Here is a 1,153,433-nt window from a genome sequence, read left to right as displayed (position 1 = left end):
CATTGCTTAAGGCAAGAGAAACAAAGGTAAAAATTAATAAGTGGGACTATGTTAAACTACAAACCTCTGCACTGAAAAACAAACCAGCATCAAAATGAACCCACTCTTTGGGAGAACATGTTTGCCCATAATACATTGGATAAGAGGTAAATATCCAAAATATACAAAGTACTCATACAGCTCAACAAAAGGAAGATAAATAATTCCATTAAAAAGAAATGGAGAGAGGACCTATATAGACACTTCTCCAAACAGGACATATAAATGGCCAAGATACATGAAGAAATCCTCAACATCTCTAATCATCAAAGAGATGCAAATTAAAATGAAAATTAGGTATCACCTCATACCTGCCAGAATGGCTGCTATCAACAAATCATCAAACAACAAGTGCTGGCAAGGATGTGGAAAAAGGGGACTCTAGTACACTGCTGGTGGGAATGCAGACTGGTACATCCACTGCAGAAAACAATGTGGTGTTTCCTCAAAATATTAAAAATGGTACTGCCTTTTGACCCAGTGATCCACTTCACAGAATATATCTTAAGAAGCCTGAAACACCAATCTGAATGAATATATGTTCATAGCAGCACTACTTACAACAGCCCAAGTTCCCATCAGTGGATAAAAAAGGTGTTGGACCCTTACACAATGGAATACTATGCAGCTGTAAAAAAAGAAAGATCTTTGAGATGACATGGAGGGACCTGGAGAGTATTATGATAAGTGAAATAATCCAATCAGAAAAGACAAGTGCCACGTGATCTTTCTTATTTATGGAATATAATGAACAAGGTAAGCTGGCGATCAAAATAGATCCAGATAAAAAATTGTGGTACATATACACAATGGAATACTATGCACCTATAAGAAAGAAAAATTTCTTATCCTTTGAGATGACATGGAGGGACCTGGAAAGTATTATCCTCAGCAAAACAAGCAGAGAAAGACAAATATCACATGATCTCACCTATTTGTGGAATATAATGAACATAATAGTCTGAGGAACAGGGTAGACCCAGAGACATGGAAGTAGGGTACAGACTGACAACCCTCAAAAGAGGGGGTCGTGGGGGGAGGGAAGAGACAAACCACAGAACTTATATGCATGTACACATAACCGATGGACACGGACAACAAAGTCAGGTAGGGGGTGAGGGGGTGGGAAGGAGGGTGTCAATGGGGGAAAAAAAGAGAAACATCTGTAACAAAAATAAATTCATTAAAAATTAAAAAAAAAAAAATAGATCCAGAGACATGGAAGTAGGCAACAGGCTGACAAACTTTGGAGGGAAAGGGGGTCGGGGAGTAGGAGATAAGCCAGAGAACTTATGTGCATATATGCACAACCAATAGACACAGACAATAGTGTGGGGAAGGCGAGAGGAAGTTAGAATGGGGAGAAGGAGGTAAATGGAGGAAAAATGGGAGACATCTGTAATACTTTCAACAACAGAAATAATAAATAAATAAATAAATAAATAAATAAATAAATAGCCGACTTATTATTTATAAGGTAAAAAAATTGTTGCTGCCACTTTGTTCTCAATAATCGTGTTATGAAATAACTCTTTAAGAACCACTTTGTATCTCTTAACGGGAAGCAAAGATTAACTGTAGCACTGCAAAGTTCACAGATGTCTTCACCTCTTAGCTTCTACTGGAAGCAAAAAGTGACACGAGTTAGCTGCAAGAGAATTGTCTGAATAGATAATGTTTGTAACGAAGCCAATGCTAGATTCATATGTACACCTCAATGCTCTTTTTCTGTGGTGCTGCATAGATTGGGAAAAAAACACAGAACTAGAAATGGTTTGAAGATGAAAAAAACTGCTGGAAAAATAAGTAAGATCTGATGAAAGATCAGCAAAATCTGTTTCCTTGTGATCATTGCACTAGGGAGGCCTAAAAAGGCTGAACTGAGAAGTTATCTGAGACCTGAAATTGTTCAAGCCAAGTCTGGCAGTGTTACACATACCTGAACGTTCCTTGATTCTAGCAAAAGTTGTGAAGAAAGGGTTCTTTTCTTTTTTGTTATAAAATAACAAGTATCACTTTTGAAATTAAATGTGAGAACATATTAAAACAAGCATAGCTGCTTTTTTTTACAGTAGTTGCTCAATAAGAATGCATTATAAGAGGATATTAATGAAAGTTGAGACATAGGTACAAAAATTCAAAAGAATATGAAAGTTCAAATAGAGGCTTAAGCCAATGCTAGGAAGAAATATTATATACCAAAGACTGGAGAATAATGCAACTTGGATAATAACATTATAATTAACAATGTTAATCATCTAAAATTATCTCCAAATTTCAAAGTAATTGGACAAGAACTATTTCAAAGGCTGCAAAATCTAAAAGGATGATATTAAGTTGTAGAGAGTAAACACTGAAGGTCTCTTTTCGGAGAGCATATCCTTGAGAAAGAGAGATTTCGTGTGTAACCCTCTGCTCTGGCCTACCAGAGGAAATGAGGAGGGGCTCTATTTTTTTCACTTTAAATCTAGAAAGAAGAGCTTCAGTTAGATCACTGCAAGATTAGCCCTGCGGTTTAGGGATGTAGTGACTAGAGCCTGACTCAAATATGACAGATGAAAGATATCAGTGCCGGACATTTTCCCGAACATCAGGGTAAGAGAGAGAGAGTTGAATTGGGGTCTCCCTGCATTCCAAAAGCTGGCAGGGCCAAGCATCCATAGGTACAAATGGTTGAGTGAGAAACAGACCCAGGGACAGCAATGTCCAAGTCTGTACAGGCGACTTCTGCAGGGTGATGGGCTCCAGCTGCAGGAACTGTGTCACAGAGGAATCCCGTGCATAAGAAGGGCTGTAGGAGGAACCCAGCAAGAGCCTTCAGGAATAAAAGAAGAGCCATTCTTGTATCCAAAACAGAAATAATAACTTTAATCTTCTGAAGGCTGGAAGTTTAGGAAGCATCATATAACAAGACTAGTCAGGAAAGAATATTCTGACCCCTTTATCCAAGTTCAATTATTCATTTGGAAGGGAGGTGTGTGAGGATAAATAAGTGATAACTGATGTCTGGATTCATGTGTTCCCGCTCCCAGGTCCAACACGGAGCAACGGAGTCCAGGGAGACAGCGCCTGAACCTTAAGGTTACAATAGGGATTTTATTAATTAAAAGTAAGCAGAAAAGTAATTTATGCCATTGCCTAGAGCAGGTCAAAAATTAATTTATAATTGCATTTCTCAAGTTGTGCTAATTGGAATAGCAGGTACCGTATACTTTAATGATGAGCTAACTGAGTGATTGTTGTAACAGTATTCAATAATTTAATATGACATGTTTTGTATTAAATAGAAAATTATAATTAACATCAATGGATGATCTTATAATACAAATCCAGATGAACATAGACACTTAAAATTTATTTTTCTTTATTGATTTTTAAAGAGAGAGGAAGATAGAGGGAGAGAGAGATAGAAACATCAATGAGAGAGAACATCGACTGGCTGCCTCCTGCACACCCCCTCTGGGAATGTGGCTCACAACCTGGGCATGTGCCCTGACTGCAAATCAAACCAGTGACCTCTTGGTTCAGGGTTGACACTCAACCACTGAGCCACGCCAGCTGGGCTAACATAGGCACTTTAAAAAACAAGAGTGTGTGTACCACAGGTGTCCTTCCATCCTGATTTTGTCAGCTCTGAGCTCAGGAGTTAGAGTGAGCATGTTGTCAGGGTTTGCTGAGTTACCTTTTTGAGGGAGCAAACTGCTGCATTCTGGTTCATCTGGACTCCACAAACAAGAGAGAGACAGATCTGCTTTTTCCTAAGAAATTTTAATTTATATATAGTTTATGTACAGTGAAATTTGGAGACCCTAGGTGAACAGTTCAAGCAGAAGCCATTGTAATAAGTCCAAATATAGAAGAAATTAGTGTGATTTTATGCAGCCTGGGCTCCTTCATCCCACAGCACTCAGCTTTGTAACATCTGCTTTCCTCATTCACTTCTTCCAGGAAGTTGGTTGTATTCATTTCTGCAACTGCTCAGTGTAGCCTGATTGGCAAAGAAGTTTTATCCTAATGCATCATGACTATTTACTTGTCAACATGGGTGTCAGTATTGAATAGGGCCAGCTTATCGATTTCTTTGTTTCTATTTCTGTCTAGAATGTTACTGCTCTGTGTCATGTTGAACTCTAACTCCTTGATTACAGAAAATGTTTCTTGATTAGAATCAGGACTACAAACAATATTTTCCTCCATTAGGCAAAACATCAAGCTACACAAATTCTGTGGGGTGGAAACTGCAAGTAGAAGCCTGGTGTGTTCTTTATTTTATTTTATATTTTTGCTGAATATATTTTTCATGTTATATACTATAAGTTTAAGCTGTATGGATGTTACTTTGGCACATTTATGTATTGTAATATGATTGCTGTTGCAGCAATATTAATCACTTTGCATAATGATAGTGCAATGTCATTGTCTGTATTTATTAGACTGTGCCTTAATGTCTATGGCTTATTTACTACCCATTACAAGTCTGTACCATTACACACCATCCATCTTTTCCCACCCTTATCCCCTGGTAAACACCACTTAGCTCTCTGTTTTTTACAGTTTTGACTTTTTTCAGATTCCATATACAAGTGATATCATACAGTACTTGTGTTCTGCACAGCAAAAGAACCAATGAACAAAACAAAAAGACAACCTACAGAACAGTAGGAAATATTTACAAACCATATATTGGGCAAAGGGTTAACCCAAAATATATAAAGGACTCATACAACTTAATAATAAGAACAACAACAACAATTATTTTAAAATGGACAGAAGAGCCCAGCCAGTGTGGCTCAGTGGATTGACCATGGCCCGGTGGACTGAGAGGTCCCAGTTTGATTCCCAGTCAGGGCACATGCGTGAATTGGGGCTCGATCCCCAGAAGGGGGCGTGCAGGAGGTGGCCGATCAATGTTTCTCTCTCACATTGATGTTTCTATCTCTCTCTCCTTCCCTCTCTCTCTCTCTAGAAAAAAAATCAATAAAAACATATTTTTTAAAAAGTGGGCAGAACTAAATAGATATTTTTCAACAGACACATGAAAAGATGCTCAAAACCACTAATTCTCTGAGAAGTACAAATAGAAGCACAGTGAGACATTACCCCACACCCTTTAGAATGGCCACCATCAAGAACACAACAGACAACCACAGCTGGTGAGGCTGTGATGGATAGGAATCCATATACATTGCTGGTAGGAATGTCTACCAGTTCAACCAATATAGAAAGCAATGTGGAGGTTCCTCAAAATATTAAAGATCGATCTACCACATCATCTAGTAATTTTACTTTGGGTATATATCCAAGAGAAGTAAAGCTGAATTTCACGTAGATATGTGCACATGGATGGATGAAACAGATGTGGTACATACAGGGTGTGGCAAAAGTAGGTCTATAGTTGTCAGTATGAAAACAGTCTATTTTAGTTTTATTATTTATTAATTACTGTATTGTTTTCCATATGAACAGTCATAAACCTACTGTTGCCCCTTCCTGTATATACAATGGAATATCATTCAGCCAATGATAAAGGAGGATGTCCTGCCATTTGAGATAACATGGATGGATTTTTCGCACATTATGCTAAGCACGTCAAACACAGAAAGAAAAGTACCAATTAGTACTGATTAGTTTTAATTTAGCTCTAACTTCACTTTTCACTCTTTAGTAACAAGCATTTGATTATCGACAGACTACTAGTAATTCTTCAAAAAGACCTAATGTAGACATTATATGTTTTATATAGACAAAAAACAAAAACAAAACAAAAAAAATGTACATATGCTAGTTATTTAATTTGAGAATGTTTGTCTTTTACATTTTATTTATCTACCTGTCTTCCAGGGACACATTTAGGAACAAGGAGGAAATAGATGTGTTACTGAGTGGAACCTAACTATACTTTGGTCACAGGTGTATGAAGCAAGAATCCCCACAGGAAACAATGGAACTGAAAGTAATGGAATATAGTTAAGCAATAGAGAAAACTCTAAATCAATAAACATCCCAAGTGTATAACAATAGTTGTTGTTTATGAGGTTTCATCAGCTAAACTTTTGGGTATAAAAAAAGCAGGTATATCGAGTATGTATAAACATTAACATACAATTCTACTTTTGCTTTCATCACTCTAATATTTCTGCACATTTTCTGCCCAAACATTGGGCATATTATATACCTTAAAAAAAAAAAAAAGGAGTCAGTGAGCATTTCATAAGGCACATTTTCCTGATGGGGGTAGATTGAAATATTATAAGAGATGATATAGGTTGCTGAAAAATTTAACATAGGATTCCAATACATGTTCTTCCTCTGTAATAAAGGAAACTAGAGATTTGAGAATACGCTCAGTTAAGTTCCTTGAAAGGAACTAAAGTTGTTGTAAGTCAGAGGTGCTTCTGACATCGACCAGAAGCACAAACTCTTCTCTGGAGAATTAGCAGAAAGTAATAATACTATATTATTCCACTAATAAAAAATTAAGAACATGCGTATACAATTGTTTGAATATAATCGATTTACTCATACAGGATGGATGTTTATTGACAAGGAATGAATACGAGAAAACCTGTGATGCTAGGATGCTTCCTATCTTAGAATGTCACAGCTGTGCAGCTTAGTAATGATTACACAACTGTGTCCATACATAAAATATTCTTCAAGCAGTGCTTAGTACACATTGCTATAAGTATGTTAGGCTACAATAAACATTTTTAAAAGGGTACAGAAGTAATAAATGCTATACATTCCACATGAAAACAAGGGAAATCTATTACCTCACATTCTATACCATACCAGAGATATAAAAATGAAAGTCAAAGATTTAAACATTGGAAATATATATATATATATATATATATAAAGTCTCTTTATAATGTCAGAGAAAGAAAGCTACATTATGCTTCAAAATTAGCAGAAGTTATTCATAATACATATTATAAACAATTAATTAATATCCAGAATATATGAAGTCCTAAAAAGTATAAATAAAATAACCACTATAAAGATGAGTAAAATACATTAGTTGACATTTTTTAGCAAAATAAATAATAACATTATATAAATATATAAAGGTAAGCACCAACCTTAATTGTATTCAAGGAAATGAACTCATGAACAGAGTAAGATATTTTATGACCAATATATTGGCAAAAGTAGAAAGTATGGTAGGAATGTAAATATAAAAAGTCTAAAAACTAATTGGGCCCACTTTGTAGAGCATGTACAGATATGTTCTTAACAGTATTGTTCACAAACATCAGCTCAAATATCAATTGCTAGTCCAATGTATGATATTAATTTATGATACTGTTGCAAAATAGAATGTTTCAGAGAAATAAACTTTCCAAAGAAAAATGTCAATAAATTACAAGTATAATATAAGCATGTAGATAAATCTTAAACATCATGTTCAAACAAAAATGAAAGATTCAAAAAGCTACATAAAATATGACACTATATAATGCTAAAAATTATCTAAACTGAACAACAAAATCTTTAGAATATATACATACATGATTGAAATAGTTTTTAACAAGGCAAGAGAATGATAAACACAAAATCAGGATGAAGGAACTCTGAGGAAATGATTGAGACATAAAGTATAGTAAGCATAGGTAGATGGAAAAAAATAGATTTATTTAATTGGTAATATGTACATAAATACAGGCTCCTTTCATTGGATGATCATAATGATATGATGATAGATGATAGATATTACACATTGTATGTAGATGTTTGCATCTGAAATGAAGAAAAACATAATGTATATACTTTGTTTCTGTGTATCAATTTAGTAAAATGGCTTCATAGAAAAGATTCTTTAAGTAGATTGCCTTTTACAAAGAGCAGGAGAAGGAGACGAGGTATCTGGAAGCACTGTAACAATAGCAGGTAACTAGAGCTTTAAAATAAACGATCATTCGAGTTGGAAGGAAGAGACTTCTGTGTCCTCAGGATGAACCAGGGTCAGCTTCTCACACGGTCTTCATCTTACTGTCTGAGAAGGGAAACCTGAGAAACAGACCCTGGCAGGCACGGCTCCTCTGGCCCGTTAGCTTTCCCTGCGCATGTGGGGCTTGGATGGGTGTCCCCGCTGAGGTCAGTAACTGAAAGGTATGGGAATGTGGGCCCTAGTGGGGCAAAGGGGGAAGTTTGGGGATTTGTAGCAGAGCGGAAGTGAACCCAGAGAGAACAGTGGTTCCAAACTCTGGGACACAAGGCAGCGTGAGGACAGGCGCCGAGAGCTGCGGGCGCGGTGGCTCCCGGGCCAGGGGGCCCCAGAAGGACACAGGCGGCACTTGTAACCAAGCGGAAGGTAAACTGCAGCTTTAATTTAAAAACAGGATCAATATACAGGTGCACCTGCTCATGTTGATATCTTTCTTAACGTTGCCATTTCTGATCAAATAGGATTTTTTTTTCTGAAGTTTTAAAGAAATTTCAGTTCTGTAACTGTATTGTGAAGAAATAGTCAACCGTAAAACTCATTTAAGACTGACTATATATTCTGTGATTGGTTATAGAGGTTCTAACACAATATACTAGAATGACTAGTACTATATACAGACAGATGCCATTTTGCGGCAGAAATCAAATACTGCCTCACTGGATGGAAACGCTCAGATTCTGGGGGTAGTACCAGGGGATTAACTGGCTTAAAGCGAGTATGACCTTTACTGCCCTCTTACCACTGACCACCCACTTAGATTGACTTTTTTTTCTGTCTTCAAACTAATGCACGGCGGACCCAGGCAGCACAGTTGCAAGGAATGTGACAAACCCAGATTCATCAGAGAAATAACACAGCATTTGCTCCTTTGTTTGCTCATTCATTCACTCATTCATTCAATGTGACCTTTACATGTTCACGGACTGAACAGCATATCCTAGGCAAGCAAGCGCAACCAGAGGTAAATAAATGAGATGCACTGCATATTCATGTGTCACATTTTCACTTGACAGGGATTCATACTATCATGCATCCCTAGGAAGGACATGTACTATATAACTGAGCTGCCTGTTCATTACAGTGTTAAAAATGGCTATGATGAAACACTACCTACTTTGTGAACATGTGATCAAGATAAACATGCCATACTTTAAAATGGCACCGGTCTTAGGAAACTGCAGTAATGAGTGAGTTTCTAAGGTGTGCAGTAATTTGGGACGATATTATGGAGGGAACAGGTTTAATGAAAACTTTAAAACAAAAGTGTCATTTTTTTCAATCACTTAAAAGCAAATATATGGAGATAATACAATGGTTTAAATTAAATAAGACTCGAATATTCGGAAAGGGTTTAGAGACAATAGTGGAGATGCAATGCATGTGCAAATGCAATAAATTCATTGACAAGAATTTGCAATAGTGTTTATCTAGTTTAAAAAAACAAGCCAAAACAAAACAACCCTGTTCCACACTGACAGGGGCTGCTTCCCAATTCCAGGCCAGACAGCCTGGCAGCCTTACCAAGGCCGGCAGAATCGACACACTAACGCGGCCTTGACGGGGAGAGCTGACTCCTGTAAAAGCACTGATTCTTTCATCTGCCGAGGCGCAAGCTGCGGGCATCTCAAGGGTTCACGTGAGTCTGACCGAATGGAGTGACACCGATAGAAAATTGTCATCTCTCTGTCAAACAAATACTCATTTCCACCATTTCAGAGGAATGAGAATAGCAAGCAATCAGTTCTGTTCAAATAGACATATAACAATTTTAGTGATCCTTCACTTTAGAAAATCTCAATGAGAGTAAGTAAACAATATGAATGGATACAGAGAATCTTCATTTATACCACTTGGCATGTGTGCAAGGAAAATATGTGCAAACGGCCCACCTACGATTCTCGGGCTGACATGCAGGCCTAAGGGTCTCCGCGGTCCGTGTACCAGCCCAGGGGGCGGTGCCTCCCGGTCGGCATCACCGTTTTTACCGCCTCCCACAGCAGGTGAATGATACGTTATAGCACTAGAAACACTTTAGAATGAGGGGATTTAACAAAATCAAGAGAAGAAAAAATATCTGTTTCTAATCATGTCAGACGAGTGCTGGACAAGCAGGTGTGAAGTGTTAGAAAGCGGGGTGACCCAAGGGGTGCATGTGCTGCGAAGACCGGAGCCGGGTTTGGACGTCTCAGCGAGGCAGCTGCTGCTGGACTCTTTCCCAGCAAACATCGGCAGGTCATGTTAGATGAACTGAACTCCCTGTCATCGTTTGTAATTCTCATGTAAGTGACCTATTTTATTATTGTTTTTAATTTTATTTTTTTAATACAGTGTGCATTCAACCCTTTTTTAATATTAGTTTCTGGTGTACAGCACAGCAGACGTGCATATAGGTTACAGAGTGTTTCCTCTGATGACTCAGGTGCCCAGCTGGCACCTTGCACAGTTATTACAACAGTGTTCACTGTATGCCCTGTGCTGTGCTTACATACTCATGACTATTTTGTAACTACCAGTTAGTACTTCTCATTGCCATTTCCGCTTTTTACCCTGTCCCCCAACACCCCATCCCTCTAGCTTCTACCAGTTCTGTTTGTCTGTCTGTTTCTATTTTGCTTGTTTGTTTATTTTGTCATTTCGATTTTACATATAAGAGATATTGCATGGTATTTGTCTTTCTCTGTCTATCTTATTTCACTTAACATAATACCCTCTAGGTCTATCCATGCTGTCACAAATGGTACAATTTTATTCTTTTTAATGGCCAAGTAATATATCATTGCATGTATTGTAAATTAATGGTCATCATATGTTCAACACTGCAAGGGCTTTGTTGCAGAACTCCTGGGAAAGATGAAGGGAGTGTGAAGGAGTAGGCAAGGGACCTTGGAAACCCCAGTGCATGTGTAACACCTGAGAAAGACAGCGAGAGGGAAGGAACGTGGGAGAGGGAGAGATGTTTCTGACTGCAATGCCGTGTGAAACAGTCCCCAGGCCAATAAGGAGTAGCCCTCGGAGGAAGCTCTGAAGTCCCCATTCTGGGCAGAACGGCCTGGCTTTACCATCATGCCTGCTTTGTCACTGCTTGGGAGCAGCCAGAGCAGTGGCCTGAGTCTGAGTTAGCAAAGTGGGGGAAGGTGCAGCTCAGGGGTGCCAGTGGGGGGCACCCCCTCCGCAGCAGTTCTCCTGAGTGGGACAAGTGCCCAGCACACTCCCTAGGTACATTTACAGATGGGCATGTGGCCTTACAGAGAGCTTAGGGTATCCCAGTGCTCATCCACAGAAAATAGGGAAGACCTCACCACCATAAAATGGGATGGACAGCTTCAAGAGAAATGACATGGAGCGTGAACTGCTGAGTAAAGAATAAGACATAGAATGTGATCTATTGGTGTTGGTCTGGTTACAGGTGACAAAACACACGCACACACACACACACACACACAATGTTTGTTAATGTGTATTAATTAGTTAAAGGCCTTGGCCAGTTTGGCTCAGTGGTTAGAGTGGCAGCCCATGGACCAATGAGTCATGCATTCAATTCTGGTCAAGGGCACATACCTTGGTTGCGGTTCGTCCCCGGCCCTGGTTGGGTCATGCAGGAGGCAACCAGTCGATGTGTCCCTCTCACATCGATGTTTCTCTCTGTCTCTCTCTCCCTCCCACTCTATCTGATGATAAATAGAAAAAAAAAAAAGAGTAAAAAAAATGTATTAGTTTAAGAAAAAGGGAGACCAGTTGGATCATGTCTAGTCTGGGTCAAATGGTGGAATTACATGAACATAGAGGGGATTTCTCCATGTTGACGTTGTCTCAGGTGGGATCTGTCCAGTGCCTGTCCCATGCCTCCCAGACCTCAAAGCAAAGGCCATGTATCCGATTGAATCCCAGGCTCGTTCCTGTGAGAACTGGACCACTCTGATGAGCACATCTTCAATCATGGGGAAATGTGCCTTTCCATTCAATAGAGCTCTGAAATGATGACTGAAGCATAAGGTGCTTCCCTCAAGAGGTTTCATGGCAGGAACAAAAATATTACATATTGAGGGAGAAATGCAGAAAGAGCAATCATGATAAATAGTGAATAAAAATGAAGGACGACTTGGAATACATTTGGTGTGGGTGTGTGTACAGAAATCACTAGATATCTGCTGGCCAAAGTAAAGGAGATGTCTGACAAATGACACGGGCATTGCAGAGTCTAGATTCTTTTCTAAAGGTAGCTCAAGGCCGAAATAAATCTTGGACATTGGCTGATTCTGAATCACCAGTGCTGAGAATAGTTCAGTTCAAAACATGGACTCATTAACTATTCCATAGGTACTTTCCCTGAGTTAATAAACTCCGCAAACATTGCCAGCAAGTGCATCTTAAAATCAAATCAATAATCTATATGTATATAATCTTATCACAATACGCAAAAGAAAATACCACAGCAGGTCTCCACCCTCCAAAAAAGACAGAAAAAAATTATTTGAAAATAAATTCAAACAAATAATGAGATTGTCAAAAAGAAATAGCAAATCAAAATCTAAACAGGAGACAGCAGTAATGCATATGGTTGTAGTCTTTAATAACGTTAAGTACACATACACAGGAAAAACTAGAAATTTATTTTTCTGTTTATGTTAGCATTTTTATGCACTTGACATTATGTAAAATTGTTACCCCATATTAAGTTATTATGAAGAAAGTGGAAGGTCTTAATTGAATGACTAAACAAAGTAGATTCTTATACAGAGACTAGATGAATTAGAATTGCTTAATTTAAATTTAAGTAGGGAAATTTTGTCCTCAATTTAAGAGCAATGTAATTTGAAAATAATTGATTATGATAAAATTATTTTTCCAACTTTCAAAAGAGCAAACCTATATAACAAAAAGAAGGGTAATCTCAGCCTCATTGTTGTAGGTAGCAGCATTGGATTAGACCAGGCTATGTTGTAAAACTGAATAAAGTCAGCATCACAATGTTTAATATGGCAAAGGTTTATTTCTGATTCGAATCACAGTCCAATGTGGGTCAGACAGCTGTCCCCTACTTGTGACGACTGTGTCCTACAAACCACGAATCCCCGTATCTGTGTCTAGCTGTGCAGATCTAGAACGGAAGGCATGTGACCTCACGCTCAGTGCCGATGCTCTCATTCTGAAAGCAGCACCGTCCCTACTGCTCATGTCTGACTAGCCCGCCTGAGCCAAACTAAAACAATCTGGGAAATGTAAGAAAACACCAGGAAATACTGAAGCATTTTCCTTGCTGAAGTATCCCAGCTAGAAAACATTAAACATCATTTTTTTATTTGGCTGAATACACAATTAGCAATAAGATATTTTCATGGCATAATTTTGCTGATTTTTTTTTGTAGGTATATTTTTATTGATTTTTTTTTTTTTTTTTTTTTTTTTTTTAGAGAGAGAGGAAGGGAGAGAAAGATAGACACATCAATATGTTGCTTGCTTCCTGCATGCCCCCTACTGGGCATCAAGCCTGCTCAATCTGCTGAGTCACACCACTGAGGCAATATTTTCTTAAAAATTTTTTTTTTTTTTTTGCCCGGCCAGTATGGCTTAGTGATTGAGCATCAACCCATGCAGCAAGAGGTTGCTGGTTCAATTCTTGGTCAGGGCACATGCCCAGGTTGTGGGCCGGGTCCCCAGTGGGGGGCATGCAGGAGGTGGCCAATCAGTGTTCTCTCTCATTGATGTTTCTCTCTCGCGCTCCCTCTCCCTTCCTCTCTTTTAAGAAAAATAAATAAATAAACTAAAATGAAATAAAAAAATAAAGATTTTATTTTTTAACTGTTTTTGTACAAGGTAACTTCAGAAAGAGTAATCTATTTTGTAGTTATATGTCTCTGTATGTGTTTATTATATATGCTATGTATTACACACAAACATGCTCCAAATAAATGTATGGAATGTATACAAAGGTAAACATAAGATAAAATGTTGAAAAAAAAAAGCTGTAATTTGTGTTTGTCTTTATGTAATTGATTCCAAACCAGAAGACATTTATAGACTTAAATAGTTTTAAAAGCACAACTCTAGAATGTATTGAGGAGTTGGTCCTAGGGCAAAAGGAACACTATGAATAGGTCACGTTTGGGGCTTTGTGTGCTTTTTGTTTTTGTTTTAATATTATATGCACAATTTAACCAAATTATAATGTATTTTTCTAAAATTGTTATAATTTGACATTTTACATTTAGATGCCACAGGGAAATATACTGCTCAGAATTTATATTTTGATGAAGTATTTGTTTAAATGAATATTTACTAATTTATAAATTTTAAACCAATCCAAATTTAGTGACAATAAGCAATGCAATTGAAATTATTTTTCACCCTCTATATACAACTTATGAATCTTTATAATGTTAATTAAAATATACAAAGTAGTATGTTAAATTTCTTCATAGCCATAATAGTTCAAATTTTTAAATATTTTTTAATTAATTAATTAATTTTTGTTAGAGATGTTTCTCCTTTTTCCCCCACTGATTCCCCCCTTCTCCCCCCCCTCCCTGCCCAGTCCCCAATTTGTTGTCCATGTCCATTGTTCATTCATACATGCATATAAGTTCTGTGGTTTATCTCTCCCACACCACCCCCTCTTCTAGGAATTGTCAGTCTGTACCCCACTTCCACGTCTCTGGGAATACTCCATTCCTCAGACTGTTATGTTCATTATATTCCATAAGTAAGTGAGATCATATGATACTTGTCTTTCTCTGTTTGGCTTGTTTTGCTTAAGATAATACTTTTCAGGTCCCTCTGTGTCGTCTCAAAGGATAAGAGATCTTTCCTTCTTATAGTTGCATAGTACTCCATTCTGTATATATACCACAGTGTTTTTATTCATTTGTCTACTGATGGACATGGGCTGTTTCCAGATCTTAGCTATTGTAAATAGTGCTGCTACGAACATGGGGGTACATATAGTCTTTGTGATTGGTGTTTCAGGCTTCTTAGGGTATATTCCTAGAAGTGGGATAACTGGGTCAAATGGCAGTTCTATTTTTTTTATTTATTTTTTTATCCTCACCTACTTGCTCTGGGGTTTTCTTTTTGTTTGCTTTCTAGTTTGTTAAGTTGTGAGGTTAGATAGTCTATTAGAAAATTTTCTGTAGTGCTATGAACTTCCCTCTCAGAACTGCTTTCACTGCATCCCATAGATTTTGTGTTATTGTGTATTCATTTTCATTGGTTTCCAGGAAGTTTTTAATTTCTTTCTTGATCTCCTTGGTGACCCATTCCTTGTTCAATAACATGCTATGTAGCCTCCATGTTTTCAAATGTCTTTGCATGAATTCTAGTTTCATGCCATTGTGATCTGAAAGGATGCATGATATGATTTCAATCTTGAACTTGTAGAGACTTAGTTTGTGCCCAACATGTGGTCTATCTTTGACAGTGTCCCATGTGTACTTGAGAAGAATGTGAATTCTGCCATTTTGGGGTGTAATTCTGTGTAGATTTCTATTAAATCCATTTGATCTAGTGATTCATTTAGAGTCTGTGTTTCCTTGTTAATTTTTTTTTCTATCCAGTGATGTCAGCAGGATGCTGAAGTCCCCTGACATGCAGTTGATTTCTCCTTTGAAGTCCTCCAGAAGATTATTAATATATGTTGGTGCTCTTTTATTGGGTGCATATATGTTTACCAAGGTTACATCTTCCTATTGGATAGATCCTTTCAATGTTATGTAGTGGCCTTCTTTGTCTCTAGTCATGGTCTTCATTTTGAAATCTACTTTATCAAATATGAGTATTGCCACCAGAGCTGTTTTGTCCTTTCCGTTTGCTTGAAAGATTTTTTTTCCATTCCTTTATTGTCAACCTATGTGAGTCTTTTTTTGTGAGGTGGGTCTCTTGTAAACAACATATATGTGAGTCGTGCTTTCTTATCCAGTCAGTTAATATGTGTCTTTTTATGGGAGCATTCAAACCATTCACATTTAAGGTAATAATTGATATGTGCCTATTTATTGCCATTTTTGTTTAATGTGGTTCTTTTTTTCTTCCTATTTTGTCTACTAATTATAGCAGTCCTTTTAGCATATCTTGCAGTGCTGGTTTGGTGTTAATGTATTCCCTTAGCATTTTTTTGGCTGGGAAGCTCTTTATTTGACCTTCAATTTTGAATGACAGCCTTGCTGGGTAGAGTAGTCTTGAATTCAAATCCTTGTTTTTCATGACCTTGATTACCTCATGCCATTCACTTCTGGCCTGTAGTATTTCTGTTGAGAAGTCAGCTGAGAGCCTTATGGGGTTTCCTTTGTAGGTAACCTGTTGCTTATCTCTTGTTGCTTTTAGGATTCTCTCTTTGTCTTTAAATTTTGGCATTTTGATTACTATGTGTCTTGGTGTGGGTATGTTTGGGTTCTTATTACTTGGGCTCTCTGTGCTTCTTGTACTTGAATTCATTCTTCCTTCACCAAGTTAGGGAAATTTTCTGTCACTATTTCTTAAAATATATACTCTAACCCTTACTCATTTTCTTTTTCTTCGGGGACTCCTATGATGCGAATATTATTACATTTCCAGTTGTCGCACAGTTCTCTTAAGCTGTCTTCCTGTTTTTTAATTGTTTTTTTCCTTTTGGTTTTCTGATAGGTTGGTTTTTTCTACCCTGTTTTCTAATTTACTGATTTGGTCCTCAGCTTCCTCTACTCTGCTGTTTAGACCTTCCAATGTGTTCTTTATTTCTGATATGTCATTCTTGATTTCTTCTTGATGGTTTTTAATTTCCAATTGGTTGATTTTCAACATTTCTATGTCCTTACTCATGCTGTGAGTTTCCTCAAGATCATGACTCTGAATTCTAGCTCTGTTAACTTGACTAACTGCTCCACATTTATCTCATCTTCAGTAGAGGTATCTTGTTCTTTCATTTGGCTTTTGGTTCTGTGTTTCATTTGGCTATCACAGTGGGCCTTGGAGCCTGCCAAATTTTCCCTGTGGTTGTTGATGTTCTGTTGTTTGTGGCTCCCTGTCCTGGGATTGGATGAGCCAGGGAGGACCCATGTTAAACACCACTGTCAAGTCTTACTTTCCTGGTTAGAGTTGCTAGCCCAGGGATGGTACAGTTATCCTCTAGTTTATTGCCTGGAGACTAGCAGTAGAGGTTACATGAAGAGCCTTGGCTACTCAGTCAAATGAAAAACTCCCTTAGATGCTCAGAGTAAGGGGATTTTCAGAGAGTGGGGCAGATACTGGTTGTTAATGGGCCTCAATTTGCATTTCAATGGCCCACCTTGGTGGGGTTGAATTTCCGAGGGAGGGGGCCACTGCCACTGCTTCTCCCCAGGGCCTTGGGAAGGAGTAAGATGACCACCATCCTGAGTGGCCGCAATTCACAAAAGCTCTTAGCACCTTCCAAATCCCGAGTGTCCCCACACAGTTCCAGTCCAGTCTGCCCTCTCCCTGCCGTAGCCCAAGGTGAGTAGCTGTGGCTATTTTAGTCTCTGTCCCGGCTCTGGGATGTGGAGCTTCTTGGGAGTTTAACCCGAGGGTGCTGCTCACAGCTAAGGCTGCTGCTGACTGCAGGCTCCCAGCCCCCCTCTTGTGCTTTTGCAATCCTACCAGGACTGAGTCAGTGTTCCTGGTTATGTGGTCCTCCAAACTGCTTTCCTGTTGCTTTTTCCTGATGATTTGTCTTTATTTTTGTTGTAATTCCAGTTTGGCCCCGGAAGATGGTCTGTGTAGCTTCAATTCACTCTGTCGCCATTTTTGAATTCAAATTTTAAAATATGTTAAAAATATATTTGCCCTGGCCAGTTTGGCTCAGTGGGTGGAGCATCGACCTGCGGACCAGAGTGTTCCAGGTTCAGTTCCTGTTAGGGACATGTACCAAAAAAAGAACAGAAAGAAAGAAAATAAAATAAAATATATTTCAAAATGTGTGGATATTTTAATGTTTTCAGCCTGCATATTAGTCATGCATTCAGGATTTTGAAAAGGTCTAGTTTCTAATTTTATAATTTGTTCCTATGAAATACAGAATTATTTTTGGTGTCACATTTTCTTCTTTATATGTTCTTTTGATCAAAATATTTTAGTTCCATGAATGTAAGAACTCATACTTTTAATTCATAAATCTCTATTGAGTCTACCATATGAGCCTTTTTGCTGTAAAACAAACATTTATTACCTCTTCTGAGTATACATTCCTTCCAGTAGCTTGAATTCAGGAAGAACAGAAACAATGACGTGAGACCCTTCCAGATGTTCCCTGTTTCCTCTGACTATCAGTTGCAGAAAGGAACACACTGAGTATTTGGTAATGTCAGACCCTACTTAGATGTTCTGGATTTATTAAGCTAATTACATAGCAGCAAGAGACAACATACTACATTTAATCAACATTAAATATGTCTTTTCATGTTATTAACATGAGTACTACTTTTTATTTTAAAAGGAACAATCCTATACTTCCAGAAGACCAAACATGTTCTGTTTATCCATTTGAATTTGTCTCTTTCTTACCCACCAGGGAGTCTTTGTAAACAGTTACCATGCCAAGGGGGAGTGCTCAGAGTTTAAAATTTCCAAAGGGAGACAGAGCGTGTGCCCTGGTAGGGTCTGTCTGTGCAGTGCCTGATTTCTGCCAAGCATATGTATGTTAGAATATGAGACGCCGAATACCTGGAAACATCAGTGAGTATAAATCTTTTCAGTGTGCCAGGAAACAGAAAGCTGTATGAAAGAGAAAATCATAAGTAGGTGTATAAACATAATTCATAAAAAAAAGAATGAAAGAAAGAGACACATTTAGAAAATTGTATAGAGCTCCCTAACTCACTGCCTGTCCTTTCAAAAGGATCTTAAGCACGGATGTGTGGGAGCAGCCCCTGGAGAGCTAGTAAGAAACAGCAACAGGCTTGTGGAGTACAATGTGGCCTGGCACTTACGATTTCCAAGCTCCTGAGGCTATTCTGAGCACCACAGCTTGGTAGCCACTGCCTGTATGTGGTGCCCCGGGTGACAAAAAGTGGGACCCATGCACCTATATATAAAAGATTCATTCAGGAATATGAGAGAAGCCTGCAGAATGGTAACAGGGAACAGCACTTTGATACAAACCCCATTATTTTATTTATTATAATTCACTTATTAGTTAACACTGTCATTCCCTGTTTATTTATTTTATTTGTTTCTAACATACCTAAACTATAAAAGAAGAGAAAATAGCCTAGGTCGTCACTTCTCTGACAATATCTATACAATTATTTTTATCACTTGCTCTCTACCTACTCATCCTGTGGGATAGTTTGCAATCTTTTATGCCAAAAAATAATGTTCCATCCAATCAATACATACATGTTACAGACTTGGAGTTAGATATAGTGCTCAACGTCCTCTCGATGGAGGATGTGCTACTCGGCTGGGACAGTGCTTTCAGAAGATAGCCGTCAGCTTCCAGCCAGTCCAAGGTCTACCTCAGCTACAGAGAGATGTTCCCCATCCACGGACGGAGCAAGGCAGGGCACAAACACCCGCGACTTCAACACCGTCAGGTTATGCAGATGGTCAGACGACTCCGGGATGGCCTGCCAGGCTGGCAGAGGCTGCCACTGGTACTGCACTGCAGATGGGCGGTTCTTGCGGTTCTCTCTGCTCTCCCTGATTTGCTCAGACTTTGGTACCCAGTAGACATCATGCACCCTCAACCCCAACTTGAGGTCTGCTTCTGGAGAAACCAACCTACAATATATATGGTCAAGTAATCATTAAAATGCCGAGTGATAATAACTATTTTAAAGATTTAAAATAATATTTTGAATATTCAATTGAACTAAGAGGCAACGATGTAAAAGAAAACATGAAAAGAATAATAGAGACACATTTATGCAGAATACAGTTGATCAAAGTGGTATATACATATAAAGAACTTTAAATAGATAACTGTCTAGTTAGAATCAACATTTAAGCACTATTAACAGCCCAGATAAATGTACAATGTAGGGAACTGTCCTAAAATAGCAAAATTATCATTGGTGTGTTAGAAGTATCCATGGGATGCTATGGCTGCAAACAGGACCAACACTTAAAATGGATGAATTAAGTCAGACAAGGTTTCTTCAAAGAGTTTGTGCTTCAGTTAAAGTCTGAATCGTGAGTATGTTGACTTGTGCTGGATTGTGGGAGTTTGGGAAACGAACCCTCTCCTAATGATCAATTATGAAGGAAAAGAAAGCTTGAGAGTAGACGAGTAGAGAACGGGGTGAATTTTGAGGGAACAGACATTTTAATAAAAAGAAAATACAACTTTTGGAAATGTAGTTATTTGTGGTAAGAAAAAAAAAAGGATATTGTCATTTAAGATTTTAAAATGTATGTAGTCAACCATGTGTGTTTTAGGTAGCCAGTACTGGAATTAAATTTAGACACTTAGGTTTATTCTATATCTAATGAATCAAATCACAAAGAAGACCATCATTACTCTTGAGACTGCCCCTGAAGACAAGGCATGAGAAAAAAATATATGGCATTGTAGGTATCATAATTTTAATATATTGTTAATCCTTGCATAAGGATATGTTTTGATTGATTTTAGAGTGAGAGGAAGAGAGGGAGGGAGGGAGGAGAAGAGAGAGAGAGAGAGAGAGAAACATCGATCAGCTACCTCCTGCATGCACCCTGACCAAGGATGGAACCCACCACCTAGTACTCTAGTCTCACAATAAAGTAAGCTAGATGAAAGAAATTGTTCTTAACAACTTCACAGGAAAGATAAAATACATGTACAGTACTGTACTGTATTTATCAATACATACATTTACACCATCTGTTTACAAGATGAATCATCTCTGTCAGTATCTACATCAAAATTATCTTAGAATACAAAACATTGTATATGTTACACATGTATAACTAACACTAAACATTAAAAATGAAAAGTTAATGTGAATAATATAAATTCTTATTTATTTATAGGTATAACACTTCATGCTTTGAAAGAAGCATCAGTGAGATTGCTTTATGGTAGCCTAGTGAAATCCATACAACTGTTTTACAGTAGTAAGGAAATCTCAAAAAAGTGTCCAATATACTTATTGAAAAATTATATAAGAGGGACTACGTGGTTCAAATCCATGTTGTTCAAGGGTCAACTGTATAAAAATTTTATATGTGAATTCAACTGATGGCATTGCTTCAGAAATTAAGAAATGAAAACTTACAGAAATAATGGAAAAATTACACAAATCCACAGTTTTAACCCAGCATACTCAAAACAGAAGTGCACACACCACACACACACACACACACATTCACAATTTCAAGTTAATAAGTACCTAGCTGAAAATGCAGATCACCACACCCAGCAAAACACAATACACTTTATTTCTAGAAATGATAATTACTACCCATGTGCTCTATCACAAAGCAAGATTAATAAAAAGTTCAAAGCAAAAAGTCATAAATTATTCATTAATATAAAAATTAATTTTGAAATCAGTTTTAAATGTTACTAATAAATACCTAACTGTTCAGAAATTTAAAATCTCTAATTCTAAACTATACATATGTCAAAGAAGAAATTGTAAAGATTTTTGAAAATTGTGAACTATATGACAATGATATTATACATGACAAAATTTACATGTGAGCTATACTTAAAAGTGAATTAGAGATAAATATCCATTCATACAAAAAGCAGAAAATGATAAAAATCAATTACCTTATATTCTATTAAAACCAAATTAGGAATATATGAGAGAAGTTCTGGAGTGTAGATCGTTACTTGCTTTCCCCAGAAGAATAACCTTAAACTATTAAAAAATAATTTATAGATAGATAGGTGATAGAGAAATACATATATGATAGTGATAGATATAACTATAGATATAGGTATAAACTAAGCATGTAAAGTCTCGAGAAATTGTCCTGAGAGGATGCAGCAAATAAACATTTATTCAAGAAAATGTACTTTTTCCTAAAAACTATGAGTTGGTGCCACTTGAACCAGAGTTTGCTCCATCCTCCTCCACTGCTAGCCCAACATGATAAAAACTCCACTTCAGATGTGTGAAGTCATGAGCATAGGACTCCCAAGCCCATTAGTTTCCCGTGAAGGGCTATAGTAACTGGAGGAGGAGCAGGCTGCTAAATGTCTCACCCCCAGCTTATGTAGGAGGACTGTATTCCAATCAAGAGAAGCTGAGATAGTGGGGTTGTCTTCTTCCACCAAACCTCTACTCGTATGGACAAGGTCAATCCCAAGCACAACAGACCAAAAATAATACAGTCACTTTTGTCTTTGTTCCAGCTCACTTGTAAGGCAGAGATCACATTTCAGGAGAAGCAAAATAGAGGAGACATTCTCCCAAGCACAATGACCTCCTCAGACAGCAGGGTTTTACTCTAAGCAAAGTAGACTTATAAAGCAACAATGTCACTGAGAAGAGTAGCCACTGCCTCTGCCCAGCTCTGGAGCAGTTATGCAGAGTCTTGCACAAAGGGCTCCACAACCCACAGCTCTTTTTAAGTACACAGACTTTATTTCAACACAATGAGGAATGCTGAAATATAAATGCACTATTGCAAAAATGGACATTGTGGTGTTAAAGAATCAAGAATTAAGAGTCCAGAAACTACATAAGATCAATCTATATCATAAACCACATAGAATACTAGCAGAAGAAAAAAAAAACTAGAAAAATGGATAACAACAAGGATCACTCTTAGAGAACAAACTTCCAACAAGCCTTCAAAGATTACTCATGCAAAAAGGCCCAAATTTCACTGTACCAGATTGTAAAATAATTTACTGCATGTTCCCGAAAATTATTGAGAACAATAAAGCAATCAGATGAAAATTAGTAAGAAGTACAGCTGGTGTGATACAAACAGGCAGGCAGCTTAGAGCAATTATGGGAAAAGACAAGTTTTTGCAAATGCACTCTCACCCCAAGAGGGCTCTCCACACACCAGGCGGCCTCACTGAGGTTCATACTCAGAGCTGCTCACTGTGGACCTGGAGGAGGGGATCGGTAACCAGATGCGGATCAGTAATTTACATAACAAATGTATTTAAAATATCCAGTCATCAACAAGGAGAAGAAAAAAATTAGAAAACACGCAAAAAAACCAGGAGAGTGTGTTATAGAAAATATAAAACAAAACAAACAAAAAAACAGGTGACTAAAACTATCTGAGAAAGGGCCCAAATGTCAGGCTTTCCAAACTCTTTTTTTGATTTGTTTATTGATTTGAGAGAGAGAAGAAGGGAGAGGGAGAGAAAGATAGAAACATCAATGAGAGAAAACATTGATTGGCCGCCTCCTGCATGCCCCCAACTAGGGATCGGGCCCACAACCTGGGCATGTGCTCTGATCGAGAATCAAACCAGCGACCTCTTGATGCAGGGTCGATGTTCAACCACTGAGCCACACTGGCTGGCAGGCTTTCCAAAGTCTTCAGCACTGCCGTTATAAATGTAAATAAAGGAAATATGAAAATAAAGGAATGTATGCTGGCCATGGTTCATCAGAGAATATCAATAACAATATAGAAATCATTAAAAACACAAATAACAAATTCTGTAGTTCAATAGTGTATCTGAAATTTTTAAAAATTATAGGATTCAAAAATAGAAAGACAACTCAGCTAATGTAAAAGTAGAATGATACACATTATGCAATGTAAATAATAGAGAACAATGATAATTAATTAAAATGAATAGAATAAGACAATAAATCATAAGGCATACAAAGAAAAAGGACCTGTGCAGAAGGAAATAATAAGCTAACATAATCCATTCATGAGAATAAACAGCAGATCTAATAAATAAAGACTGTAATACAACTGTCTTAAAGATGTTCAAGAAACTAAATGAAAATGTGGGAAAAGTTAAGATAATTATCTGTGAACAAAATGAAAATATAAATAAAAAGATAATAAACTTTAAAAATGAACCCAATCTCAAGCTGAAAATAAAATAACTGAAAGAAAACATTCAATATGGAAATTCAATGACAGATTTTAGCAGCAAACTTAAAGAGACAACAATGTAAATTATCAAGTATGAGGAATAAAATAAGAAGATCAGAGAAAAGTAAAATGAACCTAAGAGACCTTTGGGACAGACACCATCAGGTACATCAACATACACATTGTGGAAGTCTGAGCAGGAGAAGAAAGAAAGAAGCAGAGAGATTATGTGAAGAAATATGGCTGAAAACTTCACAAATGCATCTAAAAACATGAAAATAAGCATTCAAGGAGCTCTACAGGGAATTCCAAGATGTCGACAGAACAGGCAGAAGCGACACCCACCTGCTGCCGCCCCAAACTGGACTTACAGCTATCAACCTGAATAACCAACTGAAGCCTAGCTGAACTGAAATACAAACCAGCGATGTACAGAAGAAGCCACATAGACACTGGTAAGAAGAGGGGCGCTGTGAAAAGGGATTGCCCCTGCACTCAGGTGGGGTGGCAGCTAAGAAGCCAAAGGGACACTTGGCTGCAAAACCTCCCCACCTAAGTGTGGGTCTCAGCTCCACGCAAGGCTCCCCAACCCAGAGCAACAGAGGCAGGAAGAGGAGCGTGGTTGAGACTCCCACTGCTGGCCTCGCTGCCCTATGAGTCCTGGGGAGACTTCTGCTGGCTACATCCAGCAGTAACTTTACGGGGCCCTCTTTTTCTGGGGAAGTTTTTGGTGGAGACTCAGACAGTGATTAAACTGTGTGGCTTGAAAAAGGGGGCATTTCTCCCCTACCTTGAACAAACAGCCTGCGTCCCTCCCCCTACCTGTTGAATCACTTAGCCTGCCCAGTCCTGCTGAGTCCCCAGGTTCAGGGGAGCTGCACTGAGCTGGGACTCATGGCCCCATCTTGCTGAGTTTCGCCACACAAAGAGATCAGCGTGTCCCACAGACCTGGCACCTTCAGATCTGTCCTGCTTAGTTCAGCAAAGGGGGACAGAGAGCCACACAGAGCTGAGATTTTCAGACTGTGTTCCCTGGGGAAGTGTCTGTCTGGAACCAGACTGGCAAGTGCTAGGCTTGTGGCTACATTTCAGGGTAGCAAAACCAATCTACATTGTGAGTTTAGCCCTTGCAGCCGGGGGAGGGGAAGACGTGCTCGCCCTTTTCCTGCAGGCTTTCCAGCACCACCTCCACAGAAGACTGTTCAGATCAGCCCTGCCAAGTCCCAGACACCCCTCCCTGTTGGGTTTGCTTTATGGGGAGAAGGGAGAGCAGCTCAGAGCTGGGACATTCAGTGTGAGACCCTCAGAGGCTATTTTCTAGGACCAGGACAAAGTGCTTAGCCCCTACTGCAGGCTGGGCCAGCATCATCCCCACTGTGAGACTCTTGATCTATAGACCTGAACCTGGGGTGCTAAGCTCGCTCCTGCAGGGCGGATGGCTGGCTGCACCCAGCCTGCACATATAGGAGGCCGCTAAAGGAGGAACTAGGTTTGGAGACTCTGGTAGAAACTGAGTGTTTTGGCTTCCAAGCAGGGGCCCACTTTTCCTTCATCGAGTGCCTGACTGCATGATCCCAAAGTCGGGGACTCATTAGCCCTGTCCTCCTGATTCCACTTGCCCATCATACTGAGGTCACAACCTGTGGAAGGGGCTGTGGATCATGGCCAGCCTGGGCTCATTCTACAGTCTTTCTTCAAAAGGTGCTGGAGGAAGACCAGGCACCTCAGGCGGAGGCTGGGTTGCTGATAGGTGGAAGCAGACTTCAGGGAGCCTCAGTCCTTTTACAGATCTGCCCCAGTGGTAAGTGGAAGGAAGCCAATCCTTTAAAACAGATTGGCCAATCATATGCACATTGAGGTCCATTATTATGGTAGCTCTAGACAGGTAGCCCAAGACCAGTAAAACACTGTATCTGACAGTGACTTTACCTGAACCCCACCCAAGTGGACCCAGAACCAACACCACCAGTGGTGGGCTTCAGACCACAGCAGACCACAACCGAACTAGCCACACAAGTGTCACACCCAATGGAGATCTCGGCTGGCACAAGACCATGCTGGAAACAAGCCCAACTTGGGGGGCAACTTCTGCCTAGTGTCTCACATATAGATAAAGGGTTACCCCTATAGACACCCAGCTTAAAGCTTTAAAAATTGTGCCACTGAGCCCACCAAGCCACTGAGACTGCATCTGCACAGCAATTTGCACAAGAGGGTTGGGGTAGATTAATACAAGCATTATCTTGAGTTAGAGTGGTCAAAGCAGACATCCCTGCTCTTTTCTTGATCTTAAAGAAAATGCTGGTGGTTTTTGCCTCCTGAGTATGATATTGGCAGAGTATTTATCATACATGGCCTTTATAACATTGAGGTATGTTCTCTCTATTCATTTTACTGTGAGTTTTTATTTTAAGTGAGTGCTGGATTTTATCACATGCTTTTTCCGTATCTATTGATATGATCATTTGGTTTTTATCCTTCATTTTGTTTATGTGGTGTATCATATTTATTGATTTGTGGATATTGCACCAACCATGCATCTCTGGAATAAATCCCACTTTATCATTCTGTATGAGCTTTCTAATGTATTGCTGGATTTGGTTTGCTAATATTTTGTTGAGGATTTTAGCATCCATGTTCATCATTCTTTTTTGTTTTAACTCACCTTTATTGTTGAATGTATTACAGATGTCCCCCCTTTTTTCCCCCACTGACCCTCTCCTCACCTATCCTGCCCCTACTTGTGCCTTCCCCACACTACTGTCAGTGTCCATTGGTTATGCGTATATGCATAGAAGTTCTTTGTTGATCTCATCCTGCCCTCCCTCCCCCTTTCCCTTTGAGGATCATCAGTCTAACAACCAATTTGTACTTCTTAATTCCTTCACCTTTTTCACCCACCCTCCCAAACTCCCTCCCATCAGGCAAGCAACAAAAAGTTCTCTGCATCTAGGAGTCTGTTTCTGTTCTGCTTGCTCATTTTGTTTGTAGATTCAGTTGTTGATAGATATGTATTAATTGCCATTTCATTGTTCATATTTTTGTTCTTCTCCTTCAAAAAGACCCTTCAACATTTCATATAATACTGGTTTGGTGGTGATGAATCCTTTAGCTTTTTCTTGTCTGGGAAACTCTTAATATGGCCATCGATTCTAAATGATAGCTTTGCAGAATAGAGTAATCTTGGTTGTAGGTTGTTGCTTTTCATCACCTTGAATATCTCTTGCCACTCCCTTCTGGCCTGCAAAGTTTCTTTTGCGAAATCAACTGATAGACTTATGGGAGCTCCTTTGTAGGTTACAAACTGCTTTTCTCTCGCTGCTTTTAAGATTCTCTCTTTGTATTTAGCCATTGGCATTTTGATGATGATGTGTCTTGGTGTGGGTGTCTTTGGTTTCATATTGTTTAGGACTCTCTGTGCTTCCTGGATTTGTAGATCTGTTTCCTTCACCAAGTTAGGGAAGTTTTCTGTCATTATTGTTTCAAATAGGTTTTTAATTTCTTGTTCTCTCTCTTCTCCTACTGGCACACTTAAAGTTGTCCCAAAGGCTTCTTACACTATCCTGGTCCTTTTTTATATTGTTGATGCTCTCACAAAGTTCCTTGAAGGTCTCCTTAAGTTCCTTGAAGGTCTCACTAAGTTCCATGAAGGTCTCACCAAGTTCCTTGAGCAACCTCATAACCTGTGTTTTGAACTCTGCATATGATTGATTGCTTATCTCCATTTTGTTTAGTTCTTTTCCTGGAGTTTTGTTATTTTCTTACATTTTGGACATGTTTCTTTGTCTCCTCATTGTGGCTGCTTCCCTGTTATTGTTTTTATGTATTAGGTAGGGTTGCTATGTCTCCTAGGCTTAATAGAGTGGCCTATTGTTGTAGGTGTTCTGTAGGGTTCAGTGGCACAGCCTCCCTGATCACCCCAGCTGGGACTTTGAAGTGCACCCCTAATGTGGACTGTATACCCTTCTGTAGTAATTGAGTCTTGACTGCTGTTGGCATATCAATGGAGGAATTTACTCAGGCTGATCGGCTGCAAGGACTGGCTGTGCCCACTGACCACTGGACTCTGACTACCTTGCAGGATAAGTTGTGTAGGGGCCCACCACACAGAGCAACACTTACTTCATCAGGGATCTGGTACCTACTGAGTTCACTCATTGAGTATGTTACTTGTGAAATGGTTGGGTGGTGATGTTTCGATGTGGTCTGAAGCTGTCCACTGGGTGTGCTGGCTCTGGGGCAAAGTCATCCACTGCCTGTGTTATATCCAGGGCCACCTGTCATAAGCTACAAAGTGATCTGCAGATGGCTGCTTTTTGTGCTGGGCTTGTAGGTGCCCAGGAAAAGGCAAATAGTGAACCAAGGCTGGCCGCTTCTAGTGCCAGGCCTGGGGCCACTTAACAAGAGGTATGGGGCTTGCTGAGACCACGTGCTGCTTCTTTGAGAGATTTTAGGAAACTCTGAAGCAGGATCCAAGACAGGCCAATCCTTCGGTAAAGCCTTTGGAGACAGCTTGGGTGGGGTGGGACCTTAGGGAATCACCAGGGTGGGGCAAACAGTGTGAGCCAGGTTGCTGAGTCCCAGATATGGTGGCTGTCTGCTGCCCCAGTAAAGGGCTCACCAAAGGAACATCAGCCTCCACCAGCACACCTGTCCAGAAGAAAGCCGGCTCTCTAGCCTTCACCCCAAGGCCAAACAGCTCAGTTCTTCTCTGTATGTCTCTGGAACCCCTCAATTTGCTTCCCTCTGAGCTTAGAGGGAGCAAGTCCGAGTAAGTCTGTGCGAGGGCCCTTTAAGAGGAACTGCCTGGGGCTTCAGCAGCCTTAGCCTCCCTCAGCATCAGTTCCCCCTGTTTTTTTCCAGCCAGAAGTGATGGGGACTCTCTTCCTGGCACCGGAACCCTGAGCTGGGCACCTGGTGTGTGACAAGGACCCCCTCACTTCTCAGGGAGGATTTTCCCAAAGGGGCTTTTCCCTCCTGATTTTTATCCGCCCCTCCTATCAGTCTCAATATTGCTTCTTCTTTAATTTCATAGTTGAAGGACTTCCATTCAGGTCAATTTTTAGGGGATTCTGAATGACAGTAGTGTTGTAGTTTAGTTGTAATTTTGATGTAGTTGTGGGAGGAGGTGATACTATGTTTACCTACACCACCTTCTTGACTAGAAATCTTTTTCATAATTTCTTTCTTTGTCATGTCTATATTCGGTTTTGGAATTAGGATAATGCTGCCTTATAAAATGAGTTTGGGAGTCTTTCTTCTTCTTGAATTTTTAAAATTAGTTTGAGAAGGTAGTGTTAGTTCTTCTCTGAGTGTTTGATAAAATCACCTGTAAAGTCATCAGGTGCAGGGCTTTTGTTTGTTGGAAGGTTTTTTTATTTTTTTTTACTGCTTTAATTTCACTAGTTGTAATCTGTCTATTTAGATTCTCTGATTCAGATTCCTGATTTAGTTTTGGAAAACTATGTTTTTTTAGAAATTTCATCCAGGTTTTCTAATTTGTTAACATATAGTTGTTCATAATATTATCTTTCAGTCCTTTGTATTTCTTTTGTGTCAGTTGTTACTTTTCCTTTTTCATTTCTGATTTAATTTAGGCCTTCTCTCATCATTTCTTGATGGGTCTGGTTAAAAGTTTGTCAATTTTATTTATCTTTCCAGAGAAAAGATTAATAGTTTTTCATTGTGTTTTTAGACTCTGTTTTGTTTATTTCTGCCCTAAAGTTTATCATTTTCTTCCATCCACTCACTTGAGCTTTGTTTGTTGTTCTTTTTCAAGTGCCTTTTAGTGTAAAGCAATATTTTGTATTTGATATATTTCTTGTTTCTTGAAGTAGGCCTATAATGCTTTGAATTTTCTTCTTAGAACTGCTTTCACAGTGTCCCATAGATTTTGGGTTGTTGTGTTCTCATTTTTATGTTTCAATGTATTTTTTATTTCTTTCTTGTTCTTGGTATTAACCCATTTATTGTTTAGTAATAATTTATTTAGACTCCATGTCCTCCACATCTTTGTGTCTTTTTCAGTTTTTCTTGTGATTGATTTTTAGGTTCATACCATTATGATTAGAGATGTTTGATATAATTTTAATTTTTAAAATTTTATTGACTTGTTTTGTGTTCTAACAAGTGGCTTATTCTATAAAGTATTTTATTGGTACTTGAAAAATATGTATATTTTAGTGTTTTGGGGTAAAATGCTCTAAAAATATCAATGAAATGCACCTAATATAGTGTGTCATTTAAAGCTGCTGTTTCCTTATGGATTTTCTGTCTTGAGAATTTATTCATTGGTGTCAATGGGGTGTTAAAATTCTCTACTATGACTGTATTACTGTCAGTCTCTCCCTTTATCTTCATCAAAATTTGCTTTATACATTTAGGTGCTTCTATGTTGGATTCATAAATGATTATAAGGCTTATATCCTGTTGTTGGATTTCTCCTTTTATTATTATGCAGTGTCCTTCTTTGTCTTTTACTCTAGCATTTATTTTAAAGTCAATTTTGTCAGATATAAATGTTGCTACCCTGGCTTATTTTTGTTTCCATTTGCATTATATAGCCTTTCTATCCTTTATTTTCAATCTGTGTGTACTTACATTCTGAGGCAGATGTCTTGTAGATAGCATATATAGGGTGTCCCAAAAAAAATGTTTGCACACTTCAAGAGCTGATAACTCAATTTTTACTCCTTTTCAGGTTTAACTGATTTGAAATATTGGGTGATGCCAGACTAAGCTTTGACCAAAGAACATTTATTCAGTAAACTTTTCTATGGGGATACATAAAAGATAAAGTTTGCAGCACAAAAATGGCAACAGTGGACAAATTGAGGACAGTTATTAAAAAAGAATGCACACAAATACCAAACAAAATGATTCTTGATGTTTGCAATTCCATTGCTTCATGTTATCAGCACTGCCTGGACCCAAAGCAATAGAATAGCAAACAAGAATAATTTTGTCCAGTATCTGTGCACATTCTCTTTCAATAGCTGCCCTCAATTCATCCATTGTTGCTAGTTTTGTACCACAAGCTTGATCTTTTATGTATCCCCATAAAAATATCTAGTAGATAAATTTTCTTTGCTCAAAGCTTAATCTGGCTTTGTTCATTATCTCAAAACAGTTAAGTGTGAAAAGGAGTAAAACTTAAGTGAGTTATTAGCTATTAAAGTGTGTATACATTTTGGGAAGACATCCTGTATAAATGGGTTTGATTTTTTTATCCACTGATCTACCTTATGTCTCTTTTATTCCTTTTACTGTTTTTATTGATTTTTTAGAAAGAGATGAAGAGAGAGAAAGATAGAAACATCAATGTGAAAGAGAAACATCGATTGGCTGCTTTCTGCACACCCCGCTCCCCTCGGTGATCGAGTCTGCAACCCGGGCATATGCCCTGACTGGGAATTGAACTGGGACCTCTCAGTCCATGTGACAATGCTCAATCCACTGAGCCTCACTGGCCAGGTTACTTTATGTCTTTTGATTGGAGTATTCAAATCATTTACATTTTTTTTCTCCTCACCGAAGGAATTTTTGTATCCATCTTCAGATAGACATTTTTGCATCCATCTTCAAATAGAGTGAGAGGGAGAGAGGGAGGAAGAAAGAGAGAGAGAAACATGGATGTGAGAGACACACATCGAGTGGTTGCCACCCACACGACCCCAACTAGGGCCGGGGACAAACCACAACCAAGGTACGTGCCCTTAGTGGGATCTGAATCCAGGACTTTCTGGTCTGCAGACTGACATTCCAATGCTGAGCCAAACCAGCCAGGGCTCAAGCCATTTACATTTAAGGCAATTACTGATAGGTACATATTTATTGCCATTTTATTATTTCAACTATATTATTGTTTTCTTCTTCTTCTTCTTCTTCTTCTTCTTCTTCTTCTTCTTCTTCTTCTGCTTCTGCTTCTGCTTCTGCTTCTGCTTCTGCTTCTGCTTCTGCTTCTGCTTCTGCTTCTGCTTCTGCTTCTCCTCCTCCTTCTCCTCAACCTCCTCCTCCTTTTTCTTCTTCTTAAAGTAGGACCTATAACATTCCTTGTAATGCTGGTTTGGTGGTAACAAACTTCTTTAGCTTTTTCTTGTCTAGAAATCTCTTTCAATTTTCAATGATAGCCTTGCTGAGTAAAGTAATCTTGGTGTAGGTCATTGCTTTTATCACTTTGAGTATATCATGCCAACCCCTCTGGCCTGAAATGTTGTTGTTGATAAATTTTCTGACTCTTTCTGTAACTCCCTTATAGGTAACAAACTGTCTTTCTTCTGTGGCTTTTAAGATTCTCTCTTTGTCTTTAAATTTTGCCATTTTAATCATGATGTGTCTTGGTGTGGGTCTCTTGTTTGGTACTTTCTGCAACTTCCTGGACTTGTGTATCATTTTCCTTTACCAGGTTAGGGTAGTTTTTGGTGATTGTTTTTCAAGTAGGTTCTCGAGCCCTTGCTCTCTCTCTTCTCCTTCTGGTACACCTATGATGTGGATGTTGTTACACTTTATATTGTCCCCAAAATCACATAAACTGTTCTCATATTGTAAATTTTTCTTTCCTGATTGATTATTTTTTAAATTGTCTTTCAAATCACTGATTTGATCTTCTACTTAATCCAACCTCCTATTGTCTCCTTCCAGTATTTTCTTCATTTCAGATATTATATTCTTTATTTTGGGCTGGTCTTATTGTTTGTTTGTTTCTATGCCTTTCTTCATGCTGTTGACCATCCTTTCAACTATTGCTTTGAATTCTATATTTGATAAATTGCTGGTCTCCATTTCATTCAGCTTTTTTCTGTAGATTTCTCCTGTTCTTTCATCTGGGGCCTGTTTTATTATCTCCCCATTTTGCCTATCTTTTTGTGTTTATTTTCTATGTGCTGGATAGATCTGGTATGATTTCCAATCTTCATCTGTTGGCTTGATGTTGTATGAGTTTTGTGGGATCCAATAATGCAGTCTCTTTTTTCACCTGAGCTGGGTGCTCCAGGAATGTCCCTTGTGTTGGTTATATGGTTCTTCTATTATAGAGTCTTGATTGCTATTGGCCCATTTATGCATGGGATCAACCATCAGTGTGGCTGACTGTGAGGTTTAACCTCAACCATGGTGTGTGACCTTCTTTGTAATTGCTGACCGCATGAAGTGGAATTCACCTTAGCAGGGTTTGGTGCCTGCTGAAATTTCCCTTTAGATATCCTGCACGTGAAGCTTATTGGATATCTAAATATCTAAAGCTAGACACTGGGTATGTTGGTTCTGGGCTTATTGAGATAGACTCTGGTGTAGGCCAATATAAGATGCTGCTTGTGACTGGCCCTCAACAACCTTTTTGAAGCTACAAGTTTTCCACAGTTTGTTGCTGCCTCTGCTGGGCCTGGGTGTGAAAGGGAAGTATCAAGGTACTATGCTCTCTATATAGTATCATGCCATCTGCAAAGAATGACAGTTTTACTTCTTCCTTTTCAATTTGGGTGACTTTTATCTCTCTTTCTTCAATACTTTGTTAAATAAAAGCAAATGGTGAAAGTAGGCATGTCCTGTTCATGATCTTAAAGAAAGAGCTATCAATGTTTCACCAGAGTATCATGCTAGCTTGGGTTTATCATATGTAGCCTTTACTATATTGAGGTGTGCTCCCTCTATCGCAACTTATTTGAGAGGCTTTTTACTATTATTATAGATAGATGTTAAGTGTTGTCAAATACTCTTTCTACATATATTAATATAATTATAATGTTTTATCTTTTATATTGCTTATATGGTATATCACTTTATGAGATTTGCAGATATTTTTAATTTAATTAATTTATTTTTGTTTCTGATGTTTCTACTTTTTCCCCAATGATTCCCCCATCCCCCACCCTCCCTGCCCTCTCCCCAGCTTTGTTGTCCATGTCCGTTGTTCATGCATATATGCATATAAGTTCTGTGGTTTATCTCTCCCCGCCACCACCTCTTCTGGGGATAGTCGGTCTGTATCCCACTTCCATGTCTCTGAGACTACCCCACTCCTCAGACTGTTATGTTTATTATATTCCACAAATAAATGAGATTATATGATACTTGTCTTTCTCTGTTTGGCTTGTTTCGCTGAGGATGACACTTTCCAGGTCCCTCCATGTCGTATCAAAGGATAAGAGATATTTCTTTCTTACAGCTGCAAAGTACTCCATTGTGTATATGTACCAAAGTTTTTTATCCATTCGTCTACTGATGGACACTGGGGCTGTTTCCAAATCTTAGCTATTGTACATAGTGCTGCTACAAACAAGTGGGTACATATAGTCTTTCTGATTGGTGTTTCAGACTTCTTAGGGTATATTCATAGAAGTGGGATCACTGGGTCAAATTAAAGTTCAATTTTGAGTTTTTTGAGGTAACACCATAGTGTTTTCCATAGTGGCTGCACAAGTCTGCATTCCCGCCAGCAGTGTACTAGAGTCCCCTTTTCTCCACACCCTCACCAACACTTGTTGTTTGATGATTTGTTGATGGCGGCCATTCTGACAGGTGTGAGGTGATACCTCATTGTTGTTTTAATTTGCATCTCTCTGATGATTAGTGATGCTGAGCATTTCTTCATATGTTTCTTAGCCATTTGTATGTCCTATTGGGAGAGGTGTCAATTTAGTTCCGCTGCCCATTTTTTAATTAGGTTCTTTGTCTTCCTTTTGTTGAGTTGTATGAGCACTATATATATATATTGGAAATTAACCCCTTATCTGATATATCATTGGTAATTATGCTCTCCCATACAGTGCGTAGCCTTTCCATTTTAATGATTGTGGTTTTTGCTGTGCAGAAGCTTTTTAGTTTGATGTAGTCCCATGTGTTCATTTTCTCCTTTGTTTCTGTAGTCTTAGGTGATGTGTCAGTGAAAATTCTGCTGCATATAATGTCTGAAATTTTGTAGCCTACAGTTCCTTCTAGGATTTTTATGGATTCATGAGTCACATTTAAGTCTTTTATCTATTTTGAGTTTATTCTTGTGTATTGTGTAAGGTGATTGTGTAGTTTCATTTTTTTTTTTTTTTTTTTGCATTTAGCTGTCCAATTTTCCAAACACCATTTATTAAAGAGGCTGTCTTTACTCCACTGTATGCTCTTGCCACCTTTGTCAAATATTAATTGAGCATATTGCCTTGGGTCCATTTTTGGGTTCTCTGTTCTGTTCCACTGGTCTATCTTCCTGTTCTTGTGCCAGTACCAGGCTGTTTTGATTACAGTGGCTTTGTAGTATAACCTGAAATCTGGTAATGTGATCCGTCCTACTTTGTTCTTTTTTTCAAGATTGCTGTGGCTATTTGAAGTCTTTTTTGGTTCCATATGAACTTTTGAAGTATTTGTTCTAGTTCTGTGAAGTATGTCATTGGTATTTTGATGGGGATTGCATTGAATCTATAGATTGCTTTGGGTAGTATGGCCATTTTAATGATGTTAATTCTTCCAGTCCATGAAGAAGTTATGTGCTTCCACTTTTTTATATCTTCCCCTATTTCTTTTTTCAATGACTTGTAGTTTTCTGAGAAGAGGTCCTTTATGTCCTTGGTTAAGTTTATTCCTTGGTATCTTAATTTTTTGCTGCAATGGTAAATGGGATTGTTTTTTAGTTTCTCTTTCTGGGAGTTCATCAATGGTGTATAAGAATGCCATCAATTTCTTGACATTAATTTTGTATCCTCTTACTTTGCCAAATTCATTTATTAAGTCTAGTAGATTTTTTATGGAGTCTTTGGGGTTTTCTACGTATAGTATCATGTCATCTGCAAATAGTGACAGTTTCACTTCCTCCTTTCCAATTTGGATCCCTATTATTTCTTCTTCATGTCTGATAGCTCTGGCTAAGACTTCCAGTACTATGTTAAATAACAGTGGCGAAAGTGGGCATCCCTGTCTTGTTCCTGTTCTTAAGAGAAATGCTTTTAGTTTTTGCCCATGGAGTATGATGTTGCTATAGGTCTTTCATATATGACCTTTATTATGTCTAGATATGATCCCTCTATTCCCACACTGCTGAGCATTTTTATCAGAAACGGATGCTGGGTTTTGTCAAGGACTTTTTCAGCATCTATTGATATGATCATGTGGTTTTTATTCTTCATTTAGTTTATGTGGTGTATTACATTTATTGATTTGCGAATATTGTACCAGCCTTGCATCTCTGGGATGAATCCCACTTGGTCATCGTGAGTAATTTTTTTGATGTGTTGCTGGATCTGATTTGCTAGTATTTTGTTCAGGATTTTGGCATCTATGTTTATCAGGGATATTGGCCTGTAGTTTTCTTTTTTTGTAATGTCTTTTTCTGGTTTTGGAATTACAATTATGCTGGCCTCATATAACGAGTTTGGAAGTCTTTCTTCTTTGGAAGTTCTTGAAACAGTTTGAGGAGAATGGGTGTTAGTTCTTCTTTGAATGTTCAGTAAAACTCCCCTGTGAAGCCATCCAGGCCTGGGCCTTTGTTTTCTGGAAAAGTCTTGATTACATATTCAATTTCTTGTGTTGTTATTGGTCTGTTCAACTTTTCTCTCTTCCTCGTCCAGTCAAATATATTCTCTAAACCTTGCTCATTTTCTTCTTCTTTGGGGACTTCTTTGGGGGATTATGTGTTTCTAGAAATATGTCCATTTCGCTTAGATTTTTTAATTTGTTGCCATATAATTGTTTATAGTAGTTGTTAACGACCTTCTGTATTTCTGTGGTATCAGTTGTTACTTCTCCTCTTTCATTTCTGATTTTCTGTATTTGGGTTCTTTCTCTTTGTCCTTGGTGAGTCTAGCTAAGGGTCCATCAATCTTGTTTATCTTTTGAAAAACCAGCTCTTTGTGTCATTGATCCTTTGAATTTTTTTTTTTTTTTTTTTGGTCTCTATGTCATTTATTTCTGCTTGGATCTTACTATTTCCTTTCTTCTATTTGCTTTGGGGATTTCTTTTTGTTTGCTTTCTAGTTCTTGAAGGTGTGAGGTCAGATAGTCTATTAGAAATTTTTCTTGCTTCTTGAGGTAGGCCTGTAGTGCTATGAACTTTCCTCTCAGAACTATTTTCACTGTATCCCATAGGTTTTGTGTTCTTGTGTGTTCATTTTCATTGGATTCCAGGAATTTTTTAATTTCTTCCTTGATCTCCTCATTGACCCATTTGTTGTTTAATAACATGCTATTTAGATTCCATGTATTCAAATGTATTTGCATGTTCTTGTTGCAATTGATTTCTAGTTTCATTCCATTGTGATATGAGAAGATGCTTGATATGATTTCAGTCTTCTTGAACTTGTAGAGACTTAGATTGTGTCCTAACATGTGGTGTATCTTTGAGAATATTCCATGTGCACTTGAGAAGAATGTGAATTCTGCAGTTTTGGGGTGTACTTCTCTGTAGATATTTATTAAATCCATTTGGTCTAGTGCTTCATTTAGAGTCTCTGTTTCCTTGCTAATTTTTTTTGTCTAAAGGATCTATCCAGTAATGTCAGCAGGGTGTTGAAGTTCCCTACTATGATTGCATTGCTATCGATTTCTTCTTTGAAGTCCTCCAGAAGATTTTTAATATATTTTGGTGCTCCTATATTGGGTACATATATGTTTATCAAGGTCATAGCATCCTGTTGGATAGATCCTTTCAATATTATGTAGTGGTCTTCTTTGTCTCTAGTTATGGTCTTCATTTTGAAATCTATTTGATCAGATATGAGTATTGCTACCCCGGTTTTTTTTTCCTTTCCGTTTGCTTGGAAGATTTTTTTCTGTCCCTTCACTTTCAACCTATGTGAGTTTTTTGTTTGAGGTGTGTCTCTTGTAAACAACATATAGTTGAGTCATGCTTTCTTATCCAATCAGCTACTCTGTGACTTTTTATGGGAGCATTCAATCTATTTACATTTGAGGTGATTATTGATATGTATTTATATATTGCCATTTTTCTTTAGTTTGGTTACATTTTTCTTCCTATTTCTCCTGCTAATTACAGCAGTCCTTTTAACATTTCTTGCAGTGCTGGTTTGGTGCTAATATATTCCCTTAGTCTTTTTTTGTCTGGGAAGCTCTTTATTTGACGTTCTGTTTTAAATAATAGCCTTGCTGGGTAGAGTAGTCTTGGATTCAGATCCTTGTTTTTCATGACCTTGATTACTGCATGCCATTCCCTTCTGGCCTGTAGTGTTTCTTTTGAGAAGTCAGCTGAGAGCCTTATGGGGTTTCCTTTGTAGGTAACCTGTTGCTTACCTCTTGCTGCTCTTAGCATTCTCTCTTTGTCTTTAATTTTTGGCAGTTCGATTACTATGTGTCTTGGTGTGGGCCTGTTTGGGTTCTTCTTACTTGGGGCTCTCTGTGCTTCTTGAACTTGAATGCGTTCTTCCCTCACCAAATTAGGAAATTATTCTGTCACTATTTCTTCAAATATATTCTCTAACCCTTGCTCATTTTCTTCTTCTTTGAGGACTCCTATGATGCGAATATTATTCCGTTTCCAGTTGTCCCACAGTTGTCTTAAGCTGTCTTCCTGTTTTTTAATTGCTTTTTCCTTTTGGTTTTCTGATTGGTTGATATTTTCTACCCTATCTTCTAAATCACTGATCTGGTCCTCAGCTTCCTCTACTCTGCTATTTAGACTCTCTAATGTGTTCTTTATTTCTGATATGTCATTCTTCATTTCTTCTCGGTGGTTTTTAATTTCCAGTTGGTTGATTTTCAACATTGCTATGTCTTTACTCATGGTGCTCATGTCCTTACACATGCTGTTGAGCTTCCTCAAGATCATGGCTCTGAATTCTAGTTCTCTTAACTGCTTAACTGCTCCTCATTTATCTCCTCTTAGGTAGAGGTCTCTTGTTCTTTCATTTGGCTCTTGTTTCTGTGTTTCACTATTTTGGCTATCACAGTGGGCTTTGGAGCCTTCCAAATTTTCCCTGTGGGTGTTGGTGTTCTGCTGTTTGTTGCTCCCTCTCCTGGGTTTGGATGAGCCAGGGTGGACCCACATTAAACACCACTGTCAAGTCTTACTTTCCTGGTTAGAGTTGATAGCCCAGGGAATGGTACAGTTATCCTCTAGCTTTTCCCTGGAGGCTATTAGTAGCGGTTACCTGAAGAAACTTGGCTTCTCAGTTGAATGAAAAACTCCCTCAGGTGCTCAGTGTAAGAGGATTTCCAGAGGGTGGGGCAGATGCTGGTTGTTAATAGGCCTCAATTTGCATTTCAATGGCCCACCTGGGTCAGGCCGAATTTCTGAGGGAGGGGCTGCCACTTCTCCCCAGAGCCCTGGGAAGCAGTAAGATGACCACATTCCTGAGTGGCTGCAACTCAGCAAAAACTCTGAGGACCCTCCAAATCCTGAGTGTCTCCACACAATTCCAGTCCAGTCTGCCTTCCCTCTGCCGGAGCCCAAGGTGAGTGGCTGTGGCTATTTTAGCGTCTATCCTGGCTCTGCGCTGTGGAGCTGCTTGGGAGTTTAACCCGAGGGCACAGCTCACAGCTACGGCTGCTGATCTCAGCTAAGGCCCCTGCTGACCGTGCTCTCCCAGGCCCCCTCTCTGGTCCTCGCAAGCCTACCAGGATTGAGTCAGTGTCCGTGGTTGTGTGGTCCTCCAAGTTGCTTTTCTGTTGCCTTTTCCTGACGATTTGTCATTATTTTTGTGGTAATTCCAGTTTGGTCCTGAGAGATGGTCTGTGTAGCTTCCATTCACTCTTGCCACTATTTTTCTTGAGATTTTCAAATATTGAACCAGTCTTGCATCCCAAGAATTCATTTCACTTGATTATTGTATATTATATTTTGACTGTGTTACTAACTTTGGTTTGTTACATTTTGAGGACTTTTGCATGTATGTTCAACAGGGATATTGTCCAATAATTTTTTATTACTTCGAATATTTCATGCCAATTCCTCTGAACTGTAAAGTTAGCCACTGCCTGTGGCCAGTCTTGAGCCACCTGGAAGGAACCATAAAGTGATCTGCAGTTGATCACCACAGGTGCTGGGCTTAGAGGCACCTGGAAGAAGTTATACCATAAAAAAAGACCAGCTGCCACTAGTGCTGGGCTTGGGGATGCTTAGCAAAACATATGGGGCATGCCAAAGCCAGCTGCCACTTTTGGTGAGTTTGTGGACCTTTGAGATATTTTAGGAAATCCTGTAGCATGAGCCAATGAAGACTACTGATGTGGAAAACCACTGGGGTTCTTTCAGGCCTGGTAAAAGGCTGGGTGGAGTGGAGTTTCAGGGAATCACCATGGCAGGATGAATGAAGAGCCAAGATAATGAAGAGCTCAGATGTGGTGCAGAGCAGATCTACCCCTGCTGACTGGGCAACAGGAGGCCCACAGAGAAGCAGTGGTGTCTTCCAGCACGATTGTTCCAAGAGAAAGCTGTTTTCTGCTCCAGCCCTCACCTTGAAGCTAGTCAATTCAGCTTTTCCTGTATGCCCCTGCTGTTTTCAAACTGCTATCCCAGTGCTGGAGCTCAGAGTGAGTGAATTTGTAAGTTAGTGAGTCTCTGCTTGGGCCTTTTAAGACATACAAGGCCTGCGTTTCCAGCAGCCCTCTGCCTCGCTCAGCCATGGTTCCCATGGACTTTCACAGCTAGATGTATGGGGACTTTTCCTCGTGGCGCTGCAGCCACAGGCTCAGAAACCAGGTCTAGGACTGGAATGCCGCAGTCTTCCAGGGGAAACTCTACAGCCGAGAATAGCTCCTGTTTCTTAACCACACAACGTGGTTGTGGGACCTGCCCATTCTGCATGTCTGCCTCTCTTACCAGGCTTGATGTAGCTTCTTCTTTATTTCTTTAGTTAAATGAATTCTGTTCAGTTAGTCTTCAGGTGGTCCTTAATGATGGTTATTCTATAACTTAGTTTTAATCTGTATATGGTAACGAGAGGAGAAGAGCAAAACATTTACTAGTTCTCCTTTTTTTTAGTAGAAGTCTGTGTATCTCAATACCATTTATTGAAGAGACAATCTTTCCCTTATTAAGTATTCTTGGCCCCCACTACCAAATATTATTTGACTATCTATGCGTGGATTTATTTCTGGGCTATTAATTCTATTCCATTGGTCTATGTGTTTACTTTGTAACACTACTATATAGCTCTCTATTTCTGTGTTGTATAATGTGGTATCATGTGGTGGACATGTGATGACTCCACCTTTATTCTTCTTGATTAACATTGATTTGGCTAATGTAGTCTTTTGTGATTTCATACAAATTTTAAGATAACTTTTTCTATTTCTGTGAAAAATGTCATTAAGGTTTTGATAAGGATTGTATTGAATCTGGAATCAATAGGTGGATTTGAATAGTTTAAATATATTAATGTTAATTATTCCAATCTATGAATATAAGCTATCTTTCCATCTGTTTGTGTCTTTATCCATTTCTTTTACCAATGCAATTTAGATTGGGAGATACATTTCTTTTACTTTGTTGATTAAATTTATTTCTATTTTATTATTCTTGATGCTATTGTAAATGTGATTTTGTTTAAATGTAGTACATTGTTAATATATAGAAAAATAACAATTTTTGTATGCTGATTTTGTTTCCTGAGGCGTCACTGAGTTTGTTTATAGATTTTAATGGTGTTTGGTATATTCTAGGATTTTCCATATACAAGATCATGTCAACACCAAACAGAGATAATTTTATTTCTTCCTTTTTGATGTGGATCCCTTTTTTGTCTAATTGCTCTGGCTACAACTTTCAGTACTATATTTCATAAGAGCGTGGAAATGGACACTCTTGCCTTTTTTCTGGTCTTGGCAAAAAAACTTTCAACCTTTTACCATTGAGCATATTATCTGTGGATTTGTCATATATGACGATTTTATTGTTATAATGCGTTCTTGTTATACCTAATTTGTTGAGACTTTTTTATTATGAAACAATGTTGAATGTTATCAAATGTTTTTTTCTGCATCTATTAAGATAATGATATAATATTTATCATTACTTATATAAATGTGTTACTACAAATTTATTAACTTGAATATCTTAAACCTACTTGTATCCCAAGACTAACACATTTAAGAATATATTTAAAGTATATTAGCCTAAGGCTGTAACTTTACATTATTACTCTACATTTGTTTTCTACATAATTTTAAAAGGGATGCATTAAAAAGTGTTAGTTTATCCTTTGTACACACTGTGTCTGAAGATGCAGTATTCTGACATCAGTGGTTGAGATGTAGCTGTAAAGAAGCAGAGATTTTGTATGTTTTTGAGGTTAAATTAGGATAAATAAAAATCAGAGTGTTATAACTTTAAGATGTTAGATGTAATCCCCATGGTAATCACAAAGAAATAGTTATAGAATTTACCCAAAAAAATAGGTAAATGAGAAGGGGATAAAATATTTTGCTAGGAAAAAATCAATCAACACACAAAAAAAGTAGTAATAATAAATGAGGGACAAAAATGCTAGAAGGAATTTAGAAAACAAATAACAAAATGATAGAAGTTTCTCTTCATCAATAATTATTTTAAATGTAAATAGATTAAACTTTAAATCAAAAGACAGAGGTTAGCAGAATGGGTTAATAAAAAATAATCCAACTATACTTATATCTACAAATGAATCACTTTAAATTCAAAGACACAGATAGATTTGAAGTGAAAGGATGGATAAATACATGCATTGGCAAATCACTACCAAAAGAAAGCAGGATAGCTATAAAAGACAAAATAGAGTTTACATAAAAAAGACTACAAGGGACAAAGAAGAAATTGTCTCTTTATAAAGGTTTAATACAGGAAAAATATATAACAATTATTAATAATTACATACATAATAACAGACCATCAAAATATATGAAGTCAAAATTGATAGAATTGAAGGGACAGACATTCCCATGATAATAGTTGGAAACTTTAATATCCAGTTCTCAATGATGGAGATATAATAAAATAAAACAACTAGATCTGACAGACACATACAGGACTGTAGTCAACAACAATGTCATACACATTCCTCCCCAATTCACATGAGATACTCTAGATATTAAGATGTTATATGAGGCGAAAAGTTAATCCTCAATAGATTTAAAAATATATGTATCATAAAAAGTATCTTCTTGGATTTCAAGATGAAGTTAGAAATCAGTAACAGAAAGGAAACTAGAAAATCACAAATTTGTGAAAATTAAACCACATACTCTTAATCAATCAATGGATCAAAGAATAAATCACCAGGGAAATTTAAAAAAAACACTTAGAGATGAATGAAAATAAAAACTCAACATCCCAAAATTTATGTAAAACAGCAAAAGCAGTTCTAAGGGGGGGATTTATAGCTACAAACATTTCAGCACTATTTACAATAGCCCAAATGTGAAAGCAACACAGTATCTAACAACAGAGATATAAATAAGCAAAATGTGTATATGCATACAAGGGAGTATTATTCAACCTTTAAAAGGAAGTAAACCTGACATATGTTGCAACATTGATGAACCTTGAAGATATTATGTTAAGTGAGATAATCCAGTCACAAGAGACAAATCGCTATGATTCCACTTATGTGAGGTACCTAGGAGTCATAGAAACAGAGGGTAGAATGGTAGTTTCAAGAGGCTGGAGGGAGGGGGGTAGGGAACAATTGTTTGATGGATACAGAGTTTTAGTTTCACAAGTTGAAGAGTTCTGGAGATGTTTGATGGTGATGGTTACACAACAGTATGAATGTACATAATGCCATTGACTGTACACTTTAAAAATTTTAAGATAATACATGATATATGGTTTTTACAATAAAATTGCTTTATTAAGAAAGAAAAAAGAAGAAAGAAAGAAAGAAACAAACAAACAAACAGAGGTGATTGTTTCAAACTAAAAGTCCTCAAGCAAGTAATGCCTGAGATCAAAGATAGAAAAACAAGAGAAGCACCTCCTGATCTCTTCAGGTGGGTCAGGTGGGTCTCAATGTCCATCTTTTTCCTGGCAGTCTTCCTTAGAGTTTGTGTTTCCATTAGGCTTTAAGTAACACAGTACCCTGGACCAACAAGATTTTTTAAGAGTATGGGGTGGGAGGGGGGCACTCAAAGGCTCCAAAATACAAGTAGAAAACCACAAAAATTAACAAATCTTTAATTAAATGTCTATATCATATTTTATTTATGCCAACTAGTTACTGCAATTCAACTCTTAAATAATGGTATATGAATTCTAGTTTAATGTAGGATGGAATGAATTTAAATAATTTAATATCATAGGAATGAGATTTCGAAGAGTAAGAGTCTCAAAGACCTAGAAAGTTCTTCTGGTCCTGTCCTAACAGAGACAACTTTCCCATGCTTGGTCCTGCTGCTTGGGCTCTGACAAATGTAGCATTTTTATAAGTAATAATAAGGAAAACATGAAATGAAGAAGAAAAATAAGAGAAAATAATCCTTAATCTCATTTTATATAAATTAATTCAAGGCATTTGTGTAACTTCCAACTATGTAAGATATCTTAAAATTGAAGTTTTTCTTTTTAACATTATTAACTTTAAAACTTTTAATATATACTTTGTGCAAAACATCCCACATGTAAATTAGAAAGACAAGTGGATTTGTCCAATTTCCTGACTGAATGTTCAGATGAAAACAAAGAAAGGAAGCACTGAAGAAATGACCAAAATCGTTTGTGCAGTAGCAAATACAAATTAAGAAGGTAGCTGATGAATGTGGTGGTGATTGTTTGGTAAGACAAGTAATTGTGTTTATTTGAAGCTCGTACAGAATGTGTTTGCCTTTGAAATGTCTGTAAATTGTCAGCAGCTGAAGCTTTTAAACCCCAAAATGTGAATATGATACTATTTAGTGATGGGAGCCAAGAGAAAACAGGCGTCTTTGAGGTAACGGTTAGCCAGCTGCCGGGAAGGAGGGCATTCCTCCATAACCAGCTGAGCCTGCTGCCTCTTGAACAACCTGAAGACTTCCCAGCAAGTCATGTAACGATCCTGCCCGCATCTCCTGAGACAGTTCCCTGTGTCAAAGACGAGCAGCCGTGTTTCTCTGCAGTGAAGTGGGGAAGCCACATGGCAGTGCCAGCGTCTGACACTGTGGAAGGGCTTTGTGGCGAAACCTTAGGGTTTCTGCCAAATCATATTAATTAAAGGCATAGCACTTAATATCACTATTATCCTTTATTGGGAAATGGATGGACTTTTTTGGTGTTAGTTATACAAAATACAACTATATGTTATGTCTAATAACTCTGTATTAGTGTATACAATAAAATTAACGAAGTGACATTAAGTACCAGTGAAATTATGTGATACAGTTAAAATGCTTCAGAAACTATAAGTTATTCTTTAAAATTGTATAAATACATATCTTACAAATAAAAGTATTTTTATTTTAATAGGATCAAAAACTATAAGTGGCACAAGACTGGGTATTTCGTTGCAGTTTTATTATTTTATATCACATCTGCATTCATTATACAGTCACTATCTATTAAAAGGTATAGGCAAAACAAACCATAATAGAAAACCATAATAATAAAATATAAAATAACACTTCTATGAGAAGGATAAATAAATATTCCTAAAATAGAAGAGTAGGATTTATTAAATATTACATTGAATTGCAGCTCAAATAATTAAAATTCTCTAATTTGTTGACAGTTTTCAACAAAATAAAGATTTTACCATGCACCCCAGAAATTATATTCTCAGGTATTAACTCGGGAGCATTGAAAACCACAGGTGATACCTGGCGGGTGTGGCTCAGTGGGTGGAGAGGTCCTGGTTTGATTTCCGGTCAGGGCACATGCCTGGATTGTGGGCTTAGTCTCCAGTAGGGGGCGTTCAGGAGGCAGCCGATTGATGTTTCTCTCTCACATCCATGTTTCTCTCTCTCTCTCCCTTCCTTGCTCTCTAAAAAAATCAATAAAACATATTTAAACACACACACACACACAGGTGATTGTGTACATGTTTGCAAATACACACATACATGCACACGCAAAACTTGTATTTGTACACATTATAACCCAGAACTATAAATAACAGAAATGTTCATCAATATATGAACAAATAAAGAATGCGGTACAGTATAGTCATGAAGGGTAAACCATCAGTAAGAAATAAGAATGAACTACTTTTACACATACACATGAATGAAACTCAAAGCATAATGCTTATTTGAAGAAGTCAGACCCAAAGGACCATAAACAATAATTTCATGTCTATGAAGTTTTAGAATGGGCAAAACTAATTCACAGTGACAAGAGCAGATAAGTATATTCTTGAGGACAAGGACAAAGGATTGATGTCAAAGAGGAATGGGAATGTTTTCTGTGATGCAAATGTTTTATGTCTTGATCATGGTGATGCCCGCTACATGGGTGCGTAGTAGTATATCGGTGTGCATTACCCTAAGAGTAAAGTTTCAGTAGATATAAACAAGTTGTCTTTGTAAGTTTCCAAAGCTCACCGGGAACTTTGGAAGCTTTTGGTAGCTAACTTGAATTTCCAATCTACCGAGCATCTTTGGCACACAGTATCTCCACACCACCCTGTGGGATGTCCCCATAATGTCACCAGAATGTGGTCAGGAAATACAGACTTCTGTTCTCCAAAACCTTCAGGGGATTATAAGCAATGTGAGCCTAAAGGAGGTTCTCATTTCATCCTGTAGAACAGCTTAAGACATAGATAATATTCAGCTCTGGCTAAGAGTGGTTAGGTTCTCCTGGTAGCTGGCAGAAGTTAATTTTCTGCATGGGTATTTTTTCCTATGATTGTCATGAAGGATATATCCCTACTCTGTGTCACCCAGTAGGAAACTGCGTATCTCATTACATGCTGATGTGCACCTCATTTTTAAACCATCTTTCTTTTTAAATCTCATTTTCTGTCTAGAGCTGCACTGCCCAATACAGTAGATACTAGCCACATGTGGCTATTAAATTTAAATTTAAGCTAACTAAACTTTTTTAATTAAAATTCAGTTAATGAATTGTATAGGCTGCACTTCAAGAATTTCTAAGAACTGCATGTAAGGCAGTGCACAGACTCATTCCAACATCACAGAAAGTTCTACTAGGAAGTACAGGTCTGTCACATAGGTGTAAACTTTTCCAGTTGTCTTGCCTTTTAAAATTATCATCAATGCCCTGGACAGTTTGGCCCAGTGCTCAGAGCATCAGCCTGCATACCAATGAGTCTTGGGTTCAATTCTCAGTCAAGGGCACATACCTCGGTTGTGGTTTGTCCCCCACCCTGGTAGGGGTTGTGCAGGAGGCAACCAGTCAATGTGTCTCTCTCACATCAATGTTTCTCTTTCTCTCCCTCCCTTCTGCTCTATCTGAAGATAAACAGAAAAATATCCTTGGCTGAGGATTAAAAATAACAAAATAAATAGATTGCTAATTTCATCACTTTACAGATCTGAGTGTTGATTCAAGGTATACCTTTATAGAAAGTTAATCACCAATTTAAATATTTTAAGTTCTTAGTCTTTCATTATTTGAACTTAGTGTATCATATTTTCTCCATAATGGTACATTTATCAGTGTTGTATTGGATGTGGTTCCATCATGTTTGTGAGGCAATGAAATTTGATCTTTAATACTAGCTGGAAAATAAGGACTTGTATACAATGGTGAGTCCACCATAGTTTAACTTCAAGTTCATAGTAACCTCACAGAGCCTTTGGGATTTTTAAGAGCTAGGCAGTGTATGCCAATTACATCAACCACAATGAGTGAAATAGAGTAAGAAATAAGTCATCTTTATAGGAAGGAAGGAAGGAAGGAAGGAAGGAAGGAAGGAAGGAAGGAAGGAAGGAAGGAAGGAAGGAAGGGAGGGAGGGAGGGAGGGAGGGAGGGAGGGAGGGAGGGAGGGAGGGAAGAAGTTCTGTTGTGTTGATGAAACTGTCTGATATAATGGTGAAGATTTCCAAACACGTCTTTGACAGAAATCTTTGATAGAATCCTGTGGTAAAGAGGAGGACCATCTTCAAGCTTGCCAGTGTCCGCACCCTCGCACACTGAAAGCTGTGTGGAACTTCCACCACTGAAGCTTGTGCTACAGATGCATGAAAGTAAACCCCTGCAAGTGGGGAGGAAAAGATTATACTGCTTTTCTGATTTTCACAGGAAAACACCTGTCCTTGAACAGAAACAGACTCCACGATCAATATTTAAAATGGATAGCATTAAAACTTAAGTGAACATGATTTCTGACTTTTATAATTGTACAAAAATAATTAATAAAATCTAACCTTTAAACATATATTGATTGTAACATGAGCATTTTAATTTAAATGACATGTACCCAAATTGATCATTCATCTTATTGCATACAACGCATATTGCTTGTCAGTAATGGAGTATATATTTTATTAATGCATAAATTAATCTTGTTGTGCTCCAAATTAAGAAACTTGATCATACTTCAAAAGGAAGTATGATCAAAATAAAACAGTGTACACCCTGCAGGTCATGGGCACTGTGGCATTGCTGTTTCGTTCAATAGCATATGCTAGTTGGTATTTGTAACTCATTAAAGACAAGGTTGTTGAAGTTTTAAACTGTTAACCCTGCATGTTAGATTTTCAGGTTAGACTCACAGTTTTGAAAAAATGTTAGCTAAAACTCAATTATACAGATCAAAGCAAATCAACTCTATATACACTTGTAATATTTATCACATCAGAAATTATATGGCTGGATTGATAAACCCATGGTTTATATAATTTATTTTTAAAATATTGTAATATTTGGAAATATAAATTAGATAAATTATTTTTAATAAAACCATACTTTTCATCTTTAAAATTTTACAAAATATAATTAATATATTTAATAACTCAGTTCACCAAGTTTTTAGTGATCAACGATTTACTACATAGTGTTGTCCTAGGCCTTGAGAAAGAGGTCAAGAAATGAAAGATACAAACCCTTTCTGGAGCCTCCTGTGCTCAGTAGCAGCAGTTGGGAGACAGTTTTGCAACCAGATGATTAAGGATAGCTTATTGCGTGTTTTTGTTTTTAACTAATATATCATATATTTGATAGCTATAATACAGGGTGGGGCAAAAGTACATTTACAGCTATGAGTATGTGAAACAGTTTACTCTTCTATTATTATTTATTAATTATTGTATTATTTTCAATACAAACAACTATGAACCTACTTTTGCCCCATCCTGTATATGTCCAGATTTTTCACTGAATAATCACAGAGAAAATGAAAGACATTGTTATTTATTTTTTTATTTAAAGGAGCAAATCTCTAAACAGTTCTCTAGGAAATCTAAATCTTATCATTAGAATTGTGTTTATGGAATTTAACCAATTTGGGAGTGACCCTAGTCCTGTACTGAAAAGACCAGAAAAGAGAAGAGTACATCCATGCATGTCTTCCCTCTCTGCAAAGTGTCAAACTTCACATGATTTTATAACCTCAGACTGACTCTTTGTTTCTGCCCAGTAGCATGGGCTTGCCCTGCAACCATGACAACATGGACAGTTGGATAAAATAAAGTGTCATTCAGTAAATAGTGAGCTCCTGACTATTTTAAGGGTTAATTCTTTCTGACAAGATAAGAACAAAACAATCACAGAATAAAGAATTTCAGAGCTTTATCTTAGGTACTGTGCAAACTTCATATTGAATCTATAATCACTGCTACTTCAATAAGCCCACATTCTTACCTCTGCGTCCAGGTGCACAGTCCCCTCCATCCAGATTTGTTCTTCTTCTGAGACTGATGAACATGAACTGTGAGCATAGAACAACATTCACTATTATCCAAAATGGGATCTCAAAAGATAGATCAGCCTTTGGAAACATCACTGGCTTAGTAAACTTTTAAGACACTTTCATCTTACAGGTTTGTTCACAATGTATAAGGGCCAAAATATTGAACTCTGTCACCAGCATACCTGAAGCTGACATGCTCGAGCTGTTGGCAGTGAGATTGCTTGTCTAAATAATAAGATTTCAAAACCGATCATTGAGAGTACAGCTTTATTTTTATAAGTGTTTTTCCAAGTTTCCTGTTTTCAAATGTATTCATTGCCTTGTCGTTAAATGCAATGATACATGAAAGCCCTTTGAGAATATTCTTCTAGTACAATGCAAACATTTCAAATTCTCATCTAGAATGTATGTATGAAATAAAAATAAAACAGTGTACACCCTGCAGGTCATGGGCACTGTGGCATTGCTGTTTCGTTCAATAGCATATGCTAGTTGGTATTTGTAACTCATTAAAGACAAGGTTGTTGAAGTTTTAAACTGTTAACCCTGCATGTTAGAGCAGAGCTTCTCAAACCTGTCTCTCATCCAGCAGTAGCCCATTATCTGGGACGTGAAAGGCAAATTGCTGTGTCCCAGTGTGGACATGGACATACTGATTGAGAAAATGGCTGGCACAGAAATGTGTATAAGTACATATCATTGAGATAGGCCAACCGACAGTCCAGGCAATTCTGACACATTATGTTTCGGATTAACTTGATTACAGCAGCAGAAGAGTTTAGGACAAGGGGACCCATCCAAAGTTGAAGTATGTTTAGGATAATTTATATTTCTTTGCTATTGGGAACTATCTCCAAGAATGTGGAACCCAGTGAATCAAAAAAATTTATTGAATCTTTGGAGAGTTAGTAGAAACATAAAAAAGCTTCTTTTTCTTATGAACCAAAAATATTTAAAACTCAAATGACCACCTAGTTATTACAGTTCCACCGTAAGTACTGAATTTTAAACAATATATTCTTAATTCCAGTTGAAAATGATTACCAAACCACCATGTTATGCTAATTATATTTCTTCTGTTTTAAAATAATTCAATTATTTTTTTAGAACATGTCAGAAATTCACTTCATTTCTTTGAAAATGATTCTTGGTCCTCACATTAACCCTTGTGTGACCTTAGACAGTAACACTTGTGCCTCTTTGGGAAGACAGACGCAACTTTCAAGGTCACTGGGAGGTGAATGGAGTCCCCTGGGAGCAGGTGGTTTCATTCCTAGCAAGAGCTCTGTGCTGTTTCCCAGTCTCTTCACCCTTCCCTGGCTTCACGCCATTAATTTCCCGCAACATTTCTCATGAGCTCCATGAAAACTTTTACTTTTCCATCTTCTTGCTGGTGATCTATGGTTCAAAATCTCTCCTTAAGATTTTTAGGAAGTCTACACTCATTTATTATTTCATTATTTTTGAATATTATTTGTTTTTTGTTTGCAAAGTGGGTCATGTATGCTTATTTCCATAATATGCATATGTCCTTTAAAAATTAAAGAGAAATTTTGACACATGCTACAACATGGATATGCCTTGAAATTAGTACGCTAAGTAAAACAAGGCAGTCACAACAAGGACAAGTGTTGTATAATTCCACTTATGTGAGAGACCTAGGATAGTCAGATTCATAGACAGAAAGTCAAATGATGGTTGTGAGAGTCTGAAGGGTGTGAGGAGTTGGTGTCCAGTGAGTACAGAGCTTCAGCTGCAGAGAGAGATAAAGTTCTGGAGATGGTGTTGATGATGGTGACACAACAATGCGAATTGATTGAACTTCTATGTACGGAACATTTAAAAATTGTAAATTGCACACCTGAAACTGATATACTGTTAACCAATGTTACCAAAATAAATTAAATTACATTAGAAGAATAGAATTTTAAGGTGAATTTCTTATGTGTATTTTATCACAATTTATAAAAATGTTAAAATAGTAAAGATAATATATTTATTTCAAGTAAATGTCTGAAATATACTCATTGTAGGGAATACCACTTGTAGGAAAAATCAGCTTTTGAAGAAGAAAATGGTATTGGATATTTTTAAAATTCACCCTCAAAACAACTGAGATGAATGAAAAACAGGTAATTATTGCTTTTTATAACACTTGTACACGTAGATTTTTTTCATGTACCTGTAAAATTCACGTTTATTAACTCTACAAAAAGACAATATTTTCAATATTTTATTCTAATTCACAGATTTTTCTTCCAGTAAATAAAATAGCAGAATAAGGCAAATGTCAGGCTTAGAGCATGTGTTCATTAGCTTAGAGCATGTGTTCATTAGCTTAGAGCATGTGTTCACTAGCTTAGAACATGTGTTCACTAATTTAGAGCATGTGTTCACTACTTTTTTTTCCACTGACACATCTTCCTTCAGGTAGAGAAAATCTGTCCCACAAACAAGGGTGATGAACTGGCCCTGCTAACCACACAGATCAACTGAGCTCCTCCCAAACACCCACACACTGTCATTAACATTAATCATCGTTTTGATATATTTCAATCAGCTTTCTTTTTCTTTATGAAAAATATTTTTAATTAAAATGATAAAAATTTTAAATATTTATCACAATCAAAAGCTTTAGAACAAATAATGGGATAATGTTGATGTGGAGGGAGAATTACCTGGAGGAGGGGAGATTAAACTTTGGTCGCTTTTTGTAAACCTGGAGTAGGTGGGATCCTGAGTAAGCAGGCAGAGGACCCAGAATGGGCAAGTCTGGGACACTGAGTGAGCACATGAGGGACCTGAGTAGTGAGCAGATGAAGGACACTGATTCAGCACGTGAGGACACTGAGTGAGGAGGTGAGGACCTTCACTGAGCAGGTGGGGATAGAATGTGAGTAGGAGAGGACACTGAGCAGATGAGAACCTGAGTGAGCAGGCAGACACTGAGCAGGTGGGGACCCTCACTGAGCAGGTGAGGACATTGAGTGCGCAGGGGGCTGGCAACCTGGCAAGCTACTGCACCTCCTTCTGCATGAGTTTATATTCTTCAACAGGAATTTTGTAGACAATGAACATGAATTTTACATATAAGAATAGAAAGAGCTAAAAATGTAAGAACACTTCTATAAGCACAGTAAATGGAAGTAATTTAAATATTCAACTTTTGGATAAAATATTGTGTAATTCTTAAAAGAATAACTAGGAATGCATTGTTTAATTTATATATTCACATAAACTTATAAAATTATTAATTAAAAAATAGAGATAAACTATGTAAATCAGTTTATTTCTACATTTCTGTAAATAGATCTCATGTGTTTAGATAAAAATTGAAAAATAAATCAAGATTCATTAAAAAGTATTTAATGGTGTTGCAGTTGAACTTCTTTTGGAAAAAAAAAATTTAAAACACAATCTCTTAATACTGTTATTTTCTTAGAACTTTAGATGTCAATGCATTCAATCAGCAATTTAAGGTCTTCGCTGGCTAATGCTGTCCCTGGTTTGAGACCACCTGTGGGTTCTGAAGTCACCTGTGCTCTGTGTTCCTGGAGCATCTCTTCAGTCAAAGCTTGGTGACTGTGATGATGAATGAATGTGCTCGAATGTACAGAGCAAGGTGGATGTGGAAAGGTGTGCAGTGGAAAGAGGCTAGGATCCCAACGACCGCACCTGCTGTGCCAAGGATCACAGGATGGCTTCCCAAGGCCCAACAAAGTCCCAAGGCAGGCTGTCCACTGCAGAAAGGAAGCCCACTTTGCAATTTCACATCACGATTTTCATTCACACAAGGGACTTTCGAGTGCTTCTGTGTTACTACACCACACACACTTTACCACAGCTGATTAACACATGATTACATGTGTTAAGTGCCCTCTTTAGCAGTCATTTACAAGGAGTTTAATTTCTGTGAGTGCAGCACTACCTTGAGAAGGTGGCTGTTCACAATTTCTGTAATAATCTATTCTGTTCCTTGTGTTGGTCTTTAAACTGTTGGTAAGCTTACTGAGTATAAGAGCCATGTCGCGTTGGTGGGTCGTTCAGCTGGTTAGAGCACCATCCTGATACGCCAAGGTTGCAGGTTCGATCCCCTGTCAGGGCACACTCAAGGATCAAACAATGAGTGCATGAATTAGTGGAAAAACAAAGTGATCTCTTTCTAAAATCAATTAGAAAAAAAAAAAAGAGCCATGTCTCCCTAGATCAATGCCCTCTTTTCAATTCTATGACTTTAGTTTCTCTTTTGGGTGACTCTCGTCTGCATTTTTACACTTGCCTGGCAGACTGCCATCCAAGCATGTATGCCCATCCACAGCTCCAAAGTAATTTGTTAAAAAGGATACCTTCTCTATTTTGTATACAGTCTCCTGCCTAGCCAAGCCCTCCAGCACTTTTTATCTTTATAAGTGACCTGACTTTCTAAACAGCTGCCAAAAGCAAAACCCCGAGTCATCTTCGATTCCTTGCCATCAAAGCTGACATTTAGTAATGAATGAAGTGCAATAATTGTATCTCTTCAATTGATGAAATGTGTTGTATTATTTCCATTTTTACAACAATTTCTTAGTTCAGACCTTAATTATTTCTTTCCTAGATTGTCGAATACCCACAAAATATAAAAAGTATGGTCTTTTTATAAGTGCCAGTGAAGAAATAGGTTTTCCATATAGGAGAACATAGAACATAGTCCATACTTGACACTATAAACAGTTATAATTAATTAATTCAAGATGGTCAATAGGCCTAAATGTGAAAGATAAAACAATAATGTTTAACAAAGAAGCATAAGAAACTATTACCATGACTTTTCTGGTCTTAAATAAGATCCCCCCCACCAAAAAAAAAGAAGGAGATTTATTACAATAGATTCCATTAAAATAAAGAAATTCTGTTCTTAAAAAGATGCCAATAATAGAGTAAAAAATGACAATCCATAGCCTGAGAAAATACATTTGTAATATCTACCCAAGCAATTGTGCTAACAATAAAAGATAATAACCCAATTAAAAATTACAGAAATATTTTAATAGGCCTTTAGAGAAGGGGATAATTGCCTTGGTCAGTTTGGCTCAGCGGTTAGAGCATTGGCCTGCAGTCTGGAGAGACCCAGGTTCGGTTCCCGCTAAGGGCATGTACCTTGGTTGCAGTTTGTCCCTGGCCCTGGTTGGGTCGTGTGGGTGGCAACCACTCGATGTGTCCCATTCACGTCGATGTTTCTCTCTCTCTCTCCCTCCCACTCTATCTGAACAAACTATCAAAAAATGTCCTCAGGTGAGGATAAAAAAAAAAAAAGAGAAGGGGATAATTAAGTGACCAATAAGCATAAGTAAAGGTATTCGACATAGTTACTCAACAGGGAAATATAAACTAAAATCCTTATGAGAGATGAGATATCAATACACATTGACTAGAATGAAGTTCATAAGACTGTGAATATTAAGAGTTGACAGGTATGTAGAACTTTTATAGACAGCTGGTAGGTGATGTATATAATTTGATTGAATTATTTTAGAAAACGCTTTTACTATATTTATCAAAGCTAAATAGTTGCCTACTATATAACCTAGCAATTTTATCCCAAATTTTGAGCAGAAAGGGAAAAGACATATATGTCCATCAAAGGATATGTACAAAAGGTTTGTCACAATTTTATTGACAATGGCCCCAAACTGGAAATAACCAAAATGTCCATCAACAGAATAATGGGTTAAAAGATTATGGCATATAATAAAATAAAGCAGGAAAAAACAACTGCTCCATGCAACAGCACAGATGAATTTTCCAGATGTAATAATAAAGCAAAGGAAGCCAGACATAAAGTAATATATACGGGATTGTTATATTTACATGACAGTCAAGGTCAGGTATGAAGAACCAAAGTCAGAGGAAGAGTCTTGACTAGAAAGTCGTAATACACATGCTGGGTTCTGGGGATGTTCTCCGCTCAGTGAGATCGGTGGAAACGCTGGTGCACGCGTGTACCAAGTCAGCACAGTGTACATTAAGACTGATGCACTCAAGTGTAGATACATGATATCTCAGTAAAAGTTACACATATATAACTTTTTATATAGTTATATATATATATATATATATATAATACTTTTAAAAATTATTTTGCCTAACTGCCCATTTCCTTTTCTGACAGAAATTTTTCTAAAAATCAAATTTTGCAGTGTTTATCCTTCTTCATTGCCTTCTGATAAAACTCTTTCATGGGCTGACCTCTGCCCGTGTCTTCACACTGGCCTCTCACTCACCCCTTTTGGAACCTAGAATCCTGAGCTAATAAAGCAACTCAGGTGCTTTCATTCTTCCCGAATCCTTCTGTCTCAACAGCACTTAAAGACTCATATCTTTGTGATCACAGCATTGCAAACAGCTCTGTGTCTGATTTTTATACTAGATTGTAGGCTGCTTAAAGACAAGTCTCTGAACAGTTTATCTAATATCATGTCACGTTATCTACTGGGTCTCGTACAGTCAGGCACACAAACTCCGGCACATGAAGCAAAAAGAAGGGAACATAAAGCATCGTACCTAACAGGAATCTTGCAACATTATCAAGTGATGTATTTAGCGGTTGCAGAATAACCGTTTTTCAAAGGAGAGAATCAAAGATGAGAGTCAAAGAAGGAAAGAATCAAAAATGAATCTTCATGGGTGAGCTTCTTTTCAAAGAAGTGATCTATGAATGTCTCAGGCTTTCAGAGAACAGCACTTCTATCCACTACCTGTAAAATAAGCCAATAAGTTCACTGGGGGGATGCTAATGTGTGCATTACATTAAATTCTCCTTTAAGTCTTCACAGCGTTTAACAACACTGATGGTTTTCCTGACGCCTCTGGCAGGTAGATGTTGGCATTGTGTGTTGCTTCAGGTAGTGAACCCAGGTGAGCTGAAATTAACCTAAGTTTACAAAGCACTTATGCAAGGAGACCGCAGCGGGTGAGGGACATAAGGATCCTGGAAGCAAGAAGAGAAAGTGACTTGTTAATATTTTTAGCTTGTGGCCCTGCTGTTCCTACTATGAACTTAGAAATCATGTTGGTAAATGTCACTGGCTGCAATTAGAACAAGAGAATAAGCTGACTGTTAAATTGGATTATTAATAAAGATGCTTATAGCCTATTTGTACCTCTTATTTTACCTTTTGTTTTAAGTCCTTTCCACTAATATTTATTCAGACTGTTTTATATCATAAAAATAGGGAAGCTTAATTGGTACAGACAAAAATGATAATAGAATTTAAACATCCTTTAAATAGATCAAAAGCTATCCTTTCTCATTATAATTGAAAATAAGTCTTGCTAATAACAAAATGTGGGGTTTTTGTTTATTTGTTTTTGTTTTTACCCAATAAGCCTACATTTATATGATCTCACAGGAAGGTGTATGAACCTGTAAGAAGCTGCTCATTTTCTGTGCACACAAACGTCTTGACCCTTTTCCCCAGCGCTCACAACAGACTTAACTCACATTTACCTCTAGCTGTGATGACACATGAGGGCTAGACGGGGTGCCCCCACTGCTGCCGCCCGCTCCCCCTGCCAGACGTCAGCCCTGAGCCCTGCCCGGTCCTTGCAGGGTCCTTGCAGGGCCCTGTGTGGTCTGCCGCAGGGCCTGCTCCTGGGCTGCACACGGGGACCGGTCCCACCCGCCTTCTCCCATCGCCTGTCTGGTCTCACACTCAGTCGCGGCCCATAAGTTTAAATCAGACTCTAACCCAGTCAGCTGACAAATCAAAGTATTGATTCCACTCACCTTGTATCCTGAGCAACAGAAAGCACAGCTGCACAGGGTGCGGGGCTGCAGTCAGGACTCAGCCCAAGGAGCATGAAGCAACTGCATAACAGAATGTCGCTGGAATTCAGTAGACATGAAGCACGTAGTAAGATTGCTTTATATTTTTAAAAAGAGAGTGTGATGCCTAGAACCACCGTGGTCTGTCAAATAAACTGCCATTGAAGGCATGAAAAGCCATTATTTATTTCACCTGCAGCCTTCCCTCGGTATCAGGAAATAAATTGTAAAGTAAAATACATTCAAGTCACGTTCGACAATGTACCTGATTATTAAAACCCAATTAGCAATGTAGCAAACTTTTGATATTTAGTTCAATCCATCCAAACTAATAATTTAAGTAATAAACATATGTGATAACTGTTTATTCCCAAGCACCATAGTCGCTTTCCTAAGGCTTCTGCCTCAGACACAAGGCTTCTGCCAAAGTCTATTGTATCTAAATAGACTTTGAGAGTTGTTGGAAGGAGTTCCAGAAATCTGAAAATCTCATTTGGGAAATATTGCTTGGACTACAACTTTGTGTTGACTCTTAAAGTGTTGATAAAATTTTAAGATTCACACAAATGGTGGGAATGCAGACTGGTGCAGCCACTATGGGAAATAGTGTGGAGTTTCCTCAAAAAATTACAAATGGAACTGCCATTTGACCCAGTGATCCCACTTCTAGGAATATATCCTAAGAAGCCTGAAACACTGACCAGGAAGACTATATGCACCCCTATGTTCATTGCAGTGTTATTTACAATTGCTAAGGTCTAGAAACAGCCCAAATGTCCATCAGTGGATAAGTGGATAGAAGAGCAATGGTACATTTACACAATGGAGTACTATGCAGCTGAAGAAGAGAAGGATCTCTTACCCTTTAAGACAGCATGGAGGGACCTGGAGAGTATTATGCTAAGCAAAATAAGCCAGTCAGAGAAAGATAAGTATCACATGATCTCACTTATATGTGGAATCTAATGAGCAAAATAAACATGGATAAAATAGAACCAGAGTCATAGAAACACAGAACAGGCTGACAGAAAGGGGGGAGGATTAACTAAAGAACATATATGCATATCTGCATACCCCACGGACACAGACAATAGAGTGGTAAAAGCCGGGGGTGGGGTGGTGACTGCATGCAGGGGGACAATAGGGAAAAACGGGGGGATATCTGTAATACTCTCAACAAGAAGGTAAAAAAAGAAATAAATTCCTTTATGTGACATAAAAAAATAATAAATAAAATGAACTCAGAAATAGAGAACAGCTTGGTGATTACTGGAAGTGGGGATGGGAGTGGGTAAAATGGGTGAAGGTGGTCAAAAGGTACAAACTTGAGTGACAAAACACATGCCTCTGGGATGAGCCATACAGCCTGTTGACTGCAGTTAACAGTACTGTGCTGAATGAATATGAAACTGTACTGTATTTGAAAGTTGCTAAGGGATTAGATCATAAAAGTTCCTATCACAAAATATGTATATACACACATCTATGAAGTCATGTTGTTGTATACCTGAAACTAATACAATGTTATATGTCAGCTTAAAAAATTCAGTGATTGCCCTGGCCGGTTTGGTTCAGCGGTTAGAGCGTCAGCCTGCGGCCCAGAGAGACCCGGGTTCAGTTCCCGCTAAGGGCACGTACATTGGTTGCAGTTTGTCCCGGGCCCTGGTTGGGGTCATGCGGGTGGCAACCACTCGATGTGTCCCTTTCACATCAATGTTTCTGTCTCTCTCTCTCTCTCCCACTCCATCTGAACAAAAAAATGGAAAAAATGTCCCCAGGTAAAAATGTTCTCGGGTGAGGATCAAAAAAAATAAATAAAATCATTGATTAACAACAACAGCAAAAGAGTCAGGATTCAATTTTAAAAAAAAAAAGGAATCACACCAAGAAAGCAGCACAGAGGTGAGCTAGGACCTCCACCAGGACCTGGGCTGATGTCCCACACCATCGTCTCAACTGCGAAGGAGTTGTGTCAGCTGCCTGGGCGCTCAGGGGCCCAATCTTGAACATGAAGGTATTTTGACTGCAAAGCAAGAGTACTATCAAAAATAGCAATAATTATATTAACACTTGCTCAGCGATGCTAAATTATTTATTAAAAATAATTTTGAAACTTTTAGAACTTCAGATATGTTGAATCAGTTCAGTCTTTCAAGCAAATGGACATAACTTCATTTAGACACCCCTACGTTATCATGCCGTCTGATGCTCTAGCATAAATTAGGTTAAATGATTTAGTTTATTAAAATAGTGTGTTTTGTTCTGTCGTGGGAAATAAAAGATTTTTACTAATAAAAAAATGCCTTCTTACCAATATAAAAGAGACACAATTTATTATTCATTATTAACCTATCTATATGCATACAAGGCAGCAGGAAAGTGAGTGAAAATTTAGGATAGAATGTTACACATTTCAAATGGAAAAGCAGACAAAAAGAACCACTTTCGTTGTCTTACAAATCTCTTGAGAGACTTCCAAACTAATTTCTGAATTACATTTTAACATATTGAGAAGTTATTTGGCCTGTGACATTGGAGATATTTTTAAATTGTAAAACCTGAATCTCTATTTCAAAAGTTAGAGTAAAAACTCAGTTTCACTATTTCTCTAAGGAAACATTCAAGTAAAGGGCGAAGGAGAAAATAATATTTTTGCCTTTATAACTGGAGAAAATACTTTTCATTTACCCCTAATCTTCCATAGTAGTATCCTTTATTTTCTCCAAAATGTTGAAGAGTGTTACTGTCCTAAACTGATACTTTTTTTCTCTAAAGGTTTTTTATGTTTGCAAAATAGAATTTAGGTTATATACATCTCATTCCATTTTTACTTCTAACATGACTAATATTAAATGCTGTTTTTTCAAACATATAAAAATGACTTTGCTTCTTAATTTAAAAAAAACCAATACTCTATTGTAACTGAGGATTAACTCATACAAGAGTATGTCTTTTTTCATGTTATTTCATAAATGGATGTTCAGTTTTAAGAAAATCACAACATTAAATCCCATCATTTGCTCCCAGTCATTGTGTTTTAGATTTAAGGACAGCTTTGGTGATCATCAAAGTGTTTGACTTGAAACTTAAATTAATCTTTAAACCTTAGAGAGAAAAAATTATTTATAGGGTATCAGGATGATTTTAATTTACTCTTGTGTTCAGGTGTCTCGTTTTAGGCACAGTTTTTTTTATCCTAACCGAAGGATATGCCTTGTTTATAATTAATGAGAGAGAGAGAGAGAAATGTGCGAAAAAAAAACATTGATTGATTGCCTCCTGCATGAACCCTGACCTGGGATCAAACTCGCAAATTCAGTATGTGCCCTGACCCGGAATGGAACTCCCAAACTTTTTGAAGTAGGGTACAGCACTCCAAACCTACTGAGTCACCGGCCGGGGTTAGTTTCAGGCACTTTTTAGAGCAGGTCTTATTTATCTTGTTCTTTTATATTGGAATTGGGAAACAACTAGTAAAAACAAGAAATGTTTCTCTCTTTTCTTACTGTCTTACACAACTTACAAATATTGCAAATGGTAATTTAATAAATTATTCTAGTAAGATAGAGGGTTATTTATATAGCCAAATCTTTTCCCACGATTTTCCCTTTGATTCATTTAGTATTCCCAATAGAGTTTTAGGAAGAACAAATAATCTCACACACACAGATGCACATGTGCACAAACACCTCCCCTCTGACAGCTGTCAGTCTGTTCCATGTATCCATGCCTCTGGTCTTATTTTGTTCATCAGTACATTTTATTCATTATATTTCACATATAAGTGAGATCATATGATATTTGTCTTTCTCTGACTGGCTTATTCATTTAGCATAATGACCTTCAGGTATATACATGCTGTTGCAAAAGGTAAGATTCCCCCCCCCCCTTTTTTTTTTACGACCGAGTAGTATTTTATTGTGTAAATGTACCACAGATTTTTTATCCATTCCTCTACTGATGGGCACTTGGGCTGTTTCCAGGTTTTGGCTATTGTAAATAGTATTGCAGGTAACATAGGGGTGCATATAATTCTTTTGAATTAGTGTTTTGGGTTTCTTCAGATACATTTTCAAGGGAGGGATCTCTGGGTCAAAAGGTAGTTCCATTTTTTAAATTTTGAGGAAACTCCATACTATTTTCCACAGTGGCTGCATCAATCTGCATTCCCACCAATAGTGCACCTACAGTCCCCTTTTCTCCACATTCTCACCAGCACTTGCTATTTGTTGATTTATTGATGGCAGCCATTCTGATAGGCATGAGATGATATCTAATTGTGGTTTTAATTCGCATCTCTCTGATGATAAGTGACAATGATCATTGTTGCATACGTGTATTGGACATCTGCATGTCCTCTTTGGAAAAGTTCCTGTTCAGGTCCTTTATCCAATTTTTAAATCAGTTTTTGTCTTCTCGGTGTTGAGTTGTTGAATTCTTCATATATTTTAGAAATCAACTCTTTATCAGATGCATCATTGGCAAATATGTTCCCCGATTCAATGGGTACCCTTTTCATTTTATTGATTTTTTTGCTGTTGTTGTGCAAAAGCGTTTTTAGTTTGATATAGTCCTATTTTTTTTTATCCCAAGGAGATATATCTGCAAAAATATTGTTATAAGAAATGTCTGAAATTTTATAGCCCATGTTTTCTTCTAAGATTTTTATGGTTTCAGCCTAGCCGGTGTGGCTCAGTGGTTGAACATCTACCCCCGTACCAAGAGGTTGCCGGTTTGATTCCTGGTCAGGGCACATGCCCACTTTGTGGGCCTGATCCCCAGTAGGGGCATGCAGGAGGCAACCAATCAATGTTCTCTTTCATCAATGCTTCTATCTCTCTTTCCCTCTTTCTTTTTCTCTCTCTAAAATCAATAAAGAAAAAAAGAAAATAAATCATTAAATAAACCGTCTTTATTTCATTGTATGTTCTTGCCTCCTTTTTCTAATATTAATTGACCAAAAAGGCATAGGTTTATTTCTGTGCTCTCCATTCTGTTCCATTGATCTATATGCCTGTTCTTGTTCTGATACCATGTTACTATAACCTTGTAGTATAGTTTGCTGTCAAGTAATGTGAAAACGCCTACTTCTTTTTTTCCCAAGATTTCTGAACTATTCCAGGTCTTTTGTGGTTCCATCTAAATATTTGGAATATTTGTTGTAGATCTGTGAAGTACGCTATTGGTATTTTAACAAGAATTGCATTGAATCTGTAGATTGCTTTGGATAGTATGTCTATTTTAATTATGTTAATTGTTTATATCTATAAACACAATATATGCTTCCACTATCTTATAATTTTCTGATTATAGGTCTTTTACATCCTTGTTTAAATTTATTCCTAGGTGTCTTATTTTGTTGTTATTGTTATTGCTATAGTAAATGGGATTGTTTTCTCAGTTTCTCTTTCTGATAGTTTTTTATTGGTATATAAAAATGTCACCCATTTCTGAATATTAATTTGGTATCCTGCTGCTGTGCTGAATTCATTTATTAGATCTAGAAGTTTGTAGTGGAGTCTTTAAGGCTTTCTATATACAGTATCATGACACCTGTAAATAATGACAGTTTTAGTTCCTCCTTTACAATTTGATATCTTTTGCTTTTTTCTTCCTATCTAATTGCTGTGGCTAAAAATTCCAGAACTATATTGAATAAAAGTGGTGAAAGTGGACGTCCCTGTTTTGTTCCCTATCTTAAGGGAAATACTTTCAGTCTCTGCCCATTGAGTAAGATGTTGGCTATACGTTAGTCGTATATGGCTTTTACTACTTTGAGGTATGAGCTCTCTACTCACTTTGCTGAGAATTTTTTTATCATAAATGGGTGATAGATTTTATCAAATGCTTTTTCTGTGTCTAATGATATGATCCTGTGATTTTTATCTTTCATTTTGTTTAAATAATGTATCGCATTTATTGATTTGCACATATTGTACCAACTCTGCTTTCCCAGAATAAGGTCACTTGATCATGGTGTATAATCTTTTTAAAGTATTGCTGGATCTGATTTGCTAATATGTTGTTGAGGATTTTAGCATTAATGTTCATCAGGGATACTGGCCTAGAATTTTCTTTCTTTCTAGCATTTTCATGTTTTTGTAATTAGGATAATACTGGCCTTGAAAAAAGAGCTTGGAAGTCTTCATTCTCTGGAATTTCTGGGATAGTTTGAGAAGGATAAGTGTTAGTTCTTCCTTTAATGTTTGGTGAAATTTAAGGTTAAGCTGTTAAGTTCTGTGTTAGTCTGATTAAAGGTTTGTCAATCTTGTTTATTATTCCAAAGAACTAGCCCTTGGTTTCATTGATCTTTTCTATGTTTTTTTTTTACCCTCTATGTCATTAATTTCTGCTCTAATCTTTATTATTTTCTTCATTATACTTATAGTGGGCTTTGTTTGTTGTTCTTTTTCTGGTTATTTTAGTGTAAATTTAAATTGTTTATTTGAGATTTTTTTATTTTGTTTTTTTGAGAGAGCCCTGTAATGCTATGAACTTCCCTCTCAGGACTGATTTTTTTTTTTTTTTTTTTTGCATCTCATAGATTTTGGTTTCTTGTGTATTTATTTCCTTTGTTTCCAGGTACCTTTCGATATCTTCCCTGATTTTATTATAAACCCATTCATTTTCTAATATTGTGCTATTTAGCCTCCATATGTTCGAATGTTTTTCAGGGATTTTTATTTTTATTAGTTTTGTAATTGATTTTTAGTTTCATACAATTGTAGTCAGAGATGATGCTTGATGTAATTTCAATCTTCTTGTATTTATTAAGACATATTTTATTCAAGTAAGTGTTCCATGTGCACTTGAGAAAATGTGTATTCTGTTTCTTTGGGATTAAATGTTTTATAAATATTGATTAAATTCATTCGATCCAGTTTGTCATTTAATGTCGCTGTTGGTTTGCTAGATAGAGTAGTCTTGGTTGTAGGTCATTTCTTTTTATTACTTTTAATATTTAATGTCAATACTTTCTGACCTGAATTTTTTCTGTTGAGAAATCAGGTGACAGCCTACTGGAAATTCCCTTGTAGGCATTTAACTGTCTCTCTCTTGCTGGTTTTATTTTATTTTATTTTTTTATTATTATTATTTTTTTATCCTGACTCAAGGACATTTTTCTATTTTTTTGTTCAGATAGAGTGGGAGGGAGAGAGAGGAAGAGAGAGAGAAACATCGACGTGAAAGGGACACATCAAGTGGCTGCCACCCGCATGACCAACCAGGGCCGGGGACAAACTGCAACCGAGGTATGTGCCCTTAGCGGGAACCGAACCCGGGTCTAATTGGACCGCAGGCCGACGCTCTAACCACTGAGCCAAACCGGCCAGGGCAAAAAGCCCTTTCTCTTTATTTATTTATTTTTTTATTGATTTTTTTTTAGAGAGAGAGGAAGGGAGAGGTAGAGAAAGACAGAAACATGGATGAGAGAAAATATCGACTGGCAGCCTCCTGCATGCCCCTCACTGGGAATTTGGCCCACAAGCTGGACATGTGCCCTGACCGGGAATCTAACCGGTGACCTCTTGGTGCATGGGTTGACACTCAACCACTGAGCCAAAATGGTTGGGCTCTCACTTGTTGGTTTTAATATTTTCTCTTTGTGTTTAACCTTATTGTTTTAATTATGATGTTTCTTGGTGTGAGCCCTTTTGGATTAATCTTAATTGGAACTCTCTGTGCTTCCTAAACTTGTGTGACTTTTTCATTCACAAGGTTAGGGAAGTCGTCAGCCATTATTATTTCTTTAGCCCATGTTATCCTGAGAAGCGGAATTAAAAAGAGATCTGTCTTCAAAGTTAAAATTACATCGATTACCTCGTTCTTGTTCTCTGTGCCTGCCCTCACCTAAGGTTTCCTGGCCCACCATCTGCTACTAAGTGTCTTCACACTAGGCTGACAATCTTTCCACCTGTCCCCGCCCCTGTGTTTCCAAGTCTTTTCTTCTCTAACAATTCATTACAAAATTCCTGAGATTATTCCTATGTGGAAAATTATCTGTCTGCTTCTGAATAATATTCCATTGCAATAATCACTTGCATTCCATTTAATAAATCCTTCGAAATACATTAAAAACACATTAAAATTATAATTTGAATTTATATTTTTCTATTTATGAAAGTAAATATATTCATTACAGAAAAATTGCAAAAATAAATATAAGGACAAAAATATTGCCCAGCCAGTATGGCTCAGTGGTTGAGCATCGACCCATGGACCAAGAGGTTGCTGGTTCAATTCCTGGTCAGGGCACCGCCTGGGTTGCCAGCTCGATCCCCAATAGGGAGCCTGCAGGAGGCAGCCAATCGATATTTCTCTCTCTCTAAAAAAAAAAAAAATACACACACACACACACGTTTACCATGATCTCACCACATAGAAGTAGCAATTTCTAAAATTTGATTTACCATTATTTTGTGAACAGTTCAGTGGTGTTAAGTACATTCACTTTGTTTATAATGATTACCACTATTCATCTCCAGAATTATTTTTATCTTGAAAACTGAAACTCTGTACTCATTAAAAAATAAATTTTTCATTCCACCTCCCCCTCCCAGCCCCTGGACATCATCATTCTGGAAAGTAGCAAATTTTAACATGTTGCTTTTTGCCATGTCTTTCCATGATATGTATTATTGTACTACTTCTGGTGGATTGTGAGAATACCTGTAAAATAACTTGATTTTTTCTATTATTTCTCTTTTCATAACCCTCTTTGGATTTAGTACATGAGAATACTAAAACGAAGTTGAAAGGAAGCTTCATAAAAACCCTTAGATTCCTAATCTTTAACATTTTGAAACTGAATTACATTACAGTCTCCAAACTATTCTGACCACATAATCCTTAAATTTAAAGGTCTCCTAAAATATGTATATTTAATCATATAATATACATGTATCTATATGACTATACTAAAATGCTATGTATGTTATAGAATGCTAAAACATACATTATATACATCTTGAAGAAAGTAATGTGTTCTATTATTTTATTTTCTATGCTTTATCTTTTTTTGTTATTGTTTGTTTGTTTTGTTAATTCTCACTTAAGGATGCATTTTTCCATTGATTTTTAGATAGAGTGGAAGTGAGGGAGGAGGAGAAAGAGATACATAGATATGTTGCCTCCCACATGACCCCAACCGGGACCAGGGATCGAACCTGCAACTCAGGTATGTGCCCTTGACCAGGAATTTAACCTGTGACCCCTCTGTCTACAGGAAGACACTCTAACCACTGAGCAACACTTGGGCGGGTCTATCTGTTAAAATTCTACTCTGACCCTGGCCGGTTTGGCTCAGTGGTTGGAGTGTTGGCCTGTGGACCAGAGAGTCCCGGGTTCGGTTCCCACTAGGGACACGTACCAAAAAATAAATAAATAAAATAAAATATAATAAAATTCTACTCTACACTTTGCAAAAGTCTTTCTTTCTTTTTTTTTAAGTTATTTTATGTATTTAAGATGTAATAGTTGTCACAGTAGCACAGCCCTTTGAAAATCTGGTAATAAACTTAATATATTTTAGTTCTTAATATTGAGGGTTCTGAGAGTTGAAAAAAGACACGCTTCATTATGAAAGTAGGGGGGGAATTATGGAAGGATCCAAATTAATGGAATCCATTGTTGCTGGGATTACTACAACATCTCCATGTTGATGGTCAGCTTGTAAATTTTCATGTCTGATGTCAATTAGTTGTCTTTTGAAAACTAACAGAAGAAGGTTACATATTTATATGTTTGACAAATATGTTCAAATTATCTGAAATTCCTCATTTAGACAGTCTTTACATAGGTTACACATTTCCATCCACAAATGCTGTAATTTTGAAGAAATGAACTTTTTGTGTCTGAGACATTATTCACAGCAACAAAAATCATGTAAGTATGAAAACATTTCTAAAACTCTATAAAATTTGCATTATGACATTTTCTCAAAAGTATTATTTTTCTTAGTAGTAAAATAGTACCCTTACCTTAAGAGACTGGTTTTATTTTATTATTTTTTAGCGATTGCTATGTGGCACACTTTTAAGTTCTGTTTATCACAGAAAGAATCAGCAAATTTAGACCACTTGTTTTTCTTTGTTTAAAATAATTTTTTTTTTTTTTTAGTTTTAGCAACATGTTTAAGAAAAAGTTAGTAAAAATTTGTGTAGTCTAAGTGATTACCATAGTGAATCTTACAATAATTCAACACTCATTCCATACTCTTGGTTTAACTGGTCACAAATGAACTTCGATAGGTCATAACTCTGTGAAAGGCTGAGCTTATGTTTGTGGACCCCTTTTCCATCCACTAACTCTTATAAATTCTGAGGTATAAGTGTTCTTGACATGTACACTATTATTTATAAAAGCTGTTTTTAATATAAAAAAATGGATCTAGAGGTTCTAACACTTTCTTCTTTAACCTGAAATGACTGTCTTTAGTACAAAGAAACCTCCAGCCATCTAATGATCAAATCAAAGGTCCTATCATTTCTATCTCCTTTTTAACATAACTAAACGTTATATTTTATTCTTTTTAAAATCATGGCACTTCTGTTGTCTTTATTTTTTCTTAAAATGATCTTGAATCTGATTAATCTAAGATATTATTAACGTGAGGATCTGAACTTTTTGTAGTTTTACCCTCTGTTTTCTGGTTCCTTCCAGGCTAGTATGTGACTCAATAAACCTTTTCTTCCAGAAAACTTTTCGTCTCAAAAGTTTGTGTTGAACAATACAAATAAATATCTGTGTCTTCTGGGCTTAAAAGTGAGGAAGTAAACTTTGGAAGAACAGAAACTACAAGAATTCCCATAAAAAATTAAAACAGGAAGCACTGTATTGAAGCAGCAGAGTGGACTCGGAAGCCGCAGGAGGCGCAGGAGCCAAGCGCTCGGGAAGACTGAGCGTGTCTGCCGGGGTTAAGGCAGGCGGGCGCCAGGAGCGCGGCCTACTCTGTGTGTTACTCTGCAAAACATCTTATCAACACTGGAATCTTTCTCCCTTAAGATAAAAACAATAATCATGCAAAATAGTGCACAGATAAAAAGAAGGTTGACAATATGTATAAAAAAGAAAATAATTTAATTTTAGGAAATATATATACCGAAAAAAAAACAAAATCCCAGTCTTTGAGTACAAACATCTGAAGAACAAATTAGTAAAATGAAATATCTAAATACAGATTATTTTCTCCTATTTAAAAGAAATAAAAACATGAAAATTTTATGAAACTTTTAAAGAATATAATTATAGATATCCAAAATTCACAAGATTTCCAGGGCAGAAGAACAAAGAAAATGTAATATTAAAAATAAAAATACCAAATAAAATTTATCAGACTTAAGTAACAATAAAAAAAAGGAACATGCATTTACAAAATAAAATAAAAAACTAAAAAGTAATCTAAAAAAATTGCCCCCAAAAGGTAACCTCGTACCTATTAGCAGTAACCCATTCTTGCCAGTTTCTTCAACTCTAGAAAAGCACCAGCCTACTTTCTGTCGGAGTTAATTTACCTATTCAGAAGATTTCATATAAATTGAATCATTTCTCCACATTGTGATTGCTTGATTTTGTTCAGCTTTAATAGGTATCTATTTAACAATAAATAACAATCTAAAAAGGAATAAAGATAATAACATTGGATATCAAGGTGTTTAGAATAGATGAAAATACATATGTACATTCTTATCAAGTTTGGCAGGGGAGGTTCTAAATAATAGGTTGAGATATTATTTGAATAATAATAACATAATATTTGTGTGACTATTAAAAGGTAGTCGCTAGAAATGTAGAAACATAATGTATAACTTTCAGATCAGTATGCTAGTTAACATAAACATCAGACCAATTCAACAAAAGACAGAAAATATGAAGAGATTAATTTTTGTAAAAGAAGTTAAATAAGTTGGGAACATAAAATTTTAGATATAAATACTTTAAATTCAAACATCTCAACAATCACAATAACTGTTAAATTTTAAATATATTCTGAGATATTTACCTAAGATAAAATAAGTACCCACCTAGGAAACAAAGATTTGGAGTCTTATTAGAATAATTCCCTTTGTTGACTTTATAATGTTTTTGATTATTAAAAGAACAGAATCAGCTTGCTATTAAAAGAACTACTTTTTTTTACTTGTTATATTTACTTTTAATGTATTTTATTGTCACTTTAGTGGAAGAAATAACTTTCGTTTTAAAATGACTTATGATTTTATTTAATTAAATGTTCATACTTTTCCACAAGTAAATCTTAAATAAAATAATGACTGTAAATTGGCTATGAAATTTACTAGAAGGACCCTGGAAAATTTCAATAGATTTTCTTTCACCTTATAAAAAGAGAATGTTAAAAATAATTAAGCTGCCCAGCTGGTGTGGCTCAAAGAATTGAGCATTGTCCCATAGATGGAGAGGTCCCAGTTCAATTCCCGGTCAGGGCACATGCCCAGGTTGCAGGTTTGATTCCCACAGGGAGGTATGCAAGATGCAGCCTGTCTATGATTCTCTCTCACATTGATGTTTCTATCTTTCTCTCCCTTTCCCTCTCTCTAAAAAAAATGAATAAAAACATATTTTTTAAAAATGTATAAAAATAATAAGAAAAAAATAATTAGGCCCTGGCCAGTTTGGCTCAGTGGTTAGAGCATCAGCCTGAGGTCCAGAGAGACACAGGTTCAGTTCCCACTAAGGGCACGTGCCTCAGTTGAAGTTTGTCCCCCGTCCTGGTTAGTCATGTGGGTCCCTTTCACGTCGATGTTTCTCTCTCTCTATCTCTCTCTCTTCTTCTCTCTCCCTCCCACTCTACCTGAACAAAAAATGGAAAAATGTCCTTGGGTGAGGATAAAAAAAAAATAAAATAAAGAAAAAAATAATTAGGCTTATTTGACATGTTGAATTGCATAGAGAACATAGTCAAATAGTGAGATGCTTAAGATCTCTAGGGGTACATTTTTTATGGGTAAATATTGTTAATATGAATATTTCAGGAAGTATATAAAATTCCTCGAAATGTGTAAATGTCCTCTGTGTTCATATATCCTGATACTTCCTTGCTTAGTATGAGCCAACAAAATAATGTTATCAGTCATTATTGCAGTTATTATACAAAATGTTGTAATATATAAAAACAACCAAATTTCCTTGTCAAATTGCATTATTTTTATAACAAACTTTTAATTGATTTCTAGTTTCAGTTGAGCTGAGAAGATGCTTGATATGATTTCAATCTTCTTGAACTTTAGAGACTTAGTTTGTGTTCTAACATGTGATCTATCTTCGAGAATGTCCGATGTGCACTTGAGAAGAATGGGAATTCTGCAGTTTTAGGGTGTAATTTTCTGTAGATATCTATTAAATCCATTTGTTCTAGTGCTTTATTTAGAGTCTCTGTTTCTTTGTTAATTTTTTGTCTAGTGGATCTATCCAGTGATGTCAGTAAGGTGTTGAAGTCCCCTGCTATGATTGTATTGCTGTTGATTTCTTCTTTGAAATCCTCCAGAAGTTTTTAAATATATTTTGGTGCTCTTATATTGGGTGCATATATGTTTACCAAGGTTATATCCTCCTGTTGGATAGATCCTTTTGATATTATGTAGTGGCCTTCTTTGTTTCTAGTTACAGACTTCATTTTGAAGTCTATTTTATCACATATGAGTATTGCTACCCCATCTCTTTTTTCCATTTTGTTTGCTTGGAAAATTTTTTTCCATTCCTTCACTTTCAACCTGAGTCTTTTGTTGTGAGGTGGGTCTCTTGTAAACAACATATATATATCATGCTTTCTTATCCATTCAGCTACTCTGTGTCTTTTGATTTGAGTTGCTAGTCCATTTATATTTAAGGTTATCATTGATATGTACTTATTTATTGCCACTTTTGTTCATTATGGTTGTTTCTCTTCTTATTTCTTCTGCTTATTACAACAGTCTTTTGAACATTTCTTAGAGTGATGGTTTTGTGCTAATATATTCCCTTAGCCTTTTTGTGTCTGGAAAGCTCTTTATTTCACCTTCTATTTTGAATGATAGCCTTGCTGGATAGAGTAGTCTTGAGTTCAGATCTTTGTTTTACATTGCCTTGATTACTTCATGCCATTCCCTTCTGTCCTGTAATGTTTCTGTTGGAGAAGTCATCTAATTATGGTGGTTCCTTTGTAGGTAACCTGTTGATTATCTCTTGCTGCCTGTAGGATTTCCTCTTTGTCTTTAATTTTTGGCATTTTAATTATTATGAGTCTTGGTGTGGGCCTCTGGGTTCTTCTTACTTGGGGTCCTCTGTGTTTCTTGAACTTGTATGCCTCTTTCCTTCACCAAGCTAGGAAAGTTTTCCGTCACTGTGTCTTCAAATATACTCTAACCCTTGCTCATTTTCTTCTTCTGCTGGCACTCTCATGATGTGGATGTTTTTATGTTTCATATTGTCCCACAGTTCTTTTAAGCTGTCTTCCTGTTTGTTTGTTTGTTTGTTTTCATTTTGGTTTTCTGATTGGGTGATTTTCTCTACCCTGTCTTCTAATTCACTGATCCAGTCCTCAGCTACCTCTATTCTGCTGGTTATTTCTTCCAATGTGTTCTTTATTTCTGCTATGTCATTCTCAGTTCCAATTGGTTGGTTTTCAGTGTTTCTACATTCTTACTCATGCTGTTGAGCTTCCTCATGGTTATTACTCTGAATTCTCCTTCTGATAGCTTGCTTAATTCTATGTCACTTATTTCTTCTTCTGAAGAATTCTCTTGTTCTTTCATTTCAAATTTATTTCTTTTTTTCACCATTTTGGCTATCTCAATGGATTGTGGAGCCTGCCAAATTTTTCTTGTGGGTACTGATGTTCTGCTGGTTGTGGTTCCCTCTACTGGGTTTCGATGAGCGAGAGAAGACCCACATTAAACACCACTGTCAAGTCTTACTTTCCCAGGTAGATTTGCAAGCCAAGGAAAGATTCAGTTATCCTCCAGCTTTTTGCCTGGAGGCTATTAGTCTCAGTTACTTGATGAGCCTCGATTTGTAGCCCACAGCTGAATGAAAAATTCCTCAGGTGTAAACAGATTTCCAGTGGGTGGGGCACTTGCTTGCCCTACTCAATGTTAATGAGCCTCAATTTTCATTTTCCTGGCCTGGTCTGGTGGTGTTGAATTCCTGTGGAAGGGGCCATTGCTTCTCCATCGCGCTCTGGGAAGGGGCTATTTAAGTAAGTGGTTCAGCAAAAAAACTCTCGGTGTCTTCCTGTCCAGCTCTCTCCTGTGCCAGGAACCCTGGACTCTCTCTACACGGTTACAGTCCAATCTGCCCTCCCTCTGCTAGAGCCCAAGGTGAGTCACTATAGTTAATTTGGTGCTTTTAAAAACCCCTGCTTTCTCATCAGGAAGCACACTCAGCTAATACAGCTCTCCACTGCTGTCTGTGGGCTCCCAGCCTACCCTGACTTGCCTCCACAATTCCTACCAGGATTGATTTGGCATTCTCTTTCTGTCCCTAGTTGTATGGTTCTCTGCAGCTGCTTTTTAGTTGGTTTTTCTTGATGATTTGTCTTTATTTTAGTAGTAATTCCAGTTTGGTCCTGGGAGACAGTCCATTTACTCCATCACCATTTTCCACTCCTGTATTTATCCATCCTTAATTAAGTATGAAGCACACAGAAAATTTCCTTTTTTGTATGTGCCCCTAGCAGGAACTGAACCCAGGAATCTCTGTTCCGCAGGCCGATGCTCCAACTGCTGAGCCAAATTGGCCAGGGCCAGAAATTTTCAAAAAGAAAAAGAAAGTTATAAAGACTGTAGAACATATTTTATTTTAATACTCCTTATCATTTCAAGGCAAAGAACTGGCTGGGCCAGCTGTGCACTACTCTTTCAGTTATTGTGTACCTAGCCCTTATGTTCATCATGAAGAGACCATAATTAGATGGCAAAAGGCCAAGTGGTGTCTTTGATTCACTTTACAGTGTTATCCAGATGTTCTCTTCTCACAGTCCCACCTCATTTGTCCATATTCTCTCTTTCCTTTTTATTTCCTCTCTATACTTTATTCCTTTCTATTAAACTTTGGACTGAAAAGCAAATCAACAGCAACAATGACAAGAACAGGTTTAAAAGAAAAGAAAGGATATTTAGTTCGGTGACTCAATTCATGCTCATATTTTTACAAGAATTAATTTTTTTAAATTTTGCTAAGCCTCTTAAATATTATAATCCTAAAATGATAGCTAGTGCAAAAAAAGTTCTAAGGACTAAGACATTGGCATCATGTTATTATCATATCTACTTTTTGTTTTCCCTTTTGACAACTAAAAATTGGCATCAATCCACAAACAAAAAAACACCTATGGGAGTTGTGGAATCCAGTATCATGTGCCAAAAACCTAGGAGTTTTTCCCACCTGTAAATTGGGTAATAGACAGAAAAACTTTGGTATGGACTGTGGAATCAACAGAAGCCAGCAAACCAGCCCCAACTCCCCTCAGCCACAATAGTCAAACAGCTAGAGAATATTGATTTGGGAAAGCAACCAGAGATGAGAGGCTTTACTGGAGTCTAGCCTTCCCAAGGAGAAATTCTAAAACTCCATCAGGAAAAATGTGAGTTTTGATGTATTTGAGAAGGTCATAGGAACTTTGCCAGCAGTGCCACTCTCCTCGGGGCACAGTGTGGGGCTAAGTAACTGGTGGCACTCTCTGCCATGAGGGAAAGGGGGATGTAAATTGGTGCTTGGCTCCCCCCAAGTATGTAAAATATTGCTGGAGAATCATGTTTCTATCTAGCAGCACCTAGAGTATTGAAGGGGGGGGGGTGCATGAAAATGAGGGAGGGTTGGGATTGAGAAAGAGGCAAGTAAAAATGTCCAAAGGCATTATAGGAGCATGGTTCCTGCTGATTGTGTTGAAAAACCAGCAGGAAGCCTCTCCATGGGCCACTGGGAGAATCTCACCCAAGGAATCCTCCACCTCCCTCATGGAAAATCCTAAAACCCCAAGTGCTAAACCCACGATTCCCTCAACTCTGCAGCAGGCCCTCTGTGCGTTCTTTTGAGTATCGCATTCAAAAGCAAACTCCAGTAAACAGCACATGTGCTCAGAAAATAAGGCTTGGGTTTGTGGACAAGGGAGAAACCACAAATGAGCTGTAATGCCACCTACTGAAAAAAAAAAATTCAGCAGCTGTCTTGGTCAGTTGTAAACAAACAAACAAACAAACAAACAAAAAACAGAGAAAACATACAAGTTTAAGAATTTTGCCAAAAGAGGAAGCAAGAAGTGTAGAGCAAGTATATACATACAGGATCAGGGAAAATCTTAACTATAACAAGGGCCACCTACAAAACTAATCCTACCCAAATACAACTAATAAAGATCTAAGACAGTGTCTAGTACTTCACAAGCAAAAACATCGGTGGAAAACTCCAAGTAACATAAAGAACCAAGAAAGCATATAATCAACAAAAAATAATAGTAATTCTCCAGGGGACAAACTCAAAGACATAGAACTTGGCGATTTTGTTGATTAAGAATTCAAAAGACCTGCTCAACCAGTGAGGCTCACTGGTTGAGCATCGACCCACATACCAGGAGGTCGCCGGTTCAGTTCCTGGTCAGGGCACATGCCCAGATGGTGGGCCAAATCCCCACTGGGGGGTATGCAGGAGGTGGCCAATCGATGTTCTCTTTCATTGCTGTTTCTATCTCTCTCTCTCTCTCTCTCTCTTTTTGCCTTCCTCTCTAAAATCAATAAAGAAAAAATATTTTTAAAGTAAATAAATAAATAAAAAAGAATTAAAAAGACCTATTATGAGGAAACATAATGAGCTACAAGAAAACATGGAAAGACAATTCGATGAAATCAGGATAACTTTATATAAATAAAAGAAAAAAAATTAACAAAGAGGTAGAAACCATAAAAATTTACCAAACAACTTCTGAAGCTGAAAAATTTAATAAATGAAAATTTGAAATGTAATTTAAAAACATCTGCAGCAGAATAGAACCAGTGGAAGATCAAATAAGTAAGCTAGAGGATAGACTTTGAAATAACTTAGTCAAAGAAGGACACAGCAAAAATAATGCAAAAACACACACAAGAAAAGTATACATTATCTATGAAATGGTATACTATGAAATGTACAAATATTAAAATAATTGAATTCCAGAAGGAGAGAAGAAGGAGATAAAAAATTTCTTAAAAGGAATAATACGTGAGAACTTCCAAGAGACTCGGACATCCAAGTTCAGGAAGCTAATGAATCATTTCATTATCTCAATTTATTTTTTTTATCCTCACCTGAGGACATCTTTTCATTTATCTTCAGATAGAGTGGGAGGGAGAGAGGAAGGAAGAGAAAGAAACATCGACGTGAGAGAGACACATCAACTGGTTGCCACCCACTCAATTCCAACCGGAGCCAGGAACAAACCGCAACCAAGGTAAGTACCCTTAATGGGAACCAAACCCGGGACTCTGTGATCTGCGGGCCGATGCTCTAACCACTGGGGATAACTGTCCAGAGCTCATTATCTCAATTTAAATAAAAATAATTGAATTTCTTTTTTTTTTTTTTTTTTTTTTTTTTTTTTTTTTAATCCTCACCCGAGGACATTTTTCCATTTTTTGTTTAGATAGAGTGGGGGGGAGAGAGAGAGAGAAACATCGATGTGAAGGGACACATCGAGTGGCTGCCACCCGCACGACCAACCAGGGCCGGGGACAAACTGCAACCGAGGTATGTGCCCTTAGCGGGAACCGAACCCGGGTCTCTCTGTACCGCAGGCCGACGCTCCAACCGCTGAGCCAAACCGGCCAGGGCTAATTGAATTTCTTGTAGCCTTTGTTATGAAGCCCCTCCAGTGAAACCTCAGGAAATCTTTCCTCTTCTTCCAGTGAGATGCTTCACTGACACTGTCTCATCATGTTGGCCTTGAATTCATCTTTTTCCATTATGATGTGATCTCCCTCCTGATGTCTCTTGTAGTTCAAATTGTTACCAAAAGTTCTATGTAGTCATCTCATAAACATGACGCTTCCTTAATCAGAGTCCTCTCTTCTGAGCCAAACTGCAACTTAGCCACCTGCGTTGGTTCCTGTGTTATCTTGACAATTGCCATAATTGTGGAGGGTTGCCTTTTCTAAGGGTAATAGATGTATTCTTTCCAAACCTTTAAAAAATGCTTCATAAATGTACATTTTTTAATAAAAAAATTTTTTTTCACTATTGTAGAGGTTGGGAAGACCCAAATCGTGTGGATATACATATACCCAGATTGAAAACAACATCTCTCTCTTTTATTTTCATTTTTTTACTGAAAAGTCTCAGTTTTTTACCATACTTTATACTGCTCTGACAACAACATCTCTTGATTACATGTTCTAATCATTGATACAATACTTATGTAGGGTATAAATTACAATTGGCAGTGAAGATAGCCACTTTTATATGGAGAATTGTCTTGGTATCTGTCTCTATGGTAACTATGTCTGGTTACTGTCTCTATCTTTATTCCAAACTAAATCAATAATATCTGTTATGGACTGAATAGTTTACCCTAAAAATTTATTTGTTGAAGCCTTAACCCTCAGTACCTCAGAATGTGATGTATTTGTAGGTGGGATCTTTAGAGAGGAAAATGAAATTAAATGGAGATGGTTAGGGTGGGCCCTAATTTGATATGAGTGGTTTTCTTCTGTAAGGAGAAAATTAGGACACAGAGATGTCCAGAGGAAGAACCTGTGAAGACACAGAGAGAAGGTGGCTACTACAAGCCAAGAAAGAGGCCTTCAATGAAACGAACCCTGTGGACAGCTTGATCTTGAACTTCTGACCTTCAGAACTGTGAGAAAATACATTTTTGTTGTTTAAGCCATCCAGTGTCTGATAGTTTGTTATGGTAGCCCTGGCGAACGAAAACTTCTTGTTGGCTAAATCATGTCAAGCCTTGCATGTCAGACTTACAGAGGATTCATGGTGTGGCTCACCTTTATTCTCTCCTTAGGCACCCTGGGGCCATCTTATTGTATATGGGATATGCTGTCTATTGGTGGCTCCTCTTGAGCTGTGCTGATAAACAGCCACCAAATGTCACTGCAATAACAACACAAATGTTACACAGAATCTTACATGGGTATGAACTTTTTATTTTTATAATCGAATTTTTGTCTTTAAAATTTGTTTTCCTGACCAAACAATTCAATCAATATTGTTAAATATTCACATTGTATATTTTTAAAGGCATTTGATGGACACAATCTTCCCCTCATCAGCATAAAATAGCAAACAAATCATTTTGCCAATACTTTCATTTCTATATTAAACTTTACTCATTCTAAAATCACATTAGCGTTTTGTTTTTTGTTTTTTTGTTTTTTTACAACAAAACATTGTTTCTATAGCCTTATTTGTTCTTGAAAAATGCTCTGCTTTTTGCTGAGCTGGCCTATGGTTTATATTGATTCCCTTCAGGGCTTCCTGGGAATGTATTCTTTTTCTTTTGCACTCCTATTGCCACTCTTCCCCCATTGTCATGAAAACTGTTCCTGTCTACCTCTGATCTTTCTTCCGGGACTTGAGCTCTGGGAAAACTAGTACGGTAATGCTCTGGCATCTCTCAGACTGCTGGGATTGGTGCACTGCAATGAACTACAAGCACATACTGCTTGGTGTGAGGGGGAGCTTTGCAAGGTAGCAAATGCTCCAGATCTCTGGACGCAGTCCCATTTATTTGCAGATGGGTACCCCCGGGTCACAAGTGGATTTAAGTAAATTATTTCCTTGAGGTGGCATTACTGCAAACATACACCCTAGCTTTGTCTCTTGCTTTTTATGGGAAGAGACCTTGAAGTCAAAAGATAACAAACCCTTATTCACATGCAAATGAAGCACCCAATACACTAGGTGGGCCAAGCCTCCCCCCACCCACCCACCAGCTAGGATTCCAAGAATGCATTAACACAAAGTTGAGAATTTAAAAAATGTCCATCTTCCAACCCCCCAACCCCACAATGCTCTCCATTTATTTCCCAGAATCTCTCCATTGCCTTCCATCTTTCTTCTGTAGAATTCAGACCCAAATATTTTACATTTTCTTCAAACAAAATATCAAACCATTTATTTAGCATCATCACCATGATGCAAACACTGAGATCAATGTTTTGATAGATATGCTTATTCTCCATTTTCCCAATGAGGGAACCAAGAGTTAGAAATTTAATAATCTTTCAAAGTTTCTATAGGTAATAAGTTTGGAAATAATATGTAATAATATGTAGGTCTGTCTGATTTTACAACTAATCTCAAATGACTTATATGGATTTTTATAAACTATCTTGGATTCTATTATATTCTAACAGTATTATATATAGCTCCTTTTTAAAAAAATTATTTTACCAATTCATGTACAAAAGATGTGTAAAAAAACAAAATAAAATAAAATTTAGGCTCACAACTCAAACATATTCAATTGAATAATTACATAACCCAGTAGGTATGCTTCTATGTATACCTTCTCTTTCTATTTAAGAAGGAGCTGAGCTTATGGTGGACATGTAATATAGACATGGTTATACTTCATATAAAAATGATTTGCAATTTAACATAGCTATTTCCAATTTTTATACAATTATTCTGAAAATATTTGTAAGGTATCCATACTATTCAACTAAGTGTATAAACACAAAGTTAATTTTACAATGTCCATATCGTATGCTGAATATGATTCCTTTCTGTATGTTAGAAGATTCTTGTTTTTATCTCTATAAATAACTATTCAGTATCTTTAAATTATATAATAGTTTCTGACTTACATAAAGTTGAGAAGATACTACAGAGTTTTTGTATATCCCACATCCAGTTTTTCTTATTATTCAAGTCTTGTATTTAAAAGGTACATTTGTCATAATTGATGAATCAATATTGATACATTATTATTTAGTGAAACCCATACTTTATTCAGATTTCTTTAGTTTTTACCCCATGTACTTTCTTGCTCCAGGATCCCATCCAGAATCCGACATTACACTCAGTCATCATCCCTCCTTGTGCTCCTTTTGCTGGAGCGACTTCCTCACACTTGATGCTGACGGGTATTTCACACAATGTTTCTCAAGTGGCATTTATTTGTTTTTTCTCATTATAAGGCTGGTGTTAATCAATTTTGGTTGTAAGACCACAAATGTAAAGTGCCACTTTTATCACGTTGGTTTTGGAGTCCATGCGATCAGAAGGACTCACCACGGTTGATGTTGACCCTGATCATCTGGCTGAGGTCGTCTGCACAGCGATTCTTTCTCCCCTTTCCAAACTGGACTGGTTTGAAGGAAATGACTATTTATCACCCACACTTAAGGACTAAGAGTTGTATGCTACCTACTTGAGGGCAGAGTATCTACATAATTTATTTTGAATTATTCTGTACTGAAACTTCTTTTCTTATTCCCTTATTTATTTTTTCAATCATGAATTTTATCAATGGCCCATGGATATTTATTTTATACTTATATAGGTTTAATCTAAGCTATTTCGTTTATGCTGTTTGCTCATTTTTTTGTGGTTTGTCCATTGGGAGCGCTTTTAATTGATTCCTACGTCCCTTGTACACACTCTCAGTGTGTGTGTGTGTGTGTGTGTGTGTGTGTGTGTGTTGTGTGGTAAATGCACATCTCATAAACCCTATATGTGAACATCATGGTTGAATCAAATTATGAGATCTTTAAAGATGTCTCTTATCACAGTATTGTGACAACCAGTCAGGCCACTTAGTACAAGCTATCACCTGTGATGCCCAGAGTTGAGGCTGCTAATTATCTGGCCTGTTTTACCAACTACACATTGATTATTTATCAGTCATTACAACTGAATGAAACACACTCAGTACCAGAAAAGTTGTTTGTGCCTTTATTGACAAGAAAGATTATCTATGCTAAGCTTGAAAATTTTAATTATGCATGATTCAGTGAAGCTCCCATTTTTGTGATTTGTATGTTTATACCCTTTCAGAATTTAAAAAAACTGTGTATGTGTATATATAACACATAGAATTACTAATACAGTAGGAAACTCAATGGAATACATATGAATTATACATTTAATAACAAACATTAGACTCCTGTTTACAAAAATTAATACACAATGTATTTATACCTTATATAAATGAAACATAATATAAATAAATGCAAGAAAATATAAATAAATAAAAATGACACCTCTGGTTCACAATATGTCTACTTCAGTGACTATGTATTTTAAATATTACAGTGGAAATAACAGCTTAAATCTATCATCTACTTTTTAGTTTAGAATGTGGTTAAAGTAGATGGTTTCTTTTTTTATGATGACCTTTGATGATAGTGTATTCAATTTTCTCAGTTACAGAATGTTTCTTCTAAAATCAACCTCTTTAATGATTCTAGAATTCTGAAATGTAGTCAGAATCAAAATTTGAAATTACATATTAAGTGATAATATGGTATATAAAATGTCATGGAAGATAACCAAATGCTAAGAAAAATAAAATAAAATGTTGACTTTCCTGTAAACTAGGATTTTAAATCACACAAATTTGCTTGTGTCTCATGCAGTTTATGGTACATCTCTGTTTAGAAAGATGTAGAAGGCAGAACACCAAAGAGAAATGAATATTAGCCTCATATTGAACAGAAAGCAATATAAATATGTATTCTGTTTGATTTCTGCTTTAAAAACATGTGTTTTGTAGCATTTCTAGTAACTCACCAAGGACTCAGCAATATGCAAATTACCCTCTGGCTCTGACTTCCCTGATTTTAGTGACTTTGTAAGTTTCAACTGTGCCTCATTTTATCCACTATCTGTGGGGAGTGTGTAATGTCCAGTATCTACTCAGCCTCCAAGGATACGGTGAGGATCAAAGTGGTTCACAACTCCTTTTATTCATGTGTTTCTTGTTCTCAGAGATTTTAAAATTGAATCAACATGGAGAAGGTTCGCATTCCTGCGTAAAAGATGAAGTGTCCTGCCTGGCTGGTGTGGCTCAGTGGTTGAGCATTGACCCATGTACCAAGAGATCACCAGTTCGATTTCTGGTCAGGGCACATGCGCAGGTTGTGGGCCGAATCACCAGTGGGGGGCATGCAGGAGGTGGCCATTCGATGTTCTCTCTCATCCATGTTTCCATCTCTCTCTCCCTCTCCCTTCCTCTCTCTCAAAAATCAATAAAGAAAAAAAAAATTTAAAGATGAGTGTCCTTACAAAAGTCCCTGCCATCAATTTTTTTTAATTGGGTTTGTCACGACTGGCTGTGGACGCCAACGTTAGCAGTTAGGAAGTGAGGAAAGGTGGGCCCTTAGGCACACCTTGCCAGAGGAGAACAGGGCAAAGCTTAAGACCTTTGTCATGTCAGAAGCTGCAGTGGCGTTTGAACCCAGGCTTCTTTCCATTGCAGTTTCTTGGAATTATGGAACCCAGAGAAGATTATCCAAAGAATGAGGTAGTGGCGATGGGCTGCCTTGCTAACTTGTGCCCTCTGGGAGGCTGGCAGTCTCTGAAGGCTCTGAACCAGCAGCTACTTCCAGGAAGTGCATACGTGGGACACTGGGGCTCACAGAACAGGGAAGGTGAGGATTCCAGCTTGACCTGGGACAGTGGAACCCCTAACTTCTCAAAGGCTGTGTGGCCTTGGCCAAAAGTTCTATCAGCAGTGACCATGAAGAAGTCCAGCCTAATCCTTGTGTTTTTTGTAACTGCAACCTTCTCCAGCTCCCCACTCACATAATCGTGCAACCTTGAGAAAAGACATGTAGTTCAGAAATGGCTGTAATTAGTCCAGCTGGTGTGGTTCAGTGGTTGAGCCTGACCCCTGCACCAAGAGGTTGCTTGTTCAATTTCCGGTCAGAGCACATGCCCAAGTTGTGGGCCCATTGATGTTCTCTCTCATCGATGTTTCTATCTCTCTCTCCCTCTCCCTTCCTCTCTCTCCGAAATCAATAAAGAAAAAAATACTTAAAAAAAAAAAATGGCTGTAATGAAATTTACTGCCATTATAGCAAAATGCTGGGAAAGAATCAGATTTGTTTTGTTTTCATCTAAAAAATAATGAATAGGTATTTCCCCTACATTCAAATTTGTGAAAAATTGATCACAATTAATTAAATCATTATAATACTTATTTTATTATATGATTTATGATGTATCATATAATTAACATATTTAACTTATAACATTCATGTTTTAATTATTATAATTTTGTGAAGTATATATAATGCATATAATTTCAAGAATGATAAAGCTTAAATTTTTTATAGTTTTTGTAAACTATATTTTGATTAGGAAGGTAATGTGAGAGAGACTATTTTATAGCAGAAGGAGATATATTATAAAAATAATCATAAAGACCATTACACTTTATTTTATGAATTTTAAATTTAATATTTCATTAAAAATATAATGTGTGTACTATAGAACATGCAAGATATTGTTTGAAGCAGCAAAACAATAGCTATGGACAAAAGGTCCAGGTACTAGTTCTAAGTTCATATCTTAACATAACGGACACAGAAACATTATCACAATAAACGTAGCTAATAGTAAGTGTGGGGATTGGAGAGGATGGGAAACACATAACAGAGACTGGTGAGTAGTTGCTGGGCTGTTTTTGTTGGAAGGGGAGGAAGGCTGTCTGAGGAATTGGCATTTATTCCAAGACATAAATATTGCAAAAGGTCTGAGGAGGAGGAAGACCTGCAGGCTGAGAGACCAGGGAATACAGACGGTACTGGGAGTAGTCAACCATGCCAAATTGCACAGTGGGTTCTAAATATTCTGGACAGAAACAAAGAGAGGGAAAGATGGCTGTGGTGAGAGCTGGTTTGGCTCTTCTACATGACAATGAAAGTTTAAATACAGTGGTTTATGTTCAGCAAAGATGGCTTTAGATGCTGCTTTGAGATTGGATGCAGAGTGAATGGGAGGTGTCCAAGATGGCAGAGGGTTGGGCCATGATAGGGACAAATAGAGAGGGGGAGAGTGGAAATTTAGAAATACATTTCGTAGATAACTCTCCCAGGGCTTGCTGGAGAAATTAATTTAGATACAGATAGAGTAATTGTGTAATTTACTATCCAAACCAGAACACTTTTGAAAATAAATTAAGACAGGACAAGAGATGAAAACTAGGACTGCCCTAAATACTTCAGGACAAATTTTTACTGTTGATTTAAGGGAAAAAATAAACAAAGACTAAGGCTGAGATTTTGGCTTCACTGACTGTGCAGATGGTGGTGTGTTTATTGGAAGGCCCAGAAAAGCCCGTGGCAGGACAAATTAGGGAGAAGAAATCAGTTGTTCCCTTTTAGATGCTAAGTCTCAAAAACTGAATTTTGTTTTTCATTGTTGGAAACCAAGTGAGGACTTAAGAGTTTAAATGACCCTTAAAATACCATGTGCCATGTGAAACTCTGCTATAATTTTATTAATTTTCTGAAATAGGAAGCAGTAAATAATATTTTATTCTAAATTTACTGAAAAAAAATCAGTGAAACAATATATGTCATAACAGGTTTTTGATAAGAAACTTACATTAGCATCAAATGTTATTACATATGTCAAAATATGGGGGTTTTTTTATGCTATTATATTCCTTTATAATTTGTTTAAATGGGCCTGGGCTCATCGTCTCAAATTAGAACAATGAGAGCAAAGATTAATGGCTCTAAAAATTTTTTCCCCTGAAACTTCTATGATATTTGCACACCCTTTCAACAATGACACTTAGCTTTGACAATTAGGCATACCTACTCTTGAAGAGTACTTAGATACCCTGATATTTATGTCATTCTTGGATATTGAAATTTCAACTTCTGAACTAAAAGGAAGAAAACTTAATCTCATTTTTAATTTTTTTTTTTGTCATTTGACCCAGTGATCCCACTTCTAGAAATATATCCTAAGTACCTGAAACACCAATCAGAAAGAATATATGTACCCCTATGTTCATAGCAGCACTATGTAGTATAGCTAAGATCTGGAAACAGCCCAAGTGTCCATCAGTAACCGAATGGATAAAAAAGCAGTGGTACATATACACAAAGGAGTACTATGCAGCTGTAAGAAAAAAGATTTCTTATCCTTTGAGACAACATGGAGGGACCTGGAGAGCATTATGCTAAGAGAAATAAGCCAATCAGAGAAAGAAAAATACCACATTATCTCACTTATTTGTGGAATATAATAAACAAAATAAGCTGATGAATAAAATAGACCTAGAGACATAGAAAGGAGTATGGTTCAGACTGACAAAACTCAGAGAAGGGGGGCCGGGCGGATGGATGAGTTAAACCAAAGAACTTATGTGCATGTAAGCATAACCAATGGACATAGGCAACCATACGGGGTGGGGGGGGCGATGAGGGGGCAGGATAGGGAGGAGGGTGTCTATGGGGAAAAAAGGAGAAACATTTGTAACAAAAATAAATTAATAAAAATTAAATTTTTAAAGATATCACAACATAAGACTGAACATTTTAATCTTTCTTTGCAAGCAGGTATACATTAATTAGAAGTCAACTTCATGTAGAGAATTTTTTTACAATGCACCCCTATGTTCATAGCAGCTCTATTTACAATTGCTAACATCTGGAAATACCCCAAGTATTCACAAGTAGATGAGTGGATTAAAAAGCTGTAGTACATTTACTCAGTGGAATACTATACAGCTGTAAAAAATAAATATCTCTTACCCTTTGAGATGACATAGAGGGAACTGGAGAGTATTATGCTAAGTGAAATAATCCAGTCAGAGAAAAACAACTATCACATGATCTTACCTAAACGTGAAATCTAATAAACAAAATAAACTGATGAGCAAAATAGATCCAGAGACGTAAAAGTAGGGAACAGACTGATGAACCTCAGAGGGAAAGGGGGAATAAACTAGAGAGATAAACCAAAGAACATATGTGCATATATTCATAACCAGTCAACACAGACAATAGTGTGGTGAAAGTGGATGGGGAGGGGTGAGGATGAGGCAGTCAATGGGGGAAAAGGAGAAGATATCTATAATACTTTCAACAATAAAGATTTTTTTTTAAAAAAAAGGGAAATTTTATTCAGTGGGTTTCCAGTTTACTGTTGGAGAAATGTCAGGAACTATATATTTGCATACGTCCTGGGATTCCCCCTAAATTAAAAGATTTTAGAAAGTAATTAGAAGTGTAATATATGGAACCTTATCTTGTCTTACAACACCAAAACTAATATATTAAGTAGATAAGTAAATCTCTTGAACCAAAAATTTTAAGATTAGATCTTAATTTTTTTATGTGTGAAAGAAGAAAATTGGAATTAATATCTTGTCGAATGAAAACCTGAATGAATAAATGATGACTATTAGAACCTTATCTTGTCTTACAACACCAAAACTAATATATTAAGTAGATAAGTAAATCTCTTGAACCAAAAATTTTAACATAGTAGAATAAGCCATTACAAAAACAGTAGTGTTTACCAAAAAGGTATTTACAAGACATGGTTGCAACTATATTTCCATAACATAATTTATAAAATCATAAGAAGTACATACTTCATAGCATGTTCATGAAAATAATTAGGGAGGTACTACTCTATTTTATGAAAGATAAAGTAAGTTTGATGAACTTTAATTTTTATTTCAAATGTCATAATTCTTTGATTTATTTTAAATGCCACATTTCTATCTCTCTGATTTGTTAAAAATTCCATCTTCCTGTCTCCAGTAAATCTGCACATCTATGGTACTGCCAAGTACCATTGTTTAAAAAATGTTTTTTAAGAACCCCTTTCCATTGAAAAATCTCTTTTGACCTTGACTGTATAATAGTTATAACATATAACTAACATTTGATAAATCAGTATGTTTTCTTATGGCATCTATAAAACAAAAACATCCAGGTACAACATAAAATGTTTTCAATAATTAAAATGTTTTTTTTTATTAACCCTGTTCTTTGAACTATATCATCATCATCACCAACATCATCATCTGTTGGGCAAATATTATAGTTGTTTGTTTATGTATTTGAAATCTTTTTTTATGTTGGTGGATATTTCCTCTTCACCTAGATTTTTTTAAAGTTTTTTTTCCTTTATTGATTTTAGAAAGAGAGGAAGGGAGAGGGAGAGAGAGATGGAAACATCGATGAGAGAGAACATTGATAGGCCGTCTCCTACATGCCCCCCACTGGGGATTTGGCCCACGATCTGTGTATGTGCCCTGACCTGGAATCGAGCAGGTGACCTCTTGGTGCCTGGGTCCATGATCAACCACTGAGCCACCCTGGCAGGGCTCATCTTGATTTTTTTATTAATTTTATCTTGCTGGGTCATTCAGAACTTTTGCAGCTGAGAAAGTTTCCTAGAACACGGGCAAGAAGAACACTGAACACTCTACAATAATTTTACTAGAATGAAATATACAGAATAATTGGCTTCAGTGTATGACTTGGTTAATTGATAGTTAGTAGAAGAGGAAATGTTGAGAGAGCTTAAAATAAGTTCTAGATTAGAAGTAGTTTTCGTGTTGTGATCTGGTAAGAAATGATTTTGTAGAGGAAATAGATGAGGAATTGATAAGCACACTGTGCAGAGAGGGTGCCAAACTCACAGGTTCTGATCAGAGCTGCTAATGTATGCTCTGTCAGTCATTTTTACAGGGCGTGAAGGCTGTCCAAATTCTTCCCCAACAAATGCGATTAGTACTGGTAACAGAGCAGATATCTGAAGCTGGGAAGAAGCAGGAAAAGTAGGTGCATCTTAAATCAAAGCACAGATCTTAGTTTCTGGATGTTTCTCATTAAGTTCCTTTTCAGTTTTAATTTGTTAAAAGTCTATTCCTGATCCAGTCAAGATGGCAGCATAGGTAAATGCGGTACTCATATGCACCCAAACCACATCAAAATTATAGCTAAACTACAGAACAACCATCATTCAGAATGACCTGAAGTCTAGCTGAATGGAAGTCCTATGACTAAGAATATATAGAAGAAGCCACTTCAATACTGGTAGGAGGGACGGAGACACAAAACTGACTGGTCCCACACCTATGTATGGCAGAGAAAAATCAGGAGAGATATCTTGGCTACAGAGGTCCCCCCAAGGAGCTAGGTACCCCAAGCCCCACTGCCCAGTGTTCCAGTGCCAGGAAGAAAAATCCTCGCAATTCTGGCTGTAAAAACCAGTGGGGATTTAGAGTAAGTGTGACGGAGGTCTGCTGGAATACCAGGCATTCCTCTTAAAGTGCTCAAGCATGGTCCTGGTCTGTTTGGCTCAGAGATTAGGGCATTGGCCCACAGACTAGAGAGTCCCTGGTTCAATTCCTGCTAAGGGCACGTACCTCAGTTGCAGTTTGTCCCTGGCCCCAGTAGGGTCATGTGGGTGGCAACCACTCGATGTGTCTCTCTGACATTGATGTTTCTCTCTCTCTTCCTTCCTCTCTCCTTCCTGCTCTATCTGAAGATAAATGCAAAAGTGTCCTCTAGTGAGGATAAAAAAATAAAATGAAAAGTGCCCAAGCATGGATTTCCTCACCCATTCTGAGCTCCAGTACTGAGGCAGCAGCTCAAAGTGTACAAGGACATACAGGAAAGAACTGAATTGACTAGCATCAGGGAGAGGAATGAAGGGGTAGCTTTATTCCAGACAGAAGTGCTGACAGAGGATGTTGTTCCTTTTCTGAGCACTGTCTCCACAGAGCCCATGGGTAGGTACCATGTCTGAGCCTCCACCAACCTGGCTATCACTATTCACCCCACCCTGGTGATTCCCTGAGACCCCACCTCACCCAACTTGCCAGCCCACCTAAGCTGTTTCCAGTGGCTTTTCCATACAAATTGCCTGTCTTGGCTCATGCTTCAGACTTACTTAAAATCTCTAAAAGAAGCATCATCCAGCCTTGGCATGCTCCATACCTCTTGCCAAGTGGCCCCAGGCCTGGCACTAGTGGCAGCTGGCCTTAGTTCATGGCTTGGTCTCTCCTGTGCATCTGAAGCCCAGCACAAGCAAAAGCTACCTGAAGATGGCTTTGTAGCTCATGTCAGGTGGGCCTGGGCAAAACATGGGCTGGGGTTGACCTTTTCCTGCACCTCCCAGGAGGTCCTAGAGCCACTGCACCTGGACAATTTCAGACCAAATTGAAGCACCCCAAAACTACCTCCACAAGTGACACACTCAAGAGGTAAACTCAGTGTCATCAGATCCCTGCTGAAGTAAATTCTGCTCCATAGGGTGTATCCTGCACAGCTGATCCTCTGTGGTGTTAGCAGCCAATAACTGTGGCTATCAGCCTGGGTGTAAATCCCTCACACTGAAGTGCCAACAGTAATAAAGGCTCAACTACCACAGGAGAGAGTACACAGCCCACATGGCGGGGCAGGGTGCACCTGGGGTAACTAACCCTGGTTAACAGAGAGGTTGCACCACTGAACTCTACAGAAAACCTACTACTACATTAGGCCACTCTACCAGGTACAAGAGACATAGCAGCTCTACCTAACATATACAAACAAACACACAGAGGCTCCTAAAACAAAGAGACAAAAAACATGTCCCAGATAAAGAAACAAACAAACAAAAAAAAACTCCAGAAAAAGATCTGAACAAAAAGGAGACAAGTGCCCTGGCCAGTTTGGCTCAGTGGTCAGAGTGCTGACCCATGGACCCAGGTTCACAGATTTGATTCTCAGTCAAGGGCATGTACCTGGGTTACAAGTTCAATCCCTGGTCCTGGTTGAGGTCATGCAAGAGGCAACCAATCAATGTGTCTCTTTGGATCAATGTTTCTCTCTCCCTCTCCCTCTCCCTCTCCCTCTCCCTCTCCCTCTCCCTCTCCCTCTCCCCTTGCCCCCTTTGCCTCCCTTTTTCCCTTGATCTAAAGAATCATTGAAAAAATATCTTCAGGTGAAGATTAACAAAAAAGGATGGGGAGACAAGCAATCAACTATGTGCAGAGTTTAAAACACTGGTTACAAGAATGCTTCATGAAGTTAGTGAGAACTTCAACAGCATAAAAAAGGACATGGAAACTAGAAAAAAAAAACAGTAAGATATGAAGGATACACTAACTGAAATTAAGAATATACAATGAATAAACAGTATAAAAGGTAAAGCTGAGAGTCAAGTCAGCAATTTGGAATATAAGGGAGCAAAAAAACACCTAATCAGAATAGCAAAAAGAAAAACAAAATGAGAATAATGTAAGTAGCCTCTGGAACAATTTCAAGTGTACCAACATTTGCAATATGGCAGTACCAGAAGAAAAAGAGAGAGAGCATAAAATGGAAAACCTATTTGAAAAAATAATGACAGAAAAATTCCCTATTCTGGTGAAGGAAGTAAACATACAAGTCCAGTAAGCACAGAGAAACCCAAACCAGAGGGACACAAAGAAGCCCACACCAAGACACATCATAATCAAATGCCAACAGTTAAGGACAAGAAGAAAATCTTAAAAACATGAAAAGAAAATGGTTATTTATTTACAAGGGAGCTCCCCAAAGACGATCAGCTGATTTCTCAACAGAGGCTTTGCAGGCCAGAAGGTATTTGCAAGAAATATACAAAGTGATGAAAAGCAAGGACATACAACCAAGACTACTCTACTCAGCAAAGCTATCATTTAAAATTGAAGGACATATAAAGATCTTCCAGTAAAAAAAACCTAAAAGAGTTCATCACCACCAAACCAATATTACATAAAATTATAATAAGTCTTCTAGAAGAAGAAGAAGAAGGAGAAGGAGAACAACAACAACAACAACAACAAATATAAACAATAAAATGCCATAACAATTGAATCTAGAAAAACAAAATTACAAACAAACAAAACAGAAACAGACTCATAGATACAGAGAACATTTTGATGGCTGCCAGATTGGGGGTTGGGATGTGGGGGATGGGTGAAAAAGGTGAAGGGATGGGGAGTACAAATGCGTAGTTACAGAATAGTCGTGGGGATATAAAATACAGTATAGGAAATAGAGTCAGTAATATTCTAACAACTATGTATGTTGTTATATGGGCATGAGATCTATTTTGCGTTGATTACTTTGTAAGTTATATAATGTCTAAGCACTGTAATATACAACTGAAACTAAATTAATATTGTATGTCAACTGTAATTGCTAAATAAAATAAATGATTTTTAAAAATGAATTCCTGTTTGCAAAAATGTATTCCTGTTTGTGGCTGATGAGAGGCCCCCGGAGACAGGTGTAAAGAGGCTGAAAACTTTCCTAAAGGTATCTGGAACCATGATTACTGTGTGTGTGTGTGTGTGTGTGTGTGTGTGTACTGCAGAACAGTAGACCCGTAGGATGAGCTAATGTAGGCCTCATAAACCCATTACACTATTATCATTGTCAGAACGGTGGCTATGTGAAAAGGAAGTTCACACACTTCGTGTGGAAGGAGCACAGGCAGAGGTGTGACCCTGCTGGAATGCAGGTCATAGCTAGTCAGCACATGGGCAGCATGATGCTCCGCCCCTCTTGGGAACACTACTCTGGGTCTTCTTCTAGGGCCAAGCCAACCTCACCCACTGTGATGTAATAAAACATAAATATTTGGGCCTGGTTCTGGACACAGCTGCTACAACCCTTGGAATCTACAGAATGGAAAGAGTGTCCTTTATCTCTTCCTGTGATAACTGGTGTTTGGGGGACATACATAGCTTAAGAATGGGGCTGGCCACCAGAAAGACTAAGGCATGATTAGAAGGTTAGAGCTTTCAGCCCCACTACCTGACCTTCAGTCAGGAGACAGGGTCTGAAGACTGAATTAATCATTAATGGGTAATGTTTTAATCGGTAATGTCTATATAATGAAAACTCCATAAAACCCCTTACTAATGTAATTCAAAGAATTCTGAGTTGGTTAACATATCCATGACCCTGGAAAGTGGTACACCCAAAAACTATGAGGACAGAAGTTCTTGAACTTAAAATGTTTAAGAATTTTGCCTCATGTACCTCTTTATCTGGCTGTTCATTTGTATTCTTTGTAATAAACCAGTAAGAGAAATACAGTGTCTGCCTGGGTTCTGTGAGTCATCCTAGAGAATCATTAAATCTGAGGAGGGGTTTGTAGAAACCACTAATTGGTAGCTGATGGTAAGACATGCAGATGATAACTTGGACTTGCAACTGGTACCTGAAGTGGGGCAGTCTTATGAGGCTGAGCTCTTAACTTCTGGAATCAGGGCTAATTCCAGCAATTTGTGTCAGAATCTAATTAAATTGTAGAACACTCAGGTCATGTCCAGAGAGTTGGAGAATTAATTAGTGTGATAAAAAATCTCCAAACATTTGCTGTCAAAACGTTGTGAGTAAAAATAGTTCATAGATATCTTGAATGTGTTATTGACAAATCCACGAGAAACAGTATATCCATTCACTTTGCATTTATGCTCTATATGCTAGGCGTTGTGGTCAGAGGGCGCCACTAATACAAGGGGGTACATTTACCCCAGTCGTCACCACCACTGTGTACACCACACTCCCTGAAGGAGAACAGGGGGAGCCAGACCCAGAGAGCTTGGACTCCGGTGGTTCCATGCGGCACAAGGAATGAGAAGAGATTCAGAAAGGAAATCATACATTTAGCACAAGTGTCCTTCCTCCATGAATAGAATGGGGCTGTTCCATGAAGAGATCAACATCAAATATACTCCCAAATGTTCCACCCCTGTGGGAATTTGGCAGCATGATTACTATTCGTAGAATCAGATTAAAGGGCTTTTCTTAAGAACGTTAATTGCTGATTCTGGATACTAATCAGAATTCTTATGTACCCTTATAATGCAATTTATGTATGGGAAATTAGGATACATGTTGATCCTCACACAGAGTATAATTATGTTAAGGGTTACAATTATCATGATTCAAATTCCAGCTTCCCTGAATTTTATTTCAGTGATAGATTTAAATAAAGAATATTCTCAGATGCATGTTGCTGAGAAAGATAAGGGGACTGCAGAGGATTCTCTCTGCAGATGGAAAGACTGGCACATAGCAACTCAAGTAATCACTACTTTTCAGTAAATAGTAATGACATGATAATAATATTATTATTAAAATAATAATAAAAGCAAATACTTTAGACAGTTTACTCTTTGAAAAGTTCTAGGGGTTTTTTTGTTATAATTTTTCTTTATTGATTTTAGAGAGAGAGGAAGGGAGAGGGAGAGAGAGATAGAAATATCAATGAGAGAGAACATTGATTGTCCGCCTCCTGCATGCCCCCGACTGGGGATTGGGCCCACAACCTGGACATGTGCACTGACCAGGAATCAAACTGGTGACCTCTTGGTGCATGGGTCGATGCTCAACCACTGAGCCACACCAGCCAGACTAAGCTCTAGGTTTAAAATGTAGCAAAGTTATGGTATTTTCATAAAAATCGTATGAGGCAGGTATAGTATGTGTCCCCCATTTGACAGAAGAGGGAACTGTGGCCCAAGATCACAAGCTAGGAAATTATGAAGCCAGGATTTTAATGCATGCTATCTCTCCTCAAAGCCTGGGATCTTTTCAAGACACTGTGAGAAAAGTCAGTCTTGAGAATATAGTAAAGAATATGTTGTATAAAAGTGCTATATCAAAATACCAATGACATTTATCACAGAACTACAACAAATAATCTAAACATTTAGATGGAACCACAAAAGACCACGAATAGCCACAGCAATCTAGAGAAAAAAGAACTAAGTTGGAGTAATCATGCTATACTGAAAGTCACTAGCAATCAAACAGATGGGAACAGGCATAAAATTAGGTGCACAGATCAAGGGATTCAAATAGAGAAACCCCAAAAATACCCACACCTTAATGGTCAATCAATATATGACAAAGGAGGCAAGAGCATAGTGGGGAAGAAATTATGCATCTGATGAATGATGTTTGGAAAATTAGAAAGATACATATCAAAAATATATAACTAGACTACTATCTTACACCATATACAAGGATAAACTCAATATGAATTAAAGACTTAACTGTAAGAGGCAAATCTGTAAAACTACAGGAAGAAAACATAGGCAGTAAAATGAGACATTTCTTTTAGCACTCTTTTCTTAAATATATCTCCTCAAAGTAAACAAAACAAATAGACAAACGGTACTATATCATGCGAAAATGTTTTATGCACAGCAAAGAGAACTATCAACAAAACACAAAAACAATCCACTGAAAGGTAAAATATATTTACCAATGATACAGGCAATGAAAAACCTCCATTCTGTTTTCCACAGTGGCTACACCGATTTACAATCTCACCAACAGTGCTTGAGGATTTCCTTCCTCCACATCCTCACCAACAATTATTTATTGATTTTTTTATGATAGCCATTCTGACAGGTGTGAGAAAATTTGATGGTGGTTTTAGTTAACATTTCCCTAATAATCAGTGATGTCCAAAGCTTTTTCATATTTCTATTAACCATTTATATGTCTTCTTTGAAAAATGCTTATTCATGTCCTCTGTCCATTTTTAAACCAAATTGTTTTTTGTTATTAATTGTATAAGTTCCTTATATATTTTGGATATTAACCCCTATCAGACATGTGTTTTGTGAACATGTTTTTGCCTCCCACAGGCTGTCTCTCTCTCTCGCATGGATGGCTTCCTTTGCTGTGCAAAACTGTATAGTATGTTGTAACCCCATTTGTCTATTGTTTTCCTCTGCTTCCCTTGCCCGAGGAGACACATAAAGAATATATTACTGAAATCGACAGGAAAAAGCAACAGAAAAGAAGCTTGCAAGGATCATATAACCAGGGACACTGACTCGATCTTGGTAGGATTGCAGAGGCACGAGAAGGGGGCTGGGAGTTCACAGATAGCAGCAGCCTTAGCTGTGAGAAGCACCCTCAGGTTACACTCCCAAACGGGTCCACAGAGCAGAGCCAAGACAGACACTAAAATAGCCACAGCCACTCACCTTGGGCTCAGGCAGAGGGAGGGCAGACTGGACTGGAACTGTGTGGGGAAACTCAGGATTTGGAGAAGGCTCAGAGGTTTTGCTGAGTTGCAGCCATGTAGGATGGTCGCCAACTTGCTCCTTCCCAGAGCTCTGGAGAGAGGCAGCAACTCCTCCCTCAGAAAGTTAACCCCACCCAGGTGGGCCATTGAAATGCAAATTGAGGATCACTAACAACCAGCTTCTGCCCCACCCTAGGAAAATCCCCTCAGAGCGGAGCACCTGAGTTTTTCATTCACCTGACAACCAAAACTCTTCAAGTAACTGCTACTGATAGCCTCCAGGCAATAAACTAGAGGATAACTGTATCATTCCTGGGCTAGCAACTCTAACCAGGAAAGTAAGACTTGACAGTGGTGTTTAACATTGGTCCTCCTTCACTCATCCAAACCTATGAGAGGGAGCCACAAACAGCAAAAAACCAACACCCACAGGGAAAATTTGGCAGGCTCCAAAGCCCACTGTGAAAGCCAAAATGGTGAAACACAGAAACAAAAGCCAAATGAAAGAACAAGAGACCTCAACCGAAGATGAGATCAATGTGGAGAAGTTAGTCAAGTTAACAGAGCTAGAATTCAGAGCCATGAACTTGAGGAAGCTCAACAGCATGAGTAAGGACATAGAGATGTTGAAAATCAACCAACTGCAAATTAAAAACCACCAAGAAGAAATGAAGAATGACATATCAGAAATAAACAACACATTGGAAGGTCTAAACAGCAGAGTAGAGGAAGCTGAGAACTGGATCAGTAAATTACAACACAGGGTAAAAAAAATCAACCAATCAGAAAACCAAAAGGAAAAAAAACGATTAAAAAACAGGAAGACAGCTTAAGAGAACTGTGGGACAACTTGAACGTAACAATATTCGCATCATAGGAGTCCCCGAAGAAGAAGAAAATGAGCAAGGGATAGAGAATATATTCAAAAAAATAGTGACAGAAAACTTCCATAATTTGGTGAAGGAAGAAGGCATTCAAATATGAGAAGCACAGAGAGCCCAAGTAACAAGAACACAAACAGACCCACACCAAGACACATAGTGATTAAAATGACAAAATTTAAAGACAAAGAGAGAATCCTAAAAGCAACAAGAGATAAACAACAGGTTACCTACAAAGGAACCCCCATATAGCTATCAGATGACTTCTCCATAGAAACACTACAGGCCAGAAGGGAATGGCATGAAATAATCAAGGTCATGAAAAACAAGGATCTGAATCCAAGACTACTCTACCCAGCAAGACTGTCATTCAAAACAGAACATCAAATGAAGAGCTTCCCAGACAAAAAAAAAAAAAAGTCTAAGGGAATACATGAGCACCAAAACAGCACTGCAAGAAATGTTAAAGGGATTGCTGTAATTAGAAGAAGAAATAGTAAGAGAAATATAACCAAACTAAACAAAAATGGCAATAAATAAGTACATATCAATAATCAATAACCTTAAATGGAAATGGACTGAATGATCTGATAAAAAGACACAGAGTAGCTGATTAGATAAGAAAGCATGACTCATCTATATGTTGTTTACAAGAGACCCACCTCACAACAAAAGACTCACATACATTGAAAGGGAAGGGATGGAAAAAAATCTTCCAAGCAAACGGAAAGGAAAAAAAAGCCGGGGTAGCAATACTCATATCTGATAAAGTAGATTTCAAAATGAAGGCCATTTCTAGAGACAAAGAAGGCCACTACATATTATTTAAAGGATCTATCCAACAGGAAGATATAACCTTGGTAAAGATGTATGCACCCAATACAAGAGCACCAACATATATTAAAAATCTTCTGGAGGAATTCAAAGGAGAAATCGACAACAATACAGTCATAGCAGGGGACTTCAACACCCTGCTGACATCACTGGATAGATCATCTAGACAAGAAAACAGAGACGCTAAATGATGCACTAGACAAAATGGATTTAATAGATACAGAGAATTATACCCCAAAACTACAGAATTCACATTCTTCTCAAGTGCGCATGGGACATTCTTGAAGAGAGACCACATGATAGGATACAAACTAAATCTCTACAAGTTCAAGAAGATTGAAATCATATCAAGCAACTTCTCAGATCACAAAGGCATGAAACTAGAAATCAATTGTAACAAAAATATGCAAAGACACTTGAATACGTGGAGGCTAAATAGCATGTTATTAACCAATGAATGGGTCACCGAGGAGATCAAGGAAGAAATCAAAAACTTCCTGGAAACCAATGAAAATGAACACACAACAACGCAAAATCTATGGGATGCAGCAAAAGCAGTTCTGAGAGGGAAGTTCATAGCACTACAGGCCTACATCAAGAAACAAGAAAAGTTTCTAATTGACTGTCTAACATCACAACATAAAGAATTAGAAAGCAAACAGAAAGAAAACCCCAGAACAAGTAGAAGGAAGAAAATAGTAAAGATCAGAGCAGAAATAAATGACATGGAGACCCCCACAAAAAAAAAAAATTCAAAATATCAATGAAACAAAAAGCTGGTTTTTCAAAAAGATAAACAAGATTGATGGACCCTTAGCTAGACTCACGAAGAAACAGAGAGAGAGAAGCCAAATACGCAAAATCAGAAATGAAAGAGGAGAAGTAACAACTGACACCACAGAAATACAAAAGATCGTTAACAACTACTATAAACAATTATATGGCAACAAATTAGACAATCTAAGCAAAATGGACAAATTTCTAGAAACACAGTCTCCCAAAACTGTACTGGGAAGAGATAGAAAACTTGAACAGACCAAAAACAACTAAGGAAAGTGAGGATGTAATCAACACTCTCCCAGCAAACAAAAGCCCAGGCCCGGATGGCTTCACGCGGGAGTTTTACCAAACATTCATAAAGAACTAACACCCATTCTCCTCAAACTATTTCAAAAAATTCAAGAAGAATGAAGACTTCCAAACTCCTTTTACGAGGCCAGCATAAGTCTAATTCCAAAACCAGAAAAAGATACTAAAAAGAAAGAAACCTCATAAGCCAATATCCCTGATGAACATAGATGCCAAAATCCTGAACAAAATACTAGCAAATCAGATCCAGCAACACATCAAAAAATTTTTCACCATGACCAAGTGGGATTCATCCCAGGGATGCAAGGCTGGTACAATATTTGCAAATCAATAAATGTGATACACCATATAAACAACATGAAGAATAAAAACCACATGATCATATCAATAGATGCCTAAAAAGCCTTCAACAAAATCCAGCATCCATTTCTGATAAAGATGCTCAGCAATGTGGGAATAGAGGGATCATATCTAGACATAATAAAGGCCATATATGAAAGACCTACAGCCAACATCATACTCAATGGGCAAAAACTAAAAGCATTTCCCTTAAGAACAGGAACAAGGCATGGATGCCCACTTTCGCCACTCTTATTTAACATAGTACTGGAAGTCTTAGCCACAGCAATTAGACAGAAAGAAATAATAAAAGGGATCCAAATTGGAAAGGAGGAAGTGAAACTGGTATTATTTGCTGATGACATGATATTATGCATAGAAAACCCTAAAGACTCTATCAAAAATCTACTAAACTTAAATGAATTTGGCAAAGTAGCTGAATACAAAATTAACATCAAGAAATTGACAGCATTCTTATACAAAATGATGAACTCACAAAAAGAGAAACTGAAAAAACAATCCCATTTACCATTGTGGCAAAAAAATTAAGATAACTAGAAATAAATTTAATCAAAAAAGTAAAGGACCTATTGGCAGAAAACTATAGGATATTGAAAAAAGGAATAGAGAAAGATATAAAAAAGTGGAAGCACATACCTTGCTCATGGATTGGAAGAATTAACATCATTCAAATGTCCATATTACCCAAAGCAATCTATAGATTCAATGCAATTCCCATCAAAATACCAATGACATATTTCACAGAATTAGAAAAAATACTTCAAAAGTTCACATGGAACCAAAAAAGACCCCGAATAGCCACAGCAATCGAAGGACAAAGTAGGCGGGATCACAATACCAGATATCAGGTTATACTACAAAGCCACTGTAATCAAAATAGCATGGTACTGGCACAAGAACAGACATAGACCAGAACAGAGTAGAGAACCCAGAAATGGACCCAAGGCAATATGCTTAATTAATATTTGACAAAGGTGGCAAGAGCATACAGTGGAGTAAAGACAGCCTCTTTAATAAATGGTGTTGGGAAAATTGACAGCTACATGCAAAAACATGAAACTAGACCATCAACTTACACCATACACAAAAATAAACTCAAAATGAATAAAAAACTTAAATGTGCCCTGGCCGGTTTGGCTCAGCGATTAGAGTGTTGGCCTGCGGTCCAGAGAGACCCAGGTTCAGATCCCGCTAAGGGCATGTACCTCGGTTGCAGTTTGTCCCCAGCCCTGGTCGGTAGTGCGGGTGGCAGCCACTCGATGTGTTCCTTTCACATCGATGTTTCTCTCTCTCTCTGTTCCTCTCTCTTCCTCCCACTCTACCTGAACAGAAAATGGAAAAATGTCCTCGGGTGAGGATAAAAAAAAAAACTTAAATGTGACCCATGAATCCATTAAAATCCTATAAGAAAATGTAGGCAACAAAATTTCAGACATCATACGCAGCAGAATTTTCACTGATACATCACCTAAGGTAACAGAAACAAAGGAATAAATGAACACATGGGACTACATCAAACTAAAAAGCTTATGCACAGCGAAAGAAACTACCACCAAAATGGAAAGGCAACCCACTATATGGGAAAACATCACCGACAATGTAGCATCAGATAAGGGGTTAATTTCTAAAATATATAGAGTTCTCATACAACTCAACAAAAGGAAGACAACAAACCCAATTAAAACATGGGCAGAGGAGCTGAATAGACACCTCTCCAAATAGGACATACAAATGGCCAAAAGACATATGAAGAAATGCTCAACATCACTAATCATCAGAGAGATGCAAATTAAAACAACAATTAGGTATCACCTCACACCTGTCAGAATGGCCGCCATCAACAAATCATCAAACAACAAGTGTTGGCGAAGATATGGAGATAAAGGGAGTCTAGTACACTGCTGGTGGGAATGCAAACTGGTGCAGTCACTATGGTAAACAAAATGGTGTTACCCAAAAAATTAAAAATTGAACTTCCATTTGACCCAGTGATCCCACTTCTAGGAATCCCACTTCTAAGAAGCCTGAAACACCAATCAGAAAGAATATATGTACCCCCAGGTTCATAACAGCACTATTTACAATAGCTAAGATCTGGAAACAGCCCAAGTGTCCATCAATAGACGAATGTATAAAAAAGCAGTGGTACATATACACAATGGAGTACTATACAGCTGTAAGAAAGAAATATCTCTTATCCTTTGAGACGACATGGAGGGACCTGGAAAGTATTATCCTAAGTGAAACAAGCCAAGCAGAAAAAGACAAATACCACATGATCTCCCTTATTTATGAAATATAGTGAACATAACAGTATGAGGAATAGGGTAGACCCAGAAACATGGAAATAGGGTACAGACTGACAACCCTCAGAAAAGGGGGTGGTGGGGGGAGGGAAGAGATAAACCACATAACTTATATGCATGCATGCATAACCCATGGACATGGACAACAAAGCTGAGGATGGGGTGGGGGCGATGGGGAGGAGGGTGTCAATGGGGTAAAAAAGGAGAAACATCTGTAACAAAAATAAAATGAAAAATAAAATGAAAATTAAAAAATATATATATATTACTAAGAGTAATGTCAAATAGTATACAGCCCATTTCCATTTTCCAGGGGTTTTATGCTTTTCGGCTTTACATTTAACTCTTTAATCCATTTTTAGTTTAATTTTGCATGTGGTAGGGGTGTGGCGGGGAAGATGAGAGAAGGTGCATCTCCAGCCCCCTGGGAGAGGGGGACTCACCCCATGTAGAGATTGCCAAAGCAGAGCAACAGAGGAGGGAAGGGGAGCCCACCTGGTGAGGGTGTAGGGCAGGAAAGCTGCACCCCAGCCGCAGGGGCTGATGTTGGGAACTGGCACATCTGGCCAGGTGGAAGCCTGGGAAGTAGCCCACCCAGTGGTGCAAGCTGGACTTACTGAAAGATTCAAGTGCCAAGCAGGGCATTTCCTTATTTTTCTTCCTTTTCAGTATTTTCTTTTCTATTCTCACCTGCTTGGGGTGACACCCAGGGGCACCAGCAACCCTGGCAGAACTGAGACATTGGAAGGAGAGGAAGAGACTGCCTGCCCCTCCTGGAAGCTACAGGCACCACCTCCAACACCAATCTGAGTGAACCACACTGACTGGACCTACTACCCCAAAGAGCCCAGTGTCCTGGGGGAAGGGAAATCATCCCAGAGCAAATACATACAAGTGGCCAGCCCTGGAGGCCACCTAGCCTCTGGCTAGGGAGGCTCCACCCATAGGGCTACCTGGACCATGCCCTGCAGGGTTCCAGCCAGGAGGCCAAGGACCAGGCAGGGACAGGGATTCACATGGGCCTACACCAGAGAAGTGCCCAAGAGGACAGGGACCCACACCAAGGAGCAAGATCCAACTATAGCAGAACAATCCGGTGGGCTCCACAAACAGCAGATAAAAGGTTTTGTGTTTTTTTTCTTTCTGTTATTGTTGTGGTGGTGGTTTTGGTGTGTGGTGTTGTTTGTTTTTTTAATTCAATGTTTTTTTCCCTTTTTTTTCATTTCCTATTTTATTCAAATTAGCATTATTATCTTCTAAAATTGCTATTATTATTTCAGTTATTATTGTCCACCTTTTATTTATTTATTTTTTAACCTTCACCAGAAGACATTTTTGCATTTATCTCCAGATAGAATGGGAGGGAGAGAGAGAGAGAGAAACATCAATGTGAGAGAGACACAACTGGCTGCCACCCACAGGATCCCAACTGGGGCCAGGGACAAACTGCAACCAAGGTATGTGCCCTTCGCAGGAACCGAACCCTAGTCCCCCAGGTCTGCGGGCCGACACTCTATCCGCTAAGCCAAACTGGCCAGGGCCTACCTTTTATTTTTCACACTTATCCTATTTTTGGTCTCTTCCTTCTTTGTTTTTATATTCTTATTTTTGTTTTTTTTCCCCCTCTCCTAATCTTTTTGGTATCGTGCTGTCTAGTATTCTTTTTGTGTACCTGTGTGTATGTGTTTTCTGGTTGTTTTCTTTTAAGCTTTTCATTGAAGTGGGTGCTTCTACCACTGTAGATGCTGATATCTGTTCAAGGTGTCCTTCGGTTTGGTCTGCTATTGCCTTGCTTCTTTACTTTCAGATACAATTGTTTTCACCACCCCTTTTAATTCCTTCAGTCTCATGCCTTCTAGTATTATTCATTGTGTGTGTGGATGTAAGCATGAGTGTTTTCATTTACTTTGTTTGTCTTTCCATTTATTTCTAAGCCTGGGCTTTTTTAAAATTATTTTTTTCTTTATTGATTTTAGAGAGTGAGGAAAGGAGAAAGAGAGAGAGATAGAAACATCGATGAGCGAGAACATCGATTGGCCGCCTTCTTCATGCCCCCCACTGAGGAATGGGCCCACAACCTGGGCATGTGCCCTGACTGGGAATGGAACTGGTGACCTCTTGGTGCACGGGTCAATGCTCAACTACTGAGCCACACTGGCCCGGCAAGCCTGGGGCTTTCATCATTGCTCAAGCTGATGTGTTTTTCGTGATTTTTTTTTCAGGTTTTTTTCTTTTTTTCTACTGTGGTTGTGCATTGCCTTCTTTAGTTTTACTTTATTTTCTTTCTTTTTTTTTTTCTTTCTCCCTCTTCTAATTCTTTTGCTCTTGCTCCTCTTAGTTTTCTTTGTGTGGGTGTATTTTTTTTTTTTTATTGTCTGTGTCTTTTAATCTTTTTGTTGAGGCAGTTGCTTCTATTATTCTTGAAGTGGATATCTGGAGTGGGGGTGTTCTTTATGGTTCAGTCAGGTTGCATTATTTTGTTCTTTCAACACCTATATAATGGTTTGTATGACAGGGTCAACAGTGCCAGAGTTGAGACTCATACAATTCTGAAGACTGAGCCCACCCACAAATGGACAATTGCAATCAACACCCAAATTCAACAGGAGAGCCCACATAACACAAACAAGGGTCTATCCTAGAGCACCCAGCTCTAAGCTAAAGGAGAGTACTCCACTGGGTCCCACAAGAATGCCCCTACACCAAGACTGGCAGGCATAGTAGTCTTATCTGATACACACTAACCTGCCCACATATCCCAACATGCCTCACTTGACCCCAAAATACCAGACTAATAAAATGTTGAGACATAGAAATAATCCCCAAATGAAAGCAAAAAGAGAAATCACCAAAAAAGGAACTAGATGAAATGGAGACAAGCAATTTTTCAGATAAAGAATTCAAAGCAATGGTTTTAAGGATGCTCAAACAACTTAGTGAGAACTATAAACAACTTAATGAAAACTACACAAGCTTTAAAAAAAAAAGGTAGAAGCTAAGAATAAAAATTAAGTGGAAATGAAGAATGACTTAGCTGATATGAAAAATTACCTTGGAAGGATTCAATACTAGATTAAAAGAAGCTGAAGACTGAATCAGTGAGTTAGAAGACAAGGGAGAAAAAAACATCCAAATGGAGCAGCAAATAAAAAAATAAAATAAAAAGCAGGAGGAGAGTTTAAGGGAGCTTTGGAATAATTCAAAACATAACAACATTCACATCATAGGGATACCAGAAGGAGAAAAATCAGAGAAAGAAATAAATAACCTGTTTGAAGAAATAACATTATTTTCAAAGATGGTGATGGGCAGGGCCGAAGCGAGGGTGAGTTTGTGAGAGTGTGAGCAAGTGTGAGAGAGAGTGTGAGTGAACATGAGTAAGGATGACCAACCTTGAGCAGTGCAGAAACACAGGGCAGAATGTTCCTGTGCTGTGGACAGCGAACAGCAGACTACCACAGTAAGAGTCTCATCAGGGAGTTTCTCCCTGTGGCTTGGAGGCCCCACCATGTTGGAAGATTCCTGGCCTTCACTGGGAGGGGAAGCAGAGAGCGGCTAGGGCCCAGCGACATGAGACCAACAGTGCACCTGGCACCATTGGACCAGTGGACCCTGCTGTGTGAACATGGACCAGTGTACAGTAGCAGGGCTATCGAGGTGCTACAGTAGGTGCAACTTGCTGGGAGCTGAGCACCACCCCCAGAGCAACCCACCACCAGGGCAGCAGCCTGATTGAGCCAGCACCTTCCCCCACAGCAGCAGTGACTGGGTAGGAGTGGAGCCCCAACCCCAACAGCAGCTGAGGATCGGGAGCCCAGACACACTCCCAATAGCAGAGGCTCCAGAGTGGACATCCATTCCCAGGCGGCAGCAGCACAAGATCGGCAGCTGAGACCTGTCCCCACTGGCATCAGCAGAGGCTGAGCAGGAGCAGTGCCCCAGCCCAAGCAGCAGCAAGACTCCAGCAGCCAAGATACACCCCTGACCACTGCAGCAGAGGATTTGGAGTGGAGCCCCTCCCCTGGCAGCAGCAAAGTCCCCAGAGCTGAGCATCCTCAGCCCCCAACAGCAGCAGAGGATTGGGAGCTGAGAGCACCCCATGGCAATAGCAGAAGCAGTAGCAGTGCAAACTGGGAGCTGATATTTGCCCCCAGCACCAACTGATAAAGAACTGAACCCCACCAGGCAGCAGTGCACCCCAGAAGTGCACCAGCTGGACCTACACACCCCAGCAGTGCACCAGCTTGACCCACGCACCCCAGAAGCACAACCAGTCAACACAGACATCAGATTAAGGAAGGCATGATGGGGATGGGAGCAGAAGGAGGGGGTCAATGGTGAAAAAAGGGGGACATCTGTAATACTTTCAACAATGAAAAAACAAAAAGGAAAGAGGAATAAGAATGAAGCCATTGGGGGATTTTGAGTAAAACAGCAACATATTATGACATACATTAAACAGTTCAAATGGGTAATTTATTGACCATTTTTTTAAAAGAGGACTAAATGTAGGTAAGGGTGAAGGGAAGGAGACTCACTGAGAAACTATAGCAATAATTCAGGTAACACACGGTAGTGTCCTTACAAGTTGTTAAAAATGACCAAATTTGCCCTGGTTGGTTTGGCTCAGTGGTTGGAACATCAACTCATGGACCAGAGTCTCAGCTTCCCTTCCAGCCAAGGGCACGTACCTCCGTTGCAGTTCGGTCCGGCCCCAATCCAGGTTGTGCAGGAGGCAACCAATCCATGTGTCTCTCTCACATCAATGTTTGTCTCTTTCTCTCTCCCTCCCACTCTATCCGAAGATGAATGAAAAACTATCCTCGGGTGAGGATTTGAAAAAAAAAAAAAAAATGGCCAAATTCTAAATCTTCTTGGTAAATACAACAAAGGAGACCTCCTAACAGACAGGACAGGGAGTGTGCTTGATTTCCATGTCTGTATGTTAGTTTATATCTTTTAATTTTGATATCTATATCTGGCAATCAATCTAAAATGTGTGATTAATAAAGAAATTCAAATTGTCTTTAAATATTCATAAAATGCAGGTAAAGCAAAATAAATCATGTATTATATGAAACTGAAATTCTTAATAAAGTAAAAAATATATATAACAACCTACCATGGCCATCATCATAGTTAAAATTTAAAAGTAGCAAACCAATTGCTAAAAATTATTTATCCATTATTAATTTTTATTTCTAAAAACCAATGACCTCAATAATTTGAAGATTAAAGGTAAAATAAAAACAAATATTTAATTATTTAGAAATGAGTGCAATGAAAGACCTTACACAACAAAAACTTTGGGATACAGATAAAGAAGTAACCAGAGGACAATTTATTAACAAATTAGCTTATTTCAAAATAAGAAAGACTAACACTAAATTTTCACACAAGAAAGATAAAAAAGGAAGAGACAAATAAAAACAAGGTAAAAGACAAACGTGATGAAATATTTAAAAATAAAGTAAATATTTTAGGCCTTGGCTGGCTTTGCTCAATGGTTTGAGTGTCAACCTGTGGACCAAAGAGTCACGGGTTCAATTCCAAGCAGGGGCACGTACCTCGGTTGCAGTTCAACCCCGGCCCTGGTTGTGGTCGTGTGGGAGGCAGCCGGTTGATGTGTCTCTTTTGCATTGATGTCTCTCTCTCTCCCCCTCCCTCCAATTCTGTATGAAGATAAATAGAAAAATATGCTTATATGAGGATTAAAAAAATAATAATAATAAATATACATGGGACAGCAAAACAACACATTTTATACTTGTTTAGAAGCCTAGCAAAAGCTGGATAGCATCTTAGGTATTTTAAAAAGACATTTCATGGAGAATTGTGACATTAAAACCTGCCAAATTGACAGAATAAAAGAAAAAGGGGGGGGCAAGGGGAGCAGAAGAAGAAGGAAAGAGAGAAGGGAAAAGAGCAAGGAAGAAGAAAGAATAAATATTAGACACGGTCATAATAAACATAGTTGAAACATGAACCCATCAGACATTCTTTTACAACGAAAGAGAAAAGATGTTTTGACATTCACAGCTGTATTAATGAAATTCATGACATAAAAACATTAAAACATAAGACATTTTGTGTTGACATAAACTATTAGTAACTTCTATACACATTCCTGAGATTGGACAAAAAGAGTTAGACCCACAAGAAATAACCATTAATTGTAATAGTAACATAGTAAAAAATTTCCAATAAAATCTGGAACTAGGGGAAGGCAACTATTGTCATTGCAAGTATAAACTATTTTACCTAAGATTCTAGTGCATGAAATAAAAGAAGATAAGTTATTAGGATTTATAAACTTGGGGAAAAGGCAGAAAACTGTTATTATTTGAAAAACATATGATCATTTACCTAGAAAATTCTATAGAAGAAAATTTCGTCTTAAAGTTAACACAGAGTTTGGTTATTAAACAAATCTACTTGTAAATAAATTAAATATGTAAATTTCACCTTAAAGTTAACACAGAGTTTGGTTATAAAACAAATCTACTTGTAAATAAATTAAATATGTATATATATGTGTATATATAAATATGTATATATATATATACACATACACACACACACACACACACACACATATATATTCCATATAATATAATTGAGAAACAAACCAAGAAGATGAAATAGAAATACTGTAGATATAAGATATATGACCAATAATCATATAAAACTTTTTTTATTTTCTAGTATTTAGAGAATTTAATTACAATGAAATGATTTCTGCACATCAAATTGGCAAACATTAAAAATGTATAGACTCACTCATGTGTAGAAGTGTGGTATAATGCATATTGATCTTTGATGATACTTTATATCCTAAAACTCTATTTATAAGATAATATATAAATTTCAGTATATCCACATAATAATGTGAATATTCTAAATTATGATTTAGAAATTTATAAAATGTAAGCAGATTTATGAGTTGACACAGAGACATGTTTAAGTAAATAAAAACAAGTTTTAAAATACTGTGTGTATACATATAAATTTTTACAAATAACTGCTTTTATATAAAAATATATAGAAAACTATAATTGACTATAAATACATAGGAAACTGCGTTGAAGAATACTCAAAAGCGTAACTAGTACTCATCAATGAAGAAAGGAATTGAAGGTCGGAACTGAGTAAAGGGGATTTTGATTTTTTTTTTCATATAACTCCCTACTGTTTGCATTTTCTGCACAGAAATAGGGTTCATATATTTTTGGTGTAATAAGAAATTAATTTTTAAATATAGTTAACGTTGTACTGGGGTTGATGATCCAACAAAGAAAGACAGAGCATTACCAGTGTGCAACAGAAATAATTTAATACAGGCATTGGTTCCACAGCGGATGGAAGAGCTGGGAGCCAGCAGGAGTGAGGCAGCTCGGAGACGTGTGACTGGAGAAGGTCACCACATACTTAGAGTGCCCAGAAGGAAGGAAAGAGGGGTATTACTGGAAGACGGTGGATCACGCTGCAGAAGCTGGAATTGCTCAGGAGGCGTCTCTGCTGTGGAGAGGAGCCCACGCTCCCAGCCATATATGCGCCTGCGCTGCCTGGGGCGTGCAGATTCCAGGGTAAGGCCCCAGCCTGCTTCCCCCTGGTCTCTCTCTGGAGATGCATGCCACTGGCTGAAACAAAGGTGGCAGCAGTGAAGAAGGAACCCGAGAAAGGGCTCCCAAAGGTCATTCTGCTGGAACACCTAGCAAAACGTGGGAAGGACAAGGAACAGGGAGGGTTGAGGGTTAACAAGCCCTGGACTGACTCAAATACTTATGAGGCCCCTAATTATTTTTGATGAAAAAAAAATGCCTTTTATAGTCTTGCAAACCTGTATTTATATTCAACACCTAGTAGTAGATGCGCAGATTTTTCAGTTGGAAAATCAATCTAGTACTTAGGATGTCGGAGAACAGAGCCTTCACCGAGAGCCCTGCTACACAGTAAACACAGACTACAGATGTCACACGCATGCCCACAGGTGTAATTTTTTCTCTTCTGCTTTTCTAATGTAGAGTAAGACTTGGAAATTTACACCATATAAAAACAGCTTTTAAATATGTAATACCTACTCAAAAATTGAGAATTCTAATGGCCTAACTGGTAAGTAGACATTTTATACATTCTCTCTTTATTCACACCATTGAAATTTCTGATTTGAAGGTTAGAGTATTATATACCATCTACTGTGAGGAAACCTCACAAAACAGCCATCAAATGTCTCAGGAGAAACAACCGGCTCTTCGAAACCCATGGAGAGATGATTGGAATCTGGACAATGCGCCCTTGATGAGGCTCTTTGATTGGATTCTAAAAAAGTTGTAAGAACTATAGCTGAATTTATTCAAAGGGAATGACAGAGGAGAAAAGAAAAAAGTCATTTTGAAAATAAAAATATAATAACTAGCTCATTAATTCTCCAGAAACTATAATCAAGACTATCCTTTGAATACTGAACATATTAGGCTAACAATGGACTGTTTGCATCATCAGTTTGGTGTGATAAGTAAAGGCTTTACAAGAGATGGTACACTCAAGTGATGCTACGGGTATTTTCTTAGGACTCTCACCAGGTGTTGTTAATGTCTGCACAAATCTCTGCTTCCAATGCACCAAGCAAAATTCAACCAGTAAGGGATTGTTAAACTAATTTTTTAAAACATAATTTTCATAATAATGTTTCATTATGAAAGGATCATCATGAAAATTCTCAGCCTTATTATAATTGATTATTTATATATAGCCATAATTAATTAATTATTAACTTTATATTTTAATTATACAATAAATAAAATAACAATTAATTATTTATATTATAGGGGGCTTGTTACAAACTTCTGCAACTGGCGTTTCTTGTTGGCCTGGGGGGAGAGCAAGCGAGTGCAGAAGCCGAGGCAGTTGGCGATGTGCGGGAGGGAGCGGTGGTGGGAGGGAGCTGAGGCGGAAGGGAGCTGGGGGAACTGGGTCAGCACATATCTATCCTGCTATTCATTCTATTTTCTAAGTTCTAAAAAAATAATAAATTTGCTTAGAGGACAAGTACATTTAGAGGAGTACAGGCCAGCTGGTACTTCCTCAATTTGCCTCTGAAGGCTCCATAGTTGGCCTTTTGTATTGTTTAATCAGGGCAAGGTAAGATGAACAGGCCAGTACATTATCCAGACTGATATCATTGTAATTAGCTAGTTATTAATAATAGGAAAGGGGCACAGGGAAGACCAGACATTATAAGCATGTTTCCTGCAAAACACTGGAGGAAGGATCCAACAAAGAGAAGATAGACGCATGCCCAGTAAAGCTAGGGTATTATAGGGAAGGTACCAGCTCTTAGTCACACCTTGGAACAGAGTTCGTTGGCCAGAATGGGCCTGGTGTGAGGCCAATGCAAGGGTGTGAACATTGGAAATATATAATCCCCTAAACAAAGAAGTTCATTCTCTTGGCACATTGTGCTTAACTGTTGGCTTGGTGGGACCTTTTGCTTGTGCACAGAAAGGGGCATGCCTGGCCCTGCTCTGACCCCCTAGGTTTGCCATGGATGCAGGTAGGCCTAGAGGGACGGTCTCCCGGCTGCAATCAGCACTCTCCTCCTGCCCCAGGGCCTGCAGAAATGCAATCACATCCTGTTTCAGAGCCAAGTTAGGGACTGTTTTCTAGACCTACTGGCTTCTCCTCCCTGAGCCCAACTGATCAGCGCTGGTTGCTAGGTACCTGGTTACCTTAGAGACACAGCAATCCACAGGGTTCTGAAGGGTTATTTGTGCCCACTGGAAACTGATAGTCAGTGGCAAAGCTGTGAGCCCAACCAGCCATGGAGGGCCTGCTGCCTGCCACCTCATCCACCTTCCAGCAGCCCCTGGAGCACCTGTGTGGTGTGCTGCTGGTGATCTCTGAGAGCTTCACATTCCTCTTGGGGGTCCTGGTGGGTGCTCTGGTGGTGGTGTCTGTGGCAGTAAAGAAAGGACACATTTCAAGAAGTGTGAAGGCTCCAAGTAAAAGGTGTTCTGCCCGCAATGGAAGTCTATGCAAGAGAATATTGGACCAATGACAGCGCCCATGGCACACTCAAGTCACCTGGTGTGGAGGTCAATCCTCTCGTTACAGACCTTGTGCTTGTCAGCATTGAATAAACACCTGAGTGGGACACTTTAGGACATGGCTGACTTACAGAAAAAGGGCACACAAGAGCCAACATCCTAAATTTTCCCAAGTAACTGATGAAAAGCCCATCTCAAAAGCTCCGAGAATTGATGGAGAACAACTTCAGAAGAACATAATGGACAATTTTAACAAAAATGCTTATTATCCAGAAAGTCCAGAACTGATCAAAGAAAAAAAAACTGGAGTTGGAAGCAGAAGATCCAAGAGCAGGAGGAAAAGAAACAAAGGCTGGAGCAGTCAATCCCAGGAACGGAGCAGGTCCTGCAGCATCGAGTCAGGCGATCACTGTCAGTGGCTAGAAACCTGTCGTAGACCATCCCCCAGCCCGCCAACTTTGGTGATGGCGTGGATGGTGGGAACTTGAAATTCCCACAAAAGAGGGAAACAGAAAATGGGCATCAATGACCCGTGACTTGAAAGCTGATCGCAAAGGTGTCCCTCACGATGCTGGTGTCAATTTGTCCCAGGAAAATCAGAAAATAGCCAGGCAATTGTGGGATCAGAAGCAAATGCATGAAGAACTTGCTGCAGAAAGAATGCATCAACAAACTGAGAAAGCATCTTTGCAGCATGAAAATTCAAATCTAAAAGATGAGATTCAACAGCTGAAGCCAAAGCTTTGAATTCTGCCTGAAATCCATGACCATCATCTAACACGACGACAGACACAGCTGTGTGAGGAGGAAAAACGCTGCTCAGAAATGGAGAAGAAATTTTCCAACATCTGGAGGAACATGAACTCCAGCAGTCAGTCTCTGAACTCATATAAGAAGATGGCCCAAGACATGAACCGGGAACTACGAAGAAGCACTTCCTACTATTAAAATGAGATTCGATGCCATCAGAAAAGAGCTGAAGAATACTGGTTGGCAGCAGAGTTCACTGAGACCAGGACCTATGGAGAGAAAATGATCACATCAGGAAATACTGACCAAGGTCAAGTCTCAATTCCAGCCTTTCCCAGGTGGCTCTTTTGCTCTTCCTGCTCCACCAGAAGCCCGGACAGCCCACAGAGGCCCTGAAGTGCAGAGTCATTTTGCTCCTGTTGCTCCACCCACAGGCCACTGAGGCCCTGAAGGGCCAGGTCATCCCCTGGGTCATGGAGTCCCTAGGAGGAGGGTCATGCAGTAAGAGCTCAAGAATCCAGGGTTTCCTGCAGGTTTGACTCGGCTTCCACAGCAGCTGAACACCCACAGCCAGGACACAGCATCTGCCTGTGCTTCTGTTCCATTAGTTCTGTTTGCTCTCTTTAGTTTAGCTACTCTTACTACATTGATGTCACCATTACCCTGAGTGCTACACAGCATTACAACCTTACAGTCGTATGATTTAAATATGCATTTGTTACTATAATTCTCATGAATACAAAAGTCCCCATCAGACCCTTTAGAATTATATACTAGAAGCATTTTATTTTGATTTAAATGACCATTATAACTAAACTGCCACCTAAGTTTGACATGGATGTTTAAACAAAGACCATGATTATATCATATGTCTATTATTACAAATCTATAAAAGTAACTTAATATGCACCTGAAAAAAAAAATGTTGATTCGTTTTAAAAACAATGCAAAACAAATGTGAACAGGACAACAACTCATTCTAACTACATAATATTTTCATTACTTTAGCCCTTAATTCATAGTTTAGTCCTAAAATCATAGGATAGTTTAGTTCTAAACTCATAGATTGGAAATATTCAGATTTCTTTCCTGCTTCATAATTACTTCTTTTTTTTTTTTGTCTAAGATAACTGTTTATTGTTTAGAATTTCTCAATTTTATGTAATCAAAATAAACAAGATTTCTCTTGTTGACGCACACACATACACTCACTCTTCTCACACACACACACACACACCCACACACACACAAAATGAAGATACAATGTCCTCTTTGTTCTTTGGAATCTGAAGAAAATGTAAAAATATTGTTGCAAATTTTAATTTTATATTTTAAATAAATAGATCAATAGAGCAGAGGAATAAAAAAGAAAAGTCTCCCAGTGTGAACGGTGGCTGATGAGAGAGAGGAAGGGGCTTGAATTCCTACATAATGTTTTCTTTATAATCACACCCAGGCTTCTGAGGATTCATAACTGTGTACATGAGTATGTCTTACATTTAAATTTTTAAAAAGAAGCAATATTTTTCTTTTCATTGGTGCTTGGTTGATTGAGTTAAAACAAGTCAAATATTTCATACTTAATAGTTCAAAACAATCAATGCTATTTCTAGACTAAACTCACATCTCTATAATAGAATAATCCTATATATACATTTAGTTCACTCCAATAAGTGGATGTATTGATTGTCACCCAGTTGGATGGGTCTGGAAGATGAATAAGGCACATTGCTTACCTCCAAAGGGGTTCTTACGCCACCAAACCCTGCTGCAATGACCAGCAGCCTGTGGAATCTAGTGCGATGGGCTTTAGACAAAGAAAGTAAGAAGGAGATACAAGCATTTTGCACCAGCAGTTAACAGTCATTTAATTCCCACTGCTTTTACCAGTTAATTCGATATACTTTTCCCATATAAGGGAAATGCTAGGTTGTTGAAGTACATCAAATTTTCCAAAATAATCTTCCAGCACACACACAGTGAGAGAGAGAGAGAGAGAGAGAGAGAGAGAGAGAGAGAGAGAAACTACAACACATACACATACAATCATTTATCCTGTTATTTTCCTTGGAGACATAGAGAAACAATTGGTGCTTTGTGTAAAACTATGAATACTCTTTTATTACGGCCACTGGGAGTATTTAGTGTCTAGAATGGATTGTCAGTAAATCCTGATTGTGATTGCAGCAATAAGCAGATATTGAGCACAGCAATTTTTCATTAAAGTCTTTTGCTAATTTTCAACATGCTGTTTTCCAGAAAGGGTATATCACTTTTATTTTTAGTTGCAATTGAATATTCTCAGAATGACACACAAATTGAGCTGCAATTCTTCAATAAGGAGCTAATAATTTCCCTGGTGGCCCCTGGCATGGGGTACTGTCACTTGTGGCTTACAAAGACATGTAAGAGAAAATAAGCGAAAATGTTTGTAAACCAAAAAGAAGAAAAAATTTCAAAGGAGGAAGCTGAGGAGTGCTTTTCTAATTGAAATATTTGTTCAAGTATTTGTTTTCCATGGGTTGCCTCAACTATAAAAATATACCAGATGAATTCACCTCTTTTAAAGAAGGTAAAAAAATCATATTAGTCTCTAAGTTTTTGTCCTTGATTTCATGTTTGTATTTTATTTTCTCTTTTGGTAAAAATAAAAAAAGTGTAAAACAACAACAACTGTGGTTCATGTCTTTAGTGATAATTCATAAGAGTGGAAGTGTATCACCACATATCAGCTCCAGTATTACAAGGCACAGGCGGATCCATTTCATTGAGCAAAGTGTTTTCATGTTGGGTGAAATCAACTTCAATCAATGTTATCTGGACCAAATAATCTCCCATTACTGAAGACAATACTTGAAAGCAGGTTATGACACTGCAATGAGTTAATTAGATATGATGGTTCCTATTAATATAATCACTGCTCCCAAGAAATAGGTCTTCTCCCTTGTTTGTTTACACTGTCAGAATGCCTTTAGTGGAATTTGGGGGTGGGAGTAGAGGACTCTCCAATTAAGTAATAGCATCTAGAGAGAGAGCTGCATTGGATGTATTGCCCTGTACTTGCTGGCCGGTCCTTCCCCATCTACTAAATAACAGCTTCCTTGATGCTCATCCCATTTCCAATTATTATATGGAATCTCTGTATTTTTTAATATTTATCTGCCAACCTGTTGAGGCTAGAAATTGAGGCGACACTTAATTGCCAAGGTATCTCAATCAATCTTATGTCTTTGATGTTTATGAGTATATTAAGGATCAAAAGTGGCAAGAATCACAATAAGGTGGTAATCGGGCCACCCAAGACAAAGATAATATTTGTAACATACAGCCAGCAACAGCTCTTAAGATTTCACCTGAAAAAAATGACCACTTATTGAATGTTTCCCCCAATCGTTCATAATGGATGCATAAATGGATAGAATTGATCCTAGGAGATATACATAGAAGTTTCACTTGTTTCATTCACCTGATTGATCCAGAAAACTACAAAACTTAAGTCCTGTAAGGAACGTTAACACCCGTTCCCAATCCAGAAGTGAGGGAAGTGAGGTTCCACATCCATGTAGGCTGGGGGGGGGGGGGGGGAAGGAGAGTCTAGAAGTTACGTAGATAAGAGAGCGCTACTCCCACCTGCACGGGACACCATTGCCAGACTCCCCGTCGACCACAGGAGCTGAAGTGTCAGTTGTAAAAAGCATATTTTGTGGATAATTCTTTTGAGGCCCATACACTAAAGACCAACTCACTTGCAGTTAAAAAAAAAAAAAAAAAAAAGTAGGTTTGCTTAATTGGCTGCATTCAGGGAAAGAAAATAAAAACTAAGGGACATGCAAGGACATCTTGGTAAATGAGATTGAAAAGAGAAACCTTTTAATTTGCACATGATTGGGTGATTTTGAGGAGAAATGAAGGAAGTGACCACCTATTCTAGATTTGATGTCTTCAAGGAGTTGGAACAGTCTAGTAAATTTTAACTAGTAGATGAGAGTTTTAAGCAATAATACATTGGTTGTTGGAAAGTAAGGACAAATCTTTTAAAAGGCGTTATTGAGAAGAAAGGGGATTGAGTCGTTTTTGTAGTCTTAATGTGGCTGCCTTGTCTTCCTTGGGACACTGCAGTTAATTGTCAGCTGGGTGATTTTTACATGTTCAGTCCATGTGGAAATCATCAAAGTGTTGCTATGCTTCACCTTTTTAAAACGCAGAAAGTAAAAGTGATCTTTGTCACTGTAACAATAATTTCCATATAGGTAGATGAGCATATTTATAGAAATAAGTGTTAATCACCATTAATCATCAACAATGATTATTTTATTGTAATAACAATATTTTGCTGTGGCCTTGAATTATATTAATTATGTAATGATTGTAAATTTAATGACAATCCCTCTAGAACTAGATATACTAAATAAAAATGTGAACATTATCTTCACATTCCCAGGGGAAAAAAAATTAATTAAAGTTTTCCATGTTTTGGGGTCACATGAGCCATAAAAACTTTTAGTCATGGACATAGCATCAAGCATTCTATTAAAATATTTTCTCTACCAATTGCATTTCAAATTCTTAATTACATAGGAATACCTTCCAAGTGATTCAGAGAAAAAATGCAAATTACCGACTATCAGGTACCCTTAAATTTAGTTCCCAGCCTTGTGGAGGAAAATAGACAAATTAGTTTAGCAAATATTTATTAACACAATCAAAGGATGGATGGAGAGGAGGAGAAAAGAGAAAACATAATTCAGACCAAGAGACTAGAAGGCCCCAATGATAAAAGGACACGTGAGCCGTGTGTTGCGTGTGAATGATGAGGACACATGAGGGAAGAGTAAGCGGGGAGCATTTGCCCAGCAAAAGGAACGCCAGGCAAAAGCCAGAAACAATAATCAGACAGGCCCTGAAAAAGCATTCGTCCACTGGCTTGGCACAGAACCTGGTGGAATGTGAGCATTTATTTAAAAATTCATGAATTATTTACCTACATGTGGCAATTAGTTAAATCCACGCTAGAGATCGATGCTTTGAGAAACCTAGCTGGCTCCTGAGGTCTGTGGGGTGGTGCAGGTTGGGAAGACAGCCTTGACTCTGAAGGCAGCGGGTCCCGGGGCTGTGGGCATGCAGCTGTCTTAGCAGCTAACCTTCCCCAGTCCCAGGGGTGACTACATGTCATAACACATATACATTCAGCAGAAATAATCAACCCTGCACTGACATTTTAGGGAACTAAATGTTTTTTTGTTTTTTATTATTATTAATTTAAGAGAGAGAGAGAGGAAAGGAGAGGGAGAGAGACACAGAAACATCAATGTGAGAAAGAACATCGATTGGCTGCCTCCTGAACACCCCCCACTGGGGATCGGGCCCACAACTTGGGCATGTGCCCTGACCGGGAATCGAACCGAGGACCTCTAGGTTCATGGGTCGATGCTCAACCACTGAGCCACACCAGCTGGGCAAACTAAATATATTAAAAACCAATCTATGCTTCCAACGCTGAAACTTTTTAAAAACTTTTTTCTCCATCACAAAGGTAGAATGAAAGTTATGTTCCTCGTGCTAAATCAGTCAATAAGGATGCATCCAGGACTGGGCTACTTGCTATGAGGGATTCCAGGGGGGAATCTATCCTCTCTGACTCTTACTTGGGAATTTATGGAGACACATGTTACAGACCAACCCAAGACAGGATGAAAGTGTATGATACACAGTGAGACCTGTCAGAATGAACAAAATAGACATCATTGTAAGTTTAAAATAAGAAGTTTATAAAAGACATAGTGTCTTAGTCCCTTCTAGTTGCTAGAACACAACTACCATAGACTGGCCCTTCCTTCTTGCAGTTCTGGAGAACGCGAAGTCCAAGACTAAGGTGCTGGTCACCCGAGGACATTTTTCCATTTATCATCAGATAGAGTGGGAGGGCCGAGGATGAACCGCAACCAAGGTACGTGCACTTGACCGGAATCAAACCCATGATTCACTAGTAGGTGGGCAGATGCTCTACTCTCTATCCTCGCTGCCAGGGCAAAACTGCAGTCTTTTTGCGGTAACCTCACATGGTAGAGGCACAAAGCAGCTTTCTTCATAAAGCACTAACTCCATTCCTAACGGCTCCATCCTCATAACCTAATTTCTGCCCAAAGGCTCTACTCCAAGCCACCCTCACACAGGGGATTCCTTTCCAACATATGAGCTGTTAGGGAAGACACGGACATTCAGACCACAGCAGGTGGGATTTCCTATGAGACCTATGTTCTATGGGGCAAAGTGTTTATGGCCTGTCTAGAACAGAGAAAAATCTAATTTAAAGATATAAAAGTGTTCAGGAAATGTTTAGAAAACTCACATTACGTTGATGGCATGTCACTAGCATCAATTAAACTCATTGTGCTTCGAATGCTAAGTAGAAATATTGGAATAATTGTGGAATGGGAAGGGGAGGAGATAACTGTTTTTCATTTTTCTTGGGAATAATTATTTGTCTTCAATAATTACATTGGCTTTCCTAAAGGAGCTTATACTACAAACACAGTTCGCTTGCTTCCAACAATTTACAAATACTGTACTTAAGCAATAATGGTAGAGGCTCCATGGAGAAAGATTAAATAACATGTACCATTGATTCCTTAAATGTCTCTAATCCCAGCTGCATTTCATCCCTCTGTTGAGTGGCAGCCATCCAGCTCTCTTTCAAGTTTATGAAGAAAAATGTGCATCAAGTTAAGAGAACCCTAAGGAGAAAATTACTCAGGCTCCCAACCTGAACTGATTTCTGTGCTCCAAAGAGAGGCAGTGTCGGGAAGAGTGACCGGTAGGAATTCAGACGGAGATCTGTGTCAGTCTCTTGTTAGTCAAGCAAGTATTTACAAAGCATCTGCACCAGGTCACAAACTGTCCCAGGTGCTGCGGCAGTGTGAGCACGGGGCCCTGCCGTCACGGAACTGCTCTGCAGTAGGGGAAACAACCTACCCAATGCCTGAGACATAAACAATGAATTAAGATTTAAAACAGGAGGTAGCAGGGTCTACATGTTAATGAATTACAACAAAATTCAACCACTTCTTTCTTCTTTTCCTTTTGAATGGCCCTGTTTTCTGGTCTATGGGACTTGGGAGAAACTTTTTCCTTGTGTGTTTTTACATTCTTTTGTTTACTTTTATTGAGTTTATAGGGGTATAGTCTGTGCATTAAAATCACTTATTTTATTTATATACTTTCACAAATTTGGACAAATATTTATATCCATGTAACCACCTCTGCACAATCAAGGTGGTCCGCAGTCTACACCCCCTGAGAGCTTCCTCGTAACCCTTTGGTCAATCCATCCCACCTGACCCCCAGCACCCCTGCACTACCAGCCTCCAGGCAGCAAGCTTTTTTAAAAATAGTTTGGTTGAAAATGATACTTGGTGGATCATAAATAATACCTTAAATTATTCTAGATTTAATTGTGTTCTTCTGACGATTTTTCTGTAAGCAGAAATGTACATTTAGCAGTAATTTAACTTGCCTGCACTCAGACAGCTGGGGACCCAGCTCAGTTCTCAGCTCCAGCTGAAGCCTGTGATGTTGCTTTTGCAGATCTCCTCTGAATCTGCATGGCTAGCCGAGGGTTTGAGCCTTAGACGTTCGCCCTTGGGAACTCAGCTCTGTGGTTCCCTTGTTTCCAAGTACCCTGCCTCAACCTCTCCAAACGTCCTTGCACTGCCAGCTTCAAGCTCTACTCTTTGACACCTAAAGCCAGTGACATCTGCCTTCCGTACTGCCTGAGTTACGTGTGTGTTAAGGAATCACATGGTGAAAAGTGAGCAAACACAAATCTCACCCCAGTGCCATACTTTATTTTAAGGGTAATTTCTTTGCTGATTTCTGCCTGTTTTTATCACTAGGCTCCCAGGAGTCCCCGATTCGTGTATAGTTTAGGAGTCCTCCGGAGACTGAGGCAGACATGCTCGGGTTCGGGACCTAGCCCCTCCTGCGGCTCCCTCACTTCCCATTGGTGACAGGAAAATGTCCAGCTGCTCTGCAGTCCTGACCTCTCTGCTCCGAAACGTCCGGTAGGCTGCGGTTATTTTCAGCTGGATCCTGGCCCTCAAGAAGATCAGTAACAAACTTATAATTGTTATGTCAGAATTGCAGTCTTTCAAAGGTAAGCTTTCCCTGGTTTCTATCAGATTTGGGTCTCTATCAATACCTTTCAAAAATTGCATAACCATAACCTGCAAGAAGTTTTGTTCGTGAAGGCAGGTAGATATTAACAAAGGAAGGCAGCAAAGGGAACCAGACGTTATTAAGCGTAGTAGACGAGGAAGCTGAATCGGATAATAAGTGTGCTTCACAAGGAAGTTACAGCTTCACACACTCCACGGAGCAGCCTCTGCCCTCGGACCTAACCTCCCAGCGGACAGGAAGGGGCAGGAAAGATCCTTAGGCCCTTACAGTCTCCACCAGGGAGGAGTAAGTCAGCAGAAACGCCGGCTGGGCCGCGTGCTGCAGGAGCGAGATGGCACCAGAGAGGCCTGTCCGGCAGCCGGGGGGAGGCCCGGATTGGGAGAGGGACACAGAACCCTGGAGGATCTGGGAAATGGATGGGCTAAGGGGAGGACCCAACTGCCATCCAGCGGAAAACTGGGAAATTGATTGATTCGTCCGAAAGAGCAGCCCGGCGTGTGTGGCTCAGCAACTGTCCCATGACCAGGAGGTCACCAGGCTGACTGCCCGCCAGGACACACGCCTGGGCTGAGGGCTTCGTCTCCAGTAGGGGGCGTGCAGGAGGCAGCCGATGGATGTTTCACTCTCACGTTGATGTTTCTACCGTCTCTCTCTCCTTCTCCCTTCCCTTCTCTGAAATCAGTAAACATATTAAAATTAAAAAGTCACCTGGTCCTTCCCAAGCCTGAGATAATGTAGCCAAAGCTTAGCAAAGCCCTCTCCCTTGCTCCCCCTCCCTCTCTCACCGGTAGCGTGCTTGCCCGGGTTCTGCATTCTCTCCAAAGCAGCCCTGCAGCCCTGCAGCCGCCTGAGCCCCGGCAGCCCAGGGACTCCGAGCGAGACCTGGGCCCAGCACTGCAGCACCAGCCAGAGCGCAGCGGGAACAGAACCGAAACTGAGTTCAGGACAAAGGCTGAACTGAACTAAGCTTTGATACGGGCTCAGCCAATGGCACAGAATTTCTGGACCTTAGCTTTTGTCCGGGGCTGGATGAAGACAAGGTTAGAGTTCCTTCACCTTTCACCGCAGACAGGTGGAGATGGGGCACTGAGAGCCTGGGGCCCTGTTCTCATTCTACCCCAACAACTCTTACCACCAGCCCTCATCCCCCCGTGTGTCCTCGGGTATGCTTTTCTCATGACACCGCAGGGACCCCGTTTCCCACAGCAACACTTTTACCCAAGAAACGTGTTGTGCCATTACCAGACTCTGGAACAAGGAAAAAATCCTTAATCCACCATTAATTTTAAAAATCGTAAAACATCAGATTATAAGTTTTTTGATATGAGATTTTCTAACTAATTTATGTCTATACCTAAAAAATATTTTATTATAATACCTGGAGAATACACATGATATAAATAATATGAACCCTTTTGCTAGTATTAGAAAGCTACAAGGTCTTACCACTGGGGTCTTTTATTAGTCCAAGAGGGAGAATGGGTATCAGCACCCATTCTCCAAGCCAGCAGCACCCACAGGAAGGGACAGAGAAGTTGCCAGAAAGTTGACTGGGCTTGTGAGAATTAATGAAGAAATGAATGCATGCTTACAACACTGCCAAGTGACTTTACTATGACCAGATTCACTAACATTTATTCAATGTTTACAATTATTATTTAGTGGTAATTCAAATATCCTTTACCTGTGTACTTCATTAAATACATACTTTTACAATGACTTACTTTTCCTATTCTATTTTACTCTCCTCTGGTCTAATTCATTCTATTTCATTTTATTTAAAAATGCTGGCTGTGACCCACTAAGATAATTGCAAAATCTACTACTAATTGTAACTTTCAGGTAGAAAATTCCTTCCATGTACTTACCAGCCCATTTGGTAAACAGTAAAATGTTAATGTAAAATGTATCTGCTCCCCATTGACTCAGACTCTTGTCTCTAATTGCTTAAGAAAGACTTCATAGCAGCAATGTGCCATTTCCATACATTAAGAGTCTGCATATTTCCTCCGTATAATGTATTTATTCTTGCAATACAATTAGTGAAAATAAAAGGCATTATATAAAAATTTTACCTGTAGACATCATGGTTGAAACTCATCTGGTTAATGAGTAAACATATTTCTTTAAAAAATATTAGTGAATTAATTGAGGTGGCATTGGTCAATAAAATTATATAGGTTTTAAGTGTACAATTTCATAGCACATCATCTGTATGTTGTATTATGTGTTCACACCCCCAAGTCAAGTCTCCTTCCATCTCCAATTATCTCCCCTTTACCCTCCTCTACCTCACCCTACCTCCTTTTCAGTCTGGCAATCACCATACTATTGTGTATCTATGAGTTGTTGGGTTTGGCGTTTTTTTTTGCTTAATTCCTTCACCTTTTTCATCCAGCATCCCCAACCCCACTTTCCTCTGACAGCTGTCTGTCTGTTCTTTGTATCTATGAGTCTGTTTCTATTTTGTTTGTTACTTTATTTTGTTCATTATTGCACATGTAAGAGACATAATATTGTATTTGTTTTCTCTGGCTGGCTTATTTCACTTAGCATAATATTCTCCAGGTCTATCCATGCTTTCACAAAAGGTAAGAGTCCCTTCTTTTTTATGGCTGAGTAGTATTCCATTGTGTAAATGTACCACAGATGTTTTATCCATTCATCTACTGATGGGCACTTGGGCTGCTTCTAAATTTTGGCTATTGTAAATATTGCCTCAATGAACATAGGGAAGTGTACAGTCTTTCAAATTAGTGTTTGGGGTTTTTCCAGATATATTCCCAGAAGTAGAATCACTGGGTCATAAGGCAGTTCCATTTTTAATTTTTGACGTAACTCCATACTGTTTTCCACAGTGGCTGCACCAGTCTGCATTCCCACGAACAGTGCATGAGGGTTCTCTTTTCTCCACATCCTCACAGACACTCGCTGTTTGTTGATTTATTGATGATAGCCATTCTGACAGGTGTGAGGTGATATCTCATTGTTATAATTTGCATTTCTCTGATGATTAGTGACACTCAGCATCTTTTCATCTGTTACATGCTGTAACATTTAAACTTCTACAATAAGTTAGAAATCACTGTAACAAAAGAGTCTGAGATAAAGTCTTAATTATTTCCAAAGGGATACAATGGCATTTTTATGATAATCATTTGCATCTAAGAAAAATAACTGAATTTTCTATCAACTATCTTCTGAAAATTATCAATAGCCCTAGTAATCTTCCTTTCCCCTGAGATCTCTCCAAAAACACTAAAAAATAAAATAATTTTCTTTAGATATGTGTCTCCAATGCCACTAAAGCTTAGAAAAAAATAGATTTGTGAATTTTTAATATTTTGTACCTATATTATCTATTTGGCATTATTTTAATATAAAGGAAACATGTAAGATAATACAATTCTCTCTTCAACATCTATGACAATAATATATCTAAACACATGTACTTGTAACTACAGTTGGGGTGAGTAAGACGTTTTTTCAACAATCTCATCACTGTCCTCACTGGAAACTTCTGCTTGCTGAGGTAACTGAACTAGGGCACTGATCAATGCAAATGACTGCAATAAAAATGAGGAGGAGTTAGATTAAGTATTTCTGTCTCCATCTCTGAAGACATATTTTTAATCATCTTCTTCTAATACTTTAATTCCAATTTGGGGATATCTTAATTAATGTCTTTTAGATTTAAATACTGTTTTGACTAATTAATTGAATGATGACAAAAATTTTATGAATTTACCTTACGTTAATTCTTTTTTGCTTATGTGTTTGATCTGCATGTAGCAATGTTTTGTTACTACAAAATGTAAAATTAATATTAGATTCCATTTACAAATTTGATTTTCTTCATTAATAGTAAATTGCTAAATGTATGTACAAATATGATGGAAAACACAAAATCTTCATTAAAATGGCATTGTGTTACAACTATAAAACCTGGCTTCATACAGCAGTTCTCAACCTGTGGGTTGCGACCCCTCTGGGGGTCAAATGACCTTTTCATAGTGGTCACCTAAGACATAAGAGTAGCAAAATTACAGTTATGAAGTAGCAACGAAAATACTTTTATGGTTGGGGGTCACCACAACATGAGGAACTGTATTAAAGGGTCGCAGCATTAGGAAGGTTGAGAACCACTGATTCTAGGAAGTGCTTACACAGGAGCAGGACACCACAGAAGTCATGGAGATCTACTGTTGAGTGTCCCCTTGTACCTTTTCTGTGTTTGGCTTAACAGTTCTCAATTTTTGTGTTTTAAAGTTAATTGAGCTTATTTGATATATTCAAGTTGTAGTTTATAACATTTTTAATTGGCTTGAATGATTTTTAAATCTATAGATTACATGGTAATAGATGTTTATATTCAGTCAATGGCCTTAGAGAAACTCAATTTTTATAGCATATTTGTCCATTATTTATACGGGGATTCTAGTAATATCGACGGAAAGACTGAATTTTGACCCATGAGGAAAGAAAGAGTTCAGGTTAAATTTAAAATGCTTGAATTAGTATGCTCTCGTTGTTCATATGGAATTCAAAGATCCCAGATATCAGCTTGATTCTCTGAGGGAAAGTAAAGATTTGACTGATAGTGGGTCAAGGTAATGCTAATTGAAATAATTATTTGGATTCATATGTTATAGCCTGTGGTATAATGATTAATATTAAATTGGTAAGAGAATGATGTATATATAAAATGAAGATGAATCTTTAGCCTATAAATAAGAATAACATACATAATAAACCTCTAATATTAAGATAAAATTTATTAGCGCTAAACTGAATTGATGATGAAAATACTTGGATTTTAATATTACAAAAAATTAAATAATAGGAGTAGATTTGGTTAATTCATTCAGATATACACACACACTTGGAGAAAGATAAACATGTAATTATATATTTATATATTTTCATTTTAATTATATATTTTATTAGCAATGAATGTTTACAATTACATAGTCAAGTATTTAAATAAATATATACATAGTTGATACTAAAGTAGAAAAATCAATACAACTTTACAAGAATAAAAGTAAAAAAATATGTTTATAACATTTTCCCCTGAATGGCCCAGAAACACTGCCTTTCCACAATGCCCTCGGTGCTCAGATTCTAATATCTATTTGTCTATAATTTTTCCACAAAAATATCCAGAATTCTCTAGAAAAATGTCTTTTGTTTAAATTCTGTACCTGAGGCAGGAAGACAGGACAGCCGATACACTCGGTCCTGCTGTACGCTGAGCAGCTGTCGGAGACGCCCGGTCACGCGAAGGGATCCACAGCGGGGCCGCAGGAAGCCTCTGCTGGCCGGAGCTGATACCATTTGAATATGAATACAGTAATGGCTATGCTGAATTAATATACATGAAATCTGGAAATCTATGCATTCATAATTATTCACATATATCTTTTAAAAGCTATATGATCTTTAAATTATAAAGTAATGACAAATGCCATGAGGTATAAAGGTCTTTGTTATATTTCTTAGGTTTCATCAAATGTATTGTTCTCTAGATTAAAAGAAGAAAAAAACATTATGCACCTTAAGAATTACTCAACTCAGGGGAGTTGGAGACTTCTCAGTGGCAAACTGCAGAATCTGTAAAAGGACCACAGGTTTGTCCAGGAGAGTGAAACAATGGAGATTTCTTTGTTAATGGAAATGTGTGACTTTGATAATACATGACAGGCAGAGTGTGTGTGTGTGTGTGTGTGTGTGTGTGTGTGTGCACGCAGGCACACATAACAAACTGATTTCCTCATTGTATTCTTCATTCTGTGGATCTGAAACATTACAAATACATTCTATGTATTCATAAACTACAAGTGTACCTTTTCTACAGTTTTCACTTTCATCATCATAGACACTTGTGGTAATGGATTTCTTGAGAGCAGGGGAAGGCAGAGTTTCTGCTAGATACCAACACACTGAAATAACACAGTAAAAACTGTCCCAAGTCCTGACGTCAGCTACCCGGATGGTTTTCCACACGGCAGTGGAGGGCTCCCTCACCTCCCGGCGTGGCCTCACCGGCACTTCTGTGGGCTGTGGCTCACACTGCTAGGGGGCACATCCACGTGACCCTGCTAGATTAAAAAGTTGAAGTACAGAGTGTTTGCTTTCTGTGGTATAGACAAACTGGAAGAAAAAAGATTCGTGAGAAGGGAAATAGGTTTTGAAGTTACTAGATTATAAAAACCACCTGAAGCAGAGTGGGGTTTGTGAAATTTGATGCACGAAAAAGACTGGAGGACACTAGAGACTGTAAGACTAGGAAGAGTAAAAGCGCGGCATCCCCAGCGTGCACACCTGCGGGGGCAGCCTCGCCGAAGCAGAGTGTGCTGTGTGGGAATAAACAAAACCTACCACAATGGGAACAAACGGAAGCGATTATCCAGAGCTGTGGTGGGCAGTCACATGTGACCAGGGAAGGGGGACTGTGCAGTGAGGACAGGGAAAGCCTTCAGTGATGTCCTGGCTGGAGATAGTGGGGAAGTTGGCGGTGAGCTAGTGAGAGGTGGATGATCATATATGACTGACTTAGCGAGCACACTCTGCTTTCTTCGGCTGGTCCTGACCTGGCCTCCAAGGGTGAAACAGGGAGGTTGGGAGTCACTGACCAAGCCTGGATCATTCCATAGACTTTGTGGTTTGGTTCTGGGGCTTCGTGGGATTCTGAGTCTGGATGGTACACACGAGCAGGCCTCTGTCCATGTGTCTATCCAGTCTCTATAGTGAATGATTAAAAATGAGTTTGGATAAAAATGAAGGCCCTCGAGAATCAAAGAAGTTTAGATATAATTTCTTACCTCATATAAATGTGAATTGTTAATTCTTATTTTTATTACCAACGGATCACAATGTTACTATATAAGCAAGGGAACTTTACTTTTTAGATGACACTTTGGACTGTGAGAACAGGATGAGCAGAGACTAATATAACTTTATAATTTAAGTAATTCAAGAAAAGTTCTCTAATGACTTTTGTTTAACCTAAAAGATAAAGGGGTTTTTTACCTAATTTTTACTGTTCTAACTATACTGTCTAATATAAAATTAAAAATGAATATTCACTCTCTGTTTAAATTTCTTTATCCTAGCCCAGCCGATGTGGCTCAGTGGTTGAATGTCAGCCCATGTACCAAGAGGTCGCCAGTTCGATTCTCAGTCAGGGCCTGATCCCAGTGGGGGGCATGCAGGGGGTGGCCAGTCAATGTGCTCTCTCGTCGATGTTTCTCTCTCTCTCTCTCTCTTCCTTCTTCTGTCTCTAAAATCAATAAAGAAAAAAAGTAAAAAATAAATAAATACATGTCTTTATTCTATTGATCATCAATTTTACTGTCCTGTGTACACTATCAGATTATCTATTTTTCCAATGTTCTCTTCTAAAAGGTGTCAGTCCATGCTGAATGAAGTAGAGTTGACCAGAGTTACATCAGGACTTATTTTATCTTTGGTTTAAATCCATTTTCTTGCTCCTTCAGTGTTTTTGTGGTTATCAGGCTTTTGAAATCTTATTTCTGTGTCTCCACAAAAGGTAAAAGAAAAACCCAAAAGCTTAAATGAAGTGTTTGATAGGGATTAATATTTAAAGTACTAAAGAAAATTTAAACTTTAAATTATCTGAAAATTTTATGTTTCTTGTTAATACGGATAATCATTTCTTTCCTCAACTCAGAAGTAAGCTTTCAAAAGGCAAATATAAGGTAATACCTAATATCAACTTAAATATTTTCTTCTGGTAAGTTAGAAATGATCATATTAATAATTTTTAAATCTTTCAATATTCTGATTTATTCCTTGAAAAATATAAAAACCTAAAAGTAAATGCCTTTAGAAAACTCACAGACTATAGTTTCCAAATCAAGATTTTACTCACTTATTTCTCTTCCTAGCTTTATGTATGGTTTAAAAAAAAAAAAAAAAAGACTGTTTTTGTTATATTTCTGTCTTAATTAGAAATAACTGCATTCCACTCAGTACTGAGGAGGATTAGACATGAGGTTGGCTAGAAGCAGGGTTTGGGGAAACTGAACTTCAGAAAGTCAAAGCTCAGAGAGGAAAACCAGGGTGTGCAAGGGTCCTGGCCAAAGGAAGGCCCTCTGTGCTGGGGATCAGTTCAGCAGCAGTTGCTGGTGGAGGAAGAGAAAACACTGACCTTGTAGACAAAACACATGGTGTTCCAGAACTGAGCATGTTCTAATTTACACAAGAAAACCATCAAAGTTGCAATTAGTCTGGTCAACCAAAGCAAGACTCTAGCTAGTGTTGAGAATATGTAAATGTAGAAGTCAGAAACAGAAAGGTCAATATAACCTACAGGTTTTAGGGTTTCAGTGCTGGTTTTAGTTTTGATTTTTTTTCATTTTGTTAAATACTTACTGGAAATCAAATTGGAATGCAACATGGTGCATACTCCTTAGTGCACCCAGCCCTAGCCTCACAAGCTGAGGTTAGTGGTAAACTTCAAACACAGTGGCAATCTTAAGTACTCAATACAGAACATACATTTAAAACCTGTCAGATGGAGATGTCATTGTTAGAAATGACAAATTTGGTTTAGACTGTGTCCAGTATCTTACCAAAAGCAGGCTCAAGGAGATGTCTATTCTGAGTATAGACAATAATAAATTTTACTGTCTGTAGAAAATATTTTTAAAAAATAACTAAAAATCAGTCTAATTTCATTTTCACCATGCACTGGCAATATCAGTGATCCAACACCTCTATGGGGCTGACAACTCTTACTGCCCCACCCACCACCTTTGTATGCTCCTTGGTCCATGGATGCCTAGCATTCGTCTCTGATCGACACTAGATCCTAGACCTATAAAAAGAAGGATTTACTTTAAAACCCTTAAAATGGAAGGACTGAAGCTCTTTACATATTTCCTATTTACATGATTTGCTTCGAATACAGGATGAATATACAGTTTTCAATGCCTCAAAGTATGAAAGGTCAAAGAAAATTACCATGACATGCTTTTAAAGGTTACAAGGAAACCAGAAAAAAAATCTGCCTTGTAATTATTTTTAAGTAAGTGAGCAGTAAACATTTGCTATGTAAAGCAGCTGAGATTTGGGGATTGTTTGATACAGCAGTTGATGATTTCAACTGTAACTAATACATTCTTGAGTATTGTGTATGGAAGCCCTTTTGCCAAAAATGGATAAGCTTTTCTATTCAATGTGTATGGGGGTGTGTGTGTGTGTGTGTGCGTGTGTGTGTGTATGAGTAATACATGTGGCCTGATTTTCTGAATCAAATAGGAAAGCTTGACACATTATAAAATTCAAATCAACCACTCAAAAGCCAGAAAGTCCTTCCCCACTTGCTTTTTAATTGTTGTGGAAGTGGACGCTGGCAAAAGATTGACTCAATTTTCAAGATACAGCACAAAATAATCATTGAGAGTACAGATTCTGAAAACAGCCTGTGTACATTCGGCTGCTGGCTGAGCAGCCCATGGTTGTGTACACGCAAAGTCCATCCAGCCTCCTTCCTCATTGCTTCTTCTTTCAAATATACAATTCTGGTCAGTAGAATTGCAGGAATGCTTCAATGTAAAGTAAATACTATACATTTTTCAGCAGTGGGATAGTGAGATAAACCAATTATAAATAGCGAAGTCTTCTGAAAGAACTAAACTTTTTTAAGTTGTTCAGGTTCAATGAGTACTGCAAATGAAATCAAGTGAAGTATAATACGTAGCTGGAGAACTGCTATAAACACTTTAGGCTTCACACTTCATCTCAAAGCTGTTACAAATGCATGGCTAAATGAATCAGTTGTTGATTCTCACTGTGATGTTCAATAGTATATTTGTAATTATACAAAAGCAAACTCCCTGAAAAAATTATTTTTTCCTAAAGCAAGTACAGATTATTCATGCAGTTTCTTAATAATTACATAAGCATGTGCATGTATATATGTATTCCTCGATATCTCCGTTGAAAATTGCAAACTCTATTTTAGATTATTAAAAATTATAATTTTATATTAATGAAAAAAGGATGGATCAAAAATCATTTATACTGTTCAGTTGTAAATTATCTGACATGAAACATTTGAGGTCTGGAAAGATCAATACATTTAATATTATTCTGATATACTTTATATGTTTGATATATTTTATATTTTTTTGTGTTATCCAGTGGTTGTCAATGTCAACAAATAAACTGAGAAAAAACAAATAAGCCTTTAAATTTTACAGTTTAGGCCAAAATATGCAATACAACTAACTTCTATAATTCCTTCTAATCACAACTTCAATCACACATGATTGATCTTATCATCATAACACCAAATCCATCAGTAGAACGTCGATGTTTGTATGATAGCTTTGGTCATACAGAATAGATCACAATGAGGGCCATCAGGCTGTAACATGTCACCCGTTGATCACCAGGGTTGATTCGGCTGAGCAGGCTGGCCAGGCGGTGCCCGCTCCTCCATCACTCATCCATATGTGGCCCTCCTGAAGCTGCACTCTGGTAGAAGAGGAGGACCTTGCCCTCGGAGGAGAGGACTGGTCTTAGGTTAATGGTATACAAGTAGCTGTGCTCCCTGCTAGAACCTCCAAATAAGCTCTCAAGAAGAGATCAGACTATTTTGAAGCTGTAAGTCCTTCACCCCTTCAGAAAAACATGAATAATATAACACCAAACAAAATAGAATGGTATGCTGAGCCAGGATTATGTTTATCTTTACACCAATATGAATATAAAATATAACTTTAAAAAATGTTTATGGAGGACAGATGGAAGATGGCAGCGGGCAGGACCAGAGGGAGGGTGAGTGTGTGAGAGAGTGAAAGAATGTGTGAGAGAGTGTGAGTGGATGTGAAGCCAAAACCAAGCAGTGCAGAGCCGCGGAGCAGAAGGTTACTGTGCTGTGGAGAGGAGCACCTGGCTACTGCCATAAGCAGCCCTTCAGGGCTCTTATCCCTGTGCCACAGGGAGGTCCCACCACTTTGGAAGATCCCGGGTCTTTCCTGGAAGGAAGCAGTGGAAGCAGCCAGGGCAGCAACCTGAGCCCGCCAGCACACCTGGCACTATTGGATCAGTGGATACTCTGTGTCAACGCAGACCAGCGCACAGTAGTGGAGCTCCCAAGGTGCTGGTCAGTGAGGTCAGCACCATTGCCCATAGTAGCAGCCTGAATACAGTCAAGATATACCTGCAGCAACAGAGGCAGGGGAGAAGACATTCATTCCCAGGCAACAAAAGCACAGACCAGCAGCTGAGGCCCATCCTCAAAAACTACAGCAAAAACTGAGCAGGAGTTGAGCCCCACAGGGCAGCAGCACTCCCTAGCCACCAGTGGCGGAACCTGGGGCTCCACACAGGCCTGTGAGGTCCAGCAGTTCACAAGAGCAGTGGAAAGCCGAGACCAAGAAGGACAGGTGTGATCCACCTGCCTGCCTTTGGGACCTCCAGGGTGCAGAGGAACCAGAAAGGCCTGTACGACCCAGTAGGGACTGTGCTATCCAGTTACCCATGGGAACTGTGGGGTGCTGAAGCACCAGAGAGGCCTGTGCCACCCAGAAGCCCATAAAATAGGCATAGAGCCAAGTCCCCAAAGCGACAGTGTGATCCAGTTACCTGTGGGACCTGCAGGGTGCGGGGGCACCAGAGAGGCCTGTGTGATCCAGCTGCACATAAGATAGACATACAGGATGTGAAAATGAAGGTGGGGTAATAGAAGCTACACAGACGACCTCCCAGGACCAAACTGGAACTACAACTTAAATAAAGATAAATCTGTAGAAAAAAAGCACCAGAAAAGCAGCAAGACAGAACTGTATAACCAGGGACACTGGTAGGATCTGCAGAGGCGTGAGAGGGTGGCAGACTGGGAGCCCATTTACAGCAGCAGTGTTAGGTGTGAGTAGCACCCTTGGGGAATAAAGACCAAGCCCATTCCACAGTGCAGCGAGCCCGGACAGAGCACTAAAATTGCCACAGCCACTCACCTGGAGACTACTGCAAAGGGAGGGTAGACTGGGCTGGAACTCTATGGGGACAACCGGGATTTGGAGGGCACTGAGAGTTTTTGCTGAGTTGGGGCCACAAAGGATGGTGGCCAGTGTGCTCCTTCCCAGAGATGTGGGGAAAAGCAGCAGCCTCCCTCCTCCAGGAGACTCAGGCTTTTCCAGGTAAGGCAAAAATAAAAATAAAAATAAAAATCGAGGCTCATTAATAGCCAGCATCTATCCCACCCTCTGAAAATCCTCTTATGCAGAACAGCAGGGCTACTTTCAAGGCACTAAGTAACTGAGATTACTAGCCTCCAGGAAAAAGCTAGAGGATAACTGAACCTTTTCTGGGCTTGCAAATCTCCCCAGAAAAGTAAGACTTGACAGTGGTGTTTCATATGGGCCCACCCAGGCACATCTAAACCTAGAGGAGGGAGCCACTAAAGCAGAACAGCAAGACCCACAGGGAAAATTTGGCAGGCACAAAAACCCACTGAGATAGGCAAAATGCAAAATTAACAAACAAATCCCAAATGGAAGAACAAGAAACTCTCTCAAAGATGAGATCAATGAAATACAGCTAAGCAAATTATCAGAAGTAGAATTCAGAGGCATGATCTTGAGGAGCTCAACAGCATGAGTAAAATATCACCACCATGAGAAAAGATAAAAACATTGAAAACCAACCAAGTGCAAATGAAGAATGACATAGCAGAAATTAAGAACACATTGGAAGGACGAACCAGCAGAGTAGGGGAAACTGAGGACTGGATCATTGAATTGGAAGACAGGGTAGAAAAAATTAACCAATCACAAAACCAAAAGGAAAAAACAATTAAAAAACAGGAAGATAGCTTAAGAGAACTATGGGACAACTAGAAACGTAATAACATTCGCATCATAGGAGTCCCAGAAGATTAAAAAAATGGGCAACGGTTAGAGAATATATTTGAAGAAATAATGACAGAAAGCTTTCCTAACTTGGTGAAGAAAGAAGGCACTCAAGTTCAAGAAGCACAGAGAGCTCCAAGTAAGAAGAACCCAAACAGGCCCACACCAAGACACATAGTAATTAAAATGCCAAAATTTAAAGACTAAGAGAGAATCCTAGAAGCAACAAAAAATAAACAACTGGTTTCTTAAAAAGAAAACCCCATAAGGCTCTCAGCTGACTTCTCAATAGAAACACTACAGGCCAGAAGGGAGTGGCATGAAGTAATCAAGGTCATGAAAACAAGAATCTGAATCCAAGACTACACTATCCAACAAGGCTATCATTCAAAATAGAAAGTCAAATAAAGAGCTTCCCAGACAAAAAAAGCTAAAGGAATATATTAACACCAAACCAGCACTTCAAGATATGCTAAAAGGACTGCTGTAATCAGTAGAAGAAATATGAAGAAAAATATAACCACACTGAACAAAAATGACAATAAATAAGTACATATCAATTATCACCTTAAATATGAATGGTTTGAATGCTCTGATAAAACGACACAGAGTAGTTGACTGGATAAGAAAGCATGACTCACAAATAAGTTGTTTACAAGAGACCCACCTCACAACAAAAGACTCACATAGGTTGAAAGTGAAAGGATGGAAAAAATTTTTCCAAGCAAATGGAAAGCAAAAAAAAGCTGGGGTAGCAATACTCATACCTGATAAAATAGATTTCAAAATGAAGGCCATAACTAGAGACAAAGAAGGCCACTACATAATATTGAAAGGATCTATCCAACAGGAAGATACAACCTTGGTAAACATATATGCACCCAATACAGGAGCACCAAAATATATTGAAAATCTTCTGGAGAACTTCAAAGGAGAAATCAACAGCAATACAATCATAGCAGAGGACTTCAACACCTTGCTGACACCACTGGATAGATCATCTAGACAAAAAATTAACAAGGAAACACAGACTCTAAATGAAGAGCTAAATCAAATGGATTTAATATATGTCTACAGAGAATTACACCCCAAAACTGTAGAATTCACATTCTTCTCAAATGCACACGGGACATTCTCAAAGACAGACCACATGTTAGGGCACAAACTAAGTCTCTACAAGTTCAAGAAGATTGAAATTCTATCAAGCGTCTTCTCAGATCACAATGGCATGAAACTAGAAATCAATTGCAAGAAGAACATGCAAAGACATTTGAATATATGGGGGCTAAATAGCATGTTATTGAACAATGAATGGGTTACCATGGAGATCAAGGAAGAAATTAAAAACTTCCTGGAAACCAATGAAAATGAACACACGACAACAAAAAATCTATGGGATGCAGCGAAAACAGTTCTGAGAGGGAAGTTCATAGCACTACAGGCCTACCTCAAGAAGCAAGAAAAATTTCTAATAGACTATCTAACCTCACAACTTAAAGAACTAGAGAGCAAACAAAAAGAAAACTCCAGAGCAAGTAGAAGGAAAGAAAGAGTAAGGTCAGAGCAGAAATAAATGACATGGAGACCAAAAAAACAATTCAAAGGATTGATGAAACAATGATCTGGTTCTATGAAAAGATAAACAAGATTGATGGACCCTTAGCTAGACTCACCAAGAAACAAAGAGAGAGAACCCAAATACACAAAATCAGAAATGAAAGAGGAGAAATAATAACTGACACTACAGAAATACAAAAGATTGTTAACAAATATTATGAACAGTTATACGGAAACAAATTTGACAATCTAAGTGAAACTGACAAATTTCTAGAAAAACATAGTCTCCCAAAACTGAACCAGGAAGAGATATAAAACTTGAACAGACCAATAGCAACAAAAAAATTGAAGATGTAATCAAGACTCTCCCAGCAAACAAAAGCCCAGGCCCAGATGGCTTCATGGGAGAATTTTACTGAACATTCAAAAAAGAACTAATACCCATTCTCCTCAAACTATTTCGAAAAATTCAAGAAGAAGGAAGACTTCCAAACTTGTTTTATGAGGCCAGCATAATTCAAATTCCAAAACCAGAAAAAGACACTACAAAGAAAGAAAACTACAGACCAATATCCCTGATGAACATAGATGCCAAAATTCTGAATAAAACACTAGCAAATTGAACCAAGCAATACATCAAAAAAATTATTCAACATAACCAAGTGGGATTCATCCCAGGGAAGCAAGGCTAGTACAATATTCGCAAATGAATAAATGTGATATACCACATCAACAAAATGAATTTTAAAAATCCTATGATCATATCAATAGATGCTGAAAAAGCATGCAACAAAATCCAGCATTCATTTTTTGATAAAAATGCTCAGCAATCTGGAAATAGAGGAATCATATCGCAACATAATAAAGGCCATTTATGAAAGACTTACAGCCAATATTATATTCAATGGGCAAAAACTAAAAACGTTTCTCTTAAGAACAGGAACAAGACAAGGATGCCCACTTTTGACACTCTTATTTAACATAGTACTGGAACTCTTACCACAGCAATCTGAGAGGAAGAAAAAATAACGGGGATCCAAATTGGAAAGGAGGAAATGAAACTGTCATTATTCACAGATGACATGATACTATATGTAGAAAACTCCAAAGACTCCATCAAAAATTTACTAGACTTAATAAATGAATTTGGCAAAGTAGCAGGATGCAGAATTAACATCAAGAAATCGATGGCATTCTTATACACCAATGATGAATTCACAGAAAGAGAAACTAAAAAAAAATCCCATTTACTATCGCAGCAAAAAAAATTAAGATACCTGGGAATAAACTTTACCAAAGAAATAAAGGACCTATTCACAGAAAACTACAGGTCATTGAAAAAAGAAAAAGAGGAAGATATAAAAAAGTGGAAGCACATAACTTGTTCATGGATTGGAAGAATTAACATCATTAAAATATCCATATTACCCAAAGCAATCTATAGATTTAATGCAATCGCCATCAAAATACCAATGGCATACTTCACAGAACTATAACAAATACTTCAAAAGTTCACACAGTACCAAAAAGACCCTGAATAGCCACAGTAATCTTGAAAAAGAAGAACAAGCCCTGGCCTATTTTGCTAAGTGGTTAGAGCTTCAGCCTGTGGTCCAGAGAGACCTGGGTTCAATTATTGCTAAGAGCACGTACCTCGTTTGCAGTTTGTCCCCGGCCCTGGTTGGGTCAAGTGGGTGGCAGCCACTCGATGTGTCCCTTTCACGTCGATGTTTCTCTCTCTCTCTCCCACTCTATCTGAACAAAAAATGGAAAAATGTCCTTGGGTGAGGGTAAAAAAAAACAGTGACAGATCGCCTTGGCCAGTTTGGCTCAGCGGTTAGAGCATCGGCCTGCAGTCCAGAGAGACCCGAGTTCGGTTCCCGCTAAGGGCACATAACCTCGGTTGCAGTTTGTCCCCAGCCTTGATTGGGTCGTGCGTGTGGCAGCTAGTCAATATGTCCCTTTCACATCAATGTTTTCCTGTCTCTCTCCCTCCCACTCTATCTGAACAAAAAATGGAAATCTGTCCTCTGATAAGAAAAAAAAAAAAAAGAGTGACAGACTTATTATTCAGAAAAGTAATAGAATATATTTTACATAAGAAAGAACAATATCAAACAGAATAAATAGCAAAAGGCAGATTTCAAAATGGAGTTAAAGACATAACAGAATAGATCTTTTCTTCTCCTTTCTGTGAAATACCAGTCTTTTCACATTAAGTGTTAAAGATTGTGTAAACAATGAAACAGAAAGCAAAAGCTAGATATTATCACTTAGGTGCCTCTCAACAAACATCATTGAACTGGGTTACTTTAACATTAAAATATTTTTCAGTAAAAACACATCTCATTACAAGTCATTATGGAGTTTTCATGCTTTGTGATATTTGTAGTGATAAAAAAAGGCAAGTCAACCATTTAGAATGAAAAAAAGATAATCTAGATAAACCAGATGAGAACGATGAACTGTCTGGGTCAAATATGGCATCTACTTGACACATCTCTTTAGTTAGTGATTTTCTCAAAGATAAGCAAGAAACCTTTCCTCAGACTGACTTTTATAGGGTTAGTGTATTCAGCTGTCAGCAGAGGGTTCAGGAGTGGACTGACTCAATATACCCTGTCCCCTTCTCTACCTGAGTGTAGAGAGTACTACAGGCCTTTCTGACACAGTCAGATAATTTGCAGAAAGATAAAGAATCAAACGTTAGATATGACCTGCTGGGTCACAAAGATCATCTATCTTTGGCTGAAAAAGATTTTCATTTGTGAACATAAATTTACAGTAAAGCTTATCAAAACAAATATTCTAAGACACACTATTATTTGGAGGATAAATATAAGCTTCTTTATTATCTATATCAGACAAGAGTTGTTTTGGTTATAAGAAGGAGCCTAATTTCACCTGACCATTCTAGTAAATCACAAATTATATATATATATTTGCGCACACACACACACACACACACACACATATTAATCTTCACCTGAGCACATGTTTATTGACTTTGAGAGAGAGAGAAACATCAGTGTCACCTCCTTCATGCACCCCAACTGGGAACTGAACCTGAAACCTAGGAATGTGCCCTGACCCAGAACCAAACCTACAACCTTCCAGTGTATGGGACGATGCTCCAACCAATTGAGCCACACTGGCTAAGGCAAAAAAATATTTTTTTCTACAGTACAGAGGTTTAGGGTAAAAGCTTAAGATGATTAATGTTCTAAACATCTACATTAATATGTTTTTCAAGTATCTGCAGTTATTAGGACTAAGTGCACTTACGTTTTGACATCTTTTCATTCAAATATTAATGTGGAGACAAATAAATGAAAAGATGTACTAGTGACCCCTTTACTGCATTCACCCAAGGGTCCAAGTGTTACTGTTTAAGAAACAGCAATTCGAACGTGTGGCATTCCCAAGGAAAGTGAAAGAAATAGGGAGCAGTTGATTGCCTAAGGTAGAGTTAAGGATAGTTAAGTTTAGATGATCATTAATGCCTGGTGTTTTGTGCTTGTTATGTTTCTAAATATTGAAATGAGAGATAATGCAGTGCTAAGAGTTGTTTTTACTGCAAAATTGATAGTTATAACAGCAATTGCCAAATTCATATGAAGGTTTGCCCGTGTTAACGTACTTCAGTAGGTTTATTATCTATCCTTCTCATGTACTCATAAATGTACACAAAACATAAAAAATCAACAACCACCTAAAGTCCTGCCTCGCTGTTTATGGGATATAAAAATAAAAAGTACTCAGCACTTTTACTGAGCATTTCATAACTGTGATTACATTGAGTCTTTGACAGCTCTCAGTTGTACAAGCGAGTTACTCTTTCAGCTTAATTTCCTCAACCAAATAATGGGGTAAATTCCAAAGATAATATAGAAATGCTGCACAGTTTAACTAGGTCTACATATAGAAAGGCTTTAGCATAAACATAGGACTCAATAAATGTCATCTCAGTTCCTTCGGTTCCCGAATCACTTGGCACTTCGTTGGGTAGCTGCGAGCAATGACTGACACGGTAACAGATGTGCTCATGTCCTCAGAGTTCTCAACACATACGAAAATGAGCCCAAGGAAAACTGTCTCTTCAAAGGTTCTAAAAAAAATGAAAGCATTTTATAGCCAGGAAAGTTGACAGGTTAAATTAGGTAAATAGATAAATAATATAGATCAATGATATAAATAATATCTATCTATAAGTATATGCATATATAAACATGTAGGTGTATCGAATCTTCCATTTGGTATATTCACAATGAATAGTAGCATATTAAAAAAGGGGAGATCCTATAATACTGAAAAAGTCTACTCAATTTTTAGAGTTGTTTTGCTTTAACCTCATGAAACACCTATTAACATCCTTTAAGGAATTTTTCAAGAAAAGGTCATCAAAAAATACAGGCTTAGCCTTTGTTGAAGTTATTTGATTGTATATGTTATATTAATAAAAAGTATCTTAAATTTTTACAAGATATAAAACCTGTGTCTGTACCTTATCACAGTTAATTAAAACTAACACATGAAATAAGTATTTAGGATTGAATTGTAATAGCAACAGAAAGTCTGAAGTACAGGGGAAGGCTCATGAAGGAGACCCACTGGACCTGGGTCTTGTTTTTTTTTTTTTTTCCTTTATTGATTTTTAGAGAGAAAGGAAGGGAGAGGGAAAGAGAGATGGAAACATCAGTGAGAGAGAACATCCACTGGCGCCTCCTGCATGCCCCCCACTGGGGATCTGGCCCACAGCCGGGGCATGTGCCCTGACCTGTGGGTGCATGGGTCGATGCTCAATCACCGAGCCACACTGGCCAGGCTAGATCTGGGTCTTGAAGTCCACACAGCATTTTGAAAGTTATCAAGAATCATTTCTAGAGACAATAGGTGCAAATCATGATGATTTGGCCAAATATCTAAAAGAGTTGTGTCAGAAGCAGAATCTGTTAGATCTCATTTATTTCTGGCTTCTAATAGTAAGGTCACAACGAATTCTCTAGAGCATCTCAGGTATGCTCTGATCCTAGTCCTACTGGGCAAAATCAAACTGACTTGTGAGATATAGATATATACTGTGTCTTTGCCTATCTCAACTCTATTCAGGAGAAATGGATGATTTGGGGGTGGGATTTTTACACACATTTTACTGAGAACACTACCATTTATCGATAATGCTACCCACAAAATAGGGCTGCGAATTTAGTAATACTTATCCTTTAAATCTCATGTGACACTCCAGGGCACTTTGACATGACAGACTTCCCCAGTGACTCTTCGCTTTTTTTTTTTTTTTTTGGAAGTGCCCCTAGTGGGAACTGAACCCAGGATTCTCCGGTCCACAGGCTGATGCTCCAACCGCTGAGCCAAACCGGCCAGGGACGTTTTTATATTTCCCAGCCTTCCTTTGAACCTCTTCCCCCACATATACACATTAGCCTTTGGGTGGTTTCTCTAAGCCACTGGGAATAGGTGAATAGATTACTTTAGGGCCCAATTCTATATGTACATATTCTAAAAAAGATATAGAGAGAAATTTATCACTATTCACAAGGTGTCTTATCAGATGTACAGGATGGGTTCATAACCTTGACAAAAGAAAGAAAAGAAATGACTGAAAAGTCATTATGAAAATTTCTTGAAAAATTGTATATACACTATTTGGAAGACTATGAAATAAGGAATGACCAAGCAACAGACATCTGCCTCGCACAGGCTGAGATTCAGTTCACCATTAAGATATCAACTTCCAGCTTTGGAATGGATAACCAGGATTAGATGTGAAAAGTGGTAGACCACTTATTTCTTTTATTAAACTTATTGAAAGATGTCTTAGTATTGGCCCACTGTGGTTCCAGCACACTTTCACTCACTCACTTAAACCAGTGAATTCAAACTTTTTCATCTCACGGTGCATATTAACTAATTATTGCAATTCTGCAGCAGAACAAAAAATATATTTTGACAAATCTGACAAAAAAACAATAGGTATGATTTTGATTTAATCACAGTGGAAAGTTTTTGTTGGCTGTTGTCATTTTTTTTTTTAATTTAACAATCTGAGGGAAAAGAGGTCAGTGCCCTGCATGTTTTCTTTTTAAATTTTTTTTCTTTATTGATTTTTTATTTTCTTTATTATTTTTTAGCGAGAGGGGGAAGGGAGAGGGAGAGAGAGAGAGAAACATCGATGAGAGAGAACATCGATTGGCTGCCTCCTGCATGCCCCCCACTGGGGATCGGGCCCACAACCTGGGCATGTGCCCTGACTGGGAATCAAACCTGTGATCTCTCAGTTTATGGGTCGATGCTCAGCCACTGAGCCACACCCGCTGGCAGCCCTGCATGTTTTAAAAATCCTTGCTGCACACCAGTGTCCCTGCCTCGGCACACCAGTTGGAAATTGCTGACTGAAAGAAATCTGATTGAATTGAGCAGCTAGTCATACCAGGCACTATTCTGGGTGCCATAGATAGGTGTCTTCAGTAGCTTACAGTTTAAGCAAGTTAGGGGAACGAAAGGCACATGGAAGGAAGGATGCTTTCCTGATTACTGGGTTAACTAGATGTCCGAGAAATCCTCAATATGATCAGGCAAGTTCACCTTTGCTACCTCAGTAGAGTGTGGGCAAAACAAATAAGATGTCTATACTTTAGATGGATATGTCACCTTTTAAAGAAACTTTTAAAGCCAATTACTAATATCTAGGACCAGAAATAACAAAAGAGGAAAATGAGTTGGTTTAACTGTAATAAAAATATTAAGTGGATTGACCATAATACCCCCCCCCTTTTTTTTTCCCCCTAACTGCACAAACCAAATCTTGGGACTGACTATTGAAAAAAAAATTGTCCAACCTGTTTAATAAATCTTGGTATTCTGGTATCTCTGGAAATTTAAATAGCATCCTTGATCCATAGATTAGAAACCAATTAACTCCAGTTCAACTCCAGTGATTCTAGCCACAGTAGATGGACAACATTTCATAGTAAACCCATCTTCTTGGCCCCTTATAATAATTACTGTCATCTTGTGGGCATCCTCAGTTATACTGTACATATATGTATTTTCAAGATTCCATGATCTAGTAGAACCACCCTGTAAACTAGATTTCTCTCCTTCCAAAGACCATGCTTTTATAAAACGCACAGCCAGACAATAACCATGACTCTTAACATTCCACTTGCAGAAAAGTGAGCTTCATGCACAATATCTTACCATGTGTGGTCCTCTATGCCATCACCCAGTAGAACTGTTCATTCAAATAATCCAGGATATAGCCTACTTACATAAACACACCTTTTGTAATGCCCAGTTTTGGAACAAAGCTCTATGAGGTTGATTCTAGGACTTCCAGGGTGTAAATGACTCTGGGATGAAACTTACAAGAACTCTTGACATTGTACAACTCATCCAAACCCCTTCACTAACAGACTTGACATAACTTTAAGATCGCTTCTCACAGCCAATGGCCATGTCCCTGAGATGACCAACTCCCCTTCAAGTTCCTGTTGGGAAAAGCTCAGGGCTGTCAAAAGAACTTGCCTATTGTTCTAGCAGATAACTGATGACGGGCCTCTCACCACCCTTTCTCAGAGCATTCACTGAAAAGGGACCACAATTGTGCATCCTGCTCGTGTCCCCTTGAGATGTACATGCATCTCCAGCATCTCAGGAGTGCTTCTCTCAAGGACTGGGAGCCACTTCTCTAAAATGTAATCATCAGGAAAGATGTACCTTCAATTTCTTAGTCTCTGTGGGCTGATAGAATCCTACCTTCGATCATTGCCAACCAGGGACCCAGCTGGCCGAAGGTCATTTTTACCCTGACCGGCTGGCCATAATTTTTCACTTTCCTGACTCTACTTGTTCTGCCCCTCCCTACTCTCTCATTTTCTCTCTCTTTTTTTAAAATCTTCACCACAGGATATGTTTTATGATTTGAGAAAGAGAGAAACATCAACGTGAAGAGAAACATCAATAGGTTGTCTCCCATATGCAGCCCAACTATGCAGATCCGGGATCCACCTGGGATGGAACCCACAACCGGGGTATGCACACTGATGGTAAATACACCACAACCCCTAGGTGTATGGGAAGACACTCTCACCCCTGAGCCACCGGCCGGCAGGCTCTCATTCTCCTTTTAAAATGCCTCATGCCCTCTGTGCAAGCAGAACAGAGCTCAGCTCTTTCCCCAGCTGCCAGCAGGTTTTGAGTAGAATCTGTTTGCACTGCTTCAATTAGTGCCCAGCATGGTTTGTCTTTGACAGGTCTACACTGTGTGGGAGGTTTACGTGCACATGTAAAGTCCGTTCTCGTGCCAAAAACTGTCCATGAAAATCAGAAAGCCTAAAGAAAACTCTGACAATCCTAATATTTAATCCTAAGCAATTGTCTTAATTTTCAAAATGGACTTCTCCAGGCCTAAGATCATATATTGTCTTAGTGGCAGCAAACACCACCTTCAAAGCCAGAATTTTCATTTAGCAAGAGGAACCTCACCATAGTACTTATTGGACTTACCAATATGCTCTAAGCTGTCTACTAGGTCTCAAAGTAACACTTGTATATTCTCACAAATAATCAATTTCTCTTCTGTGTACCAAACTCAGTCCACTAGAGAGAATGAACCATCAATTTCTCGAGCACAATGTGTGACTCCGTGGAAAAATGGGAATACCTGTCCACCTGACATTTAATTTAACATAAACAACTCCATCAGCACATTTTCCCAAAGCACGCCTTTCCCTGCGACATGTCCATCTCAAGCATTAGTCTTATAATGTATTATCACTTTCCAAGTGTTATACCAGGATGAACTCAGGTCACTCACCAACTGGACAAGCTCAAGGTAGCTGTAATTGATGATACTCAGTAGTACTCCAACTGTTTTAGATTTTTTTTTTTACTTTCCCTGCCATTTTAAGAAAGCACATAGCATTAGCATTGAATCTATTCACTATTATTTATAAAGGTGACATTATAATTAGAGGGAAATGGTCATTTATAAAATGGACCCAGAAAAAGAAATATTGGCTGCCTAACAACTCTGTAGTTCATGATCTTTTTTCTAGTATGTAACTTGAAATTATTATTTCATGTAACAGAAGAGTAGGAAAAATAGAAGTATAATTAATTAAAAAGAAGTTTCCTCCACAAAAGAACTATAAATTTCACTTACCTAATGCCAAAGGAATTAATCAAAGGAGGCCTTTAATGGGTAAGTTGCATCTCCATAAATTAGATTCTAGTGCCAATTTCCTCCAAATTCTTATAATACCCTTACTATTTGACTCCTTGATTGCTACACTCAGTTAACTTTTTTTTTTTCATACTGCTATTCACAAGTAAGGCAACCCAAGTATGTTCTGATCACCAGATTTTATATTTGGCCCTATACTGATATGTCCTTGTCAGACTTTCCATGTCCTTTTCAGACTTCAGTTGCTACAAAGTTTATTTTTGTTGTTTTTTATCATTGTTTGTTTTGAAAATTTAGACTCTAGTTTTGTCTCTATTGTTATTTTTTGTTTGTGTGTTTTGATAAAAAGCATTTCTGGTTGGAAAACCATATGGCTCAGTGAGAAGTTAGGAATTGAGGGCACCTCCAACTGTGTGAAACATCACAGTCAGGTCATGTGTTTGGGGCCAAGTACGCCTTTAGTAGATACATGCATTGAAACAGTTACTTCAAAATAGAAAAATGTTTGCCCAGCCGGTGTGGTTCAGTGCTTGAGTCCACCCATGTATCAAGAAGTCACCAGTTTGATTCCTGGTCAGGGCACATGCCCAGGTTGTGGGCACAATCCCCAGTGGGGGGCATGCAGGAGTGACCAATTGATGTTCTCTCTCATCAATGTTTCTCTCTCTCTCTCTCTCTCTCTCCCTCTCTCTCTAAAATCAATAAAGAAAAAATTTTTAAATAGAATAATATTTGACTTATTTTCATTCATATAGCATATAGACTTGGACTCATAATGTGTGGAACAGAAGACAACATTTTGAAAATATCCAGATAGGGTTTTTTGAGCATAACTGGGCCAGTTATTAAACTATTGATGCTTAAGATTTTAACTATCTGAAAATAGAGTGATATTTTTTATCATCTTTAATTTATAATTATCAAAACTTCTTATTTTGTATTTCCACTACCTCTAATAGAAATGAAATGCTTATACTTACGGAAACTGCAAAAAAAAAAAAAAAAAAGAGAGAGAGAGAGAGAAAGCTATTGTTTCTTGGCTTTGATCTGCCTTTCTGCAGTCTGCTTTGCGATGCTAGGCTGACACTCAGCAATCACTTTATCCTTTGCCATCTCATTTCCTGTCAGAGTCTGCAAAGAGTATGAGAGGATGACTGGAAGGTCTTTCCCATTTTCTTCCTCTTCCTTGTTTGTGCCTTCTTGTCCTTGTCAAGTGTCACCCAAGCACCCAAGCACAGGTGGTCCCAGCAAGCAGTCTTTCCAGCACCAACAGACCCAGGATCATTGTGCCCACTCAGAGACATCAGCACGGCCTGCCAGTGTCCCTCCTCAGAAACTGGCTGCTAGCCCTATGGGGCCCATCCTTCAAGCTCAGTAATACAAGCTCCAGCTGAGCAGTGGGTCCTTCCTGTTTTTGCGTTTTCACCTCCTGATTTCTAGTAAACAATTTGTTTATTAAATTCTGCATTTTAAGAAACTGGCAAGTTTTCTGGTTCCTGACTGGGCACAAACACTCAAACAGATACAATGATCCATAGAAAGAAATATAAGCTATTCAGTATAACCACACACACACACACACACACACACACACACACACATTTCCGAAACTATTTTCACCCTTAGTGTCTTTATATACTCTGTTTTCTATTATTTTATTCTATATTGTGTTTTTGAAAACTACTAGTAACAATGTGCTAAATTGATTTTACAATTCACTATTAATTCTTAACCTAAAAATATTGATGTATATGAAACACAAATATTTAGTCTGGCACTAATATCTTTGCCTGTATATGCCTTAAATCAAATATTTGATTTGTATGATAAAATTTCATGAAAATTTTCTACATTTAAATATGTTCATGAACTTGGAAATGAAGTTTTAAAAGAAAAGTAGATTAAAAGATGATGAGTCTGTGGTTGAGTGTTGACCCATGCACCAAGAGGTTGTCAATTTGATTCCCGGTCAGGGCACATGCCCAGGTTGTGGGCCTGATCCCCAGTGGGGGCATGCAGGAAGCGGCCAACCAATGTTTTCTCTCAATGTTTCTATCTCTCTCTCCCTCTCACTTCCTCTCTCTTTAAAATCAATAAAGAAAAACATTTTTTTAAATAGTGAAAACTGAAATTTCAAATTAAAATTAAAACTCAAATTATGCAAAAAAACTCTACTGGGGTGATCAGCATTAACAGTATAAATGCTGCAGTGGATATCCTAGGAAATACTGGGCGCCAAAGGAAGATTCGCGCACACACACACATGATGGAGGAAGGACACATTTTCTTTCTCTGCTTGAGCTGAGATACCATCCTGCCCTCACACAGCAGTACTCTTGGCTCTCTGGCTTTCAATTCAGATCCCCTTGATTCTCCAGCCATCAGACTCAAACTGAAATATACCTCCTCCTTTCCTGGTTCTCCAGCTTGGAGATGGCAGATCATGCTACTTCTGGGTCTTCATAATTGTGTGAGTCAATTCCTATAATAAATCTCCCATAAATGTCTCTAGGTTGGTTCTGTTTCTCTGGGGAACCCTAATACACGTACTAATATATTTGTCCTTTATATTCAGTTCAGGTACCATCTCTTCTAGAAAACATTTGTAAAGCTCCTAGTTGAGTGAACTAAAAGACTCACATGGCACATATAAAACTATGGATACCCACTGTAAATTATCTGAGAATTCTCTGGGTTGCTTGGCTTCCCCACTATGCTGAGTTCTTCAAGGACAGGGAGGTTACTGCACTCATCCTCATATTGCCATTACCTGGCCCCTGGCCTTGTTCATAATGTGCATTTAACAGCTTTGCTGTTGAAATGAGCTTTGAAGACAAATAACCAAAAAATTGTTTTCACCAATGTTGGTAGTACCATGAGCTAAAAGACAACTCAAACTGGGATAAATTAAACTTAATCTGTTCATCACTCCAAATTTATTTTCTCTATGTTTTTTCTTAAAACACCCCTAACATTTGGCTCTTAGAAAAATTGACTCGATACCCTTGTTCTTCTGGCCCTTGCCTTCTGGCCCAGTTTTCCCGTCTCACACATTCAGTGTTCTCTCTTACTAAGGGTGTGTTGTGAACAGCCGGCGTACAATGTCATACCATTGACTGCCTCCAACACGCCTCCTGGCAGCTCTCTTCATGAATAAAATTTAAATTGAAAGTATTCCAAAAAGCATTCATGACCTCAAGAAGATTTATCAGTTCTCCTGGTATATGTAGTAAATGAAAAGTTATTATTCTCGCTCCACACAAATTCTGTCTGACAGATGGTGTTTTGTTATTTTAGGAAAAGTAACAGTCCACTGAGTTTTTAAAGGGTTTCTTTAATAGTCTCATTGTAACATTTCCATAAATCTTTTCCTACTCTCTAAGAGAACACATATAATAAATTCTTCTATAATATAACTAAAGAGAAACTGGCATCTCTCAGGGTTGGGAAGATGAGATTAAGAAAACTGATGTAAAAGACTTCTGTAGGTAATCAATACTTTAATTATATGTATGCAATCAAGGAAACTTAAGTTTTCCAAATAAGTTTCCTGAGGGGCAATTCTTTATGGTATTACTATATCTGCATGGAACTAGCTATTTTAAATTGTTCTTGTCAATTAAGTAACTCTGTTTTCCCATGGTGATGTGCTTCTTGCTTCTTGCCTTTTTGACATGCTAGCGGGGAAAACTGGGTTTTATTGTTATCACTGCACTTTTTTATTTTTAAATATGTTTTTATTGATTTTTAAATAGAGAAGGAGAGGGAGAGAAGGAAACATCTGTGAGACAGAAACATTGATTGACTGCCTTCTGCATGCCCCCTACTGGGGATCAAGCCCACAACCAGGGTATGTGCCCCAACCAGGAATTGAACCAGTGACTGCTTGTTGTATAGGATGACGCTCAATCCACTGAGCCACACTGGTTGGGCTGGTTATCACATAAACAAACTGAGATAGTCAGAGCTAATGTCACCAAGGGAAACAAAGGTCCATCAAAAAATTTAAACCATGAAGATGATACTGTTTTATTAATGAATCCCAGGAAACAGCAATCATGTGCCAATATTGATACATCTCACAAGGACCAGACTATATGATCTGAAATTAGAGATGATTACCAACAGGGATTACTTTTAAGGTTATTATATAATAATAGTGTTCAGGAAGAAGGAATGAGAGTTTTGCAAAACCAGAGAATGTGCAGACAATGGAAATTTACACTTTTGAATATTTTTTTGATTTGGTGAACATAAGATACCCAATGTCATTTTAAATAGCTTACAAGAAAATTACTACACTCAAATAAAATACATATTGGAATTAGTAGTTTTGCATTGAACAGGGTGGGGCAAAAGTAGATTTATAGTTATTCATATGGAAAATAATATAATACTTAATAAAAACTAATACTAGAATAAATTCTGCTTTATGTACTCACAACTATAAATCTACTTTTGCCCACCTTGTATATAAAGCAGAATTTATTCTAGTATTAGTTTTTATTAAGTATTATATTATTTTCCATATGAATAACTATAAATCTACTTTTGCCCCACCTTGTATATAAATGTGTTAAATGATAAGTAAAATTCATGTAAATAAGATAGACTGGCTTGATATTTTATATGTATTTAGATGGAAATTAACATTAATAATCTTTTAAAATTATAAATTGGCTCAGCACTCTTGTTGGGCGAATTATTAATATCTAACACTAAGTTTTTTAAAAGTGTGGACAAATATTTTGACCCCACAATTCCACAACTAGAAGTTGGCTTCAACCTGGAACTGCCATGTCATACTTAACACAGGATTATTGAAGTATGGCATTATAGTGACAAAGATAATTAAAACATAGCAGCAATCTTGAGAAAGAAGAACAAAATTGGAGGGGTCACAATACAAAGTGATAATACAAAGACATTGTAATAAAAACAGCAATACAATCATAGTGGGGGACGTTAAAACCCCTCTAACAACACTGGATAGATCTTCTAGATAAAAAATTAATAAGGAAACAGAAATCCTAAACAATGCACTAGATCAGCTGGATTTAACTGATACTTACAGAGCATTTCATTCCAAAGCTGCAGAATGTACATTCTTCCTAACGGCACGTGAGTCATTCTCAAAGACAGACCACATGTTAAGGCACAAACTAAGCCTCTACAAGTTCAAGAGGACTGAAATCATAACAAGTATCTACTCGGATTGCAATGGCATGAAACTAGAAATCAGTTACAATAATAAAAACACTCAAAGCATTCGAACACATGGAGCCTAAATAACATGGTATTAAACAATGAATGGGTCACCAATGAGATCAAGAAAGAAATTTAAAAATTTTTGAAAACTAATGAACATGAACACACAACAATACAAAATCTATGGGACACAACAAGTAGTCCTGAGAGGGAAGTTTATAGCAATACCAGCCTACCTCAAGTAACAACAAAGAAATCTAATAAACTATATAACCCTACAATTTAAAGATTTAGAAAGAGAACAACAACAACAACAACAAAAAATCAGAGTTAGTTGAAGGAAGGCGATAATAAAGATGAAAGCAGAAATAAATGACAGAGACTAAAAAAACAATATGAAAGATCAATAAAACCAAGAGCTGATAATTTGAAAAGATAAACAAGATTAACCAGCCTTTAGACAGACTCATCAAGCAACAAAGAGAGGACACAAATTAATAAAATCATAAATGAAAGATGTGAAATAACAAACAACACTGAAGATATACAAAAAAATTATGAGAAAATACAATGAACAATTATAAGCCAACAAATTCAACAGCCAAGGTAAAATGGACAAAGTCCTAGAATCATGTGGTCTTTCAAAATTCAACTGGGAAAAGTCAGAAAACCTGAATAAACCAATAACAATTGAGGAAATAAAAGCAGTAATCAATAAATTCCCAGCAATTTAAAGCCCTGATCCAGACAGCTTCACAGGAGAGTTTTACAAAACATTCAAAGAAGAATTAACACCTACTGTCCTCAATCTATTTCAAAAAATGAAAGAAGAAGGAAGACTTCCAAGTTCCTTTTATTGGGCCAGCATAATCCTAATCCCAAAACCAGATAAAGATACTTTAAAAAAGAAAATTATAAGTCAATATCCCTGATGAACACACATGCCAAAATCCTCAACAAAATTTTAGCAAATCAAATCCAGCAATATATTTTAAAAATTATACACCACAACCAAGTGGGATTTGTCCCAGGAATGCAAGGCTGGTACAATATTTGCAAATCAATGAATTGTGATACACTATATAAACAAAATAAAAGATCAAAATTATATGATCATATCAATAGATGCCAAAAAAGCATTTGACAAAACCCAGCACCCATTTTTGATAAAAAAAAAAAAAAAAAAAAAAAACTCTTAGCAAAGTGGAAATAGAAGGATAATACCTCAACATGATAAAAGCCATATATATAGGTAACAAACCTACAGCCAACATCATACTAAATGGACAAAAACTAAAAGCATTTCCCTTAAGAACAGGAACAAGACAGAGATGTGCACTTTTGCCACTCTGATTCAACATAGTACTGAAAGTCTTATTATCCACAGCAATCAGACAAGAAGAAAAAATATAAGGCATCCAAACTGGAAAGAAGAAAGTGAAACTGTCATGATTTTCAGATGACATAATATTGTAACTAGAAAATACTGAAGGCCCCATCAAAAAGCTACTAGATTTAATAAATAAATTGGCAAAGTAGCAGAATACAAAATTAACATCCAAAAATCATTGGTGTTTTTATACACCAATAAGAAACACATACAAAGAGAAACAAAACTAAACAAAAAACATAATCCCATTTACTATTGCCACAAAAAAATAAGATACATAGGAATAAACTTAACAAAAGAAGTAAAGGACCTGTTTGCAGAAAACTACAGGACATTGAAAAATAAATAGAGGAAGATATAAAAAAAATTGGAAGCATATAACTTGTTCATGAATTGGAAGAATCAACATCATTAAAAGTTCAATAATCCTAAGGCAATCTACAGATTCAGTGCAATCCCTATTAAAGTACAAATGCCATATTTCACATAACTAGAACAAATACTCCAAAAATTTGTATGGAACCAAAAAAAGAACCTGAATAGCCACAGCAATCTTGAAAAAGAACAAAGTAGGATCACAATACCTCAGATATCAGATTATACTACCAAGTCACTGTAATAAAAACAGCCTGGTACTGGTGCAAGAACAGGCACATAGATCAATGGTACAGAAAATAGAACCCAAAAATCAACCTAAGCCATTATGTTCAATTAATATTTGACAAAACTGGCAAGGGCATACAATAGAGTAAAGACGGTCTCTTTAATAAATGATGTTGGGAAAATGGGATAGCTACATAAAAAAATAAATAAAACTAGACTATCAACTTATACCGTACACAAGAATAAACTCAAAATGGATCATTTAAATGTTATTCATGAAACCATAAAAATTCTGTTAGAAAATGCAGGCAACAAAATCTCAGACATCACACATAGCAGAATTTTCACTGATACAATGACTAAGGCAAGAGAAACAAAGAAAAATAAATAAATAAATGGAATTGCATCAAACTGAAAAGCTTATGCACAGCAAAAGAAACAAACATCAAAATGGAAAGAGAATCTACTGTATGGGAGAACATAACTGCCAATGGTACATCAGATAAGAAGTTAATTTCCAAAATATATAGAGTACTCATACAATTCAACAAAAGAAAGGCAATTCAATTGAGAAATGGGCAGAGAACCTAAACTGATACCTCTCCAAATAGGTCATATAAATGGCTAAAAGATACAAGAAGAAATTCTCAATGTCACTAATCATCAGAGAAATGCAAATTAAAACAACTATGTAGTATCACCTCACACCTGCCAGAATGGCCGCCATCAACAAATCATCAAACAACAAGTGCTAGTGAGGATGTGGAGAAAAGGGTACTCTAGCATACTGCTAGTCAGAATGCAGACTGGTGCAGTCACTATGAAAAACAATATGGAATTTCCTCAAAAAATTAAAATTGTTCTGCAATTTGACCAGTAATCCCGCTTCTAAGAATATTTCCCAAGAAGCCTGAAACACCAATCAGAAAGAATATATGCACCCCTATGTTCATAGCTATGCTATTTATAATAGCTAAGATCTGGAAACAGCTCAACTGTCTATCGTAGACAAATGGATAAAAAGACTGTGGTACATATACACAATGGATCACTATGCAGCTGTAAGAAAAAAGATCTCCTACCCTTTGAGAAAACATGGAGGGACTGTAGAGCATTATGCTAAGCAAAATAAGCCCATTGAAGAAAGAGAAATATTACATGCTCTCACTTATTTGTGGAATATAATAAACAAAGAAAGCTGATGAACAAAATAGACCCAGAGACATGGAAATAGGGATCAGACTGAAAAACCTGAGAGGAAGGTGGCAGGAAGAGGTGGGAAAAGATAAACCAAAGAACGTATGTACATATATGCTAACCAATGGACATAGACAACAATACTGTGAAAGTGGGCGGGACATGAGTGAGGAGGAGGGTGTCAATGAGGGAAATAGTAGAAACATCTGTAACAAAAATATATTAATTAAAAAAAAAATGTGGTATACATTTTTTTTTTTTTTGCATATCAATCACCCTGTTCATTTCTTGAGAAGACTGTCTTTACCCATTGCATATTATTTGACCTTATACGTGTTGGATTACTTCTGGGCAAAAATTATGTTGATAGATATGTTGACAGTCTTAAGGGAGCTACCTTGTACTTGATTAACTGCTTTTCTCTTGTGACTTTGAGATCTTTTCTGTGTATTTAATATTTAGCATTATAATTATGATGTGTGTTGGTGTGGGCCTCTTTGTGTTAATATTATTTGGAACTCTCTGAACTTCTTGTATGTGTATTTTCATCAGCTGATTTAGGAAGTTTTCAATCACTATTTCTTCAAATAAGTTTTCAAACCCTTATTTTCTCTCTTATCCTTCTAGTACCACTACAATGAGAATTTGGGTGTGCTTGATGTTCTCCCAGAGGTCCCTTTAACTATCCTTATATTTTTCTTTCCTCTTCTTTTTGCTCTTTCAATGTGTGTTTCCTGCTATCTTGTCTTCCAGATCACTGAACTGACCCTCTGTTTCATCTAATATGCTGTTGATTCCCTCTAATGTAGTTTTTATTTCAGTATTCTTAAATTTTTAAAGATTTTTCTATATTTTCTATCTCCTTTCTTATGTTTTCTATCTCTTTGTTGAAGTCCTAACTTTCATCCATTCTTTTCCTGAATCCACTGAACATCCTTTTTACCAGTGTTTTGAACTCTGTACTGTGTAGGTTGCTTTTCTTTGTTTCATTTAGTTCTTTTTCTGTAATTTTGTCCTGTTTTTTTATTTGGGGCATTTCTTTGTCTCTTCAATTTGACTGACTCTGTGTTTGTTTCTATTAATTGGTATATATTATACATGCCCTGGTCCTGGTCTTGACAGAGTGGCCCTACATAGGATGTGTACTGTTTGGTCCAGTTACACAGTCTCCTTTTTTGCCTTGGCTAGGTGCTCCAGGGATGCCTCTTGTGTGGGTTGTGTGTGCCCTTCTGCTGTATTTGGCCCTTGATTGTGACTATGGTTCATTGTCTGTGAGGGCTGGACATGACCACATTAAATGAGCTGTTGTGCAGGACCTCTGCTCATAAAGTGGGAGTCCCTTTAGTGGGTTTCTGGTACCATCCAAATCTTTCCTTTGGGTGTGTCATTTGTGGAGGAGGCTTTGTGGTGCTCTAATGTAGTCTGAACCTGGCCCCTGGGTATGTTGGTTCTGGAGCTTTTTGAGAGGTGCTTCAGTGCTGGCCAAGTTCTTTTGGTAGGAGCTACAAAGTGATTTGTGGTTGGTTGTTACTAGTTCTAGGCTTGGAGATTTCTGGGATAGGCTACATGGCAAACTAAGCCTAGCTGCCACTTTCATCAGGCTTGGGCCCCTTTGCTGAGGATCATGGTGTGAGCTGAGGACAGCCACCACTTGCACCAGGGTTTTGGCCATTTAATTGAAGCTACTTTCCAGGACCAGACTGACTCCCACTTTTTCCAGGCTTGAGGCCACCTGAGGAGAATTATAGTGCAAATTGAGACTCGTTGCCACTTGTGATGACTTGGGGCCACTTTGCTATAGCTACAAGGCACATAGAGTTGGCCACTGTTTGTCTGCACTTTGTGAACTTTTTGGAAAGTTAGCAACAGGCCATTGTGTGGAAGAGCCACAAGAAGAAGCTCCAGCTAGGAGTTGAGTTGGATGGGGTGGGTTCTAAGGGAATCACCCAGGGTAGGGTGAAAATGTTAGCCAGGTTTGTGGAGATCACAAATGTGGTGCCTGCCTGCACAGGGCTGGCTGACAGGTAGTGGATCTCCACAAAGGAAAGATGGTGCATGCCAGCACTGCCATCCCTGGAGAGAGCTGCCCAGAAGCTTGCCCCTTCAGCCTGCTCCCTGAATGCAGTCAATTTATTTCTTCCTCATATAGCCTTGGCACTTTTTGAGCTGCTGTCTCTATGCTGTAGCTTAGAGTGAGTTAGTTTGTGATGGAGTGATTCTGTGGTGGTCCTTTAAGAGACTTTCCTCAGTGTCCAGCAGCCCCCTGTATTTCTCAGATGCAATTCTTGCTGGTCTTCGCAACCAGATGTTAGGAGAATCCTCTTCTTGGCACTGATTCCCTGGGTCGGGAAACCACATGTAGAGCTAGGACATCTCACTTCTCAGAAGGGATCTCTGTGTCGAAGATATCCCTTCCTCTTGAGTTTCATTTGCCCCACTGTGGACCCTGGACCTCCTTATTCCACAGCTTTGCCCCTCCTACCAGTCTCACATGGCTTCTTTATGTCCTTAGTTACAGGACTTCAATTCAACTAGCCTTCCTGTGGTTCTCAATGTTGGTGTAATGTTGATATAGTTGGAATAGATGAGCACAGAGTTTATATCCTCTGTCATCTTTACGTAAAGTCTGTGTTCGGTTCCTTTTAAGATGAAGAGAGCAGGTGGTCTGGTTGCCAGGCTGAAGAAGAAGTAAACTTCAGGATATGGTCTTAAGGCTGGTTCAAAAGTTCATAGGTGAGAGGACCATAAGGAAAAATTTTTGTTACTTCCTTGGTCCATTTATCTTTCTTTACATAAATAAGGAGTTTGATGGGAAGGTAGAAGATATATATATATATATATATATATATATATATATATATATAATCTCCAGCCAGTGTCGTGCAGTGGATTGAGCATTGTCCATGGTCTTAGAGGTCCTCATTCAATTCCCAATCAGGGCACATGCCTGGGTTACAAGCCCGATCCCCAGTGGGAGGCATGCAGGAGGCAGTTGACTGATGTTTCTCTCTCATGTCAACGTTTCTATCTTTCTCTCCCTTCCTCTGTCTCTAAAAAATGAATAAAAACACATTCAAATAAACAAATAAATAAATTTATTATGGCAATTTCCATTTACATCAGAAAGAACTTTCAAAAAACCTAAGGATTTTTTAAGGTGGTAGGCAACTTGATGGAGCAGTGTTGAAACCATCCCTTGACCAACGTTAGATTTGTGGGGGACACAGATTCTAAACAGGATAGTAAACACATTGAGAAAATAGTTTTGCCCTTCATGACTGTAACACTCTTAAACCTTTAGAGAGATCAGAGTTGAAGAGGAATGGGAGGCCATCTGTGGAGGTCAGTGTGTGAGCCTACTCAGATTGCCTCGGGGCTCGCTACCCACCCCTCGCGCGTGGCCTTGGGATGGCCCAGGCACTGAAAGAGATTAGAGCTCACCAATAGCTATCCTTACTTGGAGTGAGGTGTGGCCAGGCAAGGTGTGGCCATTGTTACGACTTGGGGATTGGTGATCAAGGTTCCTACACACACATGTTGCTAAGCCTGCCAGCCCCTCATTGGACATGCCGGTGCCAGTTTGGAACTGTGGGCATCACTTAACCAGACAAGAATGGGGAGGAGAAACCCTTGACATGTGTGACTAGTTTTTCTGACCACGAGGTTTTTCTTTTTATTACATGTATAATATAGAAACATCAGAGCTAAAGGCAGCTAGCAAGAGTATAATTTAGTGGATATTTTAAGAACATTTTCAAATCGGGGCTGAACCCCTTCCCTCACTACTGCAGGAAAGATGGTAGCCGCACTGACACCTAACATTTCTGCCTCCACGTGCATCAAGGCAGAGCGCTCAGTCACGGTGGCGTCGCCCGTGGTCAACTGGCATCAAATCTAGAAGAAAGCGTGGAAATTCAGGAATAAAAACAGGTTGGTGTCCTAATGTTCATTCTGTGGACCCAATTTCAGTAGAGCTTTGCCAAGAGGATAGGCCTACGTAGGGTTTGTGCAACCTCGGCCCCCCGCCTCCCTTGGAGGGGAAGAACAACATGTGCAGGTCCGTGGGCAGACTGGACAGCAGAGAGTGGAGGCAGGACCCCAGGAAAATACATCTCTGTCTACACCAGAACCTGTTCACAAATATACAAGAGCCCTGGCCGGTTTGTCTCAGTGGTCAGAGTGTCAGCCCAAGGACCAAAGAGTCATGGGTTTGATTCCAGTAGAGGACATGTACCTTGGTGGCGGTTTGGTCCCTGGCCCTGGTTGGGGTCGTGCAGAAGGAAACTGGTCGATGTGTCTCTCTCACATGGATGTTTCTGTCTTTCTCTCTCTCTCCCTCCTGCTCTATCTGAAGATAAATGGAGAAATATCCTCAGGCGAGGATTTAAATGTATATGTGAGGAGTAACTGTTACTGGAGGTGAACTGGTCTAGAAATAGGTTCTCGCAGTGTTGCCCAGAAAAGCATTTCAAGATATTCACAAAGGAGGATTTGAGCGAGAGTGGCAAGATTCATTAGGGTGCAGAAGTATCCCCGAGAAAAGAAATGGTGCAGCGGGCACAGACGCCCTTGAGAAGGCTGCTGTGCATGGCCAAGTGCTTCCCTGGCAGAGCCCGCAGCAGAAGCTGGTCAACACTGTCGCTGTGCCCCCGGACACGCCACGCCCGCTGCCATTCACAGCCTGTCTCACTGGGAAGAAGTCCAGCTTCCAGCCCACAGCTGCACCCACACCGACCAGGCTGAGAGGCAGCACCATCACCCCTGACACCGAGGCTCCAATAGCCCAGCGCAGTCTCTGCTCCCAGCTGGCATCAAAATTCTTAACTGTGTGACCAGTGGCAAGTTACTTAACTTCTCTGTGTCTCATTTTTTTATCTCTGAAGGTCTGACACTCTGAAGGTGAGCCTCCAAGGGCCACAACTGGCTACCCATCACACCCAAAGACAGGCCTTTATTTATATTTTTTCTTGGGTTTGGGAAGGGGCAGGTTTTCTTTCAAACTATCCAGTCTTTTCCTGGCTTTTCCCAGGGCTGTACTAGTGCTCTCCCTAGCCAGTCCCTTTCCTGAATCTTCCAGGGGTTCCATGCCCTTATCCAGCCTTTTCCCCAGATTCTCCCAGGGTAGTCTCCTCCCACTGTGGTCACCATTTTGGTATCTGTAGCTCATGCCTCACAGTTCTGCTTCATCATTTGGCTTTTACTGTGCTTAGTGAAGGGACTTGCCCCTTGCATTCCCTAAGCCCCCCTGATAACCCGGGGGTGATGCCGGTTGTTCCCTGGGATGATTGGAAAGTCTATCTTTCCTGCCCACTCAGATGTTAATCCACGTGTCAGAGCTATGCTGGCTAGTCCCTGGAGTGACCAAAACTGCCCCTTCCTAGTTAATCTGGCTTCATCAGATGTCTGCTCCCTTCCTTTTCACTCATAGCTGACAGCCTAGTATAACATAACCCCACAGGTGAGTTACAAAAACAGTTAACTTTGTCACAGAAAGATTGCATATGGAAGAAAGCACACACTAGCGCTAATAAGGATTACAATCCTTCCCGCTCTATAGCTTCAATCTTACCCTTAAATGTTACTTCTTAATTATTTACATATTGTATCACTAACTATACCATTTTTAAGTATCCATAATATTCATTCATGTACATTTCATTGTCAAGATTATGACCGACAAATCAGATATCAAAATAAAATATGAGTCTGTTACCCCTTAACATTGGTGTGCAATAAACCTTGACTCCTCCGTGACTCAGGTAAATGGAGTGAAACAAACACTTTGTAGGAATCGATTTTCCATTTGATAGTGATATTAACAGTCTTTTTTTTTACCACTTTATCTAGAATGTATGGCTATAGAAATGATTACTTAGGACATAAATTTTATAATACCCCCAATATTATTCATTTTTTGAGATGCAGTGTTATATGAATGAAACTTATTCCAGTGAACATGACCTATGGGAGAACCACCATATTTTAGCATTTTAATATTCTTTGCAGTTAGTTTTTTTTTTTTTCCCCTCATGAAAGTTGTGAAACATATCACTCTTTATCTCTCCTTCTTTGCACTGACAGCTACAAAGTTCAAAGTGAAAATATTGGTCAACTGTAGTATTTTCAGAAATACATGGCCTAGCCCACCTGGTGTGGCTCAGTGGACTGAGCGTCTGCCCACGCACTGAGAGGTCCCGGTCCGATTCCCAGTCAGGGCACATGGTAAGGTTGCAGGCTCCATCCCCAGTAGGGGGCGTGCAAGAGGCAGCCGATCCATGTTCTCTCTCACATCGATGTTTCTCACCCTTCCTTCCTTTCTCTCTTAAAAAGAACTAATAAAAATAAATTTAAGAAAGAAAGAAATATATGTCCTATTTTGTACATTATTTTTATCCCTGGGCCCTGGTATTATTTTTTCTCTTCAAGGTCATTTGTTGAAAAAATGTTTAAATCTTGTTATATAGCATGAACTTAAAATCTTTATCCAAATATTGTTTTTTAAATAAATTCAGGGAATATGTTGAACCTAAGCTAAAACAAAGTAAAGAATCAAACAAATGAGTTTAAAAAGTAAATAAATATTTTATTGCAAAGCATTTTCTCTGTTGGGCTTCTAAATTGCTATCGTTTGCCAATTGCTTATTAAAAATACCCCAAAGTCACGATTATCTCTGGACTCCTGAATTCAGCTACGACTAAACTTTATGAAATGAAATCCAAACTTTCGTTATTTCCAGGCGTACACTGACTTGCTCCAATGTCTTCCTTTTTGCACTTGGGGAAATGACCCTGCCGTTTTCAGCTTACTTAGTCCTCAGTTAGACCAGAGCAGTTTGCAAACTCATCGCAGGGGTCTGCATGCTCTTCCCGGCGTCTCTTCCATGCTAACGTGGTGGGACGCACACAGCTCCACACACAGGTAGGACACACGGGGAAACGTCTCTGTTTAGAAAGATGTGTCCTCCTCTGAGCACTCACTCACACTTCATATATCACAATAAAATTACATTTTAAAAATAAATGTGTATTTATTTGAAGCTCTCATAGTTTAGTTGTATGCGATTATTAAAAGGATTTAAACAAGTGATACAATTAATTTCAGCAATTTTAGATATATTTGTATTATGTTTTGTTGGATGTCAACATACCTATTTTGATATTATTACAAGCTTATTATGGGGACTGTCCATAAAGCAGGAGAATGTTCATTTCTTATTCTCTATAGAAGTAGTCAGTTTTACTTTGTAGCTGTGTAGACAAGCTCTTTCTGTAAACTATATAACCTTGAAGAAGTGTATCAATAAATAATTATTGCTGCATAAAGAAGGGAGCATTTCTTAAGAAGTTGAGGAGACTAGAAAACTGTATAACTTAGAAGAAGCGTATCAATAAATAATTATTGCTGTGTAAACAAGGAAGCATTTCTTAAGAAGTTGAGGAGCCCAGAAAACACTTCCAAGGACTTTTGTGGAGGGAGACAGATGGAACATGAGGGTGAACACAGCTTTGAAACCTGGGCCCCAGGTCTCCATAGTAGCCACTGCCCATACTTCAACTTTTTTTTTTCTTTTTAAAATGTATAGGTGGTTATATTTGGGAGGTAATGTGATATTAGAAACAGGAAGCAAAAACACATGATTTTCTATGCAAACTATTTACTGTCTAGGCCAGACTCCTTTAAGACACTGCTGGCTGGAATAACTGAACAAAAGTTCATCATGCAGGCAAATTCGTCAAAGCACGTTCTGCTTTCCGAGTAGCCACCTGGAGAGCTAAGGAACCCGGGCACTGCCAGCAAAGGCCTCACAGTGCGGGAATGAAAAGACATGAGATTTCCCCAAAGTTGTAAGACTTCTCTGTTCCTCTGTCTGAACCTCAAAGGCTGGGCAGACCATCAGAGCGCAGGTCGAGGTCTCTGTGCTGTAGCACCCCTTCCGCCACTGTAGACGAGGGAGTCTGGGGACCACCAGACCTGAAACGCACTGGATGTTTGTTGAGCTGGTATGGAGGGAAATAGACTCAGCAGGATGTAAGGTGACTTCGGGGCCTCAGTGACCTGTGGTGACCATTCGAAAAAAGATTTTCATTTAGTGCTGTGTATAGTGAACAACATTTTAAGACTGGATTAGGAAGTTGGGGGGGGGGCATACTGCTAGGAGTGACTGCTATTTAATCCTTGAGGAGTATTCTACAACAGCACCCTCGTAGGTGGAGAAGGAGCTGCCCACAGAAGGGCGAGAAAGTTGTTTGGCAACAGAAATCAGGTCGTGGGTGCTGGTGGCAGACGGCCTGGTGTTGCTGGTGAGGACGGGAGGGGAGTGGAGGCCGACCGGACGTGCCTGGGAGACCATGAGAAGGCTCTTCCTTGTGAAATACCCGAGCTGGCAGCTACATCAAAGACAAAAGCCCAGTCAAAATAAGGCAGAATTAGAGTGTTCAGATCACTTGCATTCTCAATCTGAGGTTTGACCTCAGAACAGGAACGTGAAAGGAGTTACCTGGAGATGGTCAGCTGTTCTGGGCAACTCATCGTGGGAGATGTGCTGGCCAGTGTGTGTCACCAGCGCCACTCAGCTCCCCAGAGGGGTGCACATCAGTAGCACACTTCCATGGGAAGTGGTGAGAGGACGGGCGTGACCCCTCGTGCCTTCCCGCATACACGCTGCCTAGAGAGGACTTCAGCTATGTCGCCTTACACCCCTCGACAAGGAAGAAACTGCAGGAGAATCTTCAGGAGAATCCTGAAGTAAAAACAAAAAATCATTATGGTCCAATAGTTGCAGAACCCTGGAGCTGTCCCTTCCTAAGACAAAGGCACAAATACCAGTCTGCCTAATTGTTCGAAGCATGGAAAGATTTTCTGGTGTTTTCTGCCTTTTAAATACTGCAATTGTGTAGCTAGCAAATCTGTATTGGAAGATAATGTAAGTTCTCCAGGCAGTTTTCTGGTGGCGAAGAAAAGGCCTAGAAGAGAGATATTGAAGAGTTTCAATCCAACGACTCTATATTCTCATGTTTCAACAACAAGAAAACAAGCTCAAAGTCAACTCCATTTAGCGGAGTTAAATTGAAGTGTCAAATACTAAATGAAAAGGAGGCTACAAGAAACCAGGCCAGACTTGGATACAGCAGGGAGGAAACTGAGGAAGCAGAATGTCCTCCACTAAAAAAGTACCCAGGCCACAGCAATGCTGATGGCAGCAGAGATGTCCAGGGAAACTACCCAGACCCTGAACTGAGGACACAACTGTTATGAATTTGTCAAATTGACATTTGTTAAATGGGGCACAGGGTACAGGGTGGTGAGTCAATATTCAACAACAAACCAGAGAAAAAAACTGAAATTTGGAAGTTTGTTACTTATAGGTCCTAGTGGATGTACCTAAAACGCCTTCAGGGGCCAAATGGAAGGTCAAGAAAAAGTATAGGCAGAGACAGTACCTGGGGCACAGGATTTGAATAGGGCTTATGGATGGGATGCTTTGGGGTTCCCAGGTTAAGGCCAGATTGGTCAGTTCAAACTAAAAGTACGGAGTTTTAGAAAGCCCCATGGAGAGTCTTATCTAAGGGGCCCAAGAGGAAAATACTGGGGGGCAGAGGAGACTGTTGATCACAAGAGCTTTGAAAGAAGTTATACCAAGAATTTATACTTACTGTGACTCTGTGGGCCACTATTGAGGTCATGTGCTTGCATGAGGAAGTTAATACTAGTTTAGGGTCCACCCAGGCCACCTGGCCAATCAAAATGGATGCAGAGGCAGCAACACCATGGCGTAGCTTCGCTGAACTCCCAACACCACCACTGCAGGAGACTAACACTGGGAGCCAGGATAGATGCCCCCACACAGCCCTGACTGCAGGGGCTGAGCCAAGTACAGTGACTGGATCACACATCCCCACAATGAGAGGTCACACTCAGGTGCTTCAGGAGAGGTGCTCTTGCAGAAGAATGTCTGACTCCAGTATTTACCATTTTGTGACCTTCAGCAGGTTACTTAAACTTTCAGTGCCTCGCTTTTCTTACCTATAAAGTGAGAATGTTCTCAGTGCTTACGTCAGGGAGTTAAACCTAAGGATGTTAAAAGAATGCCTGATTCATTACAAGTATTCAGTAAATGATTATTGTTATTATCACTATGGGACAGGAAACCCAAACAATCATTATAAGAATTGATTCGTAACTAGCAAGATTAAAATATGTAGCTAAGTAAGTGAAAAAAAAAAGACAAATATTCCACTCATTCAGCATGAGTTTAAAATCACCAATTCCCAAAAACAGAAAAGTAAAAATAACTGTTGCTATAAAAGGCAACTAACAGAATCAGTACTATGTATGTAAAAACATTCCAGATAAAACTATTTAATGGAGTAGTCTGAGATCTTAAGTACATTTAAAACTTTAAAAAGATTGTTTGAGAAATTTTATCTATCAAAAAAACCCAGGAATTATGACCCTAAAAATGGGTAGAAATTAAACAACCAAAAAAGGTCTTTATAAGAAACAACAAACTGTATTTTGCTGTACAGAAGCCTTTTAGTTTGATATAGTCTCATTCATTTATTTTTGCCTTTGTTTCCCTTGACTTTGGGGGTCAAGTTCATAAAATATTCTCTATGACCAAGGTCCATAAGTTTGGGACCTATGTTTATTGTTTCCAGTCTTATATTTAGGTCTTTCACCCATTTTGAATTAATTTTTATAAATGGAAACAAACTGTAATCCAGTTTCATTCTTTTGCATGTGGCTTTCCAATTTTCCCAGCACCATTTATTGAAGAGCTAGCTTTACTCCATTGCATTTTGGGCTCCCTTGTAGAAAATTATCTGCCTATATACATGTGGTTTTATATCTGGGCTCTCAATTCTGTTCCACTGATCTGTGAGTCAGTTTTTCTGCCAATACCATGCTGTTTTGATTATCATATCTCTGTAGTATAATTTGAAGTCTGGTAGCTTGATACCTCCAGCTTTGTTCTTCTTTTCTCAGGATTGCTCTATTTGGGGTCTTTCATGAGTCCATACAAACTTGATGAATTTTTGTTCTATTTCTTTAAAAAATGACATTAGGATTTTAATGGATATTGTATTAAATTTGTATATTGTTTTTGGGTAATATGGCCATTTTAACTATGTTGATTCTTGCAATACATGAACATGGGATATTTTTTTGTGTGTCTTTTTCAGTCTCTCTTAATAATGCTTTGTAGTCTTCAGTATATAGGTTTTTCACATTCTTTTTCTTTTTTATCCTCACCCGAGGATACTTTGCATCTATCTTCAAATAGAGCGGGGGGGGGGCATCAATGTGAGAGACACATCAACTGGTTGCCACCCACACGACCCCAACCAGGGCTGGGGACAAACTGCAACTGAGGTACATGCCCTTAGCAGGAACCAAACCCAGGACGTTCCGGTCTAGAGGCCGACACTCTAACCGCTCAGCCAAACCGGCCAGGGATCACATTCTTTATTAAGTTTATTGTTTATTCCTAGGTATTTTATTATTTTGGCTGCAATTGCAAAATACATGTTTTTCATTTCTTTTTCTGAAGTTTTGTTGTTAATATACAAGAAGGCAGTGGATTTTTGTATGCTGATTTTGTATCCTACAACTTTACTGTATTTGTTTATTGTTTCTAATAGTTTTTTGGTAGAGTCTTTAGGGTTTTCTATATACAGACAAGAAAACAAAGAGGAAGCCAACAAAATGGGAGATGATATTTGCAAACAATAGCTCCAACAAAGGTTTATTATCCAAATATATAAATAACTTATAAAACTCAACACCAAACAACCCAATAAAAAAAATGGGCAGAGGACCTGAACAGACACCTATCCCAAGAAGACATATAAACAGCAGATAGATATATGAAAAGATGTTCAACCTCACTAGCAGTTAGAGAAATGCTAACCAAAACTACAATTAGATATCACCTCATACCTGTTAGAATGGCTATCATCAACAAAACAAGTAATAACAAGTGTTGGAGACGTTGTGGAGAAAGGGGAACCCTTATTTACTTCTGGTGGGATTATAGACTGGTACAGCCACTATGAAAACCAGTTTGATATTTCCTCAAAAAATTAAGAATAGAGTTACCATAATACCAAGAAATCCCTCTCCTGGGCATATACCCAAAAAAGTCAAAAACATGAATTTGTAAAGATATATGCACCCCTATGTTGATTTCAGCATTAATCACAATGGCCAAGACATAGAAACAACCAAAATGTCCTGTGATAGAGGAAAGGAAAAAGAAGATGTGGTACAGATACACGATGAAATACTACTCAGCCATAAGAAAGGATGAAATACTGCCATTTGCAACAACATGGATGGACCTTGAGAATATTTTGTTAATAAGTCAGAAAAAGCTAAGAACCATAGATTTCACTGATATGTGGGATATACAACTGAAACTCATGAACACAAACAGCAGTGTGGTGGTTGCCAGAGGGAAGGGGATAGGGGTGCGGGGGGTGAAGGGGGCCTAACATACAGTGACAGAAGATGATTTGACTTTGAGTGGTGGGCACACAGTGCAATATACAGATCTTGTAACATAGAAAACCACAACTGAAACCTGTATGATCATATTAACCAATGGCACACTAATAAATATAATAAATGAATAAAGAAGAAACAACTAGAAAACTTTGAAAAGGAAAATATAGTCATAAAAATTTTAAAAATAGACCAAATATTACTAGAAAAAAAAATGGAAAGATGAGAGATACACAATATACAAAAGGATAATAGCAGAGATTTTCCTAGAAATGGAAATATCTTTCAATCAGAAACAACCTTCAAAAAAAAACACCTTTCTGATTTCCAATCAAGATTATCATTTCAAACCATGTCATTTTGAGGACAAAATGGATGCTGAGGCAGTAATACCATAAAGTAGCTTAGTGATATGGGTCCGAGGTGTCTAATAATATAGTTCTTAGTGATTTATCATGGTATTTGATATATGAAGTTTATGCTACATTTTATAGTATTATACATAGAGAGTTTTAAGAACCATGCTTATCCAGCTTCAGATATTCTCCACACACAGAGCAAATATCCTAAATGTAGTTGAAAAAATCATCTTAATTTAACAGCCTTTGAAAACTGATCATGTATTTCTTATACCATGTTTGCATAATAGAGACAATTTTGGCAAATGAGTCTGTATATGTTATATGGAGAATATGCGGTAGGTTAAGTTTTGGCCTGGTTCTGTACCACACCAAGTGTATACCACCCCTTTCTAGCTTTGCAGGTCTTCTCACTAGGGGAGAAATATTTCTCTCACTCCCTAGGACTTGCTTTGGTCAAAGAGATTTTGGCAGAAGTAACACAATGGAAGGTTGAAACGTACCTGAAATTCTGCCATTGCCATGAGAATAACATGGTCCACTAGCCTATTGGCCCTACAGGTCCTCGGAGGACAAAGACATGGAGTACCCAAGCTAACCTTGCAGCGAAGCCCAGAGAAGCTTCTCTATGGACCCATGGACCAGAATAAATCATCACCATTTTAAACCATAAAGTTATGGGCTGGTTTATTAGCCAGTTTTTTATGTCAATAGTTAAATTATACAATAAAATAAGCCTAATGGTTTTGTTTTTGATAGTTAATTGTATTTATATACATTTTGTATTGATTTTTCAACAAGTTGACCTTTTATGAGATCTTTTTATTATTCAATTACTATTGACTTGGACATTGAAACTAACAAACACTGAAATTAGACAAGCTAAATATTATATTAAAAGCCACTGTAAGTCTTAAAATAGCTGAGTGGAAATTTATTTTACTAATAATAAGCCAAGTAATTTAGACCAATTCCTCACTAAGGACTATAGAAAAAATAACATAAAATTCACAGACAAAAACTTGTTAAACGCTTCTTAAATTTTCTCAAAAACTAACAAGTTAGTGAGAAATTATAATGCCTAAATTAATGGGAAAGTTTCCTGAGATTTAAGACCAACATTCAAAGCTGCTTTTGCCTTGAGGGCATTTCTAATCAATCCAAAAGAAATGGCTGAAACTTTTTAATAACTAAGTAGTTATATAGATTAAAAAACTAAAAAGAAAGAATACCCATGCCTCATATCATATGCATAAAATCACTTGCATATAGATCAAAGACCAAATGCATCATTTAAAAAGTTAAAATTAATATTGGAGGCCTGACTGGTGTGGCTCAGTGGTTGAGTGTCAACTATGCACCAAGAGGTCACCAGTTTGATTCCCGGTGAGGGCACATGCCCAGGGTGTGGGCCTGACCCCTAGTGGGGGCATGCAGGAGGCAGTCAATCGATGTTCTCTCTCATCGATGTTTCTATCTCTCTCTCCTTCTCCCTTCCTCTCTGTCTAAAATCAATACAGAAAAAAAAAAAAAAATTCTTAATTAATATTGGAAAAGATGTTTGTAACACAATAGATAAATGATCAAGAGTTTTGAAAAATTACTTAATAATAGACGGCAACCAGATGGTGAATATAGACATGAAAATGTGCACCATCTCATTAGTAACCAGGAAAATGTACATACAGCCACACTAAGGTGCTGTTTCACACCACTCGACTGTGTAAAGTTAAAAAGCCTGACAAAACTTCCTAGGAGTGACGGCATGGAGTAAAGGTGCTTTCATAAAATCACTATACCACATTGGAAAACAATTTTTCATTATCTAATAAGCTGAATATACAGAAAACCTATGGTCTAACTATTTCAATATTGGTTATATGTCAGAAAAAAATTAATGCTAGATTAATTGTATATTGCTGCATAAAATTTATCCCTAAAAGTAGAAGCCCTAAACATTTACCTTAAAGCTAGAAAAATGAGAGCAAATTAGGCTCAAAGCAAAGTGAAAAAAAAGAGAAAAAAAAGGTAGATAAAAAATAAAGAAAAATATAAAAACCAATTGAGAATATTATTTAAAGCAAAATATTTTTTGGAGGATTTAAAGTAATCTCTAAGTAGACTAATAAAATGGGGAAAGACTAGAATGACTATAATCATGAATGAAAGTAGGACATTATTATTAACCTTGCAGAAATAAAAAAGTTATTATAGATTATTAAAGTCTGCAGTTCCATCCTTGGTGCTCACCATCTTACCTGCACACTCTGGCTCCCTCTGGCTCTTTCTTCTCTGTCTGTCTGTTATCTCCTTCAGATTTCATGCTCTTGGGGAACAGACCTCTGGCCCATAGTCACTGAAGAACTAAGGTTTGAATGGTCTTGGAAACAGATCCTCCATTCAAGACTGGAGATGACTTCATCCCTGTTCTGAAAGCTAGAGTATAACCTCATGGGATGTCCTTAGCCAGAACAATGCATCACTATGTTGCTCTAAATTACAACCTACTTGTATCTTTGACTGTAAAGTGTATCTCTTTTAAGCCACTTGTAGTTAAATGATGACTTTTATCTCTTTATCTTCCAATTTAGGGTATTTAAGCCATACATTTTGCATTAGTAATGTCACAATTTTTTTTTTTTTTAATCCTCACCCCAGGATATTTTTCCATTTTTTGTACAGATAGAGTGGGAGGGAGAGAGAGGAAGGGAGAGAGAGAGAGAAACTTCGATGTGAAGGGACACATCGAGTGGCTGCCACCCGCACGACCAACCAGGGCTGGGGACAAACTGCAACCAAAGTAGTAATGTCACAATTTTTATGTTTTTCCTTTACTGTTTGTTTTCATCTAATGCCATTTTCTGTTATGTTTCTCCATATCAGCATCTTTTTAAGTTATATAAATATTTTCTGGATTGATATCAACAAAATGGTCAGAAACCTGGAAAAAAGTCAAATGTTTACAGCAACCAAGCAAACTGGAGAGGTGGGGATGGGAGTGAAGATTTGTGGTATTTTTATCTAACTCTTCCCAGCTCAGAGGGATGACAGCATGATGTTGATTACAGCAACCTGCCTCCTTAGTTTGAGACTGGTCTGGGATTCCTGAGAAAGCAGAGAGAAACATGTTTACAGACTGTTGTATATGTCTATTTTAACCTGTAGGTTGGACCAGCCGAACTGGTATAAGTTGCTCATTCATATTTTTCTGAAGTTAGAATTCACCTACACCAAAAAATTATTGGGTATTCTTTGAAAATATTGTAATATGGATCAACAAACCTCAAAAGCCTGGGGAAATGATTATATTTTTAAAATAAAATAGAGTTCTTAAGGTCTGGGAGAAAAACATGAGCATTTAGAGTATGGATAGTCACATATATTTGAGGGAGGGTTGCTTAGAAACTCATGTACATGCCCAAGATAAGATACATAATCTGAAAAAACCTGTTATTTCAACTTGGGGTGATGCCTTAAACTCTAAGCCAGTACAGACTTAATCTCAAGGGGATAGGAGAGGTGTTTTTATTTTTATTTTTGGGTGCTTTGTCTTTTTTAGCTTCTGACTATTAAGGAAATATCTATCAAATTCTACTTGAAATATTACCTAAGGAACAGAGACATTAGTGACCACAAACAATAATTAGCACTCTGTGCAATAATAGCAAGAAAAAGTCACTGTACAAAGGGACTACTATGGCCCTGGCCTGTTTGGCTCAGCGGTTAGAGCATCCGCCTGCGGTCCAGAGAGACCCGGGTTCGGTTCCCGCTAAGGGCATGTACCTCGGTTGCAGTTTGTCCCCGGCCCTGGTCGGTTGTGCGGGTGGCAGCCACTCGATGTGTTCCTTTCACATTGATGTTTCTCTCTCTCTCTCTGTTCCTCTCTCTCCCTCCCACTCTACCTGAACAAAAAATGGAAAAATGTCCTCGGGTGAGGATAAAGAAAAACAAACAACAAAGGGACTACTATGACCGTTCAAGAGCAACAACAAAAAATCAATTTCTGAGTAAAGGGAGCTTCTTATTTTTAGAGTTCACATATTGCAATATTCAAATTTCCCATTTTCACTTCTGGTCAAGATGACTGTGTAGGTAAACTTGGTCTGCTCCTCCCACAACCACATAAAAATTACAACTAACGCTGGCTGGTTTGGCTCAGTGGTTGGAGCATTGGCCTGCGGACCAGGGAGTCCTGGGTTCGGTTCCTGCTTAGGGCACGTACCTCGGTTGCATTTTTGTCCCTGGCCTGTTTGGGGTCATGTAGGTGGCAGCCACTCAATTTGTCTCTCTCACATCAATGTTTCTCTATCTCTCTTTTACCCTCTCTCCCTAAAAAAAACAAACAAAGAAACAAACAAAAAATTACAACTAAACTACAGAACAATCATCATTCAGAAACATCTGACATTGAGCTGAATGGAAGTCCTACAACTACGACACTAAAGCAACAGCCACAGGAAGACTGGTAGGAGGGCAGAGGTGGACGGGCTGGTCCCACACCCACGTGTGGTGGATAAAAGTCAGGAGGACACCTTGGCTGGGAAGGTCCTCCCTAAAGAGTGAGGGGTCCCCATCCCACACCAGGGGCCCAGCTCAAATTTCCAGTGCGAGGAAGAGAATCCCCATCACTTCTGGCTGTAAAACTATACAACAATGGTAATAAATAAGTACATATCAATTATCACCTTAAATGTGAATGGTTTAAATGCTCCCATAAAAAGACACAGAGTAGCTGACTGGATAAGAAAGCATGACTCACATATATGTTGTTTATAAGAGACCCACCTCACAACAAAAGACTCACATAGGTTGAAAGTGAAGGGACGGAAAAAAATCTTTCAAGCAAACAGAAAGCAAAAAAAAGCTGGGGTAGCAATACTCATATCTGATAAAGTAGATTTAAAAATGAAGGCCATAACTAGAGAAAAAGAAGGCAACTACATAATATTGAAAGGATCTATCCAACAGGAAGATATAACCTTGGTAAACATATATGCACCCAATATAGGAGCACCAAAATATATTGAAAATCTTCTGGAGAACTTCAAAGGAGAAATCAGCAGCAATAAAATCATAGCAGAGGACTTCAACACACCGCTGACATCACTGGATAGATCTTCTAGACAAAAAATTAATAAGAAAACACAGACTCCAAATGAAGCATTAGATCAAACAGATTTCATAGATATCTACACAGAATTACACCCCAAAACTGCAGAATTCACATTCTTCTCAAGTGCACATGAGACATTCTCGAAGATAGACCACACATTAGGACACAAACTAAGTCTCTACAAGTTCTTCTTTACAAGAAGATTAAAATCATATCAAGCATCATCTCAGATCACAATGGCATGAAACTAGAAATCAATTGCAACAAGAGCATGCAAAGACAATTGAAAACATGGAGGCTAAATAGCATATTATTGAACAATGAATGGGTTACCATGGAGATCAAGAAAGAAATTAAAAACTTCCTGGAAAACAATGAAAATGAACACACAACAACACAAAATCTATGGGATGCGGCAAAAGCAGTTCTGAGAGGGACGTTTATAGCACTATAGGCCTCCCTCAAGAAACAAGAATAATTTATAACAGATTATCTAACCTCACAACTTAAAGAACTAGAAAGTAAACAAAAAGAAAACCCCAAAGCAAGTAGAAGGAAGGAAATAGTAAAGATAAGAGCAGAAATAAATGACATGGAAACCAAAAAAAAAAAAACAATTCAAAGGATCAATGAAACAAAGAACTGGATCTTTGAAAAGGTAAACAAGATTGATGGACCCGTAGCTAGACTCACCAAGAAACAAAGAGAGAGAACCCAAATACACAAAATCAGATATGAAAGAGGAGAAATAACTGACACCACAGAAATACAAAGGATCATTAATAAATATTATGAACAATTATACGGCAACAAATTTGACAATCTAAGCGAAATGGACAAATTTCTAGAAACATATAGAACTGGGAAGAGGCAGAAAACTTGAACAGACCAATAACAACCAATGAAATTGAAGATGTAATCAAGACGCTCCCAGTAAACAAAAGCCCAGGCTCGGAGGGCTTCACGGGGCAATTTTACAAAACATTCAAAGAAGAACTAATACCCATTCTCCACAAACTATTTCAAAAATTCAATAAGAAGGAAAATTTCCAAAATCATTTTATGAGGCCAGCATAATTCTAATTCCAAAACCAGAAAAAGACACTACAAAAAAAGAAAATGACAGGCCAATATGAACAGGCCCTGATGAACATGGATGCCAAAATCCTGAACAACCAGCAATACATCAAAAAAATTATTTACCAGGACCAAGTGGGTTTCATCCCAGGGATGCAAGGCTGGTACAATATTTACAAATCAATAAATGTGAATCACCACATCAACAAAATGAAAGATAAAAATTATATAATCATATCAATAGACACTGAAAAAGCACTCAACAAAATCCAGCATCCCTTTCTGATAAAAATGCTTAGCAATGTGGGAATAGAGGGATCATATCTCAACATAATTAAGGCCATATATGAAAGACCTACAGCCAACATCATACTCAATGGGCAAAAACTAAAAACATTTCCCTTAAGAACAGGAACAAGACAAGGATGCACACTCTTGCCACTCTTATTTAACATAGTACTGGAAGTCCTAGCCTCAGCAATCAGACAGGAAGAAAAAATAAAAGACATCCAAATTGGAAAGAAGTAAGTGAAACTGTCATTATTTGCAGATGACATGATACTATACGTCAAAAACCTCAAAGACTCCATCAAAAATTTACTAGACTTAATAAATGAATTTGGAAAAGTAGCAGGATACAAAATTAACGTCAAGAGATTGATGGCATTCTTATACACCAATAATGAAGTCACAGAAAGAGAAACTAAAAGAACAATCCCATTTACCATAACAGCAAAAAAATTAAGATACCTAGGAATAAACTTTACCAAAGAAATAAAGAACCTATTCACAGAAAACTACAGGTCATTGAAAAAAGAAATAGAAGAAGATATAAAAAAGTGGATTGTTCATGGATTGGAAGAATTAACATCATAAAAATGTCTACATTACCCAAAGCAATCTATAGATTCAATGCAATCCCCATCAAAATACCAACAACATACTTCACAGAACTATAACAAATACTTCAAAAGTTCATATGGAACCAAAAAAACCGTGGATAGCCACACCAATCTTGAAAAAGAAGAACAAAGTTGGAGGGATCACATTACTAGGTTTCAGGTCATACACAAAGCCACTGTAATCAAAACTGCCTGGTACTGGCACAAGAACAGGCAGATAGATCAACGGAACAGAATAGAGAACCCAGAAATGGACCCAAGACAATATGCTCAATTAATATTTGACAAAGGTGGCAAGAGCATACAGTGGAGTAAAGACAGCCTCTTTAATGATTGGTTTTGGAAAAATTGGACAGCTACACAACTTACACCATACATAAGAATAAACTCAAAATGGATAAAAGACTTAAATGTGACTCATGAATCCATAAAAATCCTAGAAGAAACTGTAGGCAACAAAATTTCAGACATCATATGCAGCAGAATTTTCAACAATACATCACCTAAGACAACAGAAACAGAGGAGAAAATGAACACATGGGACTATATCAAACTCAAAAGCTTATGCACAACAAAAAAAACAACCACCAAAATGGAAAGGCAACCCACTGTATGGGAGAGCATAATTGCCAATCATATATCACATAAGGGGTTAATTTCCAATATATAGAGAGTGCTCATACAGCTCAATAAAAGGAAGACAAAGAACCCAATTAAAAAATGGGCAGAGGAACTAAATAGACACCTCTCCAAACAAGACATACAAATGGCTAAGATTCATATGAAGAAATGCTCAACATCACTAATCATCAGAGAGATGCAAATTAAAACAACAATGAGGTATCACCTCACACCTGTCAGAATGGCCACCATCAACAAATCATCAAACAAGTGTTGGCGAGGGTGTGGAGAAAAGGGGACTCTAGTACACTGCTGGTGGGAATGCAGACTGGTGAAGCCATTTTGGAAAACACTATGGTGTTACCTCAAAGAATTAAAAATTGAACTACCATTTGACACAGTGATCCCACTTCTAGGAATATACCCTAAGAAGCCTGAAACACCAATCAGAAAGAATATATGTACCCCATGTTCATAGCAGCACTATTTACAATAGCTAAGATCTGGAAACAGCCCAAGTGTCCATCAGTAGACGAATGGATAAAAAAGCAGTGGTACATATACACAATGGAGTACTATGCAGCTCTAAGAAAGAAAGATCTCTTATCCTTTGAGACTACATGGAGGGACCTGGAAAGTATTATCCTAAGTGAAACAAACCAAACAGAGAAAGACAATTATCACATGATCTCACTTATTTGTGAATATAATGAACATAACAGTCTGAAGAACGGGGTAGTCCCAGAAACGTGGAAGTGGGGTACAGACTGACAATTCCCTGAAGAGGGGGTGGGGGGAGAGATAAACCACAGGATTTATATACATGTATGTATGAACAATTGACATGGACAACAAAGCTGGGGACAGGGTGGGGAGGGAGGGCAAGGGGGAATCAGTGGGGTATAAAGGAGAAACATCTGTAACGAAAATTAATTAATTAAATTAAAAAATAAATAAAGTCATGAAAAATAAATAAATAAAAATTTAAAAAACAATAACAATATTTCAGGAAATGTAGAGAAACAGAAGCGTGTAACTCATTCAAAGGAACAAAAATGTTGACAGAATCATTCCTGATAAAACAATATTGGGCTTACTAGAAAAAAGTTTAAAACAACTATCTTAAATATGCTCTAAAACCTAAAGAAAAATTTGAATGAGGACAAAAGTGAACTAGAAAAACAATATATAAACAAAGTGGCACAATAAAGAGATATAAAGAAACCAAAAAGAAATTCTGGAGCTGAAAGTACAATAACTGAAATGAAACATTAACCAAAATGTTCAACATAAGATCTGAGCAAGCAGACAACAGAATCCTCAAAAATGGAAATATAACAATTGAAATAATCCTGTTGGAATAAGAGAAGAAGAGAAAAAGAAAAATGAACAGAGCCTGAGAAATCTGTGGGACACAATCAAACGGACCAAAACACTCATGAAAATCTCACATGAGAAAAAGAAAGTGCACACAGAGTATTTAAAGAACAAAAATGACTGAAACTTGTTTTTAAATGATGAAAACTTTAATATATATTCCCAAAAAATTATATGAATTCCAAATAGGGTGAACTCAAAGCAATCCACACTGAAACCCATAATCATAGCTGAAAGCTAAAAACCAACCCAAAGAAAACCTTGGGAGCATCAGGAGAGAAGCATTCATCACATGCAAGTAATCCCCTATGAGAATGAAAACTAATGGATATTAGTTTTCACACACAATGGCTATTAGGATGTAGTGGGATGACATATATAATGTGTTGGATGAAAATTAAAACTGTCCCTGGCCAGTGTGGCTTAGTGGTTGAGGGTTGTCCCACGGTAGCAAGAGGTTACCAGTTGGATTTCCAGCCAGGGCACATGCCCGGTTTGGGGGCCCAATCCCCAGTGAGGAGCTTGCAGGATGTGGCCAATCGATGTTCTCTCTCATTGATGTTTTCTCTCTCTCCCCCTCTTCCTTCCGCTTTCTCTAAAATCAATAAAGAAAAAATATTTAAAATGTCAAACAAGACTTCCCTATTTGACAAAATTGTCCCTCAACATAAAGAAAAAGAATGTCCTCCCCCATCCTGCTCCCTTTATTGTTTTTCTTCAATGTAAGGAGCTTGAAAATCATCAATTCTATTTCTAGAAGAAAAAAAGCTGAATAAACAAAATCATCAACTTTTCTTATAAAAATGAGAGAATGACAGAGCAAACTGATGTCTCCAAAACTGGAGGTACAAAAAAGGAGATACAAAAATAAACAACCTCCTGGGGGTACCTACCCTGCAGGACCCTTACTTGGGTAGGAAAACTGAACTGTAATTGACAAATGGCTGGAGGATCAGCTGCTTCAGAGGGGTCCAGTCTAAGGATGACTCTTAAAAGTTTGTTAGTCTTATCAATCATTATTGCCCAATTCTCACAATAAGGACGCTAACATTTTTTCATGCTTTTAATGAGAGCAGAAAATAGTTATATGAAAGTCATATACTCAAAGTAATACGTTCCTTTTTATAAAATATATTTTTACTGATTTTTTTTTTTTTTTAGAGAAAGGAAGGGAGAGAGAAAAACATCAGTGCCACGGAGAAACATTGATCAGCTGCTTCCTGCATGCCCCCTACTGGGGATCAAGCCCGAAACCCGGGCATGTGCCCTGACCAGGAATCAAACCAGGACTTCTCAGTCAGTGGGATGACGCTCACTCCACTGAGCCACACCAGCCAGGCAAGTAATCTGTTCTTAACAAGGTCTATCATGAGGAAAACTATTTCAACAGAGTGTTTCTAACTTTGGCTTTAAGACAGGCAACAGACTTGAGCAAAGGGAAATGCCAGATTCCAGCCCCTCCAGCCTCTCTGTCCATCTAAGGCAAGGGTAAAACTGAGAAGCACTTGCAAAGGTCACGAGCCGGGGATGCAGGTTAACAAAGACCAGGACCTAATCATAAGACCACAGAATGCCACTCCTTGCCTTCCTGACACATCAGTGGACTTCCTGTATAACAAAAGAAAATGAAAACTGAGAAAAGTTCACATCTCAGACCTTATTTAAGAGGTATCTAGGGAACCCTCACAACAACATGGAAGACAAAACAAAGGATAGCAAACAATGGAAACCAGAGAAAATTTTATTTTACAGCTACATCAAAAAGTAAGAAAAAAAAAGCCCAAGTCATATCCAGATCAACAAAACCTCACACTAAGTTTGTCTATATCGTTCTTTGATTTAGTAGTTTATATTTGGCTTTCGAAAAATTTGAAAAGCATAATAAAAGATTCAAAAGACAAATAAACAAACAAACAAAAAAAACAGTTTGATTAGATGAAGCAAGAATCAGAAACAAACTCAGAAATTAGTGGTTGCTAAGGCCTAGTGGGTGGGAAGAAATGGGATGTGACATCTAATGGATATGGGGTTTCTCTGGGAAATAATGAAAATGAACTGAAACTAGAGAGTGGTATTGTTCACACAACATTGTAAGCAAAATAAAAACACTATTGTACACTTTAAAGTGGTGACTATTATGGTATGTGAATAACATCTTTTTTTTTTTTTAAGGTGCAGGGAAGAAAGCCATAGAGTAAAACAAAAGGGAAAAAGATTTTCTACTGTACCATGTGAATACTGTTTTCTTCTTCTTTTTTGCTACATATTTTTGTTATTGTTAGTTTTGCCCTAGATGTTGTACATATTGCTTGAGTTTTTATTCATGTTCTAAAGTAGAGGGGGTGTTCCTAACACATTAATTTTTCAGAGAGAGAGGAAGGGAGAAAGAGATAGAAACATTGATGTGAGAGAAACATCAATCGGCTGCTTTCTGCACACCCCCACTAGGGATCGAACCCGAAACCCGGGCATGTGCCCTGACTGGGAATCCAACTGGGACCTCTCAGTCCATGGGGCAATGCTCAGTCCACTGCCCGACACCAGCCGAGCCCATAAACTATTTCAAAAGGTTTAATTTAAACCCACTTTGAGGCACCATGCTAATTCAGAGCAAGCAGTGGGAAGTGCCTGGTCCCTTTCCAAGTGCGTTTCCTCGCGTATTTCACTGAGGTCCGCTTTCCTGTGCGGTTTATCTCCTGGGTCATCCCCTACGCAGGGCTCCAAAGTGCACGCCATCTCCATGGACTCTGCAGCGTCTTTCCTGTCTCTTGGGAGATTTCTGAAGTGAACATGGGCCCACTGTTACTCTGAGTGCTTTAAGGAAGTCCAGACCACGGGATTATTTCTTTCAGTAGAAGTTTTGCTACCTCAGTTTCCTTCTCAGTTCTAGCAGGGTATGCCTCTGCCCATCCAGCAAAGGTGTCTACAAAAACTAATAAAAATGTAAAGTTTCCTGTGGGTTTAGGCACCTGGGAAAAGTCAACTTGCCAGCCGTCAAACGATCCTATCCCTTTATGCAGTACTGTCTTTCTGTTGGGGTACATTCTGTCTTAGGATTGTCTTCTGGTGCATCCCTGACAGGCTTGGATGACCTTATAAATGGTCCTTTGTACACAAAGGCCCTTCAAATGTGGTCTAAGGTGGTCCATTATGCTTCACTTTTATAATGGGTCCTTTCTTACAGGTGTTTGATGATGGAATACACTAGAGCTTCAGGGAGTAAGATGATTCCGTGAGTGTTGAACTTCCATAGAGAATTAGGGTCAATGTTAGAGAACCCCCATTCATGGGCCCATTCCTCATCTTGTTCCATGTAGTGGAGTTTAAGTTCTGACAAATCCAGGAGGGGACTTACAGCCCCAAGTAGTGGCAGCCTTCAGGTGGCCTACGTTGCTGCTCGGTCTGCATCTGGCTTCCGGGCCTCGTTTGGGAACCGTCCCCCTGGTGCCCTGGGGAGCGCGTGATGGCGATGTGCTTCGGTACCTTCACTGCCTTAGCAGTTTTAAAATCTCTTTTGGGTATCTGATATCTACATATTGTAGAATTCCCAGTTTCTATGGAAGATACCATAAATTTTTTGCTGCTGTTTCCCCAAATATAGTCATGGAATTCTTAAATTCTTGGGGCAACACAGTCTAAGGGTATGGGAACATGGTTTTAGTTCCCGGGTCCATTCGCAGGCAAATAGTATTTGAGCCTGTTCTTCTACTGGGATGCAGAAAAGGGCCACCTCCAGGTCCAGGGCTGAAACCATCTGCTATCCTCAGACATTGTGGTCAACAAAGTGTAAGTGTTGGGCTCCATATGATGAATGTCCTGGACAACATTATCTATGGCCCTAAATTTCTGTCTAAATCAATATTCATCAAAGGAAGGCTTTTTGACTGGCAAAATAGGAATGTTATAGGGTGACTGGCATGGCCAAATTAATTTTGAGTTTAGTAATTACTGCAATACTGGTTGGATTCCCTCTAAAACTTCCTTTCTAAGGGGATATTGTTTCTTTTGTGAGATGTGTGCCCCATCTTTTAGGTTAATTTTTACACATTGCATGTTAACTACCCCACCTGGGGTTCTGCGGGCCCAAATGACTCAATGGACCTGCTCAAAAATCTGGTTGGGTGGGAAGAGTTCACCTCCAGGTCCTTCTGGGAAAGTCGGAGCACCTGGGGCTGGAGAGCATTTTCCTGCAGGACTCCTAAGCATAATTTCTCAGGGGGGGAAGCTATTCGTGCACGCAATTTACAAAGTAAATGTCGGCCCAAATGGGGCAGTTTGACATGCAGAGAAAACTACGAGTGAGTTTTTGTCCCCTAAGTTTGGCATCCTAGAGGTTGAAGGAATGTTGTTTTGTTGTTGTCCCGTCACTCCAGTAACCGACACCTCAGCTGACCTTTTCTTGGTTAGTTTTGTATTTAGCAATGAGTGTGCACTTTCTGTGTCTAAGAGAAAGTCAATTACCTTGTTCCCAACTTTCAGTTGTACCTGAGGCCTCTGTGGAGAAATAGTAATAGGTCGGTAACGAGTTGTCTAGGGGAGCCCGTGGGCCTCCTCATTCACCCTCAGACTTGGCATTCCTTTCTAATATTTTTTTTTCTTTATTGATTTTAGAGCGAGAGGAAGTGAAAGGGAGAGAAAGATGGAAACATCGAAGAGAGAGAACATTGATTGGCCACCTCCTGCATGCCCCCCCCTGGGGATCGGGCCCACAGCCTGGGCATGTGCCCTGACCAGGAATCCAACTGGCGACCTCTTGATGCAGGGTCGCTGTTCAACCACAGAGCCCACTGGCTGGGCCCTTTCTAATATTTCTAGAAGAGGGTTTCTTTCTTTTCTTTTCTTTTTTTAAAAAATTTAATTCTTTAGTTCAGGGCAGTCCGTTCTCTAAAGGCCTTTTCCCGTGCAATAGGCACATTGGTGTCTAGTGGGTTGTTCCCTTTTTCTTTTGGGTCCCGCCTCTTCTTCTGGTTTCCTCACTGTTTCTGAGAAAACGGTGGCCTGCTTTATTTTCCCTGTTGCTTGGCCAAAGTAAATTTCAAAGGCTATGCCCACCAGCTGGGAGGAATTCATTCCCAATGTCCCATCAAAATGTTGCAGCTTCCTTCTGATATCCAGGGCACTTCGCCCTCTAAAAGTCATGTTTATGATCCAGACATTTTTTGGTGCCTGTGGGTCAGCATCAATGAGCTTTTGATAGGGCTGAGATCCTTTCTAAAAATTCAGAGGGATCTTTGGTTTCTGTTCAATATCCTGTATCATATTCAGGCTCTTTAATGTGGGCACCCCTTTCCTAAGATTTCTCCTTTTGTAAGTTCTGGCGAAGTTAGGTCCCCGCCATGCAGCTCCAGCTGGGCTGTATCAGAGACATCGATCGCCCTGGCTAGGCTGGGAGTCCTGCTTGGGTTACTTAGATGCAGCTATGAGCCCCTTCATTAGCCTTCCCTATAACTAGCCCCTTTCCATCAGCCAGGATGTTAAGGCGATGGTGAATGGAAAAAATGGAGATAATCAGATCTGCCATTTCCTGAGGACCCCCCTATGTGAGGGTTGGAACTTTCCAGTTTAGTAAATCTGAAATAGAAGCTGCAGTATGGGCCCGGCAGTGACCAAGGGGATGGTCAGCTTGATTCTCCCTGTCGAGCACTGCGGCCAGGGAACCGTCCTGCTTAGGATAGGGGTGCCCCTGGCCAAACTGGGGCCTGCTGGGCCTCAACAGATCATTCCTTCATCACACAGGGTGGGCTGTGGCCCCTCTGAGCCCTAATTTAAGGGCATCTAGCAGTGGGGGAGGTGGTGGGGGACTCTTTCTGCTACTAATTCTGGTCCCACGGGTTCAAGTCATTGAAGAGATTCATCTCTTTTTTTTTCGTACTGATATTTTTTTTTTTAGAGAGAGAGAGAGGAAGTGAGAGGGAGATGGAAACATTGATATGAGAGAGATACATTGATTAGCTGCCTCCTGAACACCCCCTACTGGGGACTGAGCCCACAATCCGGGCATGTGCCTTGACAAGGAATTAAACCAGGACCTCAGTCCCTGGGACATCGCTCCATCCATTGAATCACACCGGCCAGGTCCTCTTTTTTATTCCTTCGTATGTCTTACTATCAGGGAAGGGTTTTGAAGTGAATTCCCTTCGCTGTATCATTAGGTTGTTCCCTTTCTTTGCCAAATCCTTATTATGTAAAGACAAAATCCCTGAAATATTTTTCTTTTTCCTGACCATTGACAAAACAATTTCAACTGTGTGATGGTATAGTAATGTAGGAGCCCTTTAGGGGCCGTTTTCGCTCTAGTATAAAGAATACATCGGCCGAGCAGTGTAACAACAGAAAGCCAATTCCTTCGTACTTGTTGGATCATAACTGTACCTGGACCAATCTGTTAATATGTGGCCCAGACCTCGCCGGTTTGGCTCAGCGGTTAGAGCATCGACCTGCAGTCCAGAGAGACCCGGGTTCGGTTCCCACTAAGGGCACGTACCTCAGTTGCAGTTTGTCCCCGGCCCTGGTTGGGTCATGTGGCTGGCAGCCACTCGATGTGTCCCTTTCACGTTGATGTTTCTCTTTCTTTCTCTCTATTCCTCTCTCTCCCTCCCACTCTATCTGAACAAAAAATGGAAAAATGTCCTCAGGTGAAGATTAAAAAAAAAAAGATGTGGCCCAGTGGTCTCCCTTCAGGAGTTGAACAGGACTACCCCTGATGGCACAAAAGTAAAAATCCAAAAACCCAACCATGTATACCCCAGACAATTTGGGAGCATACAAACAAAACTTGAATGCACAATTTTATGCTCACAAGCAATGCTCGAGTCCTGTCTCCTGCCCGCTAACCTTGCACGCAGCCCCGACTGGACACTAACTGCAGAGAGCTCAAGTGCACAAGTCCGGCGCCTGCCAGCTTACCTTGGCCAGTGTTGGAGTTCATCTGCTCCCCAGAACTCCATTTTCTTTCACCAGCCCAGAATTTCATGTGACTGATGTCTTGAAAAGAAGTTCATGAAAATTGCTTGAGAAAATCTTTCAGCAGCTGCTGGGAAGTCCCCACAGTCCTGCTCCTGGGGTCGGCCTGACACAGGCAGCTGGGACGGACCCCAGCCCAGGCCCTCCAGGCCTTATCAAAGTCCGCAATGTCCTACCAGAGTCACCAAACACTGTAACAGAAAAATGCAGGTTTGACTGCGTGCCTCAATGACAGCAAACTCATGAGACAGGGGCTGGTGCAAAAGGAAATAACTTTATTCAGGTGTCTCAAAGGGGAGTAATAGTGCACTCCCATCTCCTCTTCTCACTCAAGCCCACAGAAATAGGGAAGGGAGGGTTTTCTTCTATCCAATTGTCTTGCTAGCTTTTGATGCACTCGGGTGCTGTCCATTCATCTGTCTAGCTATTGGCACAATCAGTGTAAGAACCTCCCTCTGCGCCATCGTGACCAATGGAGGAGACCCTAGCATCCGTGACTGTCCATGCTAACATAACTTTAAGGTAATTCATAATCAGCCTCGGACCATTTGTTTTGCTTGATGTTGAATTAACGGTAGCCACTGTCTGATTAAGTAGTATAAGCATATTCGGAGCTTACATAGAGCCTCACCAAATATCTTAGTAAAGAGATTCCGAATAGGCCATTTTGGCATCATGATTATTTTGAACTGAAGGCTATTTCTCAACAGCAACACAGAAGAAACTCTCTGCTCTCCCTTTCTGTCTAAAAACAAGGCATACATTTCCATTTGAAAAGGGGCCTCCAGGAAGAGAAAAACATGTCTTTATCAAAATAGAGGCTCTTGTCACTGGACGCTTCACTGCCTTGTCTATAAACAAGCCTTACTAAATGACGGTTGTCTCCTATTATTTTTCCTATATATTTACCGTTCCCTAATTTCTCTCTCACCTCTCCCTTCCTTTGTCTAGTCACTTATCCACAATTTATCACCCTTTGTTAAAATATTATATTAGCTCCCCCCAAAAAAGCCTAATTACTTTTTGGGATTTTCTGTGAAGCCCCATAGGCACACAAAATATTTTATTTCTTTTGCTAATCTGTCTTTTATTGCTTTAATTAGTAAGCCCAGCAACTGAACCAAAATATATGGAGTAATATATTTTTCCTCCTCTACAATACCTAGAGATGGTCCCCTTACAAATGTCAATTATAATTCTATATCTCTTTCTTCTGTCTATAATCTTTATTTTCTAATTTTTTCTTCATGTGTTTTTCTTCTTAAAAGATTACAGTTATAAAAGTTGATATTCTGGTAAAGGTTGCTGTTATAAGATAAGAATAAAAATAAAGTTAAAACATTTTTAAGCCCTGGCCGGTTTGGCTCAGTGGTTACAGTGTTGGCCCGCTGACCAGAGAGTCCCTGGTTCGGTTCCCGCTAAAGGCATGTACCTCAGTTGCAGTTTGTCCCTGGCCCCAGTTGGGGTCGTGTGGGTGGCAACCACTCATTGTGTCTCTCTCGTATCAATGTTTCTCTCTCTCTCTTTTCCTTCCTCTCTCCCACTCACTCTATATGAAGATAAATGCAAAACGTGTCCTCAGGTGAGGATTAAAAAAAAAAAAAAAAAACCATTTTCAATAAATGCAGGGATACAGCATACGTTTTGTCCAAAAGAAACTTAGTCTGGGACTCATGAAAATAAAAATTGGAAGTGATTCAAAGTAGTTGTTCTTTCTCTCCCAGGTTAAAGCATAAGGGAATAATTATATAGTGTTGGGGCAGTTAGAAAATGTGAAAGTTTACAAAAATTATGCAGTATTTAACAAAACAAACAAAAAAACCACATTTTTTTTCTTTTTCTTTTTAAAATTTAAATAAAGTTTTTTTGTTTTCTTTTGCTTTACTTATATTATTATGGCAAAATATTTTTTTTAATTGACTGTTTTAACTACTTTAAGTGTATAACCCAGTGGCATTGTTACTGACCAAAGTTGGCGGGTTCTTTGTCCATTGTGCACAGAGAAGCCAGATGCTGAAGCAACAGATTTTTCGTGGAGAAGAGTGATTTTTATTTCTGAGAAGCCTGAAGAGGACAGAGAGAGAAAGCTCGTTTGTCTTGCTGAATAAAAAAGAAAAATTTTTAAATAAGGAAGAAGGAATTATGCATATTTATTCATTCTAATTCAGGGGTCTGAATGGATAGCCTTGGCACTAAGTCGTGTACGTAAGGAACGGGAAAGAGCAGGACAGCAACTCCCGTCTGTCAGAGTTTGATCGGCCCATCTTTGTGTGCCCTATGTGGTCAGGCACCAGGCCCTGTTCTTGAGGAACCTCTTGCTTTTTAAAGGATTCCAGATGGAAAACAGTGACAACTCCGTTCGGAAACACTGTGAACCTTGGTGTGGCTGTGATCTCCAGTCAGCTTAGTGTCACTCTGCTGTGCCCGCTCTGGGCCAGTCTGATCTGGCTGCGTCTGCTGGTCTCTGCGGCACTGTATGGAGACCTGGGGTTAGCTGCTAAAGAAAAAAATTACTAAAAAAACTGTAGCTGTTAGGGTCTGGTTTCAGTGTGCTGTCCCTGAGGAGCCAGACGCTTCTGGTGTCAGGGCCCGATTCCAGCATTAAATCTGTGCACATGGTTGTGTGACCATCGCCGCCACCATCTCGGGAGTATTCCCATCATCCCCACTGTAACTCTGCTCATTACACACCACTCCCGTTCCCTGTGAGCCAACACACCCTATTTTTTCTTTCTCTAGAAATGTGGCTATTTCAGGTACCTAATACAATAAATAAGGTTTCAGTATATCAGGTTATGAAGACATTTTTCTAGATAAGATTACTTTAGGGTTGATAATGAAGGGATCAAGAAGTTTTGCCACCCTAGAACAATCTTTGACCCTTCCCCTTTCTTTACCCAAGAGATTCAAATGGTAAATTATGCTCCAGAAAAATTAAGATGTTAACATGTTTACCTTAGTGTAATTTAAAACAAGCATGACAGATAGAAAGGTGGCAAGCAGGAGCATACCCTTGCCTGTCATGCATGTTGTGATCATAGAAGGTAGGAAAGAAAGTTGTCTTGTTCTTGTTTTTGTTTTTGTTTTGTTTTGTGCTGTTTGCCCCAACAAAAACAGCATTCTGTGTTGCCTGGGAACCATGTTCCACAGAACAGAGATTGTGAAAGGGACGTGAAAAATACAGGCTGTGCCTTTCTAATGGCCATTTAAAAATAAAATAAATCAAGCTAAATAATTACATCAACATTGATTTTACGGTGTTGCAGAGAAAGTTGGATTCCCCATTTTCTGGTAAAAAAAGAGGATTTTCAGTTCTGCTCAGAATTCTTCCTTCAAGTCTCATAGCTTCCCAGTTAAGACTTTGTGAAGATGCTTTAATAGAATTTTTTAATCTGCTTTTTGTACTCTTATATAAAAGAGATGAAATGGAAATTGTAGAGAAGTACAAAGAAAGACACAGCCTCACAGGAGGGTGCTTCCCAGCAGCAACAGGCATAGCGCCTCCAGGACAATATCTGAGAGAAATGAGAGGAGTCTGGAAGAAACCGTAAACAAGTTGAAAATTTGCCAGAATTTATGAATCTACTGCTCTGCAGAGGAATGGAAACGAATGAATCCAGACTAGCCATAAAATGGGAACACGGTAAACAGATTATGATGATAATGCCTTTATCTTGGTTTTCCTTATTCGAGTAATATGCCGTAATGCCAATTTAAGGCATCATCACAGATTACTGGACACTAATATTTAAGAGGATGACATGTTCCCTAGCATACATTTAGGGTCATGTTAAATCACACTGTTGCCTTTGTTACACTGAGGCATAAATTACCACTTTTGGGGCTTATCTGTATTAAATAATAAATACTGCACACGTCATTTTCCAAGGTAAAAATGAGTTCTTGTTGGAGGCTGGAGTTACTGGCGGGGACTTTGGTTCTTCTCATTGGCACAGAAAATATTTTAAGGCCAACGGAAATGAAAGTAAAGCGAACAAGAATTTATTGGCCACAGAGACACACACACGCAGGACAGTAAACAAGGAAGGGCGTAGAAGAAGCTGCAGGACAGCCTAGGCCAGGATGCTTTGCTCACTCAACAGTCAGAGAAAAGGGGACCTTCGATCCAGGTTCAGGGGGTGGGCCCAGGATGAGATGCTGCTCCCAAGGCTCCCCTGGTTGCAAGTCTCCCGGGGTGCCTTCCAGGGAAGAAGGGGAAATAAAACGGTGCCGGCATGCCCCCCTGGAGGAGAGCACACCCTGGGCCCTTCTTCCTGAGCGTGTTTCTCTCTCTCTCTCGCAGGTGGGAATCTTAGGGGAGGGTCTCATTAGCTTTCCAGGTGTGTTCTTTCAGGGTCCTGGTCTCCACTGTTTGGTTAGTGCCAGGGCAGGGTCATTAGTCAATGCAGACTGTTCTGAGGCAGCCACAGTGTCACTTGTCTGGTTTTGCTGCTTTTCTGGGCCTGGAGTTGAAGTACAACTGAGGCCTAGATGTTGTATTTAGGGAGGAAAATGTCAGTGGGTCTAAACCTGTGTGCTGGGAAGGAGGTGGAGAAGAGATGCTGATGGGAAACTCCACTGTAATTACTCTTCTCTGACAAACAGGTTTTATTAGCTGTGATGGCCCCACCTTCTCCCTGCTCATTGCTAATGGGCAGTAACCACAACACAACTATCCCACCATTTTGGCTAAGGGTGGACACTGTCACTGAAGCAGCTTTGGCTTAAGGGCAGAAGTCCTGCCCCTGTGGCCATCTTGCCTGGGGCAAAGGTTGTAGCCAGGCCATGGAATTAAACTGTTCTGCTGCAGATCAGTTTGTTAACAATGCTATTATGCTTGTTAATAATGGTATTAGTCTTTTCAAATGCAATCACGTTTTAAATTTATAGAAATGTTACTGCTTGTGAAATAATGTTTCTTCCACAAATATGGTTAATAGAAAAGGCTTCATATATACAGATGCTCAGAGAAATAAAAGGTTTTTGTTAATTAATCTTAAAAACTGAATAAAAATAGAATTTAAAATCTAGGAACCGGGATTTTAAATTCTGTCCAGTCAAATTAACAAGGAATGATAATTCCTTTCAGTCTCATGCTATCAAATCTCTTACAGGACTAAGGGTATTAGAAAAATATAAGACAATGACATATTACTGGCTCAGCTATTGAAAGCCAGTCAAAAGAGCCAGAATTTTTCTACCTCAGACAGTGGAACAAAAGACATACCTTGTATAGACAGACACGGGAATGATAGCCCCCCTTAAAATCAGAGACCATCAAAATCACCCATGTGGAGTTAAATAAGTCCAGCCAAAGGGTGCTTGATCAACACTGACGTTGATAACCCTCCACACCAGGACAAAAACTGTATTGCCATCTCAGGAAGGTTTCTGCCCCAGCATAGGAAAGGAGGGGCAAGACATAGTTTCTGGATGCAAAGACTGGCAATGGGGATCCTGCGCTGCTCCTATGCCCTGGAACTGACCGAGAAAAGGAGAAAACTGAGGAGGCTCAAACCTTTCCTCAGCATTCCAAGCTCACTCCACCGCTGGAGAAGATTTTTCTCTCCCCAAAATGAACAATACAATTTTCATTCCCCAAGAGTGTCCACTCTGGAATAAAATTTTATTCTGCATTTGTCAAAAGAAACTGTCTCACTTTATGGCGCTGATCTTTATAAACCCAGCTTCCAATACACTTATCTGAGTCATCTATTGGAATGCAAATTCTATAGAATAGATCTTATCTAAGCCTAAGCTATCTAAGCTAATCAGTTTGATTCAGTTCCACTATGATTTACTAAATCAGTACATGTTAATGTTTGTTAATAAGAAAGCTTATATATCTAAAAGTTTTCAAATGTGTTTACTAATCCAGGGAATGCTAATTGCTCATTTTAGCTTTTTTTCTCCCTTTTTGAACCCTCCAGACTTTGGCAATTATTAATAACTGAATTATGACAATGTATTTCTTTGGATAAATTTACTAAGACCAAGTCCAAATTATGTGGTCTTATTGACTAATACTTTACTGGAATTACATGTCTGAGAGAGATATCCTTGTATTCTGGTTATCAGCAAACAGCCTTAAGAAATTAAGATTGACTATCAAAGGGAATCAAAGCCAATCAAAAGCCACTTACAGAGCCAGCTAATACCGTGCTTGGGCACATGGTTCATGGCAATCTTTCCAGGGAAGGAACGAAGGTTGCTTTATTAAAAGATGGCAGAAAGCAAACTTCAGAATGCTTTGGGGACCTCAAGTATTTGAGGACACAACCAAAATTTGTAAGTATGCCATGCACAGCCTGATGACAATTGTGTCCTTGGCTTCTCCACCCTGAGGGACCAATTATTCAATAGAGCTCAATCTAAAAATTTCTCAAAATGAGTGAAATTTCAGCAAAGCAAATTTGAGAAAGCCTGTGTACATAGACAGCAAAGCTGGGGAAGAGGCGGGGGGGGGGGGAGGAGAGTGTCAAAGGGGGAAAATAGAGAAACATCTGTAACAAAAACAAATTAATAAAAATAATTTTTTTTAAAAAAAAAGCTTGTTTAATCAATTTGATCAATTGCTACTCTTGCTGTATTTATGCAAATAATCAAGCCAAAGTAAAACTGGACTTAATACAGTCTCTTTAAACATGAGGGTAATCTTAGGAAGAAAAAATATATACACTTCAGTGGAAACCACAATGCCCAATTGTGGGTGGTGAATTGTTTTCAAAGTTTGTTTTATAAGGCTGTGTCTGTATATGCCACACAGGCCTCAGCACCTAATGATATCGCAAAAAAAATATTCTAAATACAATCTATCAAATTGTTACTGCTTGCTTAAATTCCAGCAAATGTCTTGCATCTGGAAGTCTTCACAAGGGTTTATAATTTGTTACATGCCTTACACTTTGTATTTTATTTGCTTCTATTTCTATAAAATATATGCTTTGCCTGGTTGGCGTGACTCAGTGGACTGAGCATGTTCCATGGACTCCGAGGTCCTGATGCTCCTCCCGGTCAGGGCACATGCCCAGGTTGCAGGCTCCATCCCCAGTAGCAGGCATGCAGGCGGCAGCCAATCAGTGTTTCTCTCTCACATTGATGTTTCTATCTCTCTCTCCCTTCCTCTCTCCCTAAAAGATCAATGAAAAATATTTAAGAAATAAAATAAGATATATGCCTATGCCCTTGTGTACCTAATTACTTGCACACACAATATAGGCTTCACTTTAGAAACTATCAGCCTGACTCAACCCTAAAATGAGACTCAACAGTTTAGATTTATGGTTGAGAGTAAAATGTGGACAATCTATCGACTTCACTAAAAACTACTTTTCCGCCCTGGCCGGTTTGGCTCAGCGGTTAGAGCGTCGGCCTGCGGTCCGGAGAGACCCGGGTTCGGTTCCCGCTAAGGGCAGGTACTTCGGTTGCAGTTTGTCCCCGGCCCTGGTTGGTCATGCGGGTGGCAGCCACTCGATGTGTCCCTTCACGTCGATGTTTCTCTCTCTCTCTCCCTCCCACTCTATCTGTACAAAAAATGGAAAAATATCCTCTGGTGAGGATAAAAAAAATAAATAAATAAATAAAATAAAATAAAAAAAAAACAAAAAACTACTTTTCCTTTTCATCCTGAATATGTCAGACAGAAAAGGCCCACAGTTTCTCATGAAAAAAATCTTATAATATTTCCCTCAATTTAATTTAAATAAAATCTGGTGAACAAAAGGGCTTCAGACAGATACCACACACCTGCCTCCAGGGAAGCCACTCCTCCAACATCATTGGGAACGCTGTAAGTCATCTCTACCATTTGTCACATGGGTTTTCACCTCTCACTAGACCTTTAGTCATATAAATCTCACTTTTTAAAAAAAAGTTTTTTCTTTATCAATTTTATTTTTTTATTTTTATTAAATTTTGTTACAGATGTTTCTCATTTTTCCCCCACTGATTCCCTCCTCCCCCTCCCTCCCTGCCCTGTCCCCAGCTTTGTTGTCCATGTCCACTGTTCATGCATACATGCATATAAGTTCTGTGGTTTATCTCTCCCCCACCACCCCTCTTCTGGGGATTGTCAGTCTGTACCCCACTTCCACGTCTCTGGGACTACCCCGTTCCTCAGACTGTTATGTTCATTATATTCCACAAATAAGTGAGATCATATGATACTTGTCTTTCTCTGTTTGGCTTGTTGCACTTAGGATGATACTTTCCAGGTCCCTCCATGTAGTCTCAAAGGATAAGAGATCTTTCTTTCTTACAGCTGCATAGTACCCCATTGTGTATATGTACCACTGCTTTTTTATCCATTCGTCTACTGATGGACACTTGGGCTGTTTCCAGATCTTAGCTATTGTACATAGTGCTGCTATGAACATGGGGGTACATATATTCTTTCTGATTGGTGTTTCAGGCTTCTTACGGTATATTCCTAGAAGTGGGATCACTGGGTCAAATGGAAGTTCAATTTTTAATTATTTGAGGTAACACCATATTGTTTTCCATAGTGGCTGCACCAGTCTGCATTCCACCAACAGTGTATTAGAGTCCCCTTTTCTCCACACCGTCGCCAACACTTGTTGTTTGATGATTTGTTGATGGCGGCCATTCTGACAGGTGTGAGGTGATACCTCATTGTTGTTTTAATTTGCATCTCTCTGATGATTAGTGATGTTGAGCATTTCTTCATATGTCTTTTGGCCATTTGTATGTCCTGTTTGGAGAGGTGTCTATTTAGTTCCTCTGCCCATTTTTTAATTGGATTCTTTTTCTTCCTTTTGTGGAGTTGTATAAGAACTCTCTATATATTGGAAATCAACCCTTTATCTGATATATCATTGGCAATGATGCTCTCCCATACAGTGGGTAGCCTTCTTTATCAATTTTAGAACAAGAGGAAGGGAGAGGGACAAAGAGATAGAAACATTGATGAAAGAGAACATGGATCGGCTACCTCCTGCACACCCCCCACTGGGGATCAGGCCCACAACCTGGGCATGTACCCTGACTGGGATCAAACCAGCGACTTCTTGGTGCATGGGTTGACATTCAACCAGTGAGCCATACTGGCTGGGCAAAATTTCTCATTTAAGTTGTGCCCTTTAACCTTCTTCTCAAGTTTGTCATTTCTAAATATACAATAAAAATACCAACTTGTCCAATGCATCATCTCCCTGGACATTGCCGATGTTACCTCCCAGGGACACCAGACTGTCCTGGACATTGAAGAATCCCTGCTCTGTACATAAAGACCTTTCCCTGTTTGCTTCCCCTTCCTCCTTCAAACAGGGAGAACCTGTAGCATGGGATAGGGAGACCTATGCTTTTGACAGCAGGAAGCAGTTACAGAAGACAGAGACCACCCATTTGTCTTTTATAAGATTATAAAGAAGTTTCATTTTTCTCAGGGGGGCCTTTGAAACCATTAATAGCCTGGTTATTATTAACAGGAAAGGATAAAGGGAAAACTAGTAATACAGGCATGCCATTTATACAGCTTTGCCGGGGAGCTGCGAGTTCACACTCTCCACGTCTATTCTCTGTAGGTTGATGTGGGAAGGGACTAGACAAAGGCAGTTTTGATGCATGCCCAGTAAGGTACGGTAGATGTGGGAAGATACTTACCTGTTAGTCATATCTGGGAACAAGTCAGTGGTCACAATAGGCATGGTCAATGCAAGGGCATGAAATCTGAATACTTAAACCTCTGAACAAAAGAAATTTTGGCTCTTGGCCCACTTACTCTCTTGGGACTCTGGTTGCAAGAGCAGTATTCCCTGGTTTCCACCCGTGTGGCCTCCACACAGTGGACCAATGGGGCGAATCTAGCCTGATGCCTGATGCTCTGCTGGACTCAGCTCCACCACGGTATAAAAACTGGACACTGGCCTGCTTCTAGCCCTGCTAAATCCACAGCTTCCTCTTTTTTCAGGACTGGCTTAAGGAAACAGGGACTGAGGGCTATAACTCCAAAAAATAAGGCCTTTACCACCTCTCATTCTCCCATGGGGCCTCTGAAAATATTTAGTCCAGAAGTACCCCAAGAACCTCACTCCCACTAGTGTCGGAGAAGCTTGGTTCACTCATTTCTCCTGTGACACCGTTACTTATTCATCACAAAAAAAATCAGAAATAAAGTACATGCATGTGCTTATATTAGTCTGCAAAACTGAGGTACTGTTTTATTTATATTTTTCTTTATTGATGTTAGACAGGAAGGGAGAAGGAGAGAGATAGAAACATTGATGAGAGAGAATACTGATTGGCTGCCTCCTGCACTCCCCCACTGGAGATTGGCCCACAACCTGGCCATGCGCCCCGACCAGAAATCAGACCATTGACCTCTTGGTGCATGGGTCGACGTTCAACCACTGAGCCACACCAGCTGGGCCTGAGGTCATGTTTTGGATGTAAGACAATAATTAATCTTGTGGTTATTAATTTGGTGTTCTGTATTCTCTATGCATGAATTCTGAGGTACCCCACTTAATTCTTCAAATATATTTGTTAAAATTTTTAAAATACTGGTAACATTTTTATTTGAAAATGTTTCTCTAAGCAGAAAAATGCAGGTAAACAGTAAATATTTAAAACATTAAAACAAAATTTCCTCTAACCTGCATAAACTATTAATGGATAGCAAATAATTCTCAGCACTGATACCACATTCTTTTAAAATGTTTTTTGGTTTTATTTTTTGTTATGTTGATATTAGTTGATCCATATTGTGGTCATTAAAAATATTTTAATTTAAAAAATATATGCCCTGGCCTGTTTGGCTCAGCGGGTTAGAGTGTCAGCCCATAGACTGAAGAGTCACGGGTTTGATTTCAGTCAAGGGCATGTACCTCGGTTGCAGTTTAATCCCCAGCCCTAGTCAGGGTCGTGTGGGAGGCAATCAGTTGATGTTTCTCTCTCTCTCTCTCTCTCTCTCTCTCTCTCTCTCTCTCTCTCTCTCCCCTCTCCCCTTCCCACTATATCTGAAGCTAAATGGAAAAATATCCTCAGGTGAGGATTTAAAAAAAAATTTTTAAGTTAAAATACAATAATATATTAGTTTCAGGTGTACAACAAAATGATTGGACATTTATATAACTTCTGAAGTGATCATCTTGATAAGTTCAGTATTCTTCTGATACCATATATTGTTATTACAATATTATTGATTATATTCTTTATGTCCATTATTTCCTGGTGAAAACCCTCCAGATCTATTCCATTTGTCTATTGGATTGGACCTAAGTAATGCAGCACCAGAAATCCTTTTGAGAAGAGCTGGGTGGATAACAGCAACCATTCCCTGAACCTAACAAGATATGTTTGGCAGCTGCCCCTTCCCCTCCTCAGTTATATTCACCCAAACAGCTGCCTGTTGAATGTGGCCCCAAATCTGTCTTGTTCTAAACTTTATGCTATTAATTGCTTCTGCATTTTTCCAGTGCAGACAATTTTCATTGAATGCAAAATAGTAACCGGAGGTGGGTCATGGCTCTCTTCTGTCAAGTGAGTCCCTGTAACCAGGCATTGAATGTGGCCACTTTGTGCCCCATACCCTTCTAAGAACAAGCTCCATGCAGGAGGGTCCTGCTGATGTGGGGGAAGAGAACAGCACCCTGGAAGCATCATGGGCTGTGTTCCACCCCAGGCCACTTGGTTCCTTTCCACACACCCCTTAGTAGATCAGGTAGGGGTGTTAGGGGACTGGGACAAACATATCCCTATTCAGGTAGCTGCCTTATGCGTTGTTTTCCCTTCCCCAGTGCTTAGCCCGGTTGGACCACTCATACGTGGAATTCAATGTACAAACTGGGCTAACAAGCAAAATAGCAGCAGACTCAGAGACAGCAGGCAGGCCGACAGCCCTGGTGGCGGGCTCCTGGGATAGGGGCGTGGAGGACTTGAGCAAAAAACAGAAAAAGAACTCATGGACACATACAACAGTGTGGTGATTGGGGGCCAGGGTTGAAGGTGGAAGAGGGAATAGGAGCGATAAATGATGATGGAAAAATAATACATTGTCGGGGCTAGATAAGTTTATGCATATACACATCAGTTCTGGTGCCACCCCACAAGGGCAGGGCTCCAATTCATTTATTAGCATCTCCATAGTGCCTGCTCAGGATCCTTAGGGCACAATTAGGCTTTCCTGTACAGGCCAACACATTGCAATAATACTTTATTAAAGGGCAGATTAATAAGCAGCTTTGAGGGAAAATTTTTACAAATATCTAAAAGAATCAATCAAGCATCCTATATACTTTCTAACACTTGAGGGGGGTATACAAAGCAGGACAAAGTGCTCTTTATGCAGGAATCAGACTTTCGAGTATCTGAGAAAATCCTAATTATTCTACATACACTGGCCAGTTGGGGTGCTTAGAGGGGCTGTCTCAGCTGGAGGGTGTGGGGCTCTAGCTGATGTCCCTTACCACAGGCCTTCTAGATCTGGGGGTGGGTCCACCTGGGTCCTGGACCTCAGCAACATCTGAGATGTCCCTCCTCACACAATTGCCATCCTCTTCCTCTTCCTCCATGTCTGCCTAGAAGCCGTCCAGGTCCTCAGCTCTGACCTGTCATGCCTGTGCTTCTTCATGAACTGGGGATGCTCATGCTCCCAACTGACTTCCTCTGCAGTGACATGGGTGTCCCCTGGCTGGGCCCTGCACAGGAATGCTGCCACTGTCCTCCCTGGCAGCGGAGGGCACCATAGTGACACAACTCCACTGGCACGGCAGGGCAGATGCTCCTGATCAAAGCGCTTCAGTGCCTGTGGGTGCATTAGATATTGAGGCTGGAGTTTCTACTATGAAAGACATCCTGGAGTCTGGGGTCCTAGACACTTCCTGGGGAAGTACTGGGCCATCGAACTGTCTATAAATCCTGCCGACACTATACTTGGAGTAGGTGCGATAATCATGACTGTTCCTTATAACAAGATATTTACACATCTGAATCCTTTCCTCCTTTTCACCCATCACTTTCAGCTGCCCCCCGACCCCACTAATCTGGCCACCTTCAAATTGTTCTCTGTATCTATTACTGTGTTTCTGTTTTATTTGTTCATTTATTTTTTGTTTTATATTCCACATTTAAGTAAAATCATATTATATTTGTCTTTGTCTGACTTATTTCACTTAGCATAGTACCCTCTAGGTCAGCAATTTTTAACCAGTTTACCCTGCAGCAGGCATGCTGGTGAATTTTTAAAACATGAAATACCTGACTGTTTAGTCAGGGGCATGGACCTCTTTTCCCTTAGATTGTCAAATAACAAAAAAATGACAACAGCCATGGCAAAAATAATTCTCTAATGTGAATAAATCAAAATTACACCAAATCTTTTGTAAGACTGGCAAAAAATATATAGTTTTTGGTATGCAGCAAAATTTCAGTAATTAGTTTATATGTGCCACCAGATTAAAAAGTTTAAAAATAGCTGCTCTAGGTCCATGCTTGTTGTCCCCAGTGAAATGACTTTATTCTTTATGGCTGAGTAATATTCCAATCTATATATGCACTACCTCTTCTCTAACCACTCATTTATCAATGGACACTTAAGTTGCTTTCATATTTTGATTATTGTAAATAATGCTGCAGTGAACATGAAAATGCATGATCAAATTAGTCTTTTCAAATTAGTGTTTGAGGTTTTTTTCAGACAAATAGCCAGAAGTTAAATTCATGGGTCCATTTTTGTCTGCTGTTATAACCTCTGCTTTAAAATATATTTTAGCCCTGGCTATTGCGGTTCACTGGTTAGAGCATCAGCGCATACACTAAAGAGTTATGGGTTTGATTCCCAGTCAAGGGCTTATACCTGGGTTGGAGGTTCAACCCCCAGCTTTGACTGGGGCACTTGCAGAAGGCAACCAATGTGTCTCTCTCATCTTGATGTTTTTCTCTCTCTCTCTCTACCTCTCTTCCACTCTCTAAGAATCAATGGAAGAAAATATCCTTGGGTGAGGGTAATGAAATAAATAAAATAAAATCTATTTTGTCTGATACAAGTATTATAACTTTAGTTTTTTTTTTAAAATAATCATTTGCATGAAATATCTTTTTGCATCCCTTTACTATTAGTATGCGTGTGTCTTTCCATCTGAAGCAGGTCTCATGTAGGCAGCGTATGTATGGGTCTTATTTTCTTATCCATTCAGTCATCTTTGTCTTTTGATTTGAGCATTTAATCTATTAATATTTAAAGTAAAAATTGTGAGTTACATAGTTATTGCCACTTTATTATTCATATTTATGTTCCCTTGTTTTTCCATCTTCTTCTTAAAGACGTTCCTTTAACATTTCTTGTAATACTGCTTTAGTAGTGATAAACTCACTTAGCTTTTTCTTGTCTGGGAAGTTCTTTAGCTCTGCTTTGATGCTCAGTGAGAGTCTTGCTGGGTAGAGTAATCTCGGTTGTAAGTGTTTATTTTTCACCATTTAGAATATTTTGTGCCAGTCCTTTCTTGTGGGCAAATTTTCTGTTGAGAAATCAGCTGATAGTCTTATGAAAACTTCTTTGTAGATTAATTGCTTAAGTCTTTAAACTTTGGCATTTTAATTATGATATATATTGGTGAGTGTCTCTATGGGTTCATCTTGTTAGAGACTCACTGTTCTTCCTGGCATAATATGTCTATTTTCTTTGCCAGGTTATGGAAGTTTTCAATCACTATTTTATCAAATAATTTTTCAATCTGTTGCTCTCTCTCTTCTCCTTTTGATGTCACTATAATGTAAATGTCGGTACACTTGATGTTATCCCTGAGGCTCCTTAAACTATCCACATTTTTTTAAATTGTCACCCAAGAATATGTTTTTATTGGTTTTAAGAGAGAAATGAAGGGAAAGAAAGACAGAGAGAGGGAGAGCAAAACATCGATCAGTTGCCTTCTGTACACCAAATGGTGGATCAAACTCACAACCCAGGTATGTGCTCTTAACAGGAATCAAATCCACAACCTTTTGGTGTATAGGACAATGCTCCAAAAAACTGAGCCACCCAGCCAAGATTATTCTCATTTTTTTAAAAAATCTTTTTTCCTTTATTGATTTTACAAAGAGAGGAAGTGAGAGAGAGATAGAAACATCAATGAGACAGAACATCAATTGGCTCCCTCCAGCATGCCCCCCACTAGGGATCAGGCCCACAATTTGGGCATGTGTCCTGCCCAGGAATTGAACCAGCAACCTCTTGGTGTGTAGGTTGATGCTCAACCACTGAGCCACACCGGCTGGACTATCCTCATTTTTTGTTTGTTTGTTTCTTTTTGCTGTTCTTACTGGGTTTTGGGTTTTGGGGGGGGGGGGGTTGCTACCCTGTCTTCCAAATTGCTAATTCAATTCTCTGCCTTATTTAATCTACTGTCAATTTCCTCTAATGTATTATTTATTTTATTTATTGTATTCTTTATTTCTGACTTTTTAAAAAATGTGTTCTTTAATCATTTTTATGTTTCCTATCTGTTTTTAAAGATCTCACTAAATTCATCTTCCTAAGTCCTAAGTTTATTAATCATTCCTACAACCAGTGTTTTTTGTCTTTTGTTTTTGTTTTCTTAATTTATTTTTAATACAGATGTTTCTCCCCTTTATTCCATTGGCACCTCCTTCCCAATCCCACCCTCCGCCCTCCAGCAGGACATGTTGTCCATGTCCATGGTCACACACACATGCATACAAGTTCTGTGGTATAACTAGTGTTTTAAATGCTTCATCTGGTAGATTGTTTGTCTCCTTTTTTTCCCCTCGAGTTTTGTTCTATGCTTTTCATGGGGATATGTTTGTTTTCTCATTTTGGCTGACTCCCTTTGTTTGCTTTTATGTTTTAGGTAGATCTGGTACATCTTCTAGTCCTGGTAGAATGGTATGTTGGAAATGTCCTATAGGGCCCATTGGCATAGTGTCCTTGGTAATCTGAGCAGGGTGCCCAAGGTGTGTTCTTTGGGTGGCTTGTATATGCACTCCTATTGTAGTCAAGCCTTGATTGCTGTTGACATGTCAATGGGAAGGACTGACCCTCAGGCTAATTGGCTGTAAGTAATTGTAGTGACTACAGAGGAGCTGTAGTCATGCTCCATGGGCCTGACTCCATGGAGCATGATTCAATTTAGTTGGGGTCTGGTGTCTGCCAAGTTCACCTTTTTGGTATGTCATTTTTTTAGGTGATTGGATGGTACTCTGGTGTGGTCTGAAGCTGATCACTGGATGCATTGGTTCTATGGCCTCTTAGAAGAGTTTCTGATGCAGGCCAAGGTCAGTCACTGCCTGTTCCCAGCCCAGGGCTTTCTGGAAGGAGCTACAGAGTGATCTGCAGATGGTTTTCAGTTGTGCTGGACGTGAAGTTATGTGAGAGGATCAAAGCTGCAAACAGAGGTGTAATGCCAATGCCACTAGGGCCAGGCTTGTGGCCACTTAGCAAGAGGTACTGGGAATGCTTCTTTGGAGTTTGTTAATCTTTAAGAGATTTTAGGAAAGTCTGCAGTGCTAGCCATGACAATTTGTTTGTATGGAAAAGCCACTAGAAGCCACCTGGGTGGGCCCCAAAATGGAAAGGAATAGGGTCGAGTCTCAGGGGTCATCAATGCAGGGTGAATGGTGTTAGCTAGATTGATGGGGACACACACTTGGTGCTGGTGTGTATCTGCAGGCTGGTCAAGGTTGAGCTCAGCAAAGGAGCAATGGCTTCTGCCAGTACTTCTGTTTGGCAGAAAGTGGCCTTTCAGATCTTTTCCTAAAGCCAGATAATTCAGTTCCTCTTCATATGTTACTGGCACTTTCAAGTTGCTGCCCCAACATCAGAGCTCAGAGTAAATGAGTCCATTAGTAAGTCCATGTGTGGGCTTTTTAAGAGAAGTCCTTGGGACTCTAGTAGTCCTTTATTTCATTCAGCCACAATCCCCACATGTTTCATAACCAGAAGTTATGGGAACTTCTCTTCCTTGCACTGGGACACTGGTCTTAGGAGCCCAGTATAGAGATGGGACCCCTCTCACTCCTCAGGGCACGTGGGCTGTTTTCAGATCTTGGCTATTATAAATAATGCTGATATGAACTTAGTGTTGCATATATTTGTTCTGATTGGTGTTTCATATTCTTAAAATATATTCCCAGAATTGGCATCACTGGGTCAAAAGGCAGTCCCATTTTTAATTTTTTGAGGAAACTCCACACTGCTTTCCACAGTGGCTGCACCAGTCTGCATTCCCACCAGCAGTGCACTAGGGTTCCCTTTTCTCCACCTCCTTGCCAGCATTTGTTGCTCATTGCTTTATTCATGGTGGTCATCCTGGCAGCTGTGACGTGATATCTCATTGGAGTTTTAATTTGCATCTCTTATAATTGGTGACATTGTGCATTTTTTCTTTTATCTATTGGTGGTCTGTATGTCTTATGTAGAGAAGTGTCTACTCAAGTCCTTTGATCACTTTTCTTTTTGAATTTCTGTTTTTTGGTTTTTTGTTGTTGTTTGTTTTGAGTTGTATAAGTTCTTTATATATAGGGTGGAGAACCAGTTGTCTATGTGGAAAATAATACAGTAATGAATGCCTTATCAGATGTATTATTGGTGAATATATTTTCCCATGTTGTGGATTCCCTTTTCAATTTTGTGGATGTTTTATTTTGATGTGAAAAATCTTATTAGTTTGATGTAATCCTATTTATTTTTCTTTTGTTTACATTGCCCTAAGGAATATATCTACTAAAATGTTGCTATGCAAGATGTCTGAGATTTTACTTCCTATGTTTTCTTTTAGGATTTTTATGGTTTTTCAAATTACATTGAAATTTAATTCATTTTCTGTTTATTCTTGTCTACGTTAAAGTTGGTGGCCTAGTTTTATTTTTATTTTTGTATGTACCTGTCCAGTTTTCCCAACACCAAAGACTGTTTTTGCTTCATTGAATGCTCTTGCCTCCATTGTCAAATATTAATTGACCATAAAGGGGTTAGTTTATTTCTGGGCTCTCTGTTCTGTTCCAGTGATCTATATGCCTGTTCTTGTGCCAGTACCACATTGTTTTGATTACCATGGCTTTGTAATATTGTTTGATATCCAATATTGTGATCTCTCTAACTTTGTTCTTCATTCTCAAGATTGCTGAAACTATTTGAGGTCTTCTTGGTTCCATGAAAATTTTTGGATTATTTTTTCTAGATCTATGAAATATGCTATTGTTATTTTAATAAAAATTATGTTGACTCTATAGATTGGTAGTATGGCATTTTAATGATATTAATTCTTCCAATCCATTAACCCAATATATTTTTTCATTTGTTTGTATCTTCCTAGATTTATTTTTTCTAAGTCCTATAGTTTTCCAATTACAGGTCTTTTACATCCTTGGTTAAATGCATTCCTAGGTACCTTATTTTTGTTATTATTGCTATAGTAAATGGGATTGTTATTTTTTGTTTCTCTTTCTGACTGTTTATTATTGGTGTATAAAAATGCCACCAATTTCTGAATATTAATATTATATTCTGCTACTATGCCAAATTCATTTATTACATAATGTAGTTTTTTGAAGAAGACTTTAGGGTTTTCTATGCATAATATCATTTCATTTGCACATAATGACAATTTTATTTCCTCCTTTCCAATTTAGATGCCTTTTATGTTTTCTTTTTGTCTGACCACTGTGGCTAAGACTTCTAGTACTATGTTGAATAAGAGTGGTGAAAGCAAACATCCCTGTCTTGTTCTTGTTCTTAAGAAAACTGCTTTTAGTATTTGCCCATTGAATATGATATTGACTGTAGGATTGTCATACCTGGCCTTTGTTATGTTGAGATATAATTCCTCTATTCCCACTTTGCTGAGAGTTTTTATTATAAATGGGTGCTAGATTTTATATATACAATCATGTGACCTTTCTTTTTTTTACATGATGTATCACATTTATTGATTTTCAAATATTGTATCAACCTTGCATCTCTGGAATAAATTCCACTCGATCATGGTGCATGACATTTTTAATGTATTTTGGATCCAATTTGCTAATACATTGTTGAGAATTTGGCATCGATATTTATCAGGTATATTGGCCTATATTTTCTTTCTTTACAGTGTCTTTATCTGATTTTGGAATTAGAATAACGGTGGCCTTATAAAAAGAGCTTGGAAGTCCTCATTCTTTTAAAGTATCTGAATATTTTGAAGAGAATAGCTGTTTTTCCTTCTTTGAATATTTGATAAAATTCACTTGTGAGGCCATCAGGTGCTGGACTTTTGTTTGCTTTCAGTTTTTATTTATTACTGTTTTAATTTCATTAGTTGTTACTGCTATATTCAGGTTTTCTTATTCTTCCTAATTGAGTTTTGGATGATTATATATTTCTAGGAATTTGTTCATTTTACCCAGATTGTCTAATTTTTTGGCATATAGTTTTTCATAGCATTTTCTTTGAATCCTATGTATTTTTGTGATGTCAGTTGTTACTTCACCTCTTTTATTTCTGATTTTATTTATTTGGGTCTTTTCTGTTTTTTCATGAGTCTGGCTAAGGTTCACCAATCTTATTTATATTTCAAAGCACCAGCTTTTTGTTTTATTGATCTTTTGTATTGTTTTTAGTCTCTATATTATTTATTTCCTCTCTGATCTTTATTTCCTTTTTTTCTACTTACTCTGTACTTATTTTTTTGTTCTTTTTCTAGTACTCAGATGTTGGGTTAGACTGTTTCTTTGAGACTTTGGTTGCTTTTTGATGTAAGCCTGTAATGCTATCAACTTCCCTCTTCGGACTGCTTTTGCTATGTCTTCTAGATTTGGAGTTGTGTTTTTATTTTCATTTGTTTCCCAGTAATTTTTTTGTTTCTTCCTTTATCTCATTAGTAACCTATTCATTGTTTAATAACATGCTATTTATCCTCCATGTGTTTGAATATTGTTTAGTTTTTTTATTGTTGTCGGTTTCTAATTTCATGCCATTTTGAGTTCAATATTCTTGAATTTGTTAATAATTATTTTGTGCCCTAACATGTGGTCTATCTTTGAGAATGCTCCATGAGCACTTGAAAAGAATATATATTCTACTGCTTTGGGATTAAATGTTCTGTAAATATACCAGCTGGTGTGGCTCAGTGGTTGAGGATTGACCCATGCACCAAGAGGTCACCAGTTTGATTCCTGGTCAGTGCACAGGTTGTAGGCCCAATCCCCAGTGGGGGGCATGCAGGAGGTGGCCAATCAATGTTCTCTCTCATCAATGTTTCTCTCTCTCTCTCTCCCTCTCCTTTCCTCTCTCTCTAAAATCAATTTTAAAAATGTTCTGTAAATATCAGTTAAATCCATCTAATCTAATGTGTCATTTAAGGGCACTGATCTATCCAGTGATCACAGTGGGATGTTAAAGTCCCCTACTATGACTTTATTGCTGTTTATCTCTTATAATGTCCACCATGTTTTTTGTTATTATTATTATTTTTTATTTAATATATTTAGGTGCTTCTAAATTGGGTATATATATGTTTATCAGGGTTATATCCTCTTCATGGACTGATCCTTTTAGTATTTATTAGTGGCCTTCTTTGTCTCTTATTATGGCCTTTGTTTTGAAGTCTTTTTTGTCAGATGTAATTATTGCTCCCCTGGATTTAATTTTGTTTCCATTTGCATGGAATATTTTTTCTATCACTGTTCTTCCAACCTGTGTGAATCTTTTGTTCTGAGGTGGGTCACTTATAAACAGCATATACATAATTTATTTACTTTTTAAATGTAATATGAAGGCCAAACTCTTATTATTAGAAATAGTTTTTAGTTATAATTTCTTTGCCTGAATTGCACTTGTTATGCTGTAATCTGCCTCACCCATTTTGTCATTTTTAGGATGCTGGATGCAATTCTCTCATTATGGACAGATTCCCAGACTATGCAGAGCTTTATGAGCTTCACTTTTCCATTCATCACAAACGGTTCCAGAGTACTGAGTTAGCCTTATGTGCCAAGCCTGTGAGTCTTTTCATAGTGTCACAGTGGCCTCAGCTCTCCTCCATCAACCACCAGGACTACCATCTGCTCAGAGTGTGAAGTGCTGACTCATTCTGGTTTAGGTTCACACCTCTGGCTAAAGTGAGAAAAGCTTTGCAGCTTAGTGTAGAGACATGCTGATCCTGGAGATGGTGATCTTGACCTTTCAAAGTTTCAGCTTCTATGTTGAGATCAAGATTTCAAGGACCTGTGCTGGAAAAGAGAATAACCCAACTCTGTGCCATATATATAGCACTTCTCCTACACAGTGTCTTGATTCTTGAAATGGAGTACATGCATAATCTAAGTCTGTGTTCTTCCTGCAGGTTTCATGAAGGTGCTTTGTAGTCTTCTTGCTTGTCCATCTAGGAATCTGAGTGGATTTCCTGCAAATGAGAGCACCCGTGGCCTGCAGTTAATTCTCAGAGTCCCTCAGGTGGAATCTGAAACCAGGCTCATTCTGTTTCATTACTACATTGAACTGATTTTCTAAGTTATTTGCATTCTTCATATTCTTTATTGGAAGAAAATCTCTTAAACATGAAATATAACGTTACTGAAGTCTTAAGTATAATTTTTTCTTCAACAAAATAATTCTTATTTATCCATTTATTCAGTAATTCATTGCCACCCTCACCATTCTGGATATGTTTCACCAGTCAATTGAAACTAACATGGACTCAATGTAATGTGATATTATATGTCCACTGAAGCTGTATCAGCTGCTCTGTGAGAACAATCAATGCACCCTGTCATCAGTGGATTGTAAACTCATTAGGCTTGGGTCACATGTCTTTTCTTCAGTCTCTTCTAGAAAACTGCATATCAAGGAGTCTGTATTAATTAGTAACCAAAAAATATTTACTAAATGAGTGTTGAATAGAGAGATTAAGAAACACAATAAGTATTACAAGGAATTGTTGTAGACAATTAGAATTTTATACAACATAGTGGTTATTTAAATACAATGGGAATACTTCACTTAGAGACAAAGCCTGGATATTAAGATAATTAAAACTTTCAGATCTGAAACTATGCTATTACCACAACTTTGGAGAACAACAGAAGATACAGATGGATTTTATTCTGCATATATATGTGTGAGTGTGTATGTGTGTGTATACATATATACACACATATATATAATCTTCATTAGTCACGTTGAATAAATAAATAAATATATATATATATATATATATGATAAATTAGGAAAGGAGAAGAACGAGCGAAAAGAAGAAAAGGTGAGGATAAAGAAAACAATAACTGACTGTTGTAAGAGGAATGGTGGTGTGAGAGGTTCCACTGGTCTTTCCCTTTAAGTTACAACAATTTGAACAGTTATAATTCATCAAATGATTCCCTGCTCAACACATAAACATATGCTGAGAGATCCATGCATTAAAATATCTAAAGTGGGCAAATTGAAACAAGTGAGGGAGAAGGGAGGAGAAATTAACAGACACGAGGGCCAAGGATGCATCCTGGAGCTCACTGCGGTTCTCATAAGAGAAGAGAAATCAGGTTGTTGCCTACACTCCCTGCAGCTAGAAGGATCAGAGAGATTCAGCGAGGCAATTGTTCCTGCTAGAGTGGTTGGTACACACTAGGGCAGGGAAGAAAGGAAGTGTAGAGAGATTTGGTCTTGTTGCCTAATAGTCATCATTGCCAGGCAGAGAAACAAAGCATGGCGCCTGGTCTCCTCCCCTCCCCCTCCCGGAGCTCAGCTCCTCTCCTTCAATTTGCTGAGCAAGCAGCAGGACCCAGAGAACCTATAGCAGTTAGTGTCTGATTACAGACCATACCATCTGAAGCCTTGAGAACTGGAGATGCAGAAGCACTTTCGGCTCCCACAGCAGCAAGCTAATCCAGAGACAGGGATGGGGATGCCGAGGTGAGGAGCGGAGGTCTGGAGTCAACATTCCTTGGTGAACAAAGTCCAAACCCACCAGGCCAGCTCTCCCAGATCACTGCTCTTCCACCCATTCTGGCCGTTCTCCTGGCAGCTCTTGATGCAGGGCCATCCCCAGACCGTCACAGACTCATGAGCCCATTGCCTTGGCATTCCCCCAGGCTGCCAGTGCCCTAAGACTGAGGCAACCTGCTCACGGGGATGACAGGGAATTTTTCATTACATTGCAGAGATCTGAGAAGCCAGGGAAATGCAAGAGAGACTAAAAAACTGGTGATTCGACACCACCTATTGTAAAATTTTTTAAAAAAGACTTCTTTTTATTAACCTACCAAATAGAGAAGTGCCACTCTAGAAAATAAAAAGAGGAAACAAAGATCTCATTTTCATAGGTGCCTGCACAGATAAGGAATCCACCAAATACCATGAATAACCAAGGTAACAAGGCAGCTCAGCTGAAAAAGAAATGAAATACCTCTGTAAAATAAACTCAGACATGGAAATATGTGATTTGAATGACAGAATTCAAGATTACAGTTTTAGAATAACTCAATGAGATACAAAACAATCACAGATAGTCAGTTTAATGAACCCAGAAATAAAATCAAGGTACAAAATGATTACTTTACCAAAGAGATTGAATCTTTAAAAAAGAGCCAAATAAAAATTCTGGAGATAAAAAAAAAGTCAATAAAAAAGAAGAAAAGAGAACTAGCCAAGTTAGGAAATGCAGCTGACTAGATGGAGAAAAATATTTAGTAATATTGAATATAGAAATCAAGAAATAATGCAGAGGGAAGGAGAGAGACTTGAGCCAGAGGTGGACTGGGGGGGAATCCCTTTACTCTGGCTTCATCAATAAAAGCAATATAAGCATAATGGAAAAAACAACCTCACAATCAAAATAGACCCAGAGACATGGAAGTAGGCAACAGATTGACAAACCTCAAGAGGAAGTGGGATGAGGGTGTGGGAAGCGAGAAACTGTAAAGGACAAACACATGAGCTTGCCCCCTGGATTTTAAGGGAATGGCAAGAACTATCTGCTAATAGATAACCACTTCATTGTACAGATAACCACTGCTTTGTGTACCCAGAAACTGATTGTTCCCTCAGGCATAATAGCTAACTGCAAATATCTGCTTCTGTACTGCTTGCTCGATCACATACCCTTAACCCAAATTCCTTAACAGGGGCTAAGACAACTATATAAGCAACCCTCCCCCTGAGCTCAGGGCTGCTCTCTCCTCTGAATAGGACGGGACAGTCACTGCGCCGCTAATAAAGCTCTCTTTATTTGAACCCAGTTCGGAGTCTGAGTCTGGTCTGTCTTGTTGGTCTACAACAAAACCAAAGAACTTACAAGTATATATGCACAACCAGTGGACACAGACAATAGTGTGGAGAAGGCAGGAGGGATAAGAGTGGCGGGGGGGTCAATGGGGTAAAAAGGTAGGACATCTGTAATACATTCAACAATAAAGCTAAATAATAAATAAGTAAAATTAATAAATTTTCCATTTTATCCTTAACAACAACAAAAGACTAATGGGCATACAAGAAAGAAAAGAACAGAGAGCCTATTCAAACAATTAGTTGACAAAAACTTCCCACACCTGTAGAAATGTCTAGATTATTAAATCCAAGAAACAAATGGAACACCTAGTTATTTCAACGCAGAAAGTCCTTCTCCAAGGCACATTATATTAAAACTGATAAAAAAGTAATGACAAATTAAGAATTCTCAAGGTAGCTGGAGAAAAGAGGATGGTATCTTATAAAGCAAAGCTCATTCGATTATCATCGGATTTCTGAGCAGAAACCCTAAAAGCTAGGAGAGAGTAGGATCATATATTTAAAGTATTGAAAAAGAGAGGAAGTTACAAAATAGTCACGGGAATGTAAAGTACTGCATAGGGAATAAAGTCCATAATATGATAACTATTTACGATGCCAGTTGGGCACTGGAAATATTGGGAAGAACATGTTGTCAAGTACATGGTTGTGTAACCACTATGCTATATATTTGAAAACAATACAAAATAATATTTAAAGTAAATTATAATTGAAAAATTAAAATAAAAAACAAAGAGAGATATTACCAGCCAAGAATAATATATCCAGCAAAGTAATTATATTAATAATATTATCCAGCAAAGTAGATATAAAGAAGACGTAAATACTTTTCTAGACATTAAGAAGCCGAGGGGATTTACCTCCACAAGACCTCTGTAACATAAAATACTGAAGGGGGTTATTCCACCTGAAATAAAAGACAAAAGAATACACAACTCTGAGTAAGAGTACTAAGATTACTACCAGACAGAAGCAGAATATTGCAATCCTTTCTCAGAATATGTTATTATATACTTAAATACAACATAAAGGTTGAAGGAGATAAAGACACTAAACATAGAGAGAATACGAAAGCTACTAGAAATAAACACAGCATGAATAGGGATACTTTGTGATCAAAACAAAAGGGGAAGTGGTAAAGTTCTAAACTGGCAAAAGGGAATTGAGATAAGATTCATTCAGAAGAAAAAGGACTACTATATATATATAACTTTTTTTGCATAAATCTAATGAAAATCACCCACAAAAAAATAAAAAGAACTGTGACACATAACTTAAAAAGAGAGAAAACAGAAGAAAAAATATAAGAATGCCACCAAACTAAAATAATAGTCAGAAACACAAGGGAAAAGAAACAGTGAAGACACAGAGCTACCAGAAAATAAATGATAAATGACTAAAAGAAATCCTCATACATCAATAATCACACTAAATGTAAATGGACTGGACTCACCAATAAAAAGGTAGAGAGTAGCAGGATGAATCAAAATACAAACCCCAACCATACGCTGCCTTCAGGAGACACACCTCAGCTGCAAGAAAAAAGTGATATTCCAAGCAAATGGCATCCAGAGAAAAGTGGGTGCAGTCATGCTTCTACTGACAAAATAGATTTCAAGATGGAAAAGGTAACAAGAGACAGAAGTGGTCATTTTATAATGATAAAGGGTCAATACATCAAGAAGACATAACACTTCTCAATATATATGCACCCAGTTAGGGAGCACCAAAATATATAAAGCAACTACTCTCAGAACAGAACAAAAGGGAGAAACTAATAAAAACACAATCATAGCAAAGGACTTAAACACTTCATTGATAGCTATTAATAGATTACCCAAACAGAAAATCAATAAAGAAATATCGGCCCTGGAGGACAGGAAAAATGGCGGCGGAGTGAACGGAAGCTACACAGACCGTCTCCCAGAACCAAACTGGAATTACAACTATAACACAGACAAATTGATGGGAAAAAGCAACAGAAAAGCAGCTTGCAAGGACCATGTAACTAGGGACACTGACTCCATCCCAGTAGGCTTGTGAAGGCACCAGATGGGGGCTGGGAGCCCACGGTCAGCAGTTCGGCAGCTGCCTTACCTGGGAGCAGCACCCTCTGGTTACACTCCCAGGCGGCCCCACAGCGCAGAGCCGGGACAGAAGCTAAAACAGCCACAGCCACTCACCTTGGGCTCCAGCAGAGGGAGGGCAGACTGGACTGCAGCTGTGTCAGGGACACTCGGGATTTGGAGGGCGCTCAGAGCTTTTGCTGAGTGCAGCCACTGAGGACGATGGCCATATTGCTCCTTCCCAGGGCTCTGGGGAGAGGCAGCAGTCCCCGCCCTCGGAGATCCAACCCCACCCTGTGGGCCATTGAAGTGCTAATTGAAGCTCATTAACAACCAGTACCTGCCCCACCCTCAGGAAATCCCCTTGTGCTGAGCACCTCAGGGAGCTTTTCAATCAACTGACAACCCAAAACTCATCAAGTAACCCCGACTGCTAGCCTCCAGGCAAAAAGCTAGAGGATAACAGTACCTTTCATGGGCTGGCAACTTTAACCAGGAAAGTAAGATTTGACAGTGGTGTTTAACGTGGGTCCTCCCTCGCTCATCTAAACACAGGAGAGGCAGCCACAAACAGCAGAACACCAACACCCACAGGGAAAACTTGACAGGCTCCAAAGCCCACAGTGATAGCCAAAATGGTGAAACACAGAAACAGAAGCCAAATGAAAGAGCGAGAGACCTCCACTGAAGATGAGATCAATGTGGAGCAATTAGGCATGTTAACAGAGCTAGAATTCAGAGCCATGATCTTGAGGAAGCTGAACAGCATGAGTAAGGACATAGAGACAATGAAAATAAGCCAATTGGATATTAAAAACCATCAAGAAGAGATAAAAAATGACATATCAGAAATGAAAAACACATTGGAAGGTTTAAAAAGCAGAGTAAAGGAAGCTGAGGACCAGATCAGTGAATTAGAAGACAGGGTAGAAAAAATCAACCAATCAGAAAAGAAAAAACTATTAAAAAACAGGAAGACAGCTTAAGAGAACTATGGGACAACTGGAAATGTAATAATATTCGCATCATAGGAGTCCCCGAAGAAGAAGAAAATGAGCAAGGGATAGAGAATATATTAAAAAAAAAAAAATAGTGAAAGAAAACTTCCCTAATTTGGTGAAGGAAGAAGGCATTCAAGTCCAATAAGCACAGAGAGTCCCAAGTAAGAAGAACCCAAACAGGCCCACACCAAGTCACATAGTAATTAAAATGCCACAAATTAAAGACAAAGAGAGAATCCTAAAAGCAGCAAGAGATAAGCAACAGGTTACCTACAAAGAAACCCCATAAGACTCTCGGCTGACTTCTCACAAGAAACACTACAGGCCAGAAGGGAATGGCATGAAGTAATCAAAGTCATGAAAAACAAGAATATGAATCCAAGACTACTCTACCCAGATCAAATAAAGAGCTTCCAAGATAAAAAAAGGCTAAGGGAATACATTAGCACCAAACCAGCACTGCAAGAAATGTTAAAAGGACTGCTGTAATTAGCAGTAGAAATGGGAAGAAAAATAGAACCACACTAAACAAAAATGGCAATAAATAAGTACATATCAATAATCACCTTAAACGTAAATGGATTGAATGCTCCCATAAAAAGACACAGAGTAACTAATTGGATAAGAAAGCATGACTCATCTATATGTTGTTTACAAGAGACCCACCTCTCAACAAAAGACTCACATAGGTTGAAAGTGGAGGGATGGAAAAAAATTTTCCAAGCAAATGGAAAGCAAAAAAAAGCTGGGGTAGCAATTCTCATATCTGATAAAATAGATTTCAAAATGAAGACCATAACTAGAGACAAAGAAGGCCACTATATAATATTGAAAGAATCTATCCAACAGGAAGATATAACCTTGATAAACATATATGCACCCAATATAGGAGCACCAAAATATATTAAAAATCTTCTGGAGGACTTCCAAGGAGAAATCGACAACAATACAATCATAGCAGGGGACTTCAACACCCCGTTGACAGCACTGGATAGATCCTCTAGGCAAAAAATTAGCAAGGAAACAGAGACTCTAAATGAAGCACTAGACCAAATGGATTTCATAGATATCTACAGAGAATTACACCCCAAAACTACAGAATACACATTCTTCTCAAGTGCACATGGGATATTCTCAAAGATAGACCACATGATAGGACACAAACTAAATCTCTACAAGTTCAAGAAGATTGAAATCATATCAAGCAACTTCTCAGATCACAACGGCATGAAACTAGAAATCAATTGCAACAAGAACATGCAAAGACATTTCAACACATGGAGGCTAAATAGCATGTTATTAAACAATGAATGGGTCACCGAGGAGATCAAGGAAGAAATTAAAAACTTCCTGGAAACCAATGAAAATGAACACACAACAACACAAAATCTATGGGATGCAGCGAAAGCAGTTCTGAGAGGGAAGTTCATAGCACTACAGGCCTACCTCAAAAAACAAGAAAAATTTCTAATTGACTGTCTAACCTCACAACTTAAAGAATTAGAAAGCAAACAAAAAGAAAACCCCAGAGCAAGTAGAAGGAAGGAAATAGTAAATATCAGAGCAGAAATAAATGACATAGAGACCAAAAAACAATTCAAAGGATCAATGAAACAAAGGGCTGGTTTTTTGAAAAGATAAACAAGATTGATGGACCCTTAGCTAGACTCACCAAGAAACAAAGAGTGAGAACCCAAATACACAAAATCAGAAATGAAAGAAGAGAAGTAACAACCAACACCACGGAAATACAAAAGATCATTAACAACTACTATGAACAACTATATGGCAACAAATTCGACAATCTAAGCGAAATGGACAAATTTCTAGAAACACACAGTCTCCCAAAATTATTCCCGGAAGAGATAGAAAACTTGAACAGACCAATAACAACTAAGAAAATTGAAGAGGTAATTAAGACTCTCCCAGCAAACAAAAGCCAGGCCCAGATGGCTTCACGGGGGAGTTTTACCGAACATTCAAAAAAGAACTAACACCCATCCTCCTCAAACTGTTTCAAAAAATTCAAGAAGAAGGAAGACTTCCAAACACGTTCTATGAGGCCAGCATAATTCTAATTCCAAAACCAGAAAAAGACACTATGAAGAAAGAAAACTACAGGCCAATATCCCTGATGAACATAGACGCCATAATCCTGAACAAAATATTAGCAAATCGGATCCAGAAATACATCAAAAAAATTATTCACCATGACCAAGTGGGATTCATTCCAGGGATGCAAGGCTGGTACAATATTCGCAAATCAATAAACGTGATACACCACATAAACAAAATGAAGAATAAAAACCACATGATCATATCAATAGATGCTGAAAAAGCATTCGACAAAATCCAGCATCCATTTCTGATAAAAACGCTCAGCAATGTAGGAATAGAGGGATCATATCTCGACATTATAAAGGCCATATATGAAAGACCTACAGCCTACATCATACTCAATGGACAGAAACTAAAAACATTTCCATTAAGAACAGGAACAAGACAGGGATGTCCACTTTCGCCACTCTTATTTAACATTGTACTGGAAGTCTTAGCCACAGCAATCAGACATGAAGAAAAAATAAAAGGGATCCAAATTGGAAAGGAGGAAGTGAAACTGTCATTATTTGCAGAAGACATGATATTGTACATAGAAAACCCTAAAGACTCCATCAAAAATCTATTAGACTTAATAAGTGAATTTGGCAAAGTAGCAGGATACATAATTAACGTCAAGAAATTGACGGCATTCTTGTACATCAATGATGAACTCACAGAAAGAGAAACTGAAAAAACAATCCCATTTACCATCGCGCCAAAAAAATTACGATACCTAGGAGTAAACTTAACCAAAGAAGTAAAGGACCTATTTGCAGAAAACTGCAGGTCATTGAAAAAAGAAATAGAGGAAGATATAAAAAAGTGGAAGCACATACCCTGTACATGGATTGGAAGAATTAACATAATTAAAATGTCCATATTATCCAAAGCAATCTATAGATTCAATGCAATCCCCATCAAAATACCAACGACATATTTCATAGAACTAGAACAAATACTTCAAAAGTTCATATGGAACCAAAAAAGACCACGAATAGCCACAGCAATCTTGAAAAAGTAGAACAAAGTAGGTGGGATCACAATACCAGATATCAGGTTATACTACAAAGCGACTGTAACCAAAACAGCCTGGTACTGGCACAAGAACAGGCATATAGACCAGTGGAACAGAACTGAAAACCCAGAAATAGACCCAAGGCAATACGCTCAATTAATATTTGACAAAGGTGGCAAGAGCATACAGTGGAATAAAGACAGCCTCTTTAATAAATGGTGTTGGGAAAATTGGACAGCAACATGCAAAAAAATGAAACTAGACCATCAACTTACACCATACACAAAAATAAACTCAAAATGGATAAAAGACTTAAATGTGACCCGTGAATCCATAAAAATTCTAGAAGAAAATGTAGGCAACAAAATTTCGGACATCATACGGAGCAGAATTTTCACTGATACATCACCTAAGGCAACAGAAATAAAGGAGAAAATGAACACATGGGACTACATCAAACTAAAAAGCTTCTGCACAGCAAAAGAAACAATCATCAAAATGGAATGGCAACCCACTGTATGGGAGAACATCATTGCCAATGATGTATCAGATAAGGGGTTAATTTCCAATATATATAGAGTGCTCATACAACTCCACAAAAGGAAGACAAAGAACCCAATTAAAAAATGGGCAGAGGAACTAAATAGACACCTCTCCAAACAGGACATACAAATGGCCAAAAGACATATGACGAAATGCTCAACATCACTAATCATCAGAGAGATGCAAAACAACAATGAGGTATCACCTCACACCTGTCAGAATGGCCGCCATCAACAAATCATCAAACAACAAGTGTTGGCGAGGGTGTGGAGAAAAGGGGACTCTAGTACACTGCTGGTGGGAATGCAGACTGGTGCAGCCGCTGTGGTGTTACCTCAATATGGTGTTACCTCAAAAAATTAAAAATTGAACTTACATTTGACCCAGTGATCCCAGTGCTGGGAATATACCCTAAGAAGCCTGAAACACCAATCAGGAAGAATATATGTACCCCCATGTTCATAGCAGCACTATTTACAATAGCTAAGATCTAGAAACAGCCCAAGTGTCCATCAGTAGACGAATGTATAAAAAAGCTGTGGTACATATACACAATGGAGTACTACGCAGCGGTAAGAAAGAAAGATCTCTTATCCTTTGAGATGACATGGAGGGACCTGGAAAGTATTATCCTAAGTGAAAGAAGCCAAGCAGAAAAAAACAAATACCACATGATCTCACTTATATACGGAATATAATGAATATAACAGTCTGAGGAATACAGTAGACCCAGAAACATGGAAGTAGGGCACAGACTGACATCCTTCAGAAGACGGGGTAGGGGGGTTGGGAAGAGATAAACCACATAACTTATATGCATGTATGCATGACCAATGGACATGGACAACTAAGCCGGGGATGGGGCGGGGGTGGGGTGGGGAGGGGGGTGCCAATGGTGTAAAAAAGGTAAAATATCTGTAACAAAAAAATAAATAAATAATTGATAAATAAAAAAAAAAGAAATATCGGCCCTGGCCAGTTTGGCTCAGCGGTTAGAGCGTCAGCCAGCAGACCAAAGAGTCCCAGGTTCAGTTCCCGCTAATAACACATAGCTCAGTTGCAGTTTGTCCCCAGCCTGTTTGGGGTCATGTGGGTGGCGACCACTCGATGTGTCTCATAGATGTTTCTCTCTCTCCCTCCCACTCTATCTGAACATAAATACAAAAGAAAAAAGAAATATTGGCCTTAAATGACAGATAAGATCAAATGGACATAAGCAACATTTAAAGACATGCAATTGGTAAAAAAATAAACACACAGACCAATGGAACAGAACTGAAAATCAAGAAATAAGTCCACATGTATATGGGCAAATAATTTGTGACAAAGTGTCAGCATTCCTAGCTAGTTATTGACATGAGGAAGCTAGCTAGTTATTAATATAAGGAAGAAAGTAAAAGGAAACCAAATAATCTTTTGTTTTCCTTTTTTATAATTAATTAATTTTTGTTACAGATGTTTCTCCTTTTTCTCCCATAGACACCCTCCTCCCGATCCCGCCCCCCACCCCAGCATTGTGGTCTATGTCCATTGGTTAGGCATCTTCGCCTAAGTAATCTTAATAAACTTGGAAGCTGAAACAGGTAACAGAGCAGAATTCCATCTAGTTGACTAGTAAGCACACTCATTCACACACTCCAGGGAACTGCTGCTGAGGAGACTTAATCCTTGGAACAGGAAAGGAGATCTCCCCAGGGTACAAAAAGTGCCTGGTACCTGAGAGAGAGCAGGAACTCCCTCTGCTGGGCGCATGCACAATAGAAACTAGATGATGCAATGGGACTTTGGGACTTGCAAAGTGGGAGTCAGGGTGACAAAACAAAGGAGCAATGCCTAGCCTGGGAACAATTAGAAAGGTAATCCTATTGGATAGAGGACATGGAACTCCAACAGAATCTACTGGGAGAAGGGCCCAATCCAGGCCCAGGAAAAGCTAGGAATTTGGGTTGGATAGTTTGAATGGGTCTTTGTTCTTTACCTGAACCAAGGTGTGTGGAGGATTAACAGTGTTTTAGAGCCTTCCCACCCTCTACACCCCCCAAGGTGTATCAATTTCCCTTAACTCACAATGAAATCTTGCCAACATGTTTAGACTTCTCCACACCTGTGTCTTTGAAATCTTTTCTCCCATCACCGAAAGAAACCTATCCCTTTCACCAGTAACAAAAAGAGCCAAAAACATACAACAATGAAAAGAAAGCCTCTTCAGTAACGATGCTGGGAAAACTGGGAAGTCACACACAAAGAATGGAACTAGACTGCTATTTGTCATCATACACAATAACTCAAAATGGATCAAATACTTAACCATAAAACCTGAAACTATAAAATACATAGAAGAAAACATTGGTACTAAGCTTACAGACCTTGGTCTTAGAAAGGATTTTGTTCATTTGACCTCAGGGGAAAGGGAAGTAAAAGCAAAAATGAATAAATAGGACTATATCAAACTGATAAAAAAAAGCTTCTGCACAGCAAAAGAAACCATCAACAAAACAAAAATGCAACCAACAAAATAGAAGACATTTACAAACAATGAAGGGTTAATATCAAAAATATATAAAAAACTCATTAACCAAAAAGAAATAATCCAATTAGAAAAGTCAGAAAACCTGAACAGACATTTCTCCCAAGAAGATACACAAATGGCCAACAGATATATAAAAAGATGCTCAAATTCACTAGCTATTAGAAAAATGCAAATTAACACTGTAGTGAGATACCACCTTACAACTGTTAGAATGGCTATCATCAACAAGACAAGTAATAACAAGGGTTGGAGAGGTTGTGAAGAAAAGGGAAACTCTCATTTACTGCTGGTGGGAATGTATGCTGGTACAGTCACTATGAAAAACAGTTTGGAGTTTCCTTAAAAATTTAAGAGTAGACAAAAGAAACTTTGCAGGCCAGAAGGGAGTGGCAAGAAATATTCAGAGTGATGAAAAGCAAGAACCTACAACCAAGATTACCCTATCCTGAAAAGCTGTCATTTAGAATCGATGGACATATAAAGACTTTCCCAGAAAGAAAAAGTTAAAGGAATTCATCATCACCAAACCATTATTATATGAAATGATGAAGGGTCTTTTTGAAGAAAAAGATAAAATATATGAACAAACAAAATGGCAATGAATACATGTCTATCAACAATGGAATCTACAAACAAAATGAACAGGAAGAACAGAAATATTCTCATAGATATAGAGAACATTTTGTTGGTTGCCAGATGGGAGGGGGGTTGGGGGAATGGGTGAAAAAGGTGAAGGGACTAAGAAGTACAAATTCATAGTTAGACTGACAAACCTCAAAGGGAAAGGGGTTGGGGGGTGGGAAGAAATAAACCAAAGAACTTATATGCATAACCAATGGACACAGACAATAGTGTGGGAAAAGGCGGGAGGGGGGCGGGAGTGGGGAGGAGGGGGTCAATGGGCAAAAAATGAGGAACATCTGTAATACATTCTATATTCAACAATAAAGATTTAAAAACAAAACAAAACAAAAAAATTGAGAGTAGAGTTACCATATGACTCTGCAACTGCTCTTCTATGTATCTACCTGAAAAAAGTATAAAACATTTACACTTAAAGATATACATACCTCTATGTCATTGCAGTATTATTCATAATAGTCAAGACATGGAAGCAATCAGTGTTCTTCAATAGATGACTGGATCAAGAAGATGTGGTACATATCACCATAAATACTACTCAGCCAGAACAAAAAGTTACATACCTCCATATGCAACAACATGAATGGATTTTGAGAATATCATACTAAGCATAATAAGTCAGACAGAAAAAGTCAAGAATCATATGATTTCATTAATATGTGGGATATAAAACTGAGAGCAACAAATGAACAAAAATAACACACTAACAAAAATTCACGGACACAGACAACAGTATGGTGGCTGCTAGAGGGAAGGAAGGATGGATGATAGGAAGGGGAAAGAGGGTCAAACACATGGTGACAAAATGAGATTTGAATTTAGATGGTAAACACACATTGCAATATACAGAGGATGTATTATTATAGAATTGTACACTTGAAACTTATAAAATTGTACTAACCAATGTCACCTCAATAAATTTAATTTAAAATTTTTTAAAAGAAAGAAAACAATAAGAGTAAGACTAAAGAATAATCTTTTGAATATCATAAATAGAAAATAAATATTGTCAGCCCGGCTGGTGTGGCTCAGTGGTTGAGCGTCGACCCATGTACCAAGAGGGTGCTGGTTCAATTCCCAGTCAGGGCACATGCCCAGGTTGTGGGCTAAATCTCTGGTGGAGGCCATGCAGGAGGAGGCCAAATGATATTCTTTCTCATCGATGTTTCTATTTCTCTCTCCCACTTCCTACCTCTCTCTCTAAAAAAAACAATAAAGAAAAAAAAGAAGAAGAAGAAAATAAACAATGTCAGATGTTTCAGCCAGCATTCTTAGTACAGCTTTGAAAATTCAGGACACCTTTTGAACATGACAATCTGTATTCAGAGAAAAAGAAATATAAAATTTCTAACTAAAGTATGAGTGTTAATAAAATTAAAAATATATATATTTTAAAACTAGTTGTTGTGCATAAAAATATTTCTCTATGACCCAATATATTATATGTGTATGTGTATAGTTTATATATTGAAACCATAACATCTACGTTACACATATACATTCTAAAATGAATTTGATTCCAAGATTAAATTTGGCCTTTATTTATGCTTGCTGAGCCAACTGCTCGATTTCCTTCTAGGGTGAGGGGTTTGTTGGGAGTTCGGGGTGTATGTAATGGATTCACATGTCTGGATGTGGAGACAAGGTGAGCGAATCCCGAGATCAGCTTGGAACATCATGAAGCGTCTGCGTCAGAAAGTCAGTCACGTTTGTGACCTAGCGGTAGTGGAAAGTTGCCAGACATGGGGATTTTCCAGGGGTGTTGACAACACACAGGCATGTGCCTTCATTTCCAACTTTCGTTGGTCCACTAGAATATATCAATCCATATGTTCACTGCTTGAGAGTCTAGCCATGTCCTCCCTTAGTTCATTTCCTAGTGAGATAATATGTAAGTAATACATGTTTTCCCCAATGGGCGTGCTAGATAATAGAAATCTGGAGCTAAGTCCAACTTTTCCATTAAATGTTTGGAACACTTGTCAAACAAATATAAGGAGTAGGGCAGAGGAGTGTCAGTGCCCACACTACAGACTTTAGTTCTAGAATCCAAATTGGCCTGATCCCTACTTCTCCTCCGAGTTTCCTCTGTGTGAGAGTCCACACAATGCCCCATTAAAACAAACAAACAATAATAAAAGTCCAAAACAACAATAAAAAAAATATGATTCAATGTGAAAACTACTATAGAATAATATACTAGACTTTTAAATTTTCTTTTTTTCTTAATTTTTATTTATTTATTTTTTATTTATTTTTAAAATCTGTATTGTTGAATGTAGAATGTATTATAGATGTTCCACATTTTTCCCCCATTGACCCCCTCCTCCCCACTCACACCACCCTCCTGCCTTTTCCCACACAATTGTCTCTGTCCATTGGTTATGCATATAAGTTCTTTGGTTTATTTCTTCCCACCCCCCCCCCCAACCACTTTCCCTTTGAGGTTTGTCAGTGTAGAAATGAATTTGTACTTCTTAATCCCCTCACCCTTTCACCCATTCCCCCAAATCCCCTTCCATCTGGCAACCAACAAAATGTCCTCTGTATCTGTGAGAATGTTTCTGTTCTATCTGTTCATTTTGTTTGTAGATTCCATTGTTGATAGACATGTATTCATTGCCATTTTGTTTGTTCAAATATTTTATCTTTCTCTTTAAAAAGACCCTTCATCATTTCATATAATAACAGTTTTGTGGTGATGAACTTCTTTAACTTTTTCTTGTCTAGGAAACTCTTTATATGTCCATCAATTCTAAATGACAGCTTTGCAGGTTAGAGTAATCTTGGTTGTAGGTTCTTGGTTTTCATCACTCTGAATATTTCTTGCCACTCCCTTCTGGCCTGCAAAGTTTCTTTTGAGAAATCAGCTGACAGCCTAATGGGAACTCCCTTGTAGGTAACTAGATGCCTTTCTCTTGCTGCTTTTAAGATTCTCTCTTTGTCTTGAACCTTTTGCATTTTGATGATGATGTGTCTTGGTGTGGGCCTCTTGGGGTTCATCTTGTTTGGGACTCTCTGTGCTTCCTGGACTTGTATGTCCGTTTCCTTCACCAAGTTAGGAACGTTTTCTGCCATTATTGTTTCAAACAGGTTTTCGATTTCTTCTTCTCGCTCTTCTCCTTCTGGCACCCCCAAGATGCGAATGTTGGCACGCTTGAAATTGTCCCAGAGGCTCCTTACACTATCCCCATTTTTTTGGATTCTTTGTTCTTTTTGCTGTTCTGATTGGGCGTTTTTTGCTTCCTTATATTCCAAATCGATGGTTTGCTCCTTAGATTTACGTACTCTACTATTGAATCTGTGTAAATCATTCTTTATTTCAGTTAATGCCTCCTTCAGTTCTGACTGTGCATCCATCATTTCTGACTGGTCCTTTTTTAAGCTCTTGAGGCCCTCACTAAGTTCACTGAGGTTCTCACTGAGTTCATTGAGCATCCTTATAAGCAGTATTTTGAACTCAGCATCTGTTAGGTTGCGTATCTCCATTTCGCTTAGTTCTTTTCTTGGAGTTTTGTTCTGTTCTTTCATTTGGGACCTGTTTCTTTGTCTCCTCATTTTGGCTCCCCGTGTTTGTTTCAGTATATTACTTAACGAGCAGTATGGGGCTAGCTGAGACCAGATGCTGCTTGTTTGAAAGAATTTAGGAAAAACCTGAAGCAGGATCCAAGTCAGGCCAATCCTATGGTTAAGCAAGTGGCAACAGCTTGGGTGGGCCTGAAAGTTGTGTGGGGCAGGACCTCAGGGAGTCACGAGGGCAGGGCAACCAGTGTGAGCCAGGTTGCTGGAGTCCCAGATATAGCGGCTGTCTTCCACCCCAGGGAAGGGCTCACCAAAGGAACAAAGGCCTCTGACAGCACGTTTGTCCTGGAGAAAGCCCCCTCTCCAGCCCTCGCTCTAGTGCCAAAAGGCTCAGTTCTTCCCTGTATGTTTCTGGTGCCCCTCAAGCTGCCTCCCCTCCAAGCTTAGAGGGAGAGAGTCCGATAAGTTCATGCGCGGGCCCTTTAAGGAGCTGCCTGGGGCTCCAGCCGCCTCAGCCTCCCTGAACCTCAGTTCCCGCTGGTTTTTCCAGCCAGAAGTGATGGGGACTTCTCTTCCTGGCACTGGAACCCTGAACGGGACACCTGGTGTGGGACCGGGACCCCTCAGTCCTCAGGAAGGGCCTTCCCAGCCGAGGTATCCTCCTGATTTTTATCCGCCGCACGTGGTTGTGGGACCAGCTGGTCTCACCACCGGCCCTCGCGCCTCTGCCCTCCTACCAGTCTGGATGTGGCTGCTGATTTAATTTCGTAGTTGTAGGACTTCCATTCAGTTTTATTTCAGGTGGTTTTGAATGATGGTTGTTCTGCAGTTTAGTTGTAACTTTGATGTGGTTGTGGGAGGACACAATACCGCGTTTATCTACGCCGCCATCTTCTTTTGCAATTTATTTCAGTGCAAAAAAATATATAATACAATAAGAAGTAATCAAATGTCACAGAAGCAGAGAGGAGGATGTGATTAACTCGAATGGCTTGCTAGGGAAATGATTTGGAGAAAATGACACTTGGACTCTTAAATAAAATATTTTGTATCAGTTAAGTACTGACATGATACTGACTACCCCCAAAATTCGTGTCATGAATCTACATCATCTAATCTCAGGTCGGCTTGCAGATATGACTGTAGCAAGCTGGCAGATGTCTGGGAATGACTGGGCTAGGATAGTCATCTGAAATGGACTCAGTTCTGCTCCATATCACTTCTCATCCTCTAACTGGCTTGTCCTTCTTACTATGTGAGGGATGTTAGGGTTGGCCAGTGACATGGGCTTGTGAAAGAATTCACAACAGGGAGAAAAGGAGAGAGTTTATTACTTTCTCCATAGTTCAGGGAATGGGCTAAGTACCAGGCAGCCTTGGGTAATCAAAAATAGGCTAGTTGCTTGTTATTGGGGGTTTTAGAGAAGGGATTGTGTTGAAGTTGAACAGATTTGGGGGTTTTGCCTTGAGAAGATGCAATTTGTTTTCTAAGAGACAGTCCAGCCGATGTGCCAGGGAGGTGTTCTTATCATATCTCCTTTAGCCTGCAAAATAGGCTTTGGAGCAAAGAGTGTATAAAGGGGAGTTTCATCTGAAGGGGTTACAAAGAGTTTGGAAAAGGGAGATTTGTTTGAAGAGGGTGGGGGAGGGAAGTTTCTATTTATTAGAAGCTCTTTGGTATGAATCATTTTGGAGTTGCTAAAACAGCTTGGAGGGGGAGGGGGGAAGGCCAGACCTTATCTATTTTACTGTTGGAGTAGAAAAGTGTCTTGAAGTAATAGATGCCAGCAATCTCCATGTTTAATTACCAGGTGCTTCTCATAAACTGTGGGGAAAATCATCACAAAAAGAAAATCCTGTTTTTTGTCCTTATAGGGGAAAGGTCCAAAAGACAACCGTAGTTCAAGGGTGCTTGATGCCCTGACTGGGGACTACCCCACCACCACTCTGTTGCCTTCTATCAGAGAAATCAAATCTGAAGACCACCCTGATTCAAAGGGTGGAAAAGTAGGTTTTAATTCTTCATAAACAGTGCACAGTCTCTGTTAGCACTTACAGGACAATATAATTCCTAACAGCCATTGTGCGGCCTTCCTGCTGCACCAGAAGAAGACCAAACTTCCCACCACAGGAGAACCGGCTGGACAAGAAATGCCGCCAGGCACCCGGAAACAAAGAAGCACCCAATCACACGTCCACATTCCTATAGACCCAACCCCTGCCCAAACCCACCAATCAAGACCGACTGAGAAAAGCTTCCTGCCAATGGATACATATAAGGACGAAACTCCAGCTCCTAGGCACTGCCATTATTGACCCAATAATACCCGGTGGCTCAGTGAAGTGTAGCCCTTCCCTTTGGCACTCCCCATCCCCTATCTCCTTTTCTTTAAATAAACCTAATTTTTCTTTATTCACTGTCTGAGATGGTTATTTAGTATGCTGTTAGGGCCTGAGGACCTGGCTTGTTGATAGAGGCCACGGTTCAGGACATGACCCGGGAACTGGCTGCACAGGTGCAGACCACGTTACCATCGTATAAGCATGACACAGCAAAAGCTTAGGACGCAAGCGCCACACAGTCTGGTGCACCGCCCCTGCGGAGTATCCCTCCACATGAGTCTATAAAAGCCGCTAGTGTATTGAATGAGGCTGCTGCCGTTTGTTGACCCCTCCTGATGTCGGCTCCGTGTGCTTTCTTTACCTTGGGTATCTCACTGCCTAAAACCCCCCTGCAACCCTTGATCTCTGACATATGCCCACACAGCTCAAACCACCGAATTTAAATTTTCATTCTGATGGCCAGTACAGGGATAACCAGAAGAAAAGTTGTCCCTGTTTCGCCTCTGCCTCCTTCCCTGTCCCTTCCCGCTGAACCTTAGAGACGTTTGCTCTCAGGGTACAACATGACCAAGTTCTTCTGCGCTCCTGAGTGGCAGCAGGAGCGCCAGAAATCCAGACCTGCACCCTGCTAGTGCGCCAGTCACTTCATTCTTGGGAACAGGGCACTAGGGGCGGAAGCTCTCAGTGCCCCATGGGGCCACCACTTGTAGGCACGGTCATGGGTCAGCCACTTAAAAACCACTAGGGCAGCTGCTGTTAGAAGACTTCTGTGACAGGATAAACTGGGCTCGGAACAAGATTGCCTTGGACAGCCTGCCAGTCTCAAGCACACATCCGAGCAACTGAGGTACACTATGAAAAAGCACACAATTGCCCAAACCCTGGCCCAAAACACCTCGTAGGGTTTTAGTTCAGGGACTGTGAGCCTTGGCATTGCCAATTCTGGTGTTTCAGGAAGAGAGAGCTCACTGGCAGACAAGTCGCAACACATAAGTGTTTCACAAGCAAATCCCACTTCTGGGTCCGACAACTCCCACTTGTATTAGGGATTAAATATGGAAGATGTTGCCCACCTGGTTGCTCAGTGACTGAGCATTGACCAATGCATCAGGAGGTCACTGGTTAGATTCCTGGTAGGGGGCATGCAGGAGGCAGCCAATCATGTTCTCTCTCATTGATGTTTCTAGCGCTCTCTCTCTCTCTCACTTCCTCTCTCGCTAAAAACAACAAAGAACAAAAAAAAAATGTTTTAAATATGAAGGATGTTACAACTTTTACCTAGCCACTGGGGACCAGTTCAGTTCAATCTGAACCTTTTATAGTGATGGATCACCTCCTAGAACCAGTTTTAGCACAAGGAAAGAGACAGAACAAAGGTCGCCATGCCAGCTCTCGGTTTGTCCCTCTCACAAGGCACTCACTACTCTTCCCATTGTAATCTCCTTTTTCAGAATACCACCATGGGCGACTCAATGTCTACCACTCCCAGGAATTCACTTCAGGCTTGCCTTTTAAAGTAATACAGGATGGCCATTAATAAATCAGACAATCAGGATACTGGCACCAAAATGGCACTCTCAACTATAACGCCCTTCTCCAATTGGATTCATACTGCTGCCACCTAGCTAAATGGTCCAAGATTCCCTACATTCAGGCCTTCTCTGAACTCTGTTGCTCCTGCAGCATCCTCTCTACCTCCACCCGTCAGCCTCCAAAACCAAGAGAAAACAACCTCTAACCCTTCTTTACCCTCAGCCCCTTTACCTCCATATACTACCCTTCCACCTCTGCATTGAATCTCAGGCAATCTTAGGTGACTGCTAAATCTCTGTGGATGGGGGAAGGGAAAGCTGAGACATGTGGGAAGTTTAAGATGACTTGAGGCTCAACACACAGGCAGTGTGCCTCAATCCAGTACATAATATATCTGAAGGTTTTTTTCAGACTCTATAGATCTCAAAATAAAACTAAAATCAACATGGGAAATTCTGCCCCCAAGGCCAAAAACTCCCAGCCTCCATTAACACTCCTAACTTACAGAGATGGGAATATTTAATTAGAAGTGATATCAACTTAAGATGGCTAAAATGTAACTTTTTTTTTATGCCTACAACAATTTTTTGTGTGTGTTTTTTTTTTTTTTTTGCATACAAATTAGAAAAAGCAGCTTTAGAATTAAAGCTAAATGAGCAGGAAGCTTATCTTGATTACAAATTAGAAAGTCCTGGAAGAAGCACAGGTCAATTACATAATAAAAAAACAAACCAGAAAGGCTGGTTTTAGTCATGAGGGGGACAGTGATTCTATGTTTTTTTCTCTGAGTCCCCTATGGGTTTGCAAATGATTTTATTTACTGTTAAAGAGTACAGTGCTGGAAATTCTGGCCTATTCCAATTAAAATACCTACTTGGTTTCTTCTTTTTTTTTAATCTTCACTCGAGGACATTTTTTGATATTTTGTTCAGATAGAGTGGGAGGAAGGGAGAGAGAGAGAGAGAGAGAGAGAGAGAGAGAGAGAGAGAGAGAGACATTATGTGAAAGGGACACACTGACTGCAACCGAGGTAGGTGCCCTTAGCGGGGGCTGAACCCAGGTCTCTCCAGACCGCAGGCCGATGCTCTAACCGCTGAGCCAAACCGGTCAGGGCTTACCTACTGGTTTCTAGGAGCAAGGCAATAGGATTGCTAAATGAAGTCTGCTGTGAAACTATAGAGGAGTGTGTTTCTATTGCAGAAAGCCAGGTCACCTTAAAAAGGATTATAGAAAACCAAAACTGGACTTAGAAAAGAAACCAAAAGCAAGCAAAGGTTTCCTCCGAGGGTACTTTCCTCCTCCTCACTAATAGTCTGGGAGAAGTTGAAATTATTATAAAAAGGGAAGGCACTAAGGCCCTGACAGATACCTGGGGCTACTTTATTTGTTCTTAACCACACCCAACTAAATTGTCTCCTCCCTGGGAGTAAAACTTCTGTACAAATGTCAGAAGTGACTAATCAATGTCTGTTTTTAAATCAGAGTCTTCCAAATAAGAAATATTGTGGGACAATATATATATTTGCTAATCAAGTCTTCCCCAATCCACCTGATAGGGAACACTTTTTGAAATCAGTGATGCTCACAAATAGTTTTTCCAGAAGGGTAATATTGAATTTATTGCTAAATGAACTAGATACTGAACTACAGGGGAAAGTGATGATTTTAAAGAAAACTTCCAAGAGGAAACTAATCTTGAAACTGATTGAATGTATCTTTTCTTCATTATTATTTTCCATGAGAGCCTCAGGGAATGGCTCCAAACAGCCCAGAGACTTGAAGAAATGCTTCTAATGCTTGCTAATTACCTGTCTCTCCATAGATGGTGAACCAGTCTACAGTGCTTTAAGAGCCCACTTTTTTTTTGAGATACATGTTCACCAACTGGGAGAAATTTGACCACGAGTCCCTCAAGAAAAAGGCTAATCTTTTGTAACACAGCCTGGCCCCAGTGTAAAGTGGGCAACAGAGAGGTTGGCCAGTTAATGGCATGATTAATTTTAATACTATCTTGCAATTAAACCTGTTTTACCATTCCCATAGATCCAAATCTTTATGATTCTCAGGAAACCCTAAGCTATATGCTGTCTATAAATGAACAAAATGTACCCAAATGGAAAGACATATTTCAAAAATGGATACATAGATTTGTCAGTCCATTGCCAATAGTTGGGTGGCAACCTAGCCTCTGAGGTATTGAAAATGACTGTCCTGCCCCGCCAGTATGGCTTAGCGGTTGAGCATCAACCCATGAACCAAGAGGTCACCGGTTTGATTCCCCATTAGGGCACATGCCCAGGTTGTGGGCCAAATTCCCAGGCAGAAGGCATGCTGAAGGCAGCCAATCAATGTTTTCTCTCATTAATGTTTCTCTCTCTCTCTCCCTCTCCATTCCTCTCTTTCTAAAGATCAATAAAAAGAAAAAGAAAAAACATTAAAAGAAAATGACTGTCCTTGTTTTACAAATGAAGTTTTCACAAGGCCAGAGGTGTGGATCCAGAAACAATTCAAAGCCCATCAAAATGCTTTACCTTTCTAAAACCTTCCCTATGCATCTCAAGAGGCCTATAGATAATTGGCTTTATGAAACCAAAGTCCCAGATCCTTTGAAATGCAAATTCCTGTTCTTCACTAAGAGCTCTGGTCTGGACCATTTTTTTAAAATGCAAATTTCTGAAAGGTGATACTTATCAAAAGGGAAAAAACTCTAACCATTGGAGCAGATCAACTTATTTCAGCCATTTTTTTTCTAAATTAGTAAATTTTGATAAAAGTTATTGAATATAAAGATGTTTTGAAGTAGCATGAAATACTGAAACATTGTTTGCTAGCCAGGTCTTAAGTTTGCCTGCTTTTGATTTTTTATTGCAGAAAGTCTATAAATTTGAACTATCAATATGATGACTTGTGCTTTGTTGAAGGTGTGTTTCTTAAAAGTAAAAATATGTTTTAAAAATATTCATAGCCCTGGCCAGTTTGGCCTGCGGACCAGTGAGTCTCCGGTTCGATTCTGGTCAAGGGCATATACCTTGGCTGCAAATTCTCTCCAGCCCTGGTTGAGGTCGTGCGGGAGGCAGCCACTCGATGTGTCCCTTTCACATGGATGTTTCTCTCTCTTCCTCTCTCTCCCTCCCACTGTATCTGAACAAAAATGGAAAAATGTCCTTGGGTGAGGATAAAAAAAATTCATAAACATCAATTTAAGGAATGCTGGTTGTTTATTCTTTTGGTTATCATTGGAAATTGAGGTTTCTAAAGTTCATATTAAGCTGGAAAGAAATTATATAATTTTGATAATAGAATGAATAAGGCATAGAAATATGTTTTTTAAAGGACAAGAATTGAAACTGAGTTATTCTAATGGTAGTTATTCCTGAATGGGTAAAACATTGACAAATTATATAAGGTTGCAGAGGTTGTAAAAGTTTTTAGTTTGTAGAAAAAATCATCAGGCTCCTGTCATCCTTCCCCAACCTGACTTTTCTCTGGTGACAGTAGGTGACTCTGGGACCTGGAGTTGTTGTCATTACATTCCCCTCATTGTTGGTATTCAGGAAACCTACCTGTCAACTGCAGAGTAAATCCCTCATCAAAGCTGAGATGGAAGGTAAACCTGCCTTGTGGACATGGAGTCACCCACCCACATGACCGTCCCCAGGCAACATCTGGGTGAAGGGTCCAGTGAGTCAGGACCTACCTGACTGGCTTGACAGATGTGGAGTTCCGGTCCCTGCCTGAGTGTGGTAAATCCATCCCCAGGGCACCTGGCTAATGTCTTGGTCATTGTTAACGCCATCCTCTGGGCATGGGGTAAACACGTCCATGGGTCAAACTGGCATTCTTATTCTCTCAAACGGGCTTTCTGATTAAGTCCTCTGTCTGAGCGGGGTAAATCTATCCCCAGGATTGGTAAGGCCACCTTCAGGACACCAGGTACATTCGTCCACAGGCTACTCATATCTGGAGTATTTATTACATCAATTTTGACAACCCTACTCTTGTCATGTCACAACTTATATCAGCAGAGTTTCTGACTTTTCAGTGAGTCGAAGCAGCCCCACCCAATCTCACTTCTTTTCTATATCATTTCTAGGGAGCTGATGCGCCCTGCCCAGGAGTTCTTCTGTAGCTTAATTTCTTCATTTCCACTGCTCATTCACAGCCCTTGACACTTTCATTGAGAGTCTTTTTTTTTTTTTTACAGAGAGAGAGGAAGGGAGACAGAGACAGAAATATTAATGTGAAAGAGATACATCAGTCGGCTGCCTCCTACACACCCCCATCTGGGGATCGAGCCCATAACCGGAGCATGTGCCCTGACTGGGAATGGACCCAAGACCTCTCAGTCCATAGGATGATGTTCAATCCACTGAGCCACTCCAGCTAGGCACATTTAGTAATTTTAAACATGAATATCCATCTAGTTAATTATAATAAGATATTATAATTATAGAAGCATACAAGATGGGATTTCCTAAAAATAAATTCTTATTACAACGTGGAAACTACTCCATAGGTAGTTTCAAAATAGATAAGCATAATTTGAAAATCATACTATTAAAGCTCTGTTTCTATAAATAACAACTATTTCCCAGGTTTGAAGGGCAAAGATGATATTTTGTTTAATTTCGCATTCTCAGAAATTATCACAAGACTCACTAATCATTCAATTACCACCATTTACTGAACAGCCCGTGTGTGCTCGGACTGGGAAGAGTATTCACGAGAAACACAAGGTTACTGCTTTCCTGCAGCATGGGTCATAGGAAAGAGGAGAATCCATAAGGAAAGCCATGGGTTAGTAATTTCTCATAGTGATTGTAAGGACAGAAAATAGGTTTTTCTTTTTTTATGATTTTTTGCACAATGTATGAGAAGCACCTGGTAATGAAACACGGAGATGGCTGGTGTCTGCAACTTCAAACCACTTTTATACCCAGTGGAAAGAGGCAGAAGAATATTAGAATTAACAGAAAATATTAGAAGAGTAAGAAAACTAATCATAGTGGGGCACTAGACATAGTTAGAAAAATGTTAATCAGTCTGGCTAGTGTGGCCCAGGAGTTGAGCGTCGACTCATGCGCCCAGAGGTCGCATGTTCGATTCCCGGTCAGGGCACATGCCAGGTTGTGGGCCAGCTTCCCAGTGGGGGGCATGCAGGAGGTGGCCAGTCAGTGATCTCTCTCATTGATGTTTCCATCTCTCTAAAAATCAACAACGAAAAAAAAAGAAAGAAAAGAAAAATGTTAATCATCCTTTACAGTGTTCATCATGATCACTTTGTTCTGACTAAAGGAAAGCCCACTCTGACCTGGCTGGGAGGTGTGGCCTCGGGGGTTTACCTCAGGAATGCTGTCCAGGCTCCTGATCTGAGGACGAGGGGGACTATCATGGAAAGACTAACAACCTGATTATCGGAACACTGGACCCAGGACTGCGGCTCACTGGCGACCTGCAGCCCCGCCCACACCCCCTTGATGCTGACGAAGACAGGGTTAGAACCCCCCTGGCACATCTTCAGGTCAGCCTCCTGAACAACCAACAGCCCGCAGCTCTCAAGGCAAACCCAGCGTCTGTTTGACTTCACGCAGGGTCTCTCCCAGCCGCACTGGCCCTTCCTCCCAAGAGCCCCCAATGAAAGAGCAAACGACTCCTACTTCCCTGTTCTTGTACTGCCAGTCAGTGCATGATCTTTCCCTGTTTATGGGGAGAGGTAATAAAGTTCCTTCCCTTTTCTCTCATCGCTCAGTGGTGAATTTTTTCACCATGTTACTGGTGCAAACAAAATACTAACAGTGACAGTTGTTATAGACATTATAACAAATACCATGAGGGCGGTTTATTTGGCCTGTTAGGGAGGCCTCTTTGATAATGTGACATTTAAGTTGAGACCTGACAAAAAAGAAGAGCCAGACAAATGAAGATCTGGGATGAGGGTGGGGAGAAGTAGTATTTCAGGCTTTGGGAACGGCACTCCGAATTTCCTAAGGCTGGACTGAGTTTGTTCCATATGAGGACCTGGAATGTAGGTGATCGGGGAGGGGAGGGTGATGAGAAAAATATTAGACTGGCAGAGCCAGATGTTATCCCAAGTGCATTAGGAAACCCTGGGAGAATTTAGCAAAGTCATGCTATGGAATGATTCATGTTGTCAAAAATGTATCCCTACTGCTGTGCAGAGGAAGGACTCCAAGAAAAAAGCAGGCTACAATGAGTTAAATTACTAGACTACTAAATTGGTACAGATAAAAAATTATAGCAGCTTGCACTAGAGTAAGACATGTATCCTGTAGGAAGTGGGTGGATTAGGGATATATTTTAGAAACAGAAGCAACAGCCCTTGCTGATTCCTTGGACATGGTGGGTCAGGAAAGATAAACTTGGAGATGACTCCTTGATTGAGAGTTTCAGCCAAATGGGCAGTGGTGCATTTACTTGAAGACAATGTACAACGTCCACTGGGGTAGAGATCTAGAGTGCTGCTCTAGATACATTAAGTTTGAGATGTTTGGTCAGCATTCAAGTAGACATGTCAGATATACAAAGTGCGTGTTGTAGGACAATGAAAAGGCAGAAAAATTCTGGGACATGTGAAATAGGGAAACTGAGGCAGGAAAGTTAAACAAAGCCAAAAAGCTTTGCAGGCCACTTATAGCAGGGCCTTGTCTTGAGAACAAAGGGATAAAACCTCTCCTCACAGAAGAATGCAAGAGAGGACGGGAAGGAAAGGGGAGAGGAGGAGGAATCAGAGACCACTTAGTGCAAATTATCCTGAAACTGATAAAACAGCAGGGAGGAGGAGAAAAGGAGAGTATAATAAACAAAAAAGCCAGGTATTTTCCATACATTGTGCGAAAACCATAACAAAGAGAAGGAGAGACTTTCAGAGTTAATCTGTATCAGGACATCTAGCAGAGGAATTGAAGAAAACAACAACAACAACAAAAACCCCTCATAGACAGGAGGGTACATAAGGCAGAAACCACCCATCCCAGTCACTCCTCAGGTTAGATGAGAGCGGTTTGCTCGCTTTGCTTCATTAATAAATGTGCATGCTTTACTTTGTAAATAAATTACTTGCTTTGATGTTTTAATAAATACACTTCACAACACAATCAAGGTCTCTCCTACAAATTCATTTATATGAGAAGACAAGGGTTGAGGTTGGGGACAGCCCACTCCCTCTGACTCAGGGTGTCTGTGAGAGTTGCCTGTCACAGGGCATCTCTATATATTTTGAGCTCAATGGACATGTTGGGAGTCCTTTCCACATTAAAATGTCAGTGTTACATAAATGATATTCAAAGCAATGGGACTTGGGTTTAGATAAGATCACTTCAGCAGGTAATGCAGACCAAGTAGAAGGCCAGAAACTAAAACCTGTGGAATTCCAACCTTAAGGGGTTTGAGCTGATACATAATCAGCAGGGAAGACAGAGGTAAGAAAAAGCCATTTGTGTGAATAACATCACAACAACCAAGGCAAGAGTGTTTCAAGAAGCCAGCAGTCACCAAAAAGATCAAAGGCTGTTCTCAAGTCAGAAAAAAAACAGTAAAGTGTAGTGAGGATAGAATAATGACCAATGGATTTGGGAACAGAGAATTTATTGGTGACTTTGAGAGAGAAGTCTAATTAGATGGGTCTAAAAAAGTAAATGGTGTGGTAAGAGGTGAGAAAAATAAATAAGTGGGACCACTTAAGATAATATTTCTAAGAAATTTTTCTGTAAATAATTGATCACCAACTTTAGGTATTAGTGTAATATTTTTTTTTTTTGTATTTTCATATATATATATATATATATATATATATATATACACACAGGCACATACACATGCATGTGCACACAAAGACACATTTAAAATATGATAGCTACTGAAGCATATATGTATGCTTATTAGAAAGGGTGTATATTAACACCTCTCCAAACAGGACATACAAATGGCCAAGAGATATATGAAGAAATGCTCAACATCACTAATCATCACAGAGATACAAATTAAAACAACAATGAGGTATCACCTCACACCTGTCAGAATGGCTGCCATCAACAAATCATCAAACAACAAGCGTTGGCGAGGGTGTGGAGAAAAGGGGACTCTAGTACACTGCTGGTGGCAATGCAGACTGGTGCAGCCACTGTGGAAAACAATATGGTGTTACCTCAAAAAATTAAAAATTGAATTGCCATTTGACCCAGTGATCCCACTTCTAGGAATATACCGTAAGAAACCTAAAACACCAATCAGAAAGAATATATGTACCCCCATGTTCATAGCAGCACTATTTACAATAGCTAAGATCTGGAAACAGCCCAAGTGTCCATCAGTAGACGAATGGATAAAGCTGTGATGCATATGTTGTAACGTGTCAGCGAGATAACCAGAGCTGCGCAACCGAATTGTAAAGAAGCAACTTCATTACATTGGTGGACTGGGGGGGGGGGGGGGTACAGCGTCCCCAGATCCTCAGCATCTGATTCTTCTTGCTCATCCAATTTTAAAGACAGAAGCCCCATCCCCCTTTTGCCTCCCTCCACCCAGGGGACTGGTACAATAGTGTGTGTGAAGTGATTACAGAAGTCAAAATTAGCATTATTCACGGAGCTCACAAGTACCTGCATATACTGATACTCAGAAACTGCACGTGGGGAAACTATAACCTTAGGCAAAATTTCTTTACTTCTTGGGGTAATTAACCTATTATTAGAAAAATATTGAGGAAGGTCCTTTGATAATAAAAATGGAGTCATTTAGTTGCCTTAGCCAAGAGGCCTACATACAAATAGAATCTAGTCTCCTTAGCCTCAGGGCCCAGGTCTCTTATACACAGTGGAGTACTATGCAGCTGTAAGAAAGAAAGATCTCTCATCCTTTGAGACGACATGGAGGGACCTGGAAAAGTATTATCCTAAGCGAAACAAGCCAAGCAGAGAAAGACAAGTACCACATGATCTCACTTATTTGTGGAATATAATGAACATAACATTCTGAGAAATGGGGTAGTCCCAGAGACGTGGAAGTGGGGTACAGACTGACAACCCGCAGAAAAGGGGGTGGGGGGAGAGATAAACCACAGAACTTATATGCATGTGTGCATGACCAATGGACATGGACAACACAGCTGGGGACAGGGAGGGGAGGGGTGGGGAGGAGGGTGTCAATGGGAGGAAAGGAGAAACATCTTGTAAGAACGAGGTGGTGCTGAGTAACCAGAGGAGTGCAGGTTTATCGAGGGAAAGACCTGCCGGGCTACCTCTAAGGAGAAAATAGCAACCGGCTCGTCCAGACTCAGGATTTTTAAACTTAGGGCTGGGGTGGGTGGTCGTTTAGCTGAGGAGTCCTGGTCATCCTTGGTTGGTTGGGGCTGGGGCCTCCCGAGTTCTTGATTGGTTGGGGCTGGGGTCTGCTGAAACCTGTTTTTCTTGTCGAGCGACCATTTGCAGTTTTGGGTGGGTTAGGCTAGTTCCATCATCCCGGTCCACTGGAGTGATGGGTTTTGTTTTCCTGGAATGAGAGGCTTAGGGCAAGGTTAAATGATAAAAGGCTTAGGGCATCAATATGAAAGTAAAAGATTTAAGAGGCTTGGGGCAGTAATATGGAAGTTAGAGCTAACATATCTGTAACAAAAATAAATAAATAAATAAACAAACAAACAAATAAATGGGTGTATATTACTAGACAGTTTAAAATATTTAATGTAGTAAATAAACTAAATTGGCCGTGTATACTTTAAGGGTAATTTTATTTTTGTCAGTGGTTAGCAACTTGTTACCATGGAAAACTTGGTGACCTGTTAAGGGATTTTCAGAGTCCTGAAATCCTGTAGTGGAATTTCTATATACTTGTACACACACAAATTCTATTCACATCAATGTGTTTGGAATAAAGCAACATTTCCTGTTCGATGTTAATGAACAAGAAAAATATTTCAAGGCACTGTTGCATCCAGAGAGGCATGGAGAGATGTCCTAGAAAGAGGGAGGCCTGTCATAGGTTGAGTATTTTATGGACAAGTCCCTGAGCCAGGTGCTGTACGTTCCCCCCACTAAGCAGACTGCATTATTTCCATGTTAATATGAAGATCTGCACTCAAAGAGTTAAGTAACTTAACCAAGAAAGTAGCACTGTTTTCCAAGCAAGTAATAATCAACTTAGAGTCCTTAAAAAAATAATAATAATACAATAAAATAAAAAGTGCTCAGGGACCTATTGTCTAAAATGACAATTGTGATGATTCTTTCATCACATAGGCAATTGTGATGAACAGTGCCTAATTTTCTAAGTTTCTAAGTTTCACTTGTTACCTCCCCAAAAGAAAAATCAAACAAATCTAACTAGATTTTTGCACTTCAGTTATTTTGAGGAAAGTGGAGTTCCGAAATCTCATCTACCTTTTTCTGGTAACTGAAGTTAGTTGAGCTCATTAATGCAAAAGCAAACACAAGTGAAGTCCTCTGGACTTGATGATGACTCAGGTAATTAGAACATCTTGGCCAAGTAAAGGTCTGTTTTGAATGAGGGTTCCTTCGTAACATCAACAAAACAATGTATAACCCAACAATAGTTCATTAGAAAACCAACAAAAAGACATTTAAAAATAGGTCTTTTTTCCAATTAAGAAATAATGGTAATAGATGATACCTAGTTGTACTTAAACACAATAAAAATCAGCTCAAATAATGCTAGAAATTTATTGAAAAGGTTCAGATATAGATATTGGATTCATGTAGTCTTATCTCTAACAGGAAACATGCCCAGAAATAATTAGAAAAGTGTGTTAATAAAAAAAAAAAGCCCCAAATTACCTATCCAGTTTTGAAATCGAGGTGTAGAAATAATGACCAAGGAATAATCTATAGATTATATTACATATATTTACAGAATCATACAAATTTTTATGCACACTTTTTGTGTGTATGACAATTCAATGAGGTTAGAAGAAATTATTTTATTACCACTTTCTATATGGTGTCAAGATAGCTCAAAATAGTTAAGTCTTCTGTAGGTTAAACGGCCAGCCGCAGTTTTATACACAACACCATGACTCTAGATTATATTGCTTGAGGTTTTTTTTTTTTCTCTTTTTTAAATCTTTATTGTTGAATATATTACAGATGTTTCTCATTTTTACCCTATGACCCCCTCCTCCCCACTCCCACCTCCCACCCCCCCTCCCACCTTTTCCCTCACTATTGTCTGTGTCCATTGGTTATGCATATAAGTTCCTTGGTTTATTTCTTTCCACTCCCCAACCCCCTTCCCTTTGAGGTTCGTCAGTCTAGCAACCAATTTGTACTTCTTAATCCCTTCACCTTTTTCACCCATTCCCCCCAACCATCTCGCAACCAACAAAATGTTCTCTGTATTTATGAGAATGTTTCTGTTCTGCCTGTTCATTTTGTTTGTAGATTCAATTGTCGCTAGATATGTATTCATTGCCATATTGTTTGTCCATATATTTTATCTTTTCCTTCAAAAAGACCCTTCATCATTTCATATAATAATGGTTTGGTGGTGATGAACTTCTTTAACTTTTTCTTGTCTGAGAAACTCTTTATATGGTCATCAATTCTAAATCACAGCTTTGCAGGATAGAGTAATCTTGGTTGTAGGTTCTTGCTTTTCATCACTCTGAATATTTCTTGCCACTCCCTTCTGGCTTGCAAAGTTTCTTTTGAGAAATCAGCTGACAGCCTTATGGGAACTCCCTTGTAGGTAACTAACTGCTTTTCTATTGCTGCTTTTAAGATTCTCTCTTTGTCTTGAACCTTTTGCATTTTGATGATGATTTGTCTTGGTGTGGGCCTCTTGGGGTTCATCTTGTTTTGTAAAGGACAAACACATGATCTTACACCCTGGAATTTAAGGGAATGGCAAGAACTAGCTGCTAATAGATAACCACTGCATTGTATAGATAACCATTGCTTTGTGTACTCCGAATCTGCTTGCTCCCTCAGGCGTAATAGCTAACTGCAAATATCTGCTTCTGTACGTGCTTGCTTGCTCGCATACCCTTAACCCAAATTCCTTAACAGGGGCTAAGACAACTATATAAGCAACCCACCTCCTGAGCTTGGGGCTGCTCTCTCCTCTGCATAGGATTGGACAGTGACCGCGCGGCTAATAAAGCTCTCTTAATTTGAACCCAGTTCAGAATTGGAGTGATCTGTCTCGTAGGTCTACAACAGTTTGGGACTCTCTGTCTTCTTGGACTTGTATATCTGTTTCCTTCACCAAGTTAAGAAAATTTTCTGCCATTATTGTTTCAAATATGTTTTTTATTTCTTGTTCTCTCTCTTCTCCTTCTGTCACCCCCAAGATGTGAATGTTGGCATGCTTGAAGTTGTCCCAGAGGCTCCTTACACTATCTTCATTTTATTAGATTCTTTTTTCTTTTTGCTCTTCTGATTGGGTAGTTTGCTTCTTGGCTTTATCTACTCTACTATTGAATCTGTGTAAATTATTCTTTAATTCAGTTAGTGCCGCCTTCATTTCTGACTGGTCCTTTTTTATGCTCTTGAGCCCTCACTAAGTTTACTGAGGTTCTCACTAAGTTCACTGAGCATCCTTACAAGCAGTATTTTGAACTCAGCATCTGTTAGGTTGCTTATTCCCATTTTGCTTAGTTCTTTTCCTGGGGTTTTGTTTTGTTTTCTTTCATTTGGGATGTGTTTCTTTGTCTCCTCATTTTGGCTGCCTCCCTGTGTTTGTTCCTATGTATTACTTAATGAGAGGTATGGGGCTAGCTGAGACCAGATGCTGCTTGTTTGAAAGAATTTAGGAAAACCTGAAGCAGGATCCAAGACAGGCCAATCCTATGGTTAAGCAACTGGCAACAGCTTGGGTGGGCCTGAAAGTTCAGTGGGGCGGGGCCTCAGGGCATCACCAGGGTGAGGCTACCAGTGTGAACCAGGTTGCTGGAGTCCCAGATATGGCGACTGTCTGCCGCCCCAGGGAAGGGCTCACCAAAGGAACAAAGGCCTCTGACAGCACGTTTGTCCGGAGGAAGCCCCCTCTCCAGCCGTTGCTCCAGTGCCAAACAGCTCAGTTCTTCCCTGTATGACTCTGGTGCCCCTCGAGCTGCCTACCCTCCAAGCTTAGAGGGAGAGAGTCTGATAAGTCCATGCATGGGTCCTTTAAGGAGCTGCCTGGGGCTCCAGCTGCCTCAGCCTCCCTGAGCCTCAGTTCCCACTGGTTTTTCCAGCCAGAACATATGAGGACTTCTCTTCCTGTCACTGGAACCCTGAGTGGAGCATCTTGTGTGGGACGGGGACACCTCAGTCCTCAGGGAGGACCTTCCCAGCCAAGGTGTCCTCCTGATTTTTATCCACCACCTGTGGGTGTGGGACCAGTCTCCATGTGGCTGCTGCTTTAACTCCGTAGTTATAGGACTTCCATTCAGCTTGATTTCAGGCAGTTTTGAATGATGGTTGTTCTGTAGTTTAGTTGTAACTTTGATGTAGTTGTGGGAGGATGTGATACCGCAATTACCTACCTGCCATCTTGACCGGAAGTCGTTGCAGGAGGTTTTACTTTGCATTTCAAATTCTCTCCTCCAAAGGATTTAAAATGTGTTCAAAATGTTTCACCAACTATTGTTTTCTAAAATTCCTGCACTGTGGCCTAGCTGGTGTGGCTCAGTGGTTGAGAGTCGACCCTGCCCCACGAGGTGGTCTGTTCCATTGTCCCTCAGGGCACATGCCCAGGTGGTGGGCCTGATCTCTGGTGGGGGCGTGCAGGAGGCGGCCAGTCAATGTTCTCTCAGGTCGATGTTTCTGTCTGTCTCTGTCTAAAAAGCAATAAAGAAAAAAGATTAAAATTTCTATACTGTGAAAAGTGGACTAGGAGGGGATGGTGTCCTAGTTTTGTAAACAGAGAGATTGAATGACCTGTGTTAGGATTCAGTAGCCATTCCAGGATGCTAAATTTTCTTGTGAATGTAATGCTTCATGTGTTGAATTTTGATGTTCTGCATTCACATTTTACTATGTTTACATTGTTAAAACAGTGGCAAATTAAAATAATAAAAATTTACATTTAAAATGAACTTTAAAAACTCTGCTCCAAGGGTGATATTTCTTTAATTCATCTCTGTTTATCTGTTCCCTAGTTTTGAGGTACTTCATTTATACTCTTTTGTAGCTTCAGTTGTTAAGCTGCATTTAATTTTCATAACTGGTTACACAACTTAACGAGGAAAATGAGTGGATTTTGCTTCTTCTTCTTTAAAAAAAAAAAAGACATCAAACTAGCCTAATTTTACTAGGACTGACAGCTCCAATTAATCAGCTGTTTTTCCTATTACTAGAGAAAGACCATTAATGTCAATCAGCTCTGAGGAAGAGAAGGTGAGTTCCTCCAGGTCTGAATGATCAAGAGCATGTGCGTTTAATTAGCAACATCCTGGTCCTCTATGCCTCATTTAAATGCGCTTCTTTTATTTGGTGTGTTACATTTCTGCGACGAGCCTTGCTTCTACATGCTGGGAGAAAATAATTTAAACAATAAATTCAGTCAACTGGAGTAAGCATAGAATTAAATCTGAGGAGAAAGCCTCTTTACTGCTGGGAGGGTGCCACATGGTGGCCCTGAAACCAGGAGGCTTGCTTTGTCCTCCAACAGAAATCCTGCACTTTCTGAAACTTACTGGTATTGATGACAAGTACTTGTTTATGCAGCTACAAGGAGCACGTGTCTGTCCCCAGTTGTCTAAGAGAAAGGGGGAACTTCATTTGCCTCACTCCTGAGCAACCCTCTTGTCACGGGGGCCTTAAAGCAACACACAGCCCTTCTAAATTAGCCCCAGATGACAAATACTGGGTTTGCATACCCCAATGAGGTCAGATGGCTTCATCAGACAGGGCTTGAGAGACTTGCTACACCTCCTGAGGGTGCCTGTTCTAGAGGCCTGCCAGAGAAAGTTGACAGGGGCGTCCTCCCAAGGCGAGCCCCGCGTGTGCAGCTCCGCACGGCGTCCGCACGGCGCCCGCTGCTCCAGCGAGTCCAGGATGGTGCCCGGCGGCCTCCAGCCAGGCCAGGAAGCGGGCAGTGTGGCCGCGGGCCGCGGGGCCACGTGAAGGCGCCGGTGCGACAGCGAAATGGCTCAGTCTAACGAAAAGACGGACTTTTCGTGTGAGTCAATACCTGCCTGTTTGATTTTCATTCCCAAGTGATCCGGGTTCAGTGCCCGTCGCCTGGCAGTGCGGTGGCCGCCCCCGCCCCCGCCCCGCGCGCCCAGCCCAGCTCGCCTCGCCCCCGCCCCGCGCGCCCAGCTAGGGGAGCGCCGTCCTTCCCGGCCGCGGGGTGGGGCGCAGCTCGCCCCCAGGGCTGGGTCCGCGCGCGCGGGCGCGAGCTCGGGAGAAACACCCTCCCTCTGCCGCCGGCCCCTGCGGTCAGATCCGGGCAAGAGAAATCTGAGCAATTCGCCGGGAAGGGAGGCCAGGCTGCCGCCCGCCGCTCTCCTGCCGCCCTGAACGAATTGGTGTTTCTCTCTGCCCCTGGCCCTTTCCGAACCCCCTCGCGAGTGTACCAGCATCTCCCGCGCCGAAGTGCACATGGACAGCTTCAGTGGGTGAGGGGGCGACTGTGTCACTTCCCCCTCGCCCCCCGCCACTACATTTCCCCTGTTCACTACACGTCGTCCTCGTGGACGTGGTTTTGATCAGTTTTCCATCAGTTTCAGCGCGGTGCATCCATCTCTATTCTGTAATCTCACCCTGCTGGCGCCTGCACCCGTTACGAGTGTGGGTGCCGGAGCCCTCCGTGACTGCCTCGGGACCACCACACAACCCTTCCTTAGGCTCCTTGCTTAAAAGCAGCGCAACGAGAGGGCAGAAGTGGGGCTCCGCACAGAGCGGAGCGGCAAGCTAACACGACCTGGGGAGAGCGCAGACTCGGGACCAGGGAGTCCAGGGGGCGGCGTGGGAGAGGAAACCGGAAAATGGGCTGAACCCCAGGCAAAAAGCCCACTGCTTTGGGAGTTATTCTGGCTTTAAAAGGGCGGGGATGACTTGATGCATTCCTTATTTGATCCTTTGTGCAAGAAGAGCCCCCCCCCCCCCTTTCCTGCAGGAGCCTGGGCTGTGGGCGGCTCGGAGCGCTCCCTGGGAATGCAGCCTCCCGAGGCTCCCTGCTCGCCCAGCTGTTTCTCCAGGCTCCCCGACCACGGACACGCATACGAACGGCGTCCAGCTGGATCCTCTTAGCTGCTCTGCAAGATTCGGAACCAATTCCGCAGCGTTTTAAAAGGTAGCAAAGCCGAGATGCCTTTTCTTTCGTTCGTTTTCTTTTTCTTCTTATTTTACAATAACCTGTCGTTTCTGCTTGGAGGGTCAAAGAAGAATCCACGACCTCTTTACTGTGTCTAATCTAGGAATTTCAAATGGGGTTTCACGGAATTCATATGTGGTCACCTAAATGGTAGTCAAGGTTGCAGAATCTTCCAAAATAGCCCCTTTCCATTTTCTGTAATGAGAGACCCAAAGCAGCTCTGGCTTTTCTACGGTACATAATCTGTATTCATTCTCTCTCTCTCTCTCTCTTCCCCTCCCTCTGTCCCCCTCTCCCTCCCCCCCTCCTTCCTTCTCCCCTCCCTCTGTCTCCCTCCCTCTCCCTCTCTCGCCCTCTCCCCGTCTCTCCTGCGCGTGTGCGTGCGTTTCCTTTCATTTGTATTATTGGGAAACTCGTCCAGTGCCACTGAAAAGTCAGGAGAGGCTTAAATCGGATTTTCCACGGATTCCTACTTGCAGCATAAAATAATATTCGGAAACGTTGCCACCAGATAAGTATGAGAAGCAATCGACCCCTACCAAAATACAAGGCGCCAGAGGAGAGGTGAGACTGGAAGACAAGGAAGCCCTTTGCACTCGCTAGTGGAGGAGGGAGCGTGGGGACCGGCTGGAGGTGGAGTTCCAGTCCCCACACTTCAGTACCAGAGGGGATGGACAGCGTCTCCAGACTGGGCTGCAGCCACAGGGACAGAACTGCGCTGCCGCTGCCCCTGCTGCTGTCCTTGCCTCCGCCGGCAGCTGGGATTCCTGCTCCCTGCATCTAGAAGGCGGTGCCTCCTAATGCCCCCTCGACCCCACTCCCCTGCTTTAACAGAGGAAAAATAACTCTTCGTATCCACCTGCTACAACTACTATACTGGGCTCTGAGGAGTACTCTTGTTCTACAGATTAAACTTAGCAGCAACTTCAAAAATAATTTTCTATAGGGGGCTGGGAGAAATGCAAACAGAAGAGTGAAGTCAAAGTTCTTAGAGGCTCTGAGAAATCATGGGCTCTGCAGTAGGGGTCGAGATGCTCCAAGGCCCATACTTTTTGAAATAAACAATGTTCGTGAGAGAATTGCAACTGTATTTGGATATGGCTTTGTGAGAGGAGGTTCCAGAACTACTGAAAATCCTACGTTAGAGAAACTAAAAGACTCTAATTATTTTACTTGACAGGTAAGTGATAATACTATTTTCCTGCTTATGTACAACTCTAAAGACTTTTTCAAGAATTTCACAGAAAGATTATATACAGTATTATTTTTCTTGTGGATTAAAAAGATAAAAAAATTTATTTTTAAATGATTGTTCCTGCATCATGATCTTAGGAAATCTCTTTCTAATAACATAATTGAATATTTTATTGTTGAATGGTTTATTTCTCTGAAGTCCTTTGTATGACAAGAATATTAAAAATTATTATATATATTGGGTTATATAATTACAGTAAACTCTTAACTGGGTAGTTTTTATATTACTGATCTAACATGTTTTTGAATTTATGCATGTCTTGTTTTTCCCAAATCTGGCATTTTGTTAAGAGGCTTTATTTATTTATTTGTCTTAAACATTCAGTTTAAAGTGATCTTGTCTGTGTTTCATAGTATGCAAAATTCAAAAAGTTACAAGTAGAGATGTATTAACCACACCTTCTATTATATATTTTTAACCACATCTTCTATTATAATTTGCCAAGCAATGCACAGAAACAAACACATGTATGCATGCACACTTGATCCCTCTCTCCATCTGAACACCAAGTACACCTACACCTGTAGAGCCTTAACTAAAGAAATACAACACATTTTTACTTAGCATGGTGTTTCCTGCCTTTTAAAGCCTAAGACTGCTTGCTCAAACCATATCTGCCAGAAGGCAGAAAAGGAGAAGCTTCCGTGTGCCTTTTTGGAGAGCTGGGATTTGAAGTATTCTGACTTCTTAGTTCTACAAAATAAATTGTCACTGAAATCCAAAAAGTCGTAGGGGAAAATAGGTTCTTGACAAACCACAAACTTTAAAGTGTTCCCTCAATCTGTTTTCTGTTGGTTCTTATTTCTGGAGTCTTCCCCTGGAGCTTTAAAACTACCATCTTTCACAGTGACCTTGGTAAGCATTCTGCTTTAACGAAAAAAGGTTTCCCTGGGTAAAGACAGTTACACCAATTTATAGCCATTGCCTGCACTTCACTAAGGACTCGATCAGTTCTAAAGCACACATTCAGTCCTGTGGAGACTATTGACTTGCAAGGATGGACTTTTACAGTCATGTAAACATGTACAACGCTATATGAATAACCAACACTGGAAAGTTTGCCCCTTTGAAAAATTACAGTTCCTTTGTTTTTTCTATTTATTGTGTAGGACATATCTAAATTATAATGAAATATTCTTAATAGATACCCTCTTTCTTAATTTCAGCACAGAAATCCTCCGAGACAGTTAAGGTAGTTGTTGGTGGGCTGATGGGCCCTTGTTTAGCATTGGCTGAGAGTAGCAATTACACTCTGAAGAAAAATCATTCTTCACGGTCGTTTACCACTTACCATGGACCTGCTTGTTTAGCATAAGGGAGCAGAGGCATCTATGTCATTGAGCTGCTTGGCGGCTGTATTGCTCTATATAGGTCAGAAATGATCATCTGAGGAGGAGGACATGTACTATTGATTTGGATTCCTTCCTAGGAGACCCACAATGTGCTCCTAACACAGCCTGATGTTCTTTTCCTAAACTGAGAGATGTGAAGGTGAAACTGTCTCATGGAATAATTAATGATGCTCTAAGAGACCTATGGCATATTGTTAGACTGATAATTTGGTTGTCAATTCATTAACTTAGATTCTTGTGCCTGGCACCTCGTGAAAGGAAAGCCGAGACTGTGTTCTAGGAGACATGCCTGTGCACATGTGGCCACAGTTATCTTCTTAGCGTAGAGAGGGCAGGCTTCCCCCACGCGCGTCTGAAACTGCAGAGTAGAAGTTACCTCTGCCTAATCCCTTTGGAGACTTCGTCACAGAAATAAATAACTCAAATTCACCCTTCCAAGCTCAGGCGAAGTGTGTGGAAGCTCTTAACAATCCTTATCTTTGGGGAAATGTCATTACCTTGAGATGGAGTATTCTGTCAATTAATGCCTACCTAAATGCTAATCTCCAACAGCCTCCTCCAGCAAAAGGAGTGGGTGGGTTAATGTTACCAAACATTGTTTACAACCTGTGTTTAAAGAGAAATTAATGCTTTACTCCAGGACATTCATTTCCTGGTAAAGGAAATTGTTTGTTTGACAGTCATTTGGGCCCATTAGGGAAACCTGCATAAGGTTTGCTGAGTACTAGATCTTGATTCAACATCCCCTTCCCCATGAGGGTGGTGGTGGTGCTGAAACCGTTTTGTTGGTAAAGGGCTGTTGACTGTTGCTTACATTTGAGACTCAAAGGAGAAAAGTGAAATAGGATTGCATAAACAGGAAAATGTAAAGTGTATATAAGACCAGAGGATAATTAAAAATGAGCCCTGGAATCTGTTCAGTGGATTTTCTTTTTAACAAGAAATGGTGTGTGGAGAGTGGGACAGGGAATTCTGACCTGCATCTTTAAATTATAAAATGCTATAAAACACCTCTTGTTTAACTTTTTGTGTAGACCATCTGAATATTAACCTGATATTCTCGTGTTATTATTGATACCTACACATCATATTGGATTTGAATATCCATAGTTTGCCTTAGAAAAAACATTTTTGGGGATGGGAGGCATTGAATCAAAGTATGTGTATATCAAAAAATGTAAAAGTATGAGATGACTGTATTGGAATTTAAGAAGGCCCTCAGTAACTGACGTTTATTTTTGTGTTATTTTAAAGATGCAAATTCCAGGTAAGCAACCTGCTTATTCACCCATTTCTAACAAGCAAGGTAGAAGCTGTTAGTGAGAAAAGCATATTGTAAGCTGGAAATTATTTTTATAGTCATCTCAGCTCTCCAGAAAGCTGAACAGTGAGTCATAGAATAACACTCAAATGGAGAAAGACCTCTTCGTTAAGATCTTCCTCCTGAGTTTCTGCGAATGAGTTATAATGGCATGTGTTCACCGAGAGGACCCGCTGCAGTATAAAATATGTTATGTATCATGATGTAGCAGAACAAGAACTGTTTGACCATCAAAAGATTAGGATCCTTGAATGCGTGTCATTAGATTTTGGACTAGTCACTCAACCCAGTGAAACTTAACTGTTCTTCTGTAAAATGTGGTATTTTGCATAGCAATTAAGGCATGATTCTAATATGGTTGACACCTAAACATTTATGGGATGAAGGATGAATGCCAACTGTGTGGAATATTAGAAAGTCCTAATATAATACTTTTGAGAGTGTTTTGGGAACTAAAGTGCTATATCTTTGAATTACAGTAATGTTCAATAGCATTAATTTCTTCCTTCATTGAAAACTTCCCTACTGATTACAATATGGTGGGAATGTCTCTTATATTTAAGAACTCTCAGTAGACATAATATTTTTTTTTTGCTAATTCAACATAGATTTTCTTATATCTCCTAATGGAATAAATATTTTAATGCAGGTAGAAGCTGGTTTTAAAATATTTATTATTCAAAATTCACACCAAAGTGATCAACAGGACCCATGTTTGTTTTAAGTTCTTTCATGTTTACCTTAAATGAAGCAGTCACTCCTTTGTGTTATAATGTTCTGGTCTGTGAAGGGGGATAATGTTTAATGACATGGAAACTCATAGGATTAAATGGACTTCAAGACTCAAAACATGATTTGATTTCTTACTAGTGTGGATAACATGGTCCTGATCTATGGAGATGCCCTAGAAATGATGTACAGATAAAGTATTGATTTAGCACAAAGTTTAGATTCTATTCATAATTCTCTTTGAAAAATTTCAATCGATGTTCTCTCTCATCAATGTTTCTATCTCTCTCTCCCTCTCACTTTCTCTCTCTCTAAAATCAAGAAAGGAAAAAAAAATTTAAGAGAAATTTCAAGTTAAGCAACCTCTTATTGCTTATTTTTTTTCACCAGTTTGAGTTTTAAAAGTGACTTATTTTTTTAAATGTAATTTAAAATATTTAGTCTGTATAGTTTTCTATAGTATCACTAAAAATATACAGATAGTATGTTTAGGAAATCTAAGTGATTGTTAGATGTTACAATAATTTGCAATATAGTTTTGTGGTTAAACTGTTTGACTACCAGAGATATAAAATTATATAATTATCTAGTTAGTGATATAATTTTGAGTTTTTTTCTTTTGATTTTATCATCACTTATCAAAACAATAAAAAAGGGCCCTGGCCGGTTTGGCTCAGCGGTTAGAGCGTGGCCTGCGGTCCTGAGAGACCCGGGTTCGGTTCCCGCTAAGGGCACGTACCTCGGTTGCAGTTTGTCCCCGGCCCTGGTCGGTTGTGCGGTTGGCAGCCACTCGATGTGTTCCTTTCACGTCGATGTTTCTCTCTCTCTCTCTCTGTTCCTCTCTCTCCCTCCCACTCTACCTGAACAAAAAATGGAAAAAATGTCCTCGGGTGAGGATAAAAAATAAATAAATAAATAAAAATAAAAAAGGAAATAACAGTGAAAGGAAAATAGAAAAAAAACCAGGAAGTGAAAATCAGCAAAACAATGTCATATGATTAAAACAGATATTTATCTTTAAATTATCATTGTGAAGCTTGTCCAACAGCTTTTACACACTGAGTGTCAGAAGATGGTTTCAGATATTTATTAATTTTGTTTTTATTGCATTAGGATGAGGCTAATTCTTTATCATTTTATTACACTAAAAGTACATGCTTGCATAAATTTTTTAAATTAAAATTTGGGAAGTAGTTACAACTACATTTACATTTAGCACATGTAATATCATTTATTCAATTTCAAATAGCTGAAAATTTAATTTTTAAAGAAATAAATTCTTAATAACTTCACTAAATAAACGGAAAGCAGGAATCTTTTAGAAGTGGTATCAGATTTGAATAATATGTTACTCATATAAAATTATTGAAAAGAATAATGCATTTTCTGTGAGCCTTCTCAAAGAGGCCCATAGTGAGAAATAACTAAGTATCTGATCAAGAAATTTACAAGTCTCTGAGTAAACAGTATTGCATGGTTAAAAGTGCATGAAGTACATACAAATTCTCTTAGACTCCAATATGGTTTCTCATCAACTAAATATGTAATCTTGGGTACATCACTTTTTCTTAATTTAATAGCTTATCTGTTTTCTTGATTATCTTGTGAAGTCATCATGACCATTAGAAAACAAAAACCTACACATTTAGTGGAGCTCAAATCCTTTCTTCTGCTTCCCTCAGACTATTTCTCTCATAAATGTTCTCATGCACTGATGGTGGGAAGTACATGAGATTCAGGATCAGGCAGATCTGAATTTGAATCCTAGTTTAGAGACCTATTAAATATACAAACCTGGGCGAGAGATGTAAACTCTCTGAGTCTCTTTATTTTCATATGTAAAGCAATGAAAAATATATATCTCTCAATGCGCTCTTGGAAACAGTTAATATAAAAGGGTATAATGGCTACATTGGTCAAGTTGCAGTTTGTTACTATGTAGCTTCTTAGGCCAGTCTGCATACTGTGGCTTTGTCTCCTAGTTCTCCTATTATTTCTCCAGATAAAATTCCTTTGTTTATATATCTTCCAAAACATACTATGCTCACCCCTAATAGTTCTTTTTTCATGCTTTGTCCTAGATCATTTCCTTTTTCTGTTTACTTATCCAAACGCCCCTCTCTTTGCATAGACAGTAAATTCAAATGCCTGCAGGGCTCCCTCAGGCAGGTGGCTCCCGCCAGTGGGGCTGCAGCTTCTTGACCCTCAACTGTACTCAGCGCAAAACCTGGGAACTCAAAACAAAACATTGTGAAATCTAATTTTCAACTTTTTCAAATTTTATTTCTTTCTTTTGTTTTCCAATCCAGTTAAAATGTGTTCTAAATAATATAGTTTACAATGATCATTCTTATATGACCAAATATTTTCCTCATAATTACAATAACTACGGTGCTCATCATGGATCAGATATTGTACTAAGCACTTTATATTTAACTCATTTAAAATTCACCACTGCCTTATAAGAAAAAAACTATAATCAGAACCACAATGTTTAAAACTTACAAAAAAACTATTTAAAGCGTAGTAGGTATGTTTCCCTAGATACATGGTAAGCTCCTAATGAATGGTCTGTGTTAATTATAATAATTTTTTAATTTCTAACTAACATAATATTGAGCATTTAAAATATATAAAATCAGCCCCGCTGGTGTGGCTCAGTGGTTGTGCATCGACCCATGCACCAAGAGGTTGCTGGTTCGGTTCCCAGCCACAGCACATGCCCAGGTCGTGGGCTTGATCCCCAGTGGGGAGCATGCAGGAGGTGGCCAATTGATGTTTCTATCTCTCTCTTTCTCTCCCTTCCTCTCTCTCTAAAATCAATAAGGAAAAAAATGTTAAAAATATATATATATTAAAATCAGCCCGGCCAGTGTGGCTCAGTGGATTGAGCATCATCCCATGGACTAAGAAGTCCTGGTTCGATTCCCAGTCAGGGCACATGCCAGTTGTGGGCTTATCCCCAGTGGGGGCATGCAGGAGGTGGCTGAATGATGTTTCTTACATCGATGTTTCTATCTTTCTCTCTCTAAAATATCAATAAAAACATTAAAAAAATAAAATATCCTGAAATCACATTTTCAACAGTAGGGAGGTTCCTCCAAAATTTAAACAGAACTACCATATGACCCAGTAATTTAATTCAAACATTTTTTCACGGAACAAAACCAACTACAGACTGGACTCTGCACAGGATGCCTTCTGGGTCCTGTAGCCTGCAGAGCATTGCTCTTCTCATCTCAGTGGCATTTGCTAAAAACCCAAACCGACATACTTAGTCCGAGCGTTTCTCCAGTCCTCTGGGTTTTTAGCTAAAAATGGGAGAATAAACAATGACTTAGCAAAAACAAAACAAAAAGACACACCATGATCTTAATATCTCTTAGAAATTTCCAAGAAATAAATGTAAAGAAATAATCAGTGGCTGAGATGAAATAGTCTGCTTCTCTGTATGGTCAGATGCTGTGGGAAAGAGTAGGTCGAAGAGTAAGTAGGGGTGAAGACAGAGTGACAGTATTCCACAGTGTGTCATCTCAGCATCTCTTCCCACCAGTTACATTGTTTCGAGGCCTACTCTAGAAAATATTGACTAATGCTGAAGAGTTTAAATAAAATTGTGAGAAATAAGAAACTCTAATACATACAATTAAATTTTTGGTGTGTGAAATTAAAATTTTTTAAGTTGAATTCAAACTTTTAATTTTCTGAAGTTGGGTTTTGGATATGCATAAAAGAAGTATAATCATGGAATAAACAATTGAATGAAGTCTGGAAATCATTTACATTATTTACACCAGCGCTGAAAGCCCCCAATAGGCTATTTTCTCCTGAACAGAATGAACAAAACTCAAATGAATGCAGCTTCTTTCAATGTCTAGTTTCAGGATATTTTCATAAGAGCCTTACTTCAGTGTGCTCAGCTGAGCCAAATCACTGTGCTTTTACAGGTTTATCAAGGGTTATTAAGAGAATGAACTGTAGGAGCGAGATGGCACTCAGATTGATAAAAGTTCTGAGTATCAATTTAAGATTATATTATAACTATTCTTAATGAACATAAAGGTTGAACACTTGTAACAAGGCTGATATGTGGCCAAAAAAAACCCCACAAAAAACAAACTTTGGCATCTGATGAATTACTTAGCATTTCTTTTTGTAAAGAATAAAAGCTTTCTGGCTTTGAACAAAGAGTTTGTGAGTGTATGGCAGTGTTTTGAACAAGGACATCATTTATAAATGCAGTCTTTATATTTAGGAAATGATTACGGGATGCAGCTGCAGGTTTTAATGACTTTTAATAAAGCATGTTATAAAGTGAATTAGCAGTGGATGTTTAACAGATGATACTAACTCAACACATTTTAGAGCACTGTGACATCTATGTGTTAGATTGTTAAAGTAATATATGTGTTCCTATAATACCAGGGGATTTAAAAATTTCTAGGGTATTTTAAAAGCAGGTTAAATTTTAATGAATGGGATTCGTGAATCTACTAGTTCTGGTAAACAAATAAAAATTTTATTAATTTAAGTAATGAAGTAGAGAAGCTCCAAGCTTCTTAAATTTATACAGTATATAGAATTATAAAACAAGATTCATGTATTAATATATGAAGATGTATTCCAACCATTTAAAATTCTTAAGTATCATACATGAAAGTGAATTTTACTTTGTAGGGAAAGACTAGTTTGCTAGAAATAATCTGTCTAACACTTGCTTTGGTGGCATTGCCAGAATTCTACATTTCAGTGTCACGTGGTCAGAAGCATGGATGAATAGAAGCAAACAATTCATAGCTCACCAAGGTCTGTTTGTATAAGTATGTGCAGGCTACCTCAGCATGCAGAATGACACAGTATAGATTAATGTTTTTCAGTATAGATGACTTTTATTTATTTATATATTTTTAAATATTTTTCTTTATTGATTTGAGAGACAGAGAGGAAGGGAGTGGGAGAGATAGAAACATTGATGAGACAGAACATTGATTGGCTGCCTCCTGCATGCCCTCCACTGAGGATCTGGCCCACAACCTGGGCATGTGCCCTGACTGGGAATCAAACCAGAGGCTTCACGGTGCATCGGTTGACACTCAACCACTGAGCCACACCGGCTGGGCTAGACTATAAATCTTATGAAGAGTTCTTCAGTTTTTATATGAAGTCATATGTCTGTATGTAATTTTATGTACTTTATGCCATGTATAGATTTACATAACCACCATCACAATTAAGATAGAGAACAGCTTTATCACCACAACAGAACTTTCTTGTTCTGACCCTTAACAGTGTAATCTACTTTCCATTTTCCTGGAAAACACAGATCTATTCTCCTTCTCTCTAGTTTCGTTATTTTGAGAGTATTATATAAGTAGTATCATATAGTATATAATCTTTTGCAGTTGGCTTTTGTTTTTTCACTCAGCATAAGGCCTTTGAGATACACCAACATTGTTGCATGTGTCAGTTTATTTCTTTTAATTGCTATATAGTATTCCATATGAATGTACTGCTTGGTTGGCCTATCTACCAGTTGAAGGACATTTGGATTATTTCCAATTTGAGGCTACTATGACTAATGGTGTTTTGAACATTCACATACAAATAGTTTGTTATGCAGCAATAGATAACCAGGATATCTTCCTATAAGTACACCTGAACATGTAACAGTATATGGCAGGAATACATACTGAGAAGGCAGGCAATATACTAGAGAAAACAAAGGATTTTGGACAAGTAATATAACTCTGGCTTCCCAATCTTGAATGATAGTTTTATACCAGTTACTTTTGCTCTAGGAGCACTAGGTATAAAACAAAACTTTTCTAAGAATTAATGCAAAAGTTTAAACAATTCAATAATGCTCCCTTACAATTACAGATTTTTATAAGAAGACATTTAGTTAATGCCATATTTACTTGGTTTTATAATTTTCCACACATTTCATAGCAAAAGATAATATGGGTATATAAATTGAAAATCTACACACAATATATACAAATATAGAACATTTATAATTTATAATACTTAGAAGTTCACAAATACATTTACAAAAACAAACAAAAAAAATGACAAATTTGAAATGTTTAAAATTCTAAGAGCATGGTCTTTGTTTGATCAGTACCATTTAAGTAAAACATTAATTAATTTAAAAAAATGAGTCTTTTCAAAAAATGGTGCTGGAACAACTGTATATCCATCCACATGGGAAAACAATCTAGACACAAACCTTACACCCTCCTTAAGCATGAACTCAAAATAGGTCATAGATCTAAATGTACAACACAAAACTATAAAACTTCTACAAGAGAACATAGGAGATAATCTAGATGGTTTTAGATATGGTGATGATTTTTTATGTAAAAAATAAAAGGCACAATCTTTTAGAGAAATAATTGTTAAGTTAGACTTCCTTAAAACTAAAAAAAAAAAAAAAAATTTGCTGTGTACAAGATAATATGAAGAGAATAACAAGACAAGGCACAGAGTGAGAAATATATTTACGAAAGACTTACCTAATAAAGAACTGTTATTCAAAATATATGAAAGAACTTTTAAAACTCAACAATAAAAAATATGAACAACCCAATTTAAAAATGGCCAAGATACCCTGACTGGTTGCGCTCAGCGGTTAGAGAGTTGGCCCATGGACTGAAGGGTCACGGGTTCAACTCCTGGTCAAGAGCACATACCTGGGTTGCAGGTTTGATTCCTGGCACTGGTCGGGGTCATGTGGGAGGCAAGCAATTGATGTCTCTCGCTCTCTCTCCCTTTCCCTCTCCCTCTCTCTTTTCCTCCCTCCCTTCCAGTCTATCTAAAAATCAATGGAAAAATATTCTCAGGTGAGGACTGACAACAACAACAAAATGGTGAAGAGACCTAAACAGATATCTCACTAGAGAAAATAAACAGATGACAAATAAGCATATTAAAAGACAATCTTCATCATACATGATTAGGTAATTGTCCATAAAACAATTATGGACGTTTTAGTGTTTCCACTTTTTTGACTATTATTAAAAGTCATTAATAGAAGGCAGGAGGGGGGCAGGATTGGGGAGGGGAAGGGGGTCAATGGGGAAAAAAGGGAGAAACATCTGTAATACATTCAACAATAAATATGAGTTAAAAATAAAAGTCATTAATAGTAACAACCATGTGCAATTTTTTATCTGAACATATGTTTTCAGTTCTCTGGGGTGCATATCCAGGAGTGGAATTGCTGGGTCATATGGATTAATGTTTTTATTAATATTTTGAGTAACTGCAAACTATTTTTCAAAACAGCTGTGTTATTTTATATTACAATTAACCATACATGAAGCTTCCAATTTTTCCATATCCTTGCCAACAATAGTCATTGTCTTTTTTATTATAACTCTACTGTTATCTGTGAAGTGGTATTTCCTGCGTTTGACTTGCATTTACTTACCAAGTTAATTGGTGATGTTAAGCATGTTTTGATGATTATTGGCTTCTTCAGGTAAATGTCTATAAAATGTTGGGATTCATTTTTAAGTGGCATGTTTGTCTTTTTGTTAATGAGTTATAAGAGTTCTCAATAAAGTCTGTGTACTAGGACCTTATCAGATACATAATTTGAAAATATATCTTTCCATTATATGTTTTTTAATTTTGTTGATAATGTCCTCTGAAGCACAAAATATTTTAATTTTAATAAAGTCCAATTTACCTATTTTATGTTTTTTATTTTCTGTTGTTTCCTATGATTTTGGTTCCATAAAGAGAAAACACAGCCTATCCCAGATGACAAGGTTCCCACGTGTGTTTTAGTTCACAAGTTTTACAGTTTTAGTTCTCATGTTTAGTATCTGATCTGCTTTGAGAAAATGTCTGTATATGCTCTGCTGTAGGTGCCAATGTCACTCTCTTGTGTAAAGACCCAGTTTTCTCAGGACTGTTCCTTAAAGAGACTATCATTTTGTTGTTAATCATCTTGTCACCCTTGTGTATTTTTAATTAAAAAATTTTTTTTTTCTTTATTGATTTTCGAGAGAGAGAAAGGGAGAGGGAGAGAGAGGTAGAACCATTGATGAGAAAGAACATTGATTGGCCGCCTCCTGCATGACCCCCACTGGAGATTTGGCCCATGACCTCGGAATCAAACCAGGGACCTCTAGGTGCCTGGGTCGATGCTCAACCACTGAGCCACACTGGCTGGGCTCGGCACCCTTGTTTAAATCAGTGGCTATGGATGTGAGGATTTATTTTGGTGCTGTCAATTTTATGCACTGATCTAGATGTCTTCCTCAGGCCAGTACTACACAGTTTTCTCACTCCATTGTGAAATGGGCACGTGTGAGCCCATTCACTTACCTTGATTTCATTTCGCTTGGCAGCTCCGTTCATGTGATGCCTACGTATTGGTTACATCACGAACTCAGAATCAGAAGGTCTGAAAGCAACACTGGTATATATCATTTGTCACTGCATAACTTAGAATTTATTTGTGAAAGAGAAAAGCTGTAAATATAAAACAATAAATATATTAATTTTTATTCAAAATATTCACTTTCCCTGTGGTTCAACTAGTCTGCTAAGACAGAAGTGGACGGCACAATCTATAAGATCAGTGTGTGTGAGAAAATCTCTGTTCTAGTGAGTGAGCCAAGGCTACTACCTAAAACCTTAGCTTAAATTTGCTTCTTTCTTTCTCTCTTTCTCTCTCTCTCTCTCTCTCCTTCCTTCCTTCCTTCCTTCCTTCCTTCCTTCCTTCCTTCCTTCCTTCCTTCCTTCCTTCCTTCCTTCCTTCCTTCCTCTCTTTCATTTTCTATTTTTTAATTGAATTTATTGGAGTGACATTGGTTAATAGAATTGTGTGGGTTTCAGGTGGACAATCTATAACACATCATGTGTATTGTGTTGTGTGTTCACCACCCCAAGTCACATCTCCTCCCACCACCATTCATTCCCCATCTATCAGATGTGCCTTACTTCAACATGAATATCTTTCCTGACTCTTACACCTTCCCTTCTCATAGTCAGCATTCCTGGTTGTGTATAACTTTCCTCATATATATTTTACTACTATATATTATATTATGTATACAGGATGGGGCAAAAGTAGGTTTACCATTGTTCATATGGGAAATAATACAATAATTAATAAATAATAGTATAAGAACACACTCAGTAAACCTACAGTAAACCTACTTTTTTTTTCACATACAGTAAACCTACTTTTCCCCCACCCTGTATATTTAAAATGTATAGCATATTCTTTCTCATGTTGTCATATAGACCTGTTATGGGGGAAAACATGATAGAATAGTATTTACAAAGCAATTCATGAATATTTGAATCACATTCCACTTGACTATTTAATCTGTAATCCAAATAGGAAATGCTATGATTGAGAAGAGAAAGATTAATGTGAGGGTAGGAGAGACCTCAGGGAGAAGGTGTGACTGAACTGTTCATTGGAAAGCATATCCCTGAACGGTATGTGTCTAATGATAGTGTTTGTTCCAGAAACACTAGCAAGTGAAAGAAATGCAAAGTAAGCACAAAATAATTGTGATTGCCACAATGCTATATGCTATAGTTCATATGAAATTTAATAAAAAATACAGATAAAAAAATAACAGCAATATATTTGTGTATGTATGTGGAAATACCCTATTTGAACAGGTAAATAAGTTGATTCGGGAGTTAATTTCATGGAGTTCAGCATGAAACTCCTAATCAGCCAAGAAGTGCAGATTTAGCATGTATATTACAAATGGGTCTCTAACAGTTTAAATAAGAAGCCCAGAGTCAAATGCAGAAATAAAGGAATTGCTTCTCTTTGAACATTAGAGAAAAATCTCAAAACATGTTTTAAAAAGATAATATTATTTATCACTGTGAGAAGTCATGAGAAATCAATGCCAATACTCATTTAGCAGTGGTAATTTTAAACCAACTAGTACCATAAAGACTGAGAGAGTAAAGTAAATTGTCTAATTTGCATTCCTCTGATGATTAGTGATGTTGACCATTCTTCTGTAAGTCTGTTGGCCATCTGTATGTCCTCTTTGGAAAATTGTTCAGATGCTTTGCTGATCCTAAGTGCCCATCAGTAGATGAGTGGATAAAAAAGTTGTGGTACATGTACACAATGGAATATTACATAGCTGTTAAAAAGAAGGAAATGGCCCTGGCCGGTTTGGCTCAGCGGTTGGAGCGTCGGCCTGCGGTACAGAGAGACCCGGGATCGGTTCCCGCTAAGGGCACGTACCTCGGTTGCAGTTTGTCCCCGGCCCTGGTTGGTCGTGCAGGTGGCAGCCACTCGATGTGTCCCTTCACATCGATGTTTCTCTCTCTCTCTCTCTCTCTCTTCCTCTCTCTCCCTCCCGCTCTGTCTGAACAAAAAATGGAAAAATGTCCTCGGGTGAGGATAAAAAAAAAAAAAGAAGGAAATGTTACCTTTTGCAACAGCATGTATGGAGGACCTGGAGATTATTATGATAAGTGAAATAAGCCAGTCAGGAAAAGACAAATATAAGATCTCACTTATATGTGATATCTAATGAGCAAAATAAATGAATGAATAAACTACAAACAGAAGCATGGGTGCATGAAACAGACTGACAGCTGCCAGAGGGTAGGGAGCATGAGGATTTGAATGAAAGAAGTTAAAGGAATTATCCAACAAACATTTTACACACACACACACACACACACACACACACACACACACACAGAACTAAGTTGTCTAGATTCTAGATTACAGGTTAATAAAACTGACTAAGTAGTTCTGGGAAACTTTTACAACAATAGATTCTAGGCCTACTTTCAGATTGCCAAATGCTAACCTTATCTCCAGAATGAGAGAACACTAAAGCAGAAGTGTGTGTGTTTGTGTTTGCATTTTACAGCTATCCTGAATGTTCTGATATTATCTTCTGAGAAGATATGTGTGTAGAGCACTATAATGAAATGAGAAATTTGAAGTATATCGCCAGAGACCCCCATACGATTTCCTTTATTAAGGGCCCTCAAACCTATTCTTCTTCTTCTTTTTTTTTGTTAAGCTCTGTCAGAGATGCTTAGGAAGATTTTACATGTGGGAAATGCTGGGTCACTGAAAAGGGGTCCCCTGTGAAGAAGCAGAGCTGAATAGATGGCTCTATCTGAACATAGGGTGTCCCAAAAATATATACCCAGAAAGTGTAGTTATAAAGCCAGTGTTTATTAAAATACACTTCATTTTCAAAATGTAATCAAATCTACAGACATAGTCTACAGTTTTCTGGGACACACTGTGTGTGGTTTCCCTCTGTCGCAGTCCTGGTTAAGACAGACACCAAGGCACTGACCCCAGGCTTGAAATGCCCCGAGTGGAATGCCTGTCAGCGGGGCCTGTCTCCCGCACCTGGCACAGCTCTTCGTTTTCATCCTTCAGTGTTGGCTCAGTGGGTTCAAGCTGGAGTCCCAGCACCTTGGCCCCTGCAAAGCTGAGCCCCACAGTTCACCAGGGAGCCTGGCGCACTTGCTTGTTTGTGGTCTTCAACATTTCTACTCTCATCTCAGTTCTCCACTTGTTCTTTCTGCTGGACCATGATGGACAATTGAGCCTTTTCTGTTTTTTTCAATGCCTGCTACCATATCTGTCATCTTTCAATGGATATGAGTGGCCGTGAACCGGGGCATTTGCAGTTAAAAGGAACTAATTGAGAATGTGAACACAAAGCCAATGGAAACCCATTAAAGTTAAAACTGAAAAATGCTTATGAACACTAAATAGAATCCTCACTGGAATGGATCCTATGGACGTCTCAGAAATGGTCGAGTTTCCAAAGTGCAAGAACCTAGGGGTCATTGCAAAGTAATGGATATCATTTAAAGGCTTACAACATAAGTAAGGGCCATTAACAGAGCTGGCCCAAATTATGTCAACTAAATTAATACCTTTTTAACATAAATTGAAAAATTGATTTAGTTAAAAGGAACATTGTCTTTTATTTTTTTTTAATAAAAAAAATGGTGCCTCCATATAATTTGTCTTGAAAATTTAGTGCTGAAATGATCAATATCACTTTTGCCACAATGTACCTGTGTTTGGTATGAGTTGACTTTATAGTGAACTTGATACTCTTTTAAAAATTATGATGCAACTTGCAGTTTTAGGTAATTTAGAAGTATCATTCGTGTGTTTTGTAATTAAAATATAAAAGGCAAAATTGGTTCAAGGGTTCAGTACCTGGATTGTGGCAGTGGTTTTAAATCATGCACTTTAAATATGTGTGGTTTGTTATGTATCAATTAGCTTCACTAAACCTGTCATAAAAAGTAATTTCATTGTTTCTTTGTATTTTTTAAGATGGGGCTATTAGAATATTTATATAACCTATGTGGCTCGTATTACATTTCTGTTTGAAAATGCTAATCCAGGTCAAACTACCATTTCGCAGTGAACACGGAGGACAGAAAAGTTTTCATCATCTGTATCCAGAATGTGGAACATTTAGGAAAATGATGAAGCTTTTTCAATACATATAAGTCAAGAAAAACTGTAATTAAAAAGGGACTGAAGAAAAATAGCAACCAAATGAACATGTGACTTTTGATTTTACATTTCTCTTTAAAGAGTTGTTCAGCTTCGTTGAAGACATTGTGTTCTCTTATCTCTCTCCACTACCTCTCTTTTATTATCTCCCTCTCTTATTTCAGTTTCCTCCAATCAGACCCACAAGCTTATAATTTGATACAGTCATTGACTTTGTCTCTGCCTTCTATTTTATGCCCTGTCAGTAATCAGTCTTAAATGCTGCCTTGTGTTTATCTCTGCATTTGCCTTGTTCCCTCCATGGCTATGCTAGCAGCTTCCTAATTGGTTGCCTGACTTCTTTTAAATCCATAAAATTTTTAGGTTTACTTTCTGAAACCCAAATCCTAATCTTAATATGCCTTCGACTACTAACCTTCATTGGCTGCCCATAACAGACAGAGGGATTTCCTTGGCATAATTTGCAAAGCTGTTCACAAGCTGAGCCCATCTGTCTCTGTAATCTTATGTCTAATAATTCTCCATAATATGTTCCAGAAACAATATCAGCTCAGCATGTGCTAAGCACTTTGCATGCCATATCTAATTTAATCTGTGCAAGAATCCTAGAAGGTAGATAACAATTATAAAATCTATTTTAGAGATGGAGAAACATGATGTATATTGATTAAATTGGATACTCAAGGTGAAAGTATTGGCTCCATCGTCAGAATTCGCGTGGACTGCTGTCCTGTCCTGCCAGTGCTTAACAGTTAGAGGAATTCCTCCCTCCTTTCTTCCTCCTGCCCCCTCCCCTTCTTTCGTCTACCTCTCTTCTCCCTTCCTTCTGTTATTTTCTTGGACTTGATGGCATGAATTTAATTCATTATACTACTTACTGTCAGCCAGTGTCCCAACAGGAAACAAGAAGATAATTAGAAGGAAGTTTAAGAAAAACATGATTTACAAAGTGTGGGTGAGATGTGAAAACACAAGAACATGCGCCATCCCACTGGGAGGTGCTGAAAGACAAAGGGTCGTAGCTGGGATCCCTTCCCAGCTGCCAGAGCAGGGGGTCCATGTTCCGAGCTGCCTGCCAGGACTTGTGTTTCCCTGGAGAGGAATTTAGCCACCCCAAGGACCTCACAGATAGGATACCTGAGAACACCCCAGAATCCCTTCCTCATCCCTCCTGTGTCCTCCAGGTGCCTCCCATTGGCTTCATCCCAGCAGAAGCCTGCGACAAGAAAGCCACCTGATACAGTGTACTCAGGTCGGCCTCCATGGCGTGAGGTTCGTGGAGAATGTGAGCGAAGGACTTTTAAAATATGAGAATATTGCCATAAAATAGATAACATTTTCTGTGTATTATAAATTTACACAAATGGTTTTGTGCTACCTATCTTGTTCTGTTTATCACTTTTTCCCTTCAGGAGTTGTTTGTGAATATATCACCATGTGGCTTCTGTTTCTAAGAGTTCGAATATTCGGAAGTGATGTATGGTTTTCAGTGCTAGTGACCTGCCCTGTTTACCCACCTGCCTCCTAGAGGTGGACCCACAGGTTGCTTTCCATTACTAGACGTAATTCACAGTAGTGAATAAACTCTTTGCATATATCGCCTATTTACTTATGGGTATGCTGCATCTGAAGGTTTTTACATTTCTAATAGTATCAAGTGCTGTCAGACTCTCTTCCAGATAGATGGCTATTTAATTTATTCTCTTCCCACTGGTGCATAGGAATTTGTATTTTCTCACATGACTGATAACCCTTAGCGTGGTGCACTCTCATTTTGCCATTCTCTGGAGTGAAAATCAACATGTTGGCATTTGATTTTCTATCATTACTAGTAAATTTTAGAATCTCTTAAAAATTTTTCAACCATTAGGATCTCATCTGTAATTGGCTGTTATAATCAGATGTCAATAAATAGTTAAGTGCATGGTAGAGTACTTTGTGGTCTTATCACAGCTTTTTAAAAATTTTTATTTTTTATCATTTTAATATATATTTGCTTTGATTTTAGAGAGAGAATATTTTAGGGGGAGAGAGATTTTTTATTTTAGAGAGAGATTTTAGGGGGAGAGAGAGAGAGACAACATTGGTATAAGAGAGAAACATTCATTGATTGCCTCCCGGGGATCAAACCTGCAACCTGGGCATGTGCCCTGACGGGAATAGAGCTGGTGACCTTTCTGTGCATGGAACAACACTCAGCCAACAGAGCCACACTGGCCGGGGCTTATCGCAGCTTTTTAGAAGCCCCTTGCCCTTGACTACTTAGTAGATGCACCATAAATACTCATTTAATTTAATAAAAAGCACTGTATTTTTCATCCGTCAAATTTCTGCCATGTGTCTTTGGTGTTAGCTTTGCCTCGATTTCAAGCAATCAATCAATAGGCTTGTAAAGTAACCAACTGAACAAATTGTTCTTTTTTCCTTAGTGTGGTCTGTGCTTAGCTATTCTTTTTTAAATGTGTGCCTTCTTGGGAAGATAGCAGATCCAGAGAAGTACTGGTGTCCTGTAGGTTCAGAGCATCTCCTCTCTGCCCTTTATTTAAAAAAAAGAAAGAGAGGATCAACAAAATATAAGGTAAAATAAGCTAAAGTGGGAATTTACTAAAAAAAACTTTGCATATGTATTGCATTTGAATTTTATTTCTATTTTTATTTTAGTTCAATAAATAATTTTAAACAACCACTTAAATATAATGCTTAATTTGTTTTATCACATTAATTTGGTTAATGCATTTGCATTTTTGAAAAGTTTCTATTTCTTTTTTTTTTTTTTTTTAATCCTCATCCGAGGACATTTTTCCATATTTTATTCAGATAGAGTGGGAGGGAGAGAGAGAAACTTCGATGTGAAAGGGACACATCGAGTGGTTGCCACCCACACGACCCAACCAGGGCCGGAGACAAACTGCAACCGAGGTACATGCCCTTAGCAGGAACTGAACCAGGGTCTCTCTGGACCGCAGGCCGACGCTCCAACCGCTGAACCAAATCGACCAGGGCTTGAAAAGTTTTTAAAGGAAAATTTAATTTCCACATGGTTCTAAAACATATAAAGTGGTCACAATATAAATATAGGATTAACAGACATTGTCAGCTGATATTTTATGTATTTATTTTTAGTATTGACTGTATAATAGTTAATTTTCTTCTTACTGTCTCTTTCCAAATTATTACAACAGTTACTCTGTCTTTATTTTATAGAGGGTCTCAGTTCCAACACATATTTCACAGAAAATAGTTTTTAAGATGCTTAAACATTTGACTTTGTACAGCTCTCTGTAGACTGTGAGTCTACAGTTCTATTTTAAGAATTAATGAAATTTATTACTATACTTTTTATTATATAATTAAGTGTTAGGAAGAAGTATTTGGAGAAAAGAGATTTTCATCAATTTCAAAGCATATATTCTTAATTCTTTAATCTGAATATTAAGTACTATTTATTAATGTATTTATCATAAAGTCCCTCATCAAATTATAAATTACCATGTAATTCACTTTCATGGTGTGATGAATATTCTGAATATGTATCTAATAATTATGTATTTAGTACCCTACTTAGATACCACCCATCGATTCTATCTTTAGTGTTTGGATTTATCATGTACAAAGTAGGGTTAGAAGGTTGCTGCATTAAATTTGGTACTAAAATACACGTACACTCATAGGTTGACAGAATCTGGTTAAGGGACCCCCTCCTCCGGATGTAGAAGTCCCTGTGGTATCCCTGGCTATCAGAATCCCCAGCAATAGAAACATTTTATATTTCCAGGTAGCCCATTTCATTATTGGGCAGCTCCGCATGGTCTGAGAACGCACCCTTTAACCTTTTCCTATTGGTTTTATGTAAATTACCTATCACCCAATGATGCTGCTTTATAGTGACTTAATAATCTGACCACGACAAGCCTTTATTTTCACATGCGCGCATCTGTAGACGAACCGTTCCGCTGATCGTGCTGGGCTCAGTCATGCCTCGGACTCGGGCTGGGTTAGGTCTGTTTTACATGCTGCATTCCAGGACCCAGGCTGAAGGGACAGCAGTTATCAGCCTGTGTTACAGTGATGACTGCAGCATGACAAGCAAGCGCAAGAGCCCAGGCATATTTAAGGCCTCTGCTTGCATCAGTTCACTAACCGTCCATTGAGAGAGCATGCCATGGGGCAAAGCCGAGCACGAGTGGAATAGGATGGTAGCTATAAAGTGCAGCAGTAATTCAAAACATCATTCATCTTAAGCATTCCCATTTGTTGCAAATAAAGTGACTGAGAATCAAAAAGATTAGTTACCTTGCCTTGGGAACCGCTAAGTAGAAAGATTAGGAAGCTAATTGATATTTGATTCCAAAGTTGCTGTTCTTTGAACTTTATTTTTCATTGTTCCCACTGTCTCTCTTTAGCATAAATATATAAAACTTTATACTTCTCTAAAGATTTCTCTTTTCCATGTTTACTCTTCTTCCCAGTTACCTTCAGCAACCTTTAATTATCCAGATCAATTCAGACTCCTAGCTGTTACAGCAACAATTGTATTGTACTCACAAGCACATTAAAGTCTATTAATACAACTAGACAGACTATTTTGTTTTTAATTTTTTTTCTTTATTGATTTTAGACAGAGAGGAAATGAGAGGAAGAAAGAGATAGAAACATTGATGAGAGAGAACATCAATTGGCCGCCTCGTGCATGCTCCCCACTGGGGATTGGGCCCAAACCTAGGCATGTGCCCTGACCAGAAATCAGTGACCTCTTGGTGCAGGGTCAACGCTCAACCACTGAGCCACACTGGCTGGACTAGATAAAATATTTTAAATAACTTAATAGATATAACAATTCAGTATACATTCTGACCAGTGTAGGCTTCAGTGAGATTATATGAAAAACATCTTGGAAAGTCTGGGAAATGTTTGTGATGATGAAATATACACACTTATGAAGAACTTCAGTCCTTTCTAAATTTTACCTAGGTTTTCAAACATTTTAAGTATTTAAAAAGCATAAATTTTAAAGTGATGATGCTAACTTTTACATTGTAGAATTAAAAAGAAAGTGATATTCATGAAATAAAAAAGGGAATATTTCTTATTTGGAAGAGGAGAAAAAGGGGATTAATACTGAATTAAATCTTACAATGTTTTTCTGTAGTCAAATTGGATCTTCTGATATAATCTGTATTTGGCCAATTTTATGAAAATCAGCAATTAATGACATAATTCCTCCTTTTGTCTAGACAAGACCTAACCATGGAAATGTTAACCTTATATCTCTGTTAAGTAATACTGAGGAGATGTAACCTTTAGTTGGATTCAAATTTTATGCCTATTGCATAACATTTTCTTGTCTCTTAAAATATGACCATAAATATTCATGTTTTCAATTTTATTATTAACATATTAACATATATGTTTCACATATCTACTTAAAGCTAAGTATTTAAGTGCTGCAGATTAAAGATTTTACTCTGTCCTCAAAATAGTTACAAATTATTCTAGGTGATAATATAAATATGAGCTGGAGATACAGAGAAAATTACCATTGTAACAAGATGTAAGACGAAGAACATGGGCTTAGTATCTTAAAATGATTGCTGAGAAAAAGAAGCTTATTTATTTATTTCATTCAAGAAAGACTAAATAGAAGTATATGTAAGCAGTGAAATCAAGAAATAAAAAAATAACAATTTTTTAAAAGCTTGAGGCCAACAGTTAGATCTTATTGCTAAATCAGGATGTACAATTTATTAGCCATATCTATTTTATAAGTTATTTGATCCTTTTGATATTTGATTTCTTGTTTTCACTTTAAGTATATTTTTAAATTATAGTTGACATACAATATTATGTTAGTTTCAGGTGTGCAACCCAGTGATTAGACATTATATAACTTATTAAGTCATTACCCCAATTAATCTAGTACCACTCTGACATCATATATAGTTATTACAATATTATTGACTATATTCCCTGTGCTGTACTACATATCCTTGTGTAACGATCTGCTTGTACTTCTCAATTCTTTCACTTTTTTCACCCATCCCCTGTGACCACAGTGTAGAGGCGCACCCCAAGGAACAGGACTTACTTATTTCAGAGGGGATCTGGCCCCTTCTGAACCTACCCCTTGAATGTACTGCTTATGGAGGCGGGTCTGCTCTGGGGCCTCCTGGGAGGTGCAGGCCCAAGTGGCTGCACCTGTGCCCTGCCCCAGCCCCTGGGCATGCACTATCAAGCAGTGTAAACCTGACTGCTGCTTGTGCTGGGCCCGGAGGTGCCTAGGAGAGGTCAGGCTGTGAACCAAGGCAGGGTGCCACTAGTGCTGGCCCTGAGCTGCTGAGCAAGGGGTATGGGCATGCTGAGGCCCGATGCTGTTTGAGAGATTTTAGGAAAGTCTGAAGCATGAGCCAAGACAGGCCATTGTAGGGAAAAGCCACCGGAAATGGCTTGGGTGGGCCGGTGTGATGGGTGGGGCAGAGTCTCAGGGAATCACCAGGGCCAGTGAATAGTGTTAGCCAGGTTAATGGCGACTCAGAAATGGGTCCCCCTGCTGGCTGTATGTGTGTGTGTGGCGGGGGGGGGGGCTCAGAAAAGGAACAAAGGCCTCTTCCAGCACTTGGAGGAAAATGTCCCTCCACCTCTCATCCCGAACCCAGACAGTTCGGTTCCTCTCCATATGTCTCTGGTGCCTTTCTGGCCGCTGCCCCAGTGCTGGAGCTCAGAGCAAACAAATGCCAGTAATTCTGTGCAGGCTCTTTAAGTGAACACCTGGGGCTCTGAGAGCCCTCTGTCTCACTCAGCCACAGTCCCCACTGGTTTTCACAGCCAGGAGTTATGAGGACTTCTCTTCCTGTCACTGGATCCCTAGGCTTGGCCTGGTGTGGGGCTGAGACGTTGTTCCGAAGCTGAGATTGCCTCCTGATCTTTTTTTTTTTTTATCCTCACCCAAGGACATTTTTGCATGTATCTTCAGATAGAGCGGGAGGGAGAGAGAGAGAGAAACATTGATGTGAAAGAGACACAGTGACTGGTTGCCACCCACACGACCCCAACCGGGGCCAGGGACAAACTGCAACCGAGGTACATGGCCTTAGCGGGAACCGAACTTGGGACTCTCTGGACCACAGGCCAACGCTCTAACCTCTGAGCCAAACTGGCCAGGGCTGTCCTCCTGATCTTTATCCACCACTTGTGGATGTGCTTCCAGCCCGTTGCGTGTCTCTGCCCCTCCCAGGAGTCTCAGTGTGGCTTTTTCTTTATATCCTTAGTTGTAGGACTTCTGTTCAGCTAGATTTCTGGTTGCTCTGCATGATGGTTCTTCTGTAGTTTAGTTAGAATTTTGATGTGTTTATGGGAGATTCTGAGTACTGTATTTACCTATGCTGCCATCTTGACCAAAACCTGCTCAGTTTTGTTTTTATTTTTGAGCTCAGTTCATTGATTTTAGAGAGGGAGGAAGGGATAGGGGACAGAGCGAGCACACACCATTGATCTGCTGCCTTCTGCTTGTTCCCTTACTGGGGATGGAGTTTGAACACCAGGCATGTGCCCTGACCAGTAATCTAATTGGCGACCTTTTGGTGCACTGCATGATACCAAACCAACTGAGACACACTGGCCAGGGTGATAGTCAGTTTCTTAATCTGTAAATTAGGAACAGATTGTGATGCTAACCATTGGAGGCCTTTGTAAATTTTAGAGGAGGTAAGTCATGTAAAATCACTTACCCAACTATAGAGAGCTATGTTGGTGAAAGCATTATTTTCACTGTCATTATCTTTTTTTATATCATTTTTTTCAGGGTCATATAGCAAATGTATTTGTCTCTTTACTGTATTTATTTATTTTTATATTTTTTCCCTCCACCCCACTCCCCAACTACAATTACCACACTGTTGTTCATGTTCATGAGTTCTCTCTCTTTTTTTTCTTTTTTTTTAACCCTTCCACCTCCCCCATAACCCTCACTCCACCCCCCATGTGTAAATGTACTACAGTTTTTTTATCCACTCATATGATAGACACTTGGGCTGATTCTAGATCTTGGCTATTGTACATAACACTGCAATGAACATAGCGGTGCATATATTTTTTTAAATTAGTGTTTTGGCTTCTTTCGAATAATTCCCAGAAGTGGAATAGCTGGATCATAAGGCAGTTCCATTTTTAACTTTTGAGGTAACCGCATACTGCTTTCCACAATGGTTGCACCAGTCTGCATTCCCTTTTCTCCACATCCTTGCCAACATTTGTTGTTTGTTCATCGATTGATGGCAGCCATTCTGACAGGTGTGAAGTGATATCTCATTATGGTTCTAATTTGCATCTCTCTGATGATTGGTGACCTTGAGCATCTTTTCAAATGTCTATTGGCCATCTGTATGTTCTCTTTGGAGAAGTGTCTATTCAGGTCTTTTGCCCACTTTTTAATTGGATTGTCTGGTTTTTTTGGTGTTGAGTTTTATAAGTTATTTATAAATTTTGGATAGTAACCCCTTATTAGATATATCATTGGCAAATTTGTTCTCCCATTCGGTGGGGTGTCTGTTCATTGTGTGGACAGTTTCCTTTGCTGTGCAAAATTTATTTAGTTTGATATAACCCCATTTGTTTATTCTTTCTTTTGTTTCCCTTGCCTGAGGAGACATATCAGAAAACATATTGCTACAAGAACTGTCCACGATTTTATTGCCTGTGTAGTCTCTGTCATCATCTATATCAAGACAGTAATTAAGCAAGTCAGGAGGTTTGGCCACATGTTCACTTAAGAACATACACATTATAAATGGAATCTTTCAGGAAGGATGTTTTTTCTTAAAACTTAATGGTATATTTTTAATACCCCATAGATGTTTTATCAATTAATATTTTTGCGTTTTCTAACTAACAAGCTGTGAAAATTGGTGATAAGATGTATATTGCCAGAGGATGTATATTTCTGATACCCACTGAAGTATCGCATGAGTGAGTTTACTTAGTCATAATGACCATTTTCTAGTTTTTTAGGAGACCAGGTCACCATTGTTTAGGATTTTAAAGGAAAATGCTCAAGCTAAACATTTTCCAAATAAATGTATTTTTTTCTGTATTGAAACTTTTACATTAAAATCTGCCACCTTAAAAATAATACTCAGAAGAGGTTTTGATGTATGCAATTATAGCAAAAACATCTCTGACTCTCTTAATGATTCTCTCCCTTTTAGTCTCATAATATTTCTGTCAATTACAATCGACAACACTTCATTTTTAAAATCTTACATTAAGTTGTAACAAAGACCTAAATGTCTTTCCAATCTTTAACTTTTCTCTCATGATTCTTATGTGCAATTTTTACTGTGTAATTTGAGATATTTCTTAAACCTTAACTCTCAACTACTCAACGATTACTGCCTTAGTCTTCAATCATCTACTGAATACTTTAGTTTGAAATTCATTCCCTAGACTTTTGAGTGTTGTACTCGAATCTCCTTAAGTATTCATTATATTTTTGGTTCAGACATCCTCCATCTCCTCTAACAGCTGTAATCTGTAAAAACTCATTTTGTTTATTTTTCCTCTCTCTAGACTTTTATTTTACTCTGTTATTCATGATGGACACTTGAAGCTCAGTTCTGCCTGTTATGTAAAACCAATAAGAATGGTGGTCCTGCTCCAGGCTGTGTGGCAGTCTTGCTGAGGTATTAAAGACACCATTCTCCCCACGGTTGCCTTACCTACAAATTCTGAAGTAAGCCCAGGCTCAGGGTATACAGGAGACCAAGCCATCCTTGCCTCTTGGCCATTAGCTCATCCAAGATCTGTATCCTTTCTTTAAAAGTTCTGGAGCCTCTGAGACCCATACTCTCCACATCATAAAATGGACTGATTTTCACTCACTGGTTTTCACTCCCTGGTCCCAAAGCTTTCCCAGGCCAAATAGAAAAAAACCCTGCACTTGTCCTTAGCCCAGACACCATTAATGTTTGAAGCTGCAGACTCCTGGCCTGATGATTTTGGAAGCTGCTCTTCCTCGGACAGGGCTGGTGGGTGGTCTGTGGTTGGTGAGGGAGCTGGTTGGCATGCTGTTCTCCAGAGTTGCAAATGAGTCCTTGGCAATGCTGGTACACATTTATATGGGGAAACAAGATACCATAAAACCATTACCACGCACAAGGTTGATTTACAGTTAATTGCAAATTAATAATGAAGACTCCATCCTTGTGTGTTGGATTAAATGCAACTCAGCCCTTATGCTTGATCTATAATTCACTGGTCCTGTTAAAAGATGACCACTGCCTTTTCCTTTTTTTAATCTTTACCCGAGGATAGTTTTGCATTTATCTTGAGATAGAGCAGGAGGGAAAAAGGAAGGAAGAGAGAGAGAGAAACATTGATGTGAGAGAGACACATCGACTGACTGCTACCCACATGACCCCAACTAGGCCGGGGACAAACTGCAACCGAGGTACGTGCCCTTAGCGGGAACTGAACCCAGGACTCTCTGGTCCTCGGGCCGATGCTCTAACCGCTGAGCCAAACTAGCCAGGGCATTTTTCCTTTTCTTTTGGGCAGGAAGCTCACCTCATGATATTTTATGTATTATTTTTGAATTGTGTGAATTCATGTTATATTAGTTGGGACAAACATGTAGTTCTTTAAAAAAAAAAAAAAAAAAAAGAGCGTTACATGTAACAGATGGACTCAATGGATGTGATTTTTGTGTTTTTCAGTTGTCATGAGAAGATATCTAAATTCCATGTACTCATAGGCAAGTTGTATGGAGTAAGGATGCCATGGTTTCAAAAGCATGAGGAGTACTTGCTAATGTACCCCTTTGGGTTAATTGAGCTTTCCTATCCTACTAATGTTTTTATGGATGGAATGATTACCAATGCAATTATTCATTCTCAAGCATGTTTCAGTTGCTATTGGAACATTTGACCTTAAAGGAAAGTTCAGAGGACTACTGGTTTCACTGAATATTTATGACTGTTCCTCTCCGAGTCAACCTTGAGCATTAGCTGCTTAACTGCTACTAAGGCTGAAGTTAAATATGTTACTGATCATCTCAAATGTCCCATGATAGATGACTGATAAAATAAGCGATTTATTTCCAGTTTCAATAATAACTGTCAAGGTTTTGAACAAGCGCTATTTGCATTGTGTGTGCTTTTCCTCTTTCCATTCCTACCGGTACTAATACTTAGGCAATTCATTTTCTTTTCTTTTCGAATGAAATCAGGAATTCAGGGACAATGCTGTTTTTTGCCAATCAAGTAAAAGGCAACTTATTGATAACTTGGTATTTGTTTCATGAAAAGGATATATCTTTATTTCTCAAAATGATAAGTTGAATCACGAAGGAAATATCTAGGCAGTTGGTTTTGACTTGGCATGTAGAAATCTGTCAAATCTCACCTTCGCCATATGCCAAATGTGGGTTATACTAAATGCTCCCCAGGTTGTCTTCATTTCTCAAACCTCTGAGATGTAAATTTCTCCCAGAATTGCAAAAAATTAATGTACTTTTTGAAACTGAATTTCTTCACTTGCAAGGTGCTCACATTGTACTTTTATTTTTTGCAATTTAAAGTGATATTAATCTGCTGTCTAAGACCATTTCAAAGCTATTTTTCTTTAGTTATTCATAAAACTCATAATCGTAGAGTTTTCAGGTAATATTGACTTTATTCCAATACTTTCATTTATGGGGACAGTGAAATTTAGACTAAGAAAGATGTGTTGTTATTCCAACGTTACACAGTAATTAGTGGTCAAGTAAGAATAGAAATTAGGTTTGCTGACATCTAATTCATCCTACTATTATGCTACAGCAAATACTTCAAAGATGAAAGCAGTAATATTTTACCCATGAAAGGAAAAATCATCAGTGAGCTCAGAAATAAAATAAAAAGCCTGGCCGGTGTGGCTCCGTGGTTGAGCATCGACCCATGCACCAAAAGGTCACCAGTTCAATTCCCAGTCAGGGCACATGCCCAGGTTGTGGGCCCAATCCCCAGTGGGGGCCATGTGGGAGGCAGCCAATCAATGTTCTCTCTCATTGATGTTTCTCTCTCTCTCTTTCTCTCACTTCCTCTCTCTCTAAAATCAATAAAGGAAACAAAAATTTTAAAAAAATATATATATATATTTCTATCTCCCTTTCCCCCTCCCTTCCTCTCGCTCTAAAATCAATAAAAAAAGGAAATAAAATAAAAAGTGTTATTAACTATATCCAGTTTTTAAGTAAAATACCTAAGTGAGTCTTCTGAACCTTATAGAGGCAGATATAATTAGCCCATTTTACTTTGATACCACTGAAGCACAGAGCGTAACCAGGGCCATGGCCACATGAGCAGGAAGTGGCAACACTGTTATTAGAAAGTGCAAATCTTTATTAGCATCCATTTAATTCTTTGAGTTAAGTTGTGAACATACAGAGTGGCAAGAGTAGTCACCAGTACATGTATATCCTTGAAAAATAGAACAATATACACAACAGACATAGCCCCTCTTCTCACAGAGCATCTGAGGAAAGACAGTGATCAGATCATGAGAAATTCTATAAAGTAAACATTTGGTTCTTTTCTATTCAATAATAATTCAATAATGTCTGCTGAGAATGTGAGGAAAACTCCTGTGGGTGAGAATGGGAGAGAAGGAAGCAGTGCAGCGTGGGCATCCCCACAGGGGAAGGAGCTCACACATAGTTGTGGAAATGGAAGATCTTGGCCTGTTCAACACATCAGAGTCAGCTGGAGCTTAAGAATTAGGGACCATAGTTTAGAATAAGGTGGAGACTTAGGCAGGTGTGTGGCGTGATGTACCTTTTGTTGTTATTGTTGCAATTTTTATTAGTGACTATCAAGAGATGCCAGTGTAGTGGTCTAGGCCACACACTATGTAGCTTGGACTAGGATCAGGAAACACAAGTTTAGACAGATTTTGAATGTGTTACTGAGTTGAATATATAGGACTTGTTGATAGATTTGATTTGATGGGTGATAATACAGAATGGATCAAAAAGAAGTTCCTAGGTTTTTTACTTGGCCAACTAGCTGGGTGGCTCCAATGTACTGAAATGGTGATAATTTGGTTAGAAACAAGTCTTGGATGGTGGGATAGGTGGAAATCAAGTGTTCAATATCAGGCATATTCAAGGTGATGAAATTGTTACCTTCGAGATAGAGATGTTAATAAATAAGTGGATATATAAGTCTGGAGCTCAGAGCAGTCTGAATTGGATGTGTACATTTAGGAGCCATTAGGTTGTAGATGAGAATTATAGTCATGGAAATGGATGAGCCCAAAGGAGCCAATGAGAAGAAAGGCTAGGAATGAGCTTGAAGAACTCCCAACATTTAGAAGGAAGATGGCGTCGGAGAAACCAGCAAAGGAGACTGTATCAGTCAGGGTCCCAACAGGAAACAATGGCATGTCAAATTAGGAGGATTTACACTTAAAAGGACTAATAGCCCGTATGTCAACACTCCTCATTCATAGGGACCACACATAGGCTAGCAGGGATTGCAGCCTATTCTCCAGGGTCTGAGGAGACCCCTGGGAGTCAACCAGAGGATCTGCCCTGTCCTCATTCTTCTGCCTCCCTTCCTCCTGTCGTCCATTGATACTGTCTACACTCCAAGTCCACTGGGAAGCTAGAAAGAATGAGAGTTGGTGGTGGAATTGCGTAGGCCTGTGTGACTAATGGGTAGAGATGCGGAGAGGTCCAAAGCAGTGAACAGAAGATGCCTGGCACAGAGAGCAAATTATTTTAAATCAAGAATTGGGAGCTTTTACACTCTTTTCTTACTTATTTATAATGGTATATAAATACAAAGGAAATAGAGAAGATAGCTATTTTGTTATCTCCCCAGCGTGTGAGGAGAATTAAATTACTTTAGAAATTGAAAATCACCTTGAAAAATGTAAAGCCTTACATAGTCATTAGTATTGTTATTGCTGAAGCCAGGTCTCCCCTAGAGTGAAGAACAAAAGTGGCTTAGGTCAGAAAAACAAATAGTTTTGTGGCGGCTCAGTTCATTCCTAGAAAATCAGATTCCTATAAAAAAATATTACAGCACTGTATAAGAAAAGTATGAAATTATTGTATGTAGCAACTCTAATTTGCTGCTTTTTTCTCCTCATTTCTTATTTTATAGTTACTTCTACTATATTTGTAATAAAAATGATCTGTGATTAGACCAGCCAGTGTGGCTCAGTGTATTGAGCATTGTCCCATGGACTGAGAGGTCCTGGTTCAATTCCCAGTCAGGGCACAGGCCCAGGTTGCAGGCTTGATCCCCAGTAGGGGGCATACAAGGGGCAGCTGATGGATGTTTCTCTCTCACATTGATGTTTCTATCCCTTCCTCTCTCTCTAAAAAAAAAAAAAATGAACAAAAACATTAAAAAAATTATCTGTGATTAAAAATTAATAGATTAGAATTGCAAGTATCGGAACTTATTTTACTATATTTCTTTAGTGAAGAAGGTTAAGAATGAAAAGTATGTTATTTTTCTGTTACAATCAACATGCAGGTATAGAAGACATGGTTATAAATGTTATGAGAATGGTTTGCATAGAAATAATTGTGATAATTTAATATATATTTTCATTTTATGTTTGTCTTTCTAATAATTGGTAACCAGCTAGGCAATTTTTAAAGGAAACCCAAACAGAGAGAGAATCCCACATGACCAGAAAGTAAAATGTAAATGAACGCGATTGTTTTTAAATGTAGCACTTAAATTAGCAGACCACATTCAGAGAGAAGTAAAATAGCTAGATGGTTCATACATTTTATTAGTAACTATGTAGCAAACATAAGAGTCACTAACAGCTCTCTTTAACAGAAATTATTTTAGGCTATAATGTCTAATAAGTGTCATAAGTTAAAGCCAATTTGTAAATGGTGCTATTTAGAGGGAGAAAGGTGATCCAGTTTATATTTCCTTAATTCTTTGTTAAATTTTCACAGAGAAAAATAAAGCCAAAAGCAAAACTTGAAATAATTAGAATGTCTATTTTCTTTTTCCTTTCCTTTTGTCTTTAATTTATGGTTTTATTAAATCCACCATTTTCTTGAAATTTTACATGATAGACCCTTTTGTTTAATCTATAAACCTTCCCCTCATGACATATCCAGCCAGAGAACAAATGACAAAGCTTATTTTTATTATCATACATTCAGAGTATTTCTCAGAAATAAGACCAATATCTTACCATGAATAATTTTTTCCTGTTTCCTTAAAAAAGGACAAAAGTCTATTGACTTATTAGCATGCAATATTACTTTAAATAATATATTTTTTATTCACTGTTTACTTCAGAGAAATCAGAAAACTATAATATTTTTAGTTATTCAAGATCCACATATTGTATCTTATTTATCCAGCATATTATTTAGCAGAAGTATTTATATATTTGGCTATGTTATTAATAACTCCCAAAATGTGAACAAACTTCAAGTATTTCCATGAATGTCAAAAGAATAATGATGATTGGCATCATTTTAATATCAGGCATCTTTTGTATTCCTGTTTCTTAAAGATTCAAAATCTACATATGACACTAGTGGAAATACCCTCAACCAGAATACAGTGATACCTCGGTTCTCGAACGCCTCGGATTTCGACCAAATCGGTATTCGACCAGGAGATTCGAGAAACTTTTGTCTCGGAATCCGAACAAATATTTGGAACTCGAACTTCCGAGATGAGCCGAGTTGAGCCGAATGGCGTTCATTCGGCCCAGCGCGCCTTGCTCGCGCCATCAGTGTGAGTGCAGAGAGAGAGTCACGCTTTGTGGAGAGAGTCACGCTTTACACTGAATTTAACCCTTAGACATACTGTACACTTTTATTTCTTGTTGAGACTTATGTTTTTCTACATATTATATACAAATTAGGCCAGTAAATAGGCATTTTCTGGGGCTTGGAACGAATTAATCCAGTTTCCATTATTTCCTATTGGGTTTCATTGCTTCGGTTCTCGAACAATTTGGTTCTCGACCGTCCTCCTGGAACGAATTATGTTCGAGAACCGAGGTATCACTGTAGTTGGCCTAGTTCATTCCCTTTCAAGACCCAAGACTTTGTATAATGTATTTCAATGTGTATTGCTATTTCAGAAATCTCTTGTATGTGCAGATTGGACAAAAAGAATTTTTTTTAAGCTAGTAAAACTAATTTTTAAACTTACATTGATTTTATTTGCATATATTTGTACAGTCAAGTGATATTCTCTCTTAGCAGCATCCACAGTCTCCACTGGACGGCAGTTCGACGGCATGTTTAATGTGGAGCTTAGCGTGTCTGCTGCGTGACGGATGCAGTGAGCTGGAGCGGCCTGCTTACCGTGGCTGCCAGGGCTCTCACAGTCTTGCAGTGACAGATCACTTACTTATCTTTAATGGGAAATGGATCGATGTGGTCTACTTGTACCCTCAGTAGTATTTGATTGTGATGGACTTTCTGCTTCGGAATCTTGTGAATTCCCATGGTCACCACTCTCATCTGTAAAAGAGCAAGACAAAAAAATTTGTAAGATTTAGGATTGGAGATAAGTATTTTTTAAGTTAAATTTATTGAGGTGACATTGGTTAATAAAATTATATAGGTTTCAAGTGTACATGTCTATGATACATCATCTGTATATTGCATTGGGTGTCAAAATCTTGAAGTAGTGCAGGGTCACTGGTCACCCACACTGCTGAGCAGATTTCCCACACATGTTGGAGGCTCCAAAATGTATTACTATTTTGTTACTGAGATATATGTCATTTATGAGCTTTTCTCAGGCTTGCAAACTATAAGGCAAGTAATTTCTGAGAGGCCCTGGGCCTTGATTTCAAAGTCTTTGGCAAAATAATTCAAGAACCCATATATGTCATCTCATTTTCAATGTCATTTTTCTTCTGCTTTCTTTTGATTTACATATGTTTCTTTTCTATAGCAACTTTTTTTTTTTAATCTAGCTGGGGAGATTTTCTCATTGAAGGAATCTTCTGCAGTGTTGCATGTATCAATTGCTATTTATTTAACAAGAGTCATTGGTACAATAACATACAGAGTTAAATTTTTATCTGTCTTATTTTATATTTTGCAATCAGAAATGTTACTTATTCTTATATGCACAGTAATAAAAGCTTAAGGTAGGAGTTTGAGAAAAATAGATTGTGCAACTCATGACTTGAGGAAACTCACTCAGCCAATTTGAGGCAAAAACCTAAAATAACTTAAACCGTATCTTTTGATTGAATTATCTGGATTGCAACAGTCCCATCTTTCCAAACAATCATATTATCTCCCCACTTGGTTACTTTGTAAATAAGGTCCTAGCATAGCGCATACACCCTATGAGAACCAAGGTGGTGCTGGTTTACTGGAGGGTCGTCCTGAGACACCGCGGCTGCAGATTCGATCCCGGTCAGGTCACGTGCAAGAATCTTGATCTTTTAGTTAATGTGGAAAATATTATTCTACTTGCAATATGAGAATCTAATTAACCTAATAAGTACTTTTAAATGTTGTGTTTCATTATTTTTTTAACTGCTGAAAATGGGGACACATTTTTATGAGTAATTGTAAAATAACATTGCAGATATATTCTGGATTTATGGAAATGATGCTTACAAGAAAAGGGTCTATAATCCATGTGTGCCAAAGCCTGCTCCCTCCTGCTACCCCTGGGATGAATTGTGGAGGTGAAGGGTACGGAGAGAAGTTGGAAAAAAGTCCTTTCTATTATTTATTACTCAACATAATTGAGAAGTAGGATGTTATTGACCTGAAGCCCCTAATTCTCACTGTCAAAAGGTTAAGATTTTAATGAACATGTTGTTCCATATGCTTCTGGCATCCCAGGAGCCAGACATGGGACTTGGTTTTTTTTGTTTTGTTTTGTTTTTTGTTCAGATAGAGTGGGAAGGGAGAGAGAAAGAGAGAAACATCGATGTGAAAGGGACACATCGAGTGCTTGCCACCCGCACGACCCAACCAGGGCCGGGGACAAACTGCAACCGAGGTACGTGCCCTTAGCAGGAACTGAACCCGGGTCTCTCTGGACCACAGGCCGACGCTCTACCGCTGAGCCAAACTGGCCAGGGCAGGGACTTGGTTTTCCATAGAGATATTCTTCGCACACTATGTTTCTATAGCAGCTTTCTTGAGATATAATTCACATACCATAATATTTCCCTATTTGAAGCGTTCATTTCATTGCTTTTTAGTACATGTACAGACTTTGGCAACCATCATCATAATGTAATTGTGTGACATTTCATTGCCCCCCAAAGAAAGCTCGTATTCACTCTCAGTCACTGCCGGTCCCCTCGCTTGCAGCTGTAAGCAATCACTAATGTATTTTCTGTCTCTATAGATTTGTTTGCTCTTGGCATTTTATATAATTTTATTTATTTTTAGAGAGAGAGAGATCAGTTTGTTGTTCCACTTATTCCTGCATTCACTGCTGAATGTGCGTGTGCCCTGACCGGGCTGGAGCCTGCAACCTTGGGGGATCAGGGCAGTGCTCCTGGCCAGGGCTAAAAGCACATTTTCAACCACGAGATAATTTAAAGTTTGGTAGAAACAACATTTTCACTTTTATGAAGGCCATAATCTTTACTTTGTAGATCCAAGTGGGGAAATATTTCTCGAATAATAAACATCATCTCTCTACTCCATGATCAGTAATAATTCATTTGTGATTATATGCTTCATAGGAGCTGACCTGGGAGACTAATTTTTTTCTTTTTTTTTCTTGAGAGGATATATTTGTTTTACAAACAGCCCCTATATATAATTGAACTTGTGTTAAGTACCATGTTCAATGTTTTAAATAACTGTGTATGTATGCAGTAAACTATGCATCGACAGTGCCTATTCCTATGCACATAACGTTTTAGTGATGACAGTCTTCACAAGTCTTGTCTAATAAGAAATTCAAATTATGTTTTTCCTAAATTTATTATAAGACAACATTTATAAAGAGTGTCATATATGACAATTATATCTTAATAAAGCTAGAAAAATTGTCTTGACTTTCAATTGATATGGATTTAATCCAGCAACACTTATCTATTGAGCATAAATAATGGATTTGATATCGGATGTTTTGAAATGCAACAGAAATCACAATCATATTGTCAATATAACAAAACTAATAAACAAGGAATTGTATAATGGAGGATTAAATGATATGTTTTAAGGCTAATTACAGTACATATATAGATTTAACTGTTAATATATAGGTTTCTATCACTTTTTATACTAATTAGAAATATGATTTTGAAAAGAAAAACTTCCTTTGAGACTGTGTTACATTATCTTTGAGTGGATTGGATATGTTGCTGTCTAGAGCATTCCACAGCTCTGCAATGCTCTGCTGCTAACGGCACTGTGAGTTCTTTTGAGGAACACACACACACACACACACCCCACACACACACACACATACACACACACCCATACACAGGTATAAGTGGTAGATGTTCATTTATATTACATGTAAGTGAATGAAAGGGACACAGTCACAGTGTAGATAGAGCTCTAGAAGGAGCTGCCCTTGTCCCAGCCCTGTTCTGCTACTGAAGGCTGGTAGGACTTTCTGGGTTTCTATTTCCCTGGGTTAAAGACAATAGATGTGCAAAGCTCCCCTCCCTCGCCATTTGCGGGGTACAGTAAGATAATGGCTCTTCTCTGCTGGGCAGAAAGACGCAAGCCTTCCGACTGGAAATGTGCAGGATCTGTAGCCTGACTTTGGACAGACCTTTGACGGGAACAGTGCTGTGTAAAAGGGGAAGGGCTGCATGGACAGGAAAGTATCCTTTTATTAAAAGACCATCTTGGAAACTGTTTTTCTGTTATCAGGACTGTCATTTTCCATAATGTTAGCTGATGACTTTCTCAACAATAAACCAACTACAGAAGTAGGAAGCTGACCTACTGTTTTAGCTAAATCTGAGTTGTACAGGGTTGTATGGGCCCTCTTTTCTGCAATCTGCTTTAAAACACAGCTGGCCCTTTTCTCTCCCACCTTCAGAGCTGCTTCCTTTTCAAAAGAAACTTCTGTTTGCAAGGCAAGAATAGTTTTCGGCAACATGGACATTAAATGTTGTACTTAAGATTTACCAGCATTCTCTGCAATAGGAAGGAAGGTCTTTCATCTGTGAAGAAGTCCACACCTCACTGCCTTCTGTAGGTTCAGGCTCCACCCGGGTAGAAACCTTCTGGCTGTGGACCAGCGTGGCTGTTGCTTTCTAAGGGGTAGAAACACGGATCCCTCTTGGTGCCACTCGTCATTGCTGCATCTTGACCTGCTTTCTGTCTGAGGCAGAATTTTCCATGTTGTCCTTTTCTTTGGCTGAAGGTCTGTGTTTGTAACTGTTATCCTGGTAAAGGAAAACCTTCAGACAGAGAATTCCTATGTAACTTCTAATGACATTCGTCTACGGGCTTCCTTGATGAGAGCCTTTGTGTCACCAGTTACTGCAGTGCAGGTGCCCAGTCTGTAAAGGAAAGCCGTCATAGTAGCTCACATCAATCAGCTCTCGCGTCGCCTCCGTGGCAGTGCTGTGGCCGTGGCTGTGGATCACTTGGCTGGCTCACAGTTTCTCCTGAGCCTGGAGCTTCCGCCACCTTCTGATGGAAGAGGACACCGAGGCTGGGAGAACCCGTGGCTTGTGGGAACATACGTTTAATTAGTACCGAGGTCTGCTCTTGATTTTCTGTCAACCTGTAGGAAAAATGACATTGTGTCTACTCAGTTGTACAGAATAATTTGTAATCGGCTCTGAGGGAATCTGAAGATTACAGACAAAGGCACAGTGGTGGCAGCTGGGCACACACCAGCCTCCCCTCTGCTTCCCGGGCCCTCTCTGAGGCTCTGCTTAGCCAGTTCTTGTAAAGGGAATACATGTAGGAACAGATGGGAACCTTTTTGGTGGTGGTGTTGAGGTCAGAGGAGCAAAGGAAGGAGGAAATGCGGGATGGGGACAGCCCTGGAGGCCGAGTGTAACTTCAGGATGTGCACGGCCAGCCTTGGTGACCAGACATGAAACAGTAACTTGGTAGATGGAGACTGTAGAGGGGGCATGAGTTCAACAGGGGTTAGATGCAGGTGAGGCTAGCCCTGGGCTCTCAGGTGGCTGAGGGTGGTTCTAAGGACAGGATTCTCGGGCTGGGTGTTGTGATGAGGCAGGCAGTGTCCTGGCGGGAAGAGGGCTGGTCTGACAGGAGCAGGGGTACATTGGGAGTTCCAAGAACACTGGGTCGGAAGTGCTTGGGCCAGAAGACAGCATCACATACAAGGAGCTACTGATTTTTTGTGATTTTATTATAGCATTTACCATAGTTATAGTAGATAAAAACCTAACAGACTCATTAAAAGACTATATGAGAGGATGAGTGAATCAAGTGTAAATGGATGAATGAATTATCCAACTCCAAATTAGCAAGTCTTAACCATTTGTGCCTCCTTCCTTTTCCCACCTCAGGATGCAAAGAGGCCCAAGTCATGTGCCTGCAGAACTTGCTGTTTGAGCATTTCTCTGCAAACCCTGTCCAGGAATCAGAGCCTAAGAGATTAGAGACGAGTGTTTGAAAGTGCCTTTGGGCACACTGCCCAGTTCTTATTTTGACAGGTCTGATTTTATTTGGTTCATGTCTTGGGCTTTCAGTATTTATTTGCATATTAGTTTTACAATTTTATTATCTTTTTTTTTTTCAAGTATGTTTTTCTTGTTTTTTTAGAGAGCAAGGATGGGGGAGAGAGAGAGAGAGACATTGATGTGAGAGAGAAACATTGATCAGCTGTCTCCTGCACGCCCCCCACTGGGGATCCAGTCCACAACCCAGGCATGTGCCGTAATCAATCTGGGACCTCTCAGTCCATGGGACATCGCTCAATGCACTAAACCACACCAGCCCAGTGAATTTCATTATCTTTTTTGAGTGATAGTTTGTGAGGACTTGATTTACATTGCTATTCCAATACAATAGTTTCTTTTCAAATATTTGCTATGTTTTTCAAAAAATGAAAGGGTCATTTATCTTGCTTCTTTACCTTGAGGGGAACATTCCTAACCAAGTAGTTGTCACCTCTATTCTTTGCCTCTAATTCTGTAAGCCACGTGGAATTCAGGTCTAGTGCTTATACGTGGGGTTTCATATACTGTAAACTACTGGTCTTTGTATGCACCTTTGGATGACTATTTGAGCTGGAATCCATGAAGCAATACTATAAATAGGTACCAATTTATTTCAGCGAGTTCTGAAACCTGTTAAAATAGGACCTTGTGGAGACTTCATTTTCTTCTCTGTTTTCCACAGCTGATGTGACAAAACATGTCGTCATATACCTTTCCAATTAAAAAGAACTTTAGCCCTGGCCAGTTTGGCTCAGCAGTTGAGCGTCAGCCTGCGGACCAGAAAGTCCCGGGTTTGGTTCCTGCTAGGGGCCTGTACCACAAAAAAATAAAAAAGTAAAAATAATTTTACTTTGTCTCTCTACTGTCTGGTATTTAAAACATTTCTAAAGCTCGAAATGAGAAAAATGGTTTGAATCAAATCTGTTAAATTCCCACAATGTATTTTCAACTTAATAAAGCTTAATTGAATATATATTTACACACTTCACAGTGCTTTTTTCATAGTAGGTCCTCAGTGTGATTGTTCATTTTATGTGTCAAGATAAAAGAGCCTAGATAATTGGAGAAATAGTATTCTTGATATTTCTGTAAAGGTATTTTTGATGAGATTAACATTTACATCAGTAGACTTTGAGTAAAGCAGATTGCCCCGCATAATAATAATAAGGGTGCACCCATCCAATTGTTTGAAAGCCTTAAGAGAAAAAGATGAACCTCACTTGAGCAAGAGGGAAATCTGCCAACTGACTTTCGACTCAACTATAGCATCACCTCTTCCCTGGGTCTCTGGCTTGTCGGCCTACCCTGCAGATTTTAGACCTGCCAGGCTCCACAAATCTTTCTCTCCCTCTCCCTGTATGTAAACACACACACACACACACACACACTTCTGTTTCTATGGAGAACCTTGACTAATACACTTAGTTATAATGGGTTTAGTCCTTTTGTCTTTTTCATGAAGTAACAAAACTCTGGCACAGGTGTGTCCTATTCATACTTGCAGTGTTCAATCCTAGCTCAACCCTGGCATAAGGAAGATGCACAATTATGTTTGTCAAAACAAATTAGGCTCTTTTTAAAATTAGCATATTTTTATTTTTTTCCCCTTTGACCAACATTTCTTTCTTTATTCAGTTCGGTGGCAATAGCTATTCATTACTGATATCTTTGAGGTAATCATGTTTTTAAAATTATCTTAGGAATCTTCAAGATAAATAGAATTATGCCCAGTATGATTTGGAAGTTTTAGACATTTATTTTATACATAGTACAGTCATCAATGGTACATAAAGTATTACGCAGACACATTAGTGTCAACATTCAGTATAAATTCGGGTATATATGCACAATATTCATTGATACAACGTGAAATTCACTGCGTGTGGAGCAGGATGGGACGTGGCATTTCTGACCTTTATTTTCAGTTGAAACAGGAGACAGTAAATCGAGCCTCTTCTTGTGAAATCTCCAGGGCCACACACTGTTTTTGGTTGAATATCCGTGTTTGTAACTGTACACTGGTAAATCAAAAACCTGAGGTGAAGGATACCCCCAACACTGCTGCTGGCACTCTGTCTAAGGCTTTGACTGTTCTCACGTAGGAAATGGCCTGGGTTTTCCGTTCGCAGTGTTTGCCTTGAATGTGTTTTCACGCCTGTGCGAGAGATGGATGTGCATTAAGAACATGGTGACAGGCTGCACACACTCAGCTGTAACAATGTAGCTTTTTCCTACTGCAGATTGTAAGAGATCTGATTACAGGCAGCCAGGTACTGAACAGCTGACCACGTGATGGCGGCGACACGGTGGTGCTGGAGGACTCGGAAGGCCCTTCGTATTCCTTATTTCCTAAACAGATGAATAAGTGCATAGTAATTGCGACCTGAATATATTTGCCAATACTGCAACTTGCTTTTAAATCTATATTTTAATTTTTTAAATTTTTATTGATTTTAGAGAGAGAGGAAGTGAGAGGGAGACAGAGACAGAAACATCGATGAGAGAGAACATGGATTGATCGCCTCCTGCAGCTCCCCCTGGGGATCAGGCCCACAACCTGGGCATGTGCCCTCACCGGGAATCCAACTGGTGACCTCTTGGTGCAGGGTCCATGCTCAACCAGTGAGCCACTCCAGCTGGGCTTACTTTTAATCAGTTTTTTCTTTTGCCAAGAATATCTTGCTCTGAATTTCATGCTTATTCACCTGAACAGAGAATGAATTCAGAAAATGAATAATTTTGTTTATTTGTGGGCATTCAGGATAGTTCTTGCTCTAGAATCTAGGACAATGACCTCTATAGAAGTTTAAAATCTAGGTAATTAGACATTTGACATGATTTTTTTTTTTTTTTTATCCTCACCCGAGGACATTTTTCCATTTTTGCTCAGGTAGAGTGGGAGGGAGAGAGAGGAACAGAGAGAGAGAGAGAAACATCGATGTGAAAGGGACACATCGAGTGGCTGCCACCCGCACAACCAACCAGGGCCGGGGACAAACTGCAACCGAGGTACGTGCCCTTAGCGGGAACCGAACCCGGGTCTCTCAGGACCGCAGGCCGACGCTCTAACCGCTGAGCCAAACTGGCCAGGGCTTGACATGATTTCTTTACGGTGAGTTTTTATCACAGATCTTGATTGGTCAAAGTTCCTCACCTTTAACAGAATTTTATTTTAGATAACAGAATTTTATAATGAAAATAGTACCAATGGGTACAACTCTCGCTTTTGTAATCTCAAAAATATTTAAAACCAAACATTATATTACAAATTTTAGTTTTTTTCTACTCCCTTTATCTTTCCTACATTTTATTTTTATTGATTCACTTGGTTATTTTTCTAACTTTGCCCTGAGGTTTTCATATCTTTTAATTTACCTCTCATTTTGTTTACATAAATGTTAAATTTTGTCAATTTATTTTTTGTTGTTTCAACATTTTTTTTTAATCCTCAGCCTGAGGATATTTTTGTTTCTATTTTCAGATAGAGTGGGAGGGAGAGAGAGAGACGAAGAGAGAGTGAAACATCAACATGAGAGGGACACATCGACTGCCACACATGACCCCGACCAGGGATGGGAACGAACTGCAATCGATGTAGGTGCCCTTGACCAGAATCAAACCCACAACTCTGTGGTCCGAGGGCTGACGTTCTAACCACTGAGCAAACCAGCCAGGGCTGTTTCAACTTTTTATATCAGGCTTCTTCTTCCCTCTCCTTCATCTATTCATTTAAATTTTTGTTCATTTTCTGAACTATTTTTTCCCAGTATTTGCAAAATGTAATATTCATATCTAAAATATATTTTCTGTTGCTCTGGCTGGTTTGGCTCAGCGGTTAGAGCGTTGGCCTGCGGACCAGAGAGACCCGGTTCGGTTCCCACTAAGGGCACGTACCTCAGTTGCAGTTTGTCCCCGGCCCTGGTTGGGGTCGTGTGAGTGGCAGCCAGTCAATGTGTCTCTCTCACATCAGTGTTTCTCTCTCTGTCTTCCTCCCTCTCTCCCTCCTGCTCTATCTAAAGATAAATGCAAAAATGTCCTCGGGTGAGGATAAAAAGCAAACAAAAAACTCTATAATTCTTTAAAAAGTAAATAAAAAATATTTTTTATTTCTGATTGATTTTTCACTTAGTGAGAAATAAAATAGATTTTGGAATCTGACCACATGGTTTTTGAATTTTTGGACAATGCTTCCCTAATGCCTCAGTTTTATATCTGTAACAGTGATAGACATATAGTTCTTAGTTTATAAAGTTGTTGTGAATTATAGATATGCACTTGAAATATGGTCAGGACTTTAGATGTATTATTGTTCTTATTGAAAACAAGTCTATTGTTTATTTCAGCTTTTTTTACTACAATGTTGATTTTGCCTCTGAAAATAATTTATTTTTATTCCAGTGGTAGTTAATATGTGACAAACAAAAGTATGATGACCTGTTAAAATATTTTTTCTTGCCCGGCCGGTGTGGCTCAGTGGTTGAGCGTCTACCTATCCACTAAGAGGTTGCCAACTGGATTCCCAGTCAGGGCACATGCCCAGGTTGTGGGCCAAATTCCCAGTGGGGCCATGCAGGAGGCGGCCAATCGATGTTCTCTCTCATGGATGTTTCCATCTCTTCCTCCCTCTGCCTTCCTCTCTCTCTAAAATCAATAAAGAAAAAAAAATTAAAAGAACATTTTTTTTTCTCTATAGTCATATATTTATGTACCATATTTGTGAATAACACACAATAAATTCTTGGTGAATATTTGTTTTATGATCACACTGAAGTGCTAACAGCTATATTACAGTTTATGTAAATTTAGTGTCACGATTTTACCAACAATATATATGTTTTATCATTCTTTAAACAATATTAACAAGTATTTTGGTGTTCTATTTATTACTTGGAGATCATGGTGCTACACAATACTATGAATAATAATAAAAGCTTACACTTTCTTAACACTTAGTATTGGCTGGAGTCGTTCCAAGTGCTGAAGCGTATTACAGTTCCCTTAATCACCTTACAAAGCTGAACCTGTTCTAATTTTTATTTCACAGATTAATACACCGACTCCTAGAAAGGTTAAATGAGTTGTCAGAAGTCACATGGTTAATAAAGTGACATAGCAGGGCTTTTAATAACGCCTGTTCAGTTTTGGATTCTGTCTCTTTAATAATTATTCTATACTTTTACCAAAAGTCCAAGCCCCTGTCCTCAAGGACCATATAAAATATCACACTATGGTGTTTGTATACAACATAGCCATTTGTTGTATTTCAATTAATCTATTATAAAATCTACTTTTGTAGATATGAGCCTATAAAGTTTTCTGTTTTGGTTTTCTTTCTACTTTGGTATAGAGATTTGCTCAGTACATGTACAGTAATATCAAACCTTTACTACTCATCATTTTTTTGTTTTCAAGTTTATTTATTTATTTTGATATGTACACAGCATTTAAGTTCTAATGGGTTAATTTGGGTAAAAACAAAAAGTTCAGTAAATGTAATCTTTAGCTTTTTCTCGATCTACATTTATCATGACAGTGCTAGGTCTTCTGAGTTCCTCCTTTCTCTGAAATACCTTTGATTGGCAGTGAGAAGTGGTAGGTGTTAATTATCAGTGAAAGTGAGATTAAAGCAACAAAAAATCCATTAAGGAGAATTAATGATTAGGCTGGCATTTAACCAAAAGTTTTTAAGCAAATGATCCGATGCCATGAACATGTATGTCTTACTGTTGACATTTATTGTTTAAGATAATGATTATCAAAATAATCTGTTTGTCCGGCATCGCCCCCACTGTCCCCAAGAGGTGAGTGTGCCTGTTTATGTAGATGCAAGAGTGAGGGTGTCCTGTCCCTCACTGATGGTCCCAGCCTTATCCTCCAGGGCACCAAGAATTGCTTGACACATTTTGCAAGACCAAGAATATTTGTCTGGTGGACATTCTCTGTTTTTCCTGGAAAGAAATACAATGGTAACTGTTCAATATATATTTTATGTTTATATATACTCTTTCATTAGGGAGCAAAGATTTTTGCAGAGAAGAATGGATATGTTTTCTGTTCTTTCAATCTCTCTGTGTCCAAAGCCACTGCCTACACACTTCATTGAATTTGATGATTATAAATGTGCCTCAAATACCATATGTTAGAGTCTACATAAGAAACATCTAAACCTGTAGAGAATTTTTATGAGCTTATTTGAGCCAAACTGATGACAGTTGCCAGGAAGCAAAATCTCAATGGATTGAGAAAATGCTCCAGAGAATGGTAGTTTTGCAGCTTATTTTATACATTATAGTCAAAGAAGGAGACATAAGGGTTGGGGGGATGGTGACATGAACCCTATTAGTGATAGATTAGGGAGCCAGGAGGAAGCAAAGCAGGAAAATCTCTGAGACTGGATACAGGGTTAAATGGAGAGAGAGATCTTCTTTTACAATTGTAGATTCACGATAACATTTACAGAATATCTGGGGACCAAGATAACAATGAGGGGTTCTGTGGTGTCCTGCTCTGGTGCTGTGGGTGTATCCTGAGTGGTCTAGAAAAAGGGAATTGCTTTGACATTCTTAAATGCAAAAAGACAATAGGCTTACTTGTCCATTGGTTATGCATCTTTGCGTATAAGTTCTTTGGTTTATCTCTTCCCTCTCCCCTTCCCTTTGAGGTTCATCAGTCTAACAACCAGTATGTACTTTTTAATCCCTTCACTATTTTGCCCTTCCCCCAAGCTCCTCCAATTTGGCAACCAACCAAAAGTTCTCTGTATGGTTTCTGTTCTCCTTGTTCATTTTGTTTGTAGATGCAATTGTTGATAGACATGTATTTATTAACATTTTATTGTTTATTGTTCATATTTTTGATCTTTTTTGATCTTCTTCTTCAAGAAGACCCTTCAACATTTCATATAATACTGGTTTGGTAGTGATGACCTCCTCTAGTTTTTTCTTGTCTGTGAAGCTCTTTATCTGTCCTTCAATTCTAAATGATAGCTTTAATTAGATTCTAAATGATATGCAGGGTAGAGTAATCTTAGTTGTAGGTCCCTGCTTTCCATCACTTTGAATATTTTTTCCCACTCCTTTCTGGCCTGCAAAGTTTCTTTTGAGAAATCACCTGACAGTCTTATGGGAGCTCCATTGTAGATAACTAACTACTTTTCTCTTGCTGCTTTTAAGATTCTCTGTTTGTCTTTAACCTTTTGCACTTTGATTATGATGTGTCTTGGTGTAAACCTCTTGGGGTTCATCTTGTTTGGGACTCTCAGTGCTTCTTAGACTTGTATGTCTATTTCCTTCACCAAGTTAGGGAAGTTTTCTGTAATTATTGTTTCGAATGGTTTTTCAATCTCTTGCTCTCTCTCTTCTCTATCCTACACCCCTGTGATATGAATGTTGGTGTGCTTGAAGGCTCCTTACACTATCCTCATTTTTTTTTTTTTTTGGATTAAAAAAAATGTATTTTTATTGATTTTTAAAGAGAGAGGAAGGGAGAAGGAGAAAGATAGAAACATGGATGTGAGAGAGAACCATTGATCAGCTGCCTCCTGCATGCCCCCTACTGGGGATCAAGTCCAAAACCCTGGCCTGTGCCCTGACTGGGAATTGAAGAGGTGACCTCTTGGTACATGGGTCGACGCTCAACAATTGAGCCAATCTGGCTAGGCAGATTCTGGTTTTTCTTTTCTTTCTTTCTTTCTTTCTTTTTTTTTTTTGGCTGTTCTGAATGGATGTTTTTTTGCTTCCTTATATTCCAAATCAATGGTTTGCTTCTTGGCTTCAACTACTCTACTATTGATTCCCTGTAAGTTATTCTTTATTTCAGTTAGTGCATCCTTCATTTCTTACTGGTCCTTTTTTATACTCTTGAGGTCCTCACTAAGTTCCTTGAGCATCCTTATAACCAGTGTTTTGAACACTTTATCTGTTAGATTGCTTATCTCCATTTTATTTAGTTCTTTTCCTAGAGTTTTGTTTTGTTCTTTTATTTGAAACATGTTTCTTTGTTTCCTCATTTTGGCTGCCTCCCTGTGTTTGTTTCTATGTATTAGATAGAGTTGCTATGTCTCCTAGCCTTCCTAGCATGTCCATTGTTGTAGGTATCCTGTAGGATCCAGTGGCACAGCCTCCCTGATCACTGCAGCTGGGCCCTCGAGGTGCACCCCTCATGGGGACTGTATACCCTTCTACTGTATTTGAGTCTTGATTGCTGTTGGCATGTCAATAAGAGGGATTTAATCAGGCGGATCAGTTGTAAGGACTGGCTATGCCCACTGACCACTGACCTCTGACTACCTTGGAGGATTAATTGTCTACCACACAGAGCAAGACTTACTTTAGCAGGGCTCTGGTACCCACTGAGTCCACTCACTGAGTGTGTCACTTGTGGAGGTGGTTGGGTGGTGGTTTTTTGACCTGGTCTGAGGCTGTCCACTAGGTGTGCTGGCTCTGGGACCAGGTCAGCCACTGCCTGTGTTCTACCCAGGGCCACCAGGCATAAGCTACAAAGTGATCTGCAGATGGCTGCTGCTTGTGCTGGGCTTGGAGGTGCCCAGGCAAAACCAAGCTGTGAACCAAGGCTGGCCGCTTCTAGTGCCAGGCCTGGGGCCACTTAATGAGATGTATGGGGCTCGCTGAGACCAGATGCTACTTGTGTGAGAGATTTTAGGAAAATCTGAAGCAGGAGCCAATCCTCTGGTAAAGCCACTGGGAACAGCTCCGGTGGGCCTGAAATTTGGGTGGGGTAGGGCCTCAGGGAGTCACCAGAGCAGGGCAAATAGTGTGATCCAGGTTGCTGGAGTCCCAGATATGGCTGTTGTCTGCTGGCCTCAAGGGGAAAGGGCTCACCAAAGGAACAAAGGCCTCTGACAGCACGTCTGTCGAGGAGAAAGCTGCCCCTCCAACCCTTGTACTGAGGCCAAACAGCTCAGTTCTTCCCGTATGTCTCTGGTGCCCCTGAAGCTGCCTCCCCAATCCTGGAGCCTGGAGGGAGCAAGTCCCAGTAAGTCCGTGCACAGGCCCTTTAAGAGGAGCTGCCTGGGGCTCCAGAAGCTTCAGCCTCTCTGAGCCTCAGTTCCTGCTGGTTTTGCAGCCAGAAGTGATGGGGATTCTCTTCCTGGCACTGGAACCCTGAGCTGGGCGCCTAGTGTGGGATGGGGATCCCTCATTCCTCAGGGAGGACCTTCCCAGCTGAGGTGTCCCTTCTCATTTTTATCGGCCACATGTGGGTGTGGGACCAACCCGTCCGCCTCTGGCCTCCTACCGGTCTCCATGTGGCTGCTGCTTTAATCTCGTAGTTGTAGGACTTCCATCCAGCTCGATGTCAGGCGGTTCTGAATGATTGTGGTTTTGTAGCTGTGATTTTGCTGTGGTTGAGGGTAGAGGTGAGACTGAGTTTACCTACACCGCCAGCTTGACTGAAAGTCTGTTTTTTCTAACATCTCAGGCTGTAACTCCATTTGCAAGCCATAAAAACTACAGAGTGATAATACTGATTACCAAAAATCACCTTATTTGTCCAAATGGGGGTTAATAAAATAAAGCAACTACCTAAACGATGATGATTAATGAGCACTAATGCTTGCTTTGCCCACCATATTGTATACAGTGTTTTTATATATTTTATCAGCCTATTTGGACTTCTCAACAATTCTATGAGTTTGCTGAATAAATCATTAAAATACCTGTTTTTCTGGAAGGAGAATCTATATGTGCAAGGACATGTAAAGAAGAAGTTGTAAAATGGACTTTAGGCCTTTGGTTTCAGATTTCTTGCTCTTTTAACCAATTCACAGGATGATGTGAAAGGAATTTTTTTTTCTTTCTTCCTTTTGGTATTAATAAGTGAGAACTCTGTCCTGGGAATTCAGAAAACACAACCCTTACCCGCAGGATCAGCAATTGACCAGATACATCACCTTGTTCTTTTTGTCATCTGCAAAATGAGGGCTTCGAATTAGATAATTTCAAACACTTTCAGTTTTATAATTTGGTGATGCTATTTAAAATGATTTAAGATGTTTCAGAAAAAATAACATCTGCAATAGTGTATTTTATTTGCTGAGGGTTTCCGAGAATGTTTTCTGAAAAGGTTAAGTTCGTGCATGTAAATATATATTATGCTATAAGAGAATTTTATGAAGAAGTTGGCTTTGGGTAATGCACCGTAAAACAAAATGAAACAGATCTGTTCAATGCACAGTGTCTCCCTCAGTACCAGACCGCGTTGAGTGCGGATGAAACTAGGAGGAAAAGCCTGTAGAATGAACATGTGTAGGATGCATTTCAGGCAGATGTCTGGGAAGTGGAGGCCCAGGGACTGCCCCCTGGGAAGACTTGTCTCAGCCAAACAGGGAGAGATGGTCTACGTCAGCAAGTCATCACGGTGTCTGTCTGCACCCTGCCTCTTTCCAGCTGCTTCTGCGGTGTCTGAGGGCTGTGTGTTTAAAGATGTATCTGGTGAAATAAAATTTAAAGAAAATCCTTACCAAATATAACTACCAACATAAACTTTAGAATGTCTTGATGTCACATCTCCTGCTGGGATCACTTTAGTTCTTCCTTATGACAGTTTAGGATTCTTCGTATTAAGAATCCTTGACTCAGTTTACCTCAGTAGGCTTTTGAGGTTGATTTTTTGATATAAAGCCATTCAGTTAAGTCTTTCAAGGTTGAAATTTTAATCGCCACAAAAATACATCACAGCTGTTGCCTTCAAGATCATTGTAATTATTCTAGGTTGTAGATTTGGTACCCAATCTCCACAACTCCTGAGAATGTATTCTCTTATTACTGAGTTCAGGATAAGAACACTACCAAGCTTATCTGAATGCTTTGTCAGTCACAGGCCTTACGAGACAGCTCTCCAGTAAACCCAACAGGCAGGTTCTCATGCACAGAAAACATAGGTAGACCACAAGAAGGGGACTGTTCAGTTCAGGTTGGGAAAAGATGTATCCTGTTTTTAAACAGAATCATCATGTACCTGCAATACATATAAAAGCATATTTATACATATAAAGGCTCTGTTGATATGTATGTAATTCAGACTTTTTTTTCTTTGTTTCTGACAAATTAATGGGGTTGGGAATTTGTTCTATTGTCGTGTTTCAACTTTTTTTTCCTTTTGATTTTGTTTGTTTGTTCATGTTGGTGGTGAGGTGCATAGAATTGAGTTTCATTTATTTTCAATTTACAGGTTCTATTACAAATGATATTTGCTCCTGTCCTGGAGTTATTTATTCTTCTTATTGTATTTCAAAAATTGCGATGGAGGGAGAATTGAACAGAAGATCTGCTTCTATTTTTTTCCCGTTGTTAATTTTTAAGATTCATATCCCAATTTGCTATATGATAGTAATTCATACAGATGCACCTTGCAATCAGTGGCAAATTTAATTAGACTTTATGTCTTTACTTTGTGTAAAGCAAGGCCTTGAAGACACAGTGGGGATATTTATGTGGCAGACAAGGGAATGGGAAGAGAAGCTTCCCTTGTTTTTATGGTGAGGTGTATATGACATTATTTTAGTTAGGTGCCTTTGATACAGACAGCAAGAGTCTCAAGGTAAGCCATTCACTTATTTTCTGTTTTTTTGTATTTAAAAAGTATTTTCTGATTTTTTTCCAGACTGTGAGGCTGAATAAGACATACACTTCCCAGTTTTCATGAAACCATGTGTGTGTTTGACAAGGACAGGGGAGCTAGGAGTGAATGAACAATGCCGATGAATGTTATGCAGATACTTTTTTTAATGTCATGAAAAAAGGAAAGTGACTTTAACTTGTCCAGGGCAGCCTTTTCTTCAGAGGTAAAAATGAAACTGAAATGTCATTGACGTAAGCAAGTCCAGTGTGTGAAGATGAGGGGAGAGTTCAAGAATCAGTGCCAGGGGAGGTGCCTGTTGGGGAACTGAAGGAGAGGGGCAGGGCACCCCAGGTCCTGAGCACGGGGAGAATTTTAAAGCCAGGAGAGGAGTTACAGGTTGATTCTAAGTAAGGAGAAAGCCTCTGGCAGGTTTTAAGCAAGATTGAAAGATATAATCCACTCGTTTAAAGAGATTACTCTGGATATTATATTTAAGAGGGAATTGTAGGGACAAGAGGGCAGCCCCGAGCCCAGGAGGTGGGCTCTGTTCCAGCGACCCCCGGGGCAGGTGCAATGCTTTGCACTGACGGAAGTACTGATGAGGAAGAATGGACGTATTTTGGACTTTGAGCCCATGATTTAATTTTTTTTCTTTATTGATATTAGTGAGAGAGGGAGAGGAAGAGAGAGAAATATCAATGAAAGAGAACGTCAATTGGCCGCCTCCTGCATGCCCCCCACTGCGGATCAGGCCGGGAACCGAACTGGCGACCTCTTGGTGCCTGTGTTGATGCTCAACCACTGAGCCACACTGGCTGGGCCCACGATTTAATTTTCAGTTGTGGAAAAGCACAGTCATTTCAACCCACCCACTCTGAAGGGGAGGGAGACCGGACTAAGAGGGAAGATCAGTGGGAGTGGAGACTCTCGGAAGGCTATTCCAGAGCAGGGATTTTCAACCTTTTTCATCTCATGGCACAAATAAACTGGTAAAAGTCTGTAGCACAACAAAAAATATAATATTATTTTTCTGACAAAATAAATAGGTACAATTTAGATGCATTCACACCAGATGGCTATTGTTGTGTTGGCTGGTGTCATTTTTTCATTTGACAACCTAAGGGAAAAGAGGTCAGTGCGCCTGACCAAGTAGTCAAGTGTTGTGTGTTTTACCTGAAACTAATATCATATTGTATGTTAACTGTAATTGAAAAATAAAAAAAATTATTTTAAAAAATGTAAAAAAATTTTTTTTTGCGGCACACCAGTTGAAAATCGCTGAACTAGAGGATGAAGTAAGAATGAATTTCAAACCCTATCAGACTCATTACATTAAAACAGGCATACAGCCCGGCTGTGTTGCTCAGTGGATTGAATGTCCTTCCAGGGAGTCCAGGCTTGATGCCCAGTCAAGGCACATGCCCGGATTGTGGGCTCGATCCCCAGTAGGAGGAAGCCGATCGATTTTCTCTCTCACATTAATGCTTTTCTCTCTCTCTCTCTTTTCCTCTCTATCTCTAAAAAAAAAAAAAAAAAAATCAATAAAACAATAAAAACATAGTTAAAAAAAACAGGCATGCATACAGTCAACTGTAAAACATTTTTAGCTCCTTGTACTAAACTCATAATTATTTTAAATGATTTTTTCCAGAAATAAAATAATATCAGTCAAATAAAACCAACAATTAAAAAATGCATAGACTGTACTTTTTTTTCATTCTCACTTTGAATACAGAATCCTACATTTAGAGCCAGAAAGGATCTTGGAAGCTGTTTCAATATAACCCTTAATTTCAGCGAATGAGAATGCTCAGACCCGGAAGGTAACCCAGATCCAAGGCCACTTAGCCAACAGTGGATGGGCTGGGCCAATGGCCTAATCCTCCTGATGCCCAGTCCACTACTAATATTTCAGTTTTTATACTTAATAATTTTTATAGTTTGAAATAAGATTTTTTTCCGAGGGAGTATCGGGTAGGAAAACAGAGCAGAAGAATAGCGGGTGCAGACAGGTCGAGGGGCTGGGCGCTGGGTCTGGCAGGGCTCACGGGAGGGAGAGATGCTCACGGAGACTGCTGGGGACCACTTACCTTTTCTTAGAGGAAGACAAACTAGATACAGCTTCTCCTCTGTCGTCACTTCGCTTGGTCTCTCCCACCACCATGCTTCTCACTATTACCCTTTCCTTCCATGTGTAGCCCAGGCGACGGGCTGATGGTGAGCCTGACACCAAAGACTTCTCTTCCACCCATAGATGCTGAGGTCAGACCTCCCCGGAAATGCAACCGGGCGCGCTAGGCTGTGCAGTGCGGGATTCGTGTGCACTTGTTTCTCCAGCTTTGCCTTTCCTGCGAGATGGTAAATTGTTTGAAGGCAGCACTAGTTTGCAGTAAACTCAGAAGAGTGTCCTGGGTAAGGACACTTTGGTTGAGGCGGTGGCAGAGAGACCATGCCTAGTGTCTGACGCCTCCTCTCCCTGTCCCACTGTTCATGTCATAGGTAGAAAATGGAAAGGGTGGAATTTACATCCAAGATTATTAAAAGGTAAGTTTAGAAGACAAGAAAACACACGCAGCCTCTGAGGTAGAGACATAGTGGAAAGAACACTGCTTTAAAGTGTAGAAGGTCCTGCCCTGGCCAGTTTTGCTCAGTGGTTAGAGCATCGGCCTGCGGACCAGAGTCCCAGGTTCGGTTCCCACTAAACATTTGCAGTTTGTCCCCGGCCCCAGTTGGGGTCGTGTGGGTGGCAACCACTCGATGTGTCTCTCTCACATCCATGTTTCCTTCTCTCTTCTCCCTCTCTCCCTCCCACTCTATCTGAAGATAAAAGCAAAAATCTCTTCAGGTGAGGATTAAAAAAAAGTGTAGAAGGTCCTAAATTTGCTTCCTAGGAAGATAGCATACTAACTTTGTGACCATTGGCAGGTGGACTTCTTTGCACCTTAATGTTAATATCTTCATGACAGGTGATAATAATACATCACGCTACCAAGACACTGGGATGATCATTTGTGTTAATGAACGCGTGCTGCCCCCACATACCGGCTCAGTAACTATTCATTCCTCTCATGTGTAAGCCGCTCATTACCAAGGTTCTGTGGTTTGATGGCAGTGTTTCTCTCGCTCCAGGTCACTTTCATATGCTGTGTCCTCTGCCTAACCTATACTGTTCCTTCTGCCCCTATCCCTCTCCTCGTGTGTCTGTCTCCTTGGGACTCATGCTTTGCTTCTTGGCTTTGGCCGGGGACCCAACCCTTAGCTAGTCTTGGTGACAGTTCGTAGCTGTAACATCATGGACTGTCTCTCCAGATTATAGGCTCCGTGTGGGCAGAGGCCATGCTTGTCCTGTTTATTTTTGCCCTGCGAGCAGAGGCTGCTCAGGACACATTGGCTGAACGTACAATAAGAGAACCAGGCGGTGTCCACACTCCCATTGGCTGAACATTCAATAAGAGAACCAGGCGGTGTCCACACTCCCATTGGCTGAACATTCAATAAGAGAACCAGGCGGTGTCCACACTCCCATTGGCTGAACGTTCAATAAGAGAACCAGGCGGTGTCCACACTCCCATTGGCTGAACGTTCAATAAGAGAACCAGGCGGTGTCCACACTCCCACCTCATGAGTGTGCAAACAGCAGCATGCATGAGTTATTATTAGCTTGTGTGTGTCTGGAGAGAGCCAGGCAGATGCATATGGTGATTATATCTGGAGACGATATCTTTGGGGACGTTTCTGTCCTGTTATAAGGGCTTGCTGTTATAAAACAATCACCAAACCCATATACATGGCACAGCACTTGCTAAGTGTTGCCTGACAGACATACTTCACACTGGACAAGTAGGAGGAGGCCATGAGCCTCCGGAAAAGCAGGGATGAGCAAGTGTAGGGAGAAAGCAAATCAGGAACTTTCTGTTCTTTGGACTAGTTGTTTGGACACAGGCATTTTGCTTTATATTTTCTGGATTATCACCTTAAATTGCCATTTGTCTTTGCTGTTGAACTGTAAACATCATATCAGAGTGTAAATCACCCTCCTCTTTAGAAAATTTTAACCCTTTGTATATATGATAAAACACAAATACAATTTACCATCTTAGCTATTTTTAAGTACAGTTCAGAGTGTTAAGTATATTCATATTGTTGTGCACCGAATCTTCAGAACTCTTTCATCTTTCAAAACTAACACTCTATACCAATTAACTCCCCATGTATCCCTCTCCTTCAGCCCCTAGTAACCAGTATCCTACATTCTGTTTGCATTTGATTTCTTTAGATACTTTTTCCTATATTAATTATGGCCTGCTTACATGTAAAAAATTAAATGTTCGGAGTAGTGACCATTCTCCTATGTACACGCCAGGTCCAGTCACCCAGAGATCCTCATTATTGCCTAAGCCCTGGGCAGACCGAGCCCTTTGTCCTTCCAGTTTATTCGTGGCTGGCACACAGACCCCCGCCCGTCTCTGGTCTCGGACAGTTCTCCCTCAGGCCCCTCACGCTCTCGCAGAGGACGGCTCTGCTCCCTGAGCTTCTGGTCCGCAGCTCGGTCAGCCCTCTGCGGTGTTGTTTCAGGCTCAGCTTGTACTCCCTGATTTTTCCTCCATTAAAAACACGTTATACATTATATTTGGGAGTAGTTAAAACTATTTAATTTCAGGTGTTTATTTGTAAAGTGATTCTGTGGTTTGGACTGGGAAATAACGTTTTAACATGAGCCCGGCCAGTGTGGCTCAGTGGTTGCATCGACCCAATGCACCAAGAGGTCGCTGGTTCGATTCCTGGTCAAGACATGTGCCCAGGTTGTGGGCCTGATTCCCAGTAGGGGGCATGCAGGAGGTGGCCAATCCATGTTTCTATGTCTCTCTCCCTCTTCCTTCCTGTCTCTCTAAAATCAATAAAGAAAATTACTGATTTTACGAGACCAGTGCTCTAACCCCTGAGCTATGGAGCCGAAAATTATTGATTTTAGAAAAAAAATTAAAACATTCTATAGAGAAATGTCTTGCTAAGCCTTTGGAAATATTAAACTTAAATGTTAGTGACTGTTTAATCACAAACTAACACTCTTACAGTTTCTATTGGGTATTTTTTGCTCTTGTTTGAAAAAAACAAGTTAGTGAAGAATTATATTTTCAGTAAAAATGGAGTGAATTCCTGATACATCAGCCTGATTTCTATAACTGCCCATCTGAGCTGGTTATATACATGATAGTGAAAAGCATTTCTGTTGTGTTTAGGGACCTGAAGACGAGACATGTCTCGTCTTTGGTGTCTGACATGTATCTGGGCTGGGTTCCTGATAAATATTGAATTGGGGCTCCTGGTCAGCCAGGGAATTAATCTGGGGAGAAGGAAAAGCCATGTGAGTTAGAAGAGGAAATATCACAGAATAAAAGCAAACAGTGCTGTTTAAAGAAACCTTATGAGTCCTGGCCGGTTTGACTCAGTGTTTGGAACATTGGCCCACTGACCAAAGAGTCTCGGGTTCGATTCTGTTCAAGGGCATGAATCTCGATTGCAGTTCAATTCCCAGCCTTGGTCAGGGTCATGTGGGAGGCAACCAATCAATGTGTCTCTCTCACATCAATGTTTCTCTGTGTCTCTCTCCTTCCCTCCTATTCTATCTGAAAATCAATGGAAAAATTCCTCAGGTGAATATAAAAAAAATAATAATAAAAATAAAGAAACCTTAGAAATAATACTAGAAAAGGCAAGGAAGAAATGGGGAGAGGAACAAATAAACTGGCAGCAGAGATCCCTATGCAAGACTCACAATTAGAAGTGCCAAGTAATACAAACATAAAGAGGAAACACTTGACTCTCATTTGGGTTCAGGTTCAGAAACTTTGTCCACTGACTTACGAGACCAGAAAATTCATTGTTTTGTTTATCCTGAAGGCAGGTGAGACTGGAATGATAAAAAGTCAGACTCTAGGATTTTTAGGTTTGCAGTATTATAATATTTTTTAGGGCATCATTGATTAGAATAGGATGAAAAGATGGACACATATCATTTGTTTTAGTTGGTCTTGTATTGTGGTTAGTTATTTACTTGTCTGCCACTATGTAAATGCAACTTGAGGAAAGAGAGTATGCCACCTTAACTCTATATCTTATTATGGTAAATGGATTCAATTGAATAGCTTTATCTTTTTTGAGGTAATCAATAAAATGCTACTTTTTATAATATATGTGTCTTAAGTTTATCTTTATTGTTTGGGGTGTGGATGTTATTAATCATAGATTTTTGTTAAATAAAATAACTAAAGATACTATAATCTATGGAGAAAATAATAGCTGTAAAAATAAAATTCTTTGGAAAAAAATGAGTTTTGTTTTTAAAATGAACTGGTCCAAAATTTCCTGTCTCCTTTAAGTCAAAGAACACTATCCTTCTGTCACCAATTTCGGTTACCGGCTGGGACCTCGGTTCTTGTCAGCACAGAAAATAATTGAAGGCACATGAAAACAAAAGTAAAGCAAAGTGGAATTTATTGAAAATCCACTTCAAGCGAGGAGTGAGCCAGTCAAGAGAGACGATGGCCCTGAACTCCCTGGGCTGCATGGTTGAATGAGGGACTTTCTGGGTGGAGACTGTCACTTGCACACAGGGATGCCTGACAGAAAAGGGTTATATAACTATATTTCTTCTGTGCATGTCCTTACCCACAAAGCATACAGAAAAACCAAGGGGGAGGGTGAAAACCACAATGCAAATTTTATTATAAGTAGTCTGGGGCCCTAGTAAGGTCACGCTGAGGTCATGCCGTTTTTTTCCTCTGTGCTTGTGCCTGGGAGAACAGACTCAGTCTGAAACTGCGGTTTGGGGGCTGCTTCAGGGCCCCGCAGAGAGATGATCTGAAGGCAGTGTTAGTCTGGCCCCTGTCAGGACCCCAGGGCAAACCCCCACCCCCCAGCCGCTCTTGTCTAATTTCCTATCTAACATTTCCCCCGTCAAGTTATGGGAACCCAATTCTTTGGGGTCTTTTGGCTAAGATTGCTCTGGCTGCTTCAGGTTGACCAGAGTCGACCTGCAGCTTTGGGCTCCCAGACCTGCTGGCTGTCGGCAGAGGGACGTGGCCGCTGCTGTCTGTCCGGGGCCCCAAATAAGGAGTCTGTTCCGAAGGAGAGAGGGCTTGGTATCCTTGAGACAGTACACTTGCAGCTGTGTGGCTGTTTTTGACTAAACTGAGTAACGTGTGTCCAAATATAGTAGGACCATGAAGGTAATTAAGGGCACAGCACAGGGAGATGCGAGGCGGGAGCCAGGGTTCGGCGTTGCAGACGGAGTCCCCAGCGTCTGTGTGCTGCTCGCCCTCTCCAGGACACCGCGTATGTACTGCTGTACCTGCCCCTCTGTTGATGTGCGTGCAACTCTCCTTTCCGGTGTAAACGGGTACCGCCTCTGCTGCTGTGAGGAGGTCAAGCGCCTTCCTGTTCTGAAGGGCAGCGCCAGCTAATAATCAAGTTGCTCTTGTAATATTTTAAGGTTTCTCCTGTCTTAGAGTGACCGATGTTTCTTGGGATAAATGCTGCTGGAGCCCCATTGAAGATCCCCCAGCCGCAGCGCCAGCCACAGCAAGGCCCCCGGGAGGATGGCCAGGGACTGAGAGGTCCTGCTTGGCTATTTAATTGTCCTCTGCAATGGGGAGGGAAAGGGAGATAACTCATCCCAGGCTGTGGAGATGTCAGAGAGGACATGGCCTAGTGAGCAAATACCTCCCCATCCAGGGCGCAAAGCTGGGTAGGCAGGGGATCTGTAAATTCCCGTGGATGGGGGACGTTCTCCAGTTAATTGGGTATCAGTTAGTTGTGCAGGAGTACTTCCCCCTAGGCTGTCTTTCCCTTCTCCTGGAGAATTTGGTTCCCCAGAGTTGGACTCCCTGTGTTGAGAATGTGCCTGCAGTTAGAGGGCCAGTTAGAGGACTTGTAGAGATTGTTTGATTTTTTTCAAGAACTAGGGAGACCCTTTGGGGTCAAAATGAAGGGCATTTTGCCCAGATGGTGTGGTTCAGTGATTGAGCATCGACCCATGCATCAAGAAGTCGCTGGTTCAATTCCCAGTTGGGGCACATGCCCAGGTTGTGGGCCAAATCTCCAGTGGGGGGCATGCAGGAGGTGGCCAATCAATGTTCTCTCTCATCGATGTTTCTATCTTTCTCTCCCTCTCCCTCTAAAAATCAATAAAAGAAAAAAAATGTAAAAAAAATGTAGGGCATTTTGAGAATCATGGACAAGAGTGATACAATTGCTCTTTGACAGGCTTAATAAAAGGTGAATATCCTTCTGAGGCCTCCCTTGGCAATACTGGGGTATTGGGAGGCTCTTGTTTAGGGGTGGGTCTTGTTGATCAGGTCTGAGGGTGTGGGTAACAATGAAGTTCTTTGGGGTAATAGTTCTGTGAATTAGGGATGCTGCAAAGGAGATCCCACCTGCCGTATTGGTTATTAGGGGTGTGAGGATTAAAAAGGTTCGATCGCAGTGAGTTGGCTAAAGTTTTCCTACAAAGGTGCCTCCAGAGTCATTGCTAATGATGCGAAAAGGAAAGTTAGCCTTCAAATGATTAGCCAGGTGAGAGAAGAGGGAGCTTGTGGGCAACTGGCTCGGGTTTTGGATGACAGGGTGAGTGAGAAGACCCAGCAGGGTGGCCTGATGTCTCCTTAGGTTGAAAGAAGAGAGCTAGCCCCATGAATTAGAAAAGCGTGTGTATTGAGGTAGTTCCTCAGGAAGTGTCCCCTGATTACAGGGAGATATAAGTTTTATTTATCCCCAACTGGGAGATGAGAAACAGAGCCAGCAGGTGGCATTGAATTGGAAAGTAGTGGCAGTGACTTTGGCCAATTGATAGGTGCTATCGGAGCAAGTCAGGGTGAAGTAACAAGGGGTGATACTAGTGAGAGACTGCTCAGACTTACCAGCAATATTAGAGGCATTCTGTTCTCTGCAAAAATGGTGTCTGAGGTCCTCTAGCGGCTCACAGGTGTCGGCTGGGTCTGGAGGAATGATGTTGGGTCCTCAGGCTGTATCCAGGGTTTGACCCTTGTATAGTGGGTCCACCTGGAGATCCCTGGAACTTTAATAGCAGCAGGTGAGGATAAGAGAACAGGGTAAGGTCTTTCCATACAGGTTAGAGTTGGGACATAGGGGATTCTGCCTCCAAGCCTTAACCAGGATTTGTGTCCCTGGTGGATATAGAGGTGACCCAGTCTGGAGTGAGGCTTGATGGCTAATCCAAATTTCTCGGGGGCCTGCTAGAACTGGTTAAGGGAGGAAGCATATGCCTGAAGGGCTTGAGGTCCAGATCCATTAGGGTTCTGGTAGAATGGCCTCCCATAAAGAGCTCTGAAGGGACTGAGGTCCCTGGTGACCTTAGGGGTTACTCTGTACAGAGGAGGGCAATAGGTAGAGCCTCTTTCCAGCTCAGGGATGTCTCTTGGGTGATTTTCTTGATGGCCACCTAAGGAATTGGTTGGCTCTTTCTAATCTACCAGAAGACAGAGGCCTCCAGGAGCAGTGGAAGAGGTATTTAATGCCCAAGGCCTTAGAGATACACTGAGTTATAGAGGCGTTGATGGCAAGCCCATTGTTGTGCTGACGTGAAAAGGGAAGGCCAACTCTAGGGATGGTTTATTGTAAGAGCTTTCTTGCTACTTCTGTGGCCCTTGCAATACAGGATGGAAAAGCTTCTATCCAACTGTTAATATCCAACTGTTAACAAAGACTAATGGCTATCTTAATCTATGGAAAGGAGGCATTGGGTAAAATTGACTTGCCAGTCTTCTAGACTAGTTCCTCGACACTATACCAGTTGGACTAAAGGGAGATTTTTTGCACCTGGGTATTGTTAACTGAGCATGTGAAACATGGAGCGGTTATTTGGTGAATAACTTTGGAAAGTCCTTTTCCCTCAAAGGACCTCAAAATTAGGGAGGAGAAAGCCTCGTGGCCCAAATGGGTGCTCTTATGAAGGGTCTTCAGGACCTTCCATTGTAGGTTTTAGGGGAGTAGAAGTCTTTCCTTCCTTTGTAGCCATCCCCAGGATGCAGGCAGGATTCTCTTTGGGAAGTCCAGGCTTTATCCTCCTTAGTGTAATGGGGAATGGCACAGAGAGCGAGTGGATATCAGAGCTCCTTGGAAGGGAGGTTCCAAAGGGGCTGCCTGTCTAGCAGCTGCATTGGCAGCACTGATTCCTTTCATTACCTCGGAGTCCCCTTTCTGTGTCCTCTGCAGTGGACCACCGTTACCTGTGGGGCAGGTGAGTGTCTCCAGGAGCTTTGGGATTTGAGTACCATGCTTTGTGGGGTGTCATTGGAAGTTAGAGACCTACGTTCCTTCCAGATGGCTGCATGGGCATGTAGGACCAAAAAACCATATTTAGAATTGGTATAGATTGTGGCTGTTTGGTTCTTTGCCAATTCTAAGGGCTTCATGAGGGCAATACGTCTGCTAGATGGGTAGAGGTGTTAGTTGGCAAAGGATGGGACTCAGTAGCTCCATGTCAGTAACTACAGAGTATCCTGCCTTTTGCTGTCCATCATACACAAAACTACCCTCATCAGTGAACCAGATAAGGTCAGGGTTTTCCAGCAGCTGGTCTGTAAGGTCTACTCTGAGACTAAGGGAAATTGAGAGAATTTTTTTTTTAATCCTCACCCGAGGATACTTTTTTCATTTTATCTTCAGATAGAGTGGGAGAGAGAGAGAATGAAACATTGATGTGAGAGAGACACATTGATTGGTTGCCTCCCACATGACCCCGACCAGGGCTGGGGACCACTCTGCAACCGAGGTATGCGTCCTTGACCACAACTGAACCTGACACTCTTTGGTCCACAGTCCAACGCTCTAACTGCTGAGCCAAACCAACCAGGGCTGGGAGAGTCTCTTGACAGGAATGGAAGAGTAGAGTTTTACCAGGTGAGGGTAAAAGATAGCTGGCTTTAAGGTCCCACAGGCAGAGATGGATATATCAGTGTTTTCTATGAATAAGGCCTGATATTTTAAGAGTCTAGCCTCACAAAATCAATGGTGTCTTTTCTCTTGTAAAAGGGGTGTGACCTGATGATTAGGAAACCTGGATGGAGGCTCCAGTGTGAGTTTGGATACCTTCGTGATGAGGAGGGTGAGGGCACCTGATATTCTTAAGCAGGATGGCCAAGCACTTGCAGTGGGATCTAATCATTTAGAAAGGTATCTCATTTGCTGGTGAACAGGTACCCCACACTATTGTCTGTGTCCATTGGTTATGCTATATGCATAGAAGTTCTTTGGTTTATCTCATCCTGCCCTCCCTCCCCCCTTCCCTTTGAGGTTCATCAGTCTAACAACCAATTTGTACTTCTTAATCCCTTAATCTTTTTCACCCACCCCCCTGGCCCCAACCCATCTGGCAAGCAACAAAAAGTTCTCTGTATCTATGAGTCTGTTTCTTTTCTGCTTGCTCATTTTGTTTGTAGATGTAATTGTTGATAGATATGTATTAATTGCCATTTCATTGTTCATATTTTTGTTCTCCTTGAAGAAGACCCTTCAACATTTCATATAATACTGGTTTGGTGGTGATGAACTCTTTCAGCTTTTTCTTGTCTGGGAAACTCTTGATATGTCCATCGATTCTAAATGATAGCTTTGCAGGATAGAGTAATCATGGTTGTAGGTCATTGCTTTTCATTATATTGAATATCTCTTGCCTCTCCTTTCTGGTCTGCAAAGTTTCTTTGGAAAAATCAGCTCACAGTCTTATGGGAGCTCCTTTGTGGGTAACTAACTGCTTTTCTCTTGCTGCCTTTAAGATTCTCTCTTTGTATTTAACCTTTGGCATTTTGATGATGATGTGTCTTGGTGTGGACCTCTTTGGGTTCATCTTCTTTGGGACTCTCTGTACTTCCTAGACTTGTATGTCTGTTTACTTCATCAAACAGGGAAAATTTCTGTCATTATTTTTTTCAAATAGGTTTTAAATTTCTTGTTCTCTCTCTTCTCCTTCTGGCACCCCCATGACGTGAATGTTGGTATGTTTGAAGTTGTCCCAGAAGCTCCTTACACTATCCTTATTTTGGGGGATTTCTTGATCTGGTTGAGTGTTTTTTGCTCCTTTATATTCCAAATCGATGGTTTGCTTTTTTGGCTTTATTTACTCTACTACTGAATCTGTGTAAATTTTCTTTATTTCAGTTAGTGCACCCTTCATTTCTGACTGGTCCTTTTTTATGTTGTTGATGTTCTCTCTAAGTTCCTTGGAGGTCTCTTTAAGTTCCTTGGAGGTCTCACTAAGTTCCTTGAGCAACCTTATAACCAGTGTTTTGAACTCTGCATCTGATTGATTGCTTATCTCCATTTTGATTAATTCTTTTCCTGGAGTTTTGTTCTTTTCTTTTATTTGGGACATGTTTCTTTGTCTCCTCATTTTGGCTGCTTCCCTGTGATTGTTTCTATGTATTAGGTAGAGTTATTATGTCTCCTAGACTTTGTAGGATGGCCTATTATTGTAGGTATCCTGTAGAATCCAGTGACACAACCTTCCTGATCACCACAGCTGGGCCTTTGAGGTGCACCCCTAGTGTGGACTTTACACATTTCTGTTGTAATTGAGTCTTGATTGCTGTTGGCATGTCAATGGGAGGGATTTACTCAGGCTGGTCAGCTGCAAGAACTGGCTGTGCCCACTGACCACTGGCCTCTGACTACCTTGGAGGATCAGAGCAAGATTTACTTCATCAGGGTTCTAGTTAGTTCATTAGGGCTCTGGTAGCATCCTAATTTTTAAGTTGATAATTTTTTATGGCCCATGAATAATGTTATAAATACCCAATTGGCCCTTGGCAGAAAAATGGTTCCCCACCTTAGTTGGGAATCCAGTCTGCAATATCCAGTAATCCTGAGAAATGCTCTCAACTGTTTTTTTTTGTTTTTTTTTTTTGGGTTTTTTTTGGTGGGATTAGGCAGCTGTAGGATTCCTTGTATCTTCTGGGGATAGACTATGGTTCCCTGGAATAAGGATGACTGCTAGGTAGGTGACCTTTTGTTGGACAAGTTGGGCTTTGGACCTAGAAACTTTAAAACTCTGTGAAGCTAAGAAATTGAGGGTCTGAGTGGCATGCTGGACAGCCTTTTCTCAAGTGGGGAGCAGATGTCATCTACATATTGTAAGATGGTTCACCCCTCAAGTTGTAAATCTTGCTGGTTCTTATTTAATTCTTGGCCAGAAAGATGAGGACTATCTTGTGATGCCTGAGGAAGTACTGTGAATGTAAGTTGTTAATAGAGTCCATTAGGGTAGTTCCGTTCAAAAGCAAAAAGAAATTGAGATGTAGGGTCTAGACTCTAGAGGGATGAAAAAGAAAGTGCCTTTTACATCCAGGGTAAAAAATCAATGGGTCTCAGGGGGAATCAATTGTTCCAAGTAGGACGCATGGGTTGGGTACTGTTGGATGTAGAGGAATTGCAGCCTCATTTATAATTCTTAGATTCTGGACCGGGCAACATGATCCATCCTTTTTCTTGATTGGTAGGATGGGAGTATTACAGAGAAAAATGGTAGAAAATAATAGCCATTGGTGTAGAAATTTTGAAATGATAAATTGTAGTCCTAACTTTGCCTCTAGTTTTACTGGGTATTGTTTTTTTTTTTTTTTGGAAAATGAGTGGGGTTTTTGAGATTAATTGGAACCAGAATAGCAAACTTAGCTCATCCCATGATGACCTGGTCCCAGAATTCAGAATCAACAAGGTCTTCCCAAGGTTTGGTAATGATGGGCTTTCCAGGTCTTCTGACTACAGAAGGAGTTGCAGAGGATGGAGAGCCATAGGCATTCCTCCTAAAATAAGTTTAGTCCCTAATGTGTGTAAAATATCTTGGCCTAATAGGGGGCTGGGACTTTCAAACCTAAGTAGGAAACTCTGGGTAAAGGAATGTCCATTCCACAGGCAGCACAATAGGAGAGTAAAGGATTAGAAACAGAGAGTAAAGGCTTACCCGAGACTCCTAGGATGGTACAGGATCTAGAGGAGAAGGGTCCAGAGAAGGAAGTCAGGACAGAGTAGGTGGCCCCAGTATCCAAGGTGGCCCACAATGGTCCTACCTGTCACATCCATTTGTACCCTTAGCTCCAGTCCAATGATGGATATTTCTTGTTTCGGGGCCAACTGGAGAAAGCTTCTTCAGACCAGGATGACCTACTGCAGGTGGGAGGCCAGTCCCAACCCAAGAGGACCTTTGCCTTGACAGACAGAGGGTAGCCCAGGGAGCTGTTCGCTTGCGTTTGTAACAGGACATCTCAGGCGGCTTTGGGTTAGGACATTCATTTCTCAGCGTAGTGGCCGCTCAGCGGCAGATGATGCACTTAGTGGTATCCTTTGTCGTTGGGAGGGATACGTTAGATAGGGTTTGGCTATAAGGGGCCACTGACATTTGTGCATGCCTAGCTTCTTTCCTTCTCCTGAACCTTGGCTTCTGTCTCCTGGTCACAGTTGTAAAAGTGCAAGGTGGCTGTAGTGAGCATTTTGTCCATAGTTGCCCCAGGCTCCTGAATGACATTTTGGAGCTTGTGCCCAGTGTCCAGGGCACACTGGGTAAGGAACCTGTCCTTTAAGATGACCTGACCCTCATAAGAACTTAAATCTAGATTTGTATGTTTGTTGTTGTTGTTGTTGTTGTTTTTTTAATCCTCACCCGAGGACGTTTTTCCACCTTTTGTTCAGATAGAGTGGGAGAGAGAGAGAGAGAAACATCAATGTAAAAGGGACACATCGAGTGGTTGCCACCCGCACTACCCAACCAGGGACAGGAACAAACTGCAACCAAGGTATGTACCTTTATCAGGAACTGAACCTGAGTCTCTCTGGACTACAGGCCGATGCTCCAACTGCTGAGCCAAACCGGCTGGGGTTAGATTTGTATGCTTATTGAGGGATTCTCATAGCCTTTCCAAGAAGGTTGTAGGATTTTCCTTTTGTCTCTAATTAATTACAGAGACCTTATAATAACTAATGACTTTCTGTCATCAGTTTTTAAGACCAGCCTTAATACAAAACAGAAAGTGATTCGTTTTCCATATGTGATTGGTGTCCTCGTGATCCCATCCGGGGTCTGCAGAGGGTATAGCAGTTTCCCCTGTAGGGAACACGGGATCAGTCAGATGATCGCTATTGGCAAATTTTCTGGCCTCCCTGATGACCCTGTCTTGTTCAGTATCTGACAAAGTTTGGCCCAGGATTATTACTACTTCTCTCCACATTAATTCACAGGCTAAAGATTTACCTTGGAAGGTTTCAATATAGGCATCGGGGTTATCAGAGTAACTCTCATGATCTGCCTTATTTTGTTTTAATTCCACAAGTGAGAGGGGTTATGGCCAAGCAGTGTCCCGCATTCTCCTGGTGCCTCCACCAGGGCCAGGGGAAGGTAGGGGCGGTGTTAGCCTCTCCACCTCCACTGATGGGGTGTTTTCTCCAGGTGTAGGCAACAGAATGGAGGGTGCAGCTGGGGGAATTCTGTGGGTCATTAGCGCAGGGTTGTGAGACAGGGTCTTCGTTTGGTTGTCATGCAGCCGGGGTCATCAATTCCTATTTCTGCAGGAGATCCTCCTGTTTTCGTAACAGGGAAACATGGCTGGACAAAAGGAATTTCTGACCATTTACCCTGTCACTTGCAGGAAAGGTCTAATCGAAGGGTGTCGTTGTGATTAATGCTCCCATTCTGAGGCCATGACTTGCCATTGGGGAGTGTACATTGTGGCCAGACCAAATTACAATAGAAAATTAGTCTTTTCTTTTTTAAAGTCTGGGAGTTGAATTGTGCCCAGTTCGCCAAGATACAGGCCAGGGGACTCCCATTTGGTATAGATCGGTGATTCCCCATCTGAAAGGAAGAAAAGGTTAGGGATTAGAGAGCCCAGCATCCTGGGGACTATTCCGGGGGCTGGTGTCCTGGGGCTCCAGGGCTAGCATCTGACATCTCAGGTGTCCAGCAGGGATGATGAGAGATGAAGGGCACCACATACTCTCACATAGTCTCCGCGGAGGGGGGTAAAACCGTACCAGGTGACGGGTGTCTCTGCAGGCCTGGTTGGAGTGGGATGTGCCTAGGAGTCTGGTAAACAGGCAAGTCTGTTCGACCAGGGCAAAGAGACAGGAAAGGAAAATAGTCAGAGCCAGTGTATCCAGAGGAAATGACAGAGTAAAGGGGTTTTATAGACAGAGGAGAGATTTGCTGAGAGGTTCTTAATGTCAATAAGTCAGTAGTTAGTAAATGGAAGGACTAATGGTTTGAGGTAATTTTAGGTACACTTTACCTCCTAGCTGTTTTGTACTGTGGACTCCTGCATTATATCTTTTTTCTTTTAGTTTTTTTCTCCTTTATTGACTTTAGAGAGAGAAGAAGAGGGAGGAAGAGAGAGAGAAACATTGATGAAAGAGAACATTGATTGGCCGCCTCCTGCATGCCCCCCAATGAGGATCGGACCCACAACCTGAGCATGTGCCCTGACTGGGAATCGAACTGGCAACCTCCTGGTGCAGGGTCAATGCTCAACCACTGAGCCACACCGGCTGGACTCCTGTGTACTATCTTATGATCTGTGTGTCTCCTATTCCTTTGATGATGTTGCTGTCATTTCTGCTGAACCCCTCTAGGATCCACTCTGACAGTGTGGACGCCTACTCTGAGACGTGGTCCCGACTGTGGGAACGCTGTGCCTGCCATAACCCTGGTGCTGGAGAAGTTCTACCACTGTCCCTCCTGCCAAGTGCTGTGAGACGTGACCCGGTGATGGGCAACAGATTTCCCAATAGGCCTGGCGGGAGAAGGACAGATAGGTTTCCCGTTTGAGAGTTGGCCCATGAATGTTGTCTGCCCAGACCCTTCAGGGTTTCCTACAACATAAATGCCTCAGCAGATGGGGGAGGCCTCCAGGCTAAGTAGAAAAGCAGGTAATAAGGACCCTGAGTTATTCCAAACTCTGCCTCATAGTAACAAATTAGACGTCTCCTGTTCCTTCCATCAGTTTGTTCCAGACATCAGGAAAAGGGTTCTGAGGTCATGACGTCAGGATCGGGTAGTCTAGTGAGGGGGCAGTGACCGGCTGCTGTCTCCCAGGTGGCCTGTATCTGCCCGGTGGAGGGAGTGTGCTTTCCTGGGCTCCTCTGAGAGGCTGGAAGCAGCTGGATGGAGAGCTCTCAGATTAGATCCTCTGTTCTTCCCTGCAGAGGATGGGGCATAAACCATCTCCAGAGACAGACTATCGGGTGCCAGTGCTGTTCCCTACAATGTCGTAGGGACAGGTAAGGAGAGGAGGTTCTGTGTTCTGTCCTAGAAAGTGATTTCTGTCCAGTTTTGAACCCAACAACAAATGCAAGGATGTTCCTGGATACAATAGTAGCAAAGAGGCAAGCCAGAGTGTAGGTCAAGCCATAGTGTAGGTCAAGCCAGAGTGCAGGCCAAGCCAGAGTGTAGGTCAAGCCAGAGTGCAGGCCAAGCCAGAGTGTAGGTCAAGCCATAGTGTAGGTCAAGCCAGAGTGTAGGCCAAGCCAGAGTGTAGGTCAAGCCAGAGTGCAGAGTGCAGGCCAAGCCAGAGTGCAGGCCAAGCCGCCTGGGTGGGCGGTGAGGCCTGTTAAACTGTAACAGCACATGGATGCTAGGCTTCTGTGCGGAGAATGTGGGCACCAGAGAGTCATGACTGAGCGAATTCTTGGGGATCAGTGTGGTGGGTCAGAGTGTGCTGTTGGGGGAGGAGGTTCCCAGAGGCCATGAAACCTGCTGATTATCCTCACCTCCCTCACATGTCTCAGTTTTGCTCACTGGTTGTCTAAAACAGCCATGAGAACCAGGAGTGTTGGATGACCAAACCTTATATGTATGCCCCAGACCAGTAAGTTTAATTACAGTTGTATTCTGGAGTGCCTATGAGGCCCCAGGGAGACCCTGCGACACGTCCACCAGGCCCGTCACCTGAGAGTCTGCCTGTGCAGGCCAGAGGGAAGACAGGCGTCGTGTCCCTGCTGCCCATCGTTGCCAGGCGCTCACAGTTCTTTAGTTTCCCGCTCACGGGGCAGTCATACCCCTTAAACTAGGGTCACTGCCTCGCCCCCGTCCTGGACCAGAAGGAAAGGTCAGGCAGCCCTTTCTCCAGCCTCGTGGCCAGAGGACTCCGAGTGTGTGCAGTTCGAGAGGGGCACATACCTTACCATCTGGTATTATCAACTGGGTTTACCAGCTGGGACCTCAGTTCTCCTGTTGCACAGAAAAGAATTTAAGGCCAATGAAAACAGAAGTAAAGCAAAGTGGGATTTATTGAAAATATACTCCAAGCGAGGAGCAGGCCAGGGGAGAGAGACAATGGCCCTGAACTCCCTGGGTTATATGGTATAAAGGAGGGATTTTCTGGGTGGAGATTTTTATTTGCATCCAGGGATGATTGACAGGAAAGAGTTATATAACTAAATTTGTTCTGCACATGTCCTTACCCATAATGCATACAAAAAAACCCAAGGGGGGGTGGGGTTGAGTCAAAATCACAATGCAAATTTTATTATAATTATTCTGGGGTCCTAATAAGGTTGAATTGAGGTCATGTCGTTTTCCTTTGCATCTGCAAAAAGAACCAGCTCTCTCTGAATCCGCCTGCTGATGGTCGGCTGGAGGACAGCTGACTGCAGGGCCGCCCACAGAGAGGTGGTCTGAAGGCCGTGTTGGTCCCACCGGGTCAGGACCCCAGGGCAGGCCCCGCCCCAGCCACTCATGTCTCATTTCCTAACACTTCTAGTTCTACATAAAATCACTGACAAAAGCAAAAGTATATCCATGCGCTGGAGAGTTCTGGATGAATATGTGAGGTGTTTAATCATAGCGTGAACGGGCACCCCAGTGGTATTCAACTGCTCAAATGGTCAGCATTTTAGTCCTTCATTTTGAGATTGAAAATATGTTGTAGGATCAATTTATTTTTATTCATTCAGTAAATTTTTTGGCACAACTGGTATTAGTAGGCACTGTTCTAAGTTCTGGGAATAGGGAAATAGGCAAGAAATTCTGATAGCTGAAAGTTTTTTAATTTAAAAAAATATATTCACATATAATAGATATAGTAGCACACACACATAAATGTGTGTTTATAAATACAAAATATATAACTGAAAAAAGACAAAGGATTGTACTTTATCTTTTATTTACCTGAAATAAATAGATAGCTTAATCCAGTTTAATTTAGATCCTATTTTGTTTTATTGTAGAAATATAATAAAATGCATACTTATCTAGTAATATTTATGTTCACATATTTTCTAGAATTAATATTAGCTCTACATGTTTAACACTTCAGTCACTATTAAACCATAAGTGATGAATAATATGGTTCAATCAATGTAATTCCATTCAATTAATTTCAGTCACTAATTTTTAATAAGCATTAAGTAATAGTATTTTGTGTACTTTCAATGCATTTATTTCAAAGGCTAAAAAGCTTAGTAAAGTAAGACCACCGAACCTTCCTAAAAATAGGTTCCTCTCATGCTTAACCAAAGAGAGAACACAGGAATAGGAGGGTTTATATAAGGCTTATTTCCTGGCCCATAAAACTTCAAACATAGCTACAGTTATGCAATCACTTTGATGCTTGGCAAATTGTCTTTGATAGATAATTATATTTCATGGAACTTAACTGTGACAAGGGAAAAATAATTAACATAGGAACTTTCTGAATTATCTTTGTTAAGACATAATTGTTAATACATCAAGTGTAAAAGCCATTTGATTTGGAATTCTGTGTTCAAATAAGCTTTTTATAAAATTACACATTTAATGTGACTCCTTACATATGAGATAGTTTATTCCGACTTCAATAAAGAAGACCAAGTTCAGCCATTTAATATGAAGAATATGAACTTTTTTTTTTTTTTTTTAGAATACGAACTTTTTATGCTTATATATTTTTCTCCTTGGGATCTCTAAATACACTGTAATCTTGTTTGCCTTTTGCCTGACTGGTGTGGCTCAGTGGTTGAGCATCGACCCATGAACCAAGAGGTCACCGATTCGATTCCTGATCAGGGCACATGCCAGGTTGTGGGTTCGATCCCCAGTGGCTGGCATGCAGGAAGTTGCCAATTAATGTTCTCTCTCATTGATGTTTCTATCTCTCTCCCCCTCTCACTTCCTCTCTCTCTAAAATCAATAAAAAAAAATATTTTTAAAAAATCCTATTTGCCTTTTATAACTGAGAAATTTATATTATATGAACATAAATAACAAAACGAGATAACATATTTAAGAAGACTAGTGTTGTCTGGATGGCCAATAACTTCCTGTCCTTGCTCTCCTACCCCTAACTTACCTGCTGAAGACCCACACAAACCCTTTCATGCAGGAGGAACACCTATAGGAAGTCATAGGAGCCACCAATGGATTATGCTCTCTCTTTGTCCTAGTGCCTTTCAATGGATCACTGGAGAATGAAGTAGGAAAGAGCCACTTATTAGTCTATCTCATTTCTTTGCCACCCCTCGATTGTATGCAAAGAATACTGCCCTACTGAAGATTTGATTGTTTAATATTACTTATGAGAACATTTGCTCACAGTGACACGAATTGAAGGACCACTGCCCTGAAGCCCTGCTGAGCTCCAACTTCTGTGCATGTACAAGTTAAATCTATTTCTAGGAAGCTCAATTCTGCCTATTCTTTCTGGTTCTCTTCTGCACCCATCATTTTTCTGATTCTTTGTAGCAATAGTTTCTTTTGGAGGCATTTTAGATTCCAAGCCATAGATTTAAAAACAAATTGGTTTAGAATAAAGCACAGACATTCTAAAATATAACTCATGCTGTGATCACCTTTTGTTTCTGTTATTTCTAAACCATATATTTCTCTTGGATTGGAAGGAAATAAAATGTAGATTGTTTCTAGAATCATTAAGTGAATGATGTGAGGGGTAAAGTTTTCTCTAATGTCTTAGACATAGACAACTTCTCTTGCAAAATTTTCATGGTTGGTTCTTTTTTTCCACAACCATCATTACCTTGCAGGGAAGTAAATTGAGAAATTGACACTTTGAAATAGGAAGAGATTAACATGCCAAGTATTGTACAGTTTAAGAGTTTCTGCCTAGCTGATTTCATTAATGAAATGGCAAAGTCCCTGCACGGTACCATTAAACACTTTTGCCGGAGGAATGTCATGAAAGGTAGGTTCCTCTGTAACGTGAGGTTCTTGAGCATCTGTAGTGCAAAGCGATCTGTTCTCCTTTCAGAGTATATTTCTAACCTCTGTCCTGTCAATTTTCAAAAGAAAAATTATTTAAAAGGAATTCTTGATTAAATTCTAATGAATTAGCTCTCTTGTGGTGACTCAGATTAAATATCCAAGGAATTAAAACTTCATAATTAGGAACCAAGAATGAAGGTTAAAGAGGAACAAACTGATGGTTGAAATATATTGTAAATGTTATAAAAGTGGAAACAAATATAATACTTTTATTCTACTGAAGTAAATATTGAAATGACAATTCTTTTTAACTTCCTAGAGAACATCAATTTCATTAAATCCTCATAGAATTTTCAATGGGGAGTTTAGGTTTTTAGAGGTAAAAATAAAAATACTTTTTAGACTTACAAACTGAAGGATTTAATGACTCAAAATATTTTATAGAAATTATATAATATACAATATAATTAAATGAAGACTCAATTTATTAAAATTACAAGTTTTGACAATCAAATTAGTTATTTCAAATAACAACAATTTAGTTCTTTGTGGTATTAATTTTTTCTCACCATACATGGTAACAACTCACTTCATCGTTTTTTTTCAACTTTTTACTTTATCTTTTTGATCCTCACCCAAGGATATGCTTAAAGAGAGGAAGGGGGAGCCTTACCCAAGGACATTCTGAGAGAGAGAGAGAGAGAGAGAGAGAGAGAGAGAGAGAGAGAGAGAAGGAAAGAGAGAAGGAGAGAGAAACAGCGATTGATTGCCTTCTGTACGTGCCCAACCGGGGATCAAACCAGCAATCCAGGTACGTGCCCTGACTGAGAATCAAACAATCAACCTTTCAGGGCACGGGGCCATGTTCAGCCAACTAAGCCATTCTGGCAGGGTGACTTTTTACTTTTATAAACAGTTTTTTGTTTGTCACTCTTTCCCAGATGAAAAGGATAATAATATATTTTGTGTTAGTACGCTTGATCTTTCCATTTTATAAGTAAAGTTTTGTGAGAGGTCTCATAAAATTCTATTTATTAAAAACTCAAATAACTTCTAATAACAAAGATCTATGTAAGACAAACTCTGTAGAAAGTGTTCTAATAGGTTCAACTGGTGTTCTAATTAGCCCTAATGGTTCAACTGTTCTTCAGACAATGCTGCACTCTGAGTGTGGTGAAGGTTCAGCTGTTCTTCAGACAATGCTGCACTCTGAGGGTGGTGAGGGTTCAGCTGTTCTTCAGACAATGCTGCACTCTGAGGGTGGTGAGGGTTCAGCTGTTCTTCAGACAATGCTGTACTCTGAGTGTCGGTGTCGTGCTCCTCTAAGACCCTGTCACTCCACTCAGGCTTCTGTAACAAAATCCTTCTTTTCTTTTTAAGTTTCAGAAACACTTTATTTAGAGATGGTATTGTAAATGCTTTCATAAAATAGCATAAGTACTTAATGTAATAAAATAAATAAGGTGAATAATACAAAATAAAAATAATATAGCAAAAGGTCAATATTTATAATTGAACTATATGAATAATTTAAAGATAATATAAGTGGAATAGAAGCTAAAATTTTTCTAAACAACTCCTTACCTTCTACTTCAGTACCCAAACATTAAATAAAAGAGAGAACAATGATAATTGTTTTAACTATTTTTTAAAATGGATTGACCCTGTTTTAATGTTTTATTGATTTCTTCATATCAAATATATCTTTCCATTCATATTCTTTAAAATGTTGTTGAAGTCTGTCTTTATTAGGTAGAATTGAAAAGTTGGCTTTACAAGGAAATAGCTTATTTACTTTGTTTTCATTTAATAAAAATGAGATCCATTGTACATAGACTTTAACTGTTACATCTCCACAGAAAGTATTGTTTGCATCTTTATAACTGGCCTAACAGTACAAGATATTTTAAACCCTGTAAAGTTTTGAAGTGTACTATAAGGTTATATTTTAAACAAATATAGCACAAGATTATTGGAAAAGTTGCAGTTTCAACTGTTCTTGACTGATTGGGTCAATGATCATAGACTGGGTGGCTCACACACAAACGGAAACTTATTTCTCACAGTTCTGAAGGCCATAAGTCCAAGACCAGGGCCCAGCAAAAGCAGGTTCTACTGAAGGCCTTCTTCTGCCTTACATACTGCAGACTTCTCAGTGTCCTCACAGGGAAGGGGCAAAAGATCTCTCTAGGGTCTCTTATAAGAGCAACAGTTAAATTCTTGAGGGCTCCCCTTCCATGACCTAATCCTCTTCTCAAAGCCCTATCCTCTAATATCATTAAATTGGGTATTGAGATTTTAACATGAATTTTAGGGGACAAAATTATTCAAACATAGAATTCTGCCTGTCCACCAAATTTTTATGTCTTTCTTACATGCAAAATGCTTTCATTCTAACCTGGCTGGTGTAGCTTAGTGGTTGAGCATTGATCCATGCACCTAGAGGTTGCCAGTTCGATTTCTGGTCAGGCACATGCCCGGGTTATGGGCCAAATCCTCAGTGAGGGGCATGCCGGACGTGGCCAATTGATGTCGTCTCTCATTGATGTTTCTCTCTGTCTCTCCCTCTCCCTTCCTCTCTTTCTAAAATCAATAAAGAAAACATTTTTAAAAAATGCTTTCATTCCATTCCAGTGACCCCAAAAGTCTTAACTACTAGTTCTAGCATCGAGTCTAAAATCAAAGTCTTATCTAAATATCATCTAAATAAATAAATCGCTACAGTCAAGGTATGATTCATCCTGAAGAAAATTTGTCTCTTAGCTGTGAACTAGTAAAATCAAACAAATAATGTACTTCCAAAATATAATGGTGGAACAGTTCCATTATAAAAGGGAGGAATAGGAAAAAAGGGGGTGACATCTTAAACATGTGCAAAACCCAACAGGGCACAACATATTAAATCTTAAGTCTCTAGAATAATCTATTTAACTGGATCCCTGCTTGCTGGGCCCACTAGGACTGGAGACCTGCCTTCTGGATGAACTGGGACAGCCTGCCCCATTGCTTTGGTGGGTGCAGCCCACACAGCAGCTCTCATGGGTTGGAGTTGTGTGCCTTTACTATTCTGGGATCAAAGGGCAATCTGCTGGTCACTGCCCTAGTGGGGACTCTCTGGAGTGGCTTCGTCCTCACTGTGGCCCTTTACCTGGGTCACATGCCTGAAGCTCTGGGTAGCTCTATCCTTTGAAATCTAGATGGAGGTAGCTACTCTCCCATGTCTCTCCTGGACAGGTATCTGTCCTTCATAGTTTTAGGCAGGAATCATTTGGCCTATTGAAGTCGAGATGATGGCCCCCAGTTTGAAACCAGGAGGCATATCCCTGATGATCTCTGAGTCACTTTTGGTGTCCTTCTTTCCTTGACTTGAATGGAGAAAAATGCACTTTCACAGCCAAGTAACTCTATGGTCTTATGCTGCAATCTCTAAGAAGTCGTACAACCTTACTCCATTCCTTCCTGTCCCCTTCCTTTTTGGTTCAGATTGTCTGTTTTCCTTCTGAGGTAGCCAAGTCTATGGTTTACACACACAATAATCTTCTTTTCAAAGAATTGCTTGGACATATCCTTAGTGTCCTTTTCTAAACATGCTTTCTCTCTCTCTCTCTCTCTCTCTCTCTCTCTCTCTCTCTCTCTCTGTGATATGTATAGGCTAAGAATTTTCCAAATGTTAGTTTTATTTTATTTTTTATTGATACTTTCATCTTTAAGTTATTTCTCTTTTCTTGCATTTACAGTAAGCATTCAAAAAGAACCAATACATACCTTTAAACTTTACTTAGGAATTGCCTTAGCTAAATTTTCAATTTCATCACTTAGAAGTTTTATCTTCCAAAAACCACTAGGACACGGATACAATTCAGCCAAGCTCTGCCACTTTATAAAGGGTATGGCCTGGTCTCTGTTGTCCAGTAACATGTTACTCATTTCTATCTGAGATCTCATTAGAATGGCCTTTACCATCCACACTTCTACCAACATTTAGTTCACAATAACTTAAATATTCTCTAAGATCAAGACTCTCTCTTTTCTTTTTGGGCCCTCACCTATAATTGATTTTAATGGTTTGTTCACAAAAATATAGGCTTTTTCTAGCATGCACTTCAAAACTCTTCCAGCTACTACCCATTATTCACACTCTACACCAAGTACCAATTTTTTGTCTTTTCTATTTCTGTTCAGATTGTTTGAGCTGCTATAAAAAAAAATACCACAGACTGAATAACATAAAAATAGAGATTTTTTTTCTTATAGTTTTGGAGGCTGAAAGTCTGAGATCTGGATGCCACCACAGGTGATTCACGTGAAGGCCCTCTTCTGGTTGGCAGACTGCCATCTTCTCACTATGGCCTCACATGGCAGAAGAGGCAAAATTTTTCTCTGGGGCCTCTTTTATAAAACAAAGCTCTAATCTCATTCATGAGGGCTTCTCCCTTATGACCTAATCACCACCCAAAGTCCCATTCTCCTAATACCAATACATTAGCATTGCGATTTTAATATGTAAATTTGGAGGGATCACAAACATTCAGAATACAGCAGATCCCCTTAATGTATCACTGAGATTCTTATCTTTAATTAAATCAGTTGTGTTTAAGCTAGACACATGATTGGAGCAAATCAATGGCATTGTCTATACTTAATTACTATATGAAATTTTATGTATAACACCTTTTATCAGAACAGTTTTGGTAAGGTACATACTCCAAATTAAATTTAAAAAACACCTGGACAATGGGTATGGGGAAGAAAAGTCTTCAGTAATGGACACTGGAGATTAAAATTCAAGGGTAGCCCCAAATTTCTATTTGAAATAAGGAATTCTACTTGGCCTTAGTTAATATTGGGAAATAAGAAATGGGTTATGTTTGGGAAAATATGATAAATTCCATTTGTGGGATATTAAGTTTTAATAGCATGTTGATGTCCATGAGAAGATAGTTATAATGAAGTTTAAGTGCCTTATTAGACCTCAGGAGAGAACCCGGAAGTCACCTTTATGCAGATGCTGAATATATAAAAAAAGAAAGTATATGAGGATCAATGTAAAATCATGGAAGAGGAGGGAAATGGCGGCAGAGCGAATGGAAGCTACACAGACCGTCTCCCAGGACCAAACTGGAATTACAACTAAAATAAAGATAAGTCATATGAAAAAGCAACTGAAGAACAGCTGAAGTGAACCCTTATAACCAGGAACGTAAAGAGGGCCCCAAACTAAGACTGGTAGGAGGTGGGGAAATGCAAGAGGGCTGTCTGGGTCCCCACAGGCAGCAGCTAAGGGCTGTCTTAGCTGTAAGAATCTTCCTCTGAGAAATTCAGAGTTTAAATCCCCAAGCTGCCTCCCTAGCATAGAGCAGAAATTTAGGGAAAGGCACCCACATAACACTTAGCTGAGAAAATCAACAGAGCAGAGGTTCTGTCCAGCAGGGAGAGACACTGAGAACACCAGCACTTCCCTGAAGGGCCAGTGCACTAAATTACAGCTACAACCACTCACCTTGGGCTCCAGCAGAGGGAGGACAGACTGGACTGGGGCTGTGGGAGGAGAGTTAGGGATTCCTGGCACTCGGGAGAGAGCTTGGAAGGTGGGCCTCAGAAACTCTATGCTGAGTCATGCTCCTCAAGAAGCCCCTCCTACCAGAGTTGATTTAGCCCAGGAAGAAGCAACTGCCCCTCCGTTGGGAATTTAATACCACCCCACCTAGAGAAGTGCAACTTGAGGCTCATTAATAGCCAGAGACTACCAGAAAACCAGTAGGCAGAGACAAGATTCTGAAGGCTTTGAGCCTTGGACCTGGCTCTCAGTGTTGGGTTCTTGCCTCTTTGGACTGAGCTGTGAAGGCTGAGGCCTGGGTCCTTGCACTGAGCCATTTACCCACATGAAGAAATTATTTTCTTCTTAAAGCAACTTTAGCCCAGGGGAAAGCAATTGCCCACCCACTGGAAATCCTCTTAGCCTGACCACCTGTGGGATTTTTTATTTGGCTGAGGACTACAACCTGAGGCTCATTAAGTAACTGAGACTAATGGTCAGCCTGCAGGCAAAAGCTCTCAGCCTATGACTCTATCCAGGAACGTGAGACTAGATATTGATGATCAGCATGGTCCCTTCCATAGTCATCCAAACCTAGCAGAGGGTGCCACAATCAGCAGAAAATCAACACTCACAGGAAAAATTTGGCAGGCTCTAAAACTTGCTGAGACAGCCAAAATGATGAAACAAACACATCCCAAATGAAAGAACAAGATAATTCTACAGAAGAAGGGATAAATGAAATGAAGTTCAGCAAGTATCAGAGGTAGAATTCAGAGTAATGAGTAACAGCATGAGTAAAGATAAAGAAACAATGACAACCGAATGGAAATGAAAAACCACTGAGTGGAAATGAATTAAAGACAAGGAGAGAATCTCAAAGGCAGCAAGAGAAAAACAACAGTTACCTACAAAGGAGCCCCCATAAGGCTATCAGCTGACTTCTCAACAGAAGCACTATAGGCCAGAAGAGAATGTCATGATGTATTCAAGGTAATGAAAAATAAGGATCTGAATCCAAGACTACTCTATCCAGCAAGGCTATCATTCCCAGACCAAAAAAAAAGGAAGAAAAAAAAAAGCCTAAGGGAATATATTACCACCAAACCAGCACTGCAAGAAGTGTTAAAAGGACTGCTGCAATAAGCAGAAGAAATATAGAGAGAAACATAGCCATAATAAATAAAAATGGCAATAAATAACTAAGCAAAACAAGCCAAGAAGAGAAAGACAAATATCATGTGATCTCACTTATTTGTGGAATATAATGAACTAAACAAACTGCTGAACAAAATTAATTCAGAGACATAGAGTGGGGTACAAACTGATAGCCTCAGAGGAGGGGAGGTGTGTGGGGGAAGAGATAAACCATAGAACTTACATGCATGTATGCATGACCAATGAACATAGACAACAAAGCTAGGGATGGGGTGGGGGGAAGGGGAGGAGGGTGTCAATGGGGGAAAAATGAGAAACATCTGTAACAAAAACAAATTAATAAATAATAAAAAAAATTGAAATGGCAATAAATAAATAAGTACCATATCAATAATAACCTTAAATGTAAATGGAGCAAATGCTCCAATGAAAAGACACAAAGTAGCTGAGTGGATAAGAAATCATGATTCATTTATATGTTGTTTGCAAAAGACTCACTTCACAACAAAAGACTTGCACAGGTTGAAAGTGAAGGGATGAAAAATAATTTCCCAAGCAAATGGAAAGGAAAAAAAAATCTGGGTAGTAATACTCCTATCTGATAAAATATAATTCAAAATGAATGTCATAACAGGAGACAAAGGAGGCCACTACATAATATTGAAAGGTTCTATCTAACAGGAAGATATAACCTTGGTAAACATATATGCACCCAATATAGAAGCACCAAAATATATTAAAAATCTTCTGGAGGACTTCAAAGGAGAAATCAACAGTAATACAATCATAGCAGGGGACTTCAACACCCCGCTGACATCACTGGATATATCCTCTAGACAAAAAATTAACAAGGACACAGACTCTAAATGATGCACTAGATAAAATGGATGTAATAGATATTTACAGAAAATTACACCTCAAAACTGCAGAACACACAGTCTTCTCAAGTACACACGGGGTATTTTCAAAGATAGACCACATGTTAGGACACAAACTAAGTCTCTACACGTTCAAGAAGACTGAAATCATATCAAGCATCTTCTCAGATCACAGTGACATAAAACTAGAAATTAATTACAATAAAAACACTCAAAAACATTCAAACACATGGAGGCTAAATAGCATGTTTAAAATAGCATATGTGGGCATCACTGATTTAAAAGTTTGCCCTATCAGGTGAATTGGGGCAGATTTGATTAACAATACTATATATTGTCCCATAGCATTCCCTAGTTGGAAGTTGACAGGTTCTGATTTAAAAACACATATACTGCCCAGCCTGTGTGGCTCAGTGGTTGAACATTGACCCATGCACCAAGAGATCACTGGTTCGATTCCTGGTCGGGGCACATTGTGGTCCAAATCCCTAGTGGGGGCATGCAGGTGGTGGCCAATTGATGTTTTCTCTTATCGATGTTTCTGTCTCTCTCTCTCCCTTCTTCTCTCTCTAAAATCAACAAAGAAAAAAAAAAACAAAAAACAGACATTGATTAGTGATCCCTGACATTTATACAGGAGGTTTATTTAAAGGGAGGAGACAATTAGTTGGGTAGTTAAGAACAAATAAAGTAGCCCCAGGTATTTGTAGGGGCCTTGGTGGCTTCCCTTTTTATGGTAATTTCAACTTCTTCCAGACTGTTAGTGAGGAGGAGGAAAAATGACCTTGGAGCAACCCTAAGCTTGCTTTTGGTTTCTTTTCTAAATCCACTTTTGGTTTCTTATAACCCTTTTTAAGGTAACCTGGCTCTCTGTAATAGAAACACTGTATAGTTTCACAGCAGAACTCATTCAGCAATCCTGTTGCCTTGCTCCCATAAACCAGTAGGTATATTAATTGGAATAGGCCAGAATTACCACCACTATATTCTTTAACAGTAAGTAAAATTCATTTGCAAACCCCTGAGAGTCCCAGAGAAAGAAACTTATTCAATTGCTGTTCCCCTCTTGCCTGAAACCAGCCTTTTAGGTTTTGGTTGCTGTTGTTGTTTGTAATTGATCTGTGCTCCTTCCAGGAGCTTCTAATTTGCAATTAAGATAAGCTTTTCATTTCTATAAGTCTGGAGTGTTCATGCAGGCTGGGAGTTTCTGGTCTTGGAGACACAATCTCCCATGTTGATTTTAATTTTATTTTGAGATCTGTAGAGTCCGAATAAATCTCCAGATCTGTTGTTTACTACATTAAATCACACTGCCTGTGTGCTGAGCTCCAAGTCCACCCAAACCTCCCATGTGTTTCAGCCTTCCCTTTCCTCTACTGCCTAACCTGCCGCTATCTACTCACAGGCATCTGTGATTCTGACCAATTGGCTATAAACTGGAGGTTCCTACAACATCCTCCACAGGTTTACTTGACTTGTTAGAATGGCTCACAGAACTCAGAAAACAAGTTTACTTTTTTAACAGTTTATTATAAAAGGCTTTATAACTCAGGAAGAGCCAGATGGGAGGTGCATAGGACGAGGACATAGAAAGTGGTGCAGAACTTCCATGATTTCTGGGCAAGCCGCTCTCACAGAATCTTCATATGTTCATCAACTTGGAAGTTCTCTGAATCCAGTCCTGGGGGTTTTTATGAAAACATTTTTACATAGGCATGGTTGATTAAATCAATGGCCACCAGTGATTGATTCAAACTCCAGCCCCTCCCCTCCCAGAAGGTCAGGTGATGGAACTGAAAGTTTCAATGTTCCAATGCATGGCTGATTCCTCTGGTAACAAGCCCTGACCTATCCTTAGGTGCTTTCCAATAGTCATCTCATTAAGGTAAACTCAGATGTGGCAGGTTGAAAGGGATTAGTTTTGAGTATCAATATACCTTAATTGCTCTTGTCATAGGAAATTCCAAGGGTTTTAGGAACTTGATGTCAGAAACAAGAACAAAGACCAGTTAATATATTTCTTATTATAAATCACAATATCAGTGTAATTTGGGGGAAGTATTTTTAAATTTATAATATGGTTTGAAAACTATTATTTTATTACATAGACTCTTCTACATAGATTTCCATAATAGTGATTTAAAGCATGTTGACTTTTTTTTGGTACATGCCCCTAGCAGGAACCGAACCTGGGACTCTCTGGTCCGCAGGCCAACGCTTCAACCGCTGAGCCAAACCAGCCAGGGCTAAACATGTTGACTTTTGCATTTGTAATTAATGGAAAGAAGAATTTTGATGGGCAAAAGTCATTAAGTGCACACAGAGAGCTTCAGAAACCTAGTTATCTGGAATCTCCTACAGATCTTCATTGACAAATGGGTAGTGTTGGGAGAAACTTTAAATTGGCTCTCATGATAGGGTTAACATCAGCAATACCATGGAATTTCACATACTTTACTATCCCTATAGGGTAAAAGTGGATTTCCTCTAGTATTAGACCGCTTGACAACAATTGGATTTTTAAAATTTCCTTAACCATTAATTTACAGACATAATTCAAGGTGTAATGCTAAAAATTTATTCTTAGTAAATAAAATGCCCACGAAAATACCAAAATCAGCTTTTTATTAATGCAACTAGTAGTATTTATATTGTGGTTTTGTGTTCACTTGCTTTCTTAGTGACAGCTTAAATATATAAGACAATGGAAACTTGAAATCAGAGTATTATTTTTGCAAGAATATATCATTCATATCTAAGTTTTACATGTCCTAAAGTTGACCTATGTGAGGAAAAATAAAAGTCATTATAGGTATGCTATATGTATATATGTGCATTTAACATTATGTCTTTAAAAAAAATCAAGGAGAATGATATGTGGTCTTTTCATCCTAAGATGAGCATACAACTTTTCCATGGGCTCTGTGTTAAAGAGAATATGGTGTTGATTATGTCAAGTAGACTATCAGATGAACCATCCTATTCCTGTTGAAAGCATCTTTGAATTCTTATACATGTGAATATGTGAGGACATTTTTTCTTCTATAGTCTTTTCTAGGATACTAGTTCTCTAAGATATCCATTATGTAGTTTATAGTTTATTGAATTTTAATATATAACAAATTGTTATAAATGTGTGTGTGTATATATATGTATATATATAAGTATGTATATATACAAGTATATAACGTTATTTTATCATTGTATAAATTTGCTTTGTCTTAGATGGTATGAACAAGGCATGTGAAAAAGTAAATTATTTCTCACTCTCTACCTGGTTAATATTAGGTATGATTCTCAAGATGATGATGACGATGATGATGATTATTTAACAAAGGGACGTGACAGAGAGCTGTGTATTGAATTGGGGTAGCCCAATGAAATAATATTATTCCATAGCTAAAAGAACTGTTAAATCTTATTTAATGTTAGCCACTGAGTTTTGAATAACAATACTCATTTTTTTTCCCTGCGCCTGGAGAATGCTCTGATACAATGAGATGAAAAATGACAGTGTTTCTGGTGGGAATGTCTGGAGTACAAGACACTGAACGGTTTAGAGGAGACATCAAAGATCGGTCATTCATGCAGCAATGCCACCTTCTTGATTTGATTTAGAATCATCCTAGATCTTAAGAAGCTGCAAAGGACACTTGATTACCTCACAGCTCCTAGGTCTATACATTAATAAAATGTAAATGCTCGAAAAGATACAGTAATTGCCTAGCCATGTTACCTCATAATTTAGATAAGAATTTTCAGTTCCCATAGTAAAGTGATTTGAACTTGGTTTCTGTTTTAAGATAGAGGAATCCAGAGATTAAGAAACAGCAACTGACTTGGAGACACTAATAAAACAAGTGGAAAAAAAAATCATGATGGATGAGCTTTCAAAAATCTCAGCATGGAGAAAATCCCAGTCGATGAGAGTTTGACTTTACATTGAACAAGACCACTCAATATAGTGTGAACTGGGAAATGGGGAGCGGGAGGAAGATAGAAGCAGCTATAGGTATAATTCAGTTTGGGGGTGAAATTGGAGGATGTTATATTTAAATAATTTTTTAAAGGAAAATTGAGAATAAGATTATATTTAGAGAATACATTGTGTGGCTACAGCATTCTGAGTTTGAGAATGAAGAAATTTGAAAATACACCTACTAAGGAAGACTGGAGAAAATATCATTATAGAAAGACTAGTGGGCAGAGCTGAGAACCAAGTTGAATCCAGTTGAAACCATAAAAGAAGGGCAGTACTGATGTGTGCGGTTGTGTGATTTTTTTTCAGTAGCATTCAGCAGTTCAGGAATTTTAGAGAGCTGCTGAGAAGCACATTTATCCTGGTGAGGTCCTACCACCCCACCCCTGTACCCTCACATACATGTTACCTGTTCAGTGTGAAAACATACTGTAGTAAAAGTGTTCAGGATACTGATAAAATAGATAGTGGCACCTATGTTCAATACAGAGTGAAAACCCATCTCCAGACTGGAACGTGCTTTGCAGTGTCCTCATAGCGCACCAGCGGGACCTGTACACTCAGACTTCTTTGTCCATCAATCACTGTTTTCGCCTATTACTTGGATACTATTTATTTGGCTTCGCATTAATTGGTGATCAAGATGCATGTCTTCCCGAAACTTGAATTTGTTCTAGACCTAAACCTAATGTCCATTTCTTTCTTCTTCCTTTTTTAAAAATATATTTTATAGTTTTGTTTGTTTGTTTGTTTGTTTGTTTAGAGAAAAAGGAAGAGAGAGAAAGATAGAAACATTCATGTGAGAGAGAAACATCGATGGGCTGCCTCCTGCATGCCCCCTACTGGGGATCGAGCCTGCAACCCGGGCATGTGCCCTGACTGGGAATCAAACCAGGGCCTCTCCGTCCATGGGATGACACTCAACCACTGAGCCACACCAGCTGGGCAAATTCAATTTTTAAAAAAAATTTTTTTCCTTATTAATTTTAGAGAGAGAGGGAGTGAGAGGGACATAGAAACATCAATGAGAGAGAACATCGATTGTCCACCTTCTGCATGCCCCCCACTGGGGATTGGGCCCACAACCTGAGCATGTGCCCTGAATGAAAATCGAACCGGTGACTTCTTGGTGCCTGGGTCGATGCTCAACCACTGAGCCACACTGGCAGGACAAGTTTAATGTTTTAATTAGCATGTTTGGTTTGTTTTATTTTTTTGCCATTTTAGAAAACAAGCCCATTACTACTTTTCATTTCTTTCATCTTCTTATATTCTTAAATTATAAAAATAAAGGAAATAGAAGAATTTGGTTAATATTTTACAAGTGCTTTAGGGTGATAGATTATTTAAGGAAATAAGCATGTGCCAAATTACCTGCAGGGTTACAAATCTGGGAAATAGGGTTTGTATTGCTCATTATTCTTGGATAAATGTATCTAGGTAAAAAGTATGCAGGAGCAGTATCTTTTTTTTTTTTTTTTCCTCCACAGTGTTTGATAAAACAGTCTTTAAATAACAAGCACTTCATATGCCACGACTTTGTCCTTCTCCTTTTCCTTCTGCTTTGATCTTATCTAAGAGACTCACTGCATGTTGGAGAACTGTTTTGTCACAGTTAGGTTTGCAGATGATGGCAAACAAATAAACACAGGATATACCTTCTAAAAGAATAAAACCTGTAAATGAGCTGCAGTACTTTAAAAAATATTAACATTAAAAATACAATTGTACTAATTTTTTATTTTTTTAATCCTCACCCAAGGATATGCTTATTGATTGATTTTAGAGAGAGTGGAAGGGGAGAGAGAAATATCAGTGTGAGAGAGAACATCAAGTAGCTGCCTTTCCTTCGTGTCCCATCCTGGACTGAACCTGCAACCTAGGTATGTGCCCTGACTGGGAATCAAACCTGCAACCTTCTGGTATATGGGACAACACTCCAACCAACTGAGCCACACCAGCCAGGAAAAAATACAATTTTATCTGAAGAAATAATGTAATGATAATCAAAATTTTTATTTAAATTTGGCCCCTGGAAGTGATCAAGATCTACTGTCATGCTTTTTAGTACTCAATACTGTCAGAAAGGTATAGTTCAATAACTAAAAATTTTCAAAACTCTTGAATTTTTAATATCCAGGACCTTTATACGAGCAGGAATCTAAGCTGTCCTCTGTGTAAACTAACACTGGAATGAGAACTCTATATGTTTTATGTATATTTAAACTTAAATTATTCATATGAATATATGTTTACATATATATATAAAAAAACATGTACTCATGAACATATATATCTCCATGGATCTATCTAAAGCCAACTAACCATGAATTTCACTGTTCATGGGCATCAGTCCAGAATTCTCTCTCCTCTTTCTAGGGCCCTCTGAATCCTCGTGCTTAATGAATTATTGCCATAACCATATAGACATATTATTTTTTTCCATCAGAAAAACATTTCAATGGGAGAAAAAAGGAGAATATTTGTAACAAAAATAGATTAATTTAAAAAAGTTACAAGATAACCTTCTTGATTTTCGTGAGCTACCGCTTCTCTGCTTGCTCTCTATTACTCCTCAACGGAACTTGCTTCCTGTCTCCAATTTCTGTCTACCTATTTCATTATGAATTGACTCATCATATTTTTCTCTCTCCTTATTGTTGAAACTTTTCAAGATCACCACTGAGATTTATATTGTCGAAAAATAACCTGTTTTTAGTAGTCATCTTAGGAAGTGTCAGTAAATTACTATTAGCACATATGTCACAGTTGACTGTACCTTTACTCTGGAAGTATGTTATCCCTTGACTTTGAGGAAATACAGAAAAAAACAAACAATATCCTGTTTTCCTCCAATGTCACTAGTTACTTACTCATTCTTAGTTTTTTTCAGAGCAGGGACATCCTTCTTAGCTTCTTGATTTTGAGATCTTGGAGTGCCCCATGGTTTAATCCTTGGATATTTGTTATTTTATCCAGTTTCAGGATTTTAAAAACTATGCTAATTCTGAAATTTCTATCTTTAATAAAGACTTCTCTCCTGAAGTCCAGTCTTAGATACATGCAACCCAGTATAGCTGTGTGGATGTCCAAACTCTGTATTAAAATTAAGAAGTAAAAACCTAATTCTTGATTATTTTTTTCTCAAACCTTCTTTTTTGCAGTTTTAGAAAATTGTGTCCACTTTTCCAGTTGTTGAAACTAAAATCTTTCCTCTTATTTCCTACTGTACAGTTACTGCACTAAGACTGTTTCTCTTCTCTCAAAATATATCAGGACCCAACCATGTCACACTACCTCTGCTATTTCTATTTTATCCAAGTCAACACTCTTCTGCATGGATTATAATTTAGCCTCCCGACTGGGTGTTAGTCCGATGTCAGTGTGCACCCCTCTGTAGTCTATTCTCAACGCATTAGCCAAACTGATCATATTTTCTCTGTGACTTTCTACCTCACCTTGCAAAAAACAAAACTGCCCCAATGGCCCAGTGATGAGTCTAACCACTCACTCTCCGTTGTCTTTTAACACAGCTGCTGCCCCCCCTTCGCTCCCTCCATGTAGCAACACAGACCTCTCTACAGAGGGCTTTACACTTGCTGTTCCAACAGGCCTGGACATCCTTTCCCTAGGTTTTGGCATAGCTCTCTCCTCCACTTCCTCTAAGACTGGCTCAAGCTGTCACAGCCATGTCTTCTCTGCCACTCCTTGTGAGATGAACACCTGATCCTACCTCTTTGCCACTACTTATATTTGCTGCTTTCTTTTCTGCATGGCACTTGTCATCAGCCGACGTACTAAATACACCAAATTATGTGCTTATATTTATTTCCCTCCCCCCACTAGTCTACAAGCTGCAAAATAACTAGGATGGTTCTTTTTCTGTTTTTGTTTCCTGCTGTATTCTCAGAGCTCAGATCATTTTCTGGTGTCACCGATACTGTTGAATTGGTCATCAGTCACTTAATTGTAGCTGGTGTTAATGTCTAATCATTTCACACTACAAGAAAAGTAAAGCTTTATTCTGATATGGGCAGGAGAAAATGTGTTCATTCACTTACCATTTTTATTTCCATTTAGTTCTGACCGTATACTAACACTGCAAAGCCAGTCAAGATGTCATTGTTTCTTATTTCAAGCTCCGTGATCTGCTTCTGTTTCTGTCCCTTGCCATTTGCGTTGCTATGATTGATGACTTGTACCCCAGCTTTTAATATCTACAGTGGAGACTTGTCAGTCCTTTTCTTACTGCCATTATTCCTAGGTCAGATTTTAAGTCCAGTCTCATCAACTATATCCCTAAGAATCTATCAACTACAATTCCTCCCGCGTTTTAAATCACAGAAACACTGAAGGAGCTCTGTGCCCTCTGGAAATGCCTGCTCGTCGCTGCTGCCCTGGGATGTGTTTGTCTCATTTTCTCGTGTTGTGTTTTAGCTCTGCATGTCTTTATCCCGCTCTATGTCTCTGTCGGCTGAGCCGTGACAGCATGAACAGCCTTACATTTTTGTCAAAAGAAAGAAAATTCACTATCAAGCCTGACCTGAGAAAAGCTAGCCCATAATGCAAATGTCCCAGATTCGTGCTGCTTTTCATAAGCAATGTCAGATATGAGGGACTAGAGTCTGTGATTTGTAAATACAGTCAGAAACCACTAGCTCCTGTGAGATTGTGATGTAATTCATTCCAGTATTGCTAATCCGCTATAGATTCGGACAAGAGGTGATCCTCCTGTCAGCAGCAGACCAATTTGTTGATCTTAGCTGACTGGGGGGAAGTATTTCACCTTGCCTGAACTTTGGCCTTTGGAAAGCATCAGAGAATAGTTGCCAAGCAATATAGCTGTCAAAGCAATTTTTATTCTTTGGGGGCTTTTTGTTTGTTTTTGCCTTTCATTTTCTTTCCAGATAGCTTATCATCTAATTTAGTCGATAACTCTGGCTTGTTGATAACTGTGGGTACGTTGAGGCACCCACAGCTCTCAGGGTTTGTGGGTGGTCAGCTCCTTTGTGCACATAAGACAGGCCCCCTATTGCATGCTCGAACAGTCTCGGCGAGAGAGCTAGCTGCACAGCCAGTGTGGAGCCTTATTCTAGACTAATTTCTGTGAATTGCTTAGTGTTTTTGAAAGGCACTGAAAACTTCTCTCTCAAGGTCAGAAAGAATTACCGTGTGCAAGTCATGTGGTTTCTTCAAGGTTAAATGGCTGGGTTGCAGCAAAACATGGTTTATAAAATGTATCAATCCGTTTATTTGACTTATAATACCTCCATGTGAAGAAGGCAGTGAACAGAACTCTATTTCGTAGATAAGAACACTAAGCCTAGAGAAATGAAGTGCTGTCAAAAGTGGCACAAGCAATAAAGCCACAGTCAGGCCAAGCCGAGGTTTTAGGGGTGCCAAGACCAAGTGCTCTTTTCAACTGACACATCATTTCTTACCATGTATATCATGTGTTTGATAGCTCCAACACTAGGATTTTTAAAAAATAAATTTTATTTTTAATTACAGTTGACATACAATATTATATTAGTTTCAGGTGTATACCCTAGTGATTAGACATTTTATAACTTACTAAATGATTATACTAATAAAACTTGTACCCATCTGACACCATACATAATTATTAGAACATTATTGATTATATTCTCTATGCTGTATTTTACATTCCCGTAACTATTCTGTGACAATTTGTTCTTCCCCATCCTTTCATCTTTTTCACCCAAACCTCAACTTCTCTCCCATCAGGCAAGCAGCAAAATGTTCTCTGTATCTGAGTCCATTTCTTCTTTGCTTGTTAGTTTATTTTGTTTTGTTTTTTAGATTTAATTGTTGATAGATATATATATTGCCATTTTATTGTTCATATTTTATCTCCTCCTCCTCTCCTTCCTCCTCCTCCTCCTCCTCTTCCTCCTTCTTCCTCTTTCTCTTTCTCTTCCTTTCAACACCCTTTAACCTTTCATATAATCCTGGTTTAGTGGTAATGAATTCCTTTAGCTTTTTCTTGTCTGGGAAGCTCTTTATATGTCCTTTTATTCAAATAACAACTTTGCTGGTTGGAGTCATTTTGGTTATAGGTGCTTAATTTTCATCATTTTGAATATTTCTTGACAATCCCTTCTGGCCAGTAAAGTATTTTTTTCAGAAATCAGCTGACAGTCTTATGGGAGCTCCCTTGTAGGTAACTGCTTTTCTCTTGATGCTTTAAGATTCTCTCTTTGTCTTTAACCTTTGGCATTTTTATTATGATATGACTTGGTGTGGGTCTCTTTAGGTTCACCTTGTTTGAGACTCTCTGTGCTTCAAGACTTCTTTGTCTATTTCCCTCATCATGTCAGGGAAGTTTTCCATCATTAATTTTGAAATATGTTTTCAATTATTTGCTCTCTCTCTTCTCCTACTGGCAACCTATGATGTGAATGTTGGTAAGCTTGAACTTTTCTCTGAAGTTTATTACACTATCTTAATTTTTAAAAAATCCTCACCTGAAGATTTATTTTTATTTAATTTATTTTAGAGACAGAGGAAGGGAGAGAGAAAAAAACAGCAGAGTGACGTGAGAGAGAAACATTGGTTACTTTCTGTATGCACCTTCACTGGGGACTGAACCCACAAGCTGGGTATGTGTCCCGACCAAGAATCAAACTTGGGACACTTTGGTACACAGGACGATGCTCCAGTCAACTGAGCTATACCTGCCAGGGCACTGTCTTAATTAAAAAAAAAAAATTTTTTGGGGGGGGGGGAAGAGGAAAGGTTTCTGCCACTTAAAGTGCAGGGTTGAAATCCCTCCCTTTATCTGTGGAGCCTCCTGGACTGCGTGTTCTGCGCGGTTATCAGCATGAAAGAGCAGGGCAGATCAGGGACTTTTGGACCCCAATGTAGAGTGTTGAAAGCACAAGCAGAGCTGAAACTCTTGGCCCCAGCTTTGCTGAGACCAGACATGCGAAGAGATTAGGAAATTGCATGGGGCTGATTGGATCTGTGGTATGAGGGTGCCAGTTCCCCACAAAGCTGAGATACTTGGACTGTATTCCCCAGGAAGGCATCTATTCGGGAGACAGCTGAGTGAGTCCTGGGCTTTGTGATTGCATTGTGTGTGGGGAAGCCTATCTGAGCTTCCTGTGAGTTCTGCCAGCCAGTCCCAGGAAGTACAGTAGAGCCTGTCTTACCCTCCTGAAAGCTGGGAACACCACCCCCAACAAGAGACAGTCTGGTTCAGCTCTATGACATCTCAGATGTCCCCACTGGGTGCAGCTGTGTGGAGGACGGGAGAGCAGCTCAGAGCAGGCCATTCCGCATGTGAGGCCTCCAGAGGCTGTTTTCTGGGACCAGGAGAAGTGCTTAGCCCTCTCCTATGGGATGGGACAGCAACATTCTCAACTGGAGAACATTTGATCAATTCCACTGAGACCAGGGCAGCTGAAACTGCTCCTTCAGAGAAAGCTGCAGGCTATACCCAACCTGAACCTACAGCAGACAACCTCAGGGGAAACTGAAGTTGAAGTCTTTGGTAGAGACTGAGAAGTCAGTCTTTGAAGCAGAGATTAATTTTCCCTCATTGAGTGCCTGGCTATTTAATCTGTAAGCAGGGGGCCCACTAGCCTGGTCTAGGCTAGCCTGGGTTCACCTTAAAGAATTGCTATGGTGGCATTGGAGGAAGACTAGGCAACCTCAATGGGGAGGCAGAGTAGCTGACAGGCAGAGGCAGACATCAGAGAGCCTCAGACTGACCACAGATCTGCCCCCAATTCTATGCTAAAATAAGCTATTCCATTTACACAGATTGGTCCCTCCCATGAACACACAGGTCTAGCAGACATAGACACAAACAGTGATTAGAACGGTAACTTCATACAGGCATCCTGAGGTCAGTTACACACAAAGTCTGAGAGTGACCTGCATCTAGAACCCAATCAAAAGAACTCAGAACCATCACAATGAATGGTAGGCCTTAGATCATACCAGTGTTCAACCCAAATGGCACACCCAAAAGTAGATCCTGGTAGGCCCTGGATTCTGCTGAGAACAATCCTGCCTTGGCATGGAGTCCCTGCACAGCATCTCACACATTATAGACACCAAGCCTGAAGTGTTAATGATTGTGCCATTGAGCCCATCAAGTCACCTCAAGACTGCACCTGCACAGCAGATTGCACAACATGGTAGAGGTAGAGCTCCATAGTCAATCATCCTGAGGGTTGACCTTAACTATGAATGAGCCAGTAGCAATCAAGAACCAATTACTACAGGAGGGTCCAAACAAATCATACAAGAGACATTCCTAATGCACCCAGCTCAGGAGACAAAGGAGACTGTGCCTCTGGGAGCCAGAGGACATTTAACAACAGAAGGCCACACTACCAAGACTGGGAGCCATAGAAGTCCTATCTAAAATATAGAAACAAGTAGAAAGAGAAAACCAAAAGTGGAGAGGCAAAGAAAAAGGCCCCAGATGGAAGAACAGGAGAAAACTCTGGAAAAAGAGATCAACGAAATGGAGGCAAGTGATTTATTACATAGAGAATTCAAAGCTATGGTTATAAGGATGACTAATAACTTAGTGAGAGCAACAACATTATGAAGAAGGATATAGAAACCAGGAAAAGTAATCAGACAGAAATGAAGAATGACATATGGGAAATACAGAGTACACTGGAAGGAATAGCCAGCCGACTGGACAAGGCAGAGAATGGAATCAATAAATTAGAAGACAAAATAGGAAAAGAAAATTCACTCAATCAGAACACATACAAAAAAGGACAAAATAATTAAAAAGCATGAGGATATTTTAAGGAAAATTTGGGCCAACAAGAGACATAGCAACATTTGCATCATAGGGATATCAGAAGAAGAAGAAAGCAAGGAAGGGACAGAGAACCTATTTGAAGAAATAATGACAGAAAACTTCCCTAGCCTGTTGAAGAAAAATGTCACACAAGTTCAGGAAGCATAGAGAGTTCCAAGCAAGATAAACATGAATAGACCCACATCAAGATACATCATAATTAAAGTAGCCAAGATTAAACACAAAGAGAGAATCTTAAAAGCAGCAAGAGAAAAACAATTACATACTAGGGAGTTCCCATTAGGCTGTCAGCTGATCTCTCAAGAGAAACACTTCAGACCAGAAGGGACTGGTATGAATTATTTAAAGTAATTAAAAACAAGAACCTGAAACCAAGACTGCTTTATATAGCAAGACTATAAAATCATTTAAAATCAAAGGTAAAATAAAGAGCTTCCCAGACAAAAGAAGACTAAAGTAGTTAATCATCATCAAACCAGCATTTTAAGAAAGGCTAAAGGCACTGCTTTAAGCAGCAGGAAAAAAAAAAAAAAAGATATAGAGAGTGGAATTTAGCATTTAAAATGGCAATAAATAAGTATCTATCAATAATAACATTAAATATAAGTGGATTAAATTCTCCATGAAAAATACATAGAGTAGCTGAATGGATAATAAAACACAACCTATAGATATGCTACCTACAAGAGACCCACATCAGAACAAAATACACACAGTCTGAAAGTGAAGGGATAGAAATAAAAAGTTCCATGTAAATGAGAATGAAAAAAAGCTGAGGTAGCAATACTTATATCTGACAACAAAGACTTCAAAACAAAGGCCATAACAAGACACAGAGAACAATAAAGGGATCCATCTGACAAGAGTGCATACTCTTATAAACATATATGCACCCAATATAGAGCACCTAAATATATAAAAATATATATATTTTATAGACTTCAGTGGAGATCTCCACAGCAATACAGTCACAGTAGGGGATTTGAACACTCCGCTGTCATTAATGGATAAATCTTCCAGACAAAATATCAACAATATAAACTATATACTACATACTACATCATATTGATTGAATACTTAAACTATATACTACATCATATTGATTGAATTGATATTTACAGAACATTTTATCCCAAAATAGAATATACATTCTTCTCAAATGCACATGGAACATTCTCAAAGATAGATCACATGTTAGGACACAAAAAAAGTCTCAAATTTATGAAGATTGAAATTATATCAAACATCTTGTCTAAGAAAAATGGCATGAAACCAGAAATCAACCATGATAAAAAAGCTGATTTCTTGACGTTAATTTTGTATCCAACATTCCCTAAAAAAAAAAAAGCTGAAAAATGCCCTGGCCAGTTTGGCTCAGCAGTCAGAGCATTGGCCTGCGGTCCAGAGAGACCCAGGTTCGGTTCCTGCTAAGGGCATGTACCTCGGTTGCAGTTTGTTCCCGGCTCTGATTGGTTGTGCGGGAGGCAGCCACTCGATGTGTCCCTTTCACATCGATGTTTCTCTCTCTCTCTCTCTTTCTCCCACTCTATCTGAACAAAAAATGCAAAAATGTCCTTGGGTGAGGATTAAAAAAAGAAAAGAAAAAAGAAAAAGCTGAAAAATGTTTAAACTCATGAAGGCTGAATTGCATGTTAGTGAACAATGAATGGATTACTAATGAGATAAAGGAAGAAATAAAAAATTACCTGGAAACAAATGAAAATGAACACAGAACCACCAAACATCTTTGAGACACAGTGAAAGCAGTCCTGAGAGGGAAGTTCATAGCATTACAGGCCTACCTCAAGAATCAAGAAAAATTTCTAGTAAACAATCTAACCCAACACCTACAAGAATCAGAAAAGAAAACAGAAAAAGCTCAAAGTAGAAGGAAGATAATAATAAAGATCAGAGAAGAAATAAATAACATGGAAACTAAAAAAAAAAAAATACAAAAGATCAATAAAACCAAAAGTTGGTTATCTAAAAGAAGAAATAAACTTGATGAACTTTTAACCAGACTCATCAAAAATCAAAGGGAGCAGACCAAACTATACATATCCAGAAACAAAAGAGGAGAGGTACAACAGATATCACAGACATACAAAAGATTGTAAGAAAATATTACAACTTTATGCCAACAAAATAGGCAATCTGGGTGAAATGGATGCATTCTTAGAAACATACAATTTTCTAAAACGAAGTCAAGTAGAAGCCAAACACCTAAATCAACCAATAACAACCAATGAAGTCAAAGCAGTAATAATAATAAAAAAAATCTTCCAGTAAACAAAAGTCCTGGACCAGATAGCATCACAGGCTAATTTTCCGAAATGTTCAAAGACGAACTCACACCTATTTTCTTTAAACTATTCCCAAAATACAAGAGGTGGAAAGACCTCCCATCTCTTTTTGAGGCCAATGTTATCCTAATACCAAAACCAGGTAAAAATAAAATAAAAAAAGGAAAACTATAGGCTGATATCCTTGATGAACATAGATGCAGAAATCCTGAACAAAATATTAGCAAATTAAACCCAGCAATACATTTAAAAAGTCATACACTGTGATCAAGTGTGATTTATCAGAGGATGCAAGATTGGTACATTATCTGCAAATCAATAAATGTGATACATCATGTAAACAAACTGAAAAATAAAACACACACACACACACACACACCCCCCCACACACACACACACACACACAGATGCAGAAAAAGCATTAGATTAAATCCAGCACCCATTTATGATAAAAACTCTCTGCAAAGTGGTAATAGAGAGAACATACCTCAACATAATAAAGACCATATATAATGAACCGACAGCCAACATCATACTCAATGGACAAAAACTAAAAGCATTTCCCTTAGGATCAGGAACAAGACAGGGATGTCTACTTTCTTCACTCTTACTCAGCATTGTACTGGAAGTTCTAGTTATAGTGATCAGAAAAGAAGAAGGAATCAATAAATGTCATCCAAATTGCAAAGGTGGAAGTAAACTGTCATTATTTGCAGATGGCATGATATTGTACATAGAAAACCCTGAAAACTCCACCAAAAAATTGCAATATCTAATAAATGAATTTGGGAAAGTTGCAGGAAACAAAATCGACATCAGAAATTGATGGCATTTTTATATACAGATAATGAATTCTCAGAAACAGAAACTTGGAAAACAACCCCATTTACTATTGCAACAATAAAAACAACAAAAATAAAATACTTTAGAATAAATTTAACGAAGGAAATAAAAGACCTGTACTCAGAAACTATATGTTATCTAAGAAAGAAATTAAGGAAGATACAAATAAGTGGAAGCATATACCATATTCATAGACTGGAAGAATTAATATAATTAAAATGTCCATACTACCTAAAGCAATTAATAAATTCAATGCAATTGAATACTAAGATACCAATTGCATATTCCACAAAACTAGCAAAAATAATCCAAAAACTTATATGGAACCAAAAAAGACCCCAATTTTTAGAAAGAAGAACAAAGTTGGAGGTATCATAATATTGATTTCAAACTATACTACAAAGCCATTGTAATGAAATCAGCCTGGTACTGGCCTAATAGACATATAGACTAATTGGACAAAATAGAGAGTCAAGAAATCAACCCACACTTCTGTGGTCAATTAATATATGACAAAGGAGGCAAGAGCATACAATGGATTTAAAAGTCTCTTCAATAAATGGTGTTAAGAAAATTGGACAGTCACATGCACAGAAATGAAGCTCATTTATCAACTTACACCTTACTCAATAATAAACTCAAAATAGATAAAAGGCTTAAAAGTAATTCACAAAACCAGAAAAATTCTAGAAGAAAACGTAGGCAGTAAAACTCAGACATCTCTTGTAGCAATATTTTTGCTGATATGTATTCAATGGCAAGGGAAATTCAGGAAAAGATAAACAAATGGGAATAAGTCAAGCTAAAAAGCTTCTGCACACAAAACAAAAACAAAATAAAAAGAGAACCTACTGTAAGGGAGAACATATTTGCCAATGATGTATCTGATAAGGGGTTAATTTCCAAATATATAAAACACGTACACAACTCAACATCAGGAAGACAAACAATTCAATTTAAAAATGGGAAAAAGACCTGAATAGACACTTCTCTAAATGGACATACAGATGGCCAGTAGACACATGAAAAAATGCTCAAGGTCACTAATCATCAGAAAGATGTATATAAAACTACAATCAGAGATCACCTCATACCTGTCATAATGGCTACCATCAATAAATCAACAAACAAGTGCTTGTGAGGTTGTGAAGATAAGGGAACCCCTGTGTACTGTTGGTGGAAATGCAGATTCAATCAGCCACTGTGAAAAACAATGTGAAATTTCCTCAAAAATATTAAAAATCAAACTGCCGTTTGACCCAGTGATCCTACTTCTTGGAATATATCTCAAGAATCCCACAACACTAATCAAAAAGAATATATTCATACCTTTGTTTATAGCAGCGCAGCTTGCAATAGCTAAGATCTGGAAACAGCCCAAGTGCCCACCAGTGGATGAGTGGATCAAAGAGCCATGGAACATTTACACAGTGGAGTACTATGCAGCTATAAGAAAGAAGGAGCTTTTACCATTTGCAACAGTATGGATGGACCTGGAGAGTATTATGCTAAATGAAATAAGCCAGTCAGAGAAAGATAAGTAATGTATAATCTCACTAATATGTGGAATCTAATGAACAAAATAAAACAGAGCCAGAAGCATGGATACATGGAACAGACTGGCTAGTGCCTGAGGGTGGAGGACATGTGTTGCCGGATATAGAAGGTGCAGGGATTAGCTAAAGAACATGTATGCATACCCCATGTAAATGGACAATAGTTTGTTGAAGGCCAAGGGAGTGGGTGGAGATGGGCAAAGTGGAGGGAAAAAGGGACACCTGCAATTGTGTCAGCATTAAATACTAAAAATAAAAAAATTTCATGTAATAATTTGTTTTTTAAGTGTGAAAAATTAAAAAAAAGGATCTTTCTAAGGCTTAAAAAAACAAAAACAAAAAAAACACCTAACTTCACTGTTTTCTCCTCTAAACACAAGAACACAAGGCCTTTACTGTTTATTTCTCAGGATAGTCTGCAGCATTTTCCCTTTTATCTGTCTGTCTCCCCAACCGTACTGTGATTTTTTTTTTTTTATCTTCACCTGAGGATATTTTTCCATTTTTTGTTCAGATAGAGTGGGAGGAAGAGAGAGAGAGAGAGAGAGACATTGACGTGAAAGGTACACATATAGTGTCTTCCACCAGCACAACCCAGCCAGGGCTGGGGACAAACTGCAACCAAGGTATGTGCCCTTAGCAGGAACCAAACCCGGGTCTCTCTGGACCACAGGCCGACACCAACCGCCGAGACAAACTGGCCGGACTGTACTGTGATTTTTGTAGAAGATATGGTTGGTACCTCTTTCTTGTATGCATTACTAATAGTTTATACTTGGTGTATAGTGTGACTAAAGGACATATTATTGTGATGAAATATACTTTTATATTTAAGATTCTCTATAAATGCCTGATAATTTGGAATATGATTCAATGAGAAGATTCATTTTGGGGGGAGATGAGGTGGAGTTAAAATAGTCATAAATTTTAGTAAATATGAAAGAGTACACTGAACTAAAACTTCTTTGAATTGTTAAAGAAAAAGGAAAAAATAAAATGACTTGAAAGTTTATTACTGATCATTTCTGAGGTGATTGGAATATTTTCAACAAAAATGTGGTATTTTTATTATGAATCGTCATTTAAGTTCAACAATAAAAATGTGAACATGCCCAGTTTATGTGCCTTAGTGAGCTGAGTGTCATTCCATGGAATGAGAGGACACCTGTTCGATTCCCACTCAGGGCACATGCCCGAGTTATGGGTTCGATCCCCAGTGGTGGGAGTGCTGGAGGCAGCCTATCGATGTTTCTCTCTCACATCAATGTTTATATATATCTCTCTCTCCCTTCCTCTCTCTCCAAAAAATCAATAAAAACATATAAAAATTTTAAGTATCATAAACATAATTTTAATGTCAGTATATTTTTCCCCTTTGTTTGGAAGGCTACTGGAAGGACTACTCAATTATTCTGTTTATTCACTGTGAGCCTTGTTCAGCTTTCAAATACTTTCAACAATAAAGATACAATTTATTTTATTTTTTTAATTATTTTTTTTCTGATTCGCTTATAGTTTATTTTATTTTTCTTTTTAATTTTATTTTTGTTACAGATGTTTCTCCTTTTTTACCCCATTGACACCTTTCTCCCCATCCTTCCGCCCCTGTCCCTGCCTTGTTGTCCCTGTCCATTGGTTATGCACACATGCATATAAGTTCTGTGGTTTATCTCTTCCCACCCCCTCTTCTGAGGGTTGTCAGTTTGTACCCTACTTCCATATTTCTGGGTCTACCCCATTCCTCAGACTGTTATGTTCATTATATTCCATAAATAAGTGAAATCATGTGATACTTGTCTTATTCTGCTTGGCTTGTTTCACCTAGGATATTACTTTCCAGGTCCCTCCATGTCGTATCAAAGGATAAGAGATCTTTCTTTCTTACAGCTGCATAGTACTCCATTGTGTATATGTACCACTGCTTTTTTATCCATTCATCTACTGATGGACACTTGGGCTATTTTCAGATCTTAGCTATTGTAAATAGTGCTGCTATGAACATGGGGGTACATGTATTCTTTCTGATTGGTGCTTCAGGCTTCTTAGGGTATATTCCTAGAAGTGGGATCACTGGGTCAAATGGAAGTTCAATTTTTAGTTTTTTGAGGTAACACCATATTGTTTTCCATAGTGGCTGCACCAGTCTCTACATTCTCACCAGCAGTGTACCAGAGTCCCCTTTTCTCCACACCCTCGCCAACAGTTGTTGTTTGATGATTTGTTGATGGCGGCCATTCTGACAGGTGTGAGGTGATACCTCACAGTTGTTTTAATGTGCATCTCCCTAATGATTAGTGATGTTGAGCATTTCTTCATATGTCTCTTAGCTATTTGTATGTCCTGTTTGGAGATGTGTCTATTCAGCTCCTCTGCCCATTTTTTAATTGGGTTCTTGGTCTTACTTTTGTTGAGTTGTATGAGTACTCTATATATTTTGGAAATTAACCCCTTATCTGATGTATAATTGGCAATGATGTTCTCCCATACAGTGGGTTGCCTTTCCATTTTGATTGTTGTTTCTTTTGCTATGTAGAAGCTTTGGAGTTTGATGTAGTCCCATGTGTATATTTTCTCCTTTGTTTCTGTTGCCTTATGTGATGTATCAGTAACAATTCTGCTGCGTATGATGTCCGAAATTTTGTTGCCTACATTTTTTTCTAGGATTTTTATGGATTCACGGGTCACATTTAAGTTTTTTCTCCATTTTGAGTTCATTTTTGTGTATGGTCTAAGTTGATGGTGTAGTTTCATTTTTTTTTTTTTTTGCATGTAGCTGTCCAATTTTCCCAACACCATTTATTAAAGAGGCTGTCTTTACTCCACTGTATGCTCTTGCCTTCTTTGTCAAATATTAATTGAGCATAGTGTCTTGGGTCCATTTTATGGTTCTCTGTTCTTTTCCACTGCTCTATATGCCTGTTCTTGTGCCAGTACCAGGCTGTTTTGATTACAGTTGCTTTGTAGTATAACCTGGTATCTGGTATTGTGATCCTACCTACTTTGTCCTTCTTTTTCAAGATTTCTGTGGCTATTCAGGGTCTTTTTGATTTTATATAAACTTTTGAAGTATTTGTTCTAGTTCTGTGAAGTATGTCGTTGGTATTTTGATGGGGATTGCATTGAATTTATACATTGCTTTGGGTATTATGGACATTTTAATGATGTTAATTCTTCCAATTCATGAACAAGGAATGTGCTTCCACTTTTTTATATTTTCCTCTATTTCTTTTTTCAATGTCCTGTAGTTCTCTGCAAATAGGTCCTTTACTTCTTTAAGTTTATTCCTAGGTATCTTAATTTTTTTACCATGATAGTAAATACGATTGTTTTCTCAGTTTCTCTTTCTGTGAGTTCATCATTGGTGTATAAGAATGCCATCGATTTCTTGACATTAATTTAGTATCCTGCTACTTGGTCAAATTCATTTACTACGTCTAGTAGATTTTTGATGGGGTCTTTAGGGTTTTCTATGTATAATATCATGTCATCTGCAAATAATGACAGTTTCACTTCCTCCTTTTCAATTTGGATCCCTTTTATTTTTTCATCATGTCTGATTGCTGTGGCTGAGACTTTCAGTACTATGTTAAATAAGAGTGGCAAAGTGGGCATCCATGTCTTGTTCCTGTTCTTAAGAGAAATGCTTTTAGATTCTGTCCATTGACTATGATGTTGGCTGTAGGTCTTTCATATATTTCCTTTATTATGTCGAGGTATGATCCCTCTATTCCCACATTGCTGAGCAATTTTGTCAGAAATAGATGCTGGATTTTGTCAAATGCTTTTTTAGCATCTATTGATATGATCATGTGGTTTTTATTCTTCATTTTGTTTATGTGGTGTATCACATTTATTGATTTGCAAATATTGTACCAGCCTTGTATCCCTGGGATGAATCCCACTTGGTCATGGTGAATAATTTTTTTGATGTGTTGCTGGATGTGATTTACTAGTATTTTGTTCAGAATTTTGGCATCTATGTTCATCAGGGATATTGGTCTGTAGTTTTCTTTCTTTGTGGTCTCTTTTTCTGGTTTTGGAATTAGAATTATGCTGGCCTCATAAAACAAGTTTGGAAGTCTTCCTTCTTGAATTTTTTGAAATAGTTTGAGGAGAATGGTGTTATTACTTTTTTGAATGTTTGGTCAAACTTCCCCGTGAAGCCATCTGGGCATGAGCTTTTGTTTTCTGGGAGAGTCTTGATTACCTCTTCAGTTTCCTTAGTTGTTATTGGTCTGTTCAAGTTTTCTATCTCTTCCCGGTCCAGTTTGAGAGATTGTGTGTTTCCAGAAATGTGTTCATTTCACTTAGACTGTCGAATTTGTTGTCATATAATTGCTCATAGTAGTTGTTAATGATCTTTTATATTTCTGTGGTGTCAGTTGTTACTTCTCCTCTTTCATTTCTGATTTTGTGTATTTGGGTTCTCTCTCTTTGTTTCTTGGTGAGTCTAGGCAAGGGTCCATCAATCTTGTTTATCTTTTTGAAAAACCAGCTCTTTGTTTTATTGATACTTTGAATTGTTGTTTTGGTGTCTATGTTATTTATTTCTGCTCTGATCTTTACTATTTCCTTTCTTGTACTTGCTCTGGGATTTTCTTTTTGTTTGCTTTCTAATTCTTTAAGTTGTGAGGTTAGATAGTCTATTAGAAATTTTTCTTGTTTCTTGAGGTAGGTCTGTAGTGCTATGAACTTGCCTCCCAGAAGTGCTTTCGCTGTACCGCATAGATTTTGTGTTTTGTGTTCATTTTCACTGGTTTCCCGGAAGTTTTTAATTTCTTCCTTGATCTCCTTGGTAACCAATTCAGTTTAACAACATGTTATTTAGCCTCCATGTGTTCAAATGTCTTTGCATGTTTTGTTACAATTGATTTCTAGTTTCATGCCATTATAATATGAGAAGATACTTGATATGATTTCAATGTTCTTGAACTTGTCGAGATTTAGTTTGTGTCCTATCATGTGGTCTATCTTTGAGAATGTCCCATGTGCACTTGAGAAGAATGTGAATTCTGTAGTTTTGGGTTATAATTCTCTGAAGATATCTATTAAATCCATTTGGTCTAGTACTTCATTTAAAGTATCTGTTTCCTTGCTAATTTTTTGCCTAGAGGATCTATCCAGTAGTGTCAGCAGGGTGTTGAAGTCCCCTGCTATGATTGTATTGCTGTCGATTTCTCTTGAAGTCCTCCAGAAGATTTTAAATATATGTTGGTGCTCTTACATTGGGTGGATATATGATTATCAAGGTTATATCTTCCTGTTGGATAGATCCTTTCAATATTATATAGTGGCCTTCTTTGTCTCTAGTTATGGTCTTCATTTTGAAATCTATTTGATCACATATGAGTATAGCTACCCCAGCTTTTTTTTTCCTTTCCGTTTGCTTGGAAGATTTTTTTCCATCCCTTCACTTTCAATATATGTGAGTGTTTTGTTATGAGGTGGGTCCCTTGTAAAGAAAATATAGATGAGTCATGCTTTCTTATCCAATCAGCTACTCTGTGTCTTTTTTTTTTTTTTTTGAGCATTCAGTCCATTTACATTTAAGGTGATTATTAATATGTACTTATTTATTGCCACTTTTGTTTAGTTTGGTTCTATTTTTCTTCCTATTTCTTCTACTAATTACAGCATTCCTTTTAACATTTCTTGCAGTGCTGGTTTGGTGCTAATGTATTCCCTTGGAGTTTTTTTGTCTGGGAAGCTTTTTATTTGACCTTCTATTTTGAATGATAGCCTTGCTGGGTAGAGTAGTCTTGGATTCAGATCCTTGTTTTTCATGATCTTGATTATGTCATACCATTCCCTTCTGGTTTGTAGTGCTTCTTTTGAGAAGTCAGCAGATTTCCTTTTAGGGGTTCCTTTGTTGGTAACCTGTTGCCTTTCTCTTGCTGCTTTTAGGATTCTCTCTTTGTCTTTAATTTTTGGCATTATAATTACCATGTGTCTTGGTGTGGGCCTATTTAGATTCATTTTAATTGGGGCTCTCTGTGCTTCTTGAACTTGAATGCCTTATTTCTTCACCAAATTAGAGAAGTTTTCTGTCACCATTTCTTTGAATATATTCTCTAACCCTTGCTCATTTTCTTCTTCTTCAGAGACTCCTATTATGTGAATATTATTACGTTTCCAGTTGTTCCACAGTTCTCTTAAGCTGCTTTTCTGTTTTTTAATAGTTTTTTTCCTTTTGGTTTTCTGATTTGTTGATTATTTTTTACCCTGTCTTCTAATTCACTGATCCAGTCCTCCACTTTCTCTACTCTGCTGTTTAGACCTTCTAATGTGTTCTTTATTTCTGCTATATCATTCTTTATTTCTTCTTGGTGGTTTTTAATTTCCAATTCATTGATTTTCAACATTTCTATGTCTTTCTTTACTCATGGTGTTGATGTCCTTACTCATGCTGTTGAGTTTCCTGAAGCTCATGGCTGTGAATTCTAGCTCTGTTAATTTGCTTAACTGCCCCAGATTTATCTCATCTTTGGTTGAGGTCTCTTGTTCTTTCATTTGGCTTTTGTTTCTGTGTTTTCTCATTTTGGCTATCACAGTGGGCTTTGGAGCCTGCTAAATTTTTCCTGTGGGTGTTGGTGTTCTGCTGTTTGTGGCTCCCTCTCCTGGGTTTGGATTAGTGAGGGAGGACCCATGTTAAACACCGTTGTCAAGTCTTACTTTCTTGGTTAGAGTTGCTAGCACAGGAATGGTACAGTTATCCTCTAGCTTTTTGCCTGGAGGCTATCAGTATCAGTTACTTGAAGAACCTTGGGTTCTCAGTGATTGCAAAACTCCCTCAGGTGCTCAACATAAGGGGATTTCCTGAGGGTGGGGGCAGATGCTATGCTGGTTTTTAGTGAGCCTCAATTTGCATTTTAATGAATCTCCGAGGGAGGGGCCGCTGCCTCTCCCAAGATCCCTGGGAAGGAGTAAGATGGCTACCATCCTGTGTCACTGCTACTCAGCAAAATGTCTGAGCCCCCTCCAAATCCAGAGTGTCCCCATGCAGTTCCACTCCAGTTCGCCCTCCCTCTTCTGGAGCCCAAGGTGAGTGTCTGTGGCTATTTTAATGTCTGTCCCAGCTCTGCTCTGTGGAACCACTTGGGAGTTTAACCCAAAGGCACTGCTCACAGCAAAGGCTGCTGCTGTCTGTGGGTTCCCAGCCCCCCTCTTGTGCCTCTGCAATCCTACCACGATCAAGTCAGTGTCCCTGGTTATATGATCCTCGCAAGCTGCTTTTCTGTTGCTTTTTCCTGAAGATTTGTCTTTATTTTCATTGTAATTCCAATTTGGTCCTGGGAGACGATCTGTGTAGCTTCCATTCACTCTGCCGCCATTTTTATATATCGAGATAAATTTTTAAAAAATTATTTAAGAGATTACATCAACACCGTATCTAAATTTCTTGCATTTGAGGTATTTTTGTATAAAAACAGAGTAAAAGTTACCATATGAACCAGCAATTCCACTAATAAGTATATAATCAAGAGAAATGAAAATATATATTCACACAAAACTTGTACAAAATGTTTATAGCACCATCATTAATCATGGACAAACCATATCTCCATCAACAATCTGACGGCAAACAAACTGTGGTATATCCACATAAAACATTATACAGCCATAAAAAGTAATAAATTATTGATATATGCTACACCATGGATAAACCTAGATGTTATGCCACATTAACAAAAGTATTACAAAAGATCACATATTATATGATTCCACTTATATGAAATGCCCAATATAGGCAAATCAGTAAAGTCAGATTATAGAGTAGTGGTTGTCAGGGACTGGTGGGATGGGGAAATGGGGAATGACTGATGAATTGGTATGAGGGTATTTTGCAGGTGATAATTATGTTCTAAATTAGATTGTGGTGATGATTGCACAAATCTGTGACTATACTAAAAAAACACTGAATTAATATACTCTAAAAATGTGAATTTAATTATATATGAATTATATCTTAATGAAGCTATTATGTAAAAAAGATAATGGAATTTTATATTTGTTTAAAATCTATGGCAACAAAGTATTATTTGTATTACTTAAATTATAAATGTTAATTAATATTAATTACCATCACCACACCCCAAATTTATTGCAGTGGTCTTAAAGGAAGAACGTATTCTTTAGGAAAATCTTCATAGAATCTAGCAGATAATTACCATGTTTTCATTAAGTACCTAAACTAAAAATATTTTTTTTTGTACTTAATTTGAAAGAAAAAGTATAGATTCAAGTATAAAACAATACATTTAAAAATATTATTATGAAAATATTTATTTTTCTTTAATTAAAAAGCAAGATTGCTTTGTGAAACCCATTTTTTCATCTTGAAAGAAAATTCTGTATAAAAGATAGCTGTTTTATTGCTGGAATTACTTGATATTTTACTTTATTTCCCCCCACAAGAGAAGCTATCCTTGTACATATTACAAAATTATGCTAATGCCTCCAGGAAGAATAAAAATTATTTGGTGCCCTGGCAAGTTTGGCTCAGCGGTTTGAGTGTCGGCCTGTGGTCCAGGGAGACCCGGGTTTGGTTCCCGCTAAGGGCGCGTGCTTTGGTTGCAGTTTGTCCCTGGCCCTGGTCGGTCGTGCGGGTGTCAACCACTTGATGTGTCCCTTTCACATCGATGTTTCCCTCTTTCTCTTTCCCTCCCACTCTATCTGAACAAAAAATAGAAAAATGTCCTCGAGTGAGAATAAAAAAAATGATTTGGTCATTTTGTTTCTATAAAACATCCAAATTAAATTGCTGGCTCACTTGGCATCATCACTGAGAATTAAGTCATTGCTTCCAGGTGTCTCCATTTTCTTTTCCAGGGTCTGGTCCTCCTCCAGGTAATTTGGTGAAGTGAATTTCATTATGGGTGACCTAGGGTTATTGCTCCACTTAAAAACTTTGCAATGGAGCTAAATTTACGTTAGGATTTTTATTCCTGTTTGATTTTCAAAATTTGCAAAAGGATACATACACATTATTGTAGTGATTAGCAGCATATATATTGAGATCATGTAATTGTCGGGACATTATTTAATGTCTTTTTATCTCATTTTACAGTAATATACATCTACTGTAAATGAGTTTTGTAAAGATTAAATGTACCATTGTATATAAAGCTTTAGCATAGTAACTTAAGTAGTTTCTTTTCTTTTTTTTTTTTTCTCTTTATTGATTTTAGAGAGAGATAGAAACATCAATAAGAGAGAGCATCCATTGGCCTCCTCCCACCGGAGATCAGGCTCACAACCTGAGCATGTGCCCTGACTGGGAATTGAACTGGTGACCTCTTGGTGCATGGGTCAATGCTCAACCACTGAGCCACACCAGCGATGCTAAGTAGTTTCAATAGAGCTAATACAACTGCTTAAATTCTAGCCTTTCTTCTGCCCCATGGATTATATCTATAGGCCAAGTCACTTCAACTAAGTTCCAAAAGATGTTTATTCTGGAATTCCTAGTAAATTTTGGAAATGCAATCACTTTAAATATTTGTAACAAAAGCTAGTAGGTTACCAAATCTCAGCAGGTGAAGGAGGATGGCAAGTCATGGTTTATGAGAATTAAGATTTTTGTCAGAATCCAGATGATCTGCACTTAGTATAATTCTGTGGTGGATATTGTGATTGCCTGGGCAACACCTCCCCCACCCTCTTCCCTTTCCTTATTAAGGCTTCCACACTTCCCACTGCACAACCAATGTACTTTTAAATTAAAAGTAAATATGTTATTTATATTTATATATATATTTTTCCCAATACCATTTATCCCCTCTATGTCTTTTTCTAACTCCACCCCTCTACTACCCCTCCATCGCCACAATGTTGTCCATGTCCATGGGTTCTCTCTCTCTTTTTTTCTGTTCTGCTCAATCCCTCCACCCCCACTAACACCTGCCCTGCAACCCACAGAGCTGTCTGCCTGCTCTCTATCTATGAGTCTATGTCTATTTTGCTCGGTAGTTCAGTTTGTTCATTAAATTCCACATATGAGTGAAGTCATATGGTACTTGACTTTCTCTGACTGGCTTATTTCACTTAGCATCATGTTCTCCAGCTCCATCCATGCTGTTGCAAAGGGTAAATTTTTCCTCCTTTTCATGGCAGAATAGTATTCCATTGTGTAAATGTACTACAGCTTAAAAATTTTTTTTTTTCTTTATTGATTTTAGAGAGAGAGGACGGGACAGAGAAAGAGAGAGAGAAACATCAATGAGAGAGAACATCGATTGGCCGCCTCCTGCACACCCCCCACTGGGGATTTGGCCCACAACCTGGGCATGTGCCCTGACTGGGAATTGAACTGGTGACTTCTTGGTGCACGGGTTGATGCTCAACCACTGAGCCACACTGGCCAGGCTATTACAGTTTTTTTATCCACTCATATACTGATGAACACTTGGGCTGCTTCCAAATCTTGGCTATTGTAAATACCACTGTAATGAACATAGGGGTACATATATTCTTTTGAATTAGTGTTTTGGTTTCTTTTGGATAATTGCCAGAAGTGGAATTGCTGGGTCATAAGGCAGTTCCATTTTTAATTTTTTGAGGTAACTGCATACTGCTTTCCACAGTGGCTGCGCCAGTCTGTATTCCCACCAACAGCACACAACAGCTCCACATCCTCGCCAACACTTGTTGTTGATTTATTGAGGATAACCATTCTGACAGGTGTGAGGTTATAACTCATTGTGGTGTTAATTTGCATTTCTCTGATGATCAGTGACACTGAGCATCTCTTCATATGTCTATTGGCCATCTGCATGTCTTCTTTTGAGAAGAGTCTATTCAGGTCCTTTGCTCATTTTTAATTGGATTGTTTCTTTTTTGGGGTGTTGAGTTTTATAAATTTTAAAATAAATTTTGGATATTAACTCCTTATCAGATTATCTTTGGCGAACATGGTCTCCCATTCAGTTGGTTGTCTTTTTATTCTGTTGATGGTAGCCTTTGCTGTGCAAGAATTCTTAGTCCGATGTAGCCCATTTGTGTGTTTTTTCTTTTGTTTCTGCAGCCCAAAGAGATATATCAGAAAAAAATATTGCTATGAAAAACATCTGAGATTTGTCTGTCTATATTTTCTTGTAGAAGTTTTGTGGTTTTGAGTCTAACATTTAAATCTTGAATCCATTTTGAGTATATTCTTGTGTGTGGTGTAAGAAGGTGGTCTGATTTCATTTTTGTGCATGTATCCATTCAATTTTCTCAACACCATTTACTGAATAGACTATCTTTAGTCCATGGTATATTTTTGCCTCCATTGTCAAATAGTAAATGACTATGAAGGTGTGGATTTATTTCTGGGGCTCTCCATTCTGTTCAATTGATCTATATGTCTGTTTTTGTGCCAGGACCATGTTGTTTTGATTTCTGTGGTCTTGTGTATAGTGGGATGTCAGCTAACTTGATTCCTCTAACATTGTTTTCTTTTCAAGATTGCTGTTGCTATTCGGGGTCTTTTGTGGTTCCATTAGCTTATCTTAGCTATAGAAAAAGACAAATTACTCAGGACTAAGATATATAAAAAACAAATAGTAAAATGACAGATATATACTATCTTATCAGTCCATATATTAAATTTGAATGATTAAACACTCCATTGGTAAGCAGAGATAGGCAGAATAAATAAAAAATAAATATGCTTTTTACAGGAGAAACAATTTACCTTTAAAAAAATAATTTGAAAATAATTAATATTAAAAATACACAATGTGAAGTTTAATATAGAGATATAATGACAGTACTAATATCAGACAAAATATATATTAAAACTAAATTGTTACTATACAAAAGGAAGTGCATTTTATAATTATAAGAATGTTAATTAATCAGGAATATACATAATTATGAACACAGACACACATAAAATTAGATCTTCAAAAATGTGAGCAAAAAAACTGAAAGAATTAAAGAGATAGATAAGTTATCAAGTCAGTTGGATAGTCAATACCTATATTCAATAATGGATAAAACAACTAGCCAGAAAATCAATGAAAAAGTAGATGACTTGAACAACACTATAAAACAACTAGGCTTGACAGGCATCTGTATAGCACAACACCTATGACCTGCAGGTTATATATTTTTCTGAAGTTTACATGGCCCAGTAAAAATACAAAACTTTGTGAAACAAATTGAAGTATTCCTAAACACTTGAAAGAAATGGAAGTATTTCTAAATACATGGACAGACAACTCATTTTCATCAGTCATAACACTTAACATTATTAAGATGGCAATATTTCCTACATTAATCCACAGTTCTCTCTAATCCTCACAAAAATGCTATTAAGTTTGTTATAGAAACTGGAAAGCTGCTTATAAAATTTATATGAAAATGAATTTCGTCCAAATTCTGCAGTGACTCAGAAGAATCAAAATAATTTTAAGAAAGAATATTGTTTAAGGATTCATCTATTCCAATTTCAGAAACTACTGCAGAGCTACGGTAATAAAGACATTGAGGTATTTGCTTAAAGATAGACATATAAATCACTGGAATATAATTGAGAGTCCATAACTCACCTTCACAGTTATGCTCAATTGATTTATGTCAAAAGTGCCAAAATTGCTCAGTGGTAAAAGAAAGCTCAGATGGGGCTGCACAAGTGGATATCCACATGCCAAGTGAGTTTGGACCCCTACGTCTTACAATAGTGAAACTGAAACTCCGGTGGATTATAGACTTCCATGTAGGAGCTAAAGCAGCGAAACTCCTAGAAGGCAGAGGAGTAGACTGGGTGTTAGGCAGTGCTCTTTCACGTGTGACAGTAGACACGAAAACAACAAAGAAAAAACAAGCAAAACAACATCAATTAAAAACTCAAATGTCAAAGGATATCATTAGGAAAGTAAAAAATAATGCACGAATGAAAGAATATATTTTCAAATAATATATCCAGTAAATTTCTAGTACCCAGAATATAAAGAACTCTTATAACTTAACAAATCAACAGTCTCACTTTAAAAATGGGCTAAGGATTTTACTATTTATATGTCAAGAGAAGATATACAAATGACCAATAAGCATGTGAATAGGTGCTCAACATTATTTGTTAAATAAATGTAAATCAAAGCCACAATGAGATACCATGTCACATCCACTAGGATGAGTGTAGTCAAAAAGACAAAAAATAGTAAGTGATGGTCCACATGTGGAGAAATGAGAACCCTTGTATGTTGTTGAGAATGTAACCTGGTTCAAGCCACTGTGGCAATAGTGGATGTTCCTCCCAGTGAAACATGGAATTACTATATATATATATATATATATATATATATATATATGAATATGAATTCATATATATGTATATATATGAATTGAAAACACCTGTTTATACAAAAAGTTGTACCCAAAGATTCCTAGGAGCATTATTCAACATATCCACCAAAGTGAAAACATCGTAAATCTTTCCCAGTGGATGAATAGATTTTTAAAAACATCTTTGGGTGGTACCAGGCAATGGAATAACATTCAGCAATATACAAGACTGAAGTACTGACATGTGCCACAAAATTGATGAAACTTGAAAACATTTTGCTAACTGAAAGAAGCAGTCACATAAGAGTAACTAGTGTACCATTTTATTTATTTTAAGTACCGAGAAGTGCACATATGTTGAGATGGAAAGTAGACTATGCTGATAAAGCTGGGCCTGGGGAGAGAGAGAAAGCAGGAGAGGAATGTCTGCTAATATACATGGCACTGTCTCTGAGGTGCTGACAAGTTCTACAATTATTTTATGGTTGCACAGCCTTTTGAGTAAATAAAAAGGTGAAGTGAATGCTTTAAATGTCTTTCTGATAGATTCAAGAAGACTATGTAAGTTCTCTTATTTGATTAGATACCCAGTTTTCAGAAACGGGTTATAGCGAGAAGCCTATAAACCCAGTAAATACAGACGTGTGTAGAGCTGTGTAAAATGTGTTATATACTTTAAGATGGGGTAAGAACAGTAGTTGTATGCAATCCAGCGAACTTTTTATACTTTTTAATTACTCTCAGCAAAATCTCTTAGAGAACCTTGCTTTCTATATCAGTAAAAAGATTGCCTCCCCATTCATTGATCCCTTCATTATCCATTTACACATCTCTTCATTCATCCTTCCTTCCATGGATCCTTTCAATACACTTTATGAATCTCTTACCTCAAAAAAAGAGAGTCATAATAAAAGTGTACCTCATACATTCAGTAACAATGACAACGAAACCTCCAAAATATACAAGGAAAGGTTAAGAATGAAGAGCAATATGAGGAAAGGGCCGTAAGGCAGGGGGATTTGGAATACACTGATATTTCATTGACAGGTATCCACGTTGTGGCCCCATTGTATGTAAATTTGTATATACAGGGGTTCTATGTATTTCGAGAGAGAGAGGCATTTTCTACACATGGGTGTTATTTTGTCACAAGATAGATGCTATTAAAATAATGTGGTTTATATACGCATGTATGCGTAACCAATGGACATAGACAACAATGCTGGGGATGGGGCGGCGGGGGTGGGGGGATCAGGAAGAGGGTGCCAATGGGGGAAAAAGGAGAAACATCTGTAACAAAAATAAATTTAGAATTTATATCAGAGTTAAAAAAATAAAATAAAATAATGTGGTTGAGATAGTAAAGTAGATGGGAATTTGACAGTAGCATCATGGTCGTGTACATTGCTCATCTGTAAAAAGTACCAGAAGAAATCAGCTGGGTGCTACTGCCCAGCGTCACTGCACGTGAGATTTCCTTCCACATTCGTATTACACAGCAGCTGGGGTGGCCATCTCTCACTGCTCTTTGACCATCTAAAGTCCACAAGAAAAATATTTTGCTTTGCTTTTGTTTTGTTTGTCAGTTTATATTCTTCATTAGATTCCACATATAAGTGAGATCATGTGATTCTTGTCTTTCTCTGACTGACTTATTCTGCTTAGATCCAGAGGGCAGACTGCAGAACCTCGAAGGAAAGGTGGCTGAGGGGCAGGAAGAGGTAAAGCAAAGGGGCTTCTATGCATATATGCATAACCAGTGTACACAGACAGTATGAGGTGAAGGCCAGGGTGGGGAGAGGGGAGGAGCGGGTCAGTGGGGAATAAAAAGGGACATCTGTAATACTTTTCAACAATAAAGATGCATTTTTTAAAAAAAGTATTTTGCCTTGAAGAAAATATATTTTCTTTTGTCTTCTCTTTATTTTTCATTGAATCAGATAAGGTACATTTCTTATAACACAGAGTATATAAAATATTCCACATTCTTCGGGTACTTTTCCATGTATCCTCACTAGGTCCTCGTAAGCAGGAGGCAGAGACAAGGCTTCCCACACAGCTGCCAGCTGCTCTCATTTCACTGTTAAGTCACTGGGTTTAATGCCAGCAAGGCTGATTCCAGTTTATTAATCACCTGAATAACTCTACTATGCACCATGCAGTCATTTGGAGGTAATAAACGTTCAATTATAATTCCTATGAAATATATTTTATCTGTAAATATTTTCTTCTTATAATAATTATCTAATTTACCTAGGCACACCGTTAACCTGCGGGGAGTTTGTTTGTTTGGGTTTTTCAAATCTACATCTTTTCTTAAGAGGATATTTTACGGAATGCAGATGGTAAGATGATATAAAAGGCTATTTTGTGTGGATGGGGGATTTTTATTCTGATAAACTGTGATGGGGAGCAAACTACTAATGCTTCTCTTTCTCAGGGTCTACAGGAAATATTTAGTGCACCTGGGATTTTGACTTTCTGCTTTATGTAGGACAAAAAGGGATTTTCTTTTGTAGACTCTAAGAAATCTGATGGGCATAAAAACTATACATTGGAGGAATAAACTACTTGGATAAAATAAACTTTATTATAAATACATTCTTTATCCTTATCTAAAATTTCAGATACAGGCAAAATCCAGAATTTCTCCAGCTGTGGCTACAGGCCTGTTATCTCAGAGTCACCCAGAATACCTTTGGCAAAGGATATGATTAAGGGCCATCGCTAATCTCTGCAACAGAATCTCCCTTTTGAGGGCAGAAGAGGCTGCATTTTAAACACAGTCCCTGGTATTCCTGTGTCCACAAAAGCTTGAGAAATACAGAAGACCTTGAATAGGCTTTTATCAGAGCTTAACATACTTGGAAATCTGGCTGTGCTAAATCTCTCTAATTCCAGAATTTATTTTCAGGGGAAAGTGTTGTAAATTCTATCTAAAATCTTTCAATAAGATAATGCCCTTTCTACTGACTTTATTAATGCGATCTACATTGTTATCTTCTTTCACCACCTGTATTTGAGTCCTATCATTCTCGTCCCTTCCTTTTTCTTAATGTCCTCTCCAAATTCTCAATGTCTCTCACTGAAGTCACGTACACAGTCAATGACACATTGCTTCAAGTCCTTGTTAGATGAGAACATTCAATTTGATATTTATTTCTCTCATGAAGTTAACTAAACTAATGAAGTTTTCTATAGGTTCAATTAAAGTGGGAATTCTGGGAACTGCAATGGACCTGGAAAGTCGATCCTCTAATCAGTTGGGTGCTGGTGAGTTTTATGGTATTATGTTCATCAGTGATCCCAATCAAGCACCTTCAGATATGCAGGGTTACAAGAAGGAATATAGCATAAAGAAAGTTAATTCTAGGTAGCACAACAATAATAGAAAAAGTCACAGTTTACCTAAAGAAGCATTGTATGTAAGGAACGCACTGATGTCATCACACACTCCATCACTTCCTTGTGTCACAATTAGCAAGACAGAATTTCTACTGGCCTTACTGATGAGGATACTGGATCCCTATTATAGATGTATTTATAGCCTCTTGAGACAACTCTGCAGATAAGTGAGATGATGATGCTAGCAAGTGCTATAATAGAAATTTGTGCAAAATACTTGTGGTTCCAGTGAGTAAATCACCCAATTATGTCTCAAGATGAGTGGAGAATGGTCCAGGACAAGCTTTACCTAGGGAGTTGGTCAAAGCCAATATTACCATAGGAAGCATGTAAATAGCCAATAGTGTAAGACAAAAGGAATGATCAAACTTTGGCAAGTCACAGAAACAAAAACAAGACAGATAATTAAACAAATTCATGTGAGCTGCTTATCCCTTCTAGCACTGATGGGTCTCCTCTACGGAGGTCTGCAACTTGGTCAATACCTTAAACATATATTAAATTAAATGGGCTGAAACTGGATTCAATTAAGTGGAATACATTACCTCTAGCATATGGGAGTTTTTTTTTTTTTTTTAAACTTATCATTGAATGTATTACAGATGTTCCTCCTTTTCCCCTGTTGACGCCCTCCTCCCTACTTCTGACCCCTCCTGTCTTTCCCCACACTATTGTCTGTGTCCATTGGTTGTGCATATATGCATAAAAGTTCTTTAGTTCATTGCTTCCCATCTCCCCTCCTCACTTCTGTTTGAGGTTTGTCAGTTTACCAACCAATTTGTACTTCTTAATCCCTTCACCTTTTTCACCCATTCCCTCAACCCCCCTCTCATTTGGCAACCAACAAAAAGTTCTCTGCATCTGTGAATCAGTTTTGGTTCTGCTTATTCATTTTGTTTGTAGATTCAGTTGTTGATAGATATGTATTTATTACTATTTTATTGTTCATATTAATTATCTTTATCTTCAAGAAGACCCTTCAACATTTCATATAATATTGGTTTGGTGGTGATGAACTCCTTTAGTTTTTTTTTTTTTTTTGTCTAGGAAACTAATTATGGTCATTGAGTCTAAATGATAACTTTGCAGGATAGAGTAATCTTGGTTGTAGGTCCTTGAATATTTCTTGGCATTTCTTTCTGGCCTCCAAAGTTTCTTTTGAAAAATCTCCTGACAGTCTTATGGGAGCTCCCTTGTAGGTAATGAACTGCTTTTCTCTTGCTGCTTTTAAAATTCTTTCTTTGTCTGTAACCTTTTGCATTTTAATTATGATGTGTCTTCATATGGGACTCTTTGGGTTCATCTTGTTTAGGACTCTGTGTTTCTTGGACTTGTATGTCTATTTCCTTCACCAAGTTAGAAAGTTTTCTGTCATTTTCCAAATGGGTTTTCAATTTCTTGCTCTGTCTTTTCTCCTTCTGGCACCCCCATGATGCTAATGTTGGTAGACTTGAAGTTGTCCCAGAGGCTCCTTATGCTATCCTCTTTTTTTCTGCTTTCTTTTTTTCTTTTTGCTGTTCTGATTGGAAGTTTTGATCTTTCTTATATTCCTAATCAATGGTTTGCTTTTTGTCTTTACTAGTCTACTATACTATTGATTTCTTGTAAATTATTCTTTATTTCAATAAGTGAATCCTTCATTTCTGAGTGGTCCTTTTTTATGCTTCTGAAGCCCTCATAAAGTTCATCAAGCATCCTTATAACCAGTGTTTTGAAATCTGTTAGATTGTTTATCTCCATTTTGTTTAGTTCTTTTCCTAGAGTTCTGTTCTTTCATTTGGGACATGTTTCTTTGTCTCCCCATTTTGCTGCCTCCTGTGTTTGTTTCTATGTATTAGGTAGAGTTGCTAAGTCTCCTGGTTTTCCTGGGGTGGCCTATTACAGTAGGTGTCCTGGAAGGTCCAGTGGCATAGCCTCTCTGATCGCCCCAGTTGTGCCCTCAAGGTGCACCCATCAAGTGGACTGTACACCTTCTGTTGTAATTTAGTCTTGATTGCTTTTGCCATGTCAATGGAAGGGATTTACTAAGGTTGATCATCTGCAAGAACTGGCTATTCCCACTGACTGCTGACTACCTTAGAGGATCAGCTATGCAGAAGCCCACCACACAGAGCAAGAATTACTTGAGCAGGGCTCTGGTACCCACTGAGTCCACTCCTAGAGTGTGTTGCTTGTGGAGGTGGTTGGGTAGTGGTGCTTCAATGTGGTCTGAAGCTGTCCACTGGGTGTGCTGGCTCTAGGGCAAGGTCTGCCACTACCCATATTCTCCCTGGGACCACCAGGCATAAGCTACAAAATGATCTGCAGATGGCTGCCCCTTGTACTGAGCTTGGAGGTGTCCAGGAAGAGCCAAATTGTGAACCAAGGTAGGTTGATCCTAGTGCAAGGCCTGGGGCCACTTAGTGAGAGGTATGGGGCTCACTGAGGCCAGATGCTGGTTTGAGAGGATTTAGGAAAATCTGAAGCAGGATCCAAGATGGGCCCATCCTATGGTAAAGCCACAGGAAACACCTTGGGTGGACCCAAAATTTGGTTAGGGAAGAGCCTCAGGGAATCACCAGGGTGGGGCAAACAGTGTGAGCCAGGTTGCTGGAGTCCCAGATATGGTTCCCATCTGACTGCCCTGTGGGGGAAGGGCTCATCCAAAGAACAGTGACCTCTGCCAGCACGTCTGTCTGGGAGAAAGCTGCACTACTGCTCTCACCACAATGCCAAACAACTCAGTTGTTCCCCATATGTCTCTCGTGCCTTTCAAGCTGCTTCCCCAATCCTGGAGCTCAGAGGGAGTGAGTCTGAGTAAGTCCATGTGTGGGCCCTTTAAGAGGAGCTGCCTGGGGCTCCAGAAGGCTCAGCCTCCCTCACTCTTGGTTCCCACTGGTTTTACAGCCAGAAGTGATGGGGATTCTCTTTCTGACACTGGAACCCTGAGCTGGGCACCTGGTGTGGGACAAGGACCCCCTTACTCCTCAGGGAGAACTTTCACAGCTGAGGTATCCCCCTGATTTTTATCTGCTACACGTGGGTGTGGGACCAGCCCTTCTGTACCACCTCCCCTCCTATCTGCCTTGATGTGGCTTCTTTAACTTTGTAGTTGTAGTTCTTCCATTCAGCTCAATGTCAGGAGGTTCTGAAGGATGGTGGTTCTGTAGTTTAGTTGTGATTTTGATATGGTTGTGGGAGGAGGAGATACCAAGGTTACCCACCCACCATCTTGACCGGAAGTCAAATCTCTCAGCGTTTTTCTATTTTTTTCATTAAAAATATTATTTTTGACCCGTTCAGGACGATTAACTGTTTCCAGTCTGTTTTCAGGAAGAGTCATGGTGCCAGAGCATATGTAGAGCTTGGAAATGGACTGGTGTCGCCCATGTTTCCACTGCAGACAATCTCAGACATGCAGTTCCCGTGAGGTGGAGGGATGGGGCAGATCTGACCTTTAGTCCTTCTCACACAGGACACATACTAGTACAGGAAGGAACTAAGGTCTCCAGGGGAAGGGACGAGTTAGCATTTTTCTAATGGGAGGTAAGTATATAATCAATGTGATTTGATTGGCAACAATGAAAAAAGATCTTCAGTTAGTTAATGTTTCCTGTAAATATATGGTAAGAAAACTATCTTAGCAGCAGTCTAAAAATTTGGCTATCAATGGAAAACCAACATGATTAAAAGCAGAAGTATAGTAAAGTAGTTTTATTTAAGCTTGGAAAGAATTTAATTTGTTTGATATCCATCAGGGAGGAGATTGTGTAAAGGGATGGACTGAAGATTTGAGAGGCAGGCAGTGAATCTTCTGAGCAAATGTGGTGATGTTATTAATTAGAATTGGACTAGACAGTATCCCATTACTTAATCATTTTTCTGCAAAATACTGCAGTTAGATGATCTAAGTTTTGGAAGACTCATGGCTATGGGATTAGAGCAGGCAAAGTGGGAGAGGGCATTTTTATATTCTCATCAAGAATGACAGTTTATAATCCTTTTTTTCAAAGTCAAGTACCCACATAAAATGGCACTATTTTGTAGATGATAGCTTTCCAAATGCAATAGAACTGCTTCGGTCACCAGTATGAGGTTCAGAGAACAAAGATTAAAGTACATTTGATGTTTGTCATATACAAAGTTATTTTCAGAAAACTGGATTTCATCCATGGCATTTCACAGCTTTCTAGAGATGTTTCAGCAGTTTAACCATAAACTTAGCTGGCCATCTCTTTCTTGTCTGTCCTGTTCAACCTCTTCATGTCTTCCTCTAAAGACCCTTATGCCCCAGAACAGAGAAAATGCAGTTTTTCTAATGTCCACTATATTCAGTGAGACAATTTTCCTAAAACAAAAAGAATAAATGGCAATAATAACAGCAATGAAGTATGTTTAATCATAAATTTATATGAAAGGCAAATAATTACAATGATGAACAACAGACTGTGTGAGTATCCTGGCCTGCTCCTCCATGGCCAACAGTATGAGCCTTGGTCGGGTTCAGGCTGCAGAACTCAGATCAGCTAGAACGTCAGTTATATTAAGCTGTGGGCATGTGTTTATGGGGATGGGAGGGAATGCACATCAGTTGTAACTGGTTCTATGTTGAGATGATGTCTTTTTCTAGTCCAGATACACAGTTCATACAATGACAAAAAGGAAGGTATTTTCATTTTTACCTCGTGTGTTCGTGTTCCTCATATGGGATCCCTGGACCAGCTTCATCAGCGTCACCCAGTAACTTGCTCGAAATTCAGATTTGGGTTCCCCTCTAGAGCTACTGAATCAGAAACTCTGACAGTATAGCCCAGCAATCTATATTTTAGTGACCTGTCCAGGTGATTTTATTGCACAGTAAGGTCTAAGAACTACTTCTAGGCAAGAAGTATCCAGATCTAGAAAAAGGATGAGTATATAATATCAGAGCAAGGTGGCATAAGACATAAAGGGAACGCAAAAGTCTGAGCACCAGATTTCTCTTAAGAAAGCCTGCTTTTAAATATACAAAAATAACGTCACTCTCTTTAGTCACACTCAGTGGCCCTCTGCTTTGTTTTCTATCCAAAAATCAGTACAGCACTGTGCTTCTTCAGTAATCCCAGTTGTCATTATGGAAATGTAATGTTTTACACATTTCCTTGTCAATGTTTCTTTATAGCAACCAATCTGGGAGCCATGGAAAACTGGGAAAAGACATGTTTCAGGAGCATTTTTAAATATAAAAATATATTCACTGGGGCTTCCCTGGCACAAAGTAGAATACTATTTTACATTAAAAATGTATATTCAGCCCTGGCTGGTTTGGCTCAGTGGTTAGAGCATTGGCCTGCGGTCCATACAGACCTGGGTTTGGTTCCTGCTAAGGCCACGTACCTGGGTTGCAGTTTGTCCCCAGCCCTGGTTGGGTTGTGTGGGTGGCAGCCACTTGGTGTATCCCTTTCATGTTGATGTTTCTCTCTCCCCCCCCCCCCACTTTATCTGAACAAAAAATGGAAAAATGTCCTCGGGTGAGGATTAAAAAAAAAAGTGTATTCATTAATTTTTGCATCTATTATAAGTTATTTTATCATTTAATCCTAATTTATCAAAAATTCTAATTACTAGGTATTTTTATATACTAATTTTATCATGAATTCAACTGTCTAACTGTTAACTAGTTTAGAGTGATACATTTGTCTGCCCTAAAATTCATGGAAGGTGAGAAGTCCAGTTTTACAAGATAATGTAATATCCAACATGTGAGAAATGTACTGTTAAAATGATAGTCACAGACATAATAAATCAAAGAGAAGAACTATTAAATGAGAACATTTAATGAAGGTATGTGGGAAAAGAAATGACTATGGTAACTCCCACAGTAAGAAAAAGCAATGTTACTATTTTTTTAAGCCTTTCGGTACCAACCCATGATTTCAGATATTGAGGAAAACCTCATATTTTAATAAAACTTTCCTTATTTGGAATAATATGTGGAAATGTCAGCATCCTATAAAACAGAAGAACCAATCTAAAATTCTTCTTTTACTTTCCCTTAAAAAATACCTTCCTAATTGCTACATTGCAATTTTTTTCTTTCATTGTTGCAAGTTGCTACACAGAGTGCATCCCACAGAAGACAGTGAAGCAAATGATGCTGCTTCCCACATTCCTGAACACTAGACTAGTGGTTACATACATGAGCTTGTATCTGGCCAGCAATCCTCCCTGGAGCTCCCTATTCAGGTCGCTGGCCCAGATTTTCTCCACCATTTAGGCTGATGTATATTTAGAGTAGAATACAAATGCATTTCTGGAGAGCATAAATTATCTAAAATTGTTCTCTACTGCAAAAATGTCCAAATGTTTATTTGTAGAACTTTTCTGTGATCGCTTGTCTACTGTTTTTGATAAACATACATTCTGCTTCTGATACACTATAAAAGTGGTATTATATTGTCAACACATCAAGGTTTCAGATTATTTATTCAGTCTCTCTCTATATGAGATATATATGTCTTTTCAATAATTATTTTGCTCTATTTCTAGGATTAAGAATGTCTTTGAACATGTATAGAATTTTAGGCCTCTTGTTCTGGAAAAGCTTTGCTATCTGAATTCTACATTGTCTTGGACTACTTGGTATGTGCATGTACATAATAGCTTAATGACTTTTTCTTGCTTTAATTGTAAAGCAAGAATTTGAGCATAACAGTGGTTGAGCAAGAATACAAAAACACAAGTAGAAAACTGGCAAAAATTAAGAAATCCCAGTTGATTACATCTTCATTCAAAAATTACATTATGTATCTCTATATACCTATATATATCTGTATATGTAAGAAACTGGGTAGTTAAAAAAATAGAACATTATTTTTTCCTAGTTATTAAGGCTAAGGTCACAGCAGTCCAAAGAAGATATTATACTGTCCAACACAATTCATTGTATATAATGGGTGCTCAGAGTGTAGAATAACTTTTATTTTTGTCTTTAGACCTTACTCTCTGAATTCAACCTTTCTCTTAATTGGTTACTAATTTTAATACTTTTTATTTTGAAATAAATATAAATTTACTGAGGGTTGTAAAGATGGTACAGAGACTTCCAATTAACCCTTCACCCAGCTCTCCCCAATGGTTATATTGTACATAATTAAGGTACAATATTGAAAGTAGAAAACTGGTTTATACCTCTAGATCATTTTATTACATACATAGATGTCTATTAACAACACCACAATCAAGAAGCAATGTTATTCCAACACTACCAAGATTCTATAAATATATAAATCACCAACGATATGCAATTTTCTTTTATTCTAAAATATGTATATATAATTATACCCTCCATGTAGCTCTAAAAACAGCATATTCTCTTTCCATATAATCTTGTCATTTAAAGAATATTATTTGTATACAATTATACCATGTGTGACATTAGAGGTTAGTTTCTACATTCAGCATAATGACCTTGAGATCCATAAAAGATATTGTGCTTATATCAATAGTTAATTCATTTTTATTGTTGAGTAAGAGTCTATGGTATGGATGTACCACAGCTTGCTGAACCATTCACTTCTGAGACACTGGGTTGTTTCCAGTTTTAGGTGATTACAAATAAAACTATTATAAACAATTGCGTACATATGTTTGTATGAACATAAAGTTTCATTTTCGTGGCATAAATCCCACACGTACAGTTGCATGTTTATTTATTTATATATTTTTAAGAAATTGGCAAAATAGTTTCATAGTGACTGTACCACTTTGATTTTTCACCAGCAATATATGAGAAATTCAGTTTCTTTCAGTTTATGTCAGAATTTTATATATATATATATATATATTTTAAATTATTATTTAAAAAAAAATTTAGCTATTCTAATAGTTAAATGTGTCATGATATATCCTTGTGTTCTTAATTTCCATTTATTTCCCTAGTGGCTATAGATTTTGAATATGTTTTCATGAACTTCATTTTTATGTAGAGATTCTCTTTAGGGAAATGTCTACTCTTATTGTTTGCCCATTTTCTAATTGGATAAAAAATTTAAGATCTTTATAGGTTGCAAGTATGTGTTTTCTCAGATATGTGACCTGCAAATATTTTCTCTATGTCTATAGCTTATATTTTGATCCTTTTAACATTATCTTTTGTGATGCAAATTTTTAAAAGTTTTGATAAATTCCAATTTCTCACATTTTTTCTTTAATGTGTGTGCTTTTGGTTTTATGTCTAAGAACCCTTTACCTAGCCATAGTTCCCTCAGAGCCCTAGGTTTTCTCTTAAGTTTTAGTCTCAAGCATATAGTTACAATTTTACATTTCATTTAATTTTTATTGATTTTTTAGAGAGAGAGGAAGAAGAGAGAGAGAAACATCAACGTGAGAAAGAAACATCAAGTGGCTGCCTCCTGCACGCTCCTTACTAATGACCAAACCTACAGCCTGGGCATGTGCCCTGACTAGGAATCAAACTGGGACCTCTCAATCCATGTGATGCCACTCAATCCACTGAGCCACCCCGGCCGGGTAAATTTTACGTTTTCATCCATGATTCAGTTTGAATTATTTTTTGTATATGGTGTAAGGTTCAGTGACTGGTCTATATTTTTGCCAATGGATATCCAATTGTTCCAATGCTTTATTAAATAGACGATACCTTCTCCATTGAATTGCTTCTTTTTCTCTTGTCAAATATCAGTCGTCAATACTTGCATTGGTCTGTTTCTGGATTCTCTGTTTAGCTCCATTGATCTGTGTGGAGATAAATTCCTCCACCAGTACCATACAGTCATTAGTGTATAATAATTCCCGAAATTGGGTGGAGTGGTTTCTCCCATTTTGTTCTTTTTGAATAGTTTTAACCATTTCTGTTCCCTTGTTTTTCCACATATATTTTAGAATAGTTTTGCTTTGATCTCCTTTAAAAGTGGTAGGATCTTGGTAAGAAATGTGTTGCACCTGTATATAAATTACCAGAGAACTGATAACTTTACTAGATTGACTGTCCTAGTCCAGAGACATGCATTTATATATTTAGATCTTTGTTCTCCCCACCCACCCCCCGCAGTCTTTTGTAGTTTTAACACATAACTCCTCTACAAGTTTTGTTAGATTTGCTCTTACAAATCTTATTTTAGCAACTGTAAAATGGTACTGTTTTACATTTGTTCATCACTAACATATAGAAATGCAATTAATTTTTCTGTCGGTCATTTATCTTGTGACCTTGCTTAACTTACTTATGATTTTGGGGTCTTTTTGAGTAGATTGCTGAGATTTTCTACATATCCTGTTATGTCACTGGCAAATAAGGACTATTCCATTGCTCCCTTTAGTGCTCTGGCTGTAATTTTCAGTACTATATTGAATTAGTAGTAGTGAAAATAAATTTTCTTTTCTTGGTACCAATGTTACAAGAAAACAGTATTTTAATGTATTAGCTGTAATTATCATTATTATCATATTATTATTTAGTGTCCTTTATCAATTTGAGAAAGTTATTCCCCTATTTCTACTTTACTGAGAGTTTTTTTTTTTTTTTTTTAATAAATAAATATTGACCCCGGCCAGTGTGACACAGTGCTTGAGCATTGACCCATGCATCAAGAGGTTGCCGGCTCAATTCCCAGTCAGGGCACATGCCCAGGTTGTGGGCCAAATCCCCAGTGACAGGCATGCAGAAGGCAGCCAATTGATGTTCTCTCTCATCAATGTTTCTATCTCTCTCTCTCATCCTCTCTCTCTCAAATCAATAAAGAAAAAAATTAGAGTCAATTCATCGTTATCTTTAAAAAAATATTGAATTTTAGCAAATGCCTTTTCTGTATCAATGGATATAATCATTAATTTTTTTTTTTAGTCTTGAGATGTTGAAGTATATTGATTGATTTTTAATGCTAAATCATATTTTTGCATTTCTAGAATAAACTATACTTGATCTGGTCATGGTGTGTAATTCTCTTTATATATTGATTAATTTTTTTTTTTTTAATCCTCACCCAAGGACATTTTTGCATTTATCTTCAGATAGAGTGGGAGGGAGAGAGGGGAGGAGAGAGAGAGAGAGAGATACATTGATATAGGAGAGACACATTGACTGGTCCCACACGACCCCAACAGGGGCCAGGGACAAACTGCAACTGAGGTATGTGCCCTGAGCGGGAACCAAACCCAGGACTCTCTGGTTCGCAGGCCGACACTCTCTAACTACTGAGCCAAAGCAGCCAGGGCTTATGGATGAATTTTATTCACTGATATTTTTATTAAGAATTAAAAAAAAATTTTTTTTTTCCTTTACTGATTTTAGCGAGAAGGAAGGGAGAGGGAGAGAGATAGAAACATCCATGAGAGAGAACATCAATTGGCCACGTCCTGCATGCCCCCACTGGAAATTTGGCCCACCACCTGGGCATGTGCCCTGACTGGGAATCAAACCAGCAACCTCCTGATGCATGGGTCTACTACACTCAACCACTGAGCTACACCAGCCTGGATTCTTTGTCTACTTATGAATGAGAATAATACTGGCGTCATAGAATGAGTTGAGAAGTGTGACTTTATTTATTGTTAGGAGGAAATTTTATGTTAATCTTTGACTATTTGCTATAATTCCTTATGGAAATTTTTTAGAAGTTTTTTAATCACAACTTTAACTTCCTTGATCATTATAGTTTATTGAAATTATCCATTTCAACTTACTTGAATTTTGATAATGTAACTTTCCAAGAATTTGTCCATTTGTCTCATTTGTCAAATTAATGTGTTTAGAGTTATTTCTAGTAATACAGTTTTATTCTTTTAATGTCTACATAATAGCAATGCCCCTATATCATTCCTACTGTTCCCAACTTGTAACTTATTATTTTATTTTTTATTTGTCAGTCTTGATAGAAGCATGTGAATTATATTATTTTTTCACAGGACAAATATTTGTTTCAGATATTTTCTTTTCTTAAATTTTAGTGTTAATGTTCTGTGCTCTCTTTATTCCTTTTTGCCTGCTTGGAGTTTATTTTTGTCTTCTTCTTCTAATTGCTCACAGTGGGAGCTTAGATGACCAATTTGAGTACTGCCTTTTTCCTAAGTAAATGTTTAGTACTATAAATTTTCCTCAGCACCTCTTTATCTGTGCCTCAAAAATTTCTTGTTTGTTTTTATTTTTATTCAGTTTGCCTTATGAATTATTTTGATGTCTGTTTAGGTTCCAAGTGCTGGAGATAGTCCTATTGTTTTTCTGTTATTGATTTATGCCTTCATTCTATTCTAGTCAAATAACATTCTCCATATGATTTCATTTTTTAAAAAGGTCCCGGATGGTTCCTGTCTGGTATATGTTCTACAGGGTTCTCAGAGAGCGTCGCTGGCTGGGATGTCTTACAGATGTGCATCAGGTGCTTACAGTTGATGTGGATGAGTTCTTCTGCCTTTTGTTCTGTTAATAAGTGAAGAGGTGTGTTTTAGTCTCCATACATAATTTTGGATGTGTCATTTTTACCAGTTTTCTTCACATATTTTAGATCTCTTTTATTCGGTATTTACCCACTTAGGAATGCCATGTTGTCTTGACTCTTATTTAATGTCCTCTGTCGTTGGTAATTTTATTTGCTCTAAAGTCTGCTTTATCTGATAGTAACATAGCCATTGTGGCTTATTTGGACTACTGTTTAAATGATATATATTTTTTCATTGTTTAACTTTATTTGAACTGAGTTTCTTGTAGTCAGAGTATAATTTTGTAACTTTATTATTATTTTTAATTTATACTGTCAATTTATCTTCTAATTAATGTGTTTAGAAATTACATTTATATCAGTATTGATACTTTGAAGCTTGTCAGCCATTTAAGTTGAGCTTCTCGCTTTTATCATTTTTCTGCTTATTTTTTCCACCTTCCTGTTGGCTATTTGAGCGATATTAATATTTCTTATGTTACTTTGAGCTTTTTCTTTTTTATTTCCCTACACCCACAGGCATTCCAGGTGACTGGCTAACCAGGGTCTAGCCATTGTCAGGTTCCTGGCAGGGCTGCCTTCCTCTACAGTTTACAGTGTTTATGTCTTCTTCTTTAAAAACTCATCTTTATTGTTTACTGTATTACAGATGTTCCCCTGTTTTTTTCCCCATTGACCCCTCCTCCCAATCCCACCCTCCTCCTGTCTTCCCCACATTATTGTCTGTGCCCACTGGTTGTGCATATATGCATAGAAGTTCTTCAGTTTATCTCATCCCACCCTCCCTCCCCCCTTCCCTTTGAGGTTCATCAGTCTAACAACCAATGTGTACTTCTTAATTCCTTTATCTTTTTCACCCATTTCCCCAGCCACAACCCATCTGGCAAACAACGAAAAGTTCTCTGTATCTATGAGTCTGTTTCTGTTCTACTTGCTCATTTTGTTTGTAGATTCAATTGTTGATAGATATGTATTAACTGCCATTTTATTGTTCATGTTTTTGTTCTTCAAGAAGACCCTTCAATATATCATATAATACTGGTTTGGTGGTGATGAACTCCTTTAGCTTTTTCTTGTCTGAGAAATTCTTGATATATCCATCGATTCTAAATGATAGTTTTGCAGAATAGAGTAATTTTGGTTGTAGGTCATTGCTTTTCATTACCTTTAATATCTCTTGCCACTTCTTTCTGGCCTGTAAAGTTTCTTTGGAGAAATTAGCTGACAGTCTTATGGGAGCTCCTTTGTAGGTAACAAACTGCTTTTCTATTGCTGCTTTTAAGATTCTCTCTCTGTCTTTAACCTTTGGCATTTTGATGATGATGTGTCTTGGTATGGACCTCTTTGGGTTCATCTTGTTTGAGACTCTCTGTGCTTCCTGGACTTGTATGTCTGTTTACTTCATCAAGTTAGGGAAATTTTCTGTCATTATTATTTCAAATAGGTTTTCAATTTCTTGTTCGCTCTCTTCTCCTTCTGGCACCCCTATGATGCAAATGTTGGCATGCTTACAGTTGTCCCAGACACTCCTTACACTATCCTTATTTTTTGGATTCTTTTTTCTTTTTGCTGTTGTGATAGGTGTTCTTTGCTACCTTATATTCCAATTCAATGGTTTGCATTTTGACTTTACCTACTCTACTATTGATTTTCTGTAAGTTATTCTTTATTTCAGTTAGTGTATCCTTAATTTCTGACTGGTCCTTTTTTCATGTTGTCTAACTGGTCCTTTTTTCATGTTGTTGATGTCCTCACTAAATTCCTTGGAGGTCTCCTTAAGTTCCCTGAAGGTCTCACTAAGTTCCTTGAATGTCTCACCAAGTTCCCTGAGCAACCTTATTGCCAGTGTTTTGAACTCTGCATCTGGTTGATTGCTTATCTCCATTTTGTTTAGTTCTTTTCCTGGAGTTTTGTTCTTTTCTTTCATTTGGGACATGTTTCTTTCTCTCCTCATTTTGGCTGCTTTCTTGTGGTTGTTTCTATGTTTTGGGCAGAGTTGCTATGTCTCCTAGGCTTCGTAGGTTGGCCTATTGTTGTAGGTGTCCTGTAGGATCCAGTGGCACAGTCTCTCTAATCACCCCAGCTGGGTCCTTGAGGTGCACCCCTAGTGTGGACTTTACACCATTCTGTTGTAATTGAGTCTTGCTTGCTGTTGGCATGTCAATGAGAGGGATTTACTCAGGCTAATCAGCTCCAAGGGCTGGCTGTGCCCACTGACCACTGGCCTCTGACTACCTTGGAGGATCAGCTGCATAGGGACCCACCACACAGAGCAACACTTACTTCATCAGGGCTCTGGTACCCACTGAGTCCGCTTACTGAGAGTGTCACTTGTGCAGGTGGTTGGGTGGTGGTGTTTCCATGTGGTCTGAAACTGTATACTGAGTATACTGGCTCTTGGGCAATGTCAGTCATTGCCTGCCTGTGTTCTATCCAGGGCCACCCAGCATAAGCTACAAAGTGATCTGCAGATGGCTGCTTCTTGTGCTGGGCTTGGAGGTGTCCAGGAAAAGCCAAGTTGTGAACCAAGGCTGGCTGCTTCTAGAGACAGGCCGGGGGTCACTTAACAAGAGGTATGGGGCTTGCTGAGACCACATGTTGCTTGTTTGAGAGATTTTAGGAAACTCTGAAGCAGGATCCAAGACAGGCCATTCCTATCGTAAAGCAACTAGGAACAGTTGAGGCGACCCGAAAGTTGGGTGGGGGTGTGGGGCAGGACATCAGGGAATCACCAGGGTGGGGCCAACAATGTGGAACAGGTTGCTGTGATTCCAGATATGTTGGCCGTCTGACTGCCCTGTGGGGAAGGGCTCACCAGAGGAACATCAGCCTCTGCCAGCATGTCTGTCCAGGAGAAAGCTGCCCCTCCACCCCTCGTTCCGAGGCCAAACAGCTCAGTTCTTCCCTGTATGTCTCTGGTGCCCCTTGAGGTGCCTCCCCTTTGAACTCAGAAGTAGCGAGTTTGAGTAAGTCTGTGTGCGGGCCCTTTAAGAGGAGCTGCCTAGCACTCTAGAAGCCTCAGCCTCCCTCAGCCTCAGTTCCCACTGGTTTTATAGCCAGAAGTGATGGGGATTGTCTTCCTGGAACTGGGGCCCTGAGTTGGGCTCCTGGTGTGGGACAGGGACCTCTCACTCCTCAGGGAGGACCTTCCCAGATGAGGTGTCCCTCCTGATTTTTATCTGCCACACATGGGTGTGGAACCAGCCCGTCCACCTCCACTCTCCTACCAGTCTCAGTGTGGTGGCTGCTTTAATCTGGTAGTTGTAGGACTTCCATTCAGCTTGATGTCAGGCAGTTCTGAATGACAGTTGTTCTGTAGTTTAGTTGTAACTTTGCTGTGGTTGTGGGAGGAGGCAAGACCGTGGTTACCTACCTGCCATCCTGACCCCAAGTCTACTCTTCCTTTCTTAAATGGAATGTCTAGAGTTCATAGAATTAGAAAAGGTACACGTACTTTATTTTCTAGGAGGAAAAGTTGATTATTTGATTAATCTTTTGTTTGTTTGTTGTGTTAATCCTCACCCAAGAATATTTTTCCATTAATTTTTAGATAGAGAGAAAGGGAGGAAGGGAGAGAGAGGGAGAGAAACATCAATGTGAGAGAGACACATAGATTGGTTCCCCCTTGCCCAACCCCAACCAGGACGATATGGCTTCAACCCAGGTACATGCCCTTGACTGGAATTGAACCCATGAGCCTTCCATCTGCAGGTAGTGCTCTAACTGCTGAGCCAAAACGGCCAGGGCTGGTTAACCTTTAATAATGCATCTTTCATATTACTTATCTGCTTGAAATCCCAGGTACCAACTACTAATTAACGAACACAATAAAAATTTGTCAGCCTGGAATTTAAGGTCACTAGTAATCTGGTCTTATCCTATAAAATCATATTTCAATAATGTTTATTCTTTTTTAGATAATTGAAACAACATTCCTTACAAACATTTTACTGGTTCACAGATTAGTTTTTCATCTGCTCATTTTAGATAATTAAATGTGATGTTGCAGATGAAACATTTTTTAAAACAGTCTTGCATAGTGCTAGGTAAAAGTAATTTGTTTGTCTTAATAATCATAGTGGAAATGTACCTAATAACCCTCATATCATTTGGAATGTAGAAGATGCTGAGTAATCTCTTGAATTATTAAAAGTCATGGATGGGAAAGGTAAGCAGTAAAAAAGAGAAAATGAACTTTCAGCAACAACTCTTTTGACTATGTTAAATGTATTCAATTATTCGTATTGCTTAGTGGTGGAAGTCATATTTCAATACAGAAGAGGGGGAAAAGGATAAAAAATGTTCTTCTGTTAAGAAAGTTAGCATAGAAATCCGGAGCAGTTGGACACACATTTCCCTAAGGATGTGGACTTTGGAAGAAAGTAGACTGTTTTCCTTCTCAATTTAAATAAATGCAGCATGGGGTCATCAAAGTCATTGACAGAATCTTTACAATGAATTGAAAGTAAGCTTCAAAACAGGCCTGAGGAGTCATAACAAAATCACACTCGTATATTCATTTCATTGGAAGGAAAAAGTGATGCCCTGTGGATGAAACTGTTTTAGACTTGGTATCTACTCTATAAAACAAACAAGTTTGTTCAAGCTGCTAGAAGTGCTGACTGTTTTTCTGCTTAAAAGGTTTCAAATACAAAGCTAATGTCAGCATTTTTAAAGCAAAGAGAATTATTTTATTTGAAATTACTAGAGCGGTAAGAGCATAGGTTACTGAACGGGGTGAAGTTGGAGCAGGGGGAACTCAGTAGTCACTTGGAGTGGGGTCTGCGCATAGCCTGGGATATCATGCCATCCTGGACAGCCTGGTGACTTAGGCATTAGTGTTATATTCTGAAAGCGACATTCGTGAGTGTTAGATTATCATTATGTAGTTTGGGGGGGTCATCCATCAGCATGCCGATTTCTAGTGACTGAGGGGACTTCCTTGTGTACAGCCACCTGCACTCCTGGCTGTGTGATGCTCCCGTGGCTTTCTGCTAGAAGTGATTTGCTTTCCTTTCCTACTTTGCTGATTTAGGATTTTCTCTGTACATGTTCCTTTCTTTGCACTCAATACACCAAAAGTCTAATTTGAGCCTTGTCGACCCCTCTAAGCAGCACTGGGCTTTCTGCCACATTTCCTGCTCTCAGAGTTTGTGTTATTTGTTAAGTAAATCAGGCCATTTGTCCCTTCTCAATTCTCTTGCTAACCTTAGGAACAATTTTTCACTAACACGTTCCATCTCTGTGGCTTCTCTCTATTCTTTTTCTAAAACGTCTCATGTTATCCCCTCTCTGAGAGGAAACTGCTTACCTTTTCACTTTCTTGGTCTGTGACATTCTTCTTCTATTTTTATGATATATAGTTTAGATCTGCATAGTCGTTTTCCCCTGAGTCCATTTTTCCCAGGAGTGGCACATGAATAAATGTGTGAAACTCTTAGAAAAGTACAAGTCACAGATTTTGGGAGTTGTTAGAATTCTTCCCTTAGTAATATAAAAGATAGGCACTGTATTTCAAGAAAATCCTGGAATGTCCTCTTATTTTTAATGCGATTGAACTTTAAGTCACTTGTTAGTTGGGATTCCAAAATTCAGGCGAAGCAAATCACTGTGGTCTGTTCACCATGTCACATGTCTTCATGGAAAGCTGCCCAGTACTTACAGTCTCCACAGGTTCTGAACAGGCACGTCTAAGGCACAGTGAGATTACACTGGGCATCTCTGGCTAGACAAGAAACTGCAGACTGACATCGGAGAGGGCCGGACGAAGTTCCTCTGAAAAATGCCTGGTTTAATTATTGGGATAGATGTCTAAGCATGGCCCGTGTTTGTCATACTCAAACCAAAGAACAGTTGGTGAAGGCCAGTTTTGGATTTATATCAGAGATATAGTGTGAAAAAAAAGCAAGGGAGAGAGAGAGAGCCATAAACTATCAACTTTGAACAGTTAAAAATTGTGGTCTCTCTAGACCTCGCTTTCTCATCAGAAAGTATCTAATCAAGATGATACAAGATGGTTGAAAGTGGTGTAAAATGCATAGAGATATGAACGAAAATTAGACGTTTCGTACGAATAGGCAATGATATGATTTACATATGTCATATGTCATAGGCATGTTTTTACAAAATCTGTCTTGCACACTTAGAAAAGTACATAAATACTATTGTATTGATGGAAAAAAGAAAGTTGTGGTTATTTCTCTGCAGCCTTTGCAATGTGTTCCATTCTGTAAGGTATTCCTCCGCTCAGGGCTTGCTTCCTTCACTGAAAAATATCTGTTTTCCTTCCTGGCTCTCATTGGGTTCATGCTTACTCATTCATTAAGCTTTATGCTAGATTTAATTTTCTCCAGGATGCCTCCATAGTCTGGATGAGTTATTTTCATAAATATTTTCCCTACACACACTTATACTCCATCAACATGGCCTGTTTCCGTTCCATCTCACCAGATGGGAATTCCCTTCGGACAGGGGTGCCTCATTTGTTAAGAGATCCTCAGCTTGTAGAACTGTGCCTAGTCCGCCACAGACAGATAATAATGCTTGTAGAATGAATAAATGAGATAGCTAATTATTTATTAAGTGTATTTAATATGCTAAAACCCAGCTTCTTTTCCTCAGCCATTCTGTGCAAGTTTGGAAGAACATGGTTTCATTTCCTCAAAAATATCATTTCATCCTTTATTTTGCCTAAAATTGTGTTCTAACAATAAGTATTGTTCGCTAGCAACAGACTCTTCTGGGACTACACACTTGTGAAATATACAAGAAGTAATTTAGGAACAAAAAGCTAAGATTATATAACCTGCAATCTTGAGAAGTGACTACCTGTGTAAATTTCAACTATGCAAGTAGTCTGTGTACTGGATACTTATAACTTCTTCATTGAAACGTTAGATGTATAATCATTTGGTAACTACCTTGTCAGCATTCTGTGGTCCTGACTTTTCTCCTAACTGAGTTCACGTGACGCCAGGGTGAGGGGAAGCACATTTATTTTCGAAGGTTAGGGAATCGTCAGTGTTGTTTCCATTTTCACACTTTAACTTGTCAGTTTTAACTTGTTACTATTTTAACAAAGGTTATGTCTGTGTTTTTTTATGAGTGTATAATCAGTGCTTCTCTAATTTTATTCCACATGAACTCTCCTGGGATTTTGTTAAACGGAGATTCACTTTCAGCAGGTCTGGGATAAGGCCTGAGGTTCTGCATTTTTAACGAGTTTTCTGTGCTGACCTGTGTACCAGCCCATGGACCAAGCCTCAAAGTAGGAGTTCTTATCTGTTTCATTCAAGCTTCACAGTGTTCAAATGGAATTAATAGTAAGTTTAATAAAAACAGTACAACAGATGAATAGTTAGAATATCGATGCTTTGTATTTATTTATTTATTTTTATCCTCACCCGAGGATATTTTTCCATTTTTTGTACAGATAGAGTGGGAGGGAGAGAGAGGAACGGAGAGAGAGAGAAACACTGACGTGAAAGGGACACATCAAGTGTCTGCCACTCGCACGACCAACCACGGCTGGGGACAAACTGCAACCGAAGTACGTGCCCTTAGCGGGAACCGAACCCGGGTCTCTCCAGACCGCAGGCCGACGCTCTAACCGCTGAGCCAAACTGGCCAGGGCGATGCTTTGTATTTTTAATTAATATAAATTACTTTTATTCTGTTTCTCCTAATACCCATTTATTTCTAAAAGATCCTAAGTAGCATGAATTTTAAAGCAAAATTTCCAGGATATGACTTCAAGGTCATCGCTTCAATTGTAGTTGTCCTTGGAAAAATGCGTTAATTATCTCATCAACTTACTAACTAATGTTGGGCTAGGTACCAAACATAACACACCTTATCTGGGGATTTTGAGAAAAATGGCAATTTTCCTCAAAATTCACATAAAATGGCAATAAGCGTGGAATATAGTCATTATAATAGTAAACTCCCTTTAGAACCTGATGAAAGAATGATCAAATTTTAGAGATGCGAGAGACATTATGGTCATCTAACTCAAACAAACCTTCATTTGACATTTGAACCCCTCTGATACATGACACCCCTCCTCCACCAAGAGGCTGAGAACCCATTGCTTTTGTTCTTAATTTAATCACAGAAACGTCGACACCAGAGTTTCAATCTACTTTCCTTGAACTTCCACTTCTGGGACACATTCTTTCCTATAGATTTATACAGAAATGACTCATCCTTTCTCCATGTGCTGGCAACAGCTCAGAGCAAGCACCCGCATGGACAAGGGTTCCTCGTGGAGCTCCTGTGTGAGCACTGATGTCTCAGTCTGGCCTGAGACAGAAGGTACCCCCACCGTTTGATTCAGATAGAAATAAAGGTCTTTTGCACCCAAAATGAAAAGTAATCACATTTACTTCTACATCTTAAGTTTTGTTAGAATTGTATTTTTCAAATATTGTTAGAAATGAGCGAGTCATGAAAGTTTTTTTTTTTTTTACTATGAAACTTCCAGCATTTTTTTTTCTTTTCTGTTATTAGGCATCCATTGTCTTATTAGCATGTATAATCGGTATAATTTCATTACAGTATAGGTCTTAATTTGTTACTGGTCACTTGGAATGCATTTAACTTATAACACTTAAAATCTATTCAAGAAGAGGAATTCATGATTAAGCTATTTAGGAATTATTGAGTATTTATAAGGATGTAATCAGGCAAATTCGGATTGCGGATACTCTACAGGACAGGAAATGCTATTTCTCCAACTATTAAATGGCCTGGGAGAAAAAGAGGAGAGCATTACAAATGAAAAAGATTTGAGACAAGAAGATAAATGCAACATGTAAACCTTGTTTAGAACTTGCTTAAACAAAGCCATGTTGAAAAAGAAATCTATGAGACTTTTAGGAAAAAAATTAAAAATGAATTAGATATTACTTAGTATTAAACAGTTATTACTAATTTTACTAGGTGTTTTCATGGCATTTTTTGTTCTTCAAAAATCTTATCTGTGAGACATGCAGAAAGAGATACTGACAGTTGAAATATGGTGCTACAGAGTTGATTTAAAATTGAGAAAAAATAAAAGAAGGATATTAATAGTAAAAGTGGGCAATGTTGATAGTTGCTGGAAGTGGATAGTGGGTAAATGCATGGTCATTACACCACTCTCTCTAGTTTTAGAAAGTTTTGAAAATTTTCATAATAAAATGTATATGATAAATTAACAGGAAGACTATTACTAAAGGCTTTAGACATTTTATATTCTAAAATTAATGACCTTTAAAACTCAGGGTTTCTGGTGATGATAAATAGATCAACAAGTCTCCGTGACATGGTGAAATCGGCCAGGTTAAGAGACGAGAATGAGAATTGTGATTACTACTGCATTTTAAGGTAGTTATACTTCAGTAATATGTGCCTTCTTTGTTCAGGCCCCAGGGGGTTAGTAAGGGACTGTGGGACCATATTTGTTTTCCAGCTAAAAGCAACAGCTTCCACTCTTGATTCACACTTGTCTGTTATGAGATTAGTTCCTGGATTTAGTATTTGATTATTTTTCTTATGTAGACATTGGGAGTCGATTTTTTCCTCCAGATGAGTTTGGCCAAGTTTCTAGTAAAAACTCCTCATTCTTTCCTGAAGGAGGAGCCTTTGCTCCTAACCCAGGTGCCCTTGAACTTCACACCTGCACTTGTATCCTGCCTCATCTCTGGCCCACGTTTGAGTATCTATAACTTGTCCTCTGTTTCCAATCTTTTCCTCTAGCTCTTTGTTATATGCATTTATACATGAGTAAGTTTTTCTAATCTTAGATTTTCTTTGCCTTCAATGTACAACAATTATATATAATTTTACCACCCAATTCTCTCTGGGATCTATTGCCCTCTCTAGCTATTCCTCTCACCCCACTATCTTTTCTGTGGGTAAATATGAACATGTCACAAATCTTAGAGCTTCCAAACATATATTTTTTAAAATATTAAGTGCTATTTTTCCAGTTTTATTGGGAAATAATTGACATACATCACAGAATAAGATTAAGGCATACAGCATAATGCTTTGATATACATTATTGTGAAATGATTATCAAAGTAGGTTCAGCTAACATGTGTCATCACATACAGACAAGAAAGATAAAAAGAGACAAGAAAAATGGGAAAAAAATATGATGAGAGCTCTTAGGATTTACCCTCTTAACTTTCCTATATATCATAGAGCAGTGTTAACTACAGTGATCGTGTAATACATTATACATTATACTTACTTATCTCATACCTTTGAAGTTTGTACATTTTGACCAACTTCCTCCAGTCTCCTCCTTTCCCCACACTTCACCTCTGGTAACCACATCTCTGTGATTAATTTTGTTTGTTTGTTTTTAGATTCAACATATAAGTAATATGCATCACACTGTATTTGCCTGACTTTCTCTGCCTGATTTTTTTTCACTTAGTATAATTCCTTAAAGGTCCATCCATGCTGAAACAAATGGTAGAGTTTCTTCATTTTGTATGACTAAATAATATTATATATATTTATGTATGTATCCATCAATGAACACGTAGGTTCTTTCCATGTCTTGGCTATTGTAAGTAATGCTTCTGTGACCTTGAGGGTGCAGATATATTTTTGAGTTAGTGTTTTGTTTTCATTTTTTTGCATATAGTCTAAGAAGTAGAATCGCTGGATCATAAGTAGCTCTATTTTTAAGTTTTTGAGAATCCTCCAAATGGTTTTTTATAGTGGCCATACCGATTTACAATCCCACCAACAGTGGACAACTGTTCCATAGTCTTCACATCTATGCTGGCTTTGGTTATCTCTTGAACTTTTGATGATGACCTTTCTAACAGGCGCAAAGTGTTATTTTATTGTGGTTTTAATTTGCACTTCCCTAATGATTAGTAGTGATGAACATCTTTTTATGGACCAGTTGGCATTTTAAATATTTTTCATGGAAAAATGTATATTCCAGTCATTTGCCCATTTGTTTTTTATTGGGTTACATATGTTTTTTGCTCTTGAGTTGTGTTAGTTCTTTATATATTTTGAATTTTAACCTCTTATGAGATATATTTTTCCCTCACTTTATTGTAGGTTTCTTTTGATATACAGGAGCTTTTTAATCTGATGTAGCCCAACTTGTTTATTTTTAATTTTATTCCTGTGCTTTAGATGTCATATCCAAAAAACTCATTACTAAAAACCATGGTAATATAATATATTCCTATGTTTTCTTCTAGAAGTTTAATGGTTTCACATCTTGCATTTGAGTCTCTAATCCATTTGAAGTTAATTTTTCTGAAATGGGTAAAATTGGGATGCAGTTTTATTCTTTCATATGTGAATGTCCAGTTGTCCCAGCACTGTAGATTAAAGAGACTATCTTTTCTCCATTGAGTATTCTTGGCTTTCTTGACATAATTTTTAAAAAATATGTTTTTATTGATTTTTGGGGGGAGAGTGAGAGAAAGAGAAACATCGATGCAAGAGAGAAACATCTATCAGCTACCTCCTGCATGCCCCCTACTGGGGATCTAGCCCGCAACTTGGGCATGTGCCCTGACCAGGAATTGAGCCAAGACCTCTCAGTCCATGGGAGGGCACTCAGTCCGCCAAGCCACACCAGCTGGGCTCCCTTGCCAAATATTAATTATGCTTGGTTTTATTTCTTGACTCTTGATGCTGTTTATTTGGTCTATCAGTCTGTATTTATGCCAATACTGTAATATTGTATTTACTGTATCTATGTAGCATAGCTTCAAATTGGGAAATACTATAATGAGTCCTGCTTTGTTCTCCTTTTTCAGGATTTGTTTGGCTTTTCAGCATCTTTTGAGGTTTTATATAAATGTTAGTAGTTTTTTTCTACTTCTGATAATAATTGCATTGTATCTATAGGTGACTTTTGGTAATGTTGATATTTTAACAATATTAATAATTTCAATCAGTGAACACAGGATACCTTTTCATTTATTTGAGTCTTTTTCCATTTCTTTTATCAATGTCTTGTGTTTTTCAGAGTAGAGATGTTTTACCTCATTGACTACATTTATTCATAAAGATATTTTGTTTTATTTTTGATGCTATTGTAAATGGGATACATTTCTTTTTTTAGAAAACTTATTGTTAATATATAAAAACACTATTAATTTTTAAATTTATATTTTTAATTTTATATCCAGCAATCTGACTAAATTCATTGGTTGGATCTAAGTTTTACAGTTGAGTCTTTAGGATTGCCTACATATAAAATCATATCATCTGCCAATAACAACAATTTTACTTATTCCTTTACAATTCTGATGTTATTTATCGATTTAGCCTGATTGCTCTAACTAGAATTTTCAGTGCTATGTTGAATAGGAGTGGTAAAAGTAGGTATCCTTGTCTTGTTCCTGATCTTGGAGGAAAGTGTCTAAACTTTCACCATTGAGTAGGGTATTAGCTGTGTATTTGTCACACATGGCCTTTATTATGTTGATCTGTTTCTTCTATGTCTAATCCATTGAGTTCTTATCATGAATGGATGTTGAATTTTTATAAATACAAATACTTTTTCTGCTTTTATTGAGATGACTGAATTTTATGTATTATATTGACTTATTTCTGTATGTTGAACCCAGGTATTAATCTCATTTCATCGTGGTTAATAATATTTTTAATGTTATGCTATATTCAGTTTCCCATTGATTTATTGAGAATTTTTATGTATATTCTTAAGAAATATTGACTTATAGTTTTTTTTTGTTTGTTTGTTTGTTTTTTTTTATCCTCACCTGAGGATATTTTTCCATTTTTTGTACAGATAGAGTGGGAGGGAGAGAGAGGAAGGGAGAGAGAGAGAGAAACATCGATGTGAAGGGACACATCGAGTGGCTGCCACCCGCACGACCAACCAGAGCCGGGGACAAACTGCAACCGAAGTACGTGCCCTTAGCGGGAACCGAACCCGGGCCTCTCCAGACCGCAGGCCGACGCTCTAATCGCTGAGCCAAACTGGCCAGGGCGACTTATAGTTTTTTTATCCAGTGATGTCCTTTTCTGGTTTTGGTATGAGGATAATGTTGGCTACATAAAATTAGTTTTGGAGTGTTCTCTCCTTTTCAAGTTTTTGGTAACTTTGAAAAAGATTAATAGTAATTTTTAAATGTATGGCAGCAATCACCCATGAAGCAATCTGGTCCTGGGCTTTTCATATTTGGCGAATTTTCATTACTGATTCAGATCTCTTTACCAGTAATCGGTCTATTCAGAATTATTATTTCTTTCTTATTCAGTGTTGGTAAGTTGTACGTTTCTAAGAATTATTGCTTTTTTTTTTTTTTTAGCTATCCAGTTTTTTTGTCCTATAGTTGTTCATAGTAACCTCTTCTGAATCTTTGCATTTCCTGTGGTATCAGTTGTAATATCTTTATTTTTCATTTATAATTTTGTTTATTTGAGTCCTCTCACTTTTTTTTGTGGTTAGTCTAAAGATTTGTCAATTTTGTTTATCTTTCTTTTTTTTCCCCCAAACCACCCAATTATTTATTGATTGATTTACTTTTATTTTTATTTTTTTATTGAATTTATTGGGGTAACATTAGTTAATAAAATTAAATAGGTTTAAGTCATTATATTTTCAAACTTTCTAAGTATGAAATATATAATTAACAAAATGTAATATTTGTGCCTCCTTATCTTAAAATATAAATAGAAAACTGAACATAGAGCCCTGGCTGGCTTGGCTCAGTGTTTGGAGCTTCGGCCTGCAGACCAGAGAGTCCCGGGTTTGGTTCCTGTTAGGGACACATACCAAAAAAGAAAAGAAAAAGAAAACTGAACATAGAAAAAAATTATATAGGTTTCAGGTATACAATTCTATAATACATCATCTGTATATTGTATTGTGTGTTCACCACCCCAAGTCAAGACGTTAAGACTCCTTCCATCACCATTTATTCCCCCTTTTGCTCTCTCTACCTTGCCACACCCTTTTTCTTCATTTTTATTTTTTTGTTAATCCTCACCAAAGGACATCTTCCTTCCTTCCTTCCTTCCTTCCTTCCTTCCTTCCTTCCTTCCTTCCTTCCTTCCTTCCTTCCTTCCTTCCTCCCTCCTTCCTTCCCTCCCTCCCTCCCTTCCTTCCTTCCTTCCTTCCTTCCTTCCTTCCTCTCTTTCTTGATTTTTGTTACAGATGTTTCTCCTTTTCCTCCCATTGACACCCTCCTCCAGTTCCCGCCCTCCACCCCCCAGCATTGTTGTCTATGTCCATTGGTTATGCTTTTATGTGTAAGTTCTTTGGTTTATCTCTTTTGTCCTACCCGACCCCTTCCTCTGAAGTTTGTCACCCTACTTCTATGTCTCTGGGTCTATTTTGTTTATCACCTTATTTTGTTCATTATATTCTAGCAGTAAGTGAGATCATGTGGTACTTGTCTTTCTCTGATAGGCTTATTTCGCTTAGCATAATACTATCCCAGTCCCTCCATGTTGTCTCAAAAGATAAGAGATCTTTCTTTCTTACAGCTGCATAGTACTCCATTGTGTATATGTACCACAGCTTTTTTTATCCACTCATCTATTGATGAATACCTGGGCTGTTTCCAGACTTTAGCTGTTGTAAATAGTGCTTCTACAAACATGGGGATACATATATTCTTTCTGATTGGTGTTTTAGGCTTCTTAGGATATAGTCCTAGAAGTGGAATCACTGGGTCAAATGGCAGTTCAATTTTTAATTTTTTGAGGAAATGCCATATTGGTTTCCATAGTGGCTGCATCAGTCAGCATTTCCACCAGCAGTGTACTAGACTCCCCTTTTCTCCACAACCTTGCCAGCGCTTGTTTGATGATTTGTTGATGTCAGGCATTCTGGCAGGTGTGAGGTGATGCCTCATAGTCATTTTAATTTGCATCAGAGGATATTTTTCCATTGATTTTTAAATAGAATGGAAGGGAGGGACAGAGGGACAGAGGAAGGGAGGGGGAGAGAAGGAGACCGATGTGAGTCACATTGATTGATTGCCTCCTGCACAACGGCAACTCAGGCCAGGGATGGAACCTGCGAACCAGTTATGTGCCCTTGAACAGGAATCTTACCGAAAACCCTTCAGTTCTTGGGTTGATACTCTAACTGCTGAGCTAAACTGGACAGGTTCCCCCGTCCCTCTTTGAATCATCATACTGTTGTTTGTGTCTATAGGTCTTTTTTTTTTTCCTCTTTGCTTAATCCCTTCACCTTGTCCATCCAGCTTACAACCCCTTTCCCTTCTGACAGCTATCATTCTGTTCTCTGTGTCTATGAGTCTGTATCTGGTTTGTTTGTTTATTTTCTTCATAGATACCACATATAAGTGAAATCATATGCTATTTGTCTTTCTCTGATTGGCTTATTTCACTAAGCATAACAGTCTCCAGATCCATTTATGTTGTCACAAAAGATAAGATTTCCTTTTTTTTAATGGCTGAGTAGTACTCCATTGTGTAAATGTATCACAGTTTTTTTATCCACTCATCTATTGTTGGGCACCTGGGCTGTTTCCATATCTTTGCTATTTTAAAGAATGCTTCAGTGAACATAGGCATGCATTTATTCTCTCAACGTAGTGTTTTGGGTTTCTTTGGATATATTCCCAAAAGTGGAGTTCCTGGGTCAAAAGGCAGTTCCATTTTTAATGTTTTGAGGTAATTCCAGACTGCTTTCCACAGTGGCTGCACCAGTCTGCATTCCCACCAATAGCATACACGCGTTTCCTTTTCTTCACATCCCCGTCAGTACTCGTTTTTTGTTGTTGATTTATTGATGATAGACATTCTGACAGGTGTGAGATGATATCTCATTGTGGTTTTAATTTGCATTTCTTTGATGGTTAGTAACACTGAGCATCTTTTCATATGTCTAATGGCCATCTATATGTCTTTGGAGAAGTATCTGTTCAGGTTCTTTTTCCATTTCTTAATTTGATTTTTTTGTTTGTTTTTTTTGATGTTGAGTTTTAAATGTTCCTAATAAATTTTGGATATTAAGTACTTATCAGATGTATTGGTAAATATGTTCATCCATTCAATAGGTTGTTTTTTCATTTTATTGATGATTTATTTTGTGTGCAAAATCTTTTTAGTTTGATATAGTTGTTTGTTTGTTTCCCTCCCCCAAGGTGATATATCAGAAAAAAATATTGCTATGGGAAATATCTGAGATTTTACTGCCTATGTTTTCTTCTAGGATTTTTATGGTTTTGAATCTAACATTTAAGTCTTTCATTCGTTTTGACTTTATTCTTGTGTCTGGTGTAAGAAGGTGGTCTAGTTTCAATTTTTGGTACATATCTGTCCAGTTTTCCCAGCATCATTTTTGAACACACTATCTTTGCCCCACTGTATGTTTTTACCTCTTTTATCAAGTATTAATTGATTGTAAAGGTATGGATTTATTTCTGGGCTCTCTACTTTGCTCCATTGATCTATATGTTTGTTTTTATGCCAGTACCATGCAGCTTTGTTTACTATGACCTTGCAGGATAGTTTATATCATTTAGGATGTTTCTTCCCACTTTGTTATTTTCAAGAACTATTTGGTTAATTTTTTTTTATGGTTTTTTCTTTTCCCCTTTTTACTTATTCATGCTTTAATCTTTAATATTTTCTTTCTTCTGCTGTCTTTGGGCTCAAATTTTCTTTCTTTCTCTAGTTTGGTAAGGCAGAGAGATTCTTTATTTTGGAGATTTTTTGCTTCTTCTTCTTCTTTTTTTATCCTCACCCGAGGACATTTTTCCATTTTTTGTTTGGATAGAGTGGGAGGAAGGGAGGGAGGGAGGGAGAGAGAGAGAGAGAGACATCGATGTGAAAGGGACACATCGAGTGGCTGCCACCCACACAACCCAACCAGGGCTGGGGACAAACTGCAACCGAAGTAGATGCCCTTAGCGGGGACCAAACCCGGATCTCTCTGGACCACAGGCCGACACTCTAACTGCTGAGCCAAACTGGCCAGGGCAATTTTTTGCTTCTTAATGTGGTGTTTATTGCTATGAAGTTCCCTTTTAGGACTAATTTTGCTGCATCGCATTAGTTCTGCTGTATTGTGTTTTCATTTTAGTTTTTCTCAAATTTTTTGATTTCCCTTTTATTTCTCTTGATTTATTGGATGTTGAGGAGAGTGTTGTTTAATGTCCTTGAATTCATAAAATTTTCAGTTTTTCTCTTGTTGTTGGTTTCTAGTTTCATGCCACTGTGGTCAGAGAAGATACCTGGTGTGATTTCAGTATTCCTGAATTTGCCAACACTTGGTTTTTGGCCTAACATGTGGTCTATCCTAGAAAATGGTCCATGTGCACTTTCAAAGAATGTATATTGTGCTGTTGTTGGAGAGAATGTTCTAATGTTAGTGTTAGGTCCATTAAGTGTATAGTGTTCAAATCTACTGTTTTCTTATAGATTATCTGTCTAGATGAACTATCTATTGTTGAGTGTTGGGTATTAAAGCCCTAACTATTATTCTACTACTGTTTATTTCTCCTTTTAGCTTTGTTGCTTTTTTTTGTTTTATATTTTTATGTACTCCAATATTGGATGCATAAGTATTAACAATGTGTTATATCTTTCTGATGGGTTGAACCTTTTATCATTACGCAATGACCTTCTGTGTCTCTTTTCACCCGTTTTCAGTTCAAGTCCATTTGTTCTAAATATAGGTACCCATGCTTTCTTTTGTTGTTTTTAAAATTTGCTTAAAATGACTTTTTCTACCCCATTTACTCTCAGTCTATGTGTGTCTTTAAGGCAAAAGTGAATCTCTTATTTATAGCATATTATTGGATATTTTGACTGGAGAATTTAATCTGATATGTTAAAGCAGTTATTGATTGATAGGTAAGTACTTACTATTGCCATTTGTTCATTGTTTTCAGAATGTTTTGTAGATCCATTGTTCCTTGTTTCTTAATCTCCATTTTGCTTTATGTCTTTTGGTATCAGTGTGTTTAGTCTTCCTTATTATGTTCTGTTTATTCACTACAGTTTTTCTCCCTCATGGTTACCAAGTGGCATGAAACATTTTAACATTAAAAAACCCTATTTTAAGCTGATAACTTACTTCAATAGAGTTTAATACTTTACATTTTTACTTGTCTTTCCTCTCACATTTTAGGTTATTGCTGTTACAATTTGCGTGTTTTTTTGTGTAACAAATAGCAGATTATTATAGCATGGTTATTTTTACCACACTCACTTTTTTAACTTTTCAACCTGAATTGTAAGTGAATTATACACCACCATTACCAAATTACAGAATCTTACCATCATACCAGTGTGTCTTATACATATTTTTTATGTTTTTATAATGTTAGCATCTTTTTCTTTTTACCCAAATAAGTCCTTTTAGCATTGCTTATACGGCAGGTCGCTGGCAATGAATTCCCTCAGCTGTCGTTTGGGAAAACCTCTATCCCCACTTCATTTCTGGGCAGCTCTGCTGAATCCAGTGTTCTTGACAGATTGTTTTTGTGTTTTTTGTATTTTTTTTTCTTTTGATAATTAGAATATGTCATCCCAGTCTCTCCTGGCCTAAAATTTTTCTCTTTATAAATCTGCCCACAATCTTCTTTGGACAACTTAATTTCAGTGTATCTCCATATAGCCCCTTTTGGATTCAGCTTATTTTGGGTCCTTTTAGCCTCATGAATATGAATGTTCATTTCTCTCCACAGGTTCAGAAAGTTTTTAGCTATTATTGTTTTAAATATACCTTCTGTCCCTGCCTCTTTCTCTTCTCCTCCTAGAATTTCCATAATATATCTTATTTACTTTCACTGTTTCCCATAAGTCTCATAAGCTTTCTTTAATTATTTTAATTTCCTTTTCTTTTTGCTCTTCTTACAAGATAATTTCAAATGTCCTATCCTCCAAGTCACAGATTCTTTCTTTTGCATGGTTGAGTATGCTTTTGAAAATCTATTGAATTTTTCAGTTCAGTTATTATATATATTTTTAATATTTTTAAATTATTCTTATTGATTTTTTTTTTCACAGAGAGAGGAAGGGGGAAAGAGATGGAAAGATCATAGTGAGAGAAACATTGATCACGTGAGAGAAACATTGATTGGCTGCCTCCTGCACACCCCCTACTGTGTATCGAGCCTGAAACCCAGGCATATGCCCTGGCCCAGAACTGAACCGGGGCCTCTCAGTCCATGGGACGGTGCTCAATCCACTGAGGTACACTGGCCGAGCTAGCTATTATATTTTTTAACTAGGGTTTCTGCTTATCTTTTTTATTGATTGTTTCTGCAAAATTCTCATATTGTCTTTGTATTACTTTTCTACTTGTCTGTGTGTCCCTGTAGTTCACTAAACTAATTTAAAAGGGTTATTTTGTATTCTCTAAGAGTTCATTGTTCTCCATTTCTTTCTTTTTTAAAAAAATATTTACACAATGGAGTACTACGCAGCGGTAAGAAAGAAAGATCTCTTATCCTTTGAGACTACATGGAGGGACCTTGAAAGTATCATCCTAAGTGAAACAAGCCAAACAGAGAAAGACAAGTTTCATATGATCACACTTATTTGTGGAATATAATGAACATAACAGTTTGAGGAACGGGGTAGTCCCAGAGACACGGAAGCGGGGTACAGACTGACAATCCCCTAAGGAGTGGGGAGGTGGGGGAGGGATGAACCACAGAACTTACACGCATGTATGCATGAACAGTGGACATGGACAACAATCTGGGGAAGGGGCAGGGAGGGAGGGGGAGGGGGGAATCAGTGGGGGGAAAAGGAGAAACATCTGTAACAAAAACTAATCAATAAAAAATAAATAAAAATAAAAAATAAAAATATTTTTTCTCTATTGGTTTTAGAGAGAGAGAGGAAAGAAGAAAGAAAGAAAGATAGAAACATAAATGAGAGAGAACATCAATCTGCCATCTCCTGCATGGCCCCTACTGGGGATTGGGCCCCAAACCTTGGCATGTGCCAGACCAGGAATCGAACCAGTGACCTCTTGGTGCATGGGTAGATGCTCAACCACTGAGCCACACCTGCCTGGAGATCTCCACTTTGTTACAATCAGTCATCAGAGCTTTATTAGTTTTCTCTGGTGGGGTCATATTTACCTGGCTGTTCAGTCCTTGATAATTTACATTGGTATCTGCTTATGTGACTAATTGGGTTTCTTTTCCAGATTTACAGGTTTGTTTGGCAGAGATACATCTTCACTAGCCAGCTTAGTTTGGATTTCTTAGCCTGCTGGTAATGTCCTTGGGCAGGTGGGGCTGGCTAGTATTTTGTGCAAGGCAGCTATGTGAGGTCTGAATTTGAGGACGGAGGTTGGACCACTGGCTAAGAAGAGTTGGGTAGGGCTGTTGGCTTGGTTCCTTACTCAAGTGAAACTATAGAATGAGCTCTTTGTTTGCCTTGATTCTATGGTCAGATTTACTAGTGGTTGGGACTAGGTATTATATTCAGTAGTATATATACTTATGAGTTACTTTCCCTGCCCTGGCAGGACATTAGGATGAGACTCAGGGCCTTTACAGCTGTTTAATTTGGCAAAAGTGTGCACTGAATTCCCAGGTCAGGTATGGCCATCACTTTTACCCTGAAGACAGAAAGCCATGGGCTGATCTCTTTGTTCACGTGTTACTATAAGCAGGACTGCTGAATGAGCTACCCAGCTTTCTGTGAGCTCTGGTGAGTTTCCCTGGTTAGTCAGAGTGGAGGCTGCATACAGCAATGAGCAGGACTGTCAATTCATGTCCCTGCCCCAAATGCAATGGGAGAAGCAATGCTAAGACCATACAGCTCTTTTTTTGTTGTCTTACCTCGAGCCAACTTGCACCTCAAGTTCCCTGGTCAAAAATATCCATTTTCTACACTCTTCAAACTATTGCTTGCCCTTCTCTTGGCTGAAGGACTGCCGGGCAACACAACTTCCAGGTGAGCTATCCAGCCCTTCTGGTCAGGTGGGGCAATTTCTCAGCTCCTTATTAGGGAGGAAAGGGAATGCATCCCTCCATCCCTCCAGGCAACTCTAATTTCCCAAACAGGCTATCTGGTTGTGAGGAGCCAGGGGCTAGCCTTAGCCCTGGCTATGAATCAATGCCCCTGGCTAAGTACAGCAGTGGATCCTTGCCCAGCACTGGCTTTGTTCTGGGGACAGTCAGCTCTGCTGGCCCACCTCAGTGTAAGCACTGCCACACAGCTTCCAGGCATACTCACTAATTCTTTTGGTCACATGGGGCTGGGAGTCACAGTGCTGAGGCTTTGCTCAGCTTCATGCCCAGACTTGGTCAAACCAGGCTCTAGGGCCAGCAAAACTCCCTGTTTGAGGATATGAACCAGGTAGACCTGCAACATCCTGAGTTACTTGGTCCAGATGGGCCACCAACTTGGTTCTGTAGATGAGCAAAACCGTTGGTTAGGATTATTAAACTCTGCAGGTGTGAACTCAGTCTGCAAAGACTTGTGTGCTAGTTGTTGCAAGCCCCTTGCTCCATCTGGATTTCCAGTGGTTGAGTCCCACAGAGTCTCCATTAGTACCCATGGGGAAATATAATGATTAAGGAATCCCACAGTGCTTGGGCGGGTACCCCTGAGTTTCCTTTCTCCCTCTGCATGGTGCTGCACTGACCTGGGGGCATGGCGATGCATTCGACATGAAACCACCTCTCCTCGCCTTCTCATGCAGTCTGTCTCGGTGCCTGTGTGCTTCAGGCTCGCTGCTGCATTCTAGGGTTATCATGGTGGTGTCTTGTTTTTGAATAGTTGTAATTTGCTCTGATTGCGAGGGGAGTGAAGTCACCACCTTGATGTCATTCCTTCCGATGTATTCTTCACATTGCATGTAGAAAGAACTTACAAAAACAAATTACATCCATAACTCCATTGACTTATAACACTTCAGTGTTGTCCTTTTTCCAATTGTTAAAGTTTGATCTTTCATAGTGGTGCTATCAGCTGAATTATGTCTTCTCAAAATTGATATGTTTGAGTTCGAACCTCTAGGACCTCAGATGTGACTGTATTTGGAGGTAGGGTCTTTATAGAGTTAATTAAGTTAACATTACATTCTCAAACGTCTCCTATCTCGAACAATTTGGTTCTTGACCAAGTTTTTCATGAAAAAAGTATCTCATTGTGAAACAAAACTTTGGTTTTCTACCTGACAACCCTTTCATGCTGATACCTCAGCAGAACAAAAAGCGTCTCTCAGACAACAAACAAAGGGTAGGATGCTTTTGTTGCAGTCGGACATCAATGATTAGCACAATTTTAAAACAAAAACGTGCAGCAAGAGTGTTACTGTGCTAAGGGTATGAAAGTGATCACAAACAACAATCACAGGCAACTGAAGGGGTAGAAAAACTGTTGTTGATTTGGGTAAATTAAAAGCAGTTGGCCAGTGACAGCATTTTGGAGGCAGTGATATGTGGAAAAGCAAAGATGCTGCACCCTGACCTCCTGACAGATACCTTGAAACGAGCGCTGACAGAGATTTGTTTAAGGCTAGGAGGGGGTTCGATAAATATAAGTGTTTGTTAATAGACTAAACAGTACATTACACATGTACTGCATATAAGAAAGGTTAAAACAGGGAATCAGTTGTAGGTCTGGAACTGATGAATTCAATTTACATTATTTCTAATGGAAAAAAAAGATTCAGTTTTTGACCAAATTACTACTTGAACAGCCTTCCGGAATGAATTAAGTTCGAGAACTGAGGTCCACTGTAGTCACTGGGGGTGGACCCTGTTCTAATATGACTGGTATCTTTATAAAAAGTAGAATTAGCCCTGGCCGGTTTGGCTCAGTGGTTAGAGCGTTGGACCTCGGACCAAAGGGTCGCAGGTTCGATTCTGGTCAAGGGCACATACCTCAGTTGTGGTTCGGTCCCTGACCCTGTCATGTGGGAGGAGGCTGGTGTGGCTCAGTGGATTGAGCATTGGCCCATGGACTGAGAGGTCACTGGTTTGATTCCTGGTCAGGTCACATGCCCTGGTTTGGGCTTGATCCCCAGTGGGGGCATGCAGGAGGAAGCCCATCATGTTTCTCAGATGGACATTTCTACCTTTCTCTCCCTTTCTCTCTAAAAAATCAATAAAAACATTACAAAACAAAAACAAGAGGAATTAAGCGATAGACAGAGATAGATACCCAACATCTGCACAGAAGGACATAGGAAGGGGGGAGCCATCTTCAAGCCAGAACGAGGCTTCCGAAGAAACCAATCTGCACACACCTTGATCTCAGATTTCTAGCCGCCAGAACTATGAGAAAATGAATTTTTGTTAAGTAACCTGGTCTGTGATACTTTGATGTGGCAGCCCTAGCAAAGGAGTGCATATGGTTTTTCATGTTTTGACCAATTACCATTCAACTTCTTTTCTTGTTACAGTCCTTCTTACCTATTATGCTTCAGTTTTAATTCTGACAATATTTTCAAGCTGCCTCGTTGTTATTCTTAGTCTCTGCACCTTTTTACATGCCCTTCTAAAACATTCTTCTTCCCCTAATTACTTTGTTTATCTCTCAGGCCTTTGTTTAAGTCATAATTTATTGGGAAATTTGTTCTCATTTGTAATTTTTTTACTGTAGCATGATCAATCCTCTGTATCGTCATGTGAGCCGTGTGTTTCAGAGTGATGATTTAAATAATGGCTGTTCCTTTGGAAAGTTCGATGAGATCAACGCCTACATATTTTAGAATTACTGTTGGAGATCTATATGTAAGAGACTTATATCTACCAAAATTACACAAAACTATTAGAAGTTTATGGGGGAAGAAAACCCAGAACTTACTAAATGCTTGAAGTAATTATATTTATTTTTAAGAAAACAATAAAAATTCAAGAAGTTGGTGATAGTACTTATCTGAAGAGAACCTTTCTTGTGTCAGTTCTTTGCACCTTGTGAGAAAATATTATTTCTCAGATATGTGGCATTTTATCACGTAACTGAAGACCCATGTAATTTCAACTAATAACTAACTTGATAAGAATATGTCAGAATTAAGAAATTGGAAAAGTAAATAAAGAATGTGTCTATTTTTACTTTATAATCCCTACAATGATTTATGGATAAACTAATACAAACAATACTACGATAGTTTTTATGTGCTTACTTTGGTTTGTGACCACACATGTATCACCTATTGGTTCATAAAACAAAACACACAGTGCACTCTCTCTGTCACAGAGATGGCCCTCGCCTGGCAGAACAGCATCTCGGACACGTCAAAAAAAGATCTTTGTTCCTAAAATAATGAAAGAAAAGTCTTGAGAGATATTCTAAACAAGTTCAAGATTTTTCCAAATATTGCAAAAAGTCTGGAAACCTTATGATAGTAAAATGCCAGAAAGAAAATTCTGCATTGGAAGGATGTCTAATGGGTTTCTACAATTATCCTGCCATTTTTGAGAGTGTGAAATGGAACACCTGAAGGGAAGGGAGGAATTCAGAAACACTGGAATTGCTACTAAGAAAAGGCTATAGAAGCTCCCAACAGGCATGTGGGCAAATATTCAAATGATCCTCAGTAACTACTCATGGAAACCACAATTACTTAAAATAATGTACTCAAGAAGCTTTGTTTCCTTTATCCTAAATTATGGAAATATTCATTTTATCTGAAAAAATTTGTAATTAAAAAATAATAACAGATTACTCAATATTTTGATTTTTAGAAATCATTATACCTTAAAGATTACTGGCTTTATCTTTTGTTTCTTTGCCCTTTTATTATTTTTTTATACTCTTGAATAAAGATAGCACAACTTTTTGTACTTTCTCAGATATTAATATGCCAGTAGTCATTTAGAAATAATTTATTAATATATAAATTTTCATTTTCAACAAAGATTCTATACTAGCAAATCTGAAGTGAAGCATAGAATCTGAATTTTTATAAACACAGAGAATGATTTGAATAGTGGCCACTTAAAGAGACTCTAGTAACTTCTGAAATAACTTCCCTATGCGCAGGATGTTAAATTAGAACTTTTTGAATAAAGCACAAATATATAATATGTAAGGCATACTGACATGGCTAAGATGAAAATTTTAAGAAGAAGGAAATAAAAATTATCCCTGGCATCTTCTTCCATGAAACTTAAAGCAGCAGTCTGACCAATGAAGTGATCTGTAAGCGTGTGTCTGGAGAGAGCTGCTGGAGTGACCTGTGCGCCCCTCGCCTACAGCTGTGCGGTGGTTCTTAGAGCCACTCTCAGTCCGCTGTGTGAAGGCACCTGAAAGGCAGCAGTGGACAGCTGTCTGACTTGTCTGCTGACGGTCCAGAAGCTGAGTCACTGGGTGGCTCCTACTTTAATGGCAGAATTAAGACTGCATGTGAGCTAACTGTGTTCCCAGTATGTCATGGACTGCTTCTAAGTGACCGATGAGACTGCAACATAGGGCCCTGGACGGGCTTGTTCAGTGGTTAGAACGTTGGCCTGTGGACCAGAGAGTCCTGGGTTTGGTTCCTGCTAAGGGCACGTACCTTGGTTGCAGTTTGCCCTGGCCCTGGTTGGGGTTGCGTGTGTGGCAACCAGTTGATGTGTCTTTCTCACATCGATGTTTCTCTCTTTCTCTCTTCCTCCCTCTCTCCCTCCTGCTCTATCTGAAGATAAATGCAAAAAATGTCTTTGGGTGAGGGTAAAAAAAAAAAAAAAGAAAAGACTGCAACATAGGGATACACACACACCAAAAATGCCAACATATGCTAAGGAGACAAGCCCACATCCTGAGTAAAATGCATTACTCTCATCTGAGTAACTCTAGAGGAAGATATTATCATCTTATGATAACATCAGTCACATAACAACTTTACTATCTTTTTGACATTTTCCTGCACGTTGCTACCTCATAGAACACTGAAAAGATGTTTAAAGTCACAATTTGCAACCTTGAGGCAGATAAAAGAACAGAGGGACCATATTTTCCTCTGTCCCTTATAAAAGTCTCAATTAGGGGGTAGGGAAAGAAGATACAAATTTAAATGAAGTTCATTGCTGTGTCAGGTGTATTTGATCATAAAACTGAGAATGTATTTCTAAGTTAAAGTAACTATGGGATTTTTAACCAAGAATTATCAGATAAGTCATAAGCTGGTCAACATTTTTATCCAAGAGCAGAGGAAGAATCATAAATGCTGTTTGTTAAATATACCAGTTACAACTCCTAAGTGTTTTAAATTATTCCCTGTTTGCTACAATTTAACCTGGTTTGAAAAATCATATAAAAGTAAAATTGAACTCAATTATGACATTAATGTCCTCTAATAGTGGAATGAGCTCAGAAACAGATCATTCTCTATTGGGCATATGAATGTTATCATTGCTTTGAACATTTCATATCCTGATATCTCCCAGAGGCTGCGATTCAGAGATTCTGTGGTATGCAGCCAAGAACTTGTACTCTGTAATTTGCAGATAATAGTTCTGCAAATTATCTGAAACGCACTGTAGTTTAAGAACTATAAGTTTATATAGAGATCTCTGGTTTGTGTGGCCTTGATTTTCCTTTTGCTTTCCTAATGCAAATCATTTCTATAAACATATATCTAAAATTTTTAAGTTAACTAACAAGTTGTTTTATTCAATTGAATCCAGGCAGCAGTGTTCAGGTCCACGTTCATTGTCCTGCATAATTGAAGAATGCATTCATGGACAAAGGGGTAAGCAAAAGGAAAGTTTATTTGAAAGATAGACTTTCCATAGTAGGGAGAGGACCCAACTGGGTTGCCAGTGAAAATCCTTTGTCTAGAGGTAAATATATGCCTTGCTAACCTCTGATTGGTCCTTTCAAGGAATTCTGCCTTAGCAACATCCATACATTTTAAAGCTTGTGTTTTCTGCCTGACTAGGTTCAGCCCTAGGTCATCTATAGGAGCCTTAGTGGCTTCCCTTTTTTGATAATTTCAACTTCTTCCAGACTATTAGTGAGGAGGAGGGGAGACACCCTTGGAGGAACCCTATTCTTGCTTTTGGTTTCTCCCCTAAATCCAACCTTGGTTTTCTATAATCCTTTCTAAGGTGACCTGGATTTCTGCAATAGAAACACACTCTATACTTTTGCAGCAGAACTCATCCAGCAATCCTGTTGCCTTGCCTGAAACCAGCCTTCTTGTTTTTGTTGTAGTTGTTGTTATATAGTTGACTTGTGCTCCTTCCAGGAGCTTCTAATTTTCATTTCTATAAATAGGGGCTAGGAGTTTCTGGCCTTGGAGGCACAAATTTCCATGTTGATTTTAGTTTTATTTTGAAATCTGTAGTGTCTGAATAAACCTCCAGATATACTGTGTACTGGGTTGCTTGCCTGTGTGCTGAGCTCCAAGTCCTTGCAAAGTTCCTTACATGTCTCAGCCTTTCCTTCCCATGGTCCCATCCCTCACTGCCTAACCTGCCTCTATCTCCTCACAATTAGCCATTGAACAATCTTGTTCTGGACAGGAAGCAAGATCACATTACTGATTCTCACAAAATTCTAGATACAAGGACTTAAGAGCTGGTTATGTGATTACAAAGATCTTTTCCAAATTTTCCAGGGGTAAAATATTTGCAAATCACTTAATATAATGTCTCAAATATAAGAGGCACTATGTTGGTTTACAAGAAAAGATAATAGATATATAGAAAGAAGATAGATAGATGATAGAAGATAGATAGATAGACAGATAGATAGATGATAGATACATAGATAGATGATAGATATAGATAGATAGATAGATAGATAGATAGATAGATAGATAGATAGATAGATAATAGATAGACAGAGGGAACAAATTTATATGTTTAATGGTCAAATTAGATACATAATTTACTTCACAATATGACTGACACATAGTAGGATAAATATTGGGTAACTTTCAACCTCTAAACTCCCTTTAGATACTAAATCCTATGCGTATATGATTTCATTTGGGCAGAAGAGTTTCAGGGAGGTAGTGGTACATATGGAAAGACCCAGTGACAGTCAGGATACCCGGGCTCTCTCTGACTTTCTGCTATGAACCATTCACAGGATCTTAAACAAGTAATCAAAGCCCTAAAAATCTCCTCCTTGTGTGAAGCACAGTTCAATTAGATAAGGGGTTAGCAGACTTTTCTGTAAAGAACCACAGAGTCAAGAGTTTAGGCTTTGAGCCCTGGCCTGTTTGGCTCAGCGGTTAGAGCGTCGGCCTGCAGTCCAGAGAGACCCGGGTCGGTTCCCACTAAGGGCACGTACTTTGGTTGCAGTTTGTCCCCGGCCCTGGTTGGTCGTGCGGTGGCAGCCACTCGATGTGTCCCTTTCACATCGATGTTTCTCTCTCTCTATCTCTTCCTTTCTCTCCCTCCCACTCTATCTGTAAAAAAAATAAAATAAAAAATGAAAAAATGTCCTCGGGTGAGGATAAAAAAAAAAAAAAAAAAAGAGTTTAGGCTTTCAGGGGCTCTATGTAATCTATTGAAACTACTCAACTCTGCCATTTTATCAAGCAAGCAGTCATAGACAACACTTACACAAACAATCCTGTGCCTGTGATCCAAGAAAACTGTTCATAGATACTGAAATTTGAATGTCATTTTCACTATAAAGTATTTTTTTACTATTGTCGGTGTTCAAAATGTAAAAATTATTCTTAACTTGTGGACCATAAAAAAGAGGAGACAGACTGGATTAGGGCTAGCATCAAAATTTTCTGACCCTAAGTTAGATAATTTTCAAGCCTTTAATACTCTCAAGTTCTTGAGTCTGTAATTATAATGACTGTGTCTTTTTAATCTGTTTAGTCATTCCCCTACTCACATCCTATTACTGCCTATCTACCAGCTGTTTCTTTCAATAATTCCCTTATAAGCTGCAGGCTCATAATATTTCAACAGCAGTTACAAATAAAGACATTGCATTTTTTTCTCTATTTAACTTATCTTTATTCACCAAATGATAAGTATTTTACTCTCTTTCAGAAATATTCCTCTGAAATTTATAATGATAGCCAACTTAAGTGAATATAGACATTACAAAGAATTGGGCCAAGAGTAATCATTCATTAAAATGAAAGCAATTAAATAAATTTAAAAGAAACCTATTTTATTCCCATCTAGGAATCAAAGATAAATAATCACTTCATTTTATTGATATCTGTATATTAATGTTTATTTAAATAAAAGAAGTGATATTTTGCTGCCACAAATGTTGATGGTTCTATATTTGTATCATTTAAAAATTTTTTTTTCTTTATTGATTTTAGAGAAAGAGGGAGAGAGAGATAGAAACATCGATGAGAGAGAATATCAATTGCCTGCCTCCTGCATGCCCCCCACTGGGGATTTGGTCTACAACTTGGGCATGTGCTCTGACTGGGAATTGAACCAGCGACCTTTTGGTGCAGGGGTTGACACTCAATCATTGAGCCATATCAGCCGGGCTATTTTTGTATCATTTTAAATATTCCTATGTTTCTAGTTCTTTTGATGTGTTATAGTATATTGTCCTTCTACTTTTACCTACCTAGTGTAGTTGCTGCTTCACAATTAAATATTGAATTATTTTAATAACTTTAGGATTATTTACACATATTAATTTTATTCTGGTCTTACTTTAGTATTTTAAAAATTGGGTCATTTTTTTATGAGAATAACTGAGTTTACTTGAGTGTCCTAAGTACAAGGTTTTTTATTCACATTCTAATTTTTAGAAGTATTACCTTTTGGTAGAATATATGATAAAAGGCTAAAAGACACATATTTTAGTTCATATAGAATTATAAACATAATTTATCTATATGCAGATCAACTTTAAAATGATGAGTTATTAATCTTTTTAAGTTAAAGAATTCACTTTATATTCAATCTAAAATATAAAGTTTAGACCTTAGGAAAGATGCAAAATTGAGAGATATAGGTCATTATAAAAAGCTATTCAGTCAAATGATGAGAACTTTTGGGGTGTACAACTTGTGGCAAAATGATGGGATAAATAATTGCCATTTTAGGAAATCTTCTCATCTAAAGATTTTAACCAAATAATCTAACCAATTTTTTAATATATCTTAATAGGCTAACCATAAAGTTTCCTCCCTCCCCTCCCCCCCACCTCAGAGAAGTGATGATATCAAAGCTTATCTAATGTTTTTTCACACTTGTCTGTCACAGTAACCTTGGTAACATGTTAAATTAACTATATAATCATTTTCCTGACCTTGAAGATTCTAGAAGATAGGCCAAGGAATATATATTTCAGCAAGTAGCTGAGATTTTTTTTATTATTATTATTAAATCAGTTTGGAAAAATCTCTTGATTAGTGGTTAAGATTTAAGGATTCAAGACTTAATTTCTTCTGCTTTAAATTGGATGGTTATACCATTTTCAAAGTATTGATATATTCAGAGTCTGGAACAGAAAAAATAACCAATAAATGGTTCTAACCAATATAATAAATTGCTTTCATTTTGGCATTCACAAGTAAGTGTATTGCAGATGTATTATTGTACATGTAACATGGGATAATTTAGGATAATTTTCCTTTTTAAAAAAATTTTTGTTACAGATGTTTCTCCTTTTTTTACCATTGACACCCTCCTCCCCATCCCCCCCACCCCATCCCCAGCTTTATTGCCTATGTCCATTGGTTATACGTACAGACATATAAGTTCTGTAGTTTATCTCTTCCCTCCCCCCACCACCCCTTTTCTGAGGGTTGTCAGACTGTACCCTACTTCCAGGTCTTTGGGTCTACCCTATAACTCAGACTGTTATGTTCATTATATTCCACAAATAAGTGAGCTTATGTGGTATTTGTCCTTTTCTGCTTCGCTTATTTTGCTTAGAATAATACTTTCTAGGTCCCTCCATGTCGTCCCAAAGGATAAGAGATCTTTCTTATGGCTGCATAGTACTCCATTGTGTACATGTACCACAGCTTTTTTACTTGTTCGTCTACTGATGGACACTTGGGCGGTTTCCAGATCTTAGCTATTGTAAATAGTGCTACTCTGAACATGGGGGTACATATATTCTTCCTGATTGGTGCTTCAGGTTTCTTAGGGTATATTCCTAGAAGTGGGATCACTGGGTCAAATGGCAGTTCAGTTTTAAATTTTTTGAGGTAACACCATAGTGTCTTCCATAGTGGCTGTGCCAGTGTGCATTCCCACCAGCAGTGTACTAGAGTCCCCTTTTCTCCACACCCTCGCCAACACTTGTTGTTTGATGATTTGTTGATGGCAGCCATTCTGACAGGTGTGAGGTGATACCTCATTGTTATTTTAATTTGCATCTCTCTGATGATTAGTGATGTTGAGCATTTCTTCATATGTCTCTTAGCCATTTGTATGTCCTGTTTGGAGAGGTGTCTATTTAGTTCCTCTGTGCATTTTTTAATTGGGTTCTTTTTCTTTTGTTGAGTTGTGTGAGCACTCTCTATCTATTGGAAATTAACCCCTTATCTGATATATCATTGGCAATGATGTTCTCCCATACAGTAGGTTGCCTTTCCATTTTGATGATTGTTTCTTTTGCTGTGCAGAAGCTTTGGAGTTTGATGTAGTCCCATGTGTTCATTTGTTTCTTTTGTTCATTTGTTCTTTGTTTCTGTTGCCTTAGGTGATGTATCAGTGAAAATTTTGCTGCATATGATGTCTGAAATTTTGTTGCCTACATTTTCTTCTAGGATTTTTATGGATTCATGGGTCATATTGAAGTTTTCTTTTCATTTTGAGTTTATTTTTGTGTATAGTGTAAGTTGATGGTCTAGTTATATTTTTTTGCAGGTAGCTGTCTAATTTTCCCAACACCATTTATTAAATAGGCTGTCTTTACTCCACTGTATGTGCTTGCCACCTTTGTCAAATATTAATTGAGCATATGTCTTGGGTCCATTTCTGTGTTCTCTGTTCTGTTCCACTGGTCTATATGCCTTTTCTTGTGCGAGTACCAGGCTGTTTTGATTAGAGTAACTTTGTAGTATAACCTGATATCCAGTATTGTAATCCCACCTACCTTGTCCTTCTTTTTCAAGATTGCTTTGGCTATTCAGGGTCTTTTTGGTTCCATATGAACTTTTGAAGTATTTGTTCTAGTTCTGTGAAATATGTCGTTGGCAATTTCATGGGGATTGCATTGAATATATACATAGCTTTGGGTAATAGAGATATTTTATTGATGTTAATTCTTCCAGTCCATGAACAAGGTATGTGCTTCCACTTTTTTATATCTTCCTCTATTTTTTTTTTTTTCAATGACCTGTAATTTTCTGCAAATAGATCCTTTACTTCTTTGGTTAATTTTATTCCTAGGTATCTTAATTTTTTTTTGCCACGATGGTAAATACAATTGTTTTCTCGGTTTCTCTTTCTGTGACTTCATTATTGGTGTATAAGAATGCCATCGATATCTTGACGTTAATTTTGTATCCTGCTACTTTGGCAAATTCATTTATTAAGTCTAGTAGATTTCTAATGGAGTCTATAAGGTTTTCTATGTATAATATCATGTCATCTGCAAATAATGACAGTTTCACTTTCTCCTTTCCAATTTGAATCCCTTTTATTTTTACTTCAAGTCTGATTGCTATGGCTAAGACTTCCAGTACTATGTTAAATAAGAGTGGAGAAAGTGGGCATCCCTGTCTTGTTGCTGTTCTTAAGGGAAATGCTTTTAGTTTCTGTCCATTGAGTATGATGTAGGCTGTAGGCCTTTATATATGTCCTTTATAATGTCGAGATATGATCCCCCTATTCCCAGATTGCTGAGCGTTTTTATCAGAAATGGATGCTGGATTTTGTCGAATGCTTTTTCAGCATCTATTGATATGATCATGTGGTTTTTATTCTTCATTTTATTTATTTGGTGTATCATAACGTTTATTGATTTGTGAATATTGTACCAGCCTTGCATCCCTGGGATGAATCCAACTTGGTTATGGTGAATAATTTTTTTGATGTATTGCTAGATCTGATTTGCTAGTATTTTATTCAGGATTTTGGCATCTATGTTAATCAGGGATATTGGCCTGTAGTTTTCTTTCTTTGTAGTGTCTTTTTCTTGTTTTGGAATTAGGATTATGCTGGCCTCATAAAATGTGTTTGGAAGTATTTCTTCTTGAATTTTTTGAAATAGGAGAATGGGTGTTAGTTCTACTTTGAATGTTTAATAAAATTCCCTCATGAAGCCTTCCTGGTCTGGACTTTTGTTTGCTGTGAGAGTCTTGATTATATCTTCAATTTCCTTAGTTGTTATTGGTCTGTTCAAGTTTTCTATCTCCTCCCGGTTCAGTTTTGGGAGACTATGTGTTTCTAGAAATTGGTCCATTTCGCTTAGATTGTCTAATTTGTTGTTGAATAATTGTTCATAATAGTTGTTAATGATCTTTTGTATTTCTGTGGTGTCAGTTGTTACTTCTCCTCTTTCATTTCTGATTTTGTATATTTGGGTTCTCTCTCTTTGTTTCTTGGTGAGTCTAGCTAAGGGTCCATCAATCTTGTTTATCTTTTCAAAGAACCAGCTCTTTGTTTCATTGATCCTTTGAATTGTTTTTTTTGGTCTCCATGTCATTTATTTCTGCTCTGATCTTTACTATTTTCTTCCTACTACTTGCTCTGGGGTTTTCTTTTTGTTTGTTCTATTTCTTTAAGTTGTGAGGTTAGATAGTCTATTAGAAAATTTTCTTGCTTCTTGAGTTAGGCCTGTAGTGCTATGAATTTCCTTTTTAGAACTGCTTTTGCTTCACCCCATAGATTTTGTGTTGTTGTGTGTTCATTTTCATTGGTTTCCAGGAAGTTTTTAATTTCTTCCTTGATCTCCTCGGTAACCCATTCATTGTTTCATAACATGCAATTGAGCCTCCATGTGTTCAAATGTCTGCATGTTTTTGTTGCAATTGCTTTCTAGTTTCATGCCATTGTGATCTGAGAAGATGCTTGATATGATTTCAATCTTCTTGAACTTGTAGAGACTTAGTTTGTGCCCTAACATGTGGTCTATCTTTGAGAATATCCCACAGGAAATTTCTAGGTTTGGGGTGTAATTCTCTGTAGAAATCTTTTAAATCCATTTGGTCTAGTGCTTCATTTAGAGTCTCTGTTTCCTTGCTAATTTTTTGTCTAGAGGATCTATCCAGTGGTGTCAGCAGAGTGTTGAAATCCCCTGCTATGATTGTATTGCTGTCGATTTCTCCTTTCAAGTCCTCCAGAAGATTTTTAATGTATTTTGGTGTTTCTATATTGGGTGCATATATGTTTATCAAGGTTATCTCTTCCTGTTGGATAGATCCTTTCAATATTATGTAGTGGCCTTCTTTGTCTGTAGTTATGGCCTTCATTTTGAAATCTATTTCATCAGGTATGAGTATTCCTACCCCGGTTTTTTGTTGTTGTTGTTGTTTTTGCTTTCTGTTTGCTTGGAGGATTTTTTTCCATCTCTTCACTTTCAACCTGTGTGAGTCTTTTGTTGTGAGGTGGGTCTCTTGTAAACAACACATAGATGAGTCCTGCTTTCTTATCCAATCAGCTACTCTATGTCTTTTTAGTGGAGCATTTAATCCATTTATATTTAAGGTGATTATTGATATATACTTATCTATTGCCATTTTTGTTTAGTGTGGTTCCATTTTTCTTCCTATTTCTCCTGCTAATTACAGCAGTCCTTTTAAAATTTCTTGCAGTGCTGGTTTGGTGCTAATGTATTCCCTTAGCTTTTTTTTTTGATCTGGGAAGCTCTTTATTTGACCTTCTATTTTGAATGATAGCCTTGCTGGGTAGAGTAGTCTTAGATTCAGATCCTTGTTTTTCATGACCTTGATTACTTCATGCCATTCCCTTCTTGCCTGTAGTGTTTCTGGTGAGAAATCAGCAGATAGCCTTATTGGGGTTCCTTTGTAAGTAACCTGTTGCTTTTCTCTTGCTGTCTTTAGGATTCTTTTTTTGTCTTTAATTTTTGGCATTTTAATTACTATGTTTCTTGGTGTGCACCTGTATGGGTTCTTTTTAGTTGGGGCTCTCTGTGCTTCTTGAACTTGAATACCTTCTTCCTTCACCAAATTAGGGAAGTTTTCCGTCACTATTTCTTCAAATATGTTCTCTAAGACTTGCTCATTCTCTTCTTCTTCGGGGACTCCTAAGATGCAAATATTATTACGTTCCAGTTTTCCCCCAGTTCTCTTAAGCTGTCTTCTTGATTTTTAATTGTTTTTACTTTTTGGTTTTCTGATTGGTTGATTTTTTTCTACCCTGTCTTCTAATTCACTCATCCAGTCCTCAGCTTCCTCCACTCTGCTGTTTAGGCCTTCCAATATGTTCTTTATTTCTGCTATGTCATTCTTCATTTCTTCTTGGTGGTTTTTAATTTCCAGTTCATTGATTTTCAACATTTCTATGTCCTTACTCATGCTGTTGAGTTTCCTAAAGATCATGGCTCTGAATTCTAGCTCTGTTAACTTGCTTAACTGCTCCTCATTTATCTAATCTTCAGTAGAGGTCTCTTGTTATTTCATTTAGCATTTGTTTTCTTGTTTCACCATTTTGGATATCTCAGTGGGCTTTGGTGTCTGCCATATTTTCCCTGTGGGTGTTGGTGTTCTGCTGTTTGTGGCTCCCTCTACTTGGTTTGGGTGAGTGTGGGAGGACCCAAATTAAACACTACTGTCAAGTCTTACTCTCTTGGGTAGATTTTCAAGCCCAGGAATGGTTCAGTTATTCTCTAGCTTATTTGGCCTGGAGGTTATTAGTTGTGGTTACTTGAAGAGCCTTGGGTTCTCAGTTGAATGAAAAACTTCCTCAGGTGTTCAGTGTAAGGGAATTTCCCAAGGATGGGGCAGATGCTGGTTGTTAATGTTCCTCAGTTTGCATTTCAGTGGCCCCTGGGTGGGGTTGAATCTCTGAGTGGGGGTGCCACCTCTCCCCAGAGCCCTGGGAAGGAGTAAGATGGCCACCATCCTACGTGGCCGCAACTTTGCTAAAGCTCTGAGCACCCTCCAAATTCCAAGTGATCCAACACAATTCCAGTTTGGTCCAGTCTCACTCTGCTGGAGCCCAAGGTGAGTGGCTGTGACTATTTTAGCATCTGTCTCGGGTCTGCGCTGTGGAGCTGGTTGGGAGTTTAACCCCCAGGGCACTGTCACAGATAAGACCTCTGCAGTCCGTGTGCTCCCAACCCCCCTCTCATGCCTCCACCATCCTACCAGGATGGGTTCAGTGTCCGTGGTTATATGGGCCTTGCAAGCTGCTTTTCTGTTGCTTTTTTTCCGACTATTTGTCTTCATTTTGGTTGTAATTCGTTTGGTTCTGGGAGATGATCTATGTAGCTTCCATTCACTCTGCCATCATTTTGGAATTCCTCGGGATAATTTTTCTTAAACAATCAGCTAAGATGCTTCAGGTAATGTTTTTAACTTGTCTGAATTTTAGCTTATTTTCTTCAAAACCAAAGGATTGAAATATATTCTAAACTATTGGCATTGAGGAAAATTTGAAGCCTTGAAGATAATTACACTGAAACAAGCAAAATGAAGAGTTATATAATTGCACACATGAAATAAGAACCCTGACTTTCCATTTTTCAGATCACTGCTATTCTCCATGTAAAGAGCAGTACAACATTAGAAAACCCACTCTACTTGAGTGCAGTGTTGCTTTACTGTGCCTCACCTCTACTTTCCTTTAAAAAATTAATCTGTTAAGCCCTGGTGGTGTGGATTGACCATCATCCCATAGAATGACAGGTCCTGGTTCAATTCACCATCAGGGCACTTGCCTGGGTTGTAGGCTTTATCCCCAATAGGGGGCATGCAGGACCCAGCCAATTGATGTTTCTCTTTCACATTGATGTTTCTATTTCTCTCTCCCTTTCTCTCTAAACACACACACACACACACACACACACACACACACACACACGTATATACATATACTGTTAATATCTTTTCTCCTTTTAATCAATTGAAAATTTAAGATATTTTAAAGTTTAGCTCACTTGTTTTTCAACCCTATATTTGTCATAAAGTACAAAGAGTATTCACTCCTAATTTTTAAAAGGCAAATATTAAATGATAATAAATTCTATATTTTTTGAGTTATAGTTCTGTATTTGTAGCTATTGGCTCATCTATTTAACATTATGTAGATTAAAAAAAAAGACAACAACAATATGATAAATCTCTGGCGTTTTTTGTATGTTTGACCTTGATATTTCATTTCTGACTTAAAATCAGTTTAGCATTGTTATAGATGTTGACAACTGTCAACTAAAATTTGCTCTAATAGCACTCTTTTACATTTATATTTAATTATTCTTTACATTGTAATATTTATTCTCTGTTTTTTTACAGTTTGCCATTTAATCTTCTTGAAGTGTAGAGCTATATCACATGAATCAACAGTGCTTTAACATTTGTTAAATAAATTAATGCATGAATGTTGCTCCTATATATCTGTGTATGTGTGTGTATGTGTGTGTGTGTGTAGTAGTTTGTTTGTGGATTTCATGTTTGTGAAATTTTACTGTTTTACTTTGCATTGGTCACTGCTACTTTCTAACCGAAATTACCATTATTTATGATGTGCCTTATTGCCCGTACAAGAACATATCATTGTTTTGAGTTTGACAGCTGTTTTCTTATTTTCCTTCTATCACCCAGGTATTCCCATCTCAAGAAGTCCTGTGATTTTTTTAAAAATGTAGACTTCTTAGCTAATAATAAATTTAGAGAATATACAAAACTATACTCTTCTTCAGAAGATACTTCAGGGGTAGTCATTATTTTACAAAGAATAATCAATGTGCATTGACCATTCATAGAATATTTATTTAATTATATGTTATGCTATAAAAATACAAGATAAGGCAAATCTCTATTGTAAAGGAATTTATAGTTTTGGGGTAGACTAACCCACACAGAAACAGAAGTAACACAAAATGATTAAGGTCCTGCAAGATAAGTATTTATATAACATAGTGGGGCACAGAAGATGAAATAATAATTTTTTTCTGTGGATTTCAAACAAGTTTTCTCTAAGGAGGTTACACAGACCTGGCAATTTTCTCATACACACACACACACACACACACACACACACACACACACACACACATATATATACGTATATAAATTGTATATAAATTCTCACCTGAGGATATGTTTCTATTGATTTTAGAGAGAGAGAGAAATATCTGTGTCAGAGGAAAACATCAATCCCTTGCCTCTTGCAACCTAGGAATATCTACGTATATTCCCTAACTGGGAATTGAATCCACAGCCTTTTGTAGTACACAACAATGTTCCAACCAGCTGAGGCATGAAGATACAGCTGCCTAAGTTTAACTTGTATAAGTATATAATATACATATTAGAGAGTTATACATATCTATATATAAATTATATATGTAATGTGGAGAGAATATATGTAATTGATTTGATTTGCAATATAAATTATTAAATATTATTTGATGTATATATTAAATATCAAATCATTAAATCTATTGTTAGTATGTTAAATTTAACATCAAATATAATATAAATATATAATATATAAAGAAATTATATAAAAGGAATATATAAAAAATATATATAACAAAGTATAATATAAAAGTACTTCTAAAATGGCAAAACAAGAATCTGTGAAACATCCATTCCCTCATAAAAGATACAGAGAATAGAGAGAACTGGCCAAAATTGTCAAAATCAACTTTTTTTAAGTCTAAAAATTAAACAGTGGCTTACAACAATCCAAAGAGCATATATTCATGTAAAATGACTAATTCTTAGTAAGAGCAGTAAGCTTTCTGGCACATTATCTTGCTCTATTTTCATTCCCTATTCCAACTTTCACACTAATCTTGGAAACCAGTAGCATCAAACACATGATAAATATGAAAATTAGCAGCATAGATTATCATTGAATGGAAGAAAACATATTTGTGAAAGCCCAATCTACAGATAATTGTCACTATATGATTTACCTGATTGCTCTCCAGAAAAAAAAAAAAAAATCCTTTCACATGACCTATACCTGACTCAAAACTCATGCGGTGGAAAGGCTCTGTACCCAGGTTGTTTGTTGAAAACAATTAGTGACAGCTGTTTAACACTAAAACTGCACATACCTTAAATACCAGTGGGACAAACAAGAGACTACTAAAAAATAAATATAAATAAATAAATTAGAAAATCTTATAGAGAATATCTGGGAAATGGGAAGTCCATAAATATCTGTGCAAAATATTCATATATGGAGGGCAGTGCATTTACCAGGAAAGTCCTAGAAGATAGACCTATCTCTCATCTCTGACTGACCATGGCTCTGCACAAGCCAAAAGGGAAAGCTATACATAATTTGAAACTGCCATAGCATTGGAAGCACACTACACTACAAATGTACATGCACGCGCACACACACATGCACAGTGAGCAGAGACATCAGTGGCCTTACTTAACAAAGAATACAGATGTTGATTTAGTAAAGGTTATGGATTATGAGAAAGCTACACTGACCTGCTCTCTGGAACATACTGAAATTAAAACTAAAATATAGAAAAATCATCCTTAATAACCAGCTGAAGAAGCCTTATAACCAAGGACATAAAGGGGAAGTCATATCAAGACTGATAGGAAGTACAGAGGATCAAGAGGGCTGGCTGGGCTTCCAGAGTCAACAACTGAAGTTCTGGAGGGATATCTCAAGTGAGGTGGGTTCTCTCTGAAAATTCTGGGGTCCAAACACTAAGTTGGGCTCCCCAGACCACAGTAATAGAATCAGAAAAGATGTCCACATAACATCTGGCTGTGAAAAGCATAGCAGGGAGAGGTGGTTAGAAAAACAGGCATGCTCTTAAAAGGCCAACCCACTAATTTTAGTTTGGAGCAACTCACCTTGGGCTCTGGTAGAGGGAAGGTGGAGAGGACTACAGCTCTGTGGGGAGAGTCTGGCATTAGTTGCTATGTATAGAGAGCTGAGAGGACAGCCATCAGAATCCCTGTGCTGAGTCATTCCTCCAAGCTGCAGAAGCCATCTTTCTCAGGCAGAGTTTTATCATCAATTCAGCTTTTGGTTGCAGGAAGCAATAGCCCCACTGATAGAAAAACCTCTCACCCCACTATATGGAGTTTATGCCCTCCTGAACTATAACCTGAGGCCTATTAAGTGACTAAAACTTACCTGCGGGTAGAGGTGGATTTCTGAGTGCTTTGAGTCTTTACTTGACCTGCTCCTGGGACCAGAACTAGCAAAAACTGACCTTGGTGTGCAGCTTGGTCCATTCCACATGCGCCCCGCCCCAACGGAGGGAGCCACACGATGTGGATCGCTGGTTGCTCCAAACAGGGTACTCAGGGCATGTCACAAACACTGTCTAACATTGTTCTGTACCTCAGAACCTCTGAGGAGGCCCATAATCAATTAACCCAGTGACCAGCTTCAGACAACAAAAGAGCAGGTTTCATAAGCTTCAAAAGCAGTATATCCATAGGAAGATATTGGCAGGCTCCAAACCTTGCTGTCATAAATTCTGATTCATGTGATAAGCACCTGTCAAGCAGCCTGCATGCTAAGTTGGGGGTTGAACCTCACTGTCAGCCAGCCAGAGGGTTGAGCCCATGCATGAATGGGCCAATAACAATAAAGACTCAATAACAATAGGAGGACCAACACAGTTCACAAGGAACATTATTAAAGCACGCAGGTCTGGTGATCAGGGAGACTGCACCACTGAGTCCCACAAGTCATCTACTATAGAAAGCTACCCTACCAAGACTGGGAGTCATAGAATTTACACCTAATACATAGTAATAATTCCAAATAAGCAGCCAAAATAGGGAGACAAAGAAACAAGCACCAAAATGAAGAACACGCAGATTCCCCAGAAGAAGAGCTAACTGAAATGAAGATAAGCAATTTATAAGATATAGAGTTCAGAGTAATGCTTATCAGGCTGCTCCACAACCTGGAAAAAGATATGGAAACTATGAAAAACAACCATTTGGAAATCATGAGTGACATAGCAGATATAAAGAATATGCTGTAAGGAATAAACAACAAGCTGAGATTCAGATCAATGAATTAGAAGACAGGGTAGAAAAAAAATCACACAATCAGAGAAGAGAAAATAAAAAATATCATATATAGGAAGACAGTTTAAGGGAGCTGTGGGACAAATGAAATATGACAATATCTGAATCATGGGAAGACTAGAAGCAGAAGGACATGAGCGAGGAACAGAGAAACTATTTGAAGAAACAGTGGCAGAAAACTTCCCTAAGATGGTTAAGGAAAAAGTCCCAGAAGTTCAGGAAGCACAGAGATACCAAGCAAGAGAAAATGAAAGAGGCCCATGCCAAAAACATTATAATTAAAATGGCAAAACTAAAGACAAAGAGAGAATCTTGAAGGCAGTAAGAGAAAAGCAATTTGTTAACTACAAAAATGCTCCCATAAGGCTGTCAGATAATTTCTCAACAGAAACACTACAGGCCAGAAGGGCCTGAAGTATTCATGGTCATGAGAAGAAGGAATCTGAAACAAAGACTACTCTATATAGCAAGGCTATCATTCAAACTTGAAGTTGAAATAAAAAGCTTCCCAGACAAAAGAAAAAAGTTAAAGAAGATTATTACCACCCAACCAGCATTCCAGTAATGTTAAAGGGACTGCTGTAATAATAATAAGAAATATATATACAGAGAGAGAAATATAGGCATAAAAAATAAAATGGAAATAAGTTCCTATCAATAATAACCTTAAGTCTAAATGGATTAAATGCTCCAACCAAAAGACATAGGTCAGCTGAAAGAATAAGAAACATGACCCATATATATGCTGTATACAAGAGACCCACCTCAGAGCAAATGACTCACACAGAATGAAAGTAAAGGGATGGAAAAAAAGTTTAATGCAAATGAAAACAAATAAAGAAGCAAACAAAACAGAGGTAGCAATACTTATATCTGACAAAATAGCCTTAAAGCCAAAGCCATATCAAGGAACAAAAGAAGGTTTCTACATAATACTAAAAGTATCTATTTAATAAGAGGATATAACCTTGATAAACATGTATGCACCCAATAAAGGAGTGCCTAAATATATTAAAACAAATGCAAAAACAACTGTTTGAGGACTTTAAGGGAGAGATCTACAGCAATACAGTCACAGTAGGGGACTTTAACACCCCACTGACTTCACTGTTACCAGAATGTCCATTCTCATTAGAGTGTTGCTCAGTATCTTCCATATTCCAGGGAAATGTTTATGTTTCTTAACATGGTTTAAAAATAACCTGCCCCCTACCAGCCTTCCCAGACTCAGTTGTTTTAATTTCTCTCATGCCTTATTGCTGAATCACACTGACCTTTCTTAAATTCTTCAAATGGCCTGTAATCCTCCAGTCATTCCAAACCTGTCTGTAATTCAGACTCACTCTTTCCGCATACGGACCTCAGCTGCTTCCATGAACCCAACTAATATCTACTGAATAGAATAGTCAAAATTTGACAGGGCTGCTACTGCTTCTATGAGTCTTTTCCTGGTCTCCCCCAACTTTGTGTCTTTCCTGTAATACCCTCTAATATTTATTGTAATTATTTGTTCAATTATTTCTGCACCCTATACAGTCATATCTGGGAAACCAGGAATCACTTCTATTTCATTATTGTTCACTTTGGAAAATAACCTCGTGCTCAATAGATATTTTTAAATAAATTAGTGGAATACTATTTGAAAGATATCTTCCAGGCCTTCAATAAACTTTTTAAAAAAGAAACACATGTCAATGCTTTTGTTTCTGTTTCTTCCTGTCCGACAGTCATGTCAGGAGGCTTCATAGGGCTAAAAAGTGAGTGGCAGAGAGAAAACCATGCTTTTTCTTGTGTGTACAAGTTTACTGACATCTCTAAATCTCACTCCCTCATCTGTAAAAGGCATGATCATATCTCAGAGTACTGATTTGGGGTAAAAATAAATGTGTCGAAAGCATGTCAACTTAGTAGGTAATTCTTTTCTTTCCCATTTCTGCTCCCCAGTCTTGAGAAAAGATCACTGAAGTGTGTCACAACTCACAACACTTTCCAAGCAAGTGACAGAAAACAAATCAATGTATTTTGTAACTTTACAAAATTATTTTTATGCAGATTTGATAGAGCCTGTTATTCTTAGAAAATACATTTTGCCATATTTTTCTTGAAAACAATAGAAAATGTGCCATGGCACACAATTCCGCTTGCACCATTTTTCTAACCTTTCTGGTTTTACAGGCTTGAAAGGAGTTCCAAAGAGAAGGGAAGACGTGAATCATTGCCTTTCTGTACATGCATTTTGGATTGTCAAATTTATATGAAAATAGCCTTGCATTGGCTCACTTCAAAATAGACAAAGCATTGGTTTCATCAGCTGCATAACCTTTTTGGTTCCCTGTGTACTTCTACTTTTTAATTTCCGGATTCTCTGTCCTTAATCTTGAATAAATTAGGACCTAGTTAGAGAAAGATCATATGTCCAACTGTGCTCTACATATAAGACATTGAGTTCAACCACTAAGGATAAAGTGAAGTAAGCACGGAGATTTTGGACCAAAGGCAAGTGTTAGGTGCTTTTGTCTGAAAGTGAAGAGTAGTCCCTTATCTGAGGCTCATCAGCTTTCTCCTCCTCCTGCTATGGAAATCTCTCTCAGTCTCTCTCTCTCTCTCTCTCTCTCTCTCTCTCTCTCTCTCTCTCCTCTGTTCAAACATTTGGACAATTATGTGACGGCACAGAAAAACATTCGAGAATACCGAAGTAAGAAATTGGGATCCGTCTTTCAAAATATGTGGCCTAGGGGCTAAATTTGTAGACTCTGCTGTCTAAATACTTGGGTTCAAATATGTTTACAAACATATATGGCAGAATTCTGAACTTCTCATTGCAAATGTTCCCATCAGTGGTTGAGCCTCAACCCATGCACCAAGAGGTCGCCAGTTCAATTCCTGGTCAAGGCCCAGGCCCAGGTTGTGGGCCCGATCCCCCGTGGGGAACATGAAGGAGGCAACTGATCAATGTTCTCTCTCATTGATGTTTCTATCTCTGTCTCACTCTCCCTTCCTCTCTCTCTAAAATCAATAAAACATAAAAACTAAAAAAATAATAGTATTTTCTAACTAGGTTGTTGTATGGATTATCATAAGTAACATTTTCTGGCTAAGATCACAATCAATGTTAGCTATTAATTTTTCTTTTTTCTTTATTGATTTTAGAGAGAGGAAGGGAGAAGGAGACATAGAAATATCAATGAGAGAAAACATCGATTGGCCACCTCCTGCATACCCCTCACTGGGGATCGGGCCCACAACTTGGGCATGTATAATATTAGCTGTTGTTATTAAGTATTACCTTCCAACAATGTCAAATATGACAAATGATTGAATAAGCCCAATATGTTGGTGGCAGAATTAGACCTCAGTCCTTGAGTTCATCTAAAAAAGAATTTAGAGCCAAGAACTCTAGTGAAAGAGACACTTCTTTAGAAAATCACAGAGATAGGAGAAATGAACCAGCTGGGCTGAATGGACTCAGGGAGGAAATAAGTTACAGAAGCAAACAAAGGGCCCTTGGAGCATCAGAGAAAAAAACAAAACAAAACCAAGCCTAAGGAAAGAAGAGGTGAGAGGTGCTGGTTTGAAAGAGATGGGGGAAGGGGAGAGGGAGAAGGTGAGGGAGAGAGAGCACTGGGTTCTTGTCTTAAAGATTTTTAGCTCTTTTCTAAAGGCAGGAATTTTAGAGGCAGTTTTAGGTGAGGATCTTAAAAGACTACTCATCAGCTTTTCAGGTGTTCCCTTTCAGGGTCATGGTCTCTGCTGAATGGTCAGCACTAGGATAGGAGGTCATTGGACATTGCATCAGGTCCTGAGGTCAGCCATGACAATGCTTCATCTGGTTTTGCTGTTTTTCTGGGCCTGGAGCTGAAACACAACTGAGGCCTAGGTGTGATCTCTAGTTTGACCACAGTCCTGTCTCTGTGGTCAACAGACAGTTTGTAAGAATTTTTTGATGTTGACTAGAACCCCACTGTCCGGAGGGCTCGGCCTGGGCATTTTAGTGGCTTTAGTTTAAAAGTCCCTCTCTTTTTACCTTTATAAAGGGAGCAGTGGCTTCTCCTTGCAGCTTTTGTAGTCTGTGTAAGTGCACTGCTTTATTTTCTGTCCTGTGAACCCTTAAGGAGACTGGAAGGAGGTGGGGGAAGGTATCAGGCCTGGGCTGATTCCCAGGACTTCGGTGGTCCCCAGGCCTCCAGTAGCTTCGATGTAATCGTACCACATTCTTTCTTCTACAGGGGGAGTGGCCCCCTCCTTGTGGCTTCTGCAGCCTGTGCAAGGACGCTGCTGCAGCTCTGGCCTCTAGGAGGAGAATCTGGAGCATTTCACTGAATCACTTTTATTTATTTTCTATTACTAGCTTTGTTTACCCTGAAATTTAGACTAGGTGAGGTATCCCTCCCTAATAGGATGAGGCATCTAGGATTTATAAGAAAGACATGACTGAAAGTGAGATTCCTAAGGCTGCCACCAAGGGGTTGAGTGACATAGTAGCATTGAGGACGCCCATTCAACCAGGTTTGGGAAGAAAGAGGCCTTGCTGAGTCAGAGCAGAGCAAGCGATCCCCATGTCTAACAACAATGTGATGGGCTTCCTGCCACATCAAGGGTCATTCTTTGATCTGTCTTTTCAATGATACTATTCTTAGTGGAAGGGCCAACTAGAGGTTGGGCCCCATTAGTTCAAGGCCATTGTGTGGGTAGGTTGTGGTGCGGGGACTCTCCAGCCCCTGAGACAGAACCAAACTTGTGACAGAGGGTGCCCAGCCCTTGAGGAAGCCCCTTCCCAGGGCACTCCCTTTCCCAGTGTCCCTCTTGTCCACAGGAATAACATCGGCCTTTGATGTCCCTGGTATCCTAGGAGTCGGATGCCCTTGAGGGGATGTATGGCTTAAAACTGAACCATTTCTTTTTATGGGCTGGCTTTCTTGCTCTTTCTCAGTAATAAACACTGAAAGGAATTTCTACCAGTTGCTCAGTGGGGGTCTGAGGTCCTAAGGCCAGTTTTTGGTAACTTTTCCTAATGTCTGGAGCTGTCTGTTGGATAAGATACATGCTCTGACCTTAACTGAAGCAATAAAGGGCCAGGCCAGACATAGAAAAGGGAACGTACACCCGAACAACTTCTTTAACAGGCTTTCTATTTATTATTTTCCTAGGATCTGGGTGATAATGAGCTTTGCTCCTGGCAGTGGCCAGGCTTTTAACAGGCGTCTGCAGTTGGTAGCAAAGGACAGGCCAAGCAGAGGCAGCTGCGCTTTGGGCGGGAGAGTGAGCCCAGAAGCAGGCTGTCTGCTTTGGGAGAGGCAGGCCTTCTGCGGGACGAGGAGGAAGATGTTCTTTAATTCATTTGATACTGTGGCATTATTGGCTCTGCCTCTGCAAGGCAGCGGTGAGCTGGGCCTGCCATTTCATTTGCGTATTTCCTTTTCCAAAGCCCCCTCTTCCTCCTCTTTATTCCTGTTGTAAAATACTGAGGATGCTACTTTACCATCTCTTCCAGGGGGGTAACTGGTTGCACTCCTAACTTCTGCTTTATTTACACTCCTGTGTGTAAGTTTTTTTAAAAAAATTCTCTACCAGATTTCTTGGTACAGATGAACCCTGAAGGTCTCCCTTTTTCTTTGTTATGGCTTTTCCATAGTTTATGGGAAGCACTAGGCAATTAAATTCCAACTGCTGGCTTTCTGTTTAAATAGTGGGGTGAGATGAGGCTGCCCCCCTTTCTCCTGCATTCTCCAGTGAGAGGAGGTTCTCACTTTTTGTTCTCAAGATAAGGTCATGCCTCAAGTGGCCTGAAAAACTTTTGCTTTGTTTAATTTTCCTGCCTCAGTTTTCCTATTCCACTTCTCCCAGAATTTTCCAGCTTTTCATTGTCCTGTAACAAAATGACTTCACAAACAGGATCATGTCCTCTCTACAACTCTCTCAAATTTTTAATGAAAACTTTTATTTTGAGATGATTGTAGGCTGACATGAAGTTATGACAAATAATATAAATTATTCTGTATATTCTTTATCCAGTTCCCTGCAAACATTTCAAGTTACAGTATAATACAAAGGCAGGATATTGACATTGAAGATATTTTGAACATATTTTCATATGATTATTGCACATTTAAGTATGTTCTTTAAACAAATATCTATTCATATCATTTGCTCACTGTAAAAAAAAATGGGTTATTTGTCTAAACTATTGAATAGAAATTGCTCTTTATGTATTTTAGATACATATGCTTTATCAGATATATGATTTGCAAACATTTCTCTCTCGTTCTTTAGGTTATAACTTCATTTTTTTTGTGTTCTTTGAAGTAAAAAGTTTTAAAATTTTTATAATGGTCAGTTTATTTGGTCTTTTGGGGTTTGTGCTTTTTGTGGCACATCTAAGAAACCATTGCTTATCAAAGTCACAGTTTTATACCTGTTTTCTTCCACGAGCTTGACGAGGGGAAAATCCCCGCTGTAAACTAAGTGAGAGCGGCCAGAGAGGGAAGGAGCAAAACTGTTCATGGCGCCGGGCTAGCCCGCGAAAGCTGCTCACATTTCTGTGCCTGTTTGTGGGAATTTTGGATTCTTTTCCAGGTGACGATTTTGTAGATTATTTAAGCCATCAAACTCTAGGAACCTCTGCTTCTTGTCTACGTGTGGGTTTCCTGGACGGCTGTCCACCACCATCCACAGGAGTGGACATTTCCTTTTTGTGGACCTTATACATCTACCAGACTTGGCTCTGCTTCAGTTTACTCCACTCGTGTAAGTTCTTTCAGTACCTTGCATCCTTTTCTCCCCTTTACCTCCTGCTGTGTGAGAACACCTGTACACTGCTGGACGGCACGCTGTCTTCTCCTCCTGGCCGTGCAGCTGGAGGTCAAGACTCCGTGCCCGCCTAGGCTTCCTTTTAACCGCCTTGCGGCTCCGTGAAACCTTACTTACAAAAAGTCTTTCCACCACGGGAACGAATCCTTTCTGTTTTTATTTTACACGTTTCATTATTTCAGCTCTAACATGTAAGTCTTGGACCCATTTTTAGTTAAGATTTTGATGCTATGAGATAGGTGTCTTTCTTTTTCTCTCCTCTTTTTTTTTCTTCTTTTTTGCAGAGGCTTGAATTTAGGACTTCACTGACTGTTGAATTAAAGGGCTGAGAAGAGACACCCTCACCTGTTCTTCATTTTAGGGAGAGGGACTAGGTCTTTCACCTTTAGGTATATTGCTATGTGTGAGATTTTATAAATTTTCTTCTCTACTTGAAGTGTTTCCCTCTGTTTCTAGATTGCTAGGAGTTTCCCCCTCTCCCTTAAATGGATGTATGTTGAGTTTCAAATACTTTTTTTTATGTCAGTTGATATAATCACATAGTTTTTAAAATTCTGTCTATATGGTTGATTACATTGACTGAATGTTGTATGTTGGATTAGCTTTCTGTACTTAAAGTAAATCCTACATGATCATAGTGTATAATTTTTATATATTGTTGCATTCAATTGACTAATGTTTGGTTGATGCCTATGTCTGTAAGTTCAGGAGTAGTATTTAAAAATAGAATTTATTTTTGGTCCGTCTTTGTCTCATTTGCTGTCTGTGTAATACCGGCTTTAAAAAATTAGGTGGGAAGTGTTTCCTCTTATTTCATGAAGGATAGTGCATGAAATAGTTAATTCTCTAAGAGTTTCTGGTAGATCCCAAAGTAAAAACAATTGTGCCTAGAGATTTTATAAGGGGGGCATTTAAATTATGTTTTAAATTTATTTAATGGTTACAAAACTATTTAAGTTAGCTACTCGTTTTGGTTGCATTTTTACAGTTTGTAGTTTACAAAGCATTGGCACATTTCTTCTAAATGTGGGCATCAAGTTGCTGACAGTGTTCTATTATTACCCTTTTGATGTTCTCAGGATTTGTGGAGATAAACCCTGTTTCAATCCTGCTATGGTCATTTGTGTCTTCTCTATGTTTATCTTTCTTAGTTTTGCTAGTGGTTCATTATTGCTTTTTAAAATTACTTTTGGAAACCAGCTATTTGTTTCATAAATTTTACTATATTGGTTTTCTGTTTTCAATTTCATTTTCTCCTGTTTTGATCTTTCTTCTTTAACATATTATGCTTGATTTATCCCCCCCCCCCACTTTTCAAGGTATGCATTTCTATTACCAATTTAAAATATATTTTAAAATATATTTTTATTGTTGACAGTATTATAAATGTTTCCCATTTTCTGCCCTTTAAACCTCTCTGCCCAGCCCCAGCCCCCCAGCCCACTATTGCTGTGTCCAGGGGCTCTGCATATAAGTATATACGGTCTTTGGTTTATCTCTTTTAATCTGCCCCCTGCCCCCAACCCCCTGCTCTGTCAGATATGTCAGTCTGTTCTGTGCTTCCATACCTTGGGACTTTGTTGGTCAATTAATTTTGTTCATTTAAAATATTTTTATTTCTCTCTCTCTCTTTTATTTATTTATTTTTTGTTAATCTTTACCCAAAGGTATTTTATGCATTGATTTTTAGGGTGAATGAAAGGGAGGGAGTGCCAGGGAGAGAGAGAGACCCTCAATGTGAGAGAGACACACCAATTGGTTGCCTCCCACATGTACCCCAACTGGGGCCAGGGTTTGAACCTGCAGCTCAGGTATGTGCCCTTGCATGGGAATCAAACCTGTGACCCTTCCATGTGTGGGCTGATGCTCTAAACACTGATCCACACTAGCCAGGGCAAAAATATTTTTATTTTTCTAATGCAAGCATCTGGTGGTATACAATTTTCTCTCATCGTTGATTTGACTCAGCATCATTCACCCGTGTGCTGTAAGAGAGGTTGGTGTGCTGCAAGGATTTCTGAGGCATGCAGAGCTGACTGCTCGTCAGGGCACTGACCTCTTCTCCTTAGTCTGTCAAATGAAGAAACAACAATGGGCAACAACAATAGCCGTTGGGTGTGAGTAGATCAAAATTGTTCTTTTTTTTGTCAGATTGGCAAAGAATATATTTTGTGTGTGCCGCAGAATTTTATTAATCAATTTATGTGTGCCATAAGATAAATAGGTTGAAAAATCACTGCTTATATATTTTAATATGTTTTAACTTTTCATTAATCCAGTTGTATTTAATTTTTATTTTCTTTTAAGATTTTCTTTATCACCATAATATGATGTTTCATTTTCAAGTTTTTGTTTTTTCTTTGTATTATTGATTTCTAGTTTGATTTTACGACTGTCAGAGAATTTCAATTCTGTTAAATTCTTTGAGGTTTGTTTCATGGCCCTGGATATAGTCCCTTTAGTGAATGTTTTATTCCCATTTGAAAAATAAATGTGGGTTCTGGCCAGCATGGCTCAGTGTGTAGAGTGTCAGTCAGGTCTCAGGTTTCATCCCCAGATCAAGGCACATGCGGGAGGTAACCAATCGATGAGTCTTACCTTGATGGTTCTCTCTCTCTCCCTCTCCCCTCTCTTTTCCCCCTCCCTTCCACTCTCTTCAAAAAAAACAATGGAAAAAAATCCTCTGGTGAGGATTAAGCAATAAATAAATAAACAAATAGATAATATGTATTCTATTATTTAGTAGAATAAGTCATATAAATTAATGAAATCTTTTTGATTGATTGTGTTGTTGACATTTATATCAGCTGATTTACTGCTGTTTTTTTCTTTTTATACTCAACTTTATTGCTGAATGTATTACAGTTGTGTCCTCTACTTTCCCCCCACTAAGCCCCTCTTCCCCACTCTTGACCCTCCACCTTCCCCACATTATTGTCTGTCCATTGGTCATGCATATATGCATAACAGTTCTTTGGTTTGTCTTTCTCCTCCCTCCCACCCCCTTCCCTTTGAGCTTCATCAGTCTAACAACCAATTTGTCCTTCTTAATTCCTTCATCTTTTTCACCCATCCTCCCAGCCCCCTCCCATCTGGCAACCAACAAAAAATTCTCTCTATGAGTCTGTTTCTGTTCTGCTTACTCATTTTGTTTGTGTATTTAATTGTTGATAGATATGTATTTATTGCTGTTTTATTTTTCATATTTTTTGTTCTTCTTCTTCAAGAAGATCTGTCAAGCCCTGGCCGGTTTGGTTCAGCGGTTAGAGCATCGGCCTGCGGTCCTGAGAGACCCAGGTTCAGTTCCTGCTAAGGGCGCGTACCTCGGTTGCAGTTTGTCCTTGGCCCTGGTCGGTTGTGCGGGTGGCAGCCACTCGATGTGTTCCTTTCACATCGATGTTTTTCTCTCTCTCTCTGTTCTTCTCTTTCCCTCCCACTCTACCTGAACAAAAAATGGAAAAATGTCCTCGGGTGAGGATAAAAAAAAAAAAGATCTGTCAACATTTCATATAATATTGGTTTGGTGGTGATGAACTCCCTTCGCTTTTTCATGTCTGGGAAACTCTTGATATGTCCATCGATTCTAAATGATAGCTTTGCAAGATAGAGTAACCTTGGTTGTAGGTTGTTGCTTTTCATCACCTTGAATATCTCTTTCCACTCCTTTCTGGCCTGCAAAGTTTCTTTGGAGAAATCAGCTGACAGTCTTATGGGAGCTCCTTTGTAGGTAACTAACTACTTTTGTCTTGCTGCTTTTAAGATTCTCTCTTTGTCTTTAATCTTTTGCATTTTGATGGTGATGTGCCTTGGTGTGGGCCTCTTTGAGTTCATCTTGTTTGGGACTCTGTGCTTCCTGGACTTGTATGCATGTTTACTTCACTAAGCTAGGGAAGTTTTCTGTCATTATTTTTCAAATAGGTTTTCAATTTCTTGTTCTCTCTTCTCCTTCTGGCACCTCCATGATGTGAATGTTGGTATGCTTAAAGTTGTCCCAGAGGCTCCTTACACTATCCTCATTCTATCCTCATTTTCTTTTTTTTTTAATTCCTTGATCTGATTGGGTGTGTTTTGCTTCCTCATAGTCCAAATTGATGGTTTGCTTCTTAGCTTCACTTACTCTACTATTGATCCCCTGTAAATTATTCTTTATTTCAGTTAGTGCATCCTTCATTTCTGACTTGTCCTTTTTTATGCTCTTGAGGTTCTCACTAAGTTCCTTGACATTCTCACTAAGGTTCTTGAAATTCTCACAAACTTTATTGAGCGTCCTTAGGAACCAGTGTTTTGAACTCTGCATCTGTTAGTTGTATCCATTTCATTTAATTCTTTTCCTGGAGCTTTGCTCTGTTCTTTCATTTGGGACATGTTTCCTTATCTCCTCATTTTGGCTGCCACCCAGTGTTTGTTTCTATGTATTAGGTAGAGTTGCTATGTCTTCTAGGCTTCATGGGGTTGCCTATTGTATTAGGTGTCCTGTGGGTCCAGTGGCACAACCTCCCTGGTCACCCCAGCTGGGCCCTTGAGGTGCACCCCTCATGTGGATTGTACACCCTTCTGTTGTAATTGAGTCTTGATTGCTGTTGGTACATCAAAGGGAGAGATTGACTGAGGGTGATCAGCTGTAAGCACTGGCTGTGCCCACTGACGCCTGACCTCTGACTACATTGGAGGATCAGCTGTGCAGGGCCCACCACACAGCAAGACTTACTTCAGCAGGGCTCCGGTACCCACTGAGTCCCCTCCTTGAGTGTGTCACTTGTGGAGGTGGTTGGGTGGTGGTGCTTTTTCATGGTCTGAAGCTGTCCACTGTGTGTGCTGCTCTGGGGCAAGGCCAGCCTCTGCCTGTGTTCTACCTGGGACCACCCGGCATAAGCTACAAAGTGATCTACATATGGCTGCTCCTTGTGTTGGGCTTGGTTGTGCCCAGGCAAAGCCAAGTAGTACCAAGGGTAGCTTCTTCCAGTGCTGGGCCTGGGGCCAGTTAGCTAGGGGTATGGGGCTCGCTTATACCAAGTGATGTTTGTTTCAGAGAATTTAGGAAAATCTAAAGCAAGAGCCAAGAGAAGACAATCCCATTGTAAACAGCTTGTGTTGGCCTGAAAGTTGAGTGGGGCAGGGCCTCAGGGAATCACCAGGGTGGGGCTAACAGTGTGAACCAGTTTGCTGGAGTCTCAGATATGGTGCTCATCTGCCTAACCTGTGGGGAAAGTGCTCACAAAGGGAACAACTGCCTCCGCCAGCACATCTGTCAGTGAAAACTGCCCTATAGCTCTCACCCCAATGCCAAACAAATCAGTTCTTCCCCATATGTCTCTGGTGCCCCTCAAGCTGCCTCCCCACACTGGAATCTGGAGGATCCAGTCTGAGTAAGTACATGTGTGGGCCCTTTAAGAGAGCGACCTGGGACTCTAGAAAACTCAGCCTCCCTCAGCCTTAGTTCCTATTGATTTTACAGCCAGAAGTGATGGAGACACTCTTCCTGGCATTGGAACCCTGAGCTGGGTGCCTGGTGTGGGACGGGGACCCCTCACACCTCAGGGAGGATCTTCCCAGCCGATGTGTCCTCCTGATTTTTATCTGCCAAACATGGGTGTGGGACCAGCCGGTCCACCTTCACCCTCCTACCTTTAATCTCTTAGTTGTAGGACTTCCATTCAGCTCGATATCAGGCAGTTCTGAATGATGGTTGTTCTGTAGTTTAGTTGTAATTTTGATGTGGTTGTGGGAGGACACGATACTATGTTTACGTACCGCCATTTTTGCTCATTTACTGTTTAATAACTGGTTATATTAGTTGCTGAGAAGAGAGTTGCCATCTCTGACTCTATGGATTTGTTAGTGTTTTCTTTCCATTCTATCAGTTTTTGCTTTATGCATTTTGTGGCTTTGTTGCTTGATGCATACACAGTTAAGATTGTTATGTTTTACTGCTTAATTCATCATTTTATCATTATATAATGCCCTCCCCTTTTTTACCACTAGCAAGCTTCTTTGTTCAGAAATTTATTTTTTCTGATACTGATATTGCCATTCCTTTATTTTATTAATGTTTTCATATTATATATTTTTCCATTATTTTGCTTTCAACTTACTTGTGTCTTTGAATTTGAAATGAATTTCTTGTATTTATAAAAATATGATTTATCTCAACTAGGATTGGATTTTTTTTCTTCAACAATAAATTATGAGAATTTTGGAAAATTATTGGCTCACAAACATTGGTTTAATGCATAAATCTATCATAAATGTGATTGAAATTTGCACATATTTTATATATTCAACATATTATATTGTTTGCATATGTTGTATATTTATGTTTAACCAAGATTTTATCTAATTGCTTGGTGAATTTAGTCAAGTGTAAGGAAACCATATATTAAATATAAACAAAGCATTACTTAACTACAGATATATTAATGATCTGATGATGTCAGGCTTTGACTTAATGCTCTCATCAAGATAGGCAAATTTGCAAGGTGCTTTAGATATATGCATTCATATTAAGTGCCATGGTGACATTAGAGAAACTTATTTTATTTTCTAGGGAAAAGATTATCAGTTTTCTAAGAGGCATTAGGGTGAAGTAATATTAGTGTTGTGAATATAGACATGTGACCCATATTGATGTTTTGGTCAGTGATGAACCACATAAGGTTATATTGGAGCTGAAGAATCCCTATTGCCTGTGATGTCATAGCTGTTATAATGTTGTAGTGTAATGCATTACTCAAGTGTTTGTGGTGATTCTCGTGCAAACAAATCTACCACACTGCTAGTCTTAGAAAAGTTTATCACATACATATTATGTACAGTACATAATACCTGATAATGATAATACATGAATATGATACTGTTTTATGTATTTTACTATATTATACTTTTTAATATTTTAATGTTTTTTTTCTACTTATTAAAATAAAAGTTAGCCATAAAACAGTATGTTCTTTTACCCCAGCAGCAGCCTCATACATTTAATTTGTACCAGTACTGTGGATTGCTTTACTTTCTCCTGTGCTTCATTTAATTTCATATTGTTTTGTACAGTAACATGCTGCATACACTTATAGCCTAGGTGCAATAGGCCTTACCATCTAGTTTGAAGTTAGTACACTCTGTGGTATTTGCATGACAATAAATTGCCTAATAACACTTTTTTTTTTTTCTCAGAAAATGTTCTAGTTGTTAAGTAGCTCATGATTGAATGTTATAATCTGGAGTTGGTCCCTCAGATTTATAATCTCAGATATGCATTTTTATCAGCAAAATGAGAATGGTACACTTTATAAAGGTCAGCCCACAGTAACAAAACTTAAATGAATGTTCATTAAATTTCATCAGCAATGAAAATTCTGAGGACTTCCAAAGCATCAAGAATACTCGTGTGTACGTGACCATACATTTGCGTATTTATGATGACAATTCAGTGTAATCTGTCATATCAGCAAAAAATAAAAATAATGATTCATGAAGAAAAGAGGGAAGTAAATTAGATAATTTAGATGTTAAATTACATCAGTCTACAAAATAACAGCATTGTTACTATGATCAGGATGTTTGAATGCTTTGCCAGTGACCTTTGTATTTTATGTTTTTTATTTTATTTTATTGAATTTATTGGAGTGACATTGGTTAATAAAATTATATAGGTTTCAGGGATACAGTTCTATAACACATCATCTGTATATTGGATTGTGTGTTCACCATCCTGAGTCAAGTCTCCTTCTATCACCACTTTTCCTACTACATTTCTCTGATTTTTAGTGACATTGAGCATCTTTTCATATGTCTATTGGCCATCTGTATGCCCTTTTTAGAAAAGTTTCTATTTAGGTCCTCTGCCCATTTTTTAACTGAATTTTTTTTTTTTTCTGGGGTTGAGTTTTTTTATAAATTTTGGATAAGAACCCCTTATCAGATATATCATTGGTGAATATGTTCTCCCATTCACTGAATTGTCTTTTCATTTAGTTGATGGTTTTCTTTGCTGTTCAAAACATTTTCCAGGCATTTTTCTGGTATGATTTATCACAGTTACTAGGTTCCATTTGCAACCATTAAGAAAAATATGTGAGCAACCATGTTTTTTGTGTGTGGTTTTAATTGGAACTTATAGGGTCTTATAAAATCCCTTTTAAAAGGTTGTCTTGGGAAGTATTGTAGACATATTCAGAATAATAACAGGACATTGATTATTGGATTAATTGGTCTTTGTGCATTTTGTTATATGTAATGTCATAGTTTGGTTGATTAACATGAGCTGAAATGCTTAAACCTGCTGTTTTATCGATCTGTGGTATTTGAACATTATAGTTTCACTATGTATCTTGTAAGATAACCCCATATTATATCTTGAGGTCATACTGTTAGACCTGTCATATTACCTAGTCACAATGCATATATATATATATATATATATATATATATATATATATGATAAATCTATTGCCTTTTAAAAATGTTCAAGGTACATATGTCTCCCAGGATGCTTTGATCAGAAGTATTAGGTCTATGGAATCCAGTTTGTCATTATTCTTTCTTAGCTTATAATGACCTCCACATGAAACTGGCTGTTTATTTTATTATTTTATTTTAAAAATTTTTTTTATCCTTACTGAGGACATTTTTCGATGTTTTGTTCAGATAGAGTGGGAGGGAGAGAGAGAGAGAGAAACATCGACGTGAAAGGGATACATTTTGTGGTTGCCACCCACACGACCCAACCAAGGCCAGGGACAAACTGCAACTGAGGTACGTGCCCTTAGCGGGAACCAAACCCAGGTCTCTCCAGACTGTAGGCCTATGCTCTAACTGCTGAGCCAAACCAGCCAGGGCCTGGCTGTCCATTTTATGGGATTTTTAAAAAATTCTGTGGAAACGTTTTGAGAAAAAAGGCTTGTAATAATAGTTATAATTACAATGCAATGACAACTTAAAAATAATTGACTAAACTCCTTTCTTTTTCTTTCTTCTTATAAAAGTTGTTTGTTTCTATTCATGCTATAACAATGAGAATGTTTCCAGGCATAAATTAGTTCAGACCTGGAAGTGAGTACATAATTCTTTTTCCTATGTTCTCAATCTGTTCTGAAAGGTAAACAGAAACTGCTTTAGTGATAGTGCTTAAAATAAGAAAGGATATAAGGGAAGTATTCTAATTGCATCTTGTATCTTGAAAGGTAACTGCCACTATATGTCAACATTACACTGTTACACCTGCCACACTTCCTGCCGCCCATGGTTTGTATCACCTGCTAACCTAGTCACTGAAACGTCCTTGAATGGAAAACAAAACATCGTAAAGAAAATGTGCTTTTGTCCAACAAATACATTTCCCTCTAATCTTCTAGGTTCTTTCAGCTGGACTAAAATTCAAATTGATATGCGGCAGATTAGTAAGAGAAGATAACCCAACTTAATCACACATGTATGTAACGGATCCCCACATACATGCAAGGGTCCAAGACAGAAAGGCAAAATGAGGTATATGTGACCTCTGGACCACAGGTCGACGCTCTAACCACTGAGAAAACTGTCCAGGGTGGTATACGTGACCTTCTGAGGTTAAGTACTTGAGGCTTCAGAAGGGAGCTGTGACCTTGGCAGATGGATAAGAAGAGCAGATGTTCAGTAATTAGAAGTTTGTCCTGTCCTATAGATAAGCCATAAAAAGTTATCTCTGTTGATATATCTTTAATGGGCAAGTTCCCCAATTAGATTCATTTAGGTAGTTAAGAGAGGGACAGCTGTGTCTGTTGAAACTTCAGGGTCTCACTTGCTCTCAGCTCAAAATAATCCATATGACAAAGCAGCATATCTTGGGAGGCCAGTACTGATCATATTTATATCCCAATGTAGAAAACACTGGAAGAAATAGGACTACAAATTTTATTTTAGCAGTAAATGCATATAATATTTTTAATTATTATTTCATCAATTCTTTTTAAAAAAAACACATAGAGATATTCTGCTGTCAACCACATTTATCTTATTTTTTTTTTAGAAAAATTTTTTTCCCTTTATTGGTTTTCTAGAGAGGAGGGGAGAAAGAGATAGAAACATGGATGAGAGAGAACATCAATTGGCTGCCCCCTACATGCCCCCCACTAGGGATCAGGCCCACAACCTGGGCATGTACCCTGACCAGGAATTAAACCAGCAACCTCTTGGTACATGGGTCAACATTCAACCATTGAGCCACCTCAGTCAGACACATTTATCTTACTTTTGCTTTGTCTTAAATGTGCCTCCTCCTAAAAGGCTTTTGGTGCTACATCATGTTGTGTTTAGTATTGCTGGTTTCTTCCTTTCATGAGTTTGCTTGTTGCATTTTGGTGCAAGCAACTTTAACAAAGTTTTCCAAAGTTAAAAGCATTTTTATTTTGTACAAATGTGGTTTTCATCAGTTTATTTCAAAATCCAAACTAATGCTATTACTCTAAACATTGAACTACTAATTAACACACCATTTAACTTCCAATTGCATTCTGAACCTAATTTAACTTTAAATTCACCTTTAAGTCATTAAGAAAATAAGATTAGTTGAAAAACAATCACAGGCCATATGGTTGTTTCAGGTCTTTCCATTTCTGATGTGGAATTTCATGTCAAATGGGCTTGTTTACTTAGCTCAGTTTAAAACTAATCTTGTTGATCAACCCTTGAGTTTTTAAAATTTGTTAAATATCGCAGGTCTTCTCTTTAAAAATGTGTAATTTCTTTTAATTTCCAAAATATATTTTCTTATTGTTAACTCTTGTATTATCTTAATGAGATAAAAATCTGAAGTTGTACAACTTTTCCTTTTTGTCCAAGTTTGAGGATGCACAGTGGTTTTGATGTCCTTGGCCTGCTGTTTGTAGGACGCACCTTTGGAGATGCTGTTCCCCTAATGCTTTGCCTGCTCAGTCTTATCTCAGGAGACTTTGGACGATGCTGGATATGTGCCCATTTGTCCTCTGTTTTCAATATCTGGGCATACGGGGATGTCAACACTGGTCACAGGGCAGGATCTCAGTCAATAATTGCTACATGAATGATTGTAAGAATCTATAAGACATACTTAGATGGTCTCAAAAGATCCGGCTAAGAGTGTCTAATTACTTACTATATATCATTTCCATGCACACCAAAGCATTCAAAAAATAGTCAAATACCTAGAAAAACATAAAATAAGTACGAGTCCTAGTCCCAACTCCCTTAGTTATATATTATTTTCAGTAGCACAAAGCACTTTTTAACATATTATATTCCACTGATTGATCTTATTTATTATCTATCTCCCTCACTAGACTGAATGCTCACTTATAGTAAGAATTTGTTTTCTGTTTGTTCACTACTGCATTAGTAGTGCCTAAAACAATCTCTAATAAATAGCACATACTCAATAAATATTTGTTCAATGGGTGTGCTGTTTTTGAATAATTAGTAGATTGTTTTGTTCTTGCCCAGATAAAGTTAACTCTCCATTGTAATTATCTCCCCACATGTCTTCCTAAATCTACTCACACTTACTCTTAAGTAAACGTTTAGTTATATCAAGTGCACAAAGTGGTTTATTAAATGATTAAGTCTAATCTCTTCATTGCCGTTTTTAAAAAATTAGAAAAACAAGCAAAAATTGTGGCTTGCCCATGATTTACATTGATCTGTTTTCCCCAGGTCATTGTTCATTGTCGATACCCCTTACAGAGTTTAAACCAGTATTTTTTCCTTTCGGAACCAAAGGCCAGAGTGGCATATTTTGTTTGTAAAGAGAAATACATAGGAATTAAGTAAGTGTCCAACAAGAGAAAAGAAAAGATAACGTTTAGTCTAGCTATGCAGTTGAAAATAAACTCAGTGAAATGTCAGAGATGATTTACACAGCTTATAAAAGCCATTCTGTGTGTTTTTTTCCAAAGCTACATTTATTGACATCATATTGGAAGCTTGAAATTGGCCAGAGTGAGAATATTTACAAAACAAAAATGTTCCAGTGGTGTGTTTTTTTTTTCTCTCTCTAGAATGCTGTTAGACATTTACTTCAACACTTACCAGCACACCAGTAAAAGTAATCAAGTAACAAACCAAAAGAGAGACTATCTGAATAGGTCTATATCTATTAGAGATTTAATCTGTAATTAATAACCTTATAAAACAGAAGGAACTAGGTACAGATGGATTCACTGGTAATTCTACCAAACATTTAATGAAGTACTTATGCCAATTCTCTACAATATCTTTTTAGAAAATAGAGAAAGAGGAAATACTTTCTAACTCATTCTATGAGGCCTAACCACCAAAACCAGGAAAAGGAATTACAATAAAAGTATAAACCAATAACTTTCATAAATATAGATGCCAAACCACAACAAAATATGGGTAAGTCAAATTAAATTATGTTTAAAAAGAATTATACACCAAAGCCAAGTGAGTTTTTTTCTCAGGTTTGTAAGCCTGGTTTGATATTCTAAAATCAATGTATGTAATATATAATAAAAATAGGCTAGAAAAGAAAAATCATATGATTATATCAATGAATGCACAAAAGCATTGACAAAACCCAATACCTGGTCATGATAAAAATTCTCAGTAAATGGAGACTGGAAAAAACTTCATTTTGATACAGAATATCCACCAAAGAACTAATAGATAACATATTTCATCATGAGAAACTCAAACCTTTCTCGCTATGATCAGGTACAAGGTAAGGATGTCCCCATTCACCACTCTTTTCAACATTATATTGAAAATTCTAGCTAATGCAATAAAACAAGAAAATGTATATAAATTGGAAAAGAAGAAATAAAACTGTATTCACAGATAACATAATCATCTATGTAGAAAATCTACAAAAATTCACCAAAAAGTCCTGGAACTAATAAGTGATTATAGCAAGGGCACAGGATACAAAGTTAACATACAAAGTCAATTGATTCCCCATATTTAAGCAGTGGACAAGTAAAAATTAAAAAATAAAACCAAAGTATTGCTTATGCTAGCATACAAAAATAAAAAAAAATAGGTTGAACTCTAACAAAATACATACAAGGAAAAATATATAAGGAAAAACTATGTATGTATTTATAAAACTATAGTACTCTTATGATATTGAAGTTAGAGAAACAAATAAATTTTGTAATTTCCTGTTCATGGACAGGTAGACTCAATATTGTTAAAAATCTCATTTTTGCTTAAGTTGATCTATAGATTTAATGAAATCCCATTAAAAATCCCAGCAAGTTCAAGTTATATTGAGCAGGCAGACACACTGATTTTAAAGTTTATATGGAGAGGCAAGAGGGCAAGAATAGCCAATACATTATTGAAGGAAAAGAAGTTGGAGGACTGATCCTTCCTGATTTTAAGACTTACAAAGTAACAGTAATCAAGATAGCGATATATTGGTGACAGAATATTGAAAGAGGTCAGTGGGACAGACTTTGGGTGGTAAACAGTAAATATACTGATGATATGTGTTCAGCACTGTAAATCTGAAACCTGTATAATGTTATTAATCAGTGGTACCCCAGTAAATTCAATAAAAATAATTTTTTTTTAAATGAGCCTTCAAGTCATAAAAATGCATATGGGAATTTTAAATGCATAATACCAGTGACAGAGGCCAATCTGAAAAGTGTACATACTGTAAAATTCCAACTATGTGACATTCTGGACAAGACAAAACTATGAACATGATAAAAAGATTAGTGACTGCCAGCAGTTGGTGGGAGGTGGGGGAACGAACAGGCACAGCAAAGAGCCCCTGTAAGTCAGTGAAAATACCATGTGGTTACTATGACAATGGACACATGTCATTGTACATTCCTCCAAACTCAGAGACTGTACCAAGAATGCACTATCACGCAGACAATGAGCTTTGAGTGATTATACTACATCAGTGTAGGTTCACCAGTGGTAACAAGGGTACCACTTGATTGGGGGATGTTGACACTGAGGGAAGCTATACATGCATAAAGGTAAGAGGTACATGTGAAATCTCTGTATCTTCCCTTCAATTTTCATGTAAACTTTAATCTAAAAAACATCTTAATTAGAAATAATAATTCAGTAATTATAAAGTTATTTTCCCTAGACTATATCCCGACATGAGAAAATACAATTAAAAATGCTATACAAAATTATTCAGTACTAAAAATTAGATATTGAAACGATACTGAAAATAAATACTTTAATATAGTATTTGTTTGTTTAACAATTTTTTTTTCTTTATTGATTTTACAGAGAGGAAGGGAGAGGGAGAGAGAGATAGAAACATCAATGAGAGAGGACATCGACTGGCCACCTCCTGCATGCCCCCCACTGGGGATCAGACCCACAGCCTGGGCATGTGCCCTGACCGGGAATCAAACCAGCGACCTCTGGTATGTGGGTCAACACTCAACCACTGAGCCACACCAGCCCGACTAATATAGTATTTGTAATTATCTCTGGGTGGTGGGATTGAGAGTATATATTTTTCTCCAGTTTAGAATATACAGTCTCAATGTCAGAAAGTCTTTACTTTCCAAGTCCCCAGTGTGTCCCTCCTCCACCTGCCTCGTTTCCATGGTACTCACAGCGCATGTCTGATGTGATTTCTCTTTTTTCCTTCTTTCCTGCCACTTGCCCTTTCTCCGTTTGGTGCACAATTTCTGTCCCCCCAAAAAAGCACAGAATCCCAGAGTTGGACAGTAGTTAAAATGATAAAAGCAGATTCTAATCGGAAATATTGCAGTAGGAGAAAAGAAATCTTGGTATAGAGCTGGGCTCAGTTCCAAATACAATAAGGACAAGTGGAGATTTATAGCCAATGACCAGAGTGAGGGGTTTGTAGATGAAAAATGACTAAAAGGAAGCATCAAGGGAACAGGGGATTCTGGCTGAATTGATTTGACGAAATAGCAGTGACCAGCTGACAGATACCCTGACTGGCACTTTGAATACTTCTGGTGACGGCATATATATCAGTGTTACAGTCATGGTTATTACTTGAAGTAGAGCATGAAAATGTCCAGCTCCAACTCAGGGGTTTTGTTAGATAATCCAAATAAAACTCTGAGGCGTCAGGTTTCAGTTCTCAGTGACACTAAGTGAGGGGAAAGTAAAATGGAAACATTAGTTTCAGAGAGCTGCAGCCACACCGTGGAGGAACCTGGAAAAATGGAAAACCCGCAGAATTTGCTATAGTTCTCCATTCAAATATAAAATTTCTTTCCACAGTCACCACCCCCCTTCCCTTGGATTTTGTTCACAAAATCAATCTGGTCTCATTCCATTTGGCCTGGTTGTTTACATAAGTGCAGGAAGAGAGGTAACTAAGCACACTGGCCGTTTTCAGTCCGCTTTGCTGACATTTCCAACATCAGGTGGTTGGTTTTGGAGGATCCTGAGTTCCTTGAGAGATTTTGATGAGGGGTAGTGTAGACAGAGGGGAGAGGGGGGCTGTGAAGGATTCAAGAGTACCCGAGGGAAGACTGAAGGCGGACACAGGAAGTAGGAGAAATAGAGGGTTAGGGAGCAGATCTTCGAGGAGCCACCTTGGGAATATCTGAAGATTTCCTAAGAGATCACTGATTTTCCCTGTTATTGTTAGTCAAGTTAAACAAACAAGAAAGAAAACAGACCGAGCTGGCAGAGCACATGGTAAACAGGCTTGAGAATACTATAAGAATCATTCTTGACTAATGATTTTTTTGCTTATGAACAGAGAAACTTGGGATTCCGAGCTAGTTACTTTCTCTTACGGAGAATAGCCTCTTCCAGATAGAGAAGCTTAGGACTCTAATCCAGCTCTTTGTCTAAGATTCTAAGGCAGCTTGAGCATATAGTAAGAATTTTATGATTAAAATCAGTTTTACTGTGTATTAATGAACTGCCCACTTGGAATCCTGGGTGGTATGATGACCCTGATTCTACCAGAGTCATGGGCACCACAACTTGACAAAGAAAAATAGAGGTGGGGGGTAAGTGATAGAATACAGATTTTACTCAGGAACTATTTTAATAGAAGAAAAGAAACCTTAGTATAGAACTGGGGCCCTATTCAAATACAACATGGAGAAGTGGGAATTTATAGTTAAGGAACAAGGTGGAGCACGGTGGATAAGAACTCACCATGAGGAAACATTCCAGAAAAAAAGATTTTTGCCGAAATTAGTTTGACAGGATTTTTGCTAAAGGCAGGCTAGAGTAAGTCAGATCCATCTGGGGATGTTGGGGTATGATGAGTTTGATCAGATACACAGAGTGATCAGATTTTTAAAATGAAGGTTCTCATCCAGCCAATGTGGCTCAGTGGTTGAGCATCGACCCTGCACCAAGAGGTCACCAGTTTGATTACCAGTCAGGACACATGCCCAGGTTGTGGGCCAATCCCTAGTGGGGGACATGCAGGAGGCAGCCAATCAATGTTCTCTCTCATCGATGTTTCTAAATCTCTATTTCTCTTCTTCATTCTCTAAAATAAAAAAATAAAAAAATAATAAGAATGAATAGGCATAATGATAGTAAAAGTATAATCATTACAATAGTTAATAAGGTGTCTTATGAAATTCATTCTTTATATAAAATCTAAAACAAAACATAACAATTGTTTCCTGGGGAATATCAAAACTATATCTTTGCTTTATAAAGGTTATCCAAATATGGGAAACATTTTCGGCACCGTTTTTGGAAAACTTTGTGTTTTTCTATTTTTTTTTAATCAAAATAAGAATAAACTAATCATTTTTTTTACTGTTGCTTCGACTGTTTGAAAATGAAAAATACCTTTTATTTTGTTTTTATAACTTTTTAGTAATTTTAAAAATTGTAGTAAAAATTTACCGTGCACCATTATATATATATATATATTTCCTGTTAGGAATAAAACCATTATATCAGACAACATACATGGTTACACTCCTGAAATTTACTGGTCAGACCAAACACGTCTCGTCGGCCACCGTATGTGAAAGCTCCATGTGAGAGGTTCAGATGGAAGCCAGAAGATGGAAATGGCTTCAGTGCCATTCTGCAAGACACATTGGAGCATCTTGCTCATGTTATCTCTTGCTTTATAACAAATTACCCTTCAATTCTACTGCTTTAAAACAGCCATTCAGAACTTCAGGTGGAGCTCGGCTGGGTAACTCTTCTGGCCTACCTGCTATCAGTTATGATCACAGAGTGTTCAGCTGGTGGTGGGGTGATCTAGAGAGTCAAAAACTACTACTCACACGCTTGATGCCGTTCTAGACCTGGCTGAAGGCTAGAACCCCTTTCTCCCTCTTTTCATGGATACTAAAATATATAGTCCTCTAGCTGAGTAGTTGTTGTTCTTACATAAAACCTTAGGACTCCAAGGGAGACTAGAACTCGGTACTATGAGTGCTTTAGGGTCTGAATGCAGAAATGAGCCAAATGTACTTTCTCTGTTGCCCCAAGTAGTCATAGAAGTTGCCCAGATTCAAATGGAGCGACATGGAACCCCATTCCTACAGGAAGAATGTGGCAATCTTTAATCCACCACTTAAGCAACACATTTATTTTAAGAAGTAATGACTTTTATGTATAGTTAAGAGAACATACTGGTCTTAATAAAACTTTGAGGAATTACTCATCCATATAGGTAAAATATCACTTGATAAATTTTGTGCCATCCAATTAGACCAGCAATTTTCAACTGGAGTGCTGGAATTTTTTAAAACATGCAATGCCTGACTATTTAGTCAGGAGCACAGACCTCTTTTTTATTATACTGTCAAATAAAATAATGACAGCAGCCAACACAATAATAACCATTTGGTGTGAATGAATAAAAATTATACCATTTTTTTGTCATATTGGAAAAAAAATATTTTGGTGTGCCACCGAATTTTAGTAATTGGCTTATGTGTGCCATGAGATGAAAAAGGTTGAAAATTGCTGAATTAGTTAAAAGTCAATGATAAAATATAAAAATGACAAAAGCTAATTTATGTTTTATTCCATTAAATGATGATATTATTTTATTAATACTTACATGATTCCTGGAAACTTAAATTATAAAGTATAGCAAAATGGGCCCCTAAATCTTATTTGTATGAATTTGTTACTGAAAGTGAATGTACTTTTGTAAATTAAATATCAGAAAATTAAACAACAGATTACAATTTAGCATCATGTTTAAAAGCTGGAACTGTGGATTCCAACAGACATGGGCTGATTTCCTTAGGTGAAGTCAGTTATCTTTTGCAATCTTCCATTACAGTAGTGAGAGAAAACAGTAACTGCTGTAGAGAATGACTGCTTATTAAGTGAGTATGTATATGAATTTCGTAGTATAGTGCTGAGATATACAGGTACTAAGATAACATTATTTTTACAAGATATAGAGGGAAGTTTTTTTCTAAAAGTTATAGGACTAAGAGACTAAAGAAAGTTATAAAATTTTAATAATTTCTTCAAGTTCAGTTTTTTTTTTTGAAATGAAAAATAATAATTTAGGCATCTTTCCTTTTTGTGAGTTAACTGCCATATTACTTACATAGGGTCACAGCAACAAAGTACAACACATTTGGTGCATTGAAACAAGAGAACTTTATTCTCCCACAGTCCTGGAAGACCGAAGTCCAGACTCATGGTGTCACCAGGGCCTTGCTCCTTCTGAGACTCGTGGTAGAATCCTTCCTCGCTTCTGGTCTCGGCCTTCAATCCTGTATATTCTCTGCTCTGCAGCTGGCTCACTCCAATATCTGCTTCTGTCATTATGTGTTGTTTTTCCTCTGTGCCTCTGTCATCACATGGCATTTTTCTCATCTTACAAAGATACCAGTCATATTAAATTAGGCATACCTAATGACATTATCTTAATTTGATTACATTTGCAAGGCTCTATTTCCAAAAGTCACATTCACAGGTAGTGGGGTTATCGCTTTAATATAATTTTTGCGGGAGATAAATAAAACCATAACTGTCTATATTCTCACTCCCCAAATTTATGTCTTTCACCTATCCAGACATCCCCAAAACTCTTAACCAAATCCAGCCTCAACTCTAAGTCCTAAAATGTCACCTATATATAATAAACTCAGAAAGTCTCAAATCTTACTTTCTAAAGCATCTTAATTGTTTCCTAGTGAGGCCTGGTATATGACTTACCCTGGGCAATATAACTTTCTATTAGTGAACCTGTGAAACCAGGTAAGTTATCTGCTTCCAAAATGGAATGGTGGGAAAGACATAGGGTATTGGTATTCATTCCCATTCCATCCACCAATTTACACTCAGTGACCTATTTTAACATATTTTTTAGAATGCATATGTGAGAAAATATGCATATATAATCTTTGCCCACTTTTTACTCAAAGGTTAGCATATTTAATTATATATACTGTTTTGTACCTTGATTTTCTTACTTTATTTGTGGGAATATTTTTATATCAGAAGATCAATAGTTTGCTTATTTTTTTACTTTTTATTTTACAGCTTAATGTTATTCCATCATTTGAACGTACCACAATTTTTTCAACTAGCCACCTCCTAGTAGACATTTGGGCTATTTCCACTCTTTTAATATTATAGGGCACGGTTCATAAACTTTTATATGCATTATTCCTCACCTATATCAGCATTTCTATTTTTAAAATATTTTTTAAATATATAGGATAAATATTCTAAAAAACTGCAGGGTCACAGAGTATATGCATTAGAATTTTGTATGATTTTCTCTCTTTGGCAGTTTTATCAATTTACACCTACACTCAGTATATGACAGTTTGATTTCCATCTCAAAAAAAAACAGTGAGTCATTCAGATTTTTAATTTTTACATAATAGTTCTGGTTTTTGTTTTTTAGTTCTTGTCTTAATTCTTTCTGTTCTTATTTTTAATATTATTTTTCAATTAAAGTTTACATTCAGTATTATATTGAAATGGTTTCAATGTACACCAGCGTATTAGACAATCATATACTTTGCAAAGTATTCCTCCCACTATTTCCAGTGCCCACCTGGCACCATACATAGTTATGACAATATTGCTGACAGTATCATGTACTTAGGATCCCTATAACTTTTCCATAACTACCAATTTGTACTTCTCATTCCCTTCATCATTTTTACCCTATTTCCCGCCCCTCATCATCTCTGGCAACAATCAGTGTGTACTCTGTGTCTACTACTCTGTTTGAAATTAGTCTGCTTATTTTGTACTTTATAGTCCACATACAAATAAAAGCATATGGTATTTTTCTGTTTATTTTTTCTTGTTTAAAAAAATAAATTTTAAAATTTATTTATTATTAAATTTAATAAAAGTTTTATTAATTTATTTTTGTTACAGATGTTTCTTCTTTTTCCCCCATTGACACCTTCCTCCCAATGCCCCATACCCACAGCATTGTTGTCTATGTACGTTGGTTATGCATACAAGCATACAAGTTCTTTGGTTTATCTCTTCCCTATCCCCATCCCCCACTTCTGAGGTTTGTCAGTCTGTCCCTACTAGTATGTCTCTGGGTCTATTTTGTTCATCAGTTTGTTTTGTTCATTATATTCCACAAATTAGTGAGATCATGTGATATTTGTCTTTCTCTGATTGGTTTATTTCACTTAGCATAATACTCTCCAGGTCCTTTCATGTTGTCTCAAAAGAAGAGATCTTTCATACTAACAGCTGCATAGTATACCATTGTGTATATGTGCCACAGCTTTTTTATCCACTCATCTTTTGATGGACACTTGAGCTATTTCAGGATCTTAGCAATTGTAAATAGTGCTGCTATGAACATAGGGGTACATATATTCTTTCTGATTGGTGTTTCAGACTTTTTAGAGTATATTCCTAGAAGTGGAATTACTGGGTCAAATGGCAGTTCAATTTTTAATTTTTTGAGAAAACACCATATTGTTTTCCATAGTGGCTGCACCAGTCTGCATTCCTACCAGCAGTGTACTAGAGTCCCCTTTTCTCCACACCCTCACCAGTACTTGTTTGATGATTTGCTGATGGCAGCCATTCTGACAGGTGTGAAGTGATACCTTATAGTCGTTTTAATTTGCATCTCTCTGATGATTAGTGATGTTGAGCATTTCTTCATATGTCTCTTGGCCGTTTGTTTGTCCTGTTTTAAGAGGTGTCTTATTTAGGTCCCCTGCCCATTTTTTAATTGGGTTCTTTGTCTTTCTTTTGTTGAGATGTATGAGTACTCTATATGTTTTGAAAATTAACCATTTATCTGATGTATCATTGGCAATGATTCTCTCCCATATATTGGATTCCCTTTCCATTTTGATACTTGTTTCCTTTGCTGTGCAGAAACTTTTTAGTTTGATGTATTTCCAATGCATTTATTTTTTCCTTTGTTTCTCTTGCCTTCCAGTGGTTCTCAATCTTCCTAATGCCACCACTCTTTAATACAGTTCCTCATGTTGTGATGAGCCCCAACCATAAAATTATTTTTGTTGCTACTTCATAACTGTAATTTTGCTACTGTTATGTCTTAGGCAACCCCTGTGAAAGAGTTGTTCGACCCCCCAAACGGGTCACAACCCACAGTTTGAGAACCGCTGCCTTAGGAATTAAGTCAGTGAAAATTCTAATGTGTGTGATGTCTGAAATTTTGTTGCCTACATTTTCTTCTAAGGTTTTTTGGATTCACGAGTCACACTTAAGTCTTTTATTCATTTTGAGTTTATTCTTGTTTATGTTTTAAGCTGGTGGTCTAGTTTCATTTTTATGTATGTAGCTGACCAATTTTCCCAGCACAATTTATTCAGGCTGTCTTTACTTTATTGTATGCTCTTGCCACATTTGTCAAATATTAATTGAGCGTAATGTCTTGGGTCTATTTCCAGGTTCTCTGTTCTGTTCCATTGATCTATACGCCTATTTGTGCCAGTACCAGGGTGTTTTGATCACAGTGGCTTTGTAGTATAACCTGATATCCAGTATCGTAATTCCCTCCTACTTTGTTCATCTTTTTCAAGAGTGGCGAAAGCAGGCATCCTTGTCTTGTACCTGTTCTTAAGGGAAATGCTTTTAGTTTTTGCCCATTGAGTATGATATTGCCTGTAAATTTTTCATAAATGGCCATTATTGTGTTGAGATATGATCCTGCCATTCAACACATTGCTGAGCATTTTTATCAGAAATGGATGCTGGATTTTGTCAAACGCTTTTTCTGCGTCCATTGATATCATATGGTTCTCATCTTTCATTTTGTGTATTTGGTGTATCACAATTATAGATTTGCAGATATTGTACCAGCCTTGCATTCCTGGGATGAATCCGACTTGGTCATGGTGAATAATTTTTTTGATGTATTGCTGGATATGATTTAGTAATATTTTGTTCAGAATTTTGGCATCCGTGTTATCAAGGATTTAGCATATACTTTTCTTTCTTTGTAGTGTCTTTATCTGTTTTTGGAATTAGAATTATGCTGGCCTCCTAACATGAGTTTGTTTCTTCTTGTATTTTTTGGAATAGTTTTAGGAGAATGGGTATTAGATCCTCTTTGAATATTCAGTAAAATTTCCTCAAGAAGCGATTTGGTCCTAGACTTTTGTTTGCTGGGAGTTTTTTATTATGTCTTCAATTTCCTCATTTGTTATTGGTCTGTTCAAGCGAGTGTATTTAGAAATTTTTTCATTTCACCTAAATTGTCCAATTTGTTCATGTATAATTAATTATTCATGTATTTTTTAATGATTGTATTTCTGTGGTGTCAGTTATTACTTCTCCTCTATCATTTCTGATTTTGTTTATTTGGGTTCTCTTTTTGTTTCTTGGTGAGGCTAGTTGAGTTTCCATCAATATTGTTTATCTTTTCAAAGAACCAACTCTTTGTGTCATTGATCTTTTGAATTGTTTTTTTTTTTTAGTTTCTATACCATTTATTTCTGCTCTGACCTTCACTATTTTTTTCCTTATACTTGCTCTGGGTTTTTCTTTTTGTTTACTTTCTAGATCTTTAAGATGTAGGGTTAGAAAGTCGATTAGAAATTATTCTTCGTTCTTTTATTTTTAACATCTTTATTGTTGAATATATTACTATTGTCCCTTTTTTTTTTTTTTTTTTGCTCCATTGACTCCCTCCTCTCCAACCTGCCCCCCTTCTGCCTTCCCCACATTATTGGTTGTGTCCATTGTTTATCTATATATTCATAAAGTTCTTTGGTTGATCTACTCCTGTCCTCTCTGTCCTTTTCCCTTTTAGGTTCATCAGTGTAACAACCAATTTGTACTTCTTAATTCCTTCATTTTTTTCACCCATCCCCCCAGATCCCTTCTATCTGGCAAGCAACAAAAAGTTCTCTATTAGTGAGTCTGTTTCTGTTCTGCTTTCTCATTGTTTGTGGATTCAGTTGTTTATAGATATGTATTTATTGCCATTTTATTGTTCATATTTTTGTTCTTCTTTTCCTCCAAGAAGACCCTTCAACAGTTCATATAATACTGATTTGGTGGCGATGAAATATTTTAGCTTTTTATTGTCTGGGACATTATTTATATGTCCATTGATTCTAAATGATAGCTTTACAGGATAGTGTAATCTTGGTTGTAGGTCCTTGCTTTTCATCACTTTGAATATCTCTTGCCATTTCTGGCCTGCAAAGTTTCTTTTGAGAAATCAGCTGACAGTCTTATGGGAGTTCTTTTGTAGGTAACAAACGGCTTTCTCTTGATGCTTTAAAGATTCTCCCTTTGTCTTTAACCTTTGGCATTTTGATGATAATATGTTGGTGTGGTCCTCTTTGGGTTCATCATGTTTGTGACTCTCTATGCTTCCAGGACTTGTAACCAAGTTAGTGAAATTTTCTGTCATTATTTTTTTCAAATACGTTTTCAATTTCTCGGTCTCTCTCTTCTTCTTCTTCCACACCCATGATACAAATATTGATATGCTTGAAGTTGTCTCAGAGGCTCCTTACACTGTCCTCATTTTTTTGGATTCTTTTTCTTTTTACTGTTCTGATTGCGTGTTTTTTGCTTTCTTATATTCTAATTCAATGGTTTGCCTCTTCACTTCACCTACTCTATTATTGATTCCCTGTAAATTATTCTTTATTTCAGTTAGTGCATCCTTCATTTCTGACTGTTCCTTTTTTATGTTGTTGATGTTCTCACTAAGTTCCTTGAAGTTCTCCTTAAGTTCCTTGAAGGTCTTACTAAGTTCCTTGAGCATCTTTCTAACCAGTGTTTTGAACTCTGCATCTGTTAGATTGTTTGTCTCCATGTTGATTAGTTCTTTTCCTAGAATTTTATTCTATTCTTTCACTTGGGACATGTTTTTTTGTCTCCTAATTTTAGCTGCTTCCCTGTGATTGTTTCTATGTATTAGATAGAATTGCTGTCTCTCCTATGCATTTTAGGGTATCTCATTGTTGTACATGTTCTATAGGGTCCAGTGGCAAAGCCTCCCTGATCACCCCAGCTGGACACATGAGGTGTATCACTCATGTGGACTGTCTACCCTTCTGTTGTAATTGAGACTTGATTGCTGTTGGCACCTCAATGGGAGCCATTTACTCAGACTGATCAGCTGCAAGGACTGGCTGTTCCCACTGACCACTGGCCTCTGACTCCCTTGGAGGATCAGCAGTGTAGGGGCCAAACACAGAGCAAGGTTTACCTCAGCAGATCTCTAGTACCCACTGAGTCTACTCATTGAGTGTGCCACTTGAAGAGGTGGTTGGGTGGTGGTATTTTGATGTGGCCTGAAGCTGTCCACTCAGTGAGCTGGCTCTGGCACAAGGTCAGCCTCTGCCTGTGTTCTATCTGGAGCCAACCAGGCATAAGCTACAAAAGGATCTGCAGATGGTGATTTTTGTGTTGGGCTTAGAGGTGCCCGGGAAAAGTCAAGTTGTGAACCAAAGTTGGCTGTTTCTAGTGCTTGGCCTGGGGCCACTTAATGAGGGGTATGTGGCTCGCTGAGACCAGATGCTTGTTTGAGAAATTTTAGGAAAATCTGAAGTAGGATCCAAGACAGGCCAATCCTATGGTAAAGCCACAGGAAACAGCTTGTGTGGGCCCAAATATTGGTTGGGGCAGGGTCTCAGGGAATTACCAGGGCAGAGCAAATAGTGTGAGCCAGGTTGCTGGAGTCCCAGATATCACTGCCATCTGTTGTTCCAGGGAAGGGTTCACCAAAGGAACAACGGCCTCCCACAGCAAGTTAGTCCAGGAGAAAGCTGCCCCTCCAGCTCTCGCCCTAATGCTGAACAATTCAGTTCTCCCCTGTATGTCCCTCTATCTTTCAAGTTGCCTCCCCACGCTGGAGCCCAGAAGGAGTGAGTGTGAATATGTCCGTGTGTGGGCCCTTTAAGAGGAGCTCCTTGGGGTTCCAGCTGCCTCAGCCTCCTTCAGCCTCAGTTCCTGCTGGTTTTTACAGCCAGAACTGATGGGGACTTCTCTTCCTGGCACTGGAACCCTAAGCTGGGGGTCTGGTGTGGGACAGGGACCCCTCACTCCTCAGGGAGGACCTTCACAGCAAAGGTATCTCTCCTGATTTTTATCTCCCACATGTTGGTGTGGGACCAGCCTGTCCACACCTTTGCCCCTCATACCAGTCTCGATGTGGCTTCTTCTATAATTTCATAGTTGGAGGATTTCCGTTTAGCTCAATGTCAGGCAGTTCTGAATGATTGTTATTCTGTGACTTAGTTGTAATTTTGATATGGTTGTGGGAAGAGGTGAGTACTCGTTCACCTACACCACCATCTTGACCGGAAGTCATCTTGTTTCTTTAGGTAGGCCTATAGTGCTATAAACTTCCCTCTCAGGACTGCTTTTGCTGCATCCCATAGATTTTGTGTTGTGTGTTTATTTTCATTCATTTCCAGAAAGTTTTTAATTTCTTCCTTGATCCCCTTAGTAATCCATTTATTGTTTAATAACATGCTATTTAGCCTCCATGTGTTTGAATATTTTTGCATGTTTTTATTGTAACTGATTTTTAGTTTCATGCCATTGTGATCTGAGAAGATGCTTGATATGATTTCTATCTTCTTGAACTTGTAAAGACTTAGTTTATGTCCTAACATATGGTCTGTCTTTGAGAATGTCCTATGTGCACTTGAGAAGAATGTGAAATCTTCAGTTTTGGGGTGTAATTCTCTGATCTAGTGAATCATTTAGAATCTCTGTTTCCTTGTTAACTTTTTGTCTAGAGGATCTATCCAGTGATGTCAGCGGGGTGTAGAAGTCCCCTGCTATGATTGTATTGCTGTTGATTTGTCCTTTGAAATCCTCCAGAAGTTTTGAAATTTATTTTGCTGCTCCTATATTGGGTGCATATATGTTTACCAATGTTATGACTTCCTGTTGGATAGATCCTTTCAATATTATGTAGGGGTCTTCTTTGTCTCTAGTACGCCTTTATTTTGAAGTCTATTTATCGGATATGAGTATTGATACCCCAGCTCTTTTATTCCTACCTGTTTGCTTGGAACATTTTTTTCCATTCCTTCATATTCAACCTATGTGAGTCTTTTTTGTGAGCTGGGTTTCTTGTAAACAAAATATATATGAGTAATGCTTTCTTATTTATTCAGCTACTCTGTGTCTTTTGATCAGGTCATTTAATCCATTCATGTTTAAGGTTATTATTGATATGTATGTATTTATTGCCATTTTTGTTCATTATGGTTATGCTTCTCTTACTATTTCTTCTGGTTATTAAAGCAGTCCTTTTAATATTTCTTGGAGTGCTGGTCTCATGCTAATATACTCTCTCTTTTTTTTTTTTTAAATCTGGGAAGCTCTTTAGTTTACCAGTAGTCTTGGATTCAGATCCTTGTTTTTCATGACCTTGGTTACTTCATGCCATTCCCTTCTAGCTTATAGTGTTTCTGTTGAGAAGTCAGCTGATAGTCTTATGGGGTTTCCTTTGTAGGTAACCTGTTGCTTATCTCTTGGTGCCTTTAGGATTCTCTCTTTGCCTTTGATTTTTGGCAATTTAATTATTATGTGTCTTTGTGTGGGCCTGTTTAGATACTTCTTACTTGGGTCTCTCAGTGCTTCTTGAACTTGTATGCCTTTTTTTCTTTATCAAGGTAGGGAAGTTTTCTGTCAATATTTCTTCAAATCTCTTCTCTAACTCTTGCTCATTTTTTTCTTCTTCTGGCACTCCTATTATGTGGATGCTGTTACATTTCATATTTGCCACAATTCTCTTAGGCTGTCTTCCTGTTCTTCTTTCTTTCTTTCTTTCTTTCTTTCTTTCTTTCTTTCTTTCTTTCTTTCTCTTCCTTCCTTCCTCCTTCCTTCCTTCCTTCCTTCCTTCTCTTCCTTCCTTCCTTCCTTCCTTCCTTTCTTCTTTCTTTCTTCTTTCTTTCTTTCTTTCTTTCTTTCTTCTTTCTTTCTTTCTTTTCTGGTATTTGCCCCCAGCAGGAAATGAACCCAGAACTGTCTGATCCACTGGCCGATGCTCCAACTACTGATCCAAACCAGCCAGGGCATGTCTTCCTGTTTTTTAATTGTTTTTTTTTCTTTTTGTTTTCTGATTGGATCATTTTTTTCTACCCCTCTTCTAATTCACTGATCTTGTCCTTGACTTCTTCTACTCTGCTGGTTATTCCTTCCAATGTGTTTTTTTATTTCTGCTGTGTCATTCTTCATTTCCAATTGGTTGGTTTTCAGTGTTTCTATATCTTTAGTCATGCTGTTGAGATTCCTCATAATTATTGCTCTGAACTCTCCCTCTAATATCTTGGTTAATTCTTTGTCATTTATTTCTTCTCCTGAAAAATTATCTTGTTCTTTCATTTGGAATTTGTTCTTTGTTTCACCATTTTGGCTCTCTCAGTGGGTTTTGGAGCCTGCCAAATTTTTCCTGTGGGTGTTAGTGTTTTGCTGATTGTGGCTTCCTGTAGTACAGTGGTTCTCAACCTGTGGGTCATGGCCCCTTTGGGGATCGAACAACCCTTTCACAGGGGTCGCCTAAGACCATTGGAGAACACATATTTCCTACGGTCTTAGGAACTGAGACACCGCTCCTCTATTCGTCTCCAGGCGGGTCTGCTAACATGCAGATATGTCCACATATGACACAAGGACCTGTATTAAAAGGTTGCAGCATTAGGAAGCTTGAGAACCACTGCTCTAGTGGGTTTAAATGAGTGTGGGAGGACCCACATTGAACACCACTGTCAAGTTTTATTTTCCTGTGTAGATTTGCAGGCCAATCAAGGTTTAGTTGAATTATTGATGGTAAACATTATGACAGATGTGAGGTAATATCACATTGCAGTTTTAATTTGCATTTCTCTGATGATTAGTTATGCTGAGCATTTTTTATATACCTAATTGTCATCTGTATGCCCTCTTTAAAATATTGTTTATTCATGTCCTCTGCCTATTTTTTAATTTAATTTCTTGTATCTTTGGTGATTATAAATGGGATTATTTTTTTTTAGTTTTCTTCTTGGGTAGTTCAGTATTGGTGTATATACATGCAACTTATTCCTTAATATTTACTTTGTATCCCTCATTTTACTGAATTCACTTATCAGTTTTAGCATTTTTTTGGAGGAATCTTAAGGGTTCTCTATGTACAGTATCATGTCATCTTCAAATAATGATAATTTTACTACCTTCTTTCAAATTTGGATGTTTCTCTCTCTCTCTTTTCCTCTCTCTCCCTCCCACTCTATCTGAACAAAAAATGGAAAAATGTCCTTGGGTGAGAATAAAAAAATTAATCAATAAAATTAAAAAAACCTATTACATATTATATTAAATAGTAAAGACTTACGGTGTAGGTTTTAAAAGAAGTAATGGTAAAATTTTAGGTAATTGTAGTAGTGGAATGAAAGTGTTCTAAAATTGAAATAAGCAGTGTTTTAGGATACCTTTCTTTTGGTTTTGTTTTTTTAATCCTCATCTGAGGATATTTTCCCATTTATCTTCAATAGAATGGGAGGGAGGGAGAGGGAGAGAGACATATCAATATGAGAGAGACACATCTACTGATTGCCTCCATCATGACCTGACCAGGGTCAGGGATGAACCGCAACTGAGGTAGGTGCCCTAGACCGGAATCAAACTCAAGACTCATTGGTCCGTGGACCTATGCTCTAACCGCTGAACAAAATCGGCCAGGGCCAGGATAACTTTTTTAAGGTATGTTCTGTCATTTGTAATATTCTAAGGAAGGACAATCATTCTTTCAGTTGTTGATATAATATTTTTCTCAGTTATTATGATCTGGGAATTCTGGCTTCCTCTTAAAGGGTCAAATTTGTCTTTGTTTATAACACGATTGTTGCTCAGTTTCTCAGAATTTAACATCTCAAAAAAAAAGAGTTTGCACAGTTCTAGACAGCCTGCAATTCTTTTTTTGTTTAATCCTCACCTGAGGCTATTTTTCTATTTAGCTTCAGATAGAGTGGGAGGGTGAGAAAGGGAGAGAGGGAGAGAGAGAAACATTGACAAGAGAGAAACACATTGATTGCTTGCCTCCTGCATGACCCCGACCAGGGCTGGAGACAAGCTGCAACCAAGGTACGTGTTCATGACCAGAATCAAACCCACGACTTATTGGTCTACGGGCTGACACTCTACCACTGAACCAAACCAGCCAGGGTTGAAATTCTTAGTAATATAGTATATAGTGTATTATTTTACTGGGTCATGTAGAAATGTCTACTTTCAATAATTTCAGTTATGATTATATGCTATCAAAATAGCAATAGAAATCTTGTCTTCTATTGCTTACCTTTTCTTCCATTTCCCTTTTGCTTCTAAAATATTTTATGTTCATTCATGTAAAAGAATTCCTTATGGAATCAAAGCATGTAATAGTCACCTTGTGGCTCAGTGGTTGAGCATTTACCCATGCACCAGGAGGTTGCCAGTTTAATTCCCAATCAGGGCATATGCCCAGGTTGTGGGCCTGATCTCCATTGGGGGGCATGCAGGAGGCGCCCAGTTGATGTTCTCCCTCATCGATGTTTCCATCTCTCTTTTCTTCCCCCTTCCTCTCTCTCTAAAATCAATAAAGAAAAAAAAAAAAGCATGTAGTAGTCTATGGATGAATTCTACTTAGCTTAGTGAGTATTGTTGATCAAAATATAAATTTGATCATTGTTCCTATTGCAGTATATGTGTGGATAATATTCATTGTTAAACATAAATAAAAACTACTCAACAAACAACCGTGGCAACCATGAAAAGTCTTAGGATACTTAAAAAAATAGAAAGTATTTTAGGAGAAAGACATTTTAATATCAAAGTGATTGTATGATAGCATAATATGGCAATAAATGTTCTTCAACTAATAAATGAAATTAAACAGAGCAAAACAGTGCTAAATAAATTGGATGAACATCAACTAATACATTGCCATTCTTCCACTTCCTCTGAATGACTAGTAAAAGGTCCCTGACAGCAAATGTGGAATAAGCTAGCTCATCAAAGAAAGCTATTTAAATAATCACAACCACGCAGGACATCAGTTTCTTCCAATATGGAAATAAAGGATTAGAAATAGTATCATTCTTGTCTAAATTTAGACAATATCTTCCCCTTCACAGAATGCCCTAGTTTAATTTTCTGCCTGATGAAACTCTTACTCATACTTTGAAAGACAACAGAAATACCACTTCCTTTGGGAAGTATTTTTAATTTCTCAGGACATTTCTATTACTTCCTCTCCTGTGCTGCTTACCAGACAATACCAATGTACCTACATCATGGCATCTTCATAATGTTTTACTGTAGTGTGAAGACTCTGTTTCTCCTTAAATACTGTAATGTTTCTGAGCCATTATTTTAATTTTATTCATTTTGTATAATACTCAGGTTTGCAGGTGGTAAAAATCAAGTCCTAAAATGGCTTAAGCAGGAAAGGAAATGTTTGGCTTGTAACTTGTAACTGAAGACATGAGGATAGTGCTGGATCCAGTCTCCTCTTAATTGAGGGTCTCAAAAGAGATCACTGGGATCTGCTTTTGCTCTATGCATTTCTCATCTTCTCTTTTCCTGAGTCAGTTTCTATATGACACATGCCCTTCCCTCAATTCAAAAAGCAGTAGATTTTAAGAAGCTTACTTTCAGAAACTCCTCTACACATCCTGGAATTGACTCTGAAATGCCCAGCATGGCTCAAGGTATACCTCTTTCAGTTAGCACTGGGTCCTGTACCATGGAAACTCACCTCCAGGTTATGCTGAGTCAGAGTAAAAAAGGGTTATGCAGGACCTAAAGAATGTGTGGGGGTGACTGTGGGAGCACTGCCCCTCCCCACCCTCCCTGGGCCCGGGTTCTGTGTAGGGCACAGCCTCTCTGTGACTCCTGAAGTCATGTAGTAGGTCAACATTTAAAAATAAATGGTCCAAGAAAAATCAAAGGCTGTTGACAAAGAATGAGCAATGATGGACGCGAGGCAGACATCAACCAACTAGAAAGAGCCATTATATTGTTGTACAAGTCACACTGGTTAGAACCTAGAGTGTATAATGACACAAAGAGTATCTGGAGAAATGAAGTATATTAAAGTCAGGAAAAATGAACGAAAGAAGGATGGCAAGATAGCCCTACTAGAATTAAGGCAAATACAAGATCCTCTCTAGAATTATGCTATTGAGAGCTTTATTTTTTTAAAAAATTGTATATTTAAAATGTTCAAAGCATATATAGAAATGAAAAGTGCTCATGTAAATTTTTATGGACTAAAATAATGTATTTTTTAAAAATTTTAGTTCTTTGTAAGTAAATAAAAACATTGGTATGGATAATGAAAAGGTTGGTAAAAAGAAATATTTTTTCTTGATTTGTAATTACAGAAAAGGAAGATTATACATTATTTCTTAAATATGTTTTACTTAAGATGATAATGTTGTCTTTATTTAATGTACTCCAGTTGATGAATTCCTGAAGGATGGTTGATGGAAAATTGAGATCTAGACAGTCGATTAGAAGGATGACAAACAGATAACCAGCTTTTAAAAAGGATTTTAAAATTTCTTTACGGCCTCTGGCAGCTTCACATAGGAACTCTTGGACTAGATAAAAAATCTCCAATACATTTTTTCTTCTCCAAGGAGAATATCATAAAGCAATTATTCTTTGGTGTGGCATTTAAAATTATAATTAATAATTTATTTGGATCTATTTATTGTTTGATGTCCTTCAGCTTTGATAATCTGTCTACCTGGTTAAGTACTATTTTTTTATACAAGGACAAAGAAAACACTTTATGAATCATACGGAATCAATGTCAAGTGAAGAGAATTCTATTCTGTGTTTGCTCTAAAACTGTGATTTCTATTGGCTGCTCTCACTGTTGACTTTTTTTTTTTTTAATTATTGGGTTAAGGCCAAATTTTCCCAAAATTTAGAAAAGCAGAAACATGGAAAGCAGTCAGTTCTTATAGCCTTTATTGTTAAAAATCACTCTTGATTATTTCTCTCCTGTGAAGTATCAGGATCCAAGTTTCACTTTCTGCCTCATTTCTCTGTATTTATACTTACATAAATTTTTATGTAAATATGTATTAGTATAATATTTACATATACTATAAAAAGAGTATTAACAGTTATATAATACATATTCAGGAATCATAAGTTGGCCTATATAGAAAAACCCAAAAAACAAGTGTAACTTTATTATCATCAATACCATTAGCAGTCCTGTAAAGACCACCAAACAAAATGGATTTTGAGTTCAATACCTGCATAGGTACACAGGCCTTGACGAGGTCTTGGGTAGCTGTCTACCTCTGGTGTTGGCAGCTTCTTCTCCTCAAGGTGTCTTTAATGTCTGTAGACAGGAGTAGATGTCCATTAACAGTTAAGTTCCTAATAAGGTCCTTTCCAGTGAGTTAGGAAATTGCCTTTTATTTGATGTCCTTTCCAATAATCAAATCTCCAGGTTGCAGTCAAATGATTATTAAAGTTTTGTATGCTGCAAGCTTGCTATAAAAAGAAGCAGTCATCCACTTGGCATTTTCTTTAAATGGCTCTATCAAACCCTGGCAGTAGTGGAGGATATCACTTTTAATAACACCATCTCCTCATGTGCTCTGATGAGGCCAGGAAGCAAAGCGGAAACAAGCGGTCATCTGGGTTTTCCCATGGTCCCGACTGTTTGTTTAATTTAAAATCATTGTTTACCCATAAAATATATCCTAGAAGTTTTTTCTTCACTTATTTTACAGTGCTTCCCATTAAGTCTCTAATCTTTTGAGGTGTTCTAAGGGCCTTTTAGAAACACCACAGATATTCCTACATATATTGAGATTTTAACTGTTAAAACCTTAAGGTCTAATGAAATCTAAGAAGTAATAAATTGTTATTTTAAGGTAAATACATTTTGTAACCTCTAGAAATATTTTTATAGACATAAAAGTCAATTATTAACATGGACTTACTTTATTAAAACCCAGGTAAAATAAAAACATGCCTATTTTACTTAAGCCAGCAAACCTAAGCTGACTTTTATTTATGAAGAATTAATCTTAGATCACATGAACCTGAAAAGTATCTGAGTTAGTCTCTATAGTTCTGAGAATTTTAGAATACTCAATTTTTACCAACTTGCCTTTAAATTAATTTTAACAATACCATCTGGAGGTAGAAAATGATCTCACATTTAATATTTATATCTATACCTACACACACACACACACACACACACACACACACAGAAATAGAGAACAGCGTATCCAAATTTTGTTTTAGAAGCTTTTACAATTTGTATCTGTCCTTGACACCTCAAGTTTCTCCCCTTTTAAAATATAGACACTTTTTATTCCTCAAAGAATTTACCCCTAACTGACATTTTATGTTGATCTGTTTTTCTAAATTCACTTTTGAAAGATTTGAGAGACCAATTAAATATGCTTTCCATTCTTTCCTGCCTAATTTTATAGTGGGCCTTTTCTAATTGTGTGTGCGATGAGATTAATTGCAAAGTATCAAAGGATCTTCAGCTCAGCCAGCTTCCGCAGCTACCTGTAGGGCTTGTCAGCCTCTGAGGCACAAGGTCTATTTGAATTTTAAGATCTGTAGTCTGAACTAACTGCTGGGGAAAACCAGATCTTACCTGCTGGTCTCCAGATGAACCAAGCATCCCAGTCGGTGGACATCCCAACAGAGTTGCTTTATGCCTTAGAGGAAATTCTCCCTTAGGCAACACCACAAAGCTTCTTAGTCACTTCAGAAAACCCAAGCACCACAGCGAGAGCTTGCAGATGTTGCTGGAACCAAGATGACTCCCAGTAATAGGTTCTGAGGATGCATCCTCAGGACCTGTTCCTTCCCAAATGTCCCAGCTCTCAATACCATGACATTGGGGTAGACTTTCAACATATGAATTTGGGGGAGACCTAAACACTCAGTATGGGGCACAAAAATAATTAAATTGCATTTTAGTATGATTAAACATAGTAAAATAAATTTCTGTGCAATTTTTATGATCTAGTACTTACTTAACTGGGGTTCTTTTGTCCTTTTAAAAATTTTGTCATCCAACAAATTATTTCTTAGATTTAGGTACTGCTAATCAAGATAATAATTTATGGTATTATAGTACTTTCCACATTTTAAAATAACTTGCATATATTAGTTCTTTTGACTCTTACTACACACATATGAAATAGACTGATGCTCATTTAGAAAGTGGTAAAAACAGGACCCAGAAAGAAAAGTTTCTGTTTCCTTTATATACCTTTCAATCTTTGTTCCCTTGTGAAACTTAGTACTGTTGTCTCAGCATTTTGTATTGCCTTGCTTTTTTAAAAAAAAGAAATTGTAACCCAAAGATATGTTTTTCTTTAAAAAAAAAAATGATTTTAGAGAGAGAAGAAGGGGAGAGAGAAACAGCGATGTGAGAAAGAAACATCAATCAGTTGCATCCCATACACACCTTGACCTGCAGTCTTTTGGAGTCTGGAATGATGCTCCAACCGAGACACTTGGCTGTCTGTCCTTCCTTTAACTACTTCAGTCCAATAATCTAATTATACCCATGATTTCAGTTAAAATCTAGGCAACACTGGTAAGTCATAATCTTTAATCCTATATGTCAACATTCTATTAAATATATCAATAAATAAAAAATCTAATACATAAACGAAGGCCTTTCATTTCACTTTGTCCTACCTCAAATAGCATTTTCATTTCAAGTCGCCTAAGCTAGAATCCTGGCTTTCAACCAGGGCTCTTCTTTCTCCCACATCTTTTATCTGAATTCTCACAAAATACTATCTGTCTTTCTACTTTGTTTTCCCTTCTTAATCTAATTGCAAATACATTATTTGAGCCTTAACAATCATTGTCTTGGTTGCTAGACAATCCCTCTAATTAGCTTCCAGAGGGATTTACAATTATTCTCAGTTTTTAAAATTTACCTTCTAGCCTTTTGACAGATGACTTTTCTTCAATGGCTATTAATTACGTCTCTTTGTGTTTTAACATTGTTTGATGGCTCTTCATGATCTTCAGATTAAAACTCCAAATCCTATGTGGAACATTAGCTTTTTGAGATTTGATCACAGTACACTTTCATCTTAGTCTACAATCTCTAAATTTTGTTTGGCAGGTGAGCTAAACAGCTTAAAGTTCCTTAAAGAGACCACATTCTTTCACACGTAGTATCTTGGTACATGATGCTTTCTCCAAGAGACATTAATCAAACCCAACTGATACCTTCTCCATCTTCAAAACTGAACCCATTTCACCTCCTCTGAGCCAACTTCTTTGAGATTTTCCTATAATCCACTTTCACACATTTACCTAAATGCCAGCAAACACTACGTGAAAACCTCAGATAGGACGGACGCCTAGCCCTGCCTTGAAGCCAGACCCATACCGTACTTCAGTTTTTACTTGAATTGGCCTTGCAGAAACCATTCCAGTGTGGGATAGTGTTCCAGGTAATTAGACACCAGCTTTTACCAGACTCTTGGCACTTTGTCATTTCAGATGTAGTCTGCGTGACTTTGTCAGATAGTAGATAGGGCTGCCCAACTCTGAGCGTGCTCGATACCACTGACTTGTACACTCCAAAGAGCATGTTTACAGCATGTAAATAACATTTCAAGAAAACTGTTACTGAAAATATAGGTGGCCTCAGGCCTCTTCCAGACCTATGATTTTTCATAAGCCTTCCGGTTGTTTGTGTGAGATATATGTAGTGCTGTAAGGGCCATAGGGACTCACAAGCCCTTAGGAGAAATCACAGAGAACTGCTCACCACGGAGCGGTCCTGACAGTCAGGGATGTTTGCTCCTCAACTAAGATCTATGCTTTGCCTGATTATCTTTATACAGGTAAGTGTTTATAGGTTTTGACATTAAGAATTCTCCTTCAACTATATCCATTGGTACATTTCCATTATTCACATTTCTTTTGCTTTTGTGCTAAATCCCTATAACATGAATCACGTTTACTGTATTGCAATTATTCTTTCTCACAATACAGTAAGATTTTGTTACTATAAATAAATAGACTGTATTAACTGTCTATTTGTATCTTTGTATTTCCAGGCTCTAGCCTGGTAACATCATACTCCACACACATTGTCAATAGTAAAAGCGTTTTTTAGTGAAGCGTGATAAGTTAGTGCAGATCCTCTGAACAGAAAATGCCAAGATGGGATTCAACTGACAAACACTTTATTAGGGAATATGTCTGTGAAAGAAAACAGAGACAGAACCTGGATGTCTGGCCCATCGGGCCGTGATGCAAGGCTCACCTGGAGGGAAGACAGGGATGCAGGTGCGTTCCCTGAACGGCCACGCAGGCAGAGTCAGGTGCCGCAGAGCCTGCTGCAGAGCCTGGCGTCCGCCCCTGCGACATCTCACACCTTCGGAAGGGGCCTGCCTTTTCTCATCAACAGACAGCTGAGAGGGAGCATTTGAGATCTTGTCACTCGGCACATATTATTATTAGTTTGACTCAAATAAACTCATTACAATTTTCTACAGGTCTGGACATTTCTTACGTCAGCATTGACCCAGGACCACACTGGGGACAAGCAGGGACTCATTGTGTCTCGCCAGCTCTCTGCTTCACAGTGGGGAGTGTGGGCACCTCTCTCAGAACTGTGGGCCTCTTGTTCTAAGGAGCGGGCCATGACTTTATTTGAGCTGTTCTTTGAAAATCCTCAAGGTGAATAAAGAGAGATAACCAAGGGAAAGGGGGGGGGGGAGTGGATTGTTGCCTTTCATTTCAGCTTTTTCATTGAATGGCTTACTGAAAGTCTGAACCAAATCTTTGCTGGTTAAATAAGAAATTGAACTCTTTTTTGCTCTAAAGGAAAAGGACACTTTCTTCCCCAACCCAAATACCAGTGAGGAGAGAGCAGCTGTCCAGGACAATGGCCTCTAAGCGGGGGATCGGGCATCAGGAGTGCAGTGATAGCTACTTCTGGCTGATCCCGAGGAAGCGGCGGGAGCCCTGGGGAGAAGGGCAGGTCACCCTGGAACGGGTTTACTCTGAGCAAGGAGCCCGAAAGTCATCCTGCCCAGTGAGGGGCATGCAGAGGTGGCCAATTGATGTTCTCTCTCTTTCTGCCTTCCTCTTTCTCTCTCGAATCAATAATAAAAAAAAATGTTAAAAAAAGAAGAGGCCCAGAAAACCAGCCATCTCTCCTTCTACCGTGTGACAATAAAAGCAGTCAGCAGTGTGCAGCCCAGAAGAGAGCTGTCACAAATACTGACCGCGCTGAGCTGTCACACGGAGCTCAGTCTCAGAGCCTCCAGAACTGGGAAAAATATTTTCTTAGTTGTGTAAACAAGTTTATTTGTAAATTTAATCAATATACATTATTGACCTAAAAACTTAAAAAAGGATAAATTTTAAAACCACTTGGAAGGCCAGCGCTATAAAAGAATTGTCCCAGCCCTGGGTGGTTTGGCTCAGCAGTTAGAGCGTTGGCCCACAGACCAAAGGGTCACAGGTTCGATGCCCTGTGAAGGGCCTGTACCTGGGTTTCAGGTTCTAGCCCCAGCCCTGGTCAGTGTTATGTGGGAAGTGGCCAAAGTGTCTCTCTCACATAGATGTTTCTCACTCTCTCTCTCTCTCCCACCCTCCCACTCTATCAAAAAAAAAATCAATGGAAAAATATCCTTGGGTGAGGATTAACAAAAACAATAATAATTGTCCCAGGACTGTAACCTAGATGCAGCCTAACCTGACACCATGTTAACTAGCAGAGGTTCTGTAGACGAGCCACGTGCCTCTTCCCCACAGAAAATTTACTCTCGGGGTTAGTAAAGTATGATCTCCACAAGGAGGTTAAGTCCCATACTGTTTCCTCTTGGTAAAGATAAACCTGGTTTGGAGACCAACAACATCACCTAGTGTTTATGAGCCACCCAGTCTGTGGAACTTCGAATATTCCAAACTAAGACGTGGCCTCTCCAAGGTCAAATAGCTAGAAGCTGAGCCCAAGGATAAGATTAAATTTCTACCCATGCCAATATCCATTCCACTCAACCACACTTCTTGAAAATGCTGAATTTGAGGGTTAGATTAAATAGAAGAGAAAGAACAGTAACATATACAGTTGTGGAGGATTTGAGCAGAGTTTGTAAATACAATAGTTCAAACGTGGTCCACTGAGTTTTCTCACCGAGGTTTAACTCTGGAAATCTTTGAGCTTTTGTAAAACTGAAAGAAGCCTCTAGGCCAAAAGAGATTATTGTAGTTGTAATGGAGACCTTGGGAGGTTTATCAATGTAAACAGTGAGATCCAAATGAGTTTGCCTTTGAAGTAAAAAAGTTTCCAGAATAATTGTAATTATACTGAAAACTGGAACAGTTTTTGTTTGTTTATAATATGACCCACAATCAGTGGAAATCTTAAACTATGCATTAAAATGTGGCAAGATGTCATACCATAGAAGATACATATTGAAAAATAAGAACTTATTTTTTATGTTTTTCTAAAAGAGCCATTAGGAGTTTGTGTTTATTTTTGGAACAGCACATAGAGAAGAAGGCTTGGTGGGATGGTCCACGGTAGTTAAGAATGGGTTGTATTGACTTTTGAGCCAGAGGCTGTAGTCATATTCCAAGTAGTCATTAGCATATATACATGAATATATCTCCTTAAGCATTTATGTATGAAGAAGAAAATTATAGTAACAGTGTTGCCCAAGTTAATGGCATAGAAGTCACTGCTGGAAAACGTGAAACACTAAATTCTTACTATAACTTACTATACATTGTCGATGTAATATTCAACTAAAAATTGAACTATACATATAGTCATGAATTTGCTATACTCCATGTTGAAGAATTAGTTTCTGCTGGGACACAATAGTTTCAGGAAGAATGTGACATTACCAGAAGTTTGAAGTTGAAATAGAGTCATGTGCCCTTTAATGACTGGGATACATTTTGAGAAATTTAAAATTGGGATTTTTGTCATTGAACAAAGATCACAGAGTATACTTACACAAACCTAGACAATAGCCTGCTACACATCTAAGCTTATGGCATAGCCTATCGCTACTAGCTGACAGGCCTGTACTATACAAACAACAGGAAAATAAGCCAACACAAGAGAAAATAATGTAATCAAGAGAAATGATACACATGAGTTGCATGAGACTGCCGCTGGTGTAACAGGATATACTAGGTAACAACAAACTTTTTTTATGAGTAGAGCGAGAACACTCTAAAATAGCATTAAGTATAGTATAGTAAATATATAAACCAGCAACATATTTATTATTAGTATCAACGATCACGTACTGCACACAGTGCATGTAACATACATTTATACACTTTGCAGCTCAGTAGGTTTTTACAGAAGCCACCACAAACACTTGAGCAATGAATGCCCCCCATACAGTGTTAGGTTGGCACTGGTGTCACTAGGAGATAGGGACTTTTCAGCCCCATTATAATCTCATGGGACCACCATCGTATATATAGAAAATTGACGACTGAAACATGGTTGTGCACTGCATGACTCTAACCTCTTTCTTATATTCTGCCTTTAGAGTAGTTTAAACTAGTTTAAACCGTATAGTCACAAAGCCCTTGTCTTCAGTATTTCTTAGTTCCAAAGATAAATTATGACTTGATGGTAAGAAATATCCTTTCTTTTCTCAGCCAATTCTAAAGCTATGAATAGTTATAAGTACAGTATATACTTATATATACTTACAGACTATTTTAAAAGTTTCTTTTAATCTAATTCAGATTTCTAAATTTAATTTAAAAAATTTTCACTCATCAAGAATTTTGGTAGTTACCAGAGTCAAAAGTAACTTTTACGTAAGGTAGGTATTTGTTTTAGTGTGTTATATTTTGTTCAGATTTGTTTATGCCACAGTTGTTATTCTAATGACTATTTTTGGCATACATAAACTTATATATAATTTTTCTATAAATATTTTGAAAGGTGTAAATATTAAGGTTTGATGTGTGAAAAACACTGGAACTCTTTTTTTTCCCTCCCAAATCATATAATTGCCATCCTGTTTCTTTTGGAGTAGTAATTTCAAATTAATTAAAATACAGCATTAACCCTAGGCAGAATAAGATATGGACAAATTTATTGGCATTGTCTCCTGATTTGCCCTGCCCGGGTGATTTCCTGAGACACCGCTATATCCAGCTTGAGGGCCCAGCCAAGCCATTTCAGGTGGCTTTTTCATACAACTGGCCTCTCTTGCCTTATGACTTGGACTTTCCTAAAATCTCTCAAATGAGCAGCATCGTCTGCTATATACCCTACCTCTTGCTAAGTGGCCTGAAGCCTGGCACTAGCAGTATGCAGGCTTGGTTCACAGCTTGGTCTCTCCAGAGAACTTCCAAGCTCAACACAAGTAGCACCCATCTTCAGCTCACTCTGTAGCGTGGATGGCTTCAGACCACACCAGATCAAAACCCTACCACCTCCGCAAGAAACATGCTCAGGGGCAGACTCTGAGCACCACTAAGGCAAGTACTGCTCCATAGGGTTGACTCCTGTATAGCTGCTCTTCTGATGTAGTCTCAGCTGATCCTCACAGCTGATTGGCCTTGGGATCAGTCACTCCAGTGATGCCAATAGTAATCAAGGCTCAACTACAATAGGACAGTGCACACAGCCCACAAAAGTGTGCACCTGGAGAGCCCAGCTCAGGTAACTGGTGAGGCTATGCCACTGGGACCTACAGGACACCAACTACACAAGACCACTTTATATCCTTTGTACCAAGTTTTGGAGAAAAAAAAACAGCTCTACCTAATACATAGAAACAAACACAAGGAAGCAGCCAAAATGAGGAGACAAATAACATGTCCCAAATAAAAGAACAGGAGAAATCTCTAGAAAAAGGAGTAAAGGAAATAGAGGAAAGCAAACTACCAGATACAGAGTTCAAAATGATGGTTATAAATATGTTCAAGGAACTTAGCAAGAAATTCAAGAAACTTAGCGAGTACTTCAACAGCATGAAGAAGGACATAGGAACCATAAAAAAAAAAAAAAAAAAAAAGAACCAGTCAGAAATAAAGAATACCCTAACTGAAATAAAGAATAATTGACAGGGAATTAATAGTGCAGTAGAGGATACTGAGAATTAAATAAGTGATTGGGAATATAAGAAGGCACAAAGCAACCAGCCAGAACAGCAGAAAGAAAAAAGAATCCAAAATATGAAGATAGTGTAACGAGCCTCCAGGATAACTTCAATCATACCAACATCCTCATCATGGAGGTGCCAGAAGGACAGGAGAGTGAGCAAGAAATTGAAAACTCCAGTGAATAAATAATGACAGAAATCTTCCCTTACTTAGTGAAAGAAATAGACATATAAGTCCAAGAAGTGTTAGAGAGTCCCAAACAAGATGAACCCAAAGAGGCCCATACAAAGACAGATCATAATTAAGATGCCAAATGTTAAAGACAAAGAGAGAATCTTAAAAGCAGCAGGAGAGCCTGGCCCATGTGGCTCAGTGATTGAGCATCAATCCATGCACCAAGAGGTTGCTGGTTCAATTTCTGGTCTGGGCACATGCCCAAGTAGTGGGCAAAATCCCCAGTGGGGGGACATGCAGGAGGTGGCCAATTGATGTTTCTATCTCTCTCTCCTTCTCTCTTCCTATCTCTCTAAAGTCAATAAAGAAAAAAAATAAAATAAAAGCAGCAAGAGAAAAGCAGTTAGTTACCTACAACAGAGCTCCCATCAGTGTCAGATTTCTCAACAGAAACTTTTCAAGCCAGAAGAGAGTGGCTAGAAATATTCAAAGTGATAAAAAGCAAGGATCTACAACCTAGATTACTCTAGCCTGCAATGCTATCATTTAGAATTGAAGGTCAGACAAAGAGCTTCCCAGACAAGAAAAAGCTAAATGAGTTCCTCGCCAAGAAACCAGTATTACATGAAATGTTTAAGGATCTTTATAAAGAAGATGAAGGAAAAAAAAAAAAAAAAGATCAAGTGGTCAAATATATAAACAATAAAATAGTAATAAATACATATCTATCGAAAACTGAATCTAAAAATCAAAATAAATGAGCAAAGAGACCAGAAACAGACTCACAGATACTGAGAACATTTTGACAGTTGCCAAATGAGAGTGGGGTGAGGGTAGGTGAAAAGGTGAAGGGATTTAGAAATATAAATTAGTAGTTACACAGTAGTCATCAGGGTATAAAGTACAGCATGGAAAATATAGGCAATAATGTTCTAATAACTAGGTATGATGTCAGATGAATATGAGATTTTTCACAATGATCTCTTAGTAAGATTTATAATGTCTATTTACTGGGTTGTATACCTGAAAATAATATAATATTGTATGTTAATTGTAACTAAAATTTTTAAAATTATTTTTTTAAAAAGTTGTGAAAGTGGGCATCTCTGTCTTGTTCCTGAACTTAAGAAAAACACTTTTAGTTTTTCTCTATTGAGTATGATGTTGGCTGTGGGTTTGTCATATATGGCCTTTATTATATTGAGATATATTCCCTCTATTCACAATTTTCTGAGAGTTTTTATCATAAATGGGTACTAGATTTTGTCAAGTGATATTTCTTTATCTTTTGATATAATATGACTTTACTCTTTATGTGTTGGATCACATTAATTGATTTGAAAATATTCAATCAACCCTGCATCCCAGGAATAAGACCTACTTGATCATAGTATATGACTTTTTAAAATGCATTGCTGGATTTGCTTTGCTAATATTTTGTTAATTTTTAAATCTATTTTCATCAGGGATGTTGTGCTATAATTTTCTTTCTTTGTAATGTCTTTATCTTGTTTTGGAATTAGGAAAGGTCTGGCCTCGTAAAATAAGTGTGTCTTCCCTTCTCTCTCTCTCTGTCTCTCTCTCTCTCTTTTTTAACTCATCTTTATTGTTGAATGTGTTACAGATATTTCTCCCTTTTTTGCCCATTGGCCCCCTCCTCTCCAATCCTGCCCCACTCCTGCCTTCCCCACACTATTGTCAGTGTCCATTTGTTATGCATATATGCATAGAAGTTCTTTGGTTTATCTCATCCTGCCCTCCTTCCCCGCTTCCCTTTAAGGTTCATCAGTCTAACAACCGATTTGTACTTCTTAATTCCTCCATCTTTTTCACCCATCCCCCCAACCCCCATCTATCTGGCAACAAAAAGTTCCCTGTATCTATGAGTCTATTTCTGTTCTGCTTGCTCATTTTGTTTGTAGATTCAGTTGTTGATACATATGTATTCATTACCTTTTATTGTTTATATTTTTGTTCTTATTCTCTTTCAAGAAGAGCCTTCAACATTTCATGTAATGCTGGTTTGATTGTGATGAATTTCTTTAGCTTTTTCTTGTCTGGGAAACTCTTGATAAGTTCATGGATTCTAAATGATAGCTTTGCAGGATAGAGTAATCCTGGTTGTTGCTTTTCATTGCCTTGAATATCTCTTGCCACTTCTTTCTGGCCTGCAAAGTTTCTTTTAAGAAATTAGCTGACAGTCTTATGGGAGCTCCTTTGTAGGTAACATACTGCTTTTCTATTGCTGCTTTTAAGATTCTCTCTTTGTTTTTAACCTTTGGAATTTTGTTGATGATGTGTCTTGGTGTGGACCTCTTTGGGTTCATTTTCTTGGGGGGACTCTCTGTGCTTCCTAAACTTGTATGTCTGTTTTCTTCACCAGCTTATGGAAGTTTTCTGTCATTATTTTTTCAAATACGTTTTCAATTTCTTGCTCTCTCTCTTCTCCTTCAGTCATCCCTGTGATTCAAATGTTGGCCCACTTGAAGTTGTCCCAGAAGCTTCTTACACTATCCTCATTTTTGTGGATTCTTTTTTCTTTTTGCTGTTCTTGTTGAGTGTTTTCTGCTTTCCTATATTCCAACTTGTTGGTTTGCTTCTTGGCTTTACCTACTCTACTATTGACTCCCTGTAAATCATTCTTTATTTCAGTTAGTGCATCCTTTATTTCTGACTGGTCATTTTTTATGTTGTTGATGTTCTCACTAAGTTTCTCAGAGGTCTTCTTAAGTTCCTTAAAGTTCTCACTAAGTCCCTTGAATGTCCCACCAAGTTCCTTGAGCATCCTTAAAACCTGTTTTGAACTCTGCATCTAATTGATTGCTCATCTCCATTTTGTTTAGTTCTTTTCCTGGGGTTTTGTTCTTTTTTTTTTATTTTTTATTTGGGACATATTTCTTTGTCTCCTCATTTTGGCTGCTTCCCTGTGATTGATTTTATATATTAGGCAGAGTTGCTATGTCTCCTAGGCTTTGTAGAGTGGCCTATTGTTGTAGGTGTCCTGTAGGATCCATTGGCACAGTCTCCCTCATGACTCTAGCTGAGTCTTCAAGGTGCACCCCACATGTGGACTGTACACCCTTCTGTTGTATTTGAGTCTTGATTGCTATTGGCATGTCAATGGGAGGGATTTATTTAGGCTGATCAGCTGCAAGGACTGGCTGTGCTTACTAGCCACTGGCCTCTGACTACCTTGGAGGATCAGCTGTGTAGGGACCCACCCCACACAGAACAAGACTTACTTCATCAGGGCTCTTGTACCCACTGAGTCCACTCCTTGAGTGTGTCACTTGTGAAGGTGGTTGGGTGGTGGTGCTTTGGGTGTGCTGGCTCTGGGGCAAGGTCAACTACTGCCTGTGTTCCTCTCTGGAACCAACCAGGCATAAGCTACAAAGCGATCTGCAGATGGGTGCTTCTTGTGCTGGGCTTGGAGATGTCCAGGAAAAGCCAAGTTGTAAACCGAGGCTGGCTGTTTCTAGTGCCAGGCCTAGGGTCACTTAATGAGAGTTATGGGGCTCGCTGAGACCAGATGCTGCTTGTTTGAGAGATTTTAGGAAACTCTGAAGCAGGATCCAAGACAGGCCAATCCTATGGTAAAGCCTTTGGATACAGCTTGGGTGGGCCCTAAGGTTGGGTGGGGCAGGGCCTCAGGAAATCACCAGAGTGGGGTAAACAGTGTGAGCCAGGTTGGTAGAGTCCCAGATATGGTGGACATGTGCCGCCCCAGGGAAGGGCTCACCAAAGGAACATCAGCCTCCGTGAGCACATCTGTCCAGGAGAAAGCTACCCCTCCAGGCCTTGTCCCAAGGCCAAAGAACTCAGTTTTTCTCTGTTCTCTGGTGCCCCTCAATCTGCCTCCCCTCAGAGCTTAGAGGGAGCAAGTTCATGTGTGGGCCCTTTAAAAACTGCCTGGGGCTCCAGGAGCCTCAGCCTCCCTCAGCCTCATTTCCCCCTGGTTTTACAGCCAGAAGTGATGGGAATTCTCTTCCTGGCACTGGAACTCTGAGCTGGGCACCTGGTATAGGACGAGGATCCCTCACTCCTCAGGGAGGACCTTCCCAGCTGAGGTGTCCTCCTGATTTTTATCCACCACACGTGGGTGTGGGACCAGCCCGTCCGCCTCCACCCCTCCTACCAGTCTCCGTGTGGCTGCTGTTTTAATCTTGTAGTTGTAGGACTTCCATTCAGCTTGATGTCAGATGGTTCTGAATGATGGTTATTCTGAGTTTAGTTGTAATTTTGATGTGGTTGTGGGAGACGGTGAGACTGCAGTTGCCTACCTGCCATCTGGACTGGAAGTCCTCTTCCCTCCTCCTGAATGTTTCTGGAATAGTTCACGAAGGATAGGTGTTAGTTTTTTTGTTTTTGTTTTTAATGTTTGGCAGAATATACCTGTGAAAGCATCCAGGATATTTAGTTATATTTAGAAGAAAAATGAGTCAAAACTATCTGTACTGGAATCAGAAAGAGTATAACTTTGGAAATGGCTTTGTTCTAAAACTTATTTTAATGTATAATGTGATTTATATATTTTATCATTTATTATTTATATGTAAATTATATTACATTTATACAATTATGTTTATTTAATTCTAATTCTCTTTGGAAAGTTCGTCACATAATTAAAACATTTAGTGCTTTCATCACCAGTAGATTTGACATATTAACATATCTGTGTTAGTGCCTGAAGAACTGAGGCATTCATGAACGATCTTTCCAACTGCCCATGTTGCCTTATACCTACTCCGTCTTCCTTGCCACAGTTGCCTAGTAGGAAGTGTAAACAATGAAGTTGCCAGTGGCTTTGTGCATAGCCAACTTTTGAATAAATCACTTTTGAATATTCTTCATGATGGACTTATGCAATCGTCAATGTGGGAAACATTTTAAAGCCCAAATTACCATCAGAAGATGTGAACTCTAGTCCTGACAGTGGTGTAAAGTGTGGCTCTGAGCATGTTGTCCCCACCCTCTGGGCTTCAAATTCTTGTTCTTTTTGAAGAAATTTATCTATAATATAATTACCTATGGCTAAACATACTCATGGAAAAAAATTGTAGTTCAAAAGGAATCAAAGATTAATCCCCCTAGCTTAGTCCTGGGGTCATGTAAAATATGCCATTATGCAGCATAAAAAAGTAGCATTAATTATTTATTATGCTCCTGGCACATTTAAGTATGTTTACATGTCTTTACATTTCATCATTTATGAGATATGTATTATTTTTTCCATTGATTTTCTTTTTCATGAATGGGAGAGAGAAAGCGTGGGAGGGAGGGAGGGAGAGAGAGAGAAAGAGAAAGAGAGAGAAACATTGATGTGAGAAAGACACATCAACTGGTTGCCTTCTGCATAACCCCAACTGGGGCCAGGGATCGAACCTGCAACCCTTTGGTGCCTGGGCTGATGCACTAACCACTGAAAAGAACTGGCAAGGGCGATATGTACCATTTTTATCCTTATAAACATTAAAATAATACAATATGTGTAAATATTAGTAACAGAATTGCTATTAAATGTTCGAATTTAGGAGGTTGCATTCTATGATCTTCACCATAACAACTACTGTCTAGAATTTTACACTACACAAATGACTTTTTTCTATTTAATATAATTCTTATCATGACTCATAGAAGTAGGATTTGCTCCTCAATTCCAGAACAAGAAGATTGGATAGATGATGCCTCCAAATCAAGTTTAGCATATAATTAGTCCTTCTTTTGTCTTCCCACTGGCTATGGCTTTTTCCCATCTCCACTCTTAGGTCTTTTATTTCTGTGACTCTTAATTTGTCTCTTTGTTTACTTTGCTTGTCTTTTTGAGGAATTATTGACTTTGTGTTGGAAAGGAATGTGTGTTTGTGTGTGTGTATAAAATCACATTTTTACCCACTTCTACATTCTCAATCACTATCCACCTCACTCTGAGCTTATAAATTTATAGGAAATTTGAATGTGCACCCTCTTAGTATTCACTTAGATGCCTATTAGAAGCATGCCTCTATGAAGTTTTATGTTTTAAAGCCTATCCCTTCCTCTGATTGGTTACATTAGTTTGTTAATATGCCAAAATGTTTTATTATAAACTCATTTTCTATGAACATTTAGTTATGATGCTTGTGGTTTCTGTCACTCTCATTTCTTCACTAATGCAGAAGTTATATTTTAATAACCTCCCAAGTTTTATTGTATTCATTCTGAAAATTTACATATGACTCTACCTGGTCATACTATTAGCATAACAATCTTCGAAACTGTGAAAAATAGTCATAAACTACTTCAACATATTAAATGAAATATTTTATATTTCTCTTACAGAAGACTAGTACTGTCGAACATTTCAAATTCTTTTTATGCTAGAACATATTTTCATGAGGCATGAAACAGCGTAAAGAAAATTATATTTGATAATTTTATCATCAAGTTTTTTTGTAAAACATATTTTAGTAATACTGAAAACAACATCTTGTATTCTTTCTGTCGACAAAGCTAATCACTTAGCTGAATGAGAAGCACTGTTTGTCACTGTGTTCCATAAGCATGCAGTATTTATATCCCTTTCTAGACATGATTTCAGAGTGTGTATACAAAATTTGGATTTATAGTATATAAACAATTTAATCTTAGAACAGATGCAATTTATTATAGTAAATTTTGAACCCAATATTGTATTCTCGCATAGCATAATATCCACAGACTAAACTTATTTACATTGTATGATTAAAATGTACATAATTCTTCAGATTTTCAGAACAGTGGGAAAAAATAAAATAGAAAGAATTACTCTTTATCGAGGACTAATTTATAACATCAGTACATGATATGTTATTACTTTTTTCCTTATAGATAACATAAAATGCAATGGGTTTCATTCACACAGAAAAGAACTGTATCTTCACTGGATTATTGTCTGAATCTTATAATTTATTTTTTTAAATTATTTTTAAAATCACTTCAATTTAGCATCAGATAAAACTCTTACCGACATTCCAGGATTCTTCACCTTATACCATATGGCCCCCAGAAAATCCTGGAAGTTTGAAAGAAGAAAGGGCAGAATATTATTTAAAAACAAATAGCAGCTTTCTTTATTTTTTCTTTGTAATTTATAAAATTGAAATTCATTCTTAAATTCTACAGATACTAATTTTTCATTCCAAAGAGTAGATATCATACTTTGTCATGTTGATAATAAAAATTAAACTATTTAAATTAAAGGAACTAGAAGCAGAATATGAAATCTAGAACTGTGTGCATCAGTCTTAAGTAGAAAAGCGCCGTGTTCTGGATAAGGGGCAGAATTCTACATGTTATATCTCAGGAATATACCGGGCTCATGAAAAGTAGTGCATGTTTAAGCCCCCAAACAGCTGGGCCTCAGAAACAACTGGAACAAATACAAAATAAAATTTAAAAAAACCTAGATGAATTGTTTTTAAAATTTATTATTGCTGTTTTTTGCTCCTGAATTGGACGTTTTTTCCCCCCTCTCACAGCGTTCTCTGCATGGGGGAAGACATAGCCAGTGAACGTGCCAGTTTATACTTGATCATAGTTACCACTGGGAGAAGACTGATTCTCTTCTGTGGTCACAGTTTTTAAAATGTGGGGACAGCACTCAGGTTGGCATTGTTGGGCAGTGGCCTCCTGGGCTAACTGAGGGTATGAGAGACACATGCATTCACAGGAGCCATTTAGATGTGGCCAGTAGCCTTCCACTTCTAAATCATAGAACTCATCTGAAACCTACTTTGCCACTTTTTATCTAGGCATTAAAGAGCTTTACATAATAAAGACTATAATGTGGCCCAGCTGCTGTGGCTCAGTGGATTGAGCGTCTTTCCATGGACTGAGAGGTCCCTGTTCCATTCCCAGTCAGGGCACGAGCCGGGGTTGCAAGCTCCATCCCCAGAAGGGGGCACGCAAGAGGCAGCCGATCGATGTTGCTCTCTCTCATTGATGTTTCTATCTCTTTCCCTTCCTCTCTCTCTAAAATATCAGTAAAAACATACTTTAAAAAAACTATAAGCTAATGGCAATAATTGTACTGCTCAGTGCTGCAACATATATGTACACTGATGACTAAAAGTGTAGATACGGAAATTGTCAGGCGGTCAATTTAAGAAATGAATGTGTTTGCTGCTTTCTGTGTTCCTGCAAGGGGGGGCTGGTGTGCTTTCGGGTCTCGTGCAAATTTCTACCACTGGGTAGATGGACCAGTTTTACAATGGTGGGAATATGATACAGTTAAACTTAGCTAAAATCTCTTTATGGTTTTATTCACTACTGCCAAAAATATACAGAGGTCACGTATTTAAGAATATCTTTATTTAAGAAATTAAAAGTGTGATATTTTCTCATATATATTTTAAATGATGAAATTCCATATTGCTAGGAGATTTCTCTTATAGTCCTTATTAATTCTCACAATTTTCACACAAAAATATCCTTTAGGAAGAAAATTTACCTTTTGGTTAAGGTCCAAAGCACTTTTTTTTTTTTAACTGGGAAACAGTGGCATCATAAAAACCAAAGGAAGACAAACGTTCAAGAAAGCGAGGTAAAAATCTTAAAGATAAATATTAATAGTCATAATAGTGGTGACTATGGTCATGATAATGACGATTGTTCTTAATATTCACGAACACTTACCACAGCACTTTATCGAAATGGACAATGAAGGCACAAATCCAACTGAGGGCAGTGTCCAGACCAGAGAGGACGTTTACTGGGGTTCTGCTGTCTTTCCTGTTCAGAACCACCAGAGCATTTCATTTGTTAAATATCAAGTCTTGGGCACCCACCAAGATTAGTGAGTCAGGAAACTCTGAGAAGGGATTTCCACACTTTATAGATGATAACCTCCCACCCCAGCACTATTAATTAGGATATTTTGAGAAACAGCTTCTTTAGGGGTAGTAACTTATAAGGAGTCCTGTGTGACAAATAGCTATGTACCCTGTTCAGAATGCTCCAAGGCCACCACATACTTGCTTCAAATAATTTGTTTAAGGCCACACAGGTAGTAAGCAGTAGAACTTGGATGCAAACCTATATATCCCATTTACAAAAGCAGTTTTATTTTCAACACAATTGAGTATGAGAAAATATAATTCAGGTGTGTGTGTGTGTGTGTGTGTGTGTGTGTGTGTGCGGTGTCCTAGCATAAGGAAATACCCTTTAATTCTGGGCTGAATTTTATGTCCCCAAAATTCATACGTTGAAGTCCCAATTCCTGGTAGCTCAGAATGTGACTATATTTGCAGACAGTGATTAAGGATGTAACTGAATTAAAAAGAGGACATTAGAGAGAGCCCTAATCCAAGGGGATTAGAACTTGGACACACATAGAGGGAAGACCTTCAGAAGACACGGGCGAATCTGGCCATCTATGAACCACGGAAAAGGCCTCCAGAGAAACCAACCCTGCTGACACCTTGACTGTGACCTATAGCCTCCACAGCTGTGAGAAAATGTATGTTTTCTTAAGCCACCAGTCTGTGGTACTTTGTTATGGCTGCTCTAATATCTTCCTGGTATGTGAATAGCATTTCTGCTAATGGATGAGTGTAACAAGTCATTGTTTAGAAATTTCTTATAGATTGTGTAAATTGATATCAGTCTGATGTTTCTAAAAGACAAAAAATATAGGAAAATACATATTAATGCACTGCAATAGAAACATAAGACACAAGAAAGCTATATGGCCCTTACTACATAAATGAAACCAACATTGCAGCTTTATATTTAATCATCTGCTTATAAATTATTGACATACCTTCAAATACTTAGTAAATATGGCAGAAACATGCCAAATTACTTCCAAGGGGCTTTTGTCCCTTTCATGTGTGCTGGCAGCAATGGAGAAAATTGTTAGATTCCTAAAGAATGTGGGCCTCTGTTTCAGCATATTGCCCAGATTGGAGTGGCAGGCTGAAGGAAGTCTGAAAAGGGAATTTATTCTTATGGGATCAAATACTGCACTGAATTTGTCAACTATATTTTTGGTCAAAGTGTTTGTAACTGGATTACATATTCTTCCTCGTATGTGGTTGCCTGCACTGAACATAAGTTATCTTATTTTCATGGCATACATTCTCATGAATGATACTAAACATAATCATTCATCTACTGATATGCTCATACCTGAGCATGCTCAGAGTGCTGTGGTCACTGTACAAGGGTCCAGCTGCCTGTTTGGGAGGTCATATTTTGCTTTTGGCTTGGCATTCTTAAAGGAGGTCATGTGATTAGAAGTGGCTTGCAGAGTGCTCTCTGTCACGGTTGGTGAACTAGTCAGTAAGCGTCTGTACTTCCAATGGCAGGAACTCTGTAATCAAGTTCTTTTTGTAACTGAAATTAAATCCTCACTCAGAATCTAAGCTCTCATCTGACCACTTATGTGTAAAATGCTAAATATAGGTGTCACAATCTCTTGTTTTTCCATCCTTTAAACAATCTGGAAATGACTTAGGTATTATTACAAAAAATTCATTAACTGAAATGAAGAAGGTTAATTTGATCTAGTATCATTATCGCTCATTTTTGTTTCCTTAAGTAGGTATCAGGTTAATGTCTTTATTTTTGAGTGTGTCATCACTCAAATATTTATTTAATCAGTGTCTAGTAATAGAACGTGTACTTATTAGTGAAAAACACATAAAATGTAAAGTTTTATTTTTTAATTTACTAAGACAACTATTATACTAAGTATTCTACTATGTAATTTACTTTCTGTAGTACATACTATGGATAGATAGATAACATAAAGTTGCTGTTGTGGCATTCATGTTTGGTCTAACAAAAAGGTACATTTGTGTGATGTACTGTATCCTCTGTACCCTTCATACGATGTGCTGCATACTTATGGTAAAGTGTGCTAAGTGTTCATGGTATGACATACAGAATGCCCATCGTACGGCATGCTAGGTAACCACTATGTAGTGTGCTGAGTGTCCATCCTACACTGTGCTGTGCCCACCATGCAGCACACAAAACACCTGTTCAATGCTATCCTAGGTTTTTGTACACTGTGCTCATTGCCCATTATATGTCATGCCAAACGTCAATCATAAAGTATGTTAAGTGCAACATACAGTGTGCCCAGTGTCAATTATATATGCATGCTAAATGCCTGGTATATGGTGTTCTAACTGTCCATCAGACAGCTTTAGGGTGACTTCCTATGGAATGCTGTGTCTGGAGTTCCAAGAAGGATGAGGCATATTTATTTTGGGGGGATTAAGAAATATTTCAACGAGGGAGTAATATTATACCTGTCACTTAAAAAATAAAATTAAAGCACAGACAAAAATTTAAACAAACCCAAGTTGATTCTCAGTTTTTAAAATTTGTTTAGTCCTCACCCGAGGACATTTTTTTTTTTTTTTTTGCATTTATCTTCAGATAGAGCAGGAGGGAAAGAGGGAGGAAGAGAGAGAAAAGCATCGATGTGAGAGAGACACATAGAGTGGCTTCCACCGCACGACCCCAATTGGGGCCAGGGACAAACTGCAACTGAGTTAGGTGCCCTTAGCAGGGACCGAGGCCGGGACTCTCATCTGTACGCCGACGCTCTAACTGCTGAGCCAAACCGACCAGGGCAATTCTCAGTTCTGCATATCAGTAGCTGTGATGTTGCTCAAAATATTTAATATCTATGAATTACTATTTCCTGAACTGTGAAATGGGGTTATACTATAAAATTTATATTTTGAGAATGAAATGAAATACTTAAAATTTGGCTACAGTGATAGGCTGTGGTTTGATTTAGAATCTATACCCTATATCTGCTTGCTGGTAACCTAGAACAGATGACATGAATTCTTTGTAGATGAGTTTCCCATATATAAATGGAAAACACCAGTTTATACTCTCAGAGTTTACATTAAATGATCACATTCAAATATATAGTCTTCATAATTTTCTTCACACATGAGCATATTAAAGAGGGCATAGGATATAATTTTTGTCATCACAATAATATTCAATGATTTTTATTTTTCCTTAGCCAGTTTTTACTATGCCAACTTTGGAGGACATGGAAATTATATATTGAAATCACATTTTAGCAGATACTTTTTAAATTGAAACATTTTCCTTTCTGGTTCTTAACTAGCCAAGCCTTCCACTGCACCACTGTTGATGTCACCTGTGATGTCCCGAGGGTACTGGTCAGCATCACTGCAGCCCACAGACTGGGCAGTTCCTAGGATCTCTCCAATGGTTTCAGAGAGTTCTCTAGCTAAAGATCTGTGCTGCACCTGCCAGGCAATGCTGATAATCCCATCAAAAGCAACATGTCCACTGTGCTTAAATTATTTTGCTTCTTTCTGTCTCTTGGCAGATCTTTGAGGGCAGAGCAGAAGGTACCACTTCAATCTGGGTATGTCTGTTTGGAACGGTCAGTTTCACTGTGATCCTCAGGCCCTTCCAATCACCAGTTCCTTTGACAATGTCATCACCACCCTTTCTGGCAGATAGATGGCAGGGGGCCGATCTTGTGGGCCAGAGCAGGTGTGGCACTGAATGCCCACCAGGGCACCTGACGTATGACTGATCTCGTAGGGCATCTAACTTTGGTGACATGGTGGAACCAACTGGTGTAAGATGAACCCAGATTCTGGATGACTGATGAAACTGCACCTAAGCGTCCTCCAAACTGAAAGCGGAAAAATAGAAAGAAAAAAAACAACAACAACTAGCAGATACTTTTAAATGCCTATTCAACAATTACCCCTCACCCGACTCAAATGCATTTCACTTTACTAATAGAAATCCTCTGCCGGTTTATACGGCAGTGACCTCAACTTAGCGAATACAAGAGTAATCAGGTCATTTTTAGTTCCTTACACGAGTGATTGCTCTGGATGAGGACATCTGACTCAGTTCTGGCCAATAAGAAATGTTAAAGAGCAGATGATCTTGAGGACTGTCTCTGGCTGTCTGGATGGCACTTTGCTGTCATCCTTTGAGCTCCATTTTGTGAGGCCCTGATGGCTGGTTCTGCAGCCGACTCCTTGGGTCAATACACCGAAGGACAAATGGCCACATGCTGAGAAAGGTGCAAGTGAAAGGGCAGTAACAGAGGGCAGGAATGTCCAGGGATGTCACACATTACTCAGAAATAAAAATAGTGATTTTTAACTTAAAACAGTCAAGTGACTAAATCTCTAAGTCTAAATGTCTATACTCCTTGGATTCAAAATGGACAAGTTAATAGGACTACATCAGACAAAAAGTTTTGTGAGGGGAGTTACAATGCTAACATATGCCAGAGAAGAAACAGATTTGAAGGAGAATAAAATGAGTCTTTTTTAGAATTATTCATTAGAATGTACATAACTTTGGTTATAATAAGTTAGTAGTAATCACCTAAACAACAGTAGGAAATTAGATTAGTATATATCATTTCAAAAATGTTAATATAGATGGAAAAGAAATGGCTAGATGTTAACTTGAGAAGATCGGGGTTTAAGAAACTCGAAAAAAAAAAAAAAAAAAAAAAGAAGCCAGGGAAAGGACCTGCAGGTCCACCTGCTGCTCACCACCATGAAAGCCAAACTCCTGAGACAGGTGCTTATGAGAAGGAAAGTGTGTGTGTGTGTGTGTGTGTGTGTGTGTGTGTGTGTGTGCAGGGGGCTCCTCCTGGCCTCAAAAAACTCACCTTAATATCTTTGGTTGAGCCAGCAATTGTTCTAGAGAGTTGGTGGGAAATTGGGAGGTGAAAAATTCTTAGGGGGAAGGTGAGCAGATCTGCCATTTTTCTTGAGAAAAGAAAGTGGGAGTAAGGGGAGGTGGGAATTAAGGAGAGTCATGCAGCTCCTTCTCATGCTCACTCCCCAGTTCCCTCTTGATATTATCTTTTTCTTGTTAATCTTTACCTGAGGGTATTTTTTTTTCCACTGATTTATTTATTTATTTTTAATCCTCACCTGAGGATATTTTTCTATTGATCTCCAGATAGAGTGGGAGGGAGGGAGAAAAAGAGAAACATTGATGTGAGAGGGACACATCGACTGGCTGCCTCCTGCACAACTCCAGCCAGGGCTGGGGACAAACGCAACCAAGGTACATGCCCTTGACCAGAATCGAGCCTGTGACTCAAAGGTCTACGGGCCAGCACTCTAACTACTGGAGCCAAACTGGCCAGGGCTCCGCTGATTATTTTTAGAGAGAGTGGAAAGGAGGGAGGGAGAGAGAGAAACGTCATTGTGAGAGAGACACAGAGATTGGTTGCCTCCTGCACATACCCCGACTGGACCAAAGATTGAATCTGCAACCCAGTTACATGCCCTTGAATGGGAACTGAACCCCTGACCCTTCTGTGCATGGGCTGAGACTCTACTGAGCCACAGCTACTAGGCCCGACGTTACTTTTATTCAAACAGACATCTGTGGATTTATGGTGGACGCCTGTGGTTTGACAGCCAGCACCAGCAGTCCTTCCCCTAAACAGGCTGCTCTCAGCTGCACTGAGAACTTGGCCCGAGGTGAAAGCATAGGATTGAGTTGCAGAGTTAAAGAAAAAACAAAAACACTGGGTTGTCTCTACTCTTTGAGGAAACACATAATACATAACTTTGAATACTTAATTGGTGAAGTTAAAATGTTAAATCATGGTTAGGAAAATACACAGACCTCAATTTTGGTCATCATCAAGATGGTATTGTGGATTAAGTTCTGGGAATCAGCATTATTAGTGAAGAAAATGTTGAAACATCGTTCAAAATAATATTCAGGTTAGACAGACAGAGAGATTGGTGAGAACAAAAGAAAGTCCATGAGCTATGAAGGGTAGAAAAGCCCCAAGTCCATGATGAGGTTGAAAACAGGTTCCACAAAGTGATAAAATACAAGTTTTGTCTTCAAGAGGATGAAGTACCAAGTTAGCATGCTATTAAATTTATAACCATATCAAGAAAGTTAAGGAAGTTTAAGATGTGTGTTGTCAGGAATAGGAAGAGGGAAGTTAAGTTTCCTGGTAAAGAAGGACAGAATGGTGAAGATGGAGAACTTTGCTATGCACTGTCGGGGACTGTGTCCCGAGTAGGTAAATTATAGGTTCTTTACAAACAAAGAAAACAATTCCTGAGAGATGCTGGAGCAGCAATTCTCTAGACAGAGTTGGAAACTGAGGCTGGTGGCTTTTCTTCAGACTGCGATGCTTGGTCTATATGAGAGGGACCTTACAAGCAGTTATTGTTGCTTTTAACAACAGAAGGTAGTACTAGTATTGTGTTAAAATACATTTTTAGAGCGCTAGAGGGAATATAAAGTCATAATAAACTTACAGGCTTAATTAGTAATACTAAAAATAAAGCAAATCAGACTTAATTGTCCTGAATGGCAGGCTAAGGATTAATAGAATAAGTGATTATTGTAGGTCTTTTTCATCAGAAGGCTTTGGTCTGCAGACAAGGAGGTGGATGGTTCAGGAATAAGCGTCTCCAAGGCTTTGTCTGGGTCTGAATCCGCGTGTAGCTGGCCGTGTCTCAGGGCCTGGCAATCGTCTTCTTAAAATCTTCAGAGAAACTTCCTGGTCCAGACATGGCTTTGACCAGATTGAAACATTTAAGATATACAGTGAGTTTTCTATCACTTTTAAAGTTATTTTGATTCACTTTTAATAATGCTTCATACCAAAATGCCCAAACCTGATATCTTTATATTTCTAGTATCACCTAAACCTATCTGTCCAGCAAAGAAAATGTTATCTCAATTTATTTTTATTAGATTACCTTTAACTATGTTTTGTCAGTCTAATTGTTTTGATTATCTGTGGCTACCTCTGTATGACCACATACCACCACATCCAAACACAGCTTCCAATGTCACATCTGTATTCAGCAGGTGGCTTGTGAAGTTAGGTGCAGCATCGTCATGCTAAACTGATCACTAGACTGGACGAAGAGCCTAAAGAAATCTCTTTACTGCAAACCAACACGACAGATCCAATTTTAAATTGCATAGACTGGACAGTACTGCATGGTAGTTTGGAAGGTGAAACTCTAATAACCCTCTAGTGAGGAATCCTAACTCAATAAAGCAACTGAAATATTGGGGGAAAAGATTTACATAGAGAAACTATTTGCTTATCTCAGTATCCATACCAAGTGTATCCCCCTCTAATAAATACTGTGAATGGGAAAAAATTGATGCTTATGATTAAGGGGTAAGCAAGGAAATACCTTGCTGTATTTAAATGTGTCACTCAGACCAAGAACGTCTGTCTTTAGATATGAGCCCATAGAAAGAGGCTGTAAATTTATAAGATCACTTTGTATAATTTAAAAGCACTTTGAAGGATGCCATCATGCATATAGCAAATGTGCTAAAAATCACAGGTCCTAAAAGCAATAACAATAAGTACTTACCATTTTTCTAAAACGTCTGCACAATGTTCATATAAATAAGTAAAATACAGATTGCTCCCAGTATTTTATCCTAGGCTCAAAACACAGCACCATGACTACATAGTGTTATGAATTTGGGGGCAACACAAACCCATCCATCATAGCAAGGGCCTAAGTAAATTGGAAATGAAGCTTCAGTTTAAATTCAAGACTCTGAAAAATTCAGAAATGCAGTCAGGAAATAATATCAGCAAGATGTCTGCAAAACTTGAGAATATGAGACTATGACTCTCTTGGCCTGGGTTCTGTGTGGGGCATTAGATGTTACTAGCAACCATTTTCCCCACAGACTTGCCCTCACCGGAGCCAGTGGTTTCAATTTGTACTATCTTAGGTGTAGACATATTTCAAGCTTGAAAACTCTGTCACTTGTATTTTGGAGAAACTGTCCTCAACTCACATATAAAAGTTTCTCTAGATTAAGAACAACTGAAAATTATTTCACATGTTCACATAATCAACAATGACAAATTATAGCAGGTAACAAACATCTTTTATTAAAGATCAGTTAAAAACTTACCTAAAGCAACTCTGTGTGTGAAGAGTTCCACCCACAATGCCCGGCAACCACCGTTTTACTCGCGCTCTGTGTGTCGGACCTTTTCAGATTTCACATATGCATTAGATCATACATTTGTCTTTCTCTGTTGGACTTACTTCACTCAGCGTAATGTCCTCCAGGTTAATCAAATTTTCACATATAATATCATCTCCTTACTTTTGACGAATGAATAGTAATCTGTTGTGTGGATGCACCGCGTTTTCAGTGTCATTCCTCCGCTGAGCCCGTGGGTGTTTCCACCTTGGCTAGCAGGTACGCTGCCGTGAACGCAGGTGTGCTCACGTCTCGCTGACGTCTCCTTTCATTTTCTTTGGCTATAAAAAAACTAAAAGTGAGATTTCTGGATCATATATTATTTTTATTTTTAATTTAAAATATAACCTCTAGCCTTGGCCAGTTTGGCTCAGCGGTTAGAGCTTTGACCCACAGACCAAAGAATCACAGGTTCGATTCCGGTCAAGGGCACGGACCTTGGTTGCGGTTCCTTCGCTGGCCCTGGCTGGGGTCCTGCAGGAGGCAACCAGTCGATGTGTCTGTTTCACATGGATGTTTCTCTCCCTCTCTTCCTCCCACTCTGTCTGAAAAAATGGAAAAATACCCTCAGCTGAGGATATAAATAAATAAATAAATAAATAAATAAATAAATAAATAAATAATATGACCTCCATACATACTGTTTTTTTTGTATATAATGGCTGTACCAATATACACTTACCACTAGTGTATAAGAATTCCCTTTTCACCCTAACCAATATTTGTTTTTGCTTCTCTTTTGTAGAATAGCCAGGTGTGAGGTCATAGTTCAGTGTGGATTGACTTGTATTTTCCTGAAGATTAGTTATGTTGAAGGCTTTTTCATATACCTGCTGGCCATCTCTATGTTGCTGTTTGGGAAAAAAAACAAAAACGTATATGCAGGTTCTTTGCTCATTTTTTATTTTATTTTGTTTTTTGATATGAAATTATATGAATCCATTATATATTTTGGATATTTGGGTAACCCTTATTAGACTATGTTTGGAAATATTTTCTCCTATTCCGTGGTGGCCTTTTAATTTTTTCTTTTCTGGGCAGAAGTTTACTAGTCTTTCTTTCTTTCTTTCTTTCTTTCTTTCTTTCTTTCTTTCTTTGTTTCTTTCTTAACTTTTGTTACCTGTACTTTTGATGTCAAATCCAAAAAGTTATTGTCATGACCAATATCAAGTTTTATACTTCCAGGGCTTACGTATGTCTTTAGTCCATTTTGATTTAATTTTTGCTTATGGTATTGGGTCCAAGTTTATTCTATTTCTGTTGAGTGTGGATATTCAGTTTTCCTATCATCATTTATTGAGATTGTCCTTTTCTTAGTGTGTATTCCTGGCACCTAGTTCAAGATTAGCTTTATTGAGGGTTGGAGAAAGTGCTGGTCAAGAGTACAAATTTTCCGTTATAAGATGCAGAAGTGATATATAAAAAAGGTCCGGCAGACTCGCTATAGGTAATAGTAGTGTATTGTACACTTGAAATTTGCTAAGAGGAGAAGGTCTTAATGTTCTCACCACACCTAAAAATAGTGTATGAGGTGATGGCTATGCTAATTAGACTGCTTATGATAATCATTTATTAATGTACATATATTACATCTTCAGATTCAGGAACAATAAATATTAAGAAAGATAAATAAAAGTACATGTATAGAGTATTATATGGTAGATTCCAGATGCCAAAAGAAAAGGAAAAAGTTTATAAATAGCAAGAGAAAAGAAAAAGACCATACATTTTATAATCATAATAATGGAAACCAGAAGCAAAAACTAATACCTTTAAAATATGAAGAGAAAGTAAATGTCTAAGTAATAGTTCTGAGTACACACTTTTCCTTATAAAAATAATGAAACTAAGAAAGTTTTTTTTTTTTACAAAATCATTCAAGTTTACCATTTAGAATGACCAATAAATGAATTTACAAAAACATAGGAAAAAAATAATTCTGCAAGAATATTTAGAGATTCAAAGATTAATAATAAACAAAATATATTAAATATTAGAATAAATCTAAACACACACTGACTACATAAAACTAGTAATTATTGAAGGGTAAGAAAACAAGGGATATCTTAGGTACTCGACAATAATATAGTCTAAAATAGGTAGATGATGACTTCAATCAACATTTAAGGTCTTTGTATTGTTTAGGAAAGATATTCATTCACTTTCAATTTAAAATTTTGGTATGCTTCTTAATGTAATGTAAGCCCAGAAAGTTGTAAATATAGACCAGTTTATGTTCTGGAACAAATTAAAATGAAAATAGCATATTTAATTAAAAAAAAAAATAGAGGGTAGAAAAACCTCAGAGAAAAGGCAGGACAAATAAGGTAATACAAAGCTACCAGTGGATATATTTAGTGAGTCTTTTTAAATTTATTGTTTTATTGATTTTAGAAAGAGAGAAAGACAGAGGGAGAGATAGAAACATCCTTGGCCACATTCTGCATGGCCCCCACTGGGGATCGGGCCCACAACCTGGGCATGCGTGTTGACCAAGAATCGAACCGGGGACCCCCTGGTGCATGGGTCGATGCTCAACCACTGAGCCACACTGGCCAGGCTTTAGTGAACTATTTTTTAAATTAGAACATAAAAATCTTCAGCAAATGTCAGACATTTATGTTGTAGTTTTTAAGTATTCACATGTATAGTATAAACAGAAATGTATGGGAATTATAAATCAAGAAGTTTATGATACTATTTGCCTCCAGAGTGAAGGCTAGCAATAAGATCAGGGAAGCATTTACAAAGAACTTCAACTATATCAGTAAATTTTACATTTTGACCTGGAAAATAGGCACTTGGATATTCTCTGCATTCTTATCATCACCATCACCATCATATAATCATCATCATCATCACCATCCTCAAAATGTATTTACCTCATCCCAACCGCCTCAAAAATGCAACAATTCTAGCATTGGCTCTAAATCAAAAATCCTATCTACATATCATTACTTCAAAAAGCCCCGAATCTCATCATCTGAAGAATTTAAATGAGTTATGAATGAATCTAGGGGATGATTTATCCTGGGGAATAACCTGTCCTTCTGGGGACCTGTGAAAATAGAAAGCAAGGTATCTGCTTCCAAAATACAATGGTGGGACAAGACATGAGATAGTCCCATTTCAAAGAATGGCCTGGAAGGCAAAAGGGGGCATGGACCACAGGCAAGTACAAAATTCCATTTATAAATTTCAAGATGAGAATGATCCTCTGTGGCTTGATACTCTGCCCTCTGGGTTTTTCAGGGTGGTATGTCTGCCCTCTTAGCTTGAGAAAGTCTTGTTGGGCTAGGCCTCTGCACCTGTGGCTTTGCTCTTAGATTCATTCTTCCTTGTTTATCTTATCTCTGTGTCTTTCAGTCCATGCTGGCAGTGTTTCTACTAGTATAAAATTCTCAAAACCTATTCATCTCCAATACAGTTAATGAAGTTCAGACTATGAGATGAAGAAATCCTTCACAGATCATGCCTGGATAACTATATCTCTATTTCTCACTTCTGTGAAGATGCTTGATTGGATCCACAAGTCATGCATCTAATCTTTCTTTTTTAAAATTTTCACTGACAGATATGTTTATTGTTTTTTGTTTGTTTGTTTGTTTGTTTGTTTGTTTTGAGAGAGAGAGACATCAATGAGAAAGAAATATCCAGAGGTTGCCTCCCATATCTCCCTGACTGGGGATAGAACCCATAACCTAGGTATGTGCCCTGACTGAGGATCGGACCCGTAACCATTGTGGTGTACAGGAGGACACTGCAATTAACTGAGCCACCCAGCTGGTGTCTAACCTTTTATAAGCAGTTGTCCAGCCACACCCTTGGCTCTTTCTCCTGAGCAAACTTTCTGGATAGGCTGAGAATCTCTGAAACCATCAAGTGCTAGTTCTTTTTTGCTGATCAATTACTTTATAAATGCATCTCTTACTTCTCACATTTTACACATTTTATTATTAACAATAAAGATAAACCAATTTGTACCTTGCACACTTTGTTTAGACTTCTCCTCACCTAAATGTGCAAATTCATGGCTTATGAGGTCTATTTTCCACTCCACTCTAGGATGTATTCCAGTCGTTCCCTGACACTTGCTAACAAGGATGGCATTTCCTCTACTGTGCAATAACATGGTTATCATTTCCTTCTAAGCCCTCAACAAAAGCCCCTTGAATGTCCATATTTATAACAACAGTTTCTTCAAAACAATTCAGACTTTTTCTGTTAAGCACCTCAAACTTTCCCCAACCTCTCCAGTGAGCCAATTCCAAAACCTTCCCACACCTTTAGTCACTTGTTCCAGCAGGGCCTTACTTCCCAGTAACAAAATCTGTATTTGTTTCTTGGGCGGCCATAACAATGCACTTCGAAACCACAGAAACGTATTCTTTCAAAGTTCTGGAGGCCAGAGGACCAAGAGCAAGATGTCAACAGGAACAAACTCCCTTTGAGACTCTGAGTCGTAAAATTCTTCCTTGCCCCTTCCAGGCTTCTGGTGGTGGCTATCAACCCTCGCCACTCCTTGGCTTGCAATTGCATCACTCTAATTTCTACCTCCATTGTCACAGGGTGTTCTCCTTGAGTATCTCTTCTCTTCTTCTAAATACCAGTCATACTGAATTAGGGTTCTCTCTACTCCAGTATGACTTTATCTTAGCTCTATCTGCAATGACCCTGTTTCTAAATAAAGTTACATTTTGAAGTACTGTGGTTAGGATTTTACCAAAACATTTCGGAGGACACAGTTCAACCCATTAAAAGGAACTTACAGATAATAAAGGAAATAATGAGAGAAGAGGACAAGAACAGCTATTTCAAAATGGAATGCACAGAAAGACCATACCTCAGGAGATGCTACTTAAAGGGTTAGGTTGTAGAGTAGAACTTTTGTAAGGTGAAAATAAAAGAAATAAGTGTTTTTCCTATCTATAGGAACAACAGATTATATGAAATATATAAAACTCAACTTGTACTGCTGGCAGTAGATTAAAATAAGGCTGTTTTTCAGAGAAGATCATATTCTTGAATGGGGGAGACATATAACGTTGTTCTGGCAGTTATTATAAGATAGTTATAGTTGAACACTAGCAGTGACTAAACTACCCAGGTTAATCAGGTATTCATGGGTAAGTGGAGAAGGGAGAATGGACATTACCAACATCCATGGAACGAGCACAGGAACAGGAGCTTTCAAAAGGGACTTAGACTGTAAGATGGGATAATGAGAAGGAAAATGGCAAAGCTGACCAAGGAGCACTGGGCCAGCTGTGAATTGTACAAAGGGATTCAGCAAAGGAAGGACATGCCTGTGCCCAGTGGGTCTGGTACATATGCTCTCATGATGTATGCAAAAGCTCTTTCAGTGGACTTTTGGGGAATTTCAGTCACCAAGTATAGACAACATTTTGAAGAATGCTTGCTGTCGTGGGAAAGAGAGAGATGGGTGGTCGAATGTATAGCTTTATTTTTTTAAAATAAAAAACTGTGGTATTTTTATGTAGTTAAGGAGAAAAGAATAGTTGAAATTGTAAAGATAGCAGAAAAAAAAAGAAATATTTTTACTCTCTTATTTTAAAAGTTATCTTTATTGCTGAAAGTATCCACTCTTTTCCCTAATTAACCCATTCCACCTTCTCTTGCCTACCCCCTACCCCAAGGCCTTCATCACAATATTGCCTGTGTCCATGGGCTATGCAAATATGCATATAAGTACTTTAGTTAATCTCTTCCCAACACCCTCCCACTTCCCTCTGACATCCCTTAGTCTGTTCCATGTTTTCATGTCTCCAGATCTATTTTGTTCATCAGTTCATTTTGTTCACTAGGTTGCACATACAAGTGAGATCATGTGACACTTATCTTTCCCTGACTGGCCTATTTTGCTTAGCATAATCATCTCCAGGTCTCTCCATGCTTTCTCAAAGGGTACAATGTCCTTTGTTTTTAGAGTTGCATAATATTCCATTGTGTATATGTAGTACAGCTTTTTTATCCACTCATCTACTGATGGACACTTAGGCTGCTTCTAGATCTTACCAATTAACATAATGCTGCTATGAACATAGGGGTGCATTTATTCTTCCTGATTGGTGTTTCAAACTTCTTAGGGTATATTCCTAGAAGTGGAATCACTGGGTCAAATGGCAGTTTCATTTTTAATTTTTGGAGGAGATGCCATATGGTTTTCCACAATAGATGCACCAGTCAGCATTCCCAATAGCAGTGTGCTGGAGTCCACTTTTCTCTACATCCTTACCAGCACTTTCTTTGTTGTTGTTTATTTTTTGTGAATCCTCACCCGAGGATATTTTTCTTTTTTTTTTTCTTTTTTTAAATCTTTATTGTTGGATGTAAAATGTATTACAGATGTTCCACATTTTCCCCCCATTGACCCCCTCCTCCCCACTCCCGCCCCCCTCCCACCTTTTCCCACACTATTGTCTGTGTCCATTGGTTATGCATATAAGTTCTTTGGTTTATTTCTTTCCACCCCCCAACCCCTTTCCCTTTGTGGTTTGTCAGTCTAGGAATGAATTTGTACTTCTTAATCCCTTCACCTTTTTCACCTATTCCCCCAACCCCCCTCCCAGCTGGCAACCAACAAAATGTTCTCTGTATCTATGAGAATGTTTCTGTTCTACCTGTTCATTTTGTTTGTAGATTCCATTGTTGATAGATATGTATTCATTGCTATTTTGTTTGTTCATATATTTTATCTTTTTCTTCAAAAAGACCCTTCCTCATTTCATATAATAACGGTTTGGTGGTGATGAACTCCTTTAACTTTTTCTTGTCTGGGAAAGTTTTTATGTGTCCATCGCTTCTAAATGACAGCTTTGCAGGATAGAGTAATCTTGGTTGTAGGTTCTTGCTTTTCATCACTCTGAATATTTCTTGCCACTCCTTTCTGGCCTGCAAAGTTTCTTTTGAGAAATCAGCTGACAGCCTAATGGGAACTCCCTTGTAGGTAACTAGCTTCCTTTCTCTTGCTGCTTTTAAGATTCTCTCTTTGTCTTGAACCTTTTGCATTTTGATGATGATGTGTCTTGGTGTGGGCCTCTTGGGGTTCATCTTGTTTGGGACTCTCTGTGCTTCCTGGTTTTGTATGTCTGTTTCCTTCACCAAGTTAGGAAAGTTTTCTGCCTTTATTGTTTCAAACAGGTTTTCGATTTCTTGTTCTCACTCTTCTCCTTCTGGCACCCCCAAGATGTGAATGTTGGCACGCTTGAAGTTGTCCCAGAGGCTCCTTACACTATCCTCATTTTTTTGGATTCTTTTTTCTTTTTGTGGTTCTGACTGGGCATTTTTTGCTTTCTTATATTCCAAATCGATGGTTTGCTCCTTGGATTTACATAATCTATTATTGAAGCTGTATAAATTATTCTTTATTTCAGTCAATGCCTCCTTCAATTCTAACTGTGTATCCATGATTTCTAACTGGTCCTTTTTTATGCTCTTGAGGCCCTCCCTAAGTTCACTGAGGTTCTCACTAAGTTCATTGAGCATCCTTATAAGCAGTATTTTGAACTCAGTTTCTGTTAGGTTGCTTATCTCCATTTCGCTTAGTTCTTTTATTGGGGTTTTGTTCTGTTCTTTCATTTGGGATCTGTTTCTCTGTCTCCTCATTTTGGCTGCCTCCCAGTGTTTGTTTCAGTGTATTACTTAATGAGAGGTATGGGGCTCGCTGAGACCAGATGCTGTTCGTTTGAAAGAATTTAGGAAAAACCTGAAGCAGGATCCAAGACAGGCCAATCCTATGGTTAAGCAAGTGGCAACAGCTTGGGTGGGCTTGAAAGTTGGGTGGGGCTGGGCGGGGCCACCAGTGTGAGCCAGGTTGGTGGAGTCCCAGATATGGCGACTGTCTGCCGCCCCAGGGAAGGGCTCACCAAAGGAACAAAGGCCTCTTACAGCACGTTTGTCCCAGAGAAAGCCCCCTCTCCAGCACTCGCTCCAGTGCCAAACAGCTCAGTTCTTCCTGTATGTCTCTGGTGCCCGTGGAGCTGCCTCCCCTCCAAGCTTAGAGGGAGAGAGTCTGATAAGTCTGTGCGCGGGCCCTTTAAGGAGCTGCCTGGGGCTCCAGCCGCGTCAGCTTCCCTGAGCCTCAGTTCCCGCTGGTTTTTCCAGCCAGAAGTTATGGGGCCTTCTCTTCCTGGCACTGGAACCCTGAACGGGGCACCTGGTATGGGACAGGGACCCCTAAGTCCTCAGGAAGGACCTTCCCAGCCGAGGTATCCTCCTGATTTTTATCCGCCACACTTGGGTGCGGGACCAGCCCGTCGTGCCGCCGCCACCTCAGCCCCTCGTGCCTCCGCCCCTCCTACCAGTCTGGATGTGGCTGCTGCTTTAATTTCGTAGTTGTAGGACTTCCATTCAGCTTGATTTCAGGCAGTTTTGAATGATGGTTGTTTTGTAGTTTAGTTGTTACTTTGATGTGTTTGTGGGAGGACGCGATACCGCGTTTACCTAGCCGCCATCTTGACCGGAAGTCCCCTGTTTATTTGTTGATGGTAATTGTTCTGGCAGGTGTGAGGTGATACCTCACTGTCATTCTAATTTGCATCTCTCTGATGATTAGTGATGTTGAGCATTTTTTCATATGTCTCTTGGACATCTATATGTCCTCTTTGAAGAAGTATCTATTTAGGTCCTTTACCCATTTTTTAGTTGGATTGTTTATCTTTCTTTTGTTAAGTTGCATGAATTCTTTATATATATATATATATTTTTATCCTCACCCGAGGACATTTTTTTTTTTTTCATTTTTTGTTCAGATAGAGTGGGAGGGAGAGAGAGTAAGAGAGAGAGAGAGAGAAACATCGATGTGAAGGGACACATCGAGTGGCTGCCACCCGCATGACCAACCAGGGCAGGGGACAAACTGCAACCGAGGTACGTGCCCTTAGCGGGAACCGAACCCGGGTCTCTCTGTACCGCAGGCCGTTGCTCCAACCTCTGAGCCAAACCGGCCAGGACTCTTTATATATTTTTTAAATTAAGCCCTTATCAGCGGTATCGTTGGCAAATATATTCTCCCATATAGTGGGATCACTTTTCATTTTGTTTATGGTTTCTTTTGCTGTGTAGAGCATTTTATTTTGATATAGTCCATTTGTTTATTTTTTCCTTAGTTTCTCTGGCACTGGGTGATATATCAGTGAAACTTCTGCTATATGAGATGTCTGAGATTTTTCTGCCTATGGATTCTTCTAGGAATTTTATGGTTTTGTGACTTACACTTAAGTTTTTTTTATCTACTTTGTGTTCATTCTTGTGTATGTTGTAAGTTGGTGATCCAATTTCATTTTTTTATATGTACCTGTCCAATTTTCCCAACACCATTTATTGAAAAGACTGTCTTTACTCCATCACATTCTCTTGCCTTCTTTTTCAAATATTAATTAAGCATAATGGCTTAGGTTGATTTCAGAGTTCTCTGTTCCGTTCAATTGATTATATGTCTGTTCTTGTGCCAGAACAAGGCTGTTTTGTTTACAGTGACTTTGTAGTATAATTTGATATCTGGTATTGTGATCCTTCCTACTTTGTTCTTAATTCTCAAGATTGCTGCATCTATTTGGTGTCTTTTTTTGGTTCCATATACATTTTTGGAGAATTTGTTCTAGATCTGTGAAATATGCCATTGATATTTTAATGGGGATTGCATTGATTCTATAGATTGCTTTTGGGTAGTATGGATATTTTAATGATGTTAATTCTTCTAATCCATGAACATGGTGTATGCTTCAACATGTTTGTATCTTCCTCTATTACCTTTTTCAATGTCCTGTAGTTTTATGAGTACAGGTCTTTTATCTTGGTTAAGTTTATTCCTAGGTATCTTAAATTTTTTTGTTGCAGTTGTAAATGGAATTTTTTTTTTTTTTTTTTTTTTAGTTTCTCTTTTTGAGAGTTTATTACTAGTGTATAAAAGTGACATTAATTTCTGGATGTTAGTTTTGTATCCTGCTACTTTGCCAAATTCATTTATTAAATGTAGTATTTTTTGATAGATCTTTAGAGTTTTTTATGTACAATATCATGTCATCTGTGAATACTGACTGTTTTACTTCTCCTTTACAATTTGGATGCTATTTAGTTTTTATTCTTGTCTGATTGCTGTGGCTTAGATTTCCAGTACTATGATGAATAAGAGTGGTGAAAGCAGACATTTATGTCTTGTGTCTGTTCTTAAGAGAAATGCTTTTATCTTTTATCTATTGAGTATGATCTTGGCTGTAGGTTTTTTATATATAGACTTTATTATGTTGAGGTATGATTCCTCTTTTCCTACTTTGTTGAGACTTTTTATCAAAATTGCATGCTGGATTTCATGAAATGCTTTTTTTGCATCTATTGATATGATCATATGATTTTTATTTTCATTTTGTTTGTGTGGTATATAATATCAATTGTATTGTGGATATTGTCCCAGGAATAAATCCCACTTGATCATGGTCTATGATCTTTTAATGTATTTATGAATTAGATTTGCTAATATTTTGTTGATTATTTTTTCAATTGTGTTTATCAGGAATCTTGGCATATAATTTTATTTCTTTTAAATGTCTTTGTCTAGTTGTATTATTAAGATAATTGAATTAAATGCTCTAATAAAATTAATACAGTGGCTGAATGGATAAGAAAAAGAGACCCATGTTATGCTGCTTTCAAGAGACCAACTGCAGATTGAAAGACATACACAGACTGAATGAAAAGCATTGTAAAAAGATATATCATGCAAAAGGAGACAATATATGATATGATATCAGTGCAAAACAATCTTTAAAATACAGACTATAACAGAAGACAAAGAAGGATATTTCTTAATAATAAAGAAATATATTTAACAAGGATATATGCTTTGTAAAAATTTACACCCCAATGTAAGAGTACCTAAATATATAAAACAATATGGATGTATATGAAAGGAATGATTGACAGTGATAAAATCATAGTAGGGAAAGCAACACCACATTAACACCAATGTACAGGTCATACAGACAGAAAATCCTCAGGAAAACAATGGCCTTTAATGATATGTAAGACAAGATGCACTAAAAGAAGCATAATATACATTCTTTGCAAGGGCACATGGAATATGTACCAGGATAGATCACATTTTAGGCTAAAAACCAAGTCTCAATAAATTTAGGAAGGTAAAAATCATTAAGCATATTTTCTGATCACAGTGTTATGAAAGTAGACATCACTTAAAGAAGAAAAGAGAAAAACATGTGAGGGCTAAATAGCATGGTAACAATAAATTATTTTACAATAAGATCAAGGAAGAAATCAAAATATACCTTGAGACAAATGAAAATAAAAACATAACAACATAAAATATGTGGGACACAGCCAAAGCAGTCCTAAGAGGGAAATTCATAGCAATACTGGTGTGCTTCAAGAAACAAGAAATATTTTATTTAAACATGCTGATCCAATACCTAAAATATCTACTAAGAAGAGTATAAACAACACCAAAATGAGTAACAGGAGGAAAATAATAAAAATCAGAGTAGAAAGAAAGAAAAGAAAGTTTAAAAAATATATAAAGTATTAGTGAAACCAAAAGCTAGTTCTTTGGAAAGATAAACACAATTGATAAATCTGTAGCCAGATTCTCAAGAAAAAAAGAAATAAATACAATCAGAAATGAAAGAGAAGTTGCAACAGTAACTACAGAGAGAAGAAAGGATTATAAGAAAATACTACAATTACATGCCATGAAATTCAATAACTTGGAAGAATTGGATAAATTTCTAGAAACATAAACTTCTGTGACTGAATCAAGAAGAAATTGAAATTCTGAACAGATCAATAACTAATAACCAAATCAAATCACTAATCAGAAAACTCCCAACACACAAAATTTCTGGTCCAGATGGCTTCATGCGTGAATTTTAATAAAACCTCCAAATTAGAATTAATATACCTTCTTCTCAAACTATTAAAAAAACTAAATATTAAGGAAAGCTCCAAAGCTCATTTTACAACACCAACATTACTTTGATTCCAACATCATAAAAATTATTTTATTTACCATTTGTTTGTAACTTTAATTGTGTTCAAATTTTTCTTTTATTTTTAGAGTCTGGTTTAATAGATATTAGGGTTGTTTAAAAATATTACGTGTGTATTACTGCCTCATCCACTATGAGCCATATATCTGTATAAGGTTAGTGTTCATCATTGAAATATGAATATGGAAGTAGGTTTACTCCAATGCACATTTACACTATTCTCCCTTTTCTGTACTTTTCACTAAAGAACAATCAGATAGTAATCAACAGCAGGAGTTCAAGAACTTCAATTTTACTGTGATGCACCTATACCATGAGCAACAAAATACTCTGTTGTTTTAAGTCAATGAGATTTAATGGAAAGGGTGTTTTTACCCCAGAATAACCTGACCTATCCTTACTGATAATCTTAGATTTAATATGATTTTTGGGTGGGGCAGATATTTGTGTTTACCTCTGCTGTGTTCCTTTAGAAACTTTACATTGAAATATTACCTTTGAATTTTTGACATAACAGAGAGTATGAATTGCAGCTCCAGTTCCAGGTATTGTAGAATTACATGTAGATATTCTCAGAACACATTTTGTTTTGTTGTTAATTTTCCATATCCAGAACCATGACTGAGACATTTCTATTCAATATCATATGTAAAGGATATTGATTTTATTGAGTTCACCAACTGTGGGTATTGTTCTGAAGATATTAAGGAATTATTTTCAGGTCTTTGTTCAAAAAACATTTTAGGGTAAACTTTAGGTGTATTTGTGTTGCCCTGCATACACTGTGAATTAAAATCCTGGTTCTAACCTAACTGGTCTTGGCACAAACCTGTCAAGCGCATGCCCATTCATGATTGTATGTGACTATTAACTTTTACGTTTCTTATTTCTCTTAAGAATATTCATTTAACTTGTATATTTTTAAATCAACTTAACCTTTATATTTTATCCAGCATTTTAATTAAGATGCACGAGGAAGAGATTTTCTGAATGATTTTGTCTCAATTGAGTTTCATGGCTTTGACATTATGAACTGCATTTCCATTAAACAGTATGTTCTATAAGGAGATGGTAACTATTGAAACAAATGGATGAAGTTAATAGCAATATAAACAGATTTTGCTGCAATATCCTCAAGTATATTGCCTTCAATTAAAAAAGTGATTTTGATTTGTTTTTAAATTTGTTCTTTTGCTGAATTTCTTTTCTTTTAATTCATGTCTTGGATAATACTTGCTTCTGATACATGTTTTGATATAGTAATTTTTATAGTTTCTAAAATATATGAAGCTATAATCATGCCATTATATTGAGTTGTGCATACCAAATGCTATATTCCTTTACACAACTGAAGTTTATGCTTTTATCAAATATAATGTATTTTAAATTATTATGCTCAGTTGTCTGCTTCATTCTTATGCTCACAACATTTCTGGGAAAATGCTTTCCCCCCTTGTTAAATATCTACAATTTAAATAAAACTAGTATTAAGTATAGCAAACAAAATCAAGTTAATAATTAAGTGACTCCAAATAGCTACATATGTGTATTTTATTTTGTCCCGCTTTATGGAGGTATAATTGACATGTAATATGTTTAAGTTTAAAATGTAAGTGAATTTAAAATGTGTGTATGGCAAAATACTAACCACAATAATGTTAATTAACTCAACCATCACCTCAGATTTTACCTTTCTTATGTGTGTGGTTAGAACTTTTATGATCTAGTCTTATAGCAACTTCCAAGTATACAATACAGTATTGTTAACCATCGTCAGTGCGCTCTACATTGGATCCCCAAAGGTTATTCGCTGTATAACTGGATGTTTATACTTTGTTTGTTTCATCCTCACCTGAGGATATTTTTTCATTGATTTTTAGAGTGATAAGGACAGAGGGAGAGAGAGAGAGGGAAATGTCGATGTGAGAGAAAACCATCCACTTATTGCTCCTTGCACGACCCTGACTGGGGCTGGGGATCAACCTGCAACCACGGTCCATGGTCTTGACTAGGAATTGAACCCATGACCCTTTGTTCTGAAGACTGATGCTCTAACTGCTAAGCCAAACCAGCCATGCTGTTTATACTTTTTCACCACCTTCACCCATTTCCATTCTTCTCCTCTGGCCCTGGCAACCAGCAATGTCGTCTCTGCTTCTGTGATTTTATTTGTTTTCTAACTTTAGATCTCACATATGAATGGGATTATACATATTTTTGTCTTTCATTGTCTGACTTACTTTACTAGGCATAATAATCTTGAGATCATATATATAATTTTTTTTATTCATCTATTAATAAACACTTAGGGTTTTTCTGTCTTGGGTATTATGATTAATGCGGCAGTGAACACGGAGGTGCAAGTATCTCTTTGATATAGTAATATTATTTCCTTTGGATAGATACCAAGAACTGGAATTGCTGGAGCATATGGCAGTTCTATTTTTAACTTTGGAAAGCACTTCTGACTGTTTTCCATAGTGCTTATACCAGTTTACATTCCCACCAGCAGTTCACAAGGGTGATCTCTTCTCCACATCCTTGTGAACACTTTTTCTCTGTGGTCTTTATGATAACAACTATTCTAACAAGTATGACATGATATATAGACCTGATGGTTTCCCTTTGCATTTCCCTAAGGTGTAGTGGTGTTGAGCACCTTTTCAGGTGCCTGCTGGCAATTTGCATGGCTTTGGGGGTGGGGGGGATGTCTATTCAATTTATTTGCCCATTTTTAACTAGATTATTTTTGGAAGTTTGCTACTGAGTTGTATGGGTTCCTTATATATATTTTTAATATAAATACCTTATCAGATAGATGGTTTGCAAATATTTTTTCCATTAAGTAGGTTGTCTCTTCGTTTTAGTGATTCTTTCTTTTGCTATGCAGAACCTTTTAGTTTGCAACAGTCAAATTTCTTTATTTTTCCTTCTGTTGTTTGTGTTTCAGGTGTCTCATTCAAAAATTGTTGCCAAGACCAGTCTGAAGGTGCTTTTTATCTTATGTTTTCTTTTAGAAATTTAATGAATTCAGGTCTCACATTTAGATTTTAAATCCATTTTGAGTTAATTGTTTTGAGTGATAAGGTAAGGTTCCAATTTCATTCTTTGGCATGTGACTACCCAGTTTCCCAACACCATTGATTAAAAAAAAAAATTATCCATTCTTTATTGAGTATTCTTGTCAAATATTTGTTGTCAAATATTAGTTGGTCATGTTTATATAGGTCTATCCCTGGGATCTTGATTCTGTTCTACTGGCCTATAAGCCTGTTTCTATTCCATTATCATGCTGTTTGGGTTACTGCAACTTTACATTGGAGTTTGAAGTCAGAAAGGGTGATACTGCAATTTTGTTTTTGGTTTTTCAAGATTGCATTGGCTATTCATGTCCTTTTGTGGTTCCACTCATATTTTAGGAATCTTTTTTTCTGTTTCTATGAAAAATTCCATTTTGATCTTGATAGAGATTGCATTTAATATGTAAACGAATTTGGGTAGTATATGTATTTTAAAAATATTAATTCTTCTTCAATTTTTAAAAAAATTAATTTAGTTTTGTTACAGATAATTTTCCCTTCCCCCCCCAGACACCCTCCTCCCGATCCTGGTCCACACCCAGTATTGTTGTCTGTGTATATTGGTTATACATATAGGCATTTTAGTTGTTTGGTTTCTCTCATCAATCCCCCTGCCGCCCCTCCTCTGAGGTTCGCCAGTCTGAACTGTACTCTTTTCTATGTCTCTGGGTCTATTTTGTTCATCAGCTTATTTAGTTCATTATATTCCACAAATAAGTGAGATCGTGTGATATTTGTCTTTCTCTGATTGGCTTATTTTGCTTAGCATAATACTCTCCAGGTTCCTCCATGTGGTCTCAAAGGATAAGAGATATTTCTTACAGCTGCATAGTGTTCCATTGTGTATATGTCCCACTGCCTTTTTATCCACTCATCTGTTGATGGACACGTGGGCTGTTTCCAGATCTTAGCAATTGTAAATAGTGCTGCTATGAACATAAGGGTACATATATTGTTTCTTTTCTTTTTTATTTTATTTTATTTTTTTTGTGGTATGTGCCCCTAGCAGGAACTGAACCCAGGACTCCCTGGTCCACAGGCTGACACTCAGCCGCTGAGCCAAACTGGCCAGGGCCATATATTGTTTCTGATTGCTGTTTCAGGATTCTTAGGATATATTCCTAGAAGTGGGATCACTGGGTAAATGGCAGTTTTATTTTTAATTTGTTGAGGAAACACCACACTGTTTTCCATAGTGGCTGCACCAGTCTGCGTTCCCACCAGCAGTGTACCAGAGTCCCCTTTTCTCCACACTCTCGCCAGCACTTGTTGTTTGATGATTTGTTGTTGATGGTGGCCATTCTGACAGGTGTGAGGTGATACCTCATAGTAATATTAATTTGCAACTCTCTGATGATTAGTGATTTTGACTATTTTTTCATATGTTTCTTGGTCATTTGATTTTTTTTGTTTGTTTTTTATCCTCATTCGAGGACATTTTTTTGTTGTTCAGATAGAGTGGGAGGGAAAGAGAGGAAGAGAGAGAGAGAGAGAGAGAGAAACATCGATGTGAAAGGGACACATCGAGTGGTTGCCACCCGCACGACCCAACCAGGGCCAGGGACAAACTGCAACCAAGGTACGTGCCCTTAGCGGGAACTGAACCCTAGTCTCTCTGGACTGCAGGCCGACGTTCTAACCACTGAGCAAAACTGGCCACGGCTCTCTTGGTCATTTGTATGTCCTGTTTGGAGAGGTGTCTATTTAGGTCCTCTGTCCAATTTAATTGGAATATTTGTCTTTCTTTTGTTGAGTTGTATGAATATTCTATATATTTTATAAATTAACTGTTTATCTGATGTATTGTTGGCAATGATGCTGTCCTATATTTTGGCTTCCCTTTCCATTTTGATGCCTGTTATTTTGCTGTGCAGAGGGTTTTAGTTTGATGTAGTCCCATGTATTAATGTTTTCCTTTGATTCTCTTGCCTTAGGCATATCAGTGAAAATTCTGCTACATGTTATGTCAGAAATTTTGTTGCCTACATTTTCTTCTAGGATTTTTATGGATTCACGAATCACATTTAAGTCTTTTGTCCATTTTGAGTTTATTCTTGTGTATAGTGTAAGTTTGTGGCCTAGTGCCATTTTTTATTTTTATTTTTTTGCATGTTGCTGTCCAATTTTCTCAATACCGTTTATTAAAGGGGCTGTCTTTACTCCATTGTATGTTCTTGCCACCTTTGTCAAATATTAATTGAGCATAATGACTTGGGTCAATTTCTGGGTTCTCTGTTCTGTTCCATTGATCTACATGCCTGTTCTTGTGCCAGTACCAGGCTGTTTTTATTACAATGGCTTTGTAGTATAACCTGATATGTAGTATTGTGATCCCTCCTATTTTGTTCTTCTTTTTAAAGATTGCTGTGGCTATTCAGGGTCTTTTTATATAAACTTTTTGAGTATTTGTTCTATGTCTATAAAATATGTTGTTGGTATTTTAATGGGGATTGCATTGAATCTATAGAGTAGTTTAGGTAGTATAGACATTTTAATGATGTCAATTCTTGCAATCCCTGAATGAGGTATATGCTTCTACTATTTTCTATCTTCCTCTATTACTTTTTTCAATGTCATGTATTTTTCTGTTAATAGGTCCTTTACTTCTTTGGTTAAGTTTATTCCTAAATATCTTAATTTCTTTGCTGCAATGGTAAATGGAATTTTTTTCTTAGTTCTCTTTTTGTAAATTCATTATTGATGTAAATGAATGCCGTCAATCTCTTGATGTTAATTTTGTACCTGCTACTTTGCCAAATTAATTTATTAGCTATACTGTATTAGGTTTTTGATGGAGTCCTTAGGTTTTTCTATGTACAAGGTCATGTCATCTGCAAATAATGACAGTTTCACTTCCTCCTTTCTGATTTGGATCCCTTTCATTTTTTTTTTTTTTTTTTTTATGTCTAATTACCGTGGCTAAGACTTCCAGTACTATGTTAAATAAGAGTGGTGAAAGTGGGCATTCCTGTCTTTTTCCTGTTTGTAAGGGAAATGCTTTTAGTTTCTCCCCATTGAATATTATGTTGGCTGTAGGTTTTTTATATATGGCTTTTATTATGTTGACATATGATCCCTCTATTCCCACATTGCTGAGCATTTTTATCAGAAATGGGTGCTGGATTTTATCAAATGCTTTTTCAGCATCTATTGATTTGATCATATGGTTTTTATCTTTCCTTTTGTGTATTGATTTGCAAATATTGTACCAGCCTTGCATCCCTGGGATGAATCCAACCTGGCCATGATGAATCATTTTCTTAATATATTGCTGGATCTAATTTGCTAATATTTTGTTAAGGATTTTGGCATCTATGTTCGTCAGGGATATTGGACTTTAGTTTTATTTCTTTGTTGTGTTTTTATCTGGTTTTGGAATTATAATTATGTTGGCCTCTTAAAATGAGTTTGGAACTCTTCCTTCTTCCTAATTTTTTTGGAATAGTTTGAGAAAAACGGGTGTTAATTCTTTGAATGTTCGGTAAAACTCCCCTATAAAGCCATCTGGGCCTGGCTTTTATTTGCTGGAAGTTTCTTGATTACATCTTCAATTTTCTCAGTTGTTATTGGTCTGTTCAAATTTTCTATCTCTTCCCTATTCATTGTTGGGAGACTATGTGATTCTAGAAATTTGTCCATTTTGCCTAGATTGCCCAATTTTTTGGTATATAATTTTTTATAGTATTTTGTAATGATCCTTTTATTTCTGTGGTGTCAATTGTTACTTCTCTTCTTTCATTTCTGATTTTGTGTATTTGGGTCCTCTCTCTTTGGTTCTTAGGTTCTTCTTCCTTAAGGCTCTCTGTGCTTCTTGAAATTTTATGACTTTTTCCTTCACCAAGTTGGGGATATTTTCTGTCATTATTTCTTCAAATATATTCTCTAATCCTTTCTAATTTCCCTCTTTTTCTGAAACTCCTATGATGTGGATGTTGTTATGTTTCATATTGTCCCATTGTTCTCTTAAGGTGCCTTCTTGTTTTTAAATGTTTCCTTTCGTGTTCTCCGATTGCGTGATTATTTTTATAGCCTGTCTTCTAATTCACTGATCCTATCCTTGGCTTTCTCTACTCTGCTGGTTATTCCTTTTAATGTCTTCTTTATTTCTGCTATGTAATTCTTCATTGTCGCTTGGTAGTTTTTTTATTTCCAATTGGTTGATATTCAATGTCTCATGCTGTTGAGCTCTTTACATATGCTGTTGAGCTTCCTCATTATCATCACTCTGAACTCTACCTCTGAACTTGCTTAACTGTATTTCATTTATCTCTTCTTTGGTAGAGTTCTCTCGTTCTTTCATTTGGAATTTGTTTCTTTGTTTTACCATTTTGGCTGTCTCAGTGGGTTTTGAAGCCTGAAAAATTTTTCCTGTCAGTGTTGGTGTTTGACTGTGGCTCCCTCTACTGGGTGTGGATGAGTGTGGGAATCACCCTCATTAAACACCACTTTTAAGTCTTACTTTTCTGGGTATATTTGCAGACCAAGGAATGGTTCAGTTTTTTTCTACCTTTTGCCAGGTAGCTATTTGTCTCAGTTACTTGATGAGCCTTGGGTTGTAGCCCTCACCTGAATGAAAAATTTCCTCTGGTGTCAGGGTAAGAGGATTTCCAGTGGGTGGGCAGATGCATGCCTGGGGTCTCTAGCTGTTAATCAGCTTCAATTCACATTTCTCTGACCTGGCCAGGAGATGTAAAATTCCTGAAAGAGGGGCTATTGGTTCTTCCAAGAATTCTGAGAAGAAGCTCTTTGAGTAAGATGGCTTCTGTGTAGGCTCGATTTGGTGTCCTCTTTTCATTCCTGGTAATATGGATTCTCTCCAGCTGCTGTTCTATTGATTGTTCCCAGTGATTTATCTTTATTTTAGTTGTAATTCCAGTTTGGTTCTGGGGGACAGTCTCTGTAGCTACCATCCACTCCGCTGCCATTTTAGAATTTTTTTTTCAATTTTTAATTCAACATATAGTTCAATGCACAAATCTCTTTCACCTTCTTGCTTAAATTTTTTTCTAAGCATTTTATAGTTCTTGCTAGTAAATTGTGTTGCTTTATTTCTTTAATATAATTTATTGTTAGTGTATAGAAGTGCAAGTAATTTTTGTATGTTGGTTTTGTATCCTGCAAGTTTACTGAATTTATTTATTTTTTCCATGATTTTGCTGGACTTTTAAGGTTTTCTATATGTTAAATTATGTTATCTGCAAACAGAGATATTTTGAGTTCTTTCTTTCTGATTTGGATGACTTTTATTTATTTTCCTTGCCCAATTTCTGTGGCTAAAACACCTTTAAATTAAAGCAGTAAGAATGGGAACCCTTGTCTTATCTTGATCTTAGATTTCTTTTTTATTATAGAGTATGATGTTTGAAGTGGGTTTGCAATATAGTAACCTTATTAGTTGAAGGCTTTTTTCACAAAAGGGTGTTGAATTTTGTTAAACACTTTATAAAATTTACTGGTAAGACTATATGATTTTTATCTTTTTGTTCTATTAATGTAATATATCATATTTATTGATGTGTGTATGTTTAATCATCCTTGCATCCTAGGCAGAAATCCTACAGGATCATGGTATATGATCCTTTTAATGTGTTATTGAAGAAGGTTTGCTAGAATTTTTTTTGTGCATTTTTGCATCTATATTCTTCAGAGAGAGGGGCTTCTGAGTATCTTTTTTTTGCAGTGCCTTAACTGGATTTCATACCAGGGTAATACTGGCTTTATAATATGAGCTTTGTAGGGTTCCCTACTCCTTAACTTTTAAAGAAAAGTTTGAGAAGGATTGGTATTAATTATTTAATTTTTGTTTGGTTATTTTAGAAAGAGAGGAAGGGAGAGCTAGAGAGAGAGAAACATCGATGAAGAAAGGACATGAATTTACCACCTCCTGTATCCCCCCCACTGGGGATTGGGCCCACAACCTGGGCATGTGCCCTGACTGGGAATCAAACTGGCAACCTTTTGGTGCCTGGATTGATGCTCAACCACTAAGCCACACAGGCAGGGTTTTAGTTTTTTGGTTTTTTTTTTTCATCCAACTGTTAAACCATGTGGTTCTGAGCCTCTCTTTGTTGGGAGGTTTTTCATTACTGCTTCAATTTTATTCAGGTTAATACGCCCATTTACCAATATGAAATACATATTAGCATAGATTTCTATGTTTTGTGTCAAAAATGAAGGCTATACATAACTAGCCATGTCCCAAATGAATGACTTTAATGTTTTTGAGCTCAACTTTCAAAATAACTTTGAACCTTTAGCAATGGTAATAGAATAAACTAAACTAGAATATGGTCATATGGAATTAGTGGTTTGAGTTGATTTAGTGAAAAGTTGAGCAGAAACAAGTTCTTGGATTCTGCTGCTGCAGGGTATGTTGAGCCATACAGTATCTATATCAGTTACAATGATGTCCCTGATTTTCAGTTCATATACCATGTACTTTCTCATTTTCCTATGTTTCATCCTCTAATTTCTCTTTGGAGTATAAGTTCCTGAATCTCCTAATTGCAAAACATTAACTACAGTAAAAGGGCTTTTCCAGAGCCATATGAGAAAGATAATTTAACCTACCCTCTAATTCCATGAGCACTTAGGACTTCCATGTTATTTCTTACTTTCTGGTGTGCACCATATGTAGATGAGATTTTTCTTTTTTACTTGCTAATATGTTCATTTGTATCTGACTCCATTTTAACAGTAGTTGTCAAGGCGGTGTCCACAGAACTTGGGAGGATCAATGTCTGAGATCATTTCAGTAAATCTGAGAGGTCAAAACTATGTTTGTAAGAATACTGTTGTAAATTGCTGATTGCATTGCATTTATACTTCATCAATGGTACAAAAGCAATGGTGAATAAATCTGCTGGTGCCCTAGCATGAACCAAGGCAGTAGCCTCACAACATAGGGTATTCGTGGTGTTCTTCACTGCCACATACTCATAACTAAAAAGGAATTCCATTCATATCTAAAACTGCCATTGACAAAGTAGAAAAATATGATTGTATTAAATCTCTAGTCTTGAATACATATTCTTTTAATATACTGTGTGAAGATATGGCAAGTATGTATACAACCCTCACAGCCTACCAAATGCAATGGACATAGTAGGAAAAATACTTGAGAGATTTAATTAAGGTCTGAATAGTCCCCTCCCCGCCCTCCCCAAAACTCCATTATCACTTGAAAGTATGATTGAAAACTGAAATATCATTATTCAGGCTTTTGGATTTGGCAGACATTTTCTCAAAAAATGAATGAAGTGAGTTAATTCAAAGAAAACCAGTAGCAGTTTTGGTTGTCAATTATAAAGTTCAAGCATGGCTGGTTGTGGCTCACTAATTTAGCATCAACCCATTCACTGGAAGGTTGCTGGTTCAATTCCTGTCCAGGGCACATGCCCAAGTTGTTGGCCCAATCCCCAATGGGAGGCATGCAGGAGACAGCCAATTGATGATCTCTCTCATCAATGTTTCTATTTCTCTCTTCCTCTCCCTTCTTCTCTCTAAAATCAATTTAAAAAAAGTAAAATATCTGTATTAAAAAAAATTCAACTTTTCAAAATAAAATTGGATTGAACATAGGGGTACGTACATTCTTTCTGATTGGTGTTTCAGGCTTCTTAGGGTATATTCCTACAAGCGGGATCACTGGGTCAAATGGCAGTTCAATTTTTAACTTTTTGAGGTAACACTATAGCGTTTTCCATAGTGGCTGTACCAGGTCTGCATTCCCACCAGCAGTGTACTAGAGTCCCCTTTTCTCCACACCCTCGCCACCACTTGTTGTTTGATGGATAGAGAGGAGGGTGTAAATGGGGAAAAAAGGAGAAACATCTGTAACAAAAACAAATTAATAAAAATGAAATAAAATAAAATTGGAGTTGGAGAAACTTGTATATACTTCATCAACTTCATTCAAAGGAACTTATTTATCACTACCGATATAATGCAGAAACAAATGGAATGATTTGACTGTTGTTTCCTAAAGTATACATTAAAGATATCTACAAACAAACAAACAAACAAACAGAAAATATATATAAAACAATAACACTATTCTCAGTAATTTATTTTCTATGAAAAATAGTTATTTTATAAGAATATGTTATGTTATGATTATGATATGAATATGATTATTTTAAAATAATTGATTTATATATATTTTATTTTTTCAGTTTAATTTCTGATACAAATTGATAGAAGTGACCCTTGTATACAAAACTTCTTAGGTTCTAAATAGTTTTGAAAGTAGGAAGTGGTCCTGAGAACACTGCTTGAGAGCACCGGACAGATTCTGGTGATTGCCAATACTCAGAGGATGCTGTTACGAAAGTCCTATTTAGCAAGTTAATAGAATTAAAAAAAATGTAAAATAGAAAGTCAAAAGTTTTTAAATTTTATTAACTGTGTAATCATTGAGTATCTAAGCGTGTTTCCAAATTTTCTGTGTTATTTAATGTAGCTGCAGGTAATTAATTTTCACTGTTGTAACCAAACTTTTATTTACAGTAATAATGCACAGTTTTTGCATTCTATTCTTTTTTTCCTGTGGACATATCTTTATTTTTCTTAAGATTTGCAATTATAAGCTTTTGGCAACAAACATTCTGGTACATGTATAAGGTTTTTTGTTTTGTTTTGTTTTTGGTTTTAAATAGTTATGTATCTGATAATAAAATGCGTAGAACTTCAGATATAGACATCTTCCATTTTAATAAATATTACTATTTTCCATAGTGATTTTACCAATTTGTGTCTCTATTAGAGTGTAAAACTCAGTTGCTCCATTTAGTCATAAACTTTTAATTGAATTTATTGGGGTGATATTGGTCCATGAAACCATATAGGTTTCAAGTGTAAAACTCAACAAATCATCATCTGCACACTGCACCATGTGCCCATTGACCAAAGTCAAGTTTCTTTCTGTCCCCGTTTACCCCCCTTTTGCCAGCCTCTGCCTCCACCCACCCATTTTCCTCTGGCTATTACCACACTGTTATATGTGTCTATATATATAATAATTTTTTTTTTTTTGCTTAATCTGTTCACCTTCTTTCATCCAGGCTTTCAATCCCCTTCCCCTATGACAGTTGTCATAGGCATTTATTATCTGACTGATTTTCAATTTAATAGTTGTGAGTGACATTGTATTATGAATATAATTTGTCTTTTTCTGATTACCCATAAGCATGAGTGTTATTTGATATGATTACTGGACATTTGAGTTACTTCTGTAAAATTCCTGTGCCTGTCCTATGTGCATTTTTGTAGTGGGTTATTTGTCTTTATCTTATTGATTTCTTACATACTTTAAATATTCTTTTTTTTTTAGTTGAATTTTGTTGCGAATATGTTTTATGAGTTTTTGACTCAACTCTTTATGTATCCCAAATCAGTCTTCTTATTTTCAGTCCCACTGTGGCAATTCTTTCAGATTTGCCTAGTTTCTAGATTTCCTAGCTTTACTGGAATTCTGCAATATAAATTGTTTTATTTATATTTGCCAACTTCTGGCTTAGGGAAGATTTAAGCATTCTTTGGCCTTCAAAGAAGGGTACTCATCATCCATCTGATTTGTAACATCCAACATTTTGAATGCTTTCATAATCTCTGAAATTTTTTATTTACGTTTTTTCTATTATCTTTACTGTAAACTCATTGATGAAAATGTCTTTTGTCCATTGTTATTCCATGTTTAACTAAAGAAATTTCCAATATTTTATATGTGAGTAAAAAAGTGAATGAAATGGTCTTATAATTTTGAATTTTTATGAAAATAAAAGCCATCCATCTACACTTGTTTATTTGACCCTATTCATCATTTCTATTCAGTAGCAATCTCGTGTGTGTCTGTGACACCTTCACAGACATTCTCATATTCTCTCTCAAATTTATCATGCCTAACCAAGTCTCACTAATTTCAAAGTACATACAAAGGAACCACCACTCAGAGGCCTTTGTTACCTTGATCAGGAATACCACTGTTAAGATAGAATGAGAAATTAAGCCAACTTTTTTCTGAATCTATCTGCAGCTTCCTCTGCCCGGTTACTTTAAAATAAGCATTTGCCTAATATACTTAAGATGAGGAATTAGCTGGAATCAATTTTAATTCAAAACACAAAAAATGTGGAAAGCTCTGCACGGGCGACATTTATACAGCACTGATAGCCCAAGGAAAACATGCTGCTGAGTCTGGTACTTAATTTCCGATGCAGTTCGCTACATACACTTGAGAAAATTTTAGGGTTGAGGACTGTTTCTAGGTAGTCCTCATTTAGAACCATACAAGATTGAATTCCATTTCTGACACATAGATTTTGCCACAGCAAATTGATTTTTAATTATATCTAAAATTTTTGTGTGAATATATGCTATAAACAATGGCTATTCTAATAGTTACTAGTAATCTTTTGTTGATTTTCAAGATGAATTTCAAAGGGAAAATGTTGATTTTATCAAACAATTAACCTCTTTCCAAGAAGAACATGTTTCTGGTTTCTTAAGGGTCATGGAGATTGCTCACGATTTACCCTGGTCACTGACAGGCTCTAACATGTTTTCCTTGTTGTACTTTGATTTTATATTACTGACTAGAGTGCTGTTTGTTTTACATTTCATCATGAATGAAATGTAAGTAAAATAGAATAGTGTTATTAAATTTCTCTGAGTAGCAAAATGTATAGTTGTTATCTTCCTGAATAACAATATGTGTATGAAACTCCTGAGTAACCATTTGCATAGCTTGTAATCACATTAGGCATTTGGAAGCTGACTTTCATTTACATATATATTCAGTTACTTGGCACTGGGCTCCTGTGGAACCACAGGCGAGGCACAGTACTTGCTTGTGATTCAGAATGATAACTTTTAGCAGCAAGGGATGGGGAGAATCGTGTATGAGACACCATGTGATATTGCTATTGGCATAGAAATCTGAGCATGCCATGATAACAGAATAAACTGAAATAGTGGCTAAACAAGGTAGCAAAACTTAGGGAATGTGTAAGTTTGAGAAGTAATTAGGAAGAAATTTTCATAGGACTTAATGACCCACTGAATTTGTGAAGGACCAAGGTAAAGAGGAAGAAAAATCAAATATAAAGTTTAGCTCCTTGGTTTAGGAGATTGCCATATAAAGGCACCATTTGATGAGACAGGATATGTGGAAAGATGGGAGTGTTTGGGGATGGAGAGCTGGACTTGACTGCCACTCACTCGGGAGGACAAAACAACTTAGAAGGCTGTCAGGTCAGAGTATTAGTCACCCTGCTTTTTACCCGGGAAGCTCAGTGAGTTACCTTCGTGTGGGAAAGCAGCGTAACAAAGCCAGAGGAAAATGAGGTGTCGCCAGGGGTTGACCCTGAAGTCCACTGGTTACCACAGGAACCATGTGGTTGGTAGAACTTCACCTTCATTATCCTTATCTGCCCTCAATCTTTTAGGGCTCTTTCTTACCTAAGGAGCTGGCTAGAAAGGGAACCTTGTGCCCTATATGCGAAGCCAAATCATTCAGTTCTGATCTAAGTGGGCTCGCATAATTGCATAGCCTCTGAGTCTGCTCCTGCCATGACTGCCCCCGGAATTCCGCCAGGAAGACATGTTCCCGACTGCACTCACTTCAGTGGCTGCTTCCTTTGCTTGAACACACGTATTTTCTCTCAAACTCCACTGCAAGGCACAGCTGAGATCATCTTGAAACACATAGGAAGACCTCTTTAAGAGTTCAAGAAAAATGAAAGGAAATTACTAGCATTATATTTTAGCTACTTTTGGGACAAATAGTTTCAGCCTTTAATAACCACCTGCTTCCAGATTCAACTGGCCGGATTCGTCATTGCCTAGGTCCTAGCTTCCCCTTTGGAAGAGGCCCTGTTCCTGGCTATCCAGCAATACCCTCTTTTCATCAAATTCTTTGTAGGTCATGTCAACAGGGAAGAAAACATCTCTCCTAAACACAGTCACTTCAAAAAATACTCATTTCAACTATAGCCAGTGTCTCATATTTTTTAGTTTTAAATCTTGACAAATATCTACCTAATTATAATATATACAACATTGATTAAAGAACAGTTTGTCTTTTACTGTTGTTTCTCAGTATACCAAAACATAGTATTTGCGAAATTTGACTCTTCCTATTTCTTCATGTTTGTTAAAGAAAACTTAGGAATTAAGTTTCTTCTCAGGATTTTTTTTAAAACTTATCTTTATTGTTGAATATATTACAGATGTTCCTCCTTTTCCCTCCATTGACCCCTCCTCCGCACTCCCGCCCCCCTCCTGCCTTTCTCCTCACTGTTATCTGTGTCCATTGGTTATGCATCTATACATATAAGTTCTTTGGTTTATTTCTTCTCATCCCCCCCACCTGCCTTCCCTTTGATATTTGTCAGTCTAACAACTAATTTGTACTTCTTAATCTCTTCACCTTTTTCATCCATTCCCCTAACCCCCTTCCCATCTGGCAACCAACAAAATGTTCTCGGTATCTATGAGAATGTTTCTGTTTTGTTTATTTTGTTTGTAGATTCAATTGTTGATGGATATGTATTTATTGCCATTTTGTTTGTTCATATTTTTTATCTTCTTTTTCTTCAAGAAGACCCTTCAACATTTCATATAATACTGGTTTGGTGGTGATGAACTCCTTTAGCTTTTTCTTGTCTGGGAAACTCTTTATATGGCCATCGATTCTAAATGATAGCTTTGCAGGATGGAGTAATCTTGGCTGTAGGTTGCTGCTTTTCATCACTCTGAATATCTCCTGCCACCCCTTGTGGCCTGCAAAGTGTCTTTCGAGAAATCAGCTGACAGTCTTATGGGAACTCCTTTGTAGGCAACTAACTACTTTTCTCTTGCTGCTTTTAAGATTCTCTCTTTGTCTTTAACCTTTAGCATTTTGATGAGGATGTGTCTTGGTATGAGCCTCTTGGGATTCATCTTGTTTGAGACTCTCTCTGCTTCCTGGTCTTGTATGTCTGTTTCCTTCATCAAGTTAGGGAAGTTTTCTGTCATTATTGATTCAAATAGGGAAGTTTTCTGTCATTATTGATTCAAATAGGTATTCAATTTCTTGTTCTCTCTCTTCTCCTTCTGGCACCCCTAAGATGTGAATGTTGGCATGCTTGAAGTTGTCCCAGAGGCACCTTACACTATCCTCATTTTTGTGGATTCTTTTTTCCTTATGCTGTTCTGATTGGGTGTTTTTTGCTTCCTTATATTCCAAATCGTTTGCTTCTTGGCTTTACCTACTCTACTATTGAATCTCTGTACATTATTCTTTATTTCAGTTAGTGCCTCCTTCATTTCTGACTGGTCTTTTTTTATGCTCTTGAGGCCCTCACTAAGTTCATTGAGGTTCTCACTAAGTTCATTGAGCATCCTTATAAGCAGTGTTTTGAACTCTGCATCTGTTAGGTTGCTTATCTCCATTTTGCTTAGGTTTTTTTCCCTGGAGTTTTGTGCTGTTCTTTCATTTGGGACCTGTTTCTTTGTCTCCTCATTTTTGCTGCTTCCCTGTGTTTGTTTCTATGTATTAGGTAGAGTTGCTATGTCTCTGGGGCTTCCTAGGGTGGCCTATTATAGTAGGTGTCTTGTAGGTCCAGTGTCACAGCCTCCCTGATTTCCCAGCTGGTGCCTCTAGGTACACCGCTCACATAGAGTTTACACCCTTCTGTTGTAATCGAGTCTTGATTGCTGTTGGCACATCAATAAGAGGGTTTTGCTCAGGCTGATCAGCTATGCCCACTGACCACTGACCTCTGACTACTGTAGATGATCAGCTGTGCAGGGGCCCACCACACAGAGCAAGACTTACTTGAGCAGGGTTCTGATACCCACTGAGTCCATTCCTTGAGAGTGCCATTTGTGGCAGTGGTTGGGTGGTGGTGATTTGATGCAGTCTGAAGCTGTCTACTGGGTGTGCTGGCTTTGGGGCAAGGTCAGCCACTGCCTGTGTTCTACCCGGGGCCACCAGGCGTAACTACAAAGCAGTCTGCAGATGGCTGATTCTTGTGCCGAGCTTAGAGATGCCCAGAAAAAGCCAAATTGTGAACCAAGGCTGGCTGCTTCTAGTGTGAGGCCTGGGGCCATTTAACAAAATGTGTGGGGCTCTTTGAGACCAGATGCTGCTTGTTTGAAAGAATTTAGGAAAATCTTAAGCAGGATCCGAGACAAGCCATTCTTTTGGTAAAGCCACTGGGAACAGCTTAGGTGGGCCTGAAAATAGGATGGGGCTTGGCCTCAGGGAATCACCAGGGTGGGGCCAACAGTGTGAGCCAGGTTGCTGGAGTCCCAGATATGGCGGCTGTCTGCCTGCCTCTTGGGGGGAGGGCTCACCAAAGGAGCAAAGGCCTCTGACAGCACATCTGTCCAGGAGAAAACTGCCTCTCCAGCCCTCGCCCCAATGCCAAACAGCTCAGTTCTTCCCTGTCTGTCTCTGGTGCCTTTCAAGCTGCCTCCCCCACACTGGAGCCTGGAGGGTACGAGTCTGGTAAGTCCATGCGCCGACCCTTTAAGAGGAGCTGCCTGGGGCTCCAGCAGCCTCAGCCTCCCTCAGCCTCCCCCAGCCTCAGTTCCCACTGTTTTTACAGCCAGAAGTATTAAGAATTATCTTCCTGGCACTGGAATCCTGAGCTGAGTGACTGGTGTGGGACGGGGACCCCTCAGTCCTCAGGGAGGACCTTCCCAGCCGACGTGTCCTCCTGATTTTTATCCACCACATGTGTGTGTGGGACCAGCCCGTCCACCTCCACCCTCCTACCAGTCTCGTTGCAGCTTCTTCTTTAATTCCATAGTTGTAGGATTTCCATTCTGCTCAGTGTCAGGTGGTTTTGAATGATGGTTGTTCTGTAGTTTAGTTTTAACTTTGATGTGGTTGTGGGAGGACACAATACCGCGCTAACCTACCCACCACCTGGACTGGAAGTTCAGAAATTTTTTTAAATTAATTTTTCAAATGTGGCTATATATTTAAGCTTTGGTAATACTAGATTATTGTAACTATAGTTGAAACATCAAAAGTCCAAAATAAAAAAAGTTGAGAATTCAAATATCATTTACTGAATTTTACCTTTTCAAGATAATAACGGCATCATCACAATTGCAGCCATTAACACTACAAATTACTGAACTGAAAGATATAAAATTGTGTGGTTAATCTTACGTTTGCTTATTTAAAAAATTTTTCTTTTTACCCATTTTAACGTTCTTGATCTCAGAGACCTTGATAGAAAGATAGAGATTCTTCCTTGTGCTCTATATCACTATGAGCTTAAATCATAAATATGTTTAAAATGTGATCATAAGTAAAATTAACAAAAAGCAACTTCTTCCTTTTTTATATATAAATTTAAAATGGTCAAGGAAAATACAATATTACTCTGCTGCTATGCAGATGATTTACCATGGTTTATATGATATGATGAACAATTACAAAGAACTTTGCATATAAACATATTCTGTTTTAGTATCAAAGGTATTACTTTTTATTAGAGAGTACATAGTTCTAAATTGATGGGAATGAATAGTAGATGATATGGCAAATCACATTTACTGGTTGGTACTTATCAGTTTAAAAACATAACTATCAGACATTTCTCTGAAATGACAGTGGTGTTTATTTTGATAGTTTAATTCTAAAAATAAAACGTTATTTAAAAGTTGATAGGTTTTTATTTTATTTCTTTTGATTTTGTCTTTACTGATTTTAGAGAGAAAGGAAGGGAGAAGGGGAGAGATATAGAAACAATTGACGAGAGAGAACATCGATTGGCCTCCTCCTGCATGCCCCTCACTGAGCATTTGGCCCACAACCTGGGCATATGCCCAGATTAAGAACTGAACCAGCAAACTTCTGGTGTGTGGGTTGATGCTCAACCACTAAACCACACCAGCTGAATGAAACTAAATAAGTTCTTTTTCTTTTTTTTAAATAGGTTCTTAAATAAGACAGAGAGACACTTTTTAAATTACTAGGGGATATTTGGTTGCAATATTTTTAGTGTACATAACAGATCACATTTTATATAAATTTTATTTATTTACTTGTGCATTGTGTGTTTTCTTTTTCTTTCTTCTTTTTTTTTTTTTTTGATGGCACGAATGATTTATTTATTTATTATTTATTTATTTATTTATTTATTTTTGTTACAGATATTTCTCCTTTTTTACCCCATTGACACCCTCCTCCCCATCCCCCCCTACCCTGTCCCCGGCTTTGTTTTCCATGTCCATTGGTCATGCATACATGCATATAAGTTCTGTGGTTTATCTCTTCCCACCCCCACCACTTATTCTGAGGGATGTCAGTCTGTGCCCTACTTCCATGTTTCTGGGTCTACTGTATTCCTCAGACTGTTATGTTCATTATATTCTGTATATAAGTGAGATCATGTGGTATTTGTCTTTTTCTGCTTGGCTTATTTCACTTAGGATAATACTATCCACGTCCCTCCATGTCATCTCAAAGGATAAGAGATCTTTCTTTCTTACAGCTGCATAGTACACCATTGTGTATATGTACCACTGCTTTTTTATCCATTCATCTACTGATGCACACGTGAGCTGTTTCCAGATCTTAGCTATTGTAAATAGTGCTGCTATGAACATGGGGGTATGTATATTCTTCCTGATTGGTGTTTCAGGCTTCTTAGGGTATATTCCTAGAAGTGGAATCACTGAGTCAAATAGAAGTTCAATTTTTAGTTTTTTGAGGAAACACCATATTGTTTTTCATAGTGGTTGCACCAGTCTGCTTTTCCACCAGCAGTGTACAAGAGTCCCCTTTTCTCCACACCCTCGCCAACACTTGTTGTTTGATGATTTGTTGATGGTGGCCAATGATATATCAGATAAGGGGTTAATTCCCAATATATGTAGAGTGTTTATACAACTCAAAATGAAGACAAAGAACCCAATTAAAAAATGGTTTCTTTCTCTTCTGCATTCAAAGATCCTAGAAAAGTACTGGGTTTCTAGTAGGCACTGAAATATTTGGTGGATATATAAGCAGAATGAGCCTTTGAAATATATAACCCTTAGTCAGCAGATAGAAATATTAGACTTTCTGGCCATCTTAAAAACTATGGATATACAACATCAGGGATAAAGTTTATTATTCTAAATATTTCTCTAACATTCTGGTAAAAAAAATGAGTCATTCCTTATTTTCATGTATTTAAATTTGCCTTTAGTGTATTTTATGTGTCATGAATTAAGAAAATAGCAACTATTTTACCCACAGACATTAAGCTTTACTTACCCCCTAAGCAAAAAAATTATATATATGTGTTTTTTTTTTTTCATTTTTAAGACAGTCTTGAACTATGTGTCAGGCGGTTTTCATTATCAGAGTAGGGCAGTGTTGCATTCCACGTGCTGAGCTCATAGGCCAGCTTTGTTTGCTGAGAGGAGTACAAACGGCTTAGTATTGCGATCTAATTTAAGTGAAGTCCATTTAATTTAAAGATTAGTTTCCATTCCTTGTTCGCCTTGTTATAGCAAATTATCTACTTGAAGAGATTAACATGTCATATTACAGTGCAGTCAGTGATGGATGAGGCTTAGCAAACTGGTGTATAAATGTATTGAGAACATTTCACAATCTAGTGATCTATTCAAGGCAAAGACCAAGATAAGCATGCTGGTCAAAATACATCTGTGCCCTGTATATATTGATGTATTCTGTTGTATCTTGTCCTTGTACTTACTTCTAGATAGAGCTTTTTTAACTGGTAAAAGTACAATGGACTTAATATTGCTTAATTTAAGTGAAGTAATTAAACTTAGGTAATCATTTATGCCCAGCCTGGGACACCTATCTGGCTTGCACTAACATATTATCTTCCAATCCATTAACATGGTATGTCATCCATTTAATTAAATCTTCTTAAAATTATTTCATCAGCATTTTGTAGCTCTCATTATGCAGGTGCTAAGCATGTTTGTTGTATTTATGTCTAAATATTTATGGGGGGAGGTAATGGTAAGTAGTGTTGCATTGTTTATTTTGGTTTCTGCTTGTTTAATATTAGTGTTTAGACATACAGTTGAATTTTGTACATTGATCATGTATGCTGTAACTTGACTGAACTTATTAGTTATAGGAGGTTTTTTAGAATGTTAATGAAGTCCACTTTGTCATTTTTTTTTTTTAATTTACTGACTATGCATATGGTGTTGCATTCAAGAAATCATCATAAAATACAGAATTGTGAAGTTTTTTGCCTGTGTTCTTCTAAGAATTTTATTGTGTTAGGTCTTCCATTAAAAGAGTTAGGTCTTTGACCCATTTTTATGTAATGTTTGCATATGGTGTTAGGAAAAGGTCCAACTTCATTATTTTGAATGTAAATATCCAGTTTTCCCAACACCACATGTTGTCCTTTTCCCATTAAATAATTTTGGCACTCTTGATAAAATTCAGTTAACCATATAATATTTTGACCCTTTATTGCTAGTTTTCCTATTCAATTCCATTGGTCTATATATCTGCCTGTCTTTAAGCCACTACCAGACAGACTGCTTTGCTTATTGTAGTTCTGTAGTAAGTGTTGAAATCAGGATGTGTGAGTTTTTCAGCTTTCTTCTTCTTCTTCATTCAAAATAGTTTTGACTATTTTGGATACCGTGTGATTTCATGTGGATTTTAGGATTGAATTTTCTATTTTCTCAAAAAAAAAAAATGCCATTTAGGTTTTTAGATGGATTGAATTGAATCTGTAGCTCACCTTAGCATTATTAAATGTTCAAATTCATGAACACAGGAAGTACTTATGTCTTCCTTAATTTTTACTTTTGTACTTTTCATTGTCTAAGTCTCCAACTCTATGGCTAAGTTTATTCCCAAGTATTTCATTCTTTTGATACCCTTTAAATAAAATTGCTTCTATAATATTTTACTTAGAATGTTAACTTTTAGTGTATAGAAATGCAAGTTATTTTTTTGTGTTCACTTTATATCATGTCAATTTGCAGAATAGATTTATTAGTTTTAAGTATTTTTGTGTGGAATTTTTAGGGTTATCTACATATAACATCATCTGCAAACAGAGGGAAATTTAGATTACTTTTTATTCCTGTTTTCTTGCCTAATCTCCCTTTCTAGAACATCTAGGACTATGTTGAGTAGAACTGGGAACATAATGTATCCCTGGCTTGTTCTATATCTTAGAGGAGAAGCTTTTCATCTTTCAACGTTCTGTATGATATTTGTTTTAACAACATAGGGACTTTATTTTGTTGATAGTTTGCTTTATATTACTACTTTCTTGAGTATTTTTATCATAACAGTGTGTTAACACATTGCGTACCGCATAGAAATATCTAAGACATACGCCATGGACTGCACGTTTTGGGCAAACTGCACGTTAGGTTCTGAGCTGCATTCATTTGAACCAGCAGATATCCATTCCCTAGCTACTTCATGACTGTAGAAGCATGTGCTATTTTTCGAACTTTAGCCCTCAGGGCAAAGAGTCACAAATACAATAATCCTATATTACCCTGAGTTTCAAAAACTGAAATAGCTAATGCAAGTGCAAACCCGAGTTAACTTGTGTGCAGTCTGCAACGTTTGGGCAGGAAATCACGAGTTAACTCGTGAGCAGTCAAAAATGTGTTAAATTTTGTTAAATGCTTTTTTTGCACCAATTGAGATGATTGTAGAATTTTTATTCTCTTTATTTTGTTAATGTACCTTATTAAATAAATTGATTTATATTGCTTAAATCATCTTTTCATTCATGAATAAATCCTCTTTTCATGTTTTAAAATCTTTGTAATGTGCTGATGAATTTGGTTTGCTATTATTTATTATTTTTTAATGATTTTGCATTACTGTTCATAAGTGATATTGGTCTGTAGTTTTCTTTTGTTAAAATGTTTTTGTTTGGCTTTGGTAGCAAGGTAATGCTGGCTCATGAATTTGAAAGTATTCCTTCCACTTCAGTGTTTGGAAATGTTTGAGAAGTATTGGTAGTTTTTTCTTAAATGTTTGGTAGAAATTATCAGTGAAGGTCCAAAGAATTTTTACTAGTGATCTAATCACTTTATAGTCTATCCAGATTTTATCTTTTTAAATTACATTTAGACTAAAAGAGAAAACCAAAACAGTTGATCCATTTCTCCCACATATCACCCCTGGTTGATGGCAATCACTAATCTATTCTCTAGATCAATCTTTATTTATATACCTATCTATATCTATATCTGTATCATCTATATCTATATTTATTAATATAATCTATCATCTATATCTCTATCTATCAATTAGATTCAAACTATAAGAGAGACCATATGATTTTTACGCAATTTGTCTTTATCTTATTTATATATATATATAAAGAGAGAGAGACTGATTTATAAATATTATTATAAATCTGACAAACACACACATATTACAATTACTACTTATTTATTTATTTTTTATTAATCCACACCAAATATTTTTCCATTGAGTTTTAGATAGAGGGAGGGAGAGAGATATGAAGAGAGAAACATCAATGTGAGAGAGACACATTGATTGGTTGCCTCCTGCACAACCCTGACCAGGGCTAGGAATTGAACCTACAACCCAGGTATGTACCCTTGACCAGGAATTGAACCTGTGACACTCTTGGTCCAGCAGCTGACACTCTAACCACTGAACCAAATTGGCCAGGGCTGCAGTTTGTTTTCTTTAAATATTTTTTTTATTCAATATTTTTTGGGGAGAGAGAAATAGAAACATCTGTGTGAGAGAGACACATCGATTGGCTGCCTCCTGCATGACCCCTATTGGGAATAGAGCCTGCAACCCGGACATGTGCCCTGACTGGGAATTGAACTGGGACCTCTCAGTCCATGAGAGAGGTCAATCCACTGAGCCACACCAGCTGGGTGGGCTGTAGTTTCTTTATCCGTTCATCCATTGATAGATACTTACATGGTTTTACTATCTTGGATAATTTTTTAAAATGCTTTAATAAACATGAACATGCGTGTATCTTTTTGACTTAGTGTTTTTGTTTTCTTCAGAAAAATACCCAGAAGTGGAATTACCAGATCATATGGTAGTTCTCTTTTTAATTTTTTGAAAAGAAACTCTGTACTATATTCCATAGTGGTTGTACCACTTAACCTGCCCACCAATAGTGTACAATGGTTCCTTTTCCTCCATACCCTCACCACATTTGCTTTTGGTGTTAGATTTAAAATATCATCGCCAACACCAATGTCAAGAAGTTTATTGCATATATTTTCTCATAGGGATTTTATTATAGTCAGATCTCACATGCTAGTCTTTAATTCATTTTGAGTTCATTTTTGTGTATGGTGTAAGATACTGACCCAGTTTTATTTCTTGGCATTTGGCTGTATAATAAAAAGACTCTCCTTCCTTTTTTTCTTAGTCTTTATTGTTGAGATTAACACAGATGTCCCTGCCCCTTCTTTCTCCCCATTGATCTCCTCCACCCAATTCCTGCCCCAGCTCAGGCCTTTACCACCCTATTGTCTGTGTCCATGGTATTGCATATATGCATATAAGTTCTTGGGTTAATCTCTTTGCACCCACCCACCCTTCCTCTGATTCATAATTCTGTTTCATGTTTCTATGCCTCTGGATCTATTTAATTCATCAGTTTATGTTCTTCATTAGATTGTACATATAAGCGAGATCATGTGATAATTGTCTTTCCCTAACTGGCTCAATTCATTTAGAATAATCATCTCTAGGTCCATCCATGCTTTCTCAAGGGGAATCAACAATGGAATACTGCTGCCTAGTACTCCATTGTGTAAATGTACCACAGCTTTTTTATCCACTCATCTACTGATAGGCAATTGGGCTGTTTCCAGATCTTAGCTATTGTAAATACCACTGCTATGAACATATGGGTGCAAATATTCTTTCTCATTGGTGTTTTGGGATTCTTAGAATATATTCCTAGAGGTGGGATTACTGGGTCAAATGGCAGTGCCATTTTTAATTTTTTGAGAAAATCCCATACTGTTTTCCATAGTGGCTATTCCAGTCTGCATTTCCACCAGCAGTGTATTAGAGTTCCCTTTTCTCCACAACCTTGATAGCACTTATTATTTGTTGATTTATTGATGGCAGTCATTCTGGCAGGCGTTAGTGATACTTCATTATTGTTTTACTTTGCATCACTCTGATTAGTGACTGAGCATTTTTTTATATGTCTCGTAGATGTTTGTATGTCCTCTTTGGAGACGTGTTAATTCAGGTCCTGTGTTCATTTTTAATTGGATTTTGCCTTCCTTTTGTTTAGTTGTATGAGTACTTAACATGTTTTTGAAATTAACTCCTTATCAGAATTATTATTGGCAAAGACTGTCCTTTCTCTACTGTATATTCTTGGCTCCTTTGTTATACATTAACCATAGATGTAAGAGTTTAATTCGTGTATTCTATTTCACTGATTTATGTGCGTGTTTATGACAATACCATGTTATTTTGATTTATATAAATTTGTAATCTAGTGTGAAATCAGGGACTTTTATGGGTCCTGATTTTCTTTTTCTTTGTGATTCGCCTTAGTCAGTTTTATATGTCTAGGAATTTGTCAATTTGTTCATTTTGTTGGCATATGATTATTCATAGTACTGTCTTTTCCTCTCTTTATGTTCTGTATATTTGGCAGTATAATGTTTATTATGTCCTTCTGCTAGGTTTGGGTGTAGTTTGTGTTACTCTTTATAGTTCCTTAAGTATTCTTTTTTCTTTTCCTTTATTGATTTTAGAGAGAAAGAAAGGGAGAGGGAGAAAGAGATAGAAACATCGATGAGAGAGAACATCGACTGGCTGCCTCCTACATGCCCCCCCCCCCACTGGGTATTTTGCCTACAACCTGGGCATGTGCCCTGACTGAGAATCGATCCAGCCACCTCTTGGTGCATGGGTCGATGCTCAACCACTGAGTCATACCAGCCAGGCTAGTTCCTTAAGTTTTACATTTAGGCTATTGATTTGAGATTTTTGTTATTTTTTATATTTATAGTTAGCAACTATAAATTTCCTCCTTAACATGATTGTTCGGGGGTTTCATAAATTTTGATGTTTTGTGTTTTTATTCATCTCTATGTATTTTCTAATTATCCTTGTAATTCTCTGAAGTATTAGGTTTTACAAATATGTTGTTTAATTTTCACAAAAATATACTTTAAAAAATTTTCTTATTATTGATTTCTAAAGTCATTTCATGTAGCCACAGAAAATGCTTTTTATGATAACTATCTTTCAAAATCATGTTTGACCTAGTATATGATCTGTCCTTGAAAATACCTCATGTGCATTAGAGAAAATGTATATACTACTTTTTTGTTTTTGTGGGTTTTTAAAAAGATTTATTTTTTATATATTTTTACCTGTACATTTCTTATTTTCATTTTATTTTATTTATTTTTTGAAGAAAAAAGCTATTTTATTATTATTTTTTAAATTAATTTTTGTTACAGATGTTTATCCTTTTTTCCCCCCACTGATTCCCCCCTCCCCCTCCCTCCCTGCCCCTTCCCCAGATTGTTGTCCATGTCCACTGTTCATGCATACATGCATGTAAGTTCTGTGGTTCATCCCTCCCCCACCACTCCACTTTTTTCTTTATTTATTTGTTATAGATGTTTCTCCTTTTTTACCACATTGGCACCCCCTTCCCCATTCCCCCCCACCCCATCCCCGGCTTTGTTGTTCATGTCCATTGGTTATGCATACATGTATATAAGATCTGTGGTTTATCTCTTCCCACCCCCACCACCCCCTTTTCTGAGGGTTGTCAGTCTGTGCCCTATTTCCATGTTTCTGGGTCTACTGTATTCCTCAGACTGTTATGTTCATTATAAGTGAGATCATGTATTTGTCTTTCTCTGCTTGGCTTGTTTCGCTTACCATAATACCCTCCAGGTCCTTCCATGCCATCTCAAAGGATAAGAGATCTTTCTTTCTTACAGCTGCATAGTACTCCATTGTGTATATGTACCACTGCTTTTTTATCCATTCGTCTACTGATGGACACTTGAGCTGTTTCCAGATCTTAGCTATTGTAAATAGTGCTGCTATGAACATGGTGGTACATATATTCTTCCTGGTTGGTGTTTCAGGCTTCTTAGGGTATATTCCTAGAAGCAGGATCACTGGGTCAAATGGAAGTTCAATTTTTAGTTTTTTGAGGTAACACCATATTGTTTTCCATAGTGGCTGCACCAGTCTGCATTCCCACCACCAGTGTACTAGAGTCCCCTTTTCTCCACACCCTCACCAACACTTGTTTGATGATTTATTGATGGCGGCCATTCTGACAGGTGTGAGGTGATACCTCATTGTTGTTTTAATTTTCATCTCTCTGATGATTAGTGATGTTGAGCATTTCTTCATATGTCTCGTAGCCATTTGTATGTCATGTTTGGAGAGGTTTCTATTCAGATCCTCTGCCCATTTTTTAATTGGGTTCTTGGTCTTCCTTTTGTTGAGTTGTATGAGTACTCTGTATATTTTGAAAATTAACCCCTTATCTGATGTATCATTGGCAATGATGTTCTCCCATAAAGTGGGTTGCCTTTCCATTTTGATGATTGTTTCTTCCTATGCAGAAGCTTTTTAGTTTGATGTAGTCCCATGTGTTCATTTTTTCCTTTGTTTCTGTTGCCTTAGGTGATGTATCAGTGAAAATTCTGCTGTGTATGATGTCCAAAATTTTGATGCCTACATTTTATTCTAGAATTTTTATGGATTCACGGGTCACATTTAAGACTTTTATCCATTTTGAGTTTTTTCTTGGTTATGATGTAAGTTGATGGTCTAGTTTCTTTTTTTTTGCATGTAGCTGTCCAATTTTCCCAACACCATTTATTACAGAGGCTGTCTTTACTCCACTGTATGTTCTTGCCACCTTTGTCAGATATTAATTGAGCATATTGCCTTGGGTTCGTTTCTGGGTTCTCAGTTCTGTTCCACTGGTCTACATGCATGTTCTTGTGCCAGTACCAGGCTATTTTGATTACAGTCGCTTTGTAGTATAACCTGATATCTGGTATTGTGATCCCATCTACTTTGTCCTTCTTTTTCAAAATTGCTGTGGCTATTTGGGGACTTTTTTGGTTCCATATGAACTTTTGAAATATTTTTTGTAGTTCTGTGAAATATGTCATTGGTATTTTGATGGGGATTGCATTGAATCTATAGATTGCTTTGGGTAGTATGGACATTTTAATGATGTTAATTCTTCCAATCCATGAACAAGTTATGTGCTTCCACTTTTTTATATCTTCCTCTATTTCTTTTTTCAATGTCCTGTAGTTTTCTGCAAATAGGTCCTTTACTTGTTTGGTTAAGTTTATTCCTAGGTATCTTAATGTTTTGCCATGATAGTAAATGGGATCACAAAAGATCATTAACAGCTACTATGAACAACTATATGTCAACAAATTCGACAATCTAAGTGGAATGGACAAATTTCTAAAAACACACAGTCTCCAAAAACTGGACTGGGAAGAGATAGAAATTTTGAACAGACCAATAACAACTAAGGAAATTGAAGAGGTAATCAAGACTCTCCCAGGAAACAAAAGCCCAGGCGCAGATGGCTTCACGGTGGAGTTTTACCGAACATTCAAAAAAGAACTAACACCCATTCTCCTCAAACTATTTCAAAAAATTCAAAAAGAAGAAAGACTTCCAAACTTGTTCTATGAGGCCATCATAATTCTAATTCCAAAACCAGAAAAAGACACTACAAAGAACGAAAACTACAGACCAATATTCCTGATGAACATAGATGCCAAAATCCTGAACAAAATACTAGCAAATTGAATCCAGCAATACATCAAAAAAATTATTCACCATGACCAAGTGGGATTCATCCCAGGGATGCAAGGCTGGTACAATATTCGCAAATCAATAAATGTGATACACCCCATAAACAAAATGAAGAATAAAAACCACATGATTATATCAATAGATGCTGAAAAAGCATTCGACAAAATCCAGCATCCATTTTGATAAAAACGCTCAGCAATGTGGGAATAGAGGGATCAGATCTTGACATAATAAAGGCCATATATGAAAGACCTACAGCCAACATCATACTCAATGGGCAGAAACTAAAAACATTTTCATTAATAATAGGAACAAGACAGGGATGTCCACTTTCACCACTATTATTTAACATAGTACTGGAAGTCTTAGCCACAGCAATCAGACATGAAGAAAATAATGAAAGGGATCCAAATTGGAAAGGAGGAAGTGAAACTGTCATTATTTGCAGATGACATGATATTATATATAGAAAACCCTTAAGATTTTAACAAAAATCTACTAGACTTTATAAATGAATTTGGCAAGGTAGCAGGACACAAAATTAACGTCAAGAAATCGACGGCATTTGTATACACCAATGATGAACTCACGAAAGAAAAACTAAAAAAACAATCCCATTTATTATATTTTTTTATAAAAAATTTTAATGTTAACATAATTTCAAGTGTCTCCCTTTTTTCTCCAATTTGCCCATCTCCACCCACTCCTGCCTACTTCACCAGACTCATCACTGTTTCCTACTGTGGCTTACGAATTTGATTACCACCAACAGTGCACATCCTCACCAGTAGTTGTTTGTTGGTTTATTAATGGTAGTCATTCTGACAGGTGTGAAGTGATACCTCATTATAGTTTTGATTTGCATCTCTCTGATGATTAGTGACCTTAAGAATTATTTCATATATCTATTGGCCATTTGTATGTTCTCTTTGGAAAAGTATTTATTCAGGTTCTTAGTCCATTATTTAAATGGATTATCTGTCTTCCTGGTTTTGAATTGTACAAGTGTTATATATATATATTGGAAATTACCTCCTTATCAGATATATCACTGGTGAATATGTTCTTCCATACAGTGAGTTCTTTAGTTTTGGGTTTGTTTGTTTGTTTGTTCTTTATCATTTCTCTTGCTTTGTAGAAGCTGTTTAGTTTGCTGTAGTCTCATTTGTTTATCTTTTCCTGAGTTTCCTTTGTACTCGGAGACATATCAGCAAAAGTATTGTTGCAAGAGATGTCTGAGATTTTACTGCCTATATTTTCTTCTAGAATTTTTATGATTTTGCTGCTTACACTTAAATTATTCATCCATTTTAAGCTCATTCTTTTCTATGGTGTAAGTTGGTGGGATAATTTTATTTTTTATGTGTGTGCCTGTCCAATTTTTCCTACACCATTTATTGAACAGACTCTCTTTATTACATTGTTTGCTCTTGCCTCCTTTGTAAATTTTAATTGACCTTAGAGGGGTAGGTTGATTCCTGGGCTCTCTGTTGTATTCCATTGGTCGCTTTGCCCTGTTTTTATGCCAGGACCAGGTTTTTTAGATTACACTGGCCTTGTAGTATAGTTCAGTATCCTGTATCGTGATACCTCCAACTTTGTTCTTCTTTCTCCAGATTGCTGAGTCTATTTGGAATCTATTTTGGTTCCAGATAAATTCTTGGGATACTTTTTCTAGTTCTCTTGTTGAATCTATAGATTACTTTAGATAATATGGACATTTTAATTATGTTAATTCTCTCAATCAATGCCCATGATATATGTTTTCACTTATTTATCTTTCTTAATTTCTTTCTTCAATGTCATATAATTCTCTGAGTACAGGTATTTTATCTCCTTGCTTAAATTTATTCCTAGGTGCCTTAATTTTTGTTGTTGTTACAAAAGTAAATGTGTTAGTTTTCTTAGTTTCTCTTTCTGATAGTTCATTATTGGTCTATACAAATACAATTGATTTCTGGATGTTGATTTTGTATTCTACAACATTTTGAAATTCTTTTATTAGATCTAGGAGTTTTTTGATGGAGTCTTTAGTATTTTATATATACAATATCATGTCATCTGCAAATAATTACAAGATTTACTTCTTCCTTACCAACTTGGATGATTTTTATTTCTTCTTGTCTGATTGCTATGGCTAGGCCTTCTAGTATTATGTTGAAATATAGTGGTGCAAGTGGTTATCCCTGTCTTGTTCCTAATCTCAAGGGAAATGCTTTTAGTTTTTGCCCACTGAATATGATGTTGGTTGTAGATTTTAATATGTGGTTTTTATTATGTTGAGGTCTGATACTTCTATTTCCACTTTGCTGAGAGTTTTTATCATAAATGGGTGATGAATTTTATTAAATGCTTTCCTGCATCTATTAATCATGTGATTTTTATCTTTCTTTAGGTTATATGATGTTTCACATTCACTGATTTGCATATAATGTATCAACCTTGCATCCCTGGAATAAATTCCACTTGATTATAGTATATAATTATTTTAATGTATTTCTGGATCCAATTTGTTAATGTTTTGTGGAGGATTTTAGCATATATGTTTATCTGAAATATTGGGCTCTAATTTTCTTTCTTGTATTTTTATCTAGTTTTAGTACAGTTAGCCCTCGTTTATCACGGTTAATCAGTTCCAGACTCTACCACAATAAATTAATTTCCATGAAGTAGGATTCTTTATTTATAAATCAAATATTTTCACAATTAGAGCATAGAAAACCTATTTATGACCTTCCAAATATGTTTTTTAATATTATTAGAGCCTTCTAGATATGAAGTATCACCACTTAGTCACCATTACACTTGTATTACCCAATATATTAGACAAAATAAGAGAAAATAAGACATATTAGACATTACAAATATTATATTATTATTATTGTACATTTAATACACACACACAGTTCTTACACACAACCACTAACCTATGAAAATAGTGCAACTTGTTTGATGATGAAGTGATGAAGATGAAGAGATGTGCTGCACAGCAAAGAAGAGCAAGGTTACTGCTCCTCTGAAGGCATGACCTCAGTAAGAGAGTCTTCAGGTGGTGCAGTATCTTCAGCAGGTGCATCATCGTCTTCTTCCACTGAAGGAGCACTAGGAGTAGGGAGTGGGTGTCTGGGTGCATGACTGAAGAACATTGTGATAGGCAGTTGCTGGCACTCTCTTTTAATATGTGTGAGGAGGCTTTTGTAGGGTTCTATTGTTCCATCAAGTGCATTAAAGAACCACAATGCATGCATCATTTGTGGGTCCCATTTGCCCATCATGTCCTGTACTACCTTAATAGTTCTCATGACTTGCGAGAGATGCTCAAGTGTAAGGCCAACTTCCTCCTCCTGACCCCCAAAAACCTCTGACTGCTCAGTCATCTTCACCAGATCTTCATCAGTTAGTCATCTCCACCAGATCCTCATCAGTTAAGGGATCTGAATGTGTCTCCAGCAACTCATCAATGTGTTCTGGATGATACTCGCCCTCCTCAAGGATCTTCTGGAACATGTTGTCCACATAGTCATCTACTGCAGACTGGTTAGCAGAGGCAGCTTCTCCATGGGGAATGACACTCTTCAGATGATAACTCTTTTGGAACTTCTTGAACTAATCCTTGCTTGCCGTGAAATCCATGAACATTGCAGAAGAGTGTCCTGGTTGAGGTTCGTCTGCTGTAAAGCACTGATAGAGTTACCTCGCCTTCTCCTGGATGACCAGATAATCCGACAGAATTTTTTTCTTGGGGCTATCACTGATTCAAACAGCTAGGGCAGACTTTGTTTTTACTATGAACTTATTACAACTTGTCACAACGCATTTTGCTTCCTTGTTGAAAGAGACAGTAGTCATTGCATGGATGTTCTTTTCATCTTTACGGATGGAGTGAACAGTAGACTCATTCAAGTTGTAATGGCGGACAACTGCCATGATTTTCTTGCCATCTTTGAGCATATCCAAGAGTTTCACCTTCTCCTGGATGGTAAGCATCTCCCTCCAGCACTTAGTTTCATCATCAGAAGGCTTAGAAGAAGCAACATGTTTAGGAGCCATCATGGGGCTTAGATAAAAGTTCTCATAAATCACAAACACTTACAAGAGCAAAGATGCTTCCAATGCATAGCAACGTAGAAGCGTGTATGAGAGAAACTAACTTGCTTGAGGCTGAGCCAATAAATGGCCAGGATAGGAAGAGGATAGGATAGCCAATCAGTGAACAGTGTGGTCTGATTGGCTTGGTTTCACCACACTCAATTTTTTGAAAAAATGTTATTACCCACAAACAAGGAGTGGTCAAGCGATTTCATCTGGTGTTGAAGGATTTGCAGGGGTGTCGAATACATAGGCCTACAGTCCGTACGTACAGTCATTTTAATTTTAATTGTAATACAAGGGTGTATAATTGACTCAGACAACTGAGCATGCACTGTATCATTTTCACTGTCTCGATTAACATTTTAATGAATATATTTGAAAAAAACAAAATGAAGCCGCGAAAGTCGAAGCACCAAGTGGAGAGGGATGACTGTATTAAGATAATATTGGCCTTAGAAAACAAGCTTGGAATTCTTTCTTCCTCTTTAATGTTTTGGAATAGTTTAAGGAGGATAGATGTTAGTTCTTTAAATGTTTGGTAAAATTTGCTTGTGAAACCATCCTGTCTAGGGCTTTTGTTTGCTAGAAGTTTTTAGATAGCTACTATGATATCATTAGTTGTTACTGGTCTATTTGGGTCTTCTGCTTCTTCCTGATTCAGTTTTTTTTTTTAAATGGGTTATTGATTTTTTAAAAGAGAGAGTAAGGGAAAGAGAGGGGGATATAGAAACGTTGATGAGAAAGAAACATTGATTGGCTGCCTGCTGCATGCCCCCCAATGGGGAACAAGCCTGCAACTGAGGCATGTGCCCTGACTTGGAATTGAACTGATAACCTCTTGATGCATTGGTATTGATGCTCAATCCACTGAAGCACACTGGCTGGGATTATTCATTCAGTTTTGAAAGATTGCATGTTTCCAGATTTTTGTCTTTTTTATCCAGGTTGTCTATTTTGTTGGCATATAGTTATTCATAATATTTTCTTACAATCAATTAAATCCATCTGCTCTAGTGTGTCATGTAAGGTTGGTGTTTCCTTCTTATTATTTTGTTAGAAGTTTTATCCATTGATGACATTGGGGTGTTAAAGTCCATAATATGACTGTATTGCTCTCCATATCTCCTCTGAAGTCCACCAAATTTTTAATGTATTTAGATGCTTTTATATTAGGTTCATATATGTTTATAAGGGTTATACCCTCTTGTTGGATTGATCCCTTTTTAATTTTGTAATAACCTTGTTTGTCTCTTGTAATGGCCTTTGTTTTAAAGCCTGTTTTGTCAGATATAAATGTTGCTACTCAGGATTTTTTTTTTTTTTTCTATTTGTATGGAATATTTTTTGTCATCCCTTCACTTTCAGCCTCTATGTATTTTTTATTCTGTGGTCAGTCTCTTGTAGACAGCATAACTATGTCTTTTGATTGTAATATTTAATTTATTTGCATTTAAGGTTATTATTGTTGGGTACTTATTTATTGCCATTTTATTTTCTGGTATGTTCCTCTCTTTCTATATTCCTTCTTCTCCTTAGAGCAGTCCCTTTAACATTTCTGGTAATGCTGTTTGGTGGTAATTAATTTCTTGTGTCTTTTTTTTTTTTTTTTTTTTTGGTCTGGGAAGCTCTTTATTTAGCCTTCAATTTTAAATGAAAACCTTGCTGTATGGAGCAGTCTTGGTTACGTGTTCTTGTTTTGGCTACTTCACGGTGATCCTTTCTGGCCTGAAGTATTTCTGCTGATAGATCAGCTGTCGGACTTATGGGGACTCTCTTTTAGATAACTGACTGTTTCTCTCTTGCTGCCTTTAAGCTTCTCTCTTTGAATTTTATCTTGGCCTTTTTTTTTTTTTTTAATTTTTTATTAATTTATTTTTGTTACAGATGTTTATTCTCCCATTCCCAACACCTTCTTCCCCATCTCATTGCCCTTCCCCCCAGCATTGTTGTCTATGTCCATTGGTTACTCATACATGCATATAAGTTCTTTGGTTTATCTCATCCATCCCCCCACCCACCTCCTCTGAGGTTTGTCAGTCTGAACCATACGCCTTTCTATGTCTCTGTTTTTTTTTTAAACTTTAATGTTTATTTTGTTGTTGTTAATACTCATGTTATTATATTTATTTAATTGATTCTTGAGAGAGTGGAAAGAGGAAAAAAGAAAGAGAGAAAGAGAGATGTGAGAGAGACACATCTATTTGTTGCCTCCTGCATGCAACCTGACTGGGGCCAGGGTTTAAACATGCAACCCAGGTACATGCCCTTCACCAGGAAGCAAATCCTCAACACTTCCATGTATGGGACAACACTCTAACCACTAAGCAACACTAGCCAGGCTTGGTCATTATAATTATGATGTATTTTGGTGTGGGTCTCTTTGTGTTTATCTTGTTTGAAAATCTATATGCTTCCTGAATTTGAGTGACATTTCCTTCACCAAGCTATGAAAGCTTTGTGTCATTATATCTTCAGTGAGGTTTTCTATCACTTGCACACGTATTCTCCTTCTGGTACCCGTAGGATGTTTATGTTGTTACATTTCATATTGTCCCAAAGTTCCCTTAAACCATCATCCTGCTTTTTAATTATTTTGTATTTATTTTTGTTCTGATTGAGTGATTTTTTTTGTTTTTTGTTTTTCTATTTTGTCTTTTGATTTATTAATTTGATCCTCTGCCTCATCCAGTTGGCTAGCAATTTCTTTCAGTGTGTTTGTATTTTAGATATGTCATTCTTCATTTCTGACTGGTTGTTTTTCATGGTTTCTATATCCCTCTTCATGCTTTTTTTGTTCTAATTTCCTTGAGAATCCTTATAACCATTACTTTGAATTCTCCATCTGATAACTTGTTTGTCTCCATTTTATTTGGCTCTTTTTCTGGAATTTCCTTCTGTTCTTTAATTTGGGGACTGTTTCTCTGTCTCCCCATTTTGGCTGTCTTTTTGTGTTTGATTCTATGTTTCAGATAGGGCTCTATTACTCCCTGTCTTGGTGGGGTGATCTTGTCTTGCAGGTGTCTTGTGGTTCCTTATGGTACTGTTTCCTTGATCTCCTGAGCTGGGTGTTCTAGGAATGTCTGTTATGTGGGTCGTTTGGACCCTTTTGGTGTAATTGGGTGTTGATTACTGATGGCCCATTCTGGGTTGAAATCAACCCTCAAACTGATTGACTAGGAGGCTCAACCTTGACCATAGCTGTGCAAATTGCTATGCAGGTGCAATCTAAAGGTGTCCTGATAGGCTCAATGGTACAATCTTGAATCCTTCAGGATGGATGTCTACAGTGATGAACCTTTATGTATGAGACCCTGTACAGGGGCTTCCTACAAGGCAGGGTTGTTCTCAGGGGGTTCTGGGGCCTGCTGGGATCCACCTTGAGATGTGCTGTTTGTCTAATAGTTGAGTAGAGCTCTTGTGTGCTCTGAGGCCCACCACTTATTGTGATGGTTCTTGTACTTTTGAGTCTGTTTGGGTGGATTTCAGATGCAGATCACTTTCAGATGTTGTATGTAATTGTTCTTGGCCTGGCTGTGTGTAATTTCCACTCTGTTCACTGATTCTGCATCTGGTAAACCTGTGTGTTCATGGGAGTAACCAATCTGTGTAAATGAGTTGGCTTCTTTTAGCTTAGAGCTGGGGGTATATCTTGGGTTGGACTGCGGCTCCGTGAGGTCTACCTCCACCTGTCAGCCACTCGACTTCCTTGCTGATGTTTCCTGGTTTTCCTTCAGTGCCTTCCAAAGGGAGTGTGTAGTATGAATCCAGGGTACTCTACCTTGGGCTAGTAGGCAACCTGCTTAGATATTACAGAGTCAGGCACTCAATAAGGGAAAATTAGTGTCTGCTTCAAAGCTAAACTCCTCAGTCTCTACCAGAGACTCCAACTCTAGTTCTCCCTAAGGAGCTTGTTGCAGGCTCTGGTTGGGTGCAACCCACAGTCTTCTGTGCAAGAGCAGGGTCAGCTGCCCTGGGCTCAGGTGGATTGATTAAGAGTTGCCAGTTGAGAACGTTGCTATCTCAGCTGACAGGAGAGGGATTGCATTTCCTCTGGGTCTCAAACAATAGCCTCTGAGGGTTGTACACTTGGAATGTCTCACTTCGAGCAGCTGTTTCCTACCCTTCTAACTGCACCCAGTGGGGTTATCCAGGACTTCACAGAGCTGAACCAAACTGTCACCTGTTGGAGATGGTATTCATAGCCTGCAGGAGGGGGAGACAGGCTCTAATTCTCCCTCCTGTGACTGCCTCTTTGAACTCATGGGCAGCTCAGACCAGCCTCCCTACAATGTAGTCACAAAGCTTAGTGCTTACTCATCTGTCTCTCTCATAGCAGCTTTCCAGAGAGACACAGTCCAACAATCAATCTCTGTGCAAAACTGGCACCCTCATGCACAGGGCCAACCAGTAGGGGTTCACAAAATCAGCCCCATTAGGACTCTGATCTCTCTGCATGGCTGATCTCAGCAAAGTGAGGCTGAACTTCCCAGCTCTATTTATGCTCCCAACTCTCTGCAGTGTTGACCAAGAATCCCTGACCTGTCCTGTTCCTCTTCGGTGGGGCTGTTAACAATAGGAGCCATAGGAGCCACTCCTTCACTGGGAAGGTGTGGTCCTAGTCTCTCCGGATTCCCTGTTCCCCATGCTACAAGGGTTCTTCTTCTAGTCTCTGCTGCTCTAAGTTTGGGGTCTCTATGTGGGGTTGAGAAACCACACTCCTAAGGTGAGGGAGCTTTGCATCCAATATCACTTGGTTTCTCTGCTGTGCATCCGCCCCTGGGGAGCTCCCCCTTTCTGTGACTCCCCTCCTCCTACCAGTCTTTATGGTTCTTCAGTGCTCCTTAGATGTAATATGTCCAATCAGCTACACTTCTCTTGGTTTTTCAAGTTGATAGCACAGTATTTTACCTGTAAATCCAGTCCCTGGGTGGGAGCAAGGGCACACAGCCTCTGGATATTCTACAGCCATCTTGCTTCCCCTGGTTGTATGTTTTTAGTAGAGTTCTGTATACAACTGTTAATCTACTTAGTTTATTATGTTGTTCAAGTCCCCTGTTTCTGTACCAATCTTTAATTTGGTTTCCAATCCATTATTGAGAGTAGATTGTAGACCTTGTATTTCTCCCTTCTGTGAATTTTTGCTTTATATATTTTGATGTATACTAGGTACATACAATTTTATAATTATTATATCTTGGTGTATTAAATGAACCTATTATTACTATATAAAGTACTTTTTCCCTGTTATAAACTTGTTTGACTTAAGTTCTATTTTTTTCTGATAATATGGTACCTACAATTGCACTCTTTGGGTTACTATTTACATGAAATAACTTTTTTCTATCCTTTTACTTTCAAACTCTTTGTGTCTTGATCTTAAATTGGTCTCTTATAGATAGCACATGGCTGAACTATAAATTTTTAACTTTTCTGTTGATCTCTGTTTATTGAAGAATTTAATTCACTTGCATTTAAATTAAAGACCCTTAAGAGATATATTTTCATCATTTTCTATTTATTTTCAATGCATGGGTGGGCAAAAGTAGGTTTACAGTTGTGAGTAAATGAAATAGTGTATTTTTATGTTATTATTTATTAATTATTGTATTATTTTTCAAATGAACAACTGCATATCCACCCCGTATGCATTATAAGATTTTTTGTCCCTCATTTCTTACATTACTTTCTGATTATGGGATTAGTTTATGTTTTTTCATGAAGTCTTTAAATTTTTTCTTATTAACTTTTATATGTATTTTATAGCTACTTTATTTGTGATTTTCATTAAGATCACATTTAACATTCTAAAGCTATAACACTCTAATTTGAATTTATGCTAACTTAACTTCAGTAACAAACAAAAAAATCTGCTTCTTTATACCTCTGCCTTTACTACTTTTGGGTATTGATATCATGAAATTATATCTTTATATATTTAACTCCCGCCAGACATAAATTGATAATTATTTTAAATGCATTAGCCTCTTACATTAGAAAAAAGCAAAATGTGGTCTTGCAGACCAAAGTTACAATAATACTAACTTTTAGACAAATAATTGTTAGAAATGTTTTAGTCTTTTAAATCATATAAACAACAAAAGTACAGTTATGAACTGTACCTGCAATAATACAAGCTTTTATAATTGCCCATGTATTTATCTTTATTGAGAATTTTTTTACATAACTTCACGTTACTGTCTAATGTCCTCTCATTTTACTTTGCAGAACTCCTTCGAACATTTTGTAAAGGGCAGATCTAGTGGTAATAAACTTCCTTGGTTTTTGTTTCTTTACAAATATTTAATTTCCCCCTCACTTTTGAAGGACAGTTTTGCCAGCTATGGAATTTTTAGTTTAGAGATTTTTGTTGTTTATTTTTTATTTTAGTAAGTTAAATATATTGCTTACTGCTTTCTAGCCTCCAACGTTTCTGATGAGAAGTCTTTCTGTATTCTTAATGAGGATATCTTGTATATTATGTGTCCGTTTTTCTTGCTGCTTTCAAGATTTTCTCTTTGTCTTTTATTAGTTTGAATGAAATATGTCTAAGGGTGGGTCTCTTTGATTTCATTTTTCTTGGACTTTGTTGAGCTTCTTGAATGGTTATGCTGATGTCTTTTATTAAATGTGGGAAATTCTAAGACAATATTTCTTCAGATGTTTTCTCTTCTTCTTTCTCTATTTCTTCTCCTTCTGCAATTACCACAATGCTTATATGGGTTTATGTTTAGTACTCCATAAGGCCCTTGGCTTATTTGTTTTGCTTCAGTCTTTGTTTTTCTGTACTTCAGACTCAATAATGTTCATTGTTCCATATTCAAAATTACTGATTCTTTCTTTTGTCTGCTCAAATCTGCCTTTATATCATGCTTCTTAACTTTTTATGTATTGTGCTTCTCAGCTCCATAAATTTTTGTTTGTTCCTTTACTCTTTACTGAGAGTTTCATTTTGTCCATACATTATTTTCTTGAGTTTCTCCATATCTTCGTTAAGTTCTTAAGCATCTTTAAGTCAGTTGTCATTTCTCCTTATCTCTATTATGTGAAGCTGACTCTCACAAATCAGCTGATTGCCTTGGTACAGTATTTTTATGAAATGTATTCTGAAATGTAAGGAAGACAATAAAACAGTATTTTCTATAAATATTATGAAAATACTTATTGAAATGTGGTTGTTGTTTTTTTTTTGGTTTTTTTTTTTGGCATTCTTGTAGAAAAACATTCAAAGTAGCACCAGTAATATTCCAACCTTGCTCTTTTAGAGTGTAATTTATATATATATATATATATATATATATATATATATATATATATATAACATGCAACTTGAACACAAATCTTGACTCCTATGTTTATAGCATGCTTCTATAAGTGTTTTTATCTACTTCTGGGAAGTCTACTTTGAGGTTGTCACTCTGCTAAAACACACTTTATTTTGTAACAAAATACTCTAATGTTAGGAAGACATAACATATTTTCTTAAGTATAACAGGTGCTACAGTGAGTTTGGTAAGAAGAAAGCTTACTGTTAATTTTTCTGACATCAATTTTATGAGCTGTTTGTTTGTTTTAACTATATTTTTGTGACACCAAAGCTGATAGCATCTTTTAAAATTATGACAAAAGTTCTATTTAACAAAGCTCAGGCAATGAAATAAAATTAATAAAAAATAAAAATAAAAACAAAAAAGACAGAAAGCTCAGTGTGTGAAATTCTTGTTTACAAAATTAAAAAATAGTTTTAAAAACACATCAAAATTAACTCCTCAGTTGAATAATGACGATTTTGTCTCATTCAGTCTATGCTAAATCTTATGTTAAAACCTGAGTAGGATTTTAATAATGTCCTGCCTTATTAAATAATATGGCAAGCAGAATTATTGTTTTAAGTTTCTATATAGAGAATAGTATCCAAAATATTTTAAATTTTATTTATTTAATTTTTACATATTTATGTTTAAATTTGCTTTCATTGGTGATATTTTTGCTACAGTGTTTTCAGTGAAAATCCAAAATAGGGCATATAGATAATGCATCTATATTAAATTACTCACTCTGAATAAATGAAGTCAGGAATGTATTTGTTATGTCACATGTTTACTCTTCAATTTGAATTTTATTTATTCATTTCTTCTTTTTAAATGTATCTTTATTGTTAAATGTGTTACAGATGTCCACTCTTTTTCCTCCTTGAGCCCCTCCTCTGCATTCCCATTCCCCTCCTGCCTTCCCTACACTGTTATCTGTGTTCATTGATTATGTATATATGCATATAAGTTATTTGGTTTATCTTTTTCTCTCTCCTCTTTTCCCTTTGAGGTTTGTCAGTCTAACAACTAATTTGTACTTCTTAATCCTTTCGCCTTTTTCACCCATTGCCCCAACCCCCCTCCCATCTGGCAACCAACAAACTGTTCTCAGTATCTATGAGTCTGTTTCTGTTCTGCTTGCTCATTTTTCTTGTAGATTCAATTGTTGCTAGATATGTGTTTATTGCCATTTTATTGTTTATATATTTTATCATTATTTTCGAGAAGATCCTTCAAAACTTCATATAATACTGATTTGGTGGTGATGAACGCCTTTAGTTTTTCCTTGTCTGGTAAACTCTTTATATGTCCATTGATTCTAAATGATAGCTTTTCAGGATAGAGTAATCTTGGTTGTAGGCCCTTGCTTTTCATCACTTTAAATATCTCTTGCCCCTCCTTTCTGGCCTGCAAAGTTTCTTTTGAGAAATCGACTGACAGTCTTATAGGAGCTCCCTTGTAGGTAACTAACTGCTTTTCTCTTGCTGCTTTTAAGATTCTCTCTTTGTCTTTAACCTTTTGCATTTTGATTATAATGGGTCTTGGTGTGGGCCCTTGGGGTTCATCTTATTTGGGACTCTGTGCTTCCTTGACTTATATGTCTGTTCCCTTCACCACGTTAGGGAAGTTTTCTGTCATTATTTTTTTAAAATAGTTTTTCAATTTTTTCTTTCTCTCTTCTCCTTCTGGTACCCCCATGATATGAATGTTGGTATACCTGAAGTTGTCCCAGAGGCTCCTTACACTATCCTCATTTTTTTGGATTCTTTTTTCTTTTTTCTGTTCTAATTGGATGTCTTTTGCTTCCTTATATCCAAAATTGATGGTTTTTTTCTTGGCTTCACCTACTCTACTATTCATTTCCTGTAAATTATTTTTTTATTTCAGTTAGTGCATCCTCTATTTCTGATTTGTCCTTTTTAATGCTCTTGAGGTCCTCACTATCTTCCTTGATGTTCTCACTAAGTTCATGGAGCATCCTTATAGGCAGTGTTTTGAACTCTGCATCTATTAGATTGTTTATATCCGTTTTGGTTAGTTTTTTTTTTTTTCCTGGAGTTTTGTTCTGTTTTTTCATTTGGGACATGTTTTTTTGTCTCCTCATTTTGGCTGCTTCCCTGTGTTTTTTTTTTTTTTTTTGTATTAGGTGGAGTTGCTATGTCTCCTCAGCTTCCCAAGGTGGCCTATTGTAGTAGGTGTGTTGTAGGGTCCAGTGGGACAGTCTCCCTGTTTATCCCAGCTGGGTCCATGTGGACTCTACCCTCTTCTGTTGTAATTGAATCTTGATTGCAGTCTTGATGCTTCCTCTTTAATTTTGTAGTTGTAGGACTTCCATTCAGCTCAATTTCAGGTGGTTCTGAACGATGGTTGTTCTGTGTTTAGTTGTAATTTTGATGTGGTTCCTTCAATTTGATTTTTAAAATTCCTAAACCAAAAAATGGAGTGATTTATGGTTCTTAACAAATTGGAGTAGAGTAAGTTTCACCTGTTTATTCTACTTAAGTACAACTTAACACCCTGGACCTGATATATAAAACATACACATTAGGACGAGAGAGGCAGAGGTAGGAAAACAGATCAGCCGGGGGACTCAGAGCCTGGAATTTCTTTTTTGGCCTCTTATATTCTGACTGGCAAACACTTTTAATCCCTTTTTTCTTCTATTTTCTTAAGTAATCAATTAATGAACCTAACTTCTTTAGATGTCTCTTGAATAGCTCTAGCAAATTTTGGGGGGGATATCTGTTATTTGGGGCCTTTAGTTTTTTATTTGGCTTCTTTGTTTTTCTCACAGTGTTAAGTTAAAGTCTTTGCTAAGGTACCAACTGTTATTTGAAAGTAAAAATCAATGGGTGATTGTGAAATGAAGCTGGTAAGTATGTGAACAAAATATACAGAAACAGACATGTAGCCATCAAGTTTCCTTTCTGTTTTTTCTTTTCATACTTGGTACTGCTTTCACCAGGGAATGTAAAAATGAACACTTTGGACATTGTAAGCAATTTTTAATATTTGCTCCCCTCTGTACCCATAGAAACCAGGTGTGAGCCTGTCTGAGTAAGGACAGTACTTTGTGCTCTAAGGGGATGCATGTCTTCCTTATGGATAAAATGGATACATTTCAGTGTATAGGTTGTATTGAATCTATTTTGAATGTTCACAACATTTTTTATTTTTGCTTTCTGTATCTAGATTATTCTCCAGAATGTTGAAATTGCCAAAGAAGTGACTTCTGATAAAAGGAAAATACTGCTCTTCCTAAACTCAAGTAAGCTCATTACTCTTCAATATGTCATTGTGAATAAGTTTATAAAAAACAAAAACACCTCGCTACATTTTGATGAGAGTAATTTCTTCAATGTTAAGCTTTATGAAACTTCTTTATGAGTTCTAAAACAATATCGACCTTTTAAAAACAAACCCTGGTGTGGCGAGGGTAGCCACATTTCAAATACATACCAATGTTTATTAGATTGTCTTTGGACATATCTTCCAACTGTATTACTTAAACCACTATATTGGATTTTTTGCTACTTTAATGAGCATCATTCAGAGGAATGACCGATGTTAATCAGTTTTCAAAAGCTCACTCTGTGGTAGGGTTCCACAACTCCTTATCATGATGAGAACTTGTGTCGCACATTTCAGTGAATGCTGGACTCCTGGGAAAAGGGTAGATATGTAATAACCCAGAGGGGACCTTGACAAAGTATTTCTTAAAATGCTTCGCCATACTAGAGCCTAGGGGACTATCACATCCACTTTTGGTTATTATTCAGAACAGAGGATGAAAAGTGTAAATTGCAAAATAAATACAATGTTACTGCAGAAAGGGAGCGTGAGTCAGCGTAGTGGAGTCAGGCGGAAGATGAATATCATCTGTGACATTGGTGCTGGGATGCGCCTTCCTTTCAGAAGACTCCAACCTCTATTTGCTATAAAGACCAGAACCCGGCTGCCAAAGTTTTGAATTAAAATCATGAAATCTATTTTCCTAAAAAATTCTTACCATATTTCTCAGTGTTTATTTTCAGGCAGAACAAGGATTTCCAATGTGGTTTTAGTGAAAATCATAAACTCATTGCCATCTATTATATTGAATGCTAACATTTAAAAGTGTATTGTGTACATATTGTTGTATTAAATCATACTTAAATGTAATATGAAATGACAAGAATTCTTCAGTATGTTGATCTCTGTGTTATAAAAATCATAGAGTTCTAAGACTGATGTATCATTGCAGAAAGCTTATTATTGGCTTTCCTTTACTGGATTCTCAAAGATTCTGACAGGGTTCAGAGACATTTGGGATTACAAACAATTACATTTGTTCTTATTACTAAATATTGTTAGATATAAAAGCTATATTGTACTATATTGTCATAATAACACCCAGATAGATATGGGTTGCTAATAGATTGATTGCTATTTCCTCAACTAATCCTGATCCCTGCCCACCTGAATCCAGGTAGCATTTACCTCATCATTAAATTAAACACTGTATTCTCATTATTTAAATAAATTTAAAAAATTCTAATGAATGGTTTTCTAGGAAGCAACAAGACCACATTCTTGTACACCAAATAATACTGGGCTATATCCACGGTTTTCAAATAATTTTTCATAAGTAGGCCTTTTTTATAGTTATACCTTTAATTAAAATACCATAGAAAAGCTTGATAGATAACACAGAGAGGAGAATAACATTTTTAAAAATTGAGACAGGGGTGGGTGCTCTAGAATTACCTATTCTCTCTACCATTGCCTTTTCTTACCTCGGAATCTGTTCTTCATTCCTTCATCCCTTCAAACCGATGGACATTTATGATTCCTGGAAACCTGTGATTCCTTGCTTTCTCAGCCTTTCGTTTTGAGGCCCATATGAAAGAATGAACTTAGCAGGAACAGAGGGCAAAGTACATAGGTGGAAACTATCCAAATTACAATATGCTCGCCACGGGGGCAACATTATTGCTCTGCAAGAGATGGGCGTTTGTTACGCACGGAGAATTTCCCAGCATCACAGGCTGTGCGTTCACTGGGCCGCTGCGCTAAGGACCCTGCACGGTGAGCCCTAACTGCGTCCCAAGGAAGGTTACTGTAAGTGAAGACAGCCAGAAGGCACTTGTGAGTTATGACATTTCATTTGAGGATGACTATTTTCATCCTCAAAGCACCTTCTTCCACAGTCACGAAGAATAAATATGTTTTAATTTAAAATACATCTGGAGGCATTTCAAACATTTTTTCCTCTTCTTAGGTTTGTCTTTGCCTCCCATTTTTTTTCTTAAGAGTTCAACATACTTTATGTAGGAGCAAGAAGTTTGAATTGCTGTTGTTTTGAGAGAGGATGAGTAAAGAGGAGGAATAATAAACAGTCTTAAAATGCATAGCCGGCCCACATGGACTATTTTCTTACACTTTGCACATAAGAAATATTTAAAAACTGCATGCCTTAACCTGCACTATGAGTGGATTTTTATAATCTCCTATCTGACCTGTCGAATTGTACTTATGCCTCCATGTTTTATTCATGCTCAAAATTTGACTACATTTAAAGCTGGTCTGGCTTCACATCTTAATGGAAAACAGCCCACGAGCCAGAGCGAGCCGGGCTACATTGTGAGCAGACGACCAGCCGCTTGCCCTCCGCTGCTTTGCGCTTGCTCGCCTGCGCGCTCGGCTGGAGGACCCTCTGTCTCCCTGGACGTGTTCTTACTGCAAACAAAATTATTGTCATACAAATACTGGATATTTGCACAGGAAACTTAGTGCTATTGCTGCTTTTCTGTGCTGTGAGAATGTTTGAGGCAGCTGACCTTGTACTTTGATTAGTCTTTTCAGGGTCACACTGCAGCTGTGCACAGGATAGAGCTTCCGCTGGGCCACTTACCACCAGAATGGTTACTCACATTCCCAGTATTTCAGGCAAATTTGAGATGGTAGAGCCACTGGCTCCATTAGTAAACATTTATTTTGGGTCGAGAGGGTGGAGTAGGTAGACATTTTGCTTGCCTCCTCCCAGGACCACATCAGAATTACAACCAAACTACACAATAACCATCATTGAGAACTGCCTGAACTCTAACTGAACAACAGAAGTACTATAGCTAAGGATATACAGAAGCATCCACGTTGAGAATGATAGGAGGGGTGCAGACATGGAGCAAGCTGGTCCCACACCTACATGTGGCATTCAAAATCTGGAGGAACATCTCAGCTGCAGAGGCCCCCCTGAGAAACAGGGATCTCAGCCCCGCACCATGTTCCCCAGCTCAGGGTTTCAGTTCTGGAAAGAGAAGTCTGCATAACTTTGGACTGTGAAAACCAACAGGGACTGTGGCTGAGTGAGACCTAGGCAATTGTCTTAAGGCCCCCCCCCCCCCCCCAGATTTACTTGTTGATGGACTAGCTTGCTCTAGGGCAACTGCTCAAAAAGCAGCCAGGGGCATGCAGAAGAGAAACTGAATTGTGTGACTTCTAGGTGCAGATTGGAGGGGCAGCTTTCCCCCAGACAGAATTGCTACCCCCCCCCCCCCCCCAGCCTGCAGGAGTAGGCAGGCACCATATCTGAGTCTCCATCGACTTTAGCTAACACTGTTCACCCTGCACTGGTGATTCCTTCTGACCTTGCCTCACCCGACTTGTGGGCCTACCCACGATGCTTCCAGTGATTTTTCACATGTTGGTGGTGCTGCAGACTCTCCTAAAATCTCTTATAGTTTCACAAACCCCATATAAGGAGCATGTGTCTCAACATGCCCGGAACATCTTGCTAAGCAGCCCCAAGCCTGGCACAAGTGGCAGCCAGCCAGCCACAGTTTGCAACTTAGCCTTGACTAGGCACCTGCAAGCCCATTACAAGTGACAACTATCTGCAGATCAGTTTGAAGCTCATAGCAGGATGGGCACCAACAGTGCTGGTCTTGGCTCACCCAAAGCCCCTCTTAAGAGGCTCCAGAATCTATGCACCCAGTTGCCAACTACAGACCACACCAGACACCACCTCATCATTTCCACATGCCCAGAGCAGATTCAGTGGCCCAGCCATGCTACGTCAGCTTTGCTCAGTGGGACCAGTCCTTGCACAACAGTGTCTCCACATAGTCATGGCCAGTCCTTCCTGCAATCAGCCTGAGGGTCATTCCCTCCCACTGACATGCCAACGCAGTCAAGGCTCAACTACAACAGGGGTTTGTACAGCCCACATGGGAGGGCACACCTGGAGTGCCCAACTCGAGTGAACAGAGAGGCTGTGCCACTGGACCCTACAGGATACCTACTATGTTAAGCCATTCTACCAAGCCTAGGAAACATAGCAGGTCTACCTAATACATAGAAACAAAAATGAGGAGGCAGCCAAAATGAGGAGACAAAGAAACATATCTTAAATAAAAGAACAAAAACTTCAGAAAATGAATTAAACAAAATGGAGACAAGCATTCTACCAGATTCAGAATTCAAAATACTGGTTGTAAGGATGCTCAAGGAACTTAGGGGAAGAATTGATGGTCTCGGTGAGAACCATGAGAAAGAGATAGGAAACATAAAAATGGAGGTAAAAAAAAACCAAAAACATAAAAAAGAACCCACCAGAAATGAAGACAAGAATAACTAAAATGAAGAATACATTAAAGATTAGATGAAGTAGAGAAACAAATCAGCATTTTGGAAGAAAAAGTAGCAGAAAAATTTGAACAGTAAAATGAAAAAAGAATAAGGATAATTTAAGGAACGTCTGGAACAACTTCACGCATACCAACATTTGCATCATAGGTGTACCAGAGGGAGAAGAGAGAGAACAAGGAACTGAAAACCTGTTTGAAGAAATAATGCCAGAAAACTTCCCAATTCTGGTGAAGAAAATAGATGTACAAGTTCAGGAAGTACAGATTTCCAAACAAGATGAACCCAAAGAGACTCATACTAAGACACATCATAATTAAAATGTCAACGTTAAAGTCGAACAGAGAATCCTAAAAGCAGTTAGTTACCTACAAGGTAAATTCCATAATGTCATCAGCTGATTTTCAAAAAGAAATCTTACAAGCCAGAAGGATTGGCACAAAATATTCCTAGTGATGACAAGCATGGACCTACAACCAAAATTACACTGCTCAGCAAAGCTATTGTTTAGAATTGAAGGACAGGTAAAGAACTTTACCACCAAACCAGTATTGAACTTCTTTAAGAAGATGAAAAAAGAAAATGTCAACGATATGAATAGTAAAATGGCAATAATTGCATACCAGTAACAAATATTTTGAATGGATTACTTGCTCCAAACAAAAAGCAGTGCGGCTGAATGGATAAGGAAACAAGGCCCATACGGATGCCACCTACAAGAGACCCACTTCAGATCAAAGACACACAGACTGAAAGTAAAGGGAAGAAAAAAATGCAACTGGAAACAAACCAACAAACAAAAATAGCTGTGGTATACTTACATGAGACAAAATGGACTTTAAAGCAAAGCCTTTAACAAGAGACAAAGAAGCATTAAGCAATCCCACTTCTGGGTATTTATCTGAAGAAACCCAGAACACAAATTTTAAAAGACATATGCATCCATGTGTTTATTGAAACATTTTTTATAAAGGCCAAGATATGGAAAAAACCTAAGTGTTCATTGATGTGTGAATGGATGGAGATGAGGTGCTACCTACATACAATGGAATATTAAATACTGCTCAGTCACAAAAAGAATGAAATCTTGCCATCTGCAACAACTTGGTTGGACCTAGAAGATATGCTGAGTGAAATGTGGAATTTAAAAAACAAAATAAATGAGTAAACAAAACAGAAATAAACATAGATACAGAGTACATTTTGATGGTTGCCAGATAGGAAGGGGATTGGGCGAAATAGGTGAAAAGGGAAAAGCATTAAGAAGTGAAAAATGGCCCTAGCTGGTTTGGCTCAGCGGAAGAAGTGAAAAATGCCAGTTATTAAAGTAGTCACCAGGATGTAAGTTACAGCATGGAAGATATAGTCCATAATATTGTAATGACTATGCATGATGTCTCATGCGTAGTGTTCTTATCAGGCTGATCACTTTTTAAGTTATATAATATCCAATCACTATGTTGTATACCTGAAACTAATATTACATTGTATGTCAACTGTAATTGAAAAACAAAAAAAGTATTTAAAAATTTTTATTTCCAGTTTTGTGCACCATGTCTATCCTGATTGTGTTATCTAGCATGGATAAAATGACACATTTGGAAAAGGCAAAAATCCTCACCTTGAGCTCAAGACTGGCTTCCTATTCTGGACAACATTTTAATGTTTTCTGACTTTGAACCACTCTCTGTCTGTCTTGCGTATGGGCATCTGCATGTACTACCACTCTCCCTTTTCCCCCTTCTGGAAATTTCCAATTAACATGAGACATCATGGATTCCAAAAGTGCTATATAATCAATAATCCACAGTCATATTTGCCTCCTGGGGCACTAGGGCCAGTGATGCATTCCCTCCCTCCTTCCTCCCAGGCACTGTCTTAAGAAGCAGCATTCACAGGGGCTTCATCTTTGCCCATTTTGTTGTAACCCTTAATCTGACTGAGTCCTCCACCCTTTCCTGATTCTCCTGAGCCCTCCAAATACTCTTTGTACTACTTACCTGTTGCCATCAGGTACTATGAATATTCATGTCACCGTCTTGCCCTAATTCAAACTTCGAAATACCCTGGGCGGCAATACTTCCTCTCCAGCCTCCTCAAATGTGGCTGCCTCCTCTACAACTGAAAAACACTAGCCCAACAGGTGGCTCCGTGGTTGAGCGTCGACAATGCACCAAGAGGTCTCAGGTTCAATTCCCTGTAGGGGCACATGCCCAGGTTGTGGGCCAAATCCCCAGTGGGGAACATGCAGGAGGCAGCCAGTCGATGTTATCTTTCATCGATGTTTCTATATCTCTCTCTCTCCCCCTTCGTCTCTCTCTAAAATCAATACAGAAAACAAAACAAAACACTGGCTGAAAAGGTACACATGGGTTCATCTTGCTCCTCTTTGCTTATTGTGTATCCAAATCTTCTATTTTGTTTTTCATAAAGTGCTATTCCTTTGAAATGCATTCCATCAGATGTTTCTGCCCATACACATACTTGATGACATAATCTGCTTAAACGTGGTCACTGTTGCTCATACATTAAAGATTTTACATCTAATTAACAGCGTTTCTCTACATTATTCATGCACTTACTATGCTTCAATATTCATGTAGAAGATTCCACAGTACATTGTTTTATTGACATTTACTGTACTATTGATGAAATCTTAGTTGTTTTTTACTCTATATTCCATCTTTTCAATTTACTTACTCTAGTTATTCTACTGCAGTTTGTCCATCAATGTCCATAAGCTTTCTGACTTCATGTCCTTCTTAGATGACATGGATTGATGATACATCAGTTTAATCGCTATCATGATTATCATAAATATCCTCACTTTCTTTCTTGCCCTTTTTCTCTTTTCCTAATACCTATAAAAACCTTAACCAGGGTTAAAACATATTTCTCTCTGCTTACCAAGTAGCAGAATATGACTCCAGACCTCAATCAGGTTGTAACTATTACTTGTCTGTAATTGTTTGTCTAACATGGTTATTTGTATTTTCAGTTTTCTCAAAACATTTTCCTTGTCGTTATATCTAAATCTTGTTTTTACTTTACTACAATAGAAGCAATAAGAAGTTATTTATCTGTTCCCTACAAATCTACCAAACTACCTACATCTCTACCCATATCCTTCTTATTACTCTGAATGAAATGTATATATTCCCATCGTAGCCAAAATTCTTCACTGCTATATTGGATTCCATCTTTCCTCATCAGCCTAAGCACTTTCCTCCTAAAATCATACCTTATTTATCCAAGTATCACCAATTTATTTCTCCCTATTCTATTTGTTTATTTCCATTAGAACATAAGCATTGTATCTTAAAATAAATTTTCTCCTTTAATTTCAACTATTTCTCTAATATCAGCCTGGAATTTTTGCTTACTATATACCAGACTTTTGAAAATGGTTGTAAACATTCCATGTTTACAAACCTTTACCTTTTATTTACTTATTAAACTATTACAAACAGGTTTTTACCCATCATTCCACTGAAACCACTCTTACCCAGGGGGCCAGTGGCTCTCTAGTACTGCGTCCTCCGCTTTACTCCAAGTGTAATACATCTGCCTCCAAAGATCTTCATTCAATGTCATTTATGTTGTGGTTTTGTACAATAGTGTTTGCTACTTTTTAAAATGGAAACATACTTGACATGTGTATATAATGTGTTTATTTGATACATTTCCATATTGTAATATGATTGTCATTGTAGTGATAACACCTCTGTCACATCACATGATTATCATTTTTTCTTGTAGCTGGAATAATTAAAAGCTAGTGCTTTCCAAGTTTGGTGATTATAAGATAGTGTTGTCCATGTCCACTGTACTGTACTTAGACTTGTAAAACGTATGTCTTCCTATTTACCTTTTGTAACTTCATACAGCACCTCTCCTGTTCCCACACCTTCGAGACCCTGGTGAGAAGTAGTTTACCCCATGTGTTTGAGGTTGCCTTTTTTAGATTTCACACGTCACTGATAGCATATGGTTTTTTGTTTCCCCATCTGACTTAATGGTGTGTAAATAATATATACTGGAGCTGCAAATGTAAAAATATTGTGCTTGATATTTTTTTGAGAAAAATTATTATAAATATTCCCAGTTTAAGTAAAAATATATTTTGATGGAATTTAGGAATCATTTTTTATGGAAATTATTTATTCTCACAAAAATTCTCAAACATTTTCCTAATATTTAAAAACTATTGTGTTTATTATTAACAAAACAAAGAACAATATGATATTTAAAAATATTTTTTTCTTTATTTACTTTAGAGAGAGAGGAATGGAGAGGGAGAGAGAGATAGAAACACTGATGAAAGAGGACATCGTTTGGCCACCTTCCACATGCCCCCCACTGGGGATCGGGCCCACAACCTGGGCATGTGCCCTGACCGGGAATTGAACCGATGACCTTTTGTTGCATGGATGGACGCTAAACTACTGACATTAATTTCTCTAAGGACAATGAATACCTTTTATTGGGTGATGAGTTTCAATAGTAAGCTTCCAAAATATATATGCAGGGTTTGTTAATAGTCATAGCTCTAAAATTAGACTGCTGAGGTAAAAAAAAATTGGGGCATCATTCACTAGCTATGAGACCTTTGACACATAAATCATAGTGGTATAGAAATAATAAATGGACAATACAAGTAAAGTGTGTAATGTGATGTCTATCAAATAAGCAAATAAGTTATTTAAAATAGCAAATTCTTATTTTACTTTAAAGTCCACAAATGTCTTTGGAAAATGTTATATTTAATTTTTTATTTAATCTTTGCAGTAGCTTTGTTAAGGAGATTATATTCTGGGATCATTGTTTGACTGATAAAAACTATCAAATTGTACAAAGTCATATAGCTGTAATATCATCTCAGGACACAATTGTTGCAGAGAATTTATGAGCATGAAACAATTACTACACTTTTTTGCTATGAGATGAACGCTGTGGTCAGAAGCGATGCTGCACAATGTTTGAAAGAGCATTTTATGACTTCCCACATGGCAATTTTGACAAATCCCTGTAATCAGAGAAAACCAATAGTAGGTATTCCGCTAAGAACAAAATGCTGTCCCTTCCCTGATGGAAGTGGCCAGTGTAACAGCCTGCCACTAGGCAGCTGGTTGCTCACCCTGGGACGCGGTGCCTTAGTAGCAGTGACTGTCCTGTTTAGCCTGAGTGAAAGCTGTGTTTCTCACGCCATGGACACCATTCCTCACTGCCACCACAGCCATTGAGATATGACAGTAGGGCTGGGGAAAGAAACTGACCGACACTACAGAATGGGTCATCCTGTCCTCATTACTGAAATATTTCGCTGCCTAGGTCATTAGTTGGCCATAATTCATATATGATGCAAGCGTCTTCACGTTCTGTGCAGGTGTGGGGTGGAACAGCCTCCTCCCTCTTTCATAGGCATCACTGTCACCCATACTCCACTCACATTTCTTTACAGTCTTAGCCATTTAGCCATAACTTCAACTCATGTATCAAGCAGCTGGTGAAAGTCTCCTTCCAGGCAAAGTAAAGGAGCAGGTCTCTGAGCCAAGCTCTGTCCGCTGGGAGCATTGCCCTTCCAAGTGTCTTCAGGACTGTCCTGGAGTGAGGCTGCACAGTGAGTAGCCATCGACCTGTAGGCAGTTTCTACGTGTCCTGTGACTATATCCTACACATAAAGCAATCTCAGTTGTTTTGTCTTCGGTCAGCTAGTCACGGGAGCTCCGTCAGGCCACGGCTGTTGTAGCGGTGACCGCGGGCCATTTGATAATGAGCGCGAATGTGTACACTCAGTGTCATGATGTCCTGGGGCTATGGGCCTCAGGTCATCATGTGTGCGTGATGTGGCCGTGGTTAAATGTGTACCTCTTCTAAGTCCCCATAACAGACCCCGAGCTGCTTCCTCAAAGAAGAGCCAATGGCACTGTGGAAGGTAGAACATTGATCCAGAAGCCTCGGGCCGGGGCTATAATTCACACAGAGGGGCCTGCTGAACACAGACGTCCTCCCTGTCCGCCCCTGGCGCTCCGGGAACTCGGATCCGCGGCACCGTCGAGGCGGAGCCGCCTGCACAGCCGTGGGGACCCAAGGCCCAGCCCTCCCGTCCAAGTTCCGTTCACAGCCAGCAGCTTCCCCGGAGGACGCATAGATCTCCTCCCAACCCGAAGCTGGCCGCAGGGGCAGGATAAGGGGACGGGAGCAAACGTGTCCCTCACCTTCGGAGGGATATGTTGACAACCTCTGGAGCCTAGAAACTTGGAAAGTGACATAATTAAGCCAAAGAGAGCCTATGAATTTAAGGATAAAATCCATAGGATGAAAATACTTGCTTAATGTTACCCCGTGGCTTTATCACATTTTGTCAGTCCCTGTAGGTAACATGGAGTAGCGGTTCCCGAAACAGAGAGTACATCAAGGTCACCAGAGCGCTTACTGAGGAAGTCCCGGGCCGAGCACAGTCCCTGCTTCTGTATGTCGGGACGGAGCCCGGGTGTGCATTCCTAGCACGTTTCTAGGCGTTGCTGGTGCAGGGTCCACACTTTGAGAACCTTTAGAGATGGCAACAGATGATTTATATCAGAAAGCAAGTTATCAGTTGACGCCACTGTGATTCTTCACTGATCACGGTGTTGTATTTCTGAATGTGTTCTGGGGGTGAGAGATCACAGCTCTAGCTAGAAGACAGGCTGATGACATGCAGGCTGCAGGGTACCAAGTACAGTGAGACCACGAGGGAACACATGTTAACCTGCTGCATTTAGGTACTGTGTGCCATTCATACAGCACAACTGAACACAATATATTGTAGAGAAGAAAATTCTAAGTATGGATATTGAATATTCTCTATATAACATATGGTGTCTTTACAAAAATGCACAAAATAAAAGGACAGAGGATTTAAATTGATCTCAGTAGATCTAAGAATTTAATTTCTTTGAAACTAATTCTAAATTCTAATTTAAGTTGAATTCCTCTAGAGCACATTTGTGTGAATGTTATTTTGTGAACTGTGGAAATACATTTGATCATGTTATGGGTATTCTCTATTTTCTATGATAAAATTAAATTATCCATAACAGTTATTTGGCAGTTTTCATTCATTTATTTATCTACTCCACAAGTGTGTGTTGAATATTCACTCTATACTAGGTTTGTTGTTAACCATGGGGATGCAAAGATGGAAATGTTATAAATGCTGCCTTTGTAAAGCTCCAGTCTAGGGATTTGCAACTGCATCTTTACAGAAGGCCAGAATTCTGCCTCTGATTCTTCCTAGAATGATTTTATGTTTCATTATATAAGTTGGCATGCCCAGTGAAAATTCAGCTGTTAATTGTATTCTGTAGTCCCCACCTCCCTCAACTGAGGAGATCAGTCAGAAAAAAAAAATCAGCATAGATTAAGTTCCACGTTTTCTTGGGATTACATTCAGATTTACTTTTATTCAGTGTGTCAAATTTTAAAAAAAGAAATAGAGTTCAGGAATATTTTGAATGATCTCCAATAGATATTTTTCTGTGCCACAAACTCAAATGACTACTATCGCGTCCTACCTGCTCTACTAAACTAAAAGGCAGCAAGTAGGTATAATTAACACAGCGAGTGAGGTCTGCTGTTGACTGCATTGGCAACACCAGCAGGGGAAGGCTAATTCCAATCAGTCTGCGATGCAGAGCTCCCATAAACTTCAATTATTTCCCTTTGAGAAAAGAAATAAAGAATTGCCTCTAATTAACTGGCAAGTCGTAAATCAAATGGATTTTTTTTCCCATTTGAAAACCTTAGAAAGGTATAGTCCCAGCAAGTACTGTTTTTCCTTTAAACATTTGCCAGTGTCTTTTACAGATGTATTGTTTCAACAAAGCTTCATGCACATGCTTATAGAAGATTTGTAGGCCATTTGAACACTTCCTGTCGCTAAACACAGCAAGATTCTGCACAGATCACATAGTGGAGTGACTTGCCTGGTCGCTTGGGACATGTGCTATTGTTAGCAAGGTGGTGTAACAGGCTCCACACGGGGAGGCAGCCACCTGTTCGCTCTCCCGGTAGGCGAAGCAGGGCAGCTAGACTATCTGCAGGAAGACGTCAAATGACAAGATAATAAGAGTCAATTGGGCATAGATGGAATGGTGCAATTACACCACGAACAGCTTGCCTGGCATTGCCAGCAGTCTGCTGGGTTCGACTGTTTCCTACATGAGCAGTTTGTTATTTTTTCTTGTACTGCTCTTTTAAAATTTTACCATTTCAGCATTTTTTGTTTTCATCTGTATAGCCATATATCATAAATACTTATTCTTTTTAAAGCTCCATGGCTTATTTTTACTTTAGGATAGGAAATACATCTAAAAATGAGATAAAATGCTGAGGCCAAACTGAGTGATATAAATTATATAGTTTCATATGAACTGCTCTAGGATAATAAAATGATGCAAATCAGAATTTCAAAAATAAACGACTTGGAGCCTTGCCTGGGGTGGTGAACACATGCCCGTGTACAGGCAATGCGTAGAACTGTGCACCTGAAAATGGTAAACTTTTGTTAACCAGTGTCACCTCAATACAGCCAATAAAAAAGAAAAGAATACCAATACCAAATATATATATATACATATATATATATATATAAAATAATGACTTGTGGTTTAAATGTTTCCCTTGTCCATGTTTACCAGTGGGATGCCCGCTGTGTCCCCATGTGCTACCATGGGAGTGGAGCAAGGAAAGGGTTTTCCTGAGTCTCACGTGGAGGATGAATGACCTTTGATTCCAAGTAATTCAACCCCTGGGTTCCAAAGCCACATTCCCTCTGTCTTGCCATGGAAGTCCATTCTTGTCTTCGGCAGGGCTAGAATTAAGGCCACCGACAGAGCCCCACTCCACAGTAAAGCACAGTCCAGTCTAGTATCTGACTAACTTAATTTGTTTCAAAGCCGCAGGTCATTGCGTATGGCATCTGCGTGGTCATGGGCCATGTTGCTGCTCAAGGCCATGTGGCTGGTGAGTGTGGGTCATGGAGCAAGATCACCAGACACAAGAGCAAGACAAGAGCTAAGAACACTTTGTCTGGGCATTATAACCAGAAGCTTAAACTCTTAGCCTTTCAGTGGCTTCACCCCCCTTACCCAATTATCTTTATCCCAGCTGTACTGCATATGCGCCCCTTTTCCCCTTTGTTGGACCCCTTCCCCTAGTGATCGGCAGGGAATGGACCTGTGGTTGCCTGGGGAGTGTGAAGCTACAACTTTCGGTGAAGCTGCCCAGGTGATGAAACACTGTGTAATTCTCCGGTGTGTTTCCCTGAGGCACCACAGTGTGTTCCTTTGTAGAGCTTTAACTATTTGAGCAAAGCTCCTAGAATCCCGAAGCATATAAAATATGATTAGACTTATATTCTTAATTTATTATATTATATTCTTAAATTATTAGAATAAACTATACATTTATTGATAGTATATAAATACTGTCAAAAATGAGGAGAAAACAATCATCCTCAGGAACACCATGCTCAAAGAACACCTCTGTCGTATAAATATACCTGTTGAATTAGAAAAATGCTTCCTCCAGAGATTAACCTTTGGTTCTCAGGAGAATCTAATTCCATGTGTAAAAAGGGACTTTTTCTAAACTTGGCTTCTAAATCATGGCTTTGTTTTATGTTAGTGTTAATGTAGTTCTCAGTGACTATAGAAAGAAGTCATTCAGGGATTCTGGATCCGTTGTTGCATCTGAATAAACAGATTTTCTATTTGAGAACAGGGTCTTATGTGTTGCATGTGTTCTGTCTACTTAACCTATGACTGAGTTGGCTGCTGTGTACAGTATTCTGAGGCCAGGAAAATAAATACTTTCTTTCTGAGCAATGCATTATTTACCTTTGTGTTTTTTTCCCAAAGGAGCTATGAGGAACACAATATTTCTAAACTTAGTTTCCTCTCTAGAATATTAATCTAGAGCTATTACCTTAGTGTGCAGTGACATTTTTACAATTTAATCTTTAGACTGAATTATTTTTGTCTTGAAGAATAATTTATTTTAATGGGCACATAACTGTGAATTTAAGGTAAACAATGTGATGATTTGATTCATTTATATATTGCAATATAGCATATACTAACACACACACACATTATATCATAATTATCATGTATTTTGTTGTGGTAAGAGCATTTAAGATTTAGTTTCTTGTAACTTTGAGGTATATTACAGTATTGTTAACTATAAACACGATACTATGCATTTTATCTTCAGAATTTATTCATAATCTAATAGTAAATTTGTACCTTTGATCCATATCTTTCCAATTTTTATATCCCTAGACCCTGGTAACCACTATTCTGTTGCCTGTTCCTATGAGTTTACTTTTTGTTAGATCCTACGTGTAAGTGATATCTTATAGTATTTGTTTTTCTTTGACTTATCTCCCTTAGTATAATGCCCTCATTGACCATCCATGTTGTTGCAAATAGCAGGATGTCCTTCTTTCTTGTGGCTGAATAATATTTTTTTGTGTATAGATGTAAACTATATTCAATCCATTCATCCATTGGTGGACACAAGTTGTTTACATATTTTTTTAAAATATGATTTTATTGATTTTTAGAGAGAAAGGGAGAGGGAGAGAAACATCGATTGGCTGCCTCCTGCATGTCCCCTACCAGGGATCAACCTGGGCATGTGCCCTGAGCAGGACTCCAGCAGGTGACCTCTCAGTCCATGGGTCAATGCTCAACCACTGAGCAACACTGACCAAGCTGTTTACAATTTTGACTTTGTGTATATACCCAGAAGTGGGATTGCTGGATCATATTGTACTTCAATATCTAAGTTTTTTAGGAAACTCCATACTGTTTTCCATAGTGGCTGATCCAAGTTACATTCCCACCAGCAGTGCACAAGAATTCCCTTTTCCCCATGTCTTTTCCCACACTTGTTATCGCATGTCTTTTTAACCATAGCCTTTTCAACAGGTTGAGGTGACATTTTTGTAATTTTGATTTGCATTTACAAAATGATAAGTGATGTTAAGTTCTTTTTCATGTACCTGTTGACTATTTGTGTTTCTTCTTGGAAAAATGTTTACTCACTCTGCCCATTTTTAAATCAGATTTTTTTTTTTTTTTTTGCCATTGAATTATGGGAGATAGATATTGACTACTTTTCTGATATAAGGTTGCACACATTTTCCCCAGTTCCATAAGTTGCTTTTTCCTTTTTTTGGTTGTTTCTTTTGCTGTATGGAAATTTTTGGCTTGATGTCGTCCCACCTGTTTATGTGTGCTTTTGATCTCATATCCAAACATTTTTGCCAAAACTAAGGCCAAAGAGCATTTTTTTCTATTAAAAGTTTTTAAGGTTCAGGTCTTATATTGACATCTTTAATTCATTCTTAGTTAACTTCTGTGAGATAGTGGAGCACTTCCTTTTTCTGCCTGTGGATATCCAGTTTTCCCAACACCATTTTTTAAAGAGACTATTTTTCTCCATTTGATATCTTGGCTCCATTCTCCAATGTTCATTGGCCAAATATGCATATTATTTTTACTGGGCTCTCTGTTCTGTCCCATTCATCTCGGGGTCTATTCTTCTGCCAGGGCCACTGTTTTGATGGCGAGAGCTTTGCAGGGCCTTTTCAGATCAGGAGGTGAGATGCCCCAGCTTTCTGCTTCTTCCGCAGGATTCTTTTGCTATTTGGGATTTTGCAGTTCTGTAAAATTTTAGAATTATTTTTCTATTTCTTTGAAAAACGCCATTGGGATTTTGATAGGAGTTTCATTGATTCTGCAGATAACTTTAGTGAGCATGAACAGTTCAACAATATTAATTTTTGTGATCCACGAACATGGAACATTGGTGTCTTCAATTGTATTTTCATCAACATCTTATAGTTTATATTAAACAGATATTTCATTTACTTGGTTAAATTAATTCCTAAGGATGTTATTGTTTTTGAGGCTGTTGTGAATGGGATTTTTTTTTTTTATTATTTCTTTGTCAGACATTTTGTTGTTAGTACATAGAAAACAACTGATTTCTCTGTGTTAATTTTATATTCTGCAATTTTACTGAATTGTAGATTTGTTCTAACAGTTTTTGTTTGAGTCTTTAGAATTATATGATTATGTAATTTCCAAATAAAGACAACTTTTCTCCTTTCTTTCTAATTTGGATGTCTTCTATTTCTTTATCTTGCCAAATTTCACCTAAGGATTCCAGTATTTTGTAACATAAGAGCGGTATTAGACAACTTGTTTTGTTCTTGACCTTGGAAGATAATCTTTTGACCTTTCACTAATGAGTATGATTTCTATAGTTTTCTTAAAAATGACCTTTATTATGTCTATGTATTCTTCTTTGATTTTTATGGTTTTTATCATGAGATGATATTGTATTTTATCAAATGGTTTTTCTGCATCTATTGAGATGATCATATGATTTTTATATTTTATTCAATTCATGTAGTGTGTAACATGTATTGATTTGTTAATGTTAAATCATTCTTATATCCTAGATATAAATCCCACTTTATCATCTTGTATGATTTAATTAATGAATTATTGAATTTGTTTTGCTAATATTTTGTTGAAAATTATTGCATCTATATTCATTGGGGATATTGTTCTATAGTTTTCTAGTAGTGTCTTTATCTGACTTTGGTATTTAGATAATGCTGGCCTCATAAAGTAAGTTTGGGAGTATTCCCTCCTTTTTAGGAGAAGGATTGTTATTAATTTTCAATTAAATATTTGGTATAACTCACAAGGGAAACTGATCCTGCGTTTTTCTATGTTGGGAGTTTATGATTATTATTATATTAATTTCTTACTCATTACTAATCTCCAGATTTTCTACTTCTTCAAGATTCAGTCTTGATAAGTTGTATGTTTCTGAAAATTTATTTATTTCTTCTAAGTTATACAATATGTTGGCATATAATTGTTCATAGTATTTTCTTGTGATTTTATATATTTTTGCAGTATCAATTCTGATCTAATATATTCATTTTTTATTTTATTTGAATATTCTGTTTTTCTTTGTTAGTCTAGCTACAAGTTTGACAATTTTGTTTATTTTTCAAAACCCATTTCTTAGTTTTGTTGTTTTCTATTCTAGTCTTTTATTCATTTTTTTTTTTTTGCCTCTGATCTTTGTTATTTCTTTCCTTCTACTAACCATAGACTTAGTTTACTCTTTTTCTGATTCTTTGATGTATAAAAGTAAATCATTTAAATGAGATTATTTTTCTTAAAATATGTATTTTTTTCAGTATAAACTTCTGTCTTAAAACTGGTTTTGCAGCATCTCATCAATTTTAGTAGATTGTGGTATACCATTTTTGTTTGTTTCAATATGTATTTTTTATTACTCTTTTGTCTTCCTTTTTGACCCATTAGTTATTCATAATTTTATTATTTAGCTTAAATGGTTGTGGTTTATTCACCTTCCTTCCTGCTGTAAACTTTTTTTAGTTTTATAGCATTGTGGTCAGGAAAAATACTTGGCTTGATTTCATTGTTCTCCAATTTGTTGAAACTTGTTTTGTGGACTATCATTTGATCTATCCTAGAGAACATTCTGTGTGCACTTGAGAAGGGTGTGTATTCTCCTGTTATTGATTATAAAGTTCTATAAATGTCTGTTAGATTCATTTGGTATAAAGTATGACTCAAGTCCAAAGATTCTCTGTTAAAGCTATTCATTGTTGAAAGTTGGACATTGAAATCCCCTACTATTATTTTATTGTTTATTTCTCTCTTTAGATATTTAATATTTGCTTTATATATTTAGTTGATCCAATAATATATTTTACGTATTTTAATTGTTTAGGTATTCATAATTATTTATATATTTGTAACTGTTATAGCCTCTTGACATGCCTACCCCTTTATTATTATAAAGTGACCTTCTTTATATTGTTACTATTTTTTACTTAAAATCTATTTACTCTGATATTAGTATAGCTCCCCACAGTTTCTTTTAGTTTCCCCTTGTACGAAATGTCTTTTTCCTTCCTTCACTTTGAGCCTATGTGTGCACTTGACGCTGAGCGTGTCTCTGGTAGGCAGCATGTAGTTGGGTTTTGTTTTTTATCCATTCATCAATCCCACTTTTTGATTGTAGAAGTCAATCAAATTACATTTAAAGTCATTATTGACAAGTAAGGAATAAGAAATATTTTATTATTTCTAAAATGTTTTCTAGTTCAAATGTTCCTTTATTTCTTTCATACTGCCTACCTTTGTTGTTTGGTGATTTTCCACATGGGTACTTGAAATTAACTTATATTTTAAAATGCCTTGAGTCACTGAGAAATACACACACACACACACACACACACACACACACACAGCTATATAGCTATATTTGCTGAAGCAGGCTTTCTGTTCATTTCTATTTTTTTAAGAAAATATACTTAGTCGTATACTTGTAGCATCTTTCAGATTAGAGATACCTCTCTCTTAATCACTCTCTCCTAATTATATATGTATCAAGCTTTAAAATCTACTTGCAAACTATGTCCCCCAAATCTTGTCTCCTTCTTCTTCATGCTATTTTACATTGAATGAAACTTAAAAAATGAAACAGAAGATATATTGATCTAAATAATTCCTAAGAGGGAATGGTTACATTTTCAACCATCCAGGCTTGGGCGGTAGTGGAAGTAGAGGTAACTCAAATAAGAGGAGAAATAGCTTGAAAGCTGCTTTTAGAAATGTTCTCGATTGACCATTCCCTGTCATGTTGTTGTCATTTCAGATTGCTGTAGCTGGTGCCACGGTACTTGTAAATTGCTTCATTAAAGTCTTAGAACAACTCACCTAAGTTGGCCAGGCTCCTCGAGAGGTTTTGGCTTAGTGTCAAGGAAAAAGCACTACCACAGTAGCTGAAGGCCATGACAGAAACTTGATTTGCTCTTTATAGCTAACAACTGAATAGCTAACCATTTATTTATGCAATCGATTCTTCTGAAAGCCTAGTGATACAGTTTATGGAAAATGAAATGCACAAAGGTTAAAAAATAAATAAATGCAGCTAAATCACCTTCATATACTTAGATAGATAAAGATCAGCATGCAAGCTACTGATGTTAAATTTTCATTTCAAGATGTAGGTCCACTACACTCTTCTTCAAATTAATGTTTTATTTATTTTTAAATTGTTTTTCTTAATTAATTAATTTCTGTTACAGATGTTTCTCCTTTTCCCTCCATTGATTAAGACACCTAGGAGCCTGACCAGTGTGGCTCAGTGGTTGAGTGTTGACCCATGTACCAAGAGGTCGATGGTTTGGTTCCTGGTCAGGACACATGCTCAGGTTGTGGACCAAATCCCCAGTGAGGAGCATGCAGGAAGCAGCCAGTCAATGTTCTCTTTCATCAATTTCTCTCTCTCTCTCTCTCTCTCTCTCTCTCTCTCTCTCTCTCTCTCCCTTCCTCTCTCTCTCAAAAAAAAACAAACAAACAAAAAAAAAAACGACCTAGGAATAAACTTAACCAAAGAAGTAAAGGACCTGTTCTCAGAAAACTATAGGACATTGAAAATAGTATTAGAGGAAAATATGAAAAGGTGGAAGCATAAAGCATATACCCTGTTCATGGATTGGAATAATTAACATTATTAAAATGTTTATATTACCCAAAACAATCTATAGATTCAATGCAATCTTTATCAAAATACCAATGACATATTTCACAGAACTAGAACAAATACTCCAAAAGTTTATATGGAACCAAAAAAGACCTCAAATAGCCACAGCTATCTTGAAAAAGAAGAACAAAGTAGGAGGAATGACAATACCAGATATCAGATTATACTACAAATCCATTGTAATCAAAACAGCCTGGTACTGGCACAAGAACAGGCATATAGATCAATGGAGCAGAACAGAGAACCCAGAAATGGACCCAAGACATTATGCTCACTTAATATTTGACAAAGGTGGCAAGAGCCTACAGTGGAGTAAAGACAGCCTCTTTAATAAATGGTGTTGGGAAAATTGGACAGCTACATGCAAAAAAAAAGAAACTAGACCACCAACTTATACCATACACAAGAATAAACTCAATATTTTAATGAAATGTTTCAGTTGGTAAATTCTGGGCATTCAGAAAAAATTATGCATTTTCTCTACATATGCTTTGGTTTTAATTGGGTTATAATCTGATTTGCATATTTTCCTTACACCTTCATTATTATGGATTTTAGAAACTGAACATGTTAATTAAAAATCTGCAGGAGCATGTAAAGAACAGCTGTTTATTCGGTGGAACTAGGAGAGGAAAATAGATGACATGATGAGTATCGCTTTCCTAACTCCAATTTGACTTGACTTTGAAGTTTTTTTAGGAATGCAAATAATTTTACTCAATCAGTTTGTCTATTTAAATACCATGGGAAAATGGGGAAGACATATACTATGATTTATTTCAAATTGAAATTTAGTGTGTTTTCATCATTTAAAGAAACTTAGATATATCCTTTCAATTAGTCATTTGCATTTTATCTCTGATATAAATCATTAAGTCAAAAAATCTCACGTACAAAAACGATCCCTGTGTGAGCATATCTTTGGAATTTTTATCAAGGATCACACACCTTGTCCTAAGGCTTGAGCATACAGAATTAGATTTTGTATTGCTAGATTACTCTCCAGAATGGCACACTGACCTGTCACTGAGGGAAATAAAAATATTCTACTCATCTCCTATTATCTTTACCAGTTTATGTTCCACATTTAGGTCGTTAATACATCTGCTTTCAAGCTTTGAACATGGAGTTATATGGAGATTCAGTTTTAAGTTTCTCCTGAGTAGTAGAACAGTTCCTAATAATATCTGCTACACAATTGATTTTTCCCATTGATTTCAGTGGCATTTTATTGTGTATTTAGTTGCCATTTATAAATTTATAAAACTCCTATGTGTCCTTTTAGTTTCAATAGCCCTACTACCACTGTATTTATTTTATGGCTTTGTAGTATACCTGCACGTTTGTTTTCTGTTTGAAATGAGCACCCCACCACACACACACACACACACACACACACACACACACACACACACAGCAGAGCACTGTGGGGCTCACTCCCACTTGCTGCCCCTGGACCAGGCAAGGCTCATGGCAGTAACTGATTCAGGCTGTCCGAGGGAAACAGATTGGGAGGGAGCGATCTGGGAGGACGGAGTCTCCTAGTTTTAATCTGCCAACTCTACAGGAGGGGAGAGAGAGGAGATAAATGTGCATTAGCAGCTCCTCGTGCCAGCAATTATTTTTCGGTGTTCTGATTTTATCATGCCACTCTATTGGCCTGAGCTGCTAGTGATTATTTTTCTAGAAATTCAAACAGACAATTTTACAAGATAAGACGAGACAAGTAGAACCTAATTAGAAACTTTTTGCATCCTCGACATAATCTTGAGCTAATTGCAGAGCCCATTCTGCGCACAGGTTTGCAGGCCTTTTGCAGACTTGTGCTCCCTTCTTCTTCCAGTTCCACGAGGTAAATATGAGTGTGGTCCCAGCCCTTCAGCTGGTGTGTGACAGATAAGAGATATTAAGAAAGTGTTTATAATGGAAAAAGACAGAATTATAGCCAGAAACATTAACATCATCAGCAAAGTACAATAAAGCAGCCATTTCTTCTTTTATTTGTCATATTTGCTTTTAATTAACAATGGAAACCTTGGCCCTGGCCAGTTTGGCTCAGCAGTTAGAGCGTCGGCCTGTGGTCCAGAGAGACCCGGGTTCGGTTCCTGCTAAGGGCACATACTTCGGTTGCAGTTTGTCCCCGGCCCTGGTTGGTCGTGCGGGTGGCAACCACTCGATGTGTCCCTTCACATCGATGTTTCTCTCTCTCTCTCCCTTCCTCTCTCTCCCTCCCTTCCTCTCTCTCCCTCCCACTCTATCTGTACAAAAAAATGGAAAAATATCCTCGGGTGAGGATAAAAAACAACAACAACAACAACAAAAAAACAATGGAAACCTTGTATAATTTTGTTATAGGTTGAGAAGATAGTATCAGTAGGTATTCATGCTAACATTGAAGGGAACAAAATGTAGTTAGTTCTATGATCATTTACTCACCTTGTAGTCCAAGTATTTCTAAGTTTGGATTTTCTGGTATCACATCATGGGGAGGTTCAAATCTTTTGGCAGAAGATAAAGTATATAGTAATTTAATAAAAGGATGTCAAAGCTAAACTGTCTGAGTCAAAGTCTATTTTCAACACTTGCTCAATGTGACCCCAGCAAATTAATTTAATTTTTGGTAAAATTTCATATGAAATGCTTCATAGAGAGTTTTCTTGTTGGGAATTTGGGATCAAAAGAAATGTAGCTGCCCTGGCTGGTTTGGCTCAGCGGTTAGAGCGTCAGCCCATGGACTGGAGAGTCCCGGGTTCAGTTCCCGCTAAGGGCACATACTTCAGTTGCAGTTTGTCCCGGGCCCCGGTTGGGGTTGTGTAGGTGGCAACCACTCGATGTGTCTCTCTCAGATTGATGTTTCTTTCTCTCTTCCCCACTCCCTCCTGCTCTATCTGAAGATAAATGCAAGAATGTCCTTGGGTGAGGATAAAAAATTAAATTAAAAAAAATGTATTCATGTTTAGGTTGGAATACTCTCTGGGACAAGAAGGAAGGAAACAAATTCTACTCAGTAGAAGTTTTTGTTTTTACCTTCCAGTGTTAAAAAAATCAGTTTTACTTTTGAGTAGATGAAACCGTTGCACGTACTAGGACATAAATCCTGATGTGTTCCTAGAAAGGAAAGTCACCTAATTAGGAGTTGAGCACACAATACTTCCTAAGTAATGCAGTTCTGATCTGGCCCAAGAACATGTGATTACAGATTCTGAGAAAGTACTACAGTAATGAAGGCAGGTTGCCTGTTGCCCTGTTGTAATCTGTTGGTCTTATCTGCGAGGGATCTGTAAACTGTGGTGAGGAGAGAGCTGGTCTGCCCACACCCCTTCCAGTTCTCCAGTGTGCCCCTTGTAATTAGAGCGAAGAGGAGAAAGCGAAATACAGTTCCTAGAATCCTTGTGATTTGTATGTCATCAGTCACATGCATTTGTGGGGGAACGCTTACTCTGAACTAAATTACATAGATAAAGAAACAAGGTTGGGGGAATTTGGGTTGCTGGTGTAGGTTTAAGCAAAAGAGATCAGGTGAATAATAGAGGGATAGGCAATCCAACTATTTCTTTTTGGTTTACCAGTCTCAAAGAAAATTGACTTTTTTTCATTGTAAGGTCTGAACGATATAAAAACTTATGGCTGTATTAGAAAGAAAGGTGTATATAACATAATAGCATTTTTTTTTCTAGCCCCCACTGTACTAAGAACTTTATATAAATTGACCCATTTAGTACTCAGATCACCCTGTGCATTAATAATGTCCCATTATTATCTCCAGTTTACAATAAAAAAACTAAGTCACCAGATGTGAAAGTAATTTTCCCAGGGTCACAAGGAGAAAGTATTGCAAATAGACTTTATCTCAGGCAAGTTAGCTTTGAAGTTCCTTGTTTTAAACACTAGACTGTTAATCCTCTGTTATAACATTTGAACCTCCTAATGACTGGGATACCAGAAAATCCAATGTCATAATGACTTGGGCTACAGAGAATGTAAGTGTCCACAGTAGAACACTTTGATTCCTTGATTTGTAGTACTAAAGCTGTAGGCTCAGTCCCCAGACTAGCTAAAACTTGGGAAATGTAGCAAGTAGAAACACTTCCTATGTGATCAGATGAGCAACTGGGATTCTCTGGTATTTCTTGAAATTGGACCTGGTCCATCCCGGCATTTATTAAGCAGTATGCCTTCTAAGTCAGAGATTCAACTCTTTAGTCTATTTGTAGTCACCACAAGCATAATAGGAGCAAATGTTGAAGGCATTTGGGCTAGCAAATGTGAATTGATGAAAGACAATTTCAGGATGAATCAAAAGAAATGAGGACTAAATAGGTGTACGAAGAAGGAAGGGGAATGATCCATGCATTGTTTAATGGAGACTTTGTGTAGATGATATATAAGCCGACCAGGGCTGGAGGAAACAAAACAAACAGAAACCCTAAAATACACCTGGATTGCATTTGATACAATATGTCTACTCTTCATGGTGGGTACCACTATGAACATGATGTGCATACACATGATTTCCCCTGAATCGGAGAAAGGGCTCATATTTGTAATGCTTCCTTGTTCATTATCTATTTGACTTTTCATTTTAAGCCTTAGCATTTTCTCTAATGCCATGGGCTACACTGAGGTATACTAGGATACTTCAGGAAGAAAGGTAGATGGAAACAGTATATCAGTTCCCTCTGAAATAGGAAACTGGAGATTTAAAACAGCTAATAGATGCCTTAAGGCCATAAGCCCAAGGTCTGACAATAAATAATTAGTTTAAAGATTTCTCATTTCTGGATCATTCCCATAATATATTTTGTTATAATTAAGTGGCAGATCTTCTTTTTCTTAAAAAAAAAAAAATTTGAAAATAAATGAATGGCGGTTTCAAATAGAATTTAGAATGATTGATCTAACTTAATGTTTATGAATTAGAAGGAAAAGTAAGTGTTATTCAGGTTAGAATTGGGCATCCATAATGTTTATTTTATTCCTTTTACTGTGATTTTTAATTAAACTTTAATATTTAGAACCATTTTAGATTTGCAGAAAAATGGAGAAGGTGATAACAGGGAGCTACCATGTACCCCTACATCCAATCTCCCTTGTCATTAGTATATTATTAGTAGTATAATTCACTTGTCATAATAACAAACTAATTAATATTAACTAATATTAATTATTTTACTTGAAGTCTATAGTATATTCAGATTTTATTTAGTTTTTAAATAATGTATTTTTTTTTCTGTTCCAGGATCTCATAGTACTTTAGCCTCCTGTCTCCTTAATCTTTTCTTGTCTGTGACATTTTCTCAGACTTCTTTTGATTTTGATTACCTTAACAGTTTTGAGGAGTAGTCTTTAGGTGTTTTATAGAATGCCCCTCAATTTGGATTTTTCTAATGTTTGCTTTTTTTTGTTTTGTTCTTCAATTCTGATTATACTAGCTTCTTGAAAAGAAGATGACAGGTCTCTAAGTATCATTTTCATCACATTACTTGTAGAGCACATGCTACCAACACGCTTTATGACCTTTGATGTTGACCTTAATGACTTAGCAAAAGTAGTTTCCCATGAAAAAGTTACTCCCCGCCTCGTTCTACGTGGTGCTCTTTGGGAAGAAGCTGCTGTGCACAGCCCCCCTTGAGGAGTACGGAGTCATACTCCCTTTTGCTTAGGGTAGAGCATCTGCAAAGATTATTTGGAATTTTTCAGCAAGGGGATTTATCTCTTCTCTCTCATTTATTAATTTATTCAATCATTTTTGGTATCAGTATAAAACATGTATGAGTGTTTATTTTTTACTTTGCATTTTAACCCAATATTACTTTAGTGATTTGTAGTACACATTGCTTCAGCGTTTAGTTGGAAGCATCTGCAGATAGCGCCTGTAACTCTGTGGCACACCACTGTCATGTAAGGTTTCTACTCTTGTTTAGTTCCATGTTTGGAGCACTTTGTTACATTCTGGCACTACAAGATACTTCAGGATTATGTTGTATATTTCCTGCCCAAATTCAGGAATCAGGCATTTCTCCAAAGAGCTCTGATTTCGTTTATTGTAGAATGATATTGGAAAACAAGATCTATTACTTGGATGTCATTTCTTTATGGCACTCTTAGCTGACAGAGCACAAAATATATATCTATGTATACTGACACCTGTATAAACACACACACACGAATCTGTATTCATATTTATACTAATTACCCCAAATCTATTACCTCATGGATTATTTTTTTTATTTCTCCCTTATCTATAAAGTCTTACTCCAATTTTTGAAAAATACCTCCCATCATTTACTGAAATATTGAATTTCAGAATACAAGCACAGCAATACCAGGACTCTTAACCGATAACCAACCATACTGCTGTCTGTGTCCGGCAGTATTCTGCTGCTCATCCTAGAACTTTCATCTGTCCACATGAATTTTAGAAGTTGTTCATAACTATGTACAGAGCAGGTTACTGAGATTTTAATAACATTGTTTTGAATCTGTAAATAAATATGGAAGAGCTGACATCCTAACAATATTCAGCCTTTTAATCCACAAATACAGAGTTTTGTAGTTTTCCATATATAGATTGGGACACATTGGCCAGAATTATTTCTATGTATTTAATTTTGGAGTAATTTATTAAATGATATTTTTAATTTTAAAATTTTAATTCATATAAAAGAGTAATCAAAATTTTATATTAACCTTGTTTTCTGTGACTTTGCCCTACTCATTGATTATAGGAGATATATATGTTTTGTCAGTTCTTATCAATTATTATTTAGGACTTGCTATGTAAATAATCACCATCTGCAAATACAAACTATTTTATATCTTCCTAATTAGTATATCTTTGATTTCCTTTTCTTGTCTTACTGCATTAGCTAATACTTACATTAAGCCGTCAAGTAACTAACAGTGGTGGGAAAAAACCTCAATGCTTTTTCCTCCAGTATTAGTGAAAAGGGCCTAATTTATTACCATTAAGCATGATTAAGTTTTCATCTCTTTTGGGTAAATACCAAGGAGCACAGTTCTAGGTCTTATGATAAGAGTATGTTTGTCTTAGTGAGAAAATAGCAAAGTGTCTTCTAACGTGGCTGGAACATTTTTCATTCCACCAGCTGTTTGCCCCACATCCTTGTCAATGTTTGGTATAGTCAGCGTGCTGTGTTTTGACCATTTCAATATGTGTGTAATGCCATCTCATTTTTGTTTTAATTTAAATATCCCTGTTCTATCTCTGTGTTTTTTTTTAAATTGGCATATTTATATATTCAAATATGCTGATTAATAAAAACTTTCAAATTTAAAGTGACTATTGACAAATTTGGTTTAATATATAATGTGTTTAACTGTTTACTATGTATTCACCTTTCTCTCTCTCTCTCTCATTTGCAACAAGAGAACACATGCACACGGAATAGTAAGTTTGGTGTGGCATAATTTTTAAAAGTTTTCAGCCACTATTTCTTCAAGTCATTCTTATGCTCCATTCTCTTTTCTTATGGGATCCCTGTTACACAAATTGCCCCATAATTCTTGCATATTCTTTTATATATATATATATATATATATATATATATATATATATAATTTCCTTTGTACAATATAATGTAACATCATACACTGCAGGGTGTTCACCCCAAAAGCCCATTATCCATCACAGTACAGCTTCTGCATGCCCCCCAATGGGGATCGAGCCCACAACCTAGACATGTGCCCTGACTGGGAATTGAACTGGCGACCTCTTGGTGCAGAGGTTGACACTCAACCACTGAGCCACACCAGCTGGGCTAGATTCATTTTTTATATTTTAAATTCACTATACATAGATCTGTACTAGACAGCTTTTTTTTCTTTTCTAATTGATGTGGCACTGAAATGAATCAAGTCAGCACTGGATTATCTGGGAGTAAATTGTTTTCACAGTAGCTTCGCTCCTTTCTCCTCCCTGAAACCTCTTTCCCCTGGTAAACATCTGTTCTCTGTATGTATGGATTTATTTATTATTAATTTGCTTGTCTGTTTGTTTTTTACTAGGTATCACATATAATTCAGAAAGTCCATCCATACTGTTGAAAATGACAGGTTTCATTTTTTTTTTTATGGCTGATTTGTATTCCATTGTGTGGCTATATATAAGCTTTATATATTCTTTATCCACTCAAGCATCTAGGAACACTTAGATTGTTTTCATATCTTGTCTATTCTAATAATGCTGCAATAAACAGTAGGTGTGGATATATATTTTTAACTTAGTCTATTTTATTCTTCAGATAAATAATTCAGAAGTGGAATAGCTAGACCATATAATAGTTATATTCTTCATTTTATAAAGAATTCTGTACTATTTTCCATAGTAGCTATACAAATTTCTAGTCCCACCAACAGAGTAAAAGTGTTCCTTTTTCTTCAATACTAGTTATTTACTTTCTTTTTAATAATAATCAATAATCATTCCAACAGATGTGACATATTATCTCATTGCGATTTTGATTTGCATTTCCAACTACTGATATTGAACATCTTTTCATGTGTCTGTTGGCCCTCTGTATGTCTTCTTTAGAAAAATGAATATTCAGATATTTTTAAATTGGTTTTTTTAAAAAGATAAACAAAATAGACAAAATTTAGCTAGACTCACCAAAAAAGAGGGCAAGTGATAGAGAGAGAGAGAATCATAAATGAAAGAGAAGTTACAACTTTTCACACATAAATCAAAAGGTAATAAGAAAATACTATGCACAATTATACACCAGTAAATTGGGCAACCTAGAAGAAATGTACAAGTTCTTATAAACATGCAATCTTCCAAAACCAAATCATAAAGAAACAGAAAACGCGAATGCATCAATTACCAGCAGGAAGACTGAATCATTAATCAAAAAGCTCCCAAAACACAAAGTCTAGGACCAGACCTCTTTCTTCATGAGTGAATCCTTCCAAATACTCACAGAAGATTTAATACATACACTTCTCAAACTCTTCGCAAAAATTAATGAGAAAGGAACACTGGCAAATATCTTTTTATGAGGCCAGCATTACCCTGATTCCAAAATTAGACAAGAACTCCACACACAAAACATTACAGGCAATATCCTTGATGAACATAGATGCAAAAATCCTAAACAAAATATTAGCAAACCAAATTCAACAAAATTTCATCTAAATTTAACAATAATGCATTAAAGCCGGGACAGGTGTTTGCTATCTTCATGTCTGGATGGATGAAAGTCTAGGTATTTATCTTGCAAATCTCAAATATATCTGAAAGTAAGATTTTTTAAATATCCATTTTATTGGTTTTTTTAGAGAGAGAAGAAGGGAGAGAGAGATACAAACATTGATGTGAAAGAGACACATCAATCAGCCACTTCCTGCATGCCCCCCAATGGGGATTGAGCTCACAACCTAGACATGTGCCCTGACTAGGAATCGAACTGGCGACCTCTTGGTGCAGGGGTTGACACTCAACCACTGAGCCACACCAACTGGGCCAGATTTATTTTTTATATTTTAAATTTACTATACATATATCTGTACTAGACAGCTTTTTTTTTTTTTTCTAATTTCTAATTGATGTGGCACTGAAATGAATCAAGTCATTACTGGATTATCTGGGAATAAATTGTTTTCACAGTAGCTTATCCTGAGAGTGCTTTTTTGTCTTTTCCTCATCAGGCAACATTTTTCTGGCCCAGATATCTTCCAAGTAAACTGCAAATACACTCCTTATAAATAGTAACCTAGGAATGACATGAATATAAAAATAAATCTGTTGGAAATCAATGCAATTAATTCTGTGATCAAATAGAAATAATTTAATGGTAGTGCCTTCACGGGTAAATGGAGTTGGACTATGATTAAGTAATAAAGTGATTTTCACCACTTGATTTGTAACACTCATGAATTTATTCAAATATCTCAAGGGGGTGTTGCAAGAATACCAACACAAATTTTAAAAGGATTTGTTTCATGGTTCTTTAATTCTTAGAAGTGGTAGAGTGAAAAATGAACCAGAATAAAAGCTAGTCCAAATTGTACATTAACTTTATACTAATTAACTTTGCTTTTAGCCAAGTCATGTAAATGTTTAAGCAATGCATTTTACTCTATTCCATACATGCAATCTATAAAATGAAAACTGTTGCTTACATTTGAATTGACTTTGATAAACATCTTTATAATCAGGGAACTTTAGAGAAATAAAATAATTATCAAAAATGAGCTATAAGACTAAAACTATTCTTTTTAAAATTGTTTTATTTTCATGAAAAATGTTACAATTACAAATATAAAGTCATTTTATTTTAATGGTATAAAATAATTTACACAAGACATTGTATCAGATCTCCAGTCTCAAAATTTATTTTCTTGTTATTTTATGTCTCTTGACAATCTACTGTGTGAGTTGACTTCTGTGAACAAGGATTCTTCTCTCAAGATGGTCACATTTCTAAAGGGGAAATAGAAAATAAACGAGTAAAAATAAGTGACAGACTGAATTTGTGAAGTTCAGTGAACTTCTGTATTTCTTTAGAGATTTTAATAATTATTAATAAATATAAATATATTATTATTAGAAAACACAAACAACATTGAAAGAAGTCCTGGAATATCTTTTATTTAAAAGTAGTAAATTTTTTCCTTATTCTCTTTATCGTCACCCTTATTCATATAAACTTAGTAATTTCTTGAACGTTGTTATGTATTTTTTAACTTCCATTGTGGTAATAAGAAAGCTTTTCAAACAAAGCAGGTCTGTTGCCTGGGCAAGACTTTTCTTTCCTAGATTCTTCTGGTTCCAGATAAGGAACCATTTAATCGCCAGTAAAAAATATGCAGACTAGATCCCCGAATGAATGATAGGGATTCTGTCCAACCTGATTAATGAAGTTCCCTTGTAGGAGAAATGCTTCTCTGTGAAACAATGTAAACCTTAGTGTTGAGACGCAAGATTATGTGGAGGCTGTAATATAATCTCTCATTACCTACTGGGCACTCATTAGGGGAACATTCTTTGAGCATATAAAGTATAAATATAAACTACATAGCCTTTGCCCTCCCAGAAAGCATGGGCTAGTAGAAAACACAGATTAAAAAAGCCCTGGCCGGTTTGGCTCAGTGGTTAGAGCGTCGGCCTGCAGTCCGGAGAGACCCGGGTTCAGTTCCCGCTAAGGGCACGTACCTTGGTTGCAGTTTGTCCCCGGCCCTGGTTGGGTCGTGTGGGTGACAACCACTCGATGTGTCGCTCTCACATCGATGTTTCTCTCTCTCTCTCTCCCTCTCACTCTATCTGAACAAAATATCGAAAAATGTCCTCGGGTGAGGATAAAAAAAAAAAAAAATATTTCACCATAAAAGAGAAGTATTCTGTTTTTCAATTGTAAGTTGTCACAGTGGTATAGCTGATTCACAGCTCTGCCATGTTGTCTACTCACTGACATATATATATATCCTCAGAGCAGAAAAATTCAAATTCTTAACTGCTGAATGGAGCACATCAGACATGGTTTGTCCATGAAGGAGTGTGATTGGCAGGAATTCAAAAGTACCATTTACTTCCTCTGAGCAGCTGTGTTTTAAGATCAAGCTAAGCAATTTGAATAGAAGATTCGGTTTGAATATTCTGTGAACTGCTCTGTCAGGGAATGTCTGAACGCAGCTACAGCACCATTTAAATCTGCCTGGTGATGGTGAACAATGGTTCAGCTATGCCTCTTCCCATAACCTCCATTTGGAAGCAACCTTTCTTCTCCCTCCAAACTACTATTGTAATTTATTGCCCAGCCTGGTTATGAGGACCCGGTTAGAATTTCCTCTGTCTTTGTAGTGGACATAGATACCATCTTTCCTATCAAAGTACAGCTACATACACATCTTTGCTATGCAAAATGATCAAACATGCTTGCTTATGCATAAGAGACATTTAATAAATATTTCTATAAGGCAATAAATCAGTGTGTGTGTGTGTGTGTGTGTGTGTGTGTAAATTGCAACATCTTAACATCTAAACAGGGATTTCTCAATGAAGTGTTTTGTACAGTCATTTCTTTCAAATGGCCCTACTTTACCAAATTGTACCCCTCTGGTTAAACACTGAGCAGGAAAGCACACCCAGAGGGAGTGGGAGTGGTATGATGAAGTCACTTACAAATGATGTAGGCGTGATGTACCATGTATCACTTTTTGGGGAGAATAGCAGGAATGTTTTTGACATAAGTCTACATAGCTGTAAGTTGAACTGAAAATAATCTAAAGTGTTTTTCTTTACTACTGTTGAAAGAGTGAAATATCACCCTTCACATACTCTCCATGATGTCTCAAGAAGACCTTGTTTGACTTCCCTAGTGGTACTTCTGGTGGCTTTGTGCCAGGGAAAAGGAAGGAAGGAGGAAGGAAGGCAGGAAGGAAGGAAGGAAGGAAGGAAGGAAGGAAGGAAGGAAGGGAGGGAGGGAGGGAGGGAGGGAGGGAGGGAGGGAGGGAGGGAGGGAGGGAGGGAAAGGGAAAAAACCTATCTACATTCTATTTATAGAAATCAGAAAGCAGTTATCTGGATTTTATTTTCAGTTATAGCATTAAAAAATACAAATTCTATATTATCTCTCTTTATATGAATTAGAAAAAATTGATATCACTTTAGACAGGAAAGTGCAACAGTTTTGGGAGTAGAGGTAAACATGTGATTCTATTATATAGGTAAAACTGAGGTCAAAATAATACCTTCTGGGCAATCTCTGCAGTTTTGTGTGTTCTGCCCCTGAAGATTTTGTTGGTTTTGTTTATGCAGTGAAATTAGCCTGACCTGAATCAAAATTAAGACTATATCTCTAAGAGTTTGATTTGGGGGCAAGCAAAGCTTTTTCATTTGTCCACTTAACTCTTTGGCACAGAATAAAAAATGAGAGGAAATGGATAGTAACAGTGTAAACAAAGCATGTGTGAGGTGGTTTCAGCACCATAGCCTGACAAAGACGAGGAAACAATAGAAAAGTGAAAATCCTAGCTGGTGGGAATGCAGACTGGTGCAGCCACTGTGGAAAACAGTATGGAGTTTCCTCAAAATATTAAAAATGGAACTGACATTTGACCTAGCAATCCCACTTCTGGGAATATATTCTAAAAATCCCAAAACACCAATCAGAAAACATATATGCAACCTTATGTTCACAGCAGCACTATTTACAATAGCTAAGATCTGGAAACAGCCCAACTGCCCATCAATAGATAAGTAGATAAAAAAGCTGTGGTACATTTACACAATGGACTACTATGTGGCTGTAAGTAAGAAGGACAAATATCACATGATCTCACTTATGTGTAGACTCCAATGAACAAAATAAACTAACAAATAAAGTAAGTCCAGAGATATGAATGTATGGAACAGAAAACAGACCTCAGTGGGTAACGTAGGTCACAGGAAGAGATTAACCAAAGAACTTATGTGCATATGTGCACAACCAGAGGGCACAGATAATAGTGTGGGGAAGGCCTGGTGTGGGGTGGGAGGGTTTGGTGAAAAAGGACAAAAAGGGAAAAAAAATGGGAGACATCTGTAATATTGTCAATAATTTTAAAAAAGGGCCTGGCCGGTGTGGCTCAGTGGTTGAGCATCAACCCATGCACCAGGAGGTACCCGGATTCATTCCCAGCCAGGGCACATGCCCAGATTGTGGGCCTGATCTCTCCAGTGGAGAGCATGCAGGAGGTGGCCAATCAATGTTCTTTCTCATTGATGTTTCTCTCTCTCTCTCTCTCTCTCTCTCTCTCTCTCTCTCTCGTCTCTCTCTCTCCCCTTTCTTCTCTCTCCAAAATCAATAAAGGGAAAAAAAAATTTTTAATTAAAGAAAAGTGATTATCTTAGAAGCAAGGGGAAATTATCACCCTTCATATACCCTCCATGATGTCTCAAGAAGACTTTGTTTGACTTTCCTAGTGGTACTTCCAGTGGCTATGTGTCAGGGAAAAGGAAGGAAGGAAGGAAGGGAGGGAGGGAGGGAGGGAGGGAGGGAGGGAGGGAGGGAGGGAGGGAGGAAGGAAAAACATGTGTCTACATTCTATTTATGGAAATCAGAAAGCAGTTGTCTGGATTTGCTCTAAGGCTTTCTGCACCCTGACCATCAGTGGCGTCCCTGGGAACCAGCCAGGAAGGGGCCTCGTCTCCATGGAAGCGATCTTTCAAGACAGGGCTAACCAGGCTTTTCTTGATTAGAACACTAGTGTGTATCAAAAGAGAAAAACAGAATAATTAGTTAAGAATTTTATAGGAGAGTAGATTTGTGATTATGAGATTCCCTTTTTTATATAAAAGTTAAAATACTTTATCCATTTTTTTAAAAAAATTAAATGATATTTGATGTAGCATTTGTAATGCATTTGGCTCCACTTAACTAAATATATTTTGTAAATTGATCTAAATTTATATAGTTTTTCATTTGTACTGCATATTACAAATGAATCAATATATTAATGTTTTATCATAATAAACTAGGCCATTCTATAAGATACCTTAAAGTACTCAGTAGGATTAAATTATTTGTGTATATTTTATATATGTATATCAACATAGGGAACATTATATATAGAAAGATACATAAAACATTGATCAGTGGTTAAAGGATTGACAAAGAGTAAAGAGAGAAATACATTTTTTTCCTCTATATGCTTTTATTTGGCACTACAAATAAAGCAAAGTTAACCATATAAAATGCATTACATGATATATCACATTGTTACTAAGTTTATTTTTCATTTTGCTGACACTGACACTTTAGTGGAAGATAATTAAATATAAATTATGTTATAAAATAATCAGCGAAAACAAAATAATTTATCTAAAAGTGGCAATTCTTTGTTACATTGTGCCTTTTTCCTAAGGCTTAGGGTTGCTAGGATTAAATTCCTGCTTAAATTTGTCATCTGTGATTGGGCACAGATAGAGGGTTGTGGTTGTTTTATGATATCCTAAAATTTTATAACTGGTATTCAAAGTAAAAATGATGAGGATCGATGAAATTCATAAAAGAGAAGATAAAGTGTAGATTTATTTTTAAGAAGTTAAAAAGTGTTATCAATCCAGATAAATATTAATTGTAAAATCAATGGTTTTTTTAAAGAGCAAAATCAGAGAATTTCTCTCTCATTCAGGAAAATGGCACAGATGTGTCTTTCCTTCTGACAAATTTCTAAATGTTTGCTGCTAACAGATGGCAAGGTTGTCCATCATTCTGCTGATTGCTTTCAATGGGCCACCTGATGTGACTTGTTGTGATATCAGCCTAAATAGCTAGTTATTAATATTAATAATAGGATGGCCAGAAATGATAAGCATGATCATCGGGGCAGCGCACCAGGAAGCTAGAACTTCATGCTCCCCAGAGAATCACGGGTCCATTCCCTGCAGATCACTGGCGGAAGGGATCAAACAAAGTGGGAGATGGACGCATGCACAGGGAAGTCAGGGTGATAGCAGGAAGATGCTCGACACTCTGTCTAGCCTCAGGGAAGTGAATTGGCTGGGAGGGAGATATCAATGCAAGCCTGTGGAAATTTGGGACTACATCATCTCCAGACAAAGAGTTCCTCTTTCTTGTTGGACTCTTGTGCTCTGGTGCTCCTGCTCTGTGACCTGCAGCAGAAGCCGCATGGCCCATGGGTGTGGGGACCCCCATAGGCAATAGACTGCAGCTGGGAACACAAGTTAAGCTCCCCAGATGATGTACTGAACTGTGCTTTAGTATAAAGTGGAGTCTCTGGATCCTGATTCTAGCCCTGCTGAAGACAAGATTGGACTTTTTCCATGGGGGGACAGAGGAAAACGCCACATTGGAAACCCAGGGGTTTAATACAATGGATATAGAAATCATTCATCCTCCCAAATGAGTATCAGAAAATTCCTCTCCTTGTGACATTATAGAACTGTACAACCACTGGAAAGAGATGGGGGTACAGAGCGCATCCCACTGACTACAGCTGGGCTGATGTTCTATTTTCTTATCTTTTCATTTAACTGTCTTTCAAAGATGTAAATGGACAAGAACAGTTTTAAATCACCCCTTTATTTATTTTTTTAAATAATGTTTATTAATTTATTTTTGTTACAGATGTTTCTCCTTTTCTCCCCCATTGACACCCTCCTCCCAATCTCATCCCCCTGCCCAGCATTATTGTCTATGTCCTTGTTTATGCATGCATGAGTATAAGTTCTGTGGTTTATCTCCTCCCTCCCCCCATGTCCACCTCTTCTAAGGTTTGTCAAGATGCACCCAACTTTGATGTCTCTGGGTCTACTTTGTTCCTCAGCTTGTTTGTTCATTATATTCCATGAATCAGTGAGATCATGTGATATTTGTCTTTCTCTGATTGGCGTGTTTTGCTTAGAATAATACTCTCCATGTCCCTCCATGTTGTCTCAAAGGATAAGAGATCTTTCTTTCTTACAGCTGCATAGTATTTCATTGTGTATATGTACAACTGCTTTTTTATCCACTCATCTACTGATGGATACTTGGGCTGTTTCCAGATCTTAGCTATTGTAAATCATGCTGCTATAAACATAGGGGTACATGTATTCTTTCTAATTGGTGTTTCAGGTTTCTTAAGGTATATTTCTAGAAGTGGGATCACTGGGTCAATGGTCGTTCCATTTTTAATTTTTTGAGGAAACACCATATTGTTTTCCATAGTGGCTGCACCAGTCTGCATTCCCACCAGCAGTGCACTAGAGTCCCCTTTTCTCCACACCCTTGCCAGCACTTGTTGTTTGATGATTTGTTGATGGCAGCCATTCTGACAGATGTGAGGTGATACCTCTTTGTTATTTTAATTTGCATCTCTCTGATGATTAGTGACATTGAGTATTTTGTCATATGTCTCTTGGCCATTTGTATGTGCATTTTGGAGAGGTGTCTATTGAGGTCCTCTGCCCATTTTTTTAATTGGGTTCATTTTCTTCCTTTTGATGAGTTGTATAAGTACTCTATAAATTTTGTAAATTAACCTTTTATCTGATGTATCATTGGCAATTATACTCTCCCATATAGTGGGTTCCCTTTCCATTTTGATGGTTGTTTCTTTTGCTGTGCAGAAGCTTTTTAGTTTGATGTTGTCCCATATGTTCATTTTTTCCTTTGTTTCTATTGCCTTAGGCATTGTAGCAGTGAAAATTCTGCTGCCTGTGATGTCTGAAATATTGTTGCCTGCATTTGCTTCTAGGATTTTTATGGATTCATGAGTCACATTTAAGTCTCATATCCATTTTGAGTTTATTCTTGTGTATGGTATAAGTTGGTGGACTAGCTTCATTTTATTGCATGTAGCTGTCCAATTTTCCCCACACCATTTACTGAAGAGTTTGTCTTTTCTTCATTATATGCTCTAGCCACCTTTGTTAAATATTAATTGAGCATAATGACTTGGGTCAATTTCTGGGTTTTCTGTTCTGATCCATTGATCTACATGCCTGTTCTTATGCCAGTGCCTTACTATTTTGATTACTATGGCTTTGTAGTATAACCTGATATCTGGTGTTGTGATCCCTCCTACTTTTTTTTTTTTTTTCAAGATTGCTCTGGTTATTCAGGTCTTTTTTGGTTCTATATAAATTTTGAAGTATTTGTTCTAGTTCTGTGAAGTATGTCGTTGGTATTTTGATGGGGATTGCATTGAATTTATAGATTGCTTTGGGTAGTATGGATATTTTAACAATGTTAATTCTTCCAATCCATGAACAAGATATGTGCTTCAACTTTTTTTTCTTTTTTCAGTGACCTGTAGTTTTCTGCAAATAGGTCCTTAACTTTTTTGGTTAAGTTTATTTCTAAGTATCTTAATGTTTTATTTTATTTATTTTTTGCTGCAATTGTTAATGGCATTGCTTTCTTGGTTTCTATATCATTGAGTTCTTTGTTGGTGTACAAGAATGCTGTCGATTTCTTGATGTTAATTTTGTATCCTGCTACATTGCCAATTCATTTATTAAATCTAGTAGATTTTTGATGGAGTCTTTAGGGTTTTCTATGTACAGTATCATATCATCTGCATATAATGACAGTTTTACTTCTTCCTTTCCAATATAGATCCCTTTTATTTTTTCTTCATGTCTAATTGCTGTGGCTAAGACATCTAGTACTATATTAAATAAGGGTGGCAAGAGTGGGAACAATAACTTGTTTCTGTGCTTAAGGGAAATACTTGTAGTTTCTTCCCATTGAGTATGATGGTGGCTGTACATTTTTCATATATTGCCTTTATTATGTCAAGATATGATCCCTCTATCCCACATTGCTGAGCATTTTTATCAGAAACCGGTGCTGGATTTTGTTGAATGCTTCTTCAGCATGTATACATATGATCATATGGTTTTTATCTTTCATTTTGTTTATGTGGTGTAGCACATTTATTGATTTGCAGATATTGTACCACCCTTGCATCTCTATGATGAATCTCACTTGGTCATGATGAATAATTTATTTGATATATTGGTGTATCTGATTTGCTAATATTTTGTTAAGAATTCTGACATCTGTGTTCACCAGGGATATTGGCCTATAGTTTTCTCTCTGTATAGTGTCTTTATCTGGTTTTGGAATTAGAATTATGTTGGCCTCATAAAATGAGTTTGGACATCTTTCATCTTCTTAGTTTTTTTGGAATAGTTTGAGGAGAATGGGTGTTAAATTTTCTTTAAATGTTTGGTACAACTCCCCCGTGAAGCCGTCCAGTCCTGGGCTTTTGTTTACTGGGAGTTGCTTGATTACATCTTTAATTTCATTAGCTATTATTGGTCCATTTAAGTTTTCTGTCTCTTCCTGGTTCAGTTTTGAGAGACTTTGTGTTTCTAGAAATTTTTCCATTTAGCCTACGTTGTCTAATTTGTTGGCATATAATTGTTTGTAGTATAATTTAATGATCCTTTGTATTTCTGTGGTGTCAGTTGTTACTTCTCCTCTTTGGTTTCTGATTATATTTGGGTCTTCTCTTTTTGTTTCCTGGTGAGTCTGGCTAAAGGTCCATCAATCTTGTTTATCTTTTCAAAGAACCAGCTCTTTCTTTCATTGATCTTTTAAATTGTCTTTTTAGTTTCTATGTCAATTATTTCTGCTTTGATCTTCACTATTTTTTTTTCTTCTACTTGCTCTGGGTTTTTCTTTCTGTTTACTTTCTAGTTTTTTGAGTTGTAGGGTTAGAAAGTCAATTAGAATTTTTTTTTTTTTTCTTGAGGTAGGCCTGTAGTGCTATGAATTTCCCTCTCAGGACTGCTTTCACAGCATCCCATGGATTTTGTGTTGTTATGGTTTCATTTTCATTGGTTTCTAGGAATTTTTTAATATCTTTCTTGATCTTGGTAACCCATTCATTGTTTAATAACATGCTATTTAGCCTCCGTGTGTTTGAATGTTTTTGCACATTTTTGTTGTCGTTGATTTCTAGTTTCATGCCACAATGATCTGAGAAGATGCTTGAATTTATAGAGATTTCATGCCACTCCCTTCTGGCCTGCAGTGTTTCTACTGAGAAATCAGCTGACAGTCTAAAGGGAGCTCCTTTGTAGGTAACTTTCTGTCTCTTTCTTGCTTCCTTTAAGATTCTTTCTTTGTCCTTAATGTTTGCTATTTTAATTATGATGTGTCTAGCTGTGGGTCTTTTTGGGTTCATCTTCCGTGGGACTCTCTGTGTTTCCTGTACTTGTGTGAATTTTTTCTTCACCAAATTAAGGATTTCTGACATTATTTCTTCAAACAGGATTTCTATTCCTTTCTCTGATTCTTCTCCTTCTGGTACCCCTATGATGTGAATGTTGTTACATTTTGTGTTGTCCCAAAGCTTTCCTCCTGTTTTTTTTAATTTTTCCCCATTTGCTGCTCTGTTTGGGTGTTTTTTCTGCCTTGTCTTTTAACTCACTGATTCATCTTCAGCTTCTTCTAATCTACTATTGAATCCTTCTGAGCTATTTTTCATATCAGCTATGTCATTCTTTAATTCCTCTTGGTTTTTTATTTATAGCTCTTACCTCTTTTTTTAAGCTGATATAATTCCTACTGAACTTTTTATAATTCTCATTAAGTTGCTTGTAGTTCTCATTGAATTGTTTAAACACCCTTAAAATCATTGCTTTGAATTCTTTATCTAACAAATTGCTGTCTTCCATTTCATATAGTTCTTTTTCTGATGATTCCCTTTTCTTTCATTTGTGTGTTGTTTCTTTGTCTCACAGTTTTAGCAGTCTGGTAGTTCTAGACACAGTGAGGGATGTTGGAATGTGTTTATATCAAATAAAGCTGCTGTGCTTTCCAGACTGTTCTGGTGTGTGGCTCCTCTTGCTTGCTGTGGGTCCTGGAGGATTGACTACTGGTGGCTGGTATTGGTCTGTCCTGGTAGGTGCTTCTGCTGGAACGATGGGCCCCACCAGTGCCACATGCTTCTAGATTGTGTGTGCCCCACTGGAGCCTTGAGCCGCTGGTCCCACCACTGGTGGCTGGAGAGTGCTACTGCCTGATGGGGCTCAGCTCTTGCTCTACCTCTGCTGATGCTGTTGGGGATGGGTTTCAGTTGCTTATCTGTGCTGCTGCTACCTTGGGATGGATGTCTCTCCTGAGCTTCAGTTGCTGGGGATGTGTTTCAACTTTGATCAGGCTGCTGCTGTGGAGGATGGTGCTCAGCTCCCAGCTGCTTGTGCCTTACACAGCAGGCACTTTGACAGTGGCACTACTGTGCACTGGTCTGTGTTGTCACATTGGAGTTCACTGGTTCGATGGTGTGAGGTGCACTGGTGTGCTCAGGTCGCTTGGCCCTTGATGCTCCTGCTACCTCTTCCCAGAGAAGACCAGAGATCTTCCAAAATGGTAGGGCCTCCCAACCACACAGGGAGAAGCTCCCTGATGAGCCACTTATCACAGTAGCTTCCTCCCGATCCACAGCACCTTCTGTCCTATGTTTCTGCACTGCTCAATGTTGCTCACCCACACTCACGTCCACTCACACTCTCACACTCATTTAAATTCTCACACTTACCCTCGCTCTGGTCCTGCCTGCCACCATCTGGGTTCTTAAATCACCTCTTTGGATACTATTGATGTTTTATTTATTTTTTACCTTCTATAGCATTTATTATTTCTGGATCAACATCTGTAGTTATATGTCTTTTTTTTAACTGTTTTCAAATATGGAACTCCCATCTCTTCAATACGACAGTCAGTCCATTACTAAAGGAAAGACAGTATGGTACTTATTTTGACAATAACCGTATGTTAGGCTTTTATAATAACCTAGGCCCTGGCCGGTTTGGCTCAGCGGTTAGAGCGTTGACCTGTGGTCTGGAGAGACCCGGGTTCGGTTCCCGCTAAGGGCACGTACCTCGGTTGCAGTTTGTCCCCAGCCCTGGTTGGGTCGTGTGGGTGGCAACCACTTGATGTGTCCCTTTTACGTCAATGTTTCTCTCTCTGTCTCTTCCTCTCTCACCCTCCCACTCTATCTGAACAAAAAATGGAAAAAATGTCCTCAGGTAAGGATTAAAAAATATATATATATGTATATATATATATATATATATGTATGTATACATATATATACATATATATACATATATATGTATATATATATGAGAAAAATAAGGAAATTCAAAAAGTTCATACTTTGAAGACAGTGATAGACTTGGAAGAAGGAGGTAGTTGCCACTTATCTATGATATGTCCATTGTAAATTACCCAGAAATATTTATTCTGATTTTATCTGAGGATATGGACTTCAGTGTGATTAAAGGGGTTATTTGTCTAGGTCTAGAACATAATAATTACAGCTCTTTGACAATTAAAAAGTGTACATGCAAGAATCATTTGAATGTTCAATTATATGAAATGTTTAGTGTTTTTGGATCATTTTAATAAGTGGAGTAATGTTTTTAAAAGTTTAGGTCAACAATTAACCAGAATATGTAGAAAAATGTGAATGACTTTAGAGATTTTTTTTTTTACCCCAGAATATGTGCCAGAATAGCATTTGGAGTATTAGTTCCACGCACTCTGTTGTAGCAGAGACTGGTTAACCACCAGATGTTCTCCTAATATTCAACAGAAATGGGAAACTACTTTATTGAGCTTGGGGGAAAATACTTCAAGGATAAAAGCATAAAATATTTGTAAAGCTTATTAATATTGAATATTAATGAAATAAATGTGCCATTATCTAAGGGAACTTGTTTTTTTAAGCCTGTAATTCAAGTTGGCCCAGATATATTAATTAATAAAAATTTAACTTCATCATAATATGAATGTTTACATATTTAAATGTTACTAATTTAAGTATGATTTGCATATTAATATGTATATATTATAATTCATTTTATGTTGCTCAAATATATTCATATATAGGAAAAGTCTAATGAAAATCATATTAGCTTATGATGAGTGTTGTATAAATGGAGTAGTAATAGACTTTTTTTCAGTCACTAGGAATGTGGACCAGAGGGCTAAGGAAATTAACACCTATTATATATCAGAATTTTAAAATTACTGTTTCCTGATTTGGACAATAAAATTTAGTTGCCCATGTGCATTGCTATTCAACACCTTCATAATAGGTAATGACTGTATAATAATTTCCTTATCTTATTTCAATAGTTAAAAATGCCAACAGTAGATTCAATAGAAAGAAGTTGAGTGGAAACACCCAAGGCCAATTCTGTTTTATCAACTATTTAATTCTTGGATCTAGAATAGACTATGCCATTAAAAACCCATCACTTTGAATATCCCTTAATATTTTACAAGGCACTGCTTCCACATTAGTAGAACACTACAAATTATGACAACACTACAAATTATGAAACTGAGCTCGACTACCTGATTTTCAAATGCCTCCGAGAGTGATGGAGAAGTTATTCAGACCCTATTCTGATATCCAGCTCTCTGCTCTGCCACATAATTAACCCAGTGGAGGACCCTCCAGAATGGCACTACAGCAATTCATGCTTTGTGCTTTGCCACATTTTCCTCTGTAGTTTCCAATGTGGAAGGAATTTCACAGCTCGTGGCACTATAGGGATAGTAATTTGAAGGTAGGACTTACCGGGTGTTAGGAACTAGAAAAAACACATTAAAAGTAAGAATAAACCTGAAGTGGAAAGTTCCTCACCAGGGCATGTTGCTCAGCCTAAAGTGACGTAATGCCAAAGTTAGTTTACATAGTCCTGGAATGCAAGCCCTCCAGGTGATTCTGGGAGCAGATTACGTCATCCTACACTGTAAATGATTTCTGCGAATACCCTTTCAAATGCAATGTTCTGCATAAGATAAAGATTAATAACCAATAGGATGACTAGGCAAATATACATGAAAGAAAATTGCAGACAAATAAATATCCATTAGAAATAAATCACCAGGGGCTTCAGAAATTAGTGTTATCAAAAGCAGATCCTTAAGCACTTACTAGCAGTAATTTTTTTTTAATTTATTTATTTTTTATTAATTAATTTTTGTTACAGATGTTTCTCCTTTTCCCCCCACTGATTCCCCCCTCCCCCTCCCTCCCAGCCCTTTCCACAGTTTGTTGTCTATATCCACTGTTCATGCATCCATGCATATAAATTCTGTGGTTTATCTCTTCCCCACCACTCCCCTATTTAGGGGATTGTCAGTCTGTATCCCACTTCTACATCTCTGGGACTACCCCCTTCCTCAGATTGTTGTGTTCATTATATTCCACAAATAAGTGAGATCATATGAAACTTGTCTTTCTCTGTTTGGCTTCTTTCACTTAGGATGATACTTTCCAGGTCCCTCCATGTAGTCTCAAAAGAGGTGTTTCTTTCTTACAGCTGCACAGTACTCTATTGTGTATATGCACCACAGCTTTTTTATCCATTCGTCTACTGATGGACACTTGGGCTGTTTCCAGATCTTAGCTATTGTAAATAGTGCTGCTACAAACATAAGGGTACATGTATTCTTTCTGGTTGGTGTTTCAGGCTTCTTAGGATATATTCCTAGAAGTGGGATCACTGGGTCAAATGGAAGTTCAATTTTTAATTTTTTGAGGTAACACCATATTGTTTTCCATAGTGGCTGCACCAGTCTGCATTCCCACCAGCAGTGTACTAGCGTCCCCTTTTCTCCACACCCTCGCCAACACTTGTTGTTTGATGATTTATTAATGGCGGCCATTCTGACAGGTGTGAGGTTTTACCTCATTGTTGTTTTAATTTGCATCTCTCTGATGATTATTGATGATGAGCATTTCTTCATGTTTCTTAGCCATTTGTATGTCCTGTTTAGAGAGGTGTCTATTCAGTTCCTCTGCCCATTTTTTAATTGGATTCTTTGTCTTCCTTTTGTGGAGTTGTATGAGCACTCTATATGTACTGGAAATTAACCCCTTGTCTGATATATCGTTGGCAATTATGCTCTCCCATACAGTGGGTAGCCTTTCCATTTTGATGATTGTATCTTTCGCTGTGCACAAGCTTTTTAGTTTGATGGAGTCCCATGTGTTCATTTTCTCCTTTGTTTCTATTGCCTTAGGTGATGTGTCAGTAAAAATTCTGCTACGTATGATGTCTGAAATTTTGTTGCCTACAGTCTCTTCTAGTATTTTTATGGATTCATGAGTTACATTTAAGTCTTTTATCCATTTTGAGTTTATTCTCATGTAGAGTGAAAGTTGATGGTCTAGTTTCATTTTTTTGCAAGTAGCTGACCAGTTTTCCCAGCACCATTTATTAAAGAGGCTGTCCTTACTCCACTGTATGCTCTTGCCACCTTTGTCAAATATTAATTGAGCATATTTCCTTGGGTCCATTTCTGGGTTCTCTGTTCTGTTCCACTGGTCTATATGCCTGTTCTTGTGCCAGTACCAGGCTGTTTTGATTACAGTGGCTTTGTAGTATAACCTGAAATCTGGTATTGTGATCCCTCCAACTTTGTTCTTCCTTTTCAAGATTGCTGTGGCTATTCGAGGCCTTTTTTGGTTCCATATGAACTGTTGAAATAATTGTTCTAGTTCTGTGAAGTATGCTGTTGATATTTTGATGGGGATTGTGTTGAACTATAGATTGCTTTGGGTAATATGGACATTTTAATGATGTTAATTCTCCCAATCCATGAACAAGGTATGTGCTTCCACTTTTTTATATCTTCCTCTATTTCTTTTTTCAATGACCTGTAGTTTTCTGTGAATAGGTCCTTTATTTCTTTGGTTAAGTTTATTCCCAGGTATCTTAATTTTTTTGCCGCAATGGTAAATGGGATAGTTTGCTTAGTTTCTCTTTCTGTGAGTTCATCATTGGTGTATAAGAATGCCATCGATTTCTTGACGTTAATTTTGTATCCTGCTACTTTGCCAAATTCATTTATTAAGTCTAGTAAACTTTTGATGGAGTCTTTGGGGTCTTCTATGTACAGTATCATGTCATCTGCAAACAATGACAATTTCACTTCCTCCTTTCCAATTTGGATCCCTTTTATTTTTTCTTCATGTCTGATTGCTGTGGCTAAGACTTCTAGTACTATGTGAAATAGGAGTGGTGAAAGTTGGCATCCTTGCCTTGTTCCTGTTCTTAAGGAAAATGCTTTTAGTTTTTGCCCATTGAGTATTATGTTGGCTGTAGGTCTTTCATATATGGCCTTTATTATGTCTAGATATGATTCCTCTATTCCCACACTGCTGAGCGTTTTTATCAGAAATGGATGCTGGATTTTTGTCGAAGGCTTTTTCAGCATCTATTGATATGATCATGTGGTTTTTATTCTTTATTTTATTTATGTGGTGTATCATGTTTATGGATTTGAGAATATTGTACCAGCCTTGCATCCCTGGGATGAATCCCACTTGGTTTTGGTGGATAATTTTTTTGGTGTATTGCTGGATCTGATTTGCTAGTATTTTGTTCAGGATTTTGGCATCTATGTTCATCAGGGATATTGGCCTGTAGTTTTCTTTCTTTGTAGTGTGTTTATCTGGTTTTGGAATTAGACTTATGCTGGCCTCATAAAATGAGTTTGAAAGTCTTCCTTCTTCTTAAATTTTTTGGAATAATTTGAGGAGAAAGGGTGTTAGTTCTTCTTTGAATGTTTGGTAGAACTCCCCCGTGAAGCCATCTGGGCCTGGGCTTTTGTTTGCTGGGAGAGTCTTGATTACATCTTCAATTTTCTTAGTTATTATTCAAGTTTTCTATCTCTTCCTGGTTGAGTTTTGGAGAGTATGCATTTCTAGAAATTTGTCCATTTTACTTAGATTGTCCAATTTGTTGCCATATAATTGTTCACAGTATTTGTTGACAATACTTTGTATTTTTGTGGTTTCAGTTATTATTTCTCCTCTTTCACTTCTGATTTTATGTATTTGAGTTCTCTCTGTTTCTTGGTGATCTAGCTAAGGGTCCATCAATCTTGTTTATCTTTTCAAAGAACCAGCTCTTCGTTTCATTGATCTTTTGAATTTTTTTTTTTGTTTGTTTGTTTGTTTATTTGGTCTCTATGTCATTTATTTCTGCTCTGATCTTTACTATTTCTTTCCTTCTACTTGCTCTGGGGTTTTCTTTTTGTTTGCTTCTAGTTCTGTAAGTTGTGAGGTTAGATAGTCAATTATAAATTTTTCTTGTTTCTTTAGGTAGGCCTGTAGTGCTATGAACTTCCCTCTCAGAACTGCTTTCACTGCATCCCATAGAATTTGTGTTGTTGTTTGTTCATTTTCGTTGGTTTCCAGGAATTTTTAAATTTCTTTTTCTTTCTTTTGAAAATTTATTTATTTATTTATTTATTTATTTTTTGGAAATTTTTTTATTTATTTATTTTTTTGTTACAGATATTTTACCTTTTTACCCCATTGGCACCCCCCACCCCACCCCCCCTCCACCCTGTCCCCGGCTTAGTTGTCCATGTCCATTGGTCATGCATACATGCATATAAGTTCTGTGGTTTATCTCTTCCCACCCCCCCACCCCCCATCTCCTCTTCTGAGGGATGTCAGTCTGTGCCCCACTTCCATGTGTCTGGGTCTACTGTATTCCTCAGACTGTTATGTTCATTATATTCCGTATATAAGTGAGATCATGTGGTATTTGTCCTTCTCTGCTTGGCTTCTTTCACTTAGGATAATACTTTCCAGGTCCCTCCATGTCGTCTCAAAGGATGAGAGATCTTTCTTTCTTACCGCTGCATAGTACTCCATTGTGTACATGTACCCAGCTTTTTGATCCATTCGTCTACTGGTGGACACTTGGACTGTTTCCAGATCTTAGCTATTGTAAATAGTGCTGCTATGAACATGGGGGTACATATTTTCTTCCTGATTGGTGTTTCAGGCTTCCTAGGGTATATTCCCAGCAGTGGGATCACTGGGTCAAATGGAAGTTCAATTTTTAATTTTTTGAGGTAGCACCATATTGTTTTCCATAGCGGCTGCACCAGTCTGCATTCCCACCAGCAGTGTATTAGAGTCCCCTTTTCTCCACATCCTCGCCAACACTTGTTGTTTGATGATTTGTTGATGGCGGCCATTCTGACAGGTGTGAGGTGATACCTCATTGTTGTTTTAATTTGCATCTCTCTGATGATTAGTGATGTTGAGCATTTCTTCATATGTCTCTTGGCCATTTGTATGTCCTGTTTGGAGAGGTGTCTATTCAGCTCCTCTGCCCATTTTTTAATTGGGTTTTTTGTCTTCCTTTTGTGGAGTTGTATGAGCACTCTGTATATATTGGAAATTAACCCCTTATCTGATACATCATTGGCAATGATGTTCTCCCATACAGTGGGTTGCCTTTCCATTTTGATGATTGTTTCTTTTGCTGTGCAGAAGCTTTTTAGTTTGATGTAGTCCCATGTGTTCATTTTCTCCTTTATTTCTGTTGCCTTAGGTGATGTATCAGTGAAAATTCTGCTCTGTATGATGTCCGAAATTTTGTTGCCTACATTTTCTTCTAGAATTTTTATGGATTCACGGGTCACATTTAAGTCTTTTATCCATTTTGAGTTTATTTTTGTGTATGGTGTAAGTTGATGGTCAAGTTTCATTTTTTTGCATGTAGCTGTCCAATTTTCCCAACACCATTTATTAAAGAGGCTGTCTTTACTGCACTGTATGCTCTTGCCACCTTTGTCAAATATTAATTGAGCGTATTGCCTTGGGTCCATTTCTGGGTTTTCAGTTCTGTTCCACTGGTCTATATGCCTGTTCTTGTGCCAGTACCAGGCTGTTTTGGTTACAGTCGCTTTGTAGTATAACCTGATATCTGGTATTGTGATCCCTCCAACTTTGTTCTTCTTTTTCAAGATTGCTGTGGCTATTCGGGGTCTTTTTTGGTTCCATATGAACTTTTGAAGTATTTGTTCTAGTTCTATGAAATATGTCGTTGGTATTTTGATGGGGATTGCATTGAATCTATAGATTGCTTTGGGTAGTATGGACATTTTAATTATGTTAATTCTTCCAATCCATGAACAGGGTATGTGCTTCCACTTTTTTATATCTTCCTCTATTTCTTTTCTCAATGACCTGTAGTTTTCTGCAAATAGGTCCTTTACTTTGTTGGTTAAGTTTATTCCTAGGTATCGTAATTTTTTTGGAGCGATGGTAAATGGGATTGTTTTTTCAGTTTCTCTTTCTGTGAGTTCATCATTGATGTACAAGAATGCCGTCGATTTCTTGACGTTAATTTTGTATCCTGCTACTTTGCCAAATTCATTTATTAAGTCTAATAGATTTTTGATGGAGTCTTTAGGGTTTTCTATGTACAATATCATGTCTTCTGCAAATAATGACAGTTTCACTTCCTCCTTTCCAATTTGGATCCCTTTTATTTTTTCTTCATGTCTGATTGCTGTGGCTAAGACTTCCAGTACAATGTTAAATAAGAGTGGCGAAAGTGGACATCCCTGTCTTGTTCCTGTTCTTAATGGAAATGTTTTTAGTTTCTGTCCATTGAGTATGATGTTGGCTGTAGGTCTTTCATATATGGCCTTTATTATGTTGAGATATGATCCCTCTATTCCTACATTGCTGAGCGTTTTTATCAGAAATGGATGCTGGATTTTGTCGAATGCTTTTTCAGCATCTATTGATATGATCATGTGGTTTTTATTCTTCATTTTGTTTATGTGGTGTATCACGTTTATTGATTTGCGAATATTGTACCAGCCTTGCATCCCTGGAATGAATCCCACTTGGTCGTGGTGAATAATTTTTTTGATGTATTTCTGGATCTGATTTGCTAGTATTTTGTTCAGGATTTTGGCTTCTATGTTCATCAGGGATATTGGCCTGTAGTTTTCTTTCTTCGTAGTGTCTTTTTCTGGTTTTGGAATTAGAATTATGCTGGCCTCATAGAATGTGGTTGGAAGTCTTCCTTCTTCTTGAATTTTTTGAAATAGTTTGAGGAGAATGGGTGTTAGTTCTTTTTTGAATGTTCGGTAAAACTCCCCTGTGAAACCATCTGGGCCTGGGCTTTTGTTTGCTGGGAGAGTCTTGATCACCTCTTCAATTTCCTTAGTTGTTATTGGTCTGTTCAAGTTTTCTATCTCTTCTGGGAATAGTTTTGGGAGACTGTGTGTTTCTAGAAATTTGTCCATTTCGCTGAGATTGTCGAATTTGTTGCCATATAGTTGTTCATAGTAGTTGTTAACGATCTTTTGTATTTCCGTAGTGTTGTTTGTTACTTCTCCTCTTCATTTCTGATTTTGTGTATTTGGGTTCTCTCTCTTTGTTTCTTGGTGAGTCTAGCTAAGGGTCCATCTATCTTGTTTATCTTTTCGAAAAACCAGCTCTTTGTTTCATTGACCCTTTGAATTGTTTTTTTGGTCTCTATGTCATTTATTTCTGCTCTGATCTTTACTATTTCCTTCCTTCTACTTGCTCTGGGGTTTTCTTTTTGTTTGCTTTCTAATTCTTTAAGCTGTGAGGTTAGACAGTCAATTAGAAATTTTTCTTGTTTTTTGAGGTAGGCCTGTAGTGCTATGAACTTCCCTCTCAGAACTGCTTTCGCTGCATCCCATAGATTTTGTGTTGTTGTGTGTTCATTTTCGTTGGTTTCCAGGAAGTTTTTAATTTCTTCCTTGATCTCCTCGGTGACCCATTCATTGTTTAATAACATGCTATTTAGCCTCCATGTGTTGAAATGTCTTTGCATGTTCTTGTTGCAATTGATTTCTAGTTTCATGCCATTGTGATCTGAGAAGATGCTTGATATGATTTCAATCTTCTTGAACTTGTAGAGATTTAGTTTGTGTCCTATCATGTGGTCTATCTTTGAGAATGTTCCATGTGCACTTGAGAAGAATGTGTATTCTGTAGTTTTGGGGTATAATTCTCTGTAGATATCTATTAAATCCATTTGGTCTAGTGCTTCATTTAGAGTCTCTGTTTCCTTGCTAATTTTTTGCCTAGAGGATCTATCCAGTGCTGTCAACGGGGTATTGAAGTCCCCTGCTATGATTGTATTGTTGTCGATTTCTCCTTGGAAGTCCTCCAGAAGATTTTTAATATATTTTGGTGCTCCTATATTGGGTGCATATATGTTTATCAAGCTTATATCTTCCTGTTGGATAGATCCTTTCAATATTATGTAGTGGCCATCTTTGTCTCTAGTTATGGTCTTCATTTTGAAATCTATTTTATCAGATATGAGAATTGCTACCCCAGCTTTTTTTTTGCTTTCCATTTGCTTGGAAAATTTTTTTCCATCCCTTCACTTTCAACCTATGTGAGTCTTTTGTTGAGAGGTGGGTCTCTTGTAAACAACATATAGATGAGTCATGCTTTCTTATCCAATCAGCTACTCTGTGTCTCTATATGGGAGCATTCAATCCATTTACGTTTAAGGTGATTATTGATATGTACTTATTTATTGCCATTTTTGTTTAGTGTGGTTCTATTTTTCTTCCCATTTCTACTGCTAATTACAGCAGTCCTTTTAACATTTCTTGCAGTGCTGGTTTGGTGCTAATGTATTCCCTTAGCTTTTTTTTGTCTGGGAAGCTCTTTATTTGATCTTCTATTTTGAATGATAGCCTTGCTGGGTAGAGTAGTCTTGGATTCAGATTCTTGTTTTTCATGACTTTGATTACTTCATGCCATTCTCTTCTGGCCTGTAGTGTTTCTTGTGAGAAGTCAGCTGAGAGCCTTATGGGGTTCCCTTTGTAGGTAACCTGTTGCTTATCTCTTGCTGCTTTTAGGATTCTCTCTTTGTCTTTAATTTGTGGCATTTTAATTACTATGTTTCTTGGTGTGGGCCTGTTTGGGTTCTTCTTCCTTGGGACTCTCTGTGCTTCTTGAACTTGAATGCCTTCTTCCTTCACCAAATTAGGGAAGTTTTCTCTCACTATTTTTTTGAATATATTCTCTATCCCTTGCTCCTTTTCTTCTTCTTCGGGGACTCCTATGATGCGAATATTATTACGTTTCCAGTTGTCCCATAGTTCTCTTAAGCTGTCTTCCTGTTTTTTAATAGTTTTTTCCTTTTGTTTTTCTGATTGGTTGATTTTTTCTACCCTGTCTTCTAATTCACTGATCCGGTCCTCAGCTTCCCCTACTCTGCTTTTTAAACCTTCCAATGTGTTTTTCATTTCGGATATGTCATTTTTTATCTCTTCTTGTTGGTTTTTAATTTCCATTTGGCTTATTTTCAGTGTCTCTATGTCCTTACTCATGCTGTTCAGCTTCCTCAAGATCATGGCTCTGAATTCTAGCTCTGTTAACATGCCTAATTGCTCCACATTGATCTCATCTTCAGTGGAGGTGTCTTGCTCTTTCATTTGGCTTCTGTTTCTGTGTTTCACCATTTTAGCTATCACTGTGGGCTTTGGAGCCTGTCAAGTTCTCCCTGTGGGTGCTGGTGTTCTGCTGTTTGTGGCTCCCTCTCCTGTGTTTAGATGAGCGAGGGAGGACCGGCGTTGAACACCACTATCAAATCTTACTTTCCTGGTTAAAGTTGCCAGCCCAGGAAACGTACTGTTATCCTCTAGCTTTTTGCCTGGAGGCTAGCAGTCTAGGTTAATTGATCAGTTTTGGGTTGTCAGTTGATTGAAAAACTCCCTCTGGTGCTCAGCCAAGGGGCTTTCAGGAGGGTGGGGCAGATGCTGGTCGTTAGTGAGCCTCAATTAGCACTTCAATGGCCCACAGGGTGGGGTTGGATCTCCGAGGGAGGGGCTGCTGCCTCTCTCAGAGCCCTGGGAAGGAGCAATGTGGCCACAGTCCTGAGTGGCTGCACTCGGCCAAACCTCTGAGCGCCCTCCAAACCCCGAGTGTCCCGACACAGTTCCAGTCCAGTCCGCCCTCCCTCCGCCGGAGCCCAAGGTGAGTGGCTGTGGCTGTTTCAGCCTCTGTCCCGGCTGCGCTGCGGGGCCGCCTGGGAGTGTAACCCGCGGGCGCCGCTTATAGCTAAGGCCACTGCCGAGCTGCCGACCGTGCGCTCCCAGCCCCGTCTAGCGCCTTAGCAAGCCTACAGGGATCGAGTCAGTGTCCCTCGTTGTATGGTCCTCGCAAGCTTTTCTGTTGCTTTTTCCTGTCGATTTGTCTGTGTTATAGTTGTAATTCCAGTTTGGTTCTGGGAGACGGTCTTTGTAGCTCCGTTCACTCCGCCGCCATTTTTCGGTCCCCTAAATCTCTTCCTTGATCTTTTTGGTAACCCATATATTTTCAGTTTTTGAGGAAAACTGTTTTGAGGAAAACTCCATACTGTTTTCTCTAATGACTTTACCAATTTACTTTTTTTTTGGTATGTGCCCCTCATGGGAACCAAACCTAGGACTCTCTGGTCCACGGGCCTATGCTCCAACCACTGTGTCAAACCAGCCAGGGCCCAATTTACATTTCTACCAACAGTGCACAATGGTTTGCTTTTCTCCACATCCTCACCAGCACTTGTTATTTCTTGTGTTTTGATCATAGCCATTCTAAAGGGGTGAGGTATTAACTCATTGTTGTTTTGATTTGCATTGTCATAGTAATTGATGTTGAGCATCTTTCAATGTACATTTTTGGCCACTTGAATGTCTTCTTTGAGAAAATAGTCAGATCCTTTGACTATTTTTTAATCATACCATTCATTTTATTATGTTGTGCATGTACTTTTTACATTTTGTATATTAACCCAATATCAGATATATGGTTTGTAAATATTTTCTCTCATCCTGTAGCTTGCCTTTTCTTTCTTGATCATTTCTTTCGCTGCACAGAATCATGTTTGATATAGTGCACCCTGTGTATTTTCATTTTTGCCTCTTTTTGCTGTCAAAATATCAATAAAAATATTGTCAGAACATATTTAAAGAGTTATGTCCTGTATTCTTCTAGGAATCTCAAAATTTCAAGTATTACATTTAAGTTCTTAATCAATTTTGAGTTCATTTTTGTGAGTACTGTTCAGTAGGTTTTAATTTTATTATTTTCAATATAAATATCTAGTTTCCCAGCACTATTTATTGAAGAGAGCATCCTGTCCTCATTGAGTATTCTTGGTTATTTTGATCATATTTTTATGGATATTTATTTCTGGACTTTCTATTCTGTTCCATTGATCCTTTTGTGTGTTTTATTGCCTGTTCAATATGTTTTGATTATTATAGCTTTGTAACAGTGTTTAAAATAGGGAAGTCTAGTGCTTCTAATTTTGTCCTTTCTCAAGATTGTTTTTGTCTTTTGTGGTTTCATACAAAGTTTAGAATAGCATTTTTTTCTATTTTTGTGAAAAATGTCTTTGAGATTTTTGTGGGGATTTCATCAACTCTAGATGGCTTTGGGTAGGATGTACATTTTAACAATAATAAATTCTCGAAGCCATAAACATAGCATATTTTTTCATTTGTTATTCGGTCAATTATTTTACTCAATGTCATGTTTTCCAGTGTGCAGATTTTTCACCTTTTTGGTTATATTTATTCTTAAATATTTTGACACTATTATAAATGGCATTTTTTGTCATTTTTGTTTGGTTTACTTTTTTAGGTAGTTTATTGTTAAGACATAGAAAGAAAACATATTTTTGTATGTTGAGTTTGCATTCTGAAATGTTAATGAATTTTTAAATTGTTTTATATATTCATCTTCTGGAAACAAGAAAAATTTTATGTTTTCCTTTCTAATATAAATGCCTTTTATTTCTTTATCTTGTCTAATTTCTCTAGGTAGGACTTCCAGTACTATGTTAAATAGAAATGGTGAGAGTGAGTAGCCTTTTTTGCTCCTGATTTTAGGGGAAAATCTTTCAAGTTTTCACCATTGAGTATGATGTTGGCTTTGGGCTTGTATAGATGGCCTTTATTACACTGAGATATGTTTCTACAATATATACTTTGTAGTGATTTTATTTATTTTTTAAATTAATGTTGGCATATAATATTATATTGGTTTCAGGTATACAACATCATGATTAGACATTTATATACCTTATGAAATGATCACCCCATACATTTAGTACCCATCTTTTGCCTTACATAGGCATTACAATATATTTTACTATATTTGCTATGCTGTAAAGTCTAGAGATTTCTTATGAGGAGAAGATATTTAATTTTTTCAAGGAATTTTTTGCATCATTGAGATGATCATATAATTTTTATTTTTATTCTATTAATATGGAGTGTCACGTTTACTAATTTGAGTGTATTGAAACATATTTGCTTCCCAGGGATTAATTCCACTTGATCATGGTGTATGAACTTTTTAATGTACTATTGAATTCAGTTTTCTAGTGTTTTATAAGATCATTTTCACCTATAGTCACTGGGGATATCGGCCAGCAGCCTTCTTTTTGTAGTGTTCTTTTCTAACTTTGTATTTTGGGCAATACTGTCCTTGTTAAAGTAATTTAGAAATACTCCAATCTTTTCAACTTTTCGTAGAATTTGAAAGGGAATGGTTTTAATATATATTTAAAAAATTTTTATGATTATACCTATGAAATCATCTATTTTCAGAGAGGTTTTTCATTAGTGATTTGATCTTATTTGTTATTGGTTTGCTCAGATTTTCTGTTTCTTCATGATTCAGTTTTGGTAGGTTGTATTGTTTTAGTAATTCATCTATTAATCATAGATTTTCCAATTTGTTGGCTTAAATTGTTTATTGTAATGTCTTATGATTCTTTGTATTTCTGTGGTATCAATTGTGATGTCTTCTCTTTTATTTTTAACTTTATTGAATCACTGTTTTTTTTTTTGTTGTTTGTTTAGTAAATCTAGTTAAAGATTCATCAACCAAGTGGAGGGGGCCAATGGGGAAATATCTGTAATAGTCTCAACAATAAAGATAAAAACTCTTAGTTTTCTTGATTTCTATTATTCTCCATTTCATTTATTTTTATTCTATTGTTATCTTCTTTCTTGTGCTAACTTTGTGTTTAGTTCTTTTTTTTTTATTTTTCCTAGTTTCTCAATATATAAAATTAGGTCATTTATTTGAGATCTTCATTTTTTTTTAAAATGTAGGCATTTATTAATATAAACTTACATTTTAAACCTCTTTTGCTACATTTCATATGTTTTGATGTATTGTGTTTTCATTTTCATTTGTTTCAAAATATTTTAAAATTTCCCTTTTGATTTCTTTCTTGACCTCTTGATTATTCAGAGGAATGTGTTTAATTTCTACATATTCGTGAAATTTTTAGCTTTATTCCTATTATTGATTTTTAATTTCAAACTCTTCTAGTCAGAAAAAAATACTTAGCATGATTTGAAATTTTTATTGTTGCTCATGCAACAATAAAAACGTAAGCAACTTCATATTGTTTTATGAAGTAACATATGATATATCATGAGTAATGTTTCATGTGTTTAGAAGAATGTATATTCTGCATTTGAAGGAATGTTTCATTTATGTCTGTTAGTTTCATTTGACATAAAATATACTTCAGGGTCAAAGTTTCCTTATTGATTTTCTGTCTGGATGATCTGTCAATTGTTGAAAGTGAGGTTTAGAAACCCCCACTAATATTTTCCTGTTGTCTCTTTCTCCATTCATGTTCGTTAGTACTTGCTTAATATATTTAGGTGCTCTGATGTTGATTGCATGTATATTTACAATCATTATATCCTCTTGATGAGTCAGCTCCTTTATCGTTATATAATGATCTTCTTCATTCCATGTTATTATTTTAGCTTAAAGTTATTTTGTCTGTTATGAGCACAGCAATTCATGTTGCCTTTGTTTTGTTTTTTTTGTTTTTAATATGTGTAGCATATCTTTTTCATTTATTCGCTATGAGTCTACCTGTGCTCTTAAAGCTGAAGTCTGTCTCTTGCATCCAGCATATAGTCGGGGCTTGTTTTATATTCACGCAGCTAATCTACGACTTTAGATTGGAGAATGTGATCAATTTATATTTAAAGTAATTATTGATAGGTGAGGACTAGCAAATGTCATGTTATTAATTGTTTTCTGTCTGTTTGTAGTTCCCTTATTAATTTCTTCCTCTCTTGGTACCTTTGTTTGTGATTTTATGATGTTCTTTATTGTTATGCTTGGATTCTTTTGTCTCTATTTTTTTTAAATCTAGCTATAGACTGCTGTGGTAGCAGGGCTGTGTCTGGGCCACAAATAAGAGTGGGGGCCTTGGCAACAGGTTGCACTCACACCTCTGCAGGAGCTGGGCAAGGGTGCGAAGGCCGCAGAGGTGGGTGGTGACAGTCATCCAGCTATACAGCAGCATGTCCTTCAAAAGTGTAAGAGACATAAAGACTTTATTCGACAACCAAAAACCTGAGGGGATTCATTACCAGCAGACATGCCCTGATAGAAATGCTGAAAAAAGATCCTCAGGGAGGAGGAAAATGATCTAACTCTGAAACGGAAATCAATAGAGATTGATTGAAACAAAGAACACAGGAAGAGGAATAAATAAAGTACAATAAATGTTTTATTTTTCTTATTTTTAATTGAAAACATAACTACTTAAAACATTAACAGAATAATTAACAATGTGATTGTATTATGTGGATAAATTAAATGAATGACACTGTCAGAAGGGATGAAGGGAATGTTTGGCTAGTGAATCAGTATAATGTTTCTTTTTTGAAGATAAACAGAATAGTGAAAATTATATACTGTATACTCTCAGGCAATTACTAATTTAAAATATATAGTAAATATGATTAGAAAGGAGATACAAATGGAATCACAAAAAAATTTAATTAAAACTAGTAAAGGCAAAAAAATAGGAAAAAATAATTGGAAAACAAATTGAAAATGGGTAAGTGTGGTAAATATCAATCTAATAATTATTATGAATACAAGTTGTCTAAATATATCAATTAATAAACAGGGATTCAGAATGAAAAAAATAAAGACCTAATTCTATGTTTTTCTTTTGTCTACCAGTAGTACTTTAAATACCAAAAATCAAATAGATTAAACTAAAAGTATAGAGAAAGATATAATATGCTAACACTAATAAGAAGAAACCTGGAGTAACTATCTAAATTTCAGAAAAAAAAAAAGCAGAAAAAAAGGAAGATTATCAAGAAAAATGAATAGTTTTATAAGATCTTGCAATCTTTCATATGTACACAACTAAAACAAGTGTCAAAATATATGATACAAAAACTGATAGTCCTGATGGAAAAAAATACACAAATACATGAGTATGTCTATAGACTTTACTACCCATTTTTCAGTCTTTGACATCTCAAATAGGCAGAAATTTAGTACAGTTGATCTATCTTAACACTATAAATCAACTTGTTCTGATTGACATTTTTAAAATTACTTATCCAATGTCAGCAGAATATTTTCCCATGCTCACATGAAACAGTTACCAAGATATATCACATTGTGGGGAATAAAGCACACCTGAGACACCTAAAGTAATAGATACCTTACAAAACATGTGCTCAGAATACAATAGAATCAAACTGAAATAACAGAGAGCTAGAAAATCCATCTCCTTAGTATTTGATGATTAAGCAACATGCTTTTAAATAACACATGGGCCAAAAAAGAAGTCTCAAAAGTAATTAAAAATACTTTAATTTAAATAAAGATGAATATATAATTTAGCAAAAGAAATATGGGGAATCAGTATTACTATTATGTATTATATAAAATTATATATTATATATGGATATCTCTCTATAATATATATGGAGAGAGAGATCTAAAATAATGAAAAATAATGTATGTTTCCAACTTAAGAAACCAGAAAAAAGTTAATTAGAAAAAACAATGCAAAATTAAAGAAGAAATCATTAAAGTTGAAATCAGGAAAATAATAGAGAAAATCAGCAAAAATAATAAAGATATAAATTTCAAATATTACTATAGAAAAGAAAATTATACTGTTGACCCTGCAGAAATAAAATAATATTAAGTGACTAACACTATACAGAACCCTACATGTAAATTGACGTATTTTATATCGTTAATAAATATTTTTTAAAAAGACAAACTACCATAACTAATTTGGTATCAAATGGATAATTTGAGTAGATTTATAACTATTTAGAGTATAAAAATTATAAGACAAAAACTTATTAAAAAGAACACTATAGAATACAATAATTTCATTTGTGAATTCTACTGAGCATTCAGAGAAAAATTAACATTAATTCAGTACAATCTTTTCCAGAAAGTGGAGGAGGAAACACCAATTTATTTGAGTGAAGTTTTTATTACCTTGATTCCCAAACTAGCAAAGATATATATTAAAAAAAAACCTCCAATAATATACATGCAAAACTGTTTTTGAAATTGTAAGCAAAATTAATATATATATATATCTTAAGATACATACACACACACACACACACACACATATATACATATATGTATGTATATATTATAGCCATAACCAAAAAGGTCTATTTCGATGATGCAAAGATGGTTCAATATTTTAAAAGCAGTCAATAAAATTCACATATTTCTGGCTAAAAACAAATATCACTTTATGAAGTATTTGAGAAAATACAATATACTTTTGTGATAAATACTCTCAGAAAATTAGCAGTAGTAAACAAAGGACTTCCTTATTTTAATAAAGACCTACGGGTTATCTAATACTTATTTGTGAAAAATTGAATCTTTTTTCTTTAAGTTTGGGAACAAGGGAAAAATGTTTGTTTTCCTTATTCTTAGTGAAAATATTACTGGAAGTATTAACCAGTGAAATAAGATGGGGAAAAATGCATACAGAGCTGAAAACAGAAACAATATTGACTCTGATTGTTAATGGCATGATTGTCTACTTAGAAAAGCCCAAGGGATGTGTCTTCCCCAAAGAAGCCTCCTAGAGCTAATAAGTGCGTTCAGAAAGGTCACAAGAATTCACAATCAATATTCCAAAATCTCTTTATATTTCTGTACACTAGCAACAACACATGGAACCTGGAATAAAAATGCAACACACTTGCAATTGCTCAAAATAATGAAATGTTTGGTAAAAACTTAAAACATCTACAGAACTTCTGAGCTAAAAATCAAGAATCCTGATAAAAGAAGTTGAAGAAGAGCTGAATTAATCGAGATATATGTTTATTGATTATAACACTCAAAATAGAGACAATGTCAATCCTCAAATTGGTATGTAGGCTTAATGCAATTCTTTGCAAAGTTTCAGCAAAATATTTTGTGGATAAAGACATGATTGTCTAAAATCCACATGGAAAATCCAATAACTCTAATAGCAAAAAAAAAAACTTTGAAAAGGGAGATAAAGTGGGATGGATGATGATACCTGATTTCAAGATTTGTTTCAGAGCCGCAGCAATCAAACCCCGTGCTGTTGGCAGAGGCACAGACAACACGTCAAAGGAACAGTATAAATATCCCAAAATGCACACACAAATGTAGCCAACTGGTTTTGATAAAGGTGCAAAAGCAATAAAATGTAAGAAGCATATATATATATATATATATATATATATATATATATATTTATTTAATTGTGCTGGAGTGACTGACTATCTGTTAGTAAGAGCGAATCTTGATCTAAAACTCACTCCTCATAAAAAAAAAAATTCACTCAAAATGAATCATAAATTTAATAATGACTATAAAACTATACAACCATTCGAATAAAATATAAGATAAAGTGTTAGGTTGGTGAAGACTTCTTAGACATGACATGAAAATCTGGGTTATTAAAGAAAAAAATCTGTAAGTTGTTCGTCAAAATTAAAATACTTGATTTATAAAATTCCCTGTCAAGAAGATTAAAAGAAAAGCTATAGACTGGCAGAAAACATCTGCAAACCATAAAACTTATAAGGGGCTCATATGTAGAATTCATAAAGAATTCTCAAAATTTAACAGTAGAAACAAACAAACAAACTCTAATGAGAAATCAGGAAAAATACATAAAGACAATTTTACTGAAGAGGATATTAGCATGGCCAATGAACACATAAAGGTACATCCAACTTTATTAACCTTCAGGTAAATGAAAATTAAATGCACAATATAATATCACTACATTTCTATTAGTACAGCTGAAAAAATTAACAAGTCCAACTGCTGGCATGGATATAGAGAAACTGGATTTCTCTTATATTTTTCTGGAAAACATATAATTACATGGCCAATGTGGAAAATAGTTTGGGAGTTTCTTATAAAACTAAATGGAAAGTTACCATATGACCTTGAAATTGCACCCTTGGGCATATATCCCAGAGACACAGAAATTTATATCCATATAAAACCCATACACAATTATTCATAGAAGTTTTATTTTTTAGCCAAAGACTGCAAACAACTAAATGTTCCTCAATAAGTAAATTATTAGACAAACTTTTGTACATCTATACCATACTATACTACTCAGCAATAAGTAAGAATAAGTCCGGCCAGTGTGGCTCAGTGGTTGAGTGTTGACCCATGTACCAAGAGGTTGCTGATTCGATTCCTAGTCAGTGCACATGCAGAGGCTGTGGGTCTGATCCCCAATGGGGGGGGGGGGCATGCAGAAGGCGGCCAATTGATGTTCTCTCTCATCGATGTTTCTATCTCTCCTTCTCATTTCCTCTCTCTCTAAAATCAGTAAAGAAAAAAAAAATTAAAAAATAAGTAAAATTAAAATATTGATATATTTCACAACTTGAATAGACCTCAGTTATGCAAAGTAAAAAAAAAAAAGTCACTATCAAACTGCCCCATACTGTATAATTCCATTTATATAACATTCTTGAAATGACAAAATTATTGAAATTGGGCACAGATAAGTAGTTCACATGGGTTAGGGGTGAGTGTGAATATAATGGGAGCCAAGAGAGATTCCTGTGTTAGTGGGACAGTTCTTCACCTTCCTTTGGTGTTAGTTAACAAAACTAAACATGTGATTCAATGCCCTATACACACTCTTCATACCATCTCAGTTTCTGCATTATTATTTTACTTTAGTTAACTGAGTTGTGACCATTGGGAGAAATGCTGAATGGAACATGAAAACAGTACTGTCTTTGGAACTTCTTGTAAATCTATACAAATTTCAATTTAAAAAGTTCAAATACATATTAAAAATTTAAAACCATACCTGAACTATTAATAGTACATACATTTAAATATAACAACAGAACCCCAAATAAAATAACCTCAAAGTGACTAAAAGTTGACATCACACAATGACTCAAATCTTTTAAATGCTCCTTCAGGTCCTCCCCACCCCCCCACATAGATAATATCAGAACCAAAGAGAAGAAGAAAACAAAAGAAGAAAATATCTAGCTGTTATAAGCTGTTATTAAATGTAGAAAGTGGCTAGGTTTGGCAGAAATAATCATAAGAATGAAACAGATAAAAGAAATATGAGGAAAGCTGCAGGTACATTTGAAAATCTCAGTAAAAAAATGATAAATTAGAGTTTAGTGAAGATAGCGAGTAGGTGGACACTACTCACCTCCTCTCATAAGCACACCAAAATTGTAAATAAATTATAAAACAGTCCACCTGAAGAACAATCTGAAGACCTGCTGAACAGAAGATGAAGCCATGTCAGGATTGATAGGAGGAGCAGAGACAGGAAACAAGCTGGCCCCACATCTATCTCTGGTGGTTGAAATCAGAGGGGTATTTCAGCTGCAGAGGTCCTTCACGCAGACTGAGGGTCTCTCAAGCCCACCCAGGTTTCCCAGCTTGGAACACCAGTGCTAGAAAGAGAAATCCACATGACATCTGGCTGTGCAAGTCATGGGGATTCCTCTGTCTATCCTGGTGAGATGGAAGGGTGCGAGAAATTCAAGCATCATCTTGTAGGACCAGTGCACACATCTCACTCCCAGGCACTTGCTCTGGGTTTCAGAGGAGGGATGATGGCTAGGAGGGGCACCAGATAGATACAAGGAGACACTGACTTGTGGGACATTGTTGCAAGGGCTGAAGGGATGGCTGCCACTGTCCCTGTGTTGAGTCTCCTCCTGCACTGCCAGTGGGCACAATCTTTTCTGTGTCAGGCCCTCCCCCAACAGCCAAATCTAAATCTACATTTGCCAGATGAACTAAGCTCCACCCTGATGACTCCCTGAGACCCTGCCCCACCCAGTTTGCCCAGGCCTGTGGTTATCTTGGGGACAATCAGCCTAGGCCTGCATTGTAGTTTTTCTTAAAAAACTCTTGAGGAATTCCGGTGATGTAAGAGGAAAGTGAGAGATATGCAAGGAGAGGCTGAGTTGTATAGCTTCTGGGTGGGGGCTGTAGATAGGACTCCCATTGCCCCTGTGTTGAATCCTCCTCCAGCTTGACTGATGGGCACCATCTTTCCTGTGTTGATATCTCCTCCTAGCACCCAATCTGAACCTGCATTAGCCTGGTGAACTCTGCTAGTTACACCCTGATGATTTCTTGAGTCTCCCCCGCCCCACCCAACTTGCCCACAGCTTGAGGCTCCTTCAGGGGCAACCCACCTGGGCCTGAGTTGCAGTCTTTTTATAAAACTCTGGGGATTCCAGAGACATACAGGGAGAAACTGAACTGTGTGACTTCAGGGTGAGAGATGGTGGCCACTGTCCCTTTATTGAGTTCTCCCCTGACATGGCCACACCTGATTTTGCATTATCCTAGTGAACTTCATTAGCTGCATGCTGATGACTCACTGAGATCCTGTATCACCCAGCACACATTCTACATGTGGCTCTTTCAGCAGCTGAGCCTTATGGGCAGCTGGCAGGTGATGGTAGGTCTCTGGGTACCTTGTGCCTTTTGCTAACCTGCCACAGGCTGGGTACCAGTGGCAGCTCACCTCTGTTTGCATCATGGCTCCTCCCACGTGCATCCAGGCCCAGCACAGGCAGCTACCAACCACAGATCACTTTGTAGTTATGGACAGGTAGTTCCAGGCTGGTCACAGGCAGAATTTGACATTTACCTGTATAAGAGTACCTCCCAACTGAGCCCAGAACCAACACACCTGGTGGCCATCTTCAGACCATAGGAGAACACCACCTGATTACCTCTACAAGTAGCACAACCAAGCGAGGTAAAAGCAGACACCAGACCCCACTGAAGTGAATCTTGTTCCAAGGGCTCAGACACTGCACAGCAGCTCACACACTGTAGTCATGGTCAATACTTATAGCCAATGAGCTCAAGGGTCAACTCCACCCACTGATGTGTAAATAGCAATCAAGTTTAAACTATAACAGGAGGGCACACACAACCCACACTGGGGACATTCCTGGAGAATCCAGCTCAGGAGACTGAACAACTGGGCCCCACAGGACACAAAAAACTGCAACTCAGGCCCAGGTGGGTTGCCCCTGAAGGAGCCTCAAGCTGTGGGCAAGTTGGGTGGGGCGGGGGAGACTCAAGAAATCACCAGGGTGTCACTAGCAGAGTTCACCAGGCTAATGCAGGCCAAGCTGCAAAGGCTGGAAAAAGTAGTAGATCTGCCTAATACACAGAAACAAGCACAGAGAGGCAGCCAAATGGGGAGATTAGAAAAACAAACACAAAACAAAAACATGTCCCAAATGAAAGACGCAAAGAAATCCACAGAAAAAGAGCTAAGTGAAAAGGAGGTAAGACTTTACCAGATAGAGTTCAAAAACAATGATTATAGGATGCTTAAGGAACTTAATAAGAACTTCAATAAAGAGATATCAAGCATAAATTAAGACTTAGAAACAATAAAAAATAGAAATGAAGAGTAGAATAACTGAAATGAAAAATAAACTTGATCAAATTTACAGCAGACTAGATGAAGCAGTAGATTGACTCAGCAATTTAGAAGACAAAGTAGCAGAAAACACCCATTCAGAACAGCAAAACTAACAACTAAATAAATAAATAAATAGAAATGAGGGTAATTTAGGGGACCTCTAAGATATATCAGTCATAACAACATTCACGCCATATGGTTAGCAGAAGATCACAAGAGAGAGTCAGGGAAGGGAAACATATTTCAAAAAATAATGACTAAAAATTTCCATAACTTGGTGAAGGAAATAGACATGCAAATCCAGGACGTGCAGTGATTCTCAAACCAGATGAAACCAAAGTGGCCCACACCAAGACACATTATAATTAAAATGGCAATCGTTAAAGACAAAGAGAATCTTAAAAGCAGAAAGGCAAAAGCAGTTACCTACAAGGGTGTCCCATGACTGTCAGCTGATTTCTCAACAGAAACATTTCAGGCCACCCTGAGTGGCCTGAAATGTTCAAAGTGATGAAAAGAAAGGGCATACAACCAAGGCTACTCTACCCAGCAAGGCTATTACTTAAAATTGAAAGAGAGATATAGAACTTCCCAGATAAGTAAAACCTAAAGGAGTTCATCATCAATAAACCAATATTGCAAGAAATGTTAAAGGGTCTCCTTGAAGAAAAATATGGGGGGGAGGAGTGACATAAATATGAACCAGCAAATAGCAATAACTACACACCTATTAATAATGACTTTAAATGCAAATAGATTAAGTGTTCTAATCAAAGGATACAGAGGTAGCTGAATGGATAAGAAAACAGGGCCCATACATATGCTATCTACAAAAGATTTACTTCAGATCAAAAGACACACACACAGACTGAAGGTAAAGGGAAGAAATATAGTATTTCATGCAAATGGAAACAAACAAAAAGCTAGGGTAGCAATACTTATTAATCTTTAAAAGACAAGCTATAATAAGAGACAAAGAAGTACATTGCATAATTGTAAATATATCAATCCAACAAGAGGATATAATCCCTTGTAAACATTTATGGAACCAACATAGGAGCACCTAAATTTATAAAGAAAATAGTGATGGACATGGAGGGAAGACTGACAGTAATACAGTCAGAGTAGGAGACTTTAATATTACATTTATATCAAAGAGTAGATATTCCAGACAGAATATCTAGGAAAAGTAGCCTTAAAGGACAGATAAATTTAGACCTAGAGATTGTTAATGCACATGTCCTGACTGGGGCCGGGGATCAAACCTGCAACCCAGGTACATGTCCTTGGCTGGGTATCGAACCTGAGACCCTTTGGACCTAGGGCTGACGCTCTGACCACTGAGCTCAACAGCCAGGTAAAATGAGACCTATGTCATATCAACCCGACTTAGTTGTGGACTAGAGCTAGCAAAGCCCATCTTTAGCTGCTGTGTTAGGATTAACTTGCTACAGGTTTTATATTGAGTGAGGGGACTAAGCTGTAAGATGAGATCAATGCCGATTATATGTCTCCTGCTCCCAGCCCTATCAGAATGGTTCCTGTTTCTCTATTCCACCTATTCTGCAGAACTTGCGGTGCCACCCAGGGGCAGCTGCCCGTGGTGTTAGGTTCCCTTGCAAATACATTGCGTTTGTGAGTATACTTTGTCAATATTTTAAATGTTGCCCATGTTTTTTTATGCTCCTTTTTTGTTAGGTTTCTTGGTTTACCCTACTTGCTCTGTTTTTTCATTTTTTATTTAGGGTTTGGGAGAGAGTTGAAAATAGGGAAGTCTGTAAATCCATCAATAACTTTGAGTAGTTAGAACACTATCAAGTAAAAAGATTCCAACTTTTTCTGATATGGGAACAAACAATAATTTCTTTTACATCTTAAAAGTATAAATTATAAGTAATTTTAATATTTTGACTTCTAATGGGTGAAAATTTGGGAGAATAGATGTAGGACAGTTCCTAAGAAGGGCCGGCGGGGTTAATGGGAGAACAACAGAGAGCTCCTGGGGTTGCGGAGACCGCTCACTAAAGGCCTGGGAGGGTTTGCAGCAGACAGACCCGCCACAGCAGGAATGCTGAATCCATTCCTTTAAAGTATAAACCGACCTTTGCATAGTGTGTATTTTAACAGTGATCCAAAGCACTTTTTCTTTATCATACTGGTTGCACTCTTGATTTCAGCAGAAGGTGGTGACATCCTGAACTGCTTTTCCAAATACCAAAAGTCATACTTCCTTTTTTTAAGACATGTGTGGAATAAGTAACATTTACTTCGCTACAAGAAACAAAATCCATGCCCTGGTCGTGTTTGGAGCATCATCCCAAATACCATAAGGTTGCAAGTTTGATTCAGATCAGGGTGCATACCTAGGTTATGGGCAGGATCCCTCGTGAAGGCACATGCAGAAGGCAACCCTCTCCCTCCCCCGCCCCTCCCCTCCTCCTCCCCCTCCCCCCTCCCCTCCCCCTCCTCTTCCCATCTCCTCCCCTTCCTCCTCCCCTCCCCCCTTCCCTCTGATGCAAGCAGTGCTTTCACACTCTGCATGTACACAGTTTCCTATAAATCGCTTGTCATGAGGAACCCCAAATGCTCGTGATTGGGGTTGGCACCTAGGCCCTTCCTTGGAGGACGAGGCCCACGACAGCGATCGCACAGAAACCAACACAGGCGGCCAGGATGCGCGGCACCTTGATCCGCGCAGGTGTATCTCGAGGCCTGCAATAATCGGCGCCAATCTCCTCCATCAGTTCATCACACAGTGTCCACGTAGCAGTAACAGAGTCTCCAGGTGAAGCAGTCTCTGGGTCCCAGCTCCATAGGCGTGAGTGAGCGCAGAGTCGGGCAGGGGTTGAGTCCAGTCCCCAGGGCTCCCGGGAGTGGTCGCAGTCAGCGGCTCCCCTCTGGCCGCTGGTCCGGCTCCTCTTGCACAGGAGCCAGATGGTCTCTGGTAGGGGCGGTGGACAGCGGGAGTGCCCGCAGGGGCTGCCATCACCGATGGGACAGGGAGGCCCTGACGCTCTGTGGCCTCCTCACCAGACACAGGGTATGGCAGGCTGCAAAGTCCTCTTCATCCACCTTCGCTTATATGCTTCTTGGTAGTTTTTGCAGGGTCCTCAGCGTTTCAGGTAAACACGGCTACAACTTGTCTGCCACGTCGCTGGGAAGCACCTGCCACTTGACAGGGCGGCGCACACCTGCTACTGTTCTTGTTTACCTTTCCTCTGAAGATGCTGTTACCTATTCCAGATGGAATCGCTTCTATCAGCCTGACGGTGCTCTCCACACAGGCCTCTCCCTGACTTGTGATGGCCATGTTCTCCCTGGATCTCCTTGCAGGGTGTCTTCTCTCCCTGCATGTCTGCCGGGCTGGGAACGCCCCAGCCTTCTGAGGATGCCAGTGATGCTGGATTAGGGCCCGCCCTAATGACGTCCTTTTAACATGGTCACCTTTATAAAGACCCCATCTCCACATTAGGTCACATTATGAGGTACTGCGTGTTAGAACTTCAACATACAATTTTGGGGGGAGCATGATTCAATCTATGAGACATTCTAGTTGAAAAACACAGTCCTAAAATCAAAGTTCCTTATGATAGCTATACATCCTTCTTGGGTTCATGTCAAATAAAACTACCAAGGCCTCAATTAAGATTCAACTTTCAAATTCTTTTTAGTTGTGCTATCAAAAACCGAATTTTCCCAAGGACAAATTTGCCCTTGTATAATTCTGCATTTCCAAATGTTGGCTTCCTTTTTCCCCAAAGTTTTCACCTTCACAAATTTCCTCATCCTTCAGGACTTGGTCAGACTAACAATTTTCCTGTAAAGCTTTATCCCAAATTTTCCCCCCGCCTTGCCAATGGTAAATTCTTCAGAATCTTCAGAACCTTCCTGGTAATGGGTTTATGCACTTTAAAATAAAGAAACCTTTTTTATTCATCTATGTCTACATATTTAATGGGCATAACAAAAGAAAAAGAAAGAAATAAAAAGATACACAAACAGTATCAACCATTCAATTCGGATTAAAAGAACAAATAAAAATGTAAAAGAAATTTGGAAATAAAGATAGTGGTAATGCTGGTCATAATATTAGCAATACCTTATATTTATTTTATATTTACCATGTGCCATATATCTATTGTTTTAAATTTCTATTCTCATTTTACAAATAAAAATATGAAACAATGTGGTTAAATAACATGTCCCAGCTTATAAAATCATTAACAGGGGATGCAGAATTGGAACCACGATGATGAACATCAAAGACTGTATTCTCAACCAGTACAAAATATTGTTACCAAAAAAATATAAGCCACGGGAGATTGTTGTGCTAGATAGTACAGTTATTTTGCAGAATGTACCCTCATCTGGTTGCCCTTCAGAAATTATTAAAAGTAGCTCTGAAATCTCATCATCAAGCTTCTCTGTATACCCTGGGTTGTGATTAGCATGGAAACTCCTAGGTAATTTCCTACAGCTTCTTCTCCTGCTGAGTCTTAGATTTCCTCCCAGTGGTTTCCAGATTTGAAAGGGCTGAATGAGAAATAGAGCGAAAGATAAACTGAGTACTTCTACTCTGTAAGACTTCTATTTTTAGGCAACTATTCTCACTATTTTTGCTCTAAAAATTTTTGTCAACTTCTAGTAATTTTTATTAAATTTACTTCAGTTTGTATTGTAGTCTTTTTGATATGATTCATCTCTATAACTTTATTTGTTATAGCTTATGTGTGGCTTCTGACATTTTAGTTGACCTTTTTAGATCTGAGCTCATCATAGAGCAGAGAGCTATCTCTGCACCCACAAATGTTTTTTAGAAATCCTTGCTTTTCTTTCTTATCAGGAACATTTGTGATTATAATGTCAGATTTATTTTTAGAATAGAGCCTAGGCATTTACCTTGTTTAGCCATGATTATTATTCTTATCACTTAACTGGTTTTCTTACCACTAAAATATTTCCTCTCTCTACTCACTCTATACGTATATCATTCCTATTGTTTTGAATTATATTCTAAAGGACATTATAGCACTTTCTAATCTGCACAGTCATCATGTTCCACAGTATCACAAATTGGATGACTTGAGCAACAGAAATGTATGTCCTCACAGTTCTGTTGACAAGAAGTCCAAAATCAGGGTGTCAGGAGAAATCTGTCCCATGCCTCTTTCCTTGGTTCTGGTGTTTTGCTGGCAAGTTTTGTTGTTCTTTGGCTTATAGAAAAACGAGTCCAATCTGTGCCCTTCTCTTCACAGGACGTTCTCTTGGTGTGTATTTCTCTTGAATTTCCTCTTTGTGTTAGAACATTAGCTATACACAATTAGGGGCCTAGTCTACTTCACTGATTACATCTGTAATGTTTCTATGCCCCCAAAAGTTCACATTCTGAAGTACTTTGGGCTAGGACTTCAACATACAAATTTGGAAGCGATGCAATTCAACCTACATGATGTCACTTTATACTGCAAAACCATCTATCTTTGTCGCTATCCTATAGGATATGGTAAACTCTACCTTGCCTTTAAGACTTGTCACAAATCTGATACTTAACTGTCCTGTGATCTACTGCTTCCCTGCATTAACTGTCCTGCTAAATACTGGTCTGTTTGCCAACTACAAAGCATGTTATCTACATCTGCTATTTCTGTGCTGTTCTCTACTTTTCCCAGTGGTTAATTACATCACCAGGATTTCCTTTTCCATGAATCTCGTATAGAATTTCATGACCACAGTACTCATTTAGTATTTAAATATACTCCATAAATTATCTCTTGGAACACACTGACATGTATCCTTCAAATTCTGAGCATCAAAAAGAGAGAGTCCAGGACTCTCATGTCTTTCTCACACTCACAGAACTCACCTTAGTATCTGAAACATACTGGGTGCCCTTATACTTTTTTCTTTAAAATATTGAGAATAAGGAAGAATAGAAGGACTAATCATTGTATTGAATTAACTAATGAATTTCATAACCTACAATAAAATATTTAATTTGTAAGAATGTTTAACATTTAAATATTTAAAATATTGTAAGCCTAGAGGCCTTATTAATTATGACATTCATTTACTTATTTATTTATAAACTGTATAAACATGAACAAAACACTTTTTTTTTTCTCTTGGCTTTCTTTTTTTTTTTTATGAATTTTTATTTATTTTTTTGTTACAGATATTTTACCTTTTTACCCCATTGGCACCCCCCACCCCACCCCCCCTCCACCCTGTCCCCGGCTTAGTTGTCCATGTCCATTGGTCATGCATACATGCATATAAGTTCTGTGTGATGGGCCACAAAACACATTTTTAAGTGGCTTATAAATTGAGGAAATAGTCAAAACATAAGGAAATAGCAAAGTTGAAGAAAGTAATTAATATTTAATGTGGCAAAAAAAGATTTTGATTGAAAAAAATAAAATAAGAGGAAAGCACAGTAACAAAGAATTTGGAGGGGTCCTGACTTCCCAAATGGGACTGTGAAACCATTAGACCCTCTCCACAATTATTTAACTACTTAAAAGGAGAAAATAGTCTGTGTGTGTGTGTGTGTGTGTGTGTGTGTGTATGTATGTATGTTCTGGACATTATCTTAATGTTATATACATAATGAAGAACCATTTATTCAAGAAAAACTACTCAATCTTAATCAGAATAGCAAAAATTGTAGCATGTGAGTCAAAATTACTGTCATAGTTATGCCTACTTCCATAGAGTGGGAGACCTAGTTTTTGGGTAAATATGGTTTACCCAAAAAGACAGGACTTCTTCACAGATCTTTCTTATGGGTACAGTTTAATCCCAGCAAGGCTAAGCACATCAGTATTCTCACTAACTTCTGTTCCAACTTCTGGCATGAGAATGGAAAGCAGCCCTGAGCATTCTATTTTTAACAACACATTCCCTCAAAAGCAACTATTTGATTAAAACCTAACAGACTGGATTTTTACCACAATCTAATTGAATTGGGGGAAGGAAAATATCCAACTCCAGGCTCCTCTGGCTTTTAATGTGGATAAATGGAAATACTTAATTGCAACCAGCTCTATCCTCTCGAACAGAGGAAGGAGAATACCCAGCTGCAGTGTTGTCCAGCTATTTACCTAACGGAGTGAGGTGATGAGAGGGCTTGTAAAGTCACATCCAGGAGCAGAGCAATAAAAGAATGGGCCAATCAAGCACTATAGAACATTTCACGTCCTCCCACACCTAACAGCACCTCCATGCAGGCTAGTTTAATTAAGCTTGTTTTCCTCAGGATAACATGCCCAGATTTTACAAAAATATAAAAATAAAAATTACAAAGCACAATAAAAGGCAAAACATACTGTTTAATGAGAAATGAGACCAGAGTCTAATTCTGATATGTCAATAATGCTGGGATTGTCAGGCTGAAATTTTAACATAACTATAATAATATGCCAGTAGTTATGTGATAGTTAATTTTATGTGTCAGTTGAATGAACTAAGGGATGCGCTTATAGCTGGCAACAGTACTTCTGGGTGTTTCTAGAAGACATTAGCATTCCCTAGACAGTAAGAGATCCATTCCCCCCAGTGTGAGCAGACCCATTCGGTCCCTTGAGTGACCATGTAGAACAAAAAGGCAAAAAAATGGGGAATGTCCTCACTTTTTCCTTGAGCTAGGTCATTCCATTATTCCTGCACTTCTACATAAGGGCTCCCGAGACTTTGGCCGGTGGCCTACAGGTGCTAGGCATTTGGGAGTTATGCTATTTCCTTCCCTAGTTCTCAAGCATTTGGACTTTGATTATTATTATATTACTGCCTTTTCTGGTTTTCAAGATTACAGATGATAATCTTGTGAGATTTTTTGGCCTCCATAAATATATAAGCAAATTCCTATAATAAATCTCCACTAATATCTATCTATCTTATCTATCATCTCCCATTGGCTCTCTGTCTCTGGGGAACTATGCCTAATAGCTTTTAGTGAGAAACCAGATGACATGCAAAAACAGATGGATAACATCAGATAAATGAAAATTCTAAAAAAGAATAAAAAAGAAGTGTAGGAAATCAAAGATACTGTAAAGGAAAAGAAAAGAAACAGGTTCATTAGCAGAATGAACATGTCTATGGAAAGCATCAGTGAACTGGAAGATATGTCAATAGAAACTTCCAAAACTGAAATTCAAAGATAAAAAAATTAAACTTGAAAAATATTAGCAGAATATTCCAAGAATGCCAGGTTAATCACAGCATTTGTAAAATATGGATTGTGTGAGTACCAGAAATAGAAAAAGGAGAAGAAACATTCAAAACAATAATGACAGAATTTTTCATAACTAATGACATACACCACTCTTGTCATGAGCAAGGGAGCATCCCTGAAAGGAGTCACTCATACACATTTGTGTCTTTCCACAATGCCAGGTTTGGTAGGGAAGACCTCCCCAATAAGCCAATAGATTCACATGCAGGTTAACACAGAGAAGGGGAGCTACGTGATAGAAGTTAGCAGGGCAAGTGTCCAGTGTGAAGTCCCCATCACTGGTGGCATCCACAGATGGGAAGGTAAACATAGGTCTTAAGAAAGGTGGCTACAGTGGTGACATGTGTGAAGTCTGGTTTGGTTTTCAGTGTGACCCATGTTATAGCCAAGCTCCAGCATCAAATAGTAGAAGCTCTGAGTTTTTATAGCCCACAGTGGGAGGTGGTCTCACTCATATTAGTTTCAGATCGAGTCTTTATCTGAGTGTATAGGCCCCTCCCAAGGGCATTCCTGTTACACCTCCTTACTTCACTTCTTGGCATCATGCTACTTGGTATAACTGTGATGGCTGACAGTGACTCTGTATTGAATTGTCAAAGGTGTCCGAAAAGACTTCTGTGTTCTTGCTCTACACAAAACTGCAGATCCTGGAAATTCAGAGAACTCTAAGCATATAAATTCCAAATAGATCAACGGGTAGGCATGTAACAGAATATAAATATCCTCTTTCTTTTTTTTTTTTTTTATCCTCACCTGAGGACATTTTTTTCCATTTTTTGTTCAGATAGAGTGAAAGGGAGAGAGGAAGAGAGAGAAAGAAACATCGATGTGAAAGGAACACATCGAGTGGTTGCCACCCGCACGAACCAACCAGGGCCAGGGACAAACTGCAACCGAGGTACATGCCCTTAGCAGGAACCAAACCCAGGTCTCTCTGGACTGCAGGCCAAGGCTCTAACCATTCAGCCAAACCAGTCAGGGCTTAACTTCCACTTTCTAATGGCCTGCAGACTAATATCCTGCTATAAATATGCTAATTAACCAGAGGGATTCTGCTTGAGGCTTGAGCAGCAGGCTTATCAGCAAAGAGGTTGGGAAACATACACAGAGTAATGACTGTTTTCAGATTCACAGGAATCTCCATAAAGGAACTCTGATCAGCAGGAGTCAACAGACCAACCAGGAACAAAGGGAATTTAGAACTCTGTTGGATTCCTTTTGACATCTACCTGTCTATAGCCAACACCCACTACTTGCCTTATCCTTGCTCCCTTCCCTTAATAATAAAAGGTGCCTGGATTCCAGACTCCCTTAAAATGGGGTTGAAAATTAGTCCTCCCATCTTCTGGAACTAGGCCTTTTCAGTCAATAATCCTCTCCTTGCTCAAAACTCTGATCTAGTGAATATTGGCCTTTCTTTTGAAGCATCAAGCAAACAAACCTTTGTTCTGTAACAGGCATACCATATTCCAACTGTAGAAATTCAACATAGATTTTTTAAAAAACTTTTTTAAAAATGAGGGGAGAATAAAAGTACCTATAAAAGAGCAACAATAAGCCCTGGTCAGTTTGTCTCAGCGGTTAGAGCGTCCGCCTGCAGTCCAGAGAGAGACCTGGGTTCGGTTCCCAATAAGGGCATGTACCTCTGTTGCAATTTGTCCCTGGCCCTGCCTGGTTGGGTCCTGCAGGTGGCAACCACTCGATGTGTCCCTTTCACTTGGATGTTTCTCTTTCTCTCTCTCTCTCTCTCTCCCCCCCCCACTCCATCTGAACAAAAAACTAAAAAAAAAAAAAGAGCAAAAATAAGAGTATATGAGACTTGTCTTCAGAATTTATGTAAGCAAGAGAAGGGTAGAATAAATTACATAAAGTGTTGTCTGAAGGCTCCCTGAGCCTTGGACGGTTTGGCTCAGCGGTTAGAGCATCAGCCTGAGGTCCAGAGAGACCCGGGTTCGGTTCCCGCTAAGGGCACGTGCCTCGGTTGCAGTTTGTCCCCGGCCCTGGTTGGGTTGTGCGGGTGGCAGCCACTCGATGTGTCCCTTTCACGTGGATGTTTCTCTCTCTCTCTCCCTCCCACTCTATCTGAACGAAAAATGGAAAAGGTGTCCTTGGGTAAAGATTTAAAAAAAAAAGGTTTCCCTGAAATCTTTCTTCGCTGAAAGTCTCAGAGTGGAGGTAAGGTATAGAGGAGTGGGGAGGTCTTATTTTTCTTTATTGTTTAGAGTATTCCAGATGTCCCCTCTCCATCCCCCATTGTCCCCCTCCTCTGGGTTCCTTCCCCACCCCAGGCCTTTACCACCCTGTTGTCTGTGTCCACGGGCAGTGTCCACGGGCAGTGCATATATGCATATAAGTTCTTTGTTAATATCTTCCCACCGCCCACACCCCTTCCCTCTGAGATTTGTCAGTCTGTTTCATGTTTCCTTACCTCTGGTTCTATTTTATTCATCAGATTATTTGTTTATTAGATTCCACACATAAGTGAGGTCATGTGATACTTGTTTCTCTACTGCCTTATGTCACTTAGCATAATACTCTCCAGGCCCTTCCATGTAGTCTCAAAGGGTAAGACCCTTCTTTTTTACAGCTGCATAATAGTTCTTTATGTAAATATACCACAGCTTTGTATCCACTCATCTACTATTGGGCATTTGGGCTATTTCCAGATCTTAGCTATTGTGAATAGTGCTGCTACGAACATAAGGGTGCATATATTTTTTCCGATTAGTGTTTCAGGGTCTTAGGATATATTCCTAGAAGTGAGATCACTGGGTCAAATGGCAGTTCCATTTTTAATTTTTTGAGGACATTGTATACTGTTTTCCATAGTATTGGTACCAGTCTGCATTCCCAGCAGCAGTGAAGTAGGGTGCCCTTTTCTCCACATCCTCGCCAGCACTTCTTATTTGTTGATTTATTGATGGTAGCCATTCTGGTCAGTGTGAGGCGGTATCTTGTTATAATCTCTCTGATGATTAGTGACTTTGAGCATTTTATTTTATATGTCCCAGCCATTTCTATGTTCTGTTTGAAGAAGTATCTATTGACGTCCTCTGCCCATTTTTCAGTTGAATCATTAGTTTTTATTTTGTTGAATTGTATGAATACTTTATTTATTTTTTATAGTAACCCCTAATCCGATATCACTGGCAAATATGTTCTCCCAAAGAGTGGTTTCCCTCTTCATTTTTATGCTGGTTTTTTTGCTGTGCAGAAAGTTTTTAGTTTCATGTAGTTACATCTGTTTATTTTTCCTTTGTTTCTCTTTCCCTAGGCAATGTATCAGAGAACATCCTGCTATGTGACATGTTTGAAATATTGCTACTTATGTTTTCTTCTAGGATTTTTATGGCTTAACAACTTACATTTACGTATTTTATACATTGTGACTTTATTCTTGTGTATAGTGTAAGTTGGTGGTCTAATTTTATTTTTTTGCATGTACCTATCTAATTTTTTCAGCACCATTTATTGAAGAGACTGTATTTGTGCTATTGTATGCTCTTGTCTACTTTGTCTAATATTAATTGAGCATAATGGCTTGGGTCGATTTCTGGGTTCTGTGTTCTGTTCCACTAACCTCTATGCCTGTACTTGTGCCATTACCAGGCTGTTTTGAATACAGTGGCTTTACAGTATTACTTGATATCTGGTATTGTAATCTCTCCCACTTAATTCTTCTTTCTCAAGATTTCTATGGCTAATTTGAGTCATTTTTGATTCCATATAAATTTTTGGACTATTTTTTTTAGTTCTGTGAAATATGTTGTTAATATTTTAATAGGGATTGCATTGAATCTATAGATTATTTTGGATTGAATAGACATTTTAATGATGTTAATTTTTCCATTCCATGACACAGTATATAGTCTTCCACTTGTTTATACCTTCCTCTACCTTTCTTCGATGTCCTGTAGTTTTCTGAGAACAGGTCCTTTACTTCTTTGAGTAAGTTTATTCCTAAGTACCTTAATGTTTTTGTTGAAATGATAAATGGGATTGTTTTTTTCATTACGATTTCTGATAGTTCACCATAGGTGTATAAAAATGGCATCAATTTCTGAATGTTAATTTTACACCCTGGTACATTGCTAAATTCATTTATTAAAACTAGTTATTTTTTGGTGGTGTCTTTAGGATTTTCTATGTACAATATATGTCATCTGCAAATAATGACAGTTTTACTTCCTCCTTTCCTATTTGAACACCTTAGATTTTTTCTTCTCATCTTACAGCTGTGGCTAGGATTTCCAGTGCTATGTCGAAGAAGAGTGGTGAAAGCAGATATCTGTCTTGTTCCTGTTCTTGGGGGAAATGAATTTAGATTTTCCAATTGCGATGTTGACTGTAGGTTTTTCATACATAGCCTTTATTATGTTGAGGTATGATCCCTTTATTTTCACTTTGCAGAGAGTTTTTGTCAAAAATAGGTATTGTTGCCCTGTCTAGATTGACTCAGAGGTTACAGCATTGGACTACGGACCGTAGAGTCATGAGAGTGATTCTTGGTCAAGGGCATGTACCTCTGTTGCAGGTTCAGTCCATGGCCGTGGTCAGAGTTGTACAGTGGGCAGCCAATCAATGTGTCCCTCTCACTTTGATGTTTTTCTCTCTCCCCCTCCCACTCTATCTAAAAATTGATGGTAAAGTATTCTCAGGTGAGGATTAAAAAAATGGGTGTTGGATTTTATCAAATGCTTTTTCTGCATCTATTGATATGATCATGTGATTTTTATCTTTCAGTTTGTTTCTGTGATGCATTACATTTATTGTTTTGTGAATATTGTAACAGCCTTGCATCCCTGGAATTAATCCCACTTGGTCATGGTGCATGATCTTTTATGTACTGCTGCATCCAATTAGCTAATTATTTTGTTGAGAATTTTAGCATCTATGTTCATCAGGGATATTGTCCTGTAATTATCTTTCTTTGTAGTATCTTTATCTGGTTTTGGAATTAGGATAATGCTGGCCTCATAAAAAGAGCTTGGCAGTCATCCACTCTCTTGAGAAGAACTGAGAGAGGATACGTATTAGTTATTCATTAAAAGTTTAGAAAATTCTCCTGTGTATCCATCCAGACCAGATATTTTGTTTTGGGAGTTTATTGATTACTATTTCAATTTCATTAGTTGTTATTGGTCTGTTTAAATTTTCTGATTTTTCCTCGTTGAGTGTTAGAAGATTGTATAATTCTAGGAATGTGTCCATGTCACCTACGTTCTCCAATTGGTTGTCATATAATTGTTCATATTCTTTCTTTCTTTCTTTTTTTTTTCCCCCTTATTGATTTTTAGAGAGAGAGGAAGCGAGAGGGAGAGAGAGATAGAAACATCGATGACAGAGAACATTGGCTGGTCACCTACAACATGTCCCCCACTGGGGATTTGGCCCACAACCTGGGTATGTGTCCTGACCAGGAATTGAACCGGCGACCTCTTGGTGCATGGGTTGATGCTCAACCACTGAGCCACACCAGCCGGGCATAGTATTTCTTACAATTGATTGTATTTCTATGTTGTTAGTTGTTACTTCACCTCTTTAGTTTCTGATTTTGTTTATTTGGGTTCTCTTTGTTTCTGATGAGTCTGGCTTAAGGTTCATCAATCCTGTTTATCTTTTCAAAGAACTCTCTCCTTGTTTCATTTATCTTTTTTCTTGTTCTCTTTCCTTTTTTTTTTTTTTAATCCACACCTGAGGATATTTTTCCATCTATCTTCAGATAGAGTGGAAAGAGAAGGAGAAAAAGGAAGAGAGAAACATCGAGTGAGAGGGACACATCGACTGGCTGCTTCCCACACAACCCAACCAGGGCTAGGGATGAACTGCATCTGAGGTACGTGCCCTTGGCAGGAATCGAACCTTGACTCATTGGTCCATGGGCTGACACTGTACCACTGAGCCAAACCAGCCAGGGCTTTCTTGTTTTCTCTAATTCTTTAAATTGTACAGTTAGATAGCTTATTAGAACTTTTTCTTGTTTCTTGAGGTAGGACTGCTTTCTTTGTGTCCTGTAGATTTTGTGTTGTGTGTTCATATTCATTAGTTTCCAGGAAGTTTTTTTATTTCTTCCTTGATCTCCTTGGTAACCCATTCATAGTTTAATAACATGGTATTTAGCCTCCATGTGTTGAAATGTTTTTGAGTGTTTTTATTGTAGTTGATTTCTAGTTGCATGCCATTGTGATCCAAAAGATGCTTGAAAATATTTCAATCATCTTGAACTTGTAGAGACTTGGTTTGTGTCCTACATGTGGTCTATCATGAGAATGTTCCCTGTGTGCTTGAGAATAATGTATATTCTGTAGCTTTGCAGTCAATGTTCTGTAAATGTCAATTTAATCCATCTGATCTAGTGTGTCATTTAAGGTAATTGTTTTCTTGTTGATTTTTTGTCTAGAGGATCAATCTAGTAATGTTACTGAGATGTTAAGATGTCCTACTATGACTATATTGTTGTTGATCTCTCCCTTAAAGTTCCCCAGAAGTTTTTTTTTTTTTTTCTTTCATATATTTGGGTGCGCCTCTATTGGATTTGCATATATGTTGACCATGGTTATATCCTCTTGTATCAATCCCTTCAGTATTATGAAGTGAATTTCATTGTCTCATCTATGGCATTTATTTTGAAGTCTATTTTGTCAGTTATGAGTATTGCTACCTCAGATTTCTTTTCATTTCAATTTGCATGGAAATATTTTTTCCATCTCTTCACTTTCATCCTGTGTGATTGTTTTGTTCTGAGGTGGATCTTTTATAGACAGCATATATATATGGGTCATGTTTTCTTTTCCATTCAGCTGCCCTATGTTTTGATTGGAGCATTTATTCATTTATTTTCTTGTTTTAAAAAATATATGTTTTTTGTTGTTATTAATTTTTTTAGAGAGAGAGGGAAAGAGAGATAGAAACATCAATGTGAGAATCATTGATTAGTTGCCTGTATGCCCCCAAAGGGGATTGAGCCCACAACCTGGGCATGTGCCTTTAATTCTGAATCAAACCAGTGACCTTTTGGTGCATGGGACAATGCTCAATCCACTGAGCCTCACCAGCCAGACTGATTGGAGCATTTAATCAATTTCCATTTAAGGATATTATTGATAAGTACTTGTTGCCATTTATTCTTCATGCCTGTGCCTCCCCCCACCCACCACCACCCTCATTCTTCACTTCTTACAACAGTCCCTTTAACATTTCTTGCAGTGCTGGTTTGGTGGTTATGAACTCTTTGAGCTTTTTTTTTTTTTGGTCTACAAAACTCTTCATTTCACCTTCAATTTTGAAAGATAACTTTGCCAGATAGAATAGTCTTGGATTCAGTCCTTTGCTTTTCATTACTTTGTATCCTTCATGCCACTCTCTTCTAGCCTGAAGTGTTTCTATTGAAAAGTTAGCTGAAAGTCTAATGGGAGCTCTCTTGTGGTTAACTTTCTTTCTCTCTTGCTGCTTATAAGATTCTTTCTTTGTCTTTAATATTTGTCATTTTAATTGTGATGTGTGTAGGTGTGAGTTCTCCTTGATTGAGATTCTCTGTGTTTCTTGGACTTGTGTGACTTTTTCCTTCACCATGTTAGGGAAATTTTCTGTCATTATTTCTTCACTTTTTCTTTCCTTGCTCAGTTTCTTCTTCTTCTGGTACCCCTGTGATTGGGTGTTGCCACATTTTATATTTTCCCATAGCTCCCTTTAACTATCCTCCTGCTTTTTCATTTTTTTTCCAATTTCTGCTCTTAGTGGGTGTTTTTTTTCCACCATATCTTCTAATTCACTGATTTGTTCTTCAAATTCTTCTAATGCACTGTTATTTCTTTCCAGGGTATTCTTTATTTCATCTATGTCATTCTTCATTTTTGATCGACTCGCATTCATGGTTTCTATATCTTTTTTCATGCTGATGTAGTTTCTACTAATTTCCTTATAGTTATCATTAACTTGCTTGTAGTTCTCACTAAGTTGTTTGAGAACCCTTATAACCACTACTTTGTATTGTTTATCTGACAAAATGTTTTTCTCTATTTAATTTAGTTCTTTCTCTGGCTATTCCTCCCTTTATTTAGGGATTGTTTCTTTGTATCTCCATTTTAGTAGTTTGACAGTACAGGGTGATGGGTGAGGCAGGCTAGGTCTTGACGCCAGGTCCATGTATCTTGGCATGTAGGGTCACACATGTTCACAGAGGTTGTGGCCCCTTTACTCTGTGAGATTGTACCTGCAGGGAGTTGCAGGTGGGGCTTGGAGGAATAGATCAAGACTGCCCTCTCGATTTGGGGTGGTGTCAGCCCTTGGCAGGGAAGAGAGCTTGTTGCCCCCTTCTATCTCTACAGTTCACTGCCAGAGGCCCTGCAGGAGGTCTCCAAGGGGGTGGCTTCAAATGTCCCAGTTTTGATTTGCATTTCCTTTCACCTGTGGGACTGCACTTGGCAGTTTGTGCCAGTATATTTGGGGAATACAAATTCACTCAGCCATGTTTGGGGGTGGTGCAAACCCTTAGCCCTCATGAAGGGAGCTAGATGCTCACTTTCTAGCTCAGCATTGCCTGGCCAGAGCTCCTGAAGGGAGGCTCCAATGGGGTCACCCCATAATTCCCAGTTTTGAGTTGTGACCCCTTTACCCTGTGAGGCTTCACTTCCAGGGAGGTACAGTGGGGCTTGGAGAAATAGACCAAGGCTTTCCCATATGCTTGGGTGGGGCTGGCTTTTGGAAGAGGATAGGGCTTCCTCCCCTCCCCCTTCTATCTCTGCAGCTTACTGCTAGAGGCCCTGAAGGAGGCCTCCAAGTGGGTCACTTCAATTGTCCTAGTTCTGATTTTTACTTCTTCCCCCCTGTGGGACTGCATTTGTCTGGTGGTGTTGGCAATTTGGGGACTGCAAATCCAAGCAGACCTTTGTTGGGAGGTGGTGCTGGCCCTGAGCTAGGTAGTTAGCCCCTGGCTTTCTAGCTGGGTGATGTCATGCTCATGGAACTACTTGGCTTGTGGTGCTGGCAGATTTGGGGAATGCAAATCCAGACAGCCCTTTGTTGGGGCTGGCACAGGCTCTGGTCCAGAAATTTGCTGCTCACTTTCTAACTTGGGGGCACCCTGCCTGAGATCCTGAAGGGAGGCTTGCAAGTGCATACCTCCCCCTAGCTCTGCAGCTCCATGAGGCCTGAACCAGGGCACCCTCCACTGGGGATGGCACCTGCTTAACCCATGGAAAGGAGGAAAGTTTGGCCTTTATTTCCAAGCTACTCAGTTCAATTTTTATCTAAGACCATGTATAGCTTCTCCAGAAAAACAGCACAGCTCAGGTTCATTTTGGGTACAACCAATAGTCCTTTATGCCAGGCTCGAGCTTGGCAGGGTGGTGTCACCAGTATTTGAAGGACAGGGTTACTGCACTTTCTCCAGCGGTGCCATAAGAATAGAAGTGCTGGACCCTGGGAAATGACCTCCGAGGGCGGTGTGGGATGTCGGCTCAGAACGGGGACCTCAGAAGCCTACCCTCATGATCTCCAGTGCTGTGCCACCCAGACCTTCTCCTATGGCTTCCTCATGCCCTGTGTCTCCTTCCCTCTGCCAGGGCCGTGGGTGAGTGCCTGAGAGCAAGTCCCTACCCCTTATCCCTTAAGATCACCCAGGATTCAAGAAGACTCCTTTCTCTTTCCAGTGGACAGAGTCCCTGCTTATTTTGCTGCCAAATGTTATGCAGGCTCTTCTTCCCGGCTCTAGTGTTCTGGGTTGGGAGTCCCAGTGTGGGACCGAGACCCCACTTTCCCACGAGGAGGTTTTGTGCAGCTACAACATTTCTGTGGCTTCACAGCCACTGCCCCTGGGCGCAGGGACCAGCCCTTTACGTATCTCTGCCCTTCTTGCCAGTGTCTGTGTAGCTTCTTGTTTCCAGTCCTTGTATGTAATAGTCCTGTTGTTAATTCAGGTTAATTGTTCTAAATTTTAGCTATAACTCAAGTTGAGTGCCAAAAGGAGGCGTGTGCTGCTTTCAATGATTGTGCCACGATCTTTCTTCTCCAAAATAAGTTCTTTAGAAAGATGGAAATAATACAAGGCAGGGCTTTGATCAAAGTAAAGAAAGAAACATTAGAAAATAAGTAAGTGAAAGTAAAATAAAAACTTTAAAATATTTATTGAGGTATATTTGACATACTACGACATATTAGTTTTAGATGTAAAATATAACAATTCAGTATTTATGGGTATTGTGAAATGATTACCACAATAACTCTAGTTAACACTCATCACCATACATAGTTATAATATCATTAAAGAATTTATTTTTCTTGTGTAGGAACATTTAAGGTTTACTTTCTTAGCAGCTTGCAAATATACAATACAGTATTAACTAGAGTTGCCTCTGGCAAACACAGATCTCTTCTTTGTATCAATGGGCTTGTTCTTATTAAAGATTCCACATATAAGTGAAATCATATAGTATTTGTCTTTCTTTGACTTACTTCACTTACTTAATGCCCTCAAGGTTCACCCATCTTATTGCAAATGTCAAGATTTTATTTTGTTTTTGTTTTTATGGCAGAAGAATACTCCACTGTGTCTATAAAACATTATTTATTTATCCATTCATCCATCAGTGGATCTTTGGTTGTTTCCATATCTTGGCTATTGTAAATATGGCTGTAATTAACATGGTTGTGCATACATGTTTTCAAGATAGTGTTTTCATTTTCTTTGGGTAAATACCCAGAAGAGGGGTTGCCACATCATATACTTGTTCTGATTTTGTTTGTTTGTTTGTTTTGTTTTTTTAATTTCTTTGAGGAAACCATAGTATTTTTCATAGTGGTTGCACCAACTTATATTTCTATGAACAGTACACAAGGCTTTCCTTTTCTATATGTCCTTTCCAGCACTGACTATCTTTTGCCTTTTGGGTAATAGCAATTTTAACAGGTGTGAGGTGAAATCTCATTGTGGTTTTGATTTACATGTCCTTGATGATTAGTGATATTATGCACCTTTTCATGTACCAGTTGGCCACCTGTATAAATTTTCTTTTTTTTGCAAAAATGTCTATTCAGATTCTCTATTTTTAAACTTTTTTTTTTTTTTTTAATCCTCACCTGAGGACATTTTTTGCATTTATCTTTAGATAGAGAGGGAGGGAGAAAGGGATGGAGAGACAGAGAGAGAGAGAGAGAGAAACATCAATGTGAGAGAGACACAGAGTGGTCGCCACCCACATGACCCCAACTGGGGCCTGAGACAAACTGCAACCGAGGTGGTGCCCTTAGCAAGATCTGAACCCGGGACCATCTGGTCCACGGGCCGATGCTCCAACCACTGAGCCAAACCGGCCAGGGCTAAACTGTTTTTTAAATTACTGAATTGTATGATGATTTCTTTATGTACTTTATGTATTAATCTCTAATCAGATATTTGATTTTCAAATACTTTGTCCTATTCAGTAGATTGCTCTTTCATATTGTTGATGGTTTCTTTTGCTGTGCAGAAGCTTTTTTTTTTTTAGTTTGTTACAAAACCACTCATTTATTTTTGCTTTTGTTGCTTTTACTTTTGGTGTCAGATTACAGAAAGCATCTCCAAGACAGTTGTCAAAGAGCTTATAACTTATCTTTTCTTCTAAACATTTTAATATTTCAATATTTATTGCAGTTTGAGTTCATTGTTGTGTGTGGAGTAAGATAGTGGTCTAGTTTTATTCTTTTGCATGTGGCTCCCAGTTTTCACAACATCATTTACTGAAGAAACTTCTTTTATCCATTGTATATGTTTTACTTCTTTGTTGTAAATTAACTGACTATATTTGTAGGTTTATTTCTGGGCTCTGTGTTCTGTCCCATTGATCTATGTGTCTGGTTTTACACTAATGCCATACTGTTTTGATTACTATAGTTTTGTAATAGTTTTTAATCAGGGAACCCAGTACCTCAGACTTTGTTCTTTCTCATGATTGCTTTGGCTATTTCTGATTGTATACAAATTATAGAATTATTTTATTGATTTTTCTTTGTAATAGTTTGTTATTAGTGTGCACGAACACAACAGTCCTTTGTGTGTTGAATTTGTATCCTGCAATTTGAATTAATTTGTTTATTAGTTCTAAGAGTTTATTTGGTAAAATTTTCATGGATGGATACACACACACACACACACACACACACACATATTAAGCATATATAAATATTATGTCATCTGCAAATGAAGACAGTTTTACTTTTTCCTTTCTAATTCGGATGCTTTTTATTTCTTTCTCTTGTTTAATTGCCCTGGCTTAAACATAAAATATTATGTTAAATAAAAGTGGAAAGAGTCAGCCTTCTTGTCTTGTTTCTCATCTTAGAGAAAATGCTTTCAAATTTTCACAGTTGAGGATAATATTATTGGTGTCCCTGTTTCCTGTTTTTATATTTGTCTTTCACTCTTCTTCTGCCTTCTTAGTTTTAATTGAACATATTATAAAATTACAAAATTTCTCTTTTCTCAACATATTAGTTATACTCTTCTATTGGGGGAGATGGAAGGCTATCTTATGATTTTAAAATACATTTACATGTAAAAAAAAAGTCCACTTTTAATTAACTGTAGGCTAATACATGAGTAGTGGAGGAAATTGTAGCCCAACTCCCTGCTTTCATCCCTTCTCTTCTTCTGTCCTCGTTTCACTCGCCCATAAGCTATGTCCACTGAGTACATTATGGCTGTAATTATTTTGAGAAAATAATTATTTGTTAGATTACTTAAGAATTATAAAGTTTTCTAACCTAGAAGTAATGATCAATTCAGTCAATTTGCATGATACAAAATCAATAAACAGAATCTGTTGTTTTTCTACAGAATACTAATAAAGTGCAAGAAAAAGATGAAAAAACAATCTCATTTATAATTGCATCAAAAAGAAGTAAATTTAGTCAAAAAGGTGACAGATCTACACTGATACTATAAGACTCGATAAAAGAAATTGAAAAAGTCACAAATAAATAGGAATATATTTTTTTGTTTATGAATTGGAAGAATATTGATAAAATGCTTATATTACCTGAAGCAACCTACAGATTTAATGCAATCCCCATCAAAATTCCAATAGTATTTTTCACAGAAATAGAACAAATAATTCTAAAATTTGTATGTAATCAGAAAAAAATCTAAATAGCCAAAGCAATCTTGATTTAACAAAACAATTTAGAATGGAGTACTATGCAGCTGTAAGAAAGAAAGATCTCTTATCCTTTGAGACGACATGGAGGGATCTGGAGAATATTATGCTAAGCAAAACAAGCCAAGCAGAAAAAGACAAATACCACATGGTCTCACTTATTTGTGGAATATAATGAACATAACAGTCTGAGGAATAGGGTAGACTCAGAGACGTGGAAGTAGGGTACAGACTAACATTCCTCAGAAGAGGGGGTGATGGGGAGAAGGAAGAGAGAGAAATACATACATACATACATACATACATACATAAACAAACAATTTTGGGCCTGGCCAGTGTAGCTCAGTGGTTGAGTGTTGACCCATGCACCGAGAGGGCGCTAATTCCAATTCCCAGTCTGAGCACATGCCCAGGTTGTAGGCCAAATTTCCAGTGGGGGGGGGGAGGGGCATGTAGGAGGTGACCAATTGATATTCTCTCTCATTGATATTTCTCTCTCTCTCTCTCTCCTTTCCTCTCTCTCTTAATCAATAAAGAACAAAAATATATTTAAAAAAAGAACTATTTTGGAGGCATAGTGTTTCCTGATTTCAAACAATATTTCAAAACTATAATATTTACATGAAAAAGCAGACATATAGATCAATGGAACAGAACAAGAACTGAGAAATAAACCTATACTTATGTGGTAAATTATTTTACAACACAGAAACCAGGTATATACAAGGGAGAAAAGATAGTCTGCTAAATAAATTATGTGGAAAAACTAGATAGCCACAGGTATGAAAAATAAAACTAGACCCCTATCTTATACCATATACATAAATAAACTAAAAGGGGAAGAAAGAAACAAATGAATGAATAGAGAATAACAAATATGGCAAATATTAATTCAAATATATCAATAATCACTTTAAATGTCAATATTCTACATACACCAATTAAAATCCTGAGACTAGCCTGGCTGGGGTGGCTCAGTGTCTGAGCGTCAACCCATCACCAAGAGGTTGCCCGTTGGATTCCCAGTCTGGGCACAGGCCTAGGTTGTGGGCCTGATCCCCAGGGGGTGGCATGCAGGAGGAGGCCGATCAATTTTCTCTGTCATTGATATCTTTATCTCTCTCCCTCTCCCTTCCTCTCTCTCTAAAATCAATAAAGAAAAATTAAAATATATATATATATATATGTAGATTGTTGGAGTGGATTAAATAACGTCTCTACCATAGACCCACTTTAAACATGTAAAGGGATGGAAAAAAGATGTACAATACTAACACTAATAATGAAAAAAAGCTGTAGTGGCTAACAGTAATTTTAGACAAAGGAAACTTCAGAATACAAAAAATTATCAAGTTTGCAGAAGAGTATTACATAATAAAAAAGGGATCAATTCTCCAAAAAGACATAATCTTTAGTGTATAAGCACCTAATAAGTGATTGTCAAAACACATGAGACAAACACTGATAGAACTGCAAGGAGAATTAGATAAATCAATTACTGTGGTTGCACACTTCAACACCCCTCTATCAGTAAGTAACATGCTGATCTAGCAGACAGAAAATCAGTGAGAACACAGTTAACTCAGCAGCACTATCAGTCAACAGGATGTACTTCACATTCATGGAATATTTCATCTAAAATAACAGAATGTAATTCTCCTTAAGCTCACATAGAACATTCACTAAGATATACCATATCCTGGGTAATTTTGTTAAATTCAATTAAAATTTCATAAAAAATCTTCTGGCACACCAGTGTGCAGCGACACACTTGTTGAGAATCACTAATCTAAACATTAAATTATAAGACACATTTTTTGTTCATAAAATCATCTGCAGTCCCTGTTTCTTAAAATCATGACTGTTTCACTGTATAATGCTAACTTATATTCCTTACTGATAGGTACAGAAGATATTTGATATTACCTTTAGTGCTTAAAAAGGTTTACATTTTGATAGTTAATATTTTTATCAATTGAAACAGATACATTGGTTAACTCAGAAGCTTTTGAAACCTTATTAAGAAGATACAAAAATTATTAATTTTTGCTGGGTATGTTTTCTTGCAGGGTATAGAGATTAGTGACTAGAATCAATGGAGGTAAAAGTTGAGTTTGTAATCGGAGTCAGTGATCTCTGTTACCAGTGTCTTTGAAAGGGTTCAAAAATATTATGTTGTCAGTAGATACATTACGTCAAACTTATTCATAGATTTAGTAATAATATTGTTTAGTCACATACTTTCTCAATAAATTACTGCATGATTATAAGAAAATAATCTACATAGTTACAAGCCCCCCGCCAAAAAAACTGAACAACTAGAAGTCATACGATGTTTGCTCTCAGACCACAATAAAATTAAAACAGAAGTGAATTACTAGAAGATAGAAAATCTTCAAACATGGCGATCTGAACAATTTTTTTTCCAAATGACACATAGGTCTAAGAAGAATGGAGATATTAAAAACATTTTTAACTGCATGAAAATACAACTTCTCAAAGTATGAAGAATGCAGTGAACACAGTGCTTAGAGAAATGTATAATGTTAAATACATATATCAAAAAAGAAGAAAGATGTAAAATAATCAAAAGAACCACCTTAAAATATTAGAAAAAGTTAATTAAATCCCAAGTAGAAGGAAAAAATGATATAAATTATATCAGAAATAAATAAAATTTAAGACAATCAATAGAAAAAATAAATAAAAACAAAAAGCTGATTTTGTCAAAACATCAGTAAAATTGGTAAACTTCTTGCCAGTCCAACTATATAAAACAAGTGATATAATATAAATCACTAACAAAAAATTAAAGAGAGGTCATTATTAATAATTCTGTTAAAAGGGTAATAAAATGAATAGTATGATCACGTCCATGTCCTCAAAGTTGATAACAAAGATGAAATTGGTCTACAGACTAATATCTAATTAATCTGATTAGGCCTATATGTGTTAAAGATAATTGATCAATTATTAATAACCTTCCAAAAAGAGGCACCAGACTGATAAGTTCACTGCTGGAAACTCTTTTAGAAAACAGAAGTAGATGGAATAATTTTACACTCTTTCAATGAGACCCAGCAAAATCACACAAAGAAATTACAAGGAAATAAAACTATAGACCAGTATCTCTCATGAACATGGAACATTCCTAAAATATTAGCAAATCAAATCCAACAATGCATAAAAGAAATTATACACACTGAGTAGAATTTTTTCAAGGTATACAAATTTGACTTAATATTAAAAAATTAAATATTACAATCAATCACATGAACAGCATACTAAACAAATTCAACACCCATTCATGATTTAAACAAACAAAAAAAGTCTCTAGAAATATAAGTAAACTCCTCAACTTGATAAAAAAAACATATAGAAAGCCCTACTGATAACTTTGTACTTAATAGTGAGAAACTAGATGCATTCCCAGTAAGATCAGTAGCAAGACAGAGATGTTTGTTCTCATCATTCTTATTTAGTATCATACTAGAAGTTCTAAATAACACAGTAAGAAGAGAAGAAAAAAGAATACAAATAGAAAATAAAATAAATCATTGTTCACATGACTGTCTAAGTGGACTATCCCAAAACATCAACCAAAAAAACACCTGAACTATTACAGCAAGGTTGCAAAACAAAAGGTAATATAAAAATGTTAATTGCATTCTGATATAACAATAATAAACAATTGAAATTGAAATTAAGAAACACAATACTTATTTACATTAGTACCCCAAAATCAAATACTTATGTATAAAGGTAACAAAGTTTGTACAGGGTCTCTAGGAAGAAAACCACAAAACTCACATAATGAAATAAAAAAGAACAAAAGATGGAGAAAAATGTGATGTGTATGACTACTAGTTCTCCCCAAATTGATCTATAGCCTCAATGCTATCTCAATCAAATTTGTGTTATTTTTTGATAATCTACAAACTGATTTTAAAGTTTATATGAAAAGCAAAAAATAAAAAACCAGAATAGCCAGCACAATATTGAGGAAGAACAAATTTGGAAGACTGACACTATTTGACATTCTCTAAACATTATCAGACCTTTCTATAAAATTACAGTAATCAAGACAGTGTGGTGCAGCATATGGAAAATAACATGGTGTTTCCTCAAAAAATTAAAAATAAAACTGCCATTTGACCCAGTGATTCCATTACTAGGAATATATCCTAAGAAGCCTGAAACACCAATCAGGAAATATATATGCATCCCAATCTTCATAGCAGAGTTTTTACAATAGCTATTATCTGGAAACAGCCCAAGTGCCCATCAGTAGATGAGTGGATAAAAAAACTCTGGTACATTTAAACAATGGAGTACTATGCAGCTGTTAAAAGAAAGATCTCTTACCCTTTGAGATGACATTGAGGGACCTGCAGAGTATTACGCTAAGCAAAATAAACAAGTCAGAGAAAGACAAGTATCACATGAACTTATTTGTGTAATATAATGAACAAAATAAGCTGATGAGCAAAATGGATTCAGAAACATGGAAGTAGGAAACAGACAAACTCAGAGGGAAGGGAGTTGCTAGGTAGGGATGAGATAAACCAAAGAACTGATATGCATATATGCATAACCAAGGGACACAGACAATAGTGTGGTGATGAAGGTATGGGAGGGGAGGGGAGGGGAGCAGGGAGGAGGGTGTCAATGGGGGAAAAAAGGAGGGACATCTATAATACTTTTAACAATAAAGACAATTTAAAAAGAGAGAGAGGAAAAAAAATAAAAACAGTATGGTTTGATTAAAAAATAGGCAAGCAGATTAGTGGAACAGGCAAGAGAGCCCAGAAATAGATCTATACTAATATAGTCAATTGATCTTTGACAAAAAAGCTAAGGCAATCTAATGTCAAAAGTATAGTCTTTTCAACAAAAATATGATGGAATAATGACATCAACATAAAAAAAATAATAGAGACCATATACCCTGCATTTTATTGACCGAAATTTAAAATATAAAACTATAAAAGTCCTAAAAGACAAAATAGGAAAAATATCTAGGTTACCTTATGTATGGCAATGACCTGTTAGATACCACACCAAAAATTACTACACATAAAAGACAAAACAATTGTATGTTGTACTTATTTAAATTAATGAGTTCTACTATGCAAAGGCCACTGTAAGAGAATGAGAGACAAGCTACAGACTTGGAGAAAATATTTTCAAAAAACATCTGATAAGACTATTTTTTAAAATATAAAAAGAAATCTTAAAAATCAACAGTAGGTGCCCGGCCTGTGTGGCTCAGTGGACTGAGTGTTGTCCCATGGACTGAGAGGTCCCAGTTCGATTCCTTATTAAGGCACATGCCAAGGTTGCAGGCCAGATCCCCAGTAGGGGGCATGCAGGAGGCAGCCAATCGATATTTCTCTATCCCTTCATCTCTCTCTAAAAAAATCAATAAAAACATAAATAAAAATAAACAAATAAAAAGCAACATACAGAATGAGAGAAAATATTTTAAGTCATACAAATCTAAAAGTTGTATCCAAAACGTGTAACTATTCTTATATCCCAGTAATAAAAATACAAATAACCCAATTAAAAACAAGTGAACATTTTGAATAGATATTTCGCAGTGATAATATACAATTGGCCAAGAAACATATGAAAAGATGATTAACATCAGTATTAATTAGGAAAATTCAATTCCAACCACAATGTGATGCACTCACCACCCACTGGCATAGCTGCATCCCAGGAGACAGACAATAACGCGTGAATGTGAACATGTGAAGGAATTAGAATGCTCATACTTGTTCTGAAAGTGGGAAATGGTGCAGTCGTGGAGAAAATGATTTAGCAGTTCCTAAAATTGTTAAATATCAAGTCCCTCCTATATGAATAAGCAAGGCTTGCTTAATATTCAGAATCAATCTATGTCATCTACCATACTAATGTGGTAAAATATATATGTAGTTGTATCAATTGATGCAGAAGACCTATCTGACAAAATCCAACATTCACTTTTTACAAAACTCTCAACAATTTAAGAATAAATATAAACTACCTCATTTTTTTTTTTTTTTTTTGTAGAGAACATCTACAAAAACCAAACATGCAGCTAAGATCATACATCTAGTGATACAATTGATGATATCCCCTAAGAGAATAAACAAGGCCTAATGCCCACTCCCATCACTCTTATTCAACTCAGGACCAGAAAATAAAGTTATATACAATGAAAAGGAAGAAATAAAACAGTTTGTATTTGTTAATGACACAATTTATTTTGCATAAATTCACAATAAATGTGCCAAAAATTTATAGAAATAATATGTGAGTTTAGAAGATACAGGGCACAGGATACATGTGGAAATTCATTTGCATTTTCATAAACAAACAATAAACATGAAGAAGCAAAAATTTATGGCAATATCACACAAAATTCTCTCCAACAAAATGAAATAGTATGGTCAACATTTAAAAAAAATATATACAGAATCTGGATGCTAGAAATCACAAGAGACTGCAAAATAAAAACAAGGGTGATTTAAACGCATGGAAAGATATACCATAACCATGGATTCGTGGATTTTCTGGGTCATGGAAAAGTCAGCATAGTAAAGAGGGCATTTTTGCCCAAATTGACCTATGGATTTAATGTCTATAAAAACCCCAGCCTTTTTAAATAGGCATACAAGAAATTATTCTAAAGTTTATATATAAAAGCTCTGGTGTTAGATTAACCAAAACAATCATGAAAAAAATAAAAACGGAATAAAATGGGAAGAATCTCTGTTTGTAATATTCAGCCATAATATTTAACTACAATATTCAAGAGAGTGTAAGCATTGACTCAGGGAGAGATACAAAGATTAATGGGACACAGTACAATAGAAAATCCAGGAATAAATACTCATATGCCCAACTTATTCTGAAAAAAGTGAAAAGCAATTTATTTAAGATAAGATAACATTTTTGTGAATTCACATTTAAGCAAGTGGATATGAACAAGCAAAAATAAACACTGGGCTAACCTCACACCTTACCTATGTCACGAACTTGAACATCAAATGTGAAACTATGCAACTTAAAACTAAAAATGGGAGCATATATTTGAGATCTAAAATTGGACCAAGAATTCTTAGTCCAGATACCAAAACTGTGATTCATAACAGAAGGAATATATAAATTAAGCCTCATAAAAACTCAAGGAACTATGCAAAATACATTAGAGGATGAAAAGACCAACTAAAGACTGAAAAAAATTCTGCTAAGAAATAGTATGACATATAGAACACATGAAAAACTCTTCAACCTAACATTAAAAACAAACAATTCAAGTGTAACATGAATAAGAGATATGAAGAGACACTTTACCAAAGAGGATATACAGATAACAAGTAAGCTCATGTAAAGATGTTCGATGTCATTAGCCATTAGGGAAATGAAAAATGAAATCATAATGATGACGATGTAGCATTACACACCTCTCAGAATGGCTAAAATAAACAATAGTGACAACATCAAATGCTGGTCAGGATTAAGAAAAACAAGATCACCCATAAATTACTGACAGAAATGTAAAATAGTACAGTACAGTGGAACCTTAGTTCTCAAACTAGATTTTTTGCAGAAGGCTGTTCAAGAAGCAATTTGTTCGAAAACCGAATCACTTTTTTTCCATTACAAATAATGTGAATTGAATTAATTTATTCCAGACCCCTAAATGATTTCCTGTTTTAACCTTTCTTATATATACTACATGTCTAATGTACTGTTTAATACATAAACAAACCCTTCCTTTCTTAATGTATTGATCCACCCTCCATTAGCCTTAAACAAATCACTTTTACATTCATTCTAGGGGTGTCTTTCTGGAGGCCAGAATGCAGCATCTTAGCTTTTTCACATATTGTTGCCTCTGAAATGCTATTATAGTTTAACTTCTTTTTGTTTATCCAAATCAACAACAATTTTCCCTTCTCTTTCCTGAGAGGTTAACAAGGCAAGGTATGGCTGAAGCCTGACTCACTCTTTCATTCTCTCCTTTGTTTGTGTCCTGAGTGACACTTTTAGTCATGCTGATGTATCCCCATGGAAGGATTGTCACATCTAGAACTGAAATTTGTTCCACAACTGACACATTGTTTTCATGATCACCTTGGTCAAGAACCAAATTGTTCGAGACGGGAGACATTCGAAAACTGAGGTTTGACTGCAATTCTGGAAAGCAGTTCAGGAGTTTTTCATAAAGCTAAACATACAACAGATATGACCCCCAATATTGCATTCTTGAGTATTTATCCCAGAGAAATGTAAAATGTACAGAAAAACCTGTTAACAAATGGTCAGAGCAGCTTTCTTTCTCTGTGACAGTCTACCCGAGAAACAACCTAGATGTCCTTTAATGGGTGAAGAGTTATCATGAATACTAGTTGGCAAGAAAAAGAAATGAAATATTGAAACACAACAAAATGGGTGAAACACCAGGGAATTATACTGTGTAAAAAATAGGTCACATATTATATGATTCCCATTATATAATATTCTTAAAATGACAAAATTATAGAAATTGAGGACATTAGGGGTTGTTACTTGTTTGTTAGCAGGGGGTGGGGTGGGTGTGGGAGGAGAAATCAGTTATTATAAAAGGGCAACAGGAAGGATCCTTATCTGATGGAACTTCTGTATCTTTTTTTTAATTAATAAATTTATTTTTGTTACAGATGTTTCTCTTTTTTCCCCCACTGATTCCCCCCTCCTCCTCCCTCCCTGCCCTGCCCCCAGCTTTGTCATCCATTTCTATTGTTCATGCACACATGCACATAATTTCTGTAGTTTCTTTCTCTCCCACCCCCTCTTCTGGGGATTGTCAGTCTGTACCCCACTTCCATGTCTCTGGTACTGTCCCATTCCTCAGACTGTTATATTCATTATATTCCACAGATAAGTGAGATCATATGATTCTTGTCTTTCTCTGTTTGGCTTGTTTTGCTTAGGATAATACTTTCCAGGTTCCTCCATGTAGTCTCAAAGGATAAGAGATCTTTCTTTGGAACTTCTGCATCTTGAATGTACTTGTGGATATACAAATCTACACATGATAATATTGCATATAATTAAATATATGCAGATACAAATTGGTGCAAATATAACTGAGAAAAATGCAAATAAAATTGGTGGGTTGTACTAATGTCATAAAACCGGCTGTGATATTGTACTAGTTTTTTAAATTGTTACCATTGAGAGAAATTGTGTAAAGGTATGCTGGATCTCTCCACAGAGATCCAACTAACACTGGATCTCTCTGTGTTAATTCTTATAGTGCATGGAAGAATTGACAATCATTTCACTGAATATTTAATTTACTAAAATTTTACTCAAAATGAAAGTTTTTAAAACATAAAACCAGTCAAATTCAAGTAAATTACATTTGAACATCCCTCAGGGTGGTCTTAAAGTATGGCACTCATATTTATGTGCACACTCTGTACTGCAAATATGTATAATATGTATGTGCAAAATTATAGTATTTTACCGTGTATAGTAGCTTGCACATGGGAAAACATAATTTAACAGAGAAAGAATGTGAGAAAAAAATATACATACATAGTTATTGCCTTCAAGGACTCTGTAAATTAGTAAAAAAAAAATAAGAGAGAGAGAACGAGAGAGAGATACAAATGACTCTGGTGTAAGGCAGTATGTGGTAAATTAAATTTTTTTAAAAGTGAGCAGTGGAGGGAAACAGAAATATATTTTTGAAAAGTCCATGAAACAAATGGATTTAATTTTTTTTTTATCTTACCTAGTAAGCTTATTATAATTCCTAACATAAAATATATAATCAGTGCCCAGATTTCTCTAGTTGTCTCAGAATACTTTTCATTGAAGAGTGCCACCCTAATTTGTCTCTCCCCTGCAATGACTTGTCAAATTATGCTTACCACATTCTTGATGCTATTGGTTCCCTGGTATCTGCCAAAAATGACCAGCAAGAGCAGCCACAAGGAGCATTATGAATTCAAACAGCCATGGTGTGTTCTGGTGTATGGTGTCTTCATCCACACCATGCTCAACTGTCCTGTCGTTGGCTGGAGCCTCTTCAAGATGACCCTGGTAATAACTGCAGCAAGACCTCCTCATCTTTGCAACCGCCCTGCTTTCTGGTAGCATGAGATGCACCAGGCATATCATGTACATCTCCTGCTTCAGACCTGGAGGCAGTCATTACTCCAAGGAGGCTGAGTCCTCTCCGGGGAAACCGTGCACTGAGGTACTCACTACACCTCTCAGCATCACATCAGTCAAGGCCTTTCTAGTCTAACAGGGCCACAGGGACAAAGACAGGGTCCAGCAGCAATCCCCAGGGCACCTCTTCCTATGGGTATGGTCATTCACCTATTAAATTCCAACTACACCTGCATGGCCAGAGCAGGGCACTGTCACAAACACTGCAGGCGATACTGGTTGTTGGAACTGTGAGAGCCCATCCAGGTGCCAATCCAGGATGAGAAAGCTGTGCTGGTCAGAGAAGACAGCTCTTGTAGTGCCCACTGTTGGCAGAATCATTCAGGGGCGTGTCATTGTCCAGGCCGGTGGTGTTCACCTCTGCACCTGCAGCCAGCAGCTGTTTGGCCACATCTAGTAGCCCCGGTTACATACCTCGTGCAGCGCTGTCCAGCCTGCAAAGGGAACAGATGGCTTTTGTAGTAATATTTAAGGACAAAAAGGTTTTTTTTAGAACATAAGTTAGTATAGGGGTAAATTCATGGTGACAGAAATAGCTTGAATAAGGATGTCAAAGAAAAAATATGATATGGCAAAATACAATCAATCCATTTCTTTAAATCAAAAGTTCTATGTGATGATGTTATCAGAAAAAAATACAAGACAGATTTTGTTTTAGAAGGCATTGAATTCCAGGTTAAGAATATTATATTTGGCCCTGGCCAGTTTTGCTCAGTGGTTAGAGCACTGTCCATGGACCAAAGAGTCTCGGGTTCGATTCCTGGTCAAGGGCACATAGCTCAGTTGCAGGTTCTGTCCTCGACCTGGTCGTGTTTGTGTGGGAAGCAACTGGTCGATGTGTCTCTCTCATCAATGTTTCTCTTTCTCTCTGTCTCTCCCTTCCTCACTCCCTTCCACTCTAAAAAAAAAAAAAAAATATCCTCAGGTGAGGATTAAACAAAGAAATGAATATTATATTTGTCCTATAGATGGGTAGAATTGTTATAGGTATGCCAATAAGGCCATACAGATATAAAACAGGGAATCTGATTTTTTAAAAATTCATGAATAAAAACATTTAGTTTTATCCTAAATTAAACAAAAAGAAACAAAAAATATAAAAAAGCAAAAGTTATTTTAACCAATTACTCTGAGGTCTTCTTAATAAAGCTGTGGAAATAGTCCAGTCCAGAGAAACAGAGATTTGCCTTCTCTTTGAAAGAACGAGTATAAGAGATGGATTCCAGAGCACTTCTATTCTGTAAACTCAATGAGTAAAGGAACCATATCCCTGTTCAGGGCTTTTTGCTCAGTTTTTTGCACTGCTTGGAGCATAACAACAGAACAGTATGTGTTTTAAATGAAGTATGTGTGCATACATGCATGAGATAGAAAGTCTAGGCTTAACACATACTGATTTTGTGTGTCAAAAAGAAAGGAAGATATAAAATCAAATAACTGTTCAAGCACTGGTGTCTTACGAGGAAAAAGACCTTAAAGACAGGAAATCATAGCTCATGAGTGATGAGATAATCACAGCTCAGCGTTTGCAGTGCTTTGGGGCATATTTAGAATACAGTGACAGTTCCTCTAAATATGCTCTCGCTGCCTCTGTTATTGTCACTTAGAAACACTCAGAGTAAAAGAACTAGAGGAAACTGGTTATTTGTTCTGAGAGAGAACCTGAGGTACCGTTCTAGCAAATTCAAGTCAACAATGAGTGCTTCGATGATGGGTGACTAAATGGAATAACAACATCCCTAGCAAACATGAATAGAGGAAAAGAATACAGACTCATGTAAGATACGCAAAATATTATTAAAGATATTGGCATCAGCTATAACCCTTCCTGAAGATCCATTATATGCTAAGACATTATAAAAATAATGATGGCAACATTTGTAGAAATATTACTGACAGTATAAATTTCCATTTTAATGTGCCATACTTCTTATGCTTATCCATAACTCAGAAAGTTTTTATGTTTATATTCGAAATCACAGTGAGTTTTTTCCACTTTATGAAAAAAGTCACTAATAAATATTTTCTTTTGGCCTTTGCTTTACATCTGAAATTCTTTGAGGCTTTCTGGTACTGAATGGGCAGTGACATCATTTTACTCAGTTCTAAAATTTTGAGCTGTTTATGTTTCTGATTATATTTATAAGGGTTTGTTTTATATCTACATAAATTTCTTATAGAAATTTTCTTTCCAATAATTAAATTGTAGGCTATACTATGAACAACTATATGCCAACAAAATGGACAACCTGGATGAAATGTGCAAATTCCTATAAAAATACAACCTTCCGAAACCCAATCAGGAAGAATCAGATAACCTGAATAGGCAGATAACAACCGGAGAAATCGAAGCAGCGATGAAAAACACTCCCAGGAAACCAAAGTCCTTTACCAGATGGCTTCATGGGCGAGTTTCACCAAACAGTCAAAGAACTGATACCTATTTTCTTCAAACTATTTCAAAATATCCAAGAGTAAGGAACAATTCCAAGCTCTTTTTATAAGGCCAGTATCATCCTAATTCCAAAACCAGACAAAGACACTACAAAGAAAGACAATTATAGGCCAATATTCCTGAGGAACATAGATGCCAAAAATGTCAACAAAATATTAGCAAGTGGGATCCAGCAATACATTAAGATCATACACCATGACCAAGTGGGATTTATTCTGGGGATGCAAGGCTGGTACAATATTTGCAAATCAATAGATGCAATACATCTCGTAAAAAAGTAAAGGATAAAAATCACATAATTATATCAATAAATGCAAAAAAAAAGCATTCAACAAAATTCAGCATCCATTTTGATAAAAACTCTCAGCAAAGCAGGAATAGAGGAATCACACCTCAATAAAGGCCGTATATGATAAATCTACAGCCAACATTACACTCAATGGGCAAAAACTAAAAGTCTTTTCCTTAAGAACAGAAGCAAGTCAGGGATGTTTGCTGTGACCACTCTTATGCAACATAGTGCTGGAACCACAATGATCAGAAAAGGAGAAAAAAATCAAAAGCATAGAAATTGAAAAGGAGGAACTAAAGCAGTCATTATTCACAGATGACATGATATTGTACACAGAAAAACATAAAGACCCCACCAAAAAATTACTAGATTTAATAAATGATTTCAGCAAAGTAACAAGATACAAAATCAACATAAAGAAATTGATGGCATTTTTATACACCAATAATGAACTCTCAGAAAGAGAATCTAAAGAAATCAATCCCATTTTTCACTGCAAAAAATAAGATAACTTGGAATAAACTTAACCAAGGAGGTAAATGACCAGTATTCAGAAAACTACAGGACATTAAAAAAGGAAATAGAGGAAGATACAAACAAGTGGAAGCATATACCATGTTCATAGATTAGAAGAATCAACATCATTAAAAGGTTCATACTATCCAAAGCAATCTATAGATTCTATGCAATTCCTATTAAAATACCAATGGCATATTTAACAGATCTAGAAGAAATATTGGAAAATTTTACATGGAATCAAAAAAGGCCCCAAATAGTCACAGCAATTGGGAGAAAGAAGAATAAAGTTGGAGGGATCACAATACTAGATATCAAGTTGTACTAGCAAGCCACTGTAATCAAAACCACTGGTACTGGCCCAAGAATAGGCATATAGATCAATGGAACAGAACCAAGTTCCCAGAAATCAACCCACAACCTATTGTCAATTAATATTTGACAAAAGAAGAAAGAACATACAATGAAGTAAAGGCAGTCTCTTAAATAAATGGTGCTGGAAAGATTGGACAGAAACATGCAAAAAATGAAAGTAGACCACCAACTTACACCGTACAAAAGAATAAACTCAAAACACATAAAAGACTTAAATGTAAGTCAAGAAACCATTAAAATTCAGTGGGACTACTACATCAAACTAAAAAGCTTCTGCATAGCAAAAGAAACTATCATCAAAGTGAAAAGTGAACCCACTATTTGGGAGAACATGTTTGCCAATAACACATGTGATAGGGGTTAATTTCACAAAAATATAAAGGACTCATATATCTCAGCAAAAGGGAGACAAATAACCCAATTGAAAAACGGGAGCAGGGCCTGAACAGGCACTTCTCCAAAATGGACATACAGCTGGCCAATAGACTTATGAAAAAATGCTCAAAGTCACTAATCATCAGAGAGATGCAAATTAAAATGACAGTGAGGTATCACCGCACACCTGCCAGAATAGCTGCCATCAACAAATCATCAAACAACAAGAGCTAGTGAGAATATGGAGAAAAGTGAACCCTAGTGCGGTGTTGGTGGGAATGCAAACTGGTGCAGCCACTGTGGAAAGCAGTATAAAGTTTTCCTCAAAGAATTAAAAATGGAACTACCATTTGACCCTGTGATCCCACCAATCAGAAGGAATATGTGTACCTCTATGTTCATAGCAGTGCTATTTACAATAGCTAAGATCTGGAAATAGCCCAAGTGCCTGTCAGTAGATGAGTGGATAAAATAGCTGTGATACATTTATAAAGTGGAATACTATAGTGCTGTAAAAAGTAAAGGCGTGAAAGTGTGGAACAGACTGATATATTTCAGAGGATGGGGGGCAAGGAGACAGGAAGAGATTAACCAAAGAACTTATATACATATATGCATAACCAATGGACAGAGACAATGGTGTGGTAATGATCTTAGGTGGGGCAGGGGCTAGAAGGATGGGGGACGTCTGTAAGTCTATCAACATAATAAAAAAAAATTATGTCCTAAGAGAAAAATGAAGAGGAATAGAATGAGGGAGAGAGAGATGGAGAGGGAGGTGGAAGAAAGGAGGAGGGATAAAGGGGGAGAGAACATAATTACCAGTTTAGAGCTCAAGGAATGGATAAGGCCATCGCAAAAGTCTATGAGTTCTAGGCCCAAGAAGAGAGTTATAAAAAGAAAACTGACTTAGAAATTATATTTAAAAGATTTTAGGATTAATTAACCAATAGAAAGAGAAATTTTTGAGAACCTGAAACTATCTCATCTAATAAAATTCTCTCAAATAAAAAAAAAATGTAGGCTAAAAAATTAAAAGGTTAATTCAGTTTTGTTTTTTTATCATCAGTATTACTCAACAGGGCTTAACTGAAGAGTTAGCCAGTATATTTGTATGAGTTTAATTTCTAAATATTTTGACCCAGAAAATTCTATAGCTAAGATTCCTTGGGGGAGCTGATTGTGTTTAAGGTAAGGTATATGGTATGCATACTTATTTCTAATATTGTCTATTTGTTAATTAACTGCTAATTGTGTCTTTCTCAAATATTTACTTTGCTAAGCTATACTGCATTTCCCAGAATTCTCCTTCCTATGTCTTCTGGTTAGGGTGGGCCACAAGAAATGTTCCTTTGAGAGATTTTGGAGGAAGAGGTGAAGCCACAGCTATTGTGTCGGTCCCACATGTGTTTCCTCCCCTGCTGGCTGACTTCCTTCTCCTGAGTCAGCAGCTGGGCCTGCACCTGCCATCTGCCCCTGGATCCTCCTTTACTGTCTTTATATCCTTACCCAGGTGTGTATACTTAGCTCCTTAACAAAGAGCCCAGCTTCTGCAAGGTCCCCATAACATCAGGGTCACAGACCACAAGAACACATTTCAGTTCCTCCTGTGGTGTCCAGCTCATGCTTGGCAGTTAACAGCCTGTCCTTGCTCTCTTTTCCTTTTTGTCCATCTTGCCTCCCTTCGCCTGTCTGTGGACGTTTAAGTGCTTACAATAGACACAAAGACAAAAAACCTTGAGCCTTGACCAGTAAAGGGATTATGTGTGTTGTGTGACATTTAGGCCATACCTTGTAATTATGTACATTTAAAAATTTTTGTTTATTCAGATTTTCCATAATGAGGACTAAAAAATTATCTCAAATTCTTCTTCGAATAGATAGAATCAATATGAAGGATGACTAGTACTTAAATGTAGGATATTTAATGACTAATTCTTAGATGGTCTTACGTTATATGGGCTTTCAGGGAGATAAAAGCATTCACAATACAATTTTATAGTTTTATATTGAGAGTCTTGGTCAAATACTAATCCAAAATGGTTCAAATAGTTTCTGAAGAACACAATCATGATAGAAATTCTGCAGAAAAACCACATACCTGGCCATTGCTTCATTTTAGCTCCTCCATTCAACACATTTACATGGTACCAGGCACTGATCTTGATTCTGAGATACTTCAAAGGCCAAAATGGAAAAATGCTTTAACACTTGCCCTTATATTCAGGCAAGGCAGAAAACAAACTCTAGCTGCAATAACAAAACAATATGTAGTTTGTTAAATTATGCTAAGTGTTGTGTGTTAAATTGAACGTTGATAGGTGTCATGAGGATTGGGAGGCTTGGGAGTGCTCAGTAGTGACAGATGAACTGTTCAATTCCCAGTAGGAGGGTCAGTGTATTGATGTCCTGGAGCTGACATTTAAACAAAAACTTGAAGAGAATGAGAGGGTTAGCGATGCTGATGAAGAATATTTAATTTACTGGGAATGAATAGCCATGACAAGGCACTAAAGTGAGTTGATGAACAGTATGTTTGAGCCATGGGAAGGAAGCCAGAATAGAGAAATCAAGGAAGAAGAATGATGAGAGAGGAAATCAGAAATTGAATGAGAGAACTACTAGGAAGCGTGTTATGTAAGGACTTGGGAATCATCTGAGGGACTTGGGTGTCTCCATCTAGGGCTTTAGCCTGGCTTGTAGTGGAGGGGATGGGAGCCATCCCTAGGTTTGAACAGAGGATTAACATGGTCAGATAAAAACATTTTCAAAAGTTTGTTCTGGCTGCTGCAGGAGGATTGATTGGTAGGGAAAAGCCCAGTCTTGAAGGCCAGTAAGAGGTTTATATAGTAATCCAGGTGAACATTTATAATGACTCCTGACCAGGAAGATAGCATGTAAGATGGTGAGAAGAGGTGATTTTATTGAAGTGTTTATAAAGTTGAGGCAATGGCATTTTTTTTTTTTTAATTTTAATCATTTTTTTTTTTTTTTTTTTTTTTTAGAGAGGAAGGAAGGGGAGAAGGAGAGAGGCAGAAACATCAGTGAGAAAGAAACATTCATTGGGCTGCCCCCTGCATATCCCCTACTGGGAATCGAGCCTGCAACCTGGGCATGTGTCCTGAATGGGAAATGAACCAGTGACCTCTTGGTCCATGGGTCCACGCTCAACCACTGAGCCACCCCAGTTGGGCGCAAGAGCATTTCTTGATGGATTAAGTGTGGAGTGTGGTTGAGAGAGGAGTCATGATGACTATGTAGCTTTAGCAGTGAAGATCAGGAAACATGATGCTGTCCCTGGCGATGAGGAAAGCCATGAGTGTAACCTATTTTGGCAATAATATCAGATGTTTATATTTGTATAGGTTGAATTGGAAATGCTAGTAGATATCCAAGAACAAGTTTCCAATAGCTATAGAATGTTAGTTATAAAAGGTGTTAAGCTTGGAAAGGCTGCATCAGAATACACAGAGGCTCTGAGAACTCTGATATACAGTCTTTCAGATGTGTATAAGCAGAAGGATTGCTAAATTACTTGGTTAAAGCATTCTTTAAAACTATGGGCAAGTAATGCCTATTATTCACTCATAAAGTTGTTCAATGGAAAAATGTGTCATCTATCTATCTATCTATCTATCTATCTATCTATCTATCTATCTATGATGTACCTATCTAATCATCTATCCAATCTACTTACTTATCTATCATTCATATATATAATAAGTAAAGCAGATATAGGGAAATTCACATTTACAAAATTAATAGAGAACAATTATATGTTGGAAAGTGTGATTTAAAGAATTCAGAAGCCGGCCTGGCTGGTATCGCTCAGTGGTTAAGCATCGTCCCATGCACCAAGAGGTCATCGGTTCAATTCCCAGTCAGGGCACACATGTTTGGGTTGCAGGCTCAATCCCCAGTGGGGGGCATGCAGGAGGCAGCTAACTCTCTCTCTCTCTCTCTCTCTCTCTCTCTCTCTCTCCCCCCCCTTCTTCTCTCTCTAAAAATTAATAAAAACATATTGAAAGAATTCACAAGCCCTAATTTATTAGGGTAGGTTTTTTCATGATTAAACAAAATTTTTTAAGAATGTATCTATTGCATGGAGGAAAGCATTCCTGTGTATTATAGTACTGCTTTCTTAGTAGATTCATGTGTTATGGAACCAGATTGTTCGTATCTCTCTGTCATTCTCCCCCTCCTTTCCTCCTAAACATGTAAACATACCCAGGAAAAGTTCATTCATCAGTGAACCAACACTGCCAGGCATTGCTCCACAGCAGCGGTTCTCAACCTGTAGGTCGTGACCCCTTTGGGGGTTGAATGACCCTTTCACAGGGGTCACCAAAGACATAGCAGTAGCAAAATTACAGTTATGAAGTAGCAATGAAAATAATTTTATGGTTGGGGGTCACCACAACATGAGGAATTGTATTAAAGGGTCGCGGCATCAGGAAGGTTGAGAACCACTGCACTAGAGGCTGAGAGAAAAGCAGTGTGGCTGGGAGCTTGCATACCAGTGAAAAGGGACTGATAATGAACACATAAACTGGAGTTAAATAGATTGTCTTTGCTGGAAAATAGAATGAAATGGGTAAGAGGGTAGAGAATAACCGATGATGTGATGCACTGTTTTACATAAGAAAAAATAAGAGTATCTCAGTTCCATGAAGAAAATTAATAATTGCTAGGAAAGGATTTTTTCTTTTGAAAACAAGTAGTTTTCAAGAAGCAATATGGTCATGGCCCATATGGAGCAGACGGGTGGAAAAGGGTGTTATTTATTTAGTCCGACATTCCTGACTTCTCCTGACATCCCCCACCATCAACTAATAGACTTTATTTTTAAGAACAGCATTAGATTGAACAGATAGTACAGAAAATTCCCACACACTCCCTTCTGCCTCAGAGTTTACCTTAATATTAGCAAATTGTATTAACAGAATACATTTGTTAACATTAGAAAGCCAGTACATTATTAACCAGAGTCCATAGTTTAAAATTTAAAAAAACACTTCTTTTGTTGTATAGGTCTATGGATTTTGAAAAAGAATAATGTATGTACCATTACAGTGTAATGCTGAATAATTTTAGCACCCCCAAAATGCACTGTGCTTCACCTATTCATTTCCCCCCTAAACCCTGGGCAAGCATTGATCTTATTTTCTCAGAAGTATTGCCTTTACAGGATTCCTTGGGATTAGGATTCCTCAGTCTTACAGTGAGACTGTGTCTGGCTTAGTAAGAAATTGTCAAATTGTCTTCCAAAGTGGCGGTACCGTTTTGGATCCCCACTGTCAATGAATGAAACTCCTGTTACAGTGCCTCCTCATCAGTGTGTTGTGTTGTCAGTTTCACTGGATTTTAATGGGCGTGTTGTGTTGTCTCATTGTGTGTTTAATTTACATTCTCTGTTTTGGGCTCTCTCTTCTCGTCCATTGATCTGTTTGACCATTCTTGCACCCATAGCACACACAGCTTTACAGTGGAGTTACATAGTGTGAGTGTCTAATTTTGTTTTTCAATGTTGTTTTGGTTAATCTTGGTATTTTGTGTTTTTATGAAAACTTTATTATTTTTTGTCTGTGAAAGAGACCTTATTTTAATTATTCTATAGGTGAGGAAACTGAGGCTGAGGTGGGTAAAATAACTTTCCCAAGGCTGTCTGACTTCAAGGAAAATGCTCTTCCCACCACACAAGTCTTTCTCTTCAATGTTCCTCATGGTTAAATGTCCCTACACTCTGTGTTTTTAAAATTTATTTGTAATTATAGTTGATATACAAAATCATTTTAGTGATTCAACATATAGACTTAGAAAGTGATCCCCACAAACATCTAGTAACCATCTGTAAGCATACATAGTTATTATCATATTATTGACTTTATTTCATATGTTACATCCCCATGTCTTATTTTACAACTAGTATTTGATACTTCTTAATCCTTCCCCTTCTTTTACCCAACCCACCCTCCTCTTTATCTACCTTCAGTTTTTCCTCTGTATCTCTGAGTTTGCTTCTGGTTCATTTTTTTTTTTCTTGTTATTTCAGATTCCGCATGTAAGTATAAATATACGGTATTTGTCTTTCTCTGTCTGACATTTCACTGAGTGTAATTTTCTCATGGATATTCCTATCCATGTTGTAGCAAATGAAAAGAGTTTACTCTTTTCTGTGACAGCAATATTCCATTGTATATATATACTATATCTTCTTTATCCATTGATCTACTGATATACAGCTAGGTTGCTTTCATATTTTGGTTATTATAAATAATGCTGAAATAAACACAAGGGTGCATATATCATTTTGAATTACAGTATTCTTTTGTTTTCTTCAGATAAACACCTACATGTAGAATTGCAGGGGCAATAACATAGTTCTGGTTTGAGCTTTTTGAAGAATCTCCATAGTGTTTCCATAGTGACTGCACTACTTTGCAATTTCACCAACAGTGCACCAGGATTCTCTTTTCTCCACACCCTCACCAACAGTTATTATTTATTGTTACTTTGATAATAGACATTTGACAATTGTAAGGTGATAGTTCCCTGTGGTTTTGATTTGCATTTTCCAGATTATTAGTGATGTTGAACATCTTTTCATGTGTCTGTTGGTCATCTATATGTCTTCTTTGGGGAAATGCTTAGTCCTCTGCCCATTTTTAATTAGATTGTTTGTTCTTTGATTGACTGTTAGTGAGTTGTATGAGTTTTTAATAAGTATTTTTTATTTTAACCCCTTATCTGATATATCATTTGTAAATATCTTCTCCCATTCGTAGGTTGCCTTTTCATCTTATTAATGATATTCTTTGCAGTGCAAAAATGTTTCAGTTTAACCACGGTCTATTTGTTTATTTTTGCTTTTGCTGCCTTTGTGAGGAGAAATATAAAAAAAATATTGCATATCAAAGAGTTAGTGCTTATGTTTTAGGAATTTTATGGTTTCAGGTCTTAGATTTAAGTCTTGAATCTGTTTTAAGTTTATTTTTGTATATGGTAAAAGAGATTAGTTTAGTTTCAATTTTTAAAATGTATGTTATTTTCCCATAATTTATTGAAGATACTACTTTGTCTCCATTTTATGTTCTTACCTAATTTGTCATGGATTAGTTGACCATGTAAGTATATTTATTTCTGGGTCTCTATTCTGTTCCATTGTGTATTTATCTGTGTTTGTGCCAGTACAGTATTGTTTTGGTTAGGATAGCATTGCAATAGAGTTTAAAATCAGGAAGCATGAAACCTCCAACTTTGCTCTTTCTCAATATTGCTTTGGCTAATTGGGGTCTTTTGTGTTTTATATACATTCTAAAATTATTTGTTCTAGCTCTGTGAAAATGGCCATTGGTATTTTGATAGGGATTGCTTTGAATCTGTAGATTGCTTTGGGTAATATGGACATTTTAATGATATTAATTCTTCTAATTCACTAGCATAGTATATCCTTGTATTTGTTTGCATCTTCTTAAATTTTTTTCATCAATGTGTTATTGTTTCAGAGTCCAGGTTTTTTACCTCCTTAGTTAAATGTATTTCTATGTATTTTATGCTCTTTAATGCAATAGTAAATGGAATTATTTTCTTAATTTCTCTTTTGGTTCGTTTGTTATTTGTGTATAGGAATAACAGATATCAGAGTAATAATTTTATATCTGGCAAGTTTACTAAATTAATTTATTAGTTCTAATAATATTTTGGTGAAATCATTAGGGTTTTATATCTATATCTATATTTATCTATATCGATCATATATATGACATGAATCTGCTAATAGTGACAATTTTACTTCTTTCTTTCTAATTTGGATACCTTTTATTTATTTTTCTTTTCTGATCACTGTGGCTAGGCATTCCAATACTATGTTGAATAAGGTTCATGTGAGTGGGCAATCTTGTCTTATTCCTGATCTTAGAGAAAAAGCTTTCAGCCTGTCACTGTTGTGTATGTTAGCTGCGCCTTTGTCACATACAGCCTTTATCATGCTGATGTTTCTCACTTCTGTACACACTTTGTTGAGTTTTTGTCAAAAATGAATGTTGAATTTTGTTGAATGCTTTTTGTGCATCTACTGAAATAATCATATGAACTTTTATCCTTCATTTTGTTTATGTGGTGTATCACATTGATTGATTTGCAGATATTGAACCAATCTTACATCTCAGGAATAAATCCCACTCAATTGTGGTACATGGTCTTATTAATATATTGCTGAATTTGGTTGGCTAATATTTTGTTGAAGATTTTTGCATCTAAGTTCATCAGAGATATTGGCCTTTAATTTTTTTTTTTCTTTTTTCTTCTTTTTCTTGTAGTGTCTTTATAAGGTTTTCCTTTTAGGGCAATGCCAGCTTTGTAGAAAAAAATTGAAAGCTTTTCCTCTTCAATTTTTCGGGATATTTTGAGAAGAATGGGTATTAATTCTTCTTGAATGCTTGGTAAAATTTATAAAACTCTCTAGTCCTGGACTTTTGATTTGGTGTGAGTTTTTGATTGCTGATTCAATTTAATTTCTAGTAATCAATTGGTTCTGATTTTCTGTTGCTTCTTGATTCAATCTTGGAAGATTATGAAATATATTTCTAGGGATTTATTCATATCTTCTAGTGTGTTGGTATATAACTGTTCATAGTATTCTTTTGCAATCTTTTGCATTTCTGTAATCTCTGTTGTTACTTCTCTTTTATTTTTTTATTTTTTTATTTGGGCCTTCTCATATTTTTTTCTTGATGGGTCTGGCTACAGGTTTATATTTTTTATCTTTTCAAAGAACCATCTTTTAGTTACATTATCTTTTCTCTCTCTTTTTTTTTTTTAAGTTTCTGTTTCATTTATTTCTACTCTGATCTTTATCTTTATCTTCCTTCTATCCACCTTTGGCTTTTCCTGTTTTCTAGTTTCTTTCGTGTAAGTTTAGATTGTTTATTGTGATTTTCCTTGTGGTTTAAAGTAAGCCTGTATCACCATAAATTTGTTCTTAGAACTTTTTTGCTGTATCCCAAAGATTTTGTATTGTTGGGTTGGCAGTTTCATTTGTCTCAGTATATATTTGGCTTTTTTCTTGTCTTCTTCATTAACCAATTGATTGTTTAGTTGCATGTTGTTTTGTTTAGTTGCATGTTGTTTAGCTTCCATGTGTTTCTGTTTTTCCCAGTTTTATTCTTATAATTGATTTTTAGTTTAATACCATTAATTTTAATCTTCTTAAATTTACTAGAACTTTTGTTGTGGCATAGCATGTGATCTATCCTGGAAAATATCCCATGTATACTTGAAATAAAATGTATTCTGTTGATTTGGGGTGGAATGTTCTACACATATATGTTAAATCCATCTGAACTAATGTGTCAGTTAAGGCCAGAGCTTCCTTACTGATTTCTTGTCCAGATGACCTATCTATTAATGTAAATAGAGTGTAAAAGTCTCCTGTTATTATTGTATTTATGTCAACCTCTCCCTTTATGTCTGCTAATATTTGTTTTATGTATTTAGATGCTCCTACTTCACCTTCATACTAGCTTTTTAATTGATTGATTTGCTACAATTAGTAAAATGATTACCTTTATAAGTAAGATCATTATTCCTACATTTTCTTATTTTCAATTTTTGCCTTTACTTTCCCAATTAAAATACTTCCTTTAACATTGCTTTTAATGCTGGTTTAGTGGTGAAAAACTTCCATAGCTTTTGCTTGTTTAGAAAAATCTTTATCTCCCCTTCGATTCTGAATAATACCTTTCTGTGTAGAGTATTCTTGCTTGTAGATATTTTATTTCTATCACTTTGAATATATTATGCCATTCCCTATTGGCCTGCAAAGTTTCTGCAGAAAATTTAGCTGATAGTCTTATGGGTGATTTCTTGTTCATAACTAACTGCTTTTCTCTGCTGCATTTTAGATTTTCTCATTTTTTTTTTTAACTTTTGTCATATTAATTATTATGTATTTTGGTGTGGGCATCTTTGGGTTGCTCTCTGGGACTCTGGTTTCTGGACTTCAATGTCTATTTCCATCACCACGTTGCAGAAATTTTCAACCATTATTTCTTTAGTAATGTTTTCTGGCCCCTTCTCTCTCCCAACTCCTTCTGGGAGTTCTATGGTTTGCTTGATGTGAAATCCCTTAAACCAACTTTTAAAAAAAAATATTATTTTCTCTTTTTGCTGTTCTGATTGAATGATTTCTACTACCTTGTCTTCCAGCTTACTTAATCATTTTTCTGCATCAGCTAAACTACTGTTGATTTCCTCTAGTATATTTTAAATTTCAGTTATTGTATTTTTCAGTTCTGGTTGTTTTTGTTATATATTTTCTATTTCTTTGTTGACGTTTTCAGTAAATTCTTCCATTCTTACCACTGAGCATCCTTATAACCAGTGTTTTAAACTATTTATCTATTAGATTTCTTATCTCCATTTCATTCCGTTATTTTTATGTTATGGGCTGTTGTCCTGGTGTCTTATTTGGAACACATTTCTCTGTCTCCACATCTTGGCTGTCTCTCTGTGTTTGTTGCTATAAATTAGGTGAAACAACCACCTCTCTCAGTCTTGAAAGAGTGGCCTTGTGTGGGAGCTTCCCCTTTGTAGATTTCACGTGGCAGGTGTTGTTGGCAGGGCAGCTGGAGCTGGAGCTGGAGCTGGAGCTGGAGCAGGAGCTGGAGCTGGAGCTGGAGCTGGAGCTGGAGCAGGAGCTGGAGCTGGAGCGGGCATGAGCCACGTGAAAACACAGAGGCAAGCCTCACCAGGGCCACCCCGTAAGCAGTTAACCCTGGAACTGGAGCAGTTGTGGGCCACGTGGAGTCCCAGGACGATGCCCCACCAGGCCCACCCTGGGAGTCAGCTAGGGCAGTAGCTGTATCTGGCTCAGACTTGGAGAGTCCCAGGTACAGACCTCACTTGGGCTGCCTCAGCAGGCTGTGAGAAGCTATGATTAGACTGTGCTTAGGCTTCAGAGTCCTAGGGGCAAGCTGCACTGAGGCCCAGAGCTGGAACTGGAGCAGACAGGAGCCATGGGAAGCCCCAGGTTTAAGCTGCACTGGGGCTGCCTTTGCAGACTGGATGAAGCTGTAACTGTATTGGGCACAGGCCATGAAAAGACCTGGAGGCAAGCCATATTAAAGGTACCTTGGCAAACGTTGTAGCTGTAACAGGGTGAGCTCAGGACATGTGGGGTTCCAAGATCAAACCAGACAGAGGCCTAGAGCTTTAGCTGGAGTAGGTGTGAGATGCTCCCAGAGACACCCACACCAGCACTATCCTGGCAGGTTGGTATGAGCTGTAGTTGGAGCTGGCTTCAGCGATGAGGAGTACCAAGAACTTGCTTGCCTGTGACCCTGAACTGTACCTAGGATGGGTACAAACCATAGGAATATTAGGGTAAAGCCACACTGGCACTGCCTTGCCATGCCCGCTGTAAGCTGCAATTGGACTGGCCATGGGGTAACCTAGGATAACCTAGTGCTGAGACCCAGAGCAGTAACTGAAATGGGTATGTGCTAAGGTGGGGGGGGAGGCTTCAAGAACAAACTGCATAACTGGTGTGGTTATGGGGCCTGGAGTGCACTCTACAACCGTGGCCAGCTGCCTGGAGTACCTGGATTATGTTCCTACTTGTGTAATCAAGGGGGAGGAGGAGGGAAACACATAGCATTCTCTGATGCCTCCAACACAGGAGAATTTCCACAGTCCCTCTCCAGTTTGGCAGATATGTTAGGTTAGTAAATTAATTTCCTTCCCATGTAGCCTCAGTGCCCTTTAAACCAGTTTCTCCATGTGCCCCAAGGTGGGTGAGCCTGTGTTCAGGCCCCTCAGTGATCCATCCCTACTGCAGGGTGGTGCCATGAGGGTAGGGTTACCAAGCTACCTTGTCTGCATATTTCTTACATGTTTCTATGTGGGCTGTCTCTGTTTTCCAGTGCAGAAGCTCATTAGTCTGCCCTCAGCTCTTCTTCAGGGAGAACTGCTCTGTCTGTAAGTGTAAATGTAGTATGTTCATGGGGGAGGTGAGTACAGGGTCTTCCTAGCCACCATTATAGACAGAAATGATCAAGTAAACTTTAGAATCAACATGTCAATATCTACAAAATAGCTTGTGATTTTGATTAAAATTGCACTGAATCTACAGATCAAGTTGAGTAGAATTATTCTGTAAATTTTGAATTTTTCAAAATTGTTGAAGTAGTCTATACTATCAAATATATCCAAGTGATCAAGGTTGCTGCTTAGTTCAACTATGTTCTCATACTTTTCTGCCTTCTGAATCTTTCTATTTCTGATAGAGTGTTTAAATCTGATAGAGGGATGTGGAAGTACCCACTTGTAATACAGTCGTCCCTCGCCACTTCACGCTTTGACTTTCTCGGCTTCACTCTGTCACAGTTTTTTCAAATATATTCATTAAAAAGTTGATTGAGACAATGAAAATGATACAGTGCATGCTCTGTTGTCTTAGTCAACTATACACCCCCATATTACAATTAAAATGAAAATTACTGTACATCTGGGCTGTAGGCCTCTGTATTGAGCACCCCAGGAATCCTTCAATGCCAGGTGCAACCGTTAGAGTTTGGAATGGATTAACCGAGATAAACGAGGGACGACTGTAGTGGATTCATTTATTTCTTCTTGGGTTTCTATCAGTTTTTAATTCCTTTATTTTGACATTCTGTTGTTAGACACATGCACATTAAAATTGTTATGATTTTTGGAGAACTGATTCCTTTAAAATTATGAAAATTTCCCTTTTATCACTGATAACAACCCTTGTCTGATATTAATTGAGTTACTCCAGCTCTCTATTGATTGTGTTAGCATAGTATATAACTGTTCATCATTTACTTTTAGTCTATGTTTTATTTTATCTTAAAGTGGGTTTTGTAAACAACATATGGTTTTTAAAAATCTACTCTGACAGTGTTTGTATTTTAAATGGTATATATTTAGATAATTTATATTTAAAGTGATTATTTATATAGTTAGATTAATGTTTACAATATTTGTAAGTATTTTCTGTTAGTTACATTTTTTGTGTGTGTTTTCTTTTTAATACCCCCCCTCTTTTTTGGCCTTCTCTTCTTTTAAGTAATTTTCTGTTAGATTCTACTTCTCCTTTTCTAACATATTAATTATAACCTCAAAAATATTCTAGTGCTTGTCCTAGAGCTTCCAGTATATATTTACAAATAACCTAAGTGTAATTTCAAATAATACCGTGACATGTCACAATTAGTGCAAGTGCCTTATAACCTTATAGCAAAGAGTCACAATTTCTAATTTCCTTTGCTATGACTTCACTGTTATTCATTTCATTCTTTCATATGCTATAATCACCCAGTAAATTGTTGCTATTATTACTTTGATCAATCATCTAATAGATCAATAAAATATATATAAAATAAAGTATTTCTTCTTTTTTTTTTGCTTGTTTGAGGTTTTTCCTTTCTTTATATAAATTTGTTTCTCCTATATCATTTTCATTTTGCCTGATGAATTTATCTATTTTTTCAATCCTCACCTGAAGATATGTTTTTTATTTATTTTAGAGAGAGGGAAAGGGAGAGGGAGAGAGAAACATCAATGTGAGAAACATCGACTTGTTGCCTCCCATTCACAGCTTAACCAAGGGGATCCAACCCACAACCAAGGGTATATGCCCTGATCCAAAACTAAACCTGCCACCTTTTGGTGTAGGGGAGGAGGTTTCAACCAAATGAGCCACACCAGCCAGGACTAACAAATGTATTCTAACATTTCTTGCAAGACAAGTCTACTAGGGGTTTGTCTGCGAAAGTCTGTGTTTTACCTCCACTTTCGAATGATAATATTCTGTGGTGGTTTTACTATTTCAAAACTTGAATAATTTCCCTCTACCACCCTTTTGCTTAAGAGTGCCTGATGAGAAGTCCAATATAATTCTCATCCACGTTTCGCTATAGGTAAGATATGCTTCCTCAACTTCACCCCGGTCTTCTTCCAAGATATCCTGTCTTAGGTTTCCATAGTTTGAATATTATGTGCCTACTTGTATATTTTTTTAGTGTTTATCTTGCTTAATGTTTTTTATTTCCTGCATCTGGGGTTTGAGATCTGTCATTGGGAAATTTAATCATTATTACAACAATACATCTTTTCTGTTTGTTCTTTTCCTTGCAGTATTTCATTTGTGCATATATGACATCTTTTGTACTGGCCCCATAGTTCTTAGATGTTCTAGAGCGTTTTTATGCTTTTATCTTTTTGCTTTCCATTTGGGAAGTTTCCATTCACATATGTTCAAATGTATAGATTCTTTCCTTAGTCATGCTCAGTCCACTGATGAGCCCACATTTTTAACATAAATTCATAGTTTTTATCAAGGAAGTGAGTGGCAAGAGGTTGTAGTAAAACAGTGATTCTGAATTATTCCATTAACTATTAATTAACAAAGATGCAGAGACATGATATGCTATTTTAATTATCTAAGTGAACAAAATGTATCTAATTAAACTTTCTTACATATCTCAAAAGCTAAATTAACCTTTTTTAAAAAATAATCTTTCAGGTGGCAATAATTTTAAAATCATTCTGAAAAGGAATTTGCATTTACTGCCCCCTCATTTTTAAAAGTGTCATAAATTAAATTAAATTAAATTAAAAGTGTCAGGACTAATTAAACTGCACAATAAGTTCATCTAGAACTCTTACTTCTGTACACAGTTTTATCTGCTCATGTTGTGAAGTGAACAATATTTCATTAATGTTTACCTAGCTGCTGCCTTACCTGATTCAGTTACTCAATTCAACAACAACATTTTTGTATACAAAAATCTGTGATGTAAAAATGATTACAGACTAGGCAATGCTTGTTTTCCAAAGAAAGAAGCTTTCCATAAAATATTTAACCTGGACATAAATTATATTAATATAATGAATAAATTCAGTTAAGGCTTAGCATTCCCTGATTCAATAAATTGCTATGATTATACTAAATCATAGAAACTTTCTCAGACACTTGAGAATCATATGTGTTTTTGAAAGGAAAATCATAACATGAAAATTTTTTCAATATAAAGAAAGGCAGATCAACAGGATTTCAATCTATTTAAATGCAGTTGAAAATAAGACTATCTGACTAATAGATATTATTAAATGATATGTGAAACATCATTAAACAATTATGTGATATGTGCCTATGTTGATTTAAATAGCCTTTTAATTTTCTTTTGTCCAGGGGTATAGATATTCTACAGGGTTCCCCAAGTTCAATTTCAGAATTATGTAATTAATGCATCAAGAAAATACAATTTCTGTGAAACTATCATGTTTTTCATCGTATTGATGGTTATGAAAAAAAGTTAAAAGCTATATTAAAAAGCAAAATATAACTTTATAAATTATTCTTTGTATAGAATTTAAAGGAAAATATGATTTTATTTGTGATTGAGTGTAATATATTCCAAAGACAGGGAGTCGCTCTACCTAACAACTTATTCATTTCTAGCTCTTTACTCCTTGAAATTTCAGAGATTTTTTTTTTTTATTAATTTTAGAGAGAGAGGAAGGGAGAGGGAGAGAGAGAGATAGAAACATCAATGAGAGAGAACATCAATTGGCCACTTCCTGCACACCCCCCCCCCCCACTGGGGATCAGGCCCACAACCTGGGCTTGTGCCCTGACTGGAAATTGAAGCAGTGACCTCTTGGTGCAGGGTCGATGCTCAACCACTGAGGCACACCGGCCGGACCTGATCTTCTCTTTATACAATCAGTCAATCCATTTTTATTGAAAAGTTGTTCAGTACATGAAAACAATGGGGAAAATTATTCTTCCTCTCTTATGTACCTTCCTCTTTCTGTATAATCAATAAAGAAAACAAATTTAAAGCTTAAAAGAAATCAATAAAATTAAACGGTACTACATCTATGCATAACCCATTGACAGAGACAACAGTGTGGTGATGGCCAGAGTGGGGGTAGGAAATGAGTGGAGGCAGAGAAGGGGAGGAATAGGAACATCGGTAATAATGTCAACAATAAACATAAATTTAAAAAACAAAAACAAACAAGTAAATGTTATTTTAAAAACACAATATTTGCTCAAGTCAGTAAGAGTTTAGCACAATGAGGGCCAAAAAACAGGCTTGATAAATACTTTTGAATAAATAATATTTATATAGGTAAACAACAATTAGATTGTACTAAGATAACTCTTAAAAGATGCTTTTGAAGGGATCAAAATTGGAAAGGAAGAGGTAAAACTGTCATTATTTGCAGATGACATGATATTGTACATAGAAAACCCTAAAGACTCCATCAAAAATCTACTAGACTTAATAAATGAATTTGGCAAAGTAGTAGAATACAAAATTAACATCAAGAAATCGACAGCATTCTTTTACACCTACAATAAACTCACATAAAGAGAAACTTAAAAAAAATCCCATTTACCATTTTGGCAAAAAATTTAGATACCGAGGAATAAACTTAAGCAAAGAAGTCAAGGACCTCTTCACAGAAAACTACAGGTCATTAAAAAAAAAGAAATAGAGGAAGATATAAAAAAGTGGAAGCATATACCTTGTTCATGGATTGAAAGAACTAACATCATTAAAATGTCCATACTACCCAAAGCAATCTATAGATTCAATACAATCCCCATCAAAATACCAACAACATATTTCACAGAACTAGAACAAATACTCCAAAAGATTGTATGAAACCAAAAAAGACCCCGAATAGCCATAGCAATCTTAAAAAAAAAAAAGTAAGAGGATCACAACGCCAGATATCAGGTTATACTACAAAGCTACTGGAATCAAAACAGCCTGGTACTGGCACAAGAACAGGCAGATAGATCAATGGAACAGAACAGGGAACCCAGAAATTGACCAAGTCATTATGCTCAATTAATATTTGAAAAAGATTTCAAGAGCATACAGTGGAGTTAAGACAGCTTCTTTAATAAATGGTGTAGGAAAAATTGGGCAGCAACATACAAAAAAAATGAAACTAGACCACAGACTTACACCATACACAAGAATAAACTCAAAATGAATAAAAAAACTGAAATAGGACTCGTGGATCTATAAAAATCCTAGAAGAAAATGTAGGCAACAAAATTGCAGACATCACAGGTAGCAGAATTTTCACTGCTACAATGCCTAAGGCAACAGAAACAAAGAAAAAAAAATGAACACATGGGACTACATCAAACTAAAAAGCTTCTGCACAGCAAAAGAAACAACCATGAAAATGGAAAGGGAACCCACTATACTGGAAACCATAATTGGCAACAATACATAAGATATGGAGTTAATCTCCAAAATATATAGAGTACGCATACAACTCAACAAAAGGAAGACAAAGAATCCAATTTAAAATTGGGCAGGGGACCTAAAGAGACACCTCTCCAAACAAGACATACGAATGACCAAGAGACATGAAAAATTGCTCAGCGTCACTAATCATTAGAGAGATGCAAATTAAAACACCAATGAGGTATCACCTCACATCTGTCAGAATGGCTACCATCAACAAATCATCAAACAGCCAGTGCTGGTGAAGGTGTGGAGAAAAGGGGACTCTAGTACACTGCTGGTGGGAATGCAGACTGGTGTGGCCACTATGGAAAACACTATGGTGTTACCTCAAAAAGTTAAAAATTGAACTGCCATTTGATCCAGTGATCCCACTTCTAGGACTATACCCTAAGAAGCCTGAAACACCAATCAGAGAGAATATATGTACCTCTATGTTCATAGCAGCACTATTTACAATTACTAAGATCTGGAAACAGCTCAAGTGTCCATAAATAGATGAGTGGATAAAAAATCTGTAGTACATTTACACAATGAAATACTGTGTAGCTGTAAGAAAGAAAGATCTGTTATCCTTTGAGACGACATGGAGGGACCTGAATTGTATTATTCTAAACAAAACTAACCAATCAGAGAAAGACAAATATGACATAATCTCACTTATTTGTGAAATATAATGAACAAAACAAGCTGAGGAACAAAATAGATCCAGCGACATGGAAGTGGGGTGCAGACTGACAAACCTCAGAAAATATGGATTTGGAGGGAGGGAAGAAATAAACCACAGAACTTATACGCATGTGTGCATGAACAAGGACATAGACAATAATGCTGGGGGTAGAGCGGGATTGGGAGGAGGGTGTCAATGAGGGAAAAAATGAGAAATATCCATAAAAATAAATTAATAAAAAAATTAAAAAATAATAAAGATGCTTTTTATTACAATATGTCATTCCTGCTTCTTGGTGCTAAATGAAAAAAAAAAAAATGAGACAAACATTGTAAAATTTTGAATTAATATTTTTGAAGATCAACTTCAGTAACTTTACCAGAATATCTATTACCTGAGATTAGCTTGCCATTTTAATAACCATATTTTATATTTTTGCACTTATGCTTATTTCTTTTGAAATAATTTTATAAAGGAGGCATTCTCTCAATTTTGAATATTCTGTATCTTTTGTGTACATTCACATATTGTTCTGTAATTATGAGTTCCAGAGTCCTTTTATTGATTTAGCTTTGTATATGAATTCAGTTCTCACCACTTTTCACTTTTTAAAATATGATTTGGCATTCTTGCCTAGTTTATTTTGACTTAGTTCTCAGTGGAATACTTTCAATTCCAAGTAATTTCTTCAAGAAGGACACATGATTACTGTATTTCCCCAGCTCCCCTTGCTTGAGAAAATCTGTAGCATTTTGACGTAGATATTATAACCTGGGTTGCATATTCTTTTGTTTTTAATAAACTTGATATTTTAAAATAGTTTTAGACTTACAGAAAAACTTAAAATATAGCACAGAGGTTCCATGGGCCCCTTCAGGCAGTATTTCTTATTATTAACATAGTACATTTGTATGGTATACTTGTTACAATTAAGGAACTAATACTGATGTATTAGCATTAAGTAGAGTTCTTAGTTATTCAGATTTCCTTGGTTTTATCTAACATCCTTATTTTTTTTCCATGGCTTACTCTAGGATACCATATGACATTATATATATAATTTTATTGATTGATTTTAAAGAGAGATGAAAGGAGATAGATAGATAGATGATAGATAGATGATAGATAGATAGATAGATAGATAGATAGATAGATAGATAGATAGATGATAGAGTAACGTTGATTTGTTTCTTCACTTACTTATGCATTTATTGGTTGATTATTATATGTGCCCTGACCATGGATGGGACCCATGATATTGGTGTATCCAGACAACACTGTAACCAACTGGGCTGCCCAGCCAAGGTCACATGATATATATTTGTCATGTCTCTCATGTTCCTCATAGCTGCAACAATTTCACAGCCATTCCTTGTTTTTGGTGACCTTAAAAATTTGAGAGGTACTGGTCAGGTATATAGTAGAATGTCACACTATTAAAATTTGCTTGATTTTTTTTTTTTCCATTTTTTTTTTTTTTTTTTTTTTCACAGATAGAGTGGGAGGGAGAGAGAGGAAGAGAGACAGAGAGAGAAACATCGATGTGAAAGGGACACATCGAGTGGCTGCCACCCGCACGACCAACAAGGGCCGGGGACAAACTGCAACCGAGGTACATGCCCTTAGCGGGAACCGAACCCGGGTCTCTCTGGACCGCAGGCCGATGCTCTAACCGCTGAGCCAAACCAGCCAGGGCACTTGATATTTTTTTTTACAAATAGTTTGGGATTATAGTTTTTGAGAGGAAGGCCACAAAGGTTAAGTGCCATTTTCATCACATCATGTCAAGCACACATATTATCATGACTGAATACTGTTGATGTGTTATAATGGATTACAAATTTATTATTTCAGTGTTGAAATTGTTTCGGCATTGACCATTGAAAACTTAATCGGCTCATGAGTCCTTTTGATATCCCTGCACCAATGTGTGTGTCTGTGAATTTTATCACTGTTTCACTTTTTGGCATTACAAAATATTCTGGTCCCATCTGGTTATTTTTTCCTCCCAATGCTAGAGTCGGTCATTTCTTCAAGAAGTCCTGATATACTTTATTGGGAAAAGGTATTGGAAAACAAGGTATTATTAGAAAGGTATATGAACACCAAATGTGCTCATTGCTACTAGATGTCACTTTACTGTGGTCCCCTCAGCTGACAAAGTAAATAAATATATGTATATTCACAATAACGCAAATATCTGTATTCTTATTGAGCTGAGTGAGATCTTACTGATATCTCTAACTCTGCTCCACTACTACTTGGATATTTGTAGCCCCTATTTGCCTTGCTTATATATAAAATCCCATTTTAAAAATTCGCTCTGTCTCCTACCATGCTTCATTTTTTTAAGTGAATTTTTCAATTCTATTATATACACATGGCAATATCAGAATTATTAAGCACTGCCCCTTGGGAAAAATATTAATGATTAGAGTACAATGCTTATGTGCAAATCCTTTTGCCTCAAACTTTTAGTTAAAGAGATTCTACTCATAGATGAAAAAGTGGTGATACATATATACTATGGAATATTACTTAGCCATAAAAAAGACTGAAATCTTACCATTTGCAATAGCAGGGTGGACCTAAAATGTATTATGCTAAGTGAAGTAAGTTAGACAAGGACAGATACCATATTATTTCACTTTCTGTGGAATCTAAGAACAAAATAAATGGACAAAAAAAATAAAAATGGACTCAGAGATACAGAGAACAGACTCTTGGTTGCCAGAGGGAAGGAGGCGGGGTGGTTGAGGGGCTGGGTAAAAAAGGTGAAGGAATTAAGAACTACAAATTGATAGTTACAGAATAGTACCAGGGATGTAAGTGCAGTATACAACATTTTGTAATAACTATGTACGCTACCAGGTGGATACATGAAATATTGGAGGAACCACTTTGTAAAGTATATGATAATCTAACCACCATGCACACAGCTGGAACTAATAGAAAATACTACTGAATGTAAACTTTATTTGAAAAATAAAATTAAAAGATACTTCACTCACCTCCAATGTTGCTAAAACCAGCAACTTTTCCCCCACAATTCTTCAGTATTATTATTGTCACATTCTGCATTTTGTTCTAGTTTTTTCTGACCTTTTTAATGATTTTCAAACATTTTCACAAAATAAGGTTTTCGTAATAAAGAAAAAAATGGCCTCACTTAAAGAGGGATTTTGCTTTCATCCAGGTTTTGGGGAGGTGATTTCTAAACCCTTGGGATATCCTGACTGACTGATGGGAATGTCTTAGTGGATTATAGTGGGCCCGTTTGACCTCAGCTAATGGTTTATACTGAGATGAGTCAAGGTGGGTTGGCTACACCTAGTAAATGATCTTCATGTGGGAACTGGCCGTGCCATAAAGACCAACCATATGCTTTATTGTGGGGCTTTTGATGACACAGTAATAGCCTAAAGACTAGTTCCAACCATTGCTGATAATCAATCATGCCAACGTAATGAAGTCTCTGGACAGTGGAGCAGGGTGAGATGCCCAGGTGGCAGTACTCCATGCTGTTTGTCACACATCAGTACAAGCAGGAACTATGTTCTGAAGACAATGGTGTTTCATGTTGAGAACCCCTCCCAGACTCATCTGTGTGTGTCTCATCTTGGCTGATTTTAATGTATTTTTCCTCTGGAATAAATGTAATCATAAGTATAATAGTTGTCAGTGAGATCTGTGTAACCCTAGCAATTCCTGAAACTAAGGATCATTTTGAAAACCCCGAAACTCCCAGTTGGTGTCAGAAGCAGGAGTGGTCATACAGGGAAACTACGCCCTTAAACTTGAATTCTGTGCCCTGACTTCTTGCATTTGTGGTGAAAAGTCCTGAAGAGTCCTGGCTTTCTAGAATGCTGATTCCCACTTGTCAGTCTGTCCAGCTCGAGGAGTGCTCTATAGTTCTGTCAATTTGGACGAGTGCATAGGGCCATACATACAGTTTTGCCTTTTATATTCTTTGCCCTTTCCAGCATGTCATATAATTGAATCATAAATATGTGGCTTCCTTCACTTAGCGATATGCACTTAAGATTCCTCCATGTCTTTATTTTATTTTTTATTTATTTGGTACGTGCCCCTAGTGGGAGCCGAACCCGGGACTCTCTGGTCTGCAGGCCGACGCCCCAAACACTGAGCCAAACCATCCAGGGCTTTAGATGGCTTGATAATTTTTAAATACCTAATTGCTAGTATGGACATGCCATATTTGTTTATCCAATCACTTATCAAAGACACGTTGCTTCTTGTTTCTTGCAATTTTAAATAAAGCTGTTATACATAATTTTGTGTACTTTTTGGCATTAATTAAATCAATTTCTGAATCACATAGCAAAACTAAGTTAGACTTGGTAAGAAACTACCAAATTGTCTTGTCATATTTTTTCTTGGTATTCCAATAGGTAAATAGTTGTATCTCATTGTTTCAATATCTAATTGTTTGATTAAAATGTTGTGAATCTTTGCATATGGTTATTTATCTTCATTTTTTGGTGAGGAACTTGTTAGATATTTTGCCCATATTTTAAATAGAATATTAGTGGGGTTTTTTATTGTTGAATTGGTATATTTTGGATACAGTTCTTTTTATCAGATATGTGTTTTGTGAATATTTTCTCTCAGCATGTTCTTTGCATCCTCGTTTCCTGAACAGTGAGTATTGCATATCAGATTTAAAAAGAAATTTAAGAGGCCAAATTATCCTTTTTTTTTTTTAATGCACCTTGCTCTTAATATTATATATAAACACATTTGCCAAATTTTAGGTCAACTAGATTTTCTCCCTTGTTTTCTTCTAGACAGTTATATAGATTTGCATTTTATATTTTGGTCTAAAATTCATTTTTAGTTAATTTTTGTAAAAGGAGAATACTCTGTGTCTACATTCATGTTTTTGCTTATGATGTCCAATTTTTCCAGCACCATTTGTTGAAAAAACTACTTTTCTCCATTGAACTGTGCCCGCACTTTTGTCAAAAATCTGTTGATTATATTGTATGAGCACATTCTGGGCTGTCTATTTTGTTTCATTGATCCATGTGTCAACTTTTCATAATACCACACTATCTTGATTACTGTAACTTTATAGTAAGTTCTAAAGTCTGGTAGTTTGAGTTTTCCAACCTACTTCTTTTTTGTAACATAATCACTATTTTGATTCTTTGCCTTTCCAAATAGTCTTTAGGATCTGTTAATCAATATCCATAAAATTGCTTACTAAGACATTTATTTGAATTGCATTGAATCTATAGATCATGTTGAGAAGAACTAGCATCTTAAAAATATTAATCCTTCCTTTCTATGAAGAGAATATCTCACTATTATTTTAGGTCTTTCTTTAAAATAATCTCTTCTCAGCCCTAGCTGGTTTGGCTCAGCAATTAGAGTGTCAGTCACAGACTGAGTGGTCCTGGGTTTGATTCCCAGTCAAAGGCACATGCCTGGATTGTGGGTTCAATCCAAGCCCTGGTTAGGGTCATATTGGAGGCAACCAATTGATGTGGTCTCTTTCACATTGATGTTTCTCTCTTTCTCCCTCTCTCCCTTCTATTCTCTTAAAAAAAAAAAAAAAGGAAAAATATCCTCAGGTGAGGATTAACCAAAAAAATAAATAAATAAATTTTTCTTAAAATTTTTGTAGTTTAATTTTTTAAATGTTTTTATTAATTTTTTAGAGAGAGATAGAAACATCAATGTGAGAGAGAAACATTGATTGGCTACCTCCTACACACTCTCACTGGGATTGAGCCCATGTACCTGCCAGGAATCTAACAGGGACCTACCTCTCAGTCCATGGGACTGATGCTTAATCCACTGAGCCACACTGGGGGGACAGATTTTTGTAGTTTTTAAAATTTAGATTGTATGCTTATTTTGTGAGGTTTAGAACTAGTATTTCACATTTTTAGTGCTAATGTAAATGATATATATATATATATATATTTTTTTTTAATATCCAACTTCAGTTGTCCATTACTGGTATATTAGAAAATAATTACATTTTGCATATTAACATTATACCCCATAAACTTAGTGTAATTGTATATTAGTTCCTGAAATTTTTTGTCATATATTTGGGAATTTCTACATAGACAATCATGTAATCTACAAACAGGTATTCTTATTTCTTTTCCAATCTGTATCAAATTTTATTTTCTTCCTTGTCCTGTCTTATTGCATAGGTAGGACTCCACTACAATGTTAAATAGGGGTAGTGAGAGAAAATATCCTTACTTTGTTCTTGATCTAAGGAAAAATATCAAGGTTTTCATAATTAAGTATGATATTAACTTTTTAAAAATATATATATTTTAATAAAGTAGAGGAATTCTCCTTAGACCTAATTTGCTGAGAGTTTTTACCATGAATGGGTAGTGCATTTTTTCATGGTTATTTCTGAATTTATTTGTATAAGCATACGTTTTTTTCTTCTTTAGTGTATTCATATGAGGGATTGCAGTAACAGATTTTTTAATGTCAGAAAAGCATTCATACCTATAATAAATCTCATTGGGTTCTGATTTATTTATTTTTTAATAAATCATTGAATTTGATTTTTTAATATTTTTCTATGTCACATGCTTTTTTTTTTTTTTTTTTAAGAATTAGAGTTCTGCATTCATTTTTCATTGTCTTTGGGAATTATTTTTTTTCCCCTTATTCACATGTCAGATTCTAGTTTGATTTTATAGAATTCTTCTTTACTCTTAAAATTAAATAGCTTTACTGGTAATTTTCATGTTGAATATTTTTTATACGTACATATAATTTCACAGAAACATTATCTGATGTTTATATAGATATATTGATATATAAATGTCTCACAGGAACCTTTTCTTGTATTGCATATTTTAATAAATCTCTTTTAGTGTGGAGGTGTTCTACTCAGTCATAATAGTTATACTTAGATTAAAATGTTTTATTTGCTTTTACTTATCTAATTGCTTTATATTTTTTACTTGCATTCACTCTGATTTTTTCATCTTTGTATAAGATATCATTTTTTCAATATTGCTAATATATTCTGACTTTTAATAGTATTTTTTTGCTTTGAAATGTTATTTTGAATGTCAATATATTCCTTGAGATTGGTAATTTTTGTTTTCATTTTATTCCACTTTTTTTTTATTATCTCTTTTAAGTTCTTGTACATTGAATGAAAGTGCTTATTAACATGATAATGAATAACATTATTAAGACAGGATAAACTAATGGAAACTTTCTCTCAATGTCTTTAATTAAATTGTCTTCTAAGTGTTATCTGTCTCCTCAGTAGCGTGTTTGCTTCATTCTTTTGTCTTTCTGCTTCAGTATTATGTTTGCACAACTGCCATTCCTTTTTTTAAAACCCACCCTTGTGCTTTCTAGTTCACAGTTTCTTTTGTTGGGATATAGCACAGTCGACTTCTCAGCTCTGTGTGCATGCTCCCTTCCCCCATCAGACTTGCACATGGCAGCCTGCTCTGTGCTCTTCCTGCCTGTCCCTTGTTACGTAACTTAAATGAATGGTTGGGGTGGCAGTAGTGTGGAGGGAATGGGGGATCTGAATGGAAGTGGGAAAGTAAAAGCATATTGTCTGAGAAAATGCCATATCTTCTACTTATTTCTCATATTAAATTTTTAAAGTGTTCTTCATTACTGTTTTTCCTTTTTTAATTTATGTGGGGCTGTATCTGTTCTATGTGACAAAACTCTTGGGTTTGCTGTTCTTCCCAGTTATTTTTGTTATTCATTATCATCAATTTACCCTTTCTGTCAATCATTTCCTTTATAGTTTTATAAAAATCAGAAAATATTATGATAGCCACACATTTTCTTCTCTTTAGATTTGGAGATCAAGAAAATTTCCCCAAATTGTTACCATAAAACTATATTTCTTGAGGATGGTAATGTAAAGATTAACATCGAGCTGAGCTGGGCTGTCTGCTTAGCCCCCAATATTTGGTTTTCCACCTTCTTATTAATTTCAAATGTTAATTGTATTATGTTAATTTTTATATCTGGGTAGGGTTAGGGTATTTGTTGCTGTTTTTTTGTTTTGTTTTTTTAAATTGTTTCCCCGCCAGTGTGGCTCAGTGGACTGAGTGTTGTTCCATATTTGAGAGGTTCTGGGCCAGGGCACATGCCCGGGGTGTGGGCTTCACCCCAGTAGGGGGCATGCTGGAGGCAGCCCATGGATGTTTCTCTCTCACATGGATGTTTCCATCTCTCTCTCCCTTCTTCTCTCTCTAAAAAAATTAATTAAAACATTTTAAAAATTGTTAATTTTATAATTGATGAAGAAAGTTTGAATGCACTTTTAACCTGTTATTTTAATAAAGAACTACCAGTTTATTTTCAAGCCTTACAATTTGGCTTCAGCCCCATCAGTCAGCTGAAACTGCTCTGATTGAGGTAATCAAAGATTGCTTCATTACCAAATCCAATCAGTTATTTTTAGAACTAGTTTTAACCCACCCTACTCAAGCATTTAACATCAATTACTTTACTTTTGTCTTAAAATTATCTTCTCTTTTCTCATCAATTAATTCATTCTCTCTGTACTCTATTTCAAACTACTTAACTATTCTTTCCAGTTACATTCATGTCTTTCTTCCCTTGAATTATAATGAAATAATGGTTTTCCTGTTATCCAGATTCTCCTTCCCTTCCTAACTAATCACTTCTAATTACATATTTCCAACTTGGGTGTTTTTACTTACTGTCTCAAACATAAAACAACTCATCCAAACAGGCTGAAAGTTCAGCTCATTTCCATCTTGCCTCAGGCTTGGGCCTTCTGGGTAGAATTCTGCCAGGCACTGACAACAAAACAGCAACCAAGTCAGAGGATGGGTTGAAGCCCCATCCTTACAAGCACAGAGGTGCCCTAGGGTCTGGCCACAGCCAAGTCTTTACATAAAAATAATGCCAAAATCATTGACTAATGAGCTTGATTACTAACTTGTGGTCAGTTACCTTCTACTGTTTGGGAACTCACAGGCTCAAACACATTGATCTCAAATGATAAGTTTTGTGTCTAGAGTAATAAAATGTTTTTTAAGGTCATCTGGAGAATAGGGAGTAGATAAACAGAATGATTTCAAGTTATACCATTGAATAACAGTAAAATATAAGGCTATTTTTGTCAGTTCAGAAGTAATGTACTTAACATTTTAGTTTTACTCTGAAGCTCAGTACTCTATGCTTTAATTACCACCCACATATTTTATGTTGTAGATTGCTAACATCCATGTAGAGTGTGCTCTTTTTACGTTTTAAGCACATGAATGTTCCCCTTTTCTTGTTGAAGGATCAAGGCTGTGTCCCAAGGTCCAACCAGTTTACCAGAAAAACAGAACATAGAGCTGCAAACGTGACTCATTGACCAAGAAGTACTTTATCCTGGTGCTGTTTTAAATTTTGCTTTGCAAGATTTTTTTGAGAAGAACAAAATGGTAAAGCTCACCCTTTTGTACTTAGAGAATTAGAATACAATAATCCTGGTGAGATGATTCCTATATAAATTTTTCTGTCTTTTGTTCTAAGTGATGTGGAAAATGAAGGGACATAAAACCCACTTGTTTATGGGGAGCCCGGTAAAACAGTGTCTTCAGTAAATAATACATCACTTTTAATGAATCTTCCAGCATTGTCTACTAAGTGAGCATTGACAGGACACACAGCTTGAGGACAAGTGTCCAATTTGGGGGTGCTTCTGTGGAGAGATGAAACATAGCTGCAGAAAGTGCGCATGTGCACCCAGTGATCAGGTTGATGTGTTTCTTCTTACTTGAACTTTAGTTACAGTGAGATCTTCTTAGGTACTATTAAATAGTTTCCATATACAGCTGAAGTTCTTGAATATTTAATTAGTTGGACTTAAAGAAATATCAAACCAAAATGCAAACTGTACTGAACAGGAAATGTCTGTTGTATTTTTTGCTGTATTCCCAGTACCTCGAATAGAAGAATAATGAAAGATTGTTGAATAAATATTGACTTAAAGGAGGAACAAAATATGTTTACTGATGGTACAAGAAAAAATTTGTATGGGTTAGTACAAAGAAAAATTGGTGGAATTTGCTGAGTGCTCACTTTCTTTAGGGATACCTATGCTTCTTCTCTTTTATAGCAAGGAAATACAATGTATTTCCTGATATATTGTATATCTGATACATTGTGTATCGGATACACTGATACATTGTATAGTGCATATCCTGAGTTTGGGGTTTCTCAAAATGTACTCACAGATTTGAATGCCATAAACATTAATCCTACAGAACATTTGTGCATGTGCGTGTGCATGTGTGTTTTCCATAATGAAAAAAAAAAAATAGAATAAGTCCATAGCATAAAAAAGTTAAAAACATTTAACATTATTGCTTTAAAAATTAATTTCTAAAAGTGAAAAAGGTGACAATATCAGACAGATCAATAAATTATATTACACCTATAATAACACAATCAGGATTATATTGGTGCAGAGTTCTGGGTTGTGCTAATCCAGATTCAATAGATACAAGAAGCCAAAAGGGCTCAGGATCCATTGAATAATCTTCAAGGACCAGTGTTTAGTACAGGTAGTCTGTTTAACAACTGAAGACAAACCCAAACCAGTAATGATACTGTTATAATCTGCTAATTATTAATGATAGAAAAGGAGCAAAGGAAAGGGCAAACAGGCTTTCATTTGGGCAGCTTCCCCGGAAGCTACAGCGGTATACTCCCCAGGGAGTCACCAGACTATTCCCCAGATCAGATCGCTGTGGGGAGGACGGAGAGAAGAATAAAGGCATGCCCAGTGAAGCTGAGGTGACGGAGGGAAGGCGCTTGTCTGTCAGTCACAGCCGGGAACAGGTCATTGGCCAGAATGGGTGTAACCGGTGCAAGAGGGGGGTGATTTGAGATACTGAATTCCCTGAACAAAGAAACTCGCTCGCTTGTGCTCTTGGTCTCTCTTGGTTACTCTTGGCTCTCGTGGGACTCTCGTTGCGTGGGTGGGTTCTCTTGGCTCCCCTCTGTTCACCCAAATGGCGCACACCCTGTGGTCCCCTCACACAATGGACGAATGGGCGGAAACTAGCCTGATGCTGACCTGGACCCGGCTGCAACATGACACGGAAACTCTGGACACTGGCTCTGTTTCTAGCTCTAGCGAAACCCCAGCTACATTTCTTCTGTGACTGGAATGGGACTTTAGAAACCCATGAAGTAATTCCAAACAAGTAAAAATTATTCATCTTCCTGTGGAGTCTCAGAAAATTATTTTTCTTGAGATATTGTAAGAATCTCACCCCCAGCACCCAGTGGGAAAGCAGATGCCCCCAGTGACATTAGCACATTTATAAACTGATAAACATTTTTGATTTTTAGGAATAGATTAACATGATTATGGAGGCTTGCAAGCCCAAAAACTGCAGCTCAAGTCTGAAGGCAAACAGGATGGCGGCCCAGGAAAGAGTCCAAGCTGCAGTCAAGCTCAAAGACTACGTGCTGGCAGAACTCCTTATTCAGGGGAAGTCATGTGTTACCGAATGGCTAGGTCACACCTACATTATAGAGGACAGTCTGCTTTACTCAAAGTTCAGCAATTTAAATGCTAATGTCATTAAAAGACACCTTCACCAAAACATCAGGAGTTATATTTGACCACATTTCTGAGTGTATGGCCCAGCCAAGGTGACCCACCAAATTAACCATCACAGTGGTCTGTTTCTCTTCCACCTTTGCTTCCTCTCAGCTCAGCACAAATTAGTGTAGAAGCCAGTGGGGCTAATACACAGGTTAGTGGTTCAGGTTCCCATTGTCCTGTCAGGAACCTGTCCCCTCTCAAACTGGAGAGTTTGCACTAAATCACTCCTTTCAGCAAATTATCACCTTCTCCCCTCAGAACCCAGGTGCTGTAATTATCAAAGCAGTCAGAGAAATAAAGTATTATATACAAATCATTTTGTACATGCTGGATGTGCTGGAGTCTGAGAAGGAGACAAATTTAAAACAGTATCAACTTCCAAGACATTTTTAAAAATTAGAGGAAAAAACAGGCAAAAAGATCAAACCGAGCAATAAGAAGGACCAATAATATCAACATTGATAAGCAATTGAGCAGAGAAATGATTTTTGTTTACACCTTCTATTACAAGCACTCATAAGATTTCTACATGATGCTTATTTAAAAAATCCATACAAGTTTTAATAATATATGTACTATAGTAGCAGATATATTATATGTGCATATACTTTTTACAGCGTGACTTATGATTTTTTTCTTTTTTAATAAAATAGGTGAATTATTTTTCTGAAGTAAAATTTCAACCTAAGCCAGCATATCATTGACAGTATTTGCAGTTTTAACTGAGAAGTGGTTCCCAGGTATCATCACAAAAACAAAAAAATAAAAATTGGTCTGTGTGACTTGCATTATCAAATCAGATCTTTTTGTGACAGTTTAAAACTAGAGAAAGAGATTGCTTTCAGTGAGCATTGGTACAAGAAAATCATATTTATTTATTTATTTACCTTAAATATGTTTCTATTGATTTTTTGAGAGAGAGATAGAAACATCTATGTGAGAGAGAAACATCCATTGGCTGCCTCCTGCACGCCCCCTACTGGGGATCGAGCCCACAACCCGGGTATGTGCCCTGACCAGGAATCGAACTCGGATCTCTCAGTCCATGGGATGATGCTCAATCCACAGAGCCACACCAGCCAGACGAGAACATTGTTTTTAGAAGTTGCAGGTGTTCTTTAATTTCCATAGTGTTTGCTTTATTATTCAAGTGGTGATTTAAAGAAAATTAGTAAGTGTAAGAAGCCATATACCCTGCATGGAAAATAAAGTCCTGAAGACATTAACATTTGTAGATAAATGTTACCCTCTTTAGTCTAAATTTATTCTAGAGATTTTAATTCCTGATCGTTAATAAAGAAATTCAATATAGAAATGGCACCAAGTGCATTTAGATCCTGTGGTGGCCTCTGAGCATGAGTATATGTCTCACCGATTTGATTCCAGACTGAGAAAACTTCTTAAAGTATATTTAAAGATTTAAAACTATTTGACATTTAGTTTGTTCTCTACCACACCACACATTCTTTCCAAGCATGACACTAGGTCCTGCATCTTGATTAAAGGAGAACACACTAGCAATGGGTAGAGTGGGTTACAGGCTACAGTGAAAAAAGAGACTCATTTCATGGATTTTATATCATATATGCGGAAATAAGCAATTCATCATATTAAGCAGTGAGCACGGGAAGTACTCTCTAAATATGTGTGCCACATACTGCATAAATCCATTTTAAGATTTATTGTTTATCAAATTCATTGGGTTCCTTGAGAGCAGAGTCCGCTCATGTATCCTTAAATCATTGCTCCTCAGCACAGCTCAGAACACGTGGTAGTGCCCAGCACATATTTATGGTCCCCTAGCTCATGAATGCAAATCTTTTCTTAGTAACTGCAGAGAATGTCTGAATGGGACACTTTTGAACAAGTCATTACTGAGCAGGGAGGAGCGAGGCCACAAGGGGACAGGTTGCTGGAGGGAGAGTCGGTTGACATCTTTTCCATTTCTTTCCGCCTTAAGGCTTCCCCAAAACCTGTTTCTCTGTCTCAAAAATTCTCGACATTGCCCTCTACTCCTTCCTTGGTAGAATACATCTTCTAGCTTTTTTTGCAATTGTTAGCTTTCTTTTTTAGGCCTTCTCGAAAAAAATCATTTCCTCAAAAACTTAGATCCTAACTATAATTATGAATTAGAAGCAAAATAGAATACAGTCAGCCCTCTGCATCCGTAGATTCAACCAAGCATGGTTGGAAAATATTTGGAAAAAAATGACATTGTTGCTGATGTGTAGTATGTAGTTAGACCTATGGTGGTTGCATCTGCACTGAACATCTAGACTTTTGCTTCTCATTATTCACTAAACAATGCAACAGCTATTTGCATAGCATTTCTACTGTGTTACATACTACACGTTACTTAAAGTATATGAGAAGATGGGTATAAGCTATCTGCAAATACTACACCATTTTATAAAAGGAACTTGAGCATTCTGGTATCCATGGGGGTCATGAAACCAAATCCTGGACTATATTGAGGGACAACTGTACTGCTTTGTCCCTTATGCTCCTGATGCTGTAAGCTTCTCCTGTTCATTGCCTTCTGTGTTTTTTCTTCAGTACAGTATGACAACCTTAATTCATTCTTCAAGTAAATATATATGTATTTATTTAATTATAAATTCTAGGAAAGTAGAAATCAACTTAGTCTTCTTACATACCTCCAGTATTTGCATAGGATAAATGCATAGGGTGTGTGTGTGTGTGTCTATACATGAGTGGTTACAGCATGATTAGAGCATCTGATAAGGAATATAAGGATGGAGATGCGTGCAAAGGTGCAGGGGACGGTATTTTTATTGGATTAGACTATCAGGAAAAGCTCTCCAAGAGGACAGGAAGGTTTTCACTTTCCTATGCAACATTTGCAAGCAATCTTTCTAAGTCTCAGTTTTCTTATCTGTAAAATGGAGGTGATAAATATATTTTATTCATTAAGTTATGTATCATATTTATATACAAATAATAAACTTGTCTGAAACTGAAAATATTATAAAAACTGAGTAATGAAGTATCAGGGTATTTCAGTTTATTTTGCTCACTCACATATAAGTGAGATCGCATGATATTTTTCTTTCTTTAACTCTCTTATCTCACTAAGTATAATAATCTCCCATTCCATCCATGCTGTTGCAAAGGGTAAGGGCTGCTTCTTTTTTATAGCTGCATAGTATTCCATTATTTAAACGTACCACAGCTTTTTAATTCATTCATGCACTGATGGGCACTTGGGCTGTTTGCAGATCTTTGGTAATGTAAATAATGCTGGTATGAACACAGGGGTGCATATTCATTCTGATTGGTGTTTTGGGATACTTCGAATTTTTTTTTAAATGATGTCTCCCCTGTGGGATTCATTCTTTGAAGTCCTTGATTTTAAATTCTTTTTTTTTTTTTTTTTAAGCTTAACTTCCTGGAACTAATGTATAGATCAGCTTTGTTTAGAGATTCATCAGAGTTTGTGTTTAAACATATATTAATGACCCTTTGCAGACAGATCCTATCTGCATGGAGGTTAGAGAACACATTTGATGTTGAAGCAGTTTAGAGGAATGTCCTAGATTTTTTTTTTTTTTCTGAATGTGCATGTCCTTCTCCTCAGTCTAAGAACCTTATTAGCTGAGGCCCTCTGCTGCTTCATTTGAGATGAAAAGGCCTTCAGACAACCAGGCATGTTGGAAGCTTATCAAGACCACTATGGCGGATTCACTCTTCCGATCCCCCTGTTATCCTTCTAACTAGTCTGTTGGTTGGCATAGTATTTCTGTGGTGTTCATGGTGAGAACTTATCACAATGGGTTCTCAGAGGCTTCAGTTATTCATTGGTTAGATATTCACCCCTTAGCTAAAATGTTTCTAGGATTATAAAAGTTCTGACATTCTAAGTGCTTATTTTCATACACAAAATTAAATGTTTATGAGAGTATAAATTTTCTTTAATTAGAATGTTAATAGTTTTCTAGTACATGGAACCATCAGCATGATTAATGTTTTGCTTCAATGTTATGTAGCAAATAAAGTAAGAAAATAGATGTTTTTAAAGACCATAGAAATACTACTAAAACTTTATAGGCTTTTAAAGTGGTGACTTAAATATGGTTGTAAGTATTCAATACTGAATTATTTTAAATGTGTTAATAAAATAAGCCACTTCAGGGCATTTTTTGCCAAGGTGAGATATTAATACACAAATTAATTATTTCATTCATCAAACATTTCAAATTATTCTGAAATATTCAAAATAAAGATCTCAGCAAATAGTAATGAATACTCAATGCATATATACTAGAATATACTTAAAAATAATAGCAAATTAATGTTAGGTCTCAAATTACTTTATACTAAAATATATATAAATGTAAAAAATGAAATATATAATTTTATAGAACATCTTAAATTATAGAATTATGGTAAAACATATTTTATTAGAAATGAAAATGCATGTTTATAGCATTTTTAAATTGATTTTAGAAAGAGGAAGAGAGAAAGAGAAGCATCAACATGAGAGAGAAACATCAGTGGGTTGCCTCCCTCTGATGGAACACACCCTCACTGGGGATCGAATCCACCACCTTTTGGTGTACAGGACCAGACTCCAACTAACTTAGCCACACTCCAGGGCATGTCTGCAGCCCTCTTAAGTAACAGTTAATATATTACTCAATGGTAATATATTGCTGAAAGGATTTCTTCTAAGATCAGGAACAAGACAAGGCTGTCCGCACTCACCTCTCTTATTCCACACAGTAGAAAACCCTGCCAGAGCAACCAGATAAAAGACTAAAAATCAACCAAATTGGGAGTAAAGAAGTAAAACTGTCACTTTTTGTAGATGACATGAATTTTTATATAGAAAACCCTAAAGACTCCACCAAAAAAAACCTATGAAAAACAATAAACAAATACAGTAAAGTTGTAAGATACAAAATCAATGTACAACAATCTATTGTTTTCCTATATGCTAACATTGAAATTATAGAAACAGAAATACAAAAAAAAAAAAACACTTCCTTTGTAATTTCATCAAAAAGAATAACATATCTAGGAATAAGCTTAACAAGGGATATAAAGGACCTATATATTGAAAACTACAAAGCATTATTAAAGAGATTGTAAAAGACAAAGAAATGGTAAGGTATTTTATGTTCGTGGGTTGGAAAAATTAACATAGTTTAAATGGCCATATTAGCCAAAGCAATATACATATTTAATGCAATCCCTATCAAACATATCCACCTCTATGGTCATTGCAGCATTATTCAATGTGGCCAAAACATGGAAACAACCAAAGTTTGATAGATGATTGGATAAATAATATGTGGTACATTTATACAATGGAATACTACTACTTAGTCATAAAGGAAGATGAATACTGCCACTTGCGACCACATGGATGGATCTTGAGAATATCATGCTAAGAAGAATAAGACAGAAAAAGTCACCCACTAATATGTGGGATATAAATCTGAAAGCAACAAATGAACAAACAAGAAAAACAAACAAAAATTTATAGACACAGACAACATTATGGTGGTTACCAGAAAAAAGGGGGGTGATGGGGAGTAAGAAGAAAAGGGGTTCACTATATTGTGGTGGAAGAAGATTTGACTTTGGGTGGTGCTGAACAATGCAATATACAGATGATGTATCATAGAATTATATACTTGATACATATAATTTTATTAATGAATGTCACTCCAATAAATTTAATTTAAAAAATAAATAAATAAATATTAGGTAAATTCAGAATGATCGTATTTTGGTCTTCTAAAAGCATTTTATTTATTTGGTTTTATTCTTTTCTCTTTTTTAAAAAATATGTTTTTATTGAATTTTTAGAGAGAGAGGAAAGGAGAGAGAAAGATAGAAACATCAATGTGAGAGAGATACCTCAATTGGCTGCCTCCTGCACGCCCCCTACTGGGGATCAAACCTGCTACCTGGGCATGTGCCCTGACTGGAAATTGAAATGGGACCTCTCAGTCCATGGGATGCCACTCAATCCACTGAGCCACATCTGCCAGTCTATTTGGTTTATTCTTAAACATGTAAGACAAATAATTCTAATACTTTAATGTTTTAGTTTGTGGGACTTGTTTTGAGTAGGATTGCGGGCCATATAATATACTCTTCTATGACTTGTACATGAAAATAGAGTCATTTTGTTCTGCCAGTGTGGCTCAGTGGTTAGCATCCTCCCATGCACCAAGAGGTCACTTGCTCCATTCCCTGTCAGGACACATGCCCAGGTTGCAGGCTCAGGCCTGAGCCGGGGGTGTGCAAGAGGCAGCCAATCGATGTTTCTCTCTCGTTGATGTTTCTATCTCTCTCTCTCCCTTCCTCTCTCTCTCTCAAATCAACAAAAACATATTACAAAAAAAAGAGAGTCATTTCAAAGTCAATAATTATAGTTTCAAAAATTATAGTTCAAAAGTAGAAACACATTTGATGTTTTTAATCCTAATTTACTACTTTAAAAATAACTGTATTCATTGTCCAAACTGTTGTCCTCTAATTCTGTTAAGTGCAGTTGGATATCATGGGTCACAACACAGTTATACCAGAACAGATGTGTTTGTACTTTGCTTTGACAGCATAGCTTGGCCCATCTCCTTTATGATACTGCACCTGCATTTAAGTAAAATTATAATTTTATTTTTTCTACAGTGGAACTGGCATGAACCCAACACCTCCCATATCTCATCAGAAAGAGCTTATGGAACACACTGGCTTGATCAAGGAGGACACACTGCTTCCTGAGTAGCCAGAGGAATAGGAATACAACTATGAGAGGAGATATAATTTAGGCAAATCATATTTTTTAAAAGTTTTGACTCATAGACATTATTTGTTAGGCCCATTTTAGAGTCATAGCAGAACTGAACAGAAGGTGTCGAGATTTCCCAAAAACTTCCTGTCTCACATGTGCAGTTGCCCCCGTTTATCAATATCCCTGTCAGAGCAGAGCAGGCCACTGGTTACAAAAGATGAAACTACATTCACACATTAACAAAGTCCATAGTGTATTGTTTGCACAATACATAATGACACTTAGTTACCACTGTAATATCATACAGAGGATTTTCACTACCTTACACCTTCCCTGTGCTGTGCGTCCTCATCCCACCCTCCCCCAACTCACAGCCACTGATCTTTATACTGTATTTACAGTTTTGCCCTTTCCAGAACACCATAGAGTTGGAATCATGCAGTCTGTAGATTTTTCAGATTGTCCTTTTACACTTATTAATATGCATTTAATTTGCTCCATGTCTCATCTGGTTTGATTTCTCATCTCTATTTATAAAATAATGAAATTTTATTGTCTGGATATACATCTTGGTTGCTTCCAAATTTTGATATTATGAATAAAGTTGTAATAAGTGGCTGTGGGCATGTTTTTTGTGTAGACAGAAAACTTTAACTCCTTTGAGTAAATAACAAGAAGAATGATAGCTGAATATATCATGTGTGTGTGCAGTGCCGTAGGAAACCCCACACTGCATCCCAGAGTAGCTGTACCATTTTGTATTTCCACCAACATTGAATGAGAGTTGCTTCTGCTCCACTTCCCCAGCATCTGGTGTTGGCAGGGCTCTGAGTTTTATCAGCTCTGATAGGTGTGTTGAGGCATCTCACCATTGTTTTGATGACATTTGATGAAGAGCATCTTCCCTATGCTTGTTTGTCATCTATATAGTAAGGTCTTTGGACCATATTTTTGTCAGTTGGCTTGTTTTTTTATTATTGAGTTTTAAGGATTTTGCAGGTAGATTTCATCTAATATTTCTTTTGTAAGTATTTTCTCCTGAGACTCTGGCTTTTCTTTTTATTCTCTTTACAGTATTTTTCACAGAGCAGAAATCTTGAATTTTAATGGGGTCCACTTTATCAATTCTTTCTTTTATATCTATGGTGTTGCAACTAAAAAAAATATTGCCAAACCCAAGGTCATCTCAATTTACTGCTGTTTATTCTAAGGTCATCTAGATAACTGCTATGTTATTTTCTAGGAATTTTCTGGTTTTGCATTTTACATTTACATCTGTGGCCGATTTGAGTTAATTTTTATGAGTGCATCTAAAGTCATGTTTGCACGTGGATGTCAGTTTATTCCTGCACTATTAGTTGAAAACACTACCTTTGCTCCATTATTTTGCCTTTGTTCCTTTTTCAAAGACTAGTTGACTATATTCATATAAAAAAATTTCTGGGCTCTCTAGTCTGTTCCAGTGATTAATCTATCTATTATTTTCCCGATAGTACACTGTCTTGTTTATTGCAGCTTTATAGTAAGTCTTAAAGTCATGCAAGGTTGGCACCCAACTCTGTACTTCTTCAATATTTTATTAGTTATTCTGGATATTTTGTTGCTTCATAGAAACTTTAGAATCACTTTGTTCATATCCACACAAAAACTTCCAGATTTTATTGGGATTGCTTTGAATGCACAGATTAAGTTAGAACTGACACGGTAATAATATTGAACTTACTATTCATGATCATGGAGTATTTCTCCATTTAGTTAGTTCTTCTTTGGTTTCTTTAATCAATTTTATAGTTTTCCGTGTGTGTGTGTGTGTGTGTGTGTGTGTGTATAACCTTGAATTTATTTTGTTATATTTATACCTGAGTATTTAATTTTTTAGGTGCTAATTTAAATGGTATTGTGTTTTAAAATTTAAATTTCATTTAATTATTGCTGATATATAAAAAAGTGGTTGACTGTTGCATATCAACCTGTATCCTACAACCTTAACATAATTGCTTATTAGTTCTGAGAGTCTTTTCTATATCTTTTCAGGTTTTATACACAGATGACCATGTTATGTGTAAACAATGACAGTTCCATTTTTTCCTTTCCAATCTGTACACCTTTCATTTTGTCTCATAGTAATATATTAGCTTGGACTCCTGCACATTTTGTATATTTTAGGGCATTTTGTATGTTGACATTTTGCATAATGAAAGAGGTCATGTTAGCTGTGTTTCTGGTTTTAGTCAGAAATCTTGCAATAAGTATGATTTTGAGCTATAATTTTTTTTTGTAAATTTTTAAAATCAAGAGTTTTTTTTATCATGACTGTGTTTTTATTTTGTCAAATGATTTTTTCTGAGTCAGTTGATATAATTAATTATCTTTTCTTCTTTAGGCTTTGCTTTGGCTGGATGATGTTAAACTGATTTTTCAAATGTTGACCTAGCAATACATACCTAGATAAATCATATTTGGTTATGGTATATAATTATTTTCATACATTGTTGCATTTGACTTGCCAATCTTTTTCTAAGTATTTTTGCATTTATACTTATGAGAAATACTTTTCTGCACTTGTAATGTCTTTCTGGTTTTTGTATTAGGGTTCTATTTGCCTCACATAATGAGTTAGATAATATTTCCTCTATTTCTATCTTCTGGAAGAGACTGTTGAGAATTGTAACTTTTTCCTTAAATGTTTGGTAGAACTCATTAAAATCCATCTGGTCCTGGTAATTCATGTTTTGTAAGGTTGTAAGTTATTGCTTCAATTTCTTTAACTTTTTAAAACTCTTTTTAGAGGTTTCCCCAGATATTGCACTATACCTCTAGCAACTATTCCAAGTCCATTTAGAAATAACACCATATTATTATAGCAAGAGCCTCAGAGCAACAACACAATTCCTGTTTCTCCCTCTCATTGCTGTTATTTATTTAAATTATATTCATGGTGTCCCAAAGAGTAAGATTCCTTCTTTTTTATGGTTAAGCAGTATGGATTGTTTGTTTTTTGGTGTTGTTTTATAAGTTCTTTATATTTTGTATCTTAACCCCTTATCAGATATATCATTGGTGAATGTGTTCTTTGTGGGTTGTCTTTTCCTTTTGTTAATGGTTCCTTAGCAGTATAAAACCTTTTCAAAGTTGATGTAGTCCCCTTTGTTTATGTTTTTCTTTTATTTCCCTTGCCTAAAGAGATATATCAGAAAAAATATTGCTAAAACAAATGTCCAAGATTGTACTGCCTGTGCCGTCTTCTAGGATTTTATGGGTTTGAGTCTAACACTTAAGTCTTTTCTTATTAGACTACATTAAAATTACTTATCAGACTACACATATTTGCCATCTGTCGTATATTTTTCAAATAAACAATTTCCAGTGGAAATTTATTTGATCTTTTATTGTCTTTTCTCTGATTTCTCAAGGTCCAGCAGTCGTCTTCACTCGTTGAACCTCAGATTTATTCAGTGTGTTTTACTTTTGTGACGTATAATCCATATATTTAGTTATTTATTATAGCCTGCATTTATGATATTTCTACACTATTGAAGCCATGTATTCCCTTACTTCATTGTTAAGTAAAAACTTACATTTGTTATCTGACAGTTCATTATTTTTATTTCCTCTCCTTTATTTGTTCTTGTTTCATCAATTGTATTTTCTTTATTCATTCTAATTTCATTTTCTTCACATTATGTACTCACATTGCATTACTAACCTTTTTCTGTTATTGTATTTGAATCTCAAGAATATTATTTCTGTACTTTTATGTATCTGTGGTATGTAAATATGTGCCTACAAGCTTTAGTTGTCTATGTCTTGATTAATGAAGTTGAATATTAAACAAAATTTCAAGGATTTTCTGAATGTTACACTCTACCTAGCTAATAATAGAATAAATAAAAATAAGGAGAGACATTTGGGTCAAATGATGCTGTATAGTGTTCAAATTTAGATCTGTATAAAGTCAGCCTTCCTTAATACGGTTTGATTACACATCATCACTTTCAACTGTTGAGGCATTATGGCATGGAAAATACAAACTTATTTAAGTATGTACTAAAGTCGAGGTTGCAATAAGGTGGCAGAAATGATTCACTCAATTTTCAAAACTCTTCTATAAACTTACATCATTTATATGCAGTTTTTAATGCTTATTTATATGGATTCCAACAACTTAGGGGTGCATCTGCTACAGCCTACTTAGCTGGATCTTTATAGAAAAACCACTTAGGATGGGCTTGCTGCTATCCGCCACTGGGTATGTCAATACACACAGAAATAATAATTTTATCTAACTGCAATCCAGTTTTACTTATTTTGGTTAAATGTTTCTTAATTGCTATAAGACCGATAGCAGATTGCCTTAACTAAATGTGTGTTCTAATTATGGGAAAACTCATTTGTTTCACAATTTTATCTTAAATAGCATTTATAAGAACAGTAAAAAGGCACTTGAAAATTTAAAACTTACCTTTTAATTTCAGCTGCAAGTTCTAGTTTGAATCTATATTTAGTTCTTTTAATGCAGTTTTCATCAATAAGAAATGTTTTGTTTATTGGTCTCTAGATATTTTTTTAAGTGGAGAAAAAGCTATATAGAACAGTGGAATAAAATAGTTAAATTGAACCTTATGCATTTATTTTGTGTTGTCAAAATTATATAAAACAGATTTAGAAGAAACTAAAAAATTCAGTTTCAGTTTATAGCTACTTTAAAACCTCTTTTATTATAGAGCCTTAAACAAACAAAGAATTGTTATAATAGCTCACAATAATCGGTGTCTTCTTTCATTTCCCTTAACATCACTTTTTCAGAATTACTTAAATGTAAATTTGAACTCCCTTTTGCTGATACTTTGTATACTCCAATATGCATGCCTAAGATACAAGGGCTTTCTTTTTCTACATAATTAGCTTGACATTATCACAATTTAAAAAATAGTGATAAGACTTTTATCAGTGTTTAATAAGCAATCACTTTTCAGATTTTAAAATGGATTCTATGCTGTCTTTTCAACTTTGTGTTTTCCACTTAACACCCAAACGAGTTCTCACATTCTTAGGGTGCTCACTGACACTAGGTCATTCTTCTCTCTAGTCTCCTGCTGTGGACAGTTAGTTATTAAACATGAGGTGAGCATGCTATTGCAAATTTGATTAGTGCACCTTTACCTAAATTTTTTCCAATTTATACTTGCATCTTTATTTTCTTATAATGAAAACCTTGCTACTTTTACTCTCTGGCTCACTGAGAATGCTTTTCTTTATCACTTGCTTTGACCAATTTGATTGTGACATGCATTGGTATAATTTTTATTTATTTTTATGCGTGGGCTTTCTTATGATGCTGTGATCAATGTGTTTATAGTGTTCAATGAAACAAAAAATTTCCAGCCATTGTTTCTTCAAATATTTGTGTTCCCTCTTCTATTCTAGATGTTCTAATTACATGTATGGTTAGTCAACTGTGATGATCTGTATATATGTATATATATATATATATATATATATATATATATATTCTCTCTGTTTCATATGTCTTCATTTTCACTATTTTTTTTCTTTGTCACACTTGTTGCTGTCAATCCCAGTTACTGTTTTGTTTTGTTTTCCTTTTAAATCTCAATTACTGTATTTTTTATCTCTAAAGTTTGGATTTAGGATGTTTTTATATCTTTTATATCTTTACTTAACAATTTGAATATATAGAATGTAGTTATAGTTACTGTTTTAATGTCCTTGTCTTTTAATTCTAATGTCTGTGTCAGTTCTAAGTCAGTTTTGATTGATTTATTTTCTTCTCATGATGGGTTGAATTGGACTTTTTCTTTTCATGCCCAGTAATTTTGTATTAGACATCAGACGTAAATTTTACTTTACTGTGTGCTGTATATATATTTTTATATTTCTATAAATATTACATTCTAGAATGTAGTTGCTTAGAAATTCTGAGTTTGATCCTTCTGGATTTTGTTTAAAGTTTCTTAGGCTGACGTAAGGGTTTTTAGTTAGACCAGAGCAGAATTAGGTTCAGGGCTAATTATAATGTATTGTTGGGGCATGACCCTTCCAAGCAGTTTGTTCATTGGTCCACGTACTCTGGATTATGATGAGCACACTCTTCTTGGCCTGTGTGAGAATGGGCTCCTATTTCATCTAATATTTTTAGGCGTTTCCCCCCCCACCCCCACACCCCACCCCCATGCCAGATCTTGAGCAATTTCCTCATATACATTTCCCCCCCTGTTCTATGGCCTGCCAATTCTCTCAAGGAAGTCAGCTGGCATAATCATAGGGCCCATTTTTTCCCCATTACTATGGATTACCTGATGTCCACTGTTTTGAAAACCATTGTTGCATATGTTTAATTTGTACCGTTCTATGCTGGAGAGTAAATCCTCTCTCTGTTACATCTCTTGACCAAGAGCCTAAGTCATGATTATTCTGAATAGCCTTTTTAAAAAATCCTCACCCAAGGATATGCTTTTATTGATTTTAGAGAGAGAGGCAGTGAGAAAAGAGAGAGGAAGAGAGAAACACTGATGTAAGAGAAACATCAACTGGTTTCCTCCTTTAGGCTCCCCAACGGGGGATCAAACCCTCAACCTAGGCATGTGCCCTGACGGGGAATCCAATCCACAACCTTTTGTTGTATGGGACAATGCTCCAACCAACTGAGCTACCTGGACACAGCTGAATAGACCATTTTTATCTTGTATTATGGTTAGTTCAATGATATGACATCTCGACTGGAAACTAGTCATACTTATCATGCAGTACCTTAATTTAGGCTGGTGTGCTTTTCCTAAAAAAGAGAAAATCGAAGCAAGGATATTTGAGGAATAAAATTTATATAATTTGATCACTTATGATTTTAGGTGGTTATGTAAAGAGAAGAGCACAAGATGGGTATCAAAGAGATCGGTTTGTCAGAAAATGGAGTTGATTTTCAGTGGAGAGTCTTGTTAGACTTGTTTAATATCAAGTTATAAACAATCTTCAACTGAAGAAAACACATTAGGAATTACAAATTCTTCATAACTTATGTGTTCTTGATATTCAAATACAGTTCTGCTTTGGCAACTTGTTCTTTTCACTTTCACCAGAAGTTTCAAATCATTGCTACTTTCTGCCAAGAAGATGGTATCACCTGCACATCTTACATCATGGCTATTTCTTCCACCAATTTTTACTTTTCCTATCTCTAGTCTAGTCCATTTTTTTTTTTTTGGTATGGTATGTTTCATGTACAGATTAAACAAATAGGGAGAGCTTGGCCTGTGTGGCTCAGTGGTTGAGCATCGAACCGTGCACCAAGAAGTCGCCAGTTCGATTCCTGGTCAGGGCACGGGCCCAGGTTGTGGGCCAAATCCCCAGTGGGGGTCATGCAGGAGGTGGCCAATCGATGTTCTCTCTCATCGATGTTTCTATCTTTCTCTTCCTCTCCCTTTCTCTCTCTCTAAAATCAATAAAGAAAAAATATTTTTAAAAAATTAAAATAAAAAAATTAAACAATTAGGGAGATCAAATAATCCTCATCTGACACCTTTGCCTAGGGGAATCCATTCTGTTTCTGCATATTCTGTCTTGACAATGGCTTCCGGCCCACAGTCCAGTGCTGAGGCCCCCGGTTCAGTGCTGAGGCCCCCGGTCCATTGCTGACGCCCCCGGTCCAGTGCTGAGGCCCCCGGTCCAGTGCTGAGGCCCCGGTCCATTGCTGACGCCCCCGGTCCAGTGCTGAGGCCCCCGGTTCAGCGCTGAGGCCCCTGGTCCAGCGCTGAGGCCCTGCCGTTTCTTTCACAGCAGCTCATAGCTGTGTATGGTCCATGCAGTCAAACCTTTTTTTAAAAAGGCAAATGATATATAGAAATAAGAAATTTATTTCCTTATTTTTTCTATCCCCCGATCTCTTCCCTTTGACAACCATCAGCTTATTCTCTGTATCTATGTGTCTGTTCTGTCTTGTTTGTTTATTTGTTTGTTTTGATTTGTTAGATTCTACATATAAGTGAAAACATATGGTATTTGTCTTTCACTGTCTGACTTACATCACTTAGCCTAATACCTTCTAGGTCTGTCAACTTTGTGAAAAATGGCAAGATTTTCTTCTTATTTTTAATAGTATTCCATTGCATATTATGTGCCACCTTTTCTTTATCCATCCATATATCGATGGACATATAGGTTGCTTCTATATTTTGTCTACTGTAAATAATGCTGCAACAAACAGAAGGGTGCATTTATCTTTTCTAATTAATGTTTTTGTTTTCTTTGGATAAATATCCACAACTTCTTATAGCAGTTCTTTTTTTTTTTTTGAGAAATCTCCCTATTGTTTTCTATAGGGACTGTACCAGTTTACAATCCCACCAACAGTGCATGAGGGGTTCCATTTCCTCCATATTCTTCCTCGCACTGATTTGTTAATTTTTTATGATAACCATTCTGACAGGTATGAAGTGATAGTCATTGTGGTTTTGTTTGCATTCCCGATTGTTAGTGATGGTGACCATCTTTTCATGTGTCTGTTGGTCATCCCTATGTCTCTTTTGGAGAAATGCTTATTTAGGTCCTCTGCCCATTTTTTAATTAGACTGTTTTTTTTTTTTTTTAAGTTTTATGAATTCCTTATATATTGGTTAATAACTTATTGGATATGTTATTTGTGAATATCTTCTTCCATTTAATAATTTTTTTTCATTATGTTATTGGTTTCCTTTACTGCGCAGAAACATTTCAGTTTGATGTAGTTCCATTTGCTTATTTTTGCTTTTATTGCCCTTGTCCAGGAGACATATCTAGTAAGATACCACTAAGTTCAATATCAAAGAGTTTATTGCCTATGTTTTCTTTCAGGTGTTTTATGGTTTCAGGCCTTACATTTAAGTCTTTACTCCATTTTGAGTTTATTTTTGTATATGGTGTAAGAATATTATCTGGTTTTATTTTTATTTTTTGCGTGTATCTGTCTACTTTCCCCAAAACCACTTATTAAAGAGACATTCTTATCTTTATTGTATATCCTTGCTTCTTTTGTCATAGATTAATTGACTATGTAAGCAGGAATTTATTTCTTGAGTTTTCTATTCTATCCTTGATCTATGTGTCTGTTTTTGTGCCAGTGCCATTCTGTTTTGATTATTGTAGCTTTGTACTAGAGTTTGAAACCAGGATGTGTGATTTCTCTAAGTTGTTCTTTTTCCAGGTTACTTTGACTATGTGGAGTCCTTTTTGACACATGTTAATTTTAGGGTTAGTTGTTCTAGTTCTGAGAATATAATTGGTATTTTAATAGTGATTGCATTGAATCTGTACATTGTTTGGATAATGACACTTTAACAATATTAGTTCTTTCGATCCATGAGCACAATATCCTTCCATGTAGTAGTGTCCTTTTCATTTTCTTTCTTGAATGTCTCACAATTTTCAGAATAAAGGTTTTATTTTTTCCTTGGTTAAATTTACTTCTAGGTATTTTATGCTTTTTGATCCAATTGTAAATGGAATTGTTTTCTTATTTTCTCCTTCTCATCATTTGTTACTGATATGTAGATATACTACTGGTTTCTGTATATTAATGTTTTATCCTGCAACTTCACTGAATTAATTTATTAGTTCTAATAGTTTTTTGATCATGTCTCTTGGTTTTCTGTATATGGTATCATGTTACCTTCAAATAGAGACAATTTAATTCTTCCTTTACAATTTGATTGCCCTTTATTTCTTTACTGTCTGATTGCTGTGTCTAGGACTTATAGTGCAATGTTGACTAAAAGTAGTGAGAACAGGGCATCCTTGTCTTGTTCCTGATCTTAGAGGAAAAGCTTTCAGTTTTTCACCATTGAGGATGATACTAGTTGTGATTCTGTCTTATACAGCTTTTATTACTTTGAGGTATGTTCCTTTATACCCACTTTGTTGAGAGGTTTATTATTATTATTACTATTATTATTATAAAAGATGCTGAATTTTGTCAAATGCTTTTTTTACATTTATTGAGATGGTCAGAGGATTATTACCCTTCATTTTGTTGATATGATGCATCACTTTGATTTATTTGTGAATATAAACCCTCTGTGCATCCCTGGGATAAATTCCATTTGATCATGCCTTATGATCCTTTTGATGTATTGTTGAATCTGGTTTGCTAATATTTTGTTGAGAATTTTTGTATTTATGTTTATCAGAAATATCAACCTGTAATATCTTTGTTTGTAATGTCTGTCTGGTGTTGGTGTCAAGGTAATGGCTTGATAGAATGAGTTTAAAGGCATTCCTTTCTCCTCAATATTTTGGAATGGTTTAAGAAGAATGGTAGTAATGTTCTTTAAATGTTGTATATGGTTAACCTGTGAAGCCATCTGGTCTTGGACTTTGGTTGTTGAGAGTTGTTTTTTAATTACTTATTGAATTTTATTGCTTGTAATCAATCTGATTAGATTTTCTATGTCTTCCTGACTCAATTGTGTAAGGTTTTATATTTTTAAAATGCATCCATTTATCCTAGGTTACCCAATTTGTTGGCATATATTTGTTCATAGTATTCTTTAATGACCCTTTGTATTCTTGTGGTATTGGCTATAACTTCTCTTTCACTTATAATTTTATTATTTAACTCTCTATCATTTTGTCTTAATGAGTTTGGCTAAAGGTCTGTCAATTTAGTTTATTTTATCAAAGAACCACTTGTTATTTTCATTGATCTTTTCTATTTAAAAAAATAATTTTTGTTTATTTCTAATAGTTTGACTTCCTTTTGTTTACTATAGACTTTCTTTATTCTTCTTTTTCTTGTTCACCTTGGAGTAAATTTAGATTACTTTGGATTTTGTTTGTTTGTTTGTTTCTTGAGCTAGGCTCATATAGCTATGAATTCCTCACTTAGAATAGCCTTTGCTATGTTCCATAAATTTTGGAAGGTTGTGTTTTCATTTTTATTAGTCTCAAGTTAGTTTTTAATTTCCTGTTTGATTTCTTCTTTGATTGCTTGGTTGTTTAGTAGAAGTTGTTTAATCTCCCCTTGTTTGTATTTTTTTCAGTTTTATTCCTATAGTTGATTTCTAGTTTCAAAGCATTGTGATTAGAAAAGATGCTTGATATGATTTTTATTGTCTTGAAGTTATTGTGACTGTTTTGTGGCCTAATATGTGATCTATCTTGAAGACTGTTTCATGTGCACTTGAAAAAGGGGTGTGTTCTGCAGTTTTTGAATTAAATATTCTATAAATGTTGATTTAGTCCATTTGGTCTAATGTGACATTTAAAGCCATTACTTCCTTTTTAATTTCCTATCTGGATGATCTATCCATTGATGTAAATGGAGTATTAAAGTCCACTACTATTATTGTATACTGTCAATTTCTTTTTTATATCTATTAGTATTTACTTTATATATTTAAGTGGACATATTTTGTTTGTGTATATCAAAGATTTTACTGTAGTCTATGAAACAGACTAACCTTCTGGAATTCTTGAGAGTACTCCAATATCCAATAAATTTTCTTAGATCTAAAGTGCTTCTTACTTTTCGCAATACCGCTGGGACATCTGGCATTTCCTGCTGTATGTAAAGTAGAAAACTATGTTGCATCACCTTAAGTTTCATTTGTTTGTATGAAAAATTAGAAAAATAGTCTTAATATTACTGTTCTTTTATTTTTAAAATTTTATTTATTAAATATATTTTTAGTGATTTTTTTTATTAGGGAGAGAGAGAGATAGAAACATCAATGTGAAAGAGAAACATATCTCAGTTGCGTCCTGCATGACCCCTACTGGGGTTCAAGCCCACAACGCCGGCATGTGCCCTGACCGGGAATTGAACCAGGACCTCTCAGTCCATGGGACAATGTTCAATACAGGAATCTCCTTTTTCAAAACGGGGATATAAATCAAGTGTTTATAGTCTATAGACCATTTTGTTTTCTATATTTGTTGACATATTCTTGTTAGAATTTTATCACATTTAGTCTCTGGCTTAAAACAATTCTATTGGTATTCCATCCACACCTGATGATTTATCTCCTCCCAGATCTTCCCAGGCAGCTCTCACCTCAGTTTCCGGAAGTACAGATTCTTCCTCATAGGAATCTTCTTCAAGCACATTTACGTGCTTGTAGTGCACAAGTTGGCTTTACAGAACCCCACCAGCCAATCTGCTGCTTCATTTCTGATCCCTAGTCCAAATTTGATGGTGACATTTTGATTTTGCTTTATTTTCTACTTTTCATTCCAATCACCTATAATTATCAGCATGTTTTGTTTTGGTGTGTAATAATTTCTTCTTGAATATTTGTCTGAAAGCTTTCAATGTCATTGTCTTCAGCTTCTGCAGTTGGTGCACAGACTTGAATAATGGTTTTGTGAATAGGCTTTCCTAGAACTCTGATTGTTATTACTTGGTCTGACGTTACATTGTAGCCTTGTACCTGTACCCATATTTCATGTCCAAATCTAAATGTGTATAGGATCATCTTAAATGCCACTTGTTTTATGAAGACTTTGTAATCTTTCTAATTAAATATGAGTATTTTCAACTCTACACTCAGCTTATGTCTCACTTGATTTACCTTGTACTGTAGGTTCTCATCAACTTGACTGACTACAAGATAGTCATTAGCTTGCAATATAGACTGCATATTACATTTTTATATCCTTCAAGGTAGTGGTTATAACTATAGTATTTTGATAAATTGATTGTTTTGAATTTATTAACTATGCAATTGTTCATTAAATAATTCATTAATAAGAATAATCATTAATGGTTGTGAGTGACTTATCTCATTTAAAAAATAAATTTTAAAAATTCAAGTTTATAATGAACAAAATAAGCTGATGAACAAAATACACCCACAAACATAGAAAGAAGTAAGGTTCAGACTGACAAAGCACAGAGTAAGGAGATAGGAAGGAGGGAAGAGATAAACCAAGGAACTTAGATGCAGAACCAATAGACACAGACAACAGGGCTGTGAGGTGGGGATGGGATCAGGAGGAGGGTGTCAAAGAGGGAAAAAGGAAAAACATCTGTAACAAAAATAAATTGATTAATAAAAAAATTTAAAAATTCACATTTAACTTTATTATAATCTTTTATGTTAGTTTCAATTTCTAAAATGTGAGCTAAAGGGTGGGGCTGCACTGATTACTAGGTGACACCAGTTTAGCTTCAATCTGTTATATATGTCACGCAGAGAGTAGGCAATGCAATTAAACTTTATTTTTCATGTGTGAGCTATAGGAAAAAATAGTATGATTACTCTTCAGGAACTAGTGAGAGATACATTACACATTGAAATTAATAAATAGTTTTATTTACTTCAAAAACACCTTAATATTATCTAAACTCTGGATGTATTTTGTTAACATCACCACAAATTTGGAAGCAAACAGTAAAACAAAACATAACTAAAGTTACTATACTATACAACATTGTAAAGCAGATTGTGTAAGGGTAATGAAAATAGCATGTAAGATATGATAAACTAATATTATTGGTAGTGAAAATAATGCAACAAAATGTTACTGAATGCTAAATGGAGTATCAGAAAATGTAGATTGCTTCAGAAAACAAAGCTGAAAACATTGACTGTTGGATTAAAGTGAGTAGTAGATAAAATTTTGATAATGCACTCATTTCAAGAATTTGTTTTTATCTGGACACTCACAGTGAACGTAGGTATGTTATAAGTAACTTTCATTGAAAACCACTGCCACCTAAAAAAAGAGAAAAAAGCCAAAGAATGTATATGCATATATGCATAATCCATGGACACAGCAATAGTGTGGTGAAGGCCGGGGGCGGAGTGGGAACCAGGTGGAGTGCAGGAATGGGGGGAAGAGGAGGGAGTCTGTAATACTCTCAACAATAAAGATACATTTTTAAAAAGTAATACTAAGGGTGTAATACTATCAAAGCTTTTCTCCCTTTTATTCACATCATGAATATCTGCATTGCAATTAAGTTCAACAATTCACAAATGTAAGCTGAAAATGTACTAATCACAAACACATTTCTACCTTTTGAATTTTAGTTGAATAAATGCTACCTGGAAATTAACAAAAGTGTTCATTGAATGTGAAAAAACATTATTCAAAGGACACAATATTAGTCAAATATTTTATCTAACTTTGATCAAATAACAATTCAGTGTATTTTTTAAGAAACCAAATTTAAAATCACACTTTTTCTTTTAGATTTCAGGTGTTATGGTTTACCTCACCTTATTTCATTGTCCTTTAAATTACATTTAATCTTCTCTCTTTTCCTTATAATTGCAAGTGATCGATCTAAATACAAGTAGTACTAAAATCTATGTTTTAATTCTATAATCACCATCTAATACATGTTGTGGCCTCAGTACATTTTAAAACTCTCTGGATCTCAGTTTCTTTATTTGTTAGCTGATGGAGTTATTAAGCTAGGTGATCTTTAAAACCTGCTAGAGTAGTACTGTGATGTACTTTTTTAAAAAACAATATATAACTATATTCCCTATGCTGTACTTTATAATCCCTGGACAATTTTTTAACTACCAATTTGTACTTAATCCCTTCACCTCCAAAGGTCCCGGGCTTCTGGCACTCGTCAGCCTCTGCATCTGAGTCTGTTTTAATTTCGTTTGTTTATTTTGTTCTTTAGATTGCACATACCGGGAAAGCATATGATACTTGCCTTTCTCTGACTGACATTTCACTGAGCATAATACCCTGTAGGTTCCACCCTGCGGTCACAAATGGTAAGATGCCATTTGTTTTTATAGCCAAAGAATAGTCCATTGTATATATGGACCACACTTTTTTAATCAACTCATCTATTGATGGGCACTTCCCTCACTTGGCTATTGTAAATAATGCTACAATGAACATAGGGGTGCATATATTCTTTTGAATAACTGTTTTGGGTTTCTTCGGATAAACAACATGTATGATGCCAGGTAGATACTGGAATTATCAATGAAACATTTTGTAAAGTATATGATTGTCTAATAACTATGCTGTATACCTGAAACCAATACAAAATGATACTAAAAGTGAAAGAAAAAAATATATATAACTACTGGGAATTTTTACCTGCAATATGCTACTGATCTGTAATTAGTGCATAATAAACTTATACACAGTCTCTTAGCTTATAGCATGTGGTAAACACAGTAGAATCCACGGTAATTATAGAACATGTTTATTAAAAACAGAAAATGTAAGTTCTGGGCATTGAAATTTTGGTACATAGTCTCATCTTCTGTAATAAATCACCATGTGACCATGGCTGACTATATTTAATTAATTTTGTACTCATTTTGCATGTTTCATTATTAAAAAGTAAGACATGTGTATCAGAAAGAGGAATTAGTGCCTTTGCTCTTGTTAAAATAATCACAAGACATAATTAAGAGCCGTGTATGGTATTGACATTTTCTTCTTCGTGTCACTTAATGTTTGGTCATTATCTTGTGTAGTAAATCTGTTGAAAACATGGGATTTGCCAAGGGACTTACTTAATGTTACATTTGTGTCTGGACTACATCCTTTGCCTACTTAGAGCCTGTCGCACCACCGAGTTGTAGTCTATGGGCTTCCCTGGCGTCTCACTGGGGTTGAGGACAGGGACTTTCTCGTTTTATTGTGTTAGTCTAAACTCGGAAGCGTTTTTGGCAGGTCGAGATAAACTACAAGTATGTGCCAAAGAGTGGTTAAGGTAATTATATGGTTATCCCAGTGTGGAATCCACTGGATGCGACGCTTACCTGCTAAAGATAATCCATCTTCCTTTACCTTGAGAGTCCACGTCGGCACAGCCCGTGTGGCCCAGATCTGATTCACCTGCCTGGAGCTCCATCAGTTAACTGTCTGGTTCATGCTCCCTACGGAAAGGAAGAGAACATGCGATTATCACCCTCCACTTCACAGCACTGAGCTCACCTCTCCACCTCCCGTGACAGGAGGTGCGGCCTGGCTCTGGGCAGTGCGCCCCTCTGTCAGCGCCGGCTCTGCCGGGCCCCAGGCTCTGCTGCCAGTGCCGCGGGGCAGGGGTGCGGCCTGGCTCCGGGCAGTGCTCCCCTCTGTCTGGACTCAGCGCTCTGCTGCCAGTGCCCTCGGGCAGACTCCGTTAAGCAGACTGAAAGTCTCCAGCCTTTCTCGTCAGTACCTAACTTAGGTTTTCTGCGAGAATTCAGGTTTACAGAGCCATAAACATCAGTTTTAAAATACCGAAATATGTGTTTTGTGTATGTGTGTGACCACCACAATGTATTATATGAAAAAAAATACATGCGCATCCATCCAACAATGTCATATTGTCATATTTTAATGTGCTTTTTTTTAAAAAGGACTTTTCAAAGTGCTATTACTTATATTTTTTAGTCTCATTCTATCATTCCATCTTTGTTTATCAACAGCAATATTAATATATACACACACACGTTATATATATATATATATATTTATATAACAATATATAAAAAAATCCCTTCTGGTTATTTAGTGCTACAGCTTATATAACAAAGGCTTCTTTCCATTTATTTAGCAGTTTTCATAAAATGATTTGATATTCTCAGAAATACATGCTTACGCCCATTAAAATGTATACAAAAATTGTTATAGTCGCTTTATTCACACAGCTTAGAACTGGAAACAAGTCAAACACCAATCAATAGAACATTTCAATGCATTGTGCTATACTGGCAGTGGAATATTGCATAATAATTCTAATGATTAATTAGCAATACACACAACAACAAGTAGTAATTACAGAAGTCAGACAAAAAAATGAATGATGTATGATTGCATTTACATAAGGTTAAAAGCAAATAAAATTAATCCTTGTTAACAGAAATAAGATTCATAGTGAACCTTGGAGAAGAGATTGCTCAGAGTGGCCTGTGGAGTCTTCTGGATTCTAATAAACTTTCTGTTTCCTCATCTGAACATTTTTTCATCAAGTCATTGATTGAAGATTTCAGTGCTATAAAGTACGTAGAGTATAACAATTTTAAAAAGTGGTTGAGTTCACACCCTGGCCAGTTTGGCTTAGCGGTTAGAGTGTTGGCCTACAGACCAGAGACCCAGGTTCGGTTCTGCTAAGGGCATGTATCTCCGTTGCAATTTGTCCCGGGCCCTGGTTGGGCTTGTGTGAGTGGCAGCCACTCGATATGTCTCTCTCACATCGACGTTTCTCTCTCTTTTCCTCCCTCTCTCCCTCCAACTCTATGTGAAAATAAATCCAAAAATGTCCTCTGGTAAGGATAAAACAAAAAAACGGTTCAGTTCACTAAGGGTGGCTAATAACAGGAATACACACAAATGTATACGCACTATTGTGACTCATTGAACTCATTTTGTGTGTTTCAGTCACAACAGCTATTTTTCTTTTTGATGTTCCAATGGTCACTTGTGAGGGCCTGTTCAGTTTGCATCTGTGTCTCTACTGTAATAATTAATTAATTTTTACTTAAATTAATCATTTTAGCTCCCATGTCTTTTTATTTTTTTAAACTTCTTTAAAATTTTTTTTTCCTTTATTGATTTTAGAGAGAAAGGAAGGGAGAAGGAAAGAGAGATAGAAACATCAATGAAAGAGAACATCGACTGGCTGCCTCCTGCATGCCCCCCAATGGGGATCGGGCCCACAAACCGGGCATGTGCCCTGACTGGGAATCGGCGACCTCTGGGTGCATGGGTTGATGCTCAGCCGCTGAGCCACACCGGCCAGACTCTCATGTCTTTTTAATACTTATCTAGTAGTTTTTGATTGCTTCCTTAATGGTTTGTACAATGTTCTGGACACATCTTTTTTAAAAAACAATTTATTTTTATTTATTATATTTTCAATGATAGTTCACATTCAATATCATTTTGTGTTAGTTTCAGGGTACAACAGAGTGGTGAAGCAATCGGATACTTTGCAAAGTGTCTCCCCTGATACTTCCAGTGCCCACCTGGCACCATACATCTTTATTACCAAACTATTGCCTACGTTCCCTATGCTGTATTTCATATCCCCATTACTGCTTTTATCACTGCTCATCTGCACTTCTTTTCTTACTGTTGAAACTATTACAGATGTCTTCCATTTTTTACACCTTTTCCCACCTCCACCCAGCCCCTCCCCTGGCCCTCACCACACCGTTGTCTGTGTCCATGGGGTATGCATATATGTTCTTTGGCTCATCTCTTCACCTTCTTTTATGCAGTTCCCCCAAACCAGCATCCTACCCTGTGATATATGTCAGTCAGTTCCATGTATCCATGCCTCTGGTTCTATTTTGTTCATTAGGTTCCACGTATTAGTGAGACCATGTGGTATTTTTCTTTCACTGGCTGGCTTATTTCACTTAGCATAATAATCTCCGGGTCCATCCATGCTGTTGCAAAGGGTAAGAGTTCCTTTGTTTTTGCAGCCCTGTAGTATTCCATCGCTTAAATGTACCACAGCATTTTCATCCACTCATCTACTAATGTGTACTTGGGCTGTTTCCAGATCTTGGCTATTGTAATTAACATTGCTATAAACATAGGGGTACATATATCCTTTCTGATTGGTGCTTCGGACTTCTTAGGATGTATTCACAAAAGTGGGATTACTGGGTCAAATGGCAGTTCCATTTTTAATTTTTTGAGGAAACTCCATACTGTTTTCCACAGTGGCTCACCAGTCTGCATTCCCACCAGCAGTGCACTAGGGTTCCCTTTTCTGCACCCCCTCGCCAGCACTTTGTTCATTTATTGATGGCAGCCAATCTGACAGGCATGAGTTGATGCCTCATTGTAGTTTTAATTTGCATCTTGAATGTTTCCTACCCCAAACTTGAAAAAAATTATTTCCCAAGTAGCACATCTTTTAAGTAAGAAGTTATGTGTTTGTATACCAATGCAATTTAGGAGTACTTTTTTCTACTTGGTGGATCAGCTTCAAAATTATTTCAAGTACCAAAAAAGGTATGTATTTTTAATACATAAATTCCAGCATTAATTAATACCAATATTTTGACTTTGTGTTTAATACTAAAATTTTTATTTAACCTCCTGTATTTTTATATACCTCTTCTAACAAGAATCCTGTTTCTCTAGAGTATCCATGATGTTAGAATTATAGTGATAGTTACTAAGTACTAACTTACTTTATCTTACATTATATACACAAAGTTTTAGAATAACAACATCAACTTAGCATCAACATATGATTACTGAAAACAACATACATTTGTTAACAGTACTTTTTATCTTATGGTGTCTTCCACTACAAATGTAAAGTTCAAGTATTGTCATTGAAAGTCACATGGGTTTTCTGTGTGACTATGTTACAATTATGTTATCTGTGATTTGTAGGCTGTTTTTATCCATTTTATTTTCATTTCTAAAAATTTGAATTTTTGGATGTTTTTGTTTCATAATTATATAATAAATATTAACATGATTCCAAAGTAAAATGTATACAACAAGGTCTAATCAAGAGTCTAGTTTTTAACCACTGTCTACTTCTACTTTTTCCCCTCCCTCCCCATGAATATAAATTATTTTTATATAATTTGGCAATTTATATTTTATTTCCTTTTCTTTATTGATTTTAGAGAAAGAGGAATGGAGAGAGAGAGAGAGAGAGAGAGAGAGAGAGAAACCCCAATGAGAGAGAACATCAATTGGCGCGTCCTGCATGTCCCCCACTGGGAATTTGGCCCACAACCTGGGCATGTGCCCTGACCGGGAAATGAACTGGCGACCTCTTGGTTCATGGGTCCACACTCAACCACTGAGCCACACCAGCTGGGTGCAATTTATATTTTAATTTTCAAACATGTGATCTTCCACTTTCTGCACACATGTTCATATTTAGGAAGACTTATATTTTGGTTCTAATGTTTATCTTTATATTGATTGCTTTATACATTATCTTTTGTGACCTAGTTTTTTTCCTCTCTGATTTGGGTTTTGGTTTTGGTTATTGACTGTCAGTTTCTTTCTATGAGCAATAATGAAATCAGTAGGTGATCTATTTTCTCTTACCCTGCATGTGAAATAGCATTATCTTAGTGCCAGGTAGCAACCATAGGTAAGTGTTACTATGTAGTTGATTCTACTTTTTTTTTCAATTCTCTTGACTACTTTTTTTCTTTAAATTTAAATGAAATTTACATAATATAAAATTAACTATTTTAAGGTATACAATGAAATAACATTTAGTATGCTCACAATGTGTTACCACCATCTCTATCAAGTTCTAGAATGTTTTCATCACCTGCACAGAAACCTCATACCCATTAAGTAGTCACTCTCTATTTCCTCATCCACCAAGACTGGTTCCTGTCTCTATGGATTCAGTTTTCCAGGACATTTCATATGAATGGAATCGTGCACTTGTGTCCTTTGGTGTCTGGCTTCTTTCACTTAGTGTAATATTATTGAGGTTTATTCACAATGCAGCATATATTAGTATGTCATTTCTTTTTTAGGGCTGAGTATTTTTTCATTATATGGGTGTACCACTTTTATTTTTCCATTTAACCATTGGTAAATTTGGGTTGTTTCCACCTTTTGGCTATTATAAATAGTGTTTCTATTAATTTTTGATGATTTCAGTGAATCTTTAATGACAGAGTATGTAGTCATTATGAAAATCTCTCAAATAAAGAAAACAAAAACAGACACATAGATTTGGAGAACAAAGTGATGGTTGTCAGATGGGAGGGTGGTTGGCAGGCTGGGTGGAAAAGGTGAGATGATTAAGGAGCACAAATTGGCAGTTACAAAATAGTCATGGGGATGTAAATACACCTTAGGGAGTATAGTCAATAATGCAATAACTGTGTATGGTTTCAGATGGGTACTAGATTTAGTGGAGGGCTCACTTTTTAAATTATATAAATGTCTTACCTCTATACTGTATACCTGAAACTAAGATAAAATAATATTGAATATCAACTGAAGTTGAAAAAGAAAAAAGAAAAAAATCTTTCATTTTTAATCATTTAAAACTCGTTATGGGTTTAGTGCTTACCATTAGTCCTTATGCCAATGTATTTCTAGTTGTTTTTATTATCTGGGCTTGTTGCAAAATAAACAGTTAAAGATGAATTACCTGACTTGTTTCATGTAGTATACCTGTACACCTGTACACATGATCCTTGACAGCAGGACTTATCCATAGATGACCTTGCTTTTTGTTTATATTTTATTTTATTATATACACCATATGTTACACTTCATTTTTACCACATATATGTGTGTGTGTGTCTTTGTATTTAAAATGAGCTTCTTGAAAACAACATACACCCTGACAATCTTTGTTTTTAATTGGTATATTTAGATGGTTAGTGTATTTAGATAATAAATTATGATTATTAATATAGTTGGATTAATATCTATCATAACTGTTAATGTTTCCATTTGTTTCTGTTGTTTTTGTTGTTGTTGTTCATATTTTGTTTTCCACTCTTTTTCTGGCTTTTGTGGTTTTATTTTTTTTATATATATGTTTTTATTGATTTTCTAGAGAAAGAGGAAGGGAGAGATATAGAAACATCAATGTGAGAGAGAAGCATCCATTGGCTGCCTCCTGCACACCTCCTGCTGGAGATTGAGCCTGCAACCCGGGCATGTGCCCTGACTGGGAATCGAACCAAACCGAGGCCTCTCAGTCCCTGGGACGACACTTAATCCACTGAGTCACATGGGCCGGCTGAGCTTTTGTGGTTTTAATTAAGCATTTATATGTTTATATTTTCTTTCCATTCTTAACATATTAATTATACTTCTTTTCAAACTTTAATGGTTGTCTAGATTGCATTATATACATTTACAACTAATTCAGGTTTACTTCAAATAACTTTATTCCATTTCACAGGTAGTGCTAGTAATTTATAATAAATTAGTCCTAATTTCTTCATCCCTTTCATTGTATCATTTCTGCCATTCATTTCAATTACATGAGCTGTTATCAAATACATTGTTATTATTTTGAACAAACTATTATCTTTCAGCGTAATTAAGAATAAGAAAATATGCTTTATTTTAGTCTACCTCATTTCTTCTCTAATGCTTTATTTCTTTATGTAGATTTGAGTTTCTTTTTTAAAAAAAAATTTTTCTTTATTGATTTTAGAGAGAGAGGAAGGAAGAGGGAGAGAGAGCTAGAAACATCAATGAGAGAGAACATTGATTGGCCCCCTCCTGCATGCCCCCGACTGGGGATCAGGCCCACAGCCTGGGCATGTGCCCTGACTGGGAATCGAACTGGTGACCTCTTGATGCATGGGTTTACACTCAACCTCTGAGCCACACTGGCCAAGCTAGATCTGAGTTTCTGACCTAACCTGTATCATTTTCCTTTTTTTCTTTTCTTTTTTTAAGTACTTTATCTTTTCATTAAAGTATTTTCTTTCTCTACCACATTCAAATGGCATCAAATCCTGTCCATTGGTTCATTTGTCTTTGTTGTTTGTTTTTAATCCTCACCCGAGGATAGTTTTCCATTTATCTTAGATAGAGTGGGGGGGGAGGGGAGAGAGAAAACAAACATTAATGTGAGAGAGACACATTGATTGGCTGCCTCCCACGTGAACCTGACCAGGGCTGGGGACTGAACTGCAACGGAGGTCCGTGTCCTTGACAGGAATCGAACTCGAGACTCTTTGGTGGAGCTGACACTCTAATTACTGAGCCAAACTGGCCAGAGCTGTCTTTATTGTTGAAAGATTACAGATGTCCCACCTTTTCTCCCCATTGATTGACTCTCGCCACTCTTCACATTCCCCTGCACTGGTGTCTGTGTCCCTTGATTATGCACATATGCATTTAAGTTCTTTGGTATATCTCTACCCCCACCCCCCCCCGGCCCCTTCCTCTGAGGTTCCTCAGTCTGTTTCTTTCTTTCTTTCTTAGGAACTTATTTAACTTTTCTGTAAGACAGACCTACTGGCAACAAATCCCCTATATTTTTGTTTGCCTGAGAAAGTCTTTATTCATATTTCACTTTTGAAGAATAATTTCCCAGATAAATAATTTATTGTTCTTTTTTTTTTCTACCAACACTTTAAGTATTTTATTCCACTCTTCTTGTTTGCTCGGTTTCTAAGAAGTTGGATGCAATTATTATTTTGCCCCCTTGTAGACAGGGCATCATCCTCATCTACACGACTTTTCATCTTTTATTTTCTGAAGGTGGACCAGGACATGCTAGATGGTTTTTGTTCTAAGTTTTTCTTTCCTTTTTTTGTTTTTTTTGGTGACTGTTTTTGTTTGTTTGTTTGTTTGTTTGTTTCTTGACCCTTGCCTTTCCTGGTGTTCTAACATTAATTTGGGGGAAATTCTCAATCATTATTGCTTGAAATATTCTTTATAATCCTTTATTTTTTCTTCTTCTGGCATTATTCTTATTCATATGTTAAAATTTTTTAGTATCTCATAGTTTCTATATATTCTGTCCATTTTTTTCAGCCTTTGTATTCTTTGCTTTTATTTTTTTTCAGAGCCTTCTGGTGAAAACCGGAAGACGTAATAGACAAATTCAAAAAGAGCTTTAAACACTCTTTGCTTTTTCTCAATTTGAAAATTTCTGTTGGCATATTCTCGTGTTCAGAGATTTTCCCTTAGCTGTGTGTCATCTACTAGTGAGCTCATCAAAAGAATTCTTCATTTCTGCTACAGTGATTTTGAACTACAGCATTTCAATTTTATTTTTTTTATAGAACTTCTATCTCTCTTCTTACATTATCTGTATGTTCTTGCTTTTTGTCATGTTTTTTCATTAGAACCCTTAGAATATTAATCATAGTTGCTTTAAATTACTGGTCTGATACATTCTTACCATCTCTGATACTGATGCTTTATCTCTGGAAACTGTTTTGTTTTGCTTTTTAGAATGTCTTCTTATTTTATGTTGAAAACCAAACATAATGCACTAGATGAAAGGAACTTTGATTAATAAGCCTTTAGTAATGTGGTGTGAGGGGTGGGATAGAATCATTCCATAATTCTAAGATTAGGTTTCAGGGTTTCTGTGAGCTTGTTACCCTGGACTGAATGTCAGGTCTTGAGAGTCATGCTTGCTAGGAACAGAATGCTCTGGCAAATTTAAAAACACAGTAACTACATTTCCTCTTCTCCTGCCAGAAGCATGAGGAGGTTTTTCATCGATGAGAAACTAGTACAGCTCCTGGAGGCAGAACTCCCAGAAGCGTGGGGCTCGCCCACAGCTGCCGGCCTTCCCGGGGCTTTTAATTCTCAGAAGTATCCACACTGTGTCTTCAGCAATTTGTCAATCCTGGTTCAGGTTTTCCTACATGATACTGATATCCACAGAGGTTTCTGTTCCTGGGTGAAAAGTTTCTGCTCCAATAAGTTGTGATTTTCTGTTTCTGTTCATCTAATTTTGAGGGCAGTGATTGGTTCTATTAATCCATCAATTCTCTCATGAATCTAAGAACACCTTATTTTTTCAGGTTTTTTTTTTTTTTAGCTTTTGAGAAAGATTTCCAATTTTCAAGCTCTTTACATGCCAGACTGGAAACAAAGTGACTCTAGTTTCTTTAGACCAGTTTATAGATATTCTTTTCTATCCTTGTACCTTTAATCTTTCTATATATTTTAAAGTCAGTTCTGTAGACAGCATGTAGTTGTGACTTCATTTTTATGCACTTTAACAGTCTTTGTCTTTTTTTTTTTTTTTTCTCCTCACCCAAGGACATTTTTTCATTTATCTTTAGACATATTAGGAGGGAGGGCGAGAGGGGGAGAAAGAGGCACAGAGAGAGAAACATCAATGCGAGACACATCGACTGGTTGCCTCCCACGTGACCCCGACTAGGGCGGGGGACAAACTGCAACTTAGGTACGTGCCCTTGTCCAGAATCAATCCTGCGACTCATTGGTCCATGGGCTGATGCTCTAACCACTGAGCAAACCAGCCAGGGCAGTCTTTGTCTTTTTATTATTGTATTTAGGCCATGCATATTTAAGTGGTTATTAATGCAATTATAATATCTACCTTATTTGTAACTGTCATTAGTTGCCCTTCATAAAAAATTTTTGCCCCTCATGTGAATTCCCCAAAATCAAAAGTTTGGCATGGGTCCTGAGTCACAGGTAATTCATGGGCTTTAAGCAGATTTCTCCTGCTCCCCTAGGTAGGGAGGGAGAATCCTTCTCATTTTAGACCAAAATACATGCAGTAGTTCAGAAAGCTAGTGTATAGGAAATTTTATTTAAAAGTAGCTTAAATGTTATTCCTTGCGTACAGAAAGCAGGATTACCAGAACAGCTCAAATCCTTTCACTGAGTCTGTTCCTATTTTGTTCATAAAAAGAATAATTCTTTAAAATGTCTGTCAATACCAAAGTAAATAATAGTGCATGATGAAATTAAACTCACGATTGGTTCCATTGTTTGTATATTTTAAAAAACATATTGCCAGTGGTTCTCTTCAGGACCTTTTTCATCAAGTATAATGACAGTCACATTTGTTCTAAATTAAGGCGATTGCTGTCAAAATAATTTTGAATGTAGTCTGGTCAGAGTCTTGTGTTTCTATACAGTACATGTTGATAAGCATTAACAATGTCATGTTGTTTTGATAGCTTCTTTACACATTACATGAATAGTATCCTACATTCTTATGAAATAAAAAATTATTTTTAGTAAAAATTATACTTCTGCGATTTCTCTATGTTGATAGATGTAAAGCTAGTTTAATTATTTTAGCTGATATATAGTTGTCCATTATGGTATTACATAGGTTTGATAACATTTATTTGTGTATTTTCTGTATTATATAGATTTGGCTTTTCTACAGCCAGTAACGTTCTTATACATGTACTGCTGACACATGTGGGAAATGTTCTCCAAGCAACTTATCTTGGAGAATTGGCATACACCACCGAGTTATTTGCTGGGTCACACATTGCTTTCAAAAGTGGTTGTGATGCCCTAGCCAGTTTGGCTCAGCGGTTAGAACATCGGCCTGCGGTCCAGAGAGACCCGGGTTCCTTCCTGCTAAGGGCATGTACCTCGATTGCAGTTTGTCTCCGGCCCTGGTTGGGTTGTGCGGGTGGAAGCCACTCGATGTGTCCCTTTCACATCGATGTTTCTCTCTTTCTCTCTTCCTCTCTCTCCCTCCTGCTCTACCTGAACAAAAAATGGAAAAATGTCCTCAGGTGAGGATAAAAAAAAAAAAAAGTGGTTGTGACAATTTTCACTGTTACAAGTAGCACATCAGAATTTCTTTCAAATAATCATGTATCTACATGAGGAGACTTGAAAAATAGGAATATATATATATGTGTGTGTGTGTGTGTGTGTATACACACACATATATAACATATATATAGGAATATATATGCATATATATATATATATATATATATATAACTTCAGGGAAATAATCATGAAGAAAAAAAACACTGGCAAACAGACAAGTAGGCAGACATATGGTGGCACTTGTTTTAGTCTGTAAGCAATTCACACACGGTTGACTTTTGAGGTAAAATTGATGAAGGGCTCTGTAAACCAAATGTAATTGTAATGAAAATAGTCACTTTTAATGTTGAGATCGATTTATTAATTTGTTATTTGCGCTAGTGTTTTTTGCTCACATTTTTCTTGCATAGCACCCACAAATATTTTTTAACTCGGTAAGTGTCCAAATCTATTGGTATTACTATTCAGCTGTAAAAAAGAAGGAAATGTTACCTGTGCGACAGCATGGATAAACCTGAAGAGCGTTTTGCTAAGTGCAATAAGCCAGTCAGAGAGAGACAAGCACCCTATGATGTCACTCAGACAAGGAATTAGTGAAGAAAATGAGGACAGACTCAGAGAGAGCAAGAAGGCTGACAGCTGTGTTTGGGGCAGAAGGGTGGTGGAAGGATTGAACAAAAAAGGGGAAAAAGCAGAAAAACTCATGACAGGGACAAAGGTGTGGTGACTGCTTGGGGAAGGGGGCAAGGAGGTGGTAAGGTCACCGGATGAACGGATGAACGGAGACCAGACTTGGTTGGTGAACAGGTGAACACACCACACAGTGTACAGATTGTGTTACAGAACTGTGCACCTGGAACCCGTATAATTTTGTTACTTTGTGTTACCTAAAAACATTTAATAAAACGGAAAAACAAATGTTCTCGGGTCTCAGGTGTTGATATTTAAACTGTCAACTTTCAAAGCTATGGTGATTTTCTTTCTTTTTATGGCTTGCAGGAAGGTATTTCTGTATCCTGTTCACGTTCCCCCAAAGTCTTCTCTTTCCTAATGTTAATCCCTTTCGGTATCTTCTCATGTGCATTTTTGGTAATGCTTATGATCATGTGTGGTGTCTACTTGAAAACAGTTCAGAAAATGTCTTAGAACACCTGTAAGATGTGACTAGAAAGACGGGCTGTGCCACAGCATCACTCGCAGGCTCAGCTGGAGAAGCATCGCGTTTCCCTGCGCCCGTCTGAGGTCATGGGCCGACCCCCTGAGCCCTCGTGGGTTACAGCACAGTCGGCCCTCGCGTGTCGCGGTGAAGCAGCTCCAGGCTCTGCCGCGATCCGTGATGTCCACGACTAGGATTCTGTTTGTACACCGTCGGCCCTCGCCACTTCGCGCGTCCACTGCCGCGCCTTCGAAACCTCGAGTGAAGCCCGAAAGGGGACGCGCGAAGTGGCGAGAAACGACCGTGATCTACGTTTGATCACTGAAAACATACTTGAGTACGACCCAGTACACTCATAGCGAACTTATGCTAGACCAGCGTGAATATTTAGAACAATGAATGCAGTGCACTTTTAAACACATATGTACTTATGCAGAAAAAATGAAAAATCATTGAAATGTTCTCACTGCACGTGTATGGCATTAAAACGTAGTAGAAAGCCTGGTATGTAGTATTTGTTATATATAATTTTCTATAATAGTTAAAACGTATATATTTATATATACGTTTTTGTGTATAAATATTCATATAATAATCATGTACATCCTCAGATGTATAGAGGCTAGACATAATAATGAGTTTCTATTTCCATTAAACATTTTGTTTAGCATTCCAAAGCCAAGTAATGGAATAAAAAGTGTGTATGCCTCCTATCCATCTGTTTCTCCTTTTGCTCTAGGTTTGGCCTAAATAAGTTTTTAATCACTCATATCAATTCCACATTTCCATCGATGACACTTCTAGGATGATCATGTCAAGAGTTTCATTGATAAGAGCAATGCATAATCTCTAATATACTCATATAAATTAAAAAGATCCAGTACATCTCCTTTGTCGGCTCTTGTCCATCAATATTATATTTTGTTGATACATATCTGGATATTTGGGTATTATTTTATGTTAATGTTCAAATCTCTTGCTGACCTTATATAACAATTTAGCATTCTCTTCACTTCCTGTCAGAGAACTGTTAATGATCACATTACTGATAGGAGAGAACTCCTCTTTAGAAGGTGAAATATCAGTAATACACTGAAATAGTGGAATCACAGCAGGCCATGACTGCATGAAGAAAGGCTGAGACAGCCAAAGAGCAAACACTAACAGAACATATGGTCAGTCCTCTCCCACCATCATAAAAAGTGAAGTGTTCAGAAAAACTGTATGTTTATGAATAGATGTATTAAGAGTAAAAAGGGAGGTGGAGGTGGGTAGTGAGGGTAACCGGTCGAGTACAGGGTGACGGGAGAAGACCTGACTTTGGTGGTGATCACACAATGTGGTACACAGATGATGTCACAGAATTGTACACTTAAAATCTACATTTACCACATAGACGTTATTTCTAATCATCCCTCTAATTCTACAAGTAGTTATTAGTTTCATCTCACAAAAGAAAAAAAACAAGGTTTAGAGAGTTAAAAACTTACTCGAGGTGTAATTTCTATAACATTTCTCTACAAACTTTTCATTAGCGCTCCTGTGACTCCTGCCAGCTTGGAAAGAGTAGCGTGCTGAGGAGAAAGCGCCTCCTTCAGCCTTGGGAGGAAAAGTATATGGTTATTTTATAATTAAGTTAATACTCTAAAGAATTTTACTGAGAGATCATTGAAACTGTTTTGGAAATAAAATGTTAAAACACATAGAATCATAGGAAAATGTTGCATAATATTTACTTAACTGTGCATTTACTTAATTGTATGATTCTCATGATGGAATTAGCTCTTATGTCAAGATGGTATGTTACCTATGCTAGTAAAGTGTGTCAAAGTTATGCTAATAGAGACATCAGTCTTTAAAATTAAAGTGAAAGCTTTGCACATGCACCATCATTAGAATAGATTGTACCCCATTCCTCTAAGTGAACAAATGCGCATTGCCCCTTTTATGTCAGGGCGTGTGAGACACTCAGTGCTAAATGATGACAGTGTCACCAGGAAGGAGCTCAGCTACAGGACAGCACAGTTGGAGCAGCTGTTTTCTTCTGAAGCACAATTACTTGTTCCTCAGAACACTGATCATTTCAGCAGGTCCATTGCTCCTATGTGCTCAGGTTGCAAATGTGCATCAATGTGTAGCCCAACACAAATACATAAAATCTAGTCAATGACAACTGACAGTTTGAGGTTGCTTCAGATATAAAAATATTGCCCCTGAAATAAACTAAAGTGTTGATAACAAACCTCTTAAGCCTACAGAAATGAACAGTGATGAGAACAAAAACAATAAAAGGAAAGGCAAATAAAGAAAAGCTATTTCAAAAAGACACTGCTAATTTGTAAAAAAGAATGTTTTAAAGCCGACTCTTTTAGATAACTTACAAAATGTCTGAACTAGCTTCCCCATGAATCTGTGCCTAATTATCTTATTTAGCTATCTAATGATGATATATTTTAAATGATGGTTAATGTTGTACACTTCCAGGAATATTTTAAGGCATGAAACAGGTTAAGCTCTAGAGTGCAACTGCTGGCTTCAAGTCACACTTCATAGCTGTGTGACCTTAGACATAATAACGTAACCTCTCTGTGCTTATGCTTCATAATGTACAAAGTGGGAACAGTAAAAGTGTCTGTCTTACATGGTTGCTATAGAGATAAATGAATGAATATTTCTCAAGTATGTATAATGTGTCTGACATATATTTTATATTATTTTAGTGTTTGTTTTATATTTTCTGACATTTTCTAAATATACATGTTTATATTTTCCCCAAACATTTTGCTTATCTCATTTATTATTTAGAATTTTATAATATCAATTCCTAGGTTATAAACTGATATCATATAGTACTTCAGTTTATTTTTTTATTTTAAAGACAGTTTTGCCTTGTGTATGTGTGTGTGTATGTGTGTGTGTGATTGACACACATGAGTACTTACCATTGCTATTGGGAACAATAATGTTTCAGTCCACTCTGGGATTTATCCGGAGGTCTCTTCTCAACATGCTGTCCTATCCCCGGTGGTTCTGTGTGTTCATGTCCTATCTCCATATATAGGCTTGTAGAGATGTCACTCATCTGTCAGCGACACTCATTTTGTGGCATTGGTAGAGGCTTTGTGAGGTTCTCCTTGATTATTTGAACCAACTGGTTATTTTTCTTCTTGTCTTTGTACAGTAATTTGCTGATATACTGCACATAAAGTGAACCCGAGTTGCAGTCTGCCTCCTCAGAACAGATGAGTTTTCTCAGGGCCGAGATCATACCTGTGCACTGCTATCCCCAGCAGAGTTCCATGCACATAATAAACCCACATTATGTTTGTCTGTTGAAATAAAGAACTTATATATAAATGATTGCCCTAATATCAGGTGCATGTATTGAATTCATGTATCTTAATAATAATAGTTTGTGTTTATACTGACATTATTTGCCAATCACAAGTACTACAATGAGGAAACTAAGGTATGGACCAGTTAACTGCGTAGTCATGACCCAAAGAGTGGTAGAGATGCACTTGAAACCCAAGGACATACTGAGTTTGTACTTTTCCTTACTGAATGTCTCTTCATATCAACATTATTAAAGGCAATAACTGTGTTAAATTTTTGTATTTATTATGTGCCAGACTTTATAAATGTTGTTTTGGGAACATAAACTGTTTTAACTAGACCATTTTTCCTCTTCAATTTCATCAGATAAGAAATTTGAGAATTCAGACTTCTGGTTTCAGTTATGATATGTAAGGAGTTTAGAGGTCAACATGCCCTTTCTCACGGAAAGGAAAAGCCAAGCAAACTGTAAATCAGTGTTTCTTACCCTTTAGAAAACTTCAGTCACAGAACAAACTGCCACCCCCAAACTGGAAAGACCAGCAAATATAGAAAATTACAGATAATTAAAGATCACAAAATACCATTGAAGCCAGAAAATGGTAGGGAAATTGACATTGGAATTGACAAATTGTTGGAAGTTCATGGTAGACTAGCTAGAGAGGTACACACTCCTAGGGATCCAGCCTTAAGAAGGCAACTGAGCATTCCTGAGCTTTCTCTCCAGACTCCCACCAGTTTCTCACAGTATTGAGCAGAGAAAAATACTCATCTACTTCCTGCAGAACAAGGGGAAAGTATTAATCTGAAATATACCAAGAACATTTTTTTCTAACTAACAAGGTGTTCCCTCAAGAAAAATGACTTTCTTAGAGACTAACCAACATAGGGAAAGGTAAACACCAACCTCCAGACCCCTTATGCTTTCCCATCTCACCTAAGGGCAGGAAGAGAAGAACAGCTGAGAGGTACTTACTTGTGAAGGTCACAGCTCAGTGGCACAAGGTCACTGAAAGGCTGAGACGCCATCAGAGGATATGGAATGTTTCTACTCTTCCAAAACTTATTACCATATCAACAAACGTTCAATAAAATAACAGTGGATTTCAGCTGAGAGAATACCCAGAAACAAACTTTATTTAAGAAGAAATCTGTAGGAAAAACAAAAAGTAACATAGGAAATAAAAATAAAGAAAGTAGAAGGAATTGATAACGTGGACGCGTATAAGTAAGGCAAATATCAACATTAAAATTCACAATAAGGTTTCTTTTTACATATATATCATGCCCATCTTTGAACGAAACATTACAAAACCAAGCAAAATAATTATAATCAGATATGCAGAGATTTTGGAATTACAGAATGTGAGATTAAAATAACTGTAATATGCTGAGGAATATAATGGGAAAGAGTAGACATCATCCAATATCACTTGAGTTTTTGTATGTAAATTATACTATAATAAAACTATAAAAAAATAAAAATAAGTGTTTTAGTTACAAACAAGATACATATCATTTGGTACGAAAAGAAGTAAATGCTAGAAATAAAAAAAAAAAAAAAAACCAACAACACTGTAACAGAAATGAGTGATGTCTTTGATGGGCTTATATGAGACTGAACAGAGCCAAAGAATAAAACAGTAATCTTCAAGATATGTCATTAGAAAATCTCAAAATAAAAATCAAAGAGAAAAAAGACAAAAAAATAAATAAAAATGTAGAACAAGGTGTCCCAGAACTCTCAGACAATTTAAAAATACATAACATAAATGTAATGGGAATACCAGAAGAGGAAACAGATAAAGGAACAGATGAAATATTGAGGTACTAGTGGCTGAGAAATTTCCAAAATTCATGACAGACTAAAACCACAGATCCAGGCAGCTCAGATAACATTACACAGAATAAACCCCAAGAAAAACTTTGTGCCTAAACCCACCACATTTACACTGTATCAAAACAAAAGACAGAGAAACTTTTGAAAGAAATTATAAGGAAAACCAAAACAAAACCAAAATCACCAAGGATGAGAATTACAACAGACTTTTCTTCAGAAAATATGCAAGCAAGAAGACAGTGGAGTAAATATTTATTGAGAATAATGAAAACTGCAAACTAGAATTCTGTATCTAGTGCAATTTTCCTTCAAAGGTGAAGTACTTAAGATTTTCTCAGTAAAACAAAAAACTGAAGGAATTTGTTCCCATTAAACATGTCATTCAAGACATTAAAGAAACGTTTTTCTCTGAGAGTACTATGTATTTTACAATCTTGGATCTACATAAAGAAAGAAAGAATGCTAAAAAAGGAATAAATGTAGGTAGAATGAAAATAATTTATTTTTTATAATTAATTAATCTAACAGCTCTATATTTAAAATATTAATGTAAACAGTATATTTGGTGATTATAACTTATTGATTATTGAAATGAATAACAATGTCATGAGATAGGAGAGAGGAATTTTGAATAATTTGTTGTTACCTGCATTACTTATGAAAATATAGTATATTTGAAAGCAGGCTTAGATTAACTGTAAATATGTATTGTAATCATTAGGGCAATCATGGAAATAATTAAAAGTAATATAATTACTACCATACTTTTACCATGTGATCCACCAATAATACTTCCACTATGTACCCACATCAATTAAAAACTTACTTTTACAGAAATAAAAAAAACCTGCACACTAACCTTTATTGCAACTTTATTCGTAAAACCTTATTGCCAAAAACTGTAAACAATCAATATGTCTTTCTTTTTTTTTCTTTTTCTTATTGTTTTTTAGAGAGAGAGAAAGGGAGAGGGTAAGAGAGATGCAAACATCGATGAGAGAGAACATCAATTGGCTGCCCGCTGCACCCCCCCCACCCCACCGGGGATCTGGCCTACAACCTGGGCATGTGCCCTTACCAGGAATCAAACAGGCAACCTCTCGGTGCATGGGTCAGTGCTCAACCTATGAGCCACACTACCTGGGCCAAAATGTCCTCTTTAGGATAATGAGTCAACAAATGGTCACATTCACACCATGGAATATAATTCAGTGACCAAAATGAAATGGGCTATTATACCATTAAAAAAAGATGGAGGAACTTTAAATGCATGTTGCTAAGTGAAAGAATCCTATCTCAAAAGAAAACATATTGTATGATTGTAACTATAATGAAATTCTGTAAAAGAAGAAAATGTACAGACACTTAACTTTCCGTGGTTTCCAGGAGTTGAAAGAGTGGGAGGGAGAGCGGAATAGCAGGAGAGCCCAGGGGTTTGCCAAAAGCATAGACCGGTACTGCACAAAAGTGAAACTTAACTTTGATATAAACTAAGGACTTTAATTAATAATGTATTTATATTAGTTCATCAATTGTAACAACATACTAATGAAAGATGTTAACAATAGGGGGATGGTGTTTATGGTGAGGAGGAAGTAAAGTTGATCTCTCTGCAATTCCCCTTTCCCTCTGTAATTTCTGCTCAACTTTTCTGTAAATCTAAAATTGCTCTACAAAATAAAGTCTATTAATTTTTTTAAAAGACTAATGAATGAACTCCCACATGTGTGTGTCAGAGCCAGGATCCCAGCCAAGTTCTTTCTACCCAAATACTTTCAGTTTAAAAAAGCGAACGTGTCCCAGAGAAGCGCACTGACCCACCTGCCAACAATGACGGCCTCGTTGTCACCAGCCAGCACACAAGGAAAATATTAACAAAATATTGATGGAGGTGTTTTTAAAAACAGTTTGGTTCTTAAAATAATATATCTGACTGATTAAGTGTTTTCAACAGCTTATACCTTTGCTTTTTCACATTTTTGAGTGGGATATATTGCCCTCAGAATACAAGAAGATGAAATTAAGCATTTCAGATTATGTGATTCCACAATTAAAAGTATTATTTATGCACTAAATCCATCAAGTGATTTTATGTGTTTGGGATCAACTGTAGCATGTTACACGATCTTTTTTGTCTTCTATAAGTGAGAACAGATTTTCCCTAGAGTTTCTAGTTGTGTTTGCATTGGTGTATCTCACTGGCCTATTGATTGCAAATAGATTTAAACATACTACAGCCCTGGCCGGTGTCTCAGTGGTTAGAGCGTCAGCCCTAAGACCAAAAGGTCATGGATTCGATTTTGGACAAGAGCGTGTTCCTGGGTTGCAGGTTCGATCCCGGCCCTGGTCGGGATTGTGTGAGAGGCAATGAATCCACGTGTCTCTCTCACATCGATGTTTCTCCCTCCCTGTCTCTCTCCCCCCTCCCATTCCACTCTCTGTAAAAGATCAATGAAAAAAATAATCTCAGGTGAGGATTAACAAAAATAAATAAAAATAAAAGTAGCGTACTACCTAAGTCAGAGATGTTGTTTATATCTTTGTAGTATCTCTACAGTGTAAAATACTTCCTGTCTTAAGATAGGTGCTCAATTTGTTCAGTGAGTTTGATTACTGAGTAAATAGACTTCAATTAATGCAGAAATCACTTGGCTTGTTCAGCAAAGAATGATACTTTGCTCTTGAACTGAGACCTAATTCAAACCCTCAGATGTGGGAGAGTCGTAGATAAAGGCAGAGAGGTAGAGGTTGTTGGATATGTTATTGCTGCTGCTGTTTGTTGCTGTCATGTGTTTGTTTCTGCATACATCCTAGTTTAGCCAGCTCAGTGCCATGCAGCACAGGGAGGTATAGCCCCAATCTTCCTTAAACAGATGCGCGCGCTCTCTCTAACTATAGACATATAAAATTGAGTACTCTTTTTGGCCCATTGAGAAGTGATCAAAACTATAAAAACACGCAGTTATTGTGCTGGAGTTCAAACAAGGGTTAAAACCCTGTTGGAGAAACAGTCTTTGATACTTTTCTTCTCTGTTCCATCTATGAGACTTTTTCCCCTCATCTGTATAACCAGACTTCAAGCTTCATGAATATTTGCTGTGTTCATTTCTATGCAAAATATTGGGCCAATAAGACATGCTATTTATTCAACAAGTTTTTTTTTTCCAGGAAATATTCTTTTTTATTAATTTGTAAATGTAATACTCATACAGTATTGATCACAATATTTTGTAGAGAAAACATGTCAGGTATTAAAGATAATTTTTTTTGTATATCTAATATTTTTTATTGATTAATTTTTGTTATAGATGATACTCCTTTTTCCCCCCACTGATTCCCCCCTCTTCCTCCCCTCCCTGCCCCTTCCCCATATTGTTGTCCATGTCCACTGTTCATGCATACATGCGTATAAGTTCTGTGGTTCATCCCTCCCCCACCTCCCCACTCCTTAGGGGATTGTCAGTCTGTACCCTGCTTCCACGTCTCTGGGACTACCCCATTCTTCAAACTGTTATGTTCATTATATTCCACAAATAAGTGAGATCATATGAAATTTGTCTTTCTCTGTTTGGCTTTATATTAATGTATTCAACAAGTGTTTATTGGAGTAGCTAGTGCTCCTTCAAATACTGAAAGTCAATAGATGCAGAAAATAAAAATAGGTAAAAATTGACATGAGACATAAAACACAAAGCTGAGAATACATTTTGATCGAAGGAATGGAGGAAATTAAACGCTTGTAGAGAGAACATGATACTAAGGCAAATTGATTATTTAATGTTGTTGCCCAGATGAGTGGAATTTAATGGTTACTGGAAAACTATTATTAGTAGGGTTAGGCTCTAGCAGCAGTGCTATCAGTTTGAGGTGAGAAATGTCATTTTTGCCTAGCAAAGGTAATTGAGTTTTAGGATCTGAATAACTTTAGATACATAAAAAGATAATTTTCCCTGTAGAATAATAATAGTTAAATGTAAATAAAATATTTTCATTTCTTCTCAGCTATGCTAGAAAATAATCAAATGACTGATAGTTTTTCAAAAAAATAGTTTTTGCATGACTGCCTATTTCTGTATTCTCAGATAAATCATACTATTCCATATATTGTAGTTTCAACCACAATTCAAGCCACTCTTGATATCTGATGGCCATAAAAACGGCATAATCACTATTTGTACAGTAGTGATTTTGTCATTACTTGCAGAATGACAATAAATATATAATTTACTTTAGTTCTAAGAATAAATAGACAACTTTAAAAGGCATTATTTTTTCTTATGCTTATTTTAGTTTCGCATGAAGCAGTTTAAAACATCCAGATAATACTATGTACCCTTTTAACATAACAGACTGTCGCCTGCTGGGAGATAAAGTAAATATACAAAACCAACTGCGAAATCATACAATATTTATGCTTTTGTGTATATATTTAGACATGCAATATTTATGTTATTGCATATATATAATATATATGTTATGTATATATATTATATATATATATAATTTCAATGGAAGAAAACATTGTCTTGGACAGCTTAGCTCATTGGTTAGACTAACGGCCCATGGACCAAAGGATCCCAGCTTCAATTCCCGTTTAAGGGCATATGTCTGGGTTACAGGTTCAATCCCCGGCCCCAGTCAGAGTTGTGTGGGAGGAAACCAATTGATGTGTCTCTCACACATCAATGTTTTTCTCTCTCCCCCAACACCTTCCCACTCTATCTAAAAATATCAGTGGAAAAATATCCTCAGCTGAGGATTAACAAAAGAACAAAGAAAAAGAAAACATCAATATGCTAGCTATATGTGAACAATAATTGGCCTGTTTCTGTCTATACTGTTTAAAGACAATACATTTTTGTAGTTAACCAGAAACTACTTATACTCTATGCATTGTAAAAATAAAATAAAAATAAAAAAATTGTTCTTTACATGTAAATCACTAGATAGAAAAAAAATGTTTTGCTAAAATAAACAAATCAGGAATAAATTTAGAGAGAAGTGTTTTGGCTCTAAAATTTTAAATATGTCCATTGATTTAATCTGCTGATGGCTCAATCACATCACATTATAGGTTGCATTAAATCTGTCACCCACATTTTTCCAATAAATTGAAGCCACATTAGTTGGAAGGGAAACCTAAAAAACATTTGATTGTTAATAGAGAGATACAACTGTCCAAATAAGTTAAAAATAACCTTGCCCTGGCCAGTTTGGTTCAGCGGTTGGAGCGTCAGCCTGTGGTCCAGAGAGACCTGGGTTCAGTTCCTGCTAATGGCACGTACCTCAGTCACAGTTTGTCCCGGCCCTGATGGGTCAGGGCCATGTGGGAGGCGCTACTCCATGTGTCCCTGTAGTTTTCTACAAATAGTTCCTTTATTTCTTTGGTTAAGTTTATTCCTAGGTACCTAAGTTTATTACCATGCTGCAATGGTAAATGGGACTGTTTTTTAATTTCTCTTTCTGTGACTTCATCATTGGTGTATAAGAATGCTATTGATTTCTTGATGTTAATTTTGTATCTTCCTACTTTGCCGGATTCATTTATTAATTCTAGTAGGTTTTTGATGGAGTCTTTAGGGTTTTCTATGTATAATATCATGTCATCTGCAAATAATGACAGTTTCACATCCTCCTTTCAAATTTGGATCCCTTTTACTTTTTTCTTCATGTCTGATTGCTGCGGCTAAGACTTCCAATACTATGTTAAATAAGAGTGGTGAAAGTGGGCATCCCTGTCTTGTTCCTGTTCTTAAGGGAAATGCTTTTAGTTTCTGCGCATTGAGTATGATGTTGGCTGTAGGTCTTTCATATATGGCCTTTATTATGTCAAGACATGATCCCTCTATTCCCACATTGCGGAGCGTTTTCATCAGAAATGGATGCTTGGTTTTGTCGAATGCTTTTTCAGCATCTATTGATATGATCATGTGGTTTTTATTCTTCATTTTATTTATGTGGTGTATCACATTTATTGATTTGTGAATTTTGAACCAGCCTTGCATCCCTGGGATGTCTCCCACTTGACCATGGTGAATAATTTTTTTGATGTATTGCTGGATCCTATTTGCGAGAATTTTGTTCAGGATTTTGGCATCTATGTTCATCAGGGATATTGGCCTGTAGTTTTCTTTCTTCGTAGTGTCTTTTTCTGCTTTTGGAATTAGAATTATGCTGGCCTCATAAAATAAGTTTGGAAGCCTTCCTTCTTGAATTTTTTGAAATACTTTGAGTAGAATATGTGTTAGTTCTTTTTTGAATGTTCAGTAAAACTCCCCCGTGAAGCCATCCGGGCCTGGGCTTTTGTTTGCTGGGAGAGTCTTGATTACCTCTTCAATTTCCTTAGTTGTTATAGGTCTGTTCAAATTTTCTATCTCTTCACAGTCCAGTTTTGTGAGACTATGTGTTTCTAGAAATTTGTCCATTTCTCTTAGATTGTTGAATTTGTTGCCATATAATTGTTCAAAGTAGCTGTTAACGATAGTTTGTATTTCTGTAGTGTCAGTTGTTACATCTCCTCTTTCATTACTGATTTTGTGCATTTGGGTTCTCTCTCTTTGCTTGTTGGTAAGTCTAGCTAAGGGTCCATCAACTTTGTTCATCTTTTGGAAAAACCAGCTATTTGTTTCCTTGATCCTTTGAATTGTTTTTTTGGTCTCTATGTCATTTATTTCTGCTCTGATCTTTACTATTTCCTTCCTTCTACTTGCTCTGGGGTTTATTTTTGTTTGCTTTCTAGTTCTTTAAGTTGTGAGGTTAGATAGTCTATTAGAATTTTTTCTTGTTTCTTGAGGTAGGCCTGTAGTGCTATGAACTTCCTCTCAGAACTACTTTTGCTGCATCCCATAGATTTTGTGTTGTGGGTTCATTTTCATTGGTTTCCAGAAAGTTTTTATTTCTTCCTTGATCTCCTCGGTAATGCATTCATTGTTTAATAACATGCTATTTAGCCTCCATGTGTTCAAATGTCTTTGCATGTTTTTGTTGCAATTGATTTTTAGTTTCATGCCATTGTGATCTGAGAAGATGCTTGATATAATTTCAATCTTATTGAACTTGTAGAGACTTAGTTTGTATCCTAACATGTGATCTCTCTTTGAGAATGTCCCATGTGCACTTAAGAAGAATGTGAATTCTGCAGTTTTGGGGTGTAATTCTCTGTGATATCTATTAAATCCATTTGGTCTAGTGTTTCATTTAGAGTCTCTGTTTCCTTGCTAATTCTTTGTCTAGAAGATCTATCTGGTGATGTCAGCAAGGTGTTGAAGTACGCTGCTATGATTGTATTGCTATCAATTTCTCCTTTGAAGTCCTCCAGAAGTTTTTAAATATATTTTGGTGTTCCTATATTGGGTGCATATATGTTTACCAAGGTTATAACTTCCTGTTGGATAGATTCTCTTAATATTATGTAGTGGCTTTCTTTGCCTCTACTTATGGCCTTCATTTTGAAATATATTTTATCAGACATGAGAATTGCTACCCCAGGTGGTTTTCCCTTTCTGTTTGTTTGGAAGATTCTTTTCCATCCCTTTACTTTCAACCTTTGTGAGTCTTTTGTTGTGAAGTGGGTCTCTTGTAAACAACATATATATGATTCATACTTTCTTATCCAATAATCTATTCAGCTATTCTGTGTCTTTTTTTTTAATCCTCACCCGAGGAGATTTTTCTATTTTTTGTTCAGATAGAGTGGGAGGGAGGGAGGGAGTGACAGAGAGAGAGAGAGAGAGAGAGAGAACCATCAAGGTGAAAGGGACACATTGAGTGGCTGCCACCCGCATGACCAACCAGGGCCGGGGACAAACCACAACCGAGGTACATGTCCTTAGCAGGAACCAAACCCGGGTCCCTCTGGACCACAGGCTGATGCTTTAACCGCTGAGCCAAACTGGCCAGGGCTACTCTGTGTCTTTTTATAGGAACATTCAATCTATTTACATTTAAGTTGATAATTGACATGTACTTATTTATTGCCATTTTGGTTAGTATGGTTATATTTTTCTTCCTATTTCTTCTACTAATTACAGCAGTCCTTTTAACATTTCTTGCAGTGCTGGTTTGGTGCTAATGTATTCCCTTAGACTTTTTTTTTTAATCTGGGAAGCTCTTTATTTGACCTTCTATTTTGAATGATAGCCTTGCTGAGTAGAGTAGTCCTGGATTCAGATCCTAGTTTTTCATGACCTTGATTATCTCATGCCATTCCCTTCTGCCCTGTAGTGTTTCTTGTGAGTAGTCAGCTGAGAACCTTATTGGGGTTCCTTTGTAGGTAACCTGTTGCTTATCTCTTGCTGCCTTTAGGATTCTCTCTTTGTCTTTAATTTTTGGCATTTTAATTACTATGTGTCTTGATGTGGGCCTGTTTGGTTCTTCTTACTTGGGGCTCTTTGTGCTTTCTGAACTTGAATGTATTCTTCCTTCACCAAATTAGGGAAGTTTTCTGTCACTATTTCTTCAAATATATTCTCTAACCCTTGCTCATTTTCTTTTTCTTCGGGGACTCCTATGATACAAATATTATTACATTTCCAATTGTCCCACAGTTTTCTTAAGCTGTCTTCCTATTTTTTAATTTTTTTTCCTTGGTTTCCTGATTAGTTGATTTTTTTCTACCCTGTCTTCTAATTCACTGATCTGGTCCTCAGCTTCCTCTACTCTGCTATTTAGTCCTTCCAATGTATTCTTCATTTCTGCTATGTCATTCTTCATTTCTTCTTGGTTGTTTTTAATTTCCAGTTGGTTTATTTTTAATGTTTCTATGTCTTTACTCATGGTGTTGATATCCTTACACATACTGTTGAGCTTCCTCAAGGTCATTGCTCTTAATTCTGGCTCTGTTAATTTTCTTAATTGCATTTCATTTATCTCATCTTTGGTAGAGGTCTCTTGTGCTTTCATTTGGGATTTCTTTCTTTGTTTCACCATTTTGACGATTTTAATGGGTTTTGGAGCCTGTCAAATTTTTTCTGTGGGTGTTGGTGTTCTGCTGTTTGTGGCTCCCCCTACTGGGTTTGGATGAGTGAGGGAGGACCCATGTTGAACACCACTGTCAAGTCTTACTTTCCTGGATACAGTTGCAAGCCCAGGAAAGGTTCAGTTATCCTCTAGCTTTTTGCCTGGAGGCTATTAACGAACCTTAGGTTCTCAGTTGAATGAAAAACCACCTCCGGTGTTCAGGGTAAGGGGATTTCCCGAAGGTGGGGCAGATGCTAATTGTTAATGGGCCTCAATTTGCATTTCAATGGCTCACCTAGTGAATCTCTGAGAGAGGGGCTGCTGCCTCTCCCTAGAGCCCTAGGAAGGAGTAAGATGACCACTGACCTGCATGGTTGCAACTCAGCAAAAGCTCTGAGTGCCCTCCAAATCCCAAGTGTCCCCACACAGTTCCAGTCCAGTCTACCCTCCCTTTGCCAGAGCCCAAGGTGAGTGGCTGTGGTTATTTTAGCATCTGTCCCGGCTCTGCGATGCAGAGCCATTTGAGAGTGTAACCTGGAGGGCGCTGCTCACAGCTCAAACTGCTGCTGTCCGTGGGCTCCCAGCCCCCGTCTTGCGCCTCTGCAATCCTAGCAGGATTGAGTCAGTGTCCCTGGTTATATGGTCCTCACAAGCTGCTTTTCTGTTGCTTTTTCCCAATGATTTGTCTTTATTTAAGTGTAATTCCAGTTTGGTTCTTGGAGATGGTCTGTGTAGCTTCCAATCACTCCATTGCCATTTTGCCATACCTCAGTTGTTTTTCTTGTGGGGTAATTTAAAATGTTTGAGATGTGCTCATGAGAATGAAAATTAGTCAAATATTATCTTAGATTCTGGAAAAACTCTTCAGTCTGGTCATTTTTATTAATAAGCATAATCAAATTGAAGTTAGTTTCTCAATGTATACATGATGGAGCTATATTTGGCCCAGGCCATATAATTGGAATAAAATAAATACTGTTTTCAAGTATTTAAGAATTACATCTGGACAGTTTGTATTTTTTCTTTATGTTTGTGTGTGTGTGTGTGTGTGTGTGTGTGTGTATGTGTGTTGTTTAAATAAAGCTAAAAGCAATTGGAACGGTTATTTTATCATAATGTTGAACATATAAAATTGCCATTTCTTGTGATTCAAAAATTTTCTCATATCAGCAATTTTATATATTTTAACCTAATACAAAATATACTCTTAGTTGTCATTTAAGGGTACAGTTACATTCTCAATTCCTTTTTTAAAAAGGCATTTTGTTAAAAAGAAGCGTATCAATTGTTCCTTGTGTGATGGTGAGTCCATTCTGTTCACTACGTGCCTGATTTTGTGATCTCTTCTAGGTCTGGTATTTATTAGTTTGTGACTGTGATAATTTGTAACAAACATAAACATAACAGTAGAAGAGAGAATAATTTAAATTCATATGCATATATGAGGTTATAGAGATAAATAGTTTTATGAAAGGATCTGTGCAAAAACAAATTCTCACATTAGTTTTCATTACAACATTCTCTTTGATAAGATATTCTTATTCTCAATTTACAAATTCTCTCTAGACTCAGTTTAAGAATCCTACTTTGTCCTAAGCATGCCACTCTAATCTCTAATATTTTATCTTTTCGTATTTTAAGTGAACCCTCTATATTATGTTTCCTCTCTTAAAGGATTAACTTCTCAATGTCCTTGGTAAAATGTTTTTCAGTATCTCTTATCTTATAGTTTTATTACAAAGCAGTATCGCTTATCCTATAGTTTTATTACAAACATTTGTAACAAGAAATAGGCAGTGCAGAACGTATTGTCCCAGATGCACTGTAAGAACAAAGGTAGAAAGGCTTAGTAAAATGTTCTGCTTGTATGGAAATGCAAATACAGAGAATCAAATTGTGTCCGCACAGTCAGACAGGGCCCGGAGGATCTCTGTGTGAGCTGTCAGATGACTGTCGTGTCGTCTGGTCTAACCCACCCTTTTTAGAGCTGAAGCAAGCGAGTTCCAGAGAAGTCTGGTGATCTGCTGGAAGTTCTTACATAATCCATCAGTATGATAACTTTGAATTATTAAGTCAAGGTCTTTGTTTGAGGAAAACCACCTGGGATTTTTTTTTCCAGAAAAAAAAATTGAAATAAAAATCAAAACACAGCCCTGGCTGGTTTGGCTCAGCGGTTAGAGCTTCGGCCCATGGACCAATGAGTCATGGGTTCAATTCCAGCCAAGAGCACGTACCTCGGTGTGGTTCATCCCCGGCCCTGGTCGAGTCGTGTGGCAGGCAACCAGTTAATGTGTCTCTCTCACATTGATGTTTCTCGCTATCTTTCTCTCTCTCTCCCTCCTTCCCACTCTATCTGAAGATATATGGGGAAAAAAATAGATTTTAGGGTAAGGATTAAAAAACAAACAAACACACACATCAAACTAAATTGGTCACTGCCATTTTTCCTGCCTGGCTTTTTAGTCAACAGTAGTTTCTAATGGGTTTAGATAGATAAGGATGCCATGAAAATTGATTAAGTAGATTATATAGCATTAATTAGAAAGTAGTTTAGGAACAAACTACTAAATGGAAAACCTTCATATCAATACCATGGTTTCTATGTCAAAGTCCTTACCTGAGTTTATGAAACTACATTTTAAGGCTAGAATGGTAAAGTGAAATATTTTTATTAGAAGAAAGTATATAAATATTAGAATGCTTAAAAGCAATGGACAATTGATAACTTTAAAAGACTGAAAATTACAAACGCAAAATAAAACCAAGCACATTACTTTTAACAGTATTCCTAGTGCTGCAGTGGATTTTTTAGTAATAAAATTTAAATAGCAAACAAATAGTAAACTAAATCAAATTTAGGAAATAATAGTAAAGTACTTTATCTGTAATTAAATTGGAAGTACTTAAATCATTGGTTAAATTGTTTATAATGCTTATGTCATCACCATAACCACTTAACATAGTGAGGTTATCAGAAAATTAAAACCAAGGCAATGATCGTATTGATTTTTTTAAATAAAAAATAGTTATGACTCAATGTATAAGGTGAACGTCTTTTATCAGGTTATGTTCTAAGCTTCATTGAGTTGAAACCCTGAGCCTAACACCATCACAATCGATGGATGCTTCCCAGGCCAGCAAATTCAACAAAAAAGACATCCGTCAGCCCCGAGACAGAGCAGGTGGCTGGCATTAGCACCCTGAGGAGATAACTCAGTCCTGAAGCCGGTTTCTCTCTATCTTTTTTTTTAAACCATCACTCCTATCACTGTTTATTTGACAAAACTTGGTTTAGCTACAGGTTTAAGGCAAACACACTAGCGCAGTGGCTTTTCTTCACAAATCATATTTACGAAGATCACAGAAAGCCTGTCCTCAAACTTCTAAGAAATAGTCCTTCATTAAAATAAATCTCATTAAGAGAATTTAGCAGTATACGTGAATGTTTTCTTAAAAACATTTTTAAAAAGTAGTGGCAATCTTTATCTTGTTTGAAGAGTATCTTTGAAAAGGTTAGACTTCAGAAATTACTTACAGGTAAATAAGACTGACAGCCATAAGGGATACCAGTCATCAAATAAAGACAGGTAGAGAGGACGCTTAAGAAAGGACAGAACTGTGGGCTTCTGGGGAGCAGGAGCGCACGCTGAGCCACAGCCCCCTGGGGTCGGGGGAGGGAGCTCCGGTGCCTGTGGGGCCCCATCCACTGTCCCTCAGAGCAGAGGAAAGCAGGTGCATGCTGTTAGCTGCTGCTTTTGTTTTCAGTGAGCAGGAAAGGCCCAGCATTATAAGAAAACAAAATAAAATTGGAAGGAAGGCAGCCTTTGCAACCCGAAGGTGCATTGCAGCTGATGCCAATGTCCATTGACAATGTCCCAAAACATAGTACGGAATCCACGGTATCAAAGACATTTTCCTTTCTGTCTGAGAAGGTTTCAATTTGGGGGTTTATTGTTTTATTATGATAATAAAACATACTAATGCAGTGGCTTTTCTTCAGAAATCATAAGTCTCTTGGTTGACTGTGTAATACTTAGAATTTTTTATGTGGTTTTTTTTTTCCCACTGAATTTTGAAATGTGATCATTTTGAAAAAAAAAAAAAAGCAAACCACAGTGTTTCAGTTACTATGGATTTATTTAAAATATTACACTTAGAAAAATGGCAGCAGAGTAAATGGAAGCTACACAGACCGTCTCCCAGGACCAAACTGGAATTACAACTAAAACACAGACAAATTGATGGGGAAAAGCAAGAGAAAAGCAGCTTGCGAGGACCATTTAACCAGGGACACTGACTCGGTCCTGGTAGGATTGCGAAGGCGCAAGATGGGAGCTGGCAGCCCACAGCTGGCAGCACGGCAGCGGTCTGAGCTGTGAGCAGCGCCCTCGTGTTAAACTCACAAGTGGCTCCACAGTGCAGAGCTGGGACAGAGGCTAAAACAGCCACAGCCACTCACCTTGGGCTCCGGCAGAGGGAGGGCAGATTGGACTGGAACTGTGTGGGGACACTCAGGATTTGGAGGGCGCTCAGAGCTTTTGCTGAGTTGCAGCCACGCAGGATGGTGGCCATATTGCTCCTTTCTGGGCTCTGGGGAGAGGCGGTGGCCCCTCCCTTGGAGATTTAACCCCACCCTCTGGGCCATTGAAATGCAAATTGAGGCTTACTAACAAGGAGCATCAGCCCCACCCTAGGGAAATCCCCTAATGCTGCCATAAGGCTCTCAGCTGACTTCTCACAAGAAACACTACAGGCAAGAAGGGAATGGCATGAAGTAATCAAGGACATAAAAAACAAAGATCTGAATCCAAGACTGCTCTGCCCAACAAGGCCACCATTCAAAATAGAAGGTCAAATAAAGAGCTTCCTAAATTTAAAAAAAAAAAAAAAAAAAAAAAGGCTGGGGAATACATTAGCACCAATCCAGCACTGCAAGAAATGTTACAAGGACTGTGTAAATAGTAGAAGAAGTAAAAAGAAAAATATAACCAAACTAAACAAAAATGGCAATGAATAAGTACATATCAATAATCAATAATCACCTTAAATGTAAATGGACTGAATGCTCTGATAAAAAGACACAGAGTAGCTGATTGGATAAGAAAGCATGACTCATCTATATGTTGTTTAATAGAGACCCACCTCACAACAAAAGACACACAAAGGTTGAAAGTGACGGGATGGAAAAAAAATTTTTTAAGAAAATGGAAAGCAAAAAAAGCTGGGGTAGCAATACTCATATCTAATAAAATATATTTCAAAATGAAAACCATAACTAGAGACAAAGAAGGCCACTACATAATATTTAAAGTATCTTTCCAACAGGAATATGTAACCTTGATAAACATATATGCATCCAATATAGGAGCACCAAAATATATTTAAAATCTTCTGGAGGACTTCAAAGGAGAAATCAACAGTAATACAATCATAGCAGGGGACTTCAACACCCCATTGTCACCACTGAATAGATCCTCTAGACAAAAAATTAGCAAGGAAACAAAGACTCTAAATGAAGCACTAGACCAAATGGATTTAATAGATATCTACAGAGAACTACACCCCAAAACTACAGAATTCACATTCTTCTCAAGTGCACATGGGAAATTCTCAAAGATAGACCACATGATAGGACACAAACTAAACCTCCACAAGTTTAATAAGATTGAAATCATATCAAGCATCTTCTCAGATCACAATGGCATGAAACTAGAAATCAATTGCATCAAAAACATGCAAAGACATTTGAACATATGGAGGCTAAATAGCATGTTATTAAACAATGAATGGGTTACTGAGGAGATCAAGAAAGAAATTAAAAATTCCTGGAAACCAATAAAAATGAACACACAACAACACAAAATGTATGAGATGCAACAAAAGCAGTTCTGAGAGGGAAGTTCGTAGCACTACAGGCCTACCTCAAAAAACAAGAAAAATTTCTAATTGACTGTCTACCCTCACAACTTAAAGAATTAGAAAGCAAACGAAAAGAAAACCCCAGAGCAAGTAGAAGGAAGGAAATAGTAAAGATCAGAGCAGAAGTAAATGACATAGAGACCAAAAACAACAACAACAACAACAAAACAATTCAAAGGATCAAGAAAACAAATAGCTGTTTTTTCCAAAAAATGAACAAGACTGATGAACCCTTAGCTAGACTTACCAAGAAACAAAGAGAGAGAACACAAATACACAAAATAAAAAATGAAAGAGAAGTAACAACTGACACTACAGAAATACAAAAGATCGTTAACAACTACTATGAACAACTATATGGCAACAAATTCAACAATCTAAGAGAAATGGACAAATTTCTAGAAACACAGTCTCCCAAAACTGGACCAGGAAGAGATAGAAAACATGAACAGACCAATAACTATAAAGGAAATTGAAGAGATAATCAAGACTTTCCCAGCAAACAAAAGCCCAGGCCCGGATGGCTCCACGGGGGAGTTTTACCGAACATTCAAAAAAGAACTAACACCCATTCTACTCAAACTATTTCAAAAAATTCAAGAAGGAAGTCTTCCAAACTCGTTTTATGAGGCCAGCATAATTCTAATTCCAAAACCAGAAAAAGACACTACAAAGAAAGAAAACTACAGACCAATATCCCTGATGAACATAGAAGCCAAAATCCTGAACAAAATACTAGCAAATCAGATCCAGCAATACATCAAAAAAATTATTCACCATGACCAAGTGGGAAACATCCCAGGGACGCAAAGCTGGTACAATATTCGCAAATCAATAAATATGATACACCACATAAACAAAATGAAGAATAAAAACCACATGTTCTTATCAATAGATGCTGAAAAAGAATTTGACAAAACCCAGCATCCATTTCTGATAAAAACGCTCAGCAATGTGGGAATAGAGGGATCATATCTTGACATAATAAAGGCCATATATGAAAGACCTACAGCCAACATCATACTCAGTGGGCAGAAACTAAAATAATTTCCCTTAAGAACAGGAACAAGACAGGGATGTCCACTTTCACCACTCTTATTTAACATTGTACTGGAAGTCTTAGCCACAGCAATCAGACATGAAGAAAAAATTAAAGGGATCCAAATTGGAAAGAAGGAAGTGAAACTGTCATTATTTGCAGATGACATGATATTATACATAGAAAACCCTAAAGACTCCATCAAAAATCTACTAGACTTAATAAATGAATTTGGCAAATTAGCAGGATACAAAATTAACATTAAGAAATCGACAGCATTCTTATACACCAATAAAGAACTTACAGAAAGAGAAACTGAAAAAACATCGTGGCAAAAAAATTAAGACACCTAGGAATAAACTTAACCAAAGACGTAAAGGACCTATTTGCAGAAAACTACAGGACATTGAAAAAAGAAATAGAGGAAGATATAAAAAAGTGCAAGCACATACCTTTTTCATATTACCCAAAGCAATCTATAGATTCAATGTAATCCTCATCACAATAACAACGACATATTTCACAGAACTAGAACAAATACTTCAAAAGTTCATAGGAAACCAAAAAAGCCCCCGAGTAGCCACAGCAGTTTTGAAAAGGAAGGACAAAGTAGGTGGGATCACAATACCAGATTTCAGGTTATACTACAAAGCCACTGTAATCAAAACAATCTGGTACTGGCACAAGAACAGACAGATAGACCAGTGGAACAGAATAGAGAACCCAGAAATGGACCCAAGGCAATATGCTCAATTAATATTTGACAAAGGTGGCAAGAGCATACAGTGGAGTAAAGACAGCCTCTTTAATAAATGGTGTTAAGAAAATTGGGCAGCTACATGCAAAAAAATGAAACTAGACCATCAACTTAGACCATATACAAAAATAAATTCAAAATGTATAAAACACTTAAATGTGACCCGTGAATCCATCAAAATTCTAGAAGAAAATGTAGGCAACAAAATTTCGGACATCGTACACAGCAGAATTTTCACTGATACGTCACCTAAGGCAACAGAAACAAAGAAAAAAATGAACACATGGGACTACATCAAATTAAAAAGCCTCTGCACAGCAAAAGAAACAACGATCAAAATGGAAAGGCAACCCACTGTATGGGAGAACATCATTGCCAATGATACATCAGATAAGGGGTTAATTTCCAAAATATATAGAGTATTCACATAATATGTACAAGACTGAAGAAATATATAGATATGTACAAGACTGAAGAAACATATAGAGTATGCACATAATATGTACAAGACTGAAGATAGTGAAATATAAGATCCTTAAGAGTAAGATCACATATTGTTCAGCTTCTGATCACCTGAATTTTTCTAGGGCTTGGTCAATGGTAGGTGTTCAAAAATATTCATTCCTTCATAGAAATTTATCCTAAGTATTCATATACATGTATACTTTAAACAGAACTATGGGGACTCAGACATCCCTGGTCTTTCCAGTGAGCCTATAAAAAGCCTTAGCCTTATGAGCCATGGAAATATATATGATATAAATCAGAGAATATTTGCTTTTATTGGCAAGAAACATCCTCACACACCATAAGCATTAGATCTATAGCCAGTTGTTTCTCTAATAACGTTAATTGCTCTAATGCCAAAGGAAAATAAAACTTTTTGTATCTCCCCAAAACTAACGGGGTACATCCTGAAGGATGCATCTCGGTAAGCTCCCAAGGTGGCAGTGACCCCAAGCCTTATCTTTCTAGGTAATTACATTTTCTTTTTTAATCCTCTCTCAAGGATATTTCTCCATTGATTTTTTTTTTATCATTATTTTATCCTTCAGATAGAGTAGGAAGGAGAGAGGGGGGAAGAGAGAGAGAGAGAAACATCAATGTGAGAGAGACACATCCAGTGGTTGCCACCGATATGGCCCCAACTGGGTCCGGGAACAAACTGCAACTGAGGTACATGCCCTTAGCGGGAACCGAACCTGGGATCTCTGGTCCACAGGCCCACGCTCTAACCGCTGAGACAAACAGGCCAGGCTCCATTGATTTTTAGATAGAGTGGGGAGGAGGGAGGGGAGAAAGAGACATGATTGGTTGCCTCCAGCAGGGCCCTGGGGCTGGGGATCAAATCCGCAACAGAGCTCGTACCCTGACTGGGAAAGCGATCTGCATCCCTTCAGTCTGCAGGCTGACGGTCTCACCACTGAGCAAACCATCCAGGGCCAGGTAATTGCATTTTAAGGAGGAATGAGGTCAGGGAGCTTGGAGACATCGCTAGGAATTAACAACCAGAGACAGGGGTCGATCTGGCCCCTGGGGGTTGTATTGCATTCCAAAACATTAGGATAAGAACCCAGAATAATTCCCATCAAACCTAAATAGAGAAAAAGGGTCTTATCTTTCCCCTCTCTCACTCCTTTGGGAAGACGGAATGACGATCTCTCCTGTGTGTAACGGGAAAGTCCATTGCCCTCCAGTCCTTGCATATGGGTGTCCAGTTACTCATGCAGGTGTTTGGACCGGCTCTCACTGTGGCCCCAGCAGGGAGGTCTGAGCAGGGCACCAGTGCACCTGACATTTACTGTGTGGCGATGAACCAGAAATCTGTCTGCGATCCGGAATGCCTTGTGTTCATCCAGGATAAGACTAATAAAGATGAATTTTGAATACCCCACAAATAGATAACCTGTAATGAATGTCACGAGTATAAATAACACCCCCTGAATTTAAGCTAAGCAGCTCTTACATTAAGGTTTCCCTCCTCTCCCAGAGAAGGCCACAGATAATCATTTCATAGTTCCATCATCATTCCTACCATGAATGTATCTGATGTAGATTAAGTTCTGTCTTATAACAGCACTGCTGGGCTAAGGCTTTGTAGAAAATGATTTCGGTACACTTCCTGTACATCTATATGATTACAACTCTCGCCCCGGGGTATTTAACCCTAATGTAATCATTATAGTATGCATGGCTTGACATGTATGTAGTTCTTTAGCATGTATGACAGTAAGGGGGACACTGTGGAATTTACAGTAATGTGGAAGGGTCCCCAACACACAGAGGTTGACTGTAGGTTAAGTCAGTGGACTAAGTGTGTGGTGTAACAAGCCAAATATGTTCGTATAACGTGCATAAATTGTGAGATTCCATAGGGGAAATATTCACTTTTCTTAGGAAAATTAGAAAAAGCTTTATGTATTCAATATGCAGCAAGCCTTCTTTAAAGGGCCATTACACTTTTGGAATTGTGCTAAGTGCTGAGAGCTAATAATTAAGACAGGCTTCAGGGATTTCATAACCTAACAGGACAAATTTGCACACACACACAAAAATGTTTTAGTTTGTAGATTCCTCCTTCTTCTCTTTGTCAATCTGTTTATTTTATCCTAAAAACGTCTTTGTTGAAGAAATGAACCTCTTCTGCGGACTTTCCCAGTCTGGATTCTGCTAAACCCATCTCCGTGCTGTTGTACATGTTGTTGTAAGACCTCTAAACTGGCCCTTATCTTAGAGATCGAGTAAGACTCAGGATTAGTGTGTTTGGGTTTTGAAAAGATGCTTTCCTAGATAGGTATGATTCCGTTAGGAGGTGCTTTGTGGTTTTTTCATCCTTCTTTTTATAGTATTGGCTGGCGTTGCTATTTCTTGCTATAGTTGCAAATATTAATACTCTGGTTTTGTTCATTGTTTTCATATACTAGCAGGTATTAGAGTGCCTGACATTGCTGGCTGGCTTGAAATAATAAGTTTTCATCCTTGGGCTGTGAGACAGTCAATAAGAATGTCCAAGTAGCCCTGAACAGCTGTCTCCGAGGTGCCTCCGTCCACGCGTTTGCCCCCCGTCACTCGGCTACCCAGACGCGGAGCTCACCTAGGAAACGCACAGAGGCACTCTGTCCCTGACAGAAAAAGTGATAGGGCTCTTGGAGCTTTTAGAAAATTAACCTTTAAAATATATATATTTTTTTATTTGACTAACATGCTTTTTTGTTGTTGTTATAGCATTGCCTTTTATCATACATGATTTAATAATGGGTTTTAAGTCAGAGCTTCCAATGAGCTGCTCTGGAAACAAATAGGCCTATAAAATAGATATAGCACAGTGAAACAGACCGTGGCATGAAAAACTGAAGGGGAAACAGTGAAAACAAATTTAAAAAATTCAATAGTGTTAAAAAGCAAATTACCATCTAACTTAGGGAGATCTGAAGGGTTGAGCATGGCTGTAAATTCCCTGTGTCTCAGGACATACCTGGACTGAGAAAGCTGGAAAATAAATTCTAGACTGATTTGCTAATTAAGAAGGTTTATTTTTAAATGGTAGTTAAAGTTCCATCTTTTCTGAAGTAGACAGGCAGTTCCTTGATGATATTCGGTAATTAAAATACCACTGTACCCCTCCTGAATTGGAAAAAAATAATACAGGCTTGTAAGAATAAAACATAAATAATTAGTGCCTTCAAGTTGCAAGAGCTATGGTTCTTAGGCTGGAGGAGAAAGGGGGAGACCACACCCTGCTGATGAAGAGATTTCAATACTTTCAATGTGATTGAATAGGAAAAAGATGATAAAGTAAACATCTAAGAACAAAAAATGACGGTTTACAGTAATATTTGGAACCTATGGTGAAGTCTGAAAATCTAAAGTGTTTTTTGTTTTTATATAATGGGTCACCCACAGGTTCACCTCTAAAATGTTACTTCAGCCGAATGTAGACGTGTCTTCTGTACTGTTCGTTGTAGTAATTATAATGATTATAATCGAGTTGCTTTACCTTCCAAAAGGCTAGTAATGAATCTTCTCAAAATATGGAATTGTAACACTTCTTACTTCACAATACTTATAATGATACTTATAATTTCCTGAAGCTTACTTTCACCATGGTATTTATATACTCCTACTTAGAACTTAATTAGGGTCTTTCTTTTTGCTTTATGTCGAAACAGTTTTACAAAAATGATTCATCTTAAGATATTATTGATCCTGTTGAAAATTTCTATTTTGTAGAGAATTTGATTAATCTACATCATTTTGTATGCTCCTTTGAGTTTTGTTGGTAATAAGAAAAGGACACATTGGACATTTTTGTAAACCTTTTTGTTGAGACTGTACCTGATTTTTTTAAACAAACAAACAAAAAAGGACTAATACTATTTTCTCCCACCTCTCACTGTTTAATACAGTTAACTTTATGTTATTTACCTTTACATCTGAGACCGAATCACGGGTTTAGAAAAATGTGATCTAGAACAGACTTTAAGGAATCTTATTTATAAGTAACTTATCACACATATTGCGTAATCCCAGCCCAGCAAGTAGACTTATTTAAATTCACTGCTAAGGGTAAATACAATTAGATAATTAGTTTAAGATCAAAAAGTGATTTTCAAAACAGAGTTGGACTAATGTGCTTGCTTTTTAATTGACTCCTGAGTAGAGAACTTGTACTGCTTTTTCTCCTGCAGAGCAGACCCCTATGGAGAGGGGCTAGAATAGTCTGCTGATGGATTTTCATTATTTCTGTTCTGGTAAACAGCCAATGCACAAATTAAGACGGCTATTAAACAGACTTTCCAAAGCAGTTGAAATTCTCTGTCCTAGCCTCACACTATTTAGACCTCGGAATATCTGCGTGGAAAGAGCACTTTTAGTGATTATCACACTCACCAGTGGGTAGAAACGTTCCAGTTTTTTATGATTCTATCCCAGTAGAACTCATTGATGCCATGAAAAATAAGGATGTTACCTGGATAAGTAATTCAAGTCAAGTACTTCCCTTCAATGAGATATGACAAGCTAGTCTGGGCTTTTTTGTTTATATGATCCACATGTCAAATGTAGAATGAACCTTTATTTTAAGTGTATTGAGCCAGTCATTTATGTTTGTGTGTGTTTGTTCTCCCACACTGTTGACTGCAGATGCACGAGGCCAGAAACCATCCTTTTTCTTTCATGCAAGGTCAAGTTCAGCCTCAAACGCCACGTTCAGTGTGGTAGCAGAAATGGTGCCTTCAATAGAACTGTGAATGGTGCAGAATTGGTAAAAGGCGACGGGAAGGCTTTGGTCAAGCAGGGGTGAAGGATTTACTCTCCAGGCACAAAGAACAGGCTTTTAGTGTTTAGTGTTTCAACTGGTCCCAAAGAAACCTGTGGTGCTTTAGAAGGACTAGTTGATGGCCTGTTTCTGGTTCTCAAAGTGAGGAGACCTAAGCCCTTAGCAGTGATGTGTCTTATCCAGGGAGGTCGATCTGTTGTTGACATGCGCACTCAGTAACTGCTGGAGCAGTTCTCCCTCTCAGAGAGCTGCGCCCCACCTGTCATCACCCGGAAAGCTGGATCTGCCTTCTCCTTGGTTCCTGCTGATGTTAACCCACTTGTCCCTCATTAGCCACGAATAAAGGAAGCCTTGACTTTTCTCCTCCCGAAAGGTTGAAAAGTTGTAGACAGTTACTTACATTTGGAGCAAACAGCCAGACCTACCTTTCATTTAGAAAGCACCACTGACTCTGTAAACTAAAACATGACCAAGCACCCCTTGCATTAGATTCTATCAAAAAGCTTCACACACTGCCTGGAATACTCTATGTAATATAATAACAATTTCTTTCTTTTTTTCATAACACTATATTTAAGCTCTCATAGTCCAGGATCATGTTTTCTGTATGTCGTATCACTACCGACTCCTGCATGGAGGGGTAGCTGTGGTTATGTATTGTGTCACCTTCTCCTGGTTACCTCTGGATGGACCTTGCAACCTAGGCGTTGACATTACCAGCTCTTCTGCTCTACTAGTTTTCTTGTGTTTGTAACAGATTACCACACCCTCAGTGGCTTAACATAGCATGGTGATTACCTGACAGGGTCCGTGTGTGAGGTGTCCGAGCATGGCTGAGCTGGGTCCCTGGTTCAGGGTCTCCCGCGGTTGCAGTCGAGGTGTTGGCCAGGCTGTGTCCTTTCTGGAACTTGGGGTTCTCATCCTAGCTCACATGGCTATTGGGAGACTTGGCTTCTTGCAGTTTAGTGCTGAGCTCCCCACTGTCTTTCTGGCTGGAAGTAATACAGTTAAAGATGAAATAAGCCCACAGAAATGCATACCCAGTTGTGTAATGTTGGAACACAACTTTGATGCTATAAAGCTTCCTGAAAGTGGCAGGCTATAGAAAAATATACTTAGATATGGGATTCAAGTCTTTTAACAAAAGAAAGCCTGCCATTCTTGAGAACTGTAAATTATTTCTGAGAAGGAGACTTGCGGTCTGAAAGTTGTGGAAGAAAAGTTTAAACGCAAGTCTGTTTACTTTTAAAACATATGTGCCCGACCAGTGTGGCTCCGTGGTTGAGCATCGACCCTGCACCAAGAGGTTTCTGGTTCGATTCCTGTTCAGGACACATGCCCAGGTTGTGGGCCCGATCCCCAGTGGGGGGCATGCAGGAAGCGGCCAATCGATTTCTCTCTCATCGATGTTTCTATCTCTCTCTCCCTCTCCCTTCCTCTCTCTCTAAAATCAATAAAGAAAAAAATATATATGTTAACCCTGGCCAGGTGACTCAGTTGGTCGAAGTGTTATTCCTTATAGCAAAAGGTTGTGGGTTCAGTTCCCAGTCAGGGCACATACTGGGTTGTAGGTCGGATCTCTCTCTCTCTCTCTAAAAAGTAAATGAATAAAGAAAATCTATACTATTTCTCTGAAATAATGCTGCCTTACAGAAAGTTTTAGTTCAAATATTTTATTTTACAAATAAAGAAAGAAAAATATAAGCCAAAAGCTACATAGTAAAGATAGGAGAATTGAAGTACCTAGATTTTGTCATACTCATTTATTAATTTTTTTAATTAGTTGACAACTTTAATCTAAATAATGATTATATCTCCAATTCATGATGCATCATGATTAGATATTGTCTACTAAAAAAATAAAATCAAGCTAATTTATATTACCTCCTCATGCTACCCTCTGCCCCTGTCCAAAGTCAAGAATTATATTAGTGTTTTTGGATGAATTGGCAACTTTTAAATATGTCCACTTGTTTTAGGTAAGAAAGAATATATAAAAGATTAAATTTGTTGCCCTGCCAGTGTGGCTCAGTGGTTGAGCGCCGGCCCACGCACCAAGAGGTCACCAGCTCGATTCCCGGTCAGGACACATGCCCAGGTTGTGGGCCTGATCCCCAGGGAGGGGCATGTAGGAGGCGGCCAATCGGTGTTCTCTCTCATCAATGTTTCTATCTCTTTCTCCCTCTCTCTTCCTATCTCTCTAAAATCAATAAAGAAAAAAAAGATAAAAAGATTAAATTTGTGAAACTTTTAATGTCAACAAATGCCTTTGTTCTGCTTTAATATTTAAAAGGTGGCTTGAGAAACATTTAGTCCCAGAGTGCTGAGGAGCGCACTTCATTGTCTTGTGGCCTCAGTTGCTGCTGCTGAGAAATCTGATTCCCAATGTTTCACATTCACTTAAAAATCGGTTGTGGGGCAGACCTCAGTCTGGGAGCTTCCTGGAAGAATAAAGAGGGTTTTATTCTAATACAAAATGGTCTCATTTTTATCTTTAACTATCACCAGAATAAATTTGACCTGTTTATTGAAAGAGATTGTGCTTATTTGCTTGGAATTGATCATGGCTTTTAGAATGACTTAATTCCAGGCTTCAGAGACCCGTCAAGTCCCGGAGGGCTAGTTCACTCTCAGATCCTCTGCTACTATGTCGTATTTTATTTGGAGCTCTGGCTCTCCTGCTGCCAAAATTCTCCCACTTCTTTGCTGCGTTTCAGCATAGTTTCTATTGCCCTTGGATTGCTGATTTCCTGCCATGTTCCATCATCGTTTGGAGGCATGTTTCCTTACACACTTATATGTGACCCGAGGCCTAGGAGGGCTGAGTCACGACCTTGAGGGGACTGCCTCAAGTCACTGCAAGGCAAGCAGCGAGGTGTGTCTTCCCAGGGAGACGTGAGAGCAACGTACAGAAGCCCAGCTGGCCTGGGGCAGCTGGGTGTGCGGCTCCCTTACACATCCCTGGTACAGAGGCAGCATCCAAATGGCATCACTGTGTGGTTGTGGACAGCACCAGGGATGTATCGTCCAAAAGAAATGTGCAGTTTTACCAAAAGAATAAATATGGTGTTATGTTGGTAAATGTTCAACATCCATTGAGTGTTTTCTTATCTTCATAATGTAGAAATAACTCAGAAGAATTTAATGAAACAGTGTTGGTGCAATGTCATTGCTGTTCCTCACACATCCAAGGACCCTGGCACGACTTTGAGGCCCCCACCTAGCCAGCCAGGGTCCCCCTTTTTCAGTCTTCATGCAGGGGTTGCATCCGAGACCCACATAGGGGATTTTAACATGTGCACTTTCTACTCTCTCCGGACAGCCTTCTTTGCACAGTTGCCTGAGAGGCTGCTCTTCCTTCAGGAGTTGGCTTGTCCTCCTCCTTGGGAGTCCCTTATGCCCATTACCCTCATCAGCCACCTTCTGCCACCAGCGAGTCTCTCCTTTCCCTCAGCGCCCAGGGCTCAGGCTCTATAAATGTGGCCCCGTAACATCACAGCCCACACGGCCGGCTATTGTGTTTCTGTTGGGTGCCCTTCACCAGAACTGTCAGAGGGCAGGGCTTGAGTCCTCTACATCTCTGCTTTCCGGGGTTGGTTGCTATCCAGGTATGCAGAATTAAATCAATAAGTGCTAAGTTAAGTTGCATTGAAATGCAGACTAAGTATACACATTGTTTCTGAGACATGCTGTTTTATTACTTTGAAGTGATATGAATTTTCAATGCATCAAACACATTCATGTTCTAAAGTAAGGATAAAATTGCATTAGAAAATCAATATAAATGTTCCCGGCACTGAGGAATTATCACTATTCTTTTGATTACCAAGATGGATGTATTTTATATTATATGAACATCATTTTCTGTGCAATAAGACTGGACCGAAGGGAAATTGACCAGCCTTGCTACTGAAACACCGAGGAGTTGCCCGTCAACGGGTTCCCACTTGCCTGCATTCCCAGGGTGCTCGCTCTCTGACCTGCAATGATTTTCCAGCACATTCATGACTGCTTAGAGATGTTAAAGAAAATAAAGGAATTTTTTTCTTGTAGTTTTTTAAAAATGATGAGATAGGCTTAAAAAGAAAACATGTGATGACTGCAAAGCCAACAGAAAATAATTGCTGGATTATAGTGGTCACTATTTTCTTTCAACAACCCAGATTACTGATATTTGATTGTGTCCATACTGAGTATTATGTAATTAGAAGTTGTTCTTTTTTCTATTTTTAGGGTGTTTTGGTACATCTTTACTCTTTTAGATCCAACCTCATTTTATACATAAAAGCCCTGTTTATCCACTTTAACATAATGTGAGGTCTCTTTCAAATATGTACTGTGTGTCTACCTTGTTACAGGAGTTGGGGATACTATGCTGGCTGGTGGGGAGCAAGCCTCCTCTGGGGACCCAATAAATATTTTCAAAAGCTCCTTGAACTTTATTGTAATGAAATTTAAAGAAACATTAGTTTACTATATAACTTGTACTCCAGGTCATTTTTAGTTGGTTTGGAAGAATTTTCACACCCTTGTATTTGTAGTGTTTATTAGAGTTAGTTTTTTTTAACTTAACTTATTGACTAATAGAGGATAAAACAAAGGTCCGGATCATTTATCTTTACATTTCTTCAGAAAACATCCTAGGACGACATAAGAGAAAGAGTCCGCGTTTTCATCTGACACCCTGAAAGAGAGGTTTAATGAGTTTAGGGATGGACAATTCTGGAGACAGTTAACCCAGGACCCCCATTCATATTTCAAGGTATCTGGTGAAGATTGCATTGATAGAGGCCCTAGAAAACCTCCATCACATAATGCTATGCTCACCTCTCATAACTAAAATGTTTAAGAATTTTCCTTATAGTGATTATTTGGATAATTTAAATCAGTATAAATTACCAAGGGACTTTACTGTAAGTTTAAAAAAGAGAATTCATTTTTATCAGCACTGAGGTTAATGCTGTGTTATTTTTCACAGATCTTAAATTCAATAAATATATTACATATTTTACTGAGGAGAATTACCATCTTCTATACAGATATGGCAATATTTTTTATTTTTTTAATTAATTTATTTATTTTTGTTACAGATATTTCTCCTTTTCTCCCACTGATTCCCCCTTCCCTCTCCCCTCCCCCTCCCCAGCTTTGTTGTCCATGTCCATTGTTCATGCATATATGCATATAAGTTCTGTGGTTTTTCTCCCCCCCACCCCTTCTTCTGGGGATTGTCAGTCTGTACACTACTTCCACATCTCTGGGACTACCCCGTTCCTCAGACTGTTATGTTCATTATATTCCACAAATAAGTGAGATCTTATGAAACTTGTCTTTCTCTGTTTGGCTTGTTTCGCTTAGGATCATACTTTCCAGGTCCCTCCTGTCATTTTTTAAACCTTGATTAATCATTCAAGTTCAAACCATCAGATGTAACAAAGAACATTTTTCTGCCTGACATTTTTATTCTTATTATTGTATATGTGAATTTGCACATAGTTGGAGATTCCTTTGTCTCTTAATCCTTTGAGAGCTCTACTGGTATTCTTCGACCTCAGAGGGGGCCCCCTGACATCCTCTGCTGATTATCCACAGACTCATCACCGCAATGCACTGCAATGTCCGTCAAAATTTGTGCCTTCCAGTTGCAGAATGTTCTATGTCTATCCTTCTGCCTCTGCTTTCATAACTGAAGCTGTCAGCTAGTTCCTTCCTTGGGTATACGGACGTCAAAATTTCTCAAAATCCTCACGCCTTTTATTCTGTTCTTTGCTCAGTTTTCCTCTGAGCTCAATGCCTTAGTCCATAAAAACACTCCCCACTCGACAGGGTCTTTAGGTTCCCACATTTATGTGTTTCGTTTTCTCCAGTGCACGGGCCCACTCTGCACCAGCTCTATTCACCAGCATATATCTGACATCGGGACTGGAGCTGGAACTTTTACTGCTCTGTGCAATTTGCTTTCTGGGTCAGCACATTGCAAGCTGCTGGCATTTTAGTGGTCCTTGGTTTGCTTGCCTTGCATATTGTAGTACAGTATAACCCTGGCTTATCTCCAACTTTTACATCTCTGTTTTTCTTATTGTTCCCAACGTGATCGTCTTTTTCAAGAAGTTTGCTTTGAGCTAGTCTTGCATCAATGATAGCAGTAATGTTTTCCAATTTCAAAGTGATTTTGTGAATCTGTTTAAATAAAATATGCCACGGTCTTGCAAATGAAAACAAATCTGCGCTAAATTAAATGTCCTAAAATCTTTTTTAAAACATCTGTCAGCATGATGAGATACAATTTTGTGGCAGAAAGCATCAAAATTAAGAATTAAAAAATATTTTAAAGTATTTTTCTAGTTATTTTTTCTTTTTTATTGGCTTCTTTCAAGCCTTATTTTAATCCTTATTAAACTTATAGTCTTTCATTCTCTTTTGCTTTTTCCACTGTGCTGCCTTTATTCTCTCTTTCACAGGTAAGTATTACAGATTTTTCTGACTACGTTGGTACCCAAGTAATTCACTGAATGTGTATGTTTAATAGGCAATGACAAAACAAAATAGATTTTTTTAGAAATGTAAGCCTTTGTGTAGAAGAGTTGGTAAAATACATTAATGAAAAACTGAAGTCTAATTTTTAATGAATGTGATAATCAACAACTATTATTGGCCAGTGTTACTATTCACGCAGAAAACATTGTACGCACACCCAACACCGCTAGATCATCCCTACTACAAATGTTTCCGTTTTCCCTCTGATCAAACTAAATGAGGCACAAACTTGGCAGTTATTATATATACTATGCAACTCATCACCGTTTCCAAAATATTTTCTACACAATTTTACATGTGGTTGTATATATTACATATGAATCTTTCAGGGACTTGGGATGTTCAGCATCTACGTAAAGAAAGGTACTTATTATTATTATTGTGGTGCCCATGAAGTATCGTGGAAAGCATAAGTTATCATTTTTTTCTCTGACACATTTAATAAAAAAGTTTTGCTTTTTAATTTAACCCCAAGTTCATGTACTATACTTTATTTCATATATCTTTCCTAGATTATTTTAATACCAAAGAGCCATAGAAAAAAGGTATAATACCTCCCTCCAGAGCAAAGACAGCATGCTTAATGTCCAGCATAATAAAGATAATGTCTTTCTATAGAACAGAAGGCAAGGGATGTTTATTGCCTGCTATAAAAGATTTGGATTCCCTGAGTTCAGGTTTCCTTTACTGTACTGCAATCCACTGCATGTGCTCCCTCCCACCTGGACCCATCTGTGCCAGCTCTGTGGGACATGGGGCAGGGAGAACGGACATGATATGCCAATGCTTCTGCTGCTTGCTGTGCTGAGGAAATCCTTAGTCTCCGACCGGAAGTCTCATGTTCTGTCAGAGCCCTTGACACCATGCCAGGCTAAATAGTTAGCTTGCAGTAAAGTTATTTGTAAAATCTCAGACTCTTTACATTTCTTAACAGTCAGGACATGAACTAATTATTATTATCTTATAGTTATTTAAGTCATTGTTAATAAGAAGCCAGTTGTAAAATATTTAGAATTACAGGTATTTTAATATAAATTGTATTGTTTCGTAAGTGTTCTATTTCAGTTGTTACTACTATGGTTTTGCTTAAACTGAATGACTTATCTACACACATTTGCCTCACATTGTTTGCAAAGGATCAGTAACCAAAAACATTTTTATTAAGAAGATGCCATATATTATATATTGAATCTACTTAGTTTCTTCCAACAAATAATTAGAAAAAATTTTATAAATATGTAATTTATTACCAAATATGTAATTTAGATTTAACATCTAGGTTGGATGTTATTAAACTACTAGTTGAGAGAAATATAAAATGATAGACAAACGCACACACACCACAAACAAATAAAAATAAATGCAAAAATCCACTGTATTTCAGCATGGAAAAATATCTGCAATATAAAAAACAGGTAAAATTGTTTTCTGAGAGGTCATTTATTGTTTTTGTCTAGAAGATTGTTCATGTACCCCAGAAAAATAATGTGTACCCAAATTTAATAAGGGAATAACGGGAAAGTAAAGCAATGCTCTCAAGTGTTTCAAGTAAAATGACAATAAATTATAATTGAAAATAAACCTTTTGAAAAAAATATTTAGCACCTCATCTGATTTTATTTCATGTATTTTTTTCTCTCAGCTTTATACAAATATTAAAGATATATGTTATTTACATCTGTTTTGAGAATGCAATAGCACAATGTGAAATGTTTGGGAAAGTTACAAATGTAAACAAATGTAAAACATGGCTACTACCCTTTACTCTGTGTTGACTATTTACTATTTAATTAATATAATGCGGAATCCCATATGTGTTAGCAAAAGAACTCTTTCATCCAACGTATTTTTATTTTAATAATTTTATCAAAAGTTATTAGATTATATTATTATCCAAAAAGCTATACAAATATATATTTGCATAACCGTGTCAAATATATTTTCCTATGTGTAAATGCATGTATATATGTCTATAATTTCAATACCCAAAGATACAAAATACATATTTACATCTCATACATTTTTTTATCACAGAAAGAAAAAACATCATGAATTCTTGACATATAAGTTATCCTTTTAGTTTTATAAGAACTGTTTAATTCCCGAATATTACATGTAACTTTTTCTTGGCTCTTGGTTTCTTTAAACTACAACCTCTGAAGGATCTGAGGAAAAATGTAATGTACTTTGCCACCTTTGCCAGACATAATTATTTTCTAATGCATTATGACATCATGTAGTCATATCTCCAAACCACTGCATAGTAAAAACGGATATTCTTGTGCATCTATTCAGGTGCATCTATGGACTTACTACTATTATCCATTAAATGGTACTCTTCTCATATAAGAGAGCAAATTTGAATTTAAAAAATGTATTTTTCCTCCCATGTGGGTGTGTTTGAAAAGAATCTGAACTCTAAATTCTTTATTCTAGGGGCTTGTCAAAAGTTTTTTGCCTTTGCACTTTATAAAATCATAGACATTAGAAAATCTTGCAGAGATAGATATATACATGCTTTTAAAAAACTATATCTTGGCAGGAAATTGCAAGAATGAACACAGTAGTTCAAATTTAGTTACTTTGACCAGTCTGTTCAAGAGTCTACTGCGCGATTGTTATTTATTTGAATAGCTGGTTACTTTATAGTGTCATCTTAATCATGGCTTTTCATAAAAAACTCATAATAATAAATTACAAGTGGCAAACCACAATTATTCTTACTTATTAATTTCAAATTCCATAAAATAATTCAAAATCTTATTGGTCTTTTATTTCTAGCATAAATCTTTTTAGCTACTTTCTTCAACAAATTGTTGCAAACGTGTTTAAAATCTAGTTTGATTTTGCAGCAGTTGGCATAAAAGCTATTTTCTGCTTTCTAAAATAACCGACCAATTGTCTGCATTTAACACAGTTAAATGGCATGCTCATTGATGTGTCAGCAAACCATTTATTAGCTAAGCATTTAGAAAATATGAAACTTTTATCATGTGACATTAAAAATTTCCAAGGAACAATTGTAGACTGAGATGTAGGGTTCACCCAATGAATAAAACTATTTTCAAATGCATTCATATTTTCACATGGCCTCATAAGTTAGAGATATAGTAAAGGCAATATACCACAGTCACCCTGCAAGGGCATACTTATAGGACCTTTGAATGTCAGATCCAGAAAAGAACAGTTTAATCTCCACAACCTTAATCATCCACACAAGTGTTCCAGTTTTTCCACATCCTTACCAACACTTCAGTGCTTCAATTTGGTTGTTTTATCCAATAGTGGGCATTCTATCTGGTATAAAATAATAACTCAATGTGGTTTTGATTTTCATTTTCATTAAGATAAATGATGTTGTGCATCTTTTATATGCTTATTGACCATTTGTATATCTTTTGAAGAAATGTCTGTTAAAATACTTTGTCAAATTTATTTGAATGATTTTTGTTTCATTTTATTTTTTAGTTGTGTGGGTTCTTTATATATGCTGAATATAAATCCTTTATTAAATAAATGTATTTAAAATGTTTTCTCCTTTTCCATAGCTGGCATTTTCACTCTGTTGATTTTTTCCCTTTTTTAGCAGAAGTTTAAAATTTGATGTAGTCCCATTTATCTATTTTTGTTTTTATTTTGCCTGGGCTTTTGATATTGTGTCCAAGAAATCACTGCTGAGTCCAATGTCATGAAATTTCTCCCAGATTTTTTTTTAATTTTATTTTTCTAGAAGTTTTATAGTTTCAGGTCTTATATTTAGGTGTTTAATCCATTTTGAGTTAATGTTTGTGTATGGTGTAAGGTGAGGTGCAGTCTGATTCTTTGGCAGGTGACCATTCAGTTTCCTGCCACCTTTTGTTGAAGAGAGCATTTTTTCCTCGCCATGTAGCCTTGACCTCCTCTTTGAAGATCACTTGAAAATATACATGAGGATATAATTCTGGGCTCTCTATTCTGTACATTGGTTTGTAATTGTTCTGTATGCATATTTTAATGCCAATGACATACTGTTTTGATTACTGTAACTTTGTAGTAAATTTTGAAATCTGGGAAAGTGTGAGGCATCCAGTCTTGTTTCTCTTTCTCAAATTATTTTAGCTGGTTGAGATCTTCAAAATTCAATATAAATTTTAGAATTATTTTCTTTATCTGTAAAAATTGCCACTTGGATGTCAAAACCCAGTGAGATTTTAATAGGGATATTATTGACTGTGGATTTAATAGGGATTTTATTGACCAATTTGAGTAGTACTGACATCTGAATAATATCAAGTCCTCCAATTCATGAACATAAGATTCCATTTCATTTATTTGTCTTTTTGAATTGCTTTCAGTAATGTTTTGTAGTTTTCAGTTTATAACTTCCTTGCTTTTGCTTAAGTTTATTCCTACTTTATTCCTTTTTATCCTATTAATGAAATTTTTAAATTTCACTTTTTAATGTTTTTATTGATTTTTAGAGAGAGGGAGAGAGAGAGAGAGAAAGAGAGAGAGAAGCATTGATGTGAGAGAAACATCAACTGTCTGCCCCCTGCATACCCCCTTCTGAGGTTTGAGCCTACAACCCATGCATGTGCCCTGACCAGGAATTGAACCAGCAACCCCTTGGCGAACGGGTTGACACTCAACCACTGAACCACACCGGCTGGGCTAAATTTTATTTCTGAATGTTTGTTGTTAGTTTATAGAAATGCATGTGATTTTTGTGTTGTTTTTGTGTCCTACAACATTGCTGAATTTGTTTTTTAGTTCTAACAGGATTCTTTTGTGAAAATTTCAGGATTTTCTACATGCAAAATTATGCCATCTGTGAAAAAAAAGATAATCTTAATTCTTCCTTCCAATTTGGAGGCTTTTGATTTAGTTTTCTTATGCAATTGGTCTGGCTTGGTCTTCTAGGACTACATTGAATAGAAGTGGCAAAAGTAGATATCCTTGCCTTTTTTCTAATCTCAGAAAACTCAGCTTTCCACCATTGAGTATGATAGTGATTGTGGGTTTGTCAGATGTGGAATTTATTTTTTTTAAGTAATTTAAACTTTTTAAAATGCTTTTTCTGTACCAATTGATACAATAATGTGTTTTTGTTTTCTTCACTCTATTAATGTGGTGTATTACATTGGTTTTCATATCTAGAAACATCATTACATTCTACTTAAGTCATTGTGTATAATCCTTTTAATGTGTCTTGTATTTGATTTGCTGGTACTTTGTTGAGGATTTTTACATCAATGCTCATCAGGAATATAGGTATGTAATTTCTTTCTTTTTTTTTAATATCTCCCTCTGATTTTGTTATCAGAGTAATGCTTCCATTGTGAATTTGAAATTATTCCCTCCTTGTCAATTTTTGAGAGTCTGATGCTCTTTCTAATTTTTTGATAGTGCTGGTGCTAATTTTTAAATGATTGGTAAAATTCTCCAGTGAAGCCATTTGCTCTTGAAATTTTCTTTGTTAGGAAGATTTTTATTACTGATTCAATCTTTTTTCTAGTTATATGACTGTTCAGATATTTTATTTCTCAATTATTGAATCTGAGAAGATTGTATGTTTCTAAAAATATATTTATTTTAATTTATACAATTTGTCAGTTTATATCTGTTCATAGTAGTCTCTTATGATCATTTTTATTTCTGTGGCATCATTTGTAATGTCTCCTCTTTCACTTCTGATTTTTTTTTTCTTTTTAGTTTTCTCTTTTTTTCTTGATAATCCAGCTAAGAGTTCAACAAATATGTTGATCTTTTCAACTCTTGACTTAGCTTATTTTTTCTATGATTTTATTCTCTGTTTTATGTCTGCTTTCATCTTTATTGTTTCCTTCATTCTGCTAACAATGGGTTCACCTTGTTCTTTTTCTAATTTAGTAAGTTGTGAAGTTATGCTCTTGGTTGGAGAATTAAATTCTTTCTTATGCAGGCAATTACTAAATTTTGATATGTTGTGTTTTCATTTTCATTAGCCTCCATATAGTTTCAAATTTTCTTTATAATATCTACCTTGATCAATTGGTTTTCAAAATTGTGCTTTTTAATTTCCATATGTTTGTAAATTTTCTGTTTATGTTTGTTTGTTTTTGTTTTTGCTATTGATTTCTAACATCATTCCACTGTGGTCCAAAAAGATCATTTATAGAATTTCAATCTTGAATTTGTTAATACCTAATTTGTAATCTATCGTAGAGAATGTTCTTTGTGTACTCGAGAAGAAAGTATATTTTGCTGTTGTTGGGTAGAGTATCATACATATGGTTGTTAGTTTTAATTACTCTATAGTGTTATTCAAATCTTTTATTTTCTTGTTGATTTTCTTTCTGATTGATCGATTCATTACTGAAAGTGAAATATTATAGTATCCCTCTATTATTCTTTTACTGTCTGTTTCTCCCTTCTATTCTGTCAATGTTTACTTAATATATTTTGGTGTTGTGCTTTAGATACACATACATTTGTAATTGTTGTATCTTCTTAATGCATTAACCCTTTTATCATTTTATAATGCATGTCTTTATCTATTATTATTATTATTATTTTTTTACTAAGGTCTATTTTGTCTAATAGGTGTTATCACCTTTGCTGTTTTTGGCTGCCATTTATATTAAATATATTTTTTCCAATATTTAATTTTCAGCCTATATATGTCCTTATATTTAAAGTGGGTCTTTTGTAGACAGTATATGGTTGAACCTTTTTTTATTCATTCAGCCTTTATACATCTTTTGAGCGTTGAGTTTAATCCATTTATAACTCATATAATTACTGATGTGGAAGAACCAACTATTGCCATTTTTTAAATGGTTTTTTGTGTGTAATTATTTACTCCTCTGTTTCCTCTCTTGCTGCATTCATTTCTTTCTCACTGTAGTGATATGTTTTGATTCTTTTATATTTTCTTGTGCCCTCTATAGGTATATTATTTATGGTTACCATAAGGATAACATAAAACATTTTATAGCAGTTTATTCTAAGCAATAACCTGTTAACCTCAGTCACATACAAAGTTTTCACTTTTTATCTCCTACCTACTCGATGTACCATACCAGATATTGATGTTAACTCAGTGTCTGTGTGGAGAAATAATGGCTGAGACTTCTGTTCTGACATCTTGATGATGTCATCCCCTTTTGCCTTGATTTTTAAATGGACACTTATACTTTTTAAATTATTATATCTTATTACAGCTAAGTCATATAAGCAAGAAATGGTTATAATTAAATGCTCTTTAATTAAATGTCTATTCTGAGCCAAGTTCATTGGGAAGCTCTGTGAATTCCTAAAAAGAGAAGGACACTTCTCTGACTTTATGTAATGGGATTGGATAGCAAGAAAAAATATTAAAACATAGTATATGAATTTTAAAAAATGAAAGTATGCACAGAGTGAAGACTGGGGGATTAGGTCTTTCTGGAGAGTCATAGAATAAATCCCAAGTAAACACACTGGGCTAAATTTTGAGAGATAAACTGGATTTTTTTATATTTAAAAAAACCTACAATGGCAATAGCTTTAAATGCATAAAATCAGTATATTATACATCTTAAACTTACACTATGTTGTATGTCAAAATATCTAAAAAAAAAAAAAAGTACTCGAATCACAAAAATACCTCACATTTTTTTAAATGTAAAATTTAATGCCCAAACTTAAGTACTAAGCAAAATAGAGACAGACTTATAAATAGAGAGCAGGCAGACAGCTCTGGTGGTGGTGGTGTGTGTGTGGTAACGTGTGTGTGTGTATGTGTGTGGTGGTATATGTGTGGTGGTGTGTGGTGGTAGTGGTGGTGTGTGTGTGTGGTGGTGGTGTGTGTGCGGTGTGTTTGTGGTGGTGTTGGTGTGTGGTGGTGGTGTATGTGGTAATGGTGGTGTGTGCTGGTGGTATGTGTGGTGGTGGTGTGTATGGTGGTGGTGTGTGTTGTGGTAGTATGTGTGTGTGGTGGTGGTGTTTGTGGGGTGGTGGTGGTGTGTGTGTGTGGTATGTGTGGTGGTGGTATGTGTGTGTGGTGATGGTGGGTGTGGTGGTGGTGTGTGTGTGGTGTGTTTGTGGTGGTGTTGGTGTGTGGTGGTGGTGTATGTGGTAATGGTGGTGTGTGCTGGTGGTATGTGTGGTGGTGGTGTGTATGGTGGTGGTGTGTGTTGTGGTGGTGATGGTGGGGTTGGGAGGGTGGAGGGATTGAGCAAAAAAAAGAGAGAGAGAGAGGGAGAACTCAAGGACAAGGACAAGAGTGTGGTGATTGCAGGGGAGACAGGGGTAGTTGGAGGTGGAAGAGGGTACAAAGAGGATAAATAGTGATGGAAAAAATAAAAAAAATTTATTTAAGTAAAAAAAGAGAGAAATGCAAACCTGGAATAAAATACGCATAGCAACAATATTGTTAATAATCACAGACTTGGAACAACCCACATGTGCATCTACAGAAGATGAAACTAAAAGGTTTATAACTGAAGAAGTTTGAGCGGGCAGTGGCAATATAACCACTGGATTAGAATTAACAAACTTTTATTAAAAATAATTTTCTGTTACAGATGTGTCTCCTTTTCCCCCCACTGATTCCCCCCTCTCCCTCACTCCCCACCCTGTCCCCAGTTTGTTGTCCATGTCCACTGTTCATGCATACATGCATATAAGTTCTGTGGTTTATCTCTCCCCCACCACCCCCTCTTCTGGGGATTGTCAGTCAATAAAAAATTAATTAATTAATTAATTAATTAATTAAAATAAAAATAATTTTCTGTTTATTTTTATCTGTTCAAGGAGTAAACTTAAACTTAAATATTTATCCATTCTGCATATATAAATGCATTTTATACACTAAATTTTGACATGCTCAATATTGCATGTTTCTTTACAGAAATGTCTTTTATTATTATCTCTGAAAAGAACTGAGGAACACAAAATGCCAATACAGGTAAAAAATATGTAATGTGCTTATTGCAAATCATTTTAATAAAATGCTTGGTTAATTCCATTTTGTAAAATAAATAAATTCCTTTTTTCTTGATGAAAAATATGTTGTGATTGTTTTTGATAATAGATTATTAAATTATAGGGTGTCCACACAAGTACATAATCACAAAATACAGATGTTAATTTAATTTTATAAGCTCAAATATAGTAGATTATGTTTAAATTGATGAGTAAAGCTCATTTTAAAGTCTAATATGTTGTGAATAAGCAGATATAAATAAAAATAAAACTGTATTGAGATGTTAAAAATGTACAATTTATATATCAGCTTTCTCATCTTCATGATAGATACCTATTTCCCAGGATTATGCTGATACTGAGAGACAATAGATAGAAAGCTTATTTTAAAAGTGTAAAGCTCACCCTGGCCCATCTAGCTCAGTGGTTGGAGAGTTGGCCACCAGTCCAAAGAGTCATGGGTTCGATTCCCTAGCTCTGGTTGGAGTCATGTGGGAGGCAATCAATCAACATGTCACATATGTGTTTCTCTCTCTCCCTCCCTCCATCCTTGTCACTCTAACTGGAAAAATCAATGAAAACATATCTTCCAGTGAGAATTAAAAAAAATAAAAGAAAAATGTAAAGCTCTAGGCCCAAGCCAGGTAGCTCAGGTGGTCAGATCATTGTCCAGATACACCAAGATGGCAGGTTTGAACCCTGGTCAGGAGACATAGAAGATTCAACCAATGACCAACCAATGAGTGCAGGAATAAGTAGGACAACAAATTGATGTTTCTCTCTCTCTCTCTCTCTCTCTCAAATCAATTTGAAAAAAGTGGAAAGCTCTACACTCACAAGAGATATCATAATTTTTATTATGGTTAAATATATATTTTAAGACTTAAAAAGCACAATATATTTCAAGCTGAATATTATGTGTACCTAAAACAAAATATCTTATTTTTTATTTTATTATTTTTTTCCCATTTTTATTAATTTATTTTTGTTACAGATGTTTCTCCTCCCCCCCCCCAGACACCCTCCACCCCATGCTGCCTCCAAACCCCCCAGCATTGTTGTCTATGTCCACTGGTTATGCATATATGCATATAAGTTTTTTGGTTCATCGCACCCATCCCCCCCACCCCCATACTCTGAGGTTTGTCAGTCTGAACCATACTCCTTTCTACGTCTCTGGGTCTACTTTGTTCATCAGCCCACGTTGTTCATTATATTCCACAAATAAGTAAAGATCATGTGGTGTTTGTCTTTCTCTGATTGGCTTATTTCACTTAGCATAATACTCTCGAGGTCCCTCCATGTTGTCTCAAAGGATAAGTGATCTTTCTTTCTTACAGCTGCATAGTATTCCATTGTATATATGTACCACTGCTTTTGTATCCATTTGTCTACTGCTGGACATTTGGGCTGTTTCCAGATCTTAACAATCTTAAATAGTGCCGTTATGAACATAGGCTTACATATATTCTTTCTGATTGGTGTTTCCGGCTTCTTAGGATATATTCCTAGAAGTAGAAGCACTGGGTCAAATGGCAGTTTAATTTTTAATTATTTGAGGTAACATCATATTGTTTTTCATAATGGCTGCACCGGTCTGCATTCTCACCAGCAGTGTACTAGAGTCCCCTTTTCTCCACACCCTCGCCAACACTTGTTGTTTGATGATTTGTTGATGGCGGCCATTCTGACAGGTGGAGGTGATACCTCATTGTTGTTTTAAATTGCATCTTTCTGATGATTAGTGACGTTGAGCATTTCTTTATATGTCTCCTGGCTATTTGTATGTCCTTTCTGGAGAGGTGTCTATTTAGTTCCAGTGCCCATTTTTTAATTGGGTTCTTTGTCTTCCTTTTGTTGAGTTGTATGAGTACTCTATATATTTTGGAAATAAACCCTTTATCTGATGTATCATTGGCAATTATGCTCTCCCATATAGTGGGTTCCCTTTCCATTTTGATGGTTGTTTTTTTGCTGTGCAGAAGCTTTTGAGTTTGATGTAGTCCCATGTGTTCATTTTTTCCTTTGTTTCTGTTGCCTTAGGTGATGTATCAGTGAAAATTCTGCTGCGTTTGACATCTGAAATTTTACTGCCTACATTTTCTTCTAGAATTATTAAGGGTTCATGAGTCACTTTTAAGTCTTTTATCCATTTTGAGTTTATTCTTGTGTATGGTAAAGTTGATGGTCTAGTTTCATTTTTTTTCATGTAGCTGTCCAATTTTCCCAACATCATTTATTAAAGAGACTGTCTTTACTCCATTGTATGCTCTTGCCAGCTTTGTCAAATATTAATTGAGGATACTGTCTTGGGTCAATTTCCGGATTCTCTGTTCTGTTCCATTGATCTATCTGCCTGTTCTTGTGCCAGTAGCAGACTGTTTTGATTACAGTAGCTTTGTAGTATAACCTGATGGCTGCTATTGTGATCCCACCTACTTTGTCCTTCTTTTTAAAGATTGCTGTGGCTATTTGGGTTTTTTTTTGGTTCCATGAACTTGTGAAATATTTGTTCTAGTTCTGGAAATATGTCATTGGTCTTTTGATGGGGATTGCATCGAATCTACAGATTGATTTGGGTAGAATGAACATTTTAATGATGTTAGTTCTTTCAATCCATAAACAAGGTATATGCTTCCACTTTTTTCTATGTCTCTCTTTTTCTTTTTTCAATGTCCTGTAGTTTTCTGCAAATAGGTACTTTACTTCTTTGGTTAAGTTTATTCCTAGGTATCTTAATTTTTTGCCACAATGATATATGGGATTGTTTTATTAGTTTCTCTTTCTGTGAGCTAATCATTGGTGTATAAGAAAGCCATTGATTTCTTGACATTAATTTTGTATCCTGCTACTTTGTCAAATTATTTATTAAGTCTAGTAGGTTTTTGATGGAGTTTTAAGGGTTCTCTATGTATAATATCATGTCATCTGCAAATAATGACAGTTTCACTTCCTCCTTTTTTGAGTACTCTATATATTTTGGAAATTAACCCTTCATCTGATGTATCATTGGATCCCTTTGGATCCCTTTTTTTTTCTTCATTTCTGATTGCTATGCCTAAGACTTCCAGTACTACGTTAAATAAGAGTGGCAAAAGTGGGCATCCCTGTCTTGTTTTTGTTCTTAAGGAAAATGCTTTTAGTTTTGCCCATTGAGTATGATGTTGGCTGTAGATTTTTTATATATGGTCTTTATTGTGTCGAAATAAGCTCCCTCTATTCCCCCATTGCTGAGTGATTTTATCAGAAATGGGTGCTGGATTCTGTCAAATGCTTTTTAGTGTCTATTGATATGATCATGTGGTTTTTATTTTTCATTTTGTTTATATGGTGCATCACATTTATTGATTTGTGAATATTATTCCACCTTGTATTCCTGGGATAAATCCCACTTAGTCATGGTGAATAATTTTTTAAATGTATTGCTGGATCCGATTTGCTAGTATTTTGTTCAGGATTTTGGCATCTATGTTCATCAGGGATATTGGCCTGTAGTTTTCTTTCTTTGTTGTGTGTTTATCTCATTTTGGAATTAGAATTATGCTGGCCTCATAAAACGAGTTTGGTAGTCTTCCTTCTTCCTGAATATTTTGGAATAGTTTGAGGAGAGTGGGTGTTAGTTCTTCTTTTAACATTCAGTAAAACTTCCCAGTGAAGCTGTTCAGGCCTGTGCTTTTGTTTGCTGGGAGAGTCTTGATTTCACCTTCAATTTTCTTAGTTGTTATTGGTCTGTTCAAGTTTTCTATCTCTTCTCGGTTCAATTTTGGGAGACTATGTATTTCTAGAAATTTGTCCATTTCACTTAGATTGTCCAGTTTATTGCCATATAATTGTTCATAGTAGTTGTTAACAATCTTTTGTATTTCTGTGGTATTAGTTGTTACTTCTCCTCTTTCATTTATGATTTTGTGTATTTGTGTTCTCTCTCTTTGTTTCTTGGTGAGTCTAGCTAAGGGTCTATCAATCTTGTTTATCTTTTCAAGGAACCAGCTCTTTGTTTCCTTGATCTTTTGAATTGTTTTTTTTTTGTTGTTGTTGTTGTTGTTGCTGTTTTCTATGTCATTTATTTCTGCTCTGATCTTCACTAATTCTTTCCTTCTACTTGCTCTGGGGATTTCTTTTTCTGTGCTTTCTAGTTATTTAAATTGTAAGGTTGGATAGTCAATTAGAAATGTTTCTTGTTTCTTGAGGTAGGCCTGTAGTGCTATGAACTTCCCTCTCAGAACTGCTTTCACTGCATCCATAGATTTTTGGTTGTTGTCTGTTCATTTTCATTGTTTTCCAGAAATTTTTAAATTTCTTACTTGATCTTCTTATTATCCCATTCACTGTCTAATAACATGCTATTTAGACTCCATGTGTTCAAATGTCTTTGCATGTTCTTGCAATTGACTTCTAGTTCATGCTATTGTGATCTGAGAAGATGCTTGATATGATTTCAATTTTCTTGAACTTGTAGAGACTTAGTTTGTGTCCTAACATGTGGTCTATCTTTGAGTATGTCCATGTGCACTTGAGAAGAATGTGAATTCTGTAGTTTCGGGGTGTAGTTCTCTGTAGATATCTAATAAATCCATTTGTTCTAGTGCTTCATTTAGAGTCTCTGTTTCCTTGCTAATTTTTTGTCTAGAGGATCTATCCAGTGATGTCAGCAGGGTGTTGAAGTCCCCTGCTATGATTGTATTGCTATCAACTTCTCCTTTGAAGTCCTCTAGAAGATTTTTACTATATTTTGATGCTCCTATATTGTTTGCATGTATGGTTATCAAGATATTTGTTAAACCAAATATCTCTAAGTCAATATCTATTCATGGTGACAATGACTATGAAGTCACATAGGCTGTGTTGATGCTCATTCCAGGTCTCATTCTTTTGTGTTCCTCACTCTAGGGTATGTTTTTATTGATGAGAGAGAGAGAGAGAGAGAGAGAGAGAGAGAGAGAGAGAGAGAGAAGAGAGAAGAGAGAAGAGAAACATCTATTTCTTCCCTCCCATTTGCACTCTGACAAGGGACTGAACGCACAACCTAGATATGTGCCCTGACCATTAATCAAACTCACAACTTTTTCGTGTGCAGGATCGTGCTCAACCCATCAAGTCACCCTGCCATGGCCTAGATTTTATTCTTTATCACTGTCTGTACCTGGTCTTTTGTCTCAGAAATCCCAGTGAGGGACTTAGTCTCACTCCTAAAATGTTATAAGAATCATCTTACTTCATCTCCCAGATTCTAGTCTTGGACTCTATAATCTAGGTAGGTTGTTTATGTATCTTGGTTATTGTGAGATGGTGAGTCTTGCTGCAGGAAACTTAGGAATGTAGATATCTTTCCATTTACGCTTAAAGTCATATTTGATAGGTAAGGATGTACTAATGCCATCTTACTAATTGTTCCTCTTTGTTTTGTAGTTCCTTTGTACTTTTCTTCATCTCTTGGTGTCTTTCTTTTTGAATTGATGGTTTTTCCATAATGGTTTGCTTTGATTCCATTTTCTTTTTCCTTTGTGTAATATTATAGGTTTTATTTTGTTATAACCATGAGACCTATATTAAAAAATCTTATTTTCATAACATTCTAGTGTAAGCTGATCACAACTTAATTTCAAGAACATGCAAAAACTACCCCTTTGCTCTTATTTCCACATTCTATGTTTTGTTTTTGTCACAAATGACATTTTTTAATATTGTATATGCATTAGAATTTTTTAACTATACTTATTTTTCTTTTTAGTACTTTTTCAAACCTTTATAGTAGAGTTACATGGTTAACAGTTCACCAGATTACAGTATTAGAATATTCTATATTTGACTATAGGTTTACTTTTACAAGTGTGTTTTATATTTTTATATGTTTTCTTTAATAATTAGTGTCCTATCTTTTTTAATTGAGTGGCTCCTTTCAGCATTTCTTGTAAGGCAGATCTAATGGTGATGAACTATATCGCTTTTTGTTTGTTTGGCAAAATAATTATCACTTCTTCATTCTGAAGGACAACTCTGCCAGGTAAAATATTCTTGGTTGGAAATTTTTTTTCTTTTATCACTTTAAATATACCATCTTTTTTTTTTTCTTTTTTTTTGAGCATTTTTAAAGTTTTATTTTTTAATTTATGTGAAATTCACAAAACATAATAGTCAGCATTATAACTATTTTTTTATTTTTTCTTTATTGATTTTAGAGAGAGAGGAAGGAAAAGGGAGAGAGATAGAAACATTGATGAGAGAGAACATCAATTGGCCGCCTTTTGCATGACCCCCCCCACTGGAAATTTGGCCCACAACCTGGGCCTGTGCCCTGACGGGGAATTGAACTGATGACCTCTTGATGCATGGGTTGTTGCTCAACTACAGCCACACAGGCCAGGTGCATTTTAATCATTTTAAAGTGGCCTTCATAATGGTGTGAAAATATCACTTAAGATACCTAGGAATAAATTTAACCAAAGAAGTAAAAGACCTCCTTACAGAAAACTATAGGTCATTGACTAAAGAAATAGAGGAAGATAGAAAGAAAAGTAGAAACATATACTATGTTCATGGATTGGAAGAATTAACATCATTAAAATGTCCATACTACCCAAAGCATTATGTAGATTCAAAGCAATCCTCCTCAAAAGACCAACAACATATTTCACAGAACTAGAACAAACACTCCAAACGTTTATATGAAACCAAAAAAGTCCCCGAATAACCACGGCAATCTTGAAAAAGAAGAACAAAATAAGAGGGATCACATTACCAGATATCAGGTTATACTACAAAGCCACTGTAATCAAAACGGCCTGGTACTGGCACAAGAACAGACAGATAGATCAATGGAAGAGAACAGAGAACCCAGAAATTGACTCAAGACAGTATCCTCAATTAATATTTGACAAAGCTGGCAAGAACATACAATGGAGTCAAGACAGCCTCTTTAACAAATGGTGTTGGGAAAATTGGATAGCTACTTGCAAAAAAATGAAGCTAGACCACCAACTTACACCATACACAAGAATAAACTCAAAATGGATAAAAGTTATATTAAATATAACTCATATATCACTTCTAATTAGAGAAATTTTCAACACTCTCCCCTATACACACACACACAAAAAAAACTCTATACCTACTAAACAATTGTCCCTCATTTTCCCTTTACTGTAGCCCATAGCTGCCACTTATACCATCTTGATTTCTCCTGGCTTGTAAGGATTCTGTTGAGAAATCCATTGACAGGCATATGTGAAGATTTTAACAATTATGAGCTCTATTTTAAATTTGGGCACAAAACTGAGGGATTTTAGAAAATGTATACTATTTTTATGGAACTCCTTTTTCTCAATAGCATAAAGAAGAAATTAGATTAAATTAGATTAAAATAATCATCAAAGCTATTCTTGTTTAAAAAATAAATTTTATCTGTCAATCTGATTTGGGATATGATGGATTCTTAAATTACGATCATCTTCAATAGAATTGATCACTAATAAACCTGCTCTGAGAGTGATTTATTTAAATTATTACCATTATACAATTATTATTCTATATTTTAAATACTGTATCTTGTACTTTTTAACATTATTAATAAATATTTTTCTTTTAAATTGAGTAAAATGTATGTATCTCTTGTTGTAAACCATGACTGTTATACATTCATGTTACAATATATGACTTTTTAAGAGAAGATCTATAACAATGGTCAAAAAGGTTGCCAATGCCATTCTGCTATAATTTTCACCACCTTTTAGGTGCTTGGGACCTCTCTGTTAGCCACTAACATCATGCATTTCCTTGGTCCAGGTTGGTGTTCTGTAGCCTTGCTCACGGTTGGGGTTAAAGAACCACTAGGAACTTTACTATCACCTGGGAGCCTGATGTCCTTCCAGGGACCTACTGAATTACAATCTATATGCTCACAGGATGCAATAATAATTATTTTGAATAGTAAATTTTGAGTTGTTATTCTTTGAAATAACACTAAATTACTCTGCTCTGGTGCATAAATAAATATTTTAGCTTTTTAAAATATCACCTATTTTTTATATGAACATTCTTTTCAATTTATGTCAGCTCTTGACTTTTTAATAAGATCCATTAATATTATTATATTTCTCTCTTATATTCATAACAGGTTTTCTTTAATTAGTTGTAAAAAGAAGATAATTCAAATGTTTATTAAAAATTATGATCATTGTTAAAATCAAGGGCTGAATGTTAAAATCGTTCTGAGAAAAGTATTATTTTTGCTTTAGAAAAATTTGGAAATATTTTTGAAATAGCATGATGATATTTTTTCTAAATATTAATATAATAAAAATATCAGAGTTGTTATTTTTGGAATCATAAAAAATATAAGTAATATAAGTAACTAAATTGTATCTGACAAAATTATACCAATACTTTCAACTTTATTCTTAGACTTAAGTGTGTTGTTACTATTTAGTATATTCAAGTGACTTTTTTATTGAAATATATTTGATAGGTAAAATTGTGGAAATTTAAAGTGTATGGCAAGTTAATTTGATACATTTATATATTGTAATATGATTGTGATAATTGCAATAATTAGCATCTCTATTGCATTTCAAAATTTTAATTTCTTATTAGTGGTTGGAATAATTGGGTTTTAATCTCTCAGCAACTTTGAGGATTATAAGACAATATTATTGTTTCTATTCACTATCTTCCACATTAGATCTCTTGTTCAAGTTTGTACCATTAAACTATGTCTGTCCTATTCCCCAACCCACTATTCCCTTGTACTCCCATTTTACTCTCTGCTTTTATGATTTTGGCTTTTTTGGATCCTACATACGTGTGATATTATACAGTATTTGTCTTTTTCTGTCCAACTTGTTTTAGGCATCATCATGACCTCAAAGTCCTTGTGTATATACGACATCTTCTTTATCCATTCGCCCACGGATGGGCACCTGAGTTGTCTCCATATCTGGGCTATTGTCAGTATTGCTGCAATGAACATGGGAGTGCAGATATATCTCTTGGATAGCCTATTCTCATTTCTTTGGGCATATATACCAATATATGGAATTTATTAATTATATGATATATCTATTTTTAATTTTTGAGGAACGTCCATACTGTTTTTCATAGTAGCCAAACCAATTTACACAGTGCCATTTTCTCCACAACCTCACAAATACTTATCTCTTGGTTTGTTTGTTTTTTTAAATATGTTTTTATTGATTTTTTTTTTTCTTTTTAGCAAGAGAGGAAGGAAAAGAGAGAGAAAAAGAGGAAAAAAGAAAACCATAGGTCAGTGCCTCCTGCATGCCCCCCCTAGTGGGGATCAAGCCCGCAACCTTGGCTTGTGCCCTGACCAGGAATCAAACTGGCAACTTCTTAGTGCATAGGATGACACTCAGCCAGCTGAGCCACACTGACCAGGGCTCTTGATTTCTTAATGATTGTCATTCTAACAGGTGTGAGGTGATATCTCATTGTGGTTTTAATTTTGATTTTCCTGATGATTAGTGGCGTTCACCACCTTTTCATATGTCTCTCGGCCATTTGGATGTCTCCTTTGGAAAAATGTCTATCATTTGCTTAGGTTGTAGTTCAAGGTACATTTTTATATGAATAGTATTATTGCAATGCATTATGTAAAGTGTCTTGATTTTCTGGCCAATCTGTCAGACTTCTCCATAGACCACACACTCAGATTATAAAGATGACATGGGTGCAGTGATTACCTGGAGAAAGGTCTTTAAATCTTGCTCTACAGAGCTCCTGGCATTGAGGAGATTAGCGTACTCTAATGTAGGTAAAAAGGCAAACCTGAGAATCTGAGCCTGCTCCTGTTATTGGTGGGGAGCTCTCCTTGTCCCCACCAGTTACTGGAAGGAGTGGGCCTCTTGTGATGTCCCAAGAAATAGAATTTCTGAGACTCACACAGGAGGATTAGATATTGTATAAAGCTTTATTTTTGTAGAATGAAACCCCCCCTACCCCACCCAATTTTCCAAGATTCCATTTCCTTCCATCCCACCATCGAAGGAGAATAGCTGGGCTTCAACAGAGCCAGGATCGAAGCCGTTGCAGTTTCCATTCCATGATGGGTCACAGTCCAGTCCAGCCTCAGGCTGACTCAGTGGGTGTTCTCTGCTGCAGTTCAGCAGTCCATCGCCGGTGGGTCCGCAGGGCCACCTGTCTCTGGAGGGAACACGAGCAGGAGCAAAGCCAAAGGCACCAGAGAGCCAAGACCCAAGAGCCCAAGAACCATGAAAGTGAGAATTCCTTTGGAATTCTGTATTCCCAAATTTTCACAGGCTTGCAATAGCCCTACCCCCACCCCAACCAATTATCTTTGTTCCTAAGTTTGATTAACAGGCACCCTCCCCATATCAATCCAACTTTACTGTGCATACCTTCATCTCTCTTTTGTTAGTCCCCTCTCCCAAATAATCTGTGAGGAATGGGTCAGTGGTTCCCTGGGGCTTGTGGGATTTCAGCTTCCTGGTGAAGCTACCCAAATGACATGCATATAATGTCTAACCTTCCTATTGCTTTGCTCCTTCCTATTATTAATAACTAGCTAACTGCAATGGTATTTCTCTCATACACATATCAGTGGGAACTGCTAAATATAAATGTATTTTTTATATTGGATTTCTACATAACATTTAGGTAAAAAAAAAAAAAAAAAAAAAGAATTCCATACTAAATAAATAAATACAACTCCTCAGGTGATATGGTCTTTCTTGTAGCAAGTGGAAACTTTTAAGTTGGAAAATTGTTTCCACATAAAGGAAAACATTTTCATAGTGAAGAGCAAGGGTCATAAGCTCAAATGCCTCAAGCAGTGGGAGATAAAATAAACAAGTGAAGGTGTAATGTACTCTGTGTAGGAAAACAAGTGATTAATTAGTTGAAGAGTGGCCATTCTGCAAGAATGAAAATGTAACCTAAAAACAAAATATGTCTACAGGCCAGATGTGGCCCTCAGTTTGTTACTGAAGTTCTCTCACGTTGAGGATACTTGAAAATGTAGGTCAAATAATGTGCTATAAAACAAAATCATTTCTGAAATGTGATGCTTGCTAGTAATAAAAAATGCTGCTTTCATTTTTGTCCTCTGTGGGCATGAGCCTTGAATTTTAATGTCATCAGATCCCCTTCAGGCACCTGCTGATGAAGTGAACCACCTGGGTAGTCCTGGCTGCTGTGCTGACCTGGTGGATAGATGCTAGGGAGGTGGGTCTATCACAGGAGGGTATAAGTGACAAACCAAGACCTTTATAGAGAGTCAAGAGTTTGTGCATGGAACAAATACAACTTGTGAAGGAGCCAGGTAAAGAAAATGAGAGAATAGTAGGGACTAAATCAGAGAATTAAAGGGAAAGCAGTTAATGAGAATAATCATAACAAAAGGTACAAGCAAATAGTCAAGGAAACTAGCAGAGAAAAGGGAAATCTTTGGTAACAAATAAATACTTATCAATAATAACCTTAAATGTAAATAGCTTAAATGCCTCAATAAAAAGACATAAGGTAGCTGATAAGAAACCTGACCCATATATATATGCTGTCTTTAAGAAACCCACCTCAGAGCAAAAGACTCACAAGGATGAAAGTGAAGGGATAGAAAAAAAAATGTTCCATGCAAATGGAAATGAAAAAAAAAAAAGCTGAGAATAACCAAAGAACTTATATGCATATATGCATAAGCCCTGGACACAGACAATAGTGTGGTGAAGGGGTGGGTTGGGAACTTGGTGGAGGGGGGGCAATAGTGGAAAAATAGAGGACATCTGTATACCCACAAAAATAAAGACAAATAGTTTTTTTAAAAGATATATTGACAAATTCCTTTTACAGTATGATGAACAATTAGAATTTACTATTTAGATCAGATACATCCTTTATTTCATTTCTAAAACTAAATTGGCAATCACTAAAAATTTAACCTCATTCTTACGGTTGAGATTTGAGTATTTAATGTCCTGTAATGGGTAATATATTTTTCTATGTCTTCCTTTTGAGTTTTCATTGCCATGATAATGTTTTTGACTGATAGCAGTTATAATAATTTATAGATTTTTAACATATTTATACACATTGTATCTTAGTTCAGTATTACATCACCCCTGACAAGGATGGCGATGAATGTTCCTTTTTGGATAGAAGAAGGAGTTGAGATTCAAACCATTTAAGTAAATTATTTAGCAATAAGTACTATGGTTGATATAGACCACTTACTGAATATGGCCTGACTTGTTTTCCTTCTGAATTTTCATCAAATTGGACATAGTAAGTTCACAGTCTTATAAATAGAAAGGTTCTTGGAAATTGACTTTAAGTGAAATGATGATAACAAAATAAATTTTACCATCCAGTAATTAATACAAAGAAGAGTTCATTTCCTACAACATATCTCAGATCAAAAAACATCACCAGACTTCTGAATAAAAACCCAAAACACTACTAATATTAAACACTGAAATAAATGTAAGCTATACATACATTTAACAAACATTAATAAAAACAAGTGAGAAATTATTTTCCAAACTTCTTATTTCAGGTTAGGATTATGGCTGATCGGAGTCTGTCCTAGGAATTCAGAGCACCAGGCAGAAACCCACCCTGAACAACATACTCTCACATCACAGGGCGAACTCACACCCACTCACACTCACTCAGACTGGGACAACTTGGATGTTCCAATTAGCCTCAATTAACAACGTCTTCGGGGTAGGGAGGGAACTGGAGTCCTGGAAGAAAACCCACGCAGACATGGGGAGAAATTGCAACTCCACACTCACAGTGGCCCTGCCCAGGAGTTAAATTTTTTTCTCATTAACATTTTTCTGTTATTTCTTATTAACAAAACAACATTGAATGAAACAACATTATTCAAGAACCTGCTGTGTTTGCGTTCACCTGCCTCCGTACATCTCAGGGCTTCATTTAAATCTCTTTTCATATTTATACAGAAATATGTTGTTGGTTTTATTTTTAACCACACATCACCCTGTATCTCTATTCATTCTCACTTACAAGTTGCATACATTGATCATTTCTTCTGTGCTCTTTATATACTGCATTCAAAATTTACTTTCTAATAGGGGACATCTGTAACAATGTCAACAATAAATAATAATAAATAATATTTATTTATAACAATAAGTAATAAATTTAAAATAAAGAAAGAATTTACTTCCTTTAATCTCATGCCTCAGAGCTAAAACATCTATACAGTACTGTTTGAAGATGAGAAGAGACAGTCATACATTGTGTTGTGCAGATTTGCACGTGGAGGAAAGTGTTTCACAGTAGCAAAAAATAATTAACTTCAAAAAAAGTCACCATCACTAGATAGCTCATCTGACTTGTTTTATTTCTAATTAACTAGGCCTGCAGTACTTGTCTGGCAATATATTTATGAATCTTCAGAATTTCTTTTTTTCCTATAAGTGAGGCATCAAATGTTAAAAAAGGACTTTCATGTTTTGTAGAGTATTATCAAAGCTGCAGAATTAAAAATAAATATCCACTCAAAAATGTCAAAAACATCTAGCTAAATAGATTAGCTAAAATGAGTTTAGCATAACAAGCAAAATCACTTAAGAAATTGGAGTACTTGTCTAGATATACATTTAAGAGTTTGAAGATCAATGTAGAAATTTAGAGTCCACATAAATTATCCAAACATCAATAAGTTATTGGACTTATTTAATTTAAAAAATAAATTTTGAATAGGTTACTGAAAAAAAAATTTCTAATATTTTTGACAACTTAGTTAAAGAGCAAAGTAAGCATAACTAGCCAAAATTGATAAAATATTTAGGAAAAAATTATTTTAACATGCTAAAGAGTGCATAAATTTTTTCCAATAGTCTGAGGGCCTGTAGCATGATCTTTAAAAGTAGCTTCTTTCTAGAGGGACAAAGGTGATCACTAAAAGCAGTAAAGCAATGCTGAGTAAAGAAAGTTCTCATGTTAGTGCTGGCCTGGCCTGTTGCTGGGCCCCTTTCATCTTTGTGATACACATTTTACCTAGTCATAGAGCTGCCTCACTACATTTGTCATTCTCAGTGTGGCTAAAAGTGATCTGGTTACATGAGAAAAAGAAACTATGAATAGACTTGATGTATTCAACTCCCATGTTCTGCCCTGGCAGGAATTTGAACATGGGGCAGAGCTGGACTCAGGCCACATATGCTGAAAATGCCAGAGAAATAAGATGGGAGGAGAATGAGTTTCAGACTTTTTGAAAACACCAATTGACTATTACGCTTGGACCTTCCTGGAGAGGAAACACACTGCAATCCTGGTTAGGCCACTGTTACGTTGGCACTTTTATGTTTTATTTTACTAATTTATTTTTGGTACAGATGTTTCTCCTTTTTACCCCATTGACACCTTCCTTCCCATCCCCCTGACCCCATCCCCAGCTTTCTTGTCTGTATCCACTGGTTATGCATACATGCATATAAGTTCTGTGGTTTATCTCTTCCCTCCCCCACTCAACACGTCTTCTGAGGGTTGTCAGTCTGTACCCTACTTCCACGTCTCTGGGTCTACCCAGTTCCTCAGGCTGTTATATTAATTATATTTCATAAATAAGTGAGATCATGTGATATTTGTCTTTCTTTGCTTGGCTTGTTCCGCTTAGGATAATACTCTCCACGTCCCTCCATGTCGTCTCAAAGGATAAGAGATCTTTGTTTCTTACAGCTACATAGTACTCCATTGTGTATATGTACCACTGCTTTTTTATACATTTGTCTACTGATGGACACTTGTGTTGTTTCCAGATCTTAGCTATTGTAAATAGTGCTGCTATGAACATGGGGGTACATATATTCTTTCTGATTGGTGTTTCAGGCTTCGTAGGGTATATTCCTAGAAGGGGGATCACTGGGTCAAATGGCAATTCAATTTTTAATTTTTGGAGGTAATACCATATTGTTTTCCATAGTGGCTACACCAGTCTGCATTCCCACCAGCAGTGTACTAGAGTCCCCTTTTCTCCACACCCTCCCCATCACTTGTTGTTTGATGATTTGTTGATGGCGGCCATTCTGACAGGTGTGAGGTGATACCTCATAGTAGTTTTAATTTGCATCTCTCTGATGATTAGTGATGATGAGCATTTCTTCATATGTCTCTTAGCCATTTGTATGTCCTGTTTGGAGAGGTGTCTATTTAGTTCCTCTGCCCATTTTTTAATTGTGTTCTTTGTTTTGTTGAGCTGTATGAGCACTCTATATATTTTGGAAATTAACCCTTTATCTGATGTATCATTGGCAATTATGCTCTCCCATACAATGGGTTTCCTTTCCATTTTGGTGGTTGTTTCTTGTGCTGTGCAGAAACTTTTTAGTTTGATGTAGTCCCATGAGTTCATTTTTTCCTTTGTTTCTGTTGCCTTAGGTGATGTATCAGTGAAATTCTGCTGCATATGATGTCTGAATTTTGTTGCCTACATTTTCTTCTAGGATTTTTATGGATTCATGAGTCACATTTAAATCTTTTATCCATTTTGAATTTATTCTTGTGTATGGTATAAGTTGATGGCCTAGTTTTATTTTTTTGCATGTAGCTGTCCAATTTTCCCAGCACCATTTATTAAACAGGCTGTCTACCCCATTGTATACTCTTGCTGCCTTTGTCGAATATTAATTGAGCATAATGTTTTGAGTTCATCTCTGGGTTCTCTGTTCTATACCATTGATCTATTTGCCTGTTTACGTGCCAGTACTAGGCTGTTTTGATTTTAGTAGCTTTGTAGTATAACCCGATTTCCGGTATTGTGATCCCACCTACTTTGTTCTTCTTTTTTTAGATTGCTGTGGGTATTTGGGGTCTTTTTTGGTTCCATATGAACTTTTGAAGTATTTAAAATATGGAACGCTTCATGAATTTGCATGTCATCTTTGCACAGGTGCCATGCTAATCTTCTCTGTATCGTTCCAATTTTAGTATATGTGCTACCTAAGCAAGCACCGATATGAACTTTTGAAGTATGTGTTCTAGTTCTGTAAAATATGTCATTGGTATTTTGATGGAGATTGCATTGAATCTATAGATTGCTTTGGGTAGTATGGACATTTTAATAATGTTAATTCTCCCAATTCATGAACAAGGTATGTGTTTCCACTTTTCTCTATCTTCCTCTATTTCTTTGTTCAATGTCCTGTAGTTTTCTGCATATAGGTCCTTTACTTCTTTGGTTAAGTTTATTCCTACGTATCTTAATTTTTTTTGCCATGATGGTAGATGGGATTGCTTTTTTAGTTTTTCTTTCTGTGACTTAATCATTGGAGTATAAGAATACCATCGATTCCTTGACGTTAATTTTGTATCCTGCTATTTTGTCAAATTCATTTATTAACTCTAGTAGATTTTGGATGGAGTCTTTAAGGTTTTCTATGTATAATATCATGTCATCTGCAAATAATGACAGTGTCACTTCCTCCTTTCCAGTTTGCATCTCTTTTATTTTTTCTTCCTGTCTGATTGCTGTGGCTAAGACTTCCAGTATTATGTTAAATGAAAGTGGCAAAAGTGGACATCCCTGTCTTGTTCCTGTTCTTAAGGGAAATGCTTTTAGTTTTGCCCATTGAGTATGATGTTGGCTCTAGGTCTTTCATATATGGCCTTTATTATATCGAGATATGATCCCTCTATTCCCACATTGCGGAGCATTTTCATCTGAAATGGGTGCTGAATTTTGTCAAAGGCTATCAGCATCTATTGATATCATCATGTGGTTTTTATTCTTCATTTTGTTTATATGGTGTATCACATTTATTGATTTGTGAATTTTGTACCAGACTTGTATCCCTGGGATGAATCCCACTTGATCATGGAGAATAATTTTTTTGATATATTGCTGGATCCAATTTGCTAGTATTTAGTTAAGGATTTTGGCATCTATATTCATCAGGGGTATTGGTCTGTAGTGTTCTTTCTTTGTAGTGTCTTTTTAAATTTATTTTGGAATTAGAATTATGCTGGCCTCATAAAACAAGTTTGGTAATCTTCCTTCTTCTTGAATTTTTTGAAACAGTTTGAGGAGATTGGGTATTAGTTCTTCTTTGAATGTTCAGTAAAATTCCCCTGTGAAGCCGTCCAGGCCTGGGGTTTTGTTTGCTGGGAGAGTCTTGATTACCTCTTCAATTTCCTTAGTTGTTATTGGTCTGTTCACATATTCCCTCTCTTCCCAGTCCAGTTTTGGGAGACTATGTATTTCTAAATATTTGTCCATTTCACTTAGATTGTCAAATTTGTTGCCAGATAATTGTTCATAGTATTTGTTAATGATGTTTTGTATTTCTGTGGTGTCAGTTGTTATTTCTCCTCTTTCATTTCTGACTTTGTGTATTTTGGTTCTCTCTCTTTGTTTCTCAGTGAGTCTGAATAAGGGTCCATCCACCTTGTCTATCTATTGGAAATACCAGCTCTTTGTTTCCTTGATCATTTGAATTGCTTTTTGATCTTCATGTCATTTATTTCTGCTCTGGTCTTTACTAGTTCTTTCCTTCTACTTGCTCTGGGATTTTCTTTTTGTTTGCTTTCTAATTCTTTAAGTTGTGATGTTGGATATTCTATTAGATTTTTTTTTTTTTCCCTTAAGGTAGGCCTGTAGTGCTATGAACTTTCCTCTCAGAACTGCTTTCACTTCATCCCATAAATTTTGTGTTGTTGTGTGTTCATTTTCATTGGTTTCCAGAAAGTTTTTAATGTTCTCCTTGATCTCCTCGGTAACCCATTCATTGTTTAATAACATGATATTTAGCCTCCATATGTTCAAATGTCTTTGCATGTTTTTGTTGCAATTGACTTCTAGTTTCATGCCATTGTGATCTGAGAAGATGGTTGATATGATTTCAATCTTCTTGAACTTGTCAAGATTTAATTTGTGTCCTAATATGTGGTCTATCTTTGAGAATACCCCATGTGCAGTTGAGAAGAATGTGAATTCTCCAGTTTTGTGGTGTAATTTTCTGTAGATATCTATTAAATCCATTTGGTCTAGTGCTTCATTTAGAGTTTCTGTTTCCTTGCTAATTTTTTGTCTAGAGAATCTATCCAGTGATGTCAGCGGGTTGTTGAAGTCCCCTGCTATGATTGTATTGCTGTCGATTTCTCCTTTGAAGTCTTCCAGAAGATTTTAAATATATTTTGGTGCTCCTATATTGGGTCATATATGTTTATCAAGGTTGTATCTTCCTCTTGGATAGATCCTTTCAATATTATGTAGTGGCCTTCTTTGTCTCTAGTTATGGTCTTCATTTTGAAATATATTTTATCAGATATGAGAATTGCCACCCCAGCTTTTTTTATTTTTGCTTTTTGTTTGCTTGGAAAATTTTTTTCCATCCCTTCACTTTCAATCTATGTGAGTCTTTTGTTGTGAGGTGGGTCTCTGGTAAACAACATATAGATGAGTCATGCTTTCTTATCCAATCAGCTACTCTGTCTTTTTATAAGAGCATTCAGTCCATTCACATTTAAGGTGATAATTGATATGTACTTATTGCCATTTTTGAGGTTATATTTTTCTTTCTATTTCTTCTACTAATTACAGCAGTCCTTTTAACATTTCTTGCAGTGCTGGTTTGGTGCTAAAGTATTCCCTTAGACTGGGAAGCTCTTTATTTGTCATTCTATGTTGAATGATAGCCTTGCTCCATAGAGTAGTCCTGGATTCAGATCCTTTTTTTTCATGACCTTGATTACTTCACACCATTTCCTTCTGGCCTCTAGTGTTTTTGTCGAGAAGTCAGCTGACAGCCTTATGGGGGTTTCTTTGTAGGTAACCTGTTGCTTATCTCTTGGTGCCTTTAGGACTCTCTCTGTCTTTAATTATTGGCATTTTAATTACTATGTGTCTTGGAGTGGGCCTGTTTGGGTTCTCTTCACTTGGTGCTCTCTCTGCTTCTTGAACTTGAATGCCTTCTTATTTCACCAAATTAGGGAAGTTTTCTGTCACTATTTCTTTGAATATATTCTCTAACCCTTGCTCATTTTCTTCTTCTTTGGGGACTCCTATGATGCAAATATTATTATGTTTCTAGTTGTCCCACAGTTCTCTTAAGCTGTCTTCCTGTTTTTTCATTGTTTTTTTCTTACGGTTTTCTGATTTTTTCTACCCTGTCTTCTAATTCACTGATCTGGCCCTCAGCTTCCTCTACCCTGCTGTTTTGTCCTTCAAATGTGTTCTTTATTTCTGCTATGTCATTCTTCATATTTTTCTTGGTCGTTTTTAATTTCCAATTGGTTGATTTTCAGTGTTTCTATGTCTTTACTCATGGTGTTGATGTCTTTACTCATGCTGTTGAGCTTCCTCAGGATAGTGGCTCTGAATTCTACCTCTGTTAACTTGCTTAACTGTATTTAATTAATCTCATCTTCGGTAGAGGTCTCTTGTTCTTTTATTTGGCAATTGTTTCTTTGTTTCACCATTTTGGCTATCTCAGTGGGTTTTGGAGCCTGCCAAATTTTCCCTGTGGGTATTGGTGTTCTGCTGTTTGTGGCTCCTTCTGCTGGGCTTGGATGAGTGTGGAAGGACCCATCTTAAACATCATTGTCAAGTCTTACTTTGCTTGGTAGAGTTGCAAACCCAGGAACAGTTCAGTTATCCTCTAGCTTTTTGCCTGGAGGCTATTAGTCAAGATTACTTGAAGAGACTTGGGTGCTCAGTTGAATGAAAAACTCCCTTTGGTGTTCATAGTAAGGAGATTTCCGGAGTGTGGGGCAGATGCTGGTTGTTAATGAGCCTCAATTTGCATATCAATGGCCCACCTGTGTGGGGTTGAATCTCTGAGGGAGGGACTACTCCCTGGGAAGGAATAAGATGGCTACTGTCCTGCATGGCCACAACTCAGCAAAAGCTCTGAGTGCCCTCCCAATCTCGAGTGTCCTGGCACAGCTCCAGTCCAGTCAGCCCTCCCTCTGCCAGAGCCCAAGGTGAGTGGCTGTGGCTATTTTAGCCTCTGTCTTGTCCCACTGCGCTATGGAGCAAGTTTGGGATTTTCACCCAGAGGGCGCTGTTCACAGCTCAGATTGCTGCTGTCTGTAGGCTCCTAGTCCTCCTCTCATGCCTCCACAATCCCACCATAATTGATTCAGTGTCACTGGTTATATGGTCCTTGCAAGCTGCTTTTCTGTTTCTTTTTCCCAATGATTTGTCTTTATTTTAGTTGTGATTCCAGTTTGGTCTCAGGAGATGGTCTGTGTAGCTTCCATTCACTCTGCCACCATTGTGACATTTCACGTTGGCACTTTTTAAGTGACCAACTAGTATTCCAACCAATGTAGAAATATAAAAGATGTATACATAGTTGCTACTGAGGTACACATTGGTAAATGAAGAAACATTCCCTCAAACTAAAACCCAAGTGAATATAACTGTCATTTTTAATACTACTGTTGTAACCAATTTTGAGAGGGGATCAATTAAGCAGTTTCCAGTGAAGGCATAATGTAAAAATGGGAAAGGATGTGGAAAAGGTATATGCTAGGTTTGAGTTTGGGACACACAGAAGGATGAAAGGTAAATTTTGCATATTTTATTATTTTACCCAGGGCAAATTTCTATAAATAGATAACACTTTTCCTTCAGTAAACTGAGCTGTCATAATAAGCGTATATTGTAGAGATCATTTTTACACTCACTAACTAAAGCATTCTGAAAATTATCTAAATAATTTAAATCTAAAATATTTTGCTTTTTATTGTTTTATACAACTACCCACCCGTTCTCTGCTTCAACACTTTTTATGTATATGCTGTTGTAGAAGTGCATTCTTATTATTTCATTAGCTTCATGCCAAATGAAGCATTTTGAGGGGAAGTTGTGGTTTTTACACGATAGGCATAACTTTGTCTAATTTTGCTTTCCCTGTTCTAGTTATAAGATGAGATTTAATTGACAGGACTTAGTGCTATCCTCAGCATAATTGAGAATAATAGTTTTTGTTAATTTCTGAGCATTAGATTGAATTATAAGAGGCGAAACCTTTGGACAGTGACCACGAGTAATCAACCATGCCACATATATGGGCCATTCTGTTGGCACGTAGGGAATATTCAGCTCCACTTTCACTTTTCATGCGCAGGGACCAAGCTGTCGCCACTGTCTGCTGGGTCACTTTGGTAATAATGGTAGAAGCAGTCCTCCTACGCTGGGGGCTTTTCTGTGCTATGACTTCATACTATGTTGATCATGAGGATTCTAAATATATCAAGAATGAGGTAATCACATTTATATATTGGGATTTTGTAAACATTAAAATTAATTTTATCATTTTTCACCCATGTTACTTATACATTGTGTCATCTCCAGATTTTAAGCAATGATATTTTTTAATAATTGTATTTTAAGAGATTTATTTTGATAAAGGTTTTATTTTTTCTATTAAAACTATAATAGAAATAAATGAAGCAGTAACCTATTTTTTATTGATCCCTGAATAGAGATGAAAACATTTGAAGTTGTGTATTTGTTAACATTGTATTTTAATATAGATCAATTATTTTGAAACAGTCATATGAACAAAGACCTAAAAATTTCAGATCTGAAAGGAAAAATGAATGTGCCTCTATAAAAAATAGAAATACATTTTGTTTTGTTAAATTTGAAATTTTTACTAACAGTATGAGTTATTAAGCCAACTGCACTAATGATGTTTTCTCAGTTTTATACTATAACTTAGAAATAACTAGTGTATAATATATTTTGAAATGAACATTATTGAAATTGCTCATCCTTGCTAGTTATGCTCAATGGATTTTCAGATATACCTAAACACATGCTCTTTTAGTTAATTACTGTAACAATAACATTATAGCAATAAGTCTGTATAATAAAACATACAAATCTCAGTGGCATACAAAATTATATCAGTCAGGGTTCTCCAGAAAAATAGAACCAGTTGGATACTTTATAACTCAATACATATGTTAAGAGATTTACTTCAAGGAATGGGCTCACACCATGTGGGGGATGGCAAACCTGAATTCTGTAGGATAGGCTAGAAGGCTGAAAATTATTGGTCAGGAATTGGTGCTGAAGTCTTGAAGCAGAATTTTTTAGAGAAATATCTGAGTTTGTTTTTAGGGCCTTTCAACTGATTGCATGAGGCCTACACACATTATCTAGAATAGTCTCATTTACTTAAAGTCAACTGATTGTAGATGTTAGCTGTACTTGCAAAATGACTCCATAGCAACACTTACATTTGTGCTTGATTAATTGGATTCCGGACCTAGACTGCTTAACACATAAAAATTAACCATCACAATTCACTCTTTGTCAATTTGGCACAAAATACATCTCTTTATTTTATTTAACCTCTCAATAAAAACCATAATGTCCTACCTTCAACTAAGATACTGTAATACAATTATGTTTTATACAACCTAAAATACAGTAACCATTTTCTTTGAAGGAAATACAAAGTCCTTAAATGATAATTACTCTTCTTGATATGCTGTAACTTAAATGCTGTAATATAAAGATTGATATTATTAGTAAATCCTATGTTAGATGATTACATGATAAGGGGACAAGAGAGGCAAGAAAACAAAATCTGCATCTATCTATCTGTTAATCATCTAGCTATCATCTAGCTATCATCTATCTCATATACACAAAAATATTCTTAAAAAATAAGGAAAAAATTCACATACAATTGCAGTCCTCATTTCTGCAATTAAATACATGGTCATAGCTGGTATTTAGAGCTATCTTCTTCCACTATCCATTGTATAATTCTTTTACCAACAGCAAGTGCATCAGCTGGTCAGGATTTTTTATCTCATGAGGTGACATAAACTTTGATTCCTGAGGGGTCTGGCCCATCCGTTGGCAGCTCTGCCTAAAGTGGGATGCCAGTGTTTTTTATTGACTTTACTTACAGGACAGAGCAATACTAAGTAAAGCCCTAAGGTATCTCCCACATTCCATACGTATGCTTCAGTACCTGTATTGAGGAGTAGCGGTCCAATTTCCTTTGGTAGTCAGGATCGATCATCCCCACCAGTTAAGTCATTACTGCTTTGTGTGTTGATTCTGAGTCATCAGAAGTCCGAAGTGTGGGTGTAGCAGTCTTAACTTCCAGTTCAGTGCAATCATTGTGTCTCTTGCTGGAAGCCTTCTTCCTTTTGGAGATGATACAGGTGCTCTGAAGGTCTGGGGACCTGAGGGTGTGTGACCTTCTCTGGGTTCTTGACTTTTTGAAAGAAAGAATTTAAATTCGTGCCAGCATAGAGTTTAAAGTGAAAGTGAGTTGCTTAGTGAACCACTCCATGGTCAGAGCAGCCCTCTTTAGCAAAATTTGTCTGATTTATTGAAATTAATTTAATGGGGGATAGGGTATTTGATAAGGGGGTGGAATACTTAGGATCTTCCTGGTGGCAATTTCTCAGAGAAGCTCCTCCAGCCATTTGGTGTCCTTGTATGGGCTTTCCTTCTCCACCAGGTGGCACCGGGGTGTGTCAGATAGCATGCTAATGTACTGCACTGAGGCTAAGGATTAAAGGCGGGTGAAATCAGTCACCACATTGGGTCAAGCTGGTCTCCGCAGGTTTTAAGCTGTAAATCTCACTTCCTCGGTGACAATTCCTGTAGCCTTTATGGAATGACGCTGTTTTGTCACATACCCTATCTCAAAGTGAAGACCCCTAGGCCACCAAAGCATACAGTCACAAGAACAAGAAGCAACAATTGTGCTAGTGTGTCACTGGGGCAATAGTGAATGGTGCTACATTCATTTAATTCCTTGGCTCCTGAACCTGTGAATTTTGGCTATGGGAGAAATAGCACCACACATTGGATGCTGAATCAGAGCACATATAACTTTCTGCAGAACCTTACCCCCACCCTGCAAGGTATTGGCACTAGGCTGACACCACAACTGAGTTTTTTTTGTTTTTTAATTTTTGTTACAGATGTTTCTCCTTATTTACCCCATTGACACCCATGTCCCTATCCCCCAAGCCACATCCCCAGCTTTGTTGTCCATGTCCATTGGTTATGCATACATGCATATAAGTTCTATGGTTTATCTCTTCCCACTCCCCACCAACCCCTCTTCTGAGGGTTCTCAGTCTGTACCCTACTTCCGTGTTTCTGAGTCTACCCTATTCCTCGAACTCTTATGTTCATTATATTACATATATAAGTGAGATCATGTGGTATTTACCTTTTTCTGCTTGGCTTGTTTCACTTAAGATAATACTTTCCAGGTCCCTCCATGTCATCTCAAAGGATAAGAGATCTTTCTTTCTTAGAGCTGCATAGTACTCCATTGTGCATATGTACCACAGCTTTGTTATCCATTTGTCTACTGATGGACACTTGGGCTGTTTCCAGATCTTAGCTATTGTAAATAGTGCTGCTATGAACATGGGGGTACATATATTCTTTCTGATTGGTGTTTCAGGATTCTTAGGGTATATTCCTAGAAGCGGGATCGCTGGGTCAAATGGAAGTTCAATTTTTAATTTTTTGAGGTAACACATAGTGTTTTCCATAGTGGCTGCACCAGTCTGCATTCCCACCAGCAGTGTACTACAGTCTCCTTTTCTCCACACCCTCGCCAACACTTGTTGTTTGATGATTTGTTGATGGCGGCCATTCTGACTGGTGTGAGGTTGTTTTAATTTGCATCTCTCTGATGATTACTGATGTTAAGCATTTCTTCATGTGTCTCTTGGCCATTTGTATGTCCTGTTTGAAGAGATGTCTATTCAGCTCCTCTGCCCATTTTTTAATTGGGTTCTTTGTCTTCCTTTTGTTGAATTTTATGAGTACTCTATATATTTTGGAAATTAACCCCGTATCTGATGTATCATTGGCAATGATGTTCTCCCATAAAGAGGGTTGTTTTTCCATTTTGATGGTTGTTTCTTTTGCTGTGCAGAAGCTTTTTAGTTTGATGTAGTCCCATGTGTTCATTTTCTCCTTTGTTTCTGTTGCCTTAGGTGATGTATCAGTGAAAATTCTGCTGCGTATGATGTCTGAAATTTTGTTGCCTACATTTTCTTCTAGAATTTTTGTAGATTCATGGGTCACATATAGGTCTTTTATATATTTTGAGTTTATTTTTGTATATGGTCTAAGTTGATGGTCTAGTTTTATTTTTTTGCATGTAGCTGTCTAATTTTCCCCACACCATTTATTAAAGAGGCTGTCTTTACTCAACGGTATGCTCTTGCCAATTTTGTCAAATATTAATTGAGCATATTGTGTTTGGTCCAGTTCTGGGTTCTCCATTCTGTTCCACTGGTCTATGAGCCTGTTCTTGTGCCACTACCAGTCTGTTTTTACTACAGTCACTTTGTAGTATAGCCTGATATCTAGTATTGTGATCCCACCTACTTTGTCCTTCTTTTTCAAAACTGCTGTGGCCATTCGGGATCTATTTTGGTTCCATATGAACTTTTGAAGTATTTGTTCTAGTTCTGTGAAATATGTCATTGGTATTTTGATGGGGATTGCATTGAATCTATAAATTGCTTTGGGTAATATGGACATTTTAATTATGTTAATTCTTCCAATCCATGAACAAGGTATGTGCTTCCACTTTTTATATCTTCCTATTTTTCTTTTTTCAATGTCCTGTATTTTCCTGCAAATAGTTCTTTACTTCTTTGGTTAAGTTTATTCCTAGGTATCTTAACTTTTTTGCTGCAATGGTAAATGGGATTGTTTTATCAGTTTTTCTTTCTGTGAGTTCATCATGGGTGTATAAGAATGCCGTCGATTTCTTGATGTTAATTTTGTGTCCTATTTTGCCAAATTCATTTATTAACTGTAGTAGATTTTTGATGGAGTCTTTAGGGATTTCTATGTATAATATCATGTCATCTGCAAATAATGACAGTTTCACTTCTTCCTTTCCAATTTGGATCCCTTTTACTTTTTTCTTCCTGTCTGATTGCTGTGGCTAAGACTTCCAGTACTATGTTAAATAAGAGTGGCGAAAGTGGACATCCCTCTTTTGTTCCTGTCTTAAGGAAAATGTTTTTAGATTCTGCCCATTGAGTATGATGTTGGCTGTAGGTCTTTCATATATGGCCTTTATTATGTTGAGATATGACCCCTCTATTTCCGCATTGCTGAGTGTTTTTTTCAGAAATGGATGCTGAATTTTGTTGAATGCTTTTTCAGCGTCTATTGATATGATCATGTGGTTTTTATTCTTCATTTTGTTTATATGGTGTATCACATTTATTGATTTGAAAATATTATACCAGCCTTGCATTCCTGGGATGAATCCCACTTGGTCATGGTGGATAATTTTTTTTGATATATTCCTGGATCCGATTTGCTAGTATTTTGTTGAGAATTTTGGCTTCTATGTTCATCAGGGATATTGGCCTGTAGTTTTCTTTCTTTGTAGTGTCTTTTTCTGGTTTTGGAAATAGAATTATGCTGGCCTCATAAAACAAGTTTGGAAGTCTTCCTACTTCTTGAATTTTTTGAAATAGTTTGAGGAGAATGGGTGTTATATCTTCTTTGAATGTTTGGTAAAACTCCCCCATGAAGCCATCTGGGACTGGGCTTTTGTTTGCTGGGAGAGTCTTGATTACCCCATCAATTTCCTTAGTTGTAATTAGTCTGTTCAAGTTTTCTGTCTGTTCCCAGTTTTGGGAGACTGTGTGTTTCTAGAAAATTGTCCATTTTGCTTAGATTGTCGAATTTGTTGCCAAATAATTGTTCATAGTAGCTGTTAATGATCTTTTGTATTTCTGTGGTGTCATTTATTATTTCTCCTCTTTCATTTCTGATTTTGTGTATTTGGGTTCTCTCTCTTTGTTTCTTAGTGAATCTAGGTAAGGGCCGATCAATCTTGTTTATCTTTTGGAAAAACCAGCTCTTTGTTTCATTGATGCTTTGAATTGTGTTTTTGGTCTTTATGTCATTTACTTCTGCTCTGATCTTTACTATTTCCTTCCATCTACTTGCTCTGGGGTTTTCTTTTTGTTTGCTTTCTAATTCTTTAAGTTGTGAGGTTAGACAGTCAATTAGAAATTTTTCTTGTTTCTTGAGGTAGGCCTGTAGTGCTATGAAATTCCCTCTCAGTGCTGCTTTTGCTACATCCCATAGATTTTGTGTTATTATGTGTCCATTTTCATTGGTTTCCAGGAAGTTTTTAATTTCTTCCTTGATCTCCTAGGTAATCCATTCATTGTTTAATAACATGATATTTAGCTTCCATGTGTTCAAATGTCTTTGCATGTTCTTGTTGCAATTTATTTCTAGTTTCATGCCATTGTGATCTGAGAAGATGCTAGATATTATTTCAATCTTCTTGAACTTGTTGAGATTTAGTTTGTGTTTTAACATGTGGTCTATTTTTGAGAATGTCCCATGTGCACTTGAGAAGAATGTGAATTCTGTAGTTTTGGGGTGTAATTCTCTGTAGATATCTATTAAATCCATTTGGTCTAGTACTTCATTTAGAGTTTCCGTTTCCTTGCTAATTTTTTGTCTAGAGGATCTATCCAGTGATGTCAGCGGGGTGTTGAAGTCCCCTGCTATAATTGTATTGCTGTCAATTTCTCCTTGGAAGTCCTCCAGAAAATTTTTAGTATATTTTGGTGCTCCTGTATTGGGTGCATATATGTTTATCAAGGTTATATCTTCCCGTTGGATAGATCCTTTCAATATTATGTAGTGGCCTTCTTTGTCTCTAGTTATGGTCTTTATTTTGAAATCTACTTTATCAGATATAAGTATTGCTACCCCAGCTTTTTTTTCCTTTTCGTTTGCGTGGACAAGTTTTTTTTCCATCTCTTCACTTTCAATCTATGTGAGTCTTTTGTTGTGAGGTGGGTCTCTTGTAAACAACATATAGATGAGCCATGCTTTCTTATCCAATCAGCTACTCTGTGTCTTTTAATCGGAGTATTCAGTCCATTTACATTTAAGGTGATTATTGATATGTACTTATTTATTGCCATTTTTTTTTTTTTTTTTTTTTTACTGTGTTCATATTTTTCTTCCTATTTCTTCTACTAATTACAACAGTCCTTTTAACATTTCTTGCAGTGCTGTGTTGGTGCTAATGTATTCCCTTAGCCTTTTTTTTTTGTCTGGGAAGTTCTTCATTTGACCTTTTATTTTGAATGATAGCCTTGCTGGGTACTCTAGTAGTCTTGGATTCAGATCCTTGTTTTTCATGATCTTGATTACTTCATGCCATTTCCTTCTGGCCTGTAGTGTTTCTTGTGAGAAGTCAGCTGAAAGCTTTATGGGGTTTCCTTTGTAGGTAACCTGTTTCTTATCTCTTGCTGCTTTTAGGATTCTCTGTTTCTAATTTTTGGCATTTTAATTACTATGTGTCTTGATGTGGCCCTGTTTGGGTTCTTCTTAACTGGGGCTCTCTGTGCTTCTTGAACTTGAATGCCTTCTTCCTTCACCAAATTAGGGAAGTTTTCTGTCACAATTTCTTCAAATATATTCTCTAATGCTTGTTTATTTTCTTCTTTTTGGGGGACTCTTATGATGCAAATATTATTATATTTCCAGTTGTCCCACAGTTCTCTTAAGATGTCTTCCTGTTTTTTAATTGCTTTTTTTTTTTTTTTTTTTGGTTTTCTGATTGGTTAATTTTTTCTACCCTGTCTTCTAATTCACTGATCCCGTCCTCAGCGTCCTGTACTCTGCTGTTTAGACCTTCCAATGTGTTCTTTATTTCTGATATGTCATTCTTGATCTCTTCTTGGTGGTTTTTAATTTCCAATTGGTTGATTTTCAGCATCTCTATGTCCTTACTCATGCTGTTGTGCTTCCTCAAGATCATGGCTCTGAATTCTAGCTCTGTTAACTTGCCTAACTGCTCCACATTGATCTCACCTTCAGTGAAGGTCTTTTGTTTTTTAATTTGGCTTTTGTTTCTGTGTTTCACCAATTGGCTGAGCTTTGGAGCCTGCCAAGTTTTCTCTATGGGTGTTGGTGTTCTGCTGTTTGTGGCTCCCTCTACTGGGTGAATGAGCAATGGAGGACCCACAATAAACACCACTGTCAAGTCTTACTTTCCTGGTTAGAGTTGCTAGCCCAGGGATGGTACTGTTATCCTCTAGCTTTTTGCCTGGAGTCTAGCAGTTGAGGTTACTTGTAGAGATTTGGGTTGTCAGTTGATTGAAAAACTCCCTCAGGTTTCCAGAGTGAGGGATTTCCCAAGGGTGGGGCAGATGCTGGTTGTTAGTGAGCCTCAATTTGCATTTTAATGGCCCACGGGGTGGGGTTGAATCTCTGAGGGAGGGGTTGCTGCCTCTCCCTAGAGCCCTGGGTAAAAACATTGCATATGGGAAGGCAAATCAGCACCCAAAGTGTTTAGTCCCATAAGAACAAAATATTGCCCTTTCCAACATGGAAGTAATTCATTATAATCAACCTGGCACCAGGGAGTTGGCTAACCATCCCAGGGAATAGTGGTAGGTCAGATTCAGTGTTAGTCTCTGCTGTGGGCAGCAACCAGAGCCGGGTTGGCCTTAGTGTGTGCAGTCTACGTGACTGGGCCCATGAATAGCCCCCATCCCTGTCTTAAATGCCTCCTTATTTATTTGCCCACTGAACAGTGACAGGAGTGGATGGGGAAGGGGCTGACTGGAACCACAGAGCAGTTCATTTACTTCATTTGATGTTTTAATTTCGCCTCTGCCTAACCCAACCCTTGGTGTGCATTCACATGGGACACAGGTGTCTTTATGTTGTTGCCCATCTAATGTAACAATGTTGGTTCACTAAATTTTACAAATGTGTCATGCTAATGTAAGTTGTTAATAATAGAGGGAAAAAAATGGGAGTTATACAAAGACTCTCTGTGATATTTTTACACATTTCTGTAAATCTAAAAAGTTTCAAGATAAAAGTATATACAAAAGAGTCTCAGAAAAAATTTTTTTTTTTTTTTTGGTACAGATAGCGTGGGAGGGAGAGAGAGGAAGGGAGAGAGAGAGAGAAACATCGACGTGAAGGGACACATCGAGTGGCTGCCACCCGCATAACCAACCAGGGCCGGGGACAAACTGCAACCGAAGTACGTGCCCTTAGCGGGAACCGAACCCGGGTCTCTCCAGACCACAGGCCGACACTCTAACCGCTGAGCCAAACTGGCCAGGGCAGAAAAATTTTTTGAAAGAAGATATGCTACTCTTACACAATGGAATACTACTCAGCCATAAAAAGGAAGGAAGTCTTGTCCTTAGCACATTGTGGATGGACCTGGAGAGTGTTATACTAAGTGAAATAAGCCAGTCAGAAAAAGACTAGCACCATATGATTTCACTTATATTGGGCATCTAATGAAAAAAATAAACGAACAAAATGAAGAGAGACTCGTAGATACAAAGAACAGACTGACAGCTCTCATGGGGGAGGGGGTTGAGGGCTGGGAGAGAAGGGTGAAAGGATTAAGCAAAGAAAAAGGAGAAAGACTCATGGACTCTGACAATAGCATGGGGATTGTCAGAGGTGGGGGAGGAGAAGCAAAGGGGTAAATGGTGGTGGAGAAGATGTGACCAGTGGTCGCCTGAAACCTATGGGATTTATTAACACATGTCACCCCATAAAATAAAATTTTAAAAATAAAAAATTTGAACATTATTTATTTGTTTTTAAATTAATAATCACTGAAAATAGTTTTACAGCTATATAATTTTTATATTATCTAGTAATTAAGTTATTTTGAATCTCATACTAATTATTTTTCTGAATTAACACCTGATATTATTATCTAATATTTAGATGAAAAATAATAGCAGATTAAGAAATAAAATAGTCTATGTTAAAAGTGGTAGGAGATAGAGAAACAGCCCCTACTCAAATGTGTCACGTTATTAAAAATAACATCTTAAAATGTATGCACTAATATTGAAATCAGTATATAAAAACAAATGTGATATTAATTTTTGATAGGTGGGTTAAATATCTTTCTAGTCCTTTGATTGTTTTTAGTAGCAGAAAATTGATTCTAGAGATATCATATATATGATTTTATATAATCACTTAATACTGAAATTATACCTGTATAGTAAAAAAAAAGTCAAAGTTGTAGAAGAGCAAATATTTATAGTTTCTTCAAATGCAATCTTTAAGAATAATTTTGAAAAATAATTTTTAAACTAATGAAAATTTTCATATGGCTACCATAAAATGAAGTCATTTATATAATCAAATAATGATGTTTATCATCAGTGTGCCCTTTTATTTGCTAGTGGCTCATTTTCTGACTTTGCTATAATCGGCCTCCTTATGCACTGTAATAAAACAAAACCAGCTGGTGAACTCTGGCACTGATTTAGGGAAAATACTCCATAGATCGTGTGGCAGGTTCAGTTACTGTGATAAATGGTCAGTCTCTTTCAAAGTTGATGGTAATAATCCAACGGCAACATAATCGGATGTCTTATTCTGTTTCACCCACACATACTTACTCATTAATGTCATACAAAAGGAAATGATAAAGAAAGACAAAATCCTTTACTGTTGCAAATACTGAGAGGGGGAGTACTGTACTTTGCAGGACTAGAAAGGTTTCTCTTTTGTAATTCACCATAGCTTTTACTTTGAAGTCTTGTTTACCTGAGTCATTTTATTTCGGCTCTGCACTCTGCAGTTCTGTAGTGTTAGAATGTCAATTTTCTGTAACTTTTAGCTTTATTAAGCTATCATATTATTAAAACTCTAACAGCATTAAAAAAACTTTAAATGTATTTTTATACATTTAAGTTTATGTCCACAATTTAGGTACTGTAGTGACCATAAAATGAATCTGTATTATGTATTTTACACATTAATTATCTTAATATTATCTTTGTGTTATTCATTCTGATAAATACTTTTTTTTTTCCTTACATCATACTGTTTGTGAATAAAATTTTAAGTTCTAGGGAGAATTTTCCATGCATGTAACTTTTTAATTAAAAAGTGAAGATGAGTCAACCTTTTTTCAAGAGATAATCTCATGAAAAGTCAACTTTTCATTACTCCTCTTGAAGTGGCGGCCCCAGTTGCTCACTGAGGTCTCGGAAGGCATGCTGAGCAGAGCGACACGTGAGCGAATAGGTGACATCTGCAGATCGTGTCTGAAGGCAGAGTGGGGCAGGGAAACGCTGCTTCTCCGTCACCCTAACCATGGCGCGTGTTTCTCCTCCACTCCAGCAGGATTCAGGCTTTCGGTCCTTCCCATCTCTTCTTTGTGCCCCGGAGCTCTTGTTCCTCGCAGGTAACCGAAAGTACAGTCTGCCCACAGAACCCGCTCATGATCCTTTGCACGCTGCGAGGTTCTTCTCAAACTCTTGCTGTGCTCAATGGCTTCCCCTTTCTCTCTCTCCAGACGAAATCCTTTGCGGTGCCATAGCACATGGATTTCAGGACTGCCTGTGAGGAGGTAGGTAAATGGCTCTGTGCTTTTCAAACTTTAAAAATAGACCCAGAGACATAGAAGTAGGGTACAGACGGACAAATCTCAGAAGAGGGGGTGGCGGGGGGTGGGGGCGGGGAGATAAACCACAGAACTTATATGCATGTACGTATTACCAACCCACATAGACAACAAAGCTGGGGATGGGGAGGAGGGTGTCAATGGGGGAAAAGGAGAAACATCTGTAACAAAAATAAATAAATGAAACAGGAAACACTTGGCTTTCCTTGGTACAAGTGGAACATTGCCTTTAGTGCAGGGACAGGGGAGGGCTTATTGTATTTCCAGAGTAGGATCTGCTTCTGCAAGACTAGGAATCCAAAGAGCGCAGCCGGGGAGCCGCAGACACCCACTCTTCCTTTAAGAAGACAGGCACGTATTCAGTGTTATGAAATTGTCCTGCTCCATACTCCATGCGGTGCATGATTTCAGGTAGTGGAAGTGCTGGGAGTAATTCTTTCACATAAATGGTTATAAATTAGAAGACATCGAAGATCCCTTTTAGCACTAGAGTTCTAGGAGTTTATGACTCAGTATTATATAGGTATCAATATAATTTAATTCAGATTCTCTGGGTAACTGTCTCACACGTCAGTGTGAGTTAGTGATACATTCCTCTTCCAAGGGTATTACAGGCCATTCAAGTGTGCAGGCAAAAGCCATGGACTCTTCCCCAGGGAATGCCATTCTTCCACTTTAGGAAGAAAGACTATCATTTTCCTGAACAAGGAACATTCAAAGCATTGTCTTTTCATTCTTCAGGTAAAATGCCAACATTCGTAGATTAAAATATTTCACACATTTTCCTAAAAGGTTTAAACTGTTTTGTTTTGTATAAATAACCCAAGAAAAGCAATCATAACTAGGTCATAGAGTTAAAAACAAACCAACAAAAGCTTCAGTTATTCACATATGTGAAGATTTTTTTCTTGAATGAAATGTCACATGTTAACATTCTTGCAAAAATATCTTCTGTTAAAAAAATTATCACAGTTTATTCATGACTTAGAGTCTAAGTTCTTTCAGAAAATTAATAAATTGCTTTCATATTTTTAATGCTTATGCTTTTTACCTTATAGTTATTTGTTTATAAACCTCTCAGAAGAACTGAATACTATAACGTATATATTATTATAGCAAAACTGCCTCATTCTCTCATTTTCTCAGGACTGAAGCAAAGTTCAAATTCTGAATTTTGTTTTCCTGAATTTTGCAACTGTCTAATAACCAGGGGACAGTTCACACATTATTTGACTGTTGTGTGAATGGACTTTGCCTGCATTGGGAATGCGATGAGAGAAGCCTCGTACTATTTTAGCCCCTCACACTTTCCCTGGGTGATTCCTTACACGTCTTTGATGTGTAACAATAATGTATTTATGGACTCTCAGGGAAAAGCCCCTCTCTCATCCTCAAGTTGAGACAGGGCGTTGTTTGTGAATACCATTTCTTCCGTTACATTTCTGGGGGGATGGCCCGATTGTACTGTACATTGAAAACAAATGTGCTCAATTATGTGCACATGGCTTTGATGTTATTTGATGCTTTCTCTTCCCTGGGGAACCTTGAAGAGTCCTAATGTTGGCTTCTGGTCCAGAGCACATTGTAAGCATGAGAGACTTTTTCCTGTGTACAACATAGAAAATTATGTTCTGTATTTAGAAAAATGGAATTTGTTTTAACTAAAATGTCATCATCCTCTAGACATGTCCACTGGAGTTATGCTTCAGAATAAATTAATTAACACTGTGCAGTGAGTTCCTGCTATGTACCCATCTCACAGAGGGGGAAAGAACATCATCCTTGCTCCTAAAAAAGCTTGGTTGTCCTAAAGTAGCTCATAACCCTTACAAAATAATTACAGAGTAATATAACCTTACATGTGATAGAGGGTATATGTATGTATTCGTGCACGGTATAGAGCAGTTTACAGAGAGAATTATCTCTGGAGGCTGCTTTGTCTAAATGTATTCTTGTCAAGATTATGAAGCATTCTTTTAAAGAAACAAACTTCTAGTAATTCACATTACATGTACCTTTCAAGAGAAAGCCTGGTATTATTTGCATGGGATTTTGTGCTAATTAAATACTAAGAATTTATAGGCATTTCTCTGCATGTATCCCCTTATCTAAATTAATAATTCAATGATTATTAAATAAAAATGTAATTGCCAAAGTAGTTGTTGTTCCTGTTGATTTGGTGCAGAATAACAACCGGAGACTATATTCTGTCTCAAAACACTTCATTTTATGTTTCTGCCAAATGGGATTGTTGTGGTTCCTTTATAAGTTGAAAAAGGGAATGAACACAGAACACAAGACACACAGAACACAAGACACACAGGAGACAATACACACACTGACAGGACATGGCTGCAGCCCCTAGTGCTTGCAGCAGTTTATTTTGAAAGGCAAAAGTTTGGCAACCTGCCCTGCTTACTTAGCAGCTTTATTGGACTTTGTTCCTTATTCTTTCCTTGAGCCCTTTATTTGAATAACATAGTCTCTTGTCTGTTCACTACTGTTCTTAGTAAGAATGTTTCCAGAGGGTCAGCCGTGCAACTGCTCCTTCAGGCTCCCCGTTTGCAGCGTAGGAGGCCTGAGCTCGTTTGCAGAGCTTCAGGCATGATTGTGGGAACGCATTAAGGTTCAGCCTTTTGCAGCTGCCCTTATTGTCTTTAGTACGTGGGACTCACTTTCGTGATCCTTAGAACTCTTTCGGGGATGCAGGTGACCTTGCCAGGGAGAATCTGGTTACTTACCTGCATAAATGTTATAACACCAGCTTCAGGACTTCGGACTTCCTCAGTGATTCTAAACTGGGGTGTAAAGCTGTGTAGTGCAAGTTTGGATATCGTCATGAGCTCTTTTAAATGACCTAAAAAGTGTGCACCAAAGCAGTGGATTGGGAATCAAGAATCCTGGGTCTGAAACCAGGCTCTGTTTTTCATGACCTGTATTAATGTAGGCGATTCTGCATCCTTGTTCCCTTTTCTGTGTGTGTGTATGTGTGTTGGTGGCTAGACAGGATTAGTGGAGATTAGAGAAGATGTTGGGTTGGTATGTTTTCTGATTTAAAATTCCATGATAGAGACAGAAAGTAGATTAGTGGCTCCCCAGGCCTGAGGAAAGGGCCAGTGAAATGGTGGTGATACATTTCTTTTTGGAGTAATGAAAATGTTCTAAAATTGATAATAGGGATGGCTATATAACTTTTAATGTGCAAAAATATTGTACAATTTGAGAGTTGAATTGTATAGAATGTAAATCATAACATAATAAAGATATTACAAAATTTTTATAATTAGTTATATATTAAACAAAAATTTCACTAGTTTTCAAATATAGTATAAAACCTATACTCCTCACTCTCTGTATCTTTATGGGGATTTTCTGACATAGCTCCATCATGTAGGACCTGGGGACAACTTTACACTAAACAGTTACCCTTGTCTCCACACTTACATTAAGTAGCAAGTTTCGGACTCATCACAGTGTATTTTGCCGAGCTCTTAAATTCCATTCATTCATCATGTTTCACAGTAAATAAACCATACAATTACAATTTACAAGCCAAGTATAATATTTTTTTCTGACTTGTTTTTTCCTTTTTTATCCGAAGACAAAGACAGGGATTTGTTTGCTGCAGGATGGTAATCAGGAGCCTTTCAAAGTCCGGCTGCACCTGGCCAAAGACATTCTGATGATCCAGGAGCAGGACGTGGTCTGCGTGTCCGGCGAGCCTTTCTATTCCGGTGTAAGTAGTTTTTCCTTCCATTGAATATTTTTGTTTTTGTTCATTAAAATGTTTATGCACAGAAAATAATCAATTCTTTTTAATTTTACTTTAGAGCCTATCCAATCATCCTGCATGTAATTTTTGTTTACATTATTAAGAGAGCAGGGTCCTTGTATAAGTTCCCATACTGGGTCCAAAGCCACACATTCAGAGGCTCTTCAGTCTGGCGTCTCCTTGATTCTACTTGTTTTATTTGACTGGAGTGACGACCTGTATTTTCTGATCCTGACAGAGTGCATTCTACCTGTTCACACGCGGGACTCACTTGGACTCGTGCGTGGCTATTGTAACAGTGCACGGCGGGGCATTTTCTCCTGCCCTTCTTGTCTTGCACCACACTGACTCTGGAAGTGGTGTGAAGATGAACCTCAATTTGTGGCATCTGGGAAGCATGAGGCTTTAGGCAGTGGGCACTGAACTCAGTGTCCATGCTTTGCACGAGGGGGTTATACATGAATAATGTTGTGGACTTGGACAGAATTACGTCAGAGAGCTGTAAATTCCATCCAATGCCTCAACCAGCTGGCATCTTACCCTGCTGCTAATCCAGCCCCAGAAAGAGCCATGAATCACCCATCACACTGGTTGGTCTGCTGACTAGCACTGAGGTCCACTGTGGAAGGTATCCCTAGGTGAAGTTAAATTAACTTCAACAAAAACAATTTTACTATAAAACAGGACAGGTTTTAGAATTTATCATTTATTGTGTAATGACATTAAAGATATAACTTTGTTGCCAAATGTGATCTCAGAAGAAAATTATAACAAGTATCCAGCAGTTGTCTTCCTGGATTCCTCAGACATGTGTAGCTAGTTAACTTGAAGATTTACTTTCCAGTTTATTAATGGACGTGCAGGGGAGTGTTTTGTTGGTGGTAAGTAATGCTGATGTGCCCACCTCACTTCTCCCTAACTTCCTGTGAGAGTCACACCAGGTTCTAAATCAATTGGCCCTCACTGACTAAAGATAATGGCCTTTTTGTAAACTGTTAACTATTCTTCTGTCACAAGCCATTTAAATCTTCCTGAATTATGGGTCTTGCTGTCAAGTTAGATTAAATTGATCCCACGGGGTTATTCTTTCTTTCAGTTAACGAAGGAATAGTGCTGGGTCCCTTCCTTCCTTCCTTCCTTCCTTCCTTCCTTCCTTCCTTCCTTCCTTCCTTCCTTCCTTCCCTCCTTCCTTCCGTACTCCCTTTCTTTCTTTTTATTTTTACTAAATAAATATAAATTATATAATTCTAGAATAAATATATTACACAGGTCCTAGATCAGAAAAAAATTAATTTATAAAATACAGTATTTCAACACTGAAATACTGTCATTGCTTTTAAATTTGGCAGTTGAAATAACCAATATACATACATCTCATCTCTCTTTTGAAAAGAGTGCTGGGGAGAACATGGGTAGAATTAAGGAGAAATATCCCATGATAATGCCAGCAAATGCAAAAAAATCATTTGACAAAATTTGACATTTATATGAAACACTTTCTGCAAATTGAATGAGATGAAACTTCCCTTAATCTGATAAGCATCTAATGACCACTTCGCACTGGTATTATATTTAACATTAAGCATACATACTCTCTGAGTTTGAAAGAAAATCAATGACCATGACTTGCCTCATTTCTAGTTAATATTGTTTTGGTTGTATAGCAAATCAAGAAATGGAAATATACAACATAACAATGGGGGGGGGGAGGTGAAATGGCTTTATGTTAGATGTCATAAAAATGTGCATGGAAAATTCTAACACATTTACCAAAAAATAAAATAATGTAAATGTAGCAGGTTACTGGAAATGATGATGTCCAAAGTTAATTGTATGTCTATAATTTGCAATAAACAAAGAAGAAATACAATTCACAATATATCAAAGATACTCTTAGGAATAAATTAACAAAATATGTGCAATGCTTCTACCTTGAAAATAAAACTCTGATGACAAAAAAACGAAAATAAGAGAAATATAGCATGATCATAAATAAAAGACTAAACATTTCACATCTTTCCAAATGTCCAATATCAATCAAAACCCCAAAATATTTCTGTAGACTGAGTTGGCTTCAAAAATGTACATGGACAAAGGATTTAGCATAACGAAAACAATCTTGACTAAAGAGAACAAAGTTAGAGTGCTTATACTTCCTGATTTCAGAACTTCCGTTAATGAGCACAGCGTGAAGTTGCCATGAGCATAGGCGTAGGAATTAAGAAACGTTATGAACCCTGGCCGGTTTGGCTCAGCGGTTAGAGCGTCAGCCTGCGGTCCACAGAGACCCGGGTTTGGTTCCCGCTAAGGGCATGTACCTTGGCTGCAGTTTGTCCCCGGCCCTGGTTGGGTTGTGTGGGTGGTGGCCACTCGATGTGTCCCTTTCACATCGAAGTTTCTCTCTCTTCCTCTCTCTCCTTCCCGCTCTATCTGAGTAAAAAATGGAAAAATGTCCTCGGGTGAGGATAAAAAAAGAAAAGAAAAAAAAAAAAAGAAAAAGAAACGTTATGAAGACTCCAGAAACAGTCTTACACTTAGATGGTCAATTCCTTTGTTTCATTAATCGTAGTTAACTATACATAAAATTTACCATTTCAGACATTGTTAAGGGTACATTTCAGTGGCATTGAGTAGATTCACCCTGTTATCTACCTATCATTGCTGTCCATCTCCAGAATTGTCATCACCCCAACTGAAGCTGTATCTATTTAACAAGAACTCCCATTCAGCCTCCCTTCAGCCCCTAGTAACCACTGTGCTATGTCCTGTCTCTGTGTATTGAGTCATATATTTAAGATCAAACAATATTGTTTTTTTTTGTGTGTATGTGTGTGTCTGGCTTATTTCACTTAATATAGTTTATTCAATGTTTATCCACACTGCGGTATTTCATCCCTTTATAAGACTGAATAATATTCCATGCATATATTACATTGTTTTTTTGTTTATCTATCCACTCAACAATGTGCATTTGGATCGCTCCCACTGTTTGGCCCTTATGAATAATGCTGCCATGAACATGGGCGTTCCAATATCTGAGTCTCTGTTTTCAATTCGTTTGTGTATCTCAGAAATGAAACTGAAGGATAAATTGGCAATTCTGTGCCACTTTTTTGCTTAATTCCTTATTAGATGTGTGATTTGAAATATTTTCTCCCAATCTATGGATTACCTTTTTACTCTGTTGTTTCCTTTGATGCCCAAACATTTTTAATTTTGATCAAGTTCAATTTGTCTATCTCTCTTTTATTGGCTATACTTTGTACTATTTTATCCAAGAAATCATTGTCGAAATTAATATCATGAGTATTTCATCCCATATTTTCTTCTAAGATATTCTAGTTTTAGCTCTTAATTGTATTTATTTAATCTGTCTGAGTTAATTTTTGCATATATTATTAGATAAAAGTCCAACTTCAGTATTTTGCAGATGAATATCCTGTTTTTCTGACACCATTTATATTTTGGCAATCTTGTCAAAAATCACTTGACCTGTAGCTTTGTGGTAAAATTCAAAAATAAGAAGGGTGTGGCATCTGGATTTTTTTTTTTTTTTTCAAAAGTGGTTTGGTTAATTGGAATTTCTTGAGATTCCAAATACATTTTAGAATGGGTTTTCTATTTCTGTAAAAAATCACATTGAGATTTTGTTGGGGATAGCATTGAATTTCTGCCTTGCTTTGCATGGGTTAGACTCCTTAACAATATTAAGCCTTTCAGTCCATGAACACGGATGTCTTTCTATTTATTTATCTTTTATTTTTTTTCAGTAATGTTTTGTAGTTTTTAGTGTATGTCTTTTACTTTCTTGTTTAGTTAATTGCTAAGTATCTTATTCATTTTAATGTTATTGTAAATAGAGTTGTTTTCTTAATTTTCTTTTCAGATTGTTGTTAGATTATCAACTGCATCTGATTCATGTGTGTTTACTTTGTTTCTTCTAATTTGCTGAATTTATTTTTCAGTTTTAATGGTTGTGTGTGTGTGTGTGTGTGTGTGTGCGTGATCTGTAGGTTTTCTGCAAATAAGATGATATTATTTGTGAGCAAAAATAGCTTTACTACTGCCTTTCAAATCTGGATATTTTTTAAATTTCTTTCTTTTTTGCTTGCTTGCTTGCCTGATATCTCTGGCTACAACTTCTGGTAGTATGTTTAATAGAGGTGATGAAAGCAGGCGTCTTTGCCTTGTTCCTGATTTTTTTTTTTAAGTTTTAAGTTTTTCACCTTTGAGTGTAGTTTTACCTGTGGGCATTTAATATATGGTCTATATTATGTGATGGTAGTTTTCTTTTAGTTGGTTGAATGTTAAAGTGTATTAAAATTTGTCATAAAAAAAAAGTGCTGAATTTGTTGAGTGCCTTTTCTGCATTAGTTGAGATGACAGTGTGTGTGTGTGTGTGTGTGTGTGTGTGTATGTGTGTCTTCATTCAGTTAATGTGGTGTATTACATTTATTGGATTTATATGTTGGATTATCCTTGCATTTGAGGAATAAGTCTCATTTATTCACAATGTATAATCCTTTTACTATGCTGCTGAATTTGGTTTACTAGTATTTTGTTGAGGATTTCTACATCAATGGTTATAAGGACATTGATGTGGAGTTTAATTCGCATGTAGTGTGATTTTCTGGTTTTGCTATTAGGGTATGTAGACCTTAAACTATGAGTCGGAATGTTTTCCACTCTCTATAATTTTTTATAATAGTTTGAGGAATATTATCATTGAAAAAAAAAATGTTAAGAGAAATTTACTGGTGTAGCTATCAGGTCCAAGAATTTCTTTATTGGGAGGTGTTTTTTATTACGGATTCTTACTAGTGTTAACTATATTGAAAAGTTTTCTTTTTATATGATTCAGTCTTATTAGGTTTTGAGTTTCTAGAAATTTGCCCATGTCATCAATTTGTTCTTAGTACTCTCTTTGAATATTTTTTATTTCTATCAGAAAGGTAGTAATGTTCTTACCTTTATTTCTGATTTTAGTAGAGTCTTCTTTTTATTTCAGCCAATCTAGGCAAATATTGTGATTTTTGTTAATCTTTTCAAAGAACAAACTTTTATTTCATTGATTTTCTCTACTGATTTTTTATCCTCTATTTTGTGTATCTCTGTTTTAATCATTATTATGTCCTTCCTTCTGCTATCTTTGTGTTTAGTTTTTTTGTTGTTTGTTTTCTTAAGTAGTTTTTCCCCATTTCCTTAAGTGGAAAGCCAGTTTGTTGGTTTGATATTTTCCTTTTTGTTGTGAACATTTACAGCTCGATCCCCTGTGGTCCTTCTTCCTTCCCTGCGTTGTATACAGTTTGGTGTTATGTACTTTCACTTACATTCTTCCCTAATACATTTATTTTCCTTTGTGATTTTCTCTTTTATCCATTGGTTGCTTAAAAGTATTTTGTTTTTGTTTTTTTTAAAGTATTTTGTTTAATATTCACAAATTTGTGAAATTTTACTTTTTCTTCTGTTATTGATTTCTATTTCCACACTCTTTTGGTCAGAGAAGACACTTTGTATGATATCTATCTTTCTAAATCTACTGAGATTTAATTTTTGGCCTGACATATAAGCTATCCATGAAAATGCCCATGTCCACTTGAGAAGAATGCTGGCCTTTATTTTTTGTTGTTGTTGTTGTTAATCCATTATTTTATAGAGACTGGAAGGGAGGGGGGAGGAGGAGGAAAAGAGAGAGGAACATGGATGTGAGAGAGACACATTAAGTGTGTCAGATCAGGGCCGGGGATCGAACCTGTAACCCAGGTATGTGCCCTGACTAGGAATTGAACCTTCGAACCTTCTGTCAAAGGCCCACAGAGTCTAACCACAGAGCCACTCTGGCCAGGGAGGAATGCAGGCCTTGAACGGGTTATCTTTTCCTGTTTGTTTGTATACCTTGGGATTGGTTTTTTGCCGAAAACTGGATATTTGACATTATAACGGGATAACTCTGGAGATCAAATACAGAGGGCCACAGAGCACCGCAGCAGAAGCCCGCAAACAGACCCCGTGGGAACCACTGCGGAGCAGGAGAACCCGAACTGTCCTGGACAAATAGCTGGAGGCTCAGCATGGACAAGTCTGAGCATGAAACTCCAGGGCGACCTGGTCAAAGAGGGGCACACGATATTGTGACATGTACTTTAATGTGCCTGGCCACTTTCCTACAGTAACAATTGAAGAAAACTCTTTGGGGTCCTGTCAGGGGAGGAGGGAGAAGGGATCATTTTGAAATACACCACAGCACTGTATTCTTAACCAGGCTGCCCTCCTGAAAAACTGACTCCACCCTATCTTGTCATGGGTATGACCAAGCCCCGAATGAACCGAGGAAAGAAAATACCCAACTCCAGTTCACTCCAGTTCACTCCTAAGGGAGAAGGAAAAACTGAGAAGTAGTTATGAGTTTTACAGTCCCAAAGCAAAGCTTATTGAAAGACTGAGACCTAAGCACAGGATTACAGACCATCCATTACCCCCCCACCTTGCCAGCTCATCGTCCAAGTCCCATCGACAGCAGTTCCATCACACAATGTATCATGTCTGGATACCAAGAAATATTAAAAGACATACCCAAAGGCCAAAAAATAAAACGCAGTTTGAAGATACAGGACATACATCAGAACCAGACATGTCAGGGATGTTGGAATGATCAAGAATTTAAAAGGGAAGGAAGGAGAAATGACAGCGGAGTGAATGGAGCAACACAGACCATCTCCCAGGACCAAACTAGATTCACAAGGAAAATAAAGGTAAATCTTCAGGAAGGGGCAACTGAAAGACACCTTGGAGGACCACATAACCAGGGACACAGACTCAATCCAGGTAGGCTTGCGAGGATGCGAGAGGGGGCCGGGAGCCCACGGTCCATAGCGGCCTGGGCAGGGACCAGGGGCCTCAGCGGGAACTTGCTGCTGACACCTTGGCTGCGACCCCACCTGAGTCCTGCAAACTCTGCTGCCTGCTAAGTCCTCGGCTGGTGCCGCATGGAATCGCAGGGACCAGGGGACTCTGCTGGAAGCTGCTGCCACCTCTGCAGTGTCCCACTACCACGGCTCAGTCCTGGGGATTCTGCTGAGTGCAAAACCCTCTGCTGGTGCCACAGCCGCTGCCGCACTTGGCTGGAAGCAGCGCCCTCGGGTTAAAAGTCCCAGGCAGCTCCACGACGCAGAGTCTAGACAGAGGCTAAATTGGCAGCAGCCACTCACCTTGGGCTCCGGCAGAGGGAAGGCAGACTGGACTGGAACTGTGTGGGGACACTCGGGTTTTGGAGGGTGCTAAGAGCTTTCGCTGAGTGCAGCCACACAGGACTGTGGCCATTTTACTTCTTCTCAGGGCCCTGGAGAGAGGCAGAATTCCCTCCCTCAGAGATTCAACCTTACCTGGTGGCCATTGAAATGCTAATTGAGGCCCATTAACAACTAGCAGCTGCCCCACCCTCAGGAAATCCTCTTATACTGAGCACCTGAGGGAGTTTTTCAGGCAACTCAGAACCCAAGGGTCTGCAGGTGACCTCTATTAATACCCTCCAGGCAAAGAAAGCTGGAGGATAACTACCATTTCCTGGGCTTCCAACACTAACCAGAAAAGCTAAGACTTGATAGTGGTGTTTAAAGTGGGTCCTCCCTGGCTCATCCAAACACAGGAGTGGGAGCCACAAACAGCAGAACACCAACACCCACAGGGAAAATTTGGCAGACTCCAAAGCCCACTGTGATAGCCAAAATGGTGAAAAACAGAAACAAAAGCCAAATCAAAGAACAAGAGACCTCTACGGAAGATGAGATAAATGAGGTACAGTTAAGCAAGTTAACCAACTAGAATTTAGAGCCATGATGTTGAGGAAGCCCAACAGCATGTGTAAGGATATGAGCACCATGAGTAAAGACATACAAATGTTGAAAATCAACCAGTTGGAAATTAAAAACCAACAGGAAGAAATGAAGAGTGACATATAAGAAATGAAGAACACATTGGAAGGTATAAAAAGCAGAGTAGGGGAAGCTGAAGACTGGATCAGTGAATTAGAAGACAGGCTACAAAAAATCAACCAATCAGAAAACCAAAAGGAAACAACAATTAAAAAACAGGAAGAAAGCTTAAGAGAACTGTGGGACAACTGGAAACGGAATAATATTTGCATCATAGGAGTCCCTGAAGAAGAAAATGAACAAGGGGTAGAGAATATATTCAAAGAAATAGTGACAGAAAACTTCCCTAATTTGGTGAAGGAAGAAGGCATTCAAGTTCAAGAAGCACAGAGAGCCCCAAGTAAGAAGAACCCAAACAAGCCCACACCAAGACATATAGTAATCAAACTGCCAAAAATTAAAGACAAAGAAAGAATCCTAAAAGCAGCAAGAGATAAGCAACAGGTTACCTACAAAGGAAACCCCATAAGGCTCTCAGCTGACTTCTCGCAAGAAACACTACAGGCCAGAAGGGAATGGCATGAATTAATCAAAGTCATGAAAAACAAGGATCTGAATCCAAGACTACTCTACCCAGCAAGGCTATCATTCAAAATAGAAGGTCAAATAAAGAGCTTCCCAGACAAAAAAAAGGCTAAGGGAATACATTAGCACCAAACCAGCACTGCAAGAAATGTTAAAACGACTGCTGTAATTACCAGGAGAAATGGGAAGAAAAACAGAACCACACTAAACAAAAATGGCAATAAATAAGTACATATCAATAATCACCGTAAATGTAAATGGACTGAATGCTCCCATAAAAAGACACAGAGTAGCTGATTGGATAAGAAAGCATGACCCATCTATATGTTGTTTAAAAGAGACCCACCTCACAACTAAAGACTCACATAGATTGAAAGTGAAGGGATGGAAAAAAATCTTCCAAGCAAACGAAAAAGAAAATAAAGCTGGGGTAGCAATACTTATATCTGATAAAATAGATTTCAGAATGAAGACCATAATTAGAGACAAAGAAGGCCACTATGTAATAATGAAAGGATCTATCCAACAGGAATATATAACCTTGATAAACATATATGCACCCAATATAGGAGCATCAAAATATATTTAAAAACTTCTGGAGGACTTCAAAGGAGAAATTGATAGCAATACAATCATAGCAGGGGAATTCAACACCCCGCTGACATCACTGGATAGATCCTCTAGACAAAAAATTAGCAAGGAAACAGAGACTCTAAATAAAGCACTAGAACAAATGGATTTAATAGATATCTACAGAGAACTACACCCCAAAACTACAGAATTCACATTCTTCTCAAGTGCACATGGCACATTCTCAAAGATAAACCACATGTTAGTGCACAAATTAAGTCTCTACAAATTCAAGAAGATTGAAATCATACCAAACATCTTCTCAGATCACAATGGCATGAAACTAGAAATCAATTGCAAGAAGAACATGCAAAGACATTTGAACAGCCCTGGCTGGTTTGGCTCAGCGGTTGGAGTGTCAGCCTGCAGTACAGAGAGACCCAGGTTCATTTTCCGCTATGGGCACATACCTCGGTTGCAGTTGTCCCCGGCCCTGGTTGGTCGTGTGGGTGACAGCCACTCGATGTGTCCCTTTCACATCGATGTTTCTCTCTCTCTCTCTCTTTCTCTCTCTCCCTCCTGCTCTATCTGAACAAAAAATGGAAAAATGTCCTCGGGTGAGGATAAAAAATAAAAAGACATTTGAACACATGGAAGCTAAATAGCATGTTATTAAACAATGAATGGGTCACCAAGGAGATCAAGGAAGAAATCAAAAACTTCCTGGAAACCAATGAAAATGAAGACACAACAACACAAAATCAATGGGATGCAGCGAAAGCAGTTCTGAGAGAGAATTTCATAGCACTACAGGCCTACCTCAAAAAAGAAGAAAAATCTCTCATAGACTATCTAACCTCACAACTTAACGAACTAGAGAGCAAAGAAAAAGAAAACCCCAGAGCAAGTAGAAGGAAGGAAATAGTAAAGATCAGAGCAGAAATAAATGACATAGAGACCAAAAAAAGAATTCAAAGGATCAATAAAACAAAGAGCTGGTTTTCAAAAAGATAAACAAGATTGATGGACCCTTAGCTAGACTCACCAAGAAACAAGGAGAGAGAACCCAAATACACAAAATCAGAAATGAAAGAGGAGAGATAACAACTGACACCACAGAAATACAAAAGATCACTAACAACTACTATGAACAACTATATGGCAACAAATTTGACAATCTAAACGAAATGGACAAATTTCTAGAAACACATTGTCTCCCAAAACTGGACCAGGAAGAGATAGACAACTTGAACAGACCAATAACAACAGAAGAAATTGAAGATGTAATCAAGACTTTCCCAGCAAACAAAAGCCCAGGCCCATATGGCTTCACAGGGGAGTTTTACCGAACATTCAAAGAAGAACTGATACCCAATCTCCTCAAACTATATCAAAAAATTCAAGAAGAAGGAAGACTTCCAAACTCGTTTTATGAAGCCAGCATAATTCTAATTCCAAAACCAGAAAAGGACAATAGAAAGAAAGAAAACTACAGGCCAATATCACTGATGAACATAGATGCCAAAATCCTGAACAAAATACTAGCAAATCAGTTCTAGCAATACATCAAAAAAAATTATCCACCATGACCAAGTGAGATTCATCCCAGGGATGCAAGGCTGGTACAATATTCGCAAATCCATAAATGTGATACACCACATAAATAAAATGAAGAATAAAAACCACATGATAATATCAATAGATGCTAAAAAAGCCTTGGACAAAACCCAGCATCCATTTTTGTAAAAAAGCTCAGCAGTGTGGGAATAGAGGGATCATATCTAGACATAATAAAGGCCATATATGAAAGACCTACAGCCAACATCATACTCAATGGGCAAAAACTAAAAGCATTTCCCTTAAGAACAGGAACAAGGCAAGGATGCCGACTTTCGCCACTCCTATTTCACATAGTACTGGAAGTCTTAGCCACAGCAATCAGACAGGAAGAAAAAATAAAAGGGATCCAAATGGGAAAGGAGGAAGTGAAATTGTCATTATTTGCCGATGACATGATACTATACATAGAAAACCCCAAAGACTCCATCAAAAGTTTACTAGACTTAATAAATGAATTTGCAAAGTAGCAGGATACAAAATTAACGTCAAGAAATGGATGGCATTCTTATACATCAATGATGAACTCACAGAAAGAGAAACTAAGAAAACAATCCCATTTAGCATTGTGGCAAAAAAATTAAGATACCTAGGAATAAACATAACCAAAGAAATAAAGGACCTATTTGCAGAAAACTACAGGTCGTTGAAAAAAGAAATAGAGGAAGATAGAAAAACGAGGAAGCACATACCCTGTTCTTGGATTGGGAGAATTAACATCATTAAAATGTCCATATTACCCAAAGCAATCTAAAGATTCAATGCAATCCCCATCAAAATACCAACGGCATACTTCACAGAATTAGAACAAGTACTTCAAAAGTTCATATGGAACCAAAAAAGGCCTTGAATAGCCACAGCAATCTTGAAAAGGAAGAACAAAGTTGGAGGGATCACAATACCAGATTTCAGGTTATACTACAAAGCCACTGTAATCAAAACAGCCTGGTACTGGCACAAGAAAAGGCATATAGACCAGTGGAACAGAACAGAGAACCCAGAAATGGACCCAAGGCAATATGCTCAATTAATATTTGACAAAGGTGGCAAGAGCAAACAGTGGAGTAAGGACAGCCTCTTTAATAAATGGTGCTGGGAAAATTGGACAGCTACTTGCAGAAAAATGAAACTAGACCATCAATTTACACCCTACACAAGAATAAACTCAAAATGGATAAAAGACTTAAATGTAACTCATGAATCCATAAAAAATCTAGAAGAGACTGTAGGCAACAAAATTTCATACATCATACGGAGCAGAATTTTTACTGACACATCACCTAAGGCAATAGAAACAAAGGAGAAAATGAACACATGGGACTACATCAAACTCAAAAGCTTCTGCACAGCAAAAGATACAATCATCAAAACGGGAAGGCTACCCACTGTATGGGAGAGCATAATTGCCAATGGTATATCAGATAAAGGGTTAATTTCCAATACATATAGAGTGCTCATACAACTCCACAAAAAGAAGACAAAGAATTCAATTAAAAAATGGGCAGAGGAACTAAATAGACACCTCTCCCAACAGGACATACAAATGGCTAAGAAACATATGAAGAAATGCTCATCATCACTAATCATCAGAGAGATGCAAATTAAAACAACAATGAGGTATCACCTCACACCTGTCAGAATGGCCACCATCAACAAATCATCAAATAATTAGTGTTGGTGAGGGTGTGGAGAAAAGGGGACTCTAGTGCACTGCTGGTGGGAATGCAGACTGGAGCAGCCACTATGGAAAACAATATGGTGTTACCTCAAAAAATTAAAAATTGAACTTCCATTTGACCCAGTGATCCTACTCCTAGGAATATACCCTAGGAAGCGTAAAACACCAATTCAAAAGAATATATGTACCCCCATGTTTGTAGCAGCACTATTTACAATAGCTAAGATCTGGAAACAGCCCAAGTGTCCATCAGTGGACGAATGGATAACAAAGCTGTGGTACATATACACAATGGAGTATACTGTGCAGCTGTAAGAAAGAAAGATCTCTTATTTTTTTAGACTACATGGAGGGACCTGGAAAGTGTCATCCTAAGTGAAACAAGCCAAACAGTGAAAAACAAGTTTCATATGATATCACTTATTTGTGGAATATAATGAACATGACAGTCTGAGGAATGGGGTAGTCCCAGAGGCACGGAAGTGGGGTACAGACTGACAATCCCCTAAAGAGGGGGGTGGTCGGGGAGAGATAAACCACAGAACTTATATGCATGTATGCATGAACAGTGGACATGGTCAACAAACTGGGGAAAGGGCAGGGAGGGAGGGGGAGGGGGGAATCAGTGGGGGGAAAAGGAGAAACATCTGTAACAAAAATTAATTAATAATAAAAAAAAGAATTTAAAAGAACTATGTTTAATATGCTAAAGGCTCTCATGTGTAAAACAGCATGCAGGAACATAAGAGCAATGTAAGCAGAGAGATGAAAATCCTAAAAAACAGAAAAAGAGAAATGCTACAAATCACCCAGCCAGTGCGGCTCAGTGGTTGGGCATCGGCCCATGCACCAAGAGGTTGCCTGTTCAATCCCTGGTCAGGGCACATGCTCAGGTTGTGGGCCCAATCCTCAGGGGGGCCATGCAGGAGACGGCCAATCGATGTTCTCCTCATGGATGTTTCTATATATCTTTCTCTCTAAAATTAATAAGGACAAAAATAAAATAATAATAAGTGCTAGAAATAAAAAAAAGAGTAACAAAAATGAAGAATGCCTTTGATAAGTTTACTAGTAGAATCTCTGAGCTAGAGGATGTATCAATACAATCCTTGAAAACTAAAAAAATGAAAGAGAATGAAGACTGGGGGAAAAAAAAGAAAATATCTAAAAACTGTAGGACAACTACAAAAAGTGTAAAATAGGTACTCTGGGAACACAAAAAATATAAGAGAGAAAGGAACAAAAAAAAACATTTGAAACAATAATGACAGAATTTCCCCAAATTAATGTCAGACAACGAACCATAGATGAAGGAATCATAGAAAATACCAAACAGGATAAATGCCTAAAACCTACAAATAGGCATATTATTTTCCATCTACACAAAAATCAAAAATAAAGAAAAAAATACTGAAAAAAGCCAGAGAGAAGAAAACACCCTACTTATAGAGAAACGGATGTAAGAATTTCAGCTGACTTCCTTTGGAAACCATGCACGCAAGGAGAGAGTGGAGTGAGATGTTCAAAGTGCTGAGAGGAAAACAAATTTAAAAGGCCCACCTAGGAGTCTGTAGTTTGCAAAATTATTCTTCAGAAATAATGGAGAAATAAAAACTTTCTCTAACAAAAACTGAGGTAATTTGTTGCCAGTAAACCTGTTTTGTAAGAAATGTTGAAAGTAGTTATTTAGTGGGACAAAAAGTAATATAGGTCAAACACTTGGATTTTCATAAAGAAAGAGAATCAAATAATGAATAAGTAAAGGGAAATGAAACCTTTTGTTTTTCTTATTATCAGTTTATGTATAAGATAACAGTTTGTTCAAAATAATAACAGAAAAATGTATTTGGTTACATATATTTATACAAGGAAAGAGATAAAATGATTAAGATTATTTTGTTATTATAAGATATATTACCTGTGAAGCAGTATTGTGTTACTTGAAAGTTGAATTGGATTAGCTGTAAATATATATTGCAAACTGATATGCTAACAAAGGAGAAAAAAACAGAAACATATAAAATACTCAAAACAATAAAAGGAAGAAAAAGAGTAAAGACAAAAATGGTAACAAAGAGCAAGGCCAACAAGTGAAACAATAACAAATATGTTAGATTTTATGCTAATTAAAATCAATTGTCCAATACCAATTCAAAGACAGAGATTGTCAGCCCAGGCCAGTGTGGTCCAGTGGATAGAGCAGTGGTCCATGTACCAAAGTGTTGTGGGTTCTGGGTTTGATTCCTGGTCGAGGGCATATCCTGGGTTGTAGATTAGATGCCCGGTCCCAGTTTGCGTGTATGTGAGAGGCAACCAATCAATGTGTCTCTCTCATATAGATGTTTGTCTCTCTCTCTTTCTCTCTCTCCTTTCCTCACCCTCCCTTCCACTCTCCCTCTAAAAAAAAAAAATCAATGCAAAATGCAAAATATATCCTTGGGTGAGGATTAACACACACAAAGATTGTCAGTGGATCAAAATCTTGACCTAGCCACATGTTGTTTACCATGAATCCATTTTAAGTGTAGATGCATACAGATTAAAATTAAATGGTGGAGAAAAATATATAGAATCCATAGGCTAACATATCTAGTGAATATAAATGTAAAATCTTCAACAAAATACTCAGAAATTGAGTTCCACAAAGTGTAAAAAAATTATATTCCATGATTAAATGTGATTAATCTCAGGTATGTAGGGTTCAGCATTAAAAAATCTGCAAATATAATTCATGATAGCAACAGGCTGAAAAAGAACAAAATGTAGAGCCAAACGCCCTGGGCAGGAAGCCTAGCCTTGGGACAATGCCCACAAAACAGACCCTATCTCCCTTCCAGTCTGTAGAGGGGAAGCAAAAGTCAGTTCCAGTTGTTCACATGAAAAGTAACACAATAACTATGCCCAGCTGGTGTGGCTCGGGGCATTGAGTGGCATCCTGTGGACTGAGAGGTCCCAGTTTGATTCCTGGTCAGGGGACGTGCCCGGATGCCAGCTTGATCCCCAGTGAGGGGCGTGCAGGAGGCAGCCGATCCATGTTTCTCTCTCATATAGAGGTTTCTATCTCTCTCTAAAAAAATCAATAAAATCGTATTAAAAATACAAGAATAAATAAATAATAATACAAGAATAAACTCTGCTTTGCATACTCACACTGTAGACCTGCTTTTGCCATGCCCTGGACGTTGTTGCTGGGCCAGATGAACTTGTCCAAGAAAGTGTGTGTTAGCTATGGTGCTGAAATAGCCTCTGTTTGCCCTCTCCCAGGGCCACTGGAGCTCAGGAGGCCCTGGTCCTTTTCCTCCAAAATCAGCTGAGGACCATTAATAGGTGTTCCCTGTCTGTTCCTTTCTATGCAACAGCGGGGTCTCAAGTTATGCTCAGCCACCATTGTCAGAAAGCTCCCCCAAACAAAAGGTCAGTAGTCCCTATGTCTTCATGGATTCAGTAACAATTCAGGTCTATATCTCGGTCCCACCCCCTCATCCCAGAGGGTGGAGCCCCTGCTGCAGGGGCGGCCCTACTCCTGTGGTACGTGGTTTCCGCCTGATGGTGGTGTCTTACACGAAGCACCTGCCACCGTCTGGCTCAGAGGTGTCTTGTGGGAGGATAGTACGCCTGTGCCCTGGCAGGTGAAGCCACTGGGAATGCCCCCCCCCCCCGCCCCCTGCAAACAGCTTCAACCAGGGATGAACAGAAGGCGGAGGGTGAGTGCCCGGCATCCTTGATCGTGGGTGGGTCATATGAGGGACAGTTTGACTCCCGGTGGAACTGGGCCGAGTCACCCAGTGCAGTAACCTCCTCGGAAAGAAATGTCCTGCCCTGGCTCATGGTTTTCTGCTCTGCAGCCCATTTCTCCGCCTGAGCGCGCTTCCTGGGACCCAACCCAAACAAAGGTCTATCCTCTGCATCCACACCTGAGGAAACCAGCCACTCAGGGAATAGAGCACACTGTGTTCTCACACTCAGATATTCTCTGGGTGAACACTGTATTTCTGCCTTTTTAAAAAAGATTTATTTAATTGATTTTTTCAGAGAGAAAGGGAGGGGGAGAGAGAGAAACATCAGTGTGAGAGCTGAACATCGCTGGGCCGCCTCCTGCAGGACCAGGGATCACACGGGCACCCTTTTGGTGCACGGGCTGACACTCAACCGAGTCACACCGGCCAGGGATGTAGTTCTGCTTTGTAAAGCCTCCTACTGCTGAAGGCCCTCAGATACTTTGCACTGAAAAGCAAACCCTCTTTGAATGTGACCCTTCACAATGTACTGTCTTTCTTCCAACACTGTGCTCTCTCTACAACAACAGCTTCACTTTAACTTAATTATAAGATGAATTTAAGAGGGTGGGGCATTTGGGCTGCAATAATCATCCAGCTTTTGAGAGCAGAAGTCATATCGGTGTGTAACAACTGATGCTTCATCCCCTCCAGTTAGTGGAAGGGTAGGAGCGTGTTCTCAGGTCATGGCAGAGATTGGGGTGAAGACTCAGGCAAGGAGCTGGTGTGGGACCTGTGAGAGGTGCTGTGAAGTCTGGGTGGAGAAGTGGGAATAGAAAAGGGGCATCAGAGGGACTGATGCACGAGAGCCTTGTCATCAGGCAGTTTACTTGTAAAGGAAAATGAAAGTATTGTTTAGAGAACTCTTGGAGAGCGTAGAATATCAGTTTCTGTACATCCTGGTAGTGGTACGTGAAGGAGCTGGCCTTAGTGTTCCTGGCCCGTCCCGTTAGCTCAGTCCCACACTGGGCTGTCATCTTCTGATACATCCGGCTGCCTAGCCCAGGCTGAAAGAAAGCCCTGGGCAGTGAGACTCAGGAGCCTCATGGGATGATTCCTGGGCTTGGGAGTTAGTGGTGGAGCCCAACAACATCTGCACATCTGGGTCGACATGGAGTGGGAACCCAGGGACGCGAAACTGGCCTCCTGAGCCTGGAGCACCAATGCTGAGACCGGAGCCAGGGAAAAGGTTTGCTCATAGATGGGAAAATGCACTGAATGGTGAGAAAACTAAAATTAGGCACAATGTCACTGTCTGAAGGTAAAGAATTAGCAGACAGGTTAAAACCCAGGCATCCACACCAAGGGGTCCTCTTCCTCTTTTCTCTGAAGTCTCGACATACGAACAGGCTCAGGTCAGGAGCAGGAGTCCAGATCTGGGAAATGCGCAGCCAGCGTGTGAGGGAGAGTGTGCCAAGGCAGGATGCCGGAGTGGAACAATGAAAGAATACCCGAGAAAAGGCTGCTATGGACTGAATATGTGCATCGCCCCCAATTTTACACATAGGAGCCCTAACTCCAGTGGTATGAAGTGGTATGATGGTATGAAGAGGTGGGGGTCCTTGGAAGGTAATTAGGTTTATATGAGGTTATGAGAGTGGAGCCCCGTGATGGGACAGTGGTTTTATGAGAGGAGGCACCAGGGCTTACTCTCTGCACCACGTGAAGACACAACAAGGAGGCGGCCAACCTGCAAGCCAGGGAGTGGGCTCCTCAGATTCAACCGGCTGGCTCTCTGACCTCGGACTTACAGGCTCAAAATTGTGAGACCAGACATTTCGTTGTTAAGGCACCCATCTACGGTATTTCTTTATAGCAGCCGTCGCTGACTAGGAGACTTGACTTCGGGAAGTGGGGTACGGCACTGAAGGGGCAGAGCAGCTGGGAGGGCTGTGGGGCTGCGGATAAGCAGCCCATGACGTTTACAGCCCAGATGGGACTGAGCTCTACGGAATGCCATCAGTGTGTGCTCAGGGGGGAGGACTCAGCGATGCCTCCACCAGACAGGAGAGGAAGCTGCCTCGTCACCCCCAGGCTAGGGAGTCGGGCTTTTCAGTGGAATGGAGGTAGAGTCTGAGGCACAGGAAAGCCTCTGGCATATTTTGCACATTAGACACTTTTATTCTATCCAGTAAATTCTATGCAGAAAATCCAGTAAATTACTTGTCATCTGGAAAAGCTTGAAAACATATTTGCTTATCAGTGATGGAGAGGTAAAGTGGAGACGCCCAATGAAGTTACTCTGATTCTTATCAACAAACAGGCTAGAGTTTGGCCCAGCACTTTGTCATTTACCCTTCGGAGGTGTTCTGTGCCTGTTCAGAGATTATATGATTGACGTTGTAGGGTTGAGTTCATTATCAGATCAGATCTGTTCCTCTCTGATAATTTGAAACAGGAACGAAATGCAGACAGCCATCACTCAGGATCTTTACCCGCAGATGGCTGCGTGACTGCTGATCAGAATGGTACACAGCAGCTGTTAGAATGACACAGGAATCCCCCATTATCCATGGTTCTGCGTTCTGTGGTTTCTGTGGTCAACTATGGTCCAAAGATACTACATAGACAATTTTAGAAGTAAACAATTCATACATTTTAAATTGCATGCCACTCTGAGTAATGTGGTGAAATCTCACATTGCCCACCTCTGTCCCAACAGGGTGTAAATAATCCCTGTGTCCCTCTTTTTCCAGCATCTCCGCAATGTACATGATGTCACCTCATTAGTCACTTAGTCGCCTTTTAGATTATGAGATCAACTCTTAAAGAATTACAGTGCTTGTGTTCAAGTAACTCTTGTTTTACTTTATAACGGCCCCACAGGGTAATAGTAGGGATGCTTGCAATTCAGGTATGCCAAAGAGAAGTAATTTCCTTTGAGAGAAAATGTATGGATATATAGGGAAAACCCAGCTTATAGAGGGCTGAATGCTATCTGTTGTTTCGGGCATCAGGGGTCTTGTGATGAGTGCTCAGTGGATAAGGGGTCTACTGCATGTTATAGCTTCAGTCAACATAAAAGAAAGTGATCATCTGCCTTGCGCTCAGAAAGCAGTCAGCATGTCATCCTCAGCCTGTCATCCACCGCTCTAGGTCAGAGATAGTTGTGGTTGTCCTAATGATAGTATCCCCTTCATCGCTGCCCTGAAGGACAATCAAATTTAGTCTGTGCTGCCCTGGCCGGTGTGGCTCAGTAGATAGAGTGTCTGCCCGAGCACTGAAGGGTCACAGATTGAATTCCCAGTCAATGGATTGCAGGTTGGATCCCTGGTGTAGGGTTGGGGGTTTGGTGAATGAATACAATGTAACCATGAAGTGTGCATTCTCGGGGCCTGGCTAGCTGAGGACAAAGTGCATGCCTGGGTTGGTACGCCACCCAAGGAGCGAGTGTGTTTGTTAAGAATCTCGGCTGAAAACAGCCAGGTGCAGCTGGAACAGTAAGAACACTGGGCTTGGCGGAAAGGTCAGCAGAGACGTGATCTCAAGGACATGATGACCTAAAGCAGCGCTGGTCAGGGCGCATGCCGGAGGCAACCAATTGATGTGTCTCTCTCCCCCTGCCTCCCTTCCACTGTCTCTAAAAGTCAATGGAAAAATATCCTCAGGTGAGGATTAACAACAACAATTTAGTCTATGCTAGTTATGAATATTAACAAAATATTTTTAGAAGGCTGATGAAGCTAAAATCAATTGAGATGGCTACATACTCATTATACCAGTTTCCAAGGTTTGCTAGTAAAAGACAAGAAAATCTTGGAGGTTAAATTCCAAATGTGTCAGAATGTACATCAGATATATAGAGAGAGCATCAAGGTACCTCAGTGAAGTTCTAATGGGCATTGTTAGAATTTAGAATCAACAACAACAACAACAAAATAATTTCCTTTAGTTGTCCTTGAGGGAGAAAACATGCAACTAGTAGTCCAGTTAGTGAAACCATCATTTCCTGAAGGTAAAGGTAAGAGACAGTAACATTAAGATAAGATAATATGCGCCTTTCACCTGGAGTTAAAGCTAACTTCCACATGGGATGTGACACCATGTGGAGCGGTCTGAGGGGGCTCATTGTCTGTGGAAAATGTGATCAGGAGAGAGACTGCAGCCAGCTAGATTGGACAGTGTGTTCACTGGTGATAGATTCTTACTAGGTCATCCAGGATGGAGGTAAGGGGGTCATTGTAGAATACAATTAACATAGAAGTTATTGGTTTAATCTTGATCCTGTTTACATTTGATTTTATGTTTACGAATGAAGCCATGGAAGGTGTTTGTTTCTGCTCCTCCTTTTTTGACCTATTTTTTTTTGGGGGGGGGGGAGACAAACATTCCAAATGTGCTTCAAATAAGATTAGGGAAAGGGAAAGATATGAATATATCTCAAAATTAAAAAATAGTTATAGCCCTGGCCAGTTTGGCTCAGCGGTTAGAGCGTTGGCCTGCGGTCCGGAGAGACCTGGGTTCGGTTCCCGCTGAGGGCACGTACTTCGGTTGCAGTTTGTCCCCGGCCCTGGTTGGTTGTGCGGGTGGCAGCCACTCGATGTGTCCCTTTCACATCGATGTTTCTCACTCTCTCTCCCTTCCTCTCTCTCCCTCCCATTCTATCCGTACAAAAAATGGAAAAATGTCCTCGGGTGAGGATAAAAAAAAAAAAAAAATTAAAAAATAGTTATAGGTTGCCTAGCTGGTGTGGCTCAGTTGGCTGAGCATCAACCCATGCACCAAGAAGTCACTGGTTCGATTCCCGGTGAGGGTACATGCCAGTGTTGTGAGCTCCATCCCCAGTAGGGGGCGTGCAGGAGGCAGCCGATCCGTGTTTCTCTCCCATTGATGTTTCTCTCTCCCTTCCTCTCTCTCTAAAATGAAAACACACACACACACACTTTTTTTGGTAGTTATAGGTAGACAATTATTATTTAGATAGTTCAAGTTATGATTTTTATAAGGAAAGGATGTATGAAGGCCTGACCGTGAGAACTGGAGTATCTTTTCCCTTTCTTGTTGCAGAAATGGCCATAGACAGTGCTGGAAGACTTCTCTCCTGTTATTGTGTGTTTTTGTTTTGAAATAGCAATCACCGCCAGACCAATGATGTTCTTAAACTTTTCAGGGCTTAACCTGTAGGCGATGTGGCAGCCTGGAAGAAACGCTTGGTTTGAGTAAAACGCCGTCACAGTGGGGAGGTCTGGTGGCAGTAACCATTGTGATTAGTCAGCACCCACCGAACCGGTGTGTGCGGCCGCGGGGCAGCCGCGAGGCCCCGGGTGGTGGCTGCTCGTGGACTGTGGTGGACTAGGTGGGTGCCTAGGAAATGTTGATTTGCTAGTTGAAGAATCTTCCAAATGAAAAAGAAAGGAATGGTACTATTTACCTCAAGAACAATCATAGCACCGGGAGGAGCACCCTATAAACAGCTGAATTTTCTCATGAAATCACCATTACAGAGATGATGCATGTTAAGTATATTATACTGAACATATTTTGTTAAACGCAGATTTTTAAGGGCATTTATACATTGCACGTCAAATGTTATATTTCAGTCTTAAAAAAAGTTAATTTAGTGCTTTCTTATTACTTATAAAGCAAGTTTATTGACATCATTAATATTTCATTGTAGGACCAATTTATCATTTACTTGTAATATTACTTTTGTAGCTTATTGCTATTGAGTCTTTGTAAGAAACAGTCACATGATGCCAGATTATATTAGATTGATGACATGCATAATTTCTGAACTATGAATATGTAAGAATAAAAACTACATTTTGAAGTATATGAATCAAATTTTTGAACAGACAAACAAGTCATCACCATAATATATTTTGAATTAGTATTACAGTTTATAAATTCTATTATGGTTTCCATATTTTGGACAAACATGTAATTAATAAATTATGCCTCCTTAAAACCCATAACTCATGGATTCAGATGGCTAATTTATATGGTTTATCTTTCAACATGGATCAGCCTACAATCACCAAAGGACTCTGGACATGTCCCTTATTAATAGTGTGTTTTTATATCCCTATTATTTTGTGTTCACTATTTTCAAATAATTCGTATAATAAAATTATTTTTATTTCATTAGTATGAATGCTTTTAATTTATGTGAACAGAGGTGGTCTTTGTATTGTTACCCAATATGTATATGTTATCAAATTGTCCAAGAAGAGAATATATTTTCATAGAAAGATGGTATCTAATCCCTGGCCAATTATCATATATCAGTCGTCACAACATCTGTGTTTAGCACTAAAATGCAAATTAACTGTCCCATGTCTGTTTTTGATAGTCCCACATATTTTTTGTTGTTGTTGTTAATCCTCACCTGAGTATATTTGTTTCCATTGATTTTGTTTTTTCTTTAGAGAGAGTGGAAGGGAGGGAAGAAGGCAGGGAGAGAGAGAGAAAGAGAAACATCAATGTGAGAGAGACATATTGATTTTAAACTACAAAACTATAGTTTAATATTTCCAAAGTGAAACTAGCAATGTAAGACAGACTTTTGATTTTACAAAAATAAGAAAAAATTAAAAATCTTAGAACATTTAAAATTTTTTTCTACTTTCATCACACATCAGTTAAAATTTTGTCATGGACTTCTAACAATACAGAAATAGCAATTAGTTTATTACAACAATGATGCTTAATTACATTGGTTTATTAGCTATATTTTTATCATGTATAATTTTACAGGTAACATACTGATAAAAATCTACATCATATTTACAGAAATAAATGTAATTTGAATTTAAACAAGAAAGATATAGTCACCCAAATTCATCAGCAGCTTAAGAATGTTCCTCATAACGCTGAGACCCTCAGTTTTCCCTCACTGATACCTTGTCTCCCTCTCACAGAGAAAAAACTGATATGAATTTCATGTTTATAATCCTCTTAATATTCTCTGTGTACTACATATAAATAATACTAAATTTATTCCTAAGCTATATTTATCTTACTATGAACGTCGATAGATAGGTAGGTTGGTAGATAGAAAGCTAGCTAGATAGACAGATATAGCTATAGATGTAAAATTGTTTATTTGGTGTTTTTTTGCCTTCATTTTGCAAGAAGGTTGACAATAGCTTTATTTTATTATATTCCCTATTATTCACCCCCCAGCTCCCAGGTTGAATGTGGAGTTTTGGAAAGTCTGCCATCTATCAAATTATTATTAAAATTTTTTTTCATGTCTGGCTGGTGTGGCTCAGTGGTTGAGCATCGACCCATGCACCAAGAGGTTGCCAGTTCAATTCTTGGTCAGGGTACATGCCCAGGTTGTGGGCCCGACCCCTAGTGGGGGGCTTACAGGAGGTGGCCAACCGATGTTCTCTCTCATGGATGTTTAAAGCTTTTTTTAAATATTTTTTTCTTGCCTTTTTTTTTTTTTTTTTTAGAGAAAGAGAGGGAGTAGAAAATCTGTCCCTTCTTTCTGATTCCTTTGGTGATTTCAGAATCTCTGCTTGGGGTCCACTCTGATGCATCTATCTAAAGATTCATGCGGTTTGCTTTGCTTGGGAGGCATAAGACTTCTTAAATATGAGAATTTATGCATTTCTTCAATTCAAAAGAATGGTCAGTTATTAACCTTTTTAATGTTGCTTGTTTCCATTCCCCCTATTCTTCCCTTTAGTGATATTTTTTATGGATGTGACATCAGCTCCTTTGATTCTTTATTCTCTACTTTTTCTCAGATATTACACCTGTCTCTTTCTCTAAGAAATACTAAAGTATTTCCTTTCAGTTCACTAACTCTGGTTAAATTCAGTCTTTTGTTTAAATTATTTATTGAAATTCTGGTTCTGGTGATTACATTTTTTGCTTCTAAGAGTTCTATTCTGTCCCATTTATTTGCCTCATAATATTTTATATTACTGTCACACATTGGACATTTTCTGTTCTAGAAATCACTTTAATCCTATTTTTACAATTGGATCTGGAATTCTAGTATCTGCCGTCTTTGTAGATCTCAGTGTGTTATTTGTCCCTTGTTTGTTTGTTTGCTGACTCACTTACTGTGTTCTATTTCCTCCTGTGATTTTTCACCATGAGCTCATGTTATTTGATTCTCTGTAGAAACTTTTTGGAGAATGGCACTATAACGTGTTACAAAGACAGAATTTGTTTTTGCCGGATGCTTAAGGATGCTGGCAATCCCGATGTACTTTAAACTTAATTCTCAATTGGGCTTTTGAGGCTACATAGGTAGAAAAATCTCATTTAAAACCCACCTGTGGGCCACTTCATGTTTACAAATTCTCAGAATAATTGGTTTTTAATTCTTTCATTCAGAGCCAAGTTCAAAATGAGCATGTTTTCTACCATTACTCTTTTGGTGGTTGGAATGATTTTTCATACTTACACTGTACTACAGGCCACTTCTCACCTTGCCGCTGTCCTTCCGGCCGTGGGCTCCCCGTGGACTCCAGCAGGGCCGAAGTCCGGGGGCAGCCTTCTTACCTTCTTACCGTTTCAGCATCATTTTTGAGAACTGAGGCTTTTTTCTTCTTTGTTATTTCCCTGACATTGTTTTTTGTTCATTTGTTTATTTTGTTTTGTTTTATTCATTATTTTATGGTGTGCTGCGTTTTCAGCATATTTGACTCTAGAATGTTTCCACTCAAGTTCAGTTTTGTGTGTGTTGTTTCTTTTAATGGTAGAAAATTGATTGGTTTTAAAATCAGACAGCCTTGACTTGTAACCTCAACCTCACCAGTTGTGAACTTTGTGACCCGAAGGGAGTTCATTTCCATCTCTGAATATTGGTTCTCATGAGTGAAAAGGATAAGACACCTAATTTACATAATTCACTTGACAGCGTTGGAGATTGCGGTGCCGAGGTGGCACCTAGAAGCGAATAATAAAGATTGCTCCCTTCTTCTCACTTTCTGATTTTTTACTATTTCTATATGCTTGTCTTAGTTTCATAACCTTATTTGAGGTTGTAGTTCTTTCCTAAAATAATGAATAAACTAAAAATCTGGATATTTGTTCCTTTTTCTAATTCACTTTGTGTAAAACTTTGAATGACTATTCTGGATGAGCAATTTGAGCTGGAAAAGTTGTCTTTCTGTATAAAATGAGAAAATAAATAATCTCATCTCAAAAGAAATGTTCTGTGAGTGAATGCTTTTTAAGTACAAAAGAGTTTCATTGTTAGTGCTTCAAACCAAAGTATTCTTAATAGGACCTTAGTAAAAAGATTCTATGATTATCTTAAAGATTATAGTTTTATGAAGGTTATATTGCTCCTGTAGAAATTTATTTTAATTAAATATGTAATACTTTAATGATATTGAATATAAATTGAAGGGACAATTTCATTTTTCTGGAAATAAAATATGTAAATTAGGTGTAGTAAATAGATAACAATGTGAAAATAACATTCATTTAATTTACATAAATGCTACCCTATATGATTTACATAATAGTGAAATGTTTGATCACGTTCATCAGGATTGTTAATGATGTATTTATTTTTTTCTCCCTTGAAATTGACTTCATCTCTTGTTTTATACTATAGATTGAAAAATTTCATGCTTAAAAATGTTTTCCTCTTCTACATCCTAGAGTATGCGCAGGTGGGTTCCTAGGGGAAAGTCAGAACTTTCACATTAGCTGGTTAGCCATGAGACCACCTTCACCTGGTCCTGGATGAGGTCTTGGCAAGCACGAGGGGGTGCTCTGGCCACGTCCAGCCAGGGTCTTGTCAGTGGAGGCCTGGTGGGCAGCTGTAATTCCCATCTATGTTCAGCAGTAACAAAAAAATTCTCACCTTGAAATAGAAAAGAAAATAAACACATTCCAAACCTGAAATGACACAGATGTTACAATTATTTGACAAGGATTTTAAAGTAACAGTTATAAAATCGCTTCATGTGTGTTACAAACAAGATTGAAACAAATGAGTAAATAAAAAGTCTCAACTAAAAGCAAATGAAAATTGTAGAACTGAAAATATAACTGAAATAAAAACTCAATGGGTGGGCTCAACAGCATAATGGAAATGACAGAGGAATAAATTAATTAACCGGAATGAGAACCATAAAATTAAACTTTCTGAACAAAAGAAATTGGACTAAAAGAGAAAGAGAAAGAGAGACTGAGACTCATGGAACTATAACAAAATATCTAACTTTTTTTCATTAGAGTCCCAGGAGAAGAAAAGGAGGACAGAGGTCGAAGAGGATTTGAATAAACAATGGCTAAAACCTCCCCCAATTTTGCTAATGACATAAACTGTATATACGAGAAGTGGGACAAATCTCAAAAGGATAAATCCAAAGAATCCATGTCTTGACACACTGTAGTCAAATCTTGAAAACTAAAGACAAAAATAAATAAATAAAAGAATGAGAAAAATTAATACTTTAGTAATAGGGGGAAAACAATTCAAGTGAAGGTCGATTTTTCCCCAGAAACAATGAAAACCAGAAGAAAGGGGAACAGAATTTTTCAATAGCTGAAAATAAATAAATAAATAAATAGATAAATTAATTAATAACTGTCAATACAGATTTATTGGCTCTACAGTACACTTTAGAGCAAAGAAGATTACCAGGACAGGGAGATGCATTCCGTAATGATTAAAAGATCAACCCACCGAGAATATGAGCAGTCTCCACTGTGTGGGAAACAGACAGCAGAGCTGCATGATACATGAACGGATGACCAGAGAAATCCACAATCAGAACTGTAGACTTTCATGTCCTCTCTCAAACACTGATAAAATAACTGGACAAAAATGTGAGTAATATGGAAGTACTCAACAACACACCAATCAACCTGACCTCATGAATATTTTTAAAACATATCACAGATTACATATGCTTTTAAAGCATGAACAGAGAGCATTTATTAAAACAGAACATATCATGGGCATAAAAAATTATCAAAAAATGTAAAAAATTGAAATGCAGAGTGTGTTCTTTGACTAAAATTGAATAAAACTGGAAATCAAAAACAGAAAGATAAGAGAAAAATCTCCAAACATTTTGGAATTAATCAGCACATTTCTAAATACTATATGAGCCAAACAAGATGCCTCAAGAAAAATGTAAGAAACAAAAAAAAACATTGAAATGAATGAAAATGAAAAGACAGTATTTCTATATGTGTAGGATTCAGCTAAAGTAGTATTGAGAGGCAAATAACATTAGATGCATACTTTAGAAAAGAAAAATAATCTCAAATTAATATAAATATAAATACAAACTATTAGAATGAAGAAAATGGTAAATATAAGAGCAGATATAAATGAAATTAAAATAGAAAATCAATACAGGAAATTAATGTAACCAAAACCATTTTCTTTGAAAACATCAGTAAAATTGACAAGCCCCCAGTAAGAATGACAAAGGAAAAAGACTGAAGATACAAAATGCTGATATTCAGAATTAAACAAGGAATATTACTACAGATCCTACAGATAACAAAAATAGAAAAGGGAATTTGATGAACAAATCTACACACATAAGTTTAATTAATTAGATGGAATTGGCCAATTTTTCAAATAACACAAGTTATTATAGCTCACAAAATGTAAAACAGATAATATGATCCCCTCTGCAACTATTAAGAATATGGAATTTGAGATAAAAACACTCCTAAAAAAGAAATTTCAAGGTTTAGGTGGTTTTGCTGGAGAATTCTGTCAAAGAAGAACTTCTAATAATCTATAATATATCTTCCAGAAGATATAAAAGCAGAGGGACCACAATATTTATTTTTCAAAGCCTTTATTATTCTAATACAAAAACTAGACAAAGACTGTGCAAAAGTGGAAACTATAGGCCAATATGCTTTATGAATATAGACTCAAAAATTTTTAACACAATATTAATGAATAGATTTCAGCAATATATAAAAGGCATTATACACCATGTCCTAGTTTATTACATGGATGCAGTCTGGTTCAATAAACAAAAAACAGTCAAAGAACTTGATTCATACTAAAAATTTTTACAATAGTAGGAATAGAGCAGGAATTTTGCAATTTTTAAGAAAACATCTGCAAAAACTACAACTCATATCATATTTAACATGGAAAGATTGAATGCTTTTCCCCTAAGTTTGTAACAAGGCAAAGATATTTGTTCAGACCCTGGCTAGTCTACATGAATACCAGAGGTTTTATCCAGTGCAATAAGGCGAAGATAAACAAACAAATAAACAAAAGCATATAGATCAGAAAGAAATAAAATGTCCCTTGTTCTCAGATGATATGATTATCCTTATTATATCTACTATTTCCTGAATATACCAGGTACCTGCTACCATAGGGCTTTTATGCTTGATGGTCCCTCATGCCTATATCACCCTTCATCCAAGTAACTTTATCACTAAATATTTTCTTATCAAAATCTTTTTGTGCTCAAATGTCAGCATCTCAAGCTTTTTTTATTTGTTTTATTGATATCAAGTTCTATCTCTCTAGTGTTTTATTTTTATTTTTATTTTTTTGGTATGTGCCCCTAGCAGAAACCGAACCCAGGACTCTCTGGTCCGCAGGCCAATGCTCCAACCGTTGAGCCAAACCAGCCAGGGCGTGTTAGTTATTTTTCTGCAGAACATTTATCACCATTATTCTTCCTCCCAATTAGAATGTGAACAACTAACAGGCCGGGATTTTTTATGTTTTTTTCTCTGTTGTAGACACAGCAGATAAAATAGTACCTAATATATAGTAGCCTCTCACCAGCTATTTGAAATACTCAGCATTTCAAAAACAAGCAATCTCTATTTCTCCTGGTTTTAAATTCTGTATTTAAATTATGTTCATTCTGTCTCCAAAAGTTTATTAACTGCCCTTTTTTGGCTTTTAATATTCCCATAAAGCATTTACTTTTAAACTGAAATCCACTTCTTTCTCCCTTTTGCTTTGTTCTTGAAAAAGCATGTTCAAAATTCTTTATTCAGGGAACTCCTAGAAAGAAAGAAAAAATCTTACCTCACAGAAAGATAGGGTAATTGTATACACATAGAAAATATTTCTAATTTGAATATGAAGAAAGGGTGACCTTCATGGAAATCAGTTAAGGTTCAGTATATGCAAAATTTACTTTGAACACATTTCTAAATAACTTCTAAAAGAGACATAAAGCAGGTGAAAAATGCAAAAAATAATACAAAAATAAAAAACAAAATCTACTGGGAATTGACCTAAATCTGGTAGGAAGAGACAACTAGTTTATCTGGTTAGAGGAAGCTAAAATCTGGATTCCAGAAATAGGGTGAGGGCTAATGCAGGCGATGTGAGGTGATCAAACCCCTAACTTCAAATGCCAAAAGCTCAAGAATTCGAAGCCCCAAGTTTTTCTGAAGCACTGGATGCAGGGAGTGGCTCACGACAGGGAAACTGAAGTTATGTGAGGTGCTCAGCTGCCCCCCACCCTGCCCCCAGGGGGGCTAGGGAATGTGGCCCAGGTGAAGTGTGATGAGGAATTGCACTAACAATGAAGAGATTCAAGACAGTGGGATTAATGGTGAGATACTACCTCACCACTATTTTTTTCCCAGAATGCAGCAGCTAGGTGTATATGTCTTTGGCAGATAAATTGAAGATTCCTTTCAGAAGGCAGATAATCTCAGGAGAAAATTTTGCTGTTCGAGTGTTGGTGTTTGGCTCCTGTGCCCCTAATGTGGGTTTTGTTGTTGTTTTTGTTCATCCTTACCCAAGGACATTTTCCATTGATTTTTAGAAAGAGTGGGATGGAGGGAGGAAAGGAGAGAGAGAGAGAGAGAGAGAGAGAGAGAGAGAGAGAGAGAGAGAGAGAGGTGGGAGAGACACATTGATTAGTAGACTGGGACAGGGATCCAACCTGCAACCCTGGGACTGCAGGCCAGTGATCTAACTTCTGAGCCAAACTGCTCAGAGCTGTTTGTTTTAGAGAGTGTGTGTGTGTGTGTGTGTGTGTGTGTGTGTGTGTGTGTGTTTTAAGCAAATGCCCCTATTTAGTTGTTAATGGAATGGTAGATGGTTTGCCAATTAAAATATCAGTGAATCAGGTTGCAGGTCCAGCTTCAACCTGTAGGCAGAGCTCCAGCTGTTGATTAGCTGGAAATGGGCTTGCCAACAAGTTCTGGTTGTTGGGCTTGTGTTAACCAAACTCAGTGGTATGTGGGCCCCGGTACTTGCCATGTCTCCTGTAAACATGTCTTAGTGGGAGGGTTTGGGCCTCCTGATTACAAACCAGTAGAGGCTCTCAGAGCAATAGTAATGAGACCAACAACCCGTTTGTGTATTTTACAGATTTTTGATGTCTGATGTTGATTTTACTCCAGTATGTGTCATTGCTAAGGAAGGGCTGTCTGACTTCACTGTAATGGGATATGGTGTTGATTTTGTTCTTATCTATGAATATGAGTTTCTATTTACTAAGTGGGTGTGTCTGTCTGCCTTTTCAGTAGTCACATTATTTGTTCCATTGACACTGGAATAGTAATTTACATGGTCTGGAGGTTGTCAGAGGAAGGGCCAAAGTTAAGTACCTACCCTTTATAACCCAAATATTCCAGAATGTATCACACCTACACATTTGTATAGTGTCCCCCCAAAGTAAAGGCACACTGCTGCTGAGGGGCCATTGAAACAGGCACTAACCGAAACATATTAGGAATTCCGCAGTACCAAACTGTTTCCCAGTCGATGATGGATGTTGTCAGTAATTTTAATACTATTGGGTATTGGGTGTGGGGACCTTAATTGGATGGGACAACAGAATTAATGTTATAGTGATAGGTTGGCACAGGCAATACTATACAGTTCTGGTTAGTTTGTGTGTCATAAGAAATATAAAATAATTTTCTTTTTTTGTCAAACCTCCTCATAGATGGCACTGGTCAGTTCAGATATTACATTGTGAATGGAAAACACACTCATTTAATTTAGAAAATTAGTCTATTTGTGTTATGTATAACATTTTTGCTTCCGTTGGAATAATGAAAATATTGAACTAAAATTATTCATTGGCAAAATTCGTGATGCTTTAAAATTATCCACTTTAAAATGTAGTATTTTAGTAAAAATATATAATGCTTTATTATTGGGCTTTAATAATAAATATAAATTTAAAAAAAGAAAAGGAAAAGAACATTTCCAGCTTGCATAAATGAATATAGCTCTACTATCAGAAAGAAAGTCAATGCAGGGCAGGTGAAATTGCACCATGAAGAGCCATTTATTGTTTTTCCGGGATTTAGAACAGGTAAAATTGCATTTTTAAATGGATAAACATTAAGAATAACTACTCTCTTATTAATTTGGTATTATGTAATAGGTTTTAATCCTTGAAGGTTCTGTTTTAACATACATGGGGCCATATTACTATTTTAATTTGGGTTCCATGTGGTCTCATTTTAACAAACCAATTTGTAAGTGCCAAGGATTTAATTTATTATTCAGTGTGTATGACAATTTATGCCCACTATGGAATATTTTAATGCAGCTGGTTTTATTACTACAAGAAAATTAGGCACGCTTATAGTTAAAGTGAGGCATATATATTTTGCCTCTTTTTTATATTTAATTACTTTCCTAAGATTATAAAAAATAATATTTATATTTAGTGGTATAATTTGAGCCCAAGTATTAAGTGAAAGAAGATTTGACAATTGGTGAATTTTAGCAAATGCTTAAGTTAATTTAAAATCTATTTTGTACAGACACGAAAGTCAACCTAAGTAATTTTTATTTTCTTATTTATTTAAAAAAATAGGTTTTTATTGATTTTTTAGAGAGAGAAAGGGAGAGAGAGATAGAAACATCGATGTGACAGAGAAACATAGATTGGGGGCCTTCTGCATGCAACCTACTGGGGATGGAGCTCACAAGGCGGGCATGTGCCCTGATCAGGAATCAAACCCGGACCTCTTAGTCCACGGGAAGATGCTCAATCCACTGAGCACACCATCCAGGCAGTAATCTTTATTTAATTTATATAATTTTTTGCTAAACGCTTTTAGTAAATTTTAAATTTCCAATTGGGTTAAATTATGGGCTTTAGTTTTAATTTAATATACACACACATATGAATTACATCTTATATAAATTTATATAATATTATATATTATATGTTATATAATGTGTGTGTGTGTGATTCATTTACTCTTTATTTTCTCTCTGTGTATCTAGGCCTTTTTCCCACTTCTCTGTCTCTCTCTCTCTCATCCCCTTAGGTTTCAATCACCTGAAGCCCTGGTCTCTGGGTTCTGTCCATCTGTTCCCTCAGAGGGACTTACAGGGACCTACAGAAAGGGGGCGTAAAACTTCCAGGAGCCCAGGGCCGGCTTTGCCAGGCTGTCTCCTCAGAACCCAGCCTCCTTGAGGAAGGAGCAGTTCCTTTGCATGATCTTTTTGAACTCAGTTTCTTGGAATGGTGTGTATCTGGCGTGTAAATATTCTCATTTCTGTCTTGGTGTCCTGTCTGTCCCCAACTATTTTTACCCTTTGAGTGCGGACTTGATAAACTCCTGGGAATCCCAAGTGGCCTGCGCTGGGCTTGCTCTGTCCCCTCCCAGGCCTGTGCCCGTGGGCTCAGGGTGCTGGCGTTTGGCTTAGTGGGGGAAGGGTGGCCCTGGTTCCAGGACGGAACATTAGGCTTTCGGTGTCAATGACAAGCTCTTAGCTTTCAGATGGGCCTCCTTGGCATGAGGTAGTGCCCGGACATTGACTGATTTTCACATTTATCTAGAACTTGCAGCCGTCTTCCAGGGCCCTAGGGAGCACAGGGATAAAGATCAGAGATGCAGAGCCGCTGGTCTGCAGGGTGAGTGCCCTTGTCAGAGGCGCCGGGGCTCAGCAAGACCACGTTGTCATCCCCGGAGGAAAGATTTCAACATGGGAGATGGGAATTGCAGGAGAGGCAAAGCTTGACTCCAGTGAAAGTTCATCCCAGGGACTCTCAGAGGGGTCTGGGGTGAGGTCCGGGTGCCTGCACGCTCGCCCTTCAGCTGGTGGCTCCCTAGACTTTCCCGTGCTGCCTGACTGGTGGCGTCTTAGAATCCGTGTGCCTGCAGGCCTCTTGCAAGAGTCTGTGCTTCTGTCTTGGGAGTCATTTTTCTTGCATTTCTTCTCCCTGTTTTTGTCTAACTTTGAGAGCTGTTTTAGCTTTCTGTTCTCCATTTCCTTGTTTATTTAAGTGTGTGGGTTTTTTTTTGTCAGGTTGTCCTTTCTCTGCCCTGCTCATATCTAACTGCCGACTCTAACATTTCCCCTCAAGAGTTATGAGACCCAATTTATGGGGATATCATGGACATAGACAAGTATCTGGCTGCTTCTGGCTGAAAAGGGGTGAAGCTGGGGATTGGGTCTCATTCTCTTGCTATTGGTCAGGGCAGAAGGTGGGTTCTCAGAATCGTTGGCCATCTTGATCAAGAGGCCGAGTGTTGTTTGCAGGGAAACAATTGGAAACCCAGGCAGACCATCATTTGCAGGTATGACTGTTGTAATGTGGAGGCGACAAATTTTACAAGTAGGTTAAACAAAGAAGGGCCAATAGTGGGACTCCTAGTAAGATGAGGAGAGGGATTACAAGGGTTCAGGGAGAGATCGTAATCCGTGTTTCCAGTTGCAAGTGACCAAGGTCACCATACAGGAAAGGGTGGTTTCTCTGAGGCCTTTTAAGCAGTTAGTGTGATTTAGTGAAAAGGGTAGCATATGTACTGGCTTTAGAAATAGATGCTAGCTCTGAGGACCAGGTTTCATTATTTCATCTGCTTTCTGGCCTAGAGAAATATTGTGTAGGGCTTACAGCTTGTGGGTATTTATGACAGATCTAGAATTTGGTGACAGTCCCTAAGGGTACAGCCTTGGTCATCTTAATTAATTAATTTTGGTTCCATGGTTGTGGTTCTGGGTTTAGAATGGTGTCTGTTTCCCTAATCCTGAAGGAATTTTTGAAGCCAGGAGTAAGAATAGAAGGAAATTGTCCATTGTGTATGGTTGTAGAAAAGGTTTAAGCAGACTTCAAGTGTAGTGACTAGTGGTACACAGGTAAATAAGCAAGTGAGGATCAGGGTTATATAAAGGACTACTGATTCAGTAAAGAGTAATCTGAGACAGGTTTCCACAGTGAAGAGGGAGGAATTTTAAGGCAGCAGAGGAATAGAGAAATAGAAAGCCAATCCAAAGAATATTTTAAAATGTATAGACAAGATTCCAAAATGGCAGTGGAGTGAATGGAAGCTACACAGACCATCTCCCAGGACCAAACTGGAGTTACAACTAAAATAAAGGTAAATTGCTGGGAAAGACTAACAGAAGAGCAGCCGGAGAGGACCCATATAGCCACAAACAAAAAAAGGACACTGAATTGAGCCTACTAGGAACTGAGGAGGTGCAGGAGGGTGGGCTGGCAGCCCACGGACAGCAGCTGTTTTAGCTGTGAGCAGCTCCCTCTGGGTTAAAATCCCAGGCTGGCTCCACAGCACAGAGGGATGAGACAGAGCACTAAATTAACTACAGCTACTCACCTTGGGCTCCAGCAGAGGGAGGGCGGACTGGACTGGAACTGTGTGGAGAGACTTGGGAGCTTGGAGAGCTGGGACGGCACTGGGAGTTTTGTGCTGAATCACTCCCTCATAGAACAGAAACCATGTTACTCAAAGAGCCCCTTTCCAGACCCCAGGGAGAAGCAGCAGACCCTCACTCATAAATTTGACACCACCTGACCGGGCCAGAGAGCTGCAAAGTGAGGCTCATTAATAGCTAAAGACTATCAGCAAGCAGGGAGGGGGGAAAAAAAGCCCCTGCTCCACCCACTGGTCATCCTCTTACCCCGAACACCTGAGGGAGTTTTTCATTCAGTTGAGGGCTACAACCCAAGGCTCATCAAGTAATTGAGACTAATAACTTTTGGGCAAATAGCTAGAGGATAACTGAATCTTTCCTGGGCTTGCAAATTTACCCAGGAAAGTAAGAAAGACTTGACAATGGTGTTTAATGTGGGTCCTCCCACACTCATCCAAACCCAGTAGAGGGAGCCACAACCAAAGGAACACCAACACCTACATGGAAAATTTGGCAGGCTCCAAATCCCAGTGAAACAGCCAAAATGGTGAAACAAAGAAACAAATCCCAAATGAAAGAACAAGAGAATGAAACTAGACCACCAAGTTATGCCATACACAGGAACAAACTAAAAATGGATAAAAGACTTAAATGTGACTCGTAAATCCATAAAAGTCCTAGAAGAAAATGTAGGCAACAAAATTTCAGACATCACACGTAGCAGAATTTTCACTGATACAATGCCTAAGGCAAGAGAAACAAAGGAAAAAATTAATACATGGGACTACATCAAACTAAAAAAAAAACTGTCTGCACAGCAAAAGAAACAAGCATCAGACTGGAAAGGGAATGCACAGTATGGGAGAGCATAATTGCCAATGCTACATCAGATGAGGGGCTATTTTCCAAATATATAGAGTACTCATTCAATTCAACAAAAGGAAGACAAAGAACCCAATTAAAAAATGGGCAGAGGATCTAAATAGATACCTCTCCAAAAAGGACATACAAATAGCCAAGAGATGTATGAAAAAGTACTCAATGTCATTAACCATCAAAGAGATGCAAATTCAAATGACTATGAGGTATCACGTCATCCCTGCCAGCATGGCTGCCATCAAGAAATCCTCAAACAAGTGCTGGCCAGGATGTGGAGAAAAGGGGACTCTAGTACACTGCTGGTGGGAATGCAGACTGGTGCAGCCACTATGGAAAACAATATGGTGTTTCCTCAAAAAATTAAAAACTGAACTGCTATTTGACCCAGTGATCCCTCTTCTAGGAATATATCCTCAGAAGCCTGAAACACCAATCAGAAAGACTATATGTACCCCTATGTTCATAGCAGTACTATTTACAATTGCTAAAATATGAAAACAGCCCAAGTGTCCATCAATAGATGAGTGGATAGAAAAGCTATGGTACACAATGGAATACTATGCAGCTGTAAGAAAGAGAGATCTCTTATCCTTTGAGATGACATGGAGGGACCTGGAGAGTATTATGCTAAGCGAAATAAGCCAACCAGAGAAAGATAAATTCCACATGATCTCACTTATTTGTGAAATATAATGAACAAAATAAGCTGATGAACAAAATAGACCCAGAGACAGAAAGGAGTATGGTTCAGATTGACAAACCTCAGAGGAGGGGAGCAGAAGGGAGGGAATGAGATGAACCAAAGAACTTAATATGCGTGTATGTGTAACCAATGGACATAGACAATAATGCTTGGGGGCGGGGGGCGGGATCAGGAAGAGGGTGTCTGGAGGGAGAAAAGAGAAACATTTGTAACAAAAATAAATTAATTAATAATAAAAAAGAAAACCCTCTGCCCCTCCAAAAAAATTTATAGACAATAGCAGGAATTGAGACATAAGCTTCTCTGAGCGTCGTCTTTCTTGAAGAGAAACTTGAGGTCTTCTATTGGCTCGAAGTCTCACTCGTTGCTTGGTTCCTCGGGTTCAGGTAGGTTGGTAGAGTTACAGAGAGGTTTTTCTCATGTGAGATGTATCCAACTAGAAGCACCAGCAGCCTTGACCGCTGTCGGAGTACAGAACAGGCCAGTAAAGACCCTTTCCATGGGGTGTTGGTTGGGATCCTGGAGTTCCTTCTTTCCAGGTTTTAAGGTACATTTGTGATCTTGGCAGATACAAAACAGGGAGGTAGTCTGCTCTGTCCTTGGTTTTCTTTTATATCCAAAGTCTTGTATTTCTTGTTGGAATTTAGCTAGGAAGGTGACAGATGACAGGATTTGGGTGGAGTCAGGGTCTTTTATAAGATCAGAGTATAGACATGGCTGCCCACATAATGACTCGGAGGCGCTGAGTTGTAGTTGAGTTGGGGGGCAGTTCAGATTCAGAGCAGGGCTGCGGGCAGTGCCTCTAACAGCTGAAGGGCAGTTTCTTGGCCGAGCTTGCCAAGGGTTTCTTTGTGGTTTGATTTTTCCATTCAACCTCTCCAGAGGGCTGTGAAGGTGCCATTTTATTCCCAAGGCTTTGTTAGTTGGTTGCGTGACCTGTGAAGTAAGTGCAGGTCCCTTATAGCTTTGTAGGGATTGGAATGTCCAAACCTGGGAATCATTTCCTTTAAGGGTGCTACCTCTTCTGCCCTTTCAGTCCTGGGGGTGGGGGGTAGGCCTCATCCTATCGGTGCCATAAAGGTATCACAGACATGAAGCATTTAAAGCCTTTACATGGAGGTAGTTGAGTGTAATCTACTTGGCAGTCTTCTCCTGGACAGGTGCCCCTTCTTTGTCCAGGTTGGATGAGTGTAGGGGGAGATTTGGATCCTTGAGGGTTAGTTTGGGTGCACAGCGCACAAGCCTGACAGACCTGCCCTACTGCCTTATTTAAGCCCTTACCAGTGAAGAGTGTTTTGCATATTAGGATCCTATTATCTCTCTCTAAGTGACGGGTGGTGGAGGGCTTTTATGATGTTCCATTGTAAGACCGAGGGGACATGAGGAGTCCCTCTGATTGGAGCCATCCTGTGGGACCCGTGCTGCGCCGTGTTGGGATGCGCATAGTCTTTCTTCTTGGCTATATTTAGGGGTTGGTGGTTCTGTAGGGAAGGATGGAATTAGTGCTGCTAAGAATATGTCCTCAGAAGTGGCTGCTGCCTTCACATGTTTATCAGCATATTTGTTTCCTGTGCTACTTTGTCTTGGCCTTTTTGATGTCCCATGCAGTGTATGACTGCTGTTTCTTTAGGTAAATGCATTGTCTGTAATAATTTTAATATCTGAGGCGCGTATTTAATAGGATATTCTTTGCTGTTAGAGATCCCTTTTCCTTCCCATTGCCACGTGAGACGAGGTATCAGAAAGTGTACTTAGAGCCTGTATATATATTCAGTCTGGTATCTTGTCCCAATTCCAGGGCCCTGGTGAGTACTATTAATTCAGCTAGTTGTGCAGAGATTTCTGAAGGAAGCGAGTTGGCCCCTATGAGCTGCTGCACAGAAACTCCAGCGCACCCGCACAACGAGTTCCGCTTGGTACCAGGCAGCTTCTGCCTGTGAACCAGTTTTCCTCTGGATTAGCGCAGGGCCGTTCCTCAAGGTCCTGTTCGCTTGCACATGTTTGCTCAAGCTTTTCACAACAGGAAAGTGCAGGTTGGTCCTTGTCAGGGAGTGGCCTCAAAGTGGCAGGATTTAGGGGGTTACATTTTTCTCTTTTAACCTGGGGGTTTTCTAGTAATAGTACTTGGAATCTGAGTGTTCGATGATCTGTGAGCCAGTGAGGTCCTTTTCAGTCTAATAGGGGACCTAGTTGATGAGACGTGTAAAGGACAAGTTGTTGGCCTCAAGGCATTTTAGAGGCTCTTAGGCAATGCAGCCATCCTTAATTCGAAACCATTTGATCGGTAGCCTACTGGTCTGTTGGTGGGGCCAAGTCCCTGCGTCCAGGTCCCCAAGGCCGTTCCTTTTTTCTCTGTTACATACAGTTGGAAAGGCTTATCTAGTAAGGGGAGTCCAGGGCTGGGCCTGGGGTAGGGTCTGTTTCAGTTGCCTAAAGGCTTCTCTTTGTGCTTGGTCCCAGAGCAGGCCTGTGTCTGTCCACCCTTAGGGCCGAGTTTAGGGACTTTACAATTTCTCCATATTCTAAAGCCCATAGTCCACAATGTCCATTTAATCCTAGGACGGCCCAAAGTTGTCTCCAGGTGGTCAGGCTACGCATTTGGGCAACCAATTAGATTCTCTCCGAGGAAAGACTAGGTTTTCCTGGTGTCAAAATGAGTAAGGTAAGTTACATTTTGTTTAAGTAATTGGGCTTTGGTCTTAAATACTTTGTATTCCCTGTCTACCAGAAAATGTAGTCTTAATAGCACGCTATATTTCTTTGTCTTCGGAGGAGGAGCAAATGAGTCAATCAGTTACAGACTGTAGAAGCTTTCTGCCCCCTGCAGGGTCAAATCCCTGAGACCCTTTGGCAGTGCTTGTCCAAATAAGGGAGGGCTCTGGCTAAGACCCTGGAGCAATATGGTCCAAGTTAGTTGTTGGCTTGGATGGTCCTCCTTGGTCCATTCAAGGGCAAGTAAGTGTTGAGAGCAGGGACTCAAAGGAATGCAAAAGAAAGCGTCTTTCAGGTCTAAGACTGCAAGCATTGGGTGTCAGATGGTATTTCCCCTAGGACAGTACAGGTGGGGAGATATAGGGTGGGTTGGGACCACAGCCTCATTTACCATTTGTAAATCTTGCACTGATCTATAGTCTCCTTTTGATATTTTAACAGGGAGGATAAGAGTATTGCAATGTGAATTAATAAAAATTAGTAGTCAATGTTTTTAGGAATTTATTAATTATTATTTGAAGTTCTTTCTTGCCACTGGCTTATTAGGATATTGTTTCCTATGGGGAAATTTTGTGGAATCTTTTAGTTTTATTTATTTATTTATTTTCAATAATTTTTTTCTTCACTAATTTTAGAGAGAGAGGAAGGGAGAGGGAGAGAGTGATAGAAACATCGATGAGAGAGAACATCGATTGGCCACCTCCTGCATGCCCTCCATTGGGGATCCAGCCCACAACCTGGGCTTGTGCCCTGACTGGGAATTGAACCGGTGACATCTTGGTGCATGGGTCATCACTCAACCACTGAGCCAAACCGCTGTGCTTAGTTTTATTTTTATGGGTACTGCTGTCCTAGCCTTCCCGGTACTCCATCAGCCCAGACCTCCTGATGAATGGCCAGATTTATGGAGTGATCTATAACTTCCTTAGCTTCAGGGCCCCATTCAGGGGAAAAGATATTGGCTTCACTGGGTGTGGATATTTGTGCCTCTAGTTTACTGAGGACACCCCTCCCTAAAAGCAGGACAGGGCACTCTGACATCACCAGGAACTGGCGGCAAAGAGTGTTTGGTCCCACAGGGAGCGCAGGGAGGAGTAAGTCTCCTGATAGGGCTTTTCCATTTATCCCAACTACTTGGCAGGACCGGGAAGCTGGAGGGCCAGAGAAATTGTTTAGCACGGAGTAGACAGCTCCCATATCTAAAAGATAAAGTGTGGTCCTACCTGCCACATCTAGGGTGGCCCATGGCTCCATCCCATTCAAATGGATGGTCTTGTTGGGAGCTGGCAGGACTGGACGGTCTCCTCAGTCAGGTGTCATGAGTGGTTTCAGCTCATGTCCCCCTCTGAGATCCAGGATAGTCACAGGCCCACGGGCCAGGCTCCGTATATTTGGGACAGTCCCACTTCCCCTGGCCAGGCTTCCCACCGTGAGGGCAGTTTCCAGCGGCCACCCGGACCCCCCCTTTCTGAGAAGGCTGGGCCTGAAGTGCTGCAAGGAGCTGAGCCTGCCTTTTGTCTTTGCACTTTTCCTTTTCTTTCTTTTTTTCTCCTCGTTTCTCCGTTATATAAACTGAGGACACTGCCTTTAGGTTCTCAGTCAGAGGTGTTCCCGGACCTAAGGCTGGTTTGGGTACTTTGCCACCTGAGTCAGGATGTGATCTTTTAAAATTAGTTGTCCTTGGGTGAACGGAGATCTAGGGTGGTACATTTAAGAAAGGCCTCTTTTAACCTTTCTAAAAAGACAGAAGGGTTTTCTTGGGGCCCTTGGTCAGTGGTTGAAAGCTTATTATACCTTATAAGTTTTCTTTTAATTTTTTTATTCCTTCTGCTAAGCAAGGTGAAGAGTGATCTCTGAAAGCCTGTCTCCTTGGTTGCTGTGGTCGCAGTTCAGGTCTGCATTTGGGGCTGCAGCCGCTCCCGCAGGGTCCTGTGGGGCGGAGTCGGTGGGCGTCGCCCCAGATCTTTGAGCTGCTTCAGTGACTCAGTGCTCTGCTCTGGCGAGAGCGCTGGTCCCATGGCCCCGCCACGTCCCTCACGGACAGTGGAAAGCACAGGCGGGTTTAAGGGAGTTGTCCATGTATTTTGGGGGATCATCTGAAAAGGTTCCAAGGTCTGATTTGACCTGTCTATAATCCTGAATGGAGAATGGGACCTGGACCCCTATTGGACCTGAGTGTCTGGCAAACTCTTATAATGACATAACCTAGGGGTTGTGGGTCCTTGTAAGGGGGTGCAGGATCATAAGCAGGGTATCTAGGGCTATAGCCCAGGTCCCTAGTGTTGGCTGGCACTTGACGTTCAGCGTGGCTGTGGTTTTGGGCTGGGGCATCTGGCTAGCAAGTGCCATTACGGCTGGATCTAATTTTCAAGAGCTACCGAGCTTGGGATTGTCTCTGAGGGCCATGGAGCCGGTATGTATGGGACCCAGTCCATTTCCCTGGCCAGTGACCACACAGGTCTAACTGGAGAACGTTATTATAATGTAAGCTTCCATTATGGGGCCAGAACTCTTGGTCGTCTAATTTATATTGTGGCCAAGCTGTGTTACAGAAGATTAATCTTTTCTTTCTGAGAGTTTGGGGTTCAGATTTATCTCACTTTCTGCTAATGTGCCGCAGTGGTGAGTCCTGTGCTGTGGGGGGGTGTTGCCCATCTGGAAAGGTAAGAGAGCAGTCTGAGCAGTGAGGCAGGAAAGGAGAGTGCGAAAGCGCCGAGCATCCTGCATCCTCATGGCCTCGTTCAGATGAACAGAGAGTGCAGACAGGCTCGGGCATCCCCTTTGCCATGCCCTAGCTGTAAGGTATTTCTAGACCTTTTCAGAAATTGTCTTAAAGCCTTGGCCTTAGCACACCTCACCGAAGCTTCCCTAGCAACTCAAAATTTCCAGGTTTGGGATTTTTCAAGCCACAAAGTTTCATCTCACTAGTCCCCCCCTTTCTCACCCCAAGTGCCCTGATTCCTAGCTCGTCACCTAAACTCCAGAACCTGGGCCACCAGCTGAAACATGGGGTCACATTTTGGGGAGCTGATTTCCTGCTAACTCTGGAAGCTTGAGTGACTTGCTGTGCCTCCTGATTTGTCTGTGGTTCAGACACTTGGAAAATCTGATCCCATTTGCTAAGTTCTCTGAGTCTATGCAGGACCCTTGTCAGGATATCCCAACCCCAGCAGAGCTTAATGCTGGACAAATAAGATGTTTCAGTAGGAAGGGAAGCCCTCGGTCAAGAAGGTCGACAGGAATCCCGACCCATCCCACTAGGGGTGACGACAGAGACCGCAAAGGCCCTCTCAGGAGTTATGGTCTAAAAATTCTATATATTTTTAAAGGAAGATTCTTGACTCAGAGGCCAGCTATAAGGTGACTGAAGAAGGCACCTTGCCACTAATAAACAAAAGCCTGACCGCCGGAGATGTCAGGATGGAGTAGCTGAATCTAAGCAGGCGAGAGAAATCTCTCAGGTCGGTTACAAATGGAGCTCTGCAGAGTGTCTGAGAAGCTGCAAACCAGAAACAAACCACAAACCAGTTCATCTCAGAACTAGGCCAGCGTTCCTTCCTGATGTGGTGCGAGAGGAAGGAGAAAGCCCCCGGGACAGTGCTGGCCCACCCCTCGGACGCAGCCGCGAGGAGAGAGGCAGAGGCAGGATCAAGGTGGGTGAACAAGGTTCCGGAGGGGACCCTGGGAGCCTTTGAAAGAGGAGGCGCAGAGGAAGCTGGTCACCTGGCAGGGGCATGACTGAACGATGCACCTTGTGAGCCCCGGGAAGTCCTCAGGCAGTGAGGGGTCAGACATGCTGTAGAAAGGACGCCTGCTGGCCGTTCCGTTAAAATGGGCAGGGGACCTGAATAGACACTTCAAAGAGGACATACAAATGCCAGCAGATATATGAAAAGATACTCAACCTCACTAGCTCTTAGGAAAATGCAAATCAAAACTACGATGAGATACCACCTCACACCTGTGAGAATGGCTATTATCTACAAGACAAGTAATAATGAGTGTTGGAGAGGTTGTGGAGAAAACAGGAACCTCATTCACTGCTGGTGGGAATTTAAACTGGTAATAGCCACAATGGAAAACAGTATGATAACTCTAATTTCCTCACAAAATTAAGAAAAGAATTACCATATGACCCAGCAATCCCTCATCTGGGTATCTACCCCTACCCCAAAATTGAAACATTTATTCCTAAAAATATATGCATCTCTATGTTCACTGCAGCATTATTCACATCAGCCAAGACGTGGCAAGGACCTCCGTGTCCCTGGCTAGATGATCAGATAGAGAAGCTGTAGAGCGTATATAAAATGAACGTCCAGTCCAGGCCACGTACAGCCTGCAGCATCAGTACCAGCTAACACTACAGCCTCCCAAACTAGCCTGACCAAACAGAGCAGGCTAATTGTTAAGTTCATGGTATTGTGTGGCCTGAGAGTGATGTTATAAATATCCAAATGGCCCTTGGCAGATAAAAGGTTTCCCACCCCTTAGGTGGATCTCAGATAGATCGTGAGAATATCATGCTAAGCAAAATAAGTCAGACAGAAAAAGTCAAGAACTACATGATTTCACTCATATGTGGAATATGAAACTGAAAGCAACAAAGGAATAAACAAGATAAACAAACAAAAACTCATAAACACAGACAAGAGTATGGTTGTTACCAGAGGGGAACAGGGGTGGAGGAGAGGTAGTAAAAGGTAAAGAGGGTCAAATGTATGATGACAGAAGATTTGACTTTGAGTGGTAAACACACGACGCAATATACAGATAATATAGTATAGAAAAATATAATAAAGGAACAGTTTATAATTTATTCTTCCTAATTGCTAAGGGTTTTTTTGGTGAAATTATATGGAGAGGTAAGTGAATTGTCTAAGCCTTTTAGAAGGAATGGCACTACTTACTTTAGACCAAAGAACTCTAAATTCCAACCAACATTATTCACTTAAAATAGAATATAAAAGAATGAAATACTTAGGAATAAATTTGCAAAAGTGTAAAACATATTCTTGAAATGAAAAAATAAAATGTGACTGAAAGAAATTAAAGACCTACATGGAAATATATGACATTTTCTTGGATCCAAAAACTTAACATTAGTATTATTAAGATAGCAGTGACCTTAATTGATTTACAGATCAACCTCTATCAAGATCCCAGCTTGCTTCTTTGCAGAAATAGACAAGCTGATCCCAAGATTTAGATGAAAATGCAAGGGACTTAGAAGAGCCAAAACCATTTTGAAAAAGAATAAAAAAGATGGAAATTATGCTTCCTGATTTTAAAACTTCATTTTAAACAGACGGTAACCTAGACAGTGTGTGACATGTCCACATATGGCATATGGATAGTCATAAAAATAATGGAAATAAAATCGAGTGTCTGGAAAGAAAGCCCTCACATTGATAGTCAACTGATTTTTAAGGGTGACCATAACACTGGGGAAAGAATTGTTTTTTCAACAAATGATGAAGGGACCATTTGCAAAATAATAAATTTGGACATGTATCTCACACCATGCACAATTATTTCAAGATGGATCAAAAACCTAAATTTAGAGATAAAAACATAAAACTCATAGAGAAAACATAGGTGTAAGACAATGTGACATTGGATCTGTCAGTGATTTCTTAAATAAGACACAAGTATGTTACAAAAAAAATAAGAAGATAAACTGTACACATCTAAGTTAGAAATTCCTGTGCTTCAGAGTATAGTATCAAGAAAATGTAAAGACAACACAAAATAGAAGAAACTTTTTGCAATTTATGTATCTGGTAATGGACTCAGTCTAGAACACATAAAGAATTCTTCTAACTCATAAAATGAGCAATAAAAATAGACAAAGGATCTATTTCTATAGATGTCTGTATTTCAAATGTCTATAGACATTTCTTCAAAGAATGTATATAAATAAACAATATTCAAATAAAGAGATGCTTAACATCATTTGTCATCAAAGAAATGTATATCAAAAACAAAACTTTATATCCAGGAGGATGGTTATCATCAAAATGACACATAGAAAATTTTAGTGGGGGTCTGAAGACACTGGAATTCTCAGACACTCTGAGAATGTAGACAGGTCCAGCTGCATTGGAAAACAGCCTGACAATTCCATTTCACTTTTTGGTATATGCTCAACTGAACATATGAACACATATGTCCAAACAAAAACTTTCACACAAGTGGTCACAGCAGAGCCAAATAATATAAAAATCCCAAATGTCCATCAGTGGGGGAATGGGTAAATGAAATCTGATGCACCCATGCAGTGGAATGTTATTCGATAACTTAAAAAATGAAGTATTGATACATGCTGCAACATGGATGTACCTTGCAAACATCATGCTAAGAAGCCAGACACAAAACGCTGTACACTCTTTGATTCCACTTATGCGAAATGTTCACAGTAGGCAAATCCATAGAGACAGAAAATAGATTAGTGAGGGCATGGGGTGACTTTTCAGAAAATGCAAATGTTCTAAAATTTATTGTAGTGATGGATAAGGAATTGTGAAATTTGAACATCCACTTAACTATATACTTTAAATGAGTGGTTTTATGTGATATATAAATTAAATCTCAGTAAAGCTATTTTTAAAAAGATACAAAATAACGTGTATATTTATATATCTATGAATGTTTTTAAATGTAACCATCTGTATCTATCTATATTAAGCTACACATGAGTTTATACTGGTATCTCCAAGTATCTCTTTTCACCCATGAACTGTTTCCGCTTGTGTATCTCAGTCCCCCCCACCCCTCAGCGTGAGAGACTGGTTCCTCCCTCCACCATCCATATACTTGTTTAATCTCAACATACATGTGTAGCAGTATCAGAATTGTTAACCCATACCCACGTGCAAAACAGCTGTGTCAGCTAGAACAGTGTCATATTCACTTCCTTTGGTCTTTAGCCTTTTGCCTTAAAGACTCCGTGGATTTCCAAAGTTACTTAAGCAAGCACGTTCCTCCACACCTACCAGTGCTGGTAGCACCCTTCCCAGTGCTGTCAGACTGGTTCCTCAGCCTGCCTGCCTTCTTTGGATCCCCTAACTTCCTAAATGACTCTTAAATTTACATACATTAAGGGTTACTCTTTGTTCTCTGGAGTTGTATGGGTTTTTACAAATGCAAAATATCATGTATGCACTATTATAAAATCATAAAGAATAATTTTATTGCCCTATAAATCTCATCAAGCTTCCCTTCGTCCCCCTGAATCCTGGCAACTACTACTAATTTCTTCGTCTCTATAGTGGTGCTTCTCCAGAAAGTCATGTAAATGGGATTAGAGTGTATTTTTCAGAGTAGCTTCTGTTACTTAGTAATATATGTTTGAGGTTTTTTTCATGTCTATTTGCAGCTGGATATTTCATTTATTTTTATTACTAAATGATATTTATTGTATAGATATAGCATAGTTTTTTGTTTGTTTTTTTCATTATCTATTGATCGAACATCTTGGTCACTTCCAGTTTCGAGCAGTTATTGATAAAAATTCTATTTGCATGCAGGTTTTTATTAAACATAAAGTTTTTTATTAGGAGAATTAATCCCTAGGAGTGCAGTTTCTGGATCATATGTTAGTACTTTGTTTAGATTTTAAAAAAAACACCAAACTTCCTTTTGAATACCCACCAAGGAATGAGAATTCCTTTTGATGAGACCCCTTGCCAGCATTTGGTATTGCAGTATTTTGGATTTTAGCTATTCTAATAGGCGTATAATATTGTCTCATTGTTTTAACCTGGAATTCCCTGATAATACATGAACGTGAGCCTCTTTACATATGCATACTTGACACATGTATATTCTTTGACATAGTGTTTGCTCAAATATTTTAGTTATTTTAAAAATATGATTGTTTATTTTCTTCCTGAATGTTGAGTTTTTTTGCATATTTTAGAAACAAGTCCTTCATAAGTTTTGCCACATTTTCTTCTCATATGTGAACAATTTTATTGTCTCAAAAATGTTTTTGTAAAGCAGAAGTATTTAATTTTATTTTAAAATCAATTTATATTTTTTAATCAACTATGTGTTGGATTTTTGTATCTAAAATCTTGTTGCCAGAAGCAAAGTCATATAGATATTTCCCATTTTTAAAATACATTTTTATTGATTTTAGAGAGAGAGGAAGGGAGGGGGGCACAGAGAAACATCCATAGTCTGCCTCCTGCATGCCCCACGGTGGGGATCAAGGCCACAAGCCGGGCATGTGCCCTGACCGGGAATTGAACCAGTGACCTCTTGGAGTATGGTAAATGCTCAACCAGTGAGCCACACCAACCAGGCTCCCATGTTTTCTTTACAGAGTTTTATAATAATTTTTTTTACATCTAGGTCTATGGTCCATTTTGTGTTAATTTTTGGGAAAGACATAATACTTATGCCTAGATTTCTTTCTTTGCCTTCCTATATTTTGTTGTGGAGGGTGTATGTTAAAAAGACTATTCTACATTTTCTCTATTAAATTGCCTTTGTTCCTTTGTCAAATATCAGTTCACTCTCTCTCAATATGTATTTTGTTCTCTTTTGGGGCTTTCTGTTCTATTTATTGATATGTGTTTAGTGTTCAAAAAACTCACGCTATCTTGATTACTGTAGCTTTATCATAAGTCCTGTGTCAGGTGCCCCGAGTCCTCCAATTTTGTTCCTCCATTTTAATACTGTGCTGGCTATCATGGGTCTTTCGGCTTTCCATATAAACCTGAGCACTAATTTGTTGATAATCTCAAGTAGCTTGTTGGGATTTTTATTGAGATCGCACTGATTCTATAAATCAAGTTGGGAAGAACTGACATTTAAAAAATATTGAGTCTTCTAATTCATGAACATGGAATTCTCCAGAGTTTTGTAGTTTTCCATATATAATCTTCACTCCATTTGTTAGATTTTATACCTAAGTATTCTTTTTTTAGTGTGACATTGTAAATGGTGTTATAATTTTCCTTTCAAACTCTACTTTCTCATAGCTAATATACAATAAACCCATTGGCTTTTGTACACAGTAAGTCCTCACTTAATGTCATCGATAGGTTCTTAGAAACTATGACTTCAAATGAAACAATGTGTAATATAATCAATTTTACCATGGGCTAGTTGATACAAATAAATAAGTTTCTGTGGCATATTTCTGATCAGAAAAAACCTCCCCAAACTTCTAAATAAACACCCCACACACGTCTAATATTAGTAATTTACATAAATGTAAGGTATACATACATTTAGAAAGATGAATAAAATGAAGTAACAACATTATTTTTCAACTCTCTGATTCCAGCCCAGGGTCACGTGGTTGTGCAGCTCAGCATCCAGTGTGGGAATGCCATTACATCACAGTTCACACACACACACACACACACACACACTCATATTGGAGCAATTTAGACATGTCACTTCACTTAACATGCGTATCTTGGGGGAGTGGGAGAAAACTGGAGGACCCAGAGAAGACCATGGAAAGAACGTGCAAACTCCACACAGACTGTGTCCCTAGTCAGAAATTGATTTTTTTTTCTCTCATCAACATGTAATGAAACAGGGTCTGGCTGGATAGCTCAGTTGGTTGGACCCTCATCCTGATAGGCTGAGGTTGCAAGTTCCATCGTTGGTCAGAGAACATACATGGATGCATAAACAAGTGGAACAACAAATCAATGCCTCCCCCTCCCCCTCTCTCTCTAAAATCAATCCATAAATAAAAACATAAAATGAAACAACATTCAGTGAAATGGTGATATTCAAAGACTCGCTGTGTTAACCTTGTCTCCTGTGACCTTGCTATAATTACTTATTAGTTCCATGAAAATGTTGTTGATTCTTTGGGATTGTCTATGTAGACAAAGGACAGAAAGCATTTTTCTTCCTCTCTAACCTGCATGCCTTTTATTTTATATTCTAGCCTTTTTGCACTAGCTAGGGCGGTGAGAAGTAACACCCCTGCTTTATTCTGATTTTAGGGAGAAACACTCAGTTTCTTACAATTCCTCCCCTTCTCGGTACCTTGCACCTTGATTGTTCAGTTTCTTTGTTTCTTTCATCCTAATTTGCTATTTCTTCTCACAGATGTTGTGATAGAAAAGACAGTGGGAATCAGAGAAACTCATTTAAATCATGATTTGGGCTTTGGTCAAGTTGATTTAACTCCTTTGCATTTCTCATTTTAAATTATAATAACATTGCCTATGCCAGTGAGCTGTTGTGTTGATTAGATGGTAAATGTTTAAAGAAACTATTTAACACATGAGCACCTAGCTTTGATTTAGCGCCTGTGCTAAATGCTTGGAATACCACTGTGAATAAGACACAGCGTTAGCTCTCAAAACTGTAATGGAACAAAAAATGAGTCTAGGAAACAGAATATTTTAATAAATAATCATGTGCTATGAGAATTATAAGTTCAGATAGATTTTTAATATTTATAAGTCACCACCATTATCATTATTCCTCTCAAGTTTATTCACTACGTCTGAACTATCGGAGGTAATGACATGCCCTAGCTCTTTTCCTACAAATATTTTATGTTTCCAGCAAATAAAATTAATAAATACAGTTCTCCACTGGATGGCCTTTATAGTTTCTGCATTGTCCTCACTTCTTCTTTGCACATATATCTCAGAAATCTTTACACCTGGGATATATAAAAGCAACATTTCTGTTTGTTTGGTAACATGCACATTTTGGTTCCCATTAAGTTCATACAATATAGAGAGAACAGGATGGTTGCAATTATATTTTTATGAACAGCATGGAAAATAATAAAAGATTAATCAATTTAACAAATTGTTCTTATCTATTCAATAAAAGGACACTGCCCAAAATATTAATTTATTTTAAATTCGATTTAGTATATTTATAATGCATGTGTTCACCTTCCGTTTCTGCTCTTATGTATTCAGGTATGATTACATTGATACATTTTACCTCATAAATTCTAAAACACAGCATCTTCTCATACTGTGCCTCCACCAGTGAAAAGTTGTGTACGGTCTGTTCATGAGTCTAAAAATAGAGTTGATGGTATTACTTACTATAGTATTAAGTATGGTGTTTTATATTTTAAGTTGCTTTGCATAAATTAGAATGCATCTATAAATGTACTGGTATAAATATAATTTTCATGTTGGCTTGAAAATATGATTAGATAACAGGTTACAAGAGTTAAATTTTAAGTACTTTTAAAATAGATTAAAGTACTTAGCACATGGTCAAAGAGAAGAAAATTTATATTATTAAATGCTATGTTTTGGCACTAATATTTTAAAATATATATCAGTCTCTAACCATAAGGCTTATTTTTTGTTAAAAATAAATAATAGTTAATAACCCTGAGTTTCTTGTAGGGCTGTCATATTCTTCAAGCATTATTTTGTTGTTATTTATGAAATCTAAATACTTGATTAAACAAAGGTAGCTTGTAACTTTGCGAAATTGATGAGGTTTATTTTATCTTAAAATAGTCAAAAAGAGCCACTAGGAGCACTCGTTCTTCAAATTTTTTCCTGGTTCTTTAAAAATAATAATATAGCTGCTCCACACAGTCCCTGAATCAGGGAGGAAGGAGAAAATTCACCTAAGAAAGAGAGCAGTACTCAGATTCGATACTAGGTAATATAGGAATAGAAATGCAAATACAGTAGGCATTTGTGAATTACAGGAACCAGATAACAGCTGTCTATGGCAGGTACAGGGGAAAAGGATGATGTCTCAAATATTTATGGATAGGAGAAGATTCAGAAGATGAGATGGTTATAAATAAGTGGAAGTTATAAATACAAGTTTTCAACCTTTCTGCATGCCTCCAGAATGTGCATTATGTAAAGATAAGTGCCCTAAAATAGAGTATTGTTGACTTAATATTGGAAATGAAAGGATTTGCCCAAATGTGGCTCTTTGTGGTTTTTGTCTCATACAGCAGTGATTGAATGATTGTTTCCAATGTAAAAGGAAAAAGAACTGATTCTAAAAATTAATAAGCCCATTATGATTAGTAGTTAGGTTTAAACCCTTTACAGAAATTTAAACAGGCAGTCATCTCGAACTGGTCTATTTACACTTGCGATCTCAGACGGAGACCTGCGTCTGTTGTGAGCTGGGACAGCCTCCCAGCCGTGCTCTCAGGTCTCCGTGAGCAGTGTGCCTTCTAGTGATGAGATGAGCACTTAGCTGACAAAGATAGTATTTACCATTGAAAGTGAGTCACTCTCATGTAACCAAAACACGGTCATTTCTTAGACAAGAATACATAATGTGGAAATGAGAAGAGATTTAAACATTGATTCTAAAATGTGTCAATAAATAATTGGAAGAATTAATTTTTAGAAGTTTAGCTATTGAATAACACTGTATTTACACATATAGATGTAAAAACAAAACCTAGAAGAGGAATACGTTGTTTAAATACAGTTTTATAAAGAGCTAACCACTTTTAAAACCCTGTCTTTCAGGAAAGAACGGTGACCATTAGAAGACAAACTGTGGGAGGATTTGGATTAAGCATAAAGGTAGCCTGTGTTTCCAGTCTATCCTTAAAGGTCATACTATAATGCTGCATTCTTGTGTATTTTGATTTTTGTATGATTAATACTTGGACAGCATGGCTGTAACAAAATCCTCAATATTTGGATTGAGATGTGAGCTATCGGCTCTCACAGAACCTTGGCCACCTTTTGATTTAGAAATTTTACGAAAGTATTTGGAAAACTTACCCCATCTGGCATTGGATATAACTAATTAACTTTTTGATCTGGTTTCATCTAAATGATCAAATATAGTGTTTAATATGAATATCATCCTTTAATCACCCAGAGTAGGAGACACTGACCTGTTGGTGATTGGAGCAATAACAAGTTCTGTGCTAATGAAATCGTATATCAAGTTCAGTATTAGTTGAATTTTATCCATCGTTTTTTTGTTGTTGTTGTTCAATTTAGTTTTTATCTTTATTTAAGAAACTAGTAAACTATCATGTTAGATTATCAAATATATAAGATACAGTTTAGTATTTGATTTATTATAAAATTACCATTACTTTACTTTTTGAGTGTAAAATGTATTTTATTTTTTCCATCACTATTTATCACTCCTAGGCCCTCTTCCACCTCCAGCCACTTCCCTGCCCTGCCCACAATCACCACCCTGTTGTCCGTGTCCATGAGTTCTCTCTCTTCTTTGTTTTTGCTCAATCTTTTCACCCCCCTTCACCCCCTCCCCGGAGCTATCTGCTCTCTCTCAGTCTGTCACTGCTTTGCTCGGTGGTTCAGTTTGCTCATTAGATCCCACATATGAGTGAAAGCACATGGTACTTATCTTTCTATGACCGGCTTACTTCCTTATCGCAATGTTTTCCAGGTCTATCCATTCATTAAATTTTAAAGGGCTTTTGCTATTGTATACTGTTGACTATTAAAGATGTACCACACCTGTAAAATAGAAATTTTTAAATGATGGGAATTTCTATAAATATTGGAAAAGTTTAATCAGTGACTTTAAAATGCCTTTTAGAAATCTACATCTCTGAACAGATAATGAAGTTTGACTTCGTCTTGAGTTAGGCATTTTGTTTATGTAGGATGAAAATCATACATCGCAAGTATATATTTCATGACATTTTAACACGGCTCAAGTTATGTGTGCTTGAAAATTGGAACTCAAAATTTAGTGACTACACTCTGGTTGACATGATGAAAATGACTCAGAAAACTGATCAATGTAGAATAGTATTGTGTTGTCAAGTAATAAAAATATTACTACATGAAAAGTTAGTTTTAAAGTGTATTTGTATTTTCTCTTAATCTGTCATCAATGAAGACTAGTAGACACACAAAACAAGTTACAAGATTTAAATATGAAAGGATGTGCGGCAATTCCAACAGTCAATAGATAAGTTTTATTGTTGGTTTGCTTTTATTTTTTGTCACAATATTTGTTGAGAATGCTCTCAAGGGTTTAAAGATATGACCAAGAAAGAAAGTCCATGAAGCTGAGTGTGAACCAACTCCCATAATGAGTGTTGGTTTCATTTCAGATAAGTGTTTTTATCTACCCTGCACTGATGCTGTATCCGACAGTGGACTAAAAATGCTATTCCTCTTTTCTATTTCAATTCATAATTTAAACCCAATTATACATTGTTATTTATTTTTACTACAATATCACATTTTAACCTTAACATTTTTATCTTTAAAATATATTTTTAGTGTTAAAAGTATAGATGTACCCCTATTTTTCCCCCATTGACCTCCTCCACCCTATTCCTGCCTACCCCCGGCCTTCAGCACACTATGGTCTTTGTCCACTGGTGATGTATATATGCATATATGTTCTTTGGTTTATCTCTTCCCACCAGCCCCCTTCCCTCCAAGATTTGTCAATCTGTTCCATGCTTCCATGTCTCTGGATCTATTTTGTTCATTAGTTTATTTTGTTCATTAGATTCCACATATAATGAGAACATATAATACTTGTCTTTCTCTGACTGGCTTATTTTGCTTACAATAATACTCTCCAGGTCTCTTAATGCTGTCTCAAAGGGTTAGAGATAGCATAGTATTACATAGTATTATAGTTGCATAGTATTTCTTGTATAAATGTACCACCGATTTTTTATCCACTCTTCTATGATGGACACTTGGCTATATCCAGATCTTAGTTATTATAAATAGCACTGCTGTAACATAGGGGTGCATATATTCTTTCTGATTGGTGTTTCAAGCTTTTTAGGATATATTCCTAGAATTGGAATCACTGGCAGTTCCATTTTTAATTTTTTTTTTATTAATTAATTTTTGTTACAGATGTTTCTCCTTTTCCCCCCACTGATTACCCACTCCCGCTCCCTCCCTGCCCTTTCCCCAGTTTGTTGTCTATATCCACTGTTCATGCATACATGCATATAAGTTCTGTGGTTTATCTCTCCCCCACTACCTTCCTCTTTAGGGGATTGTCAGTCTTTACCCCACTTCCACCGCTCTGGGACTACCCCATTCCTCATACTGTTATGTTCATTATATTCCACAAATAAGTGAGATCATATGAAACTTGTCTTTCTCTGTTTGGCTTGTTTTACTTAGGATGATACTTTCCAGGTCCCTCCATGTAGTCTTAAAGGATAAGAGATCTTTCTTTCTTACACCTGCGTAGTACTCCATTGTGTATATGTATCACAGCTTTTTTATCTATTCGTCTACTGATGGACACTTGGGCTGTTTCCACATCTTAGCTATTGTAAATAGTGCTGCTATAAACATGGGGGTACGTATATTCTTTCTGATTGGTGTTTCAGGCTTCTTAGGGTATATTCCTAGAAGTGGAATCACTGGGTCAAATGGAAGTTCAATTTTTAATTTTTTGAGGTAACACCATATTGTTTTCCATAGTGGCTGCACCAGTCTGCATTCCCACCAGCAGTGTACTAGAGTCCCCTTTTCTCCACATCCTCGCCTGCACTTGTTATTTGAGGATTTGTTGATGGCAGCCATTCTGACAGGTGTGAGGTGATATCTTATAGTTGTTTTAATTTGCATCTTTAATGATTACTGACTTGGAGCATTTTTTTCATGTCTCTGGACCATCTGTATGTCCTCTTTGGAGAATAATCTATTTAGGTCCTCTGCCCATATTTAATTGGATTGTTTGTCCATTCGTTCAGTTGTATGAGTTCTTTATATATCTGGAAATTAATCCCTGATCAGAGGTATCATTGACAAATATATTCTCCCATATAATGGGAAACCTTTTTATTTTGTTGATAGTTTCTTTTGCTGTGTAGAAGTTTTTTGTTTTTTTTTATGTAGTTCCATTTGTTTATTTTTTCCTGTTTCTCTTGCCCTAGGCTATGTATATATAAAAATTCTGCTACATGAGATTGAAATTATGCTGCCTACATTTTGTTCTAGGATTTTTATTGTTTCATGACTTACATTTAAGTCTTTTATTGATTTTGAGTTTATTCTTGTGTATGATGTAAATTGGTGGTCTAGTTTTATTTATTTTTTTTTGCCTATACCTGTCCATTTTTCACAATACCATTTATTGAAGAGGCTTTACTGCATTATAGGCTTGGTCTCATTTGTCTAATATTAATTGAACATAATGTCTTGGGTCAATTTTAGGGTTCTCTGTTCTGTTTCATTCATCAATATGCCTGTTTTTGTGCCATTACCAGGCTGTTTTGATTACAGCAGCTTTATAGTATAACCTGATATCGGTATTGTAATCTCTCCTACTTTGTTCTTCTTTTTCAAGATTGCTGTGACTAGCCTTGGGGTCTTTTTTTTTTTCCATATAAATTTTTGGTTTATTTGTTGTGGATCTGTGAAATATGCTGTTGGTATTTTAATAGGGATTGCATTGTATCTATAGATTACTTTGGATAATATGGACACTTTAATGATATTAATCCTTCCAGTCCATAAATATGGTATATGTTTCTGCTTGTTTATATTTTCCTGTGTTTCTTTTTTCAAAGTCCTTTAGTTTTCTGAGTACAGGTCTTTTACCTCCTTGGTTAATTTATTCCTAAGTATCTTAATTTTGTTGTTGTTGTTACAATGGTAAATGGGATTTTCTTTAATTATTCTTTCTGAGAGTTCGTGATTGGAGTATAAAAATGCCATCAATTTCTGAATGTTAACTTATATCCTGCTTCTTTGTCAATTTCATTTATTAAATCTAGTAGTTTTTTGTGTAGTCCTTAGAGTATTCTATGTACAATATCATGTCATCTGCAAATGATGACAGTTTCACTTTCTCCTTTCAAATTGGGATGCCTTTATTTTCTCTTCTTATCTGATTGCTGTGGCTAAGATTTGTACTGCATATTGAATAAAAGTGATGAAAGCAGACATCCCTATCTTGTTCCTGTTCTTAAGGGAAACAGTTTTTGCCCATTGAGTTTGATCTTGGTTGTAGGTTTGTCATGTATGGCCTTTATTATTTTGAGGTATGATCCCTCTATTACCACTTTGCTGAGAGTTTTTGTCAAAAACGGGTGCTGGATTTTGCTAAATGCTTTTTCTGCAACTATTGATATAATCATGTGATATTTATCTTTCATTTTGTCTACGTGGTATATCACATTTATTGATTTGTGAATATTGTACCAGCCTTGCACCCCTGGGCTAAATCCCACTTGGTCATAAAGAATAATCTTTTCAATATATTGGTGAATCCTTTTTGCTAATATATTGTTGAGGACTTTTGCATCTATTTTCATCCAGGATATTGTAATTTTCTTTTTTTGTAGTGTTTTTATCTGGTTTTAAAATTAAGATAATGCTGGCCTCATAAAAAGAGCTTGAAAGTCTTCTTTCCTCTAGAATTTTTTGGAATTCTTTGGGGACGATGGATGTTAGTTCTTATTTGGATATATTTGGTAAAACTGCCTTGTGAAGACGTCCAGTCCAGGAATTTTGTTTGCTGGGAGTTTTTATTTTATTTTATTATTTTATTTTATTACTGCTTCAAATTCTTTACTTATCGGTCTATTCAGGTTTTCTGATTCTTCCTAATTCAGTTTTGCAAAATTGAATGTTTTTAGGAATTTGTCCATTTCTCCCAAGTTGTCCAATTTTTTTGGCATATAATTTTTTGTACTATTTTCTTACAATCCTTTGTATTTCTGTTGTATAAGTTTTTACTTTACCTCTTTTGTTTCTGATTTTATTTATTTGCATTTTCTCTCATTGTTTTTTGATGAGTCTCGCTAGTGGTCCACCCATCTTTTTTATCTTTTTAAATAACCAGATCTTGGTTTCATTGATCTTTTGTATTGTTTTTTGTTTCTATATTATTCATTTTAGCTGTGATATTTATTATTTTCTTCTTTAAATTACTTCGCGTTTTCCTTATTGTTCTCTTTTCTAATTATTTTAGTTGCAGGTTTTGAGTGTTTATTTCAGATTTTTCTTGCTTCTTGAGGCAGGCCTATATAATGCTATGAACTTCCTTCTCAGGACTGCTTTCTCTATGTCCCATAGATTTTTGTTTGTTTTGTTTTGGTGTGTGTGTTCATTTTCCTTTGTTTCCAGGAAGGTTTTAATTTTTTTTTTTTTTTTTTATCTCATTGATAATCCATTCACTGTTTAAAAACATGCTATTTAGCCTCCATGTGTTTGAATGTTTTTGAATATTTTTATTATTTATTTCTAGTTTCATGCCATTGTGATCCAAGAAGATGCTTGTTATAATTTCAGTTTTCTTGAACTTGTAGAGACTTAATTTGTGCCCTAACATGTGGTCTCTCTTTGAGAATGTCCCATGTGCACTTGATAAGAATGTATGTTCTGTAGTTTTGGGGTTCTGTAAATGTCAATTGAGTTAATCTAATCTAGTGTGTCATTTAAGATCATCGTTTCCTTGTTGATTTTTTTTGTCTGGCAGATATATCCAATGAAGTCACTAAGATGTTAAAATCCCCTACTATTACTGTATTGCTGTTGATCACTCCTTTCAAGCTTTCCAAGAATTTTTATATATATATATATTAAAGTGCTTGTATATTGGGTACATACATGTTGACCAGGGTTATATCCTTTTGTTGGATTGATCCCTTTAGCATTATGTAGTGTACTCTTTTAGTCTCTTGTTATGGCCTTTGCTTTAAAGTCTATTTTGTCAAATATAAGTATTACTATTCCTGCGATTTTTTTTATTTTCATCTGCACGGAAATTTTTTTTCCACCCCTTCACTTGCACCCTGTGTGAGTCTTTTCTTCTGAGGTGGGTCCCTTGTCTACTGCCTGTATATGGGTCATCTTTTCTTATCCATTCACCTACCCTATGTCTTTGGATTGGAGCATTAAATCCAATCACATTTAAGGTTATTGTTGATAGGTACTTATTTATTGCCATATTTATTCTTTATGCTTATATTTCTCTCTCTTTCTAACAGTTTTTAAAACATCAAGGATTGTGCCAAATGAATCATTTCAGCTTAATGATTTCATTATTTCAAACCAAGTAAAACTTTTAGACACACAAGAAATACAATAATTTTCAAAATCCCATATGGGTATTTTTCATGCAAAATATTGAGCACAAAAGTACCCTGTGAACTGTGATTGATGCCATATTTTAGGAGGTTTACCAAAAAAATTATTTTTAATTCTTATGAAAAACAAACTAGAACTATAAGCATCAGTATTTGTATGTAGACTCTTGCTCATTCATCCTGGAGAGTCCCTTTCAGAGCTTCCATTTCCGTTTCCTCAACACTCACCGCCGACCTTTGCTTGTCTAGCTGTTAAACTATCTTTTATTTTGTAACTGTGTTTCCAAATATAATTATTTATTTCTTTATTTATAAGAGCAATGTTATTATACAAATCCTTTTTCCCTTTGTCCTGATGTAGACTGAATAAAATACTCCATTTATCTGTTTGCAGCATTTTCTTTAGATCTGAGAATTTTAAATATGCATTATATATTTAAATTTCTATTTTATAATATTAATAATTTTATTATATATTATAGTAATATAATATTTTTATTATAAACTATATATATGAAGTGAGCAGCTTAAGAAATTATTCTAGGTTAAATGTAGAATTAATATTTTAGTGTTGATTATCTATTGCTGAAGTAATTTCAGTTAGCTATAACTATGCACATAAATATATAAACATATGTATCCTTATTTTCTTTAGTTAAGTAATCACTGCTTTCACACACGAGAGGTTTTGTATTAAGAATTATTAATTAAAATATCAAATATCTCAACTTGATATAATAGAAGGAAAAGTATATGTTGGACAATTGAAAAGGCATTTATCAATATAGTTAAGACTCTGACAGGTGCTCTGAATTTTACTGTAGTCAGAACATGTGGTGCTATTATTTTGGTTTTACCTTCCCAAAAACTATTTTCAAGAACTTGGCTGAAGGGTAACAAAATGTTTTACTTTGTCAGAAAACACTGAAATGCTCTAACGTGCTGTTAGAAATCAAGGCCAGGTGGCTATGCTGCATTCTCCCAACAAATCTTGGCTTCTGGAACCTTCCTCCTCTTTCGCCTTTGCACATGGCAGGGATTCTTCAGGATTCAGTGCTACACAAGAAAGGTTGGAAGGCAACAGCACAGAGAAGCTTTTCGTGTAGCCTCTAGTCCAGTGCTTCTTCTTAACATTCTTCAGTGATTATAGTTTGGGGATAGTATGATGTCCCTGAAGCTATCACTGACCATTAAGCCTGATGTTACCCGTCCACGGACAACACTGTCCTCACTCCGAACACTCTCTCAAGCCAGAGAGTCCCCTGTCTGGGTGGTGAGATAAACATCACCCTTTACCCATTTTCTTTTATTTATCTTTTAATTAGACAACTTCGAAACTTCTGGGACAAAAAATATGTAGGTGCCTTAAAAGTTAACATAGTTATATGTCTCTGCATTTTAATTCTAGGTTTTTGATTTGATATCGTCCCTTGAGGGTCAAATGCCAGACACAACAGTACACCATGAGGAGGGTTTCCATTCCAAATTTCCTAAAATCCCAAAGAATAAAAGGAAATAAGAAATTTAATAAAAATAAAGGAAATATTTATTGGATTTAAATGATAACAATATGATTTATGTAAGTTTTAATTCGCTTTCTTTTCAAATTTTGTCTATTTCTCTTCCTATTATTACTTTGTTTTTTTATCTTATATTTTTTGGTTTGCATTATAAGAATTGTATTGCAAAATCTGAGACTCTCCTTTGAAAATCATAATTATTATTTTAAAAATTATGTCCCAAGATGCCTTAATTTGAAAGAGTCATCCTAAAGAGTTTTTTAAATCAAATACATTGAGATTTAATGTAGGAATCACAGATTTATCTTCATAGACAAACTTATCATATAGATTCCTAAAATACCATTATTTTATAATATTTGATTATGAAAAGGTAGTGACCAAAATCACCTACACACCCACATTATTTCTATGTTAAGGAAAAGCAAGGGTCCAAGAAGTGCAGAGCCCGGGACCTGTGAGCACATCACATATGGGCACCGATGCTGCGGGGTGTAAAGCAGTCCTGAGGAGAGGGGTGCCACCCACATGGCTCTCGTGTTCTCATTCTCCAGCCCCTGGTTTAGATGAACTATTAGTCTGCAGGTCCTAAAACGGAAAGGAATTCTTTTTAAACTCTGATGAGTAAGTGTATCCCTGTATCACCAACTGTTCCCTTGCGTTCCTGCTGCATGTTATAGTAATTCTTTCCCTGCTAGAAGCAGCCGACACCTAACTGAACCAAGGCGCAGCGAGATGGAGGCACACAGGCACGGGAACCTAGCCCAAGCCTCTGTAGTGTTTCCTCCACAAGCCTTACAACCCCAAAGAAGAGAGAAATGCTTGTCAGTCTTTCTGATCAGAAACTTAGTCATGAACTAGGTCTAGGGCTGTTTACACCGTGTTCATTCCTGCAGGCAGTCATCCAGGGAGCCTGGTCATAAGTTAACGGGACAGAAAGTTACTGCCATTACAAAGTAATCTAAGCAAAGTTTGGGTATTTCTTGTTGAGGAATCTAAACAAAGTCTGGGTTGGGGTAGTAAATTAGTAAAGGCAGTACAAGATTCGTTTATATAAGCTTTTCAACTCTGGATTCTTTTAACTCTTGTGATAAAGTTATCTCTCAACTCTCGGCAACAAGGAGTATACCTAACATATGGGAGGAAAAAGGTCAGGGTTTTCTTTTTGCAAGTATAGTTTCTTAAGTAACTTTAATTATGCCCTTATGGGATATTTGTGTTCCTGATATCTGCAACCATCATTTCAGTTTATTTTAGAATATATTCATCAACTCAAAAAATATGATACCTGATGCATTCTGGAGGTCTGGGGACCTTTGAGTCCATGACCCACTGTGGATTCTTGGTGTCCCATAGAAATAATTCAGAATGGAGCCAGCATAGAATTTAAAGTGAAAGCAAGTTTATTAGTGAAACAGTGAGCTAGAGAATGGGCAACTCCACAGACAAACCAGCACCTCTTTAGCAGAGTTTGCTTTCTTTAGGAGATGTTTTAATGGGAAATAGGGTATTAAATGAAGGGAAATACTCAGAATCTTCCCAGGGAAATGGGTGCAGATTTCTCAGAGGACCTCCACTGGCCATTGTGTGTCCTTTTATAGGCTTTTCATTTCTGATCATGTCGTATGGGGTGTCTCCTTTAGCATGCTAATGTACTACAATAAGCATATAATGAGGCTAGGAGTTACCATTTGGTGAAATTAGTTGCCATGTTAGACTGATCAGTCTCTGCCGGTTTTAACCTATGTATTCATTAGGGGGTGGTCTTCCTTCTTGACAGCTCCTGTAAGACTTTCTGATTGCAGTTGTTCTGCCATATACCCTGTCTCATACCCTTTAGCTATCACCATTTACCTCCCTGTTTTCCTGTCTCAGCTTTAAGCAATCACTAGTTTATTTTCTTTCTCTACAGATTTCCCTATTTTGGACCTTCATATGAAAATAATCACATAGTCTTTGGGAAGACTACTAATTTTTGCCCAAACTGTCAATTTAAGAACGTTCAACCTATGGAGAGTTTTTATAATAATTTATTTGAGCCAAACAGGATACTCTTAGAGGAATGATATCAACAGACTGAGAAAATGATTTCAAAAAATGACAGTTTTCAGCTTATTTTATGCATTTGGGATTAAGGAGGAAATGAAAGCAAGATTACATGAAGGTGGGAGAAAGCACAGAATGAAGGGATTACGTTAAGAGACAGTCAGTCAGTAAGATTGTGGGTGTTCTTGAGGGTGTTCATGCTTTCGAAGGAGCAGAGTTAAAATGTTTCAAAAGTGTGTTAACCTAGGTGTGCATACACAATGGACCTCCATTGTCATATGTCTAGGGTATGACTACCCACTATGACCTTCCCAGTTAGAAATGTAAAATCAGGTCACCCTGTGATGTTATTTTTTATAGAACCCCTTTTTAGTCCACAATGTCAAACTAAATAATGTGGCAGTGTAAACAAAAGTTCCACAGGACTCTTCTGAGGAATAAAAAAGAGCTTTATTCTGATATGAAATGCAAATCAGAGAATACAGCCTTCGGCATAAACTGAACACAGGCTCTAAGATGAGAAGAATGAAGCAAAGGTTTAAAAGATGAGAGTTGTAGGGAGTTGCTGATCAAAAGGATGGGTTGCTAGGAAAACAAGACCATGAACTCACAGCATTAATTTTCTGGTTGGTGGGAGCAACTGGATTTCCAGGGGTCTGATAACACAGTGGACAGTAAGTGGGATTGTGAGATAAGAATAATGGGTAGTTTCCAGCAGGTAGAATGATGGGATATGGTCACAAGTTGCAGTCATAATGTCAGTGACAAATGCACCAGATATTAGACCATACTCCCTGAGTTTTGCCTAAGAAAGAATTTAGAGGCAAGCCTTAAATACAAGAAAAATTTTATTTAGAAAGTTACAGAGGCAAACAGGTAAATTGTGGAAGTAGTGAGTCAACTGAGCCCAGGAAAAAAGTTACAGAAGCAAAAGAAGGGCACTTGGAGCTTAGGGGGAAGAAAGCAGAGGTATGTGCCCTAATGGAAGAAAGGGGAAAGAAAGGCATGGGCATGTGAGGGAGAGGGAGAGGGAGAGGGAGAGGGAGAGGGAGAGGGAGAGGGAGAATATGAGCACACTAAGGAAAGAAGGGGGTGGAGAAGGGCACTGGGCATGCTGGAGAGAGTTTGGTCTTGGTGCTTTGTATTAAGAACTTTTATCTAGAGGTCCCAGGGAAGAATCTCAGTAGACTATCCATCAGCTTCCAGGTGTGTCCTTTTGGGGTCATGCTCTCTACTGATTGGTTAGTGCCAGGGCAGGGGGTCATTAGTCAATGCAGCTGGTCCTGTTGTCAGCCATGACTTTGCCTCTCATTACTGCTTCTCTGGGCCTAGAGCTGAAACACAGCTGAGGCCTAGAGGTTATCTCTCGGGCTTAGTGCAAGAGAGTCATAGGAAGCTATTCTCCAGCCCCCTTGTTTTTCCTCTCAGGGGGTCTACTGCCTGACTAGGGACATGTGAGGGGAGGAGAGGTCGGGGAGGGTCTGAACCCCATGATCTGCAATATTCTGTGGGAGAAAAGGCACCCTGGGAGCAAGGTTCCACCTCACCATTGCCCATTGCTAGGCACTCGGGCTTCCACCCGGGGGGGCTGTAACTGGTCTGTCGCTCCTGCTCTGCTCGTACCTGTCTCACTGCTCATTAAATCAATAAGACATGGTTAGCAAAGGGGGTTCCTCAAGCAGGGGCAACACCTCAATTTCTCTTGGAGTCTGAAACATAACCTAGTAATACAGGATTTGTGGTGAAATGGAGTACGCAAAGATGCAGTTTCTCAGGTACGTGGAGTTTAAACTGCAAAATGGCGCCCAGCCAGTGTGGCTCAGTGGTTGAGTGTCGACCCTGCACCAAGAGGTTGCCAATTTGATTCCTGGTCAGGGCACATGCCCAGGTTGTGGGCCTGATCCCCAGTGGGAGGGGGCATTCAGGAGGTGGCCAGTTGATGTTCTCTCTCATCAATGTTTCTACCTCTCTCCCCCTCTCCCTTCCTCTCTCTCTAAAATCAATAAAGAAAAAAAATTTTTTTAAATAAAATAAAAATTAAACTGCAAAATGACTTAATCCTTAGAGTAAGAACAGATACCTCATTGCAGAAGTGTCAGAAAATTTTCAGTCATAAACTGATAGTAGAATCCTCAGCAGCTAGTGTGGGATTGAAATAGGTTAAGGATAGTTAGTCTCCTATATTCTTTCTGGTGGTCTTCTAGGCACCTCTTCTGTTCCTGTTCACTGAATTCTGAATTCTACTGACTGGGTTTTTACCTGTCCACAGTGTTTTCTGACTTACCCCAAATGAATATACAATGATGTCATCTATGAATTTTTTTAAGACTCCAGAATGTGATTGATTTATTGATTTGGAATAATAAAAATATTGACTTGAAAAGATTTATTTGGCAAGATTCTCAATGCTCTAAAAAATATTCTGCATTTGGTTTAAATAAATTTCAGTTATACGGCAATCATTGTGTAGAGTCCTATTCAAATTGCTTTAGATGAGATTTTATATCCTGGTTTCTATAAAGCTTGCTATAAAATAAACTATACTTTGTAAAAAGACTATTACAAAATTAAATTGTGTATGTTTTGGTATTTTTGGGGATGCCCTTTTGAATGTCACCTCACTTGCCCTAATCTTGATTTCATAGGAAACAACAGAGCTCAATTATTTATTCTCTCACCCCCTGAGCCACACCCTGGCCTAAGGATAGCTTAAGGAAAAGATGGTGACCTGGGGTCTTTACATTCCAGTGGTAAAATTAGAAATTGATCAAATTGTGATGCAAATAAATGTAAGTCATGGCCATGAGTCAGTGCTACAGAAGTAAATTACTTCTAGTAAGGAGATACAAAAGGGGCCCCTCCGCTAAAATCTTTAATGTGAATAGGAGTTGACCAGATTATGAGTAAAGGGAAAAAATATTTTCTTTGGCAGAGTGGACAGTATATGTTGCTGTCCTTTAGTGTTCAAACAGATGAGGGTAGAGAAAGCTGCAGAGGGGAGCTGAGGTCACAGGACAGGTGGCTGGTAAGGATTTTGTATTTTATTCTAAGTCTAAGCAGAAGCCTGTCATCTGTTTTAAACAGTGAGTCACATTATTTGATTCCTGCCCAGAAATCCTCGAATTTCCCATTTAGGTCCAGAGCTAAATCTAATTAACTTTAATAGAGCTAGATTGCTTTCACATTTCCTCCGATAAATGAAGGTACTGAAATTTAAGTTACAATTTTTATCTCCTGAGTTTTGTCTTAAATTTTTCCATCTAATTTCTTATAAGGTCATTTTCTGAAATGAGTTTAAAATTATTTTCAGAGCTCCAAATGCCCAATTAAAAATAATAAAAATTAAAAAACGACCTTTGTGCACAAATCATGTAGCTTTCAGGACAAATTTTATATATAAAAGAAAAATGTCAACAAAATAGAGGTTAGTGATACCTTGTCATTAAAAGATAGTTATAAATCCGGGTGCTGAGGGCACAATGGGAACACTGCGTGGGCCCTGAGGAAGTTGCTCCTGCAACAGCCTTTCCCTAGGCAGACCCCGGGGAGAGATTCCCCCCGTCCGTGGTCAGCGAGAGTCACAGGCTTGCCCTTCCCCATTGCCAGTGAGAGTGGGGTCCTTGGGGCACCAATAGAATAAGCATTTCGAAGGCCCCCAAGGGTTTTATTTTTGTGAACGTATATCCCTTGGTTTACAAAGTCGCTTTCCCCTTAAACCAGTCCTAGAAGAGGGGCAGCTGGGGATTCAGCAGAGCTGAAAGCAAAGCCAGTGTCCAAAGTGTCCTTTCCACGGGGGAGCTGCGTCCCCTGTCGCATCAGACGAGCTGCAGTCCTTTAGTGCATTGTGTCGGGGTGCACTGGCTGTGAGCCGTGCGGGTGACTGCAGGAGCACGAGAGCCCCGCCATCCAGGAGTCGGCAGCAAGGGAGCAAGAGAACCAAGAGAGCCGAGAGGACAGGACCCCTTGTTCAAGAGTTCAAACATGAGGTCTTCGTGTGCTTGCAGTGACCTCACCTGTTCTGGCCACTGACTTGCTCACAGGTGTGACTGACAGGACAGCTTCTTCCCACATCACCTAGACCTTACTGGGCATGCGTCCACTATCCAGTCCCTTCCCCCACTGATCTGTGGGGAACAGAACTGGAGAAAGTTAAACTGCAGCTACCTGGCAAAGCTCTGCCTATATTATCTGACCTTCTCTTGCTCCTTTCTTGTTAATTATAGCCAGGTTATTACAATGGTATCATTACCATGGTTACTTGCATTAAGAATCTGAACACTAAGGAAATCTTTGGATTCAACAATTCAGGGAGAGAAAACCTGTAACCCTGGTACATGCCTTTGACCAGGAATGGAACCTATGCCCCTTTAGTACGCCGGTCTACACTCTAACCACTGAGCTACACTGGCCAGGGAAAAGTCACTTGTTATTAATTATTAGGTGCCACAGTGAAATTCTAAACAGGTAGATAAGTTTCCTGGGAGCGCTATATACTTAGTAAAATACTCCACACATTTATTTAAATTCTATCTATTATTCTTAACATACTAATTGTAGCTTGCACAGTTCCTAACTAAACTCTGCATTTTCATCTTTTCAGATAAAATATATGATTTTCTTTTTCCAGGGGGGAGCAGAGCATAACATTCCAGTTGTCATTTCAAAAATTTCCAAGGATCAAAGAGGTAAAGTGTTAAGAGAATTGTGCAGTATCCATTCCTTTATAAGCTGTTGTTATTGAAGAATAAGATGATATCTAAGAATTATAAATTAGTATGCCATGGACTAGCTCCAGCTTCTCCAGGACCAGGCCGTCAGTGATCGAGTCTGATTCCTGAGCCTATGCCTTTATTGTTCCTGAGAACTTCTCTCAAAGAAGAACAAGAATGGGAAAAAGAGAGGATACGACTGTATATGAATTGTGGGGTGCATAAGTTTTCAATTGTTTTGTTAAACAAACATAAAAACAAATAAATGTAATTATAACAAGTCATCTGAAGCATAAGACATTTTAGATATATTACTTACAATTCTCATGTGCAATTTAACTCAATTAAACAACTGACGTGACTGAACTGTATAAGATAATCTAATGTTTAAAAAGAAAGTTGGAGCTGATTCAATGGCTAATGGATTGAATGTCTAGACCTAATGTTTTTTATAGATACCTTAAAATTGTAAGTCATGATAAAATTTAGTCATCCATCCAGAAGAGTGACTATTTCTTAACAACTATAAAATCTTAAATGAGCCCTGGCCAGTTTGGCTCAGCGGTTGGAGCGTCGACCTGTGGTCCAGAGAGACCCAGGTTCGGTTCCCGCAAAGGGCACATGCCTCTGTTGAAGTTTGTCCCAGGCCCTGGATGGTCGTGCGGGTGGCGACCACTCAATGTGTCCCTTTCACGTCGATGTTTCTCTCTCTCCCTCTCCTTCCCACTCTATCTGAACAGAAAATGGGAAAATGTCCTCGGGTGAGGATAAAAAAAAGAAATCTGAGATGGTAGAACTAAATAGAAATATCTCAGCTTGTGTTTCAGCATTTGGAATGAATTATATGATTACTTCTGTATTTCCATTATGCATCTTTTAAGATAATCTCCATATAAAACATTTATTTTTTTTCCTTTTATCAGATTTTACTTTAATTAAAAAGCACTCATTTATATGAATAAAGTAGTTAATGCATAATCAATTGTCCTTTTCCATTCCTAGCGGAACTTTCAGGACTACTGTTTATCGGGGATGCAATTCTACAGGTATACATTCCAACCTTATTGTTTTATGTCAATAGAATCATAAAGTCAATTGTAACATGCCATATAAAACTGTGCTTGTCTTTTTATTGCAGATAAATGGAATTAATGTGAAAAAATGCAGACATGAAGAAGTGGTGAGTTTTCTTTACTTTGCCTTTACATCATGATTTTCCCACTGTCTAGATGAAGATTTAGTACATGGCTAAAAACTGCTCATTGTATTCATTAGAAATATCTGACATTGGTCCAATGTGCTATCAGATGTACAAAAGATCTCTTGATCTCTTAATTGGTGTGTTTTTGTTTGTTTGTTTGTTTTCATATTTGAAACAGATCAGGGAGTACTGCCCAGGATAAAATGTAATTCAAAGATATGCTTGAAGGTCATTTGATATGTTTTTCCTCTTTTTTAATAATGCCTACCAATTAATGTCCACTAAGTATATCTCTACATGAAATACATCTCTAAATTTTTGAAAATGTTTAAAAGCTTATAAACAATAAAATGTATACTAGTAAAATCTCATATAGTAGCAGGCCAATTGGATGATCATATCAAGACTGTGTGTGTGTCTGAGAGAGAGAGAGAGAGAGAGAGAGAGAGAGAGAGGATTTCAAGGAGCTTAATCTCAAGGCAAACAGGTTTCACACCAGGCAGAATAGTCATCAAATTTTACTGTGGTATTTGGTTGGATTTTGATAAACATGCAGGTCTGAAACCCTGACCTCAGATATTCTAATCCAGTCAGTTGAGGTTGGACCAGGAATTAGGATTTTAAACGATCAGCCCAAGTGGTCCCATTGTAGGTGCTTCTGAACTACACTTTGGGAGAAGCCGGGAGCTTCCGCTGGACAGTGAGGTGACATCCACATTATACAGAAAGGAATAGGACAATGGTAGGGACTTTGGGAATCGTTTTCCACGGTTGATTAAATAACATTAATGAACTTTTGATGAATTTCTTGTGTCTGTTCACAGGGGAAGGGTAGAGGAGAAATTGTGTTTAAAAGTTTATACTCAAGGGTTGAACAAACTGGAAAATGCTGTAAGCCGATTGCTTCTCACAGCTCTCATTCATTTGCTTTTTGAATACATTCTCCTCTGCTAACAGCTATTCAGAAAACCCTCTGATACATTTACATATTTCAAACCACAGTGAGACAAAGTGTCTGTAAAAAGCCACAGTCCTACAGCTGGTGACATTAGAGAGGGTCCTTGATTATGAGCACATGGAATAGGGTTGTTAGTGTTTACCACCATCTGTCACTTGTCTCTGTCTTCTTAAAAAACTGACTTGCTGCCCTGGCCGGTTAGGCTCAGCGCTTAGAGTGTCGGCCCATGGACCAAAGAGTCACGGGTTCGATTCTGGTTAAGGCCACGTACCTTGGTTTGGGTTCATCCCCGGGCCTGGTCGTGATCATGCTGGAGGCAACCAGTCGATGTGTCCCTCTCACATCGATGTTTCTCTCTCTCTCCCTCCTTCCCTCCCACTCTATCTGAAGATTAATAGAAAAATATCCTAGGGTGAGGAGAAAAAATAAAATCTGACTTGGGCCACTCCTAATGCCATCTGTGGTGGACATTAGGTAAAATATAAATATGTCCAGTCTCTAGTTTCCTAAAAGTATACACAGAGAAAAGCAGTGTTTTAGACAAAGAGCACTCTGTACATTCATGTCCATTAGAGAGGAAGGGAGAAGGAGAGAGAGAGAGAGATATCAATGAACAAAAACATGGATTGGCCACCTCCTGCATGCCCTGCACTGGGATTTGGCCCACAACCTGGGCATGTGTTCTCACCGGGAATTGAACAGGCAACCTCTTGGTTCTTGGGTCGACACTCAACCACTGAGCCACACTGGCCGGGCAATTCAAGTCCATTTTAAATATTGCCATTTCAGCAAAGGATTTTAACTTTAGTCTTTTTTCCCGGAAGTACAAAGTGATTTCAAACTCATTATACAGGGAGCAAAAACACATGCATTCTCTTTGAGAACCATGTGTTGTTAGATGGAATAGTTTCAGTAATCTACCCTCAGAGACAGCATGTCTAAGACAAACAGTGATGGACCTTGGATTAAACAGATTAGTGTGGCACCAAAGGCTAGAACGCACCAATAATGCCACTTGGTAAGGGTATTCACTCTCTTCAAGGAAAAGGAATTTAGAATTGCATTGCAAATTATATGGGGCCCTTCACAATACACTTTTATTTTTAAGACTCTTAACTTTATCAGCTTTGAAATACAGTTGCTAATATTCTTATTTAATTTCAGCCTTTCACTTGCCAACAGTGATTAGATGCCTTTGTCCTCTCTATTAATTACATGAACAGATAGACTTAGTATGCCTCAGTGGGACTAAGATGTTAATTAAATGTTTCAGAATGGATTTTCATGGACAGAAAAAGCACAAGAATCTCAGAGGATGTAGATGGTTTTAAAATAGCATGCTGATATGCCACATTTCTTAGTTCAAGTCAGTAATTCACATAAAGTTTCAAATTCAGAAACAAATTGCGTGGGCATGATGATGTATTGTTTGAGCATGTTACTTTTCTTCTGTTAATCTATACTATTTATTGATGTCGATACAAATTCTACATCGGGCTCTGATCAGCTTCACACTTTTCATTTTATTCTTTCCATCGCCATGTACCCCCTCGGTGCTCTGTTCCGCCTGCACCCCCTTCCCCTCCCCACCAGTCACCACACTGTTGTCCATGTCCGTGATGATCAGCTTCAGACGCTTTCAACAGTATAGTTATTACTTTTATACTGAAGTTTAAGGTTGAAGTTTTTTAGAAGGGGGATCCCATATTGTCTATTCTGGGAGCTCAATAGAACTGTTGATGGAATTCTTGATCCAAATGCCTAGAGTTAGGTAATCAAAGCAGTTGCATCTGTATATTTCTGTCTGGGGTATAATGAGTCGGTTCTGGGCTTCGCCCACACCATACAAGACATTCTTCTTGCTAGAAAATTGCTGAGGAACAGAAGCTCTCAAAGTTTCCTCTTTAAGATAGACTAGAATTACTGCCAGATGTTGCTTTGCATGTGACCTGGTGGAAAGACAGCAGGAGACCGTGCACGGAGGCCTGTAACGCTCAGAAAAACTCACACACAAATCTCAGCTCTGACCACATACTAACATTGTAATTTCAGGCAAATAAACTTGCCTCTTCTGTCCATCTCTTAATCATCTGTAAAAATAAACTAATAACGATGTTTATAAGGATTGAATTAGTGTGATGTCTATAAAATCCCTAGCACAGTTCTGGCAACTTAGAAAAATTACACATTATTTTATGTGATTAAATAGTATCACATGCTGGCACTGTTTACCCACAGTGGCCACTCTGTGACTGCTGAACCATGTAATGTTGTGACCAGTGCTGGCCCCTGAGAGGTCATCCCACGGTAGAATGGGGACTCACAGCGAGGGTGCCCCGGAGCCCAAGCTCCTTCTAATACTTCCCATCAGGCAGCAACGCCGCACCCACGACTGGTCATTTGAAAAATGAGGGTGCCTTGCTCATTCAGCAGAGTGTCTCTTCTTACTTTTGATATAAATGTGTTTTGTAGCCCCTGACTTGTGACCCCAAAATACCAAAAGTCCTGAATGTGCCAATTTTTTTTTTTTTTTAAGGAAATCTAAATGTATTGCCATTGCTGGAGTTAGCATTGTCCTTACTTTCTTTAACTTACCATTGAGCCCTAGGCACACTAGGTGGGTCATCTCTATTCTGTTTTTATCATTGTAAAATTGGCTTTCATTTTTAAAATAACTTTATTTCTCAATTATAGTTGATATACAAATTATATTAGTTTCAGGTGTACAACATAGTGATTAGACGTTTATATAACTTTCAAAGTGATCCCACCAATAACTATAGTACCCATCTGACGCCACACATAGTTATTAATGTATGATTGACTGTATTCTGCGCTGTACTTTACATCCCTGTGACTGTTTTTATAACTGGCAATTTGAAAATCTTAATCCCTTCTCCCTAGCTCCATCCCATCTGACAATTATCAAAATGTTCTCTTTATCTCTGAGTTTGTTTATTTTGTGTTGTAGATTCCATGTATAAGTGAAATCAAATGGTATTTGTTTTTCTCCATTTGACTCATTTTATTGAGCATCATATCCTTTAGATTCATCTATATTGTTGCAAATGGCATGGTTTCATTCTTTTCTTTGGCTGAGTATTATGCCATTGGATGTAAGTTTCACCTCTTCTTTTTTTTTTATCCTCACCGGAGGACATTTTTTCATTTCTTATTCAGATAGGGCAGGAGGGAAAGAGAGGAAGAGACAGAGAGAGAGAAACATTTACCTGAAAGGGACACATCGAGTGGCTGCCACCCGCACGACCCAACCAGGGCCGGGGACAAACTGCAGCAGAGGTACGTGCCCTTAGCGGGATCTGAACCCGGGTCTCTCTGGACCATAGGCCGACGCTCTAACTGCTGAGCCAAACTGGCCAGGGCTCACCTCTTCTTTATCCATTTGTTTATTGATAGACACTTCAGTTGCTTCCATATCTTGGCTTTTGTACATAATGCTGCAATAGAAATAATGCTGCATACATCTTTTTGAATTAATGTTTTGAGTTTCTTTAGATAAATACCCACAAGTGGAATCTCTGGGTCATTCTGTCACTTGTTACGTAGCCTTTGCTTAAAGTCTATTTTGTTCTGATAAAAGTACAGATACCCCATATTTTTTTGGTTTCAATTTACATAAAATGTCTTTTCCACCCTTTTACTTTCAGTCTGTGTGTCTTTTGATCTGAAGTTGGAATGTTGTAGACAGAATATATATGGGTCTCATTTTCTTCTTCATTTAGTCACCCTCTGCTTTTTTTAAAATTAGAGCATTTAATCCATTTACATTTAAAGTAATTGTTGATAGGTGTGGAATTATTGCTGTTTTATTATTCATATCTTTTATCTGTTTTTTTCTTCTTCATTTTCAATAAATCCCTTTAACATTTCTTATAATATTGGCTTGGTGGTGCTGAATACCTTTAGCTTTTTCTTGTCTGGGAAGTTCTTTATCTCCTCTTCAATTCTAAATAATAGACTTGCTGGGTAGAGTAATTTTGGTTGTGGGTCCTTGCTTTTCATCACTTTGAAAATAGTTTGTGGCAATCTCTTCTTGCCTGCAAAGTTTCTGTTGAGAAATCAGCTGACAGTCATGGGAGTTCCATTGAAGGTAACCAACTGCTTTTCTCTTACTGCTTTTAAGATTCTCTTTGTCTTTAACCTTTGGAATTTCAAATGATTTGTGTTAGTTTGGGCTTCTTTGGGTTCATCTTGTTTGGGACTCAGAAATTCCTGGATTTATATATCTATTTTCTTTGTCAGGTTAGAAAAGTTTTTTCATTATTTCTTCAAATAGGTTTTCAATGCCCACTCTCTCTCTCTTTTCCTTCTGGTACCCCTATGATGCAAATGTTAGTATGCTTGATGTTTTCACAGAGACCCCTTAAACTAACCTCATTCTTTTTGATGTTCTGATTGTTTTTTTTCCTGCTCTCTTATCTTGCCAATTTTTTTCATTCCTCTGCTTTATCTAATCTACTATTGATACTCTCTAAAATATTCTCATTTTAGTTATTGTATTCTTCATTTTTTGACTAATTTATTTTTATGATTTTTATCTCCATTTTTATATTTTCTGTCTCTCTGTTTTTATCCTCACCCCAGGGTATGTTTTTTATTAATTTTAGAGAGAGAGGAAGAAAGAGAGAGAGAGAGAGAGAGAGAGAGAGAGAAACATCAGTCAGTTGCCTCCCATACATTCCCCAAATGGGGACTGAGCCCGCAACCTAGATATGTACGTTGACCCAAAATAGAACCCACAACCTTTTTGGTATACTGGATGATACTCCAACCAACTGATTATTTTCTATCTCTTTGTTAAAGTTCTCACTGAGTTCATCTACTCTTTTTCTAAGTTCATTGAACATTTTTTTTTTAATTTTATTTTATTCATTGAACATTCTTATAACCAGTGCTCTGAACTCTGCATCTGGCAGATTGCTTGCATTCATTTTGTTTAGTTCTTTGTCTAGAGTTTTGTTCTTTTCTTTCATTTGAGACATGTTTCTTTGTATCTTCACTTTGGCTAACATCTCGTATTTGTTTCTATGTATTAGGTAAATCTGTCACATCTCACATTCTTGGTAGAATGGCCTTATGTAATAATTGTCCCATGGAGTTGAGTGGCATGGTCTCCTTGGTCACTTTGCCAGGTGCACCAGGTGTGTCCCTTGTGTGGGTTGTATGAGCCTTCCTGTTGTAGTTTAGCCTTGATTGCTGTTTAGAGGGCTTGACCCCAGGCTTACTGATTGTGAGTACTGACTGTGATTGCAACAGAGGAGCTGTTGTTCAGGGGCTGACCCCATGGCTCGGATTCACTATAGTGGGGCTCAGGTGCCTGCTGTGTCTGCCCTTTGGGTTTATCATTTGTGGAGGTGGTTGGGTGGTGCTCTGGTGTCATTTGAAGCTAGAAAACAGGTGTATTGGTTGTGGGGCCTTTGGGGAGGACCTCTGGTGCAGGCCAAGGTCAACTGCTGCCTATGGCCAGTTGGGGCCACCTTCCAAGAGCTACAAAGTGATCTGTAAGGGATTTCCACTTGTTCAAGCCTTGGAAGCACCTGGTAGAGGCTAAGCTGTGAACTGAGGCTGGCTGGTGATTGTCATCTCTTTGTCTTGCTATCCATATGTTTTTGCTTATCAGGTAAACTGATCACATATAGAAATCTGAGCAGCGTCTATGAGAAATCAACTGAGATTGAGTCATTTGTGACACACAAAAGAGTATACAAACCAGCTTATATATCTCTAATCAGATTATGCTATGGACATCATTTCTTTAGAGTTTAATAATTCACAATATGCGAAAGTTATTAGGAAAAGGTGATATGAAAAAATGATGATTTCTGGTGGTTTTCAAAATATAATAATGGTGCCCTGTCTAAACTAACTAGAAATAAAAGAAATAAGATTTACTTGTAGCAGAAAAGTTTGTATCCTGATTCTATAATCAAGATCATTACAAATACAAATCATTAATATAATTAAAATTTCTATTTCATAAGACTTTTAAAATAAAACAGCTCATTACTAAGCAAAGCAGGATCAGTGGATAGATGATTCCAGAGATTTTCTGCTAAAAAGGCATTTCTTATTTCTGGTTAGAGGTTTATAGGTCCTAAAAAAGAGGTTCATCTGCTTTTTGATTTATGGTCTTATCAACAAAAACATTAGATAAATAAAAATGGAAATGGAAAGACCACCCCTCAAGTTCTCATTTGTGATTTAAAACCCAGCTTTAAAAAATGTGTAGTTCTTGAAAAAGCAAGATTGAGTAGATAAAAGTATGTATGTCAAAACAATTATGCAATGAAAAAAGATTTTGATAAAACTAACATAAAATATTGATTAATGGCATTTTCATTGTCATAATATATGCTTAACAATTTAAAATTTCCATTGGAATAGAAAGAACATATTTATTCATTTTTAACTTAATAAAAAATAACATTACATAGATATATTGGAAATGAGGCATTAATTTATGTACTAGAAAAATTTAGGAAGTTGGAATCTATTTAGGATGTAATTTGAGAAAAAAAATTATTGTATGTCCTGGCAAAAATATTAAAATGTCATTGAGTGGCAAATTACATTTTACCTAACTGCTAACAGTTCTTAGTTCATTCTCAGCTTGAAAACAGGTTTTGAGCTCTAACTGTTTAATACTTTCTTTAAGAATTTTAACCACAGTGGACTCCTTTTTTTCTAATTAGCTACCACCAAGAAAAGCCATATTTGAAATAATAAAACTTTTAATATTTTTCACAGATTTTGGAAATGTTAAGTGCAAAGACAAAGAGGTGACAAACATTGTTTATGCTATCTTTGATTTTGAAAAGAATTAAAATATCCAGAACTTGCTTTAATTACATACTTAGCTTTTTGGTAGCACACTTAGGAATTCCTTTGATGCTGTCCATTAGTTAGGTTATGAATATAGGCAACCTTAATTAAATGCATGTTCTTCTTCCCTGGCTACCGATTCCCATCAGTTCCATTTTTGTGTCTTACATAGTTAAAAAACAAATGATTTTGAAACTCCCTGATAGTGACACAAAGCCAAGCCTAAAAAATCAAGTAGGGGGCCCAGCCAATAGGCACGTAGGAATCAACATGGGGGGCACATAGCAGCTGGTCCACGTGGACCACGCCACATGAGCCTAGAGGGAAAGTAACTGGTGTGGCAGAAATAAAGTTGTCTTATTTTCATGATGCTCAGCTGAACGATACAGAGAAGAAAGAGTGTTAGGATGGAAGTATGAAGACTAAAGTGAACATTTTGTTATAGACACTTCTCAGCTGCTCAGTGTTCATAAGAAGCCAAATCACGCTGATCCCATTCTTTTATTTGAAAATAAAGAGTTTGAAATAGATCACTCTTAATGTCTTTTCCACCTAAAATATTTTATTCTTTTATATTAAAAGGACACACTCTTTTGTAAAACCTATAGAACTATGCAACACAAATAGTGAATTTTAATGGACCTAACTATAGGTCTTAATAATAATATATCAATATGGGTTCATCATTTGTAACAAATATACCACACTACTACTACCCTTTTCTTGCTCATGAGCAAGTGGGTACATAGAAACATTATCATGTTTTATAAAAAAAGGAGGTGTATATAAAAATTATGAAAATGGGGAAACAATACTGAGAACTGTCATAATTACCCAGATTAGTTATTTCTTTCAAATACCCATAACACACTTGGATTTCTGTCTGAGCTCTCAGAAAAGAGCTCTTTAGGGAACAAAACGCAAAGGAAAATGTTTTATTTTATTTTATTTATTTATTTTTTTTATCCTCACCCGAGGGCATTTTTCCATTTTTTGTTCAGCTAGAGCGGGAGGGAGAGAGAGGAAGAGAGAGAGAGAGAAACATCGATGTGAAAGGGACACATTGAGTGGCTGCCACCCGCACGACCAACCAGGGCCGGGGACAAACTGCAACCGAGGTACGTGCCCTTAGCGGGAACCGAACCCGGGTCTCTCTGGACCGCAGGCCGACGCTCTAACCGCTGAGCCAAACTGGCCAGGGCCAAAGGAAAATGTTTTAAAAGAAACACCTTTAAAATATTAGGACCCAAAGAACAATGCATTGCTACTAAGAAAATGCGTCACAAATTCGATCGCTTCCAATGCACAATGAAATAAGTGCTACTCAATAGAAGCAGGCACAATGACGAGCAAAAACAGTAATGCTTGTCAGGGTCAGCCATAACTCAGGAAATTCAACAGAGGTGGCAAGAGAGAGAGAAAGGGAGGGAGATTGAGGTGGAGGGAGGGGAGGAGAGAGTAAAGAAAGAAGGAAGGGAAGGAGGAAGGAAAGAGGGAAGAAGGGAGGGAGGGAGGAAGGAAGGAAGAGAGGAAGGGAGGAAGGGAAAGGAAGGAAGGATAGGTCATTGGATAAATAGAAAGATGGTTTTCTAAGCACATGATTAAACCTTGAAACATCAGGGAATAAATAGATGATTGTGGAGGTTGAGTTTCTTCACATTTTGGTGCATATAAAAATAAATGAGATGCCCTGGCCAGGTGGCTCAGTTGATTGTAGCATCGTCCTGTTCACCAAAGGTTGTATATTTGATTCCCATCTGGTCAGGACATACCTAGGTTGCGGGTTAAATCCTCAGTCCAGACACATACAGGAGGCAACTGATCAATGTTTTCTCTCATATTGATGTTTCTCTCTCTCCCTTCCCCTCTCTCTAAAAATCAATGAAAACATAACCTTGGGTGAGGATTAAAAAGTAATAATAATAAATAAATGAGACCAGAATTATACATTTATCTTCCACTCTCAAGGTGGATAGTTCTTATTACTGGAGAGAAAATAGCTTGAATCATACAGATTGTGCAAACTTCACGATGGTCCTGTGTTAATGTGAAGCCTATGAAATTCACTTTTATACCTGGGCACTACTGGAAGTCTTACAAAGAGACCTCTGTTCTGGGACATCTCAGTATGCTATACACTATTACTGAAGGTCGTTTGAGCAATAGACATGATTCCCTGCATCAGAGACGTGAAAATCAGAAAGGAAAATAACCGCGAGATATAGTTAAAGATCCATCTATCTCTGGTAAGTCAGATTGGGAGTGGCTTTTTGTGTAACTTTCAGGCAAAACGATATCTTGTGTATGTCTGCTTTTTTGTTTTTACTTCTCATTCAAGAATGTTTTTATTGATTGTAGAACGAGAAAAAGGGAGACAGAAAGGAGAGAGAAAGAGAGAGAGAGAGATACACATTTTGTGAGAGAGAAACATTCATCGGTTGCTTTCCCTATGTGCCCTGACCAGGGATCAAACCCACAACCTAGGTAGGTGCCCTGATAAAAAATTGAACCTGCAACCTCTTGGTGTATGGGATGATGCCCCATCGAACTGAACCGCCTGGCCAGGGCTATGCATGCTTATTTTTAAGAATGTTTGGGAGTCCTAAAAGAGCTGCTATAGAATTGTGCTGTAGAAATTAGTAATCTTTACTCAGTAGTACCAATTACGTATATGCAAACAAACTCCTGGGTAACCTGCTTGGGTTCCTAGTTTGGGATATCAAAATAGCAATAACAGCAAAAAACATATTTGACCCTTTAAGGATTATCTATTAAAAGGCAAACCAAATTAGGGACTTTTACTATGCTCTGAAAGTCTGTGCTTTCCCTAAATCATAAATCATATGTTGAAATCTTAATGCCCAGGTAATAGTATTAAGACCTAAGCCTTTGGGAGGTGCTTAGATCGTGAGGGTGGAGCCCTCAATAATGGGACTAATGCTTTTATAAAAGAAGCCCCAAACAATGCCCCAAACACTTCCTTCATGTGGGAATACAAGTCTGCTGACCCTGAGGAGGACCTTCACCCAACCATATTGGAACCCCGACCTCAGATTTCCACCTCCAAAGCTGTAAGAAATAAATTTCTGATGTATGTAAGCTACCCAGTCTGATATTTTGTTATAGCAGCCCGAACAGAGTAAGTAAGATACCTTCCAAAGTAGTAAATGTTCAATCCTAAACAATTCAATAGAGAGATGTGGAATTAAAGATGTTTTAATTTCTTCTCTCCTGTAACTCTATTATATAAAAATAATCAGGTACAGTTTTTGAAAATGGAAAACAGATTTTAATCTCAGTGTGAACTATCCTAGAAGGTCTGAAAAAGCTGAAGCAAACGCCAGTATCTTGCAAACATTCACATTACAGAACTCAGACAGGGAACGGAACTAGCAGGGATATTAAAAAGGACCCTTGAGCATGTACAGCCAAGAACAGGAGATTAAAGCAAATTCAATTAGAATCTCTGGTCTTTGGCCCCAGGCACGGAAGCGGGCATGGATGAGGATCTGCACTAAAATAATGTGGCTGATACATTCTGAACAGCAAGTTTCTCTGCCGTGACCTTCTTTCAACTCTCAGAGCACCAGCAGCCAGGTTTTGTTTGTTGGTTAGATTGTTTTGTTTTGTTTTGTTTTGTTTTTTAATTTTTCTTCAAGTTTTATTATGGCTTCATCAAGATATTACGTTATGCTTAACTTAAAAATGCATCATTGTATTCGGTGGTACTACTGGATAAAACAGAGTTTACTATTACATGAACTCAAATAAGAATCCAATTTTATTACCCTGAAACACTTATGCATATTTTTAAAGCTTAAAATAAATAGAACAATTTTTCATGCCTTCTAATGTCAAAATCATAAGTAGCTTATAATTTACCACAACATTTGGGTCACAATTTTTTTTATTAATAAATTAATTTATTTTTGTTACAGATGTTTCTCCTTTACCCTCACTGATACCCCCTCCCTCACCCTCCCTGCCCTGTCCCCAGCTTTTTGTCCATGTCCACTGTTCATGCATACATGCATATAAGTTCTGTGGTTTATCTCTCCCCCACCACTCTCTCTTCTGGGGATTGTCAGTCTGTACCCCACTTCCACGTCTCTGGGACTACCCCATTCCTCAGACTGTTATGTTCATTATATTCCACAAATAAATGAGATCATATGATACTTGTCTTTTCCTGTTTGGCTTGTTTCACTTAGGATGATACTTTCCAGGTCCCTCCATGTCATCTCAGAAGATAAGAGATCTTTCTTTCCTACAGCTGCATAGTACTCCATTGTGTACATGTACCACACCTTATTTATCCATTCGTCTACTGATGGACATTTGGGCTGTGTCCGATCTTAGCTATTGTAAATAGTGCTGCTTTGAACATGGGGTACATATATTCTTTCTGATTGGTGTTTCAGGCTTCTTAGGGTATATTCCTAGAAGTGGGATTCCTGGGTCAATTGGCAGTTCAATTTTTAATTTTTTGAGGTAACACCATATTGTTTTCCACAGTGGCTGCACCAGTCTGCATTCCCACCAGCAGTGTACTAGAGTCCCCTTTTCTCCACACCCTCGCCAACACTTGTTGTTTGATGACTTGTTGATGGTGGCCATTCTGACAGGTTTGATACCTCATTGTTGTTTTAATTTGCATCTCTCTGATGATTAGTGATGTTGAGCATTTCTTCATATGTCTCTTATCCATATGTATGTCCTGTTTGGAGAGATGTCTATTTAGTTCCTCTGCCCATTTTTTAATTGGATTCTTTGTCTTTCTTTTGTTGAGTTGTGTGAGCACTCTATATATGTTGGAAATTAACTCCTTATCTAATATATCATTGACAATTATGCTCTCGCATACAGTGGGTTGCCTTTCCATTTTGATGATTGTATCTTTTGCTGTGTAGAAGCTTTTGAGTTTGATGTAGTCCCATGTGTTCATTTTTTCCTTTGTTTCTGTTGCCTTAGGTGATGTATCTGTGAAAATTCTGCTGTGTATGATGTCTGAAATTTTGTTGCTTACATCTTCTTCTAGGGTTTTTCTGGATTCATGAGTCACATTTAAGTCTTTTATCCATTTTGAGTTTATTCTTGTGTAGGGTGTAAGTTGATGGTCTAATTTCATTTTTCTGCATTTAGCTGTCCAATTTTCCCAACACCGTTGATTAAAGAGGCTGTCTTTACTCCACTGTATGCTCTTACAACCTTTGTCAAATATTAATTGACCATATTGCCTTGGATCCATTTCTGGATTCTCTGTTCTGTTCCACTGGTCTATATGCCTGTTCTTGTGCCAGTACCAGGCTGTTTTGATTACAGTAGCTTTGTAGTATAATCTGAAATATGGTAATGTAATTCCACCAACTTTGTTCTTCTTTTTCAAGATTGCTGTGGCTATTCGAGGTCTTTTTTGGTTCCATATGAACTTTTGAAACATTTGTTCTAGTTCTATGAAGTATGTCATTGGTATTTTGATGGGGATTGCATTGAATCTATAGATTTCTTTGGGTAATATGGACATTTTAATGATGTTACTTCTTCCAATCCATAAAAAAGATATGTGCTTCCACTTTTTTATATCTTCCTCTTTTTATTTTTTCAATGACCTGTAGTTTTCTGTGAATAGGTACTTTATTGCTTTCCTTAAGTTTATTTCTAGGTAGCTTAATTGTCTTTTTCTGGTTTTGGAATTTGAATTATGCTGGCCTCCCAAAACGAGTTTGGAAGTCTTCCTTCTTCTTGAATTTTTTGAAATAGTGTGAGGAGAATGGGTATTAGTTCTGTTTTGAATGTTTGATAAAATTCCCCCATAAACATGTACAAGCCTGGGCTTTTGTTTGCTGGGAGGGTCTTGTTTCCATTTTAGATTTCTTTGGTTTTTATTGGTCTGTTCAAGTTTTCTATCTCTTCCTGGTCCAGTTTTGGGAGACTATGTGTTTCTAGAAATTTGTCAATTTTTGTTAGATTGTTGAGTTTGTTGCCATATAATTGTTCATAGTATCTGTTAACAATCCTTTGTGTTTCTGTGGTGTCAGTTATTATTTCTCCTCTTTCAGTTCTGATTTTGTATATTTGGGTTCTCTCTGTTTCTTGGTGAGTTCAGCTAAGGGTCCATCAATCTTGTTTATCTTTTCAAATAACTAGCTTCTTGTTTCATTGATCCATTGAATTGTTTTTTTGTTTTTTTTTTTTTTTTGGTCTCCATTTCATTTATTTCTGCTCTGATCTTTACTATTTCCTTCCTTCTACTTGCTCTGGGGTTTTCTTTCTGTTTGTTTTCTAGTTCTTTAAGTTGTGAGGTTATAGTCTATTAAAATTTTTTCTTGCTTCTTGAGGTAGGCCTGTAGTGCTATGAATTTCCCTCTTAGAACTGCTTTCACTGCATCCCATAGATTTTGTGTTGTTGTGTGTTCATTTTCATTGGTTTCCAGGAATTTTTTCATTTCTTCCTTGATCTCCATGGTAACCCATTCATTGTTCAATAACATGCTCTTTAGCCTCCATGTTTTCAAATGTCTTTGCATGTTCTTGTTGCAATCGATTTCTAGTTTCATGCCATTGTGTTCTGAGAAGATACTTGATATGATTTCAGTCTTCTTGAACTTGTAGAGACTTAGTTTGTGCCCTAACATGTGGTCTATCTTTGAGGATGTCCCATGTGCACTTGAGAAGAATGTGAATTCTGCAGTTGGGGTATAATTCTCCGTAGATATCTATTAAATCCATTTGATCTAGCACTTCATTTAGAGTCTGTCTTTCCTGTTAATTTTTTGTCTAGATAATCTATCCAGTGATGTCAGCAGGGTATCAAAGTCCCCCGCTGTGTTATTGCTGTTGATTTCTCCTTTAACATCCTCCAAAAGATGTTTAATATATTTTGGTGCTCCTATATTGGGTGCACATATGTTTACCAAGGTCATATCTTCCTGTTGGATAGATCCGTTCAATATTATGTAGTGGTCTTCTTTATCTCTAGTTATCACCTTCATTTTGAAATCTATTTTATCAGATATGAGTATTGCTACCCCAGTATTTTTGCTTTCCGTTTGCTTAAAAGATTTTTTTTTCATGTCTTCACTTTGAACCTATGTGAGTCTGTTGTTGTGAGGTAGGTCTCTTATAAACAACATATATGAGAGTCATGCTTTCTTATCCAGTCAGCTACTCTGTGTCTTTTGATCAGAGCATTCAAACAATTCACATTTAAGGTGATAATTGATATGTACTTATTTATTGCCATTTTTGTTCAGTGTGGTTATATTTTTCTTCCTATTTCTTCTACTAATTATAGCAGTCCTTTCAGCATATTTTGCAGTGCTGGTTTGGTGGTAATATATTCCCTTAGCCTATTTTTTTTGTCTGAAAAGCTCTTTATTTGACATTCTATTTTGAATGATAGCTTTGCTGGATAGAGTAGTCTTGGATTGAGATCCTTGTTTTTCATGACCTTGATTACTTCATGCCACTATCTTCTGGCCTGTAGTGTTTCTGTTGAGAAGTCAGCTGAGAGCCTTATGGGGTTTCCTTTGTAGGTAACCTGTTGCTTATCTCTTGCTGCCTTTAGGATTCTCTCTTTGTCTTTAATTTTTGGCATTTTAATCACTATGCGTCTTGGTATGGGCTTGTCTGGGTTCTTCTTACTTGGGGCTCTCTGTGCTTCTTGTACTTGAATGCCTTCTTCTTTCAACATATTAGGGAAATTTTCTGTCACTATTACTTCAAATATATTCTGTAACCGTTGCCCATTTTCTTCCTCTTCAGGTACTCCTATGATGCAAATGTTACTATGTTGCCAGTCTTCCCTCAATTCTCTTAAGCTGTCTCCTTTTTTTTTTTAAGTGTTTTTTTTTTTCCTTTTGGTTTTCTGATTGGTTGATTTTTTTCTACCCTGTCTTCTAATTTACTGATCCGGTCCTCACCTTCCTCTACTCTGCTGTTTAGTCCTTCCAATGTGTTCTTAATTTCTGTTATGTCATTCTTCATTTCTACTTGGTTGGTTTTCAATGTTTCTATATGTTTTCTCATGGTGTTGATGTCCTTACTCATGTTGTTGTGCTTCCTCAAGATCATGGCTCTGAACTCTACCTCTGATAATTTGCTTAGCTGCATCTCATTGATCTCATCTTTGATAGAGTTCTCTTGTTCTTTCATTTGGGATTTGTTTCTTTGTTTCACCATTTTGACTATCGCAGTGGGTTTTGGAGCCTGACAAATTTTCCCTCTGGGTGTTGGTGTTCTGCTGTATGTGTCTTTCTCTACTGGGTTTGGGTGGTCCTGGGTTGGCCCAGGTTCAACACCACTATCAAGTCTTACTTTCCTGGGTAGATTTGTAAGCCCAGGAAAGGTTCAGTTATCCTCTAGCTTTTTCTTGGAGGCTAGTAGTCTCAGTTATTCAGTGCCTTGGAATGTAGCCCTGGTGTTCTGCATAAGAGTATTTCCAGCTGGTGGGATAGATGCTGGTTATTAATGATCCTCAATTTGCATTTCTTTGCCTCGCCTGGGAAAGGCTGAGTTTCTGAGGGGGTGGGGGCTGCTGCTTTTCCTCACATTTCTGGGAAGGAGCACACTGGCCACTGTCATTTGTGGCTGCAACTCAGCAAAAACTCTGAGTGCCCTCCTAATACCGGGTGTCCCCACAGAGTTCCAGCCCAGTCTGCCCTTCCTCTTCTGTAGCCCCGAAGTAAGTGTATGTGGCTATTTTAGCGCTCTGTCCTGGCTCACTGAGTTCCTAGAGCATTCTTATAACTATTAATTAAATTCTATATCTGATAAATTGCTCTTTTTTTCCTGGACATTCCTCCTTTTCTTTTATTTGGGGCCTGATATTTTTGTCTTCCCATTTTATCTACCTCTTTGTGTTTTGTATATGTATTAGATAGAATTGCTATAACACCCAATCTTTGTATGGTGACCTTAAGTAGTATGTGCCCAGTTGGAACCATTGGTTCAGTCTCCTTTGTCTCTTGATCTTGATGCTCTATGTGTGTCCCTTGTGTGGGTCACATTGGCCCTTTTGTTTTAATTGGGTCTTGATTTTTGTTGGCCCATTCATGGGTTGTTTCTACCCTCAGGCTCCCTGACTGTGAGGCTAAACCCTGACTATTCATCCTAGCTGTTATACAGTTGCTTACAGAACCAAACCAAACCAAACCAAACAAAAATAAAACAAGAAAACCCCAACAACATCAACAGAAAGAACATTAACCAAAAGAAAAGAGAACAGAAAAAAAATATAAAACTAAGAATAAGAAGAGAAAAATAGAAAGAAAAGAAGGGAAATGAATAAAAATTAATGAAGAATCATGGCCAGTATGGCTCAACTGGTTTTGAGTTATCCCATGCACTGAGAGCTCACCAGTTCAATTTCCTGTCAGTGTACATGCCGGATTGTGTGCTTGATCCCAGAAGGGAAAGTGCAATAGACAACTGATCCATGTTTCTCTTTCTTACTGATGTTTTTCTCTCTTTCTCCCTTCCCCTTTCTCATTTTCTAAAAAACCAGTGATAACATATTTTTTAAAATAATAGAAAAAAAAATCAGTAAGAAAAGGAAAGAGAAATGTAAAAGATACAAAAGAAGAAAGTACTAAAGATATACAAGGAAAAGATTAAATTTAAAAAAAAAAAAAAGGAGTTTGCCTCTGCAGAATTTAGTACTTGCTACAGTCACTCTTTAGATATGCTGTGTTGAACCCTGCTGCATCTTGCTCTGCTGTTTTGTGAAGCTGCCCACTTTGCTGGTTTCATACCTCCTGGGAGGTTCTGTGGTGTAAGCCAACATCGCAGGGTGTCCACACCTGGCTCTCGGCAGTGTGTCTGAAGCTGTAAGTGTTCCACAGTTTGTGGCTGCCTGTGCTAGGCTTCGCTGAGTTCCGGCAGGACCAAGCCGCACTCCAAAGCTGGTTGTTACACCACAGGGCTCAGTTATGGGTCTGTAAATGCCCCAAGGTACTCCGGTATCTGCCTCCACCTGCCTCCAACTGCCAGCTGGCTGCCAGTCATACACTGAAAAAGCTTAGTTTCTGAAAGAGCCTCTGGCAGAATCAGGAGGATGGTACCCCTGGATCTTCCATTAGGTGGAGGTACCATTCAACCTTCACAGGAGATGGTGGTTGTGTGCCACCACCCCAGAGCCACACACCTGAGTCTGTCCCAGATTTTTTCCCTGACCTCAGCAATGCAGAGCCCCTAGTAGGCAGGTGAATGAGACCTCCAGAGCCCAGAGGTTGTGTCTGCAGGAAGCTGGGTGTTTCTTTTGGCTCTCCCATGAGGGGAAGTGCCAGGCAGGTTACCAGAAATATGGGAGAAATAGCCCTGCCTCACAGCCAGTCACTGACACCCCCTGAGTCTGTCCAGACTTCTATGCCTTAGTCTACGGCACTGTCTCCTCAGCAGGTCTTAAGGTACAGGGCTGGGCAGTGCAGACTCCAGAGGCTGGGGCCAGTGGTATACCAGAGGGTGGGGTAGTTGCTTTTACCTAGGCTGATGCCACTGGGAGGAGTTTGCTACTCTCAAGAAAAAGGGCTGTGTGGTATTGGGGGATGACTCAGCACAGGGATCCTGGTGGTTTCTCTCCCACATCTCTCCCCAAAGCCACCCACTTCATCTCTCCTCAGGTGACTCCAGGCTGCATTGTGCTCCCTCCTCTGGAGCTCAGGTGAGAGACTGTGAAGAAAAAAAAAATCTTGTACATTGGCCCTTTGAAAAAGTGGGTGTGTCTCCAGCAGGCTCTGGCTCCCCATGGTGAACAGAAACCCTGCTGCCTTTCCCAGCTGGGTACCACATGGGCCCGTTTCTGGCTCTGGTGCCTTGAACGAGGAGCTCGGTCAAGGGCCTGGGCTTTATACCTCTCAGAAGGAACCTTTTGCAGCTGAGATATCCCTCTGAATTCTTGGCTTACCACCCACGAGTGTGCGACCAGCTGCCCCAGCGTCTCTCTTTCCTACCAGTCTTGAGGTCGCCTTCTTTGCCAGTCCTTGGTTAAGTCTCCTCTTCAGATAATCTTCAGTTGGCAATTCAGGGTGATTGTTCCCCAATTTAGTTTTCTTTCCAGTTTTGTTCTGGGATGATATGCAAGAAAGATTTTCTTACTTCACCAACATCTTGAAAACTGATATTTTTCTAGTAATTAGATGAGTTTGTGTGTTCTGGAGAGAAATACCACAGAAGTCAAGTGCCATTCTTGTCATGCTATGTAAAATGTATGTACAATGAACTTGACTTCATCATCATTGATATTAACCTCGATGACCCGACTGAGGTAGAGTTTGTCAGGGTTCTCCACTCTACAGTTATTTATTGTTTTCTCTTCATACTGTGCTCTTTGGAAGGAGGTCACCATGCAGAGCAGCAGGGAATATGCTGTTTCTCCATATTTATATACATTACTTGGAATTTTGCTACATGAGAGATATGTGTATTCATTTCAATTGATTTATTCAATCATTTTGATATATCAGTATAGATTTGAGGATATTTATTTTATAATTTGCGTTAAAAATTAATTGTACTTTATTTTTATTTCTCAAGTAGTTTCAGCTTGGCTATTATAAACTCTTTCAATTGGTTTCAGTGTTGCTTTTAAATACTCCTTGTGACTTAAAATATATATATATAGCTTTCGTTTCCAGCACTAAAGAATGTTTCAGGCTCATCCTGTATATTTCCTGCCAGTCCAGGAGTCAACCATTTATTTGAGAGGTCCTGCTTCCCTTCATTAGATAATGTATTAGAAACCATAAGCAGGGTGCTAGGTGTGCTCAAGCCGCTGGTGCCGGTGTCTTCTGGGCATTCTCAGCTTTAGACCGGAGATTCATGGGTCTGTAAGCTAGTTCACATGCGTGTCTATTCATATACATTTCTATATGTGGCCATCATATCTATATTAAACTAAATATTAATCTATTATTGATCATTCTAGACTCCTCCCTTTGCTTATCTGTAAACTTTTACTCCAACAGATGTGTGGACCATCTGCCATTCATTTATTTAATAGTTTGAATCCAGTACACATGTATAGCAGTGCCAAAATTATTAACCCATTCCCAGTATGAAAAACTTTATTAAGTAGAGTAGAGGGTTTATGTACAATTCTTCTTTACCTTCAGTTTTACAGATTTTATTCATTTATAATTTACATAGAACAGTACCACTACCACCATCCCTTCAGTGAGATTGTTTCAAACATTTTCAATATAAGATTCTCTTGACACATTCTGCATTTCATCATGACATCCCCCAACCTTTTAAATGTTTTTTTTTTTTTAAAGATTTGCATACATTAATTTTTTAAAATCATTTCTTGATATCGGCAAAGTGTTGCCTCTGCTTTTATATTCTAGAAAAGCTTGTGGGGGATTGCTACAGTTTCTTTATTAAATAAGTGATACAACACAACAAGAAAACTTTCTGGGTTGGGTGGTTTTGTAATTTATTAGTAGTAGTTTTCTGAAATCATTTCAGAAAATTGATTTCTCTGTGTGGGAGTGTTAGTAGCTGTGTCTTTCAGAAAATTGATTTGTATCTAAATTATTAAGTTGTTGGTATACAGTTACTTATAATGTTCCATTTTGAACCTTTTTTTAATGTCCATGGGTCAATATGGATAGAACCACTCTTTTATTTTTGATATCAGTAATTTGTATTTTTAAAAAATTTTATTGGCTATTATGGCTAAAGGTTTATCAATTTTATTAATCAATTCAAAAGAATAAGGGTTTAGTTTTATTGATTTCTCTCTGTTGTTTTTGTTTTTCATTTCATTGATTTCCTCTTCATTTTTTTATTATTTGTTTTCCTCTTCATGCTATAGGTTTTCATTTCTCGACTTTCCTGTATAATGGAAGCTTAGGTTGTTGGTTTCAATCATCTTTATTAAAATATTAATTTAATGGTATAAATTTCTTCCCAAGCTTTCCACAAATTTTGAGAAGTTGTATTTTATTTTTACTTAGTCAAATATTTTTAAATTTCTCTTTGAGCTTCTATTTTGACTTATACATTATGTAGAAAGATATTCTTTTGTTTCCAACATTTGGGGGATTTTTCAGCTATTTTTCTGTTACTGAAATCCTTATTGTCTGGTGACATACTTTGTATAATTTTTATTTTTCAAAATTTGTTAAGGTTTGTTTTCTAAACTAGACTCTGGTCTATGTTTGTAAATTTTTCATATCAGCTTGGGAAGAATATTCATTTTGCTGTCTTTGGGAAGATTATTCCATAAAAGTCTGTTATAGCAATTTGAAAGTAGTGTTGTTTGGTTCAAGAATATCCTTACTAAATTGCTACCTGCTTGAACTATCAGTTTTGAGAGAGTGTTGTTAGCATCTACAACTACGTAATGGGCATGCTTACTTCTCCCTTCAGTTCCTTCAGCGTTTGCCTCATACATTGTGATGTTCTGTGGTCAGGTGTTTAGTATTACTACCTATTCCTAGAGATCCTACCACTATGCTACTGCACAATTCCCCTATTTAACTGGGCTAATTTTTCTTGTTCCGAACTCTGCGTGTAATTGCAATATCTTCACAGCTGTCTTTGATTAATATTAGCATGGTATATGTTTTTCTGTGACTTTACCTCAAACCTATCAATGTCTTCACATTAATTTTTTTTTTGGTAAACTTTATACATCCCCCTGACAATCTGTCTTTTAGTTTGTGTATTTGGATCATTCAAATATAAAGTGATTATTAATAAAACTCAGGGAAGCCCTGGCCAGTTTAACTCGGTGGTTAGAACATCGGCCCACTGTCCGAAGGGTTGCAGGTTCAATTCCCGGTCAGGAGCACGCACATGGGTTGCAAGTTTGTTCCACTGCCCTGGTCACAGTCATGTGGAAAGCAGCAAATTGATGTATCTCTCTCACATTGATGTTTCTCTCCCCCTCCCTCCCTTCCACTCTATCTAAAATTCAATGGAAAATATCCTTGGGTGTGGATTAACAAATAAATACATAAATAATACTCAATGAATATCAACAAGTTTATACTCTTGTCTATTTGTTATACCTCCCATTCTCAATTCTTTTCTGTTTTATTTCCTTGGTTCAAATTAAGCTTTCTATATGAGTCTATTATATCTCTTTTTTGTTGTTGTGACAATACATGAAAAACAATTAGTGTTTACATTAGTTTCCAATATACACTTTTAATTAATCTATATGCACTTTCAAATATCCCTATGCTGCGTTATGCACAATTCAGATACATTATAACAGAATGTTCCTAATTCACTCATTTCCTCTACTACAACATTGCTATCATTCTTCTTCTTAATGATCCCATACATTGTTATGGTTACTATTTTAAATGAAAAGTTATGTTTCCAATTAAATAAGAAAAATAAAATACTCTGCTTTCATACATTACTTTTTTTGTTTTTCTTATGTGGATCTGAGTTTCTGAGATATTTTCTTAATCCCTAATGAACTTCTTATAATAATTGTTGCAGTACGGGGCTTCTGGTAAGGCATTCTCTGTTGTGTATCTGATACACTTTTCATTTCTCCACCTTAGAATAATGATTTCCAAGGATGTAGACTTCTGAGTTTATGGTTTTCTCTTTTAACACTAAATATTTTACTTTACCATTTTCTGGCTTTCATGGTTTTTGATGAGAAGCCAGATGTAATTCTAACTTGTGTCCCTCTATAAGGACATTGCTTTCTTCATCCTCCAGCTTATTTCAGAATTTCTTCTTTCTCTTTGATTTTTGGGAGTTTGAGTTTTTGCAGTAGGTACCCATAAAAAATAACATATGTTCACACAAACTCTCATATACCAATGTGCACAGCGGCATGACTGATAGAAGCCCCAAACTACAAACAACACATAGACTGAGGAATGGATAAACAAAAGTGGTCTATTCACATAAAGAATGTTACTTGACAATAATCAGGATAAAGTAGTGATATAAGATACAAGAGGGATGAACCTTGAAAACATTACTATGCATGAAAGCTAGTCACAAAAGACCACACATCATATGATCTCATCTACGTGAAATATCCAGAAAAGTAAATGAAAGGGGCAGAAAGTAGATTAGTGGCTGCATAGGGCTGGGGAAAAGAATAATGGAAAGTGAATGCTGACAGGTGCAGGGGTTCTATTTAGGTTGAAAACAGTTTTCTAAATTTAGATAGTGGTGATGGTTACATAAGTCTATGTACATGCTGTAAACCACTGAATTGTATACTTCAAATGAGTGAATTAATGGTCTACAAATAATTTATCAATAATGATGTAAAATAAAAAGAAAATACTTGGACAGAAAAAATGGCGGCGGAGTTAATGGAAGCTACACAGACCATCTCCCAGGACCAAACTGGAATTACAATGAACATAAAGACAAATCGTCAGAAAGTGGCAACCGAAAGGCAGCTTTGAGAACCACATGACCAGGGACACTGACTCAATCCTGGTAGGCTTGTGAGGACGCGAGAGGGGGCTGGGATCTACAGGGCCTCGGCTGGGACCTGCTACGGCCTCAGCTGGACCTGCAGCCCCGGCTGGGACCTACTGCGGCCTCTGCTGGGACCTGCTGCGGCCTCGGCTGGGACCAGTGGCCTTGGCTGGGTCCTGCAACCTCAGCTGGGTGCTACGCCCTTGGCTGGGAGCTGCCATAGCCTCGGACACCCTTAGCTGGGAGCGGCGCCCTCAGGTTAAAGTCCCAGGTGGCTACACAGCGCAGAGCCCGGACAGAGGCTAAATTGGCAGCAGCCACTCACCTTGGGCTCTGGCAGAGGGAGGGCAGAATGAACTGGAACTGTGTTGGGACACGTGGGATTTGGAGAGTACTCAGAGCTTTTGCTGAATGCAGCCATGCAGGACTATGGTCATCTTACTCCTTCCCAGGGCCCCGGGGAGAGACTGAGGCCCCTTCCTCTAAGATTCAACCCCACCTGGTGGCCATTGAAATGCTAATTGAGGTTCATTAACAACCAGCATCTGCCCTACCCTCGGGAAATCCTCTTACACTGAGCACCTGAGGGAGTTTTTCATTCAATTCAGAAACCAAGGTTCTTCAGGTGGTCCCTACTAATCGCCTCCAGGCAAAAAACCTAGAGGATAACTACCATTCCCTGAGCTAGCAACTCTAACCAAGAAAGTCAAGACTTGACAGTGGTGTTTAAAGTGGGTCCTCTCTGCCTCATCCAAACCCAGGAGAGGGAGCCACAAACAGCAGAACACCAACACCCACAGGGAAAACATGGTAGGCTCCAAAGCCCACTGTGATAGCCAAAATGGTGAAACACAGACAAAAGCCAAATGAAAGAACAAGAGACCTCTACCGAAGATGAGATAAATGAGGTGGAGTTAAGCAAGTTAACAGAACTAGAATTCAGAGCCATGATCTTGAGGAAGCTCAACAGCATGTGCAAGGACATGAGCACCATGAGTAAAGACATAGAAATGTTGAATATCAACCAGTTGGAAATTAAAAATCACCAAGTAAAATGAATAATGACATATTATAAATTAAAAAACAAAACAAAACATATTGCAAAGTCTAAATAGCAGAGTAGAGGAAGCTGAGGAATGGATCAGTGAATTAGAAGATAGGGTAGAAAAAAATCAACCAATCAGAAAACCAAAAGAAAAAAATAATTAAAAAACAGGCAAACAGCTTAAGAGAACTGTGGTACAACTGGAAATGTAATAACATTCACATCATAGGAGTCCCCAAAGAAGAAAATGAGCAAGGGGTAGAGAATATATTTGAAGAAATAGTGACAGAAAACTTTCCTAATATGGTGAAGGAACAAGGCATTCAAGTTCAAGAAGCACAGAGAGTCCCACTAAGAAGAACCCAAACAGGCCCACACCAAGACACATAGTAATCAAAGTGCCAAAAATTCAAGACAGAGAGAATCCTAAAAGCAGCAAGAGAGAAGTAACAGGTTACCTAAAAAGGTAACCCCATAAGGCTCTCAGCTGACTTCTCACAAGAAACACTACAGGCCAGAATGGAATGGCATGAGGTAATCAAGGTCATGAGAAACAAGGATCTGAATCCAAGACTACTCTACCCAGCAAGGCTATCATTCAAAATAGAAGGTCAAATGAAGAGCTTCTCAGACAAAAAAAAAAAAAAAAAAAAGCTAAGGGAATACATTAGCACCAAACAAGCACTGAAACAAATGTTAAAAGGACTGCTGTAATTAGCAAGAGAAATAGGAAGAAAAATAGAACCACACTAAACAAAAATGGCAATAAATAAGTACATATCAATAATCACCTTAAATGTAAATGGACTAAATGCTCCCATAAAAAGACATAGTAGCTGATTGGATAAGAAAGCATGACTCACCTACATGTTGTTTACAAGAGACCCACCTCACAACAAAAGACTCACATAGGTTGAAAGTGAAGGGATGGAAAAAATTTTCTAAGCAAACAAAAAGGAAAAAAAAGCTGGGTAGCAATACTCATATCTGATCAAATGGATTTCAAAATGAAGACCGTAACAGGAGACAAAGAAGGCCACTACATAATATTGAAAGGATCTATTCAACAGGAAGATATAACCTTGCTAAACATATATGCACCCAATACAGGAGCACCAAAATATATTAAAAATCTTCTGGAGGACTTCAAAGGAGAAATCGACAGCAACACAATCATAGCAGGGGACTTCAACACCCCGCTGACATCACTGGATAGATCCTCTAGACAAAAAATTAGCAGGGAAACAGAGACTCTAAATGAAACACTAGACCAAATGGATTTAATAGATATCTATAGAGAATTACACCCCAAAACTACAGAATTTACATTCTTCTGAAGTGCACATGGGGCATTCTCTAAGATAGACAACATGTTAGTACACAAACTAAGTCTCTATAAGTTCAAGAAGACTGAAATCATATCAAGCATCTTCTTAGATCACAATGGCATGAAACTAGACATAAATTGCAACAAGAACATGCAAAGACATTTGAACACATGGAAGCTAAATAGCATATTATTATACAATGAATGGGTTACTGAGGAGATCAAGGAAGAAACAAAAAACTTCCTGGAAACCAATGAAAATAAAGACACAACAACACAAAATCTATGGGAGGCTGCGAAAGCAGTTCTGAGAGGGACGTTCATAGCACGACAGGCCTACCTCAAAAAAAACAACAACAAAAAAAAACCAAGAAAAATCTCTAATAGATTATCTAAACTCACAACTTACAGAGCTACAGAGCAAACAATCAAAAAAACAACCCCAGAGCAAGTAGACGGAAGGAAATAGTAATGATCAGAGCAGAAATAAATGACATAGAGTCCACGAAACAATTCAAAGGATCAATGAAACAAAGAGCTGGTTTTTCGAAAAGATAAACAAGACTGATGGACCCTTAGCTAGACTCACCACGAAACAAAGAGAGAGAACCCAAATACACAGATTCAGCAATGAAAGAGGAGAAGTAACAACTGACACCACAGAAATACAAAAGACTGTTAACAGCTACAAAGTACAATTATATGTCAACAAATTCGACAATCTAAGCAAAATGGACAAATTTCTAGAAACACATAGTCTCCCAAAACTGTACCAGGAAGAGATAGAAAACTTGAACAGACCAATAATAACAGAAGAAATTGAAGATGTAATCAAGACTCTCCCAGTAAACAAAAGTCCAGGCCTGGATGGCTTCACGGGGGAGTTTTACCAAACATTCTAAGAAGAACTAACACCCATTCTCCTCAAACTATTTCAAAAAATTAAAAAAGAAGGAAGACTTCCAAACTCGTTTTATGAAGCCAACATAATTCTAATTCTAAAACCAGAAAAAGACAGTACACGAAAGAAAACTACAGGCCAATATCCCTGATGAACATAGATGCCAAAATCCTGAACAAAATATTAGCAAATCAGATCCAGCCATACACCAAAAAAATTATCCACCATGACCAAGTGGCATTCTTCCCAGTGATGCAAGGCTGGTACAATATTCGCAAATCATTAAACATGATATACCACATAAATAAAAAGAAGAATAAAAACCACATGATGATATCAATAGATACCAAAAAAGCCTTTGACAAAGTCCAGCATTATTTTCTGATAAAAACGCTCGGCAATACGGGAATAGAGGGATAATATCTAGATATAATAAAGGCCATATATGAAAGACCTACAGCCAACATCATACTCAATGGGCAAAAACTAAAAGCATTTCCCTTAAGAACAGGAACACGGCAAGGATGCCCAATTTGCCATTCTTATTTAACACAGTACTGGATGTCTTAGCCACAGCAATCAGACAAGAAGAAAAAATAAAAGGGATCAAAATTGGAAAGGAGGAAGTGAAATTGTCATTATTTGCAGATGAGATGATACTATACGTAGAAAACCCCAAAGACTCCATCAAAAATTTATTAGACTTAATAAATGAATTTGGAAAAGTTGCAGGATACAAAATTATCGTCAAGAAATCGATGGCATTCTTATACACCAATGATGAACTCACAGAAAGAGAAACTAAGAAAACAATCCCATTTACCATTGCAGCAAAAAAAAATTAAGATACCTAGGAATAAACTTAACCAAAAAATAAAGGACCTATTTACAGAAAACTACAGGTCATTGCAAAAAGAAATAGAGGAAGATATAAAAAAGTGGACACACATACCCTGTTCATGAATTGGAAGAATTAACATCATTAAAATGTCAATATTACCCAAAGCAATCTATAGATTCAATGCAATCCCCATCAAAATACCAATGACATACTTCACAGAAGTAGAACAAATGTTTCAAAAGTTCATATGGAACCAAAGAAGACCTTGAATAGCCACAGCAATCTTGAAAAAGAAGAACAAAGTTGGAGGGATCACATTACCAGATTTCAGGTTATATTACAAAGCCACTGTAATCAAAATAGCCTGGTACTGGCTCAAGAACAGACATATAGACCAGTGGAACAGAACAGAGAACCCAGAAATGGACCCAAGGCAATATGCTCAATTAATATTGAAAAAGGTGGCAAGAGCATACAGTGGAGTAAGGACAGCCTCTTTAATAAATGGTATTGGGAAAACTGAACAGCTAAATGCAGAAAAATGAAAGTAGATCATCAACTTATACCATACACAAGAATAAACTCAAAATGGATAAAAGACTTAAATGTGACTCATGAATCCATAAATATCCTAGAAGAAAATGTATGCAACAAAATTTCAGACATCATACGCAGCAGAATTTTCACTGATACATCACCTAAGGCAATAGAAACAAAGGAGAAAATGAACACATGGGACTACATCAAACTCAAATCTTCTGCACATATAATGAACATAACAATCTGAGGAATGTGGTAGTCTCAGAGATGTAGAAGTGGGGTACAGACTGACAATCCCCAGAAGAGGGGTGGTGGGGGAGAGATAAACCACAGAACTTATATGCATATATGCATGAACAATGGTCGTGGACAACAAAGCTGGGCACAGGGTAGGGAGGAAGAGGGAGGGGGGAATCAATGGGGGGTAAAGGAGAAACATCTGTAACAAAAATAAATAAATTAATTAATTAATTAAAAAATAATTGACACCCCCTGTTAAAAAAGAAAAAAATACTTTTGCAGAAGTTACTTAGTACCATTTAAATGTTATTTTAAAATTTACTAGTTGTAATTCCATTTTAATTTTTGTGTGAAAATAAAAGGAAAAGACAGAAAACAAATGTATAGCTTAGTACATTATTACTAAGGATACAAATATCCTTTTAAGCAATGCTATGCCAAGAAATAGAATGTCTCTAACACCCAAAATAACTATTGTGTGTCTTAATCATAGCCTTCAAATGTAAGCACTAACCTCAATTTTAAATCCATGAGTTGCTTGGGTCATTTTTATCATGATGTGCACACGCAGAGCACACATGGGCGTGTGTTCAAGGATCGAAGGGGTCAGCTGAAAGAGCTCCCAATGTTCAAGGCTGGGGCCATTTGAACAACAAAATAATATTGTAGCATTGGATCGTAATTTATTTTATAAAATACACATCAATGAGCCCTAGCTAATATAAATAAATGAGTGAATAATTAAATGCAGAAGAATAGACAAATCTGTGCAGAACAATATCGACTTATGCATTTAGGTCACATTCTGGAGGTGAAATACAACTCCTCATTTCTTTTTTTTTTATCCTCACCCGAGGACATTTTTCCATTTTTTGTTCAGGTAGAGTGGGAGGGAGAGAGAGAGAGAGAGAACATCGACGTGAAAGGAACACATCGAGTGGCTGCCACCCGCACGACCGACCAGGGCCGGGGACAAACTGCAACCGAGGTACATGCCATTAGCAGGAACCGAACCCGGGTCTCTCAGGACCGCAGGCCGACGCTCTAACCGCTGAGCCAAACCATCCAGGGCTAACTCCTCATTTCTTAAAAACAGGCTGTACATAGTGACTTTTCCCCAAGAGCACAGCATGACAAGGAAGGAAAGAGGAGCTTGGGAGTACAGAAATCTGACACTGACAAACAGTACCTCAGCCGAGTGATTAAGGTCAACGGAACCTTCATATTTATTAGGATACTGTGTGTCCTTGATATGATAAAAGGTCGACGACACTATACTTCTGAGGTCTTCTTTTCAAAATCACATAAACTCAGTGTAATAAGAAAACTATCACACTGATTCCAATTCACAAATACTCCACAAAATATCTAGCAAGTAGTCCTCAAAATAAGGCTGTCAGGAACAAGTGAAGACCGAAACCGTCACAGCGAGAGGAGCCGAAGGCAATGTGATCATTAAATGCAGTGTGGTCTTCTGGATGGGATCCTGTAACGAAGGGAAGACAGCAGAAAACTACGGACATCTGAATGAACTAGGACTTCAGTTAATAAGAATGTATCAGTATTTGTTTATTACTTATGACAAATTTAAAATGTTGTTGTCAGATGTTAATATAAGGGAAATTGAGTGTGGAAACACTCTGTACTATCTTTCAATTTTCTATAAATCTAAAACTGACATAATATGTTTATTTTAAAAAACTGAATAGAATGGTGTGTACTATGATTTTATATTGATTTCTCTTTCTTTGACATTTACTCATTTTTCTCTCTCTTCTGTCTGGAATGTCAGCACCTTGGGAGTGAGAATCTCTTTTATTTAATGAGTTGTGTATTGACACTTCTGGTGGATTAATCAGTATATAGTGAATGAAATATTGAAGTGCATTCCCTACCTCAGACTAAACTTCCCACTAGTCTAAGTTCCTTTTCTCTTGTACATCTTACCTCCTTATTTTCCCTCCCTCTCTTCAAATAATTCCCACAGCCTTTATATTCAACTGCCAAGTGCTTCTCCTACCAACCTAAGAAGCTTTAGTTATTAGCCCTTGGCCTACCAGTTTTTAAAATGCTCTTACTTTTCCCATAAAGAACCACAGGATTACAGATGAATTAACAGAAATATGGATCTCCACCTACCGTTTTGTAAATTTGCACTTGAAAAATTATTTGGACTCTATACAGCTGGAAAAGGGTAGAAATCGAATTTAACTAATGAAGCCTTGCTCCAGAGCTCAAATTTTAACAAGCACATGCCAATTACATTAAATAGTTTGGAGATGATTTTGTTATAATAATCTTTCTTCTGAAAATATAAAGGGAATTAAAATTCTCAACTTTTTCTGTCTCTCTTTCTCTCTTTCTCTCTTTCTCTCTTTCTCTCTCTCTCTTTCTCTCTCTCTCTCTCTCTCTTTCTCTCTCTCTCTTTCTCTCCTTCCTTCCTTCCTTCCTTCCTTCCTTCCTTCCTTCCTTCCTTCCTTCCTTCCTTCCTTCCTTCCTTCCTTCCTTCCTTCCTTCTTTATCACAGGAATGTATAGCTTGACTGTTGAGTGTCCTGACTATTCAGTGTCCTGTCCTGGTTTGACTAAGCTGATGTCTACTGTTCAACTGTGTTGTTAAGGGCTCTAAATGTGTGCTGTGCTGTGTGCAAACAGAAAAATGCTTTCTCTGCCATAGCATTTGGAATAGCTCTCTTAGTGCCTGTCCTCTACCTACCTCCCCACAGCAGATCATTCTGTCTGCTTTCCTGTCCAACTTTCCTCACCTTCTAAGTGTTCCTCGCGGTTCTTTTAGTCCCTCATCTGCAGAGAATTTGGATTCACATGGCATATGATGTATATATCCTGGCCTTATTATAGCTCACTGGAAAGTACTTTCCTGTCTTTCCAGGGCCCTGTCTGTGTCTAGTACCACTGTGGGTTTCTGCTGCTGCTAATCTATACATTGCCTCATTCCTCTGTTGAGATTTTCTCCAAATGCCCTAATTAAATCATCTTGAAATGACTAAAGTAGCTTCTACTAACTAGACCCTAATAGTTATAGATGCTTGTCTATATTTCAAGTTTTCCTGGGATCTTAATTAAAGCTGTTGTAATTTTTGTAGAAGTCCCATAAATATATGTTGATTAGAATAATAAATTAGATGATAAAATATTATGAAAATAGATTAATTACTAACTATGGAGACCATAAACAGTAAGACCTTAATCTAATTAAGGAAAGAATACCTCTGGCTAGAGTATATGTAAATATCTTGGAATAGAATACCTAATATTTTGTTTAACTGATAAGAATTAATAACATAAACCCTTCAATATAATGAAGTCACGTACCAGTGAGTCACGTTCCCCTTCTCTCTACCTTCACCTCGCACACATTTGTACTTACTCTGATTGTGGAGACTAAAGTTAGCTTTGGGTAATATTATCATCATCTCCTTTTTTGAGATATTTTCCAACATGCAAAGATTTAACTTCAGAGCTGGTCTTTGGGAGGGTGAATACAGTTGCCTTTGAAATGGATACAACTCCTTTCAGTTCACTGACTTGAGATAGCTTTAAAATATGCAGGACAAATTATGTCGAGGTTCATTGCATTAGTTGGAGCTGTAATGTTTGATTTATTTAAATGTATTTGCTGTTTACCTGGTGAGCTGCTCATAAGAATTTACAAGCTCCTGACATATGACACCATAAAAAAAATTCCAGAAAATACATAGAAACAAATTGCTACTTAGCACTAAAATAATGAGATGAGATATATTTAATTTATCATGAAAATGTTAACAAAAAAGCATCCAGAAAACATTTACAATCTCTAGTGTTTCTTTCACACTGACTTGATGTTGAAAGTCTTGTCAAAATATTTTATCTTTACAAAAATATACTTTGATGGTCAGATTATAGAATATGTTGTATTATCTAATAATGGCTAACAAAATATTTTACTTTTACAGCAGAAATCTGCTTATATTTAACAATATAAAACATTTAATTGAAATACTTACAGCTTGTGAAAATGAGAGAATATGTTATCGATGGAAGTGGAGTGTGCACCGTTGGGAGTGGGGGATGTCTTTCCCCAATGGGTGCTAGGGTTGGGTTCTTACTATATCTTGAGAAAAATAATTTTCTAAGACTCGCAGGGGAAAATGAGAGTTCTTTACTTGTGTGAAGTTATATCCCTCGGTTGCTAAACTCCCAGTCTCCTCAAGCCAGTCCTGGAAGGTACGCAGCTGGGGCTTCAGCAGAGCTAGAAGTGAAGCCAGTGTCCAGAGCTTCTGTTCCGTGGTGGAGATAAGTTCAGCATAACCTCAGGCTAATCACAGTCCATCAGTCCATTGTGTGTGGGGTCCACGTGGCCATGAGCCATGTGGGCAACTGCAGGAGCATGAGAGCCCTGCCAGCCAGGAGTCAGCATGAGCAGCAAGAGAACAAGAAGAGAACTCTCTGTGTTAGGAGCTAAGTATCTCACATCTCTCCCCATTGCAGTGGTCATGCCGATTCTGGCCAGTGACTCCCTCCCAGCTGTGGTAGACAGGCAGGCACTTTCCCACGTCACCCACACCTTCCTGGGCATGTGGCTACTATCAAGTCCCTTACCCCATCTGCAGGGAACAGACCTGGAGAATGTTAAACTTCCACTTCCTGGCACAAATGGCATGCTGCATTATCTGGTCTCCCCTTTGTTCCCTTCCTGTTAATTAATAACCAGTTATTACAACGGTATCAAATGCACACTTGTTTTTAAAGTGATGTAACTCAAATACTCTGTCAGAGACACAAAACCATAATTATCATCATTATTAATAAATAAGTACTGAACACTCAGTGTACACATAGCATTCTCTTGGATCAGAAAGTCACACCAGAGGCAGTTTCTCCCTGTAGAATTCATAGTTGAAGATGACAGTACATGCAAACCAGAGCAGGGCGAGTAGGCACACAATATGAGGTGTTATTAGATGCTAGTGATAGACAGTATAAAACATGCGCTTTATTTTTAAATTTTTTCACCCTGTCCCTATAATTAATTATGCTCCATATACTCAGGGCATGTGAAGTATGATGCTTATTTAGTAACAAATAACTATGACCACATCAAATGAAATTCAGTCACTTTATTGTTTTTCTATGTTAAACCCCTTTGAAATTATATATGTAATGGACCAGGGGCCTGCACTTTGTTTTCTACTTTGCTACTCTGGACTTAATCAAAGAAATCATAGTATTTATCTGATACTGTTTCTTATCAATAGTTTGAATAAGGTTATATATCTTCTAGTTACATCCTATTGAGTTTGATAATTAGTTTGGAAAATATCTAAGGATTCCTTTTCAGTTCCTTTCACAAAGCAATATCAAAAAGAAGGCATACTTTGTTGCTGCTATTGATTTCTTTACAATGCAATATTTGTTGTTAGTAATTAGTTTTGTGACTCCTGCACTGTCACGGTAGTGAGAGTCAGTTCCAGCGGTGAACGGAAACTGCTGGTTTTGGATTTTCAGACCTGCATGCTGTGTGTCGGAGACAACTTTATTGAGTCTGCAGTTTATGAAGTAAGATAGGAACGGGATCAGCAGCATTGTTGTAGTGATTTCCCAGTCCAGTGATCTGACAAATAGTTGCCCCAATCAATCTGTCAACATGTCTTTCCCATGCTTCCTTTTTAATCTCACTAAATTGTAGCTGTGGAACAACTCTACCTGGGGTTATTGCTGCCCCCAGTTGCTAGGGAGACAGAGCAATAATAGATATGGAAGTAGAGCTTTTTTCCCTCCTCTTATTACTAGCAAGTTTTTACTTGTACTCAGCACTTTGAATATAACTAAGGCAGGTAGACTGACAATAGGGAATTGTAAAGACATATGAGTCTAGTGTCCAGCTGGCCAGGGAATTCAGCTTTCCTTATTCTCGCCTACATATCACCTTCTTTTCAAAGGACGTGTTTGTGAAAATTACAATTAGTTCTTTTCTCCAAGGCTCTTTCAATTGAAAGTATTATTTGTGAGTTTACATACCCTCAATAAACACTCTTCTAAAATTTTTTTTAAAGTATATTTGTATTGACTTTTTTAGAGAGAGAGTAAGGAAGAGAGAGAAACATTGATGTGTGAGAGAAAATCAGTTGGCCACCTTCTGCACGCCCCCTAGTGGGGATCGAGCTCACAACCTGGGCATGTGCCCTGGAATACGATCTGGATGTTCTCTGACAAAATGCATTGTAAATGTGGAGGTTAATATGAAAACACACTAACACAGAACTAATCTCAACATATTATCATGAATGTTGACCCCTTTCCTGGCCATTCCATGGGTGAAGATGGCACACGGGCGTGGAGAGGACTGGGTAGGGAATGCAGTCTGGGTGCAGCTGGGTGCATGGAAACAGAGCTCTCCCAAGGCATTGTTTTCGTCATTCAAGCACCAGGTTACAGCAGGGTCCTTAGGGATCTTGTTGAAATAGAAGCAGAAAAGTCCACTAGAGGGAAGTTCAAGAAGACAAAATAGACAGGCAAATTTATAAGTTTGCTAACAGTCATCCTCATATATTTTTAGTAATTTTCATATAAGTAAGATGTCTTCCAAATAAAGTAAATGCATCTCATAAAGTGCATGTACTTTGATATTATAGAATATCAAAATTCTATAAATACCTTATGGATTATACAATTGTCATCTCTCCAATAATTCTGTGCACCATAGATTTCTTCATGTATTTAGCAACATATAAGGCAAACTGTTTTCTCCCTACTCGTTTTGTATGTTATATTTGAGACACTCGTGTACTAGGTTATATTTGCGACATCCACATCTGTTTTCCCTTGGCAGTACAGCTGTTTCTCCCTGTGCAAACTTCCATTACCCAGGAAATGCTGCCACAGCCTACTCTGGTGGCCTCGACAATGATGCTGATGGCATCAGAGTATTTATATGGTACTCAGTGAGCATCCTGGGGGCTGGGGACATTTAAAATCAGAATAACAAAAGTAAATTACTTTGTAATAGAATAAAATGACAGTATATAGTAGGAAACAGCACAAGCAATTCTAAAATATTTACTTCTTAGAGCTGTGCTCTGCAAACATATGATAATGTGCATAAACATATTTAGTAACTATATGCTCCAGCTGCCAATCTAATGTGGGTGTAATAATGTTTGTTTTTCAGATTTTGAAAATTTATTTTATATGAATCTTATACAGAATTCTAAAAGATAAGAAAAAGTATCATGATTTCCCTCTTTTCCTTCAAAATTCTACTTAAGTCTGTACACTACTAACAACCTAAACGTTCATGCAGCTGTGGTTTTTAATATCATAAATGTAGAATACATATATGCATTAGTTATGTTAGTCAAATATGATTATTCAAAATATCATCTTTATGAGGTCATTTTAAAAGCTCTGGATTTTCTTAGATAAATATAGAGATGCTCTGTACCTCACTGTCCTCATTTTAACATTACACATTCTGTATTATATGTAATACATTTTATGTATTATATGTAATACGGCATTTTTAATGTGGTAGAGATTTGTGTGTTTGTTGCATTGATTTGAATTTTATATTTATTGATCTCAAGAATAAAATATGCGTAGTAAGTAACGTGTACAACTGCAGTCTTGCGAATTCAGACAGAAGCTGTGTATTCCACGTTGTCGTGTTTTCTGGCCCCTGGGAGGATCTCCCTCTGGCCCTCTCGGAGCGTGGGCAGAGAGCTGGTGCTGTTAGCTGGTCTCGAGACCATTGGATGTCTGGAAGCCAAGAGGTGATGACTGTCATCTCAAAATTGCTCTGAAAGTCAAATATACTTTAAAAATATTTTTAAAAATTTGTCATTAAATAAAAACCATTGGGCTTTTTGGAAAATGGCACATTTATAAAAATTTATTTACACATGTAGTTTTATTTGTCCATCTATTTTATATTAGTTATATTTGAGCAAGTTACTTAACTTTCCAATGTTTTCAAATTCTCATTTGTAAAATAAAAAGTAATAACTTCTGGCTTGTTTACTCCACAGGCTTAATTTGATAAACCTAAGGCATTGTAACTTGCACACTTGGTGACATATTATTCATTTATATAAACATGAACCATTAAACATACAGCTGAATGTCAAATTTTTAGTAGACATAAATTAACACGTCAAAATTATTTATTGGTCAGATAATGTGGTCTAATGTTCACTAGAGAAAATATTATTATATTGAATTATTATCGAAATATTTTAACAATGTTGCATTATAAGTCATCCTCATATCTGAATGTGCAATTTTAAACAACCATTGATGGGTGTAGGTGAACTAACAGTAATAGTGGTAAGATTCAAGCTTATTATTTTTTGTGATTTTGCCCAGTACAAGAGAGAAATGGTAAATTTGTCCTTATTTGTTGGCCTTAGCAAACTTAAGAACCATTAATTTTTTCTTTTGGGATCATCCAAAACATAGTGGCCCTGTGGAGCAGTTGCTTATAGAAATTGTGACCAAAACAAACAAACAAAAAGAAAAACAGCTGTCTTTATATCTATTTGAAAAAAGTGATTAATTCAGCTAGAGTTAAATAATAGGCATAACTGTTGCAAAATTTATATCTATCTATCAACTCTCTGTCTATCATCTATCTATCTATCTATCATCTATCTATCTATCTATCAATCATCTATCTACCTACCTACCTATCATCTATCTACCTACCTACCTATCATCTATCTATCATCTATCTATCTACCTACCTATCATCTATCTATCTATCTTTCCAGATATAGCTGTGTCTTCTAAGTTCTGGGTTAGTAGTTTAGTTTAAGATGTTCTTCTCACTCCTAGATTTTACATGGCATCTCCTATTTAGGTTCTTACAACTTTTTCTGTAGTATTATTTACATTTAACTCTTTAATTTATCAAGATGCATTTTTATTGTTAGTGCACTGACTAAATAGTATCCGAAGTTGTTTTCTTCTTCTAAGAAAATTCAGATGTGCCTGCACCATTAGTGACAACCAACCCTTTAAATACTAGATATAAAAAATCTCTCTCTTATGTATTAAAAGTGCAAGGTTATTAAGATCTCTTTTGGAGTTTCTGTTCATTTCTACCAATTACTTTGTGTATTTGTATATCAATAATATATTGATTTGACCATATGTCATTGTAGCATATGTTGATGTTGCTATTTCAGCTCCTCCTAACCCCTACTCCTGCTTTTTAAAACATTACTTTGATATTCTGGGGGATGTTTTAAAACTTTCTGCTGGCTTAATTTTTCCTTATAAAATTTTTATGAAGTATGAAGCATAAAATATAAGAGTTCAGCTTTTGTTTTCTGTCCTTCAATCAGAATTTACAGTTTAATTCAAGGCAATCTATGCTTATTTGTTAAACCCCTACAGATTTTTTAGTCACCCACCCCTAATGATTTTTAATATTTATCTGGTGTTTATTGCTGGCATAAGAAAAGGGTATTTTACAATATAGCAAATTACTAAGAAGCTGACAACATATTTTATTTTAAATTTGAAATTCTAATTAGTATTTAAGTGGAGTATTTTTGAATAAACAATTATATTTTTCATAGGCATAATTCTATTTTTTTAACTTATCAAAGTTACTTTATCTTCTTTTACTGTATTTGAAAGAACTCATAAAATATTTTTAAAATATAATAAAGACAGTTGGCATCTTTATTCAGTGCCTGATTTTAAATGACATGGTTTCATTGTTTTAACATTTAAGATCATTTTATTGCTTATCAAAATTGACTTTATTAAGGTTATTTATTCAAAATTATGTGATGAAGATGTTTCATGGGTGAGATGCCATGCTGAGCTCTATGAAGCCATCTCAGAACAAGGTATAGCTTGTTGTCCTGTAGCACACATTTTCACGGAACTGAGACAGACAACACACATGGATACAGTACCTGGTAGATAACAAGGTGCAGCTGAGCATGAAAAATGATAGGCAGAAGAAGTAAGCAAAGACGGAAGTATGTGGAGAGCTATAATTTTAAGTAAGCTGATGAAGCTAGGACCCACTGGAGTGTTTTGGAAGGAAAGAGTAGAAGGAGGTAAGGCTTTAGCCATATGAATATGTGGAAAAGGACCACGCTCGACACAGGAAGGGTCACGTGTATTCAAGACATATCATGAGTTTTTTGTATTCTTATTATTCTTAGCTTTTGTGTTAGAAATTGCAGCTCAGTTTGACAGAATGTTCTTTCAGAATCTCCAATGATAAAGAAAAAAATGTCTGTTGTTTTCTGTCTATTATCTATTATCTATTTATCTATGTTATAATAGATAAATAATATATGTATATTTAACTTGTTGATGAAATTAATTACATTGACAATTTCTTGATATTTATCCAGGTTTACTCTGTTGAAATAAAAGTTCATAGAACAATTTCATTTGTCATTTGTTGGATTCTATATGCTAACAGTGAATTTTGAATTATTTCTTCTAGAGTCATATTAAAGATAGTCTCTTGTTTCTTCTCTTCAAACTGTGTAACAGCTTTTATTAATTTTTATTTTAGTTTGATTTAATAATATGGATTGAAAAGATCAAAAATTTTATGCTGGAATAATTTCTTCTTTAAGAATTAAATAAAACAAAGTAACATATTATTTGAATCATTGAGGTAGCCATTTTGAAATTAAAACAAATAACAGAAAACATTTCTATCATCATGTTAAGTAGCTAACAAAGTATTCTGCTTGTTGAGTTAAAGTTCAACTCATCTAGAATGTGACTTTTCACCTGCTTTTATTGCATAAAATCTTGTTTAAATGGGGCCTTCAAATGTGATGGAATTATTTTTAGTAATAACTTTAAATAGTTTAATAAAATTTGATCAAGTGTTTCAACATTCTTGCTTCACTAAAGTAAATGATTCTTTCTCAATTTTAAATTTATTGTAGAATATTATTGTTATACCTGATTATTAAAGCTAAAACTTGTTATTACTTTAATCTTCATTCTTAATTGCAATATTTACCCAAATCCAAAATTACTGCATACTTGAGCACTATTTTAGGCTGACTCTTCAGAAAATCAGAAATACTAAAGTTTTAGTAGTTTTTTAGCACATTAACTAGATATATATTTTTGTTTTGAGTTAGTTTTAAACAATATACAATTTATAGAAGACATGCCTATAAAAAATGTATTGTATTTATATATAGGAGTGTTTTGTACAAATTAGATGCAAGAAAGATGATGAAGTGTGTGAATTCGAATACTGCACCCTCAGTAATGCCATGTTACCTTTCCTGAGTTGTAAGTGCACATAATTTTAATTCCTATCCCTTCCTCCATCCATTCTTAGCTTTTCAGCACTATTTCGTATCATCTGTGCTAGAAATTCAAGGTGAGAGATGATCTTTCTAAATTATCCCAAATTATTATGTTTTTTCTTTTGCTTTGCTTCCTCTAAATTCTGCATTGTGTCTTATTTCTCACAGTGGTTTACCCATTGCTTCACATGGTGATGTGACATGATTTTCTTGGATTCATCGCTATGCCCTATGAATGGTCAGTTAGGCCGTTTCTGCTGTTACACTTCATTTCCTATCCAACCCAGGCGAAGGTTTATCTCTTCAGAAGCCCCTATCTCCCACCCTGACCACGTAGCCACCATGACACCACATGTAGTCCGTCTGTGTGGATGTATACACCTGTACTCAGATCACAGGAGAGTAGCAGTCTCCCCTACCCTGCCACTCTAAAGATAGCTCTGTAACCCTGAAATGTTGCAGACTCTCAGAAGAAAGGTTCATTTGATGTGACTGACCCCTTAGAGGAAATTTAACAGCTGACATGGACCCTTCAGGCAACAGAGGATCCACATTTTATAAATGATAAGAGCCTAGCAACCATTTGCTGGCAGAGGCTCTCACGTACTTCGTCTGCTGGGAAGAACCTCAGGCACCAGCTTCTGTGCTGTGCCGCACTTGCTTAGGCCACGAGTCAACTCCTGCTGGGACATCCTGGTTTTATGTTTCTGCCAATGGACTAGGCTGGCACTGTCCTATCAGAACTGCACAATGTCAATACTTCATTAATATAAAATGGACTTAATTGTCATCTTAGGTGGAACTTTTACCATTAAAAAATGGCCTGCCCACCTGGCCTGTGTGGCTTAGTGGATTGAGCATCATCTCATGGACTGAGAGGTCTTGGTTCGATTCCCCATCAGGGCACACGCCCAGGTTGTGGGCTTAATCCCCAGTGTGGGGAGTACAGGAGGCAGCCGCTCAATGTTTTTCTCTCACATCCACATTTCTACCCCTGTCTCCCTTCCTCTCTCTCTAAAAACTCAATAAAACATATTAAAAAAAACAAACAAAAAAAAAACATGTCCTGCCCCTTACCTCAGCAGAACACAATTTAGGTAGCTGCCTGAATCAGTGTCTCCCAGGCTGCAGCTCCTTTTTTGCAAAGAATAAATGATTTTATTCTTTATTACAGTATAAAATTAACACTGGTTTACAATATGAAGGTAGAGTCACAATGACCAGAGGATCTTAACCCATTTCAGGAACACCTTTAAATTACAGATTCATCTCAAGCTCTTACCCTGTAATACATGTAATAAGTCAAGCCCTCCCGCCAACACCAACAGACTGACAATCCCCAGAAGAGGGGGTGGAGGGGAGAGATAAACCGCAGAACTTACATGCATGTGTGTATGAACCATGGACATGGACAATAAAGGTGGGGTCAGAGTGGGAGGGAGAGGAAGGGAGAATCAGTGGGGGGAAAAGGAGAAACATCTGTAACAAAAATAAATTAATTAAATAAAAAAACAAGATAGGGATTACATGTAAACAAACTATTTTTTTAATTAATTTATTTTTGTTGCAGATGTTCTCCTTTCCCCCCCATTGACACCCTAGTAAAGCGTGCTACTGATCTATTTTTAGCATTATTATGTTGTCTGTTAAACAGCCTACCTGTTTAAAATCAACATTAAATGACTATTTAAAGTCATCCCTTAAGGTCATATTTAATTTCCTTTTCAGCCAGGAGTCAGGAATTTAAGAAAATTATTTACTGAAATTAACAATATTTTGAGAGAGAGGAGTCTAATGTTAATGTGAAATTCTGGTAACTGTTGTGCATCACTGTCATCAGTGAGCAGCAGTAATTATCTTTCTTTATTGACATCGAAATCTTATTGTGTTGGCATGACATCACGTTAGGGTCGTAACTATGAGTTGTCTAACTGTGCTGGTTGTCACTGAACAAATGTGTTTGTGTATATGTGTGTGAGAGATTCCTGTGTGTGTTTCAAGTGTGTCCAGGCAAAGCAGAAGCCCCCTCTTCATCAATTAAAAACAATTCTCTATAATGGTGTGAAGGAGAGGGATGGACTGACAGACATGAGGATTTTTTGGGTAATGAAAATACTATGTATGATATGATAATGGTGTGTTTGTATCAGTTCACCAAATTTAACATGTATCACTTTGCTAGGGGTTGTGATCCTGGAGGAGGCTATACACATGTGGGGGTAACTGAACCCCAGCCAACAGGTTTGGTTGCCTATCACAACAAAAGCTAGACTCGTGCTGGTGAAAAGGAATGAGGTTTGAGTGTCAGCATCTCACGAAGATGGGGGTACTTGTGTCTTCAGAAACCCATCTCAACAGTCTAAATGCATGTGGAGGGTTTTATAAGGGTGGAGAAGGGAAGCAGCACCAGGACATCACGGGGAGGGAATTGCAAGCACAGCTGCTCTTGAGAAGGGGGAGCCGGGAAAGGAAGGGGGCTGAAGGGCTGCATCTGCAGCTCCTCTCCTTCCCCCATTCCAGTGCTCTCTCTCTTCAAGCAAGAGTTTGTAGATTCACTGCGGAAGCCTCCGGATCCTCACAGCTGGTTCCGAGCAGCCCTTTCTCCCTTGGAGCAGACTTTTCTAGGCTGTAAAAAAGGGCTAGATCAGAAATGAAAAGGCAGGGCTTTATCTACACACTCTAAGAAAACAGAATACACATCATTTATCACTTAGTTGAAAAGTGAAATCAGGGTTACAGGGGCAGAGGTTCTGGGAAATCTCTACACTTTTTCCTCAATATTACTGTGAACATAAAACTTTCCCATAAAAATAAAGTGTGTGTGTGTGTGTGTGTGTGTGTGTGTGTGTGTGTATACAGTTTCTTTCCAGGGAGAAATTTAAAACTATGCACAGGCAGAGAAAACAATCCCAAGCTAGGAGCATTTCTGATTATATTCCAAAGCAGTAGCAGATAGCTAAATCCCTCTTAAAATCTCATATCAGATAGAATAGCCTCCAAGTAGAAGGAAAAACAGACAAAAGGTATAAAATGAGTTTATGAAGTTTCCTGTTTAACTGGTGAATGGAGCTTAAGCATAATCCGTTCATGAACTGAGTTGTTAGTTGTGTCAATGGAGTAAATTTATAAATATCCCCTTTAATTCAATTTCTCCTTTCTGTTCTCCTGATTGCCATCATTTACCAGTCTCTGCCCATGCTCATGTACTCATCCAAGGCAATAACTGTGCTCATACATTATCTGATTAAAATGCACAGCATTTGATTTGCATTATAAAATGTGAATGAAAATGAAAAATACAATGGGATTCATAGGTGCAGGTGTCTAATTTTGCAGGAAGATGACATTTATCATGATTCATGGTGTAAAACCTATATTTTCTAACATGACAGTATCAGGTGGATGAAATATGCATTCACAGCATGGTAAGAACCCTGAAAAATAATTAAAACATAATATCTTAATCATGTTCCCTGAAAAGATGAAAATTCCTGCATTGATTAAAAATGTTTATCAAGGATTTAAAGTTGTGATTACTCAGAAAGAAATCCATAATTGATCTTTAATTGCAAACAAAACAAAATGATCTCTCCATGGTGGGATTTTATATTTTTTAAAAAGTTTTTAATTTTCTCAGTTACTCTTGTTAAAAACTTCAAGAATGAAATACAAATGTAAAATTTGAATTCAAAGTAGTTGCCCATTGTCTAGTTAACCAAACTAGTTAACCACATTTAACTTATGCATGTCTAATGTATTGTTATGCCTACCCTGAAGATGCTCACGCTATTATTTCTTTATTATTTAACTCTCGGTATCAGCTATTGTATACTTACTGTTAAATATGAGCATTCACTCACTGCATTCTTCTGCTCCATGTTTCAGTGAACTCCCAATATAGTTCTGTAACAGTGATCACAGCGATATTGAAAGTCAGTGCAAACAAATACATAAGTTCATACCAACATAAAAACTGAATAAAACACCTAAAGCTTTGAATGAGATTGTCTCGAATCTACATAAAAGTAAGAGAGTTCATATCTTTACAATACGATGTCTAGCAATCCATGACAATATATCCATTCATTAAAACAAAAATTGATGTTATGGCTGTTATATTTGTTTATTGATATTAAATCAAAACCAGTTGATTTTTGTATTTTAACTTTGTGTCTACTCTATTTCATACTAAACTTGCTTACTGGCTTACCTGTTAATGTTTCATGTAATAATGCCTATAAATTCTTCAGGATTTTCTGTGTTTCAAATCATATTACCTCTAAATAATGACAATTTCATTTCTTCTTTCAATTATTATGCATTTTCTTTGGTTCAAGAGAGAATTTGTATTTTCTGTTGAAATATTTTATTAAAGTGGCTTTAAAATCCTTGGAGGATAATTTCAATATGTGATTCATCTAGTTGATGTTAGTTCATTATCTTTTCTCATTCAAATTATGATTTTCCTGGTTTTTATGTGTTATGTGTTGTTTTGTGTTATGTTATTGTATCCTGGCCATTTTGCTTATGTTAAGAGACTCTTGGTTTTATTTAAGATTTTTGTTTCTTTTTAGCATGAATTTGCTCTTTTTAGCACACTTACACTAGCCTAATTCTGTGGCTCTGGTTCTATTGTCAATGTGATTCTTAAGGGCTCTTTGTTGCTACTTTGATCTGAGTTACTTCCCTTGTGTTCCAGGGCTCCTATTATTCCCCGCTGTGCTGTCTGAGGTGGGGAAGAGCTTTCCCTGGTGCCACAGGTGGACAAGGGAGGCTTTACCTGGCGGTGGGCAGAGGATCCTCTGCTGGTGAAACGCCTTTAACGTATTCCTCCTCTCTCATGGTCCTCCAGTCCTGGGGTCCATAACCAATTCTTTTTAAAATTTTTTATTCTGCCTTTTAGATTTCTACTTTAGTTGTCTCTTGCATTTTTCCCTCATTGTTTATAATTGTACTTATTAGGGAGAAACAAGGAGAGATGAATCTATGTCATCTTCTTGGGACCAAAATTTATTGTAAATTATTTTGATATCCAATTATTTGATAATTTGGGTTGAACCCTGGCTGGTTTGGCTCAGCAGTTAGAGCATTGGCCCATGGTCCAGAGAGACCTGGGTTTGGTTCTCGCTAAGGGCACATACTCGGTTGCAGTTTTGTCCTGGCCCTGGTTGGGGTCGTGTGGGCGGCAACCATCGATGTGTCTCTCTCACATCGATGGTTTTCCCTCTGTCTTTCCTCCTCTTTCCTTCCCATTCTGTCTAAAGATAAATGCAAAAAAAGTGTCCTCGGGTGAGGATTAAATAAATAAATAAATAAATAATATGAGTTGAGCATCTTTTCTACATGTTTCATAACAACTGCTTCACTAACTATTCTGTCTTTATAACTTTATTTTCATAATTTACGCTACTATAGGTGTCCCCATTTCCCCCCACCTTTGCCCACTTCCACCCAGCTCTTGCCCCTGCCCTTCCCTCCGGCCATCATCACAATGCTGTCTGTGTCGTGGGTTATGCAATACGTTCTATGTTCACTGATATAATGGACTGGGAAGGAACTAAGGGGAGACTAGGAAACAGCATGATGTTTGTGCCAGGAAGCTGCTGTTTAACATTTTCCAAGTCTGTTCCCCACAGATCAGGGGGGAAAGGGACTGGACACATGTCCATTAAGTCTGGGTGACATGGAAAGTGCTTGCCTGTCAATCACACCTGAGAGCAAGTCATTGGCCAGAATAGGCGTGGCCACTGCAAAGGGAGGACATGTGAGATCCTTAACTCCTAAACAAAAGGAGTTCCCCTTGCTCTCCTTCTGCTCACACCTGACTCCTGACTCCTGGCTGGCAGGGTTTTCATTCGCCTGCGGTTTCATTCGCCAGCTCATGGCCATGTGGACCCCACACACAATGGACTGATGGACTCTGATTAGCCTGATGTTACACCAGACTTAACTCCACCATGGAATGGGAACTCTGGACACTGGCTTTGCTTCTAGCTCTGCTGAAGCCCAGCTGCACACCTTCCAATACTGGTTTAAGGGAACTGGAACTGTAGGGACCAAGGGATATAACTCCACACAAGTAAAGATCACTCATTCTCCTGTGCAAATGCAAGAAAATTCTCTTTCTGAAGATATTTTAAGAACCCCACTGTCACTAGCAATGGAAAAAGGCAATCTACACAATTCTCCGGTAACACATCTCTTATATGAGAGATTTTTAATTTTAAATATACTATATCTTTTCCAGGTATGTTTGCTTTAAATAAATTCTTTTTGTATTTCTTTTAATATTTCTTACACCTTTCTTAGAAAAAATTTTAATGAATTGCCATTATTTTAACTGGTAGATTGAGACATATTAATTTCATGATTTGGAAAATGTTGACAGTTATTGATAATAATACTGTTCATTATTATTTTATGTTTTCAGAAAAAGGAAAATAAAATGTGCAATAGTATAATCAGAAACTAATAACTATTTTTTGCAGAGTTTGAGTGAATGGAGTAACTTTATTTATATAAAATTAACACTCTGGACAGAATCCATGGGGTCATTTATTTGTGTATCTCAAAATGTTGCATAATATATACTCAATAAATATTTTTAAATTAATAAGTATAGTGGTTTAAGTCTTGCATTTTTCTGTGAATCTCATGATCCTTCGTATTTGCCTAATATAGACCATATTCTCAAGAAAACCTCAGTAGATGTGAATGGAGGATGATGACATTGTAGTGAACAGGGGACCCCAGAATGGTGGAAAAAGGAAGAGCATTTATGACTGTATTTCTTCAATGTTAGATAACTTATTCCTTCTGTCTTTCATAAAATATTTCTGACCACCAGGGAAAAACAAAAGGTGGAGGAGACCACACATCATTTCAAGATTTTTGCAATCACAAACCTATTGTGAACACACTGATAATATTATTTTATGCTTTTTAATTTTAGGTTCAAGTTCTTAGGAATGCGGGAGAAGAAGTGACCCTAACAGTGTCTTTTTTAAAAAGAGCACCAGCTTTCCTCAAACTCCCGCTGAACGAAGATTGCGCATGTAAGCATTTGTGAGAACCGTACCGTGCCCGCATCATCTCGTTTACTTCATGCGTACGGTTGCCGTACGTTAATGAGTCATTTCTTTCTAAAATTTGGAATTCTGCCTGAATACAAACATTTTATATCACAAAGTATTCTATTAATCCTTATGCAAAAAGAAAGAATGCTATTTTTATTTCAGAATGTAGTCATTTCATTTATATTTTCCTATCTTTAATTGAGAAGCATTATTTTAAAAATATCATGTCAAATGCATGCATTGTGTATCTTTAATAAGTATTATTATTAATGATGGTTGGATATATTTTCTCTAACTAGGGAATGATAGACACTTACTTGGCTACTGGACTCACTAAAAAGCATTTACACTTAAGCTGTCTGGATGGAAATACAGAGAATGAAAGAAGCACCAGTCTGTAGGGAAATGTATTAATTTTTATAAGAGCAACTTAAAAATGTCTGTATCACCCTGGCCAGTTTTGCTCAGCAGTCAAGAGTATTGGCCTGAGGACCAAAGTGTCGCAGGTGGAATTTCCAGTCAAGGGCATGTACCTGAGTTGCAGGTTCGATCCCTGGCCCTGTTTGGGGTAGTGTGGGAGGCCACCTCGGGTGAGGATTAACAACAACAAAATATTTATAGCATTTGCATATTATAAAATTAACTGTATATTTTCTAATGTTTTGCTAAAGCTATCAAGAAGATATTTTTAACTCAGGCATAATTTGCATAACATAACATGCAAAGATGTTTACTTAGATGAATAGTTGGAACAGTTCTAACAAATACACATTTGCTTACTCCATATCCTTTACTTTTTATTTTTATTTCTTTTTAAAGAATTTTTAAAATTAATTTATTTTGGTTACAGATGTTTCAACTTTTCCTCCTATTGACACCCTCCTCTTGTTCCCCTCTCCCTCCCCCACAGCATTGTTGTCTGTGACCATTGGTTATGCTTACATGCATAAGTTCTTTGTTTCATCTCTTCCCTCCCCCAATCCCCACCTCTGAGGTTTGTCAGTCTGAACCCTTCTTCTGTGTCTCTGGGTCCTTTAAATCACAGAATGGTTCTTCTTTGCCTCTTCCCAATAAATGACATTGCCAGAAACAACCATTGATTTTACATCTTATCCTCATATATTGTATTTGTTTTCTTTAAAACTGTATACAGTGGAATTAACTGTATTTACTCTTTTATGTCTGGTTTATTCCATTATATAGAATCACTTGTTATATATTTCAGTAATCTGTTTATTTATATTGCTGTGCAATATTTCATTATATGAATATAGTATAGTTTGATAATTAAGTCTGCTGTTCATAGGCAACAGGGCTGCTTCCAGTCTCTTGTTATCATAGACTGAACTGCTATGAGCATTCTTGTCCTGGTTACAACTATATGGAAGTGGGCCTGCTGAGTCACAGAATGGAAATAGAATTTACTTGTTCAGCTACCAAACATCCAAAATGAGCATATCTTTACAGACCTCTCTCTTCCACTCTGGCAGTGTGTGAGAGCTTTGGTGCTCTACATTATTCAAATATTTGATGGTTAAATATATATATATTTTTGGGCATTATATTGAGTGTGTAGTGGTATCTTATTATTTGCATTTTATTTTGCATTTCTCTTATTTTATTGTCCATTTGCATATCTTATTTTGTAATGTATCTGCTCAAGTCCTTGGCCCATTTTTCTCTTGTTATGTCTCTATATTATTATACTGCAGGAGTTTGAAAAATAGAATGTGTATATAAGCCTTTGCTAGCTACATGTGTTACATTTTTACTCCATCTGTGTATGCCAAAGTTTTCTTAGGCATGCAGTTTGAAATGTTGATAAAATTTAATTTTCCATTATTTTTTGTCATTTTTATTGTATATGCTTATTCCTGTCTGTATCTTTCATGAAACATAATGGCCTACCTGAAGGTCACAAAGATATCTCCCTACATTTTCCCAGCAGCGTTAGGGCATGGACTTTTACATTCCATATTATATTAATTACTTTTCTGTCTGAAGTAGCAATCAAGAATCAAGAAATCATTTTCTCATTTTCATTCATGTGTCTGCTCTTTCAACAAAACCACACTGATGATCACTGTGGCATTATATAGACATACTCACTTGAATGTGCTTCACTATACTGAGCCTTAAAGATACTGGCTTTTTGACAAGTGGAAGGTTTGTAGTGACTCTGGGATAAGTCTACTGGCCCTGTTCTCCAGGGGCACTGCTTGCTTCCTGCCTCTGTGTCACCTTTTGGTAATTCTCACAATATTTCAAACTTATTTATCATTATATTTATTATGGCGATTTGTGATCAGTGATCTTTGAAGTTACTATTATAATTGTTTGGGAGCACCACAAACCTTGTCCACATAAGATGGCAAACTGAATTGATGAATATTATTCTTGCTGTTCTACCCAACTGGCTGTCAAGCGTCCCCAGTCCCTGAGACACAAAATATTGAAAATATGCAAACGAATAACCCTACAATAGCCTGTAAGTGTTCAAATGAAAAGAACAGTCACACATCTTTCCCTTTAAATCAAAAGCTAGAAACTATTAAGCTTCGTAGGGAAGGCATTTTGCCAGCGAAGGTAGGTTGAAAGCTGGGCCTCCCATGCCAAACAGTTAGCCAGGCTGTGAGGGCAAAGGAAAAGCTCTTGAAGGAAATTAAAAATGCTCGTCCAGTGACCACACCAATGACCAGAATGTGAAACAGCCTTACTGCTTACATGAAAAATGTGTGAGTGGCATGAAGAGATGAAGAGAAGATAAAGCAGCCACTACATTTCTAAGCCCAAGTCTAATTCAGAGGGAGGCTCCAGTTGTCTTCTGTCCTATAACTAAGACAGGAGGAATCCACTAGAAAGTAAGTCTCAGCTCGTAGAGGCTGACCAATGAGATTTAAGGAGAGAAGCCATGCCCATAACATGAGCATGCAGGGGGAGCAGCGAGTACTGAGGCGGAAGCAGCAGCCAGTTACCTGGAGGTTGATCTAAGACGGTTAATGAAGATGGTGCTACTGAACAACAGACTGTCCGTGGAGGTAAAACAACCTTATGTTGGAAGAAGATGCCATCTAAGAATTTCAAATAGAGAAGAAAAGTCAGTGTCTGGCTCCAGTGATTCAAATGACAGACTGACTCTCACCTTAGAAGCTAATGCAGCTCTGTCTATAGGTTGAAGTCCATGCTCATTCACATTCCAAAAATCCTAAGGCCCTCATGAATCATGCTAAATCTACTCTGCCTGTGCTCTATAAACAGAACAACAAAGCCCGGGTGACAGAACATCTGTTTATAACATTGTTTACTGAATATTTTAAGCCCTCTGTTGAGACCTACTGCATAGAAAGTAAGATGTCTTTCAAAATATCACTGCTCATTGACAATGCACCTGGTCACTGAAGAGCTCTGATGGAGATGTACGATGAGATTAATGTCCTCACGGCTGCTAACACAACCACCATTGTGCAGCTTGTGTTTCAGGAGTACATTTGACTTTCAGGTCTTATTACTTTAGAAATACATTCATAAGGCTGTAGCTGTCATAGATCATTATTACTCTGATGGATCAGGACAATGTAAGTTGAAACCATTTCGGAAAGGATTCACCGTTCATGATTCATGGGAATATATTAAACTGTCAACATTAACAGGAATTTTGAAGAAGTTGATTCCTACTCACACGGATGACTTTGAGGGGTGAAGACTTCAATGGAGGAGTAACTGCAGACATGGTGGAAATAGCAAGAGAAATAGAATTCAAAGTGGAGACTGAGAATGTGACTGAATTGCTGCAATCTCATGATAAAACTTCTATGCATGAGGACGTACTTCCTTTGAATGATCAAAAAAGTGATTTCTTGAAATAGAATCTACTCTTGTGAAGATGCTGTGAATTTTTTTTTTTTTTATCCTCACGCGAGGACATTTTTCCATTTTTTGTTCAGGTAGAGTGGGAGGGAGAGAGAGGAACAGAGAGAGAGAGAGAAACATCGATGTGAAAGGAACACATCGAGTGGCTGCCACCCGCACGACCGACCAGGGCCGGGGACAAACTGCAACCGAGGTACGTGCCCTTAGCGGGAACTGAACCCGGGTCTCTCTGGACCGCAGGCCGACGCTCTAACCGCTGAGCCAAACCGGCCAGGGCAGATGCTTTGAATTTTATTGAAATGACAGCAAAGGAATTAGAATACTACATAAACTTAGTGTGTGAAGTAGCAGTGGGGTTTGAGAACACTGACCACAATTTTGAAAGAGGTTTTACTGTGGGGAAAATGCTATCAAACAACATTTCATACTAGCAAGAGTCTTCTGTGAAAGGAAGACCAGACCACTTTACTGTTATATTAAGAATTTGCCACACCAGCCCAACCTTTAGTAACTACGACCCTCTTCAGTCACCAATGGAGGAAACATTCAAACTTATAGAAAAGTTTTGTGAGTTTATTTGAGCCAAACTGTCAACAGTTGTCAGGAAGCAAAACCTCAGTGGATTGAGATAATGTCCCAGAGAATGTCAGTTTTGCATTTTATTTTAAACATTACAATCAAAAGAAAAAACATAAGTGAGTTGCATGAATTCTATTGGTGAGAGATTAGGGAGGTGGGAGGAAGCAAGCAGGGAAACCTCTGGGATTGGATGAAAAGTAGAATGATACATACATCTTTTACATAATGGGTATAGAATAGTTAACAGTCAGCAATTAACTCAGTAACAGTGAGAAAATTTGTGGTTTCTGAAAATTGGTGCCTGTGCTTTGAGGGGTCCGGAAACAGGAAAACTACTTTGACATTCCAAAGATATGTTATCGTAGATGCAAAAAGACACTAGACAGGCTCAGTTAAAGTACAGATTGACCTGTTTTCAGGGAAGATGCCAGCGTAAGACATGACTACCTGTCATAAACTGCTTTTAGTTAAAAAATTTTAATCTCAGACCATCCTCTGTGGTTACTTCAGGTCTCTGAGGTGCAAGGCTGCCATGCAGACCTCCCTGAGCTTGGCAGGTTAGCACGTGGCCCCTTTTCATCCACAACATTAAAGTAATTTCTTAATTGATGTGTGTACATTTTTTATTTTTTAATTTATCTTTACTGTTGAAAGTATTACAGATGTCCTTCTTTTTTTCACCCATTAACACCCTCTTCCCCACTCACCACCCTCCCCCACTGCCCCAGCTTCAATGCACTGTTGTCAGTATCAGTTGCTTAATGCTCATATGCATATGCATATAAACCATGGTTTATCTCTTCCAGTCCCCACACCCTCCTTTTCTCTGAGGTTTGTTACTCTGTCCCCTACTTCCATGTCTCTGGATCTGTTTGGTTCATCACATTATTTTGTTCATTATATTCCTCAACTAAGTGAGATCATGTGATACTTATCTTTCTCTGACTCACTTGTTTCACTTAGGATAATACTGTCCAGGTCCCTCCAAGTCATCTCGAAGGATATGAGATCTTTCTTTCTTACATCTGCATAGTGTTCCATTGTGTATATGTACCACAGCTTTTTTATCCATTCATCTATTGATGGACACTCAGGCTGCTTCCAGATCTTACCAATTGAAAATAATGCTGCTATGAACATAGGGGTGCATATATTCTTCCTGATTGGTGTTTCAAACTTCTTAGGGTATATTCCTAGAATTGGGATCACTAGGTCAAATGGAAGTTCAATTTTTAATTTTTTGAGGAAACACCATATTGTTTTCCATAGTGGCTGCACCAGTCTGCATTCCCACTAGCAGTGTACTAGAGTCCCCTTTTCTCCACACCCTCGCCAACACTTGTTTGATGATTTGTTGATGGCAGCCATTCTGGCAGATGTGAGGTGATACCTCATAGTCATTTTAATTTGCATCCCTGAAATGATTAGTGATGCTGAGCATTTTTCATATATATCTTGACCATTTGTATGTCCTGTTTGGAGAGGTTTCTATTTAGATCCTCTGCTCATTTTTTAATTTGATTTCTTTGTCATCCTTTTGTTGAGTTGTATGAGCACTCTACATATTTTAGAAATTAACCCCTTATCTGATGTATTCATGGAAATTATAGTCTCTCATATAGTGGGTCCCCTTTTCATTTTGATACTTGTTTCTTTTGCTGTACAGAAGCTTTTTAGTTTTTTTTTAGTATTTTATTTTTTTACAGATGTTTCTCCTTTTTTTCCCCATTGACACCCTCCTCCCTATCCTCCCCACCCATCCCTGACTTTGTTGTCCATGTCCATTGGTTATGCATACGTGCATATAAGTTCTGTGTTTTATCTCTTATGTCCCCCTACCACCCCTTCTTCTGAGGGTTGTCAGTCTGTACCCTACTTCCATGTCTCTGGGACTACCCTATTCTCAGACTGTCATGTTCATTATATTCCATATGTAAGTGAGATCATGTGGTATTTGTCTTTTTCTACTTGGTTTCTTTTTCTTAGGATAATACTCTCCAGATCCCTCCATGTCATCTCAAAGGATAAGAGATCTTTCTTTCTTACAGCTGCATAGTACTCCATTGTGTATATGTACCACAGCTTTTTTATCCATTCGTCTACCGATGGACACTTGGGCTGTTTCCAGATCTTAGCTATTGTAAATTGTGCTGCTATGAACATGGGGGTACATATGTTCTTTCTGATTGGTGTTTCAGGCTTCTTAGGACATATTCCTAAAAGTGGGACTACTGGATCAAATGGCAATTCAATTACTAATTTTTTGAGATAACACCATATTGTTTTCCATAGTGGCTGCACCAGTCTGCATTCCCACCAGCAGTGTACTAGAGTCCCCTTTTCTCCACACCGTCGCCAACACTTGTTGTTTGATGATTTGTTGATCGCGGCCATTCTGACAGATGTGAGATGATACCTCATTGTTGTTTTAATTTGCATCTCTCTGATGATTAGTGACGTTGAGCATTTCTTCATGTTTCTTGGCTGTTTGTATGTCCCGTTTGGAGAGGTGTCTATTTAGCTCCTCTGCCCATTTTTAATTGTGTTCTTTGTCTTCCTTTTGTTGAGTTGTATGAGCACTCTATGTATTTTGGAAATTAACCCCTTATCTGATGTATCATTGGCGATTATGATCTCCCATACAATGGGTTGCCTTTCCATTTTGATGGTTGTTTCTTTTGCTGTGCAGAAGCTTTTTAGTTTGATGTAGTCCCATGTGTTCATTTTTTCCTTTGTTTCTGTTGCCTTAGGTGATGTGTCAGTGAAAATTCTGCTGTATATAATGTCCAAAATTTTGTTGCCTACATTTTCTTCTAGGATCTTTATGGATTCATGGGTCACATTTAAGTCTTTTATCCATTTTCAGTTTATTCTTATGTACAGTGTAAGTTGATAATCTAGTTTCATTTTCGTGCATGTAGCTGTCCAATTTTCCCAACACCATTTATTGAAGAAGCTGTCATTACTCCATTGCTTGCTCTTGCCAACTTTGTCAAATATTATTTGAGCATATTGTTTTGGGTCAATTTCCCAGGTTCTCTGTTCTGTTCCATTGATCTGTATACCTGTTCTTGTGCCTGTGCCAGTACCAGGCTGTTTTGATTAGAGTGGCTTTGTAGTATAACCTGATATCTGGTATTGTGATCTCTCCTACTTTGTTCTTCTTTTTAGGTTGCTGTGGCTATTTGGGGTCTTTATGGTTTTATATAAACTTTTGGAGTATTTGTTCTATTTCTGTGAAATATGTCATTGGTATTTTGATGGGGATTGCATTGAATCTATAGATTGCTTTGGGTAGTATGGACATTTTAATGATGTTAATTCTTCCAATCCATGAACAAGTTATATGCTTCCACCTTTTTATATCTTCCTCTATTTATTTATTTTTTAGTATCTTGTAGTTTTCTGTGAACAGATCCTTAACTTTTTTGGCTAAGTTTATTCCTAGGTATCTTAATTTTTTTGTTGCAATGATAAATGGGATTTTTTTTTTTTTTAGTTTCTCTTTCTGTGTGTTCATTATTTATGCATAAAAATGACAATGATTTATGGATGGTGGTTTTGTATCCTGTTACTTTTGCAAATTCATTTATTAATAATAGTAGATTTTTTATGGAGTCATTAGGGTTTTCTATGTACAATATATCATGTAATATGCAAATAAAGACAGTTTTATTTCTTTCTTTCCAATTTGGATTCCTTTTATTTTTGTTTCTTTTCTGATTGCTGTTACTAAGACTTCCAGTACTATGTTAAATATAGTGGTGAAAGACATCCCTGTTTTGTTCTTGTTCTTAAAGAAATGCTTTTAGTTGTTGTTCATTGATGTTGGCTATTGGTTTGTCATAAATGGCCTTTATTATGTTGAGATCTGATCCTTCTATTCCCACTTTTCTGAGAGTTTTTTTCAAAAACCATTGTTGGATTTTGTCAAATGCTTTTTCGACATTTATTGATATGATCACATGATTTTCTTCTTTCTTTTTGTTTATGTGGTGTATCACATTTATTTATTTACAAATATTGTACCAGCCTTGTATCCCTGGGATAAATTCCACTTGGTCGTGTTGTATAATTTAAAAAATATATTTCATATATTTCTGGATTCGATTTGCTAAGATTTTGTTGAGTATTTTTGCTTCTGTGTTCATCAGGGATATTGGCCTGTAGTTTTCTTTCTTTGTAGTGTCTTTATCTGTTTTGGGGATTAAGATTATGCTAAACTCATAAAAAGAGCTTGGAAGTCTTCCTTCACTTGAATATTTTGTTAATATTTTGAGGAGAATAAGTGATAATTCTTTGAATGTTTGGTAAAACTCCCCTGTGTAGCCGTCCAGATGAGGGCTTTGGTTTGCTGGGATTTTATTTATTACTTCTTCTATTTCCTTAATTGTCAATGGTCTGTTTAGGTTTTCTGACTCTTCCCAGTTGAGATTTGGAATAGTATATGATTCTAAGAATTTGTCCTTTTCCTTCGTTGTTGAATTTGTTGGCATATGTTTGTAGTGTTTTCTTACAATCCTCTGTATTTCTGTGGTGTCTGTTGTTGCTTCACTTCTTTCATTTCTATTTTATTAATTTGGGTCCTCTCTCTTTGTTTCTTGGTGAGTCTGGCTAAAAGTTGATCAATCTTGTTTATCTTTTCAAAGAACCAGCTCTTGGTTTTATTGATCTTTTGTATTATTTTTTTATTCTCTATGTTATTTATTTCGGCTCTGATTTTTATTATTTTTTTTCCTTCTAGTAACTCTGGGTTTTACTCTTTGTTTTCTTTCTAAATCTTTAAGTTATTGGTTTAGATAGTTTAATAGAATTTTTGTTTGTTTGTTTCTTGAGGTAGGCCTGTATTGCTATGAACGTCCCTCTCAGGGCTGCTTTCGCTGTGTCCCATTGATTTTATATTATTGTGTATTCATTTAACTACTTTCCAGAAAGTTTTTATTTCTTTCTTGATTTCATCAGTAACCCATTTATAATTTATTTATTTTTTATTCTCACCTGAGGACATTTGTGCATTTATCTTCAGATAGAGTGGGAGGGAGAAAGGAAGGAAGAGAGAGAGAGAAACATTGATGTGAGAGAGACACATCAGCTGGTTGCCACCCACACGACCCCAACCAGGGCCGGGAATGAACTGCAACAGAGGTATGTGCCCTTAGCAGGAATCAAACCCAGGACTCTCTGGTCCCAGGCCCAATGCTCTAACCACTGAACCAAACTGGCCAGGGCCCATTCATAATTTAATAACATGCTATTTAGCTTTCATGTGTTTGACTGTTTTAGAGTGTTTTTATTGTAATTGATTTTTACTTATGCCATTGTGATTTGAGAAAATGTTTGATATGATTTCTATCTTCTTGGACTTAAAGAGACTTAGTTTGTGTCCTAACATGTGGTCTATCTTTGAGAATGTCGTATGAGCCTGGGGGAAAATGTTCTGTAAATACCAGTTAAATCCATCTATATAGTGCATCATTTAGGGTCTCTGTTTCCTAGTTAATTTTTTGTCTAGAAGATCTATCCAATGATGTCAGTGGGGTGTTAAAGTCCCCTGCTATGATTGTATTACATTGATCTTTCCCCTGAAGTCCTCCAGAAGTTTTAAAATATGTTTTTGTGCTCCTATATTGGGTGTACCTATGTTTACCAGGGTTATATCCTCTTGTATGAACAATCCTTTTAATATTATGTAGTGAGTCCTTGTCCTCCTGGGCAGTTCTCCAGTAGGCCAACGTGAATCAATGTCCCTGCCTGGCCATGCGTCTCCTGGCTGAAGTGCTGCTGGGCAGGACCTCAGGTAATCCTGTGGGCAAGGCTTCGCTAGCTCAGAGGCAGGGTCTGCTTTGGGGCTCACCACTTGAATCTACTTGCTCTGGGCTGCTTTCCCTTCCCCCATGGCACTGGACTCTGTAGAGTATCAGGTCCAGTCAAGATGATTTAAACAGATTTGCATTAGGGGTGGCGCCTATAGCTTGTAGAAAGAGCAAGCAGTCACTTCTTCTCTTTTTAATGCATCAGATCTTTCTGGGTTGCTGGTTCCCCTGGTCACAAGCAGAGAAAGATAGGGGTTCACTGCTTAGAACTCTCCTCAGGCTCACCATTGTGCTTTGTGGTCTCTCCTGCCCACCACAATCAAGGTGCGCTTCCTAGGCTAATGTTATAACCAAGCAGTTGTTTAAGCTTGGGATAGTGCTGTCTGAGTCATTCTGGTGGGCCAAGTCACTTCTGATTCCCACTGCCCAATGCTGCCTGGGCTCTCTATCCCTTCTCTGTTGCTACCATTTGGGGATCTCTGTGTGGGGCTGAGTCCCTGTGCTCCCAGGGGGTAGGATCTGAGCTGCCACACCTTCCCTCTGTCATCAAGGTATATACATTTTTTAGACATAATGTGAGTACACACTTAATAGACTATAGTAGAATAAACATAATTTTATATGGACTTACTTTATTGCAGTGGTTGGAAACTGAAACCACAATATCTCTGTGGTATGACTATAGTGTCTTAAACGTCCCTTAACATAGGTTCTTCAATCATGAATTTTTTTTTTGAGATCATTTGCTTGTTCTAAATTCTTTACATTATTACGTACATATTTTTATTTATTATTCTTTTAGAGAGAGAGAAAGAGAGTGGGAAACATCAGTTTGTTTTTCCACGTATTTACACATTTACTGGTTGATTTTTTTATGTGCCCTGACCAGGGATCAAACCCACAAATTTGGCATATCTGGACCATACTCTAATCAACCAAGCTACCCGGCCAAGGTCTGAATCCTTTACGTTACTGCAAACACTTTAAAAAGAGCTTGTCAGTTTTTATTAAAATAAAATATTATTAGTTTGAATAGGACTACATTGAGTTTACAATTTGAAGAATTAAACCTCTAACAACTTTAAATCTTTCAATCCATAAACATAATATACCTTTCCTATTTTTCATATTTTAATTTTTTTTCAGCAATATTTTAGTGTGTTCAGTGGGGAAGTCTTGCATGACGTTCATTGAATTTATATTTAAGTATTTTGATTTTATTGTAAATGGTATTTTATTATTATTATTTAATTGATTTTAGAGAGAAAGAAAGGGAGAGAGAGAGAGAGAGAGAGAGAGAGAGAAATATTAGTGAGAGAGAACATCTTTTGGTCACCTCCTGCATGTCCTCCACTGGGGATTTGGCCAACAGCCTGAGCATGTGCCCTGACTGGGAATCGAACCTGTGACCTCTTGGTGTATGGGTTGATGCTCATCCACTGAGCCACAATGGCTGGTCTGTTATTATTATTTTTGGTTAACTCTCATCCAAGGATATTTCTTCCATTGAATTTTAGAGTGGAAGGGAGGGAAGGGGAGATAGAGAGAAACATCTATGTGAGAGAGACACATTGATTGCATTCCACATGAGCCCCAACTGGGGCCTGGGATCAAACCTGCAACCCTGGCACATACCCTTAAAAATTGAACCCACAATCCTTTGAGGCAGGTGCTGATGCTCTAACCACTGAACAACACTGGGAAAGGCATAAATGATATTTTAAATATTTTATTTTCTAATTACCTGTTGCTAACACATAGAAATACATTCTATATATTGATTTATTGTGCAATGTAGCTTAATGTTCTTATTAATTTTAGTAGGACTTTTTAAATTTTTCTACGTATAAAATTGTGTCCTTTATAAATAATGTTTTGCTTATTTTTTTCCAAACTATGTGTTTCAATTTCTTTTTCTTTCCTATTACAATGTCTAGGACCTCAATAAAATGTTAGATACATTATTGGGAGCAGACATTCTTCTTTTGCTCAAGATCTTAGAGAGAAAGTTTCCAGTCTTTTACCATTAAGTATGATATTAGCTATAGGTATTCACAGATGGCCATTATTAGACTGAGAAAATGCCCTTCTATTTCTTGGTTACTGAAGTTTTTTTTTTTTTCCTTCTCTCTCTCTCTCTCTTTTTTTAGAGTATAAGTTTATGTCAAATTGTCTCAATTGTTTTAGGATACATCTATAATTTTATAACAAAACAATTCTTTTGACATTAGTTGGTTACAGTGATAGCAAGACACTGTGACTGTGTCATAGCAGCTCTAATATAACAATTGCATTTCTTGCTTCCTGAATTGAAATTCAAGTTACCTCATGCCCATTACATAAAAATAGCCTACAATCATTGATGCTGCAAATCCTGATGCATATACTATTCAGGGACGCATTAATGCTAAGGGATTAGAGTAAATATTTAAAAGACCACAGATTTCCTTTTTGGGACTTTTTGTTTTTCCTTTATCCCCCAATACCTTGCTTTAAAAGAATCAAATTACTCAGAACTAGTCAGAACTGCAGCGGTACCCAAGGAGCATCACACTTCATTTTCGTTAAAAAACCAATACCTGATGCAATGCACATGTTACAGCACAGGCAAAGGGAATGATCACTCTAGTTTTAACTTCCACATTCAAATCTCAACTAACTAACTAAATAAATCAATAAAAGCATTCTATCAATTTCTTCTAAATGGTGTTATTGTTCTACATTTGTTGGTGGGTCAGTTTTGTACTATGTTTGCTTCGAAGAGATCTTCCTGTAGATCTCAAATAATCCTTTCTTATGGTGTCATTCTCTTTATTAGGATTTCAAATAACTCTAATGCTTTATTTAAAATGTTTTTCTTAGTGATGTTGAGCATCTTTTTATATGTCTGTTGGGCATCTGTATGTCCTCTTTGGAGAAGTGTCTAGTTCTTTTGCCCATTTTTTAATCGGATTGTTTATTTTTTTGATGTTGAGTTTGATAAGTTCTGTGTAAATTTTGGATATTAACCCCTTATCTGATGTATTGCTGGTGAATATAGTCTCCCAGGTTGTCTTTATTTATTTATTTATTTTTTTACTGATGACTTCCTGTGCAAAACTCTAGTTTGATGTAGTACCATTTGTTTATTTTTTCTTCTGTTTTCCTTGTTTAAGGAGTTATAGCAGAAAAAATATTTTTATAAGAAATGTTTGGGATTTTACTGCTTATGTTTTCTTCTAGGATTTTTATGGGTTTGAGTCTAACATTTAAGTCTTTAATCCATTTTAATGTATTCTTGTGTGTGGTATAAGAGATTGGTCTAGTTTCATTTTTTTTTTTTTTTTGCATGTCACTAATCATCAGAGAAATGCAAATTTAAACCACAATGTGATATCACCTCACACCTGTTAGAATGGCCACCATCAATAAATCAACAAACAACAAGTGTTGGCAGGGCAGGAGAAAAGGGAGCCCTCATGCATTCTTGGTGGTAATGCTGATTAAAATTAAAAATAGGCCCTGGCCAGTTTGGCTCAGCGGTTGAGCGTTGGCCTGTGGACCAAAGACCAGGGAGTCCCGGGCTCAGTTCCTGCTAGGGGCACGTACCACAAAAAAAGTAAATAAATAAAATTAAAAATAGAACTGCCTTATAACCCAGCAATTCCACTTCTGAAAATTTATCTGAAGAAACCTAAAACACTAATTTGAATGGATATGTGCACCCCTATGTTCATTGCAGCATTATTTACAGTAGCCAAGTTGTAGAAGTAGCCCAAGTGTCCATCAGTCAATGGGTAGATAAAAAAGCCATAGTATATTTACACAATGGAACACTACTCAGCCTTAAAATGGAAGAAAATGTTACCCTTTGCAACAGCATAGAGGGACCTGGAAAGCATTATGCTTAGTGAAATAAGCCAGTCAGGAAAAAAAATACCGTATGGTTTCACTCACATGTGGAACTTAATGAACAAACTGAACTACCGAGCACAATAGAGACAGATTCATGATAGAGAGCAGGCAGACGGCTCTAGATTCATGATTGATAGAGAGCAGGTGAACAGCTCTAGTATGTGGAGGGGTTTTTGCAGGGCCATCAGGATTGAGCAAAAAAGGAAACAGAGGTCATGAACGTGGACAACAGTGTGGTGATTGCAGGGGTGGAGGGGTGGAGGGGTGGAGGTGGAAGGGCGCAGAGGGGGCATAAATGGTGATGGGAAAAATAATAATAATCTTCTCATTTCCACATTGGTTTTTCCTATCACATCTTTATAGGTATCCACAAGAAGTACCACAAACCTGTATGATCCCTTGCAGACAGTTTAATGCAGTTTCATTGTGGTATTAGCTTATCATTTACAGAATGGACTGGACTTTCGCTCCAGTATAACATGATCACCGTAGCCAGTGGTGTTGGACATTACAAGGTATCTTGGTTCCTGAGTTTTTCTCATGTCCTCTTCAAGAAGCTGGTTTACATACTGCAGCTCTTTATCCCAAGTTTAAATTCCGGAATAACACAATGTGGACGTTTCCAGGCATGAAATGTCATTGGCTCCTGATGAAAAGTATCAGAATAAACTGGAGCTCCTGAGATGGATTGTTTAGCCATTCCACTAATACTTGTCTATGAGGCCAAACTTGAGACTTTTGAGGTGGTTCTGCAATTATGACAGTGGTGTAGTTCATTTTCTCACTTAGATCCTTTCAAAGTGATTTTAAGAGAACTCTGAAAATACCACACTATATATATAATTGCATTTAACTCAATAGCATCTTTAGTTTAAAATCTCATTCACTTCCTTCATCACATGGCATAACAGCCTGGAAATAATAATAAACCACTCTAAATTTGTCACGATAAGTGATCTGGACCCCTGGACCGGGCCATTGTTCTGTGGCACTGAACCTGGAGGAGCCCATTCTGCTCTGTCCCTGTACAGGACATGGGTGGTGGGCGCACCCCGTCTCAGGAACCTGTCATCCATAGGGAATGCCACTGCGCTGGCTGCCATCCCTTCTTCCTGCTCATGAGCTGACTTGCTGCCCCAAGTAGCCTGCCGGACTCCCCCAGTGGTCTCTGTCTTGTCTTGGTCCCCAGAGGAGTTGGGGTAGAGGCCCTGCTCCTGTCTCAATTAGTATTTTTTTACATCACATGAGATATTGTATTTTTTTTTTAATCTATTGATGTGGTGACCATTTAAAATAGATCCAGATTCATGGAAGTAGGAAACAGACTAACAAACCTCAGAGGGATGGTGGTTGGGAAGAGAGAAACTAAAGAACTTACATGCATATATGTACAACCAACCAACACAGACAGTAGGTTGGGGGAGGCAAGAGGTATGAGTAAGGAGGATGGGGTTAATGGGGAAAAAGTGGGACATCTGCAATACTTTCAACAATAAAAGAAAATTGATTTTGAATGCCAAATTGAGCTTACATTTCTAGGATAAACACATGGCCATGAAGTATTGTTTTTAAATTATAATTATTAGGGGTTTTAATTTGCTAATATATTGTTAAGTTTCTGCTTTTGTAAGTTATTTTTTTCAATGTTACTTTTTTTTTTTGTCTATTGAAACTAAGTTGTCAATTTACAGAATTTAATATGTTATAATTTCATTTTATTCAATTAGAAATGGATATATTTTCATGTAATATGTGTGTGCATTAAAATATTGTCTCTTAAGAGAGATGCAGATAAATATCAATAGGAAAAGTAACTAAAACAAAGTATAAAATCTTTAAGATTTAAAGAGTGGAGAAATTATATTTATGCTAGCATAGCAAAAAAAGTGTATTATTCCCTTCTTAGCACCAAGAAAACTCTTGAATTTTGAAGTAATAAAAGTGGAGAACAAAATCATTTTTTTAAATGTTTTTATTGATTTTTTTTAGAGAGAATGGAAGGGAGAGAGAGAGAGAGAAACATCAATTAGCTGCCTCCTGTACACCCCCTATTGGGGAATTGAGCCCTCAACCCCAGGCATGTGCCCTGACCAGGAATCCAACCGGGACCTCTCAATCCATGGGACGACACCCAATCCACTGAGCCACACTGGCCTGGCAAAATCATTACTTTTTTTGAACACATCAGTTAACAAATTAGGAGTGTTTTCTATGACTGTGATGTTTAAGTACAATACTGCAAATGAAAATTGAGAGTCAATTACACTAATAGCTCATGTTTATCAACATTAGCCATTCTAAAACCATAATGTCTTTAGAAAAACTTAAATAAAACAGAAATCAAGAAATATGCTTCCAGTCCTAATTTTAAAAATTACTAAATTATTAAATTTTAAAAAGCCAAAATATTTAGGATACCAATAACTCATCTTTAAAAAATAGAAATTAAGTTTCAGCTTTTAGTTGCAATTTTGCAAAAGTACACAGTGTCAATAAGAGTACTTCCAATTATAGTATTTACCGAGAGCCCTTGCAAAGACAGAACAGAGAAAAACATTGGTTGCATTATGGAAAATTATAGTATCTAAAGTTAGGATTTACCAGGAGGTTGAAACATGACATTATGTAGAATTTGAAGACAAATAAAACTCTGCACTATTAACTATTATAAGTATGGTTCACTTTGGATAATAAAATGAACTCTTACTTTTATAAGGTTGTTTACCTTCCTTAATAAAGCCTTAATTTTTATGAAATCAAAGACCAATATTTGCAGGTCTCTTTTAGCACCCTAATTTTAGTCAATGAGCTTACTGTAACTTTGATAGAAGTAAAATAAAAATGTATTTTACTACCTGAGTTACTTGATATGACTGAGTGTGATAAAACAGGCTGGTTAGATGAGAGCATGTGGGCATCCTCACCAGTGGGTGCTGTGTTTTTGTTTCCCCAGGTGCACCAAGTGACCAGAGTAGTGGCACCTCCTCTCCTCTCTGTGACAGTGGCTTACACCTCAACTATCATCCCAACAATACAGTAAGATTGCCGAAGCATGGTTCACATTAATAAGGAGATTAACACAAAAAGCCCCCCCCTCCCCCAGTATGTATATTTATAGTGTGCAAAACCTGATATTGGATCTGGTTTGAGATCCGTGGTTGCTTCATCATTAAGTATTATGACAAGCCAGGAGGGAAAAAAGTAGGTCAGGTATTTTTTACTGTCATTTTCTCCTCTGCGATCTGTAAGCTCTAGAGAATTTTAGCTTCAGAAGAACACGCATACCATCATATAATAATTATATAACATTGCATATTGTAAGTAATTTTATGCTCTAAATGATTTACTATGCTTTTTTAAAATAATTTTCTACTGAAATTATTTAGCTCAAAGTAGCTATCTCATTTGCCATTTTTTAGATTTCTTAGCAATTTTTATGCATATCAGGGAATTAATGCAAAGTGAGAAAAATCTTACCTACCCATTGTGTTAAAATGTAATGAATGTTAAGCTATACATGTATTAAATAATTGATAAAATTGGCATTGTGTTTCACATATATTTAACAAAATATATTTTTAAATTTTCCACTTGTATTTTGGATTGAACAGGATTTATTTGAATTTTATAAATATTTTTGAAACTTCATGCAGTTCACCTTTAAAGTGTTCACACATCATAAACACTAAACAAGCCTTTCCGGTTATCTGTCAGACTAGCAGTTACTCCCTGTTCTCACAAACATAGAGACCAGCAGAGTAACTTGAAGAGGCTTCTGTTTCTTATTCCACATTTGGCTTCCGCTGACTTAATGGCTCATCTCCCATCTGAAATTATTACCTAACGGTAGCGTTTTACTTCAAAGTCCTCCTTTTGAAGTCTTCAGTCCTGAATGGCCTTCATTGCGCCTTACCGCACCGTGTTTCTTCAGCTGAGTGCCTTAGGGCTCAGCTCTCTGTATGTATGTGTGTGTGTGTATGTATGCATGTATGTACTATTTATTTATTTCCTCCTGAAGAGGAGCCCTTGGCAAGACCAAGAGTTACTACTACAAGTGTAACCTAACCACATCTGGGTATATTTGAGCTATCCTTCTCTTTTATTTTTGTTGCCAAAGAGATAATTGTCACATAACAGGTAATATTAAAAGGCCAGTCTTCAGACGATGGCGAGATCTGAGTGACGTGAACACTGCCTGGTGAGAAAACGAGTCTGTGGCCGCTCCTCCCGTCCGCTCCCTCCTCCATCCTTCAGACCTACAGGACTCAACCAGACCATTACCCTTTACTTTAGCAGTCGCTTTGCTCACCTCTTCCCTTACACTCTAGCTGTCCTGCTACTTTTGATGCCCACCCAGTCCCTTTGCTGGGCTGGCGGCTGTTCCCCAGCAGCTGGGAGAGTTGGCTGCTTCTAATTCACAGCTGAGCCCTCTTGTAAGTACCTTCTGCCTGCGAATCAGGGCGCATCACCCTCACCTTTGTGTGGCCGCAGCCAGGGGCTTCCTGATGGGTATATAGGCTGGCCCCTCACAGGGACTTGGCAGATGACTCTGAAGCTTTTTTCTTTTCCTGGGTCCCCCCATCTCTGGCCAGGTTGTCCCTGCCTCATCCCCTGCTTCCCTCAGTCCTGACAGGATTCTCCTGAGAACTTTCCCCTCGCAAGACACTCAGGAGAACCCGTCTCAGCTCTGCCTGTGAGATGGAAGGAAGAGCTAGTTTCCCCAAGAGTGAGAGAAAACTGATAACATTTTTACTTTAATTCTTGTCCACATACCCTTGAACTCCTATAAAATAATGAAAGTAGAGTGTAAGGTCTATGGGTACGAATCATTCTGGTTTATTTTTAACTCAGTCCATTAACATATGAAAAAATCCATGAAATTAAATTTTATGAATTGTGCCTTTATGTGGTTGCTTGATATATGCTCTTTTAGAAAGATATAATTAAAGAAAAAAAATTGAGTAATTCTATAACATAATTGTTCCAAATAAACTTAGTAGTATAAAATTAAAAAAATAGCGTTCAGAAATTTTTGTTACTGAAATTTGTCTTTCCATTTTCAATAGGCACATTTTATTTACATTTTAGTTGAATATTATTTGGGCACTACCAAAGATCTTTAAGTGTAAGGGTACTTATCACAACTTTAGACAATAGTAATTAAGACAAATATAAATTCAAATAAATTATATTAAAAATAAAGAAATAATTTCAGTGCATTTCATCTAGCCACAGTTTAGAACCATTTTCCATAGCTATATACCTAATAAATACTTTCTATGCCAAGGCCTTAAAATCTGGGTCAGCATTTTGCCATACATGCGGTTCTGTTTTGGTGAGATGAATCTTCTCAAGGTCATTTTGTGGCAATGTACCTTGAAATGTGTTAAGTTTTGGGAAAAAAAGTATTTTAAAGCAAAGACTATGTAAACGTTACTTTTCCCATGCATATTATTAATAACATAAGAAATAATATTTTTGGCATTGAAGAATAAAGCTCTTGTAAACTAGTTATATGACTTAAAACCATAAAGTATTTGTGTTTTCAATACTTTTATATACAGCTAAAAATAACCCTGAAACTACTGTTACAGAAAAAGGCTAGAAAGCAAATTTATATTACATTTTCATAATTAAAATGAAGATAAATAATCTTCAAAAAACACTACATATTTCACTAAATAACAGATCTATAAACTGAAATATGAAACCTGGTTAGTTCAATAGCTGAAGTGGGGCTTATTCACGTTTCTGTACAGAGGAAACAGAAAAGAAAGAACATTTTACAACTTTGGTACCTAAAGGCCAGATGACGTGGATGAGTTACTGACTGCAGTCTGCTCAGGTATGGGCCACTCTGCAGGGTGCCGGGGGTCCGTCCAGAGGTTTGGAGCCCTATGCTGATATGGGCTTAACTATAAGCACTCGGTGGGACCTGGGATGCTTACAGTTCCTATTGTTAATTCTGGCCTGACCACAGAAACCTAATCTGTTTATCCTAGTGTGTTGCAAACAATTATTGTTTCTTCAAGTGCCTTCATGCAGAAAAGTTAGGGGAACAATGCTCTAATGCACCGGTTCTCAACCTGTGGGTCGCGCGCGACCCCTTTAGGGGTCGAATGACCTTTTCCCAGGGGTTGCTTAAGACATAACAGTAGCAAAATTACAGTTATGAAGTAGCAACAAAAATTATATTATGGTTGGGGGTCACCACAACATGAGGAACTATATTAAAGGGTCACGGCATTAGGAAGGTTGAGAACCACTGCTCGAATGAATCTAAAAAAGCTTTAGGTTTTTCTTTTGTAAGAAGCGTCTTGCAATAGCCTCTTTGGAGACAGGCACCATAAGGCCCAGACAGTTTACAAACTTGCCCTTATGTTAAAGAACCAGTCAGTTGGGAAATTGGGATTTTAAAACCAGATGGTCTGATTCTGATTTGGAGCCTAAACCCTCATCACCCTGTTGTACTGCCACCCAGGTGACCCTGCTGACCATCTACAACACTGCACATGGAGGCCAGGAGAGAGATTAATATGCTTGTGTTTTTGCAATCACCAGTAAGCATTAAAAGCAGCTGCCTTGCATCGAAGGATAGGTGCCGTACACTAGTGTTCACTGAATCCAACCAGCAGGGGGCCTCACTGAGGTCTTAGCCAGTTCACCCTTCTGAGTGTTCCAAACTCCTCTAAGGATTTGGTAGACTTGTGTTTACACAATTGGTGACAATTCACATAATAATACCAAGAAAAATTCAACCTTTAATGATAATGAAGGACATTTTCTTATTCCCTAAGCAATTTTAAATGAATTAATATCTGAAAGAAAAGGTTAATAATAGACTAAGAGTTTCAACATGGGTAAAATAGAATCTCTTTCTAACATCATCACTCAGAAACCATAGAATAGAGAAATCAGCCTGAACAGTGCCCTGATCAAATTAAGCCTTGGCCCCTTACAACCCATGCCAACTTAAATATCAACATCATTTCATACACTAGTGCCACAAAGACAATTTAACAGTGAAGCATGTATAATGACAGAAGCATAAATCACCATCCAGTAGAAAGCTCAAATGATATTCACATCTGCCTCCTCTATACATAAGAAAAAAATCCAGACTTCTAGTGAAACATAAAATATATGTAATTTTAAATCAGCAGTATTTGATTTAACATGACATTAAATACAAGAAAATACAAACATTTTATAAACATTAAGTTAAAATAATGATCAAGTGTTTCTTGAGTAGTTTTAAAAAAATTTTTTATTTAAATATTTTTCTTTATTGATTTTAGAGAGAGATGAAGAGAGAGGGAGGGAGACACAGAAACATCGATGAGAAAGAACATCGATTGGCTGCCTCCTGCATGCCCCCCACTGGAGATCGGGCCCATAAACTGGGCATGTGCCCTGACCGAGAATCAAACCAGTGACCTCCTGGTGCAGGGTCAATGCTCAACCACTGCACCACATCAGCTGGGTTTTAGTAGTTTGCAAAAGTGGTTTTATAAGAAAATTTATTATACTCACAAATATTCATAAGTAACTGATAAATCACAAGCACTTATAAGGATTTTGTGCTTAGCAGATACTCAGAAAATATTGGCGAATTAAATTAAACACAACTCATTTTTACTTGTCACTTATGAAACTCAAAACACAGAAGGAAAGAAAAAAAAAGAACAACAATAGTGAATGTTGGTATTCTTTTCAGGACACATTATCATGTTCTTCATGGCCAACATCTCCAGGCTTGAAATGGGAAAAGCGATGGTGTGACCTGAGACTGATCCCGCTACTTCATTCTCGTTTCTCTCAGTATGTGCCTGGGACAGACTTGAGTAGGTGAGTTCTTCCTGAGTCCTGGTTTTCTGTTGACTGAAAAAGAGACCTTTAGTCAAACTCTTAGCATAGGATGCCTCCTGATTCTTACTTTCAACATCTTTATAATAGTATGAAGAACTAGAAAAGAATAGTATAATTTGGTAAAACATTTATTAATCTGGTGAAAAAAAAATTACTTAAAACACTGACTCTAATAGTCACTTTGTAATATATTCAGTGTCAATAGGTATAGTTTATTGGAATTTTGTATTTCTTCTTGTGTTCTTTTTAATAAGTGTTTTTTTCTCAAGGAAATTGTATAGTTTATTTAATAGCAAAAAAAAAATTTCATGTAGTTTATAATCTCATAATATTATCTTTTTAAATAAGTGTAGGAACACTGGTGATGTCTTACTTTTCATTCTGAAATTTGTTTTTTCCCTTTTGTGTTGGTCATTTTACTAGGAGGTTGTAAATTTTATTAATTTGTTTTTTCAGAGGTCTCATTTGGGCTTTGTTGATACTCTTAATTATGGGTGCATATTATAAATAATTTCTGCTTCTTTTTCTATTGTGTCCATTCCTTTAGTTCTTTGGCTTGATTTTTTTGTTCTTGAGGTTTCTTGAATTGGAAGTTCTAGGAGTCCAGAAAGTTTCTGTGAAGAGTGGTGTAGTAAAGATTTTAGGTTTCGCAGGCCCTAATGTCTCTGTCATAACTACTCAGCTTTGCCCTTTATATAAGAAAAACCATGCACAGCATATAAATGAATGGGTATGACTCTGTTCCAATAAAACTTTATTTATAAAAACAGATGACAGGCTAGATTTAGCCCATTGGCCTCAGGTTTGCCAAACCCTCATTTGATCATTAATTTTTCAGATTTTTAAAAAAATATATGTAATCAGAACTAGACATTTCCATCAAAGTTTGCGTCTGCTGTACCCACAAGTTTTAGGATTGCATCTTGATTTATTTAGTATTTTTGAGTATAGCATTTGGTATAGTCAAATCTTCTGCAGGATATGTACACACTTTCTTACCCTCTGGTGTTGACAATTTGCTACTTTGAATGAAGTACAGAAACATTAACTTCATTTAGTCCTTTTTTTAAATCCTCACCCGAGGATATTTTCCATTTCTCTTCAGATAGAGTGGGAGGAAGAGAGAGAGAGAGAAAAAAACATTGGTGTGAGAGAGACACACTGATTTGTTGCCTCCTGCATGACCCCGACCAGGGCCAGGATCAAACCTGCCACCCTTCAGTCCATGGGCCACTGCTCTAACAGCTGAGCCAAACCAGCTACGGCCGGTTAAGTCCTTTTATCCTCCCTAATTTGTAAGTATAATTATCTTCATTTCCTATACATACATCAAGCACCATATCAGGTGATATGATTTTTTTGTTTTAGTTATCAAAATAATTTTAAAAACTGGTGGAAAAATGATTAATCTAGTGTACAGAGTGGGGCAAAAGTAGGTTTATAATTGTAAGTATACAAAACAGTTTATTATTGCATTATTTATTTATTATAGTATTATTTTCCGTACGAGCAACTGTAAACCTACCTTTGCCCCATCCTGTATTTAACCCATTGTTTATCCACTTCAAAGTTTGTTCTTTCTAAAGTTTCAAGTCTTCTGTTAATTTTTGTTCTGTTTATTTTTTTTTAAGCCATTTCTTTTTGTTTTTAATTTTTTTGTTCAGATAGAGTGGGAGGGAGAGAGAGAGAGAGAGAGAGAGAGAGAGAGAGAGAGAGAAACATCGACGTGAAAGAGACACATCCAGTGGCCACCACCCGCACGACCAACCAGGGCTGGGGACAAACTGCAACCGAGGTACATGCCCTTAGCGGGAACCGAACCCGGGTCTCTCTGGACCGCAGGCTGATGCTCTAACCGCTGAGCCAAACTGGCCAGGGCTAAACCATTTCTTAAAGACGAATTTGCTAGCATCAAATTATCTTAGTTTTCCTTTGTCTGAGAATATCTTTATTTTACCTTTATTCGGTAGGGTACGTTCCCTGGCTATAGAATTTGTAGTTGACAACTCTTTTCTTTCAGTTGGAAATATTATGTTACTGCCTTTTGGCCTCCACTGTCATTCAAATAGGTGGCACCTTGTAAATAATATGTTATGTCTTGCCTGCCACGTTCAAGGTGTTTTTTTTGTTTGTTTGTTTGTTTGTTCTTTTTCATTAGTTTTCAAAAGTTTAATGATGATGTGTCTTGGCATGGATTTCTTTGAAATTATTTTATCTGGGCCTCACCTTAAATCTGTACATTTATGACTTTTACCAAATTATGAGCTTTTGGTCATTATTTTTGAAACACTTTGTCAGTCCCAGTCTCTCTCTTCTGCTACCTCTTTTACTGCTCCACAGGTCTTGGGAACCTGTTCTTCCTTACTTTACTTTAATTTTGTTTTTTCATTTGGTTTTCTCCCTTCTGTAAAAATTGGGTAAACTCCATAGATCTGTATGAAAGTTCACTGATTTTATCCTCTGTCATTTTCACTCTTTTGGAGAGACTATTCACTATGCTTTTGTTTGTTGTGATATATTTCATGTTCTATCATGTCCATTCATACTTTTCATAACCTGTATTTTTTCCTGCTAAGATTTTCTATTTCTCCATGTATTTCAAGAGAACTTGCAATTACTTGTTGAAACATTTTATGATGGCTGCTTTAAAATACTTGTCAGATAATTTTAACATCTCATTTATGTCAGTATTAAGTGTCTTTGGATTGTCTTTTCTCATTCCAGTTTTTATTTTCCTGACTTTGGGAAAAGAGGTGATTAAAAAGATTATCCTGAACTTTTTGGATATGAAATTTATGAGATCCTAGATTCTACTTATCTTCCTTTTTAAAGTGGACACTCCATTTGTTGAGGTGAGGTGTGAGGGCTGGATGTTGTTTCCTGCTGTCACCATCCCAACAAAAGTGAACGTGGACTCGCGCTGCCTCCTTGCAGATGTTTGAGATGTAATTCAGCTCACCCCTCAGCCCTGCTGATGGTACTTAGTGAAAGTCAAACACCTGCTAGACCACCTCACTGCCTTGAGTGGAGTGTCAGTCAGCTCTTTGCTCGGCTCTGTTCTACCTGGGAGGGTGGACAGGGAGGCTGATGCACTTTGTTTTGGTGATGGTAGGAGAGAAGCTCAGCTCACCACAGAACCCTGCTGAGATGGGGAGGGCTGGAGGAAAAGCTGAGGTGAATCAGCCCCACCTCCCATCATGGGATCCCGCCTTGGTGATGACTGGTGAAAATGGGGGCTCATCTGCCTACTGGGTCATGGTGGTCAGCATGGGAGGGAGGCAGAGTACTGACTGGCCACATCTCATACTACCTTTCTCAGTGTAATTGCTGCAGGGTGGGGACGGAAGTTCAGCTCCCCACTGGACCTCACTGATGCTACCCTGGCAGGGAACTGGGTGCTGCCTGCTCCTTCCAGGTGGGGGATGGAAGATCAGCTCTCTGCTTGGCCCCTGGACCACTACCAGGGGGGGAACCAGAAGATGGGCAGTACACCAGCTCCCTGTTCACCTCTGCTGAACCCTTGGGGGAGACAGGGCAGTGTCTCTACTGATGTTTGATTGGATTAGGGCAGGTAGCCAAAAAGGGTTTATGTCTTTAGCCCACTTATTTCCCAGTCTTTTAACCAGAGAAAATAGACTTTCCTTGAAGCAAATTTTTATCTTGCTATTGATGATTCTGGGTTAGAGGTTTCTAAAGTACACATCTAGAGTATATGGGAGGCAATAAGGGAACCCAGGGGGCTTACCACCCTGTCACTTTCCAGTCTAGAGATCCCTGGGCAAGAGGTTTTGTCATTGCACTTTTCAGGGACTACCTACATCTCGGTACTCGTTGAGTTATATCCACAGTTCTTTAATTGTATTAGGGAACACCTGGAAGGCTACTCTTTCTTAGCCAGAAGTTCCCAAGTATTGATATTCATGTTCTTTAAAAAATTTATTTACTGATAGTTTCTGAATTTTCTTTATAATTACTTGTTTGACCCATGGACTAATATAAAAAATGTATTGCAAAAATTTAAGATATTTTAGAATTTTCTAATTATTTTTTTGTTACTGCTTTCTAGTATAATGTTATGCTGAATGAGCTCAATCCTTTGATATTTGTTGAGATTTGATTTCACCCAGGGTATGAATAATTTTGTCAAGTGTTTTATATGTACTTACAAATAACATGTATTGTTATTTTCTTCAGTGCAGTTTTCCACATATTTCAAGAGGGCATGTTTGTTCACTAGGAATTCTGATCCTCTGTATCAGTAATGATGTTTTTGTCTGTTTATTGTATTAGGTATTGAGAAAGGTTCATTCAAGTCTCTCACTGATAGTGGCTTTATGTATTTTTCCTTTTAGTTGTGTCGTTTATATACCTGATGTACTTAATTTCACATTATGGGATACTAGCAGATTTGAGATTTTTGTAACTTCCAGAAGTATGAAACTTTTATTATAAATGTCCTATATCTCTGGAAATGTTTTTGCTTTCTAGTCTACTTTACAATAGAATAATTACACCAGCTATCTATTGGTTAATATTTACATTGTATATTCTCTATCTATCTTTCAACTCCTCTGGGTCTTAATCTATGAAATATGTCTCTTCTGAGCTGTACATGTTTAGGTGTTGCTTTCTTTCTTCTTTTTGCTTTTAATCTAAAGTAACAAACTTAGTCTTTTAATTGGATTATTTGGTCTAGGTATTTTTATTTATTTATTTATTTTTTTAATTTATTTTCTTAGTCTTCACCTGAGGACATTTTTTGATATTTTGTTCAGATAGAGTGGGAGGGAGGGAGGGAGAGAGAGAGAGAGAGAGAGAGAGAGAGAGAGAGAGAGAGAGAGAAACATTGATGCAAAAGGGACACATCGAGTGGCTGCCACCCGCACAACCAACCAGGGCCGGGGACAAACTGCAACCGAGGTACATGCCCTTAGCGGGAAATGAACCTGGGTCTCTCCGGACTGCAAGCCAACGCTCTAACAGCTGAGCCAAACTGGCTAGGGCGGTCTAGGTATTTTTAATGCAGCTATTGATGTATTTTGAATAATATTTAACTTTTTAATACTTGTTTTCTAGTTAACACTCTAGTTTTCATCATTATATATTTTCTCTTCAGTTGTAAAATATTTTATCTGCAGTTGTAAGAAATAATACAGAGTGGTTCCATTTACCCTTTACCTATTTTCCAAAATGGTAACATCTTGTCGAAATGAAGTACAATACCACATTTAGGAAACTGACATTGATAGAATCTACCACTCATTCAACTTTCATGTGTGCATATGATTATGCTTAGTTCTATAGAATTTTATCACATATGCATGTTCCTGTATTCACCAACACAGCCATGGTATAAACAGTTTCTTTACCACAGGAGTCCTTCCATGGCCCTTCTGTAACCATGCCAGAATCACCCCTCCCCCACCATGTCCCTAACCCCCGATAATTACTAATCTGTTCTTCATCTTATATTTTATCATTTTAAGAACATTATAATTATGGAATCTAATGTTATGTAACCTTATTCGATTAAATTGTATCACTCCACATAATTCCCTGACAATTCTTCCAATAAGGTACATTTTTCAGTTGTTAATTTTCTTTTATTTCTGAGCAGTATTTCATGGTATGGGTGTTTTCAAAACTTCAGTTGTTTAAAGACATCTGGTTGTTTGAAGTTTTTTGACAATTGTAAATAAACATGCTGTGAAGATCTGTGTATAGATGTTTGTGTGAACATTCATTTTTATTTCTTTGGGTAAATTCTCAAGAGCTCCAGTTCAGAGCTGTATGATAATAGAAAATTTAGATTCTTAGGAAACAGCCAAATTCTTTTTTAGAGTGGTTGTAAAATTTTACATTCCTACCACCAGTGTATGAGTGATTCAGTTTCTACAGATCCTTGCCAGCATTGGTGGTATTGCTATTTTTATTTTCCCTTTCTCATAGGTATGAAGTGATATGTCATTGGGACCTGAATTTGCATATCCTAATGATGTTGAACATCCTTCATGTGCCTAGTAGTCACATGAAATTCTCTTTGGTGAGAGTCTGTTCATGTCTTTTGACCATTTTGCAACTGGTTTAATTTATTTTATTTTTTTAGATTTGAGAGTCACACTAGTTTTTGTATTCTATCTTCTTTATTTTTTTTCCTTATTGTCAATACGTAAATGTCTTTATTCTTTAATATTCCTTTTATATATTATCATGTATACATCCTTTTAGTGTTGTTTTGGTTATGGCCTAAACATCACACCATATGTCTTAATGCATTTGGGCTTCAATAGCAAAAGACCACAGAATGGGTGTCATATAAACAGCGGAAATTTATTTCTCACCGTTCTGAATGCTTGCAGTCCAAGATCAAGACAGCATCATGGTTGGGTTCTCTAGTGAGGGCTGTCTTCCTGGTCCAGAGGTGGTGCCTTCTCTCTGTGTCCTCACCTGGTGGAAGGGGCCAGGAATCTCTCTGGAGCCTCTTTGATAAGGCACAAATGTCATTCACGAGCCAGCCAGGCTTGTGGCGTAAGCATCTACCAAAGACCCCACCTGTTACTACTATCACATGAAGCATTAGGTCCAGCGGTTCTCAACCTAGGGGTCGCGATCCCTTTGGGGATAGAATGACCCTTTCACAGTGGTCGCCTAAGAACATCGGAAAACACATATTTCCGATGGTCTTAAGAACCAAGACACCTCTCTTCGCTCTTCTATCGTCTCCAGGCGGGTCCGCCCACATGCAGATGCGCCCACACACAACATGAGGAACTGTATTAAAGGGTCGCATCATTAGGAAGGTTGAGAACTACTACCTTAGGGTTTTGACAGATGAATTGGGAGTGGGGCAGGGCAACAATATTCAGACCACAGCACTATCTGTACATAATTTATCCAAATATAATGCAATTTATTAATTTTGATTTTTTTTTCAGAAAATACCAGAAACCTAGAACTCTTTAACTCATTTATTTATTTTCTCTCTTTGAGCATATTTTGTAAATGATTTTAATTATATGTATAATTTAAACTCCTCAAGATATTAATTATTTTATTATTTTACATAAATATTTATTCAAATATATATCCTACCTTTAATTTTTCTGTTCTTTATTATCTCTTTTTTGTTGTTATCATTTTTTTCTGCCTTAAGAACTTTCTTAATATTTCTATTAATGCTAATTTTTAAAAAATGTGTATATTTTTTTGTGTGTTTTTTTACTTTAAAAAATGTTTACTTCATGATGTGCAAGTATTTGGCTAAGACAATTTAAGAGAAAAAAAATTGAGTAAGTCCAGATGACAGCTTACATTTTTATTTTATTTTATTTTATTTTATTTTATTTTATTTTATTTTATTTTATTTTATTTTATTTTATTTTATTTAGTCTTCACCCGAGGACATATTTTTGCATTTGTCTTCAGACAGAGCAGGAGGGAGAGAAGGAGGAAGAGAGAATGAGAGAAACATAGATGTGAGAGAGACACATCGACTGGCTACCACCCACATGGTCCCATCTGGGGGGACAAACTGCAACTGAGGTACGTGCCCTCATCGGGAACCAAACCCAGGACTCTCTGGTCCGCGGGCCGATCTCCAACCACTGAGCCAAACTGTCCAGGGCTTATTTTATTTTTAAAATATGTTCTTATTGATTTTTTTTTCTTTTTTTTTTTTTAGAGAGAGAGAGGAAGGGAGAGATGAAAACATCGATGTGAGAGAGAAAAATTGATCAGCTGCCTCCTGCACACCCCCTACTGGGGATCGAGCCTGCAACCTGGGCATGTGCCCTGACTGGGAATTGAACTGGGACCTCTCAGGCCAAGGGACGACGCTCAATCCACTGAGCATACTGGCCAGGCTATATTTTTATTTTTGGCAGCTCAAAACATCAACAGGTTTTAGCAATTGAATCATTTCATTCAATAAATTCGCCGTAATGAACACTTTTAAACATAGCATTATCCAGAGTGGATAGAACAGCAAGTCTGATTTAAGTGCAAATTTGTTGTTCACTCACTCACTCAATAAGTTTATTTAATGTCTGTACCTGGGAGATGTGTTTGGTTTCTTCTTTAGAGAAGCTCACAGACAGCAGAAACAGTAAGGATAAATAAAGAAAATATAAAAAATTTCATGATGACAAATATAGGAGATTATTTAGCTTAGTTAGAAAACTAGGCTACAGTTTGTTGGTTGGTTTGCCAAGGTCCATTATTTTAACTTCAATGATGTAGTATTTCTCATATTTAATTGCTACAGTTTTGTTTCTATCTTACACTATTGGGCAGATATGAATTAAAACATCACAACAATTTTATCAGTGATGGGATCGTTAATGTATTTTATAAGGCAATGAATTCATAATATGTCTAATGTATGTTTAATTTCATATTACATATATAATTTCATATAATTATTTGAGTTATAAATACTATGTCTAAAATAATATATCTAATTTAAATTCTGAAATGTCATAATATTGAAGAACATTGCAGTGTCAGGGAATTAGAATGGGAAACAGAGGTTTGTGAACTTTGGTTGATCTTTTAATCTCTAAGCTTTATTTTTTATGTGAAAAATAAGCATAATGAATATATATATATATTAGTATACGTATAATATATACACACTGTATATTTGAGTTTTGGAAACAGTATTTACCTCTGTAATTTCAGTGCTTAGCATGCTTTATGGTTCTAAAGTATCCGTATGTAATATTAGTTGTAATGAGGGAGAATGCTGTCTCTACAGTTGTTTGAGTAGGAGTATCATCGATTGCATGTTTATTACAAACTTTGAAAATAGATTTGAAATTAAGTGTACTAATCTGTGGTATTATTTTTAGAAAATTATAAATGACAGACAATTTCTAGTGTCCTTCCAGGAGCACACAGCCTTTTTCTCCTGAGGTGAGGACATTTGAGACAGTGCCATATTGGGTACTTTGGGATGAAATTTAGTATATGAACCATAGGTGAGGACTGTGGTTGTGAGAACTGTGTTTTCAAAAATTCAAGTAGCTTATCAAATAAGTATATATGAATCTTGCTCATAGTAAACGCTCAGTTCATAGTTGCCCATTGAAGGATGGTACTTTTAGGAATGTATAGTTTAGGGGATCTGAGGAGGAAACAGAACCAATCAGTAAATACAAGAAGAACTAAGCATGACACTCTAATATCAAAGACAGTATTTCAAGCAGGGTTGTAAAGAGAATGAAATGGTTGATCATATCCATAATACAAGAGATATACTGAAAAAACTGAGAAACAGTGATTAATTTGGAGGTGATTTTGGATAGAATAATTTATGGAGCCAATTGGACTGAAAAACAGCTTGCCATAAGAAGATTATTTTGGTAAAGAAAGAAAAAGTATGTGTAAGCTTATTGTATTTATATTGTGATGGGAGGAGGAGAGGGATATAAAATTCAAGATGTATCATGGTTATGGTTACTGACTGAAGGGAAGGACTCAATACGAAAGACAGAAACAGCATTCCTGTTTTGATGTACCTTGCCCTTGCCATTACATTGCTCTAGTTTTATACATGGTTCTATACATTTGGGTCCAGAGTGATTGACATTTTCCCATTTTCAGAGCTAGGCCAACAGTTTCACAAACACAGTGTTCTATATAAACCAGGAACATTCAAAGATTTTCAAAAAACATTCAACTGAATAAAATTAAGATCCTACTAGATGTTACCTACTCCATGAACATGTAAGTGCCCCTTTGTTTAGTACAGTCTTCTCATATATATCCCACCTTTCCACCTGTTCTGACACAATTGTTTTGTGGTGCAAAGAAAGAAAGTTCCATAAACCCCTTGAGGTAGAGATTTCTCTCTGTAAAAGCTCAAACTTCCTATGAACAGCTCTAGATCAATTATCACAGGTTTTTCAAAATGGTGAAAATTATGTCGTTAAAGAGTTCCTACTGGTTTCATTTCTCAAGTTTTTGACAGTCTATTCAAGAACACAAGATTATCAATTACATTATAAAATTTTTCATACCCTGGGAACTTGAGCATCTCTGGAAATTTTTAAAAAAATCAATAAGGAATAAACTTTGAAAGAGCATATTCCAGTACTTTTTCAGGTCAGATGAAAGATTTTTGATTAAGGAGGTCTTAGCCACAGCAATTAGACAAGAAGAAAAAATAAAAGGTATCCAAATCGGAAAGGAGGATGCAAAACTGTCATTATTTGCAGATGACATGATATTATACATAGAAAACCCTAAAGACTTCATCAAAAACCTGCTAGATTTAATAAATTTGTCAAGGTAGCAGGATACAAAATTAACATCAAAAAATTAATAGCATTCTTATACACCAGTAACAAACTCACAGAAAGGGAAACTGAAAAAAACAGTCCAATTTACCATTGCAGCAAAAAAATTAAGATACCTAGTAATAAACCTAACCAAAGAAGTAAAGGACCTATTTGCAGAAAACTACAGGACATTAAAGAAAGAAATAGAAGAAGATATAAAAAAGTGGAAGCATATACATTGCTCATGATTTGGAAGAATTAAAATGTCCATACTACCCAAAGCAATCTATAGATTCAATGCAATATTTAATTAAAATATCAATGACATATTTTGCAGAACTAGACTAAATACTCCAAAAGTTTCTATGGAACCAAAAAAGACCCGGAATAGCCACAGCAATCTTGAAAAAGAAGAACAAAGTAGAAGAGATCACAATACCAGATATCAGATTATACTACAAAGCTACTATAATCAAAACAGCCTGGTACTGGCATAAGAACAGGCATATAGATCAATGGAATAGAACAGAGAACCCAGGAAATTGATCCAAGACAATATGCTCAATTAATATTTGGCAAAGTTGACAAGAGCATACAATGGAGTAAAGACAGACTCTTTAATAAATGGTGCTGGGAAAATTGGACAGCTACATGCAAAACAATGAAACTAGACCACCAACTTACACCATACACAAAAATAAACTAAAAACAGACAAAAGACTTAAATGTGACCCACGAAAATCCTAAAAGAAAATGTAAGCAGCAAAATCTCAGACATCACATGCAGCAGAATTTTCACTGCTACAATGCCTATGACAAGAGAAAAAAAGGAAAAACTGAACACATGGGACTACATCAAACTAAAAATCTTCTGCACAGCAAAAGAAACAAGCATCAAAATGGAAAGGGAACCCCTGCATGGGAGAGCATACTTGCCAACGACACATTTGATAAGGGGTTAATTTTCAAAATATATAGAGTACTCATACATCTCAACAAAAGGAAGACAAAGAACCCAATTAAAAAATGGGCAGAGGACCTAAGTAGATACCTCTTCAAACAGGGCATACAAATGGCCAAGACACTTTCGAAAAAAATGCTGAATGTCACTAATCATCAGAAAGATGCAAATTAAAATGACTATGAGGTATCACCTCACATCTGTCAGAATGGCTGCCATCAACAAATCATCAAACAACAAGTGCTGGCCAGAGTATGGAGAAAAGGGGACTCTAGTACACTGCTGGTGGGAATGCAGACTGATACAGCCACTATGGCGAACAATATGGTATTTCCTCAAAAAAATAAAAGTGTAACTGCCATTTGTCCCAGTGATCCCACTTCTAGGAATATATCCTAAGAGGCCTGAAACACCAATTAGAAAGAATATATTTACCTCTATGTTCATATCAACACTATTTACATATCAGCTAAGATATGGAAATAGCCCAAGTGTCTATCAGTAGATGAGTGGATAAAAAAGCTGTGGTACATATATACAATGGAATACTATGAAGCTGTAAGCAAGAAAGATCTCTTATCCTTTGAGCTGACATGGAGGGACTTGAAGAGTGTTATGCTAAGTGAAATAAGCCAAACAGAGAAAGACAAATATCACATGATCTTGCTTATTTGTGGAATATAATGAACAGAATAAGCTGATGAACAAAATAGATCCAGAGATACATAAATAGGGTTCACACTGACAAACCTCATCAGAGGATGGTGGGGGTGGGGAGGGAAGAGATAAACCAAACAATTTATGTGCATATATGCCTAACCAATGGACATAGTCAGCGATACTTTGGGGTTGAGGGCAGGATCCAGAGGAGGGTGTCAACGGGTGAAAAAGGAGAAACATCTATAACAAAAATAAATTAATAAAAAAAGACTCTTAAAAAAAGAAATATTTTTGATTGATAAAATGAGAGGACATATATTTCAAAAACCTGTAAATTATGACAAAAATAGAATAAAGGCATACAATGTGGTACTATTACTGGCTGGAGACTAGCTATTCAAGAGTTAGAGGGCAATGTTGTCTTCTTAGCATGACATAGAGATGGAAAGATTCAGGCATTTAAGAGGAAAGATAAACTGTGGAAGCCATGTTATGAGGAACAGGGTTTTTCTGTCAGAAAGAGATGAGTGAAATATCTAGCAGGTGTGCAAAAGGATCTACAACACGCAATGCCGATTGCTGTGAGGGTAGAAAGATTCTTACTAACTGAAAACCTCGTTCCCAGAGACCAGATATATTGGGACTGATTTTGCACAAATTGTTCTTTTGCCAAGGAATTCTGGTACATTAAAAAGAAAAGGCTATAAATTGAAGTTAATGAGGGCTAAGTGTTAGAAAAGTAGGAGGTCAAAACGAGAGGGTAAGCTACGGTGGCAGAAACTCCTAATTGATATGGGTGAACATGAATCCCGGTCTAGGGAGAAATACAGATACATCCTGCATAGATTTATGAACCAGACATCTGAAAGGGAAAAAATGATGAAAAAGTAATAGTTAATTAGGTGGATATAAAAAGAAAGAGGTTATGGTCAAAGAACAGAAATGTCAGAATTCAGTCTGACAGTAGAGCTTTCTGGAATGACAACTAGATCTCAAGTTAGCAAAGGCAGAAGGTTAAAATAAAACGGGGTGATATTTTTGCACTTACAAATTGAGACTCAGAGCACTGACACTGTACCAGTATTATGAGCAATGAAAATGAGCATATATGGCCCCTCCTCATGGAACTTGAAGCCTGGTAAGAAAGAACAGTATACAGCAGATACACAAACAGGTTAATAAACACGGAGAACAAGTTCTACAATAAATGGACTAGGAAATCCGAGAGTACTAAAATGGCACAGATTCATTTCAAATGTATGGATTAAAAAAAATATTATATAATAGGTGGCATCTGAGTTAACTTATTAAATATTTAATTGGATATTGACAGATAAATAATAAAATAAGAAATTATTTAAATTAATTTATTTTTGTTACAGATGTTTCTCCTTTTCCCCCCACTGACACCCTACTCCCTGACCCCGCTCCCCTTTAGTTATGCATATGTCTATGTTCTTTGGTTTATCTCTTCCTACTTCCTCTCCTCTGAGGTTTGTTAAAAGAAGAATAAAAAAAAAATTGTTTCTTTATTGATTTTAGAGAGAAAAGATGGGAGAGATGGAAACATCAATTGGCTGCCTCAAAAATGCCTCCCACTGGGGATCAGGCCCACAACCTGGGCAAGTGCCCTGACGGGGTATTGAACCGGCGACCTCTTGGTGCATGGGTCGATGCTCAACCACTGAGACACACTGGCTCGGCAAAAGAAGAATGTTTAACAGATTGTATGGTTTTCAGAAGCCCAATTCATAATTTTTAAAATACATGTAATAGTACATTCACCAATGTAGATAAATTCTGAACCATTAAACACAATGAAAGATTTAACATGAGAGAAATCATACAATGCCTGATCTCAGAACACAGTGGAACTAACATGGAAAGTAACAACAGAAAGATAACCAGAAAAGCCCAAAATACATAAATACTCAACAATACACTTCAAAATAAAATATGTCTAAAAGAAGAAACCTCAAGGAAAATGTTTAAAATATTTTGAACTAAATGAAAATGAAAACACACCTGATCAAAAATTTGGGATGCAGTAAGAGCAGTGCCTAGGTGAAAAAGTATAGCATTAAATGCACATATTAAAAAAGGCAGACAAAATTAATAACATCAGTTTCTACCTTATAAAACTAGAAAAAGGGAGAAATTAAATTTAAAGTAAAGAAAATAAATAAATAAAAATTAGAGCAGAAATTGATGAAATTGAAACATGGAATCAATAAGAAAATTCACGGAAACAAAAAGCTGGGTCGTTGGCAATCATGCTCTCCCATACAGGGGTTCCCTTTCCGTTTTGATGCTTGTTTCTTTTGCTGTGCAGAATTAGTCCCATGTGTGCAGTTTTTTCTTTTTTTCCTGTGTTTGTAATACAAGATCAATAAAATTGAGATGCCTCTAGGCCGGCTGAGAAAAAAAGACAAAGAAAATAAATTTATAATATCAGAAATTAACAAGAGACATCATCACAAATCTAGGTACATTTAAAAATAGTGAAGAAATACTATGAAAAACTCTATGCCCCCAGTTGATAGCTTATATAAAATAGACCTATTCCTTGAAAGAAAACATTTGCTAAAAGTCACACAAGAAGAAAAAGATGATCTGAATAGGCTTATGTCTTATTCAAGAAAATGAATCAATAATTAATAAGCTTCCAAAACAGAAAGCACCAGGTCCAGTGGAAATTGTGCCAAAACTTTAAGGTAGAAATTATACCAATTCTCTCTTTCACTGATTAGAAGCAGTGGTAATACTTTCTAACTCATTCTTTGAAACTAAAATTACCCTAATACCAAAACCAAACAAAAATATTATAAGAAAAACAACAATTACAAGTAGAAGAAATACAGACCAATATCTTTCTTAACAAAATATTAGCAAATTGAATTCAACAATATATATAAAGAATTAAATGTCACAACCAAATATGATTTATCTTAGCAATAAAAACTTAGTTCAACATTAAAAAATTAATTGATGTTAACTATCAAATCAACAGCCTAAATAGATAAATCACACAATTATATAATATATACAGAAAAAAGCATTTGACAAAATATACCACTCTTCATGATAAACCAAAACAAACAAAAAACCTTTCAGTAAAGTAGGAACAGAGGGGAAATTTCTCTACTTGATAAAGAATACCTACAAAAAAATTATGGCTAACATACTCAATGGTGAGAGATTAGAAAGATCCCCACTAAAATCAGGAACAGGGCAAGGACATCTCCTCTCACCTCTTCTTTTTGACATCATATGGGAAGTACTAGCCAATGAAATAATGCAAGAAAATAACAGTATATAGGTTGGGAAGGAAGATATAAAACTGTCTTTGTTGCAGACAACGTGATCATATATGTAGAAAATCTGGAACTAATAAGAAATTATAGCAAGTTTGCAGGATACAAGTTTGCTATACAAAAACTAATCACTTGCCCAGCCATTGTGGCTCAGTGGATTTAGCGTCGTCCCATGGACTGAGAGGTCCTGGTTCAATTCCTGGTCAGGGCATATGCCTGGATTTGGGGCTCTATCCCAAGTAGGGGCCCTGCAGGAGCCAGCCGTTTGATGTTTCCATCTCTCTCTCCCTTCCTCTCTTAAAAATGAATAAATAAATAAAACATATTTAAATTTTAAAAAAAGAAACTAATCACTTTTCTACATACCAACAATGAATAAGTGAGATTTGAAATAAAAATACACTACCAGTTATATTAGCACTCAGATAAATGAAATATTTAAGTATAACTCTAACAATATATATGCAAAATGAGTATGAGGAAATATAAAAAATAAATGAAATATTTAAGTATAACTCTAACAAAATATATGCAAAATGAGTATGAGGAAATATAAAAAACTCTGATGAACAAAATCAAAGGATAATTAAATGGAGTGATAGCCCATGCACCAAGCTGGGAAGACTCATTATTGTCAAAATGGCAGCTCTTCCCAACATGATCTGTAGATCCAATGCAATCTCAAAATCCCAGGAAGCTTTTTATTTTTTTTTGTTTGGAGGAGTGACAAAGACCTAGAATTGCAAATGAAATATTAAAGAAGCACAAAGTGGGAGGCCTAGTACTACCTGACTTTAAGACTTACTATAAAGTTACAGTACAGTAAAGCCTTGTTATAACAGACTAATTTGGGCCAGGGGGTGTCCTTAAAGACAAAAGCCCATTATATAATAAAGTAGGTTTTCCAAAAGCATATGTTAAAAAAATTGACAATGTAGTTAGTTTACCTGTTTTTATGTATGTAGACACGTCTGTGTAATTAAAATTAAGTACGTATGAAAAGTTTAATTTAACAGAAATGTTTTCTATATGTATTACTGTAATTTTACATTTATACTGAATAGGTCTAGTAAATCCGTGCATTCACCAATCACCATGAATGAACAACTGCACATGGCTGGGCGTGGCTTAGAGCACTTGGAAACATTGGCCAACACAGTTAAAATACTGCAGAAAGCGTCCGTAATTGGTTCTGTGACAACAAAGAGGACATACAGATGCCCAATGGACATGAAAAGATGCTCTATGTCACTAATCATGAGAGAAATGCAAATTAAAACCACACTGAGATATCACCTCACACCTGTCAGAATGGCTATCATCAATATATCAATAAACAACAAGTGCTGGTGAGGGTGTGGAGAAAAGGGGACTCTAGCACACTGCTGGTGAGAATGCAGACTGGTGCAGTCACTATGGAAAACAGTATGGTGTTACCTCAAAAAATTAAAAATGGAACTGCCATTTGACCCAGCGATCCCTCTTCTGGGATGTATCTTAAGAATCCCGAAATACAAGTCAGAAAATGTATATGGACCTCTATGTTCAGAGCAGTGCTATTTATAAGAGCCAAGATCTGGAAACAGCCCTAATTCCCATCAGTAGTGAGTGAATAAAATCCTGTGGTACATTCAATCAATGGAACACTAAGCAGCCATAAAAAAAAGGAACTCTTACTTTTTGTGACAGCATGGATGGCCTTGGAAATTATTATCTAAGTGAAATAAGCTAGTCAGAGAAAGACAAATACCATATGATCTCACTTATACTGGAATGTAATGAACAAAACAAACTGACATAAAAAATTATAACTGGAGACCTGGATAAGTAGAACAGACTGACAGCTTTCAGAGGGGAGGGGCTTGGGGGAGACTTGAAAGTAGGTGAAGGGATAGCCAAAGGACATAGATGTGACCCATAGACAGAGACAACAGAGCGGTGGTGCCAGAGGGAGGGGGCGGGGCCTGGGTGGAGGTGGGAACGGGGGAAACACGCGACATCTTTAATTGTGTCAACAGCGAAAATAAAGTTAATAAAAAGACACAAAGGGACCATATACATATTGCTAAATGGGAAAAAAAAAAAAAAAGCCAATCTTAAAAGACTATGTACTGTATAATTCCAACTATGTGACCCTCTAGTGACCTCAGAACTATGGAGACAGCAGATCAGTGGTTGCAGAGCTGGGGATGGTCGGATGTTGGTATTTATGAATTGGCAGAGCAGGGAGGATTTTTTGGCAATGGAAATATTCTGTATAAATATAAATATAAACGTGGGACTTGGGGTGATAATGATGCGTCAGTGTAGGTTCATCAAATGTAACAAACATGCCACTCTGGTGGGGGTGTTTAAACGCACGAGGTTGTGCCTGTGAAGGGCAGGAGGTGCACAGGACATCTCTGTACCTTCTTAGTTTTGCTGTGAACTTAAAAATGCTTTAAAATAGTGTTTACATATGTGAGGTGTGGAGGACAAATGTCACCATCTTTATTTACAACACAGATAAACTGGAGGTCAGAGAGTTAATGGCCTGTTGCCTGTGGTTACCTTACACGTAGTCAACGGAGTGGGATAAAAGGCCTGTAGACGAAGGGAATGCCGGGCTTGAGAAAAGAGACACACTTAGGAAATCATGAGTTTTAGGGTCTAATCATAAAACAGTTTGGTGAATTTAACCCTGGGAAATAGGAAATAAAATGGTTTGAAAAAACGCATGTACTTCAGCAAACAGTTTAGGTTTTAAGCCTGAATAATGAAAGATAACACGAGAGGGATTTAAGGTAGCATACGTAGGGCAGAAATAATCCTGAACTTGCTGTATGTGAATTGAACTCAATAAGAAATAGAGTAAATTGTTGAAGTCATAACCTGGGTACTTCTTTTTATTTTTCATTTAATTTATCGCCTTCTCAAATAATCAAATCAAGTAAACACACATTTTCAATACCTTTGAGTAAATGTTATTTCCTACATACACAGAACCATTCTCCTGAAACAGATTTGCATCGTTGTTTATCTTGAGTAATTTTATATCCTTCTACATCTCCTTTACCTTCCTTATTATGTTTCCCATCTTTTTTAAAAAAAACAACAACAAAAAAACATTTTCTCTATTGATTTTAGAGTGAGAGGAAGGGAGAGGGAGATAGAAACATTGATGGAGAGAACATCAGTTGGCTGCCTCCTGCATGCCCCCACTGGGAATCGGGCCCACGACCTGGGCGTGTGCCCTGATCTGGAATCGAACCAGTGACCTCTTGGTGCAGGGTCGATGCTCAACCACTGAGCCACACCACCTGGGCTGTTTCTCATCTTTTTAACAGCCATGGAGATATCATTGTAAAATACAAATGTAATCCTTTTATTCCAATGCTTAAGACTTTCAAGATTAGATTGAAATATTGTAGCGTGGCTTACAAAGCTCTTTTTTATTATTATTGATTTTTTTAGAGAGAGGAAGAAGGCAAGGGATGGTGGGGAGAGAGAGAGAGACATTGGTCAGTTGCCTCCCGCATGCACCCCAACCGGAGACTGAAGCGGCAGCCGGCGGCGCCCTGCCCGGAGTGGGCCCGTGTCTTCTGAGCGGAGGACGTGCCACCAGCAGAGCCGCACCGCCAGGGCGGACCACGAAGCTCTTCAGATCAGCGCCGCTTGACCGCGTGTCAGGCGTGGCACCTCCCCACGGGCCGCCGCTTCCCCTGCTGCCGCGCTCCTTTCGGGCTGCTTCTCTCCTGCGCAATGACGAGTGGGCGTCCCTTCCTCCCCTCGCCCACCGCCCAGCCAGGAGCGCGAAGCCCTGGAGAAACCCTGATGCTCCTCGCCCTCGCCTTCCGTGTGAACAAAGCTCAGCGCCCTGGCCGGGTTGCTCAGCGGTTAGAGCGTCGGCCTGCGGTCCAGAGAGACCGGGGTTCGGTTCCGCTAGGGTACGTACCTCGGTTGCAGTTTGTCCCCGGCCCTGGTCGGTTGTGCGGGTGACAGCCACTCGATGTGTCCCTTCACGTCGATGTTCCTCTCTCTCTCTCTTCCTCTCTCTCCGAACAAAAAATAGAAAAATGTCCTCGGGTGAGGATAAAAAAAAAAGTGGTCATTAAATCACAGCCTTCCTAATGACCTTAAAATGACCTTAAAATTCCCTTGAACTAATTGTTTCATTTTCACTCTCAAAAAATGTATGTTCCTCTCATTTTCATCTCATCTCATGTTTTACGGTTACAACAGCCTCTCAGCGTCTGACAGGACCACCCCGGGCACATCCCCACCCGCGGTCCCTGTTAAGCCCAGCAGTGGTTTCTCTCAGAAACCTACGTCTATTTATGTATATGTGTAAGTTTTATTAAATATTATTCATGGATTTTTAGAAGGGGTTGTATATTTTTTATACAAAGGAAGACTTTTTTTTTTTTAATTTCAAATGAATAAACTTACTTAAAAAAACTTACAAACACAGACCACAGCACGGTGATTAGCAGGGGGTGGGGGAGGAGGTAGAAGAAATCAGGGGTTCGATGGTTGTGAAGGGAGACAGGATGGTGTGGTGAACACACAATACGTGTACAGATGTTGTATTAAAGGTTTGTACACATGAAACCTATATAATTTTATTAACTAATGTCTCCCATAAATTCAATTCAGTTGTTTTTTGAAAATTGAAAATAAATGAATAAGCTTACTTTGAAATTTGGTCACATTTGAGAATAATTTTTATTGCCAAAGCAATGACCAGTAACCCTTAGAAAAATATTTAAAAAATAATGAACAAGATTATAAAAATATTCTGTACTCAAAACTTCAGATTATATAGCTGTTTAATTATGCAACTATTTTTTCTGCAAGTGTGTGTGTGTGTATTAACTATCATAATTGTACAAATGTTAAAGTTTAATGTCTCACAATACTAAATAAATGAATAATGGAGTCTACTGATTTTAGAAAGTATACAATCAAATTATATAAAACAAAGAATATTTAATTTTTTAATTCCTGATTATGTCGACTCACAGAATTATATTTTCTAAAAGCTACGCATGAAATCAAAAGCACCAAAGTTCTTCCTACGCACTTGATGAAACAAGAAGTCCATGTTGAAACATTTCTACTAAATACTCTCAAACACTGCTATCAAGACCACCGTTGATGGACATTCAGAGGACAAGTATTCACAGAGCTTCAGTGATATGTGAAAGTATTTGAATCCCACCAGTTACTCCATAAATACTTGTTAAATTATAAAGTATATTATTCTCATTGACCTTTAGGGAAAATCAAGACCCAAACAGTAATTAGTCTATTTTGTAAGAGATAGTATGTAAACCATTTGAAACCATTCAAATACTTCACTTATATTTATAATTGGGTTTCCATCAAATCAACCTGAAAAGTAGAAACAGAATGTCAAAAGGGATGTCTATTAATATATAACCCTGGGTTTATATAAGGTTCATTCTTCAGAATTATTTTATCTAGGATTTATGTCACATACATGATTACACAGATTACAAATTTGATCTAGGTGTATTGACTGTAATAAGCTAAAATATTAAGCTGCCATTATTCACTTAAAACAGAATGAATAGATATGGTCAAGATATGCTTTAATTTATGGTACAGGAAGCAATAGTTGTGATAATTAGAGCGTGGAAAGAAATGTATATTGCTAAATTCAAAGTAATTCTCATTTTTCAAGGTTGTTCAGCTTCTGTCTAGATATTTTAAAAGTCGTATTCACCATTGTATATCAAAGATAAAGCAGAGAAAATCATGTAAAATTATATATTTTTGTGTGCCATGCATATTTTTGTCACAAATTCAAAAGAAGACTATTTCAGAGATAAACAATAGTTGTACGTCCTAAAGGCTTTTCATGTAGTTTTAAGATAAAACAAAAAAGTATATTTGAATACTTCTTTGTTATCAGTAGAAAGTGCTTGGTCAAGGGCACGAGAGCAAATTTTTCTAAAGATATTAATAATTTCGATGCAAAGTGTCTTAGAGGCAAAGGCTTTTACCAAGTGCCCAGTTCTGAAAAGGATGTAAATGTAATTCATCTATTTTCCAAAGTTTATTGCATTGTACAACAGAGTGATTCCCAAGCATGAGACATAAGGTTACCTTCCATTTATTTTGGGATTTTTGTCTATTCCTGTTTATTACACTTATATGCAATAACTTGATACAGAAAATGTAAATATTAAAGGTGTACAGAGTTTCTTTAAATTCCATTGTACTTTGGTAAACAATTTAAAATGGCATCGTTTAATTTTCTACAACAACAAAATCAACAAAAGTTCATAGAGATATTTAGACCAGTTATTGCATGTTGAGGAAAAGTTTGTTATTGAAATGCACAACAGTCACATAATTTAGGGTATGAAAATTTAGACCGGAAGAGGAGCTACAAGAACCTCTTTTTCCAAACCATCTTTAAGAAGATAAATAAATTGAGATTGAAAATTGTTTAACAATTAACAAAATGTTTCAGCTTATGATATCAAGTATTTTTACAAGATGTTTAATATTGGGTTTTTTATGTGATCTTTCAATTGTATATAAAACAATGCATTGAAAATGTCAAGAGAAGATGACGGTAGCCCAAATAATAAAATTCTATGCATAATTTTCTAGTAAATGTGAAAAGAATCCTAAATAATCTTAGATGTTATTCCATTTACATAATATTTATTTTATAACTCAAAATATCTCTAAACGTATCTGAATTTTAAGATGGTTTTTAGTGGTTCAAAATTACATATTGTCTTAGTTTATCTTTGGACTTCCATTTAAAAACAGAGATATTAAGTAAGCAAGTCTGAATTTGCAGCTGTATTTATGTTCTTTGCAAGAAGAGATTTCTAATAGATTTCATTTCAAGTTGCAAATACATAAATGAGATGACGTTTCGATGTGATTTGTTCTGACATATCTGCAGGCAGAATGCTTTTCAAGTCATTGCTGTGGATGGGGTCTGCAGTGGGATCATTCAGTGCCTCTCCGCTGAAGACTGCGTCGACTGGCTACAAGCAATAGCAACTAATATTTCAAACCTCACAAAGCACAATGTAAGTACTGATTCCAGTAATGCCTGGCCACACAGTTTCTCACTTAGGTAACATTTTTTTAAAAAAATATGTATACACGTGCACATGTGCACTCACACGTATTTATCTTTGAATCAACTATTTGGGGTTTATCTAAGAAAATCCATCATATTCTGGAATACTTACGCAAAGAAAATCACTTAACCCTGAGTAGCCTAATTTATCAGTTAATACTTTCACACATAGGTTTCCATTCAGAAACCTGATAAACATCTACATTAGTTAAATAAGTAAAAATATATATTTAGCATGTAATTACTTTAATCTATAATGTGTGTAAGCATTCTGGCTTAAAACAATACTAAATTTCAAGAGTATTGTTGATTTTCTTGTAGTGGCTGTTAGAATTACAGGTAGAAATATGAAGCAGTTGGAGGAGGGTCAAGAGGTAGCTTGGAGACTGGACATCTTCCCTAAGCCTACTCTGGTCAGGGCGAGTCGGGGTGTTCCTGAGGGATCTGCTAACTCGCACATTACAGCCGTGTCTATATTACTAGGCATGGCTTCTCTACTTTTTCTCTGTCTTTCCACTTCAACCTTGTTTTTTTTCCCATTCCTGTCTCTCTATCATTACTATCTTCTCATTATCACTATTGATTAATAAATCTGTCAGTCCTTTTTTCCCCTTACTTTTGGGGGAAGTATATAGTTTAACAAAATATATAAAACGGTAAAACTCATTTCACTGAGTATTGATGAATAGCATTTAAATTCTATCATCTTAATTATTTTTGAAAAATATATTACGTATTATCCATATTCTTTTTTAAAAATTGATTTTAGAGAGAGAGAGAGAGAGAACCACAAACATTGATGTGAGAGAGGAACATGGATTGGCTGCCCTCCACACGCACCCTGACCCGTAACCCGGGCATGTGCCCCGACTGGCTACCTTTTGGGGTATGGAACAACACTCCAACCCACCAAGCCACACTGGCCAGGGCATATTACCATAGCTTAATACTCCCCTCTTTCCACAGTTCTCTATGCCATGCTGGAGCATTTAAGAAATATCCTAAGAAACATTCAAAAGTCAAGCAAAAGTATATAACATTTTTACCAACTTATGAACATACAGAACTCTTTTCACAAAAATGACTCTTCATACCCAAATAAATATCTTTGCACAGATTTTGCTTTGGAATCTAAAAAAGATTGTGGCAGTCATTAAAGACAATAAAAGTCATAATTGATCATGCATGTATCTCTGAGTGAGAAGGAAATGGATAATTACAGGATGTGTCAACAGTTTCTGTGATAGTCAACAGTTTCTGGTAAAGCCAAATGTGTTTTAAGGAAATGAGCAATCTACCCTCTTTGGTTGACAGGTCTTTTTTCACAGATCATCTCAATAGTGGTATTATGCTACCTGTTTAATTTTTGATTATTTGGTATCTTAAAACTCTGTCTCATAATAAAGGCAGGTGATTTTTTTCCCATTGCCTGAATCAATGTAACCACACAAAGTCTAACCCAGGACATCTCGGACCAAGGAGACCTGGCCTGGGCACGTCTGTCTTGGGCAAGAAAGACCCTGAAACACTCAATCTCCGTTAATCTGGTGATTGCATCATATTGGAATTGCAGATGATAACAAGAGGTATCAGAATGAAGGGTGGGGAAAAAGAAGAGAAAGTAGTGTTTCTCTGAGGACCACCCCTCTTACTCTCTACCCTCACTCCTTTATAGCGATGTCCTAGGATTCAAGAAAAGAGAAAATAACCTCATGAGAGTACCAGCTCTCTGTTTTATTACATGCTATAATTCATGCCCCAAATGAGCCAAGATCTTGTATTTATTAGAAAAAAATTTTTTAAAGTACAAAATGTTAATTAATTTTTTTCTCTTTACCTAGATCCACATTTACATTGACCCTCAAAACCAAGGAACAGCCTTATAAAAACTGTTTCATTGGAATGTATATTCAGTTAGAATGCTATAACCTAGAAAATACTCACATGAGAAATGAACACTTTCTTTTAAACAGAAAGTGAAAATACAAATGTCTCTATCCTCTGTAAGCACGAAGAGGGAAAAGTCCACTTTTACTGCCTGCTTTTCACCCTCGTGATAAGTGCTCAGCATGGAACCTAGGAAAGCAAATAACTCTCCTGCCTCTGCCTTAGCTGACAGAGAGCCGTATGTCTAATAGGATCATGTTGCTCTTTCAAAAGTTACCTACCCGTTCTTTAGCCTCCGGGTGATTATACTCTAACTGCATGTTCTTTGGATCTTGTAGTCAGTTCTCATTCAAAAGTACTAACAGTTGCAACACACTATATATATAATATTTGTTTAGTGTGTAGTGTTACATAAATGTTGGAATGTAATTATATGTAGTAATAATGTGTGAAAGTTAGATTGATTTCAGCGGAGGTATAATGAGAGCATTCATATTACAGTTGATATGTTTGATTAGTATAAAAAAAGAATTTAAACACATTGAAATTAAGTAGAAAAGTTTTAGCATAGTCAGATATTCATTCTCATTCTCTTACTATTTTTTTTATTCTCAGAGAATACTAGAAATAATAACTTGTAGAGGATATAAAACTAACTTTATATTTGCAAAGACTGAGGGAATGTGAGTTTATATAAGTCTGATTAAGTAGTTTACATGTTTTTAATAGTTACAAAAGGAAAATATGAAAAATATCTTAGAATATTTCAATCTAGAAATTAGCATGAATAAGAATCAATTTGAAAAAATAGTCAACTAAAAATAGTGATAAAATAAGTTAAAAAATAAAATAATGCTATTGAAATGATGTACATGAAATGTACTTACATATACATAACTAATGATTATAATGAAAAGTGGAATACTAAAATCATAATTTTATAGAATTAGAAAATGAATCATGTTTTAGTGTGTGGGCCAACTGAAGAACAGACTGAGGAGAAAGTTAAAAAAAAATAAAAATAAAGAAAAGAGTCTGGCCAGCATGGCTCAGTGGTTGAGTGTTGACCCTGCACTAAAAGGTCACCAGTTCAATTCCTGGCCAGGACACATGCCCAAGTTCTGGGCCTGATCCTGAGTGGGGGGCATGCAGGAGGTGGCCAATCGATGTTCTCTCTCATGGATGTTTCTCTCTCTCCCCCTCTCACTTCCTCTCTCTCTAAAATTAATAAAGAAAAAGATGTATAGTTTAAATTTTAAAAAAAAGGAAAAGAAACAACAAATGATGAATAAACCAGTACGAGAATAACTGGAGTGATGCAATGCCCATTTTTTATTCTCTTTGCTCATTAATTCCAACAATGATAATTCTGTGAAATAGGTAGATTTTCATATTTGTTTTATGTGGAAATTTCATGAAATTATAGTTGCTATTTAAAAAAATTTTCCAGATGTCAATGATGATTCAAATAGACAGACATATTTTAATTTTGTGTTATGATTATTCAAGTGGCTCGGAAACAGTTACAGCGCAGCGAGTAAATGGTGCGCAGTGCAAAGGGTGTTTTCGGGACTTGGCTTAATGCTGTGCTCGCACAGAAACCCATCCAGTTTCCTTAAATTATTTGCTTATAGGTTGCAAAGGGAGAAATGGCAGAGGCTGTGGTTTAGTGGGGTGAATTCCAACCAAAGCATAAACCACCTCCCACTGGGCATTTTCTGTTATTTTGGATAAAGTGGACTTGAACATATTCATAAAGGCTAAATTTTGAACTGTAGAAAACAGTAAAATTCGTGAATTGTAAAACACAGTCCTTGCTTCAAGTTAATATTATTTCTAGCCCTCATTATTTACCAGATATATGATCAAATATCTGTAGAAACTTACTAATTTTTATTTCCATTATTAAGTAACTGAAGATCTTAAAATGTGCTTATATAATTATATGAAATTCTGGAAACCATGGGGGCATCAAATGTATTTTGCATGTAGAAAGAATATGGCCAGTAGGCAGATTTGGATTTGCTAAAAGAGTTTTCAATTACCTTCACTCCCTGATATTCACGCACTTGTGCAATACTTCCCCATGTGTGGGCTGAATAGTGAATTCAGAAATAACTGCTTTCCTGTCAAAACGTCCAGTGAGACTATAGCTTCAGTTGAGTCCTGATTATAGAATTGGGAGAAACCCAGAAAGAGAGGACCCAGCTCAGCCGCACCTGGATTCCACCTACAGAGACTGTGAGTTGGGAAATGTTAAGTCATTAAGTATTGGAATTACAGCAATAAGAAACCGTTTGTTTCCTTGAGCTGCTTTAACAAATGATAACAAACTCGTTAGATTAAAACAACCTACATGTAGTCTCCCTTTGAAAGCCAGAAGTCCAAAATCGAGGTGCCAGCATGGGTGTATTCCCACAGGAGTCTCTGAAGGAGAATCCGTTTTTCTCCTCCTCCAGCTTCTGGTGGCCAAACCACTCAAACCTCTGCCTCCGTGGTCACATCACCTCTTCTGAGTGACTGCTCTCCTTTGTGGATCTTTTACAAGGACACTGGTGGTTGATAATCCAGGATGATCTCACCCCAAAATCTTTAACTTGTTTACATCTGCACAGATTTTCTTTTTTCTTTTTTCAAATACGAAAACATTTTCAAGTTTCAAGCACTTGATGAGAATATTTTGGGGGGGGAGAGTCACTTGTTTGGCCGATCACAGAAACAGATACAGCAGATAAACAACGGCTTGACTTCAGATGAGTTCTGTCTTGTCTTCCTTGACAATGTCTTCACTATCAGTTCTATTTTCAAAGTCTTTATTCTGCTCTGCTTGAAAATTAGCCCAGAACTTTCTTCAATTCACACATGGAATTGGGTATGTTTTTCTCCCACTGACTCTGTGGGATATCGGCTCTTTCTGGTTCCCAAGCAGTCCCTGTCTTGATTTTTCCAGAAAGTCAAAGCTTCTTTGAGAGTTTAGCCCTTTGAGCCGTTGTACATTTTCTCGTGACAGGTGAATATCAGGTTAAGTGGACTTCATGTCAAATATATCACTAAAGCTAGAGATGGTTGCTTTGTAATTATAAACAGTTTAGTTCACTAGATAGAGAAAACAAGCAATATCGAGTCACATGGAATTAAAAAATATCTACTATATGGGATTACAAAGTAGACTGAAGAAAAGAAAAAAAGAAATTCAACTTCAGAGCTAGAACCACACAATAATTAAGGCATATTAATGAGGCAGAGGAAAGAAATATAATGGATTATGTAATCACAATAGAAAAATAACAGATTTCTGTCACCTCTCCATTGTAGCCCATAGAGGGTCATTGTTACATTCTTCCATCATGTACAAGTATAATCTTCCATTAAACTGCCTGTTCAGGACTGGGGGAGTCTGGGACACCTCCACACCCCAAGCCATGGAGAGGAGCCCATTTTAATTATCTGTCACCTAAAACCTATTAGCTTCTCACTGGGGTTTCTTAGGGCCAATATAGTTCTGCTAATATCCATTATTCACCCACAGATACCCTTTAAATGCTACCTGCCCCCCACAAAAATAGATAAGCATGCATTTATTTTAAATGCTTAATAGTTTTTAATATACAAGTTAAACGAGTAACTTAAAAAAATTGAAAATGTAATTTAATCAGCAACTCAAAATTGGCCCTTAACTTGGTTTTGCTTATCAGATTTTTACTCTGAGCATCTGTGATGGGCAGAATAATGAGCCCCTCTCCCCAGTGTTCATGCCTAATCTCTGAACCTGTGAACATGTTACATTATATGGCAAAGAAGAATTAAGGCTGTAGATTGGATTAACCTTGCCAATCAGCTGACATTACAATAGGATGACTAGCCTGGACTGTTCAGGAGGGTTCCACTTGACCACTGGCGTCTTTACACGTGGAAGAAGGCGAGGTGAGTGACCCAGTGGAGACAGCAGTATTAGGAGTGAGCTTGCTGTTTCTGGGTCTGAAAATGGGGGAGGGCTCCGTGGTTCAAAACAAGCAGGGGGCCCCTAGAAGGCAGGCAGGGCCCTGTTGCCCCTCCGGCGCCTTCAGAAAGACTCTGTCTCTGCCAGGGTCTTGGTTTTATCCCATTTAGGACTTCTGAGCTACAGAGAGTAAGATAATACTAGATCAGGTCTTTTTTAGCCCCTAGACTTATGGTAATTAGTTATTGCAACCACAGAGAACTAATACAACACCTGCTTATCTTCAAATAAGTCCACTGCATTTTTCTCACTGAATCAAAAATCACAGTTTAATCTAAAAATCATAAATTTATTCTTGTCACATTGACTTTGTCAAAATAATTATAACGTGCACTTACATATATTAGAAAACAAACTAATATTTATATTAGTAATTAACACAAACACAAAACAGCTCATGATATCATTTGAGTCCCTAGATCCACTAAAAATAACTGGTTGTAACAATATGACTAGAAGATTGTCGCGACGCTGAGTTGGTTGCTCGGAGAAAGGGCTGGCCCCGGGGTTGGGTCAATGCCTGCCTCACGCAGGGCCTTGGCAGGCGGCTGGGAGCCTGCGGCACCCCAGAGAACGGGGACTGAGAAGAGCGAGAGGCACCCGTCCCGCCTGGAAGAGGGGTCACTGAGAAGGGTGGTGGCTGAGGAGAGCCGCCCTGAGGACGCGATGTTCCAAGTGCTGGCTGAGTGTCACTGGCGGCCCTGAGCAAGGGGCTGGGGTGTCCTGCTTGACTTGGTTGGAATCAGACAGACAGCAGCCAGGTCCCAAGTCTTTGCATTTTCAATAACTAGCACTGTCCATGCTGAGCAGATGTGAAGTGAATACATGAGTCCATCAGCAAACAATAGTTGTTTAAAACAGAGATTACTGAGAAAGTATATATATAAAAAAAAAAGGTAAGAACAGGAAATGCTTTGAGCTACAGTAAGCATTGCAGTAAGACTTCTCATTAAGTCATTACGACTGGTTAGATAGTAATATTTAAGTTCTGATGCACTTCAGAATCCTTTGTGACATCTCAGAGTGGCGGTGGAAGGAGGTGTCGGCCCCTCTGTCTACCAGAGATAATCCCTGCCGCTGGACTGTTGTGTGGACAGGGTATCTTTTGTCGCTTGTAAATCTCTGCCTATCACAGTGAGTTGTCTGATAAACAAGTGTGTTTCTGAAATAAAGCTTCTTCATGTGAATATCACTGAGTGATTTTCTAGTAGGCAAGATTAGAAAACACGGTGTTCCAGATGGTCAGGATTAAATGGACTGTAGGTCTATGTCTGCAAATCAAGGCCAATGCATTTGGACATATGTACATTGTACTACAACCATGATTCTCTTAAGATCATTTTTACATGTATTTTCCTAAAACTTTCTTTTAAGAAGGGACCATGGAGGTCATCTTACCCCACCTTCCACCCAGTTAAGAAATATTGTTCTGGCTGGTGTGGCTCAGTGGTTGATCGTCATCCCATGCACTGAAAGGTCACCTCTTCAATGCCTGGTCAGGGCACATGCCCAGGTTGCAGGCTTAATCCCTCGTTGGGGTAAGTGCAGGAGGCAGCTGATCAATGATTCTCTCTCACATGGATGTTTCTCTCTCTCTTCTGCCTTCCTCTCTCTCCAAAATAAATAAAACCATATTTGAAAAAACAATAAATTATTCTCCAAAACAAAATCAGTATCTCCTGCAAGGATCCCTGTTGGAAGCTTCTCAATGTCAAGATAACTACTGCTTTATCTCAGCAACTGAATCTTTGACAGTATTATGAAATTCTGCTTATGGTGAATTCAACTCTCTTACAACTCTCATGCATATGTACAAATTCCACCTTTGGAAAAACACATCATGATTTTACTTTCTTTTTTACTTGGAAATTCCTCTAATACATAAAGGCAAGTACCATATGCCACAGTTTCTTGTTGTTGTTTTTAATAGTACTATCACCAGTTTCTTCCTCGTCCTTACTGGAGTGTCATCCCAGATTTTCTCATCCTGGCCACTGACTCTGGATATAGAAGCTCTTTAGAATAAATGAATTATTAATTATATCTTTACACTTTTGTTACTGACATTACCATGATCTCAAGTATCTTAAAGATTCATTATTGTCTTGGCCTGTGCTCACTGACTGTGTACTATCTATATGTTGAAAAATTCATTGACATTATATTTTATTATGATAATTAGTCAAAGGTCATGATTTCTCACTAATATTATATACTATTGGCAGTAGTAAAAGAATTCAGAGTTTAAAAATGCATTTTTATCTAAAGAAATGTGAGAGTTAGAAGTCCTGGTTCTAACCTAGAAATATTGGTTGCATCAGCTACAAAATAGTAAATGTGAGGTAAGCGATCATACAAAAGCCATTTAGGCAAAAGCTCAGAGTCTCAAATTTTCAAAGACTGAGTTTCTTACTAGGTAACAAGAAGTTTTAAATAATGTGTTTCTGCAACTGCTAAATACCCTGGTTTATAACCCCCATTTTTTTTAGAAGTTTTGCCTACAATCGGAATGCAAGTAAAATGTTGAGGATGTTAGTAACTTAAAAAAAAATTATGAGAGTACTAATTGAGGATGTTAGTAACTTAAAAAAAATTATGAGAGTACTAAAGATATTTTTCTTTTTCAGTTTTGTTTCTTTTTCTTTTTTTTTTTTTTTATCCTCACCCGAGGACATTTTTCCATTTTTTGTTCAGACAGAGTGGGAGGGAGATAGAGGAAGAGAGAGAGAGAGAGAAACATCGATGCGAAGGGACACATCGAGTGGCTGCCACCCACACGACCAACCAGGGCCGGGGACAAACTGCAACCGAGGTACGTGCCCTTAGCGGGAACCGAACCCGGGTCTCTCTGTACCGCAGGCCGACACTCCAACCGCTGAGCCAAACTGGCCAGGGCTAGTTTTGTTTCTTAAAGTGCATAGTGATTTTCTTCCAGAGTACAGAGTGAAAATAAGAAAGATATATACATTTATTGTGAAGACACCTAAAAATACATAATTTCAGCCAAATGATCAAAGTTGATCTCAACATTTATAATCATGTTAACAGTAATTACCTTGGTATGATAGAATAAAAATATTACTTTACTGGGCTTCCGCCTACATTTCATAACCTTTGTTGTGCCATGAGAAAAGCATAAAAAATCCAAATGATGAAGATACAAAGTATCTGACGAATAAGCCTCAAAATAGATGTCATGAAAAACAAGGAAAGTCTGAGAAAATGTCAACACCAAGAGTAGCCTAGGAAGACATGGTAACTAAATGAAATATGGTATTCTGCATGAGATTCTGAAATGGAAAAGGATATTATATGAAAACTAAAGAAACCTTAATACAGCATGGATTTAGTTAATAATGTATTTCTTTGCTATTGGTTCATTCATTTTAATAAATTTTCCATGGTATGTATATATGTAGTTACATTATATATATTTACATTAATACCAGATATGAACATATTTCGAGATAGTCAGCTCCCTGATTTATCGATATATTTATTTATTCAACAGATGTTTTTGAGGGCCTGCTGTGTCAATTTGTTATAGAGTGGCACTATAATTTTGAACAAAAATGTAGTCTTTGTCCTCATGGAGCAAATAGTCTAGTGAGGAAAGGAGACATTAATTAAATAAGCACACAAGTAAATGTGAATTTACAACTTTTATAGATAAGATAAATAAGTGTTATTAAAGGCTACATCTGTACCTATTCAGAAAAGCAAGGACTGTTTCCTCAAGTTGATATATGAACAATGAGTAAAATGGATGAATTGGTGGGGAAGACGTTTTATGTGGAAGTAATGGTATGTGTCTATACAAGAGAAAAAGTAATAGACTGAGACACAATAATGAATCTCATTTAATATAAAAATTGTCACTGATCATGGGTAAAATAAAAAGGTTTAGGTAAAAATGGTGATTTTTTAAAAATAATTTTCTATTTTTTAAGAACAGATTTTTAATTTGATGTAGATTCTTTTTATATCTGTGGTGTTAAACATCTTTTCTTTTATGAAATAATTGTTATAATAGATAAAGTCTGTTTTATTTTATATCTATCTTTAATAAAATGAGAGAATGTTGACCCTGTGTCATTATGCCAAACTACTGAAACTTTTAATGTTCCAAGAAATACATTTCCAAATTGTTGCATTACAGCCTTGCCAAATAAGGAGGGTTGAGATATATTCCTAAAATAACTGAAAACTATAAATTATTAACACCAGAACACTGACTACCAGGGCTAAATGAAGTGGTGATGTAATTAGATGAAAAAAGTCATTAAAAAGAGGTTGAATTTTGGAAGGTCAACAAGATCAACTCCTCAACTCTCTTAAAGGATAATCTCATGTAACTCCAGAACTTTTGAGATGTGTATGGAATAAAATACAAAACTATTCACATACACACAGAGAAAATATGATAGAAAAAATATTTATTGAAGATTAAGGTAATGGAAAAAAACTAAGATCTCTATGACTGAGTTGGAAATATAAGCAACAATTAGTAAAAGTTATTTATATATATGCTAGACCTGAAACTAGAAAGAAGAATAAGTTCATAACTCTTTCTTATTTGATGAGTCAGAGGGAACTGAGACTGATGCTTTTGCAGAGGTAATTTTGCAGTGTGGAAAAGTGCAGCATTGGTGTCACTAAAGTGGGCATGAAGCCCGAGTTTCTCCAGACACTCGCAATGGGGCTTGGGCTTTATACTCTTTTCATAAACAGGCATTAAAGCAGTTTCAGTCACTGTGAGGGTTAAATGAAGAAAGCACTTTAAATATTCTGGTCATTAAATGATGCTGAAACATTTGCTCTTTCCATCTCTCCAGTTTCACTCTAAATTAAATGAATTAATCCATTAACTATCCATAAATGACATTATTGATTTATTTATTGTGAGGATGCTTTGTTTTGTCAGATTGCCATTTTAGATTTTGAAAGACAGTTGTTTGGGTAACAGAATGTTGATAACACTGGACATAAGTTAAAATACATGTCTAACAGTGACTAGGCCATTAATCAGCTATGATTTTTGGTAAGCCAGAGATGTACACCTCAGTTCCCTCATCTTTAAGAGATGGAGGAAGCATATAAGATGCAAAGCTGTCTCTCAGCTAGTGTTTCATGAATCCCATTTCCCAAGTCATTCTTTACTACTACAACACTAAAATAATCTCCTCTAATATTCTAAATTCTTTCATATACATCCTTTATTGGAATGGAAAGTGTTACTTGAAATATATTTCTTGTGGGGATGATAGGTAGGTAGGTAGATGATAGATAGATAGATAGATAGATAGATAGATAGATAGATAGATAGATAGCAAGATATTTAATGCTTGTATTCTTAAAAGTTCATTGAAAATTAGTGTTATCTAATGAGAATATAAATTAGTGTTATAAATGAGAATGTGTAATTGCATTTTGAGATTCTCAAAATATATAGTTCATATATTATTATATGAAATAGAATAGACTCTCTTTCCTTAAGAATGTTTTCGATGACAAATAAGAGAAACCCTAAGGACTAATAGAGTAAATAATTGGGTTTTGACCTCAAATGACAAGTATTCAGGATGGTGGCATTTGCTGGCTCTGCTTCAGTTGTTCTGTGAGGCCACCAAGAACCCACCTTTCATCTGTTCAGAACATTGCCCTCCACCACCCTTAGAGTGTTGGCTTTTACCTTGTGCTTGCCACCTCATGGTCACACGAGAGCTGCAACACTTCTGAGCATCAGTCCATGAACAAGAAAGAAAGGGGATTTAAATACATAGCACCACCTAGATCTCTTCCCTTATATCAAGCCAAGATAAAATTTCCTAAAAACCCTTTAGTGGACTAAGTAATGCTCACCTCTCATTCTCCTGAACTAGTCCTGTGACAATTCCAGTGGGAGGGGCCCGGGGCACTGAAGGTGTCTAGACTCTACCTTCATTAGCATTTATAGTGGGATATGATCAAGAAAAGAACATTGTGAATAGCTTTTGATTCAGATAACCAACAATATCTGCCACATTTCTTAATACTAAAGACATAGTCATCCTAAAGAAAATTCATAGATAATCAATACCCTCTGTGATTTTTATAGGATCATCACAGTCCTTCAAGATTTACACACACAAACACACACACACACACACACACACACACACACACTTGATCAGTCCTTTGAGTTTACTCAGCAAATATTTCATTTATCTTGCTAAATAAATTCAGAGGAGTTATATATTCAATCCATGGAGGCCTGAAATAATAGATGGCAACCACTTGAAGTGGAACAAATGGAATATTTTTTCCATAAATATATGGATTGTGAAAAGCTAAAGAAAAAAACTTCTATTATATCTGCCACATTGAAAAGACTTGACAGATCTTGAAGTTGAATTGAAAGTCATGAAAAACTAAAACCTAGCAGAAAGAGATTTACTGAAAATAAACCAATTACTGTGATCAGAGGTTGCATACTGTGGTTCTGACGAGCATGTGTGTCATTTCAATAGACATTTCTTTTTTCTTTTATGGCTGTTGACATTTCTGAGTCCTTACATGTACTTTTTTTTTTTTTTTTTTTGAGAAAGTGTACTTAAGATTAGTTTATTTATTAATACCTGAAAGGCTTTTACATAATGCACTGAGATAAATGCTAGTAATTTTTTTTTTGCTTCCCATGGAACTCTCTGTACTTTTTTTTTATCATTGTCTTTTATGAGACATAATATTCTAAAGACTTTGTGTGATGGTGTAATTATTTTCTCTTGGGAACTTTTGAGGTTATCTGGGTTTTTCATTATTGTTGTGTTTGTTTTCCTAAATTCCAAGTGAATGGTTGATGAATACCTTGGTTGCCCTAGGATTGCAATATAAACATAAGATGATCACATTTGTCTTTGCAACAGTTTCAGTTAAACACATTTAGAGATCACCTCATAGCTTTTTTCTTAACAGAAAGAGTAATATTTTAATATCTGTCCTCAATACAATTAGTACTCTATTGTATCAAGATGAATATTTAAGAAGTCATTTTCAGCATTACTTTTTTAAAAATCTTTAATGTTGAAAGTATTACAGATGTCCCCCCTTTTCTCCCCATTGACTCCTTCCTCCTCACTTCTACCCCATCTCTTGCTTTCCCCAAACTGTGTCCATTGGTTATGCATACATATATGCATATAAGTTATATATTTTGAATATTTACCCTTTACCTGATGTATCATTGGCAAATATGTTCTCCCAGAGAGTGGGTTCCCTTTTCATTTTGATGCTATTTTCTTTTGTCATGCAGAAGCTTTTTAGTTTGATGTAGTCCAATTTATTAATTTTTTTCCTTTGTTTCTCTTGTCCTAGGTGATGTATCAGTGAAAATTCTGCTAAGTGTAATGTCTGAGATTTTGCTGCCTGCATTTTGTTCTAGAATTTTTATCATTTCATGACTTACATTTAACTCTTCTATCTATTTTGAGTTTATTCTTGTGTATGGTCTAAGTTGGCAATCTAGTTTTTTTTTTTTCATGTAGCTGTCCAAGTTTCCCAACACCATTTATTAAAGAGGCTGTTTTTACTCCACTGTATGCTCTTACCACCTTTGTCAAATATTAATTGAGCATAATGTCTTGGGTCAATTTCTGGGTTCTCTGTTCTGTTCCATTGATTTATATGCTTGTTCTTGTGCCCGTACCAGGCTATTTTGATTATGATGGCTTTGTAGTAGAACTTGATATCTGGTATTGTGATCCCTCCTATGTTTTTCAAGATTGCTGTGGCTATTTGGGGCCTTTTTTGTTCCATATAAACCTTTGGAGTATTTGTTGTAGATCTATTAATATGTCATTGGTACTTTAATAGGGATTGCATTGAATCTATAAATTGCTTCAGATAGAATGGACATTTTAATAATGTTGATTCTTCCAATCCATGTACATAGTATATGCTTCTACTTTTTATATCTTCCTCTGTTTCTTTCTCAATGTCTTGTAGTTTTCTGAGAACAAGTCATTTATCTCATTGATTAAGTTTATTCCTAGGTATCTTTTTTGTTGTTGTTGTTGTAATAATGGTAAATGGAATTATTCTTTTAGTTTCCCTTTCTGAGGGTTTATTATAAGTGTATAAGAATGCCATTGATTTCTGGATATTAATTTTTCATCCTGCTGCTTTGCTGAATTTATTTATTAAATTTAGTAGATTTTTGATGGAGTCTTTAGGTTTTTTTATGTACAATGTTATGTCATCTGCGAATAATGACAGCTTCACTTCCTCCTTTCTGATTTGAATAGCTTTTATTTTTTCTTCTTGTCTAATTGCTGTGGCTAAGACTTCCAGTACTATGTTGAATAAGAGTGGTGAAAGTGGACATCCCTGTTTTGTTTCTGTTCTTAATGGAAATGCTTTTAGTTTTTGCCCATTGAGTATGATGTTGACTGTAGATTTGTCACATATGGCTTTTATTATATTGTGGTATGATCCCTCTAGTCCCACTTTTCTCAGTGTTTTTGTCTGAAATGGGTGCTAAATTTTGTCAAATGTTTATTCAACATCTATTGATATGATCATAAGATTTTTATTGTTTGTTTTTTTTTTTATGTGGCATATCACATTTATTGCTTTGTGAGCATTGTACCTACCAGCCTTGCATGCCTGGGATCAATCCTATTTGGTTGTGATGAATACTTTTTTTAATATATTGCTGGATCTGATTTGCTAAATTTTTTTTTTCTTTATTGATTTTAGAGGGAGAGGAAGGGAAAGGGAGAGAGAGATAGAAACATCAATGAGAAAGAACATTGACTGGCTGCCTCCTGTATGCCCCACACTGGGGATTTAGCCCACAGCCTGGACATGTGTCCTGAGTGGGAATCTAACTCACGACCTCTTGGTGCATGGCTGGATGCTCAACCACTGAGCCACACGAGCTGGGATTGATTTGCTGATATTTTGTTGAGGATTTGCCATCTATATTCATCAGGGATATTGGTCTGTAGTTTATTTATTTTCTTTGTAATGCCTTTATCTGGTTTTGGAATTAGGATCATGATAGCCTCATAAAAAGAGCTTGGAAGTCTTTCTTCTTTCTGAATTTTTTGGAATAGTTTGAGGAAAATAGGTGTTAGTTCTTCTTAAATGTATTTTTAAGTGCTAGTGTGTTCTTGTTTTCCAAATGGTGTTTCCTCATACACCAAAATATGAATGTCAGTCATGCAGTTGTCAACCAAATGCATAACAAAGAGTAAAAATTAAACAAGTGCAGTCAGTAACTTCGGTAAGAATAAAAGCAAAAAAAAAAAGTTTGGGAATTATATGCATATTTTTGATAGTCATATGTTTGTGTTTTATACAATTAGAGTTAATTTCACCACTTTTTTTTTAGGAACCTTCAGTAAAATAACTAACCTACTTTGGCTCTTGGAAACCCACTCAGTAAAAGTTAAATGAAGTTTAAAGAAAATTTGGTACTGGAAAATATAAGCTGACTTTTATTTGCACACTTAAATATCTTCTTCGATATTCACTGAATAATGCAATCACAATAAAATGAGGTAGTTTTATGGGACAAAATCGATATGCCACTGTTGATCCAGCTGGTTTTTGCTTGCCTCCCCATTCTTCTCTTCCCATTCAGTGTCATCTTTGTTTCTGGCCAGTTCTTATTGTTTCAGCAATCTCAAAGATACAAGAACTGCACTGTGTGCCTCATCCTGACACACATTCCCCTTCTGCCACCCACATTCCTTGAGGATGAACTTCCACAGTTTTTCATCATGCCCATCGAGGCAAGAGCTGATCCCACTAGGCCCACCAGCTGCTCCAGGATTAACTCAACAGGAATATGAAGTAATTCATTCTTTGTAGGTAATATATTGTCCAATGAAACAACAGAGACAACAAGAAGCTAGCTAACAAATCACTTGCCCTTTCTTAGTAAATTAACTATTTGGAAATGCAGTGATTATGTAAGACTCTGTAGGCATACCTCACTTGACTGAACAATCAACAGTGTTTAATTGACAGGCTGGGGCCTGCTCAATGCAGAGGCAATTCGCCACTTTCCATTTGCTTTCTGTTGTCCTGTTTTGCTTCCCTTTACGTTTTACTCTTGCTTCCTTGGGAATGAATACCCCCCCAATAAAAATTTAACTTGAATGATTTTTTCTGAGGCTCTGTTTCCATGAAAATAAGGCTAAGAAAATACTTTTTTCCTTTAAGTGTTCATTACAGGATACTGAGCCTTCCGTGGGGGATACAGACTCACCTAGCAGCAGGCGTAGCAGCAGAGGGAGGTGTAAATGAAATGTGCTAAGTAGGGAGATGAAGGGCCTTGAGGAAATTATGCAAGAAATCATTTTGAGTTTGCAGTTACTCTAGTAAATATATTTTAGAACACTCTCACCCTAAATGGAGCTTAAAAGCGAAGGACTCCTGACTAGGGGACAGAGAGGGCTGCAAACATCCCCTGAGGCTCTGAATTTGTGTGCATAGACGCTGTGCCTTTCCCTCAGGAGGAATCCTGATTAATAACTGAGCAAGGGTAAAGCTATTTTCTTTATGTATGACTGATACTGACAGATAGGAAAGGTTTCAGCTTTTCCTGAACCCACAGTGACTAGTGTTCCAGCACATCTACACCTCCAGCCAGGTTTCTCCTCCTTTGTGCTTTTTCTGTGGTGTCAGATAATACTCTGGAAGAGTCATCCCCATCTTAAAATTACTTGTTGCGTGTATGTTTTACCAACTATAGCAGATGGTCATTGAGGATGAGAAGACTGCATTTTTGGCATTTACTTGATATCTGACATATAGTTATTTCAGTGATGTTAGTAAATTCATAGTAGGATCAATGAGTCAGTTCTGAATGAATAAACATTGACTTTTGTAAAGGGCTGCAACCTACTTTCAGCTTTCAGGCTTCCAATTCATGATAAGAGGTGTGTGTGTGTGTGTGTGTGTGAGAGAGAGAGAGAGAGAGAGAGAGAGAGAGAGAGCAAGCGTGTGATGTGGTGTGTGTTATATGTGACATATATTAGATATATGCTAATATGAAAGATGATGACAGATGCAATTTAAGAATTCTTGTAGAAAAACAGTTTTAAAAAGCTCAGATATAACACCAAATTATCCTGTGCTACTGATTTACTGTTCATGGATATGTTTTTAAAAGCATAGTGGTGCCCGGCTCAGTGGTTGAGTGTCGACCCTGCACCAAGAGGTCGCTGGTTCAATTCCTGGTCGGCACGTTCCCAGGTTGTGGGTCTGATCCCCAGTGGGGGGCATGCAGCAGGTGGCCAATCAACGTTATCTCTCATGAATGTTTTTAATCTCTCTCTCCCTCTCCCTTCCTCTCTCTCTAACATCAATAAAGGAAAAAAAATTTTTAAAAGCAACATGGTATATTTTTAAAATTTTATTCACAGACATGGGGAATAACCAATGTAGTAAGAGCATAGGATTCATATTGTGGGAAAAATGAATGAAAACTTTGAGCTGAAATCCTCTTGAGGAAAAGAATTGTTTTTGATGTTTGCATTTCCATGGTAAAGGCCAAGCTTGTAGCAGCTGCAGGGAGACCATTGCTCTGATGTGCCCACACTATTTGTCGGCAGGTGGGTTTATGGCTGCAGATCAGAGCTTGGTCTAGGTTTTTGTATATCTGTTAAATAATGTCACAAATCTCTAAAGAAATTGGAGGATTGTTTCTTATTCCATAAGAACTATTTGTGAAAACCTTCAAAACTGATTTTCACTGGAAAATATACCTTGTTAACAGACTCCTGCAGTGTCGGTCTTGAGAGCTCACCACTCATCAAAACGGACTCATGTATGAGGTTAACAAAAGTAAAACATTAATGAAGTCAGGATAAAAAATTGTAAATATAAGATTACCACTAAACTTTAAGACATTTAATTAGACAAAAGTATTTCTAAAGACATTTAAAGTAGGATGAAAGAATTTGTTAAAAGGAATATTTGAACTTATATTTCTCTTTTGATCTAAAGGGGTAATGAAAAAATCACTGTTCTAGTTTCTGGATACAGTTGAAGACACTAAAATTCAATATATAAAATGAAAAAATTTAAAAAGTGAGTGATACTTAGAACAAATGAGCACTACTTTAACCACAGATTTTATTTTTAGTAAATTAACTGCAAATAAATCTTTATTAGATTCAGTTATGCAATTATCTTTATCTCAGTTTAACAGATCAACAATAATTAAGCTTTCTTTAAGGGGTTTCTAACATTAAAATGAATTTTCTTCAAACAAAAAGAGGGAAGCATTTATCATTTCAGCATTTAGACAAGGTAAATATTATTCCTCAAAATACAGTTTATAATATTTAAGTAGATGTTCATTTTTGATATTAAGTAAATTTTAATGTAGTAGAATTATCAACTTCCTTTAAGTTCTTCAGTAGACTATAAGTAATATTTTAAAAAACATTTGTTATATAAGCATTCAATGACTTTATCTTTGTTCCTCAAGATTTTAAAGCAGTCTTAAATTTAAATTTCAAAGTTCTAATGAAAAATTGCTAATGTCAAAACTATTGAATGTAAATTAATCTTTTAATAATACAGGAATATATTCTTTTGTATAAGAGATATTTTAAATAGCTATTTCTTTAAATGTAAGACTTCAGAGATTCCAATAAGGAAATCATATCACTAATGTAATAAAACAAAATAAGAAGGCAGAGTAAATGGTGGAAATGTTTGATAAAATAGGATAGATTCATTTAATATACATTTTAAAAATATTATTTAACACCTATAAAAATATGTGAATGATATGTAGCAAGTACAATTTTCAGTCATAAATGGTAAGATCTTGAAAAATAATATTTTCTACTCCATTTTATCCCCAAATATTCCTATGTTGGGCTTTTAATTTATTCTTTCCCTTAGAAAAATATTCAAAATCTTTCTAGAAGAGTATATCTGTATTACTTATCTTAATATATTTTGAGCATATTGCATTCTAGTAAATCAAACTCAAAAGCTTATTTGCCTTTTAAGGCAATAGAGTCAGTAAAAAAATGTATTTTAAAATGTGTGCTTTTACAATTTTTTAATGTTAGGTAGTTCCTAAAATTCAGGAAAGCATAAAAATATTGGAATAATAATGGCATATTTATTGCTAGTGTTTTTAATAGTGTATGGATTACATTGCATTAAAATGTGTATTTTTGTTTACATGTATAAAATAAAATTACTATTCTTCTATGTAGATCGCATTATTTTTCGTTCAGTTAATTTTTAAGCCATTAACATTTTTCCATGACATTAATTATATTCTAATATTACCTAATTTTAGTGGACTAATACACATTTTGCTATTTACTTATATAAGTAATTGTAATTTTTGTAATTAATGAGTGAATTATTTGCAATTAATTGTAATTAATGAGTGAATTATTATTTCACATATAAATCGTTTAAAATGCAACATTAATATCAAAGTTCCTATAAATATTTTGGTATATTAATCAATGAATACTTTGCTGATTATGTCTTAATATAAGTATCTATAACACGAATTTTAAAAAATGAAAGTTCTTTAGCCTCGTAAACCAAGATCGCACCTTAATGCATCCAGCTGAGTCAGGCTGGCTCTGTTTGCCGCTGTGTGCCCCAGGCTCACGGAGAGCTGGTCTACTCCTGGGACTCTTCTTCCTAGCCGACTATAACATTTTCTTGCTTACCTCTCAACTCAGCAAGAATTCTAATACCTTTGTCTGTTTGTTTGTGTTTCCATAGGTTTACAGATTAATTTTTTTAAGCCATTTGGCCTGATCAGGGTCAGAGCTGAGCAAATGTCTTGGGATGAAAACCAATGTTGTATTGGAAGCCGCCCCCCCCCCATCACAAATGTTGCTAATACTATCCTAGGAAGAAAATAAACGATCTATCTCTTTCTCTGTCTTTCCACATCTCTGTGTGGTCGAATAACACTTTCCCATCTCTTCCCTGTGCTTATCTGGTGACTGCAGGTCCACCACATCTTTGTACTTCGTGTCTGGGACCTTACTGCGCTCCCGCCCTTGACCAGCAGGAGCTCTCGGGCACCGGTACAACACGCTTGGAAGTTTATCCTTCCATTCTAGTTTCTGTCAATAGGGAGGGAGATGTGCTTTCTCCCGTCCCACTCCATTTAGGATCTTCATAACTGTCTTTCTTAAATATGTGTGCAATAAATATGGACTGCATTGGGAATTAATTGAGTGTTGTTCTCTATTTAACTTTAAAATGCAATATCTACTATAAACTCAGTAATATGCATTTTTAACTCAACTATTTTTCTGTTAAAAGCCATTGCCACATTTAGTTTTGCAGTGGCAAAACACTGTTTTAATCATTATGATCCTTTAATACATCTAAATAGCCTCCTGAGATTAATCTTAAATACCATTAGACATATATATCTCATATCAGGTTAATTGTTATGAACTGTATTCTTACTAGGGTGATTAGAAAGTATTTTGTGAAGACCAAGGGAGGAGGAGGCAGGGATGAGTGGAGGTGGGTGAAAGGGGGAAAAGGGGACACCTGCAATAATGTCAATAATAATCATGTTTAATAAAAAATAAAGCCTGGCCAGTGTGGCTCAGGGGATTGAGCATCATCTAAAGGACTGAGAGGTCCCAGTTCTATTCTGGGTCTAGGCACATGCCGGGTTGTGGGCTTGATCTCTGGTGAGGGGCGTGCAAGAGGCAGCCGATCGGTGGTTCTCTCTCTCTCTAAAAAAAAAAAAAAAATCAATAAACACATATATATAAATAATTAAAAAGTGTTTTGTAGCTCTTCTTTTTGTTCAAACATGGAAAGATTATTGATTTGGGTATATATACATGCTTGGTATTTGAACACCTTGAAATCTCTTAGTCATTTTTAGTCTAATTGTCTTGGATACTTAGGACGTAATTGATTGTCTTCTGTTAATTTCACATGCATCTGCCTTTTGTGACAGTTATACCTTTACATTCTATTTTCCAACATATTATCTTGGCTTTTTTTTTTTTTTTCTCACTTGAGGATATATTTTTTACTGATTATAGAGAGAGAAAGGAAGAGAAAAAAAATCAATGTGAAACATCAAATCGGTTGCTTCCTGTAGGTGCCTTGATGGGGGATAGAATCCGTAACCAGGACATGTGCCCTGACTGGGAATCAAACCACCACCTGTCAGTGTACCAGATGATGCTCCACCCAACTGAGCCACACTGGCTAAGGCTTGGCTATAGTTTTTAATGCCACTGTCAAAAATATAATGGTAAAGGCTATTATATTCTTTTGTTAAATGGATTTCATGTTTCATTTTAATACTGATATTTGTAAATTTGAAATAAATACTATTTTTATATGATGTAAAAAGAATTATTGTACTTATATTTTTAACATATTTTTATAAAGATTGGGATTACATTTAAAAAGATTTTTTGCATATATATTTATAAGATTAATTAATTTATTTTTCTTAACATAGCCATCCCATAGATGTGTTTTCATAAACCATATCTGGCTCAAAATATTTTTTTTTGCATTTATCTCTGTCCTTGAAATTTAAAAAAATATATATATTTTTTTTCTTCATTGATTTTAGAGAGAGAGGAAGGGAGAGGGAGAGAGAGAGAAACATTGATGAGAGAAAACAATCCATTGGCCGCCTCCTGCATGCCCACACTGAGGAGTTGGCCCACAACCTGGGCCTGTGTCCTGACCCAGAATCGAACCAGCGACCTCTTGGTACAGGGTCGACACTCAACCACTTATCCACACCAGCTAGGCTCTGTCCTTAAAATTTAACATAAATATCAAAATTCATATATTGAAATTTATCATGAAACTTAAATTTTCAGACTTTCTGATAAAAATGGAATACAGCTGTATTTCAGCCTAACAAGAATGTGTCAGGTTTTAGTACCAACTGGTCCTGTTAGTCCAAAATGTACATTAATTTAGTGATGTCCATTATTTTTATATTTCTATTAATTTTACTCATGTAAAATTATTGACAACATAGAACATGGTGTTCTTTTAATAAATTACAGGTTCTCAGATTATACTAATAAAGAATATTAAATTAGACTCTATTTAGGAGGAATTAAAACAGCTGAAGCAGGTATAGATTCTCAAGTTGAAAATGGCAGCCTCACACCAAGCGCTGGTGGTGAGCTCAGAGTTTCTCCGTGGCAGTGGAAAGAGAAACTGCTTTGTTTTCATTCAGAGTGAGGATTGTCAGTACGTGTGAAAAGGTAAGAACAGCACACAGCAGGTGCTGCAAGATGCTGCCTGTGGTTGACAGTACTGATCAGGTGGGTGGGCACACTGCTGGCCTGAGGGACGGTAAAGTGGAAAAGGCACAATCTCTGCAATGAATGGGTTGCAGTGCAGTAGCAGTCAGTAAGCACATGTGGCAAAACCAATGTAAGAACACCCAGGCCCACTGGGACCCTAAAGAGAGCCACTTGTCAATTCTACTTGTGTTTGCAGGAAAGTTTTCATGGCAGGAATGGGTCCTGGTTATATAGTACAATAGCATAGCCTTTGGTGTCAGAACCAGGCTGTGCCATGTTCAGGGTAAATTTTAAGCTGCTTAATTCCTGTGCACCTCGGGTAAACATTAGCAAAAAGATAGTGAAAAAGTGAGAGGAATGAGGGAGAATGTTAGAAAGGAAAGAGGGAAGGTGGGAGGAAGAGAGAGCACTGAGCGCAGGCAGGGTGTGGAGGAACTTGTGCTCGAGCGAAGGCATGGCCTGGGGCGCAGTAAGAGGTGTCCAGTCGCTCCGCACAGACCCCTGGCCTACAGGTGACATGTGAGGGCGGCAGGGACCAGATCACGGAGGGATTAGAATGCTGCAGAATCTGGTTTTGTTGTTGTTGTTCCTGAAGTTATAGGCAGGGATTAATGAATAACAAATGTGATAATTTGTATTAACTAACGAGAAGTTTGTATTTAAAAAATGCTACCCTACAATAATTTTGAATATTATTTTTAATAGTTTGCCTTTTATTAAGAACATAGCAAATTATAGGAACATGCCCCTTTACCTGTAATGTCTGTTTTTAAATTTGAAAATCTCTTCTAAAACTGAATGGTTGTAAGTCACTGCCAAAAGTCAGGAAAAGTAGGTGATATAACCTTCTCCCACTGAGAATGTTATATTTACTGGATAAACCCTATGCTCAGGTTTCATAAGAATTTTTAAAGAAAGAAATATATTTAAATCTCATGGCATTTATTCTACCATTTCTATTAATACTGGAATCTCAATCTTGGTGATTCTTAGTATTTCAGTCATTTCTAAATTAGAATTCAATCTTTTTGGGTAACCACCCAAACTATAGTTCTCTTCTCCTCACCCTCTTCTTTCAGCAGAGATGACATATCACTTTGGCATTGGTTCCTGTAAAGTCTACAGAGGACCTTTCCAGGCGGTCTCAGTGTCACCTCGTTCCCGATGCACTTGTTACTTATGAGTGCAGTCCCATCAGTATCTCCAGCTCACATCTCAGGAAAATTCTTGTCTTACAGCTTTCCAAGTGAGTTTTTTACCAGCCTTGCAGGCATGAGAAATCTTGGATTATCTCCTTCAGAATTAAACACATCCTCTAGATACTGTGATGCTATATCATTTTGAAACCACGCTTGACATAGGATTCCTTGAGCACATGGGAAGAGAGTATAAAGTCCACTCAACTGGATACTTCGAACTAATTTGTATTTTCTATTTCTATTCCTTCAAGACCAAGTTGAAGGAATTCAAATCTCCTGTTTATCTATCTATCTATCTATCTATCTATCTATCTATCTATCTATCTATCTATCATCTATCTATCATCATCTATCATCTATCTATCTATCTATCTATCTATCTATCTATCTATCTATCTATCTATCATCTATCTATCTATCATCTATCTATCTATCATCATCTATCTATCATCTATCATGTATCTATCTATATATCTATACACATACATACGTATATATGATTTTCAACCCAGAAACTATTCTTCCTGTGAGATGAAATGTTACTTTTAAATCATTGGGAATTCTTTCCAAGTATTTTATATATGGTATAAACTCTGGGTTTTGAAGTAATCAGAATTACTGTAGTCATTCAAACTCAAGAATTTAGATTTTTTTGTAAGTGACTTGCTTTCAAGACTAAGTTAGAACTCAAATGCAAGACTTTGACTCTGTGTTCTAAGTGAGATAGTCTGTCTTGTTTAACAAATATTGTTTGAGCATCTAGTAAGACCTAAGGAATCTTACAGCTTCAAGAGGTGATGTGTTTAATGGAACAGACAGATTTGTGACCTCATAAACTAAATTTCTAGTGGAAGAAAATACAGAAATAAATAAATTAATTAATTAAATAAACAATATTAGCCAACACTAAATGATATGGAGGGAAAAACACATGGAATGGCCCTTTATAATGGAACAGTACTTTATATCTTTGTTTTGCTGCCTCTAAGTCTATGGAATAATGAAGAAACACTTTTTTTTACTTTTCACACTGTAATAACTTAAAAGAACTTCTTTGTTATCCTCTGATACTTTCATTTATTTTAAGAAAAAAATTGTTCTGGTAACTATTTTTTAATTTTGATTCAAAAGTATTGAACACAGCCCAGCCGGTGTGCCTCAGTTGGTTGAGTCTTGTCCTGTGCACCAGGAGGTTGCTGTTTCAATTCCTGGTCAGGGCACATACCCAGGTTGTGGGCTTGATCCTCAGTAGGGGGAATGTAGGAGGCAGATAATTGATATTCTCTCTCACTGATTTTTCTATCCCTCTCTTCCTCTCCCTTCCTTTTTCTGAATTCAATAAAAATATATTTAAAAAATAATTTAAAATAAACAAATATATAAATAAATAAAATCATTTAACATATACTCTGGTTAGATCATATGAACACAAATTAACCAGGAAATGTTCCTTGGTCTCCGTAGGTTGTCCACAACATAAAAACAGTGTGCTATAATGCTGCAAGTGTGTGTGTGTGTGTGTGTTTGTGTGTGTGCATATGTTTATCATATAAATCTGAAATTTTTAATTTGCCTGAGATAATGTGATTTCTACTTGAAAGAAATTGTCTAGTATAATTTTAGAAAAAAAAATAGTTAATTAAAACACTATATAATGTTCTCTTGAACAAGTCTGGAGGCTCATATTTAAGTAAATACAATGACAGGCTTGATTCTGAATAACAATCTTTAATGAATGACATTTTAAGTAAATACTATACAAAGTGCTATTTAACCTTCAGTCATAAGTTTTATGTCATTCAGAAAATAAAAATTAGATGTTGAGGGAACTAATAGAACATAGACTTTCTATCTTCAAAATGGCTGGAGTGCTGTGGAACTCAAAGATAATTATAAGAATGACCCACTAGTTGGACATTACCTTATCACAGTTTCAAAATAAAACAAAAATAAGTTGATATTTGATGTTAAAATATTTAAATTTTATATTATTCTTATATGAAACTTTTGTCCTCAAATACAGCAAGAAATAATCACTACCTAGATTTTGTTTCCTTTGCATAGATCACACCATCCTGAATGTGGATATTGTCTTTCAAAATACGTGCAAGTCGCAAGCCGCTAAACCAATTCATATGTTTGTAAATAACTGTGGTATGAAAAATTCTTGGAGATGAAAAGTCATTTGCATGAAACTTATTCTTTACTATATATATTTTTTTTTTATCCTCACCCGAGGACATTTTTGCATTTTTTGTTCAGACAGAGCGGGAGGGAGAGAGAGGAAGAGAAAGAGAGAGAAACATCGATGTGAAGGGACACATCGAGTGGTTGCCACCCGCACGACCAATCAGGGCCGGGGACAAACTGCAACCGAGGTACGTGCCCTTAGCGGGAACCGAACCCGGGTCTCTCTGTACCGCAGGCCGACGCTCTAACCGCTGAGCCAAACCGGCCAGGGCGAAACTTATTCTTTACTCAGCTTTTTTTTTTTTTTTTTTTTGCTGCTGTTGCTGCTGTAGTAACCTTTTCTGAAGAAGCGCACTCATAACATATTTTACTACCTAATGGAGGAAGGTCAAATCAACTCTGTTTCTCATGCCATATATTTGATTTTTCTTCTTTTCTAAAAGTCTCTATGAAGTTTCAGTGCCCAGAATGCCTTTGAAATGCAAGAAAACTCTTGAACTTTTTTTTTTTTTTTTTTTTGGTAAGAGGTCACATAAGCTTTATCAAATTTTAAAGAGTTCTATGATTAAAAAGAGTAAAACATATTTCTGTCTTTGAAATAAATGTCTTTAAGGTAACAAAAGAATTCTAATTCTATGCTCATTCTTAAGGGTAAAGTAACTACATAAGTCATTTATAATTCTTCTGCCTAGGAGATTTGTTTTCTTCTTTCCTTCCTTTTTTTCTTCCTTTCCTCCTCTTTTCTTCTTCTCTTATAATTTTTTTATATTAGGAGTATGGACAGAAGTATACTTTCTTTTTTTTATTAACATGTAGTGAGGGGTTCCTGAAAAATTGCAGAATATAAATTGTGTCCCTTTATATTGCCAATGGGTATTCATTGTGGTCCTCATTCTTAGCTTAAATCAATACTATGTTAAACTATCCAGCATAGAAGTTTTGGCAACATATAATTCAAAATTGATATGTCTTGTAGAGAAACATGGAATGCTTTTATTATAAGGGACAGATTCAAATTTGAGTAAATCATCCCATTTGAGTGCAGAACACATGAGATGTTCTTCAGCATTTGAGCATTTACTATGTGTAAACATGTTGCAAAAGGCTTTGCAGACACCGAGGAAACAGGAAATGCCGAGAACAAGAGGATGGGATCCATCCTCCAAGTGTTGACATTCAAAGGCCATGAAAACGTCGAAAAGCATTATTATTAAATTAAATAATAAACTAAAAACAGAACATAGATACACGTTCTCCAAGGGTAAGCCATTGTGGTTTTTGGTAACAGTAACTATATACCATGCTTGCCCCCCAGGAGAAACAGGTGACCCCAGTATGTAAGAAGAGTGAACAACTGTGGCTCTCTAAGCTGTGTTTTAAATGGAGTCTGGCAAGAAACTTAAGTGACAAAATTTGCTTTGGTACTAGAAGGACCACGTCATTAGTGTGCAAGTGGAAGAAAAAAACGTATTTGACTATGACCTGGAATCGGCCTCAGCTGTGTAACTAACATGTTGGAACCCTTGTCAATGAGAGCAGTCCTCTCCGTTGATAGCCCCACTTTGATGAGTGCTAGACCCACCCACTGGTCATGCCTGTATCAACCCTGTAGGACCCAGCGTGCTTGGTACAGGAACTATTCTCCATCAATGAAGCCTGGAACCAGTGTTTGTGAAAGAGGGGTTTCCTATCCGCAGGCGTAGGCACAGGCTCAGGGACCTAACTATGGAATTGAAAAGCTTTAGGTGTCTCCCATGTGGGACATTGTAACAAGGCCCTTGGAAATAAGATAATGTCTGCTTCTGAGGCTTGGGACAAGTATCTTCCAAGAAATTAAGTGGAGATGAATATACAGCTAATGGGTTTATCTTTCTGTTTTAGATTAAAAGCCTTAACATGAATTCCTTTGTGTGAATGCATTGTACTTGATAGTAGTTAATGTCATTTGCTCTTTTTGTAGAAGGTTGTGCTAGGTGATCCTAGTCTACATCATATTCTGCTTCCTAACTGCTTTAGGGTTAACAGTTTAAGTGACCATGCTGCATAACAACTGGTATGATGTGGCCGTCATGTCCTTTCATCTCTGCAAGGTTTCACGTTCACATTCAGACACTGACTTTATATGATAGATCATATGAATTGTTCAGCTTCTCATAACACAAATTATGGTTCTGATAAAAGTTAGCATTGATCTATAAGAGTAAAATTAAAAATATTTTTTGGACAATTTTTAATTTTTCTTATTTGAAGAACAATCTAAAAATAATGCACAGAATTTAGAATTTCCATTATTTAGGATTAGTGTTGTTACCAAAATTAGACAATATTTAAGACTTTGTGCTATAAATTTATTTCATTATTAAAAATACAGGAGTTGGCAAAAGTAAATTTAGATGTTGTTTTTTGTATAGAAAATAATACAATAATTAATGAATAATAATACAAAAATAAACTTGCCCACCCCTGTATATTATTTATAATTTAATGTTTTGCTACATATACTGAATTAATACTACCTCAGTCATATGGCATAAATATTTATTTTAAAGAATGAATTTATATTGTCACTAATGTTTTAATATCTTTATCTTATTAAAATATTTTACTGATATTATTTGTTATAATTACAAAATAAAGACTTTTCAAAACAAATATGATTGTAAATGTAAAAGGAGACACGGGTTTTCCAATTGATAAACAGTAGGCTATTCCACCACTTTCACTACATTTGAATATTTTTATTCAGATTCTTGGGATAAGATAAATTGTTAAAAATAGGGCATGAAGAATTTAGACAGAAACATGAAGTTGTAAGTTTATGATGGTTTAATTTTTAAAAAGGAACACATTTTATTATATTTATAATAGGAAAAATATTAATTCTTCAGTAATTGGTTTAATATCATTATTGTTTTATTCTGTTTTATTTTTATTGCATTTGTTGCTGGTTTGGAAAACTAGAACTGGTTTCTAAAGGCCATTTTATGATTTTCCAAGCATGTTCTTTTACATACCATTTTTAAAAAGATTTTATTCTAGTTGTTTTCACTAAACACGATATCACTCTAGTGCTCTCGTCATTACTATATTCTTTACTTACCTTTCCTTGTGTTTATTGTTGTCCATCTAGGTTGCTCCTACATTCTTGGCATTTTTTTCAGAGTGGTAGGAAATACTGCATATATTTTATTTTTTCATAGAAGTAATAGTATGCAATCAATTTATTGAAAGGACAAAGATGGTAAGATTCATATGTTGCTAATTTGATCTACGAGAGGAGTCAGGTCATAATCAGGAAAATTATAACCAAAACAACAGTAGAAAATACAAAATGACAGATTCATATGATAAGTAAAGCTAATGATGTAGTAAATACTCTAACGGGAAGAGAAATTGGACCAGTACTGCAGAAACACTTTTACATGTCATTTCTATAAACACTGTTGAGGGTAGGTTAGCAGAACAAGATTTCTGTGATTCACATGTCCTTCCCTCTCACCGACTACTATGTATCATTCAGTGCTTATCTATATAGATGATTTCCAGCTTTTTAAAATAGAATTTGAAAATGAAAAGCTGCAAAGCTAGACAGCATGCATTTAAAGACAAGGGTGCAGGTACAATATTTTATACATTTATTTCATTGCATTTTTATAACAATAAGACCTGGCAAAAAGCATAGTTCACTATCCTCATGTTTGCTGATAGTAGTTTCAGAGATTTTCTTAGCTGACTCCTCACCAGAGAAAAACTGTTTTGAAGTGATTATTGCAGCATAAGAGAGACATGTTTTTTTTTTTTTTTTTACATAAAATGGATGTCTATAAACAAAAATAGTCTGGATTAGGCTGATGTGACATTATACCATACAGAATAAGCATTATTTGTTTCTCTAGAAAAACAATGAAAAATTATAATTGGTCTTAATTAACAAAAATTCTGAATGACTTTGTGTAGCCTAAAGTCATTTATTAAAATCTCATTCATTTCCATTTGGTTTTAGAGGTTTTTACATAATCTATAACAGAAAAAAATTATTTCTTTGAGGATTTATTTGAACTTCTAATAAAATATCACTCATGAGATTGTCTGAAAGTAAATGTTACACTTTATTTGGGATCCTGACAGAAAAACTTTGACATATATGCTTGATCCTTTTGTGTTTGAATATTTTATTTCCTCTTTTCTCTTGAGTGTTAGAGCAAATTGAAAATAACATGATTTCAAAGTCAAAACATAAACTGTAGCACATTCTCTCTTTGTTCTTGGTAATTATTTAACATTGTGTGGAACACGGGCTTTTGGTTTCTCATAAATTAAAAAAAATATATTAGGTGGAAAACTTTTTCAAAATCAACAAACATTATTTTTCTTTTTATATATGGCTTACTGCAAAGATGATCTGTCTGCTTCTCCTGATGTGGTATCACAACATTCATTTAAACGTTTACATGTGGAAATTGAAATAATTTTGATAGTAAAATTTTTCTTTCATAATTGCTGTTTTACATGCATTAATTTTACTATGTCGATATATATTTGCTCACTAAAAGTGATTTTCATAAAACTTAGGGAATCTGTGTCATCAACCTTTGCTGTTCTTACTTTTACTGTTTATTTATCATTGCAGATTAAAAAAATCAACAGAAACTTCCCTGTAAACCAGCAGGTAAGATGGAGAAACACCTGGAAAGTCAAATTATATATTTATTTTATTTTATTTATTATAGAAGATCGTCTTGATTGAATTTAATTTTTATGTGGAAATAATTGTTACTGTCATTAACTATCCTTAGGACAATACATAGCTTATTACATTTATTTCATATGCACTATATCTGTTTATATAAGCAGTTTTTTAAAAAAACTTTTTAAGTAAACTAGGTGAAAATTATTTTTTGCACAAATTATATTTATTTAAATACAATGTTGAAAAACATGGAAAGCAATTTATATAAAATAGTTTTACTGTATCAACATTTGGGAGAACTTTACATAAATCTAAAAATTAATAGGGATTTTCAAATTTGCTGATTATATTTCAAATAAGTCTAAATTAATGCATAGAGTAAAAATAATGTCTAATTAATCAAGTAAATAGTTTCATTGAGTTATAAGACTAATTGATTATAGAAAATAACAACTAATTCCCCTTACACTTTTATTATGCTAGAGTTCGCTTTTGCATTGCTTTCATAAACATACCAAAAACATTAGTTCAGGTGAGCAAAGCAAGTGAAAGCTCAGTGTTTTACTTCTGTCATTGGTATATCAGTTTGTGTGATGTGGGAACTGCAGTCAGAAGGCACAAACCTACTCTTGACAACAGCCTCATTTGCAACCACTGATCACAATTTAAATATCTAAGACATATATTTATAAAAGGTACACCAATCACAAAACAATCTCAATGGTAACAATTTTAAAAACAATTTTTTAGCTTATAAAAACTAGGTTACTTTTCTTATCTATGCCTCAGTTTCCTCATTTGTTTATAAAATTGCAACTATCTTATATATTTATTTTTGAGGATTGAATGATAACACGTTAAGTTCTTCATATATACCATTATTATCATTAATGTGTTAACATTTTAATGTTGTTCCTTGGAATACAAAATATCTGTTCTTGTTTATCATTAGTTATGCCACCAGCCTTGACTAGCTCTCCAAGCAGTGTGTGACTGAATATAAATGTACACAGTTTTGGAGAACTCATTGTGTCTACAATTCTTTGAATCATGCATTTCCAGCCCTAGGTGTCCCCTGCCTCCTAAACTGAGGTCTCATGCTTGAGCCAAGTTGATGGTTTGGGTAGATGCAGAGGTGGAAGACGTGTGTATGCCCTGCCACGTCCTACGGCAAGCTGTGGTTGGACTTGGGACCCTTGTATACAGTGCTAAGACCAGCGCTCTAGACCACAGCTGCTGTCCCGGTAGCTCTGGGATAATGCCAGAGAAAATCCTTTGTGGCTCTCATCCAGTCCCAGGTGATTCTGGTGCTGACGGTGCACAGGGGACACCTGGAGAAAAGCAGGCTAACAGTTTTGTAGAGCTAAGTGGAGGGAACATTTGCTGATGAGAAAGTGTTCCAACAGAAAGACGCAGGGCACACAGTCGTTTCATTGTCAGACATATGAAAACGTAGATATGCTCACTTTGTAATTTCTTGCCAAAAACATGTGATAAACATTCCGAAGAATGACTCTAATATCTCTGTTATCACTTTTCCTTGCCCTTTCTAACCTCACATGTGAAGAATAAAAAGTTAGTGTAATTTATATTACTGTGAATGTCTCATAACCTGATAATGAAACCAAGCGATGGTGTTGGGGTTTGTTTTCTTGCAAAATTAAAGAATGAGTTCCCAGACCAAGGGGTAAGAGAAAGGACAGTGTATTTGAAAGACAGACAGACTCCCCACAGCAGGGAGGGGACCCAAGTGGGTCGCCTGTGGGGCTCTGCTGTCTAGGGGTAGATATGTATTGTGAGAGTCTCTGATTGGTCCTTTCAAGGAATTCTGCCTTAGTGACATCCATGCATTTTAAAGCTTGTGTTCCCCACCTGGCTGGGATCAGCCTTAGATCATCATTAGGGGCCTTAATGACTTCCCTTTTTATGATAATTTAAAATTCCCCCAGTTGTTAGTGAGGAGGAGGGGAAATGCCCTTGCTTGCTTTTGGTTTCTCCCCCAAATCCAACCTTGTTTTGCTATAATCCTTCTTAAGGTGACCTGGCTTTCTGCAATAGGAACACATTCTATAGGTCTGCAGCAGAACTCGTCCAGCAATCCTGTTGTGTTGCTCCCAGAAACCAGTAGGTATATTAATGGGAATAGGTCTGAATCATCAACACTTTATTCTTTAACAGTAAATAAAATTCCTTTGCAAATCCATCAGGGCCCCAGAGAAAGGAATGGATACAGTTGCAGTTCCCTTCTTGCATGAAATCAGCCTTTTTAGATTTTTTGTTATGTAATTGACATGTGCTCCTTCCAGGAGCTTCTAATTTGCATTTCTATTAATGGGGGCTGGGAATTTCTGGCCTTGGGGGCGGAATTTCCCATGCTGGTTTTAATTTTATTTTGAGATCTATAAAGTCCAAATAAACCTCCAGATATACTGTGTACTAAATTGCCTGACTTGTACTGAGCTCCAAGTCATCCCAAACTCCCACGTGTCTCAGTCTTCCCGTGGTCCCACCCCTCACTGCCTAACCTTCCAATGTCCCCTCAATCACACCGCAGCTACTTTTATTCATGATGGCAACTACATTGAACACTTCCTACAAATTCCTTTGGTGACTTTTAACATTCCTTACTGCTTCTGCATTCATCTGGGTTTTGAGTAATACTCAGTAAATAAAAATCTGAAAAATTTATATAACATAAATAATAACAAAAATATGAAATATTATAACACACTATGTATATATAATAAACACAGAAAAATATTAGTATTCAGTGGCCTTTTATTTACTAGATTTGTGATATCATTACAAAAATTTAGTTGAAATCTCTTAGCGACTCAATTTTGAAATTATAATACATTTTTCTTATCATTTTAAAATATGAAAGCAAGAGTTAACAGATTTTTTTACTTATTACCTTCCATCAAGTAAATAAAGATATTCAGGAAATATGATTATAGTTCAACATTTATATAAATCCATAACAGGAAAAACTCAATTTCATAGTGTTATACCAATGAATTAGGAAAGCAGAGTCCATTCCCAACTTAATAAAGTCTGAGTCATACTATGGAAAAAAATTTAAAAACACATATAATCTAATTTCTCATTCAGATTTGGCATTCACACGGAATTCTTAGCTTGGACTAAACCAGCTGGTTGCTTTCAGCTCAATTTTCTTTTTAATTTAAGTTCTACGTGAAGTTCTCGGAATCTTAGATTGCATGAATGTTGATATGTGTGCTTCTGATTAAATAAATCAGGCTATTTTAAAATATTAAGTTTTATAAAATAAAAATCAAGCCCCCACATATCCATGATGCTCTGGATCTCAAAATAGAAGAAATAAGATATCACCCAAGTTATATTGTAACCGAAGTCTCCTGCTTCCCGTGGGATTTGGTTTTGAATGTGTGCCACCCATGGGTTATGGCTATTCCAACCAGAGAAATTAAAATAAAAACAAAACATAAGGGACTCTGGCACTGGAGAAATTCACGGCTGTCTGGGAGCGGCCGGTATCACAGGTTAGCTCCCTAGTGATACTCCCACAGTCCAGAATGCATGAGATGTTCAGTAAAACCATCTTCACCAAAGAAGAGATTGTAATCCAATATTGCAAACCCTATGAGGAAATAAATCATTATAAGAGAACACATAGTGGAAAGATTAAAGAAAAATCCAAAATTGTTTTTATCATATTTTTTGTTTTAAGAAAAGAATACAAATTGTAAGTCAAGAAGAGGAAATGTTAAAAATGTGAACTTGCAAAAGAACCAAATCAAAGTTCAAAAAAGAAAGGAAAAAAAAAAAGTGTGCATTTAAAATTAAAATACCTCATTGAAAAATACATTAAAATGAAGATAAAATATTAGCTGGAAGTAATATATCTGAGAATATCATCAGAATGCAGCAACCTTGAAGGGGGTAAAAAGTTTGAAAGCTAATGTAAGACATAAAGTTTAGAATGAGATGCTCCAAAAAAGAAAATAAAAAAAAAAACCTGCAGAAAGACTGAAGAAAATGCATGTAAGGCAATGTATGCAGAGAGATGTTAAGAGTTCCTAGGGATCTTTTCTTCCCTCTATTGATTTCAGAGAGAGAGGAAGGGAGAGGGGGAGAGAGAAAAAACATCGATGAGAGAGAACATCTACTGGCCGCCTCCTGCATGCCCCCCACTGGGGATCAGCTCCACAACCTGGGCATGTGCCCTGACTGGGCATGCGAATCGAATCGGTGACCTCCTGGTGCAGGGTCAATGCTCAACCACTGAGTCCCACCAGCTGGACTCCTACGAATCTTTAAAGAACCAAACCAACCCTTGAGCATATCAAGAGAAACAAAGCCACATCAACAAAAGATCTGAAACAACTTAAATATCCAATCAGTTGGCTACTGTGCAACCATTAAAAAAGATGAGATGGCTGTCTAGATGCTGGTGTAGAAGATTGTCCTAAAAGGTTTTTTAAATGACAATAGCAAAGTGAAGAACTGGGAATACAAGTAAGCCACTATTTTTAAATAGAGGGTTTGGAATGATACACACACACACACACACACACACACACACACACTGTGAGGATCTATTCCCAGCATTGTGCTTAAGTTCTGTGAGCGCTTTCATTTCAACTTCTACTCACTTTGTTTATTTAAATTTTACTCTTGAATTCCTACATCAAAACACTCTTATTTTTGTTTTGAGTTTGGATGTATATTAACTCTGTTGTTCTTGCCACCTTCTCCTTTGCATTTCTTTGTACTGAGAGCACTGCTGTTCACAACACTTATTGGACCTCCACTGGCTTCGGGTCTTTTCTGTTGGATGACTGGAAAAACCTATGTGCTTGCCATTTTCTGAAGATGTGTTTCTATTATTACGTGTGAGGTTGAGTATCTCTAAATGACATTATCATATTCTTTTATATGTCTGTCTCTGGAGGGTGATTATGTTTCTATTTTCTTCCTCTTTTTATTTACTTTTAAGCACTGCATACTTATTACACAAAGGAAATTTAACTTTTTTCTTTTGTTAGACTTATTTATTTGTTTATTTATTTTAAAGAGAGAGGAAGGGAGAGAGAGAGAGAAAAACATTGATCTGTTGCCCCACTCACTCATGCATTCATTGATTGCTTCTTGTGTGTGTACTGACCACAGATCAAACCCACAACCTTGGTGTCCAGGGGTGGAGATCGTCTGGCCCATGGGCTGTATAAGGCCTGTGAAATCAATACCAACTAACATCACGGCCTCACCAAATCAGCCTGAACAAATATAGCAGCTTAATTTTTAAGTTGGTAATTTTGTATGGCTCACCAATGATGTTCTAAATACCCAATGGCCCTTTGTAGAAAAAAGGTTCCCCACCTCTGGAGGACGATGCTCAAGCCAACTGAGTTACACCACCAGGGCTACCCTTTGCATTTTTATGTAGCCTAAGTTAGAACTTTTTTTAAAAAAATTTTATGGCTCATAGAATTTGTGTTTAATTTAGAAAAATTTTATAAATTCAAAATTAATAAAAATAAAAAATTCATAGTTTATTTCTAACAATTTTACATTTTTATTTTTGCATGGTCTCCTGTAGGACTTAAGCATTTCTCTTATTACAACGATCACATTGTATGCTATTCTTTATTAATGCACCCTCCCTTTCACAGCCAACTAAAGTTATTAGTCTTCATTATATTTTTTGCTCCTGATAAATTGCCTTAGGTATCATGATTCCGGTAGCGATCTTAATGTAAAGGGGTTTGAAAATATCTTTAAATAAGATATGTGACTAAACATCTGAGATGCAATTAAAATGAAAAAACATCCACTTTCTAAAATTGACTCTTGAAAAGAAAAATGCAGGGTGCAGGCTGGGAGAAAATATTTACAAATCACATATCTAATAAAGAACTTGCATTAAAACAGAAAACTGAACATTCAGAAAACAAATAAGAAAGACATCGTACCAAGATTTGAACACACACTTCACCAAAGTATACAAATGCCAACTATGCACATGAAGAAATACTCAGAGGAGGGGAGGTAGCAGGATAGGCAGACCTTACTTGCACTCCAACCAGAGCCAGACTGGAAATAAAACAAACTTGGGGAACATTCACCTGGAATTACCAACTGGGGAGGCGACTTATAATAAGGAAGGGCAGACTGGTAGGAAGGGCAAGGTCATGAAGGGGCTGGCCCAGCTCCCACAGTTGGCAGGCTAAGAATGAGAAGGAATCTCTTGGCTGCAAGGGGCAGGGTGGGGCAGGCGTTCCCCTGCGAGCAGAGGCCAGGACCCCAGGCTGGGCTTCCCAGTCCCGAGCACCAGAGACGAGAACAGCAGCAGGTGACATCCATCCAGGAAAGGCTGGGGGCTTCTGGCCACCGGGGTGATCAGAGGCGATGGGAAATAAAGCCATGGTTTTGTTTTGTTGTTGTTGTTTAACACCCAGAACACAGGATTTTTGTTTGCAGCTACTCCTCTGAGGCTTCCCTGGAGGGAGAGCAGTGGGACTGGAGTTGCCTGAGCAGGGGGTGGGGTGGGAAGCTCTGAAGGGAGACATAGCAGCCAGGAGACCTGCAATCAACCATACCCCTCTAAACTGAAGCAATTATTTTTCCTGAGATGTGCAGGCCCCTCCCAGAAGCCACAGCTCAGGAAAAAAAAATACCCTGTCCTAGGGGAACAGCTTGCCCCACCCTCAGGAGGCCTCCCGCCACCTGATGCATCTGGACCCTTGCAGAAGAGATGGCATCAGAGGCCAAGTCGATGGGACTGAACAGACTCAGGGAGCGTCAGTGACTGGCTTTGGGGTGGGGCCGTCCTCCCCACTGTCCTGGGAACCTGCCTGGTGCTTCCCCTTCACGGGGGAGCTGATAGAATCTCCCGGTTTCCAGCAGACCCTTCTAGCCTGCAGACCAGGGTCTCCACCCAGCCAGGACAGGGAAACACGGAAATGCTCTCGGAGGAGTAAGTCTGGTACAAGGAAACACCCACCACTTGCCCTGCAGCATGAGGGCACCTCCCCTCACCAGAGACCCCGATTCTGCCCAAAGCCCTTTCAAAAACAGACTTGACAGTGATAACGACTGACAGCTGGCCAGGAGGCGGAGCTCGGGGAAGTTTGCTGACCTGTCCCCTGCCCTGTGCTGCTAACGAGCTGGCCTCACAGCGCAGCTTGAATTCTCCAGCACGAAACCAAGTCCTGTGGAGACGGGCACAAACTACGGATCACCTGAAGCTTTGGGCAGGCTGGGGAGAGCCAAACGAGGACGGTTTCTCACGGTGGCTAGCACCAGTGGCCAAGAACCGGCAAACAAAACGTGTCATCAGAAGAACTGGATCTAAAAGGAGCTCATAGGAGGAGGCGCTAAACTGTGCTGAGAAGAACACCACTATTTTATTTTTTTGCATTATCTTCTTTTATTGTCGTTTTTATAGCTTTGTTATTATTTTAGCTGCTCTATTTTCTTTTATATCTCTAATTTTTTCTTTCTTTTGCTCACTCTATTTTTTCTTTAATCTCCTGCTTTCTCCTTTTTTTATTTTCATAATATTTTCTTCCTCTTTTCTGTTAAACCATTTTTCTACCCCTATTCTTTATTTTTATTTTTTCATCCACCTCTGCCTTTTTCTTAATTTTTTTTTTTATTGATTTTAGAGAGAGAAGAGGGAGAAAGAGAGAGAGAAACATTGATGAGAGAGAGCATTGATTGGCCTCCTCCTGCATGCCCCCCACTGGAGATCAAGCCCACAACCGGAGCATGTGCCCTGACCAGGAATCAGACAAGTGACCTCTTGGTGTGTGGGTCGATGCTCAACCACTGAGCTACACTGGCTGGGCCCACCTCTGCCTTTTCATATTGCCCCCCCCCCTTTTTTTTTCTCATATTTTTTTTACTTTCTTCTATTATTCTTATTCTCTATTCTCCTTCCTAATTCTCCTTTCTTTTGTGTTTGCTTTTGTTGTTATTGCTGTTGTTGGGGTCTTTTGTATGTTTTTGTTTCTTGTTTTGTTCTGTCAGCACCTTTACAACAGCTTGCATGATGTAGTCGGGGGGTGAGACTCACATTCAGCCAGCCTGAGAGGAGATCCCACCCACAAACAATATGACAACAATCAAGACCCAATTGCAACAGGAGAGCCCAAATAACCTACACAAGGGACATTCCTAGAGAACTCAGCTCAAGAAATAAAAGAGACTGCACCACTGGGTCCCACAAAACACTTACTATATAAGACAACACCACAAAGACTGGGAGGCATAGAAGTTTGATCTAACACATAGGAACAAATACAGAGGGACAGTAAACATGGGGAGACAAAGAAATAACCCCCATATGAAAGAAAAGGAGCAAACTCCAGAAAAAAAAAAAGATAAATAAAATGGAGGCAATAAATTTATAAGATATAGAGTTCAAAGTAATGATTATAAGATTGCTCAAGGAACTTAGTGAGATGACAAGGGATTTATTGAAAACTAAAACAGCATGAAACAATAAATATAAACATAAATAAGAATCACTTTGTATATAAAAAATAACATATCTAACATAAAAATATACTGGAAGGAATCAAAACTACATGGAATGAGGCAAAAGATTGAATCGGTAATTTGGAAGACAAGGTAGAAAAAACACCCAATTAGAGTAGAAAAAGAAAAAAATAATTAAGAATCAGAAGGATAGGTTAAGGGAATGTTAGGACAAAGTGTACATCTGTATCATAGGTGTATCAGAAAGAGGAAAAAGTGAGCAAAGAATAGAGAACCTGTTTAAAGAAATAATGATAGGAAACTTCTCTAACCTGGTGAAGGAAAAAGGCACATGAGTTCAGGAAACAGAGAGTTCCAATTAAGATAAACCCAAAGAGACACACTCCAAGGCACATCATAATAAAAATAACAAGCATTAAGATAAAGAAAGAATCTTAAAGGCAGCAGGAGAGAGACAGAAAGATACCTACAATGGAATTCCCAATAGAATGTCAACTGATTTCTCAACAAAAGCACTTCAGGGCAGAAGGGATTAGAATGAAGTATTCAAAGTAACAAAAAGCAAGGACCTGAACCCAAGACTACTCTATCCAAGACTATCATTTAAAACTGAAGGTAAAATAAAGAGCTTCCTAGACCAAAAAAGAAAAGAAAAGCAGCATTTCAAGAAATGCCAAAGAGAGTACTTAATAAAGAAGAATAAATTGAAAGAAAGAGGAAAGGAACAATTATAAAGAAAAAATAGAAATAAATACATACTTGTCATTAATAACCCTAGAAGTAAATGGACTTAATTTTCTAATAAAAAAGACAGAAGGTAGATGAATGGATAAGAAAACATGACCCATAAATATGCTGCCTACAAGCAGCCCAACTATAAATATCCACACAGACTGAAAGTAAAGAGATGGAAAAAAAATTCCATGCAAATGGAACTGAACAAAAACAAAACAAAAAAACTTGAGGTAGCAATACTCATATCTGAATAAAGATACTTCAAAACATAGACCATAATAAGAAGATAAGGAAGGACATTTCATAACACTAAAAGAATCATTCCAACAAGAGAATATAACTCTGATAAATATATATGCAACCAACATAGGGGCACCTAAATATATAAAAACACTTGGAAGACTTCAGGGGAGAGATGATAGAAATACAGTCCTATTAGAGGACATTAATTCCCCACTTTTATCACTGGATATATTTTCCAGACAAATAATCAGCAAGGAAACAGTGGCCTTAAACTACACACGCCATCAAATGAATATAATTGATATTTACAGACTATCTCATCCCAAAGTGGTAGAATACACATTCTTTTCCATTGCACAAGAATCATGCTCAAAAATAGACTACATGTTGGACCAAAAATAAGTCTTAACACATTTAAGAAGATTGAAATATCAAGCGTATTCTCAGATTACAACGGCATACAATTAGAAATCAACTACAATAAAAAAACTAACACATATTCAAATGTGTAGAATAAAGAGATTGCTATTAAAAAATTAGTGTTTTACCAATGAGATCAAGGCAGAAATCACAAACTTTCTGAAAACAAATGAAAATGACCAAAGTATCTATGCGACACAGTGAAAGTTATTCTGAGATGGAAGTTCATAGCATTATAGGCCTACTTCATGAAACAAGAAAATGCTCCCATAAACACTATAACCCTACAACTAACAGAATTAGAAAGAGAACAAGAAAACCTAAAGTAAGTAGAAGGAAAGAAATAGTAAAGATCAGAGTGGAAACAAGTGACAGAGAAACTAAAAAATACATCTATATAAAAATATTTATATATATAATAAAAATATATAAATAAATATATATCTATATCTATATATCTATCTGTATCAATATCTATAATAAATGATAGATAGATGATAGATAGATAGATAGATAGATAGATAGATAGATAGATGATAGATAGATAGATAGATATAATAATCACTAAAACCAAGAGCTTGTTCTTTTAAAAGATAAACAAAATTGAGAAACCTTCAGCCAGATTTATCAAGAAACAAAAAGGGAGGACTCAAGTAAATAAAATTAGAAATGAAAGAGGTGAAATAACAGCTGACATCACAGAAATACAAAGGAATATAAGAAAACTCTTTGAATATCATTATATGCCAACAAACAAGACAATCCAGACAAAATGGAAAAATTTCTAGAAATATACAATCTGCCAAAACTTAATCAGGAATAATCAGAAAACCTGAATAGGTTGATAACAACTAATGAAATTGAAGCAACAATAAAAACTGAGCAAACAAAATCTCTGGACCAGATGGCTTCACAGGTGAGTTTTACCAAACATTTAAAAAAGAATTAATACCAATGCTCCTCAAACTATTTCAAAATTCTCAAGAATAGGAGAGACTTCTAAGCTCTTTTTATGTGGCCAGAATTATCCTAATTCTAAAAATCAGATAAGGACACTACAAAGAATAAAAATTATAGGCCAAAATCCATGATGAACATAGATGCAAAAATACTCAACAAAATATTAGCAAACAGGATCCAGCAATACATTAAAAAGATCATACACCATGACCAAGTGGGATTTATTCCGGGGATGCAAAGATGGTTCAATATTCACAAATCAATAAACATGATACACCAAATAAACAAAATGAAGGATAAAAATATGATCATATCAGTAAGTGCAGAAAAAGCATTAAAAAAATCCAGGACCCATTTATTATAAAAATTCTCAACAAAGTGAGTATAGAGGCACCAAACCTCAACATAATAAAGGCCATATATGACAAACCTACAGCAACATCATACTCAATGGGCAAAAACTAAAAGCATTTTCTTAAGATCAGGAACAAGACAGAGATGTCTGTCTACACCACTCTTGTTCAACATAGTAATGGAAGTCCTAGGCACAGTGATCACACAAAAAGAAGAAATAAAAGACATCCAAATTGGAAAAGAAGATGTAAAACTGTCATTATTTGCAGATGACATGATATTGTACATAGAAAACCCCAAAGATTCCACCAAAATACTGCTATATTTAATAAATAAATTTGGGGAAGTAGCAGGATACAAATTTAACCTCTGGAAGTAGATGGCATTTTTATACACCAATAATGAACCCGCAGAAGGGGAAACTGAAAAAAAATCCTATTTACCATCGCAAAAACAACAAAAATAAGATACCTGGGAATAAACTGAACCAAGGCAGTAAAAGACCTATACTTGGAAAACTACAGGACTTTGAAAAGAAAATAGAGCAATATACAAACAAGTGGAAGCATATACTGTGTTCATGGATTGGAAGACTTAACATCATTAAAATGTCCATATTGCCCAGAAAAATCTACAGTTTCATCGCAAGCCCCATCATAATACCAACAGCTTATTTCACAGATCTAGAGCAAATATTTCAGAAATTTATATGGAACTAAAAAGACCCTAATTAGCCATAGCAATATTGAAAAAAAAATAACTAAATTGTAGGCATCACAATACTAGATATCAAATTATACTACAAAGTCATTGTAAAGAAAATAGCCTGATAGTGGCACAAGAACAGGCATATAGACCAATGGAGAAGAACAGAGACCCCATAAATTGACCCACACCAATATGATCAATATTTGACAAAGGAGGTAAGAGCACACAATGGAGTAAAGATAATCTCTTCAATAAATGGTGGTGAAAAAATTGGACTATTACATGAAATATAATAAAACTAGATTACCAGTTTATACCATACACAAGAATAAAGTCAAAATAGAAAAAAGACTTAAATTTAAGACATAGACACTTAAAAATCCTAGAATAAAATGAATAAAATATAGGTTTGTATGTCTATTTCCATTACTATATTGGGGAAGTTTTCTGTCATTTTTTTTTTTTTTTTTTTTACATAGGTTTCCAGTCTTTGCTCTTCTCTCTCTCCAGATCCCCACCCCATGATGCAAATGTCAGGATGCTTGATGTTGTCCCAGAGACTCCCTGTACAATCTACATTTTGGGGGGATTTTTTTCTTTTTGTAGTTCTGTTTTTTGCTTCCTTATATTCTAAATCTCTGATCTGATCATTTGTTTCATCTATTCTACTATTGATTTCCTGCAATGTATTCTTTATTTCAGTTAATATATTCTTTGTTTTCTGATTTACTCCATTTTGTTTACTTATTTTTCTGGAGTTTTGTTCTGTTCTTTCCTTTGGAGCATGTTTCTTTGTCTCCTCATTTTGGCTGCCTCCCTGTGTTTGTTTCCATGTATTAGGTAGAGCTGCTGTCTCCCGGGCTTGGTAAGGTGGCCTTATGTAGTAGGTGTCCTGTAGAGTCCAGTAGCAAAGCCTTCTCAAGCACCAAAGCTGTGCCCTCCAAATGCATCCCTCCTGTGGGTTGTGTACACCTGCCAGTTGTAGTTGAACCTTGATTGCTGTTGACACCTAAATGGGAGAGAGTTAATCCCAGGCAGATTGGCTGCAAGGACAGGCTGGTGCTTCAAGGTGGCCTAAAGCTGTCCACCAGATGTGCAGGCTTTGGGGCCTCCTGGGAGGTGTAGACCAAGATCAGCTACCTCCTGTGCCCTGCCTAGGGCCACCCAGCTCCAGGTACAGAGTGATCTGCAGATGGCTGCTACTTCTGCGTGGTTTGGAGATGCCAAGGAGAGGCCAAGCTGTGAACCAAGCCTAGCTGCTGGGCCTGGGGTCTCTTAGCAACAGGTATGGGGCATGCCAAGTCCAGATGCTGCTTGTCTGAGAGATTTTTGGAAATTCTGATACATAAGTAAAGACAGTCCAGCTTGAATGGTCCCGAAAATTGGGAGAGGTGGGGGTCTCAGAGAATTGCTCGGATGGGGCAAAGGGTATTAGCCAGGTTGATGGAGATTCAAGTATGGCACCCACTTACAGGCCCTGTGGCAGGAGAGCTCAGAAAAGGAACAATGGCCTCTGCTGGCACTTCTATCTGGGATAAAGCTGACATTCCAGTTATCGCCCTGAGGACAGGCAATTCAGTTACTCCCCATATGTCCCTGGTGTCTTTTGTGCTGCTGCCCCAGCCCTGGAGCTCAGAGCAAGTGAATTCATCTTTTTGTGGGGGCCGTTAAGAGGAATGCCTGGGACGCCAGCATCCCTCCGCTTCGCTCAGCCACACTCCTAGCTGGTCTTCACACTCAGTGGTTATGGTGACCTGAGCTGGGGGTTCTGATACAGGGCTGGGACCTCTCACTCCCTAGGGGGGACCTCTGATGCAAAGATATCCCTCCCAATTTTTATCCCCAACACATGGGTGTTGGACCAGTCTGTCTGCTTCTCTGTCTCTTCTTCTCCAATCTTGATGTGGCTTCTTCTTTATATCCTTAGTTTCAGGGCTCTGTCCAGATAGACTTCAGGTGATTTTGAATAATGGTTATTCTTTAATTTAATTGTGATTTTGATGTGGCTATGGAAGAATTGAGGACTGCAGTTACCACACTGCCATCCTAACCAGAAATCTGGACTATTAAGAGTGATATATTGCTTCAAGTTATTTTAAAATAAATATCCAATTGTTCTAGTACTATTTTTTGAAAATGCTATTCTAAATTGAATTTTTTCAAGGCTTTATCAAACAATAACTTTGACCATGTTTGTGTGGATTGATTTCGGACATATAGTTCTGTTGAATTGGTCCAACGCATATATTTTGACACTGAGATCACACTGGCTGGATTACTGTAGCTTTATAATGTCTTGGTAGTGTTAGTCTCTGGTTGTGAAATTCTTAACCAGAATTATTTTGTCTTCCCTAGGTTCTTGATCATTCTACATAAAAATAAAATCAAATTGCCAATGTATGTATATTTAAAAGAATATTTGAATTTGTATTGTTATTTTTTGAATCTTTAGCTACATTTGGGGAAAGTTGATATATTACAATGATCTAGTCTTAAGATTTATATATATGGCATATCTCTCTATGTCTTTAGGTCTTTAATTTCTTCCAGAAATAGTATTTAGTGTATAGATAGAAGTTGTGTATATTTTATCAAATTTATACTATAAAAACTGTATTATTTCTTAGGTCCAATCTTGCATTTTTCTTTGCTGGTACAAAGTGATACAAATGATATACATTCTTTATTTATTGGTGTTCTGTAACCTTGCAAAATCACTTCTAATTTTTAGAAACTTAGATGATCATATTGTCTGTGGAAAATAGATTTTTAATTATTTCTTTTCAATATAGGTACACTTTATTTCTTTTTTTATTGGCTATGAATCTGTAGTACAATAGCCAATGCAGAATATAATTAGTAAGAATGGACATTCATACCTTGTTTCTGACCTTAGGGAGAAAGCATTTAATATTTCAATATTAAGTATGTTATTAGCTGGATGTTTTCCATTGACTCTATTTATCATGTGAGAAATCCCTATTACTAGTTGTTGACAGGTTTTTGTTTTTTTTAAATCCGGAGTTAATGTTGGAATTTTTTAAATGCCTTTTCTCTGACAACTGATATAACACTGTGCTTTATGCCTTTTATTATATTAATATAGTTTATTATACTTAATCTATTTTCAAAAGCTAGGCCAATCATTGCATTTGGGGGCTATATCCCACTTGTTCAAAATGGCTTAAACTTTTAGGTATAATTAGATTCGAATTTCGAAAACATTGTTAAAAATTTTGCATCTGTGTTTCTGAGACATGTTTATTTATAGTTTTCTTGTAATGTCTTAATTTTTCATCTCCTTCTTTTGTCTTTATATGAAGCCAAATTTTATATGCTGTATTTTATTCGAGATGTTTTTTTAATTACTTGCTTTTTTTTCTTTTTAATCAATAGGTATTTGGAAGAGTGTTAATTTATTTAAGAATTTATAAGACCTAATATCACAGTAATGGTAACTTTATAGTTTGAGCTGGAAAATATTCACATTTCTTAAATGTTTTGGAGAAGGTTATATTGCCTTGTTATTACTTATTCTTTAAATATTTGGCAAAATTCTCCCAGTAAAGCTATGAAGACATAAAGTTTTATTGATGTGTACGTTTCCAACTAAAATTTATATTCTTTTGAAAGTATAGGGCTCTTCAGGTTATTTTTTTAAAAGCAAGATTGTGTAGTTTGTGTCTTTCTAGAAATTCATACGTTACATTTTACTGATCTAGGGGTTGGTATAAATTTATTCACAATATTATCTTATATCCCTTTCCTGTCCTCTCTTGCTTTCCTATTCCTGCCTCTCTAATATATATTTTAAAAGTTATAAATTTTTCTCAAACATTGCTTAACTACATGCCCTCAAACTTGTCATGTTATGTTTTTCTTTGCCATCTTTTCACAGTATTCTCCAATTTCATTTTATTTTATCCATTGCTATTGAGAAAAGTGTTATTTAGTTTCTGAATGTTTCTGGAAATTCCTTATTTTTTTTCTGTCTTTAATTTCTAATATAATTCTGTTTTAGTTTGAAAGCATATTTCATGAGATTCCAAATATTTAAATTTCATATTGGTTTATGTAATAATTTATCCTGAGACATATTGCATGTATATTGATAAAGAATATATATGCACTCTGTTGTTTTGGGTGGAAAATATTTTTCAAATGTTATGTTGTCAAACTGGTTGATAGTGCTGTTCAGGTCTTTTATATTTCTAATGAATTTTTAATTAGTTGTCATAGCAATTATGATAGTAGTATCTAAATATCCAACTATTATTATTATTATTATTTAAATTACATACATCTTGTTTATTGTTGGCAGTATTACGGATGTCCCCATTTCCCCACCTTTTGGCTCCCTCCTCTGTCATATTGCTTCATTATATACTGGGTTCCTAGAGTCAGTCTGTTAAATCTGTCCCCAGGAGGAATCACAACCTCTCTCTGACAATCTATGACATTTGCCTCATTTGTATCCTATCAAGTTTTCCATTTTTTCTGTCGATTCTACAAGTTTATGCTGCTCAACCCCTGTTGATTCCAGCCCTTCTGGTAGCAAAGGTGTTGAATTTTATGTCCAGGCCTCATGGGTAAAATCATGATTTTTAATGACTACCTGGGGTGGGATTGGGTGGAGGAGCACACTGAGGAATGAAGACCACAGACTCCCCCGTTCGCATGCAACTTTCTAGCATATTTCAAGGATAACACATGTTAATTTGTTGTCTGTCTTGAGTCAATCTTCAGAGCCTTGAATTGGTTGCTTTGGACAATCTTTTTCAGTTTTAGACTTAGTTGCTGTCAACAGGATTTGTTAACCTCTTCATATGTCAATAGTACCTAATGCCTTTTTTATTATTCAGGATTTTGGTAAACTAAGAGGTAGCAAAAATTTAAACTGGAAATTTGAATCTGTCAAAGTTAAAAAACAAAATGTGAGTTTATTTTTGTGAAACTGAAGGGATATATATCTATTCTTTTTCATATATTATATTAAATCTTTGGAGGGGTAGTACCTCAGCTTGAAGAGGCAAAGGAAATGTGTCATTACAAGAATCAGTAAAGTGTATTTACATGGATAAGGATGGATGAAAACATGTATCCTTTAAGAAAGGGTTCTAGTGAACCCTTAGCAGCCTCTGCAGAAACACAGTTGGAAAATATATAGTCACCTCACTCTCTTCCTACCTTCTTTTCTCCTGCTAGTTTCTCTCATAGAATAACTCCACAGAAAGCAATGGGCTAAGACACTTGGTTCATGAAGTATATCCTCTACATAACTGACTAGAAAGCCAACACTTTAAATCAATCTTCAGGAGGAAACCCAAGGAGGTGAATCTTCTAGGGCATCAGAGCTATATAGTCATGGACAGCGATTTCAGGAATCAATTTAATGTTTAGAGTCTAATATACAGCTTTAGCCTTTATCTGATTAGCGATTGCACACAGAGATGCAGATAACTTGGATCATAAATAGAAGCAGTAACTTAGGCAAATTCAATTTCCAGGGAGGCTAAAACAACAGCCATTTTGATGTCAGAAAACCTAGTGCAAAGAAGAAGCACATTAGGCAAGATTGCTAAGGTTACTGAGGCTGCTTCTCAGGTATGCAAAGCAAGAAAGAGGAAACGAGAGGAATGCCTTTGTCAAAATCCAAGTACAAGGTACTCTTAAAGTAGGTGTCTAACGGTAATAATACAAAAGTTGTAAAGTTTCAGGTGAGTCTGAAAGTGTTAGTCTAGTGCAATTCATATCCATGCTTTCTGTAGATAGAGCGGGTATGAAAGAAGGGCGAAGTGAAGTAAGCCTGCTGTGTGAGAAAGAAATGTAGAGTGTATCAATGGCTCAAAAGTAGGAGGTCTTGTCCTGGCCAGTTTGGCTCAGCGGTTGAGGGTAGGCCTGCGGACCAGAGTCCTGGGTTCAGTTCCCGCTAGGGATACATACTACAAAAACAAACAGACACACACAAAAGTAGGATGTCTTTATTTTGAGATGTGAAACAAATGAAAGGAATTTTGCAAAAATATTTTTTAAATCTCCCTTGAATGTATGTGTTTATCACCTAGAATGTGTAACAATTATTTGAACATCGATGTTAAATAGAATGAATTCAATCATTTATGCTTCCACATGGTCAGTTGGAATACATGAAACAGAAGGAAGATACATTTTAGCTCTCCTCTCCCACATCTTAATGAATTGGTCAGTACAGATATTTTGTGAAGCACAGATATCAATTAGATTTAAATGTATTTATGTTTATAAAAAAGATTTATTCTAATATATTTAAATCTTCATCCTCATATACTATTGGTTATAATATGAATTGTTATAAAAATTCAGAGGATAGTTTTGTATTAAGTACTAAAAGTTAAATTTTACATATTGCTTGGCTAAAAAATTTTTTAATATTTTTTATTTTTTAATTATTTTTTCTTTATTGATTTTTTAGAGAGAGGAAGTGAGAGAGAGAGAGAAAAACATCGATGAAAGAGATTGACTGCCTCCTGCATGCCCCCCACTGGGGATCAGGCCCATAACCTGGGCATGTGCCCTGACCAGGAATCGAACTGACGACCTCTTGGTGCATGGGTCGATGCTCAACTACTGAGCCACACCAGCCAGACTCAATAATTTTTTTAAAGGCTATCATTAACAGAAAAAAAATTTACATGTAATAGAAAAATTAAGAAAAACAATGATCCCACCAATGTAAGAGTGGTTTCATAAATTTGTTACAATCATTTCAAGGATTATAGTACCAAAATATTGAAAAAGGTTTATATGTGCAGAAATAAAAGTTTATAAATAAAATTTTGCACACAATGGTTCCATCTATTTGTAGTTATTTAAGCCTATGTGCATAGGTTTTGCTTTTGGCTTTTTAAGATGATGTCTAGAAACTGGTTAACACTCAGTATCTCTAGAGAAGACATGGGGACTAGAGAAGATAGTTTTCATATTTGATTTTATGTATTTTTAATGTTTGTCTTCTTTTTAATAAAATTTATTTACTTATTTTAAAATTTTTTCTTTATTGATTAAATTTTTTTTTCTTTATTGATTTTAGAGAGAAAGGGAGAGAGAGAGAGAGATAGAAACATCGATGAGAGAGAACATCGATTGGCTGCCTCCTGCATGCCCCCCACTGGGGATTTGGCCCATAACCTGGGCATGTGCCCTGACTGGAAATCTAACCAGTGACCTCTTGGTGCATGGATCAATGCTCAACCACCAACCCATGCCAGCTGGTCTGATGAAATTTATATAGATAGTATTTATTAAATAAAGAAACAATGAAAAATAAGACAAAAATAATATTTTGAATAAAATTTACTACATAAATATGAGGAAATATGAATGAAATATATATAATTTTTGTGACATAGAAATTCTTAAAGTTTCCACTAAATTTTAAGTCAAAAATATTTTGAAAAAATACCAACTCTGAAATACAGAAAAGTAGCACTAGATATTATTGAACTTGAAAGAGATTCTTTCTAAATTAGAATACCTATAACTCACAGCAGAAGGAGAGTCAAGCCATTTATAATAGCAAGGAATTGAGAGATAATTTCTGTTTACCACATACGGATTCTTTCTGGGTTTGCTAATTTTGATATTACGGTAAAATGAGATCAGAAATATAGTGCGAAATCTAATTTGTGATGCTTCAAAGTATGTTAATATGTAGTGGCATGTCATCGTGTTTGTACTCATTTCTATCTACTCAGTGAGCAATGACCTATACCAGAATTTGCATTTTAATTACATAATCTTACCCACTGAGGAATGAGTAAATTTTAATCACAGTTTGAACAACATGCAGATTTAACTGAATGATTACAATGCATATGTTTCATGTGTACTTATTTCAATGACTGAAACTAAAATTTTTAAGAAATAAAATGTACTTGGATTTCTTACACTATACAATAGCTTATTTTGTTCCTTAAGGAAAGCAATAAATGTAGTACATTTATCAAATTATATGTTAAATATAACAAATTGTTAATGATTACTTAATTTAAAAGCTTAAAGATGTGTGATAATGTAATGTTTTAAGATAATCAGAATTGTTGAGGGGCATTTTTTCACTGTAAAATGATATAGTATATTTTGAAGTTAATAAATATTGAATAGTTTATGATAATACATTAAAAGGAAGAAAATACAGTAGAAGCAGAATGCAACAGTGGCTGGAGGAAGTACAACAGAAATTAACACTTGCTTACTTTGACATTAAGTTCAATAAAGCATCTGAGCATGGCCACATGGAGAGCTCTTCTGCAATACGTTTAGAGGGGACTTGACCTAAGGATACTGGATAAAGCATTGCTAAGGGCATGGACAATCAACATTACCTTTTTGATAGGTGTTAGATTGCTTGTTAGAGGTAGAGAGATAAGAAATTGTCATTTCATAAGACCACGGTAATAGCTTCCAATCACTCTTTGAATACTATTCAAAGTTAGGTGGGCCAGGGTCTCCGGGAATCACCAGGGAAGGATGAACAGTATAAGCCAGGGTGATGGAGGAGAAAGAACACTTGCCTGAGTCTGCAGGGGGCGTGCTCAGCAAAGGAACACAGGCCTTTGCCAGCACTTGTACCTGGGAGAAAGCTGCCAGTCCAGTCCTTGCCCTTAAGACAGAGGATTCAGTTCCTCCCCATACATCCCTCGTACCCCGTGCCTTTCTAGCTGCTGCCCCAGTAGGGGAGCTCAGAGCAAATGAGTCCATCAGTGAGTAAGTCCACGTGGGCCCTTTAAGAGGAACACCTGGGACTCCTCAGCCCTCTGCCTCACTTAGCCACAATCTCTGCTGGTTTTTACAGCCAGAAGTTATGTGGGCTTCCTTTCTAATAGTGGGATCCTGGGCCAGGGAGCCTGGTGAGGGACTGGGACCCCTACTCTTCAGGGGGAATGTCTGAAGCCAACATATCCTTCTGTTTCCTAACAGCAACAGGTAGGCGTGGGACCAGCCCCTTCCACACCCCTGCTGCTCCTACTAGTCACAGTGTGGCTTCTTTCATATATACTTAGATAGAGGACTTCTGTTCACCTGGATTCTGAGTGACTCTCAGGGATGTTTGTTCTATAGTTTAGTGGCAATTTTGAAGTGGTCATGGGAGGAGTCAAGTTCAACAATTACCTACTCTGCCATCTTGACTGGAAGTCTAAAAATCAGTCATTCTTCACATAATTTTTTCCCTAGATTATTTGTTTTTATCTTTATTGTTGAAAGTATTACAGATGTTTTCCCCTTTTCCCCCATTGACCCCCTTCTCCATGCTCCCACCCTCCGCCTGCCTTTTCCACACTATTTTCTGTGTCCATTGGTTATCATATATGTATATAAGATTTTTGGTTTATCTCTTCCCACCCACGACACCTCCATTTTCCTTCCCTCTGAGGTTTGTTAGTCTGTTTCTTACTTCCATGTCTCTGGATCTATTTTGATTGTCAGCTTATTTTGTTCATAAATAGGTGAAATCATGTGGTACTTGTCTATCTCTTACTGGCTTATTTCACTTAGCATAATACATTGCAGGGCCATCCATACTGTTGCAAAAGGCAAGATTTGTTTTACTTTTTACAGCCGAATAGTATTCCATTGTGTACATACACCACAGTTTTTTAATCCACTCACCTACTTGGGTGCTTCCAAATCTTGGTTATTGTAAATAATGCTGCAGTGGACATAGGGCTGCATGTATACCTTCAAATTAGTGTTTCTGGTTTCATGAGATATATTCCCAGAGGAAATCACTGGGTCATAAGGCCGTTCTATTTTTAATTTTTTGGGGTAACTCCATACTGTTTTCCACAGTGTCTACACCGACCTGCATTCCCACCTACAGTTCACATCATTGCCAACATTTGTTGTTTGTTGATTTTTGATGACAGACATTCTGACTCATGTGAGGTGATATCTCATTGTGGCTTTAATTTGCATTTCTCTGGTGATTAGTAACATTGAATATCTTTTCACATGTGTATTGACCATCTGTATGTTCTCTTTGGAGAAGTGTCTATTCAGGTCCTCTGCTCATTTTTTAATTGGATTGGCTTTTTTTGGGGGAAGGGTGTTGAGTTATACAAGTTCTTCATAAATTTGAATATTAACCTCTTGTCAGATGCATCTTTGGGAAATATGTTCTCACATTCAGTGAATTGTCTTTTCATTTTGTTGATGGTTTCCTTTGCTGTGCAAAACTATTTTAATTTGGTGTAGTCCTATTTATTTATTTATTTATTTATTTATTTATTTATTTATTTATTTTATTTTCTTTCCCTTGCCCAAAGAGATATATCAGAAAAAAATATTTCTATAAGAAATGTTTGATATTTTAGTGTCTATGGATTTTTCTGGGATTTTAATGGTTTTGAGACTAATATTTAAGTCTTTATTTTGAGTTTATTCTTTTTTAAGGTATGAAAAGGTGGTCTAATTTCTTTCTTTCTTTTTTTTGCATGTATCTGTCCAACTTTTCCAATACCATTTATTGAATAAACTATCTTTACACCACTGTATGTTTTGCCTCCTTTGTCAAATATTAATTGACTATATAAGTGTGGATTTATTTCTGGGCTCTATATTCTCTTCCATTGATCTATAAGTCTGTCTTTATGCCAGCACCATGCTGTTTTGATTACCATGGCCTTGTAGTATAGTTTGATCAGGTACTGTTATTCCCCAAACTTTGCTCTTCTTTCTCAAGATTGTTGTAGCTATTTGGGGTCATTTGTGGCTCCATATAAAATTTTGGAATTTTTGTTCTAGTTCTGTGAAATATGCTATTGGCATCTGGATAGGAATTGCATTGAATCTACAGCTTGCTTTGGGTAGTATGGACATTTTAATGATGTTAATTATTTCCATTCATGAACATAGTTTATGCTTCAACTTATTTATTTCTTCAGTTTTCTTCTTCAGTGTCTTATAATTTTCTGAGTACAGGTCATTTTTATCCTTGGTTACATTTAATCCAGGTTGTTGTTTTTTTAATGCAATTGTTCATAGGATTCTTTTCCTTTCTTATAGTTTATTATTGGTGCATAGAAATGCAACTCTTTTATGGATATTTATTTTGCATTATGCTAATTTAGTTTATCAGTTCTAGTAGTTTTATGGTGCAAATAATGACAGTTTTACTTCTTCCTTTCCAACTTGAATGCCTTTTATTTCTACTTCTTGTCTGATAGTTGTGGTTATGATTCCTAACATTATGTTGAATAATATATGGCCTTTATCATGTTGAGGGATGTTTTCTCTTACCTACTTTGCTGAGAATTTTTATTATTAATAAGTGCTAGATTTTATCAAATTATTTTTCTGCATCTATTGATATAATCATGTGGTTTTTATTTTTCATTCTGTTTATGTGGTGTACTACTTTAATTTATTATACCGACCTTGCATCACACTTGATTATTTTGTACGATCATTTCAATACATTGCTGGATTTGGGTTCCTAATATTTCGTTGAGGATTTTAGCATATATGTCGATCAGAGAGATAGGTGTGTGTGTGTGTGTGTGTGTGTGTGTGTGTGTGTGTGTATGTGTGTGTATTTTTACTTTGTGGTAGTGCCTATCTGAATTAGGATAATCCTGGTGTCAGAAAAATGAGCTTTCTTCCTCTTGGATTATTTGAAATAGTTTGAGAAATAGATCTTAATTCTTTGAATTATGATAAAATTCTCTTTGAGGCCCTCAGGTTTTGGATTTTTGTTTGGTGAGAGATTTTGGATTACTGCTTTAATTTTACTAGGTTTTTTATTTTATTTTTTTATCCTCACCCAAGGACATTTTCCATTTTTTGTTCAGGTAGAGTGGGAGGGAGAGAGAGAGAAACATTGATGTGAAAGGGACACATTTGATTGGCTGCCACCTGCAGGTCCAACCAGGGCCGGGGACAAACTGCAAATGAGGTATGCGCCCTTAGCGGGAACTGAACCCGGGTCTTTCTGGACGGCAGGCTGACGCTCTAATCACTGAGCCAAACTGGCCAGGGCAATTTTACTAGTTTTAATCTGTCTATTCAGATTCTCTGATTCTTCCCGATTCAGTTGTGGAAGATTGAATGTTTCTAGGAATGTATTCATTTTGTCTAGGTTGTCCAATTTGTTGGCATATTGCTATTTGTAATGTTTTCTTGTGTTTTTGTGGAATCAATAGTTACTTCTCCTTTTTTATTTTTGATATTATTTATTTGTATTTTTTCTCTCTTTTTTTTTATCATTCCTCTAAAACTTTGTCAATTTTGTTTATCTTTTCAAAGAACCAGATCTTATTTTTGTTTGTTTGTTTTCCATTGTTTTTAGACTCTATTTCATTTATTTCTGCTCTGATCTTTACTAGTTTTGTTCTTCTACTCAATTTTGGTTTTGTTGTTCTCTTCCTAGTTCCTTTAAGTGTATAATCAGATTGTTTATTTGTGCTTTTCCTTGTGTCTTGAGGTAATTATATACATTTTCCTCTTAAGACTGCTTTTGCTATATCCCATAGATTTGGGGTTGTTGTGTTTTCATTTTCATTTGTTTCAAGGTATCCTTTTTATTTTTTTCCTTGATATCATTGTTTAGTACCATGTTATTCAGCCTCTGTATATTTGTACGCTTTTCAGTTTTTTCTTATGATTGATTTTAGTTTCATGAAATTATAGTCAGAAAAGATGCTTGATATAATTTTAATCTTCTTAAATTTAGCGGGAACTTGTTTTATGTCCTAACATTTGATATCTCTTAAAAATGTTTTATATGCACTTGAAAAGAATTTATATTCTGCTGCTTTTGGGTGAAAGTCTCTGAATATATAAATTATATATGTCTGATGCAGTGTGACATTTAAGGCCGTTTCCTTGTCAATTTTCTTTCTGGAAGATCTACCCATTGATGTCAGTAGGGTGTTAAAATACCACACTGTGACTATATTGCTGTCTGTCTTTTACATTATGTCCACCAAGTTTTGCTTCATATATTTAGGTGCTTGTACGTTGGGTTCATGCATTTTACAAGGGTTATATCCTCTTGTTGAATTTCTCTCTTTATTATGATGAAGTGTTAACAGTCTTTTTTAGCTTTTTCTTCAGCATCTTTGTAACTATTTTTTTGAACTCTAGATGGTTCAGGTAACTTGCTTGCCTCCATTTTTTGTTTTGTTTTAGCTCTTTTTTCAGAAAATGTCTTCGGTTCTTTCATTTTGGGCATGTTTCTTTGTTTCTTCATTTTGTCTTCCTCTTTGTGTTTGTTTCTGTTTATTAAGATTGTTTCTATTTATTCGATCTTCTATGCTTCCCAGTCTTGGTAGGGTGGCCTTATGTAGTAAGCGTCCTGTGAGACCCTATTGCCATCTCCTTGATCATCTGTGCTGAGATGTCTCTTATGGGTTATAATTGAGTCTTGATTGCTATTGGCCCATTTGTGTGTGTGGTCCACCCTCAGGTTGTGAACATCAACCTCCACCCAGGTGTATAAACTGCTGAGCAGGTGCTGACCACACAGAGCAGAATTCACCTCAGCAGGTCTGGTGCCTGCCGAGATTTCCCTTTGGATGTGCCACTTGTGAAGCTGATTGAATTCTTCTCTGATGTTGTATGAGCAGGCCACTGGGCTTGTTTGTCTTGGGCCTCTTGTCAGATGCTGCCTGTGACTGGCCCTGGACAACATATTTGGAGCTACACAGTGGTCCACAGTTTATGGCTGCCTCTGCTGGGTCCGGGTGAGCATGGGAAGGAGTAAGCTCCACACCAAGCCTGGCTTTTGCCAGCACAGGGCCCAGAGGCAAGTCAGCAAAGATCTCTAAGAACCCCAAATTCTGTCTCTGCCTGCCTCCTCCTGCAGGCTGCCTGTTCTGCTCCGTCACTGAAAGAGCCTCTGGTTGTATTCAAGTTACATTTGACAAGTTCCAATGGAGGGGTGAGAGGTGTTCACCAGAACTGTGCAGGTTCAAACTTGGTGCCAGTGCTTGGTCCGAGACCACTCAGTAAATGTCACAAGGTATACCAAGTCTAGCTGCCACCCCCTGGGTCATAGAGAGTTGGGCAGGGGGAGGCCAGCTGAGTTATGAGGCCCAAGCAGACCGAGATTTGGCTATGTGAACGGAGGGCTCTGCACCGGCTGCGCAGGGAAGGACCACGTTTCCTTGTCCTAGAAACACACAGCTCGTTGTGTCCCAGATTCTGCCACAAGCCTGATCTCAGCAGGGCAAGGCCACTGGACGTCAGGAGAGGGAGAGGTGCCCATTAGGTTTGGGACAATTTAAAGGGTGTGGCCCCCCCACCCCTGGGCCACACAACTCAGTCTGTCCCAGATTGTGCCCAGACCTTGGTAGGGTGGAGCCACTAAGAGTGTAGAGGATGAGGCCACAAGAGCCACAGAGTGGGGCTAGTGGACCTCTCCTCTGGGGAAGGCACTACTTAGGTTTGTGGGAAAGTGAGAGGAATGGCCACTGTCCCAAAGCCACACGACTCATTCACTGATTCCCTGAGACTTCTACACCTCAGCCCAGGCAGATGACTGGTTAGCAGGGCAGATACTCTGCAGGGTAGGTTTGACATAATAAACACATCTCCGAGATGTAGTGGGCTCAGTTCCAGACCACAACAATAAAAAAATATTCAAATAAAGCAAGCCACATGATTTTGAGGGTTTCCAGTGCATATAAAATTATGTGCACACTGTAATCTATTAAGTCTACAGTGGCATTATGTACTAAAATAATGTCATGCCTATTTAAAAAACACTGTATTGCTAAGAAAAAAAATGTGATTCTTCAGCAGACCACAATCTTTTTGTTGCTTTGATGTTGATTGCTGCAACCAAACCAGTCAGGGGGTGATTGCTGAAGGTTGGGTGGTTGTGGCAGTTTCTTAAAATAAGACAAAAATAAAGTTGTCGTCATTGATTGCCTCTTCCTTTTATGAACAATTTCTCTGTAGCATGTAATGCTGCTTAGTAACTTCTCTACCCTTAGGAGGATGTCTTCCAAAATTGAAGTCAACCTTCTCAAACCCTTCCATTGCTCTATCAACTAAGTTTATGTAATATTCTAAATCCTTTGTTGTCAGGACAACAATCTTCACAGTCTATTTGCCAGGAGTAGGTTTTATCTCAAGAAACACTTCTGCTCATTCGTGAAGAAGCAAGGCCTCGTTCACAGTGTTATCCTGCTTTTGACGTGATGCAGCCGCAGCCCCAGGGTCACTCCTAGTTCTGGCATCATTGCTGCTTCTGCCACGTCTGCAGCTTTTTCCTCTGCTGACATCTTGAACCCCTCGAAGTTGTCTATTAGGGTCGGAATTAACATGTAAACTCTTGTTAACATGGATATTTTGGACTTTTCCCCTCAATTATGAATGTTCTTTTTTTTAATCCTCATCTGAGGATATTTTTTCATTTAAATTCAGATAGAGCAGAAGGGAGAGAGGGAGGAAGGGAGAGAGAGAAACATTGATGTGAGAGAGACACATCGACTGGTTGCCTCCCACATGACCCCAACCAGGGCTGGAGACAAACTGCACCTGAGGTACGTGAGGTACGTGCCCTTAGTGGGAACCGAACCCAGGTCTCTCTGGTCCACGGGCTGATGCTCTAACCACTGAGCCAAACCGGCAGGGCATGAATGTTCTTAATGTCATCTAGAATGGTGAGTCATTTTCAGAAAGTTTTTATTTTGCTTTGTCCAGATCGATCAGGGCAGTTACTATCAATGGTAGCTATAGCCTTACAAAATGCATTTCTTGAGTAACAGACTGGAAAGTTGAAGTTGAAATTACTGCCTGGCCCACGGGATGCAGAACGGGTGTTCAGGCAGCAGGCATCATGTAATTTCCATCTCTCACAAAGTCTCGGGAACCAGGTGCATGAACAGTCGTTCTCAGCAGTGGGCTTAACATATTCAATAAACCATGTAGGCAACAGATGACTGCCATCCAGGCTTTGCTGTTTCATTTATAGAGCGCAGGCGGAGTAGATTTAGCATAATTCCAGTGATTTTCAGAATGGTAAGTAAGAACTAGATTCAACTCAAAGTCAGCAGTTTCATTAGCCCCTCACCAAACAGTACACCAGGCCTTTGAAGATTTGAAGCCAGGTATTAACTTAACCTCTTCTCGATGGCGTATTTTTTCAATATAGGACTGTTTTATTTATATTGAAATCCATTGTTGAGCATGGCCACCTTTATTAATTAACATCAATCGATCTTGATAACTTGCTGCAGCTCCTACATCAGCAATTGCTCCTCCATCTTGCGCTTCTGTGTCAAAGAGAGGGCCTCTTTCCTTGGACCTCGTGAACCAAACTCTCCTAACTTTAAACTTTTCTTCTGGAGTTTCCTCGGCTCTCTCAGTTTTCACAGCATTGAAGAGAGTTAGGGTCTTTCTCTCAAGTAGGCTTTGGCTTAGGGAATGCTATGGTTGGTTTGACCTATCCAGACTATTAAAACTTTCTCCACATTAGCAATAAGACTGTTTTGCTTCCTTATCATTCACGTGTTCACTGGAGAGGTACTTTTAATTTTCTTCAAGAACATTTTTGGCCTATCTTGGCTTTCAATATGCCTTCCTCATTAGGCCATTATTACTAGCTTTTCATTTAAAATGGAAGATGTGTGACTATTCCTTCCACTTAACCACTTTCAGGGCACTGTAGGGTTACTGACTGGATGAATTTGAATTTTGAGTCTCAGGGACGAGGAAGGTCTGAAGGTAGAGAGAGAGAGAGTGGAATGGTCGGTGGCACAGTCAGAGCAGACACATTTATGGAATAAGTTTGAATTTTATGTGGTCATTGTCTGTGGCACCCCACCACAATTATAATAGAAACATCAAAGATTTCTGATCAGAGATCACCATAACTCAATAATAAAAATGTTTGAAATATTCTGAGAATTACCAAAATGAGACACAGGCATAAAGTGAATAAATGCTGTTGGGAAATGGAGCTGATAGATCTGCTCCAGGCAGGGTTGCCACAGCCTTTGATTTGTAAAAACAAAAACAAAAACAAACAAACAAAAAAAGACAAACGATGTCAGCAAACGCAATATAAGGAAACACAATAACGTGACGCCTGCCTGTGTATCAAATCATCAACTGAGCTCCATCTTTCAGGCAGCTATTATTTTTTCCAGAAGTATTGCCATCACAGATTATCCCCTTCATGTAGTTAATGTTCTAAAAGTAAATGAATTCTTCGGCATTTAATGCTCTTAAATGCCATCAGTTTGTTTCAATGTGACAAAAACTATCTGGATCTATTTTTATTCCAGTACATTAGCCAATATTCCCAACTTCTTGTCACTGCAGGTTTGATACTATTTTCTACTTTCGTTCAAATTAGTCGTTAAATTGTTCAAGATGACCTGGATTTTCTGATATGTCTAGATATGCTTCATATAGCTAGGTGTGGAGGACTGCATGTCTGTTGTTTCCTTTCAAGCTTCTTTAGAAGGCAGAGACTTGAAACTGGCTTTTCTCCTAGTGCTGCTCTGGTGGTGGGATTACATTCACTTTCTTAAGATGCAGACACAGGTTCAGGCTGATTGCACAAGCTGTTCAAAGTCTCATCTGGTGTTAGAATTCACAGAGATTTACCTATCTGAGAATATATGCTTTTTCATATTGTTCTAGATTCAGCAGCTTCTTAGGTGTATTTGAGGGGTTACCATACCTACGGGAATGTTTGCTGGATTTCCTTTGCATTACAACCTCCTTTTAGCGTATGTATTTTTTGTTCGAATTGTCGAAGTATTTCAAAAGTACTGAGAATATTAGTTACAGGACATTACTGAGGACACACGGAAGCAGATTGCAAAGGCAGCAGCACCAGTGTAATCATATGTCAGTTCAAGAACCTGAGTAAAGTATATTCTTGAATATAGACAGATGCAATCTTCTGTTAGTACTTAGGTTTTATTGACTTGATCTGTTAAGGAAAAAGAAATGTACATTAAAGTCTCAGTTTACTTTTCATGTAATGTCCATTTATTTTTATTATGATGTTAATATTTTGTTATTTTCACCTTGATATTATAGATTGCATGCTTTATTATACAGTGTTTTTCTAGCTTCACTTAATGCTGTCTCCCTGAATTCTACATTTTCTGACATAAACACTATCACCTCTATTTTATCCCATTTGCCTGCATCTTTTAATTTTTTGTTTTATTTTTAAATTTTATTTATTTATTCATTTTTGTTACAGATAATCTTTTCATTTTTTAACTTTCCTAAATCACCTCACTTTATACATTTTTTATCTATATTACATAGGTGTGTTTGGCTTACTGAACTAGTATGACAGACATTTCCTTGTGATGGGTATTAATTAAAATAACAGATATGTGTGGTTTAATTCTGCAATCATATTTTATTAGTTTTACTAAAGACATTTTATTATTTAATATACCTTGTTAGTGCTTACTTTTAGTTGAGAAGGTTTACCTTACTATAATTGTCTAATTCATAATAATTTTCCATTTTATTAGATATAAGTTATCCCTACTTTGAAAAATAGAGAATGTATAAATTTATTCTTCCATTTCTTTCCAAGTGTGTCATTATTTCAATGAATTATTTTATATGTTGAACATATTGATTTCGAATATTATTGATTTTTAGTATCGGATGATATACATATTTTAATTTTATTACAATTATTGGGGTGACACTGGTTAATAAATTAGATGTTTCAGTTGTACACCTCTATTTACATTTTTGCATATTTCATTATGTTCACCACCCAAAGTCAAATCTCCTTCCATCACCATATATATGGTCTCTCTTACCCTGTTCTCCCTTACCTTTCTTTGTCTCTGCTAACCACATACTGTTGCCTATGTTTGTGACTTTTTATTTGTTTATCTTGTTTATCGCTTTTATTTTTAGATCCCACATATACATGAAATCATATGGGTCTTAGCTTTTTATGTCTTATTTATTTTGATTAGCATGATATTCTCAAGACCCATCCATATTGTCACAAATGGAAGTATTTCATTTTTTTTCTTATGACTGAGTAGTATCCTATTGTATATATGTACCACATCTTTATCCAATCATTAATTGAAGGACATTTTGGTTGTTTCATGTGTTGGCCACCATGAATGATGCTTCAGTGAACTTAGAGATACATGTATCTTTATAAATAAATGTTTTCAGTTTTTTCTGGTAGATAACCAGAAGAGGGATTGTTGGGTTATAGTAACTAGTCTTAATTTTTGAACAACCTCCACAGTGTTTTCCATAGTGGCTGTACCAGTTTACATTCGCACCAACAGTGAATGAGGGTTCCTTTTTTCTTCACAACCTCGCCAACACTAATTATTACTTGTCTTGTTGATAACAGCCATTCTAATAAGGTGTGAGGTGGTATCTTGTTATGGTCTTGATTTTCATTTCCCTAATAACTAGTGAGCTTGAGCATCTTTTCATGCATCTGTTGGCCATTGTGTGACTTCTTGGGAGAATAGTGCGCTTAGATCCTCTGCCATTTCTTTAATTGGGTTGTTTGTTTTGTTGTTGTTGTTGAGTTATATAAGTTCTTTATATATTTTGGGTAGTAACCCCTCATCAGAGCTGTTATTTGCAAATATCTTTTCCCATTCATTTGATTGCCTTTTTGTTTTGTTGATGATTTGCTGTGCAGAAGCTTTTTAGTTTGGTATGGTCCTATTCATTTATTTTTATTTTACTTCCTTTGCTTTTGAGGTCAAATTTGTAAAATCCTGAAACCAAATTTCATAATTTTGGTACCTTTATTTTCTTCTATGTGTTTTAATGTTTTGGGTCTTATATTTAGGTATTTGATCAATTTTTAGTTAATGTTTGTGTATGGTGACAAACAGCAGTGTACTTTCATACTTTTGCACGTGGCTTTACAATGATCTCAGCACCATATACTGAAGAGGCTTTATTTTCTCCATTGTACACATTTGGCTTCTTTTTTTAAAAAAAATGTTTTCTATATATATGGGTTTTTTTGGAGCTCTTACTCTGTTTTACTGATAGATTTTGATAACTAGCTATAACATGATAAAGTCAGCATAACCATATTATTGGTAGTTTTCTTTCTCCAACCACTACCACCTATAATTTATTTTATTGCACATTTTAACGTGCAATACTTTGCAACATTTAAATTCTCTTTTGCAACAATAATTGCCAATTCACTTTTCGTCTTGCTTTTTAAAGACAGTAAATTTTCTACTATCCATTACAATATTGTGGTTTGGGTTTGTTTGTTTGTTTTACACTTTCATTTGCTGGTTGCCAGAAGTTTGTCTTCTTGTATTGTTTATAAGAAAATTCTCTCTCTTCAAAAGAATAATTTCTATTTGTTTTTACATGTTCAGAATTTTTAAACTGTATCCTTTATTTTTAAATAGTATATTGGCATTGGAAGTTCACATTTTCTTTCTTTCTTCAGAAAATTATTTTCATGTGTTCAATTTTGCAGTTGAAGTTACTGAAGCTAAATAGATTTTATTTCTTAGAAGATTTCTTTATTGACCTGATCTAGTTGATCAAAGATTATTTTCTTCTCCTTGATGTTTAATAAGTTGATTGATTTAGGCCTCAGGATTGACTTCTCTGGCTTAATTATTCCTGGAAAGCAAGATGTCTATTTAATTGGTAGATTCTAATAATCTATATTTTGCAAAATTTGATTTCTTTAAATAAAGCTGTATATGTTTTTCTCTTAATTGGTCTTCTCTCAGACATGTTCACTACGTAATTATTTCCGTATTATTTTCTAATAAACCCTTTTATATTTCTCATCTATTTCTATTTTTTATCTTCTTAGTTATATTCTCTATTTCTACTTGAGTTTTCAGCAGTGTTTATTTTGATAGTATGTTTGAATTTTAACTTCATTTCAGTAAATTTAATTATTTTTGTTATTATTTATCTTCTGAGATGAACCAGCAATATTTCTTTTCCCAGTTTTTCTGTAGTATCTTATTGTGGTCTTTATGTCTGCTTTATTTATTTATTTAGCTATTTAGTTATTGGTTTTGTTTTGTTATGTAAAGGGAGATTTCATTCTTCAAATTTTCATAATTTATGCAAATTTTATTACAATGTAAATTATTATTAAGACATTTTTATTTGAAATTATATTTGCTATTCATAATCTTTATTGTGTTGTAGTAAATATAAAGAAACACTACAAAGATACTAAGAAGATATTTCAAATGCAGTGATTTTTTTTATTATTAAGGCTATAGAAGAGAAACCAACTCTATTCAGCTATGCAGAAACATTCTTGAAATAATTTAACTTAACAAATCCTGCATAATCATACCCAGATAATTAATATAACATTCTGGTTATGGAAAGCAATAGTATCACAAGTTCAATCTCCTTAAAAGAGAGAGGTGGACTTGGCTTAGTGTTCAATTTTAAGAGAACAAAATCTATAAATTATCTGCTTTAAGTTTCTAAATCTTTGTCAAAATAATATGTGGTAAAAGCACCCTAGTAACTAATCAATAGTTTTGGAGTTATATAAACCAAATTTCTAACCTCCATGCTTCTTACTGGTTGAATGTCCTTGGTAGTTGTCGTAAACACTATCTTTTGTTGCCTGACCTATAAATTGATTGTTTTACAGTATGATGTTATTTAATAGATGTTTATAGCATAGCATTATTTGGATATATTCCCAGAAATAAAATTACTAGGTCATAAGGCAGTTTCATTTTTAACTTTTGGGGGGTAACTTCATACTGTTTTCATAGGGGCTGCACCAGTCTGCATTCCCACCTATAGTGTACAAGGGATCTCACTTATCCACAGCCTCACCAGCACTTATTGTTTGTTGATTTATTGATGGTAGCCATTCTGACAGGTGTGAGGTGACATCTCTTTGTGCTTTTAATTTTCATTTATCTGATGATTAGTGTCATTGAGCATCTTTTCATATGTCTATTGGCATCTGTATGTTCTCTTTGGAGAAATGTCTCTTCAGGTCTTTGCTCACTTTCAGTTGGATTCCTTAGGTTATTATTATTATTATTATTATTATTGTTATTTTGGTGTTGAGTGATGTAAGTGTATAAATTTTGGATATTAACCCTTTATCAGATATATTATTGGCAGATATGTTCTCCCATTCAGTAGGTTTTCCTTTACTTGTATTGATGGTTTCTTTTTCTATGTAAAAACTTTTTAGTTTGCTATAGTCTATTTCTTTATTTTTTTGTTTGTTTGTTTCCCTTGCCTTAGGTGATATATCAGGAAAACATATTTCTACAAGAAATGTCTGATATTGTACTGCCTATGTTTTCTTTCAGGGTTTTAATGGTTTCAAGTTGTATATTTAAGTCTTTAATCTATTTTTAGTTTATTTTTTGTATGATATATGAAGGTGGTCTAATTTTATTTTTTGCATGTTTCTGTCCAAAATTTGTGGTGCATTTGCCAAATTGCGTGCTACTCAGTCATAAAAAGAAGGAAAACTTGACTTTTGTGATAATATGTATGGACCTGGAGAGGATTTTGTTAACTGAAATACGCCAGTCAGAGAAAGACAGATACCATGTGACTTCACTTATATGTGGAATCTAATGAACAAAGTAAACTAACAGACAAATTGCAACAGATGCATAAAGTGCAGATTGACAACTGTTAGGAAGGCTCACTTTTGGGGGACTGCATGAACAAGTGAAAGGATTAAGCAAAAATAGTGGTGATTACCAGAAGGAGATGGGGGCGAGAGGAGATAGAAGAGGGTAAAGGGTGGGGTGATAAAAAATGACAGAAGGAGACCTGACTTTGGTGGTGAACACACAATACAGTATATAGTTGATATATTATAGAATTCTGCACTTGAAACCTATATAATTTTTTTAGCCAATGTCACCCCAAATAAATTCTATAAAAAATATTAATTCTGGAACATAGTAAGTATACCAGCATTGTCAAGGACTGCAAATAGTGTGAGATGTTCCCACTTTATATATATAAACATGAGACACTTGGGTCATGAAAACAAGTAAGTGTCACAGCCAAAACTTCAGTGGCAATGACCCACACCTAGATCTGCAGTTAACACAATAAGAAATAGTAATTTTTTTTTATCTGAGAGATAAGGGAGAAAAAAACATTTCTTGCTTTATGCACAGAGAAAAGATAACTGTCCCCTCCCTCCGCTCCTAAAAGGAGAGATAAACAACTTATCCTTTGATGAGGGATGGAATGATCCTGGGTTTTCTGCCTAACCTTTTGGAATGTACATGTCTCTACAAGGGCCAGATACCCAGGCACCTTGAGGTCTTAGTCTGGGGGCCTTGTCTGCACTAGAACCATTTAGCCCTCTCAAGGACATTAAGGGAAATTTATTATTCTTTCGGTTCAGATCAGAGCAATGAATTAGAAAAAATAGCCACAGGTCTAATTCTCATGATATATAAAGAGAATATTTTTTCTAGTAGAAGTAAAGGCAAACATTCTTGCCTCCTTTTGTATATATACTTTTTGTTTCCGGAGGCCATGCTTAGATAGTAGCACTAAGAAATCCAGAGAAGTTGTATATCCTCATAGTTGGTGAGCACAACTATTTTGAATGTCAATATGACATTTTGTTTAAGATTGTCTCTTTAATAATTAATTGTTATCTGATTATATTAAAATTGAAAAATACGAGTCTAGTTAATCCAGAACACATTTTGTATGCTTGCCCGAGCGACAGTTCTTTCCGTATTTTGGAATGATAGTTCTTAACATCTCATTGACTTTATCAAATTAACAGCGAATAATAACTCTAATCACATAACCAAAGGGTTTATTCAAGGAGAAAATTACATGTTATAGAGGTTAATTAGCAAAGTTTAAGTAAAGACAAGCTCCACAGGAAAAAGATTTATGTTTTGAAGTAACGTGTGGATAGGACAACCACTATATATTGCTTCCGCTGGCACTTCCTTGAGCAAAGCACAGCTGGCCACGTTGCACAGCTTAGTTCTCTGTCAGTGGAGGAAGGTGTAAGTGATTAGTGCCACAGAGAAGCACAGGAAGAATGTTTGGCTTAAGAGAAACACTTGTCCCATTTGGGATTGAAGGGAGTGACTGCCCCACCGTTTGCGCACACTGCAGAACTTCATTACTGCCAGGATTCTCCTCCTGCCGTTGGGATGACGCAGGCACTAAACCGGAGCACATGGCTTCTGTATTCTACTAGACTATGTTTGTATGTGTTAGTTGAAGTGGTAAAGTACAGCTCAGACAATGTGACTAATCTGTGAAGTGATTTATCATTAAGAAATACTTTAACACAAGCTCACTTGAGACAAATGCTGCACTGTTTTGAAAAGATGTTTTTCAACAGTGGGTAATTGTCACAGGCATATGCTATTAACTAAAGGACAAAACACATCAAAATATAGAATTAGTACATTATATTTATATTTATAGTTACTTTCTAGTAGTAAAAGGTAGTTGTATGCTTGAGAATTAGGAGATTATATAGTGAAATAATTGTTATATCATATCATATACTTTATTTTTATTAGTATAAGGAAAATATATTGTGTGCTATTATTGTGAAATAATATGTAAAATAGCTCGATCATGTATAATTATTAGTCAGATATTATAAAATCAATAAAATATAATCAAACCCAAAGCAAAACATATGAACACTGTCAAAAAGAAACTGGTTGCCCAGCCAGTGTGGCTCCGTGGATTGAGCATCCTCTCATGGACTGAGAGGTGCTGGTTCGATTCCCAGTCAGGGCACCTTGCAGGCTCAATCCCCAGTAGGGGGCGTGCAGGAGGCAGCTGATGGGTGTTTCTCTCTCACATTAATATTTCTATCTCATCCTCTCCTTTCTTCTCTCTATAAAAAATCAATAAAAATATTTTAAAAAAGAAAGAAAGAAACTGTGATTATGTAGCAAATGAAGGTTGAGGCTGATCATTTTCACTTGCAGACCCAAAATGTGGTTGGTGGTGTCTGTACTGGGCAGCACAGTTCCCAGGTGGGAGGACTTCAAGCCCATTTAAACTGAATAGACACTGACCGGAGACAGCACAGCTAAGGAAGGGAAAAGTTATCAGTGAGAAATACATAAATACAAAGGGCGAGGGAAGGATTGAAATTTTAATTATGATAAGCAGGAACTTAATGAAGTAAATTATGTGGGGGTGTCAAAAGGACAGTGGTGAAGTCTAGTTGTCCATGGCATGTGTATGTTGGAGTTTTTTATCTGTGAAGATCAAGGTAGGATGGCTACCAAAGTAAAATTAACTGTGCATGGTTCGACATATCAGTATGGGAAGGAAACAGTTTATACTAATGAATGTAGTGAAAGCTTAATCTTCAAATAAAAAATGATAATTTTGTCAGGCATTAGTAGGTCCCACTGACAAAGGAAGGAAACACATATTCAAAATAGGGCTGCAGCTCATCACATTTTTCCTTTAAATGATCATAGAAATAGATTTTCCAGATAATTATGATCATGGAAAAGAGAGGTGTTAAGTGTACCACCCAAAAGTGCCACAGTATTGGGAAACATTTATTTATGGACCGTTTGCATTTCTGTTATAAGCAGAAACACTTAGTTTCAGACTATTTTTTTCAAGGATGTTTCTATAAAAAACAGAGTCATAAAAAAGAGACAGTATTCCTCTTTAGAGCAAAGGAAAGAATTGCACATGGTCTCGGAGGATAGAGATAATAGATTTCCATCTCCAGAGCAGAGGTGCGGCATGTCTACCGTATATTATTAAAGATTCAGGTCTTCCTAAACTCTCTCATGGAATGCAACCCACTCCAAGTGCAGGCACATCTGATACAAGTATGCTGATATTTATGATGTTCGCTGTGCCATGATGAAAAAAACCCTTTGTCTCTGAACCAAGAATGTTACATCTCCGCCAGTATCCATAACCTGTGACAACCTAATTTCACAAAACCTTAGCTCGTCATGGTTCATAACAGTTTGGCAGCGAGGACGAAATGCTAACAGAATATGGCTTTTTGGTAGATGAAGAGTAAAGGCCTCATAAATAAGTAATCAGATTTGAAAGAAGCCCAAGGTCATCAGTAGCAAATATGTTGATCTTGTTGTTTGGTCAGTCAGACCATAATATTGTCCTCCATCATATTGCCTATTAAAGAGGAGCATTTTAGAAATTATTAGAGGCAGAGGACTGAAAAGTAGATTAACAGCCTTCTGAATAGATGGTCCTTCGGGTGTTTTTACCTCTATTTCCAGTGGGTGAGTCTTGATCACTAATCACAGACTCAGTCTCAAATCTATCACCCTGTAACAGCTTGATTTTGTTCTAGAATGTTCTCACTCTTTTCAGACAGTAGTTACAGATATGCTCTCACAGTGAGCATCAAAGAAGGGAAATGTATAACCATCGTAGGCAGAACCCAGATGGATAGTTAGCATTTTACCTCGTTCACTTGAGAGAGATGAGAAGGTGGGCACATAATGTTTCTTAAGGAAGAATAACAAGAACTCTGCTCAAATAGGGAAAAAAATGCATAGAGCCTCATGCTCCATCCTGATCCAGCCCTGTCCCTACACCTTGACCCAAGTTGCCTTAAGGGGAAATATAATTTGGGAGGAAGAGAAGTTTTTGAGATCACTCTGACCCCAAGGAGAACTGAGACATAATCATTCAAATAAGCTGGGGAGCTTTGGGTAGGGAAGGGACTCAAAATTGTATGATTCTCTTTGACACAAGTACCCATATTATCAGCCAGCCTGTTCTGATGGGATGAAAGGATGCTTGAAATTAACAAACGGTGTTTGGAAAGTATTTAAAGTGTATGAGAAGCTAATGTGGCTTTGAGGTTGAAGTCCTTGGGCCAGTTCAGCGACTGTGGGTTGTTGCTTTCATATCCGTGTGTGTAGTAGTAATGCACGCTGCGTACGCTGGTGCTTCCCTGTTGCACATGTGCAAGAAGGGATTCTCTCAATTGAAAATAGCCACGTGTAGAGATGATCCTGTACCTTTGTGGCTCACGGCCCACGCGACTCCTTTCAGCTGCAGCTTCTGGACTGATGATAGCTGACCAAGGGAGACAGCCTCCACCTAGAGGCAGCCCAGGCTTGGACTTGTCACCTCTCCGACATGGTTGCCTGACATACATCTTTTGATAAATAGTTCTTTATGTGAACAATCCCAGGTAGGTCTTATGATTCTCTGACTTGACATTTCCATTTTATGGTGGATTAGCTCAGTCTTCACAACTAGTAAGATAGGAAGAGTCAACAGGCTTCATTTGTTAAGTGGAAACAGAATATTAAAAACGCAGTCAGCCGGCCTCAGCAGCATGTTACCTTTCCATGAAAGAGTGACAGTTCTGCTTTTGGAGAAATTGTATTCCCCCTTTTGACATCTAAGCAAAACCGCCAGCTTAAAGGAAATGTTTGTTCACAGAGGTCACCCTGAATTCCTGGGTTTGGGTCACCGATGGTTCAGCAAAGCTGAAATCTGAAGGTGTCTGCTGGGCCGCCAGGGCTGTTCAGTCTCAGCACCAGCAGAACCAAATGTGAAGACAACCGCTCCACTCAGTGGGCAGGCTCAAGGCCATTCTCACAACCCTTAAAAATGCTCCCCTTGCCCAGCCGGTGTGGCTCAGTGGTTGAGCGTCAGCCCATGCACCAAGAGGTCACCGGTTTGATTCCCGGTCAGGGCACATGCCCAGGTTGTGGGCGCAATCCCCGGGGGGGGCATGCAGGAGGCGGCCAATCGATGTTCTCTCATTGATGTTTCTATCTCTCCCTCTTCCTTCCTCTCTCTCTAAAAATCAATAAAGAAAAAAAAATGCTCCCCTTGATAAACTTTGTTATATTTTTATTGATCTTTAATCTATGACCCAGCTATTTGGTCTGATATTTGGAAAACTACAAACTGGCAGATTAAAGACTCTTTAGTGGGCCACTAACTATGGAAATCGGTCACTGCTGCTGACCAGCTCTCTGGGTCAATCATCTAGCTGTCCACAGTAGAGATAGGTCCTAGCAGAGGCTCTATTCCAGTCCTTGTACAGATATATTATTTTAGATTGTCTTCAAGCCTTTCAAAGACAGCTTAAAATTTTTTTATCCAGGTTGTTTGTCTTGTTAAGCAAATTTTTATTGAAATTTTTATTGAGAATTGAGATTCACCTATAGTTTTAAGAAATACTTGAGAGAACCTATGTTCCTTAATTTACCCCATTTGCATCATTTTGAAAATGAATAATATAAATCATAGCTAGCATACTTAAATTGATAGGATCCACTCACGTTGTTCAGACCACCGTCAAGATAGTGAACATTCCCATCTACATCATACTCTTGTTTTACCCTTTTTATAACTTCATTAATCTATATCTGCATGCATTGCCCTAATCTTTGACAACCAATAATCCACTTCTAAAATTTGTTATTTCAAAAATGTTATGAAAATACAGTGACATAGCATGTAGTCTTCTGTAATTGGCTACTACAGTTTATACTTTGGCCTCCAATGGATCTTGTTTCTCTGAAGTATGAAATACATTCACCCTTTCAAACTTTTTAAAGCCCTTTCCCACTATAAAATCAACTCAAAATGCAAGTTCTCATCTAAATCTCATCAGTTCAAAGCCCAAAACACAATCATTTAAATCACTTAAATAATGCATAGATTAAATGTCCTGGTGTAATCTAGTAAGCACAGTTCCTGGCTGTCAATTCCTTTTCATCTATGAACTGCAAACTAAAGAGACCATTTATCTGCCTCCAAAGCTTTTAACGCACGATGGTAGAAAATGCATTGACATTCCAATTCAAAATGGGGGTAAATGTAAGGTCAAAGGAGTCACTGGTTCAGGACAGTTCTAAAATTCAGCAGGGAAAACTGTTGGATTTAGTTGATTAGGTCTTAAAATCTGGTCGTAATTCTGTATAGCTCTCGATTCCATTCTCAGGGTCATTCTTTCCTCTTTCAGTAAAGGTGGCACATGTTTGCAGCTGAGTAGTTTCATTCGACTTCTTCTTGCCAATGGAGTTTAGGGAATCCAAGAGACTACTTTACTTTTGTATTCTCTTTATTCCTGTTGTAGTTTATGTTGGTAATGTTTCTGCTGAAATAATTTTCTTACTCATTTGGAAGTTGCTCATAGATTTTAAAAGTATTCACTCTGTTGTAAAAAATTATCCTCACAGACCTTTCTGAGATGCCTGGGGACAATACCCTAAAGATTCCTGGAGACCCTGGTTTAGAAGATTTCTAAATCACATCTGCTATCTTTTGAAAAGACCCTCTAAGATATTGGGAAAAGGCGGTATAGTCATGCATCTCATCTTTCCTCTGTGCTAAAATTTCAGGAGCCACCCAACTTTTAGCATATTTTGCCATCTAGCAAAGCTGAGAATATTAAAAGTCATTAAGCCTTGTTTCATCTTTAATGGTTGTTCACCAAGATTTTTTCTTCTTTCTCTCCTCTCACAATTTACTCTTTGCAATAAGAAGAAACCATGCAATACTTTCAATATTTTGCTTGAAAATGTCTGTGGGTGTATAATGAGGGTTATTCTTCACAATTTTTGCTTCCCACATAACTGCCAGAGACAATTTCACCAAGCTTGCTGCCACTCCATAGCAAGTTTTCATTTATTTATTTATTTATTTATTTATTTATTTATTTATTTATGTTACAGATGTTTCCCCTTTTCCTCCACTGATTCCCCTCTCCACTTCCCTCCCCACCCTATCCCCAGCTTTGTTGTCCATTTCCATTGTTCATGCATACATGCATATAAGTTCTGTGGTTTATCTCTCCCCCTCCAACCCCCTCTTCTGGGGATTGTCAGTCTATACTCCACGTCCACATCTCTGGGACTACCCCATTCCTCAGACTGTTATGTTCATTATATTCCACAAATAAGTGAGATCATATGATACTTGTCTTTCTCTGTTTGGCTTATTTTGCTTATGATAATACTTTCCAGGTCCCTCCATGTCATCTCAAAGGATGAGAGATCTTTCTTTCTTACAGCTGCATAGTACTCCATTGTGTATATGTACCACAGCTTTTTTATCCATTCATCTACTGATGGGCATTTTTTTTTTTTTATGAATTTTTATTTATTTTTTTGTTACAGATATTTTACCTTTTTACCCCATTGGCACCCCTCACCCCACCCCACCTCCACCCTGTCCCCGGCTTAGTTGTCCATGTCCATTGGTCATGCATACATGCATATAAGTTCTGTGGTTTATCTCTTCCCACCCCCACCCCCCATCCCCTCTTCTGAGGGATGTCAGTCTGTGCCCTACTTCCATGTGTCTGGGTCTACTGTATTCCTCAGACTGTTATGTTCATTATATTCCGTATATAAGTGAGATCATGTGGTATTTGTCTTTTTCTGCGTGGCTTCTTTCACTTAGGATAATACTTTCCAGGTCCCTCCATGTCGTCTCAAAGGATAAGAGATCTTTCTTTCTTACCGCTGCATAGTACTCCACTGTGTATATGTACCACTGCTTTTTTATCCATTTGTCTACTGGTGGACACTTGGGCTGTTTCCAGATCTTAGCTATTGTAAATAGTGCTGCTATGAACATGGGGGTACATATATTCTTCCTGATTGGTGTTTCAGGATTCTTAGGGTATATTCCCAGCAGTGGAATCACTGGGTCAAATGGAAGTTCAATTTTTAATTTGTTGAGGTAGCACCATATTGTTTTCCATAGCGGCTTCACCAGTCTGCATTCCCACAAGCAGTGTATTAGAGTCCCCTTTTCTCCACACCCTCACCAACACTTGTTGTTTGATGATTTGTTGATGGCGGCCATTCTGACAGGTGTGAGGTGATACCTCATTGTTGTTTTAATTTGCATCTCTCTGATGATTAGTGATGTTGAGCATTTCTTCATATGTCTCTTGGCCATTTGTATGTCCTGTTTGGAGAGGTGTCTATTAAGCTCCTCTGCCCATTTTTTAATTGGGTTCTTTGTCTTCCTTTTGTGGATTTGTATGAGCACTCTATATATATTGGAAATTAACCCCTTATCTGATACATCATTGGCAATGATGTTCTCCCATACAGTGGGTTGCCTTTCCATTTTGATGATTGTTTTTTTTGCTGTGCAGAAGCTTTTGAGTTTGATGTAGTCCCATGTGTTCATTTTCTCCTTTATTTCTGTTGCCTTAGGTGATGTATCAGTGAAAATTCTGCTCCGTATGATGTCCGAAATTTTGTTGCCTACATTTTCTTCTAGAATTTTTATGGATTCACGGGTCATATTTAAGTCTTTTATCCATTTTGAGTTTATTTTTGTGTATGGTGTAAGTTGATGGTCTAGTTTCATTTTTTTGCATGTAGCTGTCCAATTTTCCCAACACCATTTATTAAAGAGGCTGTCTTTACTCCACTGTATGCTCTTGCCGCCTTTGTCAAATATTAATTGAGCGTATTGCCTTGGGTCCATTTCTGGGTTTTCAGTTCTGTTCCACTGGTCTATATGCCTGTTCTTGTGCCAGTACCAGGCTGTTTTGGCTACAGTCGCTTTGTAGTATAACCTGATATCTGGTATTGTGATCCCACCTACTTTGTTCTTCTTTTTCAAGATTGCTGTGGCTATTCGGGGTCTTTTTTGGTTCCATATGAACTTTTGAATTATTTATTCTAGTTCAATGAAATATGTCGTTGGTATTTTGATGGGGATTGCATTGAATCTATAGATTGCTTTGGGTAGTATGGACATTTTAATTATGTTAATTCTTCCAATCCTGATGGGCATTTTTTGATAGCATTTTTATATACCAATGATGAACTCACAGAAAGAGAAACTAAAAAAAAAAAAAAATCCCATTTACCATCGCAGCACCTTAATTTTATCTAAAAATTAAGATACCTAGTAATAAACTTAACCAAAGAAATAAAGGACCTGTTCACAGAAAACTACAGGTCATTGAAAAAAGAAATAGAGGAAGATACAAATAAGTGGAAGTACATTCCTTGTTCATGGATTGGAAGAACTAACATCATTAAAATGTCCATATTACCCAAAGCAATCTATAGATTCAATGCAATCCCCATCAAAATACCAAAGACATACTTCACAGAACTAGAAAAAATACTTCAAAGTTCATATGGAACCAAAAAGGACCTCGAATAGCCACAGCAATCTTGAAAAAGAAGAACAAAGTTGGAGGGATCACATTACTAGATTTCAGGTTATACTTCAAAACCACTGTAATCAAAACAGCATGGTATTGGCACAAGAACAGGTAGACAGATCAATGGAACAGAATAGAGAACCCAGAAATGGAGCCAAGGCAATATTCTCAATTAATATTTGACAAAGGTGGAAAGAGCATACAGTGAAGTAAAGACATAGTAAGTTTTCAATAACATGTTCCTTACCTCCTTCTGAGCCCTCATTGGTGGTGGTATTCCTAAGTGTAACTCTCTACTGATAGTTCAAGTTGACTATGTCTTGTGAATCAACAAATGTGATGTAGCTTGCTCTGTCATGTTACCCCAAAATGTTTCCAGCCTTCCACCTACTTACTTCTCAATTTCAAAGCTATTCCTATTTTTTAGATATGTATAAAAGCAGTATTTGCCCAGCTGGTGTGGCTTAGTGGTTGAGCATCGAACCATGTACCAAGAGGTTGCCGGTTCGATTCCTGGTCAGGACACATGCCCAGGTTGTGGGCCCGATTCCCAGTGGGGGGCATGCAGGAGGTAGCCAATCGATGTTCTCTCTCATTGATGTTTCTATCTCTCTCTCCTTCTCACTTCCTCTCTCTCTAAAATCAATAAAGAAAAAATAAAAGTACTACTCTACTTCCAGTATCAAAATCTGTATTAACAGTCTATTGTGACATAACAAATGTCCACAAATACAGTGACCTTAAGCAATAAACATTTATTTTCTCACAGTTTCTGTTGGTCAGGAGTCCAAGCTAAGTTTAGTTATTTTCTCCACTCATTGTCTCACAGGACTGTAATCAAGGTTTTGACCTCTTTTATTATCTCATGCAAGGCTGGGAGTTTTCTTTAAGGATCAGTTCAGATTATGGATGGGACATAGACCGTTGCCTTCCAGAGGCTACCTGTCATGTCCTGATACATGACTCTCTTCACAGCACGGCAGTTTGTGTATTCAAGGCCACCAGACCTGTGTCCCTGCTGTTCCAGACTCTCTTAAATGGTTTACTTGATTAGCCTCCCTGAGGATAATTTTCTTTTAAATTTAATTTAGTCAACTGATTAGAAATTTTAATTATATATGCAGCATCTTTTCACCTTCACCTTGTAACACATAATTAAGGGAATGACATCTACCATATTCATAAGGTTCCTAATCACACTCAAGACAAGGATAATATGCAAGGGTATGGGCCACCGGGAATTATGGTACCAATCACTTTTAAAACCATTTATTCTCACCAGCAATGTACTAGGGTGCCCTTTTCTCCACATCCTCACCAGCACTTATCAATTATTAATTTGTTGATGGCAGCCATTCTGGCAGGCGTGAGGTGATACCTCTTTATCATTTTGCTGAGAGGAATGAAAACTGGTGCAGCCACTATGGAAAACAGTATGGAGTTCTCTAAAAAGTTTAAAAATAGACCCAGTGATCCCATTGCTACTAATATATTGTAAGAATCCTTAAATACCAATCAGAAAGAATATATACAGCCTTATATTCATAGCAGCACCATTTATAATAACTAAATCTGGAAACAGCCCACGTGCCCATCAGTAGGTGAGTAGATTGAAAGGCTGTGGTACATTTACACAATGGAATACTATACAACAATAAAAAAGAAGTTTCTCTTAATCTTTGAGACAACACAGAGGGATCTGGAGAGTATTATGCCAAGTGAAATAATTCAGTCAGAGAAAGCCAAGTACCACATGATCTTACTTATATGTGGAATATAAAGAACAAAATAAATTAATGAATAAAATAGATCCAGAGACATGGAAGCAGGGAACAGACTGAAGAACCTCAGAGGGAAGAGGAGAGGGGGAGCAGGAAGAAATAAATAACTTATATGCATAAGTGCATAACCAATGGACACAGACGATAGTGTGGTCAAGGCATGGGTAGGGCTGATGTAGGGTAGAGGAGGTCAGTGTGGAAGAAAAGGGGGGATATCTGTGATATGTTCAACAAAAAGATACATTTTAAGAAATAATAAGAGAAAAATCTAAAGACTGCCTTCCAGTATGGACTTGCTAAATGAATGAGGCATTAATCATAATTATTCATTTTAGAGTTTAATTGCTATTATTCAAATGTACTTGTTATGGAATCACAAATATTGTTTGTGATAATTCCACTCAGTAATGTATTTAAGTTTACACTTCTATCAGAATGGAAAAGAGGGGGCATGGTGTGCAATGTAAGCAGGAATAAAAGGAGCATGTTTATCTGTTTAAAAAATATATTTTAGTCTGGCCGGTGTGGCTCAGTGTTTGAGCATCAGCCCATGCACCAAGAGGTCGCTGGTTTGATTCCCGGTCAGTGCACATGCCCAGGTTGTGGCGCTATCCCCAGTGGGTGGCATGCAGGAGGCAGCCAATTGATGTTCCTATCTCTATCCCCTCTCCCTTCCTGTCTCTCTAAAATCAATAAAGCGGAAAAATTTTTTAAATACATATATATTTTATTCTCCCCAACAGACTTATTAGTCCTTCAGAAATTCTAAATAAGTCCTGGGCATTTTCTTAAAAACTTGCTCATGATTACCTAGTTTGGGATCTCATGATACTCTAGAGACTCACTGAGTACTTGTTCTATAAATTAATCTCTCATTTTCCACACACTGTATAATGCCTGGCAAGGTTAGGAACTCTACAGAATTTGATGACAATTTGAAGAATTTATGTAAATTCATCATTTATTTGCATAAGTAAGACATTAACTTTTGAGGAGCTATCACTTCTTGATTCTCGAGATAGACCAGCATATATCATAGTATAGTTTCAAAGAATTACAAAAATGTTCCTATTATTTGAAAAATATTAAATCATCATAACAATGATAATTTCTCTAATTATTTTTTTATTTAGGATAAGCTACAAGAACAAAGAAAGTCCCAAATGTATAATATTTCACACACAACCTGTTTTTTTGTTTGTTTGTTTTCAAATAATAGTCCAAGACAGGTATTCCTAACAGGAAGTTAAGTTTCCTTTACACTATGATTCAGAAACTTAACATTGTAGCTTCACCATCTGCTAGGGTCCGGTTACCAAAATGCATGCAGTTGGAAGAATGGGACAGAGAGGTGTGGCCTGGAAGGGCAGGCAGCATTTCAGCTCGCATGCCATTGGTGAGTTCTAGTCACATGGTCAGATCCACCTGAGAAGAAGCATGCAGAGTGTAGCCCTTCAGGAAATCTAATTGTATTATTTCAACTTCATTTACTAAAATTTTCTCTAAACATTATCTTTTTCTTGCTTGGGACTCAGGTGTCTTATACTAAGTCAAATATCTTTGTTATACAATCATGTTCTTTCCTATCATGGAATCCTCAATTTAGGATTAGTTTCAGGAATTCTTGAGTTTAATTTTCTCATTTTACTAAGAGAAAAAACCCAAAAGATTAATTCAATTCAATATGTTCTCTTTCTGTTATCTCTACAAGATGTGAATAAATCATCTTTATTTTCAAGAAGCTTACATTATGTTCTAGTTTAAATCATTCAAGGTCATAAAGGAAATGAATTTTAGACAAAGGCTTTGGATACAGGATATATCTTATTTCACTGCAGCATTTAGTACAGTCTTCAGTCTTTGGCACATTTTCTGAACACATTGATTCTTGCTTTTCTTCCAAAAACAGTTTAACAATAATATGAATAATAGTCACTAAAATTATGTCCAAATTCTAATACTTTGAACCCATGAATAGATTACTTTTCACAGAAAAAGAGACTTTTCAGGTGTAATTTTTGTTGAGGACATTGAGATGGGGATATTTTCCTGCATTATCAAGGTGTGCTATTTAAACCACATAACTCCTGAAAGCAGAGAGCCATTTCAGGATGAGGTGAGTGAACGAGAGAGAAAGAGTTGAGGTGATGATGTAACTATGACAGCAGGGAAGAGATGCCCCTCCCGGCTTTGAAGGTGGCGGAAGAGGATCATGAGGTAGCCCCCTCTTGAATCTGGGCAAGTCCAGGCAGCAGATATTTCTCTGCAGCCCCAGAGAAGAATGCTGGCATCTTGCTGTTAGCCCGTGAGACCTGTTTCACACTTCTGACCAACAGAACCACCGTATCATAAAGATTTGCTCTTTTAAACTATTAAATTTGTGGTAACTTTTATAGCTGCAACAGGAAACTAATGTAAATTTTGGTATCTGAAAGTGGGGTTCCACTATAAGGTACCAAATCTCTAATTATCTATAAATGAGAGTCAAAGGTATCATATAACAATACTGATTTTTCTCCTCTGCTTTGTATTTTTTTTTATGAAAAAGTAAGAGTTCCCAGAGTTTTTTTACAGGACAATAGCAACTCCAGTGGAAGTAGGTAGAGCAGATGCAACTCTCCTGAGGTGTCTTTATAGAAGATGTCTCGCAAAGTATTGATGTGCTCAGAAGACAAAGAAAAGTAGCTATTCTTAAGACCATGAGTCATTCCTGAGCTTATTCTTGAGCTCCTATGAATATCCATCTCTACTCTGGAAGAGGAGGTACCTATCGTGGGTCTCCGTAGATATTCTTTACAACAAAATAAAACCGTCTCAAGTTTCCACTTTAGATTCTCTATTACCTCATGAGAATTTGTTGCATAATTAAAACTGGAATTTACAATAGAGTGTATTTTAACTGTAGCAGTTTTCCTGCATCAACAAAATACTACCAGTTGTCTACAAAGGCATAAATAATGCCTATTTGTGCAGATCATTCTATCCAAATCTAGATTCATGATTAATTCAATTAATTGAAGTTAACAAGAAAGATCAATGTCATGATCAAAATGCTGAAAACTGCTTGTTACTATTGTTTGTTGGTTTTTAACTATTTGATCATTGGAATTTACATCACATCATTTCAATTGTGTGTGAACTTAACTACATCTGATACAAAGGAGATGGTATTATTTATGCAAAAGTAGAAACTAAAAATACAGTAAATGGAAATGCACCTTTAAAGTTTTATAAAAGGAGAAGCTAATGATTTTGAAAAAAATAATCTGTTGGTGAAATAAATGCTTTTCAGAAAAAAAGTTACTGCCATATTTAATGACTTATTTATTTTCACAGTGGTCCTTGAGTCATGGGTGAATATCAGAATAAAATTATGGCCAGTGTCTCACTAAGCTCTCTACATTTTAAAATATTTTTATTCCCTTCAAATGCTTCTTCTATATGTAAAATTTATTGCATTTATCTTCTCTGAAATTATATAGGAGAAAATGAAATAAAATGAATTATAAGAAATGCAATTTGATTGTATCACTTCCATATTAATTTCATATACATATTTGCTTAAGGTACTGAAACATGTATTGTTGATCCCAACAGAATCCTCTGTAATTGTGCTTACAATGCCCAGTTTGCAGAGTTATAAATATTATTAACATCAAAAAATGAATTACATCTCTACTATAGTAATATATATTTAAAGATATACTTATATTTTTAAAAAAAGTATCAATTAACCCCCAGATCTGAGTATTTATAAACTGAAACCTGTAACTACTAATAAATCTTAATTTTCAGTTTACTTTTAGCAGATAATGAAGTAGCAAGGCTTTGGATCTTTTCAACAAACTATGCTAATGAGAGCTCCCTTTTTCTATATCTCTATAGATTTCATAAACAGAGACTTTCCCATCTGAAATCACTGCTATTAAATTAAGTGACATATGGATTTTACTTTTTTGTGACCAGTCGTCATGTCTTGTCCTCATGTTCCCCTGGTGTAAGCTCTTCGTGATCATGAAACTCATTAGGTACAGTCATTGTAGATTTGAGGACGTTTCATCTCCACCATGAGTTTGGAAAATTGCTTGAGAAGTTGACTTAGCAACACAAAAACAAATATTAAAAACTTAAATCATATATATGAATTATTTTGCCTCAAGGAAACGTTGGCTGTATGAGGCGCGGATTTAGACGCAGAGAAAGGACATTTGACTTCGCGCAGGAGACCGGCTCTGCCTGTCCTACTTGTGCTCTGATCTTTTCCCTCACCATTCGCCTGCTTTGAACATAGGGGTGGGAAAATTCATATAAACCAACTGAAGGTCGTCATTTTCAAATCCTCTCTTTGGTTAGCTCCCCAGTCTACATTGTCTTCAGTAGACTACAATGAACCTTCCTCAGTTCATTGAAACTTGGCTCTCCTGTGGATCATTGTTTCATTCTGTAGCTGTAATTCTCTCAAGAGGTGTCTAGTTTCTTTCCCAAACTCTTCTTGGAGAAGTATAGGCATTCTGCCTGCTCCCATTGTATTGACACTCTAATCTCTCTCTCTCTCCCTCTCTCTCTCTCACACACACACACACACACACACACACACACACCTTTCAACTATCCACTATCACCATCCACTACATCAGAAATCTGAAGATATGTATCTGACCCGCCCGGTTAGAATTTAAGTCTGTGGATCATCATAGATATCTCCATAATCAGTCCTTTAACACTGCTTTCCACATGGAAGAAGACAGAGGCAAGTGTCCTGGCCTTTCTGTTTCCCGACCTGCTGTCACCCAGCCATCGTGACCTTCATGCTTTCTCAACCCCTCACCTCCGTGGTCTTCCCCTGCACCTTGTCATTGTGAGGAACCTCAAAGCGACTGTCATCAAAATTTAACCTCTTTGCTCTACAGTGACACCTTTGACCCTTCACCTAGCCCTTCTAACGTCCTGAACTCTACAATACTCCAATTTTACTAGAATCTTACACTTTCTGATCCCATCATTTTTTATTTTACTTCATTTATTTCATGCCTCTTACCCAGCTTAAAGTCTATGGTCAATTAATAGAATCATTCCTTCACATATATCTTTTGCTCACTTGCTTCCTTATTCTCCTTTCTGGAAAATAATTCAGATAAAATCAAACTTTCCTTCCTCTGGATGACTGTTCTCATTTAGCTAAATATAGCTAAGGGAAACAAACAGCTGTGATAGTATCTCAGCCTGAATTCGTGATCACTAAACTCAAGTAGAGCTAAAGCAGGTTGGCAGTTGTTCTCCAACCCCAGTCCTTTTATGCCTCTCTCTTAAATGACTTTCTGCTGTCTCTTCAGCCCTCTAGACCACCACCCTTATCTTAAATCTTAAAAGACAGTTTTACTCCCTTCTTCACTGAGTAGATTGAAGCAATTAGAGGAGAACTGAACACATCTGCCCACCTCCCTGAATTCCTGTGTGCTCTGCTGTTGCTGTAAATGAACTGTCTGAGCTCCAAGCAACCATCATTGCTCACCCAAATGATTCTCATTCCTCTTTTCTTGCATCATTGTTTTCCTCCCCACTGAATTTTCCTTATGACCACTCCATTTTCTGCTCAGTTTTAGAGGAAATCTCATTAAAAGAGAGGAACTACACACCCAGCTGGTGTGGCTCAGTAGTCAAAAGGTCACTGGTTGGATTCCTGGTCAAGGCGCATGCCCAGGTTATAGGGCAAATCCCCAGTGGGGGGCACACAGGTGGCAGCAATTGATGTTCTCTCTCATTGATGTTTCCATCTCTCTCTCTTACCCTTCTTCTCTCTCTAAAATCAATAAAGAACACAAAAAGTTTTAAAATAAATAAATACAGGAGAGGAACTATACATTCAATGTGTTCAGTTAGACTTCTGCATTCTCTCTTGAGCCCAACCCAGTAAGAATTTGCCCCAAGGATACAAATGAACAGTTTTGCTAGATCAATGATCAGTTCTCAGCTCTTACTGTAGCTGAGTCTTCAGTGGCATTTGACACAGCTGATTATCCTCATTACACTTGTCTCTCATGACATCAAAATAGCATGTTATTTTTTCCTCTTTTCTGCCGCTCATATGATCTGCTGTTCCAAGACGTTGCCCTCGGGCCTCATCTCTCCTCAGTACACACTTAGCCAGTTTCAAGGCTATAATATCAGTCTTAAATAGAAGAATTCAGATTCTATAAAAGACATGACCATTCCTATGAACTTCATAATGCTTTATTAAATTTATACCTTATTATGTTCACTTTATGTCTAAAATGATCATAGTTTTAACATATGTAATACTGATTATTATTCCTGATTATTCCTCCAATGCTGATTTTCTCAAAGTCTTTCCCATATTATTATGGTCATCTCCAATCTTCTGATTTTAAAGATTAAAAACCTTGCACCATCCTTCACCTCACTTTTTCTTTCACACCATATGTTAAAATTCAATTTTCAAAAAAAATTCAGTTAAACAACTTGCTAAAATCTCCTCTACTGCTTCTTCCCAAGCCTTTATCATCTTCCACCTGAATTGCTGTGATAGCATTGTTTTTTTAGATGTTATTAAACTTATTGGGTGACATTGGTTAATAGTAGGGTTGTATAGGTTTCAGATGTACATTTCTATAGTACACAATCTGTATGCATTGGATGCCTTCCACCCAAAGTCATATCTTCTCTCACCACATATATGGCCCCCTTTACATTTGACTACCACCCACACCCTTCCCTCTGGTAACCACCATGCTGTGGTTATGAACTGTCTGTGTCTATGAACTTCAGTTTTATATCCCACATATAAATGAGATGGCTCTTAACTTTTTCTGACTGACTTATTTCACTTACAATATTCTCAAGGTCCATCCATGTGGTCACAAGTGACAATATTTTATTTTTTCTTATGGCTGATAGTATTCCATAATGTATATGAACCATATCTTCTTTATCCAATTCCCTATTGAAGGACACTTTGGTTGTCTCCATGTCTTGGACACCACGAATAATGCTGCAATGAACACAGGGGTGAATTCATCTTTGCAAATGAATGTTCTGGTTTTTCATGTAGATGCCCAGGAGAGGGATTGCTAGGTCATATGGTAACTCTACTTTTAGTTTTTTAGAAACCACCATACTGTTTTCCATAGTGATTGTATCAGTTTATATTACCACCAGCAGCAAATGAAGGTTCATTTTTTTCCACAACCTCTCCAACACTTGTTATTACCTGTCTTGTTGATAGTAGCCATTGTAACAGGTGTGATGTGATATCTCATTATAGTTTTGATTCACAGCTTCTGCATGTAAAATAAACCAACAACCAAACAAAAAGGCAACCAACCATATGTGACATGATATTTGCAAACAACTCCAACAAGGGAGTAGTATCCAAAATAATATAAAGAACTCATACAACTCACCACCAAACAAACAATCCCATTAAGAAATGTGCAAAGGACCTGAACAGACACCTCTCCCAAGAAGACATACCAACAACCATCAGATACATGAAAATATTGTTCAAATTCACTGACTATTAGGAATATATGATATTCTTACAGGCTTCCTTGCCTCTTCTCTCACTTCCTTTTCAATTGAGTGATACTACTGAGACACAAATCAGATTCTGTCTCTCCTCCGCTCAAATCCTCCAATAATTTAACATCTCACTCAGAGCAAAAGCCAGAGTTCTTACAGTGGCCTGCAAGGCTGTGCAAATCTGAGTCACATTCCATTCTATCTCATGGTCAGCTCTCCTCTCTAATCATTTTTCTCTGACCACCATGGCCTCACAATCCCCTCAAACAGTTCTGTCGAACTCCTGCATTACAGTCTTTGCCTTTGTTGTCCCCCTGCCTGAATTGTCTTCCTCCAGTAGATACATGGGGAACCTCAGCTCTGTGGGGCCTGTACTCAGATGTTCTCCCTGGGAGACCTCACACAGTCTTATCTAACATGTCAGACCCTTGGCAACTTCGTATCTTCCCTTCCTGTGCTTGCTCTTTTAACTCTTTCCTTAGGACTTATTATTCTGAATATAGCCTATATTTTAGCTTTTTCTTTTTTCATTCTCTAGCACTCAAGATGGAACCTAAATTATTTTATTGCATTGTATTTAATTCACTGCTGGTCCCCAGTGTTTATAGAAGAAGCTTGGATTAATTACTATAACTTTGTGTGAAAAGGAAAAATGTTCAGGTTACCAATCATCTGAAACTGTTACTTTTATTTATTTTTTATTTTTTTAAATATTTTTAAAATATATTTTTATTGATTTTTTCCGAGAGAGAGGAAGGAAGAAAAATAGAAACATCAATGTGAGAGAGAACCATCAATCTGCTGCCTCCTGCACGCCCCCTACCTGCAACCCCGACATGTGACCCAACGAGGAATGAACCAGGACACCTCAGTCCATGGGGCATGCTCAATCCACTGAGCCATACCAGCTGGGTGAAAATGTCACTTTTATATGCAGAGAGTTTGGATGCCATTATATCTAAGTTGTCTCTTTCCCAGACAACAAAAATAATATTGTTTTTCTCTTTAATTGTGAGGCAAGATGGCCTAGACTCATTTTGTCAGAGAGTGATCAATCTAAGATGGACATGTGTCGGGAAGCAGCCGCCTGTCTCCTGCTGACAAGACGCCCTGCCTTGGTGTGCTCACACCATTACCGAGTGGGGTTACTGGCTGGCATCTCGGTTTTTCTCGAGGACGCAGAAAAGATTGTAAGGCCCGGGAAAGTGAAATTAATGCATAATGGGATTAATTGAGAGTACACTCCAAGTGAGGAGCAGGCCAAGGGGAGAGACAATGGCCCTGAACTCCCTGCGTTATTTGGTTTAAATGAGGGATTTTCAAGGTGGAGACTTTCATTTGCATCCAGGGATGCTTGTCAGAAAAGAGTTATATAACTATATTTCTTCTGGGCATGCATCCATGCATCCACGTGGTGGGGGTGGCAGTGGTCAAAACTGCAATGCAAATTTTATTATAATTTATCTGGGGCCCTAGTAAGGTCGCACTGAGGTCATATCGTTTTCCTCTGCTCCTGCTCCCAGAAGTGGCTCATTTGGAACCTGGCTGCGGGGGCTCTGCTTCAGGGGTTTCAGGGGCTTCAGGCAGAGAGGTGGTCTGAAGGCCGTGTCGTCCTGTCCCCGTCAGGACCCCAGGGCAGCCCCCCCACCCCCCAGCAGCTCATGATTAATCTTCTGCCTAGCAACAGTGGCCTCTCTTTTTCTCTCCTGGTTGCCACTTTCCAAAATACCCTGGCACAGCCCCAGGCTGCTTAATTTCCATGCTTGAAAAAAGACTTTAGAGGCAACCCTTTGTGGTGACAAACGCGAGTGGTTGCCGCGGACCCGTGGCAGGGGCTTTGTGCTGCGCAGTGACTGCTGGCTCAGCAGTGGCCTCGGGGCGCAGCTGGCAGAGGGACAGGAGAGGGTTTCTACAGCTGATGGAAAAGGACAATAGGCTCATTGGTAAGCACGTCATCAACCATATGCCCTTCTACCAAAGTGAAGCTCGCTCCTGCTTGTTCAGGCACTCGGTGCCTTTAGCTCACTGCGGCTTCTCTTCCGTCTTCAGTCTCCTTCAAGTTCATTTGATGCGATTTCTCTTAGAGAAATGTTAGCAAAGCCCAAGTCTTGTACTAGTCTCCCCTCCAAAACAAAATCACCTGATGAAACATTTATCAAACAGTGGACGGCTGACATCACCACGGTTTGGGCAGAAAGGCAGTTTCCTGGGACGGGCTGAAGGAGCGGTTTGGGGCTGCACGCAGGGAAAGGAGGCAGGCGGGCCTCCCGGTTTGCCCCACGGGGTGAGTTCGCCGCCAAATAACATGGAAGGTTGCAATGAGGCATAGTCTGGCCTACCAGGGGCTGAACGGCCTCAGCGTCTGGGGTTGGTGTCCACCGAATGCAGAGAACAGTGGAAGAGAAAGGGGCATTCACGTTGGAAAGTGGTGAGCCGATCCACGCCTGGAGCCCGCGGGCTTCTCTCCGGGAGGTGGGGGAGGGGATGCTGTGGGGAAAACCCAGCGACATACCCTGCAGTGGCAGGGACCTCGCAGGGTCTCTGTATAACCTGGAATCACTATCAGAAGCTGACACGAATTTGTGAGATGCTGTTGATGTTGCTGTGCGAAGGAATAAGGGGCCAGGTGGAACAGATGATGGGAATTTGGGTGGTATCACATCACCTCTCCAGCCTTCGGGACTGGAAGTTAATTCTGAGATCCTGCAAGGCCGGGAATGCCACCAAATCGAAGCTCTTCATAAAGTGTTTATTTTTATTCTCTTGACTTTCGTAGGCACTTTAGATTTCTGTAGCCTTGAGAAACAGCTCTTACTGTCTCATGCTTTTAGTTGTAACGTAATTCTTCTAATTATCTGTGTATACGCACACATACATGCCCATGTGCACATGCACACACACACATACACACACATCAATAGGTAAGAAAAGGGTCTTTTTGCAATTGATTGTGATGCTGGTTCTGTATACAGTGACTGTGAATTCATTTAATTCTGTGCTCCTCTTGTCAGCCATATATAAACTTCTGGTAAATCCTTATATGGCATTGTGGTTTCAGTTATTCTATTTTCATTTCTAGATACAGGTTTTTTTATTTCACAGTTTCCAGTTATCCGCTATAATCTATAAACTAGTCATCAAAATTTTGAACATATATTGAGCCAAGTAGTAAAGTTTGGGTTGGATACCTCCAAAATCTGAATCTCCTGCTGACACCGTTGTAATTAGCTAAGAATAACTGGACAGAGGCAAAGGGAAGGCCAGACAGTATAGGCATTCATCTGTGCAGCTTTGCCAGGAAGCTGCAGTTTGGAGGCATGCCCAGGAAAGTCTGGATGAAACAGGGAAGGTACTTTCCTGTCAGGCACACAGGTGTGACTGCAAGTGCGGGAGGAATTTAAATATTTAAGTTCCTAAACAAAGGGATTTGCTGTCTCGGTTCCCTCTTGCTTGCTTACTCTGGACTCCTGGCTTGTGGGGGCTCTCGTGCCCCTGTAGTCCACATGGCCCATGAGCACGTGGTCCCCACTCACAGTGGACTAATGGACTACAACTAGTCTGATGCTACACTAGACCCAATTCCACCAAATGAATGTAAGCTTTGGACACTGGCTTTACTTCTAGCTCTGCTGAATCCCCAGCTGCACACCTTCTAGGACTGAATTAAAGGAAATGGAGCTTTGCAAACCCAAAGATATAATTCTGCACAAATAAAAATTACTCATCCTCTCGTGATTCTCAGAAAATTCTTTTCCTCAAGATAGCATAGGACTCACCCCCACTAGCAACAGAGAAGGACCATCCATGCATTTCTCTGATAATAACTGGGTTTGTGTTTTTTCTCCTGTTATCTATTTTATCCCTTGGTTTTCTGAATTGCATTAATTTTTCTCTCCTTGTATGGCTTCAAATATTGCTTAAATAGGAGACATTGCAGATAAAAAATATAGACGTACTTGAGGCTCAGAATGATGTTCTCTTGCTCCAGAGAGGATTTACTTTAATTTTGGCAAAATAAAATCGTAAGTGCAATTTAAATAGTCACAATCAGGTCTGAGTGCTTATGAACTTTGCTACACTCTTCATGATGTCTAGCTTATTACTTATTCATTTTCACTTACATGTTGCATCCTGTTGAGTGTTTTGTTGGAGGGCTCTGCAATCGAACACGTGTTACATAAACTTTGACTCTGCTGAGATCCACTGTGTCAGCTGCTCAGCAGTCAGTTGTAAGTGGACAAATGCCATGGCGGAGGTGGCACTGGAGGTGACCTGTACCTCTGCATTTTTTCCACTGGTTTTAGACAAAGTAGAAGAGAGGGAGGGAGAGAGAGAGACAGACAGAGATATACATATGAGAGACACACTTGATTGCCTCCCGTGTACCCTTGACCAGGAATCAAACCCGGTACAAGGGCAGATGCTCCAACCACTGAGCCACACCAGTCGGGACTAGATTTATATTTTATTTTTACGTTTTTAGGGTCTTTGTTATAAGTAGATATTGCATTTCATTAAAAGTTTTTTCTGCATTTTTAGAGATTTCTCTAAATTTATTTTGCACTTGCAATTTACATTTGATATTATTTTTATTAGTTTGAGGTGGTCTTCAGAATGCCTGGATAATTTTAATCCTTCATTGTGATCTGTTTACATGGTATATTATATTGACTCTTTTAAATGTCACTGGATTGATTTCATAAATAAATTTACACCTTTTTTCTATTTAAAGTGATAAAAATGTAAATTTCCTTCTTCGCATTGACCAGCCTTGTCAGGTTGGCTATTAAGGTCAAGTTAGCCTCATAAATTGAGTTAGGGAGTGATCTTTCTGTTATTCTTGCATATGAGGACTTTACAAATATTTGGTTTATTTTTTCTTAAATGTTAAGTAGAGATTGGAGTTGGAGTAAATAGAACCCAACATTTTCTTTTGGAGATATTTTAAATTACAGATCAAATTGCTATAATAACTACAGGATTGCTCATCTTATTTATTTTTTAATTATTTAAAATATTTTTTCTTTATTAATTTTAAAGGGAGAGGGAGAGAGAGATAGAAACATTGATGAGAGAGAACATCAATTGGCCACCTCCTGCATACCCCCAATAGGAATCGGGCCCACAACCCCAGCATGTGTCCTGACTGGGAATCAAACTGGCGACCTCTTGGTGCAGGGGTTGATGCTCAACCATTGAGCAACACTGGCTGGGCCGGGATTGCTCATTAAAAAATATCTTCCGGCATCTGTTCTGATATTTTTTTTGGAATTAATATATTTCACTAAAATTTTTAAATTAATTTGAAAAATGTTGTTTATACTATAATTTCAACATAATTATAATGTCTGTAGGCTCTGAGTGTAGATATTAGTAATTTATGGCTTCTCATTCCATGAGTATTCATATCAAATAATATTTTTGCTTTTGATGATTACCTATTTTACTTTTTTTTAAATATGTCATTAAAGACTGTATTCAATACTTTCTTATTTCATTTAACTTTGCTTTTGGATCTTTCTCTTCTCTTATGCTCTCTAAACTTTTTTTCTCTGTCTCCTAACATTTTGTACTCCTTGGTTGAAATTCCCAGTTTCTTGATTTCACGATTTTCAAAGGCATGCGCATAGATTAAAATTCTAAAACTAGCCTCTGCTGGATCTCTCAAGGTTGATATGGCATATCTTCACTGTCTTTTGGTTCAACCTGTTTTTTAACTTCCTTTTATGTTTTTTCTTTGATTTGTGCATGTTTGTTGTTTAAGCTCTAAACATTTGAGGGTGATATTCCCGTTATCTTTAAATACTGTTCTCTGATTTAATTCCTTTTAGGATGCCGCACATCGTTGAATAATAAAACTTATTTGAGACCAAAACACATAATTATTTTTTGCAGTTTCCAGTAAAATTTAAAAAGTGTGTACTAGATTTTTGTTGAGTCTAGTGTCCTAAATGTCAATTAGGTAAATTTTATTAAGTATATAGTTCAAAATCTCCATACCTTGATAGATTATTTACTTTCATCTAATTGCTTATTTATTGAATTGTGTTAAAGTCTCCTTCCATGATTATCAATTTGTTTATTTCTTTTGTTGTTTCATCAGTTTTTAATTTATAGCTTTTAAAATGATGTTATCAGATACATGAAATCTAATCATTACTATTGATATCTTTAGATTTGACACTGCATCATTATGAATTTTTTTACTGTTGTTAATCCTCACACAAGAATATTTTTTCTGTTGATTTTTTTTAGAGAGAGCAGAGGGAGGGAGGGAGGGGGAGAGAGTTAGAGAAACATCAGTGTGAGAGAGACACATCAGTTGGTTGCCTCCCACACCCACCCCGACCAGGCCTGGGTTCAAACCTGTAACCCAGGCACCTGCCCTTGGCTGGGGATCACACCTGCAGCCCAGGCACCTGCCCTTGGCTGGGGATCACACCTGCAGCCCAGGCACCTGCCCTTGGCTGGGGATCACACCTGCAGCCCAGGCACCTGCCCTTGGCTGGGGATCACACCTGCAGCCCAGGCACCTGCCCTTGGCTGGGGATCACACCTGCAGCCCAGGCGCCTGCCCTTGGCTGGGGATCACACCTGCAGCCCAGGCACCTGCCCTTGGCTGGGGATCACACCTGCAGCCCAGGCACCTGCCCTTGGCTGGGGATCACACCTGCAACCCTTTGGCTCTAAGCGTGAGCTACTCCAGCCTCAGCTAATTTTTTTCTTTTTATTTCCAGTAATAATTCTTGCCTTAAGTCTACATTTTCTATTAGTATTGGTAGGCCAGTTTATTTTTGGCTGCAGTTAGTTTCTAAAAATTTTCCATTCTTGTCTTCACAAACTTTCTGTACACTTATGTTTTAGATTTGCCTTACATTTATATTTTTAGAATATCCAGAACATAGTCTTTTTAAATGAAAATAAATTGAGGCACAGGATAGTATTATCATCATTTACAGAGGACTTTCATTTTCTTTAGCCAGGAGTCTGAAATAAATAAAATCTAAAATCATCATGAATCATGTCCATGAGTTTTTTTCTCTTTTGTTTCTTTCTTGTTTCTCTACACCACCGCCCCCCTCCCCTCCACCCCCCACAGCTGTCAGTCTGCCCTCTCTCTCTGAGTCTGTCCCTGTTTTGCTTGTTAGTTCATTTTGTTCATTAGATTCCACACATGAGTGAACCCATATGGTACGTGTCTTTCTCTGACTGGCTATGTCACTTAGCATAGTGGTCTCCAGGCCCATTCATACTGTGGCAAAGGGTAAGTTTTTTATGGTCAAGTAGTATTCCATTTTGTAAATGTGTTATAGCTTTATTATCCCCTCATCTACTCGTGGAAACCTGGGGGCTGCCAGGGAGTGGAGGAATGGAGGTGGAGGAGGGTAAAGGGGAAATAAATGGTGGTGGACAGACTTGACTTGGGGTGGTGAACACACAATACAGTGTACAGATGTGTTGTAGAATTATGCACTTGGAACATAATTTTATTAACCAGGTCACCCCAATAAATTCAATAAAAGTGAAAATAATCATCATGAGTCATTTCAAGGTTGACATTTTCTGAATCATACAAGGTTGTTCTTGTAAGAGCTCAATGACGTCTGGCTCAGCACTGTTGCTGGGACGCAGGCGCCTGTGACCTGCAATGAGAGTGAAGTGCTCACTGAGGCTCACCCCGCTCCGAGGGTCCTGAGCTTTGCCTCATGTCCTGAAACAGGCTGAAGAAAGTATCTCAACCTTCGCTGGCCCCTTCTGCACTGGAAAATGCCCCTTGGCAGAAGCTGATCCACATTTGGAATCACCTTTATCAACCACTTTATTTCTATGAGGTTTTTGTTGTTGCTTTTTTCTGGTAATGCTTTATTTTATAGCCTATAAAATATGTAGTGTTTTAAGCACATATAAAGAGTAACATTTTTAGTGTTTTCTAAGGCAACTTCATTTAGCGGGTTGTCTGATTACATAAAGTACAACAACTGGAAGTGTACAATAATTACCTCCTAATTTTATTCTATCTCAATTATTCTGACAAATTATATATCCTTCTATAGTTACCTAAATCATTTTCCTTTTTCCTTTATGGTATTTTCAGCTAGAAAACTTCATTACTCTTTTATTTTTTTAATTTATTTTTTTTATTACAGTTGATATGCAATATTATATTAATTTCAGGTATACAACATCGAGATAAAACATTTACATTCCTTACAAACTGACCTCCTTGTCTTCACTGGTTAATAATAACATAAGAGAAACTAGCTGTAGTAATTGATTCTTTATCATTGCTTATATTGCCAGGTAGATACTTAATCAAATAACATCATAATTTTAAAAGAGTTAAAAGAATGGAAGTTTTAGAGTAAGAAAGAACATTCTGCCAACACCAACACCAAAGTAAATTATGTGATGTAGAAAATATATTCTCCCAGGCACCTCTACCACGTAGTCTGTGGTAAGAGATAAATAAAATGACATATGAATATATTTTCACTAATGTAATATTCATTTAATAAATGTTTATGTACATGTTTGACCTTCACCTCAACCAAAGGATAAAAAGAGGAGTGACCATTTAATTTTCTTTTGGAAATTGATCCACTTCAATTTAAAAGCTAGAAGCAAAGGACTTGTCACTGCCGTTTGATATAGGAGTAATGCTTGGACAATGCTTAGTCATCCTAGATCAGTGACTACACCCAGCAAGCACAGGGGAAATACTGTACACCATACTAATGCTCATAACATCTTTGACTTATCTCATTATCCACTTGATTATTTTATCCTGGGATCACATTCCCAGATAGTAAAATGTCACTAATTGGGAAACAGACAGTTTTAGTCAATGAATTCAGTTCCAAAGAAATATTTTTATACTACACATGGTGGAAAGTGGGAAACATCATTTATGCCAAGTTGGATTATGGAAACAAATAAACATTGGATAAGTGCTCATGGAAACATATTACAAATTTTTATTAGTGTTCACATATAGGTATTGAAGGCAAATCTTGTTAATGTACTTTTTGCATCAATTAACTTAATACTTTTATGAGAGCACTAAGATGTGGAAAAATACACATAACACATCTGATGTGAGACTTTGGGCAGTAATTACACTGAATTGCCTTGCAGATAGTCTATATGGGGTGGTGTGAAGCACGGGAGCAGGACCCTCTTCAAGACTGTGTGTACTCGCCAGTGTTTCTAGCCCTCAGGGGCTCCTGCCTTTACAAGTTTCTGGCACCTCCAGTAAGTATTTTTGACCCACATTCTTATCTGTCCATATTATCATAACAGAATGACATCAAACTCTACAAATCATATGTTACCGATATACTTTTAAAGTAAGCTACAGAAAAAAAGAAAACCAAATGTTTTTGAGTAGATTTTGCTAAATATATGCATTGTAGCATTAAACATTATATTATAATCCTTGAAAAACCTAGAAATCTTTTCTACTGAAGCATTTATGAGAGTCAAGTTATGTTTATGTAACACAAATCTGTCTATATCCAATCATCATATTTTTGATATTCTATATGCTAGTCATTTGGCTTTGTATTAAATATGTATGGGTATCTATTGCACCTAATATCTTGCTTTTGAAACATGGATTTTACACAACAGTAATTCTCAATAAATATTTATTGAATAGAAATATCAAATGTCAGACCCCTCACTTGGAGGTCTAATAATGCATAAGGTCTTAGAACTGTCAAGTCTGACTTACTGCTGTTTTAAATGTCTATGTACAAAGTTCAAAACACCAGTAAGGCAGGTTAAAAAGCCATTAATATTTATTTTTACTATATTACTGCTCTGAATAATTTATTATGACTGAAAAGATAGATATATGTTTCAAACTTTAGTGAGTAAAATATCATCATTGTGGTGTTTGGTGTCTTCATAATTTTGTAAAGTGTTCACATCTTGGAATGACTTTTAATATAAATTATGTCTTTCTAGAAAATTAAACCCAGGGTTGCTATCTAGCATTCTCCTTTGTAGGTAATGAGCAGTAAATGAAAATAATAAAATTACATGAGTGAAATACTAATACTTAGTATTTATTTGTAAATAATACACACATTATTTAAAATACGTAAATACACTGGGCAAGTCGAGATCGGTGCGTGTAACAGGAGGTGTTTGCTGAGCGAGAAGAGAAACGGCGATAAAGCCTCCAAGACAGAAACCGCAGCTGCCACGTGAACCCCGGACAGAGGAGCTCACAGCCGAGAGACTGCATGTGACAGGTTCCCTTCGACCCACAGTGTATAAATAGCATAAAGACAGGAACAGGAGCATCTTTCTGAAACAAATGGCATATTGTTTCTCATTTTTTAAAGGTGACAACGTGGGACTGGACCCGAGCAGAAAAAACCTTTTCAGTTTATGAGATCATGTGCAAGATTCTCAAGGTATGATCAGTCGGTAGTACAAGTTTTAATCGTTTTTCCTCAGCAAACAGTGTTCTGGCTCATAACTAGCTCCTGAAAAGAAAGGATGCATGGTTATAAAAGTAAATACAAGGTCAAGACAAATAAATTATGTATACCCTCAGTCTAGGGAGCAAACAAGGAAAAGCTTGGCAGAAATCTGCTGAGGAAGAAGTAGAAAGTGCAATTGGAAATGGTCTGAATTTAAACATCATTTATTACCATAGTATTTTGCTCAGTAAAATACAGCAGAGAAAGATTTGGGTAAGTCTTTGATTTAGAAAATGTAGAAGATATAAAGGCATATTGCAAAGGAAGGTCATTTTAAAAAACATTCTCAGGGTAAGGTTATCACTCTGAGTATGCAAAACAATATATAATCATTTTTAATCAATTAAATTTCTGTGCTATACACAAAATTGTTACAATAGTAAAGTATCAAGAATTCTTTAAAATTCCAAATGGTTCCTGTAGCCATTTTTAATAAAAAAGTGAGAATACTTTATAAAACCTAAATAATAATCTATACCCAGTCTCTACTCTGGGTTCTACAGGACTGGAAGTACTAAAGACTGATTATTAGTCCTTGTTAAGGTTGACCTTGTTTGTATAATCAAGAAGAACCAAGCTTTTTGAATGTCAATTATTTCTTGTTCAGTTAAAAACTCAGTAGAGGAGAAAATGTTGAAAACTTTACACATAATGAAACGTATCAAAAGTGTCTGAAAGCAGAGACAAAGGAAGATGATTACCTCAAGAATGTTCAGAATTTTTTCTCTATAGAATAATTCTAGATTAAAGCTGACGTTTAAAATAGCATGAAAGCAAAATAAAAATCTAGGTCATTGCTCGCTCATCACTGTGCATGGTTTCAGTTTGATTGTGGGAATAATTATGGAGGAACAACCCTGAAACACTTGAATTTATTGCTGGTAAAAAGCTCTGGAAACTTCTTCTTTTTAATCCTCACCCAAGGACATTTTTGCACTTATCTTCAGATAGAGTGGGAGGAGAGAGGGAGAAAGAGAGAGAGAGAAACATCACACTGGCTGCCACCCACATGACCCCAACTGGGGCCAGGGACAAATTGCAACCGAAGTACGTGCCCTTAGTGGGAACCGAACCCAGGTCTCTCTGGTCCGTGGGCCAACGCTCTAACCGCTGAGCCAAACCGGCCAGGGCAATCTCTGGGAATGTCTAAAAATCTGCCAGTATCTGAAAAAAATGAGATTGTACTCAACTCTAGTTAAATGAAATACTTACCAAAATGACAAATAAAATTGTTTTCTAATTGAATTTTGAGAAAAGAAAAACTACTGTAATTAAAAAGAAATAATAAAAAAAGAGAGGAAGGAAGGAGGAGAGAGAGGAAGGGAGGGGAAAAGGAAAAGAGAGAGAAAAAATAAAAATAAAGATAGAAAATCCTAACAAATCAGTGATTTTTTTGTCCACTCACTTATCATACATTAATATAACTTTTCATGCATTAATATAACTTTCATGTCTAACATGCATTACTGTATTCTTATTTAGACTTAAATTATTTCCAAACTGTTTCCAAGTGGCTAATGTGGTCTTTGTATCCTTCTATTTTTTTTAAATATCTTTAAACATTTAAAAATAATGTAGTTTATTATAATAATTTAAATAAGGACAATGTTAAAGGAGGTGATATGAATTATGTCTGGTTCCATATAAACAATATTTTATTTTTCTTTTAAAATATTTTTGCAAAGTTTTCTGATTTTTTATGTAAAGGTATGTCTTGAATGTTTTATGTAAATTAATATTCTTCCAACAATACTTTGTTTTTTGTTTTGTAGTTTTTATGTATCCAATTATTTGGCCATATTTACTTAGCTGTTTAGATATTTCCTCAGTCTGTCTATCAGACATAACAAAACAATTATTCTTCGACATTTAATAGATAAATGTTGATTATTGCCATATACCAGGTAATCTGCTAAGCACTCATGATGGCTGGAAAGAAAAGGCAGAAAAACAATCTCTGCTTTCATGGAACTGAAATTTTATCAGGGTGACACAGACGTTAAGTAAATATAAAAGGACAAAAAGATAGCAAAGAATTGATCTTTGTTCACACATTACATTACATAACTTTCAAGATAGTGCCTTTAACATAAATTCCAAGTTTGGGAATTCCTGGCTGGGAAATATTTAAATATTTTACTGACAATGTTTATATATCTAAGCTGACTTCTAGAAAAGCAATTCTGTGTATACTGCTATCACAAGTATTTGGATGTGCCCAGGTATTTCCACTCTGCCCAAATTAAGGCCAAAGAACACTTCTTATTTATCTTTCAACATAACATTTTCCTTAACCCTATTAGTTGCTTTGGGAAAATATTGATACAGGTTAATGAGTCCTGGAGATAAGTATTTTGACATTGAATAAAATACAAATTTCCTGTTACTGGTTTTATGTAAATAAGAACATGTTTCTACCATTATTGCATACAGCACTAATGTTCTATGCTTCATGGGTTTACAGTTGACTTACAATATTATGTACTGAGGATTTTTGGTACTAAAAGACATTTTATATAGCATGAGGACATATGCAGAGGGGTGGCCATCAGACTCAGTACTAAATAGATGATTTTCCTGCATGCAGATCAGCCTGGAGGCTCGCTGGTGTGACCAGAAGCCTGGTCTCAGGTGTCTGGATCTGGGTAGCAAACCTCAAAGAGGGCTTCTGACAGCCAGCCATCTCCGACTGCGAGGCAGAAGTTCTCTGCAAAGTGTGTGAGTCGGAGACTCCTGTCTCCAGGCAGGGATCACTTAGATAAGGCAAATTTAAAAGCACGATTTAACAATCTGGATCACAGAACATCTCTCCTGGAATCACCAATTGTGAAAACTCTCTTCTGATAGGAGGCTACACCAGCAACAACAAAAATGAGGAAATAATCACTACCCCGTGTACAGAGCCTACATACACACTCCAGTTATTGCTCTATCTGCCTTACACAACAATTTATTTAACGTTTAAAACACCACTATGAAGTCATTGTTATTCTCATTTCACAGATATGAAACCTGAGGCAAAAAAGTTTAAATAGCTCAAGAATAGATAACTAAAAATTTGAATCTTGCAATCTGTCACAAAATTCGTTCTTGTATGTTATACTAGATTGTCCCTTTCTTTCTTACTGTGAGCACTGACAGATCAGAAGGATGGGACTGAGAAGCCTGGCCAGGTGCTGAGGAGGGATGAACTCAGCACCTTCTGTAAACGGATTAGTCGCCGTCAACTCCAATTTCTGCATCTGTTCAATGGGGCTAATAAGGCATCCGGAGGTTATTGAGAAGATTATGAATGTATTAACTAAATGGTGAATGGGTTTTTCTTTCTTTATTCATATTATAAGTGCTCATCAAGTATTGCCTGTGTGCCGAGCACCCCTCTAGGCATTCGGGGTTCAGTGCTACTGTGCAGGAAAGGGGAGCTGACGAAGAGCCTTGCTGAAGGAATGTCAGGAGAACACTTTGGAGAAGGCCTTAAATAAACTTAAAACCTAAGTGATCATTCAAAGACCAAACAGATGGAGATGTGTTTCGTTGGGGCTGGGGTTTGGTGAGTGGGCGGAGAAAAGGCCTTCTGGGCACAGGATGCAACATGCACACTTGCCCAGGTGCACAGAGGTGTACACGGAAACAACCAAAACGTTCAGCATGGCTAGTGTGCTAGGTATAAGGTTTGTGTTCGTGTTGATGTGTGTTGGTGTGGGGGAAAGCTAATAGAAAAAATAAAAAGGAATATGACTCATTTAAAGAACAAAGGAGATAGATACACTGAAGGATTTTAAGCATGTGATGGGGGGTTGTTAGGGTGGAGGAGGGGCACACCAGGGGCTGCTGCCCAGATTCTGATCAGAGAACACATGTTCCGAACCAGGGCTGGGAGGTTGGGGAGGAGGAGACGGACGTGAGCAGAAGCCTGCGTAAAGGCCCCTGGTCAGTCACTGCACACGCGTGCGCAGAGGCCAGCCCTGTTCATCTGAGTTCTAACTTTCTAACTGCGGTAGAGCTGCAGTAGCTGGGAAAGGACACACCATGTTGCGCTTTTTTGTTAATCCTCACCTGAGGGTATTGTTTTCCATTGACTTTTAGAGAGAGTGGAAGGGAGAAAGGGAGGGAGGAAGGGAGGGTGGGGGAGGGGGGGGAGAGAGAGAGACATCGATGTGAGAGAGACACATCAATTGTTTGCTTCCCTCATGTGCCCCAACCAGGCCCAGGGATAGAACCTACAACCCAGGTACATGCCCTTGACTGGGAATGAAACCTTTGACCCTTTGGTGCATGGGCCAACACTCTAACCACGGAGCACACCGGCCAGGGCGACACACCATGTTTTGAAGTCTACACTAGAACTTCAAGAAAGCTTTTAATTCTGCTTTATAGTCATGCTATAGTTTCTTACTTCATCTTCTTGCCTAATCTACCAAAACCTATGTTAAACCTTTTTTTATTTTTTTAAAATTAACATATACTTTTCATTCTCACCCTTGGGTGATGATCCTATTTCCTACTAACAAAGTCTCTCAGCATCGCAAATACCCACTGCAGCCCTATCTTGATAGATGGCCCCTGGCTCTCACCTAAAGCAGCAATTCCCGGCATGGTAGCCCCTGTCCACTCTGATGTATCAGGGACACCAGCAGTTCTGTGCTGATGAACTGCACTGCATGTTATTCCCAAACCTCAGCCCCCAGTTCTAAGTATTCAGCAGTGTACACACTGTGAACTGATGTGTCAAATACAAATGGCAAATGCTAAGTCTGAAATTTAGGATTAAACAATTGAAGAGGAATATGAAACAACATGAAAACTAGAGAAGAAAGGAAAAAAACTAGAATTTTGTTAATTTTTATAGAACCTAGAAGAAGGAGGGATGGTCAACAGATACTTTATATAAAGAGGCAAAGCCAATACTTTGCCCAATGAACTGATATCACACTAACTAAGTCTTAGCATTGGGTACACTTTATCATTAGAGGCCTTTGGGTGTTGATCACAAGGGATTTTTCCAGATGTTGTGGAACTTATCATTTTTTCAATTTTGAGGCCTCAATTTTTTTAAATGTGCAAAAACAGAAATATAAAATTAGGCTTGAAAGTAAATATTTAGAATGAGAAAAATAATCATAATACATAATAATTTTAAAAGTTGACAGATACAACAACATTGTTAAATTTATAAAAAGGTTATTATATTTTTAATATCTGTCTAACACAGCTCTTCAGTATCTTATCCCCTTATGTTTTTGGGGGGACTGTGTACTCCTTGATCATCTCTTCCAAGAAAAACAATTTTATAATATCAGTGTCTATAGGAAAGATTAGTTTACTACTGCATTTTGTTCTTACTTAACTGGACACCAATATCACCTCCCTTCTACAGAACCTGCCAAAGTCCTTACCTTGAGTATAGCTCCCCATGTAACCTGGTTCTCATCCTACAGCTGGATTTAGGACTGCAATTCTAATGGCCATAATGTGAAAGGCCAAGTTATAGTAATTGTCCTGTCAACAGCTCATACATGGGGAAACAGAAGAGGAGTCAATGAAGTATCCGTCTTCATTTACAATAGTTGAATTATATGCTTTTTTGTATAGAAATGCACCTCCAATATCACTTGGCTAGAAAACCATGCAAAACTGGAGGACCATTTGTTGTGTACATATTCCAGGCCTGACCCTTTCAGAGCCAGCAGTAGATTGGGCAGGAGAAAGACCACTGCGGGAAGAAGGTAATGGAGTAGACGGAAGTTAGTACACGCTCCTCCTCCAAGGTCCGAACTTGAATTACAACTAGATTATAGAACAATCAACCTGAATGACCAACTGAAGACTAGCTGAACAGAAGTCTTATAGTGTAATATTTACAGAAGAAGTCACATCTAGACTGGTAGGAAGAGGGAAGCTGTGGAAATGGCTGGCCCTGAGGGATCTCTCAGCTGCGAAATTCCCCTTGAAGGAACGTGGGGTCTCGAGCCCACGCTGAGATTTTCAGCCAGGAGAGTAAGAGCTGGAAAGAAGCCCTCACATAACAGCTGGTTGTGGAAATCAGTGAAGATTCTGTCTGCCAGGCAGTGACAGGAATCTTCTAGAAAACCAGAGCTCTCTTCTTTTCACTTATTTATTGATTTATTTTGTTAATTCTCACCTGAGGATATTTTCCATTGATTTATTTTATTTTATTTTTTTAGATAATGGAGTGGGAAGGAGGAAGGGAGAGACAGGGAGAGAGGGAAACATCAATGTGAGAGAGACATATCAATTGGTTGCCTCCTGCACAACCCCAACTGGTATGTGCCCTTGACCGGAAATCAAACACAAGACTCATCAGTCCATGGGCCTATGCTCTAACCACTGAGAAAAACCGGACAGGGCCCAAGGTGCCCTTTTAAAAGGCCAACACACAAAATCTCAATTTGCAGTCAATCATTGTGGGCTTTGGCAGAAGGAGGGAATCAAAGCAAACTGAAGTAGTTGAGGACAGATTAGGTCCTGTGGCTCTGGGGAGGGCCATAAAACAGCCCCTGGGGTCCCTGTGCTGAGTCCCTCTCCCACACTTTCCCCAACACCATCTTTCCTGAGTTGAGCACTCCCCTCCACATGTGTGGCCTAGGGGGACTGTGCCGGCTCCCTCCTGGCCCCTGTCACCCTATCCTGCCAAGCTAATGCTCTGTGGAGGAGCCTACTGCCTGAGCCTGTGGTATAGACTTTCTTGAGGGGATCTTGGGGACAAACCCAGAGGAAGTCAGAACCTGAGTGTGAGCTCTGGGGCGGGCCATCCCCTCGCCCAGGCCTATGTGGAGCAGTGGTGCCTCACCTTCCCCACCCCATACCCCTGGGGGAATCACTAGCTCAGCCAGGTTACAGCCACTAACTCAACCCTCCCAACCCGCAGGGGTCCCGCCCCTCTGAGCTTGCACTTTGCAAGATTGACAGTGGGCTGTGGCCAGCTGGGCTCCTCAGTGCAGGGCACTCCCTAACAGGTGGGGAACGTCCAGCCCACGGGCCGTATGAGGCCCGCAAAGTCAATACCAGCTAACATCACACGCCTCACCAAGTTAGCCTGACCAAATATAGCAGGCTAATTTTTTACTTGATAATTTTGTATGGCCCATTAATGATATTATAAATATCCAAATGGCCCGTGGCAGAAAAAGGTTTCCCCACCCCTTAGAGGTCATGGCAGACTCTGGAACTGCTGGTGTGGCCCTTGGGCAGAGACCATTGCTCTCTCACTCATGCAGCCGGTACCACTGTTCCTGTGTGGAGCCCTCCCTTTGCATGGCCAAGTCTTGGTCTTTGGGGCCTGATGAACCGTGCAGAGCTCACCCTGGTAAATCCCTGAGATCCAGCCTCACCACAAAGGTCTGAGGGCACCCAACGAGTGGTGGTTGTACTTGGTGTACCCTGAGACTATTGGTAAGTAGCCTTCACCCCAGAATTGGCTTAAGTTTGAACACCACTAACCCCTACGTGGTGATTGAGAGCATCCTTCATGTAACTTGCTTCCAGCCAGAGGCTCTTTAAGGGGCCTAGCCTGGTGGTAGCTGACAGATGGTGGCAGACCTTGAGGAGACTTGGGCTTTTTGTTGACTTGCTCTCAAGCTCAGTTCTGGAGGAAGCCTGCCTTCGTGCCAGCTAGGCCCCTGCTGTGCACACCCAGGCCAGCGCAGACAGGTGGCCCAAGGCTGGTCACAAGCCAAGCTTGACATTGATCTGCACTGGAGTTCCTTCCAAGTGGCCCAGAACCAATGCACCTAGTGGCAGGATCCAGACTACATCAGAGCGTGACCCAATTAGCTCCACAAACAGCACAGCCAGAGAGAGACCCTGTTGGGGCAAATAGAGCTTTCTGGGGTCAGCCTCCACACAGCAGCTCACATGTTGCATTGGGAGTCGATCTTGGTAACCAGCTAGAGGGGCAACCCCACCCACGATGGAACAGCATGAATTTTTCAAACATTTTAAATAATTGTGCATAAGTTTTGAAAACTATCTGATGATTCTTCATTTTTTTTGTCTTTGTGGTAATAAAATTACAGCTGTATGATGTTTTTGTGAAGCTTCTAAAGCAACACAAGGTCCTTATTTAAATCAAACAAGTATCTCTTAGCAATGGGAGTGGTAATAAAATGATTCAGTCCCTTTTTTCTTTAAGAACTTAATATACAAAAAATATCCAATACTGTTTTCCAAATAAATTATAAACATACCTCTGTATTTTTTATGTCTAATTTTTTTTTCTTTATGGATTTTTAGAGAGAAAGGAGGGGAGAGGGAGAGTGTGATAGAAACATCAACTGGCCACCTCCTACTTGTCCCCTGCTGGGGATCCCGCCTACAGCCTGGGCATGGGCCCTGACCAGGAATTGAACTAGCAACCTCTTGATGCATGGGTCAATCCTCAACCATTGAACCACACTGACTAGGCATATGTCTAATTATTGATGGAGCATTTCATCCTTATCAAAGTTAGTCTAATAGCAATATATTTATAAATTATTACAAATTTACGTTGAAAAAATCTATTCCCCTTCAATCTAAATTAGAAGAATACCATTCTGAAAAGAAGCACTAAGAATCATTTCTGTTTTAAATCCTAATATTCTAATTTATTCTGATAATTTTAATAAATTATAAAAATATATCTTCCTTACAAATTCCAAATTAAATTTATATACTAATGAATTATGTATCAGTTGAAAACTTTTAAAGTATTTAAAATAAATGGCAAATTACCTTTTATAATAATTTTCTGATTAGTAAAATTTTGTGTGGGTAGTTAGTCAGAACATATTCTTTCATAAGGAGAAATCTAGAAAATTGGTTTTGTTGCCCAAATCAATTTGTCCCAATCACAAGATTTGTTTTTTGAAAAGGGACTTTATTTGTGATCCTCTAATCAGTTTAAATTCCTTCAGGTCTATTTTAGGTTATTCTATAAGCTTTTTTTTATTTAATTTTTTTTTCTTTATTGTTGAATGTATTACAGATGTTCCTCATTTTTCCCCCATTGACCCCTCCCCCACTCCCACCCCCCTTCTGCCTTTTCCCACACTGTTGTCTGTGTCCATTGGTTATGCATATGAGTTCTTTTGTTTATTTCTTCCCACCCCCTACCCCCTTCCCTTTGAGGTTTGTCAGTCTAGCAACCAATTTGTACTTCTTAATCTCTTCACCTTTTTCACCATTCGCCCAAACCCCTTCCCATCTGGCAACCAACAAAATGTTCTCTGTATCTATGAGAATGTTTCTGTTCTGCTTGTTCATTTCGGTTCAATTGTCAATAGATATGTATTTATTGCCATTTTGTTTGTTCATATATTTTATCTTTTTCTTCAAAAAGACCTTTCATCACTTCATATAATACTGGTTTGGTGGTGATGAACTCCTTTAACTTTTTCTTGTCTGGGAAACTCTTTATATGGCCATCGAGTCTAAATGGCAGCTTTGCAGGATAGAGTAATCTTGGTTGTAGGTTCTTGCTTTTCATCACTCTGAGTATTTCTTGCCACTCCCTTCTGGCCTGCAAAGTGTCTTTTGAGAAATCAGCTGACAGTCTTATGGGAACTCCCTTGTAGGTAACTAGCTGCCTTTCTCTTGCTGCTTTTAAGATTCTCTCTTTGTCTTGAACCTTTTGCATTTTGATGATGATGTGTCTTGGTGTGGGCCTCTTGGGGTTCATCTTATTTGAGACTCTGTGCTTCCTGGACTTGTATGTCTGTTTCATTCACCAAGTTCGGGAAGTTTTCTGCCATTATTGTTTCAAATAGGTTTTCAATTTCTTGTTCTCTCTCTTCTCCTTCTGGCACCCCCAAAATGTGAATGTTGGCACACTTGAAGTTGTCCCAGAGGCTCCTTACACTATCCTCATTTTTTTTGGATTCTTTTTTCTTTTTGCTGTTCTGATTGTTTTATGCTTCCTTATATTCCAAATGGATGGTTTGCTTCTTGGCTTTACTCTACTATTGAATCTGTGTAAATTATTCTTTATTTCAGTTAGTGCCTCTTTCATTTCCGACTGGTCCTTTTCTATGCTCTTAAACCCTCACTAAGTTTACTGAGGTTCTCACTCAGTTCATTGAGCATCCTTATAAACAGTGTTTTGAACTCTGCATCTGTTAGGTTTCTTATCTCCATTTCATTTAGTTCTTTTCCTGGGGTTTTGTTCTGTTCTTTCATTTGGGACCTGTTTCTTTGTCTCCTCATTTTGGCTGCCTCCCTGTGTTTGTTTCTGTGTATTACTTAACGAGAGGTATGGGGCTAGCTGAGACCAGATGCTGCTCGTTTGAAGGAATTTAGGAAAACCTGAAGCAGGATCCAAGACAGGCCAATCCTATGGTTAAGCAACTGGCAACAGTTTGGGTGGGCCTGAAAGTTGGGTGGGGTAGGGCCTCAGGGCAGCACCAGGGTGAGGCAACCAGTGTGAGCCAGGTTGCTGGAGTCTCAGATATGGTGGCTGTCTGCTGCCCCAGGGAAGGGCTCACCAAAGGAACAAAGGCCTCTGACAGCACGTCTGTCCAGGAGAAAGCCCCCTTGCTCCAGTGCCAAACAGCTCTGTTCTTCCCTGTGTGTCTCTGGCACCCCTTGAGCTGCCTCCCCTCCAAGCTTAGAGGGAGAGTCCAATAAGTCTGTGCAGGGCCCTTAAAGAGGAGCTTCCTGGGGCTCCCGCCACCTCAGCCTCCCTGAACCTCAGTTCCCACTGGTTTTTCCAGCCAGAAGTGATGGGGATTCTCTTCCTGGACAGACATGCTGTCCCTCAGTCCTCAGGGAGGACCTTCCCAGCCAAGGTATCCTCTTGATTTTTATCCGCCACACGTGGCTGTGGGACCAACCCCTCTGCCCCTCCTCCCAGTCTCCATGTTGCTGCTCCTTTATTTCCGTAGTTGTAGGACTTCCATTCAGCTTGATTTCAGGCAGTTTTCAATGATGGTTGTTCTGTAGTTTAGTTGTAACTTTGATGTGATTGTGGGAGGACACAATACCGCGTTTACCTACGTTGCCATCTTGATCGGAAGTCTCTATAATCTTTTTAAACTTAATAATTTTGGATTTCTTTTTTGTAAATTTTCTGTCTTGCAAAATTACTATTGAATAAAATGTTAAAACTCTTTGGACTTCTAGAACCTTATATTATTGTTTCTTAAAGTCAAAATGAAGCCTTCATCTATTAAGGAATATTGCAATTTAGTGTTGAAATGTCCTTCAAATTCATTCAAAATGTATTTTTTAATGATACAGTGGCAAAGATAGTTTGAAATACCAGTGCTCAGTCACATAATTTAAGTATTATTAATAATAACTATATTCTTGCTGTTACACATTATTTTACTGATGAAAGATTGTTCTTATTATTTTGTTATTTTTTTAGAATATCAGTTCCTCCAATTAATATTTTTTCTAATAGAAACTTAGCAACATACTCGAAACACTGTCTACCTTGTGTTAGTTGTCATTTGCATATTTAACAGAGTTGACTAAATCAAGCCTATTGCTCAACATCTTACTTTTACGAAGTAGAAAAAGTGAAGATTAGAGGTACTCTGCGTGGAACCACTCAGCTGCGGTGTAAAGGAATATGTTAGCGTCTGACTCTGAGCCCTACTGCTCTGTCCTTACCAACCGATATTTTAAAGTGTGGTTTCCTATGTCTGTGGTATTTACAGTAAATAGGTCAAGACATTTATGTTGTTCGAAATGAACTACGGAGTGGGTCAACTTTTATGTTTTCTACGACACATATGAAGCTGATATTGTGAATTTAACATGTGTTTAGATGTCACTGTCTGTTTGCTTACCCTCCTGTGAGCCCAGCAGCTTTCCAAGCACACATCACAGGAACAAGGGGAAGGAGTCTTTGGCTAGCTGTGAAATAGCGGACATGTTTTCAATGAACATACACTTTTCTAAATAATAAAATAAGGAGCATTTAAATTTACCTTTAGGATTAAATCCATCAACAGTTAGATCTTGTCAAAATTTACCTTATTCTTAATTTTTTAAAAAACTGTTTAAGAATATTCATTATAGAGTTTCAATTTAATGTGCCAAAAAGGAGTAATTAAGAGAGAAATGATGCACACCTGTGAAACATTTTCCTTTCCAAGGATATAGAGATAGATAGATAGATAGATAGATAGATAGATAGATAGATAATAGATAGATGATAGATGATACTGATATAGATATAAATGATATATAGATATAGATACACACACATGTGTGCGAGTGTGTGTGTGTTTTCTTGTTTTGTGCTTTGGAGATATTGGTTATGATGTTTGAAAATAAGAGCTAAGTTCAATTTTGTTTTAGTATAACTATACACATGTTTGATTATCTTTTTTTGTTGTTACAGATGTTTCTCTTTTTTCCCCCATTGACACCCTCCTCCCCGTCCCTCCCCACCCTGTCCCCAGCTTTGTTGTCCATGTCCATTGGTTATGCATACATGCATATAAGTTCTGTGGTTTATCTCTCCTCCCAACCCACCCTACTTCCACGACTCTGGGACTACCCTGTTCTTTAGACTGTTATGTTCGTTATATTCTGCAAATAAGTGAGCTCATGTAATATTTGTCTTTCTCTGCTTGGCTTGTTTCGCTTAGGATAATACTTTCCAGTTCCCTCCATGTCGTCTCAAAGGATAAGAGATCTTTCTTTCTTACTACAGCTGCGTAGTGTTCCATTGTGTATATGTACCACTGCTTTTTTATCCATTCGTCTACTGATGGACACTTGGGCTGTTTCCAGATCTTAGCGATTGTAAATAGTGCTGCAATGAACATGGGGGTACATATATTCTTTCTGATTGGTGTTTTAGGCTTCTTAGCATATATTCCTAGAAGTGGGATAACTGGGTGAAATGGCAGTTCAATTTCTAATTTTTCTAATGTTTTCCGTAGTGGCTGCACCAGTGTGCATTCCCACCAGCAGTGTACTAGAGTCCCCTTTTCTCCACACCCTCACCAACACTTGTGGTTTGCACATGTTTTATTATCTTATAGCCTCCTTGTTTGCCCTGAACAACAGTCAGTGGACTTAACTGGAGATAAGACAATTCCTAAAAATAGGTTACTGGTTAATTTTATTTCAATAAATAATTTTACTGCTTTTATTTTTATTTCCTTAAAGTGTGCTCATACTTCAGCCATTTATTATGTACTAAGTATTATAATTTTGTTTCTGTATGCCATATGAACATGATTAGCAGATTGGTTGCTTGAGAGACAGAGCAGTGATGTGTTAGCATGTGAATCAGAATTGGGCTGTCTGTGCTTGACTTCTGACTCCAATTTGGCCCCATTAATCGCCAGCAATATATCATTGATAAATTACTTATCTTTATTTCAAATCCTTACCCCTAAATCATGAATTATAATTAGAGCTAACCTGTAGGGTTACTGGTGTGAATAAGTATATTAAAACAGAACATTTACAGCACACTGAATAAATGTTCTTGAGTTCTGGCTTTAATTTCTCCTGAGATGTGTGTTATCCTGAGTGCTATCAGTCATGTCCACCAAGAACGCTCCTTTCTGTTTGTTCTGTGTGGTCCCCATGCTCGTTTTCTGAATCATATGACCTTCTGACAAATGCGAAGACCTACCTAGATGTGTCTTACCTTAGTAAAAATAACTATTTAAATAATATTTCCCTTCCATCCTTGGAATCAGAGGACAGTCTTTTGAGGAACTATTGGAAATTTTAAGAAATAAAGTTAGTTCTTGGTAGAGTCCTGGATTTTTACTACTTTTGCAATTCTTGAAGGTTACATTTCTCTGGGTGTGGTATCAGTTGCATTACAACCATACACTTATAGGAAAAGAGAGCAGGAGGTGCCAGTTGTCAGAGAGAAGCTGGAATTCACTGCCAGGCTTTCTCAGCCGCCACCTTCTAAGTGGAGTTATACACAGATGCCTCCCTGGGCACTGCGAGCCGAGTTTGTTGGACTCCCGGGGCCTTTTGTTGTTCAGTTAGCCTCAGAGTTAGGACTATAACCCTGGTCACGTGACCCCCAGGTGCTGCTTTTCCTCCACTGTGCTCAATTTGGAGAATTATTTTGAGGATAGAACTCACTGCATCGTTTGCAATTCCTACAACTCATTGCTCCGTCGGCTTCACCTGAGTAACAGTAGGGGTGACAAGGACATACGTGCAGTGCAAGCGGCTTCTTCAAAGGGGCACTGGATATAGTAGGCAATTTCATTTTAATGAGTTGCTTAATATAACATACTTTTTGAATATAACAATTAAAACAGTGTGAATCAAACAGTATGAACATCCTCTTGATGTTCTCACATAGAATTTGCAGATCGTATCAGGCATCTTCGTGTGTGTGATATACTCTTACGGCTTCGGCTCCTTGACTTAGGCCCTGGTGACACCAAAGCACTCGGCTGCTACAGGGCGGTGAGACTGACGGTGAGAGCAGAGCCAGGGACAGTCACAGCTTCAGCCAGCTTAGTGTCACATCAGTAAATGACTTGCAGGTGCACAGACATCCTATCTGCATCGACATTCCATCAGAATGACCCTAAGGACAACATGTACAGACACAATATAATAACATTAAACAAATATTTAAAATTCATTTTGTTTGGTTTGTCTCCTCCCCTATATTTTTGTTTCTCTTGAGACATGCTTTCAAATAAACAAAAGTCATTACCATCTAAACAAAAAATAAATTGACATAGAGTATATTTATTAATCTACCTGATCATTTGAGAGCTAAATAAATAAAATAAATGGTATGTAATAGATCAATTATAGACATTAAAAATGTTTCATCAAATTTGATTGCAGAAATAAAAACTTATTTTGGATAGAATAATACTTATATGATTTGTATTTATATAAAATCAAGGTTATTGATGTAGACACATAAACTAATACAATGAGTACTATAGGGCATATAGTTTTTTACCTGTCAGGAATGGGAAAAAATTGCATACAAAAGGAAAGAGGGATGTGTTTTATTTGAAATATAAATAATGGCTCTGTGCTATATACCACAATCAATTGTTTTTATAATGTCTATTTTCCAATAATGTTATTTCCATTAAAACATATTTCATTAGTGCATATGTATATATGCAACATTTTTCTTGTTTCTCGAGGTAAGCCTGTAACGTAATGGGCTTCCCGTTCACAGCTGCTTTTACTGTGTCCCAGAGATTGGAGATGGTTTGTGTTCATTTTCATTTGTCTCCAGGTAACTTGATTTCTTCCTTGATCTCGTTGTTAACCCATTCATTGTTAATGACATGTTATTTAACCTCCATGTCTTTGTATGTTTTTCATTTTTCCTCTTGTAAAAAAATTTCTGGTTTTATATCATGATGATCAGAGAAGATCCTTGATATAATTTCAATCTTTTAAAATATATTGGGATTGGTTTGTATCCTAACATTTGGTCTATCCTAGAAAATGTTGCATGGGCACTTGAAAAGAATCTATATTCTGCTACTTTGGGGTCAAAGTCTCTGCATATATCAGTTAAATCCCTCTGATCTAGTGTGTCATTTAAGGCCACTGTTTCCTTATTGATGTTCTGTCTGGAAGATCTATCTATTTATTTCAATAGGGTGTTAAAATTCCCTACTATTAATGTATTACTGTCAATCTATCCCTTTATGTCCAGCAATATTTGCTTTACATAATGAGGTGTTCCTATTTGGGTGCATAAATGTTTACAAGGGTTATATTCTCTTATGGATTATTCACTTTATCATTATCCTTCTTTGTCTCTTACTACCGCTTTGTTTTAAAGTCTATTATGTCAGATGTAAACATTGCTACCTGAGTATTTTTTTTTATTCCCATTTGCGTTGAAATATCTTTCACCATCTATTTTCATATAGTCTGTGTGTATCTTTCATTCTGAATTGAGTCTTTGTAGACAGCATATATATGGGTCTTGCTTTCTTATTCATTCAGCTACCCCACATCTTTTGATTTGAGCATTTAGCCATTTGCATTTAAAGTGATTATTGAGCCTGACCGGTGTGGCTCAGTGGTTCAACATCGACCCATGCACCAAGAGGTCGCTGGTTCGATTCCTGGTCAGGGCACATGCCCAGGTTGTGGGCCAAATCCCCAGTGGGGGGCATGCAGGAGGCGGCCAATTGATGTTCTCTCTCGTTGATGCTTCTATCTCTCTCACCCTCTCCCTTCTGCTCTCTAAAATCAATAAAGGATGAAAAATTTAAATAATAATAAAATAAAGTGATTATTGATAGGTACTTATTTATTGCTACTTTATTTTTTTTAACTATTCTTCTTTTTATACTTCTTAAAGCAGGCCTTTAACATTTCTTGTAATACTGTTTTGTAGGTAGATAACTGTTTTTTTGTTGCAGCTTTTAAGAGGCTCTATCTTTAAACTTTGCCATCTTAATGATAATGTGTCTTAGTGTGGGCCTCTTTGGGCCCACCTAGTTTGGGACTCTCTGTACTTCCTAGACTTGAGTATCTTTTTTCTTCACTAGGTTAGGAAAATTTTTGGTCATTATTTCTTTAAATAAGTTCTCAGTTCCTCACTCTCTCTCTCTTCTCCTTCTATTACCCCTATGATGTGGATGTTGTTTGTTTTATGTTGTACCGAAGGTCCTTTAAACTATCCTCATTCCTTTTCATTCTTTTTTCCTTTTGCTGCCTTGATTGGGTATTTTTTCTCATCTTCCAAATTGCTAATTTGATCCTCTGCTTCGTCCAACCTACTGTTGATTCCTTACAGTGCATTTTGATGTTAGATATTGAGTTCTTCATTTCTGACTGGTCCCTTTTTATGGCTTCTATGTCTTTTTTAATGCTGCTGTAGTTCTCACTAAGTTCCTTGAACATCCTTATAACCATTATTTTGAACTCTTTATTTGATAAATTCTTTTGCTTTATTTCATTTAGCTTTTTTGGAGGTTTCTTCTGTTCTTTTTCTCTTTGGCTACTTCTTTGTATTTGTTTATATGTATTAGGTAGATTTGCAATGACTCCCAGTATTTGTGGAGTGACCTCATGTAGTAGGTGATAAGTGTGACCCAGTAACACAGTCTCCTTGATCACATGAGCTGGGTTCTCTAGAAATGTCCTTTGTGTGAGTTATGCGGGCTCTACTGTTTTAATTGAGTCTTTTTTTTTTTTTTTTATCCTCACCCGAGGACACTTTTCCATTTTTTGTACAGATAGAGTGGGAGGGAGAGGAAGAGAGAGAGAGAAACATCGACGTGAAAGGGACACATCGAGTGGCTGCCACCTGCACAACAAACCAGGGCCAGGGACAAACTGCAACCGAGGTACATGCCCTTAGCGGGAACCGAACCCAGGTCTCTCCGGACCGCAGGCCGATGCTCTAACCGCTGAGCCAAACCGGCCAGGGCTTAATTGAGTCTTGATTGCTATTGGCAAGTTTTTGCATGAGATCATTAATCAGATTGGCTGACTGTGAGGCTTAGCCTTGACCCTGGCAAGCAAGCTGCTGTGCAGGTGTTGACCACATGAAGCACAATTCACTTCAGCAGGGTTTGGTGCCTGCCAAGATCTCCCTTTTAGATATGTTGATTTTGAAGCTTATTGGATTATGCTTTGATGTTGTCTGATGCTGGCCAATGGGCATGTTGGCTCTTGTCTTCTTGGGAAGGACTCAGGTGTAGGCTAATGTCAGATACTGTCTACAGTTTGTGGCTCCCTCTGTTGAGCCTGGGGTGCGCAGGAAGGACAAAGCTATGCACCAAGGCTGGCTTTTACCTACACTGGGCCTGGGGGCAGGTCTGCAAATATCCCAGGCACCCCATAAGGCTGGCTGACTGTAAGGTTCATCTTTGACCACAGCATCCTGGCTGCCTGTTAGCTTCAGTCAGAGAACAAGACTCTGGCAGAGTCTGGAGGATGGGACCAGTAGATCCCCAGTGAGGGGGAGGTGCTGGTCAGGCTTCAGGGATAGTGGTAGATGTAGTCTTTACACCAGAGCCACGTGACTCTGTCTTTCCTGGATTTTGCCCCTACCTCAGCAGGGCAGAGCCCGGTAGGAGGCAGGTGAATGGGGCCTCCAGGGCCTGGAGAGTGTGTCTGCCGGTTGCTGAGAGGGTGATTCTATCAGATCTCCTGTGAGGGGAAGTGCCACTCAGGTTCACAAGAAAATGTGGAGAATAACTCCCACTCCAAACCTAGACAACTTAGTCACTGACACCCCTGAGTACGCCCAGACCTCTACATCCTGGCCAAGGAAGCTGACTCCTCAGGACGGCCATCGCTCCAAAGATAGGACAAGAGGGAGTCCGAGGCTGGGGCTATTGCTTTCCCTTGGCTGATGCCGCACAGAGGAGAGAACTCCACCCAGGAAAGACGGCCTCTGCCGTGGGAGAGTGACTCCGCACACGGATCCTGGTGGCTGTTTCTTCAGTTCCTTCCCCAGAGACACAAACTCCAGACTCTCAGGCCACTCCAGTCTGTTGTAACCCAGGAGATCGACCACACTCAGACTCCATTTTTCAGTTTTTGGGGATGTTTTATTACCTGCGCAGGGACTGCAGCCAACCTACACAGAGGAGAACTGCAGCCCCGAGCTCAGGGGGAGGGTTGCTTATATAGGGCAGGGGTCATTCAAGAGTTTAGCAGAGCAAGCAAGCTGCTTGTGCAGAAGCGAAGGCAGTTAGGGATAAGCAGGAGGGAACGGAGGGGGGAGGGAGCTGAGGCGAAAGGGAACTGGGTGAACTGGTCAGCACACATCTATCCTGCTATTCATTCCATTATCCAAGTTTTAAAAACTAACAAATTCGAGACGGATATCAGCGGTCAGTCAGGTGCAAAACACACATGTTGAACAGTTACAGTTTTATGGGGTAAAGGGAGCTTCAGTTTCTCCCTATCAGTTTCTTTACAGAGCATGCAGGACACTCTGGCCTTGGGGCCGTTTGTGTCCTCCCTTTTCCTGAAGGATGTTGCTTTTCAAATTCCCAGTGAAGGTCAAACTCTGGTTAATTTTTATGGGGCTAAAGCTCTCTATAACATTCCCCATTGTTCATCTTGCTGTCTCTGAGGTTGTTAATTAGGGCAGCTTAAAGACAAGTTGGATTCTAAGGACAGTGAGCTACAACACAGTCCACAAAATTTTGTGCATTGCCCTTTAAGAGGGTGCTTGTGTCTCCAGTGGACTCTGACTTTTTCTGGCAGACAGAAACCCCTCTGCTTTTCACAGCACCTGCTTTGGTGCTCTGGGCCGGGGAGCCTGGCTTTAGATTTAGACCCCACACTTCTCGGGGGGAACACCCTGCATCTGAGATGTCACTCCAGAACCTCAGCCACTGCCTGTAGGAGCAGACCTGGCTCCTTGCATGTCTTCACCAGTCTTGATGTGGCTTTTTCTTGGTTATAAGACTCCTCTTCAGCTTGTCTTCAGTGGGGTATTCAAGATGATTTTTCTGTAATTTAGTTGTAATTCCAGTTTGGTCCTGGCAGGAGGAAGGTGTAGCTTCCACTTACTGTGCCTCATTTTTTAAATCCCTACATGCTATGTGTTTTGATGGTTTTACTGTTAGGTAGAAAAATGAGAGCCGAGGATCAAAAGTTTCTCAGAATTATCTGGTAATGCTAATAGTCTTTTATGAAAAGTTGCTACTTAGATTTTTCCAGATCAATTGCCAATCGCATTGCTTTAAATTCCATTTACATACATATAACTATGAATTCATTCAGAGCTCTTCCCTGTATTCCAGACGAATGTGTTGATTGCCTTCAAGATTCATTGCCTCTGCATGAATATCTACTAGACTTCTCAAACTCAACGTCCTCCCAGGTTCCAAATGCCCACTTCAAATGACCATCCTACCTTCCCAATGGCTCTTTTACAAGACCGTAGAGGCAATCTGAACTTCCCTTCTCTCACACACTTATCTGCTGTATCAGTAAAATATACCTGAAACACTGCTCTGACACTGGTCAGCCTCACGTCTCAACTGTATTACTTTTATCATTTCTCTTCCTTTTTGTGACTAACCATTGGCTTCTATTAGCTTTCATTTGACTCAGTAAAATTCATACTTTTCAAGACGACTACAGGACACTGTACGATCTCTACCACACCACCCTGCTCATGCCTCCAGCTGTCTTCCCTAGTTGTCTGTAACCTGCCCACTGACTCACTGCAATTTCATTAGTATGTTTTGGCACACATCAGCCTTAGGTCCTTTGACTTGTTGCCATTCTCCCTAAATAACTAAATGGTTTACTTTTGTACTTTGTGACACTCCTCAAATGACCTCCTAAAAGAGCCCTTTCCTGAGCTCTCTGTGTAAACGGCAAAGCCCTTTGGGGCTAGCACTCCCAACGTTTATGACAGGCTTTATCATGGCGTGTTACAGAAAGCAATTTTGTTTGCTCTGTGATTTGTCTCATCTCCACTAAAAATCTTCATGAAACAGAGATGTCATCTGTTTTGCTCTGTTATGTCTCCAAACAAGAACAGCGCTTGGCATGCGGCAGGTATTCAATACTTTTTTTGATTGACATCAGCAAATACCTATTATAGGTACAGATACAAGCAAAGGGTCAAATATTTTCTGAGATATTTTCACAGTTAAAAGTGACTGTATTTGTATAAGAAGTAAAAACAGGAAAAAACATAATGTTGCCTGTGGAAATGGAGTCCGTGCGGTGTCACAAGGAAGCATGGTCCGGCCGGCATGGAGGATGAGGCTTGGTGGTGAGGTTACCATGGTGGACATGGAAGGCTGCCCAGGTTCCTGTGTCTCACCTCCACCTGCCTCACTGTGAAAGAAACCCAGCCTTGCCTTCCTCAAGCACACAGCAAAGGCCGGTGTCCAACAGCTCTGTGCCTTGCTGAAGCTCAGTCCAGTGTAGTCCACGTATGTCCCCATCTGGGGAGCCTGGTCCCTCCCCAGCTGCACTCTGCTTAGCACTGGTGGCTGTACCCAGTCTTGTGCTTGAAGCTCAAGGTCCTAGGTGGCTGCTAGGGTTGCACGGCTACTATGGAAAGAGAATGCACAAAAGAATGGGGTTAGTGAGTGTTACCTAGAAGGAGAGAGGAAGAACTTTGTTAAACGCGAGTTATATTCTCTTGGGTTTGGAAACGATCAGGCCTTCTTTGACAATAACCAATCGATTGCCCAATGTTTCACGGGCTGCAGTTGGATCCACCCCCTAACCAATCTGTTTTCTAAATCTTCCCACGTACTGTGTCCCTTATGAAATCTGATTCTTTGCCCAAGCTAGGTGTCTCCCCTTTATGGTTGCCATCTCGTTTCCGCTGTGCATGCCTCAGCGCAGAAGCACCTCCTCCTGTGCCATCTGGGTTTCCACTGGGCATGCGCCCAGCAAAAGAATTTCTCCTGTTATTTGTATTCCTTCCCTGGTAATGACCAGTAAAAATCCTTCCTGTCCCCCTTTGCCTGTTTCGGAGATTAGGTCGCCGAGGATGGAGGATATCCCGGGGAGTGTGTGAAGTGTACCTTCCTGGTGAAGCAGGCTCAGTGAGGGATTCAGCTCCCCAGTTGATTAGGTTTCTTAATGTCCGATTCCTTTTGCTCCCTTCCTTTATTAATGCCTAGCTGCCTGGGCCAGCCATAGGCTCTAATGGGACTGATGTAAATAGCACTCTGTTTTATCCTGAGTTGTTTTTTAGAAGACAGAATTTAAAGTCAAGTCAAAGATTACCTCATTTATATTCATGAATATTAATTAAACAGTTGAGCCCAAAACCTTCACCTTCGTGTGACAAAATGTTCAAGAGTAATTTAACACATTTTGTGGAACTTTTGCTCGCCAGATACTACTTCCCACTATGATGTGCACCTTTTACATCTTCCCAGGCAAAACCCTGATACACTAAGGTATAGAAACAGAAGTGTAATTTTAGCCAAAACAAATAATTCCCCTTATATCTCATGTTGGCCAGATCCCTAGGGGTCCATTTGGCTGGTGGATAGAGTTTAGTACTTGAGGGATTAGGTTACAAGGAAGAGATACTAAGATAATGAAATAGCTAAAAATAATGAAGAGATGGAAAATAATTTGCTTCTTTTGATTTTATAAATAGAAAACTGAAAGGTTATTTATAACTGTTCTTGAGGCTATAAAATGTTACTTCTTAAGATGTGATGTTTTTAATCACATCAGAAGAAAGATTAAGAAAAAATTAGTATATGCCTGGCTGGTGTGGCTCAGTAGTTGAGCGTTGACCCAGGCACCAAGAGGTCGCCGGTTCAATTCCCAGTCAGGGCACATGCCCAGGTTGTGGGCCAATCCCCAGTGGGGGGCATGCAGGAAGTGGCCAATCAATGTTCTCTCTCATCGATGTTTCTATCTCTCCCTCTCACTCACTCCCTAAAATCAATTAAAAAAATTTTAAAGAAAAAATTAGTATAAATTGCAGTGTAACACATTCAGTTTTCAAAAACAAAGATTGAAGCATAGTTTTCACATATCGAGTATTAAAATTTAGGAATTCGAATTTTATTCTTTGGAGACACTTAAAAGTAAGATTGTTTGAATTATTTATTGCAGGCAAGACTGAATGACCAGCCACAATTCCGAATGTTTATAACCCCATGAATGGCCACATTTATAGTAACAAAATGGTGCTGTTTTCACTCCAGGAAAGCCCTTCTCGAAAATGACATTCTCTTCCAGGAAATTTTTAAGTATAGACTTGAGGATTTCTTTTGAGTGTCATGTAATTATCCTCAGAAGTACAATATTAGAATTGAAATGTAGAAGATGAATTTCATAACTTTTAATTAAAACAATTAATCTCGGCAAGAAATTTTGTAACTCATTCATTTTAGTAATGTTATAAGAAATAAATGTCATTGTTTTGTGTGTCTCTTGCTTCTTGTTTGCTTTCCTAGTTCCAGTAATGTTCATTTATGGCAGTAAAATTCTTATTTGTTTCAATAATAACATCTTAAGGAAAATGCTGAAATAAAATAAAATAATAATGAAAACTAATTCAAGTATATATATATTACATAAGAAATCAAGAATGCATATAAAATGGCAGGATAAAAAAATTACTTTGATAATCTTATTTTGTTTATACTCCATCCACTTTTAAAAAACATTATCCTATAAAAAAAACATTTTTCCCTTTGAAAGGTGCATAGTACTTTTCCATATGAACTAGCTGTCTTATGAATATTCTTTTTTCTTTCTTAAATCCTGTGGAAAGTAAAATCAAACACATATTAAGCCAGTCAAGGAGCTTAAGCTGTGCTGTGTGGGCAGATTAAACAAGGAGATTGTTATGAATGCTGGAACAGAGGGGCATGTTGGAAGGACAGGAAGTTGGTTGAGGTCACTGTATCCCCAAAAAGAGTCAGAAAAGCAACCTTTGTTTTGCTCTAAGATATCAGTGAAGGTATTTGCACCTGAATCAGGTAAATTTTAGTGCCAAGGAGGATGCTACCAAGGATAATTTCTTTTTTCAAAACTACCATTCTGCTAGTATTATGGTGGTTGCGGGAATTTAGACCACTCATCCCTCCTCCCCCACCAAAGAGTTTTGAACTTAAGAACTGTAATATTAGAATATCTGTTCTAATGCCAATAATCTGAGCAGCTTGTGAGTAGTTATGTTTTTAAAAAATATCTTTTAACTACAAATTCAAAAAATCTCTGAATTATCAGTATCTTTACTTGTTTAATTCATTTAAACTTTCTAGACCTTGTCTCAAATATAGAATGGATCAAGAGATGATGCCCATAAAAGCATTTTGTAATATATATGACATTATTCAAATAACAATTATTAACAGGAACAATAAAGAAATATTTATAGTCTGGCTAGTGTGGCTCAGTGGTTGAGCATCGACCCATGCACCAAAAGGTTGCTGGTTCAATCCCCAGTCAGGGCACATGCCCAGGTTGTGGGCCCAATCTCTAGTGGGGGGCATGTAGGAGGCGGCCAATCAATGTTCTCTTTCATTAATGTTTCTATCTCTCCTTCTCCCTTCCTTTCCCTCTAAGAATCAATAAAGAAAAGAAAAAAGAAAAGAAAAGAAAAGAAGAGTCTATAGAGATTAGGGTTAACATATACAAGGCTATTTTAAGCTGGGACAGAATTCACATACCTCTGAGGGCACACACACAAATAGAGCACCCCTAAAATATTTAGAGAATGGGAGAAGTCAAACTTGACTATAGAACAAACCACTTCAGCAAGCATGTTTCTCTTTCCTTATGAATGCTGCAGATTTTGTTAGAAAATTTAACCTTTCTGACTCTCCCCATATGTCTTACGTTTCACCAGAGCAATATCACACTACTATAGAGAAAGGTGTGTGCACGCGCGTGTGCGTGTGTGTGTGAGCATAGGTGCTGCGATGTAGCTAGAACTCAGAGTCTAATCTAATACAGGTTTTAGTAACAGTCAATATTAGTGATGGCTAATATTGTAATTACTAGTGATATTATGGAGCACATAACATGAGTGATACACATTTAATGTCATTTAATCTTTACAAGCTCCTGAGGTTGCTACTGTGATCCTGTTTTTACAAATGCTTTTACTATTTCTAGAAAGAGATGGAACTGAGTGGTAAAGGTGACATTCAAACTTAAGCTGAATGACTTCCAGACTAATGGACTAATTCCTAGACCACACAGTTTTGAAAACAGGAAAGTGACCACTGTGTGAAACTTCTGTTCCCTCCTCAGGGAAATGAAGACAGTAGTCTATTTTGATTTAGTTATTGTATTTGAAAGATATGCTTTATTATCTTCTGAAATTTACTTTATGTCCACGTATGTCAAATTTTAGTTTCCTTAGAAGAAGGAGGAGAATTAAAGTTATATTGTTTCTTTTCCACAATAAGGCAGCTAATATGCAGAAAAATGAATTCATGTACATTTAAAGAGTGTTCATTTGGTTTGATTTTAAATGATTTTTAATATATAAAATAACTTGAATTTAAATTTAAGTCATTTAAAAATCATTAATAGTAATTATTTATTTAAATTACATTTTTTAGAAGTTGAACACTTTTATTTTTCAGTTTATAAGATTTGACTATGAAAGCATGAATAGTAATTTATGAGCTCCACCTCCCCAGCCCATTGGCAATCACCAAACTGTTGTCAGACTTCCACTTCTTTTTTTTTTTTATTAATTAATTTTTGTTACAGATGTTTCTCCTTTTTCCCCCACTGATTCCCCCCTCCCCCTCCCTCCCTGCTCTTTCCCCAGTTTGTTGTCCATGTCCACTCTTCATGCATACATGCACATAAGTTCTGTGGTTTATCTCTCCCCCACCACCCCCTCTTCTGGGGATTGTCAGTCTGTACCCCACTTCCACGTCTCTGGGACTACCCCATTCCTCAGACTGTTATGTTCATTATATTCCACAAATAAGTGAGATCATATGAAACTTGTCTTTCTCTGTTTGGCTTGTTTCACTTAGGATGATACTTTCCAGGTCCCTCCATGTAGTCTCAAAGGATAAGAGATCTTTCTTTCTTACAGCTGCGTAATACTCCATTGTGTATATGTACCACAGCTTTTTTATCCATTCGTCTACTGATGGACACTTGGGCTATTTCCAGATCTTAGCTATTGTAAATAGTGCTGCTACGAGTGTGGAAAAAAGGGGACTCTAGTGCACTGCTGGTGGGAATGCAGACTGGTGCAGCCACTATGGAAAACAATATGGTGTTACCTCAAAAAATTAAAAATTGAACTTCCATTTGACTTTCACTTATTTTTGATGTATTTCTACATAGCACAAAAAAAGTGGAAATTATACAGTTATTGAGTTAATGTTGTTACCGGTCCAAATTCAGTGGGTCCCGTGCTTCGAAAGGCCAAAAATAAAAACATCAGAGTTTGGAGTAAAGAAAGGTTGGTTGATTGAGAAGGCACCAACCAAGAAGATGAGAGATCTAATTCTCAAGTCCATCCTAAGAAAGTACAGAGTTCAGGCTTCTTTTATGTCAAGGGAAGGGAAAATGGGAGGGGCTCTTTTCACAAAACTTGAGCCACCAGCAGAATTTCTCTAATGATCAGGGTGTCTGTATGCAAGAAAAAGTAGGTGCTATTAGGCCAGGGCAACAGTGCAGACTTGCACTGGAGTCAGAGACCCAGCATGTCACTCTGTTACAATGTAACTTAAAACACATGTTATTTTCCCATGTATGTCATATTGGCTGAATAATACACAAATATTCTTTTCATTGTGTGATGCACAGAATCAGATTTGTGATATTTTGAGTCAATTTCCCAAACTTCTCTTTTAAACATCTAATGATGGGAAATATTCTTAAAAATATTTTGGCTTGTTTCTAAATTTTAACTACACACAATATTAAGAATATTTTTATTAAAATAAAAACAGTATTATAATAGGTTATTAAAACTATCATTTATTTGTACAGGACTTAATGTATATTTAATAAGTCCCTCTAGAGATTTGATTATTCCCAAAAGTCTAATTAAAAATTAATTGGCAGCATTTAATTTTGATAGTATGTATTTCCTCTCATTTTTAATTGTTAGAATAGTAACCAAAGAGGAAAAATAATTATTTATAGCTGAAGAATTTATCCCATGTCTGCTCTTCTTTTTTATTAAAAATCACAGATTTGGTTTGTTTTATTTTATTTTTCTTTATTGATTATTAGAGAGAGAGAAAGAGAGAGGGAGAGAGAGATAGAAACACTGATGAGGGAGAACATCAATTGGCTGCCTCCTGCCCCCCACTGGGGATGTGGCCCACAACCTGGGCATGTGCCCTGACCCGGAATCAAACCAGCGACCTCTTGGTGCGTGGGTCAGATTTCGTTAGTTTTAAATAACTATGTCTAATGACTTCATTATTTTCTGATTCACTACAAGTTCAAGTAAAAGAAACAGCAGCAAACATAACAATAAAGAACATAATAGTTTAGTTATATATTTTATAAAGTAATTTATATTTAATATAATATAAAAATATTTATCTTTCATCTTTTATCATTTCCATTTTTAATTCCAAAAATGCCATTAACTTGAAGAAAATATAGCTATTATTATAGCAATGATAATTATAACAGGAAAAGTGAGAAAAAAGTGACTTCCCATATTAGCAAATATTGGACTACATAATTGTAATGGGAAGAAGAGCAGAAATCATACTGATACATGCAAAACCTTGCTATAGGAATAATTCACCAATATCTGGCAACTTTGTCTTTAGTTTTATGTTTTAAGTATAATAGAAAATTTATTACTGGCAATAGTAATGTGGTCAGTAATTAGTCTAAAAACATTATTGTTTTATTTGTTATTTTCAAATAAAAATACTCTTTGTCATGCCCATTGACATCTGAATACATTAGGAATATTATATACATTATTAGCAAAGTTATTTGTAACACATTTTTTCTGTGTATTATTGCTTTATAAATCTGAGTCATATCCCAGAAAGGGCAATGTTTGGTCTTCTGAAAGTGTCCGGGGACACTTGGAATAAATCTAAAAGACTTGGATACTTCTAAAGAGAAGTCATAAATGAGAAAAACACACAAAGATACATTTAGCTAATATTTTGTTACTGTTATTAAATGATACTTTCCAATGAGCAAAAAGTATTCTGTAGGCTATTATCTCTATTGAGGTCAAACTCACACTCTATTTAATGTCACCATCATCAGATTGTGTGTTATCTTTTTGTACAGTAAGAAATGTTGCTAGTACAAGTTGAAGCCAGAAATCCTAACTTCTATTTTATGGATATGCTTTAACGTCAATTCGGAGAAGAAATGTATTCATTATGGACTCTGAGTCCTGGAATTGTGGCTGCAGTGACCATTTTTTTCAAACTAAATTTATTGGGGTGACATTGGTTACTAAAGTTACACAAGTTTTAAGTGTACAGTATTATACATCATCTGTGTATTGCCTTGTATGCTCATCACCCAGAATTTAGCCTTCTTCTGAACTGTGATCATTTTCAGTGAAGATTTAGTGATATTGTAGTGTGATTTTATGACAGGCATCTCCAACCGTGCGTTAGTCGACATGATTTAAGGTATGACCATGTTAGCAATCTGAATTGATGTCTGCCAGCCTGTGTAACTCCAGGTTTTCATCAGGACAGTGACCTGCTGGACCAGCGGAAACACTGTTTCACTGTGCAGTCCGAGTCTGGGGAGGACCTCTACTTCTCCGTGGAGTTGGACTGTGACCTTGCCCAGTGGGAAAGAGCCTTTCAAACAGCAACCTTTCTAGAAGTAGAACGGATACAGGTGAGAGTTGACGGAATTTGAGGATCTGTGACACAAGATACATGCCCACTAGCCTCAAGTTCTCATATAAACTCAAATTAGCATGAAAAGACTGTTCTCGGAGTCTTGACTTTCTCCTCAAATACATTCAATAAGTAGCCATTGTGATTAAATGAATAATAATTCAGCTCTGAAAAACATTTTAATTTTTCTATAATTTGATCTCTCTCGGCTATTTCCTTTCACTCATCAAAATGTATTGGTAATTGTAATTAGAATCAGTTCCACTTTAAATCTAAAATGAAATGCTCTGGTTTGAATTAACCCTTTACAAGACAGTTTGCTGTTCTTCAGTCACGACCAGCTAGTTTTCAGCTAAATGGCTTCATTCACGCTAACAGCTTTTTCTTGCTAGAAAGCCTTCATTTCATCTCTACCTTTCAAAACTACACATAGACTTTGAAAATATTTTCATAGATTATATCATCTTTGAAGATTTTGCTGATTCCAGTCTACCCTGCCTACCGATTACCAATAATTCTGTTCAAACCCTCCCACTTTCGAACATCAATATTACTTTATTTTGTCACCAATATGATTTTCTTAGCTCTGCTCACACTGTCTTGTATTGGAGTGAAGTGTGCTTGACATTGAGTTAGAGTTAGCTTGGGGTATTTCATTCATGTACCGACTGAAGTATACAGTGCATTTTGCATATCACAAGTATTCAATAGATATCTACTAAACTTTATTTCTTAAGTATGAAGTTATATGTAGGTCAAACTTTATAGAACCTTCAGCCTCTAAGCCTGTAGAACCATGAAATGGAACAAGTTACCAAATTCTGACTCTGCCTCTGACCGCTGACAGAGACATGTGGCAAAACTGGACAGTTAGGGTGCACTTGCCACAAGCAAATGGATTCAGAGCTAGGGCCTAAAGAAACACAAAAGTAAATACTTGCTTTTGAAACAAATATATGATGAAGATAATACAGCATTACATAATTCTGGAATGCTGTCTACAACAGGAGACTTGGGAGCATATTTTTTCAATATGTTAAACTGATTTGTGACATATATTGTTTTTGTTGTTGTTATTGTTGTTTTTCTGACTACAATCCTGTATTCAGCACAAGCCGCACAGTATGACAATCAGGGGAAGGGGACCGAGAGAAGACCCAAATGTCACTCATTTCATTTCTCAGTTGACATTTTCTAGTAGTTCTGCTGATCTGCCTGTATCTAAAAATGCTAAAGTAACTGAGAAACATTGTTTTAACAATTTAACTGTATAGAAACTCAATTCAGCAAATCATTATTTTATATCATAAACAGAGAGATAAAATTATCTTAATTATTATTTTATTTCAAGTATCAACATCTAAGACCATTTTAAAGCATTAAAATATGTTAGTTTAATAAGAGTTGCCATTTTAAATTTATAGTGATATTTTTAGGTTTTCCTAATTATCATTTTTCTAGAATATACACTTCACTTGGAAACAACCACATGGTGTTTTCTTCCTGCTGTTCTCTCAATTTAAGATTTCATTTTAAGTAAATCTCCTGATGTTTGGAAATGGGAGAGATAACATGTTTTTTCACTGTTTTTCAATAATGTTTTTTAAAAATATCTGGGTTTCATATTCTCCAAGCTGATGTGCTGAGAAGTACATTTCCTTGTACTATGCACTTATCTAGTCACACTGACAATCCACGGTGCCCCTAGTAAGTGAAAAGTAAAATATTTAATCCCTTTTAAGCTTTAGATTTTAAAATATATTTTGTAATTTCCCTGTCATACATATTCTATAAAAATATGAAAATATTTTTATATTATTCACTGTATCAGAAATCAATATTCAATGACAAACAATTTGGTGGTAGTGTTTTCAAGGATATGAATATATTTATATGAAAAGCATTACAATGTTTTTGTCTGTGTTCTCAATATTCCCACTACCATTAAAGTTGATAAAGAAATAAAATAAAGAGGTAACAAGACTTACTGTAAAAAAAAACAAAAAACAGAAAGGTTTAAAATTAATGAATTAACTAATACAATTAATTAATAAATAAAATTATTTTTATTTTGAAATTGGTTCTCATTAATGGGACTCACATTTCCTAGCTTCTAATCTATTCCTTTACCTATTTACACATATTCTGATCTCTAGTGTATACTTAATAATGATGTAAATAGCAAAATTTTTATTTAAGGGGTAATTCCTTAAATGCAGGCATTTGCAAAAATTCTACATTGTCATTTAAAATAAAGGTTAACATTTGGAAAGTTTAGAGAATAGTAAAATAGGAAGGTGAAAGTCTATATGAATAAAATCTTACAAAATTTCTCTAATACTCAAAGTACCAATATAAGGCCTAATCCATTTACAGTATTTCTAATATTTTTGCTTGTCTTATTTTTTTAAACAGCTTTCCCAGAGTAAGTGAACGGTACTAGGATTAGTAGATAATTGTTTTGAACTTACACTAATTCATTTATTAAAAATATAGCTTTTATAAAATGGTACTTTTAAGAAAAAAGTATATTATTTTAAAAAATTGATTTATTGTAATTTTTATTGCAGACTCTTTCATATGTGCTTTATCAAGCTATAGACTGTAAACTCTCATCTATAAAGGCATATAAATATTTTATGTGTGATTATTTTCAAATGTATAATAATATTTAATTGTGCAAAAATCTTTCAAAGCTTTTCTAGTTTGAACTTCCCTAAAAAGTATTATTTTTTTATTTTTTAACTATAATTTAATTTATATTATAAAATAAAAAGAAATTAATAAATCAAATATTTCAGTATTGAGTGTATTCTTTATATATGCTTATTAAGATTATATATTATATAATTAAATTTTAGTATGTCTCAATTTATATCATATATGTTTATAACATATTATTTTCATTTAATAGTTATTGAGACAATGTGATTGAATTAGTAATTCTGAGCTTAAAGAAGTAAATTTAATGTTCTATAATGTGTAATGTTTCCACCTGACATATTCTTTTTAAATGACAGTACTTGACAACTCCAAACAATGATGTCTAAGTTGGAGGAAACAGATAGCCTTGAACTGTCCTTAATGTTGGTAAAGGTTTTAACGACGTAGTAACAGGTGGATGTGCGCAGGAAATCTGCTCATGTGTTAAATAAAATCACACCCAAAATGGACTTATAAAGCCTAGGAAGTTTGTCTTATAGTCTGCTTTTTTGAAAAACTTAATTCAAAATACATAATTTGGCATAGTTGTAACTTTCCTATGTAAATTGGACTTAAACATATGAGTATAGAATATAAATTTTTGGTGATGGCAAATGCATTTATCTATCATTATAGTGAGTATGTGATTCATTTTATATACTTTTAAGAAATATATGTTTTCACTGACTTTTTTAGAGAGAGAGGAAGGAAGAGAGAGATAGAAACATCAATGTGAGAGAGAAACATCGATTGGCTGCAACCTGGGCATGTGCCCTGACTGGGAATTGAACTGGGACCTCTCAGTCCATGGGACGACGCTCAATGTACTGAGCCACACCAGCAGGGCACATTTAATATACTTTTGCATGTAGTATTACAAAACAAATATGATGTCAGGATTGGTACTGAAAATGTGCCTAAGATAGGTTTCTCTTCTCCCTCTCCTTCCTTTTCTTTCACCTTGTTTATTTATAAGTATTTTTCTTTATTTGAATTACCACTGAACTTTGCAACAGAATGCAAATGAAACTGGCCTGTGGACATAAAAATGTAACCTGTTGCATATAAACCCAAAGTTTTTATTTCATATGTATTATTCTTACATTTCTATATCTAAATTTTACTAGTCTTTCCAAAGTGTTTATGTAAGTGAAATTATCATTTAATCTGTCTCAATGTGAAAAGCCATCAGTTGTGGATCTCTGGAGAATCAACACTAGGCAAGTGGTAAATGTCTCTGGGAAGTAGGTTGTGCCACATGGGTGAACATGCAGAGACTGTGAAGGTGAAGATGTTTTGTTTGTTGTGTTTTTTGCCTTGGCCACAGAATCTATGTGTGTGCCTGAGAATTCTCTTTTAATAATATGTATAAAATTAACATGCCAAAAATTTAAGTAAAACCTTAGTCTTTAATAATTCACTTTTGGTTTAAAGAAATGCCATGATGTTTAGCTGGGGGACAGAACAGCTTAACATAATCAAACATGTTTGTACTAGTTTTATTGCCAATATAGCAAGAGAAGTCAGTATGGTACAAGATAAAAACAATCCTTTCAGAAAGATTGGTCCTGCATAAACCCTGGCAGGTCAAAAACCACTCAGCTTCTTTTTCATTAACAGTCAGATGTTGTTGATAACACTGGCTTCCTTACACAATTACTGCTAATATTGATAGCTATTATATTAGAACGTATTACAGAAGCTTTCACACAGTCTTGGATAAATATTAGCTATTAATACACTGGATCAACCACATGAAAAGTAACTGTTTTCTGTTCCATCTAGTGCAAGACGTACGCCTGTGTCCTGGAAAGCCATCTAATGGGACTCACGATTGACTTCAGCACAGGGTTTATCTGCTTTGATGCGGCGACAAAGGTAATTTGTTCGGGTCAGCTCTGAGCAATGTTCTGCAGACGCTTTAATTTAAAAATGATTGAAATAACTGTAAACTCCTGTCAGCATTTTAATTATCACATGTCAAATATAAGATTCTCATTTTTGTTAATAAAGTTAAATTATACATGAATGTGTTTATATAAAACAAAAGTTTAACATTGTAATAAAACAAATGTGTTGCCAAAAATGGTAGAACTAGACAAACTAAAATATGTGTGTGTGTGTATATATATATATATATATATATATTTTAAACAAAATATTCCCTTGATTATTTTTCTTTAGCAACATCTCTAATGTAAAAATGGGGGAAATATAATTTTTAGTTTTATAGGTAATATGTTAGAATTATAGAATGGAGGAATTTGAGTGTTTGGAGTTTCCAGTCAAGGAGTATAATGCTTATCAACACTTAATACGGTCTCGTACGACCCGATTCCACGCCCTCTCCATGACGGTCCTGACTTTGCAAGGGATGTGTACTGAATGAGAAAAGGCACCTCTCAGCCAGTCACATCTACAAACTCTTCAAGATGCACTGACCCCTGCCCACCGCCAGTCTCCTTCCAGTTCTGGAGCCACTGCTGCAGGTTCTGACTGGGCTCTGGTCCCCACAGAAGCCACTCTCTTTCTTCCCACAAGGGCATCCATTCTTTATATCCACCCCGCTTTCTCCTTTATCAAAGTATGGTTTAAGAATCAGTTTAGATTTATTCCTTCTTGCTAATTGTAAGGATTAATGGTAATCCTCTATTGAGAAACTTGTATTTTAACTAGAAATTAAACCTTGTACAGGATTTTCAAAAACACATGCAAATAAAACAAGACAGCAATAGAAATGTGTAGAAAGACCGAGTGCACACACAGTGGGGGGGTTTTGATGTAGAGAAAATGGGAATCTAGTGGTACAGTCCAGTTGGTCGTGGCCAAGTAGTAGGTGGGTTGGGGTTTGAAGAGCCTATGAAATTCATAATCAAAATTGTCCCACAAAATCTCTCTTTTATTTTTTATCCTCACCCGAGGACATTTTTGCATTTATCTTCAGACAGAGTGGGAGAGAGAGAGGGAGGAAGAGAGAGAGAGAGAAACACAGATGTGAGAGAGATACATCGAGTGGTCGCCACCTGCACAACCCCAACTGGGACCAGGGACAAACTGCAACTGAGGTACATGCCCTTAGTGGGAACTGAACCCAGGACTCTCTGGTCCACGGACCGAAGCTTTAATCACTGAGCAAAACCAGCCAGGGCAAAATCTCTCATTGTTTTAAGGATTGCCGATGTTCCTTTTTATTTTGACATTGTAAAATTAAATAGCACACATGCTGGTAAGAGCTGACTGTCCAGTGCATTGCCTTTGCTTAAGGCCAAAAATATTCTTCTCCAAATATGGAATTTCAGATGCTAGCAGCTTCTTTAGTGTCTCTCATATAAGACTTATATAAACTTTTCCTATGATTAAAGTCTTTTTTATAAGTTTTAAAGTTTTTTTTAAATTTATTTTTAAAAATTTATTTAGGTGACTCTGGTTAACAAAATTACACATGTTTCAGGTGCACAGTCCCACAACACATCATCTAAACACTGTACTATGTGTGTACCACCCCAACTCAAGTCTCTGTCCACCAATATTTATTCTTTGATATCTTCCTCCACTTCCCCACCCCCAATAATATCCACACTGTTGTCCATGTCTATTGTTTATTTTTCTTTCATTTTTTCTCAATACCTCCAAGGCCCCAGTTCCTCAGGCCTCCTCCCTAATCTCTGTCTATAGGTCTATATTGTGCTTGATTGTTCATTTTGTTCATTAAATTCCACATATGGGTGAAATACATGGTACTTGTCTTTCTCTGACTGACTTTTTCACTTAGCGTAATGCTCTCCAGGTTTATTCATGCTGTTGCACAGGGTAAGATTTCCTTCGTTTGCATGGTGGAGTAGTATTGCATTACATAAATGTACACTGCTTTCTTATCCACTCATCTACTAATGGACTGCTTCCAAATCTTGCCTATTGTAAATAATGCTGCAATGAACGCTGCATGTATCCTTTCAAGCTAGTGGTTCAAGTTTCTTCGGATACATTTCAGGAAGTGGAATTGCTGGGTTGTAAGGCAGTTCCATTGTAATATTTTGATTTAACTTCATACTGCTTTCCACGCTGGCTGCACCAATCTCCATTCTCACCGGCAGTGCACCAGGGTTCTCTTTTCTTCACGTCCTTGCAGCCAACGCTTGTTGCTTGCTGATTTATTGATGACAGCCAGTCTAACAAGTGTGAGGTGATATCTCACTGTGGTTTTCATTTGCATTTCTCTGATAATTAGTGAAGTTGAGCATCTCATATGTTTATTGGTCATTGTATGTCCTCTTTGAAGAAGTGTCTGTTCATGTGCTCTGCCCATTTTTAATTGGATTGTGGTTTTTTGGTGTTGAGTTTTGTAAGTTCTTTATAAATTTGGGGTATTAACTGCTTATCAGATGAATCATTGGTGAATATGTTCTCCCATTCAGCGGGTTGTTTTTTCATTTTTTTGATGATTTCCTTTGCTGTGCAAACATTTTTAGCTGATATAGTTTCATTTTTAAATTTTTATTTTGTTTCTCTTGCCCCAGGAGATATATCAGAAAAAAATATTGCTACGAGATATATTTGAGATTTTACTGCCTATGTTTTCTTCTAGAATTTTTGTGGTTTTGAGTCTAACATTAAGGTTTTCAATCCATTTTGAGGATGAATTATACCATTTTGTGTATGGTATAAGAATAGGATCTAATTTCATTTTTTTTGCACAATGTATGTTCAATTTTTCAAACACTGTGTATTGAATAGACTATCTTTAGCCCATTCTATGTTTTTGCCTCCTTAATTTAATATTAATTGACCATAAAGGCATGAGTTTATTTCTGGGTTCTCTATTCTGTTCCATTGATCTATATGTCTGTTTTTATGCCAGTACCATGCTGTTTCAATTACTATGGCTTTGTGGTATAGTTTGATATCAGATAGTGTATTTTCTCCAACTTTGTTCTTCTTTCTCAAGATTGCTAAGGCTATTCAGGATCTTTTGTGGTTCCAAATAAATTTTTAGAATATTTGTTCAAGTTCTGTGAAATATGCCATTGGTATCTTGATAGGAACTGTATTAAATCTATAGATCCCTTTGGGTAGTATGGATATTTTAATGATGTTAATTCTTCATATCCATGAATATGGTATAATTTTTCTAAATACAATACTCTAAAATCAGGATAGGCTCATCAATATTAAATCAATCTAATGAATTTACTTGTTTAATTAGTAATTAATCAAGTTCATATGTATTTAATTAATGTACTAATTTTAAAAAATAAATTAAACTCATTTTTTTAAATTTAAATTCTAATTTTTTAAAAAGGAAAAATTATTGCCACAATTGTCCCCAAACTTTATCAATCCCATGGTAGAAGAATCTCATACTAGATGAGGAGAAGTCAAGAAATAAAATTCATTTAAACACGTATCTGAGGGCCTAAATCTATTCTGAGTCTCTCTTTAAGGCCACCACAATGCAAATCTGTATCAGGGTTCTTTGTGTGTAAGGGAAAACGTAATGATATGAACCATCTTCACATCATGCTGATGTTCTCCTGCCTGGTGTGCTGAGCAGGAGGGATTCACCAGAAGAAACTAAGCAAATTGGTGTGATGCCATTTGGGGCAAACCTTTAAGCAGGACATGAAATTTTAGTTAGAACAGGTTGGACACGCAGGACTAACCAAAGCCTTCAGGAGCAGTGATCATTATCCTTCCGTTTTCTGACTGTTGTTGGAAATGTCTAACTTCAAGGCAATCAGATAATTGGGAGGCATGGAAAATAATCTGTACACATTATAATTAAGATAGTATTATTGTTAAAACTATAGCACTTGTAGTGTAAACGGGAGAGTTATTAATGATTATGTCAGGACAACAAAACCACTGAGCTGACCTTACTGCAGGAAGGTTGTATCACTCCATGGGGTGAGCCCAGAAGATGTTCTTTTTAAATACAATAAAAGGTAGTTTTTACAACTAAATTAAAATATGTTTTATTCTAATAATTTATTAAAATAAATAATATTTTGATGCTTTCTCTATATGCATGTGGAAAGAATCCTTAAGAATGTATCCAGCAAATTTTTAAAATATTTGAATTCTGGAGATTATGGCAACAATACTCCTCATACTCTATAAGTACACATTTTGTCTTTCTTCTCTGCGTCTTGATCAGTCTTTGAAGTGACAGGAGGCAAACAAACCAAAGTTCTTAGGATAAAGTACAGATCCCCGGAAGGGAGAGTGGTGTTCTCAGTGGCTCACTGACCCCATATGAAGCAAATATTGAGAGAATTGACATATTAATATATTTTGAAAACCTTATTTTTCATTTTTTACAAGAAATTAACAAAAAAAAAGCAATAATGAAAAAATTAAACTAAAAGACCGTATCAGAAACTTTTAGGGTAGGGAATGAGAATCAGCATGATTTAGATTGTATTATAATTGCTACAGGCTTAGAAGCTGTGAGGTGTCTAGAAATGTCAAACTGGTTCTTTTTACTATTACTTGTGCATGAAAGTCCCCAGGGAAAACCATTTTCCTGAATTTTCCAGAGAGTACAAGACACACTAAATATATTTCACAAACTTCACTTTACATTAACAACATAAGTTATACATTCTTCTTTTCCCCTTAATGTTGCTGGGGTGACTATGCCACAGAAATTTATTGTCACATACAGTATATCTTGTCCTTTATCATCTTCATTTCTATGAAATAGTAGACTTTTCCTTCAGTGTTGGAGAAAGGTTTTCTCACTAATGGGTCAAAATACGATATTCCAATGCTTATATAATTTGCATATCTAAAAGTATAGATTTGTTGCCATTATGTTCCTTTAAAATGCATATGTGTATTAATTAATCATATCCATTAATAGATTTCCATGTACACAGAGACTTCAGCAGTAACAGTTTTTACTGATAATTGCTGTCTATAGAGAGACACAACAGGGGTGTATACATCAGTCTTAAGTGTTCAAAGAAGCTTCACAGAAATGGAGACACCGAGAGTGAGATTATCCAGACAAATATCTGTCAGTCAGGAAGAACATTTAATTTGATGTCAGAGGAGATGAGAAATGAAATCTGTGGGTAACTAAGAGCCAGATTACAAACGGGCCCTACTAAAGAATTTGGATTTGTTCTAAGAAGAGAACACCTGTGACGTGTTTGAGACATAGAAGGGAAATGATTAAATGTGTATGTGACAGAACAGAGCCAGCAGAACAGTGTGGACTGAGACTGAGAAACCTGGGCAAACTCCAGCTTCTAATTCTCGGTTTCCCCTGCACTGGGCATCTCTCATTCTATGGCATTCCTGAGAAGTGGTAGGCATGGTAGATGAAGTCAAATAAACAAATTGTTACAGTTGACGGTAGAGCCCTGGCCGGTTTTGCTCAGTGGTTAGAGCATCGGCCCATGGACCAAGGAGTCTCAGGTTCGATTCCGGTCAAGGGCACATACCTCAGTTGCAGTTTAGTCCCTTGCCCCGGTCGGGGTCATGCAAGAGGCAACCAATCAGTGTGTCTCACTCACACTAATCTCTCTCTCCCCTCTCCAACTCTATCTGAAGATAAATGGAAAAATATCTCGGGTGAGGATTATACAAAAAAATAAAAATAAAATAAAAAACAAATTGCCGGTGGAAATAATCCAGTGTATGTTTAGTATGACTGAAAGATGAGGGACAGGAGTGGGAAGGAAAGATGCACTAGAGAAATAAACTGGCCACATGGCTAAGGGCCATTGCGAGTTGGACCGAAGCTGGTTAATGCTGTGGAAAGACCATTCAAGCCCCAGTGTAGGGACTGCATTGATTGGGTGGAGGCAAGACTGAATTAATGGACATTTATATTTCCCCTCAATAATTTAGGAGAATAATTTATTTTTTAAATAAATTTTGTAAAAAAAAAAAAATGAGGACGGGCCCTGTCTATCTATATCAAACAGGTAACACCTGAGCTCCAACAGTGACCATGAGGATGTAGGCCCCTCAGGCTGCAGCCCAGGGGATGCGCCCCGTGCCAAGGGCTCCATGGGCTGTAGCTGGTGCCAGGACTGTTCTGCCTGGTAAACATCCATTACAAGGCGTGGAGCACCACACATTTGGACACTTAAACCTGGCTAATGGTAAAAGACAGTATCACTCATATTCTTACTATTTCCCTGGTAGAGTCTCTGAACCCATTAGTTCCCCCAAATTATTATTGTCTGATAGTTTTTATATTTTAATATTTTAATAGTTGAATTTTTTCAAACTAAGTGAACATTTCTTTTTTTAAAAAAATTTTTTTAATTGATTTTTAGAGAGAGAGGAAGGGAGAAAGAGAGATAGAAACATCGATGAGAGAGAACATCGATTGGCTGCCTCCTGTATGCTCCCCCCTGGAGATTGGGCCCACAACTCGCCTGGGAACCAGAACAGCAACCTCTTGGTGCCTGAGTTGATGCTCAACCACTGAGCCACACCAGCTGGGCAAGAGAACATGTCTTAAAAGCTTTTTTTATTTCAGTGTATCTAAAAACACAGAATATTAAAAAATATTTTTTGAAATCACGATTAGCAAACAGATCTATGAATATAACAAATTATGAAGTAACATTTTAAAGTATGTTAGAAGTGCCTTGGCAGGTTTGGCTTAGTGGTTAGAGCGTCAGCCTGCGGACCAGAGGGTCCCGGGTTCGGTTCCTGCTAAGAGTACGTGCCTTGGTTGCAGCTTGTCCCTGGCTCTTGTTGGGGTCATGTGGGTGGTGACCACTTGATGTGTCTCTTTCACATCGATGTTTCTCTCTGTTGTCCTCTCTCTCTCCCTCCCACTCTATCTGAAGATAAATGCAAAAAAAAGAAGAAAAAAAAAGTCCTCAGGTGAGAATTTAAATAAATAAATAAATAAATAAAATATAAAATATGTTAGAAGTTATTATAATGATATAATGTTTTCTTCTTGTCCCTGTCACTAACTTTCATTATAAATTAAAAACATAATCTGGGGGAAATTTGCAAAACCCATGCATGTGCATGGTGACCTGCATGTTAGGAATGTGTATTCTGTGCAATAAAAGGCAATCTCACCTCAACTGAAATCATTTCCCTCTTGTTTTCTAGATTTTCTCTATAAAATTAGATGTTCTATTCCCAAATAATTATACTTTGGAACTAAATTAATTATGAATACACTGGTCCAAAAAATATCTTTATATTTATAACCTATTCACGCTGTTACTAAGACCCCAACATTTGAATCCATCTGCCTGCACAGACTGACCCAAAAGAAATGTACATGCAAGAGTCTGCAGGATAAACAGTAGGTCTGTGAGAGAACTGGCCAATTTGGAATATGGGGAGCTCATGCTCTAGATCCAGACTCCCAGATGTTGTGTAGTTTACACATTATACAGAGCAAAATCACAAGACTCCATGAGTTAGGGAATTTGGGGTCTTGCTGGACGCTGATTGGTTAGAGGTCAGGAAAGGGTAATAAAGCATTTTTTCAGGTCTTGAGTACAGCTCTGTGTTCTGCTGTTGTGTCCGTCTGCCCTGTCTCATGGGAAAGAGTGTGTGTGTGCGGGGGGGGGGGGGGGGGGGGGCTGTTGCACCTCAGGCTCAGGAGCTGAAACATCACTTAGATCAAGATGTTCTTTAGCCTGTTGGAGTGCCTGACCTCATGATGATTAGTCAGGTCCAGGCTGTGGTCTTCTGCTGCCTCAGGAGCTTTGCCTCAGGGGAAAAGCTAGGTCTATGAGGGGTTTTTGTATATATATATATACAGAGAAAGATGAATCCTAGAGCTAGGATTTAAAACTAAATTTAATCAAAGTCATAAGGACCCTTGGTTTCAATACCTTTAAGTAGACACTGATTTCTACAGTGTTCCTAAATAAAATTTAGAATAAGTTAATTTGACATTTATTTATAATTTTTATTTTCAAAAGTCTTTGATATGGACAAAATAAGTTAAAGGCTACTAGTTATAAGAAGCTTTGAGTTACTGTTTCTCCTAAAGATATATGCCCTTTATGTACATGCACATTCCATAACAGGTTCATTTGACTCTTTATGAAAAGTCTTTATTTATTTTTAATTGTTTTTTCTTTATTGAATTTTAGAGAGAGGAAGGAAGAGAGAGGTAAAAGCATCGATGAGAGAGAACATCATTTGGCCGCCTCCTGCGTGCCTCCGATGAGGATTGGGCCCACAACCTGGAAATGTACCCTGACCAGGAATTGAACCATTGACCTCTTAGTGCATGGGTCGACGTTCAACCACTGAGCCACAGTGGCCAGGCTGAAAAGCATTTAGATAATTATAATATGAATTTCATAGGAAACCAAGCAGCAATTTTCGGGTCCAGGTTTGTTGTCTTGCCAAATCAAAGAATGAGTTCACGAACAAAGGGGCAAGCAGAAGGAAAGTTTTATTTGAAAGACAGACAGACTCCCCCTAATGGGGAAGGGACCCAAGTGGGTTGCCGGTGAGGCTCCTGTGTCTAGGGGTAGATATATATGCCTCACTAGACTCTGATTGGCCCTTTCAAGGAATCCTGCTTTAGTAACATCCATACATTTTAAAGCTTGTGTTTTCACCTGACTGGGTTTAGCCCTAGGTTATCTAGCTCTAAATTCATATTGCCCTTCTGGGAAAAGCATATGTAAGCATTTTAAAAAGCTCGCCCTATCAGTGAATTGGGGCAGATTTGATTAGCAAAGATATATATTATTTCATAACATTCCCTAGTTGAAAGTAGACAGGTTCTGATTTAAAAACAGACATTAGCCCTGGCTGGTTTGGCTCAGCGGTTAGAGCATTGGCCTGCGGTCCAGAGAGACCAGGTTCGGTTCCCGCTGGGGGCATGTATCTCGGTTGCAGTTTGTCCCTGGCCCTGGTTGGTCATGCAGGTGGCAGCCACTCGATGTGTACCTTTCACATCGATGTTTCTCTCTCTCTCTTCCTCTCTCTCCCTCCCACTCTATCTGAACAACAACAACAAAAAATAAATGGAAAAATGTCCTAGGGTAAGGATAAAAAAAAAAAAAAAACAGATATTGATTAGCTATCCCTGACATTTGTACAGAAGCTTTGCTCCCAGGGAAGAGATAACTTAGTTGGGTGTGCTTAAGAACAAATAAAGTAGCCCCAGGTATCCATAGGGGTCTTAGTGTCTTCCCTTTTTATGATAATTTCAACTTCTCCCAGACTATTAGTAAGGAGGAGGAGGAATGCTCTTGGAACAGCCCTATGCTTGCTTTTGGCTTCTCCCCCAAATCCAACCTTGATTTTCTACAATCCTTTTCAAGATAACCTGGCTTTCTGCAATAGAAACACACTGTACAGTTTCACAGCATAATTTATTCAGCAATCCTGTTGCCTTGCTTCTAGAAATCAGTATAGATATTAATTAGAATAGGTCAGAATCATAGTCGTGAACAGTAAATAAAATTCATTTGCAAACCCATCAGAGTCCCAGAAAAAGGAACTATACAATTAATCCCTGTACCCCTCTTGCCAGAAACCAGGCTTTCTGGTTGGGTTTTTTTGTTTGTTTGTTTTTTTGTTTTTAATTAATTAATTTATTTTTGTTATAGATGTTTCTCCTTTTTCCTCCACTAATTCCACTCTCCCCCTCCCTCCCCACCCTGTCCCCAGCTTTGTTGTCCATGTCCATTGTTCATGCACACATGCATATAAATTCTGTGGTTTATCTCTCCCCCATCACCCTCTCTTCTGGGGATTGTCAGTCTGTACCCCACCTCCACGTCTCTGGGACTACCCCATTCCACAGACTGTTATGTTCATTATATTCCACAAATCTGGGTTTTGTTGTTGTTGTTGTTATGTAATTGACCTGTGCTCCTTCCAAGAGCTTCTAATTTGCATTTCTTTAAATGGGGCTGAGAGTTTCTGGCCTTGGAGGCACAATTTTCCATGCTGATTTTCATTTTATTTTGAGATCTGCGGAGTCTGAATAAACCCTCAGATCTACTGTGTACTGGGTTGAGGTGCACTACCTGTGCGCTGAGCTCCGAGTCATCTCAACTTCCCCACCTCTCAGCCCTCCCTTCCCATGGTCCCATTCCTCACTGCCTAACCTGCCTCCATCGCTCACATAGTTTAAACCTCTTAAAATATAATTAAACCTTTATTTTTAAATTTTATGTTATTTATTTTATAGTATTTAAACTTTCATATCAAAGGTGAATATCAAAAATCCAAGGAAAATTTGAAATATTCAAAATAAACATCTCCTTGTAATGTCTTCCACATAAGTAGAATTTTTAAATATGCATAATGTGCCCTGGCCGGTTTGGCTCGGCGGTTGGAGCGTCGACCTGCAGTACAGAGAGACCCGGGTTCGGTTCCCGCTAAGGGCACATATCTCGGTTGCAGTTTGTCCCCGGCCCTGGTTGGTCGTGCGGGTGGCAGCCACTCAATGTGTCCCTTCACATCGATGTTTCTCTCTCTCTCTCTTCCTCTCTCTCCCTCCCCTCTATCTGAACAGAAAAATGTCCTTGGGTGAGGATAAAAATATATATATATATATATATATATATATGCATAATGCTATGATCTTATGACAATATTTATATAAATCTTAGCATTTTTTACAGTGTCTTTCAATCTTTTAGTTTCTAATTGTGTAATTTATAGCTCCAAAACACAGATAAAAACAGTTAGCTATTTGATGGAATTTTTATGTTATCCTTCAGATAAATTATTTCTTCTTTGATTTTAGGAGAATAAAGAACATTGTATTTTTTTTTTTTTTTTTTTTTTTTTGAAAAACAAACTCAGGCATTCTTAGGGAAACACTTTATCAGGTGACTTCTTTTTAACCCTCAAGCATGTCAAAGATTTACCTAAAGTAAATGTTCAAAAGGGAAATATATATATTTTTTTATCCTCACCCGAGGACATTTCTGCATTTGTCTTCAGATAGAGCAGGAGGGAGAGAGGGAAGAAGAGAAAAAGAAAGATCAATGTAAGAGAGAAACATTGACTGGCTGCCACCCACATGACCCAACAGGGACCGGGGACAAACTGCAACTGATGTACGTGCCTCTGGTGGAAACTGAACTCTGGACTCTCTGGTCTGCGGGCCAACACTCTAACCACTGAGCAAACTGGCCAGGGCCAAAAGGGAAATATTAACCCAAGTTTTCATGCCAGAATATTAGCAAGATGTAATAGAATAATAAAATCCTTGATTTTTGTTCATTACTTACAATACAAGAACATTAAAATTAACACATACTTACTGCCTATAGTATTTATAATTCAAAGTATATAAAAAAACTAAATCAAATAAGAATAAAACATTTATTGGCTAATATATGATTTACATACTTCCTCATTTTATATCCTTTTTCCTCTTATATCACCACTTTACATTTTTTAGGTTTACTTTTATGACGTTTGATAGCTTTTATTTTTCTAGATTAACATTTTTTATTATGAAGAACATTGGTCTTAAAACATTTCTTATTGTATTTTAGATGGTCTTCCCCTCAATCATTAGTTTTGATTAACAGGGATGTTTTTATGAATACAATGTGTTAACCTCTGAAATGCTCACACAATAAATGGGAATAAGAATAGCTGTGTGTCTGTCATGCAACATTATTTTAAAATTAAATGAGACAGTCTGTTAAAAAAGCAACAACAAAGTAAACTAAAAACCGTAAGTCATGGATTCTGAAGTCCTTAAACATTATTTCCAAGGACTCCATCTTTTAATGGATCTTGTCTCAGCCACAGATCACATTCTTTCGTCTAATTCCAGGACTGCATTTCTCCCGCCTTTTATTTCAAATTCTCCTGACCTCCTCCTTAAGCTGCTTCTGCCTCCCACATCAACCCTTGTGGATGACTGTCTTCATCTTTAAAATGGATATACGGATGGCCCTTTTCTCGTAGGGTCACTGTATGGTCTGAATGAGACAGTGTATCTGCAATGTGTGCACAGTGAGTGCACGTTGTGAGCCTTCCTTACTGGTCAGTCGCTCGCACACTGGTGGCCAGTTCCGACGGCTGCCGGGCAGCAGCACAAACAACTTTCCTACTGTGCTGCCAATCTCCAGATGACAAAGTGACACTGTATTTTCTAGAATTCTTGATCAATCAATAAACATATTTGTCTCCTAAATTCTAGTCCTTGTGGGTCTCTGTTTTCATAGAGGTCGTTGCTCTCTTGACTCCTAGTAGACAAGATTGACATTAAATAAGTGATCAGTAAGTTTAATGGTTCTCAGCGGAGGGAGTTCAGGATAGCATGGTAGCACATACATGACGTTAAAGGGACAGTAGGTGGTAATTGGAGAAAATTACATTTTACCTGAGAATTCGTGCTTCATGAGCAGCCTAAACGTGGTGTGGTATACCAAAGATTCAACAGGCATCATAAACAAGCAAAGTATATTGTGGATTTAAATGCCAAGGTGTAGTTCTAGTAGCTTTCCCAGGTTCTGTGCAGGGCTGTATAACTTATGACTCACTCCCAATGACTTCTGTCTCAGGAGACTTCCTGGCCTCTAATACAAACACATTTCTAATTGGCAGGATTCACCAGAAAACCAAAATATAAAGTTTTTCCAAATGCAGTTTTACACTCCGACTGCTTGCAATATTGTTTGGCCTTTTAAACTAAATCAAAATGATTCAATGCAGAAAGCAAGATTATATATCCCAAGGTAATTCAGTGTATGTTGCTGATTTAATTAATGCAATAGTTTCCCAAGTTATGAATTTTACATCTGACCAATATAAACTATTAACTTCTAGAAAAACAAATCTTTTAATTTGAGAATTTTTTATGATGCTCAGGGGGATAAAAGATTACATGATTGATTTATACCAATACAGTTCATAATTAAATTTTAGAAATCAAATTAGTAAATGTGAAGAATAGTGTTACCTCACAATAAAAATATGGAGAAACTTACGTGTTCAATGAGCAGTTATTGAATAAAGTGCTTAATCTCTGTCGGGGCACAACCTGCAGAAGACCTGCGGGAGGGGGAACCGCGGTGGGGAACTCGCTGCGGGTGTTTTGACTTTGATGTACTTATCTCAGTAAATGCATCTATTTTTCACCGAGCCATTACTATCTATTGAGCTGGCAATTGTGTGTGCATATGTAAAAAGAAAAAAAAAATCAGAACAGAATCTATTTGTATAGAGAATTGGTAATAGGAATTATAAGTGAGACTGAATTGTATCATGTTGCCAGAAAACAGCAACAGCAATAAACAAATGAAAAACAAAACCCCAAATATTTGAGAATTTATACCAACAAAACCAAATTTTCTTGCCCGTATTTATTATGTAGACAACATGCAAAGTTTCTCGAAATAAAATTAGTATGTTAAGAATAACAAAAGGCCTACCGTGTCCAACAGCATGTGAACACATGTTCATGCTCCCTTTCTCGCGAGCATTTTGCTTATTCTGGAAAAGTTTACAATGTAATTAAATTAATTATTCTGTACATCAGCTCACCAGGTTGATGAGATTGATGACTTTATGACAAAATAACCCACAAGGTCTGAGTTTTAGCACTTATTCTTTTTTTTCTTCATTATAGATTTCAAATAAACTCTTAGAATGAAAATGATACTCCTTTTTGAATGTTTCATATAATTTGATAGAGATTTTATACATATATATGTATGTATGTATGTATATATAGAGAGAGTCCATTTTGAGACATTCAATTTAAATGAAATATGTTTGGTGGAGACTCTGAGACTGGGGAATTGCATCGTCTTTAGCTCAGGCAATCCTCCCGATGATGAATTTCTGTACTGTTAACTCCAGCTCGGACCTGCGCTTCGACCTCTAACACTGCATAAACAGTGTGACCAGCGCTGAGTTTGCTGTTCATTTTGGTCTGACTCCTTTGCATTTCTATCTCAGCTATCAGAAAAAACCTGAATTGTGCGTTATATTTATGCTGCTTTCTCAACAACTCCCTCTAAATAAATGCAGGGGGTGTGCTAGCTGGGATAATTTTGTCCCATTTAGATGATTGCAATATCATTCAAACAGGCCTTTCGATTTATTTATTGAACACACCCTTTTATGCATCTACTATGTGCCAAAGCTACTGATAGACACTAGGAATACAAAAATAGATACAGTTAGCTTCTCTCAGAAGTCTAAAGTCGAATGGGAAAGACATATCTGGACTTGGGTGCGTTCAGGTAGTGTGGTGAGAAGCCAGGGCACTTTGAGGGTTACATTTCCCACACCAGTGCCAGGCTCACCACACTTTACAGCGTCAAGTCAACTCTGTCGTTAGTCTCTCCTGTTAAATTACACTAGTAGCTTCCTACTGCCTTTAAGACAGCCCTTAGCATAGTAGAGAAGCCTTTTAATGTTCTGGCTCTGCCTGCAATTGAGCATCATCTCCTGCATTTCCCCAGCGTGGTGGCGCAGGCATACTCCATTGACAAATAACAGTCCTGCGACTTATTTTTATCCTTGAGTGCAAATCTTTTTCCAGAAAGCCTTCTGATTTGGAAGTCTCTGAGAACAGAGAACTGTAAGCATACCCTAACATAACACTTAGTATTCATTATGTATTACAATGGAGTCTGATGGAAATATTAACTCTAACCGCTTTGTCCAGACTCAGGCACACAAAATGAATCCCATAACTAGTGGTAAATATATTAATGAATATAATTATTTTAAGGAAATAAGTGAAATTGGTAAGTTTTCATCTATTTTGTGATCTTTTGATATTTCTATGTTTATCCTTTTATTAATTGCCACCATTCAAATTTACAAAATTTATAAAATTGGTATGTAGTTGAAGTACTAATTTCAGTAAAATGTAATTACTTAAGCTCAGAAAGGTTTAATTAGGATAATTTTACATGGTTGAAGAAGTGAGAAGTATAAAGATGTGTAAAGAAAAATAGTTTTGCAGAAAATGTCTCTCATGCTTTCTGGTAAATATGCTCTTAGCCCACCCACATAAAGAGGAAGAAAAGAGAGACACTTTCAGAATATTAACTATGGCAGGGGTAACAGCTGGATAGAAGACAAAAAATACGTGTACCTGGACTTTTTGCCACGTTGAAGGACGATGCAAAATGAAAGTAAGACTGTGCAGTAAGATTTGATGTACCGATTAAGTAGAAGACCCATAAAGACAATTTGAGAAAAATAAATAAATAAATAAAAGTATGCTTGTGGGTATTGCTGGGCAAACACTAGTTCAATGTCAAATACCAGGCAATAGTGTTATATGGAGTGAATTGAATCCTGGCTTCAAAGCATCTTTGTTGTAATCTTTAATTTGTTCTACATTATAAGTCATAATCCATATATATATATATTTAGTGTTTTTGCCCCCTCAGTAGAAAAATGGCCTATTTCTATTTCTCATAAAATAGATGACGTCATGCTTAAATTACCTTTAGATGTAGAAGTTGTTTCAGTTGTTTTTAAGAGGCATTGTTCTGTGGTACATGGGACTTTGGGGCATGCAGGCCGGGAATTGATAAAGGATGCATTACAGGTTATTTTATCCTATTTTTGTTCAACATCAAAGTTTTTATTATCATTGTGTAACTTCAATTTTATTTATGTATGATTAATGGATTTTATTTTTGAATAGTCTGCATTTAAGCACCCCTTGATGCTATACAAGTTGAATTCATTCACTTACCTGTGACCCTCAGTCATAGCCAGCCTTGTACCCCAGCTCACTGATGGATTACAGCAAGATTTTAAATCTTTGTTATAAATAACAAAATAAATAGTAAGTGCAGGCTTTTCTTTTTTCCTTCCTACTGACGCTATCTAGATAAGTGGCATTTCCAAATGTTAAGCCAATTCTAACAATGGCTCTTAAACAAATAAATAGCTTGTGGGAACTTTTTACTTTTAAAGGGGAGGGGAGAAGCTTGAAATAACAACATTATTAGGAAGAAGAAACTATGACTCAGAACACACTATGTTTGAAAAAAAATCAGTAAATTGCTTTTCTGGCTTTAGTATTTTATACGAAATGGGACTCTGGGTTGCTCCTCTATTTTAAGAAAGGAATCTGGCATGTGCAATGAAAATTCACTTATAATCATTCTCAATAAATGTGTCTGTGATGTTTAGTTAAGAACATAATTATAGAAAAGCAAAGAACCAGGTTGAGATAAAAGAAGAAAAATGAACCATGGAGATTAACAGACTAGGGTTTTATTTCCACTTATTGGTTATGAAATAGTATGAAATATATGATGTTTTCTTAATTGTATTGTCTGGAGAATGTCAATACTCTAGCTAGTGCAGCTCCTGCATAGATTAGAAAAAATATAAGACAGGGCCTAGCACAGTGCCACATTATTGTGATAACGAAGACAATGTTACACAGAAGGACAGCAGACACACAGAATGCTTCACAGGTACTAAGTGAGGTACATTTTCTTTTTTTAATCTTCACCCAAGGATATATTTTTCATTGATTTTTTTTTTTTTTTTTTTTTTTTAGAGAGAGATAAGGAGGGAGAGAAAGAAACATCCATGTGAGAGACATGGCTCAGCTGCCTCCCACACACACCCCAACCAGTGATCGCACATGCAACCTGGGTATGTGCCTGACCGGGAATCAACCCACAACCTTTTAGTGTAAAGGACAATGCCCCAACCATCTGAGCCACCTGGCCAGGGCTAAATGAGGTACTTTTATTTATGTATTTTTTTATGTTTTTATTGATCTTTTAGAGACAGAGGAAGGGAGAGGGAGAGAGAGATAGAAACATCAATGAGAGAGAAATACCAATCTGCTGCCTCCAGCACGCCCCCTACTGGGGATTGAGCTCATAACCTGGGCATGTGTCCTGACTGGGAATCGAACCAGTGACCTCTTGGTGCATGGAATAACGCTCAACCCACTGTACATGCATTCACTCATCGAAGTCAGGAATAAATGATAGATTCCATAGTATGTCCTCATTATCTTCATATGAAATATTCTGCTTGATAATAATCAGTGTTTCATCTTCAATCACACATGGATTAATCATCGTTTGTAAGCACATTTTAAAAATTGATTCCTGGTTTTAGAATGACGAACTTAAAATATAAACCCCAAATGGCATTAAATCTAAGGTTTTTACCATTTATCTGTTTGACTTCATTGTTTTAAATATAATGTATCTATTATAAAGATGAACTCAGAGGCAAATAAATAATTTTTCAGAATCTTTTTTTCTTTTATCCTCACTCAAAGACATTTTTCCATTTTTTGTTCAGATAGAGTGGGAGGGAGAGAGAGATAGAGAGAGAGAGAGAGAGAGAGAGAGAGAGAGAGAGAGAGAGAAACATCAACCCACTGGGGACAAACTGCAACCGAGATACATGCCCTTAGCGGGAACCAAACCTGGGTCTCTCTGGACCGTAGGCTGACACTCTAACTGCTGAGCAAAACAGTCCAGGGCCGTTTTTCAGAATCTTTAATTGGGAGAGTACTTTGGTCAATAAGTTTTTACCATATATTTTTATATTACTTGCTTTCTTTCTTGGTCATCATTAATGACTGTATTATAAACACAGTACTGAAAATGCTGTGATTCATTGTGTTGGTCTTTCTTCATACATAGAGTTCCCTTTGCTGGAAAGCTTTTAAGCTCTTAAATGTATTTAAATGTATCTTCAAAATGCCAGATACATTTTACATTTATCAATTCCTACACTCATTCAACTAAATAGTGCCTTAGATACTATTGCAGTCTGTCAAAAACAAGCAAATAAGTTTTAATAAATCAATAAGGTATTTTGGAACAATTATCACTATTTGAAACTCATTAAATATTTTATTTTACAGTGTGAATTTTTATCATTTCTCAAAATATATTTTATGGGAAAAGCTTACAATATATATTAAAATTACTGTCCTAAAATATTTTACATTGTCACTAGCATTTATGCAAATTTATATTATATTATATTATATTATATTATTATATTATCTTGCTAACTTTAGTCATAATTCTCAATGATCTTTACTGATTTAATTTTTGGGAAAAAATAAGTTATTTTAATATTATCACATTGTTTCTTATTTGTAGGGAGAGTAAACATTCTCATATTTACTAAAAATAATTACTATTTTTCTAAAATTTTGAATAACCTCCTTTTAAAATTATTTGCCTTTTTATTTATTAACCGTTTATGATTTTCCTTATACTTTACCATATTTGCTGCTATAGGCCAATCATTTTTTTGCTTTTTAAATTTTTTCTTGACATATATTAACTGTACCTAATGAGTATATAATTCTCATTATTCCTAAGTCCAGAAATCCTTCTTCTCAAAAGTTACTAAATGTTCATTTATATCATACTTGTAGTTTCCCTATAATATAGATTGTTTAAATTATTTTACTTTTTACAACAGAATTTTTATTTAGAGGATGTTTTGAGATAAATTATTTAACTGTTGTATTTTTTTTAGAAAGTTCATTGTACCTCATAAGTTTATTGTTGAGATACTGTATAAAATTATATTTAAATAAATAATATAAGAGAATATTTAATGATTCGATATTGCGTCTCAATAAATTGTGGAGTCTCATAGTAAAAACAAAAGCAAAGGCATTTCTTTATATAAAAATTAATATCTTCAGGACAGTGACAAAGTCTTCTTTATATAAACATCTAGCAAAATGCTTATATATAACATTTTGTAAATGTTTGGTTAACAAAGTACTACTCGGCAATAAAAAAAGAAGGAAATTCTACCTTTTTCAACAGCATGGAGGGATCTGGAGAGTATTATGCTAAGTAAAATAAGCCAGTCAGAGAAAGACAGGTACCATATGATCTCACTTATATGTGGAATCTAATAAACAAAAACTAACCAACAAAATAGAAACAGACTCAGATACAGAGAACAGATGGACAGCTGTCAGAGGGGAGGGGGCAGGGGAGCAGGATTAAATACATGAAGGGTTAAGCAAAAAAATTAAATAAATAAATATCTTGTAGACAGAAAACAATAAATGTTTAGTTACTAGATAACAACTGAATGACATTTTATATAAATGCAATATACCTTATTATTATATATTATTGATAATTTTCTTATCCTATTTTGAAGGAATTTGTTTCTTTTTTTATTTTGTACTTTTTAAAGTGTGAACCTTTAATTAAATTTATTTTGAATGGATTCTGAAGATACAGTCTACAAAATTAAAAAAAAAGTTTTTTTTAATTTTGGTAATATAAAATTTCCCATTTTAGCCATGATTAATCATGCAATTTAGTGATAATTTATTTGTACTATCTGTTTCCAAAACTTTTCTTCACTTCAAACATAAATTCTTTAATCATTAAACAATAACTTCTATTTTCCTCCCCCTATAGAGTAGGAAAAAAAAACAATGATCCAACCAAATCTGCCTACAAGAGCTAACTTTATATCTAAAGAAAGACACAAATGACTTAAAGAAAAATAATGTAAAATCTATTTTATACAAATTGTAACCAGAAGAGAGCTTGGTGGCTTAAACTAATATAAGAAAAAGTAGATTTAAAGTCACTTTTACAAGAGACAAAGAAAATCATTATATATTGAAAATAAGAAATTATTCAACAAAAAGATATGACAACTATAAACGTTTATGCAGCAAACACCAGAGCCCAAAAGTATATTAAGCAAACATAGACAGAATTGGATTTTTATTACTCTGTCAAGTTAACATTTATTATGGGGGGTCCAGGGTGCTGGTTGGTGAGCTTTGGTCCAACACCAGACCACAGAAGGTCCTGAAGTACAGGTCCTGATTGGCCACTGAAGGCAGAACACAGCTTGTCTGGAGAAGCCACCTGGGCAGGTCCAGGAAGGATGCAGAAAGGGAGAGGGGGCCGAAATGACCTGGGCAAATGACTTTACTATGGTCAGTGGGTGGGGTGCTTTCGAGTTCCTGGGCTAGAGCTGGGTGGATCAATTTGTACCAGAAAAGCAAGGTTTGGGTACGTGCAATGGGGTTCACAAGGCGTGCAGGCCTGGGAGGCAGTGGAGACTGGCTCACAAGGGTTGTTTGGGGACATCATATCAGGAGCTTACATACATTCTGACCTTGCACCTGCTATTTAGGGTACTCGCTAACAGGAGGGGGCTAGTGTCCGTTTAAGATCCTTTCAGACCACTTGGCCAAATGAAAATGAAGCCAAAGCGACAATACTGTTGAGTATCTTGGCTAAACTTTCAGCACTGAAGGAGAAATAGACAATTCTAAAATAATGGTTGGAAGATTGGATAATGCACTCTCAATGATAGAAAAAAATAACTAGACAGAAGACCAATAGGAAATGGAAACCTTGAACAAGACCATAGCCAACTATATTCAACAGACAGAAACAACCTCCGCCCAACAAGAACAATATGCACACTTGCCTCAAGTGCACATGGAACATTCTCTGGACTAGGCCCCATGTAGGGACACAAAACAAGTAGTAAAACATTTTTAAAAACTGAAAGCATGTGCCCTGGCCGGTCTGGCTCAGCATCGGCCCTAGGACCAAAGAGTCTCAGGTTTGCTTCCGGTCAAGGGCACATACCTTGGTTCAATTCTGGGTCCTGGTGGGGGGTCATGCCAGAGGCAGCGAATTGATGTGTCCCTCTCACATCGATGTTTCTCTCTCTCTCCCTCCCACTCTGCCTGAGGATAAATGAAAAAATGTCCTTGGGTGAGGATTTCAAAAAAGAAAAACAAAAAAAAATTGAAAGCATGCAAAGTGTTAGACTCAAAGAATAGAATAATAAGTAATAGAATTCATATTTAAAATTATGCGTTCATTCACATGGTTTTATATTTAAGTGAATAATTGAATCATGTTAAGACCATGTAACAAAGTTTATAAAAACACACAACAAATTCCACTCTAGTATATCTTGAATGGAATCCTCTCAGAACAATACACTAGAATTACTGACAAAAACCACAGGGACATCTTTTATTTTTATAGTATCAGACAAATTCCAACAAAGGACATTTCACAAAATATCGTACCAGTAGTCATCAAAGTGGCCAGGACTGTCTGACAGAGAGAGAGAGAGAGAGACCACCACAGCCAAGTGGAGCCTACAAAACACAAGGAATACGTGTAACGTGGGATTCTGGTTGGAATCCTGTACCAGGAAAAGTTATTAGGTTAAAACGAAGGAAATCCAAATAAATAATGGACTCTAGGTAATAATAATGTCCCATTCTTGCTTTATTGGTTATGACAGTGTACCACCATACTATGAGATATTAACAATAAAGTAAACCCTGTGTGGGGACATAGGAACTCTCTTGCCATCTTCTCAATTTTTCTTTAAATTAACAAAAATTACATACACAGACATATATATATATATATATATATATATATATATATATATATATATTCTCAGTCCCCCCCCAAATGTTTGGATTTGTCACTGGGGTTCCATGTCACTATGTATTCAAACGATTAAGAACAGGGTTATGTTTTAATTAGTATCTTGGTTCTTAAAAGATTTCATATTATCTAAACCTATTACTGCAATACAAGAAGATGGTTGTGAGTCAAGTAACCCTCTGAACCGAGCTGGAGTAGCCCGGTGGGGCGAGCTGTATCAAACACTTATCCTAGTCAGTGTCATGACGGCACCATGTGACTTTGCGTCAGTTATTTGTTCAGGCTGACTTTCGCCCTGGCGAAGCTGCAGGTGAATAGCTTGAGCTTCAGGACAAAGTCCTACAGAATTATCAATTCAATATCATCTCATTTCTAGTAAACAAAACAAAGGCATGAATAATAGGTGTTTTTGATTATTTACTGGCATCGTTATCTGCTTTAAGTGAGCTTGTTTTTATTTCATGATAATGTAAAAGAATATATTGAAATTGATTTATTTGCATATATTTTCAGAATGATTATTTCATGGGTACATAGTTATTTCTAGAAATACAAGTATATACTGAATACTAAATTCTAGCTTTTGATAAATATATTTTAATTTAGTTTTTAATACCGGGATAAGAGTACTAATGTAATATGATTAACTTTTTCCGCTTAAAAGAGAACTACTTCTTGGTTCGAATGAAAATATTAATTGTGCTGACTTGCATATGTTCCTTTTTTCCTCGTAGGCTGTACTTTGGAGGTATAAGTTTTCTCAGCTTAAAGGCTCTTCAGATGATGGCAAGAGCAAAATCAAATTTTTGTTTCAGAATCCAGACACTAAACAGATCGAAGCAAAGGTAAACCCAAGTTCATCACATAAACCACCTCTAACTACATTAATACTGTTACGAGGCAAAGGGGAGAACATTTAGAAGAATCAAAAGTCAAAAGCACATATTCTCTGTGTGCTTGGACTGTCCCTCATGGCCAAACGAGAAAAATTAAAGATTTGAATGACTAATTTTTGCTGAAAAGCAAACGTAAACCAATTACACACAACTGCATTTCTTATTTTTAATTTCTCATGAACTTTATTTACATCTCACTGAAATTATATTCTGGGAACTAAAAAAGTCACTCTCTTGGTAGTTTAATACACTAAATAATAACTTAAAATGCTTTAAAAAGTTCTGACTCTTTTTATTCCTTTTTTTGAATGTGAATATAAATCCTTAAAGAATATTATTTTAATATCACTTCAAATTTTTCTCATGTTATCATGTTTTAAAATGAGTAAAAAAATGATGCTTTGCTTTTCTCGGTGTACATTTTCAGTGTTCTGAACTATATTAACTATGTTGCTTTTAATTAATCAAAAAAATTCACTACTTTTATTTTTTAGGAATATATATATATATATATATATATATATATTTTTATATATCCTCACCCGAGGACATTCCTGCATTTATCTTTAGATAGAGCAGGAGGGAGAGAGGGGGGAAGAGAGAGAGAAACATCGATGTGAGAGACACAGTGACTGGCTGCCACCCACACGACCCCAACTGGGGCAGGGACAAACTGCAACCGAGGTATGTGCCCTTAGAGGGAACCAAACCCGGGACTCTCTGGTCTGCAGGCCAACATTCTAACCACAAGTAGGCCAGGGAAGGAATTGGTATATTTTTAAATATTCAAAATTTGACCTTTTTTTAGTTATTCTCATTATCTTACTATGGAATTCACAATAACAATGTTTGGATTAGAATGACTTATAAGTATATCATGTATTCCACTCCCTTTATTTAATTCGTCTCATAATTTTCAAATCTACACTCCATCACTGCCTCTTTCCTAACGGAGACCCATCCATGGAGCTGCCTGCTGCTCATTCTTGCTATAGCTTCTTCCCTTTTCCTCTGTGGCTACCGCTTATTTTCATTTCCTTCGTTCCAGCCACTAACACTGCTCCTCACATTGATTCTTTGTATTACCATAAAAATGCATTACTATCGTCCAAAATATTTCTCTTTAGCTTTTGGGAGATGTCTCAGTCTTTCAAAACACAGGACAGACCCTAACACGGGTGACTGATGCCAATATGGTCCGTACTGTGTTCTGGTTAAGTGGAACCACGCCCATTCTCTTCCCGTCTTTTTCAATGTGCTCGCCAATCCTTAGCTGGCAACAGAAACAAAGAAACACACTGAAATGACTCGTCTCAAGTCTCCAGACTTCGGTCTAATGCAGCATGTACTATGTAAGGAACTAGTTATGCTTAACTTTATTAGTTCTAAGTTACCTGTCAGCCTTTAAATATGACTTATTCTTATGATAGTGTTTTTAAGAAACATTTTATAAATGCATTTATTTATAGCCAGTTTTGGAAGATATCCATTGACTCAGTTTCTTGAACTTATAGGCACCAATATAGAAAAAGCAGTCTCAAAAATACTGAGTGTTGAGTTATTGAAATTCTTTAAGGTCACCATCTTCTTCTATAAAATAGGAGTAATAATACTTCCATGGGTAATATTGAAAATACCAGATTAAATGTAGAGACTTACAACAACATGGTACTCACCAATCATAATGGTGACCAGTTTTATAGAATTGTTAGCCATACTGATGTGTATCACCTCTCCTGACACAGAAATTGTATAAAAATTAAAACTAGTACAATTGCTAACTGTTTTATAACCATTATCATTGCAACTTTTGAGCAATGATAATTAAAGGTACCATCACTAAATAAAAGCAAGAAGGATCTGGATTGCATCACTGTACCTACGGGGCCCGTGTGCCGTAACGATGGCTTATGGTTAAAGTTGATGTCATCTAAGAATTCAACACTTTCTTTGTCAAAATAGAACAACAACAAAAGAATGGCTAGGAACATAGTGCAGTGGAAAGAAAATTAGAATTAGGTATCTTTTTTACTATTTCCAAGACACATCACCTGAGGAATTTATCACTAAATTACAACTGCTACCTTGCAGGTAAAGTATAGGAATAAATATCCCCAGTTTTTGGCACATAGTAGAAACTCAGTAAATCACTGATGAAAAATTTTATTTTAAAATGTTTTTATTGACTTTTTAGACAGAGAGTTAGAAATATCGATGTGAGAGAGAAACATCGATCGGCTGCGTTCTGCATGCCCCCCACTGGGGGTCAAGCCCGCAAACCTGTCACGTGCCCTGACCCGGAATCAAACGGGGACCTCTCAGTCTATGAGATGATGAGATGACAGTCCAAGAAAGATTTGATTTTAAAAGAACCTAGCAAAATGACAAAGGAAGTATTAAAACCTGCAGCTCTTTTCATTAGAAGACAGGTTACTAATGATGACTTTTTTTAACATATGTAAACTTGCTGTCCTTCTCACATTTAAAACATTCAAGTTTATAACCATAACCCAAGTTTGTGTAATTCTTAAAATGTCAATATGGGAATTTTGCCCTGAGTCCCTATCTCGAAGACAGGTACAGAAACTTCTTCTATATATTTTATAATTCTAAGTTTAAAAATGCCATAACATTGGTATCCATCCTTCATGGTAATTATTCACTACCATGCCTTCTTCACTATATCAAGAACCTTAAAATTTTTTAAATTGATTTTAGAGAGAGAGGAAGGGGGAGGGAGAGAGAGATGGAAACAGCGATGAGAGAGAACATCGATTGGCTGCCTCCTGCGTGCCCCCCTCTGGGGATTGGACCCACAACCTGGGCATGTGCCCTGACTGGGAATAGAATCAGTGACCTCTTGATGCATGGGTCAACATTCAACCACTGAGTCACACTGGCCGGGCTATAGCAAGAACTTTTAAATACAAAGAATATGTCTTACAACATAGTATTTCTAAAGCTTAGCCTGATGATAGCTTGGAAGCAGGCAAATAATAACTCTTTGTTTTAGTTAGTATTTTATGGTATTATTTACTCATCCTTCCTAATATTTTTTTTCTAAGTTAATTAAGTAATCATAATCTGAATGGATTATAAAAATCCATATTATGAGTGCATATTGGAAGATCTAAAGAAGTATTTGGTGCCCTGTCTGGGTGTCTCAGTTGGTTGGAGCAATGTTCCATACACCAAACATTTGCAGGTCGATTCCCTGTCAGGGCACATACCTAGGATGTGGGCTCCATCCCTAGTTGGGGCATGTGTAAGAGGCAACAATTCAATGTTTCTCTCACATCAATGTTTCTCTCTCTCTCTCTCTCTCTCTGAAAATCAGTATAAACATATCCTTAAGTGAGGATTAAAAAAACAAACAAAACAAAATCAAGTATTTGGCATTTATTGTGTGTAAATACATGCTGAATTGTTTGTTTGATCAACTATTATTTTTTTAAAAAAATTGATTTCATTTACACTTTTCTTCAACAGAAAAAAATACTGTGGAAACATTTTTTTCTTTTTAAGACATGTTTAAAAAATGACTTCTGAAAAGTAAATACAGTTACTAAGACCTCAGATATAAATGTAAAGCTTTAGGGATTTAAAAGGATTTGTGAACTTGTTTATGGGGATAAAATAATTTTTAAAAGCATAATAGATATTACTTTACAATTGAGGATTATATGCACTTTTCTCAACATTTCATTACAAATTTTTCACACACACAACGTATTTTCAATAATTTTTATTAAATATCCATATATATACATGCTCTCTAAATTTGAGCATGCACATTTCAGTATACTTTTATCACATATGTATTTATCCATTCCACAATTCGTCCATTAATCTATCTTATGCTGACACTTTTTGAAGTAAATTACAGACAAAGGCAAGGTATTAAGCAATTTTCAAAATGTTGTATTTGTGGAATATGTCTCTGTCCCTCTGATCCTTTCCATATTCCTCACCAGTATTTTATTGGACACTGCCTTCAATTCACAGTGGTTTAAAATAGGTGGCAATTGTATAATTTTAACTGCATAATTTAGAAACAGTCTAAATAAATTATATCTTTAGTGGAAAATAATGCTATTAAAATAACAAAAATACCAGCAAGTTAGAGCATTATCTTTTAGTCTATAGATATTTAAAAATATTGCATATGAAGAAAGTAAGTTGTGTGTGTGTGTGTGTGTGTGTGTGTATGCATATATATATAATTTGAAACCATTTTTAGGGACCTAAAGCATGAATCATTTGATATGAGTGACAGTTTATAAATAAATGTTTTACAAAAACAGTATTTATTATCATGTTATTAGCATAATTATCTTAAGCATCCCAATGAAGAAAAGAAATAATAAACATATTTTCATCAAAAATCAATGATAAATATATATACATATGTGTGTATGTGTGTGTGTGTGTGTATAAAGAAAAATTAAACAAACACAAAGATTTGCTTTCTTATGACTTAAATTCACATGAAAGAGATCAAAATGATTTCTGTTACAGTATTTTGAGAAGTGTTTTGAAAGTATTGTTAAGCCCTGGCTGGTTTGGCACAGTGATTAAAGTGTCAACCTGCGGACCAGAGAGTCCCAGGTTCGGTTCCCATTACGGGCATGTACCTCGGTTGCAGTTTGTCGGAAGCCCCAGTTGGGGTCGTGTGGGTGGCAGCCAGTCCATGTTTCTCTCTCTCTTCCTCCCTCTCTCCCTCTGGCTCTATCTGAAGATAAATGTAGATATGTCCTCTGGTGAGGATAAAAAAAAAAAAAGAAAGAAAGTATTGTTAATAGCTCCCAGTGTACTTTTATAATTGCATTATACAACTTTTATGATCTTGGAGAACTATTTGTGAATATATTTTTATAATCATTAATGTATAAAAAGATTATTTTTTAAGTTAAACATAAAAGACATTGTGGTGGGTAAAGATGTGAAAAAAATAAGTATTACTTTACTTGCCCTAGCTGTAAGTAAATACAGCAAATGTAAATGAATATAGGTTTCTAATATTATACATATAATATTGTGTGTGTGTGTGTGTGTGTGTGTGTGTGTGTAAATACAATTTACCTTTCTGTATCATGTTCTTTATCTAATTTTTTTTTTTTTTTTTTTTTGGTTAATCCTCACCCAAGGATATCTTTCCATCAATTTTTTTTTTAGATAGAGTGGAAGGGAGGGAAGGATTGGAAGAAAGTGAGAAACATTGATGTGAAAAAGACACATCGATTGGTTGTCTCCTGCATGACCTGGACCAGGGTGGGAATTGCATCTGCAATCCAGATACATGCCCTTGACCGGTAATTGAACCCATGACCCTTCAGCCCATGGGCAGATGCTCTAACCACTGAGCAAAATGACCAGGGCTGTTTATCTAATTTTTATAACAAAATCGTGCCCTGTAGGAGTAAGAATATGAGCTTAATATTTAACAAACTCTGGTTTCGACATATAAATATGTTGTCTTTTATCTGAGATAAGGTATAAAACTCAGCCTCAGCATCCTCGTGGGTAAGATGGAGATTATTAAATTCCACGGTTTTTGTAAGGGTAACATACATGTACTCTCCTAGGAAGATTGAGAATCCAGTCCAACATACTTCTCTTACATATTCAAAAATATCCTAGAATTGGAAGGAAGTTGTAGGTAGAACAAAAGTAGAAAAAGAATTTTTACCACCAGCATAAAAGTGAAATCAATTTACAGAAGAACCCAGATAAAGAGAAGACCATTAAAGAGGTTTGAGAGAATTATCTTTACTCAGGAAGTTCTCCAAGCATGCAGTCTGAACTAGTGAAGAGAGAGAGGACACTAGATCAGTTGTCAGAATAATTGTTTGAAAACCATCTTGAGTCTGTTGGTTACCCGGCCTCCCTCCCCATGACCCTGCGTTACTGGAGAGCCATCTGCCACAGCTGAAAAGGCTCAGCTCTCCCCTCCTCAGCTCTTGTCAGCCGGTGAGAAAAATGAGTGACAGACAAGTGACAGACAGCAGTGCTTTGAAGAAAAGCAAGCAAATTTATTAAGAAAGCAAAGCAAGTGGATTTATTACAAATATACTTGGCATCCTGGCTAGTTTGGTACAGTAGTTAGAACATTGGCCCATGGACTGAAAGGTCATGGTTTCTATTCCCCGTCAAGGGCAGGTACCCAGGTTGCAGGTTCTATCACCAGCCCCAGTTGGAGTCATGTGGGAGGCAACCAGTCGATGTGTCACTCCTCTCTCACATTGACCTCTCTCTCTCTCTCTCACTCCCTCCCTTCCACTCTATCTAAAAATCAATGGGAAAAAAAGAATACACTTGGCATAAAGCACAAGTGGACAGCTTAGCTAGTCTGAGCTCCCTGGTGGGGTTTCAAGGGTTTTATACTTGTTCCCTTATAGATTTCATTTCAAGGTTCCCCTTTTACATTGTTGTGGCTGTTCCTAGAATTGATGAGAACATCTGGTGATTTTAACTTAGTAAGTCCCAGGACTGCTGACTTCTTTGTTCAGTGGATGAAATGAACGTCCTCCCTTTTTTCCCTTCCTTCCTCCTGCTCTAGCAGCTCTTTATCCTGCCTAACATCCCCCTCAAATGGTACCATTCAAATGCTCTTTTTCATTTGTCCCCCAGACAGATGTTTAGCGGGTAAAAATTTCATTAATTGGATCTTTGTTCTTTATTTTCCCAGGCCAGGGGTGTTTACACTATGTATTCCATGGTTACGGATGAGAGGTGTAAACCATTTGCTCTCAAGTGTCCTTGGTTGGGGCAGATAAGTTACTGTGATTCATAGGCTGGCTGCAAGCTCCCACACGGTTCGGCCTTGTTCAATTTTCCGGTCTCAGTTTTCCATTCCACTTGCCCAGGCATTTTTTAGCTTCTGACTGTCTACTGTGCTGAGGTTGAGATAAGAAAGAGGTTACTCTCGTGCTCAAGCTGAAAGTGTAGATCAAGCTCAGAGCGCCTCTAGGGTCTCTTGAGGTGACTGATGGCAGCCCTGTTCCATAAGAAACTCGCCCAGCTCATCCTGTGTTGCTCATCCTCCGCAACCACCACAGGGAAGCCCCCTTCGGCAGAATATCTATTAAGTTCCCTAGCATTGAGAATAGCTTGCAGATAATTAAAAATCAAAACAAAACAAAAACAACTAGCTGTTATGAAATAGAATAGTGATTTTATAAAATATGAATATCATAATAAAAAACTCTGTAGCAGAATAGAAACAACTAAAGCTGAAAATTATAAGTGATGGATTCTCTCAAGATGCAGTAGAATAAAATATGAAAATATAAGATGAATATAAGATGAAAGACAGTTCCATGAATTTACTGCTCATTCAAGATGAGTAAAAAGAAGACACATGAAAAGTAAAAAAAAAAAAATTACCAAAAAATATCTCCAGAATAACTAAATATGTACTTAAGTTTTTGTATTGAAATGGAAAACTGAATTCTGATTAGTAAAAACAAACAAACACAAAAACTAATTATATCTCCAAATTTTCAAAATTCAAGGTTAAAACAAAAATTTAAACCATCCAGAAGGGGATGACTTGTGTATTTGTGTCTTGAGGTTTTCTACATAAGAAGCATTCAAAGCTATAGAGAATTTTATTGAATTTATTTGAACCAAACTGATGACAGGACGAAAACCTCAAGAGATTAAGAAGATGCTCCAAAAAGTGGCGGTTCTGCACCCTGCCTTGTACAGTCCAATCGAAAGAGACCTAAGGAGGTTTGATGAAATTTACTGGTGATAGATTAGGGACGTGGGGAAAGCGACACAGGGAAACCTTTGGGATTGGATGAAAAGTAAAATGATAGACACATGCTTCTTTTATACAGGCGGGTACAGGGATGTTAACAGTCAGCAGTTAACATTGTAACAATGGCAGTGAGGCGATTTGTGGTCGCCCCTCAGGTGTGGTGCCTGTGCTTTGAGGGGTCTGCAAGAAGGGAAACTGCTTTATTTTTGCAAAGGCATGTTTATCAGGTGTGCTATAACTTAGATGAAAAAAGACAACAGGCAGGCTAGTTAAGGAGAAGATTGACCTTTGTTGGGGAAAATACTGCCTTTCATTAGAAAGTTTCGATTTCAGACATTCCCGTGTGGTTACTGTAGGGCTCTGAGTTTGTGAGGCCACCGCACAGGCCTGCCCTGAGCTCGTCAGGGTGGCACGTGGCCCTTTTTCAGTCACAAAGTGGAGGACATCAGTGAATTCCCCTCTCTTTAAAACAATGAAAACACAGACAAAGAAACTAAAATCAAATATGTGTTTTCAAACACTCAAGACATTAATCAAATTCACAAAAATGAAAAATCACTGAAATCACAGAGCAGGCTGAAGACTGTCTCTCCAAGAGACAATTTTGTCAGTAAGATAGCAGGGTCCATCTTAAAATTTGAACTTGAAGATATTCTAACCCCCTTTTCCCCAGATATCAACAGCATTTCAGAAAGTGGAGAATTTGAGCTCGTTCAGAGCAGAGTCAATAATTTGTCTGAATTCGCAACTTCCAGAGAATTTCTAGTTTGAGGGTAGTGGCTCTTGGACCCAGAACTTCGTTTAGCAGGTGCAGGAAAGAAAGGAAGAGGGAGTCTCCCACCAGGATGTAACTTAGAGCAGGAGCAAACTGCTGGCAACTCCACGAGAACCCAAGCCTGAGATTTCAGTGGAGCAAACAGAAACCTTACTTAGAATTTAAAATAAAATCTTGGAAAATTAGATAATGATTGAGAATTTTGAAAAATTTCTGACATATTCTTGAGGATCTAAACTAATATGTGCATGTTCAAGGCTTTATTCCTGCCCAGATACACACACACCCCACAACAACAACCAGCCATTTGTCACTTTGACTGAACTTGAAACATTGTACAGGCAGGAGCTCAAAGTTAAGCTGGTCTTGTGAATGGCCTGATAGGGGGAGATGTGCCTTCATCTGCATATTTCCTTGACAAAGGATAATAGACATACAGTCAAGGCCTTTATTTAATGAAATTATCTGATCAATAATTGGTTGATTCATGTGTGAGTAATAGAATGGTAGGCTTAACAATGGAAAGTAAAAAAAAAAAAAACACAAAACATAAAACTTAGTGGCCACACACTACAGGAAATGTAAAATCTACAGAGTTTATGCAGGAAAATCCTAAACAAAGAAGCAGCAATGAAAACAAACAAACAAAAACACAATAACAACAAAACTTGGGAGGGTGAAAGAATATAATACCAGAGTTGTTATATTATCTAAAACATAATTTCCATCAAAAATGTTTGAGATGTGCAAAAAATAAAAATTAAAAAATGCACACAACGAGGAAAAATAGGAATATGCCTCTAATTGGGTTCAGATTTTGGATTTAGTAGACAAAGACTTTAAGCTATAATGGATACATTTACATTACTAGGAAAAACATGTCTAAAGAATTAAGGAAAGTATGACAATGGTATTCTCTCAAATAGAAAATAGCAAAGATATAGAGGATACATATAAAAGTAGAAAATAGTTGAAATACTAATTAACTGAAATGAAGCATTTCCTGCAGGAGCTAAACAAGATTTGAATTGGCAGAAGAAGAAAAAAATCAAGAATCTTGAATATAAGCCCATTAACATTATCCAGTGTGAGCAGCAGGTAAAAAAAAAATACTGAAAAATGAACAGAGCCTCAGAAAACTATGTAGATGCACTTAATATGCATAAAGATGTAATTTGTGTGGCGAAAATAGTAGAAAGAAAAAGGGCATGAACAGGGGCATATTGGAGCAGTTTCTCTAAATAATTGGAATGTAAATGGTGTGAATAAGAACTAACTGGATTTCAATGATTGATTGTAATCCACACGGTGACTACTAGCGTAGGCAGACAGTATGAGCTGGGAGAGGCAGCTGGGCTTGGGGGAGCATGTGTGAGACCCCACGCAGTGAACACAGACAATGGAGGCAGCAGGCCCGGTGAGGAGGTGAGGAGGAGAGGGTCAGAGGATTCAGAGGCCTCCAGGATGTGGTCTAGCCCTGGCAGAACCCCTAGGTGAGGAGCCTTACAGCTTAAAGGCAAATTTGTTTGAGACATGAGGGAGGCCTTCCAGCCCAGGAGACTAAATCTCTAATCTCCCAAGTATCGGGGCACTGGGTTCAGTCTCAGCCGCTGAGTTGCCTGCTCGGGTTCGATCTGCGTGTGTTTCTTCCCTACAAATACATTCTCACCTGCTTTGGCTGCTACTTGTCATCTCTTGCTTGAATTCATTTCCGCAAGCAAGACAAGAACTGGGGATGCAGAGCACTGTCTCCTGCCTGAGGCCATCCCTGGCCACAAACCCCCTGGACCACCGCTGACAAAATGTATTCTCCGTCAACCAGATTTAATTAAAATAAACAGTAGAAGGGAATTTGGGACATTCATACAGCTGGTTCTTGTTATTTGCAATGGTTGTGTTCTATAAAGTCATGAACACCAGGTCAGCAGATACTGAAACATTGTTTCCAGAGGAAGTACGGGGTTACATTCATAAGTCTCTGGCCACAGCATTCTCATTACCTAATTAATAAACAACTTTGTTTTATGTCCTTTTTTGTTTAAAGACAATTTAGTTAATATTACTGTTGATTCATTAACTTTGAATTCACAGCCAACAGCACTATAATTTATGCCCAAATAAACCTCATCTAAAATATGTACTTTGTATGTACATCACAATGTTCTTGCACTTAGGAACACTGTCAGTTTGCTGGGGGAACATTTTAAACAGAAAAATCACCAATATAAAAATATGAAAAAAATTGACACTAAATAGACTGCAAAATGGCACATTTCTGTCCACACTTCACAGCATGAGAGCAGTAACAAGAAATTAGGGTACCACCTTCTTCAGCCTCTTCCCGGAAAGTGCACACGGGTGACTAACTTAGTTCTCTGCTCTTCATATATCCACAAATGATCATGAAAACACCATGATTATTAATTTTGGAATTATAAAAAATTTTTGCAAGTAGATAAATTTGCAAAAATAGAATATTGGAGTCTGCAAATAATGGGGGAAAATATCCGATAGATATTCAGTGGGTGAAATATAAAATTATAAGAGAAATTAGAAAATATTTTAAGATAAATAAACCAGAGAAGACTTGCTAAAATCATTGAAAAAAGAGGAAACTTTAATACTGATGTAACAGATTAAAAAATAAAGAGATTAATGAGTATTTTATGCAAAGAAATGAGATTACTAATATGAAAGGATGACATTTATAGAAAGACATGAATGACCAAAAGTGACCCTAGGAGAAATAGTTAATTGTTTAGATCTATTGAAAGTAGATATTTAATTAATAATTTAGGAATTTCTATAAGAAAATGGCTACACTAATGAAGATAACACTAATTGAAAAAGATACTCACACCGCTATGCTGATTGCAACATTATTTGCAGTAGTCAAAATATGAAAATGAGTGTCTGTGGATGGATGAATGGGTGAGGAAGGTGTGGTGTATATACAATGTAATACTATTCAGCCATAAAACTAAAAGATGAAGTATTGCCATTTGTGACAACATGTATGAAACTTGCTAAATGAAATAAGTCAAACAGAAAAAGACAAAACCCATATGGTTTCAGTCATGTATGGATTATAAAACAAAAAGAAAAAAAAATGAAATGAACTCATAGATACAGACAAAATATTGGTGGTTAGCAAAGGGAAAGGGAGTTGGTGGAGGGTGTAATTAATAAAGGGTGTCAAACATTATATAGTAACTATACCTTTGGTGGTGAACAAGCTATAGCATATACACTGTTGAATTATAATGTTGTACAACCAGAACTTACATGATATTATTAACCAATAAGACCTCAATTTAAAAAATAGAATGTTATTTAAAATTTAAAGTTAACTGGGCATCCTGTATTTCCTTTGCTAAAATTAAAACCTCACTCTATGTGATCATATACATTTTCAGTGCTTATTTTATTACTGCCTTATTCTCACTATTATAAATATGTCTAGCCCTGGCCGGTTTGGCTCAGCGGTTAGAGCATCCACCTGCGGTCCGGAGAGACCCGGGTTCGGTTCCCGCTAAGGGCATGTACCTCGGTTGCAGTTTGTCCCCGGCCCTGGTTGGTTGTGCGGGTGGCAGCCACTCGATGTGTCCCTTTCACATCGATGTTTCCCTCTCTCTCTCTTCCTCTCTCTCCCTCCGACTCTGTCTGTATACAAAAAAATGGAAAAATGTCCTCGGATGAGGATTAAAAAAATAATAATAATAAATAAAATAAAATATAAATTTAAATAAATAAATAAATAAATAAATAAATAAATATGTCTAAAACATGTCAATTCTTTTTTATGTTATGGATATACCAGACCCTTCTTAATGGTTAATATTTTTTCCACTTTTTGTTGTTATAAATTATGCTGCAATAAATATTCTTGTTACACATTTAAAAAATAGGGAGAAGGTGACCAAGTGAGATTTATTACGATAACTCATGATTTGTTTAAAACTCCAAATCAATCAATGCAGTACTCCTATTAATAGAATATTTAAAATCTGTATCATTTCAACAGATATAGAAATAGCGTTGACAAACCCAGCATCTTTTCATGGTAAACACACTCCATCTAAGAACAGAAGGGACATTAATCAGACAAAAGGTGTCTGCGAACAACCCACAGTCAGCACCACACTAAATGGAAAACAATTTCATGTTCTATGATAAGATTAGGAACATGACGGCTTGCCTGCACTTGCCGCTCTCATTCAGCACCGCACTGATGTTCCAGCCAGGACCGCTAGGAAACAAAAAGAAAAACTATCCTGCTGCACACATGCAGTGATTTTGTATATTGAAAATAATAAGGAATCCTTTAAGAATCCTCTGAAACTCATAAATGAGTTCAGCAATACTGCACTATATAAAACCAATATACAAAAATCAATTACATTTATATATACTAGTAATTAAAATTTTCCAAATGAAGTTATAAAAATAGTATTGTAAATAATTTCAGTCACAGTGACATCGGTGTGAACAGGTCGGGCCTGGGGCACGGTCCTCAGAGAGCCTGGCCGAACAGCGGACGTCGTGTCCGTCGCCTTCTCCCTCAGCGCTGCCGCCGCCCCTGTGGGCGTCTGTGGACGTGGGCGGGAGCCCCCGAGGGCTCCAGAACTACCTTTTTGGTTGTGAACTAAGGTTGACAAGGATTATTACTTTAAAGTGTAAAGTGATTAAAAGGAGCACCAGTTATCCTCAGCAAGAGCAGTTCAGGGGCCGGACGGGGTGGGCTGCCCCTCTGGGCCGCAGGCGGTGAGCCCCGAGGGCAGGCCAGGTCCAGCGGCGCCTGGACACCTGCGCAGCCAGCAGGCGCCCGCGGCGGCTGAGACACTCTCACCGCCCGTGTGCTACAGCTGAGGTGTGGTTCCTGGTGGTGGTGGAGGAAGATGCAGAGTCAGAAGAGAAGAGGAGGAGGATGTGACACTCCTACGTATGTCTAGAAAGCATCCTGCCCTGGCAGTGGTAGTAAGGTTCCGCAGAAAAAGTAGAACTTGCTGATGATGAAAATGACAATGCTGCTGCGGCTGAAGATGCTGATGATCAAGATTTTGATGATAAGAAAGCTGGTAAAAAAAGCTCCAGTAAAGAAATCTGTATGAGATACTCCAGCCAAAACTGCACACAAATCAAACCAGAATGGAAGATTCCAAATCATCAACACCAAGATCAAAAAGTCAAAAACATTTTTTTAAAGACACGGAAATACTTCTAAAAGACTGATACACCTGGTTCATTTTCATTAAAGAAAAAAATGCAAACAATATAGAAGAAAGTGGTTCTCTTCCCAGAGTAGAAGACAAATTCATCAATTATGTAAAGAATTGTTTTCTAATGACCGACCAGGAAGCTAGCTGTTCAAGATCTCTGGCAGTGTAGGAAGTCTCTTTAAGAAAATTATCTGCACCCTGGCCAGTGTGCTCAGTTGGTCTGGCATCTGGCATGCACCAAAAGTTTGCTGGTTCATTTCCTGGTAGGGGCATGCAGGAGGCAGCTGATGGATGTCTCACTCTCACATTGATGTTTCTCTCTCCCTCTCCTTCTAAAAATCAATCAATAATCTTTAAAAAATAAAATAATTTAAATGTTTTATCTTATTTCATTTCTATAACAGTTGGTATCTGGTTGTCATTTTTATAATGCAGAGTTAGAACTTTCCCTACTGTATATGATAAAAGTGGTCCAGGTTCCATTGCCAAAAATGTGTTGTCCAAAATGCCTGTTTAGTTTTTAAAGATGGAAATCCAAGCTTTACTTGATTTTAAGCATGTATGAAATTTAACAATTGGACATAGTGGTAGTGTTGGTCAGATAAATGGAAATGATAGAGAGACAAAAATATACATGTGAAAGAAACTCAGTATCTTAATAAAGTAAAAAATAAATGAGTGAAATAGGAAAAGACCTGACTAAAGAAGTACAAAACTTGTATACTAAAAACAACATGACATTGTTATAAGAAATTAAGATTTCATGAAAGGAATAACATCGTGTATTTATTAATCAAAGACAATATTGTGAACAAGACAATTTATTCTTAAACTGAACAACAGGTTCAATAAGAACCCATTCATGTGCAAACTGCCTTTATTGTGGAAATTGACAAGCCAATTCTAAAATGTTATGAAAATTCAAGAAATCAAGAATACCCAAACTAGTTGATAAAGACCAAAGTTGTGAAGATGACACTTCTCAATTTTACAAGTGACTACAAACCTGTGGTAAACAAGGCAGTGTATTGATCACTCTGGCATAATAATAGACAAAGACTCTAAAATAGAATTGACAGTTAAAAAATAAACCCTCACATTTATGCTCAATTAATTTTGGACAAGGCTGCTAAAGCAATTCAATGAAGAAAAAAAATAACATTTTCAATAAATTTTGCTACAAAAACGGGGTACTCTGGTGTAAAAGAATGATTTTGAAACTTTAAATCAAACCATACAAAAAATTAACACAAAATAGATTTTAGACCTAAATATAAGAGTTAAAACTTTACCCACATAAGAAAATAAAGTATATCTTTGTTATTTTAGTTTAGGCAAAGGAATACAAAAGTGTGTGTGTGTGTGTGTGTGTGTGAGTGTGTGTGAATGATGTGTGTGGATATATATTTTGAGTTTATGAAAGTTAAAAATTTTGTGTATCAAAAGACATCCTGAAAATTATAAACATAACCTACAAAATAGGAGAAATTATTTATGATCCCGTGACTATTAAGCTTATGGGCTTTGTTTTCTAAAGTGATAAAAACACAAACTGGGAAATATCTACATTTTTCCTTCAAAGAAACATGCTTATGAAAACTTTTATTTGAAATGCTCATTAATATATTGATTTTCACACAAATCAAACTTTTGATTCTCACCAGATAGCAGCCATAGATGTTACCTAGCAACAGTTCTATTTTTCTGAATGTTTCGGCTCCTGAACAATACTGAGTAGCAGAGTGTATACAAACGCTGGGGATTTTAAACAGAAGGTAACAGAAAGTAATGAAGCTCTGTAGCTCTACATTTTCTCAGTGACACTTACTTTCATTATAAAACTAAAATTACAAATTTATTATAGTTAACCCAAAAACCCTTTTATCGTGGAATATAAATTCAGAGGAAGTTATAAAGTTGGTACAGAGATATTCCAGACAATTCATCCAGTTTCCCTGAATGGGTATATCTTATGTAGCTGCAGTATAATGTCAGTCTAGTTCTGCACGTTGATCGCCTGGGTAAATCTGGGTGATCTCCACAGTGCAGACAATGATCGCCCTCATTTTGCCCTGTGATAGTCCCCTACACCTCCTCACTCTGACCACTCCTAACCCCAGCAAACATTGATCTGCCTTGTCACTTATATAATTTTGTCATTTTGATATTATATAAATCCAATCATAAAGTATGTGACATTTTGAGTTTCACTTTTTTTTTACTCAGCATAATTGCCCTTGAGACCCGTCAAAATTGTTGTATATATTTTTAGACATTTTTAATTTATTTTTTATGTACTGTGTGGTTTTCACCATACAAATCTTATGCATGTTTTTTGGTTTATAGAACTATTAAACAACAGATTTGAGGTTTTGAAGAAAGAGTGAGAGAATTTGAAAACTGCGATACATTTCAAACTCAACAGGTCGATTGGGATTATCCAGTATAAGAAACGGGAAAGCAATAAGTTAGCATGAAGAAAAGTTCCTCCGTGTCACGTGTGACAGCAGCAAGTGTGTACCATGACGTGCTGATGGATATCCTAGGAGAACGGAGAAGGAAAGGGCAGAAAGAACACTTGAAGAAATAAAACAAATAAAAACATCTCAGATTTGATGAGAAACATTAACCTACACTTCCCAGGAGCTCAGTGAACTCCAAGTAAGATAAACGCAAAAAGAATAAAACATTGTAAGTGAACTTTCAAAAGCCCAAAATAAAGACTCTTGAAAGTAGCAAGAGAAAAAAGATGCAAATCATATATTGATCAAGCTAACAGGTAATTTCTCAAAATAAACAATAATGAAGGAGAAATTAAGCCATAACTAGGCTAAACAATAACAACAAAATAATTTGTCACCTGTAAATATGCAATACAGGAAATACTAGAGTCCTTAAGAATAAAATAAGAAAACAGTAACTTGAATTCACAAGAAAAAAGTAATTTTATTAACCTATTTTATTAACATAATTTTATTAACTTATTTCACCCCAATAAATTCAGTTAAAAAATGTCACCACAAAATTAATTATAATTGACAGTATAAATACATTTTTGTTTGTAATTCTTTTCTTCTTTTTTTTAAGACAATTTTATAAAACAATTATTATAAAATGAAGTCTTTGGACCTATAATTTATAAAGATATAATATGTATGGCATCTACCAGCATGAAGTATGGGGATGAAAAAGAAGTATATTGGAACAATTTTTTAAAAACACTTTTTAATTGATTTTTTATAAAGAGAGGAAGGGAGAGGGAAACAGAAAGAGAAACATCAATGTGAGAGCGAAACATACATCAGCTGCCTCCTGCACACTTCCTACTGGGGATCAAGCCTGCAACCTGGGCATGTGCCCTGCCTGGGACTCAAACCCACAACCTTTCAGCGCACAGGACATTGCCCAACCGAGCCACGCCGGCCAGGGCGGACCAATATTTGTTAACGCTATTGAAATTAAGTTGGTATTGATCCAAACTAGATTGTTTTAAGATGTTAATTACATTTCCAGAATAAGAAAATAACTAATTAAATATATAGTGTTACACAATATACACATATAAAGAAAAGCAGTAATAGAGAAATAAACACACAAAAAGATTAAGATATATAATAAACAAATAGCAATAAAAATTTTACTTTATGTGTAATTACATTTTTATTTTGGTTGATCCTCATCCAAGGATATTTTTTCCATTGATTTTTAGAGACAGTGGAAGGGGGGGAAAATATTCAGTTTCCCTGTTTATTTTTAAATTTTATTTATTTCTTTATTAATTTTTTGCTCTTAGGTTGTATAAGGCCTTCTTATTTTTTATATTAATCCCTTATCAGATATGTGATTATTATCAGATTTGTGATTATTTTCGACCATTCAATAAATTGCCTTTTATTTGTTGATCATTTTCTTTGCTGTGCAGAGCTTTTTAGTTTGATGTAGTCACACTTGTATAGTTTTACTTTTGTTCTCTTTGCTTTGCTATCAGATCCTCAGCAAGTCATAGTCAAGAATGCTGTCAAGAGCTTACAGCCTGTTTTCTTCTAGGAGTTTTTTGGCTTCAAGTCTTACACGGAAGTTTTTAATCCATTTTGAGTGCATGTTTGTGTATAGTGTAAGATAGTGGCCCAGTTTCATTATTTTGCATGTCGCTATATACTTTTCCCCACAACATTTATTTAAAAAACTATACTTTCCCCATTGTATATTATTAGCTTCTTTCTTTTAAATTAACTGAACTTATATTTGTGGGGTTTTTTTCCTGGACTCTCTATTTTGTTCCTGTCATCCATGTGTTTAGTTTTATGCCAAAATAATACTATCTTGATTGATAATGCTTTGTAATATATTTGGAATCAGGGAACATAATGCCTCTAACTCCATTCTTCTTTCTCAAGATTTTTTGTGGGTGGCTATTTGGTGTCTTTTTGGTCCCATATAAATATTATTTGTTCTATAATTGTGAAAATGACATTGAATTGATAGGATTTACATTACATTTGTAGATGACTCTAGGTAGTATGTACATTTTAACAATATTAATTCTTCCAGTGCATGAGCATGAACCATCTTTTTATTTATTTATGTTTCTTTTCATTTCTTTCTTCAATGTGTTGGTTTTCAGTGCATAGGTGTTTCACCTCCTGGTTAAATTTATTCCTAGATATTTTATTCTTTTGGATGCAATGTAAATGCAATTATTTTTTTAAATTATTTTTGGGTAATTATTATTAATGTGCTAACAGAACATTTTTTATGCATTGATTTTGTATCCTGCAACTCTACAGAATTTGTCTATGAGTTCTTAACGTTTCGAGTGGACTCTTCAGCGGTTTTTATATACATGTCATCTGCAAATAGTGACAGTTTAAATTTTTTTCTTTTCAATTTGGATGCCTGCTTTTTCTTTTTAATTGCTTTGGCTAAGACTTCCAATACTATGTTGAATAAAATTAGCAAAAGTGGGCATCCCTGTGTGTTCTTGATTTTAGAGAAAATGCTTTCACTTTTGAGTATGTTGTCTGTGGGCTTGCCATACTCTGACCGCATTATGATGAGGTATGTTCCCTCTATTCCTACTTTGTAAACAGTTTGTATCATAAATGGATATTGAATTTTGTCAAATGTTTTTTATGAGTATAGTGAGATGATTGTGAATTGTATCCTTCATGTTAATGTGTATCACAGTAATTGATTTGTTGATGTTGAACTATCCTAACATACCTGATATAAATTCCACATAATCATATATATGGTCTTTTCAATTTTTTGTTGAATTTGATTGCTTAATATTTTCTTGAAGATGTTTATATCTGTGCTTTTCAGTGATACTGGCCTGTAATTTTCTTTCTGTGTGGCATCCTTGTCAGGGTATCAGGGTAATGTTTTGTTATCAAACTACTGCAGGCCTTGTAACATTAATTTAAAAGTGTTCCCTTTCTTCTTCTTTTAGGAAGGATTTGAGAAGAAATGTTTTTCATTATTTTTATGTTTGGTAGAATTCAGCAATGAATCTGTCTGTCTGATCCTGGCCTTTAGTTTATTGAAACATTTTATGTTTATTACTGATTTAATTTCTTACTAGTAATTAGTCTGTTCAGATTTTATATTTTTTTATGATCTAGTCTGGAAGGTTGTATGTCTAGGAATTTATTTATTTCTTCTAGGTTGTCCAATTTGTGTGTGTATAATTATGAGTAGTTTCTTATGATCCTTTGTATATCTATGGTATCAGTTATAATGCCTCCTCTCTTATTTCTAATTTTATTTATTTGACTTCTCTTTTGGGGGGGATAAGTTTAGTCAGAGGTTTGTAAATTCTTCTATCTTTTCAATGAACCAGCTCTTGGTATTATCTCTCTTTTCCATTGTGTCTGTCTCTATTTTATTTATTTCCACTCAACTTTATTTCCCCTATTCTACTAATTAGGGGCTTTATTTGTTTTTCTTTTCTTATTCCTTGAGCTATAAAGTTAGGTTTTTACTTATTTATGATTTTTCTCATTTTTTGAGGTAGACATTTATCTTTTTGAATTTCATACTTTGAAGTTCATAGAGAAAAATGCAATTTTTGCTGCATCGCAGAAGTTTTAGTATGTTGTGTTTGCATTTTCCTTGTCTCAGTGCATTTTATTATTTCAATTTTGATTGTTTGATTGGCTAATTGCCTGATTAGTAGAATGTTGTTTAATCTCCACATAATTGTACATTTTCCAGTATTCTTCTTATAATTGATTTCTACTTTTAAACCATTATAGTCTGAAATATTGTTGGATATAATTTCAATTTAAAAATGTAGGAAGACTTTCATAATATAATAATCTATCCTGGGGAATGTTTTATATGTTCCTTAGAAGGATGTATATTTTGTTGCTTTTGGATGAAATATTCTGTTAACTTCATCTGGTCTAATTTGTTATTCGAGGACCACTTTTCCTTATTGATTTTTCTATCTAGTGATCTATCCTTTGATGTAAGTGGCATCTGAAAGTCTCCTGTTAGTATTAACATTGCTATCTATTTCTAACTTTAGCTCTATTAATTTCTGCTTTATATATTTAGGTGCTTCCCAAGTTCTTAAATGTTGGAAAAACATTGTTATTGTTGTTACTATTATTATTATTAATTTACCTTTATTGTTGAAAATATTACAGACATTCCTCCTTTTTTCCCCCATTGCACACTTCTTCCTGCTCCTGACCCGCCCTTCCCCCCGCCCCCTGAATTTACCGCACTGTTGTCTGGGTCCATTGGTTATGCATACAAGCATATAAGTTCTTTGGTTTATCTCTTCCCTCCCCTTCAACTCCCTCTTCTGAGGTTTGTCAGTCTGTTCTCTACTTCGATGTCTCTGGGTCTATTCTATTCATCAACTTATTTTGTACATTATATTCCACAAATAAGTGAGATCATGTGGTATTTGTCTTTCTCTGACTGGCTTACTTTGAGTAGCATAATACTCTCCAGTTCCCTTCGTGTTGTCTCAAAGGATAAGAGATCTTTCTTTCTTACAGTTGCATAGTATTCCATTGTGTATATGTACCACAGCTTTTTTATTTACTCATCTAATGATGGACACTTAGCTGTTGTAAATAGTGCTGCTATGAACACAGGGGTGCATATACTGTTTTGATTGGTGTTTCAGGCTTCTTAGGATATATTATTAGAAGTGGAATCACTAGGTCAAATGGCAGTTCCATTTTAAGTTTTTGAGGAAACACCATATTGTTTTACATAGTGGCTTCACCAATCTGCATTCCCACCAACAGTGTACTAGAGTCCCCTTTTCTCCACACCCTGGCCAACACTTTTTGTTTGATGATCTATTGATAGTAGTCATTCTGGTAGATGTGAAATGACACATCATACTTATTTTAATTTACATCTCTCTGATGATTAGTGATGTTGAGCATTTTTTATTTTTTATATGTCTCCTGGCCATTTGTACGTCTTCTTTGGATAAGTGTCTATTCAGATCAGCTGCACGTTTTTTTTTTAATCCTCACCTAAGGATATTTTCCATTTATCTTCAGATAAAGTGGGAGGGAGGGAGGAAGGGGGGGGAGAGAGAGAGAGAGAGAGAGAGAGAGAGAGAGAGACATTGCTTCCTGCATGACTCCAACCAGGGGGGCCTGGGATGAACTGCAACTTAGGTACATGCCCTTGGCCAGAATCGAATCCATGAGTCTTTGGTCAGTGAGCTGAACTAGCCCAGGCACTTAGCTCAAATTTAAATTGGATTGTCTCCTTTTGTTGAGTACTATTAGTATTTTATACATTTTGGAAATTAACCCATTAGCTGATGTATCATTTTCAAATATGTTCTTCCATACTATGAGTTCCTTTTTCAGTTTCATGCTGATTTCTTTTGCTGTGCTGAAGTTTTTTGTTTGATATAATCACATTTGTAATGTTTTCCTTTGTTTCTATTCCATAGGCAATGTATCAGTAAAAATTCTGCTACATGTGATTTCTGAGATATTGCTGCCTACATTTTCTTCTGGGAGTTTTATGATTTAATGACTTACATTTAAGTCTTTTATACATTTTGAGTTTATTCTTGTGTATGATGTAAGTTGATGGTCTAGTTTCATTTTTTTTGCATCTAGCTGTCCAATTTTCCCAACATCATTTATTAAAGGGACTGTCTTTACTCCATATTATGCTCTTGCCACCTTTGTCAAATATTAAATGAGCACGATGTCTTGGGTCAATTTCTAGGTTCTCTATTCTGTTTCATTCATCTACATGCCTGTTCTTTTACCGGTACCAGGCTGTTCTGATTACAATGGCTTTGTAGTATAATCTGATATCTGTTACTGTGATCCCTCAGACTTTGTTCTTCATTTTCAAGATTGCTGTTGCTATTCAGGATATTTTTTGGTTCCATATAAACTTTTGAAATATTTATTCTAGATCTGTGAAATATGCCATTGGTACTTTCATAGAGATTACATTGAATTTATAGATTGTTTTGGGTAGTATGGACATTTTAATTCTTCCAATCCATGACATGGTATATGCTTCTACGTTTTTATATCTTCCTCTGTTTCTTTTTTCAATATATCCCATAGTTTTCTGAGAACAGGTCTTTTATCTCCTTGCTTAAGTTTTTTCCAAGTTGTCTTAAGTTTTTTTGTTGCAGTGATAAATAGGATTTTTTTAAGTTTCTCTTTCTGAGTGTTTCTTATTGTTATATAAGAATGACATTGATTTCTGAATGTTATTTTTTTTATCCTGCTACTTTGATGAGTGTTTTCTATGAGCCATATCATGTAATCTGTGAATAATGACAATCTTACTTCTTCTTTTCCAATTTAATACCTTTATTTTTACTTCTTGTCTGATCACTTTGGCTAAGACTTCCAGTACTATGTTGAATAAGAGTGGAAAAAAGGGACATCCACGTCTTGTTCCTATTCTTAAGGGAAATGCTTTTTGCCCACTGAGTATGATATTGACTGTAAGTTTGATATATATAGCCTTTATAATTTAAAGGTATAACCCCTCTGTTTCCACTTTGCTGAATGTTTTTATCAAGAAAAGTTGCTGGATTTTGTCAAATGCTTTTTGAACATCTATTGATATGATTATATGATTTTATCTTTCATTTTTTTTATGTGGAGTATCACATTTATTGATTTGTAAATATGGTACCAGCCTTGCATCCCTGGGATACATCCCATTTGCTTGTGGTTGAACATTTTTTAAATACATTACTGGATCTGATTTGGTAATAGTTTGTTTAAGATTTTGGCTTCTATGTTCATTGGGAATATTGGCCTGCAATGTTCTTTCTTTGAAGTATCTTTATCTTGTTTTGGATTTAGAATTATGCTGGCCTTATAGAAAGAACTTGGAAGTCTTCATTCCTCTTAAATATTTTGGAATAGTTTGAGGAGAATAGTTGTCAGTTTTTCGTTGAATGTTTGGTAAACCTCCCCTCTGTAGCCATCTGGACCAGGGCTTTTGTTCACTGGGAGTTTATTGATTCCATTTACTTTGTTATTATTGTTCTGTTCAGGGTTCTGACTCTTCTTGATTGAGGATTGGAAGATTGTATGATTATAGAAATTTGTCCATTTCACCTTGGTTGTCCTACTGTTTGGCATATAATTGTTCATAGTATTTTCTTGCAATCTTTTGTTTTTCTGTGGTGTCAGTTTCACCTCTTTCATTTCTAACTTTATTTTTTTGGGTCCTCCCTCTTTGTTTCTTGGTGAGTCTGGTTAAAGGTTCATCAATCTTATTTATCTTTTCAAAGAACCAGCTCTTGGTTTCATTGATATGTATTTTTTAGTCTGTATGTCATTTATTTCAGCTTTGAGCTTTATTATTTCCTTCCTTCTACTTACTCTGGGTTTTTCTTGTTTTGTCTCTCTCTCTCTCTCTCTTTCTATTCTTCAAGTTGTAGGGTTAGTTTATTAGAAATTTTTCTTGTTTCTTGAGGTAGGCATGTAATGCTATAAACTTCCCCCTCAGGGCTGCTTCTACTGCATCCCATAGGTGTTATGTTTATTTTCATTAGTGTCCAGGAAATTTTTTATTTCTTCCTTGATTTTATTGGTAACCCATTCATTGTTCAATAACATGCTACTTAGCATCCATACAAGGAATGTCCCTTGTATGTTTGAATGTTTTTTAATGTTTCTATAATAATTGATTTTTAGCTTTATGCCGTTGTGATCCTAGAAGATGCTTGATATGATTTCAATCATCTTTCACTTGTAGAGACTTAGTTTGTGTCCTAACCTGGGGGTTTGTCTTTGAGGATGTTCCATATGCACTTGAAAATAATGTACATTCTGCAGCACTGGGATGAAATGTACTGTAAATAACAATTAAAACCAACAGATCTAGTGTGTCATTTAGGGATTCTGTTTCCTTGTTAATTTTTTGTCTAGAAGATCTATCCAGCGATGTCAGTGGGGTGTTAAAAAAACCCTACTATAATTGTATTGCTACCAATCTTTCCCTTAAAGTCGTCCAGAAATTTTTAAATATATTTTGGTGCTCCTATACTGGGTGCACTTATGTTTACCGAGGTTATATCTTCTCATTGGATTGATCCTTTTAATATTATGTAATGACCTTCTTTATTTTCCGTTATGGCCTTCATTTTGAAGTCTATTTTACCAGATATGAGTATGGCTACCCTTGCTTATTTTTGCTTCCATTTGTATGGAACATTTTTTTCTATTACTTCGCTTTCATCCTGTGGGAATCTTTTGTTCTGAAGTGGGTCTCTTATAGACAGCATACATATGGGTCATGTTTTCTTATCCATTCAGCTACCCTATGTCTTTTGATTTGAGCAATTAATCCATATACATGTAAGGTTATTATTGATATGTACTTATTTAATGCCATTTTTTTCTTTATGCCTATATTTATTTCTCTATATAATCTTCCTCCTCCTCCTCCTCCTTCTCCTCCTCATTCTTCTTCAGAATTTCTTGCAATGCTTGTTTGGTGGTATTAAAATCCTTTAGCTATTTTTTTTTTTTTTTCTGAGTAGCTCTTTATTTCACCTTTTAAGTGATAGCCTCTCAGGATATAGCAGTCTTGTTTGTAGGCTCTTTCTTTTCATTACTTTGAATATTTCATGCCAACCCCTCTGTCCTAAAATGTTTCTGTTGAGAAATCTGCTGTCAGCCTTATGGGGGCTCACTTGTAGGTAACCAACTGTCCTCTCTTGCTGCCTTTAAGATTCTCTCCTTGTCTTTAGCCTTGGCCATTTTAATTATAATGTGTCTTGGTGTGGGTCTCTTTGGGTTCATCTTGATTGGGACTCTCTGTACTTCCTAAACTTTTGTAACTTTTTCTTTCACTGGGTCAGGGAAGTTTTCTGTGATAATTCCTTCAAATATGTTCTCTATCCCTTGCTCCCTTTCTTCTCCTTGATACCCCTATGATGCAGATGTTTTTACATTTTATATTGTCCCGGAGTTTTCTTAAACTATGCTCATTCTTTTTAATTCTTTTTTCTATTTGTTGTTTTGTTTGTGTGTTATTTTAGACCTTGTCTTCTAAATCACTGATTCTATCCTCTGCTTATTTCAGCCTACTTTTATTTTTTCCAGTGTATTCTTGATGTCAGATATGCACTTCTTCCTACTGACTCTTGTTCAGAGTTTCTATCTTTTTTTTTCATGTTGTTGTAATTTTCATTAAATTCCTTGTAATCCTTATTAAGTTGTTTGAGTATCTTGATAATCATTATTTTGAACTGTGTGTCTGATAAATTGCTTGCTTCCATTTCATTTAGTTCTTTTTTTCTCTGTTTTAAGGGTTCTTTGTTGCCTCGTTTATGTTGTACTCTTTGATTTATTTCTGTGTTAGATAGAACTACTATGACTCCCTGCCTTTGTAGGGTGGCCTGTAGTAACTTTCCTGTAGAACATAGTGGTGAAGTCTCCTCGGTCTCCTGAGCTGAATGCTCCAGGAATGTTCCTTGTGTGTGTTATGTGTATCCTCCTGTTGTTATTGTTATTGGGAGCTGATTGTTGTTTGCCTGTTCATAGGTTGGATTGACTTTCATCTCATGAAAATGAGTTTGGCTGGATTGGGCCAGCAGGATTTAGGAATACAATACAATCAGAATTTTGATTGGGGTGACATGAGCTCTTGGCCCTTGAGAGGGGAGCTAGCTGCTTGTCTTCTAGCTCAGAAGTGCCCCACCAGAAACCCTGAGGGAAGGCTTCCAGCCTTGCACCAGATACCCAAGTTCTGAGTTGTGCCCCGTTCACCTGTGAGGCTGCACCAGCAGAAATGTGCCAGCGGGGTTTGGAGGAGAGAAAAGGGCTGCTTCCTCTGCTTGGGGTGATGCTGGCTCTTGGGGGTAAGGGTAGAAAGAGTTGTTTGTATCCTTCTATCTCTGCAATGCACTGCCAGAAGCCCTGGTGGAGTGCTCCAAGGAAGTCACATTCAATATCCGAGGTCTGATTTGTCTCTTCTTACCCTAGTAAATATGAGTTTAGCAGGGTGGGATTGCAAACCCTGTTCTACATCAGAATCTGGAATGCAAACCCAGTCTGCCCCTTGTGTGGGGTGGCATGGATCCTCAGCCCTTGAGAGGGAAGATATCTGCTCTCCTACAGTTTCACACCAGAACTCCTGAAGGGAGGCTCCAAGGAGCAGGGGTCACAGTAGATTGCACAGTTCTAAGTTGTGCCCCCTTTCCCCTGAGAGGCTCTACCTGCTAGAAGGTGCAGGTGGTGCTTGGAGAAATAGATCAAGGCTGCCCCCTCTGCTTGGGGTGGCACTCACTCTTGGAAGGTGAGAGAGCTTGTAGCCTCTTCTATCTCTGCAGTTCACTGCCAGAGGCCCTCATGGAGGCCTCTGAGGGGGTGGCTCCAAATGTCTCTGTTCTGAATTACACTTCCTTCCCCCTGGGGACTGGGCTTTGGAGTTGGTGCCAGCAGATTTGGGAAATGCTAATCCAAGCAGCCCTTTGTTGGGGGTCGGTATGGATCCTCTGCCAGGTAGTTTGCTTGCTTTCAGGACCCCACCAGGGATCCTGAGGGAGGCTTGCAAGTGTGTGCCTTCCCCAGCTCCACAGCTCCAATACCTGAGGCACTGATCAGGGCACCTTATGTTGGGGGTGGCACCTGCCTAACCCATGGGGGATGGGTTTAGCTCCTGTTCCTAAGCCACTCAGTTCAGTGTTCATCTGAGACTGTCTATAGCTTCTCCAGAATAAAACAAAACCAAACTTCAGGTCCCTTTGGGGTACAGGAAAAAGTCTCATGCCTGATTCAGCTTGTCAGTATTTGGAGGACAAGGATAGTGCACTTTTTCCAGCTGGTGCTATGCCACCCAGCTCTTCTCCTTGTGGCTTCCATACGCCATGAGTCCCCTTCCCTCTACCTGAACCCTGGGCGTGTGCCTGAGAGCGAGTCCCTGTGCATTAGCCTTTAAGGAGAGCACCCGGAATTCAAGTATACTCCCTCCTCTTCCCAGGGGACAGTCACCACTTACTTTTGCTGCCAAATGTTATGCAGGCTCTTCTTCCAGGCCCTAGTGTGGGATTGAGACGCCACTTTCCTCGGGCTTTTGCAGCCTCAAAATTTCTTCATCTCCATAGCTGCTGTATCTGGGTGCTGGGACCAGCACTTTCTGTGTCTCTGCAATTCTTACCAGTCTCTGTGTGGCTTCCTTTTTTTTTTTTAATGCATGTTAATTGCTCTAAATTTCAGCTGTCACTTCAGTTTGGCGCTGGGAGGAGGTGTGTGTTCTTTCACCTAATCCAATGTCAATTTTTTCTCGGAAAAGCATTATTGACTTTACCTATCGATCCATTTTTTTCTGCTCATTCAGTAGGAAAAAAAGGCTTCTTGCCTTGGCCAGTTTGGCTCAATGGTTAGAGCGTTGGCCCACGGTCTAGAGAGACACAAGTTCGATTCCCGCTAAGGGCAAACACCATGGTTGGTTTGTCCCTGGCCCTGTTAGGGTTGTGCATTTCACATCAATGTTTTTTTCTCTCTCTATCTTTTATTCTTACTGCCTCCCACTCTATCTGAACAAAAATGGAAAAATGTCCTCGGGTGAAGATAAAAAAAAGGCTTCTCAATATCTTCTTTATATATTTGATTTGTCAAATCTTTTCACCCAGTTACTTATGAATCCATTTTTATGAGTCTTTTGCCTCAACTTCTCCATAAAAATTATTCTTGTCAGGATTAAAAATGACCTCCATTGGTCAGTTTTCAGTTTTCCAGACTCTGTTTTCTCTCTCTCACTTCTTTGGTGACATTGTTCTTTCTTCTTTGCTGGTTCTTTCCTATTTTTTCCTAAGTTTTTATACCATAGGATCCCAGGAATAAGTTCTTAGTCCTTTTCTCAATGTATGCATTACACCTTGACCTTCGCACCCAGACCACAGCTTATTTATCATCTACATGCTGACAGATACTTGTTTTATTCCCAACCCTGATTTTCCTTTAAATTTATTCTATCTGTACAGTTATATACTTACCCTTTATAGTCTAATTTTCTCACAAAAGCAACATGTCCAAAACCAAAATTTTGATCTTTTATGCCAAACATGTGTTTTCAGTAAATTCTTCGATTCCTCCTTTCTAGTAAATGGCATTTTCTCCTTTCTGTTGCTCAATCATAGATCCTAGAATCATAATCGACTCAACTTCACTTTAAAATTTATCTTCTCTTATTGAAAATCTTTGTAACTCCTCTCCCTTTTAAAAATCCTATTTCAAAACACCTCACCCTCAACCATATAGCTCAAAATATCATTTTAAGATTCATGTCATTTTTTTGTCACTTCTCTGCTAAATAATCACCAGCAGGTTTACATCTCACTCACAGTAAAATTAATAAAGGCCCATATGGCATGACCAATTCTGAATGTATCATGTCTTTAACCTTATTTACAATTAATTACTCCTTAATCCTCTCTGTTCTATCCACACAGCCCCTTGCGTCCCCTCTGATTTCCTCTCAGGTGTTGCCCGCAGGCCCTTCAGCACAGCCTGCCGCCTCAGCTCTTCTCGCCGCAGACATGCGCTTGCTCACTCTTTGTCCCCTTCCGGTTCAGCTCACAGGGCAAAGTGGATTTTCTTTTCCCAAAGCCCCTCCACTCTCTGTTCCCTCCCTGCTTTATTTTCTTGACTATACTTGTTATCATAATCAGATATATTATATTTAATTTACATATGCTACATAATTTGCCCCCTAGAATGTAGATCTCATCAGTAGTTTTCTTGCCTGTTTTGTTCACTATCTTATCTTTTCACCAAGGAAATTACTTCATTCATAGCAAACGTCAATAAACTTTTATTGATTGAATGAATGATTAAATTTGAAGAGAAGTTATGTCTAGTGAGATTAATGGGATTCAGAAGAGCTTTATTACAGAGATAGTAAATAACTGGGTAAAAGTCTTCTGTGTATGCTCAGTGTAGAGATGAATAGGTAATTCTAAAATTCACATTATAAATGAGTAAAAGCGGGCACCAGCTCTACTGAAGTAATAATTGACGCCCCAGGAATGGATATAATTGTTAAAGGTGATTATTGAGGCTTAGGAAAGATGAGTTGTCATTGGAATCAAGGTCCAAACTTGAATACATCTCTATCCCATGCTTTCTCTTTTAAATACATGTTATTTCTTGCCTACCACTCACTTCCCTGCGAAAAGATGTGAAATTTTAAAGTGCCAATCTACATTACATAATTGACATATAATTGACAAGGTGTGAATAATTAAAAATATTAATCTTGCTAAAATTTCTGTATATTTGGGTATTTGCTATTTAATAACCAAGACACAAACTCCCATTTATTTAAGGTGTGGCAGAATTATTTTTGAGAAAAAGTTATTTGTTATATTTTTGCCTAGTTGCAACATTCAGGGATATTCTTACTTTTACAAAGAATGAATTGTATGATTTTTGTTTTGTTTTATTTTTAGTAGTACACAGGCACATCTCATATTTTCCAAAACTTTGCCACCCTATTCGCATACACAGGGCATGTTCAGAATCTGCAGGTGCAATGTGCTGACTGTGCAAAGAATGGAAGGTGAATGGAGGACTTGGTGGCTGAATGAAGGCAGGAGAACACCTGTTAGTTGACCAATAACACATCATAGAACCACTGAAGTGGCTGTTACAAAAAAATAAGATTATGAAGTAGTTATGATGGAATAGTAAAATTATTTTTACGTGGAAGCAATTTAGGATATTAGAATAGTTAAGTTATATATTCCCTGCTTTTCTAAAATAAGTCAACCTTTGTCTTAATAAACTAAGTATGAAGTAGTGAAGGTTTGAAGGGAATTGCTGACACAGTATGGTCATTTTTTGTATATTGTACAGAACTATAAATCTGTTGTGCTCTATTGCACTTTTATGGAATGACCAAAGAAAATATTCCCAGAGTGAATTATTTTAGTTAAATAGTTTGCTTGTACATGAAGATATTAGAATGTGTCTAATGAATGGATACTGTGTATTATTCTCCATTGCACATACTATAAATTGCAAAACAACAGTATTATGCACATCAATTATAATTCTGCATCCTTTATCACAAAGATGTATCAAAAAGCCACAACTTCAACAAGTTCAAATTATTACTTTCTTGTTATTTTCTTTAGAAGTTTATCATATAGATTTGATTAAGTCAATATATGTATTTGTCTTGTCTCAGTTATCTTGGATTAAAATATTTTTATGGTTTTTCATAAAAATATTTGTGACATAAATTTTTAAATGTATCCTGAGTATTATCTCATGATTTTAACAACCAAGTACAACAATTTTAAACAACCAGGTACAATTAAAATTATATAAATTTAAAAGTAATAAAATGCATTATTTTTCTAAATAGGACCATGTAGCTCTTCATGTCATAAACATTCATATTCTCTTTCTTTCAGTAATTCCTATTCAGTGTCCAATGACAAATAATAAATTATTCTAAAAAATAGCAAAAAATGTTTTCTAAAATCATTGCAATCAAAATTTATCATTTGGAGTGTGTACAAAGAAACAAAAATATTTTTAAACTACTCCTATGGTTCTCTATAGTTATATTTTATCAAGAATGAAATTTTAATCAGGCCAAATATATTTTTATGCAGCACCTGTCAATACTAAAATGACTTTGATGAGCAATAAGTATGCTTACTCCGTTAGTCTTAGATCTGCATGCTTTGAAGTAAGTCTGCAATATACATTAAATTTACATAATGAACAAAAATTCCTACAGTTGCCATACATTACAGGTAATTGGTTATAATTAAGTTTTTTGCACTTGCAGAAATCTCTAGCTATTATCTATTTGTCTAGTTATTATCAATTTTTAAAGACATTTATTTTTTTTATTTTCTGACCCATTTCCCTTTTCTTTCCAGGAGCTGGAGTTTTCCAATCTATTTGCTGTTCTTCACTGCATTCATTCATTCTTTGCCGCCAAAGTCGCCTGTTTGGACCCCCTCTTCCTAGGCAGTCAGGCTGCTGCTGCCGCCAGCTCGGCCTCCACAAGCCAAGCCAAGTACCCGGCTTGACCGCCCGAGCTCTACCGCCACCGGCCCGGACCATCTACACAGACACACAGATTCCTTGCTTTAGACCTTGGAGAAACAATAATGTAATCAAGTCAAATTAAAATTTTAGCAGAAAAAAATAAAAGGTTGTAAGGGATCTCAAAAGCATTTCTCTCTTGGAAGGCGTCAGTGAATAGGCCTCAATGAACAAAACAGCTTGTTCTCTCATTCGGTTGATTTGTACCACTATCCTGCTTCTATCAAAGAGGAGAAAAAGAAAGAATGGTTTGAAATCTGTAAATAATATAAAAATTGTAAACTATCTATAAATAAAATAAAAATACCAATGAAATGGCACCTTCTGTATTTTAGATTATTTTGTATGCAAAATACATGTTGGATCAGGTCATGAACTAATACCTTATCATTGTTTTACAAGTGACCTAAAGGAGGCAAAAGCAAAAAAAACAAAATGATATTACAGCAAGGACACTAATGTGCAAAACATCTCATCAAAGAAAAAATACTTTAATGTGCTGATGTAGATTTCTCCTGGTATCCTCACGTCATGACTGGGCTCGGGCGCTCTGATTTTTTTATCTTATTGTAAAATATTTTTAAGAATTTAAGAAGACAATAACATTGACCTACAATAGACACAATGTGAAATGAACTATTTCTTCCTTGGAACACTTATACCAAATTTGTATTCATTGCCAGTGTTAATCAAATATGCCAAAATGTGTTAATTATGAATGAAGACAACATTCATGAGCATCTTGTTCTGTCCTTCATTTAAGGAAATTTATATTTTACCTGATGGGATTTATTTTCAAATTAAAGTTTCACACATTTTCAGTGACCCCAAAAGTCTGTAGCAAAAGTGCTATCAGCAACTGCAGTGTGAGAAACGCTCCTTCGCAATCCTAACCCCCGCTACTCTAAACTAAAATGTTTCTAGAAAGCGATCTAAAACCAATGCTTATATGAGTTAAATAAGATGTTTCAATTTTAGTAACATTTAATGATAAAATAAAGATATAAAAATAAAAGTTGTTAAATTCTATTTCACCATGTCATAAAAAGTGATTCTATAACTAAACAATGTGGGTTCTTTTAGGTATATTTTCTGAAGAATGTAGGTGCGAAGCGGGTGGAATTTGAAGCACTGGGGTGCGCACCACTTAGATTCCGATGTTACTGCACTGTTTGTATAACGCGGAGGACGTGCTGCCCTCGCCACAGCTGTACTGAGATCGGCTTCAAACAACCAGCTGCCTATTTAAGAAGGAAAATCTGTTTTTTTTTTATAATACACATGTTCCCAACTATATAAAAAGTGGATATTTCCATGACAAAATGACCAAGTATCAAATAAGGTGGTTTGGTTTATTTTTTAAATAAAAGAAAAATATCACTCAACAGGGAAGAATAATTTACAAAAAGACACTACCCTTATAATTAACAAAATTAATATCCAACTGTTTCTACAATCCTAGATTTTCAATTCTGTTTGCATCTGATCAATTCTGAATCACATTAAAATTTTTTTTATAAAGGTCAGTTTCATAATTAGACATGGGCAAGTGTTAAGTTGGGCCTAGTACACGTTATTAAAAGAACTATGGAAAATTCAACAATAATGAATATAATTTATTTTGACCACAGAAATAAATACATATCCATAATTCAGGTAATAACTGTGGAATTATTCTTCAGTATGTATCAATCACACACAATAGCCCTTCTAAAATAGAAAACCCACCAAAGACATGAAGAAAAATAGACCTTAGGACGTGAAGCCCAGCAGCCAGTTTATTATAGTCTCTGCTACTAGACAGACTTGTACGTCAGTGTGCCCACCTTGGGTTAACAGCTGTGTCATCCGGGCGATAATCTGGTTTGCAGGAAATAGGAAATGGGCAAGTTAGCTAAAAGAAAAAAAGTTTAAAACTTTATGTAAGTGTAATGTAATTATTAAAAAATTAACATCAGATTTGTAAAAGCTCCATTTAAAAAATAAAAAATTGCCATTTATTTAATTATCTTTTTTGTTACATCATAAAAATATTCTAGCCTGTGCTTAGTGTATGATGAAGGAAAAGGTGCACCATGAGACATGTATGGGGATATATCTCCTTGTGCAACACACACACACAACACACGCACATATATACGTATATACATATGTATATATAATAAAATGTTAACTGCAGGTTATATTAAAAATATTTCAAATAGATATATTTAATATCTTTAAATTTGAATTGTAAATTGTAACAAATTAAAATTTATGCTACTATAATTATTTTTATACTATTGATAAAAAGGCCTAAATTGCTATATTACATAATTAGTGGAGCAGTCACCTATTAAAAATATTACACAACATTTCATTAGTTAGCAAAGTATTTAACATTTTCTTTTACAGTGCAAATATGAGCCACCGGCATCTGTTATAGCTTGGATTACTGAATGAGAATGCTTCAATATGAAAATTATGAAGATAAATCTCAATTTCTCATGTAATTTAGATTTAGAGGCATTAGATTTATTCACATTAAAATCTACTCTGTACTAGAGAACATTTTAACAGCAGAATGTTTAATTTCGTGTTAACCCCTCTAGTGCCTTGGTATATGTGGGTGTGTACATTATGCATATATATGTACATATGTCTATATTATACATGTGTATGTATGTATACACACATTTAAAGGTTTCATTATAGTGTACAAATTGCAAGTTGAAAGAGAACATTGTATTACACATATTAAGGTCAGAGAAGGGAGTTTAAATATTTCAAGTTCTGTTAACCACTTCAATAATGTACTTCGCCTGATACAAAATAACAATTCATTTAAGCTGAAGTAAATTAAAGCAGGGGCATTTTAAATTTGCTATATTGAAACAAATATTTATTTAAAACTACTTTCATAAATAATGTTAGTATAATGTGTTCTAACATGTATCATCCATCACTATTTTTAAGGGAGAATAAACAGCTAGTCATTGCTTTCCCATCTTCCAGAGTTATACCAACTTGTTTGAAAGCCTTTCCTCACACAACTGTCACTTAGCAAGTAGACAAAGAATTACTTAAAAATAAATGTAAAGTCCATGCTAACCATGCAAGCAGAGAAAGCATTCATTGTACATGGATGTTTCCCTCATGTAACACAAAGTTTGCTCATAAACTTTGTCTACATGGAATGCTGGATTAGAGAAGCTTGATTTGTTATTGTGAAAAGTATGAATTTAAAAATTATTTAGAATTACTGCTAGAAATCAGCAGTTTGGAGAAGCTTTAAAAGCACAAGAACAATCTTGTGCTTTACTTTTTAAGGTAAGTGTAATGTTCTGATATTAAAAACAAAGTTTGTCACCCTTAAAACTGCTATACTCATGAGCTCTCCTTAAAGAATTGCTTTAGTCATCCCTCTAAAACTGTTGTTTATAATTTATTTTTATTTCTTAATAGTTTAAAATTATAATTCACTTATTTGCACATTTTAAATTACTTTTGAAGATAAATAAAATATTATAAATGCTATATGTTTTATACATATTAAAATAAAAGGAAAATAGAAATATAAATGTAAATATATTTATTTCAGCTTTAATTGTTTTGGTGGATGTTTGTAAAATATAAATTAATATCTGTGACAAAAATGTGTCACTTTGTTCTCTAAGTGTATTAATGTACTACTAATAAAATGGTATCTTTTTTAATGAAACATACTGAACAATAAAAACAAATACTTTTTACTACATTTGTGTTTTCACTTCTTGGGCTAGATTTGTTCAGAGCATGATTCTGAGAGACACAGTGTAATGTCCAGGCGCTGAGGTGAGCTGTCCGCCTTGGGTGCAGAACTCTCGGGACATCATCTGTTCTGGGTCATCAGTATTTATGAAGATTTGATATCTGATGTCTAAAAGGCCCTAAAGATTGAAGAAAGGTGTTATTTCACGAATTACTAAACCAACCGGAGTTACAACTTTGAAGGCATGACAGCGTTGATATCTTCACAATGGTCCATCACAAGCCAATCCTTATTGCGAAGACTGTTCTGACAGGGCATCATTATCTGGCCATTTGTAACTCGAGAGAGCGCATCACTTCATGTCATACAAGACCCAGTTGCCTTCCAGGTAATTACAGTTCTGTCAAGAAGATTTATCACATACATCATTTAAAAACAAGTCTGAAACCTTTATTATTCCAATAACCAAATAAACACCTCTCTCATTTTTTATGTTTTCTATTTTTGTTTTGAAAAAATATCTAAAAAAAATAATACATGTTCATCATTGGTAATTTAAGCACTTTAAAAGAAGACAAGACACAAAACAAAAAAATACATATTCTGTTAGCCCAGCCAGTGTGGCTCAGTGGATTAAGTGTGTCCCATGGACTGAGAGGCCCCAGTTCGATTCCCAGTCAAGGCACATGCCAGGTTGCAGGCTCGATCTCCAGTGATGTGCAGGAGGCAGTCAATCGATGTTTCTCTCTCACATCAATGTCTCTCTCCCTCTCTCCCTTCCTCTTTTTCTAAAAATCAACAAAAACATATTAAAAAATAAAAATATATTTAAAAAATAGATATATTAAATCTCACAACCATAAAAATATTCACTATTTATTTTAGATAAGTGTTATTCTATACATATATCTATGTTTACATAGAAGTAAAAAATTAGCTGATGTACAAGCACATAGATTTCAATACTTTTATAAATATATTCCCACAAAAATACAATGTGAAATAACCAGATAACTGTTTTGGGGGTATATATCAACAAGAATAGTAAAATGTGAATTTTTAAAAGTTAACTACAGCCCTGGCCGGTTTGGCTCAGCGGTTAGAGCGTCCGCCTGCGGTCCAGAGAGACCCGGGTTCGGTTCCCGCTAAGGGCATGTACCTCGGTTGCAGTTTGTCCCCGGCCCTGGTTGGTCGTGCGGGTGGCAGCCACTCGATGTGTCCCTTTCACATCGATGTTTCCCTCTCTCTCTCTTCCTCTCTCTCCCTCCTACTCTATCTGTACAAAAAATGGAAAAATGTCCTCATCCGAGGATTAAAAAAAAAAAAAAAAGTTAACTACATACAGTTGGCCCTTGGCTAATGTGGGGGTTGGGGGTACTAACTCCTGTGTTGAAAATTTCCATATAAATTTCGACTCCCCGAAATCGTAATTACAGTCATTTCTTGGTGTCTGTGGGAGGGTTCATTCTAGAACCCTTGTGGGTACCAAAATTTGCTGATCCTTAAGTCCTTTATAGACTTGAAAATTACATACAGTCAGCTCTCAACATCCACAGATTCACAATTGCAGATCAAAAAATATTCATTTTGATCTGTGATTGGTTGAATATAAGGATGCAAACCTGTATAAGAAGGCCAACTGTATATTTATTGGGAAAAAAACCTGCACATGAAATGAACCTGTGCAATTCAAACCCGTGTTGTTCAAAAGTCAACTGTACTAACAAAAAGTGGATTTCATGTATTGAAATGGATCATGACTTTAAAATATACCTTTATTAATTTTTAAAGATAAATTAAGGTAAATTTTAGATACAAAAAGTCAACCTCCTCAGAATACAGGTCTGTAAGTTTTGACAGGTGTATATGATTATGTACCGCCACCAAGATAAAAATACAGAGCAGTTCAGGCTCACCAAGAAATTATTGTGCCATTTGTAGACAACTCCTTCTCCCAATTTCAAATAACTTCAGTTATTGATCTGTTTTTTGTACCTGCAGCTTTCCAATTGCAAAACTGAATTTGAGATGACTCCCTATCTTTTTTGGGATCAGTTCTATCCATAAAGTCTATATTCTCTTTCAAGAGGAAAACCAATTCTAACTCCTGTCATTGTGTACACAAATGTTCCATAACCACTCTGGCCCTTTGTCCACTGGCACCCACCAACCTCTGTCCAAGGCACTTCCAGAGTGTTCTAGATGTGACTCATGCACTACTCCTTACACGAGAAAGTATGGAGAGAGAAAGGGGAACACAGTCCACTTCAGGAAAACACAACAATAAATTTTTTTTTTTTTAATTCAAGGGTTTGCAAGAGTTCACATTTATGTGAATATAAGTTTTTAATTTACTTTAGAAAATATCAAAGAAGGCAATTGCCAGAGCATATAATATGAGTATGTCAGTTTTGTCAGAATTTGTCAAACTTTTGTCCAAAGTGGCTGCAGAACTTTGCATTCCCACCAGCAATGTATGTGGTTCTTACTGCTGCACCTTTTCACCAGCATTTGATGTTGTCAGTTTCTGAATCTCAGCCATTCTAACAAGAGTGTAATGGTATCTCCATTTAACCACAAGTAGAATGAGATTCCCAGTCTTAAGTGTTCAGTAGCTTCTTTTGTTCCCAACTGCTTCAACATCATATTTGTGTTTGTTTGCTGGGGCTGCTGTAACAAAGTACCACAAATGGAATGACTTAAGCAATGGAGATCTATTAGCTCAAAGTTCTGGAGGCTATAAATCTGAGCTCAGGGTTTCAGGAGGGCCATGCTCCCACTGAAGGCACTAAAGAAGATCAGTTCCAGGATTCTCTCCCGGTGCCTGGTGATGCCTTGGCTCGTGACAGCATAATTCAGTCTTCACATGATGTTCTCCTTGTGAAATCAAGCGGTGGTGTTCAGGTCTGGGTTCATTGGCTCACAACATCGAAAAATGAGCTCATGGACAAAAAGGCAAATGAAAGGAAAGTTTTATTTGAAAGATAAACAGAATCCCTACAGTGGGGAAGGGACCCAAGTGGGTTGCTGGTGAGGCTCCTGTGTCTAGGGGAAGATATATATGCCTCGCTAGACTCTGATTGGTCCTCTCAAGGAATCCTGCCTTAGCAACATCCAAACATTTTAAAGCTTGTGTTTCCACCTGACTGAGTTTGGCCCTAGGTCATCTAGCTCTAAATTCATATTACCCTTCTGGAAAAAGCATATGTGGGGATCACTTATTTACAGCAGCTCACGCAGATTTGATTAGCAAAGATATATATTGTTCCCAATTGTTCCTAGAAGCTTTACTCCCAGGGAAGAGACAAGGCTTAGTTGAGTGTGCCTAAGAACAAATAAAGTAGCCCCAGGCATCTATAGGGTCATTGTTGGCTTCTCTTTTTATGATAATTTTACTTTCCCAGATTTTTACTGAGGACAAGGGGAAATGCCCTTGGACCAGCCCTATGCTTGCTTATGGTTTGTTTTCCAAATCCAGTTTTGGTTTCCTCTGACCCTTTTTAAGGTAACCTGTCTTTCTGCAATAGAAACACCCTCTATAGTTTTGCAGCAGAACTCCTTCAGCAATCCTGTTGCCTTGCTCCCAGAAACCAGTAGATATATTAATTGGAATAGGTCAGACTCACCAGAACTATATTCTTTAACAGTAAATAAAATTCATTTGCAAACCCATCAGGGTCCAAAAAAAGGGAACTAAACAACCACTGTTCCTCTATTCCCTGAAACCAACCTGTCTGTTTTTTTGTTTTTGTTTTTTGTTATGTAATTGACCTGTGCTCCTTCCAGAAGCTTTTAATTTGCAATCAAGATAAGGTTTCATTTCTCTAGGTCAGGAGTTTTAATAGGAGCTGAGAGTTTCTAGCGTTGGAGGCACAATTTCCATTGTTCATTTTAGTTTTATTTTGAGATCTGTAGAGTCCACATAAACCTCCAGATCTACTGTGTTCTGGGTTCTGCCTGTGTGCTAAGCTCCAAGTCCTCGCAGACCTCCCCATGTGCCTCAGCTTCCCGCCCCATCGCCCCTCCCTCACTGCCTAACCTGCCTCTGTCTCCTCACTGGGGCATATGTGAACTTTCTAATTTTTATTTATTTTTTTATAAAGACATCAGTCAAATGGATTAAAGGTATGCCATGCTCCAATATAACCTCATCTTAACTAATTACATTTGCAATGACCTTATTTTTAATAATGTTAAAATGAAATAACATCTCCCACTGTATAGGAGGATATAATTGCCAGTGATGCATTGGATAAGGGGCTAATTTCCAAAATATATAGAGTACTCATACAACTCAACAAAAGGAAGACAAATAATCCAATTAAATGAGCAAAGATACCCGACCAGTGTTGCTCAGTTGTTGAACATCAACCCTGCACCAAGAGGTTGCCAGTTTGATTTCTGGTCAGGGCACATGCCCAGGTTGTGGGCCAGATCCCCAGTGGGGGCATGCAGGAGGCAGCAAGTCAATGTCTCTATCTCTCTCCCATTCCTTTCTCTTTCTAAAATCAATAAAGAAAAATAATTTTTAAAAAATTGGGCAGAGAACCTGATTAGACACCTCTTCAAACAGGACATACAAATGGCCAAGAAACATACGAAAAAATATTCAACATCACTAATCATCAGAGAGATGCAAATTAAAATGATTATGAGTTATCAAGTCACACCTGTCAGAATTGGTACCATCACCAAATCATCAAAGAACAAGTGTTGGTGAGGGTGTGGAGAAAAGGGGACTCTAGTACACTGCTGGTGGAATGCAGACTGGTGCAACCACTATGGAGAACAATATGGTGTTTCCTCAAAAGATAAAAATTTATCTACCATTTGATTCCACTTCTAGGAATATATCCTACAAAGCTTGAAACACCAATCAGAAAGGATGAATGCACCCCTGTGTTCATAGCATCGCTATTTACAATTGCTAAGATCTGGAAACAGCCCAAGTGTCCATCAATAGATAGTGGATAAAAAAGCTGTGTGTGATACATATACACAATACAGCTGTAAGGAAGAAAAATGTCTTACTCTTTGAGACACCATTAGGGACCTGGAGAGTATTATGCTAAACAAAATAAGCCACTCAGAGAAAGACAAATATCACATGATCTCACTTATTTGTGGAATTTAACAACAAGGTTGGCTGATGAACAAAATAGACCCAGAGACATGGAAGTAGGGGACAGACTGACAACCCTCAGCGGGCAGGCTGGGGGGAGGACAGGAAGAGAGAAACCAGAGAACTTATATGCATATATGCAGAATCAATGCACACAGACAACAATACTCTGAAGGTGGAGGTGGGATGGGAGCAGGGAGGAAGGTGTCAACGTGGGGAAAGGAGGGACATCTGTAACAAAATTAATTAATTTTGGAGAGGAAGAGAAACAGAGAGAGTACAATTATTTCATTGTGTTCGATGTGTAGGCGTCACCCCTGATAACAAATAAGCTCATTAGAGGTGATTACAGCGAGGGCACTAAATAACACCCACATACAGAGTAAATAAGGCTCCTTCTTCAATTTCCTTCAACTGGGCTGAAATCTTTAAGGAAAAGTCTCCATTTGGTACTATTATGTCTTTGACACCTCTCTAAAATTTACTCATCGACAGTTTTTCAAACAAGCCGAGGACTTCACCTTTGGAGTATCTAACTAGCTTAAGTGACCTTGTTTTTTTGTTTATATTGACCTTAAAGCAAATTATGTCTGTTTGCCACTTAGAGCAAGGGAATAGTTTCCTTCTTACATAAGTTTGTTTAAGTAAAAGAAGCAATCCCTAAGGCTCAGGGGGGACCTTCACTTGGTCGTGGCCTTTGGCAGCTCCTTCCGCCCTGGCTCCGGGTATAAACAGGGGTCCCGGGTCATTCTGCAGCCGGCACGCAGGAAGCTGTGGGCCCTGCAGTCAGTGGTCCGGAATTGGGGAAGTGACACAAACGCCACGCGGTGTCCTCCAGGCCGCCTCTGGGGAGATGTGAAGGAAGGGAGCCCAGTGAGGCCAGACTGTCTTCTGCTAAGTGGACTCATTCATCCCCAGCGCCCCCTGCTGATCGCACTTCCCAAGTGCAGGACCAGCCCGGAGGGGAAACTCATCTCAGAGAAAGGGTATCACTGAGATGAGAGGAACTTGCTCCGGTCAAACGTGATCGTTTCCATAATCCTCACTGCACCCCGATCGGCGACAGCACCTGGGTTTATGTGAAGCCTAGTTAATGAAGAAGCCTGGGGTCGATTCCAGGTACTAACCTTCACCCAGGCTCACTGCTCGCAGACGCACGTGCTCCTGGGCCCCCGAGAGGCCGGCCCCCTAACAGTTCCCAACAAGCCGAGGTCTAGCGCTCCCCTCGGGTGGGGCGCAGCTCTGCCTCCCCCGAGATCACCCAACTGCCCTTTGCTGACTTTGCGAATTCCTACTCATCCTCAGCACTTCCCCCAGACCTCAGCCTCTAACCAGCCCTGGGGACAGGTGCTTCCTGACTGACAGCTCCGCCCCTTGCGGGGGTGTGAGCCCGGCAAGCCGCCCAGCCCCCTTCTCTAGCTCCTCCCTCAATGGGCCCCTCACAGTGCTGACATCAGAGGGCTACAGGACCAACTTGTAGAATCAAGGCGATCCAGTGAGCACATGCCTGGCCCACATCAAAATGTTGTGATTTTTTATTTGATTGTTAATTCTTGGAGAATGGTATTTTATTTAATAGAAAGAATGGACTTCATACATATTCATTATCAACGCCTTGAAAACCAACTTGTAAAGTTAGCAGTAGCTTCTGAAAGTACAAAGTACACATTTATTACATAATATATGGTAGTAAAATTCGTCAAGATACTGTATACAATTCAAAGCATTTAGATAAAGCACCAGTCTAATATATTCTAGGTTAACAGAGTATAATAAAATGACCTGTTCTTCATACCATACAATCAGTACTTTCAGCCACACTGACAAACTGTTCGCAGTAAGTACCGCAGGAGCGTCCAAGGGAGAGCAGAGAGCAGAGATGGGTAAGAACCTCGCCATCTACTTGCTTTGATGCTTCGCATTAGGTGGCGGTTTTCTCCTCACCAGAGGAGCCAACAGAAAGGCTGAACCTGCCCTGTGGCGCAGGGAGAACATTTCTCCCAGAAAGACGTGCAGCGGTGCCCAGGAAGGGGTCCCGCTGTCCTACCTCCCACAGAATATGCTCAGGGACCCTCAGGGCTCTGACTGCATGTCCCCCGGCTCTGGCTGGGACTATATGCTACAAGTCACTCAATGTCCTGACCCCCGGGTAGTATCAGGGTGTCAGATAGAGGCCGGGACCCTAGATGGGCACTTGGCCCTCTAGGTCCCTGACACCAATTAACAGCAGTGAGCCCACACAGGTGATTTAGCCTTTATTCCCTACAGGATTAATCCAGATTATAGATACATCAGAACACACACAAGTATTGTGGGTTAACAACCCAAAAGTCCATGAGTCCCAAATGTCCTCTCCTCTGGGCTATTTGCAGAGCAGTGGTCGCTGGTCACTCGGAGTCCTGGAAGCCTCTGCATCCAGGGGTCCGTGTCTTGCAAGGAAGACTGAACCAGCTCGAGACAGCGAGGTCCCTGGGTGATCAACAGCGACCACCGAGCCAGACACGCGAGCTGTTAGCAGGGCTCATTCGCAGGAGGGTGAACAGCAAGTGTCCCTGTCCCTGTGGAGGTGTCTCCCTCACCTGTACCTGTTAGCTATGCTTGTGGCCTCTGAGATTAGTCCTCGAAGTCTCAAATCAGAATATTTGGCAACGTCCATGGAGGTGCCTAGTCATCCATGTCACCTGCAACTGTGGCCTCCTCCCTTGGCTGCAGCCCAGAACTTGGCTTTGGTCCAGACTTCTGTGTGTTCAGACGATAAGGTTCAAGCTAAAGGTGAGTCAGTGATTCTGACTCTGCTGGCCACATGCCACTCCTGACTCCCGAGGTGTTTGCAATGAGGGAGCCATTGCAAAACAATCGAAATAATCATTCCAAAATCATCTTTTGTATTTCCATTATGATAAAGAGAAAAATTGTGTATCACACTCTTTTCAAAACAAAAGGGGTGCCACCACCCTGTAGTACATGCTTTTGAATGAAAGGTTTCATCACACCATTTGTAAGCTTATATAATAGCTAGTGTTTGCGATGAGATGGGTTTCTCTTTTCTGTCAATAGAATGATTATAATAAGACTGATTAATGCTTGGGGCCAGGTACAGAATTCCAGGAGGTATGTACTAATTATTTCCAGCCGTGGTAGGAGTTTTGTTCCTTTCCAAGTTCTCCATGTTTTCCCAGGTGCCCACTGGAAACTATCACCTGGTGCATGTGATTCAGTGACAGCCTGTTCATCGACAGTGGATCTGTTTGCAGAGCAGTGGTCACAGTGGATCACGAGTGGTGGATCTGTTCCCTGCATCATAGTTTTCAGTGGATGCATTATTTAATCTCATTACAACATTAAAAGAATCAATATATTTTGAATCCTTTTCTTCATGCAGGTAACATGCTAAAGCCACGACTCTGCGAGCATTACGTTTATGACCGGTTCCTTCTGCCTCTCCTCACATACAATGTTCAGGCAAAGCCTTCCAGAGGCAATTGTGAAAATGCAAAGAAGCAAAATGTTAAAAAAAAAACCACAACTGTTTGGTAGGTTTTCCTAAACCACATTTTCCCAAGCATAAGAATTTAATAGCATGTATTATCAAATATATTCCTACAGTTATCACTATTAGATTGGGGATGGGGTCCCTGACTCCTGTGCACAGCGAAGAGAACACGTGGGGTGGACCATCACCTGTGATTCTGAAAGGATTCGCGTCGGCCCGGGTCCTGCGCACAGTCACTGTAAGGCCCTGCGAGGCCCGGTGGGGACACCTGCAGGAGCAGGAGAGCAGCTGCTCCTTCCTGTGGGCCAGCACCTGTGTGAACTGTTCTGTGCAAAGTATCCGCGTGTGTTTTCAGTTGTGTCCGATTTTATGATATGTCTGCGTAAGTTCTGTTTAAAATGTGGATGTTTTGTTGGATGGCTCTTGACTGGTTGTGAATCTACCCATGTTATATTGTCTGTGTGTGCTCACTGTCCCTGGTAGATTGCACATACTTAATTCTAATTTTTCATATGAGATTAGTTTTATGCCATTGATTGTAAAATTAATGCGCTTCAATGCTTCTACATCCTCGGATACTTATTTCCTCATCTGAAGCATCTGTATGACATCATCTGTGATGCTTGTGTTTTCCTGGCGTCTCGTACCTGTGCCTTCTCTGCTCCTGTGGAAAAATCGGTGTCCTTGTGTGGGTTCCATGTTTGGCCCTATAGGCAAAATATGTATCAGTATGGAAGCAGGGGCGTCAAAGCTATGAAAACTCTCCTCCTATCCTTGTCTATAAGCCTGCTTGGCAATTTGCTATTGCTAATGACAGTATCGCCAGCAGCACATACACTCCTAACCAAGGGAAAGTATCTCCTTCCTCTTTGGGGCGAGGTGTTCAACCTGCAGCTGTAATTGTCCTGCTCCTTCTGCTGTCCAGTGATGGTTCCCTCTCCGCTGCCTATTGTTTCCTGCGGACATCCCTGTGGTCCTCACTGGTCACTCGTAAGGCACAGGGCGTGGAGTTCTTTCTTTCTGTTTGTATCTGACTAGGATCTTGTTCTAAATAGCCGTGTGCTGCTTCTCCCCCTCACCTTTCTCTCTGATTTAAGAGGGATACAGCCCAGTCTAATGTCTCTTGCCAGCTTCGGCTGAGTCAATAACTTTCAGTCCTTTTTAGCATCCGTGACATCTTCCACTATTGCCCGCTGCGGGGGTTGATGGTAATGAAAGTCCCATTGCCCATCCAGTCCTGCCTCCCCACCCCCCCCGCCCCAGCTCTGCGAATGGGAGCCTGACCAGTCCCTGCTGCTCCAGTTGCCCCAGAGGCTGCACCGCCCTGCTGTGCTCTCACAGCTGCATGTCACCTGGATGTCCCTTCCCAGAGCCACACCTATTCCCGGGTGCACATCTGCCATCCCGCACGCATATTTTTGTTGAAATCCGGATTCCTATGGTCCTATAAAGTCAATCTGCACCACAAAATAAATGCATCCAGCCTGTAAGGGTCCGGTGGTGTTTCATATCTAAATTGTTCAGTAAACATTTTACATTTCTCACAAGCCTGGTAGCCTTTTCCATCCTGTGCCATGAGATTTCTTCTGTTGGCCACGGCTGCGAGGCGTGTTCGAGGGCTATGTGCAGTTCCCCTGTAGTCTTCGCTAGGTTCTTCCATTGACCTGGAGGCTGCAACCTATCACCCTGAGATTTTGCAGGTATTTTATTTTGTCTCTGAGGCCTATTCCTCATGGGTAAACTTGTCTTCACTTCGTCCTTTTCTAGCTGTTCTGGTTTTATCTCGCCTCTTGTCAATTTATCAGCTATGTTATTAAGTATGGTTTCAGCTTCAGAATCTTCTTGGTGTGCTGATATGTGGGTCACATAGAGCTGAATTTTATCCTTTGCTTTTGCCTGCTCCTGCCAATATTCATGTGACCATACGTTTTTTGCCATTTATCCAAAAACCAGTCTTTCCCCATGTCAGTGACCAGATTGCTATTCCATGTGCCATCCGTGGCGGGTCAGGTTCCTGGGCCTCGGTGCGGTGGGGCCCGGTGCTGGTGCTGCTTCGAGTCTGCGTGTTGTGCATTCCAGACATTCTGGTGCATCGGAGGGGCTGAGTGTCCCTGGGCCCCAAAGCTACCACTGTCTGTGAGTCTGCCCACCTAGTGCGTGAGGACCCATCTGTAAACTAGGAATTAGGCAGTGGTAAACCAGGAGGTCCCCCATTTTCCTATGGGGCTCTGGGTGTGGTCCTCCCTCGGAAATGTATCTGGCAAGCCTGTCCCTGCTTGGGGTACTTCCTCTGTGAGGAAGCCAGGCTCCCCCTTGGCTGTGGCATCTCCTGACTCTGTGCCACTTCCCTGTGAGGACCTTCTGGTGCGGACACGCTCCTGCCCCTTCTCCAGGACCAAGCTCTGACGCGCCGGGCCTGAAGTGGCCGATCTTACCACAATTGCCAAATGCCCGTTAACGGTTCGGTCCTTTTTAAGGTTTCAATGAATGACCAAACCATCCCCCCCTAAATTTGTATATTTGGTGGGGTAATAGGGAAAGTGTCTCCTCCAGAATCCTACTGGTTTAACTCATTTATCTTGAGGACGTTTTATCCATAGAGCCCATGATACAAAGTCATTAGAGTAGACAAAATCTATTGCTGACTGATCTCTGGGCTGTGGGTAATTTAATTTTTGAAAATGACTAATGTATTCTTTCAAGAGTTTAAATGCTTGTTGTTGTATTTCTGTTCATTCAAAATATGAGGCTTTTCTTGTTACATCTTGTATAGGTCTAAGAATCATAACTAAGTGTGGAACACGTTGTCTGCAGCGTGCAAACATGGCTATAAGATACTGTGTTTCTTCTGCCGTTTAACAGGGGTTTTTAAGGCAGTAACTTTATCAGTTGTTGTTTGTGGTACTTGTCTTCCTTCCAAGGACCAATTTATTCCTAAAATCTTTGCTGCAGTATCTGGACCATGAGTTTTGTCATTACTAATGTTCCATCCTTTACTTCGTAATTGTTCTATTGATTTAGTTCTTTTCTGTTTGTAATAATTGTTTGTCATCATGTATCATGATAATATCTATGTAGGAGATTATTAGTGTTTGGAATTGTGATGGGTCTATTTGTGATGTTAGCAATGCATGTGCTACCAGGCTATTCAAGTAACCTTGTGGTAATCTTTTAAATTGCCCGGCCAGGGTGACCCAGTAGTTGAGCATCAACCCATGCACCAAGAGGTTGCTGGTTCAATTCTTGGTCAGGGCACAAGCCCAGGTTGTGGACCAAATCCCCAGTGGGGGGCATGCAGGAGATAGCCAATCAATGTTCTCCTTCAACGATGTTCCTATCTCCCTCTCCCTTCCTCTCCCTCTAAAAATCAATTAATAATTTTTTAAATAAATTGATATTGTGTTCTTTCTCATGAGAAGGCTATGTATTGTCTAGATTTCTCAGATATGGGAATAGCAAAAAACATGAGACATATCAATGGTTACGAAACATTTTAAATTTATCTTTTATTCTATTAGTAACCTGGTTTGCACCAGGCAGTACTCCATCCATTCCAGGTGAAAACTTACTAAGGCTTCAATACTCTATTAATCTGTATTGTCCACTTGGTGTTAGTAGTGGCCATATGGGGCTATTATACATATGAGATCTGCTTTTTCTATAAAGTCTTCTTCTAAAAGTTCCTGGATTTTCTTTCTAATATCTTCATGTCTTCCTTTTTAGGGATATTTTCCTGTTATATGACTAAATGTTTACATAAATCTATACACGTAATTTTTACTTCAGCTAATTTTACTTAATATGGTTTAAGGTTTTTCCAAGGAATGAAGTCTCCTGGGAAATTTGCAAGACTATCCATTCCTGGCCTATTTCTACATTTGGCCCTGGTGTCCCTGCAATTCTGTGGGTTCCAGGTTACAATTATATACGAGAAATTTTATGGGCCAACAGTGGGTTACTTTCGCTCCTAGATCTCCACCTGCACTGGGATATTATTTCATGTATTTTTTTTATATGCTTTTATTGATTTTTTAGAGAGAGTGGAAGGGAGAGAGAGATAGAAACATCAATGGGAGAGAGAAACATTGACCAACTGCCTCCTGCACACACCCCCACTGGAGATCGAGGCCACAACACAGGCATGTGTCCTGACCAGGAATTGAACTGGGACCTCTCAGTCCACGGAATGACGCTCAGTCCACTGAGCCACACCGTCGGAGTTATTTTATGTATTTAAATCTTGTTTTGAAACAGTTATCTGTGATCTTGTAGTAATTCAAAATTCTGTAATTCTATCCTGATTACTGATTTGTATTTTTAGCTCGATAAATGGTCTATTTTCATGTCGCAGTTCCTCCTCTGCCCAGGGTTCCACCCGCGGCATTGCCCCTTTTCTGGTGTATTGAAAACATTTAGTGCATTGTCTAGTCCTGCCTTGTTCGAGTCTGTGTTTCTTTTGCTAATTCTGTGTGCTTCCTCCTGCTTGGTTGTTTCTACATGGTCTGAAGCATTTGTTTGGTTTGAAGTTCTGTGTGTTTGATGGTTTGGTGAACATCCTTTGCTTATAGAAAGGTTTCTTCTGTTGATATGTGATGTTGTTTGTCCTGTAGTTAGCATTAAATATAAATTTTGGTTGTCCATTCAGATCATTGCTAGTTTAAAACTGTTTAGCATGTCTTCTCCTGTCCCTGCCTGTGGAATGGAATGCACGTGTGACATTTCATTCTCTGTGGTTCTCCCCCGAAAATGGCTTTCTTACACCCTGATGCTGGGGGAGCCTGCAGGGGGTCAGTCCTGAGCAGTCATAAACTGGTGACAATGTGGCCAGTTTCTCTCTGTCTCACAGCCTGCTCATGTGTCCATTCCGTGGGGTGACCATGTGTTGTCACATCTGCTGTGGGGGGGCGTCCTCCACGCTCCAGCTCCCCAGCCCCACAACGAGGAGGCTGGTCTGGGTATGGAGCAGGGAGCCCCAGAGCTCTGGGTTCAGTCAGTGCTGTCCTCTCAGGCCTGAGGTTTGCCTCATTTCTGTTCCTGTCAGCAGAACTGTGTATTTGTCCCAAATACCAGCCAGACAATCAACATCTGCCAGTTTCCTGCTGCAAATCTGCTCTCACTGTTTGTAGCTCTTGTCTCGTATGTTCTCCGCCTTCTGTGGATCTACTGGCTGGCCAGGGCCGTGGTTACAATGAACAGTGTTCCTAGTCAGTACTGATCTGGGTGGATCTATCATCAAACAGATGATCATAGTCCCTGGATCTTCAGGGGTGTGTTTCCTGGTGTGACATCTTCATCTATTCCTCTGAAGTTGACTGTCAGCTGACTTACTTCTCTGTATAATTCTCCCAGCTAGGATTTTCATTTATGCCTGTCTGCTTCCACCTGTGATAGGTTTTGTGGGTTTTTTTTAATGTTTTTATCGATTTCCCAGAGAGAAAGGGAGAGAGAGACAGACACATTGATGTGAGAGCCCTGGCTGGTTTGGCTCAGCGGTTAGAGCGACGGCCTGCGGTCCAGAAAGACCCGGGTTCGGTTCCTGCTAAGGGCACGTACCTCGGTTGCAGTTTGTCCACGGCCCTGGTTGGTCGTGCGGGTGGCAGCCACTCGATGTGTCCCTTTCACATCAATGTTTCTTTCTCTTTCTGTTCCTCTCTCTCCCTCCCACTCTACCTGAACAAAAAATGTCCTTGGGTGAGGATAAAAAACAACATTGATGTGAGAGATAAACATTGATGTGCTGCCTCCTACACGCCCCCTACTGGGGATTACACCCACTACTTGGGCAGGTGCCCTGACTGGGAATCAAACCAGGGCCTCTCAGTCCATGGGAAGACACTCAGGCCACTGAGCCAAAGGGGCTGGGCTGTGATCGTGTTTTAAGAGCACTGCTGGCACTTCCTGCTTACTGGCCCTACTCCCCAGGGGTTCTGCATTTCTAGGTAGGGTGAGGTCCATCCTCACTTCATCACATGTTTATATGGGAAGTTTCTTAAAAACTTACACCTTGGTCTCATGATATTAGATCACCCCACTGATAACACAGTCTCGAGCCTTCTTTTGAAAGTGACATTCTCTAGCGCTGGCATTTTTAAGAAATCTTGGTTGCAACCTCAATACCAAATCTAAGTTCCCACCTTAACCAGCAGTAATAGCAACACCATCAATCAATCTTTTCTCCTTCCTTTGTGCCAAGTTATATGTTTGTTTTGCCAACCAGCAGCGCACGAGCGGACAGGCTCCTTCTTGTTCCTTGGTGTCAGGCTTTAAAATGTTTAAATTTCAGGTTAATTTAGAATGTAGAGTTTCAACTGTTGACTATGCCAATTGTCATGAGCTCTCTGGCTGGGACTATAGTCTTTCCTATGAGTCACTCAGTGTCTGAGCCCTGGGTAGCATCAGGGGTCTGCTCTGTGGTGGTGGCTCCGGTGGCAGCGGCTCTAGCCAGGGCTCCTCCAGTGGCCTCGAGGGGCAGCTCAGTGTCCTCACCTTCATGTGCAGGGACCTCCCTCCTGTAGACACACCTGTCAGGCAGGGGATCCATGCTGCCCACCCAGAGCCTCCTGCTTGGTGGGCAGGTGTTCTCCATCTCTCAGCTGCAGCAGTTTCCAGAAATCACCGGTGTCCCCGCCGTCTTTCGCATGGCCGGCTGGCTCTTCAGTCTGGAGGCAGAGGACAGGGACCCTGCCAGGGCCACGCTCAGTAATGCAGGCAGGAATGCAAATGTTATGGTTTTACAGTGTGGATTTTACCACTGCACCGACCACAGGGATTGCAATTATAACCACTTTCACTAGCCGAAGAGCTCCTGAAGGGCATGGACTGGACTGTGATCCGCTTGTCCTTAGTCACAGCACAGCACCAGGAGCGCAATACATGTATGTGTCATTGAATTACATCTGGATGAAGTCAGCTGATGTTTGCCTGTTTAATAGTAACAAAAGCGAAGGTTTTTGAGCCCTTACTTTGTACTGGGTTTTGGTCTGGGGCTTTATGTGAGCCAATCCCTCCAACTACACCCTCCTTTGAGCTAGGTATCATTATTACCCCTTAGAGCTCAGAAAGTTGGGCCAGATGCCCTGGCCGGTTTGGCTCAGCGGTTAGAGCGTTGGCCTGCAGTCCTGAGAGACCCGGGTTCGGTTCCCGCTAAGGGCGCGTACCTTGGTTGCAGTTTGTCCCCGGCCCTGGTCGGTTGTGTGGGTGGCAGCCACTCGATGTGTTCCTTTCACGTCGATGTTTCTCTCTCTCTCTGTGTTCCTCTCTCTCCCTCCCACTCTACCTGAACAAAAAATGGAAAAATGTCCTCGGGTGAGGATAAATTAAAAAAAAAAGGAAGTTGGAGCAGAGGGACGTTAATGCTTCTCCCAAACAGTATCTGACTACTGATTTGATGCAGGGATCTGACTGCAGAGAGTCCACTCTTAACACCCACGCTTCCATGATTCGCTGATCGAGAAATTCTCGTAATAGGTACAGTTTGGGTGGGTGTGTAGAATACATTGTTGTCATTTATTTCAAATAATAAACTTTTCAGTAAAGTTCACAATGATTCCCCTATTTTCTTCAAAATCATGTACAAATTATGTTAACCTGGGTTTTTTTTCCATTTGGCAGTTACAGAAGCACCATTCAAAGTGATTGAGCAAAACTGAAATTTTAGTGGCTTCCTCCTGAAGAGTCCAAACGTCAAGTCAGCTGAGTTCCCCTGGACTCGGGCTTGGTCTCGGTCGCCGTCTGGCTGTGACTGTTGCCTGTGTCCTTGCTCTCCGGCAGGGCCCTCGGGTGGGAGTTCTGGACCCTTCAGATCAGACTTGCAGTTTACCGATCTCAGGGGAAAGAGATCCCTTTTCCCAAAAGGGCCCAATCCCAGAACTGCTTGCTAGTTTCATTCACATCTCAACCTATCACAAGGCAAAGGGGGTGGGGTGGGGAGATGAACTAGGTCACATGACCTCATACATGGAGAACGTTAGAGAAGGCTGTTCCCAGAAGGTAAACCCTGGTATCACTATCTGGGGAAAGGAAACACTCATTGCTGGGGCGCCGAATAACAGATAAGGGCACGGGTTTCAGACTAGTTTTTACTTGTCCACAAAGCTGCTTCTTGGATCTTTACCTGACAGCAACCTTAGCAATCAATACCGATATGAGAGTAAACATGTTGAAGTATCAATTCTTCTACTTGCAGATAACGAGCTGATACCTGCGCGCACGTGTTTCCCAAAGCGGGGCTTCCCCGAGGGGACCTGCGGTCGCCTGGTCGCTGCACAGGCTGCTCCGCGGAGCATCGTGCGGTTCCGCCAGGAGCGGGGTCAGGACTGCGCCTCCGGGACTTGCACACTTCGGGGGATTTACCTTCCGAACGGTGGAGACGTGGCTCAAGAAATGTGCGCAGATTCCTAATTGAAAGGAAGTACTTCCAGCCTCGTTCTTTTTGCAGAAAGGGGCTCTGATGACCCAACAAAACCCTGTAATGCAGAGCAGCCCGCCTCTGCGCAGATTTCATGTCAAGTCATGTTGCACTGATTTTTTGTATTTTTATTTATTTTGGAGAAAAGTTGTCATCTGAAGGTGAAATGAAATGATATTTGAACTCGGCACTTGGGCTAGAGCCAACTTTAAAAATCAGAATTACAAAAAATAAACAAAAAAAACTGTTTAGATCTCTCTTCTCCCTAAATATCATCAATTCAAAAATATTTTCAGACTCTTTCGCCAAGGCTCATACTCAGGGAGAGTGAGATTTCCGCCTTCTACATGTAGGACAGAAAATAATACTAAATTAACAATAAATAAATACAAAAGCCTTTTCTTCAGTTGCTATATTTCTTCCTTAAGGTCTGGTTTTCAGTCCTCTCAGAACTTCTTTCTCGTGCTGCAGCCTCAGAAATCACTCCCCGAGAGAGCAACTTCTCCGCGCTGCCTCGGCCTGCCCAACAGCACCCAAGACCCAAATGAATCTCCATAGTTCAGAGAACTTGAATGTAGCTTCTCCAGACCCTAACAGTTAGTGTCACTCCATGGTGTGCATATTGCATTGTCATTAAGAAAAGTCAACATCACCTCTGGCCCCGAAGTGCTCAGAGGTGCCAGTTCATGGACAGCCCCGCCTGCTCTGTGCCTTCTGGGCCCTCTACGCCCTCCGAGCCCTGTGTGCCCTGTGTGCCCTGTGCGCGCAGTGCGCGCTGTGTGCCCTCCGCGCCCTGTGTACCCTGTGCGCCTGGCCACTGTAAGGGCCGGTGTGACTACGCACCACGGGGACGAGAGATGCAGAGTAAGAGCAGGAAGCCCCTCTCAGGCTGTTCTGCAGGCCTGAGGCCACATGAATTTTTGAATTCGAATGCTAAAAACACAACAACAACAACAACAACAACAAAAAACAACCAACAAAACACTCTTAGGTCATTGTGAATATTTATATAAGTGGACAGAAATATTTGGCCTTGGTGCAACCAAATATCTGAATTCATTCATCCATTCAGTTAGTCCAGATGCTGTACCAGGGCCTCTGGGATTAGGACTGAGTCATGGCAAGTTAGGAGAGAGCTCAAGGGCAGCAGCTGGATTAGCATAAAATGTCATGTTGACATTGGTTTGGTGACAAAGTGCCAGCATCGCAGCGATTTCCCTGAACGTTCCTTTCTGACAGTCACTGAGGGGTCCACTGTCATCCAGCTGTTTGCGACAGGAAGTGGGAGGTTTGAGGATCAGGCCAACAGCACCTTTATAAAGCTGGAGCCTCCTGTGGCCTGGGTGGCAGGTCTGGAGTTCGGAGGCTGATCAATCCGGGAGACCCTCAGATGGGAAAGCTTCTCTCTGCTCCATGGGACCCCTCTGGCAGTCAGTCTGGGTCCAAAAAGCAGCACCCCCCAGCCCATCTTTGCTAATATCTAATTGCTAAACAAATCACATGGTCAAACCTAGATAAAAGATGGGGGAATAGAATTTACTTCTTGAAGGGAGGAAAGACAAAGTCACATTGCAGGGGGTGGATAGAGAGGGAGAGGGAGAATTTGTGCTCATTTCTATAATCAGAAATGGAAAATTAGTATCACCTGGCATAAAGAGAAAGTAGACACTAAACATAAAAATGAGTCAGTGTAACAAAGACACTATTGTTACTCAGTAAGCTTTTCAAACCACCAGGACAACCACAACCCTCTGCCCCTGTTCAGGGATCACAGCCCTCGGATTGAGAAGTACAGTTCTAGATGCCCAGGGTTTGCTGTTGCACTTTGGGAATGCATTGTACCCTGCTTCCAATTTAGCTAAACACACTTCAATACAGGCAGAAAAGTAGGGTACATGTGGCTCGAGGCAGTAGAACTATGATTCTGAACCTTTGCAAATGGACACATCTGGAACATTGCTGTATTCATGTTCCTGGTCCCCTTTGGTTCTGTGGCTTTCCAGATGCCACTACTGACACAAACAAAATAGCTTTCCTGTGCCACTGTGATTTTTCCCCCCATGTATGTTAGCAGTTTTACTTTTCTTTTTTTCCTTTTATATTTCCATTACAGTTGATATTTAATATTTTATAATGACCTCAGGTGTACAGCCTAGTGGCTAAACATTTGCATAATTTACAGTAAATCTGGTACCCACCTGGCACCAAACATAGTTACTACAATATTATTGACTATATATTCTATACTTTACATCTTCATTACTATTTTATAACTGCCAATTTTTACTTTTTAAAATATCCGCATCTGAGCATATGATGTTACAGATTTTTTTGGAGAGAGAGGAAGTGAGAGGTAGGGAGAGAAACATCAGTGTGAGAGAAAACATCGGTCAGGGGTGGAACCCACAGCCTGGTATGTGCCATGACCAGGAATCGAACTCGTGACCTTTTGGTTACAGGATGAGGCTTCAACCAACTGAGCCACACTGGCCAGGGCCCAGTTTTTACTTCTTAATCCCTTCATCTTTTCACCTGTCCCCAAGCCCCCTCCCACCTGACCCTCAGTCTGTTCCCTGTGTCTACCTGGTTTCGTTGTTCATTTCCTCCTTTGCATTCCACATACAAGGGGAGTATTTGAAAACAGGACCTTGTATTATTTCTCATTTCTTCATCTACCTGACACGCACGTGTCAAAGCCCCGCACGCTGTCGTGTGCTCACTGGGCCTGGTTGCGCGGTGGCCGCACGGAGCCGGCAGTCGGCACACGTTCTGATCAGTAGCGCTGACTCCGCTGCGCCACCCAGACAATTCCACACAGTCACCGCGCTGGCTGTGTGCCCGTGTGTGGGGGTGAAGCGAGCAGGGTTGTCCGGTTCCACGTCCCAGGGTGGGTAGGTGAAGGCGTGTGCCAAGGAGATTCTGGGCACTTCTGCCAATTACAAAAATAACAAATTATCAAACTGTTTTGCCATTTCAAACACATATACACCAAAAGAACAGGATCCAAGCATGCTCTCTGACCCAGATTTACACATTTCACTCTCCCATGAAAGTCAGGCTGTTTTCTGAAGTTCAGTTATTGTAGGAAACCTGGAGGCATCGCGTCCCCCGGGGCCGCGTGGGGGTGTGGCCTCAGCCTGCGCTCTGCGTCCATCAAACACCTGCGAGAGGCAGGCCGAGCACCGAGGGCCACACTTGTCACCCGGCCTCACCCTCCCACGACTTCCATGTCCTTCTGCATCACTCAACCTCCCGTGACATCCTAGCAAAATAAGAGAAACAAGGGTCAAGCTCATTCCCCGGGATCTGGCCTCTAGGGCACTAGGTGAGTCCAGGGTTAGAGACACTTCTCTCCCACTTGCCACCAACCGTGCAGATCTGAAGAGGCCGCAGAGGTCCCCACGCCCTGTCCTTTCTCCCTCCTCTGCGGTCTCCATGGCGCCAAGAGCCTCCCACTGGGCGTCTGAACTTCCCTTTCATCTGATCCGTTGAGAAAATGACTCACAATTTGATGAATCAAGTAGAGAAAATTGATACCTTTCCATTAGGCTGAAGAGTCCTTTTCACTGCTGGCGTCTGAAATGTGTTTTCCACGTGAGTTTATCTGTGAACGTCCCCTGGCGGGAGAGAGGAGAACGACAGAGCTGACGGCCGGCGCGGGGTCCCCACTGCGCCAGGACGCGAGCCCCCCTCTGCAAAGGAGCCGATGCCGAGGCCCTTCTGGGAATCATGTCATTTGGGATCAGTTGCAAAGTGGGATTAACCAAAGTGAAATTTTATCATATCAATAACTGTAAAAGTGATTACATGAGAAGCAGAAAGGGTACTTAACTGACATTTCATTATTATAAATCTATAGCAATTCTAAAAAAAATTACATCATAAAATGTAATAATCTTACAAATTACTTTGTTTTCAAACTTGGAAAATACTTGATACAAATATACTCCTCTGGAGTCGTAAGAACACAGAGAGCTTAGCATCAGAAGATACACAGATGTTCATGTAGCTCAAATGTTGCTTGTAAATAACATTTTAAAAATCTGACCTTCCTTTGGATGTGAAATGCAGAGCACTTTGGAGTTCTTCTCTACCCTATGCTCGGTTGCCTGCTCCCCACTTGTTAGCACGGATGCCAATGCATCAAATAGAACTGACAACCACAGGGACAAGAACTCCGGTGGAAGTAACATAAACGCCTCTTGTGTTCGGAACTAGGAAGAGTCTCCACACTGAGTTGGCCAAACTGAAGTGATCCGTCTAGCAGTAAGACCAATGAGAAACTTCCATTTACACAAAGGCGTCAAATGTGGCGTGTTTGGGTGGGTGGGTTGGTTGGTTTGGGCTTAGAGCCTCCGCTGGGCTTGACATCTTCATTCTCTCTTCACCCTGTGACAGCCCTCTCAGCTGAATGTCTTTGAGAAGAAAATATTCACAGTGAAGTTGAGGTTTTATTGCTCTATGAGGTGTACTTTATAAACAGTCAGGATGGACTGTGGAGGCTGGCAGTTGGCTGGTCCAGTAGCTGGTGAAGCCCGTGTTTCCGGACCCCCAGAAGCAGAGCAAAGTCCGTGCCTCACTGACATCACTAGGGATTCAGAGTTGGTGAAGCTGTGCAGGGAAGTGGGTACTGGCGGTGGAAATAGCAGTTAGTACAATTTTTCTGGAGGATAATATGACAAGATATATATCACTAGTACTAATCCCCTTCTCACCCTCTAAGTAAGAGACTTTATTCCTTGGAATTCATCCTGAGGAAACAATTAACTACACGTGCAAAGAGACATGTGCAGGGATTTTCACAGAAGCATTGTTCCTAACAGCAAACCACCTACCACACTCTACAAGGACAAGTTAATTTCCAGTAGGAAGGGGTTAAATAAGTAAAGATACAGTCCTACTATGGATATTATGCAGGTGTTAAAATAATGATATATTTTATTTATTTATAGACAAGGAAAAATGTTTATGATTCTGTGGTTAGGTTTTAAATTAGAGTACAAGACAATATGTGTGATAGAATCTTTTATGAAAAAATTTCAAGTTATAAACTTTTCTGTATGCATTTATTCAACAGTTTTGAGAATAAATGTTGATCACCTGCTATGTGCCAGCGCAGTTCTAGACACTTGTTCTGAACCTCATGGAGCCGGCAATCAAGCGGAAAGAAAGACAAATACCCAGGTGGATACAAATGTGTGAATTCAGGTGGTGGTTCAGTGATGAAGTCAAAGCAGGGGGGGAGGGAAAGTAGCAGGTGAGGTGGATGTGGATTGTTTTAGGTACATGATCAAGAAAGGCCACTCTGAGCAGGCAGCACTGAAGGGAGCCCAGGTCAGGGTCACTCTGGGAGAACACGCCCTGACGGAGGGTGAGCCACACCAGAAGGAGGCGGACAGACCTCGTGATCAAACCAAAGTGAGTTCGATTTCCCAGTGTTCTGCTTATGCTTCATCACCTGTCGAGGAACTTAATGGGAAAACGTTGAAAAAGCAACAGGCTCCCAGTAGATCTTATGAATTATATTTACAAATTTTAAAAGTTCCTCCTTTCCGAGGGGTGGAGAGGTCGGAACAAACGTGGAGTGGAGTGGAGTGGGGACGACGGACCCGTGGTTGCAGAGCCGGAGGATTCGAAGAGCATGGGTCTCTGCAGGCGGGCCAGTGAGGTGTTTATCATTTATTCTGTGTGATGGAAACTGCTGGGGAGTTTAGGCAGCTGAGTGATATGAACTTACTTGCATTTTAAAAGATTATTGTGGATGCTGAGTCAAGAATAATCAGAGATACAGTCTGAGAAAAAGCATACCCAAATGTAACAGTCTACCCTGCCTCCTGCGGTTATGGGTGATAGATACTTTCCTTTGGCAGTCAGTGTGCTCTGAATTCCAGGAAAGACTATGTATCACACGTAGAATAAGGGAGGAGGATGTAAAGATTTCTGTAGTTGACAAAATATAACATCAAAATGTTTGCCTCTCAAAAAAATAACCAATTACTATTACAAACTTCAGGGTCACACTTAAAATATTTTTTAAAAATATATTTTAATCAAATGTTTTCAGAGAGAGAGGAAGGGAGAGAGAGTTAGAAACATGGATCGGCTGCCCCCTGCACACCCCTCACTGGGATGGAGCCCACACCCGGGCATGTGCCCCGAGCAGAAATCAAACCGGGACCCTCAGTCCAGGGGAGGACGCTCAGCTCACTGAGCCACAGCGGCTGGCAGCACACTGAAATATTTTAAACACAGAATGTTAAATATGAAAATACAGGGAATATGAAGTAGAAGATTTATTTAATAAGCATTGCTCTTTCTTTTTTAACCATATATTAAAATTATGTACCTATACAAATGTGAGAAAAATATGCTGAATTTAATTCCAAAGTAAAATGATCAATTTAGTGGAAGCAAGACAAACATCCGTGTGTGACTTGGAGTGGATGGGACGACAGATTCATCGCGTCCCTCGCCCCTCGTCCTCAGGACCCACATTCCTCCCCCGTGGGTGCCTGAAGCCACCAGCAGTACCAGACCCTGTGCGTACACTGTTTTCCTTCACGTACACACCTATAATAACATTGAATTTCTCAATTAGGCACAGTAAGAGGTCAACCAAAAAACTAATAACAAAATTCAAAACTATAGCAATATACATTGACCCTTGAACGACATGGCTTTAAACTGTGCAGGCCCACCTATGTGTGGATTTTTTCAATAAATACGGCTAATGTATTTTCAACCACATTTGACCACAGGCCATTGAAACTGCAGAAAGCAAAACCGTGGACAAGGAGGGACTAGTGTACTGAAAATGCAGAATAAGCCAGGGGCCCAGCCTCTGTCCGGCTGAGAAGCAGAGGTTCTTATTGGCGGGACGAAGAGCACTTCCCTCCACTGGCAGAGTCTCGAAAATTCCCCTCAGCAGAGCAGGCAGCTCTCGTCAAAGAAGGAGCTGTCCCCTGCTTCTGATCGGCAGGTGGGAACAACCCATGGCAAGTGAACGGTTTCTTTATGTTTTGCATTTAACATCATATTCCTGTGAGATATATATATATATATATATATATATATATATATATATAAATTTATTTCATTGATGACTTAGTTGCTAAATTATTTTGCCAATAAAAATTCTTACCAGTCGCTAATGGAGTCCCAGCCATTGCCTTAAATCATAGGACAGGTTGCACAAAATGAGCCTAAAATGTGTCGTGATTGATGTACTTATACCCTACCTCTGGAACATGAATGAAATGATATGTTCAATCATTTAATTGATGCTCAAACTTTCATAAGTCACAGAAAGGAGCTGAGAGTTTGGCATAATTATCAAAGAACAGTGGTTTGCCCTCTAACTTTGTGAGGAGCTGCCTTTTCTGTTTTAGAGCAATTTTATTCTTTAGAGTTATAAAAATGATGTCATGACAATCATGCTAAGGATGATGCTGAGCATGATGATGGTGACGACGCTGATGCTGAGGACGATGATGGTGACGATGCTGATGCTGAGGACGATGATGGTGACGATGTTGATGCTGAGGACGATGATGGTGACGACGCTGATGCTGAGGACGATGATGGTGACGATGTTGATGCTGAGGACGATGATGGTGACGATGTTGATGCTGAGGATGATGATGGTGATGACGCTGATGCTGAGGACGATGATGGTGATGATGCTGATGCTGAGGACGATGATGGTGACGATGCTGATGCTGAGGACGATGATGGTGACGATGTTGATGCTGAGGATGATGATGGTGATGACGCTGATGCTGAGGATGATGATGGTGATGGTGCTGAGCATGACAGCTAATATTTATTGTGTATTTACTGATGTTAGTGCTTCAAATGCATTTTCCATGTAATCCTCACCATCCTTTGACATAGACTCTATTTTTCTTTCTCTTTGTGTTTCATTGCTTATTCATTTATAAATTACGAGCCAGTCCTGAGGTCGCCTAGGCCATTCAAAGATGCGCGCAGTGTGGGCCCTGCCCTCAGGAGTTTACCGTCTAGCGAGCAGGCGGAGCCCGAGCTGACGCTTGAATCCAGTGGGGTAGGGTGCAGACGACATGGCTCAGCTGCGGGCCATGATGCTCCCCCAGGCAGCTCTGCAGTCCTTCACAGTGCAGAGCAGGCGTCCGAACTCGAGACCTTGTCCCTTTTCTGTGTGACTGGGGCAGTGCTGACGGACATTTCAGCAGGTGTGTCTTCCTTCCTCCACCTGCACATCACTGCCACGTTCACCCTCCCCAGCCACCCCTCAAGGGTCTTTAGTGACTTGCCATTCCGTAAAATGAAGTGAAATGAACTGAAATGAAATAAAATAATAAAATAAATAAATGAAGGCCCAAGCCCTGTGCTTTCAAGAACTCTCACAACCTTCTTAAGGGTCCCTCTTCCTCCTCCCTGTGAGCCTGCCCCTCCCGGCACAGACAGGACTTGCTGCTGGACAGCCCCTGGCTCCTTCAGCCTCCTCCCCACACCTCCTGCCTCAGCACCCACAGCGCCCACACCTTCTGCCTCAGCGTCCATAGCACCCACACCTCCTGCCTCAGCGTCCATAGCACCCACACCTCCTGCCTCAGTACCCACAGCACCCACACCTCCTGCCTCAGTGCCCACAGCACCCACACCTCCTGCCTCAGTGCCCACAGCACCCAAACCTCCTGCCTCAGCCACAGTTCCTGCCTCAGTGCCCACAGCACCCACACTTCCTGCCTCAGTGCCCACAGGCCCACAGTGTTCACAGGCCCACAGGCCCACAGCACCTACAGTGCCCACAGGCCCACAGGCCCACAGTGCTCACAGGCCCACAGGCCCACAGTCCCACAAACCCACAGAGCCCACAGGCCCACAGTCCCACAAACCCACAGTGCCCACAGGCCCACAGTCCCACAGGCCCACAGTGTTCACAGGCCCACAGGCCCACAGGCCCACAGTCCCACAGGCCCACAGTGTTCACAGGCCCACAGAGCCCACAGGCCCACAGTCCCACAGGCCCACAGTGTTCACAGGCCCACAGGCCCACAGTCCCACAAACCCACAGTGCTCACAGGCCCACAGGCCCACAGTGCCCACAGGCCCACAGTCCCACAAACCCACAGTGCCCACAGGCCCACAGTCCCACAAACCCACAGTGCCCACAGGCCCACAGGCCCACAGGCCCACAGTCCCACAAACCCACAGTGCCCACAGGCCCACAGGCCCACACAGGCCCACAGGCCCACAGGCCCACAGTGTTCACAGGCCCACAGGTCCACAGGCTCACAGGCCCACAGCACCCACAGTGACCACAGGCCCACAGGCCTACAGTGCTCACAGGCCCACAGTCCCACAAACCCACAGTGCCCACAAGCCCACAGTCCCACAGTCCCACAGGCCCACAGTGCCCACAGTGCCCACGCGGACACCCAGCTGCAGGGGAGCTCTGAGGCAGGGCTGCGTCCTGGTCATTATTTCTCAGTCTCCGCACACGGGGCTGTGCTCTGGGGGAAGACGCACTGCAGGGGACCCAGCGGTCTCCGTGGAAACTGGAGAGGGGCTGCACTTCAGAAGGCTGTACTCGCTGTGTACTAAGCCCATTGCTTATTGGCGCTCATGCTGTTCCTGAGGGAAATGCCTCCCAGTGGACAACAACAATCAATTAGAAAGGATTGGGGCCTATTTAAGGATTATCCCTGAGAGACAGTGTGATTCTCCTCTTACAGTCTCTGCTCCCCACTGCGACGTGACCTGGTGAAGGGCAGGCCGTGCTCACGACGCCCGTGGCTGCGTGGTTCTGGGGCTCTCCCGGGGAGATGGACATCCTGTGGAAAGCTGAAGAGCAGGTGTTTTCCTGAACACGGCGCAGCCGTCGACGGAGTCCCAGACCCCAGGGTTAACCGGGACCTTTAAGAGCCTCCTTTGTAATCGTTGCAGATAAGAGACAGTTGGCTTTCCAGCTGGTATTCCGTTAACTCAGTTCTCCTCAGAGAGGAGAGTTTGTAAGAATTATGCATCTAGCTCAACAGTTTCTCATGGGATCAAAACTTATTCAGCAGTGGGAATTTCATTAAAATGCTGTAATTAATGACATCAAGCCTAGAGCTCAGACTAGGAAGAAGTACATGTAATATAAACTGCCTTCTTGCCCAAATTATTACTATAGTTAAAAGAAATATTTTTTTCTTTATTGATTTTTAGAGAGAGAGGGAGGGAGAGGGGGAGAGAGAGAGAAACATGGATGAGAGAGAACACTGGCTGGCCACCTCCTGCATGCCCTCCTCTGGGGATCAGGCCCACAACCTGGCCAAGTGCCCTGACCAGGAATCGAACCAGCAACCTCTCAGTGCATGGGTCGACGCTCACCCACTGAGCCACACTGGCCGGGCCCAAGTTATTTTTTATGTTAACTTAATTTTACAAGAAAACAAATGTACTTATTTTTCTGCAAGTGTGTTGATGTGAAATTTATTTTCTTTAGTAATATAGCAGAGAGAATTCATTCATTCACTCAACAGTCAATCAATGCTTTTTGACAGTTCTGTAAATCCTGAACACAAAACTAGAATGAGTCAGCATCACAATGATGAAAAACATGGGTTTTGCGGCTAAGCATGCCTGGATTCTATGTTAATTCCTGCAGCTCTTACCTGTGTAAGTAGGAAACAGGTTTCAGTTTTTTCATGTATAGAATGCATTCAAAATAATTCTCTCTTTATGGGGTGGCTATAAAAGACCGATGAAATACATTTAAAATATGAAATACAACCCTGCCGATGTGGCTCAGTGGTTGAGTGTTGAAATTTATACCAAGAGGTTGCCGGTTTCATCCTGGTCAGGGCACATACCAGGTTGTGGACCACATTCCCAGTGGGGGGCATGCAGGAGGCTGCCCATTGATATTCTCTCTCATCAATGTTTCTATCTCTCTCTTCCTCTCTCTAAAATCAATAAAGAAAAAAAATTGTAAAGTATGTAACACAGAAACGTAAAAAGCATACAAAAAAGTCAGTTATCATTTTTAATTTTGCAGTGATCATTATATTCAAGACAACTAAGATGCTTTAATATTTAAATTTTTCTAATTACAAATATATTCATAAATATCACAAAAGTTATTCAATAGTTCAATAGAATTAATATTAGTTTCTTTGATTAATCTGAAGGTTTGTGTAGCTTCCAGCTTGGGACAAGAGGAGGAGGCAATTTTTAAATCCTCTCTCTGTGAGTTTTATTTTTTTTTTGCGATATTGCAGGATATATGAATTTGTGAAAATAAGGAGAACAGAAGACAGTTTGACCTGCAGCGTGAAGAGACCCGAGATGACCAGGTAGCGCACAAATCCCTAACATGACCCATCACTGGCATTTTGAGCAAAGCAGGGAGGCCCTGGTTCTGACGGGCCCGCGGCAGGGCCAGGCGTGCGCTCGGTCCAGGGGCAGCGCAGTGGGACCCGGCGGGCAGCGGGCAGGTCGGAGAAGGAAGCCAGTCGCCCCTGGGCGCCAGCGGAGCTTCACACCCTGGAACTGAAGGGACAGCGGGGGTTCGGGGGGGCACTCGTTTCTGACCGTCTGCATCGTCACGGAGAAGACGTTCATGCTCAAGGGAGAGGACCGGTGGGTGAGTTTGCCCCGAAGGAGGGCGGCCGACAGGGACAGGGACAGGGTCCCCTGCCAGCTGGGCCCCGTCTGCCCTCGTCCCTCAGCTCCGTGAGGACAGGTGACCGCAGGCTCGGTCGGACACGTGCAGAGGCTCAGGTCAGGGGGTGTCCGTCCTTCGTGGTGGGGAAGCGGGGCAGTGACAGTGGGAGATGAGGTGGGCGTGACGGGACCGCGTGGCCGCTGGGACAGGCCCTGTGTGCCGTCCGGCGAAGGGGCGCGTCAGGTCCCCGCACAGCCAACCGGCCACGCGACTGTGCCCGCCAGCCCCGGGCTTGGCGATCCTGTGTCGTTTCCTTTCAGCGCTACAGACACTTTTCTTGTGGCCGAAATCCGTGTTTCTCTCGTTCAGTATTGTCACCTACTCATTCGCATACGTAAGCACTCTGCCCACGACCGGAACGGGCCCTGCGCCCTGGCCCGATGCCAGCCCGCTGCCGAGAAGGAAAACCTTCCGAGCTCTGCCCACAGCTCCTGCCGGGGGGCGGGTTCCGTCACTTTCCCAGAGCCTCACAGGACTTGCTGTGGACACAACCGCTGGGAAGGTCGGACTCCCTGCACCTGCCTATCTACTGGAGCTGCATTGCACATGGTCGGGCGGATCCACAGCTAAGCACAGACCAAATGTAAACAAAACTACCCTGGGAAAGCCTGCGCTTGCCAGGTGATGGGGTGGACACATAACCCTGCAGAGTCATTTCTCTCGGAGAAGGGAGGCTGGATTCTGAGGAGGGAGAGGACGTGAGAACAGGCAGGAGCAGACCAGGAGGTGGCAGCAGCTGGCTGTGTGACCTCTCTGCCCTCGGTCTGCAGTCTCCTCCCCTGAGGAAGCCTGGGGGGAGCAGTTCAAGGCCTCCTGCCTCCCTGCAGGCTCTTCCCCCCCATGTCCCTAGTGATGCTCTGTGACCTTCACGGGGGCCCCTGGTTTCTCTGTGGTGGGGAGAAGGAAGCATCATGATGGAGACTGACCTTTGTGATGGAGGAGCTGAACGGTGATGATGGAAAGGACTAGACCTCAGTCCAGTGCAGAACCGGCCCATCAGACAGTCACAGTGAAACCCCGCAGACATCCTGCAGATGTTGGACGGAGACGCTGAGGAGGACCCGTGGACAAGCGGTGCCTCCAGGAGCCGCAGACATGACGGCTGCTGGCACGGAAATCATTTCCACTCGGGGCATGAAGAGAAACCTGGAGCTTCGCGATTCCTACTGCCTGAATGTAGTCACTGGTGTGGTGACATCTCCCTGTGAGAAAGTGTGCCCGCAGTGTGTCCCCTGTGTCAGAAAGTGTGCCCGCAGTGCGTCCCTTGTGTCAGAAAGTGTGCCCGCAGTGCGTCCCCAGTGCCAGAAAGTGTGCCCGCAGTACGTCCCCTGTGCCAGAAAGTGTGCCCGCAGTGCGTCCCCTGTGTCAGAAAGTGTGCCCGCAGTGCGTCCCCAGTGCCAGAAAGTGTGCCCGCAGTGCGTCCCCAGTGCCAGAAAGTGTGCCCGCAGTGCGTCCCCAGTGCCAGAAAGTGTGCCCACAGTGCGTCCCCAGTGCACCGCCAACTCCCACTGTGGTCAGTCTGGACATCGCCCTGGAAGGTTGGGCTGCTCGTCAGGGACTCAGCTTTGGAAGGTGTCACCCACATCACGTCAAACATTCAGAAGAAACCACAGCCTGTATCAAATACACTTTGGACTGTCAATGAATCATTTCTTATTACTCTTTTATTATTATTATTATTTTGCAGGGGTTTTTATTGTACTTAAATCAATTCCTGTTTTCTTTCCGTAGGCCTTTAAAATTCGCAAAGGCCCTAGGCCACGGGAATAAACCCTAATGCTGGGTGGATAAACGGTCTTTCTGAATAGAACAGTCAGCCCTTCTGAACAAGTCTTAGCCCATTTGTGCCCTTCCCTGGGAAGAAATAGTACATGATTTTGATTTGCAAAAAATACCTAAATACAAATTCTTCCAAAAATTAAGTCTTTCCAGTCCATATGATTGCATCATACAGGGGGATTTTTGACAGCATGTTGCTTGATAAAACAAGGAGACACAATTGCATTTGCACCGTCAGGCATACATTAAACCCCGTTCTCCTAAATGGCAGGTTCTTAGCCCGTCACAGTAGGTTAGGGAAGACCTCGCTGCTCCAAGGAGCTTTCACACCAGCAGAGGGAACATGGTGCCCAGGCTGTTTGCATGAGTGGCAGACGCTCCTGTCCTGTCTGTGAGCAGCCTCCACAGCGACTGGGGATGGTGGTATGAGAGGAGCCTTGTCTTGAGGGAGAAGGTGTCAGATACTCCCTGTGATGCTGATGGATGTGCTACAGGCAATAAAATGAAGACCGCAAGAAGGTTCATCTAGTTCAAATGTCTTGTGCATGTTACTAACTGTACTGTTCTCCTTTGTGTTGTACAAACATCAAGCTTTGCACAGGAAAGACAAAGCCTTTTTTTGGACAGAAACCATTCTTAACCATTTTGCTAAGTGTCCATCCATCAACAAGGAGCTAGAGATTGAACTTAACATTTCTATATGAGCAGTTGAGTGTTTCTGCTACTGGCTCATAAATACAACTAGGTTGCTGTGAGGTAATTATTTGGATAAGTCATTCAACATCTATGGTGCTCAGAATAGATAATAAAATGAGGATATTATCTAATTTTTCCACATGGTTTATTAAAAAGATCTCCATTTGCCCAGCCAGTGTGGCTCAGTGGTTGAGCATCGACCCATGCACCGAGAGGTCTCTGGTTTCATTCCAGGTCAGGACACATGCTCAGGTTGTGGGCCTGATCCCCAGTGGGGGCATGCAGGAGGTGGACAGTCGATGTTCTCTCTCATTGATGTTTTCATCTCTCTCTTCCTAGCCCTTCCTCTTTCTCTAAAATCAGTAAAGAAAAAAATTAAAAAGATGCAAAATAGAGAAAGAAGATGGTGGTGGGCAGGACAGGAGGGACAGTGAGTGTGTGAGTGGACGTGAAGGTAGATGACCAAACCCAAGCAGTGCAGAGCCACGGAGCAGAGGTTCCTGTGCTGTGGATGGAGCAGCTGGCTACCGTGGTAAGCGGCCCTTCAGCGCGCTTCTCCCTGCGCTATGAGGAGGTTCCACCATTTTGGAAGATCCCGGGTCTTCCCTGGGAGGAGGCAGTGGGAGTTTCCAGGGCCCAGCCACCTGAGCCCACCAGTGCACCTAGCACCATCGGACCAGTGGACACTCTGTGTCAACACAGACAGGTGCACAGTAGTGGAACTCTCAAGGTGCTAGTTGTGGAAGCCTCAGATAGCCCAGAGCCCAGCACCATCCCCCACAGTAGCTGCCCAATCAGAGTCCAGATATACTTCTAGCAACAGAGGCTGGGGAGCAGACATCCATCCCCAGGCAACAGAAGCACAGACCAGTAGCTGAGACCCATCCCCAAACACTACAGCAAAAGCTGAGCAGGAGTTGAGCCCCACTGAGCAGCAGCACTCCCCAGCCGCCAGCAGCGGGACCTGGGGCTCCACAGAGGCCTGTGCTGTCCAGTAGCTCACAAGAGCAGTGGGAAGCTGGAGCCCTAGAGAGACTGGTGCGATCCAGTTGCCCACCCATGGGAACTGCAGGGTGCAGGGGCACCAGAGAGGCCTGTGTGGCCCAGCAGGGACTGTGCCATCCAATTACCCATGGGACCTGCGGGATGCTGAAGCACCAGAGAGGCCTGTGCAACCCAGCAGCCCATCACATGGGCATAGAGACGGGTCGCGAAAGGAAGTGTGTGATCAAGTTACCCGAAGGACCTGTAGGGTGCAGGGGCACCACAGAGGCTTGTGCAACCCAGCTGTGCACAAGATAGGCATAGAGGATGTGAAAATAAAGGCGGAGTGAATAGAAGCTACATAGAGAACCAAACAAGAATTACAAGTAAAATAAAGACAAATCCTCAAAAAAAGGCAAAAGAAAAGCAGCAGGACAGGACCATATAACTGGGACACTGGTAGGATCTGTGGAGGCATGAGAGGGTGCTGGGCTAGAAGCCCACAAATAGCAGCAGTATTAGCTGTGAGTAGAACCCTTGGGGAATAAAGACCAAGCCCACTCCACAGTGCAGAGAGCCTGGACAGAGTATGAAAATAGCCATAGCCACTCACCTGGGGACTATAGGAGAGGGAGGGCAGACTGGGCTGGAACTCTTTGGGGACACCCGGGACTTGGAGGACACTCAGAGTTTTTGCTGAGTTGTGGCCACAAAGGATGGTGGCCAGTGTGCTCCTTCCCAGAGCTGAGGAAAAAAAGCAGCAGCCCCCTACCCCCCTGGGAGATTCAGCCTTTCCCAGGTGAGGCAAAGAAATGCAAATTGAGGCTCATTAATAACCAGCATCTATCTCACCCTCTGGAAATCCTCTTATGCAGAACACCAGGGCTACATTCCAAGGCCCAGAGTAACTGAGACTACCAGCCTCCAGGAAAAAGCAAGAAGATAACTGAACCTTTCCTGGGCTTGTAAACCTACCCAGGAAAGTAAGACTTGACAGTGATGTTTAACATGGGCCCACGCAGGATCATCCAAACACAGTAGAGAGAGCCACAAACAGCAGAACACCAACATCCACAGGAAAAATTTGGCAGGCTCCCAAACCCACTGAGATAGCCAAAATGGTGAAACAAAGTAACAAATTCCAAATGAAAGAACAAGAGAACTCTATCGAAGATGAGAATAAAAAAAAGAAGAAGAAGCAGCTAAGCAAATTATCAGAGGTGGAGTTCAGAGCCATGATCTTGAGGAAGCTCAAAAGCATGAGTAAGGACATCAGCACAATGAGTAAAGATATAGAAACACTGAAAACCAACCAAGTGGAAATGAAGAATGATATAGCAGAAATTAAGAACACATTGGAAGGACTAACCAGCAGAGTAGAGGAAGCTGAGGATCAGTTCAGTGAATTAGAAGACAGGGTAGAAAAAAATCAACCAATCAGAAAACCAAAAGGAAAAAAACAATTAAAAAACAGGAAGATAGCTGAAGAGAACTGTGGGACAACTGGAAACGTAATAACATTCGCATCTTAGGAGTCCCCAAAGAGGAAGAAAACAGGCAAGGGTTAGAGAATACTTTTGAAGAAATAGTGACAGAAACCTTCTTTAATTAGGTGAAGGAAGAAGGTATTCAAGTTCAAAAAGCACAGAGAGCCCCAACTAAGAAGAACCCAAACAGGCCCACACCAAAACACATAGTCATTAAAATACCAAAAATTAAAGACAAAGAGCACTGGCCAGTTCAGCTCAATGGCTCAAGCATTGGCCTGTGGGCCAGAGAGTCCTGGGTTCAGTTTTCGCTAGGTGCACGTACCAAAAACAAACAAACATAAAAAAAATTAAAGAAAAAGGAGAATCCTAAAGTCAACAGATTACCTACAAAGGAAACCCCTTAAAGCTCTCAGCTGACTTCTCAACAGAAACACTACAGGCCAGAAGGGAGTGCATGAAGTGATCAAGGTCATGGAAAACAAGGATCTGAATCCAAGACTACTCTATCCAGCAAGGCTATCATTCAAAATAGGAGGTCCAATAAAGAGCTTCCAAGACAAAAAAAGGCTAAGGAAATAAATACCAAACCAGCACTTCAAGATATGCTAAAAGGACCGCTATAATTAGTAGAAGAAACAGGTAGAAAAATAGAACCACTATAAACAAAAATAGCAATAAATAAGTACATAATATTATCACCTTAAATATAAATGGTTTGAATGCTCCAGTAAAAAGATGGGGTAGCTGACTGGATAAGAAAGCATGACTCACATATTTGTTGTTTACAAGAGACCCACCTCACAATAAAAGAGTCACAGGGGTTGAAAGTGAAGGGATGGAAAAAATCTTTCAAGCAAACAGAAAGGAAAAAAAAAGCTGTACTCATAGATGATAAAGTAGATTTCAAAATGAAGGCCATAACTAGAGACAAAGAAGGCCACTACATAATATTGAAAGGATATATCCAACAGGAAGATATAACCTTGGTAAACATATATGCACCCAATATAAGAGCACCATCATATATTAAACATCTTTTGGAGGACTTCAAAGGAGAAATCAACAGCAATACAATCATAGCAGGGGACTTCAATACTCTGCTGACATCGCTGGATAGATCTTCTAGACAAAAAATTAACAAGAAAACACAGACTCTAAATTAAGCGCTACATCAAATGGATTTAAATATCTACAGAGAATTACACCCCAAAACTGCAGAATTCACATTTTTCTCAAGGGTACATGGGACATTCTCAAAGATAGACCACATGTTAGGGCACAAACTAAGTCTCTACAAGTTCAGGAAGACTGAAATCATATCAAGCATCTTCTCAGATCACAATGGCATAAAATGAGAAATCCATTGCAACAAGAACAAGCAAAGACATTTGAAAACATGGAGGCTAAATAGCATGTTACTAAACAATGAATGGGTTACCATGGAGATCAAGGAAGAAATTAAAAACTTCCTGGAAAACAATGAAAATGAACACACAACCACACAAAATCTATGAGATGCAACAAAAGCAGTTCTGAGAGGGAAGTTCATAGCACCACAGGCCTAGAAAGCAAACAAAAAGAAAACCCAAGAGCAAGTGGAGGGAAGGAAATAGTAAAGGTCAGAGCAGAAATAAATTACATGGAAACCAAAAAAACAATTCAAAGGATCAATGAAACAGCTCATTTTTTGAGAAGATAAACAAGATTGATGAACCCTTAGCTGGACTCACCAAGAAACAAAGAGACAGAACACCAATACATAAAATCAGAAATTAAAGAGGAGAAGTAACAACTGACACCACAGAAATACAAAAGATTGTTAACAATTACTATGAACAATTATATGTCAACAAATTCGACAATCTAGGAAAAATGGACAAATTTCTAGAAACACATAGTCTCCAAAAACTGAACCTTGAAGAGATAGAAAACTTGAACAGACCAATAAAAACAAAATAAATTGAAGATGTAATCAAAGCTCTCCCAGCAAACAAAAGCCCAGGTCCAGACGGCTTCATGGGGGGATTTTACCGAACATTCAAAGAAGAACTAATACCCATTCTCCTTAAACTATTTCAAAAAGTTCAAGAAGAAGACTTCCAAACTTGTTTTAGGAGGCCAGCATAATTCGAATTCCAAAACCAGAAAAAGACACTACAAAGAAAGAAAACTACAGACCAATATCCCTGATGAACATGATGGCAAAATCCTGAACATAATACTAGCAAATCGAATCCAGCAAAACATCAAAAAATTATTCACCATGACCAAGTGGGATTCATCCCAGAAATGTAAGGCTGGAACAATATTTGCAAATCAATAAATGTGATATACCATGTAAACAAAATGAAAGATAAAAATCATATGATCATATCAATAGACGCTGAAAAAGCATTCGACAAAGTTCAGCACCCATTTCTGATAAAAATGCTCAGTAATCTGGGAATAGAAGAATCATATCTTGGCATAATAAAGACTATATATGAAAGACTTACAGCCAACATCATACTCAATGGGTAAAAATTAAAAGCATTTTCCTTAAAAACATGAACAAGACAATGATGCCTACTTTCGCTACTCTTATTTAACATTGTACTGGAAGTCTTACTCACAGTAATCAGTCAGGAAGAAAAAATAAAAGGGATTCAAATTTGAAAAGAGGAAGTGAAAGTGGCATTATTCACAGATGACATGATACTATACATAGAAAACCCCCAAAACTCCATCAAATGTTTTCTAGACTTAATAAATTAACTTGGCAAAGTATCAGGGTACAAAATTAATGTCAAGAAATTGATAACGTTCTTATACAAAAATGATGAACCACAGAAAGAAAAACTAAGAAAACAATCCCATTTACCATCGCAGCAAAAAAAATTAAGATACCTAGGAACCAACTTAACCAAAAAAATAAAGGACCTATTCGCAGAAAACTACAGGTCATTGAAAAAGAAATAGAAGAAGATTTAAAAATTGGAAACACATACCTTGTTCATGGATTGGAAGAATTAACATCATTAAAATGTCTATACTACCCACGGCAATCTATAGATTCAATGTAATCCCCATCAAAATACTAAGGACATACTTCACAGAACTAGAACAAATACTTTAAAAGTTCAAATGGAAGCAAAAAAAGACCCAGAATAGCGACAGCAATCTTGAAAAAGAAGAACAAAGTTGAAGGGATCACATTACCAGATTTCAGGTTATACTACAAAGCTACTGTAATCAAAACAGCCTGGTACTGGCACAAGAACAGGCATATAGACCAGTGGAACAGAACAGAGAACCCAGAAATGGACCCAAGGAAATATGTTCAATTAATATTTGACAAAGGTAGCAAGAGCATAGAGTGGACTAAGGACAGCCTCTTTAATAAATGGTGTTGGGAAAATTGGACAGCTACATGCAAAGAAATGAAACTAGACCATCAACTTACACCATACACAAGAATAAACTCAAAATGGATAAAAGACTTAAATGTGACTCTTAAATCCATAAATGTCCTAGAAGAAACTGTAGGCAACAAAATTTCAGACATCATACACTGCAGAATTTTCACTGATACATCACCTAAGGCAATAGAAACAAAGGATAAAATGAACTCATAGGACTACATCAAACTCAAAAGCTTCTGCACAGTGATAGATACAGTCATCAAAACAGAAAGGCTACCCACTGTATGGGAGAGGATCATTGCCAATGATATATCAGATAAGGGGTTAATTTCCAATATATATAGAGTACTCATACAACTCCACAAAAGGAAGACAAAGAACCCAATTGAAAACTGGGCAGAGGAACTAAATAGACACCTCTCCAAACAGGACATACAAATGGCTAAGAGACATATGAAGAAATGCTCAACATCACTAATCATCAGAGAGATGGAAACTAAAACAACAATGAGGTATCACCTCACACCTGTCCGAATGGCCGCCATCAACAAATCATCAAACATCAAGTGTTGGCGAGGGTGTGGAGAAAAGGGGACTCTAGTACACTGCTGGTGGGAATGCAGACTGGTGCAGCCACTATGGAAAACAGTATGGTGTTACCTCAAAAAATTAAAAATTGAACTTCCATTTGACCCAGTGATCCCACTTTTGGGAATATACCCTAAGAAGCCTGAAACACCAATCAGAAAGAATATATGTACCCCCATGTTGTAGCAGCACTATTTAGAATAGCTAAGATCTGGAAACAGCCCAAGTGTCCATCAGTAGACGAATGGATAAAAAAACAGTGGTACATATACACAATAGAGTACTATGCAGCTGTAAGAAAGAAAGATCTCTTATCTTGAGACAACATGGAGGGACCTGGAAAGTATTATCCTAAGTGAAACAAGCCAAACAGAGAAAGACAAGTATCATATGATCTCAATTATTTGTGGAATATAATGAACATAACAGTCTGAGGAATGGGGTAGTCCCAGAGACGTGGAAGTGGGGTACAGACTGACAATCCCCAGAAGAGGGCATGGGGGGAGAAATTAACCAAAGAACTTATATGCACGTATGATTGAACAATGGACATGGACAACAAAGCTGAGGACAGGGCAGGAAGGGAGAGGGATGGGGGAATCAGTGGAGGAAAAAGCAGAAACATTTGTAACAAAAATAAATAAATAAATTTAAAAAAACTGTATACTTGAAAACTATATAATTTTATTGACCAATATCACCCCAACAAATTGGATTAACACTTTAAAAGTAAAAAAGTAACATAAAAATGTAATCCATCATATACTTAAAGCCATGTTTCTTCTTTAAAAAAATAGATTTAGAGGCAGTAGAGCAGGACCTCCATGGAGGTCGCCATTCTTGCATCATGCTTCTGCCCTTTGAACCATCGATCCGCCACCGCCGGGGTAGCAGCCGCCTGGGGAAAAAAAATATATACATATATATATTTATAAGAACCCATACAACTCAACAAAAGGAAGACAAATTACCCAATTAAAAAATGAGCACAGGACCAGAATAGACACTTCTCCAAAGAGAATATACAAATGTCCAATAGACATATAAAAAATGCCCAATGTCACTAATAATCAGAGAGATGCAAATTAAAACTACAATGAGGTATCATCTCACACCTGTCAGAATGGCTATCATCAATAAATCAACAAACAAGTGCTGGTGAGGATATGGAGATAAGGGTACTCTTGTACACTTTACATTGTGGGAATGCAGATCAGTGCAGCCACTATGGAAAACAGTATGGATTTTACTTAAAAAATTAAAAATGTAACTGCTACTTCACCTAGTGATCCTACTTCTAGGATATATCCTAAGAATACTTAAACATAAATCAGAAGGATCATATGCACCCCTATGTTCAAAGCAGCATTGTTTACAGTAGCTAAGATCTGAAAACAGCCAAGGTGCCCATCAATATATGATGTCAGTATATGAGGGATAAAAAAGCTGTGGTACATTTACACTATGGAATATTATGTGACTTTAGAAAAGAAGGAGTTCTTACACTTTGCGAGAGCATGGATAGACTTGGAGAATATTATGTTGAGTGTATTAAGCCAGTCAGAGAAAGACAAATATCATATGATTTCACCTGTATGTGGAATCTAATGAATATAGTAAACTGATGAGCAAAATAGGTCGAGAGGCATGGTTGCATGGAGCATACTGACAGATCTTAGAGATGAGAGAGGTGGGAAGATGGGAAGAATTTAACTAAAACATATATATATATATACACACACACACACACACACACACACACACACACACACACACCCATAAAAAGAAATAGGGACACAAAACTCCCCTAACTTGCCGAGGAAAAGGCCCAGAAGTTCAAGAAGCACAGAGAGCTCCAAGAAAGAAGAATCCAAAGGGGTCCAAACCAAGACACATACTTAAAATGCCAAACATTAAACACGAAGAGAGAATCCTAAAGGCAACAGAGATGAGCAACAGGTTACCTACAAAAGAATGCCCATAAGGGAGTTCTCAACAGAAACACTACAGGCCAGAAGGAAATGGCATGAAGTAATCAAGGTCATGAAAAACAAGGATCTGAATCCAAGACTACTTATCCAGCAAGGCTATCATTCAAAATAGAAGGTGAAATAAAGAGCTTCCCAGACAAAAAAAAAAAAAGCTAAGGGTACATATTAGTACCAAACCAGCACTGCAAAAAATGTTAAAAGGACTGCTGTAATAGTAAGATGAAATAGGAAGAGAAACATAATCATAATAAACAATAATGGCAATAAATAAGTACATGTCAATAATAGCCTTAAATGTAAATGGATTAAATGCTCTGATCAAAAGACACAGAGTAGCGAATGGAAAAGAAAGCATGACTCATTGATAGGTTGTTTACAAGAGACCCAACTCACAACAAAAGATTCATATAGGTTTAAAGTGAAAGGAAAAAAAAAATTTCCAAAACAGAACGGGAAAAAAAAACCCTGAAGTAACAATACTCATATCCAGTAAAATAGACTTCAAAATGAAGGCTGTAACTACAGACAGAGAAGGCCACTACATAATATTGAAAGGATTTATCCAACAGGAAGATATAACCACGGTAAACAAATATTCACCCAACATAGGATCATCAAAATACATTAAACACTTCTGGAAGACTTCAAATGAGAAATCAACAGCTGGCAGGGGACTTCAACATTCGCTGACATCACTGGAGAGATCAACTAGACAAAAAAATTCACAAAGAAACAGAGATGGTAAATGATGCACTAGATCAAATGGATTTAATAGATATCTACAGAGAATTTTACCCCCAAACTGCAGAATTCATTCTTCTCAAGTGAACATGAGACATTCTCAAGGATAGACCATATGTTAGAACAGAAACTAAGTCTATACAAGTTCAAGAAGATTGAAATCATATCAAGCATCTTCTAAGATCACAATGGCATAAAACTAGAAATCATTACAACAAAAACACGCAAACACATTAGTAACATGGAGGCTAAATAGCATGTTATTAAATAATGAATAGGGTACTAACGAGATGAAAGAAGAAATTAAAAACTTTCTGAAAACTAATGAAAACGAACACACAACAACACAAAATCTATGGGACACATTAAAAGCAGTCCTGAGAGGGAAATTCATAGCATTACAGGCCTACCTCAAGAAAAGAGAGTGTTCTGATTGACTTTATAACCCTACAACGTGAAGAACTAGAAAGCAAACAACAACAACAACAAAATCCAGTGCAAATAGAAGTAAAGAAATAGTAAAGGTCAGAGCAAAAATAAATTACATAAAAACTTAAAAATAATTCAAAATATCAATGAAACAAAGAGCTGATTCTTTGAAAAGATAAACAAGATTGATGAACCCTTAGCCAGACTCATCAAGAAAAAAATAGAGAGGACCCAAAAAAACAAAATCAGAAATGAAAGAGAAGTAACAACTGACACCACAGAAATACAAAGGATCATTAAAGAACACTAGGAACAATTATACATCAACAAATTGGACAATCTAGGTAAAACGGTCAAATCTTTAGAATCACACCGTCTCCTAAAACTGAACCAGAAAGAGATACAAGACTTGAACAGACCAATAACAACTAAGAAAATTAAAGATGTAATAAAGAAAATCCCAGAAAACAAAAGCCCAGGCCTGGAAGGCTTCATGGACAGGGAGCGGGGGTTTACCAAACATTTAAAAGAAAACTAACACCCATTCTCCTCAAACTATTCCAAAAAAATCAAGAAGAAGGAAGACTTACAACCTTCTTGTATGAGGCCAGAAAATTCTAATTGCAAAACCAGATAAAGACACTATGAAGAAAAACTACAGACCAATATCCCTAATGAAAATAGTTGGCAAAATCCTTAACAAAATATTAGCAAATTGGATCCAGCAATACATTTAAAAAATTATTCACCATGACCAAGTAGATGCAAGGCTGTTACAATATTCACAAATCAGTAAAAGTGATAAACCAGATAACTGAGAGATAAAAAGCATATGATTATATCAGTAGATGCTGAAAAAATATTAGACAAAATCCAGCACCCAATTCTGATAAAAATTCTCAGCAAGGTGGGAATAGAGGGATCATATCTCAACATAATCCAGGCAATATATGGAAAACCTACAACCAACATCATACTCAATTGGCAAAAACTAAAATCATTTCCCTTAAGAACAGGGACAAGCCCTGGCTGGTATGGCTCAGTGGCTGGAATGTCGGCCTGTGGACCAGAGAGTCCCGGGTTCAGTTCCCTCTAGTGGCACATACCAAAAAATATAAATAAAAAGAACAGGGACAAGACAGAGAAGCCCGCCTTCACCACTCTTATTTAACATAGTTCTGGAAGTCTTAGCCATAGCAATTACATATGAAGAAAAAATAAAAGGGATCCAAATTGGAAAGAAGAAAGTGAAACTGTCATTATTTTAAAATGTCATAATATTGTATATAGAAAACCCTAAAGACTCCATGAAAAATTTACTAGAGCTAAATAATGAATTTGGCAAAGTAGTAGGATACAAATATAAACATCAAGAAATTGATGGCATTCTTATACACCAATAATGAACTCACAGAAAGAGAAACTAAAAAAAATTCCCATTTACTATTGCAGCAAAAAAACTAAGATACCTAGGAATAAACTTAACCAAAGAAGTAAAGGATCTCTTAGCAGAAAACTATACAAAATTTAAAAAAGAAATAGAAGAAGATATAAAAAAGTGGAAGCACATACTTTGTTCATGGATTGGAAAAATTAACATCTTTAAAATGTCCATACTACCTAAAGCAACCTATAGATTCAATGCAATCCCCATCAAAATACCAATGACATATTTCATGGAACTAGACCAAATACTCCCAAAATTTATATGAAACCAAATGAAGACCCTGTATTGCCACAGTCATCGTGAAAAAAAAGAACAAAGTAGGAGGAATCACAATACTGGATATCAGGTTATACTACAAAGCCATTGTAATCAAAACAAACTGGCAGAAGAACATGCATATAAATCAATGGAACAAAACAGAGAACCCAGAAATTGACCCAAGGCAGTATGCTCAATTAATAAGACAACCTCTTTAATAAATGTTGTTGGGAAAATTGGACACCTAATGCAAAAAAAAAAAAAAAAAAAATGAAGCTAGACCACCAATGTACACCACATACAAGAATAAACTCAAACTGGATAAAAGACTTAAATGTGACTAGCGAATCCATAAAAATTCTAGAAGAAAATGTAGCAACAAAATTTCAGACATTTCACACAGCAGAATTTTCACTGAAACAATGCCTAAGGCAAGAGAATCAAAGGAAAAAAATCATAAGTGGGACTATATCAAACTAAAAAGCTTCTGCACAGCGATGGAAACAAGCATTAAAATGGAAAGGGAACCCACTATATGGAAGAGCATAATTGCCCATGACACATCAGATAAAGGGTTAATCTCGAAAATATATAGAGTACTCAAACAACTCAACAAAGGAAGACAAAGAATCCAAGTAATAAACGGACAAAGAATTTAAATAGACACCTCTCCAACCAGGACATACAAAGGGTCAAGAGACATATTAAAAAACGCTCAATGTCACTAACCATCAGAGAGATGCAAATTACAATGACTATGAGGTATCACCTCACACCTGCCAGAATGGTTGCCGTCAACAAATCATCACACAACAAGTCCTGGCAAGGGTGTGGAGAAAAGGGGACTGTAGTACACAGTTGGTGGTGATGCAGACTAGTGCAGTCACAATAAAAAACAATATGGTGTTTCCTCAAATAATTCAAAATTGTTTGCTATTTGAACCAGTGATCCCACTTCTAGGAATATACTCTAAGAAGCCTGAAGCACCAATAAGAGAGAATATATGTACCCCTATATTCATAGCAGCACTATTTACAATTGCTAAGATCTGGAAACAGCCCAAGTGTCCATCAATAGATGAGTAGATAAAAAAACTGTTTTACATATACACAGTGGAATACTGTGCAGCTATAAGAAAAAAAGATCTCTTATCTTTCGAGACAACATGGAGGGACCTGAAAGCATTATGCTAAGTGACAAAAGCCATTCAGAGAAAGACAAATATCACATTATCTCACTTATTTGTAGAATATAATGAACAAAATAAGCTGATGAACAAAATAGACCCAGAGATATAGAAATAGGGTACAAACTGACAAACCTTGGAAAGAGGGGTGAGTGAAAGATGAAAAGATGAACCAAAGAACTTACATGCATATATGCATAACCAGTGGACATAGAGAATAATTCCAGGGGGTAGGGAGGATTGGGAGGAGGGTGTCGATGGGGGAAAAAGGAGGAATACCTGTAACAAAAATAAATTAATAAAAATGTTGTAAAAAATAAATAAATAAAATAAAATTAGTCAAAATGCTAAAAAAGGAAAAAGATGCAAATTACCTATATTGAAATCAAAAAGGAATGTTACACAAAAAATGATAATATAATATAAACAACTTTAAACACATAATATAAATACATCTGACAATTTAGATGAATTGGTCAGTTTCTTGAACAGCACAAACTACTACAACATAATGTAAAATAAAGAATTGAAAAGCTCTATAACTATTAAAAATAAATTAATAATTGTAACTCCCAAAAAGGAAATCTAGAGGCTCAGATGGTTTTTCACTAAAGAATAATATGAGTTTTTTTTTGTTGTTGATTTTGTTTTGTTTTGTTTTCTTTTCTTTTATTTATCTTCA

At 37.7% G+C, this 1,153,433-nt stretch overlaps 1 protein-coding gene, 2 non-coding genes and 1 pseudogene across 3 annotated transcripts; 1 reads left to right on the top strand and 3 right to left on the bottom strand.

Moving 5' to 3' along the window:
- The first annotated feature begins 238,332 nt into the window (after positions 1-238,332).
- SNTG1 (syntrophin gamma 1) lies at positions 238,333-1,105,313 on the top strand. The gene is made up of 19 exons (XM_036263979.1): positions 238,333-238,776; positions 524,290-524,365; positions 762,616-762,669; positions 766,325-766,459; positions 817,862-817,918; positions 832,600-832,657; positions 833,684-833,727; positions 833,820-833,861; positions 880,240-880,342; positions 897,473-897,555; positions 902,237-902,367; positions 924,532-924,661; positions 954,916-954,954; positions 1,017,460-1,017,576; positions 1,018,677-1,018,748; positions 1,046,886-1,047,038; positions 1,051,529-1,051,621; positions 1,073,850-1,073,960; positions 1,105,148-1,105,313. The coding sequence occupies exons 3-19, from the start codon at positions 762,643-762,645 to the stop codon at positions 1,105,298-1,105,300; spliced, it is 1,548 nt and encodes a 515-aa protein (XP_036119872.1). The 5' UTR covers positions 238,333-238,776; positions 524,290-524,365; positions 762,616-762,642; the 3' UTR covers positions 1,105,301-1,105,313.
- On the bottom strand, positions 683,840-683,902 carry LOC118631908. Its single transcript, XR_004959911.1, has one exon. It is a non-coding gene; the product is annotated as a U7 small nuclear RNA (small nuclear RNA).
- On the bottom strand, positions 746,157-746,263 carry LOC118631953. Its single transcript, XR_004959938.1, has one exon. It is a non-coding gene; the product is annotated as a U6 spliceosomal RNA (small nuclear RNA).
- On the bottom strand, positions 894,877-897,437 carry LOC118631550 (annotated as a pseudogene).
- Positions 1,105,314-1,153,433: the final 48,120 nt, after the last annotated feature.

This window comes from Molossus molossus, unplaced genomic scaffold (genome assembly GCF_014108415.1).
Source record: "Molossus molossus isolate mMolMol1 unplaced genomic scaffold, mMolMol1.p scaffold_m16_p_16, whole genome shotgun sequence".
Classification (NCBI taxonomy): Eukaryota; Metazoa; Chordata; class Mammalia; order Chiroptera; family Molossidae; genus Molossus; species Molossus molossus.
This window is presented reverse-complemented; position numbering and strand designations above follow the sequence as displayed.

Bases quoted from the DNA above. Each gene is read 5' to 3' on its own strand.
- SNTG1 (XM_036263979.1), top strand. From the start codon at position 762,643: ATGGATTTCAGGACTGCCTGTGAGGAG. The intron at 762,670-766,324 runs GTAGGTAAATGG...TTTTATCCGAAG, and splicing joins TCAGGACTGCCTGTGAGGAG to ACAAAGACAGGGATTTGTTT. The intron at 832,658-833,683 runs GTAAAGTGTTAA...TTCCATTCCTAG, and splicing joins AATTTCCAAGGATCAAAGAG to CGGAACTTTCAGGACTACTG.